Source organism: Vulpes lagopus, chromosome 3, assembly GCF_018345385.1.
Source record: "Vulpes lagopus strain Blue_001 chromosome 3, ASM1834538v1, whole genome shotgun sequence".
Lineage (NCBI taxonomy): Eukaryota > Metazoa > Chordata > Mammalia > Carnivora > Canidae > Vulpes > Vulpes lagopus.
This window is the reverse complement of record NC_054826.1, coordinates 63113499-64260702: the sequence shown is the minus strand read 5'-3', so window position 1 is coordinate 64260702 and position 1147204 is coordinate 63113499. Positions and strand designations below refer to the sequence as shown.

At 39.1% G+C, this 1147204-nt stretch overlaps 13 protein-coding genes, 1 long non-coding RNA gene, 4 other non-coding genes and 3 pseudogenes across 74 annotated transcripts; 8 read left to right on the top strand and 13 right to left on the bottom strand.

The window, feature by feature from the left end:
- Window positions 1–5874: 5874 nt before the first annotated feature.
- MYOZ1 (myozenin 1) lies at window positions 5875–12568 on the bottom strand. The gene is made up of 6 exons (XM_041749742.1): window positions 12461–12568; window positions 11249–11339; window positions 10115–10293; window positions 8275–8518; window positions 7735–7900; window positions 5875–6385 (listed from the first exon to the last, which is right to left on the bottom strand). Exons 2-6 carry the CDS (start codon window positions 11319–11321, stop codon window positions 6154–6156), a joined length of 894 nt encoding a protein of 297 aa, XP_041605676.1. The 5' UTR covers window positions 11322–11339; window positions 12461–12568; the 3' UTR covers window positions 5875–6153.
- Window positions 12569–14073: 1505 nt separating this feature from the next.
- Window positions 14074–14474, bottom strand: LOC121487757 (annotated as a pseudogene).
- A 673-nt stretch (window positions 14475–15147) lies between these two features.
- On the bottom strand, window positions 15148–24767 carry SYNPO2L (synaptopodin 2 like). Of its 2 annotated transcripts, XM_041749740.1 has the most exons (4): window positions 24504–24767; window positions 23153–23304; window positions 22187–22701; window positions 15148–18966 (listed from the first exon to the last, which is right to left on the bottom strand). In XM_041749740.1, exons 1-4 carry the CDS (start codon window positions 24606–24608, stop codon window positions 16826–16828), a joined length of 2913 nt encoding a protein of 970 aa, XP_041605674.1. In that variant the 5' UTR covers window positions 24609–24767; the 3' UTR covers window positions 15148–16825. The 2 variants fall into 2 exon arrangements, with proteins under 2 accessions (XP_041605674.1, XP_041605675.1); XM_041749741.1 differs by lacking the exons at window positions 22187–22701; window positions 23153–23304; window positions 24504–24767 and adding an exon at window positions 20919–22179.
- Window positions 24768–31214: 6447 nt separating this feature from the next.
- SEC24C (SEC24 homolog C, COPII coat complex component) lies at window positions 31215–57920 on the top strand. Of its 4 annotated transcripts, none has more exons than XM_041748313.1 (24): window positions 31215–31357; window positions 33569–33767; window positions 36233–36368; window positions 45438–45613; window positions 45823–46194; window positions 46453–46589; window positions 48043–48111; window positions 49395–49506; window positions 49941–50068; window positions 51790–51928; window positions 52135–52250; window positions 52431–52555; window positions 52702–52893; window positions 53101–53194; window positions 53412–53528; window positions 53880–54050; window positions 54545–54641; window positions 54744–54889; window positions 55112–55250; window positions 55398–55516; window positions 55612–55791; window positions 56050–56241; window positions 56472–56561; window positions 56706–57920. In XM_041748313.1, the coding sequence occupies exons 2-24, from the start codon at window positions 33596–33598 to the stop codon at window positions 56844–56846; spliced, it is 3360 nt and encodes a 1119-aa protein (XP_041604247.1). In that variant the 5' UTR covers window positions 31215–31357; window positions 33569–33595; the 3' UTR covers window positions 56847–57920. The 4 variants fall into 4 exon arrangements, with proteins under 4 accessions (XP_041604247.1, XP_041604245.1, XP_041604248.1 ...); XM_041748311.1 differs by lacking the exon at window positions 31215–31357 and adding an exon at window positions 31413–31548; XM_041748312.1 differs by lacking the exon at window positions 31215–31357 and adding an exon at window positions 31561–32424.
- A 119-nt stretch (window positions 57921–58039) lies between these two features.
- Window positions 58040–66490, top strand: FUT11 (fucosyltransferase 11). 3 transcript variants are annotated; one of them, XR_005986756.1, is made up of 4 exons: window positions 58040–58834; window positions 58951–59576; window positions 61580–62080; window positions 66321–66490. XR_005986756.1 is itself a non-coding variant. In XM_041748315.1 (3 exons), the coding sequence occupies exons 1-3, from the start codon at window positions 58127–58129 to the stop codon at window positions 61725–61727; spliced, it is 1482 nt and encodes a 493-aa protein (XP_041604249.1). In that variant the 5' UTR covers window positions 58040–58126; the 3' UTR covers window positions 61728–64291. The 3 variants fall into 3 exon arrangements, 1 of the variants encoding a protein (XP_041604249.1); XR_005986757.1 differs by lacking the exon at window positions 66321–66490 and adding an exon at window positions 65412–65433; XM_041748315.1 differs by lacking the exon at window positions 66321–66490 and having other exon boundaries at window positions 61580–64291.
- Window positions 65512–66612, bottom strand: LOC121486895. The gene is made up of 3 exons (XR_005986758.1): window positions 66484–66612; window positions 66058–66245; window positions 65512–65565 (listed from the first exon to the last, which is right to left on the bottom strand). It is a non-coding gene; the product is annotated as an uncharacterized LOC121486895 (long non-coding RNA).
- Window positions 66613–66623: 11 nt separating this feature from the next.
- Window positions 66624–67936, top strand: CHCHD1 (coiled-coil-helix-coiled-coil-helix domain containing 1). The gene is made up of 3 exons (XM_041748316.1): window positions 66624–66784; window positions 66909–67027; window positions 67633–67936. Exons 1-3 carry the CDS (start codon window positions 66661–66663, stop codon window positions 67744–67746), a joined length of 357 nt encoding a protein of 118 aa, XP_041604250.1. The 5' UTR covers window positions 66624–66660; the 3' UTR covers window positions 67747–67936.
- Window positions 67937–69631: 1695 nt separating this feature from the next.
- ZSWIM8 (zinc finger SWIM-type containing 8) lies at window positions 69632–83973 on the top strand. Of its 5 annotated transcripts, none has more exons than XM_041748225.1 (26): window positions 69632–70206; window positions 72356–72509; window positions 72762–72856; window positions 73033–73205; window positions 73381–73488; window positions 73607–73688; window positions 73826–73946; window positions 74185–74386; window positions 74532–74707; window positions 75076–76069; window positions 76849–76980; window positions 77113–77292; window positions 77396–77579; window positions 77790–77888; window positions 78471–78595; window positions 79259–79499; window positions 79600–79758; window positions 79857–80085; window positions 80258–80547; window positions 80703–80926; window positions 81459–81947; window positions 82175–82334; window positions 82461–82637; window positions 82820–82939; window positions 83265–83375; window positions 83496–83973. In XM_041748225.1, the coding sequence occupies exons 1-26, from the start codon at window positions 69999–70001 to the stop codon at window positions 83954–83956; spliced, it is 5694 nt and encodes a 1897-aa protein (XP_041604159.1). In that variant the 5' UTR covers window positions 69632–69998; the 3' UTR covers window positions 83957–83973. The 5 variants fall into 5 exon arrangements, with proteins under 5 accessions (XP_041604159.1, XP_041604154.1, XP_041604155.1 ...); XM_041748220.1 differs by having other exon boundaries at window positions 69652–70206; window positions 82175–82358; window positions 83197–83375; window positions 83496–83841; XM_041748221.1 differs by having other exon boundaries at window positions 69654–70206; window positions 83197–83375; window positions 83496–83841.
- A 122-nt stretch (window positions 83974–84095) lies between these two features.
- NDST2 (N-deacetylase and N-sulfotransferase 2) lies at window positions 84096–92491 on the bottom strand. 5 transcript variants are annotated; one of them, XM_041748227.1, is made up of 16 exons: window positions 92366–92491; window positions 91453–91689; window positions 90135–90173; window positions 88690–90046; window positions 88411–88498; window positions 87944–88098; window positions 87574–87759; window positions 87171–87299; window positions 86857–87039; window positions 86675–86771; window positions 86008–86131; window positions 85695–85869; window positions 85311–85481; window positions 85096–85205; window positions 84822–84924; window positions 84096–84725 (listed from the first exon to the last, which is right to left on the bottom strand). In XM_041748227.1, the coding sequence occupies exons 4-16, from the start codon at window positions 89692–89694 to the stop codon at window positions 84600–84602; spliced, it is 2652 nt and encodes an 883-aa protein (XP_041604161.1). In that variant the 5' UTR covers window positions 89695–90046; window positions 90135–90173; window positions 91453–91689; window positions 92366–92491; the 3' UTR covers window positions 84096–84599. The 5 variants fall into 5 exon arrangements, with proteins under 5 accessions (XP_041604161.1, XP_041604160.1, XP_041604164.1 ...); XM_041748226.1 differs by having other exon boundaries at window positions 90135–91689; XM_041748230.1 differs by having other exon boundaries at window positions 85133–85205; window positions 90135–91689.
- A 615-nt stretch (window positions 92492–93106) lies between these two features.
- CAMK2G (calcium/calmodulin dependent protein kinase II gamma) lies at window positions 93107–147949 on the bottom strand. 23 transcript variants are annotated; one of them, XM_041748132.1, is made up of 23 exons: window positions 147722–147946; window positions 146265–146335; window positions 135066–135125; window positions 127528–127582; window positions 126578–126643; window positions 124124–124196; window positions 123872–123974; window positions 123359–123442; window positions 122819–122913; window positions 122099–122221; window positions 118256–118339; window positions 117970–118012; window positions 115361–115423; window positions 113310–113353; window positions 105826–105858; window positions 103546–103614; window positions 102346–102390; window positions 101004–101052; window positions 99690–99803; window positions 97702–97777; window positions 97284–97378; window positions 95573–95817; window positions 93107–95129 (listed from the first exon to the last, which is right to left on the bottom strand). In XM_041748132.1, exons 1-22 carry the CDS (start codon window positions 147784–147786, stop codon window positions 95585–95587), a joined length of 1743 nt encoding a protein of 580 aa, XP_041604066.1. In that variant the 5' UTR covers window positions 147787–147946; the 3' UTR covers window positions 93107–95129; window positions 95573–95584. The 23 variants fall into 23 exon arrangements, with proteins under 23 accessions (XP_041604066.1, XP_041604065.1, XP_041604068.1 ...); XM_041748131.1 differs by having other exon boundaries at window positions 146265–146359; window positions 147722–147945; XM_041748134.1 differs by lacking the exon at window positions 105826–105858 and having other exon boundaries at window positions 146265–146359; window positions 147722–147944.
- A 28931-nt stretch (window positions 147950–176880) lies between these two features.
- On the top strand, window positions 176881–182858 carry PLAU (plasminogen activator, urokinase). The gene is made up of 11 exons (XM_041750793.1): window positions 176881–177273; window positions 177501–177573; window positions 178009–178042; window positions 178201–178308; window positions 178637–178811; window positions 178996–179087; window positions 179273–179492; window positions 179711–179859; window positions 180453–180593; window positions 180945–181093; window positions 181739–182858. The coding sequence occupies exons 2-11, from the start codon at window positions 177532–177534 to the stop codon at window positions 181913–181915; spliced, it is 1287 nt and encodes a 428-aa protein (XP_041606727.1). The 5' UTR covers window positions 176881–177273; window positions 177501–177531; the 3' UTR covers window positions 181916–182858.
- A 52210-nt stretch (window positions 182859–235068) lies between these two features.
- LOC121487012 lies at window positions 235069–238935 on the bottom strand (annotated as a pseudogene).
- Window positions 238936–259533: 20598 nt separating this feature from the next.
- On the top strand, window positions 259534–373730 carry VCL (vinculin). 4 transcript variants are annotated; one of them, XM_041748681.1, is made up of 22 exons: window positions 259534–259909; window positions 298573–298643; window positions 326051–326201; window positions 326409–326517; window positions 328642–328764; window positions 330520–330680; window positions 339771–339864; window positions 340681–340828; window positions 344308–344461; window positions 345154–345329; window positions 348576–348766; window positions 350568–350767; window positions 351911–352039; window positions 356781–356930; window positions 359278–359386; window positions 360504–360806; window positions 362054–362178; window positions 363444–363629; window positions 366558–366761; window positions 368740–368943; window positions 369368–369472; window positions 371624–373730. In XM_041748681.1, exons 1-22 carry the CDS (start codon window positions 259742–259744, stop codon window positions 371768–371770), a joined length of 3408 nt encoding a protein of 1135 aa, XP_041604615.1. In that variant the 5' UTR covers window positions 259534–259741; the 3' UTR covers window positions 371771–373730. The 4 variants fall into 4 exon arrangements, with proteins under 4 accessions (XP_041604615.1, XP_041604616.1, XP_041604617.1 ...); XM_041748682.1 differs by having other exon boundaries at window positions 259535–259909; window positions 339774–339864; XM_041748683.1 differs by lacking the exon at window positions 366558–366761 and having other exon boundaries at window positions 259537–259909.
- LOC121487225 lies at window positions 266449–268084 on the bottom strand (annotated as a pseudogene).
- A 1467-nt stretch (window positions 373731–375197) lies between the features above and the next one.
- Window positions 375198–393821, bottom strand: AP3M1 (adaptor related protein complex 3 subunit mu 1). 4 transcript variants are annotated; one of them, XM_041748685.1, is made up of 9 exons: window positions 393543–393821; window positions 386079–386354; window positions 385266–385437; window positions 382264–382401; window positions 381040–381125; window positions 379883–380016; window positions 378828–379035; window positions 377758–377902; window positions 375198–377295 (listed from the first exon to the last, which is right to left on the bottom strand). In XM_041748685.1, exons 2-9 carry the CDS (start codon window positions 386349–386351, stop codon window positions 377195–377197), a joined length of 1257 nt encoding a protein of 418 aa, XP_041604619.1. In that variant the 5' UTR covers window positions 386352–386354; window positions 393543–393821; the 3' UTR covers window positions 375198–377194. The 4 variants fall into 4 exon arrangements, with proteins under 4 accessions (XP_041604619.1, XP_041604621.1, XP_041604622.1 ...); XM_041748687.1 differs by lacking the exon at window positions 393543–393821 and adding an exon at window positions 393149–393527; XM_041748688.1 differs by lacking the exon at window positions 393543–393821 and adding an exon at window positions 393266–393527.
- Window positions 393822–393971: 150 nt separating this feature from the next.
- On the top strand, window positions 393972–892021 carry ADK (adenosine kinase). Of its 11 annotated transcripts, none has more exons than XM_041748697.1 (12): window positions 394048–394109; window positions 428530–428599; window positions 432960–433034; window positions 457024–457077; window positions 560362–560440; window positions 630976–631148; window positions 634183–634291; window positions 732081–732251; window positions 794792–794827; window positions 804115–804229; window positions 855114–855200; window positions 891200–892021. In XM_041748697.1, exons 3-12 carry the CDS (start codon window positions 432979–432981, stop codon window positions 891322–891324), a joined length of 1005 nt encoding a protein of 334 aa, XP_041604631.1. In that variant the 5' UTR covers window positions 394048–394109; window positions 428530–428599; window positions 432960–432978; the 3' UTR covers window positions 891325–892021. The 11 variants fall into 11 exon arrangements, with proteins under 11 accessions (XP_041604625.1, XP_041604628.1, XP_041604631.1 ...); XM_041748701.1 differs by lacking the exon at window positions 394048–394109 and adding an exon at window positions 397804–397950; XM_041748695.1 differs by lacking the exons at window positions 394048–394109; window positions 428530–428599 and adding exons at window positions 414589–414725; window positions 421502–421610.
- On the bottom strand, window positions 517657–517763 carry LOC121488435. The gene has a single exon (XR_005987064.1). It is a non-coding gene; the product is annotated as a U6 spliceosomal RNA (small nuclear RNA).
- Window positions 600803–600868, bottom strand: LOC121488567. Its single transcript, XR_005987179.1, has one exon. It is a non-coding gene; the product is annotated as a small nucleolar RNA SNORD2 (small nucleolar RNA).
- On the bottom strand, window positions 811596–811664 carry LOC121488556. Its single transcript, XR_005987170.1, has one exon. It is a non-coding gene; the product is annotated as a small nucleolar RNA U2-30 (small nucleolar RNA).
- On the bottom strand, window positions 888561–888664 carry LOC121488480. The gene has a single exon (XR_005987105.1). It is a non-coding gene; the product is annotated as a U6 spliceosomal RNA (small nuclear RNA).
- A 66872-nt stretch (window positions 892022–958893) lies between the features above and the next one.
- On the top strand, window positions 958894–1146682 carry KAT6B (lysine acetyltransferase 6B). Of its 5 annotated transcripts, none has more exons than XM_041746839.1 (18): window positions 958894–959066; window positions 969864–969933; window positions 973221–974098; window positions 1078483–1078591; window positions 1090742–1090857; window positions 1091096–1091177; window positions 1093618–1093750; window positions 1096520–1097451; window positions 1098449–1098570; window positions 1100119–1100234; window positions 1102250–1102391; window positions 1105563–1105724; window positions 1109072–1109165; window positions 1134756–1134987; window positions 1135308–1135467; window positions 1136074–1136415; window positions 1138765–1139056; window positions 1142836–1146682. In XM_041746839.1, the coding sequence occupies exons 3-18, from the start codon at window positions 973478–973480 to the stop codon at window positions 1145406–1145408; spliced, it is 6228 nt and encodes a 2075-aa protein (XP_041602773.1). In that variant the 5' UTR covers window positions 958894–959066; window positions 969864–969933; window positions 973221–973477; the 3' UTR covers window positions 1145409–1146682. The 5 variants fall into 5 exon arrangements, with proteins under 5 accessions (XP_041602773.1, XP_041602772.1, XP_041602774.1 ...); XM_041746838.1 differs by lacking the exon at window positions 958894–959066 and adding an exon at window positions 959950–960172; XM_041746840.1 differs by lacking the exon at window positions 958894–959066 and adding an exon at window positions 959952–960172 and having other exon boundaries at window positions 1096520–1096902.
- Window positions 1146683–1147204: the final 522 nt, after the last annotated feature.

Below are 1147204 nucleotides of genomic sequence, written 5' to 3'. Positions count from 1 at the left end.
AGCATCTAGAACAGAAGATGGATTTGAAGAATGTTGGTGAAGCTGATCCGAAGATAGTGAATTATCTCAACTGATTATTCAGTCACAAGTCAAACTCCTTGTTCTTTTTTCTTTTTTTTTTTTTTTTAAGATTTTATTTATTTATTTATGAGAGACAGAGAGAGGCAGAGACACAGGCAGAGGGAGAAGCAGGCTCCATGCAGGGAGCTGCGGGATCACTCCCTGGGCTGAAGGCAGACGCTCCACCGATGAGCCACCCAGGAGTCCCCAAACTCCTTGTTCTGCTGTTTTCCCCGTTCTCACTACTGCACTTAACATAAAATAACAAGAAAAAACGTTGCTGAACAAGAGTAAAGCAGACAGGAACAAATAAGAAAATAGAGTAAGTGGGGGCAGCCCCGGTGGCTCAGCGGTTTAGCGCCCCCTTCGGCCCAGGGTGTGATCCTGGAGACCCAGAATTGAGTCCCACGTCGGGCTCCCTGCATGGAGCCTGCTTCTCCCTCTGCCTGTGTCTCTGCCTCTCTCTCTCTCTCTCTCTCTCTGTGTGTCTTTCATAAATAAATAAATATAATTAAAAAAAAAATAGGTGGGAAATTCACTTTCTACCCTCAGAGCCCCTGAATAGTTCTCATGGTCTAGACCAATACTGTCTAGTAGAAATATATTGTGAGTTGCATGACGCAACTTAAAATTTCAAGTGGCCGCGTTTTCAAAAAGTAAGAAATACGAAATTAGTTTTGGTAATTTAACCCAACATATTCAAAACATTTCAACATGTAATCAATATTTTAAGTCACTTTTTGAATATTTTTTAATTATTGAGACATTTTACTTTTTTCATATTGAGTCTTCAGAATCTAGTGTTTATATTTACAGAGCATCTCAATTTGAACTAGGCACATTTCAAGAGCTCAATACTTATATGTGACTACTGACTAGTATTGGAAAGGAAAGCTCTAGACAATACACTGGGGAATACCCTATCTTTAGGGTAACTTTAGGGGGATGACTTTGGTCATTGTGTTTTATGTAGAAGAAATTCCTTTTGAAGTGGCTGATTCAAATGACTGCAGAAGCTAGGCAAGTAACAATAAAAGATGACCTACTATAACAGTAGGTAGTAGTGGGGACTACGACTCATTAGAGAGTACAAGCTCATAACTCAGGGCAACTCCCCTGAGCTCCTGAGTTTTAAAAAAATGATGACAAACATAAAATGTCTATGAGCAGTATGGACAGCCAGCTCTGCTGCCAATGTGTGGTCTCTGTGAACTGTGGCATTCAAATATATGAAATATTTTTGAAGAAAAGATTTTTTTAAGGGATGCCTGGGTGGCTCAGTAGTTGAGCATCTGCCTTTGGCTCAGGGAGTGAGCCTGGTGTTCTGGGATCAAGTCCCACATCCCGCTCCCTGCATCATGCCTGCTTCTCCCTCTGCCTATGTCTCTGCCTCTCTCTCTCTCTCTCTCTCTCTCTCTCTCTCTGTGACTATCATAAATAAAAATTAAAAAAAAAGAAAAGATTTTTTAACAGAATAGTGCCTAAATAAAGACATAGCAAACCTCGAGGATCCCACTGGCTGTATCCTGTGCAAGTGTGCACTTATTACATTAAACCACCATTGAAGTGGAATGGGGTAATTGGGCAATGCACATTTAGGAGGTCACTTGAAGTAATGAGTACTGGATTTTTAAAAATATTTTATTTATTTATTCAGAGAGAGAGGCAGAGACACAGGCAGCAGAAGAAGCCGGCTCCATGCAGGGAGCCAGACGTGGGACTCAATCCCGGGTCTCCAGGATCACACCCCACGCTGCAAGCGGCGCTAAACCGCTGCACCACCGGGGCTGCCCACTGGATATTATAAGCAACTGATGAATCACTAAATTCTGCCTCTGAAACTAATAATACAATGTATGTTAATTAAATTGAATTTAAATTTTTTTTTCATGACTGCAGAATTTAGATCCAATGAATTTAAATTTAAAAAATTTTTAAAGGAAAAAAAGAACCACCATTGCAACCTCTGATAATAATTTGACTTACAAGTAGAATTCTCTACTGAGAAAGTAATTTTACAACCAACCTCAGCTCCCGGTAAATTAATAAGCTTGTGACATGATTTTTTGTTATATTTAGGATTTCAGACACCCTAGCATGGAAAAATTAAGTTTCTAGGCTCCCAGAGCTGTTAACTAGCAAACCTTGGACTTTTTTTTTTACCCCAACTTTAAGAGTAGGCTTTTAACAATTATTTTATGATTGACTCTGAAATCTCTATGTCACAAGAAAGTTGTTATGTGTCTTTGTATAGCTGATGCCTGACATAATACCTGGTATCAGTAGGCACTCAAAAAACATTTATTGAAGGAATATAGTCCTCGGGGTGGGCGCAAAGTGGGGGAGCATATAGTTCCTTAACTTTTGGGGGAGGTACAGACTTTTAAACGTGAAAATCTGATGAAAACTATGAACCCTTATACAGATCATGTCAGTGCCCTGCCTGTATTTCCTCATCCCACTGCAGAACTTACTACAGCTTTGGTAGACAGTACAAGTCCATAGCTTCCTACCTCAAACACCTGAGTATTTATTTGCCTGGAAGAGCCAGCAAAGTTAACATTCCCAGTAGCAATCTGCAACCGATGCAAGATGGGATTCGGTGGCAAAATAGTACAGTTCTTCATCCCCTCAGTGGGGCAATTCTGGGGTCTGTTTTATTGTAGTGTTTCTTAAAATTTACTAACACATACGAATTGCCTGGAGATATCAAAGACACAGATTCTTTCTTGAGTTGGCATTTTAACCAATCTCACAGGAAATAATAAAGCTGCCAGTCTACAGACCACACTTTGAATAGCATTTTTCTCAGATTGTACCAAATGGGATTCAACTCCAATTGCCCAAATTACTTTACTAGCTTTCTTCTCACTCCTTTACACTGTTTGGATTTCTGGGATCACCATCTAACCTTCTAGAATTATATACACCCAAATCTTTGCCTCAAGGTCTATTTGGGGGGAAATCCAACCTATGGCAACACTCACCTTAGAAAAATACACACAGAAAAATCTTTAGAAAAAGAGGGGGGACTGTTACTCAGCCATCAAAAAGAATGAAATCTTGCCATTTGCAACAACATGGATGGAACTAGAGGGTATTATGTGAAGTAAAATAAATTGGAAAAAGACAAATATATGATTTCACTCATTTGGAATTTAGGAAACAAAACACATGAACATGAAGGAAAAGAAAAAATAACAAAACAGGGATGCCTGAGTGGCTCAGAGTTTGAGCATCTGCCTTCACCTCAGGGCTGATCCTGGGGTCCCAGGATTGAGTCCCACATCAGGCTCCCCGCATGGAGCCTACTTCTGCCTGTGTCTCTGCCTCTCTCTGTGTGTCTCTCATGAATAAATAAATAAAATCTTTTTTTTTAATAACATAAAAACAGAAAGGGAGGCAAACCACAAGAGACCCTTAACTATAGGGAACAAACAAATAGGTGGGGGGATGGGGTAATTGGGTGATGGGCATTAAGGAGGGCACTTGAAGGGCAGCCCCGGTGGCACAGCGGTTTAGCGACGCCTGCAGCCCAGGGCGTGATCCTGGAGACCCTGGATAGAGTCCCACATCAGGCTCTCTGCATGGAACCTGCTTCTCCCTCTACCTGTGTCTCTGCCTCTCTCTCTCTCTCTCTCTCTCTCTCTCTCTCTCGCTAGCTCTCTGCATCTCTATGAATAGATAAATAAAATCTTTAAAAAAATAAAAAAGGAGGGCACGTGAAGTAATGAGCCCTGAGTGTTACAAATGCAACTGATGAATCACTAAATTCTACCCCTGAAACTAAAAATACACTGTATATTAACTAAATTGAATTTCAAAATAGTAATAAATTAATCTTTCAATTTAAAATTTGCGTGTGGGGCAGCCTGGGTGGCTCAGCGGTTTAGTGCCGCCTTCAGCCCAGGGCGTGATCCTGGAGACTGGGGATCTCTGCCTCTCTGCCTCTCTCTCTGTGTCTCTGTCATGAATAAATTAAAAAATCTAAAAAAAATAAAAATAAAAAATAAAATTTGCATGTGCAGGGCGTCTGGGTGGCTCAGTCAGTTAAGCATCTGACTTTTAGTTTCAGCTCAGGTTATGATCTCAGGGTTGTGAAAGTGAGTCACACATTGAGCTCTGCACTCAGTAGAGAATCTGCTTGAGAGTTTTTCTCTCCCTCTCCCTTTGTCCTTCCCCTCACTCACACTCTCTCTCTCAAATAAATCTTTAAAAAAATAAAATTTGTGTGCACTACATTAAAATGTATATAGTATAAGCATTGTAACATTTAGCACAACTACTTTTTGCAAATAATAAACAGTAACTTAAAAGTAACTTAAAAAAAGAGGTGGCACCTGGCTGGCCCAGTCAGTAGAGTATATGATTATTATTATTTTTTGAATGACTTTTAAGATTTTTAAAATTCATTTATTCATGAAAGACAGAGAGAGAGAGAGGGGCAGAGACACAGGCAGAGGGAGAAGCAGGCTCCATGCAGGGAGCCCGACGTGGGACTTGATCCTGGGACTCCAGGATCATGCCCTGGGCCAAAGGCAGGCGCTAAACCGCTGAGCCACCCAGGGATCCTGAGTGTATGATTCTTGATCTTAGGATTGTGAGTTCAAGCCCCACTTCGGTTGTGGAGATTACTTAAATATAAAATCTTTTTAAAAAAATACAGAAATAGAGTTTTGTGTACAAGTTTAGAGGAAGTATGAATCCCTGAAATGTGTTCAGGTTGTAAAGGAAAATGATCATGGTAAATGTCATGTGGCCCAAGGTCCGTGAAAATTGAATCCATCTATGCAAAGTCTAGCAACTTAGTAAAATCGTTAATGGCCCCTGGAGTTGGCTGAATTCAGCCAGCACTCCTCAGAAGTTATTGTCCCAGATCCTATTAAACCATCTCTTTATTCTTCCTGGTCTGCATCACTCTCATTTTGTGGAACACAGGTAAGTCTGGGACTCTAAAGAAACCACATGCTTGAAATAAAAATAAATAAAAATGAAAATAGGGGATCCCTGGGTGGCGCAGCGGTTTGGCGCCTGCCTTTGGCCCAGGGTGCGATCCTGGAGACCCGGGATCGAATCCCACGTCGGGCTCCCGGTGCATGGAGCCTGCTTCTCCCTCTGCCTGTGCCTCTGCCTCTCTGTGCCTCTTATGAATAAATAAATAAAATCTTTTTAAAAAATAGGATTGTTGCTCATCCCTAATGGATTGTCATGGTTTTTCCCCCAATTATAGTGCTTTCTGAACACCACTGAAGTGCCCTTGTGACCCCTAGATCTTTTCTTGATGTGTTCACACAGAACTAGGCATACTGTATGCCTGGTTTTTCCCACTTTCTTCTGGATTCTAACATGGCTCTCTACTGTATGTCATCCTTTCAGGAATCTATAAACTGTGACCCACATATTCCTCAGGCTATTCTACTGTCATCTGAGACTTTATGGCATGCTCTAGTTCTGTGATAATTGGGTAATCCCGACCATCCCAATCTCTAGTCAGCTACACAAAGAGAGCTAACACTAGCGTCACCAACATCTACTTCCTAACCACAGCACACAATAGCTTCTTAGCTTTGCCCACATATGGGCCAACACATGTGTTTGTGCACGATTGTCTTTACTCTTGAATAATTATGTCTTTGTATATACCTATGAATATGGTCTCGTGGGTGTGGATGTGGGTGTGGGTGTATAAGCAACCAGAGCTCAGGTCTGGTCTTGAAGTCTGAATAATGAATGCTTAGTACTTGACTTTAATTAGTCTCTGTGCATTGTTAGCCTCAATTTTCATCTGCCCTTAAATATCAGAGGAAGAATGAGTTCATTTCCTTGAAGTTTATTGACTGTTACCGGTGGCAGAGCAAATTCCATAAAAGAGCAGGTTCCATACAGAGCAAGTGGAAGGGGAGCTCTGAGCTGGTGAGGAAGGATGCTTGGAGTGGGGACTTGGAGTGAAGACTGGAAAGATAGATATTTCCCTCCTTTTTCCCTCCATTCCCACCAGGATACTGGATTTACAGTAGGGACATCCTGCTTAGCATTCCCTTTCAAATTGAACATGAGAAGAGAAAATTGATACAAAGTAGAGGAGGAAACACCTCACAGCTCCTCTGTTTCTCCATCCAAGGGGATGCCAATATCCACATTGTAATCTACTGGTTCCCCAGAGCTCAGCCAAGGAATAGGGGTTCGATTGAAAGAAGGCCTGTTGGAGAGGCTCTGGTTGTAGAGGACCAAGGGTTCACTCAGTAGGGGCCCCAGGTCAAACTTGGGCATCTGGAAGGTCATGCGTTTGGAGGCCTTCTCATATCCACCATAAGGCATTGCCGTCCTGAAAAGGGGACACATTATTTAATTAAAAACCTGGATAAAAGGAACAGCTTTATCAGTAAGATGTTACCCTGTTTTGAGAATGGGGAAGTTTGTAAATTTTAGTTTAAGATTGCTTCTGCCCAGTGCCTGGGTGGCTCAGTCCGCTAAGTGGCTGACTCCGGCTCAGGTCATGATCTCAGGGTCCTGGGATTGAACCCTGTGTTTGGCTCTATACTAAGTGGGGAGTCTGCTTCTCCCCTTGCCTCTCCCTCCACCCCTCCCCCAGTTCATGCACTCTCTCTCTCTCTCTCTAACGGATAAATAAAATCTTAAAAAAAAAAAAAAAAGATTGCTTCTGTACTCCTTATTCTTCTTCTCCTTTAGTACTCCATTCCTGGTTTGCTTGTTTCCCCAGAGCTAATAATGAGAAAAGAGGTGTAGTGGGTACTGGATAGAGAGCTTCATGGAGGGTTGTGACTCAGACACTACAGAACCAAGGGTCGTCTGAGACCACCTTAAATTACAATGTAAAGATACCCCCCCCACACACACACACACAACTCCTACCCCACTTCCAGTGGATAGCCATGGCCTAGTGAGAAGAATTAGCATTGCCTGGAAAATTCAGGATTCTTAGGATCAAATGCAAAATGCTTCTCTAGTGTTTCCTCATTCTGCTTTCACATAGATCTCCTATCCACAGTCTAGAGAAGCCAAATTCCAAAAGAATAGATACTTAAGCTTTACTAGAGTATAAAAAAATTAAACAGTAATGGAATCCTACAAAAACAATAATGGAATCCTAACCTTCAAAGAAAGGAACCTCCACTGTACTTTAAATATGTAATACACTATTCCCCCCCCCTTTTTTTTAAGATTTCTTATTTATTCATTTGAGAGAAACAGAGTGAAAGCACAAACAGTGGGGAAGTGCAGAGGGAGAGGGAAAAGCAGACTCCCCACTAGCACAGGGAACCCAACATGGAGCTCTATCCCAGGACCCTGGGACCATGACCTGAGCAGAGGGCAGACCTTTAACTTACTGAACCACCCAGGTGCCCCTATATTATTCCCATTTTACAGCAAGGCAACCAAGGCTCAGAAGTAGGGTGACTTTCCCTTGCTCAGAACAACTAGTAAGTGGCAGAGTGAACTAAAATCTTGCCTCCCAGCAAACATTTCCTTTATCAGACTGCACTGTTCCTCTGGACTCAAGTGAAAAAAGCAAAGACCTCCAGTTAGGGCTCCCATGTTCCTTCCCTCCCTCCTCAGCTTCCTTCTGGAACATAAGAACTAAAGTCTCCATCCCAACTGAGGACACTTTGCCACATACTGGAATGCATCTGGTTCCTCCTTCATAACCCCTACCTGTTAAAGGACTTATATTGGGGAAGTTCAGGTTTGGCCCCATAGGCCAGTAAGTCGATGCCAAGCTCCACTTTCTGCTGAGAGTCCACCCCCATGGCTCTCTCCCATGGGGAAATATAGGTCTTGAACACAGTGATATGTTTTCCTTCTCCACCCGTCTGGTCTCCTGGCAGCCACAGGAGAGAAAATTAAGTCAATAATAATGGTTTGTAGCCAGTGGAAGTTAGTCTTACAGCCCTCCACTAGGGAAGTTGTTGAGGCTCGAGACCAAAGATATAACATCCTGGTAACTGTGCTAGTTTTGTGGAAAAATGACAGCCTGGGGTCAGATCTGTGACTGAAACTGAAAAGCCAGAAAGGTGACTGAAAGATAAGGCTTCCAGGTGAAACAGACACAACTCAGTTTTCTCCTGGGCCCAGAGAATCCATCTAGGTATCTCCACAGGCCTCCCTTGTTCCCTAAACCCAGTCCAGGCCTCATTCCTGGGAATATCTCTGCTCTAGGGACCAGACACATTACTCTTGGGTAAGGATACTTGCCTGTTCCTGTCTCGCCAACCCCTGCTGTTCCAGCACCTCCTCCTCTGCCAGTCTGGCCCCCAGGACCACCTGTACCCCCAGATCCAGACCCAGAGCCCTGATGGTGATGCTGGTCAGAGCCATGATGTGTGGCAGAGCCACTTCCCCCTGCCTGGCCTCCACTGCTGCCTTTGCTGTAGGAGAATCCCTGACCAGCTGTGCCCAGCTGTCCCCCAACAGTGGGAAGGAACTTCTGGAAGTGATCCTGAAAAGAAAGGACAAAGTGAAGGGAAGATTAGGCAATGGGTATGGGGAATATACAAAGATGCAGGTGTGCATAGCAAGGAGGAGACAGTCAGAGACAGTGGCTAACCAGAAGACACTGAATCCTCAGAGATTCCACCTCCAATAGGTGGAAGGAATGAGGATAGCCTGGCTGAGAGGAATTAAACCTTCCTTAAGGGAGAGGACGCCCCCTGGCTCAGATTTCCTACAATTACACCTTATGATGGACAACTGATTCTCTACACTTTCCTCTCCTAACCTTACCAAGACAGAGGACCAAGATTTCTGCTCAGCTAAAATGTAAAAGGGTAAGGTGGCTTCCTTTGAAGAGCTAGAGAGACCTCTGCCCTCTCCCCTTCTTTAATCCTGTCTAACAAACATAACTCTTCTTTCTCTTTTTCTTCCTTTCCCTTTCTCCTCTTGGTGTCCATGGAACCAGGACTTCCTGACCAAGAAACTGTAGCAGGCAGGGGGAAGGGTGATCAAAAGGGCAACCCTGGATTCAGCCCCAAAGCCTAAAAATAACCCCACCAACTCCTTCAGGAGGCTCTCCTAGCCACCCCACCATGTACACCCCTCTGTTCCAACCAGTGTAATCAGACCCAGCCAGGGAGGAGAGCTTTTGGCTTCCTAAAGTTAGATATGACCAGCTCAGCACTTTTGCTCTGCTTCTCACTTAAGGGCCAATGACAGACACTCCTGCCTCTGGCCCCATGTAGGCATCTATTTCCACTTTCCCCTGGCTGCCCAGTAAAGGTGGAGGGGGAAGAAAGGTAATGGAGAAGATCCCCTCCTTCTCAGCTATAACATCTTGTGCCTGGCACCCTTCCAATCCCTACTTCTCTTGGGAAAAGAATCCTCACTAGGGGACATTAGCGGATAGTTTCATGGAGTCCTTAGACAGATTCTTCAGATAAAAGAATGGCTCAAGGAGATGGTTATAAAAAGTCACTTAACTCTTTCTAGGGTTGCCAGATTTATCAAATAAAATCAGAGGACACCAGTTAAATTTGAATCTCAGATATACAACAAATACTTTTTTACTATAATTACACTCCAAATATTGCATGGGACATATTTATATGTAAGAGAGTATTCATCGCATATTTAAAATGAAAATTTAACTGTATCCTGTATTTTTAAAATTGAATTGAATTGAATTGAATTTTTATGTCCCAAATATTTCACGGGACGTACTTTACTAAAAAATTATTTGTGTATATCTCAACTTTAAAATACAAGACTTGGTGTTCTGTGTCTTATCTGGCAAGTCTATCTTTAACACTTATCCATACTGGGAAGGGACTTTCTCCCTGAGGGTGTACCCGCCCGCTTGCTGGCCCTAAGAATTTCAGACCTGGGCTGACTCCCTCTGGAGCTGTTGGGGGTTTACTAAATCTTAATAAGCTTATATATATGCAGGGAGGGGAGGTTGGTGATATTTTGGAGATTCAGGGTCTACCAAGAAGCTGCCAGAAGAGGCAGTAGGCTATGAGAGTTGTAAAGTTCTTTTTTTTTTTTATTTTTTTTTTTTTTATTTTTAATTTTTTTGAGAGTTGTAAAGTTCTGAACTCACCATTGAGCTGTCGGAGAAGACATCAGGGTGGTTTTCATAAATAAATTTCTCTACCCGCATCTGCCGCAGTTTGAACATCTTGGAGCCCCTATTAGTGAGCAGTGACAGCTCTTCCAACATCACATCCCTTGGGACACTGATCTTCTTGCCCAAGTTCAGGCCTGAGCTCTCCCGTCCACCTTCCAGGGAGGTGGGGAGGAAGAAACAAGGAGAGTAAAGTAGGATTTTCTAGGCTCACAATACAGATGCCATCCACAACTATGTGTGTGACTCCTGCAGGATCACAGAGGGAAGCACAGACTGTCTGTGATATCTGATCAATTGTACCTTGTTTGTGAGAAATTTTTATTTCCTGGGTTTGGAGTTGAAGATAATGTGTGGGAACTGGGGTGCAGAGCAGAAGCAGTGGGGATACTAGAATGGAGAGGGTGAATGAGGTAGAAGGGGCAGAGGCATGGAGTGTGGGGCAAAAGGACTGAGGGAACATCATAGATGGAACCATCGGGGGAAACTATAGTGCGGGAGCAAGCCCAATGGCCAACACTGTGTGGAGTTGACCACATCTAAATACAATTTGTCTTAACTCCTTTCCCTTCTCTTCCCCTCAAAGAACTCTGGCTGTAGACTGCCTCTGGGTGTTGGGAGAGCTCTTCACGTGCTTGTACTTCTACCACCCAGATGAAAACAAATGCCTGAGTATTTTTCCATCTTAAGTGCTCACACAGGCTCCCTAACTCTGGGGTAAAAAGTAAGGAAGTTAACCATTTATTGAGACTTCGCTGTGTACCAGTCGCCATCATATATATTCTCTTCCTCAAACATACCTCACTGACCTGTGAGTCTTGTTGTCCTGGACCTGCACTAGTGATATGTCAAGGATACTGTTGTCTCAGATTACAAGGTGAAAAGGGTGGAAGGGTGAGTGGTCAAGTGTTGAATCCTTTCTCTTTCTCCCTGCCCCCACCCCTAGAATTTCTCTGGTCTCTTCACATCTCTTCACCTTAAGACATATGTAATTTTATGATTTTTCTGGGACTCTTGGGCCTAAGATGCTCTTTTTTTTTTTCTTTTTTCTTTTTTCTAAGATGCTCTTAACAGGAAGTCCCACATTAGGTAGGTGCAAACATGCCATACCTCCAGTGAGTTCCATGATTAGCTTGCTGGATTTCCTCTTCTTGTTGGGGGCTGGGGTTCCTGAGAGCGGCATTGTGGAGGCAGATTCAGCCTGGATAGGGTGGGAAGGGGGATATCTACAATAAGGCAATACTTCTTAACCTGGGGTTAAGGGTTTCAGGTTAAGGCCTATTCCCCAAAAGTGAAAACCCATTGCTTTAGGGCTTCTCCTTTCTTGGAAGCAGGGCAGAAAGTACAGATGCACCCTCTGCTCCTACCTTCTACCAACCTCTTTCCTGCTGTTTAAATAGAGCTCATACAAGGATTAGGAACATAGTATGTGTTGGGAGCAATAGGTAAAAAAAACAACACACACACAGGGCACTGCACCCAGGTTTCATTGGCTTGGCATGACTTTAAGTTTTTATTTTCGTGGGGCTCTCAGATCAGGGGTGTCATTCCAAACTCTGGTCTTTCTTCAGTCTTCCTCAAACCCCCTCCCAGGGGTGGGGAATGTTCTGCCAGAGTTGAGGAGATTCAGCCAAAAACATTCTCCATAGGAAGGAGAGGTCATTGCTCCCCTATTGGGCCAGTTGGAGTGTGGCCTGGGAGGTCCCAGCAGTGTTCCTTGCTCCTTTTTAGTCACTCCTGCCCCAGACCCCAGAACTAGAGTGGAGTGGAGGGCCAGGGGCATTTGAACCCTGGTGCGTGTCAATTCAGCAATATTATAGCAGTGTGGAATTGACGGGGGACAGGAATGTAATAATAGAATCTGGCAGTGGAGGGGGACAAGCTGGGAAAAGCTGCAGACTCCAGCTCCTCCTTGACAGAAGTTGGCACTCAGCAAAACACTGTCTTCTACTGAGCCCCGTTTCATAACACGTCTGCAGTTCCACTAACTTAATGGGGCATGATGAGGCCAGACTCCAGGAACTGCTAAATGGGCATTCACTACACCTCTCTCAGCTCTAACTAGATTACTTTTTCCCCCATCCAGCCTCTCAGACCCCCTTCTTATGATCCCAGTGCTTCCTCCAACATGTCCATTCCCCCCACCCTCCTGGGCCCCTCTCCTTTCAACTCTGTGGCTCCCCCAAACTAGACAGCTGGGGACAAAGCATAGACAGGGGAGGGAGACAACTCTCCCAGGATCGAGGGTCACAATTGCAGACACAGATACAGCAGTCAACAGAGTAGGCTCCAGACCCTCTGGCCATAGAGCTGGAAACTTACCAGCTGCTCAGGCGGTGGTCAGCACTCCCTGGGGTCCAGCAGCTTTGGAGGACTGAGCTGCTGTGACCGGAGAACTCGAGCTGGGCAGGCGTGGGGGCAGCACTGGCAGTGGGGGAGGGAGGGCAGTTATTAATAGAGATGATGAGTACAAGCAGCTCAAATGGCACTGGGGGTACTGAGACCCTGGAACCAAGATCCCGCCCTCCTTGCCCAGAGGCTCAGGAAGGAGACAAATGGCCTTTGGGATTCTCCCACTAAGCTATCTGAGCCAGGGATCAGTGTGCCCAGGGATTCCCCTTTCTTGGCATCTAGAGTCTGAGATCCACAGAAGCCATTCAGGGAGAAATTGAAAACTGAAAGGGAAAGAGGAAGCAAGCAGAAAGTGATGGATAAGAATTCAGAGTGGGAAAGCAAGAACTTGGAGAACATGTCTGGAGAGCCACTCAAAACCAATCCAGGCTGGAGCTGGAGGGACATGAGTGCATCTTGGGGGTGAGAGGCCATAAGGTGCTATGTTTGGGGAAAGGAAGTCTGTTCATAATGGGGCTGCTCATTGAAAATTCCTTGATGTGTTGGTTTTTCCTCTGGGAAAGCCAGATCTTGGCAGAATAAGGGACCAAGTTCACCAAATCTAGTGCTTCCTATGTTGTCAGAGATGATGTGGGGAAGACTTGACCAATTTTTACCTTTTAATTCCCATTTGCTATTGGGGTGCTCAGTTCGGTTTGTTTTGCGGGATAGATTTTGAAGTCTGAGAACTACATACATGCCAGGTCCTTACTTTCTGGGGTTCCCACTTGGGATTTTCTTCAAAGGGAGGACATATCCCATAGGATCTAGATTGTCCCATTCAAACTCTTTCAGAAGATCCCTTATGCAAGGGCACAAGTTTGAGAGCCTCCTTCAGGGAAGCCTGTTATTTACCCAGGCCTTTCCTCACTAGCTGCATGAACATCCTGGATCCTCTTCCACCCTCTCAGATTCTGGAACCAGCTGCTGCTACACCTCTGTTACAATAACCATCCTGTTATGGCTACTTTAAGAAGTGACTTTGCACCTGCCATAATGCCCCTCTGCGAGCTCTCCACTCTTCCTGACCTTGCCCTTTTCCCATCCTGAAATTTTCAGGGTCAGGCCAGGGTCTGAAAAGTCATCCCACCTCCTTCTAGTTGACCTCTGCCCAGACCAGTTTAGCCTCCAAATCCCTCATCTTTTGTCCTCCTTCTCCATTCCATCCCAACCCAAAGAAGCAATTAGAAGAAAAAATACAAATGGTAAATAGTGATTTTGTCATCACCATCACACTACTCTCAAAAACAAAAACAAACTGAAGTTTTGGTCTCCTATGATTGAGGACCTAAATGAAGAAAATATTCAACTATGCTCAATGGGCCCTTCCTCTGGAATTCTGAGCCTGTATGCAGAAGCATCAAGGTCCTGGGCCTGGTTATTTGCACAAATATGCCCCCTACTGGAGTAATAGCACTTTCTTTCTCAGAAGTCCTTAATAAAAAAAAAAAAAAAAAAAAAAAAAAGAAGAAGTCCTTAATTCTATCTAGTCTGCCTCCAATGCCTTCTCTTCTACTTTTTTTTTTTTTGGGGGTGGGGATTACTGTTTATTTACGACAAACCTTCCCCATCCGTGGTCTTCTCCCATCAGAAGTTCTTTGAAAAAAAAAAATAATAAAATGAAATAAATAAAATAAAATAAAATAAAAAAAGAAGTTCTTTGAAACGATGCCGTCGGCCTTGGCCAGCCGGAGGATAGAGTCATCAGACTCGCCCATCCTGCGAATGGCCTTGCAGATAGCGTGGTCTTAAACTGCCCGTTGAACCTGCCGGTCACCTTGTCAACCTCGGCCACGTTCATCTGGATGGACGCGTGGTCCTTGGCGCCGATGATGCGGTTGCTGGCGGAGCATTTCCGCGGCATGTACAGGTCCACGAACTCGCCAGCGTCGTTCTGCATGTCGAGGGTGCACCTGCTGCCGCCACCACGAGCTCCAGCGCAGAAAGGCTCTACTTTTCTTTTTAAAGACTTTATTTATTTATTCATGAAAGACGAGAGAGAGAGAGAGAGAGAGAGAGAGAGAGAGAGGCAGAGACATAGGCAGAAGGAGAAGCAGGCCCCCCGTGGGGAGCCCAATGCGGGACTCAATCCCAGGATCCTGGGATCACAACCTGAGCCAAAAGCAGACGCTCAACCACTGAGCCACCCAGGTGCCCTCTTCTCTTCCATATTAAACTCTATTCACACTGACCCACTCTCTTCCTTCCCTCTCCCATCCCACTTTCACCTTCAGGCATTGCTTTCCTATGGAAATACCATTGCTTCCTCCAGAAAGCTAGGAAATGATGATTATAAAAGTTCAGAGGCCCTTCCCACTTTCCTTGGTTCTGAAATTGAGGCCTTGCCTGGGAAGTATGGAGCAGGAGATGGAGAAGGGGAGAATCTGAATGGAGAACACAGGGAGAGAGAACCAAAGGGAACAGTGGAGGTGGCTAAATCAGAGTGGGACATAACTGGTAAAGAAGAGCAAAAGGCCAGGCGGTAAAGGGCAAAGGGTGAAAAATAGGGCAGGAATGGAGAGAGTTCAGGAATCAGGATATCGGGGAAATGGGTTAGAGAAGATGGAGGAGAGTCAGGATTTAGGCACACAACTAGAAGAGATGACAGAAACAGAAGGTTTGGAGCATAAGTTTATTCTTGTGCACAAATCAAAGTCTGTGACTCACACCCAATATGCAAAGGAAACGATCAATCCAGATCAAGCAGCAAATGTGGCTGATTGGTGGTGGTCATGGTGAGAGGGGAGTCCATACCCAACTAGGATCAGAGATCAGGGCCTGAAGCTTGGAAGGAACAAGAGCTAGGGTTTGAGTGATGGGGCGAGGACTGAAAAGAGGTTTGGGCTCTGGGTATCTCCTTGCCCTTTCTCAGGTCATCATAACAAGTTGCAGAAGGTAGAAGGACAGACTTAAAGGAGGTAGCAGACACTACCTATTCTTTCAACACTCAACCCACACTCTCACATCCCCCCATCATCATCCGTCCTCACTCCAACAAATGCATTCTTTTTTCTCATTTTTTCCCCTAGACCCTCAGTTGTACATGCTGAGTTTCTTGAAACCCAACTGTACTGTCTGCCAAGACAACACTCTCCTTCCTCATGCTCCTCGTGGCGCAATTTCATTCATTCCACTCTGCTCCTGGTTTCTACATCACTTTCCACACCATGCCTCTTTTCTCCCTCCTTTCTATCTTGGGTACATGAGGCAATGAAGCCAATGATTTTTTCATTCTCAGGGGAAATTTTTTTGTCTGCCTTTTTCACTTCCTGGATGTTTGTAGCTCAGCATGGGCCTCTTAAGTTGCTAACTTTCTGAAATCCTGATAAGTAGAACTTTTTATTTATTTATTTGTTTGTTTGTTTATTTATTTATTTATTTATGTATGTATGTATGTATGTATGTATGTATGTAATCTCTATTCTCAGTATGGGGCTCAAACTCAGGACCCTGAGATCAAGAGTCACATGCTCCTCCAACTGAGCCAGCCAGGCACCCTCTGATAAATAGAATTCTTAGTTCTATTCCTGTTCTAGCTGGTGTATCTCAGTCCTTACAAACTGCCCCAGCCCTCAGGCCTTCTCATAATCTGTTTCACAAGGTGCTGTACCCCTGCTACAGGCATTGGTCTTTAATTCAAGTCAATGTCTTTCTCCTCACTAGACTCTCCATGAGGGGCTAGCTATCTGACCCTTCTTTTATCAGCACAAGGGTTAGACCCAGATTGGGTCTTTATTTAGACCACTCCTCTTACTCTTGCTTCAGACATAAGAACACATCTATGCCCACACACACTTGCACATACACACATGCACACATACATTTCTAGATCTATGCCAGCCAAGGTTGGGAAATGAGAGTGAGGAGTAGCAAGCTATTTAGTGCAAACAGAGATCAATTCAGTCCCTTTGAGGCCTGCCTGATGGTGAGCTTCTTGCCGAGGTCTCACTAGTAACTACTCTGTGTGCTTCTCATGGAACGTTAAAATGAGGCTCACAAAGCACAGATGTAGAGAAATAGAGACCAGTGGAGGACTGTGGGTGGAGACTGAGATTTGGAGATCCACACAAGGAACTACAGAGACAAAGAAAAGCACAGATAAAGAAGCAGAGATAGTAGGTTGCAAAGCAGCAGGGAGGTTGGGAGCCAGGAGAATGGGACACCAACTCCAAAACGATGTCTGGCAGGAGGGAAGTTAGCCTCTAGATGCCTGAGAGAGGGCATGGGTTGGGTAGGAGAAACAACTTTAGGAACTGGATGTTCCACTTCTCCTTGGTCCTGGGAGCTGTGCCCTGCTCAGTGGTGGCCTGCCCCTGGCCTCCACACATGAGCCTGCAATCCAGTTCTGGTGGCTGAGAACCGGGGCCTGGCTACCTGGAAGCTACAAGAGCTGGGGGAAGTCCCAAGACCCCTGGGAGACTCTGGAGGAGGGGCTGGGCTAAGAACAGGGGTTGAGGCCAGTTCAGCTCTCCAGATGGGCTCATCCAATGTAGTGGCTGCTCGGGGGGTGAGAACAGTGGGGGCCAGGGGTTCTGCAGTGGGCTGGGGTGCTGGGGTGGAAAATCGGCGGATCTCCTGGACTCGGGCAGTTTTGGGGGGCCCTAAGGAGGTGGGGCCAGGAGTCTGGGGAACCTCATCGAAACAGAACATGGCACTCTTAAGTTGGTAGGGCTGGTGCCGCATGAAATCCAGAGCCTTGATACCCTGCTTGGGGGTTGCCCGAGGCCCCTGGGATTGGGCCTTATGAGGGAGAGTTCGAGCAGCTTGGGGGAAAAAGGGTGAGAGCAGTGGGTTGTAAGCAATAGGAGGTGGGGCACGGATGTTGGGTGAATATTTCCAGGAAGAGGGCAGTGAGGGTGTAGGGGAAGGACTTCTGGGCCGAGGGCCAGGGCCAAGGCCAGCACTAGGTGTAGCTTCCACCACATACCTGTCTGCTCGGCTCTGCCGCTTGGCAAACAGCTCCCCACCCCTGCCCTGCAGCCTGGCCGGCTCAGGGATTCCAGCCGAAGGGGTTGCCCCATTCACTAGCCCATCAAGGAACCCTCGTGGCGCGGGCTTAGGAGCCACCGGGGGTGGAGTCTTAGGAGCCATTGGGGGCGGGGTCTTGGGAGCCATCGGGGGCGGAGTTTTAGGCGTCACGTGAGACGGAGTCTTGTAACTCCTGCCCCCTGGTGGCTGCATGAAGTTGCAGGCTTCAGCCCCGAGGCTCAGCGCATCCTCCTCCGGACCGGATTCCGCGCCCCCGGCCCGGGGTTTTTCATCCAGGTTCTGCACCAGCGATAGCAGCTCGGGGTTGGGCGAGTTCTTCGTCTCCTCCTTTCCCGGGCGGAACATCTGCTTCCGAGTTCCCCGTCTCCTGGCTTCCTGGAGGATGCCAGTGCGGGCAGCTGGCACGGAGATGCGCTGCTCCCGAGCGCTGGGGGGCTCGGGTGCCCCAGGGCCTGGGGCGGGAGCCTCCGGGCGCGCAGCGGGTCGCAGAGGTGCCGACAGGAAGATAGAAGCGGTGGAGGTCATGGCAGCGGCGCTAGAGGGGGCGGGGGGCTCGGGGGCTCCTCCTGGCGTAACAGGACGATTGGGGGCTGGGATGTACAGGGAACTTGTGGCTGTGACGGGGCCCGAGGAGCGTGGAGTGCTGGGGGAACCGGAGGCTGGCACGTGGCTGGGCAGAGGGGTGGGCCCCGGTGGGGGGGGCTGGAAGGGCGGTGGGGCGGGGCTGAGGCCTCCCAGGCTTTCGTTCGCCCTCTTGGGAGCTAGGGGCCGGAAGATAACCGAAGTGGTACCTGGTCGCTGCCCTTGCAAGCCTGGGGTGAAGGGCCTGGCTGACCGGTTAAAGATGTTTGGAGCTGGGGTTGGGGCTCCACCGCCTGGAAGGAAGGGTCTGGGGCTGGCTACAGGGGCTGGTGAAGGGCTGGGTGGGAGCACAGTCGCCTCCGGAGGAGCACTCTGGGCCCGAGGTGGTGACTGCAGGCCCTGCCCATTGAGCATGGCGGCTGGACCATCCCGGGCCAGCTCCTGGGTGCTGGACGCGGTGCGCTGGCGCTGCTGCTCAAAGAGCTGGGCCCCTCTGCCGGAGGCCTCGCTTAGCTGCCCGCCCTGGCCCTCTGCTGCAGCCGAGCTTGGCCTGGCCAGCTCCATGTCCAGATAGGGGCTGTCCCAGTCGCACTGGTTGGTGAGGCTGCGGGCGTCGGAGAAGGCCTCCTCGTCCAGTTCCGACTCGCTTGTTGGAGGGACCCCGTCTTCTTCTTCAGTGCCTGTCCCAGCAGCAGCCCCAAAGCTCACTAGGGTGTACTTCTTGGCTCGCTGCCGTCGTTTCTTAAACATAAGCACCCCCTTGGAATGGGGGTTGGGGGCTGCAGTTAGTAGGGATGCAATCGTCCGGCATTTGGTCTTGGCCTCCTTCACACTCTTCTCTTGGAGGCTTTCTGCCCGTTGCAGTTCTGAGGAGGCCAGGAGGGAGAATGGTCAGTGAACCTCTTCTAGTTCTGCTCCCTATGTCTTTCACCCCAGCCCCACCCCCAACCAGTTTCTGCAGTCCTCCCACCTACTGTCTTTTCCCTGGCTTGATCCACAGTGTCTCTTGCCTGTGGCAAAGTCCTCTGACTTGGGGGCAGAGTGGTAGGTGAAAGGTGAAGCCAAGGACAGTTGAAGGGAGTGGCTCCCTGACGCTACCCTGATCACAGCTCTCCTAACCTCTCTCCTATCTACTCTGCTTCTATCTCTCCAAAAATGTGCTCTTACCCACCCCACACACATTCTTCCCTGCCTCCCACCATTCCTGGCTGGTAATGCTGGGGGCTAGGCTGGAGGGCAGTCACTTCCCACAGCAGCCAGGGAAATGAGGCAGGCCCCAGGGAAAGACAAATTGAGACCACGTTAGAGGGCTTCTCAGAAACGTAGGGACTTATCACCTCATCCCACCCCTTACCCCTATGATAGGAACATAAAGGACCCTTGGGAACAAGAATGTTCATTTACAATTCCACCCCCATTATGTAGTCCACGTCATACACATTCATGGAAATAACACCTACCACACATTTCAACAAGAATATGGGTCTAGTGAAGGCCAATTATGGGCATATTTTCTCAGATTACTTTTCTCTCTCATTCATGTATGCCCCATTCTATATCCACCCTAGTTCACATTTACATATATAAATACACATGTACCCACACAAAAACACAGTCATTCAAATACATTCACACACGTGCATACTCCCTCTTCCCAGAGTTCTGCCTGCAGAGACCCTGTTACTAACAGTTTGAACAAAATTTTACAACTGATATTGGCCTTCCATCCACCAGGGCACTCCTCTGTGCCTCACACCCCTGCTACTCACAGCCAGGGATAGCCTCAGATCCAAGATGCAGGAAAAGTCAGAGTGCTGCTCTCCAAGGCAACCAACCCTCCATATCTTTAGGATACTTCAAGGTCGCCAGCTAAATATATCCCATCACCACCACCCCCAGCTGGGGTGGGAGTGGGGGGGCTTCTTTGGGGGTCAGCCTTCTGGGTAGAGAGCTCTGGCAGCCACCAACAGGCAGACACACAAGGACTATGTACTAAGGGGAACCTGGGCAGGGCTTTCTATGCCATGTGGGGCCGGGGAGGTGGGGCCAGGAAATAGGAGAGGCTGCCCTGCTGCTAGGACCCTGCCTTGGACACAGATACTCTCTGATCCATCATCCCCAGTTCCTCCTGAAAAATTCTTGAAATTCCATCCACTTTCCACTCAAGATACCAAACTCCTTTCTAATTAGGGCTTTCGTTCCATGCATCCCAAAGTTTGTACCACAGAATAGTACTGCACATGAGAGATAGGCACTGGAGTCAGAGTTCAGTTCAGGTTTTTGGTTCTTGGTAGAGTTACTTCACTTCATTGAAGTTCAGTTTCCTCATCTGTAAATGAGCATGATAATGACTATCTCATAGGATTGCTGTGATGATTAAATGAGATAGTGTAGATAAATTTAGCATTTCATGGCAGCCCTAAGGCCTGCAGTGACTAACCATTACTATTAAAGCTTTCTTGACATCAGCTACACATGTATACAGACACTTTCTTGTTCACACATATATTCCCCCATGGATTCCCATATACACGCCTTCATGTATTCACATATTACTCACACTTCTCTCACACACACTCCCTCCCCATGAGTTTTCTAGAGCTCTTGTGGTCACAAACCCCTTTGACATGTGGCCAGAGCATCAGCCCATTCTGAGAAAGGGGCAGTGGAACTCTCCTGAGAAAAGAAGGAAGAAGAAATCAAAAAGGAGGAACAAATAAGGGAATAAGACCTTTCCCAAAGACATCCCTTCCTAAACAATTGATATATTCTCTCCATGATAGATCCCAGAACTCTCTTGGCTATGGGAGGGTAGTACCTGCATAGAATGGGTCCTGGAGCCCAGGAGCTGGATCTGGGGCTTTGTTGCAGCTGGCTTGGCTGAAGGGCTCTTGGCTGATGGGCTCAAAGGTCTCCATGCCGAGAAATGAAGTGTTGGCTGGAGCAAGACCAGCTTGAGCCACCCCCCACGCCTTTTAAAGCCCCTTTGTCTTGTCCCCAGAGCTGGCAGCTGAATGAGCTCATTGTGCTATTTTTGGAGCCTAGCCCCCTCCCTTCTCTCTGCTGCCCCACAAGCCCCGGTGTGATGGACGTGGACACCTGCCTACCCTTCCCCCCACTCCACCCCACTGGACAATGAGGTCTGCTTGGCTAAAAATATCCCTGAGCCACTAACTGCAGTCTTACCCAGCATGATAGGAAGGGAGGGGCGGTAAAATGAGGATTGGGGATAAGCATAGGATCCTGGGCATGCATCTGGAATTTCTTTGTGGAGTATTGGACATTCTTAGGGATGTCAGACTCTAAATTTTCAATTCCTGAGCCCATGTTCCAGACTTAGATGCATAAAATCTTATGGATCAGGAATCAGAATGGTAGAGGGGAGGAATGAGAGATGAGAACTAGAGGGGTAATCCTAGATTTTCAAGGTGACAAGAAAGGTCTCTGGGGTAGAAGCATGGGACAGGGAGAAAGTTCACAGTTAGACCTTGTTCTGGTGCTCACATCAAAAATAGCAAAGAGCTTGAGATAAGTGGAACTGGCTTTTTCTGCCCAGGCCTACATTCTTGCGTGAGATAAGGAGTCAAAGATCCCTCCCTCTACCACTTCCTAGAGATCTCATGACTATCCCATAGGCTCCCAGTCCCCAGGAATCCTAAGTGAACTTACAAATGTCAAAGGTAGCTCTGAGGGTATGGCTGCAATTAACCCTGAAAAGCCCCTGCCCTGCTTCCAAATTCTCCCCTGCATCATTTCTATACTCTGCCCTCACCCTGTCTGACACTTAGCAAAATCATAGCAACAACAACAAGCAAACCCTTTGTTGGTTTCATGTTCTTTTCCAACTTCCCTCCTCATTCTGTTTCTGGATTGGGTTGAACTACCTACAGCTTTTGCCACACTGGTTCAAGGACTAAAAATTATGGGGACTGTGAGAACCATTATTTTCCCCTTCTACTCATCATTCCTCTCCACTTGTCCCCAGGACTGTGTCCAAAGGAAGCATAAAGTATGGTTATGGAGGGGTAGATTTAGGACTCAGATTGAAGGATCCTGGCTTGGGAAAAAAAGGGTTCAGGCACTCACTGGCTTGCTTGGCCTTCTGGGTGTAGGTAGTAGTGAGGTCTTCTGCCACCGGGTGGGGAACAGGTCCCACCATAGGGATGAGATTTGGACCAGGCCGGAGGGGGCCGTGGGGCAACAGCAGGGCCTCAGCTGGGGGTGGCTGAAGAGTTGCCCCATCCTCCCATGATGGGGAGCTCACACGGCTGTCACCCTGACTGGGAGGACTAGTGACAGCAGGTGCTGGCTCTGCAGGGCTGTCAGATAGGTAGACTTCATCAGGTAGGGCTCCCGGAGGGGAGGGCCTTGTGGGGCCTCTTCGGCGGGGTCGGCGGGGCTTCTCCTGGGTGGCGGGGCCATCGGCATCACTGTCTGTCTCTCCGTAGTAAGCCTCACTGTCAGGGGGTGAGAGGAGGCTTCCAGGCTGAAGAGGCTGGCGAACTGGAGCGCCAGGGGGCTCAGGACTCAGTGGAGATAAGGGTGACAACACCTGAAGCTCACCAGGGGATGGAGATCGCACTGGCCCCTCATCCTCTACCCTGGATGGGAAAGAGGACAGAACTTGAGAAATGGACTGGGTGACTGACAGCGAGGTCTAGAGGGGATGGGAGAAGGAAGGAAAGGAGAGAGGGTACTGGTATAGCTGGATGATTGGGCTGGGAAGAGTGGGGATCTGAAGACAAACCAGGAGGCAAATGTGCTTGAAGGGCTGTGAGTGGACATTGGCTTAGAGGGAGATGTGATGGTAAGGAGACTGGCAAAGGGCTTCAAGCCCACACACTCAAATGCCCATTTGACACCCCCAGCCCTTAATTGGAGATACACTGAAGTCCCCTGGGAGGCATAGACAAACATCTATACTCCAACACAAACGTACAAGAGTGTACTTAGTAGTAGCTAAAGCCAGGCCAGTGAGACAGAGAGCTGAGACAGGCATTGGGAGCCCTGGGCTAGGGGGATGAGGTGGGCTGGGGTGGGAGGGGTCCATACCGCCGCACTGTGAGGATAAGCTGATTCCCTGAGGCATCGATGAGGCTCATGGCACTGGCATGGGAGAGGCTGGTGCAGGAGACCCCATTGATGGCCAAAAGCTGGTCCCTCTCTCGGAGTCCTGCTCTGCCAGCCTGGCTCCGTCTTCGGATCTGAGAAGGTGTTGGGAGGAGAGATTGTAGGTGAGGGAGAGGTCTAAGTGGGAATAGAATGAAAGGAGTCATGGGAAGGTCCTATGCGTGAAGCGGATATACTTTACAGGGTAAAAAAAGGTGGGGAGGAACACAGAGCTACAGTGATGGGGGCTATGTAGAGGGAAGAAGGTGCAGATTGTTGGGAGTAATACATCATACGAGGGGAGGTAGGGCAATCGCCAAATCAAAGAGGCTTGGGAAAAACTGTAGAGGGGAAGTACTAGAAATGACAGTTGCATCCCCAAAAGATTTCCCTTCAAAGGCAATATCTTTACTGGCCAATAGTTCTCTTTTAGGCCATTGTCTACACAGTCAAGATTTTAGAACAGTATTCCAGATTGGAGGGAGTCCAGCAGAATCTGGGAGATTGTCATTGTGTGTGTATGTGTGCCACGCGTGCACACACACATACATATGTTAAAGTAATGATAATAGGTGTAAAGGCTATCATTTATTGAGTGCTTACTAAATATTAGGTATGGTGCCAAGCACTCTACATGTATTATTGCATTTAATTCTTAGAATGGTTCTATGAAGTAGGTACTGTTATCACCCACATTTTATAATTGGGGAAACTAAGCCTGTATGAAACCAAACACAACAGCTTCATCTGACAGGCCAGACCTTGCCATAACCCTCCGAGCACCTAAAAAGTCTTGCCTTAGGAGAGCAAGTATCTGATGAAGGGAAAGAGGAACACTGGTGGCCTGGACAGGGTAGGGTAGGGCAGGGCAGGGCAGGGCTGGGCTGGGTAAGACAGCATCAGCTCATCACATACCAATTTAGTTCAAGAAAAATTAGAACCTTCCCTATATTCCTGGAATTTGGAGTAGAGGCACAGCCTCAGGAGAGCAAAGACTGGATGGCCAGAATTGGGCCTCTGCTACTATGGTGCCGCCGGGAACTGAGGCAGTCTTCTTTTTTTTTTGCTCCCAGAAACCAGGAATTCTTTTCTAAAAGCCCTCTGCAAGACGCTTGTGCTCAGAAACTACTCCTCCCACCAGATGAGCATGCTTCCCTGCCCACCTGCCCACCTACCCACCCACACTCTTCTTCACAGCCTCCCACCTCTCCCCCAGAGGCCACAACATGGCTCTTCCCAGATTCCCCTGGGTTTCCCTTTCCCTGAAACCTCAATAATAGGGGCTCTCCCTTACCTTGGACACCTGTAAAGGTTTCCTCTGCTCGGCCCCCCCCTGAAGTCGGAAGCCCCAGGGGGCTCCCCCTGACAATGTGACCAGCACCTTCTCCTCAGCACCCATCGCACAGCTTGGCCTATGGCCCTCGGAGTTTGGATAGTGTCCCAGGGAGAGAAGTTGAGGCGCTGGTACCCCGTCCGGCCTGTCTGTATGGCTGTCCTGCTCCTGCTGCCCCAGGCCTTCCCCCCCACACCACACACCACGGGCAGGCAACTTGGCCCTGGGATCACTACAGTCCAGCACACATGTCCTGTCAATCGGGGCTGTGCTCAAAATAGTTGCCGGCTGTACTCCCTTCCCTCCCCCAGCTGTATTACTCCCAAAGCTAATTATAGTAAAAACCTCTGCCTTCCAATTTCCCCCATTCCCCTGCATAGGCCTTTTACTCAGGACTCTGAGTACCAGCTCTAACTAATATACATACTTTCAGGGACTGTGCCATCCCTGATAGGATCATGGACTAATCCCAACTGCTTTCCTCCAAAGCTCATTTCAAAGTGGCTGCAGCAGGGGCTTCAGTTCCATAGCAAGGAATGCCTGGACTGGTCCCACAAGTTCACAAGGTCCCGAGAAGTGTGCTCTCTCTCACGTGTGAATTTACCTGTTCATCAAATTGAGATCCATATTCCACTGCAGTGCTAAGTGCAATGTAACTTTTAAAGCTACTGGTTTCCAAAAATAAGACTGCATATAGGATATAGGATTAGATGATTATATAATGAAATAATCTATTGATGTGTATATATATATGTGTGTATGTATATATATATATATATGATTCCCAGGCCTCAGCTTTAGAAATCCAGATTTTATTGGTCTGATACCTAGTATTGCTTTTTATTTTATTTTATTTTATTTTATTTTATTTTTTATGTTTTCCCACTTTTGGTAACTGTTACAATTGTCCACTTTGTGACGCCCTGTTCAGTTAGCCCCTGAATTTTAGGGACTTTCCGAAAGTTAGAAGTAACTCCCTTCCCTGGTCAAAGCCTAATTACACTTTTTAAATAAGCAATGAGACAAGAACGTTTAGACACCAAGAGTTTTACAGAACAAAACAATTCTTATGCCCTACCTTTATTTTATGCAAACCAATATTATAAAACAGTAAGATGGTCTAATAATAGGTTCTGAATGCCCCATGTCATGCTACTTCTCTTCCCTTTTTTTTCCTTTTTCCTTTCCTTTCCTTTCCTTTCCTTTCCTTTCCTTTCCTTTCTTTATTTCCCTCCTTCCCTTCCTTTCTTTTTTTCTTTTCTTCCTTTGGTATGGCCAAACAGATCCAGACTCTGACTAAGGTCTGGGAGGCAGACACAGAGGCTTTGCCAGCCTTCCCACTCCTGGCTCATGCTTCTGGAGTATCTAGTTCTTTTTATAATCCCTCTTGGGGAGAAATGATTGGTAGTGTAACATTGAGTCATAACTCTAATACCTCATTCAGTTTGGCATCATGGACAGGCTCTCTATATTATTTCATAGCAACATTAAACAAGTATACTTTGGGGACGCATTTTTAAAAATATTTTATTTATTTATTCATGAGAGACACAGGGAGAGAGAGAGAGAGACAGAGAGAGAGAGAGAGAGAGAGGCAGAGACACAGGCAGAGGGAGAAACAGACTCCATGTAGGGAGCCTGATGTGGGACTTGATCCCGGGACTCTGGGATCACACCCTGAGCTAAAAGCAGACGCTCCGCCACTGAGCCACCCAGGTGGGGGGGACACAATTTTTTTTAACAGAATCTTTGCAAGGATGCACGTTCCATTTTTGCGTTTTTCAATAATATTAAATATATCTTGCCCTGCCAAACCTTTTTTTAAAATTTATTTATGATAGTCACACACACACACACACACACACACACACACACACACACAGAGAGGCAGAGACACAGGCAGAGGGAGAAGCAGGCTCCATGCACTGGGAGCCCGACGTGGGATTCGATCCCGGGTCTCCAGGATCGCGCCCTGGGCCAAAGGCAGGCGCTAAACCGCTGCGCCACCCAGGGATCCCGAATAAACAAAATCTTAAAAAATATTTTATTTATTTGAGTGAGAGAGAAAGAGAGAGGAAGCATGAGCAGGGCAGAGGGGCAGAGGAGCAGAGGGGCAGAGGGGCAGAGTGGCAGAGGGAGAGGGACAACCAGACTCCCTGCAGAGCAGGAAGCCTGATGCTGCACTGGATCCCAGGATCATGGGATCATGACCTGAGCTGAAGGCAGATGCTTAACTGACTGAGCCACCCAGGTGCCCCCTTATTGGCACTTTTATTGGTATTGTGAACTTTATAGATCAATTTACATAGTTTTGATGTTAGGTTTTGCTACCCATTGGAATATTAGTTCCTAGATGGCAAGGATTTTCTCTCTTTTGTTTAGTTTTATATCTCCAAAGCCCAGAACAATGCCTGGCATATAGTAAGTGCTCAGTTTTTACTCAATGAAACAGTGCCATGCCTTTACATTTGTTTTGGTCTTATGTTCCTCAGAAGTGTTTTAAACTTTCTTTTTTAAATCTTGTACATTTTTCTTTCCTTTAAGATTTATTTATTTAGTGGTTTATTTGTTTATTTATTTATTTTAATTCTAGTATAGTTAACATAAATTGTTATGTTAGTTTCAGATGTACAATATAGTGATTCAACAATTCTATACATTACTCAGTGCTCATCACTCCATCTATTTCACCTATCCCTCCACCCACCTCCCTTCTGGCAACCATCAGTTTATTGTCTATATTTAAAGGCTGTTCTTTTTGTTTGACTCTTTTTTTCTTTGTTTATTTGTTTTGCTTCTTAAATGCCACATATGAGTGAAGTCATATGGTATTTGTCTTTTTCTGACTTATTTCCTTAGAATTATACCTTCTAGATCTATCCATGTTGTTGCACCTAGTATTGCCATTTTAAAAAGTACCACAGGAGGGGTGCCTGGGGGGCTCAGTGAGTTAAGCATCTGGCTCTTCCTTTCAGCTCAGGTGATGATCTTCCTGGTGGATTGAGCCCCTGCTTCCCCTCTGCCCCTCCCTCTGCTCACACTCTGTCTCTTTCTCTCTTAAATAAATAAATAAATAAATAAGCCTTAAAAAAAAAAAAGTACCACAAATGATTCTAATGTGCAATGCTGGGCCATATAGAGGAATTCTAATCGGCCCTACCCCAGCTGAATTGTTGCTTCTTCCATAAAGCCTTTCCTGCCCTTCTCCCAACTTCCTCCTCCCATAGAATTAATCTTTCCATTCTCTGGGCAACATATGTATCTTGTTCATATTTTTATTGCATTTCTCAGCCAATATTGTAGTTTGTTTATAGGCCTGTCTTCCTCCTAGACTGTGAGAAATTTTAAAGGACTATATGCAATAGCCCATCAACAGCCTGGAGAGTGATGCCTGATGTGACAGGTGCTCAATAAATGTTGGCTAAATTACATAACTTCTTACAGTGCACAGGTGGTCATGGAAAGGTGGATACAGATAGGTGTGCATAAACATGCCAACCCATGTTGATAACAAAATCTCTACTTATTTTTAGGTTTTTTTCTCCTTTTTCTTTTTTTCCCTTTCCTTTATTTTTTTAAAAAAGATTTTATTTATTCACGAGAGACACAGAGAGGCAGAGACATAGGCAGAGGGAGAAGTAGGCTCCTCGCAGGGAGCCCGATGTGGAACTCGATCCCAGGACCCCAGGATCACACCCTGAGCCAAAGGCAGATGCTCAACCACTGAGCCACCCAGATGTCTCTCAGGTTTTGATTATATGAATGTACTCTAAGAAATCTCTTTCTGTTATAAATCGTAACATCATGATGCTGTAAGTATAGTTATCAAAAGCTAGTTTCCTGGAATAGCTGCTCTACTAGTGTGCTAAATGCTGTGCCTTGGTGCATGATGTAGTCATAGAAAACACTTGGGGTTTAGTGTCTAAACTGGACTTGGAATTTTTTTCCATTTATTAGCTGTGTAACCTTGGGCAGTTAACTTGACTTCATCAGTAAAAAATGTATCTAAATATACTTTTTTAAATTAAATTTTATTATAACGTGTGTGTGTGTGTGTGTGTGTGTGTGTGTCAGAGAGAGAGAGAGAGACCGAGCGAGCGCACAAGCTGGGGGAGGAGCAGAGGAAGAATCTTAAGCAGGCTCCATTACCAGTGCAAAGCCTGATGTGGGGCTTGATCTTACAACCCTCAGATCGTGATCCCAAATTCATGACCGGAGTGGAAATCAAGAGTCAGATGGTTAACCAACTGAGCCACCCAGGCACCCCTCCCCTCTAAATATCCTTTCACTCACTATTCAAATACTTATTAAGCCCTTGCTACATGTCAGCCATTGTGCAATACCAGTGACTTTCGATTAACTTTAAGTGCACATTAGAATCATCTGGCAAAAAAATTATGTATGTATGTATTTATTTTTATTTTTTTAAATATTTTTTTTAATTATTTTTTTATTATTTATTTATGATAGTCATACAGAGAGAGAGAGAGGCAGAGACATAGGCAGAGGGAGAAGCAGGCTCCATGCACCGGGAGCCTGATGTGGGATTCGATCCCGGGTCTCCAGGATCGCGCCCTGGGCCAAAGGCAGGCGCCAAACCGCTGCGCCACCCAGGGATCCCTGTATGTATTTATTTTTAAAGATTTTATTTATTATTCATGAGAGACACACACACACAGAGGCAGAGACACGGGCAGAGGGAGAAGCAAGCTCCATGCAGGGAGCCTGATGAGGTACTCGATCCTGGGACTCCAGGATCACGCCCTGGGCCAAAGGCAGGTGCTAAAGTGCTGAGCCACCCAGGGATCCCCCCCCAGATTTTTTTTTAAGATCCTATGTTTAAGTAATCTCCATACCCAATGTGGGGCTCAAACTTACAACCTTGAGATCAAGAGTTGCATGCATTACTGACTGAGCTAGTTGGGTGCCCCTCACCTGGAAAAAATTTAAAGCTAAAAAAATTTAAAGAAAAAAAATTTAGCTTCCCTAAAATAAGACAGTGTATATAGGATTAGATGATTGTGTAATGAGATAATCTACTAAAATTATATATATATACATATATATACATATAATATTATATGATACATATAATAATTCCTAGGTCTCAACCTTAGGGATTCTGATTTTATTGTTCAGGCACCTATTATTGCCATTTTAAAAAGCATCACAGATAATTCTGATGGGCAACCAGGATTGAGAAACAAGAGCAATGATACAGAAAACAGTATAATGAAACACATCAGACTCTATTCTCGAGAAACTATGAATTTAGGCTCTACCATGTACTAGGAGTGCAACCTTAAGCAAGACAGAAGACCCCTACTTTCTTGTGCTGATATGAAAGGTAAGTGGGATAAATTACACGGAAATGCTTAGCAAAGGGCACAGTCTAGGACAGGTGCTCAACAAAATTGATTTTGATAAATTACTAATCTAGACGAGTAGTTCTTAATCTTCAGTATGCTATGGAATTGTCTTGGGCCTGAAACCTTGGCTTACTGAGTTTCCCCTCTAAAATTTCTGATTCAGTATGTCTAAGGTGGGTCTGACATTTGTGTTCCTAACAGGTTCCCAGGTGATACTGATATTGTTGATCCCAGGATCACACCTGGAGAAACACTGACCTTGACTATAAATTCTTAAGGACAGGTGCAATCTGCCACTAAAGCATGTTCAGGGATCCCTGGGTGCCTCAGTGGTGTGGCGCCTGCCTTCAGCCCAGGGCCTGATCCTGGGGTCCTGAGATCAAGTCCCACATCGGGCTCCCTGCGTGGAGCCTGCTTCTCCCTCTGCCTGTGTCTCTGCCTGTCTCTTTCTGCGTGTCTCTCATGAATAAATAAAATCTTAAAAAATAAATAAATAAAGCATGCTGAATGCCTAATATAGCTTCCAGCACAGAGTAGAAGTGCAACTTTTTTTTCAGTGAATGAATCACTCTGTGCCTCAGATATAACTGTTTATGTTTACAATCACAATCACAGGAGAGCAAGAATTTTTGCTTTGTTCACTACTGTATTCCCAGAACCCAGAATATGGCTTGCCACATAGCATGCTTAAAAAGAAAGAAAGAAAGAAAAAATGAAAGAAAGAGTTAAATGAATAACTCTTATTGAAAGGGTTAAATGAGGTAATGTGTTTTTAAAAATCCTACAGTATTAGCTACAATATTGCTATTCATTAAATGGGATAATAATTACTCCAGGAACTGTAGCTCTTCCAACAGGCGGGGGACATTCCGAGTGCAGAGATCATCACCCTCTGGCAGACCTCTGCATCTAAACTAAGCCACAGTATAAAAACGGTTAACTACATGACATTTACTGAGTGATTGCTATGGGGCAGAGAGATCTATGTGACTGTCTAATTCCATCCTCTCAAAAAGCCATTATTAGAAGGGCATTCAGTATTCTCTCCCATTTTACAGATGAAAGAAACTAAGGCAGAGATAGCTGCTCCAGCTGGTGACCTGCGGAGCCAGAACTCGAACACACGAAGTTTGAAGGCTGAGTTAGTACCTTCTACTATAATATGTTCCGTGATCTCAGAACCAGTAAAAGTCCTAGGTGAAAGCATCTCCGTAGACGGAAATCAATGGGGTCAGGGGTCAGCAGGAAGTGGCTACGACTAAAGATCAGAGAGGTCGCTAATGTGTCATAGGGGGATTGTGGAAGCGTTACTTAACATAGTTTGACACAGCCTTCTCGATCGCATCTTAGCGGGACTATAAAGTGACCAGAACATCTGGGGGGAAAATAAAAGGCGGAAATGCATAAGATTCTGCGGAGAATCCCCGGGGGGAGCCATGACGCGAGGTGAGCAGTGGCGCGTGCGCGGCATCCGGGTTCTTCAGGCCGCGTCTCCTGCAGACGTGGCAGAAGGAGTGGTCGCCCCCAGGGCGTGGGGGAGGAACTTCCGGGGACGACGCTCAGTCCCCCTCGGAACCGGAAGTTGGGCCTGGGAGCCTTGACGTTAGGAACGAAGTCGAACCTGGATCTGGAGCCGGGTGAGGAGTGGCATCGGGAGGTTGGTGGGTAGGAAAGCAGGGGAGAGGCCGGGGTACCACTGGCCTGATCGGGGTCTGGTCTGAGCAGGAAGGGAGGAGCCTGGGGGCGGGGCATGAGGAGAGACCCTCACCTCACGCATCCAGAATCCTGGATCAGTTCTAGATCTTCCCTTCTCTGCTCCCGGCCCAGATTCCGGCTCCCACTTCCTGCCCGGAGCTTGTTGAAGGGCGCAAGCCGTTCGATCTCCATGCTCAATGGATCAGCCCTCTCGTCGTGGCCCGAGATGCTAGTTTGGCTTCTTGGTCTTGATTCCCAGCGCTCCCAGCCTCCACAAGCTCGACTACTTTCAGAGTTCTAGGAAGCTTGCCCCGCCCCCTGGGTTGTCACTCTCGGCTGTCTACCCAGAATGGAGTCCAGACTTGAGCCTTTCGCCCAACTCTGGGGTGTGAGATTATTTCCTGGCGGAGAAGCTCCTTTCCTCCGGCCCCCGCCCTCACACTGACTTTCGGAAGATACAGGGGAAGAAGGGGTCATCTGTCAAGCTGAGTGTTGTGACCAGTGCAAGGCTTAGGATTTGGAAGAACAGTACCTGAGATGGCTTACGTTTCAAGGATTCCAGTCCAGGAGCAGCTCAGCGTTTCTGTAATCAAGATGACCCTCTCTAGCAAATGGGAGAGGCCCATTGTTCTACTCCAGCGGCTGTGAACTCTCCTGCTTCTTGTGCCCCATCTGTCTGTAGAGTAGTCGGAATAAGGCTGTTTAGATGTGATTAGACAGTCTTGTTCTTGGAAGGACCCACGAAAGGCCCTCTAAGTCATCCCTCTGTTGCCGGACAAGATTGTAATAACTTCAGTGGTGGCCTAGATTCATGACAGGTATATAAGGAAAGCAGAAACGGAGTTGGAGAAGGGCATGGGATTTGAAATATTCCTAGTCCCTCTGCTTGAAGGATAGGTGATCTTTTTACACGAAATCTTTGTCATTGATCTTTGAACTGTTTTCATAGGTTATTGTGAGAAGTTTTTGTACCTGCCCTGCGCTTGGCTGGAGTCTGGTACCTTGCTAGAGTTTGTGGGTGTCCTTTACACTTAATGATTTTAGTGCTTCCGTTCTCAAATCCATACATTCTTTTGGTGGGAAGACTGGGAATGGAGTAGCATTTGAATTATTGCAGTTCAGCCAAAGGATTGCATTTCTCTAATCAGTTACTCTGTATTTGTCTTTTGAGAAGGAGGGAATTTAGCTGATCTGTTTATATGTGTAGCCTGAGTGATTAAAAGTGACTAGCATATTAGAGGGTATTCAGTGTTTGTTGAATGAATCCATGCTAGAGTGAATGAATGGAAAGTGGAACATTGTTTCATTTACTTATAGTATCACAGTAGTTCATCAGTGGCAGGAGTCAGTGTGAGACTAGACGCTAGAACTCATACCACTTAGGAATGGAGGCTTTTGGGATCCCTGGGTGGCGCAGCGGTTTGGCGCCTGCCTTTGGCCCAGGGCGCCATCCTGGAAACCCGGGATCGAATCCCACGTCGGGCTCCCGGTGCATGGAGCCTGCTTCTCCCTCTGCCTGTGTCTCTGCCTCTCTCTCTCTCTCTGTGTGTGTGTGTGTGTGTGACTATCATAAATAAAAAAAAAAAATTAAAAAAAAAAAAGGAATGGAGGCTGTTGCTCCATCCATTGGACCTATCTGAAGTTGAAATTTATACCTTCTTGGCAGTGACAAAGCATGGGGTTCACAGTAACAAATCTTTACTTTGAGGAAGTAATCTACTGGCTGGGCAGAAAATTACAAAGATTCTCTGGTAGTATGGGAGCAATTAGGCTGATAACTGCCTGGTAAGGTCAGTCTTTTTTTATGTCTTACTTTTTAGCCTATATAGCTGATATCTCTTTAGAAATTGATTTTGACTATTTTCTATTGACTATTGATTTTGACTATTTTCTATTGATTATTGATTTTGACTCTTTAGAAGTTGATTTTGACTATTTTCTCTCTTCTTTCTCATCTTTTAGGTGAGACCAAGTGGGGATGCACTCATAATGAACGTCAACCAGTCAGCTCCACCTGTGCCGCCATTTGGGCAGCCCCAGCCTGTCTACCAAGGGTATCATCAATCCAGCTATGGTGGGCAACCAGGGTCCACAGCCCCCACCACTTCCTATGGAGCTTACAATGGCCCAGTACCAGGCTATCAGCAAACATCTCCCCCAGGTATGTTTCCAAGTTTTCTTTTTTTTTTAAATTTTTTTTTAAATTTTTTTATTTATTTATGATAGTCACAGAGAGACAGAGAGAGAGGCAGAGACATAGGCAGAGGGAGAAACAGGCTCCATGCACTGGGAGCCTGATGTGGGATTCGATCCCGGGTCTCCAGGATCGCGCCCTGGGCCAAAGGCAAGCGCCAAACCACCGCGCCACCCAGGGATCCCATGTTTCCAAGTTTTCTTTGAGCTTAGGAGGGGAATCAGTAGTGTTCAGGTTGGGTGGCATTGCCCTACCTAAGCTGCCTAGAGAGTTGAGGTAGATGGGATTGAGGAACATGACTCTGGTTCTCAGTCACTGAGAATTCTGTGGGCAGTCTGCCTTTCCCTGTTTTTAGTAGGTTCTGCCTTAAAACATCTAGTTGAAGCACATCTTCCAGTTTCAGTGGCAGTTCACTTCATGTGAGTGTCACTCTATACAGCCTCAACTGCCTGCTTTGTTCACAGCTGGATGGAAAGGTTGTGGTCACGACTCCTGCAGAGTCTGTGGCCAGGACTGCCGGTTCCCTTTAACCTAAAATCTCGCTGAATTCACGTGTTCCTCATATATATATTGATAATGCTTCATTGGATTGATGGTTTTATCTATAAATGACCCTGCGACATGGGGAACTAATTCATGGATAAAAAGTGTAGTGGTACTTCTTATATCTTTCTACTTTCACTTGAGTACTTGAGTTTCCTCTGCTTCTGAGATGCTCTGTAATATCAGGGAAATAAGAGAAGACTAATCTGGTGCTGCCTTAGGATCAGTGTTTGACTTTTATGTTACTTTTTCAAGAAGAGCAGCTGGTACTCTACAGATTGTCCATATGGCTTTTTGGAAAATGGTTAACGGTAGATCTTTGGTTAGGCTAGCTGAAGACTTAGAGTATGCCAAACATTTTATGCTTTTTAAGATAGTAAATTCCATACAGGGATATGGGAAAAGAAGGCACCAAGAAGGCATAAGTAAGATTTGGGAAATGAATGAAGTGTTACCATTTTAAATATAATTTTGAGAAAAAAAATTGTTAAGTGGTGAGATTAGGTCTCATGTCTTTGGAAGAACCTTAGGCTGGGTTGAGACTTTGGCTGGACAGAGTCCACTTCTGATCTTTCAAGTCCTGGCTTATCAGGATGGAGTTTGGCATTGCCTCAAGAGGAAGCTTTGTTATTGAAAGGAAAACGAATCTGGTTCTGTGATAGCTAGTGATCAGGTTCAGATTAATTAGTCTGTAGGCAGGTTTTGAATTTTCTAATCTCTACTGAGGAACAGAGCAAAAGAGAACAATTGTTTGAATAGGGGTCAGCAACATTTCCAAAGTGATGTGCCAACTTACTAATTCCCTGCATTTCATGTGAGAAGGATGGTTGGGGATGGTATGCAGAAAGGTTGGGGGTAGTAGAAATAGCTTTGATGCACCCCTGATGAGCAGAAAGGACAGAGTACAGCTTTTGTGAAGACAAAGGTGGCAGCACTAATGGGAGGGCAAATCAACTGTCCTGACTGAACCACTGGGCAAAGTCTCCAAACTATGAGAACACTTTCCCGTGCCATGTGATATTGGGAGCATCAACACTTGGATGTGGGTGAAAAGATGGTTAGAATAAGTAGCATATATGAAAAAGAGGTTGACAGAATGACCTCCCCAAGAGGAACTTTTCTTTGTACTCTGGTTCAGTATATTACTTGATTATCGTTTGCACCACCTTTCTCATATGCTTTAAGTGTCTGAGTTCTGGAGTAGGATCTTTTCCTTAAAAGAACTGACTTTTTGGGGTGCCTTGCTGGCCAAGTTGGTGGAGCATGTGACTCTTGATCTTGGGATTGTGAGTTTGAGCCCCATATTGGCCATAAAGATTACTTTAAAATACAATATCTGGGGATCCCTGGGTGGTTCAGCGGTTCAGTGCCTGCCTTTGGCCCAGGGCATGATCCTGGAGTCCCGGGATCGAGTCCCACATCAGGCTCCCTGCATGGAACTTGCTTCTCCCTCTGCCTGTGTTTCTGCCTCTCTCTCTCTCTCTCTCTCTATCATGAATAAATAAATAAAAATCTTAAAAAAATAAAATAAAATTTCTCTCTCTCTTTTTTTTTTTAAAGAGTTGACTTTTTGTCTAGGGTAAGAACATTAGACTGACCTGGATTGAGTGAGAGTCTATGGTGATCAGAGGAAGCCTCAATATTCTTGTAGCTCTGGTTACAGCTTCACCTGTACTATATCTATCTAGGAGAGTAGAGACTCTGATTGGTCACCCATGTTGACAATCTTCTGTAACTAGAGTTGCATGTTCATGGTAAACTTTTGATTGCAAAGCTGTGGTATTATGCCAGGGAAGATCTGAGCTTATTTATACTTGCTTTACATTCCTTGCTCAGGGTGGAGAAGAAAGTTATTTCCCAATCATTTAGTTTCTGTCCTTTACCCTCAGGTGTGTCAAGAGCCCCACCTTCTTCAGAGGCACCTCCAGCCTCAACAGCACAGGCCCCTTGTGGCCAGGCTGCATATGGCCAGTTTGGCCAAGGAGATGTACAGAATGGGCCAAGCTCCACTGTTCAGATGCAGAGGTATGTACTTGGGTCAGCCTAACATGGGTCTGATGAAACTAGAAGAATTAGGAATGGATGAGGGCCTATTTCCTCTACTGTTTTTCTTTGCCTTTCTCTTAGATCCTTTTCTCTTTTCCCTCCACTTTTTTGGTATTTTGTTTTCATTTTTCCAGGTTATAGGTGCTGCTGTTGTCCACTCTGTAGATCATTAACCCGTCTTTGTACCTAAGTTCTTTTGTGTATTCTTTCTCCTTCTGTGAACTTGAGTTTTTTTCTTGACTAGACATATAGCTTCCATAATTGTTGCAATCCGACCAAACCTGTCTTCAGGGAGAAACAAGAAAAAGGAATCTCAGAATTATTATTATTATTATTTTTAAGATTTTATTTATTTATTCATGAGAGAGACACAGAGAGAGAGAGGCAGAGAAACAGGCAGAGGGAGAAGCAGGCTCCACGCAGAGAGCCTGATGTGGGACTCGATCCAGGGTCTCCAGAATCACGCCCTGGGCTGCAGGCAGTGCTAAACCGCTGCGCCACCAGGGCTGCCCGGGATCTCAGAATTATTTATGTCTCTTCTGATTTCTACTTTTCCTCTAGATCAGGCAGATAGTAGGACTTACTGGTTAAGTTTGGGTGTGACCAGTGATGAAAGGAAAGATACTCAAAGAAAAGCCATATAAATGATAAAAATTTTGGTGGCATATGATCCAATAAACAACTGTCTTTATATTGAAGTCCATTAAAGAAAAGCAGTCATCTCTGTTGGACTGTTGTTTGTTTCTTGGTAAACAAAGAATAAAGTATAACTGAGTAGGGTGTGTTGTGTGGTAATGGAAGAGTCACTTTTTGACATTTTTATTGAGTGTCCAGAAGATACATGTTTATTTATTTATTTATTTATTTATTTATTTATTTATTTTATTTATTTATTTTTTTTGAAGATACATGTTTAGCATAGAAAGTTAGCCTATAGAAAGAGCCCGGGAAGTGCTCCCTAACCTTGTGTGTTGGAAAACACTGAGAAGCAGTATAGAGAATTCATTTATTCATCTACCCAAAAATATTTATTTTGTATTTTTATGTGTTGGATGTTGTTCTAGAGTTTGGAGATAGGGGATCCCTGGGTGGCTCAGCGGTTTAGTGCCTGCCTTTGGCCCGGGGCGCGATCCTGGGGTCCCGGGATCGAGTCCCACGTCAGGCTCCCGGCATGGAGCCTGCTTCTCCCTCCTCCTGTCTCTGCCCCTCTCTCTCTCTCTATGTCTATCATAAATAAATAAATAAATCTTTAAAAAAAAAAAAAAAAAAGAACCACTTAGAGTTTGGAGATAAAGCAGTAAACAGACCAAATCTCTGCCTTGATGGAACTTATAATCTAGTGGAGTACACAGAGGATAACAAGTAGACAAATATCAAAAACAAAACAGAGTAAGGATAGTAAGGATATACAGAATGTCTTGTGAGGAAGTAGGGAGCTGTTTTAACTACATTGGTCAAGGAAAGCCTCCTTGAAATGATATATGAAACATCAGTGAAATGATAAAGGGAGCTAGCCAAAGATCTGGAAGAGGAGTGTCTTGGATAGAGGAAACAAGTATAAAGGCCCTCAGGGAGAAAATTGTGGTGGATGGGAAGGAGAGCAAGAAGGCCAGTGTGGCTAGAGTAGAGTGGAGAGTGGAGGAGAAAAGACAGGAATATAGGCAAGAGCCATATCATATAGTGCTTTGTAAGCTGTAGTAAGAAGTGTAAAATTGATTTTAGTTGCAGTGAGAAGCCATTGGAGAGTTTTGAGCTGGGGAGTAACATGTTTGCATTTATTTCTTCATTTGTTTGTTTATGCAATCGATCTTTTCATTGTAATATAAAACACATACCAAAACAACCCATATAAAATAAATGTGTGAAAAAATAAAATAAAATAAAATAAAATAAAATAAATGTGTGGCTTAGTAAATTATTTTAGTATATGTGCTGCCGAAGTGAGCACAGGCTTAGTAAATTTTTTTTTATTTTTTTATTTTTTATTTTTTTTATTTTTATTTATTTATTTATTTATTTTTAGTAAATTATTATAAAGGGAACCCCCTTATAACTACAACCCAGATGAAGAAATGCAATTCGGCCACACACCTGAGCCCCTTCCAGGTGCCTTAATTCAATCATAACTCTCTCCTTATCCCCATAAGTAATGATTATCCTCTTATAGTAACCACTTTCTTATGTTTTTAAAAATTGTCTACACTCAAATCTCTAGATACCACAGTTTAGTTTATAAACTGTGGCAAACTGTTGTTTGCCTATTTAAAAACAAACAACTTGATGTGTCTTTTAAGTCTGTAGGTTCCCTCTCTATCTCTTTCTTTTTCTATTTATCTGTTAAAGAACTGAAGCCAATTGACCTAAAGAATTTCCCACAGTCTGGATTCTCCTGGTTGCAAATTCCATCTCAGAGTTCCATGTGTTGTTCTTTGTATTCTTTGCCAATTGGCAGCTTGATCCAGAGACTTGTTTTCTTAATATCTTGTTTTCTTTTTTTTTGTGATAGTTTTGTGTTGGCAGTTGTTAGTGCTTATTAATATATATGTTTATGAATTTGTTGGGTTTCCAAGATGGTGATACTTTTAAATTCTTTTTCATTTATTTATTTGTTTGAATATAATTATTGACATTTCTCCTCATGTGTTATTTGGTTACCACTCGTGCAATTCATTTACCTTTATTTACCAGTTTATAAGAGAATGAATTGGTCCTCTCTTATTTACTGAAGGTGACCATTTCTTCCTTTTTTTTTTTTTTTAACATTTTATTTATTTATTCATGAGACACACACACACACACACACACACACACAGAGGCAGAGACGTAGGCAGAGGGAGAAGTAGGCTCCATGAAGGGAGCTGACGTGGGACTCAATCCTGGGTCTCCAGGATCACACCACAGGCTGAAGGCAGTGCTAAACTTCTGAGCCACCTGGGCTGCCCCATTTCTTCCTTTTTTTTTAAAAAAAAGATTTATTTATTTAAGAGAGCGAGCGAGTGAGTGTGCAGTGGGCAAGGGGCAGAGGGAGAGAGAAACTCCAGACAGATTCTGCACTGAGCAGAGCCCATTGCTGTGCTTGATCACACCACTCTGAAATCATGACCCCAGCCAAAACCAAGTCAGATGCTTAACCAACTGTGCCACCCAGGTGCACAGTTCTTCCTTCTTAATTCCTCCCAATTCTTCCTTCTTAATGTTATTGTGAATTTAAGCATATTTGCTAGGTTTCAGTCCACTGTAGTTAACCATCATTATTAAAGCTTAGAGTGCCCCATCTTTGACCAATGGGAATCTCTTCAATTTGAATCCTGAGTACTTTTGGGATGATCCTAAGGAATCTTTGGGTATGATAAGATGTTCTAAGATTATCTTATATATTTTAAACCCCAGACTAGGAATTAGCCATTTTTCCAAAAAATCCTTTATTTTGTTGGTGAGAAATGACATTTTATGGGGCACTAGGCATGTTTGTTGCTACCTGATTGGTTATTTCTGGTCCTTTTCAGTGGGCATAGTTAAGAAACACATATCTACACATATAAATATGTTGTTTTTAGTTTATATTTGTACTTCCAATTCAAATTCAAGACTATAGAGACTTCTCTTATCCTATTATATCTGTATCTCTTCTTTTTATTTTATTTTTTAAAGATTTATTTAACTATTTGAAGGAGAGAGAGAGCATGCCCCTATGTGTGCAAGTGAGGGGGAGGCACTGGGAGAGAATCCCCAAGCAGACAACGCCGCTGAGCACAGAGCCCAACACCCAGAAATCATGACTTGAGCTGAAACCAAAAGCCAGTCACCCAACCAACTGAGCCCAGGCACCCCATCTCCTCTTTTTCTTGAGGCCATGGGGATGATGGAATTAGAATATTGAAGTATGCCATAATTTCTCATTTATTTTATCCATTATTATATACAGTAGTCTCAGTAAATAGTACTAACATTATCACAAATGTGATTACTGAAAATAGTATCTGTTAAAAATTTAGCATATATTCTCCTCATTCTCTACTAATTAAAAAAATACTTATTTTTATTTTTTTAAAGATTATATTTATTTATGCATAAGAGACATAGAGAGGCAAAGACATGGACAGAAGAAGAAGCAGGCTTCTGCACTACTATTTGCCCAGTTGCTTAAGCTAGCAGGTTAAAAGACATTCACACTTATTCTTTCTCTCTTGTCTCACATGCAATCATACTAACTCTACCTGTGAAACATATCCCAAATCTCTTTCTCACCACCCCTACCACTACCATCCTAAACCTGAACTACTACAACAACCTCCTAATAGGATTCTGTACTTCTACTCTTGAATCCATCAGTCACTTCTTTTTAAAGATAAGTATTTTGGGGACACCTGGGTGGCTCAGTGGTTGAGCATCTGCCTTCAGCTCAGGGCATGATCCCCATCCAGGGATTGAGTCCTGTATCGGCTCCCCACAGGGGATCTTCTTTGGTAATGAAAATGTTCTAAAATTGGATTCTGGTGATGGTTGTACAACTTCACAAATTTACTAAAAGTCATTGAACTGTACACTTAAAAAGAATGAATGAATCAAATGCTATGGAAATTGAATTTCTTTTTTTTTTTTCTTTTTTAAAGATTTTATTTATTTGAGAGAGAGAAAGAGAGATAGCGAGAGAAAGCATGAGCAGGGGGAGTGGAGGCGGGGAAGGAGGCTCCGCTGAGCAGGGAGTCCAACGTGCAACGTGGGGCTCAATCCTAGGATCTGAGATCATGACCTGAGCCAAAGGCAGAGACACCTAACCAACTGAGCCACCCAGGTGCCCCTGGAAATTATATTTATAAACTTTTTAAAAAAATGTCATCTTGGGTGGCAGTATCAGGGAGTATATTATAGAAGTAAATGTAAAACAACTACACTCTCTCAACTCAGGCTGTAAAGGATTCTCAGAGAGAAAATAAATTGACTAGATTAAATAGAGACTATTATAGGAGATCAGATAGTGGACTAGTATCTTAAAAGCATTAAGGGAATATAATTGTCAGTGCAGAATTTTATACTTAGCTAGGAGAAAGCACAGATAAAGACATTTACAAACAGACTGAGAGTTTACCATGTATAGACCTTGGTTGAGAAAACTATTAAATAGGGCATCTGGGTGGCTCAGTGACTGAGCATCTACCTTTGACTCAGGTTGTGATCCCAGGGTCCTGGTATTGAGTCCCACATTAGGCTCCCCACAGGGAGCCTCTTCTCCCTCTACCAGTGTCTCTGTCTCTCTCTCTGTATCTCTCATGAATAAATGAATAAAATCTCAAAAAAAAAAAAAAAAACCAGGAAAATAAACCCAGAAAGAATGATATTTAAAAAGAAAGGGAAATAGGAACCAAAGACGTGAAGATAAAGACCAATTCTTTGTAATGTTTGGCTAAAGGAGGAGCAAAAGCTGGCAGGAGGTATGAGGTTTTAGGGCAATTTTATTTGGCTGGATTTTTATTTTATTTTTTTATTTTTTTATTTTTTTTAATTTTTATTTATTTATGATAGTCACAGAGAGAGAGAGAGAGAGGCAGAGACACAGGCAAAGGGAGAAGCAGGCTCCATGCACCGGGAGCCTGATGTGAGATTCGATCCCGGGTCTCCAGGATCGCGCCCTGGGCCAAAGGCATGCGCTAAACCACTGCGCCACCCAGGGATCCCTGGCTGGATTTTTAAAAACAACTTAATTGAGATAAAATTCACATACTACGCAGTTTGCCCAGTTAAAGTATACAGTTCATTGGTTTTTAGTATATTCACAGATATGTGCAACCATCACCTCAGTTTGAGAACATTTTCGTCACTTCAAGAAGAAACACCATATCCTTTAGCTCAGTAGCTACTGTTAATTAGCTATTCCTTCAATCCCCCCTGTACCCTAAGCAACCAATATAGTAGTCTCCCGTTCTGCAGTCTGGAAGCAGATGATCCTCTTTCTGATGTACTATCACGGGGTCAGTAGTAACTTCATCACAGTGCCTACATCATTTACTCCCTTTGTCTCATCACGTAGGCATTTTATCATCTCACATCATCACAAGAAGAGGAGTGAGTATAGTACAATAAGATATTTTGAAAAAGAGAGAGAACATATTAAAAAGCTATTGAATCTCATAAGAAAAGTCCAAATCAAAAAACATAAGATTCTTTTTTTTTTTTTTTAAAGATTTTATTTATTCATTCATGAGAGACACGGGGGCGGGGGCGGCTGAGACATAGGCAGAGGGAGAAGCAGGCTCCATGCAGGGAGCCTGGTGTGGGACTCGATCCTGGGACTCTGGGATCACACCCTGGGCCAAAGGCAGGTGGTAAACCGCTGAGCCACCCAGGCATCCCGCATAATAAGATTCTACTATGTATCCATCAAAGTGGCAAAATTAAAGTCTAACAGTCCCAAATATTGCTAAGGATATGGTGTAGTAGGAACTGTTATTCAGTGGTCAGATGCAAATTAGAACAACTCATGTCAGATTCTGCGCTGGGCAGAGAGATTCCCAGAGATACTTTGGGGAAATAATTTGGAATTATCTCTTAAAATTAAAGATATACATACCTTATGATCTAGCAATTCACTCATAGATATATGCCTTAGAAAAATTCATGTATGTATAAATAGCAACACTGTATTATTAAAAAAATAGAAAAACTTAAATATCCATCTACGTTAAAATACTTAAGTAAATCATGGCTTATTTATTTAGTGGAATAACATTTAGTGATGAAAGGCAATGTCAGCCATTTTAGATGAATTTCATAATCATAGTTGAACAAAAGAAGGCAAACCCAGGGAGTATGTATAATATGATTCTATTTACAAAAGTTTTAAAAAGTCGGGGTACCTGGGTGTCTCAGTTGGTTAAGCCTCTGTCTTTGGCTCAGGTCATGATCTTAGGGTCCTGAGATCAAGCTCCAGGTCGAGCTCCCTGCTCGGTGTGGAGCCTGCTTCTCCCTCTCCCTCTGTTGTTCCCCCGCCTTGTGCTCACTTGTGTGCTCTGTCAAATAAATAAATAACCCCCCCTAAAAAAAAGAACTTTTTTGTTGTTGTTTTAGGGGGGCGGGGAAGGGGCAGAGGGAGAGAGAATCTCTCTGCCCAGCGCAGAATCTGACATGAGGCTCTGAAATCAAGAGTCAGACGCTTAACCCACTGAGCCACCCAGACACCCCTGAATTACGTTGCTCTAAAGACAAGGAAATGATTATTAGGAAGTTAGGAAAGTAGTTATCTCTGGGAGAAGAAGGAGGGCAGTGATGGAGGAGAGGCTGAGATGGAGGAGAGACACTTTCGGTGCTAGTGTGTTCTTTTTCTTGACTTTGTTTTTAGTTACATTGGTGTTTGATTAATTATTCATCAGTACATATTTATCCTATGTATTTTTTTTTCTATTTCTGTTATATTTTACAATTACAAAGTAAAGTACATTGAACTAAAATCAGTTCTGGGGTTGGTTCTAGCTTGGTTTGCCACTTAACACTCTTCATGTCTTACTCTTCTATCTGCTCAGGGGCTGCCAGGACCACCACCTCCTATGCACTCATTTTGCTATGATAATTAAATTAAATAAAGCACTTAGAGATGCTTTATAAGTTGTGAACCTGTTTACAGATAATATTACTAGGGCATGTGATGGAGTAACAGTGGGTAGTTGATAGTATTCATATTAATGGAGTAGTGACCATGGAATATGATTATTCTGACACGGATTTATGAGCATTGGCTATGGAGCTAACAGTATGTTTGGTGCTGTGGAAAACAAGAAATGCTAAGCCCAACAGAGAGCTTAGGGAGGTGAAAGGTTGACTAGCATAACGCTCAGGAAAGAGTAGTTGAATGAATGAATGAATGAGTGAAAAGTGTTAAACTACAACACTAATAGGAACTAACCAAATATAATAAAGTACAAGTTATTCAGTAGAGACAAAATAAGAAGAAAGGATAAATCGGAATTTCAGTGTAACTGACTATTGTGAAGAATTTGATTCATTCATGAAATTACATATGGAGCTTGTTATGTACAATAATCTGTGTTGTAGATTTCTGCAGTAATATCACCATAAGTGCCAGTGCAGTTATTTGTTGATATGTAATGATACCGGAATAATTTTGTATTTATATTTTAATGTCCCATCTAATACCATGGGAATGTCCAGTGTAGCTATCCAAGTAATGAGGCTTTTGCTAGATAAACTCAGCTAGAAGACTATCTGGTTTATGTCCTGTTTCCTGTTCTAGTAGAGTTGGCATCATCTTTCTGATTAGTACAGAGTGTCAAACTCAGCTGACCTACTCTGCTCTTAACAACTTTACCAGGATAAAGTAGTTAAATACTTTGGTTTATTTATTTATTTATTTTTATATATATTTTTAAATACTTTGGTTTATTATTTTTTTTAATTTTTTTTTTTTATTTATTTTTTTTATTTATGATAGTCACAGAGAGAGAGAGAGAGGCAGAGACACAGGCGGAGGAAGAAGCAGGCTCCATGCACCGGGAGCCCGATGTGGGATTCGATCCCGGTCTCCAGGATCGCGCCCTGGGCCAAAGGCAGGCGCCAAACCGCTGCGCCACCCAGGGATCCCAATACTTTGGTTTAAAAGTAAAACAAACTGCATTTGTTTTATCCCACATTTATTAAGTGCCTATTGTGTTAATGCATCTGCACACTTTCCAGCTTCTTCAGGACTTCTACTTACAATACTGAAGTGTTTTGTTTGTTTATTGAGGCAATTTTTCAACAAAGGATTAAGTCAGAGGAAGTGATAATCTAGTAGAGTAAATACTTGATCTGAGGGTGCTTGGCATATGTTTGTGGAGTGAACCTAATGGAAAACAAGATTTTCCATGGATAATCATAGTGTAGATCATTGGGAATGTAATGTATTTACAAGTGTACAAAAGTACAAAGCCATAAAACAGCCCAGGATGACAGTAAGATGCTGTAGAAAAGTATAGTTTCCTGTATGCTATGGAGCTCCTGCCAACTTTGAAGGGTGTGCCAGCATGCTTGTCATCTCTGCCTTCCTTGTCCTCACAGGTTCCCTGGGTCTCAGCCCTTTGGGTCAGTCCCTTTGACCCCTGTGGTCAGCCAGCCAACTGTGCTTCAGCCCTATGGTCCTCCCCCGACAAGTGCACAGGTGACTGCTCAGCTGGCCGGAATGCAGATCAGTGGTGCTGTGGCCCCAGCCCTTCCCCCTGTGGGGCTAGGCTATGGTGAGTAGAAATGACCGCAGGAATGTGACTATCTCCTTCTTTTTAGAAGCATCAGACTCTGGGGTATACCTGAATCCCTTTTATTTCTAGTGTTTCTGAATGCCAGCCAATGGGACAACCATTCTTGCTCCTCATGTGGAAAAGGAGTGATTTACTGATTAAGAAGGCAAAATGACTAGGGTTCTGACTCTACCTCTTCTACTTCTCAGGCTCACCAGCATCACTGGCCTCAGCCTCAGGAAGTTTCCCCAACCCTGGTCTGTATGGCTCTTATCCTCAGGGCCAGGCTCCTCCCCTTAGCCAGGCCCAGGGTCATCTTGGGGCCCAGCCTCCCCAGCGATCTGCCCCACCACAGGCCTCCACCTTCACATCCCCAGCTTCAGGGGGTCCTCGGATGCCTTCGATGACTGGTCCATTCCTGCCTGGACAGGGTTTTGGGGGGCCCTCATTGAGCCAGCCCAACCACGTGTCCTCACCTCCTCCTCAAGCTCTGCCTCCTGGCACCCAAATGACTGGGCCGCCAGGACCACCACCACCTATGCACTCCTCCCAGCAGCCAGGCTATCAGCTGCAGCAAAATGGTGAGTTTTTTCCCAAGGTCCGTCTAGGAGCCAAAGGCTTCAGCTATTCAGGTGTTTTTTTGTTTGCTTTTAGTATTGCTTGCTAAGTAGTGAACTAGATGGACAGTTTCAGGGTATTAGTTCAGATAGTGTGGCCTTTCTCTGAATGGCTATTACCTCATAATTCTGCACTTAGAGGAGTCTAGCCATTTTCCTGAGGCCTTAAGAAGAAACAGGGAGGGATTTTGAATTTATGAATCTTGTGCCATTGTCTCTCAGGTTCCTTTGGACCAGCCCGGGGTCCTCAGCCCAATTATGGAAGTCCCTACCCAGGAGCACCCACTTTTGGCAGTCAGCCTGGGCCTCCTCAACCACTGCCTCCTAAACGCCTGGATCCTGATGCCATCCCAAGCCCTGTAAGTAGATACTTATGTGGTCCTAGGGAAGGAGTTTGTGGCTGCCAGAAAAATGAGTCAATCTAGATGAGATGTTTGCCTAGCATTTTCCGATTATTTTCCCTTTTCATTCATCTTCTTGTAGATGTAGAACCTAGATTTGATTTTTGACTCTTTGAACTGGAGCTTGAGGCCCCGGAAGACTTTTGGAGGCAATTTTACTCCATAGCTGGGCAGGAACGGAGGGGAAGCCAAGAGTGATAAGTAGTGTCAGTAGAGCTCTGGGTTGAGTGCTGCATTCTGTCACTGTTGGACATAGCATGGTAACCTCTCCCCTTCTATGGAATAGTAGCTGGGTCCAGGTCTTGTCCTCTTAGATTTGGCAGGGTAGCAGTCTACTTAATGGACTGCAGGGTAGAGCTGGTGGGAATTCTCTGATGGTAGGTGTTAAGAGAAGGAACGCCTCACTGGTTTCTCTCTGCCCCTAGCTGGACAGTATTTTAGGAGGAAACCTCCAGTACTTTTGTTGGCTAGAATTTTGCTATGTAGTTGGGGGAAAGTGATCTATAGTTTATAAGGGCAATGTGGGGGAGCTGCTTTTCCCAGGAAGAGGGTGAATCTCACCCTTAGAGCCATCATCAGAATCCTTAGGCCTTCTTATCCTACTTGGAATAGAGGCTGGGACTGTACTCCTAAGTGGGGGCTAGTTTATAGTTCTGTCTACAACATTTGCTATGTCAGTTACCTCACCATGCTTAGCCATTGTCATATTCCATTCTGTTCTCTTCCCTCTTCCTTTGGGGAATTACCATGGTGAAGGACCCTGTTGGCTAAGAGGGACCCTAGAGGATTAAGCAGCCTCTCTTTTTCCCCTCCAGGGCAAAGGAGAGTCTAGTTGGATGTCAGGAAAGGCTTTTTTTTTTTTTTTTTTTTTAAAGATTTTATTTATTTATTCATGAGAGACACACACACAGAGAGAGAGAGAGAGAGAGAGAGAGAGAGAGGCAGAGGGAGAAGCAGGCTCCATGCAGGGAGCCTGACATGGGACTCGATCCCGGGTCTCCAGGATCAGGCCCTGGGCTGAAGGTGGTGCTAAACTGCTGAGCCACCCGGGCTGCCTAGAAAGGCTTCTTTAATAAGCACAGTCCTTAGATGGGAGGTTTGGCCTTTTGGAGGGAACATCCCTCTTCCTCCTTAAGATTTCTCCCATTCAGCCCCTCCCTGTAAAACCTCTGCTTGCTTCTTGTTTGCCCTGTTATATTTCTATATCATAGTCTGAGCCATTAAAGCCTCTGTGTTGGGCCAGCGAGACTTGGAATTTCTAACCTAGAGAGGGCCTGATTTCAGCACTATAAGCTGGGCTCCAGCTATTCATGTCTAACTCATCGGGGTCGAGAGAAGTAACATCTGCTTCTTGTTCTTTTGTCTCCCTCCCTGTATTCCCCTGCTGCCTTTATTATTAAAACACTAAAAGCAACTCAATGAGCTGCCTCCTCAGCAGAAAACCAGGCACAGAATAGACCCTGATGCCATTCCTAGTCCAGTAAGTGCAGGGGGTGGTATGTGTGTGCGTGTCCTCCCTGTGTTAATGCCACCCATGCATGTCTGTGACCTCATCTTCACCTCATCCACCATGTCCATCCCTCTCCATCCTCTTCCCTTAGTCCTTCTAGACCCTTGCTTTTACAAACCAGAAGGATGTGCATGTCTCAAATCACCATGTAATGAAATAACAAGCTGTTAGCAGTGCTTTGAGTATGGGTTGGTAGATCAGGCTCTAAGGGTGGGATCAGTTGGCATGTTAAGCATTGGTTTTGGTCCTGCTGGGTCCTCTAGGAGCCTGCATGTGACATTTGATAGAACAGGACAAAGTGGAGTGGTAGGTTCTTCCCTTTGGGGATTGATTTACCTACAGCTTGTGGAGGAACTTTGGGTAGGTGCAAGTGTGGGAATACTGGCATTTCTCACAGGGGACGAGACTGCTGGTTTGGGAAAAGTGTGGGCCACTTTCTCATCTGGAGGGTCTGTTTGACTCTGATATGTTTCAACTCTTTCTGCTGTGGGATATGGAGTCTTACTCTCCCCTTACTTTTTCTGGTTTTACCAAACCATCTTAAAGTAACTGACCAAAGGTCATCAGCTACACGAAGATCTGATAACTTTTGCAAGATCTTTTTTTTCCCTTCCTTTTGCTGGGTCTGTCAAAATGTGGGGGACTGAGGATTGGGCTTGTAAGGATCGGGTCCTTAATCCTCTTCTCCCATATTGACACACTGATGCTTACCTGAAAATAAGGCAGCATCTGCTTCCTCACCTTACCTGGTCATTTCTGTTTAATCCTCTCCTCACCCTGTTCCTTCTGCTTTCATTGAGTGTAGAGTCATTCCAGGTAGATTCATTTTTTACATGGTTACTGTTGTCTGTTTTCCAGCTCTGACTCAGATGTGTCTTGGTGAGAGGAGGGGAGGGGAGGCTTGATGGGGGAGGGAAGCAGAATCTGATCATGTTTGAAGGTTTGTGACAAGACTTGGATTCCTGGGGGGCGGAAGGGGGTGGTCACTACTGATTGGGGATCAGGGCATTTCATAAAGAAGTCCATTCTCTAGTGTTTCCTGTCTAGCATTTTGCTGCTGACTGTAGGGTGGAAGATTGGCATTGTAGCATTTTATGTGATCTCCAGAAGGAGAACAGACCTGATGCATGAGGTATTCTTGGCAAATTACTAGTTTCCGTGCTGTAGCTCTAGCCTTTTTTTCTCCTGGCTCTCTAGGACCTGGTAGTTCCCTTTTTTTCTGTCATCTCACTCATTCCACTTCTTCCCTACAGATTCAGGTTATTGAAGATGACAGGAACAACCGGGGTTCAGAGCCATTTGTTACTGGAGTACGGGGACAGGTGCCACCCTTAGTCACCACGAACTTCCTGGTGAAAGACCAAGGTAAGAAGGGTATTTCTCCCTGTGAGGGCTTTTTCTTCAAGATTATCAGCTTATGGATAAGCTTTTGTCAGCCTCATTTTTTTCTTGAAGATTTATATTTATTTGAGAGAGAGGGAGGGAGAGGGAGTACACATGGGGAGAGGGGCAGAGGAAGAGGGAGAGAATCTCAGGCAGACTCCTTGCCCAGTATGGAGCCCAATGTGGGGCTTGAGATCACGACCTATGCCGCAATCAAGAGTTGGATGCTTAACCGCCTGAGCCACCTCGGTGTCTCGCTTTTGTCAGTCTTCAATCAGAAACCAGTCCCTCCTTGGTCTCTAGGGGAAAAGCTGCCATCCGCTTTAGCATTTTTTGTGGTGATGGCGTGTATCAGCAATGAGAGCTAGTGTCTGGAGGGATTCTCTGATCTGACCCAGGTTTTCTACCTCCTCCAGGGAATGCAAGTCCCCGATACATCCGATGCACATCTTATAATATCCCTTGCACATCTGACATGGCTAAGCAGGCTCAGGTGCCCCTGGCAGCTGTTATCAAGCCACTGGCAAGGCTGCCACCAGAAGAGGTAAGTCAAGGAAAGGATTAGAGTATAATGAATGGGAGGAAGATCGAGGGAATAAGACTTCTTCCTAGAAATGATGCTGGCATTCATAATGGAAGAGGTCTTGGTTGGGTGTGAAGGGAGAGTATCTTCAATAGCTTTCTACCCCAGGGCCTGTGCCTCCTGGCATAGGTGGTCGGGATGAAGGTAAAATCCTAAGAAATTGTTGGATGGAAGCACAGTCCATATGGGAGGCAAACTATGAAAAAGAGGTAGGGGGTTCCCTGGGTGGCGCAGTGGTTTGGTGCTTGCCTTTGGCCCAGGGCGCGATCCCGGAGACCCGGGATCGAATCCCACATCAGGCTCCTGGTGCATGGAGCCTGTTTCTCCCTCTGCCTGTGTCTCTGCCTCTCTCTCTGTCTCTCTGTGACTATCATAAAAAAAAAAAAAAAAAAAAAAAAAAATTAAAAAAAAAAAAAGAGGTAGGGCCAACTTGTAGGGGAGGAGACAGCTGAATGCAGAAGCTTCTCATAGCATGGTTATCTCCAAATGATTACAAGTACATTATCCTGTTTTTCTTTTTCTTTTCTTTTTTTTTTTTATCCTGTTTTTCTTTTGTACAGTCCTATCATCCCTGGTAAGTTAGGGAATGTTAGGACAGCATATAGGAAAAAAGGGTAGATTAGGGTCTAATAGTCCTTCTCTTACCTGGCTTGGTCCTGATTTATCACCTGAAATCAGCATGAAAAGAGAGCACGAGCTTGTCAGCTGCTCTGCCAGGCTTTGGTAGGATAGCCTCATGTTGGTAAGAGGAGGCCTAGCATCCTCCAATTTAGGATGGATTTCTCTATAACTGGAAGCTCAAGACTCAGTTTACATCCTGCTTCTCTCTGTCTTGCTCTGTGTTTTTCTCATTCTGGGTCTCAATGGGGATGGTTAGATACTTGGCCGCTGATCTTTTATTTGTAGGATAACATCTACTTGGGTCATTGGTAGGTAGGTGTCACAGAAACCCAGGGATGGGGGAGGGTCAGTGTCCCAGGTACTTGGTTGGGGAAGGAAGCAAAGTTAAGATTCCTAGGGCAGTGGGATCCCTGGGTGGCGCAGCGGTTTGGCGCCTGCCTTTGGCCCAGGGCGCGATCCTGGAGACCCAGGATCGAATCCCACGTCGGGCTCCCGGTGCATGGAGCCTGCTTCTCCCTCTGCCTGTGTCTCTGCCTCTCTCTCTCTCTCTGTGTGTGACTATCATTAAAAAAAAAAAAAAAAAAGTAAATCCTTTAAAAAAAAAAAGATTCCTAGGGCAAGAGTGAAGATAATTGAAGATAGGGCCAAAAATAAGAATCCTAGATAATCTTTGGCTTTCTCCTTATATGCCTGTGGCAGCCCCTGATTTGGTAGGTCCATTTTCACAGGTCTTCTCATTCAAGAAGTGGAATTCTAAAGAGGAGAAAGAAGAGGAAACTATAGAATTTGAACTCTTAGGAACATTCCTGTCACCAGTACCCTCATTATTTATCTTCATTCCCCTTCACTGTACTCCTTCCTAAATTTTTTTTTTTTAATTTTTTTTTATTTATTTATGATAGTCACAGAGAGATAGAGAGAGGCAGAGACTGTACTCCTTCCTTAGGCAAAATATCTTAGCTATGCCCTCCTCCTTCCAGGTCGTTCCTCTTCATCTATTGCCACATGTCTCAACCCACTGTAGCTTTTCTCTGTGTGAGCTCTTCTCCTTTGCTCCTTAGGTGTCACCCTATGTTGTGGACCATGGGGAATCTGGCCCCTTGCGCTGCAATCGCTGCAAAGCATATATGTGTCCCTTCATGCAGTTCATTGAAGGAGGGAGGCGCTTTCAGTGCTGCTTTTGCAGTTGTATCAATGATGGTATGTTCACAGAGGCTGGGACTGGGGGGTGTTTTGTACTGCATCTTCATTATTTTCTTTCTAGTTATATAGGTGAGGTTCCATTATTCGGGAACTGGGGAATAGGGCATATATGGGGATGTGGGGCAGTAGAGTGAGCTCAGCCAGGGCAAGACTTCTAAGATTGAGAGTGGACATTTGAGTAATTTCTGCATGCTTCCCCACAGTTCCCCCCCAGTATTTTCAACATCTGGATCATACTGGCAAACGTGTGGATGCTTATGACCGTCCTGAGCTATCCCTGGGCTCTTATGAATTCTTGGCCACTGTAGATTACTGCAAGGTAAAGGAAAGTTGCATGGGGAGGAGCAGTGGGTGGAGCACATTGAGACTAAGAATCGCTGTGTTGCTGTGTTCGTCCCTCACCCTTTTGTTGTCCTCTTTGATGTTGACTTCTCTCTAGTCAACTAGTTTGCTTACCAATACCCCATACCTCTCTCCCCAACATTTCCTTCTTTTGCAGAACAATAAGTTCCCCAGCCCCCCTGCCTTCATCTTCATGATTGACGTCTCCTACAATGCCATCAGGAGTGGTCTTGTTAGGCTCCTCTGTGAGGAGCTCAAGTCACTGTTAGACTTTCTACCTAGGTGAGACTTCTGGAGACAAGGTGCTTCCTTTGGACAAAATCATGGGGGTGGGAGGGTTCCGGCTTGACTCAGTAGATAGAGCTTGAGGTCATGAAGTTGGCTGGGGAGAAGATGGCAAGTATGGGTAACGATGCTACCTTCTACAGGGAGGGAGGAACAGAAGAATCAGCAATCCGTGTTGGCTTTGTCACCTATAATAAGGTGCTCCACTTCTACAATGTGAAGAGCTCATTGGCCCAGCCACAGATGATGGTTGTATCTGATGTGGCTGACATGTTTGTGCCGCTGCTGGATGGCTTCCTTGTCAACGTTAGCGAGTCTCGGGCAGTCATCACGAGGTAAGAGCCAGATTGTAGAGATAAAGTGGGAGTGGGGTGGGTACAATCAAAGAAGACCAGACAGTTGAGCAGAGGGGTCAGCAGATGGATAGGGACTGTGCCTCAGGAGTTTCAGTCTAGAGGCCACTAGATTCTTCAGAGAATTGAGGACTGAGGAATCAAGTCTGGATAGCAATTTTGATTGCCTTCCATCACCTGTCTCTTCAGCTTATTGGATCAGATTCCTGAAATGTTCGCAGACACAAGGGAGACAGAAACAGTATTTGCCCCAGTTATTCAGGCTGGGATGGAGGCTCTAAAGGTAAGGCTAGAACCTTGGCAACTTCCTCTGCCTTGCTTTCCTTTGACCATCTGCTACCTTGGGATATAACCCCTGTTTCTTTAGTGATTGATGACTGTCCAGTAACTCATCACTGGCATATCTGACATATCTGGCAATGACAAAATGACGAGGGAAGGAATAAATGAATAATAGCTGAATAAAGGAAAGAATGAACAAGTAGTCCTCTCTTTCCTAGGCTGCTGAGTGTGCAGGGAAGCTGTTTCTGTTCCATACCTCCCTGCCCATTGCAGAGGCCCCAGGGAAACTGAAGAACAGAGACGACAGGAAGTTGATCAACACAGACAAGGAGAAGGTGTGGGACTGGGAGATGGGGGGAGGACTTTCCATTATAGAGGAAGGTGGTAATTCTTCACAATGCAATACTCTTAACTTTCTTGAAGGGGGACTGGGACTAGACACCCTGCTCTTTCACATGTCAAGTCCATGACTGCCAACCTTCTCTAGTGCTCCCACACCTCTCTACCCCATCTCATCTCAAAGCCCTCGATAGATTCTTTTTTTAGAGAATGTCCTACTAGTGTTGCAAATAACCTACGAAATAGATCTGAAGTCTTAGATATATTTGAATATCCTGTATTAAACATATAGTTCTCAAATAGGGTAGAGCTGAAGTATTTGAATGTTTTCTTCTATTCTTCCCCAGACTCTGTTCCAGCCTCAGACAGGTGCCTATCAGACCCTGGCCAAAGAGTGTGTGGCCCAAGGCTGCTGTGTAGATCTCTTCCTCTTCCCTAACCAGTATGTGGATGTGGCCACACTCTCTGTTGTACCCCAGCTCACTGGTGGCTCTGTCTACAAATATGCTTGCTTTCAGGTAGGATATGGGACTCTGGGTGGCAAGTGGAAGCAGGACTGGGAATATCTGCTTACACATGGAGTAGTTCTTTAGCTGCTGACTCATTAATAGGAATCCTAGTGAAGGAGAAGACTATAACATAAAGAAGAGAACCACAAGGGTAGTGGTTAGGAGCATGAGGCTTGGAATTGTCCTTAGTTGTTATTCTGGCCCTCCCAGAATACTAGGAGTCTGACCTAAGAGAATTACTCAATTATTGTTTCTTTGTTTCATCGGTAAAATGGGATTTTAATACTTAATTAGGGTTTTTCATCAGGGTCAAATAGTTATATGTAAAATACTTAATGTGGTATTTGGCATATAGTAAATGCTTAAAAGCTATCATTATCATCGTTATTATCATCTCCACTGTTGTTATGATTCAGCAGCTTGTAGAGTGGAGGGGATGCAGGGAGATAGTCCTCAGGACGTAATGTAGTCAGTGATGTGACTCTGGGCCTGGGGGGCTGCAGGTGGAGAATGACCAGGAACGGTTCCTGAGTGACCTCCGTCGGGATGTACAGAAGGTTGTTGGCTTTGATGCTGTGATGCGCGTTCGGACAAGCACTGGTCAGTCCTGGTTAGAGAAGAGCAGGTTGGGGGCTAAACCTGGGAGGGAGGCAAGTGGCATCTGTGATATCTGTAGCCCTGACCCTATCCACGTGGTCTCAGGTATCCGTGCGGTAGATTTTTTTGGGGCTTTCTACATGAGCAACACAACAGATGTGGAGCTGGCTGGGCTGGATGGGGACAAGACGGTGACTGTGGAATTCAAGCATGATGATCGGCTCAACGAAGAGAGTGGAGCCCTCCTGCAGGTAGCAGGCAGCAGGCAGGGGCTGGGGAGGAAGTGTCAAGTATCATACTGGTTATAAATGGGCTGCTACGAAGAAGGTAGGAGGGGAGGGGAGAGGACTAGAAGAGTCTGGGGAAGGGTGGCTCATGTCTTTCTTTTAGCTTAATAATACAGCAAAAGAACAGGCTTTCAGAGGGCTTTGGTGAGGGAAGGGTATGAGTTCTCCCCTTCTCCTTTCCCCTAGTGTGCCCTGCTCTACACCAGCTGTGCAGGGCAGCGACGGCTCCGCATCCACAACCTGGCCCTGAACTGCTGCACCCAGCTGGCTGATCTGTATCGAAACTGTGAGACTGACACGCTCATCAACTACATGGCCAAGTTCGGTGAGGGTAGAGGCAGGGATTGGGAAGTGGGATTGGGGCTGAGAGAGAGGTGACTGTCAATGATGCAGCACTCCCAGGTAGGTATGGTGGCAGGAAAGCACATGTGATGGGGTGGCCAGTCAGTGACTGTGCTGTCTCCCTTTCCAGCATACCGGGGGGTCCTCAATAGCCCTGTGAAGACTGTTCGTGATACTCTCATCACTCAGTGTGCCCAGATCCTGGCCTGTTACAGAAAAAACTGTGCCAGCCCCTCCTCTGCAGGACAGGTAGGACAAGCCCATTGAAGGAATTGCTGGGACAAATTTTTCCACCTGGGAGAGATTTCTCATGATCATTAACTTTACTTTAATAACCCCTGCAGTTGATTCTTCCTGAGTGCATGAAGCTACTCCCAGTTTACTTGAACTGTGTGTTGAAGAGTGATGTCCTGCAGCCTGGAGCTGAAGTCACTACTGATGACCGTGCCTATGTCCGACAGCTGGTTACTTCCATGGATGTGGCTGAGACCAATGTCTTCTTTTATCCTCGGCTTCTACCATTGGTGCGACTGAGGGCTGGGGTGTGAGACATTGCATTGAGAAAGGGGCATCATAAGAGGAAGGGAGGAGTTAATATTATCTGTGTCTAACACCAGTGAATTTGTTTTTAACCTACATTATCTGATGTAATTTCCACACTAAGAAAGTTACTGAGATTTAGCTTTCTGAAATTTTGTGTGTGTGTGTGTGTGGGTGGTGGTGGCACAAATGTGTCTTATGGTCCTTGGTAAATAACCTTTTGCCCCCTTCCTCTTGTTTAGACAAAGTCTCCCATTGAGAGTGCCACTGAACCGCCAGCAGTTCGAGCATCTGAAGAGCGTCTAAGCAATGGGGATATATATTTGCTGGAGAATGGGCTCAACCTCTTCCTGTGGGTGGGAGCAAGTGTCCAGCAGGGTGTTGTCCAGAGCCTCTTCAATGTCTCCTCCTTCAGTCAGATCACCAGTGGCTTGGTGAGAGCAGGAAGTCAAGGGGAATATGGGTGTGGAAATGCATTTTGTGATATGAGTGGGAGCCAGTAAATCTTGGGTGCTAGTCCCCTTGAATAGCAGGTAGTATTTGGGGAGCAGGGAGGGTGCTGTCATTTCCCAGGCTCGTTTCAGATGATGAATACCTCTGTGCTGCCCCATGTGACTGGCTCAGAGTATCTTTACCATAAGGATAAATTAATTTTGTGTTGCAGAGCATTTTGCCAGTTTTGGATAATCCGCTGTCCAAGAAAGTGCGAGGCCTCATTGATAGCTTAAGGGCACAGCGATCACGGTACATGAAGGTAACACTGATCTAAACCCTGCATTTCTTACTTTGTCAAGTCCTCCCCCGGAAGGGGGGTGGGAATAAGTGATTGGATAATGGGATGTTAGGGCATATTTCATTCTTTTTGGTGCTGCCTAATGACCCTATCTTTTGGCCATAGCTTATCGTGGTGAAACAGGAGGATAAGCTGGAGATGCTGTTCAAGCACTTCCTGGTGGAAGACAAGAGCTTGAGCGGAGGAGCATCGTATGTGGACTTTCTCTGTCATATGCACAAGGAAATTCGGCAGCTACTGAGCTAGAGCAAGTGGGTAAATGGCAATAGGGTCCCAGGCCAGCTTCCAGAAAGTATCCCAGGATGGCAGAGAAATTGGAACAGTTCCGTATCTAAGTCATGTAAGCTGACCTCAATCTCTTTGGGGGGTGGGGGAGGTATAAGGAGACACCTTTCTGGGATCAAGTATCCTACCACTCTGTCATGTCCTGCTGATGGAAGGTGCCCCTATCCCCTCACTTTATCCTCCTTTTCCTGCTAATCCTGTCGTAATGAATGTAGTTTCTCAGTTCACTGTATATGATTCGGTGTTGGGGGATTTGGAGGCACCCAGACTCTGGCAATATAATATGTCCCCTTGGACCAGCCTCCAAGAAGAGAGGGGCAGGCAGGAAGGAGTGGGAATCCCAGGGGGGGGGGTGCTAATTCAGCTCAGTGTCATCAACAACTTCCTATATTAGGGATGAAACATACAGGTGCACAAGAGCTGGGGTATAGACCATAGATGGTGGAGAGAAAAGTGGTTGGTCAGTCCTTGGGCCTAGAAATCAGCAACCAAGTCAAAAGTTATGGAGAGTGGCTGATTAGCTTTTCTCTCTTTCCTGTAATGATTGGTGATCACTCAGTGGATAGAGGCACATTGTCACAGATGAATGAGCCTGGGAAATGAATTGCAAAGATTAGGACCTGGAAGAGGTACCAGCCTCTTTTCCAGCTGGAGAGGCTCCAACACTGGATGGTTCTGTAGGGAGCCTGGTCATCAACTTGCAATACCTCACAGAGCCAGCCCCTCTCCCACTCTGCGCTCCCACTGGAAACACTGATTCTCCAAGCTGGGAGTTGTTGGGGAGAGAGGCAGAGGTGGCTGGAGCTCTGTTCTCTCCTGCCCGGACACCACTCGAGCTGTGGTATTGACAGAGTGGCTGACAGCTATCTTCCAACCTGAACTGGCTGGGGCAGGACAAGGGCTAGGCTTGATGGTGGCCAGGCTTGTCTGCTCCCAGCCTGGGATGCCCCTGCTCTGGACCTCTCATTTCTCTTCATTGGTTTATTTTTCAATGCATCTTTAATTTGTAAAGAAATAAAATAAATTAAGATGTAACAGCCTCATTTTTACTTGTGACTTACCATCCCCCCCATTCGTTCCTGGGAGGCCTAGCACTTCCCAGGAAGTGGCCGGCTGCGCGGAACTGCGCATGCGTCACACGCCCCGTGGGCGTCGGATCCTGTCCGGTCGCCGCTCACCGCAGGGCGGGGTCTGGTGCCGCCGGGAGGAGTTGGTGGGTGGCGGGGCAGCTGCCAGCGGCCATGGCGGCACGCCGCGGCTGGGCTGTGCTTGCCGTCCTCGGGGCGCTGAGTGCTTGTGCGGTCAGAGGCCCTGGGCCTGAGGCCGAGGGGGACACCGGCGGGGAGGCGGCCTGGACGGAGCCGTGGGATGGTGCGGTTTTCCGGCCGCCCTCAGCGCTGGGCGCGGTGGGGGTGGCGCGCAGCCCCGGGGCCCCGCGGCCCGGCGGGGAGGAGGCGGTGGGCCTGCCGGTGCTGCTGTGGTGGAGCCCGGGGCTGTTTCCCCACTTCCCCGGCGACTCGGAGCGCATCGAGTGCGCGCGCGGGGCGTGCGTGGCGTCCCGGGACCGACGGGCGCGGGGGCACCCGCGGACGCGCGCGCTGCTCTTCTACGGCACCGACTTTCGCGCGTCTGAGGCGCCGCTGCCGCGCCTGGCCCATCAGAGCTGGGCGCTCCTGCACGAGGAGTCGCCCCTCAACAACTTCCTGCTGAGCCACGGTCCGGGCATCCGCCTTTTCAATCTCACTGCCACCTTCAGCCGCCATTCGGACTACCCGCTGCCGCTGCAGTGGCTGCCCGGGGCCGCCTACCTGCGCCGCGCGGCGCCTCCGCTAGAGGAGCGCGCCGAGTGGCGGCTGCGGGGCTACGCGCCGCTGCTCTACCTGCAGTCCCACTGCGACGTGCCTGCGGACCGGGACCGCTACGTGCGGGAGCTGATGCGCTACATCCCGGTGGGTGGGGCCGGGGCGGGGCCGGGGGGCGAGGGGGCGCGCGGCTGAGGCCGGGACCTCGGTTGTCCCGGCCGACCTGCGGCACCCGCTTGACGGCCGTCCTCTACCCCGCTCAGGTGGACTCCTATGGGAAATGCCTGCAAAACCGGGAGCTGCCCACTCCGCGGTTACAGGACACAGCCACAGCCACCACCGAGGATCCAGAGCTCTTGGCCTTCTTGTCTCGCTATAAGTTCCACTTGGCCCTCGAAAATGCCATCTGTGATGACTACATGACCGAGAAACTGTGGCGCCCCATGCATCTCGGGGCTGTGCCTGTGTATCGCGGCTCTCCTTCAGTGAGGGACTGGATGCCCGACAATCACTCCATCATCCTCATCGATGACTTTGAGTCCCCGCAGAAGCTGGCAGAATTTATTGACTTTCTGGACAAGAATGACGAAGAATACATGAAATACCTGGCATATAAGCAACCTGGGGGCATCACCAACCAGTTCCTCCTGGATAGTCTGGAGCACCGGGAGTGGGGAGTGAATGATCCTATGTTGCCTAACTACCTCAATGGCTTCGAGTGTTTCGTCTGTGACCATGAACTGGCTCGTCTGGAGGCCGAGAAAGCCCACGCAGCCTCTCCCGGGGACATCCCTGGCCCTGAACCTCACATTGCCCAGCCCTCACACATGGACTGTCCAGTGCCCACACCTGGCTTTGGCAGTGTGGAAGAGATTCCTGAGAATGACAGGTAAGGATAGCTGGGGTCCCTGTAGCGCCATCAAATCAAATGGCTGACTGACTTGCTTACTGTGGGCAGTGAGCTAGTAACTAGATTCTGAGGGGATTGTTGTATAAGAAAATCATGACATGGGCTTACGCTGCCTTTACTTTTTTTTTTTTTTTTAATTTTTATTTATTTATGATAGTCACAGAGAGAGAGAGAGAGAGAGAGAGAGAGAGGCAGAGACACAGGCAGAGGGAGAAGCAGGCTCCATGCACCGGGAGCCTGATGTGGGATTCGATCCCGGGTCTCCAGGATCGCGCCCTGGGCCAAAGGCAAGCGCCAAACCACTGCGCCACCCAGGGATCCCTTACGCTGCCTTTAAAGTGTCAGGGAAGGGATCCCTGGGTGGCGCAGCGGTTTAGCGCCTGCCTTTGGCCCAGGGCGCGATCCGGGTCTCCAGGATCGAATCCCACATCGGGCTCCCGGTGCATGGAGCCTGCTTCTCCCTCTGCCTATGTCTCTGCCTCTCTCTCTCTGTGACTATAATACATAAATAAAAATTAAAAATAAAATAAAGTGTCAGGGAAAAAAAAGTGTCAGGAGTCTAGTTGGGGAGACCAGACGGAAAAACATGAGGATCAGCTTATGTGAGCAGTGTTTACAATAGTGATTCAAAAAGGCTTCAACCAAAAAAAAAAAAAGGCTCCAGCCAGAGCTGAGGGGGCCTGTTCGGAGCAAGTGATGGGGGAGAGACCAAGTTGGGTAGATAAGCTGGGGCCAGGCTCTGCAGAGCTTGAATACCAGGCTCAGGAGCTGGACTGTCCTGAAAATCAACTCAGCTGTTTATTCAGTACCTTCCATATGATGGGGGTGGGAATGAGCAGTGCAAAGATGGGTATTTTGAGAGCTTTGTCTGCAGCAGGGTTTACGTCTGTTTGTATAATTATTAGTAGCACCTCCTTTCATTCTTAAAAGTACTCTGATTTGGATGATAAATTATGTTCACGGGACGCCTGGATGGCTCAGCAGTTGAGCATCTGCCTTTGACTCGGGGCGTGATCCTGGGGTCTTGGGATCAAGTCCCACATTGGGGTGGACTCTTCAAGGAGCCCCAAGGAGCCTGCTTCTCCCTCTATTTCTGCCTCTCTCTCTCTGTCTCTCATGAATAAATAAAATCTTAGAAAAAATTAAAGTATCTATTTTTAAAAAAATCTTTAAAAAAATTATGTTCACTCTAAACAAAATAGGACTGCTTTCAATAGATAATAATGAAATGGTGGGCGAATTGGAAGAGAAGTGAGGAAGCTACTGCCACACGGCGCATTGGGAAACAATGTCAGCATGGGAGGTAGGGTGGGAAAATGTTGAAGCCACTTGTAGGAAACCACAGGTGTTCAGGGAGAGGTGATAAAAATTAAGCTTAAGAAAGCAAGGCTGTTAGAATGGCCTGCAGAGACTGGCTTACACAGTGGATGGCAGCAGAGGGTTGTTTGTATACACTGCTGGCACAGTTTGGTTCTGGGAATGGAGTCCTCCTCCGCCAAGTAGTTTGTATCTATGCTGAACATAATTCATTATGATTTACTAGAAGCAAAGTGTAAAACATTTAAAAAAGAAAATATGTTTCATCTAGACATTGGACATCACTGCACCTTCATTAAAGGTGCAATTTATACAATAACTAAAGAGGCTCCAGGCTTTACTTTCAGAGACTTCTGGTTCCATAGTCTGGCCCTTGCCCTGCCTTCCTCTGAACTCCTTCCACATTTGGGAACCAGGAGTGAGCAAGTCAGGAAGTTTAATTCATTAGGGGTGGGTTGTGTGGGCTGTGTGATAAATACACGTTTGCAATTTACTGTCACCTGTACTACTACTAGATTTACTTCACATTTCCTCCCCTTCAAAGCAGAGCCCTGTCCCAGCCAGAGACTGCTGTATCTGCTTAAGATTTCTTTGACTCGATTCAGAGAAGGCAGGACTCAGCTGTGTAGAGGTTCCATAATCCAACTTTTCTTTTGATGTTTCAGCTGGAAGGAGATGTGGCTGCAAGATTATTGGCAAGGTCTGGACCAGGGGGAAGCTCTCACTGCCATGATCCACAACAATGAGACAAAGCAGATGAAATTTTGGGATTACCTACATGAGATCTTCATGAAAAGGAACCAAAATCTCTAATTACCCTTGCAAGAGCCTTTAACTTGGTAGAGCTAAGGAGATGGAAGTCCTTATTCTACTATGGGACATAAGGGGCATCTGCTGCACAACCCTTAATGAACACTGTCTTATAATGAGTTCAAGGAATTCCAGTTATATCCACTGATATTTTAGCCTAGTGATGTGTATCCAGTGTCTCAGCTTGTGGTAATAAGGCCTCCGGTTCTTGGATTAGTGGGAAGCAAAAGCCTGAAACACCCACTCATTTCAAAGTGCTGATTGAACAGAATTTTAAAGGAACTACATCTTTCTCTAGCCATTTCATCCTCTCAACTGTGATTGGAACAATACCTTGGCACTTGGCTAAGAATGAGGTAAGATGTGTCAGGTTTAGGGTCTTAAAACTTTGTTTTTTTTTTTTTTTTTTAAATTTTTATTTATTTATGATAGTCATCAGAGAGAGAGAGAGAGGCAGAGACACAGGCAGAGGGAGAAGCAGGCTCCATGCACCGGGAGCCCGACGTGGGATTCGATCCCAGGTCTCCAGGATCGCGCCCTGGGCCAAAGGCAGGCGCCAAACCACTGCGCCACCCAGGGATCCCTAGGGTCTTAAAACTTTGATGCTGTTCCTTAAACTCTTCATTATTTAGTACTTTTTCCTAATCTTTTCCTCATCTCCTAGTTTATATACTGTTATGTTGGTGGTACAGCCAAACTCCTGCTGGGTTATATTCTGGTTCTTTGGAATTGTATTTTTTTATGTCATTTACTTGCCTTTGATGTCAAACTTGTTTAATTTAAATGGATTTTTCTTTCCTGCTTTTCCACAGTATCTAATGAAGATGCAATGACCTTGCCACCATCCCTACATTCATTCTCCCCTGCATTAAACTGGCTATAGATTTGACAGCTTTTCTTACTGCTATTTTGTTTGTTTTTAGAGCATATCTGGAATTCATTCTCAACTCATGCACAGAAAGATTCAAGGGCTAATATATGCCATGTCAATTTAATGAATTGTCTTGCTCTATTTTAGGTTAGAGATTAAGACTGGAAATGATGACAGAAAAAAGTCTCTTGGATGATTTTTAATGATTTTGAAATGTTAAAATAGACCAGTGCAAATCAAACTGCAGATTTTATAAGTCTTAGGTTTTTTCTGTCTGCCTGATGAACTCTTCCCTCTATTTTATTATTTTTATATGCTACAAAAGTCCCATTTTCCCCAGAGTCATGAAAATTATGTTGGAAAAAACAGCCCAGCAATATAGTTGTAGTAAGTATCTCATATTATGTAGCATTTTTCATTTTATGTGAAATGGGATGAATACTCTGACTTTATTCATTCTGTTACTGATACCCTTCTGTATAACTTTGTAATACTTACCGAGGCTACATTTTGATGGAACCCATCTCCTCTTCCTAAGCACGAGGAGATGAGAAGTGAGGCAAAATAGCCAGAAGTGGCTGGCTAAATAAAAAGCTGTGAGGCAGATTTGAGGGTATAGCTTCAGCCTTTTATTGCTGTGGTTTGAAAATAAAGCTTAATGGGCAGGGGGACCATTAGCTTTTTCTGGGCTGGTGGAAAAAGAATACTTTGGATCTTAACACTACTCTGGTTGTAATGTACTATTAATGCATTAATTAGCACTAGAGAAGTTCCATCTGCCTATCAGTTTATCTGTTTGTAAATTAATGTGTATATGTACCTTTATATACACACACATACTAATTTACAACCAGATGTGTATGTGTTAGATGCTTTTCAACAACGAGGGTCTCATCCTTAGTATCATGACATCTAAGGATGTGGCCAAGGAGAACAACAATTTGGGCTGGATTTCACTGCCAGGGTGGTTCTTTTTCCATTGTATTTTTAAGTAAAACAACAGCATAGAAAGTTTGCTTAACCTGTTTGGCTTGTGCAGAAAAGAACAAGAGGGGAAGACAGACCTTCAAACACATTTATACTAAAATTGGGTATCGTAGGGACCCACAGAAGAAGTCATATTCAGGGACTCTGATTTCTAAACTTGCAATCTATTTAAATGCAGGTGCTGATTTATAATGCAAAATATACTGTTCAAGTGCAAACTTAGGAATCAGGTTTCAATATGTGCAATAAAAAGGATAAGTGCAATTTGTAAAATCATCCTTCCCTAATTGCACCAGTTCACACTGGCATTCCTTTAGCACTTTTATGTACAAAGTGGGCCAATTGTTTAAGAATGCTTGTGGCTGGAGACTCATGCCTGCTTTCTGGATAGTGCTTCCCAGACTTTCTCCTTTAATCCTATCACCATAAAAGTATTCATAAAAGAGCAGAGTAAACCAGGTACTACATTTCCACCAGAATCAGTATCAGGAGAGAACAATGTGCATTTTCTCTCGTTTGGGCCCAGCTTGCTCTGTAAACAGCAAAAGGTTTAGCATTATTGGTGGTAGAAGTGTCTGGTTAAGAATCTGTTTTATTTGTGCTGCTGGAGTGGTGGTGGAGCATGGGACTGATGCCTTTATTACTCCATATGTTGCAATTTTCTATTATCTCAGGTTTAATTTTGTATAATAAATGACTTCTTTTTAAACAGTGTGTCTATTTGGTTATATTTCTAGGCTGAGTATGATACACTTGGAGACTTGGAAAAATATGTCAAACATTTGTTCACTTAACAAGTATTTACTGTCACTATTCTGGGCACTGGGGATTCAATAAGACAGGGTCCCCCTCTCTCATGGTGCTTACATTTTAAATGGGTGTTGCTAGTAAGTAAACAATAAATGAACAAGATAATTCAAACTGTGATAGGCACTATGAAAAAACTGAAGTGGCTTGATGGTAGGGAGGCAGGAGGGGGAAATCAGGGAAGGCCTCTCTGACAGGAACTGAAACTCAACAGATGACAAAGAACCAGTCATGCAGAGATCATTGGGAAAATTAAACATCTGTGATAAATGATTTTCATTTTAGCACATTAAACTTTACACAACCAAATAAATATTGTTCCTCCACTTGAACTAAAAGCTGTTCAAGTTAGGCTCCCATTACCAGAAACACTTATTGGAGCTCATTTCTTTTTTTATTTAAAAAAATATTTTGACAGGGCAGCCCGGGTGGCTCAGTGGTTTAGTACCGCTCTCAGTCCAGGGCCTGATCCTGGAGACCTGGGATTGAGTCCCATGTCGGGCTCCCTGCATGGAGCCTGCTTCACGCTCTGCCTGTGTCTCTGCCTCTCTCTGTTTCTCATGAATAAATAAATATTTAAAAAATAAATATATTTTATTTGACAGAGAAGTACAAGCAGGGGGGAGTGGCAGCTAGAGGAAGAGAAAGAGCAGGGATCCAGATACAAGCTCAGTTCCAGGACTCTGAGATCATGACCCCGGCCAGAGGCAGATGCTTAACTGACTGAGCCACCTAGGCGCTCCTTGGTGCTCATTTCTAAATGCTCTGAGAATCCTTGACACATCTTTGAATTTTGTAAGAAGCTAAAAGTCACTTAGAAGCAAGTCTGATGAAGCTAGGCATCACAACTGAAGGATCAAGTCTGTTAATAGGAATGATACCACCAAGTATCTTCACAGGATTGGAGAGAGGATTAAATTTGATGATAAATGCTAAAGTGCTTAAACCTCACCCTACCCAATGAGATCATTACAAAGGAGAGCAAAGGATATATAAGCAGTAATAACTTTATTTTTTTTTAGAGATTTTATTGGGGATCCCTGGGTGGCTCAGCGGTTTGGTGCCTGCCTTCCGCCCAGGGCGCAGTCCTGGAGTCCCCGGATGGAGTCCTGCGTCGGACTTCGGGCATGGAGCCTGCTTCTCCCTCTTCCTGTGTCTCTGCCTCTCTCTCTATGTCTATCATAAATAAATAAATAAATCTTAAAAAAAAAATAAAGATTTTTATTTTTATTTATTTGAGAGCAAGAGAGATTCACAGAAGAGAGAAGCAGACCCTCCCACTCCCACCCCACCCAGTGAGCAGAGCGCACTAAGCGGGGCTCAATCCCAGGACCCTGAGATCACGACAGCATCTGAAGGCCTGACTGAGCCACTCAGTCGCCTCTGTATGGTTTTTAAGTAGACTCCACACCCAGCATGGAGCCCAGTGCAGGGCTTGAATTCACAGCCCGGAATTCAAGACCTGAATTGAGATCAAGAGTGGGACGCTTAATTGACTGAGCCACCCGCGTGCCCCAGTAGTAGCAACTGTTTATATGAGCCTAATTTTTCTTTACCGCTTTGGGGTGGTCTTAAAGAGTAAAATCCAACAGTTCTTTTAGACTAGTTAAAACAGTTAAGAATTAAAAAAAAAAAAAAAAGCATAGTAAGAATCTGTCCCAAACTAACATCTCAAAATCTCATATTCGGGCAGCCCGGGGGGTAAGCGGTTTAGAACCGCCTTCCGGGGATCCCTGGGTGGCGCTGTGGTTTGGCGCTTGCCTTTGGCCCAGGGCGCAATCCTGGAGACCCGGGATCAAATCCCACGTCGGGCTCCCTGTGTGGAGCCTGCTTCTCCTCTGCCTGTGTCTCTGCCTCTGTGTGTCATGAATAAATAAATAAAATCTTAAAAAAAAAATCTCATATTCGCTCCCATCCTCTGCCTATGTCAGCCGTCCAGAGGACGTCATCCTCTAGTTCAGCCGGCTACCACCACCATCAACGGGTGTCCCAGTTATCGGGTCCTTTCCCGGATGTGCCCGGCCTAGCATCGCCCAGAGCCCACAAGAGAGCGGTCCAGGTCAGCGCACGAGCCCCAAAGACTCTCCTCCTAACCTGCACACAGGTCTTGAACAACAGGCCTCCGATCCCAGCCAGTACCCGGCCTAGAAGGCCAAGAAACCAAGCGACCGACCCTCTTCCTCCAGGCTGCGCGCCTAAACCCGTCGGGTGCCTGGGGGTCACGCAGGGTCACGCAAGGCGACGCAGAGCCTGCCGGGAGCTCGGTGCGCAATGGCGACGCCCAGTCTGCGGGGTCGCCTGCCGCGGCTAGGAAACCCACGGAAACCTATCCTGAAGCCCAACAAGCCCCTCATCCTAGCTAACCGTGTCGGGGAACGACGGCGGGAGAGGGGCGGTGAGCAATGGGAGCCAGGGAGGCTCCAGAGCGGAAGCGGGACGGATGCACGGGGCGGCTTGTGGGAGAGCCTGAAGGTAAAGGTTCCCTTGTGACTGAGGGTGCTCTCGTTCTGCTCCTCCAGAGGCGACTTGTATCACAGAGATGTCGGTGATGATGGCGTGTTGGAAGCAGAATGAATTCCGCGACGAATCGTGCAGAAAAGAGATCCAGGATTTCTTCGATTGTGCTTCAAGGGCTGAGGTGACAGAAGGCTTTTAGGGTGCCCTCTTTGGAGGAAAATTGGGGGGGGGGGGACGGATACAAGTAATTGTTCTCCTTGCCTCTTGCCAGCTGATAGGAAGTCCTTCTCATTGTAAAAAGGCGAGGAAAATTGTGGGAGCGATTTCACTCACGCCAGAGTGGAAAAGGTTATGGTTTTGAAGGCATTGTTATCTCGAGCGATTTGTTTCATTGCTCGAAGCTTTAGCTATCCCAGATGTAAAATGAGGTTAATATTAACCCCTGCCTTACAGAATTTTGTGAGTTAAATAAATGAACGGGAAAATTGTTTTGTAAAATTTAAAAGTGTTGCTCAAATGGACATTATTGTCTGAAATAGAGTTAAAGATAATGAAGGGCCAGTTGTTTGGATTTTAGCGTATAATGAATTGCTAGCTGGCATGGTAGTTTCAGGCCATACAGTCACCTGTAGGTCCCAAGTTCCTTTTGAAAGGGGACTGGGAAGATGACACAGATAATTCCAGGCTGGCTAATGTATTAATGTGCTTTGTGCATTGTAAGAACTGTTGGCTTAAGTCAGGATAAACTGAAGAGCTGTCATTTTTGTTTTCATTCTGTCTTTTCAGGCAGCCCGAAAGATGAGATCCATCCAGTACACGTTGGGAGAATCTGGGAATTTACCCCCCAAGAAACTGAATACATTGTTACAGAGGTTTCCTAACAAATCTCATATTAGTTGAAAATGGAGAATCATTTTCTATGACTGGACTGTAGCCACTGAGAACTATGCAGAGGTGTTTTAGAGATGTTTGCACTGCCATGCTCTCTGTATTTGAAAGGCGAAAGGGGGCAAGACACCTTTTCACCCTTCGGACTCACTGTCAGGATGGAAGTTTTGCTTTATCTTGAAATAAAATTGTCTGAAGAGAACTTGGCCTTTGTTGTAGATTAGGTTCTCCTTCCATACTTGAACTCTGTATCCTCCCCAAGACTTTGGAAGTTCTTTGCTCCCTGATTTGCCCCAGGAGCAGGACAAATTTATTCTTGCTCTGCATTTGAAGGCCTTACACTATTTAGTGCCCTTGCTTTCAGATGCAATAAGGGAGTTGAAGTCTGCCTATGCAGAGGGTTTTTTGGTAAGTATTTAGTGACTGCCTATTTTGTGTATAGCCCCTGGATGCTCCCAGAATCATCAAAAGTTCACAAACTGGTGACCAAAGTTACTGCAGATGTATTTTATTTAGCCAACACAATTAAAAAAAATTTTTTAAAATTAGATGACCACCTTCAAAAATAGGAAAATGTTATTAAAAATCCACTTTTTAGCATTCCATTAAAAAAAAGGATCTGGCAACATCAGTTTCTTCTTCCTGCATGGCAATAATTAAGTGGAGCTGATTATCATTTGTCTCCCTTCCCCAGGTACCTGGCATTGGCCTCTCCCAAATGGTAAAACTGAAACTTGTTTGGCAGTTATCTTTTTTGTATCACCTGTTCACTTCTCTCATTAAGTTACCTCCCTAGTTGCTGAAGGCATTAACTTCTGTGACCCCTTGATATCAGAAACAATTGTGTAGCATTTTAGGTACCTCTGCCCTTTCAGGCATAACTAACCTAACCTTTTCTATATATATTAGAGCATTAAATAGACAAAGGGATCAGTGGGGTTTCTAAAGCTCCAGTGGGGTAATTATTAAGATAAAGAAGGGGTCTTACTTCCCTGACCCCCACAGCTACCTCTTCCTATAGTCCTCATATCCCATGGATAAAGCACTGGGCAGTTGCCTGGTTCTGAAAGCTGAGGCTCTTGGCTGTAGGAAGAAGCCCAGTGCCTATGCACTTTGGGATGGACCTGAGTTCTGTGGACATAAATGGGAAAGAAATTTTGTCTTTAACTACAACTGAAATTTAGCACTTCAGTTAGGACTGAGGGAAACATACCACAGTATGTCAGCAATACCTATGTGAAATCATATTTTCATATAGTAGATTTCAGATACCTCAATATCATTTATACCCATCACTAGCTTCAAAATTACTGTATTTGGGTCTTAATGTGTAAATAAAGTATCAGTGTGTTACAAATTTGTTTTATTATTTTGGCAATTGTATTTCGACATAATTGGTTTCCTTTGTAATTTTTAAGTTTTATTTTGTGCATTTATAACAACTGGAGAAGGGGGGGGTCTAAAGACTGCCAGGCTGCCAAAGGGTCCGTAGCACAAAAAAAAGGACCCACTGACAAAACCGTACAACCATTTCCTGAAATCAAGTGCATTCTTCTCGTGGTGCTTCCCTGAAGAGACCCTATTAAAAAGTATGATGGAATGCAGGCTTCTGGACTACAACTCCCAGAAGGTTATGCGGCCCCAGGGCCTATCCGGAGTTAAAACCGTAAACTCCACCTAATAGTTTTTGTGTTATCGCTTGACAGCCTACGTTTCCCGGCGTTCATGGCGGCTGTTTATTCCTCGGGGACATTATGGACGCCGAGTTATTGCTGGGATCTGTAGTCATTTCATATTCCTCTGTGTATTGATTTCCTCTTACGGTATCCGAGGGTGGGTTCGAGAAAAAAAGGCAGGAAATGCAGTAATTAGACAGACAGGTCCTCTACATCTGCCCGTCCCGGGTCAGGTTCCCAAGCGCGCGAGGGCGGAAGTGGTGGTGGCCGGCGCGGCCGGAAGTTCAGATCAGCTGATGGGGGAGGCGGCGCCGCAGCAGCCGAGAGGCCCCGGCTGCCGAGCGCTTCGTCCGGGCCCGGAGTCTCGGATACTGGCCACGATCCCTGTTCGCACCTCGCAGTTGGGCGAGGCCCGATTCCATATCCCTTCCAGGCTTGAGATCCTCGTCCGGCACGGCCGCCCTGAGCGCCCCGGCCACCCCCAGCCCCGGCTCGCCCCTCAGGCCCCGGGCCTCCCCTCAGCCCCCGGCCGGCGGCCCAGGCCCCGGATCCGCGGGGGGGGACCCGGCCCCGGGGGGTGCAGGCCCCATGGAGCTGATGTTCGCGGAATGGGAGGACGGAGAGCGCTTTTCATTCGAAGATTCGGACCGCTTTGAGGAGGATTCGCTCTGTTCCTTCATCTCCGAGGCCGAGAGCCTCTGCCAGAACTGGCGGGGATGGCGCAAACAGTCCGCGGGGCCCAATTCCCCCACTGGCGGCGGTGGCGGCGGTGGCAGCGGCGGTACCAGAATGCGAGGTGAGGGTGAGCGGAGGGGGAAGGGAGCGGACTGGCTCTGCTCGGGCCTTGCTGGGGAGCTGTCCCTGCTCGGGAGCTGTCCCGGCCGCGAGCTGTCCCAAGCTCGGAACGGACTTCTGGACTCGCTTTTCCAGTCTTCCTGGGCTTGGCTCCTCCACGCCAGCGCGCGCGCGCGCGCGCCTGTGTGCGTGTGTATGGGAGTGAGGGCTGGGAAATCCTCCGGTGGGTAGGATTAACGACAAAGTACATCTTTTGTGGTTCATTTGTCTTAGAGATGGGGTAGGAGAAAAAAAACTCCCCTGACTTTGGGAGTACTTACCGAGTTCAGCCCGTGGCGAGCCAGAAAAATAGAAGAGAAGGCGGGTAGGGGGTGGATCGTGAAGAAGGGAACCACTTGAGGTGTGTCGACCCCACTGCAAAGTGCGTTGGGAACTTCCTGTTAAGGGCGATGACAGCCTCTGATCCTGGCTACACCAGGAAGGGGTTCCATCCAGAGGAAAGTGTAGGTGAACTGGCCTGTGAGAGGAGATTCCATAGTTACATAGGTTCAGATCAGAGGCTTGGTTCCCAGCCATGTTGAACATCTGTCAGGAGCCCAGGCTGGGACCGCTGGATTAGAGCCTTAGATTTCTATCATCTGGGACCCCGGGGAAGAGTGTAGGTAATTGTTTCTAGAGTTTCCTTATGAAACACTCTTACTGGTTTTTGTTTTTTGTTTTTTTTGTTTTTTTTTGCAGTAAGCTTCTTTCATCCTTGGGTCTTTCAGTGAATTAACTGAGCAGTGCTGTGAAGATTTTTCCTTTAATTAAAGGGGATTGAGGGGAGAGTGAGGATAAGTGAAGACCCACAGCCTCAAGACTCACCACATCCTTTCCCTGCCTTCCTCACGGCACAGTTTTTGTCCTGGGCCTCAATGCAAGCCGACTTTTTTCGGCATTTGGGGGTGTGATTCTACTCCAGCCATTCCAAGAGTCCTGTTTTCCAAACTGCCCTGCAGAGATTTTTAGCACTTTTAGCACCACTGGGACAGAGAGAAATGTACACATGTGACTCGTTAGGAGTGGTAGTGTTCAACTTCAGTTGGAGAGGTGGAGTATGTTCTGTGTACACACACCCACATGCCCACAAAGATCATAGGCAGTTTCACTGTGGGTCTTCTATGGTTTCTTTGCTTTTCTCACATTTGCATGTATGGGTAGCCTTGGGGCTTAGAGGGAAGTAACTGAAGTCATGTTGATGAAAATTTTCAGCATATCAGTATTTTCCTGAATAGGTTAAAATCTAGAAAAGCATGTCATTCCCCAAACCCCCTGCCATCCCGGGCTACCCCCAGTTGCTTGCTTGTAAAATAAGGAGATTAATTTTTTAAAAAAAGGTTTCTTTCAGCTCCATGATTTTCTGATCTGTCTTCTACTCTGATTAGCAATTTGGTGAGATATGTTTGCAATCTGTTTTTGTTTCATCACTTTTTGATTAAAACAGTGCAGGAAACATTGAGTAGCAACTCCATCCTGCTGCAGGTGATTACAGGAGCAGTAGCAAGGTTTTCCTAGGATAACCCATCTTCCTCCCCACCCCCCTTCCCAGGCTTGCATTGTAGGAAGCCAAGGCTCAGGTGTGCCAGAGGACATGCAGTCTCTCTTTTACTGGACCTCTGTCTCTTAACTCCTCTGGGTTCTGGCCTATCTTCACTCCTTAGGTAGAGGTCTAGAGTCATCTAGAGAAAAAGGGATAGTAAAAAAGCAACTAGAGAAGAGAATGTCAGAGGAAGAGACATTAACAATGTAATATGAATCTAAAGTGCTAGGTATGAGGGAAATTAGATGCCGAGCCATGTGAGAGGGGTTACTTGCTAGGATCTTGGAACACACCTGTTTGGCCAGGAATTTCTGGGATATCCCTGGTAACTTCTCTTCTAGACCTTAGGTAGCAGGCTGTTGGTTGCAGTTGATTAGCTCCCCTCCCCCAGATGGAGCCTTAAGGGTTAATGTATCCTAATTGGAACGTCCCTGGGTTTTTCATCCAGATCTCCCCTTTCTTTCATAGTGAAGTGGGGCCCAAGAAGTTAGGCACTGGCATTGGTGCCAAGTAATCATGGCCCTTTTCATTTCCCCTTCTCTTTACCCTCACCCAAACATTTGTTTCCAAGATGGACTGGTGATCCCATTGGTGGAGCTATCAGCAAAGCAGGTGGCATTTCATATCCCATTTGAAGTGGTGGAGAAAGTTTATCCCCCAGTGCCTGAACAGCTACAGCTCCGAATTGCTTTTTGGAGCTTCCCTGAGAATGAAGAGGATATCCGGTGAGGCTAAAGGACTGATGGTGGGGAGTGGGTCCTGATATTCCACACTGTGTGCTGGGCTTCCTACAGAACAAAGGAGATACTGTATTTGGGGCTGTGGTAAGAAGACGACAAGGGGAGGAGAGAGTGCCTGGGATTTTCCCTAAGAGGGAGTGACACTGGGGAGAGAGTGCCCAGGGCATTGTGGTGTCTGACAGGGTCTCTTGAAGGGTATTTGCTGAGTTGTGGCTGTGTCTTCTTCTTCACTATCAGGCTGTATTCCTGCCTGGCCAATGGCAGTGCGGACGAGTTCCAGCGAGGCGATCAGCTGTTCCGCATGAGGGCTGTGAAAGACCCACTGCAGATAGGTAAGGGTCCCCTTGCGCCCTGTGGCACCCCCTGCTCCTCCTATCCCCTGTGTTAGGAATGAAGGACCTACTGCAAGAAGCCAGAGCAGGTCGTCAGGATAACTGCAGGGCCAGGGTTGAGGGCAGAGAATTATGTCTCGATGGCTCTCCCTGACCATACCCATGTTTCTTCCCAGGGTTCCACCTGAGTGCTACAGTGGTGCCACCTCAGATGGTCCCCCCCAAAGGGGCCTACAACGTGGCTGTGATGTTTGACCGCTGCCGGGTCACTTCCTGCAGCTGCACCTGTGGGGCTGGGGCCAAATGGTGCACTCACGTCGTGGCACTCTGTCTCTTCCGCATCCACAACGTGAGGCCCTCCCAATTTATCCCGGCCCTATCCTACGCTCCATCCCCCCCTTCTCTGCTGCATGCCTGGCCACAATGTGAGCCCCCTCGCCTCCCTGAATCTGCCTGTCTTTCCCGGCTCCGGCATCAGCAAGCCTTCTCTCAGCTTGTTCTATTTCTCTCCGTGTCCCCTTCAGGCTTCTGCAGTCTGCCTGCGTGCCCCAGTCTCAGAGTCCCTGTCTCGGCTGCAGAGGGACCAGCTGCAGAAGTTTGCCCAGTACCTCATCAGTGAACTCCCTCAGCAGGTGAGTGAGGCACGCCCTCCTCTAGCCCCCGAGCTCAGGACTGCGCTCATGTTAGAGTCTTCATGTTAGAGCAGTGCCTCCTGGAGTCATCTGTGCCTTTGTCCCTTTCCCCGCTCAGATCCTCCCCACAGCCCAGCGTCTTCTGGATGAACTCCTCTCTTCGCAGTCCACGGCCATCAACACTGTGTGTGGAGCCCCCGGTGAGTGTGGAGAGAAGGAAGGGCAGTGGGAAGGAAGCAAGCTGGTAGCGCAGAGCACCGCTGACTAAAAACAGCTTGCTGCTGTCAGGTGAATCCAGGCCCCTATCTCTAGGTAACTGACTGCCTGTCACCCCCAGACCCCACAGCAGGGCCCTCCGCCTCTGACCAGAGTACTTGGTATTTGGATGAATCCACACTCACTGACAACATCAAGAAGACATTGCACAAGTTCTGTGGACCCTCGCCTGTGGTCTTCAGGTAAATGGATCGCTTCATGCCTGTGTCTGTGGTGCAGGGGAGCGTCCTTCAGGCTGTTGACAGATTGACAGCACTTTGTTCTGTTAATACTTGTGGATCAAGAATTGTTGTTGTAGCGTCCTTCCCCCCACTCCATGTTTGGGGTCAGGACCCCTTTTGTGTCAAAGCCCTGGTGCACTTTCTCTTGTTTCCTGCAACCCATCTCAGGGTTAGCATTTTCCATCCACTGCCTTCACAGTGACGTGAACTCCATGTATCTGTCTTCCACGGAACCTCCGGCTGCTGCCGAGTGGGCCTGTCTGCTGCGCCCTCTGAGGGGCCGCGAGCCAGAGGGGGTCTGGAACCTACTTAGCATCGTGCGGGAGATGTTCAAACGGAGGGACAGCAATGCTGCTCCCTTGTTGGAGATCCTCACTGACCAGTGCCTCACCTATGAACAGGTAACCCTCTGGGGTTGGCAAGCCCCGTTGTGGTTCATTTTCTCCTTCCCTTACCCTCGCCTCCCTCCTGATGGGGACACTGGGGAGGGCCACTCTTTCTTTCTCCGGGCTGCTAGGTGCATCTCGGGGCCCTCTTTGTTTCCAGATAACGGGTTGGTGGTACAGCGTGCGCACCTCAGCCTCACACAGCAGCGCCAGTGGGCACACGGGCCGCAGCAATGGGCAGTCGGAGGTGGCCGCCCATGCGTGTGCCAGCATGTGTGACGAGATGGTCACCCTGTGGAGGCTAGCCGTTCTGGACCCTGCACTCAGTCCCCAGCGGTGAGTCTCTCCTCACGCTCGCCATGGCACCCATCCCGGGCCAGCCCAGACAGACCGAGCCCTCATCTCCCAGACCCATAGACATGTTCTCTTCTACTCCTCAGGAAATGGCAGGTGCTGAGTATTAGGGTTGCTGGAGATTTAGGAGTTCTTTTTCTGAGAGGCTTTCTTCCTTCCCTCCCCGAAATAGCTCCCGCTTTCCCAGATGCCTAAGTGTTGGAGTGATGGGTACGGGCTGTTTGGAGCAGTGCTTCCCTGGGGCCTTCCTTGGGCCCCCCTTCTGGGGTTCGTGCCGGCTCTGTCTCCTTCCATCCCCTCTCAGGGCAGAATGTAGCCCCCCTGCAGCCTCCCCAACTTTGTTCCCACAGTCGCCGGGAACTGTGTGCACAGCTACGCCAGTGGCAGCTGAAGGTGATTGAGAATGTGAAGCGGGGACAGCACAAAAAGACCCTGGAGCGGCTCTTCCCTGGCTTCCGGCCAGCAGTGGAGGCCTGCTACTTCAACTGGGAAGAGGCCTACCCACTTCCTGGTGTCACCTATAGCGGCACTGACCGGAAGTTGGCACTGTGCTGGGCCCGGGCCCTGCCGCCTCGGCCAGGTGCCTCCCGCCCTGGGGGCCTGGAGGAATCCCGGGAGCGGCCCCGAGCTCTCCCTTCTGAGCCGGCTGTGCGGCCCAAGGAGCCGGGGGCCAAGCGCAAGGGATTGGGTGAGGGGGTCCCCTCGTCGCAGCGGGGTCCCCGCCGCCTTTCTGCGGAGGGGGGAGATAAGGCCCTGCATAAGATGGGCCCAGGTGGGGGCAAAGCCAAGGCACTGGGTGGGGCTGGCAGTGGGGGCAAGGGGTCATCAGGCGGCGGCAGCAAGCGACGGCTGAGCAGTGAAGACAGCTCCCTGGAGCCAGATCTGGCCGAGATGAGCCTGGATGACAGCAGCCTGGCCCTGGGTGCAGAGGCCAGCACCTTTGGTGGATTCCCTGAGAGCCCGCCACCCTGCCCTCCTGCTGGTGGCTCCCGAGGTCCACCCACCTTCCTTCCTGAGCCCCCAGATACTTACGAAGAAGATGGTGGTGTGTACTTCTCGGAAGGGCCTGAGCCGCCCACAGCCTCTGCTGGCCCCCGTGGCCTGTTGCCTGGGGAGGTCTGTACCCGGGATGACCTCCCTTCCACAGATGAGAGTGGCAATGGGCTCCCCAAAACCAAAGAGGCAGCCACTGCAGTCGGAGAGGAGGATGATGACTACCAGGCATATTATCTGAATGCCCAGGATGGGGCTGGGGGCGAGGAAGAGAAGGCCGAGGGCGGGGCCGGGGAGGAGCACGACCTGTTTGCCGGGCTGAAGCCACTGGAACAGGAGAGCCGCATGGAGGTGAGAGGACGCCGAGAGGACACTGAGGGTGCTCCTTAGCCACAGCTGGGAGAGGGGCCATCTGGCTCTAGTCAGGGGTGTGAGGACTAGAGCATGGCTGTTAGAATCCTGTGGTGGGGCTCCTAACTGGCCCTCCTGCCTGCCATCCATTCTCTTCACTGCTTCCATGTTGATTTTCCTGGGCTGTCTGGTTGTGTCGCTCTGATGCTTAAAAGTATTCAGTGATTTCTCACTGCCCTGAGTTTAAAAATGAAGGCTCTTGGCATGACCTGTGAGGCTCTACTTGGTCCGATCTTTGTGTGCTTCTGCAGCCTCATCCAGCTCTTCTGTCCTTTATACTGGTCAGCTGAACCATTCCTCTAGCTTGCCATGCTTTTTCTTGCATCCTTATATTTGCACAGATTGGCCTTTCTGCGTAGAATGTTCTCCCTCACTTTACCCAGTTAGTTCCTATTCCTTCCTCAGGTCTCAGATATCTCAGAGATCCCTTCCTCTAGGAAGTTGTCCCTGAGATTGCTTCTCCACCCCAGGTCCCAGTGAGGTATCTTACCCACCTGTTCCCCTCTCGACCTTTCCCAATGGTAGCTGGCTTCACGCTGGTTTGTGTGTTTGTGTGTCTGTTTCTCTAATCAGACTGTGAGTTCCTGTGGTATACCCAGGACCAGTAGAGGGCCTAGCATATAGCAAGGACTCATGGGATGTGTGCCGCATGAGTGAGTATGGTGTCCTGCCCCTGGAAGTTAGGGCTTCAGCCTGTGTGCGGCCCATGTCCTCCCCAGGTGTTGTTTGCCTGTGCTGAGGCCCTGCATGCGCATGGCTACAGCAGTGAGGCCTCCCGCCTCACCGTGGAGCTTGCCCAGGACCTGCTAGCCAACCCACCCGACCTCAAGGTAGAGCCGCCCCCTGCCAAGGTGAGAGACTCCCACCTACCTCCCCACTTGCCCCAACCCTCTTCTATGCCCCACCCCAAGTGAGAGCCTCCTTCTCACTCCACCAAGATGAGTCAGACTCATCAGCCTGCCTCCTTGCACTTACTTCTTTAGGGCAAGAAGAACAAGGTATCTACGAGCCGTCAGACCTGGGTGGCCACCAACACCCTGACCAAGGCAGCCTTCCTATTAACAGTGCTAAGTGAACGTCCAGAGCACCACAACCTGGCCTTCCGAGTTGGCATGTTTGCCTTGGAGCTACAGCGGCCCCCAGCTTCTACCAAGGCTTTGGAGGTCAGAGGTTCTATCTATCTGAGCCTTGTACTGCAATCTCCTCAGAGCCCTGCGGCTTGATGTGCACTGGCACAACAGGTCTGAGCTGTGCTTATGCTGTTAGGTGAAGCTGGCATACCAGGAGTCTGAGGTGGCTGCCCTGCTCAAGAAGATTCCTCTGGGTCCAAGTGAGATGAGTACCATGCGGTGCCGGGCAGAGGAGCTTCGGGAGGGGACGCTCTGTGACTATCGGCCTGTTTTGCCTCTCATGTTGGCCAGTTTCATCTTTGACGTTCTCTGTGCTCCAGGTATGGTGCATGACTTTATAGCAAGTAGGAATCTTGGGTAGGAGTAGTTTTCTCTCAGGAGAAACCAAGAGCCCCAAAGCTCTGAATTGCCTTTGGGACCCATCAGGCAGCTTCATGAGAGGTCTGGAATGATAAGAGTCTTGGGTTCCCTACATTTTATTCTTCCCCATGATGCTTCTGTCTGGCTGACTAACTTCAACTTTCGTCCAGTGGTTTCTCCCACGGGTTCCCGGCCTCCAAGTCGTAACTGGAACAACGAGATGCCTGGGGATGAGGAGCTGGGATTTGAAGCAGCAGTTGCTGCCTTAGGTGAGTTTAGACTATCTTGAGCACAACTATGAGCTAAGCCTGTGGCCAGGAAGTGTGTGAGATGTGGCCCTGTTTTGAAGGGGCTGCATGGCAGTGGGACAGCCAGAATGACGTGTATAAGCCAAGTACTGCCTATGAGACAGTCAAGAATTTAGGAACAAAATGTGTGCTATGGCTGTTGGGTGTTATAAGAGCAGCAAAACAAAAATCTAGGAAAAGAACTCCAGGAGGATATAGAATATGGAATGTAGGTTAAAAGATCAGTTAGGTTTTTGGTAGAGGGACAAAAGACCATCAATAAAAACAGGGATAATTGAGTCTTCATGAGAGTGAGGAGTCCAACTTCCTTGAAATGATGGATATGCTATGAAGGTAGAGTGGGCCAGCTTATGAAGGTCTTAAAACGTAGATCGGAGCTAAGGCTGGGTATAATAAGTGGTGGGGACCTTCCACAGGGGATGTGGGTTGGATCAGAACTCCTTATGTCATATGCTGGTTGACTCAGTAGCCCTGGCCTGTTCACCTTTGGCATCTTGGGAGTTATGGCCATTCTCAGTCCCTATGAGACCCTTCTTCTCACAGGTATGAAAACAACAGTGAGTGAGGCAGAGCATCCCCTCCTGTGTGAAGGCACACGTCGGGAGAAGGGTGACCTGGCACTGGCTCTAATGATCACTTACAAGGATGACCAAGCCAAGCTTAAAAAGGTAGGGACAGAGGTACTGGGATTTTGACAGGCAGCAAATTTTACCATCTTTCTCAGGGGATTCCAGTACAATAAGGAAAGGGCTATACTGCCCATAGGAGATTAATGGAGAATCCTGGGGACACTTCATAAAGAGTAAGACCAAATGGGGTGTGTGGGGGGTTGCTGAGTAACTTGGTTCAGCGTCTGACTCTTGATTTCAGCACAGGTCATGATCTCAAGGTCATGAGACTGAACCCTGTGTCAGGCTCTGTACTTTGGCATGGAGCCTGCTTGGGATTCTCTCTCTCTTCTCCCTCTGGCCCTCCCTACCCCACTTACACACACACTCTCCCTCTAAAAAACTAAACAAAAAAACCACTGACTAAAAAAGAAGACTAATGGTCTCAAAGGAGTGCTTGGGCTGGGGGTGGAAGAAGAAAAGCAAAGGGCATAAAGTCAGTTTTACGTTTATTTCATATTTATTGAATATCCATATACTCAGTCCTATGGTTAAGTGTTAGGATACCAAGATACGTAAGCCAGCCCCTATCTGGGGGATGGGGGGGATCCTCCTATGGTTGTTAACTGGGGAGGGCTTCTGGAAGCTGTTTCAAAGAGAGAGGAAGGTAAATAGAAATAGAAGTCAGGAGCTAAAGGGCATCTTGTCTACTTCTGTTCTCAGATCTTAGACAAACTCTTGGACCGAGAGAGCCAGACGCATAAGCCCCAAACACTGAGTTCGTTCTACTCATCCAGCCGCCCAGCCACAGCCAGCCAGAGGTCTCCTTCAAAGCATGGGGGCCCATCTGCCCCAGGGGCCCTGCAACCACTGACCTCGGGCTCTGCAGGGCCTGCTCAGCCAGGGAGTGTGGCAGGGGCTGGGCCAGGCCCCACTGAGGGCTTCACAGAGAAGAATGTGCCTGGTGAGGTGGGGGCACTGGGCAGGGGGGATGAATGGTATAGGAACCATGTTGGGGTCCCCTTTCCTGAGCTCATCCCAATGTTCTATTTTCTCTCACCTAGAAAGTTCCCCACATTCTCCCTGTGAGGGTCTCCCATCTGAGGCAGCCTTGACCCCAAGGCCAGAAGGGAAGGTTCCCAGCCGCCTGGCACTCGGCAGTCGTGGAGGCTACAATGGACGGGGCTGGGGCTCCCCAGGGCGGCCTAAGAAGAAACACACAGGTATGACAGCCTGTGGGATGACATGGAGGGAAGGATATTCCTGAAGTCTGAACTCTGGAACTTCTGGCTTCTGAGACTGACTTGTCTTGGGGGGTTAGGCATGGCCAGCATTGACAGCAGTGCCCCTGAAACGACGTCGGACAGCTCCCCCACCTTAAGCCGGAGGCCACTTCGAGGGGGCTGGGCCCCCACCTCCTGGGGCCGAGGACAGGACAGTGACAGCATTAGCAGTTCTTCCTCGGACTCCCTGGGCTCCTCGTCCTCCAGTGGAAGTCGCCGGGCCAGTGCCAGTGGAGGGGCCCGGGCAAAGACCGTTGAGGTTGGCAGGTCAGTGTAAGAAATACCCATCTCCTCTCCTCTGGCCCACCCTCAGAGCCATATCCCTAGTGTAATCCAGCTAATGTTCCCCCATAACCCCTTACCCTGGTCTTACCCGAACAACCTGGATACCCATTTCAGAGAAATCCCAATCCCCGTCCCTACCCCATTGCCCCTTCAGGTACAAGGGCCGCCGTCCCGAGAGTCATGCCCCCCATGTACCCAATCAGCCATCAGAGGCAGCTGCACACTTCTACTTCGAGTTGGCGAAGACGGTGCTGATCAAGGCAGGGGGCAACAGCAGCACTTCAATTTTCACACATCCATCTTCCTCAGGGGGCCACCAGGGTCCTCACCGCAACCTGCACCTTTGCGCCTTCGAGATTGGGCTTTATGCCCTTGGCCTGCACAACTTTGTTTCTCCCAACTGGCTCTCACGTACTTATTCTTCCCACGTTTCCTGGATTACAGGTAAACCCAGTGTCTTGATTTGGGTATGGGAGGGGGGGATTTATTGATAGAGCTAAGAGTCTTATCTTCATGGAATTACTGATCTCAGACACCACTTGCACTCCCCAGAGGTGCCCATACTCACCCCATTCTGATTTTTGCTCCTTTCCCTAAAGGTCAGGCAATGGAGATTGGCAGTGCAGCTCTGACTATACTGGTAGAGTGCTGGGATGGACACCTGACACCCCCTGAGGTTGCATCCCTGGCTGACAGGGCATCACGGGCACGAGACTCCAATATGGTGAGGGCAGCGGCGGAGCTAGCCCTCAGCTGCTTGCCTCATGCCCATGCATTGAACCCTAATGAGATCCAGCGGGCCCTGGTGCAGTGCAAGGAGCAGGTATTTCTATGGGCAATCTGGGGACCTGCTTTGAGGCATCTGGGCAGGGACTTTGGGCATGAGGAAAATCAATAGTTCAGCTCTTGATTCCTGTGTCCTGGAGCTCACAGATTATCCCGTTTGTCCTGTTGTGCTGTTAATGCACTTTCACATCCATTTCTTCTTTCACCATACGACTCTGAGATTAGGATTATTCCTATTTTATAGTTTAAGGAAATGGAGGCCTGTGCTTTAGGGATGGAGGCGATCAGCAGGCTGGAATACTCAGGGCAGACTTTAGGGACACAGTGGAATTGGATGGGAGGGGGTGTAAGTTAGTTTGGAACTAGGACTATAACCTGGGTCTTCTACTGGTCAGTTGTTTGTTCGGCATCTGTGTGAAGCACTCATTACTCTGACATGGACTCTGAGCATCGGCCTGACCCTCTGATGCCTCCCCAGGAACCAGCCAACTCAGAGGTGGTGGAATGTCATTTAAGAGCGACCCTGAGGGAAGCCCCTCCCCTTAACCCTCTGTGTCCCTCCCTTCCAGGATAACCTGATGTTGGAGAAGGCCTGCATGGCAGTGGAAGAGGCAGCAAAGGGTGGGGGTGTATACCCCGAAGTGTTGTTTGAGGTTGCTCACCAGTGGTTCTGGCTATATGAGCAAACAGCAGGTGGCTCATCCGCAGCCCGTGAAGGGGCTACAAGCTGTAGTGCCAGTGGGATCAGGGCAGCTGGGGAGGCTGGGCGGGGGCTGCCTGAGGGCAGGGGGGGCCCAGGGACTGAGCCGGTTACAGTGGCAGCAGCAGCAGTGACAGCAGCAGCCACAGTGGTGCCAGTCATCTCAGTGGGGTCCAGTCTATATCCAGGTCCAGGACTGGGGCATGGTCATTCCCCTGGCCTGCACCCCTACACTGCTCTACAGCCCCACCTGCCCTGCAGCCCTCAATACCTCACCCACCCAGCACACCCTGCCCACCCAATGCCTCATATGCCCCGGCCTGCCGTTTTCCCTGTGCCCAGCTCTGCATACCCACAGGTGAGACCAGTGTTCTGGGGGGTTGGGCAGGTGGAAAAACATTGAGGGTTCGTGTGGGGTTGGAGTGGGGTCCTCTGGGAGAGTCCTAGGGCTGTCCTGGTGAGGTGGTGGAGGTCTGGGGGACCCAGGCCAGCCAACTAAGATAAAAAATGTAGGGACACCAGTTGTGGGACCAAGGGGGAGAGCTACATCTTAATAGAATCCTCTTCTCTTCTCCCTGTCTTTAGGGTGTGCATCCTGCCTTCTTGGGGGCTCAGTACCCTTACTCAGTGACTCCCCCCTCACTTGCTGCCACTGCTGTGTCTTTCCCCGTCCCTTCCATGGCACCCATCACAGTACATCCCTACCACACAGAGCCAGGGCTCCCACTGCCCACCAGTGTGGCCTGTGAGTTGTGGGGACAGGGAACAGGTGAATGGAGGGGAGGTACACAGGGCAGGGAGTTGGGGGAGGAACCCTCTCTGTCCCCTTTTGGGCCGGGAGTTCCTCATCTGGCTTTCATCCCACCCTCAGTGAGCAGTGTCCATCCAGCATCCACGTTTCCAGCCATCCAGGGTGCCTCCTTGCCTGCCCTGACTACACAGCCCAGCCCTCTGGTGAGCGGGGGGTTTCCACCACCCGAGGAGGAGACACACAGTCAGCCCGTCAACCCACACAGCCTGCACCACCTGCACGCTGCCTACCGTGTTGGTGAGAGGAGGTCCCTTTTTGTGCCCCCACCTGCAGTTGTGCCACAGGCTCTTCAGCGACACCTCCCTCCCCACAGCTCTTAATTGGTTTACTGTGGGGTCAGGTGTACCATGTTGGGGTAGAGGATGAAAAAGGATGTACCCCCACCGTGTGGGTACATCCTGGTTCCCACCCTCTTCCAGGAATGCTGGCACTGGAGATGCTGGGTCGCAGAGCACACAATGATCACCCCAACAACTTCTCCCGCTCCCCCCCCTACACTGATGATGTCAAATGGTTGCTGGGGCTGGCAGCAAAGCTGGGTAACACCTCCTCTCCCCAGGACCATTGTCCGCCCCCCTCCCGCTTCCCCCACCTTCCTATCCCAGACCTCCTTCCTAGCTCTTGCTCAGAGTTGAGGCCTTGGTCGGGTATGTGTGCGTGCGCGGGGGGTGGGGGGGTTACCTCAGCTCCTGGGGTGGAGGGAGGCTCTCTGCCAGGCCAGAGCTGAGAGATAAAAGTTGGGTCCCTAGGGCAGAGGTGGCCACCCCCGTCTCATGCCCCTCCCCCTGCCCCCCAGGAGTGAACTACGTGCACCAGTTCTGTGTGGGGGCAGCCAAGGGGGTGCTGAGCCCGTTTGTGCTGCAGGAGATCGTCATGGAGACGCTGCAGCGGCTGAGCCCTGCTCATGCCCACAACCACCTGCGTGCCCCGGCCTTCCACCAACTGGTGCAGCGCTGCCAGCAGGCATACATGCAGGTGACAACCTAGGAAGTATGGAGTAGGGCAGAGCACTTCCTGGGCAGGCAGGGAACAGATTACCCCGTGCGCTAGGGAGGATGGGCCTGATTCTGTGCTTAGTGGCTCATCCTCTTCTAGTACATCCACCACCGCTTGATTCACCTGACCCCTGCCGACTACGACGACTTTGTGAACGCGATCCGCAGTGCCCGCAGCGCCTTCTGCCTGACACCCATGGGCATGATGCAGTTCAACGACATCCTGCAGAACCTCAAGCGCAGCAAACAGACCAAGGAGCTGTGGCAGCGGGTCTCCCTCGAGATGACCACCTTCTCCCCATGAGTCTGGCCCCTCTAGGGTCCTATACAGGGACACAGGCCTGTGGCTATGGGGGCCCCTCACACAGAGGGAGTGAATCTTGGCTGGACAGATCCTCCCCACTCAGTTCTCTGGTAGCCCAGACTGGCAGCTGCTCTTGGGCTGTAGCTTGGGGCCAAGATGTCTCAGACCCTAGAAGCCTAGGGTTGGGGGAGACAGCCCTGTCTGGGAGGGGGCATTGGGTGGCCTCTGGTATTTATTTGGCATTTATAAATATATAAACTCCTTTTTTACTCTAGTCTGCCTGGGCCTTTGCCTTCTTTCCCTTCACGTGCAGATGAGCTTTGAACCGGGGTGGGGGAAAAGACTGATACTTGCTTTAGTCTAAGTTCCTCCCACTCCAGTGAGGCAGACAAAACAGAAAAATAAGGATGTTTATTTAAGGACATTTCTAGCCCACAGCTAGGGCTCATACTTAGCTCTATGAGCCACTGTCCGGCCTCGTCCCCATTCAATGTGAATGACATTAGGGAGGCCGGGCCACAGGTAGATCCCATTGATCCCACAGTAGGGGGTCCCTCCCATAGTCAGGTATAGATAGATATACTGCTGAGGATGAAGAGGGAAATCACTGGATTAATAAGTTCCTCTACACCCTGCCTGGACCCTTTCATTCCTGCCCACCTTCCAAGACCATGGGTCAAAGGTGCCTAGTACCATGATGTGGGGTATCAAGGGAAGCCCCTTTATAAGACCCCAGAGCTGTGGGAAAGGACTGCCCTTCCCTTCTCAGCCATCCCAGGCCTGGGGGCCACTGAGGTAGAAGGGGCAGGGGCTGGGCCACTCTATCCCCCTTGTGGGCCCTGCTCTGGGCTTGCCCTTTAGGGAAGCAGGGGGCTTTTGCTGGTACAGGAGGCCCGGACATCAGCCCAGACTGGAATGCTGCAGTTCTTCCCGAAGCCATGAGGGCACTGGCTGTCCAAGCCGGCTTAGCAGCTTCGACAGATCCAAATTGTGGTTCCGGAAAAAATCCGTAAGAAAAAGGCGGGACTAACAGGAGAAAAATGGAGGCAGAAATGGTAAGGAGTGGGACAAGGATGAGATCTTAGAGGTAGAGAGGGATATCTCGTCCCAGGCTTTACTCACCTCAGTGTCCATATCTGGATACCTTCGGCCTTTGCTCTTCCCGAGACAGCGAGTCTTACCACCTTCAAGTCCCTGGCACCAGAATCCCTTATCTTCATCAAACCTGCTTGACAAGAAGAGGCCACTGGTTGGTAGGGAGGAAGGAAATTCAAACCCCAGAAATGTACACTACCTCTCCCAGCTCACAGGGACACACATCTCTTCCAAACAGACATGGTCAACCTGCTTCCCCATTTCCCCCAGATTCCTCCTCCCCTGGGTCATACTCTCCCACCTGAGGGTCCGTGTGTAGTTCAGAAAGGGTGTGATACCCAGGAACTTCTGGATGCTCTCCATTGAGGCAGCTGGGTTGGTACGCAGCTCTTGCCCATCCACAATCAGCAACTAAAGGGACAGGGATGTGGTTTCTTCTGTATTCCTTAGAAGCCTCTAGACTGAAGGAAGAGGAAGGGAAGGGGGACCCCAACAGGGTCTATTGGGGGACTGTACCTGTCCGGAGGGATAGTAAGTCAGCCAGCGCTGCAGATGGGTGGAATAGTAGCCAGGGACAAGACAGCGGTTCTGCAGGGAGCGAAGTGCCAGAGGGGCCTGAGAGGAGGCGGATATCACCTGGTAGAAGGTATAATTCAGAGCAACTGGGTCTCCATGTGCTCGCTGGTGCTGAAGGACAAGGAATAGGAAGGGAAGGGATGGGTGATTTGAGAGAATTACTCTGCCCTACTCTTGGTCTGGATAAACCTTGGTGTGGATAAACAGCATAAGAACCCCTCCCCAGGGCGACTGGCTTAGTTTCCCTACCCTCTTCCTTCTGTCGCTCTGGCAGTCACCACTTCCCTCACTTAAGCCCTAATGTATCCTTAGTTTCAGGCTCACCTGATACCAGGAATAGGCCCTGTCAGCAGGGTTGGTGAGCACAGTGATGATCTTGGCTCGTGGCAGGAGGGCAGCCCCCCGACGTGGTACAACCTCTGAGTCAAAGTAGGTGGCACTTTTTTCAAACAGAAAGTCAGTGCTGGCATTGGAAGGGACAGGGAAGAAGTCCATGTACCTAGGAAGTAGTACAGATGAGAGGCAGAGAATTTGCAAAGTGAAGGGGCCAAACATCTGTGCTAGTGGAAGTTGGAACGGGGTATTTTGAGGGAAGGGAGTGTTCCTCTGAGAAACATTCCAAGGGTCCCAGTCTCACCAATCAATGCCCTTGTGGTAATTAGGGCCGTTGAAGAACTGAATCTCCTCAAAGGTGCTGGGGCTAGGGAAGCTGCTAGTCACAGCTGGGTGCAGGCTCAGGAAGAAGTGAATAGCTGTGGTCCCTAAGCAGGAGAGAAAGTTCAGGCTATTGTGGGAAAGAAACCAGATCAACAACATGGACTTTAAGGAGATGAGAAAATAACTACTCTGGGTAGTAATATCCCCTTTGGACAAACTAGAATGAGAGATGCAAAGACTGAGAGAAGCCCAGGGAAGTGTTAGAATAGTTTTCAGCCTTGACTGGATCAGAATCACTTGTGGATTTTTCTAAATATTTTACTTATTCATCTCTCTCACACACACACAGGCAGAGACATAAGCAGAGGGAGAAGCAGGCTCCCCATGAAACTTGATCTCAGGACCCTGGGACCATGACCCGAGCAAAAGGCAGATACTCAACCACTGAGCCACCCAGGTGCCCTCACTTGTGGATCTTTAAAACAAAACAAAACAAAACACAGATGGTTCTGATGCACCACCAGAATTAAGAAACACTGTCTTAAGAAACTGGATTAAGGAGGAGTGGGTATGTGAAGGGAATTCTTTGGCCAAAGAATCCTTTGGGTGTAAGGCAGGTAAAGAGAAGTTAGCTAGGGATGATTCACCTGTCTTCTGGGGGCCCACAATCAGGAACTTGGGGAGCCGATCACAGGTTTTCTCCTTGGACCAGATATCTTTGTGCCTCTTGTCATCACAAGGATTCTGAAGATGAAGCAAAGAATCAGATGTCTAATCTTTTCCTCCCCACCGTCATCACATCTCTGGTCACCCTGAGCTCCACCCATACCTGCCAAAGGGGGCTTCGCTCTTGAGGGAACAGTTCAAAGTACTTTCGTGCGAGAGGGACAGGAGGAAGGGTCTGTAGGCGCAGCCGTGTCCAGCACTGGAGGAAGCGCACCAGGCTCTCAAAGGTATACAGGCCCAGCCGATCATTTCCATAATTGGACAGATGGGTCATAAAAATGCTGATCTGTAAGGGGGTGCCTGCATGTCAGAATTGGAGAGCCTACCCCACCTCAGAATCAGGCTTGGTAAGCAAAGGTCCCAGCTTCCATACACTTCGGCCCTCCAGTCTTCTAGCCCTTCCTCTCAGCACCTTACCGGATTAAGCAGCACTGTCAGAAAGAGCTCTCCACCTCGGATGCTCCTGTCTAGTTCACGAGAACCTCCAGGATATTCGTTATAGAAGATTGTGTGAGTGAAGAGGCCACACGTCTGCCGTGGCAGTACCTAGAAGAAGGGGGTGTGGGGGGGGAGAGATGAGATTTGAAAGGTGGAATGAAAAGCAGATAAGGAACAAAAGTCCTACAGCATTATGATTCCTTGGGTTTGTAGAGGACTGAGTTATACCAGTAAAACTCCTAGTATGTGCACTATGATGTTTTACCCCTCTACCCCATATTATGTAAACTTGTACTAGAAGTTGATAGGATGGAAGTCAATGCAGGGTGGTGGTTATCTAAACATAGGAGTTTGATTCAAGTTTGTGTTGGGGGTCCCTCACCATAATGCCATTGTGAATGAAGCCACGGCGGTAGCGGGCAGGGCGGAGATGGGGGTACTCCTCAGTGCTGGTCACCTGGATGCCCCACACAGATTTCCAGGCCTCATAGAGCTGCGTGTGGATGGGGTATACACCCGAGTGGTGGGGGGCCACAGCATACCCCAGATCCGTGGGAATCCCATGCTCCTGGGAATGGCATAGACTCTCACCAGGACCTGGTGAGGTTTAGGGAGTAGAGGGTAAAGAGGGTGGGGATGCCTCCACGGAAAGAAAAATGGACAGGGTAGGGAAAGGGTACCCATTAGGGGAAGGTTGAAAAGGAAGCATTATCTTTGGGCAAAAGTATGGGGACGAGATCCAAGTGTCTCACCAGAGCAAACTGTTTGTTGAGCCTCATCTGGTCAGCTAGCACGGAGCGATTGTGGAACAGGTGTGGCTGCATGTGGCTCCACATGTGGGGGAACCACCAGAACTCTCTGCGGTGCTTCAGCAGCATGTCGTCCCCTGCATCCTCCTCCTCTGTCCCTATGATCACACACTGACCACTGACCACAGCCAGTTGGGCCCTGTGCCCTCCTCTGTTCCGTAACAATACTGACCACCTTCCATTCTTTGGACAAGATTGTTGACCTCTGCCTACCTAAGCCTATCTGTCCCCCCGCTAACCTGTCTTCCAGCCAACCATGCTAACCTAAATTCACATCCGCCGCCCGCTCTGCACAACATTTTGATCCCAAACCCTGCCCCTTTTCTCCAACTTGTCTACCCAGGAAGATGAACAGTGAAGGGACAGATTACACTAAGACTGATATGCTGAGAGGGCAGAAGAATACTCACCAGTATGATAAAACTTGCCCGAGAAGCCCAGGTTGAAGGTGAAGTTGGGGACTAAGGTCCTGAGTTTGTTCTGGGTGGTCAACAGAGCCTGGAAAAGGTGGCAGGAACATGAGAAATCATGAGAGCACACTAAACAGAAGAAAAATGAGAAGCAGTGTACTTCCTGACTGAAAAGGGCAGAGATTATACCGATGACAAGCTCAGAGTCAGGGTAGGTAGTCTGATAGGATAGAGCTTGAAACAGCTTCTAAGGAAATAAATTGCAGGAAAAAGACTGACCTCAACATCAGCCACCTTCATGCGGGTACCTTCCTTGCCCACAAAGATGTCATCGATGTCTACTAAGATGTAGCGGTCAAGGTCTAGGCAGAGGCGCTTGCCAGTGAGGTACGCAACAGCATCAACAAAAACAAGCTTGTGGAGCCAGAAGGAAAGGCCATGGCCAAAGAGCACCCGTTGGATGCCATCATGAAGCCCCAGGTCCTGTATGACAGTGGGAAGCCGGGTCCGGCGAGGCACTGGTACTGGCACAGGGGGCTCAGCTGGCCGAAGGCTGGCAAGAAGCACTGGTTCATATGTGCTATGATTGGATTGGAAGATGGTCCAGTCATCACCAGGCAGTGGCCCAGGTTCTAGGCGGCTGGGGCGTGTGAGATGCAGTAGGGGGGCAGAAGGATTCACTTGGTAGTCCCGGAGCCCCAAATTTGAGTGTAGAAAAAGGGGAAAGCCCTTGAGCTGGGCACTCAGTAGGCTATGTTCATGGGCTCGGAAAAAGCCAATGATGCCCACACCATACTCCACACAGTACCGGTCTAGCAGTTCCCGACTCCACGCATCCAAGTTGACATACTTGAGCAGGTTTTCATAAATGACCAAGACATAGCGGCCACGGGTATGATCAGTCAGTGTGGGCATGTCCCCTCGGCCAGGTGCTAGCTCGGTGCTATAACGAAAACGACTAGACTCCAAGATGGCCACAATCTCCTGTCCCAGCTGGGAGTATGCACTCTCCACAAATACAAGGACCACAGGTTCAGTTCGGGCTGTCTCTGGTGGCCTGGGGGGCCGTGGCGGGACTGGAGGACGCACAGGGCCAGGGCCAGCTGCCCCACCACTGCTGCAGTCTCCCAAGGGCAGGGGCAAGGGTTCCTTGGCCTTGGGGCTGGTGGACACATAGTAAGCCAGGAAGCCCATGGAGCCCAGACTGAAAGCAATCAGCAGCAGTATGAGGCGGTGCAGTTCCAGCTGCCGAGCTGGGCGTACCACCTTCCACAGCTTGAGCATGGCGGGGGGGAGAGGGGGTGGGGAAGGGGAGGCAGGGATGGGGACTACCTCAGGGGATGGGAGGTAGGAGTTCTATAGGCTGGGGCTCTCTCAGGAGGGTAGAAAGATAGGAAAATAAGGGAAAAGGATTTCCTCAGGGTCAGTCCCCTGAAAAGCAGGAGTCAAGTACCCTCACTTTAGGGTAGGGGAGTCAGAAGGGGCAATAAGGGGCAACTGGACAGAGTCCATTGGTCTCAGGTCACCATGGCCCCCTGCTCCATGGCTTCAGGATGCAAATCTAGCGAGGTTCCACTCTCCGTCCTGCTGAGCTCCTCACATCAAAGGTTAACAAAGTTCATCATCTCTGCTCTCACTATTTATAAGACAGAGAAATCAATGGGTTACTTCTCCACCTGAAAGTGTATCTTTAATCCATTACCCTCTTCACGCATCTCTCTTACCTCCTGCTCACAGGATGATTTCTTTTCCAAAAAAAGCTCCTGCAGAAGAACAACACAATCCGAGTCTCATACTTTCATTTCATAGCTTGTTCCCTTTCTGAAAACACTGTCTAAATTCCCCTTCCTGAGCTAATTTCTGAGCTAGAGCAGTATATTCAAGGTTTGGAAGGGAATAAATCTCAACAAGAGATCAAACAGTCCAGGAGGCTGAAAATGAACCTGCTCTGAAAAAAGTTCCCAGCCCAAGACTGAGCAGTTGGTCAGCCAGCAGGAGCTCTGTCGGCCTGGGAGGGAGGGACGGAAAGCCCCACAAGTCCCGTGCTCCAACGAAATATCAGATAAGAGGAAACTCATGAGTCTGTTAATCTTCCTCATCAATCAAACCCAACATCACAAGCTAAAAGCACTAACGAACTTGCAGTCAGGAGGACGCTAGGGTGGGGGGAGTTGAAGAGGCAAGAGAAATGCTGCTAAGTAATCAGTCAATTCACTTCCAAATCCAGAACCTGGGAACTCTCTTTTCCATTGCTTGTGAAAAATTACTCAGCCCCTGCCCTTCACCTCACCTGCACCAGTGTCAGAGAGGTGACAAAAATGTAGCCCCAGGGCAGGCCACATCACTGGGGCCTGAGATAACCCGGAGAGCTGACTCCAGAGTCTCTCTCTCTATCACTTTAGCTTTCCTTCCTAACTTAGCCTAGGTGATACTATATCCTCATCACTGAACAGCTCAGGAAGGTCCTGAGCTAAACTGTGGAGACACGAGGGATTGAAGCCTGTTTCAAAAACAGCAAACTGAGTGGGGCTGGATGAGAGCAACAGGAGCTTAAGTCATATCCAACCAATAAGAGAGAGGTAAGGACAGTGTGATCAGAAAACAGTTTCAGGGAGGCCTAATTTTGGAGACTGTTTTCTTAAATAGATAGACTGCTTCTAGAAGCTTTACTGCTCCTCTCTCCAGCTCAGCCATTCCTCGTAAGGCCAATGACTGACAATCCTACTCTATTACCCCCCTCCCAGACACACACATCTCAGGGGTGATTAGGCAGAGACAGGGTTCCTTGGAATTGGGAGATAATTTAAGAAGAGCTGGGCTTTGGCCTGGGTCAAATTAATGGACGTGAGAGGAAAAAAAAAAAAAAGCTCAGGGAGGATCAAAATGCTGATGGGAAGGGGTAAATCCCAAGAGTTAAAGGAAACTGAAGGGAAAACGGAGTAGTGAGAAGTCATCACGGGGGCGGGGGGGGGGGGAGTGGACACTCAGGGTGTCTCACCCATTAATGATAAGAAAAACAGCAAATAGTTACTGAGAGCTTACTCTTCCTCAGACATTCTTCTAAGAGCTTTCCAAATATTTAACGCTCACACCAGCCCTGGGAGGTAGGTAAGGAGTAGATACTATTATTATCCCCGTTTTACACAGGAGTAATCTTAAGTCCAGAGAAGCTTAGTAACTTGCCCAGGATTACACAGCCCAGTGAGTGGAGGGCTTCAGAGTCAGGCCCGTCAAGCTCCACAGCCGGTGCTCGTAAACCGCTGCATGTCGGCTTCACACCTAGAAGCAGCAGCGATACTCAGGGAAGGGGCGCCCCGGGAGCTACTGGGGTAGATGGCAAACCCCGAAGCAGGGACACGGGGCAGGGGTGCTGCGCGTGTGGGCAGCGCCGGGAGGTCTTGGGGGCAGAAACCGCGGGGGTCACCGGGCCTGGGCTGGGCGACAGCACCCGGGCTTAGGGACCGGGAAGGCGGGGCTGGGGGCCCCCGCGCGGGGAGACGAGCGCAGCGGCCGCTGGCGGAGGAGGGGGCGCCGAGCAGCGACGACGGGATGCGGGGCTGGCGCACCGGGGGGGGGGGGGCCCGGACGGGGGGGTCCCTGCGGAGGAGGTACATGCGGTCACAGGTGGACGCCAAGGGAGCGCCAGCCGGGAGCCCGGGCAAGGGACGCGCTGAGGAGAGCCGGGGGTGACATGGACGCAGGCGTCGGGCTGGGAGAGCCCAGAGGGAAGGCGGAGCCCCGCACCGAGGGCACTGAGGCAACCGGGAGGGCGGCGGGTGGAAGGGCCGCGGGAGAGGGCAGCGCGGGGCCGCGCCGAGGGCCGCCCGGGACAAGCCCGCGGGTGGTGATGATGGCAACACTGAGGGGAAGTGTGAGGGGAAGAACTGCGGGCGACCGCGGGGGGGGGGGGGGGCCACAGTCTGAGTGGGGGTGGTTACCCTCAAGGGCGGCTCACCCGGCGGACTAGGCGGCGTCCCCGCTGGCCCCGGGCTCCGCCGCGTCCCGGGGCTGCCCGGCTTCCCAGCTCTCGGGGCCTCTGGCCGCGTCGCCGCGGCTCCGCCATCTCCGAGCGAACGCTCTGCCGCAGCCGGGCCCAACCACCGCGGCCACCCGGGGGGGGAGGCGGCGCGCTGCCGCTCGCGGCGCCCGCTCGGGTCCCCGCGGAGTCCGCGCCTCGCAGCCGCGCTGCTGAGCTGCCGGGCAGCCGAGCCGCCCTCCGCAGCGCCCTGGGCAGCCTCGGCCTCCCGGACGGCGGGCCGCGCGCTCCGCCCGCAGAGGCGCTCCCCCACCTCCCCGCCCGGTGGCACAGTCCGGCGAGCGTCGGGCGCCGGGGCTCCCGGGGCGGGGGCGGGGCGAGGCTACGGGCTCGTCCACTCCGCCTGGCGCAGGGGGAGCCGAGCGGGCCCACGGAGGGCGAGGGGGCGGGGCGGCCCCTGACGCGGGCGGGGCCGGGGGCGGGGCGAGACCCCGGCCCACCGTCGCGGGCCCGCAGCGTAGCTCCCCAGCCTGACTCGCCTTGGCCGCCGCAGCCAGCCGGGCGGGCTGCTTGGAGGCTGAGGAGTTTGTGAGGAACTTTTATTCTAAAACGGGCCCCAAGGGAGTGGGAGAAGCTACATGTCTCCGTCTGGGGCCCTGTAACCCAGGCTGCTAAATCTTAAGCCCTTGGCCATCAGCCTCCAACAGCAGTAACACAATGGACTGTTTAAAGGTTATTTTATTAAATATCTTCAGTTCAAGGTTTCATTGTAACAAAGCTATGAAGGGTCTACCAACATTCAGAACAAACACTAACTATTTTTAAATTATTTCTATGTCATCATGCAAAAATTCTGCATCAAATGCCTTCCATTTCCTGTTTTAAAAGGTGATTTTTTTTTTTTAATAGTCTATTGTCTATAGATGCTGACATTAGCCCCAGAAGAGGAGTAAGAATGCTAAGAAGTGGGGCTGGAGCAGCCATATGAAGCTATGGGTCTTAATGAACTCTAAGACCATTTTTCTTCAAGCCAGCAAAACCAAACCCTGTGGTGAAGGCGTCTGCGTGCTGGTACTGCAGGCTGCAGGGCAAGAAAGGGCGAGGGCCCAGGGGCTGAGGCATGCATGAGGTGCTCAGAGGAGCCTGGCTAAACCCAAGCACCAGCACCTGTGAATCTGCTCTCTTCTCAGCTGGCTCCAAGGTAAACCTGTAGCTTTGCCTCTTCTCCCAGCTCCTGTGCCCCCTGAAGGTAGTCCAGGAAGCTAGGGCTTACCCACCTTTCCCCCAATAGTGCAGATATTTGTGCATATAAGTCTGCACAGTTGTTCTGGAGAAACCAAGGCCATGACCAATTGCTCCTCCATTATCTTCTCTGCTGTCTGCTTAGAGTATAGATCTTTCCCTCCAGGAATGGAACTCCTTGAGCAAGAGAGGGACAATGAATGTAGGAGCCTTGGCTCTGGACACCTCTTTTGGGTACATGCAGGTGAGGGGGGGTGATGCCCATGCAGATTGTCCAGCAGTAAGTCATATACTTCAGGTGGTCAGTAGAGAGGCCTCTTTAAAGAGAACACCTCTTCTTGCCAGAGCAGTCGGGTCAATCTCAAAGACAGGAAAAGAGATGGACGTGCAGCAAGGGAAGAGTAAGAAGGGAGGCAGTCCTGAGGGCAGCCTGAATGCATAGAAACAACCATCAACTCAATCCCGCTGCCTCACTCCTCCCATCCCACAGGGGCACTTGGCAGAGGGCCCAGGCCCAGATGAGGGTCAGCACGGGGACCACCACCATGAAAAGGCAAGACAAGGATGGTCCAAATTAGCACAGAAACAGAACTGCCAAAGGCAGCAAAGGGAGCCCTGACCAGGGCGTGGCTCTCTCCTTGCTAAGTTATAAGAAAACAAACACAAAGCAAAGCAGCAACCCCTCCCTCTTCCCAGCTGCAGGTATTAGGGCTCAGTATCAGGGCCCACGTGCATTGTGCATCCTATAGAAATGGATGAGTGAGTACATGTCAGACTAACACGAGGTTTCTCATCAGCTTTGTAGCGGACACACTTCTGCAGCACCAATTCTCTTCCCTTCTACACTAAATGGAACAGTATAGCAACGTCCAGGCCCTCAGTCCCTCAGTTCCGAGGCCACTGCTTCTCAGCTGCCTCCACAGCAGGCTGGGAGCTCTGCATTCTCTCCCAAGTAGGTCTGACGGCCACGATGTTCTCATCAGCCTCATTCTAGGCGCTATGCAAGTTCAGAAGAAGTCCATTCCTAGACCTGGGGCAGGCAGGCCACCTCAGGGGCTGCAATCACATCACAGCCCCCAGAGCTCTGAAAGAGTTCTCGCCTGGCCCCCCAAGTCCATGGAGGCCAGAGGCCGAGCTCACCTCTTCAAGGCTGGTGGGTGAGCCGGCTGCTCATGCCAGGACGGGTGTCACACAAACTCCTGCCTTCTTGCCAGCCCAAGGGCTATCGGTGGTTTTAAAATGCATCATGGTATGGATTCCATTTTTTTTTTTAACAATCTTTTTTTCTTTTTTTTTCTTAAATGTAAAAAACACCTCGGTACAGCAGAGACAGACACGAAGGGCGGGCGGGAGGGCTGCATGCAGGGGCGTGCATTGGCTGCTGCCGCTTTGTAATTTAATTGTTTTAAACCTCAAACGAACAGGACTGCCGCTGTCACTCAGGCCCTCCAGAGCCACTGGCTGCGAAGGTTTGACCTCCGGCTGGGATCTCCTAATGCCCCTGTCAAAGAGGACAGATGTGGTAACAGAACAAAGGACAATAAGCACACAGATGAGTTCCAGGGACTTAAACACACTATACACATGGCCAAGTCTGCCTGAGAAGGTGGAGGATGGGGGAGAAGCTAGCATTTAAATATAACATCACTTCACATTTGCTGAGAGCAAATGCTTCACTTAGGAGTATCTTATTTAATCCTCACAACTCACAGAAATAGGAACCACTTTCTCTCTCTTTTTGACAGCTAAGGAAACTGAGGCTTGGGGTAGGGAAGTAACCTGTTCAAAGTCACCCAACTTAACTTGGAGTCCTGGGGCCAGACACAAGTCTGTCTGCCCGCCTTTGCCACGCCTCTGAGATGGTCGAGATCTCCTCCCCCAGTGTGACTTTCCCACCTCTGATCCCACCTGTCCCCTACCTCACACCCCCCCTACCAGGTGCACCTGTGGCTGAGCTCACTGCAGCGGTGCAGCAGGGGCTCCTGAGCAGTGATAGTGGACATTGAGCCACTTGCCATCCCGGCGGTGCCAGACCCGGGTCTCCTCCGATTGGCTGGTGCGAGGCCGACCCTGCCCATCGATGTACTGGGTGAGGCGGATGTAGGCGATGCAAGCTGCGTCCTCCCCAATCACGTGGACGTGCGGGTTCAGGATGGTGGTGTGGATGGGCTTGCTGTTCTTGGACAGAACTGCAGGGGGCAAGGCAAAATGTAGGAGGTAGGAGGGCGTCAGGCCCAGGCACGGATTTTCCTCCCAGCCTGCACTTCCAGGTCTCCCCCTCGTTCCAGCAACCATTCTGGCAGTCTCTAAGTCCCGCAGACACCAGAGGCCAGGAAATCTCAGGACAATAAGTCTCAGTTATCCAAAAGGAAGAAAGAGGTGGAGAACGAGGATAATAGCAACTGCTACTTTAATCAGACATTGTGCTGGGGTTTTACATACATAAGCTCTATTTCTTGGTCAATATCTTTATTATAAGATAATGAAACAGGCTCAACGAGGTTAAGTAATTTGCTCAAATCACACAACATTTGAACTCAGATCATCTGACTCTTTAACAAAGCCTAAGATCTTTCCACTCTTCCGGGCTGATGTTTAGATTTCCTAAGGGTTGGCTTGTCCCTAATTGGCTGCAGAGCAAAATCAAGAGCTTAAGATTTCAAAATGGATTTGTGATTTAGAAAAAAAAAATGTCCAAAGTTAAAATTGAATCACCAAAGCACCAAGCTCAGGATATTCCTGGGGTTCCCAGGTTCTTCTGGGGGAAAGCCAAAAGAAGTTTTGCCATTATCAGCCAGCACTGCAGATGGAGTTGCTTTTAATGAGATTCACATTTTAATTCATTTCAAATGTTGGATAGGGGCTACCTGAGACCCTCCTAGGGATTCTATGAACTCTGAAACTGTTTCTGGCTAATAGAATTAGTTAGGTAGCCAAGGGTTTACATTTGAAGCTGAGGCATGGAGAGGATGGTAGTTAGTAGAGAAAACAGTGGCAAAATAAAACTCAGGGCAGGATGGGGAAGGCCCAGGATAAAGTAGGAAAGAAAAGGAAAAAAAAAAAATAGGGAAGAGGAGGGTGCTAGAGAGTGGAGAGAAGGATAGGAGGTGGTGAGTCATCATCTTATCCCTGGGACTTCCACGAACAGTGCAGAGTGCATAGCCCCTCAGCCAGGACTGTCTCCCTCTGTGTTCAGGAGGACCCAAGCCACAACTTCTGATCTCATAAATCACCTCCAGTGCCCTGCTACTTGCTTGTACATTCTTATCCTGGTTTTAATTTCCTCTACTGTGAAACCTGTAGATAGAGAGCTTCATTATTACTTGCTGACATCATCTCAACCTTATCTCAGTGGTTTCCAGTCCTCATGGGAAGAGGCGAGGCTTAGAGAAATAGTGACCCTGACTGTGGCAACCAGCACTGCCACCGAGCTGCTGCAGAATGAAGGGACACGTGGGGTTCTGGAGCAGGTCCTTCAAAGGTGTCAGTTTAAGACCATCCTCAGGGTACAAGGAGGCAAATACACAGACCAGGGTGCAGCCAAGCATGTCAAATAAGGGAAAAGCGGGCATCTGGGAAGAGGAGGTGAGCAGGGACAGAGGCAAAGGGGGTAAAGGGGCAGGCAGGAGTATATCAGCAGCACGAACCCACTCACGATTCTCAAAGTAAAACTTATGGAAATCCATCCCCTCCACGAGGTTACCAAGGGCCTCAGGCTCAAAGGAAGTGAGGCCTGGATCACAAATCTTCCTGCAGAAAGAAAAGCAGCCTGTCAGTTTCCTATGAAGACTGTCTTTCTTGTCCGTGGTGTCTGTCCTGCAGCAGGTCAGCTATGGGCTAGGCCCAACAAGATGACAAAGATCTTAGGGTCCGCCACCGGGACCCCATGGCAGGGTGGGATACTATCACAGGGTATCTACCCGGGAGAGAGGCCAGCCTAAGGGCCTGGGGTTTAATTCTGACATTGTGCCCAAGGCCCAGCTCTCCCTTTTCCCAGGGTACAAGCTGATGTTGGGGAGAAGGGAGGGCCTCGAGAGACAACGTGGGTCTCAAGGAAATGGGTCTCTACTCACGTGTAGGCTTCAAAGTCCCCATTGTTGATGGCCTCAATCAGTTGTTCTGTGATCTTAATGATCTCCTGTTTTCGCACTGTGGAGGGAAAAAAAAATCCAGCAATTTACTTCCTAAGTGACAGAGAGCCCTCCCCAATCCTTCAGAGAATCCCTGTGATCTCTATCTTTAACATCGAGGCCCTCTTCAGGGAGAGCGAGCCCACTTTCTCTTCATTCCTTCTCTGTTGTCTATGGAGCTAATGGCCCCCTCCTCCTGAAGCCCACCCTTTCACTATGGTTCTCTGGCCTTTATCTCCCTTTCCATCAACAAGTAGGATGCAGAAAACGCTCTTGTCTTTTACAATTGAGGAGGCTAGCCATCATTAATACTCTGCCTAGAGTCCGTGTATCCCATCCCCAGCACGTTTAGCCTCTAGAAGAAGCATCTCCTGATATGGCTGTCTCCATTGCCTGATTACTTCTCTCACCTGAAGGGGCTCAGTCAGGTCTCAGTTTCCACCACACCACACCACCCCCAACCCTCACTCAGTGGTCCAGAACCTAGCCCTGGGCAACAGCCAGCCTGAGAGCAGAACCTAGCCAGTGATGAGGGCTCTAAAAGGATGAACAGAGCCCTGGGATGGATGCTTAATTCTCTTCACCTTGCTCATCTCCTCCACAGGGCTTTTCTGGGATAAAGGATCTTGGTACTATAAACACTCTTTTTCAACGGAGCTTCTCACCAGAGAGATGGCTCCATTTACCCTGGACGAGCCTCGGAAAAGCTCTAAATCTCATACTAGCTCTCATGCCAGGATGTGTCCCTCAAGAAAACCAAGACAAGGCTCAGAATGACAGGCAGGCAGAACTGGAGCCCTCAGAGCCCCCCCACCCCCATGCTATCCAAAGCAGAAGGAACTGTTGGTGGTACCCTGCACTCATCGGCAGTTCACTGACAGGGAACAGCACTGTTAGCCGGAGCAACACTAGGGTAAAGGAGGGCTCAGACTGAGCTCAGGCTAACCCTGACCAGAGACCCGGGCTGGCCCAAGCTACAAGCCTTTCCTCACAGGAGCAAGAGGCTGCAAGACAGATGCGAGCATTAGAACAGCACAGCCGAGGGGCACAGTTGGGAGAGGACAGCACAGCCAAAGACACGACCAGGTGGGGGCCCCACAGCCACCAGCGTTGTCACGTAGACAGCTCCAGGTGAGTAAGCAGCATGTTGGGGGAACAAACAAGCTCTATCCACTTTCCAGAGGCAAGCAGGTACGTGTGTACACACACACACACACACACACACACACACACACACACACACACATTCCCTCTCCAACCCCACTGAACCCATTTGTAGGACCTGACTGGGGCCCTGTGGGTGAAGAGGATCGTGTTGATAAACTCTAAAAGGATAGACAGTAGAAGGAAAAGAAGCAGACAAAGGCATTCTCTACATGACACAACTTAGACATTCTACTATCTCATGTCTTTTTCATTACAGAGCTCTGAGGTAGGTGCTATTTTATTCCCACTTTATAGATAAGGAAGCTGAGGCTGTGGGAGGTTCAAGCTACTTCAGGTGTGTCTCCCCCAAGCCTCATGCTCTCAGTAGGATATGTTGAGCCTCAGGCAACACCGCATCCCAACATGGTTCTCGGCTACAGCAATTTCACCATCACCCCCGCTCCCACCACCTTTGACCTGATTTCTGACTTGGCCTTTCTTCCTGGCTCATTGCTGAGGCAAGGCCCACCAAATATCCCAGGGGCTTTCTATTCCTTCCCACCATGTTCTTCCACCCACTCTTGATGTCTTTGGGCCCTGGTCCCAGGGGCCCCTGCCTGGCCTTAAAGGCACCTCCAATCAGCTCTCCCACCCAGCAGAGGCCGAGCTCCCCAAGCTTACTGAGATAGACAGCTAGGTTGGGCTGACAGCTCTGGGGGGATCCCTGAGGGGCTTCAGGATGAGCCAGGGAGACAGAAGCCAGATTGTGCCTCCCTCAAACTTACTGGCTGAGGAGCAGAGAGAAGGCTGGGGCTGCATGCCTGCAGAGGGGGCTGGTCTGTCCCGGGAGCTCCGTCCTTCAGGCACCGAGCTGCCATTCCCAGTGCGGAGCGGGGCAGCTAGCCAGCCAGGGCAGGGCAGGGCAAGGCAGAGCAGCCAAAACAAACAGAACAAGGCAGGTGAGCGAGCAAGCCAGACAGGACCCAAGCCCGTGGCACTGCAGAGCCGGGGCAAGGCAACGCCTCGGGCTGCTGTGGACACTGGACCACATCCCACGCTGCCACCTCTGCCAGAGAGGCCTCCCAGCTGACAGTCCCAGGAAGGTGCACAGACTTGGGCTTGTGGCTTTCAGAGGAGCCTTTGAACAGCCTGTACAGGTACCCATGCTCCCGGGGAAGATGTCACAGGGGGCTAGGCTACAAGGTCAAGAGCCATGAAGGAGCCACTTACTCCACCAGCATCTCCAGAACTGAATTGCTCTGGCCTTAATCCCAGCAGCCCTACAAGTACTGTTTTTAACTCCCTTATATGTTTATGCTTTTTATTTTTTTCAGGTTCCAAAGGTTCAGTGCCCCTTTACTGCTCCTGGGGGTGCTCTCTCAGCTCTGTCCTGCAACTTTTCTGCGACCCTGGCCTCAGGTCACTTACTGATGGTAAAGGGAGCAATCCCAGGAGGCCGAACCAAAGAGCAGGACAGAAATTCCCACTGGTCTGGTCTGCCACACCCTCCCACACCCCCTGGCCCTCTGGCCAGGCCCAAGCTTAGGCTGGTGGTCCTCACAGGACCACTAGGACATGGCCAAATGTGGTCCTGACTCCATCATTCATGCCAAGATTTTGCGACGATAGTCGCTGATCCCAATGTGCCCAAGGACTGTTCCGGTTTTAAAGCTGAAAGTTCCACATGCCGGGAGTTGCTCCAGGCCTAGGGAAATCGGGACGACTGGTCACCCTACTAATGACTCACTCCATTTGTGGGTTACTGCTCCAGGGACTCAGGATGTTTTCTGTACTGGGATGTCCTATCCTTATCAGCAACAGGGACAGTTCTCTGAGCCCTGGCCCCAGAAAGGCCCAGGAAAAGCTCTAGTTTAGCTATTCCAGACTTGGGGTCAAAGAAGAGAAATCTCTTGCCCAGCCAGGCCAGACAGGGACCTCACATCTTAGCCCATGGAAAGTAGCTTTTCTGCCAAGCCCTCTCCTAGAGTATAAGGAGGCACCATTCTCAGTTCTGGGGACAGACAAGACAGGTGCCCCATTGGAACCAAGGTACCTGGGACACTGCTGGGGTCCCTTCCCCACCAAGGGCCAGCACCTACCTTTAAGGTCTTCATCTTCTGTGGTGGTGTTGCAGCTCTCTGTAGAGCCCTGTAGGCCAAAAAGAACACGTTTCTATACACTCAGGTCCTTGGAAACTAGAGGAACCGAGCAGAACAAAAGCAGCGTATGTGCTCTGCAGGAGGTACAGGGAAGAATCATAGAAGGCTCTATTTGCACCCTTGCCATCCGACTTTTATAGAACCTTGGATTCCCAAACTCCTTCCCTAGTCTTCCTCAACTCAGTAAACGAAACTATCTACCCTGTCATTAAAACCTACAGTCGTCGGGTTGGCTGGGTGGCTCAGTAGGTTGAGCATCTGCCTTCAACTCGGGTCATGATCTCAGGGTCCTGGGATCGAGCCCCACAGCAGGCTCCCTGCTCAGTGGGGAGTCTGCTTCTCCCTCTCCATCTGCCCCTCCCCTCTAATAGCTTGTTCTTGAGGCTGGAAGAAAATGCGTACTGCTATGAAGCAGTAGTAGCAGGCCTGCGTCATCACCCTCCTGCTGCTCCCCTCCCGGCTCCGCGCTCTTAGCTCTGCTTCATTTCCCCTGTTCTGCATACTTACTAAGCCCCTGCATTCGCAGCTCTCTGGTCTAGGGCACTCTGACCCTGCCCCAGAGTCTGCCTGGCTGTCTCCTTCCCACCATTTAGTTTTTAGCTCAAAAATCACCTCCTAAGGGAGGATCTTCCCTGACCACTTAAGTAAAAGCCCTGTTCACCCCCTCTCTTCACTTAATGTCATTTTCTTCATAGCACTTACCACTACTGGATTTTATTTTACTTATTTGGTTTTTGGTTTATTATCTGCCTCCCCTACACCTGTGGAGAGAGATTTTTGTCTTGTCACCTCTGTAGACCAGAGCCCCGGACGGTTTGGGGCTCGATAAATATTTACTAATGGTGGTGCAAATAAGAAGACAAAGCTATTGAAGGCATAATGGGGTGAGGCAATGGAGGATGCTCTAGGGTCTGATTATACTTTTGTCTCTTTTTTTAGCTGTTTGCTGTCATTTAAGCCTCACAAGTCATGGAGGGACATTCCATTATTATTATCCTTAATTTATAGGTAAGGAAGTTGAGGTGCAGAGTGCTAGAGTGACTTATTCAGGGGCCTAAGATTCAAACCCAGGCCCATCTGACTATAGGGCCTGAAGTATAGTACCGTTCCAGGGAACAGAGCGACAAACAGGTACACATTGTCTCCAGCCTAGACTCTGCATACACCTTGGCCTCAAGGTGCAGCCTGTAGGCTGCCATCTGCAGGACCCACAGACTCTGTGATCCAGCCCACCTCTTTCCCGCTGATCTTTAAAGCAGGAGACCAGCTCAGGACCACTCACCTTGATCCCATCTGTAGCGTTGTGTACCACGGTGGTTTGTGGCTCCTGTGAGAGAAGATGAAAATTATCCTCCTGACCTGGGGACAGACCTACAGCTCTTCCCTGAGGGACTCCATCCTTTACCCCAGTCTCTCATAGACCACTATCATGACCACTGAGGCCTGCCTGCCAGCCAGTCCCATAAAACAAAATATTCTGGCTCAACTGGGTCCAGGCAGCTGGGAAGCCCCAGATTTAGGGGACAGTACTGGCTGAGCAAGAAGGCCAGGCCTGACACTTAACAAAAGCAGGTACCAAGGAAGCTGAGAGGACAAGGAATCTGTCCCTGATTCCTGCTAGATCTGAGTGTTCTTTCCCCACAGGACAAGTATACTGGAAGAGCTGTGGGGCTGAGGCACAGGCCAGGCCCTGCCAACAGTATTCATCAAGGGGTGGGTAGGAGGCAGGGATAGAGGGAGAGTGGACTAAGGTCTCTCAGAAAGACCCAGAATGCCCCCTCAGCAAGCTGAGCCTATGGAGCTGCCTGCTTTACCATCTTTTGCCTTCCCCAGAGTTCCTGTCCCTGTTGCGCCATGAGGTAGCATGGAGGTCCAGGTCTGCAGGAAGTAGGAGCAACAGGTACAGTTCCCCTCCTTCTCTCCCAGTCATTCCTCTGCTAACTCTCTAGTTAGTGCTACTAGCAGAAAGATCTCTGAGAGCACACAGTGCCCTCAGCACGGAGCTCTCCAGGAACTCCAAGACCTCAGCACCGTCCAGAGGTAAGGGACCCTAGCCCTCCTTCCTGTTCATAGCTTTGCAAAGGAGAGGCTGAAGCAGATTTTATAAGGAGGACTCCAAGAACTGAATGACAGTCCCAAGAAAGCTCCTACCCTCTGATAAGCCACTCACCTTCCCGGCCCCTACAGCAGACCCATGGGGGCCCAGCCTGGGGCTAAGAGGTTTAGTTGAGAGCCCTAACCACTCTTCCCCACCCTCAATAGCAAAAGGAGCAGGAGCAGCAGTTCTGCGGTGCAGGAAGGAGCATGGCCACACAGGACAATGAGGGGGAGAGGGCCCATGGGGGCAGTACACAAAGCAGCCTGCTCTACAGGGATGAGAAGGAAAGGCCCAAGGAAGCCTGGGAGGGAGGGCAAGAAGAGGAAAGGAGTGGAGCAGGAGGCAGCCAGGGGCAGGGGCGGAGAAGCCGTAGTCAGGAGGTACCATGGCCGTCTGCAAGGGCGCGGGCTCTTGGGCTGGGCTTACGAGACTGTTTTTGTTGTTGCTCTGTGGCTGAGACAAGAAAACAGATGGTTTAGTTCCTCTGCAGTCACCGAAGCTGCTCAGGTTTGACTCCCAGACCTCCCTTGCCCCCGGCCTGGCCCGGAGGAGCTAGGCCTGAGGTGGCCTCCATCATACTATGTGGATGGGAGCAATGATCAGAGAGATGATCGACTGGAGGGGGGATAGTATTTGGAGGGGCCCAGAGACCTAACACTGGAGGCATTCTTAAGGTGGGACCAGCCCAAAGACTTGTTTCAAAGCATCTCTCCAGAAATCTCTGCTTATGCCAGATGCCATGTCATTGCACAATCACATTTCACAAAAAATAAATTCGGGATCTTCTCATTTTACAGGGAAAAAGAAGGGTTTATAAGAAAGCAGAACAAAATGCAGAAACTCTAGGTCCCCTATCTGTGGGCAGTCTCCTGCTGCCCTTTCAACCTGCCACTTGCATTTCCTTTCCTTTAAAACACCAGCTTGAAGCCTGATCTGAAAAGAAGAGGAACATGAAGAGAAAGAAAACCTCACCTAGAAGATGGTATCCAGAGAGGAAGGGGCGGGGGGATATATTGACTTTGGATACAAAATGCACCCACTGCCCCCACAGAGCGGAGACAAGGCTGTGCTGTTGGCCTTTCTGCCTCATAAATCTCGGTCTTGCTCAATTGGGAGTGAGGGCAGCTCAATTGGGAGTGAGGGCAGAGCTCCAAGGAGGGGAAGGTGAATCCAGGGGGGTGACTGTGGCTGCGGTCCCAGAACCCAGCCCCTAGGAGAGTAGGCTGCCCAGCAGGCCAACATTCCTGACAGCAGCAGACCACTGGACTATCTTGGGATATCTCCTTGCCTTTTGAAATGTTATACTGAGTGGCCCGGGAAGGGAGGGTTTGGGGAGGATGGTGAGGAAGGAAAGAGGCTGACCTCCAAGGCAGGGAGCCATATCTATAAGAGGCTCTCTGCCTCTTCCACTGCCCTCACCAATGTACTCTGTCTCACTGGGAGTCCCAGTGGAGCCAGTGGCCACTGAAGAACAACCTGATGCCTGCAAGTTCTTCAAAAGACAGACAGCCAAACATGTAGCTACCATCTCTGAGCCAACACAAATGAGGACACACTGGCAGGTCAGATGTGCGTCTCCTCTCCTAGGATACACACGGAAAGCTATCCAGACCGCCCTACTTCTTCTTGCCTTGAGGCTTCTTTTATGGCCCCTTGGATCAGACTTGAAGGAATCCAACCCTAGGTTCCTGTCAACAGCTAAGACGTCCCCAAACACAAGACTAAGCATAGAACCTTAAGCCAGGCACCAAGTGCTATCACACTCCACTGAACCCTGCAGGCTGGTAAAGAGGGGTCCCAGCAAGAGTCAGAAAGTGGATCTACACTCACATGAACTCTGCTCTCTTCCAATCCCCCACAGAAGAGGCAGAGCCATCCTAGCTCAGCTACTAAGTCCAATCTGTTTGGGGCTGCCTGAATGAAGGATGTCCTGCCGGCAAAGCCCAGCTGAGACAGAGACCCTGGCAGGGGGCAAAGACTCCAGGGTCTCCTTAAAGCTGCTATATCTGCAGAGGGTTGGGATGTCAACCAGGTGGCCCCACCTCTGGCTTTAATGGATGCTTCCATAACAATCCAGGCTGCTATGCTCCCCGTGGTGGCCTGTGTCCCATGAGAAAGAAGGTGACATTCTCTATAGTCTTTCAGCTGTTCCCCAACCCCTGAGGGGTGGGTAGGAAGGATGAAACGTTGGGCACACCCTGCTAACGGATGCTCGCACAGAGGCAAAGGCCCAGAGAGTGAGGCTCAGGGCTGCGGGCCTACAACCAGTTCCTCCGCCCAGATGTCCACTGGCTGCCAGTCTGTGGGAAGTGCTGGGTGAGCAGGGCCTCTCCTCCTGAGCAACAGTGAGTGAGGGTCTCTCCCTGTGACTGCCACCTGGCCCCAAGTCCCTGCTAGCTTCCTTTTCTGCCCTGGGTTGCTGGAGGCAGTCGGAGCTCTGCAGCAGGGAGTGCCACACCACACACTCCGATGCCCACTGTTGAGGCCACCGGGAGACCTCGGGCAACAGGCCCCCGCCTGGCAGGACAGGCCGCGCTTGCCCACACAGCACAGACATGCAGTGAGGATGAGTGAAGCACACGCACATGGCAGAATGGGTTTGCGTGGCTGGCAGGCGGGGGCAGGCAGCATGGATAGGCAGGTGGGTGGGCAGGCAAGGCTCACCATTAGGTGCACGCTGGAACTCGACTTCCTTTTCTGGACACACCACAGCGAAAGGGAAAGAGAAGGGGAAAGAGGAGGTAAGACGAGAAGCACAGAGATGCTGCAGGTTAGTGCACCAGCGTGGGCTCTGCCTCAGGAGAAAAGAGCGGAAGAAGGAGACCTGGAGCCCAGCACCAGAAGGATTCAAACAGCACCTAGACCACCAGGCACACGCATCCCTCCACGCCCTGGGACAAGTGCTCCGTTGCTGTCAGGTTCACAAACAGAGATTTAGTGTATTCTAAGATGCCTCCGCCTTGCTCACAGAAAGCTCTGGAAGAAGGTTAAGTCACAAGTTTGTAAAGATAACATTCTGCCAATTTATAGGTTTGGGCTTGTAAGGCGGGCTCCTTGTCAGGTTATGTGTCTTCTCTCATTACTAGGTCTGCCTGCAGTTCAGGTGAGCAGCTACTGGGCAAATAGCAAAAGCCATTCAAGGTCATATTCAGCTTCGGAAACCTTAGACTTCTGAACCGAGACTTTTTTTTTTTTTTTTTCTGCATCCCTACACTGCTTTTCAGAGAAAGATGTTGAGCTTTTGAAAATCATCTGATAAACAGTGAGCTGGGGGCATCCTTTTCTTTGTTGGCATGGCCACGCTCACCTAGAAGATTTCAATCTCACTGCATCTTGCAATTAGTGGGAAATGGGAAAATAGGGGTGCTGGTGACTAAAAGTGCAGTGATCATGAAGATGTCAAGATGTAACCTGGGGGGGGGGGGGTTTGCTAAAAACAGGGATTCCTTAGCCTCAGCCAGATAGATGCTCACAGATTTTTTGTTCAGATGTGAAACAAAAGCATACAAATAAAGGCCACATGGAGCAATGAAAATACATCTCAGAAGACTGTGTCTAAAAGGTGAAAGGGACTTGAGAAGTTTATAATTAGCTTGCTGGGAGACGGAAGTCCCTTCAGAACATGTCTGCCTGTTGTCTGACTACTGTTCTAGGCACAGTGAACGAGTCAGGTAAACGTTCCCTCTTCAAGAAGCTGACATTCTACTTTAGAAGACATTTTCAGGACTATAATAAATTCAAAAGAAAGGGACTACAAGTTTTTAAAAGAACTTAAAATTATATCTAAAGAAAAAGAAAGCCTAGCGTCGCGTGGGTGGCTCAGCAGTTGAGCGTCTGCCTTTGGCTCAGGGCGTGATCCTCAGTCTGGGGATCGAGTCCCGCCATCAGGGTCCCTGTGGGGAGCCTATTTTTCCCTCTGCCTATGTCTCTACCTCTCTCTGTGTGTCTCTCATGAATAAATAAATAAAATCTTTAAAAAAATAAACAAAAAAGATGGCCTAAGAATAACTGGGCTGCTGCTTCTTTTTTTAAAAAAGTATCTTTATGGCCAATGTGGGGCTCCAACCCATGACCCTGAGATCAAGAGTCACATGCTCTAATGAGAGCCAGGAGCCCCCAAATGAGGCTTCTTTTACAATAGCCTTTCGTTTATGCCCAAATATGTAATTTTATTTCCAAAGTTATTCGTCAAAAAGAGGAAGTTAGTTTACATTCATATTTATCCTTTTATCCAACCAGAGTGTTTACAATGTGAGGGAGGGTCCATCTCTGTCACTTCATCGGTGCCTAGTGAAATACCTTAAAGGTAGGATACGATCAACAAACTTCCTCTGAGTTGAAGTGGGCTTGCTGACTCTGGTTTCCCCTCAGGCTAAAGCAGAGCACAGGTCTCTAACTTGCCCAACATTGTTGGAGTGAAGGCTGCGGGAGCACTGACTGGGCCCACCCTTGGTCCTGGTGGTTTACAGGCCCTGGCTGTGTGGTGCAGGCAGCTTTTACCTGGACCTTGCCTTAAGCTAAGCACTTTCAATTGTTTGCTTCATCTAATGGGCAGTAAGTTCCCAATCCTAGCTGGCTCTCTTTTGCCTCAACTGTCCTGCATGCAAACCCAAGATCCTTTTCTGCTCCAGGCCCTGACTTTACCGGCAGCCATGCATAGCTGAGCTCCTCTCAACCAGCACATTGCAGCATGGTTTAAATACCAGGTCATTTTAAAAGAACCACATCTCACTTTTACTTAAAAATTAAAATATTGATTTAAAGTTTGAAGCCAGGGCAGCCCGGGTGGCTCAGCGGTTTGGCACCGCCTTCGGCCCCAGGGCCTGATCCTGGAGACCCGAGATAGAGTCCCATATGGGACTCCCTGCGTGGAGCCTGCTTCTCCCTCTGCCTGTGTCTCTGCCTCTCTCTCTCTCTCTTATGAGTGAATAAATAAAATCTTTAAAAAAATAAAAAAATAAAGTTTGAAGCCAGAAAAGGATTTGAACCTACGTTCTATACTTCCACAAATATTCAAACAGTACTTCACGAGATGCCTATATCCCCCCTTTTTTTCCTTTTCTTTCTTTCTTTCTTTCTTTCTTTCTTTCTTTCTTTCTTTCCTTCCTTCCTTCCTTCCTTCCTTCCTTCCTTCCTTCTTTCTTTCTTTCTTTCTTTTTTTGACTGGATGGCCATTCTGGCCTGGGATGAGCAAAACGCATTACCTGTCCTCAACTAGGGGCCTCTCAGGATCTGAGAGTTTGTGGCCTCTCCAGTCTTGTCCTCATACATGGCTGTCATTCTTCTACAGACACTGCGTCCCTGTATCTGCTCTCAGAGAAATCAAACCAAAATCTGGGGTCCCTAAATTCAAGAGCAAAAAGTGGTCTTGATGTTCCAACCAATGCTAAAATCCTAGCATCTTCTGAAAGCTTCTGGACAATGAAGAGGAAACTTCCTATAGACCTTAAGTGCCAGGAATTGGGAAGGGAGAAGCTGGGAAAGCAAGGTGGGATCTATACGGGACCCAGGGTCCTCACAGGTCAGCATCTTCTGGGCAACCTCACAGGACTCCCTCATATACACATGAGGTCATGACTTTGACCTTCAAGAGAGTCCAGAAAAGTCAAACCCCACACCTCTTGCTTTGTCTGCCTTCTCCTCTGCCTTTTGCAGCACTTCCATCCAACCATTCATTGTTTTATGTATATATATAAAAATATACATACATTCTAAAAGGTCTGCAGCCACATTACAAGCAACTAGGAAAACAAAAAAGAAGGGGAAAAAAATCCACTCCACCTGTAATCCCATATCTCTTGCTAATCTTTTTTCTTACATAATTTAAAAACATTATTATAAGCTACATACAAGTTGATGCCTTACTTTTAAAACAAATAGTATTTTGATTTTTATTCTGATTATCAAAGTAACGCACAGTGTAGGTAAAAAAAATGTAGAAAACAGAAAAATATATAAAATAAAAGTTTCCCAAATTTCCATTGCCCAATGAAGTTACTATTATAACTTCATGGGGTTACTTCCACATCTTCTTCCATCCACATAATATATACTGAATACAATCAACATCTTTTTTCAGACAAAATTTAGATGACAGTGTTCATACTGCTTTATATCCCACTTTTTCCAATTAATATAAACATATTACATAGTCATGAAAATTAATAACTCTGTCAAGGTCTAGTAAAATGGATTTCCTGTATTTAGCCATTATTTTACTGACTTTTGAAATCACCTCCAATTTTTTCAGTGAGAAATAGTCATGTTGAATAACCTTCTGTTTTCAGTTTTTCCATATTTTGAATTATTTTTTTTTAGCCCAACGTTTATTTATTTATTTTTTTAAGTAATCTCTACACCCAGTGTGGGGCTCGAACTCACGACTCCAAGATGAAGAGTCGCGTGCTCTTCAGACTGAACTAGCCAGACGCCCCTTGAATTATTTCTTTGGGAGAAATTCCCAGAAGGAAAATTAAAGGGTAAAAACAGCAGGAACATTTTTATGGCTTTTGAAATGCAGGCTGTTTCAGAAAGGGTCACTGCTATCACAAACTTAAGAGTCAAAATATGGCACCTCATTTCAACTTGTGTTTTCTCTTCCCTGACACCAGTGAGGCTAAACATCCACATTTGTTAACTAGTTTTACCTCCTTTTTAGGTTGTCAGTGCAACTTCTCTGACCATTTATCTGCTGGATTTTTTTTTGGGGGGGGGGGGACGGACTGTTATTTGATAGGGAAAGCTTTTTGTATAAAAATAATTATTAACTCTTCCCATCACATCTGCTGTGAATATTTTCCTTAACCTGTTGCTGGCCTTTTAATTTTGATTGGCCATTCCCTTCTTAAACATTTGTTTCTTTGCCTTTGTTCCCACCACTATATTCAAAGTCTTTTTCTCTGCACAAAACTCACTGAGCACATAGCAGGGTCAGACATTAGCTTTCCCACATAAGCTCTCATTTGAAACAATTTAACAGTTTCTTTGCCTTGCCCTAATCCCTCCCAGGGCTCTCTAAGGTCTGACAATGTTGCACACTTCTGTTCTTCCCCCACCTCCTCTGTTCTGTTTCCTTTGATGATTCCTCTTCTTCCAGACTCTCAATGACAGAGGGCCCTGAAATTCTGTCTTTACTGAACTCTGAAACCTTCATGCGCTTTAGATTCATATGGGAGAAGGGGAGTGTTATTAAAATTCAGATTCCGCCTCCCACCCAAGGCTTCCTGAATCTGAATTCCAAGCTGGACCCTGGAAGCTGTATCTTTTTAATTAGCTCCTTACACAATTACATGGTTGCACCTGACACTCATCCTTGCGGCCCCAGACATCTAGAAAGTTCCATCAGAAACCTGTCTTTCAATGGCTCTTTTATCTGTCTTTTCACCACCACCATGGCTGTTACTGCTTTATTTCAGGTCCTATTTTGTGCAATCACTCTCCTTCAGCCTTTCAGAGCTACTGAAGTTCCCAGAATCATCACACTATTTCAAACCTATGTATCTTGTGCAATTCCCCCTGCCTGGAATATCCTCCCCCCTCTCCTGCCCGCTTTAACCTAGCAAGATCAGATCAAAGGAGTTCTTCAAACTCAGTTCATGGGCCATCTCCTTCAGGAAGATTTCCTGTTTTGTCTCAGATGCTGGTCTCTGCTCTGCCAGGGCCTGCCCTGAGAACATGTCCTTCATAGGCTCCCCAGACCATGCAGGACTTTCTGGCTTCCCTGTCTCTCCCTCACTCTGAACACCTTAAAGGGTGGGTTATGTGGCTGTTTTCCCAGCTTGTGAAGCACAGAACTAGCTGCATGAGTGAAGTCACGTGAGTCCTCATTCCCATCCCGAACTGCATGTCCAGTGCTGAGCTCTTTCCTGGGCTCCACCAGCTACTTCCCATCACCTTAAAAGACCTTTCCACCTGGATCTCCACCTGTCTCTGAATCTCAGTGTGGTCCAAATAAAACTCTGGCTATCATGATGGACATTCTCTCACAACTATCCCATTTCTAACAGAGGTACCACCAATTCTTCCAACTGGTGGTCAAAATTCTAGGAAATTTGACATTATCTTAGATGGGTCCTTTTTAATACGTCCAGAGTGAACCTTTGACACACCTCTAAACAGAGCCAATATCTAATCAGAGCCTCAGTGGGACCATTATCCATAGGTAGTGCCTATTCTGATAGGTTGGTGCCTGTGTTCTTTTGATCACTAAGTATTTTCAATATTAGCCTTTCTATTTCCAATCACCTTTTCTTCACGCTATGCCCAGATTATAACAAATCCTAATTGATAGCTCTGTGTCTAGTTCCTTCCCTCTTCTCTTCATCCTTATACCCTTAGCCAAATCTTTTGAAAGCACTGCTCTTACCATAGGTTCTCTGCTCAGTGGCCTACGTGTCTTGTGGTCTGACACGCAAACCTCCAATCCCACTGCCCAACAGACCAATCCAGCTGTATTTTTGATATCCTTCTACCACTAACCCCATGTTCCAGTTGGGCAGAGAACATCAATATATATGATAGGATTCATAAAAATATTGTGTTGTTTTTAAGTTATAGAAGGAACACCTTCTCATTTTAAAGAAAACGTATACAAGGTTAAAAGAAGAAGAAGAAGAAGAAGAAGAAGAAGAAGAAGAAGAGAGAAAGTAAGTGTGTCTTTCCACCTTCCTCACCTCCAATCCCATTCTCTAGAGGCAATCGCTGATGGAGCTCCAATCTTCCCACACTCTTTAAGCTTTCTCCAATAAGTTTTTGCCCAGAAGCTTCTTGGACTGCACCATGCAATGTAGGGTTCAGTACCATATACCATTCAGTGCTTAGCTGATTTCAGGTGTGTCCAATTTCCTCTTCAATTAACCTGACAACTTCTCAAAGCTAGATAAAAACTGCATCACCTCTTGTACCTCTTGTGTGCTCCTAGAACTGAGCATAGTGCCAGGCCTCTCAGAGGTACTTATGAAATATTTTATAAAGAATCACTGATTCTAGCTTCTCTCCTGGATAGAAATAGGCAAAATCTCTCGCCAACTAAACCTGCCACCTTCTCCTAACTTGGCTCCACCCATTCCAGTTCATGTCCCTCTAACTGGGGGGCTGCTGGTCACCCCCAGATCCATGTCAGCTGGTGTGTGTGGAGCCCAAGCTCCCCTCCTTGGTGCAGAAGTACACAGAAGCAGGCATGCAGAGAATGAGGGGAAGAGGAAGGGGAGCAGGGAGGGGAATGGGGCACACGTGTCTATCTCAGCTGGCAACATAAGATCCTGGGGAACGGCCCAATTGAAACTTGTTGGAATTTAAAGGTTTGGATCATTTCATAGTTTGAAATGCGCTATGGTGTAAATTGGTAGGCTTCAAGATAGCCTATCTAATGCCCCAGCCCCAGGACCCATTCTCCCCCCAAAGCATTTACAGAACACTGTGGGCTCTGTGAGGACCCCTAGGACCCCTAGAAGGTGACCTCTCCGTCACCTTCACCAAGCAGCCATTCTCACTAGAGCTTTCTGCTGGTCCCTGAGGGCCCCTGTTCTCTCCTCTTGCTGTGATCCCACAGGAAATGCTCCCTCAGCAAATCGGAACAAGCTGTGACACACTATGTCCTTCGCCTGTTTCTGAGGAGCCTGTGCCTCTACAAAGTTTGAGACACTTTCACTTAGTAGTATTTGAGCTGGGTTCTGGAAGTGCTTTGGAGATATGACAAAAAAGGATCGTGGCTTCAGGTTCCAAGCCCTGTACTCTGAGTGGACCAGGCAAACCTTGCTTTCATTTGATAAAAAGGGTTTGTGCTTGAAAAAGAAAAAGGAAAAAAAGAAGATTACCCAAGTGACCTAAAAATCCCGAGAGTCAAGCCATGGAGATGAGGGCATGCGTCTGCAATCAGGTTCAGGATTGAGCTCTCTAGGAAACTATAATTTAGGTCACTTCCCCGGAGTCTTTACACTCAAGCCAGGGTCAAAAGAAACACATCTTTCTTCTGCCCTCTCAGGCCAATGGAACCTGCTGTTCTGAGCACAAAGGTTTCTGGTTTTAAAGCAGAAAAGCAAGGATAGGAAGGTTCCTGGGGAAAGGAGGAACAAAGCCAAAAATCCCCCACCCTTCCCCTTAGAGACTGTTGTGAGACAGTCTTGGGCTAGAGGGGTGGAGACACCTACCTTGACACCACCGTCTGACTTCTTGTTCAGTAGGCTTTTGGCAGCTGTGAAAACAAAAAGGAAAATCAAGCCTCCTGCATTGTACCCTCTCCCTAACCTGAAGTCCGGCAGCCGGATCCACAAGAGTCTGCTGTGTCTGACTTGGGGGCCAGGAGTCTCCTGGAAAAGGACCTTCCTGGGAGCCCCAGTGCAAGAAGGGCATCTCAAGCGGAGTCAGACCCTCAGGGTGGCACCCCAGGATCTCTTCTGCCACGGAAGAGGTCTCAGCAGAAACAGGGACACACTGCACATGGAAGGAGAAACCACATTCAGTACAGGAGTTGCCTGCTGTATTGGGAACTCTGCCCTCAACAGCTTCCACCCAGGTCTGGAAGCAGAGTGCCAGGGTGAAAGGTGAGGGCTCCGTCCCTAGATGCCATGGACTTCCTCAGAACGGCCAAGCTGGAAGGATGCAAGACATCTCCTGAGAGCTCTTGAGAAACAAGAGTGTCACAATTCACGAAGGAGACCAGACGTGAGGACAGACAGACACAGACACAGAGATCAGGACCACCTACAGGAGGGTCTTGCCAGGGGGGTTGAAGCCTTGACTTGGCAGGTCCTCACCAGGCTTACTGGGTCCTCAGTCTACTCTCTGGACCCACTGAGCAGGAAGCATTGGGCAGAATAATGAGGTATTCAATGGGTTCCAGCCAGGCACAGGATGAGGCTCAAGGCTGATGGGCTTTGTGTAGGAAGGCCGGTGACACCTGCTGGTCACCATGGCCACGGGAAGGTAGCCGACCATGGATAGGAGAGTCTGGGAGGTGCAGAGGGATGGAATCAGCCCAACTGTCTGATCCACCGGGACTTCACTGGCTCGACCAGTTGCCACCTGTATGACCTTGAGTGAGTTACTTAACCTCCCTGAACCTCAGTTTCTTTATCTATAAAATGGGAAAAAGTAGGGCCTAGGTCACAGGACAGTGGTGGGGATCTAATGGGACCATGCATGAAAAGCACTAAGCAGAGTGCTTGGCACATAGCAAGGACTCACTAGGTGTAAACCATTGCCACTATTACTGCTGCCATTCTTCCCTTCAGGTGGCCATTCCTGCCCAAGCTGGGTCCCATCTCTCTCCAGTGAGAACAGGGATCCCTCCATCACAAGAATTCTGACTTCTCAAAATGGCCTATGATCCTATTTCCAGTCATGCTGGGATAATTTGTGCAACTTATTTTTTTTAATGTATTTACTACTATGGCCTGACCACCTACTGTGTTATGTGCTCTATATCCATCAAGGTTCTGAACTCTGCTCGTTAGGATCACTGTTGGGGAGCTTAAAAAAATCATTATGCTTATCCCATGCCCTTGGGATTCTGATTTTCTTTGTCTGGGGTGGGGTGTCAGCCTCAGGATGTCTGACAAACGGTCCTATACAGACAGGGTTGACAGCCTTTGACATACATGACCTTAATCATCACCATGTTACTTATTAGCGTCACCAGAGAAAGAAGGAAACTAAGGCTGGGAGGGCTGAGGTGACTCGCTCGGGGTGTGGCAGGGCAAGGATCCGAACCCTGGGACGGCTCTCCCCACGGCTTCTGCACTCCGCAGCCTTTCAGACCTGGAGGCCTGCAAATGCCAGACTTCACAATTTTGAGGGGCATGGCTTCCTCTGTGAGGTCTCCCAACAGTGCTGACAAAGCCTAGTCCTAGCACTGGGCAGCTCCAGCCATGCCCAGGACTGTCTCTGGGGCTGCCACCGGCCACGGCCCTCAGGCAGGCCAGGCTCTCGGCCGTCCGGAGGAAAGCCTCCTGCTGCCCAGCTCCACGTCCCCAGGCTATTGCCTCCTGAGAGTTGGCAAGCGCCCAGCATGCACGGCTGGTTAGGGGGCTCTGTGACACCAATGCGCTCGCAGATGCCAAGTTAGGTGGTCCGTCCGGCATGCCCATCTCAGCCCGCAAGCATGGGACTCGCCTCCCTGGTGAGTGGGCCTGGCATGCTGGCCCTCCTGGTGGGGTGGCAGGGAGCCGAGGCAGGCGGTCGGGGGACTCATGCCACGTACCTTGCCCGGCCAGGCCGGCGGCGCTCGCGGCAGGCGAGGCGGGGGCGGAGCTCTGCCTGCCAACTGAGGGGATACAGTCTCTCAGTGCACAGAGCTGCCGCAAAGCCACAGGGGCCAGTCAGCAGCGAGCATGCCCCAGCACGAGGCGCGGGAACCGCTGGCCGCCCACGCACAGCAAGGCCCAGGCGGCGTGGCCAAGCCAGCCGAGCTGGGGGAGCGAAGGCGCCAGGGGCAGGCTGATGAGCAGGTGCAGCCAGCCCTGCAGCAGTCTGGGGACCTGAGAGGACTGGGTTCGGTCAGGCTGTGGGGATCACCACAGCTCTAGCACCTGTCCCACGAGCTCCTCAGCTGAGGGTCTACGGGTAAAAGCCTGAATTGGTGAGAGGTGGTATCCTTTCTGAGGCAGCTGAGCCCTAGTTTGAGGCTGTGAAGAAACGTAGCCTCACCTTCAGACTGTCCCTCCCTAGGGGACTTAAATGAGGCTATTATCAGAGAGCCTTCTCCTCTGGTCATATTCCAAACAGGAGGGACACTGGCACTCAGGACCCAGGGAGGGTGCATGGCCCTTGCGCAGCTAAGTTCACTGATGGGCCCCAGCTCCCCATTCCTCTCTTAACCCACTAGTTCCTCAGAGACACAGGTTGCTTTCCCTCTTCAAAGCAGGTAGCCAGGACAGACAGTTTTTCTCAGCCTGTATTTCAGTCTTCTGAGGGTGAAGATGCCCAAGAAATGAGCCCCCAGGAAAAAAAAAAAAAATGAAGGCTGCTGAAGCAATACATTCTAGAAACCCTGATTCTACTATTAGCCAACCTGCCAGAGTCCAGGGCCAAGCTGCACCCTCTATTTGGGGTAAACTCAGGAAACAGCCTGGTTTACTCCTAAAAAAACCCACACAGGTGCCCTTCCTTCTTGATTACACCTGGTGACACCTCTTTCTACAGAAGCTTCTAGAGACAGGCTCTGTCCCCACCTGTCCCAGAGTCAGGGCAGCAGAGGTCATCCTAGAATGCTTACAGCACTTTTTTGGTCTCCTCTGACCCAGGGCAAAGTAAGCTCAAAGGCTGATAGTCTGAGCAACAAGGACAGGAGGAGGCTCTTTAGGGAGGAGTGAAAAGTGCTTTGTCCTAACAGGGAGACCAGTCTCCTGAAACCAGGATACCAATTTCCTGAAATGGACAGGTAGGAAGGCTGATGTGGAGGCCATGGGACAGGGCGGTCTACTGATTTCCCAGCCTGTCTTCACATTTCTTCTACTTGGAGAGACAACAGATCACCATTCTAGTTCAGCACAGAAATGCCCTTGAGTGTTCTCCAGAAAGGCTCTCATACTCCTGAGAAAGTAGAAGCTTCATATAATTCTGAGGACAAGAAGCCTGATGTGGAACTACAGCTTCACCTCTGTTGGAGGCAGCCGAGCTGTGCCCTCCTGCTCTCATTTGTGAGAGCTGAATCGATAACCATAGTCTTCCACTCATGGATACCCACATAAGAATGAGCCTCAAACTAGAAGCACAGGGAACAGGCCTGAGGTGGGATACCACTCCCCTGGCTCACTCTCCAGTCCTGCCCCTCTAGAGCCCAGTGGCTCCCACTTGGGTTAGAGCTCATGAGGCCCTAGGACTTCTCAGCTGCGGCATCCTCAGACCCATGGCCCTTATGTTACCCCGAACGAGCACAGACAAGCCCCTCAAGCTCAAGGGAGCAACCTTAGCCCAGAGCAGCTGCCATACAACTCATCTCTACGTCAGTATAGAAGGAAAGCAAGGGAAGGAATCTCGCTATGAGAACGAGAGGAGGGAGTCTTCAAACAGTGGTGCTGGGGAGGCTGGGCAGGGTCAAGGAAGGAGTAAGGTGGGAAGAGATCTTCTGTCTTCAGTTAAGTTCTGACATTAACCATTTCCTCACAGCAAGCCCCTGTGCTTCCCCACTAAGGGCGAAAAAGATGGGGGTTGGGGTGGGGTGGGGTGGGGTGGAGTGTCTTGCATCTTAAAAAGAAACATCAAGTGATTTACAAATTACTGGTCCCAACTATCACAACTTCTCCCTCAAATTTAAGCAAGTTGCTTTCCCTCCATCCTGCTGGTCTCTATTTCTTCACTTTTACAGCTAGTAGTATTACAAAGCATATTTTAAGCACAGTCTCTAAAATGTTTAAGCATCTGGGAAAATTTCTATTAGTCATCTCTACTTAGACACAATGAAGTAGAGATCGCCCCAGTAGGCAAATTAACGGTGGTGGCTGAGAAGATTCACTACACCTCATCTCTTTCTTTTGCCCAGCACATTGTCCAATACCCTAGCGACGGGCTAAAATCTTAAAGTGCTGAGAGTCTTCAGAGAATTCAATAAGAATCCCCAGGGACAAGGAAATGGGAGGCTGGGCAAGTTACTCCTTGGGAGGATCTAGGGAAGAGAATTCATAAATATGAACCCAAAGAGAAGTCCCCCAGAATCCCATGTTATAGGACCCAGCAGCAGCAGCCCCTCAAAACAGGGTCTTCTCCATCTTGGTCAAAGTGTTGCCTGAGACACCCAGCACTGGCATGGCAACCCCTCATTCTGACCCACTCACCTCTGGAGAATTAAAGTGCACAGCTGGGGAAACATACCTGAAAAGTTTCTGGAGACAAGCATGGTCGTGAGGATGGCACCCTGGGGAAAGAAGAGAGGCCTGTGAATTCAACTGGACTCTAGAAAAGCATAGCCTCATCTTAGGCAGAGGGAAGCTGCTGGCCAGAGCTTCAAGACCTTGGGTCTTTGGGGCTCCTCCAACATGTATAACCTTCATAGCTCAGCTCCAGCCACAAAGGGAACTACCTCTTGTGATGGAGCCAGGGGTGTCCTGTCAAAAGGTGTGATTTCAGGATGCTGGCAGCCTGGAAAGGCAAGACTCACCTTCAGTTTTCTCCGAGCATTGAACTTGCGCAAGCACTCCACAGTCTCTTGACGATGCATCATGGATGCCACCGTGGATCGTTGCTAAAACGCAAAGAGACAGGCCTGTGAGCCTTCCAGCCAGGTCCTCTGCCCCTCACCCTAGTCCCGTCATCGAGGGCTGTGTGCTCAGCCACCCCACAGTTGATCTGAGGGTAAAATGAAGTCATAGATGGGAAGATGCTTTTAGAATAAAAGCACTACCCCAAACTCAAGGTTGTGTAAGGACAATAATCTGAATGCAAAACCACCACTGGTAATTGATGCTAGATGAGAAGGGTGGGTGAGACAGCACTCTCCCCTTCCTTGGGAAATGCAAGCTACAAAATGGAAGAGAGTATCCTGTGTGTTGCGATCCTCACGCAGTCACTCCTTCAGCAACTGTACACTGAGCACCTACTGCATTCCTCAGCAGTGAGAGAAGAGGCAGGGTTCCTGCTCTCTACAGAGAACGTTCACTCCTTCCAAGAGCCCCTCTCAACAGCCCCCTCACAAGGACCCGAAGGAAGCTGTGATCTGAGAAGCTAAGGGTCTTCACCTTGAAGCATTCATTCTTCTCGTCATTTTGGATGGTGACTTTTCCTCAATGTATCACTGCTGACTTCCTTCCTCCTTAAAGGGTCCACTGGAAATGATTTACAATGATTTCCTTGATAATTTAGGGTCAATTATTATGTAGTATCATAATATAGTGACATCCTCAGGGGCTAACAAGTTACATAGAATGATGGAGGGGGCTATGAAAATGACTCCCAGAACAAATTATATCCCTAGTTTTTATGTACCTGTTTTTGTTTGTTTGTTTGTTTTGTTTTGTTTTTAGATTTTATTTATGAGAGAGAGAGAGAGAGAGAGAGAGAATGGCAGGCAGAGACACAGGCAGAGGGAGAAGCAGGCTCCATGCAGGGAGCCTGACGTGGGCCTCGATCCTGGGACTCCAGGATCAGGCCCTGGGCTGAAGGTGGCGCTAGACTGCTGAGCCACCCGGGCTGCCCTTGTGTACCTGTTTTAAGTTGCTCACCCTCTCCCTTTGCTGTTGCTGTCTTAGCTAGAAAAATAAATCTTCCATCATGTAGCCTGGTGCCAATAACCCTAATAGGGCTGCCCCACCATCCTGCCCCTTGTCCCTGACCCACTCCTTTTCCTGGATCCCTTGAAAGCAAGTCTCCCAACCTTCTCTACCCTTTCTGAGTTGTATAATTTTACTTCTTCCTCCAAACTGTAAAGTTCTCCCCAAAGAGAAATCAGAGATCATCACACAACTCCTCCTTCAACCTCAGATCTCCAACCACAAAATGATTTTCATTTGCTTTCGACCTCTTTTTACTACCCCAACCTTTGCTTCCTCAATTAGCTAATATTTTAAACCCCTTATTCTGGACTATATTCTTGTCTGCAGTCTATACATTATAAGTCAAGCCTCTACTTAAACAAAAGTTTAAAAACTCCTCTGATTCATCATCTTCTCCATGTAGTACCATTTCTTTCTCTCTTCTCCTCATTCCCCCTCCACCTCATTGAAGCAAGGTTTTGGTCTCTCACTCCACGGCTTCTGCCAGTGAAATAAGGAAGCAATGGCTTTTAATTGCTCAGGGTCCATGGATTCTTTCTCATCGTTATCATGAACTCTCTGTGGCATCTGATTACGGACATTCCCTTACTGAGACCTCCTGTTTCTTTAGGATTTCCTGCCCCTGAACCTCCTCCTGCCACAGAAGGTCTCATTCCCAGCCCCCTTTGCTGGTGCCTCTAACTGTGCCTGCCTTTATGTGCTGGTGTTCAGTGGCCATCCCTTCTCTTACTGAAGAAAATACAAGTCCATCCTGGGAATTCGATCAGCATAAAAACAATCCCATTTATTTCAACACCACCCACGCAGAAACGAAATGACTGCAACCTGCATTTCCAATTTTAACTTCCTTTCTCATCTCTGGAACCTGTCCGATGTCTCCAGCTAGAGGTCCTCAGATGCCACACTCAATTGTGTGAAACTCAGATCATCATCCTTTCTTACAAAATGGCTCTTCCTCCAGGTCAGTGAATGGCATGACCCTGTGCTTTGTTACAAACTCAAAATCTGGCAGTCCCCAGGGGTCTCCCTCTCTCTCCTTCACTCTCTAAATCCAACTGGTCACTAAATCCTTTTGAGTCTATCTACCAAATGTCTCTCAAATCTGTCTACTCCTTGCCACACTAGACAGGCTCCTATCACTACTGTCAGCTGGGACCTCATCCGGTCTTGCTCAGACAATTACGACAGCTTCCTGAACTCTGTGCCCTGGCCTCCTTCTTTTCTTAGTTCCATTTTGTACACAGCTTCCAAAGTGGCCCTTCTTAACTGCATATTTCATTCCCTCTTTATTTTGTTTTTAATTTTTTTTAAAGATTTTTCTTTTTTCTAAGCCATCTCTACAACCAACGTGGGGTTTGAACTTACAACCCTGAGATCAAGAGTCACATGCTCCATTGCCCAGTCAGCCAGGCGCCCCTTCATTTCCTCTTTAAACCTCTTAAATGGTTCCCTTTGCTTTCAGAATAAAATCCAAACTCATTAGACAGAAAATTGTATGTCATGGAATCTTTTTGGCTTCAGTTCTCTTGCATTTTTGAAGGCGTATCTTCATTTACAACCAAACTACTTAACATTCCTTAAACTTGCCACAATTTCCCATGGCTTTTCACCCTGGCTCATGCTAACCTCTATCTGCAGGTATCATCCTGAGGAACTCCCAGCCAGCTGCTAAAAGCCAGGAAGGAGTCACCTCCTCCATGCAGCCTTCAGTAATCTTACTGCTCACCAGACAAGAGTTCCGGGCACTCATTAGATCCTTTTATGTATTCGTCACATTGCAGAATCGTTGCCTATGTGAGTGCCTAGCTCCTCATATAATTTTTAAGATCTTGGGGAAAGGACCACATCCCACTCATCTTTGTATCTCCAGAGCCCACACAGTGACTGGCACAGGAGAGGCATCAAGTAACATGAAAAAGGGCAAATACATAAATGCATCATGGCTGTCAAGACATGTAATTGTAGCAGACCCTCTTCTTAGTTTGAAAACAGATATTTCACTTTATAGAACTTTATATAAGTGTTTATGAAAACAGTATGTCGGGATGCCTGGGTGGCTCAGTGGTTGAGCATCTGCCTTCAGCTCAGGGTGTGATCCCGGGATCCTGGGAGCGAGTCCCACATCAGGGTCCCCGCAGTGAGCTTGCTTCTCCTTCTGCCTCTCTCTGTATCTCTCACGAATAAAAAAATAAAATCTTAAAGAAAAGAAAAGAAAAGAAAGAAAGAAAGAAAACATTCCTATTGATCCCTATTGACAGCCTAGGGAGGTTTCTCCTAGGTTGAGTTTTGTGACGGAACTTCAAAATGTTCTTTTTAACCGCCCAGAGACCCCTTTTGTTTATTTGTTGGATCTTGGACACATTTCCATTACAGCTGCGTGACAGCTGAGATCTGATTATGAACCCTAAGCTTGGCAATTCACTTTGGGTTTTGCCAGCTGCTTTCCAGCATCAACGACCTAGAATGTAAGGGTCAACCTAAGCCCTCACTCCAGATTAGAGCTAAGTCACACCTGACAAGTGGGGAAGAAACAGGTTGAAGCCAGTTAAGCCACCTGCTTCCTTGAATCCCTCCGGTCCCCATCCAGTCCCCCTCTCTCTCTGCTGGGTCCTTTCTCAGAGCCCAGGAGGACTGATTATTCTCTGCTCATAAACAAGAATGTGAGGATAGTACGGAGGGCTCATTGAGGGCTGACAACCCTAAGCTCCTCCATCCCAGGTGAAGACACTTACACAGACCCACGGATGCTTGAGAGCCTGGTCAGCTGTGATGCGCTTTGCAGGGTTTATGGTCAGCATCTGGTTGATCAAGTTCTTGGCTTCTGGAGTTACTGTGTCCCACTCTGGTGATGGAAACTAAGCAGGAAGAGGGAGAGGAGGCACATGAAATCTGTGAGCCTCTGCCTTTGTCCCAACTCCTATAAGGGATACTTATCGGGATACTCTATACTATCTAAACCTGCCTGGGAGAGAGTTGGAGAAGGCCTGGGGCATCCCAGCACCTGTGTCATATTAAAGACTACGAGAGGAAGATAGAATCACAGTTAGAATGCCAGAATATCAGGTCAGAGCACAAAGGGGACTCCAACACATTCTGATTCAACCTCATCTCCTTACTAAAAAAAAAAAGACAGTGGCTCAACAACATGCCCAAGGCCCCAGACAGTGAAGGGAGCCCAGACACTTCTTGTCCCTATGGTATGCAGCACACACCTCTCAGGCCATTCTCTGCAAATAATGGATCACAGAGCTTCAAGGGGCTCCTGGATTTTATAGCTACCAAGAAAGGATATGCAAAGAAGTAGTTCCTGAGATAGGCTGTGCCGAGAATTGAGACCTGTGTGCCCATCCTTGGGTCCTCAAAGTCCCCTGACACTCCCTGTATCCCATAACACACTAAACATGCCCCCTCTTGTGGATACACCCAAGAGTCGAAAACAAACCAGTCCTTACATCATAGGCCCCAGCCTTGATTTGCTGATACAACTTGTGCTGATCCTCATCCCAGAAGGGAGGGTATCCCACCAGGAGAATATATAGGATGACCCCTACGAGACAGAACACAGGTCATTGAGGTCAGTCACCTACTTCACTGAGGATGAAGAAAAGCCACACAAGGCTCAGCCACCCAGAAAGCCAAGGTTATACCAAAGGTAGAAGTGGATGCCAGCTGATGCTGCTGTGCCACCAGCCCCTCCTGCTATGCTTCATTCCCCATGTCACCAAGCCACATTAGGGATTTCTGCAAGCATAACCCATCCTCTAAGGCGTGGCTAAATCCCTCTTTAGGAAGGATGCATTATAATCCAGGAAGTACTTGGGGAGGAGCGTGCGATGAACACCATCATCCCAGGGGCACTAGAGCAAACACTGTAATTTCACATACACCAGACCCCTGTGGGGCCTACACGCAATAGCAATGCCTCTTTCTCACCATCGCTGGAAGGAGAGTGCCCTTAACACCAAAAAGCTGAGTGTGTGGAATGGGCTTACCGCAGGCCCAGATATCCACAGGTTTTCCATAGGGATCTTTCCTCAAGACCTCAGGGGACAAGTAACCCGGGGTGCCAGCAAAACCTGTAGCAGAAGAGAGGGTGGAGGCACACTGAACCCACTTTCTATCTCATTAAAACCATATTAGCAATTTACCCCAAGTCTCTTCTCGTTCTTGGTGCTTTGGCTACCTAAGCCCTCAGCTCATGGGCGGCAAGAGATGACTGGCTGGGTTTCTTGGATGGCCCAGGATAAAATCAGAGGGCAAGTCCATGTGCCTACCAGGAACTCCCATTCCTCCCCAGAGGCAGCAAGAATGCAGTGCTGACAACAGCTAGACTCACTGTACTGAGTCACCTAGGGCCAGGGGATGCTCCATACCCTCCCCCTTCTCGGGTCTCGGAGGAGCCCAGGACCATGAAGGCTCTGGCTTCTAGTTCTGAAAGAGGAAAGGAGATCAGGAAGAGGAGGAAGGGCGGGGGCCACATTCCAGGAAGACAGGGTCACTCTTACCAAACCAAGCCTGCTGCTCTCCCTGTACTTCGATGGCTAGGCCGAAGTCAGCCAGCTTGACGGCGGCACCCTTGCATTTACTCGCCAGCAGCAGGTTTTCAGGCTGTATGAGGAAGAGAAGACCTGGTGAGGCACCCACCGGCCCCCTCCGCCCTGAGGAAGCCTCGTTTGGGTCCCCGCAGTCCCACCACCTGGCACCAGGTGGCGCCTATGCTTCATGAGCGGGAGGCAAAGGGGGAGCCTGGGTAGTACCTTCAGGTCCCGGTGGACAATGTCATGCTGGTGGATGTGATTAACACTCTCCAGAATCTGATGTATACAATGGCTGCAAAAGCACAAGGCAAGGGAATGTCAGTGCGGGGTTAATCCACTCAGGACCACACTACAGATTCAAGCATGTAACGCTGGGTTACAGATTCACAGGAGATCACTGAACAACAGCTAAAACCTCCCACTCGGGACATCATCGCATTCAACCTATTTTACAGAAGAAGAAACTGAGTGCCTAGCCCATCAAGTGGTTTGTCGAGGGTGTCCCACTAGATAATGGCTGAGGACAGACCAGAACAGAGTCCACTATGCCTCCTTAGACGGTAAAGGCCCAATACAACCAGTCCATTTCCAAGAGACCAGGGACACTCCTGAGAAGTAGAGACCATCCAATCCCTTCCTTCCTACCTCCAACCCCCACAGTAAGTCTGTTCTTGGAGAAGAGGCTTGTGGTAGCATCTTAGGAAGGATTGTACAAGTGTACCTCAGTCGTTTTGCTGGGGGTACACTTGTTCATTTATTTAAACATTTACTGACTATCTCCAGGCACTGTGCTTCGTCTCACAAAGACTACAGAGATGAATAAGACCCAGTGTCCACCCTGAAGCTTATCTTCTAGTAGGGGAGATAAAACCCCAGTACACAAACATCTTTAAGAAACAATGTACTTAAGAAGGTTCCAAACAGGGCAATCCAGGAGCATTTCTGATGATTTTGCAGAGAAAAAAAGAAAAACTAACCCAGAGTCACCTTCAGCTGCTATTTCTTTCTTTTCTTTTTTTTCTAAATAGGCTCCACACCCAACGTGGGGCTTGAACTCATGACCTTAAGATCAAGAGTTGAGTGTTCCACCAGCTGAGCCAGCCAGGTGCCCCCACACCTATTTCTTCAATCAGGCTGCCCACCTTCCAAAACATTCTGCTACATTTGCAGTCAAGCTCTTGGCAGGGAGCACTGGCAATCTAGGGCAATGGTGAATGCTGAGGGGGATGATTTCTGCCCCCAGGGGACATCTGGTAACACCTGGAGACATTGTTGGTTGTCACAATTAAGGTGGAGATGCTACCAGCATCTAATGGGTAAAGGCCAGGGATACTTCTGAAACTCTACAGTGCACAGGAGGGGCCGTCACAACAAAAAACTCTCTGGCCCCAAACGTCAGGAGTGTTGAGGCTGAGGATCACTGGCCTTGAGAATGAGGCCCCAGGCGGCAGGTCCTACCAGGTATGTGAAGCAGGCTTGCAGAGTGGTGCTGGGCCCGTGACCTGGACTTCTTATTCCTCCTCTAAAATCCAATTCCGGGGCTTCCACAAGAGCCAAGGGGTCTTACCAGGCTCCAGGACACAGCCCATGAGTAGGCCAAAGAGACTTTAAGACTGGGCTGAAGAAGCAAGTCTCCACAGAAATGTATAATTAGAACAGAGCCAGGCTAGCAGGGAGAGCCTTCTGGCCAAAAATGGCAAAAGTGCGAAGTGTCCCAGCAGAGCCAGGCCAAGCCCACTGGTACAGTCACACACCACCCCTCCCCCTAGCCAGCTCTCCCTCCTCCCCGCCAGGCTCCCAGAGCTATCACCGCCTCCTCCTGCCCCAGAGTCTGGTCCTCCCCTGCTGGCACTGGAATTCATCACACCACTTGAGAATTTTTCCTGAGGCTGAAGCATCTGAAGTTGATCAGCAAACACTGGCCTCTCAGGGTTGAGAAATTTGTGAGGAAGCTGCACTCCCCCAATCTCTAGAGGCAGCCAGAGCTGCCACATATGCCAGATAAGCTGCAGGCAGGATGATCAAAACCAGGTTGTATGGACATCACCCTCAGAGAAAACTTGGGGCCGGGGGAGGAGCCGAGGCAGGAAAGGCGGGCCACAGAAACACCCGGGAGCTGTGGTGTGGGAGGAATGCTGCCAGGGCTTCTATGGGGGACTGAAGCCTGAGGCATGCAGCCAATGAACTGTCTTCCAGCCTGAGGACCCCCAGGTCAGAGCTCATCATGGTGGTCAAGAGACTAAGTGATCCAGGCTAGAATCTCTTTTGAGAAGGTTCCTGGTTGATTAGCCCAGATGTTTACACTCCTTCAGAACACAGACCACATTTCCTCCATCTCTGGTCATCCCCAGGGTGCCTTGCATACAGTACAATTTGTCAAAAGAAAAAAGCAGAGGTAGGGAGGGCCCTTGAGCAGGCTTGCAAGTACACAGTAGTGCAAAGAAAAGGTATTTTCGGGATGAAAGGGTAAAGGAGACTTGCAAGTGCTTCCCCCCAAAAAACGGATCTAACTTCTAACGTCGCCCATAAAATGCAGCCCAGGTCCAGCTGTATGGAATCTTTGCTCAGATAGGAGCTCTTCTGACCTATGTCCAAAGACTACTGAAACAGGCACAAAGCCTGCCCCCCTGAAGGGGCCAAGACTCACACTGAACTCCAGGGCCCTTGCCTTACCTGGCATCAGCTTCACTGTAGTACTCTCTGGCCACGATGTCTTCAAACAGCTCCCCACCAGTAACACTGCAACCAACAGACGGAGAGGGTCAGAGGAGGCAGGTCAGCTGGCCAACTCTAGCATCCAACAGGCAACAGGTCACACCATGGAACAGCTTTTAAAGAAATCCCAACTCTATATGCATTCCATCCAAGAGCCTAGAACATGTTCAATCCTTCAATGACATGGAGCTTCTCCTTGGGGTAACATGGGCCCTTCCTTCCTCCTGCACATTTCTGTTTCTATAACCTACAGGTTAGCTAATGCTCAGGCAAAGATGAATATACAGGGATAGAAGAGAAAATAATCAACCTCCTCAGAAAGTCATAGCTTTATTTGAGACCAGTATGAATACTAAGATACACAGCTGCCCAAGAAGGACAGACCTACTTCTAAAGTTAAAGAATAATGAGATCAAGGACACAGAGACCCAATCCTGAAAATCCTGGAGAGGCATTTCCAGGAGGTGAAGAGCTACTTTCGAGATATTAAACAACAACCAAAGTGGAGGAGAGACCAACTGGAGTCCAGTTGATGACTACTAGTAAAAGCCACCTTTTATTTCCCAGAATTTCTAAGGTCATGCGAAGAGCTGCATTCTATTTCTCTGCTAAGGACAACACACCAAGAAACAAGAAAAAAGCATCTGCACAAGGTGTGCTGCTGAACAGAAATACAAGAGTAATGCCATCCGGGGGTCTGGAGCCCTGGGGGAGACAGTGAGTGAGCAATGAGGTCCCCTCAGCAACCTGTCCATTAGCAGAGGAAGGTCAAAATCAAATCCTTTCCCTTGGGCAAAGGAGAAGGACCCTCGGCAGAGGCTCAAGACCCAGTTTAGGTCTTTTTCCAAGCCTTCATCATGAGCCAGCTGGAGGGAAAGGCCCCCAAACCCTCAGAAAGTGGCACTTACAGGTCAAACACGAGGTAGTGAAACCCTTCTTCAGAAATACTGTCATGGAGGCGCACTGCAAGAGAGGAGATGGGGACAGAGATTAACAGAGAGAAACCTTGGAAACCTATTGCTCTCCTTTGCAGCAGCCCCACCCCGGCCCCAGACTGTCAGCCTCACTGGACGGTGTTCTGAAGGAGTGGCATCGAGAAGCAGCAACATGCCCGTCACCCCCCCTCCCCACCCCCAAGACGAAGTGACACAGCCACAGAGCAGAGAAACAACCGGACCCCAGGTCCAGGGCTCTGGCTGTCACCGCAGACTGCCTCAGACATAGGCAAGAGATAGACACTTTGTGGCTAAGAAGTAAGACAAGACAGAGAAAAGCAAGAGCCTTCCCAGAGGGGCCAGTCCCAGAGAGGGAGGTCCTGGGATATGATGCGTGACAGTGTAACGCAGAGCGAGAGCAAGGGGCACCTAGGGAGGCTGACCGCAGAGGGACAGACAATGACAAGACGGGAGAGCCCAGGAGCTCTTCCACAGGAGTAGTTGGGCAAAGGGGAATTAGAGGGAGGGGAAGAAGCTAGAAAGGTAGAGCCCAGCAGGAAGGCACATGGAATGAGGCTGATGGATGGTGAGCATGGGAGGCAACGTGCAGACTCAGGCAATAACAGCAATCACTGTTTCTTCAGTGCTTCTCACATGCCAGGCCTGGGATTAGGCTCCTTGCACATGTTCCCTATTCTACAAGGGTGTACTGAGTGCCCACATGTCAGACTCCCTGCTAGCTGGTGGGATTTAGGAAGGACACGGTGGCTGCCTATGAGGAGTTTATTTTTCTGGACGACCATCCTGAGAGGAAGATTACTCCCATTCTCCAGATGAGGACACTGGAGGCTCAGAGACATCGTATCTTCGCAAAGGCCAAAGATGCAACGGATCAAGACGTAAACCCAGCGCTCTCTGACTCCAAAGACTGGTCTACACCCCTGCTTCCTATAAGAAATGTGGTGTAGCCCACACAGCCAGGCACCAGAGCAACGGAGACCATGAGAGAGACTACCCACGAACGCACCTACAACAGCAGCACAGATGGGCCCGGGAGGCCACAGCTCGGAGCAGAGGAGTGCAGCCCCTCCTCCAGAGCTCCTGGGCCAAAACCAACCTAATGTCTTCCGAGGTCTCCTCTTCAAGCTTCTGCCCACAAAGCCACCTCGGGCGTAAATGCCAACCCCTGAGTACCGTTATAATGCAAACACGAGGTGATGCTTTGGCGTACTGTCGCCACTGTCCCTTCCCTCACCTGAACTCTTGGGAAGGGGAACCTCTGTTTGACCTTCACACCACTCTTGGGCAGTTTCAGGAGCTCCTCACGGAGCACTTTAGGAATGGCCTGACACCAAACCGACCAGTGACATTCTTGGATACACAGAAGTCACCGTGTCTCTTCCTTGGCAGACCCCAGCTGCCAACAACCCCGGAAGACAGGCTCCATTTCCAGCATCAGACTGTTCCGTCCGGGCCGAGGCGCTTCCCTACAGCGTCTCCCACCACAGTAAAAGCAGCCAGAATGTAAAATACAGGGCTGTGGCTATCCCTCCCGCTCCATGGTTCTCAGCTGACAAGCGAGGACTTGGGCCTGCCAGGACTAGGTCGAGGGCCACCCAACTGTTTACACTTCACGTCGTTGCCTGCTTTATTTGATCTGATCTGGTTACTCAACTCTGATCTGGTTACCTCAAATTCCTCCCCAAACTGTGATTTACCAAGGGGATCAAAGGCAGGGGGTACTTCTAAAATCCCTTCTCCTCCACCTGCTCTCTCTGTACTTCAGCAAGCAAGCTCATACTTCTCTGGGCCTCCAGATGACAGGAGGAAGGCGCTACAGCCAGACGCATTCTTCCCTCCCATCCTAACCGATCATGCTCAAGTGGGCCTCCCCCAAAGCCCTGTGAGCCCCCTCCTCACTTGCGCTTCTCTGGTTTCCGTTGGTGCTGTACCCAGAGTCCTGCTGTAGCTGCTGCTCCCTCGCTTCCAAAAGGACTTTCCATTTAATTAAAAATTTGCTATTAAAAAGCATTAAAGTGTGTAATACAAATAATCCCCTGGAAATCAGCTGTCCCAGAAGCTGAAGACCAGCTTCGTTAGGGAGGTGACTAACAGTAGCAGGACAGTAAGCTAACAGTACAGCAGGTATGATGCTAACAACCACTCCCAGGGGAGTCCTGCCACCTGGCCCTGCCTCTCCCAGCATCCCCTGGAGCCCCCCAGGCCTGCCCCCTCATCCAGCACAGTGGAGCTGATAATGCAGCAAAAAGTACAGGTGCCCATGCCTATGCCAAGACAGGCAGGCAAGGGCACTTCCCTTTCTCCAGGAAGGCCACACACAGAGCCCAGGTGGCAGGCAGCAGGGCCAGGGAATCAGAAGAGAGGAGCGGCAATGGGAGATTAATCCTTCCAAGCCACCCAGCCCAGAGAATGGCTTTGATGTGTGCCCCAGAGCAAGGTACCATCAAGACAAGAAGGGACAGGTGCAAAAGGCCTCATATCTGAACAAGATACTTTTTTTTCCCATTTGTAAAGAAAATTAAGAGAACTGAGAACAAGATGAAAAACCTGACTGTACCCCTCTAAGTGCCTACTTAGCAGCATCTTGACAATCATGACCCAAGTTATAACAACTAACATTTAGTTGAGCTGTTTCTATGTGCCGGACATTGTGCCGCGTGCTTTACACACGTTATTTAATTGAGCTCTCACGTTACCTCTGTTATCCTCACCTACAGGAAGAAGACTGAGGCCCCAAAAGGAACTCATCCAAGGACATCCTAAGTGGCAGAACTGAGACGTGAAGCCAAAACAAACTGATATCAACTGACATCCTTGATGTCATAGAATTGCCTTCGAGGGAGTCACTCTCTCTGTCCCCTTGGGCAAAGGAACTCCAACCAGTCCCCCCTTGCTCTGGCCATTCTGATCTGCTCAACAGTGTCCATGAAGTGCCTTCCCTGATGCAGGCATGGCTGCAGGTGCCACGGATATAGCTGTGAGGAAGAGAAACCTCGCCCTGCTGCTGTGCAGCTTCTAGGTCAATGGGGAAGACAGGCTTTAAACCAGCACTTGCACAAACATATCACTAGGCAATACTGTGGTAAGGGCTACGGAGTAGACATAAAGGATGCTATGGATGCGTGGAAACAAATAATCTGACACCCAGCCCATTCCACAGATTAGAGGGCTTGAAGGCCAAGGGCCAAACCAAGTCCACAGGCAGGAAGACCTGAAAAAGGATTCTAGAGCATTTACTGCATGTCAGCGATAAAACGGATTAATGTTTTAAAAAAAACTATGGAGAGAAAAACAGCCCAAACACCTTAATACCTTTACTTGACGTTTCATACCTTCAAGGACTAACAACACCATAACCCAAATGCTGTGGCTATTTCTGATTCTTTAGAAACCACCCAACAATATGCCACATTTTAACTAGCAAATCTTGGCTCATAACACTCTGGAAAAGTGTCACTGTTAAAAGCGTCTGTAGCAATAGCATAGTGGGAAGGAGGCCCTACTTCCTAGGGGCCTGAGTCTCCCCTCCCCCGCTCTCCGCCAGGAGCAGGTGGGCAGGACTCCCCTCGGCAGAGATTTAGGAGCTGCTTGGACATGACTCAAGGTTTTCTTTTTTTTCTTTGCCCCTGTTTTTGCTCCACTTACTGTGAGCTCAATGGGGCCTGGGTCCGAGGCAAATGGAAGCCCTGCTTAAATATCTTATGGACTGAGCAGGGGCTGAGGATTTAGGGAAGGTCACTTCCAGGAGCTGGAGTCCCTGTTTTCACTGCTTCATTTCTGAGGCCTCCTTTGCCCACTGAATGAACCCTCTCACAACTCCACGAAGAGGCTAAATAATCTGCTGTAGGTCACAGTTAGACCAGCAAACCCCCTGTTCAAACTTGGACGACATGATACCGAAGCCACAAAGCTTGCTTCTCCACACACGGCCCACGGACCAGCAGCGTGAGCAACCCCCGCAGAGCATCCCCTCACACTCCCGAGCAGGCTCTGGCCCACCCCAGGCCTACTGCATCAGAACCTGAGTTTAACACAATCCCTCGGTGATTCCTGAGCACATGAAAGTTTCAGTAGTGCGGCTCTAAACCATAACACTAGACTGTGATCGAACCTGCTGAGACAACTCAGCACGAAGGAAGAGAGTCTATTCATTAGAGGAATTCAGAGCAGGGAGCAAGCAGATCACAGGTAGAACGTGCTCCATTCAGACTGTAGACAGTACTACTGCCGGCTCCTCCTCTCAACTCCACACCTCTGGCCACTCTCCCACAGTTTTAGGTTCTGCAGTATGCCTCATAACCAATAAGCTTTTTTTTTTTTCCATCAGTAAACTTTATTTTTTTTGAGCAGTTTAGGGTTCATAGCAAAACTGAGTAGGAAGTAGAGAAACCATCCACATACCACCTGCCCCACATATGCATAGCCGCCCTACCAGCAGCCTCCCCCACCAGACGGGCACATTTGTTAGGATTTGTTAGGATCAACGAATCTACACTGACACATCGTTGTCACCCCCAGGCCCCACAATTTACATCAGCATTCACTCCTCCAACAGGCTTTTCAACTCCTGGGATAGAATATCTATTAGGGAAAAAAACTGGAGAGGCCTGGTGCCTTGCACCAAATAGCCTTCTGAGTTCAAGTGCCTCCAAGTCTGACAGCAACCAAAGGGTGGCCATGTGATCTCTGTTCTCAGCTTCCTCAACTCTGCACCACTCTTGGGCTGGTCCACTTGTATCCCTACGGGATGGAGTTAAAGAAGCTGGAGCCAAAAGGGCCACAGCTCTGAAGGATGAGGCAGTGGAGAGAGGGGAAGAATAGTGAATTAGGGCACAGAACGGCCTCTTCTCTGCCACAAGCCAGATCAGGAACCATGGCAACCTCCGCCTCCTGGATCCACAGCCCCACCGCATCTCCAGGAGCCCCAGTTCCCACCGGAAGCCAGAAATCCTGGGCAGCCAGCTCTCCCAGGACACAGTCCTGACTCACCCTTCTCTCTTGCTGCTCTTGACCCCAGAATAAGGCCTCAGACCAACATCTCTCAGGACCTGGGAGCAGTTGTGAAATGAAGCACGATTCTAGGCAATCAGATGCTGACGAAGTAAGTGGGCCTGGCCTGGCCTGGCTTGGCTTGGATCTTGCAGACCTCCTAACAGAGCAGATGGCTGGGGTACATGGTCCCCCAACTGCCAGGTCCCCAGGTAGCCCTGGGAGTAGGTGATAAAAAGGAAAGAGCGGGATTCCTGGGTGACTCAGTGGTTGAGTGTCTGCTTTCGGCTTAGGTTATGATCCTGGGGTCCTGGGACTGAGTCCTGTATCAGGCTCCCCACAGGGAGCCTGCTTCTCCCTCTGCAGACTATGTCTCTGTGTCTCTCATGAATAAATAAATAATATCTTAAAAAATAAAATAAAAAGGAAAGAGCTACCAAACCAAGTATGGTCTAAAAGGTCAAAAGTATATAGTTAATTTCTAGAAATGCATAAAAAGAAGGGTACAACTGTTTTCAGCTAGAATCCCATGTTTGTCCTTCCTGGTCATTTCTCAACTGTCTTCATCTTACCCTAAGCCTTCTAGGGTCGATCAGGTCTGGGCGGCAGATAACGCAGACATGGTTCTGCGCCCTGCATTGCTTACCGCACCTTTTATTCTCCTTTCTACATGAGAACAATTCATCACTGCTCTATGAGTTGATCACAAGTAGCATAAGGGAAGGAAGTTGCTGTCCTCAGACCCTGAGACCTGGGACTGGAATGTCAAAATGCTTCTGTACTTTTGGAGGACTCTAGTGACCCACATGCTTTTTCTTCCTGTTCTGGAACTTCCAGGTTAGAGGTCACAAGCTCAAAAGCCTACAGAGACCAGGTAGGCAGCGCAAACATGAGGTAACAAGGAGTGGCAAAGGAAAATGGCCAGCTGGCTACGAAGGCAGCCACTGCCCAGCCCTCACTGACTCTGGCCGCACATGGATACAGGCTCGGAAGAGCCACAAGGTCTGACTGGAAAGCCTGGGAAGCAGAATTTTTTTTTTTTTTTCCCAAAATGCGAGATCTCATTTTTAAATACTGGCAAATAATAAAATATTTTTAGCCCACTGGGCTGGCCAAACAAAACATGCCTGAATTTGCAACTGCTGTTCTAGGCGTTTCTCTCATCGTCTCTCTCCTACCCAGGGTAACACACTGGTCCCCACCATGCAGTTAGACCAGGTGAGCGTCTACCTTCAGAGCTCACCCAGGGAGTTCCAGTAGTTGTAAGCCCAGGACCCGTCAGCTGAGAGGTGTTGGCCCCGCGGAACACACCGCACCAGCAGAGCTCAACAGGGGCTATGCCAATCTGCTTCAGGTGTAATCCAAGCTGCTGATTGCGATCTGTAAAGCCCTGCATGGTTGGAGTTCTGGTTACCTCAGAGCTGCTCCTCGCCCCTTCGGCTGGAGTACGACCTCAGCTCTCCCACATGAGAGCTCACGTTAAGCTTTTCCAGCCTGAGGTCTGGGAAACCAGAGGCTGGGTAGCTCTGGAGGAATCAGCAACCTTCGGCAAGTCACCTCACAGCCCTGGCCGCCAGCAGAGCCGAGCGGGCGGCCTCCGGGGCTCTGTGGGAGCCCCGAAATTTAGGCCATGCCTGAGGAGCAAGGAACACGTGTTTTTCTTTGTGATGACTCAGGGCTTTCAGGGAAAACCTAGGAGATGCTCCCTGCCCCGCCTCAAGTCAAGACTGGGGTTTCTGCTTAGACACTGCAGCCAGCCCGGCTTCCATCCCCTCTGCAAGAAGCGCCACATCAGGGCCAACGCTGTTGGCAAAGACTATTTCAGCTGAACAATGTAAAACGGAGCTCGAGTGGGTTGTGGCAGGCAAACCTCCTCAGGCTTTAGAACAACCAACAATGTGCTCTTGTGCCCCAAGTCAGGGTGGGAGCAGAGAGAAATCCTCTTAAATTTTTCTCCTTCCCCACGAGACTGGTTCCTGCCATCCCTTCTCCAGAGAAGCGAGGCGGGTGGGCAGCTTGCTTTCCTGGCTCTGGGGAATACAAACGGGAGCACCATGGAAACCCCCAGAGTGTGCACGACACCGTAACAGGAACAAAACTCTTTCAAGTCCAGAAACAAAATCCGGACCCTTTTACGATGGCTGTGGTAGGCCCCTGGTGAGGGACGCTGGCAGGCTACTAGCCCAGAACCTCACACGCTGAGGACCCTGGACCTCAGTCCAAAGACGGAAGGAGAAGGGGAAGAAAGGGAGTCTGAAACCTGTTCCAGTACCTCACATCCTAGCCCTGAAATGGCACAGCAGGGACAGAGACCCTCAGGTCTCTGAACCAGAATGCTCCAGAATTCTGAGCAAGACACAACGGTTATCCCACTTGGACAAAAAAATTACACCAGGCAAAGGTCCAGGGACAGAACTGGTTTCAGACACAAAAGCAATGGATCTCTGTTCTCCCTAATTTCTACAAAATGCCCAAGAAATACCCTGAGGGAAGGTGCTTACCAATGTTTGGATGTTTCAAAAGTCGGCATATCCGGGCCTCACGTTCTAGTTTCTGGTGATCTAAAAGCAAAAGAAAGAAAACAAAAACCATTAGCCATTTGTTCTATTTGGGGCCACTTCGCTATTCATAGTCCTTCAATTACTAGGCACCAACTATGCACTTTTTACTAATCTGCTAAATTAATGCAGCAAATCACGGCAATCCCAGAGACAGGTATCATGATTTTTTTTTAATGAGGAAATGCCCTAGGAAAGTCCCTCAAGTTAGTGAGAGGCACAGTCAGGACTTGAATCCAGGTTTTCAACTACACCTTTGCTACCATTTTCATTACAGCAGGGATTTCACTGGGCCAGGGTGTCCAGAATCTCTTTCTTGATAGAGACACTACTAATAACAAAGTTTTACTGAACAACTACTATATGATCAGGCACCGTGCTAGGAATTTCGCAAATAATCTGACTTAGTCTTCATAGTGTCCCCTGAAACATAATGATGCTGAGAACCAAGATGATGATGAAGATGATAACGATCTGACAAAATGATAACCAGAACTAACATTTCTCGAGAGCTTACTTCTACATTAGGTAGAATCATCTTTTAAAGTATTCTCGTAACAACTCTATGAGGCTGGCACTATTATGATGCCCATTCTACAGTAATCCTGCTCCTCCCCAGGATTCTCCTGGCCATGTACTGCCATTGAGCTCTTACCTCTTGGCACTCAGGCATTGGGGTTACTCTGTTTTGGTGAAAGGACCAGAATCTAGGAATCCCCAGGTGCAAGTAAGCTGCGCTGGTCAATTCCTTCCACAGGAAAGCAGAGCTCCAGGAAGTAGAAAGAGACGATGCTACGACTCAAAGCAAGGCGGCCTAGCAGCCTTCCCCCTTCTACCTGCTAGAATCCTGCCAAACAGTTCCCTCTTTCACAAAGTCTTCCCTGTTTCTCCTAGCAGATGTGACTTCTCTCTCTGAGATTCCCCCGTCTTCCACTGCCCTTTTTATAATTTTCACATTGTACATTACGTCCATTATCTTTCAGTCACAAGCTCTTCAAAGGGTGAGGCCTTTCTGACCAATGCTTCCTAGAGTTCCTGCCATAATAGGGGCTTCATAATGATTTATCAAGAACACCAATGGTAGGGATGCCTGGGTGGCTCAGTGGTTGAGCTTGCCTTTGGCCCAGGGCATGATCCCGGGGTCCTGGGATCGAGTCCCACATCGGGCTCCTTGCATTGAGCCTGCTTCTCCCTCTGCCTGTGTCTCTGCCTCTCGATCTGTGTCTCTCACAAATAAATAAACAAAATCTTAAAAAAAAAAAAAAAAAAAAGAACACCAATGGTAGTAACAACCATTAAACCATTATTTACTGACGATTCACCATATGCCAGCCAGAGGCATGTGTTATCCTATTTCATCCTCACCGAGACCCTGTGAAGTAAAGGATCTGATGAACTCCATTATGTGACCAATGAAGAAACTTAGGCTTAAAAAGTTAAAGTAACCCGCCCAAGGCCCCAGGCAGTGGATGCAGGTAGTCTGAGCCTCTAGCCCTTTATCACTATGCAATGATGACAGGATAAAGAAAAATGAGAACATCTAGTAAAGACTCCAGGCTTTGGGGGCATTTCTCCAGGTCCAGGCAGGTGCCTTCATATCCATATCTGCCAAGCAATTCCTGCCTCCCCTCATAAGGGCTTCTGCCCACCCAACCCCTACCTCAACAGCAAAGAGCCTCTGTAGAGCTCCCTATGAGCCCCCAAACCATCCTACCAGGTGGGTGCTATGAATATTACCATTTCACAGATAATGAAATGGAAGCCCACAGGAATTAAATAACTCGCCTGAGAGCCAACAGCAGGAAAGGGATAGAACTGGGATTCGAACCCAGGCCTGCCAAGATCATGTAGTCTGAAATAATGCAGGGATTACAGACTAAAAGGAATTCAGATTTGTTATTTTACCAATCACCCTGTTTTGTCCTAAACTTTCCCTTTAGCAACAGCCCTGCTTTGTGGAAGGAGGTGGGGACAGGCAGAGATTAGTTCCTGCTGCCCAGCTAATCCAACCCAGCTGCCCAAAGATCTGGGTCAGGCCTTCCTTTCCATCCTCAGGTTCGGCATTACCACTGACCAGGGTGCATCCAGAGAACCAGAGGGGACCCCACTCTCCCCCATCACCTGGGATCCATCGGGATCCTGGAGTTAGCTGAGGAAGTACTGTTAGCCCTGTCCAGTGGCAGGGGGGCTTGCTTCTTTCTGATCTGACCAGGAAGATGTCAGGTCTATCCTGACCTTCTTACCAGCTCCTGGAATTGGGATGGAAGTACCAAGCTAGCCAGCCCCAAAGCCTCCCCCACTCTGACTACTCACCTCACTACCTTCTGACCCACACCTCTGGGGCTTGGCTGCCCAGGCAGGTGCAGGAGAACAGCATCTTGCAATGCGGAGGTGGCTGCTGAGGGGAAGGCCTGGAAGATTAATGTTTATCTCCTCCCTTAAGTCTCTTACTGGCTAATGGTTACAGTCCCACAAGAGCAACAGCACTAAAAATAAGGGTGCTCTGGCTTTACCAGTGACTCAGAACGGAGAGAGGAGAGACAGATTCGTACTTCCAGCTCCTCGAAGGAGCTGCCCAACGTCCAGAGGGTCCTTGATAGCCACTTAATTCAACCCTATGTCCAAGGAGCTCAGTCCCTGCATCTTCTCTGAACCCTAGGCTGCTCCTTGGTCTTTGCTCTGATCCTTAGCATGACTCCACCCATTAACACAAGAGTTTTGGGGTCAGACGGCCATGGGCTGAGTCTGAACACTGCTATGCCAGGTGAGTTATTAAATCCATCTGAGCCTCATTCAATTCATTTGAAAACACTGTTCTGAATGCTATGGATACGGCAGTGAACAAAACAAGACAAAAACCCCTGCCTTCATAGAAGCTAGTGGGGCTGGGGGAGGGACAATCAGAAATGGCACGTTAAATGTCGTGGCAAGTGCAATATAGAAAAATAAAGCAGGGAAGGGGAACAGTACACATTTAAATAGGATGGTCACCAAAAGCGAGGAAGTGACATTTGATTAGACCTGGAGGAGGTGAGAAAAGGAGCCAGGCACATATCTTGGGAAAGAGTTTCCTCACTTCTAAAGCGGAGGCAGTGATATCTGCAGATTAAATGAGGTAATCGGGTAAATGCTCAGTATAGTGCCTGGCACAGAGTAAGAACCTCAGCCGTGGCTCTCAGCAGAGACACCGAGAATCGGATCCACTCTCCCTCAGGTTGGGCAGCCAGAGAGTCCACAACACACCAGCAGAGCCCTCTAACTTGGCTCGGCTGCAGCCCTCATGGGCGTGAAGGTGTTCCCTCCTGTTATGCAGGGGCTCGCCTTTGTCTACAGTCTGCAGGTGACAGGTCAGCAACAGGGGTTTCAGAGAAAGGACAGCCTAGGAAGTGCCACTACCTGCAGGATCCCTCCTTTTCCTAGGCATCACCCTTGGTGGCTGTGGCGTCCTGCCATCCAGAAGCTCTGCTCTGCTCAATGAGCCATGTGGTTTCTGCCTACCATACTCTCCCTGCGTCTTTACACCATGCACATCAGGCCAGTACCCCAGCCTCTCCAGTGTTGTTTCCTGTCCCTTTCCCCCACACACACCTCCTGTCCTGTAGTCCCCTCCAGGACTGGTCCATGTCTGAGAAAAAGCAGAGGGCTCCACCCCAGCAGCAGCAGTGGTATTTCAGGAACAAATATGGTTTGTACGATATCTTTCCCAACTGCAAGGGCTAAAGCACAGCATCACAACCCCAAAAGCAGTGGAGCCACTAAACTGACTCGGTCCACAGTGGCAGGTCTAGGGCCTGTCTGGGCATCCTAAGGTGATAACACACCAGCTGGTGCTTTTGTCACAAAGATGGCCTTCTCCCCGAGATACCCCTCCTCCATTGACCACTGAGCTCTCTGTTCCTAGGCCTTCCAAGGCTGACCCTCTTCCCACCCACCTTTCAACTGGGCTATTCCCCGCCCCCTCACGTGGCCCAGCCCCCCCTTCCTGTTTGACAACAGCCACTTCCCGCTTTTGCACAGGGCCACTTCCTGCCTGCCTGTGTGCTGCTGCCATGGAGAGACCCACCCCTGTCGACCTTCAGCCCAGCTCGAACCACATCTCTCTGCAAGGTTTTCCCTCTCAATAGCAGAGGTAGCAACAGGAGCAGAAAGCAGAAGTGGCCGTTATCAGGGACCTGCTGGGGCCTTCCCCAACAGCCCACCCAAGCCAGAGTCAGGTCCAAGAAACAAGTATCCCTGCAGGCCTTGCCTCTCCTGCCTTTTGCCCAAGCACTTCAAGACTTGGTTCAGGCCAAGGACCCATCACAGGAAGAGCAGCAAGGAGTGACCAAGTAGTCCGTGCCAAAGGAGGCAGAGAAGAGGAAGCAGTGAGCAGACAGCGTGAGGCAAAGGGGAGGCAAAGTTCTAGAACCACATCCCCCCTAAATCCAAAAGAGAAGCCTTTTCCAAATGTACTTTCCTTCCCCTGATAGGATAAAGGGCCAGGGAAGGCTGGCCCCTGACCCTCCATGGCCCTGCACGGACATGACTGATTTAGTGACGTTTCTCTAAAACCACAAATGCCAGCACTAGCTTCAAATAAGATTCTACTGCCACCTAAATACGCAACTGTCTGTAATGGGAAAGAACCCAGAGTCCCATCCCAGTTATGAGGACCCTCCCCAAATTCTAATCACAATGACACTTTTGACTTTTCAAAGGGTATTTCAAGGGTCTGTGCCTGGACCCCCAACATAAATGAGAAGGTTCCTACAGCTTCCTACAGCCTAATTTCAGATGCTTCAAGTGGAGTGCCTCCTCCTGCTGCCCTCCTGAGTGCCCTCCTCCTCCTCCTTCCCGAGTGGGAGCAGCAGAGGCCCCCCCGTCTGGCCCCCAGAGCATCACTATGAAGAGAAGAAACAAGGGCACCATAGGGATTTGGTGTCATAATCCACATTTCCAGCTGCTTATAAACAGCCCCTGGTCTTAGGCACTGACCAGTGGGAATCCCAAGCCACAATCCCACTGACCTCATCCTGACACTGCGATGCCATATCCCTTCCTCTTTGAATCTCACTCTAAAGGTGCAAAGAGTCTCCAATTAAGAGCAAAGTCCAACCAGCATGTAAGAGCATGGGTCCTGGCTTTCGAATTCCTTCACACTCACACAGCTGGGACCAGTCGAGGGCCGTGAATACAGTAGGATGGGGCCCAAAATGTGGTCACATGAACTCCCCCAGGCTCTGTCCCGGAATCTGGCATCCTCCCTTTCCTTTTAGTCCTTACCCATGCAGCTTCAACAAGGTAACACAAAGACCCAAGCCCCACTTTGGCCTTTGTGTCTTCAGAGAAGCTTGAACTAAGGAGGGAAGGGAGAGAGACACCAAGAAGTGGTCTATAGCGAAAGTCTCCCCAACCAGCTTGGATGGAGAAAATCCCCATGGGGTCACTTGCAAGCTCCAAGAAGACAGGGCTCTGCCGCTGGACACTCTGGATGCTCTCAGGGCCAGAGCAGGGTCAGCCGCTGAGTTCTCCATGCCCCCAGCAGGGCTCTGGGTGCCTGCAGCCTTTGCCCACTGTTTTGGTGACATTTCCTTCATGGTAACCAGCCCCAAGTAAAACATCCCAGGAAGCAGCCCCTAAAAATAGCTCCTCCCAGGGCAGCAGCAAGCGGGGGGGAGGGGAAAGAGAGGGAGGAGAAAAGAGGGGAGCAGATGGGAAGCTGCTGCCGTGCTGATAGGACCCAGGAAGTAGAGACAGTGTTGGGGGCGGGGGGCAGCGGCTGGAAATATCCCCACTACAGAGGGGTCTATACCTAGAGAGGTGGGTACAGATGAGAGCCAGGCCTCAGCGAGCAAAACAGAGGGGTTTGCTCCCCCGGGCTTAGAGCTCTGGGCCTAGATAGAGGTGTGGGGATGTTATATCAGCATTCATCACAGGAACAGAATGCCCAGAATCTCTGTTTTAAAGGGAAGAGCCACAGGGTAGGTGAAAACTATATTGCTTGAGGATGCTGGGGTCAGAGCACTGGCAAAAATCAGTGGCATACTCAGAGCTCAAAATAAACAAACCAACCTTTGGTGCCTTGGTTTCCCCACTGGCCCTGGGGCAGATCTTTCTGGCCATGGGTGGACAACAAAAGGCCTCTGCCGAGAGGCACTCAAGAGGTGCAAAGTGCCCATCTCTTCCTGTCATCACCCTTTTGGCACCCATGGGATCAGGCCCTTGTCGGCCTGCCAAGGCTGTCCAGAGAGCAAGCACAGAGCTGGGGGCAGGAGTCTGTCATACCCATTCCTTCCCTTCCCTTCCCTTCCCTGTCTCTAGCCTCAGCAGAGAATGGGGTCAGTCACTCACCTCTAGGGTTTCAGCACAGGTTATGATGAGAGACCAGGGCAAGCAGTAGGGAGAGAGCAAGGATGGGGCCACCTTCCAACCTCCATCCCTATCCATGAGGCCAGTACCCAAAGTCATTCTGGGAAGGCGGGTGGGATGGCAGGGTGACAGGCAAATGTTGTATGAACTGATTCACATAGCTCACAGGGTGACTGTATGACAAAACCGGCCCAGGATAAGTCTTGGCCCAGAAAAGGGACCACCAGGCTGCTTTCTCATCCACTCAGGGGGACGAGTCAGTGGAAGCTCAGTCATTTATAGACAGGATGCCCATTTCTCTGTCAACAGAAATTGACTGGCCTGTTATCCTCAGGAGGAAAGCACAGTTTTCCATACAACCTCCTTAAATGCTTCCTCAAGTAGCAGCGTCCCAGTGTTCCAGCACTGCATAGATTGCTCTTCCTCTCCAACCACCACCACCTCCCCAGCCCTCCCCTCTCCGCCTCCCCTCGCTTCACCCAGATCCTTAACAGGAAAGTCTCACTTGAAGATACCGCAAGGGACACAAATGTCATGGGGGCTACTCAGGCCAACACTAAGGGGGTGGGGACTTGCAGCTGGCACCACCAAGGGGGATCCTATTTCAGTCCCCAGGGCCAGCTGGACCCAGAAAGGGACAGCCTTTGCCCTTCTGGTGGCCAACATGCCACAACCTTCAGCCACTTAGCTTGCCGTAGCCTTGGACACAGGCTGACACCCCAATCCGGGGGCTCAGGAGGAGGCCCCTCATCACAGAAAAGCCCATGTGCACAGATGGCCACATACCGGCAGAGATGCCACCTGGAGACGGCCAGGCCAGGGTTTGTCTGGTAAATCTCAGAGAACATGACAAGAGCGATCGTTGGTGCCGTTGCTGATTTTAGATGGCATTTCTTAAAGCGTGGCTATGGGGGCCATCTGCATGAAATCTACTAGGGCACTTGTTTAAAATGTAGAGTCTGGGTCCCAACCCCAGACCTCCTATGGATAGAGCCCAAGAATCTGTACTTTTTAACCAGTACTCAGGTGATCTTTTTGCACACTAAAATTGAAAATCGCTGCTGAGAGGAAGTCCCAACATTGCCCTATAAGGCCATTACTGACAGGGAAGAAAGAATTGTAAGCTACACTATCTTCCTACATCTCGCACCTGCCAAATAGGCCCCAAACACAGGTCTTGAACCTGTGTCCTCTCCAACAGCCGTGTCAGGCCTACAGTCTGGCTCCACGGATCAGAAAGGGGGAACCCAAGCCAGCACTAGGGTACGAGGGTTCCAACAACTTGGCTCTGAGTTTCCTGAGAGTCAAAGCCAAGAAGCAACCATGATTGGTTACGTAGTCCACTGAATCCATTCATTGGATGTGTACAGGCCAGGTATGTGTCAGGCACTTTGTTGGGCCCTGCCCACACAGAGGTAAAGAAATAAATAGATGTGGTCCCTACCCTTTACCTCCCAGGTCCTCAAGAAGAGGAAAGCTTTTATTTACATTTAGCCTCAATAGAAATTTCTTCAAATGGGGTATACAGATTAAATAAATAAACACAGCAAGTGCTGCAACAGATTTCAAAATATTGTTTCTGGTAGCATCTCTTAGTAAGGCCAAGTACCCACTGTAGTAAAAGCAATTGGAATCTAGATAAATGGTCCAAATACAGAGGTTCCTTATGATGCGAACTGTTCCAAGGATAAATCCTAAATTACGGAAGAAGAAAGGACCATTTGCCCTTCAACTATAGCAATATGGGGAAACGCTTTGGATGTAAGCAAGAGAGCAGGATATAAAATGTTATGCTCCACGAGGTGAAAATCTATATGCATATGAATAAAGATAAGAAGGGAATCTGAAGATTTAAAAATAAAAAAAGACATAAGGGCTCAGGCTCCTTGGGGGGGTGCTCTTAAATCTTAAAATAACGACTTATCATTGCCATCACCTGGCCCACTAGCTCCTGCATCCAAGCCTATTTTAAATGCCTCCTTCAGCCTAGTGGAGAGCTAAGCTTGGAACCATGGGCTCCCTTAAGAGCCCCAACTCCACACCTATCACTGTTCCAAGCAGAGGGAGTGACGTTATGTGACTTTCAGTGACTTTACGGAGACAGGCCTGCAGACAAAGACGGTGCTCAACACACAGCCACCCGAACTCCACAGCTGTGAACATGGGCCCCCGAGGCCACAACGACAAGAAACAACGTAGCAAAAGAAGGATTCCCATCCAGGTCCAATCCCCCCATAAGACCAGGGGACCTCTCCCTATGCCTCCTGAGCATTTCACCATTGATGCCAGGAGAAGCAGCTTGATACCCTTTTCTTTCTCTCAATTCGCAGCACAGAAAATCACAAACAAGAAGACAGGCAGAGAGACTCAGCAGAGCGAGCCCCTTCAGCCCCTCACGGATGACTCTGGTGGGCCCACCACATTCCCAGACACAGAAATCCAACACCTGCGGAGCCCTAGACAGGGAAGAGTGAAACCCAGCTCCAGCTGCTGCACCTTTATAAAATATACAGCGTAAACTGAGAGGCTGTAGGGAAGCCATGGGCCTTCACTCCCTAACCCCGTGGGCATCAGCCCAGTGGGCGCCCTGGCCCAACTCTCCACGAGCTCACATCCCCTGTGCCCACACCTACAGCACAGCCCCCAGCTTGGTCCCTCCATCTCCAAGACAACACCCTCCCACTCTCCCACCTCCAAACGGTACTGCCACTGACAGATTCCTGACCCTCTTGTTGGCATCCGTGCCCATCAGCCGGGACCAGGCCTCTGTCCCTAAGTTAACCTGGCACATAAGCCACACAACAGAGCCCCAGTCTTGGCATAACTGTCTCAAGAGGGGGAGTTGATGTCTGAAGCATATGATCTTACACAAGAATCCTTTCCTTGAGGAAAAAAAAAAAAATCAAAGAGAAATCAAACCTCATCCAGTTTGGGCAGGGAGAGAAAGATGTCAGTTGGAGAAGACAAGACAAGGTTGAAAGGAGGTGAAGGAGGCAATAGGACATGATGACACAGGTCAGGGAAGTTCAGGGGGGTAGGGAAGGAGGAGAGAAATGACAGCTGAAGGCAGGCAGCTCCACAAAGTCACCACGACAGCTACCCTCACATCCCTGAGTGTGGCTCCCAGCATCCCTCCGTCCCTCACCCCTGGGTCAGAGGACACTGGTGAGATGAGGAACACGAAGCATTGCATCATTAACTCAAGACACCAGACACCGGCCCCATTTCTGATGCACCAGGGCTATGCCGTGTGGGCACAGGAAGGTATCCGCTCTTGCACTGCCGTCCCTGCCTGCGCCCTGCACCCTTGGCCAGAGGATGTCTGCCAAAGAGCCCAGCCCACTGTGTCATCCCCCTACCCCAGGGGAGGAGGGCATCTGACTGCCCACATTATCTCTATGGCAACCATTGCCGCCGACTCAAGGTACCCAGAGAGAAAGAAAACAAACAAATAAGTCAACTTTATAGCCAATGTAGAGAAACAGCAAGAGATGGAGGCTGGGAGACAGTAAGACAAGCCCTGTCAAAAAAAAAAAAAAAAAAAAAAAAGACAAGCCCTGTCTGTAGGGAGGAAGAGAAGCCCTCCCAGACACGGAGGCAGACACAGCCCTGCTAAACCGGTCCCGGAACAACCAAAAACATGACAGAAGCCCACTGTCATCTCCATGGAATTTAATAGCTTCTCTGATACTTAGGGACATCAACTATATCTCTCATGCCAGAGTCGTCTGGGTCACTATTAGCCACAGTCCTCACCTTCCCCAGGGCATCTGTATATACTCCTAATATATGTGTGGCATCCTATTGCCCCATACAAATTCCTTTCACTGGGTCTAAAAACCTTTGTCCCCCTGCTGCACCGTGCAGCCTTCAGTCTTCGACTGACGATGACGATGACCCATCCAAATACCTCGGTACTCACCAGACCTGTTCACAGAGCACTTCACACATTGCTGGGTCTATACCTATCAGATGAGGTGAGTTTGGCAAGCACCCAATGCAAGGTTCAGGGAGTGTAGGATCGAGGTGTGAAAGACAGGGCTTCACTCTCCTGGCCTCAGGTACTCAGGAGGATCTCACAAAAAAGGCTCCACGGCCTGAGCCTTCACAATCCTCAGACCTGGAAGCCATGCGGCTCCCACCCAGACCAGGCCATTGAGTTTTCCAGACCATGAGGCATCACCCTCCACCCAGGACAGGCTGCATCTGCTGCTGCACCACTAACTTTGTAATTTGATCAAAAAAGCAATCAAGTTCATCTGGCAGGATTTGTTCCCGAGAAGCCCTCGCCAGTAGCAGCCTCCCCTGATGTTTACAGATTCCCTTCCCTTGGGAGTCTGTTCTGCCGCCTGGTGGGCAGGGGGAGGCTGGATTTGTCAGAGCTGTTCATTTACTGCATTTCCATCCGAAGTCACCACTGGGGCATGGGGATTAGGACAGGCCTAGAGTGGCTGTCCACTGCCCCCACACAGAAGACTCCAAATTAGGAGCTCTCCGTTCCCTGCTACCACAACTCCCCACATCTCTCCCTGCCTTAAAGACCAAACTCTCTTGAGCCTTCAGGTACCATTCCTCCCTGTGGCTACCTACAGGTCTTACATCTTTTTCATTCTTTTCTACCTGAGCACTTCTGGTTCACCATGCAACTCCTTGCCTGGCTTCCAAGTCAAGCAACCCTGAAACTCCAATTCTTCTGCAGGGGCTAACATGCACAACCCCCAATTCCTGGAGCATCTTCAGAAGCTAGAGCCTTGGAGGCGGCCTAGGGAGAGGCCAAGATGGGGAAACACTCACCCCGGGCAGATAACTTCTTGGTATTGATGATTTTTGCTGCATACTCTTGCGTGGAGGTTTTCTTCACACACCTGCGGACCACAGAGAAAGCACCCCTGGAGGGAGAAGGGGGAAAGAACTGGGACACGGAGCAGAGCAGAGTGACACAAACATGCTTCAGGTCTGAGAACAGCGATGCTCCCATCACCAGCCCTTCAGTCAAAATCAGACCCACCAGCATAGTGGCCATCACCCTCTAACGTGGGGTAGAAGGATGTGACCACTGCAGGACACTGAATGGATGCGGGGGTGGGGGGGAGGACCACCTCATCCCACCCTCACATCTCTAGTCGCTGGACAAAGCAACAGCCCCAACCTCAGGCTGTACATCAAGAGCTGGTGGGCAATGCTTAAAACACACACCTGCTGCATCTCACGGACAGCCCTGCAGTCCCGGCCAAGAGAACCAGGAGAAGGGACAGACCCTGCCCTTCTCTCAGCAGGAATAGTTGAGGGTAGGGGAAGGAGAGATTAGAAAGAGGGTATGATTGCGGGAGAGAAATCTCCCTCAATCCTGGGGGAAGGTGAGAAAGTGAGGCTCAAACCCCTAACAGCCGGCATCATCCCACTGCATCCCCGGCTCGACTGGCGGCGGGGAAAGACAGGATCTAGTTGTGGGTCTCAGACATCCGTAGCTCCCCTACCCCACGATTTTTTCCACTACTTTCCCCCCAAAATGGGAGCTCGCACTCTCCGGCTCTGGAAACGTCTAGGGGGGCGGGCAGGGCGGGGGCTGCAGTGGCCGGGCTCGGCGCCGCGGGTGGGGGTGGGGGGGGCCGGGGCTGCTGCAGCGGCCAGCTCAGTGCAGAGGGGAGGGGGATGCTGCGGCTGCGGCGCGCGGCTCCCGGGACCACTGCAGGGATAGGGGGAGGGGACAAGGGGGTGCTGCAGCACTGCCCAGCAGCGGGGCTGGGATCCTGGAAGCATCAGTAGCGGGGGGCGGGGCCGGGCACCAAACATCCCCCCACACTCGGGCACCGCAGCGGGGTTGGAGCTGCAGGGCCGGGGAGGGTCCAGAGTGCCAGGCGCGTGGGACGTGGGACAGGGTGCTGAGTGAGCTCCAGAGCAGGGTGAGGAGGGGGCGCGGCGAGCAGGCGGGGGCAGAGTGGGGGGCGCCTGAAGGGTGAGGGAGGGGCGGGGCTGGAGGGCGCCCAGGAACCGTCCGGGGGCTGCGGTCCCCGCGGCAGCGCGGTGTGCAGCAGCCCGGGCAGCTGCTGCAGGGCGCGGAGGGGGCTGCGGGGCAGCGAGCTGGGGGCCAGGGGCCCCGGAGGCGGCGGGCGGGAAAGGCTGGGGGTGGGGCGGGCCGAGGGGGCGCCGCAGCGGCCGGTGCAGGGCCGGGGGGCGGGGCGAGGAGCCGCATAGCGCCCGGGCGGCGGGGACGGGGTGGGGGGCCGCGGCGCGCGGCGGGCGGGCCGTACTTGCCGAGCTCCTCGAAGAGCTGGTAGTCGTCGGTGAAGCGGGTGCAGGTGGCTGTGGTGGCCATGCTGGCGGGCGGGCGGGCGGACGCGGCGGTGCAGCCCGCGCCGACGTCGGTGCACAGTCACCGCCGCCCGGCCGAGGGAGCAAGAGGAGGAGACGGGGCTGAGCCCGGCAGCACCGCGAGACTTTACCGGGGAGAGCGAGGGAGGGAGGGACACCCCCGCGCCCGCCCGCCCGCCCCGCCCCCAGCCCCGCCGGCCCCCCGCCCGGCCCCCGGCCCGCCCCGGGGAGGGGCCTCCCGCCGCCGGCCCCGCCCCGCCCCGCCCCGCCCCGCCCCGGGAGCCGCCCGGCCGGCCGCGCGCCGGGGAGCGCGGGAGCGCGGGGGCGCGGGGGTCCCGGCCCGGGCCCCCCGGGGAGCCGGAAGCCTCGCGACCTGCGGGTTTGCCCCAGAGCCGGCCCTGCGCGGGCTCGGAACGTGCGTGCTGCGTGCGTGGGCCGGGGGCGCCGCGCGGTCGGGCCCACCGAGCTTTCCCGCGGCCCTTCGCCCCCGGCCCCGCTCCCACCCTGTGGAGAGCGCGCCAAGGTCAAAAAGTCGCCGTCAGGCCGCACCCGCCTGTGCGGGGCGCGCTCTCTCAGCAGCCTTCCCTCTGGGAGGGAAGTCTGGACCTGGGCAAGCCTCAGGGCCGTTATTAGATAAAACCCTTCAGGCACGGTTTGCTCAGGGAGACCAGGCCGGGCCCAAGGATGCAGGTGGGACTCTGCCTTCCTGCCGCTCCCGCCTTGGAGAGGAGAGACTGTTCTCTCTCAGGCCAGTAACGAGAGGGCTGAGGTGGGACCCATCACCGAGGTTTTGTGTGGTTGTGGGCCAGAGGAGCAAGTGGAAGGAAGGAGAAAGTATCCCCATTTTCTTGCAGGGCCCCCTGTATATTTTCATTTCATGGCACTCACCACATTTTGTAATGATATGTTTTAATTTGCTGCTGTGAGAGGCGGTAGAGCTAGAATGCGGTCGTCCAGACAGTGGATTCTGATGTCAGACTGCCTGCTTGGATCTCTGGGCAACTCGTTGACCGGCCGTGTGATGTTGGGCAAGTCACTTCATCTTGGTGTGTGTCAGTACGTTATCTGAAAACTGAGAAGAATGGTAGCACCTACCTCATAGGATTGTGAGTATTAAACAGGCCAAATCACATAAAGCAGCTTGAGTAGCTCCTGGCATCTAATTAGAACAGAGGTAGCTATTATTATTTGTTTAATATTTGCCTTCCCACTAAATTGTAGGCTCCAATAGAGCAGGGCCTTTGCCTCCTCTGTTCACCATTGTATACTTAGCCCTAGTCCCTCAGTAAACATTTGTGGAATGAAGGTTCTACTTTGGGCCCTGGCAGGGGGAGTTACCATCCCTTCCTCTGTCCCCACTATCAGAGGACAGTAGGAACTGAGGCACATTAACTGTCTCCGTGGAGGAGAAATGAGCTGGGCGGGTTCCCAAGCTGCCCTGCCCAGGCAGCTGTACCCCAAGTCAGGGGCCAGCCCCAACTGGGCAAGATGGAGTTGGGCCAACTGCTGCGGCTCAGTCTTGATTACAGCAGGACGCCCACTGGGAGTCAGGCCTCCATTGTCAGCGGGCTGGCTCCCGAGAAGGCAGCTGAGAGGCTCCCAGCCTCCCAGGCTGCCTCCCTGAGGGGGTGGGTGGAGCAAAGCTCCCAGGGAAGGCTCCCCTCCTTTCCTCACCCAACAGCCCTGAGAGCTGGGGAGAACCAGACTGCCCAGTGGGGGTGATTAAGGGAATAGGAGAGGAAAAGCTTTAACAGATTGCCTGGGAGGAGGGCACAGAGGGCCAGCCAGAGGAAGGGGCTGAGGTGAACAGATCACCATGCCCCACCCCTCCCCAGGGCAACAGGAAGTGAAGCGCTGGGGAGTAAGGCCACTTCCTATCTCAAAGCACTGGGGTGAGAGCCTGAGCTCCAAGTCCCAGCATGGGGCAAGGCCGTGAGATTATCTGTGGGGATGACAGTCCTGAATTTCTGTCATCCACCTTAAAGGCAGAAGTGATGTCTAGTCTGCACTCCAGAAATAGGGGCTGCATATTAGTCATCGATGTGCCCTTCCCGAGCCCTCAGGACAGCTTGGCTCCCGCCCTCCTCATGCTGAAACTTTGTATTCATTAACGTCAGGGGCAGCGAGAAGATGGAGGGAGATCAGAACAAGCTAGGGCTGGTGTGAAGTCCCCTAGGGTATCCCAGGGGAAAAAAAATGTAAAATCAGGACTACAACTCCCAGGTACCCACTGTGAGGGGGGCTATCTTCCTTACTGAGGGTGAGCCTTCTATGCTGGGTATTTGAGGGTAACCTTATAAAGCTCTTCTCATTGAATGTCTGGGCAAAAGGAAGAATGATGAGAAAAATAGTGGGGGAAAGCCTGGGGAATGACTCACACTACCATGTAAGTGGAACTAGCTGCCTTTCAACGAATGTTTATCGACTGCCTACTATGTGCTTGGCGATGCTTCTCATTTTGAGAAACGTCCAAATAAAGTGGAAAGTTAGGCTTTACAATTACAACAAAACTCAAATCACTCTTTCCTTTTTCCTTTCTATGTCTACTTCGCTTCTCCCTCTCTCACTACTTCTGTCAACTGGTCAGACTCTGACGTGGCCAGAGTGGCAATGTGGAGCCTAGAGACACGTTTGTGTGCACACACAAACACACACCCTCCTGATCCCCACTGCTGTAGCACCCACACAACCTCCAGCTATCCCACAGCAATTAGAGGGAAGCTACATATAAATAATAACGAGTTCACTAGCTCCCTGCACATCAGTATCTATGGCAACCTCATGGGGTCCTAGAGCTGCGCTGCTTCGGTTGCAGCCAGTCCCCTGGGCAGCACCAGCACTCAGGCTGTGCCCACAGCGCAGGGAATGGGAAATCACACAGGAAATTGATGCTCTGGTAATCACCAGAGGGGCTCCACTGGGTGGGACCCTCTGTCATTCTTCCCATCCCTCTCCTTGAAGTCTCCAAAAATTACACCACAGGATTTGCCCCATGAATTCAAGAAGCTTCCCTCCCAAATTTTCAAAAGCAATTTTAGAGTATAAAGGTACTTATTCTTCAGACCTGAGGAAAATGGGGCAATTGAAAGTGAGGTGCTTTAAATGCAAGGGGGATGACACTCTTGGAAACAGAATAATTACCTGCTTGTTGGAGGATGTTGTAAAATAAATTTGGGGAAGATTTAGTCTTGTGCCCATGAGGGGCTTTCAATCCACGTTCCACAGAAACCTACAGGTTACCGGTCATGCCTCAGCAGCTGCTCAACATATATATTGGGGTTCCGCATAAGATTTTGTTGAAGAAGAATCTCTGGCTAAAAAAAATGTTCCTGGGATCCCTGGGTGGCGCAGCGGTTTGGCGCCTGCCTTTGGCCCAGGGCGCGATCCTGGAGACCCAGGATCGAATCCCACATCAGGCTCCCGGTGCATGGAGCCTGCTTCTCTCTCTGCCTATGCCTCTGCCTCTCTTTCTCTCTGTGACTATCATAAATAAGTAAAAATTAAAAAAAAAAAAAATGTTCCTGAAAGAAGTTGGAAACTCACAGCAGTGGCTTCTGAAGTCCCCTCCAACTCTAAGATTCTAATGCTAGTTTTGGAGAATTCTGGGTGGTGAGGTCATGGCCTCTCTCCAAGGACTCTGAGGAAATTATTAGTGGTGAGGTACTTGAAACTAGTAACAAAATATGACAATGAGGATAAGAGTGAGAAAGGAGTACCTGGGTGGCTCTGCCAGTTAAGCCTCTACCTTCAGCTCAGGTCATGATCCTTCAGGGTCCTGAGATAGTAGACAGCATTTGGCTGTCTACTCAGCGGGGAGTCTGCTTCTCCCTCTCTCTCTGACCCTTCCCCTGCTTGTGCGCGCAGGCGCACGTGCTCTCTCTCTCTCAAATAAATGAAATTTTCTTTTTTAAAAAAGAAAAGTGAGAAAGACAAATGAAAACTCTTAAATTTCTTTTTTTCAGTTTTATTTGTTTAAGTAATCGCTACACCCAGAGTGGTAAATGGTGTGGGGGGTTCAATTCAGATGTGCTCATACCATCAATGGGATCTACATTGGTATCTTAAACCCAAGGTGTGGCTTTATCGCCATCTTATCTGATTCCTGAATCCAGACACTTACTCAGTGGAGATACTCATTCATTCATTTCTTTAATTTTTTTTATCACGTCTGTTCCAGTCACATGGAAACCTAAGAGAACAATTTGACAAAATTCTTGCCCTCGTGTAGCCAGCACCCACTCAAATTCACGACCCTGACTGAGATCAAGAGTCGCATGCTCTTCCAACTGAGCCAGGCAGACACCCTGACAAATGAAAACATTTAAATAAACAAGTTCTAAACTAGGGGGCCTAGTGAGGGATGCCCCTTTCTCCCCTGGAAGACACATCAAATCACAACCATGCACAGAATAGTTGATATGCCCCATCCTCAGTAACTATTTCCAACAGCCATTGTCCTTAGTGAGAGTGTTTTCCCATCCCTGCTGTGTTTAAGAGCTGAAAAAAAGGATTAGAAACCACAGATTTAACCCATAACTACAGTACTTCTTAAAAGAAGAGCTGAGGAATTTTAAATGAGGGGCTGAGCTCTGAAGAATTGGGCATAGGGGCTGAGATGTTGGGTTGAGAGGCTGAGGACATTCAGGGTGAGGTCTAAAAACTTTGATGTGAGGAACTGAAGTGTCTGAGGTGCTGGGAATGAGCTGAGTTCAGAATTTTGGATAAGTTGTAGGAGTATATAATGTGAGGAACGGTGGTATTTGGAGGGAGGGGCTGAGGGACTAACAGGGAGAAACTTCCATTTTCCAGCTAGAGGACTGGTTCCAAAGGGCAGTCTGGTTTCCGCCTTCCCATCCTCAGTCCAGGTCAGGGCTCTCTCTGCCTCTCCACTGCTCCACCATCCCACTAGAGACTGTGCACTCCTTGAATACAGGGGGGTACCTTATCTTTCTCCTTGTATCCTTTTTTATTTTTTAAGATTTTATTTATTTATTCATGACACACACACACACACACACACACACGCACAGAGGCAGAGGGAGAAGCAGGCTCCATGCAGGGAGCCCAACGTGGGACTCAATCCCGGGACCCCAGGATCACGCCCTGGGCTGAAGGCGGCGCTAAACCGCTGAGCCACCCAGGCTGCCCTCTTCTTGTATCCTTAACACGTAGCACAAAGCCTGGCATATAGTAGGTGCTCAGTAATTATTTGTAGAATGAGTGGAGTATTGGGACACAAGACTGAGATATTTAGGACCAAGAGGGAGCACCAGCGGAGAGGTGACAAAAACTGTCAGGAGAGAAAGAAGAGATACTGAGGTAAGGGGCTGGCTGCCTGCACCTGTGGGGTGGTCAGGGCACAGAGTGGCAGGTGGGGCCCCCTGGTGGGCAGATCTGAGGCGTACAAAGTGCTAGAGGGAGGAGCGGGAGAGCCAGAGGAAAATGAATTAGAAAGGTGTGGTGAAGATAATAAAACCACCATTGTAGCTAACCTTTAGGGAGAGCTTCCTATAAGAAAGGTGGAGGCATTGAGTACTCTATTCCATTTAATCCTCGCCACCACACTCTGAGTGTAGGGGCCATCAGCCCCATTTTGCCAAAGAGGAAACTAGAGTTTAGAAAAGCAAAGTAGGGACACCTGGCTGGCTCAACTGATAGAGCATCTGACTCTCGATCTCAGGGTACTGAGTTTGAGCCCCACATTGGGTGTAGAGATTACTTTAAAAAAAAATAGAAAAGGGAAACAACTTGCCTAAGAGCAAACAACTAACATGTTGCTGGGGATAATGTGAAGAAAAGTGAATAGAAATGGATATTGAGGTGAGGGAGTGGTAAATGGTATGGGGGGTTCAATTCAGATGTGCTCATACCAGCAATGGGATGGATCTACATTGGTATCTTAAACCCAAGGTGGCTTTATCACCATCTAATCTGATTTCTGAATCAGATTAGACACTTACTCAATGGAGATACTCATTCATTCTTTAATTTTTGAATCACATCTGTTCCAGTCACATGGAAACCTAAGAGAACAATTTGATAAAATTCTTGCCCTCGTGTAGCCAGCAAGCAATGAACCTAGAAAGTGGTCCTTTTAGCCTGCAGCATGTTCTAGAGAGAACATAAAATAAAGCAATGAGATTGAGTGGAGAGGAATAGAGAATTCCTTTAACTGAGGCACTCAGACATGGCTGCCCTTGGAAAGAGACTTTTAAGGGACACCTAAACGATAGTGTCCTTATGGTAGGAGGAGGTAGTCATTGGAGGTATGGGACAAGAGCAGCCCTGGTGGAAGGAACTGCAGCAAAGGCCTGAGATAAAAATGGTCATGGTATATTTGAGGGGTGGAAAGAAGGCCTACGTGGCAGGAACAGAGTGGGCAAGTGGGAAGCCATAGGCTAACAGGACCTGGAGGCCCCAATAAACTCCATCGTCCTGGTACAACCACCCTGAGGCTCCTTCCTAATGTGCATCACAGGGAGTCCACAGGGCAGGCTGCCTCCATGTTCACAAAGGAACGCTAGCTGAAACCCCAGCTTAATACCAGAAGATACCTTCATCCAGGGTGGACATCAAAATGGGCCCAAAGCTGGAAGTGACACTGTTCCTTGTCCAACAAAAAAGGAGGGTGCTGGAGGTGAGTTCAGGGTGACCTCTTAGTGCTTCTGGGGCTCGCGGCGTGCTATGCTGAGAGGTTCTGCAGAGAGAGGCAATGTGCCCTCAGTCCATTTAGGTAACCATCTCACTACCCTGGGTAAGCTTTGGTCCCAACTCTTATAGGGGATAAAAAGATGGGCCAGAGATAGGCCCTGCCTTAAAGGAGCCTTACTCACTGGAGGCAAGAAGATAAGCACGATAATAACACAATGATACAAGAAAAGATTAGTACCATAGTACAAATGGCTGCCTGACTCACATTTCCCTCCCCTTGCCTAACCTCAGTTCTCTGTCCAGGTGTCACTTCCTCAGAGTAGCTTTTCCCTGACCTCTTGGCCAGATCAGATCCCTGAATGACAACCCCCAAAGTTCCATCCACCACTTCTTCAAAGCACTTGTCCCAAGTGTAATCTTACATGTGTTTGTGTGACTAAAGACTTCATGAGGTTAGGGTCTGTGTCTCTTTATGTTCATCCTGGTATCCTCTAAAGTGCCTGGGATATAGCAGGTACTCAGTAAATGCACGAGGGTAAAAGTAAAGAACTATGGGACTTTTAATGGGGAAACAATCAGATCAGTTGGAATAATTGGAAAACCTGGAGGAGATGAAAGGAGGGGAAGGATGTTGGCAGATGGAATTGTGGGTGAGGAGTCACTGCTAGTAGAGAAAAGAGTGTGAGTCAGGCCCTGAGATACTGAGGGATAGGCAGGTGTTTGGGAAACTGGGTGGTCAGGTGAGCTAGAGGGGAGAAAAAGAATAGAAATCTGGGGACCAGCCAGATGTTAATAGTATTTGGCTCTGGGCCAGGCAGGGATGGGTTTCAGGAAGGACCAATGCCCAACTTTCTGACCAGACTAGGTCCAGAGGTTCTTAGATCCCAGATCTTGGCTAGAGATGATTATTTACCAGATATTCCCACTTGAATGTCCTGCTGTCTCCCCAAATTCAATATGATCCAAATCCAAATTAATCAGATTGAGAGACAGTATAATATGGTAGTTAGAACAATGAAGCCAAATCCTGGCCTTTTACTAACTATGGGAGTCTGCGCATTTTATGGCTTCTCTGTGTCTCAGTTTTCTTATCTGCAAAATAGGTATAATAATAATAGCACTTACCCTATAGGGGTTTATGAGGAGTGCATGAGAAACATAAAACAGTGCCTTGCATATTTAAGGGCTTAATAAAAATTAACTGTTATAATTGTTTCTCTTGCCTTGCCTATTTTTTTCCTCCAATTCCTTTAGCTCTGATGGTAACATGACTCTCCTGCCAATGACTTATGTTCAGAATCTCCAAGTCGACTTTGTTTTTGTTTTTGTTTTTTAAGATTTTATTTATTTATTCATGAGACACATAAAGAGAGAGGCAGAGACACAGGCAGAGGGAGAAGCAGGCTCCATGCAGGGAGCCCAATGTGGGACTCAATCCTGGGACTCCAGGATCACACCCTGGGCTGAAGGTGGCGCTAAACCGCTGAGCACCCTCCCTCACCTCGGGGCTGCCCTCCAAGTCAACTCTGACTCATCCCTTATCTCACTTAGAAAGCAGAGCCAGGTTTGAATTCTACCACTCACACTAGTTGTATGACCTTGGGCAAGTTACTTAAACTTCTTGAGCTTCATGTTCCTCACTGGTAAAATAAAGATGTACTTTTCACTCCAGGGTTGCTGTAACAATTTAGTGATAATATTTGTATGTTAGTGGCTCAATTCCTGATGCTAAAGGAATGGTAGTTATTATTATTATCATCCTGTATGCCATCAGGGATCAACACCAGTATGTCTTCCCCTTTAAATGTCTTTGAATCCATTCCTTCCTCTGTATTTTCCTCCCACCACCCTAGACTTGGCCTACCTCACTCTCCAGAGTTACTGCAGTAGCTCTCCTACCTTTGCCAACTCCATTTTATACTTCACTTTTCTTTCTCTCTCTTTCTTTTTAGAAATATTGGTTGAACACCTACTTTTTTTCAGGGCACTGTCTCAGTTCTGGGAGTAGAGCAGTGGAAAAAATAGATGCTGTCCTTGCCTTCGGGAAGCCTACTTTCTGGTGAGAGGCACAAACTATAAACAAATACTTAGTATACCAGGTGGTGATAAATGCTATGAAGGAAATCAAAGTTGGGGAAGGGGATAGAGGTGCAATTTAATGTAGGGTAATCAGGGAAGGCCCCTCTGCTAAGATGAGTATATATGCAGAGATCTACGGGAAATAATATCACTTTCAGTACATCATCACATCTTTGCTGAAATGCTCTTTCTTTCAGAATTAAGTATGGATGCTCATTTAGAACTTTCTAGATCCTCTGTAATTCTAGCCAGTTTTGTGATTTCATACCACTCCCATAATGCCCTTGTTTCTATAGACATGATTAACATGTTAAGTATGTACATTGTTAGATTAATAGTATTTATCTCTGATTGTGGTATCAGTGTGGACTTTTCCCTCTTCCTTAAGTGTGCTTTCTAAATTTTATGATGAACATGGATTACTTGAATAACAGCAAGAAACATAATGCAGTATTTTCTCCTCATCATCTTATTATTATAATCTACATATAACACTGCAAGGTAAATTTTATATCCCCATTTTACAGATGAGAAAACTGAGGCATAGAGAAGTGAAGCTGATCCTCTAAACTCAGCTCTTGAAATGTCTGGCATCCAATTTCAGGCTCACTGTGTGCTTATTTTAAACTTCAGTTTGCCTTCTCGGTTAGAGCATAGGTTTCTTAAGGGCAGAGATCTTGCTTATTCCCATATCTCCCTCTTTCTCCTTCTCATGCTTTTATCAGACTACTATGTACGGTACATAATGGGTGTTTTTTAATGGATTGGTCTGTTCCATGTCTGGTCTATTGTTACAATATGGTTTGTTGTCTTGCTGGTGGTGCTATTGTGTATGCTCTTGACCCTGGGCCCATGGGTGGAGAACCTGAAGATCCCCGTGTGCAGAGGTGAGGAAGCTGGACCTCCACCCACAAAAGGGCAGTGATTCGCTTGTCCACTAGAGGCCGCAGTAAGCTTGGGTTTAGAGAGATGTCAGGGCTGTGGATTACTCAGCAGACCCCACCCCAGGAGTCATTTCCAGCACCAAGTCTGTCCTAGAGCCCTGGGCCCTGGAGACAGCCTATCAGTGTACCTGGCTTCAGTTTCTTCCAATAGATCATCAGATTCCCAGACCTGGAATGGTTAGCTCCAGAATAAAAGCTGCTGATGGCAGCTAGATAGCAGGAGTATGCTGGCAGGCTCCAGATGCCCCTCAATTAGCCGAATCAACAAACACGCATGGAATACCCTGTGGATTGCCTGCTGTGTACCACATAGTGTGCTAGACTCTGGGACTAGCTTGGTGAACAAGACAGACTCTATTCCTGCCCTCCCAGCTCTTATGATCTAAGGAGGTACGCAGACAAGCCTAAAAATATTGTATTGTGTGATGAGCTAACACGATTTCTTTTCCAGGGTTAGTTCTCCTTGGGTCTCATTTCAGTATGGATTATCCCATGAGATATCTACCTGCTTTAGAGAAATGAAATAAATAAAAATGAGAGGCAGAGAAAAGAACCTTTGTCCACATTTGGAGGATCACTGTGGAGCCCCCTCCTCTCTCAAGGGAGAAAACTTCCCAGTGGCTCTTGGCAGATCTGAGGGTGTTTGGGTTGAGTGGGTGCTGGGGGCAGGGAGGTGCTGGGCCACTTCTCCACAGCTTTTCTTCTCTCCTTTCTTCAAGTGGCCTGGGAGCTTTGCTTGGGAAGGAAAGGAGAGTCCCCAGATTTTGGACTACCATACAGAGTGTGACGCAGACTGCTAGTTTTCTCACTGATTTTTCATAGCTTCTTTCTTTTCTTTGTTCCTTTTTTTCTCAGATTATCTGTCAATCAATGTATTTATCACATGAGTGTTTTATCTCGGGTATTCCTTTTTGCCCAGAATCATGAAGTCAAGGAAGTTGCAACAGTTAGGGAGATAAGATAACTAGAGAGAGGGGACCAAAACACACTCATGCAATGCAGCGTTTTGACAAGTACAAATTGGTAGTTGCAGACACTCATTGCTGGGGTCAATCCCTAGGGCTGATGTGGTCTGGGGAGGCTACCTTACTGGACAATGAGACCAGGGCCTTCTAGGATGAGTCCTCAATCTATCCTGGTAGGGTTTCGCTGGGGGAGATATCCTCAGAGAACAGAGGGGAGGATAAAACATCCCCCACGCCCCAGCTGTTCATTCCACTGTGTGCCTGGACAAGGGGCTCAGAGGCCCATGTGCTCAACATTCCTTAGAAGCAGCTTCTGAGTCAGAGCCCCAGAAACAGCTGAGGCAGCTTCAGGCTGGAGTCTTGGCTCTCTTTTCCCCTTTTCTGTCCAAAAGCAACTCCCTCCCTAGCTATTTGGATGTGACCAGAAACCCAAGCAGGGCTCTGGGGTAGCAGCCTGGCTCAGCCAGTCTATAAAGTGTATTTGGTCCCTGCATCCCCTCCGAGGCTGCAGCCCTTAGGTAAAGGTGTGTACCCAATGCCACCTCTACCAGGAAGTCTGAGGGATGAGGAAGACTCACACTGTGCCTACAAGTCAAAGCCCCCAATGCAGCCATTGTTGAGCTCACTCTGGTCAGGGGTCTTAACCAGGACTTGGCTTGAGTTAAGACAGCAGCATTCCCCAGGCAATCTGCCAGCACCTCCTCACTGCCTGGGCGTGGGGCCCAGGACATGCCAGGGCAATGCCAGAGAGCTGACTCAGGGGGCGGCATGAGGGAAACAGAAAAACCCTTCTCACCCACCAGCTAAGAGAGGAGATGAAGCTGCCCTGAGGCCTGCTGTGATTGCCCTTTAGTGCAGACCACCAACAGGCTCTGTGGGTAAGTCCACTCCTTAGCTACTGATCCATGAAGCACCACATTTCCCGGGGCCACCAGCAGAAAGCCAAGGCTCCCTCTCTCTCCTTTAGTTTCCCTTTTCCTATGAAGACCTCTAGATGTGCAAATCTAGGTTCCCAAACTCCTTCTGCAATTGATTTGGGTCCTGCCATCCTCACTTTCTTAAAACTGTGACCTTGAGTCACTTTGACTTTGGTGAGTTTTAGATTCCTTATATCTAAGGTGTGGGACGGGTAATACCTATTTGCCCCATAGGACTATAGTAAGGATCAAATAAGATCCTTTCTATAAAGGGAACTTAATATAACTTTACAGCACATTTATAATAAAGTATTATTATTGTCGGGGTTATTCCTAAAATGGGAATTACAGCTGCTGGCCCCTGAAGCTCAAAGTCCTCTTCTTTGCCTCTTTTGTCTGACAAGTTGTTCTAAAGTCAGTGCTGGGATCTTAACCCAGTCCAGATCCTCAGAAGCATCGACACAGGCTTTTCTGCCTGGTGCAATGGTGCCAATTTAGGGAAGCAGCACCAGCCCAGCTCTGTTAAACTGGTTCTTTCCCTTCTAATCAGACTTCTCCAGTCCAGTGTGCCTGCAGCGATGACAAAGGAACCTAAAATAGCTCAGGCTCTGCAAACACCGCTGGAGACAGCTTGGGGCATAAGGTGTTGCCTGTCACCCATGAGCCTGTCTGGGCATCCCAGCCAGGTGCAGCCTTCAACCCTCCAGGGCCTGGTGTGTCTTCCTGTATGCAGTAGAGGATGACAGTGCCTCCTGTCAGCACTTTAGGTGGCTGAATTGGATGACTACCTAGAAAGTTGGCCTGGCAAGAGGTGCCAAGCGTGGGGGCTCACAGCAACCCCCCAACTGGCTCCTCACATGCACACTCTGGCTGCACCAAGAGGCCAGGTGAGCTAAGATGATGCAGAATGGCAGCTGTCTTGTAGTCCCAGGAATGGTTGCTGACTGGGAACCAGGGGAGGTTCTGAGGACCCTGCAGCCAGCAGGCCCTGGCTTGTCACTCTTGCTGCAGAACCAGTTTGGTATAGGCGGCTGCTGGGCCTGCCTCTGCTCTGAGACTTTGCACGGGCCCTCGTGTATTCAAATGAGGAGGCATGCCGGGAGCCCTGGGCAAGAGCTGCTGACCTGATCCGCACAGCAGCATTCCTTATGGTGGAATTCCCCATATCTTAAGCAGTCATTTTCATGTAGCACTAGTCTCACCCTTAGAACTTTCTCATCCAACTTTATCTTAAACACTTTTCCTTTCCTGGGTGATTGTTATAAGAAAAATGAAGTCTAGTTTATGTCAGGAATTCCAAACCGCTGGTCTGTTGGCTAAATCCAACCCATAAACTTGTTTCTGTTGACTTGCACAGTTTTAATTGGGAAGTTTTGACATTAAAAAAAAAAAAAAAAATCCAGGGGCACCAGGGTGGCTCAGCGGTTGAGCATCTGCCTTTGGCTCAGGTCATGATCCCAGGGTCCTGGGACTGAGTCCTGCAGGTTCCCCATGGGGAGACTTCTTCTCCCTCTGCCTATGTCTCTGCCTCCCTTTCTGTGTCTCTCATGAATAAATTAATAAAATCTTCAAAAAAAAAAAATCTGGATTTCAGGGCACCTGGGTAGCTCAGTCAGTTAAGCACCCAACTGAAACCTCTTGGTTTCAGCTTAGATTGTGATCTCAGGGCCATTAGATGGAGCCTGGTGTGGGGCTCTCACTCTGCATGGAGTCTGTATGTCATTCTTTCTCCCTCTCCCTCTGCCCCTCCCGCTCTCACTCTCTAAAATAAATAAATAAATCTTTTTTAAAAATTCCAGGTTTCAAATATTTCTTAACATTTTGTGTTCTAGGTTGGTTTCTCCCAGAACAAGTTTCAAATAGTTTACTTGGAAGGTGATTCTAGGAAACTCCAGTTAGGAAGTAGGAAAGTGGGACAGGGAAGGTAAGAGGTAAGGGTAAGGCTATTAAGGGAATTATCACCTGGGGCTTGATTCTCCTGGGGAACTCAGAGAAGCAGTGGAGAACATGTCTCAATGTTATCTCACCCGAGAGGCAAAGGCATTAGCATATTTACCCACCAAACCCAGCAGTCACTGGCTGGGAGCTGCTCCAGTGTGGGAGAGAAGGGGCAGTGGTGGTATTAATTCATAAGGAATGTTCAGCCTGTTGTATGGTGGAAAAAAGTGGGCTCCAAAGGCCAGAAGAAGCTGGAACTGACAGCATCTGGTATGGTATGGAAGATCTAGCAAAACTGGTCCTCAGTTCTCACTCGGCAGCAATTAGCAGGAGCTGAATGCCAGGTGCCCCATTAAACAAGACAAGAGCTCTTCTGTCTACCATAGTCATTACACTCCCTGCCCCACATTGTCCTACACTCCACCTGCTTTGCTCTTTACATTACCTGCTTAGCCTCTCGGGTGTTTGCATTTGTGACTCCTGGCTTATGTCTTTTTGTACAAGCTGTTCAGAGCTAGAGCGGTGAATCCCATTGTTCATGTTTCCAATAACTTCTGTTTGTGTTAAAAATTTTCTGTTTCTCTAACCCTGTACTCTGAATTATTTAATTCTCTGAGTCTCAGACCACTTTACCTCGCGTTGTATAACCTGCATCAGAGTGTGTAGGATAGGTCCTCACTTTGGGGGCTGACTTGGGGAGGCCCTTTGTTATCTCTTCAATATCAACCTAATTGGCTTTCAGTTCCTAAGATGTACTGAGCCCTTTTCTGCCTCTTGTCAATACCCCTGCCTGGAAAGTTGTTTTTTCCCTTTATGACGTGCTAATGGGGACTAAGCTTAAATGTCACCTCCTCGGTGAAGCCTTCCATATCACTCACTCCTCTACCCCTTACTAGGTTATGCCCTTCCACTGTGAATTCTCATAGTGCACTGTATTCCTCCTTAACATATTTAAAATAATTACATACACATTGGTGTAATTTGTTTTTATACTGGAGTCCCATCATTAATAAAGTTAATTTATGCAAACCCAACTGTACATACTCAGCAGAAAGAGGAAGAAACAAAGAATTTCCTTCATTCATTTAAAATCACACTACATCATTAAAACCAGATCTTGACATTTACTATCTTAGGGTGACACCCAAAGTGCAAAGAGAAATAGATGTTATTTCTTGGCTTTTGTGCTTCTAAATGCCAAGGTCCTGGCAATGTAAGGTATTTTCAAGAATAATTTTGCAATCTTTGCCTCATGGACTGATTTTAGAATCTGCCACCACCCACTAATACACACAAATGTAGAAGGTCGAAATCAACTGCATTATCTATCTCTCCCTCTAGACTGAAGCTCCGTGAGGACAGACAACATGCTTGCCTCCAACCATTACTGGATCCTCAGGGTCTGGCAAAGTGCTGGACACATAGTCGGTATTCAATAAATCTTTGTTGAATGGATGATGATGGGTAGGTGGTGGATGATGGAAGATGGGTGATAAGGAGGGATGATCAGAACTGTGAGAACCAGCGCTGTTGTGCAGGACACACTTGAAGATAGGGTGATTCTTAATATGATGTAGCTACTTAACCAGGCTGCAGGGAGAAGGATGAAGGGATGAGCTTGCTGAACTACTGCATTTGGACTATCTACCTAAAGGCCTACACTTTTATAAGTCTCTGAGGATTTGTTAAGTCCTGTACTCTACTTTCCCCCAAACCAAATTCTCTGGATTAGAGCCTTATCCCAGGCAGTGTAGCTGCCTCTGAGTCACTGCACAGAACTGCTGTACCCCTCAGGGCTCAGACAGTGCACCATCTGGTGTGGATTCCTAGCCCAAATTAAAAACTCCACCCAACCCCCTACTGTGACCCTGCTCATGACTCCCTCCTTATTTTAGCCCCAAACTTGTTTTGACCCCAACTGATCTCAATCACAGTTGTTTTTATAGCTCTTGTGCTGATCCCAACCTTGATTCCCAACTGGACCTTGACCTTGGCCTGGACATAGGCTTGCTTCTGATCCTGAGTACATTATACAGCCATGCTTTTTTGGTTGTTGTTATTTATAAAAATCTTTACACATAGTATTTAATTTGAAATTAACAACTCTATGTAATCATCTCCATTTTACAAATGAGGAAACCAAGAAGGTGGAAAGTGCCTAAGGTCACACAGTTAGTAAATTGGGGATCCCAAATCAGATTCGGGTCTTCCTGCTCTAAATCCAGGGCTACAGGAGTGTGAGTCGCTTAATGTCCAAATATAAGTCTTCATTGTCCTTGTGGCAAAGTAATCCTAGATAATCAAAGACCTCAAGGTACTGATAGTAGTCATAATAATAATAATTTTAACTTACTAGGCAATTTCTTTGTGACAAGCAAAGTGCTGAGAAGCTCTTCATACATTTTCTCATCTAATGCCCACCACAAGGCTACAGAGCTTGTAGCTCTGTTTTACAAGTAACCAAACCATGGCTTTCGGAGGTTAAGTAATTTGCCCAAGGTCACACAGCTAGTTAGAGGCAAGCCAGAATATGGATTCAAGTCTCTCTGATTTTATTTTTTTTTTAATTTTTTATTTATTTATGATAGGCACACAGTGAGAGAGAGAGAAGCAGAGACACAGGCAGAGGGAGAAGCAGGCTCCATACACCGGGAGCCTGATGTGGGATTCGATCCCAGGTCTCCAGGATCGCGCCCTGGGCCAAAGGCAGGCGCTAAACCGCTGCGCCACCCAGGGATCCCGTGTCTCTCTGATTTTAAATGTATTTCACTTCAGGGATGCCTGACTAGCTCAGTCAGTAGAAGATGTAACTCTTGATCTCAGGGTTATAAGTTAAAGCCCCACGTTGGGAGTAGAGGTTACTTAAAAAAAAAAAAAATCTTCAAATGTAATTCACTTCAACCTTTACAAAGAAATGGGATAGCAACAGGAAGCAGCCAGGAATCTGAGTCTTGCAACCATGTACTCACCATACCTTTTGAGCCATAGTGCCAAATTCCAGGGTTTTGTGTGTTTTATCACCAAAACTGGGTCAAAAATGAGTCAAGTCTTGGTAGAACTGACTCACTGTGGTGTCTGTCAGCCCTAAGAGGAGACAGGAAGCCTCAGAGGGCAACAGCCAGATGACCACTGCAGAGTGGATGAAGGTCCCGGAAGCATCCACCACAAGCCCCACGGTGGTTAAATGTGGAAGTCCACGTGCCTGCCAAAGAAAAGACCCAGACCCCAGGCCCATTTAAAAAATTAGACCTGCCAATCCCCATTTCTTTCTCCGTACTCAGCCCTATTCCCTACCAGTGCTCCATTTTGGTCTTTTCTCCGTCTTTCATCTCTGACTCTCACACTTTATCCTTCTCCTTCATGGGCGGGCTCTTTGTTTCCATCTCAGGCCCCCATCCCCACCTCATCTCAAGACTCTGAATATCATTGATGCCACCTTCCCATGCCCTGTTTCTCTGAATCCTATTTTCAGTGCCTGGTAGATCCCTGTGTCCCCCTCTTTTTTGGCAACCATTTTTTAGTAAAATATGCATAAATGGTAAGATTTACCATTAATATATATCTTACCATAAATGGTAAGATTTAAAAGTATTAATTAAAAATAAATTAAAAATTATTAATTAATTATTAGCATGGTGAAATATACATAACACTTACCTTTTTAACCATTTTTAAGTGTACAGTTCAGTGACATCAAATACTTGTGCTTTGTTTTATAACCATCATCACTATTCATTTTCAGAACTTTTTCAACATTCAAAACAGAAACTCTGTACTCATTAAATAACTCTGCATACCCTCTCCCCTCAATGCTGGTAGCCTCTATTCTACTTTTTTCTGTGTGAATTCTATTTTAAGCACCTCCCAGAAGTGGAATTCCATGATATATATGGCCTCTGTGTCCAGCTTATTTCACTAAATACAACATTCTCAAGCTTCATTCATGTTGTAGCATATATTCGAATTTCATTCGTTTTTAAGGTTGAATAATATTCCCTTGTATATATAGCATGCCACGTTTTGTTTACCCATTCATCTCTCGATGGACAGTTGAGTTGCTTTGCCTTTTGACTTCATCTATTGTGAATAATGCTGCAGTGAACATGGTGTACAAGTATTTGTTGGAAGCCCTGCTTTCAATTCTTTTGAGTATATACCTAGGAGTGGAATTACTCAATCATATGGTAATTCTGTTTAACTTTTTGAGGACCTGCCAAACTTTTTTTCATAGGGGCTGTACCATTTTACATTCCTACCAACAATACACAAGGGCTTCGATTTCTCTACATCCTTGCCAACACTTGTTATTTTCCACTTTTTTTTTTTTTTTATAATAGCCATCGTAATGGGTATGAAGTGATATGTGAAATCCATTTTGAACACAGTGGTTCAAGTATTCCAGATTCCTGGGGTCTGTTCTTCCCCCTGGGTTTCCCATGAACCGACCCTGGCGGGCAGGATTAGTATTTCCCTGTGGCAGAGAAACCACCATTGCTGATGAGCAGTCAACACACGTCTTTCTTCCTGTACCCTCTGGTCTTTCTTCCAAACTCTGACAAGGGCTGCCCATCTCTCTGCCTTTTGCTTATGGAAAGTTGGACTGAGAAATAACACAGGCTTTGGGAAGATTATGAATTCAATATCTTTAGGCCCACAGTCTTCTGAGCTCTTTTATTCATGTAGTCTTCCAGGCCAGAGGCCATAGGACTCCACAGGGACCGACTTTATAGGTTTGAACTGCCACTGACCTCAGAACTAGAACAGTATCCAGATCCTAGGGCAAAATTGTTTCATGGTCTCATTAGGACCCAAGGGAACTGCTTATATTCTAGTTAAAACCCCCAAACTATTTGAATCAAGCCCTTTCCTTTGCTGAGCCTAGTATTCGGTGGTTTAGGTCTCCAAGACAGATCCTGGGTGTGGTGAATCACCTCCTGCATAACCCTTATGACTCCTTGAGGGGAACTTGGAAACCTGGAATTTTGGTTGGGATTCCCAGTTCATATTCCCAGAACCCAGACTCTCTGGGGCAACATTTGTTTGTATTGTTTAATACTTACGTCCTCTCCATGGACTTCTGATGTCAAGAGCAGAGCACGTCAAACCTGGCCCCCATACGGTCATAAGTTCTGAGTTTTGTTACAGCTCCAGCCTACTTCTTTGCTCATATTAGGTGCATGGTATATTTCTTTTTCTTTTGGTCTTTTCTGTCTTCTGTGAAAGCAGGTGGAAAAAACAGAGACCTACAGAGGGAAGTGATTCACCCTAGTGCATGGATGGAGTCAGCAACAGAGCTGGGAATGAGACTCCATTCTTTGACTCTGAAACCACAGCCCTCACTGTGGGCAGTCACCCTTTTCCTCAAGATAAAGCTCTCAGCTTATGCTCCACTATATGGCTTTTGTACTTGACAGGTGCCCCTGGGATTGGGTGGTGGGGCCCTCTACCCTCAATCTTCCCACTCTAGCCCATGAGACTGTTATATTGACATTCAAATATGGATTTTTATGGTACAGCCCTTGAAAGGAAGTTTCTAAGGCTCTTTCTAAAGCAAAACACATGACCTTGCAAGTTTGGAAACACAAAAAGTTCCTGAAGACCAAGAACGAGGCAATTGTAGCTCTCCTCTCTTCCCTTGCATTCTTACTTCTTCTTCACTGTCCTGTCATTTCAATTCTCCCTTCTGCTACCAGCACACAGTCCTAGAGGGTTATCATTTCCCCATTCCGTCCAGCCCAAGCCTAGACAAAACCCAAGTTACTTTCTTTTGCTTCTCTTATTTCAATTGAGACTGGTAAGAGTTTTCAGCTTTACTAGAAACCTTATACATATCCTTGTTTAAGAACCTATAATGCCATGGGATGCCTGGGTGGCTCAGCTGTTGAGCATCTGCCTTTGGCTCAGGGTGTGATCCTGGAGTTGAGTCCTGCATCGGGCTCCCTGCATGGAGCCTGCTTCTCCCTCTGCCTGTGTCTCTGCCTCTCTCTCTGTGTCTCTCATGAATAAATAAATTAATTAAATCTTAAAAGAAAAAAAAAAAAAAAAGAACGTATAGTGCCTTGGGGCACCTGGGTGGCTCAGTTGGTTAAGCATCCAACTCTTGGTTTCTGTTCAAGTCATGATCTCAGTGTTATAATCTCAGGATCTTGAGATTGAGCTCTGCCTTGGGCTCTGTGTTGAGAGCTCTGTGTTGTCAAGCTCTGTGTTGGCTCTCTGTGGTGTAGAGCCAGCTTGGGATTCTCTCTCTCTCTGCAACTCCCCACCTTGCACTCTTTTTCCCTCTCTTTCTGGCTCAAAAAAAAAAAAAAAAAAAGAAAGAAAGAAAGAAAAGAAAACCGATAGTGCTTTCCTAGAGTCTATGGTATCAAGCACAGACTTCCACCTGGCTTTTAAGATCTCTTACAATTAGACCTCATCCTTTTTAGCTCTACTTCTTTCTCACTACTCTTTGGTGTAAACTCTTCCTAATTGCACCAGATTTCTCACTGCTTATATACATGTGCACACACATACACACACATACACATAGTTAAGGACTTACAAAACTTACTCTCCATAATATATAAAGTGTTTGTTCCAGCTTCTGTCATTTTCCAGGGCTCTTGTTTGGAACTTCTTTTTTCCCCGTGTCCTACCAATTCAACATGACACATCCTTTAGGATGTGTTCAGACCTAGGACATCTCTAACTTCAGTGTCTCTGTTCTTGTCTTTACTGCAATTTTGGTTAGTGGTCAGATTGGTTCATGTTAACTTTTTAAAAAAATTTTGATAAAAGTACACATAAAACTTACCATCTTAACCATTTTTAAACATACAGTTCTGTAGTGTTAAGTATATTCCCCTTGCTGTGCAACTGATCTTTAGAACTTTATCTTACAAAAGTTAAACTTTATACCCATTCAAGAACAACTTCCGATTTCTCTCTCATCCTATCATCTGGTAACTACCATTCTCCATTTCTATGAATTTGCCTACTTTGGATACCTCTTTATCTAAAGATATGTAGAATCACGTAGTATCTGCGGGGGTTTTTTGACTAGTTTATTTCACTTATTATAATGTTCTCAAGATTCATCCATGTTGTAACATGTGGCAAGATTTCCTTCCTTTTTAAGACTGAAAAATATTCCAATTATATGTATGTACCACATTTTGCTTATCCATTCATCTGTCAATGGACACTTGGGTTGCTTCTACTTCTTGGCTATCGTAAATAGTACTGCTGTGACATGAGTGTGCAAATATCTCTTTGAGACCCTGTTTTCAATTCTTTTGTATATATACTCAGAATTGGGAATGTTGGATCATATGATAATTCTGTTTAATTTTTTTGAGGAACTACCATGATGTTTTCCATGGTGGCTGTACCATTTTACAATCTTACCAACGATGCAAAAGTGTTCTAATTTCTCCACAACTTGCCAACACTTGTTCTTTTCTTTTTTTGTAGTAACCATCTTGCTTAATGGTGTTTTGATTCCTGTATATTCATTTTGTCTTCCTTATCAGATTTTAAATTTCTTCAGGGTAGGATAACATAAGTTCTTCTGCATGCCCTCAGGGCCTAACCCAGCACTAGGTACACTTTAGGTATTTGAAAGTAATTTTTGGTTGATTGAATGAAATTAACAGCTTGAGTTGAGCTTAATTCTTTTATTTTTGAATTTGGGGTAGAATTTTCTTTGCAAACAGAAATAGCAGACTGTCACAATGGACTGAGTAAATCCTTAAGATGTTATGCCGTGGAGCAGAGGGTCTGCTCAGGGAAAATGTTAGTGTTGCTTCCTTCTTGACTAAAAATACAAACATCATGGTCATCCCACAAGCTGCTGGGCCCATTGTTGCTGAGGATAGTTCCCACCCTCCCTGCAAAGGAAACCCAGTTTTACTCAGGTGGAACCAGAAGACCTTAGGTGAAAAAAAAAATTGAGAAGCTCAGAAGGGTGCCAGGAACTGTCACAGAAAGTAAGTACAGATATTCTCAAGTCTGCTTTGTTCTCACCTCTACCCAGTGTCTCCCAATTTTCCTGAGGTCCTAGGGAACTAATTTTTCATCCACTGCTGTGACTTTGAGGGTTACTCTCATTCTCCAAACTCTTTCAATTTCTATATAGAAAAATCCCTCCATTAGCCATCCACTTGGCATTTTTAAAATGAAATGATCATTAGGATCTAAAAAAAGAACAAGACAAAAGTGCCGAAGCAATTAACTTTTTGAGAATAGATTCTTTAGAAAAGTTGCCTCAGGCTGGCTGGGTTTGCACAAGACTCTCAGGTGTATATTCCCTTCTTGATTCATCCCTGTCTGAGAAATTCTGCCCAAAAGTTGGCCTTCCAGCCCTGGATCTTTCCCATCTCTACACTGGCCCTCATTTCAAAGGATAGAATTGGAGTGAAAGCCCCAATAGATAGAAAGTTTGCTATTTAATTGGGCATTTCCCAGGTTAAAAAAAAAAAGTAAACCAACACTCCCCAGATATGCATGGACTGACATTTTCCCCAAACTTGTTTGGTGGTAAGAATCTTGTAAGATGCGTATTGAGAATCTGATTCCTAAGCCCCATTCTGGACCTAATGAATCAGAATTTCCAAGGAAATAATCTAACATTCCATATTTTTTAAACCTTCCATCCAGGTGATTCTTATCATCAAACAAGGTCGGAAAACATAAGATTAGTGAATATTTTATATTACAGATTCCTAGGTACCTATTCAACACAGTACATTTTTCCCTCTGTGGGAGTGGGGGTGGTAAAGAGACAACACTATCATAGTGATAACCAACACAGGCTTCAGAATCAGAAACCTAGGTTTGACCTGCCATGTATTGGCATGACTATGTGACTTTAACTTCTCAGAGCCTTCATTTCCTTATCTGTAAGGTGGGGATGGGGTTGCATTTTTGTCTTTGAGAATTAAATGAGATAATGTACATGGAACTATTACCCAATGCCTGCTAAATAAAATGCACGCTCAGTAAAGAGATGCTATTATTATTTTCCCACAGAAGAACCATAGAGCATTTTCATCATTTAATGATGGGTGAATGATGGTTATGAAAAGAGAGGACTGTCCATAGATGTTTCCAGAGATCCACATGAATACATAAACATAGCCAGAAGACCCGGTGATCACTTCTCTGACTAGACCCAGCTGTGGCTAGCTATATTAAACAAAAGGAAAAACATCTTTATTAAAATCTAGCTCAAGCTAGGTAGGCAGGAACCAACACAGACATGACTTGGACAGCTGGGGCTACCCTGGGATGTCACCAGTGGTTAGAAGTAGGAAGATCCCCAGGTATAAGGACAAGCATTCCTGCCTTCCTGAATAGAATGCAATACTGCATCAGAGATAGTTCTCCACCTCTTGGAATCAAGCAGGTATGGGTATGAGTCCCAAGTCTACCATCTACCTATAGTGTGACCTTGGGTAAACTGCTTAATATCTACGAACCTCTGTTTTCTTATTTGTAACATGAAGAAAATAATAGTTTTCCTTAAAGGTTGTTGCTAAGATTGAAAAAGAAATGAATGTTAAGCAAAAAAAGGAGCTTACTACCACTTATCTTTAACAATATCCTCTTGTAGGGAGCAGCCTCCCCGTCTCCCCGCCCCCCTCCTCCTCCTCCTCCTTCTTCTTCTTCTTTTAATGATTCCTTTTCTTTTCTTTTTTTTAAAGTAATCTCTTCACCCAACGTTGAGTTTGAATTCACAACCTCAAGATCAAGAGTCAAATGCTCCTCTGACTGAGCCAGCCAGCCACCTCCAACCTTCCTCTTCTTTAAACACTGTCACACTTTCCACCATCACTGCTCTCAGAGAAGCCTCCCTACTTGTCTACCTTCATGCTGTTCTTACACTCTGCAAACACATCTATCTCAAGGGTTCTGCTTTGTCCCTGCTCCCTCCTCTCACAGACTTCCATACATTTTGTCCTATACAACTTCTGAAAGGATACTGACCTCCCCCCAGCGTTTGGCTGCCTCATCACACTGTTATCGATCACTGCTTAGAGGCAAGCAGCACCCTTCTGCAGGTGGGTAGGAAGGCAGAGAGACCGAGGGTGGGGGTTGAGGGTGGTCAGGAAGGGAGGAGTAAGGATTCAGACTGAGGAGGGGAGAGGGTGGAAATGTGTCATGAGTTTCCTCAAAATCGGCCCCAGCCCTCCTGAATTCTGAATCTCATCATTTTCAGTGAATGAATTCAGATGATTCACTTCCCCTCATTAGCCCTTTATTTTCCTCTCTGTGTAATGGAAAGGGAAGTGCTTGCACTTGCTTTAAAGACCGAGAAGCATATAGAATCCAGCTTGGGGGAGCCACAAGCACATGAAATTATACATCATCGGGGCTAGGGATATATGTTGGTTTTCTTCTGAGCAAAGTTTTTGAATAACTAACTCCTGGCTGCATGTATGTCCTTAAACATCATTGACTTCTTTGGCAATACCTATTAGTTTCCCGTTTCCATTTTCAGCCCCTTCCTCCTGGGTATCCCCTCTAGATTCCAGTGAAGCAGCCATTGCCATCCAGCACAGTAACCTAAGCAGAACTTTTGGGACCAGAACTTAGCTTTGGTTCCTGGAGGGTACTCAAAATCTAGATCTGGAAAGCCATGACCAAGACTCCTTTAAGGTTACAAGTTCCTAACTGAGGAAGTAACTGGGTTTGGGTTAACGACAAAGAAAATTTTAGCCAAAGCTCAAAATATTCAAGCAGAAATCTCAGCTAATTGGCTTGGGTAGGGCTAGGAATTAGGCCAGAGATTGTGAGGCAGGGAACGGGAAGAAAGAGTAGGGGTCAGAGGCTGAAGCTGGAGGGACCAAGTTGGCTGCTCTGTTTAGGGCATAACTGACGACAGAGTATAACCTCAGAGTGCAGTCCCTGGGCTCTTTGCTTTCCATGAGTAAGGAAGCAAGTATGTGGTTTCCTCTGCCCTACTCTTTCCACTCTTTCCGCAGGCTGCTGGGGGCCTAACAGTCCTAGCACTTCCCCTATCATGTTTCAGGACCCACTGTGACAACAGCATCTTTTCCCTGAGCACTAAACTAAACACACAGAGGAACATCAGACCCAAGGAAGCTATGTGACCAGCATTCGGTGCCTCCTTCCCAGAATTGCAGAGGAATCTGTCTGCCCTGGGTGTAGGGGAAAAAGAGAAGAGCTTCAGACAACAGACAATGGAGAAGGGGGGAGGGAATGGGAGTCAGGGTTATGAGTGGTGAGCAGCACATGCAGCTGGCCAGTTGCTGGGAATTGTTGGCTAAGGACACAGCATCCCCACTTAACTGGAATTCTGGGATGCACTCCAGAGATTGCTGGTCTTCTGGACCAGTACAGCCATAGTCAGGAAGGCAAGGCAGGCACTTGGGGTAGGAATTGTAGTTTACAAAGTTCATCCTTCTTTTTTCTTTTTCTCTTTCATTCTTTCAGAGAGAGAGAGCACATGTGTGCATGCATGTGCAAACAGAGGGAAGGATAGAGGGAGAGAGAGTCTCAATCAGGCTCTACACTCCGTGTGGACCTGGGCTTAATCTCACAATCCTGAGATCATGACCTGAAATGAAATCAAGAGTCAGAGACTCAACTGACTGAGCCACCCAGGTGCCCCAGAAGTTCATCCTTCTCTCTCTAGCATCTAGAACTGTACCTGTCACATAGTAGGCTCCTGATCAATACTGGGTACATAGGTGCACCTGGGTGGCTCCGTGATTGATCATTTGCCTTTGGCTCAGAGAGTGATCTCTGGGTCCTAGGATTGAGTCCCGTGTCAGGCTCCCCGCAGGGAGCCTGTTTCTCCCTCTGCCTGTGTCTCTGCCTCTCTCTCTCTTTCTGTGTCTCTCATGAATAAATAAAAATTTTAAAGTCTTAAAAAAAACACTGGGTACATAAAGGAGCAAACGGATGCTTTCACGCACAAGCATGATCTCATTCAATATGCAAAGTGAGGCACAAGCAGAGCAGGTGTTGCCTCCTTTTGCACATTGGGAACTGAGATCAAGAGAGTTAAGTGTCTTGCTTAAGATTATTCAGCTAGGATGTGGCCGACCCGGGGCTAGACACTGTACTCTCTATATAGTAATATGCTGAGCATTCTTGGTGTAGCGACCCAGGAATATATCCTGTGACTTGACGTGAACTTCCCTTTAGGTCCTGCTGGTCAGAAAATAGCCTTTTCAGGGGCCCAGTTTCCTGGATATAGTCTCAGGGCCAAGTTTAGACTTCCTGGTTCCCTTTGCACACCTGACATCTGCCTGATCTTTTATGAGAAGCTTCTGGAAAGGGGGCCCCCTCCACCAGTCTCCGTTGCCGCATCTTACTGGGAAGTTGGTCCCCTGAACCACAGAGGCGAGGGCTGGTGGTGTGACTCTGAGGGTCAGAACAGAATGAAATTCTGAAATTATGTTCCTTATTCTCTCACCCTTGATAAAAACTTCAGATAGCGAGCTCACCAAGTTAGTTCCCAGAACCTAGGCAAGCAACTAAATCATACTACACCAAGGGTTCCCCAGGAACTAGGCACCCATAGCCCAGGGAGTATTCTGGAAGGCAGTCTCCAAAATCAGCAAGAGGGCTCCCTTGAGCTGGGACATTATATATCATCTGGCCCTCATCTTCACAGAATTCTGTCTTGTACCCCAGTTTTGTACCCCTCTCCATGGAGGCAGTGAGGTAAAAAGCATGGGAACAAGGATCAGAAAACCTGGGTCCTAGTGCTGGCTTTGTCACACATCAGTATGTATTTTTTTCTCCACCTCCTTCCTCTCATCAGCAAAGTGGGAATAATGCTTTCCAGCTATGCCACAAAGAGGAATAATTTGTATCAAAGTGCTTTTTAGGGGGATCCCTGGGTGGCTCAGCAGTTTGGTGCCTGCCTTTGGCCCAGGGCATGGTCCTGGAGTCCCGGGATCGAGTCCCACATTGGGCTCCCTGCACGGAGCCTGCTTCTCCCTCTGCCTGTCTCTCTCTGTGTGTGTCTCTCATGAATAAATAAAAATCTTTTTTAAAAAAGTGCCTTTTAGCATAAGACAGTACTATTTTTTTTTATGGCAAGAAGAAAAGAGAGTAGGGGAACTTCCAGAGTGACCCAAAGCTCTCTGTTCCCACTTGTTTGCTGATCCATTCCTCATAAAGCACCTATGTGAACAAGGCACGTGCCCAGTGCTGAGAGGAGACAAAGACGTTGAGGATGTGATCCCTGCCCTCAAGGAATTGAAAAGACTAACACAGTTGTGCACCAAAAGATGGACAGAGATTTCAGAGAGCGCCAAAGATCGCAGAGTGGAAAGAAAGCGAAGAGTTGGAGGCTTCAGTATTGTTCAACCAGGAGAAGGGACCACAGGGGGAAGGAAGGGGAAGAAAAGTGTCAGCTGCATAACGGTCTCCAAGCCTCTTTGTCCAGGAGGAAATGAGGTCATCCTGCTCTCAAGAATCAGCATGACAGCCTCCAGCCAAGTAATCTAGAGTCATGAGAGCTGTTGGGGGTGCTCTGTGAATCATGACAGTATGCTGGGAATTTCCTGATACCCAGTCTAGTAGTTTCGGGGTAAGTCCTCAGACTGCAACATCTCTGTTTACATTTTGATCACATTTATTTGCAATTAAATCCAAACAAAACATGCTACAGTCCTCTCCAGGAACTAGCGAGGCCAGCTCTGAGACCTATCGCCTCTCTGATTCAGTCCCTTCCCTTGAGATGTTGGCAGCTCAGCTGGGCACAGAAAAACTCTCTACAGAGGATGATGGGTCCCCTTCCTCATGAAAGCTGGATGGTTAACTGGCACTTTCCCCAGGAGAGGCTGGCATCCTGAGGCCTCTGACAGGAGCAGAACAAAGAAGCTTTCCTCTTCCCTCCTCTGCTGCCTTCCTCTTGCCCCTCTCAAGTGGATCCAGACCCAACGTGCAGGTTTGCCAGGCAGCAAAACGCTGTAGGTTCAAGCAGAAAAAGGGACCAAGCCTTTGGCCGGGCTTTAGGGCCCTAGTGAGTTATAGGGATCGGCCTTCTTTCCTCCCATTAATGGGGACAGTCCTGGGTAGCAGGAAGTGACCCCAAGCTCTGGTTCCCAACCTTAGGGGAAAGGGATGGGGTGGACTGAACCTCAGAGTCCCTGCTGTGCTTCTTTACCTATGTCTGAGGAGGGCAGCCTGGGTGGCTCAGAGGTTTAGCGCCGCCTTTGGCCCAGGGCATGATCCTGGGGTCCTGAGATCGAGTCCCACATCAGGCTCCCTGCATGGAGCCTGCTTCTCCCTCTGCCTGTGTCTCTGCCTCTCTCTCTCTCTCTCTCTCATGAATAAGTAAATAAACTCTTTAAAAAAACAAACAAACACATGTCTGAGGAATATGTGCTTGTGCATGTCTATACAACTATGTGCCCTTGCCCAGGGCAGGAAGGGCGGGTAGAGTCCTTTACACATGGTTTGTCTTCCTGGAGGCCAATCTGGTTTGATAAGCAATCATTTTTTATCTTATTAGAAGCAAGGCTTTATGATGAAGTCTGGAATACTAAGTACATATGTGTGTTTTTTTTTTTTAAGATTTTATTTATTTATTCATGAGAGACTCACAGAGAGAGGCAGAGACACAGGTAGAGGGAGAAGCAGGCTCCATGATGGGAGCTGGATGCGGGACTCGAATCCCAAGGACTCCAGGATCACACCCTGGTCTAAAGGCAGGTGCTAAACCGCTGAGCCACGCAGGGATCCCCAATACATATGTGTTTTTTTAAAAAATCTGTAATTACGTTTTTGTGATACAAAGGTATGTTTTCAAAAATGTAAACAGCACAAAAGGGCATACAGTGAAAAATAATCTCATTCTTGTCCTCCAATTCCCCAATCCCTCCCCTCAGATGTGAAAACAGAACTTCTTACCCCTCCACAGCTTACTGTCTGGGTTAATGAGGCTTTACTAGTGTCTTTATCAATAAAGTATACTGTGGCCCAAGCAAATAAAAGGATTGTTTGTTATAGGAACTTTTTGAAACATCCATCAATACTTCAATAGAAAGCATTGATAATTTGTGCCCTTAGACTTTGCTCTCACAATCCCGTATTCCTCATCCAACCCTTATCAAGCCCTCACTTTCAAAGACCACTCTTAAGTCAAACTGCAAGAAGAATCCGACCTTGCCTACAGGCTGCCCCTGCCAGCCACTACCAAAGGCCCTTTCCTTCCGAACCAATAAACTCGCTTGTCTTATCCACTGGTTGGATTGATGAATTTTGGGAGGCTCCTATTTGACAGACACATCCCCTGTTAGCAAGACTCAGCGAGTTCGTGTCACATGCATTTTCTTTCTTTTCAAAGATTTTATTTTTAAGTGACCTCTTACAGCAACCTGGGTCTGCAACTCGCAACCCAGAGATGAAGAGTCCCACGCTCGCCGCGCTGAGCCAGCCAGGCGCCCCTGTCACCTGCATTTTCACGTTGAGAAAGAGACTTAGCTCTAGGAGCCGCGCACTAGGTCCCTATACCCCGGGTCCCGGTCACTCTCCTAGGCAGTGGGGGGCCGAAGGTGGGAAGACTGGAAAAGAGCTGATTTAGGGGATCTGGGAAGAGACAGCAGAGCCGGCGGGAGGAGAGTCTCGCTAGTGCAGTTCGCGGCGCTCTCGGCCCTGGGGTGGAGCCGGGGCCAGGTGAGCCGGAGGAGGGGGCGAGGGAGTTAGATGCCCCTCGATCCCTCTGTTCAGACCTCGCTCGTCCCCGTCCCCTCCGCTGGGGACCGCGCTGCGCCCCGCTCCCAGCCGAGGCCGTGGAAGCCCACGGGTCCGGGTCGCGGCTGTCCCCAGGGAAGCCGAGGGAAGGAAAGGGTTGGGGAGATCCCAGGCTGGGGCGGGGCCAGGGCCGGGGCGGGTCCTGATATAGATAGAGCCCCGCAGCCGGCGAGCGGCACAGCGCGGCCCCCGGAGCCCCAGAGCCTCGCGGACTGTCCGAGCCCCAGCGGGTCCCTCCGTCCCGGCTCCGCGTCCCCCCGCCCCGCCGCCGCAGCTACCGGTGAGTGCAGGCCGCCCCGACACCCCCCCGCCCCGGCCGCGCGGGGTGCCCGGCCCGGCCCCGCCGAGCCTGAGTCAGCGCTGCCCGCGCCGGTGCGCCTCGCCGGGCATCCATCCCCCCGCGGGGAGCCCGCCCGCGCCCCGGCCCTGCCGCGAGCTGCCGGCACCCCCGGCCCACGTCCTCGCTCCCCCGCGTCCTTCTCAAGTTGACCTCTCCCTCCCGAGCAGAGCCGCCGCCCGGAGCCTCAGCCCCGCCACCATGAGAGCCCTGATGACGTGCCTGCTCCTGGGCGCCCTAGTGGTGAGCGACTCTCGAATTAGCCGCTTTCCCGCGCTGCTCCCCGCGGCCCGAGGCGGGCGGGGGGCGGCCTAGGGGGCCGGAGTGCCCCGGTTCCAGCAACCGCGGGGCCGGACCCCGTCAGGGGGAGGAGGACAGATGTGGCCGTGAGCATCCTGACGGCTCAGGGAGTTCCCACTTTGGGGCAAGGGGGGAAGAAGCCCCAGAGACCGCGCCAGCCTCCTTGCCGGCTCTGTGCCGCCGGCTTGAGTCCATCCGTTTCTCCCTGCTTGAAACCTATGATCTTGCACTTGAGGGCTAGTTAGATGTGAACAAGGAGAGGACAGAGGGGCACGGAGGAAAGGGTGAGATTTGGGATTGGGGCCAGTGTTTCCTCATCTTTGAGGCCCAGGAGCCTGGGACCTTGGATGAACTTCTCCTCGCCTCCATCTCTTCCAGGGCAGCCATGAGTTTCATCCAGTGTCTAGCGCATGTGAGTATCCACCCGTTGCACAATGTCTGGCTGCACAGACCACTTGCAGAAGCCTCAGGGGGCGGCCCCTCCCAGACGGCGCTGCAGGCCTGGCTCCCCGCTTGCCTGCTCCTGCGCCCCGCCCCCCTTGCTTACCCTTCCATCTCTGTGATCTCCAGCAAACTGCAGCTGTCTGAACGGAGGAACGTGCGTGTCCTACAAGTACTTCTCCAACATTCAGCGATGCAACTGCCCAAAGAAATTCCAGGGGGAACACTGTGAGATAGGTATGGGGATCCTGACTCTAACTGGGGAGCAGGGGGCACCAGAGACTTGGGGACAGGGAGGATGGGCAAGGTGCAAAAGCAGGCAGGAGTCAGGAGCTGGAGGTGGAGCGAGGAACATCTTCATCCCTGTGTGATATACACAGTGGAGCATAAACACATGCTGTTTCGTGAATCTGTGGTTGCACAAATGTGTGATGAGGAGGGAAGGAAACCCTTTCTAGTGCTTTCTGCCGGGCCTGAAATCATGTGAGGCCTGATAGGCTCTCTAAAATACCTGTCTGAATTTCCTCTTCTTTCTAATATCTCTCATCCTCCCATTCTTCCTTAGATACATCAAAAACCTGCTACGAGGGGAATGGTCACTCTTACCGCGGGAAGGCCAACACCAACACCAGGGGCAGGCCCTGCCTGGCCTGGAACTCCGCAGCTGTTCTTCTGAAACAGTACCACGCCCTCAGACCTGATGCCCTTCAGCTGGGCCTGGGCAAACACAATTACTGCAGGTGAGGTGGGAGCAGCAAAGAGTCTCTGGTAGCCCCAAAGGGACCCTGTTACCATCCCCTATATTTCCAGAGTGCTGTCCATAAGCATGAGAATAGCAAGGCCTCTGGCTGACTTTTCCCTGGAGGGGAAGAAAATGCATTCTGGGTTGGAATGACACTCCCCCCAACCTCTCTGTGTTACCAGGAACCCGGACCACCAGAGAAAGCCGTGGTGCTATGTGCAGGTTGGCCTGATGCAGCTTGTCCAGGAGTGCACAGTGCAGCACTGCTCTTTTGGTGAGTGTCACTGACCTGTTTATGACAGTCAGGTGGAAGGGGACAAACTTATATGTCCCTTTATCCCATCACAGGAGGGTGGAGGAGGGAGGCCTGCCTGGCCTTGAAAAACTGGGAGGTCAGAGGACAAGACAGGGACACTATCCTACTTGCCTCCCTAAGACATCCTTTTCTTTCTTCTCCAGAAAAAAATCCTCACTCTCCTCCAGAAAAAGCAGAGTTTCAATGTGGCCAGAAGGCTCTGAGGCCTCGCTTTAAGATTATTGGCGGAGAATTCACCACCATCGAGAACCAGCCTTGGTTTGCAGCCATCTATAGGAAGCACCGTGGAGGCTCTGTCACCTATCAGTGTGGTGGCAGCCTCATTAGTCCTTGCTGGGTGGTCAGCGCCACACACTGCTTCATGTAAGTCCCTCCGTCTCTTCTCCCTGACCCTCCTGCCTTACCCCAAAAACATCCCATTCTCCTTCCCAGCAAAGGATTCCACTTAAATTCCACCCCCCCTTAAGCCCTCTCCATGCAGTCCATGGCCTTGGGGACAAGTCGTGCTCTGAGGTTGCTGTGGAGGGGAAATGACAAGATCTCATGAGATCAGACTATCTGACAAGTCTCCCCTCCCACAGTAATTCCCAGAGGAAGGAGGACTACATTGTCTACCTGGGTCGGTCAAAGCGTATCTCCAAAACATTTGGGGAGATGAAGTTTGAGGTGGAAAAGCTCATCTTGCATGAGGACTATAGTGCTGACAGTCTTGCTCACCACAATGATATTGGTGAGTGGAAAACCCTTTTCTGCCATAAAGATGATGATTGGAGGAAGTGGGGTCCAAGAAGAGAACCAAATGGGAGATTGAGGTTGTTAGGGGGAACTGAATATCCTGTTTTATATAATAAAGGGACATATGTGAGGGGCCTGCTGCTCCCCTGTAAGAGTCCTTGAATTTCCAAACATTTAGCCTCATCTAGATGTCAATGGCCCCATGTGCATATGACTTGGGCTCAGAGGCCCCTTCTTTTGTTGGATGCAACCTCTGCCTGTCCCAGGATCTGGAAATTCAGCATTGGGCTGAATTTAGCCCATCTACCTCAGCCACCCATACATCTGTATATAGCAGCCCTGGCTGGCCAAGTCTTATGTCAGCAGCTGGAACAAAGCCCTTGAGGCATGGGACAGGGGAGGCTTGTTTCAGGTAATAATCTATCAGATTATTACCTGGAATAATCTATTTCCAGGATGACCTCTGTCCCTAACTGATTTGGGGATAAACATCCAATCCTTCAGCATTTGGAGGGGAGAGACGGTGACCGCCTGACCAGGTAGAGATCTTTCCCCCTGACTTCTCCTGCTTCCCTCTTCCCCCTTCAGCCTTGCTGAAGATCCGTTCTGATGAGGGCCAGTGTGCACAGCCATCCAGGTCCATACAAACCATCTGCCTCCCTCCATCACGTGGTGATGCTCATTTTGGTGCAAGCTGTGAGATCAGTGGCTTTGGAAAAGAGAATTCCAGTAAGTGACATTTGGGGATGGCTGAGAGGGTCCTGGGGGAGTCTTGTCACCTGGAGGTGAGCTCAACTTGAACAAGAGAGGAACGTGGAGATAGAGATGGGAGCATTGTGGAGGTAGCAGATGGGTTTAGAGATGGAATGGGGAGCACTGTTTAGGGAGTGATGGATCATTAAGGTAAATAGATAGGGGGTAAGAGGCTATACATGAGGTAAAAGCTCAGATTTGGGACAGAAAGAGTAAAGGCTTTCCCTGGCAGGAGCACCTTTTGGTCCCCTCCCTGGCCAAGGGTCCCAGTGGGAAGGTTGGACAGACACATCTTCATGTAAACTTCTCCTTGTTTACTCCATCTAGCTGACTATCTCTATCCAGAGCAGCTGAAAATGACTGTTGTGAAGCTGGTTTCCCACCAGGAGTGTCAGCAGCCCCACTACTATGGCTCTGAAGTCACCGACCAAATGCTGTGTGCTGCTGACCCAGAGTGGGAAACAGATTCCTGCCAGGTGAGAGTTCCAGCCTCTCTTCCTGTCACCCCCAGAACTCCCCAGGGCTTGTGGGCCTGTCCCTGCCAGCTTTGGGGAGTCTTTCTCCAGCCAGAGCCCCAAGAAGTCAGAATTAGGAGCTCAGGCCTTAGACAGTTTAAACTGATCTTTATGTGTTTACCAAACAGTTGTGAGCCTGGCTCTGTGCTAGGCACTTCAGGCTGGAGACAGGAAGGAAATAAGGCCATAAAAGAGGAGAACAATAGAAAAATAATGCTACTCAGTGTTCAGGGCCTGGTATAAATTGTAAATGATCAGATGTTTGGGAGCGAGGGGTGAGTGCGACTCTGTAGGCATCTGAGGAGACAGGGGGAAGAAAGGAGAACATTCCCATTGAAAGATACAAAAATGAGAATGAGCATGGCATATTCCAGGATGGGGAGGAAAAGCACCTGAGAATGCAGATGGAATTGTGGCAGATAGCTGGGCTTTGTAAGCCAAGCAGAGTATTTTAAACTTGATATGGTAGGAAATGCGGAATCACGAAGGATTTTAAAACTAAGAAACTCTCTCTTTCTTTCTCTTGGGGATGACTGGGTGATTGGGTCAGATGGGCCCCTCCTCACTTTTCCCGGGGGCTCACTTTCTGTGTCTTTGGCTTAACAGGGAGACTCCGGGGGGCCCCTGGTCTGCTCTACACAAGGCCGCCTGACTCTGACTGGGATTGTGAGCTGGGGCAGTGGATGTGCCATGAAGAACAAGCCAGGCGTCTACACAAGGGTCTCACGCTTCCTGCCTTGGATCCGCAGGCACATAGGGGAACAGAATGGCCTAACCCTCTGAGGCTCCCCAAGGGGCCAAGGGAAGAGAGGGGTCCACCCACTCCCATGCTGACTATCATTTTTGCTGTAGAACCATCTGCATCAGCTCTCTATAAGGAAGGAACTGAGGAAGATAGGCTATTACAGAGATGATTTTGCTTGTACTGCCCACCAGGGTGAGCAGCAATAGCTTGATCTTCAGATACAGGCCTGAGTGCTGAGTGCCCAGATCTCTTGAGGCCAGGTTGGAGGAATGGCCCTGACCCAGGATGGTATTGACCAGTTGTTTGTCTTTCTCTGAACTAAAGCCTCCTGGAGTGAAAAATGCCATTTCCTGAGCATAGGTAGAAAGAGAGCCAGCTCCCCCAACAGCGGGCATTCATGAGGCCCACTGTTGGGAAATGAATAATTTCTTAATTAGGAAGTAGAACAGAACAGAGGTCTCTTGAGGGAGCGTGGCCACTGTTGAACAGTGGCTTGGGGAGTGGAGACACTAATGACTTGATGGAAGGGCTCTGACATTCCATGAATGTATCAGGAAATATTATATATGTGTGTATATGTTTGCACACTGGTGCACAGGCTGAGTGTCAGTGTGTGTAACAGCTAGTGTTCCTGAGTTTGACTGCAAGTCTAGATATTTCCCTAAACTGAGTGTACTTTGATGTCACATAAAATGGTCTGGAGAGGTCACTCCTAGGGCCTCTTGGGCCTCTCATGTGATGATGCCTATGAATGTATCATTCTGGGGCATGGCCTGTGACCAGCACTAAATTTTCAGTTTCATTTTTACATAGATGTTCTTTCTTGGCCAGTTATCCCTTCTGACTTTTCAGCTGAGTTTATCCAATCCTCACTGGGTGAGGTGAGGACCACTCGTGTACACTGAATATTTAATAATTATATTCTGCTATTTTTATTTATATCTATTTTTGTAATTTTGAATAAAGATCAATAAAATGTGATTTTTCTGAAGACTTTGGTTCCTTCTTGGTACTTGTATGAGAGGGAGTTGGGAAGCTTAAAAAGTGGAAAATAATGGTGGTGGCATATACCCCAGAGTTTCTTGGGGGCTGAATCTCTGGACTTAATGGGGCTTTGGGAAGTAGAGTCTAGAAGAGTTATAGAATAGGTCCTCCATATCACATAAGCACATGGTGTGCAGGCCTGATATCAACTGTCAATTCTCTCCTTAGACTGATGCCTTTGTACAGTGCACATCTTGTACAGCTGTACACAGTGATCCACTAGGATAGGCCCCACCATATTCTCTTCACCCTGCTCATAATAACCCTGGGGCTGACCTCAACCAAGCAAAACACCTGCATGAGTGCAAATTGCTGATCTAAAACCCAGCCCAGCTTGAGTGTGGCATTCAGAGAACAGAAAACAATTTCCCATCATCTGTGTGAGGGTCTGGTGCTAAGTTTTCTCAGTGTGTTAATGGAGCTCATGACCAGTCACTGCTATCCCAAATATTAGGGGACTCAGAATCTAGAGCTAGGTGGTATCCTAATGGAGGTGGCCACACATTTTGAACCAAACATTGACTTCTGGAGAACTGGGGTGTAGAAGGCAGGTGGGGAGATACAACTGGATGGTAAAATGTTGAAATTTCCAAGCTATGTTAATGGGTTTTGGCAGTGTTTCTTAACCAAGTCACCTAAGAACCTTTTAAAAAATATATACATGCCAATGCTCCACCCATAGAGATTGTGATTCAGGTCAGGGCTGGTGCCAGGTCTTGTGAGTTTAGAAAAATTCCCCAGAGGTTTCTTTTTCTTTTTTTCCCCAGATGTTTTTGATAAGCACTCTTGATTGAGATCCTTTGGGGACAACTGGCCAGATTACCTGCAGGTCCAAGTAAATTCAAGATATGGTCAGAATGTGTCTTCTGCATGAATAGTCAGTTTTTTGAGTGGAGTTTGAGGGTGCAATGTCTCGTGGGCTTCCGATTCAGAGGCTCCCTAGACCTTGGGCAACTGGCAAGCAGGAACCCAGAGTATTTTGCTTTTAATCCCTATAATCTAGCAGGCCAAGTTATTTATTGTAGTACAGTGGTTCAGAGCATGGTTTATAGAGTCAGGTAGTCTGGACTAGAACCCTGGCTCTGACACTAACTGTGTGACTTGGGGCTCTGTGCCCGTTTCCCCATCTGTGAAAAAGAGATAATAATATCTACCTCCCAGGAATGTTACAAGGATTCATGAGTTCCCAAATCTCTTAGTACAATACTGGCACCTAGTAAAGGCACAAAAACGTTGGATGTTATTACAAAACTTTGTAAATTCTTAAAGAATCGAGCAGGAGCCCCCTCCTCTCCTCCACCCCAGGATTGCATGAGTGCGTTTTATGGGAGCTAAAGCTTGCCAGGAAAGAAAAAGCATGATGTGAAGCTAAGGGGCCCAGCCCAGGCTGAGCTGCTTCATAGCCTCTGCATCCCCCCCCCCCCCCCCACCGCCTCAGGGGCCAAGAAAGATCTTGTTCCAACATGAGTAGTTCCAGCATCAGGGCTCACAGACACTGAAAACAGGAAGTCTGAGCCCCACCGGCAGGGTTGAGCAATGCTGCTGCTAACTCTTCAGACCATTTCCCAGCCACCACCCTGACCTGACACCCCCACCTCCCGGCCACTGCCGCCACCACCACCAGCACCAGTTGCTACCTCTTCCCCAATCTCTCTCAAGGCTATCCAGGGAACAGCCACTTCTCCAGCCACCAGTATTGTGGCTCTAGACACTAACCTGTCCATCCCTTTAGGGACTGCCTTCTTCTCATCCTCACTATGTACAGGGCACTGGGTTTTGTTTTGGTTTTGGTTTTTTAAGCAAATTCTATGCCCAACATGGGGTTTGAACTTATGACCCCAAGATCAAGAGTCACATGCTCTAGCCACTGAACCAGCCAGGCACTTCTGTACTGGACACTGTAAGTTCTTTATATGAGAGGCACCTGGGTGGCTCAGTGGTTGAGCATCTGCCTTTGGCTCAGGGTGTGATCCCGGGGTCCTGGGATCAAGTCCCACCCTAGGCTTCCCACAGGGAGCCTGCTTCTGCCTATGTCTCTGCCTCTGTCTGTGTCTCATGAATAAATAAATAAAATCTTTAAAAAAAATCTTCACTGGTTTAATCCTCACAACAGTCCTGTGAGGAATGTGCTATCATTACCCCCATTTTATGGTAGAGACAGTACCATAAGTACTAAGGTTGAATGATTTTCCCTTTTCCCAAAACATTACATCTGGTAAGTGGAAGAGTCAGGCTTCAGAGTCTACAGGCTCTGCACTGTAACAAAGGACCTTCCAGCAGCTCCCAGCCTGGGAAAAGGAGGGCAGCCTCCTTTCAAGCTCCCTACTTCCTAGATGCTGGGTTTACAGGCTGAGTGTATCAGAGGTCCCCCCCCCCCATATTATATTATATTATATTATATTATTTTATTTTATTTTATTTTATTTTATTTTATTTTATTTTATTTATTTTATACTATATTACATATTCTCTCTCCTCTTAAAAAATTCCCAGGCCAAGTGAGGAGACCACACTCAGCCACCAGTTTCAAAGTAAAATTTCACTCTCCTCAAGCTAACCTCATCCCTTTTTTGCTGAAACCTGATTTCATTGAAGTGGTTTCCGTTTTCAACAGAACCCCTCCTTCTGAAATATTCTGTGGCCCGTTTTATTACAAGGACTCAACTTGATTTCCACGTATGACAACTCCCCACAACAACCACGTGCCTCACCTACCTCTCCACACTCCCAGCACGACCATCTTCCTCAACAGCAGCAAACATTTGAATCTTCCCATGGAATCAGACACAGTGGTGGGGTTTCTTTTTGTTTTGTTTTTTGGTTTTGTGTTTGTTTGGTTTTTTTAAAATGTAACAGGTGTTTTTAAAATAACAGTACTATTGAGGTATAATTCACACACCATACAATTCACCTTTAGAGTACACAACTAAATGATTTTTATATCCACAGAGGTGTGCAACACCACCACAGTCGGTGCAAGAACGTTTTTACCACCTCAAAAAGAAACTCCATACTCCTTAGCTGTCACTCTTTTTTTCTTCCCGATCCCCTCAAGCTCCTAATCCACTTTCTGCTTCTGTGGCTTTGCCTCTGCTGGACATTTCACACAACTGGGATCATAGAATATGTGGTCTTTTGTAACTGACTTCTGTTGCTTGCCATAATGTCTTCAGTTTCATCAGTGTTGTAGCATGTATCAGGGCTGTTGCTGAGTTTTAAATAGCCAACTGGGAGAAAAGATAGCATAGGCCCCCTTCTGACCTTGCAGTCCTATTCGAGAATCATTCAACAAATTAAAAAAAAAATCAAGTACATGGGCACCAGGCATTGTTGTAGATGCTGGGGTATAAGAATGAATGGGACACAGTGCTAGTCTTCAAAGAGCTCACAACTTTGTGAAGGAGACAGAACCAAGACACAATTCAATGTGATAAATGCTATAATAAAAGTATGTATATTCACAGAACAGTGATAAAGAGGCAATTAATTCTACCTTGGGAAGTCAAGGAAGATTTTATAGAGGAGGTGATATTTTACCTGGGCCTATAAAGATGCAAAGAAATTTGCCAAACAAGGAAGAGAAAGGCATTCTAGGCATAGGTAAGATCATGAAGACATGAAAAGGCAAGGGGAAAAAAAAAAAAAAAAGAAAAGGCAAGAGGTTCTCAAGAAATGATGACTAGGGGTGCCTGGATAACTCAGTCATTAGAGTGTGTGACTCTTGATCTTGGGGTCATGAGTTTAAGCCCCACATTTAGCATAGAGAGTACTTTTTAAAGAAGGAAGAAATGGGGATGCCTGGGTTGCTTAGCGGTTGAGTGCCTGCCTTTGGCCCAGGGTGTGATCCTGGAGTCCTAGGATCAAGTCCTAGGACTTGATCAAGTAGGCCTACTTGACAAGTAGGCAGAAAATGGGAGGTGGGGGGAGCTGGTGGGATCCAGTTGGTGAGGACCCTTAGGCAGGGCTGATAATCAGTAGCAATCACGAAATAGCTATTGTTCCAAAATCCCTTCCATGTGGCCCTCTGCCACCCAGCCGCTTTCCACTTCATGATCCAGCAACCATAGGGTTAAAAGTGGGCAGAGGGCTCCCTAGAAAAAGCCTCTGAGACCCATCCCTACTCCAGCTGCCATCCAAGTGTTGGTACTCTGAAGACCTGCTAATTAAATGTTTTGAATACCACCTCTTGCCCATGGGTACTGTTTTTCAAAATCCAGAAAGATAATTGAGGTCCAGAAGTCATAAAAAGTTTTTTTCCTTTTTTTAAAAAAATATTTTATTTATTTATTCATGAGAGACACAGAGAGAGAGGCAGAGACACAGGCAGAGGGAGAAGCAGGCTGCATGCAAGGAGCCCAACGTGGGACTACATCCCGGGTCTCCAGGACCAGGCCCTGAGCTGAAGGCGGCACTAAACCGCTGAGCCACCTGGACTGCCCAAGTTTTTTTTTTCCTTAACTAAAAATTTTCCCCCAGTAGGGGCACCTGGGTGGCTCAGTCAGTTAAACATTAGACTCTTGATTTCAGTTCTGGTCATGATCTTGAGATTGTGGAGTAGAGCTGCATGTTGGGCTCTGCTCTCAGCAGGGAGTCTGCCTGGGATTCTCTCTCTCCCTCTTCCTCTGCCCCTCCCCTCCCCTCTCTAGAATAAATGGATGGATCTTAAAAAAATTCCACCCAATTTTAAAAGTAACTGTGAAAATAAAATATTCCCATAGGATTTCATAGCTGTTGTTAACATCTCTGGTTTCTTGTGTCTCCTTTGCAATCAACCTCCTCTAGTGGCCCTGAATATCAGGTTCCCTAAGGCCTCATCCTAGACCTTCTCCTCTTCCCACCTTAAACTTTCTCTCACAGTCTTGTTCACACCCAGGCTTAAATTACCACCAATAAACAGTTGACTGCAAATGGTTATTTCCAGCCAGACCTGCCCTTATTTTCTGTTGTCTACTTGACACCCTCTTTTGGTTGTCTCACACAGGGCACCTCAAACTCAACCTGCCCCAAATTGGCCCTTTCTTCAGACCCCAACTTGGTGAACTTATTCTATCACTCTCTGACTTGGGTGATGGCACCACCTCCATTCACATCCAGAAATCCAGGAGTCTCCTGATGCTTCTCTCCCCTCACACCCCTCATCCCATCCTGGCAATTTGCCTCATAGCTCTTGAAGTCATCCCTTTTTCATTTGCACCTGTGTAGAGCCACCATTAGCTCCTGTTTCAACTACCACTATAGCTTCCCAACTGGCTTCCCCCATTGATTCTATCTCTACCCCAACTTCCTCCCACACCCCCACCAATCCATTCTGGGAAAATCTTTTGAAAATGCAAGCGTGCCTAATGACTCCCATTGCTCCTAGCTGGCTGTATCGGGCAGTGTCTGGTCCCTATTTTCTCTCCAGCTCCACCTGGAATCAACCTCTCCCAGTCTTGCTCTACTATGCAATTCTCTTACTCATCAGCCCCTTTCTTATTATCATGGGGCCCTTGTTCATAACGTTTCTTCTGCCTGGGACTTTTTTTTTTTTAAGACTTTATTTATTTATTCATGAGAGACACACAGAGAGAAGCAGAGACACAGGCAGAGGGAGAAGCAGGCTCCATGCAGGGAGCCCTATCCAGGACCGGATCCTGGACCCTGGGATCACACCCTGAGCCAAAGGCAGATGCTCAACCAGTGAGCTGCCCAGACATCTCATGCCTGAGACTTTCTTTGACTGGTTATCTCTTGTGCTTCAGAGATCATTTCCTCAAGGAAGTCTTTCCTGGGCTACCTCTATTTATATAAGATTCCTCTGTCTAGAGGCAGCCCGGGTGGCTCAGCGGTTTAGCGCCGCCTTCAGCCCAGGGCCTGGTCCTGGAGACCCAAGATGGAGTCCTGCATTGGGCTCCCTGCATGGAGGCTACTTCTCCCTCTGCCTGTGTCTCGGCCTCTCTGTGAGTGTGTCTCTCATGAATAAATAAATAAAATCTTAAAAAAAAAAAAAAGATCCCTTTGTCTATAATGTCATGGCAACAAGTATCACCTCTTTAATGCACTTGTAATTGTTGCAATTTTGTCTTTGCTACATCAGTATTTGATTGATGTTCGCTTTTTCATCAGATTATTACCTCCACGAGGGACAATATGTTTTTGATCACTACTGTATCCCCAGCACCTAGCATGATGTCTAGAATATGGCAGACATTTAACAAATTTTTATTGAATGAATGCATTCTGATGTATTTCTTTCTTTTCTATTTGCTTCTTTTTTACCTAGTTGTGTTCACATTCTACACATCATTTTGTATCTTGTCCTTTTCCTTTGACTGTTTTGTCATAAGCCTTTTCCTAGGTGTTACAAGTATCTCCAAGCCTTATCCATACAATGTAGCTAATAACACTCATCCAACCTACCTTTCTGGATCCAGGCATCATAGGTAAAGTATGTGAAAGTTCTTTATAAACTGTATATACATATGAAGCAATATTATTTGCATTTAAAAGGAAATGTAGGTGCCCTCCCCACCCTTGCCTTAATACCTCCTTTCCTGGGGCTTTTTTTTTTTTTTTTGGTGCCCTTGTTTTGCTTGATCACCCAGTTAAAGTCTAAAATAACTCATTAACTTTAATATGCTACCAGCCCAAGGACATTGCATTTTTTTTAAAAGGACTTCTACAAGATGGACGCTCAGGCCAAGCTGATGAGTATTGGGGGGTGGGAGGGCACTCAAGATACTCATTGATTCGTTGATTTATCTTTCATTCATGTAACAAACACTTATTGAGAGTTTCTTGCAGGCCTGGCACTGTGCTATGTACTGGATGTGGAAGTTAAAGCCCCAGTCTCAGCTTCAGTGGGAGTAAAAGGTCAATTGGGAAAAGAGACAAGCAAATAAACGGGGTACAACGTTCCTTTTTTTTTATTTTTTTTATTTTATTATTTATGATAGTCACAGAGAGAGAGAGAGAGAGAGGCAGAGACATAGGCAGAGGGAGAAGCAGGCTCCATGCACCGGGAGCCTGATGTGGGATTTGATCCTGGGTCTCCAGGATCGTGCCCTGGGCCAAAGGCAGGTGCCAAACCACTGCGCCACCCAGGGATCCCAGGATACAACGTTCCTATAGCTATGAGGAAGATGTGTACAATGGTCATGGATGGATAAGAATGGGGTCTTGGAGGGCAAATATGTAAGGAGGAAATGACAATCTGAGCAGAGGACACAGCATGTGCAAAAGTAAAGAGGCAGGAGAGAGCAAGGGGGCACTAAGGAACTGCAGGTTGTTCAGGTAGATGGGGTATAAAGCCAGTTTCGTACAGGTGATTTGTCTGGAGGGATTGGTGAGAGATAGAACCCAGAGGACCTTGCCTGCCACATGAAGGACTTTGGACTTCATTGTGGTGGAGAGTCATTAAAAAGTTTGGGGCATTTGGTAGTAGTATAAAATATGGATTAAAAGAAGATTCTTGGGCCTAGATGATATTATGGACAGGGAAAGTGGGTTCAGAGACCACTATGCTGAGCCAAGTGGGAGCTACAGAGGGTCTGAACCAGGACAGTGGCAGTGGGGTGTGAGGAGAGTGTGCAGATATGGGAGATTTTGTGAAGATAGGATTAACTTGGCACCTGGCTGGGGGGTGCAAGGAGAAGGAGGTATCACTTGGCTTAGCTTCCTGTCTTCAGACAGGTAAGATAATTGCATAAATTTATAGCTGAGGTTCTACCATAAGTGATTTCCCTAAAGCCATATCTAGTAGGTAGTTGAACAAATTAGAGTTATTACTGGTGGAATTTGGAGGATCAGTATCTACAAGGCAAGCTAGACCTGCTGATGGCCTCTGTGACTCAGTCCATCCAGTTGGAGAACTTCTTGATCACCAGGATCACTAAGCAGTGATGTTATCCAAACCTGCAGACGTTGATGCTTGTTGCCTAAACATCCCTAGTCTGTTCAGCCCTGTGACTGGGGTTCTGACTCCAGGAACTTCTCCAAAACCTCCAGTCCTGTGATGCACTGTCAGTAAGTTAGTGCATAGGCTTTTGGTACATATAAGGGGATCTGCAGACTAGCTCTAGCTGTTTGCTCTCTCGCTTCCTAAAACTGAGACATGACTTCTGGTGTTTGAGCAGGTCACATGCACTTAGCACATAGCCAATTCCTGCATGCAGAGTATGAAAATAAAATGGATTTAGTAATAAATAAAGACTTTGGCTGGTTGGGTTCCCAGCCCAATCCTTCCATCCCCCCGCCAGTTGCCCTTAATTTTTCACTCCCTCTTAATAAAAAGGACAGGGAATGACTTTCCTCTTTCATCTGGCTCTTCACATCTTTGCTTTTTGGTCTCTTTAGTTCTCTTCTCTAGAGCATGTGTATAAGCTGAGGTCAATACTATTGGTGAGCAGGACTCTATAGTCTCAGCTTGGCTTTTCCTCTAATTACTTTGATGACAAAGGTGACCTCAAATTTTCTCTTATTACTTACTTTACCTGCATGCCATCACAGGCTGAGAGGCTCTGCTAGGGTAGCTGTAAGCCCTTGAGTCCCAGTAGGGCTCGACGTGTGTGTGTGTGTGTGTGTGTGTGTGTGTGTGTGTGGAGTTAACAGCTATTGATCATATCACTCTTATTTTTCACTGGACTTTGGCCACCATCCCTGGCCTTGGAGACCTATTAGATTTGTGCTAGGATGCCCCTATGGTGAGCTTACCAGAAGTCCTTCTCTGATAGCCTTTCTTTTAACCTCCTCAGGTCAAAACTCCTTTGGCTACTTGCCTTAGCCCTTTCTTTCTCCTTGGCTGACTCTCATGGCTGAATCAGGAGAAAGGATAGAGAAAGGCATATGATGAAATAAACACTTTGCTTAGAACATCAATCTAAAGTGGTGGTTCTCTGGGGCTCCTGGCTGACTCAGTCGGTAGAGTAAGGGACCCCAGATCTCAGTTGAAAGTACAAGTTCAAGTCCCACATTGGGCATATAGCTTATTTTAAACAAACAAACAAACAAACAAACAAACAACAAACAAACAAGGTAGTGGTCCTCCAAGTTTGGTTCTTAAATCAGCAACTTCAGCATCACCTGGCACTTGTTAGAAATGCAAATTATTAGGCCCTATCCCAGACTAACTGAATTAAAAACTCTAGAGTTGGAGCCCAACAATCTGTTTTAAGAAGCCCTGCAGGTGATTCTGTTACATACTCAAATTTGAGAATCACTGGTTTAAGGCACTTATTCTCAGACTGCAGTATGAACCCAAACTTCCTGGGGAGATTGTTAACCATAACCTGGTTAAACGAAACTGGATTGGCGTCTGGGAAACTGTATTTTTAGCAAGCTCCCTAGGTGCTTCTGATATTCATCAAAGATTGAGAATCATTGATCTAAGGAATTCATCTTATCAATTAGCTGAGTCTCTTGGGGGAGAGAGCAGACAGGTGGCTGCGGAAATGTCTCTTAAAGTTCCAAATGCCACCTGCATCTTACCCTCCGGGGAGATTGTCAGAAGAGTAGGATCTGAGTATCTAATGTATTGAACCAGACTCTGGGCCTGAGATCCTGGCACTTACATTCAGAGTTCTCTAGGTAATTTTTATGCATATGAAAGTTTGATAACCCTGGAGCAACACGTTGGCAGGTGTTCTCAATGATAGTATGCACATTAGAACCACCTGGGAGCTTTAATAATGACATACTTGAGAGTCTGCTTTAGTCTGTCCAGGCTGGGGCTTCAATATTTTTACAAATCTTCCTCTTCCCTTACCCCCATCCCATCCAGCCACATCCAAATGATTTTAATATATTGTTTAGGTTAAACCATCCAGTTAAAGGCTAATGCAGATCTGGAAAGGATCAGGAAACAAGAGAAAGTGAAGGAGTGCCAAGGAAAGAGTTGGTGGAAGTCTGGAGGGGAAATTAGTTATAAATGTCAAGTTAGAAGTCTAGAGGAGATAAAAAGGCAGAGTGTCTCAGGTGGAAGATGAGCAGGTTGGCTTGAATGGTATGGAACTTGGTGAATGAAGAGGGTTAGTGTATTAGTTTCCTACTGCTGTTGCAATAAATTATTATAATTTAGTGATTTAAAATAACACAAATGTATTATTCTATAGTTCTTGAGGTCAGAAGTTCAAAATTGGTCAGCAGGGCGGTGTTCCTTCTGGAGGCTCGAGGGGAGCAGAATCCATTTCTTTGCCTTTTCCAGCTTCTAGAGGCTACCTACATTCCCTGGCTCATGACTCCACATCACTTCAGCCTTGGCTTCTATCATCACATCTTCTCTCACTCTGATCCCCCTTTTTCCCTCTTGTAAGAATCCCCTTATCCATTGTGATTACACTGTCCCCTCTCAGATAATCTAGAATAATCTCCCCATCTTAAAATCCTTAACTTAATCACATCAGCAAAGTCCCTTTTGCCACGTCAGCTAACATATTCACAGATTCCAGGAATTAAGATGTGGATATTCTTGAGGGTCATTACTCAGCCTACCACAGTTTAACCTCTGGACCCTAAAGCTTCACATTTATTTCATATACAAAACACACCCACTCTATTCCAACCTCCTGCAAAATCTCAATCCATCAGGGTATCACTCAAAGTCTAAAATCTGACCTAAATTTTATCAGCTTGGGACACCTGGGTGGCTCAGTGGTTGAGATTCTGCCTTTGGCTCAGGGCATGATCCCAGGATCGAGTCCCACATTGGGCTCCCTACAGGGAGCCTGCTTCTCCCTCTGCCTATGTCTCTGCCTCTTTCTCTGTGTCTCTCATGAATAAATAAATAAAATCTTTAAAAAATCTTATCAGCTCAAAATCCTTTACATCTCATCATCTAAATATTCTAAATAAAATATAAGTGAGACACTGGGTACAATCCATTCTGAGGACCATTTTCCCTCCATCTGTGCACTGGTGAAACTCAGGAAACGAGTCATCAGTTTTCAGGGATAGGTATTGAATAATAGTTTTAGACATTCTCACTCAAGAAAAGGGAGAAAATAAAAGGAAAAAAGGTCACTGGTCCTAAGAAATTCCAAAATATAGCTGGGCAAACTCCTTTAGGTTTCAAGGCCTGGGAATAATCCTCTGGGGCTTGAGACTCTGACCTCTGGGCTTGCCCCTCTCTCTTAGTTGTTCCATCTTTTACTTGAAGGATAATTCTGTTTGCAGCTGAGTAATTTTTATCATCTTGTTTTTTGCCTATAGAATGTTGGGAGTCTATCAGATTTCTTTCATTTTGTTTGTTCTCTGTCCCTTTCAATCCAAGTTGACATTGTTTCTGCTGGTATAAAATTCCCAAGAACCTGTAGGTCTCCCATGTATGTCACAGACATTCACTTCATTAGACAAAAGTCTCCTCCACAGATTTTTCCTGGATGGTCCCACCTCTATTTCTGGATTCTACTGAGGTGGTGGTGGGGTTTCATGAGTCACATGCCTAATATTTTCGGAAGAGTCCTCTGTGTAAATGAGTACCTTTTGATACTTCAAGGCATTAACAAAAGGTTGTCTAGTCACACGTTTGGCTTTCTCCCCAGAGTATTCATTTCTGACAGCGATTCTTCTAATTTTAGCACCCTTGCCAATCTAGATAGGCTGAGAATTTCCCAAATCACTAGTCCTACTTCTCTTTTGTTTATAGTTCTTCCCTCTATCTCTTTCTCTCACATTTTACTATAAAGAACAAAAATAAGCCAGATTGCACCTTCAATACTTTCTTTGGAAATCTCCTAAGCTAAATATCCAAGTTCATTCCTCACAAGTTCTGCTTTCCATATAACTGAAGGATACAATTTGGATAAGTTTCCCACCACTATATAACAAAGACCCCTCCTCTCTTTCCTCCATGTTTCTTTTTCTTTCTTTCTTTCTTTCTTTCTTTCTTTTTTTTTTTTTTTTAAGATTTTATTTATTTATTCACAAGAGACACAGAGAGGGAGAGGCAGAAACACAGGCAGAGGGAGAAGCAGGCTCCAAGCAGGGAGCCCGATGTGGGATTTGATCCCAGGACTCCAGGATCACACCCTGAGCCAAAGGCAGACACTCAACCACTGAGCCACCCAGGAGTCCCTTCCTCCAGGTTTCAATAAAATATTCCTTACTTCTAAGCCTTCACCAGCAACTCCTGTAATTTTCATATTTTTACTAGCATTCTGTTTGTGATGATTTAGATATTCTCTAAGACAAAATAGGTATTCTCCCTACTGTGCTCCTCACCTCCTTCTTACTCCTCATTAGCAATTTTCAACATCCATAGTTCTACTAACAAGTCTGTTCAAGGCGGCCTAGGATTTTTCTATCATTCTTCTTAAAATTCTTCTGTCCACTGCCTATGAACCAATTCCAAAGCTACTTGGTTTTTAAGGTATTTGTTATATCAACACCCTACTCCCTGTAATACTAGTCTGTATTAGTTTCTACTGTTAGCGTAACAAAAGACCACAAATTTAGTGGCTTAAAATAACCAGATATATTATTTTATGGTTCTAGAGGTCAAAAGTCCAAAATGAGTCAGTAAGACTGAAGCTCTAGGCGGAATCTCTTTTCTTGCCTTTTAGCTTCTAAAGGCTGCCTTCCGTCCTTGGCGTCAGGTCCCATATCACTCTGACTTCTGTTTACATCGTGACAGACCCTCTTTTCACTCTGGTTCCTCTTGTTCCCTCTTATAAGGACCCTTGTGATGACATTGGGTCCACCTGGATAATCCAGGATAATCTCCCCATCTCAAGATCCTTAACTCAATTGCATCTGCAAAGTCTCCTTTGCCATGTAAACTGGGATTCATAAATTCTGGGGATTAGGATGCGGACATCTTTGGGAGATGATTATTAAGCCTACTACAGTTAGTACAGCTTAATAGGAGTGGAAACAGTTGCTACAGGCACAGTGAAAGCCAAGCCAAGGTGAAGATTCCCCGGACAGAGTCCAGCCTCTCCCAGGGTTTGGTTGGTCACCTCTGGCCAGCTCTGGGAAGCCCCTGGCATGGTTGAGATATTAGGTCAGGGGACATCTGGGTGGCTTGGCGGTTGGGTGTCTGCCTTGGGCTCGGGGAGTGGTCCTGGAGTCCTGGGATTGAGTCCTGCATTGGGCTCCCTGCATGGAGCCTGCTTCTCCCTCTGCCTGTGTCTCTGCCTCTTTATCTCTCTGTGTCTCTCATGAATAAATAAATAAATCTTAAAAAGAGAGAGAGGGGGGGGAGAGAGAGAGAGAGATATTAGGTCAGGTGCTGAGGTTACCTTGGAATCAGTATGCTTATTGGTACTTCTCAGGCCCTGGACTTTCTCCTCAATCCAGAGAGAGGAGAAGGCAAATAACATTTATTGAAGCCCCATGAAGTGCCTGGGACTCAGGGGCCTTTACCCCTGTCCTCTCAGGAGTGTTGTGGCTTTATCCACGGAGGTGCTGGGAGCAGCAGGTCAGGATGGCTCATTCCCCATGGGTAGAGGGGGATGAGAAGGAGAAAGGAAAAGGTGTTAGAGAAGCAAAGGAGCCAAAGGCTTGCCCTTGGCCCAGAACTCCAAAGTCCTTCACAGAACAGCATGGGTTCTTAGCACCCAGGGTCAGACTTGCAGTAGTTTCCACAACCCTCAATGGCTAATGTCCTTCCTGGGCAAGCAGATGTGTCATATTGGACAGCACCTCTCCCTCACTGGCACCTGTGTGGTGACTCAGACCCCCAGGTAAAGCCCAACCCTATGGGAAATGACTCAGCATTGAAACTGGCTTCCTCTAATTGGGGAAGAAGGAGGAAGCCTGAAGCTGGGCCTGACCCTCCCTCTCCCTCAGATTTCTCAAGGTAGTGAGGGAGAGGGTGAGGCTCTGCAGGTGACAGTGCTCCAGAGGATGTCCCCACAGCTTCTGCTTTTATTCTGGGTATGTGTACGTATGTGCGTGCGTGCGTTCATGTGTGTGTAGACAGTTGAGGAGATTTTGGGGTGGTGGCCATGCTGGGAACTACCAGATTTCCCCCTTGCTGTCACCCCTGCCATCTGCCATCTCCTATCATGCCATGCTGCCTTTGAAAAGAGTCAAAAGTTTGTTTCCTGCCCCAATGTATCCATTTTTCTTGAGTATGGCAAGTGGGATTTGAGGAACAGAGAGGATGCATGCTGGCTGCCTGGGCTGGAGTCCTGACAGTGGGGGAGCACATAAGCACATAGTTGGACATCAGTGGAAGGCTGCCCAGTACTGTAGTGACCTCTAGGGAGGGAGACCAGGGAGCTGGAGGATGGGAGAGGGAGCCTTACTCTTCTCCATATATCTTTTTTTTTTTTTAAGATTTTATTTATTTATTGAGAGAGAGAGATAGAGAGAAAGCACAAGCAGGAGGGGCAGAGGGAGAGGAAGAGAGAGAATCTCAAGCAGACTCTATGCTGAGTGTGGACTCTGACTCGGGGCTTGATCCCAGGACCCTGAGATCATGACCTGAGCTGAAACCAAGAATCGATGCTTAACTAACTGCACCACCCAGGGGCCCCCTCCCTATACCTTTTAATAACTCAAATTTTGTTCCATTTTCAAATACTACCTATTCAAATGGAAAGATTAATGCCTGGTTATCTGGGAAGGAAGAGAAATTTTTCCATATTAATGTTGAAGCAGTTCATCAAGTTAGGCATCAACCGTACAAACGTTACAAAGTCCCTGTTGGACATCAGGCACTGAGCAAGGTTCCAGAGACTCTGCATAGAGCAACACAGCATCCCTTGCCTCACAGAGATCCCAGTCAGGAGAGTAGTTCAGAGAACTGGGCAATGGCCACGCAAGTGTCAGAAACAAAATGACAGGAGTGGAAGGAGGCTCCCTCTGTCCTGGCTTGGGAGGTGAAGCCTTCCTGGACTTGGTGCTGCCCATACTGAGACCTGAAAGGTACGCAGCAGTCAGCCAGGGGAGGGGAAGAGAGTACTGAGCATAAGGGACAGCATGCATGCACGAAGACCACAGGAGCCATAAAAAAGTTGACTGCTTCCCTGGAATTGCAAGCAGTCAATAGGTCTGGAGTGTTGAGCTGGAGGCAATGTTAAGGAAATGAAGTTTGAGAGAGAAGGTCAGAATGAAATGTTTTGAAACGTTTTATAAGGCAGTTTAAGGTCAGTTAGTGGTCACTCTGAAAGCAGGTGTGGAGCCCTGGGGGGAAACGGGTAAATAATAACCCACAGGTATTGGAATGCTCGTTTGTGCCAAGCACTTTAATCTTTCTACATGAGTTACTTCATTTAACCCTCCCAACACGCCCATGAGATATTTATTATCATTTTCCTCTATTTTATGAGGAAATTGAGGATCAGAGAAGTTAAATTCATCCAGAAATACTATAGGGTCATTTAGGAAATATTACGGATTCTAGGCATACAGCTAGCTCAGGGCAGAACTGGGGTCTCACTCAGTCTGTCATGCTAACTCCTCATTCATAGAACCGTGGTTCTCAACAAGGAGTGGTGATTTTGCTCCTCTGGAGGTGGAAGTTTCTGGAAACAGTTTTGGTTACCATAAGTAGGGAGATACTACTGGCATCTAGGGTTTCTAACATTCTTCAGTGCATAGAACAGCTACACACAGCAAAGAACTATGTGGTCCCCGGTGTCGATAGTGCCAAGGTTGAGAAACCCTGAGACTAAGAATAAGCCATAGAGAGGGCAGGCACAAGGGAGGTAGCCAGAAGCTGAGTGTGAGACTTTTGGAAGAGACATTTTAAAAAAGGCCTTGAACATACTGTACTCACAGTAGCAAGAGGCAGAGGTCAGTGACAACAAAGCCTGCGATGGATTTGGCATATCCTTTTCCCGGTGTGCTCATGCTGTTCCAGAGCACCAGCCTTAAGAGCTCAGAGATAGCCATTAATGAGTTATCCTCCAGGTCACCCAGAGCTAACTCTGAAGAGTTTCCTGACATCTAACAGACCCAACACTGCTAAGGAGTCCTAGCCAGGATGGTACCTCCTCACCTGCATATTCTGACAGGCTGCAGCTCCCGGCTCTGGTCCCATTGACACATGGTAACTGAGCCCAACATGATTTTTCTTTTTGTTTTACCAATTTGCAATTTAAAAGAATGATAACATCCAGCAGCAGCCAGAGACCAAGATACAAGAAATATATTGGAAGCTCTTATTGCCTGAATTTGTTATTCTTACAAATCGCTCAGTATCCCTTCGACCTGGGTCAGGAGGAGGCATTAGGTGCTTAGCTGCCTCTTCACCGATTTAACACACCAGCCAGGAGCTTTCATTTCTTTTTATATAATGCAAACTCTAGAGTGGGCGTAGGTCTTTATATTTATAGGAGGCATATAAAATCTCATAGGATGGGGCAAACGGTTAACTTAGCTTCCAGGATTTTTGTGTTGGGTATTTGGACTTCTGCATGCTTTAAATTGTATTTCTTGCTTTTCTGATCTTCAGATGAACTTTTATGTATTGATTTATTTTAGAATTTTATGTATTTGAGAGAAAGAGAACATGAGCAGGGGGAGGGGCTGAGGGTGAAGCAGACTCCCTGCTGAGCAGGAAAGTCTCATGCGGTCTACATCCCAGGGCTCTATCCCAGGGCTGGATCCCAGAACCCAGAGATCATGACCTCAACCAAAGGCAGATGCTTAACCACTGAGCCACCCAGGCACCCTTTCAGCTGAACTTTTAACTGTTTCCCTCCTGATTCTTGTCTGGCTCTCTAGTTTGAGTCTTGACATAGGTGTCTGTCCTAACTGGGTTTTCTAGCAGGCCCTGTCCCTGTCCCAGACCCACATGAGTCATCAGAGTCTTGCCTCAGTCTGCCTTACTCCAGATTTTCTTCTTTCTCACAGCATTAGCCTTGAGAATAAGGAAAAACTCTCCCTAGGACCTAGGATCTAAGAGCTTTCAGGATGACCCACCTTTTCCTATATCTAAGCGTCCACTGTTAGACTTTCCTAGTGTCCACATGGAAGTTCTGTGAGGTATTAATAAGTATGAAGTGGAACAAAGAGTTTTGTAGTCAAATAAATTTGGAGAATGTTCTTTAAGTTTAGTTTCTTGGTGACAAGGCTTCTCAGGGCCTTAAAATGCTATGGATAGGCTAAATATCCAGTCAAGGGGTTGTATGCAGTTCACAATCCAAAATCCAAAACCCTTGTGGACAGATATATTCAGAATTTGGAATTTTTCATATTTTAACAAGATAATATAGTGAATGTGCTATTTTTTCCATAGCATCCCCAGCAGAGTGGAACAAGCTCTGTAATCACATACTTCTGCAGCAAAACATATGGACAGTCACACCAAGTAGGTTAAATAAAGAATCTGAAAAAAACTACACATCATTTAGGTCAAGTTTTACCCCAAGTGATGAAAAATTTTGTTTTCAGGACTTTTTTTGACTTCAACATTGTGAATAAAGGATCGTAGATATATATATATATATATATATATATATATATATATATATAAAATGTCCCCCAAACATATTTGACCATAGAACCCCATCTTTCAGGAGCACCCAGGAGGACTAGGGTTGCATAGACTCTTCAGGATACCTGAGCTATCAGTCTATAATATAACCTTCCCAGGAGAGAGAATATTGGGGTCCTTGCCAGTCATTCACGTCGGCCTTATTATTTCCCATGACAACTAGATCAGATGGGGATCTGACAGTTGAAAGAGGAGGAAGAGATTGAAAGTGCTGAGCCCCAGAGCAGAAACCACAGATCTTGGTAGTGGAGTGTGTGTGTGTGTGTGCGTGTGTGTGGTGGTGGTGGTGGTGGGGTGGTTCATGGTGCTCAGCCTCCAGGTCCCAGGCAAGAAAAAGGACATGCAGATAAGCAGCACTGTGGAAATTTGGGTTGTTATTTTCTCTTCAACTGTAAAAGGTGGTTGTTCTGAGTGCTCCTGAGGAGAAGAGGCCCAGAGCATTCTGAGGGCAAGATGCTAGGTCCTGGGAAGATGATTTCCTGTTGATGAGGCGTCCTGTCTAAGCCCAGAGTGGAGGTGGGGTGGGTGGGGTGGGCTGTGCGCCTGAGGCCAGTGTCCCCTGGGTGAGAAGGAGGATGTTGGATTCCTGGAGAATTTCCAGGGAGACTTCCTGCTCTGAGAAAAACAACACAACCACAGGAAAAGGCTCTGGGGCCTAGGAGGTGGGAATAATGGCCCAGAGTGGAGGTTTTGGGGTGTCAGAGGCTTGTACACAGAACAGCTAGGAGCAGAGAGGCCTCCCTCTTGCCATCCAGATTCATCCCTGAAGCCCGCTGAATGCATCCCTCCATCTGAGGATGACAGGTTGGGAACTGCAAGAGGGGGACCAGTAACTTCTGACACACACACCCCTTCTCCACTCTGCACTCAGTTTAATCTTCCTCCATGGCTTGGTCCTTGGAGGGCAGGGGTGGAGAGTAGACAGTAGACTAGGAGGGCCATTTGGCTAGGGCCTCCCATTCATGAAGGGCCTTATATTCAGACCTTATATGTGGGGCTTATGTATCCGTCACTCACTGGGCTTAGCAAAAAACGTGCATCTCAAACCTGTCCCATTACCAAGACCATGTCAACTATATAGTGTGCTATAAATTGTTTTCATACAGCTTGTGAACGGTACCATTATGTTGCAGTATATGGGGCTGAGAGTAGGTGGGAGTATCATAAGGTTTAATTTGCTAAATATAAACACTTGAAATAAACCACAATTTTAGTAATTTGGGGGGACATTAAAAAAACATCTGGAGCCATAAAAATGGAACTAGGAAACATATTTTTTTAAATCATACAATGGAAGTACTCTGGCCCTAGCCTCACTTCTGAGAGGGGTGAGGGGAACTCCAAGCAGGAGGCTCAGAGTGCTGGCCCAGCTGGGTTCTTGGACTAAGAGCTTCTGAAGGACAATTATACCACCCCGAGGCCCTGTTGGGAGCCCTTTCCCTGCTCCTGCCAACACTGGCTCCATCTGCATTACTCTAGCGGCCTCTGCTGGGCTGGGGGTGAAAGCAGCTAAAGATGGGGTGGCGCCCAGAACTCTGGCTGGGGCGAAAGGCTTGAGGAGGGGGGATGGCCTAATGGACAGTATGTGGACTTTGCTGTCAAAAGGGGCTCAGAGAAGATAAGCTTTGGCTACCTCAAGGTTGTTTATGCCACTCTCTGGGTTTTAGAAATTGTTCTGATAGAGGTGCTGAGGAAGGGAGGCAGGTCCAGGTCTGACGGCAAGATGACTTAGCCCAGGAAGAGAAATTGTCTGTTGCTGGGTGGGGATTTATAACTAAATTTCTTGGACACCTGAGTGGCTCAGTCGGTTGAGCATCTGCCTTTGGCTCAGGTCATGATCCCAGAGTCCTGGGATCAAGCCCTGTGTCAGGTTCTATGCTGAGCATGGAGTCTGTTTCTCCTTCTCCCTCAGTCCCTCCTCCTGCTCATGCTCTCTCTCCCTCTTTCTCTCAAAGAAATAAATAAAACCACTTAAAAATGACTAAATGTCTTCTCTTCTGATTTCTGCCTCCATATGGACCATTAAGGGCCTGGCCTTTCTGAGAAGGGCAGACCTCTTCTATGCAGCTGGTTGGGTCATGAACTCTCTGATTCAGAGAGAGGGAACAGGAAGCCTTGCTGAGGCCCCTTGGCCACAGCTGATTCTCTGATCCAGCTTTTACTAAAGAACCTTGTTCTGAGGGCAGCGGGAGCCTTACCCAGCCACTTAATAAAAATGCTTCTACTTGCCCATGTGGCTGGCATTCATCCCTGTGAAGTAGATGGGTGCATTCAGGCCCTCAAACCTTCTTTGCACATACTGGTGACCAAGTGGGATCCAGTGAGTATTTTGGATAAAAATAACACAAGGGAGCCCACAGCTTAGTGCAGCTGCCATGGCTAGTGACAAAAGCTGGTATCTGGTTATTGAGAAAATAGAGCCTTTTAGGTCTAGCAAAGGCTCACTTCAAACAGACAGAGGTTTTAGTCATCGTGAATAAAGCAGTTTATATCACCACAGTTTCCTTCCCCCCTTCGCCCTGTTTCTCATCCAATATTGCACATGGAAACTTTAAACTATAGAAAAAACAGCTTAGTTTCATACAGACTAAGAACACTTATGTGTGAAGTTTGGCTATTAAGTTGCTAGTAGTAGCAGCTTCCCCCAATTCTGTTTTCTTTCTCGTTTTGTATATCACCCAGGTCATGAGACAGGCTCAGCCACCCCTGAAATCATGTGTCCCTCTACTCATATGCCCAGGTTGGCCCTGGCTGGCCACTGCGTGGACCCCTGTGATTGTGGAGACTTTGGCTCCACCACAATAAGGTGGCCAGTTTTTTTTTATCACTGGACCATAAAGAGGAAAAGTATATTTGTAACAACACAAAAAGCCCATTTCTAGAGCAGTCTGTGTTTAGGAATCCAGTTTGCTCAGACTCAGGATTACTATCTGGAATGTATAGGAAACTCCCACAGATCAACAAGAAAAAGACCAGAAACCCAATGGAAGGCAGCCTGTGTGGCACAGTGGTTTAGCGCTGTCTTCAGCCCAGGGTGTGATCTTGGAGACCTGGGATCGAGTCCCACGTCAGGCTCCTTGCATGGAGACTGCTTCTGCCTCTCTGCCTCTCTGCCTCTCTGCCTCTCTCTGTGTCTCTCATAAATAAATAAATAAATAAAATCTTAAAAAAAAAAAAAAAAGAAAAGAAACCCAATGGAAAAGTGAGCAATTGATAAATTAGGAAATCACAGATGGGAAATCAGAATGGCTCGCCAGTAGGTGAAGATGCTCAACCTTAGAAGCATCCTGAGCAATGCAAATCAAAACATATTATCACTTTGTGTTAATCAGATTAGCAAAAGTTAGACAAGTCATATGTTACCTAATACCTGTTGGCAAGGTATGGGGGAGAGGGAACCACAGGTGGAAATATAAACTTGTAGAACCATTCTAAAAGCCATCTGACTCTATCTCATGAATTTAAATATGCTATCCCCAAAGAACCAGCAATCCCACTCCTGGGTATATTGCCCTGGAAAAAACTCTCAAAAGGTCCCTAATGGAACATCAACAAGCAAATTTGTTAGAGGATTGTGTGCAGAGGCGACCCAGGTGTTCAACCCCCTGGAGAAATGGTGAAGTAAAATGTATGGATGCCCATTTTGCAGAACTGTGCAGCAATCAGATTTAATGAATCAAATGTACTCAAAGCCACACAACAATATTAAAAATGTATGTCACTCCCAGGTGACGTAGGGAAGAAATATACTAAAACGTATGGTATAATACCATTTATGTAAACTAACATCATATCTGTCCAAAAAAAAAAGAACACTGTCTTTTAAGAATGCCTGTAAACCCAAGGACATGTATTTTTTTTTAATAACAATTTTTAAAAAAAGAGTTATAGGGGTGCCTGGGTGGCTCAGTTGCCTGCCTTTGGCTCAGGTCATGATCCAGAAGTTCTGGGCTGTGTCCAGCTCTGTGCTCAGTGGGGAGTCTGCCTGCGCCCCTCCCCTTGCTCCTGCACTCTCTCTCTCTCTCTCAAGTGAATGAATAAAATCTTTTAAGAAAAGAGTTACATATGATGTGTAACTTTCTTTTTTAAAGATTTATTTATTTACTTGATAGAGAGAGTGAGTGGGGAAGGAGCAGAAGAGAGAGTGAGAAAATCCTGAAGCTGAGTCTCCACTAAGTGGGGAGCCCAACGTGGGGCTCCATCCCATCGTCGGGCTCGATCCCATGACCCTGATGTTATGACCTGACCCAAAATCAAGAGTTGGCTGCTTAACTGACGGAGTCATCCAGGCATGCCCCAAGGACATATACTAAATGCATTATAGTGAGTATCCCTTATGGGGTGAGGAGAAGGGTGAGTATGTAGGGGGAAAAATAAAAGAAGGCACCTACTTACTGAAGATGAAATAAATGTATAACGAACTGAAGAGATTTGTCCAACTTTCTGTACCAGAGACAAATGAAGTACCCCCCAAATGCTGGTCAATAATAAGAGCATCTAGAGCTTCCCTTAATGATTAGAATAGTTGGTGGCTATATAAAATTTGGATAGACATTTCAAAGGAAGACCCATGAAGATTATTGCGAAATGTTTCAGGCATCTTGGAGACATTTTATTTTATTTTATTTTACTTTATCTTTTTAGAGAGAGGGGGCATTGAGGGAGGGACAGAGGGAGAGGAAGAGAATCTTAAGCAGGCTCCACGCCCCAGCATGCAACCCAGCACAGGGTTCAATCTCATGACCTTGAGATCATGACTTGAGCTGAAACCAAGAGTCGATTGCTTAACTGACTGAACCACCCAGGCACCCCTGGAGGCATTTAAAAGTGACATAGGAATTGAATGAGTGAGAAAGCAGGTAAAGGCTTTGGCTCCCAGGTGACATGCTCAGGGAAGTCATGGTGTTGAAATTACAATGGAAGGCATAGAGAAGATGCGCAATGAGGGGAGCCAGAGCACCATGGATCTAATCCAGTCCTGGGTGAGATGCTTCCTAATGAGCAAACCTCCTGGCTGGAATTACTCTACTCAGAGAAAGGGCAGTGAGCAGGATTTATCTGACCAAAGGAGTCTTTAGAGAGATCTCTTATCTATGGGGTTCAGAAAAGGCAGTCTATGGAGAAGCACATAAGAAAAGTAAATGTTTGGCCTGAAAGCAAGGAGATAGAAAACTGTAGGAAGGCACTCTGGACCCACATTAGTGCTACATGCAGTGGCAACTTAAGAAGCTGGTGAAAATTGTGAAAACTTGTTTGTGTAAATGCAGTGTGGTATCCTGGAATATAAAAAGGACATAAGTGGAAAAACTAGTAAAATCTGAACAGTGCCTAAATTTAGGTTAATAGTACTATACTAATGTTTTTTTTTTTTTTTAATTTTTATTTATTTATGATAGTCACAGAGAGATAGAGAGAGAGGCAGAGACACAGGCAGAGGGAGAAGCAGGCTCCATGCACCGGGAGCCTGACGTGGGATTCGATCCCAGGTCTCCAGGATCGCGCCCTGGGCCAAAGGCAGGCGCCAAACCGCTGCGCCACCCAGGGATCCCTATACTAATGTTAATGTCTTAGTTTCGATACCTTCAGGTATGTAAGGTGTTAATGTTAGGGCAAGCTGGGTAAAAGTTACACAAGAACTCTCTGACTACCTTTGCTACTTTTCTGTGAATCTAAAATTATTCCAAAATAAAATGTTTCTTAAAAAAAAAGTGAGAGCTCCAGTGCAGAGGCATATAAAAAGAAATAAAAATAGGGAAATATGTCAATCAGGCAAGTGTTTTATAAGATGTTTGCATACATATGTGTTTATAAATGTGTGACTTTTAAAGTTTAGAAGAATTTACACCAAGTTGTTTCTATCTCTAGGTCCTATTATTACTGGGATGTGGAGCTATAGGTTATTGGTTCTTTGTACTTTTTTGTATTGTCTAAATTTCACAACAAAAATATGTAGATGTTGGGGCACAGAGGTGACTCAGTTGGTTAAGCATCTGACTCTCGATTTCAGCTCAGGTTATGACGTCAGGGTCCAGAGATTGAGCCCTGCTTTGGGCTCTGAGCTTAGTGTGGAGTCTGCTTGGGGTATTCTCTTTCCCTCTCCCTCTGTCTCTCCTCTCCACCCCCCCTCCTCACTCTCTCTCTCAAATAAATAAATAAATCTTTAAAAAATATGTAAATGTTGTAATTATGTGAAAAAAACGTATTTGGGCCTACCTGAAAGAACAGTGTGCCAGGCTTAGAAGACACCTCCCTGGATGTCTTGCAGAGATGTCTTGCAGACCAACCTCCCCTGGGTCCCAGGTTCATCCTCTTTCAGGACCAAGTTTGATCCAATCCCCTGGAGTTGAGCAGCTTTCCTCTCCCTCTGCAAGGTCTACACTGAATGAAAATGTGTGATCCTGCAGATGTTGAGGGAAAGGCTTGGATACTATCATTGGTGGTTAAAGAGCTCTGAGTATGTTTGCATGTCTGCTTGTTATTGTGCATGTAGGCAGTCGTACAGTATGGATTGTATATATAGACTGACAGTATTTTTCTTCCTTTCTTTTTGATCTTTAATATTTCTTAATTACAAAGGTAGTTAATATATATGCGCAGTGTAACAAATTCAAAAAACACAAATGTGTAAAATATGTAAATGAAAAGGTAGAAATCCTCCATATATGGCCCAAGGACTTGTTTTTTTCTTTAAATAGATTTTTTAAAAGAACGCTTTTAAGCTCATAGCAAAAGCAAGTAGACGGTACAAAGATTTCCCATATACTCCCTACACCTATCCACATACAGCCTCCCCCTCTATCAACATACCCCACCAGAGTGGTATATTTGTTGTAATCAATGAACCTGCATTGATACACCCTTATCACCCAAAGTCCATAGTTTGTATTACGGTTCACTCTTGGTGTTGTACATTCTATGGGTTTCAACAAATACATAATGACATGTATCCATTATTTTTGTATCATACAGAGTAATTTCATTGCCTTAAAAATCTTTTGTGCTCTACTTATTCACCCCTCCCTTGACACTTTTCATATCAGTAATTCAGTTATTTATATATATATGTATATATATATCCTTTGAATGGTTATATAGTATTCCATTGAATGATGTACCACATGAGGTATTTTCTAAACCTCTGCTAATACAAATGATGCATCCACAGATACACGTGCACCCATGTCTCAGGGCAGTCTTGCTGTTTCCATAGGATAGAGTCCTTCAGTAGGATGGTTGAATCACACAGTATCCTCACATTTACCATTTTGATAGAGACTACCCTCTAAAAGCATTCATTTATTCAGCAAATATATATCGGGTGAGATTTTGTGTCTGACACTTATGAGACCCTAGGTATTCAGCTATGAGCAAAACGACACAGGCTCATCCTGTGTCGCTAAACAGACATTACCACTAAACAAATAATCACATGAATTAATATATTATGGGGATTGTGGTAACTTCTTTAAAGAAAAAGAACAGAGTTGTCAGAGAATGTACAAAGAGGAAACTAATTTGTACTAGGAGTTTAGGGACAGCCTCCCTGAAGCTGAGACATCCAGGATGAATAGGAAGACTAGAGAGACCAGGGGTCTGAGGATGACTGGGGAGCAAGGGGCTTTCCAGACAAAGAAAGCCTGTGTAGAGGCCCTCAGGTGGACAGTGTGCTAAGTTGGAGGAATACCAGAGCCAGTGTCAGGGAGAAAATCTGGAGTCAAGGCTAAAGAGGAAGGCTGAGCCAGGCCACATTTGGCTCTCTAGGTTGCCTGATTTATAGTCTCCCCAGTGGAGCCTGAAGGGTTCCATTTCCCACATCTTTGAGAGCAGCGATACTTAGAAGTGTTCTCTTACTCCATTCTGTTACATGTGAACATTCTTTGATAGTTGACATTTCTTAATTTTCAGTAAAAGCCTTTTTGAGAAGCAAGGAACAGCTCACGTTGAAATTGTCAGATTCAAAATGTACATCAAATTTACTTCACAACATTAACCAAATTCCCCAAGTCCCTGTGCATCCCAGCATATTTTTTCTATTTTAGGACTTCAAGTATGAGAGAAATTTCCTGTTTCTGCAAAATCAATTTGTTCATCTAAAGCAAAATGTGCTTGCTCCATTCAGCTCATGTTCTGGAAGCTCCTTCTGGGGGTCCTGGATCCTGCGTTGTTCTAGCCAATGAGATGCAAGGCCTAGATGGGAGGGAAAGTGCTCGGCAGCTGGCCTTTTAGATTCACATTTTTTGTTCCATCCTACTTGGCTACAGGAACTGTCAAGTACAGGCTCCCCAGTCTGTGTGTCTCCTCTGGGCTCCCACAGCATCCTGGGATAAACATGTCATAGTGAGCTCCACACTGATACTTAGTTTTTTTTATTGGTGTTCAATAAGTATTTTGTGAATGGATGTATTGTATCAACCGTGGGTTAGAAAACATCTAAATTGTAGTATATCATGCAAAGGAATACTATGCAAGCATCAGAAAGAATGCAGTTGATAGAGACCTTCTATATGGAAGGTTGTCCATGAGCTATTAAGAAGAAAAAAGCAACACATATAGTAAAATCTTTTTCTTCTTAAAAATTTTGCATACACATATATGCATACATATATGGAAAACATCTACCTCTCTATACATTTCTGTATTGTCTGAATCTGTTACAGTGCATTCACATCACTTTTGTAATTAAAAGAACAAAGGAACTGGGTGCCTGGGTGGGTCAGTTGGTTAAGTGTCAGACCCTTGATTTTGGCTCAGGTCATGATCTCAGGGTTGTGAGATGAAACCCTGCCTTGGACTTTGTGTTGGGCATGGAGGCTGCTTATGATTCTCTTTCTTTCTCCCCCAACCCCCCCCCTCTAAAAAAAGTTTTATTTTATTTTTATTATTTTTAAGATTTATTTATTTATTCATGAGAGACACGGACTGAGAGAAAGAGGCAAAGACATAGACAAGGAGCCCGATGCAGAACTCGATCCTGGATGCCGGGATCACGACCTGAGCTAAAGGCAGGCACCCAACTGAGGAGCCACCCAGGCGTCCCTAAAAAAGTTTTAGAAACTGAAAACAACAAAGGATTTGGGGCACCTGAGTGGCTCAGTCAAAGTGTCTTGGGGTCCTGGATCCTGTTTTGTTCTAGCCAATGAGATGCAAGGCCTAGATGGGATCTCAGCTCAGGTCTTGATCTCAGGGTTGTGAGTTCAAGTCCTTCACTGGGCTTCATGCAAAAAAAAAAAAAAAAAAAGAACAAAGGAATGAATGAGTAAGGGACTTTTTAGATTTCTTAGAGATTTGAATGGAGAAGGAAACTCTGTCCTTAAGTTTCTATTCCCTACTTGTTTACAAAGTCTGAGACCTGTTCTTCCAACTTATATTTGAATAATAATGAAGAAAGGAGACATTTCCAAAGGGTGTTCATGATATAACAAATAAAAATGGTTTCTGAAGAATATGACCCCATTATTGGGAAAAAAAATGTATACGTATAGAAAAAGGTCTGGCAGCAAATTGCTGATAGGGCTGTCCCTGGATGTAGGGTGGAAGAGGAGAAACCTCTACTTCCCTTGCTTGAATATTTTATAATATGCATATATTTTTTTTTTACTAACGAAGACAATAATGAAAGTTTAATTTCCTTAAAAATTTTTTTTTCTATATTTCCTCTTCTTTCAATATTTATTCATTAATTCAGAAAATGTTTATTGAGTCACTGTTATCAGCCTGACACAGGGCTAGAGTTTTTTCTTATTAAGGAACCCGCAGCCTGATGGGGAAGACTCACAAAGAAAAATGTGATAGGAATGGATGTATAACACCAACTGTCATGGGGCCCTCCATCTGCCAGAAGAGACAAGGAATGACCAGAGAAGGCTTCAGAGAGATATTGCTTATGTTGAGTGTTGGAGAATAAAGAAAGGTTTGCCAGTTGGACAAGGTGGGAAAGGCTGTTCCAGAGAAAGGGAATACCCTAAAAGCAGCTTTTATAGAAATGTGGAGGACTGAAAGAAGATATCCTGCTGGTGAACATTAAATAGGTCAGTGCAGTAGAAGCACAGAGGATGTGAGGGAAAGATGAGCTGAGGAAACAGACACTCTAAGAACAATAAGAAGCCCTTGAAGAACCAATTGCTGCCCCCATTTAATAGTTTACAAAACTGAGTCACAAAAGGTTAAAAAACTCACCCAAGGTCACACTGGGGGATAACACCAAGCCAAAAAATAGTTGTAGAGTTTTTATGCTTCAGGTTAATGCACTTCCTTCCTGGGCCAGGACATCCTTGAGAGCCTTCTGATGTTCTAACTTGAAGCACTCCAAGTTGTTAACAGTGAAGAACAGGCCCAACCTCACAGTAGGCTTTGACCACACTGGCCACACACTTGGCACACACCCCTGTACCAGAAGCCACAGGAGAGCTTTCTCTAAGAGAGCTTTCCTAGAGAATGGCATGTATACACTTAATCTTGAATTTGATGGGCACGCCTCAGAAATGATGGAGGAGGCAGATCTCTAAGACACTAGCTGTCTTGGAAAAGCCACTTTCTTGCTGCCAGCATGTTAGGCCACTTATTCCTACCCAAGACAGATAGCCATGGATGAAGCAAGAGCTCAAATCCAGAACTTTATGGTGCTGCATAGGCTTTGGAATTGGAAAGAGCCCATTCTCACACTCATTCTAAAGGCAAAAATGAAATGACCAATGACTCCATGTGTTGGCAGGGATGTGGAGCAACTAGGCTGTATTTTGACAGTATTAAATAAAGTAAAACCTATTCCTACCTAAGAAGAATGTTCATGGCATTGTTATTCAAAAGGGCCCTAAAACTGGAAACCACCTCAATATTCATCAACAAGAGAATGGATGAGTAAACTGGGTGGTATATTCATAAAATCAAATACTGCTCAAGCAATAAAAAGGAATAAATTGATACATACAGTGTGGACAAATCCTAGAACACTATACTGAGCAAAAGAAGCCAGATGTAAGAGGATGATTTCATTCATATGAAGTTCAAGAATAGGTAAAATGAATCTATGAGGATAGAAGTCAGAATATTGGTTACCTTGGAAGTTAGGGGGAGTGGGTACTTGCTGGAGAGGGGCACAGGGGAACTCTTAAGAATGATGTAAGTGCTCTAATTATTTTAATCTGTTTGGTGGCCACATGGGTATATACATATTAAGTATATGCAAATGATAGTTCAATAAAGTACTGAGAGAGAGAGAGAGAGAGAGAGAGAGAGAGAGAAGCAAGTCTTGACTGTAGCTCCCAGTTCTACTACTGTGACCCCTGGGCAAATTACTTTAACATTTATGATCCTCTTGTCTCATCTATAAAATGGGGATAATAATAGTACCATTCTCATAGGGTGGTGTTTTTAAAAGATTTTATTTATTTATTTGAGAGAGAGAGAGAAAGCAAATGGGTGTGGGGTAGGGACACAGGGAGAGGAAGAAGCAGACTCTTCGTTGAGCAAGGAGCCAGATGTGGGGCTCAATCCCAGGAACCTGGGATCATGACCTGAGCCCAAAGGCAGATGCTTAACCGACTGAGCCACCCAGGTGCTCTCATAGGGTGGTTTTAAAATTAAATTTGTATTTTTATTTTATTGTGGTAAGAACACTTTACATGATATCTGTTCCTAACAGATTTTTAAGTATATAACACAGTATTGTTAACTACAGGCATAACGTTATACAGATCTCTAGAACTTATTCATTTTGCATTACTAAAGCTCTAAACCTATTGATTAGCAACTCTCCAGTCTTCCCTTGGCCACCACAGTTCTGTTTTCTGCTTCTAGGCGTTTGACTATTTTCGATGTCTCATGTAAGTACAATCATATAATACTTGTCTTGTAACTGACTTATTTCATTTAGTGTAATGTCGTCAAGGCTCAACCATGCTGTCACATATTTTTAGGCTTTCCTTCTTTTAAAGGCTGAATAATATCCCATTGAATGTATATTTCTTTCTTTTTTAAAAAAAGATTTATTTATTTGAGAGAGATAGAGCATATTTGTGGGGTGGGGGAAGGAGGCAGAGGGGGAGGGGAGACAGAATATCTCAAGCGGACTCCACACTGAGCATGGAGCCCCGCATGGGGCTCAATCCCAGGACCCTGAGAGCACGACCTAACCTCAGCTGAAACCAAGAGTCAGAGGCTTAATGGACAATGCCACCCTGGTGCCCCTACATTTTCTTTATCCATTCATCCTTCAGTGAACATTTAGGTTGTTTCCACATCTTGACCAGTGTGAATAGTGGTGCAATGGACATAGAAGTGCCAATATTGATTGGTGATCCTGATTTCAATTCTTTTGGATAAATACCCAGAAGTGGGATTGCTGAATGACACAATAATTCTATATTTTCAATATTTTTTATTTTTAAAAATTTTTATTTAAATTCCAGTTAGTTAACATATAGCATAATATTAGTTTCAGATGTACAACATAGTTATTCATCTGTTCTATGTGATATCCAGTGTTATCACAAGTGCATTCCTTAATTTCCATCACTTATTTCACCCATTCCCCCCAACCACCTCCCCTCTGGTAACCATCCAGTTTGTTCTCTATAGGCAAGAGTCTATTTCTTGGTTTGCCTCTCTCTAATTTATCCTTTGCTCATTTGTTCTATTCCTTAAATTTCACATATTAGTGAAATCATATGATATTTATCTTTCTCTGATTGACTTATTTTGCCTAGCATACTAGTCTCTAGCTTCATTCATGTCATTTCAAATGGCACGATTTCATTCCTTTTTTGTGGCCGAGTAATAATTCATTACGTGTCTGTGTGTGTGTGTGTGTGTGTGTGTGTATACCACATCTTTTTTTAAAGATTTTTAAAAAAAAATTTTTTTTATTATTATTTATTCATGATAGTCACAGAGAGAGAGAGAGGCAGAGACACAGGCAGAGGGAGAAGCAGGCTCCATGCACCGGGAGCCCGATGTGGGATTCGATCCCGGGTCTCCAGGATCGTGCCCTGGGCCAAAGGCAGGCGCCGAACCGCTGCGCCACCCAGGGATCCGCCACATCTTCTTTATTTTGATGGACACTTGGGCTGTTTCCACAATTTGGCTATTATAGATAATGCTGCTGTAAACACAGGGAGGGGAGCTTGTATCTCCCCCCCCCCCTTTTTAAAGATTTTGATTATTTATTAATGAGAGACACACAGAGAGAGGCAGAGACACAGGCAGAGGGAGAAGCAGGCTCCATGCAGGGAGCCCGATGCGAGACTCGATTCCAGGTCTCCAGGATTATGCCCTGGGCTGAAGGTGGTGCTAAACCGCTGAGCCACCTGGGCTGCTCCCCCCTCCTTTTTTAAAGTAGTCTCCACACCCAGTGTGGAGCCCAACACAAGACTTGAACTCATAACCCTGAGCTGAGATCAAGAGTGGGATGCTTAACTGACTGAGCCACCCAGATGGCCCAGGATGCCTTTGAATTAGTATTTTTACATTCTGTAGATAAATATCCAGTAGTGTAATTGCTGGATCATAGAGTAGTTCTATTTTTAACTTTCTGAGGAAACTCTATATTGCTTTCCAGAGTGGCTGCACCAGTTTGCATTCCCATCAAGAGTACAAGAGAATACTCCTTCCTCCACATCCTCACATACATCTGTTCTTTCCTGTGTTGTTAATTTTAGCCACTCTGACAGATGTGAGGTGATAGCTCATTGTGGTTTTGATTTGCATTTCCCTGGTGATCAGTGATGTTGAGCATCTTTTCATGTGTCTCTTGGCCATCTATATGTTTTCTTTGGAAAAATATCTTTTCACGTCTTCTGCCCATTTTTAAATTGGATATTCATTTTTGGGGTGTTGTTGAGCTTGATAAGTACTTTATAGGTTTTAGATAGTAATCCTTTATTATATATGTCATTTGCAAATATCTTCTCCTATTTAGTAGGTTGCCTTTTAGTTTTATTGATTGTTCCTTCACTGTGCAGAAGATTTTTTTTTTTAAGATTTTATTTATTTATTCATGAGAGACCCAGAGAGAGAGAGACAGAGAGAGAGAGAGAGAGGTACAGACAGAGGCAGAGGCAGAAGCAGGCTCCATGCAGGGAGCTTGATGTGGGACTCGATCCCAGACTTCAGGATCACGCCCTGGGCAGAAGGCAGGCACTAAACTGCTGAGCTACCCAGGGATCCCTGTGTAGAAGATTTTTATTGTGATGAAGTTCCAGTGGTTTATTTTTGCTTTTGTTTCCTTTGCCTCGGGAGACATATTTAGCAGGAACTTGCTACAGCTGATGTCTAAGAGGTTACTGCCTGTGTTCTTCTCTAGGATTTTCATGGTTTCGGGTCTCATATTTAGGTCTTTGATCCATTTTGAATCCATTTTGGTATTTGGTGTAAGAAAGTGGTCCGCCTTCATTCTTTTTTATGTTGCTGTCCAGTTTCCCCAACACCATTTGTTAGAGACTATCTTCTTCCCTTTGGATACACTTTCCTGTTTTGTCGAAGATTAGTTGACCATATAGTTGTAGGTTAATTCTATTTTCAACATTTTGAAGAACCTCCACATTGCTTTTCATAGTGGCTACTCCATTTTGTATTCCCACCAATAGTGTAGAAGGTTCCAGTTTCTCTGTATCCTCACCAACTTGCCTTTTACATAGCACTTGTTTTAAGAGTCAAATGATGGGCTCCTGACTGGCTCAGTTGATGAAGCATATGACTTTTGATCTTGGGGTTGTGAGTTCAAGCCCCATGTTGGGTATCAAGGGTACTTAAAGTCTTTTTATAGAAAGAGTCAAATGAAGTAGTACCAAAAAATCTCTTAATCTAAAAGCCTGAAAAATACCAAGAGTTTGGCAAAAAATTATTCTTACTGTTGGTCTCTTACTCACCACCTACTCTTACCAGGAACAGGCCCCTGAAGCCTCACAACCCATCTTCAAAATAACCCCAGTGGCACCTTTGGTTAGCAGCACTTCCAAGCCTCACACGACTAAATGCTATCACTTGCAGAATCCATGAAGCTCCAGTGACTAGAAAGGAGTTTCATCGAATTCTGAACAGGAAGCAGCAATGGCAGCTGATAATCTGTGACCTGAATATAGCCATCCATTATCTCACTGTGGTTTCTTGTTTCTCTGACAGAGGAAACACCCACGACTTTCTTGAAGTTATTCTAAACACCCAGTTCCTTGTTTAGCTCTGGCAGGATAATGTTACCCCTGGGCACTCCTGTGCTTTGGGCTATGGCCTCCTTGCCTTCCTGGGGCTCCCGGGTGAGCAGCCAACCTGTGGGGTAACTGTCCTCTCATCTTGGGGGGCGGTGATAGGAACAAACCAGGAACGAGCCCAACCGTAGGTATAGCTGTTGGAAAAGGAAAGTAAACAAAGCAAGAAACCTTAACGACAACACCCACTTTTTGTTCTTCTTCAAGAAACCAATGAGGCAGAACTGACACACTGGGAGAGTATGTGTCACCAGTTCCTTCTTATCATCACTAGTTTCTAAATTGCACTCTATCTCCAGATGCTTCTCTCTGGTTCTGTTCTTCTCAGAAACAATCTGTCCCCGTGGGTCCACCCTCTAGCTGAGGAGCAGAGCCTGGGCCCAAGTCTCAGGTTTGAGTAGAAAATGGATGTTGACTCTTGTTTTTTGTGAAGCCCATTGTCCAGGAGGTTCTTGGCCAAATTGCACAGCAGGTAATTTGTTCTTTGGCTTCACCTCCCCCTGGCTGCCTCCTGCCCAGACTGTTCTCTTCCAGAAGGTTTTGTGATACCATGTCACTTACTAGTGCATCTGGGAAATGCATTCTGGAGAATTATGGATTTCATGCGTTGCCTCTCTCGGGAGTACTTATATTTTAAAAGAGAACTCTCAAGACAGTAATGCTTAAATCAAGGGACTCCAGCTCTACGTGACTTCACGGGACCTGTGTTTGGTCGGGAGAAGACCTGAGGACTCTCTCTGGCCCCCTGGTGGCCATCACTTCTCGGTAGGTTCTCTGGGTGTGGATGATAGCATGACTCTTGGTTTAAAAGATTGTTCTTTTTCTGAAGAGGAACAGAAAGGTGGAACTCCTATAATTTGGTCAGAACAAAATGGGGAAGCTGTAAAAGCAGGTGGCTACAGAGCCCAGGAAAATGTGATCAAAAGCTGCTCTCACAGGCACAGAGCTCGTGCTCAGAGCTGGCAGGCCCCAGAAAGGCTGGAGGAGTAGAGTCACTCAAGGATTCTGGGACCCAGTGGAAGCAACACACCACATTAGCAGGAATGAAACCAGCATACTGACTGCTTTGCCACATTGCCAGCAGAGCCCTGAGCAATCCTTCACCTCAGAGCTCATTCTCTTCAATGAAAAGACGCCCGGTGGGAAAAATACACACTGAGATGTTGATAGTGGCCCATGGGTGTGGTTTGAGAGGTGAAGTTGGTTTCTTCTCAGCGTTTAATTAGAGATGAAGAACATCTAAGAATGACAGAGTCAGAGGTTTATTGTGGGGATTTGACATCATGCAACCGTGGGAGCTGGTTCAACAGCTTGCATGCACTTGCTGCTTATGTTTTTGGGGCTGGGCCTGAAATAAGGAAGGTAGGTAGTCAGGAAGAACAAAGAGACGTGAAATATGGGGGAGCGGGAGCAAACCAGAAATTGCAAGAAAAATGTGGCACCGCAAGGGTGAAGTAGAACTGTCATATCAATCTCTCACCGCCTCCACAACCTCTAGCTTCAGTGATGGCAATGATCTGCAGAAAGAGTTGGATCCTTTGGCAAGGAGCTAAACACACGTTTGACCCAGGAGGTAGACAAGTCGAAGGACAAAATCTGTTGGGAACTGTGAGTCCAACTGCCCTCCTGTGCCAACAAGATGAGTCAGCAGATCTGAGACAACTTGTGTGAACTGTAATGGTGCCTGCCTCTATTCAGACCTCCTGCACAAAAACATGGCTCCTTCCCTTCTGCCCTCCAAGGCCTATGCAAATTGTCTCCTGGCCAACTCTAGCCCAGAACCAGACAAGGAAAAATATTCTGAAAAACATAGTTCCAATTTAGCTAAATTGACATAGTACAAAGCCATCATTATTCCTTTCTGTATTTGCCAAATCTTTTTCAATTAGCATGTATTACTTTGATAACTGGGAAAACAAAACTTAAAAAGCCCCTAGCATATCCAATGGTTAATAAACATGTGAAAAAATACTCAATTCTCTAATCAGCAGGAAAATGCAAATTAAAAGCGCAATAGGAGGGCAGCCTGGGTAGCTCAGTGGTTTGGTGCTGCCTTCAGCCCAGGCCTGATCCTGGAGACCCAGGATCGAGTCCCACGTCAGGCTCCCTGCATGGAGCCTGCTTTTCCCTCTGCCTGTGTCTCTGCCTCTCTCTGTGTGTCCCTCATGAATAAGTAAATAAAATCTTAAAAAAAAAAAAAAGCGCAATAGGAGATGCCTACACATCACACCAGAATGGCTAAAATAAAAAAGGCAGACAACATTAAGTGTTGGTGAGGATATGGAGCAACTGGAGCTCTCAGACATTGCTACTGAAGTGTAAATTGGTTACAACCACCTCCGAAAAATATCTGACAACATCTATCAAAGTCAAAGATATGTATACCTTAAAAAAAGATATGTATACCTTAGGATGAGCAATTACATTTCTAGAAAACATAAGTTCACTAAAAGATGTGTCCAAGAATGCTCAGTGACATTATTAGTAATAGCTAAAAACCAGAAGCAATTCAAATGTCCACCAACAACGGAATGGATAAATAAATTATGGTGAATTCATATAATGGAGTATTATATAGCAATGGGAAAAATAGTCTATAACTACATACAATACTTAGGATGAATATCACAACTATAATGTTAAGTGGAAGAAGCCAGACAGAAAAGAATACATACTTATCACTCCATTTATGTCAAGTTCAAAAACAGGAAAAAATTAATCTATGCTTTTAATTTATGAGTAGGAATTACCCTTGAGAGCCTAGTGACTGGAAGGGATCAAGGGAAGGCTTCAGGTGTGCTAGTGACATTCTGTTTTTTCATTTAGGTTTCAGTTATACGAAGGTGCTTGCTGTCTGAAAATTTATAGAGCTATCTATTTATGATTTGTGCACTTTTCTGTATATATATGTCACACTTCCACAAAAAGTTAGCAAAAAGAAAAAGACAAAAATTAGTAATCCCTGGTTTAGGAAATTAATCATAACAACTCTTATTATATCACAAACTGAGGGGATTCAAATGCAATATTGTGGATTACATTACTTGGGGAAAAAAACCCCTGAGGAATATATAGACGTGGGAATAAGGAGAGAGAGAATATATTTTTGAAAGATTTTATTTATTTATTTATTCATGAGAGATACAGAGAGAGGCAGAGACATAGGCAGAAGGAGAAGCAGGCTCCCTGCAGGGAGCCCAATGTGGGACTCGATCCCAGGACCCTGAGCCAAAGGCAGACACTCAACCACTGAGCCACCCAGGTGCCCCAAGGAGAGAGAACCTGGATTGGTATCTTCTTTTCAATCATAGTAAAATATATGTAATTTTTTTTTCTAAGAGAATATGTGTGGTTATACGTGTTACAGAGAAGGTACTGGTTAGTGAGAAGTGAGAAGGAAAGCAGGTTTCCTGTGTCTTTGGTTAGCTTCTGTCATGATTCATTCTGCTTCCTCAGCTAAGGCCTCATGACCAATCAGGGAAATTCACCGCCCCTTGGAGTCAGTCCTGTCATTGCCTGTGGGTGATTCTCTAGCCTCCTGAAGTCACACTAGATCTGATGACAGGAGCTCCTATGAGCTCAAGGAGTGTCATTGAACCTAGATCCCACTCTGTTCTTCCCCACTACCACAACACACACATTTAACCTCGCCAGTGACCATCTCTGCCCTCAAAGTTCTTCATTTCATCAGCAGCCATGAGAAAGACCAGGATTACAAATTCAGTGAGGGCTTGCTTTATTTATTTATTTATTTATTTATTTATTTATTTATTTATTGGAGACAGGGGAGAGTGGCAGAGGGAAAGAGAGAGAGAGAGAAAATCTTAAACAGGCTCCACACCCAGCATGGAGCCGAATGTGGGGCTTGACCTCACAACCCAGAGATCATGACCTGAGTCACAATCAAGAGTGAGATGCTTAACAAACTGAGCCACCAAGGTGCCCCTGAGTAAGGGCTTTAAAGGGCAGTCTTAGGACAGCAGTAGTGGCATCAATTTTGCTTTCCAGAGCATGACATGTTTGCGTTTTTAGGCTCCTTGGGCAGTTGGTTCTTTATTTGGCTCCAACACCTTTCCTCTCCAGCACCATCTGGAGAGGGAAGGAACACAAAGCTCTTAAATATCTACACCAGAGCAGAGGTCAAGGATCACAGAAAAATCTATCTTTGACAATGCCACTGGAGAGAAACAATTGGGTACCTACTGTGTACTTGGGTATGATGCTCCCAGCAAGACACCCGCGCCTCTTGGAGACCAGCAGAGGGCTTAGGACTCAGCCAACTGCAGGTTCCCTGAACTAGAGCTTTTTAAGGGGAAGAGAAATCTGGATAAATTACAGAGGGTGACTCATTCTCCCTCTTCCTGGAAGCCCGGTCAATCTCAGATTTTATTCTACTAAAATCAGGTTAAAATAAACACCACAAACATTTATATGAAGAGAGATCTGGAGAGAATACAGTGCTTATTTTTGAGTGGTGGATTAGGGTTGATATTCCCTCTTTCTCATACTTTTTAAGGCAGCCTGTGTAATAAACACATCACCTTTAGAAAGGAAGCACTTGGAATCAAATCTCAGCTTTGCTGTGTACTGGCTATGGGAGTTTGGGCAAGTTACTTCACCTGTATGAGCTTTAATCTTACTATCTGTAAAAGGGGATAATAAAAAACCTACCCGAATAAAATGATGCACATGAAGTGCTTTCGTACAGTGTCTTATGCAAAGAAAATACTCCATCAAGGCAAAAGGAGGAGGGGCTCCGCCATGGAGTTGGGGATCGGAGTTGAATCGGACTGTGAATCTTTCTTTTTTGACTTCCAGCTGATGAGCCATCTCTTTCTTCTCTGGGTTACTGTCCTCTGCCCCCAAAGCTCAGACTCAGACATTAGAGTAATCGCCCCCAGTTAGCTCTGCTCTGGCAACATCTCTGATTCTAGAGAAGCCTGGTGCACACTGGCTACCAGATGGTTTTTTGCCATGATCTGGGTACAGGGGGACCCCAGCAGCTCAACACAAAGCTCCTATCATTTCCTCTCCTGTTCTAACATGCTGTGTCTGCTTTAAAAACCTCTAAAGATTGGCCCCTGGAGCCTCTCTCTGTGTCTCTCATGAATAAATAAATTAACAACAACAACAAAAAGGGACACCTGAGTGGCTCAGTGGTTGAGCGTCTGCCTTCGGCTCAGGTCGTGATCCAGGGGGTCCTGGGATCAAGTCCCACATCTGGCTCCCCGCAGGGAGCCTGCTTCTCCCTCTGCCTAGGTCTCCGCTCTGCCTCTCTCTGTGTCTCTCATGAATAAATTAAAAAAAAAAAAAAAAGATTGGCCCCTTGAAATCATACCTCTTTAGTTCCTGGTGCTGGCAACTCATTTCACTTTTTTTTTTTAACTTCACTTTTAATAAGACATTCACTGCTAGGTCATCATCAAGATAACTCTAGAAAAGGGACATAGTCCTTAGAAGAGGCATTCTCCTTGTTTTTTTCTGGGGTTGTTCCTTTTCCTATAAGGGGATGCTTGCTCTGGCTTCCCCGGCCTGGCCTGGCCTGGCACTCAGCGCACACCCTGGGTCTTGCCTGTTGTCACACTGAGCATGCCTCCTGCAACAGTGGCTGGGGCACACATTCTCCCATATTTGGGAGTAAACTGGAGACTTGGCGGCATGTGGGTTTCTGTTTAAAATTCCAAAGCCAGCGGGGCGTATATTATCCATTTCCTCAAATCCAACACGCTGTAAAGCATGAGTCAGAGTCGGATAAGCTTCTTCCCAGGGGAAGTTGTGTCAGTTGGTTAGTGAGTGTAATTAAACAAGGATAATGTTCACTGGCATTAGCTGCAGATTAATGCAGAGGAAAACAAAATCTCCATCTTGAGTTTCCAATCTTCCTGCCAAGATAAGACAACTTCACCAAGTGTCACCGATCAGAGAAGGCAATCCAACCTTTTTTTTTTTTTAATAGATTTTCTTTATTCATGAGAGACAAAGAGAGAGAGAGAGGTCAGACACAGGCAGAGGCAGAAGCAGGCTCCATGCAGGGAGCTGATGGGACTCGATCCCGGACTCCAGGATCACCCCGGGCAGAAGGCAGGCACTAAACTGCTGCACCCGGGTCCCTGTGTAGAAGATTTTTATTGTGATGAAGTTCCAGTGGTTTATTTTTGCTTTTGTTTCCTTTGCCTCGGGAGACATATTTAGCAGGAACTTGCTACAGCTGATGTCTAAGAGGTTACTGCCTGTGTTCTTCTCTAGGATTTTCATGGTTTCGGGTCTCATATTTAGGTCTTTGATCCATTTTGAATCCATTTTGGTATTTGGTGTAAGAAAGTGGTCCGCCTTCATTCTTTTTTATGTTGCTGTCCAGTTTCCCCAACACCATTTGTTAGAGACTATCTTCTTCCCTTTGGATACACTTTCCTGTTTTGTCGAAGATTAGTTGACCATATAGTTGTAGGTTAATTCTATTTTCAACATTTTGAAGAACCTCCACATTGCTTTTCATAGTGGCTACTCCATTTTGTATTCCCACCAATAGTGTAGAAGGTTCCAGTTTCTCTGTATCCTCACCAACTTGCCTTTTACATAGCACTTGTTTTAAGAGTCAAATGATGGGCTCCTGACTGGCTCAGTTGATGAAGCATATGACTTTTGATCTTGGGGTTGTGAGTTCAAGCCCCATGTTGGGTATCAAGGGTACTTAAAGTCTTTTTATAGAAAGAGTCAAATGAAGTAGTACCAAAAAATCTCTTAATCTAAAAGCCTGAAAAATACCAAGAGTTTGGCAAAAAATTATTCTTACTGTTGGTCTCTTACTCACCACCTACTCTTACCAGGAACAGGCCCCTGAAGCCTCACAACCCATCTTCAAAATAACCCCAGTGGCACCTTTGGTTAGCAGCACTTCCAAGCCTCACACGACTAAATGCTATCACTTGCAGAATCCATGAAGCTCCAGTGACTAGAAAGGAGTTTCATCGAATTCTGAACAGGAAGCAGCAATGGCAGCTGATAATCTGTGACCTGAATATAGCCATCCATTATCTCACTGTGGTTTCTTGTTTCTCTGACAGAGGAAACACCCACGACTTTCTTGAAGTTATTCTAAACACCCAGTTCCTTGTTTAGCTCTGGCAGGATAATGTTACCCCTGGGCACTCCTGTGCTTTGGGCTATGGCCTCCTTGCCTTCCTGGGGCTCCCGGGTGAGCAGCCAACCTGTGGGGTAACTGTCCTCTCATCTTGGGGGGCGGTGATAGGAACAAACCAGGAACGAGCCCAACCGTAGGTATAGCTGTTGGAAAAGGAAAGTAAACAAAGCAAGAAACCTTAACGACAACACCCACTTTTTGTTCTTCTTCAAGAAACCAATGAGGCAGAACTGACACACTGGGAGAGTATGTGTCACCAGTTCCTTCTTATCATCACTAGTTTCTAAATTGCACTCTATCTCCAGATGCTTCTCTCTGGTTCTGTTCTTCTCAGAAACAATCTGTCCCCGTGGGTCCACCCTCTAGCTGAGGAGCAGAGCCTGGGCCCAAGTCTCAGGTTTGAGTAGAAAATGGATGTTGACTCTTGTTTTTTGTGAAGCCCATTGTCCAGGAGGTTCTTGGCCAAATTGCACAGCAGGTAATTTGTTCTTTGGCTTCACCTCCCCCTGGCTGCCTCCTGCCCAGACTGTTCTCTTCCAGAAGGTTTTGTGATACCATGTCACTTACTAGTGCATCTGGGAAATGCATTCTGGAGAATTATGGATTTCATGCGTTGCCTCTCTCAGGAGTACTTATATTTTAAAAGAGAACTCTCAAGACAGTAATGCTTAAATCAAGGGACTCCAGCTCTACGTGACTTCACGGGACCTGTGTTTGGTCGGGAGAAGACCTGAGGACTCTCTCTGGCCCCCTGGTGGCCATCACTTCTCGGTAGGTTCTCTGGGTGTGGATGATAGCATGACTCTTGGTTTAAAAGATTGTTCTTTTTCTGAAGAGGAACAGAAAGGTGGAACTCCTATAATTTGGTCAGAACAAAATGGGGAAGCTGTAAAAGCAGGTGGCTACAGAGCCCAGGAAAATGTGATCAAAAGCTGCTCTCACAGGCACAGAGCTCGTGCTCAGAGCTGGCAGGCCCCAGAAAGGCTGGAGGAGTAGAGTCACTCAAGGATTCTGGGACCCAGTGGAAGCAACACACCACATTAGCAGGAATGAAACCAGCATACTGACTGCTTTGCCACATTGCCAGCAGAGCCCTGAGCAATCCTTCACCTCAGAGCTCATTCTCTTCAATGAAAAGACGCCCGGTGGGAAAAATACACACTGAGATGTTGATAGTGGCCCATGGGTGTGGTTTGAGAGGTGAAGTTGGTTTCTTCTCAGCGTTTAATTAGAGATGAAGAACATCTAAGAATGACAGAGTCAGAGGTTTATTGTGGGGATTTGACATCATGCAACCGTGGGAGCTGGTTCAACAGCTTGCATGCACTTGCTGCTTATGTTTTTGGGGCTGGGCCTGAAATAAGGAAGGTAGGTAGTCAGGAAGAACAAAGAGACGTGAAATATGGGGGAGCGGGAGCAAACCAGAAATTGCAAGAAAAATGTGGCACCGCAAGGGTGAAGTAGAACTGTCATATCAATCTCTCACCGCCTCCACAACCTCTAGCTTCAGTGATGGCAATGATCTGCAGAAAGAGTTGGATCCTTTGGCAAGGAGCTAAACACACGTTTGACCCAGGAGGTAGACAAGTCGAAGGACAAAATCTGTTGGGAACTGTGAGTCCAACTGCCCTCCTGTGCCAACAAGATGAGTCAGCAGATCTGAGACAACTTGTGTGAACTGTAATGGTGCCTGCCTCTATTCAGACCTCCTGCACAAAAACATGGCTCCTTCCCTTCTGCCCTCCAAGGCCTATGCAAATTGTCTCCTGGCCAACTCTAGCCCAGAACCAGACAAGGAAAAATATTCTGAAAAACATAGTTCCAATTTAGCTAAATTGACATAGTACAAAGCCATCATTATTCCTTTCTGTATTTGCCAAATCTTTTTCAATTAGCATGTATTACTTTGATAACTGGGAAAACAAAACTTAAAAAGCCCCTAGCATATCCAATGGTTAATAAACATGTGAAAAAATACTCAATTCTCTAATCAGCAGGAAAATGCAAATTAAAAGCGCAATAGGAGGGCAGCCTGGGTAGCTCAGTGGTTTGGTGCTGCCTTCAGCCCAGGCCTGATCCTGGAGACCCAGGATCGAGTCCCACGTCAGGCTCCCTGCATGGAGCCTGCTTTTCCCTCTGCCTGTGTCTCTGCCTCTCTCTGTGTGTCCCTCATGAATAAGTAAATAAAATCTTAAAAAAAAAAAAAGCGCAATAGGAGATGCCTACACATCACACCAGAATGGCTAAAATAAAAAAGGCAGACAACATTAAGTGTTGGTGAGGATATGGAGCAACTGGAGCTCTCAGACATTGCTACTGAAGTGTAAATTGGTTACAACCACCTCCGAAAAATATCTGACAACATCTATCAAAGTCAAAGATATGTATACCTTAAAAAAAGATATGTATACCTTAGGATGAGCAATTACATTTCTAGAAAACATAAGTTCACTAAAAGATGTGTCCAAGAATGCTCAGTGACATTATTAGTAATAGCTAAAAACCAGAAGCAATTCAAATGTCCACCAACAACGGAATGGATAAATAAATTATGGTGAATTCATATAATGGAGTATTATATAGCAATGGGAAAAATAGTCTATAACTACATACAATACTTAGGATGAATATCACAACTATAATGTTAAGTGGAAGAAGCCAGACAGAAAAGAATACATACTTATCACTCCATTTATGTCAAGTTCAAAAACAGGAAAAAATTAATCTATGCTTTTAATTTATGAGTAGAATTACCCTTGAGAGCCTAGTGACTGGAAGGGATCAAGGGAAGGCTTCAGGTGTGCTAGTGACATTCTGTTTTTTCATTTAGGTTTCAGTTATACGAAGGTGCTTGCTGTCTGAAAATTTATAGAGCTATCTATTTATGATTTGTGCACTTTTCTGTATATATATGTCACACTTCCACAAAAAGTTAGCAAAAAGAAAAAGACAAAAATTAGTAATCCCTGGTTTAGGAAATTAATCATAACAACTCTTATTATATCACAAACTGAGGGGATTCAAATGCAATATTGTGGATTACATTACTTGGGGAAAAAAACCCCTGAGGAATATATAGACGTGGGAATAAGGAGAGAGAGAATATATTTTTGAAAGATTTTATTTATTTATTTATTCATGAGAGATACAGAGAGAGGCAGAGACATAGGCAGAAGGAGAAGCAGGCTCCCTGCAGGGAGCCCAATGTGGGACTCGATCCCAGGACCCTGAGCCAAAGGCAGACACTCAACCACTGAGCCACCCAGGTGCCCCAAGGAGAGAGAACCTGGATTGGTATCTTCTTTTCAATCATAGTAAAATATATGTAATTTTTTTTTCTAAGAGAATATGTGTGGTTATACGTGTTACAGAGAAGGTACTGGTTAGTGAGAAGTGAGAAGGAAAGCAGGTTTCCTGTGTCTTTGGTTAGCTTCTGTCATGATTCATTCTGCTTCCTCAGCTAAGGCCTCATGACCAATCAGGGAAATTCACCGCCCCTTGGAGTCAGTCCTGTCATTGCCTGTGGGTGATTCTCTAGCCTCCTGAAGTCACACTAGATCTGATGACAGGAGCTCCTATGAGCTCAAGGAGTGTCATTGAACCTAGATCCCACTCTGTTCTTCCCCACTACCACAACACACACATTTAACCTCGCCAGTGACCATCTCTGCCCTCAAAGTTCTTCATTTCATCAGCAGCCATGAGAAAGACCAGGATTACAAATTCAGTGAGGGCTTGCTTTATTTATTTATTTATTTATTTATTATTTATTTATTTATTGGAGACAGGGGAGAGTGGCAGAGGGAAAGAGAGAGAGAGAGAAAATCTTAAACAGGCTCCACACCCAGCATGGAGCCGAATGTGGGGCTTGACCTCACAACCCAGAGATCATGACCTGAGTCACAATCAAGAGTGAGATGCTTAACAAACTGAGCCACCAAGGTGCCCCTGAGTAAGGGCTTTAAAGGGCAGTCTTAGGACAGCAGTAGTGGCATCAATTTTGCTTTCCAGAGCATGACATGTTTGCGTTTTTAGGCTCCTTGGGCAGTTGGTTCTTTATTTGGCTCCAACACCTTTCCTCTCCAGCACCATCTGGAGAGGGAAGGAACACAAAGCTCTTAAATATCTACACCAGAGCAGAGGTCAAGGATCACAGAAAAATCTATCTTTGACAATGCCACTGGAGAGAAACAATTGGGTACCTACTGTGTACTTGGGTATGATGCTCCCAGCAAGACACCCGCGCCTCTTGGAGACCAGCAGAGGGCTTAGGACTCAGCCAACTGCAGGTTCCCTGAACTAGAGCTTTTTAAGGGGAAGAGAAATCTGGATAAATTACAGAGGGTGACTCATTCTCCCTCTTCCTGGAAGCCCGGTCAATCTCAGATTTTATTCTACTAAAATCAGGTTAAAATAAACACCACAAACATTTATATGAAGAGAGATCTGGAGAGAATACAGTGCTTATTTTTGAGTGGTGGATTAGGGTTGATATTCCCTCTTTCTCATACTTTTTAAGGCAGCCTGTGTAATAAACACATCACCTTTAGAAAGGAAGCACTTGGAATCAAATCTCAGCTTTGCTGTGTACTGGCTATGGGAGTTTGGGCAAGTTACTTCACCTGTATGAGCTTTAATCTTACTATCTGTAAAAGGGGATAATAAAAAACCTACCCGAATAAAATGATGCACATGAAGTGCTTTCGTACAGTGTCTTATGCAAAGAAAATACTCCATCAAGGCAAAAGGAGGAGGGGCTCCGCCATGGAGTTGGGGATCGGAGTTGAATCGGACTGTGAATCTTTCTTTTTTGACTTCCAGCTGATGAGCCATCTCTTTCTTCTCTGGGTTACTGTCCTCTGCCCCCAAAGCTCAGACTCAGACATTAGAGTAATCGCCCCCAGTTAGCTCTGCTCTGGCAACATCTCTGATTCTAGAGAAGCCTGGTGCACACTGGCTACCAGATGGTTTTTTGCCATGATCTGGGTACAGGGGGACCCCAGCAGCTCAACACAAAGCTCCTATCATTTCCTCTCCTGTTCTAACATGCTGTGTCTGCTTTAAAAACCTCTAAAGATTGGCCCCTGGAGCCTCTCTCTGTGTCTCTCATGAATAAATAAATTAACAACAACAACAAAAAGGGACACCTGAGTGGCTCAGTGGTTGAGCGTCTGCCTTCGGCTCAGGTCGTGATCCAGGGGGTCCTGGGATCAAGTCCCACATCTGGCTCCCCGCAGGGAGCCTGCTTCTCCCTCTGCCTAGGTCTCCGCTCTGCCTCTCTCTGTGTCTCTCATGAATAAATTAAAAAAAAAAAAAAAAGATTGGCCCCTTGAAATCATACCTCTTTAGTTCCTGGTGCTGGCAACTCATTTCACTTTTTTTTTTTAACTTCACTTTTAATAAGACATTCACTGCTAGGTCATCATCAAGATAACTCTAGAAAAGGGACATAGTCCTTAGAAGAGGCATTCTCCTTGTTTTTTTCTGGGGTTGTTCCTTTTCCTATAAGGGGATGCTTGCTCTGGCTTCCCCGGCCTGGCCTGGCCTGGCACTCAGCGCACACCCTGGGTCTTGCCTGTTGTCACACTGAGCATGCCTCCTGCAACAGTGGCTGGGGCACACATTCTCCCATATTTGGGAGTAAACTGGAGACTTGGCGGCATGTGGGTTTCTGTTTAAAATTCCAAAGCCAGCGGGGCGTATATTATCCATTTCCTCAAATCCAACACGCTGTAAAGCATGAGTCAGAGTCGGATAAGCTTCTTCCCAGGGGAAGTTGTGTCAGTTGGTTAGTGAGTGTAATTAAACAAGGATAATGTTCACTGGCATTAGCTGCAGATTAATGCAGAGGAAAACAAAATCTCCATCTTGAGTTTCCAATCTTCCTGCCAAGATAAGACAACTTCACCAAGTGTCACCGATCAGAGAAGGCAATCCAACCTTTTTTTTTTTTTAATAGATTTTCTTTATTCATGAGAGACAAAGAGAGAGAGAGAGGCAGAGACATAGGCAGAGAGAGAAGCAGGCTCCCTGTGGGAAGCCCGATGTGGGACTTGATCCCAGGACCCTGGAATCAGGACCTGAGCCAAAGGCAGACTCTCAACCACTGAGCCACCCAGGCGTCCCAGCAATACAACCTTAATGCAATTTGAGGGGCATAGGAAGACACTTTCACTAATTGTCTCCCTCCACATAAGTGAATAGTGCAGATATTAGGAACTTTGGAGAGGAGATGTATATTGTGATTATTTTTAAGGTATTTTGCAAGGGGGGTTACATGTTAGCTAATCTCAGTGAGGGTTATTTTATCTGATTTAATCATCATCACTCAGGGCCAGGTGGTTGAAAGCAGACTCTGAGGGAATGGAACATGGGACAGATAAAATTTGATAAGCACTGGGAATGATATTCAGCTTATTGTGCTTTGCATACCACTGAGTCCTTTGGGAGGAATGACCAGGAGGAAAGTTAGGAAATAAGAGGTTGTAGGGGATATTGGAAACCCATGGTTTCTATTGCACACTTTAGCCTAGACAAACCCTTTTCCATATTATGGAAGTCACAAAATAGAAAGTCAATTCCACAAAGGCTGTTGAGATCATTTAGCCCAACCTCTCTTCAAAGGAGAGCAAACAGAGGTCCACTCAGAAAGGTTAAGTAATTTGCCCAAATTCACCCAGCAAGTTAGTGGCAGAGTTGAGACTTAAGTCCCCTCTTTTCTTTGGTAGTGGAGCTGCTCCAGGAGCCACAATTGCTGACACTCAGGTTGACCTCACTGGCCCATCCTGCAAATATCCACTTGGTCCTGCCTTTTCAAATATAGCCTCTGCACAGGGGAGGAGAAGCAATGCTACACTATCTGAGAAAGTACAGTGTCCTGCCATTAAGGTCCCTCCTGGTTGAACAGCATAAATAATTCTAAAATGTATTTTTTCTTTGTTCCAGTAAAAAGTGTGCTAAATTTCATAATAACTGAGATATAAAGCTTACTGTTGACTAGACCAACTTCTGGGGTTAAAGAAAAAGGATTCTTGAATGTTCTTTTAGCTATCTGATGAAGCATTCCCCCCTCACCCACCGCCCTCCCTGCCCCATACCTTCCACTTGACCAAAGTATTTAGAAATATACCGGTCATGGGCACCTGGGTGGCCCAGTCGGTTAATCATTCGACTCTTGATCTTGGCTCAGTTCATGGTCTCAGGGTCCTGAGACTGAGCCCTGCACTAGGTTCTGTGCTGGGCGGGGACTCTGCTTCAGGATTCTCTCTCTCCCTTTGCACCTACCCCACCCCCTACCCCCCTGCTTGCTTGCACATATATGCTCTCTTTCTCTTTCTCTCTCTCTCTCAAATAAATAAATAAGTAAATCTTTTCAAAAAGGGAAATATACTTGATATTTTTGTCATTTCTCTGTGTTTCAGTGTTTTCAAGTGCTCCTTCTGATATAGGTCAAAGCATTTTGTTTTTCTTAAATGTAAGATTGTATTCTTTCTGCCCAGATAGCATGGAAAAGACTTTTCCAAATAAGGAAGTTTTGCTGGAGTGTGTGTGGCTCAGGCAGCAGCAGTTGCTGCCATCCTAGCTTAGTCAACTACAGTAGCTCCCCTCTCCACTAAGCCAGGAAGCATTTAGGGACCCATTAGCACTTCTGCACAGCTGAACCATTGGGGTTGGAGGTGCTGCCAGCAGGTGGTTGTGGCAACCAGGGGCACAGAAAAAAAATTGTAGAGAACGGAAGGTTTGGTTTCAGTATAGCCCTGCTCTCCACATTCTCTCCTTCCCAGACCCAGCATCTAGCAAGTATTTATTCTTTATTCAGGACAGAAAGTGGGTGCTCTGATTTTTTTGGACTCAGATAGATAGGAGTTAAAATCCTGGTTCTCCATGTATAATCTGTGTGACCTTAATAACCTGTTTAGACTCTTCCCCCCCTTTTTAAAGATTATTGATTGAGTGATTGATTGATTGATAGATAGCATGAATAGGGGCAGCGGCAGAGGGAAAGGGAGAGAGAATCCCAACCAACTCTGCACTGACTGAGCACAGAGCCAGACAAGGGGCTTGATTTCACAACCCTGAGATCATGACCTGAGCCCAAATCAAGAGTCGGATGCTAAACCAATGGAGTCACCTGGGTGTCTTTCACCTTTTCCCTTTCTTTTAAAATAAAAATTATACTGCTTATCTCATGGTGTCGTTGTGAGCCATAAGTAACCTAACAAATTTAATGTATGTGGTATGTTCCAATTCCCCTTTGTAAGCTATAAAATTACTTGTTTTCCATCTTTTTAAAAGCACCTCCTCTACTATCAGAACATCTTAGTTCTGTACTTAAGCAAGGGTTAAGAGGTAAGTGTAGTTATTAAAATAATTTGTGCTAAGGTGTGAGTGCCTACAATAAAAATGTATTAGCCCAGGGGATCCCTGGGTGGCTCAGCGGTTTGGCGCCTGCCTTTGGCCCAGGGCGCAATCCTGGAGACCCGGGATCGAATCCCACGTCGGGCTCCCGGTGCATGGAGCCTGCTTCTCCCTCTGCCTGTGTCTCTGCCTCTCTCTCTCTGTCTCTCTCTGTGTGTGACTGTCATAAGTAAATAAAAATTAAAAAAAAATGTATTAGCCCATATGAATTCCTGACTTCTGTAACCAGGGATGTTGTTGTAAGCAAAATGAAGAATGTCCTTGCAATAATTAAAGACATATCTTCTTTTGTAATGCTCCTTAAGTTACACCACTATGTCTTGCTCCACTTGTCCCTAAAGCCTACTCAGGCCTTTAGGATGAGAAGAGGCAAGTGCTCCATAAAAGTCTACACTATTCTGGAAACTTGATAAATAGGATCGTATTTTTTTCTTTCTAGATAGAAGAATGTTCATCATCATATTTTCAAAAATGTTGAGAGACACATATTCTTCTAGACTGCAAAGTTCAGATCATAATATAGTGAGTCTTTTTTTTTAAATTGTATTTATTCATGAGAGATACACAAAGAGAGGCAGAGACACAGGCAGAGGGAGAAGCAGGCTTCCTGCAGGGAGCTCCATGTGGGACTCGACCCCGGAAGCCACCCAGGCGTGCTGAGAGAATCTTAAGTAGACTCCATACCCAGGGTGGAGCCTGAGTCACCGCTGGATCTCACCACCCTGAGATCATGACCTGAGGCAAAATGAAGCCGGGAGCTTAACTGACTGAGCCACCCAGGTGCCCAATTTAACAATTTTAGGTGCTGGAAAATTCTGTATTTTCTCAATTTCAATCTTTTGGGTTATAAAATATAAATTTCCCAAATTAACAAAAATTAAAATCCTGGAAAATAGTCTTTCCATAATTTGAGATAGGACAAAACACAGTGACAGAATTTAAAAATTAGACCACTATGCACAGTTTGAGCTTTCCTTCTAATCTGTCTCTTTTGCTTTAGTAGGATAAATGTAAATACATTTTGGATTAGCTTGGTGTCATTATGTGAAAAGTGGAGTGTTCTTAGTGGATATGGTGTTCCTATTTAGGGTGATGGAAATGTTGTAAAATTCATTGTGGTAAGGATTGCACAACTCTATGAATATATTAAAAATCAATAAATTGTGCGCTCTAAATGGGTAAGTTGCGGAGTATATAAATTATATCTCAATAAAGCTGCTACACACACATACACACAGAAAGATAGCCTCAAGGAAAGCACTTGTTAGCCTGCAGGTACTTACAAGTTGGGTGGTTAAAGGCTATAGGACTCCTAAGGTCTGGAAAATGGCCCTGGTATCCATTTGGAGATCCTAGTGAGTGGCTACTAGTTGAGTCCAAGCATTGGTGGGTCGAGCTGGGATGAGAATCTCACAAGCTCCCCATTTTGCATCCTGGTTCTTCTGACCAGAAACATGAATAAAGCAATAATAATAAAAAAAAAAAAGGCTAGGAAATGGCTTCTAAAATACATTTAAGCAGTGATTTCTATCTAGTATTGCTGCTGTTTTCTTCTAAAAAATCAAATTTCTCTTTCAGTCCTATAAATAGAACACAACTTATTGAAGGGATATCATTATTTAAGATTGGAGTCGCAAGAGAAATCATATAATTACTAATTCCACAGGCAATGAATTAAAATGGAGTGCTCAAATCAGCCAGAGGGAAATGAGACAGGATCTTGGGGAAAATGCTAGATTATTAACAGAGTTCTCTTGCACTAAAACAAAAAGCCTTAGGAGTCAACATGAAATTTAGCTGGACTTGCTTTGCTTTGAAGATCCAAATGACCAATGGAATATTAAAAGGAACTCTTTGTAGATTAGGAAATTTAATACTGTTAGTAGTTGTTTCAAGATCAATTTTGGTAAAAAAAAAAAAAATAGTACCACAAGTTCATTAATTTTTGTCTCCAGGAAATTTTTCTTCCTTGATTTATAAAATGGAAACAAATAACTAAAAGGACAATTCAGACCTTAAATCAGCAGCCTCCATTTTCTCTGAAACACCAAGAGAGCAGGGTGAAAATTTCCAGCTCAAAGCATGATTTGATAATTTAAGAATGCCTTTAAATTAGTAAACACTCAAAATTAAGGTTGACTATACATTTAAAAATAATTTTTAGAATTTCAAAAGCAATGCATGTTCATCATAAAAATACAAGAATGCAGGGGCACCTGGGTGGACAGTTAGTTAAGCAATTGATTAGTGGTTTCAGCTTAGGTCCTGATCTCAGGGTCGTAGGATCAAGCCCCATCTCAGGTCCACAATCAGGACTGAGTCTGCTTAAGATTCTCTCTTCCTTTCCCTCTGCCCCTCCCCCTACTCTCTCTCGCTCTCTAAAATAATTAAATAATTTTTTTTCAAAAAATGTAAGAATGCAACAGCATATAAATCATTACTAATAATTACTAACAATTAATATGTGCTTACAAAGTGCCCAGCAGTAGGTTTAGAGGTATCTAATTTAATCCTCACAATCACCTAGATAAGGTAGTTATTATTATAGTTTCCTTCACTTTGCAGACAGGGAAAGTGAAGTTCAGCGAGGTTAAGTAACTTGCTTAAGGTCTCATGTCCTGTGAATGGTAGAATCAGTATTTGATTTGATTTGATTTGATTTTTTTTACTGCAGCACTTTATTTTCCTCACACAATGAGGCGTCCCTGGGGCCTAATGTTCTCACATGACAATAGGAAACCAAAACTTGTCCACGTCTCTTAAAGAATTTAAAGTTGTGTATAGGGCAGCCCCGGTGGCTCAGCGGTTTAGTGCCGCCTTCCGCCCAGGGCGTGATCCTGGAGACCCGGAATCGAGTCTTGCGTCGGGCTCCTTGCATGGAGCCTGCTTCTCTCTCTGCCTGTGTCTCTGCCTCTTTCTCTCTCTCTCTCTCTCTCTCTCTCATTAATAAATAAATAAAATCTTAAAAAAAAGAGAGAATTGTGTACAAAAACCTTACATAAATTAAAAGGATGAATAAATTTACTGTTGGAAATGCAAACCAATTTCCAACTCAAGGCAACTAACAACCCACTGTGTTTTGGCAGGAAAATATCTGGTAAGAAAGGAAAGTGGGTTTACCTAGGCTCATACCTTCCCAACCCTGTCAGACCGGCAAGACAGAAATGACAACTGGTTCAGGACTCTTGCCAGCCTCTGGCAAGATTTTCTAGAGAAATCTTGGAAGAGGCAGCCCTTACACATTAATATCCTAAACAGATCAAGAACCTCACAGTCAGGAGCACCTGGGTGGCTCAGTCAGTTAAGTGTCTACCTTCTGGGGATCCCTGGGTGGCTCAGCAGTTTAGCGCCTGCCTTTGGCCTGGGGCGTGATCCTGGAGTCCCAAGCTCGAGTCCCACATCAGGCTCCCTGCATGGAGCCCGCTTCTTCCTCTGCCTGTGTCTCTGCCTCTCTCTCTGTCTTTCATGAATAAATAAATAAAATCTTAAAAAAAAAAAAAAAAAAGTGGGGCAGCCCTGGTGGCTCAGAGGTTTAGTACCGCCTTCAGTCCAGGGCATGATCCTGGGGACCCAGGATTGAGTCCCACATTGGACTCCCTGCATGGAGCCTGCTTCTCCCTCTGCCCGTGTCTCTGCCTCTCTTTCTCTCTCTGTGTCTCTCATGAATAAATAAAATCTTAAAAAAAAAAAGTGTCTGCCTTCTACTCAGGTCATGATCCTGGGATCCTGGGATTGAGCCCCATGTCAGCAGGGAGCCTGCTTCTCCCTCCCCACCTTTTCCTCCATTCATGCCTGTTCTGTCTCTCTAGTGTTCTCTCGCTCTCAAATAAATAAATAAAATCTTTAAAAAAAAAAGAACCTCACAGTCTTGCAGATTCTAAAATGAATGGATTTCTCGTCCATAAACATGTTCTCAACCTCAGGATGAAGTATTATGGACAGTGAAGGTAGGATGGAGCCCCCGGTCTACACGGAGTACTTGCGTTCAGGAGGAGAGATGATCTCGCTCTTCATTGTGCTGGGCGTCAGAGCTGTGATCTCCTTCTTCATCCTGTCTGCATTGCTGGGGTACATGGTATTCCCACCAGACAGACTGTGTTAGCATAGATGTCATTCTGGATACCAACATCATACTTCATGATGGAATTGAAGGTTGTCTCCTAGGTATCAAGGGACACCATACCCAGGAAAGAAGGCTGAATGAGAACCTTGGGATAGGTGGAGCCACTGTTGCCACTGGTGATCACCTGCCTATCTGGCAGCTCGTAGCTCTTCCCTAGGAAGGAGGAAAATGAGGTGATGGCTATCTCCTGCTCGAAATCAGGGCAATGTAGCAGAGCTTCTCCTGGATGTCACACACAATTTCCTGCTTGGCTGCGGTGGTGAAGCTGTAGCCATACTCTGTGAGGATCTTCAGGAGGTAGCCTGTCAGGTCTTGTCCAGCCAGGTTCAGATGCAGGATGGTATGGGGCAAGGTGTGCCCCTCATAGTTGGGCACAGTGTGGGTTACCCCATCCTCAGAGGCTATGACAATACTAGTGGTGTGGCCAGAACCATACAGGGACAGCACAGCCTGGATGGCCATATACATGGCTGGAGATGTTGAAGTTCTCCATGATCTGAATCATCTCATGATTGGCCTTGGGGTTCTGGGGGACCTTGGTCAGCAGCATGGGGTGCTCCTCGGGGGCCACGTGCAGCTTGTTGTAGAAGCTGTGGTGCCAGGTCTTCTCCATGTTGTCCCATCTGGTGACAATGCTGTGATCAATGACATTCTTGAGGGTGAGGATGCCCTGCTTGCTCTGGGCCTCATTGCCCATGTAGGAGTCCTCCTGGCCCATTCCCACCCATAAGATCCTGGTGTCAGAATCAACAGATGATGAATGGGAACATGGCTCAGGGTGCATGATCTCCAGCAAAGCTCGCCATGCGCATGCCACATCGGTTGTCAGTGATGAATTCCAAACTCCTCTTCCATTGCGATTGGTGAAGGTGGTGGGAGAATGAAGAATGCAGGCCGGCTACAGCAAGTGAGCTAGAATCAGGATTTTACACCATGAAGTTGCATTCAATGTCTAAGTGCCTAAATTCCTTTATCCTTTAAGTAAAGTTCTCATCAACTTCTATAATCATCCTCCCTCAAATTAACTATTATTTACTGTTCACTGTAGATTAGAAAGATAAAGTTTGGGCAGCCTGGGTGGCTCAGCGGTTTAGAGCCACCTTCAGCCCAGGGTATGATCCTGGAGTCCTGGGATCGAGTCCCGCGTGAGGCTCCCTGCATGGAGCCTGCTTCTCCCTCTGCCTGTGTCTCTGCCTCTCTCTCTCTCTCTTTCTCTCTGTCTCTCATGAATAAATAAATAAAATCTTTAAAAAAAAAAAAGATAAAGTTTAATAACTGGAGAATAACCATTAGCTTTCTCAAAAAAATATCAATGAATCAGATGTATTATAAAAGATACAAAATTAATTAGATGTATAAATGTATTTAAATGTAATTAAATATAATTAATTATATAAAATTTATTACATATATAATTAATGTATTATAAAATATAATTAAATATTCATAGACTTAGATGTCAACCCAAGAGAAATGAAAACTTATGTCTACATAAGAACATGTATCTGAATGTTCATAGCAGCATTACTCATAATACTGAAAAAGTGGAAACAATCCAAATGCCCACAAGCTGCTGATTAATAAGCAAAATATGGCATATCTACACAATGGAATATTATCAGTAACAAAAAAAAGTGAGGTACTGATACGTACTATCATATGATTGAGCCTTAAAAACATGCTAATTGAAAGAAGTGAATCACAAAGAACCACATACTGATTGTATAATTCCACTTATATGAATTGCCCAGAATAGGTGAATCAATAGAGACAGAATATAGATTAGTGGTACCTAGGCCTTGCGTTAAGGGTGTTGTAATAGGGAGTGACTGAGAAAATTGGGGATAATGAAAATATTCTAAAATTAATTGTGGTGATGGTTTCATAACTTTGTAAACATATTAGAAACCATTGAACTATATACTTAAAATGTGTGAATTTTATAGCATTTATAATAAATCTTAATAAAGCTGCTAAAACTTCGTAACAGTGGAAGAACATCATTATCAAAATCCATTTGGTTATTTCAACCCATTCTTGAAATCTAAACAACAAATAAAAATATAATCAAGAACACCTTCATAAATCAAAGTAGTTAGTTTACTACTCAGATATGACAAACTTTTAACGAGAAAACAGCTGTTTAAAACCACAAGAAACAACCACAAATTTATGTAAATGGTTAGAGGAAGAAAAGAAAGATTATACAAGAATCTAAAGCATGTCTCAGATTTAATCTAGTTTGCATTGGTTCATATTTGGATTTTAAAGATGACTTCTCTAATATGATTTTAAAATATAACAAATTTCTGGCAGGGAGACAGGTAAACTAGCTGTGAGGGCACAGTAGCTAAGCTCTGAAGATGGCCCCTGGTATACTCCCTGTTATTCATGCTTTTGTATGGTCCCCTCTCACATAGAATCTGGATTAACTTCATTCTTTTTTTTTTAATTATTAATAATTTAAATTAGACTTAAAGTTTCATACAAAATTTTGAAGCTAGATGATGGGTGCATGAATGCTCATACACTTTTTGCAATTGTTTATGTTTGAACATTTCTCTACCTTTTTGTTTTGTTTTGGTTTAATCAAAAAAATACAATGAAAATGACATTAGGTCAGTTCTAGACTTAAGCCTTAAGAATACTCAGCAATTTTTGCTTCTGTGCTTTTTTTTTTTTTTTTAGAAAGAGGGGAGAGAGCACTCCTGCTGTGTGTGTCAGAGGAGGCAGTGTGAGGAGGTAAAGGGCAGAGGGAGAGGAAGCCCAGCATTGGGGGGGTTTGATCTCACCACCCTGAGATCAAGACCTGAGCTGAGATCAAGAGTCCCATGCTTAACCAACGGAGTCATCCAGGGGCCCTGTTTTTACATTTTTATTTTTTATTTTTATTTTTTATTTTTTTTAAAGATATAAGCTTTTTTTTTTTTTTTTTTTTTTTAAATTATTTATTTATTTATTTATTTATTTATGATAGGCACACAGTGAGAGAGAGAGGCAGAGACACAGGCAGAGGGAGAAGCAGGCTCCATGCACCGGGAGCCCGACGTGGGACCCGATCCCGGGTCTCCAGGATCGCGCCCTGGGCCAAAGGCAGGCGCCAAACCGCTGCGCCACCCAGGGATCCCTGTTTTTACATTTTTAAAAATTCATTCATTCATTCATTCATTCATTCATTCATTCATTCATTCATTCGAGACACAGAGAGAGGCAGGGCCATATGCAGAGGGAGAAGCAGGCTCCTCCAGGAAGCCCCAAGGGGACAGATCTCAGGACCCCAGGATCACGACCTGAGGGCAGACACCCAACCACTGAGCCACTCAGGCGGCCCTGTTTTTACACTTTTGAAGAGAGTCCTAAAGTGCCATGTAGAAAGTCTGGCTTTACTGCAGGAGAGATTGTAGAGGCCACTTTTAGGCAACCAACTTAAACAATGGAAACCTGAGTGCAGTAGAAGGGCCCAGAGTGATCCCCCCAGCTGAATATAAACAGGCCCATTAGGTGACCCACCTCAAAATATCCATAAACCCAAGCTGACCAATGGGTTACTTACACCTGGACACAGGTATCAAAAAAAAGAAAATTGCTTAGTTCTTATCCCTCCTCACCTTCCCTCTTAACTGCAGCACCCTCCAACCAGTCTCCTGGCAGTCTCTCCTTTGCTCCTTCTGCCTGCTGTTCCCCTTACAGTGTATTCGATAAACTTCCATCTCGTTTGTTCTGCCTCCGGTGAATTCTGTTACCACCCGCTGCTGGCCTCTGCCCAATCGGATGGCCCCAAAGACATCACATGGAGAAGTGACGCGGGGAGGCCAGGTAGAAAAGGAGAGACCTTGAGACTGCATGGAGAAGGAGGCCCAGCTTTCCCAGCAGCCCATATATGCCCTCTCCCTCCTTCTAACCACCCTCAGCGAAGTTCCAGACATGGGAGTGTGCCATCTTGGATGATCCAGCCTAGTGGAGGCCCAAATGACAGGGGCTTCATCTGACTTCACATGGAGGAGAACTCCCAACTGAGGCTGATCAATCCACAGAATCATGACAGAGAATACAATAAAGCCACTGAATTTTGGAGTGTTTTTATTACATAGCCATGAATGATTGAAATGAAAATTTTTGTTTTGTATTCCTCCAGTCTTTTAATCCCACAAGTGTTTGCTGTTCTTAGAGCTCTTTGGGGGGAAGAAACTGCCATAGTTTTTCATTTCAAAAACCTTTTATTTATAAATAATTTCAAATTTACCAAAAAGGTGGCAAAATAGTACACAGAATTTCCATAAACCCCCCATCTTGATCCTCCACTTACTATTCTTTTTTTTTTTTTTTTTAAGATTTTATTTATTTATTCATGAGAGACACACACAGAGAGAGAGAGGCAGAGACACAGGCAGAGGGAGAAGCAGGCTCCATGCAGGGAGCCCGATGTGGGACTTGATCCCCAATCTCCAGGATCATGCCCTGGGCTGAAGGCAGCACTAAACTGCTGAGCCACCTGGGCTGCCCCCACTTACTATTATTTCTTAATCGTTTGAGAATAAGTTGTAGGCACAATGCCCCATTACCCTTTAATATTTCAGTTTGTATTTCTTGAGTGAAAGGATTCAGTACAACAATCAAAATCGGGAAATTAAATTGATCCAGTAATATCATCTAATCTATATACCCCATACAAATCTTACCCATGGTCTCAGTAATGTCCCTTATGGGTCCAGGGTTTGATTTTATTTATTTATATTCATTCATTCATTCATTCATTCATTCATTCCAGGATTTGATTTTAGAATCACATGTTGCATTTAGTGGTTGTGTTTCTTTAGTGTTCTTCAATCTGGAAGTTTCTCAGTTTCTTAGTTATCTTTCATGATCTTGATAGTTTTGGAGAGTCCAAACCAATTACTTTTGAGAATGTTTCTCAATTATGGGAACTTGTCTGCTGTTTCTTTATAATTTAGGCATTTCGATAGGAATCTCACAGAAGTAATGCTGTGCTAGTCTCTGGGAATCATATGAGGAGGTACGTGGTATCAATTTGTTCCATTAATGGTGATATCAACTTTAATTACTTAGCTAAGATATTGTCTGATAGGTTCTCTATTGTAACATAATTAATGATTAATTTGTAGCAAAGATCTTTGAGATCATTTGAATGTCTTGTTTCTTATCAAATTTTCACCAGTTTTAGCATTGATTAATGATTCTAACCTGAATAAATTATTATTCTGATGATTATGAGATGAGAATTTTCTAGACTTATCATTCTCTCTAGATTTATTAAGTAGGATAGAACTTTCCTTACTCTCCTATTACTGACAGTAGGGGCTCAGGATTTCTCTTTTACTCATAGGATTACAATCTGTTATTGTCATTATTTATTTTGATACTCATTTTGTCCCAGACTTGACCAGTGGGAGCCCCCTCAAGCTGATTGCTATGTCTTAGGGACATGTCTCTATCACTTTTCAAACTTTTTTTTTACTTTCTAGTGTCATAAAATGTTCTAAATACATATATCTTATACTTCTCCTAGAGTCGGCCATTTTAGCAAGGAGAACTGGTTCCTTTTAGTGGATAATGTTATCTAGAAACCAAGATCTAAACATGCTCATTGTTATCAGAATGTCCTTGCTTCTAGACTTTCTTAGTGAACAGAAACACACACATATACACAGTTACATTTGTCTGTCTGTCTAATCAGGTCATAATACTGATATCTCCAATTCTTTTTTTTTAAGATTTTATTTCTTTATTTGTGAGAGACATAGAGATTAAGACACAGAGAGAGACAGAGACATAGACAGAGGGAGAAGCACGTTCCCCATGGGAAGCCCGAAGTGGGACTCGATCCCAGTACCCTGGGATCATGCCCTGAGCCAAAGGCAGACACTCAACCACTTGAGCCACTTGCCATAGTTGTAACACTTTTCTCCGATAGTGAGAAATCTATATTTATTTGTTTGCCTAACCCTGGACATACCAAATTCTACTCTTACTAGATACCAGTGGAAAGCTCAGCCCCAGTGAAAAGAAAGGGGAAGAGAAAAGGAAAGCCTTTTTCCCCACCCATGTGTCAGAAACTTGAGCAACATATAGCAAATATCTATGTATATTCAACTTTTTGACAAAGCAGTTCACAGTTCACACTTTCTTAAATAGCAAAAGGGACAGGGACACCTGAGTGCCTCTGTTGGTTAAGTGTCTTGACTTTGGTTCAGATCATGATCTCAGGGTCATGAGATTGAGCCCCATGTGGGGCTCCATGCTCGGAGGCTGCTTGAGATTCTCTCTCTTCACCTCCCCCCTGAGCTCTTTCTCTCTCTCTCTCAAGAAAAAAAATAACAGAAAGGACAAGCAAGTTTGCTTAAAAATCCATATATCATTATTAACAAAGAGTTTAGCAACTAGATTTTCAGTGGCATCTCAAAAAGCAACAAAAAGAACAAAATTATGTGCTGGAAGGAAGTCGGTTTAATTTCTGTCTCCAAGACTCAGTGAAGCAACCTTGGGTAAATTTCCTAATTTCTCTGACATGTAGTTTCCTCTTCTGTAAAATGTAGATGAATGTAAAACATTATTGTTTTTAGAACTAAATGAAACGAATCCATTTGCAATGGATTGCCATGACAGAAACTGGAACTTGACATTTTTAAAGCCAAATAAAAACTATTACTTAAAAGTTATAATATAACTTAAAAGTTATATTAGCCCTTCTTGCTAATAAGTGAAGATTTGGATATGTATTGAAAGTTGACTGCCCTCTCTTCTGGAAAAGCTATGACTTTAATTATGCAAGTAAATACAATATATTCATCCTTTGCTCTTAGGAGGAAAAACTGAATAAAGTAAACAAACTAAAATACAGTGATTTTTTTCAAACAAGAAATTACATATTTGATCACGTAAATTAGGTGTTTCTTTAGTGACCTTGAAGATGAAGGTCCCATTCTATGAATTTAGGCTACCTTGAAGATGAAGGTCTCATTCTATTAATTTAGGCTGCCCTATACCTATAATTATTACGCATTCTTGGAGAGTAGTGTAAGATGTTTTTCCTGCTTTTTTTTTTTAAAGATTTTATTTATTTACTTATTCATGAGAGAGAGAGAGAGAGAGAGAGAGAGAGAGAGAGAAGCAGAGACACAGGCAGAGGGGGAAGCAGGCTCCATGCAGGAAGCCAGACATGGGATTTGATCCCGTCCCCAGGATCACGCCCTGGGCGGAGGGCGGCGCTAAAACGCTGAATCACCCGGGCTGCCCCACCTGCTGGTTTTTTTTTTTTTGTCTTTTGTCTTTTGTCTTTTGTCTTTTTTTTTTTTTTTTTTTTTTTTTATGAGGGAAAGGACTGCAGAAGGGATCACAGGTATGAACTTCATCTCATTTGGAGGATTGACTGTTCATAATGATAGCCATATTTCACATGATAGTTACTTTATTTTATTTTTTTAAAGATTTCATTTATTTATTTGAGAGAGAGAGCATGAGCAGGGGAAAGGGCAGAGGTACAAGCAGACTCCTCGCTGAGCTGGGATACTGAGCTTGATCCCAGGACACTGAGATCATGACCTGAGCTGAAGTCAGACGCTTAACTCAGACACCCCCACATGATTGTTTTTAAGACTGAATAAATCAGAATGTACTGATGCTAATTTGTTAGTTCTGGTCCTCTGAAAAGCAAATCAAGACGCTATTGAATATGCAAGGAATGAGGGGAAATGCATGTAACAGAAAATGGAGGGAGAACAAAGAGAGTTTGGACAGTCATTTTCCAGACTGTGGATGAAAAAGTAAAGAAATTCAGACTACAGAGGGAGGAGAATGAAGCAGGTGCCCAGGAAAACAAGTGGCCCCTGAAGAAGACACAGAAATAAAAGATAGCTGCTATTGTACTTGACCAATCCCTGATCCCTTTTGTCAGGTCTCTTGAGACTTGGCTGCACATTTTACCCTTGGATTCTGTGGGGTATTCTTCTATTTGCAAAATATGGCTTTTTTGTTGAAGTTTTGACTCACCTTGACCTGCCTGTACTCCATGCAAAACCTCCTCTACTCAGGGGTACTGGGGACTCTGGGTTCTCCTTCCCTGCATTGAGCCAGGGCAATTGTAAAGCTTGCACCCCTCATTTCCCTTCTTTCAGGGATCAATACCATGCACTGCCTATTGTCCAATGTTTGAAAATGATTGTTTCAAATATTTTGTTTTTTTTTATATATATATAGTTTTTAGGCAAGAGGGTAAATCTGGTCCCTGTTACTCTGTCATGGTCAAATTTGGAAATTAACTTCCTATTCATTTAATCCAGTCTGCTATTCGCAGCTAAAGCATTCTTTTTTTTTTTAATTTCAAAAAAATTGTATTTAAATTCAATTAATTAACATATACTGTATTATCGGTTTCAGAGGTAGAGGTCAGTGATTCATCAGTCTTATATCCATCTAGCCCTCATTACATCACATGCCCTCCTAAATGCCTATCGTCCAGTTATCCCATCCCCCTCCTCCAGCAACCCTCAGTTTGTTTCCTATGATTAAGAGTCTTTTATGGTTTGTCTCCCTCTCTGATTTCATCTTGTTTTATGTTTTCTTCTCTTCCTCTATGATCCTCTGTTTTGTTTCTTAAATTCTACATATGCGTGAGATCATATGATAATTGTCTTTCTCTGGGTGATTTATATCACTTAGCATAATAGGCTCTAGTTCCATCATGTTGTTGCAAATGGCAAGATTTCGTTTTTTTAATGGCTGAGTAGTATTCCATTATATAATATATATGTTTTATATTTACATATATTTATATATTTATACATATATAAAGAGGTGATACATATATCACATCTTCTTTATCCATTCATCTGTTGATGGAATCTGGACTCTTTCCATAGTTTGCCTATTGTGGACATTGTTGCCATAAATATTGGGGTGCATGTGCCCCTTCGGATCACTACATTTGTATCTTTGAGGTAAAAACCCAGTAGTGCAATTGCTGGGTCATAGGTAGCTCTATTTTCAACTTTTTGAGGAACCTCCATAGTGTTTTTTTTTTTTTTTCTCCATAGTGTTTTCCAGAGTGACTGCACCAGCTAGCATTCTCACCAACAGTGTAAGAGGGTTCTCCTTTCTCTACATCCTTACCAACATCTGTCGTTTCCTAACTTGGTAATTTTAGCTATATCTGACTGGTGAGGTGGTATCTCACTGCGGTTTTCGTTTGTATTTCCCTGAGGCTGGGTGATATGGAACATTTTTTCATGTGTCTGTTGGCCACATTTGTATGTCTTTGAAGAAATGTCTGTTCATGTCTTCTGACCACTTCTTGACTGGATTATTTGTTCTTTGAATGTTGAGTTTGATAAGTTCTTTATAGCTATATTATGAAGCTGTAACCATCAAAACAGCATGGTACTGACACAAGAACAGACACATAGATCCATGGAACAGAATAGAGAACCTAAAAATGGACCCTCAACTCTATGGTTAACTAATCTTCGACAAAACAGGAAGGGATATCCACTGGACAAAAGACAGTCTCAGGGGATCCCTGGGTGGCTCAGTGGATTAGCGCCTGCCTTCGGCCCAGGGCGTGATCCTGGAGTCCCAGGATTGAGTCCCACGTCAGGCTCCCTGCATGGAGCCGGCTTCATCCTCTGCCTGTGTCTTTGCCTCTCTCTTTCTCTCTGTGTCTCTCATGAATAAATAAATAAATAAATAAATAAATAAATAAATAAATAAATATCTTTAAAAAAAAAGAAAAGAAAAAGACAGTCTCTTCAACAAATGGTGTTACAAAAATTGAACAGCTATATTCAGAAGAATGAAACTGGACCATTTTCTTACACCATACACAAAAGTAAACTCAAATGGATGGAAGACCTAAATGTGAGACAGGAATCCATCAAAATCCTGAAAGAGAACACAGACAGCAACCTCTTTGACCTCAGCTGCAACAACTTCTGGCTAGACATGTCTCCAAAGGCAAGGGAAACAAAGGCAAAAATGAACTATTGGGACTTCATCAAGATAAAAAGCTTTTGCACAGCAAAGGAAACAATTGATCAAACTAAAATACAACCTACAGAATGGAAGAAGATTTTTGCAAATGTTTTATCAGACAGAGGGTTAGTATTCAAAATCTATGAGGAACTTCTAAATGATCTTGACTGAGAGGCGATAGGAGTACATGGGTGCTATACCTCAGATGAACATTTCACTAAATTTGTAAATTTCAAAATTTCTCTTAAATGAATTTCTGAAAATCATGGCGTTCTTGTACCAGCCAAAGAAGTTTTCTCCTATAAAGAAGAAAATAGAAATTCACACTGTAGTAAATATTGTTCTTATAGAGTGAACAGCTTCCTAGATTAGTGTTTTCAAATGCTAGAGCTCAGTCTGATTTTGTCAGAATCACCAAGGGATCTTACTAATGATACATATTCTTTAGCTTTAGCACAGACCAACTGGGCAGGGTTTAAAGTTTCTATTTTGAAAAATCTCCCTTGGTTGTTGCTGAGGTGCAACCAATATTTAGAACTACTGACCTAAATGTCTGGGAGACTTCGTGCCCCTAAACAATTTGCCTGTTGCCTTACCACAACACCTGAAATGTTCATGTTGCTTTTAAATGTTGAAGATTTTAAGTGATGTACAAATGTTATCAATGTGTATTAACCAGTGTTTCTTCACTTGCCAGTGACAAAGACCTAACTTAAGCAAACTGGCTAACACAACTGAGAAAAGGGAGGAGACATTTTGCAATCCTGGCTTGCTTGCTCCAATAATTCAAATTATGTTGTCAGGGATGGAATCTTTCCATCTCTTAGAAGGCTCTCTACTTAATGGGGAAGACAGCTGTTATTAGGCCATGATTTGCAACCTGGGGGGTAGAGAGGGAAGACAGGAGAGAGAGACAGAGGCAGAGAGAGATTGAGAGAGAAATAATTTTCTAATAGCTCAGCATGAGAGTTCCCAAGAACCTCTAGCCAATCATGGATCACACATACTTATCACTGAATGAGAAAAGGGATGTGGTCAGATTCATCTGAACCATCTTGAATAGATTCTCTTTTGGAATGAAGGGTTTTGTCACCAAATAAAGATGTGACACTGGAAAGTCAAAATAAAAGATGATTGCTACAAAATGATACAATAGGGGCAAAGAACTCATTGCGCGGACCAGTGGTTCTCAAAGTGTAGTCCAGGCACTGCTTTGAGTCTCTGAAACATTTTCGGGGGGTCCACATTATTTTTCACAAAAATATGTTATTTATGTTAACGCATGATGGATTTATCATTATTTTTAAAAATGAATTAATACATATTCATCAATTTTTTAAAAAGATTTTATTTACTTATTTGAGAGAGAGAGAGAGAGAGAGAAAGCACAAGCAGTGGAAAGGGAGAAACAGGCTGCCCATCAAGCAGGGAGCCCCATGCAGGGCTAGATCCCAGGACCCTGGGATCATGACCTGGGCCAAAGGCAGCTGCTTAACTGACTGAGCCACTCAGGCACTCCTCATCAATTACTTTAAAGCAGTAAATATACATATACATATAAATATAAATATATATTTAAGATTTTATTTATTTATTTGACAGAGAGAGAGAGAGCCCAAGCAAGAGGAGCGTCAGGCAGAGGGAGAGGGAGAAGCAGGCTCCCCACTGCAGGGAGCCCAATGTGGGGCTCAATCCAGGACCTTGGTATCATGACCTGAGCTGAGGGCAGACACTTAACTGACTGAGCCACCCAGGGGCCCCTAAAGCAGTAAAGACTGATAAATATAATCACATAAACAAAAGATCTTTGGGGACCTCGATAATTTTTAGAAGTGTATAGAGGTCCTGAGATGAAAACATTTGAGAACTGCTGGCATATGCAAAAATGAGCTGTTTTTGTTATGTAGTAGTTTTTGTTTTGTTTGTTATGTAGTAGTTTTACTCACTAGCATAATTCTGGGATCTGCAAAAACATTGCTGAAAGAAGTTCTATGTACATAAAAATCTAGGATGGGAAGTTCCATTTGATAGATTTTAAAAACCCATGGGAATGAGGGAGCTAGAACTGATTCTCCACACAGCTAAGAAAACAGTACAGTGTCCTCTGGTTATTCCTTTGCCATTATACGTAGTTAAAATTTGCAAATTAAAGGCTGTTTGGAAATGTTTAAAAGGGGAGATTGAGTTTTAAGTCATTTTCAAAAGAATGGCAGGACACGCTAACAAATAAAATATCAGAGTGGGCAGTAATATGGGAAAGTTAGAAGCAAGGAATATTACATTTTAATAATGGCTTCTAAGAAAAATGAGTATATATGTATCCAACCAAAAGACTTCTATGAATGTTCATAGAAGTTTTATTTACATGTCAAAATGTGAAAAAGGAAAACAAATGTCCACCAGCAGTAGAAAGGATACATTTTGGTATATTTACACAACAATAACAAAAAAACAGACTATGCTAGATGTAAGCATATGATGATTCTCACAGATAAATGGTGAGTGGAAGAAACCAAGAACAAAAGAGTACATATAGTATGGATTCATTTATATAAATTTCAAGAACAGACAAAGCTAACCTATGATGATGATAGGAGTCAGATTAGTGAATATGTCTGGGGAAGGGGTATATTACATATCCATTCTTAGATAAAACATTACCTGAAATCTTAATACAACAAAAATGATTATTATCTCACATAAATGTCTGTGGATCAAGGACTTAAGAGCAGCTTATCAGGGTGGCTCTGGGTTGGGGTCTCTCATGAGGTTGCAGTCAAGATGTCAACCAACTTGTGGGTCATCTGAATGTTAAACTTCAATATCATTAAAAAAAAAAAAAAAAGAAGAAGAAGAAGCAGCAGCGATGGTCTTGGGACCCCTGTTTGGGCCAGTCAATGGAAGGTGCAACTCTTGATCTCAGGGTTGTGAATTTGAGCCCTACATTGGAGGTAGAGATTACTTAAGGAAATTAAAAAAAAAAGAAAAGAAAAAAAAGCAATAGTCTTCCTACACATGCTGCTAGACTGGAAGCTCTGTCTTATTCACCGGTTTGGTGCACCTGGCACAGTCTAGCACACAGTAGGTTCCTTGTATCAGTTTAGTATCAAGGCTATCAATTTAGTCTTTTTTGGTTGCAAGTGAAAGAAAATCCAAATCAAACTGGCTTAAACCACAAGAGGAATTAATTTGCTCAATGTGCTGAGTTTTGTGTCAGCTAGCCTGTGCCATGGGGTGCCCCGATATTTGATCAAACATTATTCTGGGTGTTTTCTGTGATGAGTGTTTCTGGATGAGATTAATATTTAAATTGGTAGACTGAGGGTGCCTGGCTGGCTCAGTCTGTGGAGCATGCAACTCTTGATTGTGGGGTCATGAGTTCAAGCCCCACGTTGGGTGTAGAGACTACAAGAAAAATAAAAATCTTAAAAAAAAAAAATTGGTAGACTGAGTAAAGCAGATTGCCTTCTCTAACATGAGTGGATTTTTTCCAAACAACTGAAGGCCTGAATGAAACAAAAAGGGTAATCCTCCTCCAAGTAAGAGAGAATTCATTATTTCCTGACTATCTTCCAACTGGGACATTAGCTTGTTTCCTGGCTCCAGACTGAAAGTGAAACATGGGTTTTTCTGGGTCTTGAGCCTGTTGGCCTTTGACAGGAATTACACCATCACCTCTCCTGGTTCTCAGGCCTTCACACTTAGACTAGAACTAAAACATTGCTCTCCTGGGTCTCCAGATTGCCAGTCACCCTGCAGCTCTTGGGACTTGTCCTCTTCTGTAATGGCATGAGCCAATTCTTTATAATAAGTCTCTTTGGTTCCTATTGGCTCTGTTTCTCAAGAAAGCCCTGACTAATACTATCGGTAACTGAGAAATCCTGAGGTCAGTCTGGCTTTAGGTGAGGATTGAGTCCAGAATAAAAATTTCACTGCAGACATATTTCTCTCTCTGTCTCTCGCTCTCACTTCTTGCTGTTGCCTTCAAATTCAAGCTTCTATGGTATTCTTCAGAGCTTCAAACTTTCCCCTCATGAAAGCAAAATGATTGCAGATGCTTCCTATTTTCACGTTATGCTTTGAGGGAAAAAGAAAGCTTGTCTTTGGGAGCTCCTCTCCCTGGGAGTCACTCTTTTTCATATTGGACGAAATTGGACCAAATGCTCATTCCTGAACCAATCACTATGAGCAAGTAGATAGACAGTATTGATTGGCCCATGCCTTCAAGCACTATCCCTGGAACTGTATTCTTATGCATGAGAAAGGAGCAAGGACTTACAACAGGAAAATGAAAAGGTTTCCTGGATCTCTTATCTTAGTTTCATTAAGGCAGATTTTATCACTTGGCTGTCCCAGCTGCAAGAGCCAGGGTAAATTAGTGTGTTTAGCTGGGTTCTGACAGGAGGAAGGGAAAATAAATTTTGAGTGGGCAGCTAGCAGTGTCTTTTGCACTAATAACAAAGAGTGGGATTGGCATACTTGGTTCAGACAAAGCATGGTTCACCCCTTAGGTTTGGGTAGAGTTCCACCTTTTCTGAGCATGTTTACCTCTTCTGGCAGGTTAGATTTCCCAAATGTTCTCCTTAAATATTACATTGATATTTCTCTATGTTCCCTTGCTGAAATCTGGCTAGGCCTGTGCATGACTCAGGTGAGAAATGCTATTTGTGACTTGCAAGACTAGGTTAAAAAGGTGATACAGCTTCTGCCTACCTCTTGATCTCTTGAGAGATGTGCTTTTATAGTACTGAGTCCTGTATAAGAAGTCTGGCTACCCTGCAGTTGGCATGCTTGTGAGATAATGGTGAGGGGGGACTATGTACAAATGGAAAGAGATTCTTGAAAGGCTCTACCATTTAGGCCTCCAGCTCTCCTCAACTTTCCAGTCCAGGTATCTAACTTGTGACTTGTGACTGAAGGAGCTTTGGAGATGACTCCTGCTGGCTGCAACCAGAGAGACTCTGAGCTAGAACCTCCCAGCCAAGCCACTTTCAAATTCTTAAGGTACAGAAAATGTGAGAGAGAGCAAAGGATTATTATTTTGGTGTAATATATAGACAACAATAGATAATTAATATACCTCTCCAAACTGTGAGATTCTATAAGCTAAGGATGAGGGAGAGAGAGATGCCTATTGGGGAGGCAGCCAATGGTGTTTATCCCTCTCATAAATAATAAATGTATTAAAATGATAATTCAATGCCTATAAAAATAAAAACTCAAGGCTATCTTTCCAAGCATTATTTACAATAATGAAAAGTTGGAGGCAACCTAAATGTCCACCAAGAAGATTTTTTTTTTTTTAATTTATGATAGTCACACACACACACAGAGAGAGAGAGGCAGAGACTCAGGCCGAGGGAGAAGCAGGCTCCATGCACTGGGAGCCCGATGTGGGATTCGATCCCAGGTCTCCAGGATGGCGCCCTGGGCCAAAGGCAGGTGCTAAACCACTGCGCCACCCAGGGATCCCAACCAAGAAGATTTTTAAATGAACTATGATTCTTGCACACTTTAAATGTAATATGGCTATAAGCTAACCACAAATATCAAGTTTTGAAGAATATTCAATGTCATGCGCATATGTTCTTGATATAATAATGTTGAGGTGAAAATAGCAGGAATAAAAGTTGAACATTATACTTTAAAAGGGTGAATTTTATGGTGTGTAAATTATCTCAGTAAAAATTTGTATGAGAAAAAAATGAACACACACATAAAAATATATATGAGCAGAAAAAAGGCTGAAAGGGAATATATTAAAATGTTATTAGTAGTTATCTCTGGGAGTTGAAATTTTACATAATTTTTAATAGCCTTCTTTGTAGCTTTCTCACACAATGCAGAAGGTTAAGGTGCAATAAAAAAATGAGAACATGGAAAAAGTGTGAAGCTGAAAGTGATTTAAATCCACATTGAATTTTTAAAAAACTGGTCAAAAGGGAGAAGAGCAGGATCATAAGGTAGTTCTATTTTTGAGGAACCTCACTTCTGTTTTCCATAATGCCTGTACCAGTTTACATTCCCAATAGTGAATAAGGATTCACTTTTCTCCACATCCTCTCCAACACTTACTATTTTTTGACTTTTTGATAATAGCCATCCTAACAGATGTCAAGTGATATCTCAATGTGGTTTTGATTTGCATTTCCCTGATTTTTAGTGTGTTGAGCACATTTTTATATACTTGTTGGCCGCTTGGATGTCTTCTTTAGAAAATGCAATCCCACTTCTGGGTATTTATATAAAAGAAATAAAATGTAGTTCTTGAAGAGATGTCTGTACTCTCACGTTCATTGCAGCATTATTCACAATAGTCAAAACACGGAACAATTTAAGTGCTTGTCAAAGAGAAAAGAAAACGTGGTATACGTATATAGTGGAATATTATTCACCTTTAACAAAGAAATAAATTCTTTCATTTGTGACAACATGGATGAACTTAGAGAACATGATGCTGAATGAAAGATAAGGATAAAACACTACACAAAGATAAAATACTACACGATATGTAGAATCTAAATAAGTTGAACTCAGAAACAGTAGAAGGGGTGTGGGAATAAAAGGAACGTATAAGGAATATAGTCATTGATATTGTAATGATGTGGTATGGTGGCAGATGGTAGCTATACTTGCGGTGAGCATAGCATAATGTATAAACTTGTGAGTCACTGTGTTGTATACCTGAAACGAATGTGACATTGTGTGTCAACTACACTCAAATTTTAAAACTTAAACAAAAAGAAAAAGAAAAGAAATAAGACTGAATGCCAGGGTGTGTGTGGGGGAAGTGAGAGAAATGGGGAGATGTTTGTCAAAGGGTACAAACTCTAGGTTATAAGATGAATAAGTTCTAGAGGCCAGTCACAGCCTGGTGACTATAGTTAGTAATAATTTATTGTATACTTGACATTTTCTAAGAAAGTAGATCTTAAGTATTCTCACACACAGGAAAAATGTAACTACATGAGATGATGATTGTGTGAAATAGCTTGATTGTGGTAATCATTTCACAGTGTATATTGTATCAAAATCTTATGTCATACACTTATATATGTGTGTATATGTGTATATTAAGTTTTGTTAATCACACCTCAATGAAATAGGTGGTAAAAAAGAAAAGAAGAGAAAATCCACGTTCTTTTCCTTTTTTTCTTTATTCATTATTCATGAGAGACACAGAGAGAGAGAGAGAGAGAGAGAGAGAGTCAAAGACACGCAGAGGGAGAAGCAGGATCCAAGCAGGGAGCCTGACGTGGGACTCGATCCCAGGTCTCCAGGATCACGCCCTGGGTCGAAGGTGGCACTAAACTGTTGAGCCACCCGGGGTGCCCTCCATGTTGTCTTCAAAGTGATGGAGGAAGTGGTTGTGGTTTTGGGTGGGGGTGGAGGGCGGGATTTAGTGTTCATGTAGCATTTAGGGAAGAAAAGGAAGAAGTACTAATTAAGCTGTTGTGTGGTTCTGATGTGGGGACAGTGTGGGGAAGAGGATGATGAGATGGTCTGAGCAGAGATGGTACATCTGTGCGACCTGAGGGATGCAGCGTGTGTGTGTTTGTGTTTGTGTGTAAGTTATAGATTTACTCATGTGGGTGGGAAGTCTACTAGAAAGTATTGAGAAGCTAAAGCCAATCCTTAGGCACACGATTTAGGTAGAGCAGTCCAAAAACGAATCAGGAAGAGAGAACAGAAACTAAACAAATAAATACAACCATATACAGAAGACTCAGATTTTATGTTCACCTCCTTCCTTGATTCAAATTTCCACAAACTGTATTTGTACTGACAGTTGCTACTGTGTCTCAATTTCCCAGTCTGTGTAATAAAAGAGAGCTGTGCTTCTTGTTTTCCACCTATCTCAGAAAACTGCTGTGGACTGAGAACAATCTGAAATTTCCCATGCCACGGGGCACTGTGTAAAATAATTCCCACCATCAAAAACTATTCCTCAATTATTTTTAACTGAGAAATGCTAAATTTTTACTTATCTTACAAGGTTCCCTATCATTAGTGGCCTGAGGCTAATTATACAGCAGAGCGATGCTAAGCTGGCTGCAACCACGAGAAAAAGTCATACAGTCCTTAACCTCTGTAAGTCATAGTCTTGTGGAAATTTACCTTTTTGATCCTACCTTTGAGCTGTGTGAACATTCACTTTCATCCGATGACAGTCATCCCTATCATCCAAAGTCTCACTTTCAGGGTTTCGGTTATCCATAATCACCTGTGGCCCTGAAGCAGCTGGTCTTCCTTGAAAATGGCAGAAGTTTGAGAGTCCCCTGCGCTTCATCACAGTGCCTGTCATTCACCTCGTTTGACCCATCACCTAGGCATCTGATCATCAACCAGCATCACAAGAGGAAAGGCGAATATTGTACAGTAAGATGTTTTGAGAGAAAGACCACATTTACAAACTTTTATTGCAGTATGTTGTTATAATTGTTCTATTTTTAAAGAATTTTTAAAGATTTTATTTATTTATTCATGGTAGAGAGAGAGAGAGAGAGAGGCAGAGGCACAGGCAGAGGGAGAAGCAGGCTCCATGCACGAAGCCCGATGCGGGACTCGATCCTGGGACTCCAGGATCATGCCCTGGGCCAAAGGCAGGCACCAAACTGCTGAGCCAGGGATCCCCTAATTGTTCTATTTTATTGTTAGTTATTATTGTTAATCTCTTACTGTGCCTAATTTATAAACTAAATCTTATCATAGGTATGTATGTGTAGGAAAAAACAGTGTAAATAGGTAGAGTTCGATACTATCTGCAGTTTCAGGCATCCACTGGGAGTCTTGGAATGTATTCTCCATGAGTAAGGGTAGACTATTATACTTTAACCACTGTCCCAGAACATGCTTCCACCTCCAGGCCTTATTCTAGAATATTTGCCTCTTGACTGCTTACCCAAATATTCTTCCTTTGAAACCAGATTTAGTTCCACTGTCCCATAAACTCTTTAGTATCCTTAGACCCATGGTGATCTCTTCTTGGTTGGTACATGACCACATGGTCTTCATTACATTTTCTGTGACTCAGTTTCATGATGGTTCTTAGTCCAGTGCTGGCTGTGAATTGACCTTGGTTAATGCTTTTCTTGTGCTGACTATGAGCTAAGCCCTTTGTATTAAAAAAGGACCAAAAAGATTATTATTCCTGTTTCAGAGATGAGTCAGTTTGGAATAGTGTGGCTAAATGCTCAGCTATAAATCTGGGGTTCTATTCCTGTGGAGAAAGAACAGAACAAATATTGGGGACATCTAGCAGTCTCTATAATAGACAGGAGAGAAATGTATAATTGGTCATGTGATAAAAGGGCAATTGTGAAAAGTGTTATGAAGGAAGAAAGATTTGTATAAATAGTTTATGCCAGGGAGTCATATAGAAAGGACTAGAAGTGGGCTTTGAAGGTAGACACATTAGTATTCTATTGCTATGTAACAAATGCCTCATAGCCCTCATGTATTATCTCGCAGTTGTAAAGGTCAGATGTTCATCCTGCATGGTGTAGCTGGGTTCAATGCTCAGTATCACAGTCTGAAATCAAGATGTCAGATGGACTGAGCTCTTGTCTGGGGGTTCTGGGGGAAAATCTGTTTCAGGATCATTCTTCTTGTTGGAAGAATTTAGTTCCTTGCAGCTGTGAGGCTGAAGTCCACGTTTCCCTGCTGTCAGCCAGGGTCCACTCATAGCTCCTAGACGCTGCCTGCACTCTTTGACATGTGGCCTCCTGCATCTTTAATTCAGCGACAGCTTGTTAAATCCTTCTTGTGGTTCTAATTTTTACCTTCTTCTTCTTCTGTGACCAGCTGAAGAAAACTCTGCTTTAAAGGGGCTGATGGGGGCAGCCCCGGTGGCTCAGCGGTTTAGGGCCGCCTTCAGTCTGGGGTGTGATCCTGGAGACCTGGGATCAAGTCCCAGTTCGGGCTCCCTGCATGGAGCCTTCTTCCCCCTCTGCCTCTCTTTCGTTCTCTCTCTCTGCATCTCTCATGAATAAATGAATAAATGAATAAATAAATAATCTTTAAAAATATATATAAAGGGGCTACTGGGATTAGGTCAGACTTGTCTGGATAATGTCCCCTATTTTAAGGTCACCCATAATAGCACCATGGAGGTAAAATCCATTACATTTGCAGTCTTGTGGATTATACCAGGGATAGAAAATCTAGGCAGACATCTTAGAATTTCCCCTACCACAGTGGGCAAGATTAGAGAGGCAGAGAGATCTTTCTAGTTGGGAAAGAAATGTAGGCAAAAGCTCCAAAGGGAAACTCTACCAGTAATTTTTGGAGATTGTGATTATATCTCCTGTGACTGCTCCAGTAACCATAGCAGCTCCCTTTCACAAAGGATCTCCTAGGTGCTTTGCACAAACTCATTTACCAACCCTCTCGTCGGCTCTATAAGGGTGGAATTATTTTACTTCTTACAAGGGAAGAAATTCAGGCAGAGAGAAGAAAAGCCATCTGCCAGAGTTCTGTCCCAATCAAATTGTAAAGTTGGGATTATGGTTCAATCCCAAGTACGGTTCACACTCCAAATTTGTGCTCTTTGAGCTATTTAACCCACTTGCCTGTGCATCTGGGCAGGAATGCAGAAGACAGAGAGGTTGGTCTGAGCCCAGACTGTGGAGGGCATTGATGTTAACATTCATTAAAAGGTGCCATGGAAGATTTTAGAGGATGTGTGGAAGGAAGATGTGTGCTCATGGATGTGTGTACATGGATGTTCGCAAGGAGGGGGACAGACACGGACATGGATGTGGATAGAGGGGAGCACTGGCCTGCATGTGCCATGTGGTATTTTAGGGAGGCTAATATGGTTAGCCTGGAGGTAAGAACAATATATTTCAGTGAGAAGACTAGTGCATGATTAAGCCTCTGAATCTTGCTGCTGATTTGCAGGAAATACACAGGACAGAAGAATGTGTTAAACTGCACATAAGGTATATAATCATCGACCTGGAGGCAGAGTAAAGATTACAGAAAAAGGACTGTACATAATTCCATTGCCCAAATATTACTAATGTGAAATAATAAGCAGAGAAAACAGCTTTGGTAGCTGTGGTGGGCTAGACAAAAAGTTCATTTGTTTTGATGAGAGGGTTTCTGAGAGATAAGGTGGTTTCTGAGAACTCTTTAGTAATTAAGAGTCCATTGTGGTCAGACTTGGGTTACCAGCTGTGAACTAAGGCCGGGATCACAGGCCAGGATGTCCAGTCGATGTAGTCACACAAGCTCTGATCTCCGAAGAGCTTCACATTTGAGGTCTAATGCTCTGTAGTCCCTGTCTTGATTTTTTGTTTTTTAAGATTTTATTTATTTATTCATGAGAGACACAGGGAGAGAGAGAAGCAGAGGGAGAAGCAGGCTCCATGCAAGGAGCCCGATGTGGGACTCAATCCTGGGACTCCAGGATCATGCCCTGGGCCAAAGGCAGGCACATAACCGCTGAGCCACCCAGGGATCCCCTCTGTCTTGATTTTTAACAATTTTATCTTCGAGTTTTTATTTTAGAAGTCCAATGGGACCGTGGAGCATGCACCAGGGGTTTGGTGCTGCAGATTTGTATGGTCCTGCCTCTCACCATCTCCTTCAGATGGGTTTTAGGCTGCCTGCTCCCCCAACATCTTGGTCCCCTAACCCCACCCGGGTAGCCTCCCCTTCCTGTCCCCACTGCTGTCCAGTGATCCCAGCTGGGTTCTGCTTTGTCCTGGGCAGGGTTCCGAGTGTGCTCTCCATAGTGACAAGGGGTGAGGCATCGTAGTGGCCGTTCCCAACTCAAGCTCCCGGTACCACCGTAGGTTTGGGGGTTGTTAAGGGGCAGTGGGCCTCTTTCTCTCCCTTGATTCAGTTACTGAGCAAGCCTCAGTGTGGAGGGAAAGAAGTCTTTTGTGGTCACGCATCTGCTGTGGGTTGTAGAGGAAGGCCTGTGGGAAGGAGAAATGCCTGGCTTGGCTTCCTTGCCTCTAGCTGGGAACAGTATGTCAGTTTGGCAGCTGGCAGGAGGGGGCTCCAGGCAGCCAGTGGGTTGCGTGGGCCCCCAAGTTCTTGTGGGGGTTCTGTCTTCACATCAAAGGTATCTCGCTGATCAGGTAATGTGACATTAAATAATAAATAAAAAAAATACCATTACAAGTTGAGAGAGAGGCTGCAAAGAAGGGAATAAACCTTATATTTTAGTATCTTTAAAAAAAATGATTTACTTATTTATTTTAGAGGCGGGGAGGGGCAGAGGGAGAAGGAGAGAGGGTCTCCAGCAGATACTATGCTGAGTGCAAGCCCGAGGCAGAGCTTGATCTCACAACCCTGAGATCACAACCTGAGCTGAAACCAAAAATCGGATGCTTAACCGACTGTGCCACCCAGGTGCCCCATTTTAGTGTCTTTAACAGCAGTTTTCCCCGCTCATTGAACAAGGGGATCCACATTTTCATTTTGTACTGGGTCCCACAAATTGGGTAGCTTGACCCTTTGTGAAATTTTATTTTATTTTTTTATTTTTTTTATTTTTTAAATTTTTATTTATTTATGATAGTCACACACACACACACACACACACACAGAGAGAGAGAGAGAGAGAGAGAGAGAGAGGCAGAGACACAGGCAGAGGGAGAAGCAGGCTCCATGCACCAGGAGCCGGACGTGGGACTCCATCCCGGGTCTGCAGGATCGCGCCCTGGGCCAAAGGCAGGCGCCAAACCGCTGCGCCACCCAGGGATCCCCCTTTGTGAAATTTTAGATAAACTACAGAGTTCAGATTCTTCATCTGTAAAATGGGGGAGAATAAAAAAGTACACTGCATATACCTGAATTTGAATAAGGGTTTTTCCAGTGCCTGGAACTTCTAGTGTACTAAACAAATGTGAGCTTAAAATAGATAATGAATTCCACTGCCTGTAAGGATATGGAAGCAGTAACAAGAAAGTGAAGGTATCATGAGAAGGAAAAGTGCAGGATTTGGCAGCATGTACAGCAGAAACAGGGGATCTGTATTACCAGACAAAAAATAATTTCAAAAACTGAATAAGCCAGGGGTGCCTGGGTGGCATCAGATTCTTGATTTCAGCTCAGGTCATGGTCTCTGGGTTGAGATCCTAGGGGCTCCTTGCCCCCTAATCATCAGGAGTCTGCTGGAGACTCTTCTTCCTCTGCCCCTCCCCACGGCTCTGTCTCCATCTCTCTTAAATAAATCTTAAAAAAAAAAAAAAGTTGCACGGGACAACACACCCATAGTTTAGCCTCTTGCAAAATGTGGGACTTTGAGAAATATTTTCATTTGACTTGAGGATCTTCAGCTTGGACATATTAGTGCAAGTGTTACCTTGGCATGGGAAAGCTTGGGCAAAAGAGAATTTGAGATAAGGAAGATATTCACCAGATGCTGTACACAAAGTGCGCCATGAAAGGATCAGTAATTTGGTCATATCAAAATGCAAAATGTATATACTTTTTCATTTTCACTTGGGCTTTCTGGGTATCCTAGATACCTAGGTGCCCTAGATAAAGACAGGTGCACAATACAGAGGCAAGTACAATGATGTTCATGCAGAAACGTTTTTGTTTTTTTTTTTTTAAATTCTGAAAACCAGAACTCAACCTGAATGCCCATTCCTAGGAAATCGGTCATATAAATGGTTTGATTTCACGCAACGGAATACCACGCAGCCGTCACCAAAGAATGAAGTAGATCCATATCCATCAATGGTGAATGAGAACCAGGGGGTTTTAATTAAGGGGGGAAGTATCAAATTCCAGGAAGTGTCTAATCCCACTACTTAGAAGACACTTACGAACAAGAAAACGACTAGGCAAGCCTAGAAGGCTGCACCCTGAGCTGCTGACCCTGACCATCCCCCAGGAAGGGAGCCGGTGGGGTGCGTGCGAATGAATGGGACACTCATGCTTCTCTATGCACTTCTGTTGTCCTAATGTTCTACCCCAAACACTTCCATGTGTTACTGAGAGGAAGCGGAGAGATTATTTCGAGGGCGTCGTGCAGAGGGAAAAGTTGAGGAGGGGGCGGGGAGACCCGGGGTCTGGACACTCCTGCGCCTGGGGAGGTGAGGAGACCCCGCCCCGCTGAGGTGATTCTGCAGAGGGGCGGAGCTCTGCGGAGCCCGGGCGGGAGGCGGCTCCTGGGGGCGGGGCCCCGGCTCCACCGCTCGCTCCGCTCCCACCATGCCCTTATAAGGAGCGCCCCGCGTTAGGGCTCCGGAATCCGGTCGCAATCCCTGCGGCGCAGCCCCAATCCCAGGCCCCTCCCTTGGGAATGGGGGCGGGGCGGGGTCTGGGCGGCGCGGGGGCGGGGGCGGAGCAGCTCGACGCGGGGCCAATAGAAGCGGCGGCCCCGGTCTGAGCGGTGCTGCCATTGGGTGCGGCGACGCGAGGGGGCGGGGCGCCCGCGGGGCTGGTTACGCCGAGGGAAGCCCGGACTCCGTAGTTGCTGCTCGCAGTCGGTCTTCCCGCGGGTCCCCGGCCCCGCCGTTCCCAGTTCTCTGTAGCCCGCGGTCCGCCGCCCCGCTCGCCGCCGCGATGCCGGTGTTTCATACGCGCACGATCGAGAGCATCTTGGAGCCGGTGGCGCAGCAGATCTCGCACCTGGTGATCATGCACGAGGAAGGCGAGGTGGACGGCAAAGCCATCCCTGACCTCACCGCGCCCGTGGCCGCCGTGCAGGCGGCCGTCAGCAACCTTGTCCGGGTGAGCGCGCAGGGCCTGGGGTGGGAGCGGGGTCAGGAGACGTCCCAGTGGCTCCCCTTCGCCGGCTCGCTGCCTGTGGCTTTGCGCGTGGGCTCCGGAGCCAGGTGGCCATGGGTTCGAATCCCGACTCCTCTGCTCTGTGACCTTGAGCGAGCCCCCAAGCTTCGGGGTGCCTCAGTTTCTTCAATCTGTAAAATGGGGGCAGTCGTAATAATGCCTGCCTTGCGGGTGTATTGTGAAGATTCAGCGAGGTGGTATTTGTAAAGTGCCCAGCGCAGCGTGTACGACCCATGGTAGGCGCTCAGTAAATGTGAGTTGTTAGGGTGTCTGATGGCCCCTTTCACCCAGCCGGCCGTCGCCCCTCACGTTGACAGCCTTGCTCTGAACCCGTTTAGGCCTCCCGGGTCTGGCCTAGGGGCTGGCGCGCTCTGCTACGGATTCCCCGCCTTTCCTTCCAGGGATTCTTCTTTGAGCCGCGTTGTTCACCTTTCTAATACCTCGGTCCCTCGCCCTGAGACCCGCCGCACGCACCACCCTTCCCCCGCGCTCCGGAGTCTGGCTCTTTTGTCCACTCGTCTTCCTGGCCACTCGTCTCCCGGCCTCCTCCTCCCTTTCCTAGGCATTTCCACTTCTGCTCACACCTCTGGCACTCTCACCCCCCCCCCCGCCCCCCGGCTAATTTCTATATATTTCTTTATGCAATAATTCATGACCGTAAGCCCTCTTTCCTCTTTCGTTTCACCCAGCCGCCTTTCATTTTTCTGCCCTCCCGTGGAGATTTCCACCTGGCTTTACCTGCTGTCAAACGGCGTCCTCCCCCTGGGGCCTTTCCAGCCTCGGGGGCCCTCCTCCTCGGCCCCTCCTCCTGGCAGGAAGCAAGATGGAGTGCTGGGAGAGGCCTGTGGACTCTGGATCTGCGGCCCCTGCCGGAGAGAGGGACGGGGCGTCTCCTCCCCAGCCCACAACTTTCGTGGGTGGCTGAGTGGCCTGCAGACCCCTGGAGCGCACAGCTGTGACTAATAACTTAGGTGGTTCCTAGGGGAGGCGGAGCTCCCTCCCCAAGTGGAAGAAGAGGCGCTGTGACCAGGCTCCTAACACTCCCCTGACTAATATCACACTTTCTTTCCCACTCTGGGTGGGTGACTCAGACCGCTGCTGCTTGTGAGGGACAACTTTGGAAAAAGTTCATGCTGCTCCTCCAGCGAGCCGTGTAAATAGTGTGTTGTCAGGGGAGTTGGCAGGTTGGGAGGCAAGCTGTGGGTCTGGGTGGGGCTTGGGTTACTTATCTGATCAGAGCCCTAAATACACTCCAGGGGCACCTTAGCTGCTTGAAAGTCTTCCTCAGCCTTTGGGGGCCCTTCTGGGGCAGTTGGAGAGACTGATAATTAGGAACATGGGGGGGGGGGGAGCTCTACTGACCAAATTCCCCTTCTTCCTTCTGTATAGATTAAGTAAGAATCTATTCAGTAGGAACACTGTATTCATTCAGAATATCTAGTTCTACATTGTTCTTGTTCTTTTTATAACTAATTTTAATCTAAGACTCCAGAGTACATTCTTATGTAGTGTTGTCTAACATGGCTGCATTCCAGGGCTCCATTTTTCAACAAATAGGAAACAATGTAAAGAGACAGGGTAATAGTGTCCCTCCATGGAGTACTTCAGGAAATGAAATCTTAAAACCACATGTTGCTCTTGGAACAGAGCTAGTTTAGTCTAGGGGTTGATATCTGGTTAGGCTATTTAGAGAAAAGTTATTTATGAGCGTCATTGCATGAATTAATAAGAATTGAATGTTGCGTAGGGAGCATTGTAATAAATCAGTGGTTCTCAGGTTGAGGTGTGTATCAGAATCACTGGTGGGGCTTCTTAGTAATAAAGATGTCCAACTCCCATCTCAGACTTAACTGAGGAGCTCAAGGCCTTTGTATTTGTATTTTTTAAAGATTTTACTTATTTATTCATGGGAGACACAGAGAAAGAGGCAGAGACTTAGAGGGAGAAGCAGGCTCCTTGCAGGGAGCCTGGATCCCAGGCCCTTAGGATCATGACTTGAGCCATAGGCAGACACTCAGCCACTGAGCCACCCAGGTGTCCCAAGGCCTTTGTATTTTTATTCTATTTTTTAAAAGATTTTATTTATTCATGAGACACACACACACACACACACACACACACACACACACACACAGAGAGATAGAGAGAGAGAGAGGCAGAGACACAGGCAGAGGGAGAAAGTAGGCTCCATGCAGGGAGCCTGACGTGGGACTTGATCCCGGGTCTCTAGGATCAGGCCCTGGACTGAAGGCGGCGCTAAACCGCTGAGCCACCAGGCAGCCTGGCCTTTGTATTTTTAAAAAGCTCCATAGGTGGTTGTGATATATGCTTTATTAGGAAACACTGCAAAGACATTGTGAGACAAATACAGAAAAAGTAAGGCTAGTCAGGAGCTGGAAAAAAAATTACATATAGTTACATCCCAGTACATACCAAAAAAGGGACTTGGGATTGGTGGTAGATCTGAATTAGCAGAGAGAAAGTTGGGAAGATGGTGCTGATAGTCAATAATGAACAAAGGTACTGGTAAGTCATTTCCAGGTTACAACAACTATATTGTCTGGACTAGCTCAGAAAGTCAGTTGGAGAGAAATTAGAGACGAAGTCAGCATATGACATATGGACAGTTTAACAGAGGCCTTATCTAATAAGATGAACAAAGACTGTGGGAGGGAGACTTGATAGATTGTGTTCTCTGGAGGCCAGAGGACCTACCTACAGCTTGGAATCTCAGTGCCAGTTGTGGCCGTTATATATATGCTACTGACTATTCTGCTGGATTATGTACATGTGTCAAATTCCCAACTAGGTTGTATCTGGAGGACAGGCTTCATTTGATATTTCTTTATGTGCTCCCCAGTACCTACCCTGGGCACACAGGATGGCCCAATAAGTATTGCTGAGGGAAAGAAGAAACTGTGGGAAGAAGGATAAATTGGGAGACCTTTTAAAATGGTTGGTCATGGGATCCCTGGGTGGCTCAGTGGTTTGGCACCTGCCTTGGGTCCAGGGCGTGATCCTGGAGTCCCAGGATTGAGTCCCACGTTGGGTTCCCTGCGTGGAGCCTGCTTCTCCCTCTGCCTGTGTCTCTGCCTTTCTCTCTCTCTCTCTCTGTTGTCTCTCATGAATAAATAAAATCTTAAAAAAAAAAAAAAGGTTGGTCATGAAGATAATGAAGCTCTGGACTTTGGGTGCGGCAGGGAAAATGGAGAAGGAATTAATTAGAAATATAGTAGAAGAGTTAGTAGAACTTGATAATAGACTTCCCAGGTTTTGTTAGGAAAAAAATATGTGGTGTTATTGTAAAATAATGAAACTGATTTTTGAACAAATATTATAGAACTTATATAATTCGGGTTTCTTTCAGTTGCCTTGGGAAGTTACATTTTTATTCCTACATATTTACATATTTATTATTTTTATAACTAATTTTAATTTAAGACTCCAGAATACATTCTTAGGTAGTGTTGTGTAACATGGCTGCATTCCAGGCCCTACTATTTTATGTACCATTCTTGAGTCTAAGTGATCTTTGTATAATTCCAAAATTAAAGTTTACCAGAGAAAGGTGAAATTCTCAATTGTTAAGCATAGTCATTCATTTATCAAATAGGTATTTATTGAGGCCCCCTTTTAAGGTCAGAGCAGTAAGTATGATTCTAGGCAAAATAAGTTACTGGATTGAAAGTGCTAAGTGACTCTAAGGCAGTGAAATATTCTGGAAGTTCAGAGGAAGGTGAGGTTACTTTTGATGGGAGAATCCAGAAGGCTTCCTGGAGGATGTAACATTTGAGACAGGTGGGATTTGATTTAAAGATGTGGTAAGGAAGGCATTACAAGTGGAAAGATCTACTCAAACCAAGGCATAGAATTATTGAGAATCTGAGGACCAAGTTTTGACTTAGGGCATCATTAAGTTGACTGCATTTGGAGGGGCAAGACTCATTTGGATTTGTAAATTCATGTATATTTGTTTAACAAATGTAGTCTGGTCACTTAATATACATACCTTATCGCAACTGAGTCATCACTTTTATTACACGCTCAGGGAGGGGTAGGATGGGAATATTTATTTACATGTCCTTTGTTCAACTCGGGATCCTGGACAAGACCATTTTTTAAAAACAGTTTTGTTGAGATTTAATTCACATACCATACAATTCCCCCATGTAAAGTATACAGTTGTTTTTGTAATATATTAACAGAGTTGTGTAACCATCACTACAATCTAATTTTAAGAAATCCATGTCCCCTCAAGAAGAAACCTTGTACCCATTAGCAGTTACTCATTCTCTCCTGGTCCCCCACCTTCCCAGTCCTAGGCAACCACCAGTCTAGTTTCTGTGTCTATGGATTTGCCTATTCTGGACATTTTGTGTTAATGGAATCATAACATATGTGGTCTTTTGTATCTGACTTCTTTCATTTTGCATAATGTTTTCAAGGTTCGTCCATAGTTTGTTTGTATCAGAACTTCATTCCTTTTTGTTGCTGAATAATATTCCATTGTATGGAATAAGGCCATTTGAAACAGAGTGATTCTAATGCAATAATAAAACAAGAAAGGGGGTCTAAGAGAAAGAAGGGTGGGAAAGGAAAAATAGAGGAGAGGTAAGAAGTTCCAAGGGTGGGATGCTGTGAGCAGTGTGAAAAAGTCAGAAGTCTTAGACTGTCTTGTAGCATGGTATATAAATTTTCCTTTTTTTCTGTTGAAGTGGCCCATGACAATCTGTTGGTCTCTGTGACCCTGCAGTTGTGATAGTTTTATTAATGGGGTTTCAGACTCTTTGCCTTCTCCATTGCGTCTGAGGGCATGTGTTGTAACCACTCCTTGGGCTCATGAAATATTTATTTTGGGAGTTTTTGTGGCCTTGACTTTTATGAGCCTCACCCATATATCATGCCCTCTTGAAACCAGCTCTGGTACAAATAGCGGCTTTGTCTTTACTTTAACCTGATAGATGGGAAAGACTGTTCTGCTCTTAAAAAGAGATCAGTGGTTTTGTCATTTGCAAATGATCAATATTAGTGTCTGAAATTATTTTTGCTTTAACTTTTTCTTTTTTTGGTTGATGTTAGATTTATTTCACGTAAAATCAATAACAACAGGGGTGCTTGGCTAGCCCAGTTGAAAGAGCATGTGACTCTTGATCTCAGGGTTGTTGAGTTTGAGCTCCATGTTGCCTGTAGAGATAACTTTGAAAAAAACAATCTCAAGAGATAATTAAATACAATGAAAACAATGGTGATAGGCCTGTGGGTGAATTTTGTTAAAAAATATTTTCCTGTATTTTCCAAATTTAAAATGAGCATGTAATTCCTACATTAAGGAAGAAATTAATAAAGTGAATAATAAGAATAGTTGTCTCATCCTTTATAGTTAATAAAATACTTTTTAAAAAAGATTTTATTTATTTATTCATGAGACACAGAGAGAGAGAGAGAGAGAGAGAGAGAGTGAAAGAGAGGCAGAGACACAGGCAGAGGGAGAAGCAGGCTCCATGCAGGGAACCTGACGTGGGACTCGATCCTGGGTCTCCAGGATCACACCCTGGGCTGAAGGCAGCGCTAAACCCCTGAGCCACCCGGGCTGCCCAATAAAATACTTTCATATACAATATCATGGTAATCCCTTAAGGTAGATACTTTGATGGTCCCAGTTTTACAGATGAGTATACTGTAGATCAGTGAAATTAATCTGCTGACAGTGGCACAGTTAGTTAGTAGTAGAGCTTGAACCCAAACAGTTTTTCTTACTCTGTATCCTTTGCTTTCTCTACTGCACTATTCTGTGTCCACTTAGAGCAAGATTGTTAAATATCAGTGGACATTTTCCACCTAGAATCTGAAGCAACAAGAATGCCTTTAGTCATAGAGTTTCCATGTGTCCTGAGCCTGGCAAGGTTATCTGTTTAAAGCCTGGCTTTGGTATGGCCTGCACAAAGGGCCTATATGAAAGGAATGATGTGAAGGTAGGGTTCTGTTTCACAGCAACATTCAATTTTGTGGCATTTCTTTAGGAAAAAAGTAAGAGTAGTTACAGATCATCATAGAAGTATTTATGTCTGCAAAACAAATAAAGGCTTTTTACAGTATATATGGCTGCTCAGCTTGAAAGCCTGTTAGAACTAATAGTATTTAAAGTACTTTTATAGGATTTCTGTATTTACATAGTATTTAAGGCAATCATGAAGTTTCATTTGAAAAATGAAAAACTTTGGATCAAAAGAGATAAATGAATGGGTCAGATTGTGAACTTTGCTCCAATAATACTTAACATTTACTCATGCGATTGAGAGAACAGAAGAATTTTGAAGATTATAATGTTTCTACAACTATGTTTTTAATTTTAGTAGAGCCCCAGTTTAAATATTTGTTTAAGGGGCACCTGGGTGGCTCAGTTGTTTAAGCATTCTGGCTTCTGTTCAGGTCATGATCCTGGTCTCCTGGGATCAAGCCCCACACACCATCTCTCTCTCTCTCTCTCCCTCTCCCTCTCAAGTAAATAAAATCTTAAAAAAAAAAAATTTGTTTATATATCTACACATTCAAAAGTGAATTTTTCTTTTTTTTTCTTCACAGTTTTCATAAAGGTCTATTTCATTATTGGTGGGTAGTGCATTTAACAGTTAAATGTATATTAAATAATGTATAGGTGACTGCAGGACTGCAGTATTGGTAACTAGATAACCAGTTCAACTAGAAACCAGCTAACAAGTAACTGTCTAAATATTTAAAATATAGCTCTTGTTTAGATCATCCTTTGTTTTGATCACCTTCTTGGGTGGGAAAAAAGCCTGCTGGTCACACTGGAAATATATTAAGGCCAAATCTTCTGATATCCATTCCCAGAGGTTTCTTTCAGCTGGATTAAGCCTCCACTTCTAGGGCAAGCCCAAGTTTGTGGCCTCCAGCATTAATGCTTTTCTTGTCTACCAGAACAGACAGTGTAAGCTTGACACCAGGCCTCAGAGTCTGAGTGTAGCCCACTCCAGTTAAACTAGAGTTACTGACTTTTGCAGAAATGGAAGCAGTGGGATCCAACTGGTACTTGGTTGCAGTGGCAAAGAGAGTGCATATGGTACCTGATGTCCAAGCAAGGTTTACTGAAGTGTCAAGATCTTCACATATTTTCTGATAAATTGATCCTCCAAATTCTGGCCCATCAGTGACATGAATGTCTAATTGGAAGTCCCCAGTCCTGTAGCTTACTGCAAGGTTATTTCTTTCTTTCTTTCTTTTTTTTTTAAAATAATATCCAGAGTTCACTAGATTTTTCTTTTCTTTTCTTTTTTTTTAAGATTTTATTTATTCATGATAGACACACGCAGAGAGAGAGAGAGAGGCAGAGACACAGGCAGAGGGAGAAGCAGGCAAGGAGCCTGATGTGGGACTCGATCCCGGGACTCCAGGATCACGCCCAGGCACTAAACCACTTAGCCACCCAGCCATCCCCTGCAAGGTTATTTCTTGTCAGCTTTGATTGGCACTGTCAGAAGTCATCTGGTAGCAAGCTAGCCCTCATAACCAAAGACGACTGAACCATAGATTGCAGGTCCAGCAAAATCAAAGTCAACATCACAACCAAAGTTTATACACTCCCTCTTGTAAGAAGACTTGATTTTACTACTTTTCCATGTTTGGTGAAAATGTGGTATCAAATGTCAGTTTCAAATCTTGGCTAATCTGGTCTTCAGTTGTGATTTCTGTTCCCAGAGTGTTATCAGTGTTCTGTTTCTGTGAAAGTCGTACCCACACCATTTATATTTGGTCTCCACGGTTCCAGTCACTTTACCAGTATCTGTATTAGATGAACCCGACGTTGAGATTTCCACAACCACTGCATAACTTTGTTTTCACATCCAGTTTCACCAACCCCAAACCATATCCTTTGTTGAAAATATCTCTGGCAGCTTTGTCAAGGTCAGCATAGATGGAGGAATACACAGTGGCCCTGCAGCTCTGTAGAGCGCCATGGCGAGGCCACAGGAAGAAGTGATCTGTGGGCAAAGTTGAGCTTTTCTTAAGGGTTTTATAAATAACACCAGTGTAACTCTAAGTGGACAAGATAAAAGTGATTGTGTAAAAGGAAAAGTCTTGAGCTATTAAACACAGTATCTTAAGTTGGCTCCTTCTGTTATAGTCCACGAGTAAGGGCAGCATTAAGGGAACTGCTTTTATGGGGATGGGACTTAATTGGTTTTCAATATTTATTTCTTATATATTTGTTAAAAAAGGAGTTTGGTCATTTTATATACTTATTTAATTACTAGTTATTTATATACTGATAAAATACTTATGCTTTATATGTATCACAACTGAGAGAGTCTTATTATTCCTTATCTTTTACTGCAGTTCAGCATAGTTCAGCATATATATACGGTCCTGAGACATTCACCATACTTGATCAGTGTTTATTTTCTCCACTAGATTGTGGATTTCTCAGTGGCCGGGATCACATCTGTTGGAGTAATTACTTTATTTCCAGTGTCAGGCTATGACCATACATGTACAAATATATATATTTTACTAAATGAACATATATGTAGTATTTGCTTTTTATGTGCAAAATATTGTAATAGAAATTTTGTGAATGAATATTCATTCTCAGCTTTTAAACATCTGATATAGCTGAATTTGAATATTCTCATTGAGTTTATTGTGGGCCTTGTCTGAAACAAGTAGAATATATACTAAGAGGAAGGAATGAATGGCTAACTGCCCATTGGTTGAGATAACAAAAGTGTTCAGGCTATTTTGGGTTGTGGATCTCTGTTTCAGAGCTATTTCAACTACACAGGCCATTTACTAAATTCATAATGTGAGAATATGTTCCTATCTGAAAGAGGCATTGGGATCTTGCATTCTTTTAAAATTAGAAGTGTCTTTTTAAAGTTTAACAATTTAGACCAGGTGTTGATACATTATTTGGAGTCCTGCTGGTTACAGTGTAGTATCAGTATGATACTCTGAGTCATGAATTCCTTATTAACAGATCTTCACTTCCTTGAACCATGTGGCAGGAGAAAAAGATTATCACAAAGTTGAACTTTCTCTTTTTTGCCTTTTCACTTATCTGGCCCAGTCTTTTTGTTGAACCTTGTCATGGTCATGACAGTGGGTGTATTTTTACCTAATAAGCCAGCATTAGAGCAGTATCAAAAGAAGTAGCAGTCCTTAATGAGCAAATGTCAGAGATTAGTTGGTATCACAGCAGAGTTTCTTTCTAGAATAATGCTATCTACGCTCAATATTCTTGCTGAGGAAGGGTCATTCAATCACCTCATGTTGTTTTTGGGCAGATCTGCCCTTACACCTTCTCTTATAGACAGGACTAAAAGGAGAAAACATAAATTTCAGCCTTGACTTTTTAAAGCTTCAGCAGCCTTCAGTGCTGTAGTATAAATACCTCAAAGAGAGGCTTAAGGAGTAAAGTTTGAATATGTAATAAGGCTCTGAAACACCCGGAGAAAAAAGTTGATGTATTGGAGGTAGGGTCTCCCATTGGAGGCTTTTATCTGTCTTCTTATACGTTGTAATCGGAACTGTAGAATTCTTGCAATAGGTGTTTGGCATATTGGCCCACAGAATTAAGTACAGGTAACAGAAGTTTTGAATGATCAAGGTGGCTGCTTCTCTGTCTTTTTTAGCCATTTTAGTACTTAAATAGTTTTCATTGGGAATGGTTATGGAGGGGAAGACTGTCTTATTTGTTTTTTCTTTTAAAAACGGCTTATTAAAAAAAACCATAAAAACAGTTTATTTATTTGAGATGGGGATACAGAAGGAGGCGGAGAGAGAATCCTCAAGCAGCTCCCTGCTGAGCATGGAGCCCTTTGCAGGGCTTGATCCCATGACCTTGAGATCATCACTTTAGAGATCATCCCACGACCCTGAGATTATGACCATCCTCCAAAATCAGGAGCCAATGCCAAACTTAGGCGCCTCCTCCCACTTCCATTTTTTCTTGGTAATTTATTAGAGAAGGAGGTTGAGATTAATGTGTAGCTAGGGAATTTTTGTTCATTTGTATTTTTTCATATTTAATGTATTATATCCTTCAAATAACAGTATGAATAATATTGAATATACTGTTATGCTGAGCCTTCATAGTCTTACAAAAGAACACAATTTTTCTTGTCATAAAAGTGTTACATTTTTATTGTTGAAGTTTAGAAAATCTGTATTTAGTCAGTCTTCTCTCAGTTTTCTCAGCCTTTTTTAGTCTATTTGAACTTAATTTGTCTTTCTTTTTTTTTCTTTCTCTACTCCAATTTTGTATTTCCCTAGATATAAATGGAAACTAAATAATATGTATATAGATACACCAGTTCTTATCCTTTTTGACCATTTAAAAAACTCCCAAACCCTTTAACTCACTTTCCTGTTTAAAATTTTGCAAAGAAAAAAAAAAAAAAAGAATTTGCAAAGAAAGTGAGGAGACCAGCTGATACAATATTACAAGATTTTGTCATGTGCAGTTTAAGAAGTCATGATGTACTTGTTGGAATGACATGACTTCAAGATAATGGAGAGGTCCTAATCTAATCTAGGTTAGATTAGAACTTCTAATCTTTACATGCTTATTAAAGATTTGGGGGCTTTAGTCTGATTAAATCTGTTTAGGTATGTGCATTATGTGTGCAAAGAGATAGGTAGAGTATGATAGAGTAATAGATAAAAGGAGACTTGGATAATTAGATATAGGAAGTTGGGGATTTGTTGCCTTCTTTCCAGTACCTTGGTAGATTTTCGTGTCCTCCTCTGTTGGATCATCAGTCTTTGATGATTGATTTGTGTTTTTTCTTTCCCCTCCTTTTCCCATTTCATTGGGGTCTCTCCCTTTTACACTGTTGATTTCTGGAGGGGAAGGACTGGGCTATAATATTGATACTTTTGGTACTGTTCCTGGGACTGGGAGGTCCCTTGTTCATGGTATTCCTTCCATAAGCGTGTTGTGCTTTGATACTTGCTATCTCAGCTCGTCATTCTGATGAAGATAGTTCATTATCTCTTGCCTCCTTTGGAAGGCATGGTGATTCTCTTTCCCTGCCCTCTCATGTTGCTATTACAAATGGCTATGTAGTCACAGAGAGAAACAAAGATTCATAAATGACATTATATTGTGTTGTTACATATTTGGACTTTCAGAGTCCAAAAAATTTTATGTCACTTCTATTAGAAGTCACCTCATTGGATTGGTAGGAATGTGGGATATATGTGTGTACAGAGGATGAGAGGTAGTGAATCTTAGAACTAAAAATGTTTTACAAATATTGTTAAGGTGCAGAAAATAGAGTCTTTGGCCCTTAGAGAATTTCCCACTGATAAGATTTCCAGTTGAGTGACTTTTAAGAGAAAAGTGGCTGAATATCATCATAGCTGGCTACAATCCAAGTAAAAGTGATTCCTTCTTTTGAAATAAGTTTAACTTATTCCCACAAGTAAGCTTTCTGTGAAGGAAGAGAAATAGTACCTGTGTTCTTAGAGTTGGGAGGTTAGGGACTTCTATTATCTAGCTCCCTATATTTCAAGCCTTCTTTTTTTCTCTAATCCATCTCTGAAGAATGGCTCATCTTTTATCTCTAAGACAGACAACATGTTTTTATTCATACAATTAAAGTAGATAAGGATATATGGATGGGAATATAATTCTTACATAGAAAAAAATTGAGACTACTAACACTTAAATTTCTTATCCTACACTTCTCTGGCCTCAAGTTGTTAACATACAGATGAAATTTATAATATTTTTTTTAAAGATTATTTATTCATGAGACACACAGAGAGAGAGAGAGGCAGAGACACAGGCAGAGGGAGAAGCAGGCTCCATGCAAGGAGCCTGATGTGGGACTCGAACTTGGGAATCTGGGATCACACCCTGAGTCAAAGGCAGGTGCTCAACTGCTGAGCCACTCAGGTGCCCCTGAAATTTATAACTTATAAAAGATTTATCTTATCCACATCCACTCCACTAGTGAAGTTGTTTGCAGAATTTAAGTTATTCATTTTATAAGGTTGTGCACTAGTACTGGGAATACTTTATTCTTTGGAGCCATGGAGAAAATTAGAGTGGGCCAGCAGCAGAATGAACAGGTGGTGGGCCTCATAGTGAGGAAAGACCTTTGAGCATTGACCTGAGCTGCCATCTTCATGTGGTACTCTAGGCACACTGGGTTTTCATTTCCTCTAAAATGCAGTGCTATTCCTCTGCCTGAACTACTCTTCAGTACTTCTTTATTTGGGTAATTTCTATTAGTCCTCAACTTCCATTTTAAATGTCAATGTTTTAGGAACACTTTCCCTGACTTTATCTCTAAAACTAAGTTTAGGTCTGCCTATCATATGATTAGTATATTTTTTCCCTTCTTTTGCTTATCACAGTTATAAGTAATTATTTGTATGATAATTACTTGTTTAACATCTTTCTCCCCCCTAAAGCCCTAAGGGGCAAATATTGGTTCTGCTGTGTTTGCCACTGAATTTTAAGCAGCCATCATAGTGCTTTTTGGCACGTAGTAGAATCTTGAAAAACATTTGTTGAGTGAATGAATGGGAAGAGCATTTACTGCTTCCCTACCAAAACTTTTTTATGCTTTTTTGGAAAAATATGTATCATGCTGTGGGTGAATCTTGGTGAAATTTAACTGCCAATTAGGAAAGTAGCTGTAAATTGTTGCTTAGTACAAGGCATTTCGTGTAGTAGGACCATCCAATTCCTATTTCTTGAGTGAATAAATTCTAGGCATGAAGTCCTAGAGTACAGATGAGAATAATCCTACTAACACAGGAATATGCAGAATTTGTAAGTGTAAATAAACATATATCATGGATTTGAAATTCTCTATTAGTTTTATTTTTATTTATTTATTTTTTTCTCTATTAGTTTTAATCCTTTGCAAATAAACAGAACAGACAACTTTGGCATAATGCATCTAGTATGAGTTAGCAAATACCGAAGTCAGACTTTAGATATAGATACAAGGTAAATCAGCATACAAACATGACAAGGATCTTGGGGGGCAGTAGTAGTAGTAGTAGTAAAGTCTCCAGAGCTAAACTCCTTGGGTTCAAATCCCACTATTGATTGACACATTTGAGGTATGTAAATTGGAAAAATTATTTAATCTCTTTCTCATGGTCCTCTGTAAAGCAAAGCTAACCACAATACTACCTGACTCATCATGTATTTTTGTGAGTATTAATGAGTTCATAAAAATGGTTAGAACTATGCCTGACATGTAGTTGAGAGCTCAGTGACTGTTAGATATATTAATATATTTTCCATGGTATTTAAGTCATATTTTAAATGTTACTCTAATGAAAAGGCAGTGTTCGTTTTTTTTTTTTTTTAAATGTCTTAGCATAACTTCTAACTTTTGCTTAGCAAGGCAAAGTGCCAGTGAAAGCTTTCAGTAGAATTCCATATGTTGTGGAATATACAGTTTTACCAACTGTGGGGAAAATATCACTCACAGTTTAGGTGCATGAGCTTTAGACTGCCATTTTCCCATGATTAAAATCAAACATATGAATTTTTGATTGATATTTCCTTTGGTGCAATAATAAGGGGAAAAGCATATATAAGTATATATATAGCTTCCCCCCAAGTTTAGAAATAAGAAAAGGGACTTAGGATTTGATGTTTTACCCCAAGCCTTGATTGTCTTATTTTCTAAAAAAAGAAAAACTTGAAGGGATAGTCATCCATTCACTAAAATAATAAGATGGAATCAGCCTTCCAGGTAGAGTTGAGAAGTATAATCCATTTGTGAAATAGAATTCATTTAATTCTGGAACAGCCAAACTAATGTAACAAATATGTAATGACTACATACATACTGTGCTATATACTAAGGGGGCTTAGTATCTCATGTCTGAAAGGAGGGCTAGAATTTCAAATATCCTATCAACATGAGAGTAAAGAGATGAACATGATGGTCACACTACTAGTTTGGAAGGTATACCTATTATTTCTAGTCTTAACAGTGGTTTTCTGGAAAATTTTTAACATGTATGGTTAACTTCAAAGTCTTAAATTAGTTGGCATTTTTACTGTCTACCTGAGTAATATGAAAATTGTAAAATACCTCTAGTTCCATTGTCCATTTATATATGGTTGTCTAAGATTTTGTTTCTGTTTTCTTTTTTCACCCCATAAATTAGATACTATTGTTGTCTTACACTGTTGCTTTTTTCCCCATTTACTCACATTTATGATTTTCTTTGTGATATAAGAAAAATGATGAATAGATCTTTCTTCTAGGTATATCTCTCTACTTCCTGTAGTCCACCCTATATGAATATCTTTAATGGGGTTTTTGGGTAGTATACACTCTAAGTTTTTATTTGTTTAAAATACCTTTCTTTGTCTTCTTTTTTGAAAGATAATTTCATTAGAGAAACAAATCAGGGCTGATAGTAATTTTTTTCCAGCACTTCGAAAATATTATTCCAGTGTTTCTGCATTCAAATCAGCCATTGATCTAATTATTGTTTTGCTATACATTATGATTTTCTCCCTGGGGGTTTTAAGACCTTGTTTATTATCTTTCCTGGGTTGTTTTTTTTTTTTTTTTTTTGGCTCCCTGATTTTTGAGGATTGATTTCTTTTATCAATCCAGAGAATTCTTACACTTTGAATTTTTTAATTCAAAAAGAATCTCTTTGAATTTTAATCTTTTCCCTCATTTTATTATTTCCCTTGGAAACTCTGGTGAGAAAAATGTACTTTCTCACTCTGTCCATCATAACCCTTCACAGTTTATATTTTTCTTTTTTTTTAAAAAATATTTTATTTATTTATTCATGAGAGACGCAGAGACACAGGCAGAGGGAGAAGCAGGCTCCATGCAGGGAGCCCGACGTGGGACTCGATCCAGGGTCTCCAGGATCATGCCCTGGGCTGAAGGCGGCGCTAAACCGCGGAGCCACCCAGGGATCTGCAGTTTATATTTTTCATTTGGTAATTTATTCTGCCCATCCAGTGTGCTAATTCTCAAGCAGCTGTGTCTCGTATGTCATTTAGTCCATCTACTGAGTTTTTAATTTAAATGACAGTATTAAAAAAAAATAAAATAAATGATAGTATTTTTTACTTCTAGAACTGTTTATATCTTTTTCAAAATCTGCTTGCAGTTTTGATAGTCTCTTGTTCTTTCACCAGACTTTTTAAAGATTATTTATTCATGAGAGACAGGGAGAGAGAGGCAGAGGCATAGGCAGAGGGAGAAGCAGGTTCCCTGTGGGGGGCCTGATGCGGAACTCTATCCCAGGACCTGGGATCACCACCTGAGCCGAAGGCAGATGCTCAACCACTGAGCCACCCAGGTGCCCCTCATCAGACCTTTTAAAAAAGATTGTATTCTCTCTCACTCTCTCTCTCTCTCTCTTTTTTTTTTTTTTTGGTTTGATAAAAAATATGTTGGGAGTGTAGAAACTATAATAGCTAATACCAGGATGAGAATAGAAAGGTACTTTTGAAATCTAAAGAAATGCCAAGATAATATTGCTGTCTTGAGATTGTAGAAGTCTCTGATTATTTTCTTTTTTTTTCTTTAATTTTTAAAAAAGATTTTATTTATTTGAGAAAGAGAGTGCACCAGCAGAGAGGCAGAGAGATAAGTCGACTCCCCACTGAGCATGGAGCAGGACACAGGGTTTGATCCTAGGACTCAGAGATTACTACCTGAGACGAATTCAGATGCTTAACTGACTGAGCCATCCAGGAGCCCCTTCTTTAATTTTTTTTTTTTTATTGCAGTAAAATGATACATAATGTAGAAATTACCATTTTAACTATTTTTAAGTGTACAGTTCTGTCATGAAGTATTGTGTCATGAGGTATTGTTGTGTCATCATTACCACCTTCTGCCTTTAGAACCTTTTCATTGCCCCCAGCTGAAACTCTGTATCCATTAAATCCTAACTTCTCATTTTTCACTCCCCTGAGTCCCTGACTACAACTCTATTTCTATAATTTTGAGTTTGACTTCTCTAGGTAACTCCTATAAGTAGAATCATGCAGTATTTGTCCTTTTATGACTGGTTTATTTTACTTAGCTTAATATCTTTCAAGGTTCACCCATGTTGTAGCTTATGTCAGAATTTCCTTTCTAAGGCTAAATAATATTCCATTGTACGTACTGCATTTTGCTTATCCGTTCATCCATTAAGAGACTCTTCAGTTCCTTTTTTATGTCTACTGTGAATAATGCTGCTATTTCCTCACTCTTGTATTGTTTTCTGAGGTCTGGACTTTGTCCCTGAGGAGTAGAATCTTCTCATGGACTCAGTCAGGTAAGACTATGAACTTAGCCTCTGATTGCAAAGAGCAAACACGTAATCAAATCAGACCAAAGGCTCTTTTGCACAATATGGCAGGAAGACTGGAGGGGAAATTCATTCTGTCTTAGAGAGCCAGTATTGAAGCATGAAGCAGTTTGCCAGCCAGAGAAAAATGTGAAAGCTTTTGTGCAGGGCAAATGCAAAGATACAGAGTATGAATGAACAGTTAGGGAGTGGAGCAGCTTTAGTAATGAGACTAGTAACGTAGATTTTGCTAGTTTGGGAAGGGACTTAGGTATTAATGAATAACTAAAAAAAACAAAAACAAAAACAAAAACTCCAAACAAACAACCCAACTTTAATTTTTGAATAAGTAAAAAATTCACCTGGTTCAAAAAAATTTTTTTTAAAATATTTTATTTATTTATTCATGAGAGACATACAGAGACAGGCAGAGACTCCTTGCAGGGAGCCTGATACAGGACTCAGTCCCAGGACCCAGGGATCATGCCCTGAGCCAAAAGACAGACACTCAACCACTGAGCCACCCAGGTGTCCCTATGTACCCAGTATTTATCACAAAGCCAGATGTGGGACTTGATCCTAGGACTCCGGGATCACTGCCTGAGCCAAAGGCAGATGCTCAACCCCTGAGCCACCCAGGTGTCCCATGGTTCAAAACATTTTAAAAAGTATTTTATATTTATTAATTTGAGAGCAAATGAGGAAGTGATGAATAGGGAGGGGAGAGGCAGAGGGAGAGGGAGAAGCAGGAAGCCTGATGCGAGGCTCAATTCCAGGACCCAAAGATCACTCCCTGAGCCAAAGGCAGATATCTGCTCAACCCCTGAGCCACCCAGGCGTTCTATGGTTCAAAATATTTTATTTTATTTTATTTTATTTTATTTTATTTTATTTTATTTTATTTTATTTTATTTTATTTCATTTCATTTTATTTTATTTATGTATTTATTTAAAAAAATTTTTTTTAAGATTTTATTCATTCATGAGAGACCCACAGAGAGAGAGGCAGAGACAGAGGCAGAGGGAGAAGCAGGCTCCATGCGGGGAGCCCAATGTGGGACTCAATCCCGGGTCTCCAGGATCATACCCCGGGCTGACGGCGGCGCTAAACTGCTAAGCCACCGGGGCTGCCCTGGTTCAAAATATTTTAAAAAAGATTTCATATGTATTTATTTGAGAGCAAGCGAGCAAGTGATGAGTGGGGAGGGGAGAGGCAGAGGGAGAGGGAGAGGCAGGGAGCCTGATGTGAGGCTCAATTCTAGGACCCTGGGATCATGACCTGAGCCAAAGGCATATGCTTTACTGACTCAGCCACCCAGATGCCCCACCTGGTTCAAAATTTAAAAGGTTTGGCAAGGGATTTAGTAAATAATCTCTCTCCCACCGTTGAACTCCAGCCACAGTTTTAGTAGGAAACCAATGAACATAAGAAACTCAGTGGCTTGGGTATGCTTCTATAGATGGTTTATGCATATGCAGGCAATATGTTTTCCCCTTTTATACAAGAAAGAGATAAAATTGAAGTGGGAGCTCTGAGGAAAGGGTTATACTTGTCCCTGAACTCAAGTATGCAAGTGATTTTTAATCACTCCAGTATGTATTCTAGGCTGGCATGGACAGATCCCTATGCTAGGATGTTAGGCAAAAAGCAGTAGGGGGACATATTTATAGGATCCTATTCTGTATTATCCTATATGTGGAAGAGCATGCACTAAAATGTGGTGGGAATGAGTGGTGGGATTTTAGGTTACATACTTTTTTTCTTACCATAATTCATGTTTTCCCTCTTAGCAATGAACATGTACCACTTTTGAAGCAAAAAAAGATTAATCCAGTATTTCCCCACATCTTATTATTGTTACTGTTTGTACTGTTCTCAATGCTTAGAATCACCCTCTTCTCTTGTTAAGATGAGCCCAGTGTTGATGTCACTTTCTCCATGAAGCCTTTTCCAGGCTGCTCAGTTGAAATTAATCTCTCCATGAGGCTTGCCTATGTTTTTTTTTTTTTTTTTAAATCAGGTACAATCATGAATTAGAGCTGCTTATGTGCACGTATGTTTGTACTCCTCTTTCCTCTGACCTCACTCACCATACAAGTTTTGGAAGGCATGCAGTACTTCATAGAGTGGGATTACTTGCTTTTGGTAGATAATGTGATGCTGACTCCATTGTACTGCAGCACTGCAGGTTTTTCTCCATCAGAGGAGGAAGAAATAGATATAAATTCCAAATCACAGTCAGCAGAGTGATTTTAAAATTCTGACTGTGATGATATATCTATATACAACAGATGAATACTGTTTCCTAATTTGAGAAGGCTACAGAAAAGTCCCTGGAGAACAAGGAGCCATAAATAAATAAACATCATCTCTAAAACTGCCATATCTATTGCATCTCTGACACCAAAACACAAATGCCACATTTTACCTGAATTTACCAGAAAGCTTTTATCTTTGAACTAGAAGTTCCAACTTGGACTGTTTGTCCTAAAGTTTCCATACACAGGCAGATTCCTTAATTAGTCTACAGTAGTCATGTACTGATGGCACTGAGGAATGGGGATGCAGAATTCCCATCTTTCCCCTTCTTGTCCAGAAATTGACCCCTTTTATTATATTTGCCAGATAAACCTTTCCTCTTCTTTTTTCTCTTTTATTTTTCCCTCTTTTTTTTTTTCAAGTAGTGTTCTGTTGATATCTCCTTCCATGTCTTTTTTCTTCTCTTTCCTCAGCTACTAGTCTAGATTAGGCTCTAATAGTTTTCCTCCTTGATAGTTACCTACTAGTCTCTCGCTCCCATCCATTACTGCCAATTTTCATAGTAAATCTAAGTACAGCTCTGTTCTCAACACTTTACTTGCTCAGAAGCTTGTACCTCCTCCAATTGTCTTTTTAAAGATTTATTTATTCATGAGAAACAGAGAGAGAGAGAGAGGCAGGCTCCTTGCAGGGAGCCCGATGTGGGACTCGATGTCTGGACCAGGATCACGTTATGAGCTGAAGGCAGATGCTCAACTGCTGGGCCCTCCTGGCATCCCTTTATTTATTTTTGTAAAAAAAAAAAAAAAAAAAAAAAAAGATTTTATTTATTCATGAGAGACACAGAGAGAAAGGTAGAGACATAGGCAAAGGGAGGAGCATGCTCCCTGTGACGAGCCTGATGCAGGATTCTATTCTAGGACCCTGGGATCATGACCTGAGCCAAAGGCAGATACTCACTGAGCCATCCAGGTGCTCCTAAAATTAGTTTCAATATCCATAAATACAATTTTATTGGAACAGCCCTAACCACTCATTTACATATTTTTTATGACTGCTTTCACCCTACAGCAGTGTTGAGAAGTTGTGACAGAGGCTATATGCTCCACAAAGCCTACTATATTTACTGTCTGGCCCTTTATAGAAAAAGTTTGCCAGCCCCTGACCCAGAGTCTTAGATCTACAAAGTTGGAAATAGACCTCTGAGATGTTCTAATCCAACTTTTTCATTTTTTAAAAAGTAAGCTCAGTGCCCACCATAGGGCTGGAACTCATGACCCAAAGATCAGGAGTTACATGCTCTTCTAATAGAGCCAGCCAGATGCCCTCAGCTGTCTCATTTTAACAATGAGAAAATGTATTCTCAGACATGATCAACAGGGGGATCTGGAGCAAGTACCTTTGACAGTGGAAAAGCCAAAATCAGAATCCAGTGCTGGTCCTACCCCACCATAGTGCCTTCCCTCAAAACCTGTGCTAGTCCAGTGTGACTGCTTGGCATTTCACAAGCAAATTCAGGTCCTTCTCAGTTCATTTTTTTTTTGCATATACTCCATTTCCTGCCATCTAAGATACCACCTTCCCTCCAGAAGTTATATCCATGCTTTAAGGCTCAGCTCAAATACTGAAGACTGCATTAATCTCAACAGCTGGTTGTACTCTCTGTCCACTACCCCCAGTAGTGCTAAGTTCTGCCTCCCTGTTGGCATTCCCAGGAGCCATGTATGTAGTCCTAATGCTGTCCCAGGCCATAAGCTCCCTAACTACATCTTTGTGTCACCTGCACATTGCCTTACACATAGAAATCTTAGGACACAATTTAAAGAATAAATTAATCTAAAAACGTCAGGATATAAGAGATGCCTTCAACATCTCTAGTTTATGTCTATTATGAAAAAAAAAATACAGCACCACTGAGTAATATTTTTGATGGAATCAGCTATATAGAAGAATTGATGGTAAATTTACCTATATAATAGCTAACTCGCAATTGATCATGCATACCATAGGGAGAACTTGAATTTGTCCTAAGGAAGATCATCTGATTATGTGATTATTATTTAAGATGAGTAGGTGTGTGTGTGTGTGTGTATTTTTTTTTTCCTTTTTTTAAGAGAGGGACAGGGACAAAGGAAGAGGAAGAAACAATTTTTTTTTCCCGATATTTGATTCATTTATTTGAGAGGGAACACCAGTGGAAGGCAGCGGTGGGGGGTGTTGCAGAGGAAGAAGCAGACTCCTCTCTGCCCAATTCACGGCTCAATACCAGGACCCCAGGATCACGACCTGAGCTGAAGGCAGACACTTAATCAACTGAGCCACCCAGGTGCCCCAAAATAAGGATATTGATTACTAGGCTTATAGAAACTTGCATGCTAAGGTGGGAATTCATGCTTTAACTTCAAATTCCACACTGATAACCTTATACATTGTTGATCTCCAGGGATTCTCTGCTGTTATATCTTCCATGTAAATTTATTTTGGAAAGTTTTCCAATTATGAACCAATATAGACTTATGTTGCTCTGTAATGAACCATTAGGAGCAAACTTGGTATTTAGTGATGACTGAAGATAAAAGGACTGTAGTTTAGCATATAGGTGCTTTGCCAGCGTTGACTTTTAATACTTTGGTTAAAACAACATTAACAATAATATGGGTAACCCAGGTGGTTCAGTGGTTTAACGCCTCCTTCGGCCCAGGGCGTGATCCTGGAGACCTGGGATCGAGTCCCATGTCGGGCTCCCTGCATGGAGCCTGCTTCTCCCTCTGCGTGTGTCTCTGCGCCTCTCTCTGTCTTTCTCTCTGTGTCTCTCATGAATAAATAAATAAAATCTTTAAAAAAGAAAACATTAACAATAATAAAATAAAAGATGAATGGACTCCCATGATAATGTAAGTCTCTCAATTCTGACTAATTCTGTTTCTTTTGCCCAACTGGAATAAGTTATCTGAGATGGTAGAGCCAGAATTACTTAAAGGTTTAGTTGTCTGTGGCAACTATTCAATAGGTAGGCTTGTAGTACTGATAATTTTGCTTTAATAAGCAAGTGAAACGAAAGGAAATAAACTTAATATTCCTGTAAAAGTCTTCTGATTAAGCCAAGTCTATGTTTAATCTATTCATGTTATATGAGGAGTAGTGATGAAATACAATCTGCCAAAGGCACAAACACAAATAGTATTGCTGGGAATGTTTGACAGCTTTTTTTTTTCTATCTGTACATCTTGGCCAATTTGGTCTGGATGTGCTGTAGCTGTGCTCTTATTTCACTTTTCAGCAAGTTTAGAATTGAGTCTTGCTCAGCCCCTGTGCAGTCACACTGAATGTATTTGTAGTCATTGAGAAGAAAAGGTAAAAACATAAACAAGCCTAAAGGTAAAATGTTGGGGGTTTATTTAGTATAGGTACCTCAAAAAAGTCTTTTCTATGGGCGTTTTAAAGCTGGAGCCTTAACCATTTGCCACACAAATGCTTCCAAACATTGGATTTCCAGTTCTGGCTCTTTGTAAGAAATCTGTAGCTTGAGTGGAGAAATAGAGTAATTTTGTTTCTGGGCTCTAATTTAATGGGTCAGAGTGTCTTTTACAGCCTGGAGCCAAATTTAATTACTAAACTGTAAAAGTGACTGAATGATCTCCAGCTAGCAAGGAAGATGACTCCCAACATTAGTAAAGACACTTAAAACTTTTGCCATTCGGTTACTATTTCAAAATTTGACCTACCAGTAGTTTAAAAAAAAAAAAAAGTGAAAGGCAGGGCACTTTTCAGTCAGTTGGGTGTCTGACTCTTGATTTTGGCTCAGGTCATGATCTCAGGGTTATGAGATTGAGCCTCACATCCGGCTCTGTGCTCCGCACAGAGTCTGCTTGAGATTCTCTCCTCCCTCTGCCCTTTTGCCCCTCTGCCCCTATCCCTGCTCACCTGTGCTAAATAAATAAATAGATAAACAAATAAATTCTTTTTTTTAAAAAAGTAAAAGACTACATTATTTGTCAATTTTAAAAGATAATTGAGGCCAGGTTGACACCATTGATTGTTCCTAAGCAAATAACAGTTATGGAGCTGAAGCAGCAGCAGCCCTAGTGAAAACCTGTGGAAACCTTCCAGCTTCTGGGCGGGGAAACCAGAACAATTGGGTATGAGTTGATAAGACTGCAGCCTGATGGTTTATAGTTGCCCATTGTGAGCCTGAAGTTTTTCTTGTCCTTGTCTTTTGATAGCTCCAGAGAATTATAGAATCATGCAGTATAACAGTAGGAAACATTACTCATCATTGAATCCCTCTCCCTCATTAAACACACACACACACACACACACACACACACACACACACACACAGTGGTTTAGAATTAGAGCATGTATCTGCTGAAGTCCACACCATTATCAGAGTAATTTTAAGCATATCAAGTAACGTCTCTGTGCCTCTGTTCATCTTCTGTAAAATGAGATTGTAATGGTACCTACCTTATAGCGTTGTTACAAAGATTTAATAAGGTTATAAATAGCTCCTAACTTACAGCATGTGCTCAGGTAAAAAAAAAAAAAACCCAAACAAACAAACAAAAAACCCAAACGCAACTTTTTAAAAAGGAGAAAACAGAAGTCACAAATGAATACCACAATGGCAGAGGGAAAGAAAAAGGGACCAGTGTTTATTTAGCACCTATTATTTTCCAGGCCCTGGAAAATACATATGTATTAGCTAATTTGCATACGCACCACATTCTTTAGCCAGGAGAGAGATTATGCTTTTCCTGTTTTACTGGTTAGGAGAATGAGACTCAAAGAGATTAAGTTACTTGCCCAAGGATACGATATTAATAATAGCAGAGCTGGAGGGAGACTCATTCCAAAGCCCCGGTATTTTTCCCACTGCTCAATGTTAACCTTTCACTAGGTCTCCAGTTTTCCCTACATAAAAATGGATTGCATTTTGAAAATGTGTCTACGAGGTAGGGACAAAGTTACAAATGGTGGTTACATACCCAGACTTATCTGCAAAAGCTACATTGTTATTGAAATTATGCATATTTGTGAACTAAAACTGTTAGGAAAAAGTGCATTTGCATTTCTGGCTATTATAACAGAAAAACAAAAAATATCTTTTAAATTCTATGGAATAATCTTTGAGCAAAGCAGAATTGGTTAGAGAGCAGTAAGAAGATGGAGACTGTTTTGATGCTGGTAGGGCCTTTAGGATACTTTGAGGGACTAAACATTTATAGCTCAGAGACAGTCTATATTTGATAACACTTTGATGATGTACAAAGCACATTCTTATGTGTTATTTCCTTATAATAATGTATGAGCCACATAGGACAGGTGGTAGAGTCGACCTAATTTTTCTTGGCAGTAGTTAGCTTTCTTTTTTTCTTGATTTTATCCATGATTTTTTTTTAAAGGAGCCTAGCTAGTCATCTTAATAGAGGATTAATTTGTATGTTGAAGAATGAATGAAAATAAAAGAATGACGTTCTTCCTGAGTTAATTGTGCAGAAACAGAAGGAATTGGGATGGAGTAAAGACTGTATGTGGGCAGATACGAAGATGGTAGAATTAAATGTTTTTTTTAAACGTATTTTTCTTTATTTTTCTTATTTTAGTTGGCACTTTTTAATTTTTATTTTAAAATATTTTATTCCTTTATTTGAGAGCGAGTGAGAGAGCATGAGTGGAGGGAGGGGCAGAGGGAGAGGGACACCCAGACTCCCTGCTGAAGCCAGATGCAGGGCTGGATCCCAGGACCCTGGGAGATGGTCACCTGGGCCGAAATCAAGAGTTGGTCACTTAACTGAGTTATCCAGGCTACCCTAGTTAGTACTATTTTTTGATACTTTGTCAGTCATTGTATATCATGGCTGTGAGGGAAGAACAGTCCAGACCCAGTCTCAATGGAGGTTCTTGTACATGAAGCATCTGCTGAAGATTCTATTCAGATCATGCAATGATCTTTTACTCCCTACCAGTGTTAATGAATATGTGATAGTTACATAATTATAAGACTGGTGTGACTACAACTGAGTTCCCATTTAAGTAATCTTTTTAATAACTAAAAAAATTAGAAGAAGTAAAGCAGATTGAGTGAAAACAATCCTTTCATTTTCCCATAATTATTATTTGCTTTCCTGTTACTAAAGGGTGAGAATTGGCAAACCTTTATGTGATGTAGTATTTGTTTCTGTATGTTTCAAAACAAAATATAAATTGCTTTAAGTAGGATTTGGTATGCTGTAAATGAATAGGAATGTAGGAATATTTGTCATTTAATGTCTTGTTAGCAAGTTAGAAAGTGTACTTGAAAACATGGGAAATGAAAAAAACAAAAAACAAAAAACCACGGGAAATGGAGCCTAGAGGCTTGGACTAGGCTCCATCCAAGCAGGACTAGAGGCTTGGATTCACATTCAAGTCCTGCAACTTTCTTAGAGAAATTATCTCTGTGAGCCTCCTTTCTGATGTGATGCATTTGGATTAGATCGCCAAATTCTTTTTGACTCTGCAATTCTCTGAAATGGAAGGAGCATATTTTATGTTCATTTGAGGGGGCTCAGGAGAAAGTGGGTGGTGGGGAGAACTTTCCTGTGCTGATGACGTGCTTTATAGCTAAATTAGTGGTCATCAGAGCATAAGTGTAAGTAACTGTGAAGTGTACAGAGCAGTCCTGAGTTGAGGGAGAGAATGAACTATAGTATTTGCAAATTGAAAGCCTACCCACAGCATCTTCATAAATAGGAATCTGATGAGCAGGATGCTCTGCTAACATTTTTCTAGCGTTAATTGATACAGTCAATCTTATGTTGGGTTATAATAAGCAGCTGCCGCCAAGGCAACTTAACACTAGTTCTAAGGAAAGTAGGTTGCAGCAAATAAGCGTGCTTGACACAAGACTTGCCACTGACATGGTTCCTCTACTTTTTGTCTCATATGATTGTATTACCATTGATGCACATTTAAATTCAGTTTTTTTTTAAAGATTTTATTTATTTATTCATGAGAGAGACAGAGAGAGAGAGGCAGAGACATAGGCAGAGGGAGAAGCAGGCTCCATGCAGGGAGCCTGATGTGGGACTCCAGGATCATGTCCTGAGCCAAAGGCAGATGCTCAACCGCTGAGCCACTCAGGCGTCCCTTATTATTATTATTATTATTTTTTAAGATTTTATTCATTTATTCATGAGAGAGAGAGGAGGGGGCAGAGACACAGACAGAGGGAGAAGCAGGCTCCATGCAGAGAGCCCGACGTGGGACTCGATCCCAGGTCTCCAGGATCAGGCCCTGGGCTGAAGGCAGTGCTAAACTGCTGAGCCACCCGGGCTGCCCCAGGCATCCCTTAAATTCAGTTTTTGGCAGTTGGTCAAAATTTGAACCTTTTAGGCACTGGTGCTTTCTCGTTACTTTATAGATTATTACATCAAGAATATTGTAGACACATTTTAGAAAGTTGGTTTATGTTTTTCTGATTATGAAGGCAATACATAGTCATTTTTAAAAACGATTTATTTATTTATTTTAAAGAGGGAGAGACAGAAAGCAAGCACATGTGGGAAGGACAGAGGGAGAAGGAGAGAGACGACGCCAGGCTGAGCGCCCTACCAAGGGCTCCATCTCACGACCCTAAGATCATGACTGGAGCCGAAACCAAGAGTCGGTCACTCAACTGACGTGTCACCCAGGCACCCCCATATAGTCTATTTTTAAAAAATCTTGCAAGTACAGAAAAAGATTAAGAAGAAAATAGAGATCACCTGGAATTCTACTTTCTGTGTCGTTTCCTTCCAGTTAATTTTTTTTCAGTTAATTTTTTTTATGTGTATATGTATTTGGGGGAGAGTGGGATAATTCATTAGTGAGATAGCAAAGGCATAAGTGGACATCATGACACTCATGATGTTGGAAGTCTTGCCTCATGCACTGTGCTAATTAAGAACTGAGCGCTTTTGTTAAATTAGTGATACAAATTCAGATGCCTGAATGGCCAAGTAGATAAATGTGTGAATCAGACCAGTGAGAGGACATTGGGGAGTGGTAGGGACCATGGTAAACTGAAAAAATTCAGGACCTGATTGAAGAAAACTGCTACTATCTCCAGGTCATTGTTGTCATATGGAAATAGAGCCTAGTGTTACCAGATCTTCCTGATATCCAATAAAATCCAGAAATCTAGGTTTCTTTTTAATGTGAAATTTTCCGTTTAAAAAAATACTGTGCAGATCAAACAAAGTAGGTCTGTAGATTACACCTGGCCCATATACCACCATTTTGTCATTCTTGACATAAGTACTTCTCTTGGTCATTCTCATATAGCTCTCACAAGAAGAGTACTTTTATAACAGAAAGTATTTAGAGCACTTGGATAAGGAATTTTTCTTTTCTTTTTTTTTTTTTAAGAATTTATTTGACAGAGAGCAAGAGAGTATGCACAAGCAGGGGGAGTGGCAGGCAGAGGCAGAGGAGAAGCAGGCTCCCTAGTTGGTACTGTTTCTTTTATCACTTTGTCAGTCACTGGGTATAATGGCTATGAGGGAAGAATAGTCCAGACCCCAACCTCAATGGAATTTGTTCTGTACATGAAGCATCTGCTGAAGATTCTATTCAGATTATGCAATGATCTTTTCCTCCCCACCAGTGTTAATGAAAATGTGATAGTTATGTAATTATAAGACTAGCGTAACTACTGCTGAGTTCCCATCCAGGGCTCAGTCCCAGGAGCCTGGGATCATGACCTGAGTCAAAGGCAAACACTCAACTGACTGAGCCACCCAGGCGCTCTGGATAGGGAATTTCTAAGAGTAGCTTCAGGAATTTTCACTCTCTTATAGGCACTAAGAGGATTGCCTAGTGTAGGAACGATAAACTCTGATACCCACAGGGACCAGGAAGTGACATAAATGAGTGAAATGGTCTGGACATGAAGATTATGGGAGTGGTGCAAAGAGTATATTTTCTATATGGGACATTTGGGTTCTAGCAAATTGTTTCTTTGCTGAAATGCAGATCTGACATGGCCAAATCTTTTGATATTTCAAAATCTTTATGAAATTGCTTGATTTCAAAAAAAAAAAAATGTGGCCAAAACAAAAATTACCCTTGGTCCAAATGGTGCACAAATTCCACTAGTTTAAAACTTGTGTCCTAGATCACTGTTTCCCTAAGTATTTCCTACATATCCTAATTCCATCATAGGTTAGTAGGTATTAAGAAATAACAAATTTGGAAAGTGGTCGATTAAATGAAATTAAACAGATTTCCTGACTGAAGGTTATCTTAGATCCTTAAATAAACTAATATGTTTTGTAAATTCCCAAGGAGAGATAGCTCATAGACGCCACAGTTACAATTAATATCTCTACTCCACTCATTTATCTCACCATACTTCCTGTCTCCAAAGAAGAAGTGATTTCTTGTTGGTAAATGTTAGTCTTTACCTGTTCTCCAGGTTCTTTCTCTGCCTCTTCAGAGACGTTGCTTCATAATCAATGTCTTGTTTCCGGCTTCCTTTCCTTCAGCCTATCAACATGTTGGTTTTCTTCTATTTAAACAAAGTAGTAACCCTTTTCTTATAGCGCGCGCGCACACGCGCGCACACACACACACACACACACACACACACACACACACACAACTTCGAATGGACTTTGGACCTAAAATGTAAGAGCTGAAACTAAAATTCTCAGAATAAAATTTCAGGGTAAGATCTTCATGACCTTGGTTCTGCAAAGCCTTCTTAGCCCCAATACTAAAAGCACAGTCCACAAAAGAAAAAAAAAAAAAAGGCAGGCAGCCAGGGTGGCTCAGCAGTTTAGCACTGCCTTCAGCCCAGGGCCTGATCCTGGAAACCTGGGATCAAGTCCCACGTTGGGCTCCCTGAGTGGAACCTGCTTCTCCCTCTGCCAATGTCTCTGCCTCTCTCTCTCTCTCTGTCTCTCTCTCTCTCTGTGTGTGTCTCTCATGAATAAATTAATAAAATCTTAAAAAAAAAAGAAAAAAAATAGGCAAATTGAATGTCATCAAAATGAAAAACTTTTGTGCCACAAAGGACACTGTCAAGAATGTGAGGACAACATAGACTGGGAGAAAGTATTTGCAAAAGACACAGAACTAAAATTATAATTAAAGTATGGGTAAATGATCTGAATAGACATTTTCTCTGAAGAAGGTATACAAATGGTCAAGGGGCACATAAAAGGATATTCAGCATCATTAGCCATCAGGGATATTCACATCAAAACTATAATGAGACACCACTGCATAGGCTGGCCATGATTAAAAAAAAAAGATAATATAATATAGCAGGATGTGGAGAAATTGGAACCCTCATTCATTGCTGGTGGGAATGTTCAGTGGTACTCTCTGCCTCTTTGGAAAACATCCTGACAGTTCCTCAAGAATTTAAACATGGAGTTACCATGTGATCCAGCAATTCTACCTCTAGATATATACCCAAGAGAAATGAAAACAAACATCCACACAAAAACATGTACACCAATGTTTATAGTAGCATTATTCATGAGAACCAAAAAGTGGAAATAATCCAAATGTCTACCAATTGATGAATGATAAAATGTAGTATAACTGTACAATGGTTATTATTTGTGAATAAAAAGCAATGAAGTACTGATAGTATGGTCCAACATGAAAGAAGCCAGTCAAAAAAAGTCATATTCTGTGATTCCATTTGTGTTATGTATAGGCAAATATGGAAAGACAAAGTAAATTACTGATTGCTTATAGCTAGATGGGGCTGGAGAAGGGTTGGGGATAAATGAAAGGAGTGACTACTAATGGGGTGATGAAAATGTTCAAAAATTGATTGTGTTGATGGTTGCACAGCTCTCTTGAATATACTAGAAACCATTGACTCTGGCAGTTGACACTGATGACTGTTTTTCACATTCTTAAAACGATTCCTTTTGTTTTCATAGTTCGACCTTTCCCTGCATATTGCTCTCAGACATTTCCTTCTCAGCTCTTTTCACCAGCTTGCTCTTGGATGAGCTGCCATCTGTTTCTTCAGCCCAGGCAACTAAACTGAGGAATTATCTCTTCAGTTGCTTATTGAACATTTGCTTATCTCCATCTAAACACTCCACAGGGAGTAATTAGTTTCCCTCCCAGATCTGGTTTTCTCTTCCTGTATTACCTCTCTTCCCAAGTCTATTTGAGTCAGGAAGCTAGGAGTCATTCTAGATTTCTCCCTTACCCTCCACATGGAGTGTCATGTAGATAGACCTCTTAAGTCTGCCCTCATATCCATCCAGACTGCTGGTGCTTTAGCTCATCAGTAGTTTGTCTTTCACAAAGACGCTAAGCTCTGTGAGGTCAGGGGCCACATGTATTTTCTTCATTACTGTCTAAAATACCTGGCACATGGTATGTTATATAAATATTTGATCAAATAAATGCACTAACACATGAACTTGTCGTTGTAGTTTTTTAAATCTTTGGTCCACTTTTGCTGCTGAATTTTTCTTATTGAAATGCAAAGCTAATAATGTCTTTTGCTTAGAACCATTAAATAATTTCTCATTTCCTAGAGAATAAAGTCTAAGCCCACTTCATACAAGTCTCTCCCTAATGTCTCTTTCTGCTTCTCCAACTTCCTGTCATCTCTATACCTCTTCCCTGTGGATCCGTGTTCCCTGAAGTGACCGTGCCTTCACATATGCTACCCCATTACTAGAAAGCTGTCCTTCCCCAAATCCCATTACACTTGGAGAACTGTTATCAGCCTTTCTGAAGTTTCTTTTCCTCTGTGAAACCTCTTCTACCTCATCCACACAGAGCTGAAGCTTGGATTTAACTGTATTACAGCATGCATTACACTGTGTTACAGTGATTTATTTATTTAAGCATTTGTCATCTTTCTGTGAAGGGCAAGGACTGTGTCTCACTTATTTTTGTATTGCCATCACACACAGTGTTGTACACATAGGAAGTGCTCAATAAGTTCTTGATTAAATGAATGAGTTGGAAATCAGACTAGGTTAGAGAGTCCTATTTTTTCTGGATATATGGATATTTATTTTTTATTTTTTTTACAGATTTTTATTTATTCATGAGAGAGAGAGAGAGAGAGAGAGAGAGAGAGAGAGAGGCAGAGACACAGGCAGAGGGAGAAGCAGGCTCCATGCAAGGAGCCCGATGTGGGACTCGATGCTGGGTCTCCAGGATGATGCCCTGGGCCGCAGGCGGCGCAAAACCGTTGAGCCCCCCAGGTTGCCCAAGGATATATGGATTTTTATTTTTATTTTTTTTAAATTTTATTTTATTTATTTATGATAGGCACGCTGTGAGAGAGAGAGAAAGTCAGAGACATAGGCAGAGGGAGAAGCAGGCTCCATGCACCGGGAGCCCGACGTGGGATTCGATCCCGAGTCTCCAGGATCGCGCCCTGGGCCAAAGGCAGGCGCCAAACTGCTGCGCCACCCAGGGATCCCGGATATATGGACTTTTAAATACCTGACTCTAGTATATCATCTGTGAATGATGCAAAAGATACAGTGGGGGTGGATGGATCACAAGTCCATCACTGCAGGAAAACAACCAAAAATGTTGCTGATGGTGGGCTCATACATTATTATCATCCTTCTGTGGCCCAGATGTGGTACTGCCCGCAGCTGTATATCATGATGGCCATTCAGTATAATAGATTGATCAACCTAATATTTACACTGTAGAAATAGTGATTTGAGCCAAACTAAGTACAGGCAGATTGTCAGGTCACAATCAGTTGGTTTCCCTCAGTTGGCTCCATAGCTGACCTACTGTAACTTTAACTGTTCCTTAGGCTTACATTTTCATCATTTACATCTTCTTGTCCAAATATTAGAAACTTGTATGGATTATCATATCCCTACATCCTTTAAATGTGATGTTCCTTAGATACCACTTATACTGTACAAATCTGTAACACAAGTCCTCTCTGATGTGTTTTGTCTTCCTGTATTCTTATACTTAGTCTAGCTAAGACATCTACATTAACATATTTTTTAGTCTGGGTAATGACTTGAACCAACCAAGCTATTTTTTTTTTTTCTGGAGTGAAACCAAATCTCTCTACATCACAGAACCAAACTGAATCGATTGTGATAAAAGGGGTAATAATAACAATAGCAGAAGACAAAGGGCCTCTCACATAGAATTTTGAACTAAAGTCACATATTGAACAAAAGATATTTAAATTAACTACTGAACAAAGTAAGAGCTCTTCAAAAGAAACAGGGCTTCCTGCCAAGCCCCCTAAAAATGCCCCCAGGCCTCTCTTACTCATTCACTACCATTATTTCAGTTTATCTAAGGATGCTTTATTTCTTATCTCATTCTCTTCCCACCACCTAGCGGACACATAGTTGGCACTTACTGCCTGTTTATTGAATTGAGCAGAATTGGGCTTCATGAGTTAGAGGCGATTCTCTGAAGAAGAAAATAAAAGAGAAATAGTTTTAGCAGTGAATAGAACCAACAAATCTGAATTTCTGCAGTGGAATAAAGCTTTGAGGTAATAAAAGGTATTTACTATAAAGTTAGATTACTCTGAAGGGTTGTTTTGAAATAAGTGCTGACCAGAAAAACCTGCTCAGAACTTAGACTCCAACTAGGACCTATTTGTCATTCTTTTTTCTGCCCTTCTTTTTTAAACCCTTTATCTATGGGTCTCTTTTCGGAGGGAATAAAATTTATTTTAAGGTTGAAAAATCAGGCATCTGCTTTAATCTCACAATCATAAAGCATATAGATAAAATATACAGGAAATGAGAGCTTTTGAATTTTGTATTTGTTAATCGTTTCATACCTTGACTTGTTCTAAAAAGAATTTGAGGTCATAAAGGAGGATTTAAGGTAGAGAAGATAAAGGTAAATTTCCTTTATCAGAGAGCCAAAAGGGAATTTGGCCAACCTACAGTAGATAAGTATGGAGATACCTAAAGAGATCACATAGCTTAGAATATTTGAGTAATTATATGATTTATTTGAGGTCACATGACCATTATTAGCTAAGCTGGAACTGGAAACCAAGTCACCAGATTCCTGTGTGTGTGCTCTTAACATGTATGTAGCAAAAACATTTGGGTTAACTAGTCAAGTGTTTTGGTGACTGGTGCCCCACAGGTTCGAGAAATATTTATTAAAATTATTACTGACCAGGGGAGCCTGGATAGTTTAGTTAGTTAGGCATTGGACTCTTGACTTCCACTCTGGTTGATTCTTGGGTTTATATTTTGGGGCCATAATCTCTGGTCATGGGATTGACCTGGGGGCGGGCTCTGTGCTCAGTGTAGAATCAGCTTGTTCTACCCCCTGCTCACGCTCTGTCCCCCAACCTCTTTAAAATAAATATATAAACTCTTAAAAAAAAAGATTATTACTGACCTGCTTATTTGCAAGTGTGACCTGTATTAGGAATCATATACTTCTCCATTCTAAGGCTGACCTCCAGGAGTGTGTTTTTCTGCAAGCCATGACGATTCCCGCTAGTTAACAAAGAACATATTGTGAATTAATCCCCTTCTTAATTGTTTTACTCTTTTTATTTGGAAAAGATGGGTGCTAAAAAAGCTGTTTCTGTTTAGATAGTGTGGGGAAGGAGGTGGAAAGTACATTTCCTGTCGTTTCCTGGTTGATGGCTTAAAAATGTGAAGCTGTGTCTTGGCTCTCCTAGATAGACTTTGCCAGTTGATCATAAATAGAAGATGCCTTTCTGGTCCTGCATATCTTTAGAAACTGGCTTCTTTGGAACTTCTTGAATCGATCCTTCAGTGATGGAACACTGAATTGGAAAGATCTAGAACAGAGGATGACAACCTTTGAATAAATAGATAGGTTAAGTTACATAATCCTCTCTGCTTTTCCTTGGCGTACAAAGCCTTTCCCAGGGTGACTGGAGCTTTCCTTTCTAGCCTCATTTCTTTTGCTAGACCATACTAGCCTGTTTTTCTTCTCTAGTCCACCATGTGCTCAAATATATCTGAGCCTTTGCCTATTTCCTCCTTTTTGGTTTGCTCTCTGATCCCTCCCTTCTCCATCTGGCAACCCCTGCCTTTCCAGGCCCACCTCCTTTCTTCTGTGAAGAGACCATGTAGCATAGACAAAAATGAAAGTTAATCTAGCAGCTGTGTGAAGAGTAAATTAGAAGAAAGAAGTCTAGAGGCAGGAAGACTAGTTTTAGGAGACAGGGAAAGTACCACAGACCTGAGCTGTGCAATATAGTAGCCACTAGCCACATGTGGCAATTTAAATTAAAATTAATTGAAAGAAGCCAATCTGTAAAGTCTATATCCTGGGTGATTCTGACTATATGATATTTGGGAAAGGTAAAACTGTGGAGACAGTGAAAAATATCCGTGGTTGCCAGGGATTTGGGGACTGGGAGGGATGAATAGCCAGAGCACAGGATTTTTAGCACAGTTCCCTGTATGATACCATAATGATGGATACATGTCCTTATGGATTTGTCAAACCCATAGAATGTACCACACCAAGAGTGAACTGTCCTGTAAATTGTGGGTTTTGTGTGATTATGATGTAGTCGGTGGTGGGTTTACTGGAAATAACAAATGTACTTCTCTGGCAGGGGCTGTTATTGAGGGAGGCTGTTGTTGTAGGGAGCAGGGAGTGTTTGGGAAATGTCTATATCTTCCCCTCAGTTTTGCTATGAACCTAAAATGCTGTAAAAGAGAAATAAAATCTTAATTTAGAAAATTAAGATTAATTAAAATTAAATAAGAAGTAATAATTCAGTTCTTCAGTTGCACTAGCCATATCCAAGTGCTCAATAGCCACATGTGGCTCATGCCTACTGTATTGGGTAAGACAGTTTAAATAGAACATTTCTATCATAAAAGAAAGTTCATATTGGACAGCATTGCTAAAAATCAATTCCTCAAGTGAAATGACATTCATTCTACATAGTCATGCTTTTATGCATTGTGCCTTAAAAATGGGATCATTTATTTACTGTACCTAACTTAATTCTGGACTGAATGTACTAAAGATTGGAGTGATTATGGATATTATCACCATAAGTATGAATGCAGCTTAGAATAGTGAGTCAAATTTAGTGCCTATCATTTAAATACTTAAAAATAGCTTCTGAATAAGTAGTCTTTGAGTGTTTTTTTTTTATTTTAAGATTTTATTTATTTATTTGAGAGAAGGGGGAGGGACAAAGGGAGAGGGAGAAGCGGACTCCCTGCTGAGCAGGAAACCCAATATTGCTTTGGGGCTCCATTCCAGACCCTGGAGATTATGACCTGAGTCCAAGGCAGATGCTTAACTGAGTGATCCATCCAGTTGCCCACCCTTGAGTATATTTTTATTATCTATTTTTCTTTCCCCATCTACTCCTAACCTCAAAAAAAGAGACATAAAATAATTACATAAAATTCATTCTTTAGTAATTATCTCCACCAGGGTCAGAAGATTGGCTCTTTGCAAAAATGTTTTTAAGGATTTGGTTGGGTGTACTCATGATTGTTTTATTTTTTGATGATAAATCTTTGCCATGTATCAACCTTCTAGCATTGCTGCCTTCGAAGACCTTTCATTGCATTGATCTAGGAGTCATTTCTGATTTTTGTCCCCTTGGTCTACTCCCCATCCCTTGCTCCTCCCAGTCTAAGAGAACATCCTATTACCTCTTCCTCCAGAAGAGCGAATTCCCCATTTCCACTTTCATGTCTTAAGTCTCTGCCCTCTCTCCCCTGGATGACTGCAGTAGCCTCCTAACTGGTCACCCTGCTTCCCCTTGCCTGCTAAGCTCACTTTGCCGTAGAACAGGCCAAATGACTTCTGAAAAACAAAATCAGATCATTTCAATCTCCTGTTTAGCACTCCTGCTTTTTACTGTATTTAGAAAGGATTCCACACATCTTAACCTGGCCCAAAAGGCTCTCTGATCTGGCCCTTGCCTTCTTATCCAACCTTATCACCATATCTTCCTTCACTGAGCTTTAGCCACTCTGGCCTCCTTCAGCTTCCTTGAATATACTCAGCTTTTCCTGCCATAGGGTCTTTTTCTTTTTTCTTCCTCTGGAGTGTTCTTTCCTGGCTCTTCCATGAATGGTTTCTTCTCAGCTTCATTCTCAACTCCAGTATTACTTCCTCAGAGAAGCCTTCTTTAGCCACTCTTTTTGAAGTAGGCTCCTTTTACTCCTCCCCCATACTCTTCATGGCGTCACTCTTAACCATTATCTGGGATGATTTTGTTGGTTTATTTATTTACTTGTGTATTCTCTATCTACTACTAGAATATAAGTTCCATGAGGGCAGGATACTCAGGCTGTACCCTCAATACCTAGAACAGTGCCTGGCTTATGTAGTTGTACTCAATAAATGTTTAATAATGCTAAATAAATGAATATTTTCTAAAGGAGATATAAGAAGAAGAACTCTCTCCTCTTCTTCCCTTGCTCTGTCTCTGTCCTTGTCTCTTTCTCTCTGTGTGTAAAATAAATCTCCATGTGTCTAAATGTGAATATCCTTCTAAGCCCTTGATACTAGTATGAACTAGTGACTTTATTGCTGAACTTCATTTTTTTACTTCATGGAATCATGGCCCACAGCTTTTTGAATGGTTGATTTTAGTTGGAAAATATAGTGAACAATACATCTGGAAATACTCTGTCATGTTTTGATCTGAGAAACTCTACAGAACCAGCTGCTGATTTGAAAGGCTTTTATTATGATACAGACAGTCTATTGTCTACGAAAGCACTGGCTATTTCACAGTGGTATATGTGTTTTGCTTTTTTCTGAGCTATTAACTTGAGAGAAAAGAGAAAACACTTGTATTCATTAACTTATGCATGACTTGTATTCCCTGAGAATAATTTATCGTATTATTTTCTTTAGCTGATTTACTGTGTGCACTTAGGGATTTTTCTTACTCGTTTTTCTTCTTTAAACTCAATCAAGAGTTAAATGGTTAAATAGTAGGGCTGAGATACTTTCCATTTTAGGTTTTAAAAAATTTCACTGATTTCTATATTAAACTGTGGTTTATATTTACGATTTAGCACTTTTACATAGCTTTACTTTATATTTATATTTATATTGAATTTCATCATTTAGTATATTCAAGTTTACCTCTTTTAGAGTACTTTAGAATATGTCATATAACTATAATGAAAGAAAAATTGACATCCAAGCCCTCCATAGGAATAATCTTGAAGAAAGTGAGTGTATCTTTTGTGGTATAATAAATACATGTGCACATATATACAGTCTGGTTAGTGTGACTTTTAGTATTTTGATATAGTTTTATGTTTTTAGCTATTACTATTTGGAAGATTTATATGAAATGACATAATTACCATAGTTGTTAGGTAGGAAATAATTACATCTAAATAGCCCAGAGTAACATTTTAATGTAACTTTTTTTTTTTTTTTTAGATTTTATTTATTTATTTGAGAGAGAGAGAGAGGGACAGAGCATGAGCAATGGGGAGGAGGCAGAGGCAGAGGGAGAGGGAGAAGCACATTACCCGCTGAGCAGAGACACTGACATGGGGCTCTATCCCAGGACCCTGAGATCATGAGCTGAGCCAAAGGCAGATGCTTAACTGACTGAGCTACCCAGGTGCCCCTTAATATTACTTCTTAAATTGTAAAATTGTATATTCACATTTCAGAAAATTAGGAAATTCTGTATCTGTGTATCCTATTTTCTAAGTATCATTATAACCACTGTTAACATTTTGTTTTGTATTCTTTCACTGTTTTACTTCATGCATATGGGTTTTTTCAGTTTGTTGTAATCATTGTGTATTTATTATTTTTATTCCTTTTAAATGAAATGGAATGGCATAAACATTTTCTTGTAGTGTTGAGTCCTTATAACCATTGTTGTAATGGCCCTATAGTACACTATCTAAAGATATATCTTAATTCCATTAACTGTTCCTCATGGTTGGATTAGTTATTTAAAAAATATTTTAGCTTTTATAACTAACATGATAGTGAATATTTTCGTGAATATTGTTATTACCACATTTGGTATGATTACTTCAGGGTATATTCTCATTAGAGGAATTCCTAGATAGGACATTTTTTATATTTCCTAATTTATACTAGCAAATGCTTTTCCGAAGAGAGTTTGCCAGTTTACATTGCCACCAGAAGGGTATAAAACTATTCCATTGTAGAATTCAGCATTATATATTATTTTTTTTAAAGTTGTTCTATAATTAGGGGAAAATCATGTTGTTTTAGTTTGAATTTACTTGATGACTGGTGAAGTTGTGTATTTTCATATGTTTGGTTTCTAGTTTCAGTGTCATAATTGCTTCATATTTTTTTCAGTTCCAGTAACATCTGTTTTTTTTTTTTCCCCTGTATGGACATTTTAGCCTACTTACCTTGACTCATGTACTTCATGCATTGTTATAGAGATTTAGGGTTGCCTGGTTGGCTCAGTCTGTTGAATATGTGACTCTTGATCTTGGGGTTTTGAGTTTGAGCCCCACATTGGGTGTAGAGGTTACTTAAAAATAAAATCTTTTTTAAAAAAAGACAGAGATAGCAGTTTCTCAGCTAAACATATACATATAAATCTCAGTGATAAGGGGCACCTGAGTGGTTCAGTGGTTGAGTGTCTGCCTTTGGCTCAGGTCGTGATCCTGGGGTCCTGGGATCGAGTTCCGCCTTAGGCTTTCTGCAGGAAGCCTGCTTCTCCCTCTGCCTATGTCTCTGCTTCTCTCTCTGTATCTCTCATGAATAAATAAATAAAATCTTATAAAAACCCCTTAGTGATGAATTTGTCTCTTTTTCTTTTACTATGCTCAGTGGGCCTTCAAATGAATTACTCTGAAGAAGGGGTAATACATTATGTTTGTATTCCATATTGTTATCCAAGTTTATTGTGGAAGCATATATGGGAACAATCTTGATAATTTCAAAAATCCAGAGATTTTCTTTGAATTCAGAAACTCTAATGATAGATTATATATAAAGCATATGGCTGAAATATGTTGAAGTAATAGTTTTTAAAAGTCTGAGAATTTATTACTAAATTGTGAATCTTTTTCTCCTATAGGTTGGAAAAGAGACTGTTCAAACCACCGAAGATCAGATTTTGAAGAGAGATATGCCACCAGCATTTATTAAGTGAGTAATTAAAACATTTTTCTCTTGCTAAACAAAATAATCCTCTTATTAGGAAAGAAAATTAACTGATTCCAGGAGCAACCTTTTTTTGTAATATAAAAGTGCTTACAATTGTAATTTCAACTTTTGATCTTTTAACACTCTGGTTTCCTACTGTTGATTGTATTCATTGCTGTTAGGCATTTTTGACATAATAATTTTTAATAAAACTACGACTTCTGAATTTCATTGTCTGGAATGGAAAGGATTCAGAAACATTCTGACCTTAGCAGGCATGAATCAGACTTATATGCTAAACACCTTTGCTTGGAGATAAGGGAATAAAGTAGATACAAACTTTAAAAAATTAATTTCAGTGTATTTCAGTAGCATTTTAAATTGAAGTTATACTTATATGTCATCCAAACTCCTACAAGTAATTTGCAGGTGTTTTGCCTATCCTGAATAAAACCAGAGATAATAACTTTTCATTAGTTAAAACTTGTATCAAGTTTTTGATTACATGGTCTTTGTTCAGTGGCTTTGTTCTATGGCAGTCAGTCCTTGTAAAAGCTGATGCATATGACCAAAAAAAAAAAGAAAGTAGAACCTCTATAAGAGTAAGATAAGCCTATTCAGTTGCAAAAAGAAGGGCAAAGGATTTGATTAGGTGCTTCAAAAGAGAGGAAATCCAAATGGCCAAAAAATTATGCCCAGGTTCTGTATCTCATTAGTCATGAGAGCAGTGCAAATTATTCTATTATAACCCCTAAATTAATCTGATTTATAACTGATAATATCAGTTGTTGATAAGGATGTGGAGCAATTTTAACTGTTATACACTGCTATTAGGAATTGGTGCACTTTGGAAAACAGTTTGGTGTTTGTAAAGTAGAAGACAGGCAATTCTTAGAAAAACTTATGTTCATGTACACTGGGATCTATATATGAAAGTATTGGTATCAACATTGTTCATGATGACCCTACTGATATATTTATAGTAGAATGGATGAAAGCAATGATGGTATAGCCATAAGTTGGAATACTAATCAGGAATGAAAAGGATTTAGAATTTTTACTTCAAAATGGTTAATCTTATGTTATTTAAATTTCACCTTAATTGAAAAATGAATGAATCTCAAAAATAATTGAGAGAAATGAATGATAGATATGTAGGTAGTCCCATTTATTTAAAGTCCGAAAACATGTAAAAATAAACAATGTTGTTTAGAGATGCCTACTTATGTGGTAAAAAAATAAAGATAAGTAAGGAAATCATGATTGCAAAAGTCAGGGTAGTGGTACCTCTGGGAGGAAGGAAGGGGGTTGTAGCCAGGGAGAGGCACACAGGGGCTTCTAAAATGGTAATAATGTAAAAACAAACATACAAGTAAATAAAATGGTAATATATCTCTTGACATAAGTATTGAGTTACATGGGTGGTTGTTTTATAATTATTCATTATGTTATACATATGTTTTATACAATTTTCTGTATGTATGTTACATACACAATTTTAAATACAGAAGTATTCCTTTATTTTTTATCCTCCTTATGTTCTATTTTCATTGAACAGATGCAAAACTTCACCCATATTGATGTCTCCTTATTTCTAACTTACTTGAGTGGGTGCTTCTACATAATGGTGTTTCTGTTAATACTGCAAAATGTTCATGTGTTAGGAAGTAAGGGGCCAGAAGCATCTGTTTTCTGTAGAGCTTGTTTTGTGGGAGTATCGTGTCTGATTAGACTTCGTAACCTCCAAGGTTTCTCCCAGCTCTAAACCATATGAGCCTACTTTGTTTTGTTTTGCTTTTTCTTTTTAAAGATTTTAAAAATTTATTTATTCATGAAAGACACACACAGAAAGAGGCAGAGACACAGGCAGAGGGAGAAGCAGGCTCCATGCAAGGAGCCCAACGTGGGACTCGATCCTGCGACTCCAGGATCACACCCTGAGCCAAACACAGGCGCTAAACCGCTGAGTCACTCAGGGATTCACAAGCCTACTTTGTTTATGTGCCATTCCATCACCATGATAATATTAAGAGGAGTCCTATGCTGTCAGTTAAACACTATAGTTAAACATATTTATGCTACATTAAAAAAACACAGCTGTAGCTTTTATCCTGTTTGCCCCTCAACTTCTGGAAGGTACACAGTGTGGTAAGATAATGTACAGGGGGTTTCAATATCAGGTAGGTGGGTATTCGAACTACATGACCCTGTAGAAAGTTCCTTTCAACCCTCACATTCAAGTCTATGAATATCGTTTGACTCATAAATGAATTTCTTCAGGGAACTCATTTCTGCTCATTCCCAGAGATACATCCTTGAAGTATGCTATATGCTCTGACAGGCTTTCTTGGGGACTTAGAAAAATTAAGGAGTGTGGGTTAGTCATGATAATATTTTCAGAAAAGTAGGTAACTTTAAAACAAAATAAAACTTCATTGATTTTCTTGGTGGTAATAGGACACCAATCCCTTTCTCTGGGAATTGGATATTTATTCATTTATTGGTATTGGTAATTTAAAGAAAAAGGTTTGAGCATTTATCTTGCCTTTCCAGAGACTGTTTGAAAAATTAAAAATAGAACTACCATATGATCCAGCAATTCCATTTTTGTGTATTTACCCAAAGGACACAAAATCACTATCTCTAAAAGATATCTGCACTCCCATGTGCATTACATTACTTAAAATAGCCAAGACATGGAAATGACCTGTCCGTCAGAGAATGAATAAAAAAAATGTGGTATGTTTGTATGTGTGTGTGTATATATATTTGGATGTGTATATATATGTATTTACATACACAGGAATTTTGGGAAGTGATGAAGGTGGTCAAAAGGTACAGACTTCAGTTATAAGATAAATAAATCCTGGAGATGTAATATACAGTGTAGTAACTATAGTTCATGATACTGTATTGTATATTTGAAAGTTGCTAAGGGTGGGGGCACCTGGGTAGCTCAGTGATGGAGTGTCTTTGGCTCAGGTCATAATCCCAGGGTCCAGGATCGAGTCCTGCATCAGGCTTCTTGCAGAGTCTGTTTCTCCCTCTCCCTATGTCTCTGCCTCTCTCTTTGTGTCTCTCATGAATAAATAAAAATCTTAAAAAAAAAAGTTGCTAAGGAAATTGATGTTAAAAGTTGTCAACCCCCCCCTTCCAAAATTGTAGCTATCTTGCCTTCCTTGTACAGACTTTATCTCAGGGTAGCCTAATAACCCTAGTTGGTGAGGGGAATTCCAACCAACAAATGTGGAATTAATGACAGAATTAGAAGGTCATAATTATCCAATTTTAATTATGCATAATAAAATTATGCAATTTTAAACAGTGGATTTGTGTAAGGATCATCAATAGGTGAGACCATTCAAACTGGGGAAAAACCCTGGTCTTCATGGGGAATCAGGAAAAGACACTATGTTATGATCAACTGAAAAATTTACTGAGCAATGTTTAAAAGGTACATGACTAATATATTATTTGAAAATGGCGGGGAGGGTGCACCTGGGTAGCTCCGCTGGTTAAGCATCTGCTTTTGGCTCAGGTCATGATCCCAGTGTGATAGAGCCCCTGTCAGGCTCCTTGCTCATTGGGGAGGGGGGGAGTCTGCTTCTCCCTCTCCTTTGGCATGCTACTCTCCCTGCTTGTATTCTCTCTCTCAAATAAATAAATAAAACCTTAAAAAAAAAAGAAAGGAAAATAGGACAGAGTACACATAACATGGTTGTGATTGTCCAACAAATTTGGGGGGGAGGGGAAGCAAATATTCCACAATTTAAAACATGGCTCTTCATGCTTTTCTTTAGAGTGCAAAATAAAGCAGAAAATAACTTTAGTAGATGCTTTGACTTGAAGGGGGAGGGGACAGAGAGAGGGAAACAGATGGAAGCAATTAATGACATCCTTGGAACTGTTGAGTAGGACATTCTTTTGGGCTGTTTGGTTGATGTTTGGAGGTTTCCAGGGCATGACAGAGCTTCCTCTGTCACCCACTTTTACAAGGACTTCTAAATAGTGTCTGCTTAGGTAACACTAAAGAATAAAATGTATTTTAAAAATGTATTCTTAGATGAATTTCTACTCCTAGAATGTTAGAATGTCAGAACTAGAGAAAACAGAAGACTTCTGGTCTGTAGACAGATTTATACTAAAGCAATCTGATATATGTTTAGAGATTATTCAGGGAAAGATATATTTTCAGGATTTTTGACATTTTTAGGATTTGAGGGTTGTCAGAATCAAGTCAGTCTATTTGAGGGACTGGTGTCATTAAGGACATGTTGATATATTGGAGAATGGGTTTAATATCAACTAAAAATTATATATTTGAGTTATAATGTTCAGTTTGCGACTTCAAATGCTTGGGCAATTCCTTATTGTAAAAGTGAGAACTTTTTAATATAGAGCAAAATTTGCATTGTTACAGCAAACCTTTCTCTTGGGTGGAACAAAAGTTATCTGATCTTTAACCGCCCTATGAGATAGAGTTTACAATTTACTAATTTCACCCCAGATTGTAATAGCCACACTGTTGCACAGGAGGTGTAGGGTTACATGGTGATTGCCACAGAAACTGTCTTAATCTTCATAAACTTCAGGAGTGTAACGGTCATGCTGTACTGTTATAATTTTGGTTAGATTTGCATAATATTGGTTAGGTTTTCTTGGTAAAAAATAGTTTGTTCTTTAAGAGACTGTCAGCAGAAGAGTATTTTGCATTATTGTCAATCATTATCAGGCAGCAGCAGCAGTAATATTTATGTGTAATTGATTGATAAATGGGCTAGACACACTAGTTGGTTAATTAAGTATTTATTGAATACCTTCTACTATGTCTAGCACACTAAGTGCTACACAGAATGGCAGTTCTTACCAGTGTATTATGAATGACCACTTGTAAGATGTATTATAAGTTATTTATTAGTAGTAATAACATGCCAAAATTTGCAAATGCTTTTTTTTTAAAGTAAATTGAGCATATTCAAAATCACATGTATAACATCCCTCTCATTTCCACTTACTAGGTAATTGTTTTTTTTTTCTTTAGTCTTTATTGAGGTATAATATATTCACTTCCTTTATATTATGCTTTTTTTTTTTAGTAGAAGAGATAATAATGGAATTATAGCTGTTATGCCTGGAAATTGTGCATAATCCCAGATATACCCATGGGGGGGTGTCTTACATGTGGGTTTTATTCCTCTGTGTATCATGATGGAACAAATTTCTGCTGTAGAGAAATTTTTAAAAAATGCTTTAAGAAGGGGGTGCCTGGCTGGCTCAGTTGGTAGAGCATGCAACTCTTGATCTCAGGGTTGTGAGTTTGAGATTGTTAGGTATAGAGATTGCTTAAAAAAAATTTTTTTTTTTAGACTAAGAAATGCTTTAAGAATTTTTAAAGAGCTGTAATGTGGAAGGACACCTGGATAACACAGTCAGTTAAGTGTCTGACTCTTGGTTTTGGCTCAGGTCTGATCTCAGGGTTGTAAGATTGAGCTTGATGTCAGGCTTGTGCTTAGTGAGGAGTCTACTTGCGTTTCTCTCTCCCTCTGCCCTCCCTCCCCCTCCCCCCTTGCGCAGGCACACACTCTTTCTCTGAAATAAATAAGAGCTGTAATGCAGACTGACATTCACTGTGTAATAGGTATTCAGAGGGGCACCTGGGTGGCTCAGTGGGTTAAGCATATGCCTTCAGCTCAGATCATGATCCCAGGGTGCTGTGATTGAGACCCCAAGGGGCTCCCTGCTCCCCAGGGGGGCTTCCTTCTCCCTCTCTTTGCCACTACCCCCCTGCTTGTGCTCCTGCATGCACCTGCTCTCTCTCTCTCCTCCCTGTCAAATAAATAAATAAAATCCCTTTTTAAAAAATAGGAATTCAGAGAAAGTGCTATCATTGTAGGTAGGAATAGTAGAAAGAGGCTGCAAGTAGGACGTGGGACTTGGGAAGATAGATGTGGGGGAAAGGGAAAAACTCCGGGTGGAATGAACTATAGGAACAAGTCATGGGGCCTCTGAGGAGAGGGATGGTCGTGTTAGGAGTGGTAGGATCTAAGCCAAGGTAAGTTCTGCTAGGTGATAAAGGCCCTTGGAAGCAGGCAGAGGAATTTGGAGTTGGGCAGCAGAGAAGTTTTGCAGCTTTTGAGCAGTAAGATGACAAGCTGAAAGTGATTTTTCATAATTCATAGCCAAATACTGGATGAAGAATAGGTGCTAGTGAAGGAGAGTGAACTATATGAACCTATCAGATTCATTTTCTGTCAGTGTTGATTTATTTCAGATGGATTCCTTACAGGTAAAAAATGTTTATGGCAAACTATTTTATTTGCCTTGGAAAAATTGCTGTTGTAGTGTACAATGGCATTTCATTCTTATTTCTGCAGTGGAGTGGAAATGAAGAGGAAGACAGTTTTTGGACCCTATCCAAGGGTGTTCAGTATCTGAATGTCACTTGTGTCACTTGGGAGGTGGTCTTGTGGTATGAACTCCTTAAAAAGGGCATCAGTGGCTTTGTCTGTTGGCAGGCAAACGATAGTTTCATTTTGAACTGCAAACTGTTGCCACTTTCTGTTCAGTGCTGTTATGAACAATCTGCTTGAAATCATCAAAACTTGGGTTGATTCACCAGTTTGTATTATTTTTGAAACATATTGTAATGTCTAGGCCTGTTGAATAAAAGAATGTTCCTAAAACACTATGTGAAAGGGTTTATATACTATTAACAATCTGCATGATTAGCATTAATCATATTTCCTAGAAAATTGCCTTCTTTTAACTCTTAAACTTCATTAGTCAAGCCCAATTGCACTAATATTTGTACAATTTTACCTTGATTGATGTTCATGTACTACAGGGAAGTTTGAAAAGAGTTGATATATGCTTATGCTTAATTTAGATCTCTTTAGACCTAAAGTAGTAGTGTCCTATTTTTGGATCACCAGCCCTTATATTTGGCTTTTTCTTTGCTTATGATCTTGACCACTCAAAATCATCTGTGGTGAAATTTATATTTTTAAACACTCTTTTCAGTCAAAGAGCCCAGAATATCTCCTTTTAGAATTAATTCTTTGATCATACCCTTCAATGCACTTTGCTTATCTGGTGTGATTCTAATGTTTTATATTTTAACTTGAGTTTTTTGTGATCCTTTCCATTGCTATTTAAGAAAATATTTTTGTTTCAACATAGATGGCCAGGGTTCTGTGAGACAATTATTCACATCTGCTGGCTGACTTGCTGCATTTTTGACCTAGACCAAACACTCAAACTCCTGGGTGGCGCAGCGGTTTAGCCCCTGCCTTTGGCCCAGGGCGCGATCCTGGAGACCCGGGATCGAATCCCATGTCGGGCTCCCGGTGCATGGAGCCTGCTTCTCCCTCTGCCTGTGTCTCTGCCTCTCTCTCTCTCTCTCTCTCTCTCTCTGTGACTATCATAAATAAATAAATAAAAATTAAAAAAAAAATAGTTCACCTTTGAACTTGCTACATTAAAGATAATTGGGAACTACTGTTTTTCACAGACTTTCTCAAACAAAAATGATTTATATTTTAAGTCTTCTCAGTAATAAACTCTGAGTCACTATTACTAATTTACAGAGGAGTTCTCAACAATTTGGTAGGGATTTGATCCTAGGTTTACTTTGTATACTCTTTATGATTAAGAAATAAACAAAACTTTTTTTTTTTTTTTTAGAAACAAAACTTTAAACGTGTAATACTTTGGTTTCTATTTCTACAGAGTAATCCAAATCATATGATTGAAAGGAACTCAAGGGACCAAGGGAACACACATTTATCAAGTGCATATTATTGGGCCAAGTACTTACATATTTTCATTTTCTGAGAACATCAGCGTCACGGTATTGATAAATTAATTCAACAGGTAAAAAACTTACCCGAGGTCGACTCTGTTTGTATGTGGCAAGACACGTTTCCTGTTGGTAGTCTCATGACTTCCAAGTCCATGTTCATAATTCATAGCCAAATACTGGATAACTTCTGAGTCCATGTACTTTCCACAATCTGACCTTCTATGAAGGTCAGACTTCTGGGTACGTGTTCTTTTTTTTTTTTTTTAAGATTTTATTTATTTATTCATAGAGACAGAGAGAGAGAGGCAGAGACACAGGCAGAGGGAGAAGCAGGCTCCATGCAGGGAGTCCGATGTGGGACTCGATCCCGGGTCTCCAGGATCACACCCTGGGCTGAAGGCGGTGCCAAACCGCTGAGCCACCTGGGCTGCCCCATGTTCTTTCCACAATCTGACCTTCCATGAAGTCCTATAGTCCATACTTTTCTCTCAGGCAGTGCTAATTTTATGCCATTCTTCGAGGATAACAACTTATACTTTTCCTAAGCATTTCCCACCGAAGGGATATTACGGATGTAATTTGTAATGTATGGCAGTGTCTTATAACCCTTAAACTGTAAAGAAGTTAAAGTTGTAACATTTCAATGTTAAAAGGAATCCTTGAGATTATTTACTCCAACTGCTTTATTTTATAGAGGAATGGAGGTCATTGGGCATGTCCACCTTACTGCCTCAAACAGAAACACTATAAATAATTAGACACAAGTATTCCCTTAACTATTATCTTTACTGTTCCTGTATAGGTCAAGTCCTAAATCAAGAAATTCTCAAGATTAAAATTTTTCCCCTCATTTGTTTAAAATCTTTATTCTTCTTTCCTTACTACAGTGAAAGAACCTTACAGAAATAGCTCCATTTCTTGAATATTTTTGGTGAACTGGGTACTTTGAGTTGTATTCTTTGATTCACCTCATCTTGCACTTGAGGAAGCTAAGACCCAGAGAAGCTCAGGAACTTGTTGCCAAGTCTTCCAGTACATCAGTGACAGAGGCAGGATTCAAACCCTGCACTAACTCCCAGGCTGTTCTCATTCCAGTATGCCAAGACTCCCTTCTCTCTTCATTATGAGAACTTTTTATAACATAATAGTTACTGTGAGGCTTAAATGAGTGAGATAATATATGTGCAAAGGCTTAAATGAGTGAGAAAATGTATGTGCAAGTACGTGGGGGGAGCGGGAGGGGAAGACTTTTGGTGATTAGCTTCCTTCCTTAGCTTCTCAGTCTTTTTTTCTCAGTCCTCTTCTTCAAATAAAGTCAGTTTCTTCTTAAACTTTTCTCAGATAGAATTTTCCCTTAATTTAATGTCTCCTATGGTAAGGTCTTTAAAAAAACTGAACAAAACATGATTGCTTGTTTTTATTTAAAGCTCTTTCTGTATCTATTTAGATGATAATGCAGTTTTTATCACATATAAGATAGACTCTGGTCTACTACATGAATGTAGATTTTCTACTGGTTAGCCATCTTTGCATCTCTAGAATTAATGCTACTTGGTAGTGATTTTAAAAAGAAAATACAGTCCTAAATTCAATTTGCTAATATTTTAAAAAGAATATCGCTTCTTTGTTCATGAGGTATCTTGATATATAATTTTCTTGTTCTGTTTTTTTTTTTTTTTAAGATTTTATTTATTCATGAGAGACACACAGAGAGAGGCAGAGACACAGGCAGAGAAAGTAGGCTCCCTGCAGGGAGCCCGATGTTGGACTCTATCTCAGGACCAGGATCATTCCCTGAGCCAAAGGCAGATGCTCAACCACTGAGCCACCCAGGTGTCTCTTTTGTTCTGTTCCTCCCAAGTTCTGGTGTCAATGTTACTTTAACTTCATAAAATAAGATCCTTTTATAGTTTTTTGAAACAGTTTATAAAATAAACTGTTTTTTGAAAGTTTGGCCAAACTTGCATATAAAACTGGATCTGGTGTCTTTTGGAAGAAGAAATTTGATTACTTATTCAGTGTCCTTTTTTTTTTTTTCCCTGTTGTTTAATCTAATTCTGGTCTTATGTTCATTTTGAGTCAACTTTGCTAATCTGATACTTTTCTAAGAAGTTACCTATTCATCTAAGGTCACAGATTTATTAGTATGAAGTTCATAGTAACTTATTCTTCTGTTACATTTCTAGTTATATCACCTTTTTTTTTTTTTTTTTTTTTTTTTTTTAAATTTTTATTTATTTATGATAGTCACAGAGAGATAGAGAGAGAAGCAGAGACACAGGCAGAGGGAGAAGCAGGCTCCATGCACCGGCAGCCCGACGTGGGATTCGATCCCGGGTCTCCAGGATCGCGCCCTGGGCCAAAGGCAGGCGCCAAACCGCTGCGCCACCCAGGGATCCCTATCACCTTTTTTGTTAAGCATTATTTATTTCTGCCTTTTTTCTTATCACTCTTTTAGAGATTTATGTTTTATTATTTTCCCTCAATGGTCTGTTTCATTAAATTCTTCTCTCATATTTATTATTTACCTTAAGTTTATTATTTATTTAGTGTTTAATTGAAGTAGAGTTGACACAATGTTATATTAGTTTCAAGTGTACAGCATAAGAGATTTGACAAGTTTATATGTTGTGCTGTGTTCACAATATAGCTACTATCTGTCACCATACAACACCATTGACTATATTTACTGTGCTATACCTTTCATTCTCATGACTTATTCCTTATTAAGTTTATTTACATACTTTGTTTTCAACATTTCAGTATTTATGTTCAATCTTTCTTGTTTTTAATTAAGTATATTTTGAGCTCTTAATTTTGTTCTAAGCTCTACTATAAGTTTGGAAACAGCTATAGGTATATGTTTTGTTATTATTCAGTGTATTTAAACTAAAGAAAAGGACAAAAACAGTTTGCCCATTTCTCTCACCCTGGACCCTGGCCTCTAGCAACCAATAATCTCTTCTCTGTACCTATGTGTTTGGTTGGTTGGTCATTCATTCATCCATCCATCCATCCATCCATCCACCCACCCACCCACCCATTTACTTGATTGGTTGATTTCACATATAAGAGAGATGATCAAAAAAAAAAAAAAAGAGAGAGATGATATGGTATATGTCTTTCTCTGTCTAACTTATTTCACTTACCCTAGGGCTCTTGAGGTCCATCCATGTTACAAATAGCAAGATTTCATTCCCTTTTTATGGCCAAATAATATTTAGTTGTATATACATGTATATATACATACTCACCACAGTTTCTTTATCCATTTATCCATCAATAAACACTTAAGATGTTTTCATATATTGTCTATTGTAATAAGTAATGCTGCAGTGAACATAGGGATGTGTATATCTTTTCAAGTTAGTGTTTTCAGTTTCTTTGGATAAATACCCAGAAGCAGAATTGCTGGATCATACAATAGTCTATTTTTAATTTTTTGAGAATGCTTCATAGTTTCCAACAGTGGCTATACCAATTTATATTCCCACCAATAGTGCACTAGAGTTCTCTCTTCTCCATATCCTCGCCAACACTTGTTACTTCTAGCCCTTTTGATAATAGCCATTCTGATTGATGTAGGTGATATCTCATTGTGGTTTTAATTTGCATTTTCCTGGTAATTAGTGATATTAGCACATCTTTTCATGTGCCTGTTGGCCATTTATATGTCTTTTTATGGGAAAAATGCCCATTCATATTTTCTGCTTATTTTTAAATTGGATTTTTTTGTTGTTGTTTCTGAGTTGTAAGGTACTCTTTATATATTTTGGATATTAGCCCCTTATCAGGTATATGATTTAAAAATATTTTCTCCTCTTTAGTAGTTTGCCTTTTCATTTTGTTGATGGCTTCCTTTGCTGTGCAGAAGATTTTTAGTATGATGTAGTCCTACTTATTTTTGCTTTTGTGCTTTTGTTTTTGTTGTTAGAAAAATTGTCTCCAAGACCTGTGTCAAGGAGCTTATCACATGTTGTCTTCTAGGATTTTCATGGTTTCAGGGTTTATATTTAAATTTGTAATTCATTTTGAGTTAATTTTTGTGAGTGATGAAAGATAGGGGCCCAGTTTCGGGGCACCTGGGTGGCTCAGTCAGTTAAGCATCCGATTCTTGATTTCAGCTCAGGTCTTGATCTTGAGGTTGTGAGTTTGAGGCCTGTTTTGGGCTCTGCACAGGGCATGGAGCCTACTTAAAAAAAAAAAAAAAGAGGTCCAGTTTTATTCTTTTTCATGTAGCTGTCCAGTTTTACCAACACCATTTATTGAAGAGACTGTCCTTTCATTACTGTATATTCTTCACATCTTTGCCATTAATTAATTGACCATACATATGTGAGTTTATTCTAGGCTCTCTTTCTGTTCCATTGATTTATGTGTCTGTTTTAAAGCCAATACCAATACCATGATATTTTAATTACTTTAGCTTTGAAACATAGTTTGAAGTCAGGGGGTATGATGCCTCCAACTTTGTTCTTCTTCTCAGGACTGTTTTGTCTATTTGGGATCTTTTTTGGTTACATACAAATTTTAGGATTGTTCTATTTCTGTGAAAAATGCCACTGAAATTTTGAGAGGGATTATGCTGAATCTGTATATTGCTTTGTGTAGAATGGACATTTTAACGATAGTAATTCTAATTCATGAGTATGGAATACCTTTCTGTTTATTTGTGTCTTCAATTTATTTCATTAATGTCTTGTTGTTTTCAATATATAGGTCTTTCATCTCCTTGGTTAAATTTATTCCTAAGTATATTATTCTTTTTGGTGGGATTGTAAATGGAATTGTGAATTTTCCACTATAGGAACTTTAATAGTTGTAATTTTGGTTGTGAATTCCTCTAACAATATTTTAAAAATTTCAAAATTCTTTTTACTATCTTCTTATTGTTCTATTTCTAATTAATTGTGTTATGCCTATAACATGATTGTTATAATATCAATTCTTGGAAATTCTTTTGTGATGTAATATATGGTCAGTTTTGGTAAGTGTGCTATATGTGTTTGAAAAGAAAGTCTATTGGGATCCCTGGGTGGCGCAGCGGTTTGGCGCCTGCCTTTGGCCCGGGGCGCGATCCTGGAGACCCGGGATCGAATCCCACGTCGGGCTCCCGGTGCATGGAGCCTGCTTCTCCCTCTGCCTGTGTCTCTGCCTCTCTCTCTCTCTCTCTCTCTGGGTGACTATCATAAATAAATAAATAAAAAAAGAAAAGAAAGTATATTCTCTTTTGTTTGGGTTAAGGTTTTCTTTGCATCAGTTAGGTCAACATATAAATATTATTATTTTAAGATTTTTTTAAAAATTCATTTATGATAGTCATACAGAGAGAGAGAGAGAGAGAGGCAGAGACACAGGCAGAGGGAGAAGCAGGCTCCATGCACCGGGAGCCCGACGTAGGATTCGATCCCGGGTCTCCAGGATCGCGCCCTGGGCCAAAGACAGGCGCCAAACCGCTCCGCCACCCAGGGATCCCCTATTTTAAGATTTTATTTTTAAGTAATCTCTTCACCCAATGTGGGACAAACAACCCTGAGATCAAGAGTTGTATGGTCTACTGAGTCAGCAAGGAGCCCCTAAATATTATTGATCAAACTTTTTACTGCCATACTATTTTGTCTGTTTGAAGTATCACTTTATGATGAGGTATGTTGAAATCTCCTGTAATAATTGTAGGCTTGTCAGTTTTCTCATAATTGTCAGCTTTAGCTTTATGTATTTCAAAGCAGTATTATTAGTGATAAGTGGTTACAAGGTTATGGTTCTTCTGGGTCCTAAATTCTGTCAATTATTTATTACCCTTTTAAAAAATATTTATTTACTCAGAGAGAGAGTGAGTCTGTGTTCATGTGCACTAACAAGGGGAGGGGCAAAGGAAGAAGGAGAGAGAGAATCTCTAGCAGACTCCTGGCTGAGCGTGGAACCCTGTGTGTCCCTATCCCACGACCCTGGGATTATGACCTGAACCAAAATCAAGAGTCAGACATGCAACTGACTGAGTCACTCAAGTGCCCATTTATTGCCCTTTTTAAAGAATGACTGTTGACTGATGTTATTAATCTACTGTTGTAGACTTGTATCTCCAGATTTTTTTGTAAACCATATCTTAGTTTTTGGCTGTTTAAGTAAAAATATTCTCCTACTGTGTCTGTTCTATTTCATTTTGTGTTTAGATATTGATACTTAACTCATTCATCACATTCTGCTGTAGAACAGCGATTATCAACTTTTTTTTAACATAAGGACCTTCAAATAATAATAGTGAGATTTTTATTATTATTTAAGAATAGATAAGAATAGGGCAGCCCAGGTGGCTCAGTGGTTTAGCGCCACCTTCGTTCCAGGGCGTGATCTTGGAGACCCGGGATTGAGTCCTGTGTCAGGCTCCCTGCATGGAGCCTGCTTCTCCCTCTGCCTGTGTCTCTGCCTCTCTCTCTCTCTCTGTGTCTCTCATGAGTAAATGGATAGAATCTTAAAAAAAACAAAAAACAAAAACAAACCAACAACAAAAAAAGAATAAAAGATGTTGTGATTTCCTAATGTTTTAAAATAAAATTTTGTTTTATTCATCACAGCAGCCTTACGACACATTAAAAACCTACTAGTATCTGTAAGACACACTTGCTTCTATATTTTCTGTTTCTGCTGTAATCCTACCATGGAGGGGAAGGACCATAGGAGCCAATGGACCTACAGGGAGCAGAGTTCTTGCCTGAACCTTGCAGGCTCGAATCTCCTCTTCTTTCATAGATGCCAAATTTCAACAGGGGTGAAGGAAGTGGAGAGAGAGAGACCATGACTAATCTTTTAGGCTTTAAAGGATTCAAAGGTTATGGCTCCAACTCTAACTTTCAAATAAGCGGCCTACCAAGATTTGAAGAGCATGTGGTGTGGGCAGTAGTGACATTCTTAACTTTCCTTCCCAACATGTCACTTCCTCTTCAGTTACTCTCTCAATTCTGGCAGACTTTTGCTTTGTTTGAAGACCAAGTTAAAACTGGTTGCCAACTCTCCTACTCTCATCTGAAATGAAGTAATTTAGTGAGCCCATGGTGTTTCTGTGTGTCTTTTAGCTTTGGTTATCTCAGTGTACATGTTCAGCAAAAAGAGATTGGTGTGGCCCTTAAAAGGCTTTGAATGTTTTAAATATGATTCATTGTGGTTTCTAATTTTAGTTTTGGGTGTATACATGCAGTGTCCTATGCTATCACTGAGTTAGGAAAGGGATAGGAATAATTCGTGGATGAGGCCTGTAGGATCTTTAAATCTGGGAGCGCAGGGTTGGAACAGCCTGTTTTAGTATTATCGCAGTGTATGTGTGGGTGAATTACGACCATGTTCTTTCGATTTGAACTAGATTAAAGTTTGTCATTGTACTCTATGTTCCCAACTCCCTCCTAAAAACTGTAACTATTCTTATGGCCTTCACTCAGGTTTCTTGATGACTAATGGCTGAGGATCCTTGACCTTTCTCAAAATGGCAACGCCAGGACCAAAGCGTATTGGCTAGTCCTAGTCCTGGGATGCCACAGAATGATTCTACTTTTGCTATTTCAAAGTAGAGTTTGTGGCAGATGGCTGGCATATAAAAGTCTCTCTGAGACTTTTGGTGATCTTCACATCTATTATTATTTTTTTAAAGATTAATTTATTAGAGAGAGAGAGAGAGAGCAAGGGAGGGGAGGGGTCATGGGGGAGAGGGTGAAAGAGAATCCTCAAGCAGACTCCTGAGGCAGGGCTCTATCCCAGGACCCTGAGATTATGACCCCAGCTGAAACCAAGAGTTGGATGCTTAACTGACTGAGCCACCCGAGCATCCCATTCACACCTATTATTTTTATTATTGCTTTTTAATGCTATGTATATACACAACGAGATCTGAGGATGAAATGAATTGCTTATAGAGGTGGCACTTCCTATTGGAGGGATACCAGAAAGGCTGAATTGTCAGTTACTGGTGCCTGAAATTTCACTGGAGCTCATTCCTCAGGTTAACAGTTTAGATGCTTAAATGCCTGGTGAAGGGAGAATTTTTGAGGTCTCAGCAGTCATCTTCACTTATCATATGTTTGACTGAGACTAGGCTCTAAATATGGAAAAGCAGAGAGAGTTTGAAGGCCTGACCCTTACCCCACACTGTGGCTTTTCTCTCAGGCTCAGGCCTGGGCTTTAATATTATTTTCAAATGATACTATATATGTAGTCATAGAGAAAAAGAATCTTAAAAGAAGCTGTTGGGGTGCCTGGGTGACTCAGTTGGTTAAGCATCTGTCACTTGGTCTTGGCTCAGGTCATGATTTCAAGGTCGTGATATGGAGCCCTGTGTCAGACTCTGGGCTCAGCATGGAGTCTGCCTGGTATTCTTTCTCTCTTCCTCTCCCTCCTCCTCTGTGTCCCCCCTCTCGCCAATGAATAAACAAAATCTTTTTAAAAAAGGTGTTTATCGTGCCATTAAAATTATTAAATGTAAACACGTGTACCACTCTTTTTATGACCCTGCTTTTGCATTTCTTAACTTTGAAATGTGATGGGCTTCTCAAACTTAGAAGTGATCTGGGCCTTTCCTGACCTCTGAGAGACTCCACACAGATGGGAAGGAAAGGAAAGTCTCCACAAGGATTGAGGTGAGAGCAGGAATAACCTTGACAGTCACTTTTGCCTGCCAAATAATTATGCCAAGGCCAGCCTGGTTGGAAATGGCAGTGATGGAGGTGCTGGGCACTGTGGCCACAAGGAGAAAGCCTCACAGACCAGTTGAACATGTTCTTCTTTCACCTGTTTCCTTTTTATCTTCTGTAATGTTGTTTTGTGTAATATTCCTGTGGCCTGACCAACTCTCTCTCTTAAAAGGACAGGTCCCAAAATGTAAACAACCTGCTTCCTTGGGTGTGCCTCAGGGTAATCTGACTTCCATGAAATAAAATTTTCAGGTGTTCTACTTCACAGATCTTCAGTCTTTAGCAAACAGAATGTATTTGTGTGTGTATGTGACAGTATGTATAACCTAAATGGCTATACTGATTCAGTTCAGATTTTATTAAAACAGTGAATTTGATATAGGATCATTTCCCCCACGCCACCCAACATGGTTTTTTTTTGTGGCGGGGTGAAGTTTAACTCGAATGTTTCAGGGAGCTTTTCAGCTTTATTTATTTATTAAAAAATATTTTATTTATTTATTCATGAGAGACACACACAGAGAGAGGGGCAGAGACACAGGCAGAGGGAGAAGCAGGCTCCATGCAGGGAGCCTGACACGGGACTCGATTCCAGGTCTCCAGGATCACGCCCTTGACTGAAGGTGGTGCTAAACCACTGAGCCACCCGGGCTGCCCGGCTTTTCAGCTTTATCATATGGAGCAGTATATGTCTAAATAGGCCCAGCAGACGGTTTCCTTTACATTATTTTATTCCACAACCCTCTCTTCTTCCCTCTGTTCAATCAGTGAGCTAAGATTTGCTAGTTGATTTTTACAGAAGCAGATTGAGATTGGCTTCAGAGTGAATGAGTTACCTGCACTTTGTGATAATAAATGGCCCTCTCTAGTCAAACCAGGTCTCTGGCAAATGCATATTACTTTTCACAGAAAGAACTCTGTGTGTGTGTGTTTGTATGTGTGCGCGCACACGCTTGTGATAGAGAATATTATTCCATTGGAAAAACAATTCAAAGAGATGCTATGCAGAGGATTGTCTTTATAAGTAGTGCTAAGCTTCTGAGGCAGAAGCAACTTGTAGCCACCTTCTCCATCACCATTTTCCTAATCTTTCAGGTAAAAATGGCTATTCCCACTCTTATGTTCCCTTGGCATGTGCTGGATATACTTCTAAATACTAATTTATATTTGTTTACATGTATGTCTTTTCCTATTGAGGTGGTAACACTTTAAAAATAGGGACTTAAAAATACTTTGTATTCCTAGGACTCATGTAGCATGTGATAGGTCCTCAATACATTAGATGAACAAAAGTATATAGAATTAAAAACTAAAGGAATTTAAGATTAGATGCGGTCTAGGAGAACCTTTAAAAATGATTTACGGCAATCTTTATAATCTCTGGATCTGGTTTTCCCTTATATTTCTTAAATTAAAAATTCAGCATAAGCTTAAGCTTCTTGATTAGTGATCATTGAAATAAAATGAAACTGAGTAGTTTGGGATCTTTATACGTCTTAAATTGTATCAAGTTATATCATGTGTAATCCTGGAAAGAATGGATTAGTGGATTATGAGTGAACATATTTTGGGCCCTGTGAGGCTATTATTGGTCCACTGATCTAAAGCATAAGAATTTTCTGTTAATTTAAGTTGAAGACTCAAAGGCAGAGAGAAGCTTTTAACTTGTGATATTTGATTGATGTTAAAATATCTAAATCAATATTATTAGGATATACTCAAGATATATAATTATTTAGGAAACAGACCTTTTCCCTATTGTCATTCTCTAAAATGCTTTTCAAAAAATTTAGATTTGTGTTAAAAAGTAGAAGATCACTTTAAGAAGTGAGGCAGCTTGAATGTTTTAATAAAATCACATTTTCCACAGACAAAACAGACTCCTATCTTTTTCTAATCACTGGTTAGTCATGGTGGGATTTGTTTGGCTTTTATGAATGCCATTAAATTTTAATGTACAGATCAGATGTCTTATTGTAGAAAAAATGCTACAGTGTCTGTTTTAGCCCTATCATTTTACCACACAAGGGAACCATTAGTGGAGAATCAAATTGATTCCTGTAAAGCTTTTTGATTTCGTCATTTTTTTCTATTTCTTTTCTCCATGATGATTATTTCTAACTTTCATTTATTTTTCATTTTTTATTTTGTTTCCAAATTTGAAACACTTCTGTAGTAACTGGATCATTGCAAGTAGGTATAACACAACTGTACGTAGCATTCTGTGATTATTAGGTTTGCTTTAATTTCATCAATGTTCATGTTACCTGGAAATAAAATCAGGTTTTGTGACTTTTTATAAAGTTAATGATTTTTATGGACCTGTACTGGGTGAAAATTCCTGATTGACTGTAATTAACAAGATAGACAAGGTTCTTGGCCTTGCTGAATGTAGAGTCTTGTGAAAGATAGAGAAAACTAAATTGAGAAGTTGTGATGTGTCTCATGGGAGCATGTAGAAGTACTTGTAGAATTGGGATGGTTTCCTGAAGGAAGGGTCATTCATTATTTATTTATTTATTTTAAGATTTTATTTATTTATTTGACAGAACACAAGAGAGAGCACAAGCAGGGGGAGTGGCCGAGTGAGAGGAATAGCAGACTTCCCGTTGAGTGGGGAGACTGATGCAGCTCCATAGTAGGACCCGGGGATCATGACCTGACCTGAAGGCAGATGCTTAACTGACTGAGTCACCCATGCACCCCAGGAAGAGTCCTATAAAGACAGTCTAAGAGAATAAGTAGTGGTTAGTCAAGCAAAAGTAGGGGGTGAGGGAGAGGTGTCTGAATTAGTGGGAATGGATATAAAAAATTATTGAAGCAAGACATTAGTGCTCTTTCATCTAATGGTCTTCAGTGAGTGGTTGGTCATCCTTAAAGATCTTCTGAAATATTTCTTTTGAATATTTTAAAGTTTTCATTTATAAATTTTTATTTTTATTTCCAGTATAGTTAACATACAGTGCTATAGTAGTGTCAGGTATACAATATAGTCATTCAGCACTTCCATACATCACCCGGTGCTCATCACAACAAATGCACTCCTTAATCCCTATCACCTGTTTTACCCACACCGCCCCTCTGGTAACCATCAGCTTGTTCCCTACAGTTAAGAGTCTGTTTCTTGGCTTGTCTCTCTTTTTCCCCCCCCTTGCTCGTTTATCTTATTTCTTAAATTCCAGAAACATTTTTTTACTCATAAGTTTAACTAGTTGCACAGCATGTGTTTTCTGCCATATTATGTATGATATACCTGTCTTAAATATGTTTCCATGTAATTTTGGTTCATTTGATTTATGGAAAACATCTGCCATAATCATTGGCAAGGCTAGTCCTCATTGTCTTTCTAGCCACCTGAATCAAATTTACTTTTTTTAACTTCATTTTTAAAAAAGTTTTTGCTTTTGTCAGTTGTCTTTTAAACATATTTAAATAATAAGAATTTTACAAATATTTATTCACATAGTTAGCATTTTGTTATTTATATAACATCTTGTTGTTTGTTGTCATTTTTTCCCCTGTAAATCCGAGTTTCTGTCTGGTATAATTTTCCTCCTTCCTGAAGGATTTCCTTTAATTTATCCTATAGTTCAGGTTTGCTGCTCATGAATTCTTTTAGCTCTTACATATGTGAAAAAGTCTTTATTTTATCTTAATCTTTGAAATGTTTTTTTTTTTGGGGGGGGTGTATAGGTTGTGTAGTTGACAGGTTTTTTTTCTTCTGTTTTGTTTTTTTTCTTTCAGTACTTTGCTTCACTGGCTTGCATTGTTTCCAATGCAAAGTTTGTTGTCATTCTTTGTTCCTCTGTGAAAGTGTCAGTTTTTTCTAGTTAGTTTTAATATTTTCTATTCAGTCTTGGTTTTGAACAATTTTATGTATGTGCCTTTAAGCAATTTATGATGTGACTTGTAGTTCTCTTGGTATTTTTTGTGCATGGGGTTTATTGAGATTCTTGGACTGGGGCTTTATAGTGTTCATTAAATTTAGACACATTTTGGCCATCATTTCTTCAAATACTGTTTTCTGTCTCCCTCCTTCCTCTCTTTTGAGGACTCAAATTACACATGTATTAGACTGCTGTGAGTTGTACCACAGCTCAATGGTGGTCTGTTCCTTTTTTTTTTTTTTTTTGGAGTCTTTTTTTCCCTCCCTGTTTCATTTTGGGTGGTTTTTAATTGCTGTGATTTGAATTTCACTAATCTTGCTTTCATGCAATATCTTATCTGCTAGTAATTTATTCATTGTTTTTTTGTAGCTGAGACACATTTCCAGTTGTTCTGTTTGAGGCTTATTTTTATATCTTTCATTTATCTATTTAATATACTCAAACTTTCCTTTATCTGTTGAACATACGGAATACAGTTGTAATGGTTTTTACATTCTAGTCTGTTCTGTCATCTGTGTCATTTCTGGGTTGTTCTTGAATTACTGTTTTTTCTTTTCATTGTGGATGGTGTTTTCATGCCTATTTGTATGCCTGGCAAATTTTAATTGGAGGCCAGTGTCATACTACTAAATGTTTTGTGTTCCAGTTCTGGAGTTCAGAAGTCCAAAGTGGGTTAATAGAGTTGTGTTTCTTCTGGAGATTGTAGAGAATTTGTTTCTTTGCCTTTCTTCTTTCTTTCTTTCTTTCTTTCTTTCTTTCTTTCTTTCTTTCTTTCTTTCTTTCTTTTTTCTTTTTCTTTTCTTTTCTGTTCTGTTCTTTTCTTTCTCCTTGCCTTTTCAGCTTGTAGAAGCTACTCAAATTCCTTGGCTTATAGCGCTGCATCTCTTACCTCTGCTTCTGCCATATTTTTTTTGCTTCTTTTGTTACATCATAGTGAAATAATACCTTCAATATGTGGTAAAATAGCTGTCAACCTAGAAATCTGTACTACTGAAATGGTCTTTGAAGTAGGAAGACAAAATAGACATTATCAAACAAACAAAAACGGATACATTTTGTCACTAGCATTCTCTTAGTAGAGGAAATTCTAAAGAATGTAATTCAGACAGAATCAGATGATTCTAGATGTAAGGCCTGAGATATAAGAGGGAATGATTAGTCAAAATATGGGACAGTTTGTTGGTAAATATAAGCAAACTTTGACTTATATAACAATGTAATATCTAACAAGATTTAAAGATTTAAAATAAAAGAATATTTTATACATGAAAACAATGTAAACATAAAACAAAATTTGAAAACAATAGCATAAAAGTCAGGAAAGGGATGATTGAGAATTAAGTATCCTAAGATCATTCTTTGGGAAGGAGGTAAAAATATTGACTCATTTTAGATTTTTATGAGACTGATGAGCTGCCAGCTGTATTAAGAGGACAGCTTTTATTTTAGATTTTTAACATGACAAGTATGCATGCTAAAATATTTAAGGTAAGCACAAAAAGAACAGAGTATATAACCTTTAAAATTAATAAAGGGAAAAGAAAAATATAGAAAAAACTAGCAATCTCCCCCCTCTCAAAAAAAATAAGAAAAGGTAAGGAGAAAGAAAAAATAAGTCAAAATTACAGGCCATATGGAAAATAAATAATATATGAAAATAATTCTAGGGGTCCTTGGCTGGCTCAGTTGGTTAAATGTCTAACTCTTGATTTCCACTCAGATCATGATCTCAGGATTGTGGGATTGAGCCCCACATTGGGCTATATGCCAGGTGTGAATCCTCCTTGGGATTCTCTCTTTCCCTGTCCCTCTGCCCCTCTCTCCCCCCACCTCTCTCTCTCTCTAATAAAAAAGAAAAAAAGATTCTTAAAAAAAATGGATGAGTTGCTTCGGTGGCTCAGTCAATTGGGCATCTGCCTTCAGCTCAGGTCATGATCCCAGGGTCCTGGGATTTGAGCCCTGTTTTGGGCTTCCTGCTTAGCTGGGAGCCTGCTTCCCCCTCTCCCTCTACTCCCACCCCCACATGTGCTTTCTCTCTCAAATAAATAAAATAAAAAAAGAAAAAGAAAATAAATATACCAGTAATATTAATAAATTTAAATGGGCTAGATTATTAAATTAAAAGTTCCTAAGCTAGATTAAAAAATGCATGTAGCTATATGTTATTTATAAAGATACAACTAAAACGTAATGACAGAGATTGAAATAGTCAAAACTGATCTGCAATATTAATGTCAGATAAAATAGACATTAAGGCAACCAACATTATTGGAGACATAGGTGAATGTCACACAAAATAGACATTAAAGTGACAAACATTATTGAAGGTACAGAGAGATGTTACATAATGATAAATAGGTTCAAGTTATATAATAATTGTAAACTTATATGTACCTAAAATGTTAACTTCAATATATTAAAATCCAAACAGAACTACAAGGATATAGACTAATCTGTCTATATGGTAGGACATTTCATTGCTTAGTAATTGATAGATAAGGGTAGCCCGGGTGGCACAGCGGTTTAGCGTCGCCTGCAGCCCAGGGCGTGATCCTGGAGACCCTGGAACGAGTCCCATGTCGGGCTCTCTGCATGGAGCCTGCTTCTCCCTCTGCCTGTGTCTCTGCCTCTCTCTCTCTGTCTTTATGAATAAATAAATAAAATCTTAAAAAAAAAAGTAATTGATAGATAAAACAGACAAAAAAATATCAGCAAGGATATAGAAAATTTGAACAGGTTTAATTAACAAGTTTGAGAATAAACTATGTAAAATAGTTCACTTAAAAATTGGAGCATATTCGTTCTTTTCAGGAACACATATAAAATTTATAAAAGTTGATCATGTGTTAAGCCATCACACTAGCCTCAACACATTTCAAAGCCTTACAGTCTTACAGGCCACATTCTCTGACACAATGCATGTGAATGGTAAATCAATAGCAAAAAGATAACTTAGAAAAGCCCCTTATGCCTTGAAGTACATTTTAAAATATCCAAACAATTCATTGTCAAAGATGTCATAATGAAAATTGTTCAGAGCCGGATGATAATAAAAATGCTACCTGTCAAAACTCTTGAGGCCCATAAACATAAAAATACCCCTAGCCCCTACCCAGTTTCATTAGTAGCAGAGAAATGCAAATTAAATTCACAATAATTTAGCATTTCACAATCACCACATTGGGAAATTTAAAAATTCACATTGCCGAGTGTTGGTAAGGTTCTGGAGCAATTGTGAACACTGCTGGTTAGTGTTTTAAATTGGTGGAAAACTATTTGACTTCCCTTGGTAGAGTTGAATATATGCATTTTCTGCAACCCCATTTTTCTACTACTAGATATACTATTAATGTGCACCAGAAGCCAGTGTAAGAATGTTCATAGTAGTAGTATTGATATAAACACCAGTAAAAAATAAGATAACCTAGAATACCTGTAATGTCAATCAGAAGTTGAATGGGTAAATAAATATGGTATATCCATACAGTGCAATATGTCATATTAGCTGTGGTCCTCAATATGATAGGTCTCAAAATCATAATATTGAACAAAAGAACAGCCACAGAAGCATATGTGAGTATAATTAGACTTATTTAAGATTTTAATATAAACAAAACTAAATGATTCATTGTTTAGATATGTATAGATACCCAGGTATTAAAAGTATACAAAAAATCAAGAGAACAAGTAACAAAATTCAGGATAATGATTAATTCTGAGAAATAAGGAACATTTGGTTAGGGTCGGGCGTCTAAAGTACTTGGTAATATTTCATTTCTGAAGTATGATTGTTATATCTGTGGTATTTGAATATAAAAGTATTACAGTTTTTGTGTGATTTTATTTTGTAATTTAAAAAATATGAAAATATTTTTAACTTCATTAGTAATAAAATAATGCAAATTAAAACTATGTTGAGTAAAAAACACCTACAAAATAGGAGAAAATATTTGCAAATTATATCTTTTTTTTTTTTTTAAAGATTTATTTATTGGGATCCCTGGGTGGCGCAGCGGTTTGGCGCCTGCCTTTGGCCCAGGGCGCGATCCTGGAGACCCGGGATCGAGTCCCACGTCGAGCTCCCGGTGCATGGAGCCTGCTTCTCCCTCTGCCTGTGTCTCTGCCTCTCTCTCTCTCTCTCTGTGACTATCATAAATAAATAAAAATTACAAAAAAAAAAAAGAAAAAAAGAAAAAAAAAGAGATTTATTTATTCACGAGAGACATACACAGAGAGAGAGGCAGAGACACAGGCAGAGGGAGATGCAGGCTCCATGCAGGGAGCCCAATGTGGGACTCCATCCCAGGTCCCCAGGATCACACCCTGGGCTGAAGGCGGCCCTAAACCACTGAGCCACCCGGGCTGCCCGCAAATTATATCTGATAAAGATTTAATACCCAGAGTATATAAATAATTCTGACAACTCAACAACAAAAGAAAAACATCCCAATTAAAAATGAGCAAAGCAAGTCAATAAACATTTCTCCAAAGAAGATATATTCCATAGGCATATGAAAAGATGTTTAACATCTTTGATCAGTAAAGAATCAAATCAGAATCACAATTATACCCAGTAGGATGGCTTTAGCCCCCCAAATCTTAAAAACTAAAAAATAACAAGTGTTGGTAAAGATGTGAAGAAATAGGAACCTTTCTACAAAGCTGGTAGGAATATAAAGTGGGTGCAGTTGCTGTGGAAAACAGTTTGACATTTTCTCAAAAAATTAACACAGACTTCCACTTGTTGGTATATATCCAAGAGAAATGAAAACCTAAATCTGTGTAGAAATTTTTTTAAAAAGATTTTTATTTATTTATTCATGAGAGACACAGAGAAGGAGAGGTAGAGACACAGGCAAAGCTAGAAGTGGCTCCCTGCAAGGAGCCTGATGTGGGACTCTATCCTAGATTCCGGGATCACACCCTGAGCCCACGATAGACGCTCAACCACTGTGTCTCCACGGTGTCCCCCATGTAGAAATTTGTATATGAATGTTAGTAGGGGCATTATTCATAATTGCCAGAAGGTGGAAATAGTGCAGATGCCTATCAATACATGGATGGATAAGCAAATTTTAAAATTTTTGTATTTGCACATATACAATAAAATATTATTCAGGTATGAAAAAGAACAAACTACTGACACATGCTATAACCTGGATGAACCTTGAAACATTTATGCTTAGTGAAAGAAGCCAGACATAAGTCACATAGTCACATGATTCTTTTGATATGATATATCCAGAATATGTAAATTCTTAGAGATAGAAAGAAGGTTAATGGTTACCAGGGGATGAAGGAAGAGGGAAGATGGGGAGTGATTACATAAAGGGTTCAGGGTCCATTTCTGAGGTGATAGAAGTTTTGACCCAAGAGTGTTGATAGTTGCTCATCATTGTGAATACATTAAATGCCATTGAATTGTATATACCCTTTAGAGCTACTAATTGTATGTTATGTGAATTTCACCTTAATTAAAAAACTATATTGGTCTATCATATTAGTGAAGATAAACTTAAGTTCGATTATATACCGAGTTGTTGAGACGGAAGAAACAGGTACTGCTGTCATCCATTTTGGGGGGAATGTAAATAACCTCTGTGGATGGCAATATGGCAATATTTGTCAAAACTGTAAATGTCTACACCTTTGATTCAACAATTCCATTTCTGGCCTGTATCCTACAGATATATACATTTTACAATGATATTATTCAAGGTGATTTATTTTAGCAGGCTAATAAATTATGGACTAGTTTATGTGGATTATTAAAGAATGAGGAGGCTCTTAATGTACTTTAATTAGAACATCTCTAAGTTAAATTAAAGAAGTTTTTTTAAAAGATATTATTTATTTATTCATGAGAGACTGACAGAGAGAGAGAGAGAGAGAGAGAGGCAGAGACACAGGCAGAGACACAGGCAGAGGGAGAAGCAGGCTCCATGTGGGGAGCCCAACGTGGGACTCAATCCTGGGACTCCAGGATCACACCCTGGGCTGAGGGTGGCGCTAAACCTCTGAGCCACCGGGGCCGCCCTCTAAGTTAAATTTTAAATGGGAAAAGCAGAATGCGGAGAGTATGCCTGTTATCCTATTTTTGTATAAAAAAGGTGGAAGCCTGTTTTTGTTTTTCTATGAATAAAATATTTTATTTTGAAGAAACAGAGGAGACTCTATAACATTGGTTGCAAGTAGATGGGATTTGAAAGCCTAGGAGATAGTAGAAAGAAGGTGATTTTTCACTGACTGTGTCATAGATATGAATAGACAAATTCTATAAGTTAAATTAAAACTTTAATTTAAAAATTAAAAAGAAACAGTAAACAACTAGTTTTCTAGGAGTGATCCACAGCCACAGCAATGAGGTCTAGCTCTTCACTGATTCATTCATTCATTTATTGTTACATATGATCAGGTTGTCTATATTATTAAGTTGTATTAACATTAAACTATTAATAACTGTTTGTTATTAATGCTAGTGACATTTTAATTAACAAAATGGTTTTATAGGGTGGTTTTCAAACAGTTCAGTGGATTTGTCAAATCCATTTAGCTAGATGAATGGGAAATCTATGCATTACTTCATACTTTTTGTTTCCTCCTAATCCTTTGTATCTGATTATTAAATTTCACTTAATACAGTACTTTGGCATTTTATTTCCAGATATTAAATCTGAAACTGTTGTCAAGGATTTCTGTTCTTAGTGTAGTGTCTTTTAATGGTGTTTCAGAGATGTATAGCAACCTAAAGTGAAAGGTCCAAACCATTTTGTCATCATTTTTTGTTGCCAGGAAATAACAAAGAACAAGGGCTTAGTGCAGTGAATGAAGTGAATGAATGAATGAATGGATGGGTGGATGAATGGACGTGCAGCCCTTTATTGTTGATTTTAAAAGCTAAAACTTAGGTCCTATTATAAATTGGTCTTGGCTATTTTCCATATCAGAAAAAAAATGTGACTATGTCCATTAACGTTCTTTGTATTTGCGTGTCATATTCTACTTGGTTCTGCCAGTGGGTTAACTCCATGTTCCTTCCCACAGGGTTGAGAATGCTTGCACCAAGCTTGTCCAGGCAGCCCAGATGCTTCAGTCAGATCCTTACTCAGTGCCTGCTCGAGATTATCTAATTGATGGGTCAAGGGGCATCCTCTCCGGCACATCAGACCTGCTCCTCACCTTCGATGAGGCTGAGGTAGGCAATCTGAGGCCCATGCAGTCCTCTTCCAGACAAAAATCTGAAAGATAGTTTTAAAGGTAATAATTGGAGGATTGCTGATGTTTTAGGATGAGAAAATGTCAAAAGGCTACCCCCTGAAGTAGCATGTTTTCTACATATTGTTCTGTATATTGTTCTCCCATATGTTCTACATATTGTTCACTCACTAAAATATGTTTACAGGTTCGTAAAATTATTAGAGTTTGCAAAGGAATTTTGGAATATCTTACAGTGGCAGAAGTGGTGGAAACTATGGAAGATTTGGTCACCTACACAAAGAATCTTGGACCAGGTTAGTTGTGTCCAGTTTTTATAATAAATATTTTTGTGGATTGTCCATGTTTGATCAAGGTGAAAGGAGTACTCCCGCCTGCTTTTTGCAGAAGATAAATAATGATGCTTTGGGCTTTTAGGTGTCTCTGTTCTGTTGATGGAGCTGACACTGTGTTTCTACTGAGGAGGTATCATTGTTTCTGAAAGCTGAATCTGCTTTCTACAAATCCTGGCCCTGCCTAATGAATTAAACTAGACATTGCAAATGTTGCTGGAGAATGTAGGAAATACTTTTCTATTACTGTAATGCTTTAAGGCCACCCTGAATTCTGACCTCTCCATTCCACATTATACTGCATTCCTTCACTGTCTGCCAGCTGGCCCATAGCTCTTTATGACCTCTTAGCTCATTAATTAGCCCGCCTACTATTATGGATTCATGCCCTAGCCGGAGGCTGCATAATATTATCAGACCTAAAAGGAGAGAATAGCTACTGTGACTAAATCTCATTTTGAAATGATTGTTTAGTCACCTGAGAATTGAATATTCAAAATACGTGAATAGATACCAGCTTTTTCTCTTATAGTCATATAGCATGAACTCTGGAGGGTTCTTAAAGTATGATTGAGACCAATGAAAAGGCACATCAGATGTTTAACTTGTCAGTATAAAAGATCACCTTATAAAAATCTTTTGTCGGGGATCCCTGGGTGGCGCAGCGGTTTGGCGCCTGCCTTTGGCCCAGGGCACGATCCTGGAGACCCGGGATCGAGTCCCACGTCGGGCTCCCGGTGCATGGAGCCTGCTTCTCCCTCTGCCTGTGTCTCTGCCTCTCTCTCTCTCTCTCTCTCTCTCTCTCTGTGACCATCATAGATAAATTAAAAAAAAAATTAAAAAAAAATCTTTTGTCTTAGGTAAAAATGATTCTCAATTAACGGTATTTTCATGAGGTTCCGATACAGTCATTCTGTAAACCTCTGGCATTTAAGAATTTCTCTGAGCCATCAATGAAGATCACCAGGAAATGCCTTTAGAGCAGTATTCTTTAAACTTTCCCATAGGACTAGGGAAAAATTTATTTCTTCAAATAAAATCTTACGCAGAATCCCAATATATAAAAGACAAAAATGGAGCTACTCTGAATGAAGCAGGGGCAACCACTCCTTTTCCTTCCCTCTTTGGTACCCCTTGATGACCTGTGAAACTGCTTAAGAAATCCTAGGGACAGTTTGAAAACCCAAGCTTTAGAGAATCACACAGCACCTTTGAATAATAACCAAAGTAAACAAAAAGGGCTAGCAGACTGATTCCAAAACACCAGATGCTTTTGATTGCTGTCCTAACTATAATTATTTTTATAATATTTCTGTTTGTTTCTAATTATGAAAATAGTACTTGCTTATTTTGGACAAGTTGGGAAGTACAGAAAAATATAAAGATGAAAACAAAATGCATTATTGTAATTCTTAAGATTTTTTTCAGCCACTGGATTCTCAGTACTAGGCTCGCATGAGATTCTTATGTAGACACAGTGGCCAGACACATGACATGAGCCTGGTATGTGTGGTAACCAGGAAAAATATTTTTATTTATTTTTTAACAGACATATATTTACTTTTTCAGTATGTTTTGTATTTGTGAAGTATTTGTGTCAAACGTGTGAAAATTATGTCATATATAGGACTTTCATTTATTTACTTATTTACTTATGTTTTAAAATTTTTAAAGATTTTATTTATTTATTTGAGAGAGCCTGAGAGAGAGTATGAGTAGGGGGGAGGGGTGGAGGCAGAGGGAGAAGCAGATTCCCCGCTGAGCAGGGCGCCCCTTGCGATGCGGGGCTTGATCTCAGGACCCTGGGATTATGACCTGAGCTGAAGGTGGACGCTTAACTGACTGAGCCACCCAGGTGCCCTAGGACTTACATTTAATAAAGTATGTTTAATAGAAATGAATGAAATTGGATTAAGTAAGAATTGTCCAGAATATTCTATGTCATAAATGCTTACAGTTCAGTGGTAGTATCTGTTATTTAAGTGGGCATTTTGGACTTTCATCATCATTCATAATGGACTTAGGCTCAGAAAGCCAGTCTGCAATGTTTCACTACTCACCCTGCACGATTTATTCCTTATGCCTCAGGAATGACTAAGATGGCCAAGATGATTGATGAGAGGCAGCAGGAACTGACTCACCAGGAGCACCGAGTGATGTTGGTGAACTCCATGAACACCGTGAAAGAGTTGCTGCCAGTTCTCATTTCAGGTATTTTCTGCTTCTACATTATCTTACAGGGAAAAAAAAATGTCAACATACTCTAAACTCTGTTGTTAATTTTCCTTTACTGCTTAGTTGCCTGTCCTTCAGGCTGGGTAAGAATGAGACCTGATAGATTGGGTGTTACCACATGGCTGCAGCTGATTGGCTAAGAACCAGTATTCATCAGTATTCACCAGAAGGAGAGCTCTCCTCCTTTTCTTTGTTTGAAGCTGCCCTTCCTGTTGCCCAGCTCTGTTCTGAAGTTCTAATAGGCCTGTTTTCTGGGAGATGGAGTATCTATAGGAATTTTTACATTTTTATTTGTGTTATGAAAAAAAATTAGGAGCCGGAATAGATATTATTGAGCACTGTAGGATAAAGAAGTGAGCCCAAAGCCCTTTTCAGTGTCATGCTAACACAGTTTTTCCTAAAAGACATTTAACTGTTCTCTACATTTATAGAGTTGGTGGTCTATATACCACATGGGACCACTTTCCCACTGGGTAGAGCCTGGTGGCGGCTGTCTCAGCTAGCAAAAGGGAGCTATATTTATTGTCTAGTATCTACCAGACACCTCACAGTTTACGTAAGTTATCTTAAGTTATGGGTGAATTAGTTTAACTATCAGAAGAGGGCAGCTCTATTTTCAAAATTTTATGAGGCATGGCACGGTCATCCTCAGTTCCTGCCTTCCTGCTTTGACATTTTAGGTAGTAGCTAAAAAAGGAGAGGTGAGTATAGGAGCTCAGAACGCCCTCATATGAACTAGAAAACAAAAAAATTATAAGTAGAGTCTTATAATCTCCATGGGAAATATGTTTTTGAGGGGCTGTTCCATGTGGTAGAAAGGTTTTGAGAGTAAGATTTCTTTCTGATCTAGGTCACTTAGTAGTGTGTCAATTAATTGTTGTTTTTTTTTTAAAGATTTTATTTATTTATGAGAGATACAGATATAGGCAGAGGGAGAAGCAGGCTCCTCAAGGCAGCCCGATGGGGGACTCGATCCCAGGACTCCGGGATCACGCCCTGAGCCAAAGGCAGAGACGCCCAACTGCTGAGCCACCCAGGTGTCCCAGTGTCGATTAATTTTTAACAATTTTAATTGTTTTATGGGAAGATAGCCTTTTTCTCCAGTGCTTCAAATTAATATTTTCGTCTTCTTTACTTTTGGGGGTTAGAAAGTTCCTGCTACATGTTGAGAGAAATTCCAGAAGATAAACTCAACGTTTTGGGATCTTCCATTACGATGGGATATAGCAGGATACTCCATTTAGTTTTATTGACTGTTTTCATCTTGTCCTGTTAGGTGTATGTTAGATGGGGCCAGTGTTAGGGCTGGGAAGATAACTGATTTAGAAAGACACTGGGTATTTTGTGATTGTAGGTCATCAGTATATGCATGTTAAGTTAACTCCCTGATCATGTTTTAATGATGTCTTGTACCTTAAAGTTACTGATAGTGGAACTTCATTGGCAGACTTGCAGTGTTTTTTTGTTTTGTTTTGTTTTGTTTTTAATATTCTTTTCTGTTGTTAAGATTTCTTTTTTAAATAACTTCTACCCTCAATGTGGAGCTCAAACTTAAAACCCTGAGATCAAGAGTCACATGCTCTACTGACTGAGCTAGCCTAATATAGTCTTTTTAAGACCTTAGAAACCCAAAACATGTACTCAAAGTGTGGAACATCTTGTGTGAATGTTTTTATACAGCAAGTTTAAATTCCAAGCTTAGTTTCTGATTGTTTGTTTATTTTTTTATAGCTATGAAGATTTTTGTAACAACTAAAAATTCAAAAAACCAAGGAATAGAAGAAGCTTTGAAAAATCGCAATTTTACTGTAGAGAAGATGAGTGCTGAAATTAATGAGATCATTCGTGTATTACAACTCACTTCTTGGGATGAAGATGCCTGGGCTAGTAAGGTAAGTGTTATTGGAAGAGAAATAAGTGAACTCCTGAATTCTCCCCCTCACACTTTATCTTGTAATTGTGGGTAGCGTAAGACTACTGAGATATTATGAAATGATTTCTACTTCACTTTTCCTGGGTTTCATGAGTTAGTTGCTGCTTTTGAAAATTTCCTTTGCCCCAGGCTAGAACAAATAAATAGGCATGTGGGGTGAATGGCTGGTTGAAGACTGAGATGTGTAGCTTTTTCTTTAAGCTGGACACTCATTGGGCTGGTGGAGGAATTCTTGTAGGGTGTATACTCCCCTGGGTGGGAACCCTGCCTTATTATATGGGTGGTTGTTGCTAGGTGACCAAGGAAGATACAGAATATGACTGTTAATTTAATTTTATGGAAACTTTTCCTTAACCAATCTTTGACCTAAGAAATCTACAGAGGAGAAACTCTTGGCCTTTCTAGGTGTGTCTGTTTATCATACCATTTCCCTTAAGGAAAGCTTAATTAAAATATTGGTTTTCATATTCGTCCTTGAGTTTGAGGGGTTCCTTCACCCTTTATCTAGAATTTCTTCCTGAACTCCAGAAGGGTTGATTCCTTCTGGAGCCTAGCAGCAGTGATCTTAGGTTGATACTGCTCTGGTCTACTTTTCCCTGTCTAGTGACTGTCTGGGAGATCTGAGGCACTTAGGTTTATTCTTTCCTTATAGGAGCCCAAGGTACAACCAATGGGGGAAACACACTGCCTCCAGGATCCAGCTTCTCCACCCAAATGATGTTTCCAGGGCCCCCCCTGGAAAAGAGGGGATTTGTAGTATGACTTCCATTGGGTGCCCAGTGTGGTTGTATAGAAAGAGGGGATTTGTAGTATGACTTCCATTGGGTGCCCAGTATGGTTGTATAGAAAGAGGGGATTTGTTGTATGACTTTCATTGGGTGCTCAGTAGGGTTGTGTTTGTTCTTCAGAACACCTCTAAGGTAAGGTCAAAGCTGGGTCTTAAAATCATATTGCCCAGAAAGTGAATCTAAATATGCAGAAGGAAATTAGCTTAACTATGGATTTTACAGAGACACAAAGTTCTTGAACAAGTTTTAAGACTGTATTTTCAATCTATATGGTAAAATCATTTTATTAAGTCTTTGATATTTTACTTAATTTTGCTTTTGCATATTTGACAACTTTCACTTCCCTGTTATGACTTCTTTATGCATCTTTTTTTTGTTCTCTTGTCTGTTTTATTCTTTTTCTCACATTTAGAAGGTAAGCTTTCTCTTGCCCTCTAGTCTCTTTTTCGCTTAAAAAGAGAAAAAAGCATGTCTGTAAGGTTTTCTTGTGCTGTGTGCTGTGCCTTATTCTGTGTGCCGGTGTGTAACACTGTGCTCGAATATGTGTCAGAATGTGATTTAATAGGGCCTCGGGGCTGTGCCAGGCACTGACTCTGGCTCATATTGAGTTATTGCTTTTGGGAGAGCAAAATAAAAGACATTACTATGGGATATCAGGCTTTCTGTATTTGGTGGATGCTTTCATCTTTTTGAACAGGCTCCTAAGAACTGTTTTGGCCTGGTCATTCCCACTGACTTAATTTGAAGGGCAAGTTTCTCTAAGTAGCTGGGTGACCTCCAAGTGACCTATGGACCCTGTTCTTGGGAAATGAAACTTGTAGCAGATGCCATCTCTCTATTTGCATTTCATATCAGTCTCTGCTTTTGGAGATGTGTCATTGAGGTTTTAAACCATAATGAAAATGAGTAGGTTGAAGAGTTTAGATGGGTCACCTGTCCTTCACAGTGACCCTAGCCTTCAAAATCAAAAAGGGAAAAAGTTAAGTGTATCTAAGATTTTTCCTAACTTCAGTCCGTGGTTCACTGCATGTTCTGCTAAGCTGTGAATCATCCATAGTTCTCCATGACCTCACATTCCCCTAACCTAATCTCTTTCCTTATTCTCTCTCTTTTGCTTCTAGCAGATGAGAAATAGCAAAAAAAGAGGAGCAGATCTTACCACCTCAATGTTTTTCTATTTTTGGAGGGGAAAAGTTATCCATCATTTAGTAAATAAGTGTTGCTGAGCTTTATTTTGTACAAGTGCCATTGAGAGATGCTGCTTCTTCTTTTTTTTTTTTTTTTTTTTGAAATGTGGTCAGTTGAGTTTTTCAGGATAAGGATGTGGCACCTGGGGAGATATACAAGGGAAATGAACCTGGTCCCCACTGTGTACATTCTTGTAGCTGTCTCATTTTTATGCTGATCTGGAAGGAACCAGACTGTACGGGGTGTTGCAAAACTATCAGAATGAAAGAAAGTAAATAAAATTAGTTCAACCAAAAGAAGCTCAAGTACAAAATGACATCAGAATGAGCAAGAAGTGTTCATTTTTAAGTCTCATTTTGTTTTTGTTTTACATTTACCTGGTTCAAAAATCAAAATGCTATAAAAAGATATACATGAAAAATCTTACTTCTGACCCCATCCCCATCTACTCTACTTCCAGCTACCCCTGAACTGTAATTACTTTTATTAGTTGCAAGAATAATGAGGAAAAAAAAATTTACCTTGAAAAGGTAAATTGGTACCTAGAATTTTGGTTATTTTTCAGTTTACTAGCATTATGCATCCTTCATTGCTCACCTCTAAGCAGTGAATTAATCAGACCTTGCCTCTATCTGTGAACACTGAGTCCCTATTCTATTTAATACATGATATCTTTTACCTCCTCTCGACCCTACCAATTAAGAATTAACTTTGTCTTACCATACTTGTTTCATGCTTCCCCATTGGTGCAGTTTTCTCCTGGAAAGTGATGGTTCCTCTAGAAAAGTGGGGGAAGAAAGTAAGTGGAAAAAATTTTTGGTAAAAGTGCGTCTTGCCGAATAAGTTAAGTTCTTAAAGAGGCAGTGCAATAGCTGATTATTTTACCTTTTATACCTACATTCAAATTACATATTTACACATTTAAAAGTACTTTGAGTTTAAATGCTTCATTTTATTTTGAGAATAAAAATTTTCCCCTCCTGAAATCAATAATCTTCGTATAGTGATCATTAAAAATGAATTTAGTGTTCATTATGAAAGAAATTTGTGAATTAAACACAACTCTAATTCTGCCCTTTGTAAATTTAGCAATCTCTTTTAAAATATTTATATTACTTGTTTCTTGATGCATGCTGAGAATTAAGAGGAAGTGAGAAAAATTTTAAGCTAATAATTTTTTTACCCTACCTAGATGCTCCTACAACTGGACCTGAGTCATCCCATGCTGTTATTCAGAATTAGTTCTTCCCTTTTTTTTTTTTTTTTTAAGATTTTGTTTAGTTATTTGAGAGAGAGGGAGAGATAGCACACAGGGAAAAGGAGAAGCAGACTGCCCGCTGAGCAGGGAGCCCAATGTAGGCCTCGATCCCAGGTCCCTGAGATCATGCCCTGAGCTGAATGAAAGGAGATGCTTTATCGTCTCAGCCACCCAGGCACCCATAGAATTAGTTCTTGTGGATCTCCTGCCCCTGTAGGCCTAGGCTGGTGGTGGGGTAAAAGTAGTGACTGACTCACAAGATGTCTTGCACAGAAGATTTCTGTACCCTACCAGAGAAGGAAAAACTGGTTAGAATTTGTGATCTGACTTGGTCTTACTTATAGACAGTTGAGGTTTAAGTGTTGATATTTATTTCATTTTTGAAAAAAAAAAAGGTTGTAAGTGCGGGGTTTTTTTTTTATTAGAATGTCTACTGTGAAAATGAAACATGATTTAAGATTGACTTGATTAATTAAAACGATTCTACTTTAGATGTTTTATTTTTATTACTGAAATACAGTTGACATATAATGTTATAATAGTTTCAAGTGCACGCATAATGATTTGACAATATGTGAACTTTTTAATGAGTCTTAGACTGTTTTCTTTTAGCAGCTAATACAATAGAGGACTTATCTCTTAGAGTTTGAGATAAGTAGTTAATTCAGACATTTATCATATTTTAGCCCCTCCCCTCAAACTGAAGAAGAGCCCAAAATGTTGAAGCAATTGATATTTCCCTTCTCATCCAAGTGATCTTCTACTTGGTACATCTGATTGTACACACATAGGTGGCATTGCATTTTAGAGCTGGGGAGGTATTCTTAAAGATGAGGAACTAAAGCCTAATTTGCCTGAAGTCTCAGGGGGAGACAACTTTCTCTCGTTACTTAAATGTAGTTTGTAAGATTTTGTTCTACTGCCCATTTATTCTTTCCAGAAACATTTGTTTAAAACACGGATTAAGGAGTGGAAATGCCATCAGTAATGGAACAGAGTGGGAAGAGTGGGGAGGGGAGGTGTCAATGGGAAAAGGGAGAGTAGATTGGGCAGCAAACAAGAGGCAGTCCTTAGTCCCATATTGAAAATTTTCTAGAACATGGCATTGTAGGACCTCACTTTTTCTATCACAGTTCCTTTTGATTATCTCTAGGAGGAACTCCAGGGTTCTCAGTACTATTCTGTGTTCCTTAGAACTAACTCTATATTAAATTTCAGGAGTGTTTCAGTTCCTGGGAGAGCATATAAAAAGTAGTTCTTTTAAGGTTGTCCTTCCACCTTTTGGTGTGCGTGAGACTGCCAAGTCAGTGTGGTTTTTTCATTTAAAATCTGAACTCATGGGATCCCTGGGTGGCGCAGCGGTTTGGCGCCTGCCTTTGGCCCAGGGCGTGATCCTGGAAACCCGGGATCGAATCCCACGTCGGGCTCCCGGTGCATGGAGCCTGCTTCTCCCTCTGCCTGTGTCTCTGCCTCTCTCTCTCTCTCTGTGTGACTATCATAAATAATAATAAAAAAAAATAAATAAAAAATAAAATAAAATAAAATAAAATAAAATAAAATCTGAACTCATAAGAATTTCACTGTAAAATGGACCTTGGGGAGGTGACCAGATTCCTGTTAGCTGTCCCTAAAACTGCGTGCCTAGATCTGGTCTTTTTTACACTCACTCTTCAAAACAAAACAAAACAAAACAAAACAAACAAAAAAGAACAACAAAAACCCAGAGAAGAGATTAGTGGAGACTTTTCTCTTTTCCAAATTTGAGATTTTACAAAGATACTCCAATGACGATTTTTTTCTCTATTAATATACTTCTTATGATGCTTATGACAGTTCTGTCAATTCCAGAGTAAAGACTGCTCTTCAAAAGAAGTATATATGGGATTCTTAGAAGACCAAAATATTTGTTCCCATGGACCTTTTTTATTTTGATAGGACATTAAAGTGTAATGTGTTTAAATGATTATTCAAAACTTGCTATGTTCCAGAAAGAATTGAAAGTGGTCCTTTCGGGACCCTGGGTGGCGCAACGGTTTGGTGCCTGCCTTTGGCCCAGGGCGCGATCCTGGAGACCCGGGATCGAATCCCACATCGGGCTCCCGGTGCATGGAGCCTGCTTCTCCCTCTGCTTGTGTCTCTGCCTCTCTCTCTCTCTCTCTGTGTGACTATCATAAATAAATAAAAGAAAGAAAGAAAGAAAGAAAGAAAGAAAGAAAGAAAGAAAGTGGTCCTTTCAGTTACTGCTTTAAATCATCAAAATTGTCTAAAATTCATGCTATTAAAAACTCTGGTAACTAACTGAAATTGTCACTTTAAATAATGTAGCTTCATTTCAACTTTGAATGGATCATTTTTAGGGGTAAATTAGCACCTCTTAATTTTAACTTATTTTTTTTTATTTTTTAAAGATTTTATTTATTTATTTATTCATAGAGACAGAGAGAGAGAGAGAGAGAGAGAGAGAGAGAGAGAGAGAGGCAGAGACACAGGCAGAGGGAGAAGCAGGCATCATACAGAGAGCCTGAGGTGGGACTCGATCCACGGTCTTCAGGATCATGCCCTGGGCTGCAGGCGGCGCTAAACCGCTGCGCCACCGGGGCTGCCCAATTTTAGCTTATTGATGTCACATCTTCTCCCACTCGGGAGTAAATTACTCACTTCCCGAGGATTAGATTCTTTCCTTGAAGTGTGGTGGCCATTCATGCTTTATTAGAAAGAAAAACGATGATTTTTGAGGGTACTGAATAGAGCAAAGCTACTATTTCCATCATGTTTCAAATCATTTTTGGGCAGTGAAGAATAAAATAAGTCATTTATGGTAGTAAGGATTAGGATTTTGATTTTTAGAGCTTATTTTCTGGTCAGTATTAACCAAAGCCAAAATCAACAAGGGAAAGACTTACTATTACTGAAGGTTAGAATCTTTGGCAACTCTTTTTGGTAAAAGAAAAATATTCATGAATTTCATTTAATATAAAATAAAGAGGTTTGATGTCAGCAAACCTGTGATTAGTTGGATTTGTAGGACTGTTCCTTAGTTTGTAAAATTGCATTTAAATTTGAGGTTCAATGAAGTAATGAGGGGAAGCAATACCTAAAACAGAACCTATCATGCAAGAAATCCTCAATTAAAGTTAGTTTCCAGACTAGTAGCCTTTTTATTTATTTTTATTATTTTTTTAAAAGTAGGCTCCATGTCCAATGTGGGGCTCCAACTCATGACCTGGTGACCAGGAGATGCATGCTCTACTGACTGAGCCAATGAGGAGCCCCTAAAGAGTAACCTTTATTTTTTTATTTTTTATTTTTTAAAGATTTATTTATTTGTTTATTCATGATAGACAGAGAGAGAGAGAGAGAGGCAGAGACACAGGAGGAGGGAGAAGCAGGCTCCATGTCGGGAGCCCGACGTGGGACTCGATCTCGGGACCCCAGGATCGCGCCCCAAGCCATAGGCAGGCGCTAAACTGCTGAGCCACCCAGGGATCCCCTCAAAGAGTAGCCTTTTTTTTTTTTTTTTTTTTTTTATTTATGATAGTCACAGAGAGAGAGAGAGAGGGGCAGAGACACAGGCAGAGGGAGAAGCAGGCTCCATGCACCGGGAGCCCGACGTGGGATTCGATCCCGGGTCTCCAGGATCGCGCCCTGGGCCAAAGGCAGGCGCTAAACCGCTGCGCCACCCAGGGATCCCGAGAGTAGCCTTTAATGCTAGAGTAGACCCACAAAATATTTGATCTTTTGAAATGAAATCAATTTCCAGTTTTTTCACTGAAAAAATAATAGCGTGTTAGAGAAATGGTTATTTAAAAGATTATAAATTATTTTCACATGGGTATAATTTCTCTTTAGAGTAGGCGCAGACTTCCCTAGGAAGAGATTATGATTTTTTCTTTTCTGTGCCTAGACAAAATCCTGTCCTGGAACTTGGATTAGACCCTAGGCTATCTAATTCTCTGAGGTTGGGAGTTGTCTGAGCCTCTTTTTAAATAGGTATTGATTTGGGCCTTGCTAATCTGGAATCAAGCTAAAGCTGGCTTTTAAAGACAGGGTTTGTTGTACAGATTAATGTAGAACAAGATGGAGGAGGAGTAGATATTTAAGCTATTTGAGAATACAAGCACTTCAAAAATGCCATTTGTCTACTTGTACTAATTCAAATGGATTTCGAAATAGATACTCTTATGACTCTCCCTGCCTTCTCTTGAGAGATAGCCTCCATAATTCCATATAACTTGATAATAAACAATATTCTATTTACATTTTTTTGGTAATTTAGTTCACTTCTCTTCAGTTGCTGTGGCTGAGAATTTGTTATTTAGAGTCTTTGATAGCTGAGGTTAAGACAGAAGAACAAACTTTATCTGTTTAGATGGGGAAGGAGGAAATACTAAAGCTGAGAGTCCTTATAGTTTGAATAGATACTTTGGAAAAGCTGTGGTCAGGCTGCTGACCTTACCCCACTGGGCGCTTGCTGCCAGTGCTTATTTTGTACTAGTTTTGGTTGGATCTTGTGTGGATTAGAGAAGTGGGGAAGCTCCTCGTGCCCCCATGTGGAAGAGTGGTGATACAACACCTTTAAGAACCCCACGTTGCAGGACTGGGAAGTGAAAAAAAAAGTTAGAGATTCAGGGCATTGCTTAGAATTTCAGAGGTTAACTCTGTGCTTTGGTGTGTGGACTCTGTAAGAGCCAGTTCCCTAGAGCAAAAGGAGTTCAGCTGTCTTTTTTTTTTTTTTTTAATTTTATTTATTTATTTATTTTAGAGAGAGACAGAAGGCATGAGTGGTGGGGTGGGGGCAGAGGGACAGAGAGAATCCCAAACAGTATGGAGCTGGACATGGGGCTCCATCCCAAGACCTGAGCTGAAATTGAGTCAGACGGTTAACTGACTGAGCCACCCAGGAGCACCTCATCTGTCTTTTAAGGTGTTAAATAGAGACTTACAAGATAGCCAGCCTGTCAGTTGTGAGGATGGATACCTGGGTACTTTTTACATTGTTCTCTACATTTTTGTGTATTGTAAAAACTTCATCAAATTATAGGTGTTATTTTTAGTGTGCTTCAGCTTTTCATGCTATGTCTTGGGAGATTTTATGGTAATTTAATACTAACTATTATGAATTCTGATTGTAAACAATAAATTGAGACCCACTTATTTTATCCTGCCTCTTCTTCCAGGTTAGGATGATAAGGGAACTTAGAATGAGGAAGATGAAGAGTATGGCAGAGAAGGCCAGAAAAACAGTTTTTTCTTGCATTACATGGAGTGGTTTATTTGTGGAATTAAAACTAAATTGCTAGATTAAAATTTTCCATTTTTTTCCCAGCCAGTAACTCCACGTTTTTCAGATTAATTAAGTATAGTGAAGCATTATCCAGTGTTTGTGTATTTCAGAACAAGATGTAAAAGAACTGTGATTTGTGGCACCACATGCTAATGAGGCTTCCCTGATGCTGGGAGGGCTGTGCCAGGGCCGCAGTAGATGATTGTTGAGTAGAAGGCTGATAATGAGGCATGTGACAACAGGGCTTTTTCCTGCTGCAGACGTTAAGCATCTTTTGGCTTGAGTGATTTTTACCAGTTTTCACAGTTTAGCAATAGATCAGAAAACAAAATAGAATTAACTGAAGATTTGCATGCACGATGCTGCATTTTGACAGAAATAAGCATTCTGGTGTGATGAGAGTATTTTTAAGGCTGTTGTAGGACTACCTTAGTTAGCTATTGTATGTTAAGTGCTGTAACTTTTTCTCTGTCTTACTTTGTATCATAGTATCTCAGTTTTTGCAAAGAAAATAACTGTATTTCTCTTCAAAAGGACACTGAAGCCATGAAGAGAGCATTGGCCTCCATAGACTCCAAACTGAACCAGGCCAAAGGTTGGCTCCGTGATCCCAGTGCCTCTCCAGGTAATCTAGTTCTGCTTCTCTGACAGATACAATAAAAAACTAAAAGTTGAGCCAACAAAAGAAATAAAGAAAAATCTTCCCATAACCTCATTCTGAGATAACTACTGCAACATTAAGGGACATACTCTATTCTCTGATAGTTTTGACTAATCAAAGCATTTACTGGTCCTTAAAAGGATGAAGGGCAAAGACCAATCACCTTTCATTCTGGAGGAATTAACCAAGCTGAACTGGGCATTCTTTGCTAGATTATTGGTTCACTTCTTCCCTGAATCAGAAAGGTAATTATTTTGAATAAAAACTCTTCTCTTTTAGTTCCCATTGGGCAGATTTCCATTTATGTCAACAAAGTACTTAATTAAACAGATTAAATGATGATGCCAATAAGAATTGGAAAGCAAAATTGACTCATGTAAAGACCCAAATGGGTTATTGAGCTAGGTTTTATGGATTTTCTAATCTAATATTCAGTTTTAGATTAATATTTGAATGGACGTGAAAAGCCTAATGGAGGTTAGAGGTGCTAAGTAGTATTAAATTAGTAGAGCCTATTTTCATCATCCATATTCTTACCACAAGCTGCTTATCATCTCCAGATGGATATGATTCCAAGTATCTTTTTTTAGAAGTATCTGCGGTTGAAACCTCACCCTCTGGTTGTTAGGGCATGGTTAGCTATCAGATGTATTGTCTTCTATTCACTTGTCTTGTCATTTAAAATCATCCATTTCTTCATGAATGAAGTGACTTGTAAAGCATCCTTCCTAAATAATTAATGTGTCAACAGTGTAGATATTGAATATCTCTTTATTTTAGGGGATGCTGGTGAGCAGGCCATCAGACAGATCTTAGATGAAGCTGGAAAAGTCGGTGAACTCTGCGCAGGCAAAGAGCGCAGGGAGATCCTGGGAACCTGTAAAATGCTGGGGCAGATGACTGATCAAGTGGCTGAACTCCGAGCCAGGTAAAATTCCTCTACTCTTACCTGAGTTAGGTAACAGATCGGATGGCATTCCTGACAAAGTGATTCAGAGAGTAAGGGCCTGCTAATTTTACTGTGTTCTTTTTGATGAATGGATAACAGATTATTATAGTCTATGAATTCTCTTGAGATTGAAGTGAACTTTTCCTTTGATAAACTTTTAATTTTTTTTTTTTTTTTAAATTTATGATAGTCACAGAGAGAGAGAGAGAGAGAGGCAGAGACACAGGCGGAGGGAGAAGCAGGCTCTATGCACCGGGAGCCTGATGTGGGATTCGATCCCGGGTCTCCAGGATCGCGCCCTGGGCCAAAGGCAGGCGCCAAACCGCTGCGCCACCCAGGGATCCCCCTTTGATAAACTTTTAAAGTAGGCAGATGCCTTGTAGTAAAGTTGAAATTGAAATGGAAATCTGGTATCTTAGTTTCTATCCACAGGCTTATGATGAATATGGGGCAGTGGTGAAGTCTGGCATGGGTAGGCATATCTTTTATTAAGGATGGGTAAAAAGAAACATAAAGAGTGAAAATATTGGAATTGTTTCGCATTATTTAAAAAACCACTTAAGTAGGTTATCATGTATGTTGGTTATTTCTAGGATTTTTTGAGTTTCTATTTCATCATTATTCATTTGGTTTCATAATTCTTTTACCTACTTCAAGGCTTGACTTCTAGAACTTTTCCCCCTGTATACTATATATAGTTTGTTATTAAGAAAACTCAGTATAACATAGGCTTCTTTGGAACCCACCCGTAGAATCAATGAAGTTCTAAAAGATCCTCATTTTTTTTTTTTTTTTTTTTTTTTTTTAAGATCCTCATTTTTATGGAATTTTATAATATGGGCATTCTTGAAATTCAATTTCAAGAATTGAAATATGGGGACTACTAGTGTGGCTGAATATTAATTTGGCTTCAAGAATGTCATGAAACACCTTGAGATAACTGGAATATGCAGGGTCTCCAAACAGGCCTCAGAAATACCCCTTGACAAGTTGTACACTGTTAGACCTGGTTTCAAATGTATTAACAGAATAGACATAAGAATACAGTTCTTGGGGTACCTGGTTGGCTCAGCTGGTTGAATGTGCTACTCTTGATCTTGGGGTTGTGAGTTTGAGCTCCACATTGGATGTAGAGATTACTTAAAAAAAGAAAAAAAAGAATATAGTCCTTTTTTTTTAAGTTTATTTTTTAGTAATCCCCCCACCCAACATGGGGCTTGAACCCATGACCCTGAAATTAAGAGTCACACGCTCCACTGACTGAGCCAGCCAGGTCCCCCAAGAATACAGTTCTTAAAGGCATGGTTCTTAACCTTTTGGGTCAAGATAATTCTTATCTGATGAAAGCCATTAATCTGTACGTAAAAAGGTGCCCATAAACATGCCTGTGTAATATGTGTAATTTCCAGAGGTTCGTGGATTCACCGTAGGCCTGGAAGTTCCAGGGGTTTCAGGTCAAGAGTCTTTACCTTGTAGGGAGAAGGAACTGCATAAATAAATGCGGTCTCACTGAGCTCAATGAGCCTTTTTCTCCTGCTGTGAAGCAGTCTCCCCTGTCATGAGCATGACAAGAACTTTACAGAAAGGACAAAAAGAAGTTCTGTTCCCATTCGGAGAATTGCCAGTGCAGTTTGACAAGATTCTTGGCTCTTCTAATTTCTCACTGCTGGCTCTTTTGTCTGCAGCCTTTTCACAGTGTGGTAGACAGTTTTCACTTGGAATTCTCGAATACACAGTTGTATGTGTTTAGAGAAAGATGAATTTGAGCAAGAGAGCAAGGTGGTTGCTGTATGGGATCGACTGTAAATCTGTAAAGAGACAAGGCTACAACAGTGATGAGCTGTGGGCCTGCTTCACACTGGAGCCTGCAGTGTCCTTTTCTGATGAAAGATTAGCAAGCTATCTCCCTGTTAGCCTTTCTTAAATATGCCTAGCTATTTAACATTTTAGTGGCTGAGCCTCAGCAACAATTTCCTCATTGATAAACTTCTTTTCAGTTGCTAGGGTTTCTAGGTTGTAAGGATCTATTTTTCCTCCATGGGACCCAGTAAACTTTTATTTTGAATGAAATATTATAAATATTTTTTACATTTTCACACTTGGACTTTTGTCCTGTAAAAAGTTTCTCATCACGAATGACTAGAGTTGAAAGAAAAAAGCAAATTAAATTGTAAAAGGTCCCAAAAGCCTTCCACTCCTCAGCACATCTAAGGGGAAGCCTCAAGTACAAATGAAACATACCTGGCAATAAATATTATTGAGTTCATGACTTTACATATTGGTATAGATGAAAAACAAAGATGAATTTTAGGAGAACAGATAAATGAATGACAGATCTATGCTACTATTAAGGGGAGCTATGATGTTTTGGAGTTCATCCTAAAGTCAGAAGCTTAGGTTAGGAGGATAAGCTTGCCTTCCTACCAACTGATAAAGTTCCCCACCCCATCATTGAGAGTACCAGGCGGAGCGGCTTAAAAATCTGAGTTTGTGAAACAGTGGCAAATCTTACTTTGTTATGACTTGGGAAGTCTCTTACAAAAAGAAAACAAGTGTCTAATGATGCACCTCATTTTTAATATAGCGTACCACTTCCGAGAGAGGAAAATAGTAAAATTAGTCCTTCAGGAGAATGATGGGGAAAAAAAAACCCAGTTTCTCACCAACAGTGCTTTTTTCCTCCTTAGTACCAACTGGTTTTGATATTTATAGATTGCATAGGAGTGGAAGGTAGACATTTACAATTATTATTAGATTTATTATAATAATAATGACAGTTAAATAGTAGCAGTAGTTATATTATTTGTATGGCTTTGTTGCCACAGTGTTCTATAGTTTACCCTTTTGCTTGAAGCCACTCTGTTGGGTAAGCTGGGCAAGTCCTGTTACCTACCCAGTCCTCATTTTATAAGTGAGAAAGCTAAAGCCTGTCATAAACAAGGTTCACAGGTCCCAAGACTAAGAATTTGAACACAGATCTGCTTGGTCCCAGTTTGGTGTGCTTTTAGTAGCACTGGGCATGCTACTTCCTGAAATATTTTCGATGTATACTTGCCCATAAATAAGACAATCTAATGGGATTTTTTTTTCTAAAGCACACATTACTATGGTAACAAACCCTCCATAGCAAGAAGATCACAAGCACATTTTCCCCCTGAAGTTCAGACTTGATTATGTAATCACCATCAAGAGGAGAATCATTATTATCAAAATTTGCAGGCTGGTCTTTAAAGTGGTTATGCAGTTCCAGGAAGCTAATGCATATTTTTAAAAGCAAAAGGAGAAAGTAGATGATTTGGGTGTTTTGCTTTATTTCTGTGTTTTCTTGTGCTACCCCAGATTTGCTGGAGGAAAGGAAAAAGACAAGCATGTTAACAAAAATGACATATTTGTGCTTCTCATGATATTTTGCCAGTAAGTATTTGAGAGAGTGCAATGACAACATCTGTTTTGAACAGAGGACAAGGAGCCTCACCAGTGGCCATGCAGAAAGCGCAGCAGGTGTCTCAGGGTCTGGATGTGCTCACAGCAAAAGTGGAAAATGCAGCCCGCAAGCTGGAAGCTATGACCAACTCAAAGCAGAGCATTGCCAAGAAGATTGATGCTGCTCAGGTAGTAATGATGATTTTCAGGAGGGGTGGGAAATAAATATCCTGCATCTCTGTCTGTTTGTCTGTCTTTCTTATTTACTGTGGGTGGATAACGAGTATTTCTAAGTGATGACTGATTCTCGGCATTTACCAATGTTAACACCTCTCCCTGTCACCACAGATTTAGACTCATGTTATCTCTATTTTGAAATAGAGATCTTAATTTTGAATACTTTGATTAGTTAAAAGAATGTACTCTGAGTACCAAGAAAATCCTAGTTCCTGGTAGAGATCACAGAATATGAAAACTGTTCTTTATGTTAAAATTCACAACTATATTTAGTCATATCACTGTTAAAGGGTTAGAGTTTTCGGATGCTACTCTCCTGTAAAATGATTTTCATGCATTTCACAGAGAAACACAAATGTTTGAGCAGGTGAATTAATAAGGTGTGATTAAGTCAAAGATAAGATAAAGCTTGTGAAAATATTTATTCTAATGGATATGGAAAAAATAACTTATAAGCAGATGAAGGATAGATTTGATTTTACCTGAGCCAAGAACCTGTGTAAAACAATAAGAATTAGCATTATAAAAGTGATCACTGGTGTGCCTTGTGATTACTTTTGAGATCTTTCTGATGGCCTTGTTAAGTTTAAAGAAATAGTTTCTGAGGAGATCACAGTGTGCTTTTTTCCCCTTTCTGTGTGCAGAATTGGCTTGCAGATCCAAATGGTGGACCAGAAGGAGAAGAACAGATTCGAGGGGCTTTGGCTGAAGCTCGGAAAATAGCAGAGTTGTGTGATGATCCTAAAGAGAGGGATGACATTCTACGTTCTCTTGGGGAGATATCTGCTCTGACTTCTAAATTAGCAGATCTGCGGAGACAGTATGTATTTAATTTCTGATATTGCCCTTTAATCTCTCTTTTCCCCCTGGCATGTAGATGGTTGAATGCTGTAGGTTAAAGGCACATATGATGTTCTTCCAGTATATTCCTGTTGATTCTGTATTACATGGCTAGGTCAGATATTATTTCTATTTTATTATTGCCATAACTGAGGCTTAATGATTTATTGCTGGTCAGATGGTTTTAAATGAATAAATTTAGGATGCCGAGAACTCCTTTTTTGAGATCTACTTTTTAATTTCTAAGCTAGGACTTTTCCTGCTACATCATGTTTGTGGCATAACCGATTTCCAGGCATATGAGGAAAATAATTTTTGTGGCTCTCTAAGAAAAGATGCTGTGGAGGGGGTGGGGAGGGGAGGCATAAGAAGACACTTTTTTCTTTCCCCAGCAATGTTATTTCTTATGTAACTATTATGAAAGATCCTTAAATATGACGTCCTCATCACAGCTGCTGCGTTTAAAGACTTTCATGGCATCATCCACTTTGATTATGTAGAAAAGAGGTGTAGCTTTGTTCTTTTGATTGGTATTTTTCTCTCTTAAACAAACTGCAGCACGTGCTGAAAGAACATTACAAGAGTACAATGTCGAAGTAAAAGTTTCTTCTTCCCCACCTCAGTCCTCTAGCCTCTTCTCCGGGGTTACCGTAGTCAAGTATTTTGTGAGATTTGGGTTTTCATTTAACTTGCATATTTCATTTCCTATTCTTCCATGGGAGAACCTAACCTTTTTTCTGTGACAGGCACCTTGGAGTTCTTTCAAGTCTTGTATTGACCAAGAGAACAATGGTGGTTAAAAAAAAGCACATTCCTGTCTAGCTAGGGCTGTGAAATAGGAACTGAGTGGAAGCAGAATAGACATGCTTTAGGGAGAAAATTGTGATGAGACCAATTTAAATAATAGATCAAGTTTGATTATATACCAAGCTTGATCATTTGGGGATGACTGAATTGTTTAGACTGAGAAATAAATAATTTGACAATTGTACAATATAATGTCTGTGCAGTTAGGTCTATGTTCATTAATATTAACCTATTTATATAATCTGTTTACATTCTTATTAGTTTAAAGATATTGAGAGGAGAAAACTATTTTAATGACCTTAACACAATTCCATATACATATCAGGTACTCATTATGTTTCTTAATGATGAAGAGAGAATTGGTGGTAATGGTATCAACAGCAAATGTCCCTGTGTGGTCACATGCCATCATTCCTTATTATAACATGTACATATACATAGCTTCCTGGCAGCAGGAGCAGCCATGATCAGAACCATGATAAATAACCTTCTTTGTCCAGCTCTATAAGGAGAAGGTATTGAAATTTAAAGTCACAAAGGAGTTCTTAGGAGAGTATCTAAATTAGTCATTCTGGCAGGTAGAATAATATTTTCATTTTTATTGGTGAGACAGAGAAGATTCATCTGAAGTTTTCTCTAAGTAGACTTGAGATATAAAATGCATTAGACTTGGTATATGTTAATAGTGGTTAGAACCTGAAGTCTTTGGAGTAGGGTTTTGGGGGCAGTAATCTCCCTTTGTGATACATAATTGTGGTTTTCTTTTTATTTCTGTGTTGATGGTCTTGTTGAAGTTCTTTGGTTGCAAGGAACTAACTCAAGTAAAAAGTGGAAGTTTATTAGAAATATGTAGAGGCAGCTAATGGAGCTTGATAGTTTGAAGTATGGCCAGGTCTAGTGGCAATTGCAAGCTCCTCCCTCCATCTCTTGATAGTTGTATGGTATGCTGTCTGCTTCACTCTGTGTGTTGACTTTATTTGGGTTCTTTGTCTAGCTTTTACCTACCTGTTCCAGGCATAGTATGGCTTTCCAGTTCCAGATCCACCACTAGTTGACTATGTAGTGTTTTTGAAGTATGGACCAAGGACAACTTACCTTAAAATCATCTGGGAAGGTTGTAAAAAAAAAAAAAAAAAGTACACCCTGGACCCCTCACCAGCATACTTGATCAGAATCTCTTTTGATGGTAGATTTAACAATCTGCATTTAAAACTAAGATCCCAGGTGACTTTTAGCCATACTGGAATTAGGTACCTTGCTTGACTGTGGCCTTGTTGTCTTTGAGTTAGATAACCAGTTTAATCAGTTATAGCAAAGATTGGAGAATTACTTGATAGCAATGTAAGTTTCTAAGAGTGAGGACTCAAAAGTTAGAGCGCCTAGGTTTGAATCCCGAGTCCACCAAAGAAAGTGATAGACCTTGGGTAAGTTGTCCAACCTTTTGGCACCTCAGTTTTGCTTTTTGAATAGCGAGGATAACTTTGGTGTTTACCTTATAGGGTTGTTGTAGGATTAAATAATAGGAGTGTTTGCAGTAGTAATTATCAGAGTTGGAACTCAAAGGACTGTACTCCTGGGCACCTGGGTGGCTCAGTTGGTTAAGCATCTGCCTTTGGCTCAAGTCACGATCTCAGGGTCCTGGGATTGAGCCCCACATCAGGCTCCCTGCTCAGTTGGATGTCTACTTCTCCCTTTCCCTCTCCCTACCTCCTGCTTACCACACTAGTGCTCTCTTTTTCTCTCTCTCTCTTTCAAAAAAAAAAGGATCATACTACTACTAGTTGTTCTATAGCTAGTTCTTTTTTTTTTTTTAAATTTTACTTATTTATTGATGAGAAACACAGAGAGAGGTAGAGACATAGGCAGAGGGAGAAGCAGGTTCCCAGCTGGGAGCATGGTGTAGGACTAGTCCAGGACCCCAGGATCACAACCTGAGCCAAAGGCAGACGCTGAACCACTGAGCCACCCAGGTGCCCAGGAGTACAGTCCTTTGAGTTCCAACTCTGATAGTGCCCCCTACTATAGCTAATTCTACAGGTGCCCCCTACTATAGCTAGTTCTACAACTACTTCAACTACTGTTATACAACATACTGGCTACTTGAGCCCACCCAGTTCCTGAGGGAAGTAGTATTTTCTGCAATGGCTGAGTGTTGCTTGATTGAGCTCGGCTAACCAGATGGTTGAGCTTGATTGAGGTAGAATGACTCAATCTCATATTTAATGTTTTAATTGGGATAATGCAATCTGAATTTAAATTATTAATTTCTTATTTTAGTGCCAAATAAACCATTCTCCTTTCAAACTAAGCTAATAATAATGATTAGCAATTTATCATCTCATTAGCATTTGTATAGCAATTAAAATAATCTCAGTGTAAATAGTGTCTGTGACAGGATGGCTTTTTTTTTTCTCTTCAGGGGCAAAGGAGATTCCCCAGAGGCCCGAGCATTGGCCAAACAGGTGGCCACAGCCCTGCAGAACTTGCAGACCAAAACTAATAGGGCTGTGGCCAACAGCAGGCCCGCCAAGGCAGCTGTCCACCTTGAAGGCAAGATTGAGCAAGCACAGAGGTGGATTGATAATCCCACAGTGGATGACCGGGGTGTTGGTAAGGCCATAGTGCACTTAACCTTCATTAAACTGGTCTCAGTGAAAATAAGCAAGTTGTTGATAGAGATCTTGTTCATCTGTAATTAGGTGCAGAAAGGGTTCTTAGCTCCTGGTAAGTAAGTCATTCTACAACATGACTCCATTTCCAAATGTAGCTGATATGATTCCTGTGATTTAATCAAAAAGAATTAGCAAATAAATGATCTTGCTATGGGCAAATAGAAAGGTCCTTAGATTGGAATTGAAATTTTGAACTAATTATTTTCAGTATATAACTGTGTATACTTCTATTATATTTCTATTATAGTCATTGGAAAGTACCCAGTTAAATGTAATTTTTGAAAATAAGTAAGAGGCACTTAGGTAGGTACCAAGGTTATTTTCATTTGTAAGGGCTCTTGCATCACATGTCACCAGTGGAATTGATAACTGAGAATTTTGATTTTGGGGAGATTTTAGGGATGAATCTATAAGAATTTAGGTCATTTTATGATAGCAAGCCATCTGAAGCTGAAAGATCTGTTTACTTTATTAACTGTATTTGTTGGATAAAAAGATAAATTTTTAAGTTGGTGATTCCCAGTGTTGGGGAATCAGACAGATGCATAATTTACTGGGGGAGGAATAAATTGGTATAAATGTTCTGAACAGCAATTTAGTATTACATGTTAAGAGCTTTAAAAAAGTTCATACTCATTGACTTAGCAATTTGACGTAGAGGAATTCATTATAAAAAGTAATTAGACATGTTTCTAAGGGATTACACACAAGAATGTATATAAATATAAATGTTTAATATGTATGTGATCAATAATTATAAGTAATATAAAATATTATATAGATTTTTTTTAGGTCATGATTTTTTTTTTAAGATATTTATTTATTTATTCATGGGAGGACAGAGAGGGGGTGGGGCAGAGACACAGGCAGAGGGAGAAGCAGGCTCCATGCAGGGAGCCAGATGCGGGACTTGATCCCCGGTCTCCAGAATCAGGCCCTGGACTGAAGGCAGGAGCCAAACCGCTGAGCCTTCCGGGCTGCCCTTAGATCATGATTTTTAAAGAATATTCAGTGATGCGGAAAAATGCTCCCATTAAATAAAAGAAGCAAGAAAAATTAATGTAAAGTACGATCTCAATTTTGTAAAAGAGAAATGTATATTTGTATAGGAACATGCAATGCATCAAATAAACTAGAAAATTTACAATAACAAGGATGGATCTAGACGGTATAATGCTAAGTGAAATATGTCAGAGAAAGACAAATCATTTCTCTCATGATTTCACTCATCTGTAGATTTTAAGAAACAAAACAAATGAACCAAAAATTGAAATAAACTAATAAAACCAGACTTAACTATAGAGAATAAATTGATAGTTACCAGAGAGGATGTAGGTAGGGGAATGAGTGAAATAAGTGAAGGGGGTTAAGAGTATACTTATAGTGATGAGCACTAAGTAATGTACAGAATTGTCAAATCACTATATTTTACACCTGAAACTAATACGACACTGTATGTGAACTATACTGGAATTAAAATGAATACATATTAGTAGAATACTTTTTAAAAAGACCTGAAGGAAATGTTCAACTGTATCAATTTTTGAGGATTATGGTGAATTATCTATTCTTATTTATACTTTTCTGAATTTCCTACAGTTTTCTATTATGAGGGGCAAAAACCCCACAAAATGTTATTAATTAAAAAACAACAACAACAAAACCCCAACAATACAGTAGTTTACCACACTTGCCTTCTTTGGGTCTACGTGAATTACAGTGCTTTCCTCTGGATCCAGGTCAGGCTGCCATCCGGGGGCTTGTGGCCGAAGGGCATCGTCTGGCTAATGTCATGATGGGGCCATATCGCCAAGATCTTCTTGCCAAGTGTGACCGGGTGGACCAGCTGACAGCCCAGCTGGCTGACCTTGCTGCCAGAGGGGAAGGAGAGAGTCCTCAGGCGAGAGCACTTGCCTCTCAGCTCCAAGACTCCTTAAAGGTAAAACTTGGAAGCATACATCATTACATCTGTGTGCTTACCATTATTGACAAACTAGGGAGGGAGAGAGATTTTTAAAATACATAATTTCTTGAGTCTGGCGAAAGTGAAGAGTGGATTGAGGAGGATATAAGGAAGTCCAGAGCTTATTAGGAAAAAGCTCCCTTGTGTTTGACAGCGGCTGAAGTTTCTTTCTGAGTTTCAGTCAAATGGGAGCTCTTTCGGGATATTTGCCCTGCTGTCACCTGTACTTCTTTATTTGGTCCATATTTTTCTTAAAATGGACTCCGTTTTTAATCTTAGGTGGATTTATTTAAAAGAAAAATTTATAATAAACCTGAAATCATGAGCTTGATGAGCTAGTTATATTTTTCCTAATATTCTTTAAAAGAAAACACGGAATTATTAAAATAAGAACACCAATCTAACACCTAAAATCATCTCAGGTATCATGAACTACTCATCTTGAGAAACAGTGGGAGAGACTGAGACTTCTTTGTATAAATCCAGAACACTTAGATCAGACTAAGTGTGATAACTACAAAAAGGAGCCTTTTCATGACTTCTAAGAACCGTCTTTAGACTCATGTTAAGAAATGGGTACATACACTGGTTATCAAGTTATTCCAGAAACTTAACTGAAAAAACATGTATCCCAAAGAAATTTCCATCATTAACTTATTTACTTGTAATGTGAGAAAATGCTTAGAAATTTGGGACTGTGTCCATCCAACCATCCTTACAGCTTCTGTGGTCATTATCAGGCTCCTCCAGCATTGGGAGTGGTGAGGAGCTTCATTTCATTTCAGGGTCTTCTTTGGGTTCTACCCCATGAATCTCAGTATGATTTCTTAGAGGCCACCAAGAAAAGAAGTAAGATTTCTTGTTTGGGTGGAGCAGTCTCCAGGGAAATGTGGGTCCTGTCTTACTCTTTCTACCAGACACTGATCTCTTAGAGGATAGGACTCATATCTTACACCTGTTCCGTGCTGGCACAGTACTTTGTACATAGCTGATAGTAAATACTTACTGAATGAAAGATTGAATGAATGAATGAATGAATGTGTCACTGAAGTGAGGACATTGGCAGATATGCTTTTTGGACATTTTTGGTAATTTTTATTTGTAAACAATGTTTTTAAGGATCTGAAAGCCCGGATGCAGGAGGCGATGACTCAGGAGGTGTCAGATGTTTTCAGCGATACCACAACTCCCATCAAGCTGTTGGCAGTGGCGGCCACTGCACCTCCTGATGCTCCCAGTAGGGAGGAAGTGGGTATCTGAGGTCTTCCATTTCTTCTCTTGGCCAGCTGTAAACACACACACACTCATATATATTTGTATATTTGTAAAGGCAAAGTGTGATTTCCGTGTGCATCAGGGGCAGTGGTTGGGAAATTGTGGATGAAGTGTGGGAGGGCAGAAGAGGGAAGGCCTTGCCACATCCTCCTTAGTCATCAGGTGTATCAGTTAGGTATGTCTTTAGGACATGTCTTCAGTTGTAAGCTGCAGAAGACCTGACTATCAGAGACAAAAACAAATGGGTTTTCTTTTTATTGTGTGACAAGAAACATGGAGATAGGTGATCCTTGACAGGTTCAGCAGTTTGTCGTCATGAGATCTGGCATACCTGTGATTTTCTTGGTCTTTTCCTAATGGTGTGAGATGGCTGCTATAACTCTATGCATCATGTTCAGAGCAATAAGACACAAGGGGTAGGGCCCTCCAGTCATAACCGTCCCTTTTATTAGGACATTTTATTCTCAACACAGAATTCAAGGCAAACCTTTTAAATGATTTGATGTCATTCAGATATTAAGCTTCTTCCGATGACTCCTTCCTCTTCCAGAGTGAAGCCAGCGTCCTTTAAATAACAGTAAGGCCAGTGATGTGCTGGCAGGACAGCACTCCAGGAAAGTCTAAAGACCAGAACACCCTAATTTGTAAAGCTTGTTTATTTCCATGATGTAAATATTCCCATCATGACTGTTTGTGGAGTCACTGAAAGCAGAGTTGGGAAGGAAGAGATGGGCATGTTTGGCTCTGATGAGCTGGTGTGAGTTGTTCTCGAAGCTTCCGGGGCACCACGGCAGCTGGTTCCCGCCTACTTCTCTGACCTCACCCCTCATGCTCCTCTGTCTACATTGACCTCCTGGTGTTGTTTCCCGGGCTGCCATGTTTATGTCTACTGTGTTCTCACCTTGGGGCAGTTGTACTTGTTCTCTCTGTTCCTCCCATAGATAATTATTTGTATTATTCATTCCCTTTCTTCATCTCCTACTGAAATGCCACTTTTGGGTCACTGCCTAAGATAGCAACCCCAGCCCCAGACCCGGGGATTTCCTAATCTCCATATCCTACTTTTCTCCTCAGCATTTTTCAACATTTGACATGTTTACTTCACTTTTTGTTTGTCTGTCTCCCTCACAGTAGCCTGAGAGGCCATGCAGGCAAGGAGTTTGTTTTGTCATACTTTATTCCCAGTTTTTTTTCTTTAAATATTTTATTTAAAATCTTTATAAGATTTTATTTATTTGAGAGTGAGCGAAAGAGAGAGCAAGAGAATGAGAGCATGAGCATGAACAAGGAGAGGGGCAGAGGGAGAGGGAAAAGTAGAGGGAGAAGCAGGTTCCCTACTGAGCAGGGAGTCTGACTTGGGGCTCGATCCTGGGATCATGACTTGAGCTGAAGGCAGATACTTGATTGACTGAGCCACTCAGACCTCCCTTTATTCCCAGTTCTTTTTTTTAAATTTAATTTTTTAAAATTTAAATTCAATTAGCCAACATTTAGAACATCATTAATTTTAGATGTAGAGTTGAGTAATTCATTAGTTGCATGTAAGATCCAGGGCTCCTCATATCACATGCCCTCCTTAATGCCCGTCACCCAGGTACCCCATTCCCCCATCTTCCTCCCCTCTAGCAACCCTCTTTCCCATAGTTGAGTCTCGCATGATTTGTCTCCCTCTCTGATTTCTTCCCATTCCATTTTTCCTCTCTTCCCTTTTGATCTTTTGCACTGTTTCTTATATTCCTCATATGAGTGAAACTATGTCGTAATTATCTTTCTCTGAATGACTCATTTCACTCAGCATAATACCCTTCAGTTCCATCCATGTCATGATGTAAATGGTAAGATTTCATCCTTTGTGATGGCTGAGTAATATTCCATCTTGTGTAGTATATATCTATCTATATCTATCTATCTCTATTTCTATCTCTATCTCTATATCTATATCTATCTATATCTATTTATATCTATTTTCTTTATCCATTCATCCACCGTTGGACTTCTTGGCTCAAAAACAGACACATAGGGACACCTGGGGGGGTCAGTGGTTGGGCGTCTGCCTTTGGCCCAGGGCATGACCCTGGGTCCTGGGATCGAGTCCTGCATCGGGCTCCCCACAGGAAGTCTGCTTCTCCCTCTGCCTATGTCTCTGCTTCTCTTTCTGTGTCTCTCATGAATAAATAAAAACAATCTTAAAAAACAAACCAACCAACCCCAAAACAGACACACAGATCAATGAAACAGAATAGAGAATCCAGAAATGGATCCTCAACTCTAAGGTCAGTGAATCTTCTGACAAAGCAGGAATGAATATTCCCAATTCCTAAAACAATGCCTGGCACATTGTTGGTGCTGAATGAATGGAAGTAAAGCCTTTCCCAGAAATCTTCCAGGAGACTTTTGCTTATGTTTCACTGGCTAGAACTCGGTCATATGGCTGCTCCAGCTGTAGGGGAATCTAGGAAAGCAAGTATTGGCAGCAAAGAAGAAGGGGCTGTTGGGTCAGGCACCTAAGACCATGTAGAAGTGGTGGGTGGAGGTTTGTGTTATTCCTTTTTGCTGATGACCCCCGTTTTCCTTCTTTAGCTTAGGTCATGGCACAGTTCAGCTCATGGTCCCCTTCGACTAGGATGATTTGCTATTTTTTTCATTCCAGAATTCTCTGAGTCTTAGACTAGTAGAAAGAGTCTCTGCTGGTTCCTTGGTATGTCAGCATGTGTTGTCCTCCTGTCCCCCTCTCTCCTCTCTCGGAAATGTGTGAGTCGCCATTGAATCTTCCCACACCAATAAATATCTAAGGCAAGCTAATTTGATCTCACAAATATTCCTTGAATCCTTTATGTTTTCCATTCATGTTGCTACAGCTCTTGTTCTGATCCTTATCCCCTGTTGCCTAAATGACTGCACAGCTGTGACTGGTCTTCTATGAATCTGTCACTAAGCCACCAATAAAATAAAAATGCAGATTTGACCCTATTTCACTACCTAGCCCTTCGGCAGGCCTTCCCTCTCGCATAGGATAAAGCCAGAGTGCCAGGATCTGCTCCTAGTACTCTCTTTATGCCTGTTTCCCACAAGCGTCTGCTTTTCAGTTCATGCCCCAGTAGCCCTTAACTGCTTATAGTTTCCTACAGACTCTGTCCTTTTTCTCTTCCTTGTCTCTGTTCTTTTGGTTTCTAATTACCTTTCCCTTCTTTTTGGGCTAATTCCTATTTATCCTTTATCCTTTTATCCTTTACTTCCTGGATAGGTTTAAGCACCTTTCCTTTTGCTCTCATGATGTCAGTGCTTAGGTTTATGATTGTACATCATACACTCTAATATAAGTATCTGTTTATGGGCCTTTTTTTACATCTCAAGGATGTGAGCTCCTGAGTTGCAGAAATTGTGCCTTATTCATTTTTTGTATCTTCAGCACCTATTCCAGTGTTCTGGCACATAGTAGGTGCTCAGTAAATTTTGACTGAGTGATAAGAAAAGCAGGCCAAACAGCCAGTTAAATCAGAGGATGCAGCAGACAGGGCTGGAATTGGGATGATTAAGTAGGGTAAGTGAAAGCCTTGTAGATCCAGGTGTGGGAGACCAGCCAAGATAAGAAACAAGGACTGAGGCTAGGAGATCAGAGGTTCAGACAGAGATTCTGAGCATTAAATGGCAAGAACCCAGGTGGCTGAACCCAAACAAGAGGCCAGTGTGGGCAAGAGACTTGAGTGGGTCAACCCAGCACCCTGGCGATTCGATTGGAACCTGCTGCTGAACCAGGAGACCTTTAGAGCTTAGAGATGGTCTGCTAAGAGTCAGAACTGCCCCAGTGGGGCAGGTAGATCCTCGGGGGAAAGCATAGAAGAGGATGGATCCTGTCGGCAGTTTCTGACATGCTCTGTGTAGAGTGTAAACCTGACCAGGCACTGGTATGCCTTGTGTTTTCAAGCACTGTTACCCTAACAAGCGACAGAAGAGCTTTTGTCATTTTATCTGAGTTAAATAGTCCCCTTCATCATACTCAGCCTTGCATTAATATCCACATCAAAGGATAAGTTAACTTTTTTTTTTTTTTTTAATTTGAGAGGTGAATGAACAATTCAGTAGGTGGTTTTGTATTCAGGGTAATAAAAATCAGCCTTCCTTGCCCTAGTCTCAGGCCTGAGTGTGAGCACCAGCTATCATTTTTCCCATGGAGGTCAGGAGCAGAGTTTTTACAACATTAATGGTAATGGATATGAGAGGGATGCTGCCTTGAGGCGGCTGGAGTTCAGGTTAGGACGAGGATGTTCTTGGCCTTTAATATCTCCAGCCAACTACACTGGAGCCTGGGTGGGTTTGTCTGTCTTCCTGAAACTACAGGATAATACTTTTGGGAACAGGGAATTTTGAAGTCTGTGGCCTTCTTATTGCAGACTACACGGTGCTCTGTATCCTGTCTGCACTTGGTAAGCATTGGTTGAACTGAAATTCGAAGTTGGGTAGGAAAAAAAAAAAACCAAAAACCAAAGTTGGGTAGGCTGTGCACATGCACGCATGTGATGCTTATGGCCAAACCTCTGAGGACACAGAGCAAGACCTGGCAATCGCCAGATTGTTGTCTTATTGACTAAGGTTTGATGTCATCTGTGAAGTTGTTGCTTGAGTGGTTGCCTCTACTTAAAGAGAGTTTTTTCTTTGGCTTCTTGACTTCTTTTACTGAAATAAATTTTCCTAATTTCTTTGTTTTTTCCTCAAGGTATTTGATGAGAGGGCAGCTAACTTTGAGCACCATTCAGGAAGGCTTGGTGCCACAGCGGAGAAGGCAGCTGCTGTTGGAACTGCTAATAAATCCACCGTAGAAGGCATTCAGGCATCAGTAAAGACGGCCCGAGAACTCACACCCCAGGTTGAATTTTGTTCAGTTTTCGTTGTTTCAGTACTCACCGTATAGTGTGCAGTAAAGGTCAATTATAGAATAGTTTCTATACATTTTTGAACACTTACTCTACATTGTCATGAAAGAAACAAACTCACAGTGTCAAAATCACTTTTGTATTGTTTTAGCTTTCTACAATGATCATAGATTACTTTTGAGAGTAGAAAAAAGTAGTAAAGCAACCCCTGCTCACACACACCCATAATTTGGGAAATATTTGGATAATCTTGAGAGGTTAAGTCTATTTTGATTGCAGAGCGTCTGCCTTCCCCACATCTCTTTGAGGATATTTTTAAAAAATCCAGTTGTGTTCAAAACTTGTTTTCTTTTTTTCTACTTCATTATATAACCACGTTATAGCCAGTATGCTGTGAATAGTATACTGGTAGAGTGGGAGCAAAAGAAAACAAATTGGGTGGGAATTGAAGTTCTAATATGTGATAAGTATTCTTAAAAATACCAGTCCAACATCTTTTAGTGTGATGTTTGTACTTTTTTTTCTAATCAAATTATAGAGAATTCATTTAAAAAATTTGATTTATTCAGCAGATATGTATTGTGTGCCTTGAATATATCAGGAGCTTTACACATCTGTGATACTGGCTTTGGTGAGAACTTGCAGGAAGGGATGGAAAAAACCCACACCTCTTTATTGTTTGTTTTTTTGCCCACGTGGCACGTTAACAAATTAGATTCTCTTGAAAAATCACACATGTCCAACTTTTAAAAAATATTTCCATAAAATATGAACATGTGTAACTTTCTTTAAAAATTTCCATAAAACATAGAACATAGGCATTTCTGTATAAAACTGGGATTCCTAAAAAAGAGAAACAGAAAATTAAAAATACCAACTATGGAAAGAGTAAGGATTTTGGAGACAGATCTAGACTTGCATCCTCTGTGACTCTGAGTTTAATCATCTGTAAAATGGAGGGAATTCCTTCCTAATGTATATTTTGGAGGATTAAGAGGATATGTGTGTAGCCTGTAACTTACCAAATATTTGGGCAGTGTTAGTTCCTTCCCCAGCTCCTCTAACTGGTTCGCCGGGAGCTCTTGAGCAAGTCGCTTACATTTTCTAAGTCTTGGTTTTTGCATCTGTAAGTTGGTGGAATTACCTACCCATCCTGTTTCCTAAGGGGTGTTGTGAGATAATGGATGCAGTAAGATAATGCATGTGGAAGTACTTCGTGAACTGTAGCCAGTTCCTTTTTTTTTTTTTTTTAAATCTGTAAATAGCAGTTTTAAGTAATTTGCTGTGTCTCTCTTGGTGGTGCTTTTTAAGATGGAAAAATCTACATCAAGTATTTATTTCTTTTATTTTATTTATTTCTTTTAAACATCAGGTGTCTAAACATAAGTCACTTTTTTTTGAACTTTACAAATTTATTTATTTTTTTTATAAATTTATTTTTATTGGTGTTCAGTTTGCCAACATATAGAATAACACCCAGTGCTCATCCCATCAAGTGCCCCCCTCAGTGCCCATCACCCAGCACCCCCACCCCCCACCCACCTCCCCTTCCACCACCCCTAGTTCGTTTGCCAGAGTTAGGAGTCTCTCATGTTCTGTCTCCCTTTCTGATATTTCCCGCTCATTTTTTCTCCTTTCCCCTTTATTCCCTTTCACTATTTTTTATATTCCCCAAATGAATGAGACCATATAATGTTTGTCCTTCTCCGATTGACTTATTTCACTCAGCATAATACCCTCCAGTTCCATCCACGTCGAAGCAAATGGTGGGTATTTGTCGTTTCTAATGGCTGAGTAATATTCCATTGTATACATAAGCCACATCTTCTTTATCCATTCATCTTTCGATGGACACCGAGGCTCCTTCCACAGTTTGGCTATTGTGGACATTGCTGCTAGAAACATCGGGGTGCAGGTGTCCTGGCGTTTCATTGCATCTGTATCCACAAATGTTGGAGAGGATGTGGAGAAAGGGGAACCCTCCTGCACTGTTGGTGGGAATGTGAACTGGTGCAGCCATGTGTGGAGATTCCTCAAAGAGTTAAAAATAGATCTGCCCTACGACCCAGCAACATAAGTCACTTTGTATATGTTCTGAAGTATCAAGTGAACGCCACTTTGTCATTCTAGTACCTTCTCAGAATCAGCCTGTGACTGTAAAACCTTTTGCTCTGGTGAGCGGTTGCAGAGACCAAGTGTTCCTGCATTCGGCCTGAAAGGCTTGCCCATTTTTGGCTTTCTAGTGCCATCTGTAGGTGGAGAGAGGGGAAAGCTTCGCTGAAGGTTTGTGTCCCAGTGTGAGGGCGCCCTGGGGCTTACAGGTTGTTTTGTCATCCACAGGTGGTCTCAGCTGCTCGCATTTTACTTAGGAATCCTGGAAATCAAGCTGCTTACGAACACTTTGAAACCATGAAGAACCAGTGGATCGATAATGTTGAAAAAATGACAGGTAGGCTTGTGTGCCAAGCTCTTACTGTGGAGCCCTTGAGGAGTGCATTCGCAGAAACTCAAGCAGGACCGGTTATGTGACTGGGTTGTAATTGGAGGAAGGGACGGTCACGTGCCCGACAGTGTACTTGGCCCTGATTAAGGCCGCAGAGCAGCGGCAGCTTCTCATTCAAGCCTTGCAACTTGTTTGAAGAGAGGCTCTTTGAGTCCCTCTTATTTTAATGCTGCCCTCCCTGTGTGATGTGTATTGTTAGGGCTGCTATCTCCTCTCTGAATAGTGCCTTTGCTCCGTCTGAACCAGAGTTTGGTTTCAGAGGCTGGGAGGCGGTGTTCGCGGACACAGTGAGCAGCCCTGTCATTTTCAGTGGGTTCACATTTCAAGGAACCACAATAGCTACCATTTAATACACCTTGTCTCAGAGTTTCCTCCAACTTATCAACTACGTAGTTTTTTTAAAAAAGAGGAGAAGCCAACCGCCAGCAAACGCGTGTCCGTGCAACTGAAGCGGCACCTCCGAATCTTCTTCACGGTCTGTGGAGGGAGGCCTAGGAGAGGAGGGAAGAAGGGAGGGATGCGGGCTCTCCGGCTTCCCCGGCTGAACCTGTGGTGACGGGAGCCACGGCAGCCAGAGATGAAAGTGGAGCTCCTGAGGTGTCGGAGGAGAGGTAACAGAAACAAGAAACAGCCGCCCGGGGTTATTAGAATCCTCGGCGTGGCTTGTCTTGGGCACTACAAGCTGCCAGCACGCAACAGATGGCTGCGGAGTGAGGAGGGAAGGGAGAAAATGTTATTAGCAGAATGTGGAGATGCCGCAGAGGCCTGAGTCACCATCCTCCTGATGTCGCTGCGGTTCTGGTGGCCTGTGGTCGACTCGAGAAGGCCAGTGACCACGGTTGGTATGAGTGTTGTGAATCTGTACAGCCTCCTGGACTACATCTTCACTCTTTTTTTGAACTAAGGTAATCATCTGGAAGCTTTTGCTTGTTTAGGAAGGACTCGGAGCTGAAGGAGAGAATTCTGGGTGACATTTTCACGTGAGACTCGAGTGGACAACAGGGTTTTTGAGCCGCTGTTCTTCTAAAGTAGAAACGAAATTCCATTTCTGTTCTCCTGACAGGGCTGGTGGACGAAGCTATTGATACCAAATCTCTGTTGGATGCTTCCGAAGAAGCAATTAAAAAAGACCTGGACAAGTGTAAAGTAGCCATGGCCAACATTCAGCCACAGATGTTGGTCGCCGGGGCGACCAGCATTGCTCGCCGGGCCAACCGTATCCTGCTGGTGGCTAAGAGGGAGGTGGAGAACTCTGAGGATCCCAAGTTCCGTGAGGCTGTGAAAGCTGCCTCCGATGAATTGAGCAAAACCATCTCTCCAATGGTGATGGATGCAAAGGCTGTGGCTGGAAACATTTCCGACCCTGGTAAGCGATGCATGGTGCGGTTCACCTCCCTCGAGAGGTTAACTCGGGAAGCTGACAGGGTGCCGAGACGGTGTGCAACCACCCCACAACCACCGTGTCCAGTATCTGAGAGCAAAACCTATAGATCTGTAGTTTGAGATTGCTAGATCACTCTTTTGATGTCCCCCCAAAATATCACACTCAATATTTTCTCCAATATTGGCAGGTTTTATTGTGAGTTAGTTTCTCTGGGCCAGCTTTTCTGTGCTTTCTTAATGTTGTCTGACTAGATAGCTCCTGGCTCTGTTTAGTCATTGTTTTGGAAATTGCTCAAAAGATGCAAGAAAACCATTTTATCAACCATTTAGCTTATGTAACTGGCATTAACTTCTCTTCTGCTTTTCTTAAACTGTCTTTTCTCTGTAAGATATTTTCTGTTTCTGCCAAATCTGGAGGGCTTAAGTTGACCTGTAGATCTCCTTGGTAAATATCCCGATCCCACACCAAGGAATCTAGATTTTTCTTTAGCTGAATTCTGAGCACATTTCCAGTATTACTAAAGATGTTACTGCTTCTTTGGTCAGAAACATCTGAATTCCTCCGTGTTCTGAGCATCCAGCGTGTCTAGCCTTGTCTCCGAGTAACCCAGGCAGCGTAAGGGAGTGGGAAGGAAGGGCGGCCCTATTCATCCCTACCCACGCCTTCAGCCCACCGTCACTAAGAACACACTCCGTTTCCTGGTTGGAGTTTCTAGTAGTTCGAGTAGAATTCCTGAATCCCAGGTGACTGGACACCGTAGCAGCATTTGATCAACATAGGGGTTAATACACTTAATGCCAGGTTGAGCAAAGAAGTAGGGAGAAAGGTGAGACGTCCTCCAGGGACCGTATGCCCCATCTGAAACCAGTATCCCTCCTGTTCTGACTTGGCAGCCTTATCTCTTGACTGCTTCATCATTATAGGAGAAGTGGTGAGCACCACCTGAGCCCAAAGTGATCACACCCAGGAACGTCTTGAGTACTTGTTAATTGTACAGGCCAGAAGGCACCCTGCAGCGCAGGGACTAGCTGGTTTGTGACTTCTGGCTCTTTGTAGGCCTTATGGCATCTGCCTTGCCGTGATGTCCCTTCCCCTCCAATCACTGCCTGTGATGCTTCCTGGCAGCTTCACATCCAGCTTTTGTTAATAGAAACCAGTTCTTCTGCTGGACAGACAGTGCTCCAGGGCACTGACCTGCCCAGCTGAAAGTGAGGGCATCTTATGTTTAGGCCTGCAAAAGAGCTTCCTGGACTCAGGATATCGGATCCTGGGAGCTGTGGCCAAGGTCAGAGAAGCCTTCCAACCTCAGGAGCCTGACTTCCCGCCTCCTCCTCCAGATCTTGAACAGCTCCGTGTAAGTAAATTCAGGATGATGGGGAGAACTGAGCAGAGGGTGTTGGCACTGTAGCAAATGTGCTCTGCAGCCTCATTTACTAGGTGTCTCTGTTTAGCTTTTACCTGAAGCTTAGGCGCACAAGTTGTTTTTAATTCCCAAATCAGTAGAGCACCTCACCCCCTGCACCCCGTTCTTATGCATGGGATGTGGGTTGGCTGACTGTGCTGGGGACCCACTAACGTGGAATAGTTGGCTTTGGCAAATGTGCGTGTGATGAGTGCTGAGGTCCTGGATGAGTTAATGAGGAGTGGGGAAATCATCTGGTAGTGTGGAGATGTTTTGTGTTCCCAGCTGACAGTGGTGAAACTGAGGTAGCTAGACGTGTGTACCTTCTTTCCTTTCCTTGACTTTTTTTTAGTAATAAAAGTAGTACAGTCTTTGGTTTTTTTTAAAGCTTATTTTTCCCCAACTATAATTTAAAGTCTTTTGATGCATCCCCGGAGTGCCATAAATTATTCTTCCATAGGTCAGTGGTTGAAGAGGAGGCTTAGCTGGGCAATATCTTATAGATACAAATCTTAGGATAGGAAATAGTGATTATTCTAACACTACTGGAAATAGCTGGACTTTGGGAATAGTTCATCAAGGCAACCATTTGATTTACTTTCGCATGTTTCATGTCAGTAAAAGATGTGAGTTTCTAGGTTGGTTGGGGACAGAATTGGGTCATTTTGCCCGAGCTAAGGCACAGTGCTTCCGTAGCCTCCAATGCTTCAGCTTCGTTTGAGTCTCTGGAGCAGGGCTGTTGGTGCGTGGTGAGGGCCAGGGTGGGGGCTATTCTGAGACCTGGCTTTGTATGTGATCAGCAGATTCATGACACTTAGACTCAGGATCTTAGAGATCATTTGGTCTAGCTGCCCCTCGTTGCCAGACGGGAAAGCTGAGGCCCAGGAGAGAAGTTAACTTGCCTATGCAACTGGCTTCAACAATCAGGACCACAAATTAGATCTTCTCTAGGAATCTTCAGTCCCAGAGAAGTGGTGCTATGTGTGCCTCCCTGGGATGCATCCAAAACTGTAGCTGTTGGCTTTTTATGGAGAAGCAAGGAAGAAAGTATGCATCTGTTGAGATTGAAGCAGGTGGTCCCTGTGCTCAGTGTGGGTGGTCTTATATGGAATGAGTGTGGGTGGCTTTTCTGGGGATGCTTTTTAGAGGAAAAGGAAAGAATTCTAGAAGGGAGTAGTTCCTAGGGTTTTACTTACAACCCAGTAATTCTTCCTTAGCTGGCAGATGAGCTTGCTCCTCCCAAACCACCTCTGCCTGAGGGTGAGGTCCCTCCGCCCAGGCCCCCACCACCGGAGGAGAAGGATGAAGAGTTCCCTGAACAGAAAGCCGGGGAGGTGATTAACCAGCCAATGATGATGGCTGCGAGGCAGCTCCATGATGAGGCTCGCAAATGGTCCAGCAAGGTAAGTAAGGAGGCTTTTCTTGTTGGAATAGGATGAAGAAGAGCTCACAGCCCAGGAAGAAGAGTCTGATTGGAAGGTTACCCTCTCTCTGCCTTGGTTCCTGCTGTTGCCAATAACATGATCACCCTTTTACTTGTGGTTTAGTAAGATATTTGAGAGGAGGTTCCTTTCCTCTGTCCATGCAAGTGTCTGCTCCTGTGACCCTGGACACTTGGGGTCTTTTAAAAATTGCTTTTCTTTCTTGGGATTGCTGAATGTGTTTAGATGCTCTCTTGCTAGTTATCAGCGCTCCAATCGTGAAGTAGTCTTCTGGGGGCTCTGCTCGAGTTAGATGAAGTGTTTGTTTCCCTTCTATTTTTCATAAAAGCAGGTTGATGGATGTCTTAGAAGCCACATGCTTTATTCTTTTTCTCAGAATCATCTTACTCCTCAATTGCAGCCCGCTCCAGGCTAACTCTAGCTCCACAAATCTCAAAGTGTCAATATTAACGTGGTTGGTGAAAATGTGGATGCTGCTGCAGCAGCAGTCATGCCCCATGACTGCCTCTATCCCCCTAAATGATGAAGAGTGCATGGTAGTTTTTCTAGATAAGAGCTAAATATTATTGCTAGCCTGACAGTGAGATGTAGTTCTACCTCAGTTCTAAACTGTTTGTCATATGACGCTTCCTTCTAGATCTTCATTCCCACCATTTATTTGCCTTTTCACGCCCTCAGCCGTCTCAGGCTCTTGTATTAAATGCAGTTCTCCAGGGACCTTTTGCAGGCAGCTGATCTTGGGTTTTTCCAGGCTGGGAAATTGACCTTGGTTTTTTAACTCCGTATTTTTCTGTGCTGTTAGCTGTGAGCCCAGGTTCTAAGAAGGAATGAATAGTGACCTTGCTGGTGTTGGGTCTGATCGTGGAATTATTTGCAATCATATCTTTCTACCTGGGGCATGCACACCTCCAGGACCATTAGCAGTGCATGTGGAAAGTGGAGTGGAGGTGACAGCAGAGGTTGGTTTTACTCAAAGATTTTAAAGGAAATTTAAATTTCATTATAATAAACCCAGATATACTGTGTAGCTGGACACAAAATATATGTGAATTATAAATAAACTTACAGGGCACATGGCATCAGCCTACATATTTACCCCACTCTGCTGTTTGTAGCCAGAAGTCTTGAGGCCCGACTGTCTCGGGAGGTTTGGAGCATTGGGGGATTGGCGACTTTGAGCTGTGTGAAGTCAGGAGCTCCTTGAACCGTGTGCATTTGTGTATCTGTCATTCTGACTTTGTACACGGTGAGACTCTGAACTCCAGCAGCAGCGAGCTGCCCTCTCCTCTAAGGAATGAGGATGAGTCCTGGTTGAGACAGAGTTTAGGGAAAGGGTTTAGAATGTACCTGAACCCCTTGTTTGCCCTGAATTCTGGAACTTTGTCATCGCCTTTTGGAGACAGGTTTCCTGTGCAGGATAAGAATTTTAGGAGTGACAGCAGCCTCGAATAAACTTCAAGTAAACTCTTTCTTCCTCTTGGTTAGATGTATTTGATATAAAGAAGCTGTGTTCAGGGGCACCTAGCCGGCTCAGTTGGTAGAGCATGTGACCACTGATCTCAGGGTCATGAGTTTGAGCCCTACATTAGCTATAGAGATTACTTTAAAATAAATCTTTTTTCTTTTTTCTTTTTCTTTTCTTCTTCTTCTTCTTCTTCTTCTTCTTCTTCTTCTTCTTCTTCTTCTTCTTCTTCTTCTTCTTCTTCTTCTTCTTCTTCTTCTTCTTTTTTTAAGAAGAAACTGTTTTCACCATTCTTCATATGCATGGTTTGGCTTCATTGAGGCAGTTTCTTTAATTTTCTTTCCCCTCCGCCTATTTCAGCATCCCATCACACTGCCTCTTGCCCTGGCCTTCCAGAATCCCCATCCCTGGTATTAAATGCATTCTTGCCCGCTCATGGGTCCTGTTCTCTCATGGGCACTAATTTGGGCTCCTTTCAACTCAGCCTTGGTCAGTTGCCACACTCATGTGTTATCTGTGAAGTGTGTAAACTGAGGTTGGAGTGAGAATGCTAGTGAGCAACAGGAGAGATTGAGGTTGTACCCAAGGAACAGCTTTCTGAGTCAACCCTAGCAGTGGATGTGGTGTGAGGTCGTGGAAGTGTTGTCTCTGAAGACCTTGAGGGGATAGAGAGAGCTGGTCTGCAGTGTGGGCTTTCCCTAAGATGGAAAGCTGGATGTGGCTTATTCTGGAGGCTCCTTTCAGCTGGCTGATTGTATCTGATAGGTCCTCTTCACGCAACCATTGTGTTTGTTTTCTTTGGCTCTTTCCTGGTTTGCCATCCGTTGCCTCTGATGTATCATTTTAAATTCTGAGACTCTTTAACTCCTGAAGGAAATAATGATCTGTGGCCTGGCAACTGCAGTGCTGACCCAAGTCACTTCCTGTGTCCAGGAAGATAGAGAACAGTGCCCAAGGGAGCCAGCAAGGGATGATCACTTTGTTCTGTTCAAAGCAAGTTGTGTGGCTGCATTTGCTTTTTCCCCCCTGGATTCCTTTTAAAGGTAATCAGCCACTATTGTTTGGTTGTTTGGCTCCTCTGAAATGTCGTGACATGAAAATTATTCTTGGCAAGTTTAACTCTGGTGGTAAGTTATAAAAAAGGAATGCCGCTTGCTTTCTTGGTTTAAATTTTTTCTCTGGAAATCTTTTGCCACAGGAGTGAGCCTTTCTTTCACTCACTGAGAACGGAGAGGGCTCGGGCTGGTGCTGGAGGCTGAGAATTCCCCTTCTGTGGGGCTGGGTTCATCTGGCTTCTGGAGAGAGGCCATTCTCCTTTCCATCCTAGGCAAGCTTTGGTTACTAAGCCAGCTGATGCTCAGCTTCCCCAGTCCTACTGCTCTTACTAACACTGTCCCTGTTTCTCATCCTTCCTGCCATCGACCAAGCCGGGTAACCGAGCCGCTGAGGTGGGTATAGGCGTTGTAGCTGAGGCAGATGCGGCCGATGCTGTCGGGTTCCCTGTCCCCCCTGACATGGAAGACGATTTCGAACCTGAGCTGCTGTTAATGCCATCCAATCAGCCGGTCAACCAGCCCATTCTGGCCGCGGCTCAGTCATTGCATCGGGAAGCTACCAAGTGGTCTAGTAAGGTACTGATTAGCACCCCAGTGGGGGCTGCTCCATATGCATCCGGCCATGTGCAGCCTTGACACATTGCATCACTCATGGTCTGTGCGAGTCCTGTGAGTCTGGGCGGGCGGGCCTCTGTCTGCACCTTGTTGTTAGGACTGGCTTCACAAGTTTGATAGGTCTGCTAATGCCAGAGTGATTGGATTGCATTATGTTTGGGGCTAGAGATGGGGTCACTTTCTGAAAGGATTCCTTTTCTTACTGACCTTGGGGCCACAACTGGAACCTTAAGCCCCCTTGGGAGGCCATGGATATGTCTCTCAATGACATGCAGGTTGGGGACCATTGTAGACCGTTAAGAGGTCACCTGGCCTGACCATTGAGCTTTGCCTGCCACCCCCTCCTCTGCTGACCTGTCACTGATGGCTCAAGCAGAGCTGGTCAGGGTGAGAAGCAGCTTATACGGCGGGGTCTCTGGGGCGGACTGCTTGCTGCCCTGCACTTGGCTGCCTGGCAGATGCTGGCCTTAATAGGAACCCACAGGGAAGGGGCTTCACTGACTGCTTGGGTCTTTCGGTGGGGGGGTGGGGGACAGGGAGCACTCAGGGCTGCAGGACAGGCAGCCACAGAGCTTCGGCCTTGGGACTGAACCCACGCTAGTTTGGGGAGTGGAGGAAGAGGGTAATCACTTTTTTCCTTTTGAAGGTAGCATGTTGCAAGAAGACAGGGTTTGGAGAGTGATGGGTAATAACTAACCCTGGCACTACACTGTCTTCTAATCAAGTTCGTGAAACCCTGCAATGATCCCAGGTCTACACTGGAAGAGACGGCCTTGTCTAACCTGCTCCTGTTCTCATGACTTCTTCCCCGTACCTCTGTTCTCTTTGGCCCCAGTTACTGCCTGCGATGATACACGCCTCCCTGCACAGTGATCAGCCACTTCCTGATGCCTGTGGGGGTGTCTCCCAGAGTGCCCTGCAGTGGCATGGTTTGTGTATGCCTCACGCCTGGTCTAGAAATTGAAATGCATGAGGGGAAAAATGAGTAGGGCCTGACCTTTTAGGTCGTTTTGAACATTGCAGTGGTTATTTTTGGTTGTTAGCAGCCAAAAAGCTGCTCCTTTTGAGGGCATAAAGTAAATTTCATGTACATTTCTTGATTATGACCCACGAGGGTTTTAATGAATCCAGATGCCGAATTGAAGATAAACCGCTAGTAGTTGGAGTGGGGGGTTCCATTTACAGCTTGACTCATGAGTTTTATTTTTTTGCTCTTAGCTGAAGGTTTCTTTAATTGAAGCCACTTAGCTGAGAGGACTGATTCTCAGCCTTTTCAAATGTGATAAATTAAAATAACATGTTCCCTTAGGCTGACAGGACAAATAAGAGGCAGTAGACGGGAGGGCAGGAGCAGTCTAGGTGAGAAAGTAGATCTTTTCTCATCAAGGCTGATAATGGTTACTTGGTTTAAATTCTAGCTCAGCGGCAACAGTCCGTCCTTGGCTGTTATTGGCCATGAGGGTTAGGGCGAAGGGGATGATTTCAGCACCCGGAGAGGCTCCTCCGTATTTTTCCCCTCAAGCCAGCTCTACTGCTTTTCCCCTACAGAAAGAAAATGCCTGTTTAACCAACTTCTTGGTCCCGTCCTCATTTTTATTGACATGATTAACTTGGAGATGCTGAGGTGCTCGTTCATTGCCATGCCGGGGCGCACATGTTGCCCTTCCAGACTAATATCCGGGTCTTCCCTTTCTCAGTGGGGTCATCTCTTTCTTTCTGCCTCTCTCACTGAGTGCTGGGAGGAGTGTCCTGGCTCACCCTTCTCTCTGTTCTCCTGTACTGTCCATGTCACTTAAGAGCAGTCCCCTTATTCTCTCCTCACCCTTCCAGAGGCTGCTAGCGCAGCAGGCTCCCTCCTCTCTTCTCTGTGCTTCTACCTCCTTCCCTAACTTGGCCAGAGTGTGGGCTGAGCTCACATTATATCTTTGCTTCTCTCTAGGGCAATGACATCATTGCAGCAGCCAAACGCATGGCTCTGCTGATGGCTGAGATGTCTCGGCTGGTAAGAGGGGGCAGTGGTACCAAGCGGGCACTGATTCAGTGTGCCAAGGACATTGCCAAGGCCTCAGATGAGGTGACGCGGTTGGCCAAGGAGGTTGCCAAGCAGTGCACAGATAAGCGGATTAGAACCAACCTCTTACAGGTACTCAAGAGAAGTGTGTGTGTGTGTGTGTGTGTGTGTGTGTGTGTGTGTGTGTGAGAGTGTGAGTGTGTCAGAGTAGGGGTTGTGGGAGGGAGAAAGCGAGAGAGAGAAGACTGGATGAGCAAGGAGGAGGTGGAGGAGCTCTGAAGAGGCAGCAAAAAGGGGAAATACATGTATATATTTGGGAAAGACAGATTCAGGACAATTTCCTTCCTAATCAAATGAAAAAATGATAATGGTAGCGCATTATTCTGAAGAGAGGGACTAGACTGCTTCTGGGGAGAAAGCAAGTGGGATCCTGCTGCTGATTTACCGAATGCCTTCTGCATGCCAGCCTCAGGAATACAGCGGTGGATAAGTCTTGCCCTCAAAGAGCTGGCGGGCAAGAACGTTAGAAACATACTAAATTAAGTTTCCTTTTTAGGTATGTGAGCGAATCCCAACCATAAGCACCCAACTCAAGATCCTGTCCACTGTGAAGGCCACCATGCTGGGTCGCACCAACATCAGTGATGAGGAGTCTGAGCAGGTATGTGTCCTCTGCTTCTTGTTTCTTGCCAGCAGCTTCTGTGCCATTTTATAGTAATTTAATCCAGGTGAAGGAAAGCTCTTGTGTGGCTTTTGTCCCTCTACAGATGGGAAGTCGAGGCCTGGGGTTAACCTCAGTTCTTTTCCTCCAGGAAGTAGCTTTGGCTCTCTTGAGGCCTCCAGTGCCTATTCACTCCTTTGGCTGGAGAGCATTTCTGCTTCCTAGCTCCCCGGGATATCAGTACCTCGAGGAGGAATCGTGCTGGCTTTTCAGGGGCATGAGACAGGTGTGTGCTGAGGCCGAGATGACAGCTCAGAGGAGGTGTTTCTCTTGCTTTCTTTGACAGAAATTGCAATAAGAGTGGCAGGAGGGTTCTCTGAAGTGATGGCAACCACTTTTTTGGAGTTTGTCGTCCTTCACTGCCTCCTGGAATTGTGGCCCAGAACTATTGGGAAAGCTCTCATGTGAGCACCTCTTCCTCTCCTTAGCTCCCCTCTGGGAGGCCGCGCTGTGTGCCATACGTCTAGTGTCACCTCACAGTAGGTAGCACATCTTTTGTTGAGCTGCGCAGATAGGCTCATCATACATGGGTGAGCATGTGGCTGTGGATTGGGCGCTGTAGTGGAGAGTTAAAGAAACAGACACAGTCCCTCTCCTCAGGGAACTCACAGGTAGTTCGGGAGGCCAGCCCTGATCTCTGGGCCAGGAGACAGAGGCTGCCGTCTGGTGCCAGTGGTGCTGCTTCCACTGCCTTGTTTTAGTCCAACAGCTCTCCCCCTCCCCCGTCATCGAGGGGGACACCATGGGGTTGGATCTTCACCCCTAACTTCCATGTATTCTAGGCAGGGTCTGGGCACTTGGGCTGTTCCTTGTCATGTGATCTCATCTGCACCAAGTAAAGGAAGTGGAAGCAGAGAAAGAAGGATAAAGACTTCATGGTTTCAGACCATATTGTTTAATTAACCAACACAAATGTATTTGGGGAATTTCTCCTATGTTCCTCCTAATATTACAGTAAAAAGAGAAACTAACAGTGTGGTCGAACTGCAAAACCACAGGACTGCAAGTCAGATGTTTTGAGTCCTCATCCTGATGATTGTGTGAGTTTGGTTGCGAATCTCTGAACCTATCTGGGCCTTAGCCTCTTTGTGGACCAAGTGAAAAGATCAGCTGACCAGGAATTTAAGCCCGTAGTTATGTGTCTCAGAGCCAGTGAACCCTCAGAAACTGTGTGGACAAATTTTATACATGCGAGCATTTTCCAGGGAAGACTCTACAGAATTCCTCAAAATCCTCAAAATCCTCAAAGCGTCTGTGGCTCAAAAATGGTGTTTTTTTTTTTAATCAAAAATAGTTAAAGATTTAAAAAAAAATTACTGTCCTAATAGATCAATAAGTTCTCTGAGTTTCTATGTTGGAGTATTAGTGTGTTTGCAGTAAGCTTGTGTGTCTAAATTTATGTATTTAGACTTTAATGGATTTATAAGATGATTGGTTTGCTCATTTGGTTAATTTTTTCATTCATTATTAAAATATTTATGAAATACCCCTTTTTGTGCCAGGCCCTGTCCTAACACGGGGCATAGCAGCAAACAAAAGTGACAAAAATCACTGCCCTCGTGGTACTAAAATTTGATAAAATCAGGTAAAATAGCAGATAAAGCAAACAACTTAGGTAAAATTTGCATATAGCGTATCAGTAATGATGGATTCTGTGGAGAAAAATGAAGAATTGGAGGATGAAGAATGCTGCCACTTGGGAAGGTGTTTGTATTTAAAATAAGGTGAACAGGGAATGCCTCTCAAAGTGACATCTGAGCAAAGATCTGAAGGAGGTGAGGGCTAAGCCGTGAGGGAAAAGCATTCCAGGTAGAGGGAACAGTAAGAGCCCGAGGCGAGGCAGCAGCTTGTTTGAGGACCAGGAAGGGAGTATGTGCTAGAGGCCAGCTGCGGGTATAGTACATGATCACTGATGGCCGTTTTTGGAGAAACCTCCCCCCCCCCCCCCCCGAACCCACCAGTGATGTGACAAGTATGGGGGATGCCAGCTGCGGGTCAGGCAAACTTCAGTCCACTCCTAGCTTAAGCCAGTTCTGGAGGTAGGGCCACATCAGGGACTATGAGTAACGGAGCGTTTCTCTTTGCTTGCAGGCCACAGAGATGCTGGTTCACAACGCCCAGAACCTCATGCAGTCAGTGAAGGAGACTGTTCGAGAAGCAGAAGCTGCTTCAATCAAAATTCGAACAGATGCTGGATTTACACTGCGCTGGGTTAGAAAGACTCCCTGGTACCAGTAGGCACCTGGTCACACCTGGCTGGCACAGAAACCCCTACTAAACACAATGAAATGGTCTGAGTCCCAGAAGATGCTGAGAATTGCTAGGGGGTTAAAAGCCACCCACATCCTGGCCTGACATAACAGAAAGGAGTGGGGCCTCTTCACTTTACAAACCTTGTATACTCTTGTCATGGACACTTTGAAACGTGTCTCCGTACACAGCCTGTATTCTCAAACACAGTTATACTCGTACGCACTCTGTCCCAATAGGAAGACTGGGTTTCTAGCCCACGGACTTCACATAAGCTCAGAATCCACGACTGAACACTAGCCAGACACCCTGCTCCGCCCTCATTCCCTAGGGGACAGTTCCTTTTCTGCTTCCTTTTAACTACCCCCCCCCCTCCCCCCCGCCCCGGCATGTTAGTTAAGAAGGAAATTGCTGTGCCTCCAAAATGTGTTTTGGGCTTTCCACGTTGCCCCTGACCCTGGCTGTGCTGTCTGGGTCCTTTTCAGAAGTGAGCTTTGCTGCTACAGGGGAAGATGGCCTCTGGGGAGCCCCAGCATGTGGGGCCTGGATTCACTTCTTGCCCTTCTCGTTTCATCCTTCTAATTTCCCCTAGTGCAAAACCAAATTTTGCTCTCAGGAGGAAATCGCAGAATCACATTTGTGTGCTTCTGTCTTTACCTTGCCCCTGAGCAACGTCTGTGCTAAGGAAGGTTCCTGTCCTGTAGCCCGCCTCGGCCTGCCAAGGTAGCCATCCCACACACTGTGTGTCCTGGTGCTTTCTGCCACCGAGGGGCAGAGTAGCCGGGTGCAGCCCTGCCCATCTTCCCAGCAGGGCTGCGCCCAGGCGCTTCATGCTTCGTCACTGCCTGCAGAGGTCTGCGCTGAGGCCTTAGCATTCATTCTTAGCTCTTACTGTTCCTTCTGAGCTGAAATGCTGCATTTAGTTTTTAACCAAATCATGTCTCCAATCCTGGCTTTTGTATTCCTCCCTCATTATTCTTCCTAGACAAGATTTTAAAGATATGTGTTTGTTCATTGTAATTTTGAAAGATCCTTTTTATCCTTTTGAAATTCAGTCCTAAGAACTGGTGCTTGCCACCCCCGGAATGTTTAATAGAAAGGCAATCCTGTCTGAAGGGCACTTCCTACCTAAGGGAGGTTGGCACTTGCAGACTGGAATTCTGGCACCGTTGGGGATGAATCAGTGAGAAATAGTCCTCAGTATATTCTTTCCTCCCTTAACCAAGCCCCTCTATCCTCTCCTCCCTCCCAAGTAACGAATGTCCGTGAGTAATGAGTATAATATTTAATTATCACCATACGTTTCCTATTAGCAAAGTGAGAAGAATTCTTTTTTTTGCACTTAACACTGCTGTCTAAGCATTGCCCAGCACATGAAATCGTACTTCTTCCCAAAGCCAGAACTGGATGAGTAAAGGAGTAAGAAACCATTGCCTGAATGTCCTTCCTTCTCACCTCCAATGTGTTAAATCCCAACATCGAATGTATAAACCTTGTCCTCAGTTGGTACTGTACACTCAGGCTTTCCTCTATTTTCCTTTAACTGATGAATATTATTTTCAAGGCCCTCAGCATATTTGTATAGTTGCTTACCTGATATAAATGCAATATTGATGCCTTTAAAGTATGAATCTATGCCAAAGATCACCTTTTGTTTTATGAAAGATTACTTAGAGGAAATAAGAAAAATCATGTCTGCTCTCCAGGTTCTTCCAGTGGTTTGAGACACTGGTTTACACTTTATGCTGATGTGCTTTTCTCTAATATCAGTGCTCCAGACACAGTGAAGCAAATTGGGAAAAAAAAAAAAAAAAAAAAATCCCTGAAGACTGATTAGAGACATCACCACTAAAAAACTACATTTATAAGCTAGGATTTGTTATATGCAAATATTTTCTGCCTCTTCTTTTGTTCTGTTTAAAACAATAAAGTGCATTTGTATAAATAATGCTTTAAATGATGGGTATATTATTTTGGCAAACATGTTTAGATCAGCTTTCTCCTTTGTTTGAAAAATGGCCAATGAAACTAATCCTCAGGATCTGGAAACGAAACGCTTTTATTTAACCCAGGTGTTGTACTGGATGAACAGTGTATCCTACTCCTGTAGAGCAGTAGTGTATTTACTTAATGAGTGAAAGGACAACTTTGGGGATTACATGCTAGAAGGAGGTGATCAAGGTGAACAATAGGAAGGAAACAGATGATGTGGATCATTCCCTGGTTGAAGTGGTGTGTCTTTATCTTAATGCTAGCCAGTCATGGAGACCATCACTCCTGAGAAGCTGAAGCTTTACATGTGCAGGAATACCACAGGTCTGTTTTTTCAGATTTCAAAGTCCAATATAGAACAATAGGGCTGTGGAGATCCGCCAGGGTTATAAGGCAGACATAGCTTTGGGGGACATACTTATCTTGCTTGAGGAAGTAGGAGTAGGTACTTGGGAGTTAGAATGGGCACATCACTGTTTTTGCCTGATTTTCCGGATCTGAAAGGAGATCGTTAATGAGGGGTAGTGCTGTGGACTACATTTACTGCTGGTTTAGAAGCATTGCTGACTAGAGAGGCCAATTCCAAACTGCTGGAGTTAAAGAGAAATGTCCAAGGCTACAGAATTAGCTCGGCAGTATCTGAAAACAGTATTCATGGTCTCATTTTTGTAACTCACCATATGTTCACGGGTACTGCCTTCCTGCTACATTATATTTTAGTTGTTTTCTCAAACCAGAGGACTCCAAGAACAGTGAAGACCAGCATCTTCCAAGGGTTGTTCTGTAACACCACTTTAGGAATGAATCCATCGCATGGATTCTGTTTGGATAAATGATGGTAACTTCCTTCTGCAGAGAAATGAGCATCTACTTCATTTGCTCTTAGGGTATCTCCTTTAAGAAATTATAAAATGAGGGCTGCCTGGGTGGCTCAGGGGTTGTGCATCTGCTTTCGGCTCAGAGTATGATCAATCCCAGGATCCAGGATGGAGTCCTGCACTGGGTTCCCTGTGGGGGACCTGCTTCTCCCTCTGCCTGTGTCTCTGCCTCTCTCTGTCTATAAAAGAATTTATAAAATGGGGCAATTCTGGGATTAGCTGTAATTCTGCATTTGAAAAATATTCTACTACTAAGTTATTTGTGGATCTTTGTTATTAGTAGGTGGTAGTGGTGGTGGTGATAGGGAGAGTAACTTTGATCACTTACTGCTCAGTCTCTGGCGAGACAGTGATGCTCAGAGAAATTATCCATGGCTGTTAACATTTTGAGGTTAAGAGAGGAGCACTTCCAAGTACTTTGCTGCAACCCTTACAGCTTATGTGATGATACAGAACAAAATCTGATCATGTTTAGGCTGCTCTGATGCTGAGGCGTACCCATCTGAGAATGCTCAATCAGCAGTCAAGCTAAAAAAATCAACTTGTTGCTTTCATCTTTTTATTGACAGTATAGCCAGATTAGAGAAAGGATTTACTGGATTCAAATGAATAAATACAATAATTTAATTGTAAAAGGAAACAATCTACTTGAAAGTTTTAGCAGAAATTGCTAGATACAAAGGACTCTTGGCATATAATCTGCTTACTTATATATAAGAGAAGACAGCACAAAGAAAATTGGACAGTCCAGTTATACATGGTTGAGATTCGGGATTCTGCAGAAAGAAAATGTACTGATTGTTCTTTTGAGATAGGACATTAAAAGACATTAAAAATAAAAGCAACTGGGCTGTGTAACCAACGTTAGGCAAAGACAATAAATATTTGGCAACATCTTGATTTTAGCTGCCAAGCTAATATTGGTTACCCAAGAAATTTCAAATTTTCAAAAAGTGCCATTTCCTAGTAGGTGAACGGCAGGCTGGGTACCCTATGGAGGCAGAGGTAAGAACGCTGCTGTCTGCTGGGCTCTCTCTGGTAGCCTCGACCACTAGCCCTTAACAGCAGAGTGGGATGAATTTAAGGGCCGTTCTTATGATATGGGAGGAGTTAGAAGCCGAGAGGAAGGAAAAGAAGGGAGTCACAAGAAAAAACTAACAGCATAAGTAAGAACCAGTGGGAACCATGACAAACAAGCACTTGTATCTTCCAGCCTTCCTCTCTCCTTCAGGTCTAATGAGGCCAAGTGACTGGGCAAGGACTTCAAAGCCAGTGAGGTTGAGTGAAATGATACAACTCTAGACTGACTTCTCAGCCAAGACGATCAATATGGTTTCATCAGTGTCACTGAGGATCTTGTTACTGCCTCAATATCATGTACTGTGTCAGTACAGCAGAGACGCTCAAGTGACAATTATGACAACAGTCTGAGGAAGGAATCTACTGACTACTGTAGCCTTGGGAAGCACACAGTATGAAACAGGAGCTCCCCTTGAAGGCAAGGGATACAGGTAAATTCAAGACCTTAAGAACAACAATAAAAAAGAGAAAAGATTAAAAAAAAGTGACCATAGTGAAGCAGGCACATTTTTTTTTTCTTTTGCTGAACTAGGGCTTGAGGCCTTTAGGCTAAGATGGTTTAAGTGGTGTTGATAAGCTTTCTAAAACATGAAGGTGGCAAAGTTCACTTAAGTTTCTCTTCTACCCTTTAATTTGCTTCAAATCTCAAATGCTTGTGCTTGCAATAACTTCCTAAAAGCAGAAGTAGTGTTCCCTTTTATTGCCTTAATAAAGCATTTGCCCCTTTGATACGATTTTTTACTATGCTATCTAACAGCTGAACTAGTGGCACAAAACTGAGATGGGTACTTACTGCAGCAAGGTCCCTGTAAATCAAAATCTTAGCTTTACATAAAAATCTTATTTATAAAAAATACAATACCAAGTACAGTGAGAATGAAGCACGGAGCAGTGGTGCTCCCTGCCAGGGCCATGTGGAAGTGGCTTTTGCTACAGTGCTTGCTTAATGGCACAAGTGAAAAGCTGAATAAGGCAAACACTTGAAGAGGCAGTTTTTTGTAAACTTCTTGGGGTGGGGGGAACTTCCTCTGTGGGGATAGATGCTGATTTGGGATGGCTAAAATCAGGTGTGATGTTTGGCTGCACTTGATACATCACATTACAGATTAAGACTGCTCCTGCTGAGACCAGTTCACTTGTTTTTGGGGAGAGGTTATCACTGTAGCCTTTTGCCTTTATTGTCACGATGTGCAGCCTCCAGCTGACGCCCCCCTATGGAAGCAGTCACCTCCAGAATCTTTCTAACTGAAAAGATATAAAATAAGCTAAGTCATTCAAAGTTTCCTTAGCTGAAAGCTCCTTCAGAACCCTACACTGATTACTAAGCAACTTCATTAGCGGTGTGTAGCATGATAGGAATGCTTTGACTAGAATATGTATTCCCACCCACTTGGTACCTAACAGTAATAAACTATAATGACACTAGAAAAACAAACGGATCTTGAGGAATTTTGGCCTCTTCTCATGTTCTCACTTGGAACTTTCCAGCTTTCGTGACATATTTGACTCCTTTAAATGGCTTATATTTCTCTCCATACATGTCCAAGCGGTTTACTTTTAAGCCTGTGTCCAAAAAAAAAAAAAAAAAAAAGGTAAGGAAAGGAACAAATTATTTTCCTGGCCATACCAACCAACAATTATTTGTCTAGCAATGAACACTACTGAGTAAATCTGACATTAACCAAGTGTCCCTTCTACTATTCACAAATTATAGCACTGTGGGGGGATGGTTTTAGTTCAGATTCCCAAGTGGGCAAAGAATGTCTTTTAAGGATAAATCTTTCTGTATGAATGACTCCTCCCTTTGTGCTTGGATGAAGAGGGTGCAGAGGAAGAAAGCTGTGTGAAATAAAGTGCTCTGCAAATCACTGTACCTCGGACTATGGCCCCACAGCACGGTGTGACAGGCAAACTGGAGCTATTGTTCTTTCTAGAGAGGAAATGCTTGTACCCTTCTAAAATCCAAATAGTTGACCCCAGCAAAACTCAGTTAAACCGCAAACATAAGTCAAAACTTATCCTTACCAGAAATAGCAAGCTGCTGGATCTTGAACTGTATGTTGAGACTTGGATTCTCTTCTGGCTTGGGTGCTCCAGACTGTAAATTTACCAGTCCTTTAAGACTCGGGAGCTTTTGTGGAGTAATTTTTCCCACATCCCATGTTAGTACCTTAAAAAGGCATAAGAAATACAATCTGAACCATTTACTAAAGACAAATGTTCAAAGACACTATAAACTTCTGTACAGAATGACGCACAGTATCTTGGAAACAAGGGACCTGGGATCTTCACAGAGTCTTACCACTAATCAGGTCTGTGACTGAATGGTGAGGGCAGAGAACCAACATTTGTAGAGCATCCACTTTTGGATACAGCACTGTGCTTAGCACTATTCATACATCTCAAAAAGGCCTATGATGTAGGTTTTGACTGAGGCTCTGTGGTCAACCTCTGGGGAAGTTCTTCAAATTCTGAGGACTGGTTTTTACTTTAAAAAATGCCTTTTCACTTAGCAGGCAGCTCAATGACTCTGCTGCTGAAAAGAACCACACTTTTTACCCAAGCAGGAATCTGAGAGAAAACCATCTTTTTTACAGTTTCTCTGCAAACCCTGTGCTAGAGGCACGTTTACGTATGGTTATGTATGGTGAGGAAGCAGCTATCCTAGCCAGCATTCCCTGTGGAAGAGTATGAATTGCTTGTAAATGAAAAAGAAAGGTCTTAATGATCAATTTCTACAGAAAATCGAACAATTAATAGACTACAATACTAACTTCTTATATCCAGATCATGCTTTTCTCTTTTTAAAAAAGCTTTCTACGTCTTCTTCCTTAGTGAGTATGTCTCTAGATTATCAGTGGATGAGGAAAGGCACACTCTGAAGGAGAACAGAATGAGTCTCACGTTTCTGTTCATCTCCTCAGCAGCAGATGCGGGATTCCCTCCATAGCCAGTGGCCGAGTACAGGTTGTTCTCAGGTTTTGTGAGGAACTTTAGTTTTAACAAAGACATTAACCCTTCCTTCTGCCCTCCCTGCCATCAGAAAATAAAGACTGCAGAAACATTTGCTCACTCTTGATTAGAGCTAGCTGTACCTTGGTAACTGGATCAAATGTATAGCTGCCTTGTGTTGGTGTCAGGTTCATATTCAGCACAACTTTGGGCATATGAACTGTTACTGTGATTCCTTCAATAGTTTTCCCCATATTCTGCTTTGGTCCAATTGTAATATCAAATCTACCGCAAGAACTGTTCTCCTTAAAGCTGATGCTATGTTTCACATACACCGGTATTGCCACTAGACTGAAAAGAAAAAGACAGATACAACCACAAACATAATTAATTGTGTGAGACAGCTCCTGAGGTAGCCTGAGAACCTCAGTCCAGAGTATTCCACTCCTTTGACTCTACCACAGGGCCATATACCCCCAGACCTGGAGGGTCAGCATTCACTAGTACTCACCAGAGAGTTTGAGCACCACCACACTAGGAATTACACAATTTCTGAGCAAGAAGTATCAAATCAAGACAGGACTCAAGATAGGATAAACAAGTGGCACAAATAGCCCTAGTTTGAAGATATTAATTAAGGTCCCATAGAAAAGAGAATTTAAAATTAAACTAAATGAAATTGTCCCTATGTGGTAAGAGCCAAGAAATAACTCCTCTGCTTTTGAGTATTACTGATGCTACCCAAACGCCTTCTGATATTTTCAAGGGACAAACCATTTACAACCCACAATGCCATTTCATTCATTTAAACCTTAGTACCTGAAAGAGTGACCGGAAGTCAGTTAATTGGGCGACGGCCTAGAGAATTAGAGATGTATCTGTCTCCCTCTGTTAGATATGAAGTCTATAGACCACAGTAAAATTATGGCATGGGTTCAAGGTTTTGTGTAGGTTGTGCACAGTCCAAAGTGTTTGTTCTCCGGTATATGTTTTACTAGTACTTTATATTCTCACATTCAAGGAACACTGATTATTTTAGATACATATTTTCACCAGTTCTTCCCGAGTTTCCTAATGAGCCATGGCCAAAGAGAGCAGTGATGAATTCAAGTATCCACCTGTCAGAATGAAAAAGGTAAGGGGACTACCCATCACTCTGATACATGATAGCAGATTTCTAGTTGATGCATCAACGTACTTTTGTGAGCTGACACGATACGATATGAGTCGGAAATTTCCATCAGGAGGAATAAATGACAAAACTCTTTCAGATTCCCAACGCTTGAACCGGATGCAGGGGTGGAAGCTGACATCGTCGAGAAGCCGTGGGTTCTGCCAGGAAAACAAGATGGCAGTATTCACTGAGTGTGCGGAATAGGGCAAGTCTGCTAGGATACTATGAGAAATTAATATACTCCCTAAGGATAAAAGTTACATTACGAGTTTGTTACTATGACCACAATAACACACAGTTAACAGTTTCACAAGGCTTTGAGATTTCAAATATATTTTGTAAAGCAGGGGAGGGGGCAGAGGGAGAGGGAGAGACAATCTTCAAGCAGATTCTCCACTGAGTGTGGAACCAGATGCAGATCTCGAACCTCACAACCCTGAGCTGAAATCAAGAGCCGGCTACTTAACCATCTGAGCCACCCAGGTGGCCCGCAAATATTTCATATGTTATTTTAGTTGAATTTCAATTACTATTAAGTAGAAAATGTGAGCCATACTATCATTTCCATTTCACAGATGACAAAAATGAAGTTGGAAGAACTCAAGGTCAAAATGAGACAGCAACAGAACTTTGTTCTTTTTTCTTAGTAGTGTATCATGCCAAGTCTAAAATGATGCAAAAGATCAGTGCCCTTTCTTATCAGTAAAGCAAATAATAATTCAGTGAGATTACAGATTTGCAGAAGCCATCCAGCCATTTAAGCCACTTCTAACATAGCCAGGAGAAGACTTCTCCTCAGCCTTTCCATAAAGGCCATGCTCATTACGTAAGCCACTGTCTTGGGAAGCTGTGCTAAGAATATTTCTGAGATAGGGGTACCTGGGTGGTTTAGTTAAACAGCAGGCTCTTGATTTTGGCTTGGTCATGATCTCAGGGTTGGGAGAGCAAACCCCATGTCAGGCTCCCTGCTCAGCGTGGAGTCTGCTTAAGATTCTCTCTTTCTCTCTCTCTGCCCCTCCCCTTGCTCATGCTCTCTCTAAATAGGTAAATAAATCTTAGAATATTTCTGAGATAATACTTACAATTTAAGATACAAACATCTCTCAGTATTTATCATTTCTTTCAGTACTTCATATATATTAGGCATACAAAGATCTACAGGACAGGAGAACAAAACTTACCATGAAAGAAAGAGAAAGGTCAGGCATTCCAGATAGCTTAATGCAAGCATCAATGACCCCCTGAATTTCTGCAAACACTGTAGATCCTGAAGAAAGGAAGTGATAACATCACTGGAATTAGAGTCTAGTAAAGACTAGAGCGATCACTGTCTCTGAAATAATGGAAACATCGCCTCGGTGTCAGACATAATGAAACTTGCACATCTACTAACAAGTTAGTGGGACAGAGGATCCATTGCACCAGTTATGACAGTTTCTTCACTAAACGCCCACACCTAACTGGTAGGACTGGGGTAATTCTACGGAATATCAAACCTGCCTCTGTCTTGACATAGTCAACCTTAGAAGACTGCTGGATATGAAATTAAAATGTTTTTGGGGTGCCTAGGTGGCTTGGTCTGTTAAGCAGCCGGCTCCTGATTTCTGCTCAGGTCACGATCTCAAAGTCCTGAGATGCAGCCCCACCTTGGGCTTCCTGTTGGGCATGGAGCCTGCTTAAGATTCTCTCTCCCCTTCCGCCTCTGTCCCTCCCCATCAACTCTTTCCCTTTTAGAAAAAAAAGTGTTTGAAGTTAAGATATTTTTAATGGAATTTAAAAATGAGGCAAATTTCTCATTGAAATGGACTAAGCTGTTAACTTTGAATAGGAGCCATTATTCTGTAATAATGTAGCTATTATTCTGTACGATAGAATTTTTATAATGAAAAGGGCACTGATTGAAGAAAAAATACTGGCTATAATTCACAATAACTCATTTTCACACAGCAACTAGCTGTGTGACCTTGAGCAGATTTACTAAACCCTTTTGAGCCTCAGTTTCCTTATGTATAAAATGTGAAGGTTGGACTAGATGTTTTTAGTAAAATTTATGGTTCTAATAGAGTACAGCTGTTTTGTCTGAGGTCTTCAGAAGTACTGTATGTAAAGTGGTAGCAAAAGTATGGTGCATGGTAGGTAATACAATAAATGTTGAATAAATGGCAAGAGGGAGAGGCAGACAGGGTAATAACTGGCTTAAAGTAAGGCAGCATGAGATCTGATTTACAAAGGTTTGGCAGATCTCAGCTAGTGGTTATGAAAATTATATGTAGCCTCTTGGCAAAATAAACAGATTTTAAGCTATCAGGAAGTGAATGCCTTTCTGCTGAAACCATACTACCAAGAGATTTCAATTTTGTCAGCTCAACTGTTTTTCCCAAATAAGATCACATGCACACAATTACCTGATTTATCTATAATTGCATCTATTTCTTCAACGACATCAAAATAGGCTTCATTATTTGTGTACTTTACCCCTGCCCGGCGCCATGGGATGTTGGACAGCTGCCCAGTGGGGAGTGTGTCCCCAACATTACTACTGCCTAGAAACCGGAAAAGGAGAAAGCAAAGGTAATGCATAAAATAGTCATCAGGAAAGCTGTTAACAAAAAAATAAAAAAAAAAAAAAAAAGGAAAGCTATTAACAAGGGTGATAGGCTGGCTCAGTTGGTAGAGTGTGTGACTCCTGACCTTGGGGTCGTGAGTTCAAGCCCCACACTGGTGTATAGTTTATTTTAAAAACAAAAAAAGAAAGAAAAACTATTAACAGGAAAAATAAAAGAATGCTTTAGTTGCTTCTTTAATGTTTACGTTTTCTTCATCGAAGTTGTGGATGGTTTCCAGAATTGCTGGAATTGCTATACCGACATGATCAAATTTCTAGGGGACAGAAATAGGCCCTGTAGTCCTCTATGTGCCAAACCAGGTTAAATTCATTTACCTATCTTTTGCTTCCTGTGTGTTAACAGTAACCTAACCTAATTCTAGTGGCTCAACAACAGAATCTCGTCCTGCTGCCAGTGATGAGGAAAAGAGGCTAGTTGTTGTAGAACCTTCTGCTGATAAAATGTCTCCACTGAGAATAAGTGATATGTAGGCCCTTTGGTATTCAGCTTAAATTCTACATGAGATGCTGCCAAGCAGGCCTCAGCAGAGTAACTGGATGAAGAACACACTCTGGCCTTTTCCCATTTTAAGGTCAGCACAACGATATGGCTGTAATATGGCTAAGGTTTAATATAGGGCTAATTTACTGGTAAATTGACATATGTCTGAAAGTAAGTCTGATTGTCCAAAACACACCCTTGAGCTGTGACATATTTAACATTTTGGTTAATTTACATTTCCAATTCAAAAGTAGTATATGCTTAGTAACAGCAACACATGGAAAGCTCAGAAAAGTGGCTAAAAAGAATCTATCTTTCTGTTATCAAAATACAACTACCATTAAAAGTTTGGTATAATTCTTTAAACATTTCCCTCAAAAATAGGCTGCATTTATTTTTTTCTATTTTGGTAAGTTTGTTATTTTTGACTGCACCTTAAAATATAGTTGCAATCATACTGTATATACAATATACTGTATATATATATAATTAGATTTTACAGTCTAATTATGATTGGTGTTTGTGTCTCATTACTCAGTAAAAAAACAGCTCTGCTCCTGTTAAATAATTAATACAATTCTAGGTTTTTCATGTTGTGTCTTTTTTTTCTCATATAGTTCCATCTACAGAATGCTCTTATTCCTCCCTCTTTCCCTAAATTCTGCTGATTCTTTAGGGCCCTGCATTGGGGCCAAGCACCACAGTTCAGGAGGGATTATTTCATCTACTGGACCATTCTCTTGAATGCACTGCCTTAATAACCTATGTATTTTCATTCTCTATTTTAGTAACTATAAAATACATGTTTATTTTAGAAATTAGAAAGTATTAAGCAAAAATAAAGATAGTATGTTGTTCCTTAGTTGGAGACGGTCATTGAAAATATTTTAGAACTTTTTCGTCTGTAGGAATGTTTATGTGTAATTAACAGAAACTTTTATAGTTTTATGTTGGTATTTTTTCCATTTAGTATTATATCATGTGTACTTTCCAATGTCACTGTATTGTTTATAAAATATGGAATTGCCTTTTACAATGTTATATTATTATTTACATACTTTAATTTTTTTCTAATTTCCCATCCAGAGTCTAAGTTTTAGGTGCATACATTCTATCTTATCTTTCCTTGAATTTCTCCTAACGCTCAGCTTTGTACAGAAGATGAATAAAGGCCTCTTATAGGCCTCTCTTGTCCCATTTTTTTAGGTCAGTACACTTACAGCGGGGTTTAAAATGGTAGACAGCATAGCTGGTGTGTTATGTAACATTTCACAGAAATCTTTCTCTAGAAGACTTCAATACTCTCAAAAAATACTGTCATCTGGATGTACCTAATTTCTAGCTATATTCAAGAAATAAAAATTACAAACTTATAACATGGAGCACCTGGGTGGCTCAGTGGTTGAGCGTCTGCCTTTGGTTCAGGTCATGATCCCAGGGTCCTGGGATGGAGCCCTGCATCAGGCTCCCCAGAGGGAGCCTGCTTCTCCCTCTGCCTCTCTGTATCATTCATGAGTAAATAAATAAACGTCTTTAGAAAAAAAAAGAAGCTTAAAACAAAGTACAAGGTCACAATGCATGAGATCTCACTGACAGACTAATTTCCCATCTTTTGTTTTAATAAATCTTCTGCATGTATAAAACAAAGACTTGGAGGAGATAATATATACTCTGTGGTGGAGAGTCTTAAATTTTCTATATCCTAGTAATTTGGGGGTAACAACATAATGCTAGTTTTATAATGCTATTTATAATTTTAATTTTTCTCCCAGTTTTATTGATATAATTGACATTTAACATCGTGTTAAGTTTAAGCTATACAACATGATGATTTGATACACTTATATACTACAATTATAACCCAATATAGTTAGTTAACATCTTCATCACATCATATACAATAATGCTAATTTAAATATTAAAATGCCAGTCTATAAATAGATTAAGTGTTCTTCTAAGTAGCTTCACATATAGGCTTTCCTTTTATAGCCTCACTATATTGGCTTCTTTAGGATTAACTGGGAAAATTTATTCAGTCTTATTATTTAGTGTTAAGTAATAGTAACAATGTTATTGTGGTCTTATAGAAAAGCCTATAATAAAAGAGCAATTATCAAGTTTTCTTTATCATTTAAGACCTAGTCTCCTCATGAAAAGAAATACACATTCATTTCAACAATACTACTAACTTTAACTCTGGCCAAACTGAACTACCTTAATTATTTGCCAGATCAAGCAACAAGGAGTTGTTTATAAAGTGTTAATTGCTTAGTTCCTAAGGCAGCACATTTTCACCTTACCTGTAATAGAGTTGACGACAGAACGTAGAATTGTTGGTGGTTTAATCAGTTCTTTCAAAATATTAGATTCAGTAGCCAGTGGAAATCCATTGTCTAACATTTCTTCCAAGAGCTCATATACAATGACCACATTATCCTTAATTGCAGCTTCCGAACACTCACCAAAGTAGTCCTTAACAAAATGTACATAATATTGTACAATGGAAGGCATGGAGAAAGGCTTGCTAAACACTCTTTGTTTAGAAGGATAAACTTACAGTAGCGTAATTAATTGTTTAAGATGTTGAAATATGTAAATTAGAAAAAACCCTCTATAGTTCTATACGCTATTTCTCAATATCTTCAGATTGAATTGAATTTCCATTACATTGAAACATTAAACTAGGATGCGAACTATTAACTTAATTTGCTCTGACTGGGTACCCCTAAAACATAGATAAGTTTTCAATTATTTGGTACATTTAGCAAGATAATAAAATGTAAATATTAAGACGATTACATAACCAATAAAAATCTTGGGGCCATTCAGAGAACTGTATATGGAGGGCATTACTGTTTCCTGATGACACAATTTGTAATACATATAAAAAATATGGCTTCCATGACCATGAGATTATGGTGTTCTACTGAAATAGTGAATGGAACAGCCATGTATACTGCTATACACCCTACAAAGAAAGGGTTTATGAATTTATTCTTAGTTGAAAAGAAGAAACAGGATACATCCAAAGCTGATTACTTAGAGAATATAATCATTTATCCCACCCCCAACTAACTTTAACTTAAATTCAAAAGATTTGATGAGTAACCAACCTGAAAAGTGTCTGCAACTCGATGTAGGAACTCAATTACAAAGAGAGGTGGCACTTCAGTCTGTATGACAGACACAAAGAAGAGCTTATCCCTGTAGATACTGATGAGGTAGTGATGAGGTGTTGAAATGACAGGTGGTACATTTTCAACATCAGCAGCTTTCTCTTGAGCTTCAAAGAAATAATCACAGACAGACTGGCTCACAACGCTCTTCCAGTGCTTCTCTAGAAATATGTCACCGGAACAGTTTATGAGAAATAGACTGTGGATCATTTTCTAGGGGGGGAAGAAAGTTTAAATTTAATGTACATCAAAAAGTATCCTTGTACTATTCTGATACCCAAACCAGACAAAGGCAATACAAGAAACTATAGACCAGTATCATGTAAGAATAGTTATAAAAATCCTTGACAAAATACCAACAAACTAAATCCAGCAACATATACAGATTACACACCTTGACAAATGGGATTTATTCCAAGAATGGAAGACTGGTTCAACATATGAAAATCAATCAACGTAACACACAGTATACATAAAAGACAAAACATAATCATTTCAAAATGTGTAGGAAAATCATTTGATAAAGTCTAGCACTTGCTTATAATAAAATGACTTAAACTAGAAAAAGAAACACTTTAAAATGGTGGGTTTTATAATATGTGAATTATATTTCACTTATATTCTTACTATGACACACAAATCTACTTCCAGGTGGATTAAACATAAATGTGTAAAAATGTGCACCAAAAACACACATAAAAATGTAATGTTGTAGTGAAAACCTGGAACAACTCAAATATTTATTAATAGTACAATGGAAAAATAAACTATAGTGTATTATTAAAATGAAACACTATACAGCAATGAAAACAAATAACCTATTGTTAAATTAAGCAAATACGGATGAATCTTACAAATACAATACTGAACAAACAAGCCAGATGCAAAAGGATACATAAGTATGATTCTATTTATATGTGGTGCTAGAACAGACAAAATTAATCTATGATTTAAGAAATCAAATGCCATCTTTTATGGAGGAGAGAGGGAGGCAGTGACTAAGAGGGGATGAGGGATATTTCCTAAGGTGCTTATAATGTTTAATTTCTTGATCTAGATGATAGTTATAAGTTATATTCATTTTGATAATTCATTGGGTTTTATATTGTGACATACAATTTTCTGAGTATAACTATGTCAAATAAAAACTTTATTATCCTTGCAAATGGGGGATAGTAGAAAAATATCTAATAACCTTAATGTGTTCATTTCTTTTATGTAGATAACATCACTTATCAGGTGTTTAGTCTCGTGGTCCACTAATTTGAAATTATAGTATTGTATAAGTGTACTCCAACTGTAAAAAATTTAAAATGAATAGTTTCTCTGCATGAAGATAAATTACAAAGAGGAAAGGAAGACTTTCCAGAATGCATTCATTCAATTCCATTGTCACAGAAGACAATGACACCAACCTAATTCTTTTGAGAGCAAGTCATTTATTTTATGAATGCAGCTGACATTTAAGGACTACCTGGTGATTATTTCCCCTTCCCATTTGGCACAGTTTCAGAAGTTTTTAGATAAATTACTAATTACTAAGATGTGTTTTAGTAGCTACTGTATTAATAAATATGAACATTAAGAGTCAGGGTTCCTGTCACTAGAGAAAAACAATGTTTCTTTGTTCAAAGCCATCTCTATTTAGTCAAGCAATCAACATGAGCTGGTAGCAATAACTCTGAAGCTTTTTACCTACTAAATTTTTCTAGATTAATACTGAAACCTATTAAATTTTTCTACTTTATCTAGTCGGATGCTCTGTTTAAAGGTTTGCTTTGTGTCAGCCTTATAGTTCTATCCAGGTGTTAAATAGTGTCACTGGAATGTAGACTTACTATATTTGCAACTAAATTTGTATTATGATAGCTTTTCTTGGAATAAAATCTTCATCTGAAATACAAAGTATAACTGAAAGAAGAATATTGTAATCCACTCAATGAGATTTAGATTTGAGCACTTTGGGTTAGCTGGTTGTGGAATATGGTACTCTTTGAGAAACTAAATTTTCAGCTCTATTCAAAGTGTTTATTCATTAAGGATAAATAAATATCTAAAATGTCTTCTAGGCCAGGCACTATACTAGGCACTTACTTACCTACATTATCTCATTGAATCTTTACAACTCAATGTTACAGATATTGCAGTTATCCCTGTTTTACAGATAAGATGATAAGGTCTTAGAAATGTTAAATCAGATCATACAATAAGTATCAGAGCTAAGGTTCCAACCCAGGCCTGGATGAATCTTGGGCTCCTGTTCCTACCTGACTCCTGGAGACTAATTATTATGAACACACATAATGCAGAATTTTCCAGTAGGATTTCCTGCAATGATGACTGTCTTATATCCGTGCAGTCCAACATCCACTGTCGCCACTGAACACTTGAAATGTGGCTAATGCAACTGATGTACTGAAGTTTTAATGTTAACTAATTTAAATTTATATAACTACATGTAGCTAGTGGTTATCATATTGGACTGAGCAGCAAATGTGCTCTTTGAGCTTATAATATAAGAAGAGCTGAAGGATATGTTTCTTTTTTAGTTAAATGCCAAAATGTCTTCTAATGAATTATTTACAGCAGAAATTATATTTAAAACATCTGACATAAGTTATCTTATTAAACCATTTATTCTATAGAAAGTATAGTTCACATGGGTTGGTGGTACTTTGTGCCACAGTACACCCTACAAGAGTTGTTTGTTCTTGAAGCAAGTGGCTTCATAGTTCCTTTATTTTAGAGGCCAGGTTCCTATTCATCCTCTTACTGGTAAAAAATTCTTTCCAGGGAGTTTGCACTCCTGGAAAGTTGTTTTCGTTGGTAACAGTTCTAATCTCAGAAGAATACAGTAAGTTAAACCAGCCATCTGGATTTATTGCTTAGTACTTAGTACTGGGATGAAAGCATAACACTTGTAGCTCTCAACATTGTTTGGCTTTAAAACCCAATTCACCTTTCTATCATAAGAAAAGAGAGCTTAGAGGTGCTTGGGTGTCTTAGTTGGTTAAACGTCTGCCTTCAAAAACAAACAAACAAACAAAAAAAACGTCTGCCTTTAGCTCAGGTCATGATCCTGGGGTTCTGAGATGGAGCCCCATGTCAGGCTCCTTGCTCAGCAGGGAGCCACATTCTTCCTCTGCCCCTCCTCTTGCTCATGTCTCTTTCTCTCTCTAATAAATAAAATCATTTAAAAAAGAGAGAGATTATTTATTCTATTCCTTTATGACCAAAGGCTAATGGATATAACAATGAAATAAATGTCACATGTGACAATATAAATTAGCCTGTTTCTTTAGTTACTTATTCTTTTGGTAGCTATAGTTACTTCTTTTCATCTTTTTAATAAACTTTCTGGGAAAGCTACACACTGCAATCACAACCATTTTTTGGTTCTTAGTGACTTTTGAATCAGAAAACAGAATGCGACCAGCTTATTTTAAAGCCACTTGAGAAAGTTCCATCAGAGCTTTGACTGCAGCTTAAATATTTCATAAATCCTCTTTACCAAATGTTGGACACTCAACCTGATGATTCACAAACAATGCAATTATAATACAGACGGTCCCTGACTTATGATGGTTTAAGATTTTTCTACTTTAAATTTGTGCAAAAGTGATACGCATCCATTAGAATCCATAATTCGAATTTTGATCTTATTCCAGGAGAGCAATATAATACTCTCTTGGGATGCTGGGTAGAGGCAGCAAGCTGTAACTCCCAGTCAGCCACTTGATCCAGAGTAAATGACAAATACACTTACAACCATCCTGTTCTTCACTTCAGTATTCAATAAATTACAAGAGACTCAACACTTTACTCCAAAATACACTTGGTGTTAGATAGTTTTACCCAACTGTGGGCTAACAGTAAGTGTTCTGAGCACATTTAAGGCAGGCTAGGCTAAGCTATGGTGCTCAGTAGGTTTAGGTATATTAAATGCATCTTTGACTTACAGTATTTTCAGGACATAACCTCATCATAAGTTGAGGAAGATACGTAGTCAAAATATCCTTCAAATAGTGACTAAAAAAGAAAATGCATTCCTTCTACATATAACAGAATGGAGGCACAGAAGGGCCTATATGCAAGGTAAGAGAATGAGATTAGAGAAGAATCTAGCACCTCTGATTCCCAGGCAATATTTTGACCATTTACTCATTCAACAAGTAGTTCTGAATATGTTTTATATATAGTAGGCAATGGCGATAAAAGAGTGAACAAAGTAAGAGTACCTGAACTCAGAGTGTTTAGAGTTCAGCAACGAAGGCAAACAATACAGTAAGATGCAATTTCTATGACAGGGGAAATACAGTGAGTGTCCTTCAGAATTCCACAAATCTTTGAGGTGACAGAGAACACAAGTAAAGAAATCCAGTACAAATTTAGCAACTTTAGGAGGTGAAGGTAGGTGGCAAGATGAGATTGGGAAGGAGATAAGCAAATACTGGTTCATTTAATTGTCAGAGCAGTTTTTTATGGTAGTAAGCAGGGAATTCATGAAATCCAATTGACAGTTAAAAAAAAATTGCACTGTAGAAATTTAATAGGGCACCAGTTCAGAGATGAATTATGGTGGTGGCCTAGACTACAGTGTTGACAGCAGTGATGAAGTAAAATGAAAAGATAAATATTCAGGCTTAAGCAAAGATTAGGTGGATTTGGACGCTGGAGATGAGAGGGAAAATGAGGCATTTAGCTCTGATCCTGTATATTGACCTAATTCTGGATATATTTGACCCAAATGGATATATTCAAAAAACTATTATAAATGTAGGTCTAGTGCTTCAGAGAGAAGCTGAGTTGGAGACATGCCTGTGAGTACACGTGCCTTTTGTTAATGGGAATTATAGCTACAAGAAGAAAAAAAAAACTATAAAGAGATTATGTGCATAGTAAGAAGGGAGCCTATGGAAAGAATTCCAACATCTGAGTAGCAAGTGGGTCAAGGAAGTGGGCCTAAAAAAAGGCTGAGAAGATGTGGCTAAAGAGCAGTAAAAAAGAGGGGGCTAACAGTTTTTAGTAACTAGAGGTGTTAGTCTTGTTTCCAGAGGAACAGAATACTACACATTTTAAAGGGCACAAAGAGGTCAAGCTATAAGAACTGAACATGTGGTGTTTTTTTTTTTTTTTAATTACCTGCTGAAGGGCTTTTTCAGACTCCCCTTCAATTCCGTAGAATTTTAATATTATATATTTATGTATCTAATGTATTGTAAAAATACTATGTTTTATATATGCAATGATTTTTTTTTTTTTGCCTCACAAAAAGCAATTTCTGTCCCTATTGAAAATTTATAAATTAACATATAGAGGACATTGGTGATCTTAGTAAAGGTAGTTTAGTGGTAGTTCAGTGAAAGGCAGGAACAAGACAGGCTGAAATGGGCTGAGAAATAAATAGCAAGAAGTGGGGAAATCAGAGATAAGGAGAGAAGATGATACATTCAAGAACTCTAGCTGTCAAGAGGCTGAAAAGACATGAAAACAAATGGGAGTATTTCACACAGTTAAGAAAGAATATTTCTAATTGCTGAAGGAAAGGTGTGAGTAGAAGGGGAAAGGTGGATGATGTAGGTGGAAAAAACTGAATAAAAGAGGCTCCTGATAGGGTAGGAGAGGATGGTATTGGGTAGATGAAAGGACCTACCTTCCCTCATAAGGGACACTTTTCCTCTTTAAACAAAAGGGAAGAAGTTTTGTACATTTGGTGGTAGGAAGATGATCGCCTCTATTCTTTCTGTGCAATAGGAGAGATCATTTGTAGAGGGAGAATTCCTCTTCTCTATAAAAGCCATCTGCTACTCATGCACTGAGGTATTATTGAGCTACTTAAAAATATCTAGCCTGGGGAATTCTGTGTATAATGGCAAATGTTTAGAAATATTCTAAAAATCCTAAGATTCATTAAGAAAAAATCAGCCTTCCTGCAAAGAGAGTTTTCCTACCAAAGGTATGTAAATTTCAGGTACTTCCTCATTCATCTCTTTTCCCAGCTTTTCCTATAGTCTCAATTGAGAGTGTCCTCCTTCCTCCAAAACGAATTCTTCCATTTTTAATTTTGACCCCACTCCCTTCTCTCTCTTCTTGGATCTTATCTCCTCTTTCTTGAATCTTTAATCTTACAAACCTTGGTTATTGTTTTCTGCCCCCAAACATAATGTGCCTTGTATTCTTTAAAACAAACTCAGGGGACAGCCCGGGTGGCCCAGCGGCTTAGCGCGCTGCCTTCAGCCCCAGGGCGTGATCCTGGAGACCCCTCATCGAGCCTGCTTCCCTCTCTCTGCAGGGATCGGGATCGAGTCCCACGTCGGGCTCCCTCATGGAGCCTGCTTCCCTCTCTCTGCCTGTGTCTCTGCGTCTGTCTCTCTCATGAATAAATAAATAAAATCTTAAAAAAAATAAAACAAACTCAGGACTTGACAGCCTCAATAATGACTTGCTTCCTGCTCCAAATGACGGATTAGTTTACACTCGCAGTTAGTATCTCCTACCAGTTACTCACTATATTAAAGCAGTTCTCTCAAATAGCCTATGGACTCCCTAATCATCGAATCTAGCTACCTATCCTCAGATTTCAACTTCCACCTTTAATCCTTGCAGCATTTCGTGTCATTGATAACTTTCCCCCAAACCCAAATAAATACTTCTTACCTTCTTACAGGAAAACTTCACCTGGTTTAATTCTCACCTTGAAAGTTTCTTTTCGGCTTACTTCCCAGCCTTTTTTTTTTTTTTCTTTTAATTTTTCTACCGTTCACACCTAAGACACTGTTTCAAACTCGATATATCCCAATCTCCACAAAATTCCTCCTCATGTGAGGGCTCCTAATTTTAGTGGCTCCACCTCCTTAATCATATAGGCTACATATGCTTCAACTTCGGGCACGATCCAAATCCAACAAATCCTACCAGCCACAGCGCTCATCACTTTAACACCATCAGTTTGGATTCCTGTCACCTCTCCTGAAGCCCTGGGACAACCTCCTCACGGTATTCCCTACCCCGAGCTCATCTGGGCGCCACCCTCTGACTGGACGTCTGTTCAGGTGTGTCAGGGGTTTTGTCTTCCAACGCAGAAGCCTGGGGCTGAGGTCCAAGCTGTTGGTACTCCGGCTCACCGTGGATGGCAAGATCTTCTCCCCGAGCCGAAGCACGGCGAGGGACCCCAACGAGTCTGAACCTCTTGGGCCTGGGACCCGAGCAGGCCGGGCTGCAGGTGCACCTCTCCCTTCCGGCCCTGCAGGCGAGCAAGCCCGGAAGGCCGAGAGGAAGGCGCGGTCAGCATCAGAGACTCTCCTGCAGCCCCGGCTGGAGTCCGGAGCCCCAGCTACTCAGACTGCTCCCCAGTTTTCGAGCTGTTCCCTGCCGGCAGACTCCCCGCCCCCCCACACTCACCCCGACACCTGGGCCAGCCAGTGATTCGGCGCCAGGTCCACTCCGGACCGAGGCTGAGGCAGCTGAAGAGGCCGCGAGGACCCCGAGCTGGGCTGCCCAGTAGATTGCCTGACTGACAGCTTCAAAGTAACCAACTGGGGCTACGGTATCGGAAAGATTATACGAGCAGAAAGACGTTGGATGAGAAGAAAGGTGTCTCCTGAGGTTTAGGATCTAAAATCTTCTCGATCACTCAGAACCCAGAAGAAAGGAGGGTTTCGCCCCATGTGGACTCAGGCGCTCGGACGCAGCCTAACTCAGTCTGGGGTCCCCCCGACTAGTCGGGTGGGCGGGGCCAGAAGGAGGCTGGGCCAATGGCTGTGGGAGGGAGAGCCGCGGAGTGGAGCGAGTCGGGAGGGGCGGGGCTCGGAGAGAAGGAGGCGGTGATAAGGAGAGGGGGCGGGGCCAGAGAGCCGAGGGGCGGGGCGCACGCCGGGAGCCCGAGCGGGGTGGGCGCGCGAAGATGGCTGCGGCCGACGAGGAGCCGAAGCCCAAAAAGCTGAAAGTGGAGGCGCCCCGAGCGCTGAGGTGAGCGCTACTCGACGTCGGGTGGAGGGTGACGGCGCCTGCCGCTAACCAGGGCCCACGTGGGGTTGCGCGGCTCCGGCGGCGAATGGCGCTCCGGCTGCCGGCGTGGGGCCAACGCGCAGGACCGGCTGCTCGGCGAGCTGCCCGCGAGGCTGTGACCTTCTCGCCCGGCGCCGGCCCGCTTTGGCCGAGTAGCCGCCTGCTCCGGGAGGGCTTCGGCTGCCCTTGGCCAATCAGAGAGCCGGCCTGGGGGAGCTTCGCCGGCAGTGGGCAGGCTGAGGGCGCCACGTGGGCGCTGGTGCGACCCTGGCGGACCTGACGGGTCCGGAGCCGCGTCCGCCGCGGCCACCTCCTGTTCCCTGGGGGGTTACGACGAGGGGGCCCAGCCACTGCCCTCCCTTGGGCCAAAGACAGAATTCCCGGGGATTTTTCGTAAAGTGTCGCGGAAGGGCGCCTTGACCTTCCTTTTTTTGTACCTGCTCTGAAAGTGGACACCTTTGAAGACCACCTCTGCGGGACCCAGATACCCCGCCTCCGAGGCTTTGCAGGGGTGGTATTTGGCTGAATAGATAAGGAATGTTGACTTTTCTTGTTTTCTTTGCACTTTTTGGCAACAGTGCTGCTGCCCCCAACACCTGCCTCAGTGTGATTGATGTGGCAGTTTATTTGCAAAAGATAGTTTGCTAAAATGTTCCCTCCTAATAAGTACAAAGTGCAACATGCACAATCCTGGATGATTTTGAAATATTTGTTGGAAGGCATTGACTTTTCTATCTAGAAATAGACATAAATTGATTTAAAACTGTTGGGACCTTCCTTGATAGTACAAAATAAGTTTCATTTTTTTTTCCCCCCAACATCATCCACCTTCACCTCCCGAAATAATGAAGCATTGTGAAAAGAAAAGGTCAGTTAGGGACTTGGTAGTGTTTGCAAGCTATTTTGAATGGATGGTGATCAAATCCCTGGGAGTGCCTTTAATGTATTCCTACTATCCTCAAAGTGTTAGTGTGCCTACCTTATGAAAAGAAAATAAACTTGTTTTTCTTCTGACAACTCAGGATGTTCTATTTTTAAGCTTTCAAACCATAGAATAAATAAAGCAGAGGCCTTTTGAATCAGACTTACCTGGGTTCAAGGCATGTGCTTTCCCTACTTTGCCCATTATTGGGCTATTTCTTTAAAAGGTATGTCCTTCATACAATTTCCTCTACCAAATTGAGAGACAGATGCAACTTTTCCCTACTACCCACTAAACATAGGGCCCTTCGATTTTCCCTTATGCTAATTCATTTTCAGAGCACTTTCCTGTTTGATGAGGAAATTGAGGTACAAATGAAACAGTTAAGGAAGTGAAATATCAACCCAGAGCATCTGGGTGCAAGTCCATTGGTTGAAGGTGGATACTATAATTATCTTCATTTTACCAAGGAGGAAACAGTCATAGAGACATTAAGTTGATCAAGGTCACCTATCTAGTAAGTGAAGGGGTTGGGATTTAATCCAGGTAGTCTGATTCCAGGTCTTTGCTCTTAATTATCATGCTACACTTAACTAACCAATTATCCAAAATTCCTTGTGAACTGTTAAGTCAGTTTTTGTTTCTCTACTTTTGCTTCTTTTTTTTTTTTTTAGTGTACATAACTTTTTCTATTATTGCAGTATATAGGCATATCATACTTCTTAAATATATAGACTCTATTGTATATGTCTTTAGTGTTTATTTAAAACTTGTGAAAGTCCTGGGGTACCTGGCTGGTTCAGTCATTAAAGCATGTGACTTTTGATCTCATGGTCATGAGTTCAAACTCCATGTTGGGCAAGGAATTTACTTAACAAACAAAAACATGTTAAAATCTTTTTTTAAAAAAATTTTTTAAACTTTTTTTTTTTTAAGATTTTATTTATTTATTCATAGGGACACACACACAGAGAGAGAGGCAGAGACACAGACAGAGGGAGAAGCAGGCTCCATGCAGGGGCCCCGATGTGGGACTCGATCCTGGGACTCCAGGATCACACCTCGGGCTGCAGGCGGCGCTAAACCGCTGTGCCACCAGGGCTGCCCCCAATTTTTTTTTTTAAAAGTCTTTAGGCTAAAACTCATTTTATATAATACCTACTTAGTACCACTTTTAGACATGAAGTTAAAATCTTAGACACTTGAGTACGTGAATAAATCTCTTAATTTTGTGTGAAGACCTTTTGGGATTATCTATTCCTACTTTTATTATATTTGGGTTTAAGGGTTGCAGTGTGATAATGTACCAAGTGGTTGGATTGCATGCATTATCTGTGACTGGCTTGACAGTTAAGGGGCGAGCTGTTTTGGTTGACTTTTTTTTTTTTTTTAAGATTTTATTTATTTATTCATGAGAGACAGAGAGAGAGAGAGAGAGAGAGAGAGAGAGGCAGAGACAGAAGCAGGCTCCATGCAGCGAACCTGACGCGGGACTCTATCCCGGATCTCCAGGATCATGCCCTAGGCTCGCTAAACTGCTGAGCCACTGGGGCTGCCCCTTTTGGTTGACTTTTAAGGGGAAGGGCTTATAAAGCCTAAGCAAAGTTTAATGTGTAGAATGAATCAGTGGGGAAAAATGTATGAGACATGTTTGTAGATGTCAGAGAAAGGACTTAGGACTTCGAGAATTTCAGTTAGCTCTAGGGTAGTAGTTCTCAACCAGGTGAAAATTTGCCTCCAGGGGACACTTTGCAATGTCTGGAGACATTTTTGGTAGGGGAGCACTACTGACACCTAGTAAGTAGACTTCAAGGATGCTGCTTAACATCCTACAATGCACACAAAACTCCCTACAACAACAAAGAATTATCTAGCCAAAATTAACAGTAGTGTTGAGATAGAAAAAAAACTGCTCTAAGGGAGAGCATCTGACAAGTCTAGCTTCCCTTTTTCAAATATCCATTATTTTTCTGTTGAATTGCTTTTCAGGTTGTAGCAGTTACTAAAGTTGTGAATAAGCAGGCTCTAACATATTTTCATGTTGGGTTGGGGAATAGAAGGGGTATTAATTGAATGCCAGACATTATTCTAGGTGCCTTATATATATTAATCTCGTTTAATCTTTCCAGCAACCCCATGAGGTAGATAACAATCCTCATGTTACAGATGAGGTATTGGAGCTGAAAGAAGTTGAGAAGCATTTTCAGGAACTGATCCCTAGATAGATATGTTCCATGATGAATACCTACGTTTAGGACTGCTCATTTTCTTTTCTCTCTTGGAAATTTCATACCAGTTCATTTCTTTGGCAGTCTCCTTTAAGAGGATCCTGTTCCTTCGAAAGCTTATTGAACACACGCCAAGTCTGTTTTTTCCAGTCTTTAAATGGCTGCTATTTTAGGTATAATGCTAAAAATTAGGTGCTAATATGTTGAGAGGTAAGACGTAGGTACCTCCTCCTGGGAAATGAAAAGGTTTGGGAAAATGATACCTGAGCGTTCTAAAGATGACAAGGAGTTAACCAGGTATGAAGTAGGGTGTCTGGCTTTATAGGAAAGCTTGTTTGGAGGTAGATCAGAGAGAGCTGCTTCTGTCGGGTAATTACAGAAGTTTGGTCTGACTGAAGCGGAAAGTAGAGGGCATCCAGGCTTTGTACTGGACATTTATTTACAGGATCACGTGTGTGATTGCTATGTCCTTAAGTTCTAAGAACCTCGTTTTAACTATCTGCTGAATATCTCCTGAGTGTCTTGCTGATCCTTCAAAGTCGTGTATATCAAACTAAGTCCGTCTGTTGTCCTGAATCTGCACCTTCTTCCATGGCTCCTGCGTCTGTTAATGGTACTACTAACTTCTCTTTCTCCAAAATTTGGAATCTAGGTATTTGCTTCATTTTCCATTCACATATAGTTTTCAAAGTTGGTCTTTTCTTCTTCAGAAATGTCTCATAAATGCCTTTCCTTTTCCATTCTGGCTGCCACAATTCAGGCGTAGACTAAATCTTGCTTAGGTTTTGTTGGCTTCCTAACTAGTCTCTCCACCTCCAATGTCAAGTTCTTCCTAATCTTCAAGCATAGCTCTACTTGTTCATCATAGCAAATATTTGTAAGCCCTGAAGTTGATGTTAAGAAGGGTTGAATCCTAAGGCCCACATTATAACTCTATATGACATTAGCATTAAAGATTGTTTCACGTCATGACTTTTAGTAATGTTAAAAAGAAAAGAAACTGCAGTTTCCCAATCAGCAAATACTAAGCTTTTCTCAAATTATTGCTTCCAAACCATTTCACTTTCCTGGATTCCTTTTATTCTTTCCCTGTGTCCTACCTCACTAAGGACTCTGTGTTTTAAAATTGTATGGGAAACAGGATAAAAAGTCTATGAGTATCTGAGGTAACAGTTTTAGTAACCACTTTTTCTAAAACACATTTTTTTTTCTTTCAGAAAATTCTCTGGAAGATTATTTTTACAAACTGAGTACACTGTTCCAGGAGTGGTCTGTTGTAAGGATAAAATGAGGAAAATATATGCAGACTGGAAAGGTGCAAAGATGATCATGTGTCCTTAATGTGTTACACAGTGCCTGGTCCTTAGGACCTATTCAGTTAATGCTTGTTGACTGAATTAGTAGCCCAGCATAGAGTGGGAGTGATAACCTTCACTTTTCTAGACCTTTTATGTTTAATAATGCAGCCTAAAATTGAAGTTGGTGGATCTTTTTTGAATGATACCACATGCTGTTCACTTATGTTTAGAAATGTAATCTTTTAAGCTTAAGGCTTTGGACTATCAAGGAAAATGGAAAACAAAAGTCTCCTGAGGGGAATTGTAATATCCGCACTATCATGTGTTATCTAAAAGAGCACCAAGCTTGGAGGTCATATGATCTGGAAGTGAGGTGGCCTATCTCAAACCACCAGAAAAAAGGAAGGGAAAAGTTTTGAGCCTGAAAGTAAGCATAACCATCAGGAGATAAATTCACTCAAAATCTAATGGAATTAGTCAGCAATTTAAAATGACTTTAAGTATTTCAGAGACTCTTAAAAAGGTAAAGTAGTAGCCATTTAAAAACATGTTATGAATAAAAAATTAATAAATATGAAATAAATAGCTAGGTCAAAGAATAAATCGTTATTGAAATTAAGACAAAAAATAGGAAAAAAAAAAAGACAAAAAATAGGTTGATAAAACTTTATGCTAAACATATTTGAAGGGAAAATTAGCGAATTGGAAGATAGTACCAAATAATTCATCCAGATGTAGCACAGAGAAATAAATAGGAATTAAGAGATAGGAATATACCTTAACATCTGAGTGTTCCAAAGAGAGGAACTATTGTGAGTGGTGGAAAAGATATATTAGAAGAGATGATGGCTGAGAATTTTTCCAGACTTTTAAGTTCACTGTTCTCAGGTTGAAAAGGCATTCCACTTTGAGGGGGGCACTTGATGGGATGAGCACTGGGTGATATCCTATATGTTGGCAAATTGAACTCCAAAAAAAAAAAAAAAAATTTAATTAATTAATTTAAAAAAAAAGGGTATTCCAGGTACATAGTAACATAAAAGCAAAAATCCACACTAAAATTATAGAGATTTTGATCCTAATTAATATGTATAGAAAGAATCTGAAAATTTAGTTACTTCTACATGGAAAGATTGTAGTTATTTTTGTTTTCTTTATTTTTCTTTTTTTGTATTTTCCAGCTTTTCTGCACTGCACATGTATATTAGGACTCTGGATTTTAAGCTGGAGAAACTTGATGTGCACTAGTTATGTATCCTGGGCGAGTGCTGAGTGGCTAAATATCACCATTATGGAATGGAACTCTGGGATACTAAGTAGACCTGGAACTTTATAAAATAAGTAGTACTATGATTTTATTATAGGTTGTAATCTCTTCATCTATATTTCTGAAATTCCAAAAGCTCTGAAAACTGGAAGTTTTTTAAAAAGGTTGAGATGAATTAATTTGACAAAATGTGATATGAGACTCTCTGTAGAGTTTATCTGTCTTACACAGATGTGTATGCTTTGTTGTAGAAATGTTAGTCTGTTTGTTAATGGCATTCTGCATGAAACTCTGGGTGGTTTACCAAACATACAGTACATACAGTGTATTGTCTTCCTGAAAGCTCTAAAATTTGGAGTCTCATAAAATTCTGGCCCTAAAAATATATCTTGCCCACGGAAGTCAGCAAAAGGACTGTGGACTTCTATTAAAATTTTTAATTGCTTTTAGAAGTTTTTAGAAACATTCTTATCAGTCAGTTGCTGCATTTTCCCATTCTACACATCTATGATTTTAAATAGATGTTTTTATTTCAAAGATCTCTTTTGTCTAGCCCTATCATAAAACTGGTACTGGATATGTCATCAAGTTATTAGGCTTTTCTTCCTCTCTAATACTGACTGACTAAAGATTTTTCTTCAGCTTCTGGATCTCAAGATTTGAAAGGCTTATTTTACTGGAATTTCATATACTACTTAGAGAAGATATTTTGAATATTATCCAAAGGATATTTAAAGTTGTTGCCCTCACATATTTTTTGATGTTTTTGCTTGTACTTGTTTGTACTTGTGGCCTTGTATGATTTGTCTTCATCTAAAAAGCAGTGTAATTAGCTTTCAGCATAAGAACATCTGAACATGTGAGTTTCCATTTGCATTTTGGCTTTCATTGCATGCATGCTGATTTCAATATCTTTTCTAGAATAATACAGTATGTACAGGAATTTTCCTTTAAGAAATTTTTACCTTCTCAAGTCCCATCAGTTTGATTACTGTAACAACAGGATCTCACTATTTCGCCACATTTAGTTACTAGTAAATCCTGCTATTTTGCTGTTACCTGCAATTGCAGGATTATAGATAGGAAGGTAACCTATGTGATCATTGATCATTGATCACTCACAAAATTAGGAATGATTAGAAATGATATTGAAGTGATTATTTGGCATTCTAGAGACTGAGGCTGGACTTTAGTGCATCCTTATTAGAACCATTTCTAAGTCTCTAAGGGACTCAATTTAACTAACATAACTGGTAACTGCAGCGAGTTAAGACTCATTCTAGGAGTGCATCCCCTGCCTCCATTGTTCTCGGGTCTATTGGATTTATTTCTCATGTAGGCCATCTTTTTTTTTTTTTTTTAAAGACTTTATTTATTTATTCATGAGAGACACAGTGAGAGAGAGAGGCAGAGACACAGGCAGAGGGAGAAGCAGGCTCCCTGCGGGGAGCCCAATGCGAGACTCTATCCCAAAACCCTCTGGATCACAACCTGAGCCAAAGGCAGACGCCCAACCGCTGAGCCACCCAGGCGCCCTAGGACATCTTAATATAACAAGAAAGATGGCATTTCTCTGCCCAAAGTCAAAATCTCCTGAGCCCAGTGGAAGAGATTTTCCATGCCCAGTGGAAGAGATTTTCCATGTTCGTGTATCAGTTTTGAAAATACTGCCTGGATTACATACCCACCATTGAGCCAGTTACTGTATCAGAGGTGGGGATTTTGGGCAGCCTGGGATATATTCTTACTCCTTATCCTGTGTGTGTTGTGTGTGCCCATGTGGATGTGGGTGTGTGTGTGAGCATGGTGTTTGTATGTATGGGGTAGTAGATGGAGTTCAGAGGAACACGCTTAATCAATAACTCTACTAGGGCCTTGTAGAGTGAGAGAGGTGCTGTCATTCCTTAAGCATGAGAAAAATCCATAGCATAGAAAAATCCATTTCTATAGCATGTGTAGAAAATATCTGTGAAAACAAACAATCGCCCTACTGATAATCTTATTTCTTAAGGTCCGGCCAAAAAAATTCTCCTGATCATCCACTTGGGAACACCTCCTCTGGCTGTTTATACTTTACATTACTGCTTTGTATACTGTGCATGTTTTGCCTCATTTACTGCTGCTTGAAATCAGGAAGCTAGTTGAATAACTCTTAGTGCCTCATAATTAATTACTTCATTGCAGTATAATAGGCTCTAAACTTTTTTTGAATAAATGAATTCTTAAGTAACTCTTTAATGATGTTTTATGATTGTTTGTAGTACTCAGTGTTGCAAAATGGGTTCATGTTATTACCTGTAAATTCTTACTTGAGAACACTTCATGGACCTTTCATTTTTTTGTGTACAAAATAAATCCAATGCCACAGGACAGTAGAGGGAAGAGATGTACTCCTACATTGCATTTCTGTTCTTTCTCATGACTGTAGTGAATTTTGACTATAACAATTTCTTGCATTTGTCCACGGGGAAAATTCCTTCAGAAGTAAAAAAAATACTTCTACACAAACATTAAGGCCCTAAGGTCACTGTTTTCTTTACTTTCTCTCTCTCTCTCTCTCTCTTTTTTTTTAAAGATTTTGTTTATTCATGACAGAGAGAGACAGGGGCAGAGACATAGGTAGAGGGAGAAGCAGATTCTCCACAAGAAGCCTGATGTGGGACTCCATCCCGGACCCTGAGATCACTCTCTGACCCGAAGGCAGACACTTAACCACTGAGCCATCCAGGCATCCCTTACTTTCTTTTTTAAATATAAAATTACTTATTTGGTGGAGGAATAAATTTTCTGAAAGAATTAACAAAGAAGATCTGAGTCACCTATCAGAATGATTAATGTTTTTCCTTTGGGTTAGCAAGTACCTTAATTAGTGAGACTATTTGCAATGTAATCAGAACTCTAAAAAACATAGAGGGTTAACAATACTATTCTTAGTTTTGTAGCATACTGTGTAAGCGAATGTACTCTGTAACCAATGGATAATACCACAAAATGGTCTTTTAAAGAAATTTGTCTCTGTTGACTCATCCAGGAGGGGTCACTTGAAAACAAAATATAGCAAAAGAATTAAATTCAGATGTCTTAGTTTTCTCAAATTCCTTTAAGCTTAATAAAGCAAAATGTTTTACTCTGAGTTCTAGAGCTGGTCTGAAAAACCATGTAAATTTTTGAGTAAACAAGTTGAAATACAAGAAAATTATTTCCTTTAAAAATAAATAGTTCAAATATGTTGTTTTTGAAGTTAACCACATTAGAAATTTGAATGTTTTTTGTTTTATAGGCGTGACTAAGGGAAGTCTTAGATTCCTCCTAAAAATAGAATTTTTCAGAAATTGTTTCTCCTAAACAGACGAGACCTTAGTTATAATTTTTAGTTCTTAGTTTTGTTGAAGATTAAAGCTGTTAAGCTGTAGAAGTGATGCAGGCTTCTACCCTCAGTTATGTGTCTGTTCTCACACACTCAAAATAAATGACTATATTGCATTTTAGCATGGGATAGCACGTTGATTCACATGAAAGTATACTGACAAATTTCTACTTTGTCTTGTTAATTTTACTTAGCACTTTCTTACCCAAATGTATGCATCTGGGTAGTGTACATTTAAAATATTAAAACAAAACATAGTTACACTATTTAATGCAGTAAGTAGTACTCAATGTTTAGTATTAAAAATAGTATTTTAGTAAGAAAAAAAGGAAAAGATTTGTCTTTCTAGGGTGTGGGTGGGGAATATAGGTTCTTCTCTACATGGTAGGTTTGACTTCATTGGGTCTTCCCTATGTTTGAACATTTTAAGGATACTCTATAGAGAAATATATAAACTTCAAGATTTACACTCACAGATCCTTAGAATCGGGAAAGATACTAAATATTCGTGGCTCAGCCTACTACATTAAGCAGGAATCCCTTCTTTAGCACTCCTCTTCCCCTTGTTGTATACCATTCCTCACCTAGATTCAGCACAAATAGGGGAAGAAGAGTACATTTTCCACTAATGGAAACACATACACACCTGACCTTTGACTTATGTGAAACTTAAATAAACTATATTCCTGAGAAGACTTGCTAATATCCTGTATGTAGATATCAAGTCCAATTCAGAGCTCTTAAAATGATCTGTTAACCAAGATGTTGGATCTTTACACTCATAAAACAGGTCTGTACTTGTAAGCAGGCGCTTCTAGCTTTTCCCTTTGAGAAGCTATTCCCTTTGAGAAGTGTTTCCAAAGACCTCTGGTGGGAGTGAGGGTAGGAACAAGGGTGGGAGGTGATGACAGTGCAAATTCCTTGGTAGGGTGGGCCCTCCTAAAGCTGAGGTTTCCCACAAATTATGGAGTTGGGGTGTGAAAAGAACAGATCTCAGCCAAGATGTGCTACTGAAATTCTAATATACAATTTCATGTGATTTTTAGGAACCCTTTTTTTTTTTTTTTAAAGATTTTATTTATTCATGAGAGACCGACAGAGAGAGAGAGAGAGAGAGATTGAGAGGCAGAGACACAGGCAGAGGGAGAAGCAGGCTCTATGCAGGGAGCTTGACGTGATATTCAATCTCAGATCTTCAGGATCAGGCTCTGGGCGGAAGGGAGGCTAAACCGCTAAGCCACTCCGGGGCTGCCCTTTAGGAACCCTTTGAACATGTTTTAGAATCTATATTAGTGCCTGATGAAGTACTTAAAATCAGCCTATTATGTTGTGCTGTTGAGAGAATTGAAGCCCAGAGAGGTTAACTGATACCTACTCAGGTAACACAGCTAGTTACTTAAAGCTATGAAGTATTTGAGTTGAGATTTGATCTCAAGTCATAAAACTTCCCATTGAATTTACCTTCTGGAACAAGAAATGAAGTATCTGTTTTCTTTCAAGTTTTTGGATTGTTTTGAGATAAGAATAACATGGTAAAAATTTTATCAGGTGCTTTCCTTAACATTTTCTTACCTATCCTTGAAGGTAACCTTTAGCTGAGGAAATAGAGGAGACTCTAAGAAATGAGCTCTCAATTCACACTCAGGACCTAGGACTCATATTTCCTGCTGTTCACATTACACTTATAAAGCTGTAAATCGAGCACTTATCAAAGTGAATTCTGTGTGTGCTAGATAAGCACACTTTTTAAATAAATTCTGTGGCACTGTGTTTAGTAACTTTGTTTAGATTTTTGTCTTTCAAGTTCTCTCATTGACACATATGTAGCCCTTCCTCCGTCCCCCTACTCCTCAACAATACTGTATTCCATTGTGGGATATACTTAATGGTATGCTTTGCAAATGGATTAACCCCTTGAACTTGAATTTGGGGCAGATTTCTAATTAAAAAGCCTTGAGCAAACCAATTTTGCTTATGTTTAAGCGTTAAAATGTTCCAGTTAACAGAACAATTTCTAATATGTTTTAAATTACTTTGGAGATTTTGCACTTTCCTCTGATACTAATAATTTCAATCTTGTCTTTAGCATTATTAATTATTATAATACTGTGAAATAACTGTTATATTGAAAGTTTAATATGCCCAAGATTACACAGTGAGTGGCAGAGATAGGATTCAAACTTGAATCTTATTAAAGATTTTTCATAATTAGCTATAATATTCAGATATTATATAACCAACAGGAATCAATGGTGATTTGTATCATTAATATTTTTAATCATTAAGCACACCCTTTGCTTCAAAAAGTATTCCTATATTATACATGAAACAAGTACTAGTAATCCTCTAGAAAGCTATTAATGTTTTTAATACTATTAGTAATTTGAAATCCTATGAAAATGTTGTACCAGATATGAGATGGTGCTGATGAGAAGGTCTCTGGTGTGTACGTGTTTCCATTAGTGGAACTCCTTTTCAATAAAAATGACCTGCAGTCATGATTAGCCTTGGACCTCATACAAATAATAATAAAGGCAACCTTTTAAAAGAAGTGAAACATTCAGTTAGTCTACTTTTAAGAATAGGACTACAACATTTCATTAAATTAAAATGTTATTTAAACTCTTCAGTTTCATGATGCTTGATTATCATAGGAAAAAGGAAATAGGGGAAGAGCAAGAGAGATGTGTGAACAGGAAGGGGGAGGTAAAGGGAAGTGATAAAAAAGAAAAAGTCTCAATTCCATTTAGTTATTTTTGATTTCTGTGTAACCTCCAACCTCAGACACTTCATCTCTTTAGCTTTTCATTCAGTTCTGAGCTGTGAATGAGAATTCAGGAGAAGCTTCTTGTTATGAACTAGGTGCTGTTAAGGTTTTTGTCTAGCTTTGTGTATGCACCTGTGAAGTGAGTAATATAAACTGAAATGCTTTTCAAACTAAATCATGACTCAATTTGGTTGTAGCACAACTGGTATTTTATAAAAGGAAAATAGAATAGAAAATACCAGTGCATTGAATATGGTAAGCATTAGTATTGCTTTGTGAAACATTGTTCAATTAGCTCTAAGTATAGCATAGTAGGTTGCAATAAAAAAAAAAAAAAGTATTTTTCACAGTGAGTTTGGTTTTCTATCCCAAAATGTAGTGGCTTAAAATAACAACTCCTGTATTAGAGTTCATTATTTTGTGGGTCAGGAATTCAGACATGGTTTGGCTGGTTGATTCTTCTCTGTGTGGTACTGACTAGGATCACTTGGAGGTATTTAGCTGACAATAGGTCTGGTTTGGAGTGTTCAGATTGCCCTTACTTGCCTGATGTTTTGTTGAGGATGGCTGGAAAGCGGGGCTCAACCCTGCTTCTCTTCCCCTCCATATAGTTTGTGAACCTCTTCATGTAGTTTCTTCAACCTCTTTGTTGGGCTTCTTACCTGGCAGTTCAGGTAACAAGACAGGAACTGGCAGTCCTCTTAAGGCTAGCCAGGAATCTGTTACAGCATCATTTCATGTACTGTACCCTGTTGGGTAAAGGAGTCCTAGGCTAGCCCAAATTCAGGGGGAGGGGACATAGATTCCTGTTTCCAAGAAATTGAGTCCATTTTTAATCTGCTACAGTTATGATAAAATAATTTTGAAGAACATGACTGAATTATATTTCCAAGCTTTTAATTCTGTTATTGCCTCTTGAAAGATGATTACTTTTGATAGTCTCCCCCTCCCCATTGGAAAGTATGTCTATTTTTGGTTTTAAAGTTCAGAATTTAATGTGTATATTATTTTTCCATGAAATACTGAGTATTTTTGGTTTTTGAAGAAATGATTTAAGGTTCAAAAATATATATGAAGTCTGAAGTTTGCTGTCTCTACCTAAAAAGTCTATTTGACACGCAAAAGGAGCTGCCTTCTTACAATGCATGAAGATTACATTTGGATTTAATAGCTTCCTTCATATACAGGCCGTCTGAGGCTGTTATGTTTGTGTTGAAAACAGAAAGTGAGATATCTCCTTCTGTTCCCCACCCCTATCTCACCATCCTTCAGTAAAGAAAACAAAAATGTTGAATAAAAGAAAATGTTAGAAAATCATTCCATTATTGTAAAACAACCAAATAGAAATGATTACTCTTTAGGACATTTTTCAGATAAAATGCATATTCAATTTGAGACCACATTTATTTTTACTCTTATAAAGAAAATGGTAGGGACTGGGGGTTAGAAAAAGGAGATACTTATGGCCTATGTAAGTAAATTTGTTTTGGAACCTATTGTGAACATTTGTGATTTCAACTTCTGAGTCTTGAGAGGTCTTGATAAGGAAGGCCTCAGTAAGGCTTAAATTAGATTCACATAGCTGAATGGCTAGGATGGCGAATTTGCTTAGCTTGATAGTAAGCTTAGCCACTTGATACTCATTGTGTACCCCTAAATTCTTGCAGAGTGGTTAAAGAATGATTTTGTTAAAAATCACTCTTGTGATTTTGACAAATGAAATTGTGGTTGAAATTTTGAAAAATAAAAAGAGCTCTAAGAAACAATTCATCTTTTTTTTTTGGAGATTTTATTTTTTTTATCCATGAGAGACACAGAGAGAGGCAGAGACATAGGCAGAGGGAGAAGCCGGCTTTCTGCAGGGGGAGCCCAATGCAGGGCTTGATCATAGGACCCTGGCATCACAACCTGAGCCAAAGGCAGACGCTAAACCACCGAGTCACCTAGGTGCCCTATTTTTCTTATTTTAAAGAGGAGGAATTAGTCCTAGCAATATTCTTCCTTGTAATTAGTTACCACAATATGCCCCCCACTGTTGACTCCAATATGGTTCCTCTTTTGGGGTGTTGTTCAATAAAACTGCATATTCAATTCTGAACATTTATTTTTAGTCTACCGATAGGAAATAGTAGGCACCACAGAGTAAGAAAGACTAGAAAGAAAAATCTGTTTTAGAAGTTTCTATCTCCAATTCTGACCTCTCCTAAAGCTCCAGTCTTCTGAGCTTCTTTCTCTTTTGCCTTCTCCATTTATCTCAGTAAACAGCACCATTTGTCCAGTGTAGTCCACATTTACCCAATATATTCCAAAGTCTAGGAGTTCTTGATTCCTTCCTTTTCCTTAGTCTGTCATATTTAGTTCACCAGCAAGTTATGTTATTCTGTCTCCAAAATGTCCTTCTGTGTCTAGCAGTATTATTTGTCATCTCTATTACTGTAGTACACTTCTAATTTGGTCTTTCTCCTTTCATGCTCCTATAGTCCATTCTTTCCACAATAACCTAAAGTGATCTTTGAAAACAAAATTAGATCATGTTATTTGTCTGTTTAAAATGTTAAAACGGTGTTAAAATTAACAGTGGCTTCTTGTCATGCTTATTATAACAAAATCAAAACTTTGTAGGCTTATAAAAGGGAACATGATCTTCCTTGTTCTCTGACTACAAACATTTTTTCTCTCCCTTGCCTTTTTTTTCACACCGGTCTTCTAGATCATTTTAGTGCTATCAGTAATGGCTTTCCTCCACCTGGCTTTTCCTTGTCATTCAGTTCTCTCCTGCTGGAAGCTTTCCCTGACTATCTAAAGGAGCCTTTCTCTCCATTGATCTGCTGGTTTTAATTTTCTGCATAGCACATATGATCATTTGATGTTCTTACTGTTGGATTATTCATCCGTATCTCCTCACTAGAATGTAAAGGCATTTCATGTGCCTTTAGTTCAGCTTGATTGTAGCTGAATCTCTAGTGTCTGGAGCAGTTGAATAGCTGTTTAATAAATATTTGTTGAGTTAATGAGTGAATAATTGCTAAAGCTTGTTTTTAAGTACTGTAGATCAGATCTGTAGTGAAATAAAAATAAGAAAGATCTATAGAAACTATGTAAGATTTCAACAAGACTTTGGGAAGAGCTGTTCTTTATTTTGTGATGTCCATATATATATTTAAAGATTTTATTTATTTGAGAGAGAGAGACTGAGAGCCAGTGGGGAGAGGAACAGAGAGAAAGGGACAGACTCCACGCTGTGTGGAGCCCGAATGAAGCTTGATTTCATGACTCTGAAATCATGACCTAAGCCAAAATCAAGAGTCACTTAACTGAGCCACCAGGTGTCCCTCCTTCATATATTTTTACGTTAAAATGCCCTTTCTTTAATGAAATGGTGATGATACTCAATTGTATAATTTAAAACTGTGTTCTTGGCAGTATAAATAATTGGGTAGCACTGTTATCCAAAGCACTGGGGGTTTTCTTTGAGCTTCAGAGATTTGTAGTTCCCTGGAAATAAAGCAGCACTGTGTAGGTGTTCCTGGGAGGGAGTTTTGCTAAGAATTCTTAATAAATAAAATTTAGTCAATCAAACATTATTATATTCTTCAAATTTTCCTTGGAAATAAATGATCAGATTCCATTTAAAGATTATATTGCTTGAATATGTAATGTTTAAGTGAAATGTGACACAAGAATCTACAGCTAATAATTAAAAGAAAATAAAAATAGCCGACCTTTTATATATAATGTTTTTGAGGAAAGAGTTAATACACTTAGCAGTGTTTCTTGGAATAGTCTTGTCTGTAATGAAAGCTAACTAAAATTGCGTTAAAACTGATCAGCTCTTTAAAAAAATGCTAGTTGTATTGAGACACAAGTGAGCTTTTTTCTTTCCTTGGCCAATAAAAACGGAAATTTCAGGACTTGAGATGTCACCTATAACAAACTTCTTTGTGTTTCAGGTAAGAAAACTGATGGCCAAAGGTTATAATGTTCTTTATAAGGTCCAAGATTAAATAAAATTCCCATCTCTCTTTTCCCAGGCTTGAACCTTACACTGTGGCACACTACTTATTTTTAGGGAGACAAATCTGAAGAAATTTTTTTTTTGAAGTAGGATATAGATTGTTTTGAAAGTATTATTTTATTAGCATTTTAATTTATAGGAAACGGGGAGATGTATTTTTAACTAATATGCAGGGAAGGCATTCCACATTCAGTATTGTGACAGCTGCCCTCATAAGGGCTATGCAGAGCTCTAAAAGCGGTATTTATGCTTTTAATTTTTGTCAGTTAAGATTTAAAATTAACCAAGAAAATCATAAAGACATTTTTGTTGTTTCTGTTTAAGCAGTCTTTATACATGAAAAGATGAGACATGTATAAAAGTAAGCCCAGTTTCTTTAAAAATAAGTATAGCTTTGATAGATTGTGATTTAAAAAATACAATTTTAAAAACAGAAGGAATAAGTTTTGTATTTTTAAACCATTTCAGGAAGATAATTAAAATTTAATAATTATGAAAATTTTACATTAATAAAACCACTTATAGTAGAAAGTTTATAAGCTGATGAAAAAAGTAAAAATTATATACTTCCACTTTTCTGAGAAACCCATGATGCTTTATTGGTATATTTTTTTCCAATCTTTTTTCTTTGCATAATGGTATGAATTTTTTTTAACACGATCAAGATCATACTCTACATTCTTTTGTTTATTTTGTTTCATTTAACATGAGTATTTTCCTACATCCTTAAAAAGTCTATAAAAACATTTTGTAATAGCTCCATAACATTCTTCTGCAATTTATTTAACCATTACCCTATTTTTGGCTATTTAGAATATCAGATTTTTTCTATTATTAATGCTAAAATGAATAACTGGGAGTACAAATCCTTGTTTGCATTGTTCTATTTTATTTATGATAGTTGCCTAAAAAAAGGAATTGGTGGCACTTACTGCCAAAAAGTTTTCTAGAAATGTATTAATTTATACTCCCACTAACTATGTATGAAAAAGCTGATTTTATAGCATCCTTTGAAGAGAACTGTGCTATCACTTTGGGCCTTGAAGCATTTGTTGAAAAAATGTAGTAGGGTGGGTCTATGTATTTATTTATGCTATCTGGAGGCACTCAGCTGTTTGGGGTTAGTTATCTATTTGCTTTTAAAGTGGCTATCTACACTGTTAAATAAAATAGAATACGTATCTATCCAAGAGCAAGCTATCTGGACCCACTTATCTTGATGCAACTATTTATTTATTGGTGCAACTATTTAAGCTGTACGGAAGTTAATGAAGGATCCAAATTTTAGTTGGCTGATTTTTTCCCTAAAAAGCTTTCCCTTAAAAGCTTTTAAGTAAGGGCACCTGGGTGGCTCAGAGGTTGAGAATCTGCCTTGGCTCAGGTCGTGATCCGGGAGTCCTGGGATCAAGTCCCTCATTGGGTTCCCTGGAGGGAGCTGGCTTCTCCCTCTCCCTATGTCTCTGCTTCTCTGTTTCTCTCATGAATAAGTAAATAAAATCTTAAAAAAAAAAAAAAGTAATAGTTACTCGGTAGCTGTTTGTGTATTTGCATGTGTGAGAGAGAGAGAGAGAGAGAAAGAAAAAGGGAGGGAGGGAGAAATGGGAAAGACTGGGTGGAAGAGAGGATAGGGAATGAGAAGAAAAAGAGTGAAAGGCCCGAGAGAGAAAGAATAAAGAGAATTTCTGTTTTTGCCTGGAAAACCGTGTCTTTACTTTTGTCCCTACCTGATTGACTCTGAAAGAACAATCATACATGAGCCCTGTTTGCTGAAATAACATTTTTATGTCTATACCTGCTGAAATGGGACTGGTACCTAAAATACATTTTAAAAGAATAAACTTTTTGAAAGTTGTGTTGACTGATTATAAGTAAAAAAAATTTAACATTTTGATTGTTAGATGAAGAGGATGTGATATAGTTTTATTTTGATTAAAGATTTGAATATTGCAGTCTCTAATCTTTCCTTAATGAATTCAGTGTATTTGTTAAAAATAAAATTTCAAGTCTAGCTATTTTGGCACCAAAATTAATTTAAAAATTAATTTAAAAAACTTTTATTGTTAAAAATCAAAAGTGGGAATCACTAAGTATTTTAGGCATGAGGAAGAGTGCATTTTATATTTCATAGAGCCAAGTTCATGTTAACTTTCATGTTTCGCAGAGATGGAATTTTTACCAGTGTGATTATAACGAAGTAGTACTCACACCACGTGCCAAGGGCTCCAGTAGACACTTTACTAGAATTAGTTAAGTTTTAGTTTTCACAATGCCCTGAAAAGCATGTAATGGGTAAACTGAGGGACAGATAGGTTAAGAACCTGTAATATATAAGCCAAGGTCCTGCAGTTGGTAGGGAGTCAAGAGGGTTTCCAAACATTGTCTTGCTGCCTTTATAGCCTTTCTACCCTCCTTTACAACCTTGACACTTAACATGGTCCGTTGACTAGAAGCAATTGATGAGGTCTGGGTGCATAAAGAACTGGCAAAATCTTGGCCACAGAGACTTAGTGAGTTTAAACCTTTATTTTAACGAGATCTCTCAAATCATATGTATGTATAATAAAGCAGCACCACAATACCTCCCATATTAAAAGTACATTGAGATTTTGAAATCCTTTCTAAGGATTATTCCTGATTTGATTTTAGTTCATGTGGACTACCAACATTTTCCACAAGAGGAGGAGGGAAACTATTAAATTGTTGGTCCTCTGCTGCTTTGATTCAGATCCTCTTTAATCCAGAGGAACAGCTGATTTGTTCTGCTTGTGGACATTTAGTCAAAGTCTCACTCAGCCAAGCATAGTTATGTTTTTAACAGTCTTTAGTCATGGACTAAACACACCAGATTTATAGTTCATGGGTTCATTCTAGATAGTCATTTACCAATTTGAAGAGAACAATGCTAAAGAAAAAAGTATTTTTGAATAAAACTGGAAGTCTTTAAATCTTGATGTTTAGATGGTTAGCAAGGAGCCCCAGATCTGTATAAACTGATCTCCCTAATTGCCTTTTGTGAATAGAATTATTCTGTCAGAAGGGTAATGATAGGCAAGAAAAGAAGGAAGTCTAACTTGGACAGTAGAACAGCAGTGTCTAGTAGAAACAATGCAAGATGCATATGTTTTAAGTTTTCTAGTAGCCACATTAAAGTAAAAAGAAACAGTTTAAATTTATCTTAATATATTTTATTTAACCCAGTGTAGTAAGATATTGTTACAACATGTAGTCAGTAATACATTTTTTTTTTGTACTAAGTCTTGAAAAACTTGGTATTTTATATTTACAGTGTCTCACTTTGGGTGCTAAATTTTCACATAAATAGTGAGATACAGTCCAATGAAAAAAATTGATGGAAAATATTTTACGTTGCTTTGGTTTTAAAATTTAATTAAAATGAAATAAAATTTAAAAATCAGTTTTTCTGGTCACATTAGGCATATTTCAGTATCATATGCTGGATTATGTTTCTATATATAACTGATTTCAGACCTGTGTAATTGATCACACCACCCCATAGGGTCAGTAAGTGAACATCACTGGAGACTACAGTGTGTTAATATAAATATTACTTTACACAGAATAAGGAGGGAATAAAGAAAGCTATTTAGGTCATAAAGCCTACAGTGATTTTGCTTCCTCTGATCTTTACCGCAGTTGAAATTTACCTGTCTCCTTATTGGTTCAGAATCAGTTTGGCCCCACTAAATTGTAAGGTTAGGGCCAGGAGTTAGGGTCCTTTCATTTCTGCCCACCCCACCCCACCCCACCCCCGCCCCGCCTCGCCTCTGTGGCATTAGATGCTTGCTTCAGAGCTTTGCATACTTTTCAGAAAAGTGTGGTAATTTGACAAGCGTGGCGAGCAGTATCATTTAAGTGGGCTAATTGGCCCAGAGGCTTCGAAACTTTGTGTACCTGCAGCACCTGGGCCTCACCTTTTCTAGATTCTGAGGCAGAAAGCTTACAGTGGGCCCTGGACACTTCCGCGTTAAATAAGCCGTTCTAAGTGTTTCTGAAGTCCAAGAACGGTGGGGGACCACCGGACACAGCAACTGATTCTGAGAGGCTGCGAGTTCGAATTCAACACATGCTGCTGTTGCCACGCGTTCGGTTTCCGCCAGGCCGAGGTCCCCCCAGGAGGTGGCCGCTTTTCTTCTGCAGATGGGTTTTCCAGGCTGTTCAGTCCCATCCGCGGGGGCTGCCCGACAGCGTCCGCTCCCCAAGCCCCGTTCAAGCGACCTGAGCGCAGAGGTAGACCGTGGCCATGTGACTGACAAACCGGTTGCCAGTCGGGGCGGCCATTTTTGAGGCGGGCACCCAACCTCGTGCCCCACCAGCCGGGGATGGGGGGAACCTTGTTACCAAGACCCAAGATGGCCACCGCGCCCGCTAGCCACCCGGCGAGCCGGCGAGCCAGGGAGCCGACCCGAGACACGCGGGCAGCTCGGCCCGGCGGGCGGCGCCCGGGGCTCCTCTCGGGCCGCCGGCCGTGGGCGGAGCGCCCGCCCCCTCGCGGCGCGGCCAATCAGCGCATGGGGCCGGCTCGGCGGGGGCCGCGGGCGTGCGGGGTGTGTGAGGACGCGCTCCCGGTCGCCGAGCGCCGGAGCCGGGGAGCAGTTGCCGTGGTACCTGCTGCCGCCGTCGCCCGTGCGGACGCCGAGCCTGAGGCGAGCGCTGGAGCGAGGGGCAGGAAAGTGGAGCCATGACGTCCATCAGGTAACGAGAGGGCGGCAGTCTGCGGGGCTCGCCTGCTGGGCGGTAGCCTCCCGCCTGCTGAGAACTGCCGCCGCCTCCCTGGAGCGGTCTGCAGCCCCCGGTGGACGGGTCCCCTCACCTGGGAGGTTCTCGCTGCACTTTCCATTTGGTCATTTCTGCTCTCAGAAGTTTTTGGGTCTCGGGCACATGGCGGAGCCCTGTTAACTAGCCGCACCGCTGAGGTGACCCTCGCCCGGATTCCAGGATTTGAAGCTTGCTTGCGTGTGTAGTGGATTTCTCATGGGGGAAAAAAATGCAGCACCTTTAACCCCTCAGGGGTGACCCAGCGCCTGAGGAAGTGTGACGTGGACCGTGTGTGGCCATGCTTGCATGTCATGCCCTCTGACAACTTCGTTGGTGGCCATGAGCAGACCAGCATATTTGGCCCTTCCCTGAAGCAGATTGATCGCCCCTAAGTTGCGAAATTGTGTGTCCCTCAAAGGTTAGCTTGTGGCTGGAATCCGTACTCTGGTTCCCCAAGGTGCCATCTGTCTACCTACTTTCATCGGAGAGTCACGAGTGGAATGACTTCGGTGAGGCGGTAGGTGTAGACTGAGCAGTGAACGGGAGGAGACTTGCCCCCAGTAGCTCTTCCAAAGTTGTGAAGATTTGTTTTTTTTTGTTTTTTGTTTTTTTGTTTTTGTTAATGATGGCAGCTTAATGGGTCGCTCCACTTTCTCGGCAGGTAGCTAGACTGAATGTTTATGCTAATGCGACTATTTATAAAAAGAGATAAATTGCTTTATTTACCCAGAGTTCTGAGCCGCCTCTTTTAAAGTAGACCTTGGCATTCATTGTCCCAGAGAAGGGGAGGCTCCAGCACAAACTGTGAAGGAATAAAATAAATTAATTTTTGGTTTGTGAGCTTCTAGCCGTCTTAGCCTTGGTGATTTAACGGTTTCTTATTGGTAATTTTGACTATATAATATTTAAGAGATGACTTGGGAACCTAATCCTCAGGTAAGACAAGATGCGACTGTGCTGATCTCAGATACACTTTCTTTCTTAAATTGTGTAATATCTGGACACAGACAACGAGTACTTACCTCATTATGCGGGAGGAGAAATCCAGGTACTAGAACTCGGAGACCCACCTGGAAAGGTTTCACAGTAAGTTATATTGGGACCTAAGAGTCTAGCTTTTATGCTAACAGCGTTTTAAGACGAATTAACATTATGCTGTCAAACCAAGTAAATCTCCCCTCACCCCACTCCCATTTCCATTCCCATCCTTGCAGCCTGCTGCTAATTAGGAGTGTGAGTCAAATACTTTCTGTGTTCAGAACCCGTTCTTATGTGGACTCACATAAGAACTAATTGACCATTGTCTTCCTGGTTGCTCTTCAGTGGAGAAACACAAATCCAAAGCTTCTACTCCTTGGCATGTGACAGCAGGATGGGTGTTTTAATGTTGGGGGTCTAATGGCTGTTGTGTTCAAGACTGAATAAGGTTTCATATCAGCCTTATTTGACTTAATGGAAGGATCATAATTGCTAATAGTTAAATTTTATGGTTTCTTCAGATTTAGTTTGCAATTTACGTAGTCTTGAACTATAGTGATGACCCCCACAATTTAAAAATTTTTTTTTTTTTTAAGATTTTATTTATTCATGAGAGACACAGAGATAGAGAGAGAGGCAGAGACATAGGCAGAGGAAGAAGCAGGCTCCTTGCAGGGAGCCCGATGTGGGACTCCATCCCAGGACTCCAGGATCACACCCTGAGCCGAAGGCGGATGCTCAACCGCTGAGCCGCCCAGGTGTCCCAAATATGTTTTTTTTTTTTTTTTTAAGATTTTTTATTTATTCATTTGACAGGGAGAGTACAACCAGGGGGAGAGGCAGGGGGAGAGGGAGACTCCCCATTGATCTGGGAGCCCAATTTGGGGCTCTGTCCCAGGACTTGGAGATCATGACCTGAGCCAAAGACATACGCTTAACCATTAGAGCCACACATATGCCCCTTAAATATTTTATATAAACCAGATACCACATTTACACCTGAGGAAACAGACCAAGAGAAGTTGGGTGCCTGGTTTGAAATCATTTAGTAGCAGTTAGGAATTGAATCCAGACATCCATGATGTAGTACACTGCATGATAATTTTATAGTAACAATATGCTACTTAAATTTCCTGAAAAAGCTGTTTCTATGAACAAAATTTGTCAAGTATTGTGAGAAACAATTATAGCAACTTTTTTGCTTTACTCTAGTCCTCTAAGGAGCTTGATAACTTAGAACTTAGGTTGATGAGTAGACAGGGAGACTACGGAAGTTGAGGCAGCTCTGCACGAGTTGGTCGTCCTACAGATACCAGCCACTTTCCACTGAGGACTGCATTCAGTGCAATTGTGTCAACTTTAGTTTTCACCAACATGGTATTGTTAGGCTTGCTTCCATTTTGTGCCTAGTCTAATAGTGGCCCAAAAGATAGGTATTATTGATTGGCTTTTTCCGGTGAGGAGAGTGATCAAGATAAAAAATTATCCAAATCTGACTTTATGTCCAATGGTGCCTTTTACACCACTTGAAATATTTGTTCCTGGGCAGCCCGGGTGGCTCAGCGGTTTAGCACCACCTTCAGGTCAGGGCCTGATCCTGGAGACGCGGGATCTAGTCCCACATTGGGCCCACTGCATGGAGCCTGCTTCTCCCTCTGCCTGTGTCTCTGCCTCTCCCTCTCTGTGTGTGTCTCTCATGAATAAATAAATAAGACCTTTAAAAAAAAAAACACTCATTCCTAAATATTGTAATAGGTAACTCTTTGCAATGACAGAATGTAAGATTGGAAGCCATTGAGGACCATGGTCAGCATACCTAGGTTCTGAGAGTCTTTTTCTTTTTTTTTTGAGTTAACCATTTTCCTTTTCTTCTCTGGATATTTGTTTAACGAAATACTCAGTGATGATGATACTAATATGTATCTCACAATGTTGTGAGGTAGGTATGAAAGTGCTTTTAAATTTTAGGGCATTTTATAAGTTTTATAAAAATTCTGTCATTAAAGCAATTTGAATCTCATAGAGAATAGTGTTATCTGAAAAAAATTAAATTTTATTTTTTCTATTTTTTAAAGATTTTATTGGGATCCCTGGGTGGCGCAGCAGTTTGGCGCCTGCCTTTGGCCCAGGGCGCGATCCTGGAGACCCGGGATCGAATGCCACGTCGGGCTCCCGGTGCATGGAGCCTGCTTCTCCCTCTGCCTGTGTCTCTGCCTCTCTCTCTCTCTCTCTCTCTCTCTCTCCGTGTGTGACTATCATAAATAAATTAAAAAAAAAAGATTTTATTTATTTATTCATAGAGAGAGAGAGAGGCAGAGACACAGGCAGAGGGAGAAGCAGGCATCATACAGAGAGCCTGACGTGGGACTCGATCCAGGGTTTCCAGGATCATGCCCTGGGCTGCAGGCGGCGCTAAACCCCTGCGCCACTGGGGCTGCCCAAGGTTAAATTTTAAAGTAGGAAGCAAACTCCCTTATGTTTCAAGAAACTGAAGCTAGGAGATACTGTTATTTGTTTAAGCTCAACCAAACAGTTGCAGATCTTGAACTAGAATCTAGATCTCTAGATACCTGGTTCAGTGCCCTTTACAATGTAGCATTCATCTATTCGAAATTCATAAATAATGATTTAAATCAAAAGTATTTTTTTTAAACTTAAGATCTTTGAATGAATTTGGCTGTAGATACTGTCTCTTCAACTTGCTGTTTATATTCTACTCTGCTGAATCATTACTGTTGAAGAGTCTGAATTATAGCCTCTAAAACCAATAATCCTTTTGAAGAATAACTTTTGTCTTTTCTTATATATCAGATTCCAGTTGACCTTAATTTGGGAAATGATAGAACATGTTTGATAAATTGATACTTTTGTAATTTTTTAATTGACCCAATAGGAAAGTTGATGCTTGAGTTAAATTCAGGAGACATTGGGAAAATGTGCAGTGTCATGACTAGTTCAATGAGAATCTTAGAGGGCATTTTTCCCTTTTCCTGTCTCTATACTGGACCTTGAGGCTCAAAGTGAAGGGTATGTCCTAGTTAGGCAGTGGTAGAGCTTAAGATAGAACTTAGGTCTTTTGGCTCCTACTTTATGTGCTTTTCATTGAGCAACACTGTTTCAAAATACTGCTATGAATATTGCCTTGTTTTCTTAACATCACTGTCTAGTTTGATTTTGAACACTGCTTTAGAGCTTGATTTTGTGCCAGAGAAGACTAGGAAAAAGATAGGGAGACGGGGAGAGTGTTTGCTATAGAGCTAAGGAACCCTATTCTTTGGCCTGCCTAGACAGGTCAGATTTGGTCTATTCTGGGACTTGACATGATTGTACCCTACATGATGATTCTGGAACTACTTTTGTGGGTTAGGCCTACATTGGAAAATTTATGTGGGCTGTGGGTTGGGTCTTAGGGTATTTTTCTCCTAACACTCAAGACTTTTGAGATGTATCCAATAAGATCTGCCAAGCCACTCAGATGGCGAACATTCATACGGAGACTAAAATGTGGCTAAGATTGAAACTGCCTTGCTTTGTTGAGTTGGTTTCTTTGGAGCCTTTAAATAGAATTTTCAGACTCCTTGCAGGACCTGTATCTTTTATAAGAATTGTAAATTTCAGATTACTATGCAAACTTTTTTATGCTATAGGACTTCTTAGGTAGATGAGCTTTTATTTATTTTTTTTAAAGATTTTCTTTATTTGAGAGAGAGGGAGACAAAGCCTGCTGTGAGAGAGCTCAAGCAGGGTGGAGGGGCAGAGGGAGAGGGAGAAGCAGGCTCCTCGTTGAGCAAGGAGCCCAACGTGGGGCTCAATCCCTGGGCCTGGCTCAATCCGAGAACCCCAGGATCATGACCTGAGTTGAAGTCAGATGCTTAGTGGACCAAGCCACCCAGGTGCCCTGAAAATGAGCTTTTAAAATAAAATGAAATTGTTTCATTTATGAAATATTCTGGAGAACTAAAACAAATCTTTCTTTTCCAGAACTGTGCAATGTTGTCAGTTGTTAATGCTCATATTTGTAAATAGGTCATCTTTGTTTGAAAAGGCATACAAGGTTTTCTAACTACAAATCTTTCCAGCCACTGTATTGCTACATTAAGAACAGTTAAAGATAAAAGGGAACCAAAATGATTGCCTAGACTGTTTGAATTTTAACCCTTTCCTCCATCATTCGTTAACAATCATGTTTCTTTATCTCTTCATGCCTACTTGGTTTTAAATTGTTATTTTAACAATACTACAATAAAACATAAGTATGAGTTTTTATTTTTAAATAGCAAAGCTAGGGATCCCTGGGTGGCGCAGCGGTTTGGCGCCTGCCTTTGGCCCAGGGCGCGATCCTGGAGACCCGGGATCGAATCCCACGTCGGGCTCCTGGTGCATGGAGCCTGCTTCTCCCTCTGCCTGTGTCTCTGCCTCTCTCTCTCTCTCTCTGTGTGTGACTATCATAAATAAATAAAAAAAATTAAAAAAAAAAAAATAAAAAATAAATAGCAAAGCTAGCTTATAAATAGGATGACCATATGTCTCAGTTTGCCCAGGACAGTCCTGCATCATGCTAGTTATCCTGGCAAAATTATTAATAGATCTTCCTTTATTCTCCAAAGTGTCCTGTTTGGGTAATAAATTATCTGGTCACCTACTTACACTCTGTAATAGTTTTGTTGTAGTAGATTTTGGTCATTGAAATGTTCTTTGAAATAGGACCATAAGATAGTGGAATATTAGCTTCTTTTTGGTTAGATATGGGTAGTTTTCATTAGTCAGACATTTTTATTGTACTAAGAGTTCTGGATGTCTAGATGTAGTATATTAGACGTGGAAGCACATAATTTGAAGTTGGGAATCATTTGGCCTTTTGCAGATTATAAAATCCTTTGAACCTCCTGTTTTTGTTAAACAGAAATAATTGTAATGCCTATCCTATGGGGTTATTGTGAGGATTTAAAGACAATAACATAAAAAAAAAGTAACCTATAAAAATGCTTACGCTACACATTATATGTATTAGTCATGTTACATATGTGCTTCTGAAAATTGAATTTAAAATGAACAATTTTGGGGTGCCTGGCTGGCTCAGTTGGAAGAACATGCAACTCTTGATCTCAGGGTCATGAGTTCAAGCCCCATGTTGGTTATAGGGCTTACTAAAAAAAATTAAATGAACAATTTTATCTGGTTTAGGGGCACTTACTATTTCACAGAGCATAGTCTTTTAGAAATGTTTTGCTGTAACAAGCAGCAGGGACTACTACAACTACTATTAGTTGATATATGTGGATTTTTTTTGGGGGGGAGGGCTGAAATTTGAACATCTACATTTATGTTGTAGAGAGTCATCTAGGATGATGCTGGACAGAGCGAAGAGATCTTTTTTTTCTGTCAAAAAGAGATTACATGTTAGTATCTCAGTAGATGAGAGTATAAATTTTATTTTTTTTAAAAAAGCTATATTAAATGAGTTACTGTATCAGAGATCATTTTCTTGAGCATGCAGGAAGGAATATTCAGAATAAAAAATGGAAGGATTGGCCTTACAGAACCTAAGGGACCCAGGTATTTCCCTGGTCTGTTCACTTGGCTAGTGAAAAAAATGCCAGTGATATAATTTACATACAGTTAAAATCACAGTTCCTAAGTTCACTGAATTTTGAATATGAGTATATATATTTATTTATATAACTACAACTTAGGTCAATATATAAAACATATTCATCTACTCTGCTTCTTTTCAGTCAATCCTACTGCCTGTCCCATCCAGGCAACATTTTTCTGACTTCTTTCGGTAATACTGGTTTGCCTGTTGTAGAACTTCGTATGAAGTTAATGGACTGAGCCACCCAGGTACCTCACATCCTACAAATTTTGATATGTGTGTTCAGTTCAAATTATTTTCTACTTTTAATTGTGATATCTCAGATCTATAGGTCATTTAGAGATTAGTTTCATGGCATAGCTTATAGTCTGTTCTGCTGAATGTTTCCTGTGTCTTTACTCTTTAATTTCACTCAGCAATATTTTGAGGTTTTCAGTATAGATGTTGTGTACACCTTTAATTAAATAAATGAATATAGCAGTTACCGGGTGTAGTGTTCTATACCAGATAGGTCAAGTTTAGTTGTTTTGTTCACTTAACTGTTATTAACTGTTATTTAATTGAGATATAATTCACATACCCTAAAATCTAACATTTTAAACTCTACAGCTCAATGGTTTTTACTATATCACAAGGTTGTACAACCATTACCACTAATTCCAGAACATTTTCATCACCCCAAAACTAAACCTTGTATCTGTTACCAGTTAATCTCCAGTTCCTCTGCCCCTTCCCTTGCAAACCAGGGAAACTTTGTGAATTTGCCATATTTTGGACGTTTCATTAAGCAGAATCATATTTGGCCTTTTGTGTTTGACTTCTTTCATTGAGTATAATGTTCTCAAAGTTCATTTATGTTGTTGCATGTATCAGCATTTCATTCCTTCTTATGGCTGAATAATCTATAGTATGTATATAACACATTTTATTTTTAAAAATATTTTATTATTTGAGCAGGAAAGAGAGCATGTGTGTGAGCACAAAGTGGAGGAGGGGGAGAGGGAGAAGCAGATTCTCTGCTGAGGGGCTCCATTCTAGGACCCTGGGATCAAGACCTGAGCTGAAGTCAGATGCTTAACTGATTGAGCCACCCAGGCGCCTCCATATATATACTACATTTTCTCTATCTCTTGATGGATATTTGTATTTCCACTTGTATATTATGAATAATGCTGCTATAAACATTCGTGTATGTTTTGGTGCTGTCACATGTTTTCATTACTAGTACTTAGGAATGGAGTTGCTGGGTCATATGGTAAATATATGTTTACTTTTTCAAGAAACTGCCCAACTTTTTTTCAAGCTAGCTGCACATTTTCAACAGCAATGCGTGAGGATTCCACTTTCTCCATATTCTTGCCAATACTTGTCTTCCAGTCTTCGCTGAGAGGCTCTGTGTGAGGCATATGTTTAACACTCAGAGGGACTTAACCATTCTGCCATAACCTTTATTTCCTCCTTGTGCAGAGGCTTATGGCTCAGAGATGATTGTTTAGGATCTTTCAGGTCTTTCATGAGCATGCCACAGCTCTGGGCACATGTACATTGCCTTCTAGATTCTCAGGAATATTCAGAACTTTTCAGAACCCTTTATGGACATCTCATGCCCCCACTTTTCCTTTTAAGTTTTTTGGTTAGCTTCTTGTTTGTGCCAACTGCTTCAGACAGCTAGGATGTTAAACAATTGCAGCTGATTGTTTTTGACAAATTCTCCTGGAGAAAAGGGTGTTAAAGCTGGGCAAGCTGAGTCAGGTCAAATAATGAGAAGCCTCCAGAGTAGGGTTTTTCAGAGAACTGCCTGTAAGCTCAAATAATAGCAGTTCTCTGAAAATAGGGCTTTGAAAGAGCTCCAATCCTGTTCTGACCCCTCCAGTAGCTGCTAGGCTTCTAGTTTTCACTGTGCTTGTGGGCTTTTTCTTTTTAAGGCTACCATGGAGCTAGGAAGAGGGGGATGGGAATAGGGCAAGTTAAAATGGCACAAAGCTTGCTGTTTTTAGTGAGATTTGGCCTTTTTCTTTTCTTTAATGCTTCCTAGATTGTTGTAAGCCTTTGTTTAATATTTAGAGTTCTGAAATAGTTGATATTGATTTTTTTTTTTTTTGACAACTTGTTGCTTTAATGGAAGAGATAGTTTTTGGAGGCTCTTATTTCTCATAATGTCACCCTAATTGTGTTTTAAAACATTTTTAATATACTCTTTCTTTTGAAATACTTTAAGACTCACAAGAAGTTACAAAAATAGTACAGAGTTCCTGTGCACTCTTCACTCAACTTCTCCTAATGATACAGGACTATAAAGTTAACTACAAGTGTTATTGGAGTGTTACCAGTTTTTGCACAAACAGCTTTTTAATGGTGGGGTGGTGGTGGTATATAATTCTGTGAAATTTTAACATGTCTAGATTAGTGAAACCATTAACACAGTTAGGATCCCAAACTGTTCAGTCACCACAAAGAAACTGCTTTGTGTTATCTATCCCTCTATGTTCACCCCTGCTCCTCAAGTCCTGGCAATTACTGATCTGTTCTTCAACAATATAGTTTTGTCACTTTAAGAGTGTTATATAAACGGAATCATAGAGTATGTAGCACATAGTACAGATTTTATTTTCACTCATGTATGCCTTTGAGACCTATCCAAGTTGTATTGTAGTTCATTACTTTTTATTATTCAGTGTTTGTCTATTGTATTGGTATACCACAGCTTACCCACTCACTTGTTGAAGGACATTTGATCATTTCCAGTTTTTTCAACTATTACAGATAAAACTGTTGTGAACATTTGTGTAAAAAGTTTTTACGTGAACTTAAGTTTTCATTTTTATAGGATAAATGTCCAGTAGTGTGATTTCTTCCTTATTTTGTGTTTTACCAATTACTGAAAGAGGGATATTACGACTGTATTTGTCTCATTTGTTTCTCTCAAGTTTTTTCCCCCAAGTATTTTGAAGCCATTTATTTTCTTGATGAAATGACTTATTTATATGAAATCCTTTTTATATGGTGCCACTCCATGTTTTAAAGTCTACCTTGTCTGTATAGCATAGGGATTACTGTTAATAGTATTGTAGTAGAATATGATAACAGATGGTAGCAACTCTTGTGGTGAGTATAACATGTATAGAATTGTTGAATCACTATGTTGTATACCTGAAACTAATGTAACATTGCATGTCAGCTATACTTTAATAAAGTCTACCTTGTATGATAATAATATAGCCACTGCAGTTTTCTTATAATTAGTGTTTGGATAGTATATCTTTTTATTCAGTCTTTTATTTTCAAACTTTCTATGCCTTTATATTTAAAGTGTATCTTTAGTAAATGATGTTTAATTTGTTTTTGTTTTTTAAAATATTTTGACTATTTATTTGGAGACAGAACAGGCAAGCAGAGGCAGAGAGGGGCAGAGGAAAGAGAGAGAGAGAATCTCAAGCAGATCCTATGCTGAGCATGGAGCTTGACGCAGGGCTCAATCCCATGACTCTGAGATCACCACCTGTGCAAAAGCAAGAGTTGGATGCCCAACCAACTGAGTCACTCAGGCACCCCTGTTTAACTTGTTTAATCCATTTACATTTATTTATTTATTTATCTATTTATTTATTTATTTAAAAGATTTTGTTTATTTATTCACAAAAGACACAGAGAAAGAGAGAGGCAGAGACACAGGCAGAGGGAGAAGCAGGCTCCATGCAGGGAGCCTGACATGGGACTCCATCCCGGGTCTCCAGGATCACACCCTGGGCTGAAGGCGGCACCAAACCGCTAAGCCACCAGGGCTGCCCAATCCATTTACATTTAATATAATTACTAATATGGGTGGGTTTTAGAATATCATCCTTTTGTTTTTCATATGTTCTTTATATTGTTTTGTCTTTCCTGCCTTCTTTTCTAAGTTGAGTATATTGTAGTTTTTCATTTTATATTCTCTGTTGGATTTTATTGTATTATTGTATAGTGATTGCTTTAGGGAGCGCAGCATTTCTTTTTAACTTATCACAACCTATCTTGAATTAATGTTCTGTCATTTAACCCTTAAAAAAATTTATCAAAGAACTTACAGAACCTGAGGGAATGAATGAATAAAACTTTGGAAGGAAGGGCAGCAATACTTAGAACTCCAGAAGCTATCATCCATACTGTGAACATCACCCTCTGGAGTTGTACAGGGGACAACTTGTGCACCTTTACGTGGGAACCTTTTGGTATGAATTGGGCAGAGAAGATTTTCTAAAAGAGGTGTCATTTGTGAAATTTAAAAAGATCAATGGGGCAGCCCTGGTGGCACAGCGGTTTAGCGCCGCCTGCAGCCCGAGGTGTGATCCTGGAGACCCGGGATCGAGTCCCACATCGGGCTCCTTGCATGGAGCCTGCTTCTCCCTCTGCCTGTGTCTCTGCCTGTGTGTCTCTCTCTGTGTGTCTTTCATGAATAAATAAATAAAATCTTAAAAAAAAATTTAAAAAGATCAATGGGAATTTGCCAGGCAAAAGAATTAAGGGAAGGATTTTACAGTCAGCCTTTTTCAGGGAACAGTGAAATATTATGATTAGCAAATAGACTGTGTATGTATTAGAATGGTGAGAGATAAAGGTAGAGAGGCAATGTATTTCATTGATTTTAATATGCACATTTCTTTCCATTATAATATCTGTGATATTAGCATGAATTTTATAACTGTATCTTGCCAATCACCATGAGAAATTGGAACACATATTACAGTTCATGGCATCTTAGGTTTGATGAAATTTGGTAGGTTCCAGCTGGATTCAGTATCTTTTATGTTAGTTAGAATTTATGTTGTAGATTTTACCCTACATATAATTGGAAGCTAGGCTAAGTAGAAAGATACAATAGGTTTGTTTAAATAATACAATTCTGGTGATACTGTATAGGATTTATTGTGGCTAAAAGGAATTAGTAATATAAGGATTTAGGCAAGATTTGTAGAGGGCCTAGTTAATAGTTAAAAGCAATGCTAGTGGGATGTTGTGGAGGTTCCTAGTTGATAAACTGGTTGAAGAACTGTTTGATAAAAGAGAAAATGCAGTTACTGGTAAGGTAGTACTTGTTAGTGGAGAGAGAATTCACATATAAAGCTTATTAGTATTTATTCTGGTACCATGGTGCAAGTAAACATTTTTGCTAGCCATAGGGCTGATCAACATTAATTTATCAATAGCCTAAACAAATTTATCTTAGGAACTTTTAGTCTGATATCTGTGTTAGTGCATAAAATTTGTTAGCTGTTGAGCAAAATAATAATTATAGGACAGGTTTATGTTGGCTGGGAGCCAGAATTATTAGGAATTTAAAAATTACTGACCAAAAAAAGATGTTCAATGTCTTTCATCTAGCATCCATTCCTGGAAAAAGACGCTGATAACATTTGAAACAAAATAGTAATCACAGCGTGGGTCAGTCGTAGTTTTTGGCCACAGCAGACACCATCTTGTTTACATCTAGTAGAACAAGATCACAATAAACGATCTTATATAGATTGTTTATATAGATTCTTTGTTATTGAAGAAGTGTAATACGTGTCTTAGTTTGTACTGGCCAGGACACTAGTTTGTGTTTGTATTTAAGAAACTGGCCATTTTGAAGAATTAGTGTTTTTTTATTAGAGTTTTGTCATATTAGAATGAAATCCTGTTAATAATATGAAGAGTAAAGTATTTGCTTCTGGAAATAATTGTGTAATTTTTTTTAAAGTAATCTCTTCCCCCAATATGAGGCTCAAACTCAACAACCCCAAGATCAAGAGTCACATGTTCTACTGTCCGAGCCAGCCAAGTGCCCCAAGAAATAATTGTATAATTTTAGCTTACTGTATGAAGACACTTCTTATGTGCTATTTTACATTTACAGAGGTGTCCCCATCTCTTAGGCTAGCCATTGTTGCTGCAGCAGGGTCCACACAGGCTTTGGGCAGTTATAGCCTAATAGCATTTCTCATCAGGACCCATGCTACATATTTCTTGTAATGGGAGACAATAGTCACTGTGTAAATTCTCTCTTTTGTCCTTTAGATAGGGGTCTCTGAATCACAGTTCAAAACTTTTCCAGAAAAGTTTGAGCTGCAGTCACCTGTGGTGATAAGATTGAATGTTATCATCTGTAATTGTGGCCAACTTGGTAATATCTTCATAGGCTTTTGCTTTTTCTTGTTTCACTCCCTCATCTCTCACCTCTTCTTTTTGGAATCACTTTTCAATAATGGCCTTGTTTATATGCCTTTGTCTCAGGCTCTGCTTTTGGGAGAACTTAGCCTAAGACACTTTTTTACTTATTTTTTAATGTTTATGTATTTATTATATTTTTAATGTTTACCTGTTTAATGTATACTTGTTTATTGTTACCTGTTTATAATAAAATATATAACCAGATGGAAGAGAAGCATAGGGCAAGTACCAATGTATAGGTTTTTCAACACCAAGCAATTAACTCAATTTTGACACTATCTACATGGAGATAGTGTTAGATGCCACAAGTTAAGGGCTCAGTCCCAGGAAACTGTCCCCTCCCACACTTCACATTCCAACCATAAGTCCAGGTTGTTATATGTACTACTACTTTTTTTTGTTGTTTTTAAAGATATTTTTATTTATGAGAGACACAGAGAGAGGCAGAGACACAGGCGGAGGGAGAAGCAGGCTCCATCCAGAGGGCCCGATGTGGGACTCGATCCCGGGACTCCAGGATCACACCCTGAGCTGAAGGCAGACGCTTAACCGCTGAGCCACCCAGGCGTCCCATACTTCTTCTTTTTTTTTTTTTTTTAAAGATTTATTTGTTTGTTTTAGAGAGTGAGCATGCATGCAAGTGGGTGGGGGAGGAGCAGAGGAAGAGGGAGGGAGAGGGGTCATAAATCTCAAGTAGACTGCAATGTGCTGAGTGTGGAGCCTGATGCTGAGCTTGATCTCACAACCTTGAAATTATGACCTGAGCTGAAACCAAGAGTTGGACGTTTAAACCGACTCAGCCATCTATTATCTATACTTCTGACCAACCAGTTATAGATTAGAGATTCCCACCACCCTCTTCTTGGGTTCAATAATTTGCTAGAGTGGCTTGCAGAACTCAGAGAAGCATTTTACTTATTAGATTACTGTTTATTATTGTCAGATGACAAAACTAAAACAGTTTGATGTCCTTTATTCAAGGGAAAACTGCATGGATTCAGGGAGTACAGTGCCTTATATGCAGTGGAGTACTCCTTCCAAGGGATTTTGGGTAAGAGTATGTTTTATAGAGTGTTAAAAGGAGCAACAATGGAATGGTGTGATTGGCTAGGGTTGCATATCTGACCTTATTTAGAAAGATTAAGGAAAAAAAGAAATAAGTATAGAGTTGGCTGGTGTTAGGAGAGGAGGTGACTGAATATACTAAATTTCTGGTCAGTTGGACCATTTACAGAAACACGAAAGCTTAGTTTGCTCCTGAGGCACCCTGGGCAGGAAGGAGATAGCTCCATTTTAGGCCTAGAAATTATTTTAACATAATAATTTATGAGGAACACCCAGAAAGAAGAATTGCATAAGCCAAGCAAGGTATGTGGGAAAGGATGGGAACCTCCATGCTCTGTGGATGAGCCACTTTCCCCAAATCTCCATATATGTTTACAAGTCTGGAAGCTCTCTGAAACTCAGACTTTTGGATTTATATGGAGGCTTCATTACATAGGCCCAGTTGATTATATCTGTGGTGATTGAAGCAAGTCTCCAGCCCCTTTCCCCTTCCTGAAGGTGAGGGTAGGACTGAAAATTCTAATCCTCTAGTCACCTGAGGTTCCCTTTGCAACCAGGCCCCCACTCATCCTTAGGTTACCAAGTTTTCCAAAAGTAACCTCATTAACATAACAAGACACCTTTATCCCACTCCTCAGAAATTCCATTTTTAGGAGCTCTTTTCCAGGGACCATGATTGAAGGCCAAGTGTGCATTTCTTATTCTAAATCACAGTATCACACAATTTGGGAGTGGGGAAATGGAAGTTCCATGGGCAGTGTGACCTTCCCGATAGTTGTATTCACCAGTCTAGCAGCTTTTACATCATTTTAATTTATTATGTTTTTAAGATTTATGTTAAAATGTTGATTGGCATCTTCTAGTATATTTATTGAATTACTCTTGGGGAAGTGGTTTAGGTGTACAGTTTAAGAATTAGAAATAATTTTTATTAAGTTAAGACACAAAGCCTCTGTGAATAAGATTTATTTAAATATATAAAACTACTATTACCATTTGTTGGAGATATACAGAGAAAATGGTAAATGCTCGTTGAACATATTTTTTCAAGTTCACTGTTTCAATAACAGTAAAAGTAAAATCCATATAACCCTTCCCACAGAGGGAAGGAAAAGAAATCCAAGAGATCCAGTATGCCTGGATGGCTTAGTTGGTTAGGTGTCTGCCTTAGGCACAGGTCATCATCCCAGGATCCTGGGATCAAGCCCCTGCTCAGTGGGGAGCCTGCTTCTCCCACTCCTGATCTCCCTTCTCTTTGCTTGTGCTCTCTACCTCTCTCTGACAAATAAATAAATAAATCTTAAAAAAAACAAAACAAAAAGAAATCCAAGGGATCTAAGTTAAGGCTTTATTTTAGCCTCAGAGGAGCTTGTGTTCCTCAATGGAACACAGTTTGTTTTTTTTTTTAATTTTAATTTTTTTTTATTTTTTATTTTTTTAATTTTTATTTATTTATGATAGTCACAGAGAGAGAGAGAGAGAGAGAGAGAGAGAGAGAGGCAGAGACACAGGCAGAGGGAGAAGCAGGCTCCATGCACCGGGAGCCCGATGTGGGATTCGATCCCGGGTCTCCAGGATCGCGCCCTGGGCCAAAGGCAGGCGCCAAACCGCTGCGCCACCCAGGGATCCCCTGGAACACAGTTTGTAAGGCAAATACTAACAGTCTTGTGGCTTTATAATAAAAAATGCATTACAAAATAAAGCAGATTCACAAAATGAAATACAGCAGTTTATATCTGTTAGTAATAGAAAACGAATTGAAATTGGAATCAACAAAATAACCTACCTGTAATTGAAAAGTCCAGAGAAAGTATAGATTTCAGGTGAAGCTAAATTGGTCCCATAACTTCATGAATGACCCAGTTTCTTTGTTTTTCCATTCTGCCCTCTGTAATGTTGGATTTATCCCAAGGCAGCCACCTGGAGACCTTGAGGTACTTAAAGAGGACAATACCGTTTGCATTTATACCTACTAGAAAGGAAGAGATTTTGTATGTGAGCACTCTTAGAAAAAAGTCTTGGGGTCCTTTTTGATTTGCCTGGCTTAGGTTACATGTCTATCTCAGACTGATCAGGAAGAGTAGAGAAATACACTGTGCTGTTTGGCTTAGGCTTTGCTGTGCTTCAAGGTTAAACCAATCAGGCTGGAGTGGATCAGTTTCACCCAGATCTCTTGAATGAGGAAATTTGGGGTGAAAGTAGGAGGATGACAAGGAATAGATGACAAGCACACAATTCTAGCTTATTAGGAGAATGGCTTCCAATGACTTTAGGTGAATTGTAATATTTGGCAACAAGGCAAAGCCTGTTGTTTAGTTTATTAACAAATAATAAAAGAATAAATTACCAGTTAAATTTTTTCCCAATCATTACTCTTAATAATATATAAAAAATTACTTTCAGTCTTTTTTTTTTTTTAACTTTCAGTCTTAAGTTTGAGCAATTCAGTCCCAGCATATTCTTGTGCTTTGTGTAAATATATTCTTGTCCATTTGCATTCAGGAAAAAAAAAACTTTTGCTAGACAAACAAGTTTAGGAATACAAGTTTAAACAGGATTCTGAGATTGAATGTGCTCCTCTTTTCCATGAATTTGAAAATTCCCATATGCATTCAACTATAGAAACCTTAGACCCACAGAGGGTGCATGGATTTATTAATATTTTACTAAATTTTCAAATGGAGTGCAATGGACTATTTTGGGAATGCAGGAGATGTTCAAAGGATTGACTTCTGAAAAAGAAATGTAATTATACTCCTTAAAACCAAGCAAGGACATGTTGGGGTAGAGATTGACATGAGGGTAGCCAGATACTTTGTGATGTTAGAAATGTGCCATATTTTGATTCTGGGGGTGGTTTCATGACTATATACATTGACCCAAACACTAAAGAAGATTGAATAAAAAGAAACAGCCAAGCATTCTAGTAACACCTTACACTTCTTTTTTAAAAGCAAGTTCTGGGGAAAAAAAAAAAAAACAAGTTCTGGGAATTTTTTATCGTTTGAGTAACAGTACACAAATCAGGCAGAGAAGTTTCTAATGGTCAAGTTTTACTGTATTTTTATATTAAATTTTTATTCTAATTACAAATAGGACTTAAGTCTGAATAGATCAGTGTATTTTCTTTTAATTCTCCCCCATTCAGCTTTCTTTAAAAAGAAAAGGACAAATATCACTATTATATATTCAGCCATAGTTGTCTAATCTGTGGTTTTATTTTGTTATTTTTAAAAGTTTTTTAATTTATTTATCGGGGGGGGCGGTGGAGAGCAGGGGGAAAGGGAGAAGCAGACTCCCTGCTGAGCAGGGAGCCCAACCCAGGTGCCCAATCCCAGAACTATGGGATGATGACCTGAGCCAAAGGCAGACGCTTAACAGACTGAGCCACCCAGGTGCCTCCAATCTGTGGTTTTAATATGATACTGTAATACAGTCTTCTAAATTGTTACAGACTGTAATCATAGGTTATATCCCATATTCTTAAACTCTGGGGTACCAGTTTTAACTAATATTACTGATGGTATCCAAATGGTAAGGATGGTAACTGGTTTGGAAGCCACTGGAAGAGATCTTCAGCAAACTGGAGACCAATGGCAAATTAGAAGCAAATTTCATTGAAAAACCAGGAGAATTCCTCCCATCAAGGCTGACCCAACCATGGCCACCGGTTCATTTCTTGCTATCAGTTGCACTCCTGTTTAAGGCATCACTTGTAGTGGAGTTCTAGCTTTCCCTTGGTTTTGAGCCATACTGTGAGCAAGTACCTTGCCACGTGTGATCATTGTGGAAACAGACTACTTCAAAGTCTGTTAAATGTAATTACTTCATTTTTGGTACCCATCGTGCAAGTCTCCCCACAGTCATTCCCAGTTTGTCAATAGGGCCTTTGGCTGGACTCCTGTAGGAAATTCTGTAACCTTTCTAATAACTTTTGGTAATTGTATATCTAACAAACTAAAAAGAGTTAATTATCTGTCATGTTTGTTGAGTATGGAACTTTGTTAATGCTAGACTTTAAAAAAAAAGCATTGAAAGCGTTTTAGTCATTAGCTGCTGAATATTATGGAAAAAGATCACTTGATCTGATTTTCTCTTTTATTTCATCCAATTTAAAAGTCATCATTCTTTCTAAATGGCTTGTGCTACCTCTAAAATGTTATCTGAAACGTAAAAGGCAAATAAAAGGTTTAAATAAGCTAGTATGTTAGGTTTATTTTTAAAGTAAAGTGAAGATCTTTATTTTTATATTTGTGTGCATTTTATATATCAACTTATTTTCAGAAATATTTCTAACTTATGCTTACATTTGTGTGTGTGTGTATGTTTTTTTTTTTTTTTTTTAGTGAAAATATTCTCTTTGGAATGGGAAATCCTCTTCTTGACATCACTGCTGTAGTGGATAAGGATTTCCTTGATAAGTAAGTATTAAATTCTTCACAAATACTGTGTGGAACTTATTATATCTGTAGGAAAACTGGTGAAAACTTTAGACTCTAGCACCTTCACTTGAAGGAGAACTCAAATTTAAACTCATTAATAGGAAATTTAAACTCCTTAATAGCAAGTTGCACTATCATTATTTGAGTAACTGACCACAGTTTTCTCTGGGAAAAACTTAGGTACATTTGTTCAATCATATTGCTGGTTTCACTTGAAATTTATTTCTTATTCTGTGCAAGGAAAAAGTATATGTGATTTACCTCATTATTTAATTCCCAAATTTTTAAATTACTGTCCATGTATTATGTCTGTGATGTACTATAACCTTAAAGGAGAGAAGAAATGGGATTAGAGAAGACAAGAAGAATAAGCAGGACATAATTCAGAGGTCATGAATCTATATTCTTTCTCCTTTAAGAGTAACTTTTGATATTTTTAACTTAGCTGAGAAATCAGTTTGTATTTATTTTTCTGGCTGTCTGACACCATTTGATACAAGGAAAAAATTAAGTAGTAAAAAAAAGATTAATAATGAGAAAGCAAGTTCTGTACCCACAGGGCAACAATTTTAAAAAATGAGGTAAAGTTCACTTAAGATTTATAATTTTAACAATTTTAAAGTGTATAATTCAGTGACTACCATCACATTTCTGGTGTTGTGTAACCATTGCCTCTGTCTACCTCAAAACGAAATCTGTACAAAATAAGCAGTCATTTCTCTATCGCTGCCTGCCCTTCTCCCATCTCTGTCCTGTACCCTGGTCTTTTGGGAACTACAATTTACTTTCTGTTTCTATGGATTTGCTTAGGACATTTTACTTTATATAAATAGACACATACAGGATGTAACATTTTGTGTGTCTTAATTTCACTTAGCATGATGTTTCTCAAGGTTTCTCTAAGCTGTAGCATGTTATCAGTACTTTATTCCATTTATGGAGGAATAATATTCCATTGTATGAATATATACACACTATCCTTTCATTGATTCATGGACGTTTAGGTTGTTTCCTTTTTTGTCTATTGTAAATTAAGCTTCTATGGACGTTTGTGTTTGAGTTTTTGTGTGGACATATGTTTCATTTCTCTAAGATATATATATTGGAGTGGAATTGCTGAGTGATATGATAATTTTGTGTTTAACTTTTTGGGGAACTACTTTTTTTTTACTTTTTTTTTTTTAAAGCAAAGTTTATTGGGTGATAGTACAAAGCTGCTGAAGAGGGGAACCAAGGAGGTTTCTGTTGGAGTTTCCAAGTCTAGGGATTTAAAAAAAAATTTTTTTTTAAAGATTTTTATTTATTTATTCATGAGAGACAGAGAGAGAGAGAGAGAGAGGCAGAGACATAGGCTGAAGGAGAAGTAGGCTCCCTGCAAGGAGCCTGATGTGGGACTCGATCCCAGATCCCGGGATCACTCCCTGAGCCAAAGGCAGACAGATGCTCAATCACTGAGCCACCCAGGCATCCCTGGGATTTTTTTAAAAAAGATTTTATTTATTTTTTTATTCATGAGAGACACACACAGAGAGAGACAGAGACATGGGCTCCTTGTATGGAAGCCTGCTTCTCTCTCTGCCTGATGTGGGACTCAATCCTGGGACTTCAGGATCACGCCCTGAGCTGAAGGCAGGTGCTCAACCGCTGAGCCACCCAGGCATCCCACTACCTAACTTTTCTACACTGATCGCACCCTTTTACTTTTCTATCACTATTGTACAGGAATTCTGTTTTCTTGCCAAAACTTGTTCTTTTCTCTTATTTATGTATTCATTATTTTTAAAGATTTTATTTTTTGGGGCCACCCGGCTTCCTTGTTAGTGGAGCCTGCTACTCTTGATCTTAGGGTTGTGGGTTTGAGCCCACATTGGGTATAGAGATTACTTAAAAAATAAAATCTTTTTTGATAGTTTACTTTGATGCAGAAGTTTTAAATTTTGATGAAGTTTACTTTTTCTCTTCTGTTCTTTTGTGGCTCTGGTTTTTCTGTCATCTGTGAGAATTCATTCTAAATCCAAGGTCACAAAGACACATGTGTATGTTTTCTTCTAAGAGTTTCATAGCTTTTAGCACTTAAATTTAGGTGTTTGATCTGTGTTAATTTTTGTATAAGATGCTTATTAAAAATTCAGTTGAGGGATGTCTGGGTGGCTCAGTGGTTGAATGTCTCTTTTGTCTCAGGCCATGATTCCAGGGTCCCGGGATCAAGTCCTGCATCTGGCTCCCTATGGGGAGCTTGCTTCTTCCTCTGCCTATGTCTCTGCCTCTCTCTGTGTCTCTCATGAATAAATAAATAAAATCTTTAAAAACAAACAAATTCAGTTGATTCTTTTGTATGTGGAAATCTAGTTGTTTCAGCATCCTTTCTTAAAGAGACCATTCTTTTCCACATTGAATGCTCTTGGTACTCTTGATGAAAATCAATTACCCTAGACTTGTAGATTAAGCCTGGATTCTCAGTTCTATTCCATTGATCTATATGTTTGTCCTTTTGCCAATACCACACTGTTTTGATTGTTGTAGCATTGTAGTAAGTTTTGAAGTAGTTAGGTTAGGGAAAAGCCTATTGATAAATAGTGTAACACTTACTGGTGAAAGGCTGAATGATTTTCCCTAAGATTAGAAACAATTTAAAGATGTTGACTCTTACTTCACAATGTATACAGTGGTCCTAAAGATTCTAGTTGGGGCAATCAGAGAAGAAAAAGTAAAAGACATGTAAAATATTTAATAAAATCTACAAAAGAGCTACTACTAGTTCAAGAACTATTATAAAGCTAGTAATATTCAGGAATCAATTTTACAATAAAGTTTTGCAATAAAATTTACAGTAATCACAATAGTGATATTACCATAAAGATATTATTGGCATAGAATAGAAAATCTGGAAAAAGGTCCACACAAAAATGGACAACTGATTTTTTTGCAAAGGTGCAAGGCAGTTTGGTAGAGAAAGGATTATCTCTTGAAGATATCTATCTGGTGCTAGAACAATTGAATATACACATATAAAAATCCCAATTTGGGAATCCCTGGGTGGCTCAGTGGTTTAATGCCTGCCTTCAGCCCAGGGCGTGATCCTGGAGTCCCGAGATAGAGTCCCACATCGGGCTCCCTGCAGGGAGCCTGCTTCTTCCTCTGCCTGTGTCTCTGCCTCTTTCTCTCTCTCTCTGTGTCTTTCATGAATAAATTAATAAAATCTTAAAAAAAATAAAATAAAAATCCCAACTTGGACCCATGTTTTGCATCATATAATTAATGGATAAAACTAAATGTCAAATCTAAAACTATGAAACTTCTGGATGTTAACGTAGGAGAAAATCTTTCTGACTGTGGTTTAAATCAAGATTTCTTATATATAAAATGAGCATGTTCTATAAAAGAAAAAAAATTGATGATTTGGACTTTATCCAAATGAAAAATTTCTGCTATTGGAAAGGTACTGTAATGGGAATGATAGGACAGACTACAGGCTGGGAGAAAATCTTTGCAAAGCATATGTCTCACAAAGGACCACTGATCAGACTATATGAAGAGCTCTCAAAACTCAATCAGAAAAGAAACAACGCAATTAAAAAATGGGCAAGAGATATAAACATTCACAAGGATATATGGATGGCAAGCACATGAAAAAATGCTCAACCACTTTTGTTATTAGGGAAATGAAAATTAAAGCCATGATGAAATACTACTACTCATTTGTTAGAATGACTAAAATTTTAAAATTGAGCATACTAAATATTGACCAGGTTGTAAAGGAATTGGAACTTTCTGCTCATGGCAAATGTAAAATGCTGCGCTGAGTTTTATAGTCTTAATTAAAAAGTTAAACGTACATCAGCTGTTTGATTCAACCATCCCATTCTAAGGTCTTTATCCAACAGAAGTGACAGCAGATGTCCATACAAATACTCACCAATGTTCATGGTAACTTGGTTTTTAATAGCTGAAATCTGGACATTACCTAAATATCAGCAGGTGAATTATTAAGCTGATTATTTACTCGTATGGTGGAATACTAGTCAGGAATAAAAAAGGGATGCATTGAATATTGACTGGATGATACTCCGAATAGTTGTGTTCATTGAAAGGTGCTAGACAAATGAGAGAACATATTGTATGATTTCATTTATATAAGATTATGGAAAATGCAATTTAATCTGTAGTGGTAGAAAACAGAATATTTGTTTTATGTGCATGGGGCAAGGTGTGATAGAATATGGGAGGGAGAGATTATAAAGAGACAGGAGGGAGTTTCTAGGGATGTGTTCATTATTTTGATTATGTGATGATTTCATGAGTATAAATATCAAAATTTATCAAAATGTATACTTAAATATATAGGGTGTAATATGTTAGTTATACCTCAAAGCTTTATAAACAACAACAAAAATCAATTGAACATCAACTCATGAATTTGAAGTTAGAGCTTCTTCATTTGCTTAGTGTGAGAGATTTTGTTCAGGAAATCAATTTATTAGTCCCTATTTAAATAAAATGATATATAAAAGTACAAAGAGAAAGTAAGAAATTTGCAATTTTATGATGTGTATAACCGGTGTTACTATTTTGATAAACATGCCTCCAGGTATCTCTTAGGCATATACAACCTATAGGTACATGTTTGTGTTTATGGGATAATACTGTGTATAAGGTAATTTGCTTTTTTCTTACTCTACACTATATTTTGGATATTTGTTTTTATTTTTATTTATTTTAGATTAAATTTTTTTTTAGTAATCTCTACATCCAGTGTGTGGCTCGAACTCACAACCCCAAGATCAAGAATTGCATGCTCTACCAACTGAGCCAGCTAGGAGCCCCTGGATATTTGTTTTTAAAAGTTCATGCAAATGTGAGCAGAATGATTATGATTTGGCAGCTGTGTGCTGATACTACCGGTAGCTCAAGTAGCTTCTTTGTTTCATTAGCAGCTGATCCTAAAAGGCCAGCTGAAGCTTAATATTTTTATTTTGGGAGGGTTTTTATTTTTAACCTTGATTTTTAAATTAGTACTTGGAGATTAAAAGCAAGTTTTGGACCCTAATCATAAATGTAAAGACTTTCATATTCTTAACCCTAATAATTTTTTGTAGAATATACTTTGAAAGTATTGTTTATTATTTTAGTAGACTAGGTTTAGTTTACATTTCAGACTATGTTTAAGTATTTTTTACATTTGGGATGTGTAAAAGTAAATTTTTCCAGGAATAATTTCTGGGAATGGGTACTAAGTAAATGAAATAAATTTGTATTTATTAGTATCTTACACTATGAAAATGAGTTAACCATCAAAGTTTTTTTGATAAAGTATGTGTTCTGTTTCTGATTTTTAGGAAAACTCTCTGGCTTTTTCAATAAAAAAATTCTTATCAATATGCAACTAGTGCTAATTAAAAAATAAACTACTGAAGGTTTATAAGGAATAACGTTAGTTTTTTGCTGTTTCTTCTACCTTTCCCCTTGCTTTTATCTTATCCCCCCATAAATGCTATTTTTCCAAAAGCAGCCATTTTTAATTCTGTTAGCTGTTTTTTCCTTTTATCTGGTTGGTTCTAAACAATACATTAATATTTGCTGTGTATGATTTTGATAAGGATGTTTGATTGGAGAGGTAAAGAATAAATGTTCCTTTAACATAGGGAAAGGTTACAAGATCATGATTTCATTAGGATGGTTTCCAGAACACAGCATTCTGCTAGAGTGGCACCCTTGATCTTCCATTCCCTGTGGGAAGAGATAACCTAATCATGTTCCTGATGACAGTGGAGAGGATTTGCTCTGTCCTTTGGAGAACTTTGCTTTTGCCATTCTTACCAGAATTTTTATAATCTCTTGATGTTTAATTTTTGAAGAGTCTGATTACTTACCTCCTTGCTGACCAGGTTTTAGTAATTACTAACAACTGCTATACATTCCTGAATGTTGACTGTGACACTAAGTGAACTGAAGGTTAATTTCTTGTGCAAACCATCTGTCTAGCAGTCCCAAGCTTAGGGACTGTTTGAGGTCTATCTTATTAGGTATTTCTTGGGTTTGGTGGTTTTTATTTATTTACAAATGTATTTTTAATTTTATTTTTTTAAAAACTCTACCCCCAAGGTGGAGCTCAAGCTCACGACCCCAAGATCAAGAGTAACATGTTCTACTTACCAACTGAGGAGCCAGCTAGGAGCTGCTTAAGTTTGTCAGTTTTAGATATTGTATATAGACTCCTTATTGTGATAGCTTGTGAAAGCTTTAGCTTTCTTTCACCTACTACCATTTCATCTTCCTCATATTATTAAATTATGTCCAAACAAATCAATAATCATTGTGAACAAAATTGTGGACTGTGATTATGTATAAAACTTTTTGTTTTTCTTCCAGTTACTTAATTTTATCTTGTATTCATTTGCACCATTTTCTGTACAATTACTGAAATTTTCAAACAACTCTAATATCTGTCACATGCCTATTAACCTCTCGCCCTCTGACTCCTCATTCCTCAAAATCAGTAAGTCTCCAACCTCTTTTTCTCTGGTGACCTCCTGTTTAGAATTCTTTATCTTTGTGCTCCAAACTGGACTGGTTGTAGTATTAGACATTTTTTTTCCCCTTTAAACAGCAGTTTTCCTTGAACTTCCCTGTGACTTAACCATTTTGGATCTCTTGTTTCCTACACCTCATATCTTCTTAATTGGTTTTCTGTGTGTGTGTGTGTGGGGGGGGTGGGGGGGTGGGGGGGCATAGCCTCAGTAGCTTCCTAAGAGAAAGAGTATGTGTACATTTTTACATATAGTACATTTTTTTTAATCCTTGCATATGTGTGATAATCTTTAAAAATTTTTTTCCTTCACATCTTATTGATTGGTTAGATAGAGTTTCCTTTGCGAATTTTGAATCTATGTACCATTGCCAGCACATCAAATGCATCTCCCTCCTTTATAGATCACAGTTTTTTCTCTGTGGAAGCTTTAGTAGTGTTGTTTTGTTTTGTTTTTGCTATTAGTTAAATTATTATTATGTAACATTCTTGTGTTATGGATTTAATTTTTTTTTCCTGTCCAAGCATATTAGAGATGATTTTATTTGTTTTTTGAAGGTTCCTCTTCTATTTCCTGCATTATTTCAGTTTTCTATGGATTGGTTCTTTTCTGATTATTTGTCATAGTCTTTCTCCTTCACAATGGAGACTTTCCACTAGTATTAGGTGATTTTTGTCTGTCAATTCATTTTAAGGATAAGATATAAACAGTCATTCCATTTATAGGAATAAAAAAATATGAAAGGATATGGTCAAAACAGTAACAGTTGTGGAAGAGTAGATTGGCTAGGTAGTTATTTTATTTCAACACTCTGTACAATTTAAAATTTTTATAACATTCTGAATTGTTTTTATAATTTTTTTAAAAAGCATTTGGGATGCCTGGGTGACTCAGTTGGTTGAGCATCTGACTGCAGATCAGGTAATGATCCCAGAGTCCTGGGATCCTGGCTTTCATGGTCAACGGGGAGTCTGCTTGTTCTTCTGCACCTCCCCCTGCTTGTAATCTGTTTCCCTCTCTCTCTTTTTCTCAATTAAATAAAGTCTTTTTTTTTTAAAATGCTTTAATAAAATTATCTATTGCTGTGTAACATGTTACCCCCAAACTTGACTGCTTAAAGTAACAAACATTTAGTATCTCTCAGATAGTTTCTGAGGATCAGGAATTTGAGAGTGTGGCATAGTTGGGTGGTTCTTCTTTAGGATCTTCCATCAAGTTGCAGTCAGTCTCTTGGCCAGAGAGGCAGTCATTTCAGGCCTCAGCTGTGGCTGGTGGATTTGCTTCCCAGCTGACTCATTATTGACTGGCCTCCATTTCTAAGAGCTTTTGAACTCAGGGACTCAGTTCCTTATCTCATGGACCAACATATGATTTGAGAGAGGAAGAATCATTTTCTCTAGACGGAAAACTAGTCTTTTTTTTATAACCTAATCTTAGGAGTGACATGATATCACTTTTGCCAAATGTTATTGGTCATACAGACCAAATCTGGTATAATATGTGGGAGGGCACTACACATGAATATGAAAAATAGGAGGCAGAGATACTTGGAGGGGCTAACAGAAGAAATACTGTGATAGCCAGCCTCAAAGATGGCTCCCAGTGATCCCCTCTTGGTATTCCCTTGAGTAGTCTCCTCCCACACTGTGTCAGGGCTGAGCTATGTAAGGAATGACATACGGCAGAGGTGTGATGGTATGCTACTTGACAGATTAGGTTGTCAAAGACTGTGGTTTCCACCTTAGGTGTTCTCTGACTTGTTTGTATGCATACTTTTTCTTTTGGATTACTCATTCTGGGGGAAGCTAGCTGCCATGTCTTCACATTCAGGCACCCTATGGAGAGACCCAGGTGACTGCAGATAAGGCCTCCCTGCTCTCACAGGGAGTGAGGAACAGAGACCTGCCAGCAACCATGTATGTGAGCTTATAAGTGGATTCTCCATCCTCTGTGGAGCCCTGAGATGACTGCAGCTCTGGCTCACAGCTTGATTGTATCCTCTTGAAAGACCTTGAGCCAGAATCCGTTAACTAAGGCACTCCCGGATTCCTGACCCTGAAAAACTGTGTGGGATGATAAGTATTGTTTTTATCTGCCAAGTTTTTTTTTTTTTTTTTTTAAGTATTTTAAAAAACTTTTATTTATTTGAGAGAGAGAGCACAAGCTGGGGCGACAAAGGGAGAAACAGACTCCCCTGCTGAGCAGGGGGCCCAGCCCAACTCTGGGTTTGCTCTCAGGACCCCAAGATCATGACCTGAGTGGAAGGCAGACGCTTAACCTACTGAGCTACACAGGAACCCTCTTTTATTTTTACCTTTTTTTTTTTTTTAAGATTTTATTTTTCATTTATCAGAGAGAGAGAGCGAGCTTGACTGGGGGGAGGCACCAAGGGAAAGAATCTCAAGTGGACTGCACCGAGCCCAAAATGGGTCTTGATCCCACTACCCTGAGCTCATGACCTGAATCAAAATCAAGAGTTGGATGCTGAATCGACTGAGCCACCCAGGTACCCTTAATCTTCCAGGTTTTGGGTGAATTTGTTACATAGCCAAAGGATATTAATAAGTATAGCAAAAAAAAATGTTTTTTCTTTTTCTTTTTTAAAATATATTTTATTTATTCATGAGAGATACAGAGAGAAAGAGAGAGGCAGAAACACAGGCAGAGAGAGGAGGAGGCACTATGCAAGGAGCCTGATGTGGGACTCAGTCTCGGGACTCCAGGATCATGTCCTGGACTGAAGGAAGGCAGGTGCTCAACCACTGAGCCACCCAGGCATCTCCCCCCAATTTTTTTTCAAATACACAGCCCACACCCCACATTCAAAACCTCATTGAAAGGTTGGTATGCATAGGTTGAGTTTGTTGACTAATAGGACTTTATTTTGACTTGATTATACTAAAAGCCTATATTTAAGGGGTGACCCCTAATATTATTAGTATTTGGAAGTCTGTGCTCTGAGTCTCTTCAGTTTCTTTACAGAAAAGTCTTTCAAGCCTCATTACTTTATTCTTTGAACTGGATAGGGTAAAAGAGCAAAGATAATATAATTGAGTAGGTGGTTTGATCTGACCCTCCTTATCTTTCCTGTTTTGCCTGTTGCCTCTCAGTTAAGAGATGTTTCTGTTTGGTTTCTAATTTATTTTAGGAATTGTCAGTTGTTTTGGTGAGATGATAGTCTGTTTCTCTACTTGCCTTATCCAGTTCCTATGAGACTTAGGGCTTCTGCAAGTAGCTAAAGCTTGCCTATCATATATAGCCTCTTTCAGTTGCAATTGAGATTTTAATTTTTTCAGCTTAGCTAAATTCCTCATTCGCTTTCATTTTTCCTTTTTTTTTTTTTAAAGATTTTATTTTATTTTTTTAAGTAATCTCTATACGCAGTGTAGGGCTCGAACTCACAACCCTGAGATCAAGAGTCTCATGCTCTACTGACTGAGCCAGCCACGTGCTCCTTGCTCTCCTTTTTCTGAAGATTGAGCCTGTAGATCTTTACCTTTCTTTTTGTACCTTTATTATTATTTTAACAGAATCTTGGGAGAAAGTAGATAGTCTCTTTGCCATAGTTAAGTGAATGTCCAAGGGGTGTATGTGTGTAATATTTCACAGTCATTATATGTGTGCTAGCATATATATCTACGGATTTGTAGAATTTTTGAGATGGATTGGAATCTGGAGATAACTCTTTATCCATTTTATAGCCAAGGAATAGACTCAGAGAAGTTCCATGTTTTGCCCATGATTATAGTTAGCAGTATAAACCTAAGATGGAATCTGTGTCTCTTGACCCTTATTCCTTTCCTGTTCCACCATGCCTTCTAACTACCTTTATTTCTTAACTAGATTATTAAATTATTGATAATTAAAGGATATTGTATGAGTTAATAATAACTACATGCCAGGTTTTGAGGATTTTAAATGAGTAGGCCTGGTTTCTGCTTCATAAATAAACACTGGATAAATAAATGATTATCTTCCTTTAGGTTCAAATCTCTTTGATTGCTGGCTTAATTCTCTAAGTATTTAATAATATGTTAATTTATGTGATCTTGTAATTTCTTCAACAAGCAATGTTTAGTATAAAAGAGTTTTTTTTTTTTGTTTGTAGTTTCCTTTGACTTTCTTGGCTCTCATTCTTTTCTGCTTCCTAACTAATCTCTTATTGAAAGGGAGCTCAGTGGTTTTTTTTTTTTTTAATTTATTTTAGAGAGAGAGAGGGAGAGAGTGTCAAGCAGACTCTGTGCTCTGCATGAAGCCCATCATGGAGCTCCATCTCCGGACCTGGAGATCTCTACCTGAGCTGAAAGAGTTGGCCGTCTAACAAGCTGTGGGGCTGCGGTGCCCTGTACTAGGTTTATGATTAAATATCCATAGTAGAAGCCTTGCATGCAGGGTTTATAAACATTGTTGAGGAGAGACACAATTAAGAAAAGTATCTTAGTAAATCTGTAAGATAAGTCTGTAAACTCTTGTATTTTAGGTACATGATAACATTGTTCTGGGTACATGTTAGGTACTTCGGAAGTAGCATCTCACTGAAAAAAATTTTTATGAAAAGACCTTTTTAAAGTGGGATTTTAGGGCTACTGGTTGGCTCACTGGTTGAGCGTTTGCCTTTGGCTTGGGTTGTGGTTCTGGGATTCTGGGATTGAGTCCCATATTGGGCTACCCACAGGGAGCCTGCTTCTTCCTCTGCTTGTGTCTCTGCCTCTTTGTGCCTCTCATGAATAAATAAAATCTTTAAAAAAATAAATAAAGTGGCATTTTAGGGGTGCCTTAGTAGCTCAGTCGGTTAAGTGGCCGACTCTTGATTTCAGCTCAGGTTATGATCTCAGGGTTATGAGATTGAGCCTCCCCTCAGGCTCTGTGTTCAGCAGGGAGTCTGCTTGAGGTTCTCCCTCTCCTTCCTTCTGCCCCTGACCCATACGTGCTCACCTACTCTCTCTTTCTCTCTCTCAAATAAATCTAAAAAAAATAAATAAAGTGGGATTTTAAGTGTTCAGTATTTAAAATTAATGAGGGAATTAAAACTTTCTTTTTTTGCCTTTAGATATATTTTTCATATAATGTGTTTGTCCAGCTTTCAGAACAGTGTTTTAAAGAATCAGAACCATCATATGCCAATGATCTTTGGATATTGGCCTGCGCACTGCAAAGAGCTGAATCTAAAGAATGGCTGATCCATCCAAAAAATATTCAAGAGTATAGAGAAAAAGAGTATAGAGAAAAATAAGAATATAATGACATTTTAAGAATTAATTATCTGACAAAAATAACATTTATTCAGCATGTATTAGGTGTATATGGTATCAGTTTAGTCGTCTTGACAACTTTATGAGGTAGATATCTCATATAAAGAATAATTTGGATTTTTTTTTTTTAAAGATTTTATTTATTTATTCAAGAGAGAGAGAGAGAGAGAGAGAGAGGCAGAGGGAGAAGCAGGCTCCATGCAGGGAGCCTGCCATGAGACTTGATCCCTGGTCTCCAGGATCAGGCCTTGGATTGAAGGTGGCGCTAAATTGCTTAGCCACCCAGGCTGCCCTAATTTGGATCTTAAGAAATTTGTTCGTGTCCCAGAAAACACCTAAGTCATTGTGCGGAGATTTGAAATACAGGTTTGTCTTAATTGTAAAATCTCTATTTTTTATCTCTCTTCTTAATTTTCTGTTACCTTACTATGGAAATGTTAATTTGAAAGTGAAAAATGCAATTATATATCCAGGTTTTTTCAGTGTAAGTTATGGTAGATATGTAAAGGTTTATAAACTTAGTGAAATTGTGTTTTCCTTCAGTAGTGTATAGTTGAGAAAAACATGTGTAATTCACTCTAAAGATTATTAATATTTAGTTTTAATTAATTCATTAGAGTAGATTAATAAATCCCGAGTGAGACTTTGAAACATTCAACAATTCTCTCCTTGACTAGGATTTCAGAACAATGCACTTCTTGTATGAGTTGGTATGTTGCCTACAATTGACCTGTTTTCAGAATACAATAAGCATTGCCATCATTCTGAAATACAAATTAGATACTTATTTGTATTTAAAAAACTTCTTCAAAAATATCCTATTGTTCATTTAAAGATTGTAAAGCCAGTTTTTTCCCCGGAATTAAAAAAGAAAAGTAAGAACTTTATCTAATTAAAAGAAAAGCAGAATTAAGTTACTCAGTTTTGATGTGTCCAATTTGTCAAAATATTAAGACTGAAAATAAGTAGGAAAACTTAAAGCAGGAAGTAGGCTATTGAAAATAATCTTTTTAGCATACTGAAGAGACACATTGGGTGTAAGGGGAGGGTGAAATGTGGTGTATATAAATACTTCCAGATGAGTGTTGACTAGTTAATGGAGAGTAAAGGAAGAAGTATATAGATAAAGAAGCAAAGGAATGTATGACAGGTTTGTTTTGATTTTTCCTGACACTAGATAAATATCACAGAAATAAGGGTATGAAGAGAATTAATGACAAGCTGATTGGGAAGTAGAAACCATCATTAGAAATGAAAATAGTTTTAAGAAAGGAAGTTAGAATGAGGAAATATATATTTCCTACCAATCTAAATCTTTAATAATGTAATCTCATAAACCTTGGGTAAGTCTTAATTAAGCATGAATGAAAGACATTACTTAATATTCATTCCAAAGATACTCAAGGTAATAATAGTCAGTTGTAAATTTCTGGGTTGATTATTTAATACCAAAGATTACAACTGGATAATTTGTATAAATCAAGATGAATCATTTCTATAAATGAACATATGTTAGGTTTGAAGTAAAACAATATTTGGAGTGTCAAGTGATACTGCATATATAAGATTAAAAGCAAGGAGGGGGCAAGATGGTGGAAGAGTAGGGTCCCCAAGTCACCTGTCCCCACCAAATTACCTAGATTAAAAGCTATAATTGTTTTGCTTTAAAACTAATTATGAAATGCTCTGACACTTTTGTAGTTAATTCTTTGTAAAGCTATTTTGCATTATTTCTTCTACAAGTTTTAACGTTATGATTTGTATACTTAGGTCTTTAATTGACTTGATTTTTTTTAATGATGTGAAGTAGGGGTCCAGTTAGAATTTTTTTTTTTTTCTTGAGGGAAATCAACTGTCATATCACTATATTGTTGATACTCCAGTCTTTACTCAGTGATCTACAGTGCCAATTTTTATTTATATATAGCTTGGTTTCTCGATCCCCAATTCATTTTTTTTTTCTAGTCTATTTGTTTGTGCTTGAACTAATGCAGCTCTATTTTTATTTTGTTACTGAAGCTTTATAATAAATCTTGATGTCTGATAGGGAAAGTCCCTATACTTTGTTCTTATTCAGGAATGTTTTTAGTTATTCTTGGCCCTTTTGTACATAAATTTTGGAATAAGATGTCAAGTTCTAAAGAAATTATTTTTGGAATTTTGTTTAGGATTGTGTTGCATTTTTAGATTAATTAGGAAAAATGAGATCTTTACTGTATATAAGTTTCTATCTATGCAGATATACATCTCAATTTCTTTTAGGTATTTTATATATTTTAATAACTCATAGGCTCTACATACATTAAATACAAGATTACAAAATGGTTAGGTGGTTTTTTTTCAGATTTACACATCTTATGGTACTGATCATTGCTAAATTTGTTAGCTTCAAAAATTATAGGGACACCTGGGTGGCTCAGTGGTTGAGCATGTCCTCCTTTGGCTCCGGGTGTGATCCTGGGGTCCTGCATCTGGTTCCCTGCCTATGTCTCTGCCTCTCTGTGCCTCTCATGAATAAATAAATAAATCTTTAAAAAATTATAAAAATAATTGTGTTTTGGAAAAAATCCAAACCATGTAGAAGTGATTAAATTTAAAACAAAATGGTAGTGTAAGTTATTACCTCTACAGCAGATTGGCCACTAGAATTTTCTGTGATGATGGGAATGTTGTGTATCTGTGCTGTCCAATATAACAGATAGTCACATTTAGCTTTGAACATTTGAGATATGGTTAGTGCAACTGATTAATTGAATTTTAGAATTTTATTTAATTTTAAATAATTACATTTATTTTTATTTTATTTAAAAAAGTTTATTATTATTATTATTATTATTATTATTTTTTTTTTTTTTAGTAATCTCTACATCCAACATGGGGCTTGAACCCACAACCCCACAATCAAGTCATACCCTGTTCTGGCTGAGCTAGCCCCTAGTTAATTAAATAGTCATATATGATTAGTTGTTACTAATATTAGTGCAGCTTAGGTTTTATTACAAAATTGTATCATTTTCTTCACAGATACACATTTTTTTGTTAGATTTATTCTAGGTATTTTAAAAATAAAGTCTATTGTGAGTGGAATATTTTTTCAATAACATTTTTTAGATTATTGCTGGTATTTGGAAACGTTACTGAATTTTGAATTTTTTTTTTTTTTTTTTAACTTGGTTACCTTGTTACCTTCATTAAAAGAAAGATGGTCTTTGGGCTATTCTGAATTCTAGGTTCTTAGATTTTGGGATGAACTGGCATTTGATTCTGAATTTTTAGATTATTTCACATACTAAGTGATTAGTCTTGAGTTGCTCTGAAGCTTCTCAAATAAGATCTAAACTACGGAAATTGAATGAACACAGACTCATTTATGGGGCCTTTATTTTGCTCCATAGATCATTAGATGATACTCGTTGTGGATTCTCTGATGTTCAGACTTGACTTTGGATATTGAGAAAATGGTATTTCTAAGGCTTACCTAAACACGAATACATTTTTAATAGTTCATTTCAACTAAATACAAATGTTCTGGAGCACGTGCTTTGTGGTCAGCACAGGCCAAGTATTGGGAGTACAGAGTTTCTTGCCTTTAAGCAGCTAGTAAGTCTGAAAGACAATTGTAGAAAGAAATCACCTCATTAATGTGACATTATAGGTAGAGATTTAAGAGTGTGCTTTGGAGCTACTTGCAGCTGTGTGACGTTGATTATGTTTCTTAATCTGTGGAAGATCGCTTTTCTTGTAAAAAACAAGAAATATTAAAATAGGATGTTATAATGTGAGGATTGAATGAGATAATTTATGTGTTTCCCAAATACTAGCTAATGTTATTGTTGGCTACTAAGGAGCTTGGAATGTCTCTCTTGTCTTTTTTATGGGCAGTGGAGAGCACTTAAGGAGTTTAAGCAGGGGAATGACTGGTCGGATTTACGTTTAAAATTATATAAAGCATGTGTCTACAGTAGATGGGTAGATTTGAGGAGATAAATTAGAGGAGGCTGTAGTGGTAGAGTTGTTGATGGATGGCAACCTGATCATTGTAGTTAGGAAATGATGGTTTGGAGAAAGTTCAATAATACTTCAGTGTTATAAAGGTAAATTTAATGATCGATTAATGAAGAGAGCAAAGGAGACGAGGATGACATTCCAACTTTGGTTTTGGTGACTGAATAGATGATTGTATTTGCAATTGAGTTAGGGAGTATGGGAGGAAGACATGTTAGAGTGGAGAGATTGAGTTCAGTTTTGTTCATGCATGCAATAAATATGTGATATCCAGGTAGACCCATTTGGGAAGATAGTTTGATTTATGTTTCTGGTGGGTAGAGGATTCATGGCTGGGAGTTGTGTAATGAATAAGCATTATATTTAATTTTACTTTGATACGATGCGTTCAATAAATGTTAGCTGTTACTGTCATTGTCATCATCATATCCTCATTAAAATAGATGGTATTTAGAGCAATCAATAGGCGCACCTGGCTGGCTCAGTCACAAGAGTGTACAGCCCTTAATCTCTTGGGGTTATGAGTTTGAGCTCCATGTTGGATGTAACATACATAGATACATACACATACATATATACACAAACTAATGGCTCACTGATACACATCCAAAGGGTCTCCTGACTAAGGTTTTACTAGACAGTAGTAAATGGCTGCTCAGGGTCCTAGAAACCTTGCTCCCAAATTCCTTAGAGACTTGCACTATTTGTAACTCTCTCCCAACTTAAAAATATATAGTCAGTCACTCCTCCCAATCCCAGTGCAGCTTTTTCTGTCTACTGGTCCTAGACTTCTCAAGAATTCTTTCTTGACTATGTGCTCCTGAGCCCCAACTTTTCACATCATGGCCCAGTAGCCAAGCAGGGACATGTTACAAGCCAAATTTTAAAATTTCCTTTAATGAAAATATGTAGCTAGTCATTTTGAATACTTATCAATGGTTTTTAAAAATAAAAACATAAAAATTTAATAATAAAGAGTGTAGTTCTATTTAAGTGTAAATCTAGTTTGTCTTTTCTTCAGCCTTCTGTAATTGAGTTATAATCCTTATTTAGTTTACTAATGAGAATTTAAAATATTAGTTTCATAAACCTTGTAACTTTTTGCTATTATTTTCATTCTAACCCTGTGGTTTACTCTTTAATCGGTTTCTTTGTAAGCTTCTTAAATTTCAGCCTTAGTCTGAAACATTGTTGTGGTGATTAGCATTTTTGGCCTCCCTTTCTTTCCTTTCTAATATGGTTTGATGAGTTTATTCTTTAATTGCTAGGGCTAATTTAACATGTTATTTAAAATTTTGCCACACCTACACTGTCTGTGCCAATTCTATAAAACTTTGCATGCCACCATTAGTATTCTTTGGAGCATGTGGTAATATTTATAGATTTCTTGGAATCTTGTTTAATTCTTAGAGGGCAATCTCAGTTGCAAGTATTTATGGAATATTTTATTGTTGTGGTATGTAGCTAGTTGTAGCTTGGCATTAACTATTTGTGTGACACTGGGTTAGCCATTTCATTTATGACTGGACTGTTTTTGGATTTCACAGTATCTTCAAGGACCTTTCTAGGTTTGAAATTTTATGTTATGCTAATCTTCAGGGAAAGCACATTTGAATAAATACTCTGTTTCAGTCTCAAGGCCCAACCTTTATTACTGTTAGTTGCATATTGCTGCTATTCTAGCATAGCTTAATAGTTATATATCATATATTGATACATTTTACTTATGTGTTCTGATATTTAATTATAAACCTAAATAACCATACCATTTTCCATTACCCTTGATGGAAATGCCATTATTGGATTTTATTCTTTTTTTGCTTCAAATGTGTCTTCCTTTAACAGCTCAGACAGACAGGGATGAAAGAAATTATTCCTCCTTCCCCTCTCCTGCTTCTTCCCCCCCTCCCTTATTTCTCTCCTTTCCCTCTTCCTTTTTTCCTCTTTCTTTCTATCCACTTGTCACCTGTTGCTGTCCATATTTATACAATAAAAATACTTAAATTTATTTAAAAAATTCTCCACAAGAAAAGTTTTTTTTTTCTTTTAAAGATTTATTTATTTATTCAAGAGAGACACAGACAGAGAGAGAGGCAGAGACACAAGCAGAGGGAGAAGCAGGCTCCTTGCAGGGAGCCCAATGTGAGACTTGAGCCCAGATCCTGGGATTACGATCTGAGCTGAAGGCAGGTGCCCAACCACTGAGCCACCCAGGCATCCCATACACAAGAAAAGTTTTGAACTAATCTTTGGAGGCTTAAATGTTCATTGCTTGAAAAATTAAAGTGAAACCTCATCCAGATGAATATTATGACCACATTCTAAAGTGGTATATATGTATTTGTTTTTAATACATTTTTTCTAATTTCAAAAGTAATTTGCTTATTATTTACATTTTGAAAAAGCATGAAGAAGAGAATAAAAATAATTTGTAATGCTGTATAATATTTTGAAGTTATGTTTCCAATTCTTTGGAGGAGTATATTGCCATTTTTCTTTTTTTTAAACTTAATCTTAAACCATTTCCCCATTGTGCTGTAATCTACTGATTATAAATGTGCTTTCTGTAGTATTTGCTTACAATTTTACTTTTCCATAAATAATGCTTGTACACAACACTGACATACTTGTGCACAACACTGATGTTTTCTTTTTTTTTTTTTTTAAGATATTAAGCCTTTTTAAAAATTTTTATTTATTTATGATAGGCACACAGTGAGAGAGAGAGAGGCAGAGGGAGAAGCAGGCTCCATGCACCGGGAGCCCGACGCGGGACTCGATCCCGGATCTCCAGGATCGCGCCCTGGGCCAAAGGCAGGCGCTAAACCGCTGCGCCACCCAGGGATCCCAACACTGATGTTTTCTTAATGGAAATTTGTAGCTATGCATTTGTTTCACAATGTGAACACTTTAAACTTCCCTCCATATTTGAGCTAATTGAATCAGTCATTTTACAGAGGTGAAAGCATTTCAAGAAAAAGGGGAGAAGTATTTATTTATATGTTCACTGCTGACACTTGAACACTTCATGTATTATCTTATTTGATACACATAGCAACCTGGTGACATAGGTAGTTTTATCCTTACAGAAATTAAGTGGCTTGCCTACTTCAAAAAACTAATTACTAGCAGAATTAGGACAGTAACACAGGTCTCAGAGGTGTTCTGTGGGGGCTAGAGGCAAATAAAGAAGGTGCTTCCCTGTATTCTTTCCAGCTTCCTTATCTTCTGTTGATTGGAATAAGTGCTTGTCTTTATCCTCTGGTAAATTCAGGCAGAAGAAAGGTTGAGAACTGCCACTATACCATTTTGCAATGTCTGGCTTTTTAGAGGCCATGTTTATGTTTGAATTTAAGAAATAATAAAAAAGTAGAACGTCTATCTCATGTTTAAGAAACAGAACCCAACTAAAAAATAGACTGTACTAATTTCCTAAAATGCAGTGTGCAAGAGTCAAGGAAGAGATAAGGAAGATAAAATTGATTTAAAAATATCCCCAGCAAAGTTGAAGGAAAGTTAAAGTTACAGAGATGTGATGAAAAGTTAACCTGGTGTGGAGCAGGGGGAAATCAGATGAGAGAAAGAAATGTTATGGGAAGAATGATCGCTTGAAGTTTGGGATTAGAGAACTAATTTGCTTGGAGAATGGTTCAAAGTGGGTCTTGCAAATTTATCCTTGAGGATCTGGAAACGTACTCTGTGAATTAGAAAAGTAAAACTTTCCTTTTAGTGTTTTGATCAAAATCAGGCTATATCCCTTCCTTGCCTTCTTCTTGCCTATGTGGACTCTTTTTTTTCCCCTGACTTCATCATTACCTTTAAAAGTCTCATCTTGAGACTTTTAGGATGTTTTAGGATATTTTGTTTTGATTTAATGGGAAAAGAACAGAGAAGAGAGGTGAAATGGGGAAGGAAGAGAAAGTTGGGAACAGATAAAAGCTGTCTCTTTTTTGACTGTCTTAGGAAGGAGACTTGTTACTCTGTTTTGTTCGAACATTATACATTGTATTTCACTTTATTGTAACCTTCTCACATCACAAGCAATTATTTTTATTCAATTCACTTACTGAATCTTGAGGTCCTTAAGTGCAGGAAATGTTTGTTCTCTATCACTAGCCAGCTGGAGAAGGAAAGTAAAGATTGATTGAGTTGCTATTGTATATGTACAAAACACTTTGCTATCTATCCAATCCACTGGTTTCAAACTTTTTAACTTTTTTTTTAAAAAAAGATTTTATTTATTCATGAGAGACACACAGAGAGAGGTAAATACATAGGTAGAGGGAGAAGTAGGCTTCTTGCAGGGAGCCTGATATGGGACTCCTGTCCCAGGATCCTGGGATCAGGACCTGAGCCAAAGGCAGATGCTCAACCACTGAGCTTCCTAGGTGCCCCTAAACTTCTTAACTTTCATAAAAATGTTTTAATAAACTTCCTCACTCATTAGGTTAATATTTATGATTTTTTATTGTAATGTTAAATAAAACTGATAAACATTCTTTTAGTGAACTCTAAATACTATAGGGGTTTGATACCTACCATTGTCCATTTATTAAAAAAATTTTTTTTTTACCATTATCCACTTATAAAAATATACAAGCAGGCTCTTTTCTTAGCTTTTTTAAAATATTTTATTGATTTATTCATGAGGGACACACACACACATACACACACACGCAGAGGCAGAGACACAGGCAGAGGGAGAAGCAGGCTCCATGCAGGGAGTCCCATGTGGGACTTGATCCCGGGACTCCAGGATCATGCCCTGGGCTGAAGGTGGCGCTAAACCGCAGAGCCACAGGGGCTGCCCAAATTTTTATTTCTATTACACTTTTTGCCGCCAGATTTTATCCTGTGTAATGTATTTTTGTGCGTGAATTATCTTTTTATGTAATATATTATGCATATATTATGAAGGCAATATATTTTCATGTATTAAAGCCTTTCATACATATTAATCACCCTATCATAGATCTCCACAACAAATTATGCCTGTATATTGAATAAAAAGTATTTCCTAGTCATTAAATTATATTTAACATATAGTTAGTAAAACAACATAAATGTAATAAAATTTTGTTAAATATTAAGCAGGGAAACATTTTATTGGAAATGCATCTTTTAATGAGGTGGATGAAACTAATTTATTTCATTTAATTCAACCTTTCTTGGATAAATAATATTGCTGCAATAAGACAATGTTTAGCATTAATTTTATTTCCCTTTTTTCTTTTAGAGATGTGTAGAGGTTCAGGATAGGCCCCCCTCAGAATGTGACACTTTGGTATGTGGATTATTTTGAGCTGAAGGCGCTTGAGAACCTGTGGGTGCATGAGAAACTGTTGCCCCTCCCTTAAATGGGCAGAAGAATCTAAATTGGGGATCTTTCTCAGAATAAAGATTAACAGAGATAAATTATATCTGAGTGACACATTTATATAATAGGACAAATATCTAATTACTCACACATCTCTCTCTCTCTCTTTTAATTGAGAGAAAGAGAGCAAGGAGGGGCAGAGGGAGAAGGAGAGAGAGAATCCTAAGCAGGCTTCATGCTCAGCAAAGAGCCTGACTTGGGATCCATCTCATGACACTGAGATCTTGACCTGAACCAATCAAGAGTCAGACTCTTAACTGAGCCACCAGGTGCTCCCAAACATCCCTTCTAATTGCCCTGTACATTCCTTTCCTTGAAATCCCAGACCCCTACCCTCTTTTCCTTATTTCAGAATGATAGGTGTACCTCATTTTGCTTGACTGTCTTTGGGATTTCCAAAACTATGTGGACTCCTCATACATACACCTATTAAATTTGATTTTCTTCTGTTAATCTGTCAATTTGGTTCTTAGACTAGCTAGAGGGACCTTGAGGGGGTTAGAGGTCTTGCTCCCTAAGAAGGGGATGAGGAATTCTTGCTCCTTATCAGGTGAAAATGCTGAAATACATGTTCACATAATTCATTGGATGGTAAATGAAGCAGAGTGTTGTTTCAGCGGCATCTTGAGCTTCTCTATTATCAAATGATCTATCATCAAAAATTACTTTTATTTGTCTATCAGCTGATTATTTGATTAGGTCCTTCAGTTTTTTTTGGAAGCAAAGAATTAGAAACCACCTGACTTTCCAGTCATTAGAGTCGTTAAAGACATGCAATTCTAGGAAATATACCAAAAAAGGCTTTGGTAAGACTTCCTAAATAGCTAGTAATTATATCTTTTAGTGCTTTACCTATTGGCATATGTTTACCTAAACATTTTAGGAGATGTTGGGGAAAGTTAAATATTGTTAATTTCAGAAGGATTTTTTTTGATAAAATATTTTTATTGAATGCCTTAACCATGTTTTAGTCAAAACTATTCATCTAGTTAAAGGCTGTTATTTGCCTTGGAATCATTGGTAAAATTGTTCTTCATTGTCAAATCAGATTTACTTTCATGGTAGAAAAAAGTCTGGCTTCATTTTTCAGTTCAAATAAATGATTTGACTTGTTTTTCTGTAACATCCATGTTCTGATATTTAATCATTAATAGATAAATGGAAGATAAGGAACCTTGTTTTAAATTTGTTGCTTGGAGGAAATAGTTCACACTTTCTTATTTTTTTTTAATTGGAAACTCTCTTAGCTTTGCTTCACAGGACTCTTCCTATGAAGAGTCTTCATTGGACTTCATAGGACTCTTCTTGACAAATAATGCATTCTTTGACAATGTACATGGGATGGAAAAGATAAACTTTTTAAAGAAAAGTGAAATCAGCTTGTGCCCCATTCCATGATATATCTGAAAATAGGACATCCTGTGACAGTTCTCCATTTATATTTTGTAGCTTCATTCTTTACAGAAATAATGTATAAAACAGTAATCTCTGCAGTTTATGGTATTTTACTTAAAGAGGCTTTGCAGGCAAAAATATTATGAACTATTTCTTGTTAAGGACTTCAGAGGTTTTTATACCCCAGCCACTGCAGTATGCTTCTTTTCAGGAGGGGTGAGAGATTTGCCATTCTTTTTATAGAGTAAAGGTACTTGTGAGGGGGAGGCAAGAAGGGGGAATCCACATGACGTTTCTGCTAGGGCCTCTGACCCAGTGTCAGGCAGCTTAGTTTTTAGGAAAGGGTTGAATACAAGTGAAAATTGAAAACCTGGGAATTGCCACTCATTGTTTATTTTTGTCTGTGTACTCCTCAGAAATCTGTTTACCTTTAGCACTACAAATATATGGTAACTTAGAAGATACTTGTTTTATCTAGAGCAACTTCTGTTTTATAGACAGGGAAAGTGAGACTTAAAGAAATGAAATAATGCCAGTGGTTATGAAGCTAATAAGTGGGTAAGTAAAGGAACTACATTATTTTTCCTCCTATGTTACACCACCTAGGACATAATGTGGTACATAGATTTTTACTATGTATTTAATGAGTGAATAACTGCATATTGTTTTGTTAACACTTAAATACTTACTGTAATATTTTCTTGGAATTTTGAACTTCTGGATGAGTATAACATTACAGATTATTCGCCACAGAAGAATACTGAAGATACCTTGTGTTTTTGAACGTCAGATTGATCCTACTTCAGTTCTTGGGTGGTGTCTGTGATACTGACTAATAGAACAGCAAAGAACTTAGGCATTAGAGTTTAAGCAATTAAGACAGAGACCTGGGGGGATCCCTGGGTGGCGCAGCGGTTTGGCGCCTGCCTTTGGCCCAGGGCGCGATCCTGGAGACCCGGGATCGAATCCCACATCGGGCTCCCGGTGCATGGAGCCTGCTTCTCCCTCTGCCTCTCTCTCTCTCTCTGTGACTATCATAAATAAATAAAAATTAAAAAAAAAAAAAAAAAAAAAAACAGAGACCTGGGGCAGCCCGGGTGGCTCAGCGGTTTAGTGCAGTTTTCAGCCCAGGGCGTGATCCTGGAGACCTGGGATCGAGTCACATGTTGGGCTCCCTGCATGGAGCCTGCTTCTCTCTCTGCCTGTATCTGCCTATCTCTCTCTCTGTGTCTCTCATGAATAAATAAATAAAATCTTAAAAAAAAAAACAAAAAACAGAGACCTGTAACAGTGTGGTAGTGCTTGTTTACAGGGGTTAAGTAACTGTATGTTGATAGCCATAGGGTGATGTCCATGAGGCAAATGTACTTGTGTGTTTATATGACCAGTATTTTTTTGTTTCTGTGTTACAGGTATTCTCTTAAACCAAATGACCAAATCTTGGCTGAAGACAAACACAAGGAATTGTAAGTACATTAAAGCCTAGGTGGTCTATAGTTCGCTCTTCTATCGAGATGTATAAACAATCTGATTTTTTTAATTATATAAAATAAAAAGATGCAATTAGCGCTATGATCTTACTTGTAGTAAGAGTAGGATAATTTACATTACATAAAGTTAACATGGGAAATAATTCTGCTTGTGTGCACGTTACAACATGTAGTATCGTAGTCCATCATCTAGACTAAGGGCATTTTGGGAAATATGTAATTTCATGATCTTTCCTCAGATAAAATATTAAGTTGTTAATTTTGGCTTTTACTCAATTGATTTCCCCACTCTCATGATTAAGATGGCAAAATATAATTTTATTCCTTTATGAAAAGTTAAGTGCCCAGTACTGATTGACATAAGGCAAAAACACTTTAAATACGAAGTTTGAAATATGAACAAAGTTTTGTTCCTTTAAAAATTTTAATGTTCTAAAAAAAAAAAAAAAAAAAATTTAATGTTCTTAGGGTTCTTTCAGGTAAAAATAACTTGAACATAAGATTCTGGAATACCTCCATGGCTATTTTTCTACTCTGTTGTTGTATTTAAAAGATTGTTATTTCATAGGAACTTTGAGGTTTTTTATTTTAAAAAATGACAGGTTTGGGGGCAGCCCAGGTGGCTCAGTGGTTTAGTGCCGCCTTCAGCCCAGGGCATGATCCTGGAGACCCAGGATCGAGTCCCACGTCGGGCTCCCTGCATGGAGCCTGCTTCTCCCTCGCCCTCTGTCTCTGCCTCTCTCTCTCTGTCGCTCATGAATAAATAAATAAAATATTAAAAAAAAATGACAGGTTTGGGAATTTTAAAAATTCATCTTAATCTTTTTAGTATCATGACATTGTCCAAAGAGGACAGCTAAAAAAGAATTTATATGCTTCTATTTTCTAGTTAGTCTTTTTTTTTTTTCCCATTTTGGAGTAAGAAAGTTCTGATGACTTTAATTATTATGCAAACACCTGATGTCAAATAATACTGTAGAATTAAGAATTTGAGGAATCTGTGGCTGGTTATACACCTTCAAGTTGGACCACAATACTCGATAATACTTAAGGTTCTGGGGCCTGTGGGTGGCTCAGTGGTTGAGTGTCTGCCTTTGGCTCAGGTGGTGATCCCAGGGTCCTGGGATCGAGTCCCGCATCAGGCACCCTGCCAGGGAGTCTGCTTCTCCCTCTCTCTATGTCTCTGCCTCTCCCTGTGTCTCTCATGAATAAATTAATAAATGAATCTTAAAAAATAAAAAAAAATACTTAGGATTCTATCCAATTAATAAGTATATTGGTGGATTTTACGTGCTTCCTTGGGAATTTCCCTAATGTTTGACACTCCCTAGTGTTTAAAGATATGTTAACTTTGAATACAGGTCCCTTATGGTTTAGTTTAATGCAATCTTTAATTTGTTTACATCTATATGGAGAATAATTTTTTTTTTGATAGAGTCCCTCAAGCGTATTATTTTTAGGCACAACATAGAGAATAATAGTCAATGATATTGTAATACCATTGTGTGGTGACAGAGGGTAGCTACACTTGTGGTGAGCATACAGTAACCTAAAGGTGTTATGTCACTGTGTTGTATAGCTGAAACTAATGTAACATTATATGTCAACTCTACTCAAATAAAAAGTGCACACACAAAATATTTTGTTCTCAGGTTGTATAGTTTTTTTTTTTTTTTTAAGATTTAATTTATTTTTTTCATGAGAGACACAGAGAGAGAGAGGAAGAGACCTAGGCAGAGGGAGAAGCAAGCTCCATGCAGGGAGCCCGATGGGGGACTCAATCCTGGACTTGAGATCACACCCTGAGCCAAAGGCAGATGCTCAACCGCTGAGACTCCTAGGCATCCCTGTATAATGATTTTTTAAAGTACTTTTAAAACTGCTTTTAAAAATCTTTTCAGAATTATTTCATCCTTCATATGAAGACATTGTAGTAAGTGTTAATCTTAACATGATAGGACCAATGTGTAGGGAGATGATTTCTTCAAGAGTTCTTACAGTCAATATATCCCATTATTATGCTAGCTTTTCAATATTTTCATATTTGTTCTATTCTCATTTGACTATAATCTCCCTTGATAGAGGGTTATCAAGTATACTGTCCTTAAATTTTATTCAATTTCTTTCTTTACTGCCAAGTATAATCAATGAGGTTGGTGATTGTCACTGTACCATTGGTTGGTTACTTGTTATTTATAGGTCTGATAACAGAGCTCTTTTGGTTTGGGAATTGAGTAGTCAAGCTAGAGACTCCTTTGGCCTTTCTAGACTATGACAAATATTAGAAATAACAGAAAACTGCTTTTAAAGAATATATTCATATTATTTAGTATGTAACTTATATAGTGTGTTAATTCATTTAAAATTTTATTTACCGTCTATGATATAGTTCACCCCTAAGGGTAGACTTTTTTTTTTTACTTAGATTTTATTATGAAAAAATTTAAATATGCAGTATATATTCATCCATGTACTCAGCAGCTAGATTTTATCATTATCATCACCTGTCTATCAGTATATATTCACCCATGTACTCAGCAGTTAGATTTTATCATTATCATCACCTGTCTATCCATCTGTTTCTTTATCAGTTTTTCCATGGAACTACAGACATCAGAATGTTATCCTCTATATATTTTAACATGCATCAACTATAAGTCAATACTTTGTAGAGCTTTTTTCTTTATGTGAAAATTTCATGCCATGAAATGCACACATCTTAAGCATACATTTGTTGAGTTTTGACAAATGCATAAATGTTTGCAACTTGGGACACCTGGCTGGCTGAGTTGGTGGAACATGGGACTCTTGATCTCAGGGTCTGAGTTCAAGCCCTACACTGGGTGTGGAGATTACTTAAAAATAATATCTTAAAAAAAAGTAAGTGTGTGTAACCCAAACCTCTAGATATAGAACATTATCACCACCCCAGAAGGTTTCTATATGCCTCTTTGTATTTAATCTCTGCTCTTATTCTCCCAGAGGTGAACTGTTATGATTTTTCTAGCACAGATTAAGTTTTCTCTATTCTAGAATTTCTTATAAATGGAATCATATATGTATATGTATATACACCCTGTTTTATATAACTTTTCACTCAGTATTAAATTTTTGACATTCATCCATATATCAGTTAACTTCTTTTCATTGCTTATTAATATAATCCATTTGTTTATCTGTTCTCTTATTGGTACATCTATACTGTTTTGTTCTGTTCTCTTATTGGTACATCTATACTGTTTTTCCAGTTTTTGGCTACTGTGAATAAAGTTGCTTTTGACATTTTTGTTCAAGTTTTTTTGTGAGCATATTTTTATTTCTCCTGGATAATTAGGAGTAGATTTGCTGAGTCAATAGGATAGTAGTTTTTTTTGGATCTATAAGAAACTACTAGATTTTCTTCCAAAGTATACATGCCGTTTTGCATTCTTTTCAAGGTATGTAGTCTTATGGTAGATTAATAGCTCAATTTCTTTTTTCTTTCTTTCTTTCTTTCTTTCTTTCTTTCTTTCTTTCTTTCTTTCTTTCTTTTTTTAATAGCTCAATTTCTTAATCTAATGTGATTGTTTGGAAAATAAATTGTATATAGTGACAAGAAAAATACATTAAAAATTTTTTTTAGAAAAATGTTATTAATGATAGCAGATATTTAGATTATTAGACCTTTTTGTTAGGACTCCTTAAAAAGTAATAGAAAATGACATTTTTTAGGTTACTCTTTGCTTTAGTTATTTTATTTCAATTAAAAAGGTGGTAGAGGGGATCCCTGGGTGGCTCAGCGGTTTAGCGCCTGCCTTTGGCCTAGCGCGCGATCCTGGAGTCCCGGGATTGAGTCCCACATCGAGCTCCCGGCATGGAGCCTGCCTCTCCCTCCTCCTGTGTCTCTGCCTCTCTCTCTCTCTCTCTCTCTCTCTCTCTCTCTCTCTCTGATAAATAAATAAATAAATCTTAAAAAAAAAAAGGTGGTAGAAAGGGGTCTAAAATCTTATCAGGGGCCGCATGACTTGTGTCTTAACACTTATATATTACACATTTTATAGAAAACACAAATTTTGTTGGCCATTGTAAAATGACATCTGTACAATTGGATTAGTCTTAAATGATGTTATTTTTCCTTGGCAGTTAAATTAACTCTGTGGAATATTACCCAGTTATTAAAATGTTTTTAGGAAAAGATTAATATCATAATGATTAATTAAATGAAAAATCTTGCTTGTGTATAGCCTAGAATAAAATTACAGAATAGTAGATTTTGAGGTGACTGGATTATGGATGAATTTTATTTTATTCTTTTGTACTTTCATGTGTATTTTGTTTTACTTATTTATTAAAATATTTTTTAAGTACGCCTTATGCCCAGTGTGGAGCCCAGTGTGGGGCTTAAACTTATAACACTGAGGTCAGGGTCTAATCTGAGATCAAGAGTCGGTTGCTTAACTGACTGGGCCACTTAGGTGCCCCTATGTGTATTTTAAATCTTCTTTAATGGGTTGTGTTATTTATTTCTCTGGCCAGAAAAGAAAAAAAAGAACTTAATGAAAGAGATGAAAATTTCCTAAGTTTAAATTGTTAAATTAATATACTTACCTATTACGAGGTGCACTTTTTCAACTTTGTAATTGAACTACATGAGAAAAGATAGTAAGGGTCTAAAGGGCTGAAAGGGTCTAAATTTAAAAAAACAACAACAAATATTTGTATAAATATAACCCAAAGTTTTCCTTCTTCTTTCTTCTAAATAACTAGTGTATATGTAACTAAGGGTCTTATACTTGATAGTATTGTCACTTTATTGTTTTGGCATTAGTTGATCATCTTAATTCTTTGGATATTGGCTCTCTGATATGTAGTTTTCAACGTATACACTATAGAAAACTCTCAGTTAAGTATGCCGCTGTTAGAGCATACTGTTAATTTTTAAAAATTTAACACCAAAGCCCTTTATGAAGGCTTCTCTTAAGTAATTTTATTTTTATCTTTACAATTAAAATTAACCAAGATGTCTTTGTCCTCAAGACCAAACTTTTAAAAAATACCATGAAAAATATAGATCTAAAACAATTTAATTGTTCAGTTAATAGTTCCATGGTTTGTTCTCATAAACATTATTATTGCTTCTTAATTTTTCTGTTAAAGACAGTTTTGATTCATCACGATATTATAAAAATGCATTGGTAGCATCACATTAACCAGCTTTTTGAAAATGTACTTTAGTTTTGTGTATACCAATAGGTAAGTACAGTGATTAACACTGTGTTGGTATAAATTTATGTGGTAATATTAATTATATTTTCATTTAAACTATTCTTAGTTCCCCAAACGTGGTGATTCAGATTCTATATAAACTTAGTCACTTATGCTTCACAGTTACACCCTTTATTTTTCTGTCTGGGGAAATTGGACATTTAACAAAACAGGGAAGATTGGTCAGCAATGTCTGTGACCCTTGTTTTTTTTTTAAGCAGAATGTTTTTTCTCCAATTCCTGTTTTTAAATGTTCTACAAAGTAAAGATTCTGGAAGATGATTTTAAATAGGGAAAGCCAACCAATTTGGGATGTAATTAATCCAAAGCTATGGAATTTATACTTTGTTCTATACATGGTCCAATAATGAAATGGTTTCATTAGTCTTCCACAGATTTTTCTTTTTCTTTTCTTTTCTTTCTTTCTCTTTTTTTTTTTTTAAAGATTTTATTTATTCATGAGTGACACACACACACAGAGAGAGAGAGAGAGAGAGAGAGAGAGAGAGGCAGAGATACAGGCAGAGGGAGAAGCAGGCTCCATGAAGGGAGCCTGACGTGGGACTCGATCCCAGGACCCCAGTCTCATGCCCTGGGCCAAGGGCAGGTGCTAAACTGCTGAGCCACCCACGGATCCCCTTCCATAGATTTTTCATAGAGTATTAGTTTTGTAAATGTAATAATTTAAAATAGAAAATTATCACTATTTCATTTAGTAAATATTTTTTCACCTACTTACCTGTCACTCTGCTAGGTACTATTTACAGTAAAGATACTGACTTCATTTCTAAATGGAGATTTACTCTCCAATTTAACATTACCTTATATTGCAAAACAGTTTCATAAATTGGAGATTTTGTAATACTGGATTTTCTTACTGCTGGATATACCTGCAGTTACAGAAGATAGGACCGTTTTGTTTCCATGAATATTTGTTCAATTTATGAATATCTAAATTTTATATTACCTTGACTAGAATATGGAGATAAGAACATACAGATTCAGATAAGTTAAAAATTGACTGGAGTGAGGGGCAAATTGTAAAGGCAAATAGACATAAATTCAGAAGTATCCATGCAGCTTTAAATACAGACAGAAGTAATTTGATCTGAGGATTTTTTGTCAGTTTGCTGTACTGTATGAGACAGGGGGGAAAACTTCTTTGAAAGAGATTCACTTTATTTACTTGACTTTTCAAGATAGCTGCCAAGATAAAGATATATCAAGACTCAAGATAATGCCTGTGAATTTTTACAGGCGTTGTATTCTGTTCTAGATGAAGGATATTTTCCCATCTCATAGTGAGTGAATTCTTTTTAATGATTATTTTTAATGTCAGAAACTATTTTGTCTCAATATCTCACTTAAATTTTTAAATTTTGTCCTATATGAATTATATTGTATTTAAGTTTTTCTCAATTCAGATTATGATGAAATGGAAGATAATAAATGAATATGTTCATTAAAATAAATGAATTTATTCACCCTTCAAGGGGTATGAAGCACAAGTATTGCCAAGAACACTGGGAAACCTTGATCTTTGGTTCAGTGTAAAAATATAACGTCTTAGAGAATAGCTCCCAATTTCTAAATCAGCAGGAGAGATTTGTAAGTATTTAAGTCACATGTTTAAGAACATGTTTAAGGGCACCTGGCTGGCTCACTTAGTAGAGGGTATGACTCTTGATCTTTAAGTTTTGAGTTTGAGCCCTGTGTTGGGTGTAGATTTTGCTTAAAACAAAAAACAAAAAATTCATGTTCAGAGCTCTTAGAATCATTAACATCTGATATGCTCTTAAATCCATTATTAATATTCTGACTTAGCAGTTCTTTGAAAACATCAAGATTGTTTTATAAGAATAACATCAGGATTGATGCCTGTAAAGAGGGACAAAACTAGCAAATGGAAGTTGAAATTGAAATAGAGAACATTTAGGGCACCTGGGTGGCTCAGTTGGCTCAGCATCAGTCTGCCTTCGGCTGAGATCATGATCTCAGAGCCCGGATGGAGTTCCGGGCTGGGCCCCCTGTTCCTCAGGAGACTGCTTCTTCCTTTGCCACTCTCTGTCACTCATGCTCTCCCTCTCTCTTAAATACATTAATAAGATATTTTAAAAACACAAATAGAGAACATCTAGTGTCAACCATATGTCCATTAAAAATTTTTAAATGTGGAAAAAAGCCACGTAGGAACAACAACAAGGTTAAATGTTTAATATTTTTTCAATATTCATAAAGAAGTTATAACATTTAAAATATCATAGATTTAAGGATTTATTTATTTATTTGAGAGAAAGAGAATGCATATGCAGGCACAGGCTTGCTGCAGTGGGGAGGAACAGAGGGAAAGGGAGAAAGACTCTCAAGCAGACTCCACCAGCTGAGCATCGAGCCCACACTGGGCTCAACCCCAGGACCCTGAGATCACTACCCCAGCTGAAACCAAGAGTGGGTAGCCCAACTGACTGCATCACACTTGTTTCCCTATCATGTATATTTTTATGGCCCCTTTCTCAAGGGCCACTTTCTTTCATGTCTTTTAAATTACAGAATTTTGATTCTAGAAATAAACACCAGAACTAATACCCATTTTTTATAATGAGTTGGGTGGGATTTATATGACTTGTTGCAGGTTACACTGCTGCTTACTGACAGTACTGGACCAGAATCCAAGTCTCCTGATTCCTATTTAAGTGCTTCATCTGTCATACCAAGCAGCTCCCTAAGTATACAGTGGTTGGTTTTTGTTTTTGTTTTGTTTTGTTTTTGATGAAAAGAGTTGATATCCATTGCAAGACTCAGTAACTGATTATAAAGGACTCAATAGCTTTATCAAGACTCAATGACTAATTTTATTGTATAGTAATGTGGTTTTAGAAATCAGCTTAGACCAATAGTTACTACTGAGTGAGCAGAAGAAACTCAAGTATTTGTAAGCCTGACTTCCAGATGCAAGTCCCTTCTCATTCTTCCATGGAAGTGGTATGCTACAAAGGTTTTTGGCCAACTTGATTCTAAAAGCTTTGAGAGATATTATGAAATAAGTCAATTTTATAGTTATAATTTAGTTTAACTGTTACACATTTACAACCACCTATAATGTGAAATAATTTTTTTTCTTTTTTACTTTTCAATTCTTTGAACATTCACAATCTACATGGTATGTGAAATAATTTTAAAGTTATTTCTTTTTTTTATTCTTATTCCTTTGAACATTCAGAATTTTATCATTGACGTCTTTGTCACCACTAGAACCTTTTTTCTCTAGGACACATTAGTCTTCTTTGATCTCATTTGATTCCATGTATGATACTTTCATTGGATGTTTCATCCTAAGCTGTAAATGCCTCTTAATGAGAAAAGTGTTTTTTTTTTTTAATTCATTTTGATATACAGTCATGATCTTTGTAAGGTAACTGTTTACTATATTGCTTTTTAAATTGATCTTTAAAAGGCTGTAACATTTACCATTTGTGCTTATGAAGCTATGCTTCCAGGAGTACATACTAAATGTGTGTTAGATTTTTTTGCTCATTTTTAAAAATAATACTATCAGGTATCTTCTGTGAGAATCCCAAACTCGCATTGATTGAATTTATTTCAGGCAACTATAAATGATTCTCAACTTATCTGTGGCCAGAGTTTATCCTTTCTGGTGAACTTTTGACTGTGCTCTCACTTTAAAATTCTAGGATTTCATAGTTTCTTCTTATCTGTTGTTATACCTGGATTATGAAATTTATGAAAAATTTGCTTATTTTATTGTTTGGAACAAAATTATTAACCCTGTCAGAAAGAAGTCATTACAGGAGGCAATTTTAGGATTTATATTCATGAATGTATGATAGATGAATGAAAAAATATAAGATATTATTGGTGAAATCTTAAAACCTTAATCCTAACTTGCTACCTTCTGCTTTTGAAGAAATGTGTGCTGCTTTGGACTTAGCATTAGAAGAAACTTATGTATGAGTTTTCCCATAGACTACAATCTTGGTGTATCAGTTCCACTATGAGTATTAAGAAATAAGGAATTTATTATAGGAATTAAACCTATATTCAGTTGTGGGGAAAACTAGGGAGGTAAAGGCCCACCAAGAATCAGAGAAAAGTCCAGTCCTGGTGTAGGTTCATGAATTGAAGCTTTCAAGAATCCACCTGCCAGAGTTAAACTGTGAGGAGCCTTGTAGGTTAGCTCTTTGCAGTTACCACCTCAGAATTTTCAGTGAAACATCTGGTAATAGGCTTGGGACTATTTAGGAAGGTGAGCTAGAAGTGGAGTGGAGAAAAATAAAAGCAAATTGGAATTCTCTGTCTTTGATACCTGTGATCAGTAACTACCTTTAGAATGAAATGGCTGCTGCTTTATTTGTACCCCCCCAAATTGTACACAGTTTTTTTTGTGTGGTTAATTCCTAATGTGAAACCATATAGGGAAGGAAATTCTAGGAAATACACTTCTGTTTGACACATTGTAGAACTTGCTACACTTGGATAAATCATTAATTTTCTGAATTTAATGTCTTTATTTGTAAAATAGTAATAATTCCATGTTTGTCATATTAAGTTTAATGAGAGTTAAATGAAATTATATATGTGAAAAAGTTTTGAACTATGAAAAAGTTATATAAAAGTTACTTGTGTGATACAAGTTTTTGTGAGTGTGATGATGTTTATGAAAGCTCTTGAACTGGCTTTTGTTCTTGGAGTAGCTGCCTCTCAAATATCATTGTGGGAATAGATTAGTGCTTTGACATTTTATTATTATCCATTAAGCAAATGATTTCTTTAATTAGCTACTTTTCTTTTACTCTTTTCACTAATCCTATTGTTTAGTTTCTGAGTTTTTAGCCTGAAATTCATTAGGAAAAAATGCCAATGGACTTCTTTGTTGTTTTAAATTTATTATTATTATTTTTTTTTTTTCTATCTCTTTGATGTTTTGGGTGGAAGGTTGGGGTGTCTCCTGAAACTTTATCCAGAGCATTTTAGTCTAAGTGTAAGTTCATTGATCCTTTTGTTACGAACAATTTACTTGATAGTATTTCAGAGTGTCATATCTATGGGGCGAATATTCATTATGGTCAATCTGGGATGGAGAGAGCAGAAACTGCTGATATGTTGAATTCTTCTTTACCTTGGTCTACACCAAACAGGAATATTTTGAGAATGAAGACAAATTTCTGCCTGAAAAATAATGTAAGGGTTATGTCAACACTGTCTGTTTTCTCTTAAGGACTGAGTCAGACTTTTTTAGGAATAATACAGATTTGGAAGTTTTGGGGAACTTTTAGTGTTTACTAGCAGCTGATCTAATCCTTGAAAACATTTTCTTTTTACTAACTGTAAGTATTGATTTGTTTTTGGAAAGTATGAACAATTAAATAACATGTATTAAAAAACAAGGAAAAGAGGGCCTTATTTTGGTTACTTTTGTGCTCTAATTTAATCCTCATAGCAGTCCTAGAATGTAACTATTATAATCATTCCCATCTTATGGGAAACGGGCTTGGAACAATTCCATAACTTCTCTTATAGTAGAAAAGGATAGACTGATTTGATTTCAGGTCTATTTTATTGCTTTGTGCTTTGCCCAATTAGGCAAAAATTAGGAGTAAATTAGGAGAAAGAGTATTTTTGACTTTTTGGGAGGAGTAATAATATTTAAAATAAACACACCTGCCTCACAAAGCATTTGAAGGTACTTGTGATGGATATTACATTTCATAAGTTTTAATATGGTTTAGTAGAAATTTGCCTTAATTTGTAGGTAATACTGTATTTTGGGGGGTTATTAATGTCTAAGGTAAAATCTTAGAAGATAATCTGAGCTCAAGTTGAGGAATGGAAATCCGATATTTCTGGGATCCCTGGGTGGCTCAGCGGTTTAGCCCCTGCCTTTGGCCCAGGGCGCAGTCCTGGAGTCCCGGGATCAAGTCCCACGTCGGGTTCCTGGCGTGGAACCTGCTTCTCCCTCCTCCTGTGTTTCTGCCTCTCTCTCTCTCTCTCTCTCTCTCTCTCTCTCTCTGTGTCTATCATAAAATAAATAAATAAATCTTAAAAAAAAAAGGAAATCTGATATTTCTAATAGACTAGGTCATTTCTTGAAGTTCAGTGTATATAAATTTATTCTTTGTGATGCTAGCTCCCTCTGTGGAACTTCATTATGATTGCAACTTGACTTTTTCAATTATTTAGCAAAATGATTGAAACATTTAGAATAGATTTAAAATTTTTCTTGTATAATTTTACTTTATATCCTAATAACTCCAAGTGTTTTTCTTGTAAGAATGGTACTTTTATAAAAACGTCTCACCTCATACATAATGAATTTTAATAGCACATGCAAAGTGAAACCGCCTTGCTCAAACATTCCTGCAAGTTCTGTGCTTTTTTGTTTGGGAAAGCCAGAAATACTTGCAATTTCTAGGTCTGTAGCTCTGTGTCAGGTTAGACAGAAGGAGATAAAAAATGCCTAATAGGGACGCCTGGGTGGCTCAGCGGTTGAGTCTGTCTGCCTTTGGCCCAGGGTGTGATCCTGGGATCCTGGGATCCTGGGATCCTGGGATCCGGGATCGAATCCCACATCAGGCTTTTTTGCAGGGAGCCTGCTTCTCCATTGGGCTGTGTCTCTGCCTCTCTCTCTGTGTCTCTCATGAAGAAATAAATAAAATCTTAAAAAAAGAAAAAAGAAAAAAATGCCTAATGGGAGATTTGGAAAAAAAATATTTTGGAGTGTGGAGTTTGAATGTATGGGCTTTATTTGTATGTGTGTGGTTTGTTTTGTTTTGTTCTTTGAGTTTTTCAGTGTTGAATTGGGTGAGAAAGTATTCATTAAAGGATTTTTTTTTTTTTTTTTTGGTCTTGTTGAAGAGAGACAAAATTTCTGCCTTGTAGAAAGAGCAAAGAGGTATCTTAGCAGGATCCGAAAACTCAACAAAGAAATGTAGGAAATATCTTTCATATATTTCTGTAAATTTATGCTCTTGTAAAGAAAATTCTTGGGCAGCCCCAGTGGCCTGGCGGTTTAGCGCCGCCTGCAGCCCAGGGCATGATCCTGGAGACCTAGGATCGGGTCCGTGTCAGGCTTCCTGCATGGAGCCTGCTTCTTCCTCTACTTGTGTCTCTGCCCCCCCCCCCCCCCCCCCCCCCCCCCCCCCCGCCGTGCCTCTCATGAATAAATAAATAAGTAATCTTAAAATTTTTTTTATTAAATCCTACTACTGATTTCCCTCTGCAAGAGTGTGTATATTTCTTTTACCACCACTTTTTCTCATTTGTTTCCCAAACTATTTTATATTTAAATATTAAATTGTATAATTATTTTTTCAAAGATATTTTCCATTCTAGAATGAGGGCAGAGGGAATATGATTAGCTTCCAAGATGGAATTTAGAAAAATGGACAACTGATATCAACCATAAAGCTAGGGACTAAGATGTAATGAAGATAGGAAAGCACTAAAGTGTATGTGCTCTTTGAATTTATAAAAGTTTGACTATACCTTTTACTTACTAAGTAGGATTGAAAGCGTTATTAGGATCATGCATGGATAGGCTTTTAAATAATTTTGTAGGATAATTATCTTTGAGCCCTTCATTAGTACTAAACATATTTATTCTGTTAAAGTATAATGTAGTTTATACAAACACAGGCATGCAGCATGGTGGTACAAAGAAATTCATTTTTATATTTGTTGACCTTAACTGATATCAGATAATTATTTAAAAGAATAGAACTAGTTTTATTAATACAACAAATCCATCCTTTGTTATCCTTAAAGCATATGTTATGTCCTTGAAATAGTAATAATGTTTTCTTATGTCAGTAAAAACTTTGTATCAATATATTTTTGCTGGGAGTTATTAGATTTTCTTTGCCACCCGCCCACCTGCCTGTCCTCCCTCCTTTCCTTTCCTTTCCTTTCCTTTCCTTTCCTTTCCTTTCCTTTCCTTTCCTTTCCTTTCCTTTCCTTTCTTTCCTCCCTCCCTCCCTTCCTTCCTTCCTTCCTTCCTTTTCCTTCCCTCCTGAGAGAGAGCAAGGAGAGAGGAGGAGCATAGGGGAAGGGAATGGGAGGTGGAAAGAATTTCAAGCTGACTCCATACTAAGATTCAGTGCAGAGCCTGGGAGGGGTTCGATGCCATGACCCTGAGATCTTGACCTGAGCCAAAACCAAGAGTTAGATGGTCAACTGACTGAGCCACCCAGGCACCCCTTATTTTTGTCTTTTAATCATTTACCTTCTCACAATTTTAAGGATAACTAACCCATCTCCCATGAGTCTTTGGAAGAAATATGGAGTGAACTTCTTTTATATTATTAGTGGCTATGTAAGTCTGTGTCATTTTGAATTTGGTTTAACCTTATGTGTCACATGTATAGTAGTAGTGCTTTCCAATGTTAGTACTTCCTGCATTATTTAAAGTATTCTTAATGTGAACTTTAAAAATTGGGCTCATCTTGTTTAATACTTGTGAAATTATGAGTTTTATACATTTATTTAAATATAGAACTATTAGGGATCCCTGGGTGGCGCAGCGGTTTGGCGCCTGCCTTTGGCCCAGGGCGCGATCCTGGAGACCCTGGATCGAATCCCACGTCAGGCTCCCGGTGCATGGAGCCTGCTTCTCCCTCTGCCTGTGTCTCTGCCTCTCTCTCTCTCTCTCTCTCTCTCTCTCTCTCTCTCTGTGTGACTATCATAAATAAATAAAAATTAAAAAAAAATAAAATAAATATAGAACTATTAAAAGAAAAATGTATGTGTGCCACTCAGTATTGTCTCAAGTAGTAGTTCACATGTGCTTCCTGATGTGATACACAGAGGACAGAATATCACATGTATAATGTTCCTACAAAAATGCATGAACTGATTATGAGAGAAACATCAGACCCAAATTCAACAAAACAGCTGGCCTTTATTCTTTAGAAGAGTCACTGTGGTGAAAGATAAAGACTGAGAAACTTCTAGGTTAAGAGATGTCAAAGAAACCTAACAAGTAAATGTAGTACATGGTCCTGGATTGTATCCTAGGAGGAAAGGAAGGATATTATTATAAAGTATGTTGTTGGAACACTTGGCAAAATTGTATATGGACTGTAGATTATAGTATTATAGCAATATTAAATATCCTGAATTAATAAATGTGTTAGGGTTATGAAAGACAGTGGTCTTATTTTTAGGAAATAACACACAGATATTTGAGGGTAAAGAGTGTTGGTGTCTGCAGGGTGCTCAGCTGGTTCAGCTATAACTGTGAGTAATAATAAATAGTAATATATATTACTATATATACAGAGAGAGATAAGTCAAACCATGTTATAATGTTAAGTAAATTGAGGTGAAGAATATACAGGAGTTAGTACAATTTTTGCATTTTTTTGGCAAGTTAGAAATTATATCAAAATAAATTAAAAAATGATATCTCAGCTATCACCAGGGGTACACATACTATATTCTTGGAATCACTTGGCCATATGTATTAGTAGTGGCTGTAGTAAGTACATTTTTTTATACAAGTAAAGCATTTTTATTTTTTTTAAAGGTATATTTATTAGAGAGTGAGCATGACTGAGGGTAAGGGCAGAGGGAGAGAGAGAATCCACAAGCAGGACCCTGAGGTCATGATTTTCACCAAGACTTGGTTGCTTAACCCAGGCATCCCACCCCTATTCATCTTTTAAGGCTTAACTCAGATATTAATTCTTTTGGTAGCTTTCTCTATTGTATAGTCTTGCCTGTACTCTGGGTTAGTTTGGTGCAAACCATCAGACAGACCAGAATTAAAATCCTGGTTTTGATAATTACCAGTTGTGAGACTTTGGGTTAGTTACTTATTTGTTTAAATATTTCTTCATCTAAATTGTGAGAATGATGACACTTAACCTTATAGAATTATTGTGAGGATTAAATAATATACACATAGAGAATTCCCTGATGCCTGGTGTGTGAATAACTACTTCTACTTTTATTTTTTGCTTACCTTCCCTGTAGACTCAGTGCTTTGAGCACAAGGTTCCTATTTTATTCATCTTTATATCCTTAGTGCCTGGCATGAAGAAGAAACTTAGTAAATATTTGAATACTTAAAGACTATTTTAGTCTGCAGAGTATCTGTGATGTTTTCAATTCATATATTTATTCATATTTTACCATTATGTGGGTTTATTTACAGTAATTTTGGTTGTTCTGGGTTTTACTACAAGGTTGATGATTAATGAAACAATTTTGTTTTCCAAGTTTTGTCTTCATGAATGTAATCAAATTTAACAGCAGGCTACTTATGAAAATCAGAATCCTGAGTTAAATTAAGTGCTTCTCTCATTATTCCTTAAATATTATCAACCTAAGTTTCGTTAGAGAGCAAACATATTTTTTTTTCTAACATTTGGGTTGACTTTGTATATAGGTGCCTCTAATTCTAGAAGGCAGCTGGTGTTGGTGATTAAATTTGGAACAATGTTGTGATTGCTCCCTTAGGTCTGGATTCAGAGAGAACTTTTTTAATGTCAACTTTATTTTTTTTAATTAGATTCTTTTTCCTTTTTTAAAGTATGTACTAGATGAGAGGATAAACTTTTCCAGAATAACTTCTCTCCAAGTTTGGGAGATACTTATACTATTTATGCCTTTGGATATATAAGTAACATACCCAAAACAAAATAACTTAATCTGTAAATGGAAAATTTTATTATTTAACACAATAAACCAGAAGTAAATATTGGTTAATTCAGTGCTTAAGGAACATCATCAGGAAGCCTTTCTTTCTGAACATAATTGGACATAATTTTCAGCCTCTTCCTTAATTTCATCCTTAGTAACCCAACAGGACAACTTTAAAAAGAAACAAAAAATTATTTACTGTCTCTAAACCAGGGAAGGCATGTAAAATATACATGCAGAAGAATGGTATACAGGCATAAAGTGTTGCCTTGGTTCATGCTTTATATTTGAAAAAATATGCTGTATATTTTTAGGGAATCACAGTGGGGAAGTGATTACATTTCTACTGTTGTTTGAAAACATCATTATGGTATAGATTTTGGGAGTAGGAGTTTATTTATTTATTTATTTTTGGGAGGAGGAGTTTAAGTCTTAGTACTTTGGGGGATTTTATTCTAGGCTCATTACTCAATAACTTGTTTAGAGTTATTTTACTCAGTCACATAACAAAGGTAGGATTAGATCTTCTCCATAAGAATATTAATACCGATGTAAAAAGGTATGGATTAGCTATTGATGAAAATTAAAAAAAAGCTTTTTTATTAATGTGAGACTTGGAAAATAACAGTAATAATGTTGCAATTCCTTAAAGATTATAGTAGTATCTAATTTTACAATATTCCTGAGACATGGGTAATTTTCAGCCTCTCTAAGACTTTCATATTATTTTTAATTATTATTTTTGGCATGTTTCTTATTTCCCTTGTTGATTCTAATTATGCCCTCAGGAGTTAGCATAGAATGAATTTATTTATTTATTTAATATTTTTTATTTGAGTTGACATACAATTTACATTAGTTTCAGCATAGGTGTACAGCATAGTGATTGAATAACCTATCCAATGTTATGTTTTTCTGTACTCATTACAAGTATAGCTGTTATCTGTCACTGTATTACATTATTATAGTACCGTTGAGTAAATTCCCTGTGCTGTACCTTTTATTCTCATGACTTATTTATTCCATAACTGGAAGCCTGCAAGCATATTTTAAATTTATTATGTTTTCTATAAGGCATCTCATCAAATACTTAAAGGTGATTAAACATTTTTTAGGGGTAGAAACTTTCATTTGTGTGTCCAGGGCTCAGCAGGCCATTATATTCATGGACTTGATGGAGAACTTAATGTTTATGTATTATATTATATAATATATATTATATATATTTTATGTTTATGTGTTATATATATAAATTCCATTCCAATTAAAAAAATATATTTCCATAATCATTTTATCTGGACTTGCATAAATCAAGTATTTATTTTAAAACTCTAATAATTTAACCTTGTAAACCCATTGTTAGTGATTGGAAAAAAATATACTGTATGAGATGAAGTACTTTTTTTAATTTAAAATTTTTTTAAAGATTTTATTTATTCATGAGAGACAGAGAGAGAGAGAGAGAGAGGCAGAGACACAGGCAGAGGGAGAAGCAGACTCCATTCAGGGAGCCCGATGTGGGACTCGATTCCGGGTCTTCAGGATCTACCCCAGGCTGCAGGCGGCGCTAAACCACTGTGCCACCGGGGCTGCACTGAAGCACTTCTTTTTTATTGCTCATTTCGGGTTACACTGGGAAGCCCCTATGTGAAAATATAGGTCTGCTAACTGTCTTTTTTGTTCAGTCTGGAATGATTTATTGATATTGTAAAAGAAAGTTTATCAGTAAGACTTAAGATTCTGTTGGATTCTGGGGATCATTTCATTGATTTTGATACCGGTATTGTTGGCCGTATAGTCATTATCTCCTGATGTCCACATCTGTGTAAAGCCATTATACAGTTTAATTTCAAGAATGACTTAGCATACATTTTACTATCAATCTGTAGGAATTTTTTTTAGAAAAATTTTTAAAAAAACTTATGGTGTTATGGTACTTAGTCCCTACCTTTGCTTATGGCCATTTTATGTATTTGGTGGTAAATTTTTTGGTGTTAAAATTGTGTTTTATCATGAATGATTGATTAAAGTGAGTGATTCTATTTTCCATCTACAAAGTTATTTATAAAGTATTAATGTTTTAGGTTATGCCATTCTTCTCTTACATCAGTAATGAAAATGCCCCTCAGGTTTTTGAATGTTTTCAGCTATACAAAACATTTAGTACCATTCCTTTAATTTTAGTAATGAATAAGCTGAGGCATAAAAATCATAATTGGCAAGGAAAAGACCATTACTGAGTCTTCCCTTTAGTCCATTGTTCTTTGTATTTTACCAAATTGTAGTCATTTTTGCAATATATACATTATAGAGACATTGGATTTTGAATTGATGCCCTTTCAGAAAAGCAGCAGATTTGTCCTTTATTTTCAGACTGGATTTTTAGTTTGAATACAGGTTACCTAGTTATCTAGTTATTAAATATTTTATTTGTTACTTTCTTGACCTCTTTTGAAGTAATAGCAGTCTTTCATCCTATGAAGAATAGGGGACTAGAAACTTAACATACTTGTTCAAGATCACAGTGTATGTGTTGAAACGAGAGTACTCAAATCAGCTGTAGCTCTTTCGTTCTTTTATCACCTTTACTTTTGTTAATGTAAGGTAATTCATGTGAATCATTTAACTAGTTCTCATGTATGGGGATAGTCAAATATGCACATTATTTATATTTGGCCTATTATAATTTTTGTAAGTTGAAAATCTGATCTTTTTCTTTCTAGGATTAAAACCTTTTAATGATTTCGCTTTTCATGAGGAAACCTAAAGAACTTTCTTTGCTTTTTAACCCTTAGTTCTTGCATCTTCTTTGCAGTTCATTGAACATGTCTCTCTTGTCCATGTATTTGCACATACTGCTCCCTCTAAAAACCTCCTTTTTGTAGGTCTCTCTCCACTCCAGATCCTTTTTAAGATTCAGATCTTTATTTGGAAAACTTTGATCTCTGTTAAAAAACAAAATTTGAGTAAATTTAAAGCTCAGATTTGCCTTATTTGGTGATGTATTAATCTGGCACCATCCCATCTGATGAAGACTGACTGGGTCCAAGGACTCAGAGGGGTGATCCACAGGACCAGCCAAGAGGGTCCTTGGCTTCTATGAAGACATAGAGTGTAGATATTAACAGAGTATCAGGGAGACTCAGAAAGAAAGAAGAGTGAGTCCTTTACTTTGGATCTGTGGTTTTTGAGGGTGGATAGTCTGGTCCCCTTTGTCTTCTCAGTAATCTAGGAACAAAGAGAAGTATTTAGGTGTCCCCCTTAAGTCCCTTAGACCCTGGAGTCAGGGTCTTTATGAGTCAGTGGTCTTAGAAAGTTCATGATGACCCCACCTAGTCACTCCTTAGATGTTATGTATTGTGTTAGAATACTCCAAAGAAATTAAGTCCCTTACCTCTACAAAGAGGACATACATTTTCTGTTCTATAGGATGTGAGTAAGGCATGGGTGTAGGTTCTAGCAAAAATAGCAGGAAAAGGAGAGGGGGGTGGGAGGAAGCAGTTTTTTATGGGGGTCCCTTTAGTTTCCCTATCTCATATCCAGCAATAGAAAGGAGCCCCATTGAGCTGCAGGAAAGTAAAGGTTTTTATTTTTTAAAGATTTTACTTATTCATGAGAAACAGAGAGCGGCAGAGACAGAGGCAGAGGGAGAAGCAGGCTCCATGCAGGGAGCCCGATATGGGACTCGATCCTGGGACTCTGGGATCATACCCTGAGCCAAAGGCAGATGCTCAACCACTGAGCCACCCAGGCGTCCCAAAAGGAAAGGTTTTTAAAGGCAGACAGGGAATGGAAAGAAGGAAATTATTAGCAAAGAATCCTGATAAGCACTATAAGATAATCCATTGATAGACCCCTTTTGTTCCCCCTTAAAAGTGGTTGCTGGATTGTGGAGTGCAACAGCCAAGAAAGAAATCTTGAGTGGTATGGTGCAACTTTAGTAAGGTTTACTTATGTAGCAAAAGGATAGGACCCATGGGCAGAAAGGGCTGCACTTTTGCTGTATAAAGCTGGTGATTATATGTGTAGTGCTCAAGGGGGAGGGGACATACAGAGAGTGTTAGATCATAAACTACTTTTGCAAGATTTCTATGGTGCTTATCATTCAGTTTGATACTAACTATTGATGAAACATACAGGCAGTCCTGAGGCCCTTTAAGAATGTAGCAGCCCTTTAAGAATGAGCGTCTACCTGGCCCAGTTGGTGGAGTGTGGGACCCTTGATCTCTGGGTTGTGAGTTTAATCCCCACGTTGGGTTTAGAGATTACTTAAAAATAAAATCTTAAAAAAAAAATGTAGCAACCAAGACATATTTGATCCTTATTGAAAGTATGCAGGTTTTATAGGTCAGCCTTCTGGCCTAACGGTGAACATTTTCCTGCTTTTGTCCTTCATTTTCCCCCTGACCTTTTTGGTCCTTTAATCTTTAAGGTCGTTGAAGGGCGAAAGAATCCCCTTCTGTAACTTCTTCAAGCTGACAGGGGTCATAGGAATGCTCCTACCTATGGACTGAATGAAATTGGTTACTGTATGTTCCTAACAAGTAACCACTATGGAGACCATTGCTGTAGAGTCCAGAGTGGACATTGGGATCCAGAGTTTTGAGTGGTAAGGATCATCAGTTGGCTGAACGAAGGAGTCAGAAAATGCTTGCATGTATCTTGATTAATAGGAGAGAACAAAGTGAAAGAGACAACATTTTAGGATTAATATAATAAAAGTAAGAAGTGTGCTAAGAAGACTCATAAAGGTTGACCATAGTCCACGTCCCAGCTAAGAACTAATCACTGAGAGAACTAGGAGTTATACATTGTCTTAATTTGGGTGTGTATTAGGCTAAAATTTTGGATACATTAGCAGAGTCATCTGGGATACATATACAACATTTAGTCTCAATGTTGTCACAATAGCTTCTTTTTTGATTTGCAGTCAGGATATCAAGGGCCATTAGGTTTTGGAGTGCCACTTTTCAGATTTGTGAGTGACTTTGTGTTGGGTTTTGTTAAAGGTGGCTGTTGTATGCTTGACTAGTTTTTATGTAATTTTTATGTCAATAGAGTTGGCTCCCAGGACAGTATGGCTAAGGAAAAAAAAAAAAACATTAAGAAGCTTTCTTTCTTCGCCTGATGTCTAATCTTAACACTATCCTAATTATGAGAAATTGCTGGCAAGCAGAAGATGACTTGTCTTGGGGAGATAAGGGCATCCCCACATGCATTCTTTAATCCAGTTAAAAGGAAAGTAGGGTACCACTAAACACCTGGGTGTCTTAGTCTGTTAAACATCAGGCTCTTGATTTTGGTTCAGGTCATGATCTCAGGGTCTTGAGATGGAGCTGTGTTGGGCTCTGCTCTCAGCAGGGAAGTCTGCTTGAAGATTCCCCTCCACCCCCTCCTTCTCTCTCCCTCTCTCACTCTGCCCCTCCTCCTGTTCTCACATTCTCTCTCTTTTTCTCCCTCTCTCAAATAAATACTTTAAAAAAAAAATAGGAAAGTGGGGGTGTCTGTTATCTGTACAAGTTAATAGCTAACCTCATAGAGTTACGTATGCTTTGACTTTTAAGGAATTTTTTTCATCTTAGCCACATAGAATCTATCAAGGTGATAATTGAGTTATGCAGTTGTTGGGGAGTCCATGAAACAAACAAGTTTCAGCAGTGGCTTGGGAATATTCCTTAAAGTCCCCATCCTGAGGCACACTAACCAGATATTTGGCTCCAATTATCATAGCCATTAACCCAGAAAACTAATGATGGTGAAAACCCTACATACAACAAGAGTCAGACAACATTCATCCAGTTCTCTCAAGATATATTTCAGATTTGACACACAAAAGAAGCAAAGAAGAGACAGATGACTCAGGAAAAACAAAGGGAGGCATGTACAGGATCTTGGCATCAACTTATTTACAAGAGAAACAAAGGGAGGGTGTACAAAGAGAACAGGAGAGAACATAGGTAAGGTTATAGATTAACAGTAGAAGGGTTTGAGACAGCTGAGCTGATGGTGGGTTGAGGGGTAGAGGGTAAGGAGAGGAGTGTCTTTAGGCCCCCTAGAAGACTAAAGGGCAGATTAGCATTTTGGCACAGGGCCATAAAGGCATGACTGTATGAAATTTTGATTCATTTTCCTTGACACTTACAAAAAAGTCTAATTGCTAAATAGTATTAAAGTTTAAGGGCCCATTAATGGATACCCCCCCCCTTTTTAATCATCCTCCAGAGAATATCGAGGCCAGGCATTATTATAGAAGAAGATGAAGCACTTCTTTAAATCCTGTTGTCCAAATTGACTTCAGTGTGTTATGAGACAGCCCAGAGGGAATCCTTTGAGATTGAGGGAGTTGATCTGGTAGTCAATTCCTACAAAACAAGGAGAGTACATTAACTACCTAAGAGTCCATTTACCAAAATATCCCTTGACTTTGAATAGTATACCATCAGGAATATTGCCAAAAGTTCCTGGTGTTCATAGTGGCTTGGGGCATTTCTCTTTCTTGATCACTTTGGCACCTTTGTACTACCTGAGAAGGGATGTTGACCTCCCTTTGCTTCCCCATTATATTCTAGACTACAGCAGTTGCTGGTGAATGGACTGAATTGCTACAGAGATCAGGACTGCCTCTTTCCATTTTGGGGGAGCGAATATGTTTGGTGACCAGTAATAATACCCTCTGAAAGCCTCTGGATCTAGTATTAATTGATGAGGTAGAGGTCTTGGCCTTTGTTAAGAGCAGCAGCTATTTTATATTGTATTAAGCATTGTATAGTACTTTAATTCTGAGAGCAGGACCGAGAATGCCTAACAGCCCATGGGTAAGGACAAATGAGATACATGAAAAAATGAAAGTATGGAACTCCTATCTGATGCAGGCAAGTGTCTCATGAGCTCTATCCATGATCCAGTCCCAAGGGAATGGTCCTCCATTGGGTGAGTGCCCCAACTGGTCTCTTTCAGGAAGCACATGGTCAGACATAACTTGGATTTTATGTTCATTGAGGGGTCACACAAGGTTATTTAAGAGGAAACCTTACATGGGAGTCTTGGGAATGGTGGTCATCCTAATGACAAATGTGGCTGTCCTCTGACTGACAAGAATATATGTGTTAAAAGAACAGGAAAAAGTAGGAGAGTCTGATTTCTGAGCCCAAAGCCATTATGGCCAAGGTAATAGTGCTAAGCTAGGTGACAGTATTCTATCTGCCCATAGTGTAGCCACAGGCAGGAGGCTCTCTCCTGAACACTTGGGTGAGACATATTCTAAAGATGTGTTCTGAAGGGTCATACTATTCAGGACACCTCTGAGAAAGGAAAAAGAACAGGTAAGAAACGAAGACTGGGGTAAAGATGACTTACCAAGTTGCATTGAGGCTCTTGGATTTACTCTGTAATCCCCATACAGGGCCACCAAAAAATGTGGGATCTTTCAGCACAATAGCCAAGAAGGAGTTCTTGAGACATTTTACTGTGCAGCTTAGCAAGTCTATTTAAGTAGCATGGGGCCAAGACCTGTGGGCAGAGAGAGAGGGCTGCACTCTTGCTGTATAAAGCTGGTAGTTATATGCGTAGCGCTCAAGGGGGAGGGGACATGCTCAAGGGGGAGGGGACATGCAAGGAATATTAGATCATAAATATCTTCGAGTTTTTACTTGTAAAACTACTTTTGCAAGGTTTCTATGGTGCTTATCATTCAATTTGATATTAACTATTGGCGAAATTAACAGGCAGTCATGAGACCCCTTAAGAATGTAGCAACCGTGGGCAGCCCAGGTGGCTCAGCAGTTTAACGCCGTCTTCAGCCCAGGGCCTGATCCTGGAGTCCCAGGATCAAGTCCCTTGTCGGGCTCCCTGCATGGAGCCTGCTTCTCCCTCTGTCTGTGTCTCTGCCCCCCCCCCCCTCTCTCTCTCTCTCTCTGTCTCTCATGAATAAATAAATAAAATCTTAAAAAACAAAATGTAGCAACCAGCACTTATTTGATCCTTATTGAAATTATGCAGGCTATAGGTCAGCCTTCTGGGTTAAAGGTGAACATTTTTCTGTTTTTATCTCTCATCAGGAGGACAACTTTGCTTAAAACAATGCAAACTACAGGTTAGCTGGTTAAAGGTTGCATTCTTGGTGGGGTGAATGGGACACAGAGGGGTATTGTTAAATCTTCAGTTAGGTCTGGCAGTAAGTCTTGGTTTGCTGATGTGATGGCTTAACAATAAGTGACTTCATTTTGCTCTAGTGATTTTTAACAATTCATTAATTCAGGAACGAGGCAGCACCCAATCTAGCAAAAAGAAAGGAGATCCAAGGAACTATACAAAATGAAAGACTTCTAGGCAGAAGGGAGTGAGAACAAGAAAATTTTACTAGACAAAAAGCAATTTGTTTTTTTCAGTTACCTTTCTTTAGGAGATGGGGAGGGTCTAATTAGGCAGATTACCTACATAGTACTGATCAGGCCATTCCTGATTGATTAAATATTTCATTTCTGGGAAAGCCGAATCTGTAATTAAATCTTGGTTTGGTGATGTAGGTCTTAGTATATGTTACTCCAGTTTAGGCTTGTTGTCTTCTTTTTAACGCCTCCTAAATCTAGGTTATATGCAGATTTTATGTTAGTTTAATCATTTTGTAATTCCTTGTTTACTTTTCTTTTGTCTCTAGATTATGAGCTACCAAAAGCGAGGGTACTTTTACTTTCATATCATCAGAACCTGGTACTATAGCAGACATATTCTAGGAACTCAATACATTTTAATGACTATCATAGTTGTATGTCTCCAACTCTGTTCTTTTTTTCATAGTTTTTGCCCTAAATGTTATGATAGTACCTCATATGATAACTTTGCCTCCAACCTCACACTTTCTCCTGTCCTTATTTTACATTCTTTTTTTTTTTTTTTACATTCTTCTTTTAATGTTTATTGTACTTTTGTTTCTGTCCCACTGCTTGTCCAACTTTCTAGGACACTAATTTGTCCCATCACTTGACCATATTATTAAAACACTTGAGTCGTTCTCCCATGCCTACAGTTTGAATTATAAGTTGCTAAGCATGATTTTGGAAACAGATTGAATCAGTCTTTTCTCTTTGGCACTATCCCCTGCCAACAGCCTTCTACCTTTAGCCCTTGTAAGAATTAATCCCTTGTTATGTATATGTACCTTTATCTGTGCTCTTCTCCCCCCCCCCAAGGTTGCATTCTTGGTGGGGTGAATGGGACACAGAGGGGTATCCCCCCCCCCCCCTGGAATCTTAGTTGCCTGATACTTCAAACCTTAGTTGCTTCTTCCAGAAAGCTCCCTCTTCATCTCTGATAAATTTGCTCCTAGGGGAGTCTGGGTAACTTAGTTGGTTAAGCTTCTGCCTTCAGCTCAGGTCACGATCCTGGGGTCCTGGGATCAAGCCTGACATCCAGCTCCCTGCTCAGTGGGAAATCTGCCTCTCCATCTGCTCCTCCCTACCCCTTCTGCTCACTCTCTCTCTCAAATAAATAAATAAAATGTTTTAAAAAATTCACTTCTGGGATCCCTGGGTGGCGCAGCGGTTTAGCGCCTGCCTTTGGCCCAGGGCGTGATCCTGGAGACCCGGGATCAAATCCCACGTCGGGCTCCCGGTGCATGGAGCCTGCTTCTCCCTCTGCCTATGTCTCTGCCTCTCTCTCTTTCTCTCTCTCTGTGTGTGACTATCATAAATAAATAAAAAAAATAAAAAAAATTCACTTCTGTTGTACTATAATTTGTCTGTGTTATCTTTTCTGTTAGACTGGACTTCTTGAGGCCTGTGACTATTTCATATCCACTTCTGCTTTTTGAATGCTGTTGGAGTGAACTGAATGCCTGTAGTTATGGAATAAGTATTACTTGAAATGGAACTTAAATTTTAAGAAAAATGATGCTTTCAGGAATTTTAGGAAAATGATGTTAGTTTTTAAAACATAATCCAAAATGATGAGATTTTTATTTATAGAAGGACTGTTAGATAATTTAAAATGATTCTGATTTTTTTCTGTTGAATGTTCTGGGAAAATATGAAGAAGATTTTGATCCATAATGTAGTCCTTTTAAAAATAGAGTTAATTATTAGAACATTCTAGAGCATTACTTTATTTCCATGTTCATGTCATCCTACCTCTTATTTGTTGTCAAGTAAGGGAGAGAAAGTGGTGAAGTAGGGAGGAGGAGAGGAAGAATTGGGAAAGGGAGAAGGAGGAGGGGTAGGTTGTGTGTATGTGTGTGCATGAGAGAGAGAGAGAGAGAGAGAGAGAGAGGTTTATTTTATTCTTTAGTGTGCAGACTTTTAATCTCTCTGCTTTTTAATATGGATGCATAGCCCTTGTCTTCAGAAATTTCTGAATTCTTTGGCAATTCTGCAAATAAACTTATTTGCTTATTTCTTCCTTCTCCTACCTCCTTCTCTGGTGGTCTAGTTCAGCCATCAGTATTTCTGTTACTTTAAGGACTTTAATATATTATGGATATTTTTCACCAAAAATAGGGTTCTTGAGTGGCAGCCTGGGTTGCTTAGCGGTTTAGCGCCGCCTTCAGCCCAAGGCCTGATCCTAGAGACTGGGGATCGAGCCCCACGTCAGGCTCCCTGCATGGAACCTGCTTCTCCCTCTGTGTCTCTGCCTCTCTTTCTCTCTCTCTGTCTCTTCATGAATAAATAAATAAAATCTTAAAAAAAAAAAAAGATTCTTGTGAATGTATTGTCATTTTACTGTAAAGAACAGAGATAAACTTTGTCTTTTGTATTGAAGCAGAAGTTAAAATGGTCAGCATATTTTTAATGTAAAAGTTGTATAAATTAAGATGTTCAATTTTTTTTTACATTAGGAAACAACAGTATAATTAAAATGGGAAAGAATTGGTACATCTGGAAGGTGCTTAGAGAATGAGGGGAAAAAAAACAGCTACACTGTAAGCGCCAAAAGAGAATGGTTTGTATCTTTTGTATGTTTCTATTTGCTTTGCATTGTATACACAGTGCCTAGCATAGTATAAGGTAGTGTGTGGTTAACCAGTAGTTACTGGAAAGACATAATAGGTAATTTTTATCATTGGAGATAAAAGTGCATCTAAGAAATATGCTGCCTTTTTGCTTGGCTTCAGTATTTTGATCCTGCTTTCCTTCTCCATTTCACCTTGTAAAGCCTGATATGAAAATTACCAAAATAAAAGACAGCCTTTCTTCTGATTTTGTCTCCTGTTTGTTTATATTACTTCTGTAGTTGTTACGTGTTTATTTGGCTCATTAAAATTGGGAGTTAATTTATGTTTTTGACCATTACCCAGTACGTTATTAGTGCATGGAAAGCTTTTATTGTTAATAAACCTTGAGATCAGCCTTATTAATTTCAGCTGATAATTTCGACACGCCTATAAAAAAATTAACTCTAGAATAGTGTAAATAACAGACCATACTATCTTTTGTGAAGGTTATTATGTTCACATCTCATCCTTTTCATTGAATAGTATGGATGTATTATATGAAAAATATGAATTGTTTTTGTATTGAATATGAACACTTCTTTTTTAAGCTAAGACTACAAGGTTAAGTTATGAGGAGATTTTATCCTTAATGGTATCACAGAAACATTTAACTTCTTAATAATTAAGAAACAATGCTGCAACCTTGGTTCAGTTTTTAAATATATTTGTGGTTGCTAATTAACTTACTTTTCATTATTAATTCATAAGAATACTTAAATATTAAGTAATATTTATTTAATTTAAGTAATGTCTACACTCCATTTGGGGCTTGAACTGATTACCCCAAGATCAAGTCACATACTCTATCAACTGAGCTAGCCAGGTGCCCCTAAAATTACTCCTTAGGTAACAAATAATTTAAATATTTAAAGTATTAAAATAATTCCCTATTAGGCAGTTTTTTCAAAGAAGTATTAATAAGGTAAATGTAGACAATTATTTTAAAACTAAGGTGATACCCACCAGATGGTGCTATTTTGCTGGTTTTGTTTGTGCAATTACAGAGTATGAATGAATACAGAACTAAAAAGTGTATGGAGGATCTTCTAATATTTTTAAGGCATACTTTGGGGATAGAAGAATTAACTCAGTGGAAAGTATTCAAACACAAACTTATATATATGGGGACGCCTGGGTGGCTCAGTGGTTGAGTGTCTGCCTTTGGGTCAGGGTATGATCCCGGACTTGCGGGATCAAGTCCCACATCGGGCTCCCTGCATGGAGCCTGCTTCTCCCTCTGCCTGTGTCTCTGCCTCTCTCACTCTGTCTCTCATGAATAAATAAATAAATCCTTAAAAAAAATTTATATTCAGTACCAAATTTTATCTTAAAGGTAAAAACTATTGGCTAGAGTTACATGCCAGAGAAACTTCTATTTAATCTAAAATTAAGTAGATATACTTAAGGTTGATATAATGTAAATCCTATTAACTATCATAATTCCATATGCATAAAAATGTATTTCTAAAAGGGATTTTTTATTACCAAAATTTATGTTTTAGTTTTCCTTACATTTTCAAGTAAATAATATTACTATCTGTGTTATTTACAAATTAAGGGATTATATTGATTTTGATCAAAATTATTTTATGTCATCTTGAAATTTTCCAAATTTTCCAAATAAAGGAGAGAAAATTACACTTGAATTCATTATTTTTACAAAAGAAAAGGATGACTCTTCTAAATTAATTTGTATATTAGAAAGAAAATAGTATGTTGTACACTGTTCATTTAGATGCTACAATTGAATGACTGTCCATTATAGGCTAGCAAATGAAATACACTTTTCAGTGAAGTACGAATGATTCAGCTTGTATTCCTAGGATTCTAGTCTACTTAATTTTTCTCATCTTATTATCTCTTCTGTTTTTATTTGTATCTGCCCATGAAATTGAAGTATGAAAGTATGTAGGTGCTGTTGTAACAATTTACAAAAGTCATTATTGATCAACAATGATTTTATTGGAATGTGTGAAATTAGAGATTGAAGTTGCTTTTATTTCTTAAATTTGATTTTTTTCTTTGGTGAGATACACGTGTTACTTTGAATTCAGTGAATGAAACATCTCACTAAAGGCTAGTAAATATAGATAGATTTTCTTGTATTCCTAAACTTTGTGAATAGTTTAATCATAATTATGTTATCATCTTCATAATACTCTTAAGATTATGAACCATCATATTGCTTTATCTTATAACATTTGTCTTTTTTTCTTTTAGTTTTGGAATCCTTTAGATCTCACCTGTAAGAGTATAAAGTTCTTCCTGCTTTAGTTTCTCTCATTCCGCTTAGAACAGTGCTTTACATATAGTAGATGATCAGTATATATTTATTACATAAGGAGTAATTTTGGGGGCACATGGCTGGCTCAGCTTAGTTGGTGGTGGAGCTTGATCTTGGGATCATCAGTTCAAGCCCCACATTGGGTCTACATAGAGATTACTTAAATAAATAAATAGGATAAGAGAGTAGTTTTGTTATGGTAAATATTATTAGAAGTATTATAATACAAAGGAAATCATTTTGATAGCTTTTCCTCTGTAGGAATTTCATAGTAACAAATAGTATTCTATATTCTGTTGTTTTAATCTTCTTTTCTGAGATGGCTTTTTATAATTAGCTTAAAAAGGGTCATCTCCCTGAAATATCTCAGAGTCATAATAATGATGCATACTATCAAAGTGAAGTTAGGCGTATTGTCATTTAAAAAAAATCAATATGGTGTCATGTGGATCTTGAGAATTACAGATGATCTAGTGTGGTACAGAGCTTCTTGGGAGGGTTCATAAGACCTTTTAGGGGGTCCATGAAGGCAGAACTATTCTCAAAGTGTCCTTTCATTTGTCCTTTTCATTCTCATTTTCTCATGAATAAAGTTTTTTTCCAAAGGCTACATGATATGTGATATTGATTAAATGGGTAAGCGTAGGAGAAGCTAGCTGTCTTATATTAAGCCAGACATTAAAGAGATTTCTAGTAATTATAAAACAATGTTACTCTTCTCACTAAATTTTTTTAGTTTGGAAATACTTGTTTTTCATAAAATATTACTTATGTTGACATTGAATGTTTCTATTATTTTAAAAAATTAATAAACATTTAAAAATTTTGTTTTAGTTTTAATGTGGTAACCAGGAGTAGGTCTAAAAGCTCTTTGAAGTACTGAATGCTTTTTGTATAAAGAGGTGTGAGATCAAAGCATATGAGATCTTCTCCTAATTCTTTATCTTCATTTCACCAGTGAGGGTATTCTGAGGCTCAGAGGAGTTAAATGGTTTAGTCAAGTATACTCAGTTGTTTTTGGCGTAGCTGATACTTGCATCACTGACTCTTGACTCTGATTTATTTTATTAACTGTTTCACTATTTAGATATTCACCAACCTCATACCAATTCTGATCTCCTTAAATTGTTTTTTAGTTAATATTTTGCCTTTATTAAGTACATGAACAAATTGGGAATATTGATATGATTTTTCAGCTACAATAAAATTGTGTCTTTTTTTTTTTTTAAACACATGAAATACCTCGTATAACCTTGCTATAAAGTATGAACTTTCTAGTAGGAAAAGGGAATTGATATGTGAAATAGTGTAGCCTTAGTGTCAAAAAAATAAAGTTGAGGGCAAAGAGGTAACCTCTCATATCTTAGAGACTCTTTTACTACCTTCTTTTTTTTTTTTTTTTCCCCTTCATCAACAATATAACATTGGTTACAAGCTTCCCTGGACATTTATGGCAGTATACTCATAGAAGAACAAAGTATTCTATCCTTAGGTTTCAAAAATCAAGAGGATAATGATTGTATATTGCTCTTTTGTTAGCTGTGTATTATTTTTCATGTTGAAACCCATGATTGAGAGGATGGATTCTAAAACATTCTCTTTTTTTTCATGTTGAAGGAATTTAAAATCATGTCAGGAAGCTGAATTGAAAACCTGGATAGTTTTAACTTGGAAGAAAGAGAACCAGGACATATATGATAATCCTCCTTCTTCATTTGAAGAGCTTTCTTCATGTGGAAATGAGATTAGATCTATTGATTTATTTGTGAGACCTCAAGGATAGAAGAACCAGTGAGAGGTGGTATAGACTGAATTATTTTAGCTCAATAAAGGAAAACTTTCTAGTAGTAAAGAAATACAAAAATAGGATAAGCTTGTTTTGGAGGTAATTTATTTCCTTTCTCAGGAGCTGTTTAAAATATGGACCAGGGGCAGTCCTGGTAGTGCAGCGGTTTAGCACCCCCTACAGCCCTGGGGTGTGATCCTGGAGACCAGAGATCGAGTCCCACATCAGGCTCCCTGCATGGAGCCTGCTTCTCTCTCTCTCTCTGAATAAATAAATAAATAATCTTAAAAAAAATAAAGTATGGACCAGATGGATTACCTGGTAGAAATGAACTGGGTTGGCACATGAATCAAGGAGACACAATTAATTCGGTTAAATGACTCTTTTTCTTCCTATTTTTATGTGCTTGGGTATAATTTTTGAAAATAACTTTTAATTTTAAGAGTTTTATTAATTTTTGAAGTAAGAGTTAATTTTAAAAAGACGGTTTAGTAGATATATTCTACTCTTATATCAATGAGTCAATAAACCTGAAGACTGGGATGCCTGAGTGGCTCAGTGGTTGAATGTCTGTCTGCCTTTGGCTCAACTCATGATCCCAGGGTCTTGGGATTAAGTTCTGTATCGGGCTCCCCACAGGGAGCCTGCTTCTCCCTCTGCCTATGTCTCTGCCTCTCTCTCTGTGTCTCTCATGGATAACTAAGTAAAATCTTTTTAAAAAATTAACCTGAAGACTTTTACGGATCTGTAATTTTACCATGAGCAATTTAATTGATTTTCCTAAGAGTGTGTATGTATTTTATTTGTTCCTTTCGTTGCTGGCCATTTCAGGAAATGATTGATTGGTAGCAAAAATTTGGAAGAGAAACGGATAATAAGCACCAGAAAGGAAGATAAAAGTCATTTTAAAAAAGATTTTCATTTTTAAGGAACTTTTTATTTTAAGTAGGCTTCACAACTAACATGGGGCTCAAACTCCCAACCCTGAGGTCTAGAGTCACATACTCGGGGTCCTGGAATTGAACCCTGTGGCAGGTTCGAGCTAAGTGGGAAGTCTGCTTGGGATTCTCTCTCTCTCTCTCTCTCCAGCCCCCTGTTCGCACTCTCTCTGTCTCTCTCTCAAATCTTTAGAGAAAAAAGAAAAAAAGAAATCATAAGAATTATGTATGTTATAGACTGATAGTAGTTAAAATTTATTGAGTGCTTGCTATGAAGCTTAGCTAACATGCTAAGTATTTTGCATTTATCATCCTATTTAATTCTCATACCAGTGTATGTTAAATATTACTACTCTTTGGATTTTTAGGAGAGAAGGTATCTTGACCAAGATTTTATAATAAATAAGTGGCTGAATGGGTAGTGAAACAAATGTCAGTAATACTTTACAACCTAGGCTTTTAACCACTATGCTATTTGTCTGTCTTGTAGAACATGAGAGCTGAAATGGATCTGAAGACATCTAGCCCTGACCTATAATTAAATATATGTCATAGCTGAAATCTGTAATTTTTGTCACAATTAACTATCCAGTTTAGTTAATAAAAAGCATACCCAGCACCATTCATTACTGCTGTTGTCCTTGCAGCAGATCTGGTGTGTGTGTGTGTGTGTGTGTGTGTGTGTGTGTGTGTGTATGTATGTAGCAGGCTGATCCTTCTACCATGTGAGTTGAGTAATTCCTTATCAGTCTAGTCTAATTATGGTTGTCCCTTTTTTTTTTTTTAAGATTTCATTTATTTATTCATGAGAGTCAGAGAGAGAGACAGAGAGACAGAGAGAGAGAGAGAGAGAGAGAGAGAGAGAGAGAGGCAGAGACATAGGCAGAAGGAGAAGCAGGCTCCATGCAGGGAGCCTGATGTGGGACTTGTTCCCGGGACTCCAGGATCACACCCCAGACTGATGGCGGCGCTAAATTGCTAAGCCACTGGGGATGCCCTATGGTTGTCCTTTTTTTTTTGTTTAGTTTAGATATAGGCAGATGATTCATATCTGGCCAATGAGACGTGAGGGGAGGTTTAATGAAAAACTGCTGGGAAAGGCTCCACCCACCCCAACCCCCCATTTCTAGATGTTCTCCATCTAAGTGGGTGCTTGGAATTGTGAGAGCTACTTTGTAATCATATGAGGGCTAGTTGAGTATGAAATAAAAACTCTATATAGCAGAGTGAAAAGATGGAGAGAACCTTGATCTTTAGTGTTCTTGTTGAGCTAAATTACCCAATCCTAAATCTACCTTGTTTCATGACTAAATCTTATGTGAAATGGGAGGAAATTTTTTAGGCCATTTTGAATTGAATAGATAAAAAAATTAAGTAAGTAAGTAAATAAATAAATAAATATTTACAACTGAAAGAAACTTAACTGGGGTCTAAAGTATTTACCCTTGACCTGAGATATAATAAAAAAGGTATTGTAAGGCTTGCATTACTATTAAGGTGCACTTAAAATGGGAATAGTAGACAGTTTTAGTATCAATGTGCCTAAGTTCATTGGGGTATAAGCTAGAAATGATCATATTCTAGAAAATAGGTATTATATGTTAAAGTAGCAAAGTGTCATTGAGGAAATAAGTTTGATTATTTTGATAATAGCTGAATAGATAAAAGGAATAGGAGACTTTTTCAAATTAGGGTAGGAAATAGATATGGATTTCATTTGTAGTCTGTTAATAAGCGTCAGGATTCCTCACATAGACCCTTCCAAAGCCCTGAGAGGATTCCAAGCTATGTGTTTACCTAGCTATATTTTTTGAGAGTGAGGTTTGCAAAAGTTAGATATTTTAACCAGTTAATTTTCCCTCTATCATACAGTCATGTTGGGTAGTGTCATAGTGGCCAGAGGCATTTTTGGGATCTGGTTAGGGGGAAGTTTAAAAGGGGATACATTTAAGTGGAATACATGGTTTGCAATTGCTTCTGTGTTAAGAAGCAATGTGGTTTGCAATTGTTAAGTTCTTACTAACTGTTTCTGGCATAGTAGGACTTGTAGGAATATTTCTTTTTTTAAAAAAAATTATTTGTGACTAACATGGGTGAGTGAGTCTGCAGGGGCAGGGATAGAAGGAGAATATATTTTTAAAAGAATTAATTAATTAATTAATTAATTAATTATATAGAGTGAGCAGGTACATGATGAGGCGGAGGTAGGGGGTGGTGAACAGAGGGAAAGGGGCAAGCAGACTCCACTGTGTGTAGAGCCCAACTTGTGTCCTGATTCCACAATCCTGAGCTCACCACCTCAACTGAAATCAGTAGTTGGTCACCCAGCCAACCAAGGCACCCAGGTGCTCCTGGAGGGAGACTCTACATCTGACTCTCAGACTTCATAGTGAGTGTAGAGCCTGATGTAGGGATCATGTGGCCTGAGTTGAAACCAAGACTCAAGTGACTGTACTGCCCAGGTACCCTTCAGGAATATTCTGTGCTGATGGCTTTGCAATATGTAGTTACAAGGCCATGGGTCTTAGACCAATCTAAATATGTTCTTTGGGTCTAGAACCAGAAATATTTAGGCAGAGGATGTGAAACATGGTTTAAATTTATGTGGAGTCAGAAGCTAATTTGGAAAATTTTTCTAGCTCTTAGAATTCATAAATGAAAGAAACTTAAGAATTCCTACATAAAAGAAGCTTTATAGGAGTTTTCACAAATCTGACAGCATTTCTAAGAATGTATATGACTTTATCAGTAATAACTTTTAAAACTGACAAAAACTTTTCTTAACTATCAATAATAAAAACTGATCAAACACAGTAGCAGAAAGACCAAATTCTTTTTATTTTCTTAATATTATAAAATTTTTATGTCAAAAGGCAATCAAAAGTATGCAGCCAGAAATGTAGGAAAATATGAGCATTATAGAAGTTGGTCAAGCAGTTTGTAAAAAAAATGCCAATCTTTTTGGAATTTATGGTGTTTGTGGTATTTGTCAGCTTTTAAAAATTTGTAATTTTTTGAGTTTTATTTTCATATTCTAAATAAGTGCTTACTTCACATCTAATTTTGTATCCTTTTCCTTAAAGAGAGTTCCCCAAGTTGTAAAAGATATTGGTCCACAAAACCTAGATCCATTCCTCAAAGGAAACAAAAGATTTGTTTTCTGTAAGTGTTGAAATAGTTAAGTGACAGGTAAGGGAGTCCCATGTTTTAGTTTTTTTTTTTTGGGAGTCCCCACGTTTTAGTATTGTGATAGAAGAAAAAATTTGAAAAGAACAGAGATTGGGGGGGGAGGATAGAATAGAATGTAGCCATTTGAACATCTACAATGGGCTAAAGTGATAATATTTTAATCCCTTAAAATTTTATCAGATTCCTTCTGGTACATGACTGTGGCAGCCTTGATGATATTTTCTTCATTAATGTTCTTCAGAAATTAGAATGGGAGAGATTTGATGAAGGGAAAGAAGGCCTCCACTGTTTGCCAGCTAATGAAGAACAGACTCACTCCCTATTGTATAATAAAGAATTTGGTTTTTGCCCTGGGTTCCTGGTACAAGCAACTAAAACCCTTGGAATTTCCCAAGTGACAGAGTGTCTTTGTTATGTACGAGCTACTTGGATAACTGTGCTATCACTGTCATTATGCTAATGAGGTGACTCATGGTGAGCCCTAGGTCACTTGAGGGCAAACTGGTCACCCAGGATGATCAAATCATGTGATTGTTTAGAGGGTTGGGACTTTGAGCCAGCCTAACTTTTGGGAAAGGGGTTTGGAGATTGTGTGGCCAGTGACTGAGTCAGTCATGGGAGTGAAATCCCAATAAAAACTCTGGACATTGAAGCTCAGTGAAACTTCCTTGTTAATGAACAGATTATTTGCCAGTAATGTACTCTGATTCCACAAGTAGAAGGCTTGGAAACTCTGTGTTTAGGACTTTTCTAGACCTCGCCTTATTTGTCTCTTCATATGGTTGTTCTTGAGTTGTATCATTTACAATAAAACTATAATTGTAAATACAATTGAACCCTGAACAATACAGGGTTTTAAGGATGCCGATTGCCCATACATTTGAAAATCCATATGTAACTTTGTATATGACTTAATTACTAGTAGCCTACTATTGTCAATTAACACATATTTTGTATGCTATATGTATTGTAGACTGTACTTACAATAAAGTAAGCTAGAGCAAAGAAAATGCTATTAAGAAAACTGTAAGGAGGAGAAAATACAGTACTGTTTTGTAAAAAACTCAGGTCTAAGTGTGACCCGCAGAGTTCAAACCTTTGTTGTTCGAGGGTCAACTGTGTAGCACTTTTCTCAGTTAATGTGAATTAGTCTAGTAAATTATTGAACCTGTGAAAGGGTAATAGAAACCCCCAAATTTGTAGGCAGTCAGAAGTGGAGGTGGTCTCATGTGAAGGAGTCATGCTGTGAATTGTGTCTGTTAACTTGTGCAGTTTGTGCTAACTCTGGGTAATCAGTACCAGAATTGAATTGCAGTATACTAGTTGAGGTTGGGAAGAAATACCTTTGAAAAGACAAATACTAAAATTAATTGCCAAGATGCTGAACACACTTTAGGACTTGGTAGTTTGTATTACTAAGCAAAATACATATACAAACATGTGAAGATATTCACCTTTATTCATAGGAGGTAGAACATTTTATTTTTTAGGCATCTAACGTGTTCCAGTGTTTCATTGTCAGAAGATGTTAATCTCCTAATTCCCATTGTTGTGTCATTTAGGATTGGATTTGCTTATACCAAAAAGTCCAGAATCACAGCAACAGAAACAAAGTAGAACTTTATTTTTCTTTCATGTAATAGAAATCTGGAAGTTGGGAGCTCAGGTTGGTTTAACAGCTTTTTTATAGTCATCAGGAACTGAAGCTCTGTCTCCTATGTGCTGGTTTCCATTTTTAGGGTCACTTTATGGTGACTGTTACTTCAAGACATGTTAGGTCTTATACTAGGTCTTATTTAGTCTATAACAAACAAACCTAGTCCCTGACATCATGGAGTTTTTAATGTGTGAAGAAGCGTCTTGTAAAACAATGTGTAGTAAGCTTCAAATAGTGGTTTTTCTTGGGGAAGGATAGAGGTGATTTCTGAACAGGATAAATGAGTAGCAATGATGCTATATCATCATCATTATATGATATAATCAGAAAACTGTGAATGGATTTTTTAAAAAGATTTTATTTATTTATTCATGAGAGACACGCAGAGAGAGACAGAGACAGCAGAGGGAGAAGCAGGCTCCCTGCAAGGAGCCCAATATGGGACTCGATCCTGGCACTCCAGGATCACGCCCCAAGCCGAAGGCAGACGCTCAACCACTGAGCCACCCGGGCGCCCCAACTGTGAATGAATTTACTTCAAATTGTTAACCTTAAAAATAAAACTGCCAGTTACTTTACCAGCAAAAATGGGTTTATTTGGGTATAATAGAGAATTGCAATTCAATTCAATTCAAGCAAGCTACAGCAAGACCATAGGTGAGTCCAGGGAACAAAGGAGAGTTATGCTCTTTTATAGGGGAAAGAAGGAAGTTGGGAAGACTTTTATAACAAAAAAATCATTGGGGGTAAACTGGGAGTTCAAAGTATAGTGCCTTTCATTGGCTGAGTTGTGACAGTCTCTTGTTGACTTGGGTATTGCCTACGGAGGAGAAAAACCTTTCTTCAGCTGGATGAGTAAAGTAGTAGCTAAAGTAGTAGGAGGGCTCCTGGGTGGCTTAGTCAGTTAAACGTCTGTCTTTGGCTCAGGTCTTGATCCCAGAGTCCTGGGATGGAGCCCCGCATCCATCTGGCTCCCTTCTCCCTCTGCTCGTGCTCTCTCCCTCTCACTTTTCCTCTCAAATAAATAAATAAAAAAAATCTTAATAAAGTAGTATGGATTCACAAGGTACATCACTTCCTGTTGGGCTTGGAGTTGACCTTGGGCTTGGAGTTGACCATGAGAGGTCCCCATCTGTCCTCCTGGCTTCATTTTAGTGAGGTTTCCCTTTATGACTTTTTACAAAATTGATAGATAATCATATAGTATGCTAAAAGAAATAATAAAAGAATTTATGTAAGATACAGAGCTAGCTTAGGAGACGGAATGATTAATTTCCCATAACATCAGTATTGAAGATAACAAGATAGTCTTATGCATGACTTGAAAACCTCTATCTGGTTTCTTCCCAAACCTTCTTTTTATTCAGGCTTTATTTATTCATGAGAGACAGAGAGAGAGAGACAGAGACACAGGCAGAAGGAGAAGCAAGCTCCCTTCAGGGAGCCCTATGTGGGACTGGATCCCAGAACTCCAGGATCACACTCTGAGCCAAAGGTAGATGCTCAACCGCTGAGCCACCCAGGTGTCCCTCTTATTCAGGCTTTAGTTTTCTGGTTAGGCCCAGGAGTTCTTTTTACAGTTTCTTGATTGTGCCCTGCCTTCAATGCTTACTTATTTTCTCATCTGAAAGTTTTTGCTCTGGCCGATATGCTAACTTCGGTTTGCCTTAAACTCAGCATTCCTTAAAAGGTTATTGAGAATCTTTGTGATCCTCCTTTCTCCCATCATGCTAATTAACCTCTCCTGAGCTCCCATGTTAGTATTTTTTGCATTGTATTGAAATTATTTTCAGTTTGCCGTTTCCTCTAAATTCTATATTATTTGAAGATAGAAACTGTGTTTTCTTTCATTGCTACTGAAAATAATAAAACATTTGCACACAAAAAAATTTTAATGTAGCGTGCTCACCTGCACATGTGTTATGGGATTGTTAATGGCAACCGTCAAGAAAGAATTCTTGAGATATTTTACCGTGCAACTTAGGTTTATTTAAGTAGCACAAGGCCAGGACCTGTGGGCAGATGGGGCTGTGCTTATGCTGGGTGAAGTTGGTAGTTAAATGATTAGTGTTCAAGGGGGATGGGATATGCAGAGAGTATTAGATCATAAATATCTTTTGTGAGTTTCTACTTGTAAAACTACTTTTGCAAGATTTCTCTGTTGTTTAACATTCATTAACTATTGGTGAGATATACAGGCAGTTAGGAGACCTTTAAGAATGCAGCAACCAGTACTTTTTGATCCTTATCAAAACTATGCAGGCTATAGGTCAGCCTCCTGAACTAAAAGTGAACATTTTTCTGCTTCTATCATTCATCACATGCTCTCTTGCTCTGTGTGCCTAAATATATAAAAAACTATAATTTTTAAATATTTAGTTTTATTTATTTATTTATTTATTTATTTATTTATTTATTTATTTATTTATTTATGATAGTCACACAGAGGGAGAGAGAGAGATAGGCAGAGACATAGGCAGAGGGAGAAGCAGGCTCCATGCACCGGGAGCCCGACGTGGGATTCGATCCCGGGTCTCCAGGATCGCGCCCTGGGCCAAAGGCAGGCGCCAAACCGCTGCGCCACCCAGGGATCCCAATTTTTAAATATTTAAAAGTATAATTTTCCTTAAGAAATCTGGACTTTTGGATCGCTTTGTTCCACTTAACTATGTTACATAAATTTATAAAATTTATTTTATGTTTTTGAAGATTTTAAAGTATCTCTACACTCAACGTGGGGCTTGAACTAATGATACTGAGACCAAGACCCACATGCTCCTCTGACTGAGCCACCCAGGTGCCCCTAAAATTTATTTTAAATGCATTTGTACTGAACATGTACATGAAAGTTTTGCTATACATTTGAAAAATACTAATATAACTAATAAAATAACAAACTTTTAGCAGCTTTTTCTGGAGGCTGTAACTTCAGTAAGCTATTCTATTTCATATTTTTTAGTTATTATCAATTTTCAAAATTATAGAATTCATCCTTTTTTAGTTCCATGTTCCTTTCTGGTTCATGTTCCTTTTAAAAGATCAAAATGATTCATAAGTATATAGAAAACAAATATTCCTCACAGTTCCATACTGAGATAACTAATACCAATAATTTGGTGTGTGTTTTTCCAACATTTTCCTTGAAGAGTATTTGATATAAGCAAAAGAATTTATATCATGTGTGAAGCATACCAATGAAACAGAGACATATAAAACAAAATTTTCATGAAGCCATCACCCAATTTAAGAAATTTAATGATATTAATAGCTTTGAGACTTCTTGTGTACTCTGCCTAGATCTCGTTCTTCCAAATCTGCCGCAGAAGTAACCATCCTCCTGAATATAGATTTGGTGTTTTTTTAAAAGTATATTTTCTTTATAGTTTTACCATAAATATGTATTCTCAAACAATGTTTTTCAGTTTAGTTTTTAAACTGTATAAAATTAATATATTTTTGTATATTTCTAGATTTTTCCTTGTTGATACATATAGCTATAGTTTATTTTTATTGTTGAATACTAATATTCCACTGTATTAGTATACATCATTTTATTTTTCTGTTCATCTTTGGATGGACATTTATGTCATTTCCAGTTTTGTGATTATGAACATTCTTATATGTGCCTCTTATACATATGTAAGAATTTGCTTAAGGTAGTGGTTATCAAAATACTGTCAATTGGAACTATTTTTTTTTTTTTTTTTACTATATGTGCTGCCGAAGCGAGCACTTGTCAATTGGAACTAATAGCAAGAAATATATTTTACATTGACATACACATACAGACACATACACACACCCTCCTCTGATTGAAACGCACATTTCAGGAAATAGTACTTTTAATACTAAACATAATAATGAAAATATGAGAAAGTTAATAACAAGTACAGTTTAACAATCTTTAAAATAGCAATACAAACATGAATATTTAGAAATACTTTGTTTTGGAAATATACAATTTTGGAAATTTTTGTGAAGTGTATTCTTGTCTGTTGATAAATTCATTTTAGTTCACTGCATGCACAACAATGCAGTGTGTTTATCTGGTATTCTGTTGAGCCTTTTGCTTTTCTGTGTTTTGCATTAAGTCATTAAATCACATTTGGAATCCTGTATGTACGAGTAGGCTGTTGTCTATGGTAATATATCTTTCTATTTGGCAACAGAGATTTCCTAATCCAGGGACGCCTGGTGGCTCAGTGTTTGAGCATCTGCCTGTGGTCCCAGGATCAAGCCTCGCATTGGGCTCCCTGCATGGAGCCTGCTTCTCCTTCTGCCTCTGTCTCTGCCTCTCTCTCTCTCTATGTCTTTCATGAATAAATAAACAAAAATCTTCAAAGAAAAAAAAGAAATTTCCTAATCTAAAGTATTTAGTTCTGTTTGATTGGGCATCAATTCTAATATAATTATTGATTCATGGTCTAAAAATTGGATTTTTAAATCTAAATGTTTTTCTTTAATGTTTCAAATTTCTCTTTCAGAAATTAATCATGAAATGTTTTACACAGAAGTTAGAAGTTACAATATATTTTATTTTTTGCTTAGTTCAAACCTGTCTTTATTAGTAATATTCTCTTCATTAAGCTTGGGAACATACAGTGACTAGAATTTTTAATTTTAAGTTTTATTTGCTATAACATTAAAGTCTTTTGGTATCCTTGAGTATGTCTGATGTATTAAAATATAACCTTATTACCTATAGTTTCACATTTATTTCTTTTAGAGCATTAACATAATCATTTAAATATGCTTATTTTGTTCCCCAATTTTTCGACAGTATTTGCCAGTTGAGACTTTTATTCACCTGAATAAAAAACTGTCCTTTACCTGCATTTCATACCATCTCCTCTGTTTAGCGTTCTTTTTTCTGAACAACCAATAAATGCACTTCAATATTGTATTATAAGAATGATTAGTTCCAGTCTCTGAGCAAATACTTTAGAAAGTCAGCTATTCAGTGAGTTTCTTTTATTACATTAACAGCTTTTATTACATTATACCCATGAGGTCTGGTGGAATTTCTGTGCTAAAGCTTTATTATATAAAACAATGATCCTAACCAACTCTTTGTTTTAGTAGCCTCTTAATTTTTAAGAATGACTCTACCCTTTTCTAGTCATATTTGCTGTTATATCACTTAAAATTCTTGTAAATTTTTTTAGTTGAATTTATATTGCTCAGCAGCATACTTCATAATTTTATAAATATATTTAAGCCAGTTACATGAGAGGTTAAAATGTCTACAATGTAGAAAATCTTATATGAAATAGTCTTCACACAGGTATTTGACATAAATTGAAAAAAATCCCTATCAAATTAGGTTCTGAAATTTATATGACGAAAAATGAGAAATAAACATTGTTTCTTGTTATTTCTACAGTAGCACAGATATTATGTAATAGTATATCATCACCAAAAGATAAAGCTTTTAGTTCATCAGATCTTTTATTATTATTTTTTAAAGATTTTTTATATTTATTTGACAGAGACCAAGAGAGCACAAGCAGGGGGAGAGGTAGAATCAGACTCCCTACTGAGCTGGGAGCCCAGTGTGGTTGGTGCTCTATCCCAGGACCCTGGGAACACCCTGCACTGAAGGCAAATGCTTAACGCACTGAGCCACCCGGGTGCCCCAGCTCTTTTATTATTAAAACGAACATGCTCTTAAATAATACATTCTCTGCACAGTGCTACATAAAAAAATGTTCAGTGGCCATGTGAGTCACTTTCTTTTGCTATGTGTTAGGCAACTAAATGGTGATGACTAGAATGACTAAGTATTGGACTGATAACTTTGTCATTTTTCTTTCTCTGAAACTTTCAAGAATACAGAGCATGGGGATCCCTGGGTGGCTCAGCGGTTTAGCGCTGGCCTTTGGCCCAGGGCATGATCTGGAGTCCCGGGATCGAGTGCTGCGTTGGGCTCCCGGCATGGAGCCTGCTTCTCCCTCTGCCTCTGTCTCTGCCTCTCTCCCTCTCTCTCTCATTCCCTCTCTGTCTATCATGAATAAATAAATAAATCTTTTAAAAAAAAAAAAAGAAAGGAAAGCCTTAGAAGCACAATAAAACAAAAAAAACAAAACAAAAAAAGAATGTAGAGCATGCTGTTTTTCCAAGTGTCTTGTTACTTGTGAAGATTTTAATCTTTCATTTGTAAGGTATTACTACAAATAATACCTGGTTTATAATTTTTATTTTTTGTGTGTAGCATTTTCAATATTTATCCTTCCCAATCCAGCAACTAAATTCGAACATGCCTTCGTAGTTTTTTTTACTTCCTCATTTTTCTTCTTAAAATAAAGCCATCTATTTTAATGTAACAATTTGCTCTTGTTTAATTAAGGTGTTTAATATTAAAATTGTGAACTTGAAATATGTTCTTCTATAATATACCTCAAAAAATAGTTTTTTTCTAAAGATTTTATTTATTTGAGACAGAGACAGGATGGAGGGTTAGAGTGAGAGGGAAAAGCAGACTCCCCACTGAGCAGGAGGCCCAATAACGGGGCTCGATCCAAGGACCCTGAGATCATGATAGCTTAACCAACTCAGCCACCCAGGTGTCCCTCAAAAAAAGATTTTTTTTTTTTAAAGATTTTATTTATTTATTCATGAGAGATACACAGAGAGAGAGAGGCAGAGACACAGGCAGAGGGAGAAGCAGGCTCCGTGCAGGGAACCCGACGTGGGACTCGATCCCGGGTCTCCAGGATCATACCCCTGGCTGAAGGCGGTGCTAAACTGCTGGGTCACCAGGGCTGCCCCCAAAAAAGATTTTTAAGCTAAAGGTAGTTGACGCTTTTATGGCCAACGGATAATATTTGTTCCAAAACTTTTGATAACTGCAGTGAATTAGGTTAATATAAATACACTATGCAATATTAGCCCTCCTGTTATGGTGATGGTAAAGTGGACTATGAAAAAATTAGATGAGACATCAGTGAGTGAAATATCAAATCAACCTATTTTTGTCTCATTGATAATAATAACTCCACTAACAGTTAATGCCATCTCTATAAACTGCACAGTTCTTAGCATTCAATAAATCTTAGTTGAATAAATTAAAGGCTAGGGAATGGATGAAGGAAAAATGAACTGAATGTCCTGTAACTTTAATTTTATCAGAATTGCCACCAACAAACTGACTCTAGTATTTAGATACTAAAAGGATCTCAAATGAGCAAACTTATTTTTGCAATTATATCTTCATGAACTGACAGGACCCTTATTTGTCAAAACATGTTGCTTCCTTTCAGATCATTCATTTGAGACTGTTGGATGTTAGTTATTTTTCTAGACATTTATGTGTTGATTAGTCAGTATATTCACGTCGGGGCTACGGATTCAGAGGTAAATACGACAGTCTGCTTTTGGGGAGTTCATAATCTAGTGTGTAGCCGATGAAGAGTCATAGTGGAGACCTGGAGTACAAACTGGGTGCTGGCATCAGACTCAAGTGAACCTTCAACTGTGGTGACGGGCTTAAGCTTAGTTGGAGAATGAGTAAGATTTCATCAACTGGAGGTGGCAGAGAAAGACTTCTGACTTGGACAGCATGTAAGAAGATGGAGAAGCCTGAGTATATCACATTCGTTAGTTTCTGTCTTTCTGGAGCATTCTGTACGTTGGATTGAGTGTTCTGAGATGACAGAAAAGCAGGCAGGGATCATTTCATGGAGAATGATTAGAGGATTTTAAGCAGGTGGTCTCTTCAAATTTGCAGTTTGAAAGAATGCTTGATAAATACCGTGGTTATACTTTTGTTGGCAGATTTGGCAAGAATAGATTGTTTTGATAGGATAGTGAAGTAATGCAAAAAGGAATTTGGAGTGCTATTTGTATTCAAAGTTCTTTATGAACACTAACCTATCTTTGTAACTAATTTAGAGAAGTAGATACCTTTGGGAAATTTTTTCAAGTTTTTGTTTAAATCCCAGTTAACACACAGTGTAATGTTAGTTTCAGGTATAGAATTTCGTGACCCAGTGCTCATCACAATAGAAATTAAAAAACAAAACAAAACAAAACATTGGGGGGGAGGGCATCTGGCTGGCTCCGTTGGTGGAGCCTTTGACTGTTGATCTTGGGGTTGTAAGTTGGAGTCCCACATTGGGCATAGAGAGTCCTTAAAAATTTAAATCTTTTTTTTTTTTTTTAAAGATATAAACTTTTTCAGGGTTTTACTTTCTCAGATAATTGGACTAATGAATTAAGAGCAGAAGTGGAAAAAAAAAAGTGAAACGTGTTTTTCTGTGTGGGAGCATTTATTTAATGAGCAGTGCAAGACTGTCCAGAGCTCTTTCCATCTGCTGTGATGACTGGTGGAATTTTAGATGATGACTGCTCCGTCATCTTGGCTACTGAAATAAGAAGACATAGAATAGGGACCCCTGGGTGGCGCAGCGGTTTGGCGCCTGCCTTTGGCCCAGGGCGTGATCCTGGAGACCCGGGATCGAATCCCATATCAGGCTCCCGGTGCATGGAGCCTGCTTCTCCCTCCGCCTGTGTCTCTGCCTCTCTCTCTCTGTGACTATCATAAATAAATTAAAAAAATAAAATAAAATGAGCTGACGGGCGAAGTATGAGAAATAGGCATTTAGAAAACCAAGGGTTGCATGCAAGTAGAGAAAAATATGACATCTTAAAAAAAAAAAAAAAAAAAAAAGAAGACATAGAATAGAAGGCCCTTAGGTGGCCCATGGGCATACAATGTAAATGAGGAAAAGACCTTATTGTTTTAAGCCACTAAGATTTTTTACTTGTTACCTGATAAGTTATTACCTGAACCTTACCTTACCTGTCTTCATTGATGCAACCTGCATTTTAAAACATTCTTGGGATGCCTGGGTGGCTCAGTGGTTGAGCATCTGCCTTTGGCTCAGGGTGTGATCCCGGAGTACCCGGATCGAGTCCCACATCAAGCTTCCTGCATGGAGACTGCCTCTCCCTCTGCCTGTGTCTCTGACTCTCTGTGTGTCTCTCATGAATAAGTAAATAAAATCTTTAAAAAAACAATAAGTAAAACATTTTTTGCTTAAAAATAAAGTTAGTTTAGATGGAATAAAAGTTATAGAAGTATAAACTTCTAGAAAATTTTTTACCTGATTTGATTTAGAGACATTGAAACCACAGTAGTTCATGTATATTGTAATGGAAAAATTTTCATAATATGTGGAGTTTGTGAGGTGAGTTATTGCAACTATCTATAAGAAAGTCATTTTGAAAGAGATCAAAATTACTTATAATTTGTTGACGTAAATACAGCAAGTGTGGTATGAATCCATTATAAAATTGGGTAAAAATTAGACTACTGTAATTGTATAGGTCACTGAATTTAACCTTACATTATATTTTAGCGTATTATTTTACAGTGGGTGTTTAATAAGAAACCCAAGTGGTTCATTTGTACTTTGATATTCACAGGTTCTAAAATAATCTAGATGTACATATTTGATAAGGAGTGTGGTGATATCACTATTTATTTGAAAATATGAGTTACTAAAGCAATTCAGAATTTATTGGCATCAGTTAATTGTTTTGGGTAATCATCATTATCCAATATCATTAGAATAATCATCTATATAACTATAAGTACCTTAATCTTTCTATAAGATTCTCTTTTGGTGTTTTGATTATTATCATGTCTAATTATGAATAATGAGTAAAAATCACACTACAAATATACAAACCAATATATGCTTAAGTTTGTTACCATTTGCTGATATAAATTAGATTTCCACACTAAATGATCCCTGTTTCTCTAGGCAATAAATTTAAACTATAGAAAAAAATGCAGTGTAACTTGTACTGTAAATAAACTATTAGCAATGAACATCACAGTGAGAGCTGGTAGTATATGAATTATTCACTGCAAACTTATTATCTCTCTGTCATTAGCATGTAAGATAATGAACCTAATTACCATGGCTTTAAACTCGGGGGAGTTAGCAATTTATGTGTGGAACTTTCTGGGCTGTAGTTACCACCCACAAGGGGACTGATAGAACTGCAGACATTATTTTTGTGTTTTGTGGCTGAAATACTCTTTCTCCTTACTTCTTGTTGGTGAGTTAGTTTGTATTTATTTTTAAGGTAAGACTTACGGGTTTTTTCTCTTGCTTGAATACCTTTTAAAGGAGTTAAGAGAAATATTTAAGTGTTTTAGTATGTGTTCTTTTTAGTCTAATTTAGTACTGTAGATAGACAAAAAATTATTGGTATGCTTTCATTTACTCACATAGTTAACATCACTTATTGATAGTAGATTAACATAAATAATGTGATAACTTAAAAAATCTAGGCTAAAAAGGTTAATAATCAATTTTCTTCTGTTAAAGGATTTTGGACTAAAATGATTTACTTTGAAAGTACTTGGTATTAGCATATAGTCCTTTCTAATCTATAATATTGTATCTCTGATCTTAATTTAAGGTTTTGATGAACTTCTTGATTCTATTTTCTCTCTTAGAGTGTAAATTATCTGTAATAAGACATCCTAATTAAAGTTGGTAAATCTACAACTGCTTCAATTATACACTAATCAATTATACACTAATTTAATTCTACTTATCTGGGTACAGTGCATCATTAATTGGTTCAGCCTTAATATAACAGATTTAGAAATGATCAAAATTTGAAGCATTTTATTTAGCTAGGAAACAGTAAAGGATCATAATGTCAAGTAATTCACATATGAACTCTGATAAACTAAGAAATTAATCTTTTTAAAAATGAAAGTCTCATCTGCCATTTATGTTCATTGTTGAGTGCCGTGGGATGAAATGGTGATTATATAATATCTTTAGATATTAATAGTATAGTTTTTATTCTATCTTTTAAATTTTTACCTTTTACAATTTTTATTTATCTATTTTTAGTTAAAAAAAAAAAAGTAGGGGATCCCTGGGTGGCTCATCGGTTTGGCGCCTGCCTTTGGCCCAGGGCTCAGTCCTGGAGTCCCGGGATCGAGGCCTGAGTTGGGCTCCCTGCATGGAGCCTGCTTCTGCCCCTCTCTCTCTATATATCTATCTATATCTATATCTATATCTATATCTATATCTATATATCTATATCTATATATCTATCTATATATCTATCTATCTATCTATCTATCTATCTATCATGAATATATAAATAAAATCTAAAAAAAAACAGTAGACTCTACACCCAGCACGGAGCCCAACACAGGGCTTGAACTGATCCAGAGAATAAAACCTGAGCTGAGGTCACGTGTCAGACGCTTAACTGACTGAGCCTACTATGTGCCCCTTTACCTTTTTTTAAATGTTACCGGCTTTGTTTTCTATAGCACAGTTGTATGTATAATATCGTATGGATATATATACCTTCATTGCTTTTCAACTTTTTCCTTGTCATGACTCACACAGAATATTTAATAGTAGTTTGTTTTGAACATGTAAACATATGTTCAAGTATTTATTTTTTTCAGAATTATAAGAAATAAGATGATTAGGTATAATTACCTTGAAAATCTTTAGCAAAGTGATCTATTGTTAAGGTTTTATTTTTGTTGAGGTGGTGACTTAAGTGTTCCTTAGAATGCTTAGGAATGAGTTATGAACTCCGTGTGATAATATTTCTCAAATAACTGCTCATTGAATTGATTCAGATTAAAATTCATTACTCATTCTTTCTCTACATACATATATTACTAGGAATACTCCTTGGCCTACCCCACTTTCTTCTCAATAAAATAGTATCCTTTAAGTGCACTTAACCTTTATTTCTTTATAAGAACGTTCTAGGTGGAGTTTTCCTAGGTTGTGATGACTAAATGCATTTCACCCTTTTGAGGAAGTTATTCTTGGTGACAAATTTCAGGGAACGCCATGGCCTTTGATTCATGGTATCTCAGGGCCACGTTTTAAAAATTCAAAGGTGATAGATGTGTACATGGTTAGAAATAGAATAGATGGTCTTATAATGAAAAGCAAGACAAATCCTGCTCCGTGTTTCCCCTCTGCCATTCCCCTAAAGGGAGCCACTTTTAACTAAGTCTGTTTTAGTGCTTATTGTGGTTATCTCTACCTATAATAAGATTATATAATACTTCTTGATATATCTGCTTTGCTGTGGTCTTCTATGATTAGATGAATCTTCATCTTATACCATCTCAACCTTTTCTTCACCCTGTTTTGATCACTTTCAGTTTCTAAACTGTTTATTTTACATCTTCAAATTATGTATTTCATGTTTTATTAACTGTTTCCTGTTTTCTGTCTCAGCTTCTTTTAATTTTAGCGTCATCAAAATTGATTATACTAGGAACTTGGGGGATCCCTGGGTGGCTCAGCGGTTTGGCGCCTGCCTTTGGCCCAGGGCGCGATCCTGGAGACCCGGGATCGAATCCCATGTCGGGCTCCCGGTGCATGGAGCCTGCTTCTCCCTCTGCCTGTGTCTCTGCCTCTCTCTCTCTCTCTCTCTCTCTCTCTCTCTGTGACTATCATAAAAAAAAAAAAAAATTTAGGAACTTGGTCATGTAGCCCCAAAGGGGCATCAGAATTTTTTTTTTTATTTTTTTATTTTTTTATTTTTTTTTAGAATTTTTTAAATTAAAGTAATTGTTACATATGGGTAAAAAACAGATTGTCCTGCCCTTTTCTTGTTGTTAGTGAGCCCTCTTGCCCCAACAATAGACCCCATCAGCTAAAAACAGAAATAGAAAAGATTGCTTACTTAACTCATGCTCAAACTAAAATCCTTTGTTGGTTTATTTCTTATTGCATTCTTTTTTAGGCATTGATGATGTTTGCAGTGACTGTAGTATTCCAGTCACCAGACCAGAAAAGCCCTGATAGCAATAGGATGCCTAGAAGACTACATCCTACACGTCCTATTCCCTGCCCCTGGTCATGGGCTGAACACATACCACCACCTCCCCCCATCATGACCTTTGCCTGCTCTTTTGCATGTACCCCCTTGGCCTCTCCTCATAAAACTTTAGGTGTCCCTCTTGCCAGTGGAGAGGTCTCATGTTAAGGCTTGGCCTGCCACTTCTCCTGGCTGCTGGTACCTGAAATAAATTTCTACCATTCTCTTTTCCAAACCCTTGTCTCTTGAGTTACTGACTTTTCTTGAAACAAGTTTATCCTCTGGCAAAAGTGTTGGCAAACCCAGCCAGGAGCTGTGCTTTGGATTTGACCAACCCTTTTAAGATTCCCAGGGATGGAGCAGTTAGTCATGGTGGCACTCTAGTACTTAACCCATTCATTTCCTGAGTTAGTGGCTGTGGTAGATCATTCAGTAACACTCTCAGTTCTCTTAGAAACAGCCACTTTTAATATATTAGTTTAGTCCTTCTGATACTACTTCTGTCTAATATTGTTATTCAGCTTTCCTTGATGAGCCAATTTTAGATGTTATCTGTTGACCTTTTTATGGCAATTTGGGATTCAGATCATATTAAATACCTACTCTTGCTAAAGTTTGGGAAGTTATATAATAATTTTGGTTAAACCTATAAATAATCTTATTTATTGTAATGACTAGGTACTAAATAACATAATGCATTATATTGCATTTATTTACTTAAATACATTTTTTTGTCCTTTCTCCTATCCTGTATTATTTATTGCCTTGCTTATTCGTTTGCGTAGTTTTCTATGGGCTAAATTGCTAATTTCCCTCTCTGTTTCATCAGCTTTCTCAGGCACTGCTTATTAATTTTTTTGGAGTACTTAAATATAGGCCCCAAAAGCTTAATTAATATTTTTCTTTTGATTTCTTTCCCTCAATCCTGTTCTTTCTGTCAACTTCTTTCCCTCGATTCTGCTTCAGTCAGTTTTTGTTTTGTTTTTCACTCTCCACAGCTCTCTGATTACACTTTTGTTTTTGCTCTTTTGTTTGAAAAATTACTTTTTGTTTGTTTTTCCTCTTACTAGTTTATTACCTCATTTTGCTAAAGCATATCTTCCAGAGATTGCTTAAGGAAGAAAGAGTGGAAAATAAAACTTTTAAGTACTTGCAAGTGTATAAAATGTCTTTATTCTATCTCACATTAGATTGGTATTTCAACTAGGTATGGAATTGTAGATTGAAAATAATTTGTCCTTAAAAATTTGATGATGCTCCATTAGTAGCCAGTGATGTCCATGAGAAGACTGATGCACTGATTGCTGAGGTTTTATATGTGATTTTTTTTTTTCTCTTTGGAATTTCTTAGATAGGATTTTCTCTTTCCCTGGGTATTTTAAGAGATCTTTATGTAATATTTCTTAGAATAGCTCTTATTATTATTATTTTTTCACTGTGTTGAGCCTGTGATTGGCCCTTACAATCTGGAAACTTGAGTGTCCTTCCTGCCATTTTGTTGTACATATTGGATAATTTCTACTTCACCATTTCTCTGTTCTTTCTCCCTAGAACTGTGAATTCTTTTTATTCACCAGTTCCTACTTAATGAATACTTTGGGTTTTTCTAATTTTTCACTACCAAAACTACTTAAACTTACAATCTTTTTGCATGGACTTTAAAAAATTGTGCCAGTGTATTTAAGTATTAAGCATATTTATTTACATGTGTTACAATGTAATAGGTGCAAATATGACATTTAATAGTTCTAAAAAGCTTTCTATTCTCTGATTATTGCCGAGATTGAAAGAATTTTTGTCTTACTGACCATTTGTAATATATTTTGCAAAGACTCCTTTTGTATTCATTCTGTAGACAAAGCTGTTTCGTCATTTTCTCCAGCATTCCTACCCTGATATTTGTCTTTCCAGTTTTAGCATTCTAATGGGAGAGACCTAGCATGAGAGAATCAATTCAAGGGTTAATGGGTCAAGAAAAAGATCTCTTTTCCTTTAGGCTAACAGTGATTGGCCTTAGTCATCCACTCCAAGCCTTTTTCCTGGTTTTGACATTTTTTAGACGGGCTTGTTCCCAGCCATATGGAGCATTGAGAGAAGACCTTGCTATAAGACACGAGATTTTAATCTTAAAATTGGGATTTGGCCTTCATCCTCTTTATCCTCTGAGACATGGAGAGAGTGGGTTGGTTCCCTTAAGGCAGAGGAAAGAGGAGCTTTGAAGTTCTCCCACCTGAACTTCAAGTTCTGATACGAAGCTTCAAAGTTTAGAATTGCTTTTTCAAGCAAGTTTATTTCCAGTTTTTCATTTTACTTTGTCTTGTTATTGGTTTGTTAGACTTCATGAAGTGAAGTGAAGTTCATGTGGAGCACATTAGATACTCATGATAAATGAAAATAGGTAGTTTTATTCATTGAGTCTTCATTTACTCATCCATATTATTTTAATCTTTGGGGATATAGTGTGACACTATACTTGCTCTCATGGAACTTACAGTCCCAGGGATTGTTGTAGGAGTCTAATTGATAAAACATGTATTTTGTGCTTCTCAACAGTAGGATTGAATAATTCAAGAAGAATTTTGAATTCAGAGACAGGCTTTCTTTAAATGGAATGCTATGTTTGTTTCTGTTTTCATGAACACATTTATTAGCTTTTGATTTTTAAAACTAGAAGAGAGCAGAATGTTTTGGCAGAAAGACCTAATATGTGATCCTTACAAGTTCTTCAATTGTTGCACAACATAAACATTCAATAAGGGGTTCAGCAAAGTAGATTAAATGTTATTTAAAACATATGTTTTAGTTGACCTCATGGCTGAATGGCCTGGTTCAGGAATCCATGAATTATCCCAAGGGTAATTCTTATATAGCAAAGTTTTTTGTTTTGTTTTTTGGTCTTTGTTTTTTCATGCTTAAATACTTGATTTCCACAAACACTGCATAGGGGAATTGAATAAGAAGTAAAAAAGTCATAAGAAAAAGAGAAACCTTGCAATTTTACTGCTTTTACAAGGAAGTAGAAAACTTTTTTTTTTTAATTTTATTTATTCATGATAGACACACAGAGAGAGAGGCAGAGACATAGGGAGAGGGAGAAGCAGGCTCCATGCAGGGAGCCCGACGTGGGACTCGATCCCAGGTCTCCAGGATCAGGCCCTGGGCTGAAGGTGGTGCTAAACCACTGAGCCACCGGGGCTGCCCAGAAAACATTTTTAAGGATAGGCTATGCTTCATCATGAAAATACAGTTGGGTTTTTTTAGACCTTCACAAATTTGACTTCATTGTCTTTAGTAGTGGATGTTAGTAGTAAACTGAATGACAGGGAGAGAAAGAATAAACAATCTCTAAAACTTCAGGTGGTTGTGTTGTATAGTTTGGAGCATGGATTTTGTTGTTTTTAGACTTTCCTTGTGACATTTTAAGTACATAGTAAAATTGGACAAAACCAATACCCCTGTACCCAATATCTTAACAGTGCTATATTTGTTGAGGGTTTGAGTGTGGTGGGGGTGGGAAATAAAACATTACAGTACAGTTGGGGGCCTTCTGTCCACTCTGCAATCCCACTCTCCTCCACATTCCAGAGGTGACTGGTAGTTTTAGCTGTTTTTGGTGTTTTTAACTGTAATACTTTTCTTAGTGCTTAAACTATATGAATGCATTCATCAACAATATGAAGGATTGATTTGCAGGTTCTAAAACATTATGTAAGTGCTTTTTACTGTGTCTGTCCTTCACGTTGCTTGCTTATTGATTTATTGATTGACTGATTGATTTTTATTTTTTTAAAAAGATTTATTTATTTATTTATTTATTTATTTATTTATTTATTTATTTATTTATTTATGATAGAGAGGCAGAGACACAGGAAGAGGGAGAAGCAGGCTCCATGCCAGGAGCCTGACGCAGGACTCGATCCCGGGACTCCAGGGTCACGTCCTGAGGCAAAGGCAGAAACTCAACCACTGAGCCACCCAGGTGTCTCTGTGTTGCCTTTTTAATTGCAGTATAATATTCTTGAGATTTATATGTGGTAGCATATTTATTTTTAACATAACTATCAACATCACTTCTTTCTTCCCATATAGTACTATATGACAATGCCAGTTTATTCTGTTGAAGACTTATAAGTGTTTCAGTATTAGGAACACTACTGTAATTAAAATTCTTGTATTTATCTCTATGTGCATATGTGAGTGATATTCTAGGCTGTATTGTTCAATACAGTAGCCACTAACCAGATGTGGGTTTATAAATTTAAGTTAATTAAAATGTAATACAATTAATTTTGTTCCTTAGTTACACTAGCCATATTTGAAGTGCTCAATGGCCACATGTAACTAATAGCTAATGTATTGTATATTACAGATAAAGGACATTTCTCTTACTCCAGAAAGCTCTGTGGGACAGTGCTGCCTGGGATTTATATGGGCCTGTGGCATTGTTGGTCACATACCTCTTACATTTTACTAAATTGCAAAATTGTGCTTACCAACAGTATCTGAGCATTCACTTTCTCAATTGTCTTGCTAAGAATTGGTATATGTAAAAATTTTACTTTATTTCAGTTTTAGTAGGTGTAAAATGTATTTCATGTGGTTTTAACTTTAATATGCTCAACTCACATTTTAGAAATGTGTTTATTTGCCTAAAGATTCCTGTTTTGTGATTGCCACTTATTATCTTTACTAAATCTTTTTTTCTGTAGGAATATTTTAAAGTTACTATTTGTAGATGTTCTTTATATTTTATGCATACTAATTCTTTGATATCTGTGTTCTCTGTGTGACTTGTCTTTAATTTTGTGGTGTCTTCTGTTTCATACAAGTTTTACAATTTGATGTAATCAATTTATCAGTCTTTTCTCTTATGCTTTTATGCCTTAAGAAATACCTTCCTATCCCAAGTCAAAGAGTTTCCTATATGTGCTCTATAGAGTTTGATCTTTTCATCCAATTGACTACAATTTTTGCATAGAGGCAGAGTTTGAGACTGAAGTTCTTTGTGCATGGATAACCAATTATCCTGCCATTTTTTGATCAGTCCACTGTGATTTGTTGAGTTTTCTCTATGTGTGTAAGTTAGTTTCTGGGCTCTAATTCTGTTTCATTGGTCTCCTTATCACCTTGCCATTATTTCATTTGAATTTTCTTAAGATAAAAAGAACAGTCGTGGCTAGGCCGCTGGCTCCACCCCCCCCCCAAAAATGATTTAACTGATGATAAGCTGGAGGATTATAATTCATAATTCAAAATATTAGCAAATGATATTAGTACAACTAGCAGATGTGAACAAGAATATTTTTTTCTGTGATGGTATTTGAGGAAAGGTTGGCTTAACTTTGAAAGAATAAAAAAACCGTTACATATTTAATCCAGGGCTTTTTTTTTTTTTCTGTGTCTAAAGACAGAGGAATCTGTTCCTTTCCCTCAGTACCATCCTTCCCCACTGCCAATTTACAGCATCCAATGTGGACATTCTTGGAGACCATGTCTCCATCTCTCTTGCTGTTCTCTTTTGCCTTTCTCTCTGTCTTTGTTGTTTAGAAGCTGTTCAGTTGGCCCTCAGTTCTTCTTCAGGAGGAATCATTTTGTAAATAGGTATAATCTTATGTATTCCTTGAAGAAGATGAGTTCAGGGTGTTCCTGTATCGCCTTCTTGGACTAGAACTGGATGATTACTTTTTGAAAAAAAAAAAAAAAAGTGGTTTGGCCATAGTATGAAATGAAGAATTAAGGAAAAGCAGCATGAGCTTTATGAGTAGTAATTAGGAAAATGAGCTTTAAAGTCACACTACCTGTCCAGTGATCTGTGAGCCTTGGCATGTGAATGGGATACTCATAGTAGTCACTTTAGAAAGTGCTTATGAAAAAAAAAAAAAAAGAAAGTGCTTATGATGACTGATGTTAAACACCAGTTACCTGGCAAAGACAACTGGACAGTTGTTGAAAGAGGCATGAGAGGAGAGTTAGGACAATGTATGTACAAGTGAATAAGAAAGAATTGGATTTGGAAAGATTTATCACTAGCAAAAGTGAAACAGTAAGTCTAATACTGACCAGTACAGGACACTAGGTGGTGCCATTAGCCTAGACTGCTTATTTGATATGTCATGGGGCTGAATAGCCTCAGGGTAGAAAGACTGATAGGCATTCAGAAATTAAGACATTAGTCTGGAATTGCTGATATATTAAAGGTGTGAATTATATTATTAAATATATTTTGAAGTAATATAGTAATACAGTTTTTCATATTTTGTCCTCCAGTGATCATTTTGAATAATTTCCTTTTTTAAAAGTTTGTCTTTCAGATAAACTGTATTTTAAAAGTACACATGATGGCAGCCCCAGTGGCGCAGTGGTTTAGCGCCGCCTGCAGCCTGGGGCCTGATCCTGGAGACCCGGGATTGAGTCCCACATCAGGCTCCCTGCATGGAGCCTGCTTCTCCCTCTGCCTGTGTCTCTGCCTCTCTCTCTGTGTCTATGAATAAATAAATAAAATCTTAAAGAAACAAATAAAAGTACACATCAATTTGTTTCCAATTTAAAAATAAAGATTATATGTAAACACCTATTTCTCTTTAGAACTCTTTTAAAACAAGATAACTGAAGTTTCCATATTGAAATGATGTAGTCAGAGCTTAGTCTTTTTTTTTTTTTAAGATTTTATTTATTTATTCATGAGAGACAGAGAGAGAGGCAGAGACACACAGGCAGAGGGAGAAGCAGGCTCCATGCAGGGAGCCCGATGTGGGATTCAATCCTGGGACTCTAGGATCATGCCCTGGGATGAAGGCAGGCGGCAAACCGCTGAGCCACCCATGGATCCCCAGAACTTAGTGTTTTATTAAGCTGCAGGCGCTTTATTTCAGGTCTGTGTGCAACTCCATTAAACTTTTTGAAATACTAAAAATAGTTCCTTGATTTCTGTTAATTTTTTTTAGGTTGCAGATTGAGAATAATTAAGTACATCATTTGATTTTTGCAGATGGTTTACACCGTTAAGTTTTATTGATAGGTACATTGAACAAGTGACAGAAATCCTCCAATTCAGACTGGCTTAAGCAAATGGAAATTTATTGGGTTACATAATTTAAAAGATCGTGGTATGGCCAATTTCAGGTGAAGCTTGATCTAGTGGCTCAAATAATGTTTTTGGACCTTCTTCAACTGTTCCTCTGTTTATCTTGGTATTGGCTCCTTTTGCAAGTAGGCTCTCATCTCCTGGAGGTAGGGTAGCTGCCAGCAGCTATCAGTTTACATCCTTTTCACTTTTTTGCATCTGTTCTAGTGGCTCCAAGAAAAGTTATGGTATTAGATCATATTAGGTCTGTTTAGCTTGGCTTGAGGTACATACCTACTTCTGTAGTTGGAGATAGAATTAGCAGTGCTGGAAATATATGGATTAAGCATGTTGGAGAGAAAAAAATCTCTTAACACAAGAGGAAAAAGAAGAGTGTTGGAGAAATGGTTCCCCAAAAAGCAAATTTGGAGTCTTGTTTTGGGAATAAAGAATAGTTGTGAAATGACAGTCATTTATGTAAGAAAGTTATCTTAAAACTGTTTTCACTTTTTAAATTTCATTCTTTAAAATTTGTCTTTACTTTGATCCCATTCCTGCTATTTATTAGTTATGTGACTTTTCAGGCTCCATTTCATTATTGGCAAATTGTGTTTATAGTTATTTTGATGATGAGATAAGATAATGTATCTGAAATACCTTTCCTAGTGCCTGGCATATATTAGATATTATAGAAATGTTAATTTACCTCTGAGTATGACTGTAAGCCAGACTGGGTTTTATCAACAGTGCTATGTTTTATATTTGTCTATAATCTGTCAATATTTCAAATGTAGTAGCTATTATGATAATTTTTAAAAATTACTAATTTATTTTTTTAAAAGATTTATTTATTTATTTATGAGAGAGAGAGAGAGAGGCAGAGACACAGGCAGAGGGAGAAGCAGGCTCCATGCCAGGAGCCTGACGTAGGACTCCGTCCCGGGACTCCAGGACTATGCCCTGAGCCAAAGGCAGGCGCTAAACTGCTGAGCCACACAGGGATCCCCCTTAAAAATTACTAATTTATAGTTACTATTATCACAGCTTAATATGACAGTTGAAAGGTACTGTCCTATTCATGCCTTATTTAAATTTTTATACTTGTACTGAATGTGTAGATTTCATTCATACAGTATTTTGTAATTAATCTATTTTGGGAAATATAAATTTCTTTAACGACAGCAATAAATATCGTAAAATTATGATAAATGGTTTTATTGTTTAGACAAATAATATAAACGGCTTCGTGTGTTTGAGGAATAGAAGAAAGTTGGCAGTAAGAGAGAAAGATGAATGATTAAATATTGTTTAAACTTGTTTTTTAATTAAAGTGCTTCATTGCTGTGTATAATATTCAGAAATGTATTTTAAATGTAACATTAATTTTTCAATTATCATTTATCTTTATTAGAAAATATTACTTATATTTATCATAATTTTTTTCACCAACTATAAGGCTTTTATAATCCATTTATGTTAACTGGTGTGTACTCTCAAGAAAAGAACCCTTATAATGGTTTTTAAACTATTTGAACATTAGATACTTGGTAACCCACATTTCCAATAACTAGCAATATACATGAAACTCTTGGTAATGATGGAATAGAACTATTAATTTTCCTTATAAAATAACATAGTGGTACATCATTATATGACTTATTGCATATTTTAATGTGGTTAGCTACAAGTTATGTTACACTGGTATCTTTTATTCATAATTGACAAATATAAACGTGGAATGTAAAAAAGTTTTTTTTAATCAGATTTCATCATATAAAATATTATACACAAAATAAAGCCATATCAGACCAAAGGATGTTGTAAACAGCTGTGGCCCTGTCATTTTATTATTGGTTATTGTGTTTCTTATTCTGTACTATGCTTGTGTTTTAATTGCAATTTATTTTTAAGAATATCGTATTTGTGTGAAAGCAGTAGGGATACACAGTGCTAATAAGGAGAAGAGGTATCAATCTGATGGTTATTAAAAGTAGAGAATTTTTTTAAAAAATCACAAATGATGAAAAATTGGTTTATGCAACAACAGGAATTATTTTGAGGACAAAGCCAGTGTGTAAAGTAGTTGCCATTGCCATTGCTGTAAAGTAGTAAAGAGGTATTGCTTAATGGGTTATATTGGTATTTACCATATGAGAAATTAAAAAAGGGGCACCTGCCTGGATCTGTTGTAGTGACTCGTGATCTTAGAGTTGCACATTCCAAACCCATGTTGGGTATAGTTACAGAGTTTAGTTTAAAAAATTATTTTAATTAAAAATTTTATTTTTTTTAATTAAAAGTTTTAATGGAGACATTTGAAAATATTAATACATTTAAAGGTAATTGTCATAAACCCATTATTAACATGCGTAGCATAAGTAACATAGGTTTGTGAAAAATACCTAATATTTTCCAAAACCAAAAATATTGTAAAAAGACTGGTATTTTTTTACATTTTTCCAAATCTCTTTACTGTTAATGTAATAGAAGGCAGGTGGAGTCTCATCTGCTTCTGCATTCAATCTGTTGCAATATACTGATTGAAATATAGGATGTAGGGCAGCCCCGGTGGCGCAGCAGTTTAGTGCCGCCTGCAGCCCTCCAGGGGTGTGATCCTGGAGACCTGGGATCGAGTCCTGAGTCGGGCTCCCTGCATGGAGCCTGCTTCTCCCTCTGCCTGTGTCTCTGCCTGCCTCTCTCTCTCTCTCTCTCTCTCTCTCTCTCTCTCTGTCTCTATGAATAAATAAATAAAATCTTTGGAAAAAAAGAAATATACGATGTAAATATACATGTTGAAATATTGGTATTGATTAAAATATATGAATGAAATATTACCTCACACAGATACTTAGAGTATAGCAGGTATAGCTAGTAAGAGGACAGTAGAAGTTTGGAGAACAAATTTAATCTCTGAAAACTCGCTTATTAATACTCTAGATATGTTACCTTAAACGTTTTTCAAAACAGAAAAAAAATACACCAGCATCCATTCCATTAGGCACTAGAATGATGTTTTGTTATGTACCCTCTGGAAAACTTCACTGGACAGTTAGTTGTACAAAAATAACATTGAAAAAGGACAGTTTTAATCTGTGAATTCCCTGTAAGAATTTTAGAGATCCATGTGATTCTTGGACCATGCTTTGAGAACTGCTGGTCTATGCAATTGAAAGTAATCAGTAACAAATATTGATAGAAATTCTTTTGAATTTACAGCAGAGCCTGAGTATCATTGTCTGTGCGTCATGAATTATTATAGATATTTATTGATTCCATGTTAAAAATTCGAGTGTTTGAGAGTTCTAAAGTCTAAAGCAGCATATAGATGCTGATGATCAAATTTGCCACAGCCAGAGATAGTTCTTTGGGGTTAAGGTCCTTCAAATCCATGTGAGAACCAAGTAAGTGGCAGGGCAGCAATTTTGGATAGCATCACTGCTAAAATTTTCTTATGACACTTGTGCAGAGATCATCAAGAAGAGAGAAATTATCTCTCATAACCAATTTTTAGCCTAAACAAAGCTGTAATATTTTGGAGAAAGAAGCCTGGTAGAATGTGTGTGCCATCAAGTTAGGGGTAGAGGATAACTCTGTAATCTTCTATCAGAACTATATATAGGGGCTGATTATGTTAGATTAAGGAACTAATGCGACTTAGCCTACTTATAAATAGGGATTCTTTCTATATTTAGAAGTTTTCTTAGTATACCACATATTCGGCCTGATATCAAGTTGTGGGCTTTTTGGATACTTCCACATGGACAATTGTTAACATGAAGCATGGAGACAGTATCTTGTAGTAATTATCATTTCTTATGTTGGAAATTTTAGGTCTAATTCTACTGATCATGTACTTTAGCCATTTACATTTTCCTTTTATTTTTTTTTAAAGATTTTATTTATTCATGAAAGACAACAAAAATATGGAATGCTTCACGAATTTGCATGTCATCCTTGTGCAGGGGCCATGCTTATCTTCTCTGTATCATTCCAGTTTTAGTATATGTGCTGCCAAAGTGAGCAGTAGCCATTTATATTTTCCTGCTCAGAAACTAAAAGCATTTGTTTTACACTTTAATTCAGGTTTATTTTAAGGCAGTTTTGTTTTAAATATATCATTTGTTTATCTAATAATTGTGGTTATTTGGTATGACAAAACCATTTGGTATTGTCATATTTAGCTTCATCTTCTCTTTGTTAAGTCCTGCAAACAAATACTTATTTCTTCTGAGTAGAAACCAACCAACACTGCAAATCCATTGATACTACATTATTTGGAGAGATTTAACATGTAGGGAAAGCTTAATTATTCATACTATACTCATGTTATGATGTGTAAATGATTTGTTTACTGTCTTTAATGTGACTCAGTCAAAATCTGTGTAGGTAATTTGCATAAAGGGGAAGTATTGCTAATATCTTTTGCATTACTGAATGTTACATATAAAATTAATTTTCCTTATAAGGGATGTGATCTATTTTTCATTCTTTATTTCTGTTTCTTCAGTTTCTATGAAAATATAGATTTATCTTTTTAATATAAGAGGAGTAGAACAAATGATGGGAAACATTACTAGTTACTTGCAAGATCTGAAAGTGTTTGCTTATCAACTCTACATCTCAAGCATTTTCATAATTCTCTAATAGTAAACAACAATAAATAGATTAGGTAAGAGGAAAGGTGATGATCCTGACATTGAAATTTTGAGTATAACTCTTACCTCTTGGAAGAGTACTCTTATTTATAATGTTTCAATGACACTGGTCTTTATCTTGTTATTTCAATAGGTACTCATTCCTACCTTGAGACTTTTGCATATATTGTCTATTCTTTTTGGAATGCTCTTCCTTATTCGTTCTTTTGGACTTCTTTTAGTTAGTTCAAATGACACTTCTCACAGCACTTATATATGAAATGACTTTGTTTTCTTGTTTATTATCTGACTCCTCTAAGTACAATGTAGAAGCTCCTTAATGGCAGGAGCTTTGTACTATTGACTTCTATATCCAGCTCCTAAGAAGCAGTTGGCACACAATAGGAACTTAAATGTTATCATATGAAGGAGGATTGTATTTAAATGCAGTGTATCATGAAACCATTAAAAAATGCCTTATTTTCTAATTCTGATTATAATTTAAAAGATAATATTATAAATGCTTAGTTTTATAACCCTCATATAGTGATATCTTACTACTTATTGTGATGGATGAATTATAATACATTCTGTGTTTAATTCCAGTTTAGTTTGGTGGAAGTTTATTACTTGGTTTGCTGTTAGATCATTTTGGCAGTATTCCTATTTAATTATTTCATTTACAGTCTTAGCAATTGATAAATGAATTGAGGTCCTGTGCTTGGAGTGGGGCTTCTACCTACATCCAGCTTCAGTATGTCCGTGATTTATAGTAACACCTCTTGTGAGGTCTTTATAGTGCACATACTTGGCGACAAATGTTTGGGCTTTTGCCTTAAGAAAGTTCAGTGGTATAATCAGAAGAAGTAGAAAAGAGTAGAAGTAGAAAGTACAAAAGAGGAGAGGATTTTTAGAATGGATAAAACGTGTTCCTAAGTAGACATAGAGCATATAGACATAGAGTTGTGCAGCTCAGATCCTCCCTCAAGGAGGAATTGCAGCCTGGCTGTGGGGAGAAAAGAATTCAGAAAGGTTTCATCCTTCAGCTCCTTCATAGTTTGCCTCTCTTTCTGGAAGCCTCCCTTGCCTAAGTAAACCCCAGCCTTCCCAGGGCAGCTCCCATCCTGCAACTGATCAAGATGGAGATGTAAGGTCCCAGCTATTTTGTTCACACCTGAGATAACTAATACATTTCTAGAGATCCCTGCCAGGTTGCCTGAGGTTTTGTGAGGTTTGTACTGTAATCTGACTTCTGTTTTACAGTCCTGCTTCCCCCCCTTCTTTTTATAGGGGCTGATCCCTAATAAACATCTTGCACCCAAAACTACTGCAGTGTCTGCTTTTAGAGAATCCAGATTGTAATAGGGAGGTTTTTATAAATCTTTTGTAAAATTTTATACAATTTTTTTCCCTTGTGAATGTGCATTATTCTGAAAAGGTCTGTAGCTTTCACAATAATTCTTAAGGATAGATTGAAAATGACAGGTCTTTCTCACCAAAGACTTAAGAATGAAAGGCTTTTGATTTTTTTGGATTTAGGGTCAAACATTGTAAACCTTTGCTTTTGGTCAGCATTCAAGCCAAAGCTCTGTTGATATGGGAGCATTCTCCAATGACACAGCAATTAACTTCCTGGCAAAGGCCCCTGGCGCTGGTTATAATATGCTGCTGTGATGACTCTTGGAAGCTTGGAGAAGTGATGGCCTGTATGAAATGAAGTAAAGATATCAGGGCTGTCTGGCAGATAGTAGAGCAAGGAATCAAAAGGCTCAGAGAAATGAGCATGCTAGAATGGATCTACTGTATTAAGACCAGACAGACATTTTGTTTGTCAATAATGCAATAATGCAATAAGGAAATGTAGAGTGAAGGGAGCCACCAGCATCATAGAGAGAAGCCTCAAGAGTGGCTGTTTATTGTAGAGGGAAGCTGATGGTGGAAGATGCCTTTAGAAAACTGGAGTCTAATAGCAAAGGGGATGAATGGATCCTGGAGTAGTAAAGGCTGGGGAGCAGCTCTTAACTGTCAAGTGAGGATGATGCAGTAGTTATCTGTTCTTGCTGTACAGATTGCTATGAATTTAGCAGCTTAAAACACCAATTATAATCTCAGTTGTGTCAGAAGTTAGTACCATGTGCTTTAACTCTGCTGGTTCTTTGCTTGAGGTTTCATAGGCTGAAATCAAAATGTTGGCAGGATTACATTCCTCTCTGAGGGTTCTAAAGATGAATGCTTCCACACTCATTCAAATTGTTGGCCAAATTCAGTTATTTGGAATTGTAGGACTGAGGCCCCATTTGTTTGCTTGCTTGCAACTCATGGGTCTTTTATCTCTTTAATCTCTGCTGTATCTGTAGTTAACGTGTGTGTTTCTAAATTGATGTTTTACCTTTACTTTCTATTTGATTGATATTTGTTCTTTCTTTCCTTTACAGTCTTTGAGTTAAATCTGTTGTTCTTCTAAAATCTTAATATGAACACTTAGCTTACACGTTTACAGCTTTAGGTTCTCTTTTCTGAGATTTGCAATGAAAGCTATACATTTTTCTCAAAACACCTGTTTTATATCATCCAGATTTTGCAAGAGTGTTTTATCATTCATTTCTAAGTATTTTAAATTTCTCTTAAGATTTCTTTTAGGGATGTTGATTATTTGGGAATTGCTTGAAAATTTGAAGTTAGGACTTTTAAAAGGATGTCTTTTTAAAATTGCACATCATTGTAGTTAGAGAACAGGTTCCATGTGATAATCTGCTTTTAAAAATTCTGGAAATTTGTCTTATATCCCATTACATTGATTATTTTTGAAACGTTGTGTGTGTTCTTGATAAGAATAGGCACTCTCTAATTGTTAGATGAGGAATTCTATGTATTTAATTAGGTCATTATATATGATCCTCTCATGATCTGGCTTTTAAATAGTTATTTCTTGCATACAATTTTTGTTTATATCCTTGACTGGTCAATAATAAAAAGATGTGTGTAGAAACCTACTGGGATGCTAGATTTGTCAATTTCTTTTTAAGATTTTTAAATTTTTGCTTAATATATTTGAGACTTTTATTAAGTACATACACTTTTAGAATTACTATGTCTCCCTAGTATACTGAACTTTTTAAAAAAATCGTTATGTAATATTCCTTTCTATTTTAATTGGTAGTAATTACAGTTCAACTTCTTTCTTTTCTTTAACATTCGACCAGTATGTCCTTTTTTACTTCTTTCACTTTAGAACATTAGGTGTCGGGGATCCCTGGGTGGCCCAGTGGTTTAGTGCCTGCCTTCTGCCCAGGGCATGATCCTGGAGTCCCGGGATTGAGTCCCACATCAGGCTCCATGCATGGAGCCTGCTTCTCCCTCTACCTATGTCTCTGCCCCCACCCCCCATGTCTATCATGAATAAATAAACAAAATCTTAAAAAAAAAAAACTTTCTACAAGGTTATAATTTGGATTTTTCTCTGCTAACTTTATTTTTGTTATATAATAGAATGTATTATTTACTTAAAGACTTCTGAATTTGGTTTTTACTCTTAATTATTTGATCCATCCAAGAGTTTATTTTCATACACAGTATGGGGTATGGATCCTATTTTATTTTATTATAAAGATTTTATTTTTAAGTAATTTCTACGTCCAATGTGGGGCTTGAACTTCCACCTAGAGATGAAAAGTTGATTGTTCTACCAACTGAGGCAGCCAGAAGACCCCTGTTTTATTTTTTATAGTAGGTTATTTGGTTGTTCCAGACTGTTTATTGACTACTACATCTCTTTCTCATTATTTTGAGATACCACTTTAATTATATGTTACTGTCATATCTCAATTTACATGTTTATTATTGCTTGTTTTGGACTTTTTCTCATGTTCCATGGATATGGCTTATTATTGTGTGACAGTTTAATTATTGAAACATCATGAAAGTTTTGTTTTCAATTGGGCTATTGTCCCGTATTTCATTATTTTTTTTTTTTTAGAGCTTCCTAGTTTATTGTTACTTATTTTTCAACATTTTATCATGTTGTTTCATGTATACCACTCATCCCACAAAAATAAACAAAAACTATTTCTATTCTTCTTTTTTTTTTTTAAACTTTATTTATTTATTTATTTTTTAATTTTTATTTATTTATGATAGTCACAGAGAGAGAGAGAGATGCAGAGACACAGGCAGAGGGAGAAGCAGGCTCCATGCACCGGGAGCCCGATGTGGGATTCGATCCCGGGTCTCCAGGATCGCGCCCCGGGCCAAAGGCAGGCGCCAAACCGCTGCGCCACCCAGGGATCCCTATTTCTATTCTTCTTGATAGGATTATTATATTAAAATTAGAAATTAAGTGAAAGTAAATTGATGTATTAATACCGAGTCTTACTAAAGAAGAGCATGATTTGTACTTTTATTACTTCAGATCTTCTGTTAATGCCTTCAGGAGTGTTTTAAGTATATTTTCTTATAGGTATTATATATTTTTAAAGTTTTGTGAATCCAAGATCTTTTAAAAGTGATTTTGGTTTATGTCAATGCAATTTCCTGACTTCTATGCATTATTTTTCTTACTCATGTACTTTACCACCATTTACTGTTTGTAAAATTTCTGTTAAATTTTTCTGAAAAAATTTTAAGCTCTGCAATAATAACAGTTTTAAGTAGTAATAGATTTATTTCCTGATTCTTAATATTTATTCCTCTAGTTTCCTTCATTTTGTTTAATGGCATTGGCTGGTATTCTAGTGTGATGCTAAATGGTAGTGGTGATAATGGAGTTTCTTGTCTTAGTTCTCACTTGGCAAATTAGTAGTAGAATTGTGCCTTTCATAGTACTCCCCTCATCTTCAAAAAGTGTATTTTGTCTATCACTGGACTCTCACAGTGTACACTTATGGTTGTCCCATACCATCATTGATTATCCCATCTTTTCGTCATTAATTTGTAATACTTCCTGATATGCCCCAAATTTTACTGAAAATAAAGTGCAATTTTCATTTTCCTTGATTTTTCATGATTTCCAGTAGGAAGAAAGTGTCCCATGCACATTAAATGTTCTTGTCGGAAATTTCAAACTGAAAATTGGAAGCATCCTGATTTGAACTACAATTCCTTTTTTTTTTTTTTCCTTTGTGTAGAACTGAAATATTTTGAGTTGCTCAGATTTGAGTGATCTTACTATTATTGCTTAGGGTCTTGGCTATCATAAAACCAACTTACCTAAAGCAGATTTTTTTTTTTTTTTTTTTGGTGCTAAGCTATTTTAAGTCTCAGTAGTTAATTTCATTTTTATTTTTTGTCAAAATTGTGTTTGTATTTTCAAGACAATGCTCTATTATCTTCTAGCTTTTAGTGTTGCTGTGGTGAGATCTGATGCCCTTCTGATTCTTTATCCTTTGTTTGAAACATTTGTTTTATTCTACAAAAGCCAAAGCCTTTTAGGCTCTTTGTCCTGATAATGTCTTTGTAGGGGTCTCTTTTCATCCATTTTGCTGGACACATTGGTGATGGATTCTTTTGACATGGATCATGTCCATTAGTTCTGAGACATTTTCTTGAATCATTTGATTTCTTCCTATTTTCTTCTCTCTCTCACTCTTTGTTTTTTGAACTTCAGTTATTTGGTCATTGGACATCTTGGATTGGTCCTCTAAATTACTTTTCTAATTTTACTTTTGTTTTTGAGAAATACACTGTCATTTTTATTTCAATGGTTTTAAAAATAATGTTTTGTTGTGCCTTTTAGTAGCATCTGTTCTTGTCTCATCTCATGGATGCAATATTTCTTGTCATCTCTCTGAGGTTATTAGTAATAAGATAAAGTTTTTCTCAAGCTTCTTTCCCATTGTATATCTCTCTTTCCTCCATGTTGTCATTTTTAATTTTTGTTTATTTTGGCCTTCATCTTTCACAGTAGAGATTTTAAATATCTGGTGATATTTGTCTCTTTGCCTATTTTTAAGAGTGGCAAATTGAGGGCTGCCCAGGTGGCTCAGCAGTTCAGCGCTGCCTTCAGCCCAGGGTATGATCCTGGAACCCTGGGATCGAGTTCCATGTCGGGCTCCCTGCATAGAGCCTGCTTCTCCCTCTGCCTGTCTTTGCCTCTCTCTGTCTCTGTGTCTCTCACGAAAAAATAAATAAGTAAATAATAAAAAAGAAAAAAGAGAGAAATTGAAAGACAGTAAATGTACTGTGGGTGTGTAGGAGTTGCAAACTCCTGGGCTTGAAATGATCTGACTGGGCTGTTTTGTAGCAGAATTCCATGTTGATACCAGTAGGTGGTTTCTTAAACTAGTTTGGTTATAGAAAGGTTCCTTTCATAACTGCCACTGGAATCAAAAAAGAAAAATATTAGAAGATTCCAAAGATTTGTGTGTCAGCTTTCAGTTTATTCTCATATTTTCAGTATATTTTTTGCCTTCTTTTTATCCTCTCCAGAAAATGGACCTCCAGTCTTTTGCCTGGATAAGAAAGAGGGTATTTGCTTTGATGTGCTGAGTAGAGAATGGATTCTGGAAGTCTATTTCCGTCTTAGAGTGTTATGTCCTGCCTTCACTCCCATTCCCAGAGATTCTTAATGCCAATCAGTGCCTTTTTAGGGGTATGACAGCATAAATTTGATTGCTGCCCAATTTTCTTCTGCTTTTCTCCATTTCTGTTTATCATTCAGCTTTCTTGGGTCTGTTGAGTTAATCATTGTTCTTCACTCTGCTTTACAGTATCCAGATTTTTGTCACCATTGTTTCCATTTTGTCTTTGAAAATAGTTTTAGTGGGGTTCAGGAAGAATCAGAAGTTTGTGTATGTATCTAATATCTTGGTTTTTACTTAAAGTGTGACATATTTTAAATTATTGCTTTTATCTTATTTTGTATTTCTTAATTTAGATAGAAAATTATTGCATTACATAATAGTTTTCTAGTAAGTTATTCAGTTGATCAAAATTGAAATATTAACGGTTACAAAAAGAGTTGGCCACATTGGCATATGTAATATTCATTCGAAACACGTAAAGGAAATAATGACTCTTGTGTATTATTATATGCAATGTATGAAAATAACATTGATTTGATTCTTAATTTTTGATACAGTTAATTTGATACTTCAGCTTTTATCACTTACCATATATACCAACGTGCTTTTTTTTTTTTTTTTTTTCTTTTTAACCAATGTGCTTTAATGGAAGCTGGGTTCTTCTTTACCTTTAGGGGCTGAATTTGAATTAATCTAAACCAATCATGGTAATTTAATTCCCTTTGTTAGTGATTGATTTAGTAAAAAGTGGCCAGCAACACTTTAAGTTTAATGAAAAAGTTTTCCTTACTATTTTTTGTTGTTGTTGTTCTTAGATACAAAGAAGGGGCAGTCTTTCTTAACTTTGGATATTAGATAAAGTGATACTTGCAACAATTATAGCTAGTTTTGAACCATTAGGGGACAAAGGTCATCACATTAAGGGTGGCACAGGGAAAACATGGATAAAACCTACGCCTCTACTGATGTGTTGTAAATTAATCCCAGAACTATTGTAGCCCTGGATGTTTTGTTATATGCGGCAATAATTCTTCTGATTGTCTTTAAAAAAAAAAAACCATCAAAGTAAAATGTTACTTGTATGTAGCTAAAAAAATTCCTAACTAAATAAATGTTTTCAAGTTCAAATTACATAAATATTAGCTCAAAACTGCAGTTTTCTGAAAAGTTAGTAATTATTGTTTTTTATTAAAATGAGCCGAATTAGATATTTATATCATGTTCTTTGATTACTGTTGTCTTTGTCCATAACTTTTGTGGATCTGACATCTTAGCTGTTTGGTAAAACTTGTAATTTTAATCTTTTGTTTTAGGTATGATTCAGGTTGACCTGACATTTTAATAAGTCTGGCTCTTAGGACTGATTAAAGAAACATCGTATTTGTTAAAATATGTACATTTTCTTCATGAAATTGGTTTTTCTTTTTATCTGTGATGCATCTTGCCAAAACTTTGAAGCATATGTTTTTGATACTGGCATTACATTTTTAATTAATATTTTAGATGCAAAAGGTGACAGTTTAAAAGATTGTTTTGTTAGTGGCTTATCCTTAAAAGCAAGTGGCATTTGGTTTTATTTTACAATAGAATTTAATCTTATATGTTTTTTGTTAAAGTAATGTTAACCAAAAAATCTCTTATTGAACTATTTGTGGTGAGCTTTTTAAGGATGTTTAAGATTTCACATGGAGTTTAACTGATCACAGATGAAGTTGTAAATTAATACCTCATGAGTGTATTTGACTTCAGGGCATTGTTTGTGAATCAAAACTGCTTTGTTCCTGTAAACTGTGAAAGAGGTTTAAGCATATGGATTAAAATTGCATGGTGATTCCAATGTACTTATGAAAAGACACTCTAGTTGGATCATTTAAAATGTACTAAAATATTATCAGTGGCTATAAATTGTAATAATTCCCTTAAGCTTTTAAGGATTGCAAGATTTAGTTTTATTCCTTTATTGGATTTAACCACGTTAATAAGAAATTGTTTTGTTGCTTTTAAAACTGTACATAGCAATAAGAGTAATCAATGATGTATGATGATAATAAACTAAAGTTTCCCAGATAACATATATTTTTATGTGTTCACGACTATCAAATATATACATGAAATTTTTTTCTTGTTTTCACTTAAGTCATTCTCTTAACAGACCCTATAGAGTGACTGATTGTTCATTGATATCTTCTATATGTTTATTAAATAAGTGTTCTTTAGTGTCAAGTCAGATTTTTGTTGTTGTTATTTTTATTTTACAATGTATGAAAGTCACCTCATGTAGAATGTACTCTCTGGCCATGACAAACTGAAGTTTCTATTGACAAAATACCAGAAAAATAGAGAAATCTCGTTCCAGAAGACAGTGGTAAACTAGAGAAAGCAGAAGTAAACTTTAATTAATTTCTTAAGTCAGTGAGACAGGTGCTAGTGTTAGGTCATGCTTAAAGAAAGGTTGTTGGGAAGCATTTTGAGTGTCATCCTTTTAGACCCCTTCACATTCTTTGAAAACTTTGGTAACTGTTTTCTTCTATCTTCTTAATTCTCATGTGGATGGTATTTCCAGCACCAGTTATCACACTTCCTTAAATTTCTCTATTATAACTGCCTTTATCTCCATTTCACTTGAGCAACCCACTTTCCACATTCTGAACCTAGTCCATGCCCTGACTGTTTAAAAAAATTTTTTTGTACCAGCTTTCTGTTTAGCTCCTTTGTGTTTTTCCTTTGTATTCTCTTTATTTAGCCTGAATGACATGGTTGGTTGTTTCAACTACATTTTGTCATTGCCTTCAGTTCTCTCTCCCTTTTGACCTTGCCAGTTTCTAAACGTGGGTCAGTTTAATTGCATACCTTGCTTCTTGACTTTTTATCACAATTAAGGATTTTTCAGTCATACTAGACGTTTCAGTCATCTTTGGTTCTACTCCTTAAACCTTCACAAGCAGATTGTTTGCCAGGTATTATTTATCATCTGAATGTCTCTTAGATCTCACCCTTCTTTGCTACTCATGTTTATTGCTCCTATCATGATCTCTTGCACTGAGTCCTATAGCCCGTTCTCTGGCTGCATTTTTCCAATGCCTTTCCTATCCCATCAACACATGAGGGATTGGATTCCCATCCAGCCACCTCTACCCCTTCTTAATTAAAAGACGCTCCTTTCAATAGTAATTCTCAATTGAGGCACCAGATACTGAGTCTCTGTGTAGTACATATTTAATTTTGAAAGCACCCTAAAATGATTCTCTTCCTTTTTTCTTGAGGTTTTGCAGTACTTCCTCATTTGTACCTTCTCTAGTGCTACAGGAGTCATTCTTCTGAAACATAGATTTACTCACTTGACAAATGTATAGCAGCTTTTTGCTAAGTACTGGATTAGTTGCTAGAGTAAAGAAGATGAATGCTAAGTTGTTTGTCTTTGAGAAAAATATGAATGTCAAAGTACATCTGTCGTTTACTAGAACTTCTGTTAAGTGTTAGGCACTTCCTGGATTCATTCTTATAAAAGTCCTTCAGCGTAGATGTTATTAGTCATTGTACAGATGAGTGAACTGTATCACAGAGAATTCTGAGCAATCACACAGCTAGTGATTCTATAAACAAGTGGTAAGTGTTATGATAATTACTTGAAAAGGGACCTCTGAGAGCATAGAGGAGAGATACCTAGTTTAGGATTGGAAGATGAGCAATTAAAGTAGGCTTAATTGATACGATGATGCCTTAAGTGGTGTCTTTAAGACAAGTGTGATGCTAGTTAGAAAAAATGATACACAGAGAAGTGCCTGGGTGGCTCAGTTGGTTCAGTGGCTGACTCTTGATTTCAGCTCAGGTCATGAACTCTGGGTAATGGGATGGAGCCCTGCATCAGGCTCTGAACTCAGTAGGAAGTCTGCTTGAGGATTCTCTCTCTTTCCCCATCTATTCCTCCCCCAACTCATGTGTGCACTCAATCTCTGTCTCTCTCACCCTCTCTCAAATAAATACATAAATAAATAAATAAGTACAATTTAAAAAAATGATACACAGGAAAGTAAGTGTGTAGCATGGTTGTACTTGTGCACAGTCTCTGCAAAAGATATGCAGAGACACAAGAAAGGATTTTATGGGAACACCTCATTGTGACTGAACCATAGTGCTTGAGCAGATATAAAGTCATTAAATCAGGTTTATTATATGTATATATATATATATATATATATATATATATACACACACACACTAAGTTTAGATTTGTTTTTAGTAGAGTTGACTTTAGGGGAGTTAGTTGATTAAACATTATGAAGAATGGATTAGAGCAAGGCTTTTCTGAAATCATAAAGGCCTATTAGTTTGTTGGAATAGCCTAAAAATAAATAAGGAGGTCCTAAAATGTGCCAGTGATATTGAAGGAGGAAAAGGGTGGAACTCAAAGACTCTTTGGGAGGTGGAGTCAACCAACTTAATGGTCTAAAAAAGTGAGTGAGAGGAATAATGACTTTTCAAGTTATACTCAGCCCAGAAGAGTAGTTGTGCCAATCCAAGAGATAGATGTAAATTTATCTTATTTTGAAGTCTGTTTTTTAAACATCTTGGCCAACTTATAGCTTTGAGACCTTTTTGTTTATCAAGCCTTACCTGAATACCCAACAGGTCAAGTTACATTTTGGGAGGGAGCATAGTGGAAGTACTAGAACTTGCCCATCTAGTAAAATCTCTTGAGTTTAAATACCTTCTGAACCTTCAGTTTTCACATTCTCCAGCACTGAAGATAAACTTTGGCTAGAGGTCATGTAAATCAGTATTGTGGTTTATAAAACAAGTGGCCATAGTAAATAGAAGTAAACTTTAAAAACTTGATTATGGAATTCTTCACCTTAGTCTGTGTTTTGCCTGTTTATTGACTATTAAAATATTTTTGTGAGGTTAAGCTATACTAGAGATATCTCTTTATATATACCTTTGGAGTAGAATCTTGATAACTGTTTAATACAGTAGAAAATGGGAAGTAAATTGGGTAACATTGTCACCTCACCTTCCTTAATATCCACGGAAGTTATTTTGCCTTAAATTCTGTAAAAGATTATTTATATGAAAAGTTTTCTAAGCCTGTATTGCAACTGAATGGGGGAGGATGGGTACTTTGAAAATTAATGTCAGTAGCTAGGAAATGAAAATATCAGAATGAAATAGCTCATACTTCGTTGTTGAGTTAAACCATGAAGTTGTGACATAGAGCCTGGATTAAGCTTTATTTCAATTCAGCTATCACACACACACAAATACAACAAATGTCTATACTACCTAAACTATACATTCCCTGAAGTCTTTCTCATGGCTTCTTTCATGAACCATGTATGATTTTTGTTATGACACTTTGCTTTACACATAGTAGATATTTGATATATATGTGTTGAATTGAACTGAATAAATATTTTACCTCTCAAAACTGTGTGAAGATGAGACCTCAAACAGATATATCCTTTAAACTGAGATGAAGGTTAAAATTACTTAAAATTTATCCTTTTTTTTTTAATTTATTTTTTTATTTTTTTTATTTTTTTTTATTTTTTATTTTTTTAATTTTTTTTTTAATTTTTTTTTTTTAATTTATCCTTATTTAAAAATAACATGTTTCTTTCTGATTGGTAAGAATTTGGAAAATATATAAAAATAAAATAAAAAATATAAAGATCAGTAATTCCACTGAGAATAAAATATGATTGTCATTGTGTATTTCCTTTGAACTAATTTGTTAAAAACAGTACTGTATTTTTTGAAGAAGTGAGTACTTCAGGAAAGTTTGCTATCAGTTTACTTTCTTAAATTGGTGCTTTTCAAAAACTTTGTCTCTGAAGTGATCTCCTGTAATGGATCTGCCTTTTTTTTTTTTTTTCTTTTTTAAGATTTTATTTATTCATGAAAGAGAGAGAGAGAGAAAGAGAGGCAGAGACTCAGGCAGTGAGAGAAGCAAGCTCCTTGCAGAAAGCCCAATGTGAGACTTGATCCCGGGGCTCCAGGATCATGCCCTGGGCCGAAGGCAGGTGCTCAACCGCAGAGCCACCCAGGTACCCAATGGATCTGCTTTTGATGATTTTTTAAAAGACCTCCACCCCCTAAAAAAATAGGGAAGACAATTCTCCTTTATTGAAAAAGAAGACAAAATGTATGATGTCATAGTATACCTGAAAATTGATGTATTTCTATAGATACATGGACAATTAGTAGTTTAATCATCCTTAAGATAATATTTCTAAACTCTTTTAGAATTCTTGGCTACATGTGACAAGAAAACTAACTAGCACTAGCCTAGGCTGAAAAAGGAATTTAGTAACTCAGATCACTGAAATGTGCACAGAAAAGTACCAGTAAAGTTGGGCCTTAGGGGTAACTAAATCTAAGGACTCAAAAGCTGTCAGATTTTTTTTTCTTCAATTTTTCTCTTTGTCTCTGAAAAGTTATCTTTAATTTGTTGAACTACCTTTTCTTTTCCTTCAGCCTTTTTTTTTTTTTACTTTGACTTAATGTGTTTTCTTGGTTTTGTACTAGTTTTTCTTCTTGCTTTTTTGAAAAATTATTAGTACTGTTGATTAGTAATTTTGTATGTTTTTAAATTTTTATTTATATGCAAGATAAATATCCAACAATAAGTGGTTTGGTTTAATATTTTTATAAGATTCACAAGGTATTTCTCTATTTTTCCTCAAAAGAGTAATCTCAAATGAAACATCTGTGATAGGATTGTCATTTAATGGCTAAAAAAGCCTTTCAATTTATACTAGGGACCAGTAGATGAATTTTAATATTTGTGACCAGTATTCATATTCTAGGGCTTTATATGCTTTTATGAAAGAGGTGTTTTACCTACAGGAGAAAAATTAATTTCATCTTTTTGTGATTTACAAAATTTCCACCATTTTTGCTCAATGCTTTCTTTTGAAAGAACTATGTATTGATTTAGGCTTTTCTTGTTGATCACCTAATGTGCTAAATGTGTTTTGTTAAGGTGACCCTTTAAGATTGCTCTTATAGACTAAAGAGAGGCACTGCATTTTCTAATGTTGTGGAAGAGGTTATATTTAGCTGTTGGTATTTCAAGTTGGAACACTTCATTCTACTGTGACTTTTGTTAATGAGTCATCTGGAGAAAATGGGCTGCCTCTTGCTTTTAGGAAGAGTCTGTAGCAAATAATAATAATAAGTTAAACACTGTAGGAGATTTTCTGCCAAATAGCAAACTTAAAATGGAAACTGTTTCATAATACATTTTATTGCCCATATGTAAAATATATGTTAAAGGATGCAAAAGCATTTGTGATTATTATCTTCAGCTGATAAAAACAAGATAATAATCATGATGTCACATATAACAAAAAGTAACCATTTTCTACCAAAGCATTGTATAGATTGTTACAACTTCTAGGTAGGTGGGAAGCTAGCATAAACTCAATGAAATTTTCTTATATACAGGACATATAGCAGCGGTCAAATCTTTTTTAAAAAATTTAATTTACTTAATGTATTTATTTAAAAATTTTAATTCCAGTATAGTTAACATACGTGTTTTTATTAGTTTCAGGTAACAATTTGGTGGTTCAGCAATTCCATATGTTACTTGGTCCTCATCAGGTTGATACCTGTACTCTTAATCCCCTTCATCTATTTCACTCATGTGTCCACTCATTTGCTGTCTGGAAACCATCAATTTGTTCTCTATATTTAAGAGTCTAGTGTTTGGGTTTGTCTCTTTTTTGTTGTTGTTTATTTCTTAAATTCCACCTATAAGTGAAATCACATGGTATTTCTGTGACTTATTTCATTTTGCATTATAACTTCTAGATCCTTCCATGTTGTTGCAAATGTCAAGATTTCTTTCTTTTTGTGGCTGAGTAATACTCCATTATATAATATATATATATACACACACACACACACAAACACCCCACATCTTATCTATCAGTGGACTCTTGGGTAACTTCCATAATTTGGCTGTTGTAGATAATGCTGCACAGGGATCCATATATCTTTCCAAATTGGTGTTTTCATATTCTTTGGATAAATGCCCAGTAGTGGAATACTGGATTATATGGTAATTCTGTTTTTAATTTTTTGAAGATCCTAGCAGTGGTCAAATCTTAATGATAATTTTTAGTAACTGAGGAAAGTTTTATGATTATTAAAGTAGTAACTTTTTAAGGTATTTTTATTTTACATTTACTTAGCTTTTTCCCATTTTTAAATTTTGGTAAGATACATATAACATAAAATTTACCTACTTAACCATTTTTAAGTGCAGATTTAGTGGTATTCAGTGTGTTCATACTGTTGTGCAGCCATTACCATCATCCATTTGGAGTTCTTTCTTTTATAAAGCTGAATGTTTATACCCATTAAACAGTCACTCCTCTTTCCCTCTTTCCTCTAGCCCCGGGCAACTACTATTCTACTTGCTGTTTCTTTAATTCTGACTACTCTAAGTACCTCATATAAATGGAATTATGTAGTATTTGTCTTTTTCTGTGCTTGGCTGATTTTACTTAGCATAATATTCTCTGGGTTCATCTATATTGTAGCCTGTGTCAGCATTCCATTCCTTTTTAAGGCTGAATAATATTGCCTTGTACATATATGCCATATTTTGCTTATCTGTTCATCAATAAACGGACACTTGAGTGGCTTTTTGAATGATGCTGCCTTGAAGATGGATGTACAAATATCTCTTTGAGACCCTGCTTTCAGTTTTTTTGTGTATATACCCAGAAATGAAATTGTTGAATCATATGATAATTCTACTTTTAATTTTTGAGGGAACTGATATACTATTTTTCACATTGGCTATGCCATTTCACATTCCTACCAACTGTGCACAAGGGTTCTAACCTCTTCATATCCTCGCCAACACTTGTTGTTTTCCAATTTTTTGATAGTAGGGTTTCTAATGGGTGTGAGGTAGTATCATGTAATTTCGATTTGCATGTTCCTAATGATTAGTGATGTTGAGGTTTTTTTGTTTTGTGCTTATTGGCCATTTGTGTATGTTCTTTAGAGAAATGTTTATTCAAGTCTTTTACCCATTTTGGATCAGGTTGTTTGTTTTGTTGTTGAGTTTTAAGGGTTCCTTCTATATTCTGGATGTTATTTTCTTTTTCAGATATATGATTTGTAAATATTTTTTCCCATTCTGTGGGTTGTCTTCTTACTCTGTTGATACTATCTTTGATGCACAAAAGTTTTAAATTTCCTGAAGTCCAATTTGTATATATTTGGTTTTGCTTGTGCTTTTGGTGTCATATCCAAAGAATCATTGCCAATTCCAGTGTCTTAAAGCTTTTCCCTTATGTTTTTTTCCTTTTTTCTTTTTAAGATCTTATTTGAGAGAGACAGAGAGTGCAGATGGGAAGGGGCGAAGGGAGAGGGAGAGAGAGAATCACAAGCAGACTCCTCACTGAGTGGAGAGCCTGAAACGGGGCTTAGTCTCAGAACCCAGAGATCATGACCAGAGCCCAAACCAAGAATCAGATGCTTAACTGACTGAGCCCGCCAGGTGCCCCATTTTTTAAAAAAGATTTATTTATTTATTTTAGAGAGAGAGATAGAAGAGCACAAGTGGGAACGGGAGAGGGAGAGAGAATCTAAAGCAGACTCCATGCTAATAAGCGCAGAACCTGATGCAGGACTTTATCTCAGGAGCCCAAGATCAGAACCTGAGCTGAAACCAATAACTGGTGGCTTAACTGACTCCATCACCCAGGCACCCTGCCCTATGTTTTTTTCCTAAGAGTTTCATAGTTGTAGCTCTTAAAATTTATACCTTTAGTCTATTTTGGGTTAATTTTTTCTATTTGTTGTTAGGTAAGGATCCTATCTCATTTTTTGCATGTAAATATCCAGTTTACCCTGCACCATTTGTTGAACAGACTATTGTTTTCCCATTGAATAGTCTTTGCATCCTTGTCAAAAATCATTTAACCATATATGTGAAGGTTTATTCCTGGATTCTCTATACTATTCCATTGGTCTGTATGTCTCTCTTTTTGCCATTACACATTGTTTTGATTATGCTATGGCATAGTCCTTTGTATCCTTAATTTTAACAATTTTGTAGTATTGGAGAACCAGTTGTATTTGAGAGATTGATTGGCTGATTTGTTCTTTCAGCATTTATGTAATGAGTGTGCCTGTATTTGTTATATTCTAAACTCAATAAATTCAAGCTGAACTCCCTACTTTTTCCTCACTCCCTATCCCCAAACCTCTTCCACTTGCAGCCTTGTGTTTCACTTGATGGCAACTTTATCCTGGGTGTTTTGGCTAAAAACCTTAAAGGTAATGTCAATTCTTCTCTTTTTCTTATAGCACGTATCCAGCCCTTCACACATTATCCTGGATTACCTTTGAAATATATCCTGAATTTAATCACTCTGTTCCATGCTTTGTGCCACTGTCATCCTTTGCCTGAATTATTACAATGGCCTCTTACCTAGTCTCTCTCCATCCACCCATGCTGCTTTTCTTATATTCTCAGCCCAGCAGGCCGGTTGACTTTTTAAAAACATAAGTCGGATCATGATACTCTGATAAAAATAGGCATAGAAGTGGCAGAGAAGGAAATATTATTTGCAGATGAAATTATTGTATTTTTTGAAAAACAAAAAATAGAAAGTAAAAAATAATTAGAATCCAACATTGGCGTGGTGAGTTATTACAGAATCAACATACAAAAATATATTTTAATACTTTTCTAAATACAGAGAGTCACAAATGATAAATTAAGAGCAATATAAAAATATAGTCAGATATCAAGAGACTAGTACAAGTCGGGTTTATTCCAAAATGAAAGATAGTTCAGAATTAGGGAATCTATTAATATGATTTACCATGCTTCTCCAAATGCTTCTCAGGGGGGTTCTGTTGTTTGCTTAGCAACTCCAGACCAGCTAAACCAATGAACTCTGCTATCTGGTGGCTGAGCCATACTTTCTCAAATGAGGTCTGATCCATTATAAATTTTTCCTTCCTTGGGTACTCTTTAGTCAGCCCTGGAGTACCAAATGGAGCTTTCTTTTTTTATCATAGTTAATAATTCTTTATGTTAAAATTTCTCTGTTTAACTTATTGTGTGGTTTTAATCTTGCTGGGCCCAGACCAGTGTACCATTAGATTTTTGGAGAAATTTTATATGATTATTTTCATAGATGCTAAAAATGCATTTGCAAAATTCAACATTCATTCTTCTTTTATTAACTTTTTATGAATTGAAGTATAACACACATAGAAAAGTATACAAATCATAAGTGTACAGCTGAAAGAATTACCTCAAAGTAAACATACTTGTTTAAACACCAACCAGTTCTAGAAATAGAACTTGGCCAGCAGCCCAGAAGCACCCTTGGCAACCCCCTCTTTTTTCCCCAAAGGTATCTACTATCCTGACTTACAACACCAGAGATTAGCTTTGCTGTTTTGAACTTTAAATAAATGGAATCATATAGTGTGTATTTTTTGTCTCTGGCTTCTCTGGCTCATCTCTCTTCATGTGATTTATCCACATCATTGCATGTAGTAGTGCTTTTGTTCATTTTTTTTTTCTCTATCCAATTCCACTCTACAAATCCGTCTGAATTTAATTTTATATTCTACTGTTGATGTGTATTTGAGTTGTTTCAGGTTTGACTTTGTTACAAATAATATTAGTAATGAACCTTCTTGTATGTGTCTTTTTGTGTTCATGTGCACACAATTTCTGTTGGAATTATAGGTAGCAATGGAAATACTGGGGCACTAGGTATGCTTGTCTTAAACCTTACTAGGTACTACCAAAAGATATTTCCAAAGCTTTATATTCCTATCAGCAGGACTGAGGGTTCCAGTTGTTCTGCTGGTATTTTCAGTCTTTAAAATTTTTGTTTTAGCCATATTGGTGAGTGGGTGACTAGTGGTATTTTAATTATACTTCCTTGACCATGACCTCTAATAAAATTAAGCATACTCTTATTTGTATATTGACCATTTGGATATACTTTCTTTGTGAATTGCAAGTTTAAGTTTTTTTTTCTTCCAGTTGTCTGTTAATAATCTTTGATCAGTTCATAGGAATTCCCTATATATTCAGATTATGACAAAATGCCTTTTCTAACTTGGTTCTTTCACTCTCATCATGATACCATTTCATGAATAGACGTCTTCATTTTTTTTTTTTTTTTTAGACGTCTTCATTTTAATGTGAATACTCTTTATGGTGTTCCTGTCCTTTTTTACTCTCTGGACTACCGTGCCTATGTTTTGTTTATTCCTTAAATATTTGGTAGAATTCAATGATAATGCTATCTAAACCTGGCATTTTCTTTCTTAGGAATATTCCATTTAAAAAACTAAGCACTTTTTAAAATTTCCAGTTATTCTTGTGTCAGCTTTGGTAAGATTTGTATTTATAAGTATTTGTACATTTTGTCTAAATTTTAAAATGCATTGACATACTCCTGTTCATAATATCTTTCTGTGATCTTTTAACATTTAAATGGTGAATGGAGAAAAGTACCATTTTACATTTCTACTAATGTTTATTTGTTTCTTCTTTGTAAGGAGGTGCTTATCAATTTTATTAGCTTTTTCAAAGAACCGGCTTTGGCATTGTTGTTTCCTTATAGAGCAGGCTTGCTTGTTTTCTGTTTCTACACATTCTGCTTCTTGTTAATTTCTTCTTTCTACAATCTTTGGGTTTATTTTGCAGTTCCTTTTGTTTTTACATTCTTGCAGATGATTGCCCATATTAAAAGTATTTTTTATACATGGCAAAAAAGTGCATAAAGTCAGAAGACATTTTATCAGCTGATAAAATAATTGTCAAATACATCAGAGTCCAAGATCTTTATATGTAAAGAACTTCTAGAAATCAATAAGAAAAACAATTACATATTAATGAACAAAGTCTGTGAAGTGATGATGGATAGAAAAGTTAATATTAATGGTATGTAAACATAATGAAAGAATGTTCATCCTTGTTCGTAGGAGGAATTGAAAATAAACCTCTTATGATAATTCTTATATTGGCAAGGAGTATAGGGAATAGGCAGTTTCATAATGTGGGAGCATAAATTACCACAGCCTTTTTGAAGGAATAGTTTATATTACTTATCAAACTCATAAGTCTTATATGCCCTTTGATCTATAAACTGTATATATGTGTAAGGATATTTGTTTTTATATTACTAAAGACAAGCAAAATTAGACAAAACCTAAATGTTTATTCTATAGATTAAGTTGTAGCTATGCAATGGAAAACTATGAAGCCATTAAAAAGAGGTAGACTCTAGGTGCTGGTTGTATGGAACAAGCTCCAGGAAAGACTGGTTGCTAACATAAAAAATTATCAAGAGGAGTTTGTAGGTAAAGTGTTTGTGTTTTGTGTGTACCTAGTGTATTTCTGAAGTGCCTGTATATTTTACAGGTAAATGCTTAGAGTTTATTTTGTTATCTTTATGGAATTGAATTGACTGCATAGTGCCTTGAATGTTGTATAATAAACATTTTGTAAGTGTAAAATAGAATTTTTTTTTTATGATTCAGAACCTGTTCACATATTATGTTTGATGATCCTTTTCATTTCCCTTTATGGTAAATAGGTTTAAAACGATCATTTTATTTACCTATTACAGAAGAGCCCAAGAGAATACATGACTTCTTTAAAGCAGGGGTTGGCAAACCACAGCCTGTGAGCCAGATCTGCCCCTCCACTTGTTTTTATATGGTCTGTAAGCTAAGAATGGTTTTAATATATATATATTTTAAAGATTTGCTTATTTATTTTAGAGAGAGAGAGTGCTTTCACACATGAGTTGGGTGAGGGGCAGAGGAAGAGAGAGAATCCTCAAGCAGACTCCCTGCTGAAATGTGGAGCCTCACGTGAGACTTAGTCCCAGGACCTTGAGATCAGCCAACTGAGCCACCCAATTGTGCCCTGTTTTCTTATATTTTTAAATGATTGTAAAAAGAAGAAGAATATTTTATGATGTGAAAGTTATTTGGAATTCAAATTTCACTGTCCATAATTGAAGTTTATTAGAAGATACTCATGTTCATTTATTTATGTATTGTCTATGGCTGCTTTCCCACCACTATGGCAGAGTTGAATAGTTAAAACAAAGATTTGATGTGACATTCTCATTGCTTCACACTGCTACTTGGCATACTACACATTCCAGTGAAACAGTTACAATTCAACAGTGTTTGAAGTGTCACATGTGTTACTGTGCTGTGACACTTTTTTATTTCTAGTGCATACCCATTGTGTCAAAACAAGAAAGGGAGAGACAAAGAGATTTTGAATCTCATGGTTTTTAAGGGGTGGTGGCCTATGGGTTATTTTATTAAATTAGATGGTAAAACATTGGGCTTATTAAACTCTATTAAAAAAACACAGTATACATTGCTATCACCAGGCTATGTAAGCACTTACAGTATTCCAAACTCACAGGAAAGCAATTCTTACAAAAATTAGAAAATTTAAAGTATAATACCTTATCACAACAGAATTTTTTCACACATATAAACAAAAAAATCAAAATGAGACTACACCCAAAGTAAGGTTTAGGAATGTCTCATTTCTCAGCCAAGAAATGAGAGCCATTTACCAATGGTGACTTATAAACTGTGTTTTATTGTAGTAGAAATGTGAGAAAATAGATTTAAGACTGTCAGTTTTTTGGTGGCAATAGTTGCTTTAACAATTGAGGGCATTGGTAGCAATATCAGTAGTCAATTAAAGAAGAAGTTTATGATTTTGAATGGTTTTCTTTAGCTTTTGGTGAGTCAATAGGTGTTTACTGACATTGTTCACTAGTTTTTTATTCACAGAGGTGATACTGAGTTTCAAGTGATTTGAGAATTAATTAGCCTCTATGAAAAGTCTCTATCAAACAACTGCAGGGAAGACTGTTTTCAAAGAAGTTAAGAAAATGCGATTTCAGTATAGAGTCTAAAGTATAATCTATTAAACTGTTATAGGGGATGATGTGTAAAGATACATGTGGAACAGAAAAAGAGAGTTAGACACATTTACAAGGTTATGAAAATGTAAGGCTTTAAACCCTATGACTATTCATTGTATTATTATAATTACAGAATTGTAGAAAATATTTGGATCTGTCATTTATTATTGAACTATTAATGTAAACCGTGAGCTTCAGGGATGCCTGGGTGGCTCAGTGGTTGAGCGTCTGCCTTTGGCTCAGGGCGTGATCCTGGAGTCCCAGGATCGAGTCCCACATCCGGCTCCCTGCGAGGAGCCTGCTTCTCCCTTTGCTTCTCCCTCTGCCTGTGTCTCTGCCTCTCTGTCTCTCTCTGTGTCTCTCATGAATAAATAAATAAAATATTTTTTAAAAATTGTCTTAAACCGTGACCTTCATTTGACCTCATGAAGAGATAGTTCCATAGGTTTTTGTCAGAAATTTGAAATGTTTTACTTGCCCTACCATTTGATTGCTGCTGTTATTTTGAGTTCAGAGTCAAGAATCAAAGTTTTCAAGATAAGCCCTGTTAAGTGATTTTGTAGAACATGAAATAGCTTTGAAAATTACCTGTTGTTTCAGTCTTTTATTGTTTCTAAATGATACTGATAGTGTTTCTTAATTGTGAGGTCTATTAGCACTTATACATTTGAAACTTCCACTATGGTGGTCATTTGACAGCAACTATTGTAGCTTGAATCATGAATAATGTCAAGCTACTTTATATTTGTCTCATCAGAAGTTAAAACAAGAAGTAATATCTCCATTCTCACACTATTTATAGCAGATATATTTTTCAGGCTGAAACAATATTTCCAAGAGTATTTTTCAGATCTTGATGGTCTGAAAGTACAAGGATGCTTCCTTATTTTAAATCTTCTAACAATGCAGTTGGGGAGCCTCTATCTAATTTTGAGTTGGAAGTGATTAATCTACAAGGTAGTGACATGCTAAAAGGCAAATATCAAGAGACTCCTGTAATAGAATTTTATAAATGCCTTCTATGTGATGAATATACTCAATTAAAATCATATGCTTGTGGATTGATATCAGTATTTGGCAGTATCTATTTGTGTGAAAAGACATTTTCAAAGTTGAAATATGTAAAATCTCATAATAGATCAATGTTAACAGATGAACATTTGCAGTCATTTTTACTCATAGGGAACAGTAACTTTGAACACCAATTAAAAGAAATGTTATTCTCCCTCAAAGAATTAAATTTTTCTTCCTAGTAGGCCTAAATTACAAAACAGACTAGCAAGCAAAATACAAAACCCTATGCAATTATATTTGAAATTTTATCAGCAAAAATATTTTTGGAAATTTGTTTTCTCCCTTGTTTTCCAACCACCTAAAGGTATCCTTGAGTTCCCTCTTTACTGACAAAAGCCTAAATTATTTACTACCTGGCCTTTTATAGAGAATGCTTTCTCACCTCCCCTCCTCTCCAGAAAGAATAACTGTATGTCTAATTAAAAATCAGTTATGCATTGTATTAATTGTCCTTTATTCTCATTGTGAGTTACTGCATTTAGAAAGTACTAAAAATGTTCAAAAATGGTAAAGTTTATTATCACATAATGTAATTTAAATCTTTGAAATATAGGAAACAGATTTATCTATAAATTATGTATCAGTATATCCTGTAGGGTATACTGTAACACTCTTCTGTAATAGCTAAATAACTTTGAAATTCAGGGCTTTGCCTATTGTATGTTGCTTTTTGCTTTTGCTTTCAAATTGGTTGAGGATAGTTTGTTCAGTTTTTACTTTTGAAATTCAGTATGTACTGAAAAGAATATATTTCACGTTGTATTGAGTCAAGTGTTAGTGGTTGTTTTAAAAATAGTATGAATATGTTTTTCAAATTAATAAGCTTTATTGGTAGTTTTATTGTAAATTCTGTAAAAAAAGATAGGAGTTTTTGGGGCGCCTGGCTGGCTCAGTTAGTAGAGCATACTGACTCTTGATTTCGGGGTCATGAGTTCAAGCCCCATGTTGGGCGTAGAGCTTACTTTAAAAAGAATACATGTGAGTTTTAGGATCTCATGTATCGTGCCTTGATATAGTCTATATTGTTTATGTTGGCAAATAGTTTTTTAATGAAACAAACTTTTGCATTAATATTATCTTAATGTAAAAGAAAGCTACCTCTTCAGTTTTTTAAAAATATAAATTACCCCATTTCTTTCTTACAATAGCTGTCTGAGAGTTTATTATTATCACATAAGAATTTACAGCTGGGGAAACATCTTTTACAAAAGAATATTTGTAATCTGAACCCATCACCCAATACTCTACAATAGCAATTACAAAGGATTATTGACCATTGCTTTCTGGTTGCTAATATCTTAAAATCATTATATTCTCATGATTTTTTAATAATTAAGCTCTTTTTATTTTATAATTGAGCCCTAGTGTTTATTTTGAAAGTTTCCTTTTATGGAGCATTTTTGTCTCTTGGCACTTTGCTTTCGAATTATAGTTCCTTTTTTCTTTTTTTTAAAAAGGTCTGTTTATATTCAAAGGGATTAAAAACACACTTCCACTTTTAGAGCAGATTTATCATCTACCCTTCAGGCTGTTCTTTAACATGGAGCTCTTAAGAATGAATATCTTAAGATATTCCCCAGATGTTTTAAACTTCAGCAAACTTGTGGTTTTCTTTATTGGAATCTCTGTTTGTAGTATTCAGAAGATGAAAGAAAACATCTCTTTAGTATCTAAACACTTTTCATATTGGTTTTAATATCTTTTGCTGCAAAGGCATGCATAAGATAAAACTTTTATACCGATAATTTTTCAAAATCCTTGTTCTTAAAAAATATCCAAACGAGAATTCCATTAACAGTAACGTAAAAAACAATATTGTATGGCTCTATGTGCGTTTGAATCAACATTGTTACGTGGTTAGTATTGGTTTTGTATGACTTTAACATTCGGTTATGCAATAGATTTTATTTATAATTATTTAAAAAGGTAGAGATTGAGAATATTTTGCATCAGATGTTTCCCAGGATTTGGGGAAGTTTGAATTTAAAATTGTAAAGATGTCATTTAGTTTTTTTAGATGATAGCCAAATTGAACATTTTCTGCAAAATCAGCAAGTTTTCCTTCACAATTAATTGGTAACATTTATTAAATGTTTACTGTGTTCAAGGCACTGATAGTCCTCACAATCGAGTGGTAATGTTTTGGATTAATTGAAAGAGAAGTTTTAAATGGAAGAGTGAAATAGTACACTGCGTGTGCACACACACACTTTTTCTTATCTTGAACCTGTTGTAGAAGCAACTTAGAGCACCTTAATCTAATCTCAGTTGTTCAGAAATAATTTGATTTTGTTTTTTCTCTCTAGACGCCATAATGTCTAATTATTAACCTAAAATCTATGCCTTAATAAAGTTTTCATTAATAACAATGTTCTACATTCTTGTCTTTTTAAAAGTTCTTTTGCATTAATTTTTTTAATCTAGTGTCCTGTAGGTAGACAGAGGCAAAATTCAAATCAATGTCAAATTCTTTTTTAAAATATTTAAGAAAAACTTAATTTTGTTAAAATGTGTAGAGATTGGTAGTCTGCAGTTTCTTAAAAATTCAGTAGCAGCAACCAGCAGCAAGAAGACTGTCACTTAATCCTTCCATAAGTCTTCTGTCCATTCATTCATTTATTTATCAAGTTTAAAAGAAAATTTTTTAATCAAGTTTTTCAGCATGTATGTATCCATTATCTGTTAGGCACTGTACTTAAATATCATATAATGCAAAAACAGATATGGTCTTTAATACCATGTTTTACAAATGATGAAACCTAATCTCAGGGGGATTTAAGTTACTTGTGCTATGTCAGATAATTGGATGAACATGAAATTAAAGCCAGGTCTGTCTGACACCAGAGCTTTTGCTTTAAACCATTAAGGAATGCTGCCTACCCTAATGACTTGCAATATGAAATCCTACTTTGATCCTGTTGATAACAAATTTGCCTTTAATGTCCTTTAGTAAGGAATTTAGCTATGCTAGATATTCCTTCCTTCTTGATATCTCACTGTCTCGAGGCTCTTTTTTTTTTTTTTTGTGAGGGGGGCAAGGGATAGGTGGTGTTTCTCTTCCTCTCTGTTGGTCCTTTTCCTTATATATAGTGATATTCCATCCAGTTTCACCCTCTGGGTTCTTCTTATATGTCTGGGCATAGATTTCTGTGAGTTTATACTACTTGGGCCTTCTGAACTTCTTGAGCCTGTAGGAGTGTGTGTCTTTAATCAAAATTACTAAAATTTTTCTGTGGTTTTCTTTATATCTTCTATTTCTTTGTTTCATCTTTTGATTTTTGCAGATGTGTCAAGAGCCCTACGACTCTGGAGTTCTCTTTTTGGCTCCTCTAGCCAGAGAACTGGGGCTTTATTTTCCCAGTTGTGCCACATCCTTCCATGACTGATACCATGTCTGGGGCTAAGTAATAGGAAGATTCAGGGAGAATAGTTTAAATTTAAACTTATTCATGAATTCTTTTTTTAAAAAGTTTTTAATTCCAGTTAGTTAACATACAGTGTTATATTAGTTTTGTTTTAGGTGTGCAATATAGTGATTCACCAATTCCATGATCTGGTGCTCATCAGAGGTACACTCCTTAATCCCTGTCACCTGTTTAGCCCATCCCCCCTTCCCTCTCTTCTCTATAATTAAGAGTCTGTTCCTTGATTTGTCTTTCTTTTTTCCCCTTTGCTTATTTGTTTTGTTTCTTAAGTTCCACATATGAGTGAAGGTGTAAGGCAATTGTCTTTCTCTGACTTATTTCACTTAACATATTCTCTCGCTCTGTCCATGTCATTGCAAAGGCAAGATTTCATTCTTTGTTATGACTATTATACATACACACATATTCCACATCTTCTTTATCCATTCATCAGTCTGTGGACACTTGGGCTTGTTTCCATGATTTGGATATTATGGATAATGCTGCTGTAAATATAGAGGTGCATGTATCACTTTGAATTAATGTTTTTGTGTACTTTGGGTAAATGCCCAGTAGTGCAATTACTGGTTCATTTACTAGTTCTATTTTTAACTTTCTTGAGGAGCCTCCATACTGTTTTCCATGGTGCCTGCACCAGTTTGCATTTCCACCTACAGTGCAAGAAGGTTCCTTTTTCTCCACATCCTCGCCAACACCTGTTGTTTCTTGTGTTTTTTTATTTTAGCCATTCTGACAAGTGTGAGGTGATAGCTCATTGTAGGTTTGCTTTGCGTTTCCTGGCTGGTAAGTGACGATGAGCATATTTTCAGTTGCCTGTTGGCCATTTGTATATCTTCTTTGGAGAAATGTCTCTTCATATCTTGTGCCCATTTTTTAATTGGATTGTTTGTTTTTTGGATGTTGAATTTTATAAGTTCTTTATGTATTTTGGATACTAACCCTTTATCGCATATGCCATTTGCAAACATCTCCCATACTGTAGGTTGCCTTTTAGTTTTGTTGGTTATTTCCTTTGCTGTGCAGAAGCTTTGTATTTTGATGAAGTACCAATAGTTTATTTTGCTTTTATTTCCTTTGCCTCAGGAGACATACCTAGAAAGAAGTTGCTACAACCAATGTCAAATAGACTCTGTTCTCTTCTGGGATTTTATGGTTTCAGGTCTTTGATCCATTTTGAATTTATTTTTATGTTTGGTGTAAGAAAGTGGTCCAGCTTCATTCTTTTGAATATTGCTGTCCAGTTTTCTCAACACCATTCGTTGAAGAGACTGTATTTTTCCCATTGGATATTCTTGCCTCCTTTGTCAAAGATCAGTTGACTATATAGTTGTGTGTTCATTTTGTGTTTTCTCTTTTGTTTCATTGATTTGTGTGTCTATTTTTTAAAAGATGTTTGTTTGTTTGTTTCTTTATTCATGAGAGGCATAGAGAAAGAGAGGTAGAGACATAGGCAGAGGGAGAAGCAGGCTCCATGCAGGGAGCCTGACTTGGGGCTCGATCCCGGGACTCCAGGATCATGCCCTGAGCTGAAGGCAGGCACTTAACCACTGAGCCACCCAAGCATCCTGATGTATGTCTATTTTTGTGCCAATACCATACTATCTTGATGACTACAGCTTTGTAATATAGCTTGATGTCCAGAATTGTTATGCCTCCAGCTTTGCTTTTCTTTTTCAAGATTGCTTGGCTATTCAAGATCTTTTGTGGTTCCATACAAATTTTAGAATTATTTGTTCTAGTTCTGGGAGAAATGCTGTTGGTATTTTGGTAGGTGTTGCATTAAATATTAAACTTATTCAATGAATTATTAAACTCAAATATCAAGTTAAGTTTTAGATGTGTACTTTATTTTCTTTATATAATTTTATTTATTTTTTTAAAAGGTTTATTTATTCATGAGACACAGAGAGAGAGATAGAGAAAGAGAGAGAGAGAGGCAGAGACACAGGCAGAGGGAGAAGCAGGCTCCATGCTGAGAGCCCTACAAGGGACTGGATCCCGGGTCTCCAGGATCAAGCCTTAGGCTGAAGGTGGCGCTAAACTGCTGAGCTACCGGGGTTGCCCTTTCTTTATATAATTTTAGTTTTCTGTTGCAATTCTCCATTCTTTTATCTAGTTATGTATTTTTTCCTTGTTTCCTTGAAAATATTAGTCATAGTTATTTTGAAGTTCCTTTCTTTATTTCCAGTGTCTATATTATTTCTGAAACTTTTTCTGTTTCCTTTTTGTTTGTAGTCAAATTATTTTGCTCTTTGCATAACCATCAGTATCTATAATTATTCTAAGAGCTGTAAATCTTAGAGATAACAGAGTGTTTACCCTTTTCTCTATGAGTCTGATATGGAGTGTTGAGAAGGCTGATTGCCTTAATAAAATCAAGGATTATGCTAGGTCAAAGTTGATTTTCAGTTTTGGTAGATTCAGTCAATCCTGTTTGCCTCTGTTTCAAGAACTTGACCCTCTTGGACTTTTATTAATTTTTTAATTTGTTTTTTAATATTTTTTAATTCATTTATTCATGAGAGAGAGAAGCAGAAACATAGGCAGAGCAAGAAGCAGCCTCCCTATAGAGAGCTGATGTGGAACTTGATTCCAGGATCCCAGGATCACAGCCTGAGCCAAAGGCAGATGCTTAACCACTGGCCACGCAGGTGCCCTCCCCATCCTCCCACCCCCCACCCCCGCTTTGACTTTTAATTGAGGCTATTAGGTCTTTGTCTTGTCAGCTCTGAAACATGGCCCCAGAAGTGCTCTTGGAGATTTCCAACTTAATTCTTTATCCTTCAGCCTAATCCACTTGAAAATTCGGCAAATATCTCAAGTGGGAAACTGACCTTTCATTTTAGACCCTCAGTTTCCAATTTATCACTTTAGTACTAATTAAGTGGCTGAAATCCCTATCTTTTTTTTTTTTTTTAACCTCCTTACCCTCCAGCCCCATCTCAGTGTTCTGTTAAATCCAAGGTCTGAATTTTCAGCTTCTAGATGTAAGCAATATAGATGTGTCCTCTCCCATTCCCCAGGGTAAAAGTATCTGTGTTATCCTTAGATTTTATTCTCCATTCCTCCTAGGGATTTCATTTTTTGCCTCTTATGTTTTTGATCTTTCTCTGTTCCTGTCTTTGTTTTTTAAGCCCTGCCAGACTTGGAGAACCTTCTGCTTTTCAGGTGATTTTGGTTAACCTTCTTAGCTTACCATTCAATTTCAGAATTCAGCAAATGTGTTATGGGACAAACCAACTGTGTGTTTGAGGTCCTTGAAATGTCAGATTTTGTCTCTCTAATCCTATGCTATTGACTATAAATTCAGGCAGGTTGGACGGACAATCATCTGCCAGTTCTAGGCTGCCCTCTGAACAGTTCTCACCTCCTTGGAAATGTATTTATTCGATCCTGTTCCCTCTGTAGCTTTCTGATACCTTTAATGATTTAAGATTTATATTTTATAATTTATATGATTTTTCTTGTTGTTGTCAGTAGGAATGCTGGCTGTGACCTGCTATATGCTATTCAGAATCAGAAGTTCCATATGTTATGTTTTGATAAGAGATTTAAGTGTGTGTTTCTGCTGAGTGATATATTTTAAAATTTGATAGAGAAAAATGATTAATTATTGTATGAATACTTTCTCATTGTATCTGTTACACATGTTTCTAGAATTTTTCTATGATCAGAGAAACTAAGGCCCCCTTTTAAACCATGGATTTTGTGATAGAAATAACAGCTGAACCAAACCAATAAAGGAGGGAAAAAATATAATTTGTGTTTTGGAACTGCTTGTGGACATATGGATGGCACTCTAGGTTTACCAGGAAGCTACATGCTTCATTTTGAGAACCGCTGTCCTGCACTATTTCTCTTTTTCTCATATGGCTTTTTCTGGTATGGTTTAAAACTGTCAAGCAGTTTTACTATTTAATGAAAATTGTAAATTGGTTTAGTGAAATTTTGTTGTGTTTTTATAATGAGTAGAAAATGAATATACATATGCATCTGAGTTTAGGAATAATTCATTTTATTGTAATTATCTATACTTAAATACAAAGTGCTTTTCAACAGTATATTTGATTATCTTACATGCAAAAAATCTTCAGTAATAAATGAAAAGAATTAAACCTTTAAACATTATAGAATGGAATAAATATCTAAGCAACACATGCTTAAAAGTGCATTCTTATCAAAGAAAATAAAATTAGAGGTTGGAGAAATACCTTTAAATTACAATTCATATGAACTAATAGCTTAACCTTAGTTTTGAATGACTGTTACTTTTCCATCTTTTAAAAATATGGTTAAATATAAACACATGTGGGAAATGTTCTTTTGGCTTTTATCAAACTGACATTTAAGCAAATTTTTTTCAACCTTACTAAACATTTGTGGTGTAAAAGATTTCAAAGCTTTGACTCTTACAATTTGCCTATGGATTTGCCCCCTCCCCTGCATTATTCTATTAACATTTGGTCTTAATAAGTATAATCTGTTTAGAATTACTGATTTTTTCATTTTATTATTTGTTTAGATGAGAAGTTTGGGAAAGAACTTCATCAAAATCCTACTTGGCAGTTACGAATGCTTTCTTAAGGAAATTAAATTTTTTGAGTTTTTCTATAAAGGTTTTATTTGTCTTATTTTACTTTCTCTGTGAACTATTCAAAATTGTTGATGTTTGTTTCTGTGCTGTGATGATGTTAATACAATGTGAGATCTTTTTTATCTCCTGGTATATGCTGACTTCTTTTTTTCCCCCAAGAGTAGGGGAAAAAGAGGCTTTAGTTACTGTGGAAGTGGGAAGCAGTTACACTAGGTTAGAATTAAAGGTTGTAACGGGTGCTTTTGTGGACATTTTCCTGTTCATAATCTTACCACATCTTTTTTATAAGTTTTTTCCGTATAAGAATGACAGGTGCTCAGTTATAGGGTCTAGTTGTGTTATCTTTCTCATTTTAAATAGTACTTGCTTCATATCAGCTAGAAAAAAATTGCCCATTAAAACTTAAAGAGCTATTTCTTTTTAATTTCTCCTCTCCCTTTTTCCTTTGTCATCATTCTCATTTTCTTTAATTTTTCTGGCTTTATAGACTGCATCTTCTGAATGTATCCTGACAATAATTAAGCTACAACAACTTTGAATTAAAAAGAAATTCATTCAGTTTTGTGCCATGAGATGTTTTATTCTAAATATTCTTATTTTTATTATATATGATTGTAATGTTTTCTTAATTATTGGCTGGGGCTCCTAGTCCTTAGTGTGTTGCTTAACAGTTCTGAGAAATCCATCAAATGTCAGTTAAGCTAGGCTTGGAGGGTAATGAATCTGAACTTCCTCATCCTTAACACAAAAGATAACAGGGGCGCCTGGGTGGCTCAGTTGGTTGAGCATCTGACTCTTGGTTTAGGCTCAGTTCATGATCTCAGAGTCTTGGGATCAAACCCTGTGTCAGGCTCTGACCTGAGCTTGGAGTCTACTTCAGATTTTCTCTTCCTCTCTTTTGTCACCTCTTACTCATGCTATTTCTCTCTCTCTTAAATAAATAAATAGATCTTCATTTTTTAAAAAAGAGAAAAGGAAAAAACAAGGGATACAAATAGAATCACACACAACCTGCACCTTTAGAATTGCTAGAAGATAGAATATACTGGAAATCAAATTTCATATAAGTAGAGGAAGAAACATCACATTCCGGTAGAGCTCTTCTGTACCTCTGGAGAGCAGGGCGTTGGTGGGCGTGCTTAAAAGACTGTGAAAAAGAAGAGAAAGATGTGGAAAATGTAGTTCCAAAACAGACACAATCACTCCTGGAAAAACAATGCCTAGCACAGATCCCAGACAGTCTCTCTTCCTATTGCACCATTCCCAATCTGTTCCAGTTAGATTTCTCTTTTTTTGCATTGTAAGGGTCTTGTCCCATATAGGACTGAACCATGTGCTGGACTTCAGAGCAAAGGATCTCAGTGTAGAAGAAGGGAGAGATGTGTAATGGAAAAAGGATAAGGAAGGAGAGAAGACAATAGCTTTGAATGGAGTTGGATTAGAATTGAAGATAGCCATATAAACCCATAAAATTGCTTTCACAGATACAAGCTTCATCTTCTTAGGAAATTTTCACTGAGATGTTATAAATAATAAAAGTGCATTATATACAACCTATTCCAAAACAATTTGTAAGGACTATAGAACAATAGAGAAAAAGGGACAAATGTTCAAAATGTTAAAAAATTGATGAATCTTTATAAAAGGTGTACAGGTGTTCTCTGTGTTATTCTTGTAGTCCTTCCATGTTTGAAATTATTCCTAAATCAAAAATTTAAAAAGCATGGGCACCTGGGTGGCTCAGTGGTTGAGTGTCTGCCTTTGGCTAAGGTCATGATCCTGGGGTCCTGGGATCAAGTTCCGCATCGGGCTACCTGCAGGGAGCCAGCTTCTCCCTCTGCCTATGTCTCTGCCTCTCTCTCTCTCTTTGTCTCTCATGAATATATATATAAAAAAAATTAAAAAGCAATTTACTAAAACTCTAAATTTGTATCTTAGAAAATTGGGGTGTTTCCATGAATCTTACTTGTCTCATAGTCTTGTTTTGAGTTTCAAGTGTGTTTCATGTGTATCTCTGTGTATATCTTTTGTAAGTAGGTAGGCAGACAGATATGCACATACATGCAGAGTCTTTTGGAATTGCCTTGTTTGTTTCTCTAGGGATTATATTCTTATTTCAAAATTCCCTATAGATATACCATATCCAGAATATCGAATAAATGGAATCATATTATAGATAGCCCTTTTATGTCTGGCTTCTTTCACATAGCATAATACTTTGGAGATTTATTCATGTTCTTGAATGTATTGTTTGTTTTTATTGTTTAACTTTGCATGGATGTACCATAATTTGTTTATCCATTCACTACTAGATGGACATTTAGGTTGTTTCAAGTGTTTGGTGGTTATAAATAAGGCTGTTCCAAACAGTCATGTGGCTGAGTTGGATGGTAAGTGTATGTTTAATTTTCTAAGAAATTGCCAAATTGTTTTCTAAAGAGGCTGTATCATTTTTACTTCTATCAGCAATTTATGATAGTTTCAATTGCTCCACATCCTCATCAGCACTTAGTATTGCCAGTATTTTTTAAGCCATTCTAATAGATATATTTCCCTGTGCTTTTCAGCTGGACTTTCCCTGATGAATGATATTAAAATCTATGCTTACTTGCCATCTGTATCTTTTCTTTTTTTTTTTTTTTAGTTTTATTTATTTATGATAGTCACAGAGAGAGAGAGAGGCAGAGACACAGGCAGAAGGAGAAGCAGGCTCCATGCACCGGGAGCCCGACGTAGGACTCGATCCCGGGCCTCCAGGATCGCGCCCTGGGCCAAAGGCAGGCGCCAAACCGCTGCGCCACCCAGGGATCCCTCCATCTGTATCTTTTCTTTGGAAATGTTTCTGTTCATCATCTATTAATCTTTTGCCCAATTTTTACTGGATTTTTTTCTCTTGAGTTTTGAGAGTTTTCTTTTTATTTTTGGGATAGTATCTCTTTCTCTAAGTTAATATTTCATAGTAAATATTAAAATTCTATATAATAATGATACTTTTGAAATATTAGGTCAATCATATTTAGGTCAGAATTTATGAACAGTAATGGTACCCTTATTTGCTAGATTCACTGTGACCTGTTTAGAATGAATATAGGTTGTCCGACTTGTCAGGAATTAATGTTATGTAACATAAAAAAAAATCATAGCTTGGTAATAAGTCACTGTTTTCAGGAATGTCAGAAAATAAAAAGTTTATACTTCTAAAATTTCCTATTAAATTTCCCACATTTATGTAAGTTTGCCATTTGTCTTGCCAGTTTATGATATTACCGGGTAATTTATTTAGGCTTAAAAAAAGAGGTTATTTGAAAGAAATTTCTTAACCTTTTAAAAACGGAATGAAGGTAAATTTTGAAACTTTCTTTGAATGTTTCAAATTGAACTGGAGTTATTTTATCCTTTGATTACATAAGTAGGGCTTTACTTTTTCATTTAGATTGTGTTTGGATCATAGTCTTTGGAGTCCTGGGATTGTTTTTCTTTGGTATAGTGAATATACATTGTTTCATTATTATATTCCAACAAAGGTTATCCTCCTTACCCTTCATACCCCTGGTTTTCTTTACTCTTGTGTACTGTGTATTCTTTATTCGTGAATGCTAGATTTTCTAACAGAGTAGGGTTATCACATTATATATATTGTGTTAGACATTGTGTTTTTGTGCCGTTACTAATCTACCTCTTAAAACTCATTGAAACATCAATTACTGTCTGTTCCTCATTCTGAAGTTGAAACTGTTTGGAAACTTAGCAAACAATCAGTACACTTTAATGACAAGCAGCAAAGTCTAGCTGCTTTCTTTTCAGGATAGCATTAATTAATTCTGTTCCGCTAAAATTTTCAGTTACTGACCTTCCCATAACTTATCCTCACATTGTACTTAGTACCATTACTGTTTTTGTAAAGGTGAATCTCTGTATTATACCATCGTGCATTTATTTCTTTTAAAAGTTGTACCTTGATTTTAGTGCTTAAGGGTCTTTTGGTCTAATTGACAGATTGTTACTTTGCTTATGTTTAAGTTACTCATTTAGTTGCTGCCCACCTTCCCACAATTGGAAGCTGTGTGCTGCTGCTAGCAGCATGATTATGGTCAGCAATATTATTTTCATTTTTACCAGAAGGCAGTGTTATCTTTTAGTAGACTTTAAATTTCCGTATTTGATCATTTCAATTGATAACTTTTCTTGTGTATAGTACCAGGCTGAGGTGATACTGTATCTCAAAAGATTTGATATTAAACCTAGCCTCAGAAGACTAGTGGTGGGATGCCTGGGTGGCTCAGTGGTTGAGCATCTGCTTTGGCTCAGGGCGTGATCCTGGGGTCCTGGGATCGAGTCCCACATCAGGCTCCCTGCATGAAGCCTGCTTCTCCCTCTGCCTCTGTCTCTGCTTCTGTGTGTGTGTGTTTGTGTGTTTCTCATGAATAAATAAATAAAATCTTAAAAAAAATAAAATCTTAAAATAAAAAGTGACAGGTAGTGGTTAGTCATAGCTTTGCCTGCCAGATGTTAGTGTTTGAAAGCTTCTTCTCTTCCTCGCATTTTAGTTTTTTCTCAAAGAGCAAAACAGATACATAGATAGCTATCATATATTAATTGTCAGAAATTATCAATTGTTTATAAAGTATTTAATAACATGTGATGTGAGAGTGAAAAGCATTGCTTAGAATTTAAATTCTCCTATTCATTATCAGAACAAGTATTAAAACTTCTTTAGGGGTATGTGGAATATTGCTTTTTGCTTTTTTCCGTAAGGTTAGTTCACAAGAAATTCTGAATTACATTCCAGTGACATTAATTTGTATTTAAATTTTTCTTTAATAAAAACACTGTCATTATAAAATGAATATAAGCACATGATTAAATTGTAGGAAATATAAAAAAGGAAAAAGGTTTATATAAAAAATACCATTGGCATGTTAATATATTTTCTTCTGGCCATTCTGTTAATAATTTCTAAAGAAAAATAATGAATGTGTTAAATACATCTCTGTTTTGATCATCTTTTTTCTTTTGATTTTTTTGTTAATTTATAGATATCTGAGCCTTAACCTTTCTTATGAGAATATTAAAATAACATTTCAAGATTGAATTAAATTATTAATACTAATATATGTAAAATATCTTAAAATATTTTTAAAAATATATAAGTAAATATATGAAAAATATGACCATTTTTCATATTGCTTAATATCTTTATATTTAAAATTTTTTATTTGTTCAGTTTTGCTTTTATATATTAAAGTTTTAAATACTTCTATATTCTATATATCAAATTTGTTTTTATTCTTTTTTGTTTCCATTATCTGGAAACTGTTGTCTAGAAGTTTGATAAGTACTGAATCCAGTTTTTCCTCTGGCATTTTATTTAAGTAACATTTCCTCGAAGTTTTTAAACATTATGAAAACTATATATTTTATTAATTTGGGTTTTACAAATAGACTACTAGTAGGAAATGGATCAGCTACTGTTCTTTCACTGTCAGTCGTTTGACTGACATGTTTGATATGCCCATTGCATTCAAACAAAGAGATTTAACCAAAAGGAGAAAGTAGGAATGAATTGATCAAGTACTAATGTTGCCAGATTTTATTCCCTATAGAAAAAAATCACAAATGGAGGAGCACCTGGGTCCCTCAGTTAATTAAGAATCTGACTCTTGGGGGCACCTGGGTGGCTCAGTCATTGGGCATCTTCCTTCTGCTTGGTTGAGGACCCTGTAGTCCCAGGATTGAGTCTTGTATTGGGCTCCCTGCTCAGTGGCGAGTCTGCTTCTCCCTCTCCCTCTGCACACTTCACCCCAGCTCATGTTCTGTCTTTTAAATCAATTAAAAAAAGAAAAAGAAAAGAATCTGATTCTTGATTTCGGCTCAGATCATGATTTCAGGGTTGAGTTCAAGTCCCCGTCAGGCTCTGCATTGGGTATGAAGCCTTCTTAAGATTCTCTCTCCCTCTCTCTCTCTGCCCCTCTCTTGCTCCTTCTCGTAAAAAAGATATATCACATAATGGAAATATGTTGAAGTTTCTCATAACATGTAAAGCTATTAAATAGTTTTTCATCCCTAAGCAACTTAGGAAGTACTTAGTTTTTCACACAGTTGCTTAGATTATTTACTTATCAAGTTATACTCCTCGTGTCAAAGCTCACTGGTATTTTAGCCTGAATTTTTGGTTTCATTCATTAAAGATACTCAGACCTTCTTTCCTCAGCATTTTCCATTGGCTACATTGATATTTTTGACCCAGACAAGATAGACCATTCACAGTCAAACAAAATTTTGTATCAGCTAGAGAATTGTACAGAGAAAATCAGGATGTAACTTACGTGCCCATTGCCTGCAAGAGATAAACAAAACAAAATAAAACAACAAATTTTGCCTCATTAAAATCATTTCCCTAAATAGAAATGTTTCTTGGTTTGTCAATATGTAGAAATTCCCTTTGCTCAGTACAGTTTTTCTTCTTTCTTGTATTTCCATTCTCAACACCATCCACCTGCTCATCCAAACTGGAAATCTCAGAATTGTCATCTCTCTACCACATCTTCCACTTCCAGCTATTTATCACATGTTATGTCTTAACCTCAGAATTGCTTCCTCACTTCAATAATTTCTCTCTAGTGCCTTAGCTCAACATCTGATCTTTGGTATGAACTATTTGAAAGGTGGCAATCTGCCTCCTTTTATTCTATATTGTCTTCCAAACAGTGCTGTCGTCATTTTTAAAAACAAGTCTGCCTTTTACATTACTAGCAGATTTTAGTAATTCCTGCCTGCCTCCTGAATAATGTCTAAATTTATTAGCCTGGCAGAGAGAGTTACCTTTCTGTTGTCAGTTTTTACTACTTTGATTTTGGCCTATATTTTAGTCTGTGTTTAAATTGTTTCTCCGAATATGTCATGTTTTTGTTTTACCCTCAGTCTTGAATATTTTTTCTTCCTTATCTGTCAAACTTGGTTCAAATGTTAAATTTTCCCTGCCTTTTTCATTCAGGATCACCCACTTCTCTCTAAAAAGCTCTATGCTTTTTATTCAGCTTTGTTCTGTATGTAGTTCTTTTTAGATAATTTTATGGAAAATTATGTTCTTCCATTATAAAATGTAGATTAAAAAATGTGTTTGTTGCAAAGCAGTTTATATGCTTATTGCAAGGTCAAAATAAATGTGTACAAGATCCATAACTGCTCCAACTTCGGAAATAACCACTGTTAACACCTTGGTTGTACTTTTCCAGATCCTTTTTAATATATATATATAAACAATATATTAATTAATATATATTAAGTATGTATTAGATAATTAGATAATTGTAATATACACATGTATATTGTAATTTTATTGGATTATATTGTGTGTTTTGGTAACAATTTAAAAAATTTAACTGTTTAGTAGAAGTGCATATACACAGTAAAAATAAGGTGAAGAATTAAACACTTATGAGACTTGTAGCTTTGGGAAATGGACCTACCCTGCCTTTCACCAGTCTTGGTTAGAATTTATTAGGTCAGGGGTGCCGGGTGGCTCAATGGTTGAGCACCTGCCTTTGGCCTTGGGCATGATCCTGGAGTTCCGGGATTGAGTCCCGCATCGGGCTCCCTGCATGGAGCCTGCTTCTTCCTCTGCTGTGTCTCTGCCCAACCCCCCCCCCCCCCCCCCCCCCGTCTTTCCCTCTCTCTTTCTCTCATGAATAAATAAAATCTTAAAAAAAATTTATTAGGTCAAAATTTGGAATAAGACTGTTTGCCCACTTATACTATTACTACCCACTATGATCTGTGCATGTTATGGAGGTCCTCAGTTTCTCACTAACGCAAGAAAAAGAAAAAAAATTGTCATTGTTCACAAATGATGATTATGTGTGTATGGCAAAACAGATAAAATTATTGGAATTAATTAGAGATGTTAGCAACTTGGGTAGATAAAAATTGTTATATAAAGAATTATATTTCTGGGGCGGCTGTGTGGCACAGTTGGTTAAGCATCCACTCTTGGTTTCGGCTCAGGTCTGATCTCACGGTGGTGAGATTGAGCCCTTTGTTGGGTTCTGTGCTCACTGTGGAGTCGGCTTGGGTTTCTCTGTCCCTCTGCCCCACCACCTTGTGCACATATACTTGCTGGCTCTTTCTCAAATAAATAAATCTTAAAGAATTCTATTTCTAAATATCATCAACAAATACAAATTAGGCTTAAACAATATCACAGTTGTACTAAAACGCAGAAAATATGAAATAGTGACTAAGAAAAGATGTGCAAAATTTATGGCAAAAATTGTGAAACTGAGAAATATTAATGACCTAAATAAATATATTGTGATGTACACTGTGATCAAGCATTAGATAGTTTACTACTGGAAAGATTATTGCTTTATCATATATGTGAAAAAAAATTTTTAAGTAATCTTAGTCAAAATTTCTACAAATTGTGTTTTGGAAATTGACATCTTAGTTGTATTGCCTTCTTTATGCTTTTTATATATTTTAATTTTTCTACTGGTTGATTTTATGACTTTAATGTACTTAAAATCTCTTTTGAAAAGTTGATTATTAACATTTGAGATACTTATGGACTCTAACTGAAGGCCAGAAAGTTAGTAAACATTTTCTTTCATCTCTCCCTTCTTCCATCTTCAGAATGTCAATGTTATATATAATGGTTTTACATTTTGTAAATGTCATTAATTGTTACATGCTTTTATCTCAGCATAAATTCTAAAATTGAAAACCAAACAAAACCTTATTGCCAAATAACTAGTAACTAATATTTTCTGTATAGTAGCATGATAGGAAGAATTCATAGAATAGAAACTACAGGGATCCCTGGGTGGCGCAGCGGTTTGGCGCCTGCCTTTGGCCCAGGGCGCGATCCTGGAGACCCAGGATCGAATCCCACGTCGGGCTCCTGGTGCATGGAGCCTGCTCCTCCCTCTGCCTGTGTCTCTGCCTCTCTCTCTCTCTCTCTGTATGACTATCATAAAAAAAAAAAAAAGAATAGAAACTACATTCCTTTATTAAAGTTTTTGCTACTGAAAGGAGAATTTTGCATGTAATATAATATAACGGGCCCTCTTTAAATTTCTTTTTGGATTCTTTTATTTACTTCCAAAGTCATACACAATTCTCACCCTTCCTTTCTTCCTTCTTTCTTCCTTCCTTCCCTCCCCCTTTCTTTATTTTTTAACAACCCATGCTATCTTCTTTCTTATGTTTCTTTTTGGTTGTTACAACTCCAGCTTAGTAATTTTTCTCATATAAATGCTAGGCAAAACAACACCTACATGTGAATCTTATATTTTCCCATATGAGTTAGTAATCTGAGTGGATGTTGAATTCTATTTGGAGAATCTTTTTTTTCTTCTAGCATAGAATATAATTTTTTTTTAAGTATCCTATATTCTTTAAGAAGTCTGGTGTGTTCTGATGCTTACTCCTTTTCAGGTAATCTTTTATTTTTCATTCTAGAAGGTCTTAAAGTTTTCTCTTAATATGGAGAGTTCTGGAATTGAACAAGGTATTGTTCAAGTATAGATCTTAGTCCCCTCCCTAATAGAATTGCTTCATATTTGGACAAATCTGACAATTATATTTTTTTATCTCTTTTGAAAACTTTTTCTAATATTTCCTTCTTACTCTTCATTATCTCTAGTCTCCCCCTCATTCTTCTTGAATGTATCTTGGGCCACCTAATCTATTCTCTGTGCCTCTTAATTTTTCTTCCATATTTTTCATCTCATTTCCTACTGATTTTGGGGTATTTTCCTGGGTGTTTTCAGCTTTCTTACCTTCATCTTATTTTTTTATCCATGTCCATTTTTATTGCTCATATCATTGATTCATCTATTGATATTTATAAAAATATTTAAGTTTTGTTTTTCCAAATAAGGTTACATTCACTGATTCTGGGAGGACATATCTTTTTGGGGGACATGACCTATTTGTAATTCAACCCATTATAAATATGATCCAAAATCTTTGGAAGAATTGGTTTTTGAAAGTGGTGGTACTTCAAACGAACCTTGTATTTGATCACTGTATGTTTACTTTACCCATTTACTCTCCTTTTCTCCTCTAATCTCTAACATCACTCTTAACTGATATCTAGTTTAGAAAGTAAGTAGAAGAGAACTTCCCTTGAAGTGCTGCAACTAACCACCTCTGCACCTGTGGCTATATACTTTGTCTTCTTTTTGTTTTTACATTAGTATTATTAGTGGTATACAAATACTGCTGTCAAAGTTCTGGGAGGTTTGTTAATTATGTTTTTTGGCATCTTAAGAGTTTTATAGATAGAATCACTAGGCGTTTGCAGGTATGGGAGTGGGTATAACTCCATGTTTCCTATCTCTAATGTAACCATATCTGTATTTGTCTTTTATTTTGAGGTTCTGTGGAATGTTTCATTTTAGTGAAAGGATCTACTTCTACACTTACAGTTTTTAAAGGTTTAAAAATACTTTTCAAGACTCAAACATTCCTTTAATATTATACTCCTTTCCAATCTCATATTATACTCCTATCCCAATCTCTTTCTTTTTTGACTGACCTGTATCACTTGCTGTCTACATTGCATATATTTTGTTATTCAATAATTTGATGTTTTCTCATTTTCTCTATTTTCTCATGTGTATTCATCCTTTTGTCCCTCCAAGGCTTCTTAGTCCTTTGAAATTAAAATTATATACTTATGCCCCTTGGATTTCTCCCACAGAATCTAACATGCTAGAGATATGATATGAGTATTGACTTGATATCCAGGTTAATAAATGCCATCTATTTTGAGATTTATTCAGTGTCCATAGCCCTTTGGCTGGGTATGTGTATTAGCAGGGGTGTTCATGGATCATCTATGAAAAGCTTCATGTGTAGTGAATGCATGTATTTTCCTGGAGAGAAGTTCTATAGGTTTTATCACATGTCAGAGTAGCAAAGCATTAAATCACTTCTCTTTATTTTTATTTGGCAGATACAGAAATTATGTCGGCAAGCAGTTTGCCTAGAATTATACAACCCAGTGTAGTTTCCCAGTTTTTTAAACTATAAACTAATTGTCTTTATGATATCTAAAACTTTAAACTTATTAGAATATACACTTGTAAGAGTTCTAGAGATCAGCACTTAAAATGGGAAAATATGCATTGCTTATAATTTATAAATTTTTATTTTTACCTTTTTTTAGTTTAATGGTTAATTATGGACAGTTTATATATTTTAAATTTTTATAATTGTGTATTTGTGGAAAAAATTTCATAAGTATGGAAATTCAGCAAAGTTGTTTTTCATACATATTTCAATTCATTCAACATAATCATGTAATTCAAAATATTTTACTAATTGCGATTTAATTTACTTCTAATCAGAAAAATTAGATTGTGACAACTGAGAGATGCTAACTTTTTTCTACTGTGATTTCCTTGTAGGTTTGATGAACTTGTAAAAAAATTCAAAGTCGAATATCATGCTGGTGGCTCTACCCAGAATTCAATTAAAGTGGCACAGGTTGGTTAATTATTTTAAAAGTTATAAACAAATGGATTCAAAATGATTCTAGACTATATTTTATTGTTATAGAATGGTATTTTTGGTTTTGAATAAGATTTTAGCAATCATTGCCCATCTAATTAACAAAATTATTTAAATTGTTCATTTGATTATTGGTGAGCTTGAACATCGTTTAATGTGTTTAATTATCAAATCTATTGTGTTTTTTTTATAATTTTTCAGGTGTTAATGACTTACAGGAATTCTTTATATTTTATGGATATTATTCCCTTTATCTGTTGAAAGTATTTCTTATTTGTTTTTTGTACTTTAACTCTGATTAGTTAAATTTTAACTTTAACAAACTTTAACCCAGATTACTGTGCTGGAGTTCTTAGTTCTAATTTTTTTTAATTTTTATTTATTTAAAGGACATTCCTATAACAAGACACCACAGATTTTCTTGTGTCATATGCAGATATATAAGCATATCTTTTCTATACATATATACATACGTAAACATGTTTTATGTATGTGTAAATTCATATCTCTGTATATATACCCATATCTTTATTTTCCAGGGGATAATTGGATAATTTTATTTTGATATATGTTCTTCAAGTCAACAGCCTAATCTAATCTTGAATGAGACTGTGTACTTTTAATCACAAAGGACATAAAAAGCTTTATCTACCTCTGGTTCTTACCTCTGCGATTTGAAAACTAGCTCAAAATCCTACTCACTGCAGTTGTAGGTCATCTCTGATGGTCTTAGGTCATTTTGAGTTTTCATTGATTAATGTTTTCCTTTTGAATTTTAAGTAATTTTAAAGACTAGACAAGTGGAAAATTGACAAAAGTTGAACAATTTCTGATTTCTTTGAACTAAATCTTTGTTGATTTAGACATACAGTGTAATTATCCCACATACATTTTTTTAAAGATTTTATTTATTTAGTTCACGAGAGAGACAGAGACGCAGAGACATAGGCAGAGGGAGATTTAGGCTCCCTGTGGGGAGCTGGAATGCAGGACTTGATTGCAGGATCCCAGCATCACGACCTGAGCCAAAGGCACCCACTCAACCACTGAGCCACCCAGGCACCCTTCCCACATACTTCTAAAGCTCAGATTTCAGCATACTATTAAAATATTTTCAATTGTAAAAATTCATCTCCAAAGTAGTCTGGTCATTTGTGTGGAGTGGCCTGAGGAGAAGGTCTTTGTGTTTGTCAGTTGATTTGTATTGTTTTTGTAAAACCTCTTCCTGCTAGTCCTTTGTGAGCTCAGGTTAACAGAAAGAGGATAATTTATTTTTTTTGTCCTTAGGTTATGTATTAATTGCTTGAGCTGCCATAACAAAATACCATAGGCTGTGTGGCTTAAACAATAGAAATTTATTTCTCACAGTTCTGGAGGCTAGAAGTCCAAGATCAGGGTGCCTGAATCAGGATTGATTTCTGGTAAGGACTTCTTCCTGTCTTAATGATGACTACCTTCTCACTTTGTCCTCACACAGCCTTTCTTCTGTGTCCACTCAGAAACAGATCTCTTGTATTTGTTTAACTTCTGGTAAGGACACCACTCCTATTGGATGAGGGCCCCACACATGGGACCTTATTTAACTTTAATTAAAGGTTCTGTCCAAAAACAGTTACATTGTGGTTTAGAGCTTCAATATATGCATTTTTGGGGAGAGGAGCAGTTCTGTCCCTAACAAATAATTCTTTTAAAGCTGTAATCTATCAAAGCACAACTTTCATAATGTTTTATGAGCCCTGTAATAATGTATCCTCGTAATACTTTATTTGTTCCTAGGTTTAAAAAAGGAAATAAATGGAATTTAAAATTTGAGGCAATTGATCCAATATTTTTATTTTGTTACTAGTGGTAAATCTGAGGTTAAATCCAATCCTGATTGCCAGACTATTCATTTTCTTTTTCACCATATGCAAAGCAATTCACCTGACATATATTGCTCTGTATAAAGCTCTGTGCTACATGATAGACACATCAATAAACAAGAAATATTCCTTGTTTACAAAGTTTTGGGTTAGATTGGGAAATTTACCATTTCTTTTTTTCTTTAACCACTATCCTAAATTTTCCTCTTCTGTTCTTCCTCTTTTTCTTTATTACTTATTAAATTCTTACTAAATGTCAGGTAGTGAGATGTTAGTTAGAAGTTAGTAACACACTCAGCCCATACTTTTGAAGCTTTCATTATAATGGAAATATATATGGGGACACAGTGGTGAGGTGCAGAGAGGGAATGGTAAACTATTAAGTACAATATAATTTTATAGGAAAAATCCTCTCTATCCCTAAAAGACAGATAAACCCATTTACAAGAACCAAAGTAAAAAGACATCGGTACTCACATATGAGATTTTTCCAGTTTCTAGAAACCTAAAGGTAAAACTGTCTTTCCAAGTATACCTCCAGTATAATATTCAGTTGCTAGTTGAATCACAACAATTCCCATTTCTCAGGAGGACTTTTATGTCAAGTTCTAGATTTTAGGGAGGTTTTTTTTTTTTTAAAAAAAAGATTTTATTTATGTATTTGATAGAAAGGGATAGGGCACAAGTAAGGGGAACGGGAGCAGAAAAAGCAGGCTCCCCACTGAGCTGGGATCCTGATGTAGAACTCAATCCCAGAACCCTGGGACCATGACCTGAGCTGAAGGCAGACCCTTAACTAACAGCCAGCCAGGTGCCCTAGATTTTAGGAAGTTTTAAATTTGAACTAGGAAAACTAAAAGAGATACCCATGGATAGCAGTTTTTCTCTATGTAACTTGAACCCTTCCTCCCCTGGCATGAGATTGACTATTATCAGTCTATTTTGTGAGATTTTTTTCAAATTGTTGGTGGAACATCTCAGAGGCTGCCACAAGGAGGCACGGGTGATGCTTGATTTGTTCTAGATTTGTTGCTTTAAAAGTAGAGCTGTTCTGCTTTTTATTTTGTACACTAGATTTGATAAAAGATTTAATTCTTTTAAAAGTTATACTGCCCACTGTACTCATCAGGATGGCTACTGTCACATCAACATTTTTTTATGTTTATGTTGGCAAGAATATAGAGAACTTGAAACTCCATACACTGTTGGTGAGCATGTAGAATTATGTATACACTATGGAAATTGTATGCTTCCTCAGAAAAATTACAAGGAGAATTATCGTCTCATCTAACAGTTCCACTTCTGAGTATCCTATGGACTGAATGTTTGTGTCCCCTTCCAAATTTATATGTTGAAGCCCCAACTCCCAATGTAATGGTGTTTGGAGATGGAGCCTTTGAGAGGTTATTAGGGACTTAAATGACGACATGAGTTATTTAATCATGAAGAATTAGTTCCTTTATAAGAAGATACACCAGAGAATTTGCACTGCCCCTCCCTTCCACCACCACATGAGTATACAGTGGGATGGTGGCCATCTACATGCCAGGAAGAGAATCATCTCCAGGAACCAAATTGACTACTCCTGGGATCTTGGATTTCCTATCCTCCAAAACTGTGAGAAATAAATTTCTGTTGTTTACACCATCTAGTGTATAGTATTTCATTATGGCAGCCAGAGCAGACTAAGATCATGTACTCAAAAGAATTGAAAGAAAGGTCTTGAAGAGATAGTTGTATGCCTGTATTCATAGCAGCATTATTCACAGTAGCTAAAAGGAAAATATTGAGCTATTAGAAGGAAGGAAATTCTAACACATACTATAACGTGAATGAATCTTGGCATTATGCTTAGTGAAATAATCTAGTCACAAAAGGCTGACTACTGATGATTCTCCTTATATAAGATACCTTGGGTTGTCAGATTCATAGAGATGGAAAGTAGATTGCCAAGGGTGGTGTGAAAGAGGGATTATTGCTTAATGGTTATAGAGTTTCAGTTTTACAAGAAGAAAAGCTTCTAGAAATGGATAGTGGTAATGCTTCTTGAACAATGTGAATGCCACTGCACTGTGCACTTAACTGATTAAAGTTTGCATATGTCTATTTTACCTGAATTTAAAAAAAAAGAAAATTTAAAAATAGATTCTAGGGGAACCTGGGTGGTTTAGTCGTCTAATCCTGGGGGGCCTATGGCTCAGGTCATGATCCTGGAGTCCTGGGATTGAGCTCTGCATCGGGCTCCCTGCTTAGCAGGGAGTCTACTTCTCCCTGTTCTCTGCCCCTCACTCTGCTCATGCTCTCTCTCTCTCTTTCAAATAAATAAATAAGTAAAAATCTTTTTAAAAAGTAAATTCTAGAAATGCTTCTGTAGACAATGATATCTGTGTGATTCAAGTGATGGATTTCATTTGCTTATTCAGCAATCAATGAGGCAACATAACAATTTAAGAGCATGGGCTTATTCTTGGGACCATGGGAATACGTAGGAATTGAGTTTGAAAAAAAAAAAAAAAGAACTGTGTTTGAGTTCAAGCATTGTCATTCTAATGGCCTTGAAGCCACGAGAATTTATTCAGCTTTTCTGGGTCTTTCATCTGTGGGTTAAAGCTTATCTTGGATGTTGTAAGGATTAATGTGATAATATTTATAAAAATTATATTATTTTTTTAAAGGAAAGTTTGGAAACCACTAAAGTTGAAGGCCTTTTGTTTTTGTTTTTTTGCAATTTTCTAAATGTTCTTTATCTTAACTTAAATTTACCCAGTTATGAAAAAAAAAATTTACCCAGTTATGGATAGGACAACCAGAATTGTGGTTCTCATCTGCTTAGAAACAGTAATTTCAGTCTAGCCCTTGACTGAACGTCTTGTTTTGCTTTTCATTTCCCCTAATATTTTGAGACTACTTTTCCTTTCCATCTGACTGATGATCCAACTACATAATTGCCAAATTATAACTTATGTCTAGGATAACCACACAGTTTTAAAAAATAGTACATTAGAAGTACTTCCCTTAAGAAGGTCAATTTCTCAGACTTTCCTTGGTAGTCAGTAATAGGAAGAACTGATTCATTTGTACACAAAGCACATATTTATTGAGTTTCTGCTATGTGCTAGTCATTGTGCCAGGTAGTAGTTGGTAACTTAAGCTCTCTTGTCTAAATTTTAAGAAAACTATGAAAAAATAGTTAGAACTTTAGAGTGAACAATCCTAATATAGTCCTAATTGTATCTAATTTTTTTTTTAAGATTTTATTTGTTTATTCATGAGAGACACACGGGTGGGGGAGGGACACAGGCAGAAGGAGAAGCAGGCTCCATGCAGGGAGCCTGATGCGGGACTTGATCCCAGGTCTCCAGGATCAGGCCCTGGGCTGAAGGCGGTGCTAAACCACTAGGACATCGGGGCTGCTCAGTTGTATCTAATTCTGATACAGTTTTGTTCAGTGAGGACATTGAGGTTGAGCTTACAGCTGTCTAAAAAGTCTAGGGAAATACAATAGAAAGGGGTTGAAAGGGATAGCCCACCAGGGAAAGTACTGAGTTTTGTTTTGTGTTTAGTGTGTTTGATTGTTTGGTTCAGGGCTTTTCTTATCCATTTGAGTTCTCCTTCACTCCATACAGGTTTGCATTTTTCTATCACTCTATATTATTAAAGAAGCACATATTGGACAGCAAGTAACAACCCAGTAGAGCTACACTAACTAACTGTCTGCCAGATGCTATGAACTGAAGATCTGAAATAGAATGAGATCTATTCTAAGGAAAAAAAAATTCAATGATCATCTAACTTTTCATAGACTGCTTAATTCTGCATGTTTCTTGATGGTATATACCATGTGAAATTTGTATTTTCTGTATCTCTGTGTGTTTTATGTAATATACATTTTAAAAATACTCAGTTTTTCTGTATACACAAGAAAAAACCAGGGGATGGAATTCATAAATAGTAAACTGGTACCATAAAAGTTTGAGCCAGAAGTCATCAACATTTTTAAAAGCATAGATAATAAATAATCCAGGAAATAGGCAAATCTGGTGTGCTATATATAAGCAACAAATGAGCTTATAACCTGTAAGACTGCTAAGGATAGACTAAAGAAAAACTGTTGTAACAAATAAGAGTATTACTTATAGAAAGGGATAGAAAAACCATTTCATGATCATATACCAATGGGCTAATACTTGTATCATCCCAAATTGTCCACTCATCAGTGACAGTATGTTCTCATTCTGGCCTCCCACACACTACCCAGGAAAGGCAAATAAAACCTTAACTATTTAGCAGGTCATTTTTCAAGCGTTATCATCTTTGCTCTTGAGTTTCTCTCAGGGAACATATGCAGTGTGTATGTGTGATAGTAAGCCCTACTGTCTGTGGCACCCTTGCTTAAACTGTGACCCTCTTAAATATACGTACACCATCATCATCGGAAGGATGATGAGGTGAATGGACAGGTTATTTGAACATTCAGCTAGTGAGGTCCTTAACTTGTTTGCACCCTAATGTGTTACGCTGTGATTGTTAGTTTCTCCCACTGCTTCTTGCTGTTTGTTTATTTAAATGGATAAATGTGTACTATTAACATCTTAATTTGGTTGATAGGCCCTTTTTGTTCTCTGCCTTCTGGGATAGCTGGTGCGTTTATGTATTTGGAGACTACTAGTACTTCGAGGTAATTTCCCCACACAATAGTAGGTTTAAGTGGATTTCTCCTTGTTCCATGGTTTAATAATTCCTTACACGGTAGCTATGGAAAAATATGCAGAAATAGTGAAAGAGAGGATTACTTGCAAACATCCTCACTTCTATGAAAGAAGAACTAAAAGTCATACAGAAAGTAAAGGTTAACTTTCTAGAGTTCATTTTGTCAGATCTGACCAACAATCATACTTTGATACATAAAATAATGTGGAAATCGTGTCAACAAGAAAATGTTCCCATTACTTCTGTGATACTTTGATTTGTTAAATTTGTTTGTTCTTGAAGATTTTAACGTAACCACAGGCAACATAAAACAATGTTAAGATGTCCATATACAATTCTAGACTTCTCTCATCTGCATGTTTGACAGTGCAAATTTAAATTTAAACAAATTTAAAACAATGTTAAGATGTCCATATACAATTCTAGACTTCTCTCATCTGCATGTTTGACAGTGCAAATTTAAATTTTGGAAAATTTTATTTGGTGTAAACTTCTTTTTAATGAAAATTTTAAAATCTTCTCTGAAAAGAATTCTGAACCTCTTATATAGAACACTGCTAAAAGGTGGTATAATTTGCTTACCTGTGAAATTGATGCTTTCATAGTGAGCATTTTGGGACATTCTATTTTTCTCAATATGTACAAATGCATTTAATATGATTTTTGACCATAAAGGAATAGAAGGAGGTAGCCTCCTTGGACATGTGCCTTAAAAATGGCTATAATTGTTGTTGGACTTAGAAAAGATATCCTGCAGTAAAATATTTTTAAAGTGTGAGACAAGAATGTCCTGTCTAACCTAATTTGGCAATACATTTAGGATGAGAATAGGGGAAAAGATTATACTAAAACAAATTTATATGCCATTTCTTCAAAAGTGTTCAGTGGTATTTGAAGAAGCGATAAAGAGACTAGAAAAAAATTTACACAACAAACAAATGTCTCATTTTTGTATAATATGATTACTTTGTAACTCCAGGTAGAGGGAAAAAAAAAATCACCCCACCACAAAAGGGCAGCCAAGTTAAATAAGACCTTCTCTATTTCTTTACTAAAACGTAACTCATTTGGAATGCAACTTTGACAGCATAAATTGAAATTACTAGTGTCCTTCTGAAATCATGCTCATTTTACACATGGAAAGCATATATAAGTAATGTCAATACAAAACATGATTGATAAATAGTTGGAATACTAAAACAAGCATTTAGATTCAAAGGAGATGGATATCTTGTGCAGTTTGAAACTAATTCTTATGTATCTAAATACCTGTCATTGCTATTAAGTACAGTCCTAAGCATTCTGTGCTCAGATGCTTTTACTGAGAGATACGTAGTTTGGTATCATCACAGGACTGACACCAAGAATTTGGACTTGATACAAGCAGAGTGGTCAAAATGAAATTTAAATTTAACCATATTCAGTTTTACCACACTAAAAAGAAGGCTGTCCTAATGGTTCTACCCAGTTCAGAAAAGTATTTTGGAAAGGAGATACAAAGAGTAAAACTATTCCATTTTCGGGAACAAAAAGAAACATGTTATTTTTTTCTAAATACTGGTAATATCTGTTTAATCCAACTGTCCTTACTCTTCTTTTTAAAAATTTTATGTTTATATATATTAAGAATATACAGTATGGCCTATAAAATTTAAATTCCGACAAAGAGTTAAAAAAAAAAGGTAAAATAAGTTGCTGTATTTATTTTAACAGAATAAACTAATTAGTATCATATTTTTTCATGCATATTATTTAATTAGTTCTTTTGATTATTACTAATTAGCACTATTAATTGTTCCTATTGATTTGTTTAAATAGTAGCACTTTTATAACAGAATAATACATACTTTCAAATAGGTATTTTATTGTTTTACTCAGGCCGCCATAACAATACCACAGACTGAGTGATTATCCAAGAGAAATTTATTTTCTCGAGTTCTGGAACCTAGAAGTCCAAGATCAAGGTGTCAACAGCTTTGATTTCTTCTTTTTTAAAGATTTTATTTATTTGAAGAAGAGAGAGAGAGAGAGAGAGAGAACACATGCTAGTGTGCCCTCCTACATACACACAGGAGCATGGGGAGGGGGAGAAGAGAAGGGAGGGGGAGAGAAAAATCCCAAACAGTCTCCACGCTGAACACGGAAGCCCAGCCCCACGTGCAGGGACCATCCCACAACCCCAAGATGATGACCTGGGCAGAAACCAGGAGTCTGTCACTCAACTGACTGAACCACTCAGCTGTCCCAGTTTTGATTTCTTCTGAATCCTCTCTCCTGTTGCTATCTCTTTGCATAATTATCACTCTGCACACCTCTGGGTCTCTCTATGTGTTTGTGTTTATTTTTATAAGGATAGTGGTCAAATTGGCTTAGGATCCACCATAAGGGCCTCATTTTAATTTACCACTATAAAGGCCCTATCTCTAAATAATGGTAGCATTCTTAAATTCCAATACTTAAGGCTTCAACATATGAATTTGGGTAGGACACAATTCAGAGCATGTCAAATACTCATTTGTATGTTTTTTTTTTATTTTTGCTAGTGTACCATTTTGATTTTCTTATTTACTTTTATGTATGTATTTTAGTTATTTTCTTAGTGGTTACTTTGGAGTGGTTACTTTGCAATTAACATACTAAACTTTTAACAGCCTAGTTTAAATAGTACCAACTTGGTGTCAATGCCATATAAACCTTCCTCTCCTCTGGCTTTCCATACTCCACCTTTATATTGTTATTCTCAGTAATTACCTCTTTATATATTGTGTGCCCATTAATATGGATTTATGATTATAGTTTTATTCATTTGCCTTTTAATTCCTACAGGAATAAAAAAGAAGTTGCAAACCAAAAGTGTGGTAATGCTGGCTTTTATATTTATCTGTGCAGTTACCTTTGCCAGTGTTCTTTCTTTTTTGTTATGTCTTCAGGTTACCATCTAGTGTCCTTTCATTTCAGTCTCAAGGACTAAAAGATCATTTTTGTAGGACAAGTCTTAGGGGATATCTTAATTTCTCCTTTATTCATAAAGGATAGTTTTGCTGGATATAGAATTGTTGGTTGACATTTCTTTAAGCAATTTATATATCATCTCACTACTTTCTGGCCCCCATGGTTACTGATGAAAAGTCAGCTTTTAATCTTATTGAAGACCCTTTATTTATGAAAATTCATTTCTCTTTTTCTGGTTTTAAGATTCTTTGTCTTTAATAATTTGGTTGAGGTGTGGTATGAATCTCTTTGATTTTATCTTCCTTGGAGTTCTTTGGGCTTCTCGACATGTAAATTTATGTATTTCATCAAATTTGGAAAGTTTTAGGCCATCTTATTTTCAGGTATCTTTTTCTGTGCCTCTCTCTCCTTGGATTTCCATTATACATGTTTGTCTGCTTGATAATTGTTTTTTTTGATGTTTCTATTGAATGAGTTTGGAACTGTCTACCAGTTTGTTCCATAATTATTTATTATATCATTATCTATATATTTTGGTATGTCCATTCTTGAGTTAGCATTCTAAAAGTTTGGTTACTCTACATGAAGGCCAGTGGCCTGTTGTATTTTTATTCCCACACCAGAGCTTTTGATTTTCTTAAACTTGGCCTGCTTAACTTACCTATTTTACCTTTTTGCAATCCTTATTTATGCTACTGTTGTGTACTCTCAAACGTTGGATTCTCACAGCAGCTTATGAGATAGACAAGACAGTGTGGTCTCCATTTTAATAGGGAAAGATTCTGATTAAATTAGACAAAATGCCATGATGAGTAAGCAAAGCAGAATTAGATCAGGTGTTTTAACTGAAACTTCTGATTGCTCTCCTTAGTGAGGATTTTTCTCTCTTCCTTAGAAAACTTCAGTTCTGACTTGTGTATATGTTTGAAGTTTTAGTGTTTTCACATACCCTCTCCACTTCTGACAGCTTCAATTTAGGAAGAATTGGAGGTTGTCAGGGAAAATCAAGTGTCCATCATTTTAAATATAGTTCTGAAGAAATCTTTCATGCTTCTTAGGGACATCAGTTTTCCTTGATGTTTAGATACCTTTTTGATCTTTGAACATTTATGCCCTTTTCTGAATTATTGAATTTTTCAGAAGTCTGATGACCATCTACATGTGGTATTCTTATGTTGTTTCAAGTTATATAATTTCACTTGTTTTTATGTTTCCTGCAGATTGATTTACTGATTTTTCTAATGTTCTGTAGTTGTTAAAAGCTTGTCATTGTTTGTTCAGGGCATCTAATCAAATGTATTTGATATTTTATCCTTTGTTAACCATAAGTAGATCATCATTAGCATTGTTAAACAACAAAACTGAAATTGAGGTCTAATTGACTTTATTAAATGATTTGTGAATCAGGCAGCATCCCATCTCACAAGTAGAAGAAAGCTCTGTTGAGTTGCCAGAAAGGAACAGTTTTTAAAGGCTGAAAGGGAATGGAGAAAAGGAAATTATCAGGAAAGAATGTTGCCCTCCGAATGAAAGGGATCTATCAGTACGTTTCCTAGTGCTCATCAGGAAGTTCCATGTTGATTGGTTAAAAGGTTACATTTTGGGGGGTATTCAAATTGCAGTTAGATATAAAGTCTTGGTTTGCTGATGTGGGGCTCTTGACATAAGTGACTTCATTTTGGGCCTGTGCTTTTCTTTTTAGTAGAATAAGTTATTACTTCTCCTTGTCATCCCCCAAAATGTTGGGGTTATGTGGATTTTATGACTCTCTATTAAATAATAAAGAATAACCTTTTTCTATTATTTTAGTAACTACCATCTTTGTAAATAAAACATATTTTCCTGTCATTTAAAGCAAAGATCTTTGAAATAAAGTAATGCTTCTTTCTTTGCTGTACTCTAAATCATTTTATAGAAGCTACTATAAATATATATGTATATATTCCTTACCCCATCTCCATTTTGTCTTTAAGTAGTAGAGATGACGCTATGCCTCTAATTACAGGTTTTCCTATAATCGTGTATATAAAACCATCAGCAGTGGATCTGAATTTTTTTCTTCAGATAACATTAAACATTTAGCTTGGATTCTTCTTGAATTCTTAGATCCTTAGTCTTTTTTGAAGTCCTAACCTGGTTCTCTGATCATCAGCTTCCTGGTTTTCCAATTTCTCAGGTCTTTCGTAGGTAGATAAGTCTCCATATTTATATTTAGTTACTATTGAAATTTTAACCACATTTTTAATTAAGTTTTGAGAGAACTATATACCTGTATGTTTATATTTTTATACGTGATTTCACCTGGAGGATAGGGGAAGTGCTTTGTTTTTTTCTTTGATGCAAACATGTAATGAACCAGTTTTCAGAATTGTTTTTTAAAGCTTTCCCAAACTATGTACATTGAGTTCCTAAAAACTTTTTTTTAAAAAGTTTCAAGAATTGCGTTTGAATGAGTAGAAACATGTTGAACCAAAAATTATAAAGCTGGTATTTCAAGAACCATGTAGCATTTCCAATGAGTCATAGTATTTAGAAATTAAAATTGATGAAAATCAAGAGCTTCATATTTGTTTTCTTTTAAAAATTAATTTGTATGGCTTTTCTGTATTAATATATATTTCCAATTATCTCTTTTTTTGTGTGACCTATTTTACCTGATAAAAAGAGATTAAAAGGATTTTTATTAGATATACTTCTGGGAATCTGGGAGCAGTCCAGACTGCTTACATTTAAAAAGAAGAAATGATACTGGAGTGATCAAAGAGAATTCTCCATTCTAATGTCTTACACCTGGAACAGTTATAGAAACGTCACTAGCACAACTGTATTTATAAATATCAGAGCAGGATGTAGCAGATGGTGATGCAACACAGAGGCTTGTCAAACCTTATGTCATTAAAAAGGAGGATCTTCTTGGTGCCAATTTTAAGATTAATGAATAATTTTAAGTAAATTTGGGTCTTACAAAATAAAGTTGACTATTTGAAGTGATTTCTTTTTGCAGTTGAAAAAAATTTAAATATGAATACGTCCTTTCTTTGGTAATCTTTTCTCTTTGTTGGATTAGTTTGTGAGAGACTTCAGTAGCTAAAATAAGGTGAAAACAGTATTTTGTTTTCCTAAGTGATATTTTGATGGATTTATGACATTTTGAAATTTATGTCAGATTTTTAGTTTTTTTAAATTTATTTTTAATTTTAATTATTAATTTTTTATTTATCCAAAATCTATTTATTGAGAGTTTCCCACTCATCTCGATTTGGGTACTTTTAGTGTTGCTTCCATCAGAGGAGCATCCTTTTGTAAGCCTTGCTTTTCCTCCTGTACGCTGACTGATGACAGTGGAATAGCCAACACACAAAACTACCATTTGTGCATGGCTATAGACGGTAGTGATTTTGTATACTTGGGTACTTCATGTCCATGAAGTAGGAGTTGGGGGCTCAATCCACACTTATTCTTGTGCTTCCTCTTCTCCATTTTCCAGGGAAGGGTGGAGAAGGTCCTTTGTGAAGGGCATGTTCTTGTGGGGAGATCATCACCATAAGAGAGGCTGTCAGGTTTATTAATGTAAAGCAAAATTCATATATCTTCTCCTTCCTTCTCTTTCTTCCTTACGTCCTTAATCCTTCCCTTTCCTCTTTATTCTTCCTTCTTTTTTTCCTTTATTTTTTTTTGTTCCTTAAACTATTTTATACCTTATATTAAGATTACAACTATAAACCTTATAAATTTCATTCAGTGTGGTGCATTATTCTTTTGTATGACATTAAACTTGGGTACAATTTGAGATTTTGTTTTCCTGCCTAAGAGGAAAACAAAAAGACTTCTGTAAGAAATAATAAAAGTGATAGTTTCTAATTTCATCTAAAACTCTTGCCTTGGTTCCATTCCTTTTCATTCAGTTTTGGAATTAGAATACAGAAACTTTAAATATCTTATGTATAATGTTTGAGCTGAAAAATAAAGTTAGACCTCTTTGGGAAGAGAAAAGTCTCATTTGTTTAGTTGGTTGGACAATGAGGATGGTCTTTGCCAATTAAATTATATAGTTGTACTGTCAAGCCACCCATTTTTTTAAAGAAAAGCTTTTCCAGAGTATTTCTGTGTTCTTTGGTACTTTTGAGTTTTTTGGTTTGTTTTTTTTGTTGTTTTTTTAAAGATTTTATTTATTTATTCATAGACACAGAGAGAAAGAGGCAGAGACACAGGCAGAGGGAGAAGCAGGCTCCATGCAGGGAGCCTGATGTGGGACTCAATCCTGGGACCCCAGGATCATACCCCAGGCTGCAGGCGGCGCCAAACCGCTGCGCCACCGGGGCTGCCCTTGTTTTGTTTTTGTTTTTTTTTTTTTTTAATTTTTATTCAGGAGAGAGAGAGGCAGAGGCAGAGGCACAGGCAGAGGCAGAGGCAGAGGGAGAAGCAGGCTCTATGCAGGTACCTGATGTGGGACTCAATCCCAAACCCTGGGATCAAGCCCTGAGTCAAAGGCAGATGCTTAACCACTAGGCCGCCCCGGCGTCCCTCTTTGGTACTTTTGATGTTGAAATACTTGAGATAACAAAGTAAAACACCACATAGTCTAAATTTTAGCAAGGCATAGTGATTAGGGTTGTAGAGGATGTGCTGTGGAATTAAGCAAAGCTGGGCAAGCAAAAACTTGAGCAAGTCAGCTAACTTCTTAAGTTTCAGTTTCTTTTTTTGAAAAATAGGAATAATCACAGTGATTTTATAGCCTAATATTTTTAAAAGCATAAAGTTGTAGGATGCCTGGGTGGCTCAGCAGTTGAGCGTCTGGCTCAGGGTGTGATCCCAGAGTCCCAGGATCGAGTCCCACATTGGGCTCCCTGCATGGAGCCTACTTTTCTCTCTGCCTGTGTCTCTGCCTCTCTCTTTGTGTGTCTCTCATGAATAAATAAATAAAATCTTTAAAAAAAAAAGAGTAAAGTCATATCTCTTATAGAAAATAGACACATCAACAATTTACTTAGTTCACAATTAGTGAACAGATAAGATATTGCAATTGATTTAAAAGAAAATTTAAAGTCCAGAGACATGTGTGGTTGATGAAATAAATCTAGAAGTATTACAAAACTGACTTTTTGATGGGGTGGCAGGTTTTAATTCTCTTTATAGTGTCAGATTTTATTTACTGATATAGACGACAATTATTGCTGTAAGTAAGTATAGACTTATAAAATAGCTTAAAGATGTTAAAGGGTATAAATCCCATATAATCAGAAATCTAGAAAGCTGTGCTCTAAAAAAAAATGCATAGGCTTCTGCAAATATCTACAATCATTTTGTCCATTTAAAAATCTTTCAAAGTTTTTTCTTTGATAGTACTTAACTCCATGTGGTGTGATGTTAGAATTAGATGATATAAACAACATACCTAGTTTGGTACTTACACATAATGAGAGCTTAATAAATTGTAGCTTTTTTTATGCAATAGACATTCCATTAATTGAATTAAACTTAATTTTAATTCCAGCAATTTGATGAGAATGTATTTTTTTTTTATGAGAATGTATTTAAAGCAATAAAATATAAAATGAAAGGCACCCTACTGAATAGGAAGAATCATTTGCAAATCTGATAAGGGGTTATATGCAGAATACATAAAGAACTCATAAAACTCAATAGTAAAAATAAAAACAAGACAACAAATTTGATTTAAAAATGAGCAAAAGAGAGGGGTGCCTGGGTGACTCATTTTGTTTGTTTAGTGTCCGCCTCTTGATTTTGGCTCAGGTCATGATCTTGGGGTTGTAAGATCAAGTCTTGATCTTACAAGCAGGCTCCATGCTGGGCAAGTCTCTCTGACTCCCTCTATTTCTCTCCCCCACACCTCAAATTGCTCTGCTCGCTCTCTCTCGAAAAATAAAAATGAGCAGATTACAGGAGAAATTTTTTCAAAGAAGACATACAAATGGTCAGTAAATATATGAAAAGAGACTCAACAGCACAGTTCATCAAGGAAATGCAAATCAAAACCACATATCACGTATCACCTCCCACCTCTTGAGTTGCTATTATTAAAAAGACTAGAAATAACAAGGGTTGGCAAGGATGTAGAAAAAAGGGGACTCTTGTGCACTGTTGGTGGGAATGTAAAACAGTGCCACCTCTATGAAAAACAGTATGGAGTTTCTTCAAAAAAAGAAAACAAAACAAAAAACTAGAATTACTATATGATCCAGCAATTCCACTTCTGGGTATTTATCCAAAGAAAATGAAAACACCAATTGAAAAAGTTATATATCCTTCATGTTCATTGCAGCATTATTTATAATAGCCAAGATATGGAAACAACCTAAGTGTCCACTGGGGGATGAATGGATAAAAAAGGTGTGATGTATATGCATGTGCACACACATATTGAACAAAATGTTATTCAGCCATAAAACAAATGAAATGTTGCCATTTGTGACAATATGGATGGACCTTGAGGGCATTATGTAAAGTGAAGTAAGTCAGAGAAAGAGAAAGACAAATAGCATATGATCTTGCATGTGGAGTCTAAAACACACACATACACAAAACCAAGCTCATAAATACAGAGAACAGACTATTGGTTGCCTCAGACTAGGTTGGGGGAGTGGGTTAAGGGTATCAAAGGTACAAACCTAAAGACAGATATGTGTGTGTGTATATACAGGACATTGTGAAGTAGAGTGAAGAATTGGTCCAAGGAAACCTATCACTTTCTCCTCTTCTTTTTGAATCCGTCCCATGTAAAACATTTACAATTCAGTATATAGTGATACAATCCTTGGCCTCATTTTCATAGATTTTACCTGGTAGTAATTGCTGTTCATTCCATTATGGACTGGAATTTTCTTCTTTCTCAGAAGTCTCTGTGAGAAAATTAGCAGGCTTGAAATAAAGGAAAAGATTGGTTGGTTGGGTAGGTATTATCTGACCACTGAGAAACTCTGTTCCTTAATAAATAGAGGCGGGTTGCAGATGGTGTAGATAGTTAATAAAACGTTGCCATTCAAAAAACAGAACTTTGGGGACGTCTTGGTGGCTCAGCAGTTGAGCGTCTGCTTTTGGCTCATCCCAGGATTGAGTTCCACATCGGGCTCTTTGCGTGGAGCCTGCTTCTCCCTCTGCCTGTGTCTCTGCCTCTCTCTCTCTCTGCCATAAATAAATAAATTATATCTTTAAAATAAAGTAATTATAGTATTCAGAAATGATTTAACAAGATGTAATAGAAAACTGAAAATATTGAGAATTTGGAAATTAAAGATTTGGTAGAATAAACTTAGATTTGGTTTTATAAAAACAATATAGTTCATTTCTTTGTGAAGATGAGATACCACTTACACAAATAAGAATTACACTTGTATGTTTTATTAAAAAGATCAGATTACTTTTCACTTACATTAAAAATAGTAATTATTAATATTTATTGGCCAGTAGGGTTTTGTGCTTTATGTAATAGTTCGCACCTATTCTGTATTAAAAATCAAAGGAAATGTTCTTAAGGTAGATAACGTAACTAACATAGGAAAATAATATTTGAAATTAGAGTTATTTAAAAGTACTGGGGAACTTAAAAGTAGCATCTCCATGAAGCATTTATGTAAATGTGTCATGTTGACTTAAATGATGAAAAATTTTAAAACTTTAAATATGTAGAGCACTTCTTTAAATTATTTAAAATGGGTCATTTTCCGTTCCCAAAATTTACAGATTTAATCCTACCTTGAGGAAAATTTTACTAAACGTGAAAGATCATAGTCACTGATAGTGTAGTTAGTGTTGCAGTCTTTTTAAAGCAAGAACTGACCATTCTTAACCATCTCCTTTATGTACCTCAGAGATGAATCCTAATTTTGTAGCCACATTGGCTAAAAGTTATGTACAGAACTTGGGACACGTACAAAGTTTCTGACTTGATAGGGCTTATATTTTTGGAGAGACTATGTGGTAGGTAGGGAAGCAGGTTCTGCTGTTAGGCACCTTTACAGGTAATTAAACCTGGCATCTTAGAAGTTGTGGCAGATTTACACTTTAACGTTACACACCTGCAGATAAGTAGGATTCCTTAAATTTTTTAAATTGGTTTTAATTGTTAAACTTATGCTAGAAAATTGAAAAGTAAAGAAAGGAAAAAATGACCAATAACCTCTTCTTTTGTTTTCTTCCAGTTGTATGTAAGTCAGTCTATGTGTTTATTAATAGTTCTACAATTTTATATTTGTTTGGGGGGGGGGAAACATTTTGCTTTGTTTTTTGAGGTAAATTTAGTTTGTACATGTAGTTTTACAGAGCCACCAAAACACAGTCTCAGGGAAAATAATGTAAAAATAGTATTCCAACTAAAAGAAAATAGACTAAGAACAATATATTTCTTGACTTACGTGCTTAGTTCTGGGAGACTTATAATTAAAATATATGGGATCCCTGGGTGGCGCAGCGGTTTAGCGCCTGCCTTTGGCCCAGGGCACGATCCTGGAGACCCGGGATCGAATCCCACGTCCGGCTCCCGGTGCATGGAGCCTGCTTCTCCCTCTGCCTGTGTCTCTGCCTCTCTCTCTCTCTCTCTCTGCGTGCCTATCATAAATAAATAAAAATTAAAAATAAATAAAATATATGACAGACTTCTTACTGTGTGTGATCTTGGGCACATTATATAGCCTTCCTATGCTTTACTTTGCTCATTTGTACACTGTAAAATGTACACATTATACATTTGGGGTGTGTGAGTGAAGTATAAAATAAAGGAATGAATAGTAGGTAATGTGCTTGCACAAAAAACTTTGTTATGATAGGTGTTATTAGGTTTCAGTGTCAACCACATTATCAAAGATTATGTGACCTAATTCCTCAATATTTTCACAAAATATTTCTGTGAAGTAGGTGGTGCACATTGATAAATTGTATGGACAAAGTTGGTTTCAAAAGAGTCCTGTATTCATATTTCAGACACTTTTATTTTTAGTTATATATTTATTAAATTACTGATCTGCCTACTGTAGCTTTAAAAAAATTTTTTTTATTGGAGTTCAATTTGCCAACATTTAGCCCTACTGTAACTTCTTAGAAGCACATATTTTGGGTTGAATTTTAGATATCAACATATGTTCATCCTGGATTGAAATGTATGTTACCATTTCATAAAAGTTAAATGTACCAGTCCTCTCCATCATTCTTTTAATTGATGATGAAAGCTTGTCTTTAACAAAATTAAGTGAATCTTTTGCTTCAATTTCATAAAATATTCTATTTGTATTTTCCAAAATGTGATATATACATTTTGGATATTTAAAAGTATGTTCACAAATTCTTTGACATTCCTTCATTTAGAAGGTAGAACCTAATTTCTCTGCTCTTGAATATGGGCCAGATTTAGTGACTTGCTTCTAAAGAAAAGTGTGGCAATGACGGTGTGCTATTTCTGAGGTTAGATCATGAAACACATTGTTACTTCCACACTATTTTCTTTTGAAATGCCTATCAGGTCAACTACCATGTCATAAGGACATTCAATCAGTGTATGGGAAGTCCCACATAGGGAGGAACTAAAGCTTTCTCACTACCAACCAGCACCAAATGCTAGCCATATGAAAGAGCCAGCCCTAATCAAATCTTCATGATGATTGGAACTCTGGCCAACTTATTCACTACAGCCTAATGAGATATACTCAGCCAGAACTGCTCTGCTAATAAGCTACTTTCAAAATCCTGAGCCATAAAAACTATGTAAGATTATATTTCCACTATGTTTGGCAGCAACAGATAACTGATGTGTACAAAATCCAAAATTTTAAATGTACAAGGGGGTGTGTCCTGAAAAGTAGAGGGATTCCCCCCCAACCCCCGCCCTTTGGACATATTCGGCTTGCCCAGTTGATTTCATTATATGGGATTCCTATAGCAAGTTTTTTATACATGCTTCCAAAAATACTCTGTTCCTTTAAATCTATGTGTATATATCCGTTGATGTGTATTTTCTGCATGTATTATACTATATACATAGTTTTGTATCTTGGGTTTTTTTCTTACCGTGTATTGTAAATCATTCCACATCAGCACAAAATAGATCTGGCTAATTCTTTTTAATGGCTGTAATGGACTATTCTATGACAGCATTATCCTTTATTCAACTGTCCTCTATGTTTGGACATTTAAGTGGCTTACCAAAGGCATTTCAGAGAGTACCTTAATATATATATCATTTTCCTTTTGTGTAAGTATATCTTTATTGTTTATTCTTAGGAATAGAATTGCTGACTCAAAGAGCATAGGTCTAGTACTTTTTTAGAAGTTGCCAGCTTTTTCCATGTTAAAATTTTACCAATTTTTTAAAAAGATTGATTGATTGATTGATTGATTGATTTGAGAGAGAGAGAGTGAGACAGCACAAGTGGGATGAGGGGCAGAAGGAGAGAATCTTCAAGCAGACTTCCTACTGAGCATGGAGTCCCACATGGGACTCAGTCCCAGGATCCTGAGATCATGACCTGAGGCGAAATCAAGAGTCAGATGCTTAATCAACTGAGCCACCCAGGTGCCCTGAACATGTTTGTTTTAATACATCCTTACTAATTCAGAATGTTATTCAGAATGTTCTTTATCAATGTGGTATGTGGAAAATATCCCATTGAAGGTTTACATTTTTATGGATGGAGTGAACTACTTTTTAAGAGAAATAAATTGCCAAAATTCGCTCTAAAAAGATGAAAAATCTAAATGGAATAATGCCCATACAAGAAATAGAACAGATTATCAAAGAACTTTTTCTCCACAGGAGTGATAGCCCTAGTTGTGTCATTGGGAAAATACACCAAACCTATGTGTGACAGATAAAATTTAAAAATTTTTTAAATAACTTGGGAGCATAGGAGAAAAAAAGGTTTTCAGATTTTTTTAAAACTAGTCTCACATTGATTCTATAACCCCACGTGGATAGCAGAAAGAAAAATAAGTGAGCATAAAACTAAGAGGAAAAATATAGATTCTCTTTGTGACTATTACAAAGATCCCCAAATATTTGGAAATAGAAACTAGTACCACATTATTAATAATGACCAAGTTGGGAAGTAGGACTAATTCTGGGAATGCAAGGATGGTTCAGTAATACAAAATTTATTATTTTGGTCATTTTTAATAAACAAAGGAGCAATAGAATCTTTTCTGAAGATTCTAAAGCAGCATCTGTTGATGATGATAGATATGATTCTTTAACATGATAGATTTATCTCTCTCAATTTCAATGCCAGCATCATATTTTATAGATAAAATGGGGAAATAGCACTATCTTTAGTGATTCTATAGTGGAAAACCCCAGTAGAATACAATCAAGAGTTATAAACAGAGAATCAATAAATTAGCTGGATTTAAAATTATTGAGGCACTGAAATTAATAGACTATATACAAACTACAAACCTCATTTACAATAGCAAACAAAAGATAAAGTACTTTTGGACAGATTATTATTATTATCATTACCATTATCATTTCTTTATTTAAGTAATCTCTACACCCATTGTGGGGTTTGAACTCATGACCACTGACTCTGCCAGCCAGATGCCCCTGAATTATTATTATATTTATATATTATTATATTTGTCAATCATGTCTCTCTTCCCCGAACATTTATGTTTCCTGTTGAAACGTTATTATTCTTGCCTCTTGTTTTATTTCTATTTTCTCTCTGTAATTTTATATCTTTACTGTTTTGAGCTATAAGAATAATAGCAGGAACATTACAGATTATATATTTCAATGTATACAGAAATAGTATACATTAATATTGTAGCTTAAATCAAAAAGTACAAAATAATTTTTGGCTCTTGGCTAACTTATAGTTTTTAAACAGATGCAGGCCAGTGCCTAAAATTTAAATGTATAAACCATCGTGTGTTTTAAAATTTTTGAATCATGCTTCAGCTTTGCAAACCACTGTTGATTTTTATTTCTCACAAATGTTGTACTCTTAAATTATTGGAGTAATAAGTGATTATACAAGATATTTTACTTCAGTTGAAAGCATGGCCAGAATAATTTGATCATGTTTCCCAGAAGAAAAACAAAATAAAAATCAATGGCAATTCTATATTAACTTTAGCTTATATGTGTATTTCTATTTCTTTAACTTCAAATCTTTTGTTGCTGTTAACTGGATCATATATCTTGTGTTTTAGCTTAATAGTAATTTTGCTAATGTAAATATGTGTTTAGTAATATCATAACTATCAAGCTGATGCTCTCTTAAAAATTGTTGATGATAACAATATAAGATGAGGGGTGTATAGTTATGAAAGACCCTAACATGATTGTGTATCTTTTTATTTAAGTACAAAGCATACTCATATTGTTTCTATCACCAGTATTTTTGTTAATGGCGTAGCACAAAGAACAGTATTATGGTGGGAGACTATGAAAAGGTAAATTTATGGTTAGCTTCCAGATCTGCTCTAGAGTTTATTACCATCTGGTCTCTTTGGAGACTATTATAATTATTCATGGGAATGTTTTCAACACACAAAAAAAGCATGATTTGTGTATTGGCAGAAAGTAAAAAATACCAGTGGTTTAAACCATATGTAGTTTTCTTAGAGTTAGGCAGGGGAAATGAACTGAAGAACTAATTGAGAATCATCAGTAGTGATGTGGTTTGTCTCAATTTTGTCAGAATTTATTCATAATGAACAAAATATTGCAAAACAAGAAAAACTAATGGTAATATAAATACAATAATAACTCCATTTGTACTATTATTTTACCTTCATTTTAATCCATGAAATGTAAGATGGCCTGAGATAAATCTTGGTGTGAATCTCAGAAACAAAATGAGGAAAATACCAAATTTTGAGAGCTTTTAAAAATGAAAACAAAAATATTCATGTTAAAATGATTTTGGAGCTGAGCACTGGAACAATGCCTCTCTGAAAGGTATTTGTTATGAATTTAATGCAAACATTATTTTAAATAATTTTACATGTCTTGGACTAGTGTAAAATTTTTCTGAAGCTTGAGTTGATATATTTTTTTTCTTGAGTTGATTTAGTGGTAAAAGCATAAAAACAAATATCTTTTCACTTTTCCATTCTAAAAGTTGGAAAGAGGTCTATAAAAAATGAGATGACAAATCAAAAAATAGAGATCATCTATTTTTATTCAGCTGTTTTAAAACAAAAATGCCTGGTAGGCTGGGAATATACAGGAAATTTAAATTTGTGATTGAGCATAAGAAACGCATTTGTGGTTTAAAAAAGAAATACCAGTATGTCACATTAAAGTTATGATATCCACGGTATTGTGCAGTTAGCAGGAAAATGTATTACATCAGGGGGTATGTTGCACTTTAGAGAGCTAGTGTGGGGCTGCTGAATGAAGAGAATAACTCCATAGAAGGCATGAACATTAATAATCCAGTCAGAGAGGAAGAATTTTGCTGTCTCTCATGTAACATAAAACAGATGTTACATTCTATTAAAAACCTTCTTAACTAAAATGAATGTTTAGATCACTGGTCAATAGGAGAAACATGAACAATGGCAATTTAATGATTTTAAAATTTATTCTGTTTGTCAGTTAATACTGGTGGTAGGGAGGGTGAGGGGAAGCTTGCCAAATGTTAATATATTTTGGATATCTTAATTTAGAAAGTTGAAAGGCAACAGTAAACTGTATTAGTATTTATGTGGTTTTGCAAGTTTAAACTGTTTCCTTCTCAAGAATTGTAAAAACAAGAGATTTAGAAACACAGTCCAGAGTCAGTAAGTTTGAATAGGTTGTTTAAGTATATCTAAAAGTATAATCAATTAACTGTAAACGAGTATTGCAAACATTAAGTGGTTGGAAATTGAAAGTAGACACACACAAAAGGCTATGTGGGGATGTTAATACAAAGTCCCTAAGTATTCTTCTTTTTTCTCATTCATTCATTCATTCATTCATTTGAGACAGAGAGACAGAGAGGCAGAGACATAGGCAGAGGGAGAAGCAGGCTCCATGCAGGGAGCCCGATGTGGGACTTGATCCCGGGACTCCAGGATCACACCTTGGGTGGAAGGCAGACGCTTAACCTCTGAGCCACCCAGGCATTCCCCCCCGCCCTTTTTGTCTTTTAGATTTACTTTTTTTTTTCAGTATCTTTTTCTGTTTAAAAAAATTAGGTGTAATTTACATACAGTTAAACTGACCTTTTTAATGCACAGTTCCATAACATTATGACACATGCCATGTAACCACTACCAGAAATAAGCTATAGAATAGTTCATCACCATAGAATTTCCCCATGCCCCTTTGGAGTCACCCCCCCTCCCCCTCACCTCAGCTCTTAGCAATCACTACTCTGTTTTTGTTGGTAGAGCTAGTAGTGCTTCTTGGTTGGTGCGCCAAGAATAAGGCTCTACCTGCTTCTTTTCCTGGGAGATTTCTGAGCATTGTTTATACAGCTGATGGACTTAAGATATGAGGTAACAGACTTCATTACTGTTTGCTGTAAAATTGGTGGATTCCCCAGGTTTGATGTTCCTCACCTGCCCATGCAAACCCACTGCATACATAGCCATCTATCTGAACCATATCATCTTCCCCCTGTAGGACATGGAGGAGGGGTAATTGGTGCAGATATGTTTATATTCTTATACTTTACCATGAGTAATAAAGTCTTTTGTGTTTGACTCAGTTGTCTCATGTCTTCTGCCTTCATCTGTGAATTTAGTAACAGCCTTTTTTGTTAGCCTTTTTAAAAAGTGTAAAAGCAAATCCCATATCATATTTTTCTGTCCCTCTGGTTCTGCCTTTTTCAGTGTTTCATATTGAGGAATCCAGCCCCTAGCCAAAAACTTCTATGTGATTTTTCAGGCCCAATCAGAGGCATTTATAAAGGTTTTATGTACCTGATTTTAGTGGGAAAGCCTGGTACAAACCCAGTACATTGCAGCTTCTGAAGGCAGTTTCAGTCAAGGACTCATCCCTCACTGACCAGCTATGTTCTTACCTATATCTGCATTCCTGACCCCTGCATCTTCATTTGAGGACCTCTTTATTTGGGCCTTTCAGAGAGGTCTGCCTCTGTCTACACGTTCTTACTGGGGAAGTGAGTGAGACTGTAAAGACCCCTTTCTCTGCTGTAACGTAGTACTCAGGATTTTTCCACTCCTAGCCCGATCTTCCCTGGGTCATAAAGCTGCAAGAGCCTTTTATTGGGATCTCTCCACATCTGTGCTGATACACTTGATCCTTGACTAGTGTGCCGGTCCTTGAGGGAAAATGGAAGTGGAGAGCTGGTACTTCCTCTGATTTAACCTATAATTGTAACATAGTAAGCGATACATTTTGTCTTGTCTAAATGGACTACTGTAGGATCTGGCAGCTTAGCTCTCTCCAACTCATTGGAGTTCTTGACACAAATGAATGGAATCATATAGTGTATAGCTTTTGAATCTGGCTTCCTTCACTTGGCATAAGTGCATCTGAGATTCATCCATTTTGTTGTGTATAAGTAGTTTATTTCTTTTACTGCTGACTAGTATTCCATCATATAGATGTGCTGCAGCTTCTATATTCATCCCCAGTAGAGGAATATTTGGAATGTTTTCATTTCGGCTATTTTGAATAAAGCTGCTATAAACATTTGTGTGTAAGTTTTTGTGTTTACATTGTGTTGTTTATTTTCATTATTACTGAGTTTTGAGAGTTCTTTATATATTCTGAATCCAAATCTTTCATCAGATAAGTGATTTGCAAATACTTTCTCTCATCTGTTCTTATCTTTTCATTTTCTGAACAGTATCTTTCAGTGAGCCAAAGTTCTTACCAATTTATCAGTTTGATTTTTATTGATTATGCTTTTATGTATTATTAAGAACTCTAGGCCTAACTCAGGGTCAGAAGGATTTTCTCTGATACTTTCTATTAAAAGCTTTATTGTTTTAAAATGCTTTTATGTTTACATCTCTGATCCATTTTGAGTTAATTTTTGTGTGTAGAAGATGAGATATGAATAAGGTTCCTCTTTTTCTCCCACTTTGGCTTATGGATATCTAATTGTTCTAGTCCATACCCTTTCCTGAGTTTTTTAAAAATTGTTTTAATTGCCTTTATGCTTTTCTTGGAAATCAATTATATGGTTGTATTTCTGTACTCTCTATTCTGTTCCATTGATCTGTATGTTTATGCTTTCTCCAATATTATGCTGTACTGATAACTACATCTTCATAGTAACCCTTGATGTGTTTGGGATTTTTTGGTTTTGGTCTCTATAATCATGTTAAAATGAGTCTGAAAGTTGAAATTATTACATTTTACAGGCTGAGAATGTCTTATAGTTACATATAAATTTTCACTGTTGTTGGATTTTGATATAATGTATATGTTAGAAAATGTGTTTTCAGTATGCATAGAAGAAGTGCTATTAAATTAGTTGAAGGGGGACAGCCCCAGTGGTGCAGCGGTTTGGCACCGCCTGCAGCCCAGGGCGTGATCCTGGAGACCCTGGATCGAGTCCCACGTCGGGCTCTCTGCATGGAGCCTGCTTCTCCCTCTGCCTGTGTCTCTGCCTTTCTCTCTCTCTGCATCTCTATGAATAAATAAATAAAATCTTTAAAAAAATGGTTGAAGGGGATTTTGAAATAAGACTAATAAGAAAAAGTAAATAGTAAAAGGAAAGCTTATACATCTTATTGTCCCTACCTTTTTGTTTTAAATATTTATTTTTAAAGGAGATTTATTTTGTTCTGGTGAGTGGTTTGATTTTTATAGATTTTTTCAGCAATGTAACCTTGGACATAGATTTTAGAACAAATGGTCTATATGATAGATGTAGGTAATGCTGGCAGGGGTGGCAGAGAGGTGATTCAGGGAAGACAGTGCAACTAATAAAAAGTAATTAAGCCAAATACCCTGCTAGGTTGTTGTTTTATCCTGTGGGGAAATTTTGAGAAAAATCAGTGTCAAAATTGCTTTCAGAATGAACTGACAGGAAGTGTGAGTGTATTTCCTGTTAATGGTTGTGGAGTGGAACCCAGAGAATTATTCACCTGCCTCGTGCTCAGGTGGGCATAGCAGCTTTCACCAGTTCAGGAGGAAAGCTCTTAGGCATAGACAGGCATAGCTGTTCAAAGTAACCTGGAACAAGGGCAAATGGTTAGGTCCAAAGGATATAGGAGGGGCACTGACAACATTTGATGCATACCCTTATTACTTTTAAGTTACTTTCCTGGATTATTATAATAAACAACTTTAGTCAAATCATCCCTTTAATGATATTTTCTAGATAAATTAGATTATAGTTTCTATACTTATGCTTGTCTCTACTTTTTATTCATACAGCTTCATTAATTTCTATATATTTATGCCTGTTGTCATACTATTTAATCACCTAGAAGAGCTTCCTAACTGCACATTTAGAGTTGTTATTGTATATTCCCTCTTCAGATCATGTATTTTAAAATGTTAAATGATAAGAGGGTATATATAAGATGACAGAAAAACATATAAAATGTTTTCAATATCTTTAGCCATCAGAAAAAGTATGAATTAAAACTACATGTGAAATCCCTGCATATATATTTGAATAACTAAAAATTAAAATTGCTGACAATAACATGTGCTAGTGGGAATGTAAAATGACATAGCCACTCTGGGAAACAGTTTGGCATTTCTTATAAAATTAAACATACATTCCATATGACTCCAAATTCTTGAGTATTTATCATAGAGAAATGAAAACTTATGTTCACACAAAAAACTTGCTACACAAATATTTACAGCAGCTTTATATGTAATTGCTCCAAATTAGAAACAATCCAAATAACCTTCAACAGGTGAATGGATAGATGGACTGATACATCTAAGATAGAATATGACTCAGGTTTATTTTTATTTTTTTTTGAAGATTTTATTTATTTATTTATTCACGAGAGACACAGAGAGAGAGAGAGAGAGAGAGAGAGAGGGGCAGATACACAAGGCAGAGAGGGAAGCAGGCTCCATGCAGGGAGCCCAACGTGGGACTCCATCCTGGGTCTCCAGGATCACACCCTGGGCCGAAGGCAGACGCTAAACCACTGAGCCATCTGGGCTGCCCTATGACTCAATTTAAAAGGGAAAAAAGTATTCAGACAGACAGCAATATGCATGGATACCAAGGGCATCACACTGAGTTAAAAGAGCCAATCTGAAAAGTTGGTGTTCTGTATGATTTCAATAATATAATGTTCTTGAAATTTAAAATATATGTATAGTATTGGAAGACAGAATAGTGGTTGCTAGAGGCTAGGGATGAAGGGGAAAGGAGAGGATAGATAGTGTGAATATAAAGTTGTCATACAAGGAGTCTTCTTGGTGGTGATGGAACAGTTCTATATATTGAATGCGGTGGTGGTCTCATAGATCTATATGGCTGATAACATTGCATAGACTATAAATACACCCAAGCAAGAATGTCGATAAAATCTAGTGAAACCGGAATGGATTCCGTAATTTACTATTATACCAATGTCAGGTTCCTGAACTTGAAAATGGACTGTGATCATATAATATGTTATCATTAAAGCAAGCTGATAGAGGGTAACATGGGAGCCCTCTGTATTATTTTTGCAACTTCCTGTGAATCTAAAATTAGTATGTGGTCATTGCATAAGTCCTCTTTATTCACATACTTTGCATCTTATATCTAAGCTAATTCTCTTTCCATGACAGAATAATCCCATGGTGTGCAGTTTTTTTTATACAAAGCAAAGGCTTAAAAGACTACAGAACTAATTGCATGAAAATAAATTTTGTTAACTATTTTGCGTTGGTCTATTTTTTACCTTCTTCACAAAATTCTAGGGATCCAAATGTAAATAAAAGTTTTATTTTCAAAATGATCTGCTTTATAAACAAAACAAGAGGACCTTCCTGATTTCTTCAGAATTCTGTGCTATAAATTGAAACTTTTGGTGGTCAGCTATCTCATAGACATAAACATAGTATCTTCTCTGTAAAATTATTTTTCTTCATTTGACCAATTTGTACCCATTTAATGTATCTCAAGCTTAAACCTTGTGGAGGTCTTACCTTTGATACTCCTCTTCAAATCTATGTTTAGTGCCACTCATATGCTCTTATATCAGGCTGGATTCATTTTACAAATGTACAAAATGACCAAATAATAGGCAAGTTAATCACCCAATTGAAACAGTGGCATTTGGTATAAAACCTCAGAATACATCCTAAATCTTAAATGTACAAATAAATTATTCAAAACATGAGACCACCCAACCCATTCTAGTGATATTTAACAGAGATATATTTGTAACTGGTAGAAGACGAATCACTCCCTGGGTACAAGATCAATTGCTGTTCATTTTATTCACCTGAAGATAAATCACTTTCACAGATTTTGCAGACTTCTCTTTTTCCTGAAAAAATGATTTATTAAAGTGGAGGTTTCTTTATTATATCAATGCTGGCTTACTCTCCCCTTTATAATACTTCTATATTGAAGGAAGCCAGAGGCCAATCATAGTCTTGTCTGTTCTGCTCTTTATTTCATTGTTATTTTAAAACCCGTTGATGAAATTTTTCTCCATTTTGAAGGCCCATTTTTCTCCTACATATGAGAGAATTTTAAATATTTGAGATGATGTTAATGTATTTTATTACTTTAAATTGTCTTTAGTTTGATTTTTTACAAAAACTTACTAATTTATATTCATTTAGCATAATTTTAGGATTCAGCCATATTGACCAGAAAAATAGTATTTTTGGGGTGAGTGGGAGAGAAGGAAAAAGGTGTAAATAACTGGTTAAAAATCTAAGGAAATGTTTTCAGTGTTTCATCATGTATATACATTTGCATTGTTTATATTATTATATGAGAAGAACTCACTTGTTTCCCTATATTCCCATATACTGTTTGACAGTTTGAGTAATGTGACAGTATTCATTTCTGCACCTCGTGACTTTTCATTCTTAAAATATTTTCTAAACCAGGTTCCAAAACATATATTCTGATTTCTAGTTTGGAAGTCTTAATGTTACTATTCAAAATAGTAAGCAAATGAGGGGGTAGTACTCTTCTGCTTCGAAAAAGTAAATAGAAGTTTGGACTCATTTGGAAAATTTAGGATATGTAGCTTTAATGTATATATATATAATGTGTATATATATATATACATATATATATATCATTTGGGTATATAGGTTGACAGATTAGGGGATCAGAATAGAGTGAAGAAATAAACCTGAATAGAAATGGAAATTCAGAAGAGTATGTAAAAACTGGCAACCAGTGTAGGAAAACTGAGGAATTGTTATTTCAGGAGAATTACTTTCCACTCACTGTGCTTTCTTACTGTGTTAATAATTTTTATAATGTGCTGTGTATTATCAATCTAAATACGTAATTTTAAGAAATTAAAATGGCTAGCATATTTATACAGTAGCAGTTTGCTCAATATTTGATTATTGCCAGTTTGCAGAATATAATGGTACTGGTAATAGTACAATATATAGAACATTGGACTGTGCCTTTCAAATACTTTTTTTTTTTTTAATAAAGATTTTATTCATTCATTCATGAGAGGCATAGAGAGAGAGGCAGAGACACAGACAGAGGGAGAAGCAGGCTCCATGCAGGGAGCCCAATGTGGGACTCGATCCTGGGACTCCAGGATCATGCCCTGGGCTGAAGGCAGACGCTCAACCGCTGAGCCACCCAGGGATCCCCTCCTTTCAAATACTTTTAAAGAAAACACAAACTTCTTCCCTAACAAATATTTCTTAGTGATTTTTATTTTTTATTTTATTTTATTTTTTTTTATAATTTTTTTTTTTTATTTATGATAGTCACAGAGAGAGAGAGAGAGAGAGAGAGGCAGAGACATAGGCAGAGGGAGAAGCAGGCTCCATGCACCGGGAGCCTGATGTGGGATTCGATCCCGGGTCTCCAGGATCGCGCCCTGGGCCAAAGGCAAGCGCCAAACCACTGCGCCACCCAGGGATCCCTCTTAGTGATTTTTAATATTAACTCTTGGTCTTTCAGTAAGCCCTGTTTATCACATCCTTTGCATCTTTTATCTAAGCTAACTCAGACATACGCCCTTCTCCTTTATATCAAAAATTTAGAGAGACACAGTTTATGCTTGCCCCTATTCGTGAATACTTGTCCTCATTTTCTTGTGCTGTATATAAAACCCTGTGAGATCAAACGTTAGTTTTCTACTTATATTTCCTTCTCCTTGATAGAATACCAAGTATATTCAGTGATGTCCTGGATTTGTTTCTTTCACACTTAAATTAATTTTTACTCTGATTTCACCAAAATTTCATATACTTGCCATAGTCTACATTCAGTGGATTTTTATAATCATTACCCTTGTTTCTTGCTGTTTCTGTTTTTGTTGGTGTTTTCTTTTGCTTTCTGCTTATGGCTTCTTCAAAGTTTTTTATGTTTGGATGTCCTCAATCCAAAATCCACCATGTGTTGGCTCTTATGTAGTTGCTTACATAATACAAATAACTATTCTTGGAGTTTTGTGTATTTATTTGGCTGTCATTGTATTGAAAATTGTTTTGACAGTTCATTTATGAACTTTCCTAGTGCAGAAATGTGCATTGCAAGATCAGCATGCCCAGGCTTGTGGTGTTATGGATATATGTGTATTTTCAAACGTTTAAAGATTTTTAAAATGTGTAAAGCATATAGTTAACACAAATGTCACCATTCCTTGGTTCTGTCTATAAACTCTCCTCCCCTAAAGGAAATTAAACTGCTATTTCAGGACACCTAGGTGGCTCAGTGGTTGAGTGTCTGCCTTCAGCTCAGGGCGTGATCCTGGGATCTGGGATCGAGTCCCACATGGGGCTCCTAACAGGAAGCTTGCTTCTCCCCCTGCTCCCCCCCTTCTCTCATGAATAAATAAATAAAATCTTTTTAAAAAAAACCCTACTGTTCCAATTAGCAAAAACGATTTCTAACATAGCTCTTTCATAAAAGTGAAGTGGTATAACACAAACTTTCATGAAGTGAAGAATACTTCTTGCTTCATGCCATTTTGACTTTTGCAAGGTTCCATAGGAACATTCCACCTTCAGATCCTGGGAGAAACTTGTATTTTTTTTTCTATCTTTTTACTTTTAATCTATTTGTAACTTTTCATCTAAAGTATGTGTTCTATAGACATACATACATGTCTTCATTTTTAAGATTTATTTATTTATTTGAGAGAGGGAGAGAGTGTGCACACAGTGGGGGAGGGGCCGAGAGGGAAAGAGAATCTCAGGCAGACTCCCTGCTAAGCACAGAGCCGGAACAAGGGCCTGCTCCCTCGACTCCAGGACCACCACTCAAGCTGAAACCAAGAGTCAGACACTCAATCATCTGAGCCGCCCAGGCACCCCCATAAATGTCTTTTAGATATAATTATCATAACTATTGCTGTGACACTGTAAAATTTGTCCCTTTATATTACTTACATGAAGTCAGTTTGCTCTTCCATAAAACATCTTCTACTCTGTATATAAAGCACAGCTTGTTTTTTTACTAAGGCCTTTGAGAAAAACATTTGAGTATACGAGCTTAAGTTTCATTGCATTTGGGATGCTTGGGTGACTCAGTGGTTGAGCGTCTACCTTTGGCTCAGGGCGTGACCCCGGTGTCCTGGGATCGAGTCCCACATTGGGCTCCCTGCATGGAGCCTGCCTCTCCCTCTGCCTATCTCTCTGTGTCTTTCATGAATAAATAAATAAAATCTTTTTAAAAAATGTTTCATTGCATTTAAAAATTCCCGTTATCTAATATGTCAAAAGTTCATGTTTATTTCCCTTATTTTCATGACATGGGTCATATCACGAGAACAAATAAAAATAGTTATTTGTAGTTTGATGAATACTAGATTTTAATCTTATTATATAGTAGATATATTCTGTAATGGAGATATAAATATTAAATATAACATTTTAGTTAAATTTATGTACCACTAGATTTTTCTCTGAATATTAAATTTTTGTATTGGTAGTTTATTGCCATTTACAATTGTATGCTACTAATGATGTTGGTAAGTGCTTCACAGTTACAATAAAATGTAATTATAAAACATGGGTGGGCATACGATGTCCTTCGACAGATGAATGGATAAAGAAGATGTGGTGTATATACAGTAGAATATTACTCAGCCATCAGAAAGGACAAATCCCCACCATTTGCTTCAACCTGGATAGAACTGAAGAGTATTATGCTGGGTGAAATAAGTCAGTCGGATGAGGGCAATCATCATATGGTTTCACACATACGTAGAATTTAAGAAATAGTGAAAGATTATAAAGGAAAGGATGGGAACCGAATGGGGAAAATTAGAGAGGAAGACAAACCATGAGAGACTCTTTTAACTCTGGGAAACAAACAAAGGGTTGCGGAAGGGGAGATGGGGGTGGGGATTGGGTAACTGGGTGACAAATACTAAGGACACTTGATGGAATAAGCACTGAGTGTTATACTGTATGTTGGCAAATTGAATTTAAATTCAAATTTGAAAAATTAAAAATAAAAGGTTCCATTAAACTTTAAAAAAAATGGGTGGGCATCATCTATAATTGATTAATTAGCTTATAAATAATGCAAACTAATCTAAACTTCTGTTGATTTCCAGTTTCTAATCAATCTGACTTGAAGTATTATTTTTATGTATTTTTGCCTTAAAAATATCTTAAATGTGGAAAGAAAACACTAATATTTTATTTTTTAAAGATTTGCTTATTTATTTATTTATTTATTTATTTATTTATTTATTTATTTATGAGAGAGAGAGAGAGAGAGAGAGAGAGAGAGGCAGAGACACAGGCAGAGGGAGAAGCAGGCTCCATGCACCGGGAGCCTGATGTGGGATTCGATCCCGGGACTCCAGGATCACGCCCTGGGCCAAAGGCAGGCACCAAACCAGTGAGCCACCCAGGGATCCCCAGAAAACACTAATATTTAAATGCAAAGTTAAATTTTTTAAAAAATTTTTTTAAATTTTTATTTATTTATGATAGTCACACAGAGAGAGAGAGAGAGAGAGAGAGAGAGGCAGAGACATAGGCAGAGGGAGAAGTAGGCTCCATGCACCGGGAGCCCGACATGGGATTCGATCCCGGGTCTCCAGGATCGTGCCCTGGGTCAAAGGCAGGCGCCAAACCGCTGCGCCACCCAGGGATCCCTAAATGCAAAGTTAAAAGTATTCTATAATGTAAAAAAAAAAAAAAGCAATCTTGTTTTTGAAATGTTCAGTTTATTTGATTTTGTGTGTATAAAAGTTCTTTAGGGATTTAAAAATGCTTTTCTAAATTAAAAAAAAGGCATAGAACAGAAATAAAGCTTTAAAAATGCTCTAAATCCTTATGCATTAAAAAGTTTTCACTTTTTTAAAAAAGCATCACTTTAACACTGCGTAAACTATGTATTCAACAAATTGGTATATGGATTATAATACAAGCACCTAAATCTCAGGCTTTACTTAGTCTCTCTACTGATTACTACTGTTGAGTATAAGTTTCATATGAGAATAGGAAAAAGGGAGCTCATCATTCCCCTGAGCATCTGGAATAAGTTCCTGCCAGAGGCAAGATAGTAATTTTTATCTTTTTGTCAGTATAGCAAACCTAGTATTGGCTGAAATGAATCACATGCACAAACTCAAATACTCTCACAGAAAGATTCCAGTGTTTGTGTGATTTCTTTTGCTGGAAAAATTGCATGTTTTTGACTCCTACATAATTCCTTTATCAATAGTAAAAATTTCCTCATGACATAGATCCTTCAATCTTTTTTTTTTAATATTTTATTTATTTATTCATGAGAGACACACAGAGAGAGGCAGAGACACAGGCAGAGGGAGAAGCAGGCTCCATGAAGGGAGCCCGACATGGTACTCGATCCTGGGTCTCCAGGATCACGCCCTGGACTGAAGGTGGCGCTATACTGCTGAGCCATCAGGGTTGCCCCAGATTCTTCAATCTTAACATTTTTTGATAATTAATCATTAAGTCCCTGAATATTATATTATTATTATCATTATTATTAAAACACTTATTGTTTTGAATGAATATTACCTCTGAATACTGGTAATCTAAAAAACATGAAGTTTACTTCAACTCTTTTGTGGTTCTTTGGAGGAAGACATCTTTTTGTATAGTCTTAAGAAAATCTTTGTAAACCTCTTGGATGATAGAAGCACTCATAACAAGTGACAGTTACGGTGGGAGCTCACAAGATAGGTCTTCTCTGTGCTCTACCATCAAGTAGATAAGTGATCTTGGGGAAGTGCTTCAACTTCTTAATCTATTCACTGATTATTTTAATCTTGATTACTTAGGCTCATTATGGTTCCAAAATTTCATGGCATCTTTCTATTTTTAATTATAGTTTTTAAAATCTAAGTAAAAAACCCATATCGGATTCAAAGGGAAAGTTCTATTAGCACTTAAATTAAATTTGAGTTGCTAGATATCTTACTGCTTCTCACTTTTCACTCACGGCTTCCACTGTGTGTGATTATGATTATTTAAGCCATATGCACTTAATGCATTAAGTCCAAGCAGAGGACTGTGGTAAATCAGTAAAACTTCATTCTGAGTATTTATTCATTCTGTGGATTTGGTTGTACTGTGGTCAATTTTTTTCTAATTTTATATGCATATCTTGGGAGTTATTTGGCCACGCTCACATGGCTTGATACACTGATAAGTAATGCTAAGTGTTCAAGCACAGCTTTCCAGACTAAGTTTATTTCTACAGGTTAAACCACCTAGTTGCTTTTTTATCATTTCACTTTTTAAAATTATTAACAAAGTATGTATAAGTCAGCTTTTTAAAAACTGCCACTTGAAGGATAATAAAATGACCCAAGGAAAGGAAGAAAAACATATTAGATGATATATAAAGTTTATACTTAGTCCTATGCAATCAACAGTTAATGATACAATGTTTGTAGGCTAGGCTTGCTTTTGTTTTATTATAAGCCCTTTTGGTGTAGTGGTGTGGCTAGAAATGTAGAGTGTGGATCCAGATGAGTTGGGGAAATTTTACAGATAGAATTTTCAGAAGCTGAACAGAAAAGCATATTGTCCTTAGAAGGTTTTAAAAAAAATTATTCAGATTTTCCATTAAGCTTTTTAGATCTCTCAACCATCTATTTTTTTCTATTACAATTTTAGCCCGTTCCTTTTATATTGTCTTCAGTTCAAGTTGGACAGTTGATCCATATTCTTTCTAATTTTCATTATATTTAAAACTGAAGTTTTCTCAATTTTATTTTCTTAAGCAATTATTTGTTAGTGGACATTAGGTACTATTTATAAATTCCCAATTCTTGGTTATAGTGCTACTTATTTATCTTATCATATAACTAAATACATATGTTTGTCAATCCACAGTAAGAAATGCAGTTTACATCACTTCTAAAGATGCCTCTGTTTGTGTGTGTGTGTGTGTGTGTGTGTGTGTGTGTGTATATAACTAAAATTTTTCATTAAATAATTTCTACCCTTAGTACCTTGCAGGGCACTTTGGTTTTTTTATTCTGTTAGATATAAAAGTGATGGCTGTGACCCATTATGATTATCATCATCCATTAGTGCATCACAGACTACTACTTGAAAATCACTGAAAGATGTTGATTAGTATAAATGGGGAATCTTCTCCATCTTGCTCACATAGTAGATATATTACTGGGTTATTTTATAAAATACTCATTTCATAGGATAGTTTGCATCTTGTTATATAAAGGTTTTTCCATTTTTTAATTTTGTATCAACTGAATCAAGAACTCTAATGTTCAGTACATCTTTAGCAAGCCTATTTCAAGTCTTTCTGTCTCAAATAATTACTCTATATGTTGGTCACTTCATTGGACACCTTACCTCTAAACCTTAAAATACTTCAATATAGCTTCATTTCATCTGTTATTACCCCCATTTCAAGGTGGAAAACTGAGTGTTGGGAGATAGTTCATGCATTTTTCATATGCCTGCACAGTATAAGTCTTATAAGCAAAGGCATTTACATTGCGGGTGTTTTGTATAAGGAGAAATTCCTGGGTAGTGAAATGTGTCCATCCTTGGAGAAATCCCAAAATTAAAATTAAAAGACCTCACCTTCCCCTTCCTGTAGGAGATCTGCCTTTATACTAGAGTAATGCACTATCTTTCTTTTCTGGAGCAGAGCAGAAACCTTTAGAAGATCAGAGTTTCTTAGTTTTAGGATTACTCTCTGTGCTGCTCTCTGCTGCATGTACCAGTAATATCCAGCCTTCACTGCATTGCCCCATGAGGATTGGAACTCAGGGAAATAGCACTAAGTTATTGCTCTGGCTGCTGTTTTTGCCATGAGCAATAAATTTTCTTTGTCTCTGATCCAGAGGTCTCATGTCCTCATGTCACTGTGTGTGTGTGTGTGTGTGTGTGTGTGTGTGTGTGTGTGTCTGTGTGTAGAGAAAAAAGGGGAAAAGAGATAGGCAGACACTAATTTGTTAATGTATGTAAGACTATCAAATCCTTGATGGTTTCTGAATTAATACTTGTTTATAGGAAGTGCAGGGCTGTGCTTTTAGTAAATTCAAAACTGCAATTTGGCCTTAAGCCTTATATAGGTGGCTAACAAAACTAGACAGTACAGTGCCAATGACTAGAATTTAGCATAAACAGATAATACAAATATTTTCTGTCACATTTCTGTGTTTATGGTCTATGACTCTGAATATTTTTCTCCCCACCCTTATATGTTAAACTAAAAAAAAGTGGTAGGCTGGGATTGGAGTATCTAGGATGAAATTCTATTTATATGGATAAAATTTTGTAGCCATATGTATATATTTCATAATACGTTGAAAAATAAAAGTGTAATCACCTTTAATAATAAAATAAATTACTTATTAAAAAATCTAATGCACAGAATAAAAATAATTCTAGAATTTTTGAAGTTAACGTATTTCTCAGTAACTAGAATTATTATGTAAACTATAAAACTGGACTTAATTTGCCATTTATTTATAATAGTTTAAAAACAGAATCTATCTCATAATTGTGACAGATGCAAAATTGGAGTATACATCTATATTACCTGTTATGGAATTGACTCATATCCATAAATGCTGATTTCAAATGACAGGGTTTATGTAATACTTTGGGTATTATTAATCCTATGTTTTAAGGCATAACTCATAATGCAAGTTGACCTTATGGAAGGAACATTTAAGGGAAATTCCTTCATTTAGCATTATATAGGTTTCTATGTGATATATAGGACAATTGATTTAATATTAACATCTGTGTCTATTTCAAGCCTATTGTCCACTTGAAATTTTTATATATATAGAATATAAAATAGTTTGCGCAAACGCATATGGATTAGTTTATTAATATAATTTTATATTAAAAACCCTTTATACCCACTTAAATGTATATATAATTTGCATTACATGTATTTCATAGTAGGAGATAAGAAATAGACTAAACCTTCCATTCTCGGAGGTAAAAATTCTTTATCCTGTGTTTGGCTACATGAGGAAGATGAAGGTATTTTTGTTTTCCATAAGTTATCAACAAACACTTATTATAGATACATCAGCAGATGCTTACTACATCTCTACAGATCCATTCATAAATATAACCACATTTCCTAAAGTATAGTTAGAACTGTCTGACATGGATAATTATGAGAAAATAATTAGCAACATACATAATTTGTAAATATTAACTAGTTAGGATATTCTGAATCGTAGTTATTCCAAATTGCATATCATGCCAGAAGAAATCAAGATGATAACAGAATAAGCGATGGGTAGAAACTTGCATAAAATCATATTGTTTGTACAGAGGCAGAATGACCCAGTTTGTTTCCTTTATTCACTTTTCTTATTTTCTTCAGAATTTATTTAAATAATTTATTCCGATCTTCAAATTCCTGCCCAGTCTCCTGTCCCTTTTATCAGAAGACAGTTTCTCAACGTTTCCTACTAAGCAATCATTTTAGCCATTAAGAAGTATTCTCAATGTCTGAACTCTCTGTATTTAAATGTAATAAGTTATTTTTTAGTCTTCATACTAAATATCCAGTACCTTTTCAAATTTTTAATATAGAACATTTCCACTTAGCAATTCTTCATATGATAATATATAATTATAGAAAGTATAATTTCCTTTGTTGATTAACTGTTACTGGTTAATGCTGAAGTAATTGCTGATATTTGTTTTCTCTGTTCTCTTTTTTAAAAAATTACCACTTGCTTTCTTGTTAGTACTTTACAAACATTTACCAAGTTAATGTGTCAGTTGTAAAACAGATATAAAATTGTTTTTGGAAAAAAAATTTTAAATGGAAGTGTTTTTGGCAGTAAAACTTTTTCTTTGAGAGTGAAGGGATACTGGATTACAATCAACATTTTTAGATATTTCATATGTAGAGAACCAAATAAAATTATAAAGTTGATATAAATATCAATGTGCTATGCAACTTCACACTTTATATGTTCATGTCCCCAAATTGGAGTGTTTTAAGAAGCATGAAGAGTTCTCCAAATTAGTTTATGTATTGCTTGTCTCGTTATGTTCTGTAGATTTTTTAAAATAGTAATTCTGCAAGAAAGGCAAGGAAAATTTGCTTTGGAAAGAGTGAAAACTGCAAATGCATTTTATGTTCTATGACACTGTATATTGTATCTAGCTGGTAAACTATAATCATTGTTGTACTCTGCATTCAGAAAATGTAAGGTGATAGGCATAATGATAGCTATTTTGTAAATATGAATCTTTAAGCATTAGTTGAAATCTAAAATAGTTACCAATGGATGTTTTAAAAATTTGCCTATAATCTTTAAAACTGGCATTTTTAAACTGTGGTTCATGGATTATCAGTTGGAATGGAAGTCTGTTTATGGACCTATAGGAGGCCCATAAATCCATTGAAGGATTACATTTAAGCATGTGGGGTTTTTTGGAGAATACTTAACTTTTATCATAGTCTAAAAAACAAAAAAAAAAAACAACCAAGACCCACTGATTTAAAAATCACCGATGAAGGCCATAGGGGATCCCACTATATATACAGTTGGTCCTCATTATTTGTAGATACTATGTTTGCAAGTTTACCTACGCAGTAAAAATTTACTTGCAAATACCAAATCCATACTCAGGGCACCTTTGCAGTCATTCACAGTTATAAACAGAACAGGAAAAAAAAAAAGATGATGTGCACATTACCATCTGAAGTAACACTTTACCTTCTTGTTTCATGATACTCATAAACAAGTATCCTTTGCATGGTATATTTAGTGCCATTTTCCCATTTTTGTGCTTTGTGATTTTGTTGTTTAAAAAGGCCATCAAGCATAGTACTAAAACGAAGTCTAGTGTTCGTAGCTGCCAGAAGGCTGTAATGTGCTCTAGAGAAAATTTTGTTAGATGTGCTTTGTTCTGGCATGAGTTATAGTGCTTTTGATTGTGAATTCAGTGTTAACAAATCAAATATTATGATGTGTGTATATATGTATGTATGCTTATATATAGCTATATATACAGCTTTTTATATCTGTATATATAAATAAAACAATGTCTCTCTAAACAAAACACAAAAAACAAAATTATGTAGTGATATTAATTGGTTGAAAAATAATGTAACCAAGGCATTGCAGGAACCTAACCCTGTAGTTCCCATAGGTACAATGTTTCCATATTCATAAATTAGAGCTAAGGAAGCTAATCTCATTGATCTTTTGAAGTCTTTTTCTCCCCCACCCCCCCTAGTTTTGCCAATTCCACATCAAACCACAATTTCTTTTTCACACCATGTATTCCATTTGGAACATTAATTATGTCTAAATAATTAAGTGTTCAGCAATGAATATTCTTTTATCAGGTCATTTCTGAAAGATGATTGCTATCATTTCACTGAAGTGTTTCTTTTTAAACTTAATATTTCATAATGTACTTTTTTATGAACATTTACTGATGTTAGATCAGGCTGTGTATGCATCATTCATCTCTTAATATCTTACATCACATGCTTTTAACATAACCATGATAACTGCTGTTGATTTAAGTGGACTTCATGTTTATACTTTGTAGCTCTGCTAGAATTCATTGATCTGTTTCAGATTTCTGCCTGAAATGTTTTTACTGCTCATTATACCATATATTGGAATATAATACCATATATTGCTCTAGGATATTTGTAACCATTTACACTGAGTTTAGTCATTTTATCTGAGGGCTTGCTAATTTGTTAATAGATGAAGAGTTAGAAACATCCTTATCTAACAGTTATGAGCTATATATTTACATACTTGACCATATTCAGTGAATCAAAGTGTATTTTTCATTTTTCAAAACTAAAGGAATTTGAGGCTCCCTCTTTCTGACAAATGGAGTAACAAATAGTAGATTGTCTCACCTGAAATAATAAGACAAGTTCTATGGTCATGTCTATAGATGCATAAAAAGCATTTGACAAAATCTAACATTGATTCCTTATAAAAATCACTTTACAGAGTGGGAATATTGGGGAGACCTCAGCCTGGCAGATGGCATTATTAAGAACCAATGGTAACATTGTATTTGTTGCTGAAAGGCTAAATGCTTTCCCACTAAGATTAGGAACAAGACCAGAATGTCTGCTTTCACCACTATTTAACATTGTAGTGGAGGCTCTAGCCAGAGTCGTTAGACAATAAAAAGGAAAACATCTAGATTAGAAAAGCAGAAGTAAGTCTGCCATTATTCACCAGTGATATAATCTTCTATGTATATTATCCTATGGAATCTACAAAGAAAACCTAGAGCTAATAATTGAGTTTAGCACATTAATAGGATTCAAGATCAGTATTTTCAATCGAGTGTTTTTTTCTTTAGCAATAAAAAATTTGAAATTTAACAAAAAGCAGTGTTTACTATAACATCAGTAATATAGGGGACAAATCTGACAAAAATATGAAACTTGTTTACTTAAAACTATAAAACGTCACTGAAGAAAATTAAGTGGACAGATTGCTGAGATAAGTCACCAGTAGAATGATCCATAAAAGAAAAAAAACTAATTGTATTTTGGGTATATACGTAGGTCAAAACTTACATAATTTTATATATTTTTTTAATTTTTTTAAAATTTTTATTTATTTATGATAGTCACACAGAGAGAGAGGCAGAGACATAGGCAGAGGGAGAAGCAGGCTCCATGCACCGGGAGCCTGACGTGGGATTCAATCCCGGGTCTCCAGGATCGCGCCCAAAGGCAGGCACTAAACCGCTGCGCCACCCAGGGTTCCCCATAATTTTATATCTTAAATTTGTGCAAATAATTTGGCATTATTTAAACCTCTGTAAAGCTATTAAAACATATCAACAAACAGAAAAACTAAGGAAATTTGTGACCACGTAACACAAAATGATTTGTCTAAAGTCAACTCAATTTTTAATCACAAGATAACCTCTAAAAATGACAACATCACTGAACAAAAGTTAAGGAGTGTGGTATCTAGATTGTTAGATGCCAGTTAGCATTATTTCTTTGAAAACCAGATCTAGCTTAAGGATTCATAAGCTTGACCAACTTTTTTACTTGTTAAAATACATTTGCCTACAATGTCTGGAATAGCATTCGAAAATCTGGGCAATATCTTTTGAACCTTTTTTCTACAATTGCTCCAATAGATTATGATTAGAAATGAGTTTCCGTGTTTAGGGTAGAAAATATTTAAGAATTATTTATTATTAAGAATTTTTGGGAACCCTGGGTGGCGCAGCGGTTTGGCGCCTGCCTTTGGCCCAGGGCGCGATCCTGGAGACCCAGGATCGAATCCCACATCGGGCTCCCGGTGCATGGAGCCTGCTTCTCCCTCTGCCTGTGTCTCTGCCTCTCTCTCTGTGACTATCATAAATAAATAAAAATTTAAAAAAAATTTTAAAAAAAAGAATTTTTATTAATATTTTTAAAGATCATATGGAGTAATGTTAACATATTTTAAAATATTCTTGAAATTTGTATTGTGGAGATATGGTAAACTATTAGTTTCAGGGTAGCTTTTTAGTCATGTTTCCTTTTTAAGTACATTATTGTTTTTTTCAAACAATACATTATAATGAAAAATTCACAATGAAATGTGTGTAGAAGTTGCAAATTTGGGGTTTGGTAAAAATGTAAAATCAATCACATTTATATATTAGAAAAATCTTAAACTTTGCTGCCCCACTCATGCCAAAAGATAAAGTCAATTCCCCTCAACTTTCTGAACTGGTTTAGATTTCTAACATATGTAGTTTGAAAGGATATGTATTTGTTTGTACTTATATTCTGGAAAAACTGGGAGGTTTAGCCATAATGCTGACACATCAATGTATGAAATAATTGATAATCAATGTATGAAAGAGATTGTTTTTTGCAAGAGAGAATTCATACATTAAATTAATTACATTCTTTAATTATGTACATGTCTTGGCTAAGAAGGAATTTCCATTGTGTACCAATTTCTTAGAAATGAGTTATGAATTATCCTGTAATTGAAATATTCTATTTTTTGTGGACCTTACAAAATAATAGTTTTTATGAATAATGAACTTTTTTGTGTGTCTCTTAATAACTTGTAATTTTTAATACCAGTTGACTCCTTGGGGGCGAGGTCCACATAGTGTTACAGCTGTTAAAAGTGAACTAAATGAAGACTTACAGTTCTTAAAGTAATAGTTGCATGTGTTTTTTACTATATATTTTGTTACTTAGTGCCTGTATGATCATTTGTTATTGTTATTTAAATCCCAACTCTGTCTAATAATTTATGATAATCATTTATGATAATCAGTACTTTTTATTTTAATAAAAATTCCATTCATATTTTCACATCAGTTATAGTCTCAGTTATTGTTTCTACTTGCTCTCCTCAGAACAATGACTTTATATTATATCTCAGCATGATTTTTACATGTACTTCAGATACTTGCATGCTGAGTTAGTAGGCATTTATTGAATGCTTAATATTTCTTTATAGCATTGATTTGGAATACGTTTCTTGCATTTTAAAATATTTCAAGTCACTTATCTTACTCTTTGAAAACATAAAACTTTTATGAGTAACTCATTTACGTTACTTCCATTTCAAGTTAATAATACTAGGCGTTATTTGGAAAACTAGGAAAAAATTATTGTGAAATGACAATTCTCCAATATTCTCAGGATAATTTAACATTTCTTCTTTACCACTCTTTTTTTGTATGTGTTATTTATTTGGGTCCAACAGAAGTTGGATAAAATGCCCTTTTTAATAACTTTTATATCTTAATAGTCTAAAGATGTTTAAGTGAATTGAATTGTGGCTTGTATAGGTATCTATTAAGGATTCCCAAATTGGAAGGTAAGGAATAATCTAACAGGTGGTGGCCTGACTTCATTGTTGTAAGTTAGTAATCATCCTAATTTCAGAGTTTGTTGAATGTGATACTTTTTTAGCCCCATGCTCTCATGTCTACATGCTCTACATTATCATCCCTTATGGTTCTGTGTATGAAATCTAAAGTTCTAGCATTCTGCTGTCTGGCTAAAGCTTCTCATCCTTTGTAATCTTTCCCTGACTTTTCTTGTATTATTTCAGTTCTTTGATTATATAGAATTCTCCTACCCCTTGTACCTCTTAAGTTTCAGCGCCTTCTAATCTGCATTTCTACCGCACTTAGATAATGCATCTGACCTCACTTAAATTTTTCCTCTCAATTTTTGTGTCCTATAATTTCACAGTGGCTGTCCACCAATTCTAATTCAGTCTAACTTTCTATCTACCACTTTTTTATACCTTAGGATATTAAGACTATTAGGTGAAAATCATAATAACATTATACAGGTGAGTCCTTTTACAAATTCTTGGTTTTCAGACCCTCACTTTGCTCATCCTAAGTAACATTTTTGAAAATTGTAGATTTTCTCTAGAAATTCTTTTGAAAATTAATGTCTTATATAATTTTAAATAAATACATTATTATTCATCCACTTGAAGGAGACTCATTTCCAAAATAGGAATGCATTCTAGAAAGTTGAGGAATATAATTGATAGGTGAAAACACTACTGTATGTTCTACTCTGCTTGCAAATAGAAATGTGGTTCTTTTATTTATCACCTGAAATAAGTAGAACAAATCTTGTCAAATTTTGCATTAAAAACACTGCTTTATAATTCAGATTTTTACAATGATATACAGGATAAGCACTTCAAAATATAAAAGCAGTTCCATGATTTTGATAATTATCATTGTATAACATGCTAATATTAGGGCAAACTGTGTAAAAGGTATGTGGAAATTCTCTTATTATTTCTGCAACTTTTCTCTAAGTATAAATATCACATCACAGTGTAGTTATATTACCGTACTGGTTACATAAAATTTATGTATTAAAAACTGATATAAAAACTAAATTTCCGAGGCTAGGAATTTGGGTGGCTAGGTGGTTGAGTGTCTGCCTTTGGCTCAGATCATGATCCTGGGGTCCTGGGATCAAGTCCACATCCTGCAAGGAGCCTGCTTTTCCCTCTGCCTATGTCTCTGCCTCTCTCTGTGTCTCTCATGAATAAATAAATAAAATCTTTTTTTAAAAAAAAACAACCTAAATTTCCTAAAGCATATATGTTTTTTAATTATCCAAAATTAAATTATAAACCTATTCAATGAGTCCATCTATATGCAAGACATTTTCTAGGCATTATAAAGGAATGACACATGTCTGCATCTGCAGTACTTTCTGTTTCTTACCCAATTGTCATTTTTCTTTGTATTTATTCATATTTTTATTTCCTGCATTATCTTCCCCTACCCTCACCAAGCAACTTCATATCCTACTCTGTAAATATAATAGAAATCACCAGGTTTCCACTTCATCTTCTCTTCAAATTTGTTTATATAATTTTATCTTTTTAACTCCATTATGCCATCTTTTTCATTCTCTAGAACCTCAAACTGTTATCCTTTTCCCCCTTTCCCTTATCTATGAGATGTATAGACGGAGTATTATAAAAAATTTTTTCAAGATTTATTTATTTATTTTAGAAAGGATGGATGGCAGAAGGATAGTGAGGGAATCCTAAGAAAACTCCCTGCTTATTAGAGAGCAGACACTGGGCTCTATCTCGGGACCCTGAGATCATGACCTGAACAGAAATCAAGATTTGAACCCTTAACTGGCTACCCAGGCACCTCTGTACTTTAAATTTAGTACGAGGTTACCACTCATTGTTTATTCAATACCTGCAGTCTAGGATCTCAATTTTACCTCCCTTTGAAACATGGTATTTTTTTTTTTACAAAGGTCACGAAAAATATAGTTGTCAAATCCAATGACTGTTGAAAATCTGGATCGTAATTGACCCACTTGTTTAATTTGTTGATTACTCTCTCAATTTTGAAACTTATTTTTCTTTCTTCCATTATCTTTCAGGAAAAATGATACTCTTTGTTCTTTGCTTATTAATTCCTTGATGTCCTTTCTCTGTACCCTTTACTGACTTAACTTTTTCTGTCAATTTTTGTTTCTAATCTCATAAATTATAAAGATATAAAATAGATTAAAAGGCCAAAAGGATTGTAGGTGAAGGAAAATAAAGTGAAAACAAGGAAAATATTTGCAAGATGTATCAGAAAAAGAGGTAGTATGTCCCTTATATGAAAACAGATTCTCGGATTCTTTGCATTGGTTAAGAAGAAAAGAAAAACCCAACTGAAAAGTAAATAAAAAATATAATGAGTAATTCAGTTTACCTAAGAAATGAATTGTTTATAAGTAAATGAAAAGCTCCTCACTTTAATTAACAATAAAAAATACAAGTTAAAATAAAAGTTACATTTGTTGTCACGTTGTATTAAAAAAACTGATTAGAATTCAGTGTTAGGAAAGATAGAAAGCAAAGAACTCTTTTATACCCTTCTATACTATTTTGTATGGCTATGAAAACATACCATGATCTCATGGGTCATGGGGTGAGCCCTACTTCAAGCTCTGTGCTCAGTGGAGAGTCTGTTTGAAGAGTTTCTCTTTACCCTGCTCTCCACTTGTGCACGCCCTTTCTCTTTCTCTAAAATAAATAAATAAATCTTTTAAAAACAAAACAAGATAGTGCAGCTGCTTTGGGATATAGTCCGACAGGTCTTCAAAGGGGTAAAGATACAGTTACTATATGATCCAGCAAATCTGGTATATACCCAAGAGAAATGAAAACATGTATTCATAAAATCTTGCATACTAATGTTCATATGTTTGTCATAATAGCAAAAACATGTAAACAACCCATGCCCATCAACTGATTGAATGGAAAAGTAGATGTAGAGTATCCATCTGATAGAATATTGGCTGTAAAAAAAAATGAAGCACTGATTCATACCACAATGTGGAAGAACCCTGAAAACATTATGTTAAATGGAAGAAGCTATATACAAAAGCCCATATATTTTATGAATCCATCTCTGAGAAATGTCCTGAATATGCATATTTCTACTGACAGAAAATATATTAGTGGTTGCCCAAGGCTTCTGGGTATGAGATGTGGAGTGTGACGACTGTGTTAAGAGGTTCTTTGGTGGGGGGTTGAGAATATTCTAAAATCAATGTAGTGATGCTTGAACAACTCTGAATATACTAAAAGCCATTGAAGTATACACTTAATTTTTTTAAAAGATTTTATTTATTCATGAGAGACACAGAATGAGAGGCAGAGACATAGGCAGAGGGAGAGGCAGGCTCCCCACAGAGAGCCCCAATGGGACTTGATCCCACGACCCCTGAGCTGAAGGCAGATGCTCCACCACTGAGCCACCCAGGTGTCACTGAATTGTACACTTTAAATATTAATTGTACATGGACTATATCTCAACTAAGCTGTATGTTAAAAAAAATATTTTGATCTGTTTAACTCTTCTATCCATACATGACTTTTACTGTGATGCGTTGGTCATTTGCAGAGTTTTTATTACGCAGATCTTGCAAACGTTTGTATAAAGTCTCATTTTTCAATATCACTATGAATCGTAAGAAAATGGTCTTTTATGTATTGAGAATCTCCCTGTGGTGTATACAAGTCTTACACAATTATAATTTTCAGTTAAAAGCTCAAATTTTATTATTAGCAATATTCTTGACAGTTATTTTTTTAAGTGACAGTCTTACTTTTTTTTCATTTTCAAGAAAATGTCTGCCAAATACCCAAGTCTGAATAACTATCATTTGTCTGTCAATCAGTTTTTTCAAATAAAAATTTGGTTTTTTTTTTTAATAAAAAGAGCAGTTCATATAGAAACGCAACTGTACAAGTGCTTTTTCTCAGGAAACCATTGTAATCTATTCATACACAGAATTAAAAAGATGTATATTTAAGGGTCATTGTTTAATAAAAACCAATGATTTTTGCTACTTCCTTAAAAAATTCTTAAATTTATTTGGTATCTTTTTAATATGAGCACAGGGTTGTGATAAATCCAGTACAACTTGATTCCATTGCCCTTTTTTGTTCTTAGGTAAGAGCAGTCTCATAATGAATTTGCAGTATGAAAGCAAATGTCAACATAGTAAAAATGCAGATAACAAACATCTCAATATTGTGAAAATTAAAAATTAAAAAAGTTGACTTTGTGGATATCCTGACAAGTTCTCAGGGTCTTCCAGCAGTCTTCTGATCTTTTTTCAGTAGCTGATTCTCAGTAATTTTTCTTTATTCCTGACTTCTTTATGGAACTACAAACCTAATTTGCAATAATCCAGTAGGTATCCCTACATTAATATCTTTTTAGTTCTAAATGTTCAAACTCTATTCACAACTCTCTGGCGTTTTACATTGCACTTGCTCCTTTTGTTCTTATCTTTTCCTGTTAACGACATAACTGTCCATCATTCATCCAATGAGAGACATTATAGTCATACTCAACCTACATTCTCTCACACCTCTGACATTTAATCAGTCCCAAATCTTGTCCTTTTTGCCTCTAAAAAATGTTTCTTACGTCTGTTTCCTTTCCTGATAATACTTAATATTGAGATCTTTGTTTCTTAATACCGCATGGCTTAGTAATTGGTCTTCCTGTGACCTGCTCTGGTCTCCTCTTGTTTTTGTCAAAAACAGTGTCTTGGATTTTACCCTACTTGCAAGCTAACAAGTTAGTCTTCCACAGTTTCATAGATGTTGACAGAAGACAAGAGCCTACTGTGTCAGAGACAAATGAATTTTTCTCAAGGCACAGCAAGCAGCATGAGTTTCATATTCCCATTGGTTCTGATTGTCCCCCCAGTGACCGAGGGGCAATGTGGAGATTGACCCAGGTGGAAGCTGTTTTCTTTTTTTTTAATTTTTTTTTTTTTATTTTTACTTATTTATGATAGTCACAGAGAGAGAGAGAGAGAGGCAGAGACACAGGCAGAGGGAGAAGCAGGCTCCATGCCCTGGGAGCCTGATGTGGGATTCGATCCGGGGTCTCCAGGATCGTGCCCTGGGCCAAAGGCAGGCGCCAAACCGCTGCGCCACCCAGGAATCCCTTCATAGTTTATATCACAATTGAGTAATCTTGAACTTGAGAAACCCTTACCTTTAAAGGTGCTTCTTGGAAATCTGCCCAATCTTTACCCTAAGATAAAGTCACTATCTTTATCTTTTAAGACTGTTCGCTATTTAAAAAATAAAAACTAAACTAAATTTGTTAAGACCTATAGAGACAGGATAGACCCATAGAGAATTTTCTCCCAGCATTTTTTGGTTAGTTTTCTGAACATCGTTGCCAAAATTATCTGCCTAAAATACATTTTTATCATGTAACTCTCATCCCAGCTTGCTTTTCAGTATTATGGATGATTAGTCCATCATAAAATATGCTGATATGGACTCTCTGCCTTACTAATTCCAAGTAAGCTCTCAACATAGTATCCCTCTCTGTTTTTATACATATTTTTCCCTGTGTGTAATTTACTTTTCTTTTACTTGTTCTCAGCCTGATCAAATCTTCAACCTTCAGCAACCAGCTTGTCATTTTCTCTTTGACGTTTTCATTACCCTCAAACTTCTTGGTGCTCTCAGAATATTTGCATGTCTCTCTTATAATGCTCATTGTATTTTAGTAGTTTCCATGCTGTCTCTTCCAGTAGACTGTGAACTCTTTAAGGTCCTATTTGAGCTTGTATTCCCTCATAGAGTACCTTAGATATAATAGCTTAATAGAAGTTTATTGGATTAACAGGTATATAATTACATGGTGTGTGCCCAGTAACATTTTTTATTCCGATGATGTTATAATTGAGCTACTGATAATATCCTCCTTGAATTCTTTGCATGTAAATCTTTTTCCTGAAAGAACTGTATACATTTTAATTGTCAGATGTTACTATGTAATTATCTGATATTACTTTGCAAAAAAATATACATGGTTATTTTCCATTGCTGTTTATATTGTTGTAAGAATAGATTCAGACAGGCTACAGTGTGGGCCCACCAGAGATACAGATATGCCTGGGAAATTGTCCTGTGATTCACCTGGTCACAAATTAACACTTGCTACTATGATCATGTTATTACCACTTATTTACACTTGGTAGATTCGCAGGCTCAAAGCTAATGTCTTTTAGATTCAATCAGGAAAGACCAGAATAGCATAAGCACCTCAACAGTATGATGAGAATGGCAAAGAGAGTTTCTTGAAAGACATATGGCATCCTCACTCTGAATAGGAAATAGCATCAACACATCCTTAATACAGATATGAAAGCCAATGAAGATTGTTTCTGTATTTGCAAAGTGCTATAGTTTTTCTATGTATAGCTCTCTTGATATTTTAAAAGCTTATATTCTCTATCTAAATTAAAGGAGTATGTGTATTATTGCCTATATCTATGGTCCTTATTCTCTCAAGCACTGCCATCCTTGTGACAAACTTTCGATCTTTTTCTTACTGATTTTTGAGAGTGCTTCATACATTAAGGATAATTCTTGTGCACCCTACTCTCTGCCACAAACACATACTTTTTCCTGGGTTGGTGATCTTAGGTTTATATCTGGTCACAACTAACAATATTTTCCTTTATACTATTTGGCATTCATTTAGGAAATATGTCCATGTTTTAAGGTTTTAAAATAAGTTGCTGAATTTTGTACATTCCTGGTTTTTTACATTTTTGGTTAAAGGGTGAGGGGGAAGAGTTTTCCCCCCCAAAATGACTTATGTACTTATTCTAACTCAATGTATTGAATAATTTGCTCTTTTACCATTTCTACGAAATGTCATCTTTATCCTTTACTGCTATCGGTAATTACCACTGGATCTATGTTTGAATTCTGTCTTTTCCCATTGATTTCTTTCAGTGTCAGTACTAAATTGTTTTAATTGTGGTTGTCAAATAATACATTTTAATACCTGGTAGTAAATCCTTCCCTCCAGCCCTCCCCACAGTCGTTTTGTTAAGTAAACTCTATACCCAATGTGGGACTTGAACTCAGAACCCCAAGAACAAGAGTCCACTATCATTACTCACTTTTCAGAATGTACATTCATATTATCCCTTCAGATGAATTTAAGGATCATACTGAGTTTTCAAACTATCACATGAGAATTTATAGGTTCACTGGAGAGAAAATAACATTTTTATAATAAACTTTTTAGAATAATGTTTGTCTTCTTTTTTCCTACATCAAGATTTCATATTAATTTCCCACTTTATATGTGTGTATGTATTTTTATTCTAGAAAATTTCAGTCTTACACAGTAGAATGGTATAGGGGCATCTAGGTGGCTCAGTCTCTTAAGTGTCCAATTCTATTTCAGCTCAAGTCATCTTCTCAGGATCCTGAGATTGAGGCCCACATGGGGCTCTGCACTTAGCAGGGAGTCTGCTATAGATTCTCTCTCCCTTTGCCCCACCCCCTAAGTAAATAAATAAATCTTAAAGAAAAAAGTAGAATAGTGTAATGAACCCCATGAACCCATTATCTAGCTTCAATAAGAATCAACATTTGGCCCAACTATTTTTCTTTTTCTCATATGAGGCAAATCCCAGTTCTCTTGTCATTTTATCTTTAAATCCTCAGATTGCCTTTCCAAGAATGACACTTAAAAAGAAAACCATCCTGGGCAGCCCGGGTGCTCAGTGGTTTAACACCACCTTCAGCCCAGGGCCTGATCCTGGAGACCTGGGATCAAGTTCCATGTCGGGCTCCCTGCGTGGAGCCTGCTTCTCCCTCTACCTGTGTCTCTGTCTCTCTCTCTCTCTGTGTCTCTCATGAATAAATAAATAAATAAAATCTTTTAAAAAACCGTCCTATTACCTTGAAATATTAATTTCTTAATGCTATTTAATATCCAGTTCTGATTTAGATTTTCATAATTGTTTCAAAAATACACATTTGTGATAGGTTTATTTGAATTAGGATCTAAATAAGAATCAAACATTGCATTTATTCTTTGTATCAGTAATCCTTTATCCCCCCCTTTTAAGGTTTTTTTTTTTTAAGAGAAATGGGGTTATTTGTAAAATATCTCACTCTGTATCTCATTAGTTGCTTCATATTTAGTATTTGCTTATAGTTAGAGCTAGATGTTTGTGGGTTGTTTTTTTGTTTTTTGTTTTTTTTAAGATTTTGTTTATTCGTGAGAGAGAGAAAGGCAGAGACCCAGGCAGAGGGAGAAGCAGGCTCCATGCAGGGAGCCCGACGTGGGACTCAATCCCGGGTCTCCAGGATCATGCCCTGGGCTGAAGGCGGCACTAAACCGCTGAGCCACACAGGCTGCCCGAGAATGTTTTTAAATATATTTTTCAGTAACTGAACATCTTACCAAACTCTCTTTACTATTTCTAACAATTTTTTAATGGATCTTCTTCAGGGATCATTATAGAATAATGGTTTGAACTTGGGCTTTGTTTGTAAAATGTTTAGATTCAAGTCCTGGGTTATTTACACTTTCTGTGCCTCAGTTTTTTCATATGTAAAAGGGAGATTATAAGTGTACTACCTCATATGGTTTATAATGAGTTATTTTCCATAATATGCAGAAATTAAGTATGTAAATTTTCCTTTTCTTCTGCAGATTGTGACATTATGCTTTTACCTTTTCAGTGTTTTTAGTGCTTTATTTAATTTTGGGATGTAATTATAGTGGTATAACACTTTAAATCATGGCAGTGGTAACATGCATCTTTCAATAATATTAATAAGTAATTTTGGGGAAGCATTTTTTTATTCTTGTTTTAAAATAAATAATTGATAGCATAAAAATAAATGTTTGATATCTATTGATCTCTTGCTATCTCTTGATTTCTTATTAAGATAAAACTCATCAAATACTTATTGAGTATCTACTTATTTTGCAAGTGCTGGCATTGCTGAGCAAAACATAAAAATTCTTGCCTTTATGGAGTTCATACTTTAATAGAAACAAGAAATATAATGAATGTAATATATGAGGAAATTAGAAGGTGATAATGAATTGGAATAAAAAGTAGAATGTGGTATTGGGAATGTTGGAACAAAAGAAGCGTTTTACAGTATTAAATGGGGTGTGTGGGAACAGTTTCCTTGAAAAGATGAGATTTGAATACAGACTTTCTAGATGAGGGAAGAGCCATCTGGCTAGCTGGGGAAATCCAGTCTGGTAGAGATGTCAGCAGTTGCTAAGGGAGAGCATGTTTGGCATGTTTCAGAATCCTACAAGGAGTTGAGTTTGGTTGGAGCAGAATACGACAAGTGCAGGAGATGAGGTTAAAGAGACAGCAGGGGGTAAAGGAGATTGACTTGATCCTGTAGGGCCTCATAGACTAATGTAAGGATTTTTGCTTCTTAATCAGTGATATGGAGAGCATTATAGGATTTCAGCATGGCATTCACTGACTTAACATTTTAAAAGGAAAATGTCAAGGATGGAAGCAAGGAGATTAGGAAACCGTTACAACAATCCAGGCAAGAAGTTATCGTAACTTAGATGGTTGGTAGCAGTGGAATTAATGAAAAGTGGTTGAAGAAAAAGGGGTTAAAATCTGGAAATAATTTAAGAGTAGAACCAATAAGCTTTATCAAAGGACTGGGTAGGGATGTGAATAATGTCTAATTGATTTACTTCCTCTACTTTTATATACAGTAGCAAAAGTGATCCTTATTTAAATTTGATAATTTTGCTTTTTTTGTTAAAGGTCCTTCAGCGACATCCTATTGACCCTGAATAAGATTTATTCTCCTTCCCATCACCAACAAGGTGTACATGATCTGAAACTTGAATATTTTTCCTAATTTATATTAGCTACTCTCCATCCCTCAGAGTTTTAGCCACACTGCTTTTCAGTTGTTTGAATATGCCAACCTCTTTCTTGTCTCAGAAGATTTCCTTATTGATATTCCTTTGGTTATTGTCTATACAAATTCTTATATTTCAGAAAACTGTAGTTTTGCTATTTGTCAGGGATATGGGTCAAAGGAAATCTGAAAAAGTAGCTTCAAAGACATCCTCTACCCTTACCCTGTTTTTCCCTTATCCTAAAGTAAGAAAGGGTAAAAGAAATCTATGGTGTGAGTTCAGGTTTACTACCGTAAGTGTTTAAGAAAGGTCCCTGTTACCATGACAACAAATGCATGAATTTCAAGATGAAAATTTTCAGCATATGGTAGTGATAAAATTGTAGCATTCCTATTCTCTTAGTATAGAATTGCTCTTTGTCAAGTTAAAAAATATACTATGAAAATCCCTATTAAAATTAATTTTAAAATGTTTCTTTATTTTCCAATCATTTATTGTAATTTGAAATTATACCTAAAGAATATACTTCATAATTGTCATGCAGAAAATTAAGCATTTGGTTTGACATTAAAATTTTTTTTCAGTCTGTATTAGATTTTGCTTAAAAAATTTTAAAAAATCTTTGCTTAAATGGTAAATAAAGTGGTAAACAGTTTAATGTATTGGGAGTTTTTGACAATGGAAAACGACTTGCCACTTTATAGATTCCTTTGCCTTAAATGCTTTCTAACTCCAGTGGAGGAAAGCTGTTAAGCTTTAAGTGCTCTGTCATATTTGCAGGCTTTTATAGTAGAAGAGAACAGCAGTGAGCAATGATGATGGAAAACGATGGCAGGTAGACTTAAAACACCATAAAGCACAGACTATTGTGTGTAATGCCTTGAATTGAATCCCTTTTGAATGAAATGATCAGCCATATGTGCCACCCTTATGGACCCTGTAAGAAGAGGAGAAGAAATGTGCCCTAATGCTAACTGTGCATGAAATTGCAGTGTTAGGAGATATTGACCAGATGTTTCAATCTCAACAAATAGCTTGTTATGTGACTGAGTGAAAATATCTTTGCTGCTTTGATCACATACACCTTGAAGGAAGGGGTAATTTAATAGAGGCTGTCATAGTTCATCATTGTCAATAAACTTTGACTTGACCTTTGCCTTATGTTTTTGATGTTGCTGCTGATAGGTGTTGATGGGCAGATGTTTACTGCCTTGAGGGATTTTGCTTTTTACAACATGTATGTTAGAAATAGTAAAAGAGAAGGATTTTTCTCAATCCTTTTCTCGCTCTTTGGTTGTTAGTTGGCATGTTTCTCTGTGGATTTTGTAAAATTTCTGGGCAAATGCACCTGAGTAACATTCTTACCTCTAAAAACCACTGTGTTTTCTATATAAAGGTTTCTTACCCTCCTTACCTCTTTGTCCCAGGTTTAATTTGCCATGATAAAATTCTATTTAGATTTTTTTCCTTGATGTATATACCATATATTCTTCAGTTCTTTTCATAGCTTGAAGTGATGGGTCTTTCAGAAAATCACTATAACTTTCTAACTTTTACAGTGAAGGACAGTGATAACCAGAGAAATTAAGTACTTCCACAAGGTTACACAGTTATTCTTTTTCAAGCCAGTTAGTTCTGACTGAGGTCTGATGATAACCCATTCCATGATTTTCTTCACTTCCCTTTCTTTCCTCATATCCAGAGTAAAGACTGAGTATAGCTTCTGAAATTATACAGACTGGTGTTCTGCCACTGACTCACTTTCTCTGGCTTCCTCATTCGTGAATTGGAATAATATTTACCTTGTGCATGGTGGTTAAGATTAACTGAGAGATAACTTAGTAGGTAAAGAACTGGCATAATGGTGGACATATAGTAGGTACTTACTAATGTAGCTCTTAACTCTTTGTTCTTTCTAATTCACCTTTGGCTAATTATCTTTTTTGCTAACCTTTAGGTTAATTTTTTTTGTAAGATTTTATTTATTTATTCATGAAAGTCAGAGAGGCAGAGACATGGGCAGAGAGAGAAGTAGGCTCCCTTCAGGGAGCCCGATGCAGGACTCGATGATAGGACCCTGGGATCACACCCTGAGCTGAAGGCACATGCTCAACTGCTGAGCCAGCCAGGCATCCATAATTTGGTTTTAGTGCATTTTTGTTAAGTTGCTCTGGGAAAATGTTTGGAATATATGCCCAAAAATCATATTATTTTAGTAATTAATTTTAAATTATAATAAATATATGGATGAATAAAAATGTCCTTTAAGAAGTTGCTTAGGGGCTCAGGGAGAAAAAAGTATTTTGTAGCCCTCTCAGGGTCCCTAGCTGGGTCTGAAAATTAAATGGATAAAATATACAGACTTATTTAATATAAGTTTGTTGTGACAGAGCCTTCATTAGGATGTGAAGACCGGATGAAACAGTTTCACCTGAGTGTTTTTATGCTAGGTCTGATGAATAGTGGGATACTTAGTAGAAATATGATAGGTCAGAGATATGAGGCAAGTGTAGTAAAACCAAGGGAAATTTAGAAAGGCCTTTTTGTTAAGATCTTTTGGTCCCTTTGTCTTCGGAGATGAGGGTGATCTTTTCCTCCAAGTATAGGGAGAACACCTCTCATGTGTTCCAGGGAAGAAGGAGAAGAAGGTCAGAGTGACTGTCCTGCTTCTGCTATTTTCTCAAATTCCTCCAGCCAGTGTGCCATAATTTGGAGTATGTTCTGAACCCCCATCAGTGTATTGCCACATACTTACAACATCATTTCATTGCAAAAGGGGATTTAGTAATTTTGCTTAATGTTATGGAAGTGCTGTATTGAATTCTGAAATGTCTGAAGATATTTTCTAAGACTTTTCCTAAAAATCAGATTTTTCCTTAAGAGATCTTCTTCTAACATAAAAGATGTCATTGCATATAAGCAAGAGATTAAAGGAAAATATATGAGATTTTTAAAACCTTGGGAGAATATGGAAATAGAATGTATACTATCATTTGTCAGAAATCTTGTTACATAAAGGCTTCTGGTGAAAGGCATATCGAATAAAAACCAGAGGCCTTTTATAACACCATATTTAGTCACTGTGTTCTTTTTTGTCATCTGGTTTTGGAGACCTTTGAAAATAAATCTAGGCTACTTATTTTTTTTTAAGATTTTTATTTATTTGAGAGAGAGAAAGCGAGCATCCAAAAGAGAACAGGAGCTGCGGGGAGGGGCAGAAGAAGAGGAAGAGGTAGACTCCCCAGGCAACAGGGAGCCCAATGTGGGGCTCAATCCTAGGACTCCGGGATCATGACCTGAGCCAAAATCAAGAGCTGGTCACTTAACTGAGTGTACCACCCAGGTACCCCTTTCCTACTCTTTTTGATGTGACCTTCTCTCTAAGATCCTTAGGATCCTCCTATTCCATCGTCTTCCGCAAAACTCCTTAATAGTAATATACCTTTTTGGGTAATTTTTATATAACCCTAAACTGTAAGCTTAGAAGAAGAGAGAATTATACATTTTCTGTTCATTCATTCATTTGACAGATACATAGGTATATGGAATATGGAGACACCCTTCTAGATGTAGAAATGTACCCAATAGGTTTCAGAGAAGTCAGGAAAACAAGTGTGTTGAACAGAAAATTATAATTAAGTGGAATTGATATACTTTCCTGTGACAAAATAAAACATGGCAATTAGTCTAGTGTTCAAGAATAACTCACCCAAGAAAGTGAGGCCTATACCCTAAGTCAGAAAGAACAAGAGATAAAATATGAATGGAATATGAATGAATGGAATGGTATTGGCACATTGCATTCCAGAGAGTGAATACCATTAGATGAACTTGGAGAGACAGTTGATGGTTCAGTCATAAAATTGTTTATGTTTGAACTCTGTTTAATAGAAATGGGTAACTATTGAAGGACATTTTTGAAAGATAAAGTATAGTGAATTGGAAGGAAGCAGAGATGAAGGCAGGGAGTTGAATCACTATATATTGTACACCTGAAACTAATATAACACTGTTAACTGGAATTACAATAAAAACTTTAAAAAATAATAAATATAAACAAAAGAACTAAAGGCAGGGGACCTTTTGCAGATTGTCATGTGGTTAGATTGGGGAGAAGAATGGGGCATGATTGCTAATGGACACAGGTTTCTTTTTGGAGAGATGAAATATCTTGGGAGTGAGTTAGTGGTGATGGCTATATAACCCTGTGAATATATAGGAAGCAACTTAATTATACTCTTTAAAGTGGTAACTTTTGTGCTATGTGAATATATTTCAACAAAACACATTTTTAAAGCTTTCACAGTGAGAGAAGATGGTGGCTTGCACTTGGGTGGTAATAATGGAGATAGAAGTAGAAATGTGTAGGGGCAACCTGGGTGGCTCAGTGGTTGAGCGTCTGCCTTTGGCTCAGGTCATGATTCCGAGGTCCTGGGATCGAGTCCCACATTGGGCTCCCCACAGGGAACCTCCTTCTCCCTCTGCCTGTGTCTCTTCCCCTCTCTTTGTGTCTCTCATGAATAAATAAATAAAATCTTGAAAAAAAAAGTAAGAATGTGTAGATTTAGGGTCATAGGCATTTGGATATTCAGGTCAGTAATCTGAAGGCCCATCTAAATTAAAAATAGAAGTGGGGAGTCTCAGCATATAGATAGAATTTAAAACGTAGGGGTAGATTAGATAATATCCAGAAAAAGTATATAGTGTGAAAGGACAGATAATCTTTGGATCCAGACCTGCAGAACCTCAAGGATAGGGAAAAGAAAGGAGGCCTACGAAAGAGAAATGCTGCTTTATCCATTATTTACTACAATAATGCCCAACACCTGGTATATGATCACAAATATTTATGGAATGAATTGAGTGACAACAGGCTAAAATATTTTTAAATCATATCTCAGTGTCCTGTTACCATCATCATCATCATCAGTACTGTTTAACAGGCACTAGTATAGGCACTTTGTGTACATTATTTTAATTAATAATTTACTGCCATACAACTGGATGAATTTATATTTACCTGAGTCTAAAGTTTATGCTTTTTCTTACTAGGCTGAAGTTTCCTAAAATTTCTTCTGAGAAATAGATGTTAACAGGTATTTAACAAGAAAAATAACTAAAGATTGTTAGGAATAATAGTAGGACTCTCATGAATCAATTTTTATTAATAGGGCACCTGTCAACAAGGGAAACCACAGTTTTGTTGGGAAAGAAATATACTAGTTACTGAGAGAGCATAGTTTCTTTAATAATATTTATGAAAATTTTGTGTTTCACTGTGTCACTTTGTAGCATACCAGTCATCTGAGACAATCAGTCCTTTAAGCCATGTGATATATGCTGTTTTCCTAACCAACTACTTCAATTTTGATTTCCTCATAGACCTTTGCATTCTGCTTGTTGTTATTTCCCAGTTGACATTTAATTTCTTTTCATTTTCATTGTGGTTTACAGTTCTCCTGAAGTTCCTTATTGGGTTTTCTGATCTAAAATTGCTTATCTTTGGTTTATCCTTCAACTATTTTAGTATCATTATTTTAGTGTCATTCTTCATTATTCTATTATGAATTAAAGTATATAGCATTATCTAGAAGTGACTGGCTCTTAAGCATCATTGTCAGTTATATTGTCCTAAATACTGCATTAGGTGGCAAAGAGGAAATTCATCTGGAAGGTAAAGTTAATATTGATAGAAATCTTCCTTTTTTCCCCCTTTTTATTAAAAAGATTTATTTATTTAATTCAGAGACAGAGCATATGTAAGTTGGGGGGAGGGGGCATAGAGAGGAGGAGAGAAATCTTCAAGCAGACCTTATTGAGTGTGGACCAGACCCAGGGCTCGATCCTGGACCTTGAGATCGTGACCTGAACCAAAACCAAGAGTCAGATACCACCTGACTGAACCACCCAGGCACCCCCTAGAAGTCTTTCTGTATGTTGTTAAAGACTCTTAATATGAAACTTAATATGTCATTTATTCAGCACCTATTTAAATTCAGTTGCAAATTTTCTCCTCCTGCTTCCTTACCTTAATAAGGCATCATCTGTTATCTCATTGCTTTGTTCAAAAATCCTCACATGCACCCTTCTACAAAATGCTGCCTCAGCTTCTTTTTTTAAAGGTTTTATTAATTTTTTAAAAAAAATAATGGTTCATCATTTCTCCTTTTCATTGTTTTTGTTAACACTTTGCTCTTTTATTTTCTAATCTGTGTGCTAAGGCCTCTTGTGTTCTATAACAAACCCACATCGGGTCCACAGGGTATTTTATATTTTCTAGCAAAACAGTGACATCTATCAGAAAGAGCATGAACCACTAGCTCCAGATATTTCTGTTTTAACATTAGATTGAGAGCACCTGCGTGGTTCAGTGATTGAGTGTCTGCCTTTGACTCAGGTCATAATCCCAGGGTCCTGGGATCAAGTCCCACATCAAGTTCCTATGCAGAGCCTGCTTCTCCCCCTGCCTTTGTCTCTACCTTTCTCTGTTTCTCATGAAAAAATAAATAAAATCTTATATATAAAAAAAAAAACATTAAATTGCTACATTCCTTTGGTGGTATCATATACTCTACATATACTCTGGGTTTTAGGTGGTAAAAAAGAATATAAGATTCTTTACTTAAAGATTACTTAAAGTACTGCACAAGAATCAGTGTGAAACAGGAAATGGGGCTGGTGGCACTTGATCTGATACCAAGGTTTGAGAATTTTACAGTGCGTGACATGTGCTAAATTGTTAGGAAATAAATAACTTATTAAGTTGTTTGGAACTAACTACTTAATACATAGAATTTCTTTTGCCTTAGGGACACCATGATAAAATTCCTAAGATAGGAACAGAGGCATGTGCTCTATGCCTCTACTTTCTTTCCAGGTTATAGTCATTTTTTAATATTTTACCCATTCAGCATTGATGAACTGATCATGTCACCTGTCTCTGGAAGACTTTACTGATCCCCTCAGCTGCAACTAATCTCCCTCCTGGGTCTTTTCTGTTGACATTCTGCCCTTATCATTGGTTTTTAAATTGAGCTCAACTAATTCACATATTTATAAAAGGTTACCAATTATGGCCATGGCTTTCTTGATCTCCATTTAAGTGTACTTCTAGCATAGTGTGAGCCCTTTCATTCTCTGTATAAAAGAGATCCAACTATAATAAGTATCATTTACTGAACTCAATTGCATGGCTTGTTACTCTAATTCTTGGAACATCCTTCTAAGATCAGAGATTATATTATCCACATTTTATATTTGAAGAAATTGGAGTTAAGCAAATTTGGGTTACTTCACCCTGACGTATCTCCCAACCTTTGACTCTTCTAATTCCCTTTCCTTTACTGTTGATTTGTAGAATCAGCTTTTTGATATCTTCAGAAATCCTGTTGAGGTACCAGTTGGGTTGCAACAAATCTATGAATCGGTTTGGGGAGAATTACTATCTTAAGAATATAGAGTTTTCTAATCCATGCATATAACATAGCTTTCCATTTATATAGGTGTTTTTTCCCATTCAGCAAACTTTGTAATGTTTTATGTATAGGTCTTATACACATTTTCTTAAATTTTGTCCCAATATGTTTTGTTTTTTAATGTGATTGTAGATGACAATGTTTTCTTGATTTTAATTTTCAACTCTTCCTTCATAGTATGTAGAATTACGTTAGATTTTTATATATTGATACCGAATCCTGAAGCATTTATGTAGACTCCCTATGATCTCATCTATTTCTTAAATATGCAAAGATTGGAGTTTAGCCAGAGCCTCAGGAGTTTATAACACACTACTCGCTGAAACTTTTTTTTCACAATTTCTAGTCTCTTGACTCTCCTTGAACACTTACCTCTGTCTCCTCATTTCACTAGAATGCCTGGCTTTGTTTGGCTTCTTTCTCCTGGCACCACAGTCTGGAAATTGCCTACTGGCAGAGAGCCTACATGATGTAAGAGCCTACCTCGTTTCTTTTCTATCAGAGATCACAGTCCTGCTATACTTGTGGTCCAGTATCTGAAAATTCTGTGCTTGTTGTCTTCTAGTCTTGCTTTCTAGTTACAACATACATGTAATTCTGGACTCTTTTAGGAAAGTTAAAGATAGGTGTTTAAGGATGTACTATACATATATTAACAAAGACAAGCTGAGCAATTTGTTTTAGCTAAAATGAGAAACATAATGAGAGGTTATGAGAAGAGTTGAATCTCTTCTGGAGAATCTGAAAATATAGTGATGTGACTGTATTAGGGACACTGTCACTTTCATCTTCTTATCCTCTACTAAACATGCATGAAATACTTATTGACTGGATGTCAGAATGGTAGGAAATTGATTGGTTAGGTATTGGTAATATATTGTGTGAGATAAAGAAGTACTAAAATTTTAATAAAACTTATCAAATTTATAAATTTTTTTAAAAATTATTTTTAATTTATTTTAGCTCTCTCATTATAGCATCTTTAATTACTCAGCTAGGTTATTAAGTGCTTTGAAGCAGTGAACCTGGCTTCTGTTAGTTCTGTGTGTCTACTTTAGCCTAGTAAACTCTCACAGTGGATTGACAAACTTAAATGGAAATCACTGATCAGTAGTAAAGTCCTCATATTTTGTCAGTTTCCCAATACACTAATATCAGAAATAGGATGTTAACCATTTCCTGTGATAAAATATTCCATAATAGAATTACTACAAAACCTGCTGAATATTTGTATTGTTTTTCATTTTTTTGTCTTGCAGGTTTTAGTAATATTGATTGGTAATGGAAGTGTTGTCAGATTTAAGCCTGATAGTGAGTTGGTATCCTCCCTTTTTCATACCATACTTTGAACATGTAAACTTTGATTTAATTAGGCTTAATTACAATATAATGGCTTCTCTTTCACTGAAGTTTCCTATTTTTTGATGGCATATTAAGTTAAATAATCATACTAAAATTTGTTATTGATTTTGTTTTTGTATTTTACCACATAAAACAGACATGGTTGATCATTTGGCATGCTTTCTACATGAATAAAAATATATGTATTCATTTATCCATTGACAGACACTTAAGTTGCTTCCATATCTTGGCTATTATAAATAATGCTGTTAGGAACATGATGTATATAAAAATATCTTTTTGAATTATTATTATTATTTTTTTTGGAGAATATTCTCAGGATAGAACTGCTGGGTCATAAGGTAGTTCTATTTTTATTTATTTATTTTTTTACTTTCCTTTTTTTTTTTAAAGTAACCTCTACACCCACCATGGGACTTGAACTCATGACCCCAAGAGGTCAAAATGCGCATGCTCTACCAACTGAGCCAGCTAGGTACCCCCTGTTTTTAATTTTTTGAGGTACTCCAAACTGTTTTCCACAGTAACTGTACCAACTTAATTTCTACCACTAGTGCATAAGAGTTCTCTACATCCATACTATTATTCTATTATTATTATCTCCTGTCTTTTTGATGATGACCTTTTGTTTTTTGTTTTTTGTTTTTTGTTTTTTAAGACAGGGGAGGGAGAGGGAGAGAGAAAATCCTAATCATTTTAGGGCATGGAGCCCAGTGTTGGACTTGAGATAATGACCTGAGCTGAAATCAAGAGTTGGATGCTTAACCAACTGAGTCACCCAGGTGCCCCAATAATAACCATTCTAACAGGCATGAGGTGATATCTCAACGTGGTTTTAATTTGCGTGTCTCTAATGATTAGAAGCATTGAGCATCATTTCATATACCTGTTGGCCAGTCATATATTTTCTTGGAAAAATGTCGTCTTGGGTGTTTTGCCCATTTTAAATTTGATTATTTGTTTTTCTATTGAGTTTTATGGGTTCTTTATATATTTTGGACATTAATCCTTATTAAATATATGGTTTACAAATATTTTTCCCCATTCCATACGTTGTTTTTTTCTCTTTGTTGATGGTTTTGCAATGAAGATTTTTAGTTTAATGTAGTCTCATTTGTTTATTTTTGATGTTGCTTGTGCTTCAATTGCGATTTCTGAAAAATCATTTCTAAGACCCATGTCAAGGACGTTTTTTTCCCCTAGGTTTTCTTCAGAGTTTCATGATACTGGTCATGCATTTAAGTCTTTGATCAGTTTCAAGTTAATTTTTTGAGTCGTGTAAAATAGGGGTCAAATTTCATTCTTTTTATGTGTGGACAGCAGATTTTCTCAGTACCATTTATTGAAGAGACTGTCTTTTCTCCCTTGAGTATTTTTTTTTTAAGGATTTTATTTATTCATGAGGGACACACACACAGAGGCAAAGACATAGGCAGAAGGAGAAGCAGGCTCCCTGTGGGGGAGCCTCATGTGAGACTCGTTCCAGGACTCTGGGATTATGACATGAGCCAAAGGCCAGATGCTTCCCCAGTGCCCTCTTGACTTCTTTACCAAATATTAGTTGGCCATATATGTTTGGGTTTATTTCTGGGCTCTTGAATCTGTTACATTGATTTGTCTTTTTATGCCAATACCATGCTGTTTTAATTATTATAACCTTATAGCATAACCTGAAATCAGAAAATATGACATCTCCTGCTCAGACCTTTCTTCTCAGGTTATTTTTGGATATTTGGGGTCTTTTCTTGTTCCATCTAAATTTTAGGATTGTTTATTTATGTAAGAAATAAAAGGCCTTTGGAATCCTAATAGGGATTGCAATGAATCTATAGATGGCTTTTGGCAATATTGACATTTTAACAATATTAATTCTCCCAACCCATGAACATGGGATGCCTTTCCATTTATTTGTGTCTTGTTGATTTCTTCATCAGTATCTTATAGTTTTAAGAGTAGAGATCTTCAACTTCCTTGATTAATTTTATTCCTAAGTATTTTATTGTTTATTTGATACTATTGTAAATGGAATTGATTTTTGAATTCTCTTTCAGAGAATTTGTCTTTAGTGTATAGAAATACCACTGATTTTTATGCTAATTTTGTCTTACAACTTTACTGAATTGATTGATTAGTTCTAGCTTTTTTTGTTATGATTTTCTATATATAAAATCACACCATCTGCAAATAGAGATGATTTTAACTTCTTCCCTTTCAATAATGATGCCTTTTCTTTCTCTTGCCTGATTGCTTTAGGTAGGATTTTCAGTACTGTGTTAAATAGTGGTGAGAGTGGGCATTCTTGTCTTGTTCCTGATCGTAGAGAAAAAGCTTTTAACCTTTCAGCATTGAGTATGTGTTAGCTTTGGCCTTATGATATATGACCTTTATATTGTTGAGATATATATATTTTTTACTCTCCGTTTGTTAAGTGCTTTTATCATGAACGGATACTGAGTTTTGTCAAATGCTTTTTCTGTGTCTGTTGAGACGGTTCTATGATTTTTTTCTTTCATTCTATCATTTGTATATGTTGGACCATCCTTGCATCCTTAGGATATATCCCACTTGACCACGGTGAGTGATTCTTTCAATGTGGTGCTGAATTCAGTTAGTATTTGGTTGAGAATTTTTCATTTATATTCATCAGGGATATTGTCCTCCAGTAGTGTCCTTATTTGGCTTTTGTATCAGCATAATGCTTGCCTTATAAAACAAATTTGGATGTGTTCCCTCCTCTTCTATTTTTTAGGAGAGTTTGAGAGAGGGATTGATGTTAATTCTCATTTAAATCTTTGGCAAAATTCACCATTGAAGTCATCTAGCCCTAGGCTTTTCTTCATTTAGAGAGTTTTTGTTACTGATTCAATCTTCTTACTAGTAATTGGTTTATTCAGATTTTGTATTTTATCCTTATTCAGTCTTGGTAGAGTATATGTTTCTAAGAATATTTTCATTCCTTTTAGGTTGTCCAATTGGCTGGCATATAGTTGTTCCTAGTAGTCTCTTATGATCCTTTTCTATTTCTGTGGTATCAGTTATAATGTGTCCTGTTTTGTTTATAATTTTGATGATTTCTGTTCTCTCTTTTTTTTTTCTCCCCTTTTGGTTAGTCTAGCTAAGGATTGCAAATTTTGCTTATCTTTTCAAAAAATCAGCCTTTAGTTTGGTTATCTTTTTTATTGTTTTCTGTTCTCTATTTCTTTTATATTCTGCTTTAATCTGTATTATTTCTTGCTTCATCTACCTTTGGGCTGTTTGTTCTTCTTTTTCTAGTTTCATAATGCATAATGTTTGATTCTTAATTTAGGATCTTGCTTGTTAATGTAAGCAGTAATTAGTATAAACTTAACCTAAGTTCTGGTATGTTGTTTTTCCATTTTCATTTGTATCAGAAAAACTTTCTTGTTTCTCTTTAATTTCTTCGTTGAGCCATTGGATTTTCAGGAGAGTGCTGGTTAATTTTCCAGTATTTGTGAATTTCCCAGATTCCTATTGTTACTGATTTCTGGTTTCATGCCATTGTGGTCAAAAAAGATACTTGGTATGATTTCAGTCTTATTGAACTTGTGAAGACTTCTTTTGTGGTCTAACATATGAACTATTATAAAAAATACTGCATATACACTTGAGAAGATATGTATTCTGCTCTTGGATAGAATGTTCTATATGTATCTTTAGGTCCATTTGATCTGTAGTTTTGTTGAAAAACGCTATTACCTTATTCTCATTCTCCCATTCTCTCATTCTCTAGCTGGATGATTCATTGTTGAGAGTGGGGTATTAAAATTCCTAACTATTATTGTATTGCTTTTCATTACTCCTTTTAGCTATGTTTCTTTCTTAAATATTTAGGTGCTCTAGTTTTAGGTGCATAAATATTTATAATTTTTAAAGTTTATAGATAGATCGGCCCCTTTATCATTATGTAATGACTTTCTTTGTCTCTTTGTACTGTTATTAGTCTAAAGCCTATTTTGTCTGATATCAGTATAGCTACTCCTGCTTTGTTTTGGTTACCATTTCTGTGAAATGTCTTTTTCCATTCCTTCACTCCCAGTCTATATATGTCTTTAAGGCTGAAGTGAGTCTTTTATAGGCAATCTTGTTGGATTTTTATTTGTTTTATTTCTTATTTCAGACATTCTGTGTCTTTGGATTAGAGAATTTAACCTGTTTATGTTTAAAGTACAGTATTACTGCAGCACCCCCCCACTCCCATTCTGTAGTTTCAGTTACCTATAATCTGGGTGCAGATGATCCTAGTCCTGTCATATCATTAGAATATCAGTAGTACTATATATTTTTTTCATCAGTAGTACTATAATGCTATGTGTCATAGTGCCTATGTTATTCACCTTACTTAATCTCATCATCTAGGCATTTTATCATCACTTATCATCCCAAGAAGGACGAGTAAAGTGGAATAAGATATTTTGAGAGACCGAAACCATATTCACATAAATATTGTTACAGTATATTGTTACAGCTTTTCTATTTTATTATTAGATATTCTTAATATCTTACTGTGCCTAACTTATAAATTAAACTTTATAATGGATGTATATATATAGAAAAATTGTATATGGGGATCAGTACTATCTGCAGTTTTAGGCATCCACTGGGGATCTGAGAACATACCTTCTGCAGATAAGGGAAGGCTACTGTAATAGGTAATGACTTACTGTTGCCATTTTGTTAATTGTTTTCTTGATTGTTTTGTAGATGTGTTATTCCTTATTTCTTATCCTATAGTCTTTGTTCATGTTTTGATGTCCTTCAGTAACAGTATGCTTTGACTTTTTTGTCATGTTATTTTGTGTAATTGCTGCAAGTTTTCACCTTGTGGTTACCATGAGGCTTACATAAAGTATGTTAAAATTATAACACCCTATTTTAAGCTGATAACAACTTAACTTGATTAGAATTCCTAACTTTTACACTTTTATTTCTCTTCCCCCTCACACTTTAGGTTATTGCTATTAAAATTTGCATATTTTTATATTGTGTAACTAATTACAGATTATGGTGTTTATGGTTATTTTTACTACTTTTATGTTTTTAAACATAAACTGAAGATCTAAGTGGATTGATTATACATTCATAATTACCATATTACGGAATCAAACTTTGACGGCATATTTATCATTACCAGTTTTATGCTACCTTCTTATATTATTATGATACTAATTAGCATCGTGTCTACTCAAAGAATACCATTTAGCATTTCTTATAAGCTAGGTATAGTGATAATGAACTCCTTCTGCTTTTGTTTGTTTGTGAAAGTCTTTATCCCTCCTTCGTTTCTGAAGGACAGCTTTGCTGGATGTAGAATTCTTGATTAACAGGTGTTTTTTTTTCTTTTAATAATTAACTTTGAATGTTTCATCTCATTTTCTCTTAGCCTGTAAGCTTTCTGTTGAGAAATCCACACATAATCATATGGGGGTTTTCTTGTGTATAGCTTCTCTCTTTCCTTTTCTACTTTTAAAATTCTTTTCTTTGTCTTTAAACTTTGACAATTTAATTATAATGTGTCTTGGTGTAGCCCTGTTCATATTCAGCCTGTTTGGATTTTCTTGGGCCTCATAGAACTGGATGTCCATTTCTGTTTCTGTGTTCAGGAAGTTTTCAGCCATTATCCTTTAAATATACTTTCCTTTTTCTTTTCTCCTTCTGGAATTCCCATAATGCACATATTACTTCTTTTCAGTGTATCTCCTAAATTCTGTAAGCTTTCTTTTTTCTTTTTATTTTATAGAGGGAGGGGAAGGGGAAAGGGAGAGAAAGAGAATCTTAAGCAGGCTCCATGCCAAGTACAGAGCCTGACTCAGGGCTTGATCTCACAACCCTAGGATCATGACCTGAGAGACAAAATCAAGAGTTGGACACTTAACTGACTGGGCCACTGACATACCCAGTTCTGTAAGTCTTCTTCACTCTTTTTCATTCTTTTCTTTCTTTTTGCTCTTCTGAGTGAATGATTTCAAATGTTCTACCCTCCAATATTTTTTGGGTTTGTTCATTAAATGAGTATATTGAAAAGTAATAGTATATTGAAAGTTACTTGTATTTCTTTTCCATGGGGTTATGTTAAAAATTTATATTTTCTTTGATTTATTGATTTCTGTTGTACTCAACTTTATCATTTTTTTCCCAAATAAATTTAAAATTCAAGTTGAATTGCACTTTCAAAAATTTATAATTTTAGCATTTCAAAAGGACACTTTATGTATAGTGGCACATTCAGAGGAATTGTTCTTATTTCTATTTCTTTATTCCTTTCCCACCCACCCTGATAGAAAACCATTTTTCTTCAATTCATGGTTTATGTTTCTGTGTTTCTTTTTACAAAATAAGCAAACTTAAAATTAAATATAAATTCTGAAAGCGTATGAGTATGTACTATAAAGATATCTATGATTTTAATTTCCAGTCTCCTAAAACACATGCACACATGAAGACACACACTTTTGAACTCTGCTCTTTAAAAAAAAAAAAAGAATTTATTTAATCATGCGACACACACAGAGAGAGGCAGAGACACACAGGCAGAGGGAGAAGCAGGCTCCTGCTGGGAGCCCGATGCAGGACTCAATCCCAGGACCCTGGGACCACAACCTAATAAGCCCAAGGCAGATGCTCAACTACTGAGCCACCCAGGTGCCCTGCTCTTTTTTTTTTTTAATCTTCATAAAAGATCCTGGCAATTACTCTATATAAATGGATTACTCTGTATAGTCTGTCTTTGATTGTTTTTTAAGTTGCTGTGTGATGTTCCATTGAGGAGATTAATCAGTTTATTCAACCAGTCTTCTATGTATGGGTGTTTAGGTTGTTTCTAACATTTTGGCATTACAAATGATGTCTCAAAGAGTACTTATGCATATGTTGCATCATATTTGTGGACATGTATCTTCAGAACAAATCCCTAGGCAGTTATTGTATATTTATCTTACAGTTTTGCTATTTTTTTGTCCCTTCATCCCTTTAACTCTCAAATATACATGCATTTCTTTTATATTTTAAGTATTTGAGAATGTGGTAAGATTTTTATGTCTTTTGACTTAGTATGTGGGGTGTTTTGCTCATATAGGTTTTAGGAACAAACAAATCGATGGCAGTTTTATTATAGCTAATGTAAGTATTACAAATCTTAAGAATTTGAGCTAATTATGAAAAATAATAGTTCATAGTATTTTTAAAATATGCATTTTAAAAGCAATCTACTGTTAGTTTATAACAGAGATACTAAAGCTTGAGACTACTGAAAGACTGAGATCCTAGAATTAGAATTAACACTACTTTTGAATTTTTAGAACAATTTAGTAGACTTAATCATAGTTTAGCTTAATTTACTTATGAATTACAAGTGTAACACTAATAGTGACCACCACAGCTAGCATACATTGTTTACTGTGTGCTGCATACTATGCTCAACACTGCATATACGTGAATTTAAGTTATTTAGTTTAATTCTCAACAACCTCATAAGGTGTACTTCTATATTTTTCCATATTTAAGTGAGGAAAATGAGGTATAGAAATGTTAAGTGACAGGCTCTTACTCATATAGGTAATAAGTAGCAGAGGCAAGATTTGAACCCAGATGGTCTTTAGTATAGATTCTGAGCTTTTAAATGACAATGCTACTCTATTCATTTTGGGACTCACTTTTATTTTTCTGTATCAAGTTAGCATTGACCTAAAGTCTGTGTGACTGAATTTTGAATTCTTAACCACTACACCCTATTTCTGTCCCTGAATGTAGTGTAAGATTTTATGTGGTTGTTATGTCAAATTTGTTATCATAAGCATTAGTACAGGATTGGAATTCCATTTGTAACAGTCACAGCATCTAACAAAGCATCCCTTTTATTCCACCATTCTATGTGTACTATATTTCTGAGCCATTAAAATTATTTATGTTCCTGTTTTTCAGTGGATGATTCAGCAGCCATACAAAGCAGCAACATTTTTTGGATGCATTGGGACAGATACATTTGGAGAGATCTTGAAGAAAAAAGCTGCTGAAGCCCACGTGGATGCTCATTACTATGAGCAAAACGAGCAAACAACGGGAACTTGTGCTGTGTGCATCACTGGTAGCAACAGGTCAGTTTAATTCCAGGGGAAGGTTTTTTACTAACTGGATATTTTCACAGCCGTAGACTTTGAATTCCAATCTGAATTTGGAATTTAGATCTCACGTTTTAAATTGCTTTTAGTGTTTTAATAACTCTTCCTCCTGATTTCATTTTCCTTTAAAAAAAAGACCTTGTACCTGTTTTTGTATTCATGAGGCATGTGAAATGAAAATTTTGAGATTATCTATTCCAGTCTAATTTTTGTAATTAGATCAGAAAAGGAAAATAAGGAAAACGTTTTTTTCAGTGTCTTGTGGTTTCTTGCTGAAACTGGGATGAAAAGAATGCTCTATTTACCATATCCTGCAATTGGAATATTCAGATACAAGGACAGATACACACATGTATTTTACAACATATATAAAATACTACATTCTATTTAGTGTCATATGAATTAGGTCATCTAAAGCATTTCTGACAAATAGTCATCTCTCCATATCAGACAACCTCAGTTATGGGTAATGCACCAGTCAAAAAACAATTCACTACATTTCTATACAGTTTTACTTTTTAGAAAATTCTTCTTTATATAAACTTGAAATCTCTGTCTCAGGACTTTCCATATATTAGTTTTATTTATGCCTTTTGCAGCCTCATGGAGGTTTTTCTTTAGTATATCCTTTGCATTGTTACCACAGTGTTCATCAAACAGTCTTTTTTATCCTTTGCAAGGGAAAAACAAAATAACTTTTCTAGCTATTATATTATTAAAATTGGCAATGATGATCTCTTTCTAAATAGAGATTCACTAGAAATTTCACTTTCCTGATACATAGAAATATTTAGTGTGTCCTCCTCCATTCCTTGCCCTTCTTTCTCTCCTTTCTTATTTGCCTCTTGTCTTCCTTTATTTCCTCCCTACTGTCTCTTCCCCTTATTCCCTTCGTCTTTCTTTGCTCACTCCTTGACCTTTAGTAGATGTATGCTAAGGACCTGACACTCTCCTGGCCAGTAGTCATTAAATAACTAAATTATAGCTTTTTAAAATAATTAGGGTGCCAAAGTCATTTTTAAATCTTTCCTGTGATTATATTTTTTTTGTGTATAGGGAACTTTATCATTTAAGGTTTTAATAAATAAAACCACTTATTGTTCAAACATTGAAATATACTTATTTAGACCTTCTCCCTTTTCAGTTTTCCTAAACCCAACTTTAATATGCAGATACACTTTTCTGATTAGTGAGAAATAGGTCAAGTTTTGCCTGTTACCTCTCAGGCTAGTGTAAAATGGCTAAATTGTTTTTGTGTGCTAAATTGCTCTTTTAGAGAGAAGTTATGATGATATTAGGTTTCCCAGATGTCAAAAGCTTAACTAATATACTAATATTATGGTATGGTGATTAGTAATGTTCAGGTGGTATTGGAAGTCAAAAACTGGGGGGGGAGGCTCCCACTATCAAATTCATCATCAATCAAATTATAGAACCTCATAGATACGGATAAATTGTTTTGGATAGGGCTGATAACTCTTACTATTGCTATCCAAAACCTAGGAATCAAAGAATTGGGATAATGCAGTATTCTTTTTTTTTTTTAGTTTTTATTTATGATAGTCACAGAGAGAGAGAATGAGGCAGAGACATAGGCAGAGGGAGAAGCAGGCTCCATGCACCAGGAGCCCGACGTGGGATTCGATCCCGGGTCTCCAGAATCGCGCCCTGGGCCAAAGGCAGGCGCTAAACCGCTGCGCCACCCAGGGATCCCCTGCAGTATTCTTTTTAATTGAAGTTCTTGCTCTCCAGACTCTGAATCACATTCATTTCGATAGTGAGAATACTTATATGTTGGAGAAACTATCAAAGGATAGTTTTATTATCAAAATAGAATTTCATAACTGGTACCAGAAGTGTTTGCCTTTTATTTTCATATATACCCATTTCTGTCAAAATTTTGCTAACATCATGATTACTGAAATGCTTTTTATAAATTAGGATTATTCTTAATTTTGTAATATGGTAATACTTGCATATAAATATACTGATTCATATTTTTCTTATTTTTAATAATCTAATGAGCATAAATTGAATTGATATCTTTCAGTAGTCATTTGGCATGTGGATGAGTAGAAATATGTTTTGGAAGAGTATCAATTGTTTTTCTTAACAGAGGAACCAACCATATTATAAAAATCTCAAGGGATAAAATGATGTATCTATTTTTGACCATGATTGTTCCCTTTTGATTAGAAAGAATGAAAAAATGGCAAGTTATTTTCTAATTTCTGGGTCAAAATGAGAAAGAAAATATTTTTATTAATTTGTACTTAGCATAATTACTTTATTAACTTTAATTTTTGAACAATAACAAAAATTCCAATCTGGCACTTGTAGCAAGATTTTAAATCCAGTATCCTGCTTAGATTTTTCAGCTGCAAAACTGGACCAATATTGGGAGTTTTCAACTATAGAAAACTAATTTTAATGTATTCTAGTCTTTAAAATGTTTTGGTTTGCAAATTAATACCTCATAGTAAATAGGGCCTACATTTCTTAGGTGTGATTTGTGAAATTAATCCTATACTTAGCTTTTCAAGCATTAGGTTAAATAATCAATGTATATAGTATGTTGATACTTAAAAACTGAAGTGTTCAATTGTATATATGTATGTATATATCTTTTTTGCATAATTTTTTTTGGCATAGCCACATAATATTTAATTTCCCAACTGCATTTTGAACTACTAAAATGTAGAAAATAGATAATCTCATCATTTTAGTACCAAAGGAAACATAAATTCCAGTTTCTCAAAATACCAGATGGTATTTAGAGCAAGGATTGATATCTCTGTTTATCTCAAAGGCAACATAGAAGTCTCAAAAAGTGCTCAAAACAAATTTAATCTTATTTAATTTATTAATATCAGTGTATAGCAGTTTTGAAAAAATAAGAATTAAAATGTAAAACATAATTTGCAAAAAGTATTGCTAATTAATTGTAACGAAGTACATGACAATTTTAGCTACAGTATGAAAGCCTACTTGCTTTTTGTTGTTGTTTTAGGTCACTTGTAGCCAATCTCGCTGCTGCCAATTGTTATAAAAAGGAAAAACATCTTGATATGGATAAAAACTGGACACTGGTAGAAAAAGCAAGAGTTTATTATATAGCAGTAAGTATTTACCTGTTTCATATTTCTGGTACATAATTTATACTGTTAATTATAGTTTGTAATTGGATATACATTTTTAAATAGTTGTCTTTTACTTACCCTGCAATTTATTTACAGCATATGGTAGCTTCTCTATTACAAATACAGAACAGAAACATGATCATTCTATGGTAACATTATTTGTATTACTTAACATTCAAATCTACCTCCTTTTGGATACATTATACATAGATATTTCTTAACTAATTATCAGATTCCATATTAAATCCAAAGATCTTAAGATCTTTTGAGATAATTCTACAGATTTACATTCTGTATTTTTAGGCTGCTTGTTGTGAATGGTGCATGCATTGTGTGGGAAAATATTAGTAGTATAAATATGCACTGCAAACAATTTGAGCTTATTTGCCTAAAAAATCTTAATTGCTGTTTATTCCATAGTAATTACCATGACACGTTTTAATTTAATATTTCAGAAACATTGATCGTGACAAATCTCTTAAATCTGGGACTAAGGGCAGCATGTAATTTGAATTATTAAATATTCTGACATAAAAAATAATTGGTTTAAGAATTTTCTTCTAAAATAAGATGGTACTAAAAATCCTCCTCAATTTATCATCCCATGAATACTTTGTTTTTATTTAATATGTGTTAAATGTGGCTAATCACAAATAAGTAGATACCTATGAAAAGTTAAAAGTACCTCATATGCATATAATACATGCTTTTTATATAACAGCTGCTGCCATTCACTACCTGAGCTGTGAAACAGCTGCAAAGACGTGTAAAAAATTGATTATCCAGTAGGAGCATGTTTATTGAAAGTATAATTATTTCTTTCAGTCTAATGTTAATGTCTCCTACAGCATGTTTATGTTCACTGCTTTAGGCTTTACAAGGTTGTTATTGATTCTTCTGTATAGCAAATCCTACCCCTTTATAATGTCAAATAAATACATTGAGGGGACTTTATAGAGGAAAGTCATATTAGCTCTTTAGACAGCATGTGAGAAAACATTTCAGAAAATTTAAAAAAAATTCCCTCTTGATTATTTTCTATTTTATTTCTCTATATGGTCTAATTTTTTTGTTGTTATCGTGGGAGTGTGTTTTTGTAGTGTGTTTCTTTTGGGGGGATTTCTGTGCTATTTCAAACCATTATACATTTGAAAGTCTGATTTTCATAGAACACATGGTCTAAAATTTGATATTATTTATATTGGCTATGAAGTATGACAATAATTATGGTAGAAAACTATATTTACCAGGCAATTATATTTCTATTTAGATATATGGCAGTTGGACTCCAAATTATGAGTGGAAACACTCAGTTTTAACAGTTATGTATATCTACCATTGGCCAAGCCTGGATAAATAGGATGAATAGAATTTTTATAGGAGTATAGACCTATCTTGCAAACAATTTAGAGTTTCAAGAATTATGTACGATAGTGCATCAAGCCAACTTCAGGTAAAGTAGAATTCTTACAATAGTAATAACTACTTATATAAGTCCAGTTTTATATAAAATGTAGAGTGATTAATTTGGGTCAAATTAATAAAGGAAATTGAATTATTTTTGAAACTTGTCAAAAAACAGCCAGAAACAAATATCAAAATGGATTCCAGCTGATATCTTTGTTAGTGCTTAGTTTCTATTTCAGCAATTTTATAAAAAGAATGGTGTTTTACATTGCCAAGTAATTAGTTTGTGGAGAGTTTGACTATTAAAATAGTTCAAATAGGATACCTTGGATGCGGGATCCCTGGATGGCTCAGCGGTTTAGCGCCTGCCTTTGGCCCAGGGCGTGATCCTAGAGTCCCGGGATCGAGTCCCACATCGGACTCCCTGCATGGAGCCTGCTTCTCCCTCTGCCTGTGTCCCTACCTCTCTCTCTCTCTGTGTCTCTCATGAATAAATAAGTAAAATCTTAAAAAAAAAAAAAAAAGGATACCTTGGATGCTGTGTATTCTATAACTATCTTGCTATTTACTAAGAGCGCAATTCCTATTAAAATCTGTGTACTCTCTTCTGAAGTGTAATGATATTTGTATAAAGATGTTCTGCCATTTTATTATTTCTTAATTTTTTAATGTTTTAATTTTTTATTTAAATTCTAGTTAGTTTAAAAAATAAATAAATTCTAGTTAGTTAACATATAGTATAATATTAGTTTCAGGAGCAGGATTTAGTGGTTCATCATTTACGTATAATACCTTTGCAGTTCTTTTAAACCTTTAATTTCCTTTGAGGCCAGAACATCCAGTGTAGCCTTTCCTTTAGTAGATGCTTAAACCACAAGTTTTGATTGAGTAGATATATCTGTACTCATTTCAACAAATTAGTTGGGTTCCTCCATATTGGTTCTGTAGAGTCAGCAATCTTCTCACAGTGTCATTATAAACTACTGAGGTTTGACAAGTTAAAATTCTAGGAACTCTTTAATTTCAGAATTTCTTGGTCCAAGGAAGCAGCTCAGTATATCTATTTAACAAATTTCCATAATTAAGACATCTGTCTACATTATGTAAACCAGATCTACATACTCAGCTCTTCTTTCCATGATTTCATAAATTAATAATGGTCATGAGCATTGAGAAAATCCAAAACCTTGATCATTTTTTCTGTCATGTAATTCAGTCAATCTACAATGCCAGAGTTCACATCAAAAATTTTGCTGACAAAAAGCTGAAATGAAATATGCATATATCAACATTTTCTTTTGGTTTAAGTAAATGTTTACGTCTTCTTTTATCTTCATAGGAGGTGTTCCATTTATAGCATGTAACCTCAGTTTACCCTGTTTAGACCAAATTCCCAAACTCCTTGCTAATATGTGATTAAGAGTTATTGGTTATGGTGATAGCTAATTGCATTTTTGAAAAAATAAATTTCAGGTGCTCTTCATCTTAGCATTAGGATTTAAATATTTGCACTCTATCCTATAACTATAATCCTCACAGTCTTGTTTCTCTATTTAAATGAGTTAAATGCTTCACCACCAATTATTTTACCCAGTCTTCCCATTCCTTTATTGTTTAACTTTGAATATCCCTCATTTGGCTGCATTTTGTTCTCACTTTCCCCCCAAGAAAGGAGTCAGAGCTTCTCCATTCTTGAGTTCTTACTGACTTCTTGTTGCTTTGTACAAAAACAACTTGTTTGGTATAGTATTTCGTGAAACAGAGTACTACTATGTAGATAATGCTTCATTTTCCAGCACTTTTTGTGGGACCTGAACCCAGGCTGATTTTTATTTCTGTTCTTTATTATTTGCTTATTCTGTTTACTTTAGATTTAATTTGCTCTTCTACTCCTCCTCTTCTGTCATCCCCACCCCCCATTCTTGCTCCACCTGTTCTTTGTTTCTTAAGGTGGAAGAATAATTCATTGATTTGAGTCTTTTCTACTGTAGACATTTGGTGCTATAAATTTCCTGTAAGAACCAGTTTGGCTACATCCCCCAAATTTTAATGTCATGTTTTCATTTTCATTCAGCATGTAAAATTTTCTACTTTCTCTTTTACTTATTCTTTGACTCCTGAGTTATTTAGAAACCTGTTGTTTATTTTCTAAATATGGAGATTTCCCAGAGATCTTCCTTTTGCTCCTGTTATGGGTTTGTATATTCCTCTTTACAGTTCTAATCAGATTTTTCTTCAGTGTGTTTAAACTCTGTTATTAGGTGCCTAAAGGTATAGAATTGATTATCTGACCCACTTGCCATTTTGAAATATTTATTCCTGGTATTGTTCCCATAAGTATTTTGTCTGATACTCTGATATTAATAAAGCCAATCCAACTTTTTTTTTTACTATTGATATCTTAGTATATCTTCTCCCACCCTTTTAGTAATCATTTGTGTTTTTATTTACAGTGCATCTCTTGTAGACAACATATTGTTAAATCTTAATTTTTGTCCAGCCTGACAATGTCTACCTTTTAACTGGAATGTTTTTACCATTACCACTAATGCAATTATTGATATGGTTAGATTTTAGTTCATCATCTTTGTATTTGTTTTCTGTTTGTCCTGTTTGTCCTTCATTCTGTTTTTTCTCCTGCCTTCTTTTAGGTTAATCCAGTATTTCTATTTCTTTCATTGCCTTAATATCTCTTACTGTTTTTCTTTCTTTTAGTGACTGCATTAGGGTTGAGTATATATATACCTAGATATATATTCAATAGATATATATAGATATATACTCAACCCTATCTCTCTCTCTCTCTCTCTCTATATATATATATATATACACACACACATATATATATATATATATATATATATATATATATATATATATAGGGTATATGTCTTTAACTCATCACTGCCTTCATTTTTTTTTTTAAGTAAGCTTTCTGTCCAGTGTGGGTCTCGAACTCATAACCCTGAGATCAAGAGATGCATCCTAAAAAAAAGAGAGAGAGATAGAGATGCATCCTCTACCAACGGAGCCTTCACATAATGCTATAAACTTTCACATACAGTAGAAGAACCTTACAATAGCATAATTCAATTTCACCTCTCCAAGCCTTTATGCTATTATTGTCACATTTTCCTTTTTTTTTAATTTTGATTTTTTTAAAATATTTTTTATTTATTCATGAGAGGCACAGAGAGAGAGGCAGAGACATAGGCAGAGGGCAAAGCAGGCTCCCTGAGGGGACTCGATCCCTGAACTTAGGGATCACGCCCTGAGCCAAAAGCAGAGCTTAACCACTGAGCCATGCAGGCTCCCCAAATTTTAATTGTTTTTGAACAGCTTTATTAATATATAATTAACATACCATACAGCAGACAAATTTTACTTTTACTTGTGTTATAAACACTATAACACATAATTTTTGTTTAAATTGTCAAATATCTTTTAAAGATATTTCAACAATTAAAAAACATATTTACTCATTTAATTACCACTTCCAGTTCTCTTCATTCCTTTGCTTAGAATTAGATTTCCATCTGGTATAATTTTCCTTCTGCCTAAAGAACATTTTTAGCATTTCATATATTTGGGTCTGTTGGTGATGAATGCTTTCAGCTTTTGTATGTTTGAAAACATCTTTATTTTACCTTTATTTTTAAAAGAGATTTTTGCCAGTTCTAGGTTGACAGTTTTTTGTCTTTCAGTACTTGAAAAATGTTGCTTTACTGTCTTCTCATTTGAGTTGTTTTTGATGAGAAATCTGGCATTCATACCTTTATTCCTTTGCATGTAACAATTCACACACCCCTAATCCTGGCTGCTGTTAAAATTTTTTATTTATTACTGGTTTTGATCAATTTGATGATATTATACCATAGTGTATTCTTTTTCATGTTTCTTATACTTGGGTTTAACTTCTTACAGCTGTGGATTTATAATTTTTATTATGTTTGGAATATTTTCAGCAATTATTTTAAATATATTTTCTGCCCAGCTGCCCCCCACCTTTGGGTTTCAAGTTACCCATGAAGTTGTCTCATAGCTCAGTGATACCACCCTTTTCCTTTTTTTTGGATTCTTTTTTTTTTTTCCTCTCTGTTTTACTTTGGATATTTTCTTTTGCTATGCCTGCTAGTTCACTAATATTTTCCCGTATAGTATGAACTATCATTAATCCCATCCAGAGTATTCTTCATCTCATTTGTTATTTTCATATTTGTAAGATTGATTTGGGTCTTTTATTTCTTCTTTGTCTCTACTTTGGACACATAAAATATAGTTAAAAGAACTATTTTTATGTCTTTCTCTGTTACTCTTTACATCTATGTTGATTCTGGAGTAGTTGTAAGGATTGATTATCTTCCTATTGAGGATTGTGTTTTCCTTTCTCTTTGTAGGTATAGTGATCATTAGCTATCATTGATAAATCTTCTTAAGGTTTTTTTCTGGGATGCAGTTATGTTACTTGGAGCAAGCCTGATGCATTTTGATCTTGCTTTTATGACTCGTTAGGTGAATCCAGAGTCGAATTCATTTAATGGCAATTGTTTCTTAATCAGGAACAATTCCCCCCCGCTTAGGGACATTTGGCAAAATCTGGAGATATTTATTATAGTGATGAGCGAGTATTGCTACTAGTAAATATAGGACAGGAATATTGCTAAGTATCCTATAGTGTATGAGACAGCACTCCACAATAAAGGATTATCCAGTTCTAAGTATCAGTAGAGCCAAGGTTAAGAAACTCTGGTCTAAAGCTACTACATGTTCCCTACTACTGAGGCAAGACTTTGCTGTGCTCTATGCAATGCCCCGTTAGTAATGATGTTTCCTGCTCTAGATGGTGGAAACAGGCACTGTTCCCAGAAGTGCATATGCTCAGGCACTGTTTCCTCTAATTCTTTTCCCTCTCATTCTTTTGGATGGCTCATTCCTAGGTTCTGATCTGATGAATGTTGGAGAGGAATCTCTGCAGATTTCCAGTTTTCTCTACTGTCCTAACCTCTGCACTCTAACTTCTCCATTCTTCCCATCATTAGCTCCATCTCCCTAACTCCCTGGGCTCTGCCCTTCCTAGTACTGGGCTCTGGTGCCTTTAGCCTGGGAACTCTCACAAAACAATACTTATCCAGTGTTAGGGCTCACCTAGATGGTTTCCCATCTCTCAGAGATCACTATTTTTCATCCTTGATGTCCATGGTTTTAAAAACCATTGTTGCATGCATCATGTTTGTATTTGTTTTTGTTTCATGCTGGAGGATATATATATATATATATATATATATATATATATATATACACACACACACACACACACAATCCCTGTTTCTCCACTGTCTTCTGCCTTGCATTTTTTTTAGAAAGGAAGTCATTCCTATTTTTTTTCCATATCTATCCCTATCTATCTAACTGCTTTTAAGATTTTCTGTCATTGGTTTTAAGCAATTTTATTATGATGTTACCTTTGTATTGTTTTCTTTCTATTTCTTGTGAATGTGGTTTATTCAGTTTAGAAATTTTTCTGTAAATATTTTCTCTCTCCAACCCTATCTCTTCTTGGAAACTCCAAGTAATATTAAGCCACTTAAAATGTTCCTTACCTTAGTATACTCTTTTAATTTTTTTTCTTTCTCTTCTTCATTTTGTATAATTATCATTACTGTGTCTTAAACTTAATCATTTCTGTTACAATGTCTATTCTGCCATTAATCCCATCCAGTGTATATTTTATCTTAGACATGATAATTTTCGTACCTGGAAATTTGATTTGGGCCTTGTTCATTCCTGCCATGACTACTTTACATACTCATGTTGCCATCTCTCTCTCTCTCTTTTAAAGATTTTATTTATTTGACAGCGAGAACACAAGCAGGGGGAGCAGCAGAGAAAGAAGGAGAAGTAGATTTCCCAATAAGCAGGGAGCCTGATACAGGGTTCAATCCCAGGACCCTGGGATCATGACTTGGGCTGAAGGCAGGTGCTTAACCGACTGAGTCACCCAGGCACCCTGCCATCTCTCAGTTTTAACTTAGGTAGTATAGTCATAACAACTGTTTTTAATGTCCTTGTCTACTAATTTTATTCCATGGTTGTTTTTTTTTTTTTTTTTTTTTTCTGGTTCTTACTTTGACATTGGGTTTTTTTGTTATGCCAATATACTGAAGACTCAGTTGGAAACCCCTGCAGATCTCAAGTTCTGATTTCACATCTCTTCCTTTTATCACCTCTGTCCTGTCCCTATCTGGACTAGCATGTGCTGACCTCCGTAGTCTCTCCAAGTGGAGACAAATGACTCTACTTAAAGCTCTCTCCTTCTGAACTACAGGTTAGAAGTTGTCTTTAGGGAGTTTGAGCAATTGTAAGAGTCACCTGATTTCATTCCATGTTTGGTTATTATTCAGTGTCTAAAGATTGTTTCAAATGGGTCCCCCCCCCCCCAATTTTTATAATTGTTTAAATTGTTTAAGTGTAAATCCATTCCCTGTTATTCTATCTTGATTGGAAACTGAAATCCCCACGTTGATTTTTCTTTTACCTTTCTTAGATGACTCTCTTTTTCTGCACGATTGCCTAACTTTCTTTCACTTTGAATTTGAATATGTTAATAACATAACCGTGATTTATCTCCCTCTCTATTGTTCTATACCAATTTTCATGGAACATGGTATTTATTTCAAACTGCAGATTTAGTTCTCAGTTAACCTCTTTTTTTTCTTTCCCTGTCCCCAAATTTTATTTTTCCTTCCTTGAACTATTTGAAAGCTAGATTGACAAAAACTATCACTCATAAATGTGTTACAGGGAATAATCAAGTAACAGCAAAACTTTCAAGTTTTGGTGAGATGAGTTTTACAATTTTTTTTTTAGGGAGTGGGGAGCAGAGGGAAAGAGAGAGAGTCTGAAGCAGGCTCCATGCCCAGCACAGAGCCCCACATGACCCTGAGATCATTACCTGAGCCAGAATCAAGAATTACAGTTAACGACTAAGCTACCCAGACACTCTGAGAAATGAGTTTTAAATTGGTCTTGAGGTTGTTTCAACTTCATAAGTTCCCCCAAACTATTATTCTAGATTCTTTAAAATTCTTCCGTTACCATTTTATCAATTAAAAATAATTTTTTAAATTCTCATCTAATAAATATATGGTAGTTTATGTATAATTACTAATGTTAGTAATTTTTCTAATCTTTTCAGTCAGCCCTTTATAGTGTTTTAGACTACATTGTGAATACAATGAGATTTTACATAGAAATCTATGCATTATTTCTAATAACATTCCAACTTTCAAATACCAGTCAGCTTGCAAGTTTAGACTGGTATTTAGACAAATACCAGTCAGCTTGCAAGTTTAGGGAGAGTTTTAAACTTCAGAGTTTGGGACACCTGGGTGGCTCAGCGTTGGAGCATCTGCCTTTGGCTCAAAGCTTGGTCCTGGAGTCCCAGGATTGAGTCTCACATCGAGGTTCCTGCATGGAGCCTGCTTCTCCCTCTGCCTATGTCTCCGCCTCTCTCTCTCTCTGTCTCTCATGAATAAATAAATAAAATCTAAAAGAAAATAAACTTCAGAGATTAACAGATATTTAAGAAATATGTTTATCAAAAGCTTTCAGTACCTTGTGACTTATCTGACATATATTTAACTAGATGTGTGCCCTTTTTTACTGATTAAAAATTAAGCACTTTAAATGAAAGAATAGAGAATCATAGTTTGTCGATCATTGTCTGAGAATATGGGATTTGTAGTTTGAATTTTCTTTCGGCAATGATGTTTATTTTCTTCTTCCTGTGATTGTTCCAGTCCCATGGCTGATTACAGATCTCCTTTTCCTTCTCTCTATTTATTTTATAACTTTGTCTTGACCACTTATCTCTTTACAGCCTAGAATCCTACCATTTTGAGGAATATGGTTTTTGTGAGAGTAGGGTGTTCAAGAAAGTGCTACTAATGTTTGCCTCTGGAATAAAAGAAGGTATGATTATAAATGAGTGGAAGGCACATGTTGGAGAAGTTTACAGCCTTGGAAAAATGGAATAGAGTTCATAGTTTGAAAGAAATAGGAGTATTTGTATATAAAGGACAAGTAATAATCACTATTTGAGTTTTACATCTCTTATTTTGTTTGGCCTCGTTGGGTTTTCTACTAAAATTTTTAATGTTGGGCAGTGCGGGTGGCTCAGCAGTTTAGCGCTGCCTTCAGCCCAGGGCATGATCCTGGAGACCCAGGATCAAGTCCCATGTCGGGCTTTCTGCATGGAGCCTGCTTCTCCCTCTGCCTATATCTCTGCTTCTCTCCTCTCTCTCTCTCTCTCTCACACACACACACACACATACACACACGAATAAATAAATAAAATCTTAAAAAAAAAATTTAATGTGCCATGAGTAATAATTTATCTTAGAACTGTTGTTTAGACTCAGTTACACTTAAATATCTTTGTCAGTTATCTGAAAGCAATGACCAACATCCTTAAAATGAGGTATTATTTGATAAATTGTAAGAATTATAGTCTAAGAAATCATATATTTGAACATTTTCTTTTAGAAATGTTTTCTATGAATGTTTGTTGACAAATTAGAACAAATGTATAATAAAATATGTAATTACTATTTTTTTAGGTTTTTCTTATCTTTTGATAATATTTACCAAAACATGTTTACAAGTAAAACTTTGTTAAGAATTTTAAAATTTATTTTGATTATGCTCAAAATTTAGTATGATATTCCTAGCTCTGTTGTGAAAAGATTTGTAAAAGGTTCTAGGGAAAGTGAGTGGATTTGTCTTATAATGATAACCTAATAGATACCTGAAGTAATATAAAGAGAAATAAAAGATAACTATTACTTTAATATGTATGTTTGAGATTTTTAGTCCCCCCCACAAAAGAAAAAAACATCTGGACAGTTGAAGATACAAAAGTTTTACTGACTTGTGGACAGTTACTTAAACTCATTGTCTTAATATTTAATAGTCCCTGGCAAAAGGCTTTATAATATTATCTTTTGAAGCTGTACTTTTATAATGAATATACTTTGGCAGAGTAAGTAAACTAATGGAATTAAAAAAAAATAAAGCTGTTTAGTAAATGACAACTGATTTAATGATATCACAATTCTTTATGAAACAGTTAAATTCAAAACACTTCTTGGAATTTATTAATTAATCTTTATAACATTCTACTGAGATTATTGCTTAAGGAGATAGGGCTGAACTACCCACTGACTTTTCATTTTTTCTGTGTTCTAAATGTAGTTTTCAACCTTATATATTGGAACTCTCATGATATTGGTCAAATCAGTGATCATCATTTGGATTTGATCTTGTATTTTTTTTTTAAGATTTTATTCATTTATTCATGAGATACACAGAGAGGAGAGAGAGAGAGAGAGAGGCAGAGACACAGGCAGAGGGAGAAGCAGGCTCCATGCAGGGAGCCCGACGTGAGACGTGGGACTCTATTCCAGGTGTCCAGGAACAGGCCCTGGGCTGAAGGCGGCGCTAAACCGCTGAGCCACCCGGATCTTGTATTTTTTGCTCAAGTTTTTGACCATCCTATTCTGCACTGCTTCATTAATTTTATTAGGGGTTACTTTGAATTGTTAAGTCTTTATTTGGAAACACCCTTGCAGATGCCCTGAAATATTATAAACTCAAAAAAGAGAGAGAGAGAGAGAGAGAGAAGAAATATGTAAAGGGTTTCTTTTCCCCCTCTGTTGAGCATTTTGTGTTTCATATAATTCCTGACACTTGGAATACCCAAATCTTTGTCGTACAGTGGTTTAAAACTTTATGTGCCAACTATGTGGTAAAGACATTTTTCTTTGCCTCAGATATAATATAGAGAATACAAGAGAAAGATTGTTAATTATGTTTCTTCTTAAAAATTAGCATAAAAGTTCAATTTTTAACTATAAAGAATTTTCCATGTGTGTATTGATGTTCAGGGAACTGCACAAATGATTAATGTTTTTACTTCTTCCTATAGGGACAGTCTTTGATTCTTGCTAGAAAATTTTTCAAATGAGAGTGTGATTATAGAAATCCTATTTGTATTCATTTTTAATTTCTCTAAATTTGGGGGGGGGCATGTTAAATGCTTATAATATTATCACTTTTTTAGACTAATATTTTGTGATTTTTATAGATTAATATTTTCTCCAAGTAGTGTAATTTACTCCTATATTCCTGTAATTTTTGTTAAGTTTTATTTTGGCAAGTTATCAAATGTAAAACTCTAATAAGGGGAAACAATCTTTGGAATACTACAGTAAGATTATTGTTAGATAAATAGAATAATCTTTTCACTCTGTAGAAGTAAGATAGTATTGGTTAAAGAAGTTAAAGATAAAGATCGGACATTTTTGTGTTTTGAACTTGTGGCATTATAATGAGGCCCTGGAATTTTATGTGAGGTTAGAAACCACACTATGTGCTAATTGCCGTAGAATGGCAAGAAAATAAACATGTGTATAGCACTTAGTTGTTAAGACAGTAGGCCCTTATACAGAGCCCCAAATGAATTAACAAACCATCTACTGAAATGTTTCCACTTCCATGTACTTTATTTATATATTTCAGACCAGTCAGCAATTGACTGAGAAGATGAAATGTTTACTAAATCTCTTTAATAAACATGATTAAGAGAGGGAAAACTTATAAACATTATGATGGCAGTATACATTTTTATGTGTTGTCATATCTTTGAAATTTTATGTAAGTTGCACATAAATAGTCTAGTATCTGTATGTATAAGTCTGTTTTTCAACATATTTTTCTCTGCACATTATAGAGCCTTTATAGCTTATATAATTTAACTCATGTGTTCTGTTGTCTCTATTCTAGATGAATAAAATTGGCTTTAATCTTTTTAGAAAAGCTTTACTGAGATATTTATATACTGTAGGTTCACCGGTTTAAAGTGTACAATTCAATGATTGTTAGAATATGTACAGAGTTCTGCAATCATTACCATAATCTAATTTTAGAACATTCACATTACCATAGAAAGAAACTTTGTACCCATTAGCAGTTATTCCCCATGGCCCCTGGATTCAGTCTTATATCTACAGCTCTCATAATAATTTCAGTGATATTCAGGTATTATGGCTACAGATGATATAATTGTTCTTAAATAAACAAATAATCTATGTCTTTGTTCTCTGACGTATGTAATGGAAGTCATAATAAGTCTATTTTGATTTCTTGCTGCTATGTATTTCTCTTTTGCAGGCACTGTAAAAAGGGTCTTTCAGGCTTTTGTTATTTATTTGTTCTAGATATAACTGTTTTGGGGTCAGTTCTTTAAAATGTCAATTTTTTTATTTGGATGGATGACCTACAGTAGATGAAGTTTTTAAAATATATATATTTGGTAAAGTGGGATGAAAAAATAAAAAGCATTTCCCTTCCAGTACTTAGGAAGGCAAGTTTATATATAAATTCATATTTGCTGTTACCCAATTTGAGACCAATACAGGTTTCTCAGCTGTTAAGTATAGCACATTTGTCTTTAACCTCTTGTGTCCATCATGTGTTTTCTCTTTACCCCTTAGAACTAGCTCCTGGAAGCAGGAAGGGACTTCCCCTCTAGACTTCTAGGACATATTAATACTATCTTTTTCTCTGACATTGTCCTGATATTAGCAAATCCTAGATAGTTGGAAGATGTTATAAAAGACAGATCGCTGCTTTTCCAAATTGTGTTCCTCTTGTCCTCCATAGAGATTTCTGGCGCCAGTTTTTCTAGTCATTTTGATATTCTTTTTTCAAAGTATTTCTTTCTTCATTCTATAAAGAATTTAAGATGATATATCATTATAGTATTGTTAAGTTTAAAGGAATGTCAAAAACAATCGAATAGAACATAAAATGTACAATAACCCACCAAAAATTTCCTAGTTCAACTATTGTAGAAAGATACGCATGTAATAAAGTAAAAGAGCATCATCTATTTCATTATTCATTCCTCAAAAATATTTTTACACTTACATAGCTTCTTGTAAGGTTAACATTTATTTATTTAATTTGACAGCTGTAATAAACTAAATTGAATCCTTAAAATATTATTTTACTTGTGAATATAGCTAGCATTTCTCAGGTAGATTGATATTCTTAGAGTGGTAGTTTTTAATCTTGTCTTAGTTTTGAACCCTCCCAGAAAAATTTATTTACTCATAAATTGTTCATTTAATTTTTGGAAGTTTATAGATTTGAAAAGACTTTTTGCTAATTCTTGGAGACCAGGTCAAGAACCTCTGTCATAGTAAATAGTGAATTAAATTGATACATAGTCTAGTTACAGTTCCATATTAAAAATTGTCTTTTCTGAATTTCTAAAACTTTTCCGATTGTGAATATATATTTACTTTCTTCAATTAAGAATTGATTTTTGTAAAAATATATTAGAGTGGGGAGTCAGATTCAGTAGTGAGATAATGTGGTTTCAGGCCAATGATAAACAGAATTCTGTAACATTCAAATATCTTCATTTGCTTTCTCCTAAGAATATGTGTAAATTTCAACTACCTTAATTAACCAACAGCCTTTAAATACTGTTGCTCTTTTATAAATATTCCATTATGTCTGTCATGGTGGTCATTGTGATATTTTTAGGTAGACTTGTAGCATTTTCTCTTTCTCAAATGAGCTGAATTGGGACTATACTTTGTGGGAAGTTTTTTATAAAGTATGTAGACATTGCTAAGAATTGGAATGTCCACTGACTTATTAGTTTCACAGATGCTTCCATAATACTTAGTGTACTCTTGGGTATATTAAATTATCATATCCTGACAGGAATCCTGAAACATGTCATTCTTATATAGCCATATTTCTGAGAACTAATGCAAGGTTTCAGCGAACCATATCTGACATGCCATGTTAATTTCCATAACTATTATTACTGGAGTTGGTAGTATTTCTAAGGCATAAAAAAATCTTAATAAACCTACCAAGTAAAAAGGTAAAATATCTGCCTTATCATTAGGTTTCCAATTATGACATCCTTCAAGCTCAGTTAACTCATTTCAAAAATAATCAGAAACATCTTTTTTTCTGCTGTCATGGATTATAAAATAGTTATTTAAGTATCCAGTATATCAAAACACAATATTTTGATTTATTCTATTTTCATTGTGTCTAGTGTTCATATTTGTGAATGAGAACCTCATTCTGCCATCTCATAACATATTTACATATACATATGATTTCTGCCATAAGTAGAAAAGAAGCAGCTGACAGATACATAGGTTAATTTGCTTTTTAAAATTGCAGCAAGTTGTTCTGTGATTCTTTTGTGTGTTTGGGGCTATTTCGTAGAGAAAGAATTTGTCAAGCAACACTTAAGGAACATTGGCCTTTTGTACCCTTTTCTAAATAAACTTAAACAGAAACCTGTCAACTCAATAATAAAATATTTCTTTGTAAATTCTCACCTGTAAATTATTGATAATGGAAGGAGCACCTTTTTCATCCTTACATCTCCTTCCCCTCCACACAGCTTTTAGATTGTAGATAAACTTCCCAGCTCAGTAATTAACTGAGCTCAGTCATTGCACCCCATATCATGTGATTTTTTTTTTCCAGTGGAATACATTATTAGAGCACTTACCCAGCCAGTCTAGCTGCAGCAGCCCAGGCGGCAACAGCAGTGCCATTTTTCACAAAGAAAATGTTGAACAGGAGCCAAATGTTTGGTGGCAGTCTGTTGCTAGGAAATCAAGGTCCTGAGGCGATTAATGACAAAGCAAGCAATAACAAGAAGGCAGAATTACAGATTTAAAAGAGAAAAAAGTGGTTGGTGTTATAATTACCCAAAGAAATCCGCACTCATTAAATTGGCTGTTTTTATGATTGACTTTAATTGGAGGTTAGCTCAGATATTTAGCTCCTTTCCCACCCCTTTAAACACACACAGGCACATAATCTGTAGAACTGCAGACTTGTTTTTCTAAGCATTGAGAGGAGCTTGCCCTGTAATTTGATCCCCACTGACAGATGCATTTTCTATGCTGCCATTTTGAATTAACCTATTGTAGAACAATTTTCTTCAGCCCTGTTGAATAAAACATCCAGTCTGATTACCTCCGATGGATTTGATAGAGTAAAAGAATGTACTTCTCATTGAAGTAGATTGTTTGCATGGACTCTACTGATTTTGAACTTTGCCAATAAGCACAATCATTTGTAATAAATTTTCAAAGAAATTTGTGGGGAGAAGGTAATGAGAGTCACCGTTTCATAGTTTAATGTTTGGGCACCTGCATCAAAACAGTACTATTCTTACAAGATTGTTATTTTTCCAATAAGATGTTCATAGCCATTTAAAAATTTTTTTTCTGAATCTCCATTTAGACTGTTGATATTTTTAGGAATAGAATCTTCTATTTATGTGCTCTAAAACGATCATTTCCTCCCCACCAACAGTGTTTTAATTACAGGACTCAATGTGACTCAAAGCACTCAATTATAAAAAAATATTTTATAATTTTTTAATTATAAAAAATATTTTAATATATAAAATATTTAAATGATGTTAAGATCTGCTCATTTCAGTCTGTGACGTGTTTAAAAATAATTTTTTATTTGAATTTTCTGGGATTTGATAAAGCATATTACCAAAAAAGCATTGATTAGTTTTCCTGTACAATACCAGAGGAAGCATCACAGTTTATTTACCTTTCAGAAGCCTTAAGAATAAAGTTACATGATGCCACTGTGCTCCAGATTTCTAATCAAACCCTGGAACAAAAGAGCCAAGCACATTCTATCTGACAATACACACACTGCTAATCAGATGCCAATGCCAAGCTGTCTGCTTTGTTAAATACTTAGCTTCCTAGAGGCAAGAAGACAGCTGCTATAAGTATGATGAAATTTGGTAGTTCAATCTATTTTTACTACCCTTGGGCTACTAAGATAGTGTTAATTTAGACCACCCCAATTTGTACACTTTAGGGAGTTTTTTAAAGAGTTTGTAATTAAAATGATAAAACATCATTATTACATTGAAGACCTTCTGTAAGTTTTACATTTGGCAGTTACCTACTGAGATAACCCCAGCATGTAATTTACAATGATGTAATGGTTGTAATTGCATTTTGGAAAAAAAGAAGAGCTATAGGAGACAAGTGCTTCCTTCAGAAGTGTTTTGATATCTGCTTCGATATCATTTAAGTCTACTTCTATACCAAAATTGCCTACCTATAATTGACTGTAGCAGCCATAAACATTTAGATACTATACAAATATTTTTTAATGTTATCAACACAGATACTACCACCAGGGGGAGAAAGCTAAACTTAAAAGTCTTTAACTGATGTTACTGCCAGCAAATAGATTGTACTGCTTAGACCGATATAGTTAACCACCTTACCAGATGACACTGCCTTTGGGGACATGATTCTAAAATTGTACGTGAAATCTGTACAGACTTTTAACACATTATTTAAGTAAGTAAAATGGAAACTTTCCTACCTCATGTTTTGTTGTGTTTTGTTTTTTGTTTTTTGTTTTTTTATTAGAGTACAAATTAGCAGTCTGAAGATTTTTATTGTTCTTGTATTATCTGTTGTTCTGTTTGAGGAACTATCCTTCTGAAATTGAATCTGTGATACTGGGTAGCTATCCTATAAGATATTTTTTTAGTTTATTGTCATTGCAATATAGTTTTGTTTTAATATCTCTCTAATAAACCATTAACAATTCAATCCTAAACATAATCTATGAGCAAAGATTGTGGATTCTTCCCTTGGAGAACATTTTATAAATGTAGAAAACAGGTGCTTGGGATGAGAACCCAACTCTAAACCATGAACAATGTCAAAATTAACCTCATAGTCTCACATGTTTTATAGTAATGCCATGAAAAAGCTAATTAAAGAACATAGGTGACTTTCTCCAGTCTAGAACTTTTAAGTGATAGATTATAAGCTCTCAATGCTAATAACTTTTAAGCTGTGACTCTCCTTACAGTGTTAGGCTTTATTCTGTGAAGAATCATGATATTTACATTTTTAATCATTTTTAATGACTTTCAGTCATTTCAGATATTAAAATTACAAAAGATGGGTAACGCTAAGGAAAATAGTTGACTACAAAGAGGACACACAGATTAATTTTTAGGGTTATAGAACTATTCTGCATACTACTATAGGGTAGATACTTGATACTGTGCATTTTTAAAATCAGTAGAACTGTACATCAAAGGAGTTAACTGTAATATATGCAAAATTTTTTAAATGTTGTGAATCCTAGGATGTAGCACAGTCTGTGACAAATGACTCTACCTCTATTACAAATATGTAACATTACCTCACTTGAAGGGGTGGGTGAGAAAAAGGAGCCATCCTAAGTAAGTTTGGAAAATGGTGTCTTGACTGGAAAATGTGAAGCTGAAGACAAAAGAACATTACAGAAGCACTGTATTTTAGTTGGTAAATTTGTTTCTTTCAAGGGCATGGGTTAATAATTCTGAACCTGCTTTGCATATATACTGAGGTTGAACTAGTATCTAAATAAATGATGATGTTGGGATTCACGTTTCACACGTGAAGAGTGGGAAATTACAGATAAACAAGAGAAGCAAGGGGGAGAGTTGGAGTAAAACCCTGTGTTACTGGATTAGAGTTGGCGATAATCTTATAAATTTATGTTTAGGGCATCCCTGGTGGCCCAGCGGTTTAGTGCCGCCTTCAGCCTCGGGTGTGATCCTGGAGACCTGGGATCGAGTCCATGTCAGGCTCCCTGAATATTTTTTTTTAACTTTTTTTTAAATTTATTTACGATAGTCACACAGAGAGAGAGAGAGAGAGAGAGAGAGAGGCAGAGACATAGGCAGAGGGAGAAGCAGGCTCCATGCACCGGGAGCCCGACGTGGGATTCGATCCCAGGTCTCCAGGATTGCGCCCTGAGCCAAAGGCAGGCGCTAAAGCGCTGCACCACCCAGGGATCCCAGGCTCCCTGAATAGAGCCTGCTTCCCCCTCTGCCTGTGTCTCTGCCTCTCTCTCTTCCTCAGTGTCTGTCACAAATAAATAAGTAAAAATCTTTTTAAAAAATTTGTTTAGCTTAATGTATATAAATGGATAAATGCAAATATAATTATAGATACATATTTATACATGGATTACAGACATATATTTCCTAGTTCTGTCCACTGAGAAGGCTTAGAAGCAGTGATATGCCAATAGTGACAAACATACCTCACACCTTCATCTGGGTTTGTAAATACCATTCTCCAATAAAAGGATCTAGGGTTCTTTGGAGAAGTGGCTGATTCTAGGGCTAGGACAGGGGAAAATGCAACATGAACACAGAGTGTCTCATATTCTTCCCCCAAACACATAGCCCTAATCTAATCATGAGAAAAACATCAGACAAATCCAAACAGATGGACATTCTACAAAATACCTAAAGAATATTCCTCAAAATTGTCAAGGTCACAAAAACAAGGAAAGACTGAGAACTAGTCACTGACAAGAGGAGGCTAAGGAGACATGACAGCTAAATACAAAGTGGTTTCTTGGATTGGATCCAGAACAACAACAAAAAAGGGATATTATTGTGAAAACTGGTGAAATCCAAATTGAGTCTGGACTTTAGTTAATAGTAATGCAACGAAGTTGTTTTCATAGTTTTGACAAATGCACAGTGGTAATATGTTAACATAGGGCAAACTGGTATATGGGAACTCTATTTATTATGTTTGGAGTTTTTCTATAAATCTAAAATTTCTTCCAAATAAAACTTTAAAATAAAAAATATGTGTACCTCAGTCTAAGAAACAGAACTTTATTAGTACCTTTGAATCTCTATGTGCTCCTCGTGATCCCATGTCTTTTTCCACATCAAAGGTAACCATGGCATCTTGAATTTTGTGGTTATTATTACCATACTTTATAGCTTAACCACATATGTATTCCTGATCATTCTATTATATCTCTTCAGCTCTTCAGCTCTTATATAGTTACCATATCTTTATATTCTTCACTATATTCTTGATACTTTCTCCAGATCTCCTTTATCATATTTATCTTTGTGGTGGTGTCTAATATTCTGTTTTATCTGTCCACTGAGTTTTAATATACATTTCTTTTTTTTAATTCTCAGTTCTTTCTCTCCTGCTTCTTTCATCATTTTGATAAACTCTTCACTGCTTTCTATATTTATAATAATTTTATTTCTTTAAATACATTAAACTTACTATTTTCTATTTTGTGCCTAGCCTAATATTTAAACTTTTGCTGTTCTGATTTTGTTGTCTGTTGTTTTTCTAGCTCGTACTTCAGGCTGCCTCACTTTTTGTATGTGAGCTCATGTTCATTATTTGTGGTACTTTGCAAGGCTGACATGAAGATATGTTTCCAAAAAGGATCTGCATTTGAATCTGCCAAGAGCCTGGGGATACTGTCAACCTGGGAACACACTGAAATAAATTTTAGGCTTGAGTTTTGTAGGCTGCATAGGTATCATGAGTTCCAGATCCATAAACTTTCATGAGGGTGGGCCTCTGCTTAAACTTTCAGGGAAGATATTTTTACTTCTACCCAGCATCAAGTTTGAAACAGGCAAATTACCTTGCTGATTCTTCTGTGGGATAGATGTAGTTCTAAGTTCTACTGAACATCTTTATATAGAGATCTCCAATTAGACTTCCTGTGTTCAGTATACCTAGGATTTCTCTCCTCGATCTTGGGCTCAGTAGTATGCTGGTAAATATTTTAAAACTGGTTCTCCAAAGGGCAAAAAAAAGTCCTGGTTTGTACTATTTTTGAATTTTACATTATGGCTGATTTCAAGCTACCAATGTGAAGTCACTGAACATGAATTTGGGTAAAGATATGTATAGGTAGTTTTCACAAGCTGGCTCCAGCATACCACTGCCAGCTCTCTGTACATGGCTGTGAAAACTGTGCTCAGTTCATGGGTTTGCCATATCCCCTGAATGAAAGACATCTGAGTGTTTGCTTACCTCCCTGGATTTCCATTTTACTTCATTTTAGTTTTCTAAGTATTCTGTGTCAACCAAGTAATATAATTAAAACAAAAAAGATTCTTTACCATTTATTGATGTTTTTAGCAGAGGGCTGTGTTATAGTACTTAAGTCAGCTTTACTGTCAGAAATGAAGTTCCTTCCTCTTGTTTGTGAGTGTAATTTATTGTTTTTTAATTGTAAACATAATACATGATGATTACATTATACTTGAGAAATATTTTTTTTTGAGAAATATTTTTTAAAAGGTATATTAAATTCCCCCACAGTTCTATCATACATGTTTATATTTTGTGCACACTTGTGTCTTTTTGAGTTTTTATACAATTTGCATTGTACTTTACTATTTCATATGACTTTCATTTCATAATTTTAAAGGATGTTTGCTCATGTCACCAAATATTCCTCCACAATATCCCACACAAATTATACATGAGAATAAAAATAAAGGTCTATACAGATGAGAATTAATTTAATCCAGGAATCTAATCTTTTCATCATATAAAAATAATTTTCTTAGATTATTCATTGCAGCATAGTAATGATTGCAAAATACTAGAAACTATATAAATGGCCAACCATAGGAGATTGGTTGAATAAGCCTATGGTACTACATACAATAGTCTAGTATGGCATGATCTCCTGGAAATGTTACATGAAAAGAAAAGCACAAAAGAGCATATATAGTGTTACCTTTTATGTAAGAAAAAGGAAAATTAAAACATGCATATATGCAGAAAGGATAAAGCAGAAAGCACAATCAGTAACCTCAAGTGGTAGACTAGAAAGTGCAGGGGAAAAGATAATGAAGGGGCATGACACTTCTTGGAGTATTTTTTTGTGTGTATAATTATGGTAGCACATTAATATCACCTATTCAGAAGGTTGAATAAAAATATTATAAGTAGGGTATGGGACCTAAAACTGTAAGCAGACTTAAACAAATGAACTTAATTGGCAAAAGTATAATCACAGTGAAGATAAGAAAGAAAAGAAGGAAGAAGGGAGGACTAATCCAAGTAATTTATGTGCACAAAGTTGGACTATATAGATCTTCAATTTGGGGCAGAGTAGCAGAGGAAGAAATTATTAGAAAAACAAATACTAAATCCTTTTTAGTAGATTTGTTTAACATGCAAACTAATTCTAAAACTTTTTTGAGCACAGGAGTAAATGAGTTGATACCCATTAGGGACCTGTGTTCTTATTGTGGAAAAAGACATGCAATGTGGAGTGGGAGACCCTGGGGGATGGATTATATTAGAGGTGTCTGTGAAGACATAATGAATTCCTCTTTTGGATAGTTTGTTATTGTATAGAAATGAATCAGATTGTTGTATATTGATATTGTATCCTCCATCTTTATGGATTTTTTTAAAGAGTTTTTGGTGGAATCTTTAGAGTTTCTATATAAAATAATTGTGTTACCTGTAAATAGTAATAGTTTTACCTCTTCTTTTGGATTTGGATGCCTTTTATTTCATTTTCTTGCCTAATAGCTCTGGCTAGGATTTTCAAACTATTGAATAAAAGTAGTGAGAGTGGATATCTTTGTCTTATTTCTGATCCTATTAGAGGAAAGGTTTTCAGCATTTCATCATTGAGTATGATGTTAGCTGTTGACCTGTCATGTATGGCCTTTATTATGTAGATACGCATTGCATCTATACCCAGTTTTAGTTTTTATCATAAATGGTGTTGAATAATGTCACATGCTTTTTCTGCTATGAAATGATTGTATGATAGTTTGCCTTCATTTTCCTAATGTGTGTAATGTTTAATGATTGGTAGGTGTTGAACCATATTTCCATCCCCAGAATAAAACCCCCTTAATCACCATGGATGATCCTTTCAATGCCATATTGAATTTCATTTGCTAATATTTCACTGAGGATATTTGCATCTATTTTAATCAAGAATATTGGCCTATAATTCTTTTCTTGTGGTGCTGTTGTCTGATTTTGGTGTCAGGGTAATACTGGCCCCATAAAATGAATTTTGAATTTTGAAGTATTTCCTTCCTTTTTTTTTTTTTTTTTTTTTTTTGAGAAGGACAGGTATTAAATCTTCTTTAAATGTTTTGTAAAAGTCACCAGTGAAGCCATCTGGCTTTAGACTTTGTTTGATGGCAGGTTTTAAACTACTGATTCCGTCTCCTTGCTAGTAATGGTCTATTCAGATGTTCCATTTCTTCATGATTTAGTCTTGGAAAATTGAATGTTCCTAAGAATTTATCCATTTTTTTCTAGGTCCAATTTGTTAGCTATACTTGTTCATAGTAGTTTCTTCTAATCCTTTCAATTTCTGTGGTTTCAGTTGCAATCTCTTCTTTCCTTTCTCCTTTTATTTATTTGAATTCTCTAGCTCAAGGTTAGTCAATCTTGTTTATCTTTTCAAAGAACTAACACTTAGTGTCACTGATATTTTCTATTATCTTTTTCATCTGTTTCATTTTTTTTTTTTTTAAGTTCTCTTTATGCCTAACGTTTGGCTTGAGCCTGATGCAGGACTAAATCCTGGGTTTCAGGATCAGCCCTGAGCCAAAGGCAGATGCTCAACCACTGAGCCACCCAGGTGCCCCAGGTCCTTTTTTTGTTTTGTTTTGTTTTAATTCATTCAGCCCTTGTCTTTTGGTTGGTGAATTTAGTCCATTTATATTTAAAGATATGTTCTTACTGCCATTTTGTTCATTGTTTTCTGGCTGTTTTGTACTTCCTCTGTGTTCCTTTCTTGTGCTGTCTTCCCTTCTGGTGATGACTTTCTTTAGTGTTATGCTTAGATTCCTTTATATTATATTTTATGTATCCACTACAGGTTTTGCTTTGTGGTTACCATGAAGCTAATATATAACAGCCCAGATATATATAGCAGTTTTTAAAAAATGTGATAGCAAGTTAAGTTGAATGCATTCTAAAACTCTATATTTTTATCTGGCCCCCCAAATTTAATGTTTCTGATGTCACATTTTACATCTCTTTATTTTGTGTATCTTAACTGATTATTGTAGTTATGATTATTTTTACTAATTTGTTATTTTAACTGTTAAAATAGTTTTGTAAATGATTAATCCCCTACCTTACTTACACTTACCAGTTAGATTTCTACTGTTATATGTTTTCTTATTACTAATTAATGCTTTCCATTAAGCTTAAAGAAGTACCTTTAACATTTCTGTTAATATCAGTTTAGTGGTAGTGAGCTCCTTTAACTTTTGCTTGTTTGGAAAACTCTTTATCTTACCTTCAATTCTGAGCAATAATCTTGCAGAGTAAAGTATTCTAGGTTGGAAGTTTTTCCCCTTCAGTACTATGAATATATTTTGCCACTGCCTCTGGTCTGCAAAATTTCTGTTGAAAAATCTGCATAAAGTGTTATGGGGGTTTCATTGTGCATAACAACTTGTTTTTCTCTTGTAGTTTTTAAGATTCTCTCTTTAATCTGTAACTTTTGACATTTTAATTATAATGTGTCTTGGTGTGGATCTCTTTGCATTCTTATCTGGACCTCTGTGGGCTTCTAGATCTGGGCATCTGTTTCATGCCCCAGGTTAGGGACATTTTCAGTCATATTTTTTCAATAAGTTTTCTACCCCTTTTTCTCTCTTCTCCTTTTGGGACCTCTATAATGCAAATGATATTCCACTCAATATTTCCCTTAAGCTAGCCTCACTTTTTAAAAATTCTTTTTTCTTTTTGATACTCTGGGTCAGATCTACTCTCCTGTCTTCTAAATCTTTGATCTTTTCTTTTGCTTCTTCTAGTTTATTTTTCAGCTCAATTATTGTATTCCTCAGCTCTGTGAATTCTTTTTGGTGTTTTCTTATACTTTCTGTCTCTTTATGGAAGTTCTCACTGTGTTCATTTACCCTTTCTCAAGTTCAGTGAGCATCTTATGACCATTACTTTGAATTTTTTATTGAATAAATTACTTATCTCCCTATCATTTTTTTCCCCTCAGATTTTATCTAGTTCTATTGTGTGGAACTTAGTGCTCTCTTTCCTCATTTACTTGACTTTGTTAGCTGAAATAGCTACCTCTCCCAGTCTTGAAGGAGTGACTTCCTGTAGGAGATGAAACTTACCTTTGAACCTTGCCCTAGCTTGTGGTTATCTCTCAAACCTTTGTGATTATGTAAGCAACCTGATTTATTCTTGATAAGTCCCAGTTATTGAGGGTGTGCCAAGATCTGTCAGTGTTCAGAAGAAAGGATCTCAAAACTGTGGCTTTAGATGAGTGTATAGGCTCCTTTTGGAGAGGTACCAACAAGCCAAGGGAGAGTGTGAAGATGGGGACCCCTGGCCTATTTTCCCTTAGACTACCTCTATAATATCTAGATGTGTGGCAAGCCTGAAGCCTGTTGCTCAGGCTGAAACTCAAGGACAAGTAAATAAGCCTTTTCAGAGAAAGATTGGGAATGTGTTTCAGTCTGTTGTCTGTGTGCCTTGATGTGATAGCCTGCCAAAAACTCTCTCTGATTATTAAAGTCCCATGGAACTAGAAATGCAGGCCTTTTTTGGCCACCAGAGAGTGTTCAGGGAGTGTCCCCTGTGTAGTCTGCTCATGCCTGCTAATCTCAGTGAGGCAGCAGTAAAGTGCAGGGCTAGTGCTTACCTGCTGGCTTTCTCAGTCAAGAGGTACATGCTGACACTGTCATTGCAGAAGAGAACTAAAATGGCACCTATCAGAGTTTCCATCCTAAAGAGAGTCCCAACAGGCCCCTACCCCTCCAGCAGGCACTCTGAGATTACCAAATGAATTTCCTTTACATACAGACTGTATTTTTAAACTACTGTTTTGCAGTGGTCATAGGGCAGGTCAGTTTGCTGAAGAGCCTTTTAAGAAAAATATCTAAGTTCCTTTATTGTCCTTTGAGCTTCCTGGACATGAACCCTAGTAGTTTTCAAAGCCAGATGTTTTGGGGACTCATCTCTCCTCTGCAGGTCAGGCACTGGGGTACCTGCTATGTGGTACAAACCCATCAGTCCTCACAGAAAAATCTGTTTTTCAGATCTTCTTGATCTGAAACCCAGGGATGGGTTTTTCTTGAGACTACATCTCTGCCTCTACTACCTGTCTCAGTGTGTCCCTTTACCATTTGTTGCAAAAAAGTTGTACAGCTAGTTTTCAGGCCTTTTTCAGATGGGATTTTTCTATATGTAGCTCCACATGTGTATTCCATATGTAGTTCCATATGTAGATTCAGTGTGTCCATGGGGAAAAAGTGAATTCAGAATTTTCCTATGCTACCATCTTGGTCCACCCTTCTTCCAGCCACTTTTCTAAGAGAATATTTTTGAAACCATTTAGGAAACTGATTTTGTGTTGTGTAATGTCTTATTACATTGACTATATGCCTCTTAGAGTACTAAATTATGTTACCTAAAATCACCTTCAGATTTAACACATGATAGTAGTTTAATATATAGTTATACATATAGCTCATATGCATATTATATAGTTAATGTATACATACACGTGTGGTTTATACATAGTTTTGCTATAATTGCATCTCCCTTTAAATCTCTATGTTCTTTCCATTAATTATGAACTATTTTTATATGCATGCAAAATATGGTTAGAATTATTTGAAAATATCTGCAAATTCTTCAGACAAGTGTCTTTATTATCATAATTCATATCTGTTGTAGAAGTAAAGAAGGAAGAGATTAAAAATATATCTATCAAAAAATATCTATCAGCTCTTTCAGTCACATTGAGTGTAATATTAATGTATTTTAAGGCAAGAAAATTTTCATGAGAAGGGAGGAAAGAGGAGAACAGAAGGAGGAACTCTTTAATACAGAGAGAAATGTTTTGTTGTCAACCATAATTAATTTTACAAATAGAAAAAGAAAGGAAGTTTGACTAGTGGTATTCTGAATCTCCAAGTTTGAGATTGAGATTTGAGGGGCAGACTCCTCACTGAGCAGGGAGCCCAACATGGAGCTCGATCCAGGACCCTGTGATCATGACCTGAGCTGAAGGCAGATGCTTAACCAACTGAATCACCCAGGCATCCCAGGTTTTTTTTTCTTTTTTAACTAAATTTTTATTTTGAGATAATTAAAGATTCACATGCAATTGTAACAAATAATACAGAAAAATATCACATAGCCTTTACACAAGTTTTCCCAAAGATAACGTGTATAATATTATATAGTAGAATATTACAGCTATTATATTGACATTGATATAATCCAGAATACCAAACATATCCCTCACAAGGGTCCCTGATTGTCTTAATTCAGGCTATTATGACAAAATACTGTAAACTGTAACTTAAACCCTATAAGTTTGTTTCTCACAGTACTCAAGGTTGGGAATCATGCACTATGTCACCTTTTGATTGGCTTTTTTTTTATTCAGCATAGTCCTCTGGAGATTCCTCCAGATTGTTCCATGTATCAGTGGTCCATTCTTTTTTATTGATAAATAGTATTCCATGGTATGGAAGTGCCACAATTTAAGTATTCCTTCATTAAAGGACATCTAGGTTGCTTCTTGTTTCTGACTATTACAAATTAGCTACTATAAATATTTGTTTATATTTGTTTTCATATTTCTGATCTTCTAAGCTTCACCCATCACATTCTGCCCATCACTCAATAAATAAAGAATGACTTGCTGGTAAGATGACATTGAGAAGAGATCTAAAGATCTAAAGTAAGTGAGGGAAAAAAATCATTATTTACAGTATGTTAGTTATTGGGCTTTTATGTGGGTCTATTCTATGGTACCTTTAGTTCCTTTTATTTTAGTTGGCTCCAAACTACTATATCTTTTGAATACATATAGATATTTTGTAATCATTTTATGACTTCTAGAGCTGGTATGTATATATCATCACTAACAACGTTCTAATTTTTTTATTTCTAATTTTTTAGCATGTAAAAAATTTTATTAAGTATGTATCAGTTTTAGAAAAGAGTATATAGGAGCACATGGGTGACTCAGTGGGTTAAGTATCCAACTCTTGATTTCAACTCCAGTCATAAGCTTGAGCTCTCTATGGGGTTCTGAGCTCAGCATGGAGTCTGCCTGAGTTTATTTCTCCCTCTGACCCTCACCCTGCTCAAGCTCTCTATAAATCAATCAACCAATCTTTAAAAAAAAAAGAAGAAGAAGAAGAAAAGAGTAAATAAGTCAAGTACTAAATATTTTGGTGCTTGACTACTCTGGGACCTTTTTTGCTTCCTAATTTTCATTTGTACTCTGCATTCCTGAGGTTTCCTTTCATTAACTGTAAGGCTTTATTCAACAAGGTGACGCATCAATACCATGTATTTTCTAGTTGGAAGTCCTTTGGTTCAATGCAAGCAAACACTGCCCATTAATTAGCAATCCAACATAGAATTATTCTGTTGATGAGAGAATTAGCAAAATGGATCATCCATAAGTGTTTATACTGCAAACAGTGAATCAGAAATGTCATAATCTCATTTCATTAAGAAATTTACATACACATCAGATTTTAGAGTGCTCATTCATGATGAAATTCTACTTCCACACTGTTTGTGTTTGGAAACATTCAATAGCCAGTCTTGAATTTAAAAATTTAATTGAATGCTTAAAGAATTACAAGTGTTCGTTTCCTTAGCTCTAATGCTAACCAGAGTGCTTTTCTAAACTGCTGAGAATGGACTGAAGATTCTGCTGAGGGCTGTAGATACTTATCTGCCTAATTGAGCCATCATTTGTTGACATGAGGAAAACCACGTGACCTGCTTTAATGCATTTCTCAGTAACAGCAGGAGGCAACAATGTAGTTCATCCAAAAGTAAAACCAGCAGCAATATTATTAGACATGTGAAAATAGCATTGGCTATAGATGGTTTTAGTAAAAGAATAGTAATAAAAAAGCATATAATCATATAAACAGTGTAGAGTGATTTTTATTCTCAATTATCTTGAATCTAAATGTTTTCATCATTTAAGTTAGTCATTCAATAAATATTTACTGATGTTTATAATTGCTTGGATTGTTAAGGAAATTGTTGGCTTGTCAAACTTAATTCACATAAGTTAATGGTAAAATGTGAAATTAGTGCTAAATTATGGAGTGCTAAAGCAATGCAGTATTTTTGAAAGTTTTTGAATAGGTAGAGTAGTAAGATCAAAACTGTGCTGGCTATATTAACCTGACCCGGGTTGAGAGAGATTACTTAGAGGAACGCTAATTAGAAAAGTGTTACGTTAGTGTAGGTCAAGGCAAAAGAGATAAGGACCTTAACTAAGATACCGGTAAGAAAGAAGAGAACTCAAGAGCTTTTGGAAAGGAATGTGTTTGGCAGACTAAAATAAGTTAGAGGTTATGGTCTTGGATGAATTGAGAGAATATGGCTCTATTAATAAATCCAGAGGAAGAAATGACTGTCTAGGTATAAGGAGTTTGTTTTAGGACATATTGAAATAGAAATGCCAAGTTACCCATAGGTTATCTAAAATGTAACTCTGGCTATTTAGAACTGAGAGCTAAAGGCACAGATTTAGGAGTCTGCTATAATGATGGATTTGATAAAGTTTTTAGAGTATTGAGATTATCAAGAGGAAGAATATAGGAAGAAGACTATCAAAAGCAATACTTTGAGGGATGTTACCTAAAAGGAAAAGAAAAAGTAAAACCAACAGAGGAGATAGAGAAGGATGGCTGTGAAAGATAAGAGTTCATTACTGAGTGAACTAAGTAGTAGACCTTGATTATAACATTGGCGACAGTTAAAAAACAAAACAAAACAAAACACTAGACCAAAGTGTGGTCTGGGAAAAATTTGATCCCAGCCTGCAGTGAGCTAAACACGGAAACTGAGAGTACATATTTAGAAACGTTTTAGCAAGTGGACATTGCCCCCAGCATCCAGGTGCATGATCACTGGATTCCTCATTAAACAGGGAATGGACAACTTCAAATGGTGGGAAACACCTGTAATGAGCTACTTGTGGTATAATCTGCACATGAGTCATGCACAAAAGTACCATATTATTAGTCCAGGTTTGAGTAGCTTAAAATAACCAATTTGTCCTTTACCACAGAGAGTTTGAAAAGGACTACATCAGAGAGATGATGATAGTAGCAAATTACATAAAGTTAATGAGTGCTAGTGAGAGGGAAGTTTCACTTAAAGACATAAGAGATTGGCATTCGTATATTGTCTGAAAAAGATATGATAGAACAGAGGAGTATAATGATACAATATGGAAAAATGATAACTAATGGATAAAATTAGGTCAAAGGCATATAGATAAAGACCTTATCCTTTTTTAAAAAAAGACTTTATTTATTTATTCGTGAGAGACAGAGAAAGAGAGAGGCAGAGGGAGAAGCAAGCTCCCCAAGAAGCAGGGAGCCCAGTGTGTGGGACTTGATCTCAGAATCTTGGAACCATGACCTGAGCTAAAGACATCCACTTAGGGCAGCCCGGGTGGCTCAGCCGTTTAGCGCCACCTTCAGTCCTGGGTGTGATCCTGGAGACCTGGGATCAACTCCCACATCAGGCTCCCTCATGGAGCCTGCTTCTCCCTCTGCCTCTCTCTCTCTCTCTCTCTTTCCCTCTCTCTCTGTGTGTGTCTCTATGAATAAATAAATAAAATCTTTTTTTAAAAAAATGACATCACTTAACCAACTGAGCCACCCAGGCACCCCAAGGCTTTATCCTTGAGAAAATATATGTACACTTATTCAATATTTTATGTGTTCTAGATACTATTTAATTTGATCTCACAGGAATCCAGCGAGTTACGTGGAATATTATTGGTATAATTTAACCCACTCTACATGTAAAGAAATTTGCAACAACAAATTTTAAGTGTCTTATCCCTGATCACATGGTGAGAGGATGGAAATATTTTCATGCCTAGTTCTATACTGTATCTACTATGATGTCTGGAAATAAGGACAGGAAATAATTATTTTGAGGAAATAATGACTGAAGACTTCCCAAACTTATTGAAAAACATTAATCTACACATCTCAGAAGCTCAATGAATGCCAAGTAGGATAAGTACAAAGACACATAATAGTCAAATTTTTGAAAGACAACAGAGGGAATCGTGAAAGCAGCAAGGAAAAAAAGTCATCACATAAAAGGGAACACCAGTAAGATTTTAGCTGACATCTCATCAGAATCAGTGAAAACTAGAAGGCAGTGAGATCACGTATTTAAAGTGCAGAAAGAAAAAAAAATCCACAAATAACCTTTTGTCCAGCAGAAAGATCTAAAAAATGAAGGCAAAATACTTTCCCTGATAAGCAAATCTAAAGAATTTGTTGCTAGCAGATCTGCCTTATAAGAAATGCTAGTGAGTTTTTCAAGCTAAAAGTGACAATAGACAGTAATTCACATTTATACACAATAAAACAAAGAGTACCTAAAGGTAATTATGTAAGTAATTATGGAAGACAGTATCATTGCATATTTCTTTTTCTCAACACATTTAAAAGCAAATGTATGCAAATATAAATTAAAATATAAACATTTTATATATACATTTATATGTATTATAAACTATATATTGTATATAAAATTGTATTCTTTATAACTTATCAGAATGTAATATATATAACAATAACAGCACAAAGGAGGTGGGGTGGCAACAAACCTGTATTAAAGTAAGAAAACGACATTAAATGGTGACCTAAGTCCACAGGAAGAAATTAAGAGAACCAGAATGATAAATAAAAAAGTCGGTGTAACAAACTCTATAAATACATATTTCCCTCCTTTCTTCTCTACAAGGCATAAAATTATATAAAATAATATATGATAGCAATTCATGTAGACTTAAATGATGTATGTTGTAATATATAGACTTAATATGTGTAATAATAGCATGAGAGAGGAGGAGATAGTGTTATATAGGAATTGAGTTTCTATATCTTACTGGAATTAAGTTATATAAATCTTAAATAGATTATGATAAGATGTATATTGTAAGCCTTAGGACACCCCATGAGAAAATAACAAAAAATAAGAATTAAAAATTATTAAAGAACTCATACAAATATGCTCAGCTGATTTTTTGACAAAGATAGAAAACCAATTCAATGTAGGAAGAATGTCTTTTCCAAAATGTTGCTTCCAGAATTGAACATCCATAGGCAAAAAAAAGAACCTTGACCCAAACCTCACACAATACAAAATCAAATCAAAATACATTGCAGGCTTAATAAATGTAAGATGAAAACTATAAAACTTGTAGAAAAAGACATGGGAGAAGACCTGGATCTAGAGCTAAGCAAATTTCTATTCTCCGTTGTACTAGGGTTTCTAGCCAAAGCAATTAAGCAAGAAAAATATATCTAGATTAGAAAGGAAGAAGTAAAATAGTCTGCTATAAATTGTGTCCCTCCAAAATTCATATGTTGAAATCTAATCACCATTGTTATAGTATTTGGAGTTAAGGTCTTTGAGAAGTAATTAGGTCTTGAAGGCAGAGCCCTCATGAGTAGGATTATTGCTCTTATCATATTATTGCTCTACGATGTTGCATACAGAACTTATGATTTTGCATACAGAAATAGAAAATGAGACCAGGAGACGTACTTCTAAAACCTAACTTTTTAAGACAAGGGAAACAAAAGCAAAAATGAACTATTGGTATTTCATCAAGATAAAAAGCTTTTGCATAGCAAAAGCAACAGTCAGCAAAACTAAAGGGCAACCTGTAGAATGGGAGAAGATTTTTGCAAGTGACATATCAGATAAAGGGCAAGTATCCAAGATCTATAAGGAGCCTATCAAACTCAACCCCCAAAAGCCTAATAATCAGGTCAAGAAATGGGTCGAAGACATGAACAGACATTTCAAAGAAATACCAATGGCCAACAGACCCATGAAAAAATGTTCAACATTACTCAGTATCAGGAAATATAAATCAGAAACTTTAATTTTAATTCCAGTGTAGTTCACATCCGGTGTTATGTTACACTAGAGTGATTGAACAATTCTGTATATTACTCAGTGCTCATCATGATAAGCATACTCTTTAATCCCTATCACCTATTTTACCCATTCCCTTACCCACTTTCCCTCTGGTTAACATCAGTTTGTTTTCTATAGTTAAGAGTCTGTTTCTTAGTATGCCTCTCTTTTTTTTCCTTTGCTTGTTTTCTTTCTTAAATTCCACATGTGCGTGAAATCATATGGTATTTGTCTTTCTTTGACTGATGTATTTCATTTGGCATTATACTCCATAGATCCATTCGTGTCATTGCAAATGGCAAGATTTTATTCTTTTTTATGGCTGAATAACATTCCATTTTATATATATGCCACATTTTCTTTATCCATTCATCTATTGATGGACACTTGGACACCTTCCATAATTTAACTATTGTAAACAATGCTCTAGTAAACACAGGGATGCATGTATCTCTGAATTAGAGTTCTTGTATTTTGGGGAGTAAATAGCCAGTGGTGCAATGACTGGATCATATGGTAGTTCTTTTTTTTATTTTTATTTTTTTTAAGATTTCTGAGAGAGAGAGAGACCAGATAGTACAAGAGAGCACAAGTGGGGAAGAGAGAGAGAAGCTCAGCAGGGAGCCCAATGTGGAGCTAAATCCCAGGACACTGGAATCATGATTTGAGTAGGAGGCAGACTCTTAACCAGCTGAGGCAACCAGGTGCCCCTTGTAATTCTAGTTTTAATGTTTTTGAGAAACCTCCATACAGTTTTCCATGGTGGCTCACCAGTTTGCATTCCTACCAACAGTGCAAGATGGTTCCTTTGTCTCCGCATCCTCATTAACTCTTGCGTTTCTTGTGGTTTTGATTTTGGCCTTTCTGACAGGTATGAAATGATATCTTATTGTAGCTTTGAGTTGCAGTTCCCTGATGATGAGTGATGTTGAACATCTTTTCATGTGTCTGTTGGCCAACTGGATATCTTCTTTAGATAAATGTTTCTTTATGTTTTCTGCCTATTTTTAAATTGGATTGTTTGGGTCCTTTTGGTGTTGAGTTGTATCAGTTCTTTATATATTTTAGATACTAACCTCTTATCAGATATGTAATTGGCAGTATCTTTTCCCATTTCATAGGTTGCCTTTCAGTTTTGTTGATTGTTTCCTCTGCTGTGCAGAAGGTTATTATTTTGATATAATAGTAATAGTTTATTTTTGCTTTTGTTTCCCTTGCCTCAGGAGACATAACTAGAAAAATGTTGCTGTGGCCAGTGTCAGAAATTACTACCTGTGCTCTCTTCTGAGATTTTTATGGTTTCAGGTCTGACATTTAGGTCTTCATTCCATTTTGAGTTTATTTTTGTGTCTGGTGTAAGAAAGTGATCCACTTTCATTCTTCATGTGTCTGTCTGGTTTTCCCAACACCTTTTGTTGAAGAGACTTTCTTTTTCCCATTGGATATTCTTGTTTCCTTTGTCAAAGATTAATTGACAGTGTTATTGTGGGTTTATTTCTGGCTTTTGTATCCTATTCTATTAATCTGTATGTCTGTTTTTGTGCCAGTACCATACTGTTTTGGTCAATACAGCTTTGTAATATAACTTGAAGTTTGGGATTTGATACCTCTAGTTTTATTTTTCTTTTTCATGATTGCTTTGGCTGTTTGGAGTCCTTTGTGGTTCTATACAAATTTTAGAATTGTTTCTTCTAGTTCTGTGAAAAATGCTGTTGGTGTTTTGATAGGGATTACATTAAATCAATAGATTGCCTTCAGTAGTATAGACATTTTAATAATATTCTTCCAATCCATGAGCATGGAATGTCTTTAATTTCTTTATGTCATTTTCAATTTATTTCATTAGTTTCTGTGGTTTGCAGAGTACAGATCTTTCACCTCTTTGTTTATTTCTAGGTATTTTATTATTTTTGGTACAATTGTAAATGAGGTTGTTTTCTTAATTACTCCTGCTGTTTCATTACTAGTGTACAGAAATGCAACAGATTTCTGTACATTGATTTTGTATCCTGCAACTTTACTGAATTCATTTATTCCAGTAGTTTTTTGATGGAGTCTTGGGTTTCCTATATATGGTATCATGCCATCTGTAAATAGTCAAAGTTTTACTTTTTCTTTACTAATTTGGATACCTTTTATTTCTTTTTGTTGTCTGATTGCTAGGCTAGGACCTGCAGTACTATGTTGAATAAAATGGTGAGAGCGGACATCATTGTCTTCTTCCTGACATTAGAGGAAAAGCTCTCAGTTTTCATCATTGAGTGTGTTGTTCACTGTGGGTTTTCTGAACCTGCTTTTTGAGGGTTTTTAATCATGTAACATATCAAATGCTTTTTCTTCATCTATTGAAATTATTGGTTTCTATCCTTTCTCTTATTGATATGATGTATAACGTTGATTGATTTCTGAATATTTAATTACATTTGCATCCTGGGAATAAATCCCATATGATCATGGCAAATTATTTTTTTTTTAATGTACTTATGGTCTCAGTTTCTTAGTATTATTGAGGACTTGGGCATCTAAGTTCATCAGTGATATCAGGCTGTCATTCTATTTTAGTGGAATCTTTATCTGGAGTCAGGATAATGCTGACCTCATACAATGAATTTGGAAGTTTTCTTCCTCATCTGTGTTTTTTTTTTGAATAGTTTGATGCTGATAGATATTAAGTCTCCTCTTAGTGTTTGGTAGCATTCACCCATGAAACCATCTCGTCCTGGACTTTGTTGGGAGTTTTTTGATTACTAATTCAGTTTCATTGCTGGTAATCAGTCTGTTCAAATTTGTTCTTTCTTCCTGTTCCAGGTTTGATAAATTATATATGTTTCTGAGAATTTATCCAGTTCTCCTAGGTTTTCCAATTTGTTGGCATAAAATTTTTCATAATATCTTCTTGCAATTATTTGTATTTTTCTGGGATGCCTGGGTGGCTCAGTGGTTGAGCATCTGCCTTCAGCTCAGGGCATGATCCTGACGTCCTGGGATCAAGTTCCTCATTGGGCTCCCTGCAGGGAATCTGCTTCTCCCTCTGCCTACGTCTCTGCCTCTCTGTGTCTCTCATGAATAAATAAAATCTTTTTAAGAAAGCAACAACAATTATTTGTATTTCTCTGATGTTGATTGTTATTTCTCCTCTTTCATTTTTCATTTTGTTTGGGTCTTTTTTGCTTGTCTTTAGTGAGTCTGGCTATATAGGTTTATCACTTTTGTTGATCTTTTCAAAGTACCAGCTCCTGGCTTCATTGATCTGTTCTGTTGTTTTTTTAGTTTCTATATCATTTATTTCTGCTCTAATCTTATTATTTCCTTCCTTTGATGGTTTGGGGTTTTGTTTGTTTGTTTGTTTGTTTAAGTTGATTTAGGTGTAAGGTTAGATTGTTTATTTGAGGTTTTTCTTGGTTCTTGAGGTTAGGCTTATATTACTATAAACCTACCTCTTAGAAATACTTTTGTTGCATCTCAAATATTTTGGACTATTGTATTTTCATTTGTTTCCACGTAATTTTTTATTTCCTCTTTGATTTCTTGGTTGACCCATTCATTGTTTAGTATCATATTATTTTGATGTTTGCTCTTGATCAACCATCTGTTGCATGGTATCGTTGTAAGGCTCAGGATTATCCTTTTTCAGGAAGTCTCAATCTTTAAAGTATATCTGGAATTTATTTATTCTTCTTTTATCAGTAATTATTACTCTGTTATCAGATATTATTATTTTATTCCTGGCTTACTGCATTAACTAGTCTCCTCAATTTTACTTTCTAACTCTTCTAAGCTATTCTCCACAGAAGAATAGGAGTGATCTTTTAAAAATGCACATTGGCATAAGACACTTTGGTGTTAAAATCCCTTGCATAGCTGCTAGTTGCTCACAGAACAAAGTCTACACTTCATGCAATGATATATAAGACCCTAAATATCTTCTGTCTTTTTTCTTATAAGTCATATCATCTTATTCTACTCCTTCCCTCATTGACAGTTCATTAAACATCAGTATCTTTTCCTTCTCAGGTTCTTCAGTCTTATCACCCAAGTGTTCTAAGGGCTGACTTGTTGAAACCCTTCAGCTTTTTAACTCAGGTATCATCCTCTCACCAAGACTTTTTCCGGTCAGCTATCTAAAATTGCTTATCCTGCTTTCTATGAACTGTTGCCATTGTTCACTTTCAACCCACCCACTGCCTATCATATAACCATGCTAGTTGCCTTTATTGAGTTATCTCATTTGGCATTATTTTTTGTCTAGTCCTTCCTTGAATGCTAGCTAGATGAGAAGGTGTAAAGTAAGTCCTTGCCTGTGTTAATAACCGCATAACCTGTAGCACCAAGTATATAGTGTCCAATATTTAATATACATTCAGTGTGCATTTGTACATGCTTTTTTCTTTTTTTTTAAGATTTTATTTATTGAGAGAAAGCATGAGCTGGTGGGGGAGGGGAGGTTGGGCAGAGCGAGAGGGAGATGCAGGCTCTCCACTGAGCAGGAAGTCTGATGCAGGGCTCCATCCCAGGACTCTGGGATCATGACCTGAACCAAAGATCCTTGACTGACTGAGCCACCCATGCTCCACAGTGCTGAGCACATTGTAAGCAGCCATATATATCTGTGTGTGTGTGTGTGTGTGTGTGTGTGTAAATACTTAGTTGTTGTATTTCTGTTTTTCTTTGTTTTCATTGTTCCAATTACCTCCTTTCTCCCTTCTGTTTTAGATCATATAATTATATTTTTCTTAACTTTCATGTGGGCATATTCAAGTACATACATATAGCCAGTATTATTTTCTCCCTAAGTATATGTCTTCTGTATAAAATTTTCTTCTTCATACCATGATCACTATTTTAAAAACTATTTGATATGTTCCACATAATGCTTCCGTTTTTTTTTTTTTTTTTTTTTTTTTAATGTTAGGTTAGACTGCCAATAAATGTTAACTGGATTTGCTACCTTTGGTACATGTTCTGAACCAAAATTTAATTCTAGAGCTTGGGGTCAGCAGTTTTCCAAATGTGTTAAAACTATAATCCTTTGTAAAATGTTATATGTAAAATAGTGAGCAATTTTGTATGTGCTAAAAGCTGAGAAAGTTATTACTTCAGCTTTCACCACGATGACTTGAAGAAAGTTTATCAAAAAGGATTATAGAAAGAGCAGATTTTTAACAACTGTCTGATATATAACCAGAATCCCCATGTTCAACTAAAACAGACTTGCCCTAGGCTTTCTAGAGCATAATGCCCTTAGCAAGTAGCTTTCAACAGCTTTTTCAGGAAGCAATATTTTCCTTCAGTAAAAGGGTCACTGTACTGTTTTTCTTTTTCCTTCTCCTGTCTTATCTTTTGAATTCAGGAAGTACTTTAAATTTACAGGCAGCTTTGAAGGCATGAAGCAAGTTCAGCCCCAGAAGTATTTCCTGTTATGGCATTAATCTAATTCCATGAAAGTAGAGCTGATTTTTCATCTGTAAAGTAGATAAAGTGCCTCGAGCAGCCGACCATTATTCTGGGTTATCATGATAAAGAGGCTTAGTTTTGACATGAAAGAGTTTATCAGCCTAACCAGTGGAAGATTTCATCCTTTTTGTTGAAAGATATATTAATGGATTATAATCTGTCTTAGCTTCCAAAAGAAAGTTTGCCTTTATATTAAAAGTGTTTACTTAAATCAGTAAATATGGTTTTCATGTTTATAAAGTATGTAATATACAATAAATCAAACAAACATACTAAGGGCATCACAAAAATTAAATCTCTAGTGTTAAACCATTTTATGTTCATTTAATGTTCAAATTAATGTCCCAATTTGAAATAATCACATATTTGCTTTACAAACCAACATGGCTGAATTTCAGTATATCTAAATGTGTAATTTCTAGGGCACCTGGATAGCTCAGTCAGTTAAGTGTCTGTCTTTGGCTCAGGTCATGATCCCAGAGTCCTGGGATGGAGCCTGGCATTGAGATCCCTGCTTAGCAGGGACTCTGCCTCTCCCTGTCCATCTGCCTCTCTGTCTCTCAAATAAATAAATAAAATCTTTAAAAAAATGTGTAATTTCCTATAAGCATATGTGTTTGGTATTAGTGATTCATGTTATTAGGTCATATAATATAGAAATAGCTTTCATAACATATTTCTTTTAATAATTAAATAATTAAAGCTTTTTGGTTGTTTTGTTGACTAACTTGAATATATAATATATGGAAATAATATGTAATTCAAATGGTACAGGTTCATCTCTTGCCCATCTCTCACCTAGTTCCCCACCAACCTAAGATATTTAGATGAATCTTAGTGACTTGTTATAGGTTAAGGAATTCTTTTATTTGGAAATGGATTCCACTTTGGATATATATGCAATGTTTCTTGAATAATAAGTATTTCAATACATGCTTGTTATATGTCAGTACATTACTTATTTAGTCCCTTCAGTAACTGAGTTAAATTCTGTTTTCCACTTGAAAAAGAAACCAAAGCTCAGAGAGGTTAAATAATTTGGTCAAGATTATCCAACTTAAAGGTTGTATATTTGGAACTGAAATTCAAGCCCTCATTATAAGTTCATCAAAGTAAACCAAGATTCCCCAGTTTTGCCTCTTATACTTGTGAGGAACAAAAGACCCATTGTTCACTCATTTCACAATAAGAAAATTAAGTTTTATTATTATTTTTTTAAAGATTTTATTTATTCATTCATGAGAATACACAGAGAGAAAGAGAGAGGCAGAGACACAGGCAGAGGGAGAAGCAGGCTCCATGCAGGGAGCCCGACATGGGACTTGATCCTGGGTCTCCAGGATCACGCCCTGGGCAGTAGGCAGTGCTAAACTGCTGAGCCACCGGGGCTGCCCAAGTTTTATTATATTTTAATGAGGTGGTATTTTTTATTTTGTTTAATATATGTGAACTACTTATCATGTTCTTAAACCAAAATAAGGACATTACTTTAGGGGTGCCTGGGTGGCTCATTCAGTTAAGTATCTAACTCTTGGTCTCAACTCGGGTCTTAATCTCAGGTTATGAGTTCAAGCCCCACATTAAGCTCTACGCTGGGTTGGAACCTGCTTTAAAAAAAAAAGATATTGCTTTACTGTAGATATTAATACTTTAAAACTTAGATTATCTAAACGTGAAGAGTCTTGCCTAATCAAAGGCATACTGAGTTCTAAACTTGGGATTACGAAATTTGGAGTTTTGTAATAGTCTCACTGATTGAAAGCATAATTATTTATGATCATTATTTTTCTAAAGGGTATTGAATGGGGCACCTGGGTGGCTCAGTTGGTTAAGCATCTGCCTTCAGCTTGGTTTGTGATCCTGGGACGAGTCCCATATTGGGCTCCCTGCTCAGCAAGGAGCCTGCTTCTCCTTCTCTTGCACACACCCCCCCAGTTGTGTTCTCTCTCTCTTTCTTTCTCTCTCTCATTCTGTCAAACAAACAAATGAATGAATGAATGAATAAAATATTTTTAAAATAAATAAATAAAGGGGATTTTGAATACTACCAGTCCATTCTGTCTTAGGGATTTGTTAAAGTAATGAGATCAGACATTAAATGTATCAGTTTAAACATCATCGAGACTGCCTACTCTGTGTATCCTGTTAAGTAATGTAGCAGATACAAACATGAAGAAAACATGGGTTCTGTCTTTATTGAACTACCAATTTCTTTTGGAAGGTTAAGATCTATTACAATATAAATTAGAGTTAGTATATGTGAGAGTTTCCTCAGCTAAGCTGTCAAAGCGGACAACTGTAATTTCATCACTGTACTAATTCTGTAGCCTTACAAACTCAAGTCCTTAAATCTGCTTTCTGAAATACATACAAAACAGACTTGTCAATAAACACATGAAAAGATGCACATATCTTTAGCTGTCAGAGAAAAGGAAATCAAAACTGGAATGTAATTCAACGTCACACTCACAGATGGCTATAAACAAAAGACAGATAATAACAAGTGCTGACAAGGATTTAGAGAAAGTAGAACCCTCATGTACTGCTGGTGGGTATATTTGCAGTTACCCAAAAGGCTGAAAAGAGTTACCACGTGACCCAGCAATTTCACTTTTAGGTGTATACCCAAGAGTAATAAAAGCCTGTATCTATACAAAAATGTGTACATGAATGTTCATAACAGCATTATTCATAATATCCAAAAAGTAGAACTGTGATATGATTATTGCATATCTCTCTGAATATTCTAAAAACCACTGAATTGTGCACTTAAAATTCATGCATTGTGTGATATGTGAATTAGACCTCAATAAAGTTGTTTAAGAAAAAGATGGTGGGCAGCCCCGGTGGCTCAGCGGTTTGGCGCCTCCTTCAGCCCAGGTTGTGATCCTGGAGACCCAGGATCAAGTCCCACATCGGGCTCCCTGCATGGAGCCTGCTTCTCCCTCTGCCTGTGTCTCTCTCTCCCTCCCTTCCTCCCTCTCTCTCTCTCTCTCTCTCTCTGTGTGTGTGTGTGTGTGTGTGAGTCTGTCATGAGTAAATAAATAAAATCTTTAAAAAAAAAAAAAAGATGGTGCTAGAGAACTTTTAGACTACTTACTTAGACTTTTTGGTATATTAAGAACAAAGCATCCAAGAAATTAATATTTAGAAGTATATTTATTTGTAGTATTACAGACATAAATTTACAGAGCGACACCCTGAAGAAATTTATAAGGTATTACTGCTGTTTTGTTATTATTTGTATCAAACATCACTGATATTGTTAACTTAATTATTTCACTGAAAGTCCTTATTGGTTAAATACATTACAGTATTTAGAATGAAACTCAGGGATCCCTGGGTGGCGCAGCAGTTTGGCGCCTGCCTTTGGCCCAGGGCGCGATCCTGGAGATCCGGGATCAAATCCCACGTCGGGCTCCCGGTGCATGGAGCCTGCTTCTCCCTCTGCCTATGTCTCTGCCTCTCTCTCTCACTGTGTTCCTATCATAAATAAATAAAAATTTAAAAAAAAAATAGAATGAAACTCAAATGTTGGTAATCCAATGAGGAAGAATTGATATCAGAAATCCATACATCACCTATTTCTTGCCTCTCCATTTCAGGTATATACAACTGACCTACCAATTAACATCATTATCTCGGGGATCCCTGGGTGGCGCAGCGGTTTGGCGCCTGCCTTTGGCCCAGGGCGCGATCCTGGAGACCCGGGATCGAATCCCACGTCGGGCTCCCGGTGCATGGAGCCTGCTTCTCCCTCTGCCTGTGTCTCTGCCTCTCTCTCTCTCTCTGTATGACTATCAAAAATAAATAATTAAAAAAAAAACCAAAACATCATTATCTCTTGGGCACTTCATAGACCATCCAGTGTGAATAAATGAGCAACATGCCCAAAGTTTATTGTAATTTAGTTATTTGAGCCCAAAATTCATTTCCCCACAGAAATTGACCCCATGTACAAATGTGGGTTAATTTCCCACAATTCTCTGTAAACGCTTAACACTTAAATGTAGCTAAATTGAAGCATTAATTAGTTAGGAAGCAGGGGACCTGTAGTGAAAGCAGAGGAAGAGAAGTCTCTTGATGGTAAATCCTTTCTTGAGGTTTTGTACTGTTGATGAGGCATGTTTGTCCGTTTTGTGATGAACACATATTTGGGAGTTAGTAGTAGACTCACTTTTCTTCTCTTTAATCATGATCATATAATAGATAGGAACCTTTAAAGAGTAAACATCTTTCAGTTGCTTTCTAGTCTTCCCTGTTAAAAATAAAGAGGTTGTTACTAACCTAAGTAACTAGATGTGGAAAGCAATGAAAGATGTAGTAGTATCCTCCAAGGCAGCTTCTCCTCTGGCAACATCTACAACTGCAGTATAAACATATAACTTATAATGTGGAATAAAGAAGATTTTGTTTTTTAGAGAACCATGCCTTCTTAATTCAGCCTGAGTTTAGCATCCAGTAATGATTTTAGGAGTGTTGGTCATTAATATCTTGATCCAATATTTTTCATAAAAAAATAACAATTTTTTTCTCTAATGCTTTATTTGTCTGATTGCTTTATTTCTTGCCAGGAATCACAAAATCCATTTACTGTGACAGTATAATAATTTTCACAACAGCTGATTATAGTGCACATACACTCAGAAGCTTAAAGATATAGTTTAGAAAAGACAAAGACATTGAGAATAAACACTCTGGGAGGATTTATATTTTAGTGTCATAATCGCTAATTTAGAAAAATAAATGTAAATAATGGGTTGTAAATAGATTGTTTAATATTTTCTTAAAGAATTAATTCATTACATACACAATTAGTTTTTATACACTTTCACAGTAGTTTTTTCAAAAAATTTTTTTCTTTCCCTAGTCCAACATGAAATTTACAGATGGTTATACACAGCCTCTGCTGAAAGATCTGTTAAAATCAGCTGTCCCTGGCTTGACAGCTCTTGAGTACTTAGTGATTAACATGTTAATATCAAGTGTGAATGTCATTAATGTAAATATAATTTCATTACTAACACCTTATGTTTCTTATTATTCTTTAAATGAAGAATTTTCCACTTAACTAAGCAATTATTATGTAATTTTTATTTAATAAAGAATAAAGCCCTGATGATCATAATAATAAAACCTATATTTATTTGTTTATAGCTTGCTTTCATATTTGTTCTTTTATATATTTTTCTATTATTACACAATATTTTTTAAGTGCCTTTGAGTGAAAGAAAGTGGTTGTAATGTAAAAGAAGCTTCTTGGAATGTCAGTAATATCACATGTCTTAGTATGTTTACACCTGCTTGAAGGAAAGAGTAAATTATTTCCTGAGAACCCCACAGTTATATAGCTAGTTCCACCTCTGATCTGCTCTGAGGCATTTAACCTCTCTTAACCTTGGTTTCCTTATTTAGAGGAAGTGGCTGTTGAGCCTTACCTAAATCATAAAGTGAGTGCAAGTAATTGTTTACTGAGAATTCTAAGAAAGGGTAATGGAAAATGTCAAGTATAAGTGAAAGAGTTATAACTGCTCTCATCTCTCAAAGGGATTGCAATTCACTCAATGAACTTCTATTATTTTTTAAATGTCTACCTTTTTAAAAAGCTGTTTAAGTATGAATACATAAATGAATATATATAGTATTTTGATATGTTACCTTTGTAGTGATTTTGAATCAATCGAAGTATGCAGCTTAAACGTATTTTTTATTACACTTAAATAGTAGGTTAGCCAAAACCCAGTAAATAATTTGGGAATAGATTCTGCAAGGGGAGAGCTAAAGTGGGTGGTTTAAAAGGCTTTAACTTTTTCTTTTGTGCTGATTTAAAACTGATAATTTATCTCCTTATTCTAATTACTTGAACTTTGTTGGGGAGAGGAGGGGAGTGGTCTGCCACTAATTGTGTAACCCAGGTGTAATTTACTTATTTTCTCAGAAATCCTTCCAACCTGCCCCCTCCCCTTAATAGGCTGATGTTCATTTTTAATTTCCCAGAGAGAGATATGATATGCAGCTTTTAAAAATCTATTTGCCACTCAAGCTATTTTCAAAGAGAACTTATTAACAGATTGTGAAATACTAAGGCTAGGTTGCATGTGGAAGAATGGTACTAGATGATGGTAGAAAAGTTAAAAAGTCAGAAGGACCTTATATTCCATGCTTAGAAGTACAAACTCTATACTGTAAGCAGTTGGGAACCATAAAATCCTTTTAAGAAAGAGTATGATATAAACTATAATTTGGAAGAATAGTCATGAGAGGATGGATAATATACATTTGCATTTAGCCTTTTATGCTAGTAGTTTCCAGGTGCATAAAGTGAATGAAATAAGAAAAACAACAATCTTCAAATAGTCTTCAGTTTCTTGTTACTTTTGGAGCTTTGAAATATGCTGAGACAATTGTAAATTTATTTCATCAACTATATTTGCTAGTCTAGTTTATGTATTATGAAGATTTTAAACAAACTTCTACATTGATTTTGTAAGTATATGTGATTAGCAACCATGTTCCTCACTTACTGTTATTTATTTATTTATCTATCTATCTATCTGTCTATCTATCTATTTATGAGGGTCTCATTGAAGGGAGAAGGAAACCATCTCAAGCAGAGTCCCTGCTGAGCGCAGAGCAGTTGCAGGGCTTGATCCCATGACCCTGAGATCACAACCTGAACTGAAATCAAGTCAGTCGCTTAGCCTACTGAGCCACCCAGGTGCCCCCTCAGTCACTGATTTTATTAAGGAAGCTTTGGGTTTAGGTTTTTATTTTTGTAATGCTTTACTGAAAGCATTTCAAATCTTCTACCTTTCCAGCAATAATTTCTTTTTCTTTATTTAAATTCAATTTGCCTCCAGTAATAGTTTCTGTCAAACATATTTTATTATGTTCACACTGATTGTTAAATTAGCAGCTATAATATTTGTTGTATTTACTTAAATATCCCTCCATTCTCCTATTCCCCCAGAAGAATGTAAATTGGCTATGGACTATTCCAAGGTCACTGAATTGAGATGATTCCTAAGTTTTGATTAATATCCTTCTACTCTGTTAATTTCCCACCTTAGTTCCCTCATCTGTTAAATGGAGGTTATGATGGTACTTACCACAAAAGGCTCTAAAAAATCCAGAGGTGCCTGGGTGGCTTAGTCGATTGAGTATCTGACTTGGTTTCAGCTTAGGCCATGATCTCAAGGTCATGAGATCAAGCTTCTCATGGGACTCTGCACTCAGCAGAGAGTTGGCTTGAGATTCTCCTTCTGCCCCTCCAAAAGTCATTTAAAAATACATTTAAATATTTAATAAAATGGTCTAACATTATAAGTGCTCAAGGAATGATTCATTATAGTGTTAGGGAACCATTACTTTCTAAGAATCTATGATGCAGATGAAAAATTAGAGCTTTAAAAATAGGCTTGTATTCAAATGCTGATTCTGCCACTTATTAGCTGTGTAACCTTGGACAACTCCAAGCCTCAGCTTTTCCATGTGGAAATGGGAATAATAATGTTTACTTTATTTAATTATGAGGATTAAATGAGACACACGTGCGCGTGCGCGCACACACACACACACACGCACACAAATATATAGCTTCTGGCATATGATAAATATTCCTTTTATGTCCACCTCCTCCCTATGGACTTGCTTGACCTCTTGTCTTGCCCCAGGAACTTTCTACATAAAACCATGTCGTCTTTCATTGTGATACCAGTACAAAGATCTTTTTGGAAATCACCAGCAGGCTCTTAACTCCATAGGCAGAAGCCAAAACTATCTTATATAGGTAGAATCTATTCTCTCAGGGAAACTTGGACTATGATTTTAAGGCCTTCCAGCTGATTCAGTCTGCCTTTCCAGATTATCAAGGATACTCCTTTACTAGATGTCAACTGATTAGGGCTTTTTAACTACATTTGAAAAATACCTTCAGAGTAACACGTAAATTAGTATTTGATTGAATAACTGGAGTTTGTAGCCTAGCCAAGTTGTTACATCAAAAACATCACAGAGGATAAATTTCTGTGAAAGAAATAGCAGGGCCAGTGTATTTGGTCTTTGTTTTTATGTATTATGCATGTTGCAACATTTTGGGGTTTATTTAACTCTTAATTTTTTAAGAATCCATTATATACCTAGTATTTTGCTGAGATTTTAAAAGGAAACAGAGGGTATCTTAAGTTTTTTTTTTCCAAATCTTAAATCTTAGTTCATTCAAATACTGCCTGAAATCATTGTAAGGATTGATAGAAGATAGAGGTAAAACTTGAATCACAAATATTGTTGCATTGACAGAAAAGGATGATCTGTTCCAGTGTGTGATTAAGCATAGATTGAGGCAGGAACATGTTTGGTGACGAAAAGGATAAAGAGATAATAATATCAAGAATACACTAGGCTGTGAGCTTTCTAAAAGCTAGTATTGTATGTTATTTATCCTTGTATCACCCTGACCTGACACAATACCTAGGGGGAAAAAAAAAAAAAAAGGTGTTCAAAGATTGTTGTTTAAGTGGATTAAATAATGAATAAAAGTATAACTTCAAACCTGTCTGTGTTAATAGTGTGATTCATCTATATGCATTCAGTGGTGATTGTACTTGGAATCAAAACACCATATTTAACTTAGTTAAGAATCCATACAGTCCAGGGGTAACTGGGTGGCTCAGTGGTTGAGCATCTGCCTTTGCCTCAGGTCATGATCCCAGGGTCCTGGGATCGAGTCCCACATCAGGCTCCCCGCAGGGAGCCTGCTTCTCCCTCTGTATGACTCTGCCTCTCTCTGTGTGTCTCTCATGAATAAATAGATATAATCTTAAAAAAAAAAAAAAAAAAAAGAACCCACTTAGTCCAACTCCTAAATTAGAGAAAGCCATTTTCTAACACATCTCACAAGAATGTGAACCTTCTGAGGGCAAGAATTATTTATACAATTCTGGATTTCTTCTTAGTGCTTTATTGCTTTGCATTTTAAAGATATTTAATAAATATTCCTTGTTGAGTTCACTGAAAATGGGATACAGAAGAAATCCAAACTAGTTTTGCAATACATCTCCTTTGAGACTAAAAAAAACAAAAATATTTTAAATATATTATGTAATTGATCAGTAAGCTGATTTTTTTCAGTGTTCTTACTTTTCTGTATTTAAAGTTTATGTTCACTTATTTTGTCTTAAAGCATAAAATTTCTGTGGTTTGGTAACTTTCAGTGAACAAGACATCTTTATAGCTTTTCTGTGGAACAAGGCAAAGCGATTGAATATAAAGGAAAGCTGCTATAGTTTTATCCTACTGAGTATAAATATTTGTTTGGGGATTAAAGGTTTATGAGATAAATGGTTTAAAGATTAATTAACTGTGCTATCTTTTTTTTACCTTCCTATCTCATTTGTAGGTCAGTGGCCTGTTAATACACAGAAATTGCTTTATTTCCCACTGTGTTTCTACTTCCGACTATGTATTAGAAAAATGTCAAAGGAACAACTGGACATCCTTTCTCTTTTTTGTGCTTTAAAATCTGTAAGAATTATGGCTCTACTGCTTTTTTTTTTCTTTTATAGTTAAATTTTTTTTTCCTGGGATTTTATGTAAAAGATAAAATAATAGTTCTACTTATTTTATGATTTTTTTTTTCAATCGATCCTAATTTTATAATTCCAACCAATAAGATGCAGACATTTCCTTATAGGGAATGGGAAGGAGCAAAGGATATCTTACTCTGATGGCTTATTAGTGATTTTATTACTAGAAAGATAAACACTGCCTTATTGTTTATTTTTGCCAGTAAAGTTATCTACAAACTAGGTAACAAAATGCAGAGCAGTGTATTTACTTTTTCACCTTTTCCCAAAGAGATGATAAAAGCAGTGTTCCTGTGGAACACTTGGCTAACTGCACTCTTTGTTGGGGAGTACTGGTAGCTTTTATCACATGATTATAGATATGGTGAAAAATGCTAATGATGAAAGATGAGTATACCCATTTCTTGAAATGTGACGAAAAATTTAGAAATGAAACCTATTTTTCTGAGGTGACAACTAGATTAGCAGTTCATTTTCATTACATATCCTGATCCACTTTTTCCAGTATTTCAGAATAAAAGATGGAAGTAGAAGGGCTAATATATAGCAAAGCTACTAGAGTGACTATTTGAGTATTTTATAAAGAAGTAAATGACAGAACAAAACTATCCTAAAATGAAAGAATAAAGTGCTAGGAAGTGTGAAAGGGAGAAAAAGAATACACAATTCTTTGAAAGAATATTAACATAACTCTTAATATAAAATAATGACTATATTAATACTGTTTAAGAATTTATTTATTCATGAGAGGCATGGAGAGAGAGAGAGAGGCAGAGACCCAGGTAGAGGGAGAAGCAGGCTCCATGTAGGGAGCCAGATGTGGGACTTGATCCCAGAATTCTGGGATCACACCCTGAGCCGAAGTCAGACGCTCAACCCCTGAGCCACCCAGGCGTCCCTGGGTATTGATTGTATCAATACTTATTTATTTTTTCCTGTATCTTGGGAAAGGAACATGAAAGAACTTAATCAGAACCAGTATATTGATTAAATATTTCAGTTGCCTGTTTGCTTATTCATGATGGGCCCGCTATAATTAATTGTCAATAGTGTAGACATAATGTGTTACAGAAAAATTAAGTTACATATAGTCATGCATGATTAAAAGAACAGTATACCTTATTTTGAACAAATTGTATTTTAGTGACTTTGCAACTAAGAAAATAGACTTGGTTGACAAGAAAATATGAAAGACATTTTAGATGAATGAATTTTAAATTTTCAGATTCACCTATAATTTTATCTGTATTTGGATTATATGTTATTAGCTAGAATGTGGAAATAGGCATTCATTCTATTTATTGACTTCTCCTGAAGTACTGAATTTATGTTTTAAAAAAAAAAAAGCTTTGTGGTACTGCTTTCTTTAGAACTGTTAATGATTTGCTGTTTGTTACAGAATTTTTAAAATTAGTCTCTAATTGATCACACATGAAAGTGGTAGGAAGAAATAAGGTTAGATTTTTAAGTTTTCTGTTTATTTTAACATTATATTATCCATGAATTTATAAATAGATACAGAAACACAATCCTTTTGAGATATATCAGGAAATTTACAAATGAGAGCTTCATATTACTTCAAAACAGTAATAAGACTTTTATTCTGTCTTGTATTTTTGAGAACAGTCTTTCATGGTAAGTTGATTCTGGTTGAACATTTTCATCCTAGTTTATGTCATAACCACAAATTTTTTTTAAAGATTTTATTTATTTTGAGGGAGAGAGATGGCACGAGTGAGCTTGAGCCAGGGGAGGGGCAGAGAGAGAGGGAGAGACAGTCTGAAACAACTCCATGCTTAAAGCAGAGCCCAGTAGGGGGCTTGATCTCATGACTCTGAAATCATGAGCCAAAATCAAAAGTCAGTTTGAGCCACCCAGGCATCTCTCCACTAATTTTTAATATAGATATTTTATTTTGACTGCCTTATGCACTTAGCAGTTATAATTAGAATAGCTCTTAAATAAAAAAATTCATTTGGAACAAGTAATAGACAAATTTCTGTTTTTCTTTTTGCCATAGACTATTAAGAATTTTTCCCATTTTTTTTTATGTTATGATAATCACTGAAGTTTTCAACAATGATAGTGGTAATATCCCCATAGAAAAAGAAATGCCTAGGTTTTACTATAATGAAATTAGAAAAACTTACGTAAGCGTCATACTTTATAGATGTTTATACACAGATATTTAATCAGATGTAATTCTAAATTCTTTATTTTGCAGTTATTTAACTTTATATTTATTTGACAAACTATGGTTTAACATATGGACAAGAGAGTAGTCTTATGGTAATAGAGATAAAATTCAAGCAAAACTTATAAATCTTCCTGAAAATCATACAAATGAGATGATTTCTTAAAGGGTCAAAAAAGTTATTAAATTTTAAAAGTATGAACACCTGGTACCATGCGGATGTTTTATTTATTTATTTATTTATTTATTTATTTACTTACTTACTTACTTACTTACTTATTTACTTATTTACTTACTTACTTTATTTTATTTTTTATTTTTTTAAAGAAAAGTCCAACCAGTGAACAGCTAATTTGCTCAACATTTAGGATGCAGTTCTTAGGACTAAGAACATTCATCCCATCTCCTTGACTATGGCTCTAATTACCTCAGCTTGGACTGATCAATATTTGATCTTTTTCCCACCGTGCAAACATGTTACTCTGACTGTCTCTTTCTCTTCCTTTTGGATAATTTGCAGCCATGTGAGAATGGTTCGTTTTGTTTGTTCTCTCTGGCTAGAGGCCAGGGGTCTCTTATTAGTATAATGCAGTTCATTGATGTGAATTTGTTGATCTCCTGGGTAGTTTTTCACAAATTTAAGGCAATTAAAAGCTTTTATATGGCATTTCACTTGAAGTTATTAGTGGTCTTTCAGTGATTTTGCTTTTAAAAATTACTTCATCATTTTATGATTATTTCCTTTTCTTCTCATTTCTCTCCCCTCCCAACCTATAAAATTCTAGAAAAAAAGGATTGAAACAACCATTTCATTGATTGATTTCATAAAAAGTAGCAACTCATAAACTTGTAATTTAATAACTTAATAATATTTTAATTAACACAATTTTTAAAGGACTAATGAAATTTTTGGCTTTGTTTATAAGACCTGTTTTAAACTTATGGATATTCATGATAGAAGCCATAATGAATTTGGAAAACAATGACAAGAATTGAATCTAAAAATTATTTAGTAATTGCCAAAAAAACTTTAAAAGTGTACATATATATATATAACTTTATATATATAATTTTATATATATTATTTTTCTTTAGCGAGGCAAAACACTTTGTAAATTGGAGTTTTATTAATGCTTAAAATTTTCTCATAGGTAGCAGATACCTATATGTTTGGTTTCTTAACTTTTGCAGTGAATGGACCTTTCTTTAGCACATCAGAAGTAAGTAAAAGTGTTAAATGAAGACCACCAAAGTCTTTGGGACTGTTATAGCTTTGATAAAAGATAAAAATTGTTTGGCTTACTTTATACATACTGGAAATCATTGGTGCCATTTCTTTATTCTTTCCTCATTTAAAAGAATTGTTTATTAGAATTGTTTTCCTGGTGTTTGCTAATGGTATAGTTTCATTTAAGTACTTGATTCAATTTGTTTCATTAGTGTACTTGATTATTTTGGAGAAACCATCAGTAGAGAACATTTGAGGTAAGGATTTAAAGTTACTGCAATGAAAAAAAATTAAAAAAATAAAGTTACTGCAGTGAGTGTATGAAATGTAAATAATTTATAGAAACATTCTTGATATTTTATATTTTTTCCTTTAAAATATGTGTAAACCATTTGCTTCGACGTGGATGGAACTGGAGGGTATTATGCTGAGTGAAATAAGTCAATTGGAGAAGGACAAACATTATATGGTCTCATTCATTTGGGGAATATAAAAAATAGTGAAAGGAAATAAAGGGGAAAGGAGAAAAAAAATGAGTGGGAAATATCAGAAAGGGAGACAGAACATGAGAGACTCCTAACTCTGGGAAACGAACTAGGGGTGGTAGAAAGGGAGGTGGCCAGGGGGTGGGGGTGACTGGGTGACGGGCACTGAGGGGGGCACTTGATGGGATGAGCACTGGGTGTTAAATATATGTTGGCAAATTGAACACCAATAATAAATAATTTTATAAAAAATTAAAAAATATGTGTAAAAATAATGAATATTTATGAGGAACTTAATTTTCTGCTGTTTTAAGATAAGAATATTGTATTGGTTAAGAGAGGATACCTTGGAGTTAAACTATTAGGACATAGAATCAAATTTTAGTACTTACTAGTTGTGTTAACTAGTTAACTAGTTAACTTTGAATGTTACTTTTTTCATCTGCAGTAAGGGGACGATGATAATACCTACTTCATAATGATAAAATGAGGTAACATGTTTAAGTTGTCAGAACAGTGCCTAGCCCACAAGAATGTTCATCAGCTATTTGTTATGAAGGTATTTTGTTATTTGCCAGACTCGATGTTAAGTTTTATATATTACATATTTATTCCAAAGTAAAGTCAAAGGAATTCCAGTGAGAGAAATTGGATCCCAATGAAAAGACAATCTATATATAAGAGAAATAACATTTGACTCGTGCTTACTTGGTATAATAAAGACAGTTATTTATAGCTCTCTGGAACAGAACTATGTATAAAGCAACCTCATAGTTCAGAAAAGGTGGTTAACGTTCGCATTTATGGTTGAGTTATACTGAGTAAATAGCATCGGCCTATTCCTTGGCTGTTCAGGAACACCTTAGAGAGCTAAAGTTCTCATTTATATAAAAAGAAAAGTGATTTGTTAATTCGAGTGATACAATAAGTGACTGTCACTTGTGTAACGTAGGAAATGTTTAACGTTCTTTTTGAAAAATACTGCTTCACCTGAATTACATGAATATTTCTGAAATGATTTTTTTTTTTTGTCGTACATTGCAATGACCTGGCTTTGTTGCACACAAAACTATTCTCTGCCTCTTCCTCTAAGTAAATCTTTAAGGGAGAATTTAATTATCTTTTTGACTACAAAATGGCCTTCCTTTGTCTGATTTTTGCCCTGCCTATCTTGCCTGTCTTCATGCAGTGTTCTCCTAGCTACAGCCACTCTGGACTTCTAGATTTCATTCTTCTTTGCTAGAACAACTCTCATATTCCCACCTTCCGTTACCTAATTAACTCTACAGTTCCATCAGATTTTGTCTCAGTCATCACTCCCTGATGGGGTCACTTCCATTTAATACACTCTCTCTCCTAAATCCATTTGGCATTCACAGATTCAACAGCAAATACTAAGTGAGTCCATTCTCTATGCAGGATACCAGTTATACTGCAGAAATAAAAATCTTTGCTTCATTCCAGAGAAGCAAAGGAAAGGAGTAGGGTATAACAATTATGTAGTATATATTTAGGTGGTGGTAAGTACTTTATGGCATTCCAGTGGCAGTAAGTACTTTATAGAAGAATAAACCAAGAAAATCAGGTAGAACTTAACTGGCGGGGAACAGGAGCAGTCTCTTCTAAACACTGTTCTGGGAAGATCCCTTTAAATTCTAACAAAGACAGAAACTGGGGACAAGTCATGTATATATCTGAAATACCAGTGTTCAAGACAGATGGAATAGAGAGTAAAGAATGCTTGATATTCTAGAGAACCAAGAACCATTTGTGAACAGAAAGAATATTTGTGGCCCTAAAAACACTGGTTAGCACATAACATGTGATCAGTAAATTTTTATTGAATTACAGGCTGATGCTTGAAATATTGACCCAGATCATTGTGTTATTCTCTTGGCAAAACAAGCAAACTGTTTATTTATTAGCTGTTTTCTTAATTGACCTGAGTCCTTGCCTTTCAAACTGGCTTGAGAAATATCATGGGGATGCCACATCTTCTTGAATGTAAAATTGGGAGTAATTTTTTTTAATTTTGCGTGAAAACATTTTAATGTAGTATTTCCGTGATTTTATTTTATTTTATTTTATTTTTATTTATGATAGTCACAGAGAGAGAGAGAGAGAGAGGCAGAGACACAGGCAGAGGGAGAAGCAGGCTCCATGCACCGGAAGCCCGATGTGGGACTCGATCCCGGGTCTCCAGGATCGCGCCCTGGGCCAAAGGCAGGCGCCAAACCGCTGCGCCACCCAGGGATCCCATCCGTGATTTTTTTAAATGGATGATTAAGAAATGCTCACTTCAGATTTATTCCTCAAATCTCTCATGTTCCCACCCACATCCTGTTTGAAGTTACTGCTCTTTTCTATCATTCAGCTGTGGATACTTTGAGACCTATTCCATAGAAACGTTGTGTATTCTCATTTGTTTGGCTTTGGGGAAAATTTTTTTTTTAAGATTTTATTTATTTATTTATGAGAGACACAGAGAGAGAGGCAGAGTCACAGGCAGAGGGAGAAGCAGACTCCATGCAAGGAGCCCAATGTGGGACTTATCCCTGGACCCCAGGATCATGACCTGAGCCAAAAGCAGGTGCTAAACCACTGAGCCACCCAGGCTGCCCTCCCTTTGAAAATCTTATTATTGCTCCATACTTCTAGTAAGGTGATGCAGATGCAATTTGGTATAGACATTCTACATCTTACACCTGTACTACAAGCTCCCATTTGTCTCAGTCCCCAAAATAAGCAATAATAAATAATCTTTCTTTGTCATACTGCTTTTGGAATTACTCATGTACCTAAACTTTAGGACCAGACCACAGACCATCTAGTTTTCTTCCGTAATTATAGAGTTCTTTTGATTAGTTATATTTAATATGGGAAAAAATATGAATCCTTAGGGCACCTGGGTGGCTCAGTGGTTGAGCATCAGCCTTTGGCTCAGGGTTTGATCCTCAGGTCACGGGATCGAGTCCCACATCAGGTTCCCCACAGGGAGCCTGCTTCTCCTGCTGCCTATGTCTCTGCCTCTCTCTCAGTGTGTCTCTCATGAATAAATAAAATCCTAAAAAATGAAAAAAAACATGAAATACTTAAATCTTGATTAAAAGATTTTTTCTTTAAATATGCACACGTATACTCTACCTTAACATATGGTGAAAAGTAATTTTGTCCCAAATTATGTTTCATAAGAAAAGAGTTTTATTTCCAAAATAGCTGGCAAATGTAAGGATAGGCAAAAATTTCTTTACAAATTTCTTTTTTGTGGAACAAAACCCTTTTTTCATAAAATGTCTTTTTACATCTCAGGGGACACTAGGGTTTAGCAAAACATAGTTTGGAAAATACTCATACAAAAAGTCAGCTTTCTGTAGTCAGGAGTCATACATTTTCACTGCTAAAATAAGGCAGTTATTTTTTCCCCTCCTTGCTTAATTGCCATGCCAACCTTTATTGGTTCTTTCTTGTCTCCCAATGATTTAAAAAGAAAAAAAATATGTAAATATGTTCCTACCCACACCTCCACCCCCATGAGCACTTCTTGCTTTTAGCGTCCCTCTAAGAGTATTTCTCCCCATAATTACACTTTAAGAAATACAAGACAGTCTGTTTTGTTTTCAAATTTCAAATTAGTAAGAGATTTGGGTTTGGGAGCTTGTTTCTCTCTATGGCTACCTAACTGTTCCTTTACCCCAAGGGGAAAATACTGTGAAAGAACACCTGCTATTGAGCACTCTTTGAACATTATTCTCTCAGGCTTACCCCAGATAAAGTAGTTTTTGATGGAAAAACAAAAAAGTCCTTGTGATACCTCTCTATACCAAAAGGTCCTTTTGACATAAGCTGTGTGATACTAACACACACACACACACACACACACACACACACACACACACTTGCTTGCGAAGTCATTTTGGTTGCTGGGGGTAGTGGGGAGGGTGGAGGTTATTTCATTTGTTGTGTTTGTGCTTCTGCTGCTTTGCAATTGTGAAATTTCAGACATTAATATATCCAATTTGTGGGTTGTATTTTTATTTATTTCACATGTATATTACTGTTGCTAAAAAAAGTTATATGAATGTTAAAAAGATTGTAGTTTTTTCAGATGCTCCTTAATTCCATTTGATTTTTTTATAATACAAGTAATGGAGAGATTCCTATTCAAAGATGCTGAGTTTTTCCTAAAATTTCAGTTAGGATTTTATATTCAATGTAACTTTTTCCATCTCACTCAGAGTGCCAGATTATCCTGTTTGTCTTATCCCTACTATGTACAATTTACAAACTCTGCTGCAAACAGTGTAGGATAAGCACAGTTGTCCCTAAAAAACATGATATCTGCACGATTTTTGTGTGTTTATGCCTTTTGCTCTGTGAGGTTACTCCTTCAGGGTGACATGATGTGCTGTGTATATTCTAGTGAAGTGTTCCTTTTATTTCATTAATTACAAACAGCTTAAGAAAATATTTAAAGTAAAACTATAATTGTTAGTCCTGGTAGTCTCCATTTTACTGAGAATGCCTTTGTCAGAAATTATGTCATCACAATGGACTGTTAGCCAGGAAGTTCTGTCTAGCAGATGAATGAATTAGGAGTACTCAGTTTCTAATAAAAGACACTATTGTAATATTGAAATACTGCTGATGAGGCTTGCCAGTTTTCTGTCTTTAAATTTACAGAACATCTTCTGTGATTAAACTGAGGAATACTTAGAGTAAGTCCTTGGAGTAAACCAACTATAAACTTGAGAAGCCAGAAATAGAAAATGATATTTCCTTTTAACAATGTCACTTAAGTTCCCAACTTTTCTTGGTTCAGCTGCCAGACACTTGTTCCTTTGTCTCAAAAACTGTTAGCAAAAAACAGTAAATATACTTCTTCCTTTACTCAGCTAACATCTGATTTTATCTGTACATTGGTTACATTTTAAAACTTTTCTCACCATCCTAGTCTGAAGGGCTTATGTAACCCTCCGTTATGATTGTCAAGACCAAGACTTTAATTATATTTGTTGGAAAAGAGTAAAGTCTTGGCAATTCTATTTGCAATTCATTTCATTGTTTCCTTCCAGTTTAAAATGTGGAATATTTTAGGTATATCACTGACCCTTCTGGATCTCAGTGCTCTGTTTTTTGCAAATTACCCCTACAGTGGTAGAAAGTCTTATAAACATGTATTCTTTTTATGCCTGACATAAAACTGTACTAATAGTAGGTGTTCAATATAATGAATGATGATTTGGAACACATACATTTTCAAAGCAAATATAACTCTCCTGCTGTTTCATCAGCTTTCTTAGCTAGATTTAACAGTTCCTAGACTTTGTGACTTTTTACAATTAATGGTAAATTCAATATGCATTATCTGTAGTAACCACAGAAAAATGTTTCAAAAATATTGCTCCCCAAGACTTAGCTTCCTTACCAGTAATAAAATATCTTATCTGTACTAGAGTTTTATTGTACAGTAATTACAGCATTTTCATATGCTGTATCATAGCCTGTTAACTAAAAATAAATGGGTAGTTCAAATGGAAAATGAAATTATCCTGTTGCTTGAAATATCTTAACTCAGGTTTTATTACAGGTTGCATATGGTATCTGTTAGAACTTTGAACCTATCTTGGTTGTTGAATTATTATGTGGATTAACTGTTGCATTTGAAAGTTCTTGACTTTAAAAGCATGTCTGTTTTAAATCTTATACAAATGTCTTACAGGTTTTGAGAACAGTCTAATCTCTTTGTTGTGTCTTTTTTGTTTATTTGTTTGTTTTTACACTAGAACTCCAAGTGCTAAGCCCCAGCCAATTTGCATTCAGCATTGCTTTGGATAGTTTTATGTTATCATTAATATATTTTTTAAATTATTGAACTATATTATAGGGAACATGAAAATGTTTTTAACCATTGGGAAATATAAGAAGTCATGCAACATATTAAGACACTCATTTATCATGGTACTCCCACAAAAATACATTTTTTTAAGAGTATGTTTGAAGAGCTTTTCTAAAATTCTGATCAACTTGTAGAGGGAAAAACGTATAGGAAGCAGTTTTAAAAAATATAGAGACCACATTTTCTCCTAAAACCGACTTTTGAAGTTTTGGAAAATAATTCAATAACTAATATATATTTTGTATCTAATGTCAAAAATCCACATAATTTTTATGTTTTTGCCCTCAGGTAGAGTCTTAGTTTAGTCATACCTGAGCCATCCACTTCAAAATGAAGAACAAAGTAGTTCATTGCCATTCACAAATTTAGTTTTCATAGCTTGACTTGCATTTGCCATGATCTTAGGTAATGAATGAATCAAAGTTAATGTTTTAGCATCCATTGTGACATATTTTTTTGTTCTCTACAGCATATCAAATAACATTTGCCCTTCTGAAATGATAAGAACTTGGATTCTTTCTGAATATTTACATTTAAATAAGAAGAACAAGGCTTTGTGGGAATAAAAAAACTGATTAGCTTTAGGTTTAGATATAGGCATGAAGGAAAGATGACTCTCACATAGGATAAAAACAGAAGTATAAATTAGCATATCCATAATTTATGGATATAGGGATTTGTGGTATTTCTCAAAGCTGTCTTCTCGAATTCCAAGATGGTGATGACTCAGATATTATCAATAAACATGGGGGTAGAAAACCTAGACAACTAAACTATAAAGTTCTTGAGAAATTTCTACCTAATGTGATTATTTTATCTTTGTACATTTTTTAAGCAGAGAACGTCCATATACTCTTTAGCCAGATACCAATCTTTTGTGCATTATCAGTTGAATCTCTATACTTTTCCTTATTCCCATGGTTATTAGGCTAAAAGCAAATCTTTTTGTGTAGCTCATGGCATGCATGTAAGGTTTATTCTGTTTACCTCTGTTTAGTCATGGCCTTACCTTTTTACATCCTTCTAAATCACCTTAGTCTTTAAGGAATTAGGCAAACTATAAATAAAATACTAATAAAATTCAAGGAAATGATCCTAACTTATTATTCGAGAACATATAGATCCTAAATGTGTTATAAGAGAAAAATCAAGCAAAACCTCCTAAAGTGACGTTTACTAAATTAGAAAGGACTACTCCTTTTATGATTAATCTGAATTGGTGTTTTCTTCGGACATCCAAAGATTCATGTACACATGTGTTACTTGTGTGCTTCGAAAATTATACACATGAAGCATTTGTGCTAATGAGTAATGACTACCAAGAAAAACTTCACGAATATACATATGACACTCAACTTTTTCTGTATGCTTTGTGTTCTGATTTCTGGAAATTTTCATCTTTGTGAAAACAAGGTCAGACTGTGCTCTTTCTGTCATTTGAAATAAGAATTTATAAATTCATGGAATGATACTGTTTTAGAGTTTTACTGTATATTTGTTTCCATCATACCTTGAAAGAATATTTCATGAACTTTTAATCATTTTTATTCAAGAGGTAATAGAAGCAGAAGTTAAAAGATAACTTATCTTTAGAAATATGCTCTTTAGGGGCACCTGGGTGGCTCAGTTCAGTAAGTGTCTGACTCTTGGTTTCAGCTCAGGTCATGATCTTGGGGTCATGAGATCTATTCGTTGTATCAGGCATAACGCCTGCTTAGGATTCTCTCTCTACCTCTCCCTTCCCTCTGCCCCTTCTCCCACATGCACACTTGTGCTCTCAAATAAATAAATAAATAAATAATCATCTATGTTTTAAAAAAATATACTTAAATTTAAATGCTTTGTATGCCTAATTGATTTCTATTAAAGGCTTACTTTGTGCCTGGTACTCTCCTATGTGCTGAAAATATAGGAGTGACCAAAATCATTAAAAATTGCTACCCCCCAGAAATTAACATTTAATGGGTAAAGACTTAGATAGCATATTATATGATAATAAGAACTATGGAGAAAAATAAAACAGAAAAGCAGGCTTAAGAGTGCTGGTGTTTGGAGAGAGGAGTTACAGTTTCAAATAGGACTATGAGGAGAATGTCTTACCCAAAAAGGTAACATTTAAGTAAAAATTTGAAGACGTTAAAGGAGCCAGTCATGCACATGTTAGAAAAAAAAAAAAAAATCGAGTCCCAGGGAATAAATAGCAAGTATAAAGGCACTATGCCAGGAGCATAACATATTTAAAAAGCAGGGAGGCTTCCTGAAACCAATATTACACTATGTGTTAACTAACTAGAATTTAGATAACAATTTGTGGGGCACCTGACAGTTCCGTTAAGCCTCTGCCTTTGGCTGGGGTCACGATCCCAGAGTCCTGGGATCATGCTCCTTGCTCAGTGTGGAGTCTGCTTCTCCCTCTTTCTTTGCCTGTCCGCCTGCTCTCTCTACCAAATAAATAAAATACTAAGAAAAAAAAACTTTGAAAAAACAAACAACCAAAAGGAAACAAGGAATCTAATACAGCTTGTGAGCGGTGGGAAAAGTAATAGTAGATGTAGTTACAGAGAGAAAAGAGTTTAGGGGCATACTGATTAAGACTTTGGAGGCCATTGTAAAGACTTTAGAGGGCTTCATGTAGAGGAGAAAAATAACCTGACTTGTATTTATTTAGTAGGGTTATTCTTGCTGCTCTGTGGATAAGGAACTGAATGGGGCAAAATATAAAAGTTTGGAAATCAATTTAGAAGCCATTGCAATAATCCAAGTGAGAGAGATGGTGGATTGGATTAGGCCACTAGCAGTGGTGAGAATGATTAGATTCTGAATATGGTTTGCAGCTAAGTATGAAAGAATTTTCTGTTGGACTAGAAGTAAGGTATGTGAGGAAGAAATAAGTAAAAATGAAACTTCTGTTAACTGAGGTGAGGGAAATAGGGAAAATTTGTTCTAGTTTTATATAAATTATGGGAATTATGGGAAGGTCAGTGAGTGATAGCATTGACTAATTTAAAATTTCTCTTTGCCTCAGACTCCTTTTGGGCATAGAATTTGATACACTTCTATATTTATAATGAGTGAATTATTTTTAAATTCATTGATTTCATTATTTATATTATAATGAATTATGAAGAACATTAATGGAAATACAATTTGAAGTTCTTTTCTTTCCTTACTAACATTTTTTAAAAGCATATATAATGTTTTTTGTCTCACTAACATATTTGTACACCCTCCCCCTTCTTGGCAAACTTGTTTGAAAGTATAGTGTTACATGTTATGTCATGGGTATACTGGAGCACATGTGTTCAATGCAGTTCATAAATGGAAGCAGCTGGTTTCCTGTGTAGTTAAGAGAAGGCATGCACACAGCTGAGATCTTCAAACTTCAGGATTCATTGGATTCGGTTTCTGTCCTATATAATCATGCTGTGACTTCAATTAGTACAAATGTGTAACAAGCTACCTTAATGGCTTGAAAAAATTATTTTGTTTTAATAGTTTAACTGCTAAACCTGGTTAATGTTCTTTCCCTCTGCATTGTCTGAACTCACCCTTCCTACTCCTAAAAATGAACATTACACCTATAGTCTTAGTTTTATACTCAATTCTGAAAAGACCTTGGCAAGGGAAAAAAAAGTTATCATCTCAAAGGGAAAAGCTGAATTCATACACAGGAACTGCAGGATTACTTTGGCGTTTTACTAGTCCCTTGTAACACTAGCAAGTCCCATAAATACCTAATGGAAAAACAGCAGAAAATGAGATCTGCAGCAGCCTTTTGAGATCGAATTTATGTTGCTGAACATTTTTTTGAGGTTGAGTGTAAAGGTCAAAAGAAAGTGGATAGATTAAAGTTGCTGATTTTTGCAAACTTAAGGCCACGTTTAAAGGTTTCTCTTTCCACAGCAAGAAAATTTCAAGATAAATGGCTTTGCTTCATTAGCTGAAATGTCATATCTTCATTTAATATGTTACATCAGACATTTAGTGATTTAGTAGTATTTACATGAAATAAATAAAATCCTCAATCCAATTTAACAAATCTTGATAAAGAAATTAATTTATGAAATTGCAGATCTTCCCAAGAGTAAGATGATAAATGAATATATATGGCTGTATTACTCTGTATGTATACATATTTTTGAGATGATTAACTTAAGGTACTTTTGGAAAATATAGAAGGAAAATATATACATCAAAATTGTATCTTTTGTAAGTATAGATTATTGATTGATCCAGCAGTGTAATTACCCATCTCTCTCTCTCTCTCTCTTTTTTTCATTTATTTTATCTAGCATAGTATTTCAGTGAAAGTAATGACCTCAGAGGAAGAACAGTGGCTATCTTTTAGCATCAAAATAAAATTCATGGGTAATTTTACTGGTCCCTTTACCTTCTAAATAACCCAACACTATATCACTGTTGTAAGTCTGTATCAAAGAAACTGTGAATTACTATGGTACTTGAGACTTGGTGCAGTGAAAAACAATGAACTGCCATTTCTGGACACCTCATCTTGAGTTGATAGGACATAAAGTCACAGCAAGTGTTAACCTGAAGTTAGGGATTATTTATATCTCGAGGGCTTTCCTTGTGTCTTTGATTTCACAGTCCAGATTGCCAGTCATTAATACTTAAAATCCAAAAGAATGAAGCAAAATTTTTTACTTACTACATTCAGTGCTGCACTACAGTAAATGGAAATTATCCAGATAATTTCAAAGTGGAATAAATTAAATCTTTCCTTTTTATGGTAATTAAAAAATAGTAAAACCATTTTTATCTCTAGGAATTAGGCTTATAGATAACTCTTCACTTTGTTTTCCTCTATTTGAATTTTTCATAACAAATATTTCATAAGGACAATATTCTCATTCATTTTCATTTACAACTATATGTTAAAGTTTATCTTATAGTGCCTCAGAATCACAATTTATATAAAAATTTATTTCTGCAGGATAGTTGAGCTTGCAATCTCAGTTTATTTCAGTTGAATAAGGTAACTGTCATCTTTATGGAACTAGATAGAGGTCACATACCTCATTAGTCTCTGACAGCCAGTTTCAAGTTCAGGTACTACCCCATCTTTTTTCCCTTATACCACATTTCCTCATTAGTTCTCACTACACTGTATAGGCAATTTCCTCCTCTTAACTTTTTGTATTTTATTACACTGTTAAAGTACAACTATACTTCTCTTCTCAAGTGCCCTTTTCCATTCAGTACTGTTTCTATTCAAGGGTCCCAGGTGGTCAATGATTCTGACTGGGGAGAGGGAGATGGTGGTATTATAGCTAGTGGTATTAAAAGGCCCTTAGGAAAGTAGATAGATGTACAGTTATGACCCTTAAAGAGAGTCTCCCTTCACCCTCTCAGACAAAGGCTGTGCCTTAACTGACTTATTGCCATTCTTATTTTTGAGGCCACTCAATAGGGATGTCTTTGGAGTATTTTTGATGTTTTTAAGGTGAAAAACTCAAATAAAAATGAACCAAAGGTCCTTTACCTTCATTTAGTTAAGGCCTTTATTTTTATTTTTATTTTTTTAGTTTTTATTTAAATTCCACTTAGTTAACATAACAGTTGTAATACTAGTTTCAGGTGTATAATATAGTAAATCAACACAATTTTAATAAACTTATGTTCCCTAAGCCTTCATAAGTACTGTCTAGTGATCCTTTCAAATATGACATTGCTGTCATGTTGATTTTTAATGATAATTGTTAATGGAATGGTTTTTAATATTTTAGCTAGCTATAGAGGCAGCAGTAAAATTTATGATATATATTCTGTGTTCATTGATGGAGCATTCATGAGGGAGTCTGTATTGTGTATTTAGTAGAGCACTAGATGGCAAATCAGGTCTCAAATGTTAATCATTTTTTCTGCTAATGTTCAAGTTTAATAAATTTTCTGGGCATACACTTCTCCTAAAATGGAAGATTATTTTTAAAGTCTCTTCTAGCTTTAAAAATCTATAGTTTTTTAGGGCAGCCCGGGTGGCTCAGCAGTTTAGCACCACCTTCAGCCCATGGCATGATCCTGGAGACTCAGGATTGAGTCCCACGTCAGGCTTCCTGCATGGAGTCTGCTTCTCCCTCTGCCTGTGTCTTTGCTTCTCTCTCTGTGTGTCTCTCATGAATAAATAAATAAAGTCTTTAAAAAAAACTATAGTTTTGTGAACAATTTTATTATGGAAAATATGAAATCCTAAAAATACATTGAGTAGCTAGCATATTGAACCCCTATGTACCCATTACCCACCTTTTTATGTTTTTATCATATTAAAAAAAGATAACCAAGGTGATACTTGTATTAACTAACCTTATTTATAGTAATCATTTCATAATATATATGTCAAATCATGTCATGAAACAATCTTACACAATGTTACATGTTAATTATATCTCAATAAAGCTGGAAAAATATATCAATATGGATAATGGATGTTTATTTAGTTTTGGGGTATAATCCAATACTCCATTAATTTTATTGCCCAAATATTGGCTTTGACTATTAGGAGCTCTTTCAGGCTGGCTTCTGTATCCTTGTGACAGACCTCCTCCTCTTTTTAGCACTTCTTTACCTTCTGGTACTTGCCATACCTCAGCCTATTTATTTTTCCAAGAAACCCTGTTTCCATTTATTGAAGAATGGTATTTTAAAACTGACATCTGGACATTAGGTTTGCTACTAGTTCTCATTGCTTCTGGGTTCCCTCAGCAAATAGAGCTGGGAAATGTATTTATGTGTATTTGCTCATGTATTATATACACAGTATGTTTATTTCCTGTATGTATGTGTCTGTGTGGCATTTTCCTTATTTGTAACGTTTTTCTCTAAGAGTGAGAAAGCTGGTACTCATTGACATATATTTACATTACTTGCTCAACCCTGGTATACCTGCAACGTAGTTTCAAATTGCTACTTTCATACTCCTCTTATAAACAAATTTACAAATTAAAGTACAGTGTTTATATACAGTGCTTTTTTGTTTTTGTTTTAGCTTTATAGTATCTAAACAAAGTACATTTTGTTCAGTTAATTCCTTTCTTCCCTACCACCTTCAATAAGATTACATCATACGTATATAATATAGTTAGACTAATTTGTCACAGTTGGCATTGCATCCTAGGTTTTCCCAGAATTCTAATTGATATTTTAACATCTGCATTCCCTAAAAGTAACTTATTTAGACATGCAATTCTCTAGGTTTTAACAAATAGTCATGGATACACCAGTGCAGAGCCATACTGAATAATTTTTCTCTTACCCTAAGACTTCATGAGTGTGGCTCCTTTATAGGTAGCCTCCACCCCATCCACAATCCCTGGAAAAGCAATCAGTTTTTATCTCTAGTTTTGTATTTTCTACAATGTCACTTAAATGGAATCATCATACAATATGTAGCCTATCGGAAGTGTCTTCTTTCACATAGCTAAAAGCATTTCCGATTCATGCATGCTGTGTGAATCAAGAGTTCATGTTTATTATGTAAAATATATTTTGAGGGGCTGAATTATATCATTTTTTATTACGCTTTCTGTTTTATAAGGGGTTTTTATTTGTATCCTTAACAATGGCCTCCCCTCCCTTTGGCTCGTGTTTGCATTTCTTCCAATAATTTATAAGGCTTGTGTTTTTATTCTAAGATTACCTTTAGATTTATAAAATAAAGCTTTTTGTATGTGTATTTGCTCATGTATTATATACACAGTATGTTTATTTCCTGTATGTATGTGTCTGTGTGGCATTTTCCTTATTTGTAACGTTTTTCTCTAAGAGTGAGAAAGCTGGTACTCATTGACATATATTTACATTACTTGCTCAACCCTGGTATACCTGCAGGTAATACCTGGTATTACCTATATTAACTATATTAACTATAATAGATATTAACTATTAATCTTATGAGGAATTCTTTTTTTTTTTAAGATTTCATTTATTTATTCATGAGAGAGACAGAGAGGCAGAGATATAGGCAGAGGGAGAAGCAGGCTCCACGCAGAGAACCTGATGTGGGACTCCATCCCAGGACTTCAGGATCATGCCCTGAGCTGAAGGACGGTGCTACACCACTAAGCCACCCAGGTGTCCCCGTTCCTTTTTTTTTTTTTTTTTTAAATTTTATTTAAATTTGATTTGCCAACATATAACACCCAGTGCTCATCTCATCATGTGCTCTCCTTACTGCCTGTCATTCATTCCTTTTTCCTACAAAATGTTACTTTCCTTTTGTACTTTTAAGTATACCTAGAACTGCAATTACATGATTTATCAATTTTTCAGAATCTCTTTGACCTTAGACTATAAAAGATAAGGAAATCTCATACTCTTACCTTTCTCTCCCAACTACTGTATTTTATATATATCTTTATTACCCAGGTTTGTAACATTTACATTCTGTTCTATAACCGTAACCACTCTGGTCCACTCATATTTTTTGGTCTTATTCTTAACAGTTAAAAACATTCATTGCCAAGTATTTTGTAATAGTTAAGTCACTTTATCTCTGTTTTGCTGAAGTTTATTCTCAGTTATTTTCCTCTGAATGCCACATAGAAACTATATACTCCAAGGTCTTTTAAGTTCAAAATTTTTATTATTCATTTATACTTAAATGACACTTTAGTCAGATATAAAATTCTTAGCTAGGTTTTCCTTGAGATGATCAGAATTACTTCATTGTCTTGTGGCTTTATATGATGATTTGAATAGTCTGAGCACTCATTTTATTTCCTCTTCATTGATAACTCTGTTATCTAGCCACACATTTCTACCACCTGATAGATATATTCCTTGTTTATTTATTTGTTGTCTCTATCCAACCAAATGCTAAATCAGTAATAAAGGGATTTGGTCACTATCCTCAAGCACGTTATATCACGTTTCCTTTCATTAAACTTTGTTGATATCTAGGGATAATTTGCCATACTTTCTAGTGACATTCAGCTATTGATGTAATACTCTTATTTTTGGTTACTAAATTTTAAGTCTAATATCAAAAATATTCTTAAATACATTCATAAGGTGAAAATTTTAATGTCATTAAAATGTCCATTCTCCCTACACTTAGCTGTAAAGCCAATGTTGTTCCAATGAAGATGCAAATGAGATTCTTGGAAACTTTACTGTAAGTTTCCGTGGAATGGCAAAAAGCCAAAAAAATTTAGATACTCCTGAAGAAGCACAGTAAGAAAAGATGGGACATATCTACAATATGTGCAAATATTTTACAGCTGTATTATTTAGACAATGTGCTATTGGCAGTGGTAGACAGACCCCTCATACATAGTAACTTGATTAATGAAAGAGCTAGCATTGCAAGTGAAAAAATAGTTCAGCAACTAGTGATGCTGAGCAATTATTTTTTATAAAGAAAAAAACAAAACTGAATTCCTGTTGTATACCATTCACAAAAACCAATTTCAAGTGCCCTATAGATCTAAATAAGTTAAAGTGTTTCTTGAAGGAATATCTGTGTATGACTTTCATGGTAAGGAATGATTTCTTGAGCAGGACACCCAAAGCATGAAGGAAAAGACTTTTAAAGTTTAATGCTTTTGAGATGCCTGTGTGGCTTAGTGGTTGAGCGTCTGCCTTTGGCTCAGGGCATGATCCTGGGGACCTGGGATGGAGTCCCACATCCAACTTCTTGCAGGGAGCCTGCTTCTCCCTCTGCCTATGTCTCTGCCTCTCTCTCTGTGTCTCTCATGAATGAACAAATAAAATCTTTAATAAAAAAAAAAAAACAAAATAAAGTTTAACACTTCGAAATGCTGCACAGCACTAAGTTTAGTAACTCTTACTTTGGAAAACTATTTCATTATTTGTTACGGTTGAAGATATGAATTCCCTACAGCCCAGTAAATTTTATTACTTTTGGACACTAATTATATTATATATCTGCAACTTTATCTCATGAGCTATGTACAAGAGCTCTGTACAAAAATTATAAGCATAATGAAAAATTAATAAACAGAACTTAAAACTTAAACATACATTTTAAAGATGTTCATGAGTTAGAAGACTCAATATATATATATATATATATATATATGTGTGTGTGTGCCCTCCTCATAGAAGACTCAATCTTGTAAAGATCCAATATCAATTCTCAAACTGATCTATAGATTCAATGGAATTCTGGTAAAAATCTTAACAAGTAGCATTGTGTATATGTGTAGTTTGACAAATGGATTCTTAAATGTTTTGGAAATTCAGAAGATCAGTACTATCCAAGACCCACTTAAAGACAAACATGATGAGAGCCCCCTGGTGGCTCAGTTGGTTAGGCATCTGAATCTTGATTTCAGCACAGGCCGTGATCTCATGGGTGGTGAGATCAAGCCCCATGTCCAGCTCTGCACTCAGCAGGGAGTCTGCTTGAGATTCTCTCTCCTTCCCTCCACTCATTCACTCTCTCTCAAATAAATAAATCTTAAAAAAAAAAGCCAAGATGAGGGAAGCTAATTTCCTATGTATAAAGAGCAAAAATAAAAATAATAACAAAAGTAATGAAGATACTCTGATAGTGATGCTTCACTAGTGGAAGGGAGTAGAGAATCAGAAACACACCCACAGATATCAGGCTTTCATTTTGAGTAGTGTGTTGAAGCTAATGATACATGTTTTAAACGAAAGTCCTTTCAATAAATTGTTAAAACTTTATCATATATTCTTTTAATCAAAATCTATTGCCTTGAGAGACAAGAGTGTTGTAGATTATGGCCTTTGAGGTTAAACCAGAGTTTAGATCCCAGTTCAGTCATTTACTTACTATCTACTTGTTAGAAGGCAGTTATTTAACCATTGTGGTTCTTAGTTTCTTTATCTATAACCTGAAATAATAAATTTTCTCTCTCAAGATTTGGATGACAATTAGAAATAACAAATGTAATCCTGTCAGCACAGGCTATTCCCTTGATAATGTATCCTTGTTATTATGTTTCTCAGGAACAATAAGCACTCTTTGTTTTTTATAAGAATTCACATTTTGCAAATCTGTGACGCACTATTATATTTAAGCTTATCAAATTGTGCCTTATGTCATCGTTGCCATTGGATCTTTTTTTCTTATGTGGAACTCCTTATTCAGAATGCTTCCTAATCAGGATTAGTTTTGCAGTTTGAGAAGAACCCTATTGTTGCCTTGTATTTTTTTTCTATTTTTTAAATTAATTTTTTGAGTGCAGACACACAATGTTATATTAATTTCAGGTGTACAACATAGTAATATGACAACTTTATACTGTGTCTTGCTCACAGGTGTAGGTATCATCTTTCGCCATGCAACACTATTACATTATCCTTAACTGTATTCCTTGTGCTGTGCCTTTTATTCCTGTGACTTCGTCAGTCCATAATTGGAAGCCTTATCTCCAATTCCCCTTAACCCATTTAGCTCATCAACCGAGACCCCTACCCTCTGGCAACCATTAGTTCACTATATTTACAGGTCTGATTCTATTTGCTTCTTTACTCATTTGTTTTTTATAGTTTCCACATATGAGTGAAGTCATATGGTATTTGCCTTTCTCAGTCTAATTTATTTCATTTAGCATAATACTCCAGGTCCATCCATGTGTCTCAAATTGTTGCTTTCTATTCTTGAAGCGGTTTTGTAAACATTGATTATCATAACTTGATGAAAGATTGAAAGCTCTCAAAATTAATATTCTTGAAAAAAATGCAGTTTGGTTTAGGTAAGGGTTAGGTATAAATATTTTATAGTAAGCCTTTTTTAGTAATTCTTGTACATGCTAAATGTATTATTTGCTATAAAGAATATTTTCTTGTGTGAATTTATGTTTCAGTTTAGGAATGAATAGTTGCTAAAAAAAAAACAAAAAACAAAAAACCACACAAGATAACTAATCTTAGGCCAAGATTGTCCAGATTTATAGCCTGATTTCACTACTAGCAAATGTGTGGTCTTAGATCAGTCATTTGACATATCTAGGCCTCACTCCTCAAATATCAAATGGGGTATTCTTCTACTTTTATGGTTCTAGGTCTCGCATTTAGGTCTTTCATTTATTTGGAGTTTATTGTTATGTATGGTACAAGAAAATGGTCCAGTTTCATCCTTTTGCATGTAGCTGTCCAGTTTTCTGAATACCATTTGTAAATTATCTTTTCCCATTGTACATTCTTGCCTCCTTTGTTATTCATTAATTGACCATATTAGCATGAATTTATTTCTGAGCTCTCTGTTTTATTCTACAGATCTGTGTGTCATTTTTATGCAGGTACCATATTGTTTTGATTACTCAAGCTTTATATCTTGGAGTCTGGGATTGTGCTATCTTTAGCTTTGTTCTTCTTTCTCAAGATTGCTTTCACTATTCAGGGTCTTTTGTGATTCCATACAAATTTTCATATTACTTTATATACATATACATAATATATATATATATAAAATATATACATATATATAATATATACATAATGAATACAAGTGTTGTGCACAATAGGGATTGCATTAAGTCTATAGATTGCATTGGATATTGTGGTCATTTTAACAATATTGGTTCTTCCAATTCATCAACATGGAATGTCTTTCCATTTGTTTGTGTCATCTTCAGTTTCTTTCATCAGTTTTTTAGTTTTTGGAATATATGTCTTTACCACCTTGGTTAAGTTTATTACTAGATATTTTATTGTTTTGGGGATAATTTTAAATGAGATTATTTTTTAAATTTCTTTCTAGTGCTTCACTAATGGGGTATAGAAATGCAATACATTGGGCATCTAAGTGGCTTAGTTGGTTAAGCGTTTGCCTTGGCTCAGGTCATGATCCCAGAGTCCTGGAATCAAGCACCACACCAGGCTCCCTGCTAGCAGAGCCTGCTTCTCCTTCTTCCTCTGCCTGCTACTCACCGTGTGTTTCTCTCTCTCTCTCTCCTCTCTCTCTCTTTTTCAAATAAATAAAATCTTTGTTTAAAAGAAAAGAAGTGTAACACATTTCTGTATATTAATTTTCTATCCTATGACTTTACTAAATTTATCTATCAGCCCTAGTAGTTTTCTTGGTGTGGAGTCTTTTGGCTTTTTGTATATACAGTATCATGTCATCTGCAAATAGTGAAAGTTTTACTTCTTCCTTACCAGTTGGATGCCTGTTGTTTCTTTTTCTTGTCTGATTGCTGTGGCTAGGACTTATGGTACTGTGTTGAATAAAAATAGAGTAGACATCCTTGTCATGTTCCTAATCTTACAGGAAAATCTCTCAGTTTTTCACCATTGAGTATGATTTTAGTTTTGTTTTTCTCATATGGCCTTTATTATGTTGAAGTATGTTCCCTCTAAACCTACTTCATTAGAGTTTTTATCATGAATGGGTGTTGTACGCTGTCAAATGCTTTTAATGCAACTACTGAAATGATATATGGTTTTTATCCTTTTCTTGTAAATGGGATGTATCACATTGATAGAATTGCAAATATTGAGCCATGCTTGCATTCTTGAAATAAATCCCACTTGATATTGGGGAATGATTTTTCTTTTTTTTTTTTTTTTTTAAGATTTTATCTATTTATTCATGAGAGACAGAGATTGAGAGAGAGAGAGAGAAGGAGAGAGAGGCAGAGACACAGGCAGAGGGAGAAGCAGGCTCTATGCAGGGAGCCCGACATGGAACTCAATCCCGGGTCTCCAGGATCACTCCCTGGGCATGAAGGCAGGCGCTAAACCGCTGAGCCACCCAGGCTGCCCAGGAATGATTTTTCTTAAGGGTACTTTTGGATTCAGCTTGCTAATACTTTGTTGAGGATTTTTGCATCTGTGTTCATCAGAGATACTGGCCGGTAGTTTTCTTTTTTTGTAGTGTCTTTATCTGGTTTGGATATTAGGGTAAGGCTGGCGTTGGAGAATGAATCTGGAGTTTCCCTTCCTCTTCTATTTTTTGGAAATGTTTGACATGAATAGGTATTAACTCTTCTTTAAATGTTCTGTAGAATTCACCTGTGAAGCCGTCTGTTCCTGGACTTTTGTTTGTTGGAAGTTTTTTGATTACTAATTCAATATCATTGCTAGTAATTGGTCTGTTCAATTTTCTATTTCTTCCTGATTCAGCTTTGGGACATTACATGTTTCTAGAAATTTACCCATTTCTTCTAGGTTGTCCAATTAGCATATAATTTTTCATAATATTTTCTTATAATCCTTTGTATTTCTGTGATGTTGGTAGTCATTTGTCCTTCACATTTGATTTTATTTAAGTTCTCTGTCTCTCTCTTTCTTTTTTAATGAGTCTGGCTAAAAGTTTATCAATTTTGTTGGTCTTTTCAAAGAACCACCTCCTGGTTTCATTGATCTGTTCTATTGTGTTTTTAGTCTCTATTTCATTTATTTCCACTCTAATCTTTATGATTTTCTTCCTTCTGTTGGCTTTGAACTTTATTTGTCTTTTTCTATCCTTTAGGTATAAGGTTAGGTTGCTTGAAATTTTTCTTGTTTGTTGAGGTAGGTGTGTATTGCTATAAACTTCCCTCTTTGAACAGCTTTTGCTGCATCCCAAAGATTTTGAACCATTGTGTTTTCATTTTCATTTCTCTATGTATTGTTTATTTCCTCTTTGATTTCTTGGTTTACTCATTTATTGTTTAGTAGCATATTATTTAACCTCCACATATTTATGGAGGTTATTTATGTTCTTTCCAGATATTTTCTTGTGATTGATTTCTAGTTTTATACCATTGTTGTCAGAAAATATGTATGATATGATTTCAGTATTTTTTAATTTCTTGAGACTTGTTCTTTGGCCTAACTCTTGATCTGTTCTTGAGAAGGTTCCATGTGCACTTGAAAAGAATGTGTATTCTACTGTTTTTGAATGAAAATTTCTGAAAATATCTATTAGGTGAGAAAATAGGCAGTGATTTCTTTGACACCAGCTGTAAACATATTTTTCTAGATATGTCTCCTCAAGCAAAGGAAACAAAAGCAAAATTAAACTATTGGGACTATACCAAAAGAAAAAGGTTTTGAACAGCAAAGGAACCATCAACACAACATAAAGACAACCTACTGAATAGAAGATATTTGTAAATTATAACAGGTTATTATCCAAAATATATAAAGACTTACACAACTGAATACCAAAATGGGCACAGTACCTAAATAGGCATTTTTTGGAAAGAAGATTGATGGGTGGATAACAGACATTTGAAAAGATGCTCAACTCATCATCAGAGAAATGAAAATGAGAACTACAATGAGATGTCACTTTACACTTGTTACATGGCTAAAATCGAAAACAAGAAACAAGTGTTGACAATGATGTGGAGAAAAGGGAACCCTCATGCACTGTTGGGAATGCAAACTGGTGTAGCCACTGTTCAAACAGTATAGAGTTTCCCCAAGAACTTAAAAGTTGAAGCAGCATATGATCCAGTAATCACACTATTGCTTACAGAATTTGCTTACAGAATATAAGCAAATTCCAAATAAGGGTATTTGCTTACAGAATACAAAAAGACTAATTCAAAACAATATATACATCCCTACGTATATTGTACCATTATTTAAAATAGCCAAGATAAGAAAACAACCGAAGTATCCATCCATAAATGAATGGATAACAAAGGTGTGGTATGTATATATACAATGGGATATTATTTAGCTGTAAAAAAAAAAATGAGATATTGCCATTTGCAACAACATGAATGGACCTAGAGGTATTATGCTTAGTGAAATATGTCCATGAAAGATATATCCTTTATGATTTTATTCATGTGTAAAATTTAAGAAGAAAAAGAAACAAGAAAAATACTCTGAAATGCCAAAAACAAATTGATGGTTGCCATTTATATATTTATTATAAATATATATAAGAAATATATATATTTTATATATATTTACTTTAATAAGCATCTCATAATGTATAGAATTGGTGAATCATTATATTCACCTGAAACTAATACAGTACTGTATGTTAATTAGGCTTTAATTTTGGGGATCCCTGGGTGGCGCAGTGGTTTGGCGCCTGCCTTTGGCCCAGGGCGTGATCCTGGAGACCCGGGATCGAGTCCCACGTCAGGCTCCCGGTGCATGGAGCCTGCTTCTCCTCCCTCTGCCTGTGTCTCTGCCTCTCTCTCTCTCTGTGACTATCATAAATAAATTAAAAAATAAAAAAATTCTTTAAAAAAATGTTTAAAAAAAATTAGGCTTTAATTTTAATATATATCAAATAGGGTAATAATAGTACCTATCTCTTAGAGTTTTGGTTATGATTAAATGAAGTAATATATTTGAAGCACTTAGGAAAGAGCCTGTACCATATAATACCTTAAAAAGTATAGCTGCTGCTATAGTTACAGTTCTTGTTCTTGTTATGTGGATCTTTGCTAAGTGACTAATAGTGTAAGGCTGAGCTGCCACTGAGTTCACAGTGTAATAGTTTGGATCACAGAGAAGATAATTACACATTTTATAGTAAGAAAGTTCATATAGAACACTTTGCTTATATGTGGGGCACCTGGTGGTTCAGTTGGTTGAGCATCTGACTCTTGATTTCAGCCTTGGTTGTGGTCTCAGGGTCGTGAGATCGAACCCTGCATCCATCTTGTGTTGGGCTTTGGCCTGCTTTGGATTCTCTCTCTCCCTGTTCTCCTCCTCCCTTCCTCTCTCTCTCTCTAAAAATATAAAAATAAAAATAAAAAAAAAAACACTTAGCTTATATGCCTAGTCATCTTTTCTATCATATTGAGTTCTATAATATAAAAGGTAGATTTCAAAAACATATTAGAGGGGCACTTGGGTGGCTTAGTCAGTTGAGCGTCTGCCTTCTGCTCAGGATGTGATCCCAGGGTCCTGGGATTGAGTCCTGTATCAGGCTCCCATGAGGGAGCCTACTTCTCCCTCTGCCTCTGTCTCTGTGTCCCTCATGGATAAATAAATACTTTTTTTTTTTTTTTTAAGAAAAAAGACGCATTAGAATATCCTTAGGAGAAAGCTTATATGATGAGCATCCAAAAAAATACTACTCAGATAAATTCAGCAAATTTGTATCAGTAAAGGAAGGTCATCAGTTTTGGGTAGAGATTAGAAAAGTGAGGAAAGGAGACTTATTCCTAGCTGAGATAATTACTTGATGAAGGGTTACAGGTACCCTTAGTATGTATATAGTATATTCAGTGGACTAGACTGTATATGTATGTGTGTGTGTGTGTATATACATAAATTTTAAAAAACCTTTGGAATGTTTAAATTTGAATTAAATTCTGATGTTATGAAATCATTTCCCTCTGCACCCTGTCTTTGATAGCACTTTTTGAAATAGGGATATATCTAGTTCTAAAAATGCTGCTGTTAACTGTGCCAGACTCAGAGCAGGATGGGATAATTTTCTGATTTCTGTGATCCAGTTGGATCACAATGTCATGGCTCACCCTAAGTTCTGTGTAGAACTACTAAATGCTAACTCACAGAATTAAACCAATTTCCATTTTATCCGGTTAAAATGGAATGCACAGAATTTTTTTAGGCCTAAGACACAATATTATATCTAATTTACTGAAACCACTAAATGTCAGGTAGAGAAAAGTCTTGTGTAAGTAGGAATAATATAGTGGGGTTTGAAATGCTTTTTAAAGAAATTCTATAAAATCATGTAAAATGATTTGCGTTTTATAAGTTTGTTAAATCACAAATAGCCCACATCATTTTTAACATAATATAATATTTGAGCCCATATTTTTGAAAGCATTATAGCATTTAACCAGTAGTTCCGAAAATGAATCATTTTGCCAGTCATAATCTATATACTTAAAATTCTTTCCCTTTATCTTTCTTTTTAAATTTTTTCTTTTCTTTATTCTGAATTTGGAAAATATTTCAATCAGTAAAAATAAACATGTTTTAAATGTTTTAGAAAAGATTTTCCAAATTAGACAAAAATGTTTGAGGAAATAAAAGCTTCTTTATGCATTCATTGCAATATTGATTTTATCAGTGTGTTTCTGTAAAGATTCTTAAATACTAACTCTAAATAGGTTCAACACATGGTATATATTATGTAATTAATGATAACGTAGAACTATGTTAACCCACAAAATATTGCCAGAGATTTACCAACAGCCACAAATTTAATTATACAGAAGAAAATTGCAGTTGAAAATGTAGTCTTTTGTCTTTTTACATTCTTTCTTTATATCTAGATGGTACCGTATTATATCCCAGTGCAGCATATGATCTCCAGAATACATTGCCACAATTAGAAACAAAGCTTCAGAGCCTGACTTAAGCTTTAATGGTTACAGTTATTTCCATAATGCTAGGGAAAAATAAATCTTTGATCCCAGTATCCCAGCTTCAATCCCCTATTCAAAATAATCCAAAAGGCCAAAGATTTCAATACCTTTCATCTCTGCCTAATAACAAAAGTTCTTTGTTTTTGTTTTGTTTTTGATCCTTGGGCAAGTCAGTTGGTTGATGTTTGTCTTCATTTTCTCCTGGTAGGATTCAAGAAGATGATCCCAAAAGCTTCTTTTAGTTTGAAACTTCCATAGATTTTTCTCTTAGTAACTCACAGATTGCAACTCAGTATATCCATACATCTGTGATATTTTCATTTTTATCTTTTATTTATAAGAATAATTATGTATTCTCAATGGAATGGAATGGTATCTTTTTATTTTAAAAATGTGATACATTGGTCACTCAAAATAATGACTTTGAAATTCTAATAGTAAGAATTTGATAATATACAAGCATTTATCAATTAAATATTAAATACTATAGCAGCTTAAAATGGACACAAGAAAAATCTGTTATACTACTTGAGCTATTTACAAAAGTCTTGATTGTTCTAATGAGATAAAGATCCTAGTGTTTTTTCACTTTTATCCTGAAATTCCCTTAATTTCTGATTTGTGTTGAATACTTGGTTTTTAGAATACCATGGATTCTTCTTCTTTTTTTTTTTTAAAGATTTTATTTATTTATTCATAGAGATACAGAGAGAGAGAGAGAGAGAGAGAGAGGCAGAGACACAGGCAGAGGGAGAAGCAGGCTCCATGCAAGGAGCCCAATGTGGGACTCGATCCAGGGTCTCCAGGATCACGCCCTGGGCTGCAGGCGGCGCTAAACCGCTGCGCCACCGGGGCTGCCCCCCATGGATTCTTCCTTAGTTAAATTCTTGTTTTGAAGTTAACATCGTCTATTAACTTTCTGAGAAAGAATACCAGAGAGATAAATATTTAGAAACCTAAATATTTCAAAATATCACTATCAGTTATTCTCACTCAAGATTAATAGTTCAGCTGCATATGGAATTCTAGGGAAAAAATCTATTTAGAATTATGAAAAATTGATATATTATATTCTAACCTCAAGCGTTGCTTTTGAGAGGCATCTAAGTGACTCAGTCAATTAAGCATCTGCCTTCAGCTCAGGTCATAATCCTGGAGTTCTGGGATCGAGCCCCACATCAAGCTCCCTGGTCACCAGAGAGCCTGCTTCTCCCTCTCCTCTGCTGTCACTGCGTGTTCCTCTCTTTCACTCTGTCTCTCTCAAATAAATAAAATCTTTAAAGAAAAAAACTGTTGCTTTTGAGAAGTCTTTTTTTTCCTAACCTTTGTATGTGATCTGATTTTATTTTTTCTAAAAGCATTTATAATCTTCGTCTCTGGTTTTCTAAATTTTCCTGACCAATAAAATGATATTTTCATTCCATATATTTTGTGCCTTCAGATATTACAATCCATGATGTCATTATCTTCTAGTTATATATTTTTTTTTAATTCTTATTTATTTATGATAGTCACAGAGAGAGAGAAAGGCAGACACACAGGCAGAGGGAGAAGCAGGCTCCATGCACCGGGAGCCCAACGTGGGATTCGATCCCGGGTCTCCAGGATCGCGCCCTGGGCCAAAGGCAGGCGCCAAACCGCTGTGCCACCCAGGGATCCCTCTAGTTATATTTATAAAGGAATTTTGTTTTACTTTCTCATTCTCTGTATTGTTTTCAGGTGATTTTTGAGAAGAGAATGGAAATGTCTCACATTAGAAATGCTGTCTGAAAACCAACTCTACATATTTTAATTATTTCTCATTAAAATCTATCAGTAGCTAGTAATAGTTATAATAAATGAATTTTTCTTTAATCTCTGACTTTTAAATAATCTAATCCATTTAAATAAGTATTTAAGAATCAATAATATTTTATGGTCTGAGATAGATTGATTACATTCTATTTGATTTGAGGAAAAGTGTGACTTTTTTTTTTCACAACTTTCTAAATAAAAATAGCAACACTGCCAACATTTGGCCAAAAATGAAGATTCATCTCATTTCATGTACATTTATGAATCACCTACTATTTGCCAGAAACAGTGGTATTTGTTCTCATTGAGCAAATATAGTCCTTCTTAAAGACAAATGACTTCAGATTTTCTCAGTTCACTAAAGTTTGCCTGTGAAAAACACAATTTGTTTTTAAATTTTAAAAAAGTGGTCTGTGTCTTTTGAAGAAGGTCTGTGTTTTTATTGTAATGGTTACCCTCATACTTACACTTTCACCCTTTTTTTTTTTAGTTTTTTTTTTTTTAATTAATTAATTTATTTATGATAGTCACACAGAGAGAGAGAGAGCCAGAGACACAGGCGGAGGGAGAAGCAGGCTCCATGCACCGGGAGCCTGATGTGGGACTCGATCCCGGGTCTCCAGGATCGCGCCCTGGGCCAAAGGCACGGGCCGAACCGCTGCGCCACCCAGGGATCCCTTTTTTTTTTTTTTTTTTTTTTGAGTTTTATTTATTTATTTGAGAGAGAAAGAGAACAGGAGCACAAGCAGGAAGGAGAGAGAAAGAGAGAGGGAGAAGCCGGCTTCCCGCGGAGCAGGGAGCCTGAGCAGGGAAGCCTGACACTAAGCTCAATTCAGGTTTCTGGGATCATGACCTGAGCTGAGGGCAGACACTTAAAGGACTGAGCCACCCAGATGCATGCCCCTACTTATTTATACCTTTTTAAGTTATCTTTTCTAAGTCCCTGTTACTTTGCTTAACCTTTTACTGTCTGGTTTGTCTGTTTGGGTTGGTATGCTTTAACTCTCATTTATTGTGTATGTAACAGCCCTTGATTTTATTCTGTTTCTTCCTCTATCATTTTTAGTAACATTTACTTACGTTATTTTTACTTTTCCTAACATAAAATTTGTACCTTTTTTACCCTATTTTTATTCTAATCATAGATGTGCATTGTTTTAAATGTTTTCCATCATTTCAAAACTCCTCCTCTCATAGACTCCTCAAAACAACTCAAGGGCACAGAATTATATAAACTCTATATAGTAAAATCTTGTCTTGATGTTTTTTAAAATATTTTTTAAAGATTTTATTTATTGATTCATAGACACAGAGAGAAAGAGGCAGAGACACAGGCAGAGGGAAAAGCAGGCTCCATGCAGGGAGCCCGATGTGGGACTCAATCCTGGGTCCCCAGGATCACACCCCAGGCTGCAGGCAGCGCCAAACCACTGCGCCACCGGGGCTGCCCTTGTCTTGATATTTAAAGGAAAGCTTGTCTGGATATAAAAATCTTTGGTATATTCTTTGTTTCATTGAATTTTTTATAATTTGCTGTTCGTTTGTTGCCTTGTTTCATATGTTGGTTATGAAAAGTCTAATATCAGTCAAATTATTTTACCTTTATAAATTATTTGATTGCTGTACCTGGAAATCTGGGTTTTGTTCTTGGCATGTAATCGTTTCACTCTGATACATCTACAGCTTGCTCATTATAGATTCATTTTCCAAGGTATCCAGTGGACCCTTTCAGTGTCTAGATTCAGGTCTTTCTTATTTTTTAAAAGTTTTCTGAGCTATTAATTTTAAATATTAACTTTGTTCTCTTGTACTTTGGCAGAAGGGGGTTATTCCTCCTTCCACTGTCTTATATTTCTATTATTCTTCTCTCTTTTTACCACCTTATTATCTTATTTTCATTTTCTTTTAGCTTCCTGCCTTTCTTCAGTGTCCCTTATTAAATTTTCATCTGAGTTTTTTCATCCTTGAGCACCCTGTAATTTATTCTTCACTTCTGAATTGATTTTATCTTGGTCTTCCTTTCTCTTTGCTGAGTTCAGTCAACTCTCTTTTTGTTGTTTTGTTTATTTCTGTTCCTAGTTTTGGAATTTCAGATTCATGATGGGTTTTCATATTTTCAAATGCTTATTTGACTATATTTCATTCCATTTGTGATATTGCCTTGTTATTTTCTTCTGCATCAGATTGATTTTTCCCTGATGGAGTTCTCCTCAGTTGATATGTATTGATTTTCATTTCTGATGTTTGGTAGCTAACTGTTACTCTTTCTCTTGATCAATGTGAGTGTATGTATGTGGTGGGGGGCAGGAGGTGCTTATTATGGTGCTTTAAGTGATTCCTAGTAAAAACGGTACCCTCTTCCATCAGTGTATCAAAGTGCAGATTCTTTGGTAGATATGCTTTGTGGAATGGGGATAGGAGTTGTTTTCAGTATATTTTTCTTCTGAGATAGGTTAGGGATTGTGAGTTCTCCAACTTTGTACTCTCTTTCAAAACCCTAAAGTTTCCCCTTTCCTTCTTTTCATTTTCATTGCTCAGTTGCTAGAGAGGCTTCTTTATTACCTTCTTTCTGTCAGGAAATGTGCATTTTAAAGAACACTCTTTTAAAGTAGTGTACTTTGAATTTCTTACTCTGATCTACTTGGATGGATACCTGTTGAATATTTTTGTGTTTAGGATGGATATCATCATTCTGGCAGTAGTTTTAGTTTGACATTAGGCCCAGTTACCAAATTCTCTTTACCCAACCGTTTTTCTCAAACTACCTTTCCTCTCCATAATGCCTAATGGATGGGTCATGAATGTGAAAGATCTTTATATGGAACATGGTAATTTTTCTCTTTTTAATTATAGTTATTTTGATGTTTGGGCATTCATTGTAGCTTCACATTATGCTGAAGGCATGTTTTTTGTAGATTTATTTTTCTGTATTTCCTTGTTCTGTTTTGTCTTGGAGAGAGATAAGACTTAGATGGCAACCATTGCTTCAACTACCTGGTATTCTCAAATTAATATGTTTTAACTTTATACCATGTTTTTTCCCAGCCCTCTCTCCAGTCTAAGTAAACTTATTCATTCAAAAAATATTTAAGACATTTTTCTAACTACATGCCACGCATTGCTCTAGAGATACAATAATGGATAAAACAGATGTTCTTGCCCTGCTAGATACTATATTCCAATAGTAGAGAGTACAAATAAAATAAATGAATGAATGTATAAGATAATGTTAGGGGATCCCTGGGTGGCGCAGCGGTTTGGCGCCTGCCTTTGGCCCAGGGCGCAATCCTGGAGACCCGGGATCGAATCCCACGTCGGGCTCCCGGTGCATGGAGCCTGCTTCTCCCTCTGCCTGTGTCTCTGCCTCTCTCTCTATCTCTCTGTGACTATCATAAATAAATAAAAATTTAAAAAAAAAATAAGATAATGTTAGGTAGTGATGAATGCTGTGTTTAAAAATAAATAAAGCCATATAAAAGTGACAAGTTTGGGTAAATTGTAGTACTATCTAGAATAGTTGGGAAGATCTCTTTGAGCAAATTATGTTATAGAACAGTAATGTATAGGGCAGCCGCGGTGGCGCAGCGGTTTAGCGCCGCCTGCAGCCCAGGGCATGATCCTGGAGACCCTGGATCGAGTCCCACGTCAGGCTCTCTGTGTGGTGCCTGCTTCTCCCTCTGCCTGTGTCTCTGCCTCTCTCTCTCTGTCTCTCATGAATAAATAAATAAAATCTTAAAAAAAAAAAAAGAACAGTAATGTATATCTTCTTATATTAACATTTACCTTATGTAAATCACAAAGATTTTACCACTGGGCAGATTTCCATGACAAATAGAATGGGTGGTGTGGTATTATGGAACATATACCAAATGAGAAGACTCTAAGAGAGTACAACCTCAGATCGTCTGCTCTTCAATTGTTTTCTCACCCTGCTTTAGAGAATTGATATTGATAGAGAATTATTTAAGGAACATAGAGTCTATCCTTTTTTCCCATCTGCATTTCTTTCACTGACTTGCTTTGATATCAAGGCTATAGTCTTTCTCTGAAAAATGGTACAGTGAATAGACTGATCCTGCTATGAAGAAGTTGTAGACTGCTTGTCTTCTGTGTTAGTCAGTGTTCTATGTGTTATGCACCAAATAAGAAGTATATTTAATAACCAAATATTTCTCATACAAAAATGTATTTTTCATCTCTTCAAGAATGGAAGCTAGGTAACTAGAAGTCTTACATTTTGCTTTGGCTCTGAAGAAACATAACAGCAGATTCCGAGTTAATTCAAGACTCCTGTACTGTGTATTTCATTTTACAGCCAAATTTAACCTAATCTGCGTTATATTCTCCCTGAGAATTCTTCCTAAGTTGTCTCATTGTTTATAGAACATGGCAGGGGTGTCTATATAAACAAGTAAGCAGGTATATAAGGCAGTAAACTGGAATTCTAGTGCTTCCTCAAATCTTTAGTTGTATGACTTTGGACAAGTAGAGCAACCTCTCAAGAAGTTTAATTTTAAATATTTTAGCTGCAGAACACTGTTTTCATCAGGAAACTTGGAAGCTTAATAAGTGGACCAAATAGTAGCAGAATCACTGTGTTCAGGCCAATGTCATAGTTACAGGCAAACTAATCCTAATTTAGGAAAAATATGATTTATTTTAATTCTATTATAGTTAACATAGAGTGTAATATTAATTTCAAGTGAACCCTATAATGATTCAACAATTCTGTATATTACTCAGTGCTCATCAAGATAAATGTACTCTTCATCCCCTTCATCTATTTTACACATCCACTCACCCAGCTGCCCTCTGGTAACCATTTGATTGTTCTAATTAAGTGTCTATTTTTTGGTTTGTCTCTTTTTTCCCCCTTGTTTTGTTTCGTATATTTCTCTTTCTCAGACTGACTTATTTTGCATAGCATTATATTCTAGATCCATCCATGTTGTAGCAAATGGCAAGGTTTATTCTTTCATGGTAAATGATATTCCATTGTGTGTATATATATATATGTATATTGTGTATATATATATTTATGTGTGTGCATCCATATCTTTGTCCATTTATGTCAGTGGACACTTGGGCTGCTTCCATAATTTGGCTATTAAAAATAATGCAGCTATAAACATAGACATGCATATATCTTTTTTTTTTTTTTGCATATATCATTTTGAATTAGTTTTTTCATACTGGGTAAATACCCAGTAGTATGATTACTAGATCATACATACAGTAGTTCTGTTTTTAATTTTTTGAGGAACCTCCTTACTGTTTTCTATGATAGCTGCACCACTTTGCGTTCCCATCAACAGTACACAAGGTTCCTTTTTCTCTACATCCTCACCAACACTTGTTTCTTGTGTTTTTAATTTTAGCCATCCTGACAGGTTGAGGTGCTACCTCATTGTGGTTTTGATTTGCAGTTTCTTAATGATGAGTAATGTTGAGCATCTTTCCATGTGTCTGTTGGCCAACTGGATTTTGGAGAAATGTCTGTTCATGTCTTCGGCCTGTTTTTTAATTGTGTTATTTTAGGGGGGTATTGAGCTGTATCAATTCTTTATATATTTTAGATACTAACCCCTTCCTTATCAGATATGTCATTTCCAAATATCTTCTCCCATTCAGAAGATTATCTTTTAGTTTTGTTGAGTTTTTCCTTTTGCTATGCAGAAACTTTTTATTTTGTGGTAATCCCCAAATGTTTATTTTTGCTTTTGTTCCTCTGGCTTCAGGAAACATATCTAGAATTAATCCTAATTTTTGATCTAGATAGAATTAGAGCTACTTCTTGAAACAAAAAGATACAATCTGTTTTTCCTCCACTACAGACAGGTTTTATTTTATTTTTTTAAGATTCTATTTATTCATGACAGAGAGAGAGGCAGAGACACAGGCAGAGAGAGAAGCAGTGTCCATGCAAGGAGCCTGACGTGGGACTAGATCCCAGGTCTCCAGGATCACACCCCCGGCGGAGGACCACGCTAAACCGCTGGGCCACCAGGGCTGCACGAGGTTTTATATTTTTAATGGGTCCCCTGTTTGCAGTCTTCATAAAGATTTTTAGTTTCTCTATGTTGAATAAGAGTCTTAAGGATAATGAATGGATCTTTTATTATACTAGATCAGTGGCTTTCATACTTGTAACATACATGAAAATCACCTGAAGGACTTGTGAAAACAGGTTGTTAGGCCCACCCACAGTTTCTGATTGCATAGGTCTGGGGTAGACCCTAAATTTTTAATTTTTACCGACTTCCTAATGATACTATAGCTGCTGATTCAGCAATTATACTTTGAAAACTACTGCCTTAAATCAGTATTTAAAATGCATTTTAGCTACTTTTTCTTATCTTAAAAATTATATCAAATCATATAACCTGGGCAGCCCAGGTGTCTCAGCGGTTTAGCGCTGACTTCATTCCGGGGTGTGGTCCTGGAGACCCGGGATGAAGTCCCACATTGGGCTCCCTTCATGGAGCCTGCTTCTCTCTCTGCCTGTGTCTCTGCCTCTCTCTCTCCCTCTCTGTGTGTCTGTCATAAATAAATAAATAAAATCTTTAAAAAAAATCATATAACCTAATAATAGCTGGAACACAATGTTTAAGTAATATATGATCTGAAAAATATTTCATTAACATACAAACTTTAATGTCATAAAGTTTTCATAGCTAATATCAAGACTTATCTGTACCTTTTTGACTTCTTGTGCTACCATTGTAAGTAACTGGATACTAAGCCATTGGCAATCAGGGTTGGCTTCAGGAATAAAGAAATTATTCAAATCTAAACGCAATCCTTTGCTTTTGACATCCTGGCAGCATCTAAGGAGAAAATATCAGAGTCAATATAAGTGCATTTATTGACTGTTTAGCTCTTTTTTATGTTTAAGGTGCACTTTTGATATATATGTGTACATTATTGATTGATTGCTTCTAAAAAATATTATGGAAAAAATGTGTTAGGAATTAACTCAAATGTCCCAAACTGGATAGATGGACAAACACATTGTGAGATATCTTTGCAATGAAATATTATTAGGCCATAAAAAGTAATAAATATATAACATACTACAATATGAATAAACGTTAGAAATGTTATGCCTAGTAAAAGAAGCCAGACATAAAAGATCATCATATAAGGTGTGATTCCATTTATATAAAAATCCAGAATACATAAATCCATAGAAACAAAAAACAAATTAGTGGTTGCCAGTGGCTAGGAGTAACTTTTTAATGAGAGGGAGTTTCTTTTTTGGGGTGATGAAATGTCTTGAAATTAAATAGAGATGATAGATGGTACAATATTGTTAATGTACTAAATGACATTGAATTGTTCACTTTAAAATGATTAATTTTGGGGTTCGTTGGTGTCTCAGTTGGTTAAGTATCAACTCTTGATTTTTGCTCATGGTCGGGTGATTGAGCTCTGAGTTGGGCTCTATGCTCAGCAGAGAGTCTACTTGAGATTCTCTCTCCCTCTTCCTCTACCTCTCCACAATGCACATGCACTCTCTCTTGCTCTTTCTCTCTCTCTCAAATAATAAATATTTTTAAAAATAAATAAAAATGGGTAATTTTATGATATGAATTTCTTTTTTCTTTTTTTTTTTTTAAGATTTTATTTATTTATTAATGAGAGACACAGTGAGAGAGGCAGAGACATAGGCAGAGGGATTAGCAGGCTCCATGCAGGGAGCTGATGTGGGACTCAATCCTGGGACTCCAGGATCATGCTCTGAGCCAAAGGCAGACACTCAGGCTGCTGAGCCACCCAGGCATCCCTATGATATGAATTTCACCTCAAGTAACAGTTGTTCATTTTAAATCTGAGTTCTATTTTTTTAATACCCCTCTTATTTATTTATTTAAGTAAACTCTGTACCCACTGTATGGCTTGAACTATACCCCATGCTCTACTGGCTAGCCAGCCAGGCACTCCAATTATTATTTGTTTTTAAAAATTCAAAAATTGTCTTCAAAAACATTGGTTAGCTTTATTAACACATTCCACCACTTCCTCTACTTCTAGGGAGAAGCTCTGAGTGAGATTGAGGGGAGGAGATGGGGAGCAACAACAACTAAAGCTAGATACCAGTAGCCTATGGAAATTGGATGTAATACTCAAATGTAAGCAACTTGTGTTGTCTTAGTGCTAACCTCAGAAAATAGTCAGATGTTCTCAATTCAAGATAGGACATTAGGAAATGTAATTATAGTTTCATTCTCTCTCTAAATCCACTTTAAACTTCAATTTCTTCATGTTCTTTATTAAGAGGAAGCTAACTCCCATTACTGTTCTACATTGGATTTCCTGCTAATATCTCTCCAACTTTCTTTTTATCTTAGTGGTTGTTTTCATTTTCACTTACTGGGTATTTCTTTCTTTTCCTTTAGTTCAAGAGTCAGTAACATGACCCTTGGGCCAGATTTCACCCACCGCCTATTACTGTGAACAAAGTTTTATTCAAACACAGCCATGCTCAATCTTTTATGTATGATATATAACTGCTTTAGTACTATAACAGCGGAGTTGGGTATTGCAGTAGAAATCATCTGCACCACAAACCTAAAGTATTTTCTATTACACCTTTAATAGAAAACATTTGCCAATCTTTGCTTTTTGACTAAGTGGAAGGTAAAGAACAGATTCTAAAAAGTGAATAAACATCACCACAAATGAAAGTATATAGAAAAATATAGGATTTCTACTTAGGTTAGCTAGAAGACCCATGTGGTCAGGGTAAGAGTTTCATGAAGGTGAATCGTCAGAGGTAATATAGGAAAGATAGATTACTCTAGAGTATTTTTAATGCCATGTCAGGAATTTAAATGTATTATTAGAAACTGAGCCATTTAAGGTCTTTGAGCAAAGGAATTTTGCCAAAACAGGAAACTGTTGCAGTAGTGTTTACAAAGTAATGAGAGTATATTAATGAGAAGTTAATACTAATGTATTAATGAGAAAGATCACATTAAAGAGTTACTACAGGCTTAAGAATTGATTGGAAATGGGTGCCTGGGTGGCTCAGTCGGTTAAGCATCTGCCTTCAGCTCAGATCATGATCCCAGGGTGCTGGGATTGAGCCGGAGTCAAGCTCTCTGCTTAGGTGAACCTGCTGCTCCCTCTCCCTCTGCCTCACCCCCACCTGTTCATGAGTCCTCACTCTCTCACGCTCGCTCTCTCTCTCTCTCTAATAAATAAATAAAATCTTTAAAAAGTGATTGGACACTAAACATTGGGTTTTGGGAACAAAGAATAATAATTCTTAAGTTCAGACTTAACATAAAATAAAAAATTGTTTACACACATTTAGATGGTGAAGAGCTAATTTTTATGGAAGGTTTAATTAAGTTAGCAGAGAGACTATAACACTACGTAGGTTAGAAAACAAATGCAAATTGATTACTAGGTATCATTATTACTAAAGTTGTTAGGGCACAATAGCCACAGGCAAGTTTTCATTGGTTGTATTTTATTTCAGGATACCCCCCTGCCATCAACTAGTCAGGGTCCATCTCTATAAAATCCTCTTACCTCTGCTCCCCAGAATGTCATGCTTATACCCAGATTTACATGTTATTTCATGCAGAGTAAATTATTTCCATTTTCTAAATACTCTGAATCATACCCAAGAAGGATTCTAGCTCTTTCAAATAAAAATGCTCATCAAGATATTTTCTTCAACTAGATCCATAGTTCCCAAACTGTGCAATGAGACCCCTCAGAGTACTGTGGCAAATTCACAAGAGTGCTATAGAATATTTTATCTCAGAGTAATGCACAAGTTCAACATTATTAGTGATACATTTCTTTCGGATAATATCCTATCTTGGAATTGGCTGCCATAATTTTAAAAAGCAAGTACCTCCTGAAAATCAGTGCAGAACAGGAAATAAGGGTTACACTATTCAATTAGAATCTGAGGCTTAAGGAGTTGTGTGATGCCCAAAGCACATATCCCATTAATAAGTATTGTGGTTATTTTTGAAGTAAAAAATATTTTGTAAAATTTATATGTATTATTTTCTCAAACCAGCTATTAAGTTGTTAGGCTTATCAGTACTTACTAGGTTATTTGAACCTGTTAAAAATGAAAAAATAAAAAAAACCTAGAACTGTTAGGAGTCTTAGAGTACCATGAAAAAACAGTTGCTTATACCCTAAGGGTCCTGAGAACTGAGAAAGTTTCAAATTCTCTAAACTGAAGAGTTGTCCAACTCTAAAATGAATACATTCTTCTCTTAGCCTGTGAAAATGCAACAGTCCTTTTTTCTTTTCTTTTTTCAAAATAGCATTTCAGTTACAGGGGATCTAGGTGGAGTCTCAGTAAAAAGCTAATCAGATATTTTTAAATTATTTGTACAACATACGGTGCTTTGTACTGGAGCAAACATTTAAAAAGTACACTTAAGGTTACATACAGTCAGGTAAGGGAGATAAGGCAAATGCAAGTTGTTTAAAAATAAAATAGGGTGCCTGGGTGGCTTAGTCAGTTAAGCATCTGCCTTCAGCTCAGTTCATGATCCCGGGATGCTGGGATCGAGCCCCATATCAGACTCCCTGCTCATTGGGGAGCCTGCTTCTCCCTCTCCCTCTCCTGCTCCCTCTGATTATGCTTGCTTTCTCTCTCTCTCTCTCTCTCTCTCTCCCTCTCTCTCTCTATATATATATATTTTTTTTTTAAGATTTTTATTTATTTATTCATAGAGATGCAGAGAGAGAGAGAGGCAGAGACACAGGCAGAGGGAGAAGCAGGCTTCATGCAGGGAGCCTGACGTGGGACTCGATCCACTGTCTCCAGGATCACGCCCTGGGCTGCAGGCGGCGCTAAACCGCTGCGCCACCGGGGCTGCCCTCTCTCTCTATATATATATATATACACACACACACACAGTATTTATATGATATTAAATATTTTTTAAAAGTAAAAATAAAATTCTTTTGGTTATTTCATAATATTACATATTAAAGAGGTTCAAAGAGGAATGAGTGCATCTTGCTGGAAACGTAGTAAGTCTTTGTAGGATAAAATTTAGATTTCAGGGGGCCTTGATGGAGGGTCAAAATTCCAACAGGTAGAACCAGTGGGTATTTCAGATAGAAAGAACAACATAAAGACCAGAAGACTTATTTTGGGAGAAGCAAATCATTCTGTATGATTGAAGCAAGGACATATGTTGTGGAGTAATAGAGGTTACAGCTGGTTTACTGTGGAAGTTGGGAGTATTTTGTGGAGAGTTTTGAATGCTGGGGTGTGAGGCATTTGGATTTAATTTTCTAGGAAAAGAAGAGTGATTAGGGTGATTAATCTGTCAGCAGGATATAGGATGATTAAATCAAGGAAAGAACGGAGGCAGAGCTTTTGGAAAGGGAATGATGGATTTTGTTTTATGTATTTATATTTCGAAGGAAATACCAAACTGTATATCAACGTTAAAGAACGTACTTTGTTCAGCATTGCAACTAAGAGTTATAACTGTAAAACTCACCATTCATACAAAAACAAAACTTTTTAATGTTCTTCATATTACTACAGAAATAATAAAATGGAAATATTTGTGAAGTGCATATAACACGACAAATATTGTATTAAGCACTCATTTAGTTCTTATGATGACTTTGATAGTATCTACTATTCCCATTTTTCAAATGAGAACAGTGAGGCCTAGGGAAGTTACATAACCCAAAAATCACAGTTAAAGAGTAGTCAGATTGGCAAAACTGTTAAAAAATAAGTGTACTGTTGGAGTGTCTGGCTGGCTCAGTCAGTAGGACATGAGACTCCAGGTCTCAGGGTTGTGAGTTCAAGCCTGACATCGGGTATAGAGTTTGCTTAAAAATTAATAAGTGAGTAAGTATACTGGTTTGTTTAAACTCTCTGGTACTGAAAATTGATCAAATCCTATCAGATCATTTTCATTGGCTTGGACGTGGCTCCTCTCTTATTATTTTATTTTTCATATCATTCTTGATCCCTAATCCCATTCCTCTTCTCACCATGGGAACTCTAATGTGTTTGATATGACTTTTATATCCTTGAAAGAAGTATCATTTTTAGATGTGTGTTTACAGGGATCCCTGGGTGGCGCAGCGGTTTGGCGCCTGCCTTTGGCCCAGGGCGCGATCCTGGAGACCTGGGATCGAATCCCACGTCAGGCTCCCGGTGCATGGAGCCTGCTTCTCCCTCTGCCTGTATCTCTGCCTCTCTCTCTCTCTCTCTGTGTGACTATCATAAATAAATAAAAATTAAAAAAAAAAAAAAAAAGATGTGTGTTTACATTATACACAATATATAAAAGTATGAACTATGTAACTTGTCCAATCTGATGTATATATTTCTAGTTTATTGCTTTTAATCTTTATATAATAGTGGGCATTTACCACATTTTCCTTATCTTTTCCCCTAGAGATGGACTTGCAGGATGCCTAACACTGCCTTTCACTTCCAGCAAAGCTATGATTAACATCCTATGTATGTCCCCCTAAAACCTATCTTCTTTCCACTATGTCTTGCTGCCTCCTATTACATGCTTTTTCAGGGGATTATTTCAGATGGAAGAAAGGCTAACTTCTACGTTCATGGAATCGTTAAGATTGCAGGTATTTTAATCCCTAAAAAGATCAAAATATATGTAGAATGAGCGATTTCATTGGCGCTTCAAAAGGAACCATCTAGGCAGGAAGACCTAGGTAAATTATTTGGTTCCATTGATGCATTAGGTTCAGTCAGTGATAACAAGCATTTGCTAGTGCATTTGTTCTGGCTTTTTTCTTTTAGTGATTCTATTGCTGTCATTGGCATGAAGTAGTGCATATCGTAACATTGTAATTGTAAACGATTTATACATTATCTTAATGGTTGTCAAAGTCAGTATTTTTCTTGACAAGCACATAGGAACTATACTTTGTCATAATTCATATTTGATCCTCCCTCTCCTATAAGGAAATACATTTTACACTCTCTGGGAGATTTACTAAACATGTAGATCCTATTAAGGAAACATATTATTTGGTTGTTGTATTTGTTTTTTGGTTTCTCGATTATTCATTCTTTCATCCTTATTCTCTGACACGCATTACTATGGCATCTTCATCAAGCTATGGAAAACAGACTAAACATGTTCTTTAGAATAGACAACAGTGGTGTGCCTTGAAACACAGCATCTGGTACTCTCAGTCCTCTCATCATTGGTTGTCTAGGTTTGAGGGCACTCTTTGGTTGTCTAAATATTTTTCTGTTACCATACTCCCTATTTAATTTTCTTCTTTGCTGTTATGAATAGTGATTTGTATTTATCAAAGTCAACAATCTCCTATTTAGTTTTTTCCTTTTTTCAGCCATGTACTTGAAGAAGTAAAATAGACTTACTCCCAGCTGTTGATCTGCTTTTGCTCTTACTCTTGTTTATTGAATCAAGCTAATTACCATTTATAAACATCTCTTGTTTGTATAAAGATTTACTTCAAGTAATAAAATATTTTGTCTTTTAAATAATTTTTATCAGAAGAGAATTGAATATCACCAAAATTTGAAAAATAAAAAAAATATATATTATAATTACCCACAATTTTTCTACTCACATTTAACCATTTTTACTCTGTATATTCTCTTCCACTTTTTTCCTTTTGATTTAGTGTAGTTTGTAACCATACTTTGTACACACCATTTGTATGCCTTATGTATCATTTAACATTTATGTGGCGTAAACATTTTCCATTTTTCCACTTAGTTTTCATAATTATAATTTTTTCCATAATAAATTTTAAAAATTTTCAAAATATTCTCTAGAGTAGCAATGTCCAATGGAAATATAAGTCACAGATAGTTGAAAATTTTCTAGTAACCACATTGAAAAAATAAAAAGAAACAGGTAAAATTAATGATGTAGTCTATTTAATCTGTGTAAAATATTTTTCATTTTAACATGTAATTATATAAAATTACGAATTATGGGATCCCTGGGTGGCGCAGTGGTTTGGCGCTTGCCTTTGGCCCGGGGCGCGATCCTGGAGACCCGGGATCGAATCCCACATCAGGCTCCCGGTGCATGGAGCCTGCTTCTCCCTCTGCCTGTGTCTCTGCCTCTCTCTCTCTCTCTGTGACTATCATAAATAAATAAAAATTAAAAAATAAATAAATAAATAAATAAAATAAAATTACGAATTATATTTTCACATTCTTTTATTCATACTAAGCCTTTAAAATTGATGTTTATCTTAAATTTATAACAGTCGTTTCAGTCACTAAATTGTCAATGATCAAAATGAAATGTAGCTGTACCAAAACAATAAAATGATGTTTAGCAGAAAAATATTTTCCAGTTTCTATTTCTAAATGATTAAAGAAATTAAATTAAAATCAAACCCCACAGTCACATTAGTCCATTGCATGTGCCCATTAGCTACATGTGTCTTCTTACATTTAAATTAAAATTAAATAAAATTTGAAATTCAGATCTTCTGTTGAAGTTGCCACATTGTTCTTAACTAGCCACATTTTAAATGATCAACAGCCAGGTTTAAAGTAGGTGTATATGCCAATTCTTTCTTGACTATTGTTCCTCAGTCATTAAGCACATTGTTTCCAGGTTTTCCGCAAAATAAATAGTATACCAATATGTTCATGAATGAATATTTTCCCATATTTTAGATTATTTCCTTTAAAGTAGACTCTCAGAAAGAGAATTATTGGGTCAAAGAGTGTAAATTTGTTTATGGTTCCTCATGTGTATTTTCAAATTATTTTCTGAGAAAGTGTCAATTGCGCTCCCATTAGCAGTATTAATATATTAATTTTACCAGCCTTTCTTCATCACTAAAGAATCTTTCTTCCTCATGTTGTTTCTTTAATTGTTAGAAAGAAATACTTGTCTATAAATTTGTTAGTATATTACTTGTTCACTTTTAATGGAATGCTTTTTCATGTTCTTGGCTCATTTATTTATTGATGTCCTCATATTTAATTTTTAATCTATTTTTAAAGTTCTTTATAGACTACAGATATTAACCGTTTGTCATATTTACTGTCGACATTTTTTCCTGATCTTTTGTTTGCTTTTATATACCCCTCCTAGTATTGGAAGAGAATCAACTGAAGGCTTTGATTTTTCTAAGGATATCTTTAGATAATTTTCTCTCTTTAGGCTCAGAAGTCATTCCCACTCCAGAAGTTTGATATTTACTTGTTTTATTATAGATTGTCTGTGTTTTTTTAAAAAAGAAAAAGACAACTGGTTAAACTGGAATTTATATAGTTCTGTATTTGCAAGAAAGAACTTATAACTAAATTGTAAGTTCTTAACCTTTAGTCAAAATCCAGTGCTTACTCACTACTTATAGATAAAACTCAAAGGGTTACTGACCCTACGTCTACTGCTACAACTGTGTGTGAAATTTTACCCAAATAAATTCAAATAGACTGGTTTGAATTCTTGAAAATAATATCTATTTCTACCCTGTTATATTCTAATTAGAGTACTTTTTTAAATAAAAGGTCCTTTTCTGCCCAATAACTGTGTGCTTACATTTGATAATTATAAGGCATGATACTCTATGTAGCTTTAGTCCCTTTTTATTTATTTATTTATTTAAAGATTTATTTATTTATTCATTCAGAGAGAGCCAGAGAGAGGCAAAGACACAGGCAGAGGGAGAAGCAGGCTCCATGCAGGAAGCCCAATATGGGACTCAATCCCTGGTCTCCAGGATCACACCCCAGGCTGCAGGCAGCGCTAAACCACTGCGCCACTAGGGCTGCCCTTTAGTCCCTTTTTAATCAATATTTTTATATTTCGAAGAGTTACAAATCCCTAAAATTTACAATCACATGAACACGTGTGCACACACACATAAACACACACACCTCTATTCTTCAGATAATTGTTAATGGAAATAATAAAAAGAATTTGTGCTCTTAGGTAAGGACAATTAAAAAGCCCAAATGAGGGCAACCCTGGTGGTGCAGCGGTTTAGCGTCGCCTGCAGCCTAGGATGTGATCCTGGAGACCCTGGATCGAGTCCCACGTCACGCTCTCTGCATGGAGCCTGCTTCTCCCTCTGCCTCTCTCTCTCTCTCTCTCTCTCTCTCTCTGTGTGTCTCTAGGAATAAATAAATAAATAATCTTAAAAAAAAAAAAACCAAATGATTTTCCTCAATTAAGATACATACTGGTAAAGAGCAAGAAGAACAATTCCTTTCCTTATCTTTTTTTTTACTTTTATTTTTTTATTATTTATTTATTTTTAAGATTTTATTTATTTATTTATGAAAGACACACAGAGAGAGAGAGAGGCAGAGACACAGGCAGAGGGAGAAGCAGGCTCCATGCAGGGAGATGGATGTGGGACTTGAACCTGGGTCTCCCAGATCACACCCTCGTCAAAGGCAGGCGCTAAACCGCTGCGCCACCCAGGGATCCCTCCTTTACTTATCTTTTAGTATATTAAGGAATTTAATTATTTTACATCCTCCTATATAGCATCTAAACTACACCAAGAAATCCTCAGAGTAATTGGATGACAAATTTATTTACAGTTGATTCTTGAAGAATGCAGGGGTTAGGGGTACAGCACCTTGCACAGTCAAAAATGTGCATATAACTTTGACTCATCCAGAACTTAACTACTTAGTAGTAAACTCTCATTGACCAGAAGCCTTACCCGTAACATAAACAGTCTATTAAATACATAATTACAATAAATAAAGTAAGCTAGAGAAAAGAAAATGTTATTTAAAAACTTATAAGGAAGAGAAAATACATTTATAGGACTGTATTGTTTGTATTTATCAAAAAAAAAAAAATCTGTGCATAAGTGGACCTGCACAGTTCAATCTCAAACACACATATTAGATTTCTAAGCATCAAGTGTGGCTGTGCTAAAATGGTTCTTTGGCTCTGCCTTAGTCTTTCCCCATCCCTCCTACTCCGTTTTATTCTGTTTTGTTTACCTTTTTTTTTAAGATTGTATTTGTTTTTTCATGAGGGACACAGGCAGAGAGAGAAGCAGGTTCCATGCAGGAAGCCCGATGTGGGACTCGATCCCGGGTCCTCAGGATCACACTCTGGGCCGAAAGCAGGTGCTAAACCTCTGAGCCACCCAGGGATCCCTTGTTTACCATTTTAATGAATAAAATCATCTTGCCTCACATTCAATACTGATTAATATTATCAGATCTTTTAAGTGTTAGAATATGCTTTGCTTTCAGTTGCTCATAGGGACAAAGAGTAATAGGATTAACTGTTGTATAGATTGAAATCCCAAATTAGAAATTACAAAATTTTCTTGATTATATACTTTTCTAAACTAGAGCCATATAAACGATTGGCCTGTTTTTATTGTAAACCTGACACTTGAAAAAAAAAATTTCTAATGGCACTCACTGTTTTCATTTTTAGTGATAATGCAGTCTAGAATGTGTGGCCTAGCAAAGGATATAAATCTAGGAAGAAAAATTATGGTTGGCATCAATTTTAAGTCTTTGTACTAGAACAGAACACAAATCCTAAATTGTTTAAATACTAAAATATTTACTTTAAGTAAAACAAGAGACTATTCAAAAATGGGATTAGTTTAAATTGTGAATTTTCCTCGTTTAAAAGCTGATAGTTTTTTGTATATTCTTTACAAAATTAATAAAACAAAATGGAAGTTATATTGTCCACGTCACAATACTCTTGTGTTGCATTTTAAAGTAAAACACACATACACACATTTGGAATGAGGCCAGATTTAGACTCCGGGGGCATACTGTTCAGTACCTTAAATTACAATCAGATGTATTTTAGCACAGATCAAATTTTCAGTCCGAAGTTGGTGAGAAGCCTAATTATTTGACCAGGTTACTATTTGTGTAGGCCATTCTATGGCTGTCTGTGGTTAATCCACAGCTGGCAGAAGGCTAGCTCTGGGAGGTTTTTATTTCATGCTGGAGCAGTCTGGGGAGAAATGGGGGGGTGAGGAGTTTAAACACTCCTCATTAAATGAAAGACTAAAAAGCAAGTACATACTTATTACTATGGAGACAAGATGCTATATAAACTGTTCATTTTAATTCCCCAAGTGACAAAAATAGCAAAGGAAACAGCTTGGATGTTCATAGTTTGCAAGTGACATGGTAGTCGATTAAAAAAGTAAGGTGAAAACATTTAAAAAATAATGTTACCTACAACTAAGACTTGTTACCTTTTAGAACAGTTGAATATTGCTAAAGAATAAATGGATTGGGATTTTTAAATAATGAGAAAATATTATGTTATTATAATAAGGAAACATTCTTATTAGGATTTCATTAGTAATAAACAATTATACTATAAAATTCTTTCTTAATATCTCAGAGCTTATAAGGGCAATAAACCCCTTCATATCCAAGTGTACATGACTCCTGCCTCAAAATTAATTTTTTAGTATCCTCTTAATATTCAATTTGAAAGTAATAGAAAAAATACTTTTTTCTTTTTAAACTTTTTAGAGTTTACATGATGGATGTGGTTAGTCCCTCAGTTATAGTTCAACATTCCAATAGCCTTTTTGTAATTTTAAAAGAAATTTAATCCTATTAGATTAAATCTGTATGCCATAAGTACTTCCCCTTAATCATCAAATCCGGTGGCTTTCGCTCTTTTCTTTCCTACCCATTGATAGTATTGGGTACCTTTAAGTATATTCTTATAATTTCCCTTTTGGATTTCTTTGTCATCATTTCCACTGTCCTCAATTGCCTTCCTCTGATTCTTTATGTTTTTCTTTTCTGCTTTTGACTGTTATGAATTGTTGCTGTCCAGATTAACATTCTTTCAATTTTCACACAAGCTTATTAGTCCTTTCTTTTTTTTTTTTTTTTTAAGATTTTATTTATTCATTCATGAGAGACAGAGACACAGGCAGAGGGAGAAGCAGGCTCCACGCACGGGGAGCCCGACGTGGGATTCGATCCCCAGTCTCCAGGATCGCGCCCTGGGCCAAAGGCAGGCGCCAAACCGCTGCGCCACCCAGGGATCCCTAGTCCTTTCTTTCAAGGAAATCTTCATTACCCTTCATCTATCCTCACCCTGCCTGAAAGACTCCTAATGTGCCACTCAAGGCCTTTTGTGTTGTTGTTGTGGTTTTTTTTTTCCAAGTTTTTATTTATTTATTCATGAGAGACAGAGCGAGAGGCAAAGGGAGAAGCAGGCTCCCTGCAAGGAGCCGGATGTGGGACTTGATCTCGGATCCCGGGTCTTACCCTGAGCTGAAGGCAGACTCAACTGCTGAGTCACCCAGGCATCCCTGCCTTTTGTGTTCTTAACTGGCCTTTTTGACTTTATCCTCTGTTGCCCTTTGTGTAGTCAGTCTTTACTCATGCTCCATTCAAATCAATTTCCTATATAAACATCCATGTCTTTGCTTACACTTTTTTTTTTTAAGATTTTATTTACGCACTCATGAGAGACACAGAGAGAGAAAGAAGCAGAAACATAGGCAGAGGGAGAAGCAAGCTCCCTGTGAGGAGCCTGATGAGTGACTATCAGAGGACCCCAGCATTAAAACCTTAGCCAAAGGCAGATGCTCAACCAATGAGCCACCCAGGTGTCTCACTTACACTGTTTTTTATCTAGGAAGTACAAATTTTTTTTTTAAAGATTTTATTTATTAAGAGAGAGACAAAGAGAGCACAAGCAGGGGGAATAGCAGAGGGACAGGGAGATGCAGACTCTCCACTGAGCAAGAAGCCCTGCTCGATCCTCGATAAGTTATAATTAAAATATTTTTCTATTACTGAATTATTTTCTCATTATTTGAAATTTTCAAATCAGAATCTTCCCTATTTTTTTTAAAGATTGTATTTATTTATTCATGAGAGACACTGAGAGACAGACAGAGACACAGACAGATTTTATTTATTTATTCATGAGAGACAGAGAGAGAGAGAGAGAGGCAGAGACACAGGCAGAGGGAGGAGCAGGCTCCATGCAGGAAGCCTGACTTGGGACCTGATCCCAGGACTCCAGGATCATGCCCTGGGCCGAAGGCAGGCGCTAAACCGCTGAGCCACCCAGGGATTCCCTCAAATCAGAATCTTCCTAAAAACTTCACCTTAGGTGTTTCATAAGCTAACAGACTAATGATCTTAGTAAACTAACTTCATTTCTAAACTAATTTCAGTTTTTAACAAGTAGTATATTACTTACAAGAATCCAAACTATTTATAAGAAGCTAAAAGGATCCAATCTGCCTTTACGGTTTCTCTAATTTAAATGTAATCATTGTCTCAAATGAGACCTTTGAAATTTTTTTTCTTCTGTGGATTCCCAGAATTCTTTCAGTATTGATTATAGAAATCTAATATAAAATAAGTAATGGATTATATTCTGACATAATGGCACATATTAAGCATATTGTACTCAAATGATAGATTTTTCTTCTAATCAAATGCTGCTGTTTTCTGCCTTGCATTTTATACCTGTATTTTAAAGTTCATAATACATAGACTTTTGCATTTTTTATAGGTGCCTTTTATTCTGACCAAGAATGACTCTGTGGAGATGGCATTTTTAATTTCCCCTCCTTTTTTCTTTATCCAGGGCTTTTTTCTTACAGTTTCCCCAGAATCGGTATTAAAAGTGGCTAACCATGCTTCTGAAAACAACAGAATTTTCACTTTGAATTTGTCTGCACCATTTATTAGTCAGTTCTACAAGGAATCATTGATGAAAGTTATGCCTTATATTGACATACTTTTTGGAAATGAGACGGTGAGTTGCTTTTTTAAAAAATAAGTGCCTGATGTTTTTCTGGGCTTTTTTGGGTTGGGGGAGGTATTTTTTTGGTTTGTGTGTAAGTTTAGAAATAAAAACTAAAATACTTGAAAAAATATAATTGAAAATTACACAACAAAACTGCCTCAGTTTAAACCCCTCTAATTTAATATTTGTAATATTTTCTTCACTATACACTAGTTTTCTTTCATAGTAAGAAATTGGTCTTTTAAAGGATTATTGAGGTTATAATTTACATACAGTAAAATTAACTTTTTGCTGTACATTTCTGTGAGCTTTTGCAAACACATACATGACATGTAGCCATGACCACAATCAAATCACTTCTGTCAACCCTTTCAGTCAACCCTTCCCCCCCTTATCCTGATCCCTTCACATCAACTGATTTGTTTTCTGACCAGTTAAATAATGTTATCCTCTGCAATTCTCATGGATTCAGGTAAGGGACATTTGGTCTAAAATGAATGTTTATAAATTTAAATATTTATTAAAAGTGTGAGTCCATTTAATAAATTGTGAGTAAATGTTGATATATTATCATTTGTATTGAATTTTGTTATTAATATCATTTTTGCTAATATTTGTATGTTGTATTTGAAAGTGATAATATAGTTTTTTTTTAACTTTCATCGTTTTTTTTTTTACCAAGATTATACTTTCTTTTATTCAAAATTACTGGAAAGTAATTTTTTTTGCTCATATAGTATTTATAGCCTCTGTTTAACCTATAGACTTTAAACATCCATGGAACAGAAAAAAAAAAATAGAGACCTTCAGTAAATCTTCTTGTGACCTGGGCAGTATCACTTACCTTTCATGAATCTCAGGGTCTTTATGTGTAAAGTGAACATATTGTACTGGCTATCCCAGAAGTCCATTTTGACTCAAAGTCTATAACTATAACATAGTTTGATTATATTCACTAATCTTATATCCAAATAAGAAGAAAAAAAATAAAAAAATAAAATAAAAAATAAATAAATAATAAAAAATAAAAAAAAAAAACAACAAATAAGATAACTGTGTTGTCTGTATAGAATAAAATAAATTTGACCTGGACATAATTTATGAGATTACCTTGGTGATTTGTAGAAATAATATGGTCTGAATATCTTCAAAGACACTTTGAAGGATTTAAATGCTACATTTTTGATGATTCACAAACTGACATAATGGCAAGAAATAGTGGTAATGGCCTAAGTATCTGCTAGAAGTCTCATTTGATTAAAATCTACATTTCACATTTTCTTTATCTCTAGTTTTATTTTCTGAAGGAAAAAGGAAATAACTAGGAAAAGTGCTAATCTGGCCTTTTAAAATAACATGAAAGAATTGGTCATCAGTATGGTGGTGTGAGAATCCTTGGGAGAAATTGCTATATGAACTCAGTTCTTTGTTGTCAGGAAAGATCAAATGGCAATAGTTAAATGTATTCTCTGTACTTTAGAAGACAAATTCTTAAAACTCTTAAAAAGATAACTATCATTCCAAAGAATGAGCCTTTAGAATTAAACTTGAGGGAATTGAATACCATCAAAAGTTGAATACTGACTTTATAATATCAAATGACCACAATTAAGAAAGCAATGGGGAGGAGCCTTAAAAACAAAACATTGGAGCACGCAGAAAATTGTTTAATAAGAGCTCACATTTGGGGCATGTGCATGGCTCAGTTGGTTAAGCATCCAACTCTTGGTTTCAGCTCAGGTCATGATGTCAGGGTTATAAAATAGAGTCCCATATCAGACTCCTTGCTCAGTGCAAAGTCTGCTGGAGATTCTCTCTCTCCCTCTACCCCTCCCCTGACTTCTGTGTGTATGCTCTATCTGTCTCAGAATTAAAAAAAAAAAAAAGAAAAAAAACACATACACACACATTTGTGGGGGGTTTTTTTTGTTTTTTTTTTTAATTCTTTTTTTTTTAATTTTTATTTATTTATGATAGTCAAAGAGAGAGAGAGAGAGAGGCAGAGACACAGGCAGAGGGAGAAGCAGGCTCCATGCACCGGGAGCCCGATGTGGGATTTGATCCCGGGTCTCCAGGATCGCACCCTGGGCCAAAGGCAGGCGCCAAACTGCTGCGCCACCCAGGGATCCCCCACACATTTGTTAAACACGTTGAAAAAAGATAGAAAGCATTTACAGAACCAGAGAATAACACTAAAAGTTTGGCATAGATTTGAAAGAATAGAAAAGAATAGAGGCCCAGGATTATTAGGTTTGCAGAAAATGCTGATATCAAAATGGTCCTCACTTTAAAAACAAAAAACAAAAAACAAAAAAAAGCCTCCAAATGCACAGCAAGAACAAGAAAAAAAAAATTTGGACTTCATCAAAATTAAAAACTTTTGTGCATCAAAGGACACTATCAAGAAACTAAAACCTAAAGCCAGCAGAAGGAAGGAAATAATAAAGATTAGAGCAGAAATAAATTATATAGAAACTAAAAACAAAAATAGAACAGATCAGGAGCTGGTTCTTTGAAAAAATTAATAATATTGATAAACCTTTAGCCAAACTTATCAAAAGAGAAAAGAGAAAGGATACAAAAAATAAAATCACAAATGATAGAGGAAAAATAATAGCCAACACCACAGAAATACAAACAATTAGAATATGATAAAAACTATAAGCCAACAAATTGAACAACCTGAAAGAAATGGATAAATTCATAGAAACATATAAACTACCAAAACTGAAACAGGGAGAAATAGAAAGCTTGAACAGACCCATAACCAGCAAAGAAATTAAATCAAGGGACGCCTCAGTGGCTCAGCGGTTGAGTGTCTGCCTTCAGCTTAGAGCATGATCTCGGGTCCTGGGATCAAGTTCCATATCAAGCTCCCTGCATGGAGCCTGCTCCTCCCTCTGCCTGTGTCTCTGCCTCTCTCTCTCTCTCTCTCTCTGTCTCTCATGAATAAATAAAATCTTAAAAAAAAAAATGAATCAATAATCAAGAAACTCCCAACAAACAAAAGTCCAGGGCCAGATAGTTTCACAAGTGTATTTTACTAAATATTTTTTTAAAAGTTAATACCTATTCTTCTCAAACTATTTCAAAAAATAGAAAAGGAAAGAAGGCTTCCAAATCCATTCTATGAGGCCACTATGAGTGTTGAATGTTTATAATGTACACCTGAAACTAACATACTGTATGTTAACTAACTGGAATTTAAATAAAACTCAAAAAAAATAATAAAATGAAAGCCTGGAATAAGAAGAAATATTTACAAATGAAATGTCTGGTGAGGGATTAACATCCAGAATATATATCTCAACAAGAAAACAACCCAATTCATAAATTGTCAGAGGACTTTAAATAAACATTTTTCCAAAGAAGATATACAAATGGCTAATAAGCACATGAAAAGATGTTCACCATCACTAACCATTAGCGAAATGCATTTAAAAACCAAAATGAGATACCACTTGATACACATTAGGATGGTTATTTTCAAAAATATGGAGAGGAGAAACATTTTGCCAAGGAGGTGGAGAAATCAGAACATTTTTGCATTGCTGATTGGAATGTAAAATGGTACTGCTGCTGTGGAAAACAATTTGGTGGTTCCTCAAAATGTTAAACGTAGAATTATTACCATAGGATCCAGCAGTTCTCCTAATAGGCATATACCCAAAAGTCCTGAAAACAGAAATTCTAATATTTGTACACCACTATTTATGGCAGCATTATTTCCAGTCGCCAAATGAATAGATAAAATTTGGTGTATACATAAAATAAAATATTATTCAGCCTTAAAAAGAAATGAAACTCTGGTGAATAATACAACATGAATGAATTTTGCAAACATGTTAAGTGAAACAAGCCATACACAACTACTGGATTTTCCTTTAAGGACTCCACGAAAAAGGTCTCCAGGAAAAATAGGGATATTTTATTTCTAAAATGCAATGAAATGTAAAATATTTTCCTCAGGGAATACATAAAGGATTGTTTTATCTTTCTTTCTCCCCCTCACCCCCAAAACAACAATCAAATTTGTGTTTATTGGGTCGCGTGGGTGGTTCAGTTGACTAAGCATCTGCCTTTGGCTCAGGTCATGATCCCAGGGTCCACACACACACACTCTCTCTCTCTCTCAAATAAATAAATAAAAATAATAAATAAGGTCTTTTTAAAAATCTGTGCTTACTATAAATTTTCAAAATATCAACAGTTAGCAGAAACAAACTTGGCTCTTATTTTCTACCTGATACCACCTTCCGTTTTACAGAAGTTGTACACTACTAATGATGCTTTAAAACTTTCCTGATAGCCTTAATACTAAAAATTTGAAAACACCTTGTCCACCAAGGTTCTCTCTTCACATTGATCCTTGTGAGACAAGAAATGAATGAGGTGATCCCTATGATTACCTCAGCTTAGTGCTTGGAGAGAATTTCCAGGCTAAAGCACAAAATGGGGAACCCTCTGGGCAGTCTCTTTTGAATTGAGGAGATGGAACTGAAAATTTGGGAAATCTGACAGCTGGACAGCTAGAGTTTGCAAGTCAGAGTATCAGGGAGAAAAGAGCTACATAGAGAACACAGATTTGCAGAGTCCCACCCAAGTCTTCAGCTGAGAACTAATCGGTACATATTTGTCAGGAAACTGGTGAAGTTAGGAACCACCTGAAAAGATTAGGAAGAATAATCCTCAGAGTGCATGTAGAACCTGTAATCATTCTTGTTCTGTGAGCCAGAGTAAATAACCCCATAATTCATGGGGCTCCAGATAGAGTACTCAGAACACTAATGCAGCAAATTAGACTAGAGTAGAAGATATTGCGGTTCCTCTCCTAGCAGTATTATTCCAATATAATTTAACCACCTGTATGTAATGGACAAATTCCTTGAAAAACATACGGTAACCAAAGCACACTCAAGAAAAACTAGAAATGGGGCTATTCAGGTTATCTATTAAAGAAATTGAATTTTTAGTTAAAAACCTTTCCCACAAAGAAAATCCTAGTGCCAAATTGCTGCGAACACAAATTTAAGGAAGAAATAATAACAGTGCTGTTATACAAACTATCTCAAACTGTTGAAGAAGAAATCGTACCAAATCAAAGAATTAAAAAGCTACAGACCAATATCCCTCATAAAAATAGATGCAAAAATTATTAAGATAATTTCAGCAAATCAAACCCAACAATATATAGAAAGGATAATCATGACCAGAAATGCAGAAATCAATTAATATGATCCACCTTAGTAAAACTGAGAAGAAAACATGATCATCTGAATAGAGACAGAGAAAACAATTGATGAAATCCAACATCCATTCCTGATAAAAAGCCCTCAGAATGCTAATAGAAGAAAACTTCTTCAGTCCAACAAAGGACATCCACAAATAATGTACAATTAACATCAGACTTGGTGATGAAAGACTGAATATTTTCCTTATAAGATCAGGAACAAAACTCTAAACTTCTATCCAACATTGTACCATGCTAATAAGGCATAAAAAACATACAGATTAGAAAGGAAAAAGTAAAATTATCTCTATTATCAAACACCGTAATTTTTTTTTAATTCTATAAAATCTGCAGAAAGCTACTTACAACTAAAAGAGTTTAACAAGGTTGTGGGGGTACAAGATAAACATACAGAAACAAATTGTATTTCTATATGTTAACAGCAAATACTCAGAAATTGGTATTAAAAATACTATTTCTGGGGCTTCTGGGTGGATCAGTTAAGTATCCAACTCTTGATTTCAGCTCAGATCATGATCTCAGGGTTACAGTGGGGCCCCACATAGGGCTCCATGCTCAGCAGAAGTCTACTTGGAATTTTCTCTTCTGAGAAGAGAAATAAATAAATAGGAATTCATTAATTAAAACATACTTTTCTGAAACCAGGGCAGGGCGCCTGGCTGGCTCTGTTGGAGGAGCATGCTACTCCTGATCTCAGGGTTGGGCAATTCGAACCTGTGTGTAGTGTAGAGATACTTAAATAAAACTTAAAAAAAATAAATGAAAAATTAAAATGTTATTTCTGATATCATAAAAATGTATGACATATTTGGGTTAAATCCAAGAAAAGATGTGCAAAGTTTGTATATACTAAACACTACAAAACATTGTTGAAAAAACTTAAAGAGAATTAAATGAAGATCAATAGCACGTTTGTAGATTTTAAGACTATTGTTAAGTATCAGTTCTCAAATTGGTGTAAAAACCCAACATAATTTAATCAGAATCACAGGAGGTTTTTTTGGTGGAAGTCAACAAACTTATTCTAAAATTCATATGGAAAAGCCCTGGACTAGAATAGCCAGGCCAACTTAAAAAAAAAACAAAATCAGAGGACCTATATTACGTGGTTTCAAGACTTACTATAAAGCTATAGCAATCAATGCATTGTGGCATTGGCGTGAAGATAGACAAATGGATCATGAAACAGAAGGGATAGTACATAAATAGACCCATAATTGATTTTTCAACAAAGTTTCAGAGGTCATTCCACAGAGAATAGTCTTTTTAACAAATCATGCTGTAGCAATTGAATATCCATATCCAAAAAAGCATACTTAGGTCCTTGCAATTCGAGTGTCCAAAATTAAAAAGTGGGACTATACCAAATATTGGCAAAATATAGAGCTAGAATTGTCATATACAGCTGGTAAGAATGTAAATATTACAACTGCTTTGAAAAAGTTTACCAGTTTCTTAGAAACTTAAATATCCACCTGCCATATGACCTTGCTAGTCCACCTTTGGGTAATTTACCCAAGAGAAATGAAATCATATGTTCCTAAAGAAACATAAACAAATGATCATAGCAATTTTATTTGGGGTTTTTTGTTTTGTTTTGTTTTGTTTTTAGCAATTTTATTTGTAATACCCAATGTCAGGAAGGAACCAAAATGTCAATCAACTGGTGACTGGATGAACAAATTATTACATATCCGTACAGTAGAATACTACTCAACTATGAAAGAAGTGAATTATTTTACATGCACCTTACATGGTTGAATCTTAGAATATATATGCTGAGTGAAAGAAGAGATGCCAGACAGAGGTATACTGTATGATTCTATTTAAATTAAATTCTCGAAAATTGAAACTAATCCATAGTGACAGTAGATCCATGGTTGCCTAGGGATAGAGATGTACTGTGAGGCAATGATCACAAACAGATGTTAGGAAAATATTGAAAATAATGGATGTGTTCCTTATCTTGATGGTAGTAATGGTTTCAGGACTTGATTCATGTGTTAACACTTACCTACCTACTTTTAATTTGTGCAGGTTAGTATATGACAATTATATCTCATAAAGCAATTTTTAAAAATATATACTGTGATTCCATTGATAATAGTTTAAAAATAGGAAAAATTATGTAGAGTCACTCAGATAAAAGGTTCCAAAGAACCAATGTTAAAATGAATAAGTACCAGTTTATTTTTTGTTAACCATGTATCAAATTTCTGTTATTTCCATGATAGATTTCCTTATATTTCGGTGGTGTTATCAAGCCAAAGGAGGAGTTCTTTGATAGTCCTGGGTTTTAATCTTAACAGACTATTAAAGATTATCATACCCCACCATTGAGTAATGCTTTAAAGTTACATATGTTTTCCACAAAAACCATCAGTTAGGGCCACCTGGGTGGCTCAGTCAGTTAAGTGTCTGCCTTTGGCTCAGGTCACAATCCAAGGACCTGGATTGAGCCCTGCTCAGTGAGGAGTTTGCTTCTCCCTCTTCCTCTGCCTCTCTCCCCTCCCCATTTGTGTTCTCACAGGTGAACTCACACTCTCTCTCTCCCAAATAAATAAATCTTTAAAAAAAAAAAAAAAAGCTGTCATTTAATCTACACAATCTGTGGCTGGTTTTTAATGCATAGAAAGTACTCCTTTTTTTTTTAGGTGGTATTGGAAGTGTTATTACAAATGTTGATCTTGTTCCTCTCTTAATTAAGTTTTACTTAACTAGCTTGCTTTGATAATATGCACTTCTCATTCCCTTGATTAAACATAACAAGAAGTTCTAAGTAAATGAGGTAGAACTCGTGGATATTAGGCTCTTCTCTAGTATACCACCTTACTTCTCCTCCCACAATGTTCTTTATTTACAAAGAGTCTATTTATTTGTTTCTAAACCTTTTTAATGCAGTTTGTCTTCATTATTAATTATTCAGTTATGTAATCTGATAAAATGTGAATACAAATAGAATGAGGATTTGTTTAATGAATGAAATTGGGGTACAAAATTCAATAAAGATCTTTTTTTTTTTTTTTTTAGATTTTCTTTATTTATTCATGAGAGAGAGAGAGAGAGGGAGGGAGAGAGACACAGGCAGAGGGAGAAGCAGGCCCCATGCAGGCACTCGATCCTGAGTCTCCAGGATCAGGCCCTGGGCTGAAGGCAGCGCTAAACCGCTGAGCCACCCGGGCTGCCCCAAGATAAGTTACTTTAAAAAACTGCTCTTGAATTAGATATGGGCATAAAAGTTATAAAATATTAAAAGAAGCAAAAATTTATAAATATCTATACCCAGAAGTAGCTTTTAAGTGTCTACAAGTTTTCACTCTGCTTAAAAAAACTGAAACTGGAAATTATAAACTATGAATCATGAATCTGGTTCTATAAGAAAGATTCTAGAATATCAGCAGACACTCAAAAATTTTGACCCTCCTTTAAATATTAGCAAATGATATATATTTATATATTAATAAAATGCATAACTTTAATCAACCTGTTGATTTATTAGTGAATTACTATTCCTTTAAATCTTCATGTGTAAAGTGAGGGATTTGTACAGAAATACTACATGATTCTTTAAATTTCCTCTTAACAGCTTAAAATGTTTTTTAAAACCTAAGCATTCATTTTCTCACACATACTAATATTTAGTAACACTGACCAATTTTATTCTAAGTCAGCAAAGTTCTTGTTCTGAAATCTAAAATAAAATGCCTATCATATTTAATTTTAGATACTCTTTTTTCATGGTTAGTATTTACAGGCTAACCTGTAGTTAAAGGCTGTAGTACCTTTTGAGTTAGATTTTTCCCATTTCTTAATCCTATTTCTTTAATCTGATTTGCCCAGAGAAAAGGATATTCTTCTCCAGGGAATATCTGAAAATATTTGGTTGGGCAAATCCAGGTGCAATGTAGAAGTGTCCACAGGAATACCTTGCTGCATTAATGTGATAAAAACAAAGTATAATTATTAAGTAATATAATTTACTTTTTTTCCTTTCTTTTCTTTCATTGTGGTAAAAAACACACAACAGAAAATTTACCATTTTTAAGCGTACAATTCAGTAGCATTAAATATACCCACAATGTTGTTCAACCAACAGCACTATCCAATTTCCAGAACCTTTTATCATCCCAAGCAGAAACTCTGCATATTTAACAATAACTCCCCACATCCCTGATAACCAGGATTCTATTGTCTGTCTCTATGAATTTGCCTCCTCTAGGTTTAAGTAGGATCACACAATAGTTGTCTGTTTGTATATGGTTTATTTCACTTAACTTAATGTTTTCAATGTTTATCCACGTAACATGTCTTTATCCATGAATTTTGTCTTTGTTTATTAAGTTATCCCTTAATAGACATTTATTTTTGCCTTTCGGTTTTTGTGAATAATGCTGCTATAAATAGTGCTGTACAGGTATCTGTTTGAGTACCTGCTTTCAGGATTTTTAGGTATTTACCTAGAAGTGGAACTACCAGATTGTATGATAATAATTCTGTGTTTAACTTTTTGAGGAACCACCAAATTGTTTTTCACAGCAGCTGCACCATTTCTATTCCCACTGGCAAAGCACAGTATTCAGTTTCTCTATATCCTTACTAACACTTATAACTTTCCCTTTTTTTGACAGTAGCCATCCTAATGGATGTAACATCTCTGTGTGATTTTGATTAGCATGGTTTACTTTTGACTGAGATTCAGAAATGCATGGAAACAAATTTCTCAAAAAATTTTAGTGACCTGTTGACATTGCATTTTATACTCTTAAACTGCACACCTGAATTTAATAATTTAAGGTAGTTTTGAAACTAGTATATAACTTCTTTAAATATCATATTTTTGTTTCTGACATTGTCAAAGTTTAAAATATTTCCCTTCAACAACAAACATTTGTTAGTAGAATCACATGTAATCAGCTTAATAAAGAACTTTCTATACACATATAATTGTATCTATTGATGCTTGCTAATGCAAGCTGCTTTGTAGTCATTATCTAGCAATACATGACTAAAGAACTTGATTATTTTTCTTGTTTTTCATTTTTATTAAATTAAGAAGTTTTTTTTTTTTTTAATAGTGTCACTTTGCAAATGGTTCTTCAGAGTAATACCTTTCAAGGCTGCATAATCACTAGATAATTAACCTGCCAGGATTAAGTACACTCAACTTTGCCTCAGGATGCTTAACTCTCAAATAAGGTCAATTATCTCATGATAATAACTGCTTTGTCAAGAATTACCACTTAATTCCACGGTGAAACGTCACATCACCCATACAATACACTTCAAGATTTTTTAAATAGTAAAATACCGCTTGAAAATTGGGCAGAAGAATTCAGCTTAATTATTTCAGACAGATTAAGAATGATAACATTCTAGATAAAACTCCCTCTCCTATACCTAGTATTTTGAATCTCACAGATGATTTCTGTTTATAAAGATTATATATTATTCTGTTTCATCAGTCCTTTTGCTGGCAATATTCCCATATCGTACATTATCTTGCAGGGAAATCCATTTTAAACCTCTTGACCCTACAGAGGATTCACTATATTAAAAATCTCTAGTATAGGCCAGGAAACTAAAATTACTCTTTCCTGAATGATGATTTGACCTTTTTTAAAAAAAATCTGTTTTATCAATGAATGAGTCACAAAACAGAGAACATAATTCTACAGTTTGTTGATGTGATTGTGTTGTTGTTGAATAGCTCTTCGATCTCATTAGGACAGTGAAATGCAGCCAAAAACAGGAATGCTACTGGCAAGAACGCATCAGGGCATTTTGAAAGAAATGTAAAATTGGCTTTAGGTATTCGAATCCATGTTTTCTAAACCTGACTAATGGCTGTCTCCTTATTAGTAAACCCTTATAATCTTTTTACCAAACCAGATGGTTATAGGTTAGGCTTTTTTTCTCTGTTTATCTTTCAGGCCGGGGCAGATTTCATTGGTATGTGTTGTTTACACTGTTAAGTCCATTTTAATCTAATATCCTTTTTAAATGATGAAAGTTAATAATTTAAAAAATAATAGTGCTTTTAATTGTCATTAACCTTTGATAAGCTCTGTCTCATCTAAATTTTTTGTCAGTTTTTGTACATCTGTAACATGGAAGATATTTGCTATTTCAATATGAAATTTGTGTAAATCTATAAATTATGTGTGAAAATATATAAAATATGATAAGTGCTATACATGAATACATCTTCACTCAGATAATTTCTTTGGTTAGAAAACTTTCTGTTCTTTGTGAAGTTATTATTTTTAATTTTTGGAAGTTCTTTGTCTTTCAAGTCTATGCATTTTTTTTAAGATTTTATTTATTTATTCATGAGAGGCACAGAGAGGCAGAGACATAGGCAGAGGGAGAGGAAGGCTCCCTTTGGGGAGCCTGATGTGGGACTCTATCCCAGGACCCCAGGATCATAACCTGAGCCAAAGGCAGATGCACAAACACTGAGCCCCAGGCACCTGTGCATATTTTATTATAAGGGAATTCTTTTTTTTTTTTAATTTCTACATCTTTCTGTCAAATCTAAGTCCTTAACATAAATGATTTTCAAACATTTTCAGAGCCAGCCTGTCACCAGATCCATATTCTGACACTAGAAGAGATGGCCTTTTTTTAAAATATATATATAACTTGTATCAAGGTATTCCCATCATTAATGTGGATAATAGGACTGTATCTAAAATGGTAATGATACCCTTTTACATATACAGAAGTGCCTTGTTTCTTCCAAGGAAAAGTAGAAGTCACCTTCCTTAGACTGTTCATACAGATCTTTCCATTCCTCTTTCTTTGCTACAAACAGCAAGAGGAGCCTTTGACACAGACAAAATCTAAGGTTGTTACAAGATCAGTCAAGGAAGGTGGCAAGAGTTGTTTTTGGAGAAGATACATAACCCCTTCAAAAAATAAATAAAAACTTATGGTGCTCTTATAAAATTCTCATATATTTATATTTTCTGCTGGGGATAATGAAATTTCAGTTAACACAGTACTATGGCATTATAAGATTGCTATTTAGTTCCTAGATTTAACTTTCTCTTTAGGGTCTTTCTGATATATTTTACTGGTCTGGGGGAAAAAATGAGATTCAGAGTAACACAGGAGAGGCTCCTAATGTCAATAGCATGTTGTAAAGATGTGCTATAGGAAGGATTCAGAAAGAGCCAAAGGCTATGTAACTGTGTGATTTCCATCTCCCTTCCTTTCTACTTAACTCCTTTTCTCTTCTGATTCCCACCTATATACTCTTCCTTTCTTGCTCCCTTTCACTCCATCCCTTTACCAACTATATTGACTCTCTATAGAGGAAGGTTTTTAAGTCATTCCCAGACCACCATCCATTATTGGTAAAAAGCCCAGTAATTTTAAATAGCTTGAATTGTTTTAGAGATAATCATATTTTATCTAATGCCATAAATACCACATTACTCAGTATTTTAATTAATCTTTTTATTTGTTCCAGTTACTGTACTACGAATTTGTGACTGTTGTACTAATAACTATCTAGTATGCCATGATGTAAAAGTAATGTGTAAATATTTAAAGTTCTTATTTAATTCATTTTTAAGTGAAATTGACTTATCCTCGTATATTAAAATTTTAAATTTATATGACAGTGGAAGGAGCATTGGACTTTATTCAGAAAATCTGGTGTTTTTGACTCAGCTTGAATTTTTTCTGTGCCACCTTTGACATTAAGAGGATAATTAGCAAAATTTAAATAGGTTCTGAAATTAGTAATAGTATATTATCAACAATCACTTCTGAACTTTGATGATTCTGCAGTGGTTGTATAAAATGTTCACATTTGCAAAATTCCTAATGTCCTTATTCTGATTCAGACCTATCCCAGGATCCTATATTGCATTTAGTTTTCATATTTTCTTCATCTCTTTAATCTGGAACAATTCCTTGGGTTTTCCTTTGTCTTTTATGACCTTGACACTTTTGAAGAGTACTGGCCACTTATTTTATAGAATGTCCTTCAATGTAGGATTGACTAATATTTCCTCTAATTAAGGCTTTTTTGGCAAGAATATCTCAGAAATGCTGTTGTAATGTTTTTTCATACTGTATATTAAGATTTCAACACTTTTCATTATTGGTCATATTTTGATTACTTAGTTAAAGAGATGTTGACCCAGTTTATATACTTTAAAAGTATTATTTTTCCTTTTGTATTTTTTTTTTAAGATTTTATTTATTCATGAGAGACACTTGGAGGCAGAGACATAGGCAGAGGGAGAAGCAGGCTTCCTGTGGGAAGCCCAATTTGGGACTCAATCTCAGGTCCCCAGGATTACACCCTGAGCCAAAGGCAGATGCTCAACCGCTGAGCCACCCAGGTGCCCCTCCTTTGGTAATTTAATTATATAAATATCCTGTGGGAAAATAAAGGGGATTACATAAATATTTTGTTCTTTTGTCATATTTTACCCATGACTTTTAACATCTATTTGATGATTCTTGCCTCCAATAAATTTTGTGGTCTTTGCCAAATGATTATTTTTTTCATGTAAGGTGATTTTTCTGTGCTGCACCTTCTCCCCCAGTTATTAATTTCGTAACTTATTTTTTTTACTTCAGTATAATTTATGGATGTTTATTTTATTCTATGGATTATGATCCATTGCAGTCATTGTATTGTTTCTCCAAATATCCTGATTTTGGCCATTGGGTGCTTCTTCGTGTTGGCTCATCTGTTCTTTTGATGTTCCCTCATTAACTTTTGAGCACTATACTTTCTGGTACCACGAGTCATTCCCCATTCATCTTATCTTTTCTTTGTCTCAGCCTGGAATCATCCATTTCTCTATAGAGTCCTGGAGACTGATTTATTAGAAACTAACATTTAGACACCAAGAGCTGGGAACTAGATGTGCTCAGTGCTGCTGGTTGGTTGTCTTACTTCTGGGTCCTCTCAGCAAACAGAACTAAGAAATGTTTATATATGAATATACACATCTATATTTACCTATCTGTATCTCTATTTATATTAAAAAACATGACACCATAATGATTCCTCCGATTGCAGTCCAACACTACAGGGTTAAAGGTAACTTTCCTTCCTTCCTTATTCCTAGTTCTTTTCTTCAGCAGTAAGAAACCTGGCTTTCATCATCTACAATTTAATGACTTATTTGCTCACATCTAAAGTATATATAAGGTAGTTTCAGAATTGCAAAAGCACCCTCGGGAGAAAGTGAGCATATTTTGTATATAGGAGGGGCATGAATTGTGGACTAGAAAATAGACTGTGATGAGCAACCTATAAAATGTCCCCCATTGCTCCCTTCCTCCTAGTATTCATGATCTTATGTAGTCTCCTCTCCGTGCCTGTGGGGCTAGATAGAGTGACTACTAACAAATAGACTGTGGCAAAAGTGATAATAGATCATTTCCAAAATTACATTACAAAAGTACTGTGACTTCTGTCTCATTTTCACTCTTTCTCACTTTCAGAGGCCTTACTCTTAGGAAAGCAAGCCTCCATGTTTTGGGTAACCCTAAAGGCTCATGTAGCAAGAAACGGAGTCCCCAGTCAGTAGCCAGGGAGGATTTGAGGGCTACCAACAGCCATCTGAATGAGCTTTGAAGCATATGTTCCCTTACACATGAGATGACTGCAGCCCTGGCCTACGCTGTGGTTGTTAGAACGACCTTGATTAAAGGTGCCTAGCTAAGCCAGCCCTGGTTTTCTTATCCATAGAATCTATGAGATAAGTGTTTCTTGTTTAAACCACTAAAGTTTGGAGCAATTTCTCATGCAATAATAGATAATTAATACTTGCTGTGAAAAAGAGACTTATGAACTAGACTTTACTATTTGTGTATAGCTCTTTTTGTCTTTAGCTTTAGACTATATTGTCAAAACACTTTTTTTAGGTTACTTAGGTTAGTTCTTTTTTTTCCCCTAATCCCTCAGGATGATTATGATACTTAATTACAATAAAGTTCATTTGTTACTATTTGCATTCTATTAGGATTCCCCAACATTCTGAATTATTTAATTTTTTTCAAGTGTGGGAAACATTTACATGGTTTTAAACACCAGAACTGTGCAAATAGCTTACTTAAGTATCACTCCCCAGGACCTCATTTCTCATCTACTTCTTTCTTCCATCTCTCATTCTTCCTACTCTGTCTTCCCACTTACTCTCTGCCCTGTAGATAATCTCATTAGTTTCTGGCTCACATTCTTGTATTTCTTTTAGCATAACATTGGAGAAACATGTATATTTTCTTATATCCCTTCTTTGTTACATGAAATGCAGTACACTGTAGGTTCTCTTTACATTTAGCTTTTATTTGTTGTTGTGAATTTTATCTTGGAAATCATTCCAGAAAAGCTCAGAGAGATTTTCCTCACTTTTTTTTTTAAAGTTTTTATTTATTTATTCATGAGAGACAGAGAGACAGAGAGAGAGAGAGAGAGAGAGAGAGAGGCAGAGACACAGGCAGAGGGAGAAGCAGGCTCCATGCAGGGAGCCCGACGTGGGACTCCAGCCTGAGTCTCCAGGATCATGCCCTGGGCCAAAGGCGGCACTAAACTGCTCAGCCACCTGGGCTGCCCCCTCACTTTTTTTTAATAGCTGCATTGTGCCTCATTTTCTGAATATACCAGAGTGTATTCAGTCAGTTTCTTGTCTATGGGCATTTGGGTTGTTTCCAGTATTTTACAGTTAAAAGCAATCTTTAATTGAATAACTTTATGCACTCATATTTTCATGATCTTAGAGGTGTTTTTTTTTCAGGGTAAATTCCTACAAATGGGACTATTGGGTCAAAGGATACATGCATATGTGATTTTGTTAGATGTTGCCAAATTGCTCTCCAAAAGAATTATAACTGTTTTCATTCTCAACAACAATGCATGTGAATGCCTGTTTCAAATGGAGTTATTTTAATGTTTGGTTATCGAATGTTTATAAGACATTCACTAACAGGGTTAAATACTAGCCTTATTTAAAAGGGGCACTGGCTGGCTCAGTCAGTAGAGCATGTTATCCTTGATCTTAGTCATGGGTTCAGGTCCCATGTTGGGCAGAGACCTTCCTTAAAAAAAATTTTTTTTTACATGCTGTAAGAATTAAACTGACTTAAGAGTAACATGATTTAACTCTACCAGCCAATTCATTTTAGCACAATAAAAATAATTCAAGAAATAAAAAGTGATCCTTCTTTAAGGTATAGACTTTAAAGACTCATTTCATTTTTGCTAATGTTTAAAAACATTAGATGAATATGAATGAATCCCCATTATATACTCTTTAGTTTCATTTTCTAGCCCTTTATTTTTATCTTTATGTCTTAACTTGTATCCCACAAGCTCCTCTTTTTCCTGTACTACATTAACTATTTTCCAGAAGGCACTGTAGTCATTTTTGGCTTTGTGTCCTTTCATAGCCACTCTCTCTCTCAGTCTTTATCCTCACTCCTCTCCAATTCTATCTGGTAAACTTGTACTTATCCATTAAAATTCAGTTCATATATTGAAGTGCCTGGCTGGCTAAATCAGTAGAACATGGGACTCTTGATCTTAGGATTGCGAGTTCAAGCCCCGCTCTGTGTATAGAGATTACTTAAAAGTAAAATCTTTAAAAAAAATAACCTCAGTTCATATATTACCTCCTTCACATCTTCTCCCCCACTTTCTCCTACCCCCTCCACCATTACTCATCTAGTTTCTTTTTTAAAATGTGATTGTGTAATATTTTGTGTCGTTATAATGAGTTTGTTTAGTAATGACATCTTCTTTTTTAAGATTTTATTTATTTATTCATGAGAGACACAGAGAGAGAGAGAGGCAGAGGGAGAAGCAGGCTCCATGCAGGAAGCCCGATGTGGGACTCAATCCCAGAACTCTGGGATTACACCCTGAGCCAAAGGCAGGCACTCAATCCCTGAGCCACCCAGGCATCCCAGTAATGACATCTTAATGGGTTTTCTTTTATACTAGGATGTGTTCCTTCAGCACACTTTCATTCTTCATTAGAGTCCCACTCCCTAATATATATATATATATATATATATTAAATATTAGATAAGTGAGTGTATGAATTTTTTCCTTTGTATGGAGAGTTTGAATCTTTGCAAATTATAGAAAATAATTATCTTTACAAATATTTATGCTCATACTTAATCACTACTTTTGATCTTAGAAAGATCTAAGATTTAAGATTCCATCTTAAATCTGAATCTACCAAACTAAATTTTACAACTACTTTATATTTGACAACATTTAAAATATTTTTTAGAAAAAAATATTGACCCTTGCTTTGACAATTTTATATATTCTATGTAATATAGTAATGCAAAATTAAAATTAACCTGTAATGAATTAACTTTGAATTTCCTCTTCACTACTAACTTATACTTTTCTTTTCCCTTCATAAAATAGAACATTGGGGCAGCCTGGGTGGCTCAGTGGTTTAGTGCTGCCTTCAACCCAGGGTGTGATCCTGGAGACCCAGGATCGAGTCCCACATCGGCTCCCTGCATGGAGCCTACTTCTCCCTCTTCCTGTTTCTCTGCCTCTGTCTCTCTCTGTGTCTCTCATAAATAAATAAAATCTTTATAAAAAATAACATAGAGCATTGTACATTATATGAGCTATTAAGTTGGCTCTTGAATTTGAATGACAACTCTAAAATTCATAACTCTTGGAACCGTGTTAAGAAATGTTTTGTAGATATGTAGAAAGTAAAACTGAAAAGTACTGAGCCCTATCAATTTTTTGTTTAAAAACGCATACATCTTTCTTGCTCTCTAGGCACTAGCACTGGGTAACAACATGGACAATGTATGCTTGCTTGTGTACTTTGCTTTTACTTGATCATTACTTTTTTACCTTAGTTTTGTTTCCAACGCAACAGGGTAGGCTGCAATTCAATTCTGATAGTAACTACCCAAGTTTAGTCAGATTATATAGGTTTAAGAGCTTAATTCTCCATAAGTCTGACCCTACTTAAGATTCCAGCTGAACTTGAGCCACCTACACTTCTGACCAACTAGGCTACAAGTTCAGGGATTCCCACAACCTTCTCAGGTTTAATAATTCATCTAGATGACTCACAGAACCCAAGAAGGCACACACTTACAATTACAGCTTTATTATAAAGATACAATTCAGAAACAGCCAAAGGCAGACACGCATAGGGAGGGGTCTGGAAAGATCTTAGAATGCAGAGTTTCTGTGACCTCTCCTCTTATACTCAAGGCATATCACCTTCCTACCACATCAGTGTATTTGCCCACCAGACAGCTTCATTAAGCCTGTGTCCAGAATTTTTATTGCAGTTTTATTACATAGGTATGACTGATTATATCATTGGCCATGTGATTAAACTCAATCTCTATTCCTCCATCTTGGGAGGATAGGTAGACCGAAAGTTCCAACCCAATCTTGAGGCTATCTAAGGAACCACAATGAGTCACCACATAAGAAAGACAATCCTATCAGTCAGAAAGTTTTAGGACAAGGACTAGATACATTCTTTATTATACTATATTAAGGGTATAATACTGAATAGATTATTATTTGCACTAGCTTTGTAATTAGGTTAGGAGAGTATAGAATCTTATAGTCTAATCCATAAAAAATGAGATAAAGTACAAATACACGGAATTTGAAATGACAGATGGAAATAATGAAAACTGAGAAACTTGTAAAAAAGTTTATTTCAAGACCACAGCCTGGGTGGTAGAGACACTCACTGCTACAAGATTGTTTCTTTATTGAATTAAGAAAACAATCTCATTTATAGTTGCATCAAAAATAATAAAATACTGAGGAATAAACCAAAAAGTGAAAGACCTATACTTAAAAAATGATAAAACATTGATGAAAGAAATTGAAAATGACACAAAGAAATGGAAAGATATTCTATACTCAAGAACTGGAAGAACAAGTATGGTTAAGATATTCATAGTAAAAAAAAAAGATATTCATACTATCCCAAACAATCTACCGATTTAATGCAATCCCTATGAGATTACCAACAGCGTTTTTCACAGGACTAGAACAAATAATCCTAAAATTCATATGGAACCACAAAAGACCACAAATAGCCAAAGCAATCTTGAAAAAGAACAAAACTAGAGGTATGACAATCCCAGATCTCAAGATATACTACAAAGCTGTAGTAATCAAAACATTATGGTACTGGCATAAAAATAGACACATAGATCTATGGAACAAAATAGAAATCTCAACATACCAGAATAGCTAAAATTAACAAGTTCTGAAACAACAAATGTTGGGAAGGATGTGTAGAAAGGGGATCCCTCTTACACTGTTGGTTGGAATGCAAGGTAGTATAGCTACTCTGGAAAACCATGTAGAAGTTCCTCAAAAAGTTAAAAAGAGATCTACCCTTCAACCCAGCAATTGCACTATTAAGTATTACCCAAAGGATACAAACATAATGATCTGAAAGGGCAGATGCACCCCAATATTTATAGGAGCAGTGTCCACAATAGCCAAATTATGGAAAGAGCCAAGATGTCCATCAACAGATGAAAGGATAAAGAAGATGTGGTATTATATATATATATATATATATACAATGGAATATTACTCAGCCATCCAAAAATGAAATCTTACCATTTGCAATGATGTGAATGAAACTAGAGGTTATTATGCTAAGCAAAATAAGTCAATCAGAAAGATAATTATATGATTTTACTCATGTGGAACTTATGAAACAAAACAGAGGATCGTAGGAAAAGGGAGGGAAAAATAAAATAAGATGACATCAAAGGGGGAGACAAACCATAAGAGATTCTTAACTGTAGGAAACAAACTGACAGTTGTTGGATGGAGGGATGAGTAACTGGGTAATGGGCATTAAGGAGGGCATGTGATGTAATGAGCACTGGGTATTAAATGCAAAAGATGAATAAGTGAACTCTACTTCTGAAACTGATACACTATATGTTAATTAGTTGAATTTAAATGAAATAAAAATTTAAAAAACAATAGAAAGCCCAGAAATAAACCCACAGATATATGGTCAATCTAAAACAGAGGATACAAGAATATGCAACGGGAAAAATTCTCTTCAACAAATGCTGTTAGGAAAACAGAACAGCTACATGCAAAAGACTGAAATTGACCACTTTTCTTATTCTATACACAAAAATGAACCCAAAATGGATTAAAGACCTAAAGTTGAGACCTAAAATTGTAAAAATCCCAGAAAAGAGCAGAGGCAGTAATTTCTTTGACATTGGCTGTGGCAACATTGTTCTAGATATGTCTCCTGATGCAAGGGAAACAAAAGCAAAAATAAACCACTGGGACTACTACATCAAAATAAAAAGCTTTTGCACAGTGAGGGAAACAGTCAACAAAACTAAAAGGCTATCTACTGAATAAGAGAAGACATTTGCAAATGACATATCTGATAAGGGGTTAGTATCCAAAATATATAACGAACTGATACGGGCAGCCGGGGTGGCTCAGCGGTTTAGTGCCGCCTTCAGTCCAGGGTGTGATACAGGAGACCTGGAATCGAGTCCTATGTTGGGCTCCATGGATGGAGCCTGCTTCTCCCTCTGCCAGTGTCTCTGCCTCTCTCTCTCTCTGTGTCTCTCATGAGTAAATAAATAAAACCTTTAAAAAAAAAAAAACTGTTACAACTCAACACCAAAAGAATAAACAATGCAATTAAAAATGCTTAGAAGACATAAACAGGTATTTATCCAAAGAAGACATACAGATGGCCAATAGACACGTGAAAAGATGCTCAGCATCACTCATCATTAGGGAAATGGAAATCAAAAAGACAATGAGATATCAACTCACACCTGTCAGAATGACTAAAATCAAAAATACAAGAAACAGCATGTGTTGGCAAGGATGTGGAGAAAAAGGAACCCTTGTGCACTGTTGGTAGGAATGCAAACTGGTTCAGCCACTATAGAAAACAGTATGGAGGTTCCTCAAAAAATTGAATATAGAACTGTATTATTGGGTATTTACCCAAAGAATATAAAAAAAAAATTCAAAGCAATATGTGCACCCCTTTTTTATTGTACCATTGTTTACAGTAGGCAAAATGGAAGCAACCCAAGATGAATGGATGAAGATATGATGTGTATACATACACACAATGGAATATTTAGCCATAGGAAAGAGTGAAATCTTGCTATTTGCAACAAGATGGATGGATCTAGAGGTGTAGTGCTAAGTGAAATAAGAGAAAGACAAACACCATATTATTTCATTCATGTGGAATTTAAGAAAGAAAACAAATGAACAAAGAAGACCAAAAAGAAAACAAAAAACAGACTTTTAAGTATAGAGAACAAACTTGCAGTTACCAGAGAGAAGGTGGCTAGAAGGATGGCTGAAATAGGTGAAAGAGATTAAGAGTATACTTAGTGTACTGAGCACTGAGTAATGTGTAGAATTGTTGAATCACTTTGTATCCTCACCTGAAACTAATACAACACTATGTTAATTATGCTGGAATATAAAAACTAATTTTTAAAAATGTTTAAAGATTGTTTCTTTATTGTCATAGGCCTCTTCAGTGGATAGTGTTAGGAAATATGGTTGTTGGGATCCCTGGGTAGCTCAACAGTTTAGCGCCTGGGTTCGGCCCAGAACGTGATCCTGGAGTCCCAAGATCGAGTCCCACACCTGGTTCCCTGCATGGGGCCTGCTTCTCCCTCTGCCTGTGCCTCTGCCTCTCTCTCTGTGTGTCTCTCATGAATAAATAAATAAATAAAGTATTTTATTAAAAGAACAAAAGGAAATATGGTTGTTGCACATGCACATGCGCACACACATACTTTATAAATGTATATCTGTATCTTTACACATATCTGTATGTGTATTTAATATTTTAACCTAACCCATGAATTTGTGCTGTTACTTCCAGTTCAACTTTCAGGCTGTAGGGTTTTACCTCACATCTCCAATAGTATATGTTTTATTCCCCTTCTTTCACACTAAGAATGCCGATTCTTTAGAACATAGGACATGAGGGCAGCCCTGGTGGCTTAGCGGTTTAGTGCCCCCTTCAGCCCAGGGTGTGATCCTGGAGACCCAAGATCGAGTCCCACGTCAGGCTCCCTGCATGGAGCCTGCTTCTCCCTCTGCCTGGGTCTGCCTCTCTCTGTCTCTGTCTCTCTTAAATAAATAAATAAAATCTTGGGGAAAAAAAAAAAAAAAGAAAACTGTTCTCTCAAAAAAAACAACAACATAGGACATGATAGATTTAGAAATTCAAAAAAAAAAAAAAGATTTAGAAATTCACATACTTGCTAATTTGCTTTATGCTATTGAACTTACACAACAGTCTCATAATACTATTCTTTTTTTATTTTTATTTTTTTAGATTTTATTTATTTATTAATGAGAGACACACACGGAGAGGGAGAGAGAGAGAGAGAGGGAGAGAGACAGAGACACAGGCAGAGGGAGAAGCAGGCTCCATGCAGGGAGCCTGATGTGGGACTCCATCCTGGGTCTCCAGGACCACGCCCCAGGCTGCAGGGGGCGCTAAACCGCTGTGCCAACGGGGCTGCCCCTCATAGTACTATTCTTAATGCTACCACTACCAATGTGATTACCGAAAATAATTTTTTTTACTTATGATCTCTATATTTTCTCCCATTTTTACAAGTTGTACTACATTTTTAGAGTATATAGTCATTATGTTATTCTCGCACTGTTAAATTCCCATTTATTCTTAGTTCTATAAGTAACTATATATTTAATTACTGCCCTTTATGCTGTGTTGATGTTTCTTTAGTAGTTTTGATCTGAAGCTTATTGTATAGTGGCTTCCTTTTTTTAATATTTTATTTATGGGATCCCTGGGTGGCGCAGCGGTTTGGCGCCCGCCTTTGGCCCAGGGCGCGATCCTGGAGACCCGGGATCGAATCCCACATCGGGCTCCCAGTGCATGGAGCCTGCTTCTCCCTCTGCCTGTGTCTCTGCCTCTCTCTCTCTCTCTCTCTGTATGACTATCATAAATAAATAAAAAAAAAAAATTAATATTTTATTTATTTATTCATGAGAGACAGAGAGAAAGAGAGAGGCAGAGACACAGGCAGAGGGAGAAGCAGGCTCCACCTGAGCCACCTGGGCTGCCCTGTATAGTGGCTTCCTCAGGAAAACCTCATGGGAGGGAACAATATTCCTTGTGTTATCTCATGTTGTTAACAGTTTGTAGGCTTTATACATGAAACTTAGTCTTACTGGATATAAAATTCTTGCCTCCTTTTTCCTTCTGTGTTTTAAGCATATTGCTTCCATTTCTTTCCTGTCACAGTCTGATAATAAAATAATTTTTCCCCTTCTAAGTTACTTGATCTTTGTGCCTTTTTGTACAGATTTTTTTTCCTTAAAGTGATTAAGTAGAGCATGTCTTGGTGTGCTGTTCATTCTGGGTCTAAATGCTCAGAACATAATCTGCATGCCTTTTCAATACATAGTTTTAAATTTGGGGGTTTGTTTTTTTCCAGGAAAGTTTTCTTAAAATACAGCTTTTAGTATTTGTTGTATTTTCTTGCTTTGGTTTTCTTTTTTCAGGCACTCTTTATCCACATGCTCCTTCTTTGCCTGGCTTCCATAATCGTTTCTTTTAAAAAATGTTTATGTCTTCTATAGTTCCATTTTTAAATTTTCTCTTTTTGTCTTCTTTTTCTCATAAAAAAATGTTACTTAATTCTGACCATTCTAGTTTTCTCTTCATTTTGAAATTTTTTTATTGTAATTCTTTCCTAAATTCTGTTACTTTATTTCTTCATTTTTCTCATTCTAACATGTTTTTTTCATGGTGTGTATAAGTTTCTTAATCTCTTTTAGATTGCCTTAAAATAGTAAATTATAATTTTAGTCTATTTTATGAACAATTTCTGGCATGCTTTCGTTATATGTAGAAATTCTGTTCAGTCATTATGCACCATCTCTTGAAACTATACAATATCCTCTATGTAAGTCTTGGGAAAAACAAAAATGAACTTGAACCTTAATATAAACTCTGCAAATCTTACTACCATAGTAAATATAAGAGGCAGAGAAAGATGCTAAATAACATCACTTGAGATGTATTCAACACTGAGACATTCTACAGGCAGATAACTCAGTTCTAAGAGAGGAAGAAAGAAAATGTAGAGGTTATAAGAAACATAACAGATATGTCAACCCATGACAAAGCATAGACTTTGTGTCCCAATCCCAGATGAACAAATTGGAAAAAAAAAAAGAAAGAAAGAAAAGAAAAGAAAAACGTACAAGGCAATGGGGGAAGTATGAACAGTGATTGGATTATTTGTCACTACTAAAGAAATACTGTTAATTTTTTTAAAGGATAGCTGGTGAGGATCCCTGGGTGACTCAGTGGTTTGGTGCCACCTTCATCCCAGGGCATGATCCTGGAGTCCCGGGATGGAGTCCCACATCAGGCTCCCTGCACGGAGCCTGCTTCTCCCTCTGCCTGTGTCTCTGCCTCTCTCTCTGTGTGTGTGTGTCTCTCATGAATAAATAAACAAAATATTAAAAATAAAAAAATAAAGGATGGTTAGTGGTTTGTACTTATGTTTTTAAAAATAATAATCTTTATTTTAGCCCCCCCTAAAATGTATCTAAAACATACTTATATCTGTAGGGTGATTAGAGTATATCTCACTGAAAAAGTAGTGTTTGAGCAGAGATATGGAGGACATATATCTGAGGGAAGAGCTTTTCAGGCAGATGGACAGTAAATGGACTTCAGTGAGACTAGTGTGGCTATAAAGGGAAAATAGTAAGAGATGAGATCAGACTGTATGGCGTGCTAGATTCTTCAGGGTCTTGGAGGCCAATTAAAGGACTTTAACTTTAAAAAAAAAAAAAAGGACTTTAACTTTTATTTAGATAGGAGGGAAATGGTAAGACTTGCCTCTTAAAGTGATTATTCTGACTGCTATGTTTATTAAATAAATACTTTTTCAGTGACTCTTATGTGCTAAATTCTGAGAATCAAAACCCAAAAATACCTACCTTCCTTAGTAAGAAAGACTACGCTAGAAAGGGGGCAAAGGCAAAAGCAAAGAGACTCATTGTTAGGTTATACCAATAGTCTAAGCAAAAGATGATAGAGGTTTAGATCAAGGTTTACATCAAGGTGGCAGTGGCAGCAGTAAGGAGAATTGTTTAAGTCTGGATATATTTTGAAGATGGAACCAACAGGATTTACTAATAGATTGAAAGTGAGATGGAAAGAAAAAGTTAAAGGGGTGCCTAGGTGGCCCAGTTGGTTAAGTGTCTGACTTCAACTCAGGTCATGATCTCAGGGTCCTGGGATTGAGCCCCGCATTGGGATTCCCTCTCAGCAGGGAGTCTGCTTGTTCCTCTCCCTTTGCCCCTCCCTTTCCCGCTCCTGCTCACTCAGGCATGCTCTCTCTCTTTCCCTTTCTCAAATATAAATAAAATCTGTCAAAAAAAAAAAAAAAAGTCAAGAATGGCTACATTTTCTTGTTAAAATGGCACATGGATCACATCTGAGCCAAAAGCAGCCACTCAATCACTGAGCCACCCAGGTGTTCTTAGATGTACATATTAATACTATATCTCTTTGCTACATGTACTCTCCAGTTTAATATGGTTATTAGAGTGCTAGCCTATGATCAGTGGAACCTCTAATCTGTTAGCAGATTAAGCTGTGTGGCAATGACAAGTCCATTTACTTCTCTAGCCCTTAATTTTCTCATCTGGAAAATTCTAATAAGCATACTCTTGTTCTGTCAGGATTAAGTAAAATATGTTAATGTGATTTCAGAAATACAAAATGTTATATAAAAACAAGTCAGTGACACTCTATTTTACTTCTCTCTGTTAATGCAGAATACCATGGAAGTAAAGTAGAATCTATATGATCCTAAGCACAAGCATAAGTCTAAAAGAATATCTTTCACAATTTTGATAATAACCAAATTGTGTGCTTTGGTAAAGGGATCAGTATTAAAACAGAAATTTGGGGTGGATTTTGAAAGGAATAGAATTGAAAGTTTGCTTTCTTCCTTTTAGTTTAAGGTACTGTCTTAGAGATTTCATGTCCTTCAATTTGAACAGTTTATTGAGAGCATATGCTGTGTCAGGCATGGTATTCTGTACTAGGTATTCTAAAATCTCTTAAGAATGTTAACACTGGGACACCTGGATGGCTCAGTAGTTGACCTTCTGCCTTTGCCTCAAGTCATCGTCCCAGTGTCCTGGGTTTGAGTCCTGCATCAAGCTCCCTGCAGGGGGCCTGCTCCTTCCTCTGCCTATGTCTCTGCCTCCCCCTCTCTCTGTGTCTCTTGTGAATAAATAAATAAAATCTTTAAAAAAAAAAGTGTTAACACTGCTATTATATACAGTTACCACAGTCTCTCTCTTTTCAGAATAGGAATCTGCAATATGTTTTCATGTATTAAGTTCAGTTTCAACTTAAAGGTCCCAGCTAATGTAAATAGTTTAAAAAGCCTAAGTTTTGGGCAGCCCTGGTGGCGCAGCTGTTTAGCGCCGCCTGCAGCCGGGGGTGTGATCCTGGAGACCCGGGATCGAGTCCTATGTCGGGCTTCCTGTATGGAGCCTGTTTCTTCCTCTGCCTGTGTCTCTGCCCCTCTCTCCCTCTGTCTCTATGAATGAATAAAATCTTAAAAAAAAAAAAAAAAAAAAAAGCCTAAGTTTTGTGGTAACCCTGTATACTAATTTAACAAGCCCAGGACTCTGGTTTCCACCAAAACATTTGGTCAGCTTTTTTCCTCTCTGACTTTAATCCATAGTGTAGAGAATGCTAGGGGACTAGGACTTTAGCTCCCAGTTGTCAAATTTTCTACCTGAATAACAGAAGACTTTTTTTTTAAGATTTTATTTATTTATTTATTCATGAAAGACACCGAGAGAGGGGCAGAAACACAGGCAGAGGGAGAAGCAAGCTCCCTGCAGGGAGCCCGATGTGGGATTCGATCCTGGATCCCAAGATCATGCCCTGAGCCAAAGGCAGACATAGCCACTGAGCCAGCCAGGTGCCCCCTGAAGACTTAAATCTATCATCATTTCCTATATGCAAGAGCTGATTAACTCCTCCTATTTTTTTAATTCCTTTTCTTTGGAAAAATGTTCTAATGTTCGTTCAAAAATATGACCGATTATAGGATTTGTGTTAGGTATTTTCAAGCCCAACAGATATGCTGTTTTCATTACTGTTGTTTTATTATCAAACTACTATTCCTTTTGAACTATATGAACTATTTTTTAAACAATAATAAATGTTTCATTTTGAGAGGCAGTATATTTTTTCAGTAATTGATCTGGATAAAACTAATTTAAACAAAAACAGTTAATAAAGTAGATACTAGCAATCATTTATTCAAATTAAGGCAGAATTCTTAATTTGATAAATAGAATTCTTTTATTTATAGCATCAAGCCAACTTGGGTTGATAGTAATAGGAAATTAATTTCTTACCATATGAGGAAATACATATTATCTTTCTCTCAGCATGGTATTAATACAAAAATGACCTCTTCTGTTCCTACCTCTTCCAGGGAGAACATTGTTTACCCCTTCATAATCAAACTTCATCTTTGTTATGCTCAAGTCAGAGTTTATATGTCTTATTATGTGGATTAGAAATGCACCACAAAGAATACTACAAAATAAATTAGAATTTTTGCTTATTGTTGACATTTGACAGGTACAAAATGGGTGAAAAAGATATGAATTTACCAGAAACATTATCAAAACTGAATGGTGCTTAGTATTATTTTTCAAATAGCAAATGGAAGAAGTGGAAGATCTATGAGGCAGGGTTGCCTTTGAAACTGTGATTTAAAAAAAAAAAGAAACTGTGATTTAATGGATTAATTATTGTATGGCAAGCATATAGGAAGAGTTAGGCCTTTTCTATAAATATTCTCATCTCTATTTCTTTAGATACTCTCAGATTTATGTTAACTGATCTCAGGATTTTTATTTATTTATTTTCTAAGCAATAGAAAAATAGTCCCAAGACATTGCTGATTTTAGTTATCAGATTGCCTTTGTCTATGTAAGATAAGTAACATGAATATTTCTGGAAAGGTTACTTATGCCTATATCAAATTCAAGTTAGAGCCTTTAAAAATTCCCTGTATTATAAGATAATAGAATGTTCTTGATAGTAGGATTAAAGAGTAAACTTGTATTAGTACATGGACAAACTGTTTTCACACTCACTTTTTGGTATTTCTAATTCTTAGGAAAGTAATTGAGAATATATTCAATCTTCTAATTTATTTTATAATAATTTAATAAAATGTTTAAAATGTTTCTCATCTTGGAAGATTATAAAACATCAACATGGGACATCAAGATAGATAAACTTGACAAATTAATGAATTGTGAATTATATATATATTTCATCAAAGTACCTTTAAGTGACTCTTTTTTTTTTTTGAGATTTTATTTATTTATTCATGAGATGCAGGGAGAGAGAGGCAAAACTTGACAAATTAATGAATTGTGAATTATATATATATTTCATCAAAGTACCTTTAAGTGACTCTTTTTTTTTTTTTGAGATTTTATTTATTTATTCATGAGATGCAGGGAGAGAGAGAGGCAGAGACACAGGCAGAGGGAGAAACAGGCTCCATGCAGGGAGCCTGATGTGGGATTTGATCCCGGGTCTCCAGGATCATGCCCTGGGCCGAAGGCAGGCACTAAACCACTGAGCCACCCAGGGATCCCTTTTTTTTTTTTTTTTTTAAGAATTTATTTATTTATTCATGAGACACAGAGAGAGAGAGAGAGAGGCAGAGACGCAGGCAGAGACGCAGGCAGAGAAGCAGGCTCCATGCAGGGAGCCCAATGCGGGACTTGATCCTGGGACTCCAGGATCATGCCCTGAGCCAAAGACAGACGCTCAACTGCTGAGCCACCCAGGCACGTCCCTAAGTGACTCTTTTAAATTTCCAGCTTTAATGATAATAATGCATGACACTGTAGAGAATGAAAAATATAGAAACATGCAAAGAAAAATTCAAATTAACTTTCATCATATCATGCAGCATTATCAACTCTATATTTTTCATGTGTTTTCTTAGTGTTTTTTTCATACATATTTCTAAACTGTTCAGTTGAAATGATTCACGTCTTAGAGAAAAGTTGTAAGAAGAGGACAATTACATTTCTCCCCATACTTTGAGCATTCCCTCTCTCTGCATATATGCATCTAACCACAGTACATATTCAAATGTTTTTAGTTCTCCCCAGAATACCTTTTGTAGCAATTTTGTTTTCCTATTCCAAAATCCAATCCAGGAGCATTCATAGCCTTTATATACCATAGCTCTTGATTTCCTTTAATCTGGAACAGTTCCTTGGTCATTCTCTCTCTTTCATGACCTTCGCATTTTAAAGAGTAGAACCAACTGTTCTATATAGGCAAAGTTTCTAGAAATTGAAGTTATTTCTATTATTATAATTTTATATCCTTTTTCTCATTTAGTATTACATTTTTAGCATTTTCCAGTTTTATTAATTGCTTTCAATTATTTTGTGTAGCTATATATATATATATATATATATATATTGCTATATATTTTTTATTTTCATTAGTCTTGTATTGGACATTTTTACATTTTCTCATTTTTTTAGTATTACCAGTACAGTTGGGAGGAACATCTTATAAACAAATCTTCATTGTAATTTAAATTTCTGAATACATCTATGAAGTGTTTAAGTGCTTACAATATAGAGCAATAAAACAAAAATCCTACAGAAGACAATAATTAAATGTTAATCTCTATGATTCTGAATATAATTAGAATGGAAATTTGGAAACGGGAGGAATTACCAGATAATAAGGTTGCCCAATTTAGTGAAAAGAAATATGAGATATCCATTTAATTTTGAATTTCAGGTACGACACACAATATTTGGGACATCCACTAAAGAATTATTCATTGCATATCTCAAATTCAAATTTAGCTAAGTACTTTGTATTTTATCAGTTGACCATACCAGAGGACTAAGTGTTCAGAAAAACTTCATGATAGTGATGGAGAGGAGTGAAGACAATGTTTCATAGAATGAATGGCTTGAGAATGCCACTGAAGCAAAAGTGAGTATAATATGTATGAGCTTAGTCCATAAGGATAAGGACTTTGTGTCTCATTTGCCTCTGCATCCTCAACCCTTTAAACAGTGCCTTCACACTCGGTAAATATTTTCTGAACAAAATAATGAATGAATTTACACTATGAATAAAATCAGGCCTTTTGGAACAAAGGTTACCTGTTGAATCAAAGTTAATAAGAATCAAATTTCCATGAGTTTGGAATACCTGGCAGATGAATATGGGCTTCTTGCCTTTCTTTACTTACCTGAAATAGAAATGTGAAATATAAAGATTTTTTTAAAAAGAAATGTAATGATTTATTAAGTTTCTCAGTGAACAAGAATAGACATGATTTCTACCCTCATGGATTTTACAGTCTGGTGGAAGTGACAAACATTATTTAATTAAACCATTCATTAATTTATAATTACAGACACAAGTTATGAGAGGGAAGTACTTTGTTTTGAAATCACACAAAATGATGGTATATTCTTAAAAACCTGACTTGAGGATGGGTTATGTTGTGCATGAGGGATAGATCCAGTTTCTTCTGGCAGCCTGGGTGGCTCAGCAGTTGAGCACCGCCTTCGGCCCAAGGTGTGATCCTGGAGACCTGGGATCACGTCCCGTGTTGGGTTCCCTCCATGGAGCCTGCTTCTCCCTCTGCCTGTGTCTCTGCCTCTCTCTGTCTCCTTCTGTGTCTCTCATGAATAAATAAATAAAATCTTAAAAAAAAAAATCCACTTTCTTCCATGAACACTATTCGTTCACTAATTTTCCCCTCGTTTATAGAATATTCTTTAGACTATCACACTTGGTTCTTGCACAGCTTTGGTTTTTTATCTTAATATATGGGTCATTTAATAGATTACAAATTCTCTGAGAAAGAAGAGATAAGAGTAAGCAAAAAGGTGTTTAGATTTTTATCACCAAGTTTCATGTATGTAGTAGGTGTAAATTATTTACATGTTGACCCACTGAAATTATTATGGAGCTTTTGATAGTAGATATGCCATATACATCTAAGAGATTATTTCTTGATTTTTTTTGAGCATCTTGAAGAAGTTTATGATGTCTAGATGTCATTCTTAGTTTATAGACCTTGAGTGACAATTTTAGGTTGGAGATAGATGTCCAGTGATTTGTAGTCAGGGAGCTTCAGTAACCATTGTCACATACTAACTTTAATCAAAGCAGTTGCTTTTGAATATGCCTACAACATATATTGAAAATCTGGGGATCCCTGGGTGGCGCAGCGGGGATCCCTGGGTGGCGCAGCGGTTTGGCGCCTGCCTTTGGCCCAGGGCGCGATCCTGGAGGCCCGGGATCGAATCCCACGTCGGGCTCCCGGTGCATGGAGCCTGCTTCTCCCTCTGCCTGTGTCTCTGCCTCTCTCTCTGTGTGTGTGACTATCATAAATAAATAAATAAATTTTTTTTAAAAATTTAAATTAAAAAAAAAAAAGAAAATCTGACTGCTTCTCAACCACCTCTGTTGTCTTCTTTATGGTTCCTAATGTTATCACTTCCTTGAATGACTATGGTAGCCTCATAATTGCTCTCCCCCAGTCTTGTCCTGCTTGCAACAACAAAAGGAAGATACCAAAAGTTTTTAAGCAGTGGTGGTAGCATTACGAGTTCTGTGCTTTGACATGGCCTCATTGTGTTTAATAGATTGGAATAGAGGCATAGTAAATGTGTGTGGACTTGGCATAAGAGGGAATCCTGATGCTTTTTTTTTTTTTTTAAGATTTTATTTATTTATTCATGAGAGAGAGAGAGAGAGGCAGAAAGAGAAGCAGGCCATGCAGGGAGCCTGATGCAGGACTCGGTCCCAGGAATCCTGATTCTTAGCACAATCAGTTCTTAAAGACTTTATGTTCTTGGTAGTTAAATAATATCTGTTTGCCAATATTATTACAATTGACCCTTGAACAACATGGGTCACTAACCTCCCTCATACTGTAGAGAATAAATTAATAACTTAATAAAGCTACTTTTTTTCAAGGACACTATTAAGATAACAAATAGGCCAACCATTGATTAAGAGAAAACACTAAAAAAAAAAGAGAGAGAGAGAAAACACTTACAATTCATATGTCTGACAAAGGATTATATACAGAATGTATAAAGAACTCCTACTGGGGATCCCTGGGTGGCTCAGCAGTTTGGCGCCTGCCTTCAGCCCAGGGCGTGATCCTGGAGTCCCGGGATCGAGTCCCACATCGGGCTGCCTGAATGGAGCCTGCTTTTCCCTCTGCCTATGTCTCTGCCTCTTTGTCTTTCATGAATAAATAAATAAAATCTTTAAAAAAAAAAAATAAAACTCCTACAAACCAGTAAGATGACAAACAGCACAATAAAAAAATTGGGCAAAATATGTGGACACTTCACAAAGAGAATATAATGGCCAATGAGCACATGAAAAGGGGCTCAACATCACTAGTCATGAGTGAAATACAAATTAACAGCACAGTGAAGATACCATTGCCTACCCACTTAGTGGTTTAAGTTAATAGGACTACCAAGTGTTAATGGGGATTATGCAAAAGAATATTTGCATTCTATATTCCATTTAAACAATCTGTGATGGAAGTCAGTAGTTTCTTCTTTATTAAGGAGGCATAAGAATTGACTAGTGAGAGTGTAAAGAACTCCCTGGAGTGATGGAAATGTTCTGTATCTTGTTTGGGGCGAATATTTAAGATCTGTGCATCATATTGTGCATTTATTATATATACCTCGATAACAAGAAAACAAAATGCTATAAAAGCCAGTTGCAAGCCAACCAAGTGATTATATTAATGTCTCACTGTTTTTTACAAGAAAAATAAATTTTGCTTCTCTATTTCCAGAGAGAGAAAAGTTTTATTTAATTCTATCTTTTATATATTTATATATGGCATACAAATTATGAAAAGATTATCTAAACAAATTGACTAAAGGTTACTTGTGGGAAAGGGTGAATATTTTCCCTTATTGCATATGCATTTTATTGAGGGAAAAAGGTTTTTTCATGGTAGGCTCTTCTACTCTGTTCTCTTACCGTTTCTTGTGGTAAAATGTGAACTATGATGTTTTAACAACATAGAGAAGTAATTATACATTGATGAGCTCTTTTTCTCTTCTCGTATTTTTTCTTCATAATGAAATATTTAATATGTATCAAAGAATATATGTAACACGTTACAAAACAGATGCCTCTGCCTCCCTCTTCATTTGAAGTATTTGAGGCTTTTAGCAATCCCTTGCAGAGATAATGCCTATTCTAACTTTTGTATTTTCATTTCCTGTGTGTGTATGTATATATTCCCTTTCATATGTACATATATATGTGTAGGCATACATATATATGTGTATATATACATATATATTTTTATACAATATATTATGGGCTTTTTTAGCTATATAGAAATGTATTATGGTATTGCTGTTTTCATTCAGTAATAGATTTCTGTGATTCATCCATGTTGCTGTATGTAGCTAAAGTTTGTTAATTTACATTGTTATATAATTTTCTATTGTTGAAATATCTTTTTAGTCTCATTTCCTTTCTCATCCTTTGACCCTACCTGTTAAGTCAGCAATATCATCAGTGACTTCACATGTATGGAATGCTTCTAACAAAGAGTTGTAATTATGACTTGGAAATATAGATGCCATTAGAAATTCCTTCTCTTCCTATAAGCATAGTAAGTTATGTGATTTGCATTTTTATAGTAGGGTATGAATTATATAGTTATAATGACAGCTGCAGAGTAGAAAGTTTTAACACACTAGAATGAAATGTATCTTGGAGACATTTTTGGTATCTGAAGATCCACATGCCCCATATGGTGCCACTGAACCAATGAGTTTGAAGAAAATATTCTTACTGCTGAAACAGCACAAAGTACAAATTACTCTTTTTTATACAAACTTATTATCTTTTCAGCTAAATTTCTATATGAATAATTATATGTATAAATATATTGATTGTAAATATAATGTGCTTTATTTAACATGAGATTTTCCTCCACATTCCAATAAAATGGTACTGTATTTTCGAAATTCAAAAGTTGTAACAAAAAGAAGTTGTAGGTCAAAGTTAATAGCAAGTTATAAGATACAAAGCTTAGAACATTGTCGTACACTATAAAGAATAACCATAATTCTGATGGGTGTTTTTAGTAGTCCATTTTGATATTAACATTTGTTGTAGTGAAGAGTGTTTAATTTCTCACAGAATATGGTCCTTTATAAAAGAACCCCAAAGTACTTACCTAAAAACATAATTTTATATATATTTAGATAGGGCTTATTTTATTAATAACCATAGTGTTATAGTCATTGTGATAAGCTATTTTATTAACTTAAGATAGGCTTAAGATAGTATGGTATTTTATATAAATTTAACTTTTTAATATAATTTGTATTAGAGGCTGACTTTTTTCTCTTTTTTCTTTTTTCTTTTTTTTTTTTAGAGATAGAATGTGTGTATGAGCAAGGGGCTGGGGGCAGAAAGAAAGAATTCCAAGCAGTATCCCCTGCTTAGGGCTCCATCTCATGACCCTGAGATCCTAATCTGAGCCAAAACCAACAGTCTGACACTCAACAGACCTGAGCCACCCACGCGCCCCTTATTACATTTTTAACTCATTCAACTAATTAACCTTTTTTAAGTCGTTGATGTGATATCCCTTTAGCTGTTCCACAAATCAGAATCATGGATAAAAAGAGGAAGAGAGGGAGGGATTGGAGGACAGAGTAGATTATTAGAGAAACTTGTTATGACTTCTGTTCCTAAGTGGCATCATACAGAAAGCTTAAATATGCAGTATTATAAGTATCTCATTAAAATGTGGAACAATCAGAGACTGATCTAAAGGAAATCAAAGATAATCAGGTGTTAGGAAGATCTTTTTAGGTTGCTCTGGTGAGAAAGGACATGGAAGTGAAATAACTCTGATGTCAAGTCAGAGATTTTTTCCTCCCTAAACCAGCCTAAAAACTTGACTGAGTTGGTCCTAACAGTAGACTCAGGCTCCTAGAGAAAATAGGCAAACCACTGTTTTTCTGTTGACCAGACTGAGACTCCATTCATCTCTGTATCAAATGGTACGTTGCACATACTTTTTTAGAAGGCTAGATCTCTAATAACAATAACAGTAGTTCTCTATGAAGCAACTGAAACTCTGGATGAAAGACATTATGCATTTGTTTTCTTGAATGGGAAAGGCATTATGGGGAGTGAAGGCTTATTAACCTCATTTAAAAAAAATGGGAAAGGTGGAATTTTATTTTAATAAGTCATGCAGCAAGGAAATTTAAGTTATTGCAGCTCTAGGACAGCAATTACTTAAATATTGACAACTTATACATGTTTTACATGCCCGTTTGCTCTCCTGTTCACTACTGAAATGTAGTTACCATAGCAATGAACACATCACATGGTTCCTGTGCTAGTTCTAAAATAGAGAACAGCAATATGCCATATGAGCCATGCTTATTTTCTACATAAGGACTGCATATACAACTTGAGGCTATTCCATACCCTTCTCAGTGCAGATAGCTTGTCATTGATTTAGAAAGCTTTTAAAGTAAAAAGCAATTGGCAAGAGTACATAGCAAGTCTCCAACCTTTCTTGTACTATATGGTATATATTCTTTGCCACTGAGCTAAAAGAACAGCTTTACTAGCTTCGACCAGCAGGGACTCTGCTATTGTATATTTATCCAAATATCTTCTACTGGAATATCACTACCACTCAGAAGATTAGACAGGAGGGGCATATATACTATTCGTGGAAACATTTTCTCAGTCTTATTGACCAATCCTTAACCAATCTGAGCTTTCCTCCTACTGTTTCCTTTTATGTATCAAGATTTAAAGAAAATAGGATTCTTTTGAGAATTTGAGGAAGGAGGATGCCAGGCACAGTTGGAGATATGCTATTAGTTCCCTTTTAGGACCATTATTGCTCTATAAGATTTTAAGTATAGGTTACACAGCAGTGTATCTATAGAAAAAGACTTGAGATTTCTGTGATTGGTGCTGTCAGGTCCCCACTTCAGCATTACTCTTGCATTCTTTTAGAGTATGTATAGACTGTCAGACCTCAAGAAATAAAACAGGAGCATACCCCTATTACTGTGGATCTTACATATTTACGTGAAACAGTCCCAAGTGCTATGACATGTTAGTGAATGATGCTACTGTGTAACTATTTTTAACATGTATAAAATAAGGAAAATAAATTTCAGTTGAGCTGCCAGTTATACTACACCTATTGTCACTAAAACTACAAACTAAAATTTTTAAATATTGTATATGGAAACTACTAGAAACAGCAGCACTATAGATAGTGGATGACTCCAGTGCTTTGTTCCATCATTACCTTATACTCTTGACTGAATTTTGTGAGAGGTAAGTCACAGGTCTTCACACACAAATTAGTAAATTTAAGAAGCTAAATAGGCATATATATTGGGCTGCCTCCTGCTATGTTGATTGCTTCATATTTGTGTTTGCTTTTTCATCCCCTTTATAATTTAAAAAACATGTAATTTAGTATTATGTAAACTATGTTAGGGGCACCTGGGTGACTCGGATGGTTAAGTGTCAGACTCTTAATTTCAGTTCAGGTCATGATCTCAGGGTCCTGGTATCGAGTCTTGCATTAGGCTCCACGTTCAGCAGAGAGTCCGCTTGAGGATTCTCTCTCTCTCCTTGCTCCTCTCCCTGCTCGCTCTCACTCACCCTCTCTCTCAAATAAATAATAAATAAATCTTCTTAAAAAAAAAAAAAAACTATGTAATATGGGTACTTTTATATCCAGATAATTTACAACAAAGTAGAACAAATGACCAGAGATGTCATTAAAATCTTGTACTTGAACCTTATTTTTTTTTCTTGGTCATTATTTAAAAATTATAAACTACACTGATGAACATAGGGGAAGGGAAAATAAGATAAGATAAAAACAGAGAAGAAGGCAAACCACAAGAGACTCTTAACTATAGGGAATAAACAGGGTTGCTGGAGAAATAGTTGAGTATAATTGCTAATTGGGTGATGGGCATTAAGGAGGGCACTTGATGTAATGAGCACTGATGAATCACTAAATTCTACCCCTGAAACTAATAATAACACTATATGTTAACTAGAATTTAAATAAAATCTAAAAATCTTTTTATTTAATTAAAAAGAAATAGATAAAAGACTTTCTAAAAAGAAAGATTGTACATTGCAGAAAGGAAACTCATTTGTAATCCCACCACATCTCATAGTGAGACAATCTATAGTTTTCGCTATGCTCTTCCAGATTATTTTTTATTATAAAAAGTATTTAAAACATTTCTTTTGAGAGCATACTATACTTCTGCGTTGCATTTTTTTCTAACAAAAAACCTAGTCACTTTTCTTGTTAATAAAGACTATATCTTCCTTATTTTTATAATAGTATTATTATATGCCTGTACCATAGTTTGTTCTCATATAGAAGGCTATTGGGATGTTTTCTATTTTTTGTTACTGTAAATAATTTAGTGCTATGTTAATATATGTCTGTGTACCTTTATGTAAATTTTTCTGTAGGCTCAAATTTTAGAACTGTAATTTCTGATTCTTATGAAATGAATATTTTAAATTTTAATAAATTTTGTCTAATTCCCAAGAGTTTCTACCAAATCATATCCCTAATTTAAATGTGTGCTGTTAAGCTTTGCTGAAGTGATCAATTTTAAATGACATCTCGTTGTTTTAATTTGCATTTCTAGAGTTATTGTTGAAGTTTCACATATTTTCATGTTTCCAAGCCATTTGTCTTTTCATCTTCTGTTTGCTCCTTCTTTGTCCATCTTTCTTTTGGATGGTTCAATTTTTTCCTAACTTTTTTGTGTGTTTCCTTTTTTTTGTTCACTAGAAAAAAATTCTTACCTAACTTGTAAATATTTCTTCCAGCTTGTATTTTGTCCTTGTTTTTGGTGCTTTCTGGTATATAGAGGTTTTTAATCTGTATATAGTTAGGTTTGTTAGTCTTGTTTTATAGCTTCTAACCTTTATTAATTTTGAACTGTACATTTCATATGGGTCTCATGTACATATTTGTTTACTTGTTTACAGAATCTAACCACATCTGAGTCCTATAGTATATCAGGTGCCTGCTAGATGATGAGTCAATACTCTATGTACAGTCTAAGGACATAATCATATTTGCAACAGTGTTTTAGTGTAGCAACAGATCAATTCTCTAGAATGGTTAGCAGGCACTTCTGAATGTTGCTGTAAGGTAAATTAACATAACGTGACCAAATCCTCTAGAATTATCAGTGACTACTTTTAAATATTGCTATAAAGTGAAAGTAATGTGTAACATGTAAAGCAAAAGTAAAAAGTTACATATAACAAACAAGTAGTCTGTCCTTTTTTGAAATTCAATTAGTCTTTTATGTGTCTTAATATTTACTTAATTTTGTGGCTTATGTATCTACACCTTTCCTTATTACGATATTATGAAAGACATGGCTACTGGCATTTCACACAGAGCAGGAAAAAAATCCTTTATATAAAAGCCAAACTACAATTATCCTCATTCTATATACTGTTCTAGAAATTATTCAATCAACAAATATTTATTGAGTACCTGTTTTATTGCTAAACTCTTGCAAGGAAAAGAAGTGGTGGAATTTTTTTTAAATTATGGGGCTCGAACTCATGACCACGAGATCAGGAGTCCCATGCTCCACTGACTGAGTCAGCCAGGTGCCCTGTAATTTTTTTTTTCTTAATGTGTGAGTTATGAGCCTATCTTCAAAGAGTTCATGATGATCTAGTTTAGAATATGTAGCATAAGTACTTTAAAAGTTAAATGATGGGGTGCCTGGGTGGCTCAGTCAGTTAAGTATCTGACTCTTGATTTTGGCTCCAGTCACAATCTCAGGGTTGTGAGATTGAGCCCCGTGTTGGACTTCATGCTGGACATAGAGGCTGTTTAAGATTCTTTCTCTCCTCTCTCTCCTCTCTCTCCTCTCTCTCTCTCTCTCTGCACTCCCCCATCCCTAAAAAAAAAAAAAAAAAAAGTTAAATCATAAAATAAATTATAATTACCCAATGACATATAAAGGCCCCTTCCCCAAACCAAAATAAGACAATGGAAAAAAACCTGTCTTGTCTCTTCTGGAGCAGTAGCCAATGATATTGTGATAGCATCGTGTGGTGACAGATGGTAGGTACGCTTGTGGAGAGCACAGCATCAAGTATAGACTTTCTGAATCACTGTGTTGTAACATTGCATGTCAATCAAACTTTAATTTTAATAAAATGATATTTTTTAAAAAAGAAATCATCAAGAAACCTGAATATGGCCAGTTTACAAGTACGCAGAATGCACAGTCATCTGAGAGTTTATGAATTTAAATCTGCTTTTTCCACCACTTGCCAGTTACTCCTTTGTGTTAAACCTTTCACTCTTATTAAAGTTGAAGTACCTTCTGGAAATTTTAGCATTCTAAATGTTGGCAAGTATTACCACCGTGTGAATAAGTTTAAGATTCTTTCCTCATCTCAGTTTTGGACAGAAGATAATAGACAATGAGAAGACTATTAGTTTGAGGTAAAGGAAGAAGATGAACAGTGCAAATCTGGGGATAGGGCATCAAAGATAACCTTTGAACACCTCAAAGTTTCCTCTGAATATAGACTTCATCTGCCCAATATACATGTGTCTGCTTTTCAGCTCCACTCATCTTTTTTTAAGATTTTATTTATTTATTCATGAGAGACACAGGCAGAGGGAGAAGCAGGCTCCCTGCAGGTTGCCCAATGTGGGACTTGATCCTGGGTCTCCAGGATCACACCCTGGGCCGAAGGCAGAGGCTAAACTGCTGAGCCACCCAGGTGTCCCTCAGCTTCACTCATTTTATTGAAATTGATGGGAATTGTTAAAATATTTAAAAGCATTTCCTGTTTATAATTTATATAGCATCATTATATGAGTCAGAGTTAGAGAAGCAGAACCAGTAGATATAGACATAGGAATTTGTTACAAGGAATTGGCTTATACAGTTCTGGAGGCTAACAAAGCAAACCCAAAATCTTGTCAAGAAAGGAAGATCATAAATAGGTTGAAACCCTGTGGACATAAGCTGGTTAGTCTCTCAGCTCAGGGAAAGCCTAAACTCTTTTATAGGTTTCACCAAGCCCATGTGGGATAATCTCCCTTTGATTAACTTAAAGTCAACTGATTAGGGTATATAATTACATTTGCAAAATTCCATCACAACAGCAGCTAGATTAGTGCTTAATTGAGTAGCTGGGGAAGATAGTTCAGCCTAACCAAGTGGACACATTTGGGGCCGGGGCGGGGGAGGGGGGGGGAAGCCATCATCATCCTTTAGGCATCATTTAAACAATAATTCTTTCCTTGATCATAATTCACAAAAAAAATACCTCTGCTACAAATGGTAATTCCACAAATATTTTCATTTAATGTAATCATACTACAGTAACCCCAGGTCACACTCAGAAAATAAGCTTTGTCCGTGGTCATAAAACAAGACTTAAAACTAGAAGGGTCAGGGATGCCTGGATGGCTCAGCAGTTGAGCCTTTGCCTTCGGCTCAGGGCGTGATCCCGGGATCCTGGGATTCCAGGATCAAGTCCCACATCAGGCTTCCCACAAGGAGCCTGCTTCTCCCTCTGCCTGTGTCTCTGCTTCTCTCTGTGTGTCTCTCGTGAATAAATAAATAAAATCTTAAAAAAAAAAAAAAAAACTAGAAGGGTCCTAACTTTAAGAGACCATCTGAATCTATCCCTTCATTTAACAGTTATAAAATCTGAAGTCCATTAAAAACTGTCAACTTAATTTTTGTTTTTTGATACCACAAAAGGAAATACCTCACTTAGGAATATATTTTAGTTGACTTAGGCTTTCACTTGAGGCCCTATAAGAATCATCTAAGAAAGTGGGTGGAATATTGAAAGTACTCCATTTTCAGTTCAATTAAACTAATTGCCACTTTAGATTCCTATTCTATATGAGAGATCTTGACATATAGAAATATGTTTCTTAGGGTACAAAACTGAAAATCTAGATATATAATGAGTTTTGTATACATTATCAGAATGAATTTTGTACTCTTTGAAGGGTTCAAAACATGTTCTAAGAGGTCTTGTATTTGTGACACAGTTTTACCCTTTCTCCATTGCCTTGCCTTCCAACTTTACCTAATAATTTTTTATAATGGATCCCTAAAGTTTGCCCTCTGATACTATGGTCTACAGTTAGGTTCAAGTGACATTTAGCTATGAGGGGTTTTTTTTTTGTGATTAGTCATTTATATCTGATGTTCTTGAGCACTTGCACAAATTTCTTACCATTAAAGGTCCCTAAAAAAACATTTATTAATACAGAAAATATTTAAATGCCTGCTATGTGCCAAGCACTTACTTCTCCTGCTAAAACAGTGAACAAAATAGATAGTCTAGGAGGAAAGTAAGATAGTGAAACACCAGCATTAATTGTGGAGAATATCATCACAGGAGAAGTATAAAGATACAATTCATGTCTTCTTTATGGCCTATTGCCTGACACATAGTACATACCTAATAAATGCTTTTTGAATAAATAAGGGCTATATGGCATTTTAAAGGAGTCTAGGCTTCTTAAAAATATGTCTATCAGGTACTTTGTACACAACTAGGGTAAGTACAACAGGTAGGAAAGCAATAAAAAAAGTTCTGATTTGGGAATGGATTCAAGGACTAGAGTATATTGGAATAGGTGCAAATCCATTTCCACTGATTAACAATTTGTCTCATTTTCTTTAGAGATGGTCTTATTCTCCTTGTCAGTGACCTTTAACCTTTGTTTAAAATTAGTGCATCAGTTTGTGCTAATTGGAATTGCCAGTGACCAAGTGAATATGACATATCTATAAAAGAACAGAGAAAATTAGGTCCTTATTATGTTACTGCATCACTAATCCAGGCTTCCAGCTAAATGCCAGAATATAAATTAGATCCCTTATCAAATGTGGCACATAAAATTTTAGGATCCTTTTTAGTGTAGTACATGTGCTTTCAATAAATGCCTGCTTTGGCAAGAAATTAAATCAGTGTTCTTTGTGTCAAGTACACTTGCATTATATTTTATGCTCTATAACTTTAAAACTGTCCTTGCAAACCAGGTCAAGGGCAAAATTAAATTTCGTTTCTGGATTTAGTTTTACATTCAACAAATACCATTTTTTCTTTGGTTATATTGTGTTATGGGTATTTGCTTTATTTTGTTTTTTCACTTAGAACAAAGTTCAGAATCCATAACACTGTCTCTCTACTATTCTCCTGCCACATTGGCCTATTTTCAGTTTTTAAAACCATTGAACTCTTTCTCCTGTCCTCTAAAGCTCTTTGCAAATGCTCTTCCCTCTGCCTTGACCTATTTTTTCCCCACTATTCAGTATTATTCACCCAGTTAACTCTTAATCATTCTTTAAGCTTCAACCATCATTCTCTTTGAGATTCCCTCTTCATCCACACCACCAACCAACTTTAAAATACAGTTTTAAACATCTCCCTTAATATTACTATATTACTAATTCTTAGCAATCCCTGGCATATAGTGGGTGCTTATTAAGTGAAAGGATAGCTTAATATATTGAGTACTTACTGTGTTCTAGTCACTATAAAATCCCCTCAAGGGGCAGCCCGTTGGCTCAGCGGCTTAACACTGCCTTCAGCCCAGGGTGTGATCCCGGAGACTCAGGATCAAGTCTGGCTTTGGGCTCCCTGCATGAAGCCTGCTTCTCCCTCTGCCTGTGTCTCTGCCTCTCTCTCTCTCTCTCTGTCTCTCATGAATAAATAAATAAATAATCTTTTAAAAAATCCCCTCAAGGAACTTTCTCAAGTCTGAGTTTCAAAGGCCCATGTTACTTTGTAAATGACATACTTACTTTCACTTTAGGAGACAAAATTAACAGTTCTGAGTGAAATAAGTATAAAAGATACAAGGATATACATTTATATAAATGCATGTATACAAATGTTTGTGTATGGCAAGTTGCAAAGTAAAGTGAATATTTTACTGTGGTTACTGTCAAGAAATCTTGTAAAGCTACTATTTTAGTTAATACTGTTGTACAGTAATTTCCTAACAAGTATGTCTAGAAAAACAACCTGTTTCACATATCAACTTCCCCATGCATTTCTCTGCTGTCTGTATCTTTGGCTTCTAATAGTTCTTTGCTTAGAATCAAAAGTTAGAATCTCTGAAATCTCCCAGAAAAGACTGTTTAAATTAAATGAGTCCATCAAGATTTGGAGGAAAGTGATTTAAAAAAAAGAAAATATATTACATTCTACCTTTAATTTTCAAAACCTGAAAACGAATGGTATCTCATCTATTCTTTTTGATGCGCATGTGCCCCAATCCTGTGATTTCCTTAGCATCCTATAATAGTTTTTGCTTTTATGCTTTTGGTGTTTTTCTTCCCAAGATGCTCTTTCAAGGTCCAACACAGAAATCCTGTTTCTTTAACAAACTTTTCCTGACTAATCCTATTCCATTTCTTCTTTTACTCTGAATTTTTTCACCATGTTAGTATATATTTCTCAACTTTTGTACACTATCCTATCATATATTTGGTCAAATGTACATTTTTTTTCTTGCGAATAGCCTTTTTGTATGTGTTTTTGCTGTGTTCTTGCTCCTTAATCTCACATGACCCACACACAGAGCTCACGTCACTTTAATCTTATTTTCCTTAATTAAACGAAATACAAATTTAAATCCCTCTCCTGGGGAATTAAATATGTCATTACTGGGGTACTTTCCTTCACCTCCTTGGGGTTCTGACAAAGTAAAACATTTGCATACATACACACACATACACACACACACACACACGCACACATGCTGAATCTTCTGTCCCCATTAGCTCTACAGAGAGACGAGTGTTATCCCTTAAAGATCATCAGCTCTGCTGTGTCTTGGAATGTGAGAATCTTGGCCAAAGCTGGTAGCTATAATAGCTTAGATATGACTTCCTCTATTCAATATTTTCTGTTGGTCCTTCAAGATTGACATTTTATGGGGCACCTAGATGACTCCATCAGTTAAGTGACCAACTCTTGGTTTCGGCTCAGGTCATGATCCTGGGGTCATGGGATAGAGCCCTGTTTTGGACTCCACACTCAGCACAGAGTCTGCTTGAGATTCTCTCTTGCCCTCTCCTCTGCCCTTCCTCTCATGCACTCTCATGCACTCGTGCTCTCTCTCTCTCATTCTCTCAAATAAATAAACAAAATCTTTTTTAAAAAGAGAGAGAGAGAGAGATTGACTCTTTTCCTTCCCTATTCTGTTCTCGAGGACCCTAAGAAAATTGCTTAGTAGCATGAGCAGAAAAGGTATATAGACCTTGTAGCGCCCTAAATTATTTAAAATATGGTTTTAAAGGCCTGGGAGTCTGGGACACCTGGGTGGCTCAGTGGTTGAGTGTCTGCCTTTGGCTCAGGTCATGATCCTGAAGTCTGGGGATCAAGTCCCCCATCGGGCTCCCTGCGGGAAGCCTGTTTCTCTCTCTGCCTGTGTCTCTGCCTTTCTCTCTGTGTTTCCCATAAATACATACATACATACATACATACATACATACATACATACATTTACATACCTTTAAGAAAAACAAAAAAGGCCTGAAAGTCTGAAGGTCAGGTGAAAATAAAAGGATTGAGAAGAGAAAAGTTAGAGCCTGGAAAGTCAAATTTTAGGTCTTAGGATTCAGCCTGGCTCCAGTAGTGCTCCAGGAACATTACTGTATCTTTAACATGTGCTTGTTGAGTTGATGAAACAGTATTTGCATAACTATTCCCTACAACTGAATTATGAGAGTTAAAGATTTTAACAATTCAAGATTACTGCCTATGATACTGGTGATCTTTTATACAAGTGGTTATGTCAAAAACAAAACATAAACCTGTTTTAGGAAGAGGAACAATGTTACAAGACTCCACTTGCAATTCTAGTTTTCAGATTAATGAATATGATACAATTAAGATGGAATAAAAATTTTAGGAGACAGTTAAATAAAATCCAAATTGGATGTGGAATAAAGGCCAAATTGTTATTTTCAGTCATGTGGTGCATATTTCCATATGTTCTGAAAATCCTCAAGAACTTGGCACAAAGTTCTGCTGAAATAATTTCTTCTTCATAAATGACAGGTGCCTCATCTTTTATTGTACTATTAATTCAGAATCCCATCAAGTAAGAAAATGCAGAACATAAAAGATAAATTTATAAGCATTTGCCTAACTTTAGCCATAGAATCATTACTTTCTATTTCCTTCCTCTCCTTCACCTTCTGGCCTCCTTATGTCTTTATTTTCTCCTTCTTTTCGTTTTAACCACAATCACTTCTCTATCAGATGGTTCTTGTTTCTACTTCTGAATACATTTAAATGCCATTTATAAAATCATAAATTCTTATTTAATTTATGTTTAAAAATCTAATGGGATTCAGCAGTAGTTTGAAACTGCAATATAATTATTAAATGTGGGTTTTAATACCAGTGATGATTCACATTTTCCAACCTCCATATTTTACAATTTGTTTTTCTTGGCAGGGGTGTAAGTATCCATGAATAAGGCGAAAGGTTTCTTGAATTTTGGCTTTTAAAGAAGGAATGAATCTTTTACTGTCTTCTAAAAAGTTACTTTACCATTTACAAAAAGATACAAGCAGTAGAAAATGACAGATACTTAAATCTATTCACTGATTTATGCCAGTTAGAGTCGCTGGACTTTTTCCTTCTGAAACCCTCCCTGATAGGAGGCTGTCTGTGGTTGTTAGGCACCTTCCAAAAAGTCATTTTTATGGTCATTGAATTTTAGAATTAGAAGAACTTTAGGAAGTATTAGAAGCTTCTCATTTTCAAGATGAGGAATCTGAGAAAGACAGTTTGTGTCTTGCCCAAAGTCACATGAGAGGTAAAGTAAGAGACAAAGCAACAATTGGAAATCAAGTTTCTTGATTCCAGCTCTAGGACTGTTTTTATACTATTATTTTATGAACATGGAAAGCAAGCTGATTGTTTACCTAAAATTCATTATATTTTGTGTATCTTAGAACTTGTCATTTCTTTTTAAAAGATTTTTAAAGATTTTGTTTATTTATTTTAAAGACAGAGATTGTGAACAGGGGGATGAGCCAAGGGGTATGGAAAAAGAATCTCAAGCCTACTGTCCACTGAGCGTGGATCCCAATGTGGGGCTTCATGTCACAACCCTGAGATCATGACCTGAGTCGAAACTAAGAGTCAGATGCTTAACCAACTGAGTCACCCAGGAGCCCCAGAACTTTTCATTTCTATGCTTTATTCTTTGAGTTAAAATATTTTGTATTAGTCATCTGTTTTCTGATTTGCCATCTAAGAATCATTTGTCTTCCCTTTTCTATCCAGTCCACATAATACTGCTATGTAAGCTAATCTTTCTAAAATGTGGTCCTAACTATGCCACTTACCTGCTCAAAAACCTTATTATCTCTCACCTCTTCAATCTGCCTACCACATAATTAAATGAATTAATAAATCCATTGTCCTAACTTATTAAAGACTAACACTACCTTTCAAATCTTAGTGCTTTCTGCTCTTCTACTCATCCCTTATGATCCAGCCAAATTGGACCACTTGCTATTCTCAGAATACATCTTTCATTTTCTATACATTTGTGTCCTTCTTTATTATGTCTTCACCTAGATTTTTACCTATCTTTCTAGATTTATATCAAATTCTGGGGCACTTGACTGGCTCAATCAGTAGAGCATACAACTCTTGATCTTGGGGCTGTGAGTTCAAGCCCCATGTTGGGGCAGGGTTTACTTAAAAAAAAAAAAAAATTCGCTTCCACTATAAAGCCTTCTTTTGTTCTCTTTCCTTTTCATTTCAATTGTAGCCTGCTACACTTGGACTTTAGTTTTTGCTTTCATCTTAATTATTCTTATTTTTGGTTAATCAGATGAGTTTAGCAGGGTGCCATATAACCGTGGAAATAAGTGGTATCTAATATGTTCATTGGTTGCTAAAGTTCTTGAAACAGATGGAAGATAGATATTACCACCCTCTTTTATTCCTACAACAGATAATCAAAACTCTGCCCAGATCATCACAACCAAGAGAAGTCCTACAAGTATATATTAGGATTTATTTACTAGAGAAAATAGAAAGGCTTCATTTTAAATTTGTGAAGTGTACCATAGTAACTTATTGCTGGTTATAAGCTCATTTAGACTTCTGTTTTTATCCCACATGCTGTAAATTTTCTAATTATCTTGCATGTCAGCAAAGTAAAATAGTAGCTTGTCATAAAAGTGCTTAGTTGGTAACTTACCAAGTCCTCAGACTGAATCATGTTTACTATTTACCCCTGTTACTTAATCTGTATGTAGGGTGTTTTAATGCTTTTTGTTTAATTAACTTGTTCGTTTGTTTTTTTTTTGCTGTTCTTGCCCACTTCTATCATAAATCTTTTGACACTTATCTTTATATTGTACTCTGATACCCAGTATCTTCCAGTGATGTCTGGACTCTATATATCTTTGAAATATAATTATAGTTTTAAAATTCAGAATAAGGGGCACGTGGGTGGCTCAGTAGTTGAGCATCTGCCTTTGGCTCAGGTCGTGATCCCAGGGTTCTGGGATCAAGTGCCACATCAGCTCCCTGTGGCAAACCTCTGCCTATGTCTCTGCCTCTCTGTCTCTGTGTCTCTCATGAATAAATAAATAAAATATTTTTAAGTAAAATAAAATTCAGAATAGGATATTCTTTTAGGAAAACTATCACCCTGATTATTTGTGTATTACTTGGAAGTGAGGCAAATGCCAACATCCTTTATGGTAACTTTCCAGAGCAGGACAACTGCAGATATGCCCAAGATATGAATTGTATAAATACTCTCACAGAACAGAGCAGACCAGCAGTTTATGAAATATTTAGCCAAATTTTAGATCTCATTCTTGAAAATCTCAATATTCATACATACAAAGATCTTTTCCCTTTTTAAATAACATTCTTTTGATCAGTTTAACTGATTCCAGTGCACATTTATTAATCATACTACGTGCAAGGCAGGGTCCTAGGATAAGATATAAAACCCAGTTCTCAAAAAGCTCATAAACTAGGAAAGAAAATAGACCATGTAAATAAATTATAATGTGATGCAAGAAATAGCATAATAGAGGCATATACAAAGCCTGTCAATGAACTCTGATCCCCAAAACAAAGTATGAACACAAGAAATCAAGTCAATATAAATCTTACTGCAGAGGTATTTCTTCTTTGCTTAATGTAGGCAAGTGCTTTGTCTTTATCATTTGATAAATCAACAAGGATTTATTATCCTGTGCAGAGCAATATGTTAGATGCTTTGAGGATACAAAGTGAGAAAGAATTTTTGCACTAAGAATTTATAATCTAGTAGGAGAGATAAACTGTCTATACAAATAACGGTGTTTCCAGTATGCACATAATTGCCGTAAGAAAAATCTTTACAAATTGCGCAAAACTCTTCTGCAATGCCGAAAGCCACTTCTGGAGATAGGGAAAGGAGAGACCATGAACAATTCAAGAAGGCTTCCATTAAGCAGAAGATGGCTGAACTAACCCTGGAGGGATTGGTAGGATTTTGACAAGGGTGGTTGAAGGATATTCTAATTCATTTAGTGCCTACATGTGCAAGGTAGCATGAAGGCAAAAAAGCCTGGGGCATGTTCAGAGAATAGCAAGTATTCTAGTTTGAGTGGCATCTGGTACATGTATAAGGGAGTAGTAAAGGATCAGGCTAGACAGGAAAAGTAGGGACACTTTATGGAGGACCTTTGAAAGTTAGGCTATAGAACTAGGACTTTTATCAGGAAGCAGTAGTAGGTAGCTTTTTGGGCAAAGGCATCGAAGTTGATATTTAGGAAGCTGAATCTAATGGTCATGTGCAAGGATACATTCAAGCTGAGAGTGACTGGTACTAAAGACTGGTTAAGTGACTATATAATCTAGGCAAGAGGTAGTATAGGACTGACCTAGGGTTGTGTTGGTAGGAATGGAAACAGAGTTCCAGATATTATAGGCCTTATAGTTGGTAGAATTTGAAACCATCAGAGGCAAAGAGAAAGTGTCAAAGGAACTCTGAAAGTGACACAGAATATATGATGATGATAGCAAATCAAAGTAGTAAAGGAAACTACCCTCCCAAAAATGTAAAGAGAAAACAGATCAGAATATCAGTAACTGAATTCTAGAGAAAAATTGTCTTTAGGGAATTTAACCAATGAGAAAGACGATAAGCAAATTAAAATAAGAGAAGAAAGGGAAAGAAGTGATTGGGTGGCTCAGTTAAGCCCCTGATCTTGACTTCAGTTCAGGTCATGATCTCAAGGTCATGAGATTGAGCTCTGCATCGGTTCCGGCTTAGCCTGGAGTCTGCTGGAGATGCTCTCTTTCCCTCTCCTCCTGCCCCCCCCCCCCCCACTATCTCTCTGTCTCTAAAATAAATTAAATCTTTTTTTAAAAAAGGAAGGGAAAGAGGATATGTAACCAAAAAGTTGGGAGGAGAGTTTCTAGGAGAGTGTAGAAAATTCAAACTCTGAAATATCAGTTAAGTCTCATTTCTCATCTATTAAATTATGCATTGAAATTGGGAAATCCGAACAAAAAGAATTTGAATGTACAGGAGTAAGTTGGGGGAAATTGTCCAAAGACCCAAAGGAGGTGAAATATTTACTCAAGAAATGAAGAAATTGGCAATGCAAAGATATTTGGAGAGATTGAAACTAACCCTCCAAAAGACTAGAAGGAAATGAGTACTCATTTTTTTTTTAAATAATTATTACTAAACTTTACACTATGCAGAAATCCTTCTTTCCTCAAGAAAAGCAATTAAGTCCTATTCAAAAAAGTCAAGAGGAAAGGCTAAGATTAGTGAGAACACAGTCTCTGAAATGGATGTATATAGAAGCCAACTTGTAATACAATGTACAATAAGTCAAAATTGCTGTTAACAAAATCCCATGTTAGCCCAATCACTTTATAACATTCAGTGTAATAAAAATGCCAGTATTTTGTTACTAGCTCTGTGCTGTATTACCTTCAATTACCAATGTGTTGTTGATACCCAATGAAAACTCATCCTTTGTCATGGAGACTCCAAAACTCCACAGGCAAGCACTAAGATTGGATAATGTGTTCTTTCAGATTCTGACAAGAGGTAAAAAGATAGACATTTCTTGAATTCTAGTTTTTAGACTAAAATAATTGTCTCCCATTTCATTATCAAATGCAATATGAGCTTTTCAGAAATATTAATCTTTTCAAACCTATTTCTTTTTCATACAGCAAGGGTAGGTGAAATCACACTTTCTATCTAACATTTATTGAGTACCGTGCTACATTCTCTGTTGAGTGTTTTCTACCATTTTTCTGTGATTTTTTTTTAATAGCCTGACTTGTACCCTTGGCTAATTTCTTTTTCATGCACATTGGATTTTTTTCTTTGACTTCTTTGTAGTTTTTGTTTTTTTCCTGAAGAAACCTGTGTTGATCATTACTTCCATGTTATCCTAGCTACTTCCCAATGGCCATTGTGAAATTTTTTAAGTTTGTTTATATGTTGGACTTCTTTCTAAAGCACACATAATTATTATCTGTCAGCTAGCAAGAAGGAAGGAAATAATGCTGGTTATTGGTAATAATTCTGTCTTCTTCCTCAGCAGACAGGAGATCCAAGGAGTAGGGAAGTTTTTGTGATAGGTCCAAACCTAAGATCAAAACAACTAGAAACTGATGATCTCTGTATTCTTCTGACATATCTCACACCTTACCCTCACCACTTTGCTCACAGTAAGGTTCATAAAAACAACTCTGCCTGTCCAGTTGTCCAAATCTGTGTTTTATGTATTGTTTGCATTTTATTTTTACCTACTTTCTAAAAATTATTTTTTTTACAACTTCCAAACTAGAATAAGTTGAGCCATTAGCATGATCCCAGGGAATGGGCTTTATAAGCAGTGGTATCACAACTTGACAGTTTGGGATTGAGAAGGATCATGCATGGAATATGGAAAATATAAAGGATATTAGTATGCCTTTGAACTGAGAGAATCCTTAGGCAGTTAACAAGAATGCTAATCTCTCCCCACTGGAGATCTTCCTTTTGTCTAATGCTTAGCATGGGGTCCATAATGCCTTTCTTGTTGTCTTGCATGCATATTTATCTAAGTTCATAAGAATTGGTTATTTAGCTGACTTTTATTGTCCTTTTTTTTTAACATAGGTGATTTGAGTTTTAGGTTGTTGGGTTTTTTTTCCCAGTGATTGAAAGAAATAAGACCTGTGAAAAGATGCACATTTTACTTATCTTAAGGCTAATAAGCTAGAGCCTACTCTCCATAGGGCCTTCAATTCTTCATTGGTAACTTAAGAAAAAAATACATAAATATCCTAATAGCATAACTCAGGGGTCAGCAAACTTTTTCTGTAGAAGTCCAATTAGTATGGTCTCTGTTGAGCTAGTTAACTCGGCTGTGGTAATAAGCAGAGACAATCCTAGACAACATGTAAATGAATGAGCATTGCTGTGTTCCAGTAAAACTTTATTTATAAAAACAGGCAATGGGCTGAATTTGTCTTACAGGCTGTGGAACTTGGGCACAAAGTATTGATCATACATTATAAGAGATCCCTCTATTGGGTGAAAGAGAGGATCAGGGAAAACATTTTTTAAAAAAGGAAAGATGGGGATGCTCAGCAGTTGAGCGCCTGCCTTCAGCCCAGGGCATGATCCTGGAGTCCTGGGATCGAGTCCCACATTGGGCTCCCTGCATGGAGCCTGCTTCTCCCTCTGCTTATGTCTCTGCCTCTCTCTCTCTGTGTGTCTCTCGTGAATAAATAAAATCTTTGAAAATTAAAAATAAAATCAATAAAAATAAAAACAAATAAAAATTAAAAAAGAAAGATGTTAACTACCTACCTGGAGCTTTCTAGTTGGTAATCTAAAAAAAGCAAGAGGGGTAGCCCCAGTGACACAGCGGTTTGGCACCACCTGCAGCCCAGGGCGTGATCCTGGAGACCCTGGATCGAGTCCCGCGTCGGGCTCTCTGCATGGAGCCTGCTTCTCCCTCTGCCTGTGTCTCTGCCTCTCTCTCTCTGTCTCTATGAGTAAATAAATAAAATCTTCAAAAAAAAAAAATATATATATATATAAAGCAAGAAAATGACAATTATATAGGATATGTAAAGTAAAAACGGGTTTAGAACTAGAGTTATTCTTCAGAGGGCTTCAATTATAGATTACTGATAGAGTTTATGATTTAATGCAGCAGCTCCAAGTATAGGAACCATATCCTTTGTACAATAACATGCAAAAAGCAATGTATGAGATGCTTAGGATAAGTGATCAATCTGATTTGTCTTTGGCTTGGTCATAAACTGTTCTAACCAATAAATGGAGAACTGCAGATTTGTTAACGTGCCAGGATATTTTAAGATATGTACTTTAAGACGGATCCACATTGAACCTCTGCTGGACTAATGGAGTAAGCAAGACCAGATTTATCTTCTTCCTTAAACAACCTGACAAAATATATAAAACAACAGTCTCCAGACATTAGACAACAGGCAGCACGAGACAGTGATCACTCAGAGAAGGTCAACAAATGAGAAAATCCTACAATTGCCATAGCATTCCATTTAGACAGAGTTTCTAGTCTACAATGTGAGAAGGGGCTCCCAAACCTAGAGGTCCAACTGAACTGAAAGAGTTAAGCACTGAAGGATGCCAAGTTGGCTAGAATTTATAGCAAAGAGAGACGCCTGGGTGGCTCAGGAGTTGAGCCCCTGCCTTTGGCCCAGGGCGTGATCCTGGAGTCCTGGGATCGAGTCCCACATTGGGCTTTTTGTGGGGAGCCTGCTGCTTCTCTGCTTCTCTCTCTCTTTCTCACTGTCTGTCCGAATAAATAAGTAAATAAAATCTTTTTTAAAAATTTACAGGAAAGAATTCCAGAAAAAAGTACAGAGATAAGGCACACACACTAAATATCTGCAGAGAGTTCCCTAGAGTCTTCAGCTGAATACTGATCAGGATATGTGTATGAGGAAAGTATACAAAGTGAAGGATGAAACATTGGAAAGAAACAGAGAGATTATTCCCCCAAGTTCACACAGGCTGATAGCAGTTTCTGTCCCCAATAGCCAGAGTGGAGAAACTGCTAATGAATGGGTTGTTTTATTGAGTAGTCAAAAAGATTATATCATTAGGGTACCAGGTTTGCTCTAGATTAAAGGCTGCTCTCATTTAACCTACCAAAGCTTAAAACTAAGCCTAGAAAGGATCAAACTATTTCCAAGTAACCTGAATTTCAGAATAAACCTCAAAAATGTGTAAAGTAGTAGAAAATATCCAGCACCCCAAAACATAAAATTCATAATGTCTGGCATCCAGTCAAAATTATTGAGAGGCAAAGATGCTGGAAAATGCAACCCAAAATGAGGAAAAACATCAATCAATAGAAACAGTCTTAGAAATGGCATAGATGTTAGAATTATTTGACAAAGATTAACATTTTTAAATATATTCTGTGTTTCAAGAAGATAAAGCATAAGCCTTAAGAAGAGACTATATACATATATACATATATATGTATGTATGTATAAAGATTGAACTTCCAGAGAGGAAGAATGCACTGGATGAAATAGACATTGCAGAAGAAAAAAATAGTAACTAGTGATCTTTAGGACAACATCAGAAGCTATTCAAAATTAAACACTGACAGAAAATAATAGTCTTTGAAAAAACAAACCATGCATGAATGAGCTGTGGGACAATATCAGGTGATCTGGTATACATATTTGGAGTCTTGGGAAAGAGGAGAGTGAATGAAAAAGTATTTGAAGTCATAAAGGTTGCAGATGTTCCAAATGTGATGAAAACTATAAATTCACAAATCCAAGAAACTCAACAAATTCTGCTCAAAAAGCAGAAAAAACATGGAGAAAACCATACCAAGAAACATCATAATGAAATTGCATGAAGTCAGTGATAAAATCTTAAAAGCAGCCAGGTTGATTTTTTTTTTTAAGACACATTATATACAGAGAAGCAAAGATTAGAATGACAGCAGTCTTAGCATCTGAAACAGTGCAAGCTAGACAGACCTTAGAGCACTGAAAGAAAAAGAAATTGACAACCCAGAATTATATACCTAGCAAAAATATCTAAAAAAGAAAGAAAGAAAGAAAGAAAGAAAGAAAGAAAGAAAGAAAGAAAGAAAGAAAGAAAGAGAAAACAAAGACATATAAAAGCTGAAATAGTTAATCAGTAGAAAAGCAGCACAAACCATTTAGAAAGGCTCAGATCTAAGTGCTACCTATAACAATTACTGCTATATAGTCTTGGACATACGTTAATTTCTCTGAAGCTTCAGATATTTATCTGTGATATGAGAAACCTATTTTGGGGATTTTTATGAGGATCAAATGAGGTAAGGAAAATAATTTACATTTGTTGAGTGTTTCCTTTGCGCCAAGCATGTGTTGTCTCATTAAAAATGGAAATACAGTATCCAATAAGAGGCCCACTGGTCTGAGATTTTTCTTATGCTATCATCTCTTCTCTTCAGTAACTGAAAAACGCGGGTTATTCTAGAATTTACCCAAATAGCTAGTCAATCAAATTCTGTTGAAGTACTTTTCCTAACTTTGTTTTCCTTTAGTTACCACCATTAAATATGCTTTAAGGTGGGAATGAACAACTCTCCTTGCTATAATAGACTCATCAGCTAATAAATCACTTTGTGAAAGGGTTAGGTATGTCCTAAGCTAAATCTAATTTTTTTCGCTTGTGTTTTGACTGCTAATGTTTTTTTTCAGTCATGTTTATTGAGGTATAATTTATATACTGTCTATGTAACTTTTATTATAAACCTATTGGATAGGGGCCATGAATGTCTTTATAGCTTATACTTTGCCCCACTGAGTTTTTGGCACTCCATAAATGTTAAATAATATTTCTATTCAGCATTCTGCAGACAGGAAGCATATGGTAATAAATGTCAGAGCACAGGTTGAAAATCCCCCCAAAGTTGTGTGTTATATTTCTTGGAAAAGCCAGTACAGAAATTTTTGTGAATAAAACTTATTTTAAAAAGCAGTTCCCAAGCACATATTTTACTTAATGATTTTTCTCTACCCTTCTTTTACTTTATTTTCAAATTACTTTTCCTCTTCAAAACTAGTATATTAAAAATAGTATAATTTTAATGGAGTGCTGTAAATATATATAAATGATTTTTTAGATAACATAAAGAAAAGGTAATTCTTAGTCTGAAGGGACAGCATGAGGAAATATTTAAAAGCTTAAGCAACATAAGTCTTTATGATATATTGTATGAAAAGAAATAAACAGCAGGTAGTTTTTTATTAAATATCAGCATGACTTATAAGTGTATCACTGCTACAGCTGTTGCAGACCTTATAATAGTATTAGACTTTGACTCAAAAATATTTTTCTCACCTGAGGATCTGGCACTACTTAAATATCATACTCTATTCTCAGTAAGGTAATCATTGCTTCAGAATAATGAAAGACAGGGATGCCTGGGTGACTCAGCAGTTGGGCATCTGCCTTCAGCTTGAGGTGTGATCCTGGAGACCCAGGATTAAGTCCCACATCGGGCTTCTTGCATGGAGCTTGCTTCTCCCTCTGCCTATGTCTCTGCCTCTCTCTTTCTGTCCTCATAAATAAATAAATAAAACCCTTTAAAAAAATAAAGAATAATGAAAGACATTGTAAATTGAAACTAAACCTGATGCCAAAAAACAAATCTTATGTGAAAAATAGTATATCCCAGTTATCTGTGTAGAAGAAATGGTTAACCATAATCAGTTATGCAAAACCATTTTGAAAGTATGTATCTTTGCTCACCCTAAGATTGATGTGTTGACCACACTTCGATTTGATTTCTGTGAGGATTTTTGTTTTTATTTTTTGTTTTTAAGATTTATTTATTCATGAGAGACACACAGAGAGGCAGAGACATAGCGGGTAAGCCTACTTCTCCCTCTGCCTATGTCTCTGCCTTTCTCTTTCTGTGTCTCTCATGAATAAATAATTAAAATCTTAGAAAAAAAAAAACAAGCAAACACTGCACCCTTAGTGTAGGTCTTCTGAGTCTAAACACTGTACTCTTTTTATTTTTTTTAAGATTTCCTTTTTTTTTTTTTAAGTAATCTCTACACCCAATGTGGGGCTCAAACTCACACCCCAAGATCAAGAACCACAGGTTCCACTGACTAAGCCAGCCACGTGCCCCCACCCCTGTACTCTTTCCATTTGCCCCACTGACTAGTACTATCTTAAACTTAAGGCCATTTGAAGAGAGCATTATGCATCTAAATATGTATACAAATATGTGAATTTTATTTATAGAAAGATAACATTCTTAGGCTCTCACCTACACCATACCATTTAGGATTTACAGCATTGTTTCAAATTTATGGAATCAAAGTCTAATACCATTGTGAGGTCTGCAATATCTATCATAGTGACACACCTCTAGGTTGATAGTATCTGTTAGCCTAAACTATACGTAGGAGAATGCAGAGATAACATGTTGAATGGAGAGATAACAAAGTAAAAACATAACTGGTTTGGTGGCTCCATTTACCCTTGACTTTTCCCAAATCTCTGAACTCCTGTGACTTGAGTAAGAAGCATCCCCCTCCTCTCCCCTTGGAATTTTCTTCTTCTCCCGTGCTTTGGAGCAACAAAGTAGTTTATTTGGGATGGATGGTTTACTTTCTGTAGACAGTCAGAAGTTACCTTGCTTTGGTCCTGAGTTGGATTTTCTCCTTTTTTGTTTCATTCCATGAAGTTTCAACCTATACCAGGACCCCTCATATCTGAGATCAAAAATAGTGGTAACATTAGCAAGCAGGTAATGGTTCTAGCTGGGTTCAGTGACTTCAGGTACAGAGCAGGAAGTGCAAGGGCAAGGGCAAAAGAGAGGTAAATTTTGTTTTTAAAGCCATTTGCTAACTTCTCAAAATAACTTCATGATATGTTTAATAGGACCATAGAAAACTATCTTTCTTAACAGAAGCTAAATAATAGTTCCTACAACTAAAAAGTAAATTTTACAAAGTCAGAGGGTACAAGGTCAATATACAGATATCTTCTGTATTTCCATATAACTAGTAAAAAACAATTGGAATTAAAATAAGAATATGGACAACTTATGATTTTAGTTTAATATTGTTTATAGATCATTCTACTTTATAAATTAAAACTGCAGTATTATCAGACAACTGCAAAAACAAAACCCAGCTTTCTCTTCAATTGAATATAAAGGAAATAGCTCTTTGATAAACACAAACATGCAACCAAGTTTCTCCTTCCTTTCTGTATAATCTGAGGATTGTGCTTTCTAATAGGGGCTTGCTAATCCCTTTAAATAGCTCGTAATGTAAGTATTCCATAGTTTTCGTTAACCATGAATTTCAGCTTCTTTTTTTTTTTTTTTAAACCTTAAAACCCATATTTGGTGGTTGTTTCACTAGCACTCTTTTAGCCTGGCCGATGAAGCAGCAAGCCTACTGCAAATCCTAAATAGATGAGAGTCTGAGGCTTTAATTATATGTCATTTTATTCACAACACTCAATTCCAGGAAGGAAAAAATGACTTTGCTGTTGTAAAAGACATATTATGTGAGTATCATTCATTGTAAACCAAAAATGATACTGTATTAGAGCACAGACAACAATGGGAACTAATTCTGAAAATGTGACCTGTCTAGGAAACTGAATAATAGTGAAAGTTATCAAAATGGAAAGAAGTGTTAATGTGAAATCCAGCCTTCTCAGAAATACTCTTTCCTGGCCTGTTTGGTTTTGCTTTTGTTGCTTGTCATGCATGAATGAAAGTGCTATACTCTCAGGAGAGCAGGAAAGCCTCTGTCGGTTGTTTATTTCCTTAATCCCTCCTCCTTTGTGATTTTTGATGTCAGATCTAAAATGGAAAGCCTGTAAATATAATGATTATCACATGGATAATCACCTGCATTAGGAACCGCCCTGCTTCTCTATTCTAACCCTAGCTGTTCTCCACACGTCACATCCACTCTGCAGTTGGATTTTAACCTGACTGTTTCATTAGATTTGTGAACTCAGTACGTGGCGCCCTGGGGCAGCACAGATGGGGACGTGCTTGTTTTCTTTTCTCACTTTTACTGCAAAGACACACTAAAAAGTCCTTTTCAATTTAGTATTATCAGTTCACTTGGAATTAACCCTGATATTTGGAACCTGCCTTACTCTTCTGCCAACCGTCTATACCCCTTTTTGCTTCCCTACTTTCAGACCTAATGCCTTTTCTTTCTGTCCCTCCATGCAGTGAATCTGAGGACTAAAATTCTGGTTAAAATTCTTACTAGGTCAAACTGTCCCCCTATGTTGTTGTGTTATTTGTTTTGCTGGGAGGGAAAAATAAATGTTGTTTCATCATTGTATCTACAAACACCTTCAGATCAGAGGTTAGCTGTGGGAAAGTCTACGGTGATGTGAGCCAGCTGCCTTCTCTAATGGAGTGACTGGGGGCACCAGCTCAAGATCAAAAGAAGGTGGGAGGAAGTCAGGAGATAAGATCTTAGCTTTTCAATGGTAGGGCACAGCTCTGCAAACCTGTATGAGGGGGCGCTAAGATAAAAAATTGAGTTGACTTTTCTTCAGCATGTCCTTCCTCAATCAGAAATATATTGGTGCTTCAAATAGTTTACAGATGTGCAAGTGTCCTAGGGCCTGGTTTCCTTAAAGAATAATGATCTGACATTTATAAATGTGTCTTCTTGCAATTAGTCCGTTCCACTGTACCATAATACATCAAAGTTAATTGCTTCTTATATCTGTGTGAGCATAACTGGACCTTAAAAAAGCATTTTAACTACTGTATGTTGAATTTTGAGTTTTTATGTCTTAGTGTGAGTTTTCATCATACTGATTCTTCATATTAATTTTGTCTTATAGTTCTCTGAGCTTCTTTCTTGCCTCTGATGAAGCTCTATATAAATAAGCTAGCAGAGCTTTTCAGTTATCTTTTTTTAGAGGAATTTATTTATTTATTTATTTATTTATTTATTTATTTAAGAGAGAGGGAGAGAGAGCATGCATGAGCATGGGGGATGGGAGCAAAGAGAAGCAGACACTCCACCAAGCAGGAAGCCCGACATGGGGCTGGATCCCAGGACTCTGACATCATGACCCGAGCCAAAGGCAGACACTCAACCGACTGAGCCTTCTAGGCACCCCATCAGTTATCTTTTTGATGTAAGAATTAGCTTGATCAATTCTTGGGTTGGGCAGCTTGGAAAAATATTACATTGATATCTTTTGAGACTTACCCTTTTCCTTCAAATCCAGGCCAGCAAGTATTATTGACTATATGGTGTACGAAGTTCTATTATAAGTAAATTGTCAAAGAGGCCAACGTTGGGCAGCCCCGGTGGCCTAGCGGTTTAGCGCCACCTTCAGCCCAAGGTGTGATCCTGAAGACCCTGGATGGAGTCCCATGTCAGGCTCCCTGCATGGAGCCTGCTTCTCCCTCTGTCTGTGTCTCTGCCTCTCTCTGTGTGTCTCTCATGAATAAATAAAATCTTAAAAAAAAAAAAAAAGGCCAACCTTGCATACACCAATTGTTAAGATCATAACTCCGTTTTTCATTAATCTGTATCACCAAGGCTAACTCTATCAACGTTTGCTAGTGAACAGCCTAAGGAATTGTACTTTCAGCTTATCTCTTTCTATTAACTTCAGGGTTTAGCTGTAATCATCCATTTTGACTTTTTCAAGCCCTCTCACAAGGGGTCTTTAAATCTATATGTCATTAATATATCGGACCATAAGCACATACATACTTCTTTCCCCAGTGTTTTCCTTAACACGTAGATAGTACCCAAATTTGTGCTGGAGACACTGACTTACTTTCTGCCTTACATGGTTTGGTGCGGCAGTCGTTTCAGTTGAGTTGGATCTGCTCACTACTCAGGCTCAAATCCCATCCTTCTATTAATATCTCTTGGCAAAGATAATTTTGGAGGAATGTAAGTTAAGATGTAGAGGCTCTTGACAGTTGTCTGCAGTATTTTTTTTTTCATTTTCGAGAGGGAAGTTTAGTTGAAAAGTATTATTGCTTCTATTTTCTGTATCAGTCCTAAAATTAAAATATATGCAGAAAGTACAAAAAGGGAAAGGATCTGGTTACACAGATGTGTTTTTTATCATTTGATAGTCTGTTTTAAGAGCATTAGTAGATATGGTAATGTTCATCAAATTGTGCCCTTAAGATATTTAGGAACCTAGAAAAACATTGTGAACTTAAAGTTTTTAACTAGGGGTGCCTGGGCAGCTCAGTTGTTTAAGAGTCTGACTCTTAATTTCAAATCAGGTCATGATCTCAGGGTCATGAGATCCAGCCCCATGTCAGGTTCCACACTCAGGGTGGAGTCTGCTTGAGATTCTCTCTCCCTCTGCCCTTCCCTGCTCTCACACACACACACTCTATCTCTAAAATAAATAGATAAAATCTTTTAAAAACAAAATAAAAATTAAAATGTTAACTATTCTTTAATGTTCATCTTCTGTTACCCTGTCATCTATATAAAAGAGAAATTGGGGAGGAGGAAGATCATGTGCTATAAAAGTTTTCAAACAAAAATTTAAAAAAAAAGTTTTCACACAGACAAAATAGAAATACTAAATGCATCTAGATTTTTATTTTTTTTAGGAAAACATCCCCCAAATCTGACTATGTAATTCTGAACAACCTCAGTGAGAAAGAAAAAATGGGAGAATAGCAAATATCCCAAAAAGTGGCACAATTTTTAGCTCCATGAAACACTTAGGTTGGAAAAAAAAGCAACAAAATACAAATTTAAAATGTGCATCAAATAATAAAGACAATGCTAACAGGCAAATGATATGACAATATCTTGAAAATTTCAGTGATAAAATACATCTAGATTTAATAGTTGGTAACATTTTGCTATTTTTACTTCACTTTAATTTTTTAAGTATTCTAAAGTAAATTACATTATCATGCCATTTTATCCCTAAATACTTCAGAAGAAGCTTCTAAAATTAAGAACATTTACCTTATCAAATTACTAATTCCTAATGTTATCTCAATCCTGTTTCTTAATCAAATTTATCTGATTGTCCCAAAATGATGTCTTTCTTAGATGGTTTGTTAAAAACAGGATTCAGTTAAGGTCTGTACATTGCTCTTTGTCATTTTTCCCTTCCCCAAGTTATCATGACATTGATTTATTGAAGAGACCAAGCTGTTTGTCCTGTAGAATGTCCTACTTTATGGATTTGTCCATTTATTTTCTCATTGTACCATTTAACTTGTTCTCCTATCCTCTATATTTTCTGTAGACTGCCAGCTATATGAATTAAAGTTTTGATTAATTAATGTTAAAAATGTGGTCAGAAAACTTTATAGATGGAGTGTGTCCTTTATATTGTATCATAATGGAAGGCACAGAATATTTGGTGATTCCAGTATTAATGATGAAATCTGATAGATCGATCACTGGGTTATAGGTGATGACAGCTTGATCCTTCCATTATAAAGCTATACTTTGCTCCTCGTGACCGGCATATAATCTCTGATATTTTGATTCCATGAAATACTCAGCTTCCCATCATCCTTTCACCTAATAAAGTTAGCATCCATTGATGATCCTTGCCTGAATAAATTTCATTAGGGATTGCAAAATGGTGATTTTCTGACTCTATACATTTATTAGCAGACATTCTTCTCTGCAGAAGAGCTTTCTGAAAGGTATTGTTTCAATTAAAAACATAACCACCAGTATGTTCCTTAGGTTTCAAATGATTGTCTTTCTTTGCTGAGGTCAAAACACCTGAACTCACTGTGACAGCTACAGTAAAAACATGCACTACATCTTCTTTATTCCAACTTGTGAAGTGTGTTGACATTATGCTGCCTTTTTTTCATGCCAAGGGAAAAAAATCTTTTTTAGTGTAAGAATAAAAATTGAACTATGTGGGTATATTGAGATAATTGTGTAAAAAGAAGACTGTTTGAATGAGTTTCAAAATGGATTATTTCTTCATTACCTAGCACTTTATAATTAACTGTTCTTTTTTTTTATTTCAGGAAGCTGCCACTTTTGCTAGAGAGCAAGGCTTTGAGGTGAGTTAACCCACAATTGCACACTAAACAGATCCTAAAGGTTTTTTCTAGCTGATAATGAAGTTCTTTTGGACAGTGATTGATGTGCTATTATACTCTCAGAGCCTCGCAGCAGTTGCCATGGAAACTTGGCAGTCGTCATGGTTTCTTTGTTCTGCCAGCACAGTGTTATGACGCACTCTGCTAGGTCTGCACCCAACATCGCCTACAGATGTTATTTATTGAATTTTGAAAAGCCTCTTGGGAAGCCAAGAGGTTGGGCACGGTTTCAAGCTGCCTCTGCAGATATGGGGCCTGTCAGTTTGTTCAGTTAAAAAGCTACCTCATTAGCTGTATTACATTTCATAAGGATTCACTGCTAAAGCAGTGGTGGAGCAAGACTAAATAGTGAAATATAATGTCATTTAAATAATTTCACCCCTACCACATGTAGATTATCATTATGCAAATTAATTTCCAAAAGGTTGTACTTAACAGTTGTTATGAACTGATTAATCTAAATCCTGCTCATATAAACTTCCTATTTTAATCTTTTTTTTTTCATCTCCATCTCTCCTTTTTTTTTTTTTTTTTTGGATCACATGAAACATATATAAATCTTCTGAAACCAAATATCAATAATTGGCTTTAGTTTCCAAGTCCTAATTCTGTTTTCCTAGTGGAAGTATTAGTTGTCAAGATTCAAAACTCCATGTGGTTGTTGTTGGCAAAATTAGGACAACAGACAAGACCATGATTTTATCTATGTAATATCCATCTTCTAGTTGATTGTTAGAAAACACTGACTCTAATCTGAGCCCAGGTAACTGACACAGAATTCATAAACTGAGTTTATAAGTTTTATAAGCATCATATTTATTGAGGCAGAACTATGGAGAATGCTGTGTTCTGTACAGCAACTTACAATGTTGCGTGGTAGTAATTTTTAAAAATTAAACTGAGTAGAGCTGGAATATAGAAATTCTTTCTTTACTTACATGCTCAGTATTGTCTACCATCTAGAGAATCTGTGAGCATTGATTAGATATATCAGTAAGCTAACTTTGAACTCTTTAGAGAAAAGTGTTGTATGAATTTGTGATGGAACTATTATTTAAATGTACTAAAGACAGATTCATTATCGAGCAACAAAGTAAAATACATGTGCATGTTACCCATGTCATAGGACTTGACAACCAGATATAAAGCTTCCTCTTCTTGGAGGAAGACAATAGCTTGTGTTATAAGTATTCTATGAAAAAAGCTAGATCCTATGAAAAAACCATATCAGGCAGGAAAGCTTGCCTCAAAATACTTGATTATTAGAACTCTGATAGCTTCTTGGGAGTTTTCTTTTTTGGTTTTAATATATTCTTATAAATACAGGGTTGAGTCACATGTAGAAAGAATAAAGATTTCCAAGTATTTTTTTTTATCTAATTTAAGTTTCACTTTGTAATTTCCCAAACTGGCAATTGGTATTCACAAGTAGATATACTCAGGGTAATATTCAATTTAAACATTAAATGTTTGATCATGAAAATATAAGTAAATGTTTTCAGTCATGTCTTAAAATTTCACTAATGTTAAGTTTTAATATTAACAATTGGTATTCTCTTTTGTTACATCAATATTTTCCTAGATAAAAGCTAGTAAAATGTAAATTTATAGCTTGTTTTCAGTGTTACCATTAAAAAAACATATTTTAGTTCTAGAAAATAACTGGTTTTGTATATGCTTAGAAATATAACATGTTGCATAACAAATGATCATGATTCTGTAGTACCTGCAGATAATAATTTTTAAATAGTTTATTAAGCCTAATTCATACTTTTATTGACCACTTGAGCTACATGCTTTGAATATGCTTGGTTTAAATTCAGTCTTAGCAACAAACTACTTTTTCTATTTTCTACTAAGTGGCACCATATTAACCTATCCATTAGTTCTTATTTACTGATTCTAGATTTTTTTTAACCATAAATCTGCCATAATTGATTACAGCATATAAACAAAGTGATGATATTCATAATAGTATGTCTTATTACATTCTAACATAGCAAAACTACTCTTGGTGATGCTGACAGTGATATGTTAGATTAGGTAAAGCATACCATGTCTTGATGTGTCCCTTCGTGAATTCCCTAAAATACTACAAGCATTGAAGTATATATAAGAGCCGTGAGTAGAATATTTTTATTAATCCATATATGGAATGTTATCTAGAGGAATTCAATGATTTTAAAAGGTCATTAACGTTTCCTTAGCCCATTAGACAGTAATAGGAAAGCCTAAGTTTAAATTTGGTGTTTTTAAATAATCAAACAAGAAAAAATCACTTTATCCTAATGGTTTAATACCTATTGAAATGTGTTAATGCTCTCAGATCTACTGTGACAAACTAGACAAAATCTGCATTTTATCCCTCTCAACCTTAATTTTGCCTCTAAATTGGGGCATGAATGAGGAAAGAAATGAGAAGATTAAAAAGAAAGGTGAGCATTTTTTTTCTTTCCACCAGCTCTGCTGTCCTACCCTCATTTTCTATTATAAATCCCAATCAGTTCCCAAAGCCACTGAGTATTGCCACTAGTGATATGTCTGTTAACAGACCAGTCCAAATGCCTCAGTGTTAGACCAGTGTTTATTCATCAGGAAATATCTTCAGTGGTATTGTTTATGATATTCTGGTTAGCTTCTCTGCAAATTTTAGATAATCTTTCTTTTAAAAAAAAATTTAATCTTTAAAATGAATTGGGCAATTTTCAGTAAGAAGAGGCAGCTTAGGAGGGCATTGGAGAATGAGATAAAAACTGGAGCTGGGCAGAGCACAAAGCAGGAGAGGATATATATATATATATATGTGTGTGTGTGTGTGTGTGTGTGTGTGTGTGTGTGTGTATATATAATAGAAAATTGCATAGTGCCTGATTTAAATGACAGACCTGCTATGAATTTAAAGTGACAATTCTTGAGGTAAAAAGTTTCATGAGTCCTTTTATTATTCTGTAAAATCAGTTCAGACTGCAGTGTGTTTTTAAATCAACTTTATCTTGAACTGAACCGATTAAAGGTTTGTATTTTTAGAACCTAAATAAAAATAAGGTTACTTAAAAATGTTTCATTATGAAACCTTTTAAAAAGCTGTATTGAAAATTGATTTATTAAATAAAGAAAATATCTCCGTAAACCTAAATATAATATACTTTGTATATTCTTTGTGCAATGGACTCTGCCAAATGATGAAGATAATTCAAACCTTCTCTACTGGGTCATTTATTCAGTTTTACTCCAAGCAACGAATTTTAATTTATTTTAGATCTCTAAGATATATTACTTCTGACCATCAAGGAAACAAAGCAGTCCTTTTCCCAACTTTCCCCCATAGCCCCTGACTCTAACCAGAGGATCCTGGACTTGAAATCTTTCTCTGACCATTGATGACTCTATCATCTCATACCACTGAGACAGAAAGTATTGAATTGTGCTATCCAGTATGGCATCCATTAGCCACATACAACTATTTAAATTCAAATTAATTAAAATTAAATTTAAAAAATGTTTTTTAATTAAATAAAATTTAAAACTCAGTTCCTAAATCTCAGTGGGCACATTTCAAGTGTATGTATGTACATAGCTAGGGACTACGATATTGGACTATGCATATATAGAACATATCCATCATCACAAAAATTCCATTGATCAACACTGGATAGAAAGTCCACAGAGTGTTCAGGAGATATTGATTCCCAAAGTAGTCTCTGAGATTTTTCTAAGGTTCTTGTGTTCCTCACAAATACAAAGAATACAATGAATGATCACCCAGAGTTTCTGGAAATAAGACACTATGTTAGGTCCTGCTGGCTAAGAGAATACAATGCTGCTTTTCTAGGTGACCGAGTCCCAAAAGAAGACTGTTTTTTTTAAAAGAGTAGGTTAACAGAAAGAGAAAGGTCATCTTTTAACTCTCTTCATTTAATCATTTATTCATTCAGTAAATATTTACTAAGCACTAACTCTGTACCTGACACTTTGATAGACCCTGAAACAAGACAGAAATGACCAGAAAATATACTGTGAAAGAAATGTGGGAGAGGTTTCTATGTTTTAAATACAGTAGTCATGGAATGACTCTCTGAGGAAAGTAAAACTTGAAAAATATGGATATCTAGCATTGACAGAAAAAAGCAAAACAAACAACAGGGAAACAAATTTCAAACAGAGAAAACAAGAGTACACAGGCCCCCAAAGGAGAAAGAGCGTAATGTACTGTGAACTCCAAGAACTGACAAAAGGCCAATGTGACTGGAATGAAGTAAGTGAGGAGGAGGTGGTAGGAGATAAGACTGGGGACTGACACGTCATGTGAACACCATAATTATTACAGGAGTTTCTATTTGGAAAACAAAAGAATGTGATATGGTTAAGTGAGGCAATGTGTGGGAACACCACAATTGCTATTCCATAGGAATAGGTAGATTATACAGTATTAACATTTGTATCATCAGCTTGTTAAAAATGGAATGAAGAGAGTGTATTCTTTAATTTGGAAGACAATGCTAAATTTAAGGTGTGTGATCACCAGTGACAATAAAAGCATAATTTAACATTTATAAAATGCTTCACAGTTGATAAAACCTTTCCAACATATCATTAATGCATTTAATACTCATACAAACCTTTTGGGAGTTAGCATGTTATGCCTTATCAGTTCAACAGATAAAAAATAGGTTCCATGACTTGTTCAAGGTCACACATAGCTAATACATCTGGAGCCAGAACCAGAGCCAGCTCTTTAAGTCTCGTACTCTTTATAAACTACACTTATTTCTTTCTTTCTCACATCCTAACATATTGGAGGAGGAGATTTGATTTCCAAATGACCTTGGAAATGAGAAATATCTTGGAAGTCAAAAATTGAGAATCACTAGGGTAATATACAAGCCAGAATAATTAAGGGAGGCGGGGAGCAAACTTAAATACAAGATCAGCAATGATTTGTGCATGTGGCAGAAAAATTATTTCAGTTCAACATGCTATAGTCTTGTGATAACAGAAAGCACACTGCCGGAATTCAAAAAAGCAGTACAATCTGCAGATAGCATGGAATATCCGTTAAGAGTGTAATTTCTGGAGTCAGACTCTGTGGGTGCTAGCCCTGCTTGGCACTAGCACTTAGTATCTTTATGGTCTTAGGAAGCTTCTTAATCTCTCTGTGACTCAGTTTATTCACCTACAGAATAAGGATATGGTAATAATACCCACCGCCTATAGAAATTAAGTTTAGTGAGTACTTTAGAGTTACATACATGGCTCATAGCTAAATTGTATGAGCTTTCTTCTACTCCTCCCCCCCTTTTCCTTTCTCTCCTCCCTTATTAGATACCATAATTGAATTCCCAATACACAAAACTCTTGAGGCCCTTTTTAGAGATTTGGGGGCAACCTCAGGATATAACAGTTTTGGAGAGTATTAAAATGATGGTCATTAGAGGAAAGAAATTAATATTTATTAACTATTTAGCATGTGCTAAATATTGCATTAAGCTCTTTCACTTACCTTCTCTTCTTTCTTCACAACAATTATGTTCAACTTTTTATTTTGAAATAATTTTACACTAAGAAAATTAGCAAAAATAGTACACTTAGCCTTCCCTAATGTAACATTTTACACAAATAAAGGTATAATTATCCAAACAAAGAAGTTAGCATTAATATGATACCAGTAACTAAACTACAGTTTTTATTCTGATTTCACCAATTTCTCCTTAATTTCCTTTTTCTGATCCAGAATCTAATCCAGGAAAACAAATTGCATTTATCTGTTATGTCTCCTTAGTTTCTTCCTATCTGTGACAGTTTCTCATTCTTTCCTTGTTCATGATCTTGATCCTTTTGAAGAGTACTTGTCAGGGCACCTGGGTGGTTTAGTCAGTTATGCATCTGCCTTCAACTAGTGTTGTGATTGCAGAGTCGAGCCCCACAATGGACTGCCTGCTCTGCAGGGAGCCTGCTTCTCCCTCTCCAACTCCCTCTGTTTGAAATAAATAAATAAATCTTTTTTAAAAAAAGAATATTTGTCAATCATTTTATAGGATGCCCCTCAATTTGACTTTTTCAGATATTTTCTGTTATTTAAGTTGAGGTTATGCATTTTTGCCAGAAATACCACATAAGTGATTTTCTCTTCTAGTGTATCGTATCAGGGACATAGATGACATCCCATGCCTTAATGTTGATGATGTTAACTTTCATCACTGGGTTAAGGTGGTGTATGCCAGCTTATTTTTTGTAATGTTTTGCTTTCTTATTGTATTTAATAAATATCTTGGGGACGATATTTGAGGACTATGCAAATATCTCATTTCACCTACTAATCTGTAATGAGAAGTATCTTAGAGGAGATACTTTGAGACTATGCAAATATCCGGATTCTCTTCAAACTTTTGCCCACTAATTTTGGCATATTTCTTTCCCAATGTCATTTTTTCAAAATATTTATTTGAGAGAGAGAGAGCGCGCGCACGGAAGGGAGAAAGTCTTTAAAGCAGACTCTGCTCAGAGCATGGAGCCTAAGGCAGGGCTCAATCCCATGACCCTGAGATCACAACCTGAGCTGAAACTAAGAAAAAAAAAAAAAAGAAGAAATGACTGTGCCCCCAGGCATCCCCAAATGTCTTTCAACATAATTATTTTCTTAGTTTTGTAGATAAGGAAATGGACCCTCATAGAGGTTTATTTACCTCCTCAAATAGCAGAAATCCAGGTGTGTCACACTCTCAAGTCTCCTGTAATTTCATAATTCTGTTAAGTGTTAGCCCAAGTATAAGGAAGAAGAGTCTACAGAGAGATGGAGGTAGCAGCAGAACTAGAAATATGTAACTTTGAGAAGACAAAATGGAGATTTTAAGAAAAGATTCCATACTAGATGGGGATCAACTATTGAGGCCAAAGCAATGGCTTCTCAAAGACATAGTAAGAAATTTAAATTTGGTGTTCACTGACAGTGATCCCCGAGTAACAAAGGAGTTTTGTATGAACTGTGGATATGGATACAACTAGAATAAAGCTTAACCATTCTGTAAAGATTTGTGTTTTATATTTGGGAAGCTTATTTCAATCTTGAATTGCCATTTTTGTAAGATTTCATTTGAGAGATAAGATAGGTTTCTTTGAGGGATGCCTCGGGGGCTCAGCGGTTTAGCACCTGCCTTCAGTCCAGGGCGTAATCCTGGAGTCTCGGGATCGAGTCCTGCATCCGGCTCCCTGCTTGGAGCCTGCTTCTCCCTCTGCCTGTGTCTCTGCCTCTCTCTCTCTCTCTCTCTCTCTCTCTCTCTCTCTGTGTGTCTCATGAATAAATAAATGATCTTTAAAAAAAAGAAGAAGAAGAAGAAGAAGAAGAAGAAGAAGAAGAAGAAGAAGAAAGAAGAAGAAGAAGAAGGTTTTCTTTGATTAGATTACCAAAATTCCCATTAAAAAATATATCTTACCACTGGCTTGGTAAAAGACAACCATGAATTTTCATTCTTAAATAATTCCTTATAACACATTGAAGAAAGACCTCTATTTTAAAAATATCCACTACATGCAATGGTATTCTGTTCCCAAGTTGATAAAATGAATGTGTTTCTGGGCTTTACCCCTTTATCTTTATTAAATAGGAACTGTACTCAATCATAAGCAAAATGCTGACAGTTGTGAAACTTAAGTTTGGTAAGGAAATTGGGAAAATATATGTCAGTCATTTTAATTTAATATATATGTTTATTTGAGAGAATGAAAATATCATCATTATGTGACTTCTTTTAATTTTAATTTTCTTTTTTGGGGGGGGTGGTCCTTTCAGCTGTTACTAGTCATTTCTAATAGTTTTTCCCTAAAGAATTTCTTTTCTCATATTATCAGGCTTAGTTTTGTTCCAAAATGAACAACACAAAGAAATACTCAGCATGTTTGAAAGGTCAGCAGCATTGTCTTAACCACACATGGCTATTCTTTTCAGAAACAACGGTTGTCTAGAATCATCATGTTAGGTATAGTAGAAGCTTAGCTTCATTTATCATCTGGAATTTCTTAAGTATGTAGTGAACAAACAGCATACAAATATTTCACTAAAGATTTTCATACCTTTAAAAATATCATAGTTTCTGATGTTCTTTGTAACCATTATGATTTGTCTACCTCTGTTCTAATTAAACATCTTGATACCACTCAGATATATTTCTCCTCTGGTATGTGTTACTCTCTCCATAACTCTTTAAAACTACACAGTGATAGACTACCAGTAAAGCCCAAACTATGGATGGATTAGGGGCCCACTGAATTCAGACATGGATTTTTAAATTATCTAAAATAGTTGAAAAGATGATTCTAAAAACACTACTGATAATAGCTCAAGAATTAGATTTCAAGTCAGAACATTTATGATGTAAACTTCATGTTCTATATGATCTGACAAGTAGTATCAAGTTCCTAGAATTAGTTTGGATTTTTTTTACCTTTAATCTTTTTTTTTTTTTAAGATTTTATTTACTTATTCATGAGAGACACAGAGAAAGAGAGGCAGAGACACAGGCAGAGGGAGAAGCAGGCTCCCCACAGGGAGCCCAATGTGGGACTCAATCCCAGGACTCCAGGATCACGCCCTGAACCAAAGGCAGATGCTCAACCACTGAGCTACCCAGGCATCCCTACCTTTATCTTTTTTATTTTTTTTCCTTTATCTTTTTTAAATAAAATAAAGTCTGTAGGAAACAGCATCTCTTTCTCTCATTTTAGAACTTGGAAAAATTTGGCAGTTTAGTAACATTATTTCCATTGTCAGCATAATTCTCTAAACCTCTAAAATAATTAAGTATTCCTTTTTTTTTTTTTTTTACAAATCTCTCTTTAATTAGAAATTGAAAGTTGGCTATTTGCTGATAATAAGAAATTATTGTTAATTCTTTTTAAAAATACAGTAGTTATGCGGTTATGTGTAAGTCATTACCTTTCAGGGGTACATAATAAAACATTCACAGATAATATTATATTGTATCTGGGATTTGTTTCAAAATAATATGAAAGGCAAGTGGGTGAGACCGTAGATGAAATAAAATTTATCATAAATTTAAAATTGTTGCAACTTGATGGTGGTCTCTTGGAGGCTATTGTACTATTTATTTTTGCATATGGTTAAAATTTTTAAATAATAACTTATAATAGGGGTGCATATTTCTCATATTTTGAACATGACAAGCTAAATCCTTAATCTAAGTTTTGCTTTCTTGTACTAGTTATGAAAACTTTTCCTTCCTCTCTATTAATAGACTGAAGACATTAAAGAGATAGCCAGAAAGACACAAGCTCTGCCAAAGGTGAACCAGAAGAGGCAACGAATTGTGATTTTCACCCAAGGGAGAGAAGATACTATAATGGCTACAGGTACATGTGGAAATTGTATGCAAGCACAGTATAATGAAGATTAGTCATTTATAACAGAATTCTATACTCTCTTATAATTTATTTGAAAATAACACACCCTTCTTTTTTTTAACCACCTCCATGCATTTTGCTTACCCCATTACCACCCCTGTGTCTGGCAACCACCAATCTATTCTCTGTATTTATGAGTTCAGTTTTGTTTTGTTTGTTTTAGATTCCACATACAAGTAAGATCGTACAATATTTGTCTTTCTCTCACTGAATGATTTAACTTGGCATAATACCCTTGGGGTTCATCCATATTGTTTAAATGGCAGGATTGTCTTCTCTTTTTTATGTCTGAATAGTCTTTCTGTGTGTGTGTGTGTGTGTGTGTGTGTGTATGTGTTTCACATTTTCTTCATTCATCCGTCAGGGGACTATTGTCTTAGCTATTATAAATAATGCTGCAATGAACATGGGAGTATAGATATATTTTTGAGTTAGCGTTTTTGTTCCTTTCAGATAAACACCCAGAAATCATATGGTAGTTCTAAAATGAATATGAAGTAAAGTTTTCTTAAATATATAAGCCTGAGGGGTGCCTGAGTGGCCCAGTCAAACATCTACCTTCAGCTCAAGTCATGATCCCTGAGTCCTGGGATCAAACCGTGCATCAGGCTCCCTGCTTCTCCCTTTCTCCCTGCCTGTACGCTCTCTCTCTGTCTCTCTCTCTCTGTCTCTCTCTCTCTCCCTCTTTCACTCTTTCTCTCAAATAAATAAAATCTTTAAAATGTATTTGTGTACACACAAACACACACACATGCATATATTCCTGGAAAGGGTCAAAGAAAAGATTATTGTCAAATTTTGGGGAGAAGAAACCCTAGAATTCATTTATTCCAACTTTCTTACTTTAGAATTGTCAAAAGCAACATTCACAGACTTACTTAAGAAAATATCTATTTCATATTAATTCCCTGAGTGACAAATAGTGGAGTTATAGATGAAATGAGATTTATCATGAGTTAATAATTGTAGAAGCTGGGTGATGGGTATATGAGGGGTGGTCATTATGTTATTACCTCCACTTGTATATATGTTTAAAATTTTCTATGATCAAAATTATAAAAAAAAAACAGAAATAAAAGTTAAAAATAATTTCCAATCAAGAATCAGATATAGGGATGCCTGGGTGGCTTAGTCAGTTGAGTGTCCACCTCTTCGTTTAAGCTTAGGTCATGATCATGGGATCTGGCCCCACATTGGGCTCCATGTTCAGTGGGGAGTCTGCTTAAGATTCTCTACTTCTACCTCTGCCCCTCTTCCCACCCATGCTTGCTCATTCTTTCTCTCTCTCTAAAATAAATAAATAAATCTTTTTTTTTAAAGAAATAAAAGAATCAAGAGATACTAAGTGATTTTCCCAAGATATATTGATATGTTTGCTCAGCCTTGAATTCTAGGTGGGAATTAAAGAAAGGAGGGCAATCCAGTAGTATTAGCAAAGAGGATCATATAAGCAAAGGCATCAAGTACCATGTAATCTTTTATTACTGTGACAGAAAAAGCCATGCTGTTAATTTGTGCAAGAGAGAAAAGAAATGTCATGAAAAGACATCCCTGCGTTGATAATAACTATCTGGATTGCTGTCTTCATATAGGATGTGGCCTGTTCCTGTCTTAGCAATGAATACTGTTTAGAAAAGTGAAAAACATGCAGACTTCTTATCTTACAGGAACTGTAGTACTGCCTTCAGATTCATAAAATGCTATTTGGTTGCTCTTTATAGAGACATTTATTTTAAGGCTTTAGATATTCCAGATATACATATTGTACAAGTGTCTTCTTCATCGTGAATTTGCACAATTTCCCCAAAGTTGAAATCTTTAAAATTAGCCCCCCCTTCCTGTGATTCAATTTCTTTGTCAACTCATTTTGTTCTTTATTAAATCTATTAAACCATTCTTAGGAATACTTACTAGCAGGAATTTATTTGAGGAGAGACATTGGCTAATCTTTGCTCTTCCTACTATATGAAAATGAACTTAAATTAGAGGATGCACTATATCTGCAATGCATGATAAATACAAGATGGATAGAGAATCTGTTCAGTGGTGTCAGCTACAAAAGCAAACATGATAAATGTTAATGCAGTTTTGAGCCCTGGGATAAGCTATTCAGTGCACAAGCATAGCTGAATCTCTTTGCTATGTTGTTATTCATGGCAGCCAAATAAATGTCAATAATAAAAGAGAATTAAAGATTTTCATTTCCCAGAGGCAATCCTCTAATACGGCTTGATCTTTCATTTCATTTGTAATTCGTTCTCATGTCAGGATGCAATCATTCGCCAGGCTCTGGGTGTCATGTTAAGTCATTTAATAATGATTAAGAACATAAAAATGCTTGGCCTGTGGGGCAATTCACAGAAGAGATGCCAATTTGTTATTGTTTTTCCTCCTTTGCTCTTGAATATGGATCAGCTTTTTCCCACCTCCTAGCATTAAAATACTAATGGAAGATGGGGAGGGAAAGTGTCCCTTAATTTACCATAAGTGACATTCCAGAATGGCACAAGGCAGTGCTAACACACTTATTAAAACACTAATTAGGAATCGTTGTTCCTTAAACCTCACACTGTAGAGTACTTTTAAATGATCATTGCTAAGTTTGTGGCATTTAGCAATAATGTAACAAAATCAGTTTTCTTGGTATTTAATGCTAGAGACCTTTCTCCTTTTGAGATTTTGCGTCTATAAACCACTTTCTGTTATTTTATACATGTAGTCTTTGAATCCCTCTTTACTAAACTGTGGATCTGAAGTCTTTAACACTCATTTTTTTGGTTGGCTCTATTTCAGTTGTGTATCCACTTTGTATATCCATCTAGCCCAGAGGTTTTGTCACATATCAACCATTGTCTCATTGCTTGCAAGCTAATTGAGTTCCAAGCTTTTTTGGGGGTGGGGGTGGAAGGTGGCAAGGAATGCTGGAAAGTAGTAAGAGTAAGAAGCCAGAAATGACAGGCAGGAAAGAAAATATGATTTTGTACATTTTGATCCTTTTTAATGTTGAATGAACCTATTAGGTATCATGGGAGTCAGGTCAAGGAAGTCATTCTTGTGTCTATAAATATAGAAAAACTTAGACTAAAGATTTGTATTACCTACTGGACAGCAACTACTAATGAGGTCTTCATGTATTAACACCTTATTATATTAACAATTACAAAAATAAGTATTTTATATACATGCATATGTACATACATCCACATACATAGATATATGTCTTTACAGAAAGTTTACATTTCTCCAACTTTCTGTACAAAACATGTCCCTAAAAATTGGAAAAAGCAATAAGATTTTTATTCTAAGTTGAAAATAATGCATTTCACACTTTGGCTCTTATGTGACACAATGAAATAGGTCCATTGAAGAATAAATTGTAGACTTTTCTGAGTACTTTGAGAATTCTTTCTGGGCTGTTTGAATTGTAATTTTGCCCAAAAGGAGAAAATAGACTAGGTCAGAGGTTTTCAACTGGAAGACAGGGGCTGCCATGTCAGACAGAATCACCTAGTAGACGTTTGGTAAATATAGCCCTGCCTTCATAGAAGTATGTTTACTTCAACCTGATACATCCCTGTGAAGAGGACTAGAGTATACATCCTCGAAAAGATATATAAGAAATATGGGATGTAGAATCTGGGGGAAGGGCAGTGTAGGGTTGTATATTTGTTGAAAAGGTAAAATAGCAATGCTGTCTATCTGCCATCTCACTTTGAGAACCACTGGATTAGGTGATTTGATGTTGCCTCACATTTATGCTTTTGTGGGATGATAGAAACAAAACTTTTTAGCAACTAAGCATCTAGTACTTCAATAAGTCAAGTCTTGGTGAGTGCTTCTCTCTTTTGATAAATTACAAAGTATCATGTACTCATCTAGCATTACTAGCAATCTATGTTTATCATTTTAAATAATCATTGCATTTGATTGCTTATAATTTAAGATAGTCACATCATAGTGCCCTTGTCATTTCCTTATAAGTAAATGGGGTTATTGAAGTTACTTGTCTTCATGTTCCTGAGACCTGAAAGAAACTTGTCACTCCATTTGCTAGTTAAGTTTTCATGTTCTTTAATAATACTCAGTGCTGCACATTACTCTATAAGAAAAGGTCAATGTGCTTTGCAATCTAGTAGACATAAAGTACAGAAAATGTGGAATAGGAAATGCAAACTCTAAAGGAAAACAACTTCAGCAGCTGGAAGAATAATGTCAGCACATCATCACAACTCCTACTCCTACAATATATCGTTACAAGTCATTTTGAAAATGTTATTATACTATAGCCAAAGTAATTTTAAATGATGATCTTGTTGGCATAGTTTGGTGATGGTGTGGATAGAACAAATTAAGTAGCATTCTTTCAAAATGTCTATGACATTCATAGAAAAAAGTTCTTTGGATTTTTGAAGTATTTATTTCTTAACCAGGAGTATAAACAACTAAGTTATTAACTCATGTTCTGTTTTAGTTTTTTGTAACCACAAAAGACAAAGTCCTTTAATTAGGCAAGGAGGTAAAAAAATTTAGAATAACATATATGGAACTGTTACATTTCTGACGAAGGAATGTCTTTGGGGAATGGTTTCTGTAGTTTAGTGATCTCAGCCCTAGCCCTGGGAGATTAGCCTAGGCAAATGTTAACTATTATACCATTATTTTGGAAGGACCTTTAGTCAGATTTATTGAGGTATAGATTACATAGAGTGAAATACACGTATATTTTACTAAATAATCACCATAATCAAAATATAGAACATCTCATACGGTTTGTTTTTAAGTTTTATGCATCTGAAGTTGGTATTACTAGTTATTAAGTGAACACACCTGTGTCACTACTACCAGATCAAGATAGAACACTTGTAGCACTTTAGAAGCAACTGTTATTTTGGCTTCTACTACTGACACTTAGTTCTGTCTCTTTTTGAAATAGAATCACCCAATATATAGACTTTTTCATCTTACTCTGTCTCCATCCTTTTTTGAGTGTTATCTTACTTTTTGACAACCTATGATGCTTTAGGTGCTTGTCTTTTTCCTTTTCATTCCTGGAATCAACCACTTCTTCAAGTAATCCTGGTTCCTTTAATTAGCAAATGATATTTAGAAACCCAGATCTGGGTGCTAGACATGCTCATTGCTAATTGAGGATCATTGCTTTGGGACCCTCTTAGCAAATAGATTGGCAATATATGTACATATGATAACTCATGCATACATATCCATCTGTATTTATTTCCATATCTATCTATCTATTTATATATTTGAATTCCATGAGTTGAAACTGCTGATACCTTTGATTCTGGTCCAACAACAGAGTTCATTCTCGCCTACACCCTTTCCTTCCTTTTAACTTCTTCCTCTGTCATTGAAAGTTTTGGCTCTCATTATCTAAAATATATTTACTTATTTGTTCCATCCTAAAGTAGTTTTGAATTACTTACCCACACTCTTGTGCGCAATATATTTACTTTCTAGAGTTCACTATTTGTTTATAAAGTTCTTTTCATCTTTAGCGCTCTGATGTCCAGTCAAAATACTGTTCCAGAGTCACTTCAGATTAGTGCTTTTATTCCATCCACTTCAGTGTGTTTACGTTATTCATTTGTAATAAAGTTTGGTTTGTTTCTAAGAGTTTGTATTGCATTTTGGTTTCCTTTCATATCTAGGTTGGTTTTGTTAGTAATACAGTTCACCCGTCATGGTGTCAAGGTTCTGTGTGCTTTAACAAATGCATAAGATCATGAAACTACCACCACATAACCACAGTTATGCTACAGAAGAGTTCCATTTTTTTACCTCTAGTTTTCTGAAGTGGTAGTACCAATTGATATGCCCACCATCAGTATATAGAATGGCTTTTATTTTTCCACATTTTCATCAGCATTTTCTACTGTCCATGTTTTTTATTTTAACCATTCTGGTGAGTATGCTCTGGTTTCTCATTGTGTCTTTCATTAGATTTTCCCTAAGTTAGTGAGGTAGGGCCCCTTTTCATTTGCTTATTAGAATTTAGATATCTTCTTTTGTAGAGTTCCTGTTGAAGTCTTTTGCCCATATTAGATTGTCTTCTTGATATATAATTCTATTAGCAGTCTGCATACAAGTCTTTTGTTAGATAAATGTATTGCAACTATATTCTCCCACCTTGTGGCTTTCCTTTTCAGACCTTCATGATATCTTTTGAGAAATAAAGCTCTTAATTTTAATATAGACCAGTTAATAATGTTTTTCCTTTATGGGAAATACTTTTCATATTCTTTTTAAAGAGTTTTTATTTTTATTTTTATTTTTTTTTATGATAGTCACAGAGAGAGAGAGAGAGGCAGAGACACAGGCAGAGGGAGAAGCAGGCTCCATGCACCGGGAGCCCGATGTGGGATTCGATCCCGGGTCTCCAGGATCGCACCCTGGGCCAAAGGCAGGCGCCAAACCGCTGCGCCACCCAGGGATCCCCACTTTTCATATTCTTATAAAGAAAATCTTTGCATATTCCTAGCTCATTAAAAGGTTTTCCTATTGTTCTTTTTTTCCCCTAAAAATTTATGTTACTCTTTTCATCTGCATTCACAGTCCTGGAATTAGAATTAATTTTTATATATGGTATGAGGTAGAGGGACAATTCATTTCTTTTACCCATATGAATAACCAGTTGACCGACCATCATTTATTAAAAGGAACAACCTTACTGCAGTAAATTGATACCTTTGTCACATTACACATTACCTTATATCTGTCAGTCTTTTTCTAGACTATTCTTTTCTGTTGTTTTCTTTATCTTTATAACCAGTTTAGACTCTTATTTACTTAACTTATAATTAGTCTTTTTATTTGGTAATGCCAGACTTCTAACTTTGTTCTTCAAGCTTATCCTGGCTTTTCTTGACCCTTTGCATTTCCGCATAAATTTTAGAATCAGATTATTGTTTTCCCCCTGAAATTTCTTAATTCTTACTAGAATTTTATTGAATTGAATTATATATCGAATATCTTAGCCCATTTGGAAATAATTGACATCTTTACAATATTGTGTCTTCCAAACCATAGAGTATTTTACTCTATTAACTTAGGTGGTCTTTAATTTTTCTCAAAATGTTAGTTTTTTTCAGTATAATGGTCTTACATATATAACTTTTATGAGATTCCCTCCCCCCCCCACTTTTTTTTTGTATTTTCTTTATGTGAGCTCTATGCCCAACATGGGGCTTGAACTCACGACCCTAAAATCATGTGTCACATGCTCTACCAACTGAACCAGCCAGGCATCCCCATTTATTATTTATTTTTTGGTACTATCCTTTTTTTTTTTTAATTCTGAGCTCAGATCAAATATAGAAACATTCATAGTTATAAAGATCAGTAGAAAACCTTTCCATCATTACTAATTAGTCAGAAAAACTGATTAGTCTTTTATATACACACAAATTCACCCTCCAGTCTTTTATCTATCAACAAGTCCTCAGTTATCCACTGTCACCTTTATACATACAGGTACATCATTTTTAAATAACATACTTTAAGTTTCCAATTGTGTTTTACTGGAATATGAATTTTTATAATTGCTTTGTTTCTACTTATTAATTATAATAATATGTCTGTTGATTCTTTTGGATTTTATGTGTATATAATGATATCATCTATGAATAATAACAGTTTAATTTCTTCTTTCCCAATCTTTGAATTTATTTTTTATTTTTCTTACTACACTATTAGCACAGTGAAGCACAATGACTATGAGTATAACTGAAATGGTTATAGTGAGTATCTTTGTCTCATTCCCAATCTCCCATGGAAAATCTTCAGTATTTCAACAAAAAGGATAAAGTTTGCTGTAATCTCTTTATAGATACTCTTTAACAGATTAAGAAAGTTTCCTTTCATTAATAGTTTACAAAGAATTTAGTTGTTGATGATGTTAAGGTGTTTTTAGTCATAAAGGGAGTTGAATTTTATCAAATAACTTTTCTGTATCTATTAGAGATTGCTATATGATTTTTCACCCTCCCCCTTTTTTAATGTGTGAATTACATCATTCCATTGGAATGGTAAACATTCCATTTTTCCATGCATTATTGGGATAGTCCCAGTAGAGTCATGATATTCTTTTAATATATCGCTGGATTTTATCTGATTATATTTATCTCAGATTTTTGCAGTGTTATGAAAGAGTTTGTTTCTTAATTTTTCTCTCTTGTAACTTCCTTGTTAGTTTGTGCAGGAACATTCTAATAACCTTATGAAGTGAATTAGGAAGTGCCCTTTTTCTGTTTTGGGAGAGTTTTATAAGCTTGAGGTAATTTTTATGTAAATATTTGAAAGAGCTCACCCATCAAAATATCTGGGCCTAGAGAATACTCTATTGGATAGTTTTTCATTACAGATTCTTCTTTAATTGAATAGGAGTGCCCAATTTTCTATTTCTTTCTATGTCAGTTCTGATAAATTGTATTTCTCTCAGGGTTTGTATATATTTCACCTAAGTACTCAAATTTAATAGCATAAAATTATTTCTAGTATTCTTCCATCTTCTTAATTACTGTAGGATCTATAGTGATGTTCCTTTTTAGATTCCTAATCTTGGAATTAAATGTCTGCTCTTTCTCTTTTCCTTGATCACTCTTCCTTTAAGTTTATGCTAATTTGGATTTTCAAAGAAATAGATGCCAAGATGAGGCTTGACACTCAAAAGATTAATGGAAGGAAACACCTATAACAGAAGATAAATTAGAAGCCGGAGGAAACAGGGAAACCTATCAAATTGTACAAGTCTGACCCTTGTGTTAGCAGGACCAAAGGAAGGTTGGGCAGAAAGACACATAGATTGCAATGTAGTTAGGTTTTGACAAAGCCAGAGAGGAATCCACAAGCCAAAGTTGCCCAACAAGCAAAGTTGCCCAAAGGAATCCCATGTATCTCAAGAACAGGTCTCTATGCTACTCCTGTTGTGCTCAAGGGAAACATGGCCTCAGTATGAATGCAGTGGTGAATTTCAGACCATAGTTCCACTTGGAATATCTGAGAGGCACATTTTCATGGCCATGACAAGATTTATCAATTTTATTAGTCTTGTAAAGAACGAGGGCACCTGGGTAGCTCAGTCTGCAGTAAGCCAAGGTCATAATACCAGGGTTCTGGGACTAAGCCCCATGTCCAGTTCCCTGCTTATCATGGAGTCTGCTTCTCTTGCAGAGTCGTGCTCTCTTGCTCTCCTTCTGAAATAAATAAAATCTTTTTATGAAAAGAAAAAAGCCAACCCTGCCTTTGTTGATTTTCTGCATTGAATGTTTTATTTTTTTAATTTTGCATACTTTTTCTTTATTCTATTCTCTACTTACAAAATTTCTAAATTTTGATATGTCTATTTTATTATTTTTAGTTCAAAACATTTTCTAGTTACTATTGTGATATATTCTTTAGAAGTTATTTAGGAAGTTCTGCTTAATTAATAAATATCTGGAATATATTTAGATATTTTCTAATTATCTTTTTGTTTCTGAGTTTTGGTTTAACTTTATTGTGGTCAGAATGATTTTATTTAGTTCTTCAAAATTTGTTGAAACTTTGTCGTATTGAACATCATGTGATCAGTATTATACACATTTTTTGTGCATTTGAAAACAATATATATGTTGCCATTCTTTTTTTTTTTTAATATACCAACATTCTTAAATATAGTCTTACCATATACAGAAAGGTCAGTTTTGTTGAGTTTGTTGTCCAGATCATTTATACTCTTGTTTAGTTTTTGTCTGCTTGTTTTATCAGTTATTGAGAAATGTTTATTAAAGTGTCCTCCTATGGGGAGCCAGTGTGGCTCAGTGGTTGGGCATCTGTCTTTGGCTCAGGTCATGATCCTGGGTCTTGGGATCAAGTTCTGCATCGGACTACCCACAGGGAGCTTGCTTCTCCCTCTGCCTATGTCTCTGCCTCTCTCTCTGTGTCTCTCATGAATAAATAAATAACATCTTTAAAACACAAAATAAAATAAAAGTAAAGTGTCCTCTTATGATTGGGATTTTTATATATCTTGTTTTGGTTCCATCTAATTCTGCTTTATATATTTTGAAGCTTTCATTCATGTGTAAGCTATATATATATGTATGTAAATGACGTGTAAGTTTAGAATCTTTCTATCTTCTTGATGGATTGAACCTTTTATCATTTGGAAATATCCTCCATTACCTCTAATGATGAATATCTTTTGCATCTCTTATTAGTTTAACTACCAGTTTTATGTTGTTTTAGTGTTAGCATGGCTTTCCAATCCCTTTACTTTCAACCTTTCTGTTCTTAAATACAAGATTTTTTTTTGGTAATTAGAATGCACTTTATTGTATTTTTTTTATTCATTCTATCTTTTAATTGGAGTCTATTTATATTTAATATACATTACTCATATAACTGGATTCCTATCTCACATCTTACTCTTTGTTTTCCTGTTTGTCTCACGTGTTTATCTTCTTTTTTTCTTCTTTCCTGCTTCTTTTGGAATTGAACAAGGTTTTTTTTATTCATTTCCTTTTCTATTTGCTTGGCAGTTGTATATCCTTTTGATGTTTGCCCTAAAGATTACAAAAATGTATCCTTGACATATTGAAGTCAAATATAAACTATAAGGTTTGCCACTTCTCATACAATGGAAGATCTTAGAAGATTTTAATTCCATTTAAGACCTCCAACCTTCTGTATTATTGTTGTCAGTCACCTTAATTCTACATTTTAATGCCTTGTAGTGACAAAATACTGTTATCATTTTGTGCAGTTGAATTTTACTCTTTACATTGTTGTTCTTCTCCTCCTGCATTTCCATGTTTTCATCTGAATAATTAAGAATTATTTTATCATTTTTCTTCTGCCTCCCCTGCTTCTTTTATTATTTCACCAAGAATGTGGATTCTCTTAGTTTTTGTTTGCAGGGTTTTTTTTGTTTGTTTGTTTTTTGAGAAAGGGGAAGGGAGCAAGCATGGGGGCTGCTGCAAAGTGAGAGCGGGGAGAGGGAATCCCAAGCACTCTCCATGTTCAGCACAGAGCCCAACGTAGGGCTTGATCTTAAAACCCTGAGATCATGACCTGAACTGAAAACAAAAGTGGGATGCTTAACCAATTGAGCTACCCAGGCGCTCCTGCAGTTATCTTTTATTTTGCCTTTCAGTATAGAACTGAAGTATAGAACTCTGAAGAACTCTGAAGTATAGAAGTATAGAACTCTGTATTAGACGGTATATTCTTTGACTCTTTACAGTGACTTCCATAATCTTTGGATTCTTTTATTTTTGTCAAGAAGTCAGTTGTTAGGGGATCCCTGGGTGGCTCAGTGGTTTAGCACCTGCCTTTGGCCCGGGGCGCGATCCTGGACTCCCAGGATCAAGTCCCACGTCAGGCTCCCTGCATGGAGCCTGCTTCTCCCTCTGCATGTGTCTCTGCCTCTCTCTCTCTTTCTATATATATCTATCGTGAATAAATAAATAAAATCTTTAAAAAAAAAGAAGTCAGTTGTTAATTTTATTCTTGCTTCTTTAGATATATTTCCACTTTCTCTGTCTGCTTTTTAGAATTTTTCTTTGACTTTAACTTTGGACTTGGTTCTGGTTTTCTTGTATTTATCCTGCAGAGTTTTTAGTACTTGGATCTGTGGTTGATGACTCTTACCAGTTTTGGAGATTTTCCAACCTTTATCTCTTTGGATACTACATTCCTCTCTTTCTAATTGGAACACCAGTTACACATATCTTAGTGACCTGGCATTTAGTTCACTATCCTCCCTTCTACTTTGACCAATCTGCATTTCAACACCTCATTGAGTTCTTTATTTCATTAGTCACATTTTTTACTTTCTATATTATTAGATCCTTTTTTTTATTACCATCAGTTCTATACTATAATCATCTATCTTGTCATTTATTTTTTTGAACATGTTATTGACAGTAATAATAAATTGCATATCCAAAAATTATATCTTAGTCATCTATGAGTCTTCTTTTGTCTTCTTTTGGGAGGGCCTCATGTCTTGGGTTGCCTGATAAATTTTCATTAAATACTATATATTTTCCATAATAAACTATAGCATTTCTGTTGGTGGTATTATTTTCCTATAAAAAAACAGCTAGAGCAGATAGTTTGAGGACTGAACCAACTCCAGGTTAAGTTACAGCTTTTCTAAGGCTTTTAATTTGCCTCCACTCCTATGCTATAGCTCTCCTGAAATCTCAACTGAAATTCTACAGTATTTACTAGGGCCCATACTTGATAGGTTGTTGTTGGCACCATATGAGTGCTAAAAATGCTACTCTGCCTTTTAGAGGCCTTCTGCTTAGTGTCTTGCCTTCTTGTCCTGTAACATTACAAATTTGGCAAATACCTTTCCTTCTCCTAAAGAACATGATACCTCAATTCTGACTGCCTTAGCAGCCCCAAACTCCAGTTTTTGTCTCAGCATCCTGGAGATTGTCAAAAGCTCTGTTGACTTTTCTGTCTCTTATTAAGAGCCCTTTTCCTAGATTCTCAACCTCTAACCCAGTGCCAAAAATTTACAAGTGCCCTGAGGGGGAAATCAACTTTTTAAATGTCACCCTAGCTCCTTAAGGTTTTCTACTCCCAGCAACATTATCTTACCAAGTCTTGGCTACTTTGACAGTGCTCTCATACCTGCATTTATTTATTTTTTATTTTTATTGTATAGCTTCTCTAGCTGCTTATCGTATAGGAAGTGATTTATCACAAGCTATGGCATTAGAGCCTAAATTAAAGTTCCTAGTCAATATTTTTAATTGTAAAATAGAAAAATATATGGCCCAAGAAAATTAAGTGGATTCATCTGTTATATAAGGTTCTTAGTTGATTTAGCAATACTACCATCCATAACCTACTTTGAGAATGGCTGGATGCAATAATTTACACAAGATCCCAAAGTTAGAGCCAAAAAAACTGGATCAGACCAAAAAACTCGGGCCCAAAAAAAAGTCAAGCAGCCCAGGTGGCTCAGAGGTTTAGTGCCGCCTTCAGCCCAGGGTGTGATCTTGGAGACCTGGGATCAAGTCCTGCATTGGAGCCTGCTTCTCCCTCTGCCTGTGTCTCTGCCTCTCTCTCTCTCTCTCTCTCTCTCATAAATAAATAAATAGAATCTTAAAAAAAAAAAAATCCCAGCCTCTTGAATCCCAACCCAGTCTAACCTGTTCTATACTACATTGCCTCATTTATTTACAGCAGTAGTTCTCAACCAGGAGCAGTTTTTCCCTTCACTTTTGGTTGTTACAGTTGAGTGGGCAGTAGGGAAAGGACAAAAGCCCAAGATGCCACTTATATATCCTGTAATATACAGGACAGCCATCAACAACAGAGAATTATCTGGCCCAAAATAATAGGAATGCCAAGATTGGGAAAACCCTGGTTTATAGCTTATAGTGTATCTGAGAATGTATATTTAAAGGATCACTTTCTGCCTCTTCATTACACTTAACCATTAGAGCAATACCAATAGATTTTTGTATTCTAAATCTTCCTGTAGGAATACATCCAGAGACCTTTTGACTCAAGAAAATGTACATATATGATCTAGTATATATTTGCTTAACTCTGTTTCTCAGCTTCAGCCATATAATCTCTAATTTTAAGACTTCTCTTCAGTTAGAATTTTTTAGAGCTGGTTAAAACAGTCCCACGTGGAGGTGTGTATACATATCTTATAAATGCATTATGTTATGTGAAGGATATCTAATGATAGCTACATTTACCTACATGTTTATAGATATATATGTACACATTAACTTAAATGGTTCTTAGATAATGTATCCATCTTCTTTTAAAACTCCAAAGTCAATTTCTATAATTGAAAACTCTTGAAAATGTATTATAAATGGATATTTATCTGAAAAGTATATTACCAAATGTTTTTCAGAATAATTACTGTTTTTGCCCAGTGAGTGATTTTTCTAAAATTCAGTTAGACTCCAAAATTTATTTTTCAGAACATTACAGCTTGGCGGCAGAATTTTATTTTGGCTGAAACATGGCGTGTATGTCTTTGGCTCAGATAAAAGTCTTCGGAGGTGTAGCAGAAAAATCTGATTCAGATCATTGAACAGTTAAAATTTTCTTAGGTTAAAAGAAAAAAAGTGGTTGCTCATTGGACATTAAAAACTGCTTAAATGAAGACTTATCTATTGCTTTATTCCTTTAAGCCTTAGCCAAGACAGTTTATCCTAATTAAATTTCTTTAGAAGTGTACATCATTTTTTATATTCATTGACCTTTGAAGTAGCCAAAATAGAAGCCACTATTCCTAAGGATTTTCCCCTGTTGTCTAATCTTGGCCCATGAAGTTTATTTAGCTTTTTTCTGCTTCTGTTAAGCTATTTTAAGTTCTTATATTCAGTGCCTTTCTGGTTTAATAAGCAATCTAAAGCCCTAAGAAAATGTCCTAATTTGTTGTCAAATTAATCATTTAGCACTTAGCCCAATATTCAATTTATTTATCTTTTTTTTTTTTTTTTTTTTTGAGAGAGAGAGAGAGAGAGAGAGAATGCATGTGCAAGCAAATGGGAGAAGGAGAGAGGGGAGGAGAATCTTAAAGGGGCTCCACACCAGCATGGAGCCCAATACAGGGCTTAGTCTCACAACCCTGAGATCAGGACCTGAGCCAAAATCAATTCAGACACTTAACTAACTGAGCCACCCAGGTGCCCCTGATTTACTTATCATATTAAATTTTGCCTGTATTTTTATTTCATTTAGTTCTAGAAAACTCTACCCTTACCTACCTATAACAAAGGGAAAATTTTTTTTAACTGTTCTCTGAATAGGCAATACATCCATATGGTTCAGAATTCAAAAGATACAATAATTAGGACTGTTCAACTGTCCAGTACTTATGAGGAAGTAAAAAGTTTTTCATTATTAAGATGACCACAAAACTTAACAAAACTCAGATATATTTGAGAGTGAAAGAGGGTACCATTAATTATACTAGGGCTATCCTGAGCAAACCAGTCCATATTGTCCTGCTCCTTATTATACATAGTAAAACAAAGATATTTAGTAAAATGAATTCTTTTATTGCTTAAGTTTTTGTGCTGTGCTATTTCTAACATTTCTTCCAATTCAAAGATCTTTGATTATGTGCTAAGAATATGCCAGGTAAAATAGAACTTAAAGAAATCTGAGACTCTCTAACAGGATAAGTGGAAATGGCAAAATACCAATAGATAAAACAGTAAAGTAGCAGTACAAATGAATTCAGATCACTGTGGTTTTACTGAGCACCTACTGTGTGTCAAGAATTATGGTTATAAAAATAAATGAGACAAAAATTCTATTTCTTGAAATCTAGGAGAGGCATAACCCACTAACACAGTAAGAGAAGTAGTATATGACTTTAATGAACTACCCTTTATAGGACAGAAGACACAAGGAATTGGAGAAAGTTTCACAAAGAAGTGGTGTTTTAATGAGGCTTTGAAGAGTACAGTTCATTTTTGGCAAGTTGAGATTCCAAAGGAATATAAATTGATGGAATAACAAGATAAAAATGCAAAGAGGCCTTAAAAGGTATAATGTATCACAGAGAATGTCAAATATTGGGGAGAGATTTGTGGGTAAACATGAATGATAATTCGTGATAGGTTTTTTAATGCTTTGCTGGGCAGTACATGATTAAGTGCTTAAAGTACATACAGAAGGAGCGATGCCTGAGTGGCTCAGTGGGTTAAGCATCTAATTCTTGATTTCAGCTCAGGCCATGATCTCAAGGTCATGAAACTGAGCTCCGCATCAGGCTCTGCACTCGGTATGGAGTCTACTTGAGATTCTCTCACTCTGCCCACCCTCCCTGCTCGCTCTTGTTCTTCTCCCCTCCCCATTAGTTAATTATCTTGAAGTGCATACAAAGGAAGAAGAGATCATTTGGGCTGAGAAACATCTTGTGTTCAGTTTATCATAATGCACTTTTATTTGTTTATAAAGCCCTGTTTCGGAGGGATCAATGAATACTAAACGTGAAGATATTTTTATTTTCTAATTAAATGCCAAAGAATAAAAACTGCAATAATCCCTCTAAAAGGTATTAGTAATGAATAAACCTGTGGGGTTAGAGTGAGACAAATTTGATAGGGTTAGGAAAATTATAGAGAAAAAGAGCTATCTATAAATCATGGTAAGAGCACTAGGGAAAATGCCTTAGAAAATTAATAAAGATTGGTTTGGTTTAAAGATGATAAACAAAGACTAATGTGAAAGGGTAATGAATTCAGCCATGGAGACAGTTCATACTAAAGTGCCTTCTAAAAGAAGTGCTACTGGACTAGCTTTATTAAATATTTTCTTTCCTTAAATTAAGGAAAAAGAGTCAGTAACCCATTAATAAAATTTGTAGTTGACACTAAACTAGGAGATAATATATCTATTAATAAAATTATAGAAATTCTGATACTAGAAACCAGAAATAGAAGTTCAAAGTAACATTTAAAATTAAATAAATATATTCATCCCATTTTAAATCTACATAGAAGCAGCAGGTAACACTAGAGAAATGTCTTCATTTTCAGGAGATATTCATGGTTTAGTGTTTAATAAGTGAATGATAGACTCCCCTAAAATTGAAAGCAGTAGAAATATGTCTTCACTAAAGAGTCTACATTTACAAGCTGTATAATGTGATTATAGTCTATGATTCAAGGTGTTTTTTTGTGAAATTTTTCATATAAATCTTTGTCATTGAACTTTCTAGAGAACACTGTTCCTTCTGTGACTCACATTTTAATGAAGAAACTGTTCTGTTTTAAAATGGTCTTATTCCTTCTAGATGTTGCTTAAATATGTAGAGTATAGCTAGGTCTTAAGGAAGATTGGATGAGGAACAATGAATGGAGGCCTAGACAAAAAGTCTAGTTCCCTGAAACAGTTACATGGACCCCTAGCAAGGTTCATGTCAAAACTCCTGGTTAATATGAATATGCCCCTGAGTCCTAGAAAGTAAACCATGGCCTTGACCATCTGTGACTTACAGTACTAGGATTAACCATTATATTTCCACCATAAATTACAAGTCATAGCATGATTATTGTGAAAGATCAACAGTGCTCTTTGTTATGATCGAATAGTTTTGCAGTCAGCTATTCTGGAATCTGTTAAGCCATTATAACAAATCCATATAGGCTTAAGATTTTTAGAGCCTTGGCTATAGCTACTTTGAGAATTTGACACAAAGGCTAATCAAAAAGCTTTATTTTGAAATAACCTTCAATTTATCCATTCCTATCTTCACATTCCACTATAAAGAATATCTACATTTAGATTTTTTAAAGATTTATTTATTTATTTATAAGAGAGAGAGAGAGAGGCAGAGACATAGGCAGAGGGAGAAGGAGGCTCCATGCCGGAAGCCCGACATAGGACTCAATGCTGGGACTCCAGGATCACGCCCTGGGCCAAAGGCAGGCGCTAAACTGCTGAGCCACCCAGGGATCCCCTCATTTAGATTTTTTTTAATTGGATGTTTTATAAGTACAAAGAACTATTTTGAGGGAAAAAGATAAAATGTTTATTTATATAATATATATTAATGAAATATATTACTATATTGATTTATATTATATATTATATAGATATATTAATATATGTTTAATATATATATATTAAACTTTAACTGAACATTCAGCTGCAGTAAACTTTTAGAAACCTACTCATTGGTATGTCAGCATAAGAAGTGGATCATAATAGGGTCATTAGGTTTATTTGACACGTGATAGCAACAACCCAACCCAGCATACACTTGTAAGCTATCTATTAAGCATAAAGGCATTTGTCACCATTGACAGTACTGACATTTAATCTGGGATCTGTTCACAGCTCAGTTTTCCATGTGTTACTAGATGTTATTTGGTGGTTTCAATTCAGAATCAAAGCATAGCTAGCTTTTCTCTTCAAGTTAGGCTAAATTTTACCTGAACAGGGGAAAATGGAAATATTATATAGATCTTGTTGGGGTGATAATTTTCCTCCAGATGAATCATGCCAATCAAGGTTTCGAGAATTGACCTTTTGTGCTGTTTTTATAGTTTACAAGCCAAAGCTGTGATAAAGTAGATTGTAGTAAGTTAGATTAATGGGCTAGGAAGGAAGCATAGCGGATCGGTAAGCATAGTGGATCGGTTCAATAGGAAAGTCAGGAAAGCAGAGCCAGTGGGGACTGGGAAAAAACTTAATTCAGGTGAGGCAGATGTTGAGATAAAGTAGATCCAGGAATTGGTAGCAAGTCATTTTAAGTACAGTTTCCAAGGGTATAGCAGCCTCAGCAGTTCTGGTATGAACACACCAAGTTATTATGTGAGGTAGGAGTGGTTGTGGAAAAAGGAAAAAAGCTCTTTCTCAGGAGGCTATCGGTATCATTCAGAGAAGTCTATTCTTATATAAAAGGAATTGTATTGGTCTTCTAAGAGGAAAGGTTGCCAGAAACTGGCAAACACTAAAATGCTTAACAAATACATTGGAGTTAGAGCAGTTTAGTTTTTAGAAAGTGGAGCCTAGAATGCTAGGAAGGATAATCACTCGGGGCGAAGGATAGACAATCTAGATTGAAGCCCAGGCCAGTTCTAAGAATTGATTAGTACAGAAGACAATTTGTTAAAACAAAAGCTCTGCAGTTCCAGTTGGGCTAGAACTTACATCTTAACGTCTAAAGTAATTCTATGCTCTACTCTTGATACATATCCTGTCCTTGTTAGGACTATCTTAAAGTTGGAGTACCCAGCTCTGCAAGTACAGCCTGAACTGTAAAGACCCAGGAAAGTATAAGGAAGGCAAAATGAGGAAGGACTTCATGCAAAAATGATACAGGACTTGAAATATCAGGTATCTGAGCATGTCTATGACAAGAACCAAGTTGCAACCTAACTGAAATGCTATATTGAACCACTGCTGTTTCTAACATATACTGTGCTGGAGTTTTATTGGAAACAAAGGCATATGGCCGTTTAGAGAGCTTATACATAAATAAAGCAGGTAGGATACACACTAGAAAACTATACATAGAAAACATTATTTGAATTTTACCAAGAAATGGGCTGTAGAAATAAAATAATGCAAGCATGAGTTCACTATACATAGTGATCATAATGATTTGCATAGTGATTTGTGCAATATAAGTGAGGTTTTGGTGCAGACAAGAACTAGAAATGACCTTAGAGATCATCTGGTACATCTTGAAGTTTGAAAAATAATTGAGACCCACTGCTGGTGGGAGAAATTTTGTACAGCTTTCCTGGGTGACAGCTTGAGAATACATATCAAAAGCCTTTAAAATATGCATATCCTTTGACTCAGTAATTTTAGTTACAGGAATTAATCCTATGGAATAATTTAGCATATGCACAAAGATTTACATACAAGGATATTCATAACAGCATTGAACTTAAATTTTTAATGTTTCTAAATTTTTATTTTGCAGCAAAGAGATTGCAAAAATACAGATCTTCCATATATCCTTCACTCAGCTTTCCTAAACACTAACATTTTATATAACTGTAGTACAATTATCGAAACCAGGAAATTAATATTGAAAGAATATTATTTAAAAAGCTACAGACCTTCTTCAGATGTTACTAGTTATTTCACTAATGTTCTTTTTCTGGTCTACAATATACAATCCAGGACCCCACACAATGCATTAGTAGTTAGTCAATTTCTCTTGTTTTTTCTTCTAGGTTTCTCTGTGAATGGAATTTAAAAATACATGAATATATGCATACATCTATACCTATTTCTATATCTATTTGTCTATATCTGTGTGTGCATGTATATATGTGTGTGTATATATATTTTTTTTAATATGAGTTCATACTGATATTGCCTACTCCAATATAACACAACAGCATTTCCCCCCACAGTTAATTTTAACTTTCTAAATGGTGTGTATAAGGTTATCATGGCTCTGTAGATACTGTGGTGTCTCTTTACAAAGATATATTTAGTGAATTGTCTCTCTCCCCACATCTCTTCTCCATTCCCATTTTCCCATTCTTCCATCCTTTTTCCACCTACCACTTTTTTTTATCTTTACTTTTTATTTTTATTTTTATTATTTATTCATGAGAGACACAGAGAGAGGCAGAGACATAGGCAGAGGGAGAACCAGACTCCATGCAGGGAGCCCATTGTGGGACTCCAGGATCACGCCCTGAGCCGAAGGCAGACGCTTAACTGCTGAGCCACCCAGGCGTCCCTTCACCTACCTTTTGAAGGCAACTGAATTCATTAGTTTCTGATTTATCCTTCCTGTATTTCATCTTATTTTTCCCCAAACAGCTTTATTGAGATATAATTCATATACCATATAATTTACGCATTTAAAATGTATAATTCAGTTTTTTTGTATATTCACAGTTTTACAACCGTCACCACCGTCAATTTTAGAACATTTTTGTCACCCTAAAAGAAACTCCTCAGTTTCTCTAACTTTTGCCAGCCCTTTGCAACCAACATAAATTTATTGTCTTTCAGTTCTAAAGGCTGAAAGTCTCTAATATCATCATGTAGAGTGATAAAGATATCATAGGGCCATGTTTCCTCTCAAGTCTATAGAGAAAAATTCTTCCTTGTATCTTCCTAGCTTCTTGTGGCTCTTGACAATCAATCCTTGGCATTTCTTGATAGTCCTTGGCTTATAGCTGTATCTCTGTATGTCCTCACTTCTTATTTAAGGACATTCTTAACTCATTACATATGCAATTACATCTGTCTTATTTTTTTTTAAAGATTTTATTTATTTATTCATGAGAGACATACAGAGAGAGACAGAGGGAGAAGCAGGCTCCCTCTGGGGAGTCCGATACGGGACTTGATTCCAGGACACCGAGATCACAACCTGAGCCCAAGGCAGACACTCAACCACTGAGCCACCCAGGTGCCCCTCAACCAGGGCTTCTATTGGAAAACAATTATACACTTGACGGGATGAGCACTGGGTGTTATGCTATATGTTGGCAAATGGAACTCCAATAAAAAAATATACAAAAAAAAAAAAGAAAGAAAGAAAAAAAAAGGAAAACAATTATACATATTTTTTCACACCTTGCTTTTTCAGTTAATACATCTTGGAGATCATTCCATGTGTTTAGGACTATGTAATATTCCATTTCATTAATGCACCATCCTTTAATTTAACTAATCTTCCCGTGTACATCTTGGTTATTTCTAGTCTTTTACTGTGACAAATAGACTAGTGCTATGTGTAATGACCAAAATAATTAGAAACAATACAACTGTCTATAAACAGTAAAATAAATAAATGATACACTAATACAGTGGGATGTGTAATGAAAAGATAATTAATGAATAATATTACACTTAACAATATGAATGAATATAGCAAATACAATGTTGACCAAAGTCAGGCCTGAAAAAGTGAATCCTGACTTCGAACTTAGATAGTAAAAATAGCTCCTATTAGACCATTCTTTCTTCAGGTAGCAATTGTAATGCTGAACAAAATGTAAAAGCCACAACCTGGGAACACTAGAAAACAAGGAAAATTAGGCAGAAACTGAAGCAAAGGTGTAGTCTTAAGTTTTCTCTTTTTGTGGCTTTTATCTGTAGTGCAAGCCCAAGTTGGCATTAAGTGGCATGCCTAAAACTTGATAGAAAACATGCAGTCTGACTGACAGGTTAGAATTTGAGTCTAGCAAAGATTAACTGCTTATTTTATGGGGAAAAAAATCAACTCTCTTCATGGAAACACAGTTGTCTGGTCTCTACAACAGGGGTCAGCAAACTTTCTTAAAGGGTTTAATATTAAATATTTTAGATTTATAGGCCAAGTGGCAACTACTGTCTCTGTTGCAACTTCTCTGTTGCAACTACTCAACTATGCCATTTTAATGCAAAAGCATCTATAGACAATACATGCACAAATAGGCATGGCTGTGCTCCTCTAAAACTTTTTTCACAAATCAGGTGACCTGCCCACTGGCTATAGTTGGCCAACTCCTACTCCACAACGTCTCATTTACAATATTCATGGTACAATCCAAATTATAAGACATACAAAGAAACGTGTACAATGAAGAACAAAAGAAATCAGTGGAACTGGGTATCTAACCAAAGGAAACAAAAACATGAATCCAAAAAGATATATGCAGCTCTATGTTCATTGCAGCCTTGGCATTATTTACAATAGCCAAGGTGTGGAGGCAGGCAGCCCAAGTGTCCGTTGATAGACAAGTGCATAAGTAAGATGTAGTGTGTACGCATACACACACTGGAATATTACACAGCCATAAAAAAAGGATAGGGTTGTGTTATTTGTGTCCATCCACATGGATGGACCTGGCAGATACGATTCTGTGTGAAATAAGTCAGACTGAAAAAGACAAATACTATATGATTTTACTCATATGTAGAATCTAAAAAACAAAATGAATGAACAACAAAAAAGCAGAATCAGAAAACAAAAAGTTAATGGAAAAGAAGAATTTATTTAACCCAATATAGGTAATGAGGTAACATCCTACTGTGTTCCAGGCACTAGTAACATACTCTATATGTGGCAGTGTCTATCTCCAGGGAACTCACAATATATGAAATAGAGATATGTAAAGAAATAATCACAATTTGTGGTAATAAGAACAGTAGTAGATGAATACGTAAGGTGTTAAAGACCTAAGAAGAAGCAACAATTGCATGGAGAAGTCTAAGAAGTGCTTTCTAGAGATTTAACAGTAGGGGTATTTGAGGCTTGATAAGCAAAGAAGGAAAAAAATTCTATGCAGAAGAAACAATGTATGCCAAGGCATAGGCAAAGAAGAGTAAAGCATCATGCACTGGGGAACAGATTTTATATGCCTACAGTGCAAGCTAAACATAGGTACAAGAAGCTAGAGAGATAAAGAAGGACTGCATTACTAAAGGCAAAAAGACATCAGGAAAGAAGGTTTAATAGGACTTAGCGATTATGTAATAAGACAAAAGTGATCGAAAGATGATAATACAAAAAGATAAGAACTCAATATTAAGAATTACATAGTGAATAGGTAGTTTTCATCTGAGTGATGCATATATCTAGAAGGTCTTTTTTAAGTATGTATGATGAAAAACAGTAAATCAATGAAAGTCTGAATATAAAATACTCACATAGATTCTTAAAGTCAACCAACAACCTAGAATTGATTATTATGCCAGTTGACCATTGGAATAATTACAAACTGTAAAAGAAAAGAAAAATTACCTGAATGAATATTTTTCTCAGGAGAAAGAAGAAATTTTTAGATACATATGGAATAACTGAAGAAGAAACAGAATTGCTCTCAATGTTCCAAAGGTTTGGTTTTAAATAATCAAATTAATTCCTCTTTCATTTGTTTTAAAATACTGTTGTTTCAAGAACCACCAATTATCAGCTAATGCTGGAAGTCTGTAATTATGTGTTAATGTATGACAAGACTGGCAATCTCCACAGAAGACTGGCACTTAGCAGAATGCTTAAACCTGCTAGTGGTCCAATGAATCTGTAGCTCAGAAATTTTCCTAGAAAGTAGCCTCTGTTGTTCGAATTATATATCCATTTGTAGAGGAAAAAAACCTACTGAGTACAGGCAGTGTTACCTGAATTATTATAGAGTAATTGATTAGAAATCAAAATCAAAATTCAGTGCTATGGATTCAGATGCATGGCTGCTTGAAGCCTGGAGGGCAGAAAGAGGTAGGGGCTTACAAAAAAACACAAAGAAGGGATGGATATGTTCATTATCTTGGTTGTGGTGATGGCTTCATGGATGTATACCTATTCAAATTTGTCAAATTATACATTTTAAATATGTATAGCTTATTGTATGTCAGTCTTACCTCAATAAAGCTGTTAATAAAAGAAACTAATTTAATTTTAGATTAGTCAGATATATTTTTTAGTCCTGCACCATTATCCATATAAAAAAGTTAGCCGTTATTAAATACATATACACAACTTGAAATCTAGGCTGAGTTATGATGAATTGAGTGTAGTGATTTTTAACTAGAGTCCTAAAGTAATATACTTTATTAAGCTGTACATTTGCACGTATGTTTTTGAACCTATGTTGATTCTGGTGATCATTTTCCTTGAGAGTTGGTATCTATAGAGTGGATGTTAAACTGGCTTTTTATTTTTTTTTTTTTAAGATTTTTATCTATTGGGCAGGCCCGGTGGCACAGTGGTTTAGCACCGCCTGCAGCCTAGGGCGTGATCCTGGAGACCCTGGGTCGAGTCCCACATCAGGCTCTCTGCATCGTGCCTGCTTCTCCCTCTGCCTGTGTCTCTGTCTCTCTCTCTCTGTGCCTCTCTGTGTGTCTCTATGAATAAATAAATAAATAATCTTTAAAAAAATTTTTTTAGAGATTTTTATCTATTAGACAGAGCATGCACGTGAACAAAGAGAGCAGGAGAAGTAGGCTCCCCACTGAGCAGAGAGGCTCATGTAGGACTCAATCCCACGACCCCCAGATCATGACCCAAGCCAAAGGCAGACGCTTAACCCACTGAGCCACCCAAGCGCCCCGTTAAACTTAAGATGTTTAAGCAGCTTTTAGAATATATCAATATCACATTAGTTTGAATATTTTTTACTTGTGAGAAATGCAGAATGATCAGTGTTTCGGGTGCCCCAATCCTAATAAACACTTTTATTTTTTTTTCTAATAAACACTTTTAATAAAACTTTCTTCTAACCTTTATATATTGTTGCTTTATTAATGTGCTTTTAGAATCAGACTATTTAATAGCTTTCTGACAATGTCATCCTGGCTGTGGTTGAGACCAATATGAACTCTAGTTATTAAAGATTAATTTTGTAGGTAGAAAACCTAGATATGTTAGAAAATATAGGACTTTAATAAAGAAGTTCAAATTGGGCTATGAGATGTAAGAGAAACTTTCAAAAGAATTTGCTATTTGGTGCTTGGAGTATGGTCAGTCAGATGCCCTTAAAATATTGCTAGAGTATAAATAATGAAAGTATTTATATCCTTTTATAGAGTAACTTCAGTTCATGGAATTTAATCTAAATAAAAATACAGGAGCCACTACATGTGAAGATATATTTGTTTCATTTTTATATATCATAGTAAAAATTAAATAATGGATAAATTTAAAATGATGGATAAACTATGTTATTTATTGATACTACCATTAGAAATAGTGCAACAATTTGAGACTATATGTATGTTAGATGAAAAATAAACCAAAACAATGGGTTCGTTTATTTTGTGAAGCTTTGCTACTAAAAATTTGAGGACTTTTCTTTAAGTGTAAAAGAATCAGAAGATAAAATTTCCATTACCATCAAAATAACAAGCATGGTTATGGTAGGGGGTAAGATAATAAATACTGTGTGTTTCCCATATCTTACTTTTGTTTTTTTAATTATTAGTCATTTTTAAAAGAACATGCTCCTTTTAATTAACAAATTTAGCTACCCTAAAGTAACATAGACAACTAGTGGCTGAAGCTCTGGGGTTTCATTAGTGCAGTGATGACTTAATTAACAAATCCTCTATGAACAAAACCTCTTTCCCAGGACTGGCCTTGGTGCAGCAGGCATGAGGGAAGGATCAATTTTCTCTGAGCTAGATTGGTGGCAGCAGGGACTAATGAGGCAGGGCCTTGAAAGTGGCTCTCTCTCAGATCTAACTCCTCAGGGGTTGGCTAGAACTGATGCTGAGGGCACTGCTGCACTCCTGGGACCTACACAGCCTGGTTACCCAGGTGTTGAAAAAACGATTTCTGTGCCAAGACCATATGTGGCTTTTAAAAGACTCCACAGGATTCTTGCTTTAGGCAGAGCATTCCTAGTGTGGAATGAGTAGGCTAGAAAATAGCAAAGAAGGAATCCCATGTGCTAGGGCGCTTCCAGTTGTCTTCTGTGTGCTCACTGTACTGCTTTTTCAATTCTCTAGGCTTCATTTTATTCAACTGTAAAATGAAAGGACTGACTAGAAAATCTCTAATATATCTGGCAGTTCTAATGGACTATGTATCTAGATCACGAGTCAGTGAACTTTCTGTAAAGGGCCAAATAGTAAATATTCTCAGCTTTGCAGTACAGGCAGCCTCAGTCACAACTACTCAACTCTGCTTCTGTAGCATGAAAGCAGCCATATATAACAATACATAGAAGCAAATGGATGTAGCTGTGTTCCAATAAAACTTTATTTATGGAAATAGGCACTAGCCAGATTTGACACACACCACAGTCGGACAACCCCTGGTCTAGATATTAATATAATGGAAATGTAATTAAAAGAATTCTTTAGTGGATAGGATGTAAACCTTATTTCTGTGGCACCATTCTTTCCTTCATTTTTCTTTTAAAGATTAGTCGAATATAAAATGATATTTCACTATCAGGGTTTCACACCATGAGAAAAGGATAAAAATATCCTGTCACCAAACTGTTGTATTAAATTGTCTGCAATAAAAAAAATAAAAAAAAATAAAAAATAAAAAAATAAAAAAAAAAATAATAAATAAATAAATTGTCTGCAATAGAGAAACCCTGAGGTTTCTCAACTAAGGAAGAAAATGGTGTCCACAACACTTAGGATTCATTTCAGTCTTCAGAATTCTTTGGGTCTAGTAGGACAGTTCAGTGTTTGCTCATTTTGTTTCTGATAAAAAACAGCTAAATCATGCCTTTCATTAAAATGTAAGCTGCACGGTTTAGCACCTGCCTTTGGCCCAGGGTGCAATCCTAGAGACCAGGGATCAAGTCCCACGTCAGGCTCCCTACATGGAGCCTGGTTCTCCCTCTGCCTGTGTCTCTGCCCCTCTCTCTCTCTCTCTCTCTCTCTCTCTCTCTCTCCATCTATCATGAATAAATAAATAAAATCTTTAAAAAAAAATGTAAGCTGCAGACCCTGTGGGGTGTGTGTGTGTGTGTGTGTGTGTGTGTGTGTGTGTGTGTGTGTGTTTCAGAAAGGAGCCACTGCCTTGCTAGGCCAACTTCAGTTCTCCATCTGTCTTAGATTGGGCTTATATCTTGGCCTTAAGTTGCCAGGATTCTAATGTGGAAATCAGCCTGTCTTCACTTTGGAGACCTTTGTTAGTTCTCCTACATCAGGCTTCAGCTATTTTGTCTTGTATATTTATATCAAACTTTACTTCTGTTTGCTGTAACAACAAAGCAACCATGGTTAAGATAATTAATTCAGGCCTATTATTACATGAAGAGATCAGCATAGCACACTTTATCTGCCTAGAGAAGTCTAAAATATTCTTGTTTGCCAGCTTGCTTTCATCTCAGCACTGTTTGGACTCTGTACTTTTTAAGCTGCAGTTCATTAATTCCTTAATGGCCTATCCCACTAAACAGAGCTATAAGCCCAGCAGAACTGACATATTTGTGTACTTACAACTTATCCAGAGTAAGCAGGTCCACCATCTCAGCATGGTGACAACTATAACCCTAACTTTAATGCAGCAGTTTCAAAGTATGAACCTATTAGAGGTCTCTGAGACTCCTTCAAGTTGTCTCTTCCATGAAGTCAAAGCTATTTCACAATAATATTACAGTATTATTTGCTTTTTTAACCCTCAATTTCAGTAGAGTTTTCCAGAGACTACATAATGTGTGATATAGCAACAAATTGAATACTAAAACAGATATGAAAACCCAGCTGTCTTTTATTAAATCAAACATTAAAGAGATCAGAAAAAATATAAATGGCACTCTTTTCACATTTTTGTTTAGAATATAGTATTACTTTTCATAGAAATATGTTGAAGTGTAACTGGTTTCCTAATATGTCCTTTTTAATTTCTAATACAGTAAATATTTATAAATATAACTCACATAAACAAAAGCTGTTTGAGGTTCTCAATTTTTAGGAGTATAACAGGAGTCCTAGAATTAAAAAATTTGATAACACCTACTCTAATATAATACTCTCAGTTGTGATGCTCTGATTTCACGGCTACCAATGCCATCCTCAACATAAGACCATAAATAAATATCCACTGAAATTCCCCCAGTCAGGAGATTACGGATGTTAACAATTTAGTTATTATCCTTCCAGACCTCTTTCTACTGAGGACTTCCATGCACACATTACATAATTTTACATATATAGGATTATACTATACTTTTCCAAACTTCATCTCATGAGACACTTCCATTTAATTAGTAAGTCAAAAACCTAAGGTCTTGAAAAGGGAATAGATATCATCTTATCATGTTCCCAAATCAATGCAAGAATCCTCTTTAAAATACTCACTACCTAGCAGATCTATCTATTCATTTCAGTTTTATAAACTCCAAATTGTAAGAAAGTTTTTCCTTGTTGAACAGAATTTTGTTTTATCATTTCTGTCCATTGGTCCTAATTCCACTTTCAGGACTGTGTAGAATATATCATAGCCATCTTGGCTGTGCTGCATTCTGGATATTTTCTTCTTTTTTATTTTATTTTATTTTTTTTTTATTTTTTTTTTTTTGGATTTTTTTTTATATTTTCTTCTGATCTATCTTCCAGTCACTGATTCTTTTCTAAGCTGTGTCTAAGTTTCTGTTGAATACTTATCCACTGAATTATTTTCAATTTCCATTTAAATCTATTGATGCTTAATTTCAATTTTTATACTTTATACTCCCCTGCTGAAGTTCTCAATTTTATTTTTAACACTTGATCAGTAAACATAGTTATTTTAAAGTCTCTCTTTGATAAATTTACTATCTGGAACTATTTGAGACTACTTTCTATTATATAGTTTCTGCTGGTTTTAATTTCTTTCCTTGCCTCCTTATATTACTATTTACAATTTATTTTTTATAGTGAGCAAGACGGTGTATTTGGAAAATGCTTTGCAGAAATAATTTAAGCCATAGGGTGATTCATGTTTGTTTTGGCAGTTACAGAAACACTGGCAAACTAGAGTCATCTTAATCTAAGTTTAGGAATTCAGTATTGCAAACTAAGCTATAGTCCATTGCGTAGTCCTGTCTACTTCCTGTTCACCCTTAATCATAGATGCAGCCATTTGTGTTCCCTTGCATAAGGAGGTTTTACCAAGACCGTTTGTCTTGACAGCCTCTAGATTCCAACTTTTGTCACCTACTAGTATCAAACACCAGATTCCTTTCTGGGCTCTATCATCCTTGATATCCCATTCTGATAATTCTTCGCTCTTTTATTAGACCCTCAATGCCTTCAAGTACATTTTTAAAAACATTTTACCCAGATGTTCTAATTGTTCTTCTTGAAATAGTTGGCCTAAATTATGTAATCTGCCATTATCAAAAGCCCCTAGAACCTTCTTAAATTAATATTAATACTTCTCTGGCCTTCTGTGATACTTAGGAAACAGGGTCAGGATGTCTTACCAGGACATCCTTGTATGCACGTCTTATCTGTATCACATTCATCCAGGTACTCTTAAGGGTACTTCTTGAATGTTTAGTCTGGTATTATACTTGGTTCAGACAAAGAGAAGGCATTATTCAAATAAGCAGTTACTCTATAACCTTCATCTCATAATTTTAAATTGTTTGGATTAAAAGTCAAAGTGCTGCCTTTTTTATATTTATTAAGTAGCCTAACAAATAACCCTCAAAATCTTAATGACTTTGATTAACAGATACTTATTTTTATGTTACATTCTTGTTCTATACTGGGTTAGCTGAGTCACCACTCCATGTTGTTTATTCTAGGACCAAAAGTGAGACAGCCCAATCCAGAACATGCTAATTATATTAGAGGTGAAAGGATGAGAAAACTACATAGTAGTTCTTATAGCTCTTGCATCACTTCCCCTCATATTTCATTAGCTGAAGCAAGTCACGTGGCCAAACCTGATATTGATCAGAAAGGAAGTATAATTTTTAACAGATTACAGTTCTGCCACAGGGATAAGCCCTGTAAAGGGGGGGGACAGTGAATGCAATATACATTGGCTCCATTTTCCTTCACGGGTTTATATGTATTCTGGTCTTCTTGTTTTAAAACTAATGCTTGAGGGATCCCTGGGTGGCGCAGCGGTTTGGCGCCTGCCTTTGGCCCAGGGCGCGATCCTGGAGACCCGGGATCGAATCCCACATCGGGCTCCCGGTGCATGGAGCCTGCTTCTCCCTCTGCCTGTGTCTCTGCCTCTCTGTCTCTCTCTGTGTGACTATCATGAATAAATAAATAAAATCTTAAAAAATAAAAATAAAAATAAAAATAATGCTTGAAATAAAAGGTCTTGTAATTTAGAATTTCAACCAACTGAAAACAAAACATCAAAACAAACTATTGTTTAAACCTTGAATTAAGCTAAAGAATTGGGTTTGTTTTAAAAACCACTCTAGGCTCTTTTTTAAAATATTAATTCTGTGTGTGCCCAGTTTCTTTCATCTGGTATTTCTCTAAATTCCTTTATCTCGTCTCTTATCCAACCAGTCGTAGGGGAATTAGCTCTTTGGGTAGTTAAATCTTCAATATTGACCTCTAGAGTGGCCCAGTTTTGTTTTCCATTTTGTTCATCTACTTTCATGAGCACTAAATTTTCCATATTAGCTTTTCTAGGATATTTATTTAAACAATTTTGTTTGTTTGAACTTTAAATTACATTATTCCCATTTATTTGCAATTCTTCTGTCTTCTAGTTGTTTTAATTGCCCACCCACCAAAGGTACATTTATTGTCTCCTACCCTGTCATTCATTATATATGCCCACAATCTAAACTCAGAGTTCTCCCTTATAATTGTGACACTTTTCTAGCTGTTCTCCTATTACTTGTTCAAAACATTTTTGGATTTTTGGAATGTATGGAGATTTTCTTCAGTGTTTGAAGTTTTCTAGTATTGTCATTTCATGGATCAGAGCAATTCCTAATATTCTTGTATGGGGCGTCTTATATAATTTTTTTTCATGACTAAAGAACAATATTAAGCAACATTGGAAATTTTATTATTTCTTAACCTAAAATATAATCGTTACTTAATGATGGGATGCGAATATATGTTCTGTGAAAGGGAGAGAGAGATACTCCAAATAGAATTCCAGTGTCAAAAAGCAGCAAGTGCTACCACTGTTTTGTGACCCCTGAATGTTGTCTGCTCTCTTTGTACTAAATCTAATAGTAATTGATCCCAAAGAAGATCACAAAATTCCCCATTATTGGCTTTAGAAATGCATTGATGAGTACCTTGTTTGATGGGATAAAAGCTTCAATAAGTGATGCCCCCACCTGAGTGGTTAATTTCAAAATATTGTTTGTCTAACATATTGTTGTCAGTGACAACTGAACAAGAACTTTTAGGAGCAGTTGGCTGTGCAATAATAGCAAATTTCAAGGCTATGCAAATTGTGCCAGTTCAGCCCCGCTCTTTTCTCTATTATCATATCAATTGAGTCAGTTCATAGTAGACAAAGCAAGGTTATGGGAACCACCTAGAGCATCATGCACCATTTAACATCAATGCAGCATACATGAACATCTGCAACTTCAGTCTTATTAACAGAGGATAGAATAGAAGGCAATAAACAGCTTTCTTCATCATTTAATTGCAAAATAGTATTTCCTAATGTTTGCATTGTTTATCAACAGGAACTTCATCAATAATTGTATAATTATGGCTGCCTAGATTACAGTGGTCTCGTACATCTTGTCATTTTTTACAGAAGTCTAAATTTGAACACACGATTCAAGACTAATTTCAAATCCCTTGAAATGTGAATTGCATAATACAGATATTTTGTGTAGCAGAAGAATGGCAGTTTATGATTCCTCAGTCACTTTGGGGATTAAGTTAACACAGAGAAGAGAAAGAAAGGCAGCAAAAAACATGAGGAAGCCACTAGTTAGATTCAAACACAGACCCACTGAACATGAGAGTAGATTATGTTCTTTAGAATTAATCACAAGTAATTAGATGTTTGCTTTAGGCCAAAATTGGGCCAAATTAAAACACGATTATTATACCGAGGTCTTCCCCTCAGCCTCTATGTTTAAAGGAAGAAAATAGCAGAAAATCACGAGAAAAAAAGCAATGGTGGCCAAAGCTAGAAATTCCAAATGGCAGAGGAAAGGCTTAACACACCTGTTTAGCCTCTACCTCTGTTGCTTTTTTAAAGCCTGATAATGCCACCACTCCTAACTAGAAAAACGTGAGCATTTACCATAAGCAGCCAAGTGTGTTCTTTAGGTTCTGTGGCAGCAGAATTCCTTTTTTTGCACACAATGGGATATATCCATGAAAAAAAATGAAGGGAAATAATATAAGTAGAGTAAGTTACTGGTGTAATCAGTGGGAGTTTTCTCACAATTGAGCAGGAATAGGAAAATACGAAAAACAATGGATACATTGAAAGCAAATAAAAGCAAGGGGCTATTCTGAAAGCTTGTCTTATTTAAACAAGAAAAATCTCATATTTTTATTTAAATTAATTTTATCTTTAGGGAAAATCTGAGGTCTGTTCTAGAAATTGCTTTTGAAATGCTTTAATTGGTGATTAAGATTCCTCTCCCACACAAGAAAATTAAAAATCTTAAATTGAGTAAGCCCCATTTGAACTGTTTCTTCCCAGATGATCAAAAAGAAAACTCTAGAGTTAGACTATTTCCTCCACCTGATTAGTCTGTACTTATGCCTTTAATAATTCTTCATTCGTTTTCTAGCAGGAAATCTTTCTTCCCTTCTCAGATTTTTTAAAGATCATAAAAGGAAGGGGAGAAAGCACTTATCTAGTAAAGTATCCAAAGAGTAAAGGAAGATAGAGTTTTCACCCCCTTTTTTGTGGTTCTTGAGTATAATGAACATAGCAGAAGCTTTTGAATATGATAAGTAACCTATCATTTCCTCTCTCTGAGGGATGCTAAGAACTGGTTTGTTAGAGGTAGTAGTTTGACTTGTAATTATTTAACACTGCAAAAGATTCCTAAAATAATTGCAGCATTTACTATAAACCTGAAAAAGGGGATCCCTGGGTGGCGCAGCGGTTTGGCGCCTGCCTTTGGCCCGGGGCGCGATCCTGGAGACCCGGGATCGAATCCCACGTCGGGCTCCCGGTGCACGGAGCCTGCTTCTCCCTCTGCCTATGTCTCTGCTTCTCTCTCTCTCACTGTGTGCCTATCATAAATAAATAAAATTTAAAAAAAAATAAAAAAAAAAACCTGAAAAAGTTCTAGCTCTGTGCAGAATGAGGGTGGAGATTTTATATACATATATACATATTTATGCCTCTCACCTGAATACTTCAGAGAGCACATTTTTCTAGGCTGAGGCTTTACAATAAATGTGCAGTACCAGTTCTGACACATGTATACCTTTCCTTTGAAGAATTTATATGCAGACATTTTTCAGAAACCCTTTCTAGAAGCTATTTATCAAAACTGCTAAGATAATAACTTTGTCCTAATGAGCCCTAGTCTCTGTTTAGGGAATAATCGATAAACTACAAATTAATGTTCCATAATTCACATTACAATGCACATGTAATTATTTTGAGATGAGGCAAACTCTATGCATTTAATTTACAGCTGTAATTAAGTAAACTCATTTGATACTAATTAGGTGAGCCTAAAAGGATCATAGGTTCATATATTTAATTATCAAAATATAATCAGCAACCAGTTTTTGAAAAGGTTTCCTATCTTGAGCTCAACACTGAGCTTTGGCCACACTACAATTTTATCTTCTTGGAACTTCAACATATTAAAATGCATTGTGAATAAGAGATCTACTTAGTGAATTTGCTTTTTTGACAATTATATTTATAATTTAACATCTGAAAAAAATGGGCTTCAGAATACAGAAGTTCTATATCTGACAAAACTGTCCATCAGAAGTGAAGGAAAAATTAAGACATTTCCAGTTAAACAAAAGCTAAAGAAGTTCAGTAGTAGGAGTTCAGGCCCTATGAGAAATACTGAAGGGAATCCTTCAGCTGAAATGAATGGATGCTAGCCATATGAAGAAATAAAGAACTCAAGCAAAGGTAACTACATTGGTAAATATAATAGACAGTACTAATGTATTTTTGGTATGTAACTCTTCTTATTCACACATGATTTAAAAGACAAATACATTGAATAGTAATTATAAATATATGTTAATTGGCACATATGTATAAAGATGTAATTTATAACAACAGAAGCAGGGAAGAAGCTGTATAGAAAGAAAGGTTTTATACCCTTTCTTGAAGATTGAAGCTAAGTTGGTATCAACTTAGGAATTGGAGGAATTGCAGTAATTGGCACAATTACTAGATTCAAACTAGATTGCTGTATATTTAGGATGTTAGTTATAATCCCCATAGTATCCACTAAGAAAATATCTAATGAATACAGAAGTTTTCTCTCTTTTGTTAAAATAATATATAAAATTTGGGGGCAAATTTTACAGGCAAACTCTATAGCTCAGTTGGCTGAGCGTCCAACTCTTGATTTTGGCTCAAGTCATGATCTCAGGGTGGTGGGATGGAGCCCTGCATCAGGCTCCACACTGAGTGTGGAATGTACTTAAGATTCTCTCTCCTTCTCCCTCTGATTCTGTGGCTCTCTCTCTCACTCTCTCTATAAAAAAGAAAAAATAGTATATAAAAATCAACTTATTATAAAATGTACTTTGATTTCTAGAAGTCTTATAAATTCTACTGGCAGTCAATCATCAAGTATTTATTGAATACCTAAAATAAGGGGCTTTCTTCTAGCTTTAAATAGTGTCCCTGTTTCTTCCCACTAAATTCATAAACATATAATCAGGGAAGAGTTATCTGATATTTAGAGTGACTTCCTAATGTTAGAATATGCTAGATAAAATGTTCACATTTTCATATTCTCCAGCCACATCTGTGCTTTAAGGAACATGAAAGCTTGTGCTCATGATTCCCTAAAGGGATAAAAGTTATGTCTGTCTCCATGTGTTTAAAACCAAGACACCTGGCTATGGTGAGTAGAAGCAACCTATGTGGTCAAGTGTATGTTCCCTTCATTCTCAAAGTATTTAGGGTATTGTCATCACTATCAGAAATGTGGAACTTTCCTCAGACACTCAAATTTAGACTTTTAGAATGAGCTAACCAGAACATGGGGTCTTTTCCCTTTCCTTAGCAGCAGCCACTATAGTAAAATAAAAAATAATTGCCAATACTTTCATTATATATTATAGCTGACATAGAACATTTACCTAAATATTATTTAAAATGAGGTATTATCTATTTGATGAACAAATGGTGCACCTAAGTGGCTTAGTCGGTGAAGCATCTGACTCTCAGGTCATGATCTCAGGGTTGTGAGATAGAGCCAAGCCCCACATCAGGCTCCACACTGGGTATGGAGCCTGCTTGAGATTCTCTCTCTCCCTCTCCCTCTGCCCCTCCATCCCTGTTCATGCTTACATGCTCTTTCTCTCTTTTCCTCTGTCTCTACCTCCCTCCTTTCCTCCCTACCTCCCTCAAAGAAAAAGAAAAAAAGGATGAACAAATGAGAATCTGACCTGTAAGGCTGTTGTTGCTTCTTTTACGTCTTTGGGAGTACAGGACTTTGTCTTTTCAAAGAATTAACTAATACAGCACAAATTTCTTCTGTCCAGATATAACCAACATTAAAGCTTCACATACTACACAGTTAAGACACCAGCCTTGCTACACTGACTTCTGTAGCCTGACCAATTTGTATATTGTTTCTGGGTCAACTAAGGAAGTATAAATAGTATTGTCATCTATGAATAGGCCAAATCTAGCAGATGCCATTTACATAGACTAGAGTATAAATAGCTATGTGATATAATAGCTATATGATGTGGTGTTACTAAATTGAATTGTCTACCATCTTCTTCCAGTCTGAGAAACAAAGATACTGATTCTTAATATTGTTTGATGGAAAAACTGTGAGTAGTTCAAAATAACTAGCAAAGTATAAAGACTTGACACCTAATGGCTTCTCTTCTCTCTGAGGGTGAGAATTATTTGGTGACTTGAGATGACATTTAAAATGATGCCTTGGAGAGGGAAACAGGAGCACCAGCTAAGGATCATTAGTAGGACCAATTCTAAGAGGAATTGCAGTAATTGGCACAGTATTTGGATGACAAACACCAGCCTGCTTTGACATGGGTTCTTTATCATTTTTGTTTGTTTGTTTTTTCTTTATCATTTTTTTAAATAATGTTATGCCATTCTTCTTAATCTCCAAAGAGACATGAGTATGATCCTTAGACTATTCCTGCAACTTTTTAAAAATCTAATGCTGCAACTTCCATTCATAAGGAATGATGAGAAGTACAACCAACTTTTAAAAGCATTGTAAAATATGGTACTTGAGAGGGTTTTTTTAACAGGTAATTAACCATACATTTACACATTTTAATCTACTTTTAAGTGCAAGAGAGATTGGAAAATGACTCAATAAAGAAAAGTATTCTGTTTAAATTGGGTAAAATGGTTGTTTACTGGTATTTATCGCTATACTGCAAGTAGTCAAGTTATCTACGATTCCAATTTAGTTTATTGGACAAAAGATAGTACTCATAACTTTTATCCATGTTTGTCAGAGCACCCACTGAAAATGACCCCATACTTTAGGGAACTTTTAACTTTATTGTAAAGTATAGAATATTCTAAAAATATTTTTCTTTCAGCATAAATCTGTGACATCCCCTTGAAACATTACCATGCCTACAAACCAGATTGCACTAAAACATCAGTGATATTTCAGCATTGCTTTCTTGCTCTAAGATTTCTTCTAATCCATAAAAGAAAGAGAGAGAGAGAGAGAGAGAGAGAGAGAGACACTGGTTCCCTCATACTTGATGCAGTTTTTACTTTGTAAACTTCATAAACATTTGTGATTGCCACCGCCAACAATTCAAACAGAAATCTTACTGATGGGAAGTCCATCAGTAGCTTTTCCTTTAATAACAGAGCACAACTTTGCATGTGCATATCATTTTGAAAATCTTTACTATTGTACTCAGAAGGAAATACATGACATTAAGAAGGGGTACATTTAGAATATCAGTAATGGGGATCCCTGGGTGGCGCAGCGGTTTGGCGCCTGCCTTTGGCCCAGGGCGCGATCCTGGAGACCCGGGATCGAGTCCCACGTCGGGCTCCCGGTGCATGGAGCCTGCTTCTCCCTCTGCCTGTGTCTCTGCCTCTCTCTCTCTCTCTCTCTGTATGACTATCAAAAATAAATAATTAAAAAAAAAAAGATTAAAAAAAAAAAAAAGAATATCAGTAATGTCTTATATCTTCCTACTGCAGTGATTAGGACTAAACCATACACAAAAAATTTAAGAAAGCTGTTGCTGTTTGTTCACTCAGTGTTTTTCATAACCATGACGCCTTGGTTCAAATTATGTAACAAATGCCTATTCCTGTTCTAGTTTTAACAGCCTACAATTTCTGTATAAGGAAGAATCACATACATATAGATGTTGGTTGGACTTATATGGTATCTTTATGAGGTGAATCCCACCCTTGTCACTATGATCCATTTGATTACCCTCATTTGATCCTTAACCTAAGTGTTAACTCCAAGTCCCTATTATTAGAATCTTCTGTCCTTAAACAAGATCTGAACCTAGGTTTATTGAATCATAAAAGTGTCTTCAGGGGCAGCCCGGATGGATCGGCAGTTTAGTGCCGCCTTTGGCCCAGGGCATGATCATGGAGACCTGAGATCTAGTCCCATGTCAGGCTCCCTGCATGGGCCTGCTTCTCTCTCTGCCTGTGTCTCTGCCTCTGTGTGTGTGTGTCATGAATAAATAAATAAAATCTTTAAAAAATAAAAGTGTCTTCATTTGTGAATGATGGAAAACAACTTGCTTGAATGTACCATTCATATATTTTTATGATTTCTCCAGGATGTCTTCAGCACAGTTAGATCTGGAAAGGTTTTTAGAACAAATTAGGCAACATTGAATTTATTCACTATTGAAATAGCATATTACCTTCTGATTTTCAAGTATTCATATGATTTCCTTTCATACAAGCATTTAGAATACATGATTAAATCCTAATAACTCTAAAAAAGACAGGATCATGGACAACTAGAACCTTTAGTTTACTTGGTTTACTTATCTAACCTAGAGAAGCATGTTATAATTAGGTATCATTTATTCAGAATCATTAAGAAAATATATATTGAGCTCATACTCTACTACATGAGAAAGAAACTAGTCTTAAGGAAGTTAAAATCTTGCAGAAATAATCATTCAGTAAAAAGTGTTTATTGAGCACCTACTGTGTACCGGGACTTGGTTAAGTTATGATTCCTACCTACAAGGAGTTCGTAGTTTAGTAGAAAAAATTCATATGAATAAGTAAAACTATAAATATGATAAATCCGTTCTCAGAGATATGTAAAAGTTATAAATGATGGCATAAAAGAGGAAGCAGTCATCTCTGCTTCTAAGCAAGACCCTGAGAAGTCAGGGACTGCATCCAAGAAGACAACCTTATCTGGGATTTGGAACTAATAGGGAAGGATGATTTGAGCAGTAAAGCTGGTATGATATAGGTATTAAAAAAAAAAAAACATGACATGTTTGAAAAATTATGAGTATGAGAGAGACAAAATCACAGCTCGGGAAATGGCAAGAGATAAGGTTAAGATAAGATAAGAGATAAGACTTCAATAGAGAACCATCAAAGGGCTTTTAACAGGAGAATAACATGATGAGATTTGTATTCATGAAAAACTAGTCTGTTCATTCAACAAATGTTTCCTGAGTACCTATAATGTGCAAAGGATAGCTTTGGGTGCTAGAGATCATCAGACAAATTGCCTTTCCTGTAGCCCTTCTTACCTAAGTAGCCAAGGTTTGTGCCATGAACCCTAGCTGCTTCCTTGGGCATAGCTGAATAAATCAGGGTTAAGAACCTCAACAAGGTTAGGCAATCTATAGATGGCCAGTGACCTATGAGCTAAGCCACAGAGGAAGCCAGTTTTTATAAACCTGAGAATGGAGCAAGTGCATAGAAAAAAGCAAAGAGAGAACAGGTTGAAATGAACTGCTTTAAGGTTAAAGAGATAGACTTCATATAATGAACCTATTAAAGGTATCAGAAATCTTGGAAGGAAGGAAAGGAAGGAAGGAAGGAAGGAAGGACGGAAGGAAGGAAGGAAGGAAGGAAGACACCAAAAAAGGGGGAAATACGGTTTTAAGGCAGTAATTCCATTTATCATTATTTTCTTGGTCACCTTTCTTACGATTTTTTTAAAGATTTATTTATTTATTGAGAGAATGTGTGTACACACACACATGAGTGGGGAGAGGAGCAGAGAGAGAGAGAATCTTCAAGCAGAATCCCTGCTGAGTGCAGGAGCCCAATGCAGGGTTTGATCTCACGACCCATGAGATCATGACCTGGGCTGAAACCAAGAGTCGGATGCTTAACCAACTAAGCCACCCAGTCACCCCTTCAGTCACTTTTCTATGGAAAACTATTTTCATATTCAAAGCAAATACTCTTCTACTCGTTACCTGTCCATATTCAGCACTGAAGATTTTAACTGACGTTTACTTGAAACATTTGTAGAAAATTCAAAGAAAACATGAACAAACTGAGAGGCTTTACTGCAAACAATGATCATAGTGCTCCATATCAAAACCATGCCTTCAGGGGATCCCTGGGTGGCGCAGCGGTTTGGCGCCTGCCTTTGGCCCAGGGTGATCCTGGAGACCTGGGATCGAGTCCCACGTCGGGCTCCTGGTGCATGGAGCCTGCTTCTCCCTCTGCCTGTGTCTCTGCCTCTCTCTCTCTCTCACTGTGTGCCTATCATAAATAAATAAAATTTAAAAAAAAAAAAAAAAACAACCATGCCTTCAGTAGCAGCAATTTCAAGTGTGATCTCAATCTCCCATACCCAAAAGTCTTATTTTAAGATTAATAATTCTTGTTCATTTATTCATTAAATGATTACTTTGTGCCAACTTTTGCTCTAAATGCCTTATATGTGTTAAGTGATTTAGCCTCACAGAAATGCTATGAGATAATTAGTGTTAATGTCCCTGTTTTGTACATGAGAAAATTGAGGCATAGAGAGTTTGGCTTGGTTATGAGCTAGTATATGGGAATTTACTACTAATTGGGAATATGAACCCGAGCAGTCTGATTTATATTTTTAATACAGTATTATACTGCCTCTATTCTCTGTGGAGTATTTATCTACTTAATTTGGTCAAATTTAGTTATTAGTACCCAACTTAGAAAGGGAATTTAAGGGATGCCTGGGTGGCTCGGCAGTCAAGCATCTGCTTTGTCTCAGGGCATGATCCCAGGGTTCCAGGATTGAGTCCCGCATCAGGCTCCCTGCATGGAGCTGACTTCTCCCTCTGCCTGTGTCTCTGCCTGTCTCTCTGTGTCTCTCATGAATAAATAAATAAAATCTTTTAAGGAGGGGGAGGGGATTTAAATGTCAGTTAAATGCTATATACTGCTTAATCAAAATCTTGCTTTTTTCCCATGCTCACCTTTTTTTCAGAAAAAAATGATAGCTCAAATGGTCACTTTGGAATCCCATTTTATTTTCTCTCTCTGTCTCTGTCTCTCTCTCTCTCTTTGATCCCAAAGTACTTTGCTCCAAGACCCTGAGCAGTTGACAACCTCTATGAGCCTCAGTGTCTTCACTTATAAAGTCAGGTCAACTTGTGGGATTGCCGTGGGAAATACATGATATGAAGTATATAAAGCACTTGCTGTAGTGTTAGTGCACAGTAAGCACTTGAGTGTCACTTTGCTAGCTCACAAACTGCAATTGTATCCCATTGTTTGATGAATTAAATCCAAAAATTTGTCTTCCTAGAGATGGCTGGACCCTACCCATCTTGCATTATTTCTTTCCTTACCTAAGCTTATTTCTTTCTCTGTACCTCCTGGAATATATATATATATATTTTTTTATTTCCTCTCCTCTTCACTATCCATATCTTCCTAGCTTAAGTTCAGTCTTCTCCATGAAACCATCTCCAGTTAATTAAATTCACATTGTTTCTTTCCTTTGAAATCCTGTTGCAGTTATAATAAATATTACATTGTATGATACTTCACAAATTCTTTCACATGTGCTAGATTTCTTTCAGTATAGATTATAAGTTATTTCAGAAGATAAATCATGTCTTAATATTTCCCTAAATCTCCCCCAAAGCATCTAGAAGGATATAAGGAGCTCATGGCAAGTGTTCAACAAATACTTGTTACCTGATTGAAGAAAATAAGCTCCTAAAAACACCTTATAAAATTGTTTATCAGTATATACCAATATATATTACATTTATACATACAAACACATAAGAGGAGGTGAAAACCATAGCCCTTTGCATTCTCTATAATCCCTATAGAGAGATCCATCAGAAATGGAGAAAAGTAATAAACCATATTTAAGAATTTTTAAAAATTGTATAGGGCTTTATATTTGAAAGGGTACTTTCATAACATTAATACTTAATCCATATAAGAATCACAGAAAATAGCTAGAGCAAGTATTATCCTCATTTTTCTTTTTTTTTTTTTTCCTTGTTTTAGGAGAGAGAGCACATGCACAATGAGGGAGGGAGACAGAGGTAGACTCCCTACTGAGCACAGAGCCCAACGTGGGGCTAAATCCCATGACCCTTAGATCATGACCTGAGCCAAAATCAAGAGTCGAACACTTACCTGACTGAGCCACCCAGGCACTCTTCTCCATCTTCTAAGTATAATAAAATTGTGGTTATTTGTGCAAGGTCTTGAAAAGTAGCATCATTGACTCTACTCCCAACCCCCACTATTCTGTCCATTCTATAGAAGGCTGCCGTTTTTAAATCAAAGATGGGACTATGTCACTCCCCTGCTTAAAATCTTACAGTGGAGGGATCCCTGGGTGGCGCAGTGGTTTGGCGCCTGCCTTTGGCCCAGGGCGCGATCCTGGAGACTCGGGATCGAATCCCACGTCAGGCTCCCGGTGCATGGAGCCTGCTTCTCCCTCTACCTGTATCTCTGCCTCTCTCTCTCTCTCTGTGTGACTATCATAAATAAATAAAAATTAAAAAAAAAAAAAAGAAACTTTAAAAATCTTACAGTGGGGACACCTGGGTGGTATAGTCAGGTAAGCCTCGACTCTTGGTTTTGGTTCAGATGGTGATCTCAGGGTCCTGATATCAAGCCCCACATCAGACTCCATACTCAGCACTGAGTCTGCTTAAGACTTTATTACTCTCTCCCTCAGCCCCTGCTCACCCCTACCCCCACACCAGCCTCGCTCCCACATGCATGCTCCTTTCTCTAAAATAAATTTTTAGGGCAGCCCGGGTGGCTCAGCAATTTGGCGCCTGCCTTTGGCCCAGGGCATGATCCTGGAGATTGGGGATCGAGTCCCACGTCGGGCTCCCTGCATGGAGCCTGCTTCTCCCTCTGCCTGTGTCTCTGCCTCTCTCTGTCTCTCATAAATAAATAAATAAAATCTTTTAAATAAAGAAATAAAAAATAAATAAATAAATAAATAAATAAATAAATAAATAAGATGTTTAAATCTTAAAAAAAATTAAAAACCTTCCAATGGTTTCCCATTCTATATAGGATGAAATTCTACCAACACCCACACACTCTTGATCTCTACACACTCACTACACTCTAGTGATAGTAGCCTTCCTAAACTTAAAAAGGGTTAGTTCACATAGCTTGTTGCTAGCCCAGAGCCTCTGCTCTTGAATATTCTGCACCTGGATCTTCACAAGGCTAGCTCTTTCTTGCTATTGAAATCTCAATTCAAACATCACCTCCTCAGTAAAGAAGTAGCAACCATCTAAATTAATTTGCCCCTCCAGTCATATTTTATCATATAATCCTGTTTTATTTTATTTGTGGCATTTATTATCTCAAATTATCTTTCTCATTGTTTGTTACTTGTATACTGTCTGTCCTCACTAAAATGTAGGTCCCATGAGAGCAGGGGTTTTGTGTGTCCTATTCACATCTGTATTCCCAGTCTGGGTGCCTGACATATGATAAGCTCTTAATAAGCATTTATTGAATAAAGTAGCTGAACCAAAACCAGACTAAAACCATGGGTCTTTTGAGTCCTAATCCAGTGTTCCTCCAACCATTCCATTTATCCTGCCTTTCATGAAAGCACTTACACCTTTGGAGCTACAATAAGAATTGATGTTCAGAATAATGACATTAACATGTGCTCTAGGATTCTCTATTATCAAAGAAAATTTTCATTCAGTTCAATAAACTAAACTAATTAAAGCAGGGATGTCATGGTATATTATTATATTAATACATTTAGAAAGATTTCTAACTAAAAAGACTTTCTGCTTTTTCTTTAGTTAACCAGAAAATTAAATTAACCCAGAGCTCTTCATTCCCCAAAAGTCCTTGTTAATTAGGATTGTTCTATAAATCTCTATTATTAGTAGAATTTGTCATCTGTTTCATTACCCTGTTTATTAGGGCAGGCTGAGCAGGGTGTCTTTGCTCATATCCTGGTATGTATATCCTAATGAAAAGAAAAGCATTTCCTGGATTCTCACTTTTTTCTTATTCTTTGACACAGGCATATTTCATGCTCTTGGTATAACAATTTAGTTTTCTTATGTCAGTTCCCTATAAAAAGTCGGAATGAAATTATTGACTTTGGCTTTTAAATAAAGCCAAATAATTAAATTTAGGGTCTACTTAAAATAAAAGCATTAGTGCTTTGCAACATTGTGTATAATAGCAGAAGACTGAAAACAACCTAAAAGTCCATCAATAAAAGACTGCTTTAATTTATTTAAGTATATCCATACAGTGGACTATTATGCAGCAATAAAAATGCAGACATTGTCTACTTACCAACAAAGAAAGATTTCCAAGTGAAAAAACATGGTCCAGAGCCACCCACAAAGATGGGTACTTTTTTGTTTAAGAAGGGAGGGCAGCCCGGGTGGCTCAGCGGTTTGATGCCACCTTCAGCCCAGGGTGTGATCCTGGAGACCTGAGATCAGGTTCTGCATCAGGCTTCTTGCATGGAGCCTGTTTCTCCCTCTGCCTGTGTCTCTGCCTCTCTCTCTCTCTCTCTCTCTCTCTGTCTCTCATGAGTAAATAAATAAAATCTTTAAAAAAAAAAAAATAAGAAAGGAGGCACCTAGGTGGCTCAGTAATTGAGCATCTGCCTTTGGCTCAGGTTGTGATCCCGGGGTCCTGGGATTGAGTCCCACATCAGGCTCCCTTTGGGGAACTTCTTCGTCTGCCTGTCTCTGCCTCTCTCTGTGTCTCTCATGAATAAATAAATAAAATCTTTTAAAAAGAATAAGAAAGAAGAGGTGCGTGGGTGGCTCATTAAGCCTCCAACTCTTGGTTTCAGCTCAGGTCATGATCTTGCAGTTGTGGAATTGAGCCCCGCATCCAGCTCTGCTCTCAGCATGGAGCCTGCTTCAGATTCTCTCTCCTTCCCTTTGTCTCTCTCTCTCTCTCTGTCTCTCAAATCAATAAAATCTTTTTTAAAAATGAAAAAAATAAGAATGTGTTTGCTTGAATGTGCATAGAGAAATTCTGGAAGGATTTACAGAAAAACAATAGCAGTGATAACCAGATTGGAAAGCAATAGGATTAGAAACTGGATGAATAGGAGATAAGAGGTGAGAAAATTTTTTTATAGGATACCTTTTAATAAATTTGTATTTTTTAACTCTGTGTATGCACTACCTTTTTTTTTTTTTTTTTTTTTTTTTTTTTGCACTACCTATTTAAAAGGTTAAATTAAAAACAAACATAATGGGCAGCCCAGGTGGCTCAGCAGTTTAACGCCGCCTCTAGCCCAGGGCCTGATCCTGGAGACCTGGGATCGAGTCCCACTTCAGGCTCCCTGCATGGAGCCTGCTTCTCCCTCTGCCTGTGTCTCTGCCTCTCTCTCTCTGTATCTCTCATGAATAAATTTTTAAAATCTTAAAAAGAAAAAAAAAACGTAACTAAAAAGCACTGTGTAATTCTGGACTGAATCCTGTAGTGGATGGGGAAAAAACTGCTGTAAAATACAGGACAATTAACAAAATTGAAATATGGAATATAGATTATATAAAATAACAATATTAAGCTTTTAAATTTATCAACTGTATTGTGGTTACTTAAAAGAATATCCTTATTCTTAGAGATACATACTGAATATTAAGTAAAGGCATGATATAAGCAATTCATGCTCAAATAGCTTAAAACAATAAATAATAATATGTACATATATATGAAAAGATTAATTAAGCATTGTGGCAAAATGTTAAAAACTGGTAATCTGGGCAGCCTGGGTAGCTCAGCGGTTTAAGTGACACCTTCAGCCCAGGGCCTGATACTGGAGACCCAGGATCAAGTCCCACATCCAGCTCCCTGCATGGAGCCTGCTTCTCCCTCTGCCTGTGTCTCTGTCTCTCTCTCTCTCTCTCTCTCTCTAAGAAATAAATAAATAAAAATCTTTTTTAAAAACCTGGTAAATCTGGATAAACATTATATGGGAGTTCTCTGTATTTTTCATCAAATTTTCCTATTAGTTTAAAATTATGTTCAAATAAAAGGTTAATAAAAAAACAAGCAAACAGGGCAGCCCCCGTGGCGCACGCAGTGGCTTGGCGCCGCCTGCAGCCTGGGGTGTGACCCTGGAGACCCGGGATCGAGTCCCTCGTCGGGCTCCCTGCATGGAGCCTGCTTCTCCCTCTGTCTGTGTGTCTGCCTCTCTCTCTCTGTGTGTCTATGAATAAATAAATAAAATCTTAAAAAAAAAAAAACAAGCAAACAAAAACATTAATACTGTGGAAATTACATCATTAAAAGGAATGGCCATGGTAGAGGAGCCACTGTTAAGAATTTCAAGAATTCTGATTTTTACCTAGTCATATTTTTCACTTTGTGGTGAAGATTTTGCCATCACTTTTCAATCTTTCCCATGCCTGGTGATGTTCAGTCAGAGGCAGTGGCAGAGGTTGAAACAGCTGCTTGCAATTGAAAACACCTGTCTACCTTGAGATTGTAAACACCTCATCCTGCTATCTATCTTCCAACAGTTATATCTTTCCTACAATTTAAAGGTGACATAAAAAAGTGACCAAAAGAAGGGACAAAACATGGCATTTTAAAATATCTTGAACAAAATTTTCTAAGGATGTTAATTATCATTGGGTTATATATATACAATGCTAAAATACGTAGTTAAATTTAGTAGCAGTAGGGCTACAGAAGCATTTAATCTAGTAGTTTGGCATTGAGCAACTGAATTTTATCATTTTTTCAGGTAAATATTGCATGAACTTACTATTTCTACTATAATTGACTTAGCATTATAGACATGTGAGGATGTTTTGATTCTAGACAGATAGCTAATAAATGATACCAAATAAATCTGTTATCAACTGAAGTATCCTTTTTTGTTTCCTGTCTGCTTAAGGAAGCTCATGATCCTGTAGTTTTATAGAAATCTGAAAAATAGGAATAATAATTATTACCAGTCCTTTTCCTTCTCACTTTACAAAATGTTTGGAAAGATTTGAGAAACAATGGCTCTGACTTAACCTTTTTTTTTTTTTTAAGATACAAAAAATTATTTCGGGTTCTTGGCTGGCTTAGTATAGCGTGTAGCTCTTGATCTTGGGGTTGTGAGTTCAGGCCCCACAGTGGGTATAGAGATTACTTAATAATAAAATATTTTAACAACAAAAAAGATCATAAGCTATTTTAAAAGTCACTAATTCTTTTTATTAGTAATTCCATGTATAATTAGCAATATTCTTCCACATATCATACATTTACTACTTTTTATGTTTATTTTTTTTAAGATTTTAGTTATTTATTCATGAGAGACACAGAGAGAGAGAGGCAGAGACACAGGCAGAGGGAGAAGCAGGCTCCATGCAGGACTCGATCCTGGACATGGGACTCGATCCCAGGTCTCCAGGATCATGCCCTGGGCCGAAGGCGGTGCTAAACCGCTGAGCCACCCGGGCTACCCACACTTACTACTTTTTAAAAGCTTTTTATCTGACTATAGTTGACACTCAGTGTTACATCGGTTTCAAGTGTACAACAGAGTAATTCCATAGCCCTATACATTATGCTATGCTTGCCACAAATGTAGCTACAATCTGTCATCATAAACACTATTCCAGTACCATGGACTATATTTACAATAGCCAAGATGTGAAAACAACCCAAGTGTCCATGGATAGATGAATGGATACAGAAGATGTGGAAAATATATATATATATTTTTTTTATTCATGAGAGACACAGAGAGAGGGGGGAATATTATGAAGCCATAAAAAGAATGAGGTCTTGTCATCTGCAACAACATAGGTAGATCTAGAGGGTTTTGTGCTATGTGAAATTAAGTCCTACCAAGAAAGAGAAATGTCATATGGTTTCACTTATATGTCGAATCTAAAAAATGAAACAAATGTATCAAAAAGCAGAATCAGACTTAAAAATATAGAGAACAAGCTGATGGTTGCCAGAGGAGAGGGAGATAGAGGGATGAACAAAATGGGTGAAGCAGAGTAGGACATACAGGCTTCCACTTATGGAGTAAATAAGTCATGGGAATAAAAGGCTCTAATGTATCTTAAGCTCTTATTTAGAAGCACTTGATCAGAGCTAACAGTGTCATTTTTCTAGAACTAAGACAAAGCTATTATTGCTACTTCAGGCCCATTTCACACCTAAGTGAGTCATGAAAGTGTCCTGGGCCTCATTGGCTGAATAATGTTCATGCCTATAAGTGTATCTTAAGATTTAGTGAGGTATTTCATATGTTAATACAACACATGGTCTAGAAGGCTATGGAATAGGTCATGCTGGTAAATGCTGTCTAGTTAGTTATGTGAGATTTTTTTAGATGTATTTATTTATTTGAGAGAGAGAGAGAGTGCATGGGGAGAGAGGCAGAGGGAAAGAATCTCAAGCAGATTCTATGCTGAGTACAGAGCTCGAGGATGTGGGGCTGGATCTCACAACCATGAGATCATGCCCTGAGCCAAAATCAAGAGTCAGACACTTAACCAACTGAGCCACATAGGTGCTTGATGTGTTGGGGATTTTTATTTATTTATCTTTAAAGTATTTTTTTTATTTATTCATAAGAGACACAGAGAGAGAGAGAGAGGCAGAGACATAGGCAGAGGGAGAAGCAGGCTCCACGCAGGGAGTATATGGGACTCGATCCCGGGACTCCAGGATCACACCCTGGGCCGATGGCAGGTGCTAAACCACCAAGCCACCCAGGTGTCCCGTGTTGGGTTTTTGTGTGTGTGTGTGTGTGTGTGTGTGTGTGTGTGTGTGTGTGTGTGTTGGGGGTTTTTTAATAGCTCTGTAAACTAACAGATCATTTCATTTCAAAAAATTATCAGAATGTCCCAACAATATAATTGAACCTAAATATTATTGAATGTTGTTAAATCCTTCTTCAGTAATTCAACACATTTCAGGATCTTGCAAATTTTCAGGGTATTTTGAAAGGAGCTTTCATAACATAAGAGCTAGATACAGAAGGTAATAGAGACTAGACTATATCCATTCCAATTCATGACAGCTCTTTTACAGTCTTAGTATTCTTATATATTTATTTGCATCAATAAGCAGAAAAGGTGAAAAATAATTCTTTGTGTTTCAAGAAATTGAACTTCTATGTCATCTAAGGATAAAACATCTCAAAGATATACACATATATCCAGAAAACCATTCATTTAGAATTTTTAGTAGTTAAAAAAAAAATTTTTTTTTAGTAGTTTAGACCAAGAAGTCCTGATTCTTAAGAGCAAAGTTCCAGGTAATCTCATCCATTTTGAATTAGGTTCTATTCATAAATAAAGATTTATCCAACCAAAAATCCATGACTTTTTCAAAGAATTCAAGGAATTATATCTAATTATGGCTTACTTACCATTTATATGTAATTATTTTTCAAATCTACAATCCAATAGTTAATTCTTCTATTAACACTTACATTACCTGAAGTGTTTTGTAGACCTCTTTTATTATTACATAATGTAATGGCATCATTAATTTAGCTCATTTTACTAATCTAGTGGCTGTTTGTTCCTACTTTATATTATGACTTATACTTGGAAGTAATAAAATCAGATTTCTTTATAAATATTTATGGTATAGTCCTTTTTCCTAAATCAGATGGTAGCCCTTTCCGAATTATTTCTTTTTTTAATAAATAGAGAGAGAAAGAGGCAGAGACACAGACAGAGGGAGAAGCAGGCTCCATGCAGGGAGCCCGACGTGGGACTCGATCCCGGGTCTCCAGGATCACACCCTGGGCTGAAGGCAGGCGCTAAACCACTGCGCCACCCAGGGATTCCCCCCCGAATTATTTCTAGTAAAGTCTAGTTACTTTTTTTTTTTTTTACCTGTGTAGCAGTATATACTGCATACTCCTTAGAAAATTTAATCCTAGATATTTATGCCTTAACTTTCAATTAATCAAAATCTTGCTAACTACCATGTAGGTCCTGGTGTTACAAAATGTGGAAAGCTAGTTACTTAAAGGGTTTAAATAGATGCTTCTCAGCATCTGCAGTCATATGGTCAAAAGGGATCACTAAATGAAGAATCCTCTTCTTGAATATCAATCTTTCCAGTAGGATTTTATTTTCATTATCATATCTGTATTTATCTCTTCTTGAAAGTATCCATTAGGGATGCTGGGTACCTCAGCAGTTGAGCATCTGCCTTTGACCCAGGGCGTGATCCTGGAGTCCCAGGATCAAGTCCCACATCGGGCTCCCTGCATGGAGCCTGCTTCTCCCTCTGCCTATGTCTCTACCTCTGTCTCTGTCTCTGTCTCTCTCTCTCTCTCTCTCTCTCTCTCTGTGTGTGTCTCTCATGAATAAATAAATAAAATATTTTTTAAAAAAAGAAAGTATCCATTAGTACCAGGTAACAGACCACAGACAGAAATGCCTTTTGAGATTCTTATATTCTTTATTGAGACCCTGAGGTGATCAATATCTCCTTTTCCCTCTCTCTTGATCTTAGAGGAGATTGAAGTTCACAAGTCTTTGGCCACATCTCTCCCCATAAGTGATGCAAATTTGTGATTTCAGAAATTCTGGCCACCAATAAAAACTACTGTCCAATCTTTTCAGATGTCCTCTGGGCCAAATTTCATCACAAATAACTCCATTCCACTGTCATGTGCCAAGTTTAAAGTTCTGTATTAGGTTACTTTATAGTCAAAACAATCAAGCCCTAGTCCAGACTACTATAAGACAAGAACCATTGCACTGTCCCTTTTGTTCTACCTAGCTTTTCCTTTTGCTAGTTGACAGATAGTTTAAAGGAAATAGCGACTCCTTGTAAAAAGTAACCAGATTCAGTTATTTGTATAAGCCAACTAAAATCAGCAATTCTTAACATTGGCATGAAGAATTATAACAGAATAGTAGTTATATTTTTATTATGCCATTGTGATTTTCTGTAGAGAAACACCCAAGACTCGTTATTTATATATTTTAAATTTACAGCTCTTTAACTCTATCCAAGATTTCACTGCCAAGAATGCAGTCAAGTTTGAAGCTTTATTAGAGATCCAGGATCCAGTCCTTAAAAATATTTTCTTTCATTGTAGTTTCTGTTCAAGTATTTGTACTGTCCAAAAAGGTACTGCTGTGGTTTATAGTCATTCCCAAAATATGTGATCGACGTAGGTATAACTCTTAACAAAACACATACAGTATGTGTATGCTGAAAATTACCCATAAAAAGCATTGTTTACAGATGAAATTGCACCTTGGTTCCCAAGTACTCGTGTACAGAATATGGAACTCATGTTGCCTCTCTCTCTGAATGATGAATGATGAAAGAGTTTCGAACTTTACTAGGTGAGTTTGTGTATTGAGTGTTACAAAGAAAAGTCAGTCTGCCTTTCTTTGGCTCTACTTGCAGAAAGTGAAGTCACCGCTTTTGCTGTCTTGGATCAAGACCAGAAAGAAATTGTTGATACCAACGGAGCAGGAGATGCATTTGTTGGAGGTACAGATTCATTTATTTCATACTTATAAGTTAAACGTTTCCTTTAACCCTTGCCTTTACCACATAGCCAAGGTTTATGAATTTAATAGTTTCTTCTTTTAAATAATTAACTCCTAATGTTCTTTCCATATGCTACTGTTGCTTTGAGTATTAGGGTATTTTACTATAGGAAGAATACTTATTTTTGACTTCAATATAATTTGCTATTGTGCTGTACCCCAGTCATCTTCACAAGATCGTATCTGTGAGAATATTACATAAACAAACTGTATCAAGTACAGTATGTATATTCTTAGCCCTTCAGTCTTAAATGTTAACATATTGCTTTTCTTTAAAACAAATTTTGGTAAATATTAACTAAGAATGATGTCTTTGGACTATATCATTTGGTTAAAACATCTAACGCAATAGTTAAATGTTTATAAATATACTAGGAAGAGTTAAATTTTTGTCTCATCAAGGCTTAGTAAGAACTGGCGCAATTTATAAGGACTGTCATTTTTGGAATGAGTACTCAAAAATAAGATGAAGACAATAGGAGATTCTTAGCTTGATGAATTGGATTGATCTAAAATCTGGTTCAAAGGTTCTTTTTTTTTTTTTTTTTTTCCCAAAGGTTCTTTTGATGTCTAAACCCCTTCTAGTTAAGTGTAGGTAAGCTAGACTCTCTAGAAAGCTTTAAATTCCTGAGTGGTAATCCAGAAGAGTCCCTCTCAATCTCTCTTTATTTCTTATAATATCAAGCTGAACAAGGAAAAAAGGCAAATAGAATTGATCATTGTCCTCCTTTCCTTAAAAGATAATTTGAATCATGGGAAACTTTTTTTTTTTTTTCAAAAAAAAATTTTTTAAAGATTTTATTTATTTATTCATGAGAAACACAGAGAGAGAGAGAGGCAGAGACACAGGCAGAGGGAGAAGCAGGCTCCATGCAGGGAGCCCGAAGTGGACTCAATCCTGGGACTCCAGGATCAGGCCTTGGGCTGAAGGCAATGCTAAACCGCTGAGCCACCCAGACTGCCCTCAAATTTTTTTCTTAAGATTTTATTTCTTTATTCATGAGAGACACACAGAGAGAGGCAGAGACATAGGCAGAAGGAGAAGCAGGCTTCATGCAGGAAGACCCATGTGGGACTCAATCCCAGGACTCCGGGATCACGCCCTGTGCCAAAGGCAGATGCTTAACCGCTAAGCCACCCAGGCATCCCATGGGAAGCTTATATTATGTGATGGTTTTAACATTGTATTGTTTCAAATATAGATGTTCTTTTGTTTTAATGATCTTTTTCACCAACATGCCACCTCTTCAATGAGCTGTTAACCAGTATACTTATAGCATGCCCCATGCCCTATTCTTTAGAAAGAGTACATACTGCAGATAACATTCTACTTTACTGTCATGTTTGTATCTTTTGTCTTTGCTTAGGGGCTTCATCATTGATTAGAGTGTTTACTAGCTATTTTTTCCTATGCCATATTTCTTCAGAGCTATAAATCCACGTAGGCTAAAAATATCCAGAATCGGGCTAAATTCTGTAATACATTAAAGAAACACTATGGATTTCTTGTGTAAAATTAGTTAAACCAGGGACACCTGGGTGGCTCAGTGTTTGAGCACCTGCCTTTGGCCCAAGGCATGATCCTGGGGTCCTGGGGTCACGTCCCACCCACATCGGGCTGCCTGCATGGAGCCTGCTTCTCTCTCTGTCTGTGTCTCTGCCTCTCTCTCTGTGTCTCTCATGAATAAATAAATAAAATATTTTTTTAAAAATTAGTTAAACCAGAAATCTTAGTACATAGCTTTTAAACCTACCCATTGTGTGTGCGTTATTTAAGTACTTTAAATATTTAAAATAGTAAGTATTCTTTTTTTTTTTTTTTTTTTTTTAGTATTTCATAGGGCATATCATGAGGCCATCATAAATAAGATGGTGACCTAATTAGTCAGTACCTTGGGTCCTGGGCCACCTAGCCCTGCAAAAGCAGGCTCCTTTATGAATGCCTAACTACCTATAATGTTCCCAGACTAGGTAAGAATATATGGACTTCCTGAAGGAGAGAGAAGTCATTCCTAGGGTACTAAAGTAGGAACAGCTAGCTACCCATTTGTACTATGGTAAGAATAATAAATGAACTACTTCATGAAAACACTTGGGCTGTCTGTTAGAGAATTTTCAGCCTCTTTTTTATCTCACTCTACCTACCTACATATTTACTGTTGGGGTATAGTGAAGTAAGTAGTAAGGGAAGAGTGTGGAACAGTGGAACAGGATCCATAACATTTTTTTTTCAAAGGGCCAGATAGTGAATATTTTAGGTTTGCGAGTCATATACAAGCTGTATTGCATATTATTCTTGTTTTGTTTGTTTGTATGCTTGCTTGTTTGCTTTTGGTTTTGGTTTTTTATAACACTCTAAAAATGTAAAAACCTTTTGTAGCTCTCAGTTATACAAAAACAGGCCACAGGCTGGATTTGGCCCTCAGGCTCTAATTTGTCAACCCCTTGTGTAATATGTTGGCAGCTTCCTCACTTTATTCACTTTCATCATACCCTGGATCGGAACACTGGGTTTCACTACGTACTGTTGAAATCACTATAAAGTGGAAGGCAGGCTGACACTAGGCAGGACTTTACTGGTAGCCATTTTTCTCACTTTAACCCTACTCTGATCAGTTTCCAGGATAATTAGATCCTGAAAGACTGAGTCATGTAATGACATGAACACTCTAGTGTCATTTTAGCACTGAAATACTTATTTTGGCATGTTTAGCACATTCATGTAAGTCATGCTCTACAGTATAGTAATAGATAACATTTATACAGTACCTACTAGCCAGTAAGCATCTTAAGCATTTCACATATGTTAACTTATTTAATGCTCATAAGCACTCACTGAAGTAGGGATGTTTTGTTTTGTTTTTAAGGTTTATTTATTTATTTGAGAGAGACAGCAAGCACGTGTGTGCGAGCAGGGGGAGGGGCAAAAGGAGAGGGAGAGAAGCAGACTCTCCTGAGCCCCAGCCCCATGTAGGACTTAATCTCACGACTCTGATATCACAATCTCAGCCAAAATTGAGAGTTGGACTCTTAACTACCTGAGCCACTTGGGCTTATTTATAACCCCATTTTACTGATGAGAAAACTGAGACAAAGGAGTTGGATAACTTGTACCGTCTCAAAGCTAGAGAGTAACAGAGCCAAGATTTGATCCAGGAAGTCTGGTTCCAGAGTCAGGGCTCTTACTCACTGCACTATATTGCTTCTCTAAACTTTTAGGGAAATCTCATCATTGGGACTGAGAGCGACAGACCAGCCTTACTAACAAAAGCTAGGTTTTGCCAAAGAGAATCTTTCTGTTATCTGAATAGATGATTTCATGTATTGAACAGGAGCTTTTGTTATCTGATAGGATTCTGAGGACTCTAGGGTAAGATTGCTGCAGAAAAGAAAGAAAATGAAAGGGGAAATAATCGAAGGACTATAGTCCCCGGTGAGTTTGAACCAGGAGCTTTTTGCTAAGCAGTAGAATTGATTGCACTACAGAGATACAGAAAGACAGATCATAAACTTGCTGGGTCAGCATGGAATCTAAATACAAGGAGCTATATGAATCAACCATTTAATAGCACCAGGCTAATGCATTCCTCTTACAATAGAGATGGTCTTTTCCGTTGGAAATACTAAAAAATCCATTGGTTAAAAACCCCTACTTCCATCTCTGCACTAGGGAAAGCCTTTCTAGTAGGATTGGAAATACTCCAGCTGTGGAAACATACTTCTCTACCTTGAACATGAATGGAGAGGCGATGGCAACTTTTACATTTACTATGTAGTTTCTTTGTCTTCACTATTTTATTACCTGATTAACATATCTCCTCTCTGATTGACACATTCTATCTTTAGATAGATAATATATTCCTCCTATTACTTTTAAGTTTTGCTGACTTTAAGAGTATTTCTGTCTTTTGTGACTTTGCATAACTGTATTCCAGTCCCAATTTCAAGTTCTTGGATAAAGCCTCACTTCATCTACCCTGTTCTAATCACATATCTCAGTACCAGAGTGTCATATGTTCTTATTAGCCACATAAGAGATATATAACTACAGTACATCATAGATTTTCATGTATAATGTTAAAATGAATACCCCAAATGTACATAAATTAAACTCATAGTTCCATCTCAGGGGTTCAGTAACAGTGACAATTCCCTCTAGCCTCTACAAGCATGCCTCCTTGTTCTATTTGGAGATCTTAAGCACTCTGTAACATTTGCCCTTTATTTGTCCGTAGCCAGGCCTGATGGAACTACCCTTTTCACATTTTCCCTCAAAAGCCCAAGTGCTACGATTGTACCCTTGGAAATGGAGACAATTCTATAATCTCTAAGTGTGATTTCCTAATTTCCCAGGTCAGGAGAAAATTTCTTCTTGTTGTCCTGCTGTGCTTTGTCACAGCAGGTCTGCCTTTTCATTTGGAACCCTCTTTGTCACTGCCATAGTAACAAATGGAAACATTGAGAACATTTTGTGACAGGCACTGTCATTGTTCCTGGTGAAATCTCTTCCCCTGTGTCTTCCCAGTAAATGAAACTGAGAAGAAAAATCATAACAAATAACATGAAAGGGACCTAATCAATATGTTCCCAGTGGGCTGTCAATACAAGCCTGTGTTAATCTAATATGATTTAGTTGTATGTTTTATGGCAGCTGTAGGAATATGGACTAGATCTACAAATCATCTTTAGACTAAAAGTAAGTACACCTTTGACAGATTATACCCAAGCACATATATATAGCTCTCAGATAAAAGACTGAAGACCTCACCCAAGGACCAACATTCTTAGGATTAAAAAAGCTTTGTTAAATGTGGTTAAGAGCCATATATAGCTTAGAACAGTTTCTTTTGAATGACAGTAAAGTAACTCTGCTACCTGTAATACTTTTTAAGTTTCTCATGGCAGGTTTAGCAGGGAATATGTATTACCCTAAAAGATAATATCTACAGCATATACATGAACTACTAAAGCCACTTAGCAATCACAACATAATTATCCTATTTCCCCATCTAATAAAAAGAAACATTAATTATACTTTCTAATTCATGTTCAGAAAAGAATTTGGGGGGCACCTGGGTGACTCAGTCAGTTAAGCATCTGCCTTCAGCTCAAGTCATGATCTCAGGGTCCTGGGATTGAACCCCCCCCTCCCCACATTGGGCTTCCTGCTCAGCAGGGAATCTTTCTCCCTCTCCCTCTGACGTTCCTCCCTACTTGTACTCTCTGCCTCAAACAAATAGATAAAATCTTTAAAAGAAAAAAAAGAATTTTGGTCAAGGAAAAAAGATTTAAGTTTCTAAAACAAGGATGCTACTTCCTTCTCTTGTACCATATGTCTATACTTATGAGAGTCATGGAGATTGTCTAAATTATCTTTGTATTTTCTGGTCTCACCTTTTTTTTCCCAAACATGTGTGGCTTACTCCCCCATTCTTAATTGCTAGCAGCTAAACTGTGCTCTGCAAAGAAGTGGTACAGAATTCTTGTGGGATTTTTTTTTCCTCCACCACCTCTTTTCTTAGCTTCCAACTCAGAAAACTAGAAAATAACTTAAATATGTTATTTCTAACACTAATTCACTCAAAAATGAAAACTTTCATAAGACCATTGTATGCAGAGGATTTATTTGATGGTGACCAAGATGAGAGCTGCATACTGCTACTCACCCCAGCCCCATCACACCCCTACCCCCAAGGAAACAATAAACCTTTCCCTATCTCTTAACTATAGTAGGACATCTTTGGTATTTTATTTCTTAAGTAGCAATTTTCCTTAAAATCATCAAATGAGGTATGAAATTGACTTCATCATTAGGAATATGAATTCACCACAGCAGCTCAAGTTCATGGGGGTGGAAGGGAGATTCACACCATACACACTCAGAGAATACTTCATACATGCTATTCTAGTGTTAACATCCAGACATTGAGAAAAACTGATGGGGACCAGGAACAAATTTCAAGAACATTGGCTAAGATTATTTAAGCTTTTGTTGGTTAAAAGAGGTAAATACAAAAAAAAATAAAAAAAATAAAAATAAAAAAAAGAGGTAAATACGCTTCTCAAGTCATGACCAAAAAAAGAGAGTTCACATGGAATACTGGATGATTTTTAAGTTATGAAGTCTGGAACTTCTCCAAACATGACTGTTTCCTCAAAGATCTAATATACTGGATGGCCTCCACTTAGAAGCAATTATAAATAGATAATAGAATTCAAAAGGCTTTGTCTTCAGGAGATTTGGGTAAGACAGAGATTGTCTGAGCCATATAGACTCTCAGACCCTGAAGTTCAAATATGAACCTAAGTTTCCTATATTTGAAGATTACTAAAAAATGTTTATTCCAAGAAAACAATGTTGATATTTATAAGACTGCATTTCGTGGCAGAGGACCAGAGGAAATGTCATAAATAAAGTTAATTTTTTTAGACAGAATTGTGACATGGCAAAATATATGTGTATCAGTTTCCTGGGCTAGAATATTTGGGAATCAAATGGAACTAACTTGAATTCATTAGTGGCCCCAGCTGCTATTACATGGATTTGGTCAATTTTACCTATGCTACATGTCTAATTAACATACCATGTATTAGTTGTATACATAATCAACTACCCTCAAAACTTAGTGACCTAAAACAACAACCATTTACTTAGCACCACAAATCTGTTGATTGGCAACTGGGTCTAGGCTCAGCTGGACAGTTCCTCTAGTCTCAGAGGTACAAGACACTAAATATGCTCCATATCATAGTGAAAACCTGGATTAAAACTCAAAGTTTGACCCCAGAGTTCTTACCCCTAAAATTATTTTTGTTATACTCTGGTCTATTAATATATCATATTATCTTCCTCTCTGGGGAGGAGAAATAATAAAAATGGTTTTCTAAACACTAGTCTATAGACTGATACCTATCTATGACCCAACATTTTATCAGTCAGTACCAAAATGAAAAAAAAGATAGAAGCAATATAGTAAGTTTTCATGAAGCTAAAGTATTCAGCTTTAAATCTTGTCTCAATTATGTTTGAATTTGGTACAATATACCTTTTATTGGCTTTGTAATTAATAAAATCAAAATAAAATCAGATTAGTAGTACTGGCTAATCCAGGGACCCAGCAGAAGTCTTAGTCAAGGTAAATAAGTTATTAGGAACAATTTGCCAGACTCTTTATATGGAAATTTGTAGGGGTACCTGGATGGCTCAGTCAGTTAATCATCTGCCTCAGTCAGGTCCCAGGGTCCTGGGATGGAGTCCCATGTCAGGATCCCTGCTCAGCAGGGAATCTGCTTCTCCTTCTCCCTCCTGCTCCTGCTCACTCGTGCTCTCTTTCTCTCATAAATAAATAAATAAATAAATAAATAAATAAATCTTTTTAAAAAAAAGAAAATTTGTGTGAAACATAACCTCTGATGTTATAAAGCTGTTTACAATCAGTAGGTCTGAGTAAACAAAAATTAGCTACACTGTTACTAAATTCACAACTCTACTTACTTCAGAATATGAATTCCCAAATCTGTGGTATGAGTACAAGCTATTTTTCTTTTAATTATCCAGTTAACATTGACATTTTATAGAGATGAGACATGTTTGTTTTATTTCTAGTCCATGAAATAGATGGCAAATTAAAAACCAGTTTCTTTCATCAAACGCTCTTAAAATTTTAGAACCACCCTGCTGTGAGGAATTGTCAGTTGATCAAATAACAGTTTTTCAGTTGAGTTAAATAATAACAATATGAGTTATCTTGCTTAATGAATTAGAGTGTAAATAAGCTCACATAAATAAGCTTGCTATCATCTCCTTATTCGAGGAGCTATGACCTTGTCCTGATGAGTCTTTTTGTTTTTAACTATATCATTTAATATGTTAGTGCTGAAAGGGAATATTTTTAAAATCACATATTTTGGTTTTCAGGTTTTTAAACTTTTTTCAGTCATGAGACTATGTTCAAAGGAGGTCTTATCTGAATCAGAATGAAATGAGATTAAACAAACCCTTATGTGGCCTTATCTACATTTTATTTGGTGGCTCATAAAGTAATTCCCTGGAATAACTCAATGTTGGGTATGAAAACCATTTTCTGTTCAGAAGTACCCATTTGATGGATGAGGAAAGTGAGTCCCAAAAAAAGGGATGCAATACTGGGAGCCAGATCTCCTGACTCATTAATTCATGGTCCAGTAATTACACTTGTTAATAACCCAAATCAAACTGTCCATCGAGCAGTCTGTTATATAGGTCGCTTGGAAATATATAGGTCAAGAGTCAATATCCCAAGTGGATAGAAGCCTTTGATGTACTTTTTCTTGGCATGTGGGTATCCAAGATGTTTAACTTCAACTTAAAAACAGAAGCAAATCCTAAACTTTTATTTTGAGAACCACATGAAGAGATCACACATTAAGTTGAAAATTCAGATTCTAACCTGATCTCGAACATTGCTGTTTCATGATTTTTAAAGCATTATTTTGAAAGGGGTTGGGGCAGACGGACAACTTATCTATAGGAGTAAAACATACTGTTTAGTGGTCCTCTTCAGGGTCTTTCCTGAATTGGGAGCATTTAAAAGTGTTTGGGTTTCGATGTTTTGTTTTGTTTTGTTTTTAATTCAAATGCAGTATCGCGTGCCATGTTAATAGAATTTGACAGATTTCCATAAAGAGGAAATAAGTTATCCTTATAGTCTAGCACCGGCCACTTTCTTATATATTATACTATGCTGCTCAGTTGCTCACTTTCTGTGGGAGGATGTGTAGTGCTGAGCTATTGCAAAGGAGCCTTTGCTCTGAATTGACTTCCTGTCCATGTCAGTCACTGCACCATCTGACACCACTTAGGCTTTGGTTTTCATTATGCAGATATCTACTAAGTCAGACCTTACCCTGGCGGCAAAGTAACTTTTTAAGTTATTTCAAAATTTAATGTTTGTTGACTTTCTTTTTCCAGAAAATCTGTGTTTTCTAGCATATGGGTCATAACTTGTTACTTGAGTTCATGACTAGTTGGTAATCAACATGAAGTCAAAGCATAACAAAACAAAATTTTACTAAGTAGACTACATAGAAAATGAAAGAAAAAGAGTTTACATGTAAAGCACTTTTCTGCTGGGGGAAACCATTACTTTGTCACATCTGGGTAGTCTAAGCTAGCCAAATTGAAGTGGGAATTTCCTGCCAGATGTTAGTCCTTTGAGCAACCTGTGAACATCTAAAAGAGGGTATAAGAGTTCTTGTTTGGTAGGACTACAGCCACTGTGGAATCTCGCTCCTAATAGGTAGCAGACATTTTTATGTACTATCACTAGTCAGGAGGTTGTGTGGCCTGTCTAAAGCTAACACTGTTTGGTCTTGCTAAATACATAAATATGGAAGGCCTAATTTGGAAAGTACAACATCAGGTCTCACAGATATCATAGCAAGAGGGAATACTACATTGCAATGACCTCCCAAATGTAGATGATAAAAGTTTTGTTTAATTAATAAAAAGAAGGTAAGACTGAGCCACCCAGGTACTTCAGATAACTTGAATAAGGTCATTTTACAAAGTCACTGAGGACCAAAATAAGCCTCTAAATATGAAGGAAAATAAAGAATCTGAAACAGCAAGGAGAATACCAAATATTTACATCAGCTTCCTGTTCCAGATGCATATGGGAATTAGGAAGCAAAAATTTCATTCAGAAGAGTTGTGCACAAAAAAGTAGAAATGCTTTTATCCAATTGAAACAAGAAACATTTTTAAGGGGTTGGGAGACTTTCCACATGATCTCACTGTTTTTGTCATCCTCTGTAAAGGAAAATATTGACATTTACCAGACTGTTTGCTCCAGCTTTCTGATCTCCTGCAGTTTATTTTTATAACAACCTTATCGATGGGCCTCTTACCCAGCTCTCTAGGTTTAACTGAGTTGAGTCGATTTGTTACCACAGCTTCAAGTAGCTGTTACAGAACAAGCAAGACATCCTAATAAAGCTGTAAATGTGTTTACTCAAACAGAGTATTGATTTAACTTGGAGAGGGAGAAACCGGTGCTTAGCACAGTGTCAGGGTGGATGAATTTCACTGCAGCTTTTCATTGTCATCTGTCATGGTTGTGAAACACTAAGTAAAGCCATCAGAGGATAATTAGAAGTACCAGAAATTTAGCCCCTAAAATCAGTTAACCGCTTGGGAGTTTTGTGGCTTAATTAGCTTTTATTAAAAATTTCCTCTAGTAATAATAGTCAAGCACTTTTAATGGTGCTTTCAGGTAGAGCAAGATTTCAAAGTTGTGACTTGTTAAATATATGAATTTAATTGGTAAAGGTTTTCCAGACTTTTTCTCACTCTAGTAATTAGGCTAACAGCAGAACACAATGTAAAGGGATGTGATCTATCTCATACCAGCAGGAGAAATAGATGATTTTTCTGAAAAATCAACTTTAAAGAAGTAGTAAAATATTTAAAACACATGTTGTTGTAGAAAAATATCCTGTTAACATCTTTATTAAACCTAAATGTTTCTGTAGCACAACATGACATAGACACATAAAACTGTCAATGCCACCCTTGTTTCTAAATACCATTCTTCATTAAAGAAGAATCTAAAATATTCTAGCTTGCTACGAATTAGTCATCATCTTAAAGATAAAAGTTGATGCACATCTGTGTAAAGGGAAAGGTCAGACTGAGGGATTGCTTACCTTCTATAGAAACCGAATTAGCTATTGAATATGATGAAAGGTATTCATATAAACACTCTGCCAACCCTCTTGCAAATGGCTAGAAAAATGTCATGGTTGAAAAAAATCACTCAGCTAGGATGATGAACACAAAACTGAAAACTTATTTAAAATAAGTTTGGCCATTAGGTTTAAAATTAGTCTTCCTCTCATATCTGTAATCCTTTATTCATTGCAGTGTAGTAAACTTCTCATGCCTTTTGGTACTACTGCATCAATAAAAATGATGATAATCTGAAGGATGACCTCTTCTAAAGCCTAGAAGCAACAGACTCTGTCAAAAAGGACAGTGAAAGATGTTGGGGGGGTGCAATTCTTTGCCTCTGAAATGCTATGTAGTTATAAGCCAGATTCTACCCTGAGTTAATTAAGTCTTTAAGCCACAAAACAGTAGATTATAAAGTTTTGTTACATAAGAGAGTACCATAAGAGCTCTTTCAGAAGACAGAGGAGGAAATTGGATTTTCACAATTGTATTTATGTGTTTATAATTTAAGTAAGCCCAACATGAAGCTTGAACTCAAGAGTTGCATTACCAACTGAGCCAGCCAGGCGCTCCTTCACAGTTGTATTTAGATCTTTATTCTATATTAAAGTATTCAAAAGCAGAGGAAAAAGAAAGGATATAGACTTATGATTGTAACATATCATCCTATTTTTTACATGTACACTTCAAAATCCCCACAATACAGCCATATATTTTGTTCTATTCAATCTTCTTTAAGAATGACAAGTATGTGAGGGAGCTTGTTTGGCATGGAAGGGAGGGCAAGAGATAGTTAGGCAGCCATACTTTGGAATTAAGGCACTGTTTCATCTAACTCCTTTGAACAAAAAGATCAGAAACCCATTTCATTTAGCTCAGGATAAGGAATGTTTTTTTTTTTTTTTTTAAGGAAGACAGTATAAGATAATGATTAAGACAGTGGGTCACAAGATACAGGTTTGAGTCCTGGTACTGCTATTAACTAGTTGTAGGCTATGGACAAGTTACTTCACATTTCCTAAGCCTTAGTTTTCTCATCCATAAAAATGAGAATAATGAGTACCTGGCCTCATTTAGGGTATCATGAAAGTTAAATAGTGCTTGTAAAGAACAGTGCTTGACACATCATAAGGCCTCATTAAGTGTTATCTGTTATAAAAGGAATTTCAAACAAGAGCCAGAACTGGACAGGTTTTCACTGAGAGTGGAGCTAGATGGTAATTCTAGATTCAAATCAATTCTAGAGACCTGAACAGCAGATATTCGTGGATCTTCACTCCAGTGCTTACACAGTAATGTTACTCAGCTGCTGTTGCATTTGTGCTTCCTCCTACCTCACAATCAGCTTTCTGGTCTTTCTTTGCTTTCTGTTCTGACTCCTGAAAGAAAACACTAGGTTAGCTCAATTTTTGTGCCATTCATAAGTAGGACACTGGCAGAATCAGAAGTTGTTTGCTCTTGGGTCAGATGCCCTCCACTTGGTTCAATTAGTAGTAGGGGTTGATTTACATGCACAAAATACATCAACCGACCTCCTCAGCAATGCTAGAGGGGAGGTGATTTTTTTTCTTAAAAGGGTAATGGATGGATGGGCTTTATAAACATATATGTTTGTATGCCAATCTACACCCTTTTTCTCATATTTATGGTCCTGAAAGTCTGTCTACAGTAGAATCTACCTATCACACAATACATGAGACATCAAATACCCCGAATCTCAAGCTAGAAACCTAGGATTCAATTTTTTTAAGTTTTTATTTTGATTCCAGTATAGTTAACACACAGTTTTATATTAGTTTCATGTGCACAATGTAGTAATTCAACAATTCCATACACCACCCAATTCCATACATCACCCATCACAAGTGCACTCCTTAATCCCCATCACCTATTTCACCCATCCCCCCACCAATCTCCCCTCTAGTAACCATCAGTTTGTTCTCTGTAAATATGAGTCTGTTTCTTGGTTTGTCTTCCCCCCTTTGCTCATTTGTTTTGTTTCTTAAATTCCACATGCAAATGAAATCATATGATATTTGTCTTTCTCTGACTGACTTATTTCACTTAGCATTATACTCTGTAGTATAATGTATCCACATTTTTGCAAATGGCAATATTCCATTCTCTTTTATGGCTGAGTAATATATATACACAATGAAATATATATATATATATATATATATATATATATATATATATATATATATATATATATATATACACATCATATTTTCTTCATGCATCTATCAGTGGACACTTGGGCTGCTTCCATATTTGGCTATTGTAATTAATGCTGCTATAAACATAGGAGGACATGTATCCATTTGAATTTGTGTTTTTGTATCTTTGGGGTAAATACCCAGTAGTAGTAGAGGTAGTTTTCTTTGTAACATTTTGAGGAATCTCCATACTGTTTTCCAGAGTGGCCACACTAGTTTGCATTCCTACCAACAGTGCATAGGTGATCCATTCCTTTCCATTTGTCCATTCCTTCAGTGAGTTCTTTGGTGTCAAGTTTTAGAATATATCTCAAATCATCTTACCCCAAATCCATCCACTTTTCTCCTATCACCTGAGATCAGGCCTGTTTTCTACTTACTATAATGGCTCCTAACTGATCTTCATACTTTCACTCTTTCTTGCTCTCCATTGCATTTTCTACACAGTAGCCAAAAAAACTCTTTTAGGAAGAAACTGAATTACTTCACTTCCTTGCTTCAGTGGCTTCTAGTTGCACTTAGACTAGAAATCTAAACTCCTGTAGTGGCCTGAAAGGGTCTATATGATCTGCTATCCATGAATCTGTATTTCATGCTGCTCTCAGCTTTGCATATGTGCTCTGGTGGTACTGATCCTTCTCTTTTAGGTCTTAGACACTTTGCGTGTAGAGGTCCTTTAGCCTAGAATTGTCTATCCCTACTCTTTACATGGCTATCTCTTTCTCATCCTCAGTTTCAACTTAGAAGTCACCTCTTCTCTAATTATCCTGTCTAATGAGGGTCCCTTTACTATTCTCTACTGCTACACACAGTTATTTTCCTTATTAGCACTTAACACTCTCTGGAATTATCTTATTTACTTATTTATTATCTTAGTTATCTTAATTACTAACTGATTACTTGAGTTTTTTTTTAATCTCCCTCAATAAAATATAAGCTTCAAGAGAACAGGGACTCCATGTGTCTTATTCACCAGTGTATCCCCAGGACCCAACAGAGTGCCTGGCATAGAGTAAATACTCAGTAAATATTAGTTGTATAAATGAATCAGTCACATGGCCACCTGCAAGCAAACTTGCACTGTACCATTAAATAAAAACCATTCTAGTCAATATAGCTAAGAAACTGATTTAAAAAGATTTTGTCAGAAGGTGTGGAATGGGAAATAGCAGAGTAGGCCATACTTTAGTATCAAGTCGCCTTGATTTAAGATTAACCCATGCTTAAAAAATTTTTTTTAATTTAAAAAAAGATTAAGGGCAGCCTGGGTGGTTCAGCGGTTTAGCGCCGCCTTTGGCCCAGCGCAGGATCCTGCAGACCGGGGATCGAGTCCCACGTCAGGCTCCCTTCATGGAGCCTGCTTCTCCCTCTGCCTGTGTCTCTGCCTCATTCTCTGTGTCTCTCATGAATAAATAAATAAAATCTTTTTAAAAATAAAAAAGATTAACCCATGCTAACATCTGTATGTAACTAATCCAGTAACAGAGAGGCTGATCACAGCTACCTATTTCTTACTGCTAGTTAAAATAGAGATAAATATGGAGGGACTCAGTAGGTAGAGCATGTGGCTCTTAATCTCAGGGTCATGCGTTCTAGCCCCATGTTACATATAGAGATTACTTTAAGAAAAATAATGGAGGTAAGTATGGAGAGTAAACAAACATATGTTAGGAAAGAAGGCAACATTTAATATCAATTGTCCTAAGGATTTATAATACAAATAAGAAAACTCATTCTCAGGGTCATAAATCTATATATCAGTTCCTGCTATAATAGGCAGTGGCATACAAGTCAGAGGCCCCACTCAAGATTTCACAGAATATAGTGAAATTATTCTGTAGATCTTTAAATTTAGTTTGCCAAAATGCCCAGTGAATATCCAGTACATCAAATAACAGCGCCTCTGTCCTGTTCTACCTGGGATCTTTGCTGGCATTCCTCCCCTGACAGGTTATAGGAGCGGAGTTAAAAGTAACTCCGCCCCAGAGAAAGCAATAAGAATCTCTAGTGAAGAGCACTTGACATGAACTGAGTCTGAGAAATACCCCATGTTTCCTTATCCACACAGTTTCCTCAGCTTCAAGCCACAAAATTGTCCTTAACTGCTTAACTTTTCATCAGTACCCACATCAGATCACTAAACCTGTTTTTTTCTCCTTCTTGTCCTTATTATCTATCACCTAGAATAGTAGTTCCCAAACTTGAGCATGCATCAAGATTACCTGGAAGATTTGTTAAAAGACAATTGCTGGTTCCTATGCAATTTCTAATTCAGTAGGTCTAGGGTGGAACTTAGGTGATCCAGAGACCACACTTTGAGAACCACTTCTAAAATACTGCACTAGATTCCAATTTGATCTCTCTGCCAACAGTCTCTTTCCTTGTACGTTCCTACTTCACACTTTTGCTAGGATTATTTTTAATGTATCTACATAGCTTTCTCTCCAAAAACTATAAAATTCTCAAAGACAAAGACTGTGTTTTATCCATCTTTGAATCATGATGTCTAGTAAGCATTCAATAGCTGTTGACTGAATAAATCAAAGCTTTTTGTTTGTTTGTTTTTGTTTTTTGTTTGTTTGTTTTTTTTATCTATCTATGATAGTCACACAGAGAGAGAGAGAGAGAGGCAGAGACACAGGCAGAGGGAGAAGCAGGCTCCATGCACCAGAAGCCCGACGTGACATTCGATCCCGGGTGTCCAGGATCGCGCCCTGGGCCAAAGGCAGGCGCCAAACCGCTGCGCCACCCAGGGATCCCAAATCAAAGTATTTTTAATAGCATTCTAGATTTTTACTTCCTTTTCACTTCTTATAATAAAACATCAAGTATAGGAGTGGTAGTAGCATGAGTCTAATAAATTCAGGATTAAACTAATCAAAGTTTTAAGTATGTATCTTATTTTCTAAAGCAACTATATGTAATAAAAATACAGTCTTTAAGTTGACTTTCTCATGTGCTGTGTGGCAGCATGTATCTGGTAACTATTGATCTAAAAGGTATAGCAGGCCAGTTTAAGAAAGCACATAAATCATCACTAAAGTATAGATATCTAAGGAAGATGGAAAACAAAGAATTAAAAAATCAAATTGACCCAGAAATGACTGAGAGCAAATATTTTACGGGGAGAAGGATAGGGGGAATATAGAATTCAGCACAGTTAGTTGCTATAAAATATTATATCAGGTTTGCTTTAATTACATGGTAATGTCTCAAAGAACAAAGGTAAATTACATGATAACTTATGTTACTACTCCCACATTATCTCTTAATAACTATGTAATTAACTTGTCACTACTATACACTGTGTAGTTTGATATTACTCGTGTATAAAGAACATTGATAACAAATGAATGAGCTGAGGTCGGGCAAGGGATGGAGACAGTAGGGAAATCATAGTATTGTAACAGACAAGAATTCAAATGACTCATTAGATCATTGACCCAGTCCTCAAGGATCTGAGCCAAAGCCCTCAAAAGTACCCACAGAATCTGAGGTGAACCATGTAGCTATCTGAAGACAAAAAACATACAATAAAGTAAATAAATTAACCAAACAGTGGAATAGATAAGTGAGTTTGGTATAATGCATTTACTTTTAAACAGTCCATTTTGTTTGAGGAGGTTTTCTTTTTAAGTAAGTCTTAAGAATTGTTTTTAATGGAAAAAGCACTCTTTCAGCCATATCATTTTACCAACTTATTGGGTTTATAGGTATGACCCATGAAGTGAGGATGTGCAGCACCAGGAACTCTCATTCTTTGCTAATGGGAATGCAAATAGTACACCCAGTTTGGAAAACAGTTTGGTAATTCCTTTTTTTCTTTTTTAAGATTTTATGTATTTATTTATGAGAGACACAGAGAGAGAGAAGGAAACAGAGACACACACACACAAAAAAAAAAGGAAACAGAGACACAGGCAGAGGGAGAAGCAGGCTCCATGCAGGGAGCCTGACATGGGACTTGATCCTGGGTCTCCAGGATCAGGCCCTGGGCTGAAGGCAGCGCTAAACCGCTGAGCCACCTGGGCTGCCCCAATTTGGCAATTTCTTACAAAACATCCCCTTACTGGGACGCCTGGGTGGCTCAGCAGTTTAGTGTCTGCCTTCGGCTTAGGGTGCGATCCCGGGGTCCTGGGATCAAGTCCCGCGTTGGGCTCCCTGCAATGGGAGGGCTTTTATTTTATTTAAGAATAAATAAAATCTTAAAAAAAAAAAAAAGATTTAAAAACACCCTCTTTTTTTTTAAATTTTTTTTTAATTTATTATTTATGATGGTCACACAGAGAGAGAGAGAGAGAGAGAGAGAGAGAGGCAGAGACATAGGCAGAGGGAGAAGCAGGCTCCATGCACCGGGAGCCTGATGTGGGATTCGATCCTGGGTCTCCAGGATCACGCCCTGGGCCAAAGGCAGGCGCCAAATCGCTGCGCCACCCAGGGATCCCTAAAAACACCCTCTTAAGGCAGCCCCAGTGACACAGCGGTTTGGCGCCGCCTGCAGCCCAGGATGTGATCCTGGAGCCCCTGGATCGAGTCCCACATCGGGCTCCTTGCGTGGAGCCTGCTTCTCCCTCTGCCTGTGTGTGTCTCTGCCTCTGTGTGTGTGTGTGTGTGTGTGTGTGTGTGTGTGTGTGTGTGTCTCATGAATAAATAAATAAAATATTAAAAAAAAAAAAACACCCTCTTACCATACAACCCAGCAATCATACTCCTTGGTATTTACCCAAATAAACTGAATGTTTATGTCCATGTTAAAATGAATACACATGGATGTTGATGCAGCCTTAATCTTAACTGACAAAACTTGGAAGCAACCAAAATGTCCTTCAATAGGTGACTGCGAAACAAACTGGCACACCCGTACAGTGGAATACTGTTCAACCACAAAAAGAAGTGAGCTATCAAGCCATGAAAAGACAGAGGAAACTTAAACACATAGTACTAAATTAAAGTCAATTTGAAAAGTCTGTATGTTGTGTGATTCCAACTATATGACATTCTGGGAAAGGCAAAACTATGGACACAGCAAAAATATCAGTGTATGTCAAGGACTTGGAGTCGGAGTAGGGAGGGAGAAATAGGTAGGGCATAGGGTTGTTTTGTTTCGTTTTGTTTTAAAGATTTTTATCTATTTATCTGAGAGAGAGAGAGCATGAGTGAGAGAACACAAGCATGAGCAGAAGCAGACTCCCCATTAAGCAGGGATCCCAACATGGGACTCGATCCCAGGCCTCCAAGATCATGACCTGAGCCAAAGGCAGACTCATAACTGACTGAGCCACCCAGGTGCCCTGGCACAGGAGTTTTTTAAGGCATCAAAACTATTCTGTATGATACTATTACGTGGAAAATAGATCATTATACATTTTTCAAATCTTAGAGAATGAACAACACAAAAAGTGAGCCCTAATGTAAACCATGGACTTTAGTTGTTAATAAAGAACCAATATTGGGCCACCTGGATGGCTCAGTCAATTAAGCATCTGACTCTTGATCGTGGCTCACATCACAGGGTCATGAGATGGAGCCTCGAGTGGGACTCAATGCAGATTATAGAGTTTGCTTAAGAGTCTCTCTCCCTCTTCCTCTGCCCCTCCTCATCAGCTTGTGAGCACTCGCTCTCTCTATTAAAAAAAAGAAAGAAAGAAAAAACAATGAATCAATATTGGCTCATTAGTTGTAACAAATATACCACACTAATGCAAGATGTCAACGATAGGGGGAAACTGAGAGATGAGGAATAAGAGGGTATAAGGGAACTCTGTAAACTTAAAAATGCTCCAAAAAATAGTTTGTTATTTTTTTTTTAAGTACCAAAGTGGAAAAGCTTTTTTCCCACCTATCTCATTTTATCAGTATCTTCGGAATATGTGTGTGCCCAGTGTTTCTCAGCTTCATCAGCTATGGTGTGCTATGGTGCTGAGTGTCCTATGGCCAGTGACCTCGCAGTTTTTACCAAAAAGCTTGTTTTCATTGATATCACATAATAGCCACTCTATCCAAGTACAGTGATCCTTTCTGCTTAATTCTGTAAGGAATTTTCCCAGCAACCCCTGCTAGGGAAGTATTGGTCCTTGAATTTCCATTTCAAAAGATGCAGACTGATTTACTTGGCATATAGTTTCTATAGATGAAGACTTCATTTGGGGAAGAAAGACTCTGCTAAAGTCTCCTCAGAAACTTTCTAAGATGTGCCCCCTAACACAGCCTGTGTTTCCCTAAGTGTAAGAATACAGAAAGTAGTTAAGATCTTTATGTCCTTGAGGAATCTTCTGAGAAGAGTGACCAATTTCATTGTACTTACACTGATACTTACACTGATTTACTTTGTGGAAAGCTCTATTCCCAAGTGGCTGTAATTATTAATGAACTCTAAAGGCATAAGTGGAAAACTGTTAGAACAATATCACTTAGCTGAAATTCTTGAGTGTTATTCTTAACTCATCTGAATAGTCAAATATCCCCATGTTATTGTTTAAAATAATATTTGTTGGCTTTTTTGAATTATAAAAGTAATATTGCTTATTATAGAATAGGAGATAAGAAAAGCAGATAACAAAAAATCATCCTTTAAATCTGAAAATGATAATTGTCTTTTTAGATGCACATAAAATTTTTGCCTTTTTTATTTTGAATAAAAATGTTTCTAAAGTGGGGGCACCTGGGTGGCTCAATCCATTAAGCATCTGACTCTTGATTTCAGCTCAGGTCATGATCTCAAGGTCATGAGATTGAGCCCCTCTCGCTCATTAGGCTCCACACTGAACACGGAGCCTGCTTAAGATTCTCTCTAAAAAAAAAAGTTTCTCAAGTGTATTGCATGGATCTGACCAAAGATGAAAAATGGAAAGAAAAACATAGTATAATTGCACTCTGTAAAATCTTTGCAATTCTTCTATAAATCTAAAATTATTTCCAAATAAAATCCAATTGTTTAAAAACAACTGGAACAGGATGGATTACTTAAGACATGGTAGTAGAAGGGATCCGTGGGTGGCTCAGCAGTTTGGCACCTGCCTTTGGCCCAGGGCATGATCTTGGAGTCCCAGGATCGAGTCCCACATCAGTCAGTCTCTCTCTCTCTCCCTCTCTCTCTCTCTCTCTCTCTGTCATTAATAAGTAAATAAAATCTTCAAAAAAAAAAAAGACATGGTAGTGGAACAAAAATACAACTTTTTGGAAAAAACAAAGATTGGTCTCTACCAATCATCCTACTCAAAAAATTTCCAGATGGAATAAAGAGTTAAATGACCACAAATGAACTAAAAGAAAAGGTAGTCTAATATTTATCTGATATCATGGTGTGGAAGACCTTTCTCGGCCTAAATTTAGTGGGAAATTTACTAAAGAAAAGATTAATATATCTGTATCACAGTAAAAATAAAAGGCAAGTGACAGAGTAAGGAAAAGTATTTGCAACATATATAGACAAACTGGGAATGTCTCCTAAAAATCAATAAAAGAAGAGAAGTATTCCAATAGAAAAAGAGGTAAAAGTTATCCTCAGTTGTATTTCTATAAAAAAGAAATACAAATGGCTAGTAGACATGAACAAAAAAATTTTCAGCCTCCCTTCTAAATAACTGTAAATTAAAACAAGATTCTGCCTTTAACTTTTCAAATTATCAGAGTTTTTTTTAAGATTTTTATTTATTTTATTTGAGAGAGAAAGAGCACAAGCAGCAGGGAGAAGCAGAGGGAGAGGGAAAAGAAGGCTTCCCACTGAGAAGGGAGTCCCATGTGGGGCTTAATCCCAAAATGCTGAGAGCATGACTTGAGCCAAAGGCAGACGCTTAACTGGCTGAGCCCCCCAGATGCCCCCAAACAGATTTTTTTAATAGCAAGGATGCTATTGGGAGTGTACATTAATAAGATCTTTTTGAAAAGATATTTGGCAATATGTATGTAAAGCCTGAAAAATTATTAATTACCCTTAAAGAAATTTATCCTAAGGAAATTTAAAATGTGCACAATGATTAATGCCATAAGAATGTTATACAAATATTCATCACAATATTATTTATAATTTAAAACATAGAAACAACAGGGACGCCTGGATGGCTCAACAGTTGAGCATCTGCATTTGACTCAGTGCATTATCCTGGAGTCCCAGGATCAAGTCCCACATCGGGCTCCCTGCATGGAACCTGCTCCTCCCTGTGTCTGTGCCTCTCTCTCTTTCTCTCTCTCTCTCTCTCTCTCTCTCTGTCTCTGTCTCTCTCTCTCTGTCTGTCTCTTATGAATAAATAAATAAAATCTTTAAAAAAATAGAAACAACCTAAATATCCAATAATAGGATTAAGTAAATTATGCCGTATCCACATTTAAAATGCATGGTCTCTAGGAATATTTAAAGATATGGGAAAATGTTCCTAATATACTTTTTATTGCAGAAATAATAAAATAAGTAGAAAATACAACAGTACAAAAAGATAGATACATTACAGAAAAGTAATAGATACAATTAAAAGTAAACATTGCTCCTAGTCAAATCCTCTAATTCTCCTCCTTGAGGCAGCTTTCTGCTAGTTTCTGTCAAATCCATCCAGAAATATCCTGCATATATACAAGTTTGTGTATGTGTAAGTATCCCAGTTTTTATCAAATGAGAATACTATATACTGTGCTTAGTGTTCTATACCCTTGATCTTTCATTTACTTATATCTTGAAGATTGTTTCATAGCAACACATAAAGATCTACCTCATCCTGGCTAACTGCTTTATATTATTCCATTCCATGGATTTAACCACTCCCCTCTTCAAACTGATGGACTTTTTTTTTTTTTTCAAACTGATGGACTTTTTAAAAAAACATTTCACTTATTTATTTGACAGAGAGGGAGAAAGCAGGTAGAATCAAGAGACTAATTGAGAAGTGGAAGCCCAAGGTGACAGCTGTCACTGACGTGAGCCACAGTGGCTGTCAGAGCTCTTCACTAAAATGAAGAAGTAGGGAGAACTCAGCCCGTGCGGCGGGACTGATGAAAAGTGCAGCTGAGTTGGAAATTCAAGTGCAAGAGTCAGATAGAGGTGGGCAGTGGGATTACAGAGGGTCAAAGCTCAGGGGAGGGAACTGGCCGCCACGGGGTTCTAGGAGTCATCAGCCCGGAGATGTGAACTGAGGCTCCGGGGGCAAGGGGACCCCACCCCCACCCAGCAGGGTGGGGACTCTGTGGGGGAGAAGAGGCAGTGGCCAGAACCCCGAGAAATGTTGAGGTGTAAGGGGCTAGAAGAGGTAAGCACTACATAGGAGCAGCTGAGAAGCCGAAGGAAGGCCAGCCCGTTTCTGTATGTATGTATATATGTGGGGTTTTTTTTTTAAGATTTTATCTGTCCATTTGACACAGAGAGAGAGAGAGCAAGCACAGTCAGGGGGAGGAACAGAGGGAAAGGAAGAAGCAGACTCCCCACTGAGCAGGGAGCCCAATGCAGGGCTCCATCCCAGGACCCTGGGATCATTACCCAAGGCCAAGACAGACCCTTAACCTACTCAGCCCCTTGATGGATTCTTTTTAACATAAATCATAAAACCTTTGTAAGAAGAAAGAGGGTAGATATTACCCTTGCCAAGTAATCAAACTTAACATTACCAAGGATGGAACAAATCAACATCAGGTACCCCCAATGGAATACCCTAAGAAGGACACAGTATCATTTTTGTAACACTCCTACCAAACTTGTTAAACCTGAATCTAATTATGAGGAAATATTAAACAAACCCAAATTGAGGGGTATTATGCAAAATAACTTAACCAGACTCTTCAAAAATGCCAGTTTTGAAATGCTGAATAGGAGGGAGTACTTTTCTAGATTAATACAGACTAAAGGAACACGGCAATTAAATGGAACTATGGATCTTGGATTAGATTCCAAAGCAGGAAAAAAATCTATAAAGGATATTACTGTAACAAGCAAGGATATTTTAATATGTTCTATATATTAGATATAGTATAGTATTAATATTAAATTGGTCTTCTTTATTACAACAATGCTGCAGTGAATGCATTATACATATGCCTTTGTACACATATATGCATATATGTAGCTTAGAGGCCATTTCCAATTCTTAGAAGAATTGCTGAGCTTGAAGGCTTTGTACACTTAGTTTTTTTTGTTTGTTTGTTTGTTTGTTTGTTTTAAGTTTATTTATTTAACTAACCTCTACACCATTGTGGAGCTCGCACTCACTACCCCAGGATCTAAAGTCACATGCTCTTCTAACTAAGCCAGCCAGGCACCTGTACACTTACAGTTTTGATAGATATTGCCGAGGTGCCCTTCAAATAAAGTGCTAATTTACACTCCAGTATATAATTATGTTTGCTCTCTTTGATAATACAGTATATAAACTAATTTTATCTTCACTAATCTCTTAGGTGAAAAATAGTATCACATTGTTTAGATAATATCTTAAGTGGAAAAAGGCTACATGACAATATCTATAGTAAGATATTAAGATATGATATTCGTGGGATCCCTGGGTGGCGCAGCGGTTTGGCACCTGCCTTTGGCCCAGGGCGCGATCCTGGAGACCCGGGATCGAATCCCACGTCGGGCTCCCGGTGCATGGAGCCTGCTTCTCCCTCTGCCTGTGTCTCTGCCTCTCTCTCTCTCTCTCTCTCTCTCTCTGACTATCATAAATAAATAAATAAAATCTTAAAAAAAAAAAGATATGATATTCGTGATTAGTACTAACTAGATATTAGTATCCAGAGAACAAAATTGATTTGTTTTTTCCCTTTTCCTTGAGGTATCTTTGGAGAAACAAATGTTTTTATTTCAGCATAGTTGAATTTTTTAGTCTTTTACTTTATAGTTTGTGCTTTTTGTGTCTTATTTAAGAAATCCTTCTTACCTCTACAACATTAGTATATTCATTGTTTTCTTCTAAATGTCTTACAGTTTTGCCGTTCACATTTAATTCCTTGATACATCTGGATTTTTTAAAATATGGAATAAGATAATTTTATTTTTCCAAATCAAAAACTAGTTGCCTAAACACTATTTTCTAATAAACATCCTTTCACCATGGATTCACAATGCTAATTCTATTGAAGCTTAATATTTCCCATTTGCATAGGCCCATTTCAGAAGTATCTTTTCTGGGACACCTGGGTGGCTCAGTGGTTGAGTGTCTGCCTTCAGCTCAGGGGGTGATCCCAGGGTCTGGGGATCGAGTCCCACATCAGGCTTCCTGTGAGGAGCTTGCTTCTCCCTCTGCCTGTGTCTGTGCTTCTCTCTGTGTCTCTCATGAATAAATAAATAAAATCTTTTTTAAAAAATATTTTTTCTTTTTTTTTTTTTTTTTTAATTTATTTATGATAGGCACACAGTGAGAGAGAGAGGCAGAGACACAGGCAGAGGGAGAAGCAGGCTCCATGCACCGGGAGCCCGACGTGGGATTCGATCCCGGGTCTCCAGGATCGCGCCCTGGGCCAAAGGCAGGCGCCAAACCGCTGCGCCACCCAGGGATCCCTATATTTTCTTTTCCTTTGCACTATTTATCTATACCTATGCCAATACCACATTGTATTTATTATTAAAGTTTTATAATAAATGTTAGACCTGGGGAGCACCTGGGGTCTGAGTGGTTAAGCGTCTGCCTTTGGCTCAGGTCATGATCCCAGGGTCCTGGGATCAAGTCCCATGTCAGGCTCCTCTAGGGGAACCTGTTTCTCCTTCTGCCTATGTCTCTGCCTCTCTCTGTGTGTCTCTCATGGAAAAATAAATAAAATCTTTAAAAAAGTAAATAAGTATTGGATCTGGTGAAGCAAGTCTTTCCTTTATTTATCTTCAGTAGAAATGTTTGGCTATTGTTGCTTCTTTGTTTTTCTTACAGATTTTAGGATCAACCTTTGCTGACATTTTGTTTTGTGATATATATATATATATATATGGGATCCCTGGGTGGCTCAGCGGTTTGGTGCCTGCCTTCGGCCCAGGGCGTGATCCTGGGGTCCCACGTCAGGCTCCCTGCATGGAGCCTGCTTCTCCCTCTGCCTGTGTCTCTATCTCTCTCTCTCTCTCTCTCTCTCTCTCTCTCGTGTACGATATATGTTGATAACGTTTTATTAAAGGGACATCTTTTTTCCGCAAAAAAAAAAATATATATATATATATAATATATATATTTATATATATATATCATAAATAAATAAATAAAATCTTTAAAAATAATAATTATTATATATATATAGACTTTTGTATATTTCTCTTATATCCAGTAATTTTTCCAGAGTAGAGTCTCCTAAGTCCAACAATTTATAGATTATTTGGAGTTTTCTATATACAGTTCTCTTAACTAAAAATAGCAAATTTATTTCATTTTTTATACTATTTTTTTTTCTTAGTCTTAGATCTCCATGGTGTATTAAATAGAACTGATTATTGGATGCCTAGGTGGTTCAGTTGGTTAAATAGACTGATTACTCTCTATAATGGGACTACGTGTGTTTTATGTACTTCTTAATTCTACTGTTTTGTCCTATATTTATTGGTTATTATTTTTACAATCAGGAAAAAACTTTCCCTTGCTTTCTTGAATTAGACAGGCTCTAAGTAAAGTCCTAAGGAGTGGTCATTGAAAGTGTAATATCCATGACCATGGCAACTGCTATTGCTTCAAGTCTTGTACCTGAGATATTACTCTATTTCACATTGTTAGTTTTCTCTGATGTTTAAATTATATGGCTTAGAAAAATTATATGGCTGAAAAACTACTTCAAACACATATGCATTTGTTTATATTGTCAGGTAAACGAAGCACCATCCTTTCTAAATGTATAAGAATTTAAATTTAGCCTAAAATGTGATTTTTAAAGAAAATTATATATACTCTGTAACTGCTTTCAAATGTTTTACTCTCCATATACATAATGTGGTCTACCATATATAAAAGAGTTTGGGGACTATGTAAGAAATAAAGAGATAATCAATGATATGTACTTATGCAGTATCATTAGAGAAACAATTTGAGAATAATACAAGATGCTAATACTTGTAAAAGGTGAATTATTAAATTTCATTCTTCGATTGTGTTCAGAAAAGATGTATGATATGATTTTGATCCTTTTATATTTATTGAGACTCGTTTTGTGGCCTAAAGTGTGATCTATTCTGGAGAATGTTCCATGTGCTCTTGAAAAGCATGTATATTCTATTGTTTTTGAATGGAATGTTCTGTATATATGTTACATCCATCTGGTCTAATGTGTCATTCAAAACCACTATTTCCTTGTTGATTTTTCTGTCTCAATCTATCCATTGATGTAAGTAGGATGTTAAAGTCCCCTACTGTTATTATATTACTGTCAGTTTCTTCCTTTATAGTTGCTTTATGTATTTAGGTATAAATAGCAAGGATAAACTCCTGTTTGGGGTGCATAGATATTTACTATTGTTCTTCTTGCCAAATTGTTTCCTTTATTATTGTGTATTGTCCTTCTCTGTCTCTTGCTTTTACAGTCTTTGTTTTAAAGTCAGTTTTGTCCAGGGAGACCTGGGTGACTCGGTCAGTTGAGTGACTCTTTATCTCAGCTCAGGTCTTGATCTCAGCCCCACATCAGGCTCCATGCTGAGTATAGAACCTACTTAAAAGATAGATGATAGATAGATAGATAGATAGATAGATAGATAGATAGATAGATAGATAATAGATAGATAGATAGATAGATAGATAGATAGATAGATAGATAGATAGAGTCTATTTTGACCAATGTAAGTATTGCTACTGCAGCTTTCTTTTTGCTTCCATTTGCATGGTGTTTTTCTATCCTTTCAGTTCCAATCTGCATGTGTTTTTATGTCTAAAGTGAGTCTCTTGTTGGCAGCATATAGTTCTGATTTTTTTCATCCATTCAGTCACCCTGTATTTTGATAAGAGCATTTAGTTCATTTTCATTTACAGTAATTATTGATAGATATGTACTTATTGCCATTTTGTTACTTATTTTCTGGTTGTTTTTGTAGTTCCTCTCTGTTCCTTTCTTCTTTTCTTGCTTCTCTTCCCTTGTAGTTTGATGGCTTTTTTTTTTTCTTTTTTTTTTTTTTTTTAGTGTTATGCTCAGATTCCTTTCTACTTATTTACCTTTTCTTTATTAAACACAAGAAAAATCTGGAAAGAAAACAAATACATGAAGTAAATAACATGCTACTAAACAATGAATGGGTCAACCAAGAAATCAAAGAGGAAATTAAAAAAAATACATGGTGAAAAATGAAAACACAATGGTCCAAAATTTTGGGGATGCAGCAAAAGCTGTTCTAAGGGAGAAGATTATAGCAATACAGGCCTACCTCAAGAACCAAGAAAAATCTCAAATAAACGACCTAACCTTATACCTAAAGAAACTAGAAAAGAAAGAAACAAAGCCCAAAGCCAGTAGAAAAAGGACATAATAAAGATTACAGCAGAAATAAATGAAATAGAGACTTAAAAAACAATTGAACAGATAATGAAATTAGAAGCTTGTTCCTTGAAAAAATCAACAAAGTTGATAAACTCTTAGCTAGACTCATCAAGGAAAAAAGAAAGAGGATGCAAAAATCGAAATGAAACAACAACTAACACCACAGAAATACAAAGGATTATAAGAGAATATTATGAAATTTTATATGCCATTTTTTATAACCTAGAGCAAATGGATAAATTCCTGGAAACATATAACCTTCCAAAACTAAATCAGGAATAAATCAAAAATTTGAACAGACCAATTACTAGCAATGAAACTGAATCAGTAATCAAAACAACAATGACAAAACACCTTAATTCTTTCAAGCTCATAAAGTCTGTGTGGCACAGCTTTCTTGATGACAACCAGAAAAGCTTAGTCATTCTTTTTGTTGTGAATATGAATGAACAATAATGGAGCCTACTGGACTTTTAGTTTTACCCACCATGAAAACTATTGGAGAAGGAACTATATATGGAAAAGAAAAATTGACTTACAGACTTTGTTCATTTCCTTCTAAAATATCCCTAGCCCTTAAGTGCATTGATTAAGGCTTTCATACCTACTGACAATATTTCTTACTTTTCTGTAAATGACACTGAGAAAATTCTAAGTATTATATCTCTTATACAGTAACTACATAAAATGGACAAATTAAGTCAGGAAATTATATTGCCATTTGCCCACACCAGCCATTCCACCTCTCTGTGCTTTGAGGAAATTAGCCTAGCGCCTCCTCTCTGCACAGTTTTAAACATGTTTCAGGTCTCATCACAGATACTACATTCAGTTATCCTAAAATTGATCACTCTCCTTAACATCAGTAAAAGAAAAATCCAAATGAAAGTAACCAGAAGGTAGGGTGCCTGAGTGGCTCAGCCACTTAAGTGTCTGCCTTTAGTTCAAGTCATGACCCCAGAGTCCTGGGATCGAGTCCCGCATAAGGCTTCCTGCTCAGTGGGAAGCCTGCTTCTCCCTCTCCCTCTTCCTGCTGCTCCCATGGCTTGTGCGCTCACGCTCTTTCTCTCTCTCTCTCTCTCTCTCTCTCTCTCTCTCTCAGATAAGTAAATAAAGTCTTTAAAAAAGAAACCAGAAGGTAATAAGCTATACTAATTGCTAAGGGACAGAGGTTCATTCTGATAGTTCTGGATCTGTGATTGTTTCAAGATTCAGAGCCAGCCAGTACTAGCCCTAGGAACCAAATTCATTGTCAGTGAGAAGCCTTAACCCACCATCTGCCTCAACAGCTTGAGACCTAAGGTCCATGACATGACCTAAATTTCAGAAAAGTCAGAGGAGCTGTGGGATAAGCCTATCAGCAGAAGGATTAGAAAGGAGTTACACAGATCCCACAGAAAAGGAACCAAAGTAGAAAGGCAACAACTGGCTCAGCATATGAGTTCCTGACTGGAAACCTATGTTGATGTTTCTTGTTCTCCAGTGTTATACCTCCTGTTTCCATTCTCTTGACTATGTTGAAAGGCATATATGCAGAACGTTACCCTTCGATTTCAACATAATGTATTGATGAGGACCATAAGAACAGGAAAGAACCATCAACAAAAGAGGGTTCCTAGGGAACTTTTTCATGTAGAACACATATGCCAAGTCAGTCATTTAAGATTTTTCTTGTTGAACTCCTGATAGACCCAAAATCTTTACTAAAAGAAAGCAAACTTCTTTTTAGATATGTATCTGTAAGCCATACTTATCTGCTATAGTGTGTGCTAACCACTCTTTAAAATTCACCACATTCATTGACTAAGCTGTGAATAATCACTTTGTTTTCATGCTGACATAGCATTTGTATATATTAAATACATACCTAAAAAATACTTTATTAGAATAATATCCCCAAAATGCAAATACCTTTTTTTTTTCTTTTTTTTTTTCTTTTTTTTTTTGTGTTTGCAAATACCTTTTAAAAATAGAGGAAGATCAGGACACCTGGGTGGCTCAGTGGTTGGGCATCTGCCTTCAGCTCAGGTCATGATCCTGGGATCCTGAGATCGAGTCCCACATCAGGCTCCCCGTGTGGAGCCTGCTTTCCCTCTGCCTTTGTGTCTGCCTCTCTGTGTCTCTCATGAATAAAATAAATAAATAAACTGTATTTTTTTTTAAATCATGAGGAAATAGACAAACCCAAAATGAGAGTCACTCTGTTAAATAGGAAGTAGGGAAAGACTATATGCTTCAAAAATGTCCCTGTCGTAAAAGTCAAAGAAAGTCCAAGGAAATGTTCAATATTAATAAAAAACCAAAAACATAACAAATCCTACATTACATTCTATCCTAGAAGGGGATAAAACTGGGATATGGAGAGTAAGATTAGACAACAGTATTCTAACAGTGTTACTAAAGTTAATAACTGTGATTATGTAAGAGAATAGCCTTATTCTCAGGAAAGAAACATTGTATTTAGAAGTAAAGAGGAATGATACATGCAACTTGCTCTCAAATAGTTCAGGACAAAACCTGTATAAAGAGAGAGTATATGTGCACAAAAGGAGCAAAATGTTAACAGTAAGTGCATCTGGGTAAAGGATATGTGGGTATTTTTCACATTATTTTAATTCTTGCGACTTTTCTATAAATTTGAAATTATTTCCAAATAAAGGGTTTTATTTAAAATACACTTTAGGTCAGTTAATAATTAAAAATTCTAACTTAAAAAAATTGTTTTGGGAAACATTTCCAGTAAGTCAAATAAGCCAGACACAAAAGGACAAATATTGTATGATCCTCCTTACATGAGGTACCTAGAACAGGCAAATTCATAGAGACAGGAAATAGAGTAGCAGTTGCCAGGGGCCAGAAGTGTAGAGGAATAGAAAGGTATTGTTTAAAGAATATAGAGTTTTTGTTGAAGTGATGAAAAAATTCTGGAAATTGATAGAAGCGATAATTACACAACTTTGTAAAATGATCTTAATGCTATAAATTGTTCACTTAAAAATGGTTAAAATGGTAAATTAGGCTATATATTTTTTACACAATAAAGAATTAACCTTAGAATGTTTATTCGTGTTATCATGGGATACTTTATGATTCTTAAAATATAACCTCCCTTTGTTTAAACCACTTTTACACAACTTTTAAGATTCCCATCAGCTACTTTATGAAGGTTCCACTTACAATTGATTATATTACATCTATAGTTTGTCTTGGTTGGTTTTTCAAAATAGATTATTAAAAATTGTTATTCACCTGGGGCAAAGGTCTTAGCTTTTTTCTGCATTCAGGCTTGCCACTTGTCAAAGCAAATGTCTCTTCAGAGTACTTCACTTTAGTCATCAGCTAGCTCTTCTCTTAGAAAGAGGATGCTGGTACTTATGCTTCACAAAAATATTTCATAAACATAAGCTTTTCTTTTTCTCACAAAGATCATACCAGAAGGAATGAGGAAAACAGATGTTGCTTATAAGGCTTCTCATAGATGTGTTTCCATTGTAAGCTGATCTGAGTCTGAATTTGGCGTCTGCTCCATTCACTGTATGGGCTGAGCATTTTTAGTCTCACAGTTTGGCTGAAAGTTAATATTGACCTTTGACTGTTACCTGAAAACTCAATGATAAAATACTCTTACTAAACCTCTTGAGGGAGTGATTTCACATTCTAAGCAAATGTCTTCAAAATATATCACTCCATTAACCAAATTAATTTTATTCTTTGGTTGGGAATACTTATTTTACTAGATACAGAGCATTCCCCAAATCTGACAGGGAAAAAGCTTGTGTGGTCAGAATGGTAGAGAAGAGAAGACGTAAATCTCTTATAATGTTCTCTTCAGGTTATTATACCACAGCTTCTCAATTAATCTTCACCCCCATCAGGCTGCCAGGGCCAGGGAAGTCTGGCTACAGAACAGTTTCTCATTATCTGTTCTTCTGAGTATGTGCGTACTGCTAAGCAGTTCACGTTTCCCTTCGAGGGAAAGTAGCCCCAGGTTCTTCTGTCCTTGACCTGTCTTATTTGTAACTACAACACTTTTTCCCCTTTTTCTCCTTCTGCAGTTTTATTGTACTATAACTGATATACAATGAACTGCACATATTTAAAGTGTACAATTTTACCATTGTTAACATAGTCATACATCCATGAAACCAGCACGGTAGACATATCTACTACTCCTATGCTCTTTTGCATCCTGCCTTCCTGCCTCTTTTCCACATTTGGATCATTTCCAGTTTGGGGCTATTACAAATAAAGCTGCTGTGAACATTCACTACAAATCTTTGGGGTGAATGCATGCTTTCATTTACTTTGAGTTAAATGCCTAGAACTAGAATAACTGAATTATATGGTAAATGTATGTTTTTAAGACACTGACATATGGTTTTCAAAGTGGTATTATCATTTTATGTTCCCACTATCAGATGAGAGTTCCAAATGACCCACACCCTTGTCAACACTTGTATTGGTTAGTCTTCTTAATTTTAGCCATTCTAATGGGTTGACAGTAGTATCTGATTGTGATTTAAATTTACATTTCCTAATGACTAATGGTGTTGAACATCTTTTCATGAGTTTATTTGGCATTTGTTTACCTTTTTTGCTAAAATATTAGTTTCAGCACTTTTGAACCCATTTTTAAATGGGTTGTTTCTTGTTATTGAAGTGTAGATGTATTTAATTTGGCAGAGTCCAGTTATTTTTTTCCTTTAGAAAAGCTTGTACTTTTTATGTCTTACTTAAAAGATTTTTGGCAAATTCAAAATCATTAAGATTTTCTGTTTTCTTCTCAGAATTTTATAGTTTTAGCTCTTACATTTAAGTCTAGATCCATTTCAAGTAAATTTTTGTAGGTGATATGAGGTAAGGGTTGAAGTCGTTTGTTTGCTTTTTCAAATATGCCATCCAGCTGTTCTAATACCATTTGTTTGAAAGATTATCTTTTCTCCACTGGATTACTTTGATACTTTTGTCAAAAATTAATTGACGATAGGTTTATTTCTGGGCTCTCTTTATGCCAATAGCATAGTGTCTTGATTATTTTAGTTCTGCAATAAGTTTTTTTTTTAAGATTTATTTATTTATTTATCATGAGAGATTGGGGGGGTGGAGCAGAGACACAGGCAGAGGGAGAAGCAGGCTCCATGCAGGGAGCCTGATGTGGGATTCGATCCTGTGACTCCAGGATCACTCCCTGGGCTGAAGGTGGTGCTAAACCACTGAGCCACCCCGGCTGCCCTACAATAAGTTTTAACTCAGGTAGTCTTGTTTTTCAAAGGTGTATTTGACTAATCTTAGTCTTTTGCATTTACACATAAATATTAGAATCAGCTTGTCAGTTTCTATAAGAAAAGCCTGCTGGGACTTGATTGATATTACATTAAATCCATTGAAAATTTTCTTAGAGCTATTAACAATATTGAATCTTCTGATCTGTGAACACTTGATATCTCTCCATTTTTGTAGGTTTCTTTTACTTTTTTCAGCATTGTTTTGTCATCTTCAGTGTGCAGGTCTAATACTTTTATCAAGTATTACACATATTTGACAGTGTGGTAAAAGATATTTTTAATATCACTTTCTAACTGTTGCTAGTATATACAGTTACTATATATACACACAGCATGATGTATATATAGTATGGAAATTCAGTTGATTTTTGTATCCTGCAACTTCACTAAAATCACGTCCTTGTTCTAGTAACTTTTTTCTAGAATCTGTAGGGTATTCTCTAAAGACCAGTAATTTCTCAATCTCAGATCATAGACATTGTAAGATATTTAGCAGCATCCATCACTCTACTCATTAGATGCCAGTAGCACCCTCTGCCCCAGTTGTGAACACCAAAAATTACCAGACATTGCCAGATGTCTTGGGGTGGTGGGGGAGCTATTGAAAACTATAGACAATCATGCCATCTGCAAATAAAGACAGCTTTACCTCTTTCTCCATCTTGATGCCCTTTTTTTTAAATATGAGGCACTTCACAAATTTGTCATCCTTGTGCAAGGGCCATGCTAATCTTCTCTATATTATTCCAATTTTTAGTATATGTGCTACCAAAGTGAGCAATTGATACTTTTTATTTATTTATTTTGTTTGCCTTATTGCACTGGCTAAAGTGTCCAGTACAATTTTAAGAACAAACATTTTTTCTCTTGTTCTTGATCTTAAGGGAAAAACATTACATCATCCACCATTTTTTAAAAGTTTATTTATTCATGAGAGACACAGCAAGAGAGAGGGAGAGATATAGGCAGAGAGAGAAGCAGGCTCCATTCAGGAAGACCAGTGTGGGACTCAATCCCAGGACCCCAGGATTACGCCTGAGCCAAAGGCAAGCGCTCAACCACTGAGCCACCCAGGCATCCCACATTATACACCGTTTTAACTGTCAAGTTTTTTCCCTTAGTGCCCTTTTTTTAAAAAAACATTTTTATTTATTCATTCATGAAAGACACACAGAGAGAAAGGCAGAGACACAGGCAGAGGGAGAAGCAGGCTCCACGCAGGGAGCCTGATGTGGGACTCGATCGGGAGATTCCAGGATCACACCCTGAGCCAAAGGCAGAAGCTCAGTCACTGAGCCACCCAGGTGTCCCTCCCTTAATGCCCTTTATCAGGTTGAGGAAGTTCCTTTCTATTCTAGGTTGCTGAAAATTGTCATTAGAAATGTATGTTGAGGGCAGCCTGGGTGGCTCAGTAGTTTAGCGCCGCCTTCAGGCCCAGGGCGAGATCCTGGAGACCTGGGATCAAGTCCCACATCGGGCTCCCTGCATGGAGTCTGCCTCTCTCTGCCTGTGTCTCTGCCTCTCTCTCTCTCTCTCTCTCTCTCTCTCTCTCTCATGAATAAATAAATACAATCTTTAAAAAAAAAAAAAAAAGAAATGTATGTTGAATTTTGCCAAATGCATTTTCTTTATATTAAGTGATCTTATGGTTTTGTTATTTATAGTAAATTACACTGATTAATTTTCAGATGTTAAGCCAACCTTGCATTCCTAGAATAAACCCCATTTGATAATAATTTATTATCTCTCTTTTTTTTTATCTCTTTTAATATACTATTGGATTTGATTTGCTAAAATTTTCTTTAAAATATTTGCATTTTTTTGTATCAGAGTAATACTGGCCTCAAGGAATAATTTGGGAAGTATTTTCAGTTTTCAATTTTCTGAAGAGGTTACTGTATAGCATTGATATTATTTTTACTCCATAAATATTTCGTAGAATTCACCAGTGACACCATCTGGACCTGGAATTGTCTTTATGGGAAGCTTTTTAAGTATAGAATCAATATATTTAATAGATACCAGGCTAATCAGGCTATCTGTTTCTTTCTGAGCTTTAGCTTTGATAGTTTGTGTCTTTCCAGGAATTTGTCCAATTCATCTAACTTGACAAATCTATTGGCATAAAGTTGTTAGTGTTTCTTTATTATTCTTTTAGTGTATATAGATTCTATAGTGACATCACCTCTCTTATTCCTAATACTGGTAATTTATGTCTTGTCTTCTCTTTTTTTACTGATCATTCTGCCTACATGTTTAATTTTGTTCTACTTAGACTCCCAAATCCACCTTTTCAACTCAGTGAGACTGTCGAGCTCTGCCTAGGTTGTTGCTCCTTGTGTTGTAGCCTGGTAACTCTCTAAGGGGAAAAGTACATCAGTTTTACAGTTTATCCCGTTTATTTCCCTTCTTTCATGGATCTTTTACAGTATTTGAAAATCTTTGTTTCATATATTTTGTCCTTATTTTAGTTGTTTCTGGAGAAAGGGTAAATGTGGCTCTTTTTATTTCCTCTTAGTCAAAAACAGAAGTCCTCAACACTATTTTCTGCTTTATCACACTTATTTTAATGTCAAGTTGGTCCATGGTGTTTGACTATAGAAATCATTTCACTGTTACTTCTGGGAGTAAAAGGGAGATGTAAGATCCTTTGTAACTCTTCAGTTCTTAAATCTGTACTTGTAGAGACATCCAGATGATAGAATTTTGTCCAAAAGCAATATGCTAGGAATAACAGCACATAAGGAATCCAGAGAGATGGAGAGAGGGATAAATAATACTGTCTCAACTGTAAAAACCCAAGGTAATATTATTTGGCCAGTACTTCCTACTCAGAACCTCTTTATCTCAAAACTGAAGGAAAGTGTGGTGATGTTTTAGGTGTACAAAGATTAGAATGACTGATGGTGAGTGGTCCTGTCCCAACTTGACCTCTTAAAAGAAATATTGAGGGAATGGGACGCCTGGGTGGCTCAGTGGTTGAGCGTCTCCCTTTGGCTCAGGTTGTGATCCCGGAGTCCTAGGATCGAGTCCTGCATGAGGCTTACCGTGGGTAGCCTGCTTCTCCCTCTGCCTATGTCTCTGCCTCTCTCTGTGTGTGTGTCTCTCATAAATAAACAAATAAAATCTTTAAAAATATATATTGGGGAAGCTTATGATGTTTGGAGGAAGAACTCTCTAACACTTGAGGTTTAACATTTAATATCAACACTGAAGAAAGGGATAGGTACATAGACCTTTTTTTGGCCTGACTCAGTATGATATTTCTGATGCCGTTACACAATATTCATGTTCTTCCCTTTTGTCTGTGTTTCAGGTTTTCTGTCTCAACTGGTCTCTGACAAGCCCCTGACTGAATGCATCCGTGCTGGTCACTATGCAGCAAGCGTCATAATTAGGCGGACTGGCTGTACTTTTCCTGAGAAGCCAGACTTCCACTGACAGAAAAGCAGGAAACCCAAGCCCAGGAGTACAGACAGTGCTCTGATTGCTTCCTGAGAATTCCCATATTAATAAAGAAGAAAATTATCTGCCATCTTTTCCTACTATAATAATATTCATTCTTAATTTAGGGAGTATAGTAATGCTCAGTAGAATCTTTATTCTCTCAACAACCTAAAAAAATAATGTCTATTTCCGTAGTTTGATAGTGCTACTTAAATGTTGATTAAACAGGAATACAGCATTTCAATGAAAATTTTTATTTCATTTTCAATTACTTTGTAAATTCATGTGTATTTAGCAAATTGATCAGTTTTTTTACATTTCTGCTTTGAATGCAGATGCAATTTAATATAATAGATTTTTAAACAGGAATTAATGCTAACACATCAATCTTTAGCTTTTTATACAAGTATATTTAATTTAGGATTGTGTGTATGTATATATGTATGTGTGTATATGTATACATACATATATGTGTACCACATATATAAATAATAAATGGTCAAATAAGGTACGGAAATATATATCTTGCCAAGTTATGCCAAATAATCTCTTTAGCACATACTCAAACATGTAATAAACTTTGGATAATTAAATAGTTTGCCAAATTATGTTATGATATTCAAATTAAAATCTTATATTTACCTATGATACTCTGTGATTTGATACAAATAAAAAACTTGTCATATGGGAATTTTTTTCTGTCTTTGCCCTGTGCTCAATAAACTAAGGAAATAAGATCATTATTTAATATTGGGCCCTGAAATGATATCTAATTCATTGATGGTGATAGAAAGAACAACATAATACATTGAAAAATTAGTATTTGAGCCAATGAGTCACTGTTTTAGGGAGACAGAATTGCATAATAGAACCTCTGGAGTCAGATTTAATTATCTTTATATACCCTGGGGCAAATTACTCAACCTCTTTTATCTTCCCTTCTATAAAATGGGATAATACAAGATCGTTGAGATTACTTGAGAGAGAATACCAAGTATATAATGCTAGCTGACATGCCTAGTAAGTGCTTAATAAGTACCTGCTATTTTTATCATTATAAATATTGTTGAGTAAGAAAAAGATGAGGTGCCTGGGTGGCTCAGTCAGTTAAGAGTGAGACTCTTGGTTTCGGTTTGGGTCGTGATCTCAGGGTTGTGAGATCAAGCCCAGCATTGAGCCCCACATCAGGCTCCATGCAGTCTGCTCGAGATTCTTTCCTCCTCTCTCTCCCTCCTCTTCTCCTCCCCCGACTTACACACGTTCTCTCTCTCTCTCTTTCATAAATAAATAAATAAATAAATAAATAAATAAATAAATAAATAAATAAAAATCTTTTTTTAGAAAAAGAAAAAGGTGGGATGCCTGGGTGGCTCAGCAGTTGAGCATCTGCCTTCAGTCCAGGGCGTGATCCTGGAGTCCCTGGATCGAGTCCCACATCAGGCTCCCTACATGGAGCCTGCTTCTCTCTCTGCTTGTGTTTCTGCCTCTCTCTCTGTGTGTCTTTCATGAATGAATAAATAAAAATATTAAAAAAAAAAAAAAGACAAGCTGGGTGCTTGAGTATATTACAAAGTAGGAGAGAAATTTTAAAAAGCAAGAGTAGCTATTGTGTTTTCTAATTTTTCCATCTATCTTTTTTTAAGATTTTATTTATTTACTCAGAGAGAAAAAGGAAGGCAGAGGGAGAGGGAGAGGTAGACTCCCTGCAGAGCAGAGAGGCCCAGTGTGAGGCTCAGTCCCAGGAGCCTGGGATCACAAACTGAGCCAAAGGCAGACGCTTAACTGACTGAGCCACACAGGCGACCTGATGTACCTTTAAATACTGCTTTATTTCTCTGAAAAAATCAGAGTTAAGACTTTTTTTTAGATCAGGGTAAGGGAAATACATTTTTTATCTTAACTAACGTCAAAGCAACTTTACCTAAAAGCTATTATTCTTACCAAGTTTTGCAAAGCAAGTATTGTAATTTTTTACCCTTCTGAAACAAACATGCATAATGGAAAGATTGTTTTAGACACAAGCTACAAAGGAAGCATGTGTTTGGCTGGCGGTCTGAAACTACCACCAGTGTTGAAATATAAAAATAGGCACTTATGGGGATCTCTGGGTGGCTCAGCAATTGAGTCCCTGCCTTTGGCCCAGGGTGTGATCCTGGAGTCCCAGAATCGAGTCCCACATCAGGCTCCCTGCATGGAGCCTGCTTCTCCCTCTGCCTGTGTCTCTGCCTCTCTGTGTGTCTCTCATGAATAAATAAATAAAACCTTTAAAAAAAGATAGGCACTTATTCATTTATGTTACTATATCACCTTCAGAAAAGTGTCCATTTAGTAATAATTCCATTAGATAAAGTAGATTTAAAATGTAAACTTCTTTTAATGATTCAATAGTTCTATGTTCTAGTCCTCAGCTTTGTATCTCCTTGGACGAGTTCTTGAACTCCTCTGAGCCTTGGTTTTCTCAACTGTAAAATGAGGAAAACCTATCCACTCCTAGTGAGAGGATGTTAAGAGAATGCATATGTAAAAACATTTTATAAATGGCTAAATAAATTTAAATATGAAAAGCAGTTTGATATCTTTCAAAGGTACCAAAGCAATCTAGTGGGGAAAGGGAAGTCTTTTCAATAGACAACACTGTAACAATTAAATATCTATATGAGAAAAAAAAAATGAACCTTACCTCCCACCATACATAAAAGAGATGGATCATGGCCATAACATAAAAGCCAAAGTATTCTGCTATTAGAAGATACATGAGAATATTTTCACAACTTGAGTATAGGCAAAGGTTTCTTGGAGAGGGCTTTGAAAGCACTTACCACAAAAGAAAAAAATACTGATAAAATGAACTCGAAAAAATTTTTTTTGTTCATCAGGACATCATTAAGAATATGAATAAACAAGCCACAGGCCAGGATAAAGTATTCACAGCACATACATTTCGACAAAGAACTTATATTTTAGACTATATTAAAAACTTTTACAACAATGAAAAGACAGATGACCTTACAAAAGAAAATATATGAATGGCCAATAAGCTCATGATAAAGTATGTAGCATCATTAGTCATAGAGAAATGAACATTAAAATTTCAATGAGTTAGTTCTGTACTAGAATGACTAAAATTTAAATGACAACACCAAATGTTAGAGAGGATGTGAAGCAACATTGCTAGTGGAAGTGTAAAATGGAACAACCATTTTGGAAAAAGGCCTGGAAGTTTCTAATAAAATTAAACACACCTATTCTTTGAGCCAGCCATTCCACTCTGGTATTTACCCAAGAGAAATGAAAGCATATGTCCACAAAAAGACTTGTATTAGACTATTTATAGCAGTTTTATTCATTGTTGCCAAAAACTGGAAACAGCGTAGTTGTCCAACAGCAGGAGAATAGATAAAAACTGTGGTATATTCAAACAATGGAATAATACTCAGCAAAAGAAAGAAATTACTGACAAAACAACATGAATCAATCTCAAAAACATTTTATTGAGTGAAAGAAGCCAGACATGAAAGAGCACAAACTGTAAGATTCCATATAAAGTTCTAGAACAGGCAAAACAAACCTATAGTGAAAAAATCAGGCCAAGATTGGCTTTGTGGGAGAGACAAGTGGAAACTGGGAAGGGAGATGAAGGGCATGTTAGCTGACAGTGAAGTTCCATGTCATAATAGGGGATACACAGGTGTATGCATTTGTCAAAACTTGGAGAATGTCCTACTTAAGTTCCATGATTGTTTAATCACACATACAAAAAACTCAAATAACGAACTCTAGTTTATCATTAATGATATATATAAAAAATAGAGATGAAGTGCCTTGATGTCTTCAACTTACAGTGGAGTGCAGCAAAAAATAAGATGAATGGAAAGAGGGATGAAGAGATATATAGCAAGTACACCAAAATGTTAAATTTTGTAGAATGTAGGTTGTAAATACGTGTTTGCTTTTCAACATTTCTGTGTGGTTGGAATTTTTCTAATTGGAAAAAATATAAAGTATTTAGGAAAACCTATGAAATTTCATCAATAGCAGCATCTCAGGAAGAAGATAAAACAGAACATAATACAAAATCTTCCTCAAGTTATGATGGGATCACATCCTAATAAACCCATCAAAAGTTGGAAATATTTTACTTACAACTTAAAATGCATTTTAAGTTGAAAATGCATGTAATATACCTAACCTATTGAACATCATAGCTTAACCTCACCTACCTTCAATGTACTCAGAATACTTACATTAGCTAGAGTTGGGCAAAATCATCTAACACAAAGCATATTTTATAATAAAGTTGAATAGCTCATGTAATGTTTGAATACTGTACTGAAAGTGAAACACAGAATGATTGTTTGCATCCAGAATGGTTGTAAATGTTTTGGTTGTTTGCTTCATCTGTTTAAAACCCTCTGCCCCCTTCAGTGTCAAGAAGCCTCCACCCTCTTTGACTATCTACTACTTAACCACTTTAATAGCCTTCCTACTGCTATCCCTCCTTGTAACCCTTCACCCCAGCCCAAACATATAACTATGCTCATGCCTCTGTCTGGATTACTGTTTTTCTTCTACAAGATCTCAGTTGTAGATCCAATCCAAAAGTCAGGTCCTCTAAAAAGTTTTCTCTAGGGACGCCTGGGTGGCTCAGGGGTTTGGCGCCTGTCTTCAGCCCAGGACTGATCCTGGAGACCCAGGATCAAGTCCCACATCAAGCTCCCTGGATGGAACCTGCTTCTCTCTCTCTGCGTGTCTCTGCCTCTCTCTCTGTATTTCTCATGAATAAATAAATAAAATATTTTTTTAAATAAAAAGTTTTCTCAAAACCTCCAGGTTAGGACAGCCCAGGTGGCTCAGTGGTTTAGCCCCGCCTTTGGTCCAGGGCGTGATCCTGGAGACTCAGGATCGAGTCCCACATTGGGCTCCCTGCATGGAGCCTGCTTCTCCTTCTGCCTGTGTCTCTGGCTCTGTCTCTGTGTCTCTCATGAATAAATAAAATCTCAAAAAAAATAAAAAATAAACCCCCAGGTTAATTGCTAGTATATGCCTTCTTCTAAGGTAGGACTATCCACTGCCACATAGTAGATGCTGAATAAATGTTTGCTCATTGAAGGCCTCTCTCATTTCTCCAGATCCCTGTGGTGAGTTAGAGACTCAGGGATGGCAAAGTCACCAAACATTTTAGCTGCCAGGACAGCTATAATTGTTTATATTATCTGCCTATATTTCAGATCACATTCTCTATGATAGAACCCTCTTTTCTTTCCTATTTATCTTCATTCTTAAAAGTCTGTTCCCTAGGGATCCCTGGGTGGCGCAGCGGTTTGGCGCCTGCCTTTGGCCCAGGGCGCGATCCTGGAGACCCGGGATCGAATCCCACGTCGGGCTCCCGGTGCTTGGAGCCTGCTTCTCCCTCTGTCTGTGTCTCTGCCCCTCTCTCTCTCTCTCTCTGTGACTATCATAAATAAATAAAAAAAAAAAAAAAAATTAAAAAAAAAAGTCTGTTCCCTAAGTTGGCAAGAGAAAAGGGTACCCAGGGTACGACAGCTGGACCACTTCTCTTCCCATCCAAACTACATAATCTATATGCACATAAATGAAGCATGATTGTGTGATATGGTGCAATCTTTTATCCTTTGTGACTTCTTGATCTTTTCCTATGTCAGGAAAATCTGGGATCCCTGGGTGGTGCAGTGGTTTAGCGCCTGCCTTTGGCCCAGGGCGTGATCCTGGAGACCCGGGATCAAATCCCACATCAGGCTCCCGGTGCATGCAGCCTGCTTCTCTCTCTGCCTCTCTCTCTCTCTGTGTGTGACTATCATAAATAAATAAAAATTTTTTTAAAAAAGGAAAATATATAATGTAACTAGAATTTGAGAACCAGGCTCTAATTTAATCCCTGCACTAATTAGCAACTAAGGGGGAAAATTATTACACCTTGCTGAGCTTCAGTTTCCGCTCTTTAAAATGACTTTGCATGAGACATTTTGGAAGACCTAGTATAATGTATAAATATGCAGGAGTCATTCATTCATTTAGCAAACATTCACCACTTAAATGTCAAGTAATGTGCTAGATGTAAGTATATAGCGCACAATAAAAATGCAAGGTTTTTTTCTTGCAAGTGTGTTTTGGACTGTATTATGTTTTTAATATTCTATATAGTGGTGTTTCTTCCCCACTCCGCCCTCATTTGGTCAAAATAATTTGCTCTGATTTCCTTCTTTAAGATCTGCTAAGTTTTATAGAGTGGTGGTTAACAGCATGGGCTTAAACCAGACATTCAAGGTTTGAATCCTGACATTGCCACTTTTTAGCTGTGAGACATTGGGTAAGTTGCTTAACTTATTGGTGCTTTGCTTTCTGAATCTTTAAAGTGCAATAATACCTACCGCATTAGGTTTCGTAAAGAATAAAAGTGTTAATATGTATAAGTCTTCAAATGTTATTGAGCATTAAGAAATGTACTTAATAAGAAGTGGTGGTTATTATTATTTGCTACCTATGGTTCATAGAGTACCTACTTACCTTGCCATGAAATCAATCCTGTCCCAGGTACAAGAAAGCAACTAGATTAGAGACCTTGTTTCTCAACTATATTTTTAAAATAAGTAAGTGATTATATTCTTATAGGCCTGCTCTACCCAGTATGGTAGCTACTAGCCTCATGTGGCTATTGAGCACCTTAAATGTGGCAAATGGGAAGAGTAGTGCTGCAAGTATAAAGTAAGCTAAATTTTAAAGATTTAGAAGAGAGGCATCGGGGAAAATAACTGAGAAAGGAATGCCATAAGTCTACCTCTCTATAAGAGCAACTAAAAACTAGCAAAAACTATGAGAATCAGATTTTTCAGAATTCTGAACAGTAATAAAAAAAAAACTTGAAGCAACTTGGGAGCACAAGACAAATGGCTGCATACATCAACTATACTCAAATTAAAAAAAAAATTTAAATGGCTACATCTTGATAATGGTGAGCTACATGGCATTTTACCTTGCCCTACTCCCATCTTCCACACTCAAAGGAATGCAAGAAAGAAGAAGAACGTATTGGCCTATACATAGAAAAAAAGCAACCAATATAAAACTGTCTCTGAGGAAGCCCAAACATAAGACTTACTGGACAAATCTTTAAATCACCAGTTTAACCATGTTCAAACAGCTAAAAGAAAACATGTCTAAAGGAAAGCATAATGTCTTGCCAAATAGAGAATATCAACAGGGAAATAGAAAATATAAAAAGGAATTAAATAGGGGCACCTGGTTGGCTCAGTCTATAAAGCATGTGACTCTTGATATTGGGGTTGTGAGTTAAAACACCACATTGGGTATAGAGATAACTTAAACATAAAATCTTAAAAAAATAAGGCAGCCCGGGTGGCTCAGTGGTTTAGCACAATCTTTGGCCGAGGGTGTGATCCCGGAGACCTGAGATCGAGTCCCATGTCAGGCTCCCTGCATGGAGCCTGCTTCTCCCTCTGCCCATGTCTCTGCCTCTCTCTCTCTCTCTCTCTGTGTCTCTCATGAATAAATAAATAAATAATTTTTAAAAAGATTTTATTTATTTATTCATGAGAGACACACAGAGAGAAACAGACACAGGCAGAGGGAGAAGCAGGCTCCACGCAGGTAGCCCGATGTGGGACTCGATCCCCAGGACTCCAGCACCACGCCCTGAGCTGGAAGGCAGACACTCAACCGCTGAGCCACCCAGGTGTCCCAAATAAAATCTTAAAAAAAAAAAAAAAAAAAAAAAAAAAAAACTTTAAAAAATATAGATACTCTGAAATTAAAAATTACAATGACTGAAATGAAATCACTAGAGGGGTTCAGCAGTGCATTTGACAAGGCAAAAGAAAAAAATCAGAGACTTGAAGGTAGGCCAATTGAGATTATCTGAGGAGCCTAAAGAGTACGAAGACAAATGAAGCCCCATGGTACACCATCAAACATACCACTATACTCATAATAGGAATCCCAAAAGAGGAGAAGAGAGAAAGAATATGTGAAGAAGTAATGGCTGAAATATTCCCAGATTTGACAACAAACATAAATCTACCTGTCCAGTAAGATCCACAAACTCCAAGTAGGATAAATTCAAAGAGATTTGCAATCAAACATATTAAATCAAACTGCCAAAGGACAAAGACAAAGAATCTTGAAAGCAGCAAAAAAAGAAGAGACTCTCACATACCAGGAATCCTCAGTAAGGTTAACAACGGATTTCTCATCAGAAATCAGGAAAGCTCTCCCTCTGCCTGTGTCTCTGCCTTTCTCTTTTTCTGTGTCTCTCATGAATAAATAAATAAAAATCTTAAAAAGAAGAAGAAGAAGAAGAAGAAGAAGAAGAAGAAGAAGAAGAAGAAGAAGAAGAAGAAGAAGAAGAAGAAGAAGAAGAAGAAGAAGAAGAAGAAGAAGAAGAAGAAGAAATCAGGAAAGCTAGGGTGCCTGGGTGGCTCAGTCAGTTGAGAGTCTCCCTTCGGCTTGGGTCATGGTCCTGGGGTCCTGGGATTGAGCCCTGAGTTGGGCTCCCTGTTGGGCGGGGAGTCTGCTTCTCCCTCTGCCTCCTCCTGCTCATGCTGGCTCTCTCTCTCTCTCAAATAAGTAAACAGACAAACGAGCAAATAAATAAATAAATAAATAAATAAATAAATAAATAAATATTTTTTAAAAAGGATTCAGGGGGTAGCCCCGGTGGCGCAGCGGTTTAGCGCCCCCTGCAGCCCAGGGCGTGATCCTGGAGACCCTGGATCAAGTCCCACGTCAGGCTCTCTGCGTGGATTCTGCTTCTCCCTCTGCCTGTATCTCTGCCTCTCTCTCTCTCTCTCTGTCTCTATGAATAAATAAAGTTTAAAAAAAAAAAGGATTCAGGAAAGCCGAAAGATCAAGAAAATGAAAATATAAGCCACGGGGGGGATCCCTGGGTGGCTCAGCAGTTTAGCGCCTGCCTTTGGCTCAGGGTGTGATCCTGGAGATCCGGGGTCAAGTCCTGCGTTGGGATCCCTGCATGGAGCCTGCTTCTCCCTCTGCCTGTGTCTCTGCCTCTCTCTCTCTCTGTATGACTATCATTAAAAAAAAAAAAAAAAAAAGTCCTTAAAAAAAAAAAAAAAAAAAAAAAAGATGGTCAACATCACAGGTCATCAGGGAATTGCAAATTAAAACAACTTCACACCTATTAAAAAGGCCAAAACCCAGAATATGGAAAACACAAAATGCTTCTGATGACGTTGAGCAACAGGAACTCTCATTCATTGCTGGTGGGAATACAAAATAGCGCAGCCACTTTTGAAGATTGTTTGGCTATTTCTTACAAAACTAAACATACTCTTATCATACTGACCCAGCAATCACAGTCTTTGGTATTCCACCCAAGAGTTGAAAACTTACAACCATCCTAAAACCTACACACAGAGGTTTATAGCAGCTTTATTCATATTTGCCAAAAGTCGGAAGCAACCAAGATGTCTTTCAATAGGTGAATGAATAAACTTGTACATACAGGCAGTGGAATAATATTTGATGCTAAAAAGAAAGAAACTATCAAGCCATGAAAAGATATGCAAGAAGCTTAAATGCATATTACTAAGAGAGAGAAGCCAATCTGAAAAGGCTACAAACTAAATGATTCCAATTATATAACATATTGGAAAAGGCAAAACTATGGCAACAATAAAAAGATCAGTGGTTGACGGGGCACCTGGCTGACTCGGTCAGAAGAGCATGTGACTCTTGATCTCAGGGTCATGAGTTCAAGACCCATGTTGGGTGTAAGCTTACTTAAATAAAAAAGAAACTTAAAAAAAACTAAAGATTATTGGTTGCCAGAGGTTGAAGGGCAATGGGATGAATAAGCAGAGCACAGAGGATATTTAGGATAGTGAAACTGTTTCTGTATGATATTGTAATAATGAATACATGTCATTATACACTTATTCAAATCCACAGAATGTGCAACACCAAGAGTGAGCCCTAACGTAATATATAGAGTTGGGTGATAATGATGTGTCAATGTAGGTTCGTCATTTGCAAAAATGTACCACTCCTGTGTGGAATATTCATCGTAGGGGAGATGGTGCATGGAGGGGAGGCAGGGAGTATATGGTAATTCCCTGTACTTTCTATTCAATTTTGCTGTGAACCTAAAGCTGACCTGAAAAAAAAAAAATATATTAAAAATAAAAAAGCGGTGGGCTGACATATTCAAACTGCCGACAGAAAAAAAAAAAAAACACAAGACTATTAGCCAAGAATCCAGCAAAAATATCCTTCAGAACTGGAGGTGAAATTGAGATTCCCAGAAAAACAAGTTTGGGGTGTTCATTGCTGGCCAAACTGCCCTAAAAGATACCCTTTGTCCTTCCAGCCGAAATGAAAGGACATTAGCCAGTAGCTTGAATCCACACAAAGAAATAAAGAACACTGGTCAGGGTAACTACATGGGTAAATATTTTTTAGATAATGTATTTTTATTATAACTCTTAACCTATTTGATTTAAAAGATAACTACGGGGGATCCCTGGGTGGCTCAGTGGTTTGGTGCCTGCCTTTGGCCCAGGGTGCGATCCTGGAGACCCTGGATCGAGTCCCACGTCAGGCTCTCTGTATGATGCCTGCTTCTCCCTCTGCCTGTGTCTCTGCCTCTCTCTCTGTGTGTGTCTGTCATAAATAAAAAATCTTTTAAAAAATAATAAAAAATAAAATAAAAGATAACTACATAGGGGCTTTCAAGTCTGTGTGGATTCTTTGTAGGTATGCCTATTAAATTTTATTTTCTCCTGTTAATCTGTCTCATATCAATTTGATTCTAAATCTAGCTAGAAAAGGGCACCTGGGTGGCTCAGCGGTTGAGCATCTGCCTTTGGCTCAGGTCGTGATCCTGGGGTCCTGGGATTGAGTTCCGCATCAGACTCCTCACTGGGAGCCTGCTTCTCCCTCTGCTTATGTCTCTGCCTCTCCCTCTGTGTGTCTCTCATGAATAAATAAATAAAATCTTAAAAAAAAAAAAAAAAAAACAGAGTAAAATGGTGGTTACCAGCATATGGGTGGGAGGAGAAAAGAGTGATGATGTTTAAGGGCGCAAACTTGTAATGAGTAGTAAATAAGCCATAGAGAGCTAATAATACACAGTATAACAAATATAGACAATAAATTTGCACTATAATTATGTAATATGAATATCACATTGGCAGTCATATATAATGTATGAAAGTAACGTGTTGTACACCTTAAACTTAAACAATGTAACCTGTCAGATTTATTCAGTTAATAAAGTGCAAATTAAAACAAGAAGTATCTCTTCACACTGATTGGAATCAATAGAATTAAGTTAAATTAAATCAAATCAAACTAAAACTGACCATAACATATATGTATTGGTGAGGGTGTGGTGGAACTAGACGTCTCATATACTCCTAGCAGGATATAAAATGGTAACACCACTTTAGAAAGAATTTTGGAAGTTTCTTAAAATATTAAATGTATACCTACCACATAATCCAAATATTGCATTCAGGTATTTACCCGAGAAAAATGAAAACACACATTCATACAAAGATTTATGCATGAATGTTCATAGCAGCTTTGTTTATAATAGCCCTAAACTGGAAACAATCCAAATGTCCATCAGTAGGTGAATGGATAAACAAATTGAAGTATATACATACAAGAGAATACTACTCATCCATATATATGAATGAATTATTAATATATTCAAATAATAAGGATGAATCTTAAAGTAATTATGCTCAATGAAAAAAGCCAGACACAAATCAGTACATATTGTGTGATTTCATTTATGTAAGATTCCAAAAAATGCAAACTAAACCATCATGACAGAAATCAGTTTAGCGTTTGCTTGGGAATAATGGGGTGATAGGGAGGGGGAAGTGGGAAGAACGGGTTTCAAAGAGGCGTAAGGGAAATTTCGGAGTGATGGATATGCTCGTTATCTTGATTATGAGATGGCTTCACAGCTATATACATATGCCGAAACTTACCAAATCATATACTTTATGTACATTTCATTGTATGTCACTTACACCTCAATAAAACTATTTTTAAAATTACATGTGTTAATAATATAAAATGGTATAGCTGCTATAACAAAAGTGGAGCAGTTCCTCAAAAAGCTAAACATGGAGTAATCATCAGACCTGAGCAATTCCACTTCTACATATCCACCCAAGAGAAATGAAAACACATGTCCACACAAAGAAACTTGTGCATGAATCTCCATAGTAGCATTAATCATAATAACCAAAACTCAGCAGCAGCTCAAATGTCCATCAACTGATGAATGGTAAATAAAAATGCTACATCCACCTAATGGAATATTATATTCAGACATAAAAAGAAATCAAATACTAATACATGATACAATAGGAATGAATGTCAAAAGTGTTATGATGAGTGAAAAAGCCATCACAGAACACCGTATGCTACATAATCCCATTTATATGAAAAGTCCAAAAGAGCAAAATCTGTAGAATCAGAAAATGAATTAGTAGTTGCCTAAGCCTAAGGGTGGGAGAGACCGGGAAGTGACTACTGATGGATACAAACTTTCTTTTGGAGATGATGAAAAAGTTCTAAAATTAAAATATGGTAATGGTTGTGCAATTCTATAAATATACTAAAAACCATTGAATCGTATGCCTTAAACACGTAAAACTAATGGCATATAAATTATATTTCAACCAAAAGCTGTGAAAAATTGCATATATGGCTGGAATTATATTTTTGTTGTATAGTACCATTTCAGAGAAACACAGCTTGGTGCAAAATATGGGCCAGAGTAAGTAGGACATCATAGTGCTCATGATATGCCTCCTCTGCATACAATAAGCACTCCATGGAAATTTGCTCATTATTAGCATAAGACAAATGTTGCAGCCAATAAAAATTATTAGAGGTAATTTTTTGACCCCAGGATTTTTAAAAATCATCATGTGTAAAAAGATTTTAAATAGCCTGTTTACATTTTCTAAATAATAATTAAACTCTCTAAAGTTAGCTTGAATGTACAAATTACTTTAAGTCTAGAATAGTTTTTGTCTTTAATGATTTTCATGTAATGACTGAAGATGCCATCACTCACTCTGCTCCATTTACATCAGAGTTTTCTTTCCATCTTGTCAGATTGCTGCCTTGGGAAAGTTCAGACAGAAGCAAGCTTTCTAATCACGTGCCACCTAATGGTGCGTCAATATTTGGCTGTCTCAGATCTTTAAGTCCGCCAAATGAATTTTACTGAGTTTGATGCCAGAATCAAATAACTTTATGGTCATAAACTGAAAGCATGATGTTTGTGTGTGTTTGGGGCATGAAGATGACTGGCAGTTTATTTTTTCCAAAAGGATGAAACTGTCTTCCTTTCCAAGGGAAAAGATGATCCTAAAATATCCTGTATGGAAAATAAAGAAATGAAAGCTTTGATAAGCATAGCAGTCCCACAGATGTCCATGTCCTAATCCCTGAAAACTGTGAGCATATTATGTAACGTGGCAAAAGGGACTTTGCAAATGTAATTAAGGTTACAGACTTTAAAATAAGGAGATTATTCTGGATGATCTGGGTGAGCCTTTAAAAGCAGAGAACTTTCTCTAACAGGAAGTAGGAGAAATGAGGCAGAAGGAGAAGTCAGGCAGATGTGAAGCATGAGATGGGCGCAATGCACCATTGCTGGCTTGGAAGACATAGGAGCAATGTGACAAGGAATACAGGAAAGCTAAGAAGCTGAGAGGGGCCCCAGGGCTCCAGGCTGATGGCCAGAAAGGAAACAGGACCTACAACCCTCAGCCCTACAACCATAAGGAACTGAATTTGACCAACCACCAGAGTGAACTTGTTAGAGGATTCTTCTCCAGAGCCTCCAGTAAGGAAAAAAGCCTTGCAGATATCTCAATTTGGGCATTTTGGAATCTGAAGGAATGTACCACCAGACTTGTGACTACAGAACTGTAAGATAACAAACGAGTATTGTTTTAAGTTTCTGAATTGTGCCAATTTGTTACATGGCGGTAAAAAACCAATACAAGAGTTACTGAAGGACAGCCCGGGTGGCTCAGCGGTTTAGCGCCGCCTGCAGCCCAGGGCGTAACCCCGGGGTCCCAGGATGAGTTTCGCATGGGGCTCCCTTTATGGAGCCTACTGCTCCCTCTGCCTGTGTCTCTGCCTCTCTTTCTCTCGTTGTGTCTCTCATGAATAAATAAATCTTTAAAAAAAAAAAAAAAAGTTACTGGATAAAAAATTTAGGAACCCTTTGTGCTTAAAAATTCTTTGCCAGGGAAGATAAGGGGAGTGGTGCTTAAATTTTAAAATTGGAAGACACATTCAGGGATATAAATAAAAATATTATGGGAGGAATCATATCACAGAACCAAGGCTTTGGGCTCGCAAACTGGCTCTGACATCGGGCTCTGCAGCAAGCATGGAACTGGTCTGATAGATTTAGCTACGGTTGTGCAAATTCAGAAAGATGCAGAGGATAAAGAAAAGAAGTGGGCAACATTGGACTTTTATTCGTGTCTGATGTCTGCAATTCCTATGGAGAGGTTCTATGAGAAAGGAATAGCCTTGATGCTGCTTTCTGCCCCCTGCTTGCCATCACTGGAGTTTTCTACTCCATACAAAGCCAATTGGTCATCCCTGCCTCCAGTCATCAGCCCAGCCTGGCACCAACCAAGAGTATTGGAAAGCTCTAGAATGGGGTCATACTTGGTGGTCCTCCCTAGAAAAAGAAAGCCAGTCCTTCCAAGAAATGCACATACAAGGCCACAGTTCCCCAGAGAAAAGGCAGGACCAAAGCATGAAATACATCTCTTGCCATTTGGCTTGTTGCTGTATAAATCTTCATTCTGTCTTGTTTCCATAAATTCTTCAAAGGTCTGAGACTCAGGAAACCTGGGGCATTTGCCCAAATTTAGTCTTTCAGCTTGAACATGATGATTGTTCAGTCATTGCCAAGGAATAAGAGTGAAACAATTAATTCCAAAGCTATATATGCTATAGAAATAACGGTGAGGTTTCCAATTTATTTTACGAAGCTAACATACACACATACCCTCCACAGGCTAGACCAGACTAGTCTCACTTATTTATATGGAATTAATACACTTACAGCCTAAATGGAATACTACTAAATCTAACCCATCAGTACAATATGTTAAATAATATTCCATTACCAAGCAGAACTTGGCCCAGAAATGGAAATATAATCAATATTTTAGAATTTATTCATACTATATACAGTGTCTGTTTGGTACATAGCATAGTCTTGGTATCTAACAAAATGACTGGCATGCAGTAGACAATAAGTATTTGCTGAATGAATATTCACTATCAATAATCCATTTGAAAGTAAAATGAGAAGAAAAAGATCCCATTCAAAGTACCAATTATAGCAATTCTATATAAGTATATAAAAATGTATGTGTATATATATATGTGTGTGTGTGTACATGTATATGTTTCACCCAAGAATAAACTTAACAATATGTATTCAATATTTACTTGACAAAAAAATTAAAGACCAAAATTTTACCAAGGTACATAAAAGGAGATAAATGCATGTGCAACAATGTGACTACACTTAAAAAATACTGTATTGTATACTTAAAATTTGCTGAGAGTAAACCCTAAATGTTCTCATCACAAAAAAAAGAGAAAAAAAAGAAAAAACAGAAAGGAAAAGAAAAGAAAAAAGAAAATGTTAACTATGTGAAGTGATGTGTATGTTCATTACCTTCATTGTGATGATCATTTCACAATGGATTTGTGTATCAAATCATCAAGTCATACACCTTAAATATATACAATTTTAAATTGTCAATTCTCCCTCAATAAAGATGGAAAAAGGAAGAAATATTTCTGAAATAATCCTGAAAACAAAAAAATAAAACATGTTGTATTAAAAAAGATAAAGATAAATACACAAGAGACATGCCACATCTGTGGATAAGAAAATGCAATTATTATAAAGATGTCACTTCTTCTCAAATTAATTTATAAATGTAATGCAGGTCCCACTAAAATCCAAAAGAGATTTTTGGAAGAGGTGAGTCAATGAATTTCAGGAGGAAAAAAGAAATATGAGGGGATATTTTAAGTACTAAAACCTATTATAAAGCCAGAGTAATTAAACATCGAGATTTGGCATATATCAGTAAAATAAAACTTAAAACCTTCCAACAGACCCAAATATAAATAACTATTTAGTATATGATAAAAGTAGCATTTAAAATCAGAGGGTGAGGGATCCCTGGGTGGCGCAGCGGTTTGGCGCCTGCCTTTGGCTCAGGGCGCGATCCTGGAGACCAGGGATCGAATCCCACGTCGGGCTCCCGGTGCACGGAGCCTGCTTCTCCCTCTGCCTGTGTCTCTGCCTCTCTCTCTTTCTCTCTCTCTGTGACTATCGTAAATAAATAAAAAAAAAAAAAGAAAAGAAAAGAAACTTTATTTAAAAATAAAATAAAATAAAATAAAATCAGAGGGTGAAATAGGTGAAGGGGGTCAAGGAGTACAAACTTCCAGTTATAAAATAAATATCATGGGGATATAATATACAGCATGGTGACTATAGTTGATAATACTGTATTAGATCTTTGAAAGTTGCTAAGGGAGTAGATCTTAAAAGTTCTCATCACAAGAAAAATAATTTATAACTATGGTGATATATTAACTAGACTTAATGTGGTGATCATTTCACAATATATACAAATATCAAATCATGCTGTATGCTTGAAATTAATATAATATTATATGTCAATTATATCTCAATTAAAAAATCAAAGGGGGAAATATGCTAGCAAATAGTGCTAGGATACTTGGCTTCTGTTTGGAAAAATTAAGCTTGAGTTCCTACTGTATGCCAATCATCAAAGTAAAGTTCCAAATACATGAGTTATTTTAAAGATTAATTGGTTGATTGATCGATTTTAGCGGGGCAAGGGACAGAGGGAGAGGGAGAGAAAATCTTAAGCAGACTGCACTGAGCACAGAGCCTGGCACAAGTCTTGAACCCATGACCCTGAAATCACAAACTGAGCTGAAACCAAAAGTTGGAAGCTTAACTGACTTTACCACCCAGACACCTCTATGAGTTAATTTTTTAAAAAGATTTTATTTATTCATGAGATAGAGAGGGGGGTGGGGAGTGGGAGAGAGAGAGAGAGAGAGGCAGAGACACAGGCAGAGGGAGAAGCAGGCTCCATGCAGGGAACCTGATGTGGGACTCGATACCAGGATTCCAGGATCACTCCCTAGGCCGAAGGCAGATGCTAAACAACTAAGCCACCCAGGGACCCCTTAAAATATTTTAAAAATCAGGGACACCTAGGTGGCTCAGTGGTTGAGCATCTGCCTTTTTGGTTCAGTTCGTGTTCCCAGGTCCTGGAATCAAGTCCCACATCTGGCTCCCTGCATGGAGCCTGCTTCTCCCTCTGCCTGTGTCTCTGCCTCTGCCTCTCTCTGTGTCTTTCATGAATAAATAAATAAAATCTTAATAAAATGAAATAAAATCTTTTTAAAAATCATAAAAGATGCATAGTTTTGCCTATATAAAATTTTAAAACTTATATTTGATTTTTTTAGATGAAAAAACAAACCACAAACAAGGGTAAGATATTGGCAATATGATAGATAGACAAAGGCTTATTATCTTTAATTTGAAAAACAGTCTTGCAAAGCAGAAGGAAAAATATATACAACCTTTTAAATAAAATGAACAAAAGACAATTCACAAAAGAACAATACAAATGAAAAAAGTGTTTATCCTCACTAATAAACATGAAAATACAAATCAAAATAAGTTATCTTTTTATACTTCAGACTGGCAATGATTTAAATAATGATAATATAAATACTGGGAAGCAAGGACTTCAGATGCTGTAGAAAGTGGTTAAAAGCTTTTAAAACATGACCTAAAAAAATAAAATAAAATAAAATAAAATAAAATAAAATAAAATAAATAAATAAATAAATAAAACATGATCCAGAAATGCTGTATCTAGAATTTTTTTCTGAAGGAAAGATCAAGCAATGTATGTAATGATTTTTGTTCAAAGATATCATCATGAAATTCCTTAAAATATTTTTAATGGAAATAATTAAAATGTTGTGCAATAGAAAACTGCTTTGGTAACTTATGGTCAAGTATATGATGGAATACCACAGAGCCCTTAAAAATCATGTTCAAGAGGGACACCTGGCTGACTGAGTCAGTAGAGTATCCTGCTCTTGATCTTGGGGCTGTGAGTTCAAGCCCCACATTGGGCCTAGAGCTTACTTTAAAAAAAAAAAAAAAAAAAGTCCCATTGAAGAGTGTGTTCTCCTTGGTAAATATCAGAATGTTCAAGCCATTGGGTTCTGGAGTCAGACCTATATTCAAAACCTGTCTCTTCACAGATTTGTGTCCCCAGGCAACTGTGTAACCTCTCTCAACTTCGATGTCCATACCTACCTTTTAAAGTTGTTGTGGGGAGGGGTGCCTGGGTGGCTCAGTCAGTTAAGTGTCTGACTCTTGATTTCAGCCCAGGTCATGGCCTCAGGATTGTGAAATCCAGCCCAGTGCTGGGCTCTGTGCTCCACAGGGAGTCTATTTGATCTTCTTTCCCTCTCCCTGTTCCTCCTCCCCTCCCCCCACTGTGCTCATGCTAGAGGGCACGCAGGGTCTGTCTCCCTTGCTCAAGTAAATAAATCTTTAAAAATTAAATAAAATTGTTGTGAGGATAAAATAAATCATTTTCTATGAAGTGCTTATAAACACAGTGACTGGCATTCAATGAGTACTCACTGCTCTTATATATGGTGTGACTGGATTCTAAATCTTGAAGGCAGTAATGCTAGCATACAAAAGACTTTTTTTTTTTTTTTTAAGATTTTATTTATTTATTCATGAGAGACATAGAGAGACAGGCAGAGGGAGAAACAGGCTCCATTCAGGGAGCCCGATGTGGGACTTGATCCCGGGTCTCCAGGATCACACACTGAGCTGAAGGCAGTGCTAAACTGCTGAACCACCCAGGCTGCCCACAAAAGACTTTTAATAACCATCCTTTTAAAAGTAAAATATGATAAATATGATGGGGAGGGTTGACTGGGAAAGTTATACTTAGGTCGAAAAAGAAGATGTGACTGTAAAATAATGACATTGGTTTTATTTTACCCTATGTTCTTTAAAAATTTTAAGTAATCTTCACATCCAACATGGGGCTCAAACTCACAGCCCTGAGACCAAGAGTCACATGCTGTATAGACTGAGCCAGCCAGGTGTTCCCCCCCACACACACACTTTTTTTTCTTTTTGACATTGGTTTTGTATGACTTAATTCAAACACTCAGGAGAAAATGCCAAAAGAGAGCTTTCAAAAGTTTTAAACAGTAGCAGCATATTGAAATAAATGTAGATAGTCTCAGGAGGTGAATTCTTGGAAAGACAAGATTCATTTAGATATAAATGTTCTGTTCAAGGGTATGGGTCTCTTTATTTTCATGCTGTAACCCTACAGCCTTTTCTACATGGTCCACCTCAAAATACCTTTAGTAGTTGATTCACTCAACAAATACTTTCTGAGTACCTAGTGTGTACTAAGGACTGCCACAGGTTTAAGGTCTTTGCCACTGGGGAGTGATTTATTGTGGTTGGATGACATGGTCTCACCTCCCCAAGGTTCACAGTGCCCTGGAGATCCTGGTGCTGGGTCACCCAGGAAAACCCCAGGCTTACCTCCTTGGGAATAAGGAGGCCCTGGCTCTGTCTGCCACATGCCCAACTGTGTGATCCCAAACTGGCTTGTGAATCTGTATCACAACCTCCTCATCTATAAATGAAAGTGTTAGGAGGATGACTTTTGATTTTGTTCTTTATGCTACAAGTACAAAGAAACTAGTGACCCAGGACACACACACACACACACCTGAAAGATGTTTCACAAATGCCAAGGCCACTCCTAGCTGTGTTTTTCAAAAAAGGTCTGGCAGAGAAATAAAGGCTCAGCTCGTTGGTGGCTGCCAGCCTTTGGGTTCTTAGGCAAATTGTCTTACCTCCCCTATGAAATCAGGTTCTTGGCGTAGATGATCTCTGAAGTCCTTCCATTTTTGAAATTCCGTTTTGCGATCATTCGATTCTATTCAACAATCATTATTGAGCACCCTGTGCCAGGCACTTTCTAGGCCCAGGGGAATGACTCATAGACTCTATCATGTGATGACTCACCACCTTATTGAATCAGACAAGGGGATGTAGCACAGAGATGGAAATAGGTATGTGTATGCTTGTTCCAGGGTAGGCTTATAACATGCCGGGAGGTCCTTAATAAAAGGCCATGATCTTTGCCTATCTTCTAGGGGCCTTGGCCATTTTTTTATGGGCATTGAATATCCTAGAAGTCATCAAACACATACTCTCACCACATTTCTGCCCCCTGTTTTGAAGGAGAGGTGGGAGCCTCTGTCCATTCTCTGTGGCCAGAACCAGCTTACAGCAAGCTCTGGTGTCAAGGACAAATGCTGCCTATGCTGAATGTGATGAGGGACAAATACAGAATACAAAATACAGCTAATGGCTAAATTGATTATCTTTCTAAAATCTAAATGTTGTTTTTTAGCCCTCACTCCCCCACTTTGGGAGGGCTTTACTTTTATCAGTTAGGTCTTCCAAATCAATATCATGCAAAACAAAATTACAGTCATCGAAATCCAAAAATGTTTCCTCATTTAAGATCCACAGCTGAACCCATTCGACCACTTCCTATCAGAAAATACTCCCTGAACTGTCAGCCCCAAAGTTCCCACTGCCCAACAAGGCCAAATGCTACACACACACACACACACACACAAAACAAACCCTCCAAGCCAATTGACTTTATTTCTAATGCCAAACACAGCTTTGAAATACAGGTTTAGACAGCGCTCGGACTGCTGGTGAATAATTGCTTCAACAGGATCAGCCCTTTAAGGGCCAAAGAAGTAAACATGATCTTCCACGTGAGTAAAGTGCAGTAGCTGTACACAGATGAGACACATTAAAGGTCTACCTCCAGCTGCACAATCAGAAGTAGACTCTTTCCTTGCTCAAGTGTGAAAGCCCATCTATAAACAGCCTTCACAGCTCTGTGGTGCCAGACAATTGGACCATTGAAAGACAGGACCGGTAAGTGTTCCCCATTTCCAGGGATTATTCTGCAAGGCCCTGTAGAAATAGGGCGCTTTGTCCTGCTTCCCCTTTATGTGAATAAGTGTCTCATTCTTCCAGAAGCCACTGCTCCTGCTCCGTCTCTTGCTGTTACTGTTTACCTTCAGCAGCAGCAGGGAAGCCAATGTAAGGGAGCCAATCACAAAACAGTAGCATTCCAGTGCTAGGGGCCTAGCATTCTCTCCCTAGGCATTGCTATTTGGCTCATAGACCCATTACTCAGAGTGGACTCAAGATGGTTTGGGGTAGAGGTTTTCTGGGAAGCAATAAAGCCACCCAGAAAGCCACAGTAAAGTACCCAACCCGAAAACATCCATTGAGACCTAACATACACCAGCAGTTTCCAGGCCCTGGGGCAAGAGCTCTGTTTGTGACCAAGTCCCTGCTCTCATGGAACACCCATTTAGTGAGGCCACAGAGATAAGAACTAATTACATCATATGTCAGGTGGTGTTCAGGGCAAGAGAGAGAAATCGGGACAAGGGGAGAGATGCTATCCTAGATAACTGCTCAGGGACGGTTCCACCAACAAGGCAATATTTGAATGAAGAAACAGATTGAGTCATGTGCATTTCTGAGGCAAGAGAGTTGCAGCCAGAAGAACCAGTAAGGAAAAAGGCCCCAGTCAGGGTGTGCTTGGCATTTTGAGGACCTGCAGGTGGCACTTTGAGGAGCTGGTGACAGAAATTCCTCCCACAGAGCCTCTAATAGAAGATACTGAGGTAGATGACGAGTAAGGAGCTTCCTTTTATTTTTTTAATTTTTGAAGTTTTTATCTTGATTTTCTTAAGTAAGCCCTATCCCCCAACATGGGGCTTGAACTCATGATCCTGAGATCAAGAGTCGCAAACTCTACGGATGAACCTGCCAGGCACCCCGGGAGCTCCCTTCTAAAATTGCTGGTGACAAAAAAATAAAATAAAATAAAATAAATAAAAATAAAAATAAAAATAAAAATAAAAATAAAAATAAATAAATAAAATTGCTGGTGACGATCTCTGTGTGAACAGCGGGTTGATCCTGCCCATAACTGGAGCTCATGTCTTCTAATCCCTCCATCCAGTCTCCTCAACACATATTTTCTCTAGAGGGCCCCAGCTGCTGAAATCCAAGCAGCCTCACAGAGCAACCACAGCAGGATGAAAATGAGAAAAACAGGCTGACCTTAAAAATATTCATAAAGAAAAACAAGTTTTTGGCTAATTTCTGTTGATTGTTTACTAAGTTAAAAACACTTTATATAATATCTTGTATGTAGATGTGATTATCTGCCTTATACACACGAGTTACCTGGAGCAGGATTTGAACCCAGGCTGTCTGACTCCAGAGCCCATGTTCTTTACCATGGCATAGCATTTTCTCCTGTGCGCTGCAGTCGTGTGTTAGATACAACAGACCCATTGCTAACCCACTGGTTACAAAGTGTTGCCAGGGAGCAAACCTCCGGATTTGGTTTGAGATTGAACAGGGACCCCTGATAACTAGCAAGTTGTTTGTATACAGCGGCTGTCACTTACTTCCTCACCGCCTACATGTCTCCTAAATGTGTGCCATGTCTCCATTGCAAGTTTGGCCATTCCACAAACCTACGAGGTAGCAAATTGCCATCTTCAGCCCAATTCACATCTGAAGCACCACGGTGGGCCCTCCAGTGATGAGCCTAAGTGCTTTCTGCCAAACTGGTGCCATATGTGTAGCTGGCACACATGATATGGCCCAAAGAGGTTAATATTCGTTTCCTTTTCTCCAAAAGACTTTTAGTACATGGAATCAGGGCAGCCCAGGTGGCTCAGTGGTGTAGTGCCTGCCTTCGACCCAGGGCATGATCTGGAGTCCCGGGATCGAGTCCCACATCAGGCTCCCTGCATGGAGCCTGCTTCTCCCTCTGCCTATGTCTCTGCTTCTCTCTCTCTCTCTCTCTGTGTCTCATGAATAAATGAACTAAAAAAAAAATAGTACATGGAATCATGGAATGTCAGAGTCAAAATAGACCTGAAGTTCTCTGAGACCAATCTTCCTCTGATCATTCCTGTCTACTACTCCATATTTTTGCCAAGTGGTCATCCTGTTCGTGCTTGAACACTTTAGTTTCCAGGGAACATACCACCTCCTGAGCAGCTCTTCAGTCTCTGGGCAGCTCTGGGCAGCTTCCTTACACTGTGTCAATATCTGGCCTCCCTCAGTCTCCACCCTGTGAAATTAATTTGTACTCTTCCCGGGAGGCTATGCAGTATACCTCTAATCCCTGTTATGAGGAAGCCAAACATTTGCTATATACTTCTGTTAATATAGCCTAAAGTCACAGCTTTTTTGACACTTACATCATACTGTTGACTCACATTGAGGTTTTCTTCAACTAAAACCTGTGGGGTTTTTTTTTAGTTTATTACTGTTAAGCCATATCCTTGTGTCCCCACTAGCACGCTTGATTTAATGGGTTATAAGACCTTATATTTATCTTTATGAAACTTCCACTAGATGGGCATTTATTGATTAAGTCTTTCTGGATCACAATGTTATGCATTTTCTTGCTATTCCTCCCACTTTCACTTCACCTATGATTATTTAGGGAAGCATCTGTCAACAGGGTTTCAAAATCAAATACCTATGGAGACCAAGGAGGTGACATAAGTGGATCGATGAGGCTGGAGAAGTGCACACTCTGTGTGAGTGCTATGGGCTCCGTGAACAGGGGAGCAAAGCCCCTTGGCCTGGGTGGGGATGGGTGGACAGCTGCTGCTTACTCCAGCTGACTATTGCTCTGCAGAAATGCAAATGTACTCTTGCCAGATTTCCAAATTGCATAAGAGAATTTAGAATTCTGAATTTTAAAAAATTACTTGATTTTAAAACATTGACTCTATGTTTTTTTTAACAGCATGTGAGACAAAAATATCCTTAGAACAGATACCCTGTGGGCCACCAGTTAGCAACCAATTCATTCATTTGTTCACTCATTCATTCATTGTGAAGCTAGTTGAACTATAATGGTGGTGGTTAAACCTGTAACATGCACTAGAAACCACCTTCCAAGGTGATCTGAATTCACTCTCAGCCTCTGGATGTGGTCCTTCCACCACCTGCAAAACCACCTGCTTGGGTTGAAATCCAGCCTTCTTTTCACAATCTTGCCCAGCTATCCAGGGGACTCCTCCACAGAGAAAGTGACTCATCTCAGAAGAGAATATATACAGTGTAGGAGGGCAGAGCTCAAGCCCTGGAGTCAGACAGTGCTGCGTTCTCATCATCCCACTGTCACTTCTGTCTGTGTGGCCTTCGGCAAATCCCCTCACTTCTCTCTGCTTTAGTTTTCTCATCTGTAAAATGGAGATAAGAATAGTATCTACTTCATACAATTGATATAAGTACTTTACAAAATTAGAGTAGAGTGCTTAGCTCAGGATCCAGTGCAGAGAAAGTAATCAGTAAATTTTACCTATTCCTGTTTGTGGTTATCATTATTATTATGGATCACCTTATTATCTCTGATATCTACTGCTGATGGTGACCAGATGAGAAGAGCCTAGTGAGCAGAGAAGAGACGTCCTTAGGAACCCATCTTTCTTCCGTCACTCATGACCTCCTCAGCCCAGCAACCTCAGAACATCACTAAAGCTCCTCTTAGAGAAAATACCTCCAATGGTGAGAGCAGAAATTTTAACTTCGTTTGACACAAACCAGATCATGCCACTCCTCTCCTTAAAAACTTTTGGTGAGGGGCACCCAGGTGGCTCAGTTAAGCGTCTGCCTTTAGCTCAGGTCATGATCTCGGGGCCTTGGGATCGAGCCCCATGTTGGGCTCCCTGCTCTCAGCAGGGAACCTGCGTCTCCCTCTCCCTTTGCCCCTCCCTCTGCTTGTGCTCTCTCTTTCTCAGATAGATAAAATCTTTAAAACAAAAACTTTCGGTAAGGGTTTGTTTCCTACCAAATGGAGTTTAAATTCCTTTGCCCATCATTTGCAGTCCCCTCCCATGTGGCCTCTGCCCACATCTCCAGCTCTTCTCTCAGGAGACCTTCCCCAGGAGTAGCCTCAGGAGTTGCGTGCCTACCAGCGGCCTGGCCTTCCAGACCCATCCCATGAGCTCTTCCAGGTGAAGTGCCTTCACCTTGTTCTTCACTGACTAAATCCTATCCATCCTTCAGACCAACCCTGTGAAGGATTTTCTTCAGAGTGATGAAAAATGTTTCCTTTGAAAATCTTTAGCATTTTCTGTTTCTACTACTTATTTGGCATTTAGCATACTCCTTTAAAAAAAAAACCTTCATTTTATTAATTTATTTTTAAAGATTTTATTTTTCATAATCCTTACATCTAGTATGGGGCTCGAACTTACAACTCTGAGGTCAAGAGTCACACACTCCACCAACTGAACCAATCAGATGCCACTACGCTTAGCATATCCTGCTTTCTATTGTTGCTCAACTGATAAATCACAGAAGAATGACTAGGGCTTGGTCTTTTTTGTGATTCTTCTCTCAACACACACCCACACACACGCGCGCGCGCACTCCACATAGCACAAGGCTGAGAACACTGAGAATGCTCAATAAAGAAACATTTTTGGCCTCAATGAATGGCCTGGAGGACTATTCCTTTCAACAATTATGGCCCAATAAATTATCCTGGCATTGCCTCCTGGAGGGAAAGGCCACACCAAGGCTCCCACAGATGGAGAAATTGCTCTGTCTGCCAAAACCCAGATGCAGGGCAGCCGTGGCTCTGTTTGGCTGTCTACCTGAATCAGAGTTTAACAACTTGGCCTGCAATTTTACAGCCTGAGTCACCAGGATCAGCACAACAGCATGACTTCTTTGTCCACATGCTGGTGCCAGGTGTTGAAGGAGGACATGGTGGCTCCTCCAGCTCAAGGAGACCTATAGGGGAGGGGATAAGTGCCCCCCAAGCTCGGAGGCCAGGGCACTTATCTGCAAAAGGACCCTAACTGGGAAAAAAGAAATGGGGAGAATTTACAGAATGAGGATTCTGGGCTGGATACTGCAGGAGGAAGTGCACCAAGCTGGAGGTTGAGATGGTGGGGCAGGGAGGGGGATATAGAATCACCTTTAAAGTCATGACTAAACTGGACAAAGTTAAGAAAGAGGGCCTAGACTCAGTCAGATTTTATGTCCATACTGTAAGAGTTATGTTCCTAAGAAGGTAAAAGAATGCAAGAGCCCATTAGATTTATCCAGATTTTTTTTAAGTTTATTTATTTAGTTTAGTCATCTCTGCACCAAACATGGGACTCAAACTTATGACCCCAACATCAAAAGTCTCATGCTCTACCCACTGATCCAGCCAGGCACCCCAGGAATCCACCAGACTTAAATCTTTAGAATTGAGGTTACCTATCTTAAGAGCCAAAGAAATGCAGTATCCAAATAAGCACTATAAGGGTTGAAGACTTCTGCAAGTAGAGGTTAGAAGGTCTCTGGCTTTGTCAGTTGTCAGCATTCCCTTTTTTGGGTTATAGAGTCAATGGCACAGCAACTATAAATAGGGTTCATGGCAGTGCTATGCTGGTTAAGATTTAACAACCAGTTCTCTAAAAAAGCCCTGACTTGTAGCATTTGCAGATTTCCATGGTGTAAATACACCCAACATAGCCAATTTCAAATTACTAACACAAGGCCCAGAACATGGAGCTGGGAAGAGACAGCACAGCTGGCTCTTGTGATCCTACGCGAGTGGCTCCAGCACTAACACACGGATTCCCTGAATCCCGTCAAGGTCACCAACAAGAATCTCATCAGCCGCCCACTTCTCTGGTGCTTTTGCAATCTTAAGCAAGTCAATGCAGCAACCTTAAAAAATACACGCGAAGATAACTCCAGAAATTGTGTGAGATACTAGAATCCCCTTAATGGATAATTATCTTAGAATTAAGTATGGGAATGTTGAAAAGAAGAATACTCATGGTATTAATATGTTCAAGTTGAGATGTTTGTGCTTATTTGGTTTTTTATGTACTTACCATGCTGAAAGGAATTTGGCCTGTTCATGTAACAGCTCAGCCTTGTGACTGTAATTTCAAGTATGCAGTCAATCTTTCTCTTCCTTCCCTTCCCCGACTGTCCGAAAGCCATTAGGTGAGGCAGAGCAAAGTAGATTCATAGTCAGTCCTCATTATTTGTGGATCTCATATTTGCAAATTCACCTACTGACTAAAATGCATTTGTAACCTCAAAATCAATACTCATGGTGCTTTTGCAGTCATTCACAGACATGCACAGCGTGGCAAAATATTTGAAACACCGCGGGAACACCTTCCCAGCCAAGGCCAAACAAGGTGACATTCTGCCTTGTTTCAACTCTCGTATTGTCAATATTACTGTTCTTTTCTTGTCTACTAAGTGCCACATGTTTCACATTTTTGTTATTTATTGCTGATTTCACTATTTAAGATGACCACTGAGCATAGTCCTGAAGTGCTGCCCACTTTTCCCAAATGTAAGAAGGCCGTGATGTTACAGAGAACATGTGTGTTAGATAAGCTTTGTTCAGGTATGGGTTATAGCGCTGTTGGCTGTGAGTTGAATGTGAATCAACAATATCTATTAAGTAAGATGCCTTAAACAGAAATGCACATAAAACAAGGTAGGTTTGATTGGTTAACAAGAATGTGGCCGGAGGCCCTCAGGAACCTAACTCTGTATTTCTCTTAGGAGCAAAGATTGGGCATTCACTAATTCAGTGTTTGCAACAACTTTATAGAACAGAACTACCTCAAATGAGAACCTACTGTATCTTCAGAATGAGTGAGGAGCCACAGCTGACCAGGGCAGGATGAGGAAGGGATCCATGCAGGGGGAGGGGAGAGGGTCCAAGCAGGGAAAAGAGGGTGGCAGCCCCGGTGAGAGACTGATTGACTAATAAATACATAGCGATTGACCAAATAAGTAAACATATGAAGGGTAATGGAAGCCAATTTCCTCTTTGTTTTCTGTGCCATGGAAAGACCAGGAGCAGCATTACCCCAATGGCAATGGGCATACCCTAAGGGTAGGTCCTGGCTTCTACATACTCTTTTTCATGGCTCCTTGGAGAAATGGATGATTCCAGGGCTAGGGTAGGGAAGGTGCAATATAAACCTGAAACATCTTATTATGTCATGTAGCAAAGGAATGCTCAAAAAATTACAGCAACATGTCAAAAGAAACAAGCCAGCTTGATTAGAGATACTACAGGAATCAAAAAAAATGGAGGTAATGGATTATAACCCATTGAACAAAATAAGAGACATGGAGGCATAAATAAACAAACAAACAAGGAGTTTTATAAAACTTTAACAAAATCGGGATATTTGCATAGCTTCAAAATATTAAGCTACAAAGGGACGAAAAATTAAGTCTACAGTGAACACACCACCGTACTCAAGTAATCAAAGTGAACATGATAAAACAATGCGAAAAACTGAAATCACACACCAATTGATAGAATGCAGTAGGAAGAACACAACATTGCTTCTGTAATATTCCTGCCCAAGATACATAGCCTGAACCTACATGAGGATCAGATATACCACACCAGGGAATATTCTGCAAAATAATTGGCCCACAAGCTTCAAAAATATCAAGGACATGGAAGTCAAAGACAGGCTAAGGAACTGTTCCAGATTGAAGGAGAACAAAGACACATGACAACCACATGAACACATGATGCTGAACAGGATGCCTTTGCTCTAAAGGACATCGTTGGGACTAGAGACAAAACTTGAATGGGGTCTGAGGGTTAATTATAGTGATGTGTCAGTGTTAATTTCCTGATTTGAATGGCTGTGTTGTGGTTATATAGGAGAATGTCCTTGTCTGTAGGAAAGCACACATAAAAGATTCAGGGGTGATGGGGCATCAGATTGGCAACTGCTCTCAAATGGTTTAGAAAAAGGTCTCTGTATTATACTTTCAACTTTTGTACAAATTTGTATTTGTTTCAGAAAAATGTAATCAAATCATTGATTTACATTTATGATTTTTAAGTAGAAAACTTACCAACTTTATATATGGTAGTAAAACATTTCAGAGAAATTAGGTTCACCATATCCGTATGTTTAATTTATTAGATTTATAAAAATTACTTAAGTCCTTAGGGAGAGTTTGTCAGTTAGACAATTGAAGTACTTTTTAAAAGGAAATAGAATATATTACATTTATAAATGCAGTTTTAAATGGCTGAAAGTATTTAACTGAATTTGTAAATGGGACCAAATTATTATTTAAAAGTTCCTTAAAAGAAATTGCTAAAGTATTCCAGACTTATAAATAGAACAGCATCCTCAACTCAACTTAAAAGTCTAATGAAGAATGACTTGTGAAATCCACAGTAAATACAAATAGTTTTTTTCTGGTTATTATAGATTTAACAATTAACAAGCATTGCTTCCACACTAATTTTGTGCCTAGAGCTGCTAGGATGAAGAAGAAATATGAAACATAATCTCTGACCTGCTAAAAAGATCGTAACTATTCCGTGCCATGAGATCAGCACATGGGAGACAAACACAAATAAAATGATATAGCAAGTGTCAGAAACTGATATTATGTGGCATATCCTTGCCTAGAAGGCAGAACTGCAATCAAAAGGAAAATAAATGGAAGCAATTATAATATGCAGCTCTAATACTCAGGATGGAAGAGTCTACATTACAAGAACAAACAAACCTTAAATTCTCAGAGGCTTAACACCTAGAGTTTGTATCTTGCTCATGCAAATTAAATGCAGGCCAGTAGGGATCCAGGCACCTTTCATGTCAGAGCTCCACAATCTCATGGCTCCCAGAGTTACTGCAACAGGGAAAAGAGAAAGAGAACTTACACCTGTTCTTAGATGCCTCAGCCTAAAAGCTCCAGACTAGAATTAATACTACAGTCCCACCTAATCAAAAAAGCTCTGGGAAATGTAGCCCTTCTGCGTGCCCAGAGAGGGGAAGAGAACCTCAAATATGTTTTCTACCACAGCCACATATTTGGAAAAGGAATGGTACTTAGCAACACAGGTTTTGCAGTCATATGGACCTAGTTTGAACCTAGATCCGCATCATTAAAATAATAGTTTGACTTTGAGCAAATAAGTTCTCTGTGCTTCCCTGTAAAATAGACTAATAACAACTACCTCAGATGGTAGTTGCAGGAATTAAAAGAAAATAATATATCTGATCTTGAGGTAAAGGCCCCCAAAATAGTGGCTGTTGCTGTTACCATTATGACTAAGTCAACCATTAACTGAACTTACTACTTAAAAAGCAATGATGGGGAGCCCCGGTGGCTCAGCGGTTTAGCGCCGCCTTCAGCCCAGGGTTGATCCTGGAGACCTTGGATCAAGTCCCACGTCGGGCTCCCTGCATGGAGCCTGCTTCTCCCTCTGCTTGTGTCTTTGCCTCTCTCTCCCTCTCTCTCTATCTCTCTCTCTCTCTCTGTCTCTCTGTGTCTCTCATGAATAAATAAATAAAATCTTAAAAAAAAAAAAAAAGAAAAAAGCAATGACTTTCCTTTTACCTTGGATGTATCCAAAGAGAGACAGGCCTGCAATTTATTCAGAATCCTGTGGGACAGATTCAAGCTTCAGAGAGGGGGTCAGCCTAAACTTAGAAGGATCTTGTATGGAGATTCTGTTACATTCTAAATGCTCTAGAAAATATATATTTCCAAATTATATATCTGATAAGGGTCTAGTATCCAGAATATATAAAGAACGCTTATAACTAAGTAACAAAAAGAAAAACAACTCCATTTAAAAATGGACAAAGAATCAGAATAGGCATTTCTCCAAAGAAGACCTACAAATGGTGAATAGGTACATAAAAAGATGCTCAACATCCTTAGTCAACAGGAAAATGGAAACCATGGGGCATCTGGGTGGCTCAGTCAGTTAAATATCTGCCTTAGGCTGAGGTCATGATCCCAGGGTCCTGGGATCGAGCCCTGAATCAGGCTCCTTACTCAGCAGGGAGCCTGCTTCTCCCTCTCCCTCTGCTGCTCGCCCTGCCTGTGCTTGCTCTGTCAAGTAAATAAATAAAATATTTTTTTAAAAAAGGAAAAAGGCAAACCAAAACCACAATGAGATGTCACTTCACACCACTAAGATGACCATATTCTAAAAGATGGACAATAACAAGTGTTGATGAGAATGTGGAAAACTTGGAAGCCTCCCACACTTCAGCTGGCTATGTAAAATTGTGCAGCCATTTTGGAAAACAGTTTGGCAGTTCCTCAAAAAGATAAACAGGGGGATCCCTAGGTGGCTCAGCGGTTTAGTACCTGCCTTTGGCCCAGGGCCTAATCCTGGAGACCAGGGATCCAGTCCTACATCAGGCTCCCTGCATGGAGCCTGCTTCTCCCTCTACCTGTGTCTGACTGTGTGTGTGTGTGTGTGGGTGTGTCTCTCACGAATAAATAAATAAAATATTTTTAAAAATTAAAAAAAAAGATAAACAGTGTTACCATATATGATCAAGCAATTCCACTCTTAGGTATATACCCAAGAGAAATTAAAAACATAAGTCCACACAAAAAACTTGCACACAGATGTCCATAACAATATTACTGATAATAGCCAAAACGTGGAATCAACCCAAATGTCCATCAACTGATAAATGAATAAATAAAATATGGTACACCATATAATGGAATCAATATTACTCAACTATACAATAACATAAACCGGGCAGTCTGGGTGGCTCGGTGGTTTAGTGCCTGCCTTCAGCCCTGAAGGCATGATCCTGGAGTCTCGGGATGGAGTCCCACATGGAGCCTGCATGGAGCCTGCTTCTCCTTCTGCCTGTGTCTCTGCCTCTCTCTCTCTCTCTCTGTCTCTCATGAATAAATAAATAAAATCTTAAAAAATAAAATAAACCATTAATAAAAGTCACAGCATGGATGAACCTCAAAAAATTATGCTAAATGAAAGAAGTCAATTTCAAATGATCATATATTATGCAATCTTATTTATTTGCAAATGTCCAGAATAGGCAAATGTATGGAAATAGAAGGTAAATTAGTGATTGTCTAGGGCTAGAGGTGTTGGGGGAACATGAGAGTGTAACTACTAATAGGCATGGGTATCTTTTTTTTGAAGTTTATTTGTATTTTTTAGTAATCTGTATATCCTACCTGCGTCTCAAACTCATGACCCCAAGATCAAGAGTTATACGCTTCCCTGATGGAGCCAGCCAGGCACCCCAGCCATGTTTGTTTGTTTGTTTGTTTGTTGGCAATGAAAGGTTCTAAAATTGATTGTGGTTATGTTTGCACAACTCTAGATATACTGAACATTATTGAAATTTTACTTTAAAGGGTGAATTGTATGATTTGTGAATTATATCTCCATAAAGCTGTTATATTAAAAAATACTGGGTAGGGATCCCTGGGTGGCGCAGCGGTTTAGCGCCTGCCTTTGGCCCAGGGCGCGATCCTGGAGACCCGGAATCGAATCCCACGTCGGGCTCCCGGTGCATGGAGCCTGCTTCTCCCTCCTCCTGTGTCTCTGCCTCTCTCTCTCTCTCTCTACGTCTATCATAAATAAATAAATAAATAAATCTTTTTAAAAAATTGCAAAACACATATCTGATAAAAGACTTGTATCCAAAATATACAAAGAGCTCTTAAACTTGATACAAAACAAACAACTCAGTTAAAAAATGGGCAAATTAAAAAAAAAAGGGCAAATTACCTGAATAGACTCTCACCAAAGAAGTTATGCAGATGGAAAATAAGCATATGAAAAGATGCTCAACATCACGTCATTAGGGAGTTACACATTAAACAACTACATGACTCTTAGAATGACCCAAATCCAAAGAAAAGACAATACCAAATGCTAGCAAGGATATAGAGCATCGGGAACTTGGATTCATTGCTGGTGGGAAAGCAAAAATGACCCCACCTCAAAACACAATTTGGCAGTTTCTTACAAAATTAAACATAGTCCTTTCATACAATCCAGCATTGCACCTCAAGGTATACCCAAGGTATTTAGGTATTTATGTCCACACAAAACCTACACATGAATGTTTATAACAGCTTTATTCATAGTTGTTGAAGACTGGAAGCAACCAAAATATATTTCAAAAGATAAAGAGGTAATAAACAATTTGTAGTAACCCACAATAGAAAAATATTCTATGATAAAAAGAAATGATCTATCAAGCCATGAAAAGACCTAAAGGAACCAGGATTTGGCAGGGCTACATCCCAAACAGCCCTATATTGCCCATTTGTACACAGGTGCTGTTTTTGCAAGTGTCAAAGCAGCAGAGTAATTGCACAGATGACTTTGGAGCCCCTTTGCGGGTAATAGGGCAGCTTTCTAGAAAAGTCACCCCTTATGTATGGAATGCACTTTGGAGACCAGGGCCTCTTGGGAGCCTCTGGGGTGGAAACCCTGAGCACGGATACTTCTGCTGGTGGTTTGCCTGTGTCCCATTGACACCTGCATTTGGGGACCCTCCATAAGGTCTCTGCTGAGGACAGAGCCCGAAATGCACGTAGACACCCAAGAATTCGTTGCAGCTCTGTCTCCAGCCTGCAGAGAGCTGTCACCATGTTCACCTTCTATGGGGTGCGGCTTCACCGGGGAGGTATGCAGACTTTGTCTCCCTCTATGTGGCTGGCCCTTGTTGGGTGAACTGTGCTGAGCCCTCATGCGGGGCGGGGGGGGGGGGGGGGCGGTAAGGGACCCCAGGGAAGGGGGCAGCTTTGTGGTGCCTTCATGTAGAGACCAACATGAGATATCCCATGAAACGTGTTTTCCTGATGAAATTCTCCCTGACTGGCCTTTTAAAAATTAAAAATTAAAAAATCCCTATTGCTCTAAAAAAAAAAAAGTAAGTGCTTAGTAAGAGAAGCCCGTTGGAGAAGTCTATGTACTATATGATTCCAACTATATGACATTCTGGAAAAGACAAAACTATAGAGGCAGTAAAAAAATCAGTGGTTGACAAGAGTTCAGGGAAGAGAGGGAGAGATTAGTAGGTGGAGCGCAAATGATTTTTAAGGCAGTGAGAAGCTACTCTGTATGATATTGTCATGGCGGATACTTGGGATCATGCATTTGTCAAAACTCATACACAACATGCAACATGAAGAGTGGACCCTAATATAAACTATAGACTTTAGTTAATAATAAGGTATCAATATTGGCTTATCAATTTTAATGAATATGCCACATTAATGGAAGATGTTAAAAAATAGGGGAAACTGTGTTAGGCAGCCGTATATGGGAACTCTCCCTACTATCTACTCAATTTGGTGTAAACCTAAAACTGCTCTAAAAGATAGTCTATTGATTTAAAAAAAAAAAATCCTAAGGAAAAGAATGTGGCAAACAGAAGACAGAGAAAAATACACAAGAGCATAATACAATTCAGACAAAAAAATAAAGAACAAATGGTACTCTTTAAGTTAAAATTTTTTTTTTAAATTTTGAGTCCATGTGCTTGCCAACTATGATGTTTCCTCTCTTGCAGAGGCCAATGTCATGGTACAATGTCTCCCTGGTGGTACTCTAACATTCAGAACAAGACTGATGCCACCATAGACATCAGATGCTCTCCTGACAGCCACAGGGAGCTGGGGAGACCTCTCCTCTGAACATTTAATTCAGGAGGAAAAAAAACATGTCCTCCATTTCCATCCCAAATTTAATAGTCACTAAAAATTATTCTGTATCCCCATGATTTATATTCTTTTTTGGTATGTGCCCATTTAGAATAATGAGCACTGAGAGAAGCAGCCACCATGGGCTCACACAGAAGCCACCCCATTTCCTTTCACTGCCAAGGCTGTGGGCAGGATGCTGTCCCTGACAGGCAGGAATAAACCAGAACTTGCTTGACCATTAGGTCTCAATCGAGAAAAGAGCAATAGCTGCACGCACTGTCAATGAACTAGGGGCTATGGGGCAGCAGTTCCTCATCTTGCAGCCTGGCTCACGTGGGATGTCTCTCAAAGTCACAGATGCCTGGCCCCACCCTGTTCATTCATTCAGCAGATACGTATTAAACATCTTTTTTGTGCCTCGCACTGTTCTGTTTACTTGGGATACAAGACTGACAAAAAAAAAAAAAAAAAGACAAAATTTCCTGCTTATGTGGAGCTCACGTTCTACTGGAAAAAGAAAGAAACAACATACACACGAACTTAGATGATGTGGAAGTTACGTGGAGTTAAGGGCTGTGGATGAAAGACAAAGGCCAGGCAGGGACAGGAAGAGTGTTAAGGAAGGTGAGAGGAACTGGTTGCAATTTTAAATCCAGGGCTCAGGGTTGACCTCATGGCAAGGATTATATTTGAGCAGAGACCGGAGGGGTGAGGAGGAGGGAGTTCACCACCAGCTTCCGGCAGAGGGAGCAGCATTTGAAGGGGAGGGGATGAGGTCTATTGTAGGATCTGCAAGGACTGGCCTTGGCTAGACCCTCGGGGCGTCCATCCTCTGCCACTTGCAGGTGGTACTACCTGGTTTCCCTTTCTCTGTGCTGGGGTTCGAGGATTGGGTGTGTGATTACGAGGGGCGCTTCTGACTTGAAACTCTGGGTGGCAGGTTAGAACAGGGGTGAGAAAGAATGGAAGGGTTGACACCAGTGGAAACCCCTCTTCTGGGGATCCCTGGGTGGCGCAGCGGTTTGGCGCCTGCCTTTGGCCCAGGGCGCGATCCTGGAGACCCGGGATCGAATCCCATGTCAGGCTCCCGGTGCATGGAGCCTGCTTCTCCCTCTGCCTGTGTCTCTGCCTCTCTCTCTCTCTGTATGACTATCATAAATAAAAATAAATAAATAAATAAATAAAAATTAAAAAAAAGAAACCCCTCTTCTGACTTATCAAAGGGAGTGACAGTGGGCAGCCACCAGACTCCCAAGCAGAGCGAGCTTGTGGTTAGGGCAAGTTGGGCAGTACGCGTAGGCCCGCCAACTTGACTCATTAAGTGCATTACACAGTCTGATTTTACACAGGCTCGGTTTGGGTAAAATATGTGCTATTTATTAATATGTACATATTTTCAACCATTGTTTGGAGAGAGAGGAAAACCTGTTGCTTTGGGGAATTGTATCTACAAAGTTCATGGAAATTGATATGTCAACTCTTTACTTATAAAAATTGGAGGATGCATGCTTGAAATATAAAAGGTGCTGAATATGACTTCATTTCACACTAGTAGAATGCTAGTCAAGATAAGATACATTCCAAACAACCCGAACCTCTGTGATTCATAACAACAAAGGTTTATTTCTCACTTGAGCTACATGTCTATCATGAGCCGGCTGGAGCCTCTGTTCACATCTCCTCATTGAAGGGCCCAGGTTGGGGAAGCAGCTGTCCTTGCAAATATTTCCAGTCACCATGCAAAAGGACGGATCTCAGAAGGGTCTTGCACTCACAATTAAATGCCCCAGCCAGGGCACAGCACTTCCCCCGAAGGACTCTTGAGCTTTGAGTCACACACATGGCCCCACCCAACCACCAGGGGGCTGAGAAATGCAATTCTCTAGCAGAGAGCTGGAAGCATTTGGTGAATATTGGAAATGACCCCCCTAAACTAGCAGTACTGACGTATTCAGACAATTGGCCACAAGCAAACCCAACCAATGGGGAACTCAGCCCACACCAGCTACATCTGAGAAGGAAGCTATTGGCTGGGGATTCTTGACCCAGCACATTAGAAACACTTACCAATGACTAGAGACAAAAAATAAAATGGTATGGTTGTATTTGTCACAAAAGAATGTGTCTCATTGGGAGAGAACATGACAAGAGTAGACTTTGTATCAGTTATCAAAAAAGATAAAAGCAGGTGGCACCCTGCCTCCTACCTGGTTCCAGCCTAAAACCTTCAGAGAATAACCACCACCACCTGCCTGTCTCAGGAGCAGTTACTCCAAAGAAAAATGCCATGTTCTGTTCTGTGCAGTTTGAGGATGTAGCAGGGAATCTGTAGCAGGCTGGATCCAGCAGGCAGGTAGCAACGTATTTCAGGCGAGAAGACAGGTCTTAGAGACACACCGTGAGAAGTCATCTGCATCCAGGTGAGGGCCCAACAGGGAAGAAAGGGAAGAACAAAATCTTGCCAATGTCATCAGACCCTGAGAAAGAAAGAGCAGGATGTCAGAGGACCAAGTGGGCAACCATCTGGAAAACTGAGGGAGGAACCACCTCCAGGAGGAGGGTTTGGAGGGGAGAGAACTGGTATGGATTTGCTTTCAGGGGTTGAAGAGACTACTTCCAAGCAGAGGGGATGCATAAGCAAATGCCAGGGGTCTCAGCTTAGACACTGCAGCCCTGGAAGGCCTCCCCAACTTCCCTAAACTGCATCAGTGACCTCTAGAAGTGTGCCCTTCTCTCTTCCCTGTCCCTTGCTTTAGACTGGGGCTTCTTGGCCCCCCGGGACAGTATTTTGCTTGCTGTGACCTCCCCAGGGCCTACTCCAGTCCCTGATACTTGGAAGGCACACAAAGATGTTCTATGAATGGAGAGTCCATGAACAGAAAGAAAGTACATCCAAGAAACTAGTGAAGACTAAAGCCAAGGGTTCAAAGGGGGGCAGGAGGGGATAGAAAATAAAGAAGCAAAGAGAGATGCCATTTGATTTCATTCAATAAATAATGTAGTCAGTCCCTCCAGGTGGTCGGAGTGGGTACAGAATGTGAGGTGACACAGGTGCTGTTTTCACAGGGCACACAGTCAGTGGGTGGGGGGGTGAGGGAAGCCCGAGGAGAAATGCATCGAGCGCTGTGGATATCTCAAGCGGGGAGAGATGGAAAAGCAACCTGGATGACTTGGCATTTGAGATGGTCAGTTAAAAATGCAGGTGGCTTTCCAGGGAGGGGAAACGGAAGGATGAAAGGCTCCAAGCCGGTCAACTGCCGCCTCCCAGACATATAGGATGTTAACATCTAGCGCGAGAAGCAGGAATCACTGGTATGTTAATGGTGGAGAATGAATTCTTCTTCATAGGAATTATTCTGTGTGAACCTGAAAATGTGAGCACAAGGGAATGACTCAAACCAAAGGCAGAGCCTCTGCTCTTCTCTGTGTGGTCACTGAGCTGCTGTCACCAAGAAACAAAAATGCTCAAAAGAACAAATGCAAACAGAAGGTGTCAAAAGACACCTTCCTTCCCCTTCACACCCACTTAAGAAGACGGACACAAGGGAAGCCAAAAACCACTTTATCATTGACTTCGTTGGAGCCCTACAAGAAAAACTTGTAGCTAATATTCTTTCAGAGAATCTGGATGGGATTTTTAGACTTTATATTTGGAAATTAGTGACTGTGATTTATTTGCCACAGTCACTTATCAGCTTGGGATCCTGGGGAACTAAACAGTCACTTGGATTGGCCAGAGGACCAGTCCCTCTCACAAGGGCCCCTAAAATTCTTCCTTTTCTTTTTCTTTTTCATTTTTTTTTTATGATTTATTTATTTGAGAGAGAGAGAGCGTCCGTGTGAGATTGAGTGGGGAGGGGCAGAGGGAGAGGAAGAGAGAGACTCTCAACAGAATCCCCTCTGAGGCAGAGCCCTATGCTCCCAGGACCCTGAGATCATGACCTGAGCCTGAATCAAAAGTTGTTCACTCAACCGACTAAGCCACCCGGGGAACCCCCCCTAAAATTCTTCGAATCAAATTCTGCAGGATGCTGGGACCAAAGATTGGGAGCCTAGAGGCCTTCTCAGGCCTGCTGACACTTGGGGCCAGTTCAGTCAGCACTGAACTGTGGTGACCACAGCCAGGCAAGAGGGGCACAGCTGGGGGTGGGACATTAGTGGAAGACACAGCTGCAGGCAGGCTTGGGCTGTCCACTAGAAGAGCACAGGGGAACTGGGTTCTAGCTCCCTGTCGCCTGGCAGTTCCACCCCTCAGCATCCAAGAAAGCAAAGGGCCTTCCAGTTTTTGGTAGTACTTTTTTTTTTTAATTTTTTTTTAAATTTTTATTTATTTTTGATAGTCACAGAGAGAGAGAGAGAGAGAGAGGCAGAGACATAGGCAGAGGGAGAAGCAGGCTCCATGCACCGGGAGCCTGATGTGGGATTCGATCCGGGGTCTCCAGGATCGCGCCCTGGGCCAAAGGCAAGCGCCAAACCACTGCGCCACCCAGGGATCCCAGTTTTTGGTAGTACTTAAATGTGAACCTAGGCAACCTTCCCCAGCTTCTCCTTGTAAAACAGCCTCCTATAGCTGTGGGAAGTGGCAGGATCAAAAAGTATTTGTACCCTCTCCAAAAATAAATCAAAATCCCTCCTTGATCTAAATAAAGTGACTTAACAAGTTTTCACTTAATTTAGAGAGAAGATTTGCATCCAATTTAACAATCTACCTGCCAAAAAGATGCTTTATGGAAACCAACGCAGAGTTATGAACCTCTCAGCAAACTTGTTTATAATGGAAATCACAAATCAGTAGCAATGATATAATTATGTAGGATATTTTACAAAAAAATAAATTCTCAGAAAAATAAAATAATTTCTCCTAGCGTGTTTAGAGATACTTTACGTTCCACAGCCTCAAAACCAATCCTGGACTATTGGGAGACCATGACATGGTATGTAATAATGACATATTTTGGGATCCCTGGGTGGCGCAGCGGTTTAGCGCCTGCCTTTGGCCCAGGGCACGATCCTGGAGACCCAGGATCGAATCCCACATCGGGCTCCTGGTGCATGGAGCCTGCTTCTCTCTATGCCTATGTCTCTGCCTCTCTCTCTCTCTGCGTGACTATCATAAATAAATAAAAATTAAAAAAAAAAGATAATGACATATTTCTTTTTCCTGGTGGGTCTAAGTATTCACATAGGCCCTTATCTTCATTTTTGGGGGGAAATCAGATTTACAGGTCATTAAAGTCTAATGCCTTGTATGTAGGGGCAGGTCATGCCAGCTTCCCCCTGGAGTGGGCACCACGGGCATGCAGTGAAGAGGAGCGATGTACAGCAGACTGCAGACTGGAGCACCAAGGCCTGATAGGCTCTGCTGGACCATCCTGAGATGACCCCAGATACATTCAAAGCCAAATACATTTAAGCCAAATACATACATTTAAGCCAAATAAATGTTTGTTTTCTATAGGACACAGCATTTCAGCCCCTGGGAAGGCAAAAGACAGGGAGAAATCAGAAATTCCCACATGCCAAGTAAATGGACAGTGCAGAGGATAGGAAGAGTGCTGAATGAGAAGTGGTGTTTCCCAAAGTATGGTACCTAAGACCACTTTACAGGACACACAAAATAGTCTTTGTAAAAATTAATATACACACAGGGATGCCTGGGGGCTCAGTTGTTAAGCGTCTTCCTTCGGCTCAGGTCATGATCTTGGGGTCCTGGGATCAAGTCCCGCATCCGGCCTCCCAAGAGGAGCCTGCTTCTCCCTCTGCTTGTGTCTCTGCCTCTCTCTCTCTGTATCTCATGAATAAATAAAATAAAATAAAATAAAATAAAATAAAATAAAATAATAAAATAAAATAAAATAAAATAAATTAACACACATATATACAATAAATATATATAAATATGTATTTATATATGTATATTTTTATTTTTATTTTTTTATTATTATTTTTTTATGATAGTCACAGAGGGAGAGAGAGAGGCAGAGACACAGGCAGAGGGAGAAGCAGGCTCCATGCACCGGGAGCCCGATGTGGGATTCGATCCCGGGTCTCCAGGATCACGCCCTGGGCCAAAGGCAGGTGCCAAACCACTGCGCCACCCAGAGATCCCTAAACTTTTTTAAAAGGACTGTATTTACTTATATGAGAGAGAGAAAGAGACCACAAGCAGGGGGAGGGGCAAAGGGAGAGAAAGAAGCAGACTCCCTGCTTAGCACAGAGCCTAACAGGGAGCTCAGTCCCAGGACCCTGACATCATGACCTGAGCCAAAGTCAGACATTTAACCAACTGAACCACCCAGGTGCCCCTATTGTTTTTAATAATAAAAAAAAAAATTTAAGAAATCTCTACACTAAATATGGGACTAGAACTCGACCCTGAGATCAAGAGTTACATGCTCTTCCAACTGACCTAGCCAGTTGCTCCTACAAGAGACACGATTTAGGGACGCCTGGGTGGCTCAGTAGTTGAGGATCTGCCTTTGGTTCAGGGCAGGATCCCAGGTCTGGGGATGGAGTCCCACATTGGGCTCCCTTTGAAAAGCCTATTTCTCCCTCTGCCTTTGTCTCTGCCTCTCTCTCTGTGTCTCTCATGAACAAATAAATAAAATCTTTAAAAAAGAGAGAGAGAGACACATTTTAGATTCAAAGACACAAATTGGTTAAATGCAGAAAGATGGAAAAATATATGTCATGCAAACAGTAACTGAAAGAGCTGGGATGTCTACAGAGGTATCAGATAAAATGTACTTTATAATAAAAATAGTTACTACTGACAAAGAAGGTGATATAATTATAAAATGGCCAATATATTAAGAAGACAAAACAATTAAAATAAGCATATATCTATGGATATATGTGTGTGTGTGTATATATAAAACAAAGCCCCAAAATATATGAAAGAAAAACAGAACTGAAGCAAGAAATAGACAATTCACTAAAATAGATGAAGACTTAATATCCTATTTTCAATAATGGGTGGAATAACTAGATAGAAGATCAACTAGAAAATAGAAAAATTGAAAAACACTATAAACCAACTAACAGACATCTATAGAATACACTAACAATAGCAGAATATACTTTCTTCTCAAGTGCACATGGAATATTTTCCAGATTAGACCATATGTTAGGCCATGCAATTTTTTCAATAAATTTAAAAGGATTGAAATCATACAAATATGCCTCTGATCACAATGAAATGAAAATACAAATCTATAACAGAAGGCAATTTGGGAAATTCACAAATATTTTGAAATTATACAATACACTCTTAAACAACCAGTGGGTCAAAGAAGTCACAGGGGAAATTACAAAATACTTTGAGATGAATGAAAATGAAAGGCCAACATACCAAAACTTATGGAATGCAATGAAAGCAATGCTTAGGAGGAAATGTATGGCTTTAAGCACCTATATTAAAAAGAAGAAAGATCTCAACTTAATAACTTAAACTTTCACCTTAAGAAATGAGAAAAAGAAGAGCAAACTAAACTCTACACAAACAGAAGAAAAGAAATAAAAAAATTCAGAGCAGAAATAAGTGAAATAGAGAATAGAAAAACAGAGAATATTAACAACCCAAAAGTTAGTTTTTTGAAAAAATCAATGAAATTGACATTTAGCTAGACTGATAGAGACAGGGAAGACACCATATCCAAGTTATTAAAATCAAGAATGAATTGCTACTTGTACCCAAAAAAATGTTCTATGAATAATTGTATGCTAATAAATTGGCAAACTAGATGAAATCAACAAATTCCTAGAAAGAATCAACTACTGAAACTATTCAAGAAAAAATAGAGAATCTGAATAGAACTATAATAAGTAAAAAGACCAAATCAATCATCAAAAACTTTCCAACAATATAAAGTCCAGGACCAGATAGATGGCTTCACTGGTAAATTCTATCATCTGTTTAAAGAACTAACACCAATCCTTCACAAAGTCTTCCAAGAAATAGAAGAGGAAGGATTACTTCCAGACTCATCCTATGAGACCAATGTTACCCTCATTCCAAAACCAACATAAAGAAAACTACAGACCAAAATCCCCTAAGAATATAGATGCAAAATCCTCAACAACACACTAGCAAACCAAATCTAGTGACATATCAAAAGGATTATATTCCACAACTATGTAGAATTTATCCCAGGAATCCAAGGTCGGGTTAACATACAAAAATCAACATAACTCACTTACTTATAGAACAAAAGACCAAAAACAAATGATCTCAATAGATGCAGAGAAAGTATTGACAACATTCACCATTTTTTCATGATCCAAACACTCATCAAACTAAGAACTTCCTCACTCTGATAAAGGGCACCTATGAGAAACTCTCAGCTAACATCATACTTAATAATGAAAGATTGAAAGCTTTCCCTCTTACATTAGGAACAGACAAAGATGTCCGTTCTTGCCACTCGAATTCAACAGTGTAATGGAGGTTGCAGCCAAGGCAATTAGGCAAGGAAGGAAATAAAGGCATTCAGATTTGAAGAGAAAGAAAGAAAACTATCTCTTTCACAAGTGATAAGATCGTGTATATAGAAAATCCTATGGAGTCCAGAAAAAAACTATTTTTACTAATAAATAAGTTCAGAAAGGTTGCAGGATACAAGCTCAATATACCAAAATCAATTGTATTTATATACATTGGCATTGACCGATCCAAACTTGAGGAAACAATTAAATTTACAACTTAATATTTTACTCAAAAAGAACAAAATAATTTAGAAATAAGAGTAACAAGGGTGCTTGGGTGGCTCAGTCAGTTAAGCAGCCAACTCTTGATTTTAGCTCAGGTCATGATCTCAGGGTTGTGAGATGGAGCCCCGTGTCAGGCTCCCAGCTCAGCTGAGTCTGCTTGTCCCTCTCCTTCTGCTCTTTCCTCTGCTCTCTCTTTCTTTCTTTCTCTCATAAATAAAAATAAAATCTCTAAAAAGAAATAAAATTCACAAAGAAGTATGGCACATTGAAAACCACAAAGTATTGACTTAATAAAAGGATACCTAGGGACACCTGGGTGGCTCAGCGGTTGAGCTCAGGGCGTGATCCCAGAATCTGGGATTGAGTCCCACATTGGGCTCCCTGAGAGGAGCCCGCTTCTCTCTCTGCCTCTCTCTCTCTGTGTCTCTCATGAACAAATAAATAAAATCTTTAAAAAATAAAAATAAAAAATAAAAGGATACCTAATTAAAAACAAGCAAGGATCTGACTAGGCATTTCTCCAAAAAAAGATATACAAGTGGCCAATTAAGCACATGGTAAGATGCTTAACATCATTAGCCATCATGGAAATGTGAATCAAAACCACAATGAGGGGATCCCTAGGTGGTGCAGCGGGGATCCCTGGGTGGTGCAGCGGTTTGGCGCCTGCCTTTGGCCCAGGGCGCGATCCTGGAGACCCGGGATCGAATCCCACATCGGGCTCCCGGTGCATGGAGCCTGCTTCTCCCTCTGCCTGTGTCTCTGCCTCTCTCTCTCTCTCTCTCTCTCTGTAACTATCATAAATAAATAATAATAATAAAAATTTTTTCAAAACCACAATGAGATACCATGTTGCACCCACTCTGATGGCTATAATAATGATAATAATATTAATAAAACATAACAAATGTCAAGAATCTGGAGAAGTTAAAACTCTTGTACATTGGGAATGCAAATGAGGCAGTGTCTTTACAAAACAGTCTGGCATATCCTCAAAGGTCCATCAAAGAGTACCATATGACATAGCCATTCCTAGGAAGAAAGCAAGACAAATGAGAATGTATGTTCACACAAAAAACTTGCCCACTAACTCTATAAAACGTTCTCCATCACAGCCAAAAGCCAGTGTATGTATTTAACGTAAAAAATAAAAAAAAAGTGCTCTTTTGGGAGTGTTTCATTAGCACTGCCTGTAGCATGAGTCTGTAGGTCCCACAAATGTCTGATTTTGTTCATCACTGTATATCCTCATGTAGCAGAGGGCTCAACACAGGGGAGGTATTTTTTTTTAATATTTTATGTATTTATTCATGAGAGACAGAGAGAGAGACACACACACACAGAGGCAGAGACACAGGCAGAGGGAGAAGCAGGCTCCATGCAGGGAGCCCGATGTGGGACTCCATCCCGGGACTCCAGGATCACACCCTGGGTTGAAGGCCGCGCTAAACCGCTGAGCCACCGGGGCTGCCCGGGGAGGTAGTTTATAAATAGTTGTTGAGTTCATGAATGGATACTTTGCAAAGAGGGGTGCCTGGCTGGCTCATGTAAAAGCATGTAAAGGATGTTGCTCTTGATCTCAGGGTCATGAGTTCAAGCCCCTTGTTGGATGTGGAGCCTACTCATAAACAGACTACTCAAAAAAAAAGAGGAATAACTGCAAAGAATGGGAAAGCCAAATAATGTGGCTTGCTCTTTCTCTCCCTTTATTTATTTAAAGATTTTATTTATTCATGAGACAGAGAGGCAGAGACACAGGCAGAGAGAGAAGCAGGCTCCACACAGGGAGCCCGAGGTGGGACTCCAGCCCGGGACTCTCGGATCACGCCTTGGGCAGAAGGCAGGGGCTCAATCACTGAGCCACCCAAGCATCCCTTTCTCTCCCTTTAGAACTAAACCATATTCGTGGGTCACCTGAAAGGAGAGAAAGGAAAAGTAGAACAGGGCAGGAGGACTTGAGCATCCAGGGGAGAAGCATATTTAACTATAATTTATAATTGTAATTATAAATTGTAAATTGAGTGGTTGGGGTGTGCCTCGCATTAAAGGTGACATCTGAGCCAAGGCTTGACGGAAGTGAATGAGGGAGCCATGGAGCACATTGCAGGCAATGTCAGAAAAATAATAGTTGGGATGGAGTATACCAATCATGGAGAAGCTTGTCCGCCATTGTGAGGGTTTTTCTTTCCTCGTGAAATGGGGAGCCACTGGAGTGTTTGGAGCAGAGGAGGGGTGCAATGATCTGACTTACATTTTAAAATGTTGAATCACGGGATCCCTGGGTGGCGCAGCGGTTTGGCGCCTGCCTTTGGCCCAGGGCGCGATCCTGGAGACCCGGGATCGAATCCCACATCAGGCTCCCGGTGCATGGAGCCTGCTTCTCCCTCCACCTGTGTCTCTGCCTCTCTCTCTCTCTGTGACTATCATAAATAAATAAAAAATTAAAAAAAATAAATAAATAAAATGTTGAATCAGGGTGCCTGGTGGCTCATTTGGTTAAGTGGTTTGCCTTAGGCTTGGGTCATGATCCCAGGGTCCTGGGAAGGAGGCCCAAGTCAGGCTCCCCGCTCAGTGGGGAGTCTGCTTCTCCCTCTCCCTCTGCCCCTCCTCCTGCTCAAGTTCTCTCTCTCAGATAAATAAATAAAATCTTAAAAAAAAAGTTGATTCATGTATTTGATATTTATTGTTACATCTGATTCATTCATTTTAACTTCTGCATGGTGTTCTACTGTAGGATATACATTTATTTATTCACTCTATTAGTTTAAAATGTCTCCATTTTTATCATACACCATGATACAGTCGACATTTTTTTATTTGTCCCTTGAGCCCATGTGGGAGAATTTTTCTAGAAGAATTACCAGATCATGGGGTATTTGCCTCTTTAAGGTTATTAGTTCTTGCCAAATTTCTCTGCAAAGAGCATGTCCCACTTTACGTGGGTATCAGTGTGTGTGAAGTTTCATTCACCGCCTAGCCTCCTCGGCCCTTAAAATATCTCTCTGTGGTTTCAGTTTGCATTTCTCTATCCCCAGTAAAGTTGAGCACCTTTCCACACATTTATTTGTGGTTTGGGCTTTTCTTCTAATCACCTGATCATGTCCTTTGGTCAATATTTTAAGATTCTCCTCCCCTTTTTAAATTTTATTTTTAAATTTTATTTTTTAAAAGATTTTATTTATTTACTCATGAGAGACACAGAGAGAGACAGGCAGAGACACAGGCCAACGGAGAAGCAGGCCCCATGCAGGGAGTCCGATGTGGGACCTGATCCTGGGTCTCCAGGATCAGGCCCTGGGCTAAAGGCGGCGCTTAACCGCTGAGCCACCCCACTGCCCTCCTCCCCTTTTTTTAAATTGATTTTTTAAAGTTCTTTATATATCCTAGATATTGAGCTTTTGTCAATTGTACACAATCTGTTGTTGATTATATGTAATGTAAATATCTTCTCCCCTCTCTGGCTTGTCGTCACTTTTTTTTTTTTTTTAAGACATCTTTTGTTGTACAGAAGTTTCTAATTTTTATGCAGTTGAATATTTGAATCCTTTTAAGGTTTGTACTTTTTTGGGCCTCATCTATGCCAGGGTCATAACATTTTCTCCTATGCATCCACCCCTTATTTTGTTAGTACAATCAATCTGGTTAGTGTTAGGAAGGAAGAGGAAGACTATCTGTCCCTTTAGAGGTGACTGCATATCTTGCTTGGATTCTTTAATGCTGATTTCATGGTTTAACTCTCGGTGGGCCATTCCCCTCACTTCCAGGCTCCAGGGAAAGCTTTCCTGAAATATCCAAAGCCTAGGCGGATTTTTATTTAGTGGGTCCGAGGTGGGGGTCCTGGGGTCTGCATTCTGATACCCACCCCAGGTGATGTTGATGCAAGAGGTCTCCTTTTAAGCTGTTAGGCAGTGCTTAAACACCTTTCCAGGTGTCTGGCAACTGGAGGGTGATCCCACTTTTCCCTAGCTGATGATTTAGCTTCACTCTGCCTCCTGTTTGTCTTTGGTGAAAGTCCCTCCCTGAAGAGTTCTTTCACTAATGATGAGCCTCATGATGGGTCCCATGTGTAAAGGCTTAGCCTGGGCCTGGCTTGTGGCAAGACTCAGGAAAAGGCAGATGTTCATTAACCCGCAGGTCTGGCGAGCTGGCACTGTTGCCCCCATCTTGGACAAGTCACTTAACCCCCACAGAGTCTAGATTTCATCATCTGTACACTGGGATTAATCTCTACTTTAGAAGGTTATGGTAAGGATTACAAATGGCAGATAAAATGCCCGGGCCTGTGCCCGGCATGTGGTGCTGTTACGGAGTCCAAGCAAGCTGAGCACTCATGTTTTTAATTCAGGGTGAGCTGAAACTTGACATTCAGAAGCTGTTCTTACTGGTGTGCCACAGCCCCTGGGCTGTGCTGGGCCATCTCCTCTGTCCACTTCCAATTTCTCAAACAATCCTGGACATACAGGCTTTCAGGAAAGGTTTGCTGAACTACTGTTTCTTCCCAGTGTTATATACAATTCTTACATTCCATCAATAGCTCCAAAGAAGCCACAAAACTGGAAAAACATTCTTATTATTTTATTTAACGGGTTCTTACACAGAGCTTATGATATTCCAGGCCCTGTTCTAAGCGCTTCATATGAATTAACTAATGTAAAAAACTGATCTAAAGAGCAACTCTAGGGCAGCCTGGGTGGCTCAGTGGTTTGGTGCTGCCTTCGGCCTAGGGCATGATCCTGGGGACCCAGGATCGAGTCCCATGTCGGGCTCCCTGCATGGGGCCTGCTTCTCCCTCTGCCTGTGTCTCTGCCTCTCTCTCTCTCTCTCTCTGTGTGTGTGTCTCATGAATAAATAAATAAAATCTTAAAAAGTAAATAAATAAAGAGCAACTCTATATGGAGTAAACTGAACCGGCCAGTGTGCTGTATTCAGGATGGTGGGGTTAGGCACCTGGCAAGAAGGTGACTCACTGCTGGTCCTTCCCAAAGCTTTCGGCCTCTGATTGTGGTGGTTTAATACAGTGGGAAGGACACTTTTGAATCGAAAATCATATATCCTGGAGCAATATTAATTGTAAATCAGTTTTATATTTTAAAATGTATCCTGCTACTTCATACCTATTAGGATGGCTGCTGTAGGGGATCCCTGAGTGGCTTAATGGTTTGGTGCCTGCCTTTGGCCCATGGTGTGATCCTGGAGTCCCAGGATCAAGTCCCACGTCAGGCTTCTGCATGGAGCCTGCTTTTCCCTCTGCCTGTGTCTCTGCCTCTCTCTCTCTCTCTATGTCTATCATAAATAAATAAAATCTTTTTTTTAAAAAAAAGGATGGCTGCTGTAAAAACAAATAAGCAAACAACATAAGAAGTGTGTGAGGATTTGGAGAAATTGGAACCTTTGTGGTTCACTGTTGGTGAGAATGTAAAATAGTGCAGTTGCTATAGAAAACAGTACGGCAGTTCCTCAAAAAATTAAAAATAGAATTACCATATGATCCATCAATTCCACTTCTGGGTATATACCTGAAGACCTGAAAGCAGAGATGAGAAGAAATATTTGTACACCCATGTTCATAGCAGCATGATCACAATAGGCAAAAGGTGGAAGCAACCCAAGACAATATGGTATATACATACAATGGAGTGTTAATTCAGCCTTAAAAAAGGAAAGAATTCTGACACATGCTACAACATGGATGAACCCAAAGGACCATATGCTAAATAAAATAAGCTAGACACAAAAAGACAAATACTGTATAATTCCACTTATCTGAGGTACGGATCTAATCAGAGACAGAAATAGAATAGAGACAGAAAGTGGAATGTGGTTGCTAGGGGCAGGGAGGAGGACTGGAAGAGGAAGCTATTATTTAATAGGTACAGAGTTTCAGTCATGCAAGAATGAATGCAATTAATGCCTAAATGTATATTTAAAAATGGTTTCGATGGTAAGTTTTATGTTATATGTATTCTATCTCAAGGATAATAATATTTTTTTAAAGTAGAAAAACAAACAAAACTACTTCTGTGATGGGGGAAAATGGGTGGGAAGTTCCAGAGGACCAGTGACTTGTCTATCCTATTCAGCATGGTGTGTACTTGAACACTGTCTGGGCTTGTAGGTACTTAAAGACACCACATGAATAAATGAATAATATAACACACACACACGCACATACGCACACACGCCCCCACAAAACCTGGCTAACGCCTATAGCCAAGTAGGGAATCCTAAAAGAAATGGAAAATGGTGTTGGGAGGAACAGAGAGGGAAAAGGTGGAATAAAGGTAAAGGCCAGTTGTTCAAACTCTGCTTAATCCAGGCAAGAGCCAAAGCTGAAAGGCAGCTGGAGAGGCTGGGATGCTTTCCTGGGTGGGCAGCACAGGCAAAGCGTCTGGAGGGTGGTCCTCAAAAGACAGATGGGTCCCTAAGGCTGTGGATGGCCCCACCAACCTCCCAGGTCCTGTGAAGTAGGACTGAGATGTTAGCTGGGACTCCTCTCACACCTCCCCACCCTCCAACAGTCACCATGACTTTTTTTTTAAGTTTTTTTTTTTTTTTTTTTTTTGTCATCTCTGCACCCAACACAGGGCTCAAACCCACAACCCCAAGACCAAGAGCCACATGTTCTTCCGACTGAGCCAGCCAAGCACCTTGGCTTTTCTGTGTGACTTCCATCCTATCTCTTAACTGATCCTTCCTTTCTGCCTTTTTGCCACCGGCCTGTGGCAAATTGATTTCTAGTCAGCCTCCTCATCCCTAATCCTTCTCTTCAGCTCGATTTATACAAAGTAATCTTTCTGAAAGTCAGTTTTCATACTTTTAAAAAGTCAGTAATGCACCTCCTTCTCTACCTACTAAGATCTAAACTTAGATGTTTAAAGAACTCTGTAGAACTCTGCCCTTACGCAGCTGACATACAGCCTGTGCTTGCTCTTCCCCAACCTATCAGGGCTTTTTCGTGGGTTGTTTTGTTGTTGTTGTTTTAGTTTTTATTATGAAATATTCTAACATATAGGAATTTAGAGAATAGAAGGAATCTCTACGTAGCCCTCTTGTAGCTTCAGTTCATGGTCAACACGTGGTCAGTCTTGCTGCATCTTGACCTCCTACCAATTTCCTGGTCCCACACACTACCATTTTTTTTTTTTTTTTGACTGATGGGCTTTTTCAAAATCTTTGTGGGTTCTTTGTCAGATTTTCAAATAACATTCCTTTTTTTTTAAGTAATCTTTCCCCATCGTGGGGCTCCAACTCCTCACCCCAAGATCAAGAGTTGCATGCCCCACACACTGAGCCAAATGCCCCTCAAATAATATTTCTTATAAAACTCATATCACAAATGTACTGAACAGAGAACGTGAAAGCCTCCCATATCTCACATTCCTGAGCTAATCATTGCTTGTAGTTTAGGTTTTCCAGATTTTTAGCCACGCGTATATTAAGATATAAACTAATTTTTTCACAATATTAAGAACCCTATTTAAGCTGCTTCACAAATTGCTTTTCCCATTTGACAATACATCTTGGGCATGTTTCCTAGTAGATCACACAGATCTACCTTGTTCTTTTTAAGCTGATTGACAGCCAATTGTACCACCCCATCAGCCCCTTTTGGAGGACAGTTGAGTGAGCAGTTTCCATGTTTTCCTTATTACAAAAAAAGGTACAGCAAACATGCTTTGACATATTTCTTTTTGCACTTCTGCGAGTGTTTCTACAGGAGATTCCCAAGGTGGACTTGTTTGATCTGCAGGTAAAGACACCTTAAATTCAAACAGATGTCATAAAATATATGAAAGTGTATAAAAGTATTTTGGGCCACATTCCTGGGTATAATGAATCTCTCTGATCTTTGCCAGTCTGATCAATTTAAACGGATATTTCATTCTAGTTTAATTCTGTATAATTCTCTGTGAGTTTGAGCCTCTTCTCATCCATGAAGCAAACACCAAGAGGGATGAGAGGAGAAGAGAAACAATGGTGTGGGAGAGGCTGAGCCCGGAGAGGTGGGCAGACGCCAGCCCGCCCAGTGCCCAGAGCTTCTGGCTGACGTGACTGTGAACCATACTTTGAGTTAGAAGGTTCAGACTAAGGAGTGATTGAGGTCACATTCTCTGCATTCAGGCTTGGTGTCCTTCAGTAGAGGCTGAAAGCCTCTGGCCTGTCTCTGCCTGCATTTCTGGGAGGAGTCTTTCCTCTGAGAAACCAGGCTCCTGACCAGCCAGCTCCCCACCCCCAGTCACACTGGGCCTTTCCTTTTCAAATGCACCAGTGCTCAAGTAGGGTTTCCATCAAAGATGGTGGACTTTGGGCTCCTTGGATGATGGAGATACTTAAGTCATCAACGGAATAAATTTTTGTAAAATTGGAATACCCGAAGTTCCCTATTTCTCAATGTGTACAGTAATTGATAACAACCAGCACCACTTGCTGCAGAGGACCTGAATTCAGAAAATCCAGTCCGCAGCCACAAAATCAACTCCCTGAGTCAACCAGCATTTCCCAAAGGCTTCCTGACTGTTGTCAGGTAGTATTGTTGCTAGACACAGGGATGCAAAGGGTGAAAGACACTTGGTCTGGGAGGGGATGACTTTTTAATTTTAAAATAAACTGTCAATATCCAAATAGTCTAAACAGATGCAAAACACAACTGACAAAAAGGGAGTGAGCCAAGCAAGAGAGACACCCTGATCGGTGTTCAAAAGAATAAACACTAGGGGCATCTGGCTGAGTTAGTGAGGCATGCGACTCTTGAGTGTGTGGTGGTGAGTTCAAGCCCCATGTTGGGCCAAAGGATTATGAAAACAAACAAATAAAACCCTCCCACCGAATCCAAGACAGAAACAAAAAAGGATAAACACTATATGCAAAAAAATTTGTTTTACGTGTTGGAAAGTTTCCAAGATAGTACAAAAAAATGTAGAAAACAGTGCATTAGAAAGTAAGCTGCAAATGAATATGAACTATAACGCAAAACCTTGTTTCAAAAGGTGACTCACTTGATAATTTGGTTACACTATACAAAGGAGCATGAGCAATTAAAGGTATTTTTATAAAAATGCATAATCTGAATCCAATCAGGAGAAAACATCAGAAAGCCCAAACTAAAGGAAATTCTACAGAACTGGCCTGTAATCTTTAAAAATATCATAAAGACCAGTTAGAAGGAATTCTTCTAGATTAAAGGAAATTAAGAAGACAAAACAACTCAGTGGAGCCAGGATTGGATCCTGGTCTGGGAACAAAAAAGCTATTAAGGGCTTTATTGCGACAATTAGTGAAATTTGAATATGAACTGCAGATTAGATAACAGTAATTTAACAATGTTAAATTTTCTGAATTTGATAATTGTACTGTAATTATTTAAAAGGCTGTCCTTAATGTTAGCAGCAAAGATAGAAATATTTAGGGGTAAAAGTCTAAATTCACCCTCATGGTTCATTAGAAAGATACCAACAGTATATATCATATACAGAGAGAGAAAGCAAATGTAGCAAAAATAATTGGCGAATGTAGGTGAGGAGTGTACGGAAGTACATTGTTTTTGCAACTTTTCTGTAAATTTGACATATTTTTTCAAATAAAAAATCTGAAATAAAAAAAGCCTTGACGATATGCAAAAATATGAAATTATCTCCGCTGTCTCTGGTCTGGTTGGAGTGGTAGTGCAGACTGGCTCCCTTATGCTTTCTGGGAAGAGGGGGCGAAACCATGAGAGTAGAGTATCAGACGCCTGAACACATCCCTTCTCGTGTCACAACGAAGTCCCTCGCTTGTGAAATATGACTCTTAGAAAACCCATACTGATGGCTAAACTCCAGAATGCAGTCAGTCCAAGGACAAGGTTTAATTTCGTACCTCTGCTCAATTTTGCCCCTGATCAGCCAGGAATATCTGGGACCCAGGCAGCATGGCCTAGCATGGCCCACCTTGGCTAAAGGCTATATAAATAGTTCTGTACTCTCTTCCTCTTCCATTTTTTTTTTAAATTTGAATTTTCTTGGTTCTTCCTGGTGAGGCCAGGAATGCTCCAAAATCTCCATAGATTAGAGTTAAACATTTGCATGACACAATCTGAGCCACCTTGTTCTCTGCTGTTGGAAAGGGACTTTCCTTTTCCTCCCAGGCCCCTGAGACCAGTTGAGGGTCTTCCAAAGCTGATCCAGGCCCCTTGGATGGGGTCTTGCCTGTCAGCCCGCTCAGTGGGGAGCCAGAGCATGGTGAGTCTGCCAGGGGCTGGGCTGGGGCTGAGCTGGGTGGGAGGCCGGGGGTGGATGTCTCAACTCATGCGCTCTTGGATGTTGAGGCTGTTGAACTCTGAGGCTGAGATATTACTATGAAAATTCACTATGTTTTTGTCAGAATTTGAATGTGACTGTCTTGTGGCAGGGGCAGATGTTGGTAGAAATTGAGAATGTTTCATCCTTGTGTATATGTAAATTTACCTACAAGGGCACAGGTTCTTGGCACTCATTCTCAAGGTGGGACTACAGTCACTGGTGGGTGGCCACTGGAGCTTCACGGGGTGAACTAGATGAGAGTTATGGTCCCTTGCCCTGTAGGAGCCCAGAGAGAGTGAGAGTCAGCGGTTACAGACAATAGAGTGTGTTACAGCACAGGAAAAGCAATTGTTTACAACCTAGACAATTTATTTTTTTAAAGGTGAATGGCAAAACGACCAAAAGAAAGCTTAAAAATAAGTGATAACTGGAGGAAAAACACATTTGCATATGTGTCTGAGGGCTAAAACAATGCAAAAAAAATAAATAAATAAGACCCACTACTCAATAGAAACTGAGGCCAAAGGTACTTGAGCCGACAATTCAGTGAAAAGGAAATACGAATGGCTCTTAAACATATGAAAAGGTGCTCAACATCACTCATTATAAGAGAAATGCAAATTGAAATTTCAATGGGATACCACTTTCACCTTGGCCAAGAATAAAAGGTTGATAATTTTATTGTAGAGAGCTGGGGAAACAGGCTCTCCAGTATTTGTTGGGAGTGTGCATTGGAACAACCTCCCTGTGGGGCACGTTGGCCATAGCTTTCGAAATGTAAAATGCACATCCTTTGACCCGACAATTCCAATGCTAGGCACTTATCCTGCAGGCACACTTAAAACTTGCAAAATGTCGGGATCCCTGGGTGGCGCAGCGGTTTGGTGCCTGCCTTTGGCCCAGGGCGCGATCCTGGAGACCGGGGATCGAATCCCACATCGAGCTCCCGGTGCATGGAGCCTGCTTCTCCCTCTGCCTGTGTCTCTGCGTCTCTCTCTCTCTCTCTGTGACTATCATAAATAAATAAAAATTAAAAAAAAAAACTTGCAAAATGTCATACTACCCAGTGAAAGAAGCAAGGTGCAGAACAGTGGATATCGTGTGCTATCACACAGTTTATATATGAAAAACTATGTGGCTATAAGAGAATTTTATTAACTTTTCCCCTAATGCCTGGTACATGACTGGTTTTCATGTTTTTTTTTTTAAATTTTTATTTATTTATTTATGACAGTCACACAAAGAGAGAGAGAGGCAGAGACACAGGCAGAGGGAGAAGCAGGCTCCATGCACCGGGAGCCCGACGTGGGATTCGATCCCGGGTCTCCAGGATCGTGCCCTGGGCCAAAGGCAGGCGCTAAACCGCTGCGCCACCCAGGGATCCCTGGTTTTCATGTTTTTATAAGTAATGTTAGATAGACTTCTTTTGTACATGAATCTCTTCCAACAACTCAGATTATTTTCTTGGGACAGTCCAGATTGCTGGCCGAAAAGAATTTTTTTTTTTAAAGATTTTATTCATTTATGAGAGACACAGAGAGAGCGGCAGAGACACAGGCAAGGGAGAAGCAGGCTCCCTGGAGGGAACCCAATGTGGAACTCAATTCAGGGACTCTAGGATCACGCCCTGGGCCAAAGGCAGGTGCTCAACCGCTGAGCCACCCGGGTGTCTCCTACCCCAAGGGAATTTGTAACAACCATTGCAGCAAGCATTACTGTCAAGCGGCCTATATGTTTTTCTCTTACCTACAACAGCCCTGTGAAGTAGGGAGGAGCAGCCCCATTTTTCTCCTATTTGAGGAAATTGATTTAAAAGAGGCTAAGTCGAGCCTGGGTGGCTCAGTGGGTTAAGCATCCACCTTTGGCTCAGGTCGGGATCCCAGCATCCCAGCCCCCTGGCATTGGGGCTCCCTGCTCAGCGGGAAGCCTGCTTCTCCCTCTCCCTCTCCCACTTCCCCCATTCATGCTTTCTCACTCTCTCATTCTTTCTTTCTCAAATAAATAGATAACATCTTTTTAAAAATTTTTAAGAAAGAGGGAAAGTCACTCATCCTGGGGCACACATCTGGAATGATGGGTGGTCAGGACTCCTATCTGCTTGGGTCCCAAGCCCCTGACTTAGAGCTCCACTTATCTGAGTGGATCATTGGTACGGCTCTAGGTAAACTTTGTCAAATTACTTTCTGGAAGTCACCTACCAGGTTACACTTTCTTTCTTTTTTTTTTTTTTTTAATTTTTTAAAAAATTTATTTATGATAGTCACAGAGAGAGAGAGAGAGAGAGAGAGAGAGAGAGAGAGAGCAGAGACATAGGCAGAGGGAGAAGCAGGCTCCATGCTCCAGGAGCCCGATGTGGGATTTGATCCTGGGTCTCCAGGATTGTGCCCTGGGCCAAAGGCAGGCCCCAACCGCTGTGCCACCCGGGGATCCCTCCAGGTTACACTTTCAACTGAGGGCTAAATTTGTCACCCTCAGGCCAGTGTTGGGGATTCCATATTTTCATTTTGCTATTTTGGAATGGGAAAAAGAATAGCATCTCACATGTCTTCAATAACTAGTGAATCTGAGCATTTTCATACATTTATTAGACGTTTGTATTTTCCCTCTTTTGTTAAGTGTTTGTGGTCGACTATGTATTTTTTGAAATCTATAAAACTTTCTTGGCACGCCTGGGTGGCTCAAACGTTGAGCGCCTGCCTTGGGCCCAGAGTGTGATCCTGGAGTCCGGGGATGGAGGCCTGTGTCGGGCTCCATGCATGGAGCCTGCTTCTCCCTCTGCCTGTGTCTCTGCCTCTTTCTCTCTGTGTCTCTCATGAACAAATAAATAAAATGTTAAAAAAAAAAAAACTTTCTTAAAAATGTAACCTGTCAATTCTTATCTAGTCTCAGTTGAGACACCTGCTGCTGTGGGCAAAAGCAGCAGGGGAGGCAAGCAGGTGGGGCGTTCTGGTTCCGTGTCCTTGCCTTTGAGCTGCAGACCCAAGACGAGGAGACCTGGGACAACCCCCCTGGGAGAACTGGGGCACACTGGGCCAGGTGCCAGCAAGGACTTGGGTGTGGTGCTTAAATAATACCAACACTAGGCTGTCGCATCTATGTATCGCTTTCTGCTAGTGCAAGGAATGGTGGTGATGGTCTGGGGCCACCATCCCGGGAACGTCCCTTTCCTTCCGTTTGGTGAGGTCAGGCTGCTGATGGCTTTAGGACTCGCGTGCTGCAGGGCCCGGAGGCAGGCTCACATTTTCAGCGCAGAGTAGAGCTCCTCCAGGAGCAGGCCTGTCACTTCCAGAACCTTCTGCATGGCCACCGGGCTGGGCGAGGGCTCCCGGACTGCGAGGGGGTGCAGAGGCCACGCCGGGCCTGGCTCACTCTTCCCGGCTGCAAGGGCGCAGGCCCGCGGCCTGGGGAGGCAGAGGAGCCGGTGGCCCCCCGGGGAGGGGCGCGGGGTTGGGGGGCCAGGCCCGCGGGAAGGGAGGCCAGGGCACCAGCCGCGGGAGGGCGAGCGCAGGCTTCGCACTGGGGATCTGGGCGCCCGACAGCGGCCCTTCAGCAAGGTGAATTCTTTCGGAACGGGTCTCATTCACGCGCTGCCAAGACATCCGCGACCTATTCTTGAATTCGCACAAAAATTAAAAGCAAAACAACAGCCCGGCTAATTTAGCAACTTGCGGGCTGCAGCTGGTGCTCCTTTGCTCGCAGCAGCGCCCGGCCCCCGCCCCCGCCCCCGCCCCCGCCCCCGCCCCAGGGAGGTCTCGCCGGAGTTATTTTGTATCCCGCAGCTCCAGGCCGGATTGTGACAGCTGAGTGACTTAGCTGGCACCGTGGGATGCGGAATGACAAAGGCGCGCGGAGCATCGCCCGGCGCGGGGACGGCGGGGACGGCGGGGGCGGCCACGGCGGGCGCTGGGGGGCGCTGGGGGCCTGGGGGGTCTGGGGGGCCTGGGGGCCTGCGGGCCTGGGCCCTCGCTCGCTCCCTGGGAAAGGATTCTGGGAGGAGTGGAGAGGCCTCTGCGCGCCCAAAGCTCTGAGGGCAGGGCCCCTGCAGCCTGGAAGGGGACGTGCCCCGGGCTCTGCCGCCCCCGCCGGCCTGTCCCTCTCCTGCTTCTGCCCCACACCGCGCTGCCCTCGCTGGCCTCCCTCCTTCGGTGGCGCCAAGGGCCTGGGGCCTGTGTGCCCCGGGGAGGCCGGGGGTCTCGGGGTTGCGCCTGGCCTGCGGGCCCCCGGGGCATAGGACGGGCTCGTTGCTCCCATGGGCGCCCACACCCGCGGCGGCCTCCGGGCGCAGCAGTTCTGACCTCCGGCCGCTCAGCACCTCCAGGCCACGGTTTCCCGGTCTGTACAATGGGCGATAAGAGCGGTATTTAAGAAGAAATATTGCGATGATCAAATGAGCCAGTTCAGGGAAATCACTTAGCACTCTAAGTACTGCCTAAGTGCTAGCTATTATTAACAATATAGTTACACCGAGCTCTCGGTGCCGTGCTCAGCAAACATGCTCCCTCAGGACACTGCCACACGCCGTTTCCACACTGTTTATCCTTAGGGGTGTTGCGTGGAGCCACAGAATCCTACAACCCAAGGACCAGAACAGTCCCCCTACTCCTTTAATTGGCAGGGAGAGAATGTGCTTCTCCTAGCCACGTTGCCAATCAGCTCCCAGGTCATTTGTCGTTCCTGGGAGCTCCAAGACTAGGCTGAGGAGATGCAAAGGCGCTACTGCATGGGCTGGGACAGAATTTCCCTCTCTGAAGAAGCAGCTGTCTTCCCAAGGAATGTCCGTATTTCAAAAAAGCTCAACTCAGGTGCAGCCAGGGTGGCTCAGTGGTTTGGCGCCGCCTTTCGGCCCAGGGCCTGATCCTGGAGACCTGGGATGGAGTCCCATGTCAGGCTCCCTGGATGGAGCCTGCTTCTCCCTCTATCTGTGTATGTGTGTGTGTGTGTGTGTGTGTGTGTGTGTGTGTGTGTGTGTGTCTCACGAATAAATAAAATCTTAAAAACAAAAAAAAGCTCAACTCATACGGCGTTGAGAAAGTTAATTATTTGGAAGCCAACCAAAATGGTCACACTGAAGAGCTAAGGTTATTCTGACTTGCTTTTCTCTCAGGTCAGGGCAAAGCAGTAAATTCTAGCCTGAGAATGCCACTACTGCTTCTGGCTTTCATAGCTTTTTTTTTTTTTTTTTCTTTTTTAAAAGACTTTATTTATTTATCAGAGACATAGAGAGGCAGAGGCAGAAGCAGGCTCCATGCAGGGAGCCCGACTTGGGACTCGATCTGGATCTCCAGGATCAGGCCCTGGGCTGAAGGCAGCGCAAAACCGCTGAGCCACCCGGGCTGCCCACTTTCACAGGTTTTATTCACAGGGAGAAACAAATCTGCTTTTCAGTTCTTTCCATCTCATCAATAGTTTTGCTGAAGTACTATGGGGAAGTTCCAACGCAACTTGGTAGAGTTGATGTATCCATCACAACCATGACCAGTGGGCAGTCAAGTGGGGCCCTTGAAGGATAATTAGTGGGGAGGGAAGTGCTTTTATCTCAATGACATAGTCATTGAGATTCAAGAAAGGTATTTGTAAAGTATTGTATTTTTGGGACTATATTAATTTAGATTTTGGGACAGTACTGTTTACTGTAGTAGACAAACTTCAACATCACTTTGGCTTCACATAATGCTTATTTCTCCTATTACATGTCAAACCAAGTGGTGGGGAGTGTGTAGAAGGCTGGGGAGAATCTGCTCCATTCAGTCACTTAAGGATCCAGGCTAAAGGTGCCTCTGCCAACTTGTAGCTCCTCATCTGGGACCCATGGCTTCTGAGATGCTTCTGAAGGGAAAGAGGAATGGAGAGTGACTACCCTGGTTCCTTAACTGCCTTGGCCCAGAAGTAACGCATGCCACTCCTGCTCATCATCCACTGGCCAAAACTAGCCACACCGTTCTAACCTAATTGAAAGAAGGGCTGTGAAATGGAAGGGAGCACAGGGAATATTTGGTGAGCATGATCTATCTGCCAGAGATTGAGATACTACAAACTACAAATAGAGACTGAACTTGGAATTGATATTTCAGGTAATCTGTTATGATTCAGGAAACAAAATCAGGAGCCCATTTCGACTGTTTTAAAGTTTATCACTCACTGTGTGGCGTTACAATGGAAAGGAAACAAAAGATCTCAGTCTCAGCTAATAGATATATGTCAAGTCACATCAGCCACTGAAGAGCCACATGGAGCAGATTAATAGGTCACAAACTCTAGAGGAGGGGGGCGGTTAGAGCTTTTGTGGGAATAGAGAGGAGCTCCTTAAAGCATGGAACTCTTGGTCTTAGGTGGGACTGGTTCCAGTCTAAGTATATATGTATATACATAGTAGCAAAAAAAAAAAAAAAAAAAAAAAAAAAAAAAAAAACCCAAATAGCAAATGTAGTATATGATAAATAAAACACACTCATTGCTCAAATGCTAAAATGTTAAATGTTTAAAGATACTCTTCAACAAACATACTAGGCTTAGAAAAAGTGGTTTTAGATTTGGTAACAGGAAGTACTGTTTTACAGTGGTTAGGAAATGTACCTATCCAAATGTCATGTACCTAATGAATGCCCAAGATGTGTAAAACACTGCCTAAGAAATCTTTAAGCTTATGAGGTTTACAGTCTAACTTATGAATTTTAGAACATAGGCTTTAGATAGGCAGATAACAGATTTCTTTTTTTTTTTTTTAAAGATTTTCTTTATTTATTCATGACACACACATGCAGAGAGAGAGAGAGAGGCAGAGACACAGGCAGAGGCGAAGCAGGCTCCCTGCAGGGAGCCCTACGTGGGACTGGATCCCGGGTCTCCAGATCATGCCCTGGGCTGAAGGCGGCGCTAAACCGCTGAGCCACCTGGGCTGCCCAGATAACAGATTTCTAACCTCTATTTTATTCAATATCATTTATTATTACCATGTGCAAGGCAAATTGGAGAATATAAACCAAACCCAATCACAACACTGAAGGAATTTCTGGCCAAGGCTGTTATGATCAAGCTCAACCATGTTTTCCCACAAGCAGTTTGTTACTAATACCAGGAAAGGGGGAAAAAAAAGAAAAGAAAAAAAGAAAGGCATCAAGCTGGTAAAATGGTTGACCAGGCTGATCCCTTTGGCCTTCTTTGGGATGTTTTAGGTTTGCTAAGTTGAATGATGGGAGGTTGACTGCATTGAGCTCCCAATGGCTGGAAAGACTGTATCAGGCTCTGTAATTCCATTTAAAAATTGGTATGTTTCCAGACATGGAATAATAATAATAACCTTCTCATAGGCTCAACATTCTTTTTCTTTTTTCCTTTCTTTTCTTTTTTTTTAAAGATTTTATTTATTGTGTGAGAGAGAGGGAGAGAGCACAAGCAGGGAGGAGGAGCAGAGGGAGAGAGAGAAGCAGACTCCTTCTCCCTCTCCTTCTGAGGGAGCAGTGAGCCTGAGCAGTGAGTCTGCCACTGGGCTCCATCCCAGAACCCTGGGACCATGACCTGAACTGAAGGCAGATCTTAACCCACTGAGCCACCCAGGTGCCCCAGGCTCCACATTCTAGTAAGTTCTTGTAAGTTACTTTTTTTTTTTTTAATTTTTATTTATTTATGATAGTCACAGAGAGAGAGAGAGAGAGAGAGAGAGAGAGGCAGAGACACAGGCAGAGGGAGAAGCAGGCTCCATGCACCGGGAGCCTGATGTGGGATTTGATCCCGGGTCTCCAGGATCGCGCCCTGGGCCAAAGGCAGGCGCCAAACCGCTGCGCCACCCAGGGATCCTGTAAGTTACTTTTTACTACCTAATTTCCTTAGCTGAAAATTTTATCTCAACCTCCACTAAAAATACAAATATTGACTTCTAAAAAGTTAGAAGAAAATGTCCCAAAATATTGTCTTTCAGTGTAAGGACCTACAACTAATGTTTCTCCTTATTTTCCTTCTCTCTTTTTTTTTAAATTATTCATACTTTGTATAACAAATATGTATGACATTTTTACAATAAAAATGCAGTAGGAAAAAAAGTTATTCAGAAGTTTCCTTCTTTCATCAATCCTTCAGGTACTTTAGGGATCCCTGGGTGGCGCAGCGGTTTAGTGCCTGCCTTTGGCCCAGGGCGTGATCCTGGAGACCTGGGATTGAGTCCCACGTTGGGCTCCCGGTGCATGGAGCCTGCTTCTCCCTCTGCCTATGTCTCTGCCTCTCTCTCTCTCTGTGTGTGTGTGACTATCATAAAAAATTTAAAAAAAAATCCTTCAGGTATTTTACATACAAGAATAATGACCTTTTAGGAATCACAGGGTAAGTTAATAATACATTAATAAAGGTAGAGACTTGTACTTACTTTTTTTTTTTTTTTTTTACTTTACTATTTAAATAAGTTGTAGAATTTGGGGCCTTAGCTAAGACCATTTTATATATATGATGTAAAATAACCTCCATTTAATCTCTTCATAATGTCTCAAATACTTATTAAGCATCTACTATGAATCAGGCACTGTACTGAGCTCTGAGGATACATATCCCATGCAGAGCAGACTGTCCCAGAAAACTCAAGTTTTAAGGCAATGCTACTTCGTGATTTGCCCAAGAACACACATTAGTTGGTGGCAGAAACGGGTAAAAATCTGGTGTCCTACTTTTAACTTGGTGCCCTCTTCCATATTCCCTTGCCCCTGGCCCTCTGAGATCTATTTTCTTTCTGTATTGAAGATAGGATAAGGGAAAACCACCTTTGATCAGTTGAGCATATTGTGTAGGGTCTATTGGGGAAAATTGTTAGTGGTTAGACTCAACATGATCTATAGTTTCTTAACCCCTGGAAAAGTGTAGCTTAGTGATTCCTAAATGTACTCAGGTCAGCAAGCCAGACTCAGAGATAAGGTTTCACTGTCTGCATTGAAACGGGGGAAAAAAAGAGGAAGAAAGAAATTGTACTTGTTCATGTAAAGCTGCCCACTTTCGTTTCATGGGGGGCGGGGGAAGCTACCTTTATTCAGAGAGTATGTTTTTCTTATTATTTTGGGGGCTATAGTGCCCTTTTTTCTATGTGATGATGCAGATAGTGGATGGCAGTCAGTTCTTTAAAAAAAAAAAAATGCCTTTATTACCAAAATGAAAAGTTGGCAACTCTCAGTTTCCTCCAAATTTCAAGGTCCAAATAACTGAGAATAATTAAATTAACTATTGGGGTAGTTGAAATTTTCTCAGGTAAAGCCTGGTGCTAAAAGCTGAATCTTTATTAAGACTCTTATGATTAGTTAGAGGCCACCACTTCTTTGAGTCTCAACAAAAATGAAAAGATCCCCGAGAACTCTGCCCTCTCTAAAATTAGCAACATTTAGTGAATTTTGAGATCTTTTACCACCCTCCTCTCTTCTTCAGTTTCGCACTTAATGTTCAGGCATCCTGCTGGTTTATATAAATCAATGGTTTTTTACCCTGCCAGCACAGGGTGCTTAAAAAAAAAACAACAACATGACGACTGAGGAGCATCAGGCTTGGCTTAGTCAGTAGAGCATGTGACTCTTGATCTCCCAGGCAGGAGTTCAAGCCTCAGGTTGGGCGTGGAGTCTACGTAAACAAAACAAAACAAACAACAACAAAACCCCCCTGATGAATGGGCCACACCCTCGGGTATTTTTATTTAAGTGGCCTCAGGTGGGACTTTGGCTCTAGGCTGTTTGAAAAATTCTTCAGGTGATTCTAATGTGCAGCCAGGCCTGGGAACCACAGGTATGTATGCATCCTGTTTCTTTATTAAGTAGCTACTGTGTGTCAGGTGCTAGGGCAGTTACACAGATGATTCAGCTGATCTGTGCAGTAGAAAAGCTAGTGAGGAAAACAGAAGGGCAACATGTGACAAGACAGTGTGGAAAGCACTTTCATTTATTCCATAATTCAACAAATAATAACAGCGCACTTAACAAGTGCCAGGGCTGCGGTTAAAGTATGCTCAAAGTCCTACCAGCTACCTGAAAAGAGCAGGAAAACTTCATAGAAAGGCAGCAGCCAAGCAGGGATTTGGAGGACTCCTTCAAGGTCTTCATCAGATAAGGTAGGGAGGGCAGGCATGGATGCATGAGGGAACAGCGTGTGCCGTGTGCCGTGTGTAGAGGAGTGTGCTGGGCTGGGAGAAGCTAGAGATGAATAACTGGTTGTGTGCAGATGTACACAGCCTTAGAGGTAGATTAACAAAGCAGTGTAGACTCCATCCAGAATGCATTTGAGAGACATTAAGGGTTTTTAAGCAGGAACGCACAAATGGGAGGTAGGTACAGACACCGGTATTTGGGATAATATAGGCCGTTCATTACATAAAGCTAGAGATTAAATTTGCCACCTGATTTAAAACTGATGATTTGGCCAATCGTCCCCCAAACCCCTCTGCCCTTGACTGACATAACTAGCCACTGTGATCCTAAGGGGACACAGTTTCTGGTCAATGAAGACAGGGGATTCCATGTGGCACTGGAAGTGGGGTGCAGACCAGCGCTTTTAAAGTGACCAACTGAAATAGGTTCATCATGCGCTGAGGTCTGGACAATCAGTTGGGGTTCCCTACTCCTGCCTCCCTACCTAATTTCCTTCAGAAAGACCTGTTAGTGTCTGTAGAAGTGATACTCTTATCACGCTGTTTGTCTGACTTGCCTCAGAGCAAGTAAACAAACCCAACAGATCAAAACCCTCCAGGTTCCCTTCAGCTCCTGAAGCCTCTCTGCATTCTTTATCCTTTCTGAGGACTCAAGGACAAACAGATCTGACCATGGAATCATCCCAGTACTAGGGATGTACTTAACCTGGTTAGGACATTCACAGAATAAACATTCCTTTCCAGCTGGGGAAGAAGAGGATTCAGTTTAGCAGTGGTTCTCAAACTCTGTGAGCACAAGCTTTAGTCAAGTCATAGGCTAAAAATGTAGAGTTGGGTGCCCCACTTGACACCTACTGGATCAGAATCTCCCGGGGAAGGTCAAGGAAACTGTGTTTTAAGCACTCATTCCCAGATCATTCTGATACCCACGATCTATGGACTTCACCAAGCAGTATGAATGCAGTTGTTGGTAATTCTGGCCTGTAATTTGGCCAGGTGGCCCCTGGCAGCTGTTTTGGGGGAGGGAGGATGGGTTAAGTGAGCCCCTGGATTCATAATCCTCAGCACAGTTAGCTTGCAAATTCTGCAGGATGTTGGTTTTCAGTTCAAGTTATTTCTAGGTTAACTTCTTAATTGAGCTGTTTAGCTCAGCAGAGGACTTGAGATACCACAGATAAGAGAGAGGTTTAGGAGTAAGCATTAAGTATCTCTGGCTGCGTCTCTGTTATCCTTTCCAGTTCCACTTATCTGAAGAGCCAGGATTTCTCAAAAGACAAGTAACCTTAGAGGGAAGTATCAAGGGGAAAGCAACACATTCCCTTTCCTTGCCGTGCCCATTAGAAAACTATGTTAAGAAAAGAATCTCCAAAAACACATCAAGATGTTGAATAAAGATATGTCTTTCTTCCGTGGTTGCCAGCCTCTGGGGTTAGTGGAGCACAAGCTTAGAGAAATAAGGTCCATTTCTCTCTAAAGGTGTCTCTTCTTGAGGTGTCTCCCTGGAAATTCATGTGGCTAACTCATTAGTGATAGCGGGTGTTAGATGCTCATAAATCTCCCAGAATTCATTGGCTGAAGACATCTTAAATGTGGACTTTTCGGCTTTTAATGTCTTTGGTTGCTTCTTTACCATACTTCAGTTTGAGTGCTCAGATTTGAGGTTTTGAAACTTGTTTTTAATTAAGACATGGTTTATTTTTATTGCTTGAGATAAAATGCCGTCTGGGGAACTCAAATCTAAGTTACAAAATAAAGTGCATCTGGGCAGACCATAGGGGGACAAAAAGAGCATAAAGGCTAACGTGTCTGCCAGAATTCTTAAGTTTACTTAGTAACTTCTTGGAGAATAAAAACCCCAGCACCTGCATTATAAAAAGAGTATACCTTATAAATGTCCTACTCTTTGAAATACCTAAATGAATTAGGCTGAATTATGAACTAATGGCTTGTAAAAATTCACCTTGAGCCAGCTACTGAAGATACTAAGTAAGAGATAGAGACGGAGGAAACCCAACCCGCTGTTTGTTTGTTTTATTAGTAATGTAGCTCAAAAGTAGCCAAGCCAGTGGTGGATGGGGGAACTTTCCCTGTGTTTTGTATCCCTGAGCTGAGCCTGTGAATGCCAAGATTTAATCTAAAGAGGTTTGTGTTTTAAAAACTAACAACCAAGTAATAAAACACCTATAAAAGGGGTTTATAATGGAACCGGTGACAGTTTTGAGTGTAGTATTACAACTCTTCTGCTCCCCTCTCCCTTTTTCTATCCTTTCATCCAACTCTGTGCCCTTTGTCTTCGCTCCTTTCTCACCTTGTTGCCAAGAGGCATGTAAGTAGGGGCAGCTCACACCCCAAAGGAGCAGACATCTTTAAAAAGTGAAGTGTGTATTGTGCTCTGCATTTGTTGACACGGTGGTGCCGCTTGTTTTGTTTGAGATAAGTTGCTCTAACAAAGTACCTCCCCAGTTTGCACAGTGGTTTTGAATGGGGAGTTGAAGATGCTGCTGCAGTGTCAGTGGCATGAGGATGGAGGATGTTGGAGTCAACGAGGGCAGGAAGCTGGGGGGCCTCTCCCTGGCACCCTGCCTCACCCTGCCAGGGCCCAAGATCTGCCTGACTCCAGGGGACAGACTTCAGTCAACAGGTGGTTTTCCAGCCAGGCCACCAAGCCTGGAACTTGGTTCTTTTACAAAGCCATAGCCCCCCCCGCCCCCCGCCCCCGAAGAAATGGCGCCTCGGAAGGGAAACTTCGTACTCCAACTCTGTAGGAGCCATTTCTCGAGCCCACTTTTGCCTATTTTCTGGAGTCTCCCCTGCCAGCATCCCATCCATCCTCGGGAAGAGCGAGGGACGCTCGCTACAGAGTCTGGAGGGCGCTGGGAGGCATGTGGGCAGCGTCAGAGTGGCCTCGCCTGGGCGGCCAGAGGAGCCCCAGCCTCCCTCATGTGGGCCTCAGGAACTCGGGGGGCCCAGGGGAAGCCTGGAAAACCGAACTTCGCCATCAGCCTTCCTTCGAGCGCTGGCTAGAGGAGAGGGGGGAAGGGCCCCCCAGCGGTCTTCCCCCCCCTCCCCCCGCCCCCAGCACCTCTGCCATCCGGCTGCACCGCCCAAGAAAGCACTCAGAACGCAGCTCTGAGCTCTCCAGCTCCTCGCAGGCCGGGAGAGGGTATCTGGAGGGGGCAGTTTCCCCCTCCTGCCCGCGTCTGACATCCCCACTCCCACCCAAGGATGCTGCCGCCGTGCCCTGTCCGCGGTCGCTGAATGTCACTGCTCCCTCTTCCTCCTGATCAGGGTAGACACAGCTCCCGAGGCATCTCCTACCCCCAAACTGTCGCGATCACCCGAGGGTGCAAGGCCCGGGTGGAGGACGAAGTTTGGGGCCCGGAGCGGCGGGAGGGGGGGCGCTTTGGCGAGGACCGCACCTCTCAGTCCCAGCCCTGGCGGGCACACTCCCCGCCCCAAACGGCCCAGGCTTCCCCACCCTCCCGCGGACACCGGCATCCCCGCCCTCCCCCGAGGGCGGCGAGCGGAGCCCCCCAGGGCGGAGGCAGGTACCCCCGGGGCGGGGACTGGGGCGGGCGGGGTCCAGGCTGCGCCCCCGGCCGGGCCGGGCGGGCTAGCTGGCGGCGCGGGGGGAGCGGGGCTGGGCGGCGCTGCCTCGGGCTCTGTGCGCTGCAGCCCGGAGCCGAGGAGGAGGAGGCGGAGGAGGAGAAGGAGGCGGCGGCGGTGGGTCCCGGGCGGGGGGAGCGCGGCGCTGCGGACCCGGGCGGCTGGCAAAGGACGAGGCGGAGGCTGAGGAAGGCAGCGGGGAGACCCGGGCTGCAGCAACAAAGGGCAGCAAGCGATTGGCCGGGCTGCAGGCGAGGTTAGCCGGGGACCGGGGTGGCTGGAGGCAGCGGCGAACGGTGCACGTGCTTGCAGACACGGGCGAGTGTGGAGCCGGGGGGTGCACGCCCGGCGGGTAGGGGCTTGCTCCCCTTCGGCACGGGATGGCGAGGAAGGCTGCAGCGACATCGTTCTGCCTGCACCCGGCCTGGGGCTTGCAGGGTAGGGGCGTGTGGGGGGTAAGGATGCGAGCCAGGGGGCGGGCGAGTAGTCGCCCGGGACGGGACGGGAGAGGGTGGAGGAGGGGGCGGGATGGAACGCTCCGGGCGGCGCGCCCGTCCGCGCGCTCCGCCGCGGGAGCTGGCGACTGAGAACCTCGAATTTTAACTTCGCGTGCCCGCCCGCGCGCGCCCGCCCGCGCCCACCCCTAAATCCTGCGGCCGCCGCCAGCGATCAGCTCTCACACAAACTTTAGCTGCGGGCTAGGGGATTTGGGGTTGAGTGGGGGAGGGGAGAGGGAAAGGGCCCCCTGATTGGCGTCGTCCGCAGCCTGTGAGGCCGAACGCCTCTCCTGCGAGGAGACCCAATCCATGGCCAGAGGTAGAGGGGGCGGGCAGGGGGAAGTAGAGGTGGCGCGGTGTCTGGGAGAGAGAAAAAGGGCTGGACCAATAGGTGCCCCGGAGAGGCGGGCCCCGCGGGCTGTTGATTGGCTCTGGCAGTGGACCCGCCCCCGGGGTGGTTCCGGAGGGGGGATGATGGGTCGAGGGGTGTGTCTATGCGGAGGCGAGATGACCGGCAGGAACCTGCCCCAATGGGCTGCAGAGTGGCTAGTGTGTGCGTGACGGACAGGCCCGCAGGCCAACGGGTGGCCCTAAGTGTCTGCAGTCTCGTCCAATGGAGCAGCGCTGGGGCGGGGCTGCGGCTCGGGTTTAATGAGACTCCATTGGGCTGTAATCAGTGTCATGTCGGATTCATGTCAACGACAACAACAGGGGGACACAAAATGGCGGCGGCTTAGCTCCTACCCCTGGCGGCGGCGGCAGCGGTGGCGGAGGCGACGGCACCTCCTCCAGGCGGCAGCCGCGGCATCTTTCTCAGGCAGCGGCAGCGCCCCCGGCAGGCGCGGTGGCGGTGGCGCGCGGCCAGGTCTGTCACCCACCCCGCGCATTCCCAGGGGGAGGAGACTGGGCGGGAGGGGGGCGGAAGGTGGGGGGGGGCCGGGGGCTTGTGACGCCCCTCCCACAGGCCTCTGCGCGAGGGTCACCGCGGGGCCGCTCGGGGTCAGGCTGCCCCTGAGCGTGACGGTAGGGGGCGGGGGAAAAGGGAGGAGGGACAGGCCCCGCCCCTCAGCAGGGCCTCCAGGGCAAGGGGCGGGGCCCGATGGTGGAGGGGGCGGGGCGATGCCCGGGAGGGGGCGGGGCTCGAGTGGTTGGAAGGCGGGGGTTCGGAGGGGTTTTCTGAGTGGGAGTGACCGGGTAGGAGCTGTGGGGGGCCAGTGAGCGTCTGGGCTGGGAGAGACTGGTGAGGGGGTGGGTGGGAGGGAGAACTGGAGGTGTGCAAGCAGGTGCAGAGTGAGGGGAGGGAAAGGTGCAACACTGGACACGGGGAGGGGGATTTGAGGGGTGTGTGAGGGCAGGTGGGAGGCTGCGGAAGGGGGATTGCAGTTAGGTGGGAGCAGTAAGAATGGGTTTGGGTGTGGTAGGTGTGGAGAGGAGTGGAACGCAGTGCGGAGTAGATCCCTGGTTGGGGGGGAAGTATTGGGGGAATGTGAGGAGCAAGTACAGGTGCTGGGGTGGGAAGCAGGTATCTGGGTACGTTGGCATTGGAATTATAAAGGAGATCTGGGGTCTATGCAGCATTAAAAAAAAACATGGAGGAATGACATGGCTATGTTTGGAGTCTTGAAGGATAATAAGACAGCAGAGCAGAACTTGAGCATAATATCTGTAGCCGAAGATCTTATGGGGATGGGGGATTCAGGGGACTGAGAAAAGGAGGCGGGTGTAACCAAAAAAAAAAAAAAAGGGTGGGGCTGGGCAGTGGTTCTGGGTGAATGTGATTTGGTGAACTGCGCCAGGAGTGGGGGCCCCCCGGGCAAAGAAAGGTGTTCGTTTGGGAGACCAGGTTGTTGACTGGCTGGATTTCTTGGGTGAAGCTTGAGCTGGAGTCTTGAAGGTGGGGCTGGATGTCTGTGTCACGGGGAGGCCCTGAGTACTTACTACCTTGGGAAAGGACACTGTGTCTTTTTGAATTTGTGAGTACTTTGGTACGGGTAGGCTGCAGGAAGTTGTGGGAGAGGAGGGGCTAGATTACAGATCGTTTCCTGTGCCCCAGGAAGGAGTTCAAGCCCTGCATTTGGGAGAAGGCATTGGGATATGATAAACACAATATTGGGCAGAGGTTGTGAGAGAATAGTGATAACGAATTACAGATGTGGAAAATAAGAAAAAAGAACCAATGAGCCAAGTATCAAGTGTGTTTAGGGAGGTACCAAGAAATTCAAGGTAAAGAGTATATAAAGACTCTCCTGTATATGGACAGGAGGCGAAAGTAGTAAATGGGAATTAATTATATTGGGATAGTGTAAGTTCTGTGGTGCTGCAAAAAAGTTACTGTTATTACTGTAAATGAAGTACATTCTTCTTTACTTGTGTAACCCAGAGTTTTCTGGGATAGCCCCGAAATAAAATACTTCGATCCATTCCATTCTTACCCATTAATTCTTCACATATGTATCAAAATGGATTGGGGCAACCTTTCTATGTTTTTAAGAATAGGAAAATATTGCATGTTTCAGTAAAGAATAAGATTTTTACCTGAGAACCTCGACTTAGGGTTGAAGGTTGGGGAGGTGAAATGATGACTTAAAAAGAGAGAGAGAGAGAGAGAAGCTAGAGGAAGGTGGTAACATTAAAGCAAGAATTTAGGGGAATGACTTGGTGGTGATGACATGGTCAGTAGTAAGTTTTGCCTACCAGCCATACCCAGGCCTCTGAGTAGAGTGGAAGTTCTGTTGTTGCCGTTATACCAAATGCTTATCTCATGCACATCTTGTGAAGATAAGATTGAAACTGTCAGACATAAGGCATAATGTGAATGAAAGGTAAAATAGGGTAGTATGGGAAGGTAGCCGAGGAATTTTAGTAAGTAATTTTAATGTACTTCAGAAATCTTCATGGATTTTTACATACCAGTTAACCAACTGGTCTGGCTTTATTAAATGCCAGGATTCCTAACAGGTGACTTTTCAGTCTCTCAGGTCGTTTTCTATAAAATACCTTCAGTTTTCCACATGCATATACTAGCTGGTATTTGTATAAAGTAAGCAGAAAGGAAATTGTTTTATGGAAGTTGGGGATGTGTGAGCTATAGTGATCAGTCTGCTTGAAGAATGGTAATATTACATGGATGGGAGAAGTGGGATGAAGGGATATTTTTCTTCCCTTCAAATGCTTTAATTTGCATTTCTAAAGCACCTTTTTTGTAAGACAATCTTGCACAATTCTTTCTTCTTCTTCCTCCTCCTCTTCCTCCTCCTCCTCCTCCTCCTCCTCTTCTTCTTCTTTGTTTTTAATCATCTGTTCTACTGTTGCTGAATATTTGAGTTGTTTCAGTTTGGGGAAATTGTGAATAAAGCTGCTATGAGTGTTCCTGTCGCCGTCAACTGGTAACACACATGCATATATTTCTCTAAGGCCTACACCTATGAATGGAATTGCTATTTCATAGGCGGGGTGACCATTTATAACCATTTATCCTAGCTTATGCCTGTTGTCGCAGTGTAACCACTAATATAACATCTTTAATTCTCAAAAGTGTCTGGATGATGAGTTGTGTGTCACTCTAGTCATGAGGTATGCGTATCTTCAACCTGACTAGATACCAAACTGTTTTCCAAAGTGTTGTACCAGACCACACTCCCTTCTGTGATCTGTGAGAATTTCCATTGCTTCTTGTCTTCTTCAAATCTCAGATGTGCTAGCTTTTCAAATGAGCCAATCTGGTAAACTTTGCATTTATCTGGTTAGTAACCAGGTTGAATAGCTTTTCATATATTTATTGGCTGTTTGGATTTCCTCATTTGTAAAATTTCTGTCCACGTCTGTCCTTTTTATTTATTTTAAAAATTGGGCCTTGTGTCTTTTATTGGTATTTCGAAGTTCTTTATTTACTCTAGATACAGATCCTTCGTCATGTGTATGTTGCAAACGCCTACTTCTATTCTGTGGCTTGCTGTTTCACTCACTTTATGGTGTCTTTTAATGAACAGAAGTTCTTAATTTTAATGGAGTCAAATTTATTGGTCTTTTCTTTATGGTTAGTGCTTTTTGTGTCTTGTTTTAAGACTCTTTCCTACCCCCAGGTCAAGAAGATATTCTCCTATGTGGTATTCTCTTCTAAAAGCTTTATTGACCTTAAAAAAAATGTTTGAGTAAAATACATCGTTCTTGACCTCATCCTTGCCATTACAAATCTATTTTTGCTTTTGTTCACTTTATTCTGAACTCTGTCTTGAATTTTTACTTGTCTGCAACTATAACTAAGGACCAGGTGCTGACTTCCCCTGTCTCGTAGGAGAAAATGGTCAGATAGACAGAAGTTCAGCCAGATTAGATTTTACAGGTCTCCAGCTGACTGTATTGCCCTTTTTCTTTTTATGAGCTAGCATTTTATTGTGTTCCTGCTATGTGTCTGCCACCATCTTTGGTTCTTTCATATTTGTTATTTCAATTATTTCTCTTAACAGTTCTGCCAAACAGGGGTGTATAATCTTTTTCACAGAGGACAAAACTGAGACTTAGATTAGATTGATTAACATGTCCAGTATTCCACAGTTTAGTTAGCTGGCAAAGTGGGGACTTGATCCCTGAACTCTCTAGGTATGTCCCATCACAGCATACCTCCTTATTGAATGAAGATTTCAGAAGCCGATTTGATGAGTATCCAAAACCAATGAGGGTACCTTTCTTACTTGTAATGTAACATGTCCTCATTAAAGCACACAGAGGGGCTCCTGGGTGGCTCAGTGGATTAAGCATTTGCCTTCTGCTCAGGTCTCATGATCTCAGGGTCCAGGGTTCTAGCCCCAGCTTAGGGCTCCATGCTCAGTGAGGGGTCTGCTTCTCCTTTTCCCTCTAACTTTATACCCCCACCCCCTGGTGCTCTCTTTTGTTGTCAAATAGAATCTTTCTTAAGAAAATAAAGCACACATAGTTTCTTTGAAACTCCATAAAATTATTGATTTCTCCATCTATATTAAAGTAAGTAAAGTTAGAGTAGTTAGTGGACCTTAAGGAGTCTTGGGATAGGTGATAGAGGTCCTGTAAATCCTTGAAATTGTATGCACATGTCTGTATGTACATGTGTTCATTTTAAAAAATAGATCTATAATTTTCTTGGGGTTCTCAAGGGAGAACCCTAATTGGTTTTCAGGCTATATAGTATATTCTGTTTGAAGACATTTGTAATAAAGGTGATGCAGAATTCTCATGATCTGTATTTTCAAAATAATCTTGTTAAAATTCAGAGGTCAGATTCTTTTTTCTCAATATGTTCTCAGTCTTTGTCATTAAAGCCTGGTTAAAACTAATTTATAATTAGGAAGAAATCTAGGGTTGAATAGGAATTTTTAAATGCCAAAAAAAGACATTCTAAATTTAGTTGATTATTTCTTAAGTGAGAGTGCTTAGTTATAATATCATCATTACTAATCAGTGTACCCTGGCTCCAAAGGCCTGATGACTTCAAATGACTTTTCATCTTGTCTCTAAAATCCTCTGTTTTACAAGGGATCAAATTTCCTGTGAGGCTCCTAACAGTGTGATTAAAGTTTAGAGACTGAAACTATTGAGCACTTAAATGTAGGGACGACTATACAAACCTAATTCTTGGGCTTCACCAGGAGATTTGGGGCATGTCTCAACTAATTTGTGATGATGATGTTGAAACTAATCTTTGCTAGGGATTATGGAAGCCATAATAGTTTATTGATGGTTCAGTTATTGTTTGTTGAAGCAGATTTACACAATTATAGTTTAATGACATAACAAGGATATTGTCAACTAGGAGAGCATGACATGAAAAATTAAACTTCCAATTAATATAATATGTATTAGTTGAAATGATAATTTTCATGGTGATTTAGCCTCTTAGAAATCCTCGGAAAACATTATTAGCTTGTGAATTGGAAACTCTATGTTAATGAGTAGTGAGAAAGAATTTAGTATTATTCCAAAAAAATGGTGAATTAAATATTCAATTCAATTAACATTTGTTGAGTGCCTACTCTGGGCTTGCTGATGAGTTAGACTCATAAATATACGTTGAACAAGATTGATGTTGGGAGAGATGACGTACTGGTTGCTTTAGTTTGTTCAGTCATCCTTCCTTCCAGCTTATCCTGGACGGATGCTAGTGCCAGAGTGAGTCAAACATTCAGCAAATTTGTGCATGTGTGTGGGTGCACTTGACTATGCCGTATTGTGTCACTGCTCCTGCACGGGCTTCCTGTTACTTCATCTGTCATGTTCACACGGCTCAGCCTGTTTTTTGTTAATCCAACTTTATTTCTTCTCTTCAACACGTACTGGCTCTAGGCACGCATGTGGACTTGGTGTCTCTTTTGTTAGGCTCCTTCATGCTTAGCTCCTGTGCTTTCTGTTGGTTTCCCTTCATTCATTCACTGATGCATTGACTTAGCAAAAAGGCACAGCTCCCCTCTTACTTTCAAGCGGTGGTCCTGGGAAATCTAGGGACATGCAAAGGTGAAACCAAACATGAATCCTGTTTTTAAGAATTTTCACAGTTCTAGTAAGGGAGATGAAGTCAGTACACGAACGAGCATAATACAAAGTGGAAAATGAATGCTAAAATACTATGATCATAAAAAGCGACCTGATAGACAAAAGGGATGTAGAGCTTCTGAGAAGGTGTCAGTTCTTACTGGACCTGAAGGATTTGAATTTTCATTTGGGTAAAGAACCCCAGGCGGTTATCCAACTTCTGCCTTGTCTTTCAAGGTCCAGTTTGTGTCCCATCCATCCAAGGGGTGTTGTACCCACTCAGATAAAGTCATGGTGGTTTCCAGACTTTTTTCCTTCTGTAGCCAGGATCCCTTTCTGTGAAGTGAATCTTAAGGAGAAACCCATTATGAATGGGATATTTAAAATGGAGCTCCTTTGTTGGGTGCAAGGAGTTGTGTGGCCCTAGTGTTTAACCCCCAGGGGCATCTGCGGGTGATACCCCAGGCACTTTCTCTTAAGAGATCCAAGGAGGCTAATTTAAAAGCCATTGGAGACACAGGAAAGAGTTTAGGTTTTAGCATCTCAAGTAAAATCCTTTATGATTTGGTGGTCTGAAGCCTTGACCAAGTCATGTTTCAGTTTTCCTTGTGCAAAACAGGGTAACAGTGCTACTTCGAAGAGTTGTTTTATGGTTTACTGATAATCTGTGTATAGGTACTGATAATCTGTGTAAAGTGCCTGGTCTACAGTAGGTGTCAGAAAATGGTTGGTACCAGGTTAGTGCTTTTTATTTTTTAATGACCTTTTTTTTTAAAAAAATATTTATTTATTTATTCATGTGAGACAGAGAGAGAGGCAGAGACATCAGCAGAGGGAGAAGCAGGCTCTATGCAGGGAGCCCAATGTGGGACTTGGTCCCAGGACCCCAGAATCACGCCTTGAGCCAAAGGCAGAGCCGTAAGCCAAAGGCAGACTCAACCGCTGAGCCACCCAGGAGTCCCTTTTTATGACTTATTGAGGTGAAATTTACATAATGTAAATTTAACCATTTAAAGTGAACAATTTAGTGACATTTAGTACATTGCCAATGTCGTGTCACTACCACCTCTTTGTAGTTCCAAAACATTTTCATCAATCTAAAATAAAATCCCTTACCCATTAAGTAGTTTCTCTTCATCCCTCCACTCCCCAGACACCACCAATCTATGTTCTACATGTGGATTTGTCTATTCTGGAGGTTTCACATAAATGGAATTATACCATATATGACTTTTTGTTTCTGGCTTCTTTTGCAGCATGTTTTTACAGTTCATCCACACTGTACTATGTATCAGTATTTCATTTCTTTTTATGACTCGATAATATTCCACTGCATGGATATACCACCTTTTGTTAATCCATTCAACTTTTTAATTTTTTTTACTTTTTACTTATTTTTTAAAAGAATTATTTAAATTCAATTAATTAACATATAGTATATTATTAGTTTCAGAGATAGAGTTCAGGGATACATCAGTTGCAGGTAACACCCAGTGCTGATTCCATCATGTGCCCTCTTTAATGCCATCACCCAGTTTCCATTTAGCTGTTGATGGACATTTGGTCTAGGTCCATTTTCTGGCTATTGTGAATAGCGCTGTTAAAAACAGGTGTGTATGTGTACTTATTTGAGTACCTGTTTTCAGTTCATAAGAGTATATGCCTAGATGTTGAAGTGTGAGGTCTTATGGGAATTTCCTATTTAGCTTTTTGAAGAACTACCAGTGCTTTGTTTCTGAATTGCTTCTTATGCCTCTAGCACCTATCATAGGGCTGCATAGAGTGAATATCTTGGTAAATTTTGTTGCTTGTTCTTTGATTAGTATTTGTAACCTCTCCTTCCAGTTCATATAGTTGAGGCCTCAAGTATCAATTTTCAGGGAAATAGATGTATCTAGGACTTGGAAGTTAACAAATACCACCGTATGGATTGATGTTTGACGTCGTCAGACAGCAGATACTTGTTAACTGAGGACACCGTTTTGAATGAGTGTGCCAGTAGTCTGTGCTGGGTGGTTATACAAGGAAAAAAGTTAAGGTCTCTTCCCTTCAGCAGTGTATGTTCTGTTTCAGAAGATTTGTGGTTCCTCACTCAGTTACATAAAAGGCTGTGAAAAAATCCAGGAGCATATAAAAGTGAGAGAGCTAAAAATAACTTAGCAAGTAAAACCCAGAATGACAAAAGAGTAAACTCTATTGTTAATCTTTCTTTCTTTTTTTTTTAGCCACTGTTTTTGGCTCATCTATAACATGACTCGAGTGTTATGACATTGATTTTGAAACAACACACAACGTTAGTGAGAGCCTTGAGGAGATTTCACATGATATTTATGATCCAGGGTATTTTGACTCCTCTTATGCTGACATGAATATTTCTGAATAGTGTTGATATTTATATAATACTAATGAAGCCAAAAGCTCGTGTTGGACTAAGCATTTCTCTAGATCTGTTTAGAATAGTTTGTAATGAATGATGTAAATACATCCATACAACCGTATAATTTACTGATATTATTTTGTAGTTAAAAATAAAGTGATTCAAAACCTTAGAAAATAGAATAATTTAATTTGATGTAACATGAGTCCCCAGAATTAATTTGGAATGGTTCACTCTCTTTTTGATAGCCTTTTAGTCCAACTTTAATTTTTTAGAAAAAAAATGAAAAGAGAATAATGATTTTTAGGGTTGTACTTCTGATACAATGTCCTATCTACATGTGAAACAAATCCTAGTGCTCTAAAAAAGAGAAGTGGTATGGATAATTCCAAATCGGGGGGGGGGGGGAAGCATTCCTATTTGGCTTTTGAATAAATTACGTGTTTTTTTTCTTTTAGATTTGTCTTTATAGTTAGATACTGCTTAGACTAAAATTAAAAGGTTTTCAAGCTATTAGAGTATACCAATTTATAGTGGGGCCAGTGGGATGTCAGTAACAAACTCTCCTAAGATTAAAACATTTGCAGTGGATAATATACAAAGTAGGTAATATACATGTGTTTAGTTGAGAATTGGCTACAGATAAAAGACTTACTGATTTTGTTCCTCTCCTGGCTCTGTGTATGTGTGTGTGTGTGTGTGTGTGTGTGTGCGCGTGTGCGCATGCGCTTTAACACTGATTCTGGTTGTAGCATGGAGCTGCTGAGTTACATCTGCTTCTGCCTAATTAACTCTGTTGGTTGGTGTCAGATGAGAGCTAATTTTGAGATTAAATTGAGGAGTGGGGTGTGTGTGGCTGGGGGTGGGGAGAAGAAGGATCTAAGGTTGCTTGATGATTTTGTATAAGATCAAAATGCAGTTATTCACAATGTTGTTTTAAATTTATTTTTTTGACTTTGAAGTGAAAATGATCAATATTGTCCTAAAATGTGACCTGTGTCAGTACATACTCTCGTGGAAACTGGTACATCCTTCTCTTAGGTGCAGTTATTGGCCATATCTTGATTATCCAGTCAGTATGTAGATGCCAGGTGACCTTTGGGACAAATAGTGAATGTTTCCTGGAAAGTTAATAACTGAGCCTCAAACATCACTTGACTTTTTTGTTTTCAGACAAGATGTTACACCTGCCTGGCTATTTGAGTAATTCCAATATTTTTTTCCCCCATGATGCGATTATTTCTTAGACTCTAACACAGTACTGGTGTTTTTTTGTTTTGTTTTGTTTTGTTTTTTTTTTTTTTTTTGGTTTTTGTTTTTTTAAAGTAGGCTCCATGCCCAACGGGGGGCTTGGTCTCACAACCCTGAGATCAAGACCTGAGCTGAGATCAAGAGTTGGATGCTTAACTGATGGAGCCACCTAGGCACCCCTGTCACAACCTGATTTTTAAAATTTGGAAAACATGTTTGTTCTGAAAAGAAGAACAAAATTTAAGTACTGCTTTGGGGCTTCATTTCCCGTCCTGATTTCCATGTTCTTAAATACCCTTTAGTGAAAAGTGCTAATAAGTTCATTGCAGTTATTTGTATTAGATAGTTGTGAAGATCCATAAACTGTCTCTGAATTTGAGGGATGTCTTTATGCCCAACTTAACATTTACTCTTTTTCCTTTGGCAGATTTGCGTGAAGATCTGGACAATCCTCTTTTTTGTCATGGACTGTTAATACATTTGGAGTTCCAATTCTGGTATTTTCCCTTATCTTATTATATTTTTAAGATATTGAAATATGTTGGTAAGGGATACAAACGATTCTTTTGATTGTGTGTAAAGATTGTGGTAATAGCTTGCCATGAAGGTATATTTTAAGTATTTATTAGTTTTTATTTTAAGGTATGTTCATTTACTTGTGTAACCCAAATGCCTGAGAGCACCTTTGCAATATTGGATACTTTTCTGTGACCTTTTCTCCTGCTTCCTACAGTTGTGTTTTGTGCAATCAAATTAAATTGGTTGATTCATCCTAAGTAAATGATGAAAGATGAAATAATTATTTGGACATAGTGAAATATCCTCTAATGAAATTTTGCCCTAAACCATTTTACTTTGGAAAGATGTGTCCTATTCTTTTTTTTTTTTTTTTTTTTTAATTTATGATAGTCACAGAGAGAGAGAGAGAGAGAGAGAGAGAGAGGGGCAGAGACACGGGCAGAGGGAGAAGCAGGCTCCATGCACTGGGAGCCCGATGTGGGATTCGATCCCGGGTCTCCAGGATCGCGCCCTGGGCCAAAGACAGGCACCAAACCGCTGCGCCACCCAGGGATCCCAGATGTGTCCTATTCTAAACTTACTAACACATAATGATTCCCATGTTCTATCTTGAAAGTAGTTGCACTATGAAAGCCAGTGATTTCATTCCTAAACACACACCATATTCCAAGTCCAACATTTTTTCAATGATTTATATAATGACACAAAAGGGAGCACTTCTTGGGTTTGCAGATGACATAGATGACAGAATTAAGATTCAGAAGGATCTAATACGTTGGAAGAGTGACTCAAACCAACAAAATGAACTTGAACTGTAATAAATTTTAAATCCCAGCATTTATATTTGCACAAGGAAGGAAATGGAAAGACTCAGCTTGACAGCATTTTTGAAAGAAGGTCTGGGATTTTTAGTTGGACTGTGTGCTTAGCATGAGTCAATTGTGTGGCAACACTGTTAAGAAAGTTCATGTAACATTGGATTACATTTATGCTTGAATAATGCCTGGACTGCCAGATTTTAAGATGGGCATTAGCCAAACTAGTAAGCAACCAGAAGAAGGAAGTACTTGAAAACCATGTGATGTGGAGGTGTTGAGGCATTGGAATATGAGTGGTCTAAAGAAGGGCTGGAGGTAGAATAGAATTCAATTTTAATGGTTTTCCATAGATTCTCATTTTCAAATATTTGAAGGCCTGTCATATTAAATAACTAATATGAGTTTCTCGAGATTGTTCTAGGGAAATCAAGACTAGAGGATAGAAGTTCTGGGAAGACAGTCTTTGGCTCTTGTGAGCAAGAAATATATTACAGTTAGAGCTGTCCAACAGTGGAGTGAACTGCCTCAAAAAGTGACAAGTTCTCCATCCCTGGAAGTATTTTAAGACTTGATGGCCCATCTGTTGAGATTATTGAACAAGGGATCTTTTACTGGATAGCTAGAGATTAGATAGGATGACCTCTACAGTCCTGTTAGCCCCAAGTTTCTGAATCCGAGGGGAAAAAAATGGAGTGAATCTACAGTTTCCTGACAGCAAAGAGGACAGTCCTTTTTAAACTGATTCTTTCAAGCTGACTGAGCAAGTATAGTTCAGTGGCCCAGTTTTTCAGCAACAGAGCAAATGTTATGTTTTTTATTATATCTGGCTAACATTTTGAGGAAAGATGTTATTTCTCCCTTTTAGGTACATTAAATAAATAACCAGAGATAAATTTAATTTTTTTTATGAGATATTTTTCAAAGTGTACAGACCTTGCATGAATGGAAGTGATGATAGCTATGGTATGTTGAATATTAGATATATTCACTTAATTCTCTTAACAATCCTCTGTGAGGGATATACTATTATTGTCCTACAGGTAAGGTAACTGAAACTTCACTTACCCAGGGTTTCTCTGCTAGTGGTTGGTAGAGCTGGTATTCATATCATTAGTCTGATTGCAGAGGCAGTTGTGACTCCTGTGGTGAAGACAGCACAGGACTTGGATTTTAGGTAATGGCATTTAGCTTTAAGTTTACTATAGACTGTTACCTTGAGTGAATTCCATCTTCCCCTGGACCTCAGTTTACACATAGAATTGTCTTGGCAGATTAGATGACAAATTCCATGTGAAGAGAGTCTGTCAACTTGAAACTATAAAAAGAGCAGATGTGGATATTATCAGTGGAAGGTGAGATTGGAGCCCAGATCTGACTGAACTCCCCAGCCAGGGCACTTTCTTCTGGTGTTCTTTGCAGGAGTACTAAATATAGATTGGAGATATAGGGTGGTTTTGGTGTTCACCAGGAGGCTTTCAGAGAGCCATACCACTGTTTACCTGGAATCAGATTTGTATGAACCTTCCTTTAAAAGGTGAAGGGTTAAGTTACCATATTAGTTTCAGTTTTCCAACCTGTGGGTTAGAGAGTGTCACAGACCCTTTGGCGGATACGATTCCATGGAAGTGGCGAGATGGGAAATTTTCTTACATGTGAGACTTGGGAAATAGGATATCTAACTGAAATAGAAGAATCAGGATTACTGCCTTTTTTTTTTTTCAAGTTTAAGATTTCTTGAAGTAAGGTTAATATACAGTTGACCCTTGAACAGCATGAGTTTGAACTGTGTGGGTGCTCTTATACGTGGAACTTTTTTGATAAATATAGTACTGTAAATGTATTTTCTCATCCTTAAGATATTCTTAACAATATTTTCTTTTCTCAAGCTTACTTTATTGTAAAGATACAGTATATAATATAACATAGAAAACATGTGCTGTTAATGTTGAAAACAACTGTTAATGTTGTTGGTAAGGCTTCTAGTTAACAGAAAGCTAGTAGTTAAGTTTTTGGGGAGTCAAGTTATACTTAGATTTTTGACTCTGTGCTCAAAATTGTTGTGTTGTTCAAGGGTCAATTGTACTTTCACAAGATTTTTTTGTTTCATAGACTTGTTCTTTGAGGTTGGTTTTATGTTTATGATAGACATTTATCTTGAACCACTCATGTAAACTTACTCATTTCAATAAGAGTTAATCCATTAAGTAACTTAAATGTGATCTTTTAAATGCCCTGTTAAGTGACTTCATATAAATAACTAGTGAAAATCCTAAAAAAAAGTCCTTCTCAGACTGTGACCCAATTTCTGGTTAGATGTGGCTTTGTTACATAATACCTGCCTGTCATTACTTCTGTGGTCCTTTTGCATCTGGAAAGTAATACTGAAGAGTCTTTTATTTTTAGCAGTTCCATTATTAAGAACATTTTCCCCCTTTTTATCCTTTAAGGTCTTGATTTCCTTGTGAAAGATGTTCTTCGCCCGAATGCAGTCTTTCCCGTTGGTCAAATAGACATCTATCAACATTGCCCGTGTGTCCTGTTTTTAATCTCTTAAGGATGGATGTTTGTGAGGTTTTGCTTAATAAGGTCTGGAATATTCTGCCCATTTGTTGAGTTGTAAGTGACTTTTAAATGTTCAAGTTCTGTTAAATACAAGGAGAACCTCTATGGGTAATTTTGGTATTGAAGAAGTCATTTGTCAACCATGGTAAAACTTGCAAACCCACTTTATACAGAGTGGATTCTTGAAGCTATACAGAAGATAAAAAAGCAAAAGCAAAGGCCCTCTGAAGAGAGAATTTGCCATGCAGTCAGCACTTCCCACGGGTTGGATAAGAAGACAGTCTCTGAGCAGCTGGAACTCAGTGTTCAGGATGGCTCAGTTCTCAAAGTCACCAACAAAGGCCTTGCCTCCTATAAGGACCCAGACAACCCTGGGCGTTTTTCATCAGTTAAACCAGGCACTTTTCCTAAGTCAACCAAGGGATCTAGGGGATCATGCAATGATCTCCGGAATGTGGATTGGAATAAACTTTTAAGGAGAGCAATTGAAGGACTTGAGGAGCCAAATGGCTCCTCCCTGAAGAACATTGAGAAGTATCTCAGAAGTCAAAGTGATCTCACAAGCACCACCAACAACCCAGCCTTTCAGCAGCGGCTGCGACTAGGAGCCAAACGCGCAGTGAACAACGGGAGGTTACTGAAAGATGGACCGCAGTACAGGGTCAATTATGGGAGCTTAGATGGCAAAGGGGCTCCCAAATATCCCAGTGCTTTCCCATCCTCGTTACCACCTGTCAGCCTTCTACCCCATGAGAAAGACCAGGTAAGTGAAGAGAAGGTCGTTAATGCCCATCTGACTTGTACAGTTTCAGTTAAATTTTATATGGACAGAAGTTCCGAGTGAAGTTGAATGAAATCAACTGTTTTGCCTTACAGGAGGCTTTTTTATATTTTAAAATGTATGTGTTGTTGATAATATAAATTGTTCTGTATTGTTTTACCGTGTATGGAGGGCTTCCTCCCTGGGCAGTTAAGAATTGAATATGATGATTATGTCATTTGTTTTTTAAGCTTTAATTGGTGAGTGCTTAAAGGGACTTGGATAGATAATTTTACTCCTCCTTCATCAAGGCAGGACCATATATATTTTAAAAATCTAAGAAAGGCCATTGTACATTTTTCTTTTTTAAAATTTTATTTTATTTTATTTTATTTTATTTTATTTTATTTTATTTTAAGATTTTATTTATTTATCAGAGAGAGAAAGTATGCACAAGCAGAGGGAGCGGGAGCGGGAAAAGAAGAAGCAGGCTTCCAGCCAAGCAGGGAGCCTGACACAGGGCTCCATCCCAGGACCCTGGGAGCATGACCTGAGCCAAAGGCAGATGATGCTTAACTCACTGAGCCACCCAGACAGACACCCCCTCTTTTAAAATTTTAAAATTATTTATAATTTATTTTTTTCTGCTTTATTGAGGTATAGTTGGTAAATTTTTCTCTTTATTATTACTTTTAGGGAAGAAGACTATAGACTAGTTATGTTAATACTGATAACCTGTGCATTTCTGGAATTGGTTTATTTATTTATTTATTTATTTATTTTTTATGATAGTCACAGAGAGAGAGAGAGAGGCAGAGACATAGGCAGAGGGAGAAGCAGGCTCCATGCACCGGGAGCCTGATGTGGGATTCGATCCCGGGTCTCCAGGATCCGCGCCCTGGGCCAAAGGCAGGCGCCAAACCGCTGCGCCACCCAGGGATCCCTGGAATTGGTTTAATGTGTGACCCAAATCCTGCCTTTGTAAAGTCATTTATTATTGTCCACTTCTCAGTGGGTGAAAGTGAATATTTATTTTGTCTCATCCTGTATCTTTTCTTATACTCTTTGGTTTCTTTGGGTCTTATGTTATTTCTGTAGTATTTATACACACATGGGAGATTTCTCCTTAAGTGACAGCTCCAATTTTAGGTATTGGAGTAGGGTTTTTGTTTCATTTCAAAGCTATTGAAGTTACTTCCCAAACTAAAACCAAAGTAGAGCTGCAGCAAATTGTTTGTAATAATTCAGGCCTTTCATTGTGGTTAGAAGAGGGTGGTTGTATGTATTGACTACATTTCTAGGAGTGATGGAAACACAAGTGTTAAGAAGAAAGTTGTGTAGCTGATGGCTTGCTTTTCCTTTTTGGATACTGCTAGCTCTTGAGATGGATTCTGCTTCCCTCCATGCTTTGAGCTGATAGAGGCCCAGCTCCAGAAACTGGGTAGAATCAGGTGATTTGCTTTCTGCAGACTAATCTAAATCTTAGCATTTGTTTCTTAATCATGTTTTTATTTTATTAGTTTTTCTCAAATTTATTTTATCTTTTGGTGGTATTTGTGTTTGTGTAACCAGCCCTCAATTCTTTGTAAGAAAATGTGGCATACAGAAAGAAGTAAGTAAACCTGCAAAAAAGAAAAAATTATTTTAATAACATTTGTTTCAAAAAATATATTGAGTGACTCAAATCCTAATTCCTGTGTCTGACACAGCCATGTTAAGCACCTCTGTTTCTCATTAAATATTTTTATAAAAGCTTATATGCCATGGGGAAATTCCTTAAGGGAATGCAGAGCCATTTCTTGATAGATTTGGATATCTTTGTTTTTAAAACCTGTATATTACCCTGCGGTATATTAAGGTTTTATAATTAAATTACCAGGTACATGGACTAATTCAGGCAGCTTTAGGCAACTTCATAGTTTGTTTCAGTAAATTTGTGATCCAGGGGATATCTTTACTTGAGATAGGAGTCACTACAAATTTTCCACAGCCCCTTTCCTATCCTTCTCTTTAACCTTGCCCATCATTTCTTGCTAACCTTATTATTTTTTTCATGCAGCATCTGTATGGAAGTATTTTTAGTCTAAAGGAAAATTCATGTCTGAAAGTATCTAGGATTGAGAACAGATTTATTGCTTAGCATGCAGTTGTTACTGTTCTTTCTATGATGCTGATCTTTTTATATTGTCCAGTTAGCATCATCATAGGACAAAGAAAACAGAGAAAATGTATCCTAAAATTTTTTCTTAATGGAATTTGGAGATGAGCTGCAGGATTAATTTAATCATCTAATTCTTAAAAAAGAACAAATAAATATCATTTCAAGTCCATTTGACCAAAAGCTGTTGTATTGTTTGTATTATATATTGCAATGTCATTTTTCCTTGAAAATGTAATATTGCAGGACACCTGGGTGGCACAGGGTGGCTCAGTGGTTGAGCGTCTGCCTTCGGCTCAGGGCGTGCGTGATCCTGGGATCTGGGATCAAGTCCCACATCGGGCTCCCTGCAGGGAGCCTGCTTCTCCCTCTGCCTGTGTCTGCCTCTCTCTGTCTCTCATGAATAAATAAATAAAACCTTAAAAAAATGCAATATTGCCCTTTGAGATTATAAATGATAGTTTACAACCATGTGGATTTGCTAAGTAAATGTAATAGAAATTCTTAACCTGGGCCCATGAATGAGCTTGGGATAGAGAGACCACAGATCCCCAGAAATTCCATATAAATCCGTCTGTAGTCACATGTTTTTCTAGGGTTAGGGTCTGTTCTGTTTTTTTGTTTGTTTTGTTTTTATCTTGTCAGATTCTCAAATGGACCCAAAATGTCAAATAGCCAATGTGAATATTTTAGTACTGTAGAAAATATTTGTTTCTTTTTTGTTGTTGTTTCTTATACTAAAACCATGCTAATTGTTGACTTTAATGATTATTCCTTTATAGCTGCTGAACTTAGGTCTGAATGTAGACTGGTTGTATTATGGTTTTGTGCATATGGGACTTTCTCTAATATATTCAAAGGGCAGATTATCATCGTTCTTGATGTGTTAGAAATCTGTAGAGTTTGCATTGTGGGAGGACATTTATGATATAAATGACAACTGTTGGTACAGAGATGGAGTAATCTCACAATTTAGCCAACTGATGTCTCAGAGAAGCTGTTACTCTAGTTACTTTTGCTGAGTAGTTTCATTTAATTGTGAAAATGAAACCAAAAATAGTACAAATAAAAACTAGCATTTCTTAAGTGTTAAATGCTGGCAGTATTCCAAGTGCTTTACATTTATTATCTCCTTGACTTACACAGTAACTGTGAGGGCCATTGCATTATTATCCTTATTTTGCACATGAAAAACTGAGGTTCAAAGCCTAAGTAATTTGCTCAAGATCACTCATAGAGCTGGTAAGTGGTGAAGCCAAGATTCTAAAGAGACGGTGTGACTCCAGAAGTCTTTACTGCTGGGCTGTGTACTGGTCAACAGTGTTGGCTTTTTATTAACAATAAAAATATCTCTTCCATTTCCTCAAATGCTTAGAAGCGGTTTTTCCTCAACAAGTAGATTTCTGGGATTTTAAATTTGGTAGTTGCAGTGAGCTTATTACAGTTTTTAAAGCAGGTACTATTTTATAATATTAGCGATACGGGAAAGCAGTAAGGAAAGTGGTAAATCTGTGTCTAATTAGATTTAACATCATCATCATTCCTATGGATGGCTGCTAGGAGGAATACAATGCAAGTTAAAATAGAAGGGCTCCTTCCTTTCTGAAATGTAATTGCACATCTTCTGATAGTCTAGAATTCAAATTGGATATTACCACACTGGCTCCTTAGCATAACTTCTTTGTATTTATTTAAGAAAGCTCTCTTTGGTGAGGTGATATGGAAATGAATTAAACCACTGAAGATAAAACTTTATCTTTGACTTGGTGAGGGAACTCCTAAAGGATAGTATTAGTGTTTCTCATTAAAAGTGGTAAAGCTCAATTAGGTCAGATTATGAGGACTTTGGAAAGTCAAATAATCTAAGAGAGACTTCACTTATCACCACACACTTTGTAGCATTAAGATTCCATTTGAATATTTGGGCGTTAGCATTTTTATGAAATCAGTTTAGTTCTATTTTAAACAGATTCCATGGTATTTCACTTTTTTGGGGATATTTTGCTATAATTTATTAAATATCAAATATTGTTTCCAGTATATCCATACTACAGGCACTCTGATTTTAGGCTGCTATAGTTGGAAAGGGAGATGCTTCTCAGGTAGGGCTTTTGATGGTTTATTTCCTTGAAGAAATGAAATAACTCTATCAGAATCTTGCAGAAGCCTTCAAACAGGATTACAAAAACAATGATACTGTCCATAAGAAAAAAGAAGATGAGTTTAAAAAGGAACACAGATGACCCAAAATGGGGCTGAGAGACAATACTGTTAAAAATCACTTGTGGTCCTGGCTTGTTCAGTTTTTTATTCTGCTTGTCCCCCACTCCCTTTTAGGGAGATGTTTTATTAGGGCTTTTGGCAATGTTATTAGTATGAAATATTTCCGTAAATATAAGATTAATATTATACGTTACTTTCTTGTGTTGTGTAAATGCCATAAATAAAAGGACATTATTTTTAGATCCCTTACTTTGGTGTTCTATACTTTATCCTCGCCTCTCCAGTCCCATTATCCCTGCCCCAGAGAGAGACCCTCCTTGTCTTTCTCTGGGACTTTTCCAATCGCTTGTACTTTGTGAAGGACCATTCACTAGTCCATATTGTTCTTTGATGTGGCAGGCTTCCAGAAGTCTCTTGGCCCTAGGGGAATTGTTCATAGTCTCAGACTCTGGATCTTTTTTGGCAGAAATGTGTATATTTTTTATCTGCTAATTATAGAGAATCCAAGTGTCCTCCTCTCTGTTGACCTTCTTAGTTTTCCTTTGAATTGGTGTCCTTTGTATTGCAGATGTCACATTTCTCAAAAGAGTGCTTAGCTATGTGTATTCAGCTGAAAGTTGGATAAGGCCCTAAACATTGCCAAATATACTCTTACGTATAACCTGAATTTTGGAACTGGTATGGATGAAAGTCAGTTATTTTAGAATGACTGAAGTCAGACAGACACCTATTACAGTGTAGAAGAGTAGATGGACCAAATACCTGCTATCAGGTATCCGGGTCAGGGAAGGAAAAATATTGGAAGTTTATGTTGTTTCTGCAATTAAGCCTCAGTAGTTCTTCCAAATAGCAGACTATCCGAGGACTACTTTTGTGCTCAGATAATACCAGTTGTTGAGGCATTATTGAAAGAGCACTTGGATTGTCTCAAACTAGTTAGTCGGGTCAAGGGAAAGATAAAATGAAGAGTGAATGAGTCTTTCTGTTGTACTCTGAGGCATGACAGCTTGTTCTACTTTGGAGCTTTTATCAAGATGGGACTTGTCTAGACTTCTAATGAAACAGGCTTCAGGTGAGGTAGCAACATTATGTCAGAGGATTTTTGACTGTGAAAATGAGTCTTAAACATTCTTTTTAACTCTTTGGATCTTAGACATATTTGGTACTGGAGCTGCCGTTTTGACAACACGTGATCCTGTCTGGAATGATACGTATATGTACATCTGTCTGCTTTCCTCTGATTTCCTAATGTCATTTTCTTCCAAACATCAGGGATGCTATGGGTGTGAATTTTTGACTAATTCTGGAAATTTTCAGGAATTTACTGTTCTATTCCATGTACCTGTTTGGCTTATAACAGCCACATTTGTTATATTGGCGGTGCCAACAAAATCTAGGTTTTATAGCTTTGAAGTTATTTAGCAGTTAAGTGCTGTTTGCTGATTCATTCTGACAGGATCTGGAATGGCAAAGGTTTAGATTCATTCTTTCTCTTCAAACTTTATTTTAATAACTAGTACATTTTAAGGTTTCTCTATTTTTTTTTTTTTTAGGTATTTTCTTTGTGCATTAATCACATACAAAGGGTACATGAGAATGCCATTGTTGTATCATTGTGCTGGCAAATTTTGATTGTCAAACCCACGACTTTTTGTTTTGTTTACAAAACACTGATATTTTGGCTGATATGTAAACTACAGTAGATTTGATGAAACTCCTCACCTTTAGTTACACCAGCATTTCAAATGTGAGTCGGCCTCTTCAGGTACCTTGATCTCTCTGATCTATTAATGTTTCTGAGTACATAAACATCAATTAGCTTACTAAATCAAAGTTAGCAAATGATTCAGCTATGTAATTTGTTTGTGACATTGTGAGTTAGCAGGGCCATGAAGAAAACATGTTTTTATTTGTGTGTAGGTGCCCTTATCTCACGGTCCTCAGGTGGCGATGGGGAGTTTATACATGTAAGAAGAAGAGGTATGACAGTGCATGTTGTGAAGTGCTAATCTGTTATTAGGCTTCTGCTTGGGGCTGGACTGCTTTCCCAGAGATGTCTCCAGGAGTTGCAAACTATAATATTGTTTTTCCTTTTATATGTGAGCCTTTTAAGTCACAGATTATTAATGTAGAGTGTAACTTTTTGCTTTCTGAAAGGTAGTACTTTGAAAAATCTGCAAGACAAAAGCTCTAGAGTGAATGTTATTAGATTTAAACTGTAAGTCTGGTCTTTACAAAGCTACAAAATAAATACTAATCAGTGGTCTAAGTAAAATCCAGGAAGGATTTGTGTTAATTTGACAAGTAGGTTTAGAATTCTTTAGCCATTATTTTTTAGAAACCAGCTTTGTTCAGACATCCTTTCTCTAATTTGCTTCACTTTTGATCTTTGATAAAACCAGCTGCAATTTTGTTTCATTAACAAACTTAACTGTTTAACAGATGTTTGTTTTGGCTTGATTGTGTCCTTTCTATTAGAAACAGCATAACATACATAGAAACCATGCTGGGCCTTTTCCTGTCTGTAGCTAGACAGGCGTTTCAGAAGAACAACTTAATTTTATTTACAAGTTCAATTTTTGTTCCTCTGTACTATTATGGTAGGTATACAAACATTTTAGCTCTTGTTCCCCCTGTCAGGGAGGTCTTTTGTTCTTAATCCTCCATCTGTTAGTCCAGTACCCTCTCCCCTCCCCCCCCTTTTTTTAGCATTGCAAAATCTTACCATGCAGGGGAAAAAAGGTATTGCAGAAGAGGTAATTGAGATATCAGTGACTCTTCTACAGTTCATGGGAGGGAATGGGACTAGCCTGGTGAATTTAGATAATTTCTTCCATCTTCTTTGATGTCAGTAAGCTGCCATATGGACAGCAATGAGGCCTACAGGAAGGAGGTGAGCTCTGGTCTGGGCTGCCTGGGATACTCAGAGTGATGTGGGCTGGGAGCCAGAGGCAGGCAGCACTTGAATGTTTCTGTGGTAGTTTCTGATGTAGCCAGTCCTGATTTTTGCCCATGGTGTACTACCATGCTGTGACTCTCTCAGATCATAAGTGGGAATGATGAAATTCAAGAAATAGAATATGAGGTAAGAGAAACAATCGTAAGCAGAGAATGCTCAGACTCAAAGCCAGTGTTAAGGACATCGAATGATGATTCCTGTTTGATACTTGATCACCTTGTTTCCAAAACTGTTTTTTTTTTTTTTTTAAATATCATATAGAAGCTTCTATCTGATATCAAAACTCAACCCTACCTATTGAGCCCTGAGATGTGAGTAACTGCAGAACACAGTCTGCTCATGGAAGAGTGTGGACTGTTTGAAGAACATAAGCTATTCCAGTTAGGCTGTAAGCAGCTTGCTAGGAGACTGGGAAAGGTAGGAGTGAAGGGAACCAGGAAGGTATTTCCCCCTTAACTTTGTAACTTGTGAAATTGCAATATTTCAAAAAGTTGAAAGAGTAATACAGTAAGCACTGTATATCTTTCACTTAGATTCACCACTTGTTAACATTTGTTCTTTCTCTCGCTCTTAAGTTGTGTGTATACAAATATGTACATAGTCATAATTTCTGGCTGAACTATTTGAAAATAAATGACAGACATCATAACATCTTAATACCATAACGTCTGCCATTATAACATCTTGATATCATAATATTGTCATCATAATAATTTTATGGAACATTTTCCTATACAATCACAATACTATTATTTCATGTAAGAAATTCAGCAGTGAAACAAGAGTATTATATTTTCCCAAGTGGTCCCAAAGTTTCATTAATAACTTTTGTTTTTGATCTGGGATCCAGTTAAGGATTTGCATTGCAGGATGCTTGGATGGCTCAGCGGTTGAGCATCTGGCTTTGGCTCAGGGCATGATTCCAGAGTCCTGGGATCGAGTCCTGCATCAGGCTTCCTACATGGAGCCTGCTTCTCTCTCTCCCTATGTCTCTGCCTCTTTCTCTCTGTGTCTCTCATGAATAAATAAATAAAACCTTAAAAAAAAAAAAGGATTGTGCATTGCATTTGATTGTTATATCTTTAATAGAGAACAGTTTTCCCTCTTTTTTTTTTTGCTTTTTTACATCAGTGGCTTTTTTGGTATTTTTAAATTTTCTTACAGTTTTAAAAAATTTATTATTATTTGAGTATAAGTGTCACATAATACATCGGCGACATTTCTTTTTAAAAATAATTTATTTATTTATTTATTTATTTATTTATTTATTTATTTATGAGAGAGAGCAGGAGCAGGGGGTGGGGGAGAGGGAGAAGCAGGCTCCTCGCTAAGCAGGGAGCCCGATGTGGGGCTTGATCCCAGGACCCTGAAATCATGACCTGAGCTGAAGGCAGACGCTCAGCCAACTGAGCCACCCAGGCACCCCCAGTCGGTGACATTTTTGATAATTCCAGGCTAATTGTCTTATGGGATGTCTTATAATTAGTGTTTATCTGATTGTGTCCTCACGATCAGATTCAAGGTTAATAATTTTGGCAAGAATACTATTTGGGTGGTGTCATGTCAGGAGATACATCCTTTTAAATTGTCTCATTACTGGTGGTGTTTATTTTTTATTTTATTTTATTTTATTTTTTACTGGTGGTGTTTATTTGATCAGTTGGCTAAGGTACTGGTAGATCTATTAGTTTTGTATTTTTGCTCTAATGAATTACCACAAACTTAGTGGCTTAAAACAATGCAAATTTATTGTCTTAACAATTCTGTAGGTCAAAAGTCCAGAGTGGGTCTCACTGAGTTAAAAAAAAGTGTGGGCAGGGGAACCTGTAGAGGAGAATGTGTTTCCTCCCTCATCTTTTCCAGCTTCCGTGTGCTGCCTGCATTCCTTGGCTCTGGCCATCCCCTTCATCTTCAGAACCTGCAGCATGGCGTCTCTCAGACCATTTCTCCATAGTTAGATCTCTCTCTGAACACAGCCTGAACAGCTTTTAAAGGATTCATGTGATTAGATTGGGGCCATTTAGATAATCCAGGATAATCTCCCCATCTCAAAGTCCTTAACTTAATCCTGCCTGTTAGGGTCATTTTGCCATATAAGGTGACAGATTCACAGGTTCTTGGTATTAGGAAGTGGACACCAGTTGGGGGGTGGGTGATGCTGGTGCATTAATCTGCCCACCAGACAGTGGTTTCAGTATTCTCACCTAAATTAGTTTTTACATTGGAGGTTGTGAATTTTGAAAGGTGTGGTGGCAATGATGTAACATGGGTCTATAAGTCTGTTTAGAAAAGAATGAATCACAGTTTATGGGGTTAATGCTAGCTGTAGGCTGGGAGTGAAGAGGCTTGAGCTCTAGGTCTGATAGTACCTCCTGAATCATTTCCATAAGAACAGGAACAGGGGCTGCCTCCTGCTTCTACTTAGTGTTTCTTGACTCAAAAGTCAAACTGAAGGATGAATTTGGCAGTAATAGCTCGAGAGTTTTTAACAATAGGAGTTTGGACATCCAAAATGTTCCCTGAGAAGTGCATTTAAAGTTGTAGAGAAGGGTCTTTCTTTAACTGCCCACAGAGTGCATGAAAAAAATATATGAGACACTTAATAAGATAGGCTTTTTGGTGACATTTTAAATACTGTCATCAGAAGAACTTTACGTCTGTAAATTTTAATCCTTAATTAGAAAACTAAATAGGCTGAAAAACTGACTTACTTGGATAAGACCAGCATCATATTTATTATAATGTTATATCAATTGTATCTCAATTTTCCCAATAAAGTTGGGGAAAAAAATACACAGGTGGATATATATTATATTCTTTCAGTTCTTAGTAAAAACTCAGAAAAGATAAATATCAAGATTCACAAAGGCAGTTAACCTCAAGGATTCTTTTCTTTCATTTCACAGTGTTTTAGTAGAATCTTCCATAGTAGCTGCACTTAGTTGGAATGTTTTGGAAATACTGACTGTTCCAATTTTTAAAGAATAACTGTTTAGTTATCAGCCTGTAAATGTGCTTTCTAGAGCTGATAAAAAAAGATGATCCTCTCATCTGATGAGCTCTGACCCTCTGTAAACCTTCCAACTTACCTCATTTTCCACCAGCTATTGAAATATAACGAGATGCCAACAATTACATCCTCACAAAGCATTTATACCAACTTATAAAATTACTTCTTTATTGGAAAATTGTGTAATATCTTGATTTCAATTTAGTATGGCATGTTGGTTAGCAATAAATCTTACTGGTGTATGAATACAATCCTGCAGGCAGTTTGCAGAACATTGATCAAGTGCAAATTGTATATATTTTTCTAGCTTCTGAAAATTTCAGAGCAAAATGAAATAAATAGATATCACCAAGACCACCACTTTTTAGGTCGTTTTTAATCTGACATAGTAGAACCTTCCATGTATCTTGCAGGAAGTGCCGTGACTCTCCTAAAATTCATTATTTGTGTTTTTGACTATTTTTAAGTTCCCCATTTTGTCTGTGATGTCAACAGAAGCCAAAGAACGTGGCTAAAACGTTTACCTTGTAAAGTGTGCATAATAAACAGTTCATATTAGATTTGAAGGCTCTATGGAAAACATGCAGAAGATATTAATATTAAACAGTGCTTACTGTGTACCAGATAACATTCAAAGTATTTATTATATACAAAATAATATTATATGAACTCTGAGAAATAAGTACTGTTATTGATGGAATTTTGCAGATGAAGGAACATGCTAGAGAAGGTACCTTTCCTAAGAGTACAAAGGAAGTGTTGGAGCTGATGTTTTAATCCTGGCACACAGGTTTGAGTATAGCCACATCATCACTTTCTAGGTGTCTCATTTATTTGGATGAAATCAACTCGTATCTATAGAATTTTAAAATATAAAGCACTGTACCAGGCACTATAGGAGTTATAAAATATAAACGATATTCAAACGGTAATCATGATTATCAGTTGAAACCTGCCAGGACATGCAGCTATATGATTCCTTCGCAAATTACCAGTGGGTAGTGTTCATTTTCAGAGTGATTGAGGTTTTTTTTTATAGGAATGTATAATAACCACCAACGTTTCTGTATTGTTTACTGTGAGGCAGGTACTATGTAAAGTGCTTTAAATACAGTTAAGTTACCTATGAGGTGGTACTTCTTTTCATCCTTAGTTTACGAAGGGAGGAATTGAGGCATGTGGGGTAAAAGACTTGCCCAAGGTCACAGAGCTGTTGTGTAGTAGAGCTAGGATTCAAACTAAAGCGTCTTGGCTTTATAGTCTGTATACTTAACCACTATGCAATACTGCCTCTTATTTACCTCATGAAGAAAAACTTCTTTTAAAGATATTGAAGAGTTACATGGATTCTAATAAACTTGGACTTCTAAGTCCCTTTTAGTGTTTATAATAGTCATTGAGAAAACTTAAATTTTTTTTAAATTTTTATTTATTTATTCATGAAAGACAGAGAGAGAGAGAGGCAGATACACAGGCAGAGGGGGAAGTAGGCTCCATGCAGGGAACCCAATGTGGGACTCATCCCAGGTCTCCAGGATCACACACTGAGCCAAAGGCGGTGCTAAACCACTGAGCCACCCGGGCTGCCCTTAAAATTTATAGTATAACATCACATACTACATTTGGCTTTCCCCAAATGATGTTCTGAGGTAGAATGAAGTACTCTTTTTTTAAGATGTTCATGATGCTAATAATGTTCTGAGTTTTTTTTTTTTTATTGGAGTTCAATTTGCCAACATATAGCATAACACCCAGTGCTCATCCTGTCAACTGCCCACCTCAGTGCCTGTCACTCAGTCATCCCATCCCCCCTCCCCTAATGTTCTGAGATTTATTTATTTATTTTTCCTTTTAAAGATTTTATTTATTCATTTGAGAGAGAGAGAGAGAGCACAAGCATGGGGAGAGGCGGAGGGAGAGGGAGAAGCAGACAGATTCTCTGCTGAGCAGGGAGCCAGGCATGGGGCTCAATCCCAGGACCCTGGGATCATGAGCTGAGCCAAAGGCAGATGCTCAACCAACTGAGCCCCTCTTCTGAGATTTAAAACTCCTGAGAAGTTCTGAAATTTAATTTGCTTGACCCTCAAGTTTCCCAAGATGATTTGATATGCACCACCCCCTTCTCTTCACAATAGCCGTTCACTTATCTAGACATCTTTGCATTTGGTTAAACTAGAATTTGGATTGTGCCAAAGTAAAGGTTATATGACTAATCTCTTTTCCTTATTTTTTTCCCAAATACACATCCCAAAGGAAATCATTGATTAATTAAAGTTGTAGTTTATGGCTCAGAATAGAAAACCGAAAAGCATCACATTCATTTCTTGTCTACCATGAATTAATTCAGTAAAACTATTGTATGATAATTTAACTGAGGAATAAGGTTTTAGAATTGCAGGTGAACTTTTAAGATCACCAACTTCATGTATTGTTTTTAAAGATTTATTTATCCATTTTAGAGAGCATCTAGGGGGTAAGGGCAGAAGGAGAGGGAGAGAGTCCCAAGCAGATTCTGTGCTGAGTGCAGAGCCCAATCTGGGGCTTGATCCCCTGACCTCAAGATCACAACCTGAAGCTAAACCAAGAGATGGATGCTCAACCAACTGCACCAGCCAGGTGCCCCCAAGTTTATGTGTTTTAAGGTAAGGTCCAAGGTCTATTTTCAGGGGGTTGTGAACCTCTGAAATTTTATGCAAATTGTTGGGCTTTTATGCTTATGAGTATTTTTCTGGAATTTCTCCCTCTCCCCTCCTTCAACAAATCATTTGACTTAGGCCAGTGGTTCTCAGACTTTGCTGTACATTTGAATCATCTTTGGAACATTTAAAAATTCTGAAGCTCAGATCGTACCCCACACCTGCTGAATCAATGTTGAACATGGGAGCCAGGCATTAGAACTTCTTAAAGTTCCAGATAAGGGAGCCTGGTGGTTAAACATCTGCCTTCGGCTCAGGTCATGATTCCAGAGTCTAGCATCAGACTTCCTACTCATTGGGGAGCCTGCTCCTCTCTCCTGCTTGTGCTCTTACCTGCATGTGCTCTCTCCCTCTTTCTCGCAGGAAAAAAAAACAGCTTCAGATAATGCCAACATGCAGCAGAAGTTTGGGAATTGCTGCCTGAGGCTAACTTTCTTTTATAGATGTGCAAGAGTCAGGTGATTGAGGAAACAGCCTCCACGTGTTAATTGGGTGAGGCCCTGGTTTCTGCTGAAAGGGATCTTTTTTTTTTTTTTTTTTTTTTAAAGATTTTATTTATTTATTCATGAGAGACACAGAGAGAGACAGAAACACAGAGGGAGAAGCAGGCTCCCTGCGGGGAGCCCGATGCGGGATTTGATCCCAGGGCCAGGATCATGCCCTGAGCCGAAGGCAGACGCCCAATGGCTGAGCCACCCAGGAGTCCCTGAAAGGGATCTTAAAAGATCATTCTGAAAAAAGAGGCTCTGGAAGTTCAGATCCTGACTGTTCTGCTGGCCAAGTCCAGTCTATGTCTCAGTTTCCTCAGCTGACAAATTGAGATAAAACAGATGAATGGGGGTGGCTTGCTCCAACTGCATGGCCCTCAGATGGCAAGGTAGTGAGCTTTTCCTGGGCCATGATAGGTTGTGGAGGGGCCAGCAGCAGGGCTTCTGCTTTGGGGGCCGGGTGGGGGGAGTGTGAATAGATGTCTGTATCACCTTCTAATAAAGACCTTCTTTCCTTTTGGACACTTGCTCTAGTTACAGAGGCTAGGGGTGGCTAAAATCTACATTTCTGTAGATCTACTTCCCCACTTCTTGTTATTTAAATAGTCTGAAAAAGAGTGTATTTTTGTAACGTGTTCACTGTTCAGACTTTTGAAAAATACAGAAAGGTTTGGGGGTGATACACCAGACTGTAGATTTTTTTGTTTGTTTGTTTTTTGTAGATTTTACCCCATAGATAACTACTGTTAAAAACTTTTTATGTTCTTCCAGTCTTTTTTTTCCTATGTGTATGTATTATATTTAAATAAAAAGAGGAATACATTAGCTATATAATATTATATGTTGCTTTCGACATTTAAAATCTATTGTGAGGCTTTTTCTGTATTGTTGATTATCCTTTGCAGTGTGACTTTAAATGGCTGGAAGTATCTCCTGTGACTTTGTTTTTCAACATACAGGATGTTCCTATTTTGCCCTCACAGATAATATTGCTACTAAAAAATTGTGTATACGGAGGTAATTCTTTCCCGTAGGAGAGATTATTGGAGGAACTATACTGGGGCGTAAACATGAATTCATTTTCTAAGACCTTTGGAACATATTGTCACAAAGGAGGTAGAGTGAGCATCCACTTGGCTTCCTAGTAGAGGAAGAGTGAACCCCTGTTATTTTCCTTTGCGTTTCTTTGATTATGAATAACTTGAACATGTTTAATGTTTAATGGTCATTGTTCAATAACTGTAGTGTGATTATCTCCTCATCCTTCTTCGTGTACCCTGGAGGCAATCATCTTCAACTCTTTGAACCATATTTACTCATTTTCTTCTGGAAGGTAGAGTTCTGTATTAAACAGCATTCTTACATCCTGTTTCTTAAATTTCAACTTTAGACATTTTCTACTGACTTCTTGCCAAACAAAAATAAGAATAAAGGTCTCTTACATGCATAGTCCCTTCCCTTTCCCATTGCATCTGTGTTAAACCTTTATTTTTGCTTACGTCAGTATTTGTATATAGTGTTTATATTTTTATAAGTATGCAAATATTATTCTGGCGGAGCTATGAAGTGTACTGTATGCTATTCTCAATTTTTGTGATTTTTCTTGGTTATTTTTAGAATGTTCTTCTCTGTCCTGGGTTCAGAGAAGGCATTTACTAATATGTCCTTTTGTTTTTTTTGGATTGTGGTTAGTAGTGTTCTACTTAAGTTATTAAAATAGCCTGTAATTTTTCTTTTGGTAAAATGGTGTAAGGATCTGTTTTTTGTATGTTTGCTTTAATAGCAAACTGATTGTTTCAATATCATATATTGTAATTCTTACTTTTCCCACTAATTTATGGTGCCTTTAGAAAATCATATAGTAGAATGAGAAATCCAGAAATCTCTTACTACAGTTTTGCTTTTGCCCTTAAAATTTTAATTAAAGTAACTTTCCAACTTTTATTTCTTTTTTTTTTTCCTTCCAACTTTTATTTCACTTAACCTTATTTAACCTGTGGAGCTCTCTGTCTCTGCTTTTACTTTGGAATGTAGGAGAAGAGGGAGGAAGCAAGATGCAAGTGGCCTCCATGATACAGTATTCCCATTTCCAAAGATTTATGGAACATATTTATTGAAATCATTTTTTTTTTAAGATTTTATTTATTCGTGATAGACACAGAGAGAGAGGTAGAGACACAGGCAGAGGGAGAAGCAGGCCATATGCAGGGAGCCTGACGTGGGACTCGATCCCTGGTCTCCAGGATCAGGCCCTGGGCTGAAGGTGGCGCTAAACCGCTGAGCCACCCAGGCTGCCCCCCTTGAAATCATTTGCCCCTAAAAGGGGTACTGGAGGGTCTTTAGCTAGCCCTGTATGTCAGCCAGCCTGTTTCACTAACTTCTTATGATCATTTTGTGAACCTGAGGGTTCTGAAAAGGGTTTATTTTAGCTGATTAGCTCTTGGCTTTAGTGATGTAAAAGTGCATTTGTCAGAGATCCTTGCTGTATTAAATCTGACACAGTTGGTAGGGAATGGGTTTCTTGTTGGGCATGCCTTGAGCTGTTGCCTGTCAGACTCTGGCCCCTACCCTGCCACCTGACCTTACCAGTTACTTCCCTCTCATTCAGTGTTGCTCAACGCTTTACACTGGACTGTACATTTTCTAAATTGACTTTTTTTTTTTTTTGGCTGGGTACAGTATACTTTATTGATGGTACATGACAAGGTAGGGTTCCCCAAGCCCCTCTCCTTCCTCAGGGTCTAGGATGTAAATTGGAGGTCAGGAGATTCTCAGTGTGTTGGGGGATTAAGTTGGGGCACGACTCCCCAGCAGCTGAGGGACTCTCTCTTCCTCTTGTTCTTGCTGGGGACTTTTTTTTTTTTTAATACTGGTTTCTAATTTCATTCAGTGTGGTCAGAGAGCATAGTTTGTATGATTTCAGTCCTTTTTCATTGATTGAAGTTTTCTTTATGGCTTAACCTGTGTTCTATCCTGAAAAATGTTCCAAGTGCACGTGAAAAGGTGTATTCTCCTGTTGTTGACTGTGAGATGTCTGTTAGATCTAGTTCTTTGTAGTGCTATTCAAGACTTATGTTTGTTGATCTTCTGCTTGATTATTATTGAAAGTATAATATTGAATTGCCTGTTCTTTCAATATTGTCATTTTTTCTTAACCTATTTTGAGACCCTGTTGTGCCTATTTTATAATTGCTATGTTTTTTTCATTTATTGACCCTTTCATAATTATATAATGTCCTTTTTTTCTAGTAACAACTTTTTTTAAAAAAAGATTTATTTGAGAGAGAGAGAGAGAGTGAGCGAGCTGGGAGGGGCAGCTGGGAGAGGGAAAGAGACTCTCAAACAAGACTCTACACTGAGTGTAGAACCTGACGTGGAACTCAGTCTCATGATTCTGAGATGATGGCCTGAGCCAAAACCAGCAGTCAGACTAGACTTAACTGACTGCACCACCCACGCACCCGTCTAGTAACAACTTGTATGTTGAAGTCCATTTTCTGATATTAACGTAGCCATTACTGTTTGCATGATATATTGTTTTCCATGATGTTAATGAATACTAGTGATAGTGAATATGCTTTGGGGGAATACTTCAGTATCTCTCTATTAAACATGATGCTGGCTTATGTATTTGCTATGTTAATGAAGTTTACCAGGTGTGGATTTTTAATTTTATCAAATATCTTTCCACGTTTTATGGAGATATGATTTTTCTCCTTTAATCTTTAATGTGACTAATCATAATAACCAGTTTCCAAATATTTAACTATCCTTGCTTTCTGAGTATGAATCCCACATGTTCATGGTGTATTATTAGCTTAATAAGTAACAGTCCTTTGGTAAATTTTCCTGGCATATTCTAAAATTTCAGTCTTAATAAATATACCCCTAACATTTTATAAACATATGTCTAATGAGTAAAGAAGTGTTCTTATTAGTAAGCTTGTTCCCTGTTGCCAATCCTTTTGTTAGCTTATATTAGAGGACCAGATTGTGTGTGTGCATGTGTATGTGCATGGGCACTTTTGTGTGTGTGTGTGTGTGTGTGTGTGTGTGTGTGAGAGAGAGAGAGAGAGAGAGAGAGAGAGAGAGGCAGGAGGAGGAGAAAGGGAGAAGGGAAGGAGGAGAAAAGAATACATTATACAAGAGAGATAAAACACTATCCTGGGTTTTAGAAGCTGTGATGTAATGCATGATATATCCAAATCTTGCTGGAACTTATTAAATAATTACATAGTTTCTTATTAAATAATTTAAACTAAATATTTTTTACCATTAAATTAAAGCCTAATATATTTAATGGGTGATAATACTGGAGATATATATGTGGCAACATAGTATGATTGAAAGTATGTGCACATTTTAATTTAAAATTTGCAGTTTTTGACTTAGGAAGTTATATAAGTAATACTTAATGTCAAATTTTACCATCTAAAGTAAAAAGTTGTTCTTCATTGGCCTTGCATGTTCTTCCCCTAAAACAGCCTTCCAGAGATAGCCACAGTTAATGATTTGTATTTAAGCACTTATAAAGCAGTTGTAAATAAATATATATAGATTTGCATATGTATTTTAACAAAAAATAGGTTCATAATTTTGGTGGTTCTTTTGTTTTTTTGAAAATTTTTTTTTAGGTATATAAGAAATGTAAGAGTATATTCTTCTTGGGAAAGTTCTAGTGATAGAAAGAAAACAGTGGCCTATACAAACTCTCTGAGTTTCAGTCATCTCATCTGTAAACTAGGAATAAAAAAATATTCTTCATGGAGCTGTCAATTAGGATTTAATGAGATAATGAATTTAAACCCCTAACACAATGTCTGTTTAATAAAAGAGATGAACTAGTTATTTTGAACATGTATCATATTTTACAGGGCCTTCAATGTAGACAGTGTATGATCTGACAATGATCTTTTGACTTACTTTTGTCTTCTTTGAAGGCCCTCTAAAAAAGAGATCTTACATATTTTCCTTCATAGCTTTGTGTGCTATCAGCATGAGTTTAATAGCAGAGGTCTTTTTTTCTTGTTAATTATTTACATTATTCCTTCCCTCATTCCTCTCAAGCCATTAATCAGTTCATTGTTTTCAAACCAAAATGTGCCTCCTTCACAGTTTTTGCCAGTTTCATGCACTATCTGTATTAATTATATTTTAAATATATATATTTTAAGATTTTATTTATTTATTCATGAAAGAGAGAGAGGCAGAGACATAGGCAGAAGGAGAAGCAGGCTCCCTGCAGTGAGCCTGATGTAGGACTCGATCCCAGGACCCCCTGGATCATGACCTAAGCCAAAGACAGGTACTCAACCACTGAGCCACCCAGGCGGCCTATATTCTTAATATTTTCTTTCAGATTGCCCCACTAAACAAATGAAATGCTATGCATGAACCTTGGTTTCCGTATCAGGTATTGGGAGATAATTAGGGAATTTAAATTTGGGCCAGGTATTAGGGGAAATTAAGGCATTAATGTTCTTTGTATGATAATGGCATTTTGGTTATCTGAGATCATGTCCTTACAAGTTAGGATATGCCTTCTGAAATACCTAATGGTGAAGTGTCATGCTGATGTAACTAACTTTTAAATGGTTCAACAACCATAAGAACGGTGTGTGTCTGCAAATACATATGTATGAGTATAGATACAGATCTGAATAAAGATATGAGGCAAAAATGTTAATTGGTGAATCTAGATGAAGTGTATACAAGCATTGATTGTATTACTTCAACTTTTCTGTAGGCTTGAAATATTTTCAAAATGTAAATTTGGAAAAATAAATGTAATGAGAATACTTATTAAAATTAAATTGCCTCACTTTCTTTAATAGATCTACTGAAAAAGGAAACTTTGTTATTACCATAAGTAGAAAACAAGCATTCCTTGTCATAAATAGAAGGTAACTGTAAAAGTCACTTTCAAAAGTTTTATTAAAATGTGGCTGGATACTTTTATCTGCCAAGGCTCTGAGCCTGGGGCTTGCTCTCTCAAAGGAACATTAGCAAACATTATAGAGGTGTTAAAGACATATTAGCACCAAACTGAGACTTTCTCCATAACTTAATGAGAGAGTATGAAAGAAAATTGAAAAGGAAACAGCTTTTATCACTCTGTGTGATTCAGGTCACCTCAAAGCATCACCATACTTGGGAAATACTGCCTCCATTGATATAAGTGTAGTGTGTTAGGAAGAAAATAAACTTCTATATTGAATTCTGTTTATAATGCTCTTCTTGTGTTGGATCATCATCATTATTATTTGGTAGTTCTGATCACTACAGATGCATGTTTAGCTGAATGGTATCCTGGCTGAAGGCAGATGTCAGGTTTTTCAGTCTAAATTGTCACTGTTTTTTTGCTCTGAAGTTGCTCTTGTGGTTGGGGTTTTGCTGGGTTTTTTTCTTTTTCTTTCTTTTCTTTCCTGCTATATTGTTCCTGCTGTTATTTGGAAGCCACTAGGTTGCTCTGCCTCTTGAACAATGAAAGGATCCAGATCGAGTCTGCCTCACATTTTGTTATCCTAGTATAAGACTCAATTGAATAAAACATATTACCCATCTGGCCTGGAAATCTCAGTGGCACTCAAAATAACTTACTAACAAGTTGTTGGATCATGATATCTTGATTTTCTGAAAGTTCAGCTTCTTTTTAGCTGTTGCTAAGAGAGAAATTTCATTGACATGAGGGACACGAGGACATGTCTGCACGCTGCCAGTTGTTTTATAGGCATTTGGCTCTGCCGCCTTGCAGATGGTTAGACTCTGGGTGGTGGGTAAATGTGTGCTGATTATCTTATTGAATTAAGGTAACCTTTTGTCGTTCATTGAATTCTGCAGACCAGTTGGTCAGTGAGCAGCTGCTCTGTGTGGCTTGGTTTGAGTTTTGAAGTACACAAAGACCATCTTAAAGGGTGGTCAGTCTAATCCAGGTATTCAACAAAGCAATAGTGAAAGCCTTCTTCTCTTTTGACACTGTTTTCTGTTCTGATGGAAGCGAATGAACAAAAACGTTTTTACTTTTTGCTCAATTAACTAAATGATTAAAGCAATGGTTTTTTGAGTATTTGGCTGAATGCTTCAGAATTTTTTTTAACTAATGTTTTAAGTTGAAGAAAATATCCTAATTGATGTTAGAAGCATTCTAATTTAATGGCAGAGTCTATGTTTGCAGATGCATGATAGACTGATTGGAATTGTTGTTTTTTAAGTTTATTTTCACAAATAGTCTGGAAACTAAAGCAGCCTCAGTGATGTCATTTCTTGGCAAATTCCAGCTTTGTAAATCAAAGCCATTTTTTATATGGATTCCATCTCAATTTCTGGAAACTGTTTCAAGAGGCTTCTTCTATTTTCTTTCTTTTTCCCCCCCCCCAACTCTACCCTCAGTGTGGGGCTCGAACTCATGACCCCAAGATCAAGAGTTGCATGCTCTACTGACTCAGCTGCCCCAGGAGGCTTCATTTTTAATAAAGATGTTCTTAATTGTTTTTAGTAAATGGCTGAAATGTTGTGGCTCATTTCTTTAGGAAGATTTTTTTCTTGGAGACTGATCTTTTTGGTTTTATTCTGGGTACAGTGTAGCTGTCCTCAGAAAAAAATGAATGTAGTTACTCATTGATTTACTTATTGTCAGAGAGAAATCATTTAATATGATTAGTGATAAGCCATCTGATTTCTCTAGTTTGCTCATCTGTTGGGCCTGGGAGATTTTTGATTCAGAGCCCACTTTTTTATTTGGATTGATATGCTAGTAATGGCCATAATGCCTACCAACATTTGTAAGCACATATTCTGTGCTAGGCACTGGACTAAGCCCCTTACATATGTTCTTTCTTCTATACTCACAACAACTTTATGGGGCAGGTTTTATTTTTTTTATTTTTATTTTTATTTTTTTATTATTTATTTATGATAGTGAGAGAGAGACAGAGAGAGAGAGAGAGAGGCAGAGACACAGGCAGAGGGAGAAGCAGGCTCCATGCACCGGGAGCCCGATGTGGGATTCGATCCCGGGTCTCCAGGAACGCGCCCTGGGCCAAAGGCAGGCGCCAAACCGCTGCGCCACCCAGGGATCCCCTGGGGCAGGTTTTATTAGCTCCATCTTAGAGATGAGAAAACAGTCTCCCAGGAAGGGTAAGTAACTTGTCCAGTATCACACAGCTAATTAGAGCCAGGGCCATATTGGAGTCCAAGGCTTTTAGCTTCCAAGGCTCATATTCTGTTCTGCCCTGCTGTTGTTTTACAGATTGATTTATTGATTTGAGAGAGAGAGAGAGAGAGAGCACAGAGGGAGTGGGCAGAAGGAGAGAGAGAATCTCGAGCAACTCCCCACTAAGCAAGGACCCTGACTGACACAGGGCTTGATCTCAGGACCCTGAAGTCATGACCTGAGCCAAAAACAAGAGTTGGACACTCAACTGACTGAGCCACCTAGGCACCCCTACCCTGCTGTTGTTTTCATGAAGATCAGTCTTATTACTGAGCCAGTTTTTTGGTCAAGCTTAAAGGCAAACTAAAAATTCTCTTATAGGGTTTCAGGTTCTTATGTCAATGCTTTTCATAATTATGGTAAAAATAATGGAACAACATTAAAAACTTTTTTGGAGTATGAACATTGTCCATAATCTTAGCACTCCAATACAACTATTTTGTTTTGGTTTTCTTTTCTGCATTTGTCTATGTGCATGTCCTTTTCCATAATTATAATCAAGGCATATCTGCAATTGCCTTTTTTGCTTTTGAAAAAAACTATAATTTCATAAATATTTTCCATTTTAATTTATTTCTAAAGTTTATTTAAGTAATCTACACCCCACATGGGGCTCAAACTCACAACCCTGAGATCAGGAGTCACATGCTCTTCCAACTAAGCCACCCAGGCACACCAATATTTTCCATTTTAAACGTCATCTTTTAAAAAGGCTTTTAAACCTCCTAATCTTTTGAACCTCCCATCTAAATGAGGTCTCTTTAGTAATTCCAAGAAAGTGCTCTGTACTTCTTATTAGCCTTTTTACTGTCTATAATTATGTATTTGTCTAGTTACATTTTAACTTCAGTTGTCCTTTCTAGATGAAAAAGATCCACAAACACAGGGAACTTATCTCTTTGCTTACCTCTGTTGAATGAGTGCAAGTAGTTCTATTATTTATTAGCTAAAATTAGGTTTTCGTTTGTCTCTTAACTGCAGCACAGAAATACACAATCTGTCCAGAAACTATTGGACAGATTTTCACTAAACTTGGAGGGCTTTTGGAGAGTGTGTTTAGGATGATCAGGAGACATGTGTCATATGTTTTCTGATCCTGTGTTAGAGGTAACAAAGACGTTTTAATGTGAGACCTTAATTGAAAGTCCTAAGGGCAGGTTATTGGAATGGCAGACCTTGGTTTGCATTTACAGTTGAAAGCTTCTCACTTGGGCTACTCTGTATCTTGATCTAGGATGAGCAGCAGCAAGAATCTATTTAATGATGACCAGTGGGTCTCCCTATCAGATAACAGCTGATTTGAAATAGATACATTTGATCTCTTCATTTTCATTTTGCTTGTTAGAACTTAAATTGTATACTGAAAGAGCTTACTTTAATTGCTATTTCCTGCGAAACACTTTTATGAGCTAATGAAACAAATTAAACAATTGCAAGTGTTTGTACTACAAAAGACATTAGGATTTGTCATTATTTGAGACTAGAATTTGGTTGAAAGAAGAGATGGTGTTACATGTAACCCTGTGGGGTATGTAGTGGTTATTAGGAAGGTCTAAAATAAATCAGATGCTTGAGGTGTGTGAGAAAGCCAACTGCCTGATATTAGAAAAATCTTACTAGAATAATGTGTACCTAACTGCGGATGGAAAAAAAAAAGAATCAAATTAAAACAAAAGTCACATTTAATATCTGACATTTTAAAACATAGTTTTGAATTGAGGGGGTGGAAGATCAGCCTTTGAGCTGTTGGAGAGCAAATGGAAACAGGAGTTAATTTCAGTCACTTAATTTCATTTCAATTCTGCAAGCTTTGTTCCTCTGTACCCTCTGCCGCCAGGGCCTGCTTGTTTCTTCTGGAAGCTTACCCTTCTCCTGCCCCCTTGGATTCTTCTACAGACCTTCCTGTCTCCTTCTTACTGTTCCATGTCATGATCTGCGTAGCAGATGTCTGTGCGTGGCTGTGTGTGTGTCAGGCCGAGGCCAGAACCAGCGGCTTGAGAAGAATAGTACCACTAATGTTAATTAGCACGGTACAGAGCATAATATCCTAGCAGCCTTTTTGCCTCTTCTTCTGCTGCTGCTTTTTCTCTTTTAATTGAAGCATAATTGGCATACAACATTATATTAGTTTCAGGTGTTCAACGTAATGTTGGGATATTTGTATATATTGTGAAATGGTCACCACAGCAATCCGGTTAGCCTCTGTCCCTATGTGTAGTTTTACAGAATATCCTTTTCTTGTGGTGAGCACTTTTTCACCTCTTCTTGGACAGTCTCCCTGCCATTAGGAATTTCTCCTCCTCTGAACCCTTGTAGCATTGTGATCTCTATTGTCTGTCTTCCTCATTGCTACTATCTGTAACTCCTCAGTTCTGCGGGCCTTGACGTTCTAGACTAGTTGTAAGCTCCCTGGAGATGGATGGGGATTATGTCTTTTTAAAATTTTATTTTTTAAGTTTTCAAAAGTTTTAATTTTAATCATTGATGCTTATCATAACAAGTGCACTCCTTCATCCCTATCACCTGTTTCACCCATCTCTCCCACCCACCTCCTCTCTGGTAACTGTCAGTTTTGTACAGTAGAGTCTGTTTCTTGGTTTGTCTGTCTGCCTCTCTCTTTTTTCCCTTTCACTCATTTGTTTCTTAAATTCCACACGAGTGAAATCATATGGTATTTATCTTTCTCTGACTTACTTCACTTAGTAAAATATTTTCTAGCTCCATCCATGTTGTTGCAAATGGCAAGGTTTCATTCTTTCTTATGGCTAAATAATATTCACAATATCACTTCTTTATCCATTCACCAATTGATGGACACTTAAGCCGCTTCCATATCTTGGCTGTTGTAAATAATGCTGCTATAAACATAGGAGTCCTTATATCTCTTTGAATTGGTGTTTTTGTATTATCAGTGTTTTTGTGTAGGATGATTGCTCAGTAAAAGGGTAGTTCTATTTTTAATTTTCTGAGGAACTTCCATACTGTTTTCTAGAGTGGCTGCACCAATTTGTGCATTCCTACCATCGGTACAAGAAGGTTCCTTTTTCACCACATTCTTGCCAACACCTGTTACTTCTTATCTTTGATTTTAGCCATTCTGACAGGAGTGAGGTGGTATCTCATAGTTTTGATTTGCATTCTCTGATGGTAAGTGATGCTGGGTATCTTTCCATGTGTCTGTGGGGCCATCTTCCTTGGAGAAATGTCTGTTCATGTGTTCTACCCAATTTTTAATTGGATCATTTTGAGGGTGGGTGTGTTGAATTCCATCAGTTCTTTATATATTTTGGATAGTAATACTTTATCTGATGTGTCATTTGCAAATATCTTCTCCCATTCGGTAGCCTGTCTTTTAGTTCTGTTGATTGTTTCCTTCTCTGTGCAGAAGCTTTTTATTTTGATGAAGTGCCGGTTTTTGTTTTTGTTTTTGCTTCCTTTGCCTCAGAAAACATATCTAGAAAAAAGTTGCTACAGCTGATGTCAGAGATGGTACTACCTTACTACAATGGAGTAAGAAAGTGGTCCAGTTTCATTCTTTTGCCTGTAGTCTTCCAGTTTTTTCCCAACACTTTGTGTTAAAGAGACTTTTTGCCATTGGATATTCTTTCCTGCTTTGTTGAAGGTTAATTGACCATATAATTGTGAGTTTATTTCTGGGTTTTCTCTAGTGTTCCATTGGCTTATGTGTCTGTTTTTGTGCCAGTACCATACTATTTTGATTACTACACCTTTGTAATGTAATTTGAAGTCCAGAATTGAGATGCCTCCGGCTTTTCTTTTCCAAGATTGCTCTGGGTGTCTAGGGTCTTTTGTGGTTCCATGCAAATTTTAGGATCGTTTGTCCTAGTTCTGTGAAAAATGCCATTGGTATTTTTGATGGGTATCACATTAAATCTATAAATTGGTAGTATGGACATATTTATGGACATATGGACATATGGAAATATGGACATATGGTAGTATGGACATATTTAACAATATTTGTTCTTTCAGCTAATGGGATTTCTTTGTGTCATCTTCAGTTTCTTTCATCACTGTTTTATAGTTTTCAGAGTAGAGGTCTTTTACTTCTTTGGTTAGGTCTGTTCCTAGGTATTGTTATTTTTGGTGCAGTTGTAAATGGGTTTGTTTCCTTTCTTTTTTTTTAAAGATTTTATTTACTTATTCATGAGAGAGAGAGAGAGAGAGAGAGAGAGGCAGAGACACAGGCAGAGGGAGAAGCAGGCTCCATGCAGGGAGCCCAACGCAGGGCTCGATTCTGGGTTCCTGGGATCATGCCCTGGATCGAAGGCAGATGCTCAACCACTGAGCCACCCAGGGGTCCCCCAGATTTGTTTTCTTAATTTCTCTTTGTGCTGCTTCATTATTGGTATATAGAAATGCAACAGATTTCTACAGATTGCTTTTGTAACCTGTGATTTGACTGAATTTGTTTATTAGCTCTAGCAGTGTTTTGGTGGAGTCTTTCAGGTTTTCTGTATCATGTCATCTGCAAATAGTGAAAGTTTTACTTCTTTACCAATTTGTTTTTTTTTTTAATTTTTTTTAAAATTTTATTTATTTATGATAGGCACACAGTGAGAGAGAGAGAAGCAGAGACATAGGCAGAGGGAGAAGCAGGCTCCACGCACCGGGAGCCCGACGTGGGATTCGATCCCGGGTCTCCAGGATCGCGCCCTGGGCCAAAGGCAGGCGCCAAACCGCTGCGCCACCCAGGGATCCCTTCTTTACCAATTTGAATGCCTTTTATTTCTTTCTTTCTTTTTTTTTTTTTTTTTTTGTCTGATTGCTGAGGCTAGGACTTCTAGTATGCTGTTGAATAAATGTGTTGATAGTGGACATCCTTGTCTTATTCCTGACCTTAGAGGTAAAGTTCTTAGTTTTTCCCAATTAAGGATGATGTTAGCTGTGGGTTTTTCATATATGGCTTTTATTATGTTGAGGTATGTTCCGTTTAAACCTACTTTGTTGAGGATTTTTTATGAGTGGATGTTGTACTTTGTCAAATGCTTTTTCTGCAGATAGAGACTATGTCTTAAACTTAATTTTTATCATCCATGCTGCCTATCACAGGGGCATACTTGATTCAATTTTTAAAAAAAATTATGGAATATCAGAGTTGAAAGAGACCTTACAAGCCGTGTAGCTGAACCCATGCTTGAATCCCTTCTGCACAATCCTCACAAATGATCATGTTGCTTCTGCTGAAATGTTGCGTTGGGAGCCCATGTGCCCAGAAGGAGCTTTTGTCTTTAGGGTATATTATTGTTTACTTGTGTATTTGGAGCTGCTCTCTGCCCTGGGTCCAAATAGAGCTAAATAGGAGGGAGAAGGGAAGTACTGAGTATCTAGACTGCCAGATACAATCATGGACTTTTTGTTGTTGTTATTGATTGGTTGCTTGTTTGTGTTTTTGTTTTTTGTTTTAGTTTTTTATTATAATTCCAGATAGTTAATATACAGTATTGTATCAGTTTCAGATGTGCAGTATAGTGATTCCAACAATTCTATACATTACCCAGTGCTCATTATGAGAGGTGTTTAGGTGGTTCTTTTTTTTTTGAGAGCGAGGGAGAGAGAAATCACACGTGCATACTCAGGGGCCAGGGGGAGGGCAGAGGGAGAGAATTTTTTTTTAAAGATTTTATGTATGTATTTATTTATCTATCTATATCTATCTATCTATCTATCTATCTATCTATCTATCTATCTATCTATCTAAAAGATAGAGAGAGGGATCCCTGGGTGGCGCAGCGGTTTAGCGCCTGCCTTTGGCCCGGGGCGCGATTCTGGAGACTCGGGATCGAGTCCCATGTCGGGCACCCGGTGCATGGAGCCTGTTTCTCCCTCTGCCTGTGTCTCTGCCTCTCTCTCTGTGTGACTATCATAAATAAATAAAACAATAAAAAAAAATTAAAAAAATAAAAGAGAGAGAGAGAGAGAGAGGCAGAGACATAGGCAGAGGGAGGAGAAGCAGGCTCCATGCAGGGAGCCTGATGTGGGACTCGATCCCAGGATTCCGGGATCATGCCTGGAGCTGGAGTCAGATGCTCAACCATTGAGCTACCCAGGCATCCCAGGGAGAGAGAATCTTTAGCAGGCTCCACCTTAGCGTGGAGCCGGACTCACAGCCCCGAGGCCATGAGCTGAAATGCAGAATCAGATGCATAACCGATTGAGCCACCCAAGCGCTCCAGTAATAAAGGATTATTTACTGCTGCCTGGTTATATGCCATAATTTACTTCCTCCTCACTTCTGTTCAGAAGCCTATTTTCCTTTTAGGTTTAAAGGGCCTGCCACTCACTGTCTTGTAGCACCCTCTCCTCTCAAATGGGCTGAGGAATGGACATTATCCTCACTGAACATCTGAGGAGATTGAGGTCCAGAGAGTTAGGGTCAGACATTGAGGGGTCCCACCTCATCTTCTGACTGCAGAGCCAGACCTTTCTTTATACCACTGTGGGCTTTCCTTTCAAGTTGAGGATGTGTATCTTTCCAGCACTGTACAACTCCTTGTTCTGGTCTGCTAAACCATTAGGGTGAGAGTTAATGGTGAATGCTTCCCAGGTGTGACTGCATACTGTACTGTCCTTGTGGGAGAGAAGGGGTTTTACTAACTTGCACCTATCAGCATGCAGCCTTACCCAGTGATGTCATTTACATGGCCACTTCTTTTTTTTTTTTTTTTTATTTTTAGCAGTTTATTTATTAATTCTTTCCTCTATTCATTCAAAAATATTTATTGAATGCATACTCTGAGCCAAGCACTGTTCTCAGAGACATCCCTCCTCTCATAGAATTTTTATTCTACTGGGACAGGTGACAATAAGCAAATAAACCAAGAAGGTGATCACAGACTGTGTTAAGTGACATGAAGGAAATCACGAGCCAGCTGGAAGAGAAAAACCAAGAAGTGAGGCTGTACACATCATGCTCTGGAAAGTTCCCGAGGAGAGATGAAAGGATGAGAAGGGGTCAGCTGTGGGAAGAGCTGACGAGCTCAGGGAGGGAAGGCTTCAGTACTTGTGTTTGAGGAAGTAAAAAGCATCTCATGTAGCTAAAGCAGAGAGACCCATGGCAGGGCAGCAGAGAGTTTAAAGCTGGCGAACAATACAATCCGGTTTGTGTTTTTAACATCACTGAGAGATGTGACAATTAAGTGAAACGTGTGTTTCTGGAGTGTGTGTGTGTAGGAAAGTTGATTTAAAAGACAGAATTAGGATAAATGGCAGAATTTGACTATGCACCGTAATAGCATCATATCAACGTTACATTTTCTGAATTTGATAGTCCATTGTGGTTATGAAGAGAATGCCCTTATTCTTAAGAGGGGTGAAGGTTCATGATCTTTGCAGCTTATCTCAAATGGTTCAGAATAAAAAGGAAGAATCAAAGGTGGCAAATTGTTAAGGGCATATGTGCATTTATTGTAATCTTCTTGCAACTTTTCTGTAGGGTTGAAAGTTTTTCAAAATAAAACTTTAAAGGTCACTGAGGCTGCTGTGTGTGGGAGAAGTTATGGGGGCGGGAGAGGCAGTCCTGCCGGCAGGAGGACACTAGGAGGATGGCCATGCACTGGTGTCGCAGTGGAGAGGGAGATGGGAGGACAGATTGGAAATGTGTTGTGGAGGTGGAACCGTCGGAGCTTGCTAATGGATTGGATGTGGTGGCCAGCGGGAAGAGGAGGACGTAGAAGTTGCCCTTTGGGGCTCCCTGATGGTTATGGACTGAATTCCAACAGCTCTCCCCCCAATCCGTTTAGTCCAGTCAGCTCCTCTATGGGTGGTTACCACAGGGATTTGTCTCACAGGTGAGGGAAGGCTTGGGGAGAAGCGATTCATTTGAAGGTAGCAAATACAGGCAGAAAATGTACTTTTTTAAAAATAATTTTTTTTTAATTTACTTACTTTACCCAGAAAAACCAAAATACAAGCGTGAGATCAGGGCTCTTCACACTGAATTCTTTCCCATTAGGTGGTTGTGAAATCAATGTAGCGAATAGCTACTTTATCTTTAAAGAAACAAACACACTGAATAAACAGCTTGTCCTGTGTAGAAAGGGTAAGTAAGGTCTCATGCAACTTCTTTTAGTTCAATATGTATCTATGTATATACTAGATCACTATGTAAAATGCAGTTTTTATTTTGAGTTACAGTCAAAAGTTGGAAAGCCATGCAGAGGATTATTGTAAACAGAGGTTTTGCAGTTCCCATGGGAATAAGAAAGCAAAAGACAAACTCACATGGGTGGCTACTGTTGGCTGTCTTGTGTTGTTTATTTCTGTAATGATTGATGGGCTATAAGTCAGTGTTTTCTTAGTTGACCTCATAGTCATCCTTTCAGTCTTAAAGTCAACATGTGTTGAGTGCTTGCTGTGTGCCAGGCATTGTTCTCGGTAGAGGAATGAGCAGGACAGATGTGACCCTCAAGGAGCTTACATTTAAGTACATTACTGAGTAAAACCATAATATTCCCTCAGTTGTATTAAGTGATAGGTGCTCTAAAGATTTAGTAGGACTGGTCTGGGAAGGTGGCATTGGAGTTCAGACCTGAGTGAAAACTGAAGATATTGCTTTGCCTCAGGGAAGAGTGTCTCAAGCAGAAGCAACAGTCTAGGTGAAAGTGAGCTGAAAACAAGCCACAGGTATTGGGACCTCAGAAAAATGGCCTTTGAAACTGTAGTGTGTGAATCCGAGGAGAATGAAGGGAGAGGAAGTCAGATCTAAGATATCTTCTTTGGAGATAAAGCCAACAGGACTTAGTAATGGATTGAATGTAGGATATAGAAGGAAGGACTTAAGGATGAATCTGGGTAGATAATGATGTTGTTTACTGGTAGGGAGGGCTGGAGGCTGATGCATAAATGTGATTTGAGAGAAAAAGAAATTTGTAGTTCTTTATCTGGTCATGAAGTTGAGAGGCCTCTTGGACATCCATATAGAGACTCCGTGTGTTCAGTTTGGTAGTCGGGATCTTGGGTAAGAGGTGTGAACATAGAAATATAAATCTGAGACTCATGAGTGTATAGCTGGAATGGGGCTGATGAGCCTACCTAACTAAGCTTAGCTGGGGAAAAGTGCAGATCAGAAGAGCAGAGGCCCGAGGCCAGATTCCCAGGATGGGTAAGAGAAAGGAAGACAGTGACAAAGGAGGAAAGCCATGTGGAAGCCTAGAGAAGGTGTTTGTGGAGGGGAGAAAGGGCTTAATATCAATTTATGTAGAATTGACTCCCCACTTTTGAGCTCTGCACCTACTAGCTGTAAGGGAAGTTACTTATCTTGAGAACTTACTCCTCTGTGTAAGATATATGTGTTTTTAATTTTAAAATGTTTTATTTAATAAATTGGTGATAATAGTACTCATTTCACAGAGCTGTTTGGTAAATTAAATTAGTTAATACACAGAGTGCTTCCAACAGTTCCTGGTACATAGTAAAAACTCAATAACTGTGACTTGTTTGTGGCAGTGGTGCTTATTATAAGAAATCAATTTGGGCCTAAGGTCTAGATTCCAGATTAGTAGAGAAGAAAGATAGTGGCAGTGCTGGCTATTCATCTGAATGTGTTATGTGATAATCAATGTTGTTTAGCTGGTTCCCTGAGTAGCATATTAAAGCGATATTGAACAATTGAGGGGACCTTGTTACTAGATTGCCATTAAATGGTGATAGTAAGTGAGCCTAAAAATCAAAATAATGGAGAATGGTCTCCTTTTTAAAAAACATTTAATTTGCTATTTCTTGATCACACATCATCCTTCTTTACTTTCAAGGTCAGGGAAAGACAGTCATTATTACTAAACTGCCACATCTTCACACAAATTATCATCTGAAGGAGCTTCTTAGAATTGACAAATGAACTCTCTTTTCCTTCCCAAGAGGAACTTGTTAAACCAATAAAGTTCAAAATTCTAATTCCCATTTCTTACTAGTGTGCATCATTTTATTCATCTTGAATAAACATACAACCTCAAGCATCCTACTAGGCAAATAGATTCTTTTTTAATTAGTGGCTCTATACACAGAATTTTATCATCGTGAAATCTATAAACCAAAAGGGAACAAATATTTACACTTGGAACTTAATGTCAACAGTACTCCGAAAATGTAAATGTATCTCCCATGTTTCTGCTATGGCAGTAGAAAAATAAGCTCAACTTCTTAGGAGCGTGTCCCCTCTGTTATTTAGGGAATGTGGAAGATCTATATAAGTGTTCTTTCTTTGTGACTGGCGTTACTTTTTTTCACACAAAGACTTGTTTTATTAAAAGCTGATCTTCACTTTCTGTTTTTTTTTTTTTTTTTTTTCTGTAGTACTATTTCATAGGCATCTCTAAGTACCAAGACAGAATTTTATTTTCAGGAGTTACTGCTTTTGTAGTTCTCACACAGAATTATTTCTCACTTTAAGTAGACCTTTTATTCCAAAGCAAAATTAAGCTGACCACAAGGGTTTCTGGGAAAAGAATAATGTAGAGCTAAGGTTTTGTGTGTCAATATGGGTAGTCTACTGCTTTCCACAGGAAGATTTTAAATGATGTTTAAATATGTAATGGTTTAAAGATCCCAATTAATATGAGAAAGCTAGTTAAAATTCATTGAAATAATTTAGGAAAGGGGGGATGATTTTGCCAAGATTTCAGAGATAATTTTTTTTTCAAGTCTTTACTGCAGTTTTGATCAAGCTGCATTAAGTGTCTGCCTAATTTCAGCTATTACATGGCGGTTATACTATGCCTGCATCCCAAAATGATTTTAGGTCACTTAGGTTATTAAAATATATTTAATATACTAATCTGTTTTTCAAAGCATCAAAAATAATTAAGATGAAGGAACAGATAAGCCCTGTGTCTGGAATGAATAATTTGGTTCTAAATATCCTAGAAGCTGAGGAGAAGAGAGAATGATGTGGTTTAAGACTTTAATTCTCAGACGGGGAGACAGAGATTTGAGAAGATAATTTTTTCCTTGCTTTTTCTGAATTTAAAGGCAATTTATTTTGGATTCTAATCCTATATAGTCAACAGTGAGTAATACAATTGACAATCTTTCTTCCCTCTTCTCTCCTCTTCCCTAAAAGGGAAATACCTGATTGTTCAAAAAAAAAAAAAAAAAAAAGAAGCATGCTGTTTATATAAAAAGAAAAATTTCAGACAACTCAGAAATACATGTATTGAAGTTTCCTTCAATGATGTTATTTCTCAGTTCACAGAAAATGGTGACATTAAATCATAACTCAATGGAGATGTGTTGTTTTATTTACTTATTTATTTATTTATTTTTAAGTAGCTCCATGCCCAACAGAGATCAAGAGTTGCATACTGTACTGACTGAGCTAGCTAAGTGCCCCAATGGAGACTTTTTTTAAAAAAAATTTTTTTTTTTTTAAATTTTTATTTATTTATGATAGGCACACAGTGAGAGAGAGGGAGAAGCAGGCTCCATGCACCGGGAGCCCGATGTGGGACTCGATCCCGGGTCTCCAGGATCGCACCCTGGGCCAAAGGCAGGCGCCAAACCGCTGCACCACCCAGGGATCCCCGAGACTTTTTTTTTTTAATGGAGACGTTTTTGTAAGGGGCTTTTATTATAATAAGTTTAGCAAACATTTATTGGGCATCTCAGATTTGCTCATGTTAGGAATATAGAAATGAGTAAGAGAACTCTTTCCCTTAAGCTTAGGATTCATGGGGTTCACTTACAGTTAGTAATTCATCAGATATTCCATATTTATTCACTGAGGACCTAATATGGATATAGTAGAGTGGTCAGCTGGGATCTAGTAGGGTGGATGCATCAGTAAATGAACCATACAGCTAATGGTAATGTTGTATGCTGAGTGCCTGGGCTTGTGAACGAATCACCTTGAGAGCACAAAAGAGAATTTTGTATTGGGGGGGAGGCTTTGCAGAGGAAGGAACTTTTATGTTGCAAGTTAGTATCAGAGTGCACCAGATAGCCCAAAAGTGGGGAGGACATTCTAGGCCGAGGGAACAGCAAGCTCAGAGTTTTGGAGATGTGACCCAGATTGCATGTAAGAGCAATGGTAAGTAGTGGATGGCTGAATAGAGTGTATGGCTCTGGGAAGTTGTGTGGGAGATGAAGCTGTGAAGACAGTAGAGTTGTGTCCAGGAAAAAAAAAAAATTGAACCTTATTCTGTAAGTAGGCTTTTAAGCAGAGGAGGAAGGATTTATGTTTTAGGTACAGAACAGGTGGAAGCATGAAACATCAATTGTTGGTTGGAGAGATTGGTGGCAGGGATTGGTATGCTAAGTGAGGTAAGGGAGAACTGGTGTAGAGCAGCATCTGTGTGGGTTGAGAGGATGGATCAAAATGCAGAGACATTTCTAATCTAAATTGTGTGGGATGAGAGCCAGGAGTCTGTGAGGGATGACAGTTGCAGAGGAGAGAACCGGTCTCTGGGAATACCGACGTCAAGGAGTAGCCTAGGAAGTGGGCCTGTTCGTTGTTACTGTGTATTCGAAGCAGTTTTACTTCTCAATTTGTTCCCTTTAAGTAATAATTGTATTAGTAAATAGTTTTTTTTAAATAAATTTTTATTAAATATGGAAATTGTTACCCTCTTGGCCTATTCCAGGGATCAAACCCGTGATTTAGCTGAACAAACCAGCCACCACCTAGCCCCCTGTATTAGTAAATATCTTAATAGAAATGTTACTTTTGGGATTCCAGGGTGGCGCAGCAGTTTGGCGCCTGCCTTTGGCCCAGGGCACGATCCTGGAGACCCGGGATAGAATCCCACGTCGGGCTCCCGGTGCATGGAGCCTGCTTCTCCCTCTGCCTGTGTCTCTGCCTCTCTCTTTCTCTGTGTGACTATCATAAAAAAAAAAAAAAAAAAAAAGAAATGTTACTTTTATTCACAATACATCTCATTATCTTATACATATAAATCTTTAAGTCTTTAAGAGTAAAAAGCCTCTTTACAATGCAATAAAACTTGTTTAAAAACACTTTTTTTTTTTTTTTTTAAAGAAATCATGATGAAATTGTATCTGCCACTGTGTAGTCTCCACTTACCCTCTCCTCAGGCAGAGTGGTGCACCTTTCAGGGTGTCCTAGTCCATATTCCACATGCCCCTGCCAGAGGCAGGGGGAGGGGGAGTCTTTGGGCTCATGCTAGACTGGATGCTGGCTTTTCCACCTTTGAACTATGTGATTCTGGGTCTTTTACTTTATCTTGGAGTCACAGTCTTCTCATCTGCAAAGTGGAAAGATTAGTATCTATTGTAGCTTCAAAAGAAAAAGCATTTGTTGACTCAAACAGGAACATCTCAGGAAAGCTCCTTGGCATTTTGAAGAGGCCATTTTGCAGTTTGTAGCGTTGACATTCACACCTGGTTTGGGGCCATGGAAAACAAAATATTCCCTTACAGCATTTAAAAAATTACCCAGCTGTTATACCCAGCAAACACCCCTATCTCATGTCTGACCCAAGCCTTATTCATCCCTGATCGCCCCCCCCCCCTTATTATTGGTAAAATATACATACCTGCTGAAAAAAAAAACAATTTACTCTTTTACGTTGTTTCCTATGAGTACCTTTTAAGCCTGGAGTGGCCTGCTGACTCTTAAGAAGTCTCACAGGTGATATAAACTAGGGATACGTTCACTTCAAATAATGGAGAACTTCAGGGGAGATAGAATGTGCAGGAGTTCTTTGTCCTCTTGCAGCAGTCGTGGGGAGGAACCCTGGGGCACACAGCCAGCTGCCTGTGCTGCCACAGTGCCATCCAGACACAGGGCCTTTGCATAAAGGCTTTTCTTCTGCTCATCTCCTGCTCTGTCTCCTTCACACAAAGTAACTGCTTTGTGTTTAGGCATCACTTCTTCGCGGGAACAGAGGGAATGGGCCAAGGGTAACAGCAAAAGCCTTCTCCTGGTGAGGCTTTTCCTTCTTATTCAGGAAATGAGGCAACCCCCTTCCCACCAGGGGCTTCTGCTTTTATTTCATTATCCTGAGCCGAGTTACATGGCCATCCCCTAGCTGCAGGTAGTCTGGGAGGTCACGAATTTAGCTTTCCAGTTTTTTTTGTTGTTGTTGTTTTGTTTTGTTTTGTTTTTTTGTTAGAATGCAAAGAAGAAGGTGGTGTGAATGAGTCTCTATTGGTGTTACATTGTATGTACTCTTCTTAGGGCAATATTATCTTGGTAGTTACCAACTTCTGGATCTTATCTAGGGTGGCCAGTGTCCTGGTTTGCCTGGGACTGAGATTTCCTGGGATGCAGTACTTCCAGTGCTATCACCTGCACAGTCAATAGGAAAACCAGGATGATTGCCACCTTAGCCTTGTCATATTCTCTTTGGTAAGTGTGTCATCTCTTGAGGATGGAACCACCTTGACTAGGCTGACAAAGACTGAAAAGCAGTTTAATAATTGAATTTGAATAATAGCTTAATATAGGATAATAACTTAATTATAAATTATACAAAATATTGACTAAACTATTAAAATATTAAATAATAATTTAATAATTTACAATGAGAAATAAGTGATATTGAATCCATGGAGCATACTGGAAGCAGAACTCCGTGGAGCTGCTTAGCGCATGTGAGATTTTGACCAGGTGTCTTAGGGCTGCAATGTTACCCAACTCTAGGGGGCTCTGTTCACAGCAGCCTGGGATTGATTCTGTAGTACTTGTGATTAATTGACTGATAATGATACTGAAAAGAATTGTATGTTATCTCTGGCAGGGTATGCATGTTAAACCCTGTGCTGCAGACATGCACTAGCTAGCACACATGTGGGGGTAGAGTATTAGAACCAGAGGCCCTCCTGATGCCAGGCTGCCTGCTGAGTTGACCTTGAAAGCAGTCTTTTTTTTTTTTTTTTAAAGAGTTTATTTATTTGAGAAAGAAAGCAGAGAGAGAAGGAGCATGAGCAAGGGGAGGAGCAGGGGGAGAGGGAGAAGCAGACTCCCTGCTCAGCAGGGAGCCTGACACAGGGCTCTATCCCCTTAACCTGAGATCACAACCTGAGCCAAAGGCAGATGCTTAACCGACTGAGACACGTAGGTGGCCTGAAAGAAGTCTTAATGTAGACCCTTCGTGGATGACATGGTTGAGAGAATGGATCAGAAAGAACCTTTTTCCCTTCTCCCCCTCTCTACCTGAAGCTGAGACCTGGGCTGGATGTGTCTGCTGGGACTCCCCGAGTCTAAAGGATCCTTCACTTCACTTCACTTAGAGCCTAGAGCTCTGACCCTTCTTCAAGATTTTCCTCTGCCGTCCTCCCCTGTTTGAACAGATTAGTCTTTTTTTTTTTTTAAGATTTTATTTATTTATTAATGAGAGTCACAGAGAGAGAGAGAGACAGAGACAGAGACACAGGCAGAGGGAGAATCAGGCTTCATGCAGGGAGCCTGATGCAGGACTCGATCCCAGGACTCCAGGATCAGGCCTGGGGCCGAAGGCAGGTGCCAAACCGCTGAGCCACCCAGGGATCCCAAACAGAAATTCATCTTATTGTTAATAGGAACCTGGCTGCGTGCCTCTTTTCCTTCACCTCATCCTAAAACTGTGATGCACAGTATATGTTTTCTTGCGTGTGTGACTTTTAGTTAATATTTAACGATAATTTCATTCTGTAGCCATCCTCTTATATCTTGGAACTAGTCCATATGCCTCTCAATTCTAACCTCTATTGATTAAGTTTTGTAGGGAAAGAAAAAAAGAAGTGTACTATTCAGACATATTCTCTTATTAGTAAGGGCATTACTTATTATGTGACTAATGCTGTGCATCTATAACCAGTTGTTCTACCTTGTGATTACCGACGTAATTTAGAAAGAATTCTTTCTTTGTTAAAGACCTTTGCTACGTGGGCCACATGTTTCCAAACCTATTTCATAGTAATTTGTGGTTTTTTAGGTATGTCAATAGAGATGCTGTAGCCAGTATGCCTGGATTCTGTTAGATAAACATTTTGTAAGATTGCTTACTTTAAAAAATTGTCTTTGTTTAAAAATTTAATTTCTTCTCTAATGTCTCAGTGAATAAATTTTTAGTAAGTCTGATAAATTCCAGTTAAAATATTTTGCTTTTAATATTTTAAGCATTTTAACATTTTGTTTTAAATATTTTAAACCTTCTAGGGGTGCCTGGGTGGCTCAGTCGGTTAAGCCTCTGCCTTTGGCTCAGGTCATGCTCAGTAGGGAGTCTGTTTCCATCATCCCCTTGCCCCCTTGTCCCCTGCCCCTCATGCTGTCTTTCACTCTTTCCCAAATAAATAAATAAATTTTTAAAAAAATATTTATTTATTTATGTATTCATGAGAGACAGAGAGAGAGAGAGAGAGAGAGAGAGAGAGAGAGAGAGTGAGAGTGAGAGGCAGAGACACAGGCAGAGGGAGAAGCAGGCTCCATGCAGGGAGCCCGACGTGGGACTCGATCCTAGGTCTCCAGGATCATGCTCTGGGCTGAAGGCAGCACTAAACTGCTGAGCCACTGGGACTCTCCTTTTTTAAAAAAGAAAAGAAAAGAAAAGAAAAAAACCTTTTAACTCTTTTCTGAAGGCTGATACAGTAATTTTTTTTTTTTGGTCCACATACTTTCTTCTGAATTTTAAGAGATCTACTACAATCTGTAACATGCCTAAAGTATAGATGATCATAGGGGTTTTTATTAAAAACAGCTAAATAAAAATTTCAATGAATGATAGTGTGCATATATGATAATATATATATATTTTTGATAATATATTTTTCATTATTTATATGCTGTTGGGAGAATGACTCATGGGCTGTTTTCTCTTGAGTTCCTGAGAGTGTATAAAAAGATTACAAACAGGTGGCAACAGAATTGAAATAATGAATGTGTTGAGTAGAGGGAAAAATGTTTCTCATTTATTCCACTCTTACCTTGATGAAACTTTTACCACTTAAAATTTTCCAGTAAAAAGTCAAGGTCAATAGGTGAGTCTAATATGGTTCTACCCTTCGTGGTCTAAGGATTTCTTGCCTTGTCATACAACATGTATGTACAAAGGAGAAAATACAGTTTGATTTCATGAGAATAAATAGCTTTTGAAGGACGCTGGAGTCGGGTATGAAAGGACAATCACTGTTATCACTGTTTAAAGACCAGGAGATATTGTGGAGGAGAATGGGTAAGATGAAAGTTAAAAGTTGACATCACTAAAGCTCCCAATTGTTGATCAATTGCCCATTATATCTCTAGCTGCCCTCCTGGCAATATTTTAGGGATGTTTTTCCTTTGATCTTTATGTTAGTAGGATGTCCTAGGCCTTAGGATCCAGCATTAAACTGAGCTGAAAACAAAGTGGAGTTGTGATCCCTGGGAGTAGTCCTTAAGGTAGAGCATATCTCAGGAGAGAACTGGTGAATGACCTTGGGCAATTAAAGCCTAATTTATTGGACAGTATCATGGACAACCCAATGAAAACACACAAATACTTACAAAAACGTGTAAAATTCAAACTCCAGTGCATTGGTTTATACCTTGACACTCTTGGATAAGTTATCTTGTTTTTCTACCCCTGGACTTCCCCTTCTGTATATTGTTATCCATCTGGGTTTTGATTTATTTTTCATTGCACACTTGTTATCCTTCTCATTGCTTCACTGTGGGAGAAGATCTTTTTTATTCCAGAGCTGTAACTTTGCTGCCTGGGACTTTTACCTGGGAGTCTCAATGTCCTCAGACTCTATAAAAGAAATAGAAGATCCCTTTTCTTTAACTCCCTATATGTGTGTTGAGTCTGTTAAGGAATGTTGGCAGTGGTGGTGCAGCTGTTTGGCGCCTACCTTTGGCCCAGGGCGCGATCCTGGAGACCCAGGATCGAATCCCACGTAGGGCTCCCGGTGCATGGAGCCTGCTTCTCCCTCTGCCTATGTCTCTGCCTCTCTCTCTCTCTCTCTCTCTCTCTCTCTCTGTGACTATCATAAAAAAAAAAGGGGGGATCCCTGGGTGGCGCAGTGGTTTAGCACCTGCCTTTGGCCCAGGACGCGATCCTGGAGACACGGGATCGAATCCCACCTTGGGCTCCCGGTGCATGGAGCCTGCTTCTCCCTCTGCCTGTGTCTCTGCCTCTCTCTCTCTCTCTCTCTCTCTCTGTGTGTGTGACTATCATAAATAAATAAAAAATAAAAAAATATTAAAAAAAAAAAGGAATGTTGGCAGTTAGTGGGAGGGGGAGGGAGGATGCTCACCTAGAGGCTTCCTTTGTTCTAATTTACATAGTTTCTTAACATACTCATGGCTCCCTTCTCCTAGCTTAAAATTTTGAGCTCTTAGAAGACTTAGATGTTTTGGTTTTATATGCATGCATTTTGATTGAAATCCCTGGGTTGAAAATTTCCTAGATGTTTGCACACTCTACTCAGCCTAGGACATTAAGGGTTATGTAAAAAATTAGCTCCCTAAATGACCATTAACCAGAAATGTTATCTGTCCAAAGAGAGGATTCATATGACTCCAAGTATGCATTGCCCTCTGCATAGCATATTAATTTTGGCAACCAGAGATAGATGAGAATTTTGCTGCATTTAAATTTTTCATTGTGATGAGACAAATCTATTATTATAAAAGCTCTCTCTACTCATCAGTGAGAGTGTTTCCTTCTGTTGTTTTAATTAAAGGAGCAGTATATTTTTAAATTTAATTATGGCACTCTGATGATCCGATACTGGCTGCAAGCTAAGAATTCTTTGGATTTTCAAGATTTATAATGCATCGGGAGCAGTGCTGACCAAAAGAATGATGGAAATGTTCAATACCTACATTGTTCAGTAAGATAGGCACATACGGCTGTTAGGCACTTAGAATGTGGCTAGTGAGAGTGAGGAATTAAATTTTAAATTTCTTTAATTAAAATTTAAATAGTCGCATGTGGTTAGTGGTTACCATATTGGATAGCAGAAATCTAGAGCATGTAGAAAATTTCCATTTAGTTGGAATAGTGTCCTGGGATTTCAGATTTCTTTGTTTTTGGTTTGGAAGTTGAGGCTGGTTAAATTTGAAATTAATAATGGATAGTATTGCTCTTAGCCATAGGGAGAGACTTTAACAAAGATGTGAGTTTATCAGACTTAAATATATTAGAAGTGAACTTCTTTGAGAAGGCAAGTATTCATTCCAAAAATAATTCCAATATGATTAATTGAATAAATATTTGGAAAATATTCCCTGTGTATAAAGACGTATACTAAATGGGAAGGCTAGAGGTGAGTGGAACTTAGGTGGTCCCCTCAAGGAGCTTTCCATTTTTATCTCCTCCAGAGGCCATGAGAGGCCAACTTTTGTCCTAAAGCAGAGAATGCCAAGTGGGGCATTATCATCAGGATTGGCTTCACTGCTTTCAGGAGTGCTGGGGCTTAACAACAGCTCAAGGAGGAACTGTTTATATCCCAGAACATAGAGTTGCGTATCAACTCTAACACACAAGATTAATTTTGGTTGAGAGAGGGTTGAAGTGGGTTTGGAATTTCTTCAGGTGTGCGCTGCAAGAAGCTCTGCTGCTGAGTTCCAGATGTGTTTGAGCAGGCCCCTTGGGTGCACCCCACTTCTGGGAGATGGACTTTCCCCCAGACTCTGGAATGCTGGAGGTAGAGACATTGAACATAGCTGCTTCCCCAAACACACTCCCCCTCACCTGGACGAGGAGAAATTATTGATAATGCTGAGTTTCGCTCAACAACCAGGAGTGTCTGATGGAGACAAATATTCTCTTAAACAGAAGTATAGGGACTGTTAGGCAAGCCAGCTTTTTAAAAGTCACAGTAAGAATTCAGCTTTATTTTTTTCCCTCCAAACTAGTAAGACCCCACCAAAGTTCACTTGGCTGTGCTCTTAGTTGGAAACCCAGGGGCCAAAGAAAAGCCACAGAAAAACAGGCTACATCTGCTCCTACTTGTACTACTTTACTTGCTCACTGAGTTCGATGTTTTTAGCTAAATAAATCATAAACTTATATCAGAGGGTGTGTGTTTCCCCAGTCTGTTACCCATCCACACCCCCATGTCTTCCCACTGTGCCACTAGCCAGAGCTCACTTAATACTGCTTGGAATCAGGGAACTCAGAACCTAACTGTCCTGGGCCCTCTTTCTGGCAGTTGGGTGAGTCATGAGGGCCTGAAGGGGTGAAGCTCAGACAGGCTGGAGCTGTAGGTTATGGAATAAGAAAGGGAGACCGTGTAAACAGTGGTGAGCTGGGCACAGCAATTACTGATCTGATCTCATGGTGCAGATGTGGAAGGAGGAGATCCTCAACTCCCTGGGATAGGGGACTTGTGTCATGTGGACTGTGTCTTGGCAGCTCGGCCTGTGAGGATCGAATCAGCAGAGTTACCCACTGCTCTGTGGTTTGTTTTTGCCAGGTCAGGGATACAGTTCTTCAGGCAGCCTGTCACATCTGAGATTGAGGGAGAACGGGGAGATGGGTTGACAGTCTTCACAAGAGGTGTCCAGACACTCCTGGCTCAGAACTCAGCCATGGATAGTGGGATGCTTGCCTGTCTGTGTGCTTGGGTCCTTGGTCTCTGGCCTTGGGCCATGATGTCAGCCTGACTAGGTTGGCACATGTAGCCTGGAATGGTTTGGCACACAGAGCCTGGAATGGGTTAGGCTTCTGCTTCAGACATTAAGGAAGGGAACTGGCTAGTCCTTCCTGAAATAGTGCCTACAGGCTGGCAGAGCACTGACTGGCACCTGCCCCTTTCAGAGGTGGGCTCAGGATAACTGTGTGGAAATTTTCCAGTGTGTGGGTTGTGGGAGTATATCCCATCTCCCTCCAAGCCCTTCCAGGGCAGAACATCAGTGGGGTTTGCAAAGAATGGGTTAACTATTAGAGGAAAATATTTCCAAAAGTAAGTAGTCTGGGTACAGATGGGAAAAGATGGGTAAATTTGACTTTCTGAAGATTTGAAATGTCTGCATCACTAACAGCAAAACTGCAAATATAATTAAAGGACAAATGGGAGACTGGGAGAAAATAGGCCACATGTAATAGACAAAGGATAAATACATAAAATATAAGGAACCTTCTGCAAAATAATAGGTATGATTTTCTCCCATTAGATTGGCAGAAATTAAAAAGATTAACAATCTGACAACAGTGAGGAAAAGTAAGTATCATTTACATATGTAAATGTTCAGACCTTTTTGGGAGGGTAGTTTGGCAATATCTATGAAAATAAGGTCAGGGATCCCTGGGTGGCACAGCGGTTCGGCGCCTGCCTTTGGCCCAGGGCGCGATCCTGGAGACCCGGGATCGAATCCCACATCGGGCTCCCAGTGCATGGAGCCTGCTTCTCCCTCTGCCTGTGTCTCTGCCTCTCTCTCTCTCTCTGTGACTATCATAAATAAATAATAATTAAAAAAAATTTTTAAAAAAAGAAAATAAGGTCAGATATCTTTGATTCAGTAAATTTTGTGTCAAACAAGATACACATGGGTACACTCTTATTCCATCATTGTTAAATAATGATAAAGTACAGAATAACTAACTGCACAGTGGTACATCTAGCGTATGGAGTAGTGTGCAGCACCCAAAAATGTGGCAGATCTGTATGCAACTGATGTGGGAAACTCTTCCTGATAACTTTTTCTTGAGAAAAATTATGAAATTATCACATTTATGTAAAAAATTCCTCATAACTAGACACTTCTATATGTATTACATTTTATAGATTCTGTATGTGTTGTGCATATGAAATCTATATATAAAAATCATTGAATTCCAAGTGTTTTTTGTGGATTCTGTTTTTTTTTTTTTTTTTAAAGATTTTATTTATTGGGCAGCCACGGTGGCTCAGTGGTTTAGTGCTGCCTTCAGCCAAGGGCGTGATCCTGGAGACCTGGAATCGAATCCCACGTCGGGCTCCCTGCATGGAGCCTGCATCCCTCTCTGCCTGTATCTCTGCTTCTCTCTCTCTCTCTGTGTTCTAATGAATAAATAAATAAGATCTTAAAAAATTTTTATTTATTTATTTATTTATTTATTCATGAGAAACACACACACACACACACACACACAGGGAGTGAGAGAGAGAGGCAGAGACACAGGCAGAGGGAGAAGCAGGCTCCCTTTGGGGAGCCAGGAGCAGGGAGCCCGATGTGGGACTTGATCCCGGGTCTCCAGGATCATGCCCTGGGCCAAAGGGAGGCGCTCAACTGCTGAGCCACACAGGCGTCCCTTCATGGATTCTAAAACATGTTTTTCACATGTTAACATTTCTAAAATCAGTGTATCTATCAATTGGTGGCATAGCTTAATAGTTAGACTTTTTCTTTCTTGGTGAAGTATAATATATATTATAAATGATAAGATTAGATTTAATGACAAATGTTATATAAATGCATTACTAAAGGGCTCTAAGGAAGAACTGGGATGGGATTGAGGAGATGTCAGTAGAGACTTGAATTCATCTGTATCATCTGTATTATTTGAAAAAAATTTTAAAAATGTATTTGAGAGAGAAAAAGAGCATATGCATAGTGGGGGAGGGCAGAGAGAGAGAGAGCATCTCAGGCAGATTTCCTATTGAGCATAGAGCAGAGTTGGGGTTCACTGTCTATTTAAGATCATGATCTGAGCCAAAACCAAGAGTTGGATGCCCAACTGACTGAGCCACCCAGGCACCCCTGAAATTTTTTTTATCTGTGAAAATGAATTCATTCCTGAGCCATTTCTGTCTACGTTTGCCATTAGATACTCTGCTTCATCTGAGAACTGTAAGTAAGGCCCAGGTGACTGAGGGATTGTTCAGCTCACTAAGAAGTTAAATAGCTGTAAAGAGTCAATGGGAGAGAATTGTGTGCTGAGGTCTAAGGGGACCAGGACTCTTGCGCCCAGGGCTGGTTACTCTATCTTTACCTTTCCTGCCTATGTGAAGAGATTGAAGGCCTCAATCTATAAGGTGGAGCCTGGTTAGCCAGGGGTAATTACTGTAGGGTTACTCATCCACCTGCTTGGGGATTCCCTAAGGCACACCCAGTCCGTGATATCCCATCTACTGTTTGGATGAAGGAATTCTAAGGTGAGGCAGAAACTAGGTCAAACCAAGGAACATTACCTAATGACATTGAAAGGAGAAGGTCTGGGTGAAGAACTAAACGTTAGTGGGGAAGAGCGAAAGGAGTAAATGGGCTTTAATGTCTAAGGGGTATAACGAGGCAGGTAGGAGATGACCTGCCATAGTTGGGAGGTTGGGTTTGTTCTGCTCTGGAGGCTGGATCCTGGGATCCTTGTATGTAAACAGGGCATGGTGTGAGTGTCTTGTCATAAATGAGAGCTGCATTGTGTAGATACACACTGAGAGTGTACTAATGAGACTTTAACCAATGATGACTATTAAAAAGCTACAGAGTGGGGGCACCTGGGTGGCTCAGTGGTTGAGCCATCTGCCTTTAGCTCAGGTTGTGATCCCAGGGTGCTTCTCCCTCTGCCTGTGTCTCTGCCTCTCTCTGTGTCTCTCATGAATAAATAAATAAAATATTTTTAAAAAGAAAAGTACAGAGTGTAGTTTATTGTAAGATGACAGGCAGAGCTGTGGGAGCCAGAGGAAAGAGAGAGCAGTCCCTGGAGACTTCTTGGCCAAGATGTCATTTGTGGTTATAGAATTTGGACCTGTGATTTTGAAGGAGGGATGCAAAGGAAAGAAAGGAGGGCTCGCCACTGAACAAAGGCACAAAAAGAATATGAGGAACTGTGAGCAGTAGCTTCCTTGGTACAGGCATACAAACAGGTATATAGAACAGGTGTATAAAAGGGAAGCAGTAGGAAGTAAGATTTAAAAAGGTAGCTTATGGCCAGACCACAGAGTGCTGAGAATGTCAGGTTTAGGAGTTTGACCTTGACTCAGTAGGTTCATGTTTTCTGTTTAATCTCCTGGTTACCAGGTATTTTTGTAACATCATTGGTTTGACTTTTATTTAATTCACTCACTTCAAGTTTATTTCCTAAGGGTTCATGATAGAGGCTTGAATCTTGTGTTAAAAGTTTGTGAGAACATAGGAGTTTTTTGCACATAAATGGCTGAATTTCAGAATTACATTTGTGTTAAACGCTTTGGTTTTTCTCTCTGCCTGCCAGCATTTGCAAAGAACCAATTCACTTTCAGAGGAGGTGCTATTATTTACCCCTATCCAGTGAAAGTGTAGAGCTGAGTCCTGCATGAAGAGGTAAAATTGAACAGGACAGATTGATGGATTAAAGTTAGTGAGAGATGAAAATGGGTCAACATTGTTTTGGGCAAAGCTGTGATTCTTGCTCTCTTTGCTGTAGCATGATTTGGGAAATATTTTGTCCTGGTGGTTCCTTACAGCCTTTCTTTTAAACCTGGCCACCTTTCCATTGCCAGGTTAGCTTCCATGTTAGCTGATGCTACTGCTTCAAGTACTGCCTTTGGTAGGAAGCTTCCAGTTAGCTTTCTGGATTCTGGCTTTGGCTCCCCCAGGAGTCTTGCTGAGCTGACCTTAGGAATCTGAAATGTGGAGGGTCAGTTTGCAGTAGGGAAATGCCGTAGCAGCTCTTGCTTTTTCTGCCGTGATGTAACTTAATCAGATCCTCTTGTTTTTCCCTGAATGGTATAAGCAATTGCACTGAAATGGTTATTCATCTGTGCCTGTGATGCTTTAAAAAATAATAATTTCACTAATATGTCACAACATGCATTATTTATTATTTTAGTAAATGGATTTTTAAACAAGCAACAATTTACAAATTTAAACATGACAATTAACATGATATGACATAAAAAATTAAATAATCTCCTGGTGTCTTTGTTATCAGCGTTGCATTAATGATCTTAGCCCTTCTGGGAGCTTTCATTTTTTTTGTTGACTCTGACGGATGATGGCAGATTGTGGTGGTGATTTGCTTTTATAAATTAGTTTTTAGACGAAATGATACTGGCATGTAATGTGGACTGCCAGAAATAAAATTGTTTCTCATTGCTAGTATCATTTTGACTCACATTCTGAGTTCTTTAAGGAAGATGTCCACTATAGGTTACGCATTGGTGGGCCGTGGTAGGGTTTACCTTCTGCTGAAGCCGGTGTAAGTCTAATGAGTGTTTCCTGTTCTTTCCTCCTGGGAGTTATGGGGTGGGCTCACTATTTAGGCTCAGCCTGCTGACTGCTCTTACCCTGGAGTTTGAGCCTTGACAGAATGTTCTAAGATGCAGGGACAGTTAGGAGTGGCAGAGTTGCTAAAATTACCAAGATTTCCTTCCTGGATAGTCTTAGTTGCACACATTGGTGTTAATACAGTGTTTACTTTTGTAAACACTTTTGTTTACGTTTTGCACTGGTACCTCTAACCATCTTTGTGCAGAGAATCAGTACGTTCAGCATTGGGTGACAGACAGTCCAAGATTTTGCATGGTGACACTGTCTGCCAACCAACAGCTTGCATTCAGTAGTGTGGATATCTTCTGTGCTAAATTGTGTTGTTCTTTGAATATTTAATAGAGCTGAATTTCAGACTGTCCTCTGAGGAATTTTAGGCCTTGCAAAAGTACCTTGGGCACCGGATAACTGAGTACCTCAGTAGGATGAAATCTTCATGGTTTTTCTCTCTGATTACTATGCAAATATATTACAGTAGGTTACATGGAAGTTTTCCTGTTGTTTAAGATTTTGATGCAGGCCCCAAAACTGTTGCCAGTAGGTGGTAAATACATTGTTTGAAGAGAGACTCTAGAATCTCTTTTGCAAGATTTGTCAAGAGGTGGCCAAATGGGTCTACTAACTATTATATCCCCCACCCTATAATCCAGGCTGTGCCAGGAAGACTAGAAAGGATTCTATGCAAGGAACTCCTGGGAGTAGTAGAGTGTGCTCTTCCTGGAGGAAGTGAGAATTCTCTCTATCCTCCCTCCAGTCCATTTGAGAGAGGCCCAAACTGGTATGAGATTAGAATGAAATCCTAAGGAAGAGTTCTTGAGATTGTGGTGTGTGTCTCCTGGAGTTTGGGGATGTCTGTGAGCACAGAGATGGAAAACAACCGCGTGACTAGAACTACCCTGGTGTGGGGGTGGGGGATGTGTGGAGAGGGGATGGCAAATGCTTGACCTTAACTACTAACCATGAGGTCAGCCTGAAGGGGAACTGTGAGTCATCTTGAAAGACCTTCCCCGGTACCAGGACTGCCTAGCAGGCCAGCTGTTGGACCCTAGCAGAAAGCGGGTATAGGTGAACTACAGGGGCAGGAGCTCAGAGAAGGAGGTGAGAGATGGGCCAAGGACAATAAGCAATTGCACCATTCCCTGCATCAGGCCAAATAGAGGTCCTAGTGAAGGAGTCACATGCATTTGAGCTCCTTCAACTGGCAGCTCTTTTACAGGCCAGAAGATCTTAGACAAGTGAGTGGATAGGTTTCTCCATTTTCTTTTCCTCACACTTGCCTCTTTTCATCTCTGACTCCTGCCCTCACCTCACTCATGGTCTGAGGAGGGGAAAAGCTTCACGTTGGATGAAATCAGTTTTGATTTAGACTAGATCGGACTTTTTAATACCTGGAAATTTGGTTATATTCATTTGAAATCATGATTTCTTTTTTAACTTCTAGCTACCAATCAGTAGTTTTAGGTTACAGAACCCTGAAAAATCCTTCCATGATGGCATAGTCAACAGTCTCCGTGCCAGTTGACTAGAGCTGAGTTTTATAATTACGTGCAGTTTCGTTTATTTTGTACGCTGCAGATTTTAGGCATCCAGTTTTGCCAGCAATTACTGTGTCATCTGAGAAAGTTGAAATTTCCCTATAAATGAAACACTGTAAATTTGGTAACTCACTATACAGCTAATACAGGTCATGTCTGCATATTGGCATTAGGGATTCCTTATGGATTAGGCTGGAACTTTGCAACCTTGAATTGTAAATTTTTTTTGTTTTTGTTATTGGTTTGTTTTATAGTGGTGAAAAACAGGACATAAAATTTACCATCTCAACCATTTTAAAATTAAAGTATATGATAGTACAGTACATTTAAAAAACTTTTCTTAAAATAGATTTTTTTTTTTTTTTTTTTTTTTTTTTAGAGAGAGAGAGTTTATGCAGGGGGGCAGGGAGAGGGAGAGAATTTCAGGCAGATTCCCCACTGAGCTTGGAGCCCAACAAGGGGCACCATTTCATGATGCCAAGATCATGATCTGAGCCAAAATCAAGAGTTGAAGCTTAACTAGCTGAACCGTCCAAACATCCCATTAATATTTTTATTTTTTTAAAGTTATCTCTGTGCTGAACGTGGGGCTTGAGCTCACGATCCCAAGACTGAATGAGTGAGCCAGGAGCCCCTTATCATTCTACTTTCTAAGAGTTTGATTACCATAGATATTTTATGTAAATGGAATCATATAAGATTTGTCTTTTGTGACTAGCTTATTTCACTTATAATATTCCCAAGCTTTATCCATATTGTAGCATAAGGCCGAGTAATATTCTAATATAAGTATGTACCACAGTTTCTTTATTCATTCATCTATTGATGGACATTTGAATTGCTTCCACCTCTTAGCTATTGTGAATAACACTGCAGTGAATGTGTTGCAAATCACCTCATTAGGATCCTGTTTTCATTTCTTTTGGGTACATTCCCAGAAATGGGCTTGTTGGATCCTATGGTAATTCTATTTTTAATTTTTTGAGAAATCTCTGTATTGTTTTCCGTAACAGCTACAGGAAATTACCTTCCCACCAACAATGCACAAGGGTTCTGATTTCTCCACATCTTCACCAACACTTGTTCTTTTCTGTTCTTTTGATAGAGGCCATTCTGATGGGTGTGGGGAGGTTTCCCACTGTAGTTTTGGTTTGTATTTCTCTTAAGGTTAGTGGTGTTGACTTTCTGTTCACGTGTGTGCTAGCCATTTTTCAAGTCCTTTGCCCATTTGAAAAATCATATTGTTGTTTGGTTGTTGGAGTTGTAACAGTTCTTTATATTTTCTGGATATTAGTTAACCTATCAGATATATAGTTTGAAAATACTTTCTTCTGTTTCATAGATTGTCTTTTCATTTTGTCCTTTAATTATATACATATATACATACACATATATTTTTTGTTTGCAGTTAAAATAGTATAATTATTAAATGCTTTGGAAGACTGAAAAGCTTAGTAGATAATATGACAGATTTTGATCAGGTCTTCAGTATCTTCCCAGCAAGCCTTATTGAGTAAGGCGTAAACCTTGAATTAATTCCATAGTTTGACTGAAACACTCTTCTTCCATAATCGTGTTGCCATCAATCTTTCCAATTGTGCACCCCATCATCATGCCTTCTTATTGTCTCCCACTCCTTCCTCATCTGTCCAAAGGTTCCCATTTCATCCTTGGTATCCTTTCCCACACTGTTGTTTCTTTTGCATGGGGTATGGAATGCCTTACCTGCCCTCCGGTTTTACCTTGTTGTTCAGGTTCATTCTCCTCCTAGAAGGCACTGCTTAAATGTGGAGATTCTTCACTCAACTAGCTTCCTTTTCCCAAAGCTTCTTACATGGCAGCTCATGTTAGAACACTTGTCTGGAGATAGTGTGTGGATTTTTTTTAACTCTCCTCCCTCCACCCCAGAACTGTGAGCTGCTGGAGCATCCAACTTGGTCTTCTCCTTTTCTCCCCCTTCATTCCTGAGGACCTGCCACAATATCTGACCCATGATATTTCTCTCCTTTAAATGATTATGAGTGGAAAGAAAGAGCAAATGCCTTTTTTAAAGGAACAGCAGAACTTTTTACCAATTGTGCTTCTAAATATCCTTTCTCTTCTAATTTTATCCAGTAAGATTTTGGCAGCTAATTGTGGATTTTATGAACTTACATTGGGTTGCTTTTGTCTTCTGTTATAAAAGCAATAATTAGAGGAAATGATCCTTTTGAGAGGTTGCTTAATGAATTCTGCTTCATTTAAATATGCTGCTTTAAATCTTATTTCAAGTAAACTGTACTAATGCCCAAATTATTTCACTGTAGCTGAGTATTGAACCAAAGTATTATGATGATTAATTTCCTTCTGTTAAATTCCTCATAGTCTTCTAGTGGTGGAGGTGGGGCTGAACAATCAAAAAAGAATTTATTGACTTTACATTTAGTATGGTTTACTCTGCTTGATTATATCGTTCAAGTATGAATTTGTGTGTGGTATAAGATTGTGCTGTATTGGAGTTCTGTTAAACAAATTACTTTGTATTTTATTAACTATTGGTGTTTAAATTTAATGGTTTAAGATTTCAAAAAGACTTTTTCCCCCTAAGTATTTGAATGCTTTTATTATAATTCCGCCTAACCTTCTGGTTTCACTGCATCTTTCTCCACCCTTGAAACAAGCCCAGACATACTCTGGCATACACATCAGGGAACCTCCCCTCTGCCTCTCTTCCTCACCCCAACATGACATGAAGTGTCTGTCCCAGAAATCATCAGATTGTATACCCAGAGTGTTGGCCCAGCCTAGTAGCCCTTGGGCTACACTCCCTCTGGCCACTGTGGCAGCCCCACGGGCATCCATAACTCTTACCCTTGGCCCAGTAGGTTGATTACTTCCTCCAACTTCCATCAGGCCTTGTGGGTAGAGAGCACCCAGTGAGTCATGACTACCTGGAGACTCTCTTTTTTTCTGTAACCTCCTAACAAGGTGTGTTGCTCACATCCTACAGAGGATAAAAGATGTGGTGAGCATCTCTTTTGCATCTTAGCAATGAGCTTCATCCAAGATGCACTTGATATATCATGACGCAAGTAGAAATCATTTAAATAAGTCACTAGTCAGGAAATTTCAGCTTTTCTATAAAAGATACATCTTATTAAAAATGTAAATATATTCATCACGGTTTACATTCAGTAAATGAACACTATGAACCTATAAGTAGGGATCTATCTATGTTGCTTTTTTGGCACCCAAAGTTGAAAATTTGGGAACTATTTTATTTCTTAGAACTTGAAAATTCCATAGGAAGTTAACTAGAATTCAGTTGCAGATATTTTTGCCGTGTTAAATTAGCTTCATAACAATACAAAGCCTAGCATAGATACTGTAAAGTTTTTTTGTTCAACAAAACACAATAGGGCCTTATGTATATTTGCTGGACCTTTTCTTTGTTGATAATAAACTGTGCATTTAATAAAAATGGACAAATAAAGAGCATATTACGGAACTTTTATCTTCTCAGCACATGTGAAATGCAATTGTAAATCAGGCAAAGAGATCTAGAACTAACTTGGATCCTCATGAGTTGGGGTGTGTAGCTTCCTTGTTTTGTAGTTATTGAAGGCAAGGCTTTGATGGGGAGCAGTATACTCCATGAACAGACCTATCTTTTGTACCAGTTCTATGGCTTTGTACAAGTTAGGATTAACCTCTTTGAGCTTTGTTTTCTCGTTTATAAAATTGGGAGAGGATTAGGATCATAGCACATGATATTAACTAATTTATTTTTTCTTTTTTTTTTAAATTTTATTTATTTATGATAGTCACAGAGAGAGAAAGAGAGAGAGGCAGAGACATAGGCAGAGGGAGAAGCAGGCTCCATGCCCCGGGAGCCTGATGTGGGATTCAATCCCGGGTCTCCAGGATAGCGCCCTGGGCCAAAGGCAGGCGCTAAACCGCTGCGCCACCCAGGGATCCCCCTAATTTATTTTTTCTAGACAGCGACTTCTATTTGGATATTACTCTTCAGATGTTGAAATGTCAGTGGGTCTATTGCCTACTTATATCATGGGTAAGGTGGGCATTACTCTTGTTGTACAGCTAAGACAACGCAGATTCAAGAGAAGTTTTGTCTATTTTGTCTTCACATGGTCAGCTTGTGGCAGAGCAAGAACTAACTCCTGCTTGGGTCTCCTAGCTCCACATCCCATGGTCTTTCCACTGAAAATGCGATTTATCATGGCAGAAAAAAAGAAGCATAAGACAATTCTCTACATTTAGTCACCTTCATTTTCCAATGTCATTATACCTTTGGGGGGAAAAATGAACCTTTGAATTTTCACTTCCCAAATTATTCTTTAAATTAGATAATATATCACCATTTTAAGTGGGTTCTAAAAATTCCGTAATCCAACAACTGGTTCTTGAATAATTTTCCTTTACCCTCAAATTGGATTGTGAAGGTTTTTTTTTTTGTGAGGGATCTATGCACTATAACCTCTCTTTTTTTGTGTGTTTGAAGTTGATCTCTTTTCTTGAAAAGAAACTTGAATATCCAAGATATGGCAATATTGGAGTGGCAGAGACTCCACACATAACATTAATACCAGCATCTTGGGATCCCTGGGTGGCGCAGCTGTTTGGCACCTGCCTTTGGCCCAGGGCGCGATCCTGGAGACCCGGGATCGAATTCCACGTCAGGCTCCCGGTGCATGGAGCCTGCTTCTCCCTCTGCCTATGTCTCTGCCTCTCTCTCTCTCTCTCTCTCTCTATGTGACTATCATAAATCAATTAAAAAAAAAAACCAGCATCTTCATTTTTCGTCAAATACTACAGAACTAGAATTTATCATCCTTATCCTAGCTTATCTTGAACTAACAACATAATTTAAAATATCTTAGATTTAAGCTCTTTATATTCTTTTTTAATAAACAGCAACAAGAAATTTAAAACTTTAAATCATTTATACATATGAAACCATAAGAAGGCAGTGCAAGGTAAAATCTGCAGGTCATGTAGAAGCTCAAGTTCTGTGGAACCTAAGGAAAGAGAGATCAGTAGGATTTTCTAGAGCAAGCATGTGTTCAGCTGTACCTTAGGTCAGAGTAGCAATGTTAATATTATCTAGACACATCTAATATTCAAAACGGAAAGTGGAGGTGGACTAAGCTCAGTTGGCTCCTGTTGCTCAGAGGATGTGGTCAGGGCTGTTTCTCTGCATCTTAAGCTCTGCTCCCTCTGTATACGTAATTTTCATATCTGCTCTGTTCTTGGGGATGGGGACTTGTGTGTCCATACATCCTGCCAGGTGAACAATTCCAGCCTTCAAAGACTTTTGTCTCTCAACACGCATATAGAAACATAGAGAAACAGCCTGCCCGATGCATGTGCCCAACCCTTAGACCAGCTACTGTCACCAGAGGCCTGGGGACTGTGGTTTAGGGGTGTGTCTATCTGTGTGAATAGGGGGCGAGGGCATTGTGAGTGACAGCTCTCCAGGACCAGGAATGGAAGTAGCATTCCCAAAGAAGAAAGGGAATGGTGTACCAATGGAAGGGGAAAAGGTAGGAAATGTGCATAGCAGCCACAAAGTATAGCTGTTACAATCTATGGCATAGATAGTACTGTGGTTTTTAAATTGTTCACTGGGTTCAGTTATAGGGGATGCATACCCGTCCCCCAAACACATACCTATCACCCATGACACATACCTCTCAACTGTGGGGGACACAAATACTTGAAGTAATTCTAGACTGTCCAGGTATCATTCCCTGTTATATAGTAGTTTTTAAAGTAGCAAATCTTCAACTACTCTTTTACCTAATATACCAGGGAAGTTATACTCTGAGTGTCCCAAATATTTGTGCTTTAAAGTGTTCTTGTGCGCCTTTATATGTGTGCTTTTGTAAGTTAAAGAATGTGGTCACCGTGGCCATCTATTTGGATGTGACAGCCCTCCATTTTATAAAATAATTACTGTTGAATAAAAATTTTTGCTCAACGTGTGCTATCAAGTTACCTATCAAAGCCAACTGAATGGATGATTAAAAAGTTCAGATCAAAAGCAACTGGCTTAACTTCATGGAGGTTTTCATCCTTTAATTTAAAATGTGTCTATGTCTACCTGATTATCTCTCACATTTTGTAAAGAAGTATTGACGTCCTGTAAAGTATGCAGTGACCTCACTTCTGGCTGTGTGAGCAGCCTTCACTGCAGGCCTCGGAAGCATTGATATTCCTGTAACCTTTGAGGCAAGATGTGTGTATAGTGTATTAATGAGCTGGTTGAAGTGATGTACAGTAATTTCATCCTTGGGTAAAAACAGATGTGAAAGATTCTGTTTTAATATTTAATCAGGCTCCAAGCCTCTGTTGGCTTGTTTAAGTTGACCTGACAGCATTATACCTGGAAACACTTTGAATTAAACTCTGAGTGCTTGACCTTGTTCAAACAGTTGTAATTTAATAAGGCTGCTGTCTTGGTGGAGATAGCGTGGCTAATAGGCAAATCCTTTTCTAGCTGGGATTGCTCTGTTTGTGAATACTGGGGGTGGGGAGATTCAGAGATTCCCAGATTCCCACCAGCTTTTTTTGGGAGGAACTAGATTTGAAGAAGCAGGGGGAAAAAAAAAAAAGAAAGAAAGAAAAAGAAAAGAAAGAGAACCCCAATCTAAATGAAGAAATATCTTTTAGAAGACGTTTAAAAACTCACCTTTCATTTTAGTTTTTAGGCTTTACAAGTAATATATTACAAGTAATATATTTTTAAAAGATTTTATTTATTTATTCATGAGAGACACACAAAGAGAGAGAGGCAGAGACACGGTCAGAGGGAGAAGCTGGCTCCCTGCAGGGAGCCGGATTTGGGACTCCATCCTGGGACCCTGGGATCACACTGTGAGCCAAAGGCAGACGCTCAACCCCCGAGCCACCCAGACATCCCTAGAAGTAATTTTTTTTTTTATTTTATTTTTTTTAAGTTTATTTATTTATTGTAGTCACACAGAGAGAGAGAGAGAGATCGGCAGAGACAGACGCAGAGGGAGAAGCAGGCTCCATGCACCGGGAGCCCGGCGTGGGATTCGATCCCGGGTCTCCAGGATCGCGCCCTGGGCCAAAGGCAGGCGCCAAACCGCTGCGCCACCCAGGGATCCCTAGAAGTAATATTTTTAATGTCATCTTAAGGCTGCTCGTTTTGGTCGAAAGGAATGAAAAATCATTTTTGGAAAAGGGAGGGCTGGAAAATTCTGAGTGATCAAAAGCGCCTTAGAAGAACTGGACTCTAGCTAGCTCTGGCTTTCTTTCCATTTGTCTGTCCATCTCTCTCTGCTGGTCTGTCTGCCATCCGCCCATCTGGTTTGTCTCTATCTTTGCCTTCCTCTGCACCTGCTTTCCTCTCTGTTCCTTCTTCCCTCTCCCACCCATAGCGTCTATTTATTCATCATTTATGTTCTGTGCTGTTAATTTGTTGTGGCCCTTCCTAGTTTCAGCTCTCTTGTATCCTTTCAGCTCTTGTTTCTGCTGTTGACAAGTTTGATTTTCTTGTTCAGGTTTCAGATAGTGGTGGGGCCTCTACTTACTCATCTTTTTTGTGCTATGTGAAAACTGCCTGTTTTCTCTATCAAAGGCCTATGTGCAGGACAGGTTTTGGCTTTAAGGAAATGTTGGTTGGACCAAATGCCATGACTTGCTCAATACAAATATTAATATATTTCCCCCGGTTATAAAAGTGCTACATACTTATTGAAAAAAAAAGAGACCATTAAAAATTAATAAAAATATAATTAATCTCCTATAATCCCACCATTCAAATAGCTAACAGCTTTTGCATATTTCATTTTGTATTTTTTCTCATTTACACATAAAAGTTGTATACACATTAAACACTCCTCAAAGTTTAGAATCCTATTGGCAATTTTTCCTTCATATTGGTAATATTTTAAGGGTCTTCATATCTACTAGTTACCAGTGATGTTTGTAGGAATACTTCTGGCTATATGCATTGTTTTAAAAGCTCTGCAGTTTGATATGAATATTTTATTAATTCTTGGACTTCTGACTAATATTAAGTGTGACATCATTAGTCATTTCATATTATCTTCTCTTTGACTTGCATTACTTATCAATTCCTCTGAGGGGAGTTATGTATATTTCCTTTTTTAAAAAGATTTTATTTGAGAGAGCGAGAGTGCATCAGTGGGGCGGGGGGCAGAGGGAGAAAGAGACTCCCTGTTGAGTGGGGTAGTGGAGCATAGGGCTCAATCATGGGACTCTGGAATCATAACCCAAGCCAAAGGCAGGCACTTAACCGACTGAACCATGCAGGTGTCCCATATATATTTTCTTATTCTTATTCTTATTCTTATTCTTATTCTTATTCTTATTCTTATTCTCAAAGGTTTTGTTTATTTATTCATGAGAGACAGAGAGAGAGGCAGGGACACAGGCAGAGGGAGAAGCAGGCTCCATGCAGGGAGCCTGATGTGGGACTCAATCCCAGGACTCCAGGATCACACCCCGGGGCTGAAGGCAGCACTAAACCGCTGAGCCACCTGGGCTGCCCTCATTTTCATATTATATATATTTTCATGCTTAACATAGTGCCTCATAGTAAGTGGTTGTCCAGTGTTTGGTCTGTGTTATTTGTTTAATTTTTATTAAATATAATTTCTGTGTGTACCCAAAATATATCAATGGAGGAAATATCCTATTTGCTTTGAGATGAATGTGAATTTTGACAGTCCATGGGGTATATGAGATACCTTCTTTAGGAAGCTGGCTTCCTCTTTCAGGCACCCTCCCAGGGTAGCCTTTATTATCTTGTTAGATTTGCCATGGTGTAGTGTGCTGAGCAGAATTCTAAGAATGAGCCCCCAAATGACCCCTGTACTTGGTGCAACCCTTTGAATTTGGGTGGAACCTGTGACTATGTTGAGATGGCACTCCAATGATTGCATTTCCTTGAATGGCAAAGGGAAAGTATCCAGGTAGGCTATTAAAAACAGAGTTTGTTATGGTTACTGGAAAGAAAGAGATTTGAAGCATGAGTAGGATTCGATTCATTGTGTTGCTGGCTTTTTTTTTTTTTTTTTAAGATTTTATTTATTTATTCATGAGAGACACAGAGAGAAAGAGAGGCAGAGACACAGGCAGAGGGAGAAGCAGGCTCCATGCAGGGAGCCCGATGTGGGACTTGATCCCGGGTCTCCAGGATCACTCCCTAGGGTGAAGGCAGGCACTAAACTGCTGAACTACCCAGGGATCCCTGTTGCTGGCTTTGAACATGAAGAGGTCATGTACCAAGGAATGTAGGTAGCTTTTGGAAGCTGAGTGTGATATATTTGCTTTCCTGAGAAGTAATTGTCCCAAGGTCCAAGATTCTCAGTTTGAATGGTCAATATGTTATTTCTGTGAAGGGAGACCTGAGTATGAAAGCCAAACTCGTGTTAGTGAACATGGGATGCCTTCCCTTATGTCCTGGAGAGTGTTTAGATGGGCACTTCCAACTTATCTGAAGATTTGCTGTATTCCTTTTCAATTACTGTATTAGCAAGTCACCACAATTTGACATCTAAAACCAACACATTAGGGATCCCTGGGTGGCGCAGCGGTTTGGCGCCTGCCTTTAGCCCAGGGCGCGATCCTGGAGACCCGGGATCGAATCCCACATCGGGCTCCCGGTGCATGGAGCCTGCTTCTTCCTCCGCCTGTGTCTCTGCCTCTCTGTCTCTCTCTGTGACTATCATAAATAAATAAAAATTAAAAAAAAAAAATAAAACCAGCACATTAATATCTCTTTCCTTATAGGTCAGGAGTGCTGGCATAGATTAGTTGGGTTGTCTGCTCAGGGCTTCACCAAGCTGAAATCAAGATGTCTGCTCAGGCTGTGATCTTGTCTGAGGGTTAGGGTCCTCTTTGAAGCTTACTGCACTCACTTTGCCAGTCCAAAGTAGGCAGAGTTCAGTTCCTTGTGGTTGTAGGACTGAGGCCCTGTACTCCTAGAGGCTGTCCTGCCACATGACCCCCTCCACAACATAGGTTTTTGATTTTTGAAGATTAGTTTGAAGATTTCTTATATGCTTCCAATCTTTCAAATCTCTGATCCTTTAAAAAACCCCAGTCTGATTAAATTAGGCCAACCCTGCATGATCTCCCTCCTGATGGACTCAAAATTAATGGATTGGGGGGGGGGGTTAATTACATTAGCAAATTCCCCTCACCTTGATCCTATAACATGACCTAATCATGGAGAGTGAAATCATTTTCATGGTCCTCATGTCACACTCAAGGGGAGGGAATTCTAAAGGATGTATATACTAGAAGGCCATCTTAGAATCCTTCCTACCACTACATTAGTCTCTGCATCCATCACTGACTGACCACCTTGCTGTCTGACACTTTGTTTTTATAGCCAGGTTAATATACCCAGCACTTAGAAGTCCAGGCTTGCAAGCTATTTTGCATCTCTGAAGTTACTACATAGTTCTACACATATGTAGAATGTGTTGATCTTAAGGTTTAAATTTGTCAAGGGCAATTTTATTTCTCTTTCTCCCTTTAGTAGTTGGGTGATGTGATGATGCACAGTGTCCTCACTGTAATTTCCAAGGTTCTTTTTTTTTTTTTTTTTTTTTTATTTTTATTTATTTATGATAGTCACACAGAGAGAGAGAGGCAGAGATACAGGCAGAGGGAGAAGCAGGCTCCATGCACCGGGAGCCCGACGTGGGATTCGATCCCGGGTCTCCAGGATCGCGCCCTGGGCCAAAGGCAGGCGCCAAACCGCTGCGCCACCCAGGGATCCCAATTTCCAAGGTTCTGATAGCAGTGGCCTATGTTTGTAGTTTTATGGTCTAAAGATTTTAGATTATTAGACAAATTCTACCCTCACTGAACTTTTGAACATTGTAACTTAACATTCTACTTAGTAGATAGAGAAATTGACAAGAAATGAGTTGTGTGCACAGTTAAATTTTTAACCATTGAAGAAATGCAAATACATTGTTTTTTACTTATTTATTTCCTGCATTTCCTCAGTGTGGTGACTTCCATTAAAAGGCATGGTCTAAAATTGAAGCAATTAAGAAAAAGTTTTTCTATTATGGGGATTCTGACAGTACATAATAAACATAGATGTCTTTGCCCATTAAAATGAATGCTAAGGAGTCCAGAATGTTTTCATGAGGTAGATTTTTACTGTTGCCGTCTGTTGTGAGAGATCATTGCCTCAGGCCACGGTGGCCAAGAATGTTGCAGAGTTAACGTGCCTCATTCTCTAGGGAAACTGTCAAGAAATGGGCAACGAATTAATAAGTAAAAAAGTGTTCTGTGAGCTATAGGCAGTCAGTTGTTGATTGAAGGAAAAGTAGGAGGTGGGCTAATGGAAGGTGACATTCAAACTTGGCTGTTGACTCTCAAGGTGAGCTGAACTTGGGATATCTGCTGTCTTTTTTGCTTATTTTCCTGGAGTGGTAGTAGCTTATATGTTAAACATGCAGACCTAGGAATCAGACTGCTTGGAAAAAATCCTCATTCTCCCAATTGCCCCAGTTTCCCTGAGCCTTTCATCTCATGTCTGTGAAATGAGGGTTAAAAGAGACATGCTATAAAACCCTTTACACTGAGCCCTGGTGCTAGTGGTGAACCAAGGAGAGGTGACTGTATGGGAGCCATCTTGCTCCAGCAGGGAGAAGTTAGATAGAATTGTTTAGAATTGCCAGTGCAAAGTGATAATAAAAAAGCAGACTGAGGGATCCCTGGGTGGCACAGCGGTTTAGCGCCTGCCTTTGGCCCAGGGAGCGATCCTGGAGACCCGGGATCAAATCCCACGTCAGGCACCTGGTGCATGGAGCCTGCTCTCCCTCTGCCTATGTCTCTGCCTCTCTTTCTCTCTCTCTCTCTGTATGACTATCATAAATAAATTAAAAAAAAAAAAAGCAGACTGACTTTGAGTCAGTTTATTACTGTTGTTAAATTCTCTACAAAGTACCCCTCATTGCCTGTACCATGGGTGGACCACCGCTTCCGCCTACCCATTGAAATGCCACTGCCTTGCATGCAAGTTCAGAATATATGCTGTTATTGCCCTTCTTATATTTGAGCTCAGCTCAAATGTTTTCATTAATAACTTTTGTTGTATTTTCATTAGAGAGGAAATGCTGGGTGGACATGGTCTAATAACATGTGTAATAGAAATGTGTACAAAAATTTGTGTCATAAAAATGAGACATTTTTAATATGGATTGTAAATCTTAAGAGTAAAATGCAGCAAAATCTGACTTGAAAAATAGAAAAAAATCAACTGATAAAACATATTTTTGCTTTTCTCTTTGTCAGATTCTAAACATTGTGAGACTTATGTTTCAGACATGTACATGAATACATGAAATATATATCCTTTAGCCTTCCATTTTGTCTCTAAACTATGCTTAAAAGTCTTTAGTGAACAAACTTTAAGTGTAAGCCTGAGCTTGGCAATCAAGATGATTTCCAGTCTTGGCCTCAGCCCACTTTCCCTGCACCGTCCCAGCCTCTCTGTTCAGTGAAGTTTCTTGTCTGTCTTCTTCACTGCTGCTTGAGCTTCAGCCCCTGGAGTGTTCTCCACTGTGCCTGTCCCATACTACCCATCCCTACCGAACTACTCAAACCCGCCCACTCACAGTTCTACAATTTAAAGTCCCTTTAACTCATTGAAGCCTTCCATTCCAGACCCCTTAACTGCATTTCAGTGGTGCTAAGACCTGACTGTACTAACAGGCCTCATTCTTTCTGCCTGCAGATGTTGGTGAAGATTTCACACCATTCAGGGTGAGATGATGTACAGGTTCTGTAGAGGGTGGCACCTGAAACTGACAGAAATGGTCATTTGCTTGCCTTCCTGAATTTCTCTTGTCCCATTCTCTTTTCAGGACACTCTTTTCACATTTGCCTGTCTTCTCCACTCCCAGCTATAGACAGAGCCAAAGCTGCCAGAATTTGATTAGACTCAGTGGACAGGCACCTTCAGAGTAATTCAGAAGGGACCTTAAGGATCACTCACTACAGAAGTCTCTTGAGAGAGGCTTACCTTGTTGTTTGCACACCTCCAGTTTCCAGTTTGGCTGCCCCATTTGTCTGGTGCAACCTTCATATTGAGGCTAAAGCTTCTCTTCCCTCTGGTGCTCTCAGGGCAGTTATACCGAATAAGTCAGTCTTTCCCAATGTGAAGTGCGTTATAGCATATATTCATTTGAATCTTGTGAAGTTGCTGAAATCTGACTATTTTTGACCTATAAAAATGGCAATTTTATATGGGTCAATCAAATGTATTTCTCCTGATGATCCGGTTTATATATTCTTCTAATTAAATAATATCCTGTCATTTAAGTCCTTAATGTAAATTCTTAGTTCCTTCTTTCTTTCTTTTTTTTTTTTTTTAATTTTATTTATTTATGATAGGCACACAGTGAGAGAGAGAGAGGCAGAGACATAGGCAGAGGGTAGAAGCAGGCTCCATGCACCGGGAGCCCGACGTGGGATTCGATCCCGGGTCTCCAGGATCGCGCCCTGGGCTAAAGGCAGGCGCCAAACCGCTGTGCCACCCAGGGATCCCTCCTTCTTTCTTTTTATATGTCTTTATTTTTTTATGTTTATCCCTACTCTGATAGGCCCTAGGGATTTGGCTCACTGCAGCTCAAATTCTGCGTTGTCTCCTCTTCTCCAGATGACCTATGAATTCTTCCCCCAGTTCTTGGGTTTATGGACTCTGAACCAAGATTTCTTCATTATGTCTACAAGTATATATATGATGATGTCAGGGATGGTGCGAAGTAAGTGATGGGCATATGCTTGATTATATTGTCCTTACTTAAAGTAATAAGGTTGGTTATATCACAGAAGAATTGGTTATATTGGCCTTACTAAAGTATAAGTGAAGCCAGGCCTGTTCCCTAAAATCACTAATGGAATTTATCCTCTTGATTGTGCAGAATATTGGTTCCTTGTCCAGTTCTTTATTGACCGGATACCAGCTCTTTCCCTTTCTCTGTTTCAAATGAAATATTGTGGAGTAGTTGTAGTATTCATAGAATGAGCAGAGTGCCCAGCTTCCAGTCCTCACCATGAAAAACTTAGATCCCAAACCACTTAAAGGGAGGAGGGTCATCTACTTTCATATGTTGCTGTCAGTTTCCCTTCATGTTCTCACTGTTGTATGCTCCTGCTGTCCTCCTGAGGTCCTGTACATATCGAGTAGGATGAGACAAAGGAAAGACCTCCCATTGTTGTGCCTCTGTTCCACAGTCTACTTTGGTTATACTGCAGTTTCTCAGTCAATTAGTGAGGTCACCGGTCTTTAAGCTGATTTTTCTTATTTCTCCATAATTCTAGCATGAAAAGGATGTACTAACTGCCTTTTTGGAGTGGCGTTTTCTGTAAGTCCCAACAACCTCATCAAATGGGGGAGGGAGCTTAGTTTTTGAGGTATAGTGCTTAGTTGATTCCATGTTAGCTCCTAAAGATAAGAGTACTCAGAATTAATGTGTTTAACTTTTCTCTAGTTTTTGCAGAGTAAATGCAGTATTTTCTTGTCTGTTATTGTCTAAGTGTTTGTTCTTCATGCGTATGTGTGCATGCATACACACACAAACCATCTGCTCCCGTTCAGACTTCTGGCACCTTGACCACTCCCCTTGACTTTTCAGACTTAATGGGCTACAGATCTGCAACCTCCTTGGTAAGTCTTCTTAGATTTAAGAGGAAGTTTGTCTAGGCCTGGAAACTTGAACTTCCATAAGGCAGGTAGTACTATCATCGTTTATGGACAAAAAGGCAGAGAGTATAAATATGTACATACATAGACACTATGTCCTCTCTTAACCATTTCTTCTCCCATCTTGGGCTTGAGTTGTTTATCTTCTCTAGCCTACTCAGTGCCATTTTTAAGACACTTTTCTTTGATTCTTAGAGAGGATTTTGTGTATTTTTGTCATTCTTAAAAGAACACATATTTTTAAAAATGTACTTCATTTATAAAACATTTTTCTACTAAATCTTCAAAGTAATATTTTTCTTTGATTTCCGCAAGTAGCCTAGCAGTACGAGATGTGTGAGAATATTCAATAAACACTATTTGGATTCCTCTGGGATTCATGCTCTTAAGCGGCCACATATATGTGTATATGACTGTGTGAATGTGGGAACATTTTTTAAATTGATTGAACATAATTTGTAACTGTTTTCATGCACTTTAGGTCTTAGTCTACCTGGTGGTTTATGCCATGTTTATAGGACCATGTCACTGGTTTCTCTTGATGCTTTCTCTTCTCATTATAAATTATTATTTTATAATATTTGATTCTTGCCTCTATTTCAAATTATATTTCCTTTAAGATTTTTTGATACATTTTCTAGATTATGCCCATAATCTGGGGGGGAAACATACTCTTTGATTACCTGTGATTACCTGTTTTTTTTTTTTTTAAGGATGTATTTATTTATTAGAGAGAGAGAGAGAGAGAGAGAGAGAGACTGTGCATGTGTGTGAATGCAAGCATGCATGAGCTGGGGGAGGGGGCAGTGGAGAGAGAGAGAATCTCAAGCAGACTCCCCACAGAATGTGAAGCCTGATGTTAGGCTGTATTTCACAATCCTGAGATCATGACCTAAGCTGAAATCAAGAGTCAGATGCTTAACCAACTGAGCCAGCCACATACCCCACGTATTTTTTTTAAGATTTTATTTTTAAGGAATCTCTACATTCAATGTGGGGCTCAAACTCAACCTCAAGATCAAGAGTTGGCATGCTTCACCAACTGAGCCAGGCAGCACCCCTGTGATTACTTTTTAAAAAGCAGATTGTTTTCCAGAATTGTATTTCCTTTTATATTACAAAGGATTTCTAGACTTGTTTCCTTTTCAGTATATCCTTAGTAGCTATTGAGTTCACCCTACACATATCCTAATTTCTAGGCTGCTTGAGCATGTTACTCAAATGTCTTGCATATATATGTATGATAGTTAAAGGTTGAAGTAGGGGAAAAGGTTGGAGGAGGAATTTATCTGTTTTATATTCAATCTATGTTTTAATATATTTTCTATTAAATAGTCAATCAGATATATAACTTCCTGTATTGTGAATCTGTTTACACAGAAGTTCAGCCATATGTCTTCTATTTAGGTCTCTGCCTATATTGTAGAAAGGTTATTTATTCCGTAGGCAGTTTGCTTTCTCCTATTTCTCTCTCTTTAACATCAGTTATATTACCTGTGAATGCAGTTTATAATATGGGCAGCCACATCCAAGTTTTTGGCTTTCAAAATTGTAAGTACAAAGGAAGCTGTGATGTATTGTCTTGTATTTGTACATATCATTGGGACACTTTCCTTCATTTCTTATTCTGTGGCATTGCCTAGTTCTGGCCAAGTTCATTAATGACCCATGCGATTTGGTGCTCTACCTGATGTCTAATGTCTCTGTGATGGAACAAGCAGAGTGATCATGTTGTATTGTGCTGGCCTGGCAGGAGCTCTTTAACGTGGCTCCCCATCATCGACCCTGGGGGAGCCAGCAGCTGGAGCAGCTGTCAGCTTTTGACAGCAAAGTGTCCTTGTTGCTATTGATTGGGGAGTTCAGTCAAGTGCAAAAAAGGGATCTAGCAATAAATGGTAGTTATATGATAATCCTGGAGATAAATAAGTGTCATGTGAAGTATTACTTGAATTTGGGGTCTAAAGAGAGGGAAAAGAAGGCAGAGTAGTTAGAGAGAGAAGGTTGGCATAACAAGCTATTCAGTGCAGTTATTTTGTATTTTAGGGAAGTCTGCAGATATCTTTTATTAGGGGAATCTGTAGTTAAGCATCCTCCTGGTAAACTTTCAAATAGATTCTTAAATACTCTCATAATGGTAATTGCTTCTAGAATTTACAAGGATTGAATTAGACTTTGATCATGCTAAAGCAGCACATTCCCTGACATTAGTCAAGCAAAAATTTGCTTTTTTAAAACAGAGTATACAAGGTGAAAGAAAACTTGTATGCCCAGGGCTTGCTTATATATCTGCTTCTGGAGACATGAGGCAACCTGACCTGTGGGGATCACCTGGGCTTCCCCAGCAGAGAGCTGTGCCCAACACCTGTGTCTCTTGCTTCTCCAGTTCTCTCAGGCCAGTATGGTGCCAGTACCATAGACCTCTCCTCAAGCCTAGCATGAGCTTTAAGTGTTACTTATTTAGCAAGACTGTAGCATTTTCTTTTTACAGTGTATCACTGTGCTTTCTCAAAGTACAATTAGTTAATCCAGAAATGAAAGTCCAAGGACAGAAAACAGATGCTGTTCTCACACACAAAAAATGAGAAATAAAATTCAATCAGATTTATTATTTAAATGAATTCTTTCTAAATTGAAGAGTTGTTATGTGGGTAGCTTTCGACGTAGTTTTCCTGATATTAGATGCTTAGAACTAACATGGATTTAGTTAATTCAGTATTTATCATGTTTAATTTTTATTTACTCAAAGATTAAAGCAGTTTATTTCTTCTGGAAAATTTTAGGATCTTATGAGTAAGGGACTTCAGCCAAAATTGGTAACTTTTCCAAGCAGCTGGCTAAAGAAATTAGGAATTTCTTTAATAATGAGCCATCCATTTCTGTATTCAACAATTTAAAAGGCCTGCATAGCTAGGTTATGATTCCAGTGTATACTCAGTACAAATTGATTAGTTTTTCTGTTGACAGATTCTGCTTTGTATTCAAAGCCTAGTTTGTGCAGATTCCTTAAAAGCAAGGCAAACATATTTGAAAATACAGCTTTTCATTAAAACGTATTCTTACTTTGGCAAAAGTAGTGGTAGTCATAATGATAAATTATTACTATGTGTCGCTGAAGAGAACCAGTTGTATAAAGCATCCGTGTAAGTCTGTATGTATTTTTGAGAATCATGCTGCAGGCTGATCAATTCATATTCTATTCCATCCCACTGTACATGGCTGATTTTCCTTACTTCCTCGAAGAGGCCATGCTCCATGTACTTTGAAATCTTCCACATAAGATGCCTCATCTGCAAGAACCCTACTCCTTTTGTCTAGCTAACTTTTAAGATCTAAAGACTCTTAACTCAGGCTTTAGATTCCGATGTAGATGTGACTGGCTTCTGTTTTACACTAACATAACATGGTCACATTTACTGGTCTCATTGTAAACCCGGTAAAGCGAGGGCTTTATCTTTCTGTATACCCAACTCTCCCACGGTGCCTGACACATAATACATTTCAGGGAATATTTGTAGAAAGAAAGAGTGTTTCCTTTCTTCATCATAGGTCTTTCAGATAAAGAATTATCTAGTTACCTTTGTCTGAAATGGAAACAGTTTCAGAAGATTACACTTGCGGGTGGATCTGTCCAAATCCACCAATCCAGTATTGCTGCCCATTGACGCTGTTATCAATGTTTCAAAGAGGATTGAAAATTAACTTACATTGCTTGTGATTGTAGTATTTTTTTAAAAAAGATGTATTTATTTTAAAAATAGATGTATTTATTTATTCAAAAGAGAGAGAGAGAACTCGGGGGAGGGGTATGCAGAGGGAGAGGGAAAGAATGTCCTAAGTGGAGCTGAACACAGGGCTGGATCTCTGACCCTGAGTTCACAAACCGAGCTGAAAACAAGAGTCCAACACTTAACCAGCTGTGCCACCCAGGCGCCCTGTGATTGTAGTATTTAAAATCTCTAATTTTTTATATTGGTGTTGCCATCGTAGTGACCCTGTGAGACATCATAATGCCTTAATGGTAACTTGTCTTGTACATCACTTTTGCACTTTCACTTATGTCTGTAGTTCCAAATGTTTTTCTGAATTGGTGCTTTCCCTGATAATTCATATTTTTCCCTAAGTTAAACTGACCCCTCACACTTGTATTTTTACAATCTCAGCAATTTTATCAGTGGCATAGTTTTCTTTCTTTTTTGAAGATTTTATTGGGATCCCTGGGTGGCTCAGCGGTTTAGCGCCTGCCTTCGGCCCAGGGCGTGGTCCTGGAGTCCCAGGATCGAGTCCCATATCGGGCTCTCTGTGTGGAGCCTGCTTTTCCCCCGCCTGTGTCTCTACCTCTCTCTCTCTTGTGTCTCTCATGAATAAATAAATAAAATCTTTATTTTTTTTTAGAGTATCTTTATTGACTGCATTGGCCATAGGCATATTTGTAGCTATGTTAAATTTGCTTTGTACTTCTCACATAATTTATTTGCTTGACTTGGTCTTTTAATTATACTCAGTGTATGTGTACATGAATTTATTCTTGGTAAAAAGTCAGATGTATAGATTTGGCAGTGATTCCTTTGACCTGTCCCATTATTTATTTACATTGCACACCTGAGCCCTTTGTATAAAACTGAACATCTCCTTGAGACATCTGTAATTTCATAATTCTTCACCTTTAAAAAATCATTTTGAAAAAAAAAATCATTTTGAAAATAATACAGAAAAACTACAAAAGTAGTAGATGGATATATACCCTTTACCCAGCTTACCCCAACATTAACCACTTATATAACCATAATATAGTTATCAACCAGAAATTCACTGGTGTAATGCCATTAAATAAACTACAGTCCTTACTTCAACCTCACCGGTTTTTCTCCTGCTATTTTTCTGTCCCAGGATCCATTTCAGGATCTCACATTGCCTTTAGTTGTTGTTTCTTCCTTATCTCCTCCAATCTGCTGTGTATTTCCTTGTTCTTTTCTTTTTCTTTCATCACCTTAGCCAACAGTTCACAATGCTTGCTATGGTCTACTCACTGAGATTGGTGCTTAGAGGTAGGGAGATAAAAGAATAGAAGAGACATGACCCTTATCCTGTAGCTCTAATGAGGTAGACGACATATATACAAGTAATAGCAACACAATTCCTTAAACTGCCTGCTGGAGAAGGCTCTTATACTCTCTGAATAGAGAGAAGAGAGTTACTACCTCACCGGGCATCAGTGTGAAGGCAGCTTTTGCAGAAGAAATGACCTTTGATGTAGGTCTTACAGAACGAGAGAACTTTTATTTTCAGAGAACTGGCGTGGAAGAGGAGGACATTGTGGACCAAGGGAGCAGTATTTGGCATGAATACATGAAATGCTGTGGTAACTTTGTAGACAGGCAAACCACTGAAGAGAAATGGAGGCAAGCATAGTGAGGGATGAAACTAGAAATGTAGTCAGGAGTTACCCTTTTCATTATTTATGTATTTAAAATCAATGAATTATCTTAAAGTGTGTTATTAGTTTCAGAGATAGTTTACTGATTCATCAGTTGCACCTAATACCCAGTGCTCATTCTATCAAGTGCCCTCCTTAATACCCATCACCCAGTTATCCTCTCCCCCACCCTGCCCTCCAGCAACCCTCAGTTTGTTTCTTATAGTTAAGAGTCTCTCATGGTTTGTCTCCCTCTCTGATTTCATCTTATGATATTTTTCCTTCCCTCCCCCTGTGTTCATCTGGTCTGTTTCTTAAATTCTACATATGAATGAAATCATATATTTGTCTTTTTCTGACTATTTCACTTATTTGTATAGTTTTTGTTACATTTTATGGTTGACAGTTGCCAAATTTTTAAGCTTGGTTTTTAGCTCTTTGAATATAGTAAAGGTAACTGTATTTTAATCTTGGCCTGCGTTTTCAATATTTGATATTTCTGTGGGTCTGGTTCTGTTGTTTATTTAGTTTCTGCTAATTCTGACTCATGGTGCCTTGTCACTTCATTAATTGATTATATGTTAGATTATATGCCTTATTTTATGTTAGATTTTTTTTTTTTGGAAAAATATTCATAGAAATGGTTTGAAGCCCAGCATTTTCATGTGCTACTTTATGCTTGTGTTGAACAGGAGCAGTTCAAGACCTTCTCAGTCCAGGTTCACAATCCAGGTGCTATGATTTGAGCTGCTAATCCATGTGTAGGCTGGTTACTTAGAGTTCATCCCCCCACTTAGGAGCGGCCCAGCTCATAGTAGGGGTTAGCCTAGTAGAGATCTCCAGCATTTTAGGCCTTTAAGGCCACTACAATTTCATCTCAGCTTTTCATCCTGGGTTGGTAAATAACCTCAGGACAAAAATGGCTCTGACTGTTGGATTTATTGCTCCAGCCTTCTTTCCTCACCAATCTGGACAGAGAGTTAATCCCCATCTCAGCTCTTTGGTGCTTATGTGAAGATACATTTACTTTGTTCAGCTTGTTACATTGTCTTTAGCAGGAGGGTTGGCGTGAATTGCCTGTTTGGTCATCAACAGGAGAATGCCTCCAGCATTTACTGCCTGTGCTAGATCTGTATTTTAGTTGAAATTTTTTTTTTTTTTTTTTTGACATTTGTTAATCTTAGGGTTTCAACCAGATGGTAAACTTTGTGGGTATGGGCTCTGTCTTGATACTTCTTATCCATGAGGCATAGCATTTATTACAATGGTAAGTGGATAATTGGTTCTTTATATCTATCTCTTGGTCGATTGACTGATTAAATCAGATTAAAGCAGCAGTTTTCCAACCTCTGGTGTTGTCTCCTCATTGTTCATAAGGCTGCTTTTGTTCTTCAGAAAGAGATTTGTTGCAATTTGAAAATAGCCATGTCTACTTTTCTCTTCGCCTTTACTGTCCCACCCCAAGGTGTGATAACCCCAATTAAAGTAACCACTAAAAACCTTGCATAAAGTGGTACACAGGAAACCTTTCTTAATATTAATTTGTGTGTGTCCTTAAAGGAAAGATTATTTGGATGTTTTAGAAATCAAAACATTTCATTTTGCTAATGAAATATTTGTATAAATTTCTTTTGAGCTTGATTTGCTGTTGATTATTTTTGTTCCATTTTGCTTTATATCAAATGGTTTCCTCATGTAAATGGGTTAGAGTAATCTCAGTATTTTTAGACCAGAGCATCTACCCAAGTATGTCCTAACTGCTGAGTAAGAAGGGTATTATCTATGAAGCTGTAGCTCTGCTTCTCTTACGATCTTCCGTTAGCATGCGCTGAATACTTGATATATTCAGAACGGACTTGCCTATTATATTCTTGCTCCTCTTTCAAATTCATCATTGCTTTGGTAAGGGGCTCCCCAAACCAGGACTGTAAAACCCATGTAATTCTTCCTCACTAGTGGTTCTTCTGTACTTTTGGCAATTCTCTAATGGCTGTTTGAACTATTGGTTGTCAGACTAACCTGATTTGTTTCACTTGTAGACAAAATGGCTTAAGCCACTGTTGATTTTTGTGGCAGCTCAGTTGCTTGGAGCAAGGTGCTAATGAGACACGGGTCATAGGTCCAGGCTCAGAGTGGGTTGGTAAGCTTTGCTCTGGCCCATGGCCACAGACCCTGACTCCCCCTTGCCAGCTGTCTTGCACATGTATGCCATGGCTCATTATGGGGACAGAGCAGGGGGTGTAGATAAGACAAGGCAAATCTATCATCTCTGCCAGAAAAGACAACTCCTACTGATAGGTCAGTAACCTTTTCGTTGGAAGAACAGCACATTAGTATTAGCTTCCGTAGACATGTCCATCTGAAGCTTTTTCTTAAAATAACTCTTGTTATTGTATGGGGTGTCTGAATCAAGTCTGGAATACTGCTCAACATTTTAAAACATTTGAGAATAAGGATGCTATTTTAGTTTGTAAAAGATCTTTGTTCTCAAATCAGATATTTAAGTCATTTGATAAGGCACTAGAAATAAACTACAAAATTGGTATTATGAAGAAATCCATCAAGTTTAGGAACTGTCTTCCAGGCACTTTTACTCCCATTCTTAAAAAGGCGGGGGGCTTTGCCCCTTCTAAAAGAAAGGAAGGAAGGAAGCAACTATGGAGGAAGGAAAGAATATGGATACATATATAGGTGAATGGAATGGTGCTCAAATAAAGAACTTTTCTAGGAAAATGTGCAAGTTTGGTCTTTACTGGAGCATTTTATTTTTTATTATAAAATATTTATTTATGTGAGAGAGCACGAGTAAGCATGAATAGGGGAGAGGGAGAAGCAGATTCCTCACTGTTCAGGTAGCTCAACACGGGGTTTGATCCCATGACCCCAGGACCATGACCGAAGTCAAAGGCATTAGCTCAATTGACTGAGCCACCCAGGTACCCATAACAGAATATTTTAGCAGATAATATCTTGCAAAAGGACTCAATAGGTAATTGAACAGATTTTCCCTTTAGGTGCTTAGCTTTGGTGTCCTAAATTAATTTGGCTAGGAAACTAGACATTTCCTCATGATATATTTAACTCCATAGAGGATCTGATTCTGTTGTTTGTGATTTGAATTCTTGCATCGTGTAAAGCAAAGGCAGGTAGTGGGGAGTGTGCACGTGTATGTGTGTGTGTGTGTGTGTGTGTGTGTGTGTGTGTGTGTGAGAGAGAGAGAGAGAGAGAGAGAGAGAGAAAGACGAGACTTACTAAAGGTACTTCAGGCTCCATGGTAAACTTTTTGGTTTACATCGGTGAATCCAAGGTATGGTTTTGTACCACTGGTGGTAGGCTATGAACAAACACTGCATTTCTATGTCAGTACTTTTATATTAATAGTATTGGGGTTGGGTGGAGAAAGCCTGCTTCAAACCTGTCGTTTGAAGGATATTACTACTTAAGATGAGTTTCTTTTTATATGCACTTTTAAAAAGAACAGAAGTGAGTCAAGTTAAAAAGACAATAATAACACAGATGATATGTGGATGAAGCAAAATCACTGAGGGGGTCTGGGAATGACTGAGAATTGGGAAACACTTAATTTTACCTTGTAACAGAAGAAAGTTCAGGCCCTCAGAAGCAGGGAGGGGTTATTGGAAAGAATCAGGTCCCTAAGATTAACTAGAAAGTGACTAAGTTGGTTTCTCAAGTTCCTGTTTATTGCATGCTGGGTCAGGATAATAAGAGTTAAATTTAAAACAGATCTTTGAGATATAAACTCAAGACAATTTTATTGAGAAATTATGGGCTAACAATTCCATTGTTAGAAGTAAGTAGAGAAGTGGGAAAAGGCTAGCATTCATTCATTCAACCAATATTTCCTGAGTACTTGCTGTATGTCAGGCATTGGTGTAGGTACGGAGGATCCAGTAAGGAACAGAACAGGCCTGTGCGCTCCTCGAAATTCATTTACATTCTAACATTCTAACAGGAGGATACAGATAATAAGTAAATTTATAGCATGTCACTTAGTGATAATTACTATGGAGATGAATAAAGATGGATTAATGAGTGACAGGGTTGGGGAGGGAAGATTGATATTTTAATTAGTTTGATTAGAAAGGCCATTCTTGAGAAAGTGACATTTGATTCTGAAAGAAGAGAGGGAGCACTCTGACATGTTTGAGAAACAGAAAAGGAAAGGAGGCAGGTGTGGCTAGAGTGGTGTGAGAAGGAAGAGTAAAAAGGGATGAGGTAGAGACAGGAAGGAAGGGCTCTGGCTTAGCTTGGGAGTGAGATTGGAAGCCTTTGCAAGGTTTTGAGCAGATGAAAGACATGATCTGATTGATTTGTCTTAACAAGGCTGCTGTGTTGAGAATAAACTGTAGGGTAGCACCAAAAGGCCAGCTGAGAAGGGTATTTCAAGCAAGAGATATGAGGGTTAAGACTAGTATTGATGGTGGAGAGGGTGGTCAGATTCTATATATATTTTGAAGTAGAGCCAACAGAATTTGTAGGTAGACTTCAGTGTACAGTACTATAAAAAGAGAAGACTGGGGCTTGGGTGGCTCAGTCAGTTGGGTATCTGAGTCTTGCTTTCTGCTGGGGTCATGATCTCGAGGTTGTGAGATCAAGCATTGGCTCCATGCTTGACGGGGAATCTGCTTGAGATACTCTCTCTCCCTCTTCCCCTTCCCCCACTCATGGTTTTTTTTTCTCTCTCTCTCTCAAATGAATAAATCTTTTAAAAGAAAAGAGTGAGGGTAGCCCCCGTGGCCCAGCGGTTTAGCGCCACCTTCGGCCCAGGGCGTGATCCTGGAGACCCAGTATCAAGTCCCGTGTCGGGCTCACTGCATGGAGCCTGCTTCTCCCTCTGCTTGTGTCTCTGCCTCTCTCTCTGCCTCTCTCTCTCTCTCTCTCTCTCTCTCTGTCTGTCTGTCTGTCATAAATAAATAAATAAATAAAATCTTAAAAAAAAAAAAAAAAGAGTGAGAAGATTTCAAGATTATTGGCCGGAGTAGTTGGAAGGATAAAGTTATCATTTACTGAGATGAACAGAGGTAGTAGTGAGAGTAAAGGGGAAAGCCTGCATGTGGTAGAAGGTGGGTGGTACCTTTAAATTTTTTAAAACTTAAAAAAAAATTTTTTTTTAAACTTATTTTTACTTAAAATGGTCTCACTCCTTGTGGCAGTGCAAACAAGGGACCTGTACTTTCTTTTCTTCTGAATTTGTAACTGTAGTTCTCCTGGAATATCTTTAAAAACTATAAATAAAGTCATAATATAGCTCATTTTGCTCAGATTTTTTTTTAAAACTTCCTTCATAAGCTCTTGGCTTCCAAATAGCAATGTTTTCTGCCAATTTGGTGACTAATTGGGTTAGAGGTTAATAGCAAGACATTCTTATAAACATCAATGGGAGTGGTGTATCCAAATGAAAGCTTGTGTTAGGCAAAGATTCAAAGAATGGGAATGACTAAAAAACATGTTCTAAGCCAAGTGGATATTAAGAGTTTTAACTTTGAAAGAAAGGGACATTACCCTCGGAAATATCTATCTTAGTTGGATGTTGCTGATTTAATTCTATGGTCAGGTTTAAAAATGAAAAGGTATTCATTACCATTGAACACCACATTTAAACCATGAAATTGACTTTTTAAAATTAGAAATTCTACAACTTGCTCCTCACTGTGCTGATTGGACATTCTGATCCTTTTGCCAAAAAAACAGAATGTTGGATTGTGTGCCTTCCAGCCAAGAGAACCACTCTTCTATCTCTCCATAGGCCAGTTAAATGTTTCCTACTGCTCTGTGATGAAATCAGATGATGGAATCTGTCAGTTTGCTCTATTGAATTATTTTTTTCAACTTTGTTAATTGAGCCTTTGGGACATAAACTATTTCTTAACACCTGAAAGCTGAAGGTCTACTATTGGAATTTATGGGATGCTAAAGGAGATCTTTTAGCCTCTGTATCCAAACCAAAATATAAAATCTCTTTTTTTGTGTGTGTGATAATCATTCTATACTTATCCCTCTTCCTAGGCTTCACCCCTCTTCCCCCCCAACCCACAAAATTTTCAATGAAGAGTATTTCCTAAGTAAGTCTAGGTTTAGTCTGTTCTTTATAATAGCATTTCTTTTTGATAATCCTTAGGCGCTGGTAATCACAGTGGTTGGCAGAGAATAAAGCATTTTGTGAAACCTATACCTGGAAATTGAGTCACTTTTATTGCTTAAATTTCCTTCACAGAATAATATAGGTTCTGTTGGATGAGTATTTGTTATAAAAGCAAATTATTAAGGGGCAGAAACTGTCGATATAGGGTGATGTGTAGGGGGATATCTGAACTGGATTATTTGTTCCTTTATCTGTGTTTTCAAAGCTCCTGAACAATAACTCTTACAGCACTCATTACATAGTGTTATCATTAGTTTTTGGATGTTGTTCTGTCTTCTAGAGTAGGACTTCTTTTATAATACAGTGCCCGATAGACATTTATTCATTCACTGAAAGAATGCATTGAGTGCTCGTTATGTGCCAGATGTGGCTATGGCATGTGTGTAGGTAGGCATAGAGCAGTAAGCAGAACAGATGCAGTTTGTACCACATGGAGCTTATATAGCTCATGGCAGGGTGGAGGGCAGGGCAACCAGTGCAGAAAACATCACACAAATAACCATGCAGTTATGGTGGCAATAGGTGCAGGGCACAGTGAGTATGTGACTGGGTGCCTAATACTACTAGGTATATTGTGAACACAGTGAATAATTGATTCTGCGATTAGATGCACACTTGAAGATTTAGACTAGTCAAAAAAGGAACGTGTGATAAAAAAACAAAAACATCATTGTATGTCTATGGCTTAGAAGAGAAAATACAAACTACTTATTTTTATGTAGTTGAAGTAAAACCTGACCCAGATCCTTTCTTGGGTTCATGCCTCTGAACAAGTGTTCTAGTCTTCTTCACCTACCAATGCCTGCATGCCACCTCATTCCTTCCATGTCATCTCAAATCTCCTTTAGGTCAAGGTCCATGTTATATCTTTGAAATTCTATAGTTTTGTCCTTTATTTCCCATGGAGGCGTCAGACAGAAGTTTCATGAAGGAATGTATCTGTTTCTATAGCTTCCTCAGGATACATCGGAGACCTCTGCTTGGCTCTCGCAGGAAGGAGTGACTTCTAGTCAAGTCAGCTCTGTGTCTCATTCCTTCATTTTGGGATCTCTGTCCTTCCTCTTCTTAGGCAGGGTTGTGAGGATTGAATGTAATAATGAAGTGAGATTTAAGCATATTCAATAGATGAAAGGCAGTGGAATCTTCATAATCAACAGTAATTATTACTACCGTACTATTGTTCCTTAGAATGCACATTGCAGGAATATAAATTCCAAATCTTAGTAAGGACACCAGTGTTCTAGGTTTGACCTAGATGTTGATGTAATAAACAGTTCCTACCAATTAGTGTGTTGGCCCAGCATAGGTGCTTGACAAGGCCCCTTTCAGTCTTGTGTACATCGCTTCAAACCCCCACCCCAGTAGTACAGACTGCTAATGAAGTAGGAGTCATATCTGTCAACTGGCAAGGGACTGCCTAGAGCAGATCCCTGCGGAGTGAGACCTCACTGTTTCTGTGAATATAAAGAAACCTCTCAGGAAAGCCTGAGTGATTCAGGAAATCTGAACTGGGGAGCCAGCGGCTCAGCAGGAGGCACCTCTCCTTGGCTGACTAGAGGCTGCTGTAAGAAACGTTTTTTTGGCTGTCACAGACTTGTTGAGGAAATTGAAAATCTCCTTTTTAAAAAACAGATCATTTAAAATCCTTTCTGATGCAGAATATCAGAAAGTAATGATGGGCTAGATTATTCACTGCGGGGTGGAGGGGGGATGAGGAAGGCTCTGGGAGCTCTGGGTTCTCTCAGTGGCTCATCTCCACAGCCCCTCACCTCTCACCCTTCCTCAGGTATCTTTCTCTTCTGGGCTTGGAGTGGATGCTGTGTTATTTCTTAACCCACTTGCCTTTGTTGATGTCCTTGGCTGTTTGCAGGCATCCAGTACCACTGAAGTTTGTCTGAAGACTGTTTGGCAGCTTTTATATTGATCTTTGCCCCTGGACCCTGTGCTCTCCAGCCTAGGAAGCATGCAGATCAAGTGGTCACATGTTGCTTTCCAATGCAAGTAGAAGAGACCCTCTGAGCTTAAACACTAGAGGACTCTCAGGCTTATGCCAGCCAACCCAGATCATGAGTCAGACATCTGAACTCATCCCCAAAGAGTACTCCAGGAAAAAGAAATGGTCTACCTGGCATTTGATTATTTGGAAATTTCTTTTAACTGGCAGCCCTCTATTTCATCAAGGGTATTAATGCAAGAGTGTACATTGCAAAAGTCGAGGAAAGTAAATTGTGTTTTGAATAGCTGTACTATTGTATTCTTTGCTCAAAATGTGTGAAATTGTTAATCCTACTCTATGAACTGGGATATTTGAATCAAGCAAGTATCCCCTGCTTGTGCCAGATGCAAGAGTTTACTTTCTCTTTGCCTGGTTAAATTATCACTTGCCTGATAAGTAATGTTTTAGAAGCCTGTTATATCCTGATGATGCATTAAGCCCTGAAGAGGATGTAAAAAGTGGAAGACCTTCTCTCAAGAAAGTAGTGCTGTGATTGAGTGGATAAGACTCATGCATGTGAAACAGAGAATGCTAGATAGTTTGAGTGGGAATCAAGTGTAATAGTGCATGATTTCAGTTCTAAGTACTATGTGTGCAAGAAGGAAAAAAGATGAAAAGTAAATATTTAGTAAAATCCAACAGGAGAAATATTTGTAATATTTTCTATTCTTCTCTCTGTAAGAAAAACTTGAATTACCTCTTTAATCACTGTGGAGAGCCTGGATTTTATTCTGTACCTTAAAATTCTTAGCTCATTTATGTCACTTGACATATGAACTTAACCTTTTTGGAGAAAGACATCTTTAGTTTTCATACATAGTTGTTAAAACTTCAAAAGATTTCATAGCCCCTTTCTTGAAAAATTAAGACATCAAGTCAGCAAGTACTTACTGAGCACTGACCTTGGGCCAATGAATGTACATTTTTTAGATTTTAGACAACATTAGAGTAACCCTAGAATAATGACTCTTAAGATGACTTTGATAAGTACAAGATGGTGAGTTGAGCATTAAGCCAAGAACCTTGGTTTTCCCTTGCTGACTGTTTTTCTCTTTCATTGTGTGATAGTACTTAGAAATGTTCAGACTGTTTTTGTCCAAGGTGTGTCCTCACCCTTGTCAGGATATGCTCAGTGATTTATAATCAGATAATTTGCGAAGATTTGGAGGCTCTCTGATGGCAAATGCTACATAATACGAGGTAGTAGTGATTTGGGTCTCGTCACATATCTTATATATGTCTTTCACTCTTTTATGACTATTTCTACCAGAGATTCTTTCCTCTTAATGGAATTTGAAAGTAATCATTTATCTTGAATGAAATTGGTTTCTTCTACCTATTGCTGGGGAATTTAGTTTTCTAACTGGAATGTCTGGTCTATTTTATGTGCCTGCCAAAAAAATCCCCAAATACTGGCCGCCTGAGTTCTGGCTAATGTTTCCAGGCTCTCTGTTTTGAAAACATTCCGTTTCTACCCTGTGTTACAGATGCTCTTGCATACAGTGAAATCCTGTGATAAATATTTTTCAGTGAACATAAAGTATTTGAAAAATAAACGAATGGCAGTGTTATCATTAGTCATACATTGACTGAGCGCCACCAGTGTATTCATCATCATGTATAGGACATAGTCCAAGACACAGTCCCTATTTGGTGGTTTTATAGTCTAATCATCTGTGAAATGGTCATGTCAAAAAAACCAAGGAGCTATCAGTTGGACAATTTGTTTGCAATTATGATTAATAACCTGCTCTGGGTAATTAATGGGAAAATATATGTGGCTTTTACTGGGCTGCTAGTTTCAGATACATAATCAGTAAGTGTGTACTCAAAATAATTAATTGTAAATAAAATAATTCTTATGAATATATCCTAGGTGTCATTCTTACCTATGTTTTAACCCACTCAAGGAAAAAAGGTGAGGACAAGTAGGTAGTTTTGGCATTCTTTATGGCAATGTTATATAGGTCTTAAATATCTGTCAATAACAGGGCAGCCCGGATGGCTCAGCAGTTTAGCGCCACCTTCGGCCCAGGTGTGGTCCTGGAGACCCAGGATCGAGTCCCATGTCAGGCACCCTGCATGGAGCCTGCTTCTCCTTCTGGCTGTGTCTCTACTTCTCTCTCCTTCTCTGTGTCTCTCATGAATAAATAAATGAAATTTTTAAAAATGCTTTTTTAAAAAAAATCTGTCAATAACATATTATTTGAAAATTGATTGTTTTTCACAGAGTGATTATTCTTGTAGTATTTATCCTTTCTTGATTATTTTACAATACTGTGAAAATACTTAATATCTATTTAGACTTATTTGTCCTACACATAAAGTGTTTATTTTGCATTAGATAAAATGAAAACATATTAAGGTGAGTCTTGACAATACAAATATCTGTTTAATTTCAGTATTAGGAGTTTTATGGGCAAGACATTAACTTTTTATGTAAGTTTACCTGTTATTTTGGCTCATGTGGACTTAGCTGAAACGAAAAGATTGACAATGAGTATAGTTATAAAAATTTATGCATTTGTTTAGATTTTTCCCCTACTTGTATTTAGATGAAGTTTTTGGTAATTTTTTTTCCAAGAATGATTGTATGGTCCACTTGATTTCATTATAGGAGCTTTTTAAATTTAATGTGATAAGAATTGGTAGGTTAATAAAAATGTATGTATTTTGGCATTCTTTATGGTAATGTTATATAGGTCTTAAATATCTGTCAATAACAGGGCAGCCCGGGTGGCTCAGCAGTTTAGCGCCACCTTCGGCCCAGGTGAAGCAGAAGGAGAAGCAGGCTCCATGCAGGGTGCCTGACATGGGACTGGATCCTGGGTCTCCAGGACCACACCTGGGCCGAAGGTGGCGCTAAACTGCTGAGCCACCCGGGCTGCCCTGTTATTGACAGATATTTAAGACCTATATAACATTACCATAAAGAATGCCAAAATACATACATTTTTATTAACCTACCAATTCTTATCACATTAAATTTAAAAATACAGTTGATAGATCAAGTGTTGAACGCTTAACAAACTGAGCCACCCATGCATCCCTATGAAACATTTAATTAATATTTTAACTTATATATATATATACTCTATTAGCCAGTTATATAATGGAGGCTCCAGGACCTTTCTTTGAGCAAGAGTTGGAGTTTCTTTTTTCTCAAGAATTTTCAATCTGAGTTTCCTTAGAGGCACCTGTGAAGCAGTCTGAATGCAGAATTCTTCTATATTGTAATTTTCTCCAAATCTTGTAACAATTTTTTTCACTGTTAGTCAAACTGATCTGAAAATACCCGACTATGTGTCCGTAGAGATTACAACTGTTGTTGTACACATAGGTTATTGGATGTTGGAGAACAGTGTTTGCTTAAGGTATTTAATTATAGTAACAAGCATAACTGACATAAATAGATTTGAAAACAAACACGATTAAGCACAGAACTCAACAGGTGGACGCAGAAGTGCACAGGTGTCCTAGACAATAGCTTATTAGCCACTAGTGTTGAGCATTTTGTGGAGAAATAAAGAGCTCTCTACTGCTGAGGCTGTAACATAGTGGTCATTTAGAGAGCATAGGCTTTTTATTTGTTTGTTTTTTAATTTGAGACTCTTGCCAAATTGGCTCTTTATCTGAAGGACCTCCCTTTTTCCCCAGTCCCTGCCTGAATCCTTGCTCAAGTACATATATTTTAATCACAGTAGCCACCACCTCTCCCTTTTCCATCCATGTCCTTAACCTGTGCAGTTTATTTCTAACTAAAATCTCTCCCACTGTCCATTTAAAAATTTGCATCAAAATTCACCTCTTTATAAAAGCCCTATGGATTGGCTTAACTCAACTTTTATACTTCTATTGATAATTAATGTTCTTTTATACAACTTCAATGAAATAAAACTTTATTTTAGCATCAGGTCTGGCGTCATGTATATAGTAAGTGTGCACGTATTTCTTTAGTCATATGGACTTATTAAAGAAAACAGGACAACTTTCCCCCATAGTTTTATTCAGATACAATTTCATATAAAAATTCTTGTGATATTTAATTATCAAATTGTTCACCATACCTTTCTTTTAAAAGAGGTGGTGTGTGGGATCCCTGGGTGGCGCAGCGGTTTGGCGCCTGCCTTTGGCCCAGGGCGCGATCCTGGAGACCCGGGATCGAGTCCCACGTTGGGCTCCCAGTGCATGGAGCCTGCTTCTCCCTCTGCCTGTGTCTCTGCCTCTCTCTCTCACTGTGTGCCTATCATAAATAAAAATAAATAAATAAATAAATAAATAAATAAATAAATAAATAAATAAATAAAGAGGTGGTGTGGGGGTGAAATGTGGTCAAGGAACTGGCTTTTTAGAATGTGACTTTCTTGCTTGTGCTTTCTCTCTCTCTGATAAGTAAATAAAATCTTAAAAGAAAAAAAAATTATACAATGTGACTTTTGAACATTCCATAGGATATACTATTAAAGAAAGCAAGAAACGTGTTTGTGAGATTTTGTTGTCTGAAAGCATGTTCTGAAATTATGTATTTATGATCTTTCCCCAAGTAATGTGTAAATCCTTCAAGGCATTGGTCATATGTTCTCATTCTTTGAATTATGTATGGCATAATGGATAGAGAGTCTGTGCTCTTGTTCCATTTGAAGTAGTAGGTATTGGGGGAAAAAATTGGCCCAAAAGTTACCACATGCTCTACACTGTCTTAAGCACTTTGTATATGTGATCTCATATAATGCGCACAACTGTTGTTATTCCCATTTTACGGATATAGAAACTAAAGGAAGAGTCACATACTGGGCTGAGGTCATACTAGAAAATGGTAAAGCTGGGAATCAAACCCAGTGAGTCTGATTTCAGATTCTGTGCCCTTAATTCCTTTACTACAATGTAAGTCAACAATCTTTCAGAAACTTTCTGTAATAAGTTCTAAAAACTTAGGTAATATATAAATTTTCTTTTAATCAAACTTAAGGAAAAGCATCAAAATAATCCTTAGTGGAAGTAGATTTATTCCAAATAGGAAGCCTTGGAAACACCTCTTGTTAACAAATGAGAGAGACTAGGGATACCAAGCATGGTATTGTCTGCTACTCAATGAGAAAAATATCTACTTATACTGTGAACCCTTTCATGTATACATATAACACCTGAATGAGGCTGGTGTATTTATCAAGCACTCACATCTCATTGCTGGGCAACATCAGGGAGCTCTTTTTTTTTAGGATAGCTGTCCATCTGTTCTCCTCTAGGAACTCCTGGATTTCTGCCACTGCCACTTGGCTGCCGGCTTTAAGAGAGCCTAAATCAGTGAGTTGCTCACACCAGGGAGAACAAACAGGCTCTTCTCCTTAAAGTGTCTGTAATTATATGACCATAATTAGAAATAAAACCTTCTTTATATAATTTGCAGCTCATGAGGAAAGACTTTCTGCTTACACACCATTTTCTCCTCCATTGTCTCACAGGCTGATCAGGAAATAGGTTACTTGGCCTAACAATAGACCATTGAATCAAGTGGAGAGATCCAGATTCCCCACACCCCCTTATTTTGCCACGTGGCCTTGGGGTTATCCCTGGCCTTTTCTCAGCTTTTGGTTTGTAGCGTTACATGATGTGCCTAATACAGCAATGTAAGAGTGTTGCATGTGGCAACACTTTATTTCTGGTCTTCGTCCTTGGAAAAAAAGATGTAACCTGAAAATAAATAACTCAGGAACAGAGGTACTCGATTTGTTGCCTGTGGTTGGGATTTGAGTTTGTTGTCATTATTGTAACCAGTAACATCCATTTGGGTGATTCTACAGTGTTCATAGAGATTTAGGTCACTGTTGATTTTTGCCTGATGCTTTGGGTTTGAGTAGATGCTGATTAATTCATGAGCCCCAACTGCAAGGTAGATGTTCAGTATTGATTAGATTTGCCCCTGTTTTTATGCTGTTAAAAAGGACTCAGTTGTGAAATACTCTTAAAGCTAAATCAATAGCCAGTAAAATGTCCCCCCACCCCAAATGTTTGTATTTTTTCCCTTTCATGAAATGAGCAGGACTGATAGGAATTCTGTGATCTGGACTGTTAAGAAAACTGGCTGTATGTTTGGAACAGTATGCACATATGTTAACCATTCTAGGTGAGTATAAATTATTCATATGTACATCTTAGCTGAGGATAACTGACTTAATGGAGGAGACAACATAACAGTTTTCTTTGGAAAATGATCATCTTTTTTCTGGTGACATGGGTAAAGAACTTTGCTCAGAGCACGCCCAAATACCACTAAAAATTTCAAGGGCTTTGAGACACCATTCCTCATGGTGTAAGACTTTTAAACTGTATGCAATTTCTGTAATGATCATGGCCAGTAACTGCTAAGCAATTAGCTGTACTGGCAAAGGCATTAGGAAGTTTTCTGCCTTGGCAATATTTTCTGAAGATTTATTGAATTTTGAGCAATTTCTGGCTGACTTTTTCCCCTCAACATACAGACGTGTCCAGAATAACAGCAGTCTTTATGAAATCATCATGGAATCCACTAAATTCAGTAGCTTCTAGACGAGTCCATCTCCTCTCCTTGCCTTCTCTTCCAAGTTCCTAGAATGGGCGGTTACTCCTGCTGTGAGGACTTCCTGACCATGCCTACCCAGTCCTTAAATCTTTACAGTGGTTTCTCATTTCCTTTTGCATCTACTCTAGCTGTTCGCCCCATGCATCAAAGCCGGTCACCAGCAGGCTCTGGATTATCTCATTACTCTCATCTGCTACTTAGGTCCCCAGCTTTTTTATTCTCTCTCTCACCTTGCTTGTGAACTCATTACATTAGTCTTTTGAGCCATCTCCCAAGCACTGTCATTTTCTTAGACTCTCTTGTTCTTTTTTCTTCTGTTCTAAATAACTCCTGAAATCCCATCTTCTGTAAAAGTCGGTTTGAATTAAGCGGAGAATTGCTGATGGTCTCCTCTTCATCTTCTCTCACAATAATAGACCTCCTATAGCTTCTTCCTCTAATATCCACCCCCATTATAAACTCACCTCTGCTTCCCACTTCCAAAATGACCCTTGCCCTTGACTTATGTGTAATAACAGTATATCCCATCCCTGTTCTGGTTACTGTTCCTAATTTAGAGACTCATACGGGGGTGAACAAAGCAGGTTCTAAGGTCAACTGCCTGACTTGGAATCTGAGCTCTGCCACTTGCAGCTGTGCTCCTTTGGGCCCATTATTGGAGCTTTCTGTGCCACAGTTTCCTCCTTAATAAGATTGGGAAAATAATAACACCTACCTGAAGTTGTTGAAATAATTTAAGCACTTCCCACAGTACTGGTGCAAAGAAGTAGGCAATAAATATTAGCTGTTATTATTATTATTTATTAACTGGGGGGAGAGAGTGAAGGGCATAATGCCATATTTTATACACACACATTTATACACATGTGTGCATACACATCTACACAATCATAGTCACATAGTTTGGGAAAACTTTCAGAGTGATATAACTTTTTTTAAGAAATGAAAAAATACATTGTAAACTCAAAACACAAAATAGTTAACAAAATCCTAGCTGAGGCAAGGGTTTAGGAAGCACTGTCCCAGTTTTTTGTGCACATCTACTAAATATCTGGCATTGGTAGGTTGGCCTTTGCTTTTAGCACCAGAGTCCCATATATATGTATGGGCACTTGTATGCTTTGGAGTGATCATGATTAGGGTGACAGATTTTCCTTGGGAAAGTTTCAAAAGCAGCCAGTAGTCCCCAAATTTAAGTAAATGATAGACAAATTACTTAAAAAAAGAAAAGATAGTGTGAAGGACAATACCTTTTTTAAAAATGACTTGTCAGGACTGTTCAGATAAATGTGCATCTTTTTATGCGTCCCTTTAGAGCCAGATATATCTTCAGTACAGCTTGTATTTCACGTGGGGATAATTAATTGCTTTTGTTTTCCCAGTTTTGTTGCCTGTAAATATTCTGTTAAGGAATTTTATGAACATGCTGAAGGTAATCCTGGGCTGATAGCTATGTCTATTTTTCTTTATTTCCTTCTAAATTTTTATTATTTTTATTTTTTTTAGAGTGAGAGAGCACATGCAAGTGGGTGGGGGGAGGGGCAGAGGCAGAGGGAGAGGGACAGAGACTCTTAAGCAGCTCTAAGACCTGATCCGAAATCAAGAGTTGGAAGCTTTACTAACAGAGCCACCCTGATGGGTATATTTTCTACGTAGAATACTTACCAGCTTATATTGATTCTTTATATTTTAAAATATTGGCTGTAGATGTTGGTGGATTGCTTTTAAATTAATCTCTTTTTCCTGATTTACCATGGATTGTATCAGTGAAACACTTATTTAGAAAACAAAGATAATTTTAGGTGGGAAAATGGAATCTTCTAAAAATAACAATAAATGATTTAATATACCAGTGTTGTTTGGGTAATACTGAAGGACCAAGAAGTATGAAGTGTGCATATGACTAATAAAGTCATAATAAAAAAAAGTGTGCATATATATGTGTGTGTGTGTGTATTTTAGTGAGATTACTCATACCTGAGAGGTTGCTACTCTTGTTGGTATAAAAATTACTTGGATCTCCTTATTTTACTTTATTTATGTGATTTCACAGCTTATATCATTTTACATTTTATTATTGCGTGTTTTGTAAAATAAAAGTATTAGAGAAATTATGAAGGAGCATGGCATGAAAGAGGTGACCAGAGCTATTTCATGTTTGTAACTTTCATTTCTTTTCAAATGTAGATTTATTCCTAGTGATACAAATTGCTGTTTTCTTTGGCAGGCACTAGAAGCAAGTCTATGTGAAATTATGTAATGTCTGAAAAGTTATATTCATGATTAATTGGCCTATCCGAGAATGGTATTTGTGTGGAATAAGGCGATCATGCTTTTTATTTGGCATTGAGTTAATGCGCCCCCGTTCAGATCAGGTTACACTACAGGGCTTTTTGACTGAGAACTGTATGTTTAGCTTGATCTCTGAAAAGCGTAAAATGTAGATTCGAAGCCAAATATGCTGGAATTCATATTGTAGCCAAAGTTAGTCTTCAGATAACTTCAAAAGCAAGCTCTTTCCCTCTGTCACACTATAGTTAACCAATAGATCCGAGAGATTGAAAAACAACAACATGATCATCTCTGTGACCTCTGAACACACAGCCAGTCTTGATTATCCAGGGGTATATTATCTGTAGTGTCAAATAATAGTTTAAAATTCTTCCTGACCTTAACCCAGAGTGATCAGTTACAATGATCTATTTATTTATCTAAGCCAGACTTTACAGGAACTAAAAAACAAGGCATTTAAACAATTGTCCCCTCCCTATGTGTCAAGTTGAGAAATGATGACATCCACTACTACCCAGTGATGGCAGACTTGATAAACAGAGACGAGCGTTCTGCAGTGGTCTTGGAGCATAATTGTCTTGGGAAAATTAACTTCGTCTTCCTCATCTGTAATGTGGAAACAATAGTACTTACCTTCTGACATTTAAATGATTAATTAAGTGCTTACTCGAGTATCTGTTCATGGTGAGTACTCTTCACTGCTGCCAATGACTGTTGCTACTACTGCTACTATTATTAACTACAACTTACCAGCTACTACTGTCACTATGATAATAGCTTCTCCTTCAGGGCATTAATACCAGGGGTTTGCTCCTTGGTGAATCCTCATATTGAAATGGAAAATCCTATCCCAAAGTGGTATATAAGTAATTTGGGGGTTACTGTTTAAAGGTATCTATTCTTATTACTTGAAAGTGTGGACCACAGATCGGTGGTATCAGTATCACCAGGGAACTTGTTAGAAATGTGGAATCATTGGCCCTCCCCAGAACTGCTGAATCAGAATCTGCATTTTCACAGGCTCTCTAGGTGTTTTGTTTGCATATTAAGGTTTGAGAAGCACTAATCTACATATTTTCCTGTCACCCTTGCCTCCCCCCCCCCACCCCCAAACTATCCTCAAAACCATTTGAATAATTTAGATATCACTGCCAGCAGTGGACTACCAACAGTATCATGTGGCCTGTGCCTTCCAACAGACATGTGGCAGGTAATTGGAAAGAGGGAGAAAGGAGGGAGAGAAGAACCATGCTTGACAATACTAATATAATTCCCTAGATGGGTCTGTGCTCACTGATTTCAGGTTGTTCTTTGTCATGATACTGAATATGAAAAAGAACACTGAAATTTTACGGGCTGGTATCTATCAAACTTGCTTTGGAGAGTTTCCTTTTTACTTGCAGTATCAACAATTGTTATATACACCTTATTTTCTTACATACACACACAGGACAGTACTCTTAAATCATACTTTAATTGATTATTTGGTATTAAGATGATGTCCTTTACATACTGATCCTGCAAAATCATTGGATGGGAGAGTAGCATTTCATTTACTGTTCTGTTGTTTGGCCAGTGCCTCTACCTTGGTGTAGTTTGTTTCTTCCAAAATAAAAGTTCTGAGGATATCCAAGAACGCTGATTATGAATCACAAATTATGCATGATTGTGAAGGCACAGCTTTGTATTATCGTATACTAGGTGGTAAGGATAATACTCATTTTTTACTCAAAGTATGACCTTTGAATCTACTTTTTTCTAAAATGATTTGAAAAACAAATTTAAGCTAAACTTGACAAGGAAAAAAAAAGATTAAATGTTAGCACTATGCAGTGGTACAACCTCATGCAGTTAAAAGTACCCATGTTCTGTGACTCTGCAATCTCATGTCTAGGAATTTATCCTACCAGGTTTTTTGCACATGCAAATCCTCATATGTACATTCTGGTAGAAGCAAAAGGGTGGCAATAACCTCTATCTGGTAGAATGAAAATAGTGTAACTCTTTTTTTAAAGATGTTATATATTTGTATGTGTCAAGCCTATCAAAGGAAGTTTAGAAAGGGGATTTGGATGTCCAGGGGTTAGACATAGCTGGGACACTACTTTCCCATTCTGTATATCTTTGTACTTTATTTTTAATAAATTTATATATATATTATATATACACAATTTTTAAAATTTATTTTTAAGATTTTACTTATTTGAGATAGAGAGCAAGTGAGTGATCCCAAGTCAAGGGAGAGGCAGTAGGTGAGGGAAAGGCAGAGAATCTTTCAAGCAGACTCCATGCTGAGTGTGGAGCCCAATGTGAGCCTTGATCCCATAACCCCAAAATCATGACCTGAGCCAAAAACCAAGAGTCTGATACTCAATCAGCTGAGCCACTCAGATGCTCCATATGTAATTTTAAAACCAACAAAATAACCTTGCATTGAAGAGATTTAAAACATTTTTTAAAAGTAAGCCCCACCCCTCATGTGTTTCTCAATCTCACAACCCCAAGATTTAGAGTTGTACGCTCCACCTCCTGAGCCAGCCAGGTGCCCCTTAAGCCCAGCTTATGTCTTTTAACATTTAAGCATTTTTTTTTCTTACCTTTAAAAGCTTGTTCAAGAACTCTCTTATGTCTTTGGGGCCCTTAGACCTACATTTGTTAAGAGTAGGCAGTGAATATCAGTGGCTGCATTGCTCTGTACATTCCCACACCTTAGACTCTCCTGAGCATGCATTCCTAGATCACTCAGCTCTGATTCTTTTTTTTTTTTTTTAAGATTTTATTTATTTATTCATGAGAGACAGAGAGAGAGAGAGAGAGAGAAAGAGAGAAGCAGAGACACAACACAGGCTGAGGGAGAAGCAGACTCCATGCAAGGAGCCCGATGTGGGACTCGATCCTAGGACTCCAGGATCATGCCCAGAGCTGAAGGGAGGTGCCAAACCACTGAGCCACCCAGGGATCCCCAGTTCTGATTCTTAGCCTGGATACCACTGGAATCTTCTTGAAGCTTTTAAAAAATTAAAATGCCAATGTCAACCCCAGACCTGTTGAATCAAAATCTGGGGGTATGACTTATGTGTGTGTGTGTGTGTGTGTGTGTGTATTTCAAAAGCTACATAGGTGATTCTGATGTGTCCTCCTGATTAAGAACCACTATCTAGAGAAGAGTTCTTAATAGGATTCCTCTTATATTAAAACACTAAGTGTTACCCTCTCCCCTCCCAAAGCCTCCTAGGAGTGATGTAGAATTGGCACCAGAGTAGAATGAATGAATGAATACTCTATATCCAAGGCAAAGAAAATGTCATTCTGAATAGCCATATGGCTCTTTCTGTTGTATTAGGATAATGATGAAAGTGACAGTGATGATAACAAATAAGGTTTTTGCATTGGAATCAACATTTTCTGCAAATAAAGAACATTGAAAGTAGGGAAGATTAAAAGCTGGTTCTTTTTAAAATCTCTAGCTTGATTGATCCAAAAAAGGGGGAAAACACAAATTAACAATACCAGAATGGGACAGGGGACATCACTGACGATGTAAAAAGAATAATGCAATATTATGAGCAATTTTATGCCAATAAAGTCAGCAACTTAGATGAAACGCGGAAATTCCTTGAATGCTCAGATCACCATAGTATGCACGCATGCGTGCGCACACACACACACACACACAGAAAAATCTGAATAGCTCTATATTTATTAAAGAAATTGAGTTCATAACTTAAAACTTGGCTACAAATAATATTCCAGGCTCAGACAACAAATGTAAATGGTGAAGTATGTCAATCATTTACCAATGCAGGTGTTAGATAAATTCCTTCAGAAGGTAGGAGGAAACACATCCCAATTCCTTTTATGAGACCAGGATTACTTTGATACCAAAACTAACCAAAGACTGCACAAAAGGGAAACTATGAAACAATATTATTCATGACATACACACCAAAATCTTTCAGGAAGTATTGGCAAATCAACCAGAAAGATATAAAAAGCATAATATACTATGAAGTTTATCCAGAATGGGATTTGTCCAGAAAGGCAAGGTTGGCTTAATACTCTAAAATGAAGACATTTGATCATCTCAATAGATTTAGGAAAAGTAATCAACAAAACTTAAAATCCATTCATGGTAAAAAAAAAAAAAAAAACATAGTAAAAAATCAAAAAACAACCTCTCAGCAAACTAGGACTAGAAGGAATTTCATCAGTCTGATACAAAGCATCTTTTAAAATAAAAACAACATAGGTGGGGATCTCTGGGTGGCGCAGCGGTTTGGCGCCTGCCTTTGGCCCAGGGCGCGATCCTGGAAACCCGGGATCGAATCCCACATCGGGCTCCCGGTGCATGGAGCCTGCTTCTCCCTCTGCCTGTGTCTCTGCCTCTCTCTCTCTCTCTCTGTGACTATCATAAATAAAAATTAAAAAAAAAAAATTAAAAAAAAAAAAAAACAACATAGGTAACACCATTAGAAATGGTAAAAGACCAACCAGTTCCTTCCTAAAGTCAGGAGTAAGACAAATATGCCCCCTTTTATCTTTCTATTCAGCATTGTACTGAGTTCCTAGCCAATGCAATATGGTAGGATAAAGAAATGAAAAGCATACAGATTGGGAGAAAGAGCTAAACCTGACTCTTTACAGATTATGATTACTTATACTTTAGAAGATATTAAGGAATCTTTAAGAAAGCTACTAAAAGTAGAGTGGACCAAAGCAATTCTATAAGGTTAATATACAAAAGCCCGTCGTATTTCTGTATAGTAGCAACAAACATTCAGAAATGTGAATTATCATTTACAGTAGCATCAAACAGTATGAACATAGATAGGGATAAATTTAGCAAATTATGAACAAAAGGTGTACCTATAAACTGTAAAGCATTGTTGAAAGAAATTAAAGAAGACCTAAGCCAATGGAGAAATGTCAATGTTCATGGATTGGAAGACTCAATAATGTCACGAAGATTAGAATTGATAAATAGAACCTCACCAAAATTAAAAACTGATGTTTTTCAAAAGAATTTGTTAGGAAAATGAAGAGACAAGCCACAGCATGAGAGAAGATATTCTTAGCATGCTTAGTTATTATATATACACATACATACATAGGACTTGTATTCAGTATACATATTTAAAGAACTCATACAACTCTGTAAGACAACCCAATTTAAAATATAGGTGTTACAGGTTGCGTTCCTCAGCAAGCAGGTTCTGAGATAAAAGTTTTGTATGTAGAATATTTATTAAGGGATGCCCTTAGTATTATCACTGTAGTGGGAGGATGGGCAACGAAGCTGCATCCCATAGAGGGAGGAGCAGAGCAGTGATGCAGCTCAGTATCTGCTTTGGCTGACTTCATATGTAGCTCTGCAGCTAGATTGATTCTTCAGGTTTGGACAGAATTGGGATAGGAATTGGGTCAAGTTAAGCTTCCCTTTATATATTTCTTTATCAGTCAGTGATGAGGACTTGTACCACTTGGGACATGGGCCACTTCAGGAAGGGGCATGGATGCCCCTTGGATGACATAACTCTCTGCACCTGAAGAGAGTGGCAAGTGAAAACATCCTGTAGCATTCTCACTAGCTGGGACAACACGTTTTTCACTGTAGAGGGTCTGGCAATATATTGCAGTAGACCGTTGTGATGGGCAGAAGAGTTAACAGAAATTGCACAAAAGAAGATATTTGTTTTTTTTTTTTAAATAAATTTTTATTTATTTATGATAGTCACACACAGAGAGAGAGAGAGAGAGAGGCAGAGACACAGGCAGAGGGAGAAGCAGGCTCCATGCACCGGGAGCCCGACGTGGGATTTGATCCCGGGTCTTCAGGATCGCGCCCTGGGTCAAAGGCAGGCGCCAAACCGCTGCGCCACCCAGGGATCCCAAAAGAAGATATTTGAATGTCCATTCAGTACATGATAATATATCTAACATCATTAGCAATCAAGGATATGCACATTAAAAGCAACAACAGACATGCCCATGCACTGCTCAGATGGTTAAATTTAAAAGACTGGCAATATCAAATGCAAATCCTGGGAGTGTAAAATGGTACAATCACTATGGAAGAACTGACACTTTTTATAAAGTTAAGCATGCACTTAGCATTATGACCGAGCAATTCCACTCGTAAGTATTTACCAAAGAGAAATGAAAACATACATACGAAGATACTTTTACACGAATGTTCATATTAGCTTTATTCATAAAGCTCAAAACTGTAGATTGCAAATGTCCATCAACAGGTGAGTGGATAAACGAAGATATATTTATTCAGTGAGATACTATGCAACATTAAAAGGAATAAACTACTGACATGTAACAACATGGATGAAGATAAAAAACATGCTGAGTATAAAGAAGTCACAAAAGAGTATATATAGTATGATTTCATACATGAAATTCTAAAAACAGCCAAAATAATGTATGATGTCAGAAAGCAGATCAGTAGTTGCCTGGGTCTGCAGAGGGAATGGGCTGCAGAAATGTTTGAGGGAACTTGTCTTTTGATTTTCGTTTCGTTTTGTATTGTTTTCAATTCCAGTATAGTTAATATACAGTATTCTATTCATTTTAGGTATGAAATATAGTGATTCAACAATTTTATACATTGCTCAGTGCTCAGTAAAGTGTATTCTTAATCAATCCCCTTCAAATAATCACTCTTAAAGGAAATTTTGAGGTGATAAAAAGGTTCTGTTTCTCTATTTTGACAATTCTATGAATACATATATTTAACTTTAAAAGAGTACATTTTATTATATATCAATTATACCTTAGTAAAGTTGAGATTTTTTTTTTTAAATTTTTATTTATTTATGATAGTCACACACACACAGAGAGAGATAGAGGCAGAGACACAGGCAGAGGGAGAAGCAGGCTCCATGCACCGGGAGCCCGACATGGGATTCGATCCCGGGTCTCCAGGATCCCGTCCTGGGCCAAAGGCAGGCGCCAAACCGCTGCACCACCCAGGGATCCCAAAGTTGAGATTTTTTTTAAAGTAAAATTTAAGAAGAAAACAAATAGGAGCTTATGTTAATGAGGGATACTGGTTGTTCTTTTAATTTTCTTTTATGGTATTGTTTTCATATATGATTTTGGTATCAGACTTATGCTGGCCTAATAAAATTAGTTGAGAAATATTTCCTCTTTCTCTGTTTTTTTTTTTTTTTGAAATAGATCATGCAAGATTGGTATTCTTAAATCTTTGAAAGATTTCACCAGCAAAGCTGTCTGGGCCTAGAGAAAATGACTCATTTTCTTTAATGGATTTAGAGTTATTCAGATGTTCTGTTTCCTCTTGTGTTGTTAATTCGATCAATGAAGTTGCCTATTTATCTGAGTTGTCTCATTTATTGGCAGAAAGCTGTCGTCACAGCCCATCATTTTAATGACTTCAAGATTTGTAGTGATACCCCTTCTTACCTTTTATTTTGGTAATAAACTTTTCTCCTTTTCTCAATAAATCTAGTTATAGGTTTGTTTTTGTTTTTTTTGTTTTTTTTAGTTATAGGTTTTTAGTAAAGTTAAGCATCTTCCTACTTTATGACCCAGCAGTTCTACCCCAAGATATTTACTCAAGAGATGAAAACATATGTCCACAAAGGTACTTACATAAGAATGTTCTTAACAGTTTTATTCAAGAACTGAATGAAATGAATTACTGATATATGCGGCAATATGATGAATATGATAATACAGTTAGTTGAAAGAAGCCCCACTAAAAGAATTCAGTGTTTGGTTCCACTTACATGAAGTTCCAGACCAAATCAAACTATGGTGGTAGAAATCAGAGTAGTAGCTGCTTGGGAAGGACTTAACTGGGAGGGGGCAGGAGAGAACTTCTGCGGTTATGGGAGTGTCCTAAATCTTGAGAGAGATGTGTGTTTACATGAGTGTATGCATTTTTTTCTAAACTTTGAGCTGTCCATTTCATTATATGTAAAATACACATTAACTTAGTTGTACAACAATGTGAATGTACTTAGTGCCACTGAACTTTACAGTTAAAAATGGTTAAAGTGGTACATATTATGTGTATTTTACAATTAAAAAATATATAAGGGTGAAGGTTCTAAATGGGCAAACATTCAAAAAGTATTTATTGCCGCCCATAACCATATGCTGTTCTATTATTTCTTCATTTACCATTTATATACTAAAGTAAAAGTGTAATTTATGAAATGTTGAGAAAGCACCAGGTATGAGAAATAATGTTAAATTTATATATTCGACAAATATTAAACGTCTACAGTGTATAGTTCTTCATTATGTATGGTGATTTAGGTAAACAACAAGGATCTCCTTCAAAGAGCTCACAGTGTACTAAGCTTTAACTTAAAATATACAAAAAAGAAAAAAGATTTCACAAAAACAAAGAGCTTTCCTTTACCTCTTGCATATCCTTTAGTAGGCTTCTGTAAGACTTAAAGTTCTAGGAAATTGAGCTTAAAAATCTTTGCCCCTGGAGGGAAAGCCTGTGACATCTGGTGTTTCTTCCTGGCCTTGCTGTAGCTTGCATTGTTAGGGGGAGAGGCTTATGTTTTGTGCAATTCCCACACAGCCTGCAGGGATGCTGGAGCACCAAAGAGCAGAGAGTCACCAATAACGTTCATTTAAATGCTCGTGTGGTGCTTGGCCTAAGACATTAGATCTAGACCCTCTATCACAAAGAGGTTAGGGAAGAGTCCAAAAAAACCAAGATCAGAGCTCTTGACATTCAGATAGGAATTATCCAAACAATTCTCTTTTCCTACCGCTTATGACTACTACAGTTGAAAGGGTCAGAGGTAGTCTGAAAGTGAGGAAAACAAAAGCAGAAAAGTCAAGGGCGTGGAAATTCTGTACACCAGATGGTTTATGTGCCCACAGGGCAATTGAGAATTAAGTGTGGTAATGGAATTACACTACTTCTGTTGGTTCTGTGATAACAAGCACTTGGAGTACCAATTATAGTCTCCTTGGCATAGTTGGGTGCTGAGTAAACATTAGTAACTTATTGAACAGTATATACCATCTTAACTGGCATAAGTCTCTGTGAATGCAGAACATTGTCAGGGGTGGTGCTGATGGTGATGATAACATTGAGAAACTAACATGTGACTTTTCTAGTTTGTTAATATCTCTCTACCTGTGTCTCTTCTTGTCATTTTGCTTCCCTGTTTGAATCTAATTACAACAAATTCAAAGCCTGTGTCTCTGAGCAGTTAACACAGGTTTCTCTTGGTGGAATTGGTAATGAGAATGGCTGCAATTCACATTGTGCCTATGTGGGGTAGTTGGCACCACATCTAGATTAAAATGGATGCCTTAGGGCAACTGAGAAAGCCAGTTTTATTATTCCAGCTATATAACATTCTGGAAAAGGTAAAACTATGGATATAGTAGAAAAGATCGGTGATTGCCAGGAATTAGAGGGCAGGGAGAGACCAAATAGGCGGATATTTTAGGGCAGTGAAAATACTCTGTATGATACCATGTTGGTAGATACATGTCATCATAAATTTTTCCAAACCCACAGAATGTATAATGCCAAGAGAGAACCCTGATATAGTCTATGGGCATGGGTGATTTGATGTGTCATTATAGGTTCTTCACTTATAACAAAGGTACCTCTCTGGTGGGGGTATGTTGATAAATGGGGGAGACTATGCCTGTGAGGGCAGGGAGATAGAGGAAATTTTTGTACCTTCCCCTCAATTTTCCTGTAAGTCTAAAACTGCTTTTAAAAAATAATAAAGTTTAAAAAAAGAAACATTAAAGATTTGTGACACTTGAATATGAATTGATTTTAAAATTCCATTTTTCAAAACCTAGAGTAGAGTTTATATTATATTGCTAATATTGTGACATGCTTGCCAAAGAGAATAGTTTGTAAATCCTAAGCAGACTTCCTATAACCATGTGTTGAATTTCCAGCTGTGTTGAATCAGACTTTGATCCCTCTTAAGAAGATAAATGCAGTATCTGCAGTTTCTAATGGTAGGGGTGGAGGAGAGACTTTCAGATGAAATCTTAAAAGCCAAGTCCCTGTCCAGATAAGAAATTAAAGATGCTGGGGAAGGCAATTGTTCCATTGGCTTCCCCACCCTCTGCAAATTTGTAGGTTTTATCTCCAAAAACCAAAACAAATAAATAACACCCCCCCAAAAATGAGATGCTATTGTTAAATGCAGTATGCCAGATTAGATTTCTTTCCTTCCGATAGAATCCCTTTCCTTAATCAGCACTCTTATAAATGGCCCACCTGCCTAATTAGAACAAGTTCTAGAGTACAGATACAGTGTAAGCATTTCAATTAGCTCCACACAATTGATAACTGTTGGGGCTGATGTTCTTAGAAAGTCTTCCCTTTTCTCCCTTTCTTATTTCATTGAGGCCAAGGTTTTACTATTTTTCCGCTTCTAAATCAATCTCCGACTGCAGGCATTTCCCAGTATTGCTCATTGATATTGTTTTTGTTTCGAAGTGATTCTTTAAATGAAAAAAGCAGTGACATATTTATAAATATGTATAGGGATGCTTTTAAATATTTTTATTTTATTAGATTTAATTTACTTGCCACTCTTAAAATACAGAGAACCCTCTTCACTGTGACAAGGAGGTAAAATATAGCAGTCACATTTAAGATCTCCGTACATTAGCAATAATAAATCCTTTTGCCCAGAGTAATGCAGAAACTCAATCCAAAGCCAGTGGGGATAATGTGGTGCTCCCTCACAGAACCAATTACCCACAGAGAAGTATAATGAGCAGGGGAGGTGATATAACAAAAATCTATGTGGCGAGTGTAAAATTATGGTCAAATTGTTGCCTGTGAGAAGTCTTATAATAAGTGTATCTCCAATTATCTTCTGGAAGAAATTATTTAGGCAGGTCAAAATTCATAATAGAGTTGCACGAATAAATAGCCTTATAATAAAACAAAAGGATCTGTGAGTGCAGAGAAAATGGCAACAGACATGTCACAAACAAGGTTCTCCTGTGCCCCTGAAGGATCTGAAGTGCCCCACTACAGCTACGAGGTGAGCCAGTCACCAAACCTTCCTGCAGAGACATAGCTATACTGACCACAGTTACAGCACATGCCGACAGGAACAAGATAATGCTCCTCAAAGCCAGGACAATTTAGATCATCATGAGAGTTTCTACTTTTAGAGTTAGTGTATTTTCAAAGACTACATCTTACAGCAGATTGCCGTAAAGGGAAATGCTGAGTGTATGTGATCTATATCCTAATTAGGAGTGGGCTTGATCAGTGAATAAGTGGGTTAAGTGGTAAGAAACAAAATCTAGTTCTTTATTAGAGAAGTGTCAAAAAGTTACCCTAAAAACAAAACGTTTTTTAACCTCCCTTGTACCTGTGTAATCAGTAGTGAAGTTTGTGGGAAATAATTCACTAGTTATAATAAACCACCAAAATTTGTAAACTATTTTTAATAGATTGATTGTCTTCTTATTATAATTTTGTTATTCTCCCTCAGTGGTATTCATCTTCCTTGACTATCACTACTTTTTTTTTTTTAAACATGAATTTTTTCTTGAGAGAGAATAAAGAGGTGAGGAGGCTGACAGGTTACTAGCAACTGGGCACATCCCCAGATCTATTTTACATACAACTTATAGTGACTATCATGTGAGATATTTCCTCCCAGCTGATATTTAAATGTTGGTTTTATCTTGTCGGGTTATACTTAGAAAAGTACAATTATACCCAAATGGTCATTCATTGTAAGTGGTCAGAGTAAGAAAAAAGCCTTTAGATTGGACAGCCATGGAAGTCACCTTGTCATTGATGGTTGCTTTCCACGTCATATTATGGTTATTAGGATATGTGTTAAAGAACAATCGTCTCTGGGACCTGTTGAACCAGAGGAACCACTTCCTCACCTCAAAGCAGTTTGTTCATTTATTCAACATATGCGCTTTGAAGCTAGAGCTGCAGCAGTGAACAAAGTCTCTGCCCTCCGAATGGAGCTTTGATAGTTGAGTAACTGAAACAAAATAGACAAACGATACAGAATATGTCAGGCAGTGATGAATGCGATGCAGAAAAATAAAGCAAGGCCTGGGGGATCCAGAGTGGTGCTGGTGGAATGCAATTTCAGAGAGAATGGTCGGGGATAAGCCTCTCTGATAAGGTGATATCTGAATCAAGCTCCAAAGGAAATGAGGGACCAGCCATGGAAAAGCCCAAGAGCAAAGGGCTTGCAGTCAGCAGACTGGGTCCCTCTGTTCTTGATAGCTGTGTGACCTTAGGGAGGCACTTAACTTACCCTGTAAAACGGAGACAGAAAAAGCCACAATCCTGTCTCACAGGCTTTGTGTTTGTCACTTGTAAGACACTTGACAAAAGCATTCTGGTAAACAGCAAAGCATTACTTAAACTTCAGATTGCGGTACAAGATGATAAAAGGGTGCAATTTAAAGAGATGCATTCGGACGAGCCTTAAAACCCTTTTATACAACTCACTTTGGAATTACCAAATTAAGTCGTCTGAGCTAAAGTGTAGAAAACGCTCTCTGAAGATCAACTGTTTGATACTTGGGTATAAAGGATTTATATTCATCTTTGTTTATTTTTGTGGTATTATTCATTTACAATTTTATATTTGTTTGTGCTTTTCCTCCTTTGGTATCCTTTTCTTTGACCTTTCCTTTTATTAAATCAAGCCTCTTGGCTCTCAGTCAAGATATTTAGACATTTTCTATCCTGTTCTTTTATTCCGTGATTAATTCATTAAAAAAAACCCTCCTAGATTAATATTTATCATGGGGACTCAGAGTCAGAGTCTATTATAGAATAATTCTAAACTCCACAACAATTCATTTGTGCCGATGTTTGTTAAGGACTTGAAGTTGTTTGTTATTTTTATTTTTATAGCCAAAGTGCATTTTGCAATAATCATAATATTTGATTAGAGTTTTATAGTGTACAAAGTACTTTCACACACTCACATTTATTTGAGCCTTAGGAACCCCTGAGTAGACAACATGGACACTATTGTGCCCTTTTATGGTTGAGGAAACCTGTGGCTTAGAGATCAATATTGAAATCCAGGTCATACAATGATATAGGTATGAATATATGAATGAAAAATGCTGAGTTTCTTTTAACACTAGGAACTACTAACATGGTATGTCTTTTATTTTATTTTTTTTTCATGGTATGTCTTTTAAGTAGATTCAGGAAAGTTCTAGATGACTCAAGGAGATGAATCCATAGGGGATGATGGGATGAGAGGGCTATGTTGTATCCCTGATTATGCTGAGTAGAGATCATGGAGACAAAACCTCTTTTTGTGATCGTCAAAGAGGATGTGCAGCTGGCTCCAATCTAGCATGAACTTTCTTTTTCTCCATTTACTTAGACTGACAAGTTAACAAACGTGTTTCCTTCTCGGCAGAAACAAAAGTAACCATGAACAAATATAAACCTTCTGAAAGTGAATTGTCTTGGAATTAAAGGATGTTTTCTCAGAAAAGTTATTTAATTTTGAGGTTGAGAGTCCTGCGGACTTTTAAAATGTCTTAAGTATAATAGAATTCAATAAAAAATTAAAGCAGAGTTGGGAAGAGCCTCAGAGACTATCCAGCCATGGAATCATTAAAATATGTGACCTGGAAAGGACTGTTGAAGGGTCCCTGATCTCCAGCTTGTGTGAGGTTGCTTTGTCTTCTGTGGCATCCTCACCATCCTGATCTAGCCTCTCCATGATCTATTCCATGAAGACTGTATGATTCCACTTATATGAGGTACCTAGAATAAATAGTCTAATTCATGGATACAGAAAGTAGAAGGGGGACAGAGTTTTAGTTTGGGAAAATGAAATAGTTCTGGAGATGGATGGTGATATTGGTTGTACAACAAATACATAATGCCACTTAACTGTATGCTTCAAGATAGTTAAGATGGTAAATTTTGCATTATGTATATTTTACCACAATTTTAAAAAGAAAATAAAGGAAGCAGGGAAAAACAATCCATTCAATTTCTGGACCTTTCTGTTGGAAAGTTTAATTCCTCTAGAGTAAGCCCTGTTCAAGTTTTGTTTTTTGTTTTTTGTTTTTAATTTTTAATTATTTATTTATTCGTGAGAGACACAGAGAGAGAGAGGCAGAGACAGGCAGAGGGAGAAGCAGGCTCCATGCAGGGAGCCTGAAGTGGGACTCGATCCCGGGTCTTCAGGATCACACCCTGGGCTGCAGGCGGTGCTAAACCGCTGCGCCACCGAGGCTGCCCCCTGTTCAAGTTTTGTACTCTGGAGCCATGAAGAACAAATCTAACCCTTTCCCTTGGATGAGGACATCCAGCTTGTTCCTTTCCAATAGTCTTTTTTTTTTTTTTTTTTTTCCAATAGTCTTTTTAAGGCTGACTAGCCCCGGTTCCTTTAGTGGGTATTCTATTTTGTTTTATTTTAGACTTTATTTGAATCCTTATCAGGATAAGGACCATACACTGTGATCAGCACATTAGCCTTTTAAATCTCTCTTAATCTATTGGCTCTTATCCTGTATCTGTTGTTCTCTCTTCCTTGCTTGCTCACTCTGTCTCCCTTTTAATTTATTTGTTGAAGAAAACTGGGTCATTTGTCCTCGAGAGTGTTGGTATCCTACAATATGGATTGACACATCCTCTGTCCTCTGTATTGCCCATGAACCACTAATTGGATTGAGATACTTTATTTTATAAATGCTTGTAATCCAATTATATAATAATACAATCCTTTGTAGATCTTTTTTTAAGAGTGGAGAGGGGTACTATTTTATTTCCTTTCCCCATCCCTGGTGTTTTGCTTGGAAAATGTATATACACTTAAGTTATAGACATCATGACACTTTACTCCAAAATATTTCAGTACATAATTGCCAAGAATGAGGACAATCTCACATAAATACAACTTCAGTGTTGACTGAAGAAATTTGTTCTATCCAGTTTATTATATATTGTCTACTATTTAGTATTTCCCTAATTATCCAAATAATGTCCTTAACAGCTGTGGGTAAATATTTTTAAAGATGTTTTGATTTATTCTAGAGGGGGAGAGTGCAAGAGAGTGTGGGGAGAAGGGCAGACTCTGCACTGAGAGCCAAGCCGGGTACATGGCTTGATCTCAGGACCCTGAGACCCAAAGTTTGATGCTTAACCAACTGCACCAACCAGGTGCCCCAGAGTAATTTTTAAATAATCCAGAATCCATATTTGTATTTAGTTTTCAGGGCACTTTAGTTGCCTAAATTGGTTCTGCCCTTTATTGAGTCTTAGGTGACATTGACATTTTTCGAAGAGTCCAGACCAGTTGTTTTTCAGAATGTCCCTAAATTTGGATTTGCCTGATTTGTTCCTTATGGTTAGATTTGAGGTAAATAATTCCAGCAAGAATACTGCATAAGCTGTGCTGAGTCCTTTAATGCCACACTTGGGAGACACATAATGTCAATTTGTCATGTACTGGTGATAGGTTTGATCATTTCGTTAAGGAGGTGTCTCCATTGTTAAGGTGCCTTTTTTTGCTATTGTAATTAACAAATAATCTATAGGATATTAGTGTTTGCTTTTTAAATAGTTTTAGAAAGACGCCATTGGTCTTGGGAGAAATTGAATGGAGAAGATTATGAGCACATTAATAAAGCATTATTCCCACTGATGGAAAGATAATTTTAAATGTTTGTTTTTCTGAGAGGAGAGAAGTAGGGGGCAGGATAGTAAGTACTGAAGGTGAGAAATGGGCTTTAGTGAAGACAGACCTGTGTTTGAATCCCAGTTCCACAGTTGAACTTGTACAACATTAGAAAATGGACATAATAATAAACATTCCTGGCAGGATTGTTAGGATGATTAAATGAGATAGTGTATTGTGGCCTCTAACTTAGCAGCTACACTGGGACCATCGCATGGGAGATGAAGAGGAGTTGCTTCCTGAGCAGGTTGCAGAGTTTAAACCTATCCATCATAGGTGTTAATTCTTGAGATTAGTTTGAAATATTTAATAATGTTGATAAGAAAATGTGATCAACAGGTTAGGTGCCTTTGTGAAATTTCAAAGAAAGTGATTTAAGAATTAGGACATGTATTGTTTCATTTTCAGCCCTCTTAAATATGATTTGTCTGTGGTGGACTTGTGTAGAATCGAATTGCCATTTATTTGGACCTCTTTTTTTTTTTTTTTGGACCTCTTTCTGACTACAATCCATTTTAATCTATTACCAGGGATTATTTTTTGAAACAGTTTATATGAAGTCTGATTGAGAATAGTGAATCATAATAATTTTGTGACCCATTTACATGCATTACTGTAAAAGTTCCATTTCTTACAAGTGACAATTTTTTAAAGTTAATTAGACTCAGCTATACTGAGGTTAGCAAAAAGTGCTTTGAATTATCAATAATTCAGCAGGGCAGACATTTCTGTATAATGCAGTGGTTTTATAGAGTATTGTGAGATAGTTATCCTTAAAATAAATGGTTGTGAGCATACATCAGCCTGGTGGTGGGGTTCACTTGAATGTAGCGTGAAGTGATAGCATCTATGCTTTCTATTATTGGGCAGAGTGTGGGACATCAGTCTTTTTGGCCATGAACTACTAGCAACCTTTGTCCTTTGTGTTACCTTTAGTTAAAAACGAAAAATGAGCACGAGTGCTGGCTGATGGCCATGTCTTTCTTACAGCTAAAAATTCATTGGGGAAGGAAAAATGGGATTGCGGATTTGGATTTGTTTCATTGCATGAATGATATGTGACATTTTGTAAATTATTTATCACCACAAGGATGGCAGCAATGGCTTGAGCATTGTTATATCAAATGAAAGCAGGAATCCCATTAGTACAAAGACTGGGTTTTAGCTGGAATCTATCAGGGGAATGTTGTCACTTTAAAACCAGATTGTTCTTTTAATTGCTATTTAAAGGAACAAAAGTGTTCCCAAGGTACTACAGTTGAGCAGTTGCAAGTAATAACTATGGATCCATAATTATGCAGTGCTGATTATCTGGCATTTAAAAAATTGTGGCTAGAGTCAGTGACCAATTTGTTGTAGCTTGTCTTTTTGGGTTTTTCTAGTACAAAGTGTTTTATACTCTGCTTTTTAAGTGGGGCTACAAAAAACACATTTGCATAGCTACTTCAGAAAGTAAAGCCTGTGCATATTAAGAAATTAAACTGAAAATAAGGGCAAGATAATGAACACTCATATTGTAAGATGAAATTAACAATCATATTGAACAATTTTGCAAATCCTCAGTCATAAGATGAATTCTGGTTTCTGATGACATGTTTTCACAGTGAACCAAGACATTTGTTGGAATCATTATAACCATTTGAAATACTATCTTAGAGATGAGGGTTTCTTCTTTCAACTAGCATATGTTTCTTCCATTTATTCAGTTAACATATATTTTGAGTGCCTACTGTGTATCAGGCGATGTATTAATTAGGCATTTGGGATAGAGTAGCTGAACAAATGAGAGGTTTATTCTATGCTGATGTGTATTTTAAAAGTTAGACCTTGCAAAGTCTTGTTTTTAATTTACATTAAAAAAACATGTATGATTATGCTAACTTTACTTGCCTTGAATTTTTGATTCATGAGATTCAAATATAAATACGTTCTAGTTACATTCAGATGGCTAGAGACAACATGTGTGAAGGCTTAGAATATGCAATAAAATTTTAATTTTCATACAGTTTTGGCTGTTCAGAATAAATGTGACCAGATCTGTAGGCACAACTATTCATATGAATGGAATATTAGCATCGCTGGTAGCCATAAATAACAATGGAGACACTGAGATGTATGCAGGCATAATACATTGTTAAAAGCAACTTCCTCAGTGAGAGCTAGAGTACTGGGGGTTAGACAAATGTTTTGTTGTTTTATTTATTAAAGTGGGAATTTCAGAGATTGAGAGTTTATCTCCTTTGTGTGGCATGATGTGGTTTACTTTTAAAGACCTTGGTGCCAGAAAGTCCTTGTTAATGATCTTTTGAGCCTCCTAGGTGACCCTACAGAATTTTAAAGTTCTTATTCAGTTCCAGCTCTGTTATTATATCACCTGAAAACTTACTGATATTTTACGTCAAAAATTTAATAGATGAAAAATAGTAACCTGCACTAAAACATTTGATGAAGTTTTGTTTTTTAAAAATATTTATTTATTTGAGAGAAAGAGAGAGAGTGCATGAGCAGGGGGAGGGGCAGAGGAAGAAGCCCACTCCTGGCTGAACAGGGAGCCCAACACAGAGCTCCATCCCAGCAGCCCAGGATTAAAACCTGAGAAGAAGGCAGATGCTTAACTGACTGAGCCACCCAGGTGCCCCAATTTGATAAAGTTTACTTGAACAATCTGAAATGACAACTAGGTGATATTCATAAACTATAATGCTGAATAGATGAATCAATGTATTATAGGCCTATAAATTATGGGAATGATTGCGATTTCCCATAATTTCATTTCCCCTTTTTATGTTTTTTTAAAGTAATATCTACGCCCAACACGAGGCTCGAACTCATGACCCTGAGATCAAGTCGCATGCTCTACTGACTAAGCCAGCTAAGTTAGGTCTTTAATAATAATGTTCATTTTAGCAAGGTTATATAATATATAAAGGCCTTAGATTTCATTGTTTTAATAAAAATTACTTCTGTATCTTACATATTACCCTTAAATGCATTATTTAGGTAATAGTTTAGCACCAAATAATTAAGGAGACTTTTTTTATTAGAAAATGTTGATTGGAATACCTTATTCAGCAGTGTTTTTACCTTTGACTGTAATGTTTTTTAATTTTGAAATGGAAAACTGACAGCATTTTTCCATTTTAATTTTATCATAGCCCCGTGCTGATCCCATTCCGATATGTAGCTTCTGTTTGGGGACTAAGGAATCAAATCGTGAAAAGAAACCAGAAGAACTCCTCTCTTGTGCAGATTGTGGCAGTAGCGGTAAGTTGGTATTGTTTTGTATGTCTGTACAGTGCCTCTTCTATAGCTATGTTATTTATATCTCTATCACACTTGCATTTGTTTTTTAAAGCAATTATTTGGTTATAGCATAGGTTGTAAATTTTAAAAGTAAGTGCAGGTAGAGGGAAGAAAGGTAAGTATATTAGCAGTGACAAAGATATTATATATGTTTGTATAACACTATATATTAATATTTATAATTAAGCTTTGATTTCATACCAGCATTAGTAATTCACTAGGGAGTGTTTTATATTGCAGGTAAATTCAGTATAATGAGTTCTAAGTTTTTAAGCTGAATACAACTAGAACACTTGTTTTCTATAACCCTCAGTCTCAGTTTATGAGACACTGGAGTTGGAAGATGTAGTGTTTCAGGTCATGACGCCTACTGGTGAAATCTAGTATTACAACCCAGCTCTGTGTGACTAAATGAAAGGGGCAATGTCCTGGAGAACTGCAATGACAGAATCAAGAAATCATCAGGCATGAAAAAAATTCAAACCGCCTACAATAAGATAGGAAAAGAGTGGTCAAATGGAAAGTGATGTTGAAATCAAGGAATGGGGGATCCCTGGGTGGCGCAGCGGTTTGGCGCCTGCCTTTGGCCCGGGGCGCGATCCTGGAGACCCGGGATCGAATCCCACGTCGGGCTCCCGGTGCATGGAGCCTGCTTCTCCCTCTGCCTATGTCTCTGCTTCTCTCTCTCTCACTGTGTGCCTATCATAAATAAATAAAATTTAAAAAAAAAAAAAAAGAAAAGAAATCAAGGAATGGGTAGGTGGGGACACGGGACTGACCGTTGGCAAATTGCAATATTATTCAAAATACTGTCAAGGTACTGATACCCCTGCCTTTTCCTCAATCTAAGATTTTAAGACCAGCCTTTAAAATGGAAAATAAAAATAAAATAAAATAAAATAAAATGGAAAATAAAAGTCAAATTGTGCTTACATGGAAAGACTTTGTCTTACCAAGCCAGTCTTCCTTTCAGCTGATCGTGTGCTGTAGTTGCCTAGGTTATATATATGTATGTTATACTTATATAAAATTTTTTTCTTTATTTAAGAGAGAGATAGAGAACGTGAGCAGGGGGAGGGGCAGAGGGAGAGGTAGATGAGCAAACTCGCTGTTGAATGGGGAGCCTGATTTGGGGCATGATCCCAGGATTCTGAGACCTGAGCCAAAACCAAGAGTTGAATGCTTAACTGACTGAGCCACCCTGGCCACCCTATATATAGTTTAATATATAGTTATACATATGTGTATATATACACACACACATACACACACACACATATACACCCTCAACAGATTGAATAGTAGTTAATTGGATTTTTAAAATATAATCTCTTTGTGTTAATCTTTACATTTTCTTCTCTCAGCCTACTGAAACTTTTCCCCAGTGTTATTTTAACATTCACAACCAAGTATTTCTTTAATTATGAGTATCTTTAAAAACAAAAACAAACCTGCAAAATACCATATAGCATACTATCGTTCAGGAAGTCAGTATAGTGTAGTGGTTAAGAAAAACTCAAGAGTCAGCCATAGCCCAGTTCCTTTGCCTGGAGTTAATTACTTAACTATTTTGTGCCTTGATTTCCTCACTAGAAAATTAGATGCTGGTAGCACCTACCTCTTGGATTTTGTGGGCGTAATAGCCTAGGACAGGGTCTACAACACTATGGCAAGTGTGCTATAAACGTCAGCCATTGTCATTATTTGGCGTGTTGGATATTGTCCTTGATTGCCGCAAGTAATTCCAAAGCTTATCATCATTTTTGACAGCCACTTGATGGTTGGCTAGAGGAAATGTTTCATACTGAGGAATGCCAGTGTTATGTAATGATTCTTCCTCCTCTTAAAAAGGTTTAACTGGATGAGCTCTGTGTGGTTCTGCAGCTTTCAACCCGGCTAGGAGAGGAGAGCCTTGGAAATAAGACATTTCAAACTCTGCCTGAGAAATGGATTCTGACACTCTTTTTGATGGGCTTTACAGACTCATTAAAATTCTTTACTTGCCCATGGTATCATGGATAGTGACAAAAGGGCATGGAAACATTATCTGTATGTTCAGTTTAATAAATTTCAACCCTACAATCTCTCTGTTTCATCCTGGTGAGGTAGCCTCTCACTCATCAGTTCTGACTCTGGAGTTATCTTTTGGGTTTTCTCACGAGGCTCACTCTGAATGAATTATTCTTTTGTTTAACTGCCTGATCAGTTTAGCTGTGTTCACTTTAGACAAGTTTACCCTTTGTGATTTTTAAGGTAATACTTTAGAAACTACCCTCACCGCCTTATTTATTTATTTATTTATTTATTTATTTATTTATTTATTTATTTCTATCTATGTGTCTGGGCTCACAGACAGATTAACAATGCTCTTAAATGTGGGAAGAAAAGTTCCCTTCATATATTTCCTTACCTCTGCTGATACACTTACTTGAGTTGATAAGGAATTTGAGATCATTATCTACTAGATCATAACTCCAAGGCCTCCTTCACAAGATATAAAGGTGTAATTCTAAACAGGTAGATCTTAGATTTTCTGATGTAATCAGTCTCCCTTCGTCTTTCCCAAATTGAAAACCTGCCAAAGGAGAGGTTTGATCTCCTTTATACTTTGAGGTCACCGAAATTTTTTTTTCCCTAAAGTTTCTTACTTTACCAGGGTATGTAGGTATAATGTTATGTTTTCTCTTTTAACAAATGGAGAAGAATGCACTAAGGATACTGTGTTGGAAAGCTTATATAGCTAGAGTCATTTTGTGAGCCAGTCCCCCCTCTCCTCCCTCCTTTCAGGTCGAAAAACGCTGAGGCTTTGGAGTCAAGGTATGGGTCATGACAGAAATTCAATCCCTGAGGGCATCATGTCCCTTTGTTTAGGGTAGAGGATGGCTAAGAGAACTTCTCTGGACTCCACCTTGGGATCTGGCTCAGTGTCAAGGTTCATTTAATACTCTCTTGAATATACAGTGCCAATCTGGATTTAGCTACTTTAGTCAAGAAAAAAGCCATTGTTCCTATCTCAGGAAGATGCATTGTAGACATTCAGTTCATCTGGTAGATCAGAGGAGTAGACCTTGCTTTGTACTACTCTTTAAATAGAAGAATGAAAGTAAAATATAGTTGTTCTTTGGAGAGCTTGGGAGGGAATTCTTGTAGTTATGATGTTCCATTGTGACACTTGATGATTATTGAGCAAAGGTAATAAAATAGGGTGGCATGGCTCAATAGTACCTTCTGATAATGGTGGAAGCCCCACTGGCATGGTCCAGTCCAGTTTCTATAGTGAGAATTACAGAATGGGTCATACCCCTAGTTGCCCTATGGAAATGGCCACTATCTCACACTCAGAAGAGTCCATTGGTTCTAAGATTGAATTGAAACGGTTTGTAATGATCAAAGGACTCCCTAATGTAAAATGTTTATGTGAAAAAAAATACCCGTAGCCGTATAAAACCAGAAAAAGGAAATATAGATGGCAACCCATAAGGAGGATCATTCTTAAATGTGTTTCCCATATGTGCCTGTTGGTTTGTAGTTGCCTGTGTCTGAAGTACCATTTGTATGATGTCACACTTAGACTCTGCTTAGATTTCATAGATGTGAGTAATAAATGTTTCCTTCTCCTTACATCATAAAGTAAGCCAATTAGAAATGTCTCTATTTTTAAGGTGGCTCAGTGCTACAAATGGGCAGTATTTTCTTTTAACTATGTTTTTCCTGCTGACAGTTCCTTTGAAAAAATAATTCAAGTTTGCAGGTAGTAAAAATATGAGGTGAGGTGCAGAGTGCACAGCCTCAAATACGGTTTTCCAGGCTTCTGCTTACTGGCTATGTAACTGCAGTTTTCATATCCATAAAATGTGAATGCAGATGCTATATCCACATCCCTGCATCCGTAGGATAGTCATGAGCATCCAGTGATATGAAGATTATCAGGAACTATAAAACAGATGTGAAGGATTATTCATTCTAACCACTAATAACGACTGTGGGAATCATCAGATAGTCATATTTAGGTCTTTGGGAATGTTGGGCCTAGGAAGTGATTTTACTTGACTTTCATGGATCAGCCTACTTTGAAATTAACACTGTTATATTCTCTTTGCCTCATTAAGACCAAATTATCTTTAATTAGCTTCACATAAGTATTAGATATTATACCAAATGAAATTTTGTGTCTGCTGCTCAGATTGCTGGGTGGTTAAATCTTACTTACAGATGAGTTGTGTGCATGTGTGTTTTCAAATTAGCAAATCTAAGATAAGTGTACAGTTCAAAATTACAGCATCATTCTAAGTGGAAGCTCATTGAAACCGGCAGCAAGAGAGAGGCTGCTGTGATGCAGCTGGGAAGGTAAGAAAAAAACACCTTGTGTACAGCAAAGGGCACAGGATCTGTGGCGCCAAATCTCCGTCTGCCCTCAAGACACGTGAAGTCTCTTCTGGGTTTGTCTTTATGTGTGTAGTCAGCCTTGGACAAAACTCTGCTCTCCGATCAGCTGTGAGGTGCGGTATGCTGATGAATAAGCCTAGTTAAAACATGGCCTAGTGGCTTAAGGTCACTGGACAAAAGTCCTCAGAGATTTGTTGGCTGGTTATCCAGGATCACATTGAGTAGACACAGATTGAATGGTTAGGTTGGGAAGGAGACCCATGACCAGAGAGAAACGTAAGGATGGAACCCAGAGAGGAGGAGTACAGAGGTGGGAGAGGGCAGGATCGAGCTACCTCGAGCCCACAAGCGGAGAAGCAGGAAGCAGAAACCTGGTGCCTGGCCTTTTGTTGCACTGACATCATGCAGGGCGGCAGCAAAATCTAGAGGTCAGTTTTCTTTTTTTTTTTTTTTTTTAATTTATGTAGTCATACAGAGAGAGAGAGGCAGAGACATAGGCAGAGGGAGAAGCAGGCTCCATGCACCAGGAGCCTGACGTGGGATTCGATCCCGGGTCTCCAGGATCGCGCCCTGAGCCAAAGGCAGGCGCCAAACCGCTGCGCCACCCAGGGATCCCTAGAGGTCAGTTTTCCATCTGTATCAGACTCTAGTGTACATCTTTCAGGTCACACCAGCTAGTCCTCAGCTCTGTTTGGTCTGTTGGAAATCTTCTGCCTTAAATGTTCATTTCCTTTGGCTTTTCTGATACTGTATTGTCTTCTGTCACCACTTCCTTTCACACGTCTCTTGTTAGCTCCTTTGTCTCTATCCATCCCCGAACGTTTCTTCAGGCTTATGTCCTTCGCACCCTCTAGGTATCTCGGAGTTAAGTATCCTTGCAGGATCCCTGCCACCCCAAAGCAACAAACATGACAGCAACAACAGAAATCTCAGCAAACTAACCTCGTACTTCTTAGGGATCTCCTGTTGCAGCCATCAGCACATGACTGGCCACTCACGATGGCCACAAGCCATCCCCTGTCCTCTTCTCTCACACCAAGGAATCACCAAAAGTATCTTGATTGTATGTTCTCATGTATATCCCACATTCTCTATATCCACACACTCCCACCAGACCCCCTCAGGTCTCCTATTGTAATTACCTAAATCTAATCTTGGACCCCCTACCCCCCACCCCTCATCCATTTTTCCATGCTGCAGGCTAAGTGAAATCTATTCACAGATTTAGTTGAGTGGCTACCAATTACCCTTAGGAAAAATTCAAATTCTTTACTATAGCCTCCAGACCCTCTCTTGGTTAGCCCTCTTCTGCATCACTTCCCCCTCATATTGTGCATGGTAGTTCTACTGAACCCTTCCTCTGTGAGTGTGCCATGTTCCCCTTTTCCCCTCCACTGGCCCCATCTAATCCCACTCATCCTATGGGTTTCTTCTTGAGGGAGCACTTCCTCTAACCTCCTGCTAGATTTGCCCATATCTCTGAGCCACCTATTGTCACATGTTAGTTCTAATTCTGATTTAATGTGTCTCTTTCCTGCTAGAGACTATGTGATCTAAAATGTCTGTCCTTTTTCCTTATTGCATCTCAGATGGATAGATGGTTGGTCAGATAGCCAGTCCAAGGGACCCAGTGTTACAGTGTTCATTAGTTTTCCCTTGCTGCTGTAAATGATCACAAAGTTGTTGACAGAACTCACTTCCTCTGTTTGTAGGACCAAGCCCTCCATTATCTACCTTTTTCTTTCCTTCTTTTTTCTTTTTCTTTTTTTTCTTTCTTCTTTCTTTCTTTCTTTCTCTTTCTTTCTTCTTTTCTTTCTTTCTTTCTTTCTTTCTTTCTTTCTTTCTTTCTTTCTTTCTTTCTTTTCTTCTTTCTTCTTTCTTTTCTTTCTCTTTCTTTTTCTTTTTCTTTCTTCCTCCTTCCCTCTCTCCCTCCCTCCTACCCTCCCCTTCCTTCCCCTTCCTTTTTCTTTTCTTTAAACAAATACCTGTATATATTTCAGAAGTCATCTTATAAAGATAGCAAAGGGGGCAGCCCAGGTGGCTCAGTGGTTTAGCGCCGCCTTCAGCCCAGGGTGTGATCCTGGAGACCTGGGATCAAGTCCCACACTGGGCTCTCTGCATGGGGCCTACTTCTCCCTCTGCCTGCTTCTCTGTCTCTGTCTCTGTCTCTGTCTCTGTCTCTCATGAATAAAATCTTAAAAAAAAAAGATGGCAAAGTTATTTTCCAAGATAATATTTCCTGATATTCGAAAAAATATCACACAAGATAGAGAAAATAGAATCTAATCTAGTAGAAATAAATTAAAAAATGTCCAAAGAATTTGCCCCTCTTGCTCTTCAAGGATCCAGTCTGGATTTCTTCTCTGATTCCACTATGAATGTGCTTTCTCAACTCAGGATCAGTAACCGGAAGCTTTCTATATTATCTCTTCACCCCCTATACATTTGGGAATCTCTTTTACCATGAAGCTAATGTGAATATTATTTATATTATGTATTATTATATATTATATATATATATTTAATTCCATATGGTTAATGTACGGTGTTATATTAGTTTCAGGTATATGGTATAGTGATTCAACAACTCTAAATATTACTCAGTGCTCTATCAAGAGAAATGTACTCTTAATCCCCTTCACCTATTTCACCCATCCCCTACTCCCCTCCCCTCTGGTGACATATGTTTGTTCTCTATATAGTAAAGTCTGTTTTTTGGTTTGACTGTCTTTTTTTTCTTTGTTTATTTTGTTTCCTAAATTCCACGTATGAATGAAATCATATGGTATTTATTTGTCTTCCTCTGATAGACTTATTTTGCTTAGCATTATACTCTTAGATCCATCCATGTTGTTGCAAATGGCAAGATTTCATTCTTTTTTATTGATGAATACTACCCTGCTATACACACACACACATACACCACATCTTTATCTATTCATCTATCAGTGGGCACTTGGGCTGCTTCCATGATTTGGCTGTTATAAGTAATACTCCTATAAACATCAGGATGCATATATCCTTTTGAATTAGTGATTTTGATTCTTTGGGTTGATACCCAGTAGTGCAGTTACTGCATTATATGGTAATTCTATTTTTAATTTTTTGAGGAACCTCCATACTGTTTTCCACCAGTTTGCATTCCTGCCAACAGTATACGAGGGCTCCTTTTTCTCCACATCTTCACTAACCCTTGTTGTTTCTTATTTTAGCCATTCTGACAGGTATGAGGTGATATTGTATTGTATTTTAGTCTGTATTTCCCTGATAAGTGATGATGAGCATCTTTTCATGTATCTCCTGGCCATCTGTATGTCTTCTTTGGAGAAATGTCTGTTCATACCTTCTGCCCATTTTGTAATTGGATTATTTGGTTTTTCAGTGTTGAGTTTTATAAGTTCTTATATATCTTGGATACTAACGCTTTATCTGATATGTCATTTGCAAATATCTTCTCCCATTCGGTAGCCTGTTTTTAGTTCTGTGTATTGTTTCCTTTGCTATGCAGAAGCTTTTTAATTTTCTTGTAGTCCCAATGGTTTAATTTTGCTTTCATTTCCCTTGCCTCAGGAGACATATCCGGAAAAAAAGTTGTTACAGCCATTGAAGAGAAGTTACTTCCTATGCTTTCTTATAGGATTTTTATGGTCGCAGGCCTCATATTTAGGTCCTTAATCCATTTTGAGTTTGTTTTGTCAGTGGTATAAGAAAGTGGACCAGCTTCAGTCTTTTGCGTGGAGCCATCCAATTTTCCCACCACCATTTGTTTAAGAGACTAGACTGTCTTTTTCCCATTGCATATACTTGCCTTGTTTGTCAGTGGTTAATTGGCCATATAATTGTGTGTTTGTTTCTGGGCTTCTTATTCTGTTCCATTGATCTATGTGTCTATTTTTGTGCCAGTTCCATAATGTTTTGATTACTGCAGCTTTGTATATAACTTGAAATCTGAATGTGATACCTCCAGGTTTGTTTTTCTTCTTCAAGATCGCTTTGGTCTTTCAGGATCTTTAGTGGTTCTATACAAAGTTTAGGATTGTTTGGTCTAGTTCTGGGAAAAATGCTACTGGTATTTTGATAGGAATTGCATTAAATTTGTAGATTGCTTTGGGTTGTATAGACATTTTGACAATATATATTCTTCCAATCCACGAACATTGGATGTCTTCCTATTTCTTTGCATCATCTTGAACTTCTCTCAATGTTTTATACTTTTCAGAATGTGGGTCTTTCACTTCTTTGGTTAAGTTTATTCCTAAGTATTTTTATTATTTTTGGTGCAATTGTAAATGGGATTTTCTTAATTTCTCTTTCTGCTGCTTCATTATTGGCCTATAGAAATGCAACAGAGTTCTGTAGATTGATTTTTATATCTATTGACTTTACTGAATTCATTTGTTAGTGCTAGTAGTTTTATGGTGGTGGTGTCTTTGGGTGTTCGATACAGTCTATCATGTCTTCTGCAAGTAGTGAAAGTTTTAGTTTTTCCTTACCAGTGTAGCTGCCTTTTATTATTTTCTTGTCTGATTGCCATGGCTAGGACTTCCAGTATTCTTTTGAATAAAAGTGGTAAGAGCAGACATTCATGTCTTATTCCTGATTTTAGGGATAAAGCTCTCAGCTTTTGTTTTTGTTTAAGATTTTACTTATTTATTTTTTAAGCAAAATCTCTACCCAACATGGGGCTCATGACCCTGTGACCCAGAGTCACACACTTCATCAGTTGAGCCACCCAGGCATCCTGAAAGCTCTCAGTTTTTCACCATTGAGTATGATGTTGGCTGTGCCATGATCCCCATTTTCTTGCTGGATGTTAGGTGAATGGCATTCCTGGCTTCCAAAGGCCACCCATATTTTTTGGCTTCTGGTCTCCCCTTTCTTCTGTCTTCAAAGCTATCAAAGCTGGGTGGAATCTTTCATGTCCTTCCTTTTTCATCTCATTTTACTAACCCATCTGGAAAAGATTGTCTGCTTTTAAGTACTCACGATTAGATTGGGCCTACCCAGATAACCGAGGATAATTTCCTCCTCTTAAGCCTTGTGCTCTTAGACAGACCTGCCAAGTCCCCTTTACCATGTCAGGTAATAAGGTACAGGATACAAAGGATTGTGGCATAGACATTGTTCTATCTACTATAGAACCCATGTTTTTTTTCTCCCACAGTACTTCCTCCAAAAATTATTTCTACTGGTTTGTGGTTTCATTGGTACTTGTTAAATTTTAAACAATATTCCTTTGGTTTTGTTGGATAAAACTACTGAAAGTGACTAGTGCTTCATATGTGTTTGTAATAAGAATGAATGAGTGAATAAATACATATTATGCTCTCACATCTGATAAACTACACATAACAAAAGTAAAACAAATTCTAAAAAGACAAACCATTATGAATTGTGTCAGCAGAGAGATCCTACATTTTAGAGGGAATTGTTGAGTTTATGGAATGGTTAAATGAGAGATAAGGAATTTTATTATTAGTACCATTTTTATCCTTTATCTAATTAGTAAAATTGTGTAGTGGTATATCAAGACTCAGTCTTTTGTGTCAAAGTGGTCATAAGAAAATAAAATGGAAATGGTTCTTCATCCCTCAGCTTCCTTTACAGAATTATAGAAATTTAGAGCTGGAAGGGATCTATGGCCAATTCTCTTGAGTTAAATAAAGGTAAGAGTGCTGCTTAACGGAAAGATAGACTGAAGATTTTAGAATTTGATAGGGTAGCTTAAATGGTTGTTTTGAGATATAATACTGCTTAAAGTGAGAAAAAGCAATAAGAGGAAGACTATTCCTTGCTCTTGATTGACAGTGGCTGAAATCCATTAATTTTCAAAATGTGTTATTATTAAAAAGTATTTTCATAGGATCTCTGTGAGAAATAGTAAACTATATAATAAGATGTGAATTACCTTAGTTACTAAATATTAAGCTACAAAGTACAAAAGCAGATTTAAATGTAGAGAAAAATGTAGTGCATGAAATTGAGGTCATATGTGCCAGTGATGTATGACTTACAGGAAGTAATAAAAAGGGGGAAAAAAGAGAAGTAAATGGTATACTTTTAAGCTGATGGGACCTATTTTAAGGGTGGAATTTAAATTGCTGTTCTTTAAAACTTGAGTTCTTACCCCCATAACTATATAAAGGGGGGGGGGGTGGAAATCCGTGATCAAAGTAGATCTCTCTGCTCCCCCTTCAGAGTATACTTCTTAAAGTAGACAAGCAAGCTGTCTTTGTTTGCTGTTCTTGAGCAGAAAGAGGTGATTGATACCATTTTTATATATTTCAACTTCCTCCCTCTGTACTTCTCATTTGAATGAGAGGAGCCCTTATAAAAGAATGGTGTCATAGGTTAAATGGATCTGCCTGGGTGTCTCTACAGCCCGAGGTTGTAATCCTATGACAACATTTTATTTGCTCAACATCTTAAATACAGATGTTTGGATTTTTTTTTTTTAACTCAGGAATAGTATGCTTTATTAACGGTATTGATGATTGATTTTGAATGTTTTTACTTCAAAAAGCCAAATCTCCTAGTGGGTGGAATTTTATGAAGCACCTGTTAAGCTTTAGGGAGGAGGACCTTTTTGGCAGCAATCCAAAATACATATTTAAACAATGAGCCTGCCAAAGTCAGGAAATTATAAAACAGTTTTGAAATTGCAGAATCTGCTTTTTTTATTACCCTCAGGTTTCTTTTGCAGCTTGGTTATAAGTTCTTTCACATGGGATTTACTAATGTTCTTACTATTTTAAGACCAGATTTAGAAAAATAAAATGAAGTTTAGAAACCTCAGGTCTGTGTGATAAAAGACCATCCCATTTTAAACTGAACTGTCTTCCAAAGAGTCTAGGCTCATATTCCCTAAACCTTTAGGAGGAATCTCTGACTCAGTATGGCCCAGGTAGCTTTGTTGAATGGTGGTGTCCCCCACCCCGCCCCCCTGGTTCCCAGTTTTCTTCCTTGATGTGAGTGAAGCTAGATGAAAAATGTGCTCAAAACAGTGTGAAAAAGTTGAATACTCAGAAAAATGGGGGAAACCTGCCAAGGGTATGCTTCTTGGATCATTATGGCAACTTCTTAACTCCCAAATCCAAATTTCTGCTCCTACTTTTAGAATTTAAATTCAGGGACTCAGGGGCAAAATGGCAATGGTATCTTCTCTGTATATCTCAGCAATGGCATATTCTCTGTGTAATATTGGGTTTGTTTTTTTTTTTTTTTTTTTTGCATTTGTAATTGTATTGTTAAGCAGCCTTTTTTTTTGGGGGGGGGGGGAGCTGTCGTTTTAGGTTTTATGATTTCATTACATAGAGCAGGATTTATTTGGACTTTAATACTCTTCTCACAGTCCAGTAAACCAGCAAATTTTGGGTAAATGGTGGTTGATGAGGAGGCCAGGCCAGCGGCTGAACCGAAGGCACAGGGATGAGAACATGCTTGAAACATACCTTATCTTCAAGTTCTCCAAGCCTTGTGGTGGGAACTGGTATAAATTTCCCAAATTTCTCTTAGGGAAACATCTGCATAGTTACTCAGTTACATGTGGGGGTGGGGTGGGGGAGGTAGAAAGGGAAGTATAATTTGAATTTTTTTATCTTTTTGCATTTTCAAGTTCTTGAGGTCTTTAATGGACATTGTCGCTATCTATCAAACATGAGGGAATGAGAGTTTCAAAACCCTAAACACCATTCCCATAAAGCAATTTGCTTTTTATTCTTATAGGACACCCATCCTGTCTGAAATTTTGTCCTGAATTAACAACAAATGTAAAGGCCTTAAGGTGGCAGTGCATCGAATGCAAGACCTGCAGTGCATGTAGAATCCAAGGCAAAAATGCAGTAAGTATGGCTCTCCGTAATCCATCAGGTAAATTGCTGGTTTTCAGTGTTAAGGTTTTTCATTTTTGTAGACTGGTGCTCTTTTCCTTTTAAAGATTTAAATACATCTGATGTCAAATTTCAACATAGATCGTTCTGCCCCTTCATTATATTTTATTATTGTTAATCAGATAATAGAACTTGTGGCCTTTTACAGCTCGTTTCAGGTTCAGTTACTCTCTAATATGTTATCTTACAGGATAATATGCTTTTTTGTGACTCCTGTGACAGAGGATTCCATATGGAGTGCTGTGACCCCCCACTTTCCAGAATGCCAAAAGGTGAACTTTTAAACCATAATAAAAATGTGTTTTATTACATACTCATTAGCCTTGTCCTGCTCAGAGGTATACAGGTTCCGTAAGCATTTATTCATCCCTCCCACCTTCCTTATACTTGTGGGTTTGGCACAGGTTGTAAACAGAGGAGTGTAAAGGCATTTAGTTTGCAGGTAGTGTATATAATAAAGACTCGGATAATTCCGGCACGGGGAGGGGGTGGGGGGAAGAGTGTTCCTGTCCCAAATTGTCCCTTATTGGAATAAATTTAGATTAGGTAGGTCTGAAGTTTAGAACATTCTCCATATTATTCAGTACTGTGTTCAGAAGTGAGAACTTACCTAGTTTTGTATGATAGTTGTAATGATGTCTCCAAAGTCCTACTACAGGAGCCATCTAACTTTTCTTAGCCATTAGTTGATAATTTGAACTTGAGCATCTGAAGTATTTTACATGAATATATTCATATGGCATATGGATTTTTGTCTCTATTGTGTAAGTAAGGCTAGCTCGGCCTCTTTTTCTTCACTTTATAATCCATTCAACATTAAAAATAACTGCCTCTCTATAAAATTTAGTTATTTTTCATTGTGAAACTTTTAGTAAATATAGATTGACAAAAAGGAATAAGAATGATCAATTAGAAATTCCTTCCCAGCTCTCTATACACCTTTTTTAAAAAAGGACTTGGAACATTCTATACATGTTTTTGTAATCTTATGAGATTTTCCATCTTTATGAGATTCTAACAACCCCACATCATTAAATCTTCTCCTGAACACAGTTTTTAACGAGTGCAAAGAACTCCAGAGTATAGAGCAGGGGTTACAAACCTGATGACTATGTACCTCAGTTAGGCATTGTTGGTACTACGTATATTTTTAAGACTTCTAAATGTATGACAGGCAAGCTGGTACAACATTTTTATAATTTTTAATTTGCATCCTTTAGGTGGAGGATCCATGTTCAGACTTGCCCCAATCTCACTCCTCCCTCTTGTCTTGAATTCCAGTTTGCTTCAGTCATATGTATTATTGCTGGGTGGCTTCTGAATATATTTGATTTTGCAACCCCGTGTATAAACAGACCCTAACTTACCTAACCAAGTCCCTATGGTGGACATTACAAATGTTTTCAATTTTTTCCATCCACAATTATTTCCTTAAGGTAAATGCCTAGGGGAGGAATTGCTGGATCAAAGGCTATGTACATGAAAGGTTGTATCAGTTTTCAGACCGACCACCAGTGTGTGAGAATACCTGTTTCCCTGTATTATGACCAACACTCACCATTACTATATTTCATTGAGTCTAAGACACATTAAAAAAAAAATCAGATACTGTTTATAGTCAATAGTGTCAGAATTGATGAAATACAGTGCTTTTATTTAAATGTTTACCAATTTGATAATAGAGAAAAAAGATGTCTGATCATTTTTTTCTTTAAGCGGTGAGATTGAACGTATTTTGTGTTTGATTATTGGCTGTTCGTATATCATCTTTGTAAAATGCTTGGTTTTACCCATTAATCATTTTTCTCTTGATGTTTTCACCTTTTTCTTACTGATTTGTAGAAGCTTTTTATATTTTTATGCAGTCCAATCCATGAATCTTTGTCTTTATGGCTTCAGTCTTAAATGTCAGTCATGCTAAAATTAAATAAATATCCACATATTTTTCCTGGTACTTGTAACATTTAATTTTGTCATAATATTCATCTGCCCAGAATTTATTTTTATAAAGGATAGGAAGTAATTCTTTTCCTTCCATATAGATGGCTGTTTGTTCTATCACCACTTCACTGAGTCATTTCATCCTTTCCCCACTGACTTGAAATACGACCTTTTGATATGCTAAACTTTTCTATAGGCTTCAGTTTTTTGATCTAAAAATTCTTGTCCAGTGACTTATTTCCCTATGCCAGATGTATAGTTTTAATTATTGCAGCTCCAGAGTACTTAAAAATTCTGTTTTAAATCATAAATTATATTTTATACTGATTTTTTTTGTTGTTGTTTTTTGTTTTTTAGTGTGGAAGATTTCCAGAAAGAAATAAAACAAAAAAAAAATTTTACCAGAAATTCCAAAAACCTATTGGCTTGAATATGTCTCCCTCTAATCGAAAGATATATAATATCTGACAGGATTGGGTTTTCCTGTGTGTTTATGTGGTGGAGGGAGGTTTGGTGACATGTTGGGAAAAGCTTCTAGGAAGGGTTCGGGATAGGGGCACCCTCTGCTCTCACCACCGTGACCCTGGAGGGGAAACTGATCTTTAATGAGGGCTTCCTGAGGAGGATGACACAAGGGAATGACTTACCTTCTGGAATGAAAGTTCTACATACAGGCATCCTTGGGCAGCTTGTTTCAGCTGCAGTTTATATATAATATCTTCTCCTAAAATGAAACATTAAAATATTTTTCTCATATATATATTAATTCAGGGATGTGGATTTGCCAAGTCTGCAGACCAAAGAAAAAGGGAAGAAAACTACTTCATGAGAAAGCTGCACAAATAAAACGACGATATGCAAAACCCATTGGACGACCGAAAAATAAATTAAAGCAACGATTGTTGTAGGTTGAGATCTTATCAAAAGAAATCTTTTATGTTGTGCTTTAAAATATAGGCAATTGTAACCCCCTTAGATTCCATTAACTTTTTAGCATCATTCTACAAACTCAGGGGATGAGGAATAGTTTTCCTTTTATATAAGCTGTGGAAATTTTTTGAAAATAACATTTTTAATTACAATTGGCATTTGGGGATCTTCTGTTGGCAGTATCTGTGATGCTAAGTGACACTTTTCAAGCAGCAGGATGGAAGCAGAATGTAAGAATTGGAAACAATCATTCTGCTTACTTTATTACTGGCTGAGCATTAGAAGAGCTTAATTATATAAATATTTTTATGGAGATTTTAAAACAAGAGAGGGATTTGTTCACATCTATAAGTGAATCTCCTGTCACTCTGGATAGCATTTTAGAAAAAAATATTTCTCTTTTCTGGTGCTAATTTAGTGTTACAGCATCTAAGATCCCTTTTATGAAATAGGAGCTTCTGAGAAACATGCAAATGACTGTCCCATGTTTGCACACAAAGAGTTAGAACCATTCGGTATATGCACATGTGTGCAGACATACATACGAAATGATATATTTGCAGTGGCCTGCACATCTGCTGTGATAACCTCATTTCTACCAACCTCAACCTGTTGCCATTAAAGCCCAGTAGAACATTTAGCAAGAATTAGAAGTAGAGAATGGATAAGGGGAGAAATGGATGTGTAGGGTTGATGATCTACATGAAATAAGGAGTTGAATACCTAAAGTAGTTCTATCAGTAAGACCATCTTAGTTCTATCAATAAAAGCATCATCTGTTTCTTGAAGCTTAGGGTCATTGTGCTGTAGAAATGAATAGATGCTCTGCACACACTATGAACAAACACCAGGTCTTCCTTACTTTGCTACACTTATCCCTAATTTTATCTGAAGCAATACACTACCTTACCTGCTCTCAGAAAAACCATCTTCTCCTGCACCTTTGTCTTCCAAAGGAGAAATAGAAAATGCATGTTCCTTCATAGTGTTGTTTTTTGTTTTTCTTTTTTTATGAAAGCCCTTTAACTGGTGGACATTTTTAAATGGAATCTTTGTTAATTTCTCGAGGCAAACATGAAACATTTATGAATAAAATATTTCATATTAGCATCATTTGAAGTAGAAATTATATGTTTTTGCATTCATCCTGTGTAAGCATTGTTCTCAAAATGGGACTGTATCCTCGGGGCCCAATTAAAAAAACCAAATTAGGATATAAACTTTCTAAACAAAGGACACAGCTGAAAATTGCATCTGGCACCAGTCCTAACTTTTTGTTTGTCCAAAATTGTCCTTTGAGCTTAGGAATTTTTAAGACAGTCTAGGGAGCTTTCCTTTTTACATGCTTTATAAGCATCTTATCCTTTCTGGGCAATCGATTCCAGATACAGTCCAAATGCAGCATTCTAATGTGAAACATTTTAGCTCGGATGATTGTTTATTGGTAACCCTCACTGTGACACCAGAAATCTCCAGTGTTCACCTGATTTGGCTGTATCCGTGGTGTCAGCCAAGGCTCCTGGCAGCAGAGCTGCCTCACATGAGCCCAGTAGCTCACCCAGCTGATCCACACCAGAATCCACTGCAGTTGACTACTGATGCTGTTAATGTACACGATGACCACTAAAATGCGCTCTTCTATTTGTAATTAAGATATTTTGATAATAAATCTCATATCATTTTCAGGCTTCCATTTCTTCATTACGAGCCTTCAGCTAAATTGATAATTTTTAAAGTGAATTCTTGGGCCCCAGCACTGCCATAATTCACATGCAAATGTTTCTATTGAATAAAATTCTGCTGCAAGATGGGTAGCTTTCCAAGCCCTAGCCTGAGGTGAAGGCAGGCAGCTGCTGTTCCTCTAAGCAGCTGTGGTAGCGGAGGCCTCTGGTCTCTATTGACCACACAGCTGGATGGGTAGAACCAGCCTCCAATGAGCTGAAATAGTGTATAAAGATTCTGATGCCAAGTATCTGATAATGACCATGGTAAATGTGCTGCTTCTTCACCAGACTTTCCATGTCATGTCTGACCTGCTGTAGCTTTTCTTTAATCATTTCTTCAGTTTTTGCTATTGTTGTCCTTTTTTCAGCAATATTTTATGCTGTAATTAATTGTCTCCTCTACTTAGAGAGTATTATTGGCTATCTTATCATCCTAAGCATTAAACTGCTGAGAGGAAGAGGATATCTTTAATGTTTTCTTTAAAAAAAAAAGTATTAATTTATAGACCTACCCAAATTCTATTTATATAAATTTTCCAGTTGAGCTAAAATTGCTTCACACCAGAGATTAGATAAGCTTATTCTTTCACTTCTAGGTAATGCTTATGACTTATGTCCTTTAATACTTTTTAAAAGACCTAAGAAATCATAATTACTTGTGATCACACAGGGGGTAACATTTTTATTTAAGTATAATGAAAGCATTGCGTTGTTCTTTAGTCTCTTCAAGAGTTTCTTCCTTCTCTTGCCCTTGGGTCCACGTGGCTTCTTCCAGGCCCTCTTGGATGGGCACTGGGAGAACCATGACATGCACATGTAGTGGCTGCTACCTGTTTCAGCAGAGAAACACGTAGACAGAGGCGGGGACACACACACACACACACGCACACTTCTTAGGGTTGCAGTTCAGCTTCTTAAGTTTAAGCACATTGAATGCATCTAGTTGCTATAAATTTGTTTTAGCTACCTTTATAATTCTATTATTAAATGCTGATACTATTCTCTAAATTTTTGCCTAGGTCTGTAACCAGTGATGAAGGATCCATGAATGCATTCACAGGAAGGGGGTCACCTGGTAGGGGTCAAAAGACTAAAGTCTGTACCACACCTTCATCTGGTCATGCTGCATCTGGGAAGGACTCAAGCAGCAGATTGGCTGTTACAGACCCCACTCGGCCTGGTGCCACCACCAAAATCACCACCACCTCCACCTACATTTCTGCCTCTACACTTAAAGTTAACAAGAAAACCAAAGGGCTCATTGATGGCCTTACTAAGTTTTTTACACCATCACCTGATGGTCGCAGATCACGAGGTGAAATAATAGACTTTTCAAAGCACTATCGTCCAAGGAAAAAGGTCTCTCAGAAACAGTCATGCACTTCTCATGTGTTGGCTACAGGTACCACACAAAAGCTAAAACCTCCACCTTCTTCACTTCCACCCCCAACCCCCATCTCTGGTCAGAGCCCCAGTTCACAAAAGTCCAGCACTTCCACTTCTTCTACCTCTCCCCAGAGTTCTTCTAGCCAGTCCAGTGTGCCCTCTTTTAGCAGTCTTACTAAGAACAGCCAGCTGAAGGCACTCTTTGATGGACTTTCTCATATCTATACCACTCAGGGACAGTCTCGGAAAAAGGGACACCCAAGTTATGCACCACCCAAACGTATGCGTCGTAAAACTGAATTATCTTCCACGGCAAAATCTAGAGCCCATTTCTTTGGAAAAAGAGATATTAGAAGTAGGTTTATTGCTCACTCCTCCTCCTCTAGCTGGGGGATGGCTAGAGGACGTATTTTTAAAGCAATTGCTCACTTCAAGCGAACAACTTTCCTTAAAAAGCACAGGATGCTAGGCAGATTAAAATATAAAGTGACCCCTCAGATGGGGACCCCCTCACCAGGGAAGGGGAGCTTGACAGACGGAAGGATTAAACCTGATCAGGATGATGGTAAGCAAAAGGTCAAAGCTCCAACCAAACCTGCGTCCCGTCCCTTTCTCCCCAACCCCGAAAAAAATCAATCAGTCAATTCCTATTTGTCACATAGGTCTTAGCTATTTCTCTTGTTCTCACTTCACTTTCATACAGAAGCAGTGAAACTTTGACCTTTTCCTGATGCTGACTAAACCTCCAAAATGTTTTTTCCAACTAATACTCTCCCCCCTTTTATTATTTATTTCCATCCGTAGTGACACTAGGACCCCCCAGATGCCTTCATAGTGTCGCTGATGGCTTTGTGGTCCCGCATGAGTAGCCACTGTCACGCTTCTGCCATGTACTTTGCCATGCCGCCTCTTCAGCCACAGCGCTGCTTGCTTGTGTGCTGTCAGTGATTCCAACAGGGGGGATCCAGCTCCTCATCTCAGCCCTCTCTGCTCCATCGCTTTCTCATGACCAAGTTCATTCTGCTTCCTTCTCAACAGAGCGCGATCTGTGATTCTGTGAAGTGTGCTTTTGGGTGTGATTGTGTCTGTGTGTGTATTCACCGTAGGGAGAAAACTGATTTCATGATTTCATTGAACAAATTGGCCCGTTACATTTGCTACCCTTTATAAAACAAAAAAATAGAAAAAAAAAATGTCATTTCGACAAAGTGGTAGATTTTTTTTTAATCTTGAAAGGGATAATGGGAATTCTATAGCTAGACATTGATATAACTTCTAATATCGGTTGAAAAATATGATTTTGCTTTGTATGGCTCTTACTTTCCCTCATTTATTTATTGAAACTATAAAAAGATGACAGTGGTAACTCAAATAAAAATTTGGGTGCAGCAGGGAAAGGGTACTGCTGGATCTTTGAGCAGTGCTTAGACATAAAAGCTTATAAAGCTTTAAAAAAAATCCCTATTTGCCCACTATGCTAATTTGGTACCATTTTGGTAATATATGGTGGTTACTCAAGATTCAAGTCAGTGAATGCACTTTCTGCTGGTTTTAAATGACAGATACTGAAATCAAAATAAGCATCAAACAAGAAAGTACAGATATAAATGTGATTGGAAACAAGGATACCGTTACGGAAGAGGATTTGGATGTTTTTAAGCAGGCCCAGGAACTTTCTTGGGAGGTAAGGCCAGGATACCACATATTATAATAATAAGGATAATATGTCATTTTTATATATGTGACTATTGATGAATTTACTGCTTTGATTTTATACAGAACCCCTCCTCAAAATCTTTTGCGGTCCTTTAACTATTACCATGATTGTTTTTGTTGACTGTAGATTCAAAAACAGTGACTTTATAAAGTTGTCTCCATGCTCAGAAGTTGGTCAGAGCTCAGCTGGTCTCACAAAATACAACTAGCAGTAGTAGAGGCAGCTTTGGAAAAATCCTTCTCCGTGTGAAGAAACAGATTTCTGATGACTTATGCTGAAATTTAGAAAATAGCAGTTTTAAATGGTTAAAAAGAACATCGCTTTTAAATTTACCAATGGTTCTTCCAACACAGATGGCCAGCCATATGAAAAATGTCTCGTAATTTTAACACTTTGGCATTGATTAAGACAATATTGTGTTGGATGATCAGTTATAATCACTTTTATTTTCATTGTCCAGTAATTTGTTTAAATGCTTCCACTTAAAATAGTACTCTAGTTACTTTATTGTCACCAAAACAGGGAACAGGTAAGGCTTTTGGACTTTCTGAGAACAGATTTATTATGGAGCGTGGATTTGCTATGTCAGTAGACCACATTCTGTTTCTATGGCAAACTATTCACAGTCCTCTCAACGTCACTTTCTTTTTAGTGCGAGGAGGGGGCTATCTGTAGGCTCTAAGGCTTTATTTTTAGTAGCAGCCACTTGGGCTAAATATTTGTGACAGTTTCTAATTTAAGGGGCTATTGGCTATTTCCATTCCTCATTCTGTCCCATCAGTATACTTTGTAGTGTTTTCATTTGGCAAAAATAAATGTCAAAAATTCCCCTAGTTTTTAAAATTGGAAGTCCTTAAATATTTTCAAATTTTTAGCCTACCTCTGGCATTCATAGGTAGACTTTGATGAACAACATGGCATTATCTGAAAGGCACTGTTAAATGTGAAGCCCCTTCTTTCTAGTGCAGTAACACTGGCATTTCACTCAAGAACATTTCTTGTCTGTAGCAGTCACTCTGCTACATGCGGGCAATAACACAGTGAATCGGGCAGGCATCATTCTTAACCTCGTGGAGCTTACTGCTTGGGAGACAAGATGGATAGTAAACTGCAGACTTCCCCAGTTGATGATATAAGAACAGTTGGGATCACTGTTACTTCACAAGAGTGTCTAACAGCCGGGTCATCTTCTAATTTACTCAGTTTTACTGCATTGCACCAGGCCATTAAATTCAGGTCAATAGACATTTGCATGTATTTACCTTGTACTCATTTCCTGTCTTGGTAATACTGTTTCATAGGGTATTTGTTTATATATGAATCTTCTGCAAAGTTGATTGTTATTTTACAAGGCCCTCTAATGTGTTTTCAACAACATGAAAATTCCCCCATGAAGATGAATGTTCTGTCCTTGATAGGTTTTCATGTCCACTGGTGAAAGAATCAAAATATAAGTGAAGAAATCTTCTTCTAATACATATATTTTATTTCCTTCCTTTTCTTTTTCTCTGACAGAAAATAGAGTGTGAAAGTGGAGTGGAAGACTGTGGCCGGTACCCTTCTGTAATAGAATTCGGGAAATACGAAATCCAAACCTGGTATTCCTCGCCTTACCCACAGGAATATGCAAGGTAATGGAACAGCCCAGAAGGTATATAACTTGAATGTCATATATGTGAGGAAGGGGAATTCTCAGTTCTGAAGCAGGAATTAGATGGTTTTCAGGACATAAATTTTGATAGTCGAGTATAAGCGCTTCCAAAACTCTTACTTTTGCCAGCATCTTTTTATAGTAGTGTTCACTAGTCTATGTAAACTCCTTCCACTCCTTGTTGCACAGGCGTTGTAAATTTTGTCTTTGAGCTTCTAAGTCCAGGCTTTCTCTCTGGTTAATTGGACAAATATCGTTTGTGTATGAAACCAAATAAGGAGAAAAAACACTGGCCATTGTAAAATATTTGGTGGTTTCTTCTCATTTCCCTGTTTATTTTCCTAATTAGGCCTGTTCGTTTTATCTCTGATTTCTGACATTTTGTTTTCAAGTTTTTTATAGAAATGTAGCAGAAGATGGAAAAATGAAAGGAAGTAGGTGGGAGTGGGTAGCCTTAAGAGACCCTTCCCCAAATCTTTACTTTTAGAGCCATTTGTGATACCTTGTTAAAAATGAAGAGAAAATAATGATCCTGGAGTTTTCTTTTGTCTTGAACTAAGATTAGCTGTGAAATTGTCTTGAACTAATATATCTAAAAATGGGTAACTTGTGAGCAGATTTCTTCCTTCAGATGCATCAAGATATACTTTATTAGTATTTTCTCAATTGTTTTAGCCTACAAAGTTTTGACCATCACAAACTTTTCTTCTGGAATAGATAATTGTCCTTTCCTCCACCATGAAGGTGTCTGGCCCATCATCTCCTGGAGGAAACAGGGAGAGTGTTTTAGAAGTTAAGTGGCAGAATAAGATTAGTCAGGAGCCTTGGTTTCTCTTTCTAGCTTGTATCACTTGTCTGTGTCTTCTTCTTCTTTTTTCTTTAAGATTTTATTTATTTATTAATTAGAGACACAGAGAGACAGAGACAGAGACACAGGTACAGGGAGGAACAGGCTCCATGCAGGGAGCCCAATGTAGAACTCGATCCTGGATCCCAGGATGATGCCCTGGGCGGAAGGGAGGTGCCAAACCGCTGAGCCACCCAGGCATCTCCTTGGCTGTGTGTTCTTGAACAATTTTTTGAAAACACTTCTGAGCTTCAGTTGGTTTGGGTAATCATAAGTCAGGTATTCTGAGAGCTTTGAGTAAAATTTGTATATAACTCCAAGGTTCGAAATTACGATTATCTGAGTCTGTAGCTAACTCTCCCCAAAACCATCCTACCAATTTATATACCCCCAAAGACTTCAAAAAGTGCTTCTAAACATTTTCTTATAATTCTAGCAATGTGTTAAAGTGTGATAGGGCACACATTAAAAATGTTATAATTTTAAAGGTTCTCAGAAAAAGTCATCACGGGGGAGAAATCTGTATAATGTTATTCAGAGTCAGTAGAATTGGTAGAAACAAGATCTTTTGATTTTTCTACATTTATTGCTTCAGATGATAGATCAGAGAGAAATGATGATAGATATAATTATGATAAAACTTTAAAGTTACCTCATCCATCAATAGATGTGTTAAGTAACTTCTAGGACTTCTCTGCCTTATATGTACACAGATCACTTTTGAAAATAATGAACTCACTTCCATCTGAGAAAAAGATGATTACAGTTACATCATTGACCATATATACTACTGACACTATGACATTAAATTTGAAATTTGAAAAATATTCCTGTTTACCTGACAGCAGGCCATCCTTATTGTTGATTTTTCAAGTAATGGTTCCAGGTCTGAAAATCTTTTTGTCTGTACAACATTTCTGAGGAAACAAATGATTTGTTAACCAAAAAATGGCAGCAAATATTATTATATTGAAAAATAACGTAAGGTTTGTATGTTCTCTTTACTGCTGACTTTCTGTTTTTCTTTTTTTGAAAATACTATTCTACAGGCTTATTATGACTTGGAGAGAATTGAACAATATTTAATAATTTTTTCCTTGAACACTATAACCAATCTGATAAATTCTTTGATTTTAAAATTTTAACAGATTACCAAAGCTTTACCTGTGTGAATTCTGTCTTAAATATATGAAAAGTAAAAATATTTTATTAAGACACTCAAAGAAATGTGGATGGTTTCATCCTCCAGCAAATGAAATTTACCGAAGGAGAGACCTTTCAGTATTTGAGGTAAGCATGTGTAAATAAAAAAACTCCACTTTTGAGACCTAGTACTTCCAATTGTTGATTATGTACTAATTTGTTTCTAGAAGGTGCACAGTATATTTGATTTTGGCATTCAAATTTAGACTGCTCTTTAAACTATCTCCATGTTTTGGAATGTTTAACCATACTGAGCAACCATTTAGATTGATGATGAATTCCTACTTCATCACATTAACTTTTTTTGTCTTTCCCCAAATCCCTGTCTGCACCAGATATATTCACCAGTGAATTTATGATCTTCTCAGCTCTTTGTAAATTCTACTTTCTTTGGCAGGAGAAATTAGCTTTGTTCAACAGCTCCAGCCAATGTCTGGCAGGTGCTCACTCTTCCAGGGAATTGAGCAGCTGTACATATCTTCTCAATACACAGCCACCTGTGTTTCCATCCATTTCTTGGCAGGGTGGATAATCCTTTTGGTGAGACCCCAGCAGATGTTGGGACTGCCCCCCTCATCTGGGTACATGGCCACCCCTGGAGAACTCTGCCATTCTCAGGAACCCCTTTTGGCCACGTGTTTGTCATTGTGGTGTCTTAAAGACAGTTTGTGTATTCAGAACTGATTTAGTAGCAAAAGGTCTTTGCCTGGGTATAATTTCATTGTTTAATCATGTTCTATTGTCAGTTTCAAGGGTCCAGTTTAGTTGTGTCACTTGTACCTTGAGGGGGCTGTTCCTTTTGTGTTATTGCCTCTTCTCAGGGATTCTTAATTCTCACCTTTATTCTTGTTACTCCATTTGAGCACTCCTGTTAACCCTGCCTAGTTCCCTTCTCCTTACCCATCGTGGTGCATCGTTTTCATGCACGGGTGCTCAGAACAAGCATTCCTTGCACAGCAGACATGATGTCTTTGTTTCTTTGCGATACAGTTTTACTTTCAGTGTCTCTATTTTTTGAGTTGTTCGAACTGAAATGTAGTGTTCTGCCCCACATCTTACTTTAGTTCTGGTGTGTAATGTCTTGCATTATATTTGATAGAGGGGAGGGTCATACATAGGTACCTCTCACAGAGAAGCCAGGGCCCGCTACTTTTTCCAAAGGCCAATTAGAAAACCTAGTCATTCCAGCTGCATCTTAGGATTTTTTTTTTAAAAGACCCTCTTCCTGGTTTTATTAGGATCTTTTGATAAGCTTGAAGGAAGAAGGGTATTGTTGCTGGGAAGATTTAATGATATATTAGTTGTTTCTAAAGGATAGGAAGAGTTTCTCAACCTGGACACTATTCACTTCTCACACTAGAAAATTCTTTGTAGTAGGGGCATCCTGTGCATTGGAGAGTGTTCGGTAGCATTCCTGGCCCCTACCCATTAAATGCTCAGAGTATCACATTTCTTCCAGTTGTAACAAGCAAGATTTTCTCCAGACATAGTGTTGCTTAGGAGGCACAGTTGACTCCCATTGAAGATCCCTGGGCTAGAAGGAAAGCTGAATGCAGGTTGTTTAGCTAGTCCTGGGATGCTACTCAGTCAGCCCCAACTAGGTGAGACAGCAGAGCTATTCTCATTCAAGGTTTAACTAATATCACAAGTTCAACTTTCTTATTGGCTCCTTCCTTCACACCTTGGATCCTTTCTTATAACCAAAATGAAATGAAAATCACTGTTTCGTTGTTTCCTGAAGGACAAAACATATTGTTGCCTTTAAGTAACAGTTATGTAAATCAGCATGAATCTGCTTGTGGGGTTTAAGGTCTCAAAAATCCTGGGAGAGACTTAAGAGTCAGTTTTGGTAGTCTGATAGCAGTGGTCCACTATTTCAGGGCAGGTGCTTTTGAAGCATAACGGAGATCAGGGCAGGAAAAATGAAAAAAAAAAAAATAATAGAATTTGTACATAAAAATATTTGAAGGAACTGGATTATCTGTGCCCAGGTCCCTATTCTAGAATCTGAGTTAATATTTAGAGAACAGCATATAGGAAACTTTTTTCTTAGCAGTTTCTTGGGTAACCTCTACAATTAATGAAGAGTAATCATAAATTAATACTTTCCTGTCTTTATCTCTGTTGAAAGCATGCGTATTAGACCTTACACAGTTGTTAAGAATTTGCTTCAGCATTGTCCTCTCTCTGTTTTTCTGGCTCATGGACACAAACCTCTCTGTCTTTCCCTTTTTTGTAATGTACTGCCATTTCCGAAGGACCATACTCTCAAATACATAAAAACTTCCTTTAATTAAAGTGAGAATTGTATCCTCTGTGTCTGTTGCCCATATTTGATTATGTTGCTATGTGTGGGACCTAGGTTTCATCCAAGGGAAATAGTTATATGAAGTCTAAAAATAATTTGTGCAATATGAGAACCTGTATGGTCCACATGAGACTGGTGAACGGTCAAGTTCATTGTTACAGAGTTCTGGTTAGCAAATATCCATTTCCCCTAAGAATAGTGCTAGGGAAATTCTTGAATCTGCTGTGCTTTTGGTTTTCAACAAGTAACTACATTTGATCAAAGAAATTGGCATCTGTGCCTAGCCTCCTGTCTATAACCATCAGTATCACAGCTTGATTCTTTTATTTTGAAGAGAAGTAGACTGTAATCATGGTACTTATTGTAGGTTGAAATTCATCTCACTTTCTCTGTAAGTATTCCCAACATAGAAATTTTATCTCTTCCAATTATATTTAAAATGATGCTTGGGATAAAACCAAAATGGAATCCTCTTTTTGCTAATCTACACTTCTGAGGAATCAGAATAATATTGTTCACCTACTTTTATGTGAAGTCCTTTTGAAGACAACATAAAGTTTAACTTACTTGAGTGGTATTTTGATGTGTTTACATTTCTTTAATTCAGATTTACTTTGTTCAAACAGAGAGGACATGCCTGATTGTTTTTTACTTGTAGTAAATTGCAAATAAGAATGACTCTTTTGTTAGTGGTTTCAGCTTTCTTCAGGTAACTTAAAGAGATTTAATCTAACTTAAATTTACCCTAATTTAAGAGAAAAAGTGGAATTCTTATTTGCCAACTGACAGCTGTTTTCTGATTGACTTTATACTTGTTGAATGGAATATTTTAATCTCTCAGTTTGGGATTTGGAAATAAAATTATATACTTTCCAAAATACCGTATAAAAATAATTTTATATTGAGCAGTATTTTTATGTTAAATAATGTTGTCTGTTTCTCTTTGCTAGGTTGATGGGAATATGAGCAAAATTTATTGCCAAAACCTTTGCTTGTTAGCCAAGCTCTTCCTGGACCACAAAACGTTGTATTATGATGTCGAGCCATTCCTTTTTTATGTCCTTACAAAAAATGATGAAAAGGGCTGTCATCTGGTTGGATACTTCTCTAAGGTAAAACAAGAGCCAGTATGACCTTCATTTTCTTACTCAAAATGTTTTTGGTAGAGCCCAATTCTTCGAACAGGGCTTTTTTTTTTTTTTTTTATGACTATAATTTGAATGACTGTTACATGTTTCTGAAAAGCTCAGGTTCTTGTTCAGAGTTTATTTAAAAAACAAAACAAAAATAGTAAACATCGTGCCTAGAAAGTGTGTAAAGGACCTCAGCAGTATTTGCTGTCTTGACTGTCAGCAACCATGTAACATTATAATTGCTGTCTTGCAGACCACCTAGCATCTTTGATTTTTTAAATGTTAAGCTTATCCCCCCAACCCCCCAGTGGTGTCAACATGAAGGTTTTCAGTATAGCATAGCATTTAAGAGATGGTTCTCATTTCTCCTCACTGTATTCCCTCTGTGATCATCAGTATCTCAGTGAGTTGGAACGTTGGCATTTGGACAGTCAAGGTGATATAATGTCTGGGTTTACTCTTTTGTCTTTTACTCTTTATGCCATTGTTTTAAGATCTAAAGCAGCCTCACCTTTTAGAAAGCCTAAGTATCTCCAACGGTTGGCATAGGAAAGCCCTTGACATACTGAGTGGATAGAATTTCTTTTTTACTCAGAGGCTTCTGATAATAACTCGTGTAATAAGGAAAAACTGAGTTTGGAGATATTTACTGGGTAATAAGCTTAATTTTTCATAGTCACCTGGGAGATAGTTTAATGTGCAAGGATGGTAACTGTAAGACTTCCATGCACACAGTTAAATGGTCTCAATCCTATATTTTATTTATTTTATGATATGTTTTTGCATGTGAATTTTAATGAATCTACTCTTGCATAAGGTAAATGAAATGCCTTATGGAAGTGTTGTTTTCATGGAATATCAAAAGATAAGAGTATATAAGAAGGTTCTTTGCAGTTTTACTAAATTTTAGAATCCCCAGCGGTCATAAACAAAAATAGGAATAAATGACAGCATTCATGAGAAATAGCCTCAAAATTTTAATCCACAGATTTGGTAACAAAACAAAAGTTAATTTGCACATAACACATTAAATGTTAGAGAATTAGCATTTAATGATAGATGATAGAGATGATAGAGAATTAACACAAAACAAAACAGTAAATAAGAAATCTATTTATATAATGTATAAAACTTCTTACCTTTTGTATCGGTTTATAAAGTTTTTTTTTTTCCAATGAGTTAAAAATGAATAGTAGTCATGAGGCATCTGGCTGGCTCATTTGGTAGAACATGCAACTCTTGGTGTCAGGGTTGTAAGTTTGAGCCCCATGTTGAGTATAGAGATTAAAAAGAAAAGAATGGTGTTCACGATTGGTCCTTCTTGTTAGAAAATGGTGTTTCTTGGTTGGTTCAGTTGGTTTAAGCATTTGAGTCTTAATCCCAGGGTCATGAGTTCAAACCCCACATTTGGCTCCATGCTAGGTGTGGAGGATACTTTAAAAAAAAAGAAGAAGAAGAAAGAAAATGGTGTTTCTTTAAATGTGTCTGTGTTTAAATGTAGATGTTTAATGGTGCCTGCTGTCCTTATCTCAAATTGGCCTCTGGGTCTTCAGTTGATGGTGACTTAATGGTTTCAGTTTCTGCCTCTCTTCTCTTAGGGGACCCAGCATTTTACTTGGTACAAGCAAAACTTTTCTCTCGTTGCCACAGTTTCTTTTACAGCAGGGCAGCAACTACTGTCATTTCTTACTGTGCATGGGAAATTCATTCTTTGGCAGTGTGGTAAAACAAAAATTCATCTTTAAAAAAAAAACAATTTTAAAGTCTATCTAGACTAGATAGATGCAAATTAAACCATATTGTAATGTGTCAATTGGAGTGTGAAGGACTATGGCCCTTTGGGGTCATACTTAAACCAAATTCTAGAGATTATAGCTAGAGAATGGCCAAGATGACCTAGAAAACTTCAGCGTAAGTCCTTACATACATATGACTTTCCAAGCAGAAAGTAGAGGACTCTAAAAAGGAGGGAAAGAAGAGTTATTTTATCCATAGATTAGAATTTAGCTGTGGTAACACGTGTTAGAGGATAGGAGTAGGGTGGACTGGAGGGTTGGGTTGGCTTACAAACTCTAAAGGTAGGAGGAGTTTGGGACAAAGAAAAGAGTAGCAGAACGCATGAATCCTTTCAACCCAGAGTACATCTCTTTTTAGGTAGAGTGACTCATTTGTCTAATGTTGCAAAGAAGACTAATTATTTGAACACTTGCCTCTGATGTCCACATCCAGTGGACAATCCAGTTTCTTAGGGAAACTAACACACATTATTTCTTCCTTTTCATTTCTTAGAGGCTCCAAGGACAGCTACAAATGTGCAAATGTTGGGAGCACATCTTTTTCACAAAGAACTGTCTAATTCTGCCCTGTAGGGTTTTTTCCACAACAATTTCCTGTGATCTTTCAAATAGGTTCATTAAAGATCTGGGTGTTCTGAAGTAATTCTTTCATGTGGTTAGTACCATTTGTGGTCAGTCTTATTTGTGGTTTATATTTGGCCAGAGCATTCACAACCTCAGAAGCCTTTTCCAGATCGTCTCTGTGGAGGCTTTGGCTGCTTCTGTGTACTCTGAATAAAATATTGCTACTCTGATGCCACATCCCATGAAAATTGCAAATTTTTCCTTAACTATAAGAACTCATACTCTTCCCAGTCTTCCTCCTGGTTTCGTACTGTTGGTAATATTTTGGCCTCACATTTGTGCAGAGGCTTTGGGCTTTCCTGTTGCCCTTGTCTTTTTTTGTTGTGATTTGTTTTCCTGTTTGAGATGCCAATAATTTCTCTAGCTTTTTCTACTTTGACTTTTTATCCATAAGAGAAATGTATCTGTGCAGATCTACCTACACATATACAATTTTGGGTTCACTGGGGCATTTAGTCAAAGGCGGAAGACAGATTGCTGTTGAAGACTTGAAAGTTCTTTAGCAGGGGACCAAGCTAGGTCTTACCCTACCCTGCTGGTGACTCTGCAGATGTTTTTTTTCTCCCCCATATCCCAAGGTGTTTGAGCAAGGAGATCATTTCTTGCATACTGTCTGCATTCTGTTTCATTTGGCTCAGATTTACTTGGATTCTTTATTCATGTTCTCTGCGACCAACTTCCAAGTGTAAAGATATAATTGAGAGGTATGCCTGGAGTGGATGGTTGGTTCTTAGCTGATAGTTTGATTGATCATGATCAACACAGTAGGATTATTCTGCTTGATTCTGACCTAGCACATTGGCTCATCTTTGTGGACTCGTGTACAAGCACGGTGGCAGGTGTGGGGGAATTGCTCTGCACTTCAGCAGAGCTCTGACATACTTGATCTGTTTCTCCTTCCCTCAGGAAAAGCTTTGCCAGCAGAAGTATAATGTCTCCTGCATAATGATCATGCCCCAGCACCAAAGGCAAGGATTTGGACGGTTTCTCATTGATTTCAGTAAGTGAAGTGCTTTACTTACCTTCATGATCCAGAGAGCTGATGGCTGTTAAAGGAAAAAGAGTTAACACATAAAACTTTATTTAGCACACTTTGTTGTTTTTATCAATAGATAAGAGGTTTTCTCGTCATATTTACATAGGTTAGAAAATCTTCCTCAAGTGAAAAATTTATTGCTGCTCATTTATTGTGCTCTAGGAAATTGAGACTAGATTTCTCGGCAGTGTCACTAGCTCACAAAGCCATTACCCTGAATGAACCTGCAGAATTACATTCCATTCCATGGTGCTCATGCTCATTAGCACCAGAAGAGGCAATTATTTGTGATTAAAGCTAACGGAAGTATTATTTAAAAGGATTTTCAGCTTTCTAAAATTTTACTGTAATCTTATCAGTACAGAGCAAGAAAGGAATATTTCTACATAGGAAAACAATCCTTTAGGTGGCTTATCCTTTGAGTCTTTCTAGTAGAAATAACTATCTCATTTTGTTAATTTTCCTTTTTCTATTATGGAAATTATTACAATGTTTTACCTAGAGGTTGCCCAGGAAACATTTTTTATACACATTTGCATTTTCAGAATCTCTTCAATTAAAATTAGAATGGTATTTAAAAGTATGCACCTTATAGGATAATGTAAAAAATATTGATAGTTTTTTTCCCCCTTGTTTATATTATATGGTTATATTATATGGTGTCTGTAAATGGAGCACTGAGGTTACATTGAAGGAATTCATTTCAAAATACCCAGATAACATGAAGGCCAGGCATCCATGATAATAGTAATTTCTGACCATATAAAAGTCTGTCACCAAGAACTGTGTGCTTCTTCATTACCAGACTGTAGTTTGTCTGACTTTAAACTGAAAGAAGGAAAATCTAGGAAATTACATAATCTTTGTAAGGTACATCAAATGCAAAAACCACAATGTAAAACGTGCTCTAGGAAAAACATGAAGACATGTGTTGAGTCCAAATCTATTATTTCTAGATATTGACATATTATAGTTGGGGTATAAAATGACTGTATAGCAGTTTTAGATGGATTTGCACAATCTATTGACATAGAGGAGGTTGTTCTTTTTTTTTTTTTTTGAAGTATTTTTAGTGACTTTTTTATATTCAATTAACATTTCTAGTTATTAATTCATTGTCTTAGTCTTATTTTTCATTTTCTAATCCAGTTCTCCCATGGAGGGCCATCTTACCAGGAAGTCACTGTTTTTATTTTACAGAGTTCTAAATGTAATCGGTTCTATGGGAAAATCCCTTTTTTTGTGTGTGGCCACCATTTATGAGTTGTGCATAAACATTATGGTTTCTGATGTGCATAGCAACCATCCAAGCCCTAAACTTTTGGTACTTTTACCATTTGCATACCTACAGTATAAGTCAAACTCCTGAGCTCAGTATACAAGGTCTTCTCATACCTACTTCAGCTGATTTTTTAAGGCTTTTTCATCTGCCCATCTTTTTTTCCTCAGACGTGCTAAGCATGTTTCCATAATTCCCCTCTTTGTTTATGCAGTCCCTTTCCTGAAGTGACCACTTCCTCCTTCCCCAGCCTCAGTCTGTTCAGAATCCTGCCCGGTGTTCAGAGCCATCTCAGGAACCTCTCCTGTTTGTTTGATCCCACCTCCTGGAGATCCATCTCATTCCCTTCTTAGCTCCATTAGCCTGTAACATAGCACTCAGACGCAACTCCTGTTTTTGTGGTGATAACTGATGTTTCCTACTTCCAACTGTCTATAAACCCCTTGGATACCTTCTTTGTTTTCAGTAGAACAGTATAATCAATAATCTGCATTCGATGTATTTTTCTTGATTTGAATGGAATCTCCAAGGTGATACACGGTACTGCCCATAATAATTTTCTACCTAAGGTTAAAAATAAAAACGGACAAGTACTAGCAAATAAAAACACAAGTCTCTAAATACAGTAGCCTGTTGTTTGTACAGCATGATCTGGTACCAAGGCCTTTTCCTTAAGTAAACAACCCATGAACAAAGACGTTCCCTTTCAACCTTAATCTTTATGTTAAACATTTTAGTGAAAACTGTATTTGAGTCTGCTGTGTATCTTTAAAGAGGAACTGTGAAGCCCGTTGAAACCTTTTTGGATGGCCCCAAGCCATCCAGCCTAATGGATGGTCATCCATTAGGGTATGTCTGGCGAGTACAGTGCTGAGGGTATAACTTTTAGATTTCCTCTTTCCTGTACCCTTGACATTGCTCCTACATTGGGTGGGTGAAGGAGTGGGGTGAATGATTTGAATAAAGTTGAAAGGGGCTTGATCTTATTTCTTCAAAGAGAAGAAAACTGGGGAAAGAATTTTACAATACTCCATGAAAATGGGCACTGGTGTAAACCCAATAGAAATTCCACTTAAAATCAAAAATAAATAAATAAAAAATTCCTTAGCCACAAAGGTTTTAAAGAAGATAGAGTAGGCTGCTGAAAAAATTGATAGCATCTCCTTCTTTGGAGTTACTTAAAATAATAGTAGATAAATATCTTTCTAGAATGATTTAGATCCAATCTTGCAGAGTAAGGAGATAAATCCCATGACCTCTCATAATCCTTGTCAACCTCATAATTCAGAACTCAGGGCAAAACAGATAACCAAGGTTACTGGATTTCTAAAATGTGCTGTTTTTTTTTAAGGGACCTTATAATGGTTAGATTTATTTTATTTCTATTTTGTACATGAGCCTGAGGGTCTTTTGGTCTGTGGATGCATTTTCAGCAATTCAAATAAAGTTGTAAGGCAGGAAAATAATCTTGTCTATAGTAACTGCCAGTTTAGGAAACTGAGACAATAGAGCAGTAGGAGGAAAGCTGTAGCTGCCCAGCTGCCCACTTGTACACTAGAGTAGAGACATGGGTGCAGTATAAGTGTGTATATAAAGAATCACAAATCCCAAAGTTTTGAACACTGTTCTCCAGGACAGTCCAGAGGGGGAATGGTCATCCATGGGACCAAATTCTGCCCTTGGAATTAGTTGTTGTCTCACTCTTCCTGGAACAGCCTGTCTGGGGTTTGCCCGAGCTCGAGCTCCCCAGGAAGTCATTTGCAGAGCTTGGCCAAAGTGACAAACGGGTGCTAACTCCCAGCCCACTCATAAACCACCTCCTGGGTTTTGTGACTCTTTGCTTAGAACTCAGGTGGGTGGTAGATGGAGTAGCTGTCAAGGTAGAAGTTGATAACTATATCTGTTTTCTTCTGGAACCAGAGACTCCCTCTCTTCTTTAGTCAGGAAATTTTTTCAAGTCCTCCCCATCTCTGTCTACACATGCACACGCATACGGGCAACATGCACATCTCAAACCCCACACCCCAGTCATGAGTTCATACTGCAGCCTTGCATTCCAGGTCAGTACCACCACAAGATTTCATCCTGTCTTTCCACATTTCCATATTTGTAACTCTTTTCTCTGACAGTGAGAAATTTGACTTCTGTTATCCCAATCTGTTTCCTTATGAACTCAGCCCTAGACTACAGAGTAAATAGTTTCATAATGGCTCACTCATACCACCTAGAAATCCAAACCTCCTAACTAGAGGTCAGTATTTGCATTTTTTTTTTAAGATTTTATTTATTTATTCGTGAGAGACAGAGAGAGAGAGAGGCAGAGACATAAGAGGGAGAAGTAGGCTCCTTACAGGGAGCCTGATATCAGACTGGATCCCCGGACCAGGATCACACCCTGAGCCGAAGCATCTGCTCAACCACTGAGCCACCCAGGTTTCCCTATATATGTTTGTTTTTAACTATCCAGAGTGTCTTTAGTCAAGGTACTGTGTTCGAATGTTACTTGGCTTATTAGTTCTTTTCATTTCTCCCCCTTCAGTGTGGTTATATCATTCATTTAAAATACGGTTAGGATTGTTTGTTTGTTAACCACTTTAGTTTTCCTATATCCTTGTTGCCTTTCGTTTTTTTGTTTGTTTGTTTGTTTTTTGCCTTTCGTTTTTTTTTTTTTTTTTTTTGCCTTTCGTTTTTAAAACATAAAACATGATTCACAAAGTTGAAACTACATTAAAGGGTGCACTCTGAGAAGGGTCATCCCCTTCCCCCAATCCCTCCCTGCAGGTCACTGACCTCACTGGTTTTTCACAGATCCTTCCCGTGGTTTTTTCGTACAAATGAGAAGATGTATATTTTCTAATTCCTCTTCTTTTCTTACATGAAAGGGAGCATACTATAGATAGTCTTTTACATTTTGCTTTTTTCCACTAAACAGTATATCCTGGAAATCACTCCATATTACTTCTTACAGATCTTATTGTCGTCTGTGATGGCATTGTACTCCACTGTGTAGTACAGTTTCTGTGTCCACTATCCTAGGTGTGGGCGTACAGGATGTTTCCAATATTTCATAGTTTTAAAAGTGCTGTAGTGAGTAGCCTTGGACATATTTTGACTGATACATTCTTATGTAGCAGGTTTGGTTTATTATATATGCTTTTAGTTGTTCAGGACTCTTCTTGGCTGGGCTGTAGATAAGCTGGTAATGAATTGTCTTTTACTCAAGCCTCCAGAACCAGAACCCTGCCTGGGGAGCAGGATGCAAAACCTATCCTCAGCTGACCCAAGGAAAGCAAACTGATTCAGCAGTAGGTTGCAGAACATTGTGCCAGGTAGTGGTGAAAGAAGTTGGCTTCAATAACTCACTGGTGTGTTTATTGTAAATGCATTTATCTGATTCTAAACTGGATAATGGAGGAGGATAGCGAAGAATGACTTCATTCATTTCTTTACCTCTTCATACAACCTTTGTTGACAAAAGTAGAAGAAAGGATATACAATCATCTGGTCTTTGGATGGTCAGGGACATCTTAGCCCTAAACATTAAGGAAATGGAAGAAATTGCAAAAGAATACACAGATGGCTTAACTAGATTAAAAAAAATGTCTGTATGCTGAAAAGAATTAATATTTCAAAGCAAACATAATGGGAAAGATGTTTGCAACAAACATGCCAGGCAAAGCTTTGACAGCTCTAGTATTTAAACAAATATTTAAAAGGAAAGATTTGATAGTGTTAAAGCATAAACCTTAATAGAAAAATGAACAGAAGACATGAATGCAGAATGCTCAGAAAAGGGAGCTCCTTGTGGCAGCACCATTGCTGACATTGACTGAGGGCCTACTATGTCCCAGCTACTTTCCCAAGAGTCCAGACTCATTCAGCTCATTCAGTCCTTACAACACGGATTGAGACCTTTTAATCTTGCTTTACAGGTAAGGAAACAAGGCACAATTACACGAACAACAAATGACATAGCTGTAGTTTGAGGCCAAGCATTTGGACTCTTAGCCACTATGCTCCAAAGCCTGTCAAGTACAAAAGGCTAATTAGAATGCGAGAAAAGGGACGCCTGGGTGGCTCAGTGGTTGAGCGCCTGCCTTTGGCCCAGGGCATAATCCTGGAGACTGGGGATCGAGTCCCACATCGGGCTCCCTGAATTGGAGCCTGCTTCTCTCTCTGCCTATGTCTGTCTCTCTGTGTCTTTCATGAAAGGGTGAATAAAATCTTAAAAAAAAAAAAAAAAAAAGAATGAGAAAAAAATTGTTGGTGATTTAAAAATGAAAAAATGAAAATTCAAATAACTGTAAGATTTTAATTTTTTTGGGCTACCAAATTAGCAAAGACCTTTAAATATAGCCAAATCTAAGTTGACAGAGGTAGACTGTTATATTTACACTGGAGAAAGTGTAAATTGGTAGACATTTTCTAGAACTTTGACAGACTATAGCAAAACATTGGAAAGGAATTTATTCTAAGGAAATCCATATACTTTAATCAGTATGCGTTAATTTCATATTTAATGTTATAACGTGTTTTGTGTTAGTGTTTTAAATAGTGGACTTTTCTTTTCCTTTCACCCCCACCCCAAATATCGCAGTATAAACTCATAGTAGAAAGTTAGAAAAACATAGATCAAATACCAAAAGAAATTTAAGTCCCTCACACTTCTTTTACTCAAAGAGTTGATGTTTTGGTACATTTGTCTATCATAGTGTCCTTTTTTATAGTAGAAACAAAAATCTCAATATTCAAAAGTAAGACAGAACCATTCCCCTGGCAAAATTATGGTACATCCATATAACAGAATATTATTAGCTATTAAGAATTATGTTCTAAAGAATTTTTAATCAAATAAGATGCTTATGATAAATATATGGCTTTCAAAATTATATATATATATATATATATGTTCTCAGTTACATAAAAAGTATATGCAAAGAAGGGAAAAAACAGACTTCTGGAATTAGAATTAAAGGCAATTTTTATTTTCTTATTCATACTTCCTGCTGTAAATAGAACAAAAACTAATTTAAGAAGAATCCGCAAAGGCCTGACCTGGGGAGAAGCAGTGAGGATACGCAGAAACAAGGCAGGTATTTCCTGCTCTGCAGCAGCCTGACACATGGGGCTGCTCAGTAAATGCTAGATGAATGGATGGATGAACTGAGCCTGGAGAGGTAGTGAGTGCAGCTTTGGCCATGTTGCCTCCACTGTGATTTTGAACATCCCTATGTAGCTAGCTTGCTTTCTTTCTTTTCTTTTCTTTTTTTTTTTTTTTCCTTCCTATGTAGCTTTCCTTGGAGTTTGGAGCTCAGTAGGAGAATTCATTAAAGAGAGCTCCTGGGAGTGGTGGGCGTAATGTAGCAGTGGAAACCTTAGGTATGGGTGAGGATAACCGGGGAGAATATAGGGAGACAAGACTGAGGATGGAGTGCTTGAAGTTCCAACATGTTAGCAACTAATAGAGGATAAAGGACTTATCAAGGAAACCAAAAAGGGTCCAGAAGGAGGAAGAAGATCAGGGGAGAAAGGTGTCAGGGAAGCCAAAAGAGGTCAGCATTGCAACAACAATAATCGTAATCCCAGCTGACCTTTCTAGGGCACTCACTGTGTGTCAGGCACTGTCCCCTGCATCACACAGGTTAATTTGCTTCATCTTTGCAAAGACCTTGGAGGTTGTTACTCTTGTCACTAAACTTGTCCAAAAATCAGTCCCCAGCCAGTGTTTGGTGCCCACAGAAGAAGATTAAGATAAGGTTTAAGAAGTATACTTTGAAGGACTGTGGTGTATGTGGTTTTTTAAAAAGTGAATTCAGAAAGCTCAACCATCAAGGGCTGGGGGCACAGGAGCCTAGTTTTTGTCTTTTAAACTACAGAGGCTGGAGCCCTGGTGGAAAGAAGACCAGGGAGCAGTGATGGGAAAATCAAAAAGTGATAATCCAGATAGGCTGTTTCATACAAATTCGGAAGAGGCATTTGATGAAATTCAACATTCTTTCCTAATTTAAAATAATCAAACATACTAACTAGAATTATAGGAATTCTAAATCTTCTCTTAACTTTTTTTCTTGTTTGTTTCAGCCTTTGCATAATCTTGGGGAAGCTTTTATTAAGGGTAGATGACAGTGGATCCAAAAGTCTACAAACTTACACGTTTGGTTTTCTGAGACTCCCATATAGGCAAGAAGTTGATGAGTTATATAAATGATCCATTAACTGTACATTTAGGCCTTTTTTAAAAAACTAGCATCTGTTTATTTGTAGATTAATCATGAAAGTTTGTAAGCAGTTTCAATTCTTGGCTTCCTTTGTTCATTATTAAAATATATACAGTGTCTCAGGATTGTCCTTCATGGACTAGAACTCGAGAGGAAGTAGGCATGATTGAATGAATTAGGCACTCATTTCAGGAAGTATCCTTTGCTGACCTTTTCAGAGATTTCTGTTGAAATCTGGCTTTCAGGAGGCATGGATACTATTTAATAACTTGAGTCTGTGTTTGGTGAGTGCTGCTAGAAGATAAGACCTGCTTTGTGCCTACAAGTTATGACTTTGGTCATGCTGTAAGTGTGGTCGGTAATGTCCTTTGACTTCTTTCTTCTTTAAAATGGCACACATACACACATACCTGGATTTAAGAAAAATAGGAAATAGAGGAAACTTTTGAGGAAGGATGCCTCTGGATATCTAGTTTCTTTCTCCCTGAGAATTAGTGGGTTAATCTTCCACACCTTCATTCTTTTCCCCTTCTAGTTCTAATGACAGGGATCTCTCAGTTAGGTACCTAGAGAGGCCGAGGCTTGTCTTTTCTTGTAATTCTTGGCTGGTTTCCTGAGGAAGCACTCCTTAGAACAAGAAAGTGTCTTCTGTCTGGTTTCCTGCTTCTAGCTCTCAGAGCTCTTCTAAGTTCATCAAGCAGAATTAGAAAGAAAACCATGTACCTCATCTCTACCTAGAAGGGAGTGATGTTCAGAGGGTAAACCCATATCCACTCTCACAAAGAGAATACTTCTTCCCTGCGTCTTAGATGCTAGCTGCTGGCTTAAATGTTGTAATATATGGTACCTGGATTCAGGAATACATGTCATAGTAGTTGAGATTGTCAGCTAGCAACTTCCAGTTTTAATAGTCTGCCTTGAACAGACTACTTTAAAGGGCTGCCACTTACAAAGTTTTCAAAACATAAAACTAAAGCCTACCTTTAAGCAAAGATTTAGAGTTATTTCATCCTACCTGAAAATTGCTTGTTTGGAGCAAATTTTTGATATTGGCAGGCCTATCTGCAATGAAGTAGGCATTTTAATTTACGAATCCACTTGTCTGTGTACAATATAGCCATGTTTCCCCTGACTGTTGGTGAGCTCGAAGATGCTGAAATTATATATGGGTCACTGACTTCTCTCTGAAAGCAAGTTGAGTCTAATTTCATGGGAAAGCAGATTCTTTCCAGGAGCTGGGTCCTGGCCTGACAGGCCCCGGTGACACATCCCACTTCTCTAACAAGGGAATGTCTGGATATCGCTGCACTTCCCAATGGGCAACCCGGGAACGGTTCTAGGTAGACACAATAATACTGCCTTCAGCCTCATGATGGCCAGCCCACCTCCTACTCTGAGCAGCCTCGTCCTTTTACCCCAGCGAAACATGTGAACTCTGTCTTCTCCATGATGGGGTGGAGGCCGTGAAGCATGCACTTGGCATCAGTTCCCTCATAGGTAGGTCGCACTGTGAATATTTCACTTTCCCCCATTTCTGAGCCCTACAAGCCAAGAAGCAAAGGTGTGTCTTGAGGGACTGTGACATTATCTCTTGGGGACATATTAAATGGTTGAAACCCTCTGGTTCCCTGTAAGCAAATTGAATGAAGGGGCTATAAATTTGACATGTGGTATTTATTTACTTATGCAACTTTTATTTAATGGTTTTCCCTTTTGTCAGTGGCACTGACCATAAAAAAAAAAAAAATTGCTAAAGGCCAAACACATGTAAAGCCATTTAGAAAGTTTCATGTGTCCTTTATGTATGTATTGGTTATTGCCGATTTCCTTCACCAGAAGTAAGAATCCTGGGGATAGAGACTTTGTTCTCTGGGGCAATGTCACCTCCTGGAAGAGCCTGGCACTTAGTAGGTCCTTATTATTTGTTGACCAAATGTTAAATGAATTACCGTGCAAAAAGCTTTCTCTCTTCACACGTGATTCTTACGAAGAAGAATTGTATTTTATTAGAACATAATCAGTCAGCTGTGGTTTACTTACTTCCATATGATGTCGGGTGTGCCCTGCTTCCTTTTGAGGGCCCGTGGTTTTGTTCAGGCACAGCTTCTATCTAAGGATCGTTTAAGCTGCATCCAAAAGAAGATTGCCATTATCTACTATAACCCTTGGGCGGAGAGATGAGAGCTGTGACCAAATTCACATTTACACACAGTTGATTGAAGAGAAACTTATCTTTTTCTGACTTTTATCAGATAATTCATTTCTTCATGTGTTTATTTTAGAAGGAAAAGTCCAACTTTAGCATTAAGGAACTGTCAAGAAAGCTTTTTTCTTTGCATAGCTTTCCCGGCAGCTCTCCTCCGTGGGTGAGCACAGTCCAGGCAATCATTAAAGAATAATAAGTTATGCTTTTGAAATGGGGCTCAGTCCTTTATAGCCTTTTCTAAGATAGGAACCCTTCCCACACCTCCGCCCTGACACTTGTGGAAAGATAGGACCAGCAGCTGTGTCCTCAGACTTCTGCTGGGTTTTGGAAGACATGTTTTGACTTACAGAAGAATAAGTATAATGGTGACATATATTTTAATAGGATTCCAGTTTATAATATAATAAGGAAAATGGCTACTTTTCCTTACTTTCTCATTATAATATGTTGTGCTAAAAGCCTTTGTCATGACTGTTTTATGACATTGGGCTGAAGTGCAATATATTTTAATACGTTAAAGATAACATCAAGGTTGAAAATTGAGCTCTTGGTGATTTATTCAGAGGTTGACTGTTACTGAATGCATAGAAATGAGTTGCATGAGGCAGTGCAGCTAACGATTTATTTATGTATCTTTTTTTTTTTAACAAAGCTTGTCATAAATAAGAGCAAATAAATAGCTCGTATAGAATAGTTTGTATTCATTGCTTCAATGAAAACGTTGTAAATAAGAAACATACGGTCTACAGCTACTGTTTCAGCTTACATAGCTCAGAATATTTTCAAGATTTGGCATGCAGGTGGATTGTTTTTACAAATCTTTTGTCTGTTTGGATTTCGAATGCTGACCAGCATTTGTAGTGAGTCATTTTGAAACCCTACTACTGGGCAAATTCTATTCACATAATTAGTACGGGAAAACCTACCTTCAGCAGCAAATGGAAGCTTGACGGCACTATCATGAGGGCCAGGTGGTTCACTGCAGAACTCCAAGCCGTGAGCACCGTGGGATGCACGTAGTAGGCAAGTCAAAAAAGTTTATGTTGTGGGAGTAAGTGAATAAAGGAATGCCTAGATCTCCTCAGTGCTTTTCTCTGTGTCCCTGACAGCGCCTCCCACAGTCACTTGGCTGGCTTGACCTGAAATCTCTTCTCAGTCTCTTTTTTCCACTTCTTTATTCTACTTCATCACTTCCTACAGTAAACATGCTTTACACAGACTGTGCCAGAGTTGGCCTAGGTGAGGAGAGCATGAGGATATAGAGTCCCAGCTATGCACACAGATCAGCGGGTAGTCAGACACACGAAGGATTCATCCCAGGCATGTGATGCTGTATGTTTGGGCGGCACACGTGGCTGTGCCAGTACAGAAGAGTATATGCCGGGGTGCCTGGGTGGCTCAGTCAGTTAAGTGTCTGCCTTAGGCTCAGGTCATGATCCTGGGGTCCTGGGATCGAGCCCCGCATCAGGCTCCCTGCTCAGTGTGGGGAGTCTGCTGCTGCTTCTCACTCTTTCTCTCAAGTAAATCAATAAAATCTTTAGAAAAAGAGAGAGAAAGAAATGACTCCAACTCTCTTCGTTTTCCCAGTTAAGGTACCTGCAAGGGGCACATTTGTACATTTTCAACAAACAAGGTCAAGAAAGATTCTGTTCTGATGGGTTGGAATTAGTACAATACCTGATTTTGATTTCAAGCGAGCCATTCTCTTTAAACATATTTTCCAGCTTATATTATGTTTGTAGCACAGTATTCGAAGATAATAGTTGGATAATGTCCTCTCGTGATGGTATTTCTAACCAGCACATTTATAATTTCAGCTTGTCCATAAGGCAGTATTTTTTTTTCCACATCAATTTGTTTTGGGTAAAGCAGAAGATTTTCTCTCATTTGTTTAGAATTCTGGTAGGAAAATACTAGTTAGGAATCTGATTTCTTTTTTTCTACCCCATCAATTTGTGGTTAGCTTGTTCTTACTCAAGTATTAGTGGTACATGTTCATGTTTACTAATATAAAAACCTCTGTTTTGTAATTTCTATTGAGTTCTGCTTGGGGTGAACATCATAGAGGAGCTCCTTTTTTTTTTTCAACAAAGTTGTTTTAAATTAAAGTTAATAAAGTGCTTTAAAAGAGTTGAGTGGATTAAAAGCGATTCAGTTACGCATGTAACTATTTGTCCACATTGAAAAAAAATGAAAATGTGTTGGTGAAATCTTGAGGAAATGTGATATCAGTAGACCTCACTGTATGCAATATATGTCGCATATGCAACAACAACGTGTATGTTGTTTGGCGTGGGGGTGGGGCACAGATCGAATCATTTAAAAGGAAGTAGAGAATTCTTTCTGTAAAAAGGAGTGTTTTTAGTGTTTCTTCTTTTATACTAGATAGCAAGGAGGCAAAAATTATTAGGGTCTTATCAAAAGGACTCAGGATTTACCTGAAGAGGCTCCCACGGGACAATAAATATAGAGACAACAATTGCAATTGATTGAAACTCATCAAATGTTTAAACTCACACATTCATAAAGACATTTAAAAACAAGTTTAGAGGATGATAGGAACCGGTTCATTATCTTAAAAATGGGTAAATAGAGCATTTAGCTTGCCTATGCTATATGAACTCTACCACTAGAACACCAAACAGTAAATGAGGGAAAACAGCTTTTCGTAAACATATTCCAGCTAACGAATGAAATGATAGAATTGAAACATGGCCACTTTGCGCGTCTGCCAGTGGATTAACTGACCTAGACCCTGATCTTCAACAGCAGCAGAAGTTACACACCTCCTGAACAAGGGGCCTGTAGTTTTGCCACAGGATTCAACCCAGAGTCTGACCAAGCCTCTGGATACTGCTGCCATTTTGCAGGAACACAGCAAAATCCAGATTGTGGAAACTCTGTAGGTCCAATGGCTCCAATTCATCAATAGAGAAATTATAAGGAAAATAAAGGGGGTGGACAGAGGAACCCATAGACTACAGGAGACTTAAGAGATATATTTTTTAAATGGACAAGACTATATGGTAGTCCCTGGGGACATCTTGGTGATAAAAGTATGAAGACAACGGATTGCTTTGAAAGTTGGGTTAGTAGTTACCTGTGAGGAAAAAAGGAAGGGTGACTGGGATGGGATAAATGGAAGATTTTTCAGGGTGGCTGGAAAACTTCTGTTTCTTGATCCTGGATGGTGATTATAGGGGCAGGTGCCTTGTAATCATTCTATAAGCTATATATTTGTTTAATATCGTTTTCTAGATCTGTGTTTTGGTTTTGCCTTTTTTATTGTTTTTTAAGAAAGTGATGGTCTTAAAATATGTGTCTTGGAGCTTAGATCTTTGTAACTCCTAAAATGGAAACTTTTATGATTTATTGATGGCATGAATGTTAATGATGTTTTTTAAAAGAGATAGTTTTTCGGGCGCCTGGGTAGCTGACTGACCTACCTTGGGTTCAGCTTGGGTCATGAACTTTGGGGTCCTGGGATTGAGCCCTGCATCAGGCTCTACACTGGGCATGGAGCCTGCTTAGGATTCTCTCTCTTCCTCTCCCTCTGCTCCTCCTCCCCCCACCTCTCCATGCCCCCTCCATGACGCTCCCTCTCTCTCCCTAAAAAATAAAAAATAAACAAAATAAATAAAAAGTAAAATAAAAGAGATACAGTTTTTCACTTCTGCTGCTCTAAAATCCAAATGCAGTACATGGGTATTTGGTGTATTGGGAGCTGCATCAGACTTTGCAGAACTAGTTTTATGTGAAGGAAATGTACTGAAATGTACCAGAATCCTATCCTCTTGAGTGTTACGTCTAGTCCATTAGAGAACTGCATTCCTGTAAATTGTGTTTCCACTCTTAAACCCGGAGAAACATAATTGAAGGGTTGTATGTTAACAGAGTGGTGATAAAATAGTGCAATCAGACAAAGGATGGCAATGCAGGATAGGTGTGGATGGGAGAGAAGATAATGATACAGAGAGGCCACGGCAGCATTGGAACTTCTCATGTTCCTTGTCTATCTGTCTCTCCTGTCTTGCCCTCTTCTCTCTCCCTCCCTTTCTTTCTCTTTTTCTTTTTTGATTTAAAATTAGGAAAAGCACCACTGTAGCTTTCTTCCTCTAGAACACTGGATGTTCAAAGTTCTGATATTTGGGGCAATTTTTGAGGCACCAGAAGCAGTGCTTACAGAAGAGAAACGATGTTAAAAGTTAGGCTTTAAGAAAGGGAAAGAAAACGGCTAAAATGTCTTAAAATGCTGAAATGAAGTTTTTGCTTATTATTTATTGCAAAAAAAAAAAAAAAAACCACAGGCTTCTTTTCTTAAGAAGATGATGGTCCTCTGTTCATAGATTAGAAGTCCTGCCCTGTGGTTTGCCCAGTGTTGGAGCTTTTCTCCATGAATTTAAGGAAATTAATGAGATTTTTTTCCCTACCAAGGCAGAAGATCTTTCTGAGGACTCTGACAGCCTTCTACTCCTGCAGCTTTTCAAGTTGGCATCTAGTTAAAAACGTGGAGACCATAACGAATGTTGTTAGAGAGAAAATAAAATGAATGACGTCTGTGAATTTGTTTTAAATGTTGTTTATTTTACCCAATAATTTAGATAAATCTTTCCTGAAGAGGAAGAGAAATCATCAGGTTTCGTTAATAATCTGGAGCTTTTCAGAGGATTACTTTGAAATACCCCCCTGCCAACTTTTCATAAATTAAGCATAAACTTTCTTTGACCTTATCACACATAATTAAATAACTGTTGAAGGGTTAAAACCAACTAAAAAGCAATTCCGTATCTTGATCCCCATTCTCCTGCAAAATTATACAGGAAGTTTCTTTTGGTTCTCAAGCAGGGTAATTACAAGAGACAGTTACATAATTTACAGTTTCAATCTGCTCGTCCATAATCACACACTTCCACCTAGTTGTATATACCCCCATGAGTATCTGCCTTGTACTTTGATTTGTAAATGATGATTGCAGTGTGATTGATTGCTTGCATGTAGCATATTGAATTGATTCTTAAAAATGAACTTTAGCTGTTAACATGTCTATTTGAGTTCCTGTTATTTATGTAGTTTGTGGTTCTTGCGTTCAGCAGTTGCATAGTAGTTAAGAAATTAAACTCCCAGAGCTTTTTTCCTTATTAAATTTAGAAAATGGAGTGACTGTGCACACCCCTCACTAGAAAAGTGCCTGGAACACAGGACACACTCAGCTGTTGAACACACAACTAAGCCGTTCCTGTCCCTGGAAAGATGACGGAGATTCTTTGATTAACAGTGACCCCACAGTAAAAGGCTCACGGGGATAATATTGTGGCCCAAGCTGTGCTGATATTAATATATTATTACTGACGTCTCAACTCTAAGTGCTGCTGGTATTAGGGAGGCAGTGTAAACAGTGGACTCTGAGGAAGCTATCCCCTATTAACTGGCATCTTTTAATAAATACTGCCAGCAATGATACTTCTTACTTTTTTTTATTTTTCCAACAGCTAACATCTAAGTCTAGCCACTTTGGACTTTAAGATTCCTATAGGATTAAAGGCTAGATACCTACCTGACACCAAATCTACCAACAAACCAGACAGCCACTTAATGGAACACTTCATCCCGCCCCAGCGTCCACCTCAGCCTGCATGTGTGCTGCGTATCTGTCAAAACGGGCTCATCAGTAACCCGGTGGGGACACCACTATTTATTGCCAGAGGCTTTTTACCTCAAATCCTGTTGGAAAGCATATGGAAGATAAAAAATAAGTGAAAAGAGAAGTTTTCGATTTCTATAGGCCAGTGGGATAGAAATGTTTGCCTCAGTAACCAGAGATCGTTTCTCTACCTTGCATTCTCAACATTAATTGATCAATCAGATTGGGTGATGGTCTGTGCTTTGATTGTTCAACATTATCTCAAAAACTGACAAATTCCTTTTGAAATGTAATTTGAAAACAGAGAAAACTTATTTTTTTTTTAAAGGATTTTATTTACTTATTTGAGAAAAAGAGAAAGTATGAGCAGGGGTGGGGCAAAGGGAGAAGCAGACTCCCCGCTGAGCCAGGACTCTGATACTGGTCTCAATCCCAGAACCCTGGGATCATGACCTGAGTCGAAGGCAGATGCTTAACTGACTGAGCCACCCAGGCGCCCCCAAAGAAAACTTTTAGACAGATTTATATTCCCCACTTTTTTCTTCAGTCTTGCTATAGATTTGTATTTGCTGTGTGAAAGCTTATCACTCAGAATTAGGATTACAACATTTTTTGTTATGTTTTTAGAAAATTATAGATGATACATACACATACACAATTTTGGGTGGGTTGTGGGAGAGCAAATGGAAAGGAGAGTTATTCTTCTAACCATTCCGTCTCCCAGAGCTTGGTTCTGAAATCAGGGGCAGTGTCCATGCTGATAGAAGCACTTCCCTTTAGTCTGCAGGTAGGATTAGACCAGATAACTAGATGTGAACATAGCTCAGCTGCCCCCATAGAACCTCAGACCCAGAATAGTGGCCAAAAGAAATTCCAGTTTTTGCTTTTATTAGTTTATATAAGGAAAAGTTGAGTTGTAATATTTTAGCAACAGAAGAATAGTCTTACAAGTGAGGCATTAAAAGTATATGCAGTTCTTTGCTTGGAGCAGATGCTTTATTTGAAGTGTGTATGTGTTTAATGCAATGTTTAAAATCTCACAACTTCTCAGTGGTAAATTCTTGTTACCAGGCTTTTGTTACTTAGATGTAAAAATTTTATCCAAGTTTTAACTTGGAAGAATTGAATTTGTTTCTGAAATAGTTTTTCAGATTAAATCTCTAACAGTGAACTTTTTCCTACTTAGAGGAAATAATTTTAAAATGCCAAATTACTTCATCTTAAAGATGTTTTGTATTTGTAAATTTGTTTTTCCCAGAATTGCCAGAATTTAAAACTGATGGGAACTGTGGAAAATCAAAAAAGATCAAAGCAGACGGCATTATTCTGACATGTCTTTCTAATTTCTGGCACTTCAGAGGCCGTGGTACGAGTGCTTTATCATAACCTAACTGGACTCTGGGTGATAGATCAGAGCTTTAGTTAGATTTGTCATAAGCAATGGGCTTTCTGAAGGATGTAGTTACTTCCCAGTTATATTTAAGGAAAGATATTTTTTAAAACTTCTTCCCCAAATGATGAGTTTGGTAGGAAGTGATATTAACACATTTCTTGTTCCTTGATCATTTTAACCTTTGTCAGAAGTGGCTCATTTTCATTCATAACTAAGAAGTTGAGAGGCTGAATTTATTTCATATATGATCATCTTCTTAGAAAAATTTTCTTCTTCTAATACACTGACCAGAACCATTCTGGTGTGGTGACATGCCAATACAGAAGCAAATATTCCTCAGTTGAACATCTAAAGAAATAAAACACCTGTGAGTTCTTGTTACTGAGTGACCATCTCCTGCCTTAAGCATCAACTCTTAGATCCCTCCATTTTCCCCAAGATTCACCTTCCACTTTGGATTTCTCATTAGGCACCACTGCTACCACCACCGCCCTTTGGGGTGGCCATAATGAAGAAGTAGGATTGATGTTGCACCCCTATTTAACATTCTGGCCATCGTATAGTACTCAGGACTCTTTGCTTAATATAACCTGTGATACGTCTATGACCAAGTTGGCCTGTGATAAGCATAAGTTGAAATTGGGTAGGGTACAGACATCTGTAGTTTTTAAAAGCCCCTAAGTGATTCTAATGTATAGCCAGGGTTGAGAACCACTGGGATAGAAGAGAGGTTAAAAAAGGGAGAAGGACATTCTCAGTGAAATAGATGATCAGTTATAAAAATACCATTGACTCACTTTTGGCCTATGACTATCTCACCGAGGTCTGTCTCTTGCCCTGGTCATCCCCAACTCAGAAGCTTGTTCACAGGTGTTCACCCTCCTCAACACAAAGGCACCATAGAGGGAGGAGCATCTCCTTGCCTGCTGCCTGATGCCCAATTTGTGAGTTCTCATATAATAGGTGAGTTCATATATTCTCCGGGTGACTGACACACAGAATGACTACCCCCTTCACGCCCAGTCACAGAATCATGGAACTCATCTGTTAAGTTCCAGCGTGGTCTGTAGGTTTTTACATGAACGTACAGCAGCAGGGGAGTCATGCCCCTACCGTACCCCTTCCTCTGGGGGAAAAGTTGAAGGAGCATCGTTCCTCTCCCGAGTAGACTTGGCCAAGAAGTAAGGAAGTAGAGAGGGTGCCGGGTTCAGTAAGAAAGACCAGTATTACCTCCACATAATTGAGCCAGAGCTCAACATCCTGAGCTGTATGCTGAGACGCTTGTGAAAAGGGAGATCTTAGAAGGGGGCTTAGATTGAGACAGTATATGACTCAGAGCAGCCAGCCTTCCTTCCCCGCAAAGAGCCGCCGTCTCCTGTCTCTGGGTTTCACTGGCTCAGACCATTTTCCCAGGAACAAACGGGTCTTCTAGAACATGTGGGTCTTTGTTTCATCTATCCTGGAACTGTCTCTGGGTTCTTCTGATGCCCTCAAGCAGTCATTGTTATTGTGGTTTGAAGGCCTTGCTGTTTTCTGAGGATAGTCCTTGAAGTTAAGGACTTAAGGGCCAAAGGGAATTTGGGGAGCACAGAACTGTGCTCATTGTGAACTGCAGTCACCAGTTTCTTAAGACCATTCCTGAGGCAGATTATGGTGTGTGTGTGTGTGTGTGTGTGGTATGTGTGTGTTTCATGGCTTCTTTCTTTAATTAAATTTATATTTGAGTGGCTAGCTGGGGGGCAGGGGTAGGAGAACTTTTGTGTGAGGCACTGGAATACATGGAATGATTTTTAGGTGCCTGAGGCAAAAAGTAGGAAAAGAAAGGTAGCTCTTCTCGATCTGATCCCATAGAGCAGTTGGTCATCTTCTTTCTGTCCACATTTTCTTCCATGTTTTCTTTCTTGCCCCTATATTAAGTGTATCTAGTCACCCAAACAATCTTGAGATTTCATTCATTCAGTAGGTTGAGTAATGATAATAACTAACACGTTACATTTCAGCACCATTCCGCATGCTTTGTATTTATTCATTTAATTCTCACGACATCCCTAAGAGATAGGTATAATTCTACTCCAAATTTTATGGATGAGGGACCTGAAGTGCAGAGGGGTTAAATAACTTGCCCAGACAGGGTCACATTGTTGGTACTTAGTGGGCCCTGGATTCCATTCCAGGCAGTCTGGCTCTAGCACTTTTGCTTGAAAGCTACCTGTAGTGCTTCTTACGACCTGTCATGCTGTATTTAATAAGTGCCATATTGTTTTAAAATACCTATGGCCTTGTTGCTCAACTCTTGAAAATTCTTGTCATTTTTTAATTTAATGCAGATGGTCTCAAAGTATGATCCAGGGGACCCCAGGGGATCCATAAGGCCTTTTTCAAGGAGTCCACAAGGTCATAACTATTTTTAAAGTAATACTGAGATGCTGGATTATCCTTTTCACTCTCACAAGTGTACATTGGAGTTTTCAAGTAGTTTCATGACCTGTGGTTATCACAACAGATTGAATACCAAAGCATATAGGAGAATCTAGCTTTTTCTCTCAAGCCAGCCATTGAAGAGATTTGCAAAAATGCAAAAACAGTGCCACTTCCCTCACTATTTTCTTTTGTATTTTGGGAAATATAAATTTTTTTCAAAAAAAATATGGTAACACATAATGAGTTTATCGGTTAATGAATTAATAAATATTTGTCAAATTTCTCTATAAAATTAATAGATATAGCCCTTATAAAGAAACTCTTATATAATGTTTTTTAGATGTAAAAAGATCTTGAGACCAAAAAGCTGGAGAACCACTGATTTAATATATAAACCCTTGCAATGCAAGTGTGGCCCATAGCATAGGAACTTGTTACAGATGCAGAATCTCAGGTCCCATGCCTAACCTACCAGTTCAGAATCTAGTTGTAACGAGAGGTAGTTGCACAATGAAGGTTGAGAAGCACAGACCTAGAATTTATGGACAAAACCACTTAGCAAATCAATGACCTCTTGTTAAATTTCAGTCTGAATTTCAGGTGGGACTTTGGAGATTCCTATCCCCAGTTCTCTATCATCAAGTTGCTGGGTGTGGTCTCCTTGCCCATCTGAGATTCTTTAGTCCCACTGTCTTTCCAGTGGCTCTCCTACTGGAAAAGGTGGTTTTCACATCCTCATCAAAACCAGCAGCTCCATAGCAGAGTTTTTATAGCAGTGGTCTTCAAATTTGTGTGCATCAGAATCCCCTGGAGGGCTTGGTAAAGCGGAAGTGCTAGGTCCTGCCCCAGATGTTTCTGGTTCATAGGTCTAAGAATTTGCAGTTCTAACAAGTTACCAGGTGATGCTGATACTGCCAGCATCTGATACTGCCAGTCTTTCAAAAACTGGTCTCCCAGTCCTGGTCTCCCAGTCTTTGAAAACCACTAGTCTACAGGAAGACATAGAAGTCTGTAGAAAGGTCAGGCAATATTTATTCGAAATCGGGCAGCCTGGGTGGCTCAGCGGTTTAGTGCCTGTCTTTGGCCCGGGGCATGATCCTGGAGACCCCGGATCGAGTCCCACATCAGGCTCCCTGCATGGAGCCTGCTTCTCCCTCTGCCTGTGTCTCTGCCTCTTTGTGTCTGTGTGCGTCTTTCATGAATGGATGAATAAAATCTTTAAAAAATATATTTATTCGAATTGTTTTATGGGAGGAAAAAAAAGAATTATGGGAGAGATGCCACATTCACATTTTCAAGACCAATCTCTTAAAAGCATAAAATAATCCAAAAATTCAAAATCTCCATCTTTGCTAAGGATGCATCTATGTCTTTTAATAAATGGAGAGTAGTAAGAAATCTGGCAGGTCACGGGTCATTTGGAATGCTCAGATTCTCTGAAAACAGTAGGAAGACTCAGGTTCAGCTTCCTTCCTTACTAATTGCAAAATCACCACAAGATTTCAGCAAGGAGACATAAATAGCCTGTCAGGTTCATTTATCACTATTTAAACTGATAACACACCATTCATCCACTTGGTCACAGGGCTGCTTAACCCCAAAAACTAGTAACAGATGAGCACAGACCAGTGAATTTCGGTCCCTAGCCATGAGATACACGGTTAGAGCCATCGGATTTCCTCTGCTCAAGAGCTGCCATAAATCCCTGGCCTGGTGTCAGTTCCCAGGCTTGCAAACCCAGTGCTGTCTACTGATACGAACCTTTCAGCAAAGTTTGCTGAGCTAAACAGGTGTCTGATGAAAGGTGTGTAATCCTTGAAGATTATCTTCCCCTAAAAGCAGCTAGTAACCCCGGACTCACATAATCCAGACAGATGGGAATTGGGAGTAGCATGCCAGAGTTCACACTTTGTATTTGAGGAAGTTTGTATGGTTTGGTTCCAGATGGTAGAGATGAAGGTTGCAGGGGTGAGGAGTGGCTGCCTTTGTTGGGGGGGAAATCCTTACCCATGAACATTATTATTCCACTTCTGGTCCAGTCTACAATTTTGAAATATTACTAGGTTAAAAGGAAGGCATGTTTTGTATTAAACAAGTTAACCTTGCAGTTAATATGCTGGGAGCTCAATTAATTTGGGAATTTAGGTCTGTAAAAACAAATCTTGACCTTGTCTAGATAGTTCCCTCCTTATCCTAATAGATCTGTCCACACAGAGGCAACTTTCTACCAGTTTATTGTTGTTTTTTTCCCTCTCCCTAGAATGGAGTTAACCTTTTCAAACACATGGGATCGGGGCTAGTTAACATGAGAATTGACTCCCTTACTACATCAGCCTTAACAGAAGTGAGGTAAATTTGGGTCCTATGCAGTCAGCACAGCTTAGAAATGCTACTTTTTGCAGACATCACATTGCTCTTTCCTTTCCTTTTTTTTAAGATTTTATTTATTTATTCATGAGAGATGCAGAGAAGCCGAGACACAGGCAGAGGGAGAAGCAGGCTCCATGCAGGGAGTCCGATGTGGGACTCGATCCCGTCTCCAGGATCACGCCCTGGGCCAAAGGCAGGCGCTCAACCGCTGAGCTACTCAGGGATCCCCGTGCTCTTTACTTTCCCTTTAAGCAAGCAAGCACCTTGATACTCTTTTGAATTAAGAGTGTGGTCCATACACTGAAGCTCAGAACCTCATCTTCCTTTGGATAAGTAGTTCTAGTGAAGCAGAAGAGAAATCCAGCTTTCAATAGTATCAAGATAGTTAGTTGATGCAGCTGAGGGGCTTGTGGGCCAGTCAATTTCCAATTACAAGTCTCCTGATCACAGAGTAAGTGCTGTTCACCAGCACCTCTGCCTCACAGACAATTTAAAGGGAATAATTTCATCAGCAATTAATTATACTGCAGCTACCAGAATTTGCCCTCCAAACACCACTTTGTTTTTAGTCTGAACAGCCAGGTTTCCCCAGGGATGGTTCAGGTTTTCTGATTGAAAGTATCCTCAATTAAGAAAAGGTGTTAGAGCACCATGGGAATCTATTCACCAGGGGTGTATTGTACTTGTTTCAGATCTCTCAGGATCATTCACTGGCTTCCAAGATAAGTGCTTTTTATTTCCCTGCATCTTAGATCAATTATTTGGAATCTTTTTGGTAAGTTAAAAGTTTAAGAGCTGTAACATCAAACCACCGCATCTCTCAAATTAATAACCTAGATGTTCTCACCAAATATTATTCTCTCAATTGGCTTTACAGTGATTAGGATCTGGAGGAGCCTAAAAAAGGGAGAGAAGGAAACAAAAGATAGCAAGACATTCATTATTTAAATCATTCCATGTCAGGAAGGTCAGCGTAGAGGGCACCTGAGTGGCTCAGTCAAGCATCTGACTCTTGGTTTCAGGTCTTGAGGTTGTGGGATGGAGCCTCATGTCAGACTGTGTGCTCAGTTCAGAGTCTGCTTTGGATTCTCTCTCTCCCTGTCCTCATTCACTATCTCTCTCAAATAAATAAAATCTTTAAAAAAGAAAAGAAAAGAAAAGAAAAGAAAGGTCAGAGTACTGAAGTGCTACCAGCTACAGTTTTTTTGAGGGAAAGTGCCTGCTGCAAGTGAAGCTTAAATTCTTTATTCTTTATCCACGTAGTGCACCCATGGAGTAAACATGACAACTTTTTCTTCTAAGCCATACATTTTAACATATTACAAGTGATTTCACTTAGGTACTAAGGAATCAGAAATTTACCTTTGGTCCTTATAATTGTGGAAATGGGATCCGTTTAATTTAAAATTTTCTCCTTCAGGAAGAGACCGTGGACTTACAAATGCCTTTCAGCTTACGTGCAGATTCCTTCCATTGGTATAAGCTCCCTGAGGGTCTCAGGAGTCAGAGCAGGAAGACCTAACTTCAGGCAATGCAGGGACAGCTTTGGACAGTAGCACTGTGTGGTCTGAAATGTTGGCGCACAAGAGCCCTGAACACCAGCCTTGCTGTTTTCTGGTTGGAGTTTGGGTTTGCAGTTTTTTCTCCCCAGCACCTGGGAGAGTTTCACTTGCTGGCAGTTATTGGTAGCCTTCCTGCCCTGTAGCCTTCACTGGTGCAGGGTGGAAGGCTTACTGCAAAAATCCAGTGGACCCAACGGGCTCAGTGAGTGCATGCTTGTTGCCCTGCTGCTGCCTCCCAGCCTGCCCTGGGCCTCAGGACTCTCCTGTGGCAGTGGCAGTCACAGGGTGTGTCCCAGGAGACTGCCACTTACCCTGGTGGGAATCGCAGGCACTGAAACATTAATGCCTAAATGCTCTCCCCAGACCCCAGGTTGCCTGAGAGTTCCAGTGGTCCGACCAGTTTAGGCGGAGGCCCTGATAAGGTGTGCATGTGCTGCCTTAGAGTATGAAAACATGAACAGCTGTGGAAAATATGTTTTGGGGGGATTCTGACTGGGTTCAGGGTGGGAATTGAGGGAAGAGAAGACAGAACAAAGAAATCTGTGTGCTTTCTGGGTAAGGTTGCTCGTAGTAGCGGAGAACAGAAGGTAGGAAGGGCACCTACCACCTTCTGACTCCTTGGGTCTTATAGAAGTCCTCCTCCTACTGAGCCGTGGGAGTGGGGCTTTCTGTCCCTAACTGTGGGGTTCAGATGAGAACCGGTGAGGGACTAGGGAATTGCACAGTTGCACAGTCATTGCAGGGGACTTGTAGTTGTGAGATCTCATGGTCACAAGGGTGTCGTCGTCCCGTCCCGTCCCCCCCCCCCCCCCCCCCCCCCCCCCCCCCCCCCCGCCGAGGTACAGAACTCAGTCCCCCAGCCAACTGAGTAAATTTCTCAGCATGTGCCAAGCACTTAGGAGGCAGGGGACGGATGTGCCAATTATCTGTGTTGTGAGGTCTAGGCACCCTTTGTACTTGAGCGACAGAGAGCTCTTCTCCAAACTGACAGGGCATGCTCTGAGCTGGCTTGAACACCGTGGTCATCACTGTTAGCATTCCTGACACAGGGCTCTTGAAAGCCTCTGTATGCAGCTGAATGACGCGTCGACGGTGGTTTGACTATAATATTTTGTGGTCCTTGTTGCATTCAATCAAATACGTTACACTTACACATGAGTTAAAGACCCAAATAAGTCAAAAGACTTCAGGAAAGCCTAAAGTTAAATATATGCTCATTCTTTACAATGGCATTCGGATTAAAACCGTCAAAATGCAAAATGCTGTGGTTACACCCCTCTAGGGCCAGGTTGGATTTCTTGTTCTATATTTCTGCATTATTTACAGTGATTTTTGAGAGGCAGGAAAATGCATCAGAGGCATGATTTCTCCTTCTAAGAAAAAAATCCAAAATGAGAAAATCCTTGAGTGCAGCCATTTTGGAAATGTAGATAAAGAAGAAAAATGCTGAAGATTTGGGTGGTTTGCAGAGCAGCATGATTTTGTAATTGCTGCCACCTACTGTATGTGGTTGATGTTTGTTTAAATTTAGTAAGTTTGGGAAGGTGAGGCTATTGAAATTGATAATTAGAGCAAGGTAGACATCATTAGTTTATAGCATTTCTTCTCTGCTCCATAAAGTGGCTCTTAATTACCAAGACAGCCACAGTTTTCATTCATTACCTTCAAGTGGATTTAAAGTTTTAAATCATTTTAAAGTCCCTTTGCCAAGGAACCTTCACTGTAATGCTGTAGAATGCACATTCAAAAGCTTACCATGCTCAGGGATTTTTCTGAATATATATGAAACAGTTTGTTTTAAGGAGGTTGTTTTGTTTTAATTTGTAGAAGCAACGTTCTGGGGTGGGATTATAAATTAATTTACATGAAAGAGGTGAAAATAGAGCTAGCGGAGCTGTTGTGAGTTGCAGCAGTCGACTTAAAAGACATTCTTTTATTAGTCCTAAAACAAAGCTTCAGATCAGCCGACTAGTTAAATGTAACAAGCAATACAGAATCTGAGTCAACAGAGACCCTTCTCTTTTATTAAGACCCAGCTGTCAAAGGGTCATTAGGTCCTTCCTGTGGAAAACAACTTGCCCATTAATGTTTGGGGTGGTCCCTCGACAGGATTTCTGAGTAAGTGCCTGACATTTCGTTTTTTGAAAGAATCTAAAGCTGGTGGGAAACTTGGATGTTGAAATTTATCAGAAGTAACGTCCTCAACCTTAGCTTTGTTTAATATGCCACGATGTATATTTGGAATGCTTCCGCTAGCTATGTGAGTTGACTTACAGTGCTACTATAAAAGGTTCAAAAGCATAAACTTCATGGAGATCAAATCCCTACAACTGGGAAGAGACTGCATACGTAAAGTCTGGTGTGCCATTTTTACCTCCTTGCTACTTCCGTTCTTTCCAAGTGGCCCCTGTTCCAATGTCTGAAAACACCACAATGAGGTCGACTTTGGCTTTTTCTGCCCTAGGCTATTTGCTTTCTAGAAGAGAAGGCCAGGCAGGGTCTCCTGAAAAGCCACTCTCTGATCTGGGCCGCCTCTCCTACCTGGCCTACTGGAAGAGCGTCATCTTAGAATATCTCTACCACCACCAGGAGAGGCACATCAGCATCAAAGCCATCAGCAGAGCTACGGGCATGTGCCCACATGACATTGCCACTACTCTCCAGCACCTCCATATGATTGACAAGAGGGATGGCAGGTGAGTACCAAGGCCTGGGTGTCGCTGGCTGCCTTGCAAACATCTTACACCAGAAAGGGTCCCTGACATGGGGCGGGCAGGGGATACATTCTAGTTTAACATAAGAGGTTGATAAAAGACAGTATCAAAAGCTTTCTCCTAAATAGGAAACAGGAAATGATACTTTTTTGCTGGTCAGATTTCAATTTGCTATACCTTTTCATTGATGAGCTTTCTCATCAATTGTACCCTGGGTAATAGTGCTAGCATTTGTCAACGTATGAAGGTGAAATGAAATTTCAGCTTTTGATTGCACTTTGTTCTGCTTCGTCACATTACAGATTTGTCATCATTAGAAGGGAAAAGTTGATATTGGGCCACATGGAAAAGCTGAAAACCTGTTCCCGGACCAATGAACTTGATCCAGAAAGCCTAAGGTGGACCCCAATTTTAATTTCTAATGCTGCAGTTTCTGAAGAAGAGCGAGAAGCTGAGAAAGAGGTAATGATTGGCTTCATCTGCCTAAGTTGTGTGACTTCAATCTTGCAGCATTCTTAAGCTAAGCTAAGAAAGTCATTACCATCGTTGTCAAAGGCTTGGTTATGTAGAGGGAGCTTGTGAAATGATATGGCACTAATTTATCCTAACTGAGGTTGCATGGTAAGACATGATAATTTTATTGAATTGAGTATGAAAAATGAAACATTTATCATTGATCACAAAGCAGCATTTTTCACTACTGACAGCATGTAATCAGATCACATTTGGTGCTGAGCTCCAAGGCTGCAATGTCAATCGATTCTTTGTGTTTATGAACTTGCTTAAAGTGCTCCATGCCAGTGAGCATGTAATGTAGTGATAAAGGACTCAAATCAATTCGCTGCATCATTAATACTGCTAAATATCCCATGAAACCCAATCTTCTTTGATTTGTTATCCTAACTGATGCAAAAGAGTCCTAAGATGATGCAGCTGGAATGTTGCTTGGCTGGCTGACTGTCCTGATCAGAAACGACTTAAGAGATCCTTTGCCTTTGATCCTTAGAGGCTCTGGCTTAACTGCCCTTTCACTGGCCCACCATTTTTACCCCCCCCCCCCCCCCTTAGGCTGAGCGCTTAATGGAACAAGCTAGCTGCTGGGAAAAGGAGGAGCAAGAAATCCTGTCCTCTAGAGCGAACAGTAGGCAATCACCTGCAAAAGTACAATCGAAAAATAAATATTTGCATTCCCCGGAGAGCCGGCCAGTGGCAGGGGAGCGAGGGCAGCTGATGGAGCTGTCTAAGGAGAGCAGTGAAGAAGAAGAGGAGGAGGAGGAGGAAGAGGAGGAAGAAGAGGAAGAAGAGGAGGAGGAGGAAGAAGAAGAGGAAGAGGAGGAAGAAGAAGAAGAAAATATTCAGAGTTCTCCTCCAAGATTGACTAAACCACAATCAGTTGCCATAAAGAGAAAGGTATGTGTCTGTTTAGAGTTTCAGTCTGAGTCCATTTCAATCAAATTTTGTCATTGCGAACTATTAGTATTTGTTTCACTCTCTATTCTTTAGATGTAGTTTATTTGTATTCAGTCCTCCCGATCATATATCATCATCGTTTATCTTACAGTCATGATTGTGTTTACTTTTTGAGGTTTGTTAGTGGCCCCGACAGGAAAACAGGGACAGGCAGGCTTCCTAGTCTAGTAGTTACTGCCACCTGCTGGTTTGTGGGACTAGAGTAAGTCAGGGTGTGGAAGCAGAAAGGGGCCTTGGAGAGCACTTAAAACCACCTTCAGTGCATTTTGATGAAAACACCAAGGCCTAGGGGAGGCTAGGAGACTTGTCCAAGGTCTTACAACTCCTTAGATAAGGAGCCAGAACCAGATGACTGCCCTGAGTCCAAGCCCAGTGCTCCTATTTTTCTTGTTCTTGCATAGAATTGTTAGAAGGTATTTCAGACTCTCCGTGTTGATGCTGATATTTTGAATTTGTGGCTAAGTCACATTGCTGAAATTTCTTATAGCCTGGTGGTCTCTCTAGATATACCTTGTGCAGAAAGTTTAAAAAACTGATTTTGTCTTTTGGTAATTGTTTAACCCAGATCTGTTATCTTTGTCTTCACTATCTGTGACTTAGTGAGGGACCAGATACTGTTAGTATAGCCAAGACTTAAAGAGATAGCACCAGTTGAGGCTTTGCCCCAAGGTCATCCCGTGTACTGCCTGTCAAAGAACCTGCTGTTCTAACTCCCAATTTGGTAGCCTTCTAGTGGAAATGCAGCTGGGGCAAGGAGTAGAAAAGAGCATCCCATAAAGTGAACTTCAAGCTTCTGAGTAATCTTTTGATTTCTTATGAGGAAAATATATTCAGGTATTATGTATATATTACAAAGAAATTTGTCTTAAAAATATCAAAAACCAGAATTATCCAAGGCATGCTATGGACTCCCATCATATAAGTGGATTCAATCTGGAGAAAACCAGTTCTTTTTTTTTCTTTTTTTTTTTTTTTTAAGATTTTATTTATTTATTCATGAGAGGCACACAGAGAGAGAAAGAGGCAGAGACACAGGCAGAGGGAGAAGTAGGCTCCATGCAGGGAGCCCGACGTGGGACTCGATCCTGGGTCTCCAGGATCACACCCTGGGCTGAAGGCAGCACTAAACCGCTGAGCCATCCGAGCTGCCCGAAAACCAGTTCTTTATATTTGCTGTACTCATGTTTGGGAAAATTATAGTCGGTTAGGGAAGGCAGGCCAACCGGCGGTGTTGATAATCATAATTGTTAAGTTACAGAATATGATTATCCGGTTTATATGTGGACATTCAGAGAGTTAATGTGAGTCAACAGTAATTCTTGGATACAGTTTATTTACAGTTTTAACCCAACGTATTGAACCTTCTTGGCAGTGTATTTTAAATAATTTTTCAGGCCCATTATTGACAGATTACATTTTAGCAGCAGTTCTGTTATTCCTGTATTTTAATTTTGTTTCATTAAATACTTTTTTGCTTGGGCAGAAGCATTTTATAATTGCTATTATGGAGAGTCATCTGTGCCAGCCTGTTGTGCAATTAGAAAAAAAAAATTCCTATCTTATATAAATAAGAATATTGACATGTCTTTTAATTGAATTAAAGAATTGACATGTCTTTTAATTTTTTAAGATGCCTTCTATAATAAAAGATTTTGTAAAATTATCAGTTGCTGACATCCCTGCAGTCATCAATACATGACTCTCTTAACCTTTTAAACAGAATAATCCTTTCTTCTCCTACCCTGTCCTCTTCCCTTTTCATCGTTCTAAAGCTCTATGAAATGGGGAGCAAATAGGTTAGCCTTGTACATCATCAGATCTCCTCTGGTGCTTTGATGATAGCAGGTGCTCCTTGAACAATTATCAAGTATTAAATGAGTGACCCAGTGGCTAGTCGATTATTGCAACACTTATGGAAACATCTGTGTCTGTGATGATTGAATAGCTATGATATACAGGATATTGGAGTCTGCAAGTACCAATGTACTTGGAAAATGTATGCTAGAAAAGCAAACCTTAGCTTTTAAAATCTACAGTTAAGCTGAGGCGATGTTCCCTCTCAAAGCATCTTCTTGAGTAAACAACTGTTTTATTTGGAAAACACTTGCCTGTGTAGTTTGAGCCCGAGAGGGATGTTAAACATCAAATGGAAGGTTAAGTACAAAGGCATCACAGAAGTCTTTACGTGTAAGATTCTCAGACAGGCCTTCTGTACATGTTTGCTGCATATCGACTCAACCGTTTAATTTCTCATGAGCTCTTATGTATTATGTTTGGAATTAATTTCAGAGGCCTTTTGTCCTAAAGAAGAAAAGGGGCCGTAAACGCAGGAGGATCAACAGCAGCGTAACAACTGAGACCATTTCTGAGACGACAGAAGTACTGAATGAGCCCTTTGACAACTCAGATGAAGAGAGGCCAATGCCACACCTGGAGCCTACCTGTGAGATTGAAGTGGAGGAAGATGGCGGGAAGCCAGTCCTAAGAAAAGCATTCCAACATCAGCCTGGGAAGAAAAAACAAACAGAGGAAGAGGAAGAAAAAGACAATCATTGTTTTAAGAATGCTGACCCTTGTAGAAGTAAGTGGAGGAATTATAAAAATCTTATCCTTGTGCATATCTTGTATATTAACCGCCAAAAGGCAAGTACCTGGAGTTATACCCAAAGGCAACTCTGAGGTTGTGTCGACCCACCAGGAATAAGTGCTCATCTGTCCTTTCTCATTCATAAAAGGATCTCTCCTTTCTTCCTGGAATTGGATTTTATTTTAAACAACCTCTAAGGCCAGAACATTCCTCCGGGTGGGTTCATCTTTCTTTCCAGAAATTGGCTTATCCTCAGAAACTCTGAAGTCTCTCAATAAGAAACACACAGCATCTCCTTGATTCTAATAGGTACTTTTTTTCCCCCACATTTAATATTTCCAGGATCAGGGTTTGTATTACTGTCTGCGTAAGCATTGAATGCAGTAGTTTCTTCCTGAAAAATAAATTTAGTAAATCGATGATGCAGCTTATAATTAGTGGTGTCTTAGGATACATTATTATCAAGGATCATTTAAACTCACCCACACTATCAGTATTAGCTTTGATAATATAGGAAAAGTGGAAAGTGGAAAGTGGAAATCAGGAAATTGTCCTTCCTTTTAAATTACTATTTTATAATTTGCTGTTGGCAGGGACATCCCACCCCATCCTCTACCAAAAAAAAAATACTAACACCAATGAGTAGTCTTTGATGCTCTGTTTAAAAGCAACCATTCCTTGCCTTTTGGCTTGGATACTTAAGTTTCTGGCTGAATCATAAAGATCTATGGACAGTCTCTGCTCTGTGGCTGAAATCACTCTACTTAAAAATTTATTCTAATATCTTTTCTAATCTAAAAACAGGCCATCTCATTTCCTTGAGAACTGCGGTGTCTCTCTTGCTTTTAAGAAGTCACAATTTGGGGTGCCTGGCTCAGTGGGTGGAGCATGCGACTCTTGATCTCGGGGTTGTAAGTTCAAGTCTCATGGTTGGTATAGAGATTACTTAAAAAAATCTTTTTTTTTTTCTTTTTACAAAGTGGGGGCCCTTGGATGTCTCAGTCAGTTAAGTGTCTGACTCTTGGTTTCAGCGCAGGTCATGATCTCAGGGTCCTGGGATTGAGCCCTGCCTGCATCAGGCTCCCTACTCAGTGGGGAGCCTGCTTCTCCTTCTCCCTCTCCCTCTCCCCGCTCATGCTTGCTCTCTCTCTCTCTCTATCAAATAAGTAAATCTTTAAAAAGGAAGAAAAAAAGAAAAGCCATAATTTTAAGGGCACGAGCAAGCATCTTCTGACTTTCATAGTTAACAGGAGTACTGTTGCTATATACAATAGTTTGCTGAGAGAATGACATCTTACCCTGGTATAGAGTCCAAACCTTGTTCTTTAGTTTCTTTTTTCTTTCTTTCCCCCCCCCCTTTTTTTTTTTAAGTTTATTTATTTACTTGAGGGGCAAGGAGAGGTAGCAGGAAAGAATCTTTCAAGCTGGGCAGCCCTGGTGTCTCAGTGGGTTTAGCACCACCTTCAGCCCAGGGTGTGATCCCGGTGACTGGGATCAGGCTCCCTGCATGGAGCCTGCTTCTCCCTCTGCCTGTGTCTCTGCATCTCTCTCCCTCTGTGTCTCTATGAATAAATAAATAAAATGTTAAAAAAAAAAAAAAAAAAAGAATCTTTCAAGCTGATATCCCACTGAATGCAGAGCCTGATTCGGGGCTCGATCTCATGACCCATGAGATCATGGCCTGAACCAGAACCAAGAGTCGGACACCCAACTGACTGAGCCACCCAGGCACCCCAGTTCTTTAGTTTCTTTAAACAAACAAATAGCAAACTTCAGCAAGATACCATTTTTTTTGTGTGTGGATGTTGAGCCTTATTTCCACTTCTTAACTTTCTTCTCAGGACTGTGTAAACGAATCATCACTACCTTTATTGTCCACTCTGGGCCATTTGCCTTTAAAATTTTTAGTGGCCATATTCTACCTGATTCCTTTCAGGGTCTTCTTAATAACCAGAAAAACCATCTTATTTAGAGAAGTATTCCTACAAAAGCTGGTAGGTCCAGCAGCATGTGGAATCCAGAGGCACTGGCATGGCCATTTCTTGCCCATGTGAATAGCAATAAAACCATTTGAGTACCTTGAAGTGACTGTTAAGTGGGTATTGTACTTTGTACTTCTGAAGGAATCAGTGTACATCACTTATGTGTTCTTCTCAGCTAGCCAGTTTGAATGTAATCCTTGCAGGTAAGTTTATGTGTAATCCTTTTACTATGTAAATGAACTAGGAGCTTACCCTGCTCTGCACTGATTGGATTAGAAATCATTCCATTCTGGCAAAGAAGGATCTCTGTTCCACATTGAATGTGAAATCTTATGTTTGTTCTCCAAAGTAATGTTTGTAATAGAGGCTGTTTTTCTTTGTAAAGCTTTTCCTTTACATTGACCCCTTCAGGAGATCAGTGTGACCTTTAACTTTCCAAAGATCTCATGAAGGGCAGCCCCGGTGGCACAGCGGTTTAGCGCCACCTGCAGCCCGGGGTGTGATCCTGGAGACCCGGAATCAAGTCCCACATCTGCTTCCCTGCATGGAGCCTGCTTCTCCCTCCACCTGTGTCTCTGCCTCTCTCTCTGTGTGTGTGTCTCTATGAATAAATAAATAAAAATCTTTAAAAAAAAATAGAATAAAGATCTCATGAAGATTTAGGTGTTTTCTATTTGTATTTATTCATATGTTTGTTTGCTTGCTCATATTTAGATAAATATATTTACAAATTTGTTTATATTCACATGTGCATAAAGGTACAGTAAAAATAAGATTAGCCAAGTTAAAATGAACATGACAATTATGGTTTGCTTCTTATTTACTTTAAAATGTTCAAACCTTACATTTGAGCAGCAGATTGATCCTAAATACTATGTGGACAGAATTGGTGATAACAAAGAATACCTATCATTTAAGTATTCGATCATTTCATGCAAAGACATTACAGTTTGTGTCGTGCCAAAATGATGGTGCTCTAGTAGATTACAGATGCATTTGAATCGGGGGTATCTAGGTATCTTTTCATTTGTTTCAGAGGTACCCGGTTTATTTTCATGCCAGAGAGAACATTCAAATCAAAGTAAATAATGTCATCTGAGATCATATAAATCCAGTAAATGTCTACAAAGAGAAATTTGTATTCTCAGGATAGATATGAGAGTTAGGCTTTTATTCATTTCTCCAGGACAGTGGTGCTTTGGATAAATGAGCTAGCAAGAGCCCCTTTCCCCTGTAGTTTTGAATGTGTACATGTTCAAATTGATTATTTATTAACATTGTGGAATTCTGGACTTTTACACCAGAAAATGTCTTATTTGTTAAATTCAAAGCAGTTTATTATAATTGTCAGCATCCAAGTGCTTTTTTTTTTTTTTTTTTTTATTCATGAGAGACACAGAGAGAGAGAGGCAGAGACACAGGCAGAGGGAGAAGCAGGCTCCATGCAGGGACCCTGACGTGGGACTCGATCCCGGCACTCCAGGATCACGCCCTGGGCAGAAGGCGGCGCTAAACCGCTGAGTCACCCAGGCTGCCTTCCATGTGCTTTCTATAAAAAACACAGCTTTCTGTTGGGGGGAGAATAAGTGAGATATGTATTCTTTTCCCAGACCTAGGTGATTCACTAGGTTTATAGCACAATATGAATCTCTGTTAGTTTTGATGGTGTCTTTATCATCAACTCTTGACCTTGAAATCAGTGTATACTAACTAATTTAGAAAAATGAATTCAGGTGTTCAAAGAGATGCTAAGACTTTGTTTTTCTTCCTCCCATTTGTCTCCTCGCTAAGACAATATGGATGATAATACAGATACCTTGAAAGAAGGCAGCAGAGACAATCCTGAACCTCTAAAGTGCAAACAAGTATGGCCAAAAGGAACAAAACGTGGTCTATCTAAGTGGAGGCCGAACAAAGAAAGGAAGACCGGATTTAAACTGAACCTGTACACCCCGCCAGAAACACCCATGGAACCTGATGACCAGATAACAGTAGAAGAACAGAAGGAGACTCCAGAAGACAAAAGCAGCCCCACTCCTACCAGGATTGAGGAGGAGGTCAAGGAAGCCATGGAACCCCTGCTGCCTCGGGATGAAAACAGAAGGGACGAAACGTGTGCACCTATAAGCCCGAATAAATCGCCAGGTGAAAAAACAGAAGATGATGCAATCAAACCTGAGGAGGAAGAAGAAGAGGAGGAGGAAGAAGATGACGAAGAGGAAGAGGAAGAAGAGGAAGAGGAAGAAGAAGAAGAAGAAGAAGAAGAAGAAGAAGAAGTCGCAAAGGACCCAGGTGGTGCTAAAAGTCAAGAAAAAGAAGAACCAGAAGTCTGCCTGGGCAAAGAAGACCCTGTTGCCCTGGACGATCATGAAGAGGAGGAGGAAGAGGATGAAGAGCCGTCTCACAATGAGGGTCATGATGCAGATGATGAAGATGATAGTCACATGGAGGGTGTGCAAGCAGAGAAGGAAGACCGGCCAAGAGAAGCCTTCAAAGAAGTACTGGAGAACCAGGAGGCTTTTTTAGACCTTAGTGTCCAGCCTAGCCATTCGAACTCAGAGGTCTTAATGGACTGTGGCGTTGACCTTGCAGCTGCTTGTAACGGTGAGCCCAAGGAGCTTGCTGGAGGCACCGACGCTGCGCCTGAATCGGACGAGGAATCACCGGAAGAACAGGCACCGAAGCAGGACCAAAAGAGCAGTGAAGGCGTGGATTCTGAGTTCAAAGAGAGAAATACCGCAACCCTGGAAATAGACTCTGAGACCGTTCAGGCGGTTCAGTCTTTGACCCAGGAGAACAGTGAGCAGGACGACACGTTTCAGGATTGCACCGAGACCCAAGAGGCCTGTAGGAGTCTCCAGAACTACACCCATGCAGACCAAAGTCCACAGATCGCCACCACTCTGGACGACTGCCAGCAGTCAGACCACAGTAGCCCAGTTTCGTCCGTCCACTCCCATCCCGGCCAGTCAGTACGTTCTGTCAACAGCCCCAGCGTCCCTGCCCTGGAAAACAGCTATGCCCAAATCAGCCCAGATCAAAGTGCCATCTCCGTGCCATCTCTGCAGAACATGGAAACCAGTCCCATGATGGACGTCCCGTCGGTGTCCGATCATTCACAGCAAGTTGTGGACAGCGGATTCAGTGACCTGGGCAGCATCGAGAGCACAACTGAAAACTATGAAAACCCGAGTAGCTATGACTCTACCATGGGTGGCAGCATTTGTGGAAACGGTTCCTCCCAGAACAGCTGCTCCTATAGCAACCTCACCTCGAGCAATCTGACACAGAGCAGCTGTGCTGTCACCCAGCAGATGTCCAACATCAGTGGGAGCTGCAGCATGCTGCAGCAGACCAGCATCAGCTCTCCCCCGACCTGCAGCGTCAAGTCTCCCCAAGGCTGTGTGGTGGAGAGGCCTCCCAGCAGCAGCCAGCAGCTGGCCCAGTGCAGCATGGCTGCTAACTTCACCCCGCCCATGCAGCTGCCTGAGATCCCCGAGACTGGCAATGCCAACATCGGCCTATATGAACGGATGGGCCAGAGTGATTTTGGGGCTGGGCACTACCCGCAGCCATCAGCCACCTTCAGCCTTGCCAAACTACAGCAGTTAACTAATACACTGATTGATCATTCATTGCCTTACAGCCATTCCGCTGCTGTAACTTCCTATGCAAACAGTGCCTCTTTGTCCACACCACTAAGTAACACAGGGCTTGTTCAGCTTTCCCAGTCTCCGCACTCCGTCCCTGGGGGACCCCAAGCACAAGCTACGATGACCCCGCCCCCCAACCTGACTCCTCCTCCAATGAATCTGCCACCGCCTCTTCTGCAACGGAACATGGCTGCGTCAAATATTGGCATCTCCCACAGCCAAAGACTGCAAACCCAGATTGCCAGCAAGGGCCACGTCTCCATGAGAACCAAATCGGCATCTCTGTCACCAGCCGCCGCCACCCATCAGTCGCAAATCTATGGGCGCTCCCAGACTGTAGCCATGCAGGGTCCTGCACGGACTTTAACGATGCAGAGAGGCATGAACATGAGTGTGAACCTGATGCCAGCCCCAGCCTACAATGTCAACTCTGTGAACATGAACATGAATACTCTCAATGCCATGAATGGGTACAGCATGTCCCAGCCGATGATGAACAGTGGCTACCACAGCAATCATGGCTACATGAATCAAACACCCCAATACCCTATGCAGATGCAGATGGGCATGATGGGAACCCAGCCATATGCCCAGCAGCCAATGCAGACCCCACCCCACGGTAACATGATGTACACGGCCCCTGGACATCACGGCTACATGAACACGGGCATGTCCAAACAGTCTCTCAATGGGTCCTACATGAGAAGGTAGGCAACAGGGGCAGTCACGAGATCCCCTGGGCATCACCATTGGATCGAATCTGCACAAATACCTTCGAAGAGTACGATTTCAAAACCAGCAATTGGTGTGAATGCAAAAACATTTGTTGGCACCATTTATTTAAAAAAAAAAAAAAAAAAGCTGTATGCAGCAGAAAGCCTTATACAAGTTGTTTTTTCTTTCTTTTTTTTTTTCCTTTTTCTTTTTTGGTATCTTTGTTTCTGTTACTTTTATATGAAATTCTCTGCAAAGGAAGGCCTCTCTGGACTACAATTTGAAGGCAGCCACTTGTTGTGCCTGCTTCCATTAAATGATGTGGATATCAAGCCCCACCCCACCAAATTATCTGTTTTAATACTGAACCTGGAACTTTTTTTTTCCCCCTTCCCTGTCCACTCCATGTAAATGCCTTTAGCATTTCAGTTCTTGTATATTTTGGTTAAGGTGACACTTGAGCATGCCGCTAATGTCTTTGTTAGTGACAGTGCATTTTGTAGTACTGTACAAGTGTTGTGCTAACAGTAAGCCATTTCTTAAGTTTTTTGCCTTGAGTAGGGTGCCCTAATTTGAGGGTTTAAAAAAAAACTATATTTTTGTTAATTATAAAACTGTAAAGAGCTATAAAAGCTATTCCCATTTGGTTAGTCAAAAGGGTTTTATTGCTCAATGTTTGGTGTAAAGTTGAGACCCTTTTCCATTTTGGTGACAGATTTCTTTGGGGAAAAAAGGCAGCTTTCTGTTTTATAAATGCAGACTTCTGTTTATTGAATGAAGCATATCTCAGTGTTTATCTGTCAGGTTTTGAAACATTTCATATATGTCCAAATACTTGGCAGGATTTAAAAAAAAATAGTGAATTTGGTGTAAAGTTGCTATTTTATGGAAATGCCTCTAACTTTACATTTTCATTCCATCTGTAGATTTTTCTATCTTTATAAAATATTGGAGTTATTTTTTAAGGAAAAATAGAGAAGTAGCTTGTGAATAGCTCAAACTAAGCTTACAGAACCGCATGTAAAAAAGCAAAAAAAAGTTATTTGTGTCTGTTTATATTGCTTCCTTTTTTGTAGCCTTTGTACCTGTACAGGGTGACTGTAAGGGCCAAGCAGGAGAGGCGTAATCCTTGTATAAAATAGGAGCCAGCGACACTCTTGTATTTATCTGTTCTCTTTTTAGTCAGTCACTTCAAAAAAAAAGAAAAAAAAGAAAAAAAAACAAACAAAAAAAGCTGTACATTTTAACATAAAATAAATTATGATGAGCCATTTTTAGCCTCTTGTGTCCTGTCATATTATGATTGATAGAGAATGACCAATGGAACTGTATCATGTGTCACATCTCAGAACACATACACATTTTGGGAAAATAAATTATTTAGTGTAAATTGGAGTTATGAGATTTTTCTGATTTGTTTTGACTTTGGGGGAGGGGGTTGGCAATAAATAAGAGTAATATCTAATAAAAACCATCACATATACCAAATACCTATTTAATAAATTAATTTATAATGGATTTTAATGCTTTTCATGAAAGTTTATTTTATGCTGGTGCATACCTTCTGTATGCCAATCATTGTCTTTAAAATAAAGTGAATTTGTTTTTTTCTTTTTGACTTGGATCTTCATTTGCAAAGGGATCCTGCACAAATGTCCATTTGCCTCATTTGTACAGTCTGTTATAAACACCCCTCAGCGCCTTAGCACAGTGATAGCCAACTTCATTTTTATAAGAGTTAATACCCAAAAAAGCACCCAATCCGGGACTGTGTATTTGAGAAATGATTTTCT

What these genes read in the sequence shown, in the direction of transcription:
- MYOZ1 (XM_041749742.1), bottom strand. Translation starts at nt 11,321, where the DNA reads ATGCCGCTCTCAGGAACCCCAGCCCCCAACAAGAAGAGGAAATCCAGC. An exon ending in AATCATGGAACTCACTGGAG is followed by an intron (nt 10,294 to 11,248) that starts GTATGGCATGTT and finishes CCTCCCTGGAAG; the next exon opens with GTGGACGGGAGAGCTCAGGC. An exon ending in GGTTGGCGAGACAGGAACAG is followed by an intron (nt 7,901 to 8,274) that starts GCAAGTATCCTT and finishes TGTGGCTGCCAG; the next exon opens with GAGACCAGACGGGTGGAGAA.
- SYNPO2L (XM_041749740.1), bottom strand. Translation starts at nt 24,608, where the DNA reads ATGGGTGCTGAGGAGAAGGTGCTGGTCACATTGTCAGGGGGAGCCCCC. An exon ending in AACCTTTACAGGTGTCCAAG is followed by an intron (nt 23,305 to 24,503) that starts GTAAGGGAGAGC and finishes ACACCTTCTCAG; the next exon opens with ATCCGAAGACGGAGCCAGGC. An exon ending in CTTATCCTCACAGTGCGGCG is followed by an intron (nt 22,702 to 23,152) that starts GTATGGACCCCT and finishes TTTCCCATCCAG; the next exon opens with GGTAGAGGATGAGGGGCCAG.
- SEC24C (XM_041748313.1), top strand. Translation starts at nt 33,596, where the DNA reads ATGAACGTCAACCAGTCAGCTCCACCTGTGCCGCCATTTGGGCAGCCC. An exon ending in CTTCCTGGTGAAAGACCAAG is followed by an intron (nt 49,507 to 49,940) that starts GTAAGAAGGGTA and finishes TACCTCCTCCAG; the next exon opens with GGAATGCAAGTCCCCGATAC. An exon ending in GCGCGTTCGGACAAGCACTG is followed by an intron (nt 54,642 to 54,743) that starts GTCAGTCCTGGT and finishes ACGTGGTCTCAG; the next exon opens with GTATCCGTGCGGTAGATTTT.
- FUT11 (XM_041748315.1), top strand. Translation starts at nt 58,127, where the DNA reads ATGGCGGCACGCCGCGGCTGGGCTGTGCTTGCCGTCCTCGGGGCGCTG. An exon ending in AGCTGATGCGCTACATCCCG is followed by an intron (nt 58,835 to 58,950) that starts GTGGGTGGGGCC and finishes TACCCCGCTCAG; the next exon opens with GTGGACTCCTATGGGAAATG. An exon ending in GAGATTCCTGAGAATGACAG is followed by an intron (nt 59,577 to 61,579) that starts GTAAGGATAGCT and finishes TTGATGTTTCAG; the next exon opens with CTGGAAGGAGATGTGGCTGC.
- CHCHD1 (XM_041748316.1), top strand. Translation starts at nt 66,661, where the DNA reads ATGGCGACGCCCAGTCTGCGGGGTCGCCTGCCGCGGCTAGGAAACCCA. An exon ending in ACGACGGCGGGAGAGGGGCG is followed by an intron (nt 66,785 to 66,908) that starts GTGAGCAATGGG and finishes CTGCTCCTCCAG; the next exon opens with AGGCGACTTGTATCACAGAG. An exon ending in ATTGTGCTTCAAGGGCTGAG is followed by an intron (nt 67,028 to 67,632) that starts GTGACAGAAGGC and finishes CTGTCTTTTCAG; the next exon opens with GCAGCCCGAAAGATGAGATC.
- ZSWIM8 (XM_041748225.1), top strand. Translation starts at nt 69,999, where the DNA reads ATGGAGCTGATGTTCGCGGAATGGGAGGACGGAGAGCGCTTTTCATTC. An exon ending in GTCTCTTCCGCATCCACAAC is followed by an intron (nt 73,206 to 73,380) that starts GTGAGGCCCTCC and finishes TGTCCCCTTCAG; the next exon opens with GCTTCTGCAGTCTGCCTGCG. An exon ending in ACTGCCCACCAGTGTGGCCT is followed by an intron (nt 82,335 to 82,460) that starts GTGAGTTGTGGG and finishes TCCCACCCTCAG; the next exon opens with TGAGCAGTGTCCATCCAGCA.
- NDST2 (XM_041748226.1), bottom strand. Translation starts at nt 89,694, where the DNA reads ATGCTCAAGCTGTGGAAGGTGGTACGCCCAGCTCGGCAGCTGGAACTG. An exon ending in TGAAGGTGGCTGATGTTGAG is followed by an intron (nt 88,499 to 88,689) that starts GTCAGTCTTTTT and finishes CACCTTTTCCAG; the next exon opens with GCTCTGTTGACCACCCAGAA. An exon ending in GGGCAAGTTTTATCATACTG is followed by an intron (nt 88,099 to 88,410) that starts GTGAGTATTCTT and finishes GTGTGATCATAG; the next exon opens with GGACAGAGGAGGAGGATGCA.
- CAMK2G (XM_041748131.1), bottom strand. Translation starts at nt 147,786, where the DNA reads ATGGCCACCACAGCCACCTGCACCCGCTTCACCGACGACTACCAGCTC. An exon ending in TCAAGCATCCGTGGGTCTGT is followed by an intron (nt 118,340 to 122,098) that starts GTAAGTGTCTTC and finishes TTTGCGTTTTAG; the next exon opens with CAACGATCCACGGTGGCATC. An exon ending in ATGCTCGGAGAAAACTGAAG is followed by an intron (nt 118,013 to 118,255) that starts GTGAGTCTTGCC and finishes TTCTTTCCCCAG; the next exon opens with GGTGCCATCCTCACGACCAT.
- PLAU (XM_041750793.1), top strand. Translation starts at nt 177,532, where the DNA reads ATGAGAGCCCTGATGACGTGCCTGCTCCTGGGCGCCCTAGTG. An exon ending in AGCGCCACACACTGCTTCAT is followed by an intron (nt 179,493 to 179,710) that starts GTAAGTCCCTCC and finishes CCCCTCCCACAG; the next exon opens with TAATTCCCAGAGGAAGGAGG. An exon ending in TGCTCACCACAATGATATTG is followed by an intron (nt 179,860 to 180,452) that starts GTGAGTGGAAAA and finishes TTCCCCCTTCAG; the next exon opens with CCTTGCTGAAGATCCGTTCT.
- VCL (XM_041748681.1), top strand. Translation starts at nt 259,742, where the DNA reads ATGCCGGTGTTTCATACGCGCACGATCGAGAGCATCTTGGAGCCGGTG. An exon ending in CACAAAGAATCTTGGACCAG is followed by an intron (nt 326,518 to 328,641) that starts GTTAGTTGTGTC and finishes CTTATGCCTCAG; the next exon opens with GAATGACTAAGATGGCCAAG. An exon ending in ATGCTCCCAGTAGGGAGGAA is followed by an intron (nt 352,040 to 356,780) that starts GTGGGTATCTGA and finishes TTTTTCCTCAAG; the next exon opens with GTATTTGATGAGAGGGCAGC.
- AP3M1 (XM_041748685.1), bottom strand. Translation starts at nt 386,351, where the DNA reads ATGATCCACAGTCTATTTCTCATAAACTGTTCCGGTGACATATTTCTA. An exon ending in TGCAATTATAGATAAATCAG is followed by an intron (nt 381,126 to 382,263) that starts GTAATTGTGTGC and finishes TCCTTTCTTCAG; the next exon opens with GATCTACAGTGTTTGCAGAA. An exon ending in CATTTGATCCAGTTACCAAG is followed by an intron (nt 377,903 to 378,827) that starts GTACAGCTAGCT and finishes TGCCTTTTTAAG; the next exon opens with GTACTAACATGGGATGTGGG.
- ADK (XM_041748701.1), top strand. Translation starts at nt 397,890, where the DNA reads ATGGCTCCTGCGTCTGTTAATGGTACTACTAACTTCTCTTTCTCCAAA. An exon ending in CTCCTTCCAAGGGATTTTGG is followed by an intron (nt 428,600 to 432,959) that starts GTAAGAGTATGT and finishes TTTTTTTTTTAG; the next exon opens with TGAAAATATTCTCTTTGGAA. An exon ending in AGATACTATAATGGCTACAG is followed by an intron (nt 804,230 to 855,113) that starts GTACATGTGGAA and finishes CTCTACTTGCAG; the next exon opens with AAAGTGAAGTCACCGCTTTT.
- KAT6B (XM_041746839.1), top strand. Translation starts at nt 973,478, where the DNA reads ATGGTAAAACTTGCAAACCCACTTTATACAGAGTGGATTCTTGAAGCT. An exon ending in ATTGACAAGAGGGATGGCAG is followed by an intron (nt 1,134,988 to 1,135,307) that starts GTGAGTACCAAG and finishes GTCACATTACAG; the next exon opens with ATTTGTCATCATTAGAAGGG. An exon ending in AGCGAGAAGCTGAGAAAGAG is followed by an intron (nt 1,135,468 to 1,136,073) that starts GTAATGATTGGC and finishes CCCCCCCCTTAG; the next exon opens with GCTGAGCGCTTAATGGAACA.